Raw genomic sequence first — 1,088,751 nt, forward strand, 5'->3', positions numbered from 1 at the left:
TACGGTAGGACCTCCGCCTTGGGGACAGAACCCCGGGGCGCCTCTGCTTGGGCGGCGGGGCTTCTCCGCGTTCATCCTCTGGGGTCCGGCCACACTGCTTACCCAACTCTCGCTTTTCGAACTGCGATTTCTGAAACAGGGCAGACAACGGCGCGGGTCCCCTTTCGCGCCCGCTGCCCCCGAGCGGCGAACAAAGGCGGCGCGGAGCGCGGGGCGCGCGGCCGGGGTTGGCGCGCGTCTCTCCGGCAGGAGGCGGCGGCGGCGGCGGCGGCGCCGCGCCCGAGCCTGCATTCCTCAGAAGCGCCCGGAGCCCGCGGGGCGACGTCACCCCCGGCTCCGCCCCCATCCCTCCCAGAGCAAAGTAACTCTTGACTAACAGGAGAGCCTCTGCGGAGCATGGAGAGCTGCTGCCGCGGCCGGCCGGCGACTCGGGCGACGCTGGCGCCCCAGAGGTAGTTTGGCGACCGCGGAGCAGGAAGAAGTGCGGGCGGGAGGCTGTCCACTCCCCGCCCTCACCCCGCCGGGACCGGCCGACCCCTCAGCTGTGGATTTCGCTAAGATTCCCCCCGGCAGCTCTTTGCAAAGCGGCTTGAAACTTCTCCCAAAGTCGACATGGATACAGCGGCGGCGGCGCTGCCTGCTTTTGTGGCGCTCTTGCTCCTCTCCCCTTGGCCTCTCCTGGGGTCGGCCCAAGGCCAGTTCTCCGCAGGTGAGTGGCCGAGGAGGCGTCCGGAGCTCCGACGAATGCCCCCGACCCGGGGCTCGCCAGGGGTGGAGCCGGCTTCTCTCTAGGGCCGGGGGGCAAGGGTTTGGGGGAAGCTTTCGCGACCCGGGGTGGGGGTACCGGGCAGAGGGAGAGATGTCCCCAGACTTCGTGCCAGGTGGGACGCGGGGCACCGGGCTGGGCGCCACGGGGGCAGGTAAGTTTCCTCGTCGCGACCCATTGTTCCTGGCGGAGGATCGCTCCGGGCGCAGGCGGGCAGGGCTGTGCGGGAGTGCGCGAGACAGTGCTTTTCTTGGGGAACTGGGAGCCTCGGCGTCCGGCGCCGGCTGCACCGCGCCGGGGAAGAGAGAAGGAAAAAGTAGTTATGACTCTGGGGACTGCTACTCTGTTGCTCGTAGTGCGGGCTTGTTGCTCTCCGCCGCTAGAGCGTTCCAAAAAACATTTCCCGGGGAAGCCATTGTCAGAAAGGTGGAGACTCGAAGGGAGTGACCTCGGCGCGCTTTGCCAGGTGCTTTTTGTCCCGGGAATAACCTCTCCTGACTATTGTCTAACTACTTCCCCGTCCCTCCCCCAGTCCTTGTCTCCTCCTCCAGCGTTGGGCTGCTCCTGGGTTCGCCCCGTGGGTTAGGGCGCTGCGCGGAGTAGGTTCCGTGTGTGTGTTGGCGGAGCCTGTAAGATGTTTTGAAACATGATTCTAAGGATCCACGCCGAGCCGTCCTGGGCAGCGAGGTCTGGGCGCCGGGTCCGGGAAGCCTGACCCGCGGTGTGGGAGCCCGCTCCTCCGGCAGAGCCACCGCGAAGCTGGCCCAGCTCCTCCCGGAGCCGGCCTGCGTGATGGGGGCTACAAACGACTGCCGCCCGCCCAGAGAACCCAAGAGGAGGCATCCGGTGCGGTCTCGCCAGTTAGCCCTTTGGGTTCTAGTAAAACCACTTAGAGAAGTCCGTGAAACCCCATTTCTCCCAGTCCCGTCCTCCGTTCCCTTCCAGTTTTGTGATCCTTCCTGGCGGTTGCTTCTTTCGTTCTCTCCTCTGGGGGCTCTGAAGTTTCACCAGGTGGACGCTGGGGAGCAGGCTCCCGGGCGATCGTCTGCCTCCCGCCAGTCCAGACAACTTTTCTGGCCAGCCCACCCAGCTCTGCTTGGCTGGCGAGCGCATCTGCTTCCTTGGTTCGCGGTGCAGATGGAGCCTCAGAGGTGGCCGAGGGCTGCTGGACAAGACGGGGGAAGCGACAGCCGTGCTCCTGGCTGAGGCCACAGGACGCGGAGAACGGACAAACTTTGCACTGTCAGTTTCTCTCGTTGTTGTGGCTGCCTGGTTTCCTGGAAGCAAACTCAAATTGTTGTTTTCCGGAGTAATGTTTATTTCCGTTCCGTTCTCTTTCCCCCCTTTAGAACTCTGTAAAAGGAGGTAGATAACAAATTCAGATGGCAGCATGTGCTGTGCACTCAGGCAGGTTATGAAATGCAGCGAGTACAGGAAAAGTTATGTATACAGGTGATGTATACAGAGGACAACAGCTATGTGCAATGAATGATCCGATAGCCTAATTTTAATTCTTTCTGGAGTAAACATTACTGCAAGCATGGCTGACATATAATGCCCGTTGGTACTGGAAGCGTGCTTGATGTAAGACATTACATGCAGGCGAGTTGGAGTGGGTATTGATTTCTGCAGTGTTTGTCAATGCACGGAGAGCCTACGCTTGAAAAGGCATGTAGTTTGTTAATTGAAAGTTGGAATTCTACCAGTTGCATGATTAAACTTACATGTATTCAAAATTTGCAACTATTAATGTCTCAACAACTGATGGATATATTTTCATCTGTAAAGAAACCTTTCTTTTTCTCTTTTCAAATGTTATTTACCCTTTAATGAGCAAGTAAATATTAAATTTCCTCCAGCGGAATGTACAGATGAGCTTTTCTGATCCCTGGAGTTCAGATATCTCTAATGAACAGTTATGTTCTTAGACATGCAGTTCCAAGTAATTTAACTAAATAAGCCTGGCTTTTCTTTTTTGACAAAGCAAAACATTCGACTTTATTTTATAGTTAAGTGAAAGAATGTGCAGTCCTAACAAATGCAATTGTGGCAGGACTGTATCTCAAAATTTTGCCATTCAGGATTTGTATATATGCCCAGAAATGAATGTCTTTTATTCCCACAGTTCAGATTGTGGGTCTGCCTTTCTCCATAAGGTAAACATTTGTTTTGTAAAAATTTGCATTTTCTGCTTCACCTAAGTCATTTGTTATTCTTCTGTCATCAGATTTTATGGCAGTCGGATTTGTTGCAAAGACACAGGGTCAGAGATTGGAGGTGTATTCTTTCTTGCGTTTTTTTCTTACATTCTACTTTAAATGATGAACTTTTACTTCTTTTGAGAAATTTAAATAAAAATGCTTTAAAAGTGTAAAACAAATACATGTTCAGAACTTTAAAATATGTTTTAAAAATCACACTTATTAGGCCATTTTCCACTTTTACATATTATTGTGTGCTTCCTAACATGGTGAGCCTCAAAAGCAAAGCTTGAAAGACTGCAGATTGTTGGATCTTTGGTATATCATGTACTCATCCAGTCTGCTTTGTTTAAACCACAGTTTAGGAACATTTTCGTCATTTTGAATTTTTTCTTAGCTTTTGGGGTTAAGGTGTAAAAATGCTACATGGTGAGCCCCTTGAAAACCTGAACTTCCAGAGCTGCTTATAAATCTCAACTTAAATTCTTTCAGTTTGATGGCTCACTTAACACCTAAAAAAATGTGTCATATCTGTGTTACATCTGGGGAAGTTGAGGCATAGAAGCACAAGGATGTGCTGAAGTTTATTCACTGGGTTGTGTAGTTGCCATCTCTTGATATAATGTGAGAAAGTTTTTTGTATTAGGACTCAGATGACTGACAAAATCAGTCATAGATGAGGTGCCTGGAGACTCAGCTTTCTCATCTGTAAAATGGGGATAATAATACCTGTTCTGACCTTTCCTCATGCTTTTTATGAGGGTGGTGTGAAATAGTTTATATGAGCTGGAACTGTATATTGTCAAACATTATGCAACTATCTGGGGTGTAATCATCATATATTAAAGTAGCTAAGTGTCTTGACTTCAGTCTTTTCTTGTTCCCCCAGTCTGTCCTAGTAAGCGCAGACTGTTCAGGAGTGTGTGTGTGTGTGTGTGTGTGTGTATTTGTGTGTGTGTGTATCACTCAGCCATTCATTCATTTTAATTGTTGTTAAATATAAACATCCTAGATTGGCCAGATGATAATTTTATCAGCACATTGAGAGAAATTATCCTTTAATTTTTTTTTTTTTACTTACCTTCTGTAAATCCTTACTTGAGCTGAACCTGTGGAAGAGTCACTATTAACATTCATAGTATTCAAACTATAGAAGAAATTTATTTTTAGTCAATTTCTTTAGCTGTCTGTTTAACTATTGGCTGTTCACCCTTTTCATCTCAGTGGGAGAAAAATATGTGGCTTTTTAGATGCAGTCTTATCAGTGACCTAGAGAGGGACTATTGTCTCTCTAGTATGATGTGAGCCTGGAAATGCAACTCCAGATCCTGCCTTGGATATAGTTACTGGCATGTCACACTGTAAGTGTTTACTTACTTGATCCCTTAGAACCTTGCAACTCATCTAAGCAGTGCCACTTTCCCAGTGTCTCACTCTTTGCTGTCTCTGTATGTGAGTTAAATTTCTCTTATACTTATTATCTCTACTGGGAAGATACATCAGAGAGACAGCTTTTTAAAGGTTTGCCTGTCGGTTTTCTGGTTTTGATTGGCCAGAATCTCTCGATCCCTCAATTCATTAAGACTCCAAGTTCTAAGCTATTAATAATATGTAACCAGACATTTCTGGGACTGGTTTTTCTTTCACCAGTCTCCATATAACTGACTCTGTTGATTTTCCTACGTTGCAAGATGTCGTTTTGTGTCTGGCCAACCCAGACGGGAAGAGGCAGGTCTGGCTGCTATTTGGGCTTTGGCATGTGTGCTGCTGACAGCTCTTCTCTTTGTATTCATAAATGTGAATTTGAAAAATAAATCCATCCCTCTGCCATTCTGCCCCTCTCCCACACTCCTTCCCACTCCCCTCTAGCAACAACTAAGCCCCATGTGCAGATACACAAAATCACAGCCTTTTTGTTTTCACCCAATATCTTTTGGTGCTGATCATGTTCTTAGAAACTGGAAATATGACTCAACTATTACCCAGAGCAAACGCCAGTCCTCCCACCTAATCTCATATTTTAGGCAGTGATGGTTTACTACACGTTTTTATGGCCTTTATCAAACATTTAATTCATGTGATATGGTCCTATATAGAGAAACTAGGTTGTTGCCTACTAATGCTTTTGAAGTGCTGTGTTCTAGGTCTGCTCAAGATGGTGTTAAAGACAGTGTAAGTCATGCTAAATATGGATCTGCTTCTCTGAGGCATGGAAAATGCTGTCCTCCTCTGCCTTGTGCTCTTCCTATTTCCCCTACTTGCTCTTCAAGGAGGGCAGGAAGAGGATGGTTGGAAGACTGAGAGCAGGAAACATCAAGGGAGTTTACAGATTGTTCTTAAAGACAAAACAAAACACTGGGATCGTGTGTGTGAGTGTGTGTGTGTGTGTATCTGTGTGTGTGTATCTGTGTGTGTGTGTGTTTGATCTTTAATTTTCTAAAGAGGGAAAAAAGCCCTATTTTTGATTTGTTTATTGGAATCAGCCTTTGCCTTTGCCCGAACACATTCATTTCTTTTTTATTTATTTATTTATTTATTTATTTAATTAATTTATTTATTTTTGGCTGTGTTGGGTCTTCGTTGCTGTGTGCGGGCTTTCTCCAGATGAGGTGAGCAGGCTTCTCATTGCAGTGGCTTCTCTTGTTGCAGAGCAGGGGCTCTAGGCACGTGGGCTTCAGTAGTTGTGGCTCACAGGCTCAGTAGTTGTGGCTCGCGGGCTCTAGAGCGCAGGCTCAGTAGTTGTGGCACACGGGCTTAGTTGCTCCGCGGCATGTGGGATCTTCCTGGACCAGGGCTCGAACCCATGTCCCCTGCATTGGCAGGCAGATTCTTAACCACTGCGCCACCAGGGAAGGCCCACATTCATTTCTTATTCTGTGGATGTAAAAACTTCCCTCTGTGTCTTCCTCTCAGACTTTACCCTTTGATCATATGTGTCTGGTTTGTGTTCCTTTATCAGATGGTGTTTCTTTTTGCCTAAAAATGTTATAATTGCTTTTGAACATGACTTGTTTTTCCTTCATCAAAACTCATGCTGTTTGTCATAGTTCTGAATAATGGTATTTTGTCAATTCATGATGTCTTAAATGGGTATTTGATAACAAAGTAAGTACATCAATCAAGCTAATTTTTATTTCAACTGAAGGTAGAAATAAACTTGTAAATCCATGAAATAATCTTTTAATGTCACAGAGTATTTGTTTGTGCTTATATATCTCTCAATGGAAGAAAGACTTTGAGTTCCTTTTTGTAAATGGGGTTAGAAAAAGTTTGAGTGCCACATTGCCTGTTATTTTGAGATAGTGACATACATCTGGGCTTTGGAAAACTTTAAAAGTTATGTTTGAATGTGTGATGTCAATGAGAAGTCTGGAGGTAGATGGTTCACAAACTTCAAATTCCATCTTAGTGGAAATTGTGTTTTTATGAGAAATGCTCTTAAACATAGTTCCCCATAAAAGGTTTTATTAATTCCATGAAAATTCTGTTGGGAAAGGTATGTTTATTTTCCTGCAGTATTCTTATGGGAATTCTTTTGATTTGTCGTTAGTATTTTAGTAATAAAAACTGAACTTACATAATTAAAAAAGTTCTGTGTGGTTTTGCAGATGGTTGAGCTTCTGGGAAACATTGGGCTTGGGATGTAAGAATCACATCGATCCTGTTGTGGAACATTGCCATCTCCCCACTTAACTCTGGTTGAGTTTTTTGGCGTTCTCCTCTGTGTGTTGGTAATCCATAAAAATTACAAGTGGCTTATTTTGTCACTTACAATTGTTTTAGGAACAAATTAAGTGGTCCTGAATGAAATAATCCATGTTTCCACTTTATATGATTGTAGATAGAGCTCTGTTAATAAAAATGATGAACAGAGCAGTGCTGGCTGAATCCTTTTACAGGTGTCATTCTAGGAATTATTTTCAAAAGAAGAATTCAGAAACAAATCCAAATAAAATAGTGTCTAGAGTTACTGTTTGCATTTATTTTGTTGAGAAAATTGAAAGATGTAAATATGTGTATTCACACACACACATATCTTAACAATGATAGAACATCATTGTCCAAAGGCTCGAGTGAGAAGGAAACCAAGGATATCTACAGATGGGATCAAACTCCTATACTTATATTCTAGATAGAGTATTGAAAGTAGAGAATTATTTTGTCAATTTCGTAGATGAAGAAACTGAAATGGAAAATATATATGAACTATATAGTATATAATATACTGCACTGTACTATACTTTAAAGGAGATAGTAAGAAACCTAATTCCAATAGATTGGTATCTATTTATATAAACTCTTCCAAGTGCAGCCTGTGCCTTAACCAGCTGCTTGTAGGCTGATTCTCCAAACCCAGTACAGGGCAGCAGCTGATCAGCTACAGAAATTCCCCTAGTCCTTGTTGGACGGTAGGGTGCTAGCAGCTGCTTTAAGTGGCAGACTGGCCACAGCTCCTTGATGTGATTCGACTTAGGTCATCCGGCAAATTCAAGAGTAGAGAGAGGAAGACTTTCTAATGCCCTCACTGCCCATTTAAAGGTTGATGGCTGATTGCTTCATGGTCATTGGATTCATCAATGGCAAGATGCCCTAGAATTTTGCTACTTGAATTATGGTCCACGGAACTTGCGATGATCTTGTGATCACATATCAGAGCCCACCCCAGACCTACTGCCTCAGAATCTGCATTTTAATAAAATCCCCAGGTGATTTGCTTGAACATTTAATTTTTGAGAAACACTGCTCTAGGACAAAGAAAGATCAGCTTGAGGGGCTTCCCTGGTGGCGCAGTGGTTGAGAATCCGCCTGCCAATGCAGGGGACACGGGTTCGAGCCCTGGTCCGGGAAGATCCCACATGCCGCCAAGCAACTAGGCCCGTGAGCCACAACTAGTGAGCCTGCGCGTCTGGAGCCTGTGCTCCGCAACGGGAGAGGCCGCGACAGTGAGAGGCCCGCGCACCGCGATGAGGAGTGGCCCCCGCTCGCCGCAACTAGAGAAAGCCCTCGCACGGAAACGAAGACCCAACACAGCCAAAAATAAATAAAAAAAAAAAAAAAAAAAAAAGATCAGCTTGAAAAGATTTACCACATGCTCTTTACTGTAGAGTGGTAAGAGTACTGTGAAAGGATTCATTACAACATGAAACAAATTTCCCTGGAATTATATTTCTGATCAGTATTTGCTGAATTATAATTTAACACCCCAGGTGCATCAAAACAACAATACTGTTCAGGATTTTTTAAAAAAGAATACTCAGACAATTTTGAAAAAAACATTTCATGAGAGAATAAACATAAGGCTAAATACTTTTAGTTGTGAACGTATTATATAAGAATATTTAAAGGTAAACATATTATCTGAGGGACCAAACATGATATATGCCAATCATTTTTACTTTGCATATTGACATGTTGATATGGAAGACGATAATTCCCTCTTTTTTTAACTAGTAACTGCAGTTTGTTTTATATTTCTCTTTCTCTTCTAAGTGTATTTTAAGGATTTTTGTAATAAGGAGCTGATTTATAGGACAGTCAAATTTAATGAATGGGAGTTAGGTAGAATGCATTAAATATCACTGGTGTTCTTTTTACTATCCTTTGTGCTCATATTTAAGAACAGAGATTCTTGTCAGTTTTCTCCAGAGAAAAATTATGATGTAATAGACAGTGTACACTGTTCATATCAAAACACAATTTTACTTGCATTTTGTAGCTTGCTTTAGCATTCTTTGAGAAAATGAATTTTCCCGGAAGACCTAATTGCCTTCTTATTAATGAGCCTGTAAGTGTGTTTTGTTATCCATTTACTATTCTAAATGTGTCTACTTTTGCTGGCTGTTTGAACAGTGAAGTCTCTGATTAAATCACGATTGCTCTATTTGTTTTTGCCATTCACTAGCGACTCAGAAAATACTGGCATAATGACATGGTTATGGCAGAAATTAATGAAAAACGAGATATAAATTAATGTTAACCCATAATGGTTGTATTGTGATATCAGGAGATGGAGTTTGGGGCAGTGCACAGCAGAATTCTCTACATGTTTGATACTATAAGTGAAAGTCTGCTTAACCTGTATTGTTTTAAATACACAAAATATAGTTACTGGATTAATGAATACAAATCAGTGACTTCCACATTTACTTGATTTAGACATTAGTGTTCAAAGGAAGAGGTTTAATTGTGGACAGATCAGTGTTAGAGAACTTAGTGATGGAGAGAAACTCTCAAAGGTACTTCCATACATCTTGAAGAACTTTAAAGTCTAAAGTCTCTGATTTGTTACCTTTTCTAGTTTTACACCAAATTCTTGCTGTTTGTACTAATTCTACTTGTATTCTTGTCAGCAATAATTAGGTTCATTTATTCCCTCACACATTAGAGAGGACAGAGCAAAAAGCAGTTGTCAAAACAACAATAGGAACTGCCATTTACTGAGTGCCTACACCCTGCCAGGCCTTATGATCGGTGTTTTACGTAATTTAAAATCCTCACCATAATCCTTTAAGATCAGCATCATTTCCATTTTGCAAACTGTGGCCTAGAGAGGTTAAGTATTAACTTGCCTCAGGTGACAGTGTGAGGGACTAGTAGAGCCAAGATTCATTATTGAATATATACACAGATGTAGCAATAAGACATTTTTTTGGTTACTTAGTGGCAGAAAATGCAGCCTAGACTGGTTGCAACAAAAGGGGAATTTATTGTCTCTCCAAACTGATTGCAACAAAAGGGGAATTTATTGTCTCTCCTAACTGACAGTTCAGGTGGAGCTTTACTTAGGAGTTCACATAATTCCACTGGGATGTGACCTTTCTCTGCCTGCTCAATTTAGCTTTGGTGTGCTCCAGAACTTCGGTCTTAGACTTCTTGTAGAGGCGAGGTGCTTTCGGCAGCTTCCAGGTTCTGGTCCCTTAGGAAAATGTGAACTATGTGCTGGGCACCTGAAAAGGCCCTGCGGTTCACTGGCCTTGGATTCAGTGAATCATATCTCCAGCTCCTGAGGGGAAGTAGGCTGATTGGCTTAGTTTACTAGCATTCTGGGTTCAGCCCTAGGTCCCCCAACCAGGTCATGTGGACTGATGGGGGTGAGGGGACTGTGGATGAAACTATCAGTTGTCAACAGATAGAGGGATAGGTTCTGGAAAAGCAGCCTAAACCACAGTGTGGTTACTTGAGATAGAATTAAATAAGTCGTGAGCAGTGAAAGCAGAGAGGGGTGTACCTGTGTGTGTATTTATAATCCTTCTGAGCGGGGGTGAAAGGAGGTGGTGGGGAAAAGATAGATGGAGCAGATAGTTCCCTGCTCTGGACCACTAGGTGGTAATATCAGGAAGACACGGTGGTCTAAGCCTTAGTCTCTAAGGGGAAGGAGGTGGAGGAGGAAGAGAGGAAGGAGGCCATCAGATGGTGGCAGGTTTGTGTGCATTGCAGATCAGCTGTTCATCATTTAGGGAGTGTTTCTTTTTTGGTCTTTAAGCCCTGCTTTAAAGCATGCATTTTATTATTTTCATGATTGTTTTCTCTTTGCCTCAGTATTGAATAAGTCCAACATTAAAATTTGACAGAATTTTGAGTGTTAAAAGGGACCTTTGAAACAAATGCCTCTTAATTTGCTATAACTTGCCCAAAGTCATATAGCTTGAAAGAACTTGAGGTCAAACTTGAGATTTTGATTTATTTGGTCACTGTTATTAAAACATATGCATTGTTTTTTCTGTGGTTATTTATATAGATAGTTATTATTTAAGGTTTTAAAAAATATTTTAGTTTGTACTCTGAAGTTCTAAAACCAGTGTTTCCAAAGGCAAACCTGACTTGACTGGCTTTGATTAGAATAGTATTCCAAGTATGAGGTGATAATAAGTTGTGTGTCTGTGAATGAAAGAGATCATTTTATTTATTTATTTATTTTTGGCCTCGCCGTGTGGCTTGCAGGATCTTAGTTCCCTGACCAGGGATCGAACCCGTGCCCCCTACAATGGAAGCTCAGAGTCCTAACCACTGGACACCAGGGAATTCCCAGAAAGAGAGCATTTTAGATAATTGCTTGTTTTTTTCAGTTTTCCTGCAGGATTTACTTACATATATATGTGCACGAACAGGTGTTTGCATGTATGCATTTGTTTGTTTTTAATAGATGCCAAAGGGTAAGCTACCATGGTAAATGATGCTAATTGACACAGAGAAAACCTAGTTAACTCTTCACTTTGGAAACAAATTTTGAAAAACTCAAGAGGTGAAGGTGAACTTGTTTATAGTTTTGATCTTCTCAACTCTTGCTGCCTGACTTTATAATGCATATCTGAAAACATGGGATGTTGGACAGAGTTGCTGTGAGAAGGTACTGAATAATGAATGAAGTGTAGAGAAGTAGCAGCTGTTTGCCTAGCCTCCCCCTCTCACGGTGAGAGATTTATCTCCCGGGCCTGAGTTAGATAGGCGGCCTGCCGCTGGCTGTGCCTGAGGATCAGGCGCCCAAGTGTGGCTGTGCCAGTTTAGACTAGAGTGTCCTCCCTTCTCTGGCCAGAGCAGCTGGCCTGGCACTTAGGGGTGAAGGCAGTGGTTAGGGAGGAAGGTTGTTGACTGCCGTTTGTTCAGCATGCTTCCTTCTGTCACTGGAGTTTTGCTTTCACACACCTTTGTTATCTTAAAGAACTTAATGAATTATTATTTTCTTCTCTGTGTGTTGCCTGTTTTCTCTATGACTCTTTTTTTACCCCTTATTATACCTTCATCAGGTGTGATAGCTGTGACTCCTGAATGGTGAAGTTTGTAATAATTTGCCTAACACGCTGCTTGTTTGAAGCAGAGTGCTGTATAGTCTTGATCCATTTTTGCCTCTTTATCTAAATTCATATTTAAGTACTTATGAGGTGAAGGATTTAGCAGCGATCTGCTTCAGAGAGAGGAGAAGGATTCTTTGGATTCTTTGGAGTTCTGTGTACAGAGCATTTTAGTGCACAGAGCATTGGGCTTCTATAAGACTGTGTCCCACTTTTAGCTCTGTCACTTTCAGGCTCTGAGATTTGGAGTAATTCCTTTCTACTTGACCTTGATTTCCTTATCACTAAAATGGGAATATTACAATGAAGAGTCATTTTAATAGCTTCTCTAGTTACTCAATAGGACACTTTTAAAGGTAAAATGAGTAATATATGTGAAAGTATTTTTCTGATTGGAAAGTACCATAAAAATGTAAATTTTTTGGGGGGGAATAGAAACTTGGATAATAAAGAAATTATTGTGTTGAAAGCACAAAATGCATGGTGAAGAACGGAAATGAAAACAATAGATGCTTTGTATATTTGCATATCTAAGTTATGCATTGCCATCTAAGTTGTTTGCATATCTAAGCTTTTGGGGAAAGTGGTATGGAAAAGAAGAGTCAGTAAGATTCTTGTGAACAATGAGTAATTTTGTTATGTATCATAAAACTTAGCCCCCATTTTCACATATCTGTAAGTTTTACTCTTATGTAAGTTTTCATATATATATGTAAGTTTTATATTATATATGTAAGTTTCATATATATATGTAAGTTTTACTCTCTTGTGTTCCAAAACATTTTTTGTACTTTCGCCAGATATGTTAATAAAGATTATGTGATTATAAAATATTTTTACTGATAATTTTTGAACATGTGTTTTAAGGACTGTGCTCATATATAGCAAGTTGTATGTATAGTTTTTCTTCTTGAATATTTTCATGAAGAGAGAAAAAAATGCTCTTGCTGTCTGAGCTGGTTTGCCTAATTGGTGAGAGCACGATTGTAAGGTTTGCATCGATTTATTTACTCTTCCACTCCACAGTTCTTCGAGCGTCTACTATGTGTCAGTACTGTGGCAGGGCCTGGGTATGCTGGTGGGCACAGATATGACTTTTGTGACAATTAAGCAGTGGTAACCTTCGCATAGCTCCGCATTTAGCAACTCACGGGTGAAGCCTGGAGCTGTTTTGTGACTGACCTTACCCCTGTGGCTTGGCAAGTCTCAAAGCCGAAGTCTGTCTCTCACAATTTGTGGGTCCACAATGCAGTGTGTCAGCAGTCTTTCCATATCCTTGATTCTACACATAGAAAACTAGAAGCTTACCAAAAAAGAAATACGCAGAGATATGCTGCAGTGATAGTAAAATTCCACCAAGTGGAAATTCCCCAAAGTTGACTAATCGGAAGTGTAAACAAGTCGGGCAGAGGAGAGAGCACGTTTGTTTTCTGGAAGCTTACTTTTTCTCCCTTTAGAGGCAGGATGAGGAAGGTGGGGAGACGTCCTCACGGCGGACAGTGTATGTAAATATGTCTTCACAACCTCAACATTCTTGCTCAGAGGCCCTGGATTTTGGGCCGCAGATTCATACTGGCTGTGCCTGCAGCTGCTTATCAACGGCCGCTGGTGCCTCGACTCTGACCTGCCTCCTCTCTACTGCTTCAGGGGGGCGTGTTGTCCTGAGCAGTGGGCAGCCACTAGGGAGGGGATCGGGAGAGGCAGCTGGGAATGAGAGCGGACCTTAACCATCCTCCAAACTGCCCTTGCACCTGCATCCTGGAAGCGGAGCAAATTCTATTCCTGGCGCCTGGGTCAATCATTTTGAAGGGGAGCAACAGTACTGTCATTTCAATACACCTGTTGCCTTACTAGGAAATGGAGATTCTGAACATCTGTATGAAAGGAGGCCCACAGCACTTGCAGTGGGTGAATGAAGGAGAAAGGTAATTTTGGAAATGTGTAAACTTTTTTGAAGCAAAATCAAAATTGCCAAATTACAAAGACCCACGCTTCAAAAGTAGAAATTTAGAAAACTGTTTTAGTCGAGTCACTAACATTTTATGCCCATTTCATATTTAAGCAAAGGACAGTCAGAATATATAGCATAATATTTAAGATCACAGACTTTGGAACCTGACTGCCCGAGTGTGAATACTGGTTCTGGCATTTCCTTGCTATGTGACCCAACCACATTCCTTCAGTTTCCACATCTGGTAAAATGGGATGATTCAAGTACCTATCTCAGATGTTTGTTTTGAGGAATACTGAGTTAAAGTGCTTAAAAGAGTGCCTGGCACACTAATAAAATTCATCCACTTTATCTTTTATTATTATCATCATCATCTTTTTGTTTTTGAGCAGAGAAATGTTTATTGCAGGGCCAAGCAAGGAGAATGGGCCCTTGGCCTTGGGGTTCATGCTCAAAACCCCAAACTCCCTGATGGTTTTCAGGGAGAAGTTTTTTTTTTTTTTTTTAATGCTATTCTTGTCTGCTTACATTCTTTGTATGTATGTATGTATGTATGGCTGTGTTGGGTCTTCGCCTCTGTACGAGGGCCTTCTCTAGTTGTGGCAAGCGGGGGCCACTCTTTATCGCGGTGCGCGGGCCTCTCACTATCGCGGCCTCTCGTTGCCGAGCACAGGCTCCAGACGCGCAGGCTCAGCAATTGTGGCTCACGGGCCGAGCTGCTCCGCGGCATGTGGGATCTTCCCAGACCAGGGCTCGAACCCGCGTCCCCTGCATTGGCAGGCAGACTCTCAACCACTGCGCCACCAGGGAAGCCCAGGGAGAAGTTTTTATAGGCAAAATTTGAGGTGAGGGCTGCAGGGTGCATGACTGTCTTCTGATTGGCTGGTGGTGAGGTAACAGGGCGGTGTTCCAGGAATCTTGTGCTCAGCCTGAAGTTGCCATCCTCCACCTGGGTGGGGGCCTTGGTTCCTCAGGGCTTAATGAAGCTCAGGTTCTTGATGTCTCATCACAGAAAGAATTCAGTGAGAGACAAAGTGATAGGTAAGAAGTGGGTTTATTTAGAGAGACACACTCCATAGACAGATTGTGGGCCGTCTCAGAAGGTGAGAGGCCATCGTCATCATTATTACTGGACTAAATTAAACAGTTTTTGCAGAATATCCTGATCCCATGCTGTTATCTTTTAAAATTTTTGACTGCATTATCTTTTACTTTAAAATAAAACCAGCAGAGAGTAGATAACAGGATGCCTGAAATAGATCAACTCATCTGCCGGTTAACAAAGACCACAGCAAGCACTATAAAGAATATAATTCGGTGTTTATGAAAGCAATAGGCAAATTTACACTGATTCTTAAGAATCAGAATCTTAGAATGATAAAAACAAAACAAACCAAAAAACACTATCAAGTGATGGGTGGGGGAGCTAGAGTGAATGTGATCAAGTTTTTGGTGTAAAATGCCTAAAACAATCTGTGGAAAATGCATTTAACATTTTTTAGGGAGCTTGCAGGAGGTGGGAAATTTGGGACATATGTGAAACAGCTTACCCCCTGGAGAGATTTAATCTCAGTTAAAATATGAAAACTCTAATTCAGGAATAAGATTAAAATGAGAATTGACCAGAAAGTTAAGTGTGATCTATACCACTTCAAGAAGTGTCCATCCCAGTGAGACTAGTGTCTTGTCTAGGAGCAGCACTCAGATTTAGAAATGAGATTATTAGAATTAAGCAGAGATAGGGAGGCTCCTTAGCTCCTAAAGAATGTTGTTTAACTAAAGGATATAGAAAAGGATATCTGTACTGCTTCATTTGCATTTGACACATGGTAAGTAAATGCATTACGGGCATTTAGAATAGCCATTTACCTATGAATTTTAGATAACTTTTTTTTTGTTTTCTTTTTCTTTTTGTTGATGTTTAGTCCTCCTTAGCCTTGGTAGTTTCAAATCTGTTTTTCAAGCCATTGTCAACAGGGTAAAGCCCTTTTAGAGTCCTGCTGTATGGAGCGTGGGGCTGGTTGAACTTTTGACAACTGTTAGCTCACTTGCACAGCTGCCCTTTGGCCAGTCAGTGCAGAGGAAAGCCTTCTAAACTTGAACAAGGATTTCATGTCCAATTCAAGCTTTGGATTTCTTGTTCTCTTTCACCTTCTTACTGCATCTCTTCTAGCTTTAATTGAAATAAACTTCCCTTTTCCATGGGTTATATCTGTGAAAATGTTTGCTCTCCAGATATAATTAAACATTCTTGTCAGTTTTTTTTTTTTTTTAAATCAGAAGCTATTTGTACTGCAGGCTTGAATCTTGCAGAAATAAGTGCTCTTATAATATTCAGTTTACCATAATAATGCAATTTTGTATCCTCACTGGATGCTCCTCCTGACATGGGTCTTTGTGATTCTGGTGGTAGCAGGTGTCTTCATAAGCTCCTCTCCATTTACAAAGTAAGTTTCTTAAGATGTTGTCACTGTGGTACACTGTGTGACCAGGTTCATGTCTTAATAAAAAGGAGCATTAAAAAACAAACTTCTGGGCCTTCCCTGGTGGCGCAGTGGTTAAGAATCCTCCTGACATGCAGGGGACACGGGTTTGAGCCCTGGTCTGGGAAGATCCCACATGCTGTGGAGCAACTAAACCCGTGCGCCACAACTACTGAGCCTGCGCTCTAGAGCCCGCAAGCCACAACTACTGAGCCCGCGAGCCACAACTACTGAAGCCTGCACGCCTAGAGCCCCTGCTCCGCAACAAGAGAAGCCGCCACAATGAGAAGCCTGCGCACCGCAACGAAGAGTAGCCCCCCGCTCGCCACAACTAGAGAAAGCCCGCGCACAGCAATGAAGACCCAATGCAGCCAAAAATAAATAAATAAAATAAATTTATTAAAAAAAAAACCCAAAAACTTCTATGGCACGTGTAATCTTAAGTGAGTTGTTTGTTTAAAAAAAATTAATTAATTAATTAATTTTTGGCTGCGTTGGGTCTTTGTTGCTGTGCGCGGGCTTTTCCAAGTTGCGGCGAGCGAGGGCCACTCCTTGTTGCTGTGCACGGGCATCTCACTGCGGTGGCTTCTCTTGTTGCAGAGCACGGGCTCCAGGTGCGTGGGCTTTAGTAGTTGTGGCTCGCGTGGGCTCTAGAGTGCAGGCTCAGTTGTTGTGACACAGGGGCCCAGCCACTCCACGGCATGTGGGATCTTCCCCAACCAGGGCTCGAACCCGTGTCCCCTGCATTGGCGGGGGATTCTTAACCACTGCGCCACCAGGGAAGTCCCAGCACATGTAATCTTAAATATAGGTCCATTCAAAAAAGGGGATGTGTACCTTGACTGTTTGTTCTCTGCTCCAGAATCATGACCCAGTTATTTGGAAAGCAGACTGATCCTTATATATTTCATAACAAACATAAGGGATATTGAATCAGAAAAAGACTGAGAATGACAGACCTATGTATAATAGACCGTATACTTAAATATAATAATCTCTACAGGAACTGTAAGTTCTAGATAGTGTGGTTCAGACTGTGGCTTCCAATCTTTTTGCGTGAGGGAATTGGACAAGCCCATAACCAGGTGCAGATATCTCTTGAAGGACCAGGTGCTCTGACTCCTTGCTCTTAAGGCAAAGACTTAGATTTTGAGAGTGGATTGTGACCTTTCCTGGTCCATTCTTTGTTTTTTTTTTTGGATGTTTGTAACATCTTTATTCATAATTGCCAAGACTTGAAGCAACCAAGATGTTCTTCAGTAGGTGAATGGATAAATAAACGTGGGTACATTTAGACAATGAGATATTTATTTAGCACTAAAAAGAAATGAGCTATCAAACCGTGAAAAGACATGCATATTACGAAGTGAAAGAAGTCGATCTGAAAGGCTACATACTGTATAATTCCAACTATATAACATTCTGGAAAAGGCAAAACTATGGAAACAGTAAAAAGATGAATGGTTGTGGGGCAGTGGGGGAGGGGAGGGATGAACAGGCAGAGCACAGAGGAGCTTTAAGGCAGTGAGACTATTCTGTATGATACTGCAGAGGTGGATACATGTCATTATACATTTGTCAAAACGCATAGAATGTACATCAAGAGTAAAGATGGCCTTTGGGTGATAATGATGAGTCAATGTGGTTCGTCAATTGTAACAAACATACCAGGCTTGTGTGGGATGTGGAGAGTAGGGGAGGCTATGAGTGTGTGAGGAGAGGGGGTATATGGGGAAAAATATGTGTATATAATTATAGCTTATACAAGTGATAATCCACTTTTTAAAAAATAAATTTATTTATTTTTATTTTTGGCTGCGTTGGGTCTTCGTTGCTGCGCGCGGGCTTTCTCTACTTGCGTTGAGCGGGGGCTACTCTTCGTTGCGGTGCGTGGGCTGCTCATTGCAGTGGCTTCTCTTGTTGCAGAGCACGGGCTGTAGGTGCGCGGGCTCAGTAGTTGTGGCTCGCGGGCTCTAGAGCGCAGGGTCAGTAGTTGTGGCGCGTGGGCTTAATTGCTCTGTGACATGTGGGATCTTCCTGGACCAGGGCTCAAACCCATGCCCGCTGCATTGGCAGGCAGATTCTTAACCACTGTGCCACCAGGGAAGCCCCAGTAATCCACTTTTAAGAGAGGAGAGGTAAGAAAGAGGGAGCTACACAATCAAACAAATATATTGGGTATGAATCTTAGTTTGCTAAATTTATTTTCCTTAAATCAAGTTAATTCTGACTCTAAGACTTCATCCTTCCTACAAAAATCCATCCTGGGCACTGTTGGGCCCCTCCCCCTGATGCCGAAAGCTCAGCTTCTCTGTGCACCGGTGCCAAATCAAATCTTGGAGACGGAGTTTTGGGTGAAATAGAAAAGGATAGCTTTTTTGCTGGGCAGGCAAAGGGGGACACAGTGGGCTCCTGCCCTTGAAAACTATGTGTCCTCACCCAGGAGGATTTGATAAGGAATCTTGGTTTTTTTTTTTTTTTTTTTGGACGCTTGGCATGTGGGATCGTAGTTCCCCGACCAGGGATCGAACCTGCGCCCCGTGTATTGGAAGCACAGAGGCTTAACCGCTGGACCGTCTGGCCCATTCTTACCAGGAATGCAGATCCTAGGTGAGGCCTGGGAATTGGCTTTGAGGGCTGTTGTTCACTTCTTTAGCTTAGGTACAGGAATCCATAGGGCAGTGCTTTGGGTTTCCCACAGGTACATGCTGTTCACTGAAGTATCTATTTAAGATCTTTCCTGGTCTCTTCACAGTTTGCAGTCAGGACAGTAATAGATAGAAGCACTCTATCCAACCCCATCACTCATTCATAATTACACCACAAGCTTCCCTGGTTGCCGACACATTTTAGAAAAGCATGTAATTTTATTAAGAGTGTCTCATGTTGCTTTCAAATATAGTCAAGTAAAGAGGACGAGAGAAAGGAGGGGCAGGATGTCATATCAGCATTTATTTTTTCAGGTGCCAATGCCTTGAAAGCAGTGAGAGTTTTCCTTTGAGGTGGAGACTTATAGTTGTTGACACCCTCATCTATTGTTGGGATTATGGCTACACCAAGTGTTGTCTTTTATGTGAGAAATGACAAAAAGGATGTGTCTATTCTGTACATTATGGCAATAGACTTAAACTTTAATGACAGCATGTCAAATATAATATTCTTTTGAGCTTGTTAAAGTAGGAGATACCAGTCTAAATTATTAGCACTTTCCTTTTAGCAATACCTTGTTGGGGCAGGCAGCATTGTTATGTGCATTCATATGATTGATTAAGATGCCTGTTAGAGGCTGGTGAGCTAGTGGCCTCTTGATTCACTAAGATGTATATGGCAGAGCTTGTCTCAGTTCTTTCATGTTAATTTGGTTAAGTTCACCAAGCGTTTAATGCATGTCCATTTTGTGCCAAGCAGTGTGTTTAGCCCAGAGGGCAGAAAGATGAAAAAGTTGATTAAGTCCCTGTACTCACAGACTAGTTGGGATCTAGAAATATAAAAGGTATAATTCAGAGTAGGGGGGTACTCTGAATGAGAGAGACATGGGGCAAGGACCATCAGGACATGGGCAAAGGACACTCACTCTGGGGGTGATTAGTTAGGCCTTTCTGGATCAGAATGCCAACCATGGCAGAATTGCCAAGAACGGGCACACAATGCTCATGGAAAAATGAGGAAGTAATGGTGACGGTGGTAAATGTTTAATAATCAACTCTCAAAAAAAAAAAAAAAAAAAGAACCCACCGAAATTTAAGTTTTAGCATTTGCCAATTTCCACCATGTAAATACTCCTCCCTATGGCTGATTTCAAATTACCAACGTCACTGACACGGAGTGGGGAAGAGGTGCATGGAAGCACAGCACAGTATAGTATTTGCACCATACAGACACAAGAGAAGGAAATAACCTCAAAACATAAATGTAGTAATAGTAAAATAATTAGGAAGTGAAGAGTTTTGAGTTAATACCTCTGTTTTAAATATAATTTATTCAAATGTAAGTTTTTATAATTTAATTTTTTAATGGCTGTGATTAACAACTGGCTCACAAAATTGCTGAAAATTTTAATAACTGACTGTCAGGTGCTGGTATAGGCTTGCTCCAGCGTACCACGCGGTGCATTATAATCTTGGATATGGGTGTGAGGGGCCCAGTTGAGTGGGTCCTCTTTAATTATGGGGCTTTTCTAGAACACTCTTTCCGAACAGCAGAATTTAGTGAGAAAGACTAAGTCCATCTTGAAACCCATTAGTGAGGATTTGGTTATCAACAAGGTTTAGGTTCATCGATACAAAATGCTGATGTCAGAGGCTTTGGAGCATCCACTGTAGAGCCTAATCTCAGGAAAAGTCCCAAGAAGACTGTGTTTCTGTTTAACTCAAGTTTCCTCACTGCCCAGGGTGAACGTCTTTGGTGGAAGTCGCTGGTGTCAGTAGTCAGGCTCTCCTTAAGGACTGTTAATGTAGAGCCCTGCTAAGTCTACTTAAAGAGTAAGCTTGTCATTGCCTTTGAATTATGTGCATTTTCATGCTAAGCACCATCTTTGCCAGAATATTACACAGTAGGTAGTGGGTTTCCAGCCAATAGAGCACGAAAATTATTATATAATCCTGGTAATAACACACTGCTTGTGGCCCACCCAGCATTTGTGTATTCAGAAATATTTAGAGAATAAATGTCAGTGACAGTGAATGGATTTGCATCACATTCTGCTTTACATTGCTTTGGTGGATTTTTTTCTTGATGTATATGAAATTAACATCTACAAAATCTACCTTTTTTATGTAAAGCATATATTTCTTACCGTAAATTTATTTGAGGTCTTGGTTTAATGATATTTTATATTATTTTCCACTGAATTATGCAGTTGATAGCTAAAGTTACTTCTGGTTCTTTTACTTGATTTAAACATTTTTTCATTATTTAATCTCTACCAGTGTCAAATACAAATGAAATGTTTGTTTTAACACATGCTCTTTTATATTTATTTCTATAAGGCAAGAATATTCCATGTTCTAAAAAATGTCCTATAGGTTAAACCTGCTAAATGAAAATTCCTGTGCATGCCCGTATGCCTTTTTTAGGCTCTGCCCACAAAGAAGTTAGTGTCTAAAAGTAAGATATGCATACTTTAGAGTATATTGCAAGATTTTTTTTTTGAAATTGGCAGATAGTGAATATGTTGTGTATGTGTGTTTTTTTTCTTTTTGATAGGAGGGTGTGTATGTGTGTATGTATGTATGTGTTCACTGAGTTTTGCCATATGACAAAGTGCTGACTGTGCCCAAGTGACTTATTTTGGCAAAATGGATTTCTCTCTGTATATCTAATATAAAATCTTTCATCTCATATCTGGGGAAAATCTGTCTTCCCTCATATAAGACAATTTCAAGAAATTGGAAGCATTCCAAACTTTACAATTTGAAACTAATTCCATAACAAAATGTTTCCAGTCTAATCAAAACAAAATATAGATTTTAATTCTTCTCAATTAGTGGTCTCCCATTCTTGAAGAAACTAAGTGGGAAAAAAGAGACAAATATTACTCAGTATTAACAAAACGTGTACAGGCATACGTCAGAGATGTTGTGTGTTTGGTTCCAGACCGCTGCAATAAAGTGAACATCGAAATAGAGAGTCACACGAAGTTTTTGGTTTCCCAGTGCATATAAAACTTACGTTTACACTATACTGGAGTCTATTAAGTGTGCAATAGCAGTATGTCTAAAAAACAGTGCACATACCTTAATTAAAAAATACTTGATTGCTAAAAAAATGCTAACCATCCTCTTGAGTCTTCAGTGAGTTGTGGTAGTAACATCAAAGGTCACTGATCACAGATCACCTTAACAAGTATAATAATAATGAAAAAATTTGAAATACTGTGAGAATTACCAAAATGTGACACAGCGACACGAAGTACGTAAATACTGTTGGAAAAATGGCGCTGAACGACTTGCTCAACACAGGGTTGTCACAGACCTTCAAGTTGTAAAAAACTCAATATCTGCAAAGTGTAGTAAGGCCAAGTGCAGGAAAACAAGTTATGCCTATAGTATGTAATTGAAACTTCTGTTTTCTGCACTTACCTGGTCATAGAAAAGAGGCATATGTTCATATAAACTCTCAGGGATTTACTTTATAAAATCAATTTCTACTGTGTGACCTGGGATCAGTAGACTTTAAACTCAGTCTCTTATCTTTATGCCTAGAATACTCTAGCAATTAATTGATATTCACAAAGATGACTGAATTAGCTGTATAATCAAAGATTTAATTATGCTAGGTATATTGTAATTCATAAGGCTGGGAAGCTTACCAAGAGTGGTCACAGTGATTGAAATGAAAGACTCCTCCCACCCCCATTCTGAGTTAATCACATGATTGTATTCGCTGGGACCACCCATTTTAGAGCATCTGTTTTTGAGAGACAACTTCCACTTTGCATTATTTTGTATCTCAACACTGTTTATTCAGCAGAGCCTGATAAAGATCTGTAATTCATTTCTCACTATATTTAGCCACTTTTTCACTGAAGCCTGATGACATGACACAACAATGATTTTACCTGAGCATCAGGATTTTACCTGATTCTGTGTCAGTAACTGAAGCCCTTAGTGTATATTTCTCTGGGTTGTTTACATGTCACGTCTAGACTGTCATTTCAAGGGCAAAAAATATATCCTTTTTAACGTTTTAGGTCCACTAACCTATGAAGACGTTTACTTTTAGAAGTATTATTTTCAGTAACTAACATTTTAGGGTTTACTGGGTCCAGCACTGAGCTAAGAACTTTATAAGCCTCAGCTCAGTAGTTTCAAAATGCACGTGACCACCCATTTTGTGGGTACCAAATTCAATTTAGTTGGTAGCAACCAGTTTTTAAAAAAATGAAATAGAAGAATATATATTAATAACAGCAATAATAAAAAAAGCATGTATCTTATAGAGGAAGTATTATTTCTTGAAACTTTGGTCTTTATTACATAGATTTATTTATCTTTATGTTTCTGTGTACTGAGTCACAATGTGAGATGAATTTTCCTCTGTGGCTCTGACCAAAAAAGTGGGAAAGCCTCTACACTTTTTTTCACATAATGCTCGCTACAATCCTATGAAGTAATCCTAGGTCTGTGATGTGTCCAAAGTCAACAGTTTATAAACTCCAAGGTCATTCTTTAGCTATTATGTTGTGGCACTTCTAGCAGATTACAAAGAGCACAGGTTTTGCTTAATTTGGCAAATTACTGATTTAACTTACCCGGGCCTCTTTCCTTACCCTCCATTGGGGAGAATGCTACCACCACCACCCTAACTCTTTACAGGCTTGTAAGGATCAAGTAAGGTAATTGATGTAAATATGCTCTTCTAACCTTAAAGGAGCTATACACAAAATAAGGTATTAGTAGTACAGTAACTTGCTCTCTGCCTCTTCAGAGGCTTCATTGACTACCAGGTTTGACTAGAGATGGTCGGATTTAAGTGCCTTTTAAAGTATTTTTCAAACTCAGAAGTCTCCAATTCATTGTTTCATGAGTAGAGATCATTCCTGTCGAGTACTTTTAATAGTTTTTGTTTCTTGTTTATGACAAGATGTTGTGAATAAAGTAGCTATGATTTTTATTTATATTTACTTTTCCTATTTTGGTGATACTCTTTACAAAACAACAGAAGGCAAATGTACTTTGGACATACCTGTACAAGCTCATTATCTACATTTGTCTTCAAATAAACCCGCATCTTGGTTTTAAAAGAAAAATAACACTGTGTAAATAAAACTTGATTTTCAACAAAAATTTGAAATACCAATGGTGATATTCAGTGGAACGTCTAAAAAGTTCTAAATAAAAAGATATCCAAGATGTATAGAAAAACAACAGCAGTGGAACAGAAAGCAAACATAAAACCTCCAATTGATGATAAAACTTTTGAGTGGAGGTATTTTAATAAATACAAGTAGCCAGTAAAGTAGCTAGTTGTCTACTGCCTGTCTCCTCTCCTTCTGTCTCTGTCTCTTTCTTTTCTCTTTCACCCTTTCTCTTTCTCTCTCTCTCCCCCCAGTCATCTGTCTTTCTAGCTATGTGGCCATCTGGTATGTTTTTACTCCGTATTTATTCTGTGGCCTAATTTCAGGATATAATGATAAAAACATGCATATTTTGCATTTTGTATGTCAGTATGGAATAACCTCATAATTCAGTATACATTCAGAGGCTTAGAGTTAGGAACATTATCGTCATTAAACAGATTTCTCAACATTTAGAGGAACAGGAAGTTATCTGGACAGAGGAGCATTGATGCCTCTCTTCTCCAGCAGCTCCTGAGTCTAGTCTTAACTAAAAGCACAGGAGGATATTGGGATGCAAATTAAGTAGAGGCGGGCTCTTTGCCAAGTGTTGTTTATTGAGCTGAGTAAACGTCTCATGAGTGGGTTGGAGGGAGGTGGTTAGTTTAAGTGGGCAGGAAGAGCCCCCATACTCCAAGTGCTGAGATTTCTCAAAGAAATACCCCAAATGTGGATTCCTGGGCCCCTGCAGGGAGGGGCAGGCCTTCTGGAATTGTCCTTAGATTGGAAGTTAGGATCCTTTGAATGCAAGTGTGGCTGTGATTTATCTTTTTAACAACTTGAGAAAAAAAGTGTTGAGGAAATAGGATAACTACAGTTTCAGGGGATTTATTTACAGTTCCTAAGAGAACTAATTGTTTTACTTTTTCACACTTCAGATATAAACAGTATGCTAATAGCAAAGCACCCATACCTATTCATGAGAAAAATCCTCTAGAGGACTTAATGTTAGTCAACATGTTAAAAAACACTTACTGTTAGAAACAGTACTTTGAAGTATAAAAATTTTTTTCTTTTAAAGTATTCATCAATTCAAAATTTAAAATGATTCACAGAATCACCTCACACCACCTTCAATTAATGAGATTTTACTGCTTTTGTGTTAGTTAGATCGACAGAAAGGGAGGGGAAAAACCCTTCTGATAAGTGATAATCACTTAAACTTTGGATCTAAACTAAGAGCACAGGGCTTCTCAAAGTATGCATGAATTAATACTGGGAGAGAATGTGTATGAGTGATGGAATAATGAGAAATAAAGGAGGGGAAATGGGAAGGATTCAGTCAAAACAAGAAAGCCAAAGTATTTAAGTGTAGGACTCTCATTTTTGATGTTACTTGGTTAAGTGTGAAATTTTACATTTACTCATTTCAAAGCAAGATAAAAATCTCAAGTATTTAGAGTTAATTTTATTTCCGTCTACTTTGTGTTAAAAGTTTTATGTTTTCAGTGTATAGCCAGGGATAATTAAGTTAAAAATATTTAAAAAGGGAGTTTAATATTATTCATTCCCTCATTCCCTGGCAGCTTGAAACTATTATATTAAGATTAGTGTTCTGTTACTGATTAGCACTTGAATGTTTATTTTATACCTCTGAAGTGAAAATTTACTTCACTGCTGGCAGTGTAGAATACAGGCATCTCCAATGTTGACAATTACCATAAGGCAATTTTATAAGTGATTAGTCCCATACTGTTGTGTGTGTGGAAGGGTTATGGCATAGGGTTATTTTGTTATCCTTTTCGGATATTATCCCTTTTAGTTTATAAGTAATCTAATGTTTGTTACCTGTAATGTTTTACTGATTCCAGAGCCCCTCTGGCCTTCTTTAGTCTACTGTGATGCCAAGCATTATAAACATATTTTGAGTAAAAATTTCTGAGGGAAAACTATCATCTTTTCTGTTTATAAAGAATTTTATTATAAAATGAGAGCATTTCCACAAGCCGCACCTGAAAATGTCACATCGCATCATCGTTAGTTCATTATCATACTGTGTGTAACATTTATTTAGAAGCAGAGTTGGTTTATACAATGTTTGTTTGTTTAGAAGATAATGAATTTCACTGGATGGTAATAATTTTAAAGGCTGTGTATGTTTTTACTAATGGTCAAGCTAAAGGAAGTGACATTATTTTAAATATTGCTGTCTTTAGGATCTTCTAGGACAAGGCCATGTACAGATTAAATCTGGACCTGGTCTCAAAATCCCAGATCCTAAATGAAATTTAAGTTATTTCATTTTGACTTAATAGTTTATATTAAAAATAGTCATTTATTAAATACTACTATATGTATAGCATTTAGATAGAAACTGTCAAGATATAAAGTATATGATAAATTCCTTACTAGATGAAGTATATAACAATCATAGGCAGAATTTTATAATTAATATTCTTTGTTTTTCACTTTACTACAGGACAGGATTTTATGACTAGCTCCCTCTCTGTCTAACCTACTTTTCAACCTCAAGATTTAAGAAATTGGTTTTTTCCAGCTATCACATTGCTGTAATCTAAGATCAGACTTCCTCATTAGGCCTGCTTCTTCTTCCAAGATTTTGGAGGACACTCAATGAATCTTTAAATATACATTGAGCATCTTCACCGTGGCATGTTTTTAGGGACTGAGGACATGGTCCCTTACATCATGGACCTTTCCTCATGGTCCTTAAAGTCTAGGGTAGACTGATGTTAAACAGATACTTATACATAATTAAGTAATGATAAGGTTGTAAAGTTCTATAAAGAAATGTAGGGAGAAATATAAGGAGAAGTTCTCTCAGGAAGATTACCCTTGCCTTGAAGTCATTGAGAACCCAAGAGTGAACGGGAATTCTTGACTTTAAGAAAGTTGGGCAGAAGATACCAAGCAAAGAGCACAGCCTGCATGAAGGCATGAAGACTGGAGAGAAGGTGGTATTTTGTAGCAACTGACAAAAGCCGACCGTGGTTGGAGAGGAGACTGTGAAGAGGAGCTTGGCTATGAGTAATTGTGAGGATTTTGTTATAAGGAAAAAGGGGAACGAAAGTGGGCGAAAGACATCATCCGATTTTCATTTTATAAGGATCACTCTGAGAACAGTGTGAAAAATGGTTTGGATAAGGCCATATGGATTTGGGGGAGACCAGTTAGGAGGACATCCTGGTAATCTCAGGGATGATAGTGGTCTGGATGAGGGTAGGGTGAGAGAACGGACAGGTAAGAGAGGTATTTTGAAGGTAGGAACGATTGAGCTTACTGATAGATTTGTGGGGATTTAGAGGAAAGGATGAGAGATGCTGCCTAAGCACCTGGTTTAAACTGTAACATTTACCAAGATAGAGAACATGAAAGTTGGGTGTTTTGGACCTTTGCCTCCCTAAGAATTTAAAAACAAATTTGCATGTTACTTTTTCCCTGCTTGATTGTATTTTAGGCATCATGATTGAATATTCTAACTTTTCAAAATTGTTTCCCTTTCTACTGTGGTTTAAGGGATATGTGTAAATATATGTACCTGTGTGTCTGTTGAAAACTTAGTCATTGAAAATTACCCATTTCAGTTCCAAACAGCTGGCTCCTTATCCTCGGGCACCTTTCTGTATTGATTCTTTCTCTCCTTTATACTTTAGCTTCCTTGAGTGATAACCTTTACTCTTTTTGAAGTTCTTCCCCTGTTACCTTTCTCTTCTTTAGAGTATGTATAAATACATATATCTGTATATGTATGCCCCAACCCTTACATATATACACAGTTTCTTTTAGATTGCATGGAGTTGGTGTGTAATAAGATATGGAGGAAGAACACTTTAAAAAAATTGCTTTCTTTAATGACTTGTCTTAGAAAATGGACACATACGAGAACTGAGAATCTTTTTTTTCTTTTTTTTTGGAAAATAGCAAAGATTTTACCATTTGGCTGCTTACTAAAGTCAGAAAAATAGGAGTTCAACTCTTATTTTTCCCCACATACTTTGAGGGCATTATGACAATTTTAATGTGAATTGTAAAGTGTAGGAGGTATACTCTAATTCCCTTTCATGCACATAAATCAAGTTTCAGGCTCTTTCGGAAATGTTTACTAGAAAACATCATGGGCAGACTTTAAAATGCTTTTGGATTGCATGACGGCATGGTGCCCCTTCGATCGAAGGCTTGTAATATTTTATTTTCTTTCCCAAAGAGTCAAGATAAATCCTGTAAACGTTTTTTTCTTGTTTTGTTGTTTCTGTTGTACCATTGTGTTTGGCTCTAAGCTTTTACCCCCCAGGAAACAAGTGTTTTCTTACTTTGGGGCTCCTACTGAGTCCTCCAGCTGTTGGGCAGCGGTTTCAAAGCTGTTCCTTATTTACACACTGTAATTCTGGCTGGTCAGAAAACTTCCTAAGTCTTGTCTGAAGTATAATAATACGAATTGTAAGAGGTGTATTTTGAAGGGAAAATCTTTGTCAAAACTTACCAGAATGTAGCTTATTTTATTATTTAACATAACACCTGAGTTAATTAAATTATTATATGCTTTTAAAAAACTGGTCACGATGAACTTCAGCATAAGACCTAGTCTGCAAAACCTCAAGCAAATTCATGAATAACCAGTTAGTAACAGCAAATGTGTTAAGCCATGAGTGTATGCTAGGCATTGTGTTGGGGTCTGTTTAGATTTTGCCCTCCAGGAACTTCAGTCTGTTGAGAGAAATGGACTTGTTGAGAAACATTCTAACTCACTTAGGAATGAAATGCTGAGAGAGAACAGACTGGGGGAAAACTGGCTCTCCCTGGAAAAGTCGAGAAAAGCAGCACAGATGAGGGAAGAGTTGTGTTAAGTCTTACCCTTGGAGTTTCCAGATGAAGAACAGGGGAGTGGCGTACATATTTACAGCATACCAATATGATAAATTCGATAATAGTGTTAGGTTTTGGCATTGTGGGAACACACTGAAGAGCCAGATTACTCAATTGGGGATGGTTGGATGGAGTTTACCTAGTAAGTGATAGCAGCTTTGAGATCTAAAGACGTGCAGGAATGAGAAGATTAAGAGAGAGCCAAGGAGGATTTTCTAGGCAGAGAGAGTAGCCTGTGAAGGGCCCAGAAATAAAGCAGTAAGAACTGGTACTGGTGTCTTTGAAGACACTAGAGGCAAATGTGGCAATTTGTTGGGGCTAGATTGGAAAACCCTTGGGTCTTGTGCCACGGAGTGTCGACTTTATCTTGGAGACAACCTGATGATATTGAAGGGTTTTAGGCAGGGGAGCGATAGGATCAGACTTCCACAATTAGAAGATTATGTTAAATTCATTTAAAAAATTGGGAACATTGGTTAATCAATTCCCAGGGGAAGCTTCATCACCTAGAACTCTTCCTGCCTTAATGCTTGGGCTCTTAGTTACCTAGCAGCCTCTCTTAGCTTTTAGCATCCTGTGCTTGTTGAATTTTTGCTACCCTTGTCCTTTCTGCTATCAACCATTTTCTTCTGCACCCGTCATGTTTGTGGTACACAGAGCCCTGACCAGGATCATGAAGGGCGATTGAAAAAGTAATAAGATAAAAAATTATATATTAATGTAAGCCTAATTTTAAGTTGGTGGTAGATTTTGGTGTTCGTATGAGTACTTGAGTCTGTCTAAATTAATCTGACGTTCTCGTCACTGTTTTCCAGCTTGGGAATTGACCTCAGGTAAAATAATTGGAAATTATTGGTATAACCCAAACTACAGTACAGCTGCCAAGTGTGGATACATGGGAGTCAGGCTGCTTTTGTCTGCTTCCTCATAAACATTCTTTCCGCATTCTTTATCAGTACATAATCCTGAGACACAAAAAGCCTTTGTGTCCCACTGGGAATGTGAGAAAATCAAACCTATATATTGGTTTTGCTCCTGGTTAGGAACTACTAACATTTCTATATTAACCACCCTGGTTTTGAATTGAGATAAATGTTTCCAGAAAGATGTGTCCTACATTTTCCCCGAAGATATCACCATTCCCATACAAGACATTTTAAAGACAGATTACTAATGTCTGTTTTCATCCACCTGATGCTGTGATTTGTGGGTACTTGTTAGAAATGTAAATTTAATGGAACTTAGCCTAATAGTAAGCACTTATATAGTACGTCCCATGTGCCAGACACCTTATGCAAATTAACACATTTAATCTTCACTACATCATCTGAGGGTAGGTATTATTGTTATACACTCTTAGAAACTGAATTGTGATCCGCCCCCCTGCCCCGGGCATTCATATGTTGAAGTCCTAACTCGGAACGTGACTGTATTTGAAGGTAGAGCCTTTAATGAGCTAATTAAAGTTAAATGAGGTCATAAGGGTGGGGCCCTAATCCAATAGAACTGGTGTCTTTATAAGAAGAGGAAGACACCAGGGATGCAAGTGCACAGAGAAGAGGCCATGGGAGGACACAGGGAGAAGGCAGCCATCTACCAGCCAAGGAGAGAACCCTCAGGAGAACCTTGATAGCACACTGATCTTGGACTTCCAGCCTTGGACTTCCAGAACTTCAAGAAAATAAATGTATTGTTTAAGCCACTTAGTGTGTGGTATATTGTTATGGCAGCCCTTATAGATTAATAAAGACCAATTTTGCATATGAGGAAATGGAGGCACAGAGATATTAAGCAACTGGCTCAAGGTCATACAGCTAGAAAATGACCAATTCAGGAATCACACTTGGAAAGTGTGATTATTTAATCAATGTGGTTAACCACTATGCTGTACTGGTTCTCATGTGGACAGAGCTTCCCACTAACTGGGCCTGGGTTGTGTGACTACATACTGCCTTTGGCATTTTCCCTCCCTCCTTTCCTCTGCCTACCTCCTTGCTTTCTAGTGCACAGTATCCATGGCGTGTTCACTTTGGGCTGTACTGTATAGGAATGATATATCCGTAGAATCCCTTATTTTTATCATGGTTAGTAATTTGCGTGGCTCAAACAATTTCATGGTTCAGAATGAGCAGGGTCAGCAAACACTGTTGAAATTTTCTTGTCATGCATTAACTTCTCAAATGATAGCAAAACTCACCTTCATTTTTTCCCAGCATTAGTCTCATTATTTCTGTTTCAGGATGCTTTTGTAGTATATCCCTGATTGCCATCTTTTGGAAAGGAATTTCTGGGAAAGGACAGGAAGAGGGAAAGGGAGAAATTAGAGGAAAATTTGTTAGAATTAAAGTGTCCATGTTGGGACTTCCCTGGTGGTGCAGTGGTTAAGAATCCGCCTGCCAATGCAGGGGACACGGGTTCGAGCCCTGGTCCGGGAAGATCCCACATGATGCAAAGCAACTAAGCCTGTGCGCCACAACTACTGAGCCTGCGCTTTAGAGCCCGCGAGCCACAACTATTGAGCCCGAGTGCCACAACTACTGAAGCCCGTGCGCCTACAGCCCGTGCTCCACAACAAGAGAAGCCACTGCAATGAGAAGCCTGCACACTGCAATGAAGAGTATCCCCTGCTCGCCCCAACTAGAGAAAGCCTGCACATAGCAGTGAAGACCCAGAACAGCCAAAAATAAATAAATTTATTAAAAAAAAAAAATGTGTCCATGTTAATGCCCAAGACTGGTCTAACTGATGGATTGAGTGCTTTTTAATTATTTTAAAGTATGTTTAATATGTTGTATGTTTTAAAATGGTCTTTAAAATATGATAGTGTTTTTGGTAGATATTTACTTATGCCTCATTAAACCTAAAGAAATGGTGCAGTTGTAAAAATGCTGTTACCATTGAGGGTAGGTACATTGTGGGATCTTGCCTGAAAATACATACAGAATGGATTACATACATAGCTACATTGGGATTGGTCTGGGAAATAATTATTTCTGAGCTTATTAACCATTTCCCATGCATTTGCAAATGTGTAGGTTGTATAGGAAAGCAAAACTTATAAATGAATACTTGGACTCTTGTCCTGATCTTCCTTTTAAGATGTAAGTAAAGGGAGACTACTTTATGTACTTTGTCAGGTGCCTTTCATATAAGTATAATTTGATACAGATATTTAGACATAGATGAAAATAATTACACTGTAGTGATTAATGTTAAGATTTTATATTTTACTTAATTTATATGATTGACTATTACATGATAAGCATAGTTTAGTTTCTGAAATCATGTTAATATCACTTCTTTTTTTTTTTTTTAAACTTTTGGGTTTATTTTATTTTATTTATTTATTTATTTATGGCTGTGTTGGGTCTTCGTTTCTGGGCGAGGGCTTTCTCTTGTTGTGGCAAGTGGGGCCACTCTTCATCGCGGTGCGCGGGCCTTCCATTATCGCGGCCTCTCTTGCTGCGGAGCACAGGCTCCAGATGCGCAGGCTCAGTAATTGTGGCTCACGGGCCCAGCCGCTCCGCGGCATGTGGGATCCTCCCAGGCCAGGGCTCGAACCCGTGTCCCCCGCACCGGCAGGCAGACTCTCAACCACTGCGCCACCAGGGAAGCCCCCACTTCACTTTTTATTATGATAGATTGGAAGAAACAAGGTATTATGCTTTACTTTAAGTGTGAAACTTTAAACATAAACTGCCTTAGAACGATTTATGAAGTGTTTTTTTTCTATCAAGGAATCACTTTGTTATCTCTGTATTTCTGTGTATAATTTCAGTAGAAAATATATTTTATTTTCAAAATAAGATATTTGTCTTTATAAAATAGTTACCTTATTTAATACCTGAATGTACCCTCCTCAATTTATGTCACTGAAATTGGTTGCTGTGGAAATATTTTCAAAACACTAGGCTTATGATTTGTGGAAAGTATATTAGAGAATCACATGAATTTTTTTTTTTAAGTATGCTCTTTTCTGAAGCCTAGTCACAATAAAAATAAAAGGATGTAATTTATGAGAAAAAGAAATAATTTTCATATACAGTAGATTTTTTTTCTTTCCCATTAGAGATCAATGACTATGTCAGTGCAATTTTTTTTTTTTTTAATGTCTCTAAGCTTGGTCTAGTTTTAAACCATTTTATTTGCCAGTGAAAGGCGAAAGAAAGTAATTATTGCATGTTTCATTACAGATGAAACTCAGTTTTAAAAATTCTAATCAGATTTTAAAGAATTAAATGACATTTAAATTTATTTATTGAAAAACTTCAATACCACTGTAACAATGTAAGTATAATGATTTTCTTCCTGAACGACATTCCCTCAGTACTCACTCCCAGAAATGCTAAATCTGGGCTACTTATTGGCAAAACTAACTGTAAATAGGTTTTTGGTTTTTTTTTTCTCTGCATTCAAGCAATTTTAACATGGAATTATCTAACAGGCCTCTGATACTGACACCAATTCCAATGTGCGTTTTTTTTTCTTTTTTCAACACCACCAAGCAATTAACTAAGTTCTGACACTGTTTACCTGGAGATAACATCAGACTCCACAGGTTAAGAGCTCAGCCCTGTAAGGCTATCCCTTCTCCTTCAGATGCCAATCGCAAGTCCAGGTTGTCACCTGTGCTTCTGATAGACTGTAGATCGGTGGTTCCCACAGTCTCCTCCTTGGCTTTAATTAATTTGCTAGAGTGGCTACAGAAATCAGAGAAACATTTTACTTACTAGATCACCGGTTTATTATAAAAGGATATAATTCAGGAACAGCCAGATGGAAGAGATGCACATGGCAAGGTATAGGGAAAGGGCTCAGGGCTTCCATGCCCTCTCCAGGCACCCCACTCCCCCAAAATCTTCATGTTTTCACCAACCCAGTAGCTCTCTGAACCCAGTTCTTTTGGGTTTTTATGGAGGCTTCATGACAGAGGCAAGATTGATTAAATAATTGGCCCTTGGCAATAGAGTTAACCTCCAGCCTCTCTTCCCTCCCCAGAGGTGTTTTGTGTTGTGAGGGGGTGGGACTGAAAAGTTCCAACCCTCCAATCACGTGATGGGTTCCCCTGGCAACCAGCCCCCTTCTCTAGGTACTTTTCAAAGGTCATCGCATTAACATGAACTCAGGTGTGGTTGAAAGGGATTTGTTATGAATATCAAGACCTTTATTGCTCTTTTTACTTAGGAAATGCCAAGTGTTTTAGGAGCTCTGTGCTGGAAACAGGGCTGAAGACCAACATATATTTCATATTATAAATCACAGTATCACGGTGCTCAACATGGAAGGTGAGGTGGAACCCTTGTTTCAAGGATAATTATGTGCTGTTATTTAGGTTCCAAATATTATATTCTTTTGGGTCCTAGAGTAGGCTACTGTGGTTTGTGGATGCCCAGCATCTATTCTGCATTCTGAGAGCAGCACCCAAATTTTGCATTGTGAAAGTACACCTCCTCATTGTATGCAGTCTTGGAGGAACTTTTAGTCAGGGTGTCCTTTACCCAGAGGTGGATAGCTGAGACACATTAGGGAGATAAGCGTCCTACCCTAGGATTTCTTAAAGTGAGACAAAGTCATTTGCTAACAGGTGGTGAATTTGTAAGATTTAAAATGTTAGAGCTCATGACATCCATCTTTCCTGCCTTGTGGAGAAAGCAGTAGAAGAGTATTAGAGGAACTGAAGATTTCCCACCCTATTAAAAATCCCTGGTTCTGACTATTAAAACCAAGGCAACAGGCTCCAAATGGAGTTGCTTATTCTAAGCCTCAGATCACCAAACCAAGATTTAATTACAGTTTTATCTCCCAGAAGTGGAATCTTAAACCAGTCAATCAGGAATCACCTGATCAGCTCTAATTAGGTAATCTGCCTAATAGACCCTAAGGAAAGTAACATTGCAATAACCATTCCACTTTTTAGCCTAATATTCTTCTTGCTAGGAACTATGAAAGTCTTTCATTTTGTACAGCAGCTTGGAGCTGCTATCTATCTGCTAGATTGGGTGCTGCTGATTTGTGAATTGTTGAATAAAGTCAATAAGATCTTTAAAATTTAGCAGTTGAATTTTGTTTTCTAACTCAACTATTTATGAGAACTAGCTTTTTCCTTGCATATCTTATGGTTTATTATTCAACACTTCCTTTGATTCCACAAGTCAATACATTTCTCCTTTTGCCTAAGCTAATTTGAGTTCACTTTCTGTCACTTATGACCAAACTCATAATCAAATTGTTTTTTTCTATGTTCATATTTCTTTTAAAATTTATTTATTTATTTATTTATTTATGGCTGACTTGGGTCTTTGTTGCTGCGTGCGGGCTTTCTCTATTTGCAGCGAGTGGGGGCTACTCTTCATTGCGGTGAGCGGGCTTCTTATTGTGGTGGCTTCTCTTGTTGTGGAGCACGGGCTCTAGGCTTGCGGGCTTCAGTAGTTGTGGCTCGTGGGCTCTAGAGCGCAGGCTCAGTAGTTGTGGCGCATGGGGTTAATTGCTCCGTGGCATGTGGGATCTTCCCGGACCAGGGCTCAAACCCGTGTCCCCTGCATTGCAGGCGGATCCTTAACCACTGTGCCACCAGGGAAGCCCTGATTTGTATTTCCTGAAAGGAAGGAATGATTGAGTTTTAAAACGTGATTTGATCTGAACAAACTCTGCTAAATAAATTTATTTTTGTGGACACTATTTGCAGAAAAAATTTAGATGGGGGTAATTTTCCATTGCCTCTTTCTGCATTACTGAAGTATAACTCAGTATTTTCTTAACATTTTGTTTTTTAAATAGAGCATTACTAAAAGTCATTTACAAATGACTTATTTGCATTTTAGAAGTTTACTTTACAAAGGATTACTCAGGAAATATTTTCTTCCCTAGTTTACTTCTGACCCTGGGAACAAATAGTCTTAGTATTATCATTTGATAACTGGCTCAACAACAATGAAATTAGTGTCACAGATTCAGTTTCACTCAAGTTTGTTGAAGCTGGTATTAGATTGTTTAACTTGTTAAAACTTGGAGATAGATGTTTATTGATGGTTAATAATTCACTTGAAAATGTAGTTAAGATTATAAACAGGATTAAAACAACCAGTAGAAAGCATTACTTTTTAAGAAGATTTAGATTTTAATTTTACTTTTAGGAGTTTAAGAATGTTGCTAAGCATTTACTGTTAAGGCTTCTATAAAAGGAAGTAGAAAGAAGAATTAGTGGAACTGAAACCCACTATTCTTGGGAAAATCTAGCTTTGATAAAAGATTACTGCTTATTAAACCTGTTTTATACTGTCTTGGAAACAGTTTAAGACCAAGGGTGATGGATAAGCCCATGAATACCACATGAAAAAAAAACCAGCTTTTTTTTTTTTTTGATTTGATAAACGTGGCCATTATGGCCATTGTAATATGTGTATCATCAGTTCCTATATTTGAAGGACACTTTGGTCAGTAGTCAGGGTATGTTTCTGAGGAATCCAGGGACATTGGGGATATAAAACCATGAAGAGGAGAAAATAAATTGAAAAAGAAATGACTGACTCTGGAAATTACCAGGACATCCTGCCCAGGATGTCATTATCAAATCTGTGTTCTGTTATTTTTATGAAAAGATAAAATCTATACACACCAGAAGACAACGGCAAACTGAGACATAATTGGTCTGTGATGATCAAGGACATTTCATATTGCATTAGCCTAGTACTTTTAATTAGGGTTTCAGTTTAATTACAGTATAATTATAAACTAGTTGTAGGCACTATCTGATGATAGAGTATAGAGATTTTACTTAAGACTTCATATCAAGTGATAGCCATGATTGCATGCAAAATGACATTGAATGCACAGCGCAGCGTCCACGAGCTGTACATTAGGGGAAAGTGTGGGTTCCTTTACTACATTAGATTCCCATTATTATGTTGTTTTCTGTTCCCTTGTTCATCTTTATGAGTAAATAGTTACTCAGAAAGAGAGTCAGGCTCAATATTACTATACTTAAACTACACTTGTTCATAATATATGAGGAAAAGAAGATGAGAAAGAAAAGGAAGTGAAAAATCAGAATTATTAATTTTGAATTATGTTACTTCTATGAAAGGCTGCTTTTTGTTTTTAAACACTCAGAGTAGTGGAAAATAAGATGTAAATGAGTCAATAGGATAAAATATGTTGGTAGAAAAAAATCCCTTTCTTGTATGCCTTGATAAGGTAATGTATTGCTCAAGCATTAAAAATGAATAAATAGAAAAATTACTGAGCCTAGTATTGGTGGTATTCCTGCACTATTAAGAGCTCATGTCTAAATACTTAATAATAGATATTCAGATTAGTAAAGTTTTATTTTATCAAGAATCTTGCATCTAAGGAAGTTAGCCCTAAGTTGGCTCAGTTAGGGAAAAAACGTGATGTCGATGCATCGAGTGGTTTTACGAGCAGGATACCACCTGGTTCCTCCTTGCTCTGACTTCATTTATTGTTGTCTGGGATAATGAGGACTGTTCATTGGCTTACGCCTTTACTTGTAGGAGACAGATGCTATCTGATCTCTCCTGTCAGAAGAATTCCCAGAATAAGCCATTCAACCAAGAACAATCAGTGTCTTGTTGATTGCAAACAGTAGGGAATTCTCTGTATTCTCTTGTACCCAGCTTTTTCTGTTTTTGTTTGCCCACCGGTAGCAGAAACTGTTCACTGACTGACTAACTGAAGGGGCATATCAGTGGCTTTTTTTTTTTTAAATTAAATTTGTTTATTTATTTATTTATTTATGGCTGCGGTGGGTCTTCGTTGCTGCGCGCTGGCTTTCTCTAGTTGTGGTGAGCGGGGGGCTACTCTTCGTTGCGGTGTGCGGGCTTCTCATTTTGGTGGCTTCTCTTGTTGCGATGCATGGGCTCTAGGCGTGCGGGCTTCAGTAGTTGTGACACTCGGGCTCAGTAGCTGTGGCTCACAGGCTCTAGAGCGCAGGCTCAGTAGTTGTGGCGCACGGGCTTAGTTACTCCGCGGCATGTGGGATCTTCCCGGACCAGGGCTCGAACCCGTGTCCCCTGCATTGGCAGGCGATTCTCAACCACTGCGCCACCAGGGAAGCCCCACATCAGTGGCTTTTGAGAAGATACTGCTTTTCTGTGATTTGGCTGTCCTTTATTACTGTGATGTAACCACTCAGTATCTGAAAATGTCCACATTGCCAGTACACTTTTAGCATTTCTGTTGAGCCTGCCTCCTACTGTGTGTTTCTATTTGTCTCTTCTGAAATATACCTTTTATTTTAAACAGGTCTCTCTTTTTAGTCTTTCTTTTCTTTCTCCACCTCCTTCTCCTCTAATTTCTCATCACTATGATCACACATCATTGATAGTCCAGATTTTCTTTCAGTCTGTTCCCATTTCAGAGTAGTTTAAGCCATACATTGTGGCTAAAAACAAACACAGTGCAGTGTAATATGAATAATGAGAAAATATAGATACTGCCAGACCACAAAGAATATGTTTTTGATTTCATTTATAGGCTGGGGTGGATATTATAGCTCTGGCTATTTCACTTGGTACTTCACTTCTTCAGAGGGCTGGGGAATATTGTTCAATATTATCCAGGTCTTATTAGGGCTCTTCAGTCACTTTTCTTGTTTGAATACAGCAAGAACATGCTTTCTGTCACTAGGAGTGAGGGTTAAAAACAAGCAGACAAACAACAACATATAAGAATCCCTGTAAACTGCTGATTTGTATTAATGCCTGAAATCCATGCAACAGGATTTATGTATTCATTCATTTATTTTTATGTATTTTATTTTTTTGACAGTGATTCGATTAGAACAAAATTATATTCTGAGAAGAAGATGCACAGCAGCCAGTTGGTCCATTTTAGAACCACTTTTGAGTTAGTTAGCAAGCCTTTACTGAGTGCTTGTCTTCTGGAAAATAGTATGCTATATAGTCCTGGAAGAGGTAAAAGACCTGTAAGACCTGGTTCCTTTAAGTATGTAAATCTTGTTGGGAACTCTTGAAATGTCTGTTTATAAAAATTCTTGGTAGAAACTGAAGACCAGCTCACACTAAGTTAACAATATTACAGTTTAAAACAAATGAACTGAAGGGATATAACATGATCAAAAATATGAGGTAACTGAGGAGTGATGTTTGAATCTGGTCAAGAAAGGAGGAGATAGATTTAGAACTGGAAGAGAAAAAGGTGTGAAAGGGTTTGTTTTTTTAATAAAGGGGGACTTGATACCACAGTCTTTGCAGTACAATATTGCAGATGTTGCATGGGGAAATAGGAAAATAATGAATCACATCATCACTTAGAAAGTGAGTCTGCATTCATTCCTCTTACGTCAGCCCACTGACTCTAGGTCTGGACTGGTTAGTCTCTTAGCAATTGTTGTAGGTTGTAAGCATCCAACACTATAAAGCAGTATAAATACAAAACATTTAGTATGCAAAATTGCAAAATTTTAAAAAGATAAAGGATTTCATGTTCTAAATCTTGACAAAACCATTGGTATATGAGGTAAGGCAAGTGACCAGTTAACAGTTGAGGTTAAGTAATTGGCTGTATGTTTAGTTTTTGTGGTAGAACAAAGTTAAAGAATTCGTATGAGATGATGAAAATGCATTTTCAAAATTACTCCGAAAGATAAGGTGTAATTAGGGCTCTTAAATAATTTTTTTGCTGTTTGAAATTGGAATTGGAAATGCAAGACTAATTGAGTCCCATATTTGTCTTAAAACTGTTGTCAGGACTCAAGCATGGGTCAAAAATAGAGGATTGTCTTTGCAAGGTGTTGTATGTACACTCAGCAGTGGGGTTAAAAGTTATGTTGGTAGGAGCATAACAAAAAGAGTGACTTAGAGAAGAGGGGTATAATGATGAGTAATGAGAAATGAGTTTGGAGAAACAGTGAAAGTATGTTTAAGGGCTTGAATGGACCAGTGTAAGATTTTAGGCCTTCTATAGTGTGATGCATTAAGACTCAGAGTTGGCCTTGGCCATGGTGGTTGATGTGATTTGGGGAAGTGTCCTAATGCAGTGGGTAGAACACTAGACTGGAAGTCATGAACCCTGTGTTCTGTAGCCTTAGCTCCATCTCCCAACTATTGATATATATGTAAACATGGGAAGTTACTTCACCTCTTTGAGCCTTTGTTTTTCATCAGGAAAATAAGGGTGTTAGACTGATCTGTCAGGTGTCCTCGGTATTTGGTAAAGGTTATTCTGACAATTCAGTTATAGAAGAAGAAAATGAAGGTGGGTGGATGAGCTAGAGACTTATTGTTAATTTATGTGTGAGGAGTAAGGGCTTGGGCTGGAATGACATTTAAGAATGAAGAGGAAAGGAGAGATCCGGGAGATATGGTAGAGGTAGAAATGGCAGAGTTTGCAGATGAGTTGAAGGTTGAGGATGAAGAAGAGGGAAAGAGTCAAAAATAACTCTACATTTTGGAGCCTAGGGGATTGGGAGGACTGAGTGAACATTGTTGACAGTTATGGGAAATTTGCGAACACTTGCTTATTGTTGAGGGGAAGAAGATGAGCTCAGGTTTTCACATGTCAAATGTTAGTTGACATCTGAGTGAGATGTCCTGCAGGCATCTGGAAGTACCAGAGTGAAAGAGGAATGAGAGAGGTCAGGCCTGGTGATGGCTCCTGGGTGTCAGCCACAGACTGTCTTCAGAACTGAAATGAATGAGCTCATTGAGGAAGAAATGGGAAGAAGAAAAGAGCATGGGCCTAAGGTTGGAGGGAAGATGGGGGAAAATCCTTCATGTAATTTATAGCCAACGGTGTGGAAGTTAAGGCCAATAATAAATTAGAGAAATGAGAGAAGGCCAAGGGGACCCGAGAGGTTGAGAAAGCCACTGAGTTTGGTTTTGAGACAGTAGGTACCTCGGGTAGTCTCCTTGTACTATTTCCAGAATATTAAAGTGTAAGAAAGAATTTTACGGAAGAAGTAGAAATTATAAGAATAGACTCCCTATTTTAACCACAGGACAGAATATGGAAGTTCTAATAAGTAGGAAAATAAACATTATGAAGTAAAATTCAAGACACTCAATTTAGTGTGCCAAGAGAGAAGAAAAATGTTTTTTCCCCCCTTTAAGTCTGACTTCAGTGAGCAATTACAATCCTTTCTAATCATTCCTTTTTCAAATCCTACCTAAACTGCACTACCCTTTACTCAAACAAAGCATATCCTTTGCAGGAAGGCAGAGAGAGGAAACCTGTGTGTGACATATCCTCTTCCATAACTATTGAGATTAAAAGTATACCGCCTCCCCATCTGTTTACTACAAAGAGGCCCTGGGCCAGCTTTGTTTGACCAACCCCATCTGTAAACACTATGTGTGAGTTCAGATGGATTTTGTTACAGTGGAATTTGGACAGTGGGATTGAGTCAATACAGGACTTTATGACGCTGTTTAGTTTGTAAATAAGAACTTGAAGGAGGATTTATAGTAGGTAACATCTACCCAAGAATGGCAAAGATTACTGTCTCCCTTCCAGCCCCCAGCTAATTTTCATTGTCGTAATCATTTCAGAAGTAAAATGCAGATTTTTTTTTTCCCCATCTGAGGCATCTAATTAGTTTCACTAACTTGGCACTGGAACCATACATTTTATTGAGCCTGGGGAAGTAAAGCACTAGTGAACATCTGGACTATTGAGTACACCACTAACATTGTGGAAGGACCAGAAGTCTCCTGGATCTCAGATGGGCTAGTCACTGAGCAGTTGTGTCTTTTTTCCATCTAGAACTATACCAGGTCCACTCTGGTATAGTCAGTATTCGCTGAGGCTTCACCCCAGCCTCAGAACCACCCTTCTGCCCACTGAGAATATGTGGCTTTCTCTGTAGCCTTCTTGGAAGGATTGGGTACCCCACTACCTTGGGTGACGAAGATTAACCCTGAAGGATGGTAAATGCTCAACTTATCCATTAGTCTAGGAAGAGGAAGTGCTGTAGGAAATGGCTGCTGACTTGTGAATCCTAGGAATTTTATTGTGAACAGTATATCTTATCCTAGAACTGAATGCACTTCTTTTTTTTTTTTTTTTTGGCCTCACTGCGAGACATTTGGGATCTTAGTTCCCGGACCAGGGATCAAACCCGTGCCCCCTGCAGTGGAAGTGTGGAGTCTTAACCACTGGACTGCCAGGGAAGTCCCTGAATGTACTTCTTTTTTTTTTTTTTTTTTTTAATTAATTTATTATTTATTTATTATTTATTTTTGGCTGTGTTGGGTCTTCGTTTCTGTGCGAGGGCTTTCTCTAGTGGCGGCGAGCGGGGGCCACTCTTCATCGCGGTGCGCGGGCCTCTCACTATCGCGGCCTCTCTTGTTGCGGAGCACAGGCTCCAGACGCGCAGGCTCAGTAGTTGTGGCTCACGGGCCCAGTTGCTCCGCGGCATGTGGGATCTTCCCAGACCAGGGCTCGAACCCGTGTCCCCTGCATTGGCAGGTAGATTCTCAGCCACTGCGCCACCAGGGAAGCCCCCTGAATGTACTTCTTAATTTGCCTGCAAATTAACAAAACTTTTAAGATAATTGTTTTACTAATTTTTTTCTAGCTATAATACTTCTTTTCTTTGATGTGGGCAGAACTATGAAAATGTTCTGCTAAGTAACAGAAACCCAAGGCACGATTATCTTTCCTTTTGCTGAAAAACAAACAAACAAAACCCCACATGTATTTGAGATGATCTCTTTCCTAGAGTGGCAAAAGCATCCTAAAAATGCAAAATGGCCTGTATCCACACTCTTGTTTTGCAGCATTATTTTGTTTGCCTTTGTCAAGATAAAGGTCATGTTCGGTTTCCCTGAAAACATGTATTCTGCTTTCCAGAGGCGATAGGTGACCAAAGGCACGTGAGAGCAGTCCCAGCATAAGTAAGTAAAAGTACCCAGCAGTACTTCAGGTAGGAGGCAGTTCACAGGGAGGGAGAATAAACCACTACAAGTATTTGCCTCTGACCGGTGCATGCATCCCATTGCAGCCACCAAAGCTCAGACACAATAATGGCGCTGGACTGGATCCAGTGAGGAAGGAAGAAGTGAAGTTCTTATGTATATGCTGTTATCGCTATCAGAAAACAAAGGCATGGGGAGGAGAGATGTGGGCAAGGTGGGAAGGAATCCATGAACCACAAGCAAAATTGTGCCGGTTCTTAAACTCTTTGATCTTTGTTTCATTGAGGATTGATATCAAAACAGTGTCTCCAAAGATTGCCTACATTCATTAGTTCCAAGTTGGGAGGAATGCCTTGCCCCTTCTTTCATTTACTTTTATTTAAATAGCATCAACACATCCCTTTACATGTAGTGCCCCGTTCTTTCTCTAATTTAATGATAGTGGCAATGGCATATGGAGAATGATGGCAGAGAGTGGAGCTATTAATGTCTCAGAGTTGAGCTCTGCCTCTTCCCTCAGACCTATGAAATGAGGGTGGTTTTTGAATAAGAACTTTATTATCATCAACTTTGCTGTATTCTGAATGGAAAAAAAAGGCAGTATTTAACTTGTATATTTGAATATGTTCTATATGTGCAAAGTTTACATCACAAATATCGGCTGCTTTTTTACACAAAAGTTTTTCTTCTCCGAGTGTTTTAGAAAGCACTAGGTAAGTGTGTTCTTTTTTTTAGTGTTTTTTAAATAGTAATAGTTGATTTATGGTGGTTACTCCTCTTAAAGTTTGGCTTTAAGACTTTATAGGTTACAAAAAAGAGATTGCAACTTCGTGGTAAATGTTGACTGTAACCATGAAAATAATGGTATTACCTTTTTCTTTTTTCTCTCTCTCTCTCAGCTATAATATGTCTGCAAGAGAGTCCTAAGTGTAACTGTGTGTATTTTTTTAATAGAATTTGTTAGCTTCCTGAAATAAGATTGGCTTGCTTTATTTGTCAATAAGTGTGTTACTTTTTCTAACATTTAATGCATGGTAATTTCACACCAAAATGGGTAAACATTTTTATTCTATGTGGCATTCTTGACTGTTCTGTTTCTTTTTAAAATCACGTTTTTACTTTTTATTGCCTCTGTATTAAGTGTTCAGAAAACCAAACACATGGAAGCGTTCTTAGTTTACGTATTAGTGGTAACTAACAACCTAGTAAAATTTGATTTTTTTTTCAATTTCAAGATTGATTTTTTTAAAAAGCAGTTTAGAAAGAACCCATGTTTGTTGACATTTATCATCATCTAGACCTTAATATCACATGGTCTAAGTTCCTTATTAATTATTTGCAGGTTTCCAGGACTTAAGTAATAAACCATAAACCTGAAAAATATGCAGTAATTTGCTGAATCAAATCAAAATGAAATTATGATTTTTTAGCCATGAGTGAAACTAAATTATTTAAAAAGACTACCAAATCATAGTAAAGAGAGTATTGAAATAAAACTAAATCTACATATTTTATACACTTACTAAACCAAACCTGCTTTATTAAAATAACTTTATGATTCTCTAGTGTATTATTTATACATATTTAATCCAAAGATTAACACCTACCTGACAATACTGCTTACATAGTTTTTGGATGAGTTGACCTCAGACAAAAAGGATGCTCCCCAGTGCACAGGACTTGCTGGACATATTCACAACCAGGATACTATGTGAGATGTTTTTGAGGTTCTGTTTACATGACCCCAGTACAAACAAGATTGCTTTTTGGTGTGAGAGGAAATGGTGCTGGTGAACATAAGGATTACCATTGGGAGGTGTAGTTCATGGACAGCAGAATTAAATCTGCACTATGTGTGCCCTCTTTGGGGAATTACAGATCGAAATAATGAATGAAACATAACAGAAAACCTAAGTTGGGAAAACATCTTTTCTAATCTTTTGATCTGTCTGTCAAAACTGGTGCTAATTTTGAAGAATTGATGCAGTGTTGGTGGAATGACTTTGATGTAAGTATGAAATACTGTACAGAAATACTTAACACTGAACACGGTACTAGGATGTGGCTGTAAACCCCCTCTTTATTAGGAAGTGCCATCTGTTTCTTCTCTAAAAGAAATTTAAAATGTTTTTCTCATCAGTGAAATATGATTGACTCTCACCCAAAATGGTATCCCAGCTCAGTCCTTACCTCTATGCTTCAGATCTATTTAAGGCAATAACCCACTGGGATGCTCAGGAGTGTTTATCTTAATCTCAACATATTTATAAGCAGCTGTATCATTTGCTCTCAAGCATGCTTCATACCAGTCCTTCAGAGTTCCAGTTACCAAACTGATTCTTTCTCTTTCCTTTCTTACACCAAAACCTCTACTGTCTCTTTAAATTTTCCCATACCTGCACCTCCTGCTTATTGCAACTGCTCTTTTGAAGACCCTCAAAATATCCTTCCTGGACTATTGCAGTAGTCTCCTTATCTGCTCTCTTGCCTTGGCTTCATAGATAACCTCCTCTAACCAATCCATCTTTCACCGTGCTCTCAAAGAGATTTGTCTGACACAGAAATCTGATCATGTGAGTCCTTTCTTAAATGTTCACTGCTTCCCTATGGCCAAAGGAATATAGCTTTACCTCTTAAATGGTTTCTATGTATGAGGTACTCTTTAAATATATTATCTTGTATAATCCTCACAGCAAGTAAATGAGGTACTTACTAACCCATATTATCTCCATTTTACAAACGAGGAAACAGACACAGAGAGTTTAAGTACCTGGCCCAGGGTCACATAGCTGATAATGACAGGGCCCAAATCCGGCCCAGGGAGCCTGACGCTAAACCCACTGTCTGTAAAAACTATGCTATGATGCTTCTAACTTCTTAGCTTCTCACAAAGGCAGGATTTGAAATCCAAAGTGGATGGAGAGAGGATGTACTCATTTTATATCTTCATACACTTGTGTGTGTGGCCTGCCTTGCCACTTCCTATAAAGGTGATTGTTTTAAATTTCATGGTATAAAATTAGTGTGGAAAGGCAATAGTTCTTGGTCTGAGAGCTGGTATATCATAACTACTAATGGTTCTTAAAATATTAGGTACATTGTATGGCTTCAGCTTTAGTTGAGTTATTAGGCATTTTTAAGTGTGTTTGCAACACTCATACATGATCTTTTTTTTTTTTTTTTGGAGGTGTCCTTTTCTGTCCTTGTGTAGTTGACCGTTTGTGGTATACATTTTGCTCCAGACAAAAATATAATGACACTGAGCATTGGTATGAAGATTCTTCACTTCTTGCTCCAGCCTCAGGCAATCATGAGTTTTCAGTTGTTGCAGAAGTTCAAAAAACTTAAATTTTGATAGACAGAGCCATTGAAAGCTTTTTGTCTTAAAGTTTGATTTGAGAAAAGGAATATACAAATACAAATATACATCCTCATTTTACCAACTCCTTACCATTCTTTCAATTCACAGTTTATTCTAAACATTTACTCTGTCTTCTGAGGTCACTGATTTTCCTTCTAGTGTCAGGTAAGTTAGAAAGATTATTTTTTCCATTGAAAAATGTATTGTTTCCTGGTCATAGTTCAAACATTTGCGAATGACTCCGAACAAGTCAATGTCTAATGTATCTTCCATATGACAACCCTTCATCTATTAGATGACAGCCATCATGTCCCCCTGTGTCATCTCTCTTTTAAATACATATTCAGGTTCCTCCCACAACATGACTTTCAAGGTTTTTTTTTTTGCCATCATGGTCCCACTTTGAATTAGAAGACCCAAGTATACAATAAGTAGATATGGTTTAGTGCCGCCTAGAATATCAGTGGCAGATATCTTAAATAGAACCTCATTATTGGTTGCTGTTATGGTTGAATTGTGTCCCTCCAAAATTCATGTGTTGAAGTCCCAACTCTCAGTACCTCAGAATGTGACTGTATTTGGAGATAGAGCCTTTAAAGAGGTACTAAGGTAAAATGAGATTATGAGTGGGCCTTAATCCAATGCAACTGGTGTCCTCATAAGAAGAGGTTAGGAAGAAAAAAAAAAAAGAATAATAAGAAATTAGGGCATAGACAAGTATAGTGGGAAGACCATGTGAGGACACAGTGAGAAGGTGGCCATGTGTAAGGCAAGGAGAGAGGCCTTTTAAGAACACAATCTGCCAAATCCTTGATCTTGGACTTCTACCTCCAGAATTGTGAGAAAATAAGTTTATGTTCTTTTCAGCCACAAGTCTGTGGTATTTTGTTAGGGCAGCCTTAATAAACTAATATAGTCCCTAAACTTTGTACCCTAATTCCTCAAGCCTAAGACAGTGGTAATTGAACCCTGTGGCCCTGGTAGGTTAAGTGGAAAGGAATGATTTATGCACAGACCTACAATTGAGATTACACAAAATGTTAGAGGTTTTTTGTGTTATTTTGTCTTGGATGTCTCTTTTCTGCTTTGTACTACAGAAATCAATGTTCATTTTTGAGTGAAAACAGTGGAAGTTAAAAAATATAGCTTTTAAACGTAACTGGTAATTCACAGGGTAGGTTTTGTATAATATAAGTGGGAACTGTACAAGATAGGTTTTGTGTGCTGATGAGCAAGGGATTCTGATTATTTGAATGTTGAGAACATTTGCCTGAATTGGTATTCTGGAGCCTGAGAGACTTTAGGACCATCAAAAACTAAGAGTTCTAGAAGTTCTAAAATTCTCTAAGAGCTCCTTGAAAAATAACTAGCAACAGATGAGTCATTTAATATTTCTGAACATCTGATTTCTGATCGTAAACTGATACCATCTTGGATTCTGTGATATTACAAACAAATTAAGAAATTACCATTTTGCATCTATCAGTAAAAATTGACTTGGGAAAGAATCATTAGTGGATGTTAAATTGGGGGCAGAACAAGTTTGATGGAGGGTAGAATGTTTACCTGGTCTTGAAGCATCACTACAGATAAGAGTACTTATATAGTGGAGAAACAGAACATCAAAATTAACATCATTAAGGAGGGGCACACAGATATCATATGCACCTGGGTATGATACCATAAGAAAAACACAAAATTATTTTTGTAGTGTTCTGACAACAAGTGCATTAGCTGAATCTAACCATGAGGAAACATCAGATAAACCCAAATAGAGGAATATTCTAAGAAATACCTGGCTTGACTTCTTCAAAATGACAATGTCATTAAAGACAAAGAAAAGCTGAGGGATTGTTTTGGATTAAAGGAGGAAGAGAGATGTGAAAATTAAATGCAATGTATGTTCCTGGATTGAATCCTGGACTGAGAAGTATAGGTAAAAAGACATTATTGAGACAACTGACAATGGAACATGAAGCATGAATTATATCAGGGATAAGCAACACTTTTTTTCTGTAAATGACCAAATAGTAAAATTTTTAGGCTTTGCAGGCCATACTGTCTCTCTTGAAACAACTACTCAACTCTGCTGTTGTTCACATTGTTGCCATGGACAAAACAGAAAAGAATGGGCATGGCTGGGTTCCAGTAAAATTTTATTTACAAAATCACTTGTAGGTCAGGTTCGGCTCAAGGGTTTGCTGGACCCTATATTATGTAATCGTATTGTATCAATGTTAAAGTTTCTGAATGTGATAACAGTATTGTGGTTATGTAAGAAAGTATTCTTGTGGTTTGGAAATATACACCATGGAAATACTGGGGGGTAAAGGACATGTTGTATGCAACCTACTGTCTAATTGTTTAGGAAACATAACTAAATTGTATACAGTTATATAGAATAAATATTAAATATATGGAAAGAGAAAGAATACAAATGTGACAAAATGTTGAAAATTGGTGAATTTGGTTAGCAAAGGATATACAGGAGTTCTTTGTATCATTCTTGCAACTTTTCTGTAAGTTTGAAATTATTTCAAAATAAAAAGGTAAAAGCAAATTAACAGAGTTCCCGATACTGAAAGGAGGTAGGGAAGCAAAAAACAAAAGTAACTGTCAACACACATGGGCACACACACACACAGCCACTCCCTGTGTTTGGCTGTGTTGCACCATCTGTAACATACAGAACCATGTGAATAAACAGAAGCTACAAAACCAGGCTTCTGGGGGACTATTCAAATAAAATAGGCAGAATTCATGAGGGAATTAAAAACAGAACAGAATTAAGAACAAAGGCTCAGCAGAACCTCCTGATCTCACACGGCTTTTATGCTCTCTTGAGGGACAAAGCCTTGGGGAGAAAGCAAGATGTGGAGGCGTTGCTTCTCCTTTTGCTCTGCCGTCCTTATCCTCCTCCCAGTCTCAGTCTTTCTTTCCTGCCCTCTCTCCCCAACCCCCTCCTCACCCTTTTTTGTTTCTGTTGTTGGCCTGTTTTTAGTCTTCTTCCTCTACTTTTCACCTCCTTCTCATAAGGTAACACATGGATTTGCTTCTGATATATTCTTATACCTTAACTCTGTTAAAATCATTGTAGAGAAACCATAATCAGCACAACTATGTTCAAAGCATTTGAAACCCAGCCCCAAACTGCAATATGAAAATATCCAGTGTTAACCTCACACACACTCACATACACCTGCTGGACCTCTAGCTTGTGATTAAAAATAGGAAGGAATGTGGTTCAACTGTGAGTCCATTAGCCTGGTCCATTTCACAGTCAGGCTACTTTCTCTGTATTTTTTTTTTTTTTTTAAATCTTGTTGCCTTTTTTTTTTTTTTTAAATTATTTATTTATTTATTTATTTATGGCTGTGTTGGGTCTTCGTTTCTGTGCGACGGCTTTCTCTAGTTGCGGCAAGCGGGGGCCACTCTTCATCGCGGTGCGCGGGCCTCTCACTATCGCGGCCTCTCTTGTTGCGGAGCACAGGCTCCAGACGCGCAGGCTCAGTAGTTGTGGCTCACGGGCCTAGTTGCTCCGCGGCATGTGGGATCTTCCCAGACCAAGGCTCGAACCCGTGTCCCCTGCATTGGCAGGCGGATTCTCAACCACTGCGCCACCAGGGAAGCCCTACTTTCTCTGTATTGATTGGCCTGCTTTTGGGGGGTGTGTGTGTGTGTGTGTTGGAGATTGTTTTGTATCTATTAAGTGCATTTCTGATTTCCATTTTTCACTTACTGGTAATTGTTTCCCTTTAAGACCTCTCTTTTCCCACTAATATAGTCCCTATCCCATCTCTATCGCCCCATTTGCACCAAACTCTTCTTGGCAGCTGTCTTTCCTTTTTTGTTGCATGTAAAACAGTGTTTATTTTATTTTTAAAAGATGTATGATGTGATGATTTAATATACATACACACTGTGAAATGATTACCACAATCAAGTTAATACATTCACCATCTCACATAAGTTACCATGTTTGTTGTATGTGCTGATAACACTTAAGATCTAGTCTCTTAGCAAATTTCAAGTGAACAATGCAGTATTATTAACTATACATTATCACCATGCTGTACATTAAATCCATAGAACTTACTCATAACTGAAAGTGTGTATGCTTTAACCAACACCTCCCCATTTCCTCCCTCCCCACCACCCCCATCAGTCCCTGGAAACCACTGTCCTGTTCTCTGTCGTGGTTCCACGACTTTTTTTTTCTTATCGTCATTGTTTTTCTTCTGGAACAGGATTGTCCCATCCTTTTCTGCTTATATTCCGTAATATCTAGAATCCTCTGCCCCATTCATTTTTCTTTTTCCTATGCATTTCCTGGCCCAATTTTTGCTTCCAGATACACACACATAAAATCACATAATTATCAGAAAACTGGATATTCTGCAAATACCTTTATAATTAGGCATATTTATGATAGTGGTTGGGAAAATGTTGCATATATACGTACTCTCTGTTTTCATCTACTGGCCTCAATTGTTAGTTACTCTCAGGCATACTAAATTCATTTAAAGCCAAGAGAACATTGTTGCATAAAATTTGTTTTTAAATGTTGTCCTTCAGTAGTGTTCGCTGAAGGCACTATCACGGATTCTAACGATATGATATTTTGACTCTCCAACTTAAAGGAGACTTAAGTTAGCCCTTAATGTAATATGGCTTTAACTCTCCTAATCTGGTTGCTTTTCACTTTGGTGGCACACTCTCCTTTTTTTTTTTTATAAATTTATTTATTTATTTATTTATGTCTGTGTTGGGTCTTCATTTCTGTGCGAGGGCTTCCTCCAGTTGTGGCGAGCAGGGGCCACTCTTCGTCGCGGTGCGCGGGCCTCTCACCGTCGTGGCCTCTCCCGTTGCAGAGCACAGGCTCCAGACGCGCAGGCTCAGTAGTTGTGGCTCACGGGCTTAGTCTCTCCGCAGCATGTGGGATCTTCCCAGACCAGGGCTCGAACCCGTGTCCCCTGCATTGGCAGGCAGATTCTTAACCACTGCGCCACCAGGGAAGCCGCACACTCTCCTTTTTAAGAGAAAGAAATTCACTGCATGGTTAAATATAGTGAAAATGAGTAGTTTTTTTTTTTTTTTTTTTTTTAAACTGTGGATATTAAGCAATATAACCAGGACTTGTAATAGTTTACAGGAAAGGCTTTTTAGACATTAAAAAAGGAGATATTGTTTCTTCTCTAGATAATGCGTTATTGAACCTGTAAAGGTCTGTATGTTAAGAATTATTTAAAAGCAAAATTCTTCACTGATTCTTCATTGATTTTTTTCTGCCTTGCCTCTTCTAAGATAATAACAATGAAAAAAGGTGCCTGAAACTCCTAACTGAAGCATTCTTTTGCTTGAACTTGGTCTTTTTGAAAGATGAGAGAAGTGACATAGTAAAACAAAGAAATTGTTTAGAGGCCTAAAGTAAAAAACAGTAGGTTACAATGAATAATTTTGTGAACTTAGATTTACTTTAACATGATTATTTTTGTTAAAAAGCTCATTAGAGGTTAACAAAATGATTTCATAGAAAAGAAAACAAGACTCAAACAATTCATAATTAGCATTCATGAAACAGGGAAACAAAGAACTTTAGAGCTCAAAGGAATTTTAAGAACATTCCAGCAAACTCCATTATATGAAGAATAAGGACACTGAGGCCCAAGGAGAAGTAACTTAACTAATTGTTTTAGTGAGGCCCGAAGTAGACCATGAGGTTTTGTTTTTTAACTACATGGGGTGGTTAGTTTACCGTTATGCTTAGGAATAACAGAATGTATAAAATATTTTGTTAGTTTTAAAGTTTTTATTATATTAGTTTATGGTTGCTGCAACAAAGTTAGTGGCTGAAAATGACAAAAATTTATTAATTTATATTTTTGGAGGTCAGAGGGCAGATGGGGTCTCACTGGGCTAAAATCAAGGCAGGTCTGGATTTCTTCTGGAAGCTTTAGGGAGGGATCCATTTCCTTGCCTTTTCCAGCTTCTGGAGGTCGCCTACCTTCCTTGGCTCCTGGTCCCCTTTCTCTGTTTTTAAAGTCAGCATGGTCAGGCCATACACTTGCCACGGTGCTGTCTCTCTGGTTCTCTTCTGCTTCCTCTTCCACATGTAAGGACAATAATGATTACATTGGGTTTACCAGGTAATTCAGGATAATCTCCTTGTCTCAAAGCCAGCTGATTAGCAACCTTAATTCCATCTGCAACCTTAACTCCTCTTTGTCACATAATCTAATATATTCATGGTTTCCAGAGATTAGGATATAGACATTTTGGGGGGTCATTATTGCATCACAAGTGTTAATCTAAGTACTCATGTTAAAATAAAAATGTGACTAGAATCACCTAAATGCTTGTTTGGAGGCACAGATACAGACTTATTTGATTGTCTAATGTTCCTGTTTCTCCCATATCCTCAACCCTTATGTTAGGGCATTTCCTTAAAGGTACTCTAGGGTGTTAATAAATAACAACAATTTAAGAAATGGCCAGCATTTTGTTTTACTGGATTCGAAGTGGCTTTCCAGGTCAGGATATAAATTATTTTGGAGGTATTTTCAAGTTACTGGGAGTTGAGCAACTCAGGCTGCTCTCTTCCCGCGGATTCTTACCCTGATAATTTGTAGCAACAACTTCCCTTGGCGTATATCTACAGCTAAGCACACAAGATAACCTTTTGTTTCTTGATAGATGGCTTAATGTATGCTTTCTAGGTAGATAAAATAAATGGAGGAAAGCACTCATTTATAGCCGTCATTTCTATTTTTTCAAGGTTAGATACTGGTTTAGTTTTGTTAATCTTGCCGTGGATATTGTGATCTTATTTTGCTGCAACTGTGAAAAGTACATTTATCATTGCTATCAACAGACTACCTTGTTTCAAAGTTGTGAGATGTATTTATCAAAGGGAGCTTCTGTGAGAAAGGAACTTACATTGTGGTGATGAAATCAGATACATTAAGACTTTTTTTGGGAAAAGGTGTTTAATGTGTATATTGAATTTCCCCAGCCTGAGGCAGTATTTCTGTTTGGTACACAGATTTTAGAAAATTATTTCTGATTGAGATAGATGAATTGCAACTTTAAAAGGGTTGGAGAAATATCTGATTAAAGGAAAGTGACAAACACTAGTTAGGTGGGAGGTAGGAGAATATAGAACTAGTAGCAATATGTTTCTTTGTGCCGGGGCGGGGGAGGTGGAGATGTCTATAAATGAATGGCCAGTGAGGAGGTTTGGATGCTGTCCATGGAAGTCATGGAATTACTGGTGGGTTTGTTAGGAAATCCTTTTCTTTAAACCGATTCCAGAAGAATTTTTTAGTTATAAAATTTTATGTCAGAGATAATAGATTGAACAGTGATATGAAGTCGAGCACTGAAAAAAATGAGTCAGTCTAAATAGAGACAAATTACATTACTTGAAAATAAACTTTATATAATAAGAAATGTCCAGTGGTGGTGTTGACAGGCAGTTAAATGAGGGTCCTAATAAACTCCTGCCGAAGAGTATAGTTAAATAAAACCTTGGAATTCAAGATTTGTGTGATGCTGCCAGACTGAAATTTGTCCAATGTTCTGTGTGTTTTGCATATATATTTAGTAAACATAGGAATATCAACTTGTTAATATTTGTAGAAAGTGTGAATCCCAAATTAATTTGTCCTGATGACTCAATCACCAATAAAAAAGATTATCAAGTAAGATTTCTCAAATTAGAACAGTCTTTATTTATTTGACAAGGACTTGAGTGTCTACTAATTACCTGGTACTATGCCAGATGGTAGATGGAGGATATTGAATATAAGCAAATTTAGTCCTTGACCTCATGGAGTTTATAGTCTAATGAGGAAGATACATATTAATTAAGATATACAATATTAAGATACATGCTGCTATAAGTATCTGGAAAAGCTTCCCCCAAAAGGTGAGTTGTGATTTGAGGGACAAATATAAATTAATAAAGTAAAGAGAGATGAATTGGAGGGCAAAGTGTTCTAGTTTGAGGGAACAGCATTTACAAAGATTGTGTGACTGAAGGTGCTGGAATCCACAGAGTACAGAGTGGGAGAATGTGTTGAGTGAGATGAAGATGAAGAGGAAGGTGATGCTCAGACTAAGGGTGGACAATAGGAAGTCATTCAAGGGTTGAAAAAAGGAGTGGTAATGGTGGTGATAAAATTGCATTTCTGTTTCAGAAGATCATTTTGGCTACAATGTAGAAAGCAGAATGGAAACAGGTAGGAGTGGCACAGAAAAAGGAGTTGAAACCTCTGTAATTATATGGGTGAGAGAAGTTGGTAACTTGGTTGTCTTGGAGGATATGGAAAGAAGGGGATGGACTTGAGAGAAAGTTAGAAGGTAAAATCTCAAGATTTGGTGATGGTTTGAATGGGGGATGAGAGAGAAGGTGGAGTCAAGATTGTATCCTGGTTTTTTCTGGGTAAATCTGGATGATAGGAGGTATTATTTACTGAGAGAGGGAGCCCTGGAAGAGGACCACGTTTGAAGCTGAGGATGGGGATGTAGATTTTAAGCTTAGATATGGATATGTCAAAAATGTCTTTATGACAGACAAGTTGAGAGATCAACTTACGCAATTGGATATATAGGTCTAGAGTGCAAAGGAAATGTTTGGATTAGAGAACTTTATGAGACATCTGCTTTAGCTTGTAATTGAAGCTATTGATACTGATAAGAGATTCCAACATTTAATAGCCAGTGAGAGGACAGTGAATCTGCAAAGAAAACCTAGGAGTGGCCAGAAAAGTTGGAAGAAATAGTAGCTACACATCATAGAAAGCAAGAATGTGAAGAGGATGGAGTGGTCATCAGTATTGAATTCTGCTGAAATATCAAGAATAGTGAAGGCTGAAAAATGTGCATTGCATGGCTGATGTGTAAGTCACCTGTGACTTTAGTCAAAGTGGAATCAATGGCATGATTTCTTATGGTGGGTTGTAATTCTTCTGGGAATGGATACTTAAACTTGCCAGAAGTGGTCATTTGCTATTTTATAGAATTCTCATCCGTATGCAGGCTTTACTTTCTTCTTCTTTTCCTCCTTCATTTAACTTACCCTCTCAAAACCAAAATAGGATTTGCCATTGTTAACAATGCACTATTTGCCCTGATATGAACATAACTTTTCTTTGTTCCTCTTGTCCAAAATATAATAGTAAAAGCATCTTTTGTTATTTTTAGTATCTCTCAGGAGTCTTAGTTCATTCACAACTTTAGTCTCCCAACATTATTTGAGGGTACATTTCATCTGTGTAATTTTATTCTCTTAGTTTTATTTAAATTTTATGTATAGTAAATACCTTGGCTCAAAGAAAGTACTGTGTGCATTGCTTTTAAGTATGCCCTACCTTTTCTAGCTGATTCATTTTAATCTCATATTCAGTTGTTTGTTAGTTAGAATGAGCCATACTCCCTTTCCTCTGTACTAGCAAAGTCGTTATTAGTTTTTTCCCATCCCCAGTTAAAAATGATTTATTTAAAAAATGTCTGTATATCTGACCATAGCTGCTCTTCCCCGCCCTGGTTATTAAGAAGGAACCTAATTCTCTCCCATGTTTCTAATCACTTTGAATTTCAAAGATTTTCAAAAATTTAAAAATTTCTAGTCATTTAATATATTTCAAAGGCTTGAAATGCAGCTACCGCCAGTTGTTACCCTAGGGCCAGTAGGAGTCTTGTACATTATGCATAGGAAACTTTTCAACTGTAATTGTTTTATTTTTTAGATTAAAAAAAAAACCCTATTTGTTGGTATACTTGCCATTCTTGCCCATACTATTGTCTTCTTTAAATGTCAGGACCGACTTGCAGTTTGTATGGATTGTCTGACACATGAATTAATAGGTAAGATATTGTATAGCCAGTGTATTTTTCTTCTTGTTAGATTTCTACTATTTGTAATTGTAGCATTGACAAAGACTTGGAGGTAGATATTATGAAGACAGTTTGAATCAAGTAAAGTGGCAGTAGCTGCTACAAAGAAGCGTTCAGTAGTTGTTTCAGTTCATCTGAATCACAGTTGTCAGGGCTTGCTTCATGGGCAGGCAACCAGTGCAGTCACACAGGGCCTCAAATTCAGAAGAGGGCACACACTTGGGGTTTAATGCCCCGGGATTGCTGTCTTGAAATTTGTATTAATTTTATCTTTGATTTGAGTTTTGTAAATGGAGCCCCATGGGACAATGGGGCAGGAGATTAAGTAAGGCTTGGGCCCTCAGCTCACATGTGGCCCACCTCCCATTGCCTCTTGTCCCCATGGGTTGGGTTCTTGGACACGTGCTCTTCTGCCCCACCCACTCCAGTGATTCTTCACCCTCTGCCCTTGAAGGGAGCTTGGGTGCTGGTGCAGGGAGGGTTGAATCTAGAGTGTGCCTCTTATTGAGTTACAGTAAAGGGGCCCAGGCACATTTGAGGAGCTGTAATCACCCCATGAGTATTCCCACGTCTAAGAGAGCTTGACATGAAACAGCAAATAAAAAATATTATGAAATATTGAGACACTGTGAAAGAAAGAAGGATAAAAGAAATATTTCCTGGTTTTTGAACAAGGATCCTGCATTTTCATTTTGCTTTGGTCAAATTATGTAGTTGGCCCTGACAACCGTTAATAGTGAACTAGTGCCCAGAAACAAACTTCACCTTTGCAACTTATTGTGTTACAGTATTATCAATAAAACGTTTTCAGTATGTTTACAGTTTTCTTTGAAACATGGCATATGAATGGATTTCATTGTACTTAGAACCCAAATATTTTATAATCGTGGTTGTCTTTCCACAGATCATGCTGTTAGTCTTTCAGTTTAAATTTCATTAAAAAAAAAGACTTTTGAAACTGTGCTATTTATACCCTCACAATAGTAACAAATGGAATTTGAATTTAAAATATGGATTTTCAAAACTAATTCCAAATACTGTACAGTTATGTTTACCCTTTTTGAAAAATAAGCTGCTTGATAGTAATTGTTTAGTAAAAAGGCTTCTTCATAATCTTTTTTTTTTATTATGATTGCACTTCAATTCATGACAGTGTTGGGAGACTTATTTTTAAGTTGAGCACGATCATTCATTACCTCTCCCTGACCCCCATTGTGCATCTCAGCCATTCTTTCACCCTCAATGCACTTAAGTTATCAAACTGCTTTCGTTGGAAAATATAAATTTTATTTGTTTTACTGACGGTCATATTTGCTTTGGACAAGGCCTTTTAATACATAAGAATAGTGTAGGGCTGCCCATGGCAAATTCTCAAACCCCTTTTCAGCATAAAAATCAAACCCAAGAGAAAGAGAGAATAAGTTGTATTTAATCTTTACATCCATAGCTCGTGTGACCTGTTATTACCATTCCTGTAGACCAGCAATATTTTTGTCATGTTGTTGTTATCTTAAAAAAAAAAAAACAAACCTCAATGACTTTATTTCTAAATTAAAAAAAAATATTGGTGTTTTTGGTTGCATTTTCTCTTTTGTCATGAGTTGGAAGAGTTGATCATGCTGGTGTTCCACTTGCTTCCTGGGGACTGTGCTGGAGCCGTTGGGTAGCTGTCATTGTTGTTGTTGTTTTAACTAAAACAAAGTTTCTAAAGGGCTGTTTGTGAAATACATAAGGGAATGTTCAAAGACTGCTAAGTTATTGCTTTTGATTTCAGAGATCTGCTTTGTTGATTTTATACAAATTAACTTTTAGTTTTCTTTAATGTCTACTAAGGCAGATCACACAAATGGATATTTTGGGCTATTAATGCATGCCTCTGTTTCTCAAAAGTTCTAGGGATCTTAAGGAATTTACTTTGGCTTCTATGCCAGTATTTATCTAGTTTGTGGCTTAGCATTTTCTTTCCGTCTAGAGGTTAGACTGCCCCTCTGACTTAATAATTGTGATTTTCTAAATGATTTCACAATTGAAGCAACTATTTATCTATATAAAGATACAGGAAGTTTTTGTGTTGATTTTAATTTGGCTTTTTGCCTATATTATGCAATAATGAGTAGGTGCTTGCATACCAGGCATAATTTAGTTTATCTCTAAGTTTGTCATGGAATTCAAAGGTGAAATCATTTATTTAAAAGTAAAGTTTGACTTTTCTAGAGAAGGCTGAATTATTTTGTAGAAATTATAATAAAATTTGAATTAAAATGTTTCAAATTTTGCTAATAGCTACCTTAATTTTATGTTGTAGTTATCTAGAAGGGCACATTATTTAAAATTAAAGTGTAAATTTGTTGTGTATAAAACAACTTAAGGTAGAATACTAATGATGTAGCACTACATACCAATAAGAATTCTTAGAGTGGCTGGTGGATGTTGGCTACATATGGTATGAAGTTATAGTTTATAGGTAAATTGAGGCTTTAGTAGTTTGAAGAAGAGAATGCACATCACAGACATGACGCATATGTAAGTAAGCAGAGCTCCAAATCTTACACTGGTTACTAACCCTGGGAATCGCATGCCAGAGGTTACTGGGTGATGAGTACACTAACATCAAGCAGGCTTTTAATTTTAAACTGTTTTAATACAGGCAATTCAAGTGTAAAAGAGCACAGAGTGAGGATAAGACAAACTAGGAAGGGTAGTGCTGGATTCTCCCAGTTGTGAATAAATTCCATCACCTCTAAACCATTTCCAGTCACTTTATCTGCATTTGTCGTATAGGGGGTATCACTTTCTAACTTAAAGTTTTAAAAAATGTTTCTCTCTCTTTCTTGGTGATATTTTATCGAAGACAGGTATATATTGCCTTTCTAGTCTCCCCAGTAACCCAGTTAGTCGGTTAATTCTCCCATGTGTCATACACTATGGTAAGTACTATAGATGTGGGACTCAAAAAATGTTTCATTTAGAATTAAAATATGTCTGTTTTTTTTTTCCCCTGATAGTCTTCCATTCTCAACTCTGTTTACACTTTATGTTCTTCATTTCTCATTGTTTCTAATTGTTCTCTTTTTTCTCTGATGTCCCTCTCCTGTTACTCACTCTCTAAATCTATCCTGTCCAAATGGTAGCAACTAGCCACATGTATCTTTTGAGCCCTTAAAATGTGGCTAGTCGAAATTGAGATCTGAGATAAATGTACGTTACATAGTGGATATGTTTTGAAGAAAAGAGTGTAAAATATTTTCATTTTTATATTGATCACATATTGAAGTGGTAATATTTTGTATATATTGCATTAAATAAAATATTATTAAAATTAATGTCATGATTTTTACTTTATAAAATGCAGCTAACTAGAAAATTTAGAGTTACGTCTATGGGTCTAATTATATGTCTATTGGAAAGTGCTTCTCTAGATCCTTTTACTGATTTTTTTACTAATCCTCTTCAGACACCTTCCTTCCTGTTTTATCCTCATTGCCCCCCTCCCAATATTCTCAGAGGTCAGAAATTAGAAAAATGGCAAATCTCCTGAAACTGTCTTTACAAACAATAAATGCTGAAGAGGGTGTGGAGAAAAGGAAACCCTCTTGCACTGTTGGTGGGAATGTAAATTGATACAGCCACTATGGAGAACAGTATAGTTACTGTTCTGTTACAGTATAGTTAAGTGTAGTTCCTTAAAAAACTAAAAATAGAACTACCATATGACCCAGCAATCGCACTACTGGGCTTATACCCTGAGAAAACCACAATTCAAAAAGACACATACACCCCAATGTTCATTGCAGCACTATTTACAATAGCCAGGACATGGAAGCAACCTAAGTGTCCATCGACAGATGAATGGATAAAGAAGATGTGGCACATATATACAATGCAATATTACTCAGCCATTAAAAGGAACGAAATTGGGTCATTTGTAGAGATGTGGATGGACCTAGAGACTGTCATACAGAGTGAAGTAAGTCAGAAAGAGAAAAACAAATACAGTATATTAATGCATATATGTGGAATCTAGAAAAATGGTACAGATGAACCTATTTGCAGAGCACAAATAGAGACACAGACGTAGAGAACAAACATAAGGACACCAAGAGGGGAAAGGGGGAGTGGGATGAATTGGGAGATGGGGATTGCCATATATACACTACTATGTATAAAATAGATAACTACTGAGAACCTGCTGTATAGCACAGAGAACTCTACTCAGTGTTCTGTGGTGACCTAAATGGGAAGGAAATCCAAAAAAAAGGGGATAATGTATACATATAGCTGATTCACTTCGCAGTACAGCAAAAACTAACACAACGTTGTAAAGCAACTATACCCCAATTAAAAAAAAGAAAGTTTGATTATTTAGCAATAACGAGCCATGGAGTACTGATACATGCTACCACATGGATGGACCTTAAAAACATTATGCTAAGTGAAAGAAGCCAATCATAATAGAAAGTATACTAAATGAGTTCACTTATATGCAGTGTGTAAAATAGGCAAATCTCTAGAGACAAAGTAGATCAGTGGTTACCTAAGGGAGGGGGGAAGGTGTTGTGAGGAATGGCTACTGGTAGGTACTAGGTTTTTTTTAGGAGAGAAGAGATGTAAAATTACATAGTGGTGATTGTTGGGCAACTCTGAATATACTAAAAAACCACTGAATTGTATACTTTAACAGGATGAATTTTGTGGTATGGAATTATATCTCAATAAAGCTGTTAAAACTAGATCATTCTCATCACATCATACTGTCATGAGGTTGGCCTTTTTGGTACTCCGCTTTCCTTTTTCTGCTTCTTAGGGCAAATTTTCCTTATTCTTTATTAATCAATTTAGCCTTCCTAGAAATTAAGTGTATGTTCTTTTTAATGTAAGTAGTGGTCAGGTGCTTTTGTCTTAAAAAAGGAAAAAATAGGTCAATATGTGTTGGAACTTTTGTAAGCAGTTACAATCCGTTTTTAAAATTGGTGTGTGTGCAGAATAGTTATTTTAATGCAGTTTCCCCCCTCAGGGGACTTGTTAGGCAAATGTATTTAAGTATCATTTTAATGCATTCTTATAGTTTTTATTTATTCCTTATATCTCCATGATGTTTCAACGTCTGATGAATTGTGGCTTTTCATTAGGACATCTGGATTTCTTATATATAAAAAAAGAGTAACAAAAGAGAAAAAAAATCTTTTCTTCCAAGATGGTTACACATATCTATTTTATACTACAAGTGCATAAATATGTATTTTTTCCTAACAATTCTGGACAATACATGGGTCTGTGTGCTGAAGAGAAATATTTTGATTAAATTGGTCCATTATAAAAAATGAAAAATGATTAGTCTGAAAGCGTATTTTTTAAACAATTTCTTTCAAGCTGCAGTTTTTTCTTTCACCATTTTCCTTTAAAGATGGCTGCAAGTTGTAATATCTTAAGAAAATATTATTTTTATATTTATACCTATAAATGTTAATTATTTTATATCTGTCCTCCGTTTTGAGGTGCTTACTTTTCTAACCTTCAAAATAAATATGTAAGTAAACAGTTATAAAACTAATATAAATTTTGACAGATGCTACCTGCCCCTTTCATCCATTTGACCTTAAGTGAGAAAAAAGTGGAGAAATTAAAGTTTGACTGTTTTATCATTTCTTACAGAAGTTCAGCATCTTTAATGGAGAAGCTTTTTTCTTGCATCTTTTCCATCAGCTGCAATTGTGTCTCCACTACATTAGGTGTGCTTTGTTTCTCCTAAGTGAAGAATATTATAATCACCTGAATTGTGCCAGTAGCTTAATGAGCAAGGAACCCCCAAATTTGCAACTATAATCGTCCTTAATGATTGCTTCTTTTGGAAGGAAAAGGATGTTCTTCATGGTTTTCAAGCCACAGCTGGGCCATATAACAAATAAATAATGAGTGATGTATTATGACTCTCTGTCTCTTTGCATCTTTTCCTTTTAATTATAGACTATTTGCTATCGACTGAATGTTGGTGTCATCCTAAAATTTATATGTTGAAACCTAATCCCCAGTGTGATGGTATTGGGAGGTAGGGTCTTTGGAGCTATTATTAGGTCATGGGGGTGGAACTCTTGTGAATGGGATTAGTGCCCTTATAAAAGAGTTCCCAGACAGCTCCCTTGCCCACCTCTGCCATATGAGGACACAAGGAAAAGACAACCACCTATGAACGAGGAAGTGGGTTCTCACCAGACACCAGATCTGCCAGTGTCTTGATCTTGAACTTCCTAGCCTCCAAGACTGTGAGAAAGAAATTTCTGTTGTTTATAAGCCACGCAGTCTCGGTATTTTGTTATAGCATCCCAAATAGACTATGACATTACTGTTATCTTCAATGCAATGTTGTTATTTTGATAGATAAACACCATTATTGCCTTATTTATTAGAAATGGTAGTCCATGAAGGTTTAGCACTTGGAGGAACTTAAAGAATTATAGTAACAGACTATAGGCACACCTCATTTTATTGTGCTTTGCCTTATTTTGCTTCACAGATAGTGCATTTTTTACAAATTGAAGGTTTGTGGAAACTTCGTGTTGAGCAAGTCTGTCAGTGCCATTTTTCCAACAGCATTTGCTTACTTTGTGTCTCTGTTACATTTTTGGTAATTCTTGCAATATTTCAAACTTTTTCATTATTATTATATTTGTTATGGTGATCTGTGATCATTAATCTCTGATGTTACTATTATGACTTGCTGAAGACTTAGATATTGGTTAGAATTTTTTAGCAATAAAGTATTTTTAAATTAAGATATGTACATTTTTTAGACAATGCTACTGCATACTTAATAGACTACAGTTTGGTGTATACATAACTTTTATAAGCACTGGGAAACCAAAAAATTTGTGTGACTTGCTTTACTGCAATGTTTACTTGATCACAGTGGTCTGGAACCCAACTCTTGGTATCTCTCTGAGATATGCCTATGCTAGCAGCTTCTTGTAGACCGTAGAGGGAGGGGCCAGCCTGAGGGCCTTTGTTTTTTCACTGGTCCAAATGACTCTGTTGTTGCTGTGGGTGTCAGGTTGTTTTTTTTAAATAAATTTATTTATTTATTTATTTATTTATTTATAGCTGTGTTGGGTCTTAGTTTCTGTGCGAGGGCTTTCTCTAGTTGCGGCGAGCGGGGGCCACTCTTCATTGTGGTGCGCGGGCCTCTCGCTATCGCGGCCTCTCTTGTTGCGGAGCACAGGCTCCAGATGCGCAGGCTCAGTAGTTGTGGCTTACGGGCCCAGTTGTTACGCGGCATGTGGGATCTTCCCAGACCAGGGCTCGAACCCGTGTTCCCTGCATTGGCAGGCAGACTCTCAACCACTGCGCACCAGGGAAGCCCCTGTCAGGTTGTTTTTTAATAGCAGCTCTGGATACAAAGGTTTCAAAGTCATCTTTTCAGAGTCCATAGAAAGCACTCAGATGGTGTGAGGATGGCCTGTATCATTTGCCTCCAAGGTGGAACTTGGTGAGGTGGGAAAAGGTGCCCTGAGGGCTGTGGGTTTCCTTTCCTTTTTTCTTTTTTCCATTGTAACAGTGGGCGGTGAACTTTGCCATGTTTTGGTACCGTGTCCTGACTTTTGTAGAAACTGGGTATATTAGTTAGTGTGATAATCTAATGACAAGGAGATGTTTTGATTTATTGGATATTAAAACTTTAAGGAACATAGAGATAATGGTTTTCCAGATGAGGAGTCTACCAAAGATCCCACCACACTTAGCATCCTTTTTCTTCCTTTATAATACACTCCTGATAAATTTAACCCATAGTACCCACCTTTAGATGTACCAGCTTTCAAGCAATGAGGATAGATTTTTATATGCATGTAATTTTAAAATAAATGCATGTATTTTCAAAATTCAGTGGGCTTTAATAATCAAAGGAATATGTTTATTATTTAATGGCCATGAGAAAAGTTACTGATCAATATGTGTTTGCCTTTTTACTGGTGATAGAGATGGGTGTGGGGAACAGCAAGGAGAAGATGAATATAATGGATTTCTTTCATATGTTTAACAAAAGATTACATTTAAAAATGCTCTGGTTCTTTCAAGTGGTGTGTTTTTTTTTTATTGTGAACAATTTAAATGAGATAACCATTTATTTCTAGTCAACACTCAGATATCTAGTGTATTTATGATCTTTTCTGAGGTTGTATTTTAAATTTCTTTGTATAGAGTTATCTATCTATCTATCTTGCAGGTGTGTGGCTACATACTCCTAATCTGTGAGGAGATTTGTAGCTTTTTATTAACTTTATTTTGTCTTTATTTTATAATAAAGACGATAAACTGGTTGGCTTAATTTCAAGGATAAGCAATGCCTGTCAGATGAGTTACTCTTCATCTCTCCTCCCTTTCCTGGCTTTGTTTCCATCTGTTCCCCAAAACATTTACATCTTTTCCAATTTTTAGTTTTGATGAGGGAAGGGGATTGATTTTGTTGTTGTTATTGTTTATCTTTACAACTCGCACCATTAGATTCAGGTGAAATGGCTGGAAATCTGCCCATATTTCCGCATAGTGTTGCCCTAGCAGAGAAAGTTGAGAATAGGAATCGGGCACTTGTCTGCCGCTTGTACATTTGATAGTACAAGGTGTTTGAGGGCAATACATGTGGAAATGTTAAGGAGTAACATCAATAATGCTGTGGCTACACAGATGGTGTAATTAGCCCACAATAGGGAAGAGCAACGTTTTCATGTCTGGATAAAAAGAGCTCACTGTGGGTGGTAGAGTAAGAGGTTCCAAACGACAATATCCTTTTCTTTTTAATTAATTAATTAATTAATTAATTAATTTATGGCTGCGCTGGGTCTTCGTTGCTGTGTGCGGACTTTCTCTAGTTGTGGTGATCGGAGGCTACTCTTCGTTGCAGTGTGCGGGCTTCTCACTGCGGTGGCTACTCTTGTGGAGCACGGGCTCTAGGCACATGGGTTTCAGTAGTTGTGGCATGTGGGCTCAGTAGTTGTGGCACACGGGCTTAGTTGCTCTGTGGCATGTGGGATCTTCCTGGACCAGGGCTCGAACCCGTGTCCCCTGCATTGGCAGGCAGATTTTTTTTTTTTTTTTTAAACATCTTTATTGGAGTATAATTGCTTTACAATGGTGTGTTAGTTTTTGCTTTATAACAAAGTGAATCAGCTATACATATACATATATCCCCATACCTCCTCCCTCTTGCATCTCCCTCCTACCATCCCTATCCCACCCCTCTAGGTGGTCACAAAGCACCGAGCTGATCTCCCTGTGCTATGCGGCTGCTTCCCACTAGCTATCTATTTTACATTTGGTAGTGTATATATGTCCATGCCACTCTCTCACTTTGTCCCAGCTTACCCTTCCCCCTCCCCGTGTCCTCAAGTCCATTCTCTAGTAGGTCTGCGTCTTTATTCCCGTCTTGCCCCTAGGTTCTTTGTGACCATTTTTTTTTTTTTTTTTAGATTCCATATATATGTGTTAGCATTCGGTATTTGTTTTTCTCTTTCTGACTTACTTCACTCTGTATGACAGACTCAAGGTCCATCCACCTCACTACAAATAACTCAGTTTCGTTTCTTTTTATGGCTGAGTAATATTCCATTGTATATATGTGCCACATCTTCTTTATCCATTCATCTGTCGATGGACACTTAGGTTGCTTCCATGACCTGGCTATTGTAAACAGAGCTGCAGTGAACATTGTGGTACATGACTCTTTTTGAATTATGGTTTTCTCAGGGTATATGCCCAGTAGTGGGATTGCTGGGTTGTATGGTAGTTCTATTTTTAGTTTTTGAAGGAACCTCCATACTGTTCTCCATAGTGGCTGTATCAGTTTACATTCCCACCAACAATGCAAGAGGGTTCCCTTTGCTCCACACCCTCTCCAGCATTTATTGTTTGTAGATTTTTTGATGATGGCCATTCTCACCGGTGTGAAATGGTATTTCATTGTAGCAGGCAGATTCTTAACCACTGTGCCACCAGGGAAGTCCTGAATGACAATATCTTATAAAGATTAGGAGAGTGATGGTTTCATACTTCATGGTTTAAGCATGTATGTATATACGTGTACATATACATAATCTCTAAGCCTATTTTATTTAAGTATATTAACCCTTGTTACATTTAGAAAAATTCTCTATAAGTGAATTCAGCTTAGTCCAGGAGATATGGCTAAGTACTGTGGAAGATTCAGAAACAAATTTGGTCTTTATATCAAATAACCAATTTTCTGGAAGAAGTTCATAGGACAGTGACAAATAGAGGACCCCACAAACATTTTTATAGCAAAAGTATATTGTAAATGATTAGTTGTATGAGTTACTTAACCAAGTGTAGTATTCCTCAGAAGGAAAATATTTTCAATAGATGGTGGAAAGAAGTTCAAGGACTGAGTGTGTATCTTCATCATCTAACATTGTCACCACTTCTCTACGTGAAATAGTTTGCTTTTGTCAAATTTGGTTTATTCTGAACTTGGTTACTTATATTTTTATGCAGCACAAAACTGATACAACAAGCAAGAAAACACACTGAAATGGATAAAAAGACTATGGCAAGCCCGTCTGTTTGTATAATTTGAACGTTTTCCTCAGTAAAAATTCAGAAGTTGAAATTAGTTGTATTCTGTTCAAATTGATCTTAAACTCAAATTTTTATAATAATGTAAATTTAAAATAATACCTGACACTTTGGTTAATTATTAGAGAGATATTTGCAAAGATATTTTCCCCCCTTGTCAGCCCATCTGCTCCTATGGTACAGTCATAATGCAGAAACATTGACATCTCAATTATTTCCATGGCAACAAATTGATGTCAGGATCTCACATTTGACTTCACTGCAGGACCAAATAGAATTTGGATTACAGGGGTGGATTGGGAGTTCTTACTGAAGCCCAGGTCTTTAAGAAAGAGAATTAAATATCTTTGGGAAATAATTTTAAGCTTTTAAAAAATGTAAGTGGGTCTTCCCTGGTGGTGCAGTGGTTAAGAATCCACCTGCCAATGCAGGGGACATGGGTTCGAGCCCTGGTCCGGGAAGATCCCACATGCTTCAGAGTAACAAAGCCCATGCGCCACAACTACTGAGCCTGCACGCTAGAGCCCGCGAGCCACAACTACTGAGCCCGCGTGCCACAACTACTAAAGTCCGCGCTCCTAGAGCTTGTGCTCCACAACAAGAGAAGCCAAGGCAATGAGAAGCCCGCACACTGAAACGAAGAGTAGCCCCTGCTCGCCGCAACTAGAGGAAGCTCACGCATAGCAACAAAGACCCAATGCAGCCAAAAAAATAAAAAATAAAATAAAATTTAAAAAAAGTAAGTGTACTTTTAAAGAGGAAAGTATAAAACTATACATAAAGTATATGAATACTCTTCTATCTTTCTATGTATGCAAAGTGATAATGAAGGGCATTTACTCTCTGTGTGACATTTGCAAGTAAGAGTGTGCATCTGATTTAATGTTCACTCAAAAACTTAGAAAACTAGAAACTCAGGCAGTTGTCAGTAGTACAGAATAGTAAAGGTCCAGAACCATCTTACTTTTCGTTAAGTAATGTATATAAACTGTCAATATGTGGTAGCTCAGCCTTAAATTATATACTCTCTTCGTCTTTGGTTTAGGCTATCATAATTATAGATGATCCTCCACACTGTATGGATGGCTTAGTTTCAAAGATTTTGTGGTACTTTGCCTTCCTTCTTGTGTCATTTTGTGCTCCACTGAAGAATATTTAGTATTCTACTACTTATTCCAGATACGAGTTCTGCCCATTCTTAATTGCTAACTCTCAGGGGAAACAATTAGATTTGATCCCTGTGAACAAACTTCTCTGTTGAATCTAAAGTTATTTCTGACATTTCTCTGTTCCATAGCCCTTTGTATGTAATTTGTCATAAGGCTGGCCTCATATTCAAGTTCGTTTGGGCTTCTGCCCTCTCTGACTATATAGTGAAGGGCAGGGACCATGTCTTTATACTCTCAGTGTCTGGCAGTGGGTACTTTGTTTGTTGAAAAATAGATGTGATCTCATGGATCGTCAGGGTATACAGATTTCCAGAACCTTGGCGATGTCACTCCATTCGACTGCTGGATTTTGAGTTTTGCAGGTTTAAAATTTTGGTTTAATCTGTTTTTAGGAGACTGATTCATCATAAGCAAACTGAAAAGAAACTGACTTATGATGTATAATTGGAGGTAATTTCCTGATTCTGTCTCTCTATTAATTTCTTTTGATGACCAAGTCCATGAAAGAGATAGCATTATAGATTAGATGGTTTCTAGGTGAACCAGTGCTGGAACTTGGTGAATTAGGTGTTCAGAGTATTTTGGTTGCTGTATAAATTGTCTCTGGACTTACCTGCTAACCGTCTCTAGGATGAAAGAGTTTTCTCACTCTGAACTGTACTGGACAAACACCACTGCCGCTGTGACGGTTAATTTTATATGTGTACTTGACTGGGCTAAGGGTATGCCCAGACAGCTGGCAAAACATTTCTGTGTGTATCTGTGAGGATGTTTCCACATGAGATTTAGCATTTGAATTGATAGACTGAGTAAAGAAGATCACCCTCACCAATTCTGGTGAGCATCATCCAATCCTTTGAGGGTCTGACTAGAACAGAAAGCCACAGGAAGCGCGAATTTGCTCTCTGGTTGAGCTGAGACATCCATCTTCTGCTCTCGGACATTGAAGCTCCTGGTTCTTGAGCCTCCTGTTACGGAACGCAAGTCCGTGTGCCAGATGCACAGTGAGGCCAAACAATACCAAAACGTTGGAGTTTGGAGCGGAGAAAGGTTTATTGCAGGGCCATGCAAGGAGACGGGCAGCTCATGCCTTAAAAAGTGAAAATGACTCTACTACCCAAAGCAATCTACAGATTCAATGCAATCCCTATCAAACTACCACTGGCATTTTTCACAGAACTAGAACAAAAAATTTCACAATTTGTATGGAAACACAAAAGACCCCGAATAGCCAAAGCAATCTTGAGAACGAAAAATGGAGCTGGAGGAATCAGGCTCCCTGACTTCAGACTATATTACAAAGCTACAGTAATCAAGACAGTTTGGTACTGGCACAAAAACAGAAATATAGATCAATGGAACAGGAGAGAAAGCCCAGAGATAAACCCACACACATATGGTCACCTTATCTTTGATAAAGGAGGCAAGCATATACAGTGGAGAAAAGACAGCCTCTTCAATAAGTGGTGCTGGGAAAATTGGACAGATACATGTAAAAGTATGAAATTAGAAGACTCCCTGACACCATACACAAAAATAAACTCAAAATGGATTAAAGACCTAAGTGTAAGGCCAGACACTATCAAACTCTTAGAGGAAAACATAGGCAGAACACTCTATGACATAAATCACAGCAAGATTCTTTTTGACCCAGCTCCTAGAGAAATGGAAATAAAAACACAAATAAACAAATGGGACCTAATGAAACTTAAAAGCTTTTGCACGGCAAAGGAAACCATAAACAAGACCAAAAGACAACCCTCAGAATGGGAGAAAATATTTGCAAATGAAGCAACTGACAAAGGATTAATCTCCAAGATTTACAAGCAGCTCATGCAGCTCAATAACAAAAAAACAAACAACCCAATCCAAAAATGGGCAGAAGACCTAAATAGACATTTCTCCAAAGAAGATATACAGATTGCCAACAGACACATGAAAGAATGCTCAACATCATTAATTATTAGAGAAATGCAGATCAAAACTACAATGAGATATCATCTCACACCGGTCAGATTGGCCATCATCAAAAAATCTAGAAACAATAAATGCTGGAGAGGGTGTGGAGGAAAGGGAACACTCTTGCACTGTTGGTGGGAATGTAAATTGATACAGCCACTATGGAGAACAGTATGGAGGTTCCTTAAAAAACTACAAATAGAACTACCATACGACCCAGCAATCCCACTACTGGGCATATACCCTGAGAAAACCATAGTTCAAAAAGAGTCATGTACCAAAATGTTCATTGCAGCTCTATTTACAATAGCCAGGACATGGAAGCAACCTAAGTGCCCATCATCGGATGAGTGGATAAAGAAGATGTGGCACATATATACAATGGAATATTACTCAGCCATAAAAAGAAATGAAATGGAGGTATTTGTAATGAGGTGGATGGAGTTAGAGTCTGTCTTACAGAGTGAAGTAAGTCAGAAAGAGAAAAACAAATACCGTATGCTAACACATATATATGGAATCTAAGGAAAAAAAAAAAAAAGGCCATGAAGAACCTAGTGGCAAGACGGGAATAAAGACACAGACCTACTAGAGAATGGACTTGAGGATATGGGGAGGGGGAAGGGTGAGATGTGACAGGGTGAGAGAGTGTCATGGACATATATACACTACCAAATGTACAATAGATAGCTAGTGGGAAGCAGCCGCATAGCACAGGGAGATCAGCTCGGTGCTTTGTGACCACCTAGAGGGGTGGGATAGGGAGGGTGGGAGGGAGGGAGATGCAAGAGGGAAGAGATATGGGAACATATGTATATGTATAACTGATTCACTTTGTTATAAAGCAGAAACTAACACACCATTGTAAAGCAATTATACTTCCATAAAGATGTTTAAAATAAACAAACAAACAAACAAACAAACAAAAAACCCCAAACTCCCCGAAAGCTTTCAGCAAAGCCCTTTTATAAGAAAGGTGAGGGAGAGGCATGGTTAGTTTTTGCAAGCTTCTTGGCGTCAGATCCTTTGTTCTTGAGGTCAGGTCACGAGGTTCCTGTAAACCTCCACCAAAACAAATGTTATTCTCTGTTCTGACAAAAAGGGGCAAGGTCCCAAGGCTCAGCTTTCACTCTGCAAGGTCCAGGCCCGGGCTAAGAGGAGGGGTCCCTGCGTGGGCCGGTTGCCCTGACCAGGAGTGTTTGTCCAGCACCCAGCCTGTGTCCTCCCGCCAGTGCCCAGGCCCCGCTGAAGAGGCAGATCTCAGCTGGTGGCGCCCTCGGGGCCAGGTCCTCAGACCCTGCCCAGCTGTCATCACTGAGGGAGCCAGGTGCCCACGACCCACCCGGCTCTCAGGGTTTTCATTTAAACCGGAGAGAATCATTTGTATAGGATCAATAGGAATACATGTGGCAAACACCAATCAGGTGAACTCCCAGCTCACAGCAATTGCCCTTCTTTGAGAATAGCCCCAGCCACAGAGGTGGACCTGCAGTGTCCTTGCACCTTAAACCTGACCTCCGGCCACCTCCTAGGGGTAGATGGCTGATCTAAGCTGGACCAAGTTTTGAAACTTGAATGGAGAGACTGAAGCTGGTTGAAGCTCTTACCTTGATGGCAGTGTCTATACACTCCAACTGCTGAGGCCTCCATGCACTGTGACCCATGGAGACTGCCACCACCATTAGGTCACAGAGGTAGCGCTGGGGGAGAGGTTCTCTGCTGCTTTGAGGCCTGGGCCTGGCCAGTGGGTGGCAGTGAAGAGGACTCTGGAGCTCTGCGGGACACAGCCCTCAGCCTGTCCCCGGGCCCCCCAGTTCACTGGTCGGCCCCAAGGCCAGAGGGCCTGGAGGGGCGCCGGTGAGAAGGCCGCCTCCATCAGCCTCTCGCTGCACTCTCGGCCTCGAGGACCACTGCGAGGCTGTGTGTTGGCGGAGCAGGACCTCTAACCGCAGCGCTAACGGTTGCACGCTAATGGTCACACGCTGTCGCACGATAACGGTCCCCCGATAACGGTTGAGCTAACAGCTGTGCGCCCACCCCTGCCCCTATTACATTCCCACTCAGCCCAGGACTTACACCATTGGCCTCCCTCTTCTCAGGCCTTCAAACTCAAACAGAATTATACCACTGGCTTCCTGGTTCTCCAGCTTGCAGATGGCAGATCATGGGACTTCCTGACCTCCATAATCTTGTGAGCCAATTCCTATAATAAGTGTGTGTATACGTATGTATGTATATACACATATATAATATTATACAATTAGTTATTTATATGTAATATACATAATATATATTATATTATGTATTTCTATTGGTTCTGTTTCTTTGGAGAATCCTGACTCATACAACAACCAATAATTATGTTCTTCTCTTCCCCGAAAATGGCTTGCATATCTTCGCCCTTGCTTTAATTATTACTTCAGACAATAGAGTGTGAGTAAACTTGTAATAGTTCACTTATGTGTCATGTTCTAACTTTCCCGAGAATACACTCTGGGACTCTGCGACGATGACTGCCAATGTATGTCAAAGGTTTACTCTGTACCTGACATTGTGCTAAGTTCTTTATGTGCGTGATCACATTCAGATTGTTTTAATAACCCTAGGCGATAACTACTCTTGCTTTCCTATATGACAGAGTGGGAAAAAGAGGTAGAGAAACATGCAGTAACTGGCCTCAAATCACATCCTAGGATAACTGAGGAGCTGGGATTTAAATCTGATTCTGGAGTCAGGGCACTTGCCATTGGGCTCATATCCAGATTGATAGATTTTTTTTAAAGGTGGGATATGCTGCTTTCTAATTTTTTTGTTGTTTCATTGTTGTTAATTTTTATTGTTTTCAGTATTGGAAGGTGAGCTTGTTTCCAAATTCTGAGAAAGTCTCACTGTAGTGAGAGCTTACGTGGGAATGGTAGTTTCCTACCTGCAGTATCCCTGCTTTCAAGGTCACAGAAGCAGAGAATTGGCATGAGGCTAAAAAGAAAATGAGTGTACTTAATGATAAGAATTTTAATGAGATTTCAAATGAGCAAATATACCCATTTTGAACAAAGAAACAAAAATCATTATAAGGACATTGGGGTGCCTAGTTACTAAGGGACAAGAACATGGTGAGTTTCAGGATCAACTAGAGTCAGGAACTTTTTGTCTGTTTATCTTCTTTCCCTTGTCTGCTTCCATCATACCCTCTTTTCTGCTTCCGACTCCATCACCACTTACTCTTCGTATCCTGCCCTCCCTTATTTCTCTTTCCTCGTTCTTCTTCATGCCTTTACTCTTACCTCTTTTTCCTCTTCTCCCTTTTCTCTCTTTCTCTTCCCTTTCCTCTTCTGTTTTCCCTCTCCTCCTCTCCTCAAACCCCTCCTCCTTTCCTACTAACCTCTTCCCCCTCAAGTACTTCTACTGCACCATATCTCAACGAATATAAGGACTGATTGCCTCACATTTACTTGTGGTAAGATTGACCAGTGGCTTCAGGTGGTAAAAGCCTAATCATTCTATTATAGGATTTCTCATCAACCTTATACCTAATGATTCATTTGTCATTCATTGATGACCATTGCCTTACTCCATTTAGGGTTGCAAAATGGAGATTTCCTGATTATATCGTTCCTTCTCCATATATTATCTAGAAATATTTTCTATAGAAGAACTTTTTTTTAATCTGCTAGGGCCATTTGGTTACCTTGAAATACAGTTCATAATGAGAAGGTGGGACAATTCTCTTATGTATCAGTTTTCAGCATGCTAAGTTGGATCCTCAGCATGCCTTGTATTTTTAAAAATTTCTCCAGATGATTCTTATGTGCAGCTAGGATCGAGAAGCACCAATCTAGAGCTTGGATGTATCTCAAATCCCAAAGTCTTATTGCTTATTATAAAAGCAAACTTACAAGATAACTATTGTTTTTACTACATGATATATTCTTTTGCCAAACTTTATCACAGCATATGGATTTCATTCAAAGCAATTTATGTAGGTGTGTTCTGGGAGTTGCTTGTTTATTTTTGTTAAATTACAAACTAAAGTAAATGAACCATAGAGGAAGCACTCTCAAGGCAACCTGAAAATAATAATATGCTAGCTAATATTTCTTCCAGGCTTATTCTGTGCCCAGCTTTATGCTTAGCCCTTTACAATCATTAGCCCATTTGACCCTCAAAACATCTTGTAGAGAATCTAATTCTTCATGCAGTGGAGGAGGAACTGGAAGCTGAAATATATCTACTTGTCTAAAGTCATGGGATTAGCAAAGGGTGGGGCTGGGGCTGATAGGTGCAGACAGCTGGGAGACTCAGAGCCTGTGCAGTGGATCCTGGTTCTCTGCTCCTGTCAGAGTGGGATATTTCCTATGTTTAATCCCATCCTATCCTTTGTGTGGATTTCTTTTACTTTTATGCTGTGGCAAAGAAATGGAATGACTCTGCGTTTTTAACCTTCAGATTATGCCACAGAAAAATGGTCATATGTATAGTTGTATATGATGATTGGAATTTTATTAGACCATTATAAGTAGCATTTTTTGAATGGTTACAATGTGGTTACTTAGCTTTATGATATCTTTCAATCATAAAGTCTACAGGTTAGTTGTTTTTAGTTCTTCTGTATGTCTGAGGAAATAGGCTTAAGGAAGTTAAGTGTTCAGTGTCAGTCACACAGTGAACTTTGAACCAAGGCTCCTCTGCACAGGGTTTATTCTTAACCACCTTATGCTGATAAGGTAGGGGAAGAGTTAATAGGAATTAAGAGTGGTTTGGAGAGCAGCATATAACCTTTTCCAGAAGCCATTTAAGGTTGTTTCTCAGCCAGTACAGGAGACCTACCTAGCAATGAACAACATGAATTTTAGAGAGTGTGATCCAGTTAACTTTCTCAATGTCAGAACTTGGTCATATCTCTGTAGCCTGTTTACATTTTTTTAGTTACTCCCTAGCGTTGAACAGCGAAGGAATAAGGTGTCGACTAATCGTGACCAGCTTAGAATTTTGCTGTGGTTTTTCAGTAGGTGTTGCTCATTATTTGGAAATGAGCGCTCAAAAGAGATCTTGTTGTATCTTATTCTTCTGTGGCTTGCCTCCTTGTAGATGTGGAATTTAAACTTAAGAAAGTATGCTTGTATTATTTTCTCCAGTGATAAAAGCTTAGGTTTTAGAGGTACATAATTTTACCTTATCTAAAGTTTTAAAAATCTTTAAGCTTATAAAGAGGATACAGTGAATCCCTACGATACTCTTTGGTAGTAAAGAGTAACCAGCAACAAATTAACTCGGGGGGAAAAAAGTGATTTGAAGGTTATACCAAACGCACTTTTGCATACTTTAAGTGAAAAGGAGGGAAGACTCAGATGGGAGGCCTTGCTTATTTAAAAGGTGGGGGGGCCCTTTTATATGAGAGTTGGAAAATCCAGAAAAAGTGAAGGGAGACCAAAACAAACAAAAACCACAGGAAATGTGATAAGCAGAAATTAATAGTGGCAACTTGAACTGGTAAGAAGCATTCTGCATTCTGAACTGGCAGAACAGTGGTGCTGACTTTGAGCGTGGGTTCAAGCTGCCGCATGTCCTGTACCCAGACAGTTCTGGGATGACGAGGACATCTCCTTGTGAGACTGTAAGCAACTTGAGGGCAAGAACTAAGCACTTTCATCTTGTATGCTGAGGAATTAACATAGTGCTTGGCATTTTATAGGCTCTGTTGTGTGCATAGGAAAAGCGTATCTTAATTTTATTAGGGGTTCGGTAAAAATCCTGTCGGAGAATTATGTTATAAAGTAGTTAATGAGCCTTTAGTTTAGGTCAGTGGTTCTTAAACTTTTTGGACCCATAAGGATCCATTTATGATTTTAAAAATTATTGGGGACACAAAAGAACTTTTGTTTATGTAGGTTATGTCTACCGATATATACCATACACCATGTAAGAAATTAAAACTGAGAAGTTTAAAAAATAATAATTAAAAAATCCATTACATGTTAACATAAAACATATTTTTGTGGGAAAAAACCCCTACATTTCTGGAACAAAAAATTTAGTGAGAAGGCTGGCATTTCTCTACATATTTTACAATTCTCTTTATTTTTATTTTATTTTATTTTTATCTTTTTTTTTGGCTGCGTTGGTTCTTTGTTGCTGCGTGTGGGCTTTCTCTCGTTGCTGCGAGCAGGGGCTACTCTTCGTTGCGGTGCGCGGGCCTCATTGCAGTGGCTTTTCTTGTTGCGGAGCAGGGCTCTAGTTGCACGGGCTTCAGTAGTTGTGGCATGTGGGCTCAGTAGTTGTGGCTCGTGGGCTCTAGAGCGCAGGCTCAGTAGTTGTGGTGCACAGGCTTAGTTGTTCTGCAGCATGTGGGATCTTTCCGGACCAGGGCTCAAACCCGTGTCACCTGCATTGGCAGGCAGATTCTTAACCACTACGCCACCAGGGAAGTCCCTACAATTCTCTTTAATTTCTAGTTTATTAGAAGACAGCTAGGTTTTTGTATCTGTTTCTGCATTCAGTCTCTTGTAATATGTTCTTTTGGTGGAATATATGAAAGAAAAGGGAGATGTATTTTAATAGACTTAGAAGATGTTCTTCTTTGATACTGCACTAAAACTCTACAGATTGTAATTTCCTAAAGGTTAGTTTCAACGAAGAAGAATCGAAACCTTTACAATGAAAATTTGGTACTTTGTTACAGTAAAATACGTTGGTATTTTTGTTCTTTGTATAGATCTTTACCTATGCATGATTTGTAACATCATGCATTGGTCAATTGGAAAATATCAGTTCACTAAGTTGTACAGATCTTCTGGATGTGGACGTGTTTCATTATGTGTGTAATCAAACAATAACATTTCTTAATATCAGAAGATGGTTTTTTAAGTGTTGGAAAGCTGTCAGGCTCAGGATGGTGGATAAAATTTTCAAGATATTAATTTTCACTTAAAAGTTCAGTTTTTATCATTGGCAACAGACACTGTCAGTTATTTTCCTTGAAGTGACAGGCTTACTTGCTCTTTTTCCTGAAAATGTTAGTCATACCCAATTCTGAATAGGTTGTCTTCAGTTATTCATTCAAGTAAAAAATAGTGTTTTATGAAAAGAGTGGCTAGTTCACCCCATATCTCAGTCTCATAATAAGTTAAGGGTAATAAGTTAAGGGTGTTTGACTCTTCAGTTACTGCATTCACATAGGGTCTAATCTACACATAAGTATTAAATATTTATTCCTAATTTTGGTTAACAATTTAAAAAATTGCACCTTGGGGAAAAAAACCATTTTTTTTTTTTTAACCTGGGAAGCAGAGATCGTATTATGTCTTTCTGTTTTTCTCCCTCCCCCCCTTTTCTTTCAGGTTTCCCTTGTGAGGAAAAAAGCAACACTAAAGTATTAGAACCATGAGAGAAGTGTCCTTCTAACAATAATAATGCTTATAATGCATTTTCTTCTTTTTTTAAAAAATAAATCTATTTATTTATTTATTTATTTTTGGCTGCGTAGGGTCTTCGTTGCTGCGTGTGGGCTTTCTCTAGTTGTGGCAAGTGGGGGCTACTCTTCATTGTAGTGCATGGGCTTCTCATTGTGGTGGCTTGTCTTGTTGCAGAGCATAGCACGGGCTCTAGGCACACGGGCTGCAGTAGTTGTGGCACGCGGGCTCAGTAGTTGTGGCTTGCGGGCTCTAGAGCACAGGCTCAGTAGTTGTGGCACACGGGCTTAGTCACTCCACGGCATGTGGGATCTTCGCGGACCAGGGCTCGAACTCATGTCCCCTGCATTGGCAGGCGGATTCTTAACCACTGCGCCACCAGGGAAGCCCTGCGTTTTCTTTTCAAGTTATACTAGAACTTAAAACAGTTCCATAGGTTGATATCAAATACCAGGAAAGACCAAAATAGTAAATTCTAATGAAATAATAAAATATAGATATTAGTCTGTGTTTTAAATAATGCAAAGTTACATAGATAAAGGAATAGGTTTTTAAAAATGTTTTACAGGAGCCTGTTTTCAACTATGTGCAGTATACAATTTTGTGACGCCCCCTCCTGATGCATATGCATGTTTATGTTTACAAATTACTCAGTACAAACATTTAAACACAATTTGTAAAACTGGAATGTCATAAGAAAGGAACGCACAAGAATTGATGTGATCTTTCCTACTGACACATGGCAAAATATTTTGTCAGGGTACCACTTTTAAATGTTGTACTTGGTTAATATTTTTTTGTGCTAGGTTAATGATTACAGTTGAAGTTGTAAATGATATTTGTAATTTCTTGCCCCTACCCTACTCCAAACATACAGAGTAAAACATCTTTGATTCCTGATGGCAAAGAGCTAACATCTTAAAGAGCCGCACACATAAATAATTTATTTCCAATAATTATTTAGTGCCTCATATATGCCATGCTCTGTGCTGGGGGCTAAAGATAAAAGAGGAGCAAGATAATAAGGTCTTTATAGTTTAACAGAGGGAGACAGTGGGGAATGTAAGTGAGGAAAAAGTGATATGAGGTCTGTAATAGGAATAGATACCGGGGGCTCAGAGTTTAATTTTTTTTTTTTAATTAATTTATTTATTTTAAAAATTTATTTATTTTTGGCTGTGTTGGGTCTTCGTTTCTGTGCAAGGGCTTTCTCTAGTTGCGGCGAGCGGGGGCCACTCTTCATCGCGGTGCGCGGGCCTCTCACTGTCGCGGCCTCTCTTGTTGCGGAGCACAGGCTCCAGACGCGCAGGCTCAGCAATTGTGGCTCACTGGCCCAGCTGCCCCGCGGCATGTGGGATCTTCCCAGACCAGGGCTCGAACCCGTGTCCCCTGCATTGGCAGGCAGATTCGCAACCACTGCGCCACCAGGGAAGCCCCTCAGAGTTTAATTTTATGGAGAAGGGAGTATGTGAAACGAAAAGACCAGAAAAGTCTTTGCAGAACAGGTGACCAACTGGAATTATATGTACTCAGATGATGTAATAATTATAAATAGGAATTATTTATTGATTCTCTAGGACTCTAGAACCAAGGTTATTAAAAAAAATTAATAGTTCTTGTTTAGTCCACCAAAAGTTTATGAAACATCTATAGCATCTATTATCTGGCAGGCCCTAGTATTGCTGGCATGAATAGCCTTGTCCTTATTATTAACTGGGTCACAGTCTAGTGGGAGAGTCACATAATTTCAGTATAATATAGTAATAAGTACTGTGAAGGTGAAATACGCAGAAGGGCATCTGACATGGCCAGTGGCTGGCCAGATCAATAAGACATTTGTGTTTGCTAAAACGTAAAGAAAAATGTTAAGTAAGTCATGGAATATTTTCTTATGTACATGACACCAATATTTCTAAATAAAAAGAGAGGCTTTGGGGCTTCCCTGGTGGCGCAGTGGCTAAGAATCTGCCTGCCAATGTAGGGGACACGGGTTCGAGCCCTGATCCGGGAAGATCCCACATGCCGCGGAGTAACTAAGCCCGTGCGCCACAACTACTGAGCCTGTGGGCTAGAGCCCGCGTGCCACAACTACTGAGCCTGCGTGCCACAGCTACTGAAGCTCGTGCGCCTAGAGCCCGTGCTCCGCAACAAGAGAAGCCACTGCCATGAGAAGCCCACATGCCGCAACGAAGAGTAGTCTCCGCTTGAGGCAAGTAAAAGAAACCTGCGCGCAGTGAGGACCCAACGCAGCTAAAAATAAAATAAATAAATAAACAAATAAATAAATTTTAAAAAGAAAAAAAGAGAGAGAGGCTTTGCTTTTGCATTGTGCATATTTCTTATCATTAAGGAACATGGTCTTGCTTCTGCACACTGGAAAATGGCCAAGGTTTTTCCACTACCTTCAAGCACCCATAACAGGTTAAGCCTGGTTCAAACCCTAATCCCATCACTAATTAGCTATTAGGTTCTTGAATCAGTTATGTAACTCCTCTAAACTGTACTTTCTTCATCTGTAATGAGAGTAAACATAGTAGTTAACTCCTTGGGTTTTAGTGAGCATTTAATGAGATAATCTACATACAGTGCTTAGCATGGTGCCTGGCATATGGTAGATGCTTGTTATATGTTAGCAATTATTATTTTGTCTTAAACTACTTTAACAAATCACATAGCAGTTAGACCTCAAAATAACTCCAAAATAGACTTCTTTCTTGTTTCCCAGGTTAGGTGGAAATATTGGCATTCTTGCCTAGCCCCGTGCTACTAACCAAGAGAAGCTTGTCTGCTCAAACTGGTGTTGGTAATGATTTCGTAGAGAGTAATTCTATCCAACTCTTTTCCGTTAAAGTGGGATAATAAATATTTTCTAATCCCACACTGTGTACACAGGGCTGTGCTAAGTATTCTAGAGGTAAGAAACTGGAAACTGAAATTATCTTTGTCCATAAGAAGCTTACACTTATCGTCATAAGTAAGATAAGTATTTAAATAACTAGGCATAGAACATACAGTGAAAAAAAAAAAAGGATCGATTATTACTTAGCTTTGTCTCATTTAAGCTTTAGATTTTCTGAGGGGTAAAAAACTGTAAGATTGTAGTTGTTAGAAAAGGCCTTTGTTAAAAAGATGTTTTGAGAATATTCCCCTACTGTTTTCCTTAGTTTGATTTGCAAGCTGGAGCAGGTATTAAAGATGAAGTGTTCTGGTGGGAACGGTAGCCTGGAGCGCTTGAAGCATTGCTAATTTCGAACCTTGTAATTTAGTTAAATTGAAACATAACTGCATTTAGATGAATGGGCCGCTAGTTTCCCTTCCCAAAGCAAACATGCCAACCTTTCATTAGTTCTTATCTGTGCTATGGCTTCTGTGCTATTCAGATCTGCTCTTTTACACATAATTGACATGTTACGGTGGTGCAGATTTTTTTATTTTGAAAAAAAGAGCTTCAAAAAAAAAAAAAAGAATTAGGGATGCTTTCCATAGCATATTGCATCAATCATTTTACGTTTTGAAGTGAGAATGAGGGAGTGATTCCAGGTAACTTGATGTTCCCTGTGGAAGGTGGTTTGGCTCAAGGTTTTACAAACCCGGGAATGAGTAAGTGACACAGTAGGTCTGATTACAAATACAGTTTATCTTCATTTGGAATCCATGACTTCTATTAAATTTAATTACTCCCCCCCCCCCCCGTGGCTTCTATTAAATTTAATTAATTTCCCCTGCAGCTTGCATAGTGGAGGTGCTGTTCCTAAATGAAGGTGATTGCTAATTGAGGGAGTTTTCTGTAAGAGGTTTCTTAGGCTTTCTCTTGTTTATTTGGAAATCTCTTACCCAGCCAGACATCTCAGGACATTAGTGAGAAGTCACAGGTTGCAAAATCGTACATGAGTTCATCACCATTACGTAGAGAAATCTGTGAGGTTTTTTGTTTTGTTTTGTTTTCTGTTCTGATCCTTCAGTTAACATGTCTTTTTGGTGAGAGGCCAGCCTAGGTTTCTAAGCAAAGAAAACGGGCCCAGTCTTAACCTCGACAAGATGGGACGTGTTAGGCCCATCTACACTTCGAGGTTTCTGGCAACTGTATCAAGGTTAGCTGCTGTTCAATTTCAAAAACACAGAGGAAGAGAGGAAAAGAATTCAGCATTTGTGGACAGTGTATTACCCGTCTAACAATTATTATTTGGGGAACTCTCTCAAATTAGACAATCTTATTAATTTGGTTTTTCTCACCGGGACTGTAGAATTGTACTGATAATATAAACATCAGTATATATTCCTAAGGCAAAACCAAAAATTTCAAAACATTTAAAAAAATCAAGATATGTAGGGACCTCCCTGGCACCTCCAGTGGTTAAGACTCCACGCTTCCACTGCAAGGGGCATGGGTTCCAACCCAGGTCGGGGAGCTAAGATACCACATGCCGAGCAGTGCGGCCAAAAAAAAAAGAAAAAAACGAAACTGGCATATTTTCATAAAAAAAAATGAAGATATGTGAATATTACATACCTATTGCCCTTGCTTGGTTCCTACAAGTTGGCCACATGGTAGAAAGAAAAAAATGTATAATGTAAATAGATCTATATTCATTTAATGCATTTTTATTCTCAGCCTTTCAATTTTTAATAGAAAAGAACTTTCATTTTTGAGCATCAGTATGTGCCAGAAATTATATATACATTGTATATACACACATATTATATATATATGTATCTTTATATAAATTTTCTTAGCAGCCCAGTAAAGTATTCTTTATACATGAAGAGTTGAGGCTCAAGTTCTTGTTTTTTCTGTCAATAATTAAATGCCCATTTAAGTGGTATGTGAAAGTGCTGGCTTTGGAGGAAATTCTCTTGTTCTTTGAATGGACAAAACTTGGACGATACTCTTTTATCAACAAGCTCCTTCAAAAGCTATTTCCTGTGTTTTTCATTATCTCATTCTCTGTTTTTTCTCCTACCTTTCTAGCCCCATCTGCTTAGCTCAAACTGGGAAGTCCATTATCTCTTCAAATTTCAATTTTAGTTTGATGTCCTTGGGGCTTCATAATGGCCTTCTCTTTTTTATTCTATATTCTCTTCTTGATCATTTAATCCTAGAGTTACTAGTACCATCTAGAAACCCATTCATTACCCTAAATTTATAACTCCACTCCTGACCTCTCTTCTGAGCCTGTTAAAACCAGAGTTGGACAGTAGTTAAAGTGGTAAAAACAGATTTTATTCAGGAACTATTGCAACAGGGAAATAGAGACCTTAGTATAGAACAGGGCTTCATTCGAATACAGCATGGACAAGTGGGGATTTATAGCCAAGGAGTAGGGTGGGTGTCAGTGGATGGAAAATTACTAAGAGGAAACATCAGGAGTAAGGGGGGATTCTGGTTGAACCTCCTTGGCAGGATTCTTGCTGAAGGCAGGCCAGGGTGATGAGATATCATGAGGGGAAATGGTGGAAGATGAGGAATTTGATCTGATATTGAGGTTGATCAGATTTCCAGGGTGGGTGCAGGATTTTTGCTAAGATTGGGCTATGCAGGTCTGGCAAACATGGGGCCTAGTCAAGAAAAGGGCTCAGAGGAGCCTGTATAAAGTTTGGTCAAGGGGATGTCTCTGTCAAGCTCCAGGACCTTCCTTTCACTCATTCCATGTCTCCATTTGGCTATTTCCTAGTCATAATAAATTGAAATAATCAAATTCCCGTACAAAGCTGTGTTTTCTTCTTCCAGCCCTCCCTGCTAGCCTTGACTCAGTGGTTACTATCAGAAACCTGGGAGTCAGTCTTAATCTCTCCCTCTCCCTCGTGCCTTGCCTTCAAGCATTAAGCGGTGTTTAGTCTATTTATCAGATCTTTCTTCTTTCTTTTTTTTTTTTTTGGCTGCATTGAGTCTTCCTTGCTGTGCACTAGCTTTCTCTAGTTGCGGCGAGCGGGCTTCTCGTTGGGTGGCTTCTCTTGTTGCGGAGCACGGGCTCTAGGCGCACGGGCTGAGTAGTTGTGGTGCACAGGCTCAGTAGTTGTGGCGCACGGGCTTAGTTGCTCCGCGGCATGTGGGAGCTTCCCGGACCAGGGATCGAACCGTGTCCCCTGCCTTCGCAGGCGGATTCTTAACCACCGTGCTGCCAGGGAAGTCCCCAGATCTTTCTACTTTATTACATTTACCCCCATCCTCACCATTTTAGTCTATGCCACTGAGACTACTGTATTTGCTCCCTAATTTATTTAGAGTTCCCTCAAATCCGTTCTTCATAGAGTATGTTATCTTTAAATTGCAATTATGATCCTTTTACTTTTCTTTTTCCCTCCTCCTCTCCTCCTCCCCTTTTCCTCCCTTCCCTTTTCCTTTACCCATGTACTCTGTCTACTCTGCCCTTATCTCCTCCTTCCTTTCTTCTTTTCCAATCTTCCTCACGCCTCCTCTCTTATCTTCTCATCTCTCCCTTCTACAGGTACCTGGCGAATGGAATGATTAAAGACTTCTGTGTTTTAACTCAACTGTGGTACTTATCCATGACTTAGACTGAGCTTATTTATAAAAGTATAGATTATCTTGTTGTTATTATTTTTTTTAGAATGACCAGAATGTTTTTCTCTGCCACCATTTTAAAGAAGTTAATCTATTTGTTTCTTATATTTATTTCTTTGTGAAATGTAGCCTCTCTTGCTATGTTATAATGTTATTATAACTTGATTTGCCAGATTTATTTTAAAATTGCAACCAACTTATAAAGTTTTGAACTTTACAATTCTGCTAAAAATACACATTTGTGTGCTATTCACCAATGCTATCAGAATTTGAATTGCTTTTACAATAAATCTTGATTTTTCTTCTCAATTAGTCATTAAGGCTCCTGATCATTTGTTACTTCACAGATACTGTATTAATGTACTGGCTATACTAATTAGAGCCATGGAAACACATGAATTAGCACTCTCGGTTAACCCTTCGTATGCCTGTGACTGTCCTCAGTTATTCTACTCAGGACATAGTGGAGACTGCCCTACCATTTTGGCACAACTTCAGTTTGAATATATTTTTTTGCCGTGTATGTGTGAAGACATACTTTTATTCATTGGAATCTCATCACTGCATAGGAGAAATGACATAGGTGGTTGTTAGGGGACAAGAACCTGGGGTTAGAAACAAGTAGTTATATTTTATGGGCACTGGTGGCTCAGTTTTCTACAAGGGAGAGGTTTATGGGTAGCCTTGGGTTGTGAGCAGGAGGCCAAAGGGCTCGTTATGAAGCTGCATTTGATAGCAAGCAAATGTTTATTTACTTGGAATGTAGTTTAATTGAGGTGATTTGGGGGGCCTGAGAAAAGGAGGGGGTAGGAGGTTAGACTTTATATTCCTCGTACACTCTGGTCCCACTAATGTTGAGGGAAAGAAAGAGATAAACGACAGAGATAAAGTAATGGACGAGAGAGTTACAAAAGGGGGTAGACAGTGTACAGAAAAGTGAGGTGACTATGGCAGTAAGGCTAGAAGCATTTTATCTGGCAGGGAAGAGAGAATTCAGTGAGGAAAATCCACCTGCTTCATTTATTTAGGGTTCCAGAATTAACTTTTGCATATTTAAACTTTTACAAATCTGCATCTCTATTCAGAATTGTAACTAGCATAATAGTATTATAAAGTACATTGAGGACATGTCCACTAGTATTCATTGTTGTCTGTCTTTTTTGATATTTATTCAAATATCTTTTTAGTACCTGAGATTTGACTTTTGCTGGTTCCTTGGTTGGTCTGGATTTGGAAGTCTGAGGTCTCTGAAGGGTTAGTTATGCTTGTTCTGTAGATGTGAGTAGCTACTGAGTGTTAGTGGTGGCTGTGGTTTCTTCTGAACTGTTTCTCGGCTTTCTTTTGTGCTGGCTTCTCTTTAGGATGATGGTACAGACCATTTGTGCTTTCTTAACCTTTTCTTTTTACTGTAATAGTGAATAACACTAGCTGCCTAGCTTTCATGTGTAACCACCCTACACATGTCAGCTTAAATTACTAATCTGTGATTACCTTTTAGGAAGTCAATATTAGTGAATCTGTCTTGTTATTTTTTTTGTTGTTGTTGGAACCGATTGGGTTATACATTTATTATTTTGCCTTTCTTTATGGAAGACAGTTTTGTCTGACTCCCAAGCTAACATAGATTAGTGCTCTTCTGGGTTGTCTAGAGGAGAAAGATAAGTGCCTTAATATAGGGAGGCCAGAACTGGCCTTAGGAAGAGGAGCTTTGAGTGTGAACTCTGGTTGTCACAAGCAAGAAAACAAGTGCTTTTAATCAATTGACTTAATTTTCTAATCTTTGGTTTTCTTATTCATAAAAGAGAACTTCAGAACACCTAGGCCAGGCTGACCTAGCTCTTTGTTGATTACTTCTGCCCAATCATATGTTCTCCCTGCACTGCCTGAAGTTTTCATTTCACATTTTCATGTTTTCTGAAATAGCACCACTTAAGGGCTAATGTGGATGATTAAGTCTACTTAAAAAAACATCAGGGCTTCCCTGGTGGCGCAGTGGTTAAGAATCTGCCTGCTAATGCAGGGGACACGGGTTCGAGCCCTGGTCTGGGAAGATCCCACATGCCGCGGAGCAACTAAGCCCGTGCGCCACAACTACTGAGCCTGCGCTCTAGAGCCTGTGAGCCACAACTACTGAAGCCCGTGCACCTAGAGCCCGTGCTCCGCAACAAGAGAAGCCACCACAATGAGAAGCCTGCGCACCGCAACGAAGAGTAGCCCCCGCTCGCCGCAACTAGAGAAAGCCCGCGTGCAGCAACGAAGACCCAACGCAGCCAAAAATAAATAAATAAAATAAATTTATTAAAAAAAAAAAAAAAAAAAAACATCAAATGCTTTTCAGTGGTTTAAGTGGCTACCCAAAGTTCCTATTGTAGGTAGGATGTGAATAAACTGTTTACAGAAAAAGAAATACAAACTTTTAAATAGATGAAAAGATGCTCAATTACCCTCATAATAAATAAATGCAAATTAAAATTATAGAGAAATGCTATTTTTTTCACCTATCAGATTGACAGATGTCCAGAAATTGGATAATGCTCTGTTAGCAAAGGTTTTGGAAACAGGCATTCTCTTACATGTTGTTGTTTGGTGTGTAAGTTGGAACACACACCATAGGGGATAATTTAGCAATGCCCATCAAATACAGATGGGTATATCCAATAACACCTCCCATGGGAATTTGTTAAAAATATCTATGTACAAGATGTTCATTGCAGTATGTTTTTAATAACGAAAGATTGAAAGCAACTAAATGCCTACCAATAGGGAACTACTTAAATCAACTTGTCCATTTATACAGTGGAATACTCCCCAGCTGTTGAAAAACGAATGAGGCAGTCCTTTATATACCGATATGGAAAGGTCTTCAAGACATTTTATTAAAGATAAAAAAAAAATTTTTTAAGGATACCCAACAACATGTATAATTTGCTGGCTTTTCTATTAAATAAGGGAGAAAATAAAGTGTATTCCCATTTGCTTGCATACACACATACATGCGTATAAAAAAAAACTTAGCAAGAATCCAGAAGATAAATGGTTACAGTTACCTGTGGAAGGGGAAATTTTCACTATATTCTTTTAAATTAAAAAAAAAATTGAAACACGCAAATATATTATCTCTTTTAAATTTAATTTTTTTAATTAATTAATTTTTGGCTGAGTTGAGTCATTGTTGCTGCGTGCAGGCTTTCTCTAGTTGCGGCTAGCGGGGGCTACTCTTCGTTGCGGTCCGCGGGCTTCTTGTTGCGGTGGCTTCTTTTTGCGGTGGCTTCTCGTTGAGGAGCACGGGCTGTAGGCGTGTGGGCTTCAGTAGTTGTGGCACACGTGATCAGTAGTTGTGGCTTGCAGCCGCCAGAGTGCAGGCTCAGTAGTTGTGGCGCATGGGCTTAGTTGCTCCACGGCATATGGGACAAGGGCTTGAACCCCGGGTCCCCTGCATTGGCAGGCAGATTCCTAACCGCTGCACCACCAAGGAAGCCCTTAAATTTAATTTAAAAAACAATACTTTAGTATGAAATAATTTAATTACATTGTTTCCTTCTTAACACTTACTTGAAATGAGTTGCCCTGAGGTGAGGGAAAAGTTTTGATTAGGAAGGAAGGAGGAATGTGGCAATTGCCTAGCATTCAGTCCTCAGGTGAGGCAGGAGATCCCCCCATTCCCTACAATGGGGGACATCTTGCAGCCCCTGGGAGATCTCAAAATTAGGTAGTAGGAGCTTTGCAAGAAAATGGAGGTAAAAGGATGCCAAAGGCTAGTTTAAATTACTTTGAAATTTTGCTTACAGCCAACTAACTCCAATCAAAGCAAAAGGTAGGATGGGGACATTCTTCTTCCTTATCCCTCTTCTGCTTCTTGTGTGAATCAGAATTTAAATCAGATTCAGAACCAAGTTTTAAAGCAGAGCTTTGAATTAGCACATGGTTGAGGTATATTACAGGCCAAATATATTTAATTATCTACTCTGGGAACCTTAACGTTTAGAAGTCTGGTTGCAATGAGTTTTCACTTTCAACAAACTAATTCTCAAACATTTGGAAGACTAATTAGGAATAGCATGTAATAATTTGCAGGGCCCTAGACCCTGTCATTCATTGTAGACTTTACTCTTTGGTGTTTGGCCTTTTTTCCCCCATACTTTCTCTTTACCCTAAAGCATAGATTTTAGAATCCTGAAATCATACTAGAAATCATGAAGATAATATGTCAAAGGAGATTTTGTTATTGTAAACCTACTATAATTCTTTCACAGTTGAATTAGCCCTATGTACTAAGGCTGATTGTTTCAAATTATATCAGTGTGAACAGTTTTTCATTTTTCTTAATTATTCTTTTATTAAAAAATATATTGTACACTTGCCATGGGCAGAATTTATTTATGGCTGTGTGAATTCACTGGTGAATCAGACAGGGTTTTGGTGCCATTTAATTTGTAGTTTTATAGAAAAAGATGTTTATCTACTGTGTTCCTTCATAACCACCTCCCCATGCCCTTTGGTAATTTAATTGTAAAATATTATGAAGTAGGAGGAGAGGTGAAAAATGCATAATTGCTCAGCTATTGTTTCTCTTCTAAGTAGTCAATTCACGTTTAGTAAAGAACTTTATCACCATTTATTGGACTCTTGATCTCTTAAGAAATGTTTCTCATTTTTAAAATGAGAATTAAAATTAAAATTAAAAGTAATTCCTTGATCGCTGCTAAGAACTTTGTAAGCAAATCTTGGTGTGCTCCTTATATTATAAATATATCATTGTGTAATAGAAAGAACATAAGATTTGGAGATCTGATTGGAATACTGACCCATAACTTCCTAATTATATGGTCATATTTAAGTATTTGTCTTTGAACTTTAGTTTCAGTGGGGAAGCAAAAGCTACCTCCCAGAGTTGATGCGAAGATTGGAGGTGTTTATTGTATGCCTGGCGTAGAGTAGGAGCTCTGTAAATGCTAGCCATTATTTGATAACTAGTTCAAAAGCAGCTAGCTGATCACTTAGAGCTTAAGAGGCGGTACTTGTATTTGGTAACATGTTCACATTTCAGCTTTAGAGCCTTATCTCCCTTCTCTTTAGGCTTTTCTCAGCCTAACTTGGCACCGGGAGCAGCCCTTGTTGGCTATTTATATCTCTTTGTAAGTTGATAATGCATTGCATCGGAGGTGGGGCTATAGCTCTTTGATTTGATCCCCAAATCAAAGGAGGTAAGATAAAGGCAGATGGAGAGAGCTAGAAGTAGTTGGACAGAGGTAGAGAGATGAAGGCTGACTAGTTCTCTCCTCTCTATTCCCTGCCTGCGGCAAGCAGCCAGCTGTTTCCTTAATTCAAACTTCTCTGGGCCCCAGCAGTGATAAAGCACATTCTTCTTAGAGAAATCCCTTCTGGCAATTGCCATTTCAAAGAAGAAACTTAGAGTAGAAGAATCATTTTGATTTAGAGTGTTAAAGTGTGTGTTAAGAGTAGATAGAGTGAAGAGCCAGGGATTGGCAGCCATTTAAAGGTGGCATGCCAAATCTTCATTTATTCCTTCACTCCTAAGCAGAGGTGGAAATGTCGGTGGGGGTCACTCTCTTTTTGAATCCCCTGTGCTGTGAAGTGGTTTATACAGTGAATCAGCTTCAACATACACATTCCATTGAACCCAGTACTTCTAGGAATAGCGACGCCTTCTGGCCAGTGGTAGGAAATGTCTGTTTTATCAATAAGTTCCACTCATTCACTCTCCTCAGGGCCCTTGTGCTATATCCCTATGGCACCACCCAACAGGGAACAGCACTGCCTGTACTGTTGCTTTTGGGTGTGCCTTCATAATTTCTCCACTTGCCTCATTTAATTTTATCTCATTCAATTTCTTTCTAGCAAGAACTTCTTTATCTCCATTCTTTTCTCTCTTCCACATTTGGCCAGCTAAATTTTAGGAGAATCTTTCACAAAAGCAATATAGCATAAAGGTTAAGGCTGTAGAGTGTGACTGCCTGGGTTTTTAATTCCTCTTCCTACCTGGTGGTCTTGGGCAAGTTAGCTTGTACTCTATGTCTTTGCTTTCTATAAAATGGGGAAAATAATACCTACCTTACAGGGTTGTTTTGAGGCTAAAATAAAATGATGTATGTAAAGTTCTCAGCATGTCATTTTATGCAAAAAGTTACCCACTGATTGTTAGCTTTTGTTATGTAGCTGCCACTGTGCCCTTTCATTTATGTGCCATAAATAATTTCAATTGATGAAATTAGTGTCAGTATATACTCAAAGCATGGAAGAGAAAAGGTGCTTTAGAGAAAGTAGCTTTGCAACAATTTCTAAAGTGAGCAAAACTGTCAAAAGTTGTCTTCAGAAACTTTATGCATAATCTCCAAATACGCCTCCTCCACAAATTTTCAAATTTCCTTTTCTTTAAGCTCCAGCAGGTGAGATAGATATATTTTGAAAGATTCCTTCAGCTGGATTATTTTACCATTTTAATTGCTAGTATTGCTACTTTATTATTTTCTGTCATTTTCTAATTTAAATGCAGAATTTTAAAACTATACTTTAAAACTGGATTTAAACTGCCTACCAATCTTTAGGGGGCTATCCTGGGAAAGTAAGCATTGTTTTAAATGATTTGGAGAAATGTTGGTTGAGACCTTAAAGAGTAACTTACAAATGATTTTTTTGTATATCGCCTAGGGGGTTATTCTTTGTTACTCTACCTGTGACTCTCCAAAACTTGTAAGAAGTCTAAGTCTTGCCTTTTATATTGTCTTATTTTTTATCTTTTATTTTTTTCATTTTGGCAAGCCAATTAGTTGGCTTCTCTTCTTAAACTACATTCAGTCCTAATGCCAAAATGTTTATTTCTGGTTACGTGAGAGCTCGATTGGATGACTAGAAAGGCAGGTTGTTTACAGTCTAATTTCTCAGTACTGGCTCTTCTGACAATTTTTGTCCAGCTTCACATATTGGCCAAGCTATGACAATACAAAAGGGGTTTACTTCACAGATAGTCATGATTTCTCTCCTGCCCTTGATCCATCAACTCTTTGTGACTTGTACCTTGAGAATAGTCTCTAATCATTGTTTGGGTCAGCATTTCTCTTTCAAGTAACAGATAAGGAACTGCTTTAAAATCACCCACTAGCAAGATAGAAAACTATCATTTTCTTATACTTTCATCAACTGACCCAGGCTGTTCTGTATGACTCTTGGTCTTTGCCCAGCCTCTTCCTGGGTACTATAGTAAATTCAGACCTAAGCCATTGGATAGTTATGTTGAGATCATTTCTACATCAAGAAAATAAATTTAATTATCATTATTGGTGATAGATGTACATTATACCTTCAGTCAAACTATTTCATCCTCAAAAGTCCAGCTGATTTTTAGGAGAAGCTATTTAATTACGCATTTGTAGGACTCAGAATATTAGACCCGGTCATAATGGCTATTGCAAGCCAAGCTTTTGGAAGTTTTAAACTTTGGAATTGTTTTAAACAACTGTGGAATCTATTCGGGAGAATTTCAACCATAGGCATTTAAAAAATTTTTATAATAAAGACACATGAGGTTTACACATGAGGAATATTTAAATTCCTTCCTTGAAGTGAAATAATTCTATTTATTCAACTTTATCTTGGAATGGACCAGCATAAGAGAGACTCTAGTACTTCGAATTTGATTTTTTTTAAAATAAATTTTTTTAAACTTGTATTTTATTATTTTTTTTAACATCTTTATTGGAGTATAATTGCTTTACAATGGTGTGTTAGTTTCTGCTTTATAACAAAGTGAATCAGCTATACGTATACATATATAAAAATAAATTAGATAACATTTACTGAGTTTTTGAAGTGTCAATCATACTCCATGTGCACAATCTCATTTAATACTTCGATGTATATATATATATATATATATATATGGCAAGTTCTATGCCTGACTCATATAGCAAGTAAATAAACTGAGATTTCAGGAGGTGAAGCAGTTTGGTCAAGGTCACATAGCTATTAAGTGGTAAATCTACCCTACTGTTGCTGACAACTTTGCTCTACTGCCCTCTGTATTGTACATCTCTCCAAAAAAGGTGGAAGGGAGGTTCAGAAGTATCTCCTTACTCTTTAGTATGAGTAGTTTTGAAACTAAGTAAAACACCTTATTGGCAAAGCCCTGTATGCCTTCTTGTTTATCCTGGCTGGTTTGCTCAGGAGAAGAGGCCACATCCTGTAACTGTGCTCAGAGACTGTGGGTTTTAGTATATCTACCTGTCTCCTCAGAGAGGTGGTGAAGATAATATAATATTATATTATCGCTTAATATAATATTGTCGCTTCAATTCACCTGGACTGTTTTGTAGGCTAGTTTGTCATCCTTCTGAAGGAGTGATTTTACCTGTGTGGTTCCTAGACTGTTGTCTAAATGGATTAAAAAATAGGTGTGTCAGCCGCTACTTGCTAATGATAGTTGGGATCAGATTCTCCAGGATTGCCTGGGAGATCTCTGACTTGGGTTGTGGGTGGCTCTATATGGAACTTCTCAAAAGAAAGTTGTCCTTCTGTCTTCTCTATTATGGCTTATGGATTGTGTTCCTGTGACTATCTGCTCTGCTCTTGTGCCTTCCTCATTATCTATTCAAAAGAGGGTGAAAGTTTCTTAGAAATTTCTAAAAAAAAATTAGAAAATGCTATGGAAATTGAATAATTAAAGAATAAAAGATAAAATACTTAAATACTTAAAAGATAAAATATTTAAAATATTAAACTCAGAATAAAATAAAATTACAAAATCAGCTAAATGGATACTTTGATTAAGGAAAGTATTAAGGAAAGAAAATTTAAAGTCACAAGATAAATACTAAATAAAAGTTTATAGCAAAAATATAAAAGTTAAATTGAATAAACTATATTGATATGTATGTGTGTATGTGTTTGAGTGTGTGTGTGTGTCTGTATATATCTGTGAAACACAACATACCTATATGCTAGAGGTAACATTGGTTTAGACTAATCTCATGTTTCATGCTTTTGGTCAAATGACACAACTGAGCCCTTTGTGAGAATATTAGTTCAACTCTGGAAATCTTGAATTGATGACCCACCTTAAATAGTTTCATCCTGGGAGGAAAATAGGAGCATAGGCATATTTTTATATGGTTCAGATGAGAGCTGATAATCTTATAGTTTGTAATGGATAGGTTTTACAATTTTATATAAAGCATGTTAAATTGCTACATAACCATAGTTCTACAATAACAATAACTTGCATTTGTTTAGCCCTTTGTCTCTAAGAACTGCTCTCAATTACATTATTGCATTTTCAAATGCACCAAAGGCACACTTTGATTTTATATATTACAGTAATAATTCCTAAAAAGTTTAGTTTACGTCAGCAGCTTTTTTTCCCCTTTGAAACTGAATCCTATTTAAAATATAGCAGGGTATGCATACAATATAATATGTTATCACAATTTACCTGTTAGGTAAGTGAGGATTTTTGAATTTCTGTGGGAAATTCAAAAATTTTTCAGTGGGATTTTTGAATTTCTGTTTGAGGTTTTAAAAACAAAATCCTTTGAAAATAGTAGTTATAAATGTGATCTTGGTGGTTTATGACAATTCTAACAAATTATATTACATACAGCTGTAAGGGGCTATGTTTTCAACACTTTCTCCTCTCTCCCCTTCCCTGTACCTCCACCACCTCACCTTCCCCTCCTTCCCTCCCTTTCTCCCTCCCTCCCTCCCTCCCTCCCTCCCTCCCTTTCTTCCTGTATCAAAGGTAAGAAAATACTTAATACATTTTCCTCCTATTTCTGCAAAGATAGGGGGTGGAAAACAGTAAATTTTTTAATGAAAATGTCAGGGTACCACGATATCTCTACCCTGTCCTTAGGCCAAGTCTTATTCATTTGGGTATTTCTCTTGGCTTTATAAGGAAACAGTTTTACTGTTGGGTATCCGTGATTTAAAAGGAGATCTCACGTTAAGTTTTACTGTGCACTTAAATGAGGTTTTATAAGAGACTCTTGCTTCATTAAAAAGGAAAGAAAAACAAGCAGTTAGATCCAGTAGGATGCTAGACTATTTAATGGTTTAAGATAAGCATGTCTTGAGCTTTTCCAGTTCACAATGAGGACTGCCTTTCGGTTGATATGCTCTTGACATTATTTGTAGCACGTGATAAGTTTAAAAGCATATTTTAAAAAATGATTTTATTCTGATATCATCAGCCTTGACTACTAGTTGAGTTGGAGAGATTGGAATCTGTTCTCTTATTTATTAAATGAAACATTTTTCAGAATGCTTAGCTCACGAGACAGTTTGTATTGTTTTTCAAAATATGTTTTAGATATAATAGACACTTGTGTTTTAAGACTGTATATTTACTTAAAATTTATAAAGAACCTCCCCAACACAAACACAAAATCCAAACATTTGCATAATAATGAAGAATATTTTAAAAATCACCATGTTGACTAATATTTATTTTTATGTGGGAGTGTGTGATAGGCATTGGGGAGGGAGGGCCTAGTATGTACTTGCTCTTTCTGGAAGATGCCATGTATATTCACATCTCCAGACCTCTGCTTAGGCATACTTGGTGCCAGTCCAGGGCCTGGCACATTCTAGGCTGCATCATCAATATTTACTGAATTAATGTCTCCTTTTTTCCCAATGTGGCCTTTCTTGTCTTTTTCCTATGACAAATTTTTGCTTATATTTCAAGGTCAAATCTAAAAGTCACCTCTTTGTGGTTTCCCTTCCTTTTTTGTTTCAGCAGAATTAAATATTTTATGTGTGTTTTGTTACACTCTTATAATAGTATCTACTATGCTACATTAGTTATTGTTCTTTCTTTTTTATCATCATTAAAGGCATGTAACATGTTTTAGTTATCATTACATCACCAGCTTTTAAAATACTACTCCCTGATATAATAGGCACTCAATAAATGCTTGTTAAGTCAAATAAAACCTAACAGGGTTCAAAGGGGGGTGACTTAGAAAGGGAACTACCATGTGTTGATTGCCTAGTCTATGTTAAGCTCTTCATTAGTTACTTGAGAATTCAGTGCCACATAATATTTCAAATAATCTTGGGAGAGGAGGTACTATCCCTATTTTACCTTTTTTACCTTCAATGAGGAAACTAAGTGGCTGACAAGTACAGAACTAGGCTTTCTCCTCTTCTGTCTCCTATCAAAGCTGTATTAAGCTGTCTCCTGAGAGTTTTTTTGCAGCTTTTTTCTTTTTCTTTCTTAAGTCATTGCTAAGCTCAGATGGTAGAGTCTACTATTTTCAAATCTAAGTTTCTTTACTTAAATTGCTCATATTATAAAAACATACCCAATTTCCCATTCATTTATCAAGGTGATTCCATTATTCCTACAAATAACCTTTTCATCATCAGAATCACATGTAAAATCTCTTACAAACTACTGTGGATTGAATTCTGATTGTTTATGACTAAAATACCTTAGAAGTGAATTAAAAAATGAAAATAACACCCATAATTTAAAATTAACTTTATACAACGTTGAAAATTATGCAAACATATCTCATCATAGTGGATGTTCTCAATTATATTTGATCTTAATTACTTTCAGTCTTTCAAGACAGAAGTCATACAATTAATAATATACACTGCGTTGTGTAGAGTAGGTTTACATTCTGAATCACTAAGGCAAACTTCTAGAAGGGCCTCTAGTGTGTGTATATATAGATAGATAGATAGATATACACATTTATATATTTGTATTTATATTATTCACAGTGATGCCTCTTACTTTAAAACACTTCTCTGCCCCTGTGTCTCATCACTAGAATGCATTGGAATACATTGTAAGGGGATATATTTTACAGATGAGTTGGATAAGGATGTTTTTAGTTGTCAGACTTTCTTTTGCTCTCACTTTGGAAGTGGTGCTGTTACCTTTGTTTCAGCGTAGTCTAGCCCTTGCTGTTAAAATGGTAGGTTTTAGGATCTTATTTCCAGATTATTTTTTAATTAGTAGGATAGGATCAGGGAGTATGAATATTTTTATCAGGAATCCAAATAGATTTTGATATTGGTAATTAGCTCAGTTGCTTGGAATAATGTAGTAGTCAATTTGAAGTCATAGGTTTATTACCTGGTGGACCACCTGGTGGTGTCTGAAAGATTGCTTCTACCTAGGCATTTTGTACTTGATGTTTGCTCTGCCTGGAATGACTCTTCACCACAAATCTTCACACTGGAATCCTTCGTTCACTCATTACAGCTCCTCCTACGGGAGGTGTGCATCCCCACTACTGTTCTGCATTACATTCCCAAATTTACCTGCCATTGCTTGTGGAATGTAGACTCTGAATATTTCACTGTGTTTTATTTCCGGAATGCTCAGAACAGTGCCTGGCATTTAATAAATATTTACAGAACAAGCTGAAAGTTTCTATAGATAGTTAGGCCTAAGATCTTTTTAGTGGTCTGCTACGGATGTGCATCTTTAGAGTGCTAGGATGGCTTTCCCCTAGCCTAGGGGTATGATGCTCAGTGATAGGGTAGTCCTGCTCTAGAATTCCAAGCAGCTTCAGTTGTTGAATAGACTCAGTGTTAGCCCTGAGCAAGTGAATCCTTAGCAAGAAGATTCATCAGTCCACAGTGCCTACAGATTCTTATATGATTCCTTATTTCACTGTATATGGAAAGGACAGTGCTAAATGTTTTATTGTTTATTGTCTCGCTAGCTGGTGGTGGTTGGTACTGGAAGTGGGGAGGCTGATGGAGGGAGAGGTTAAGGAGAAAGGACTGATTCTGGTGTGGCAGTCATCTGGGAACTGACAAAATTTTTTAAATTTTACTTTGAAGAACACAGAGGTAATTAATAAATTAATTAAATCTTTAATCTAAAAATAATTAAATCATGAAAAGTTTTGAAAATCATGTTTGTCTTTTACGCTGTCATTTTCCTAGAGAACACATTTCACTTGTCTATGAAGGAGTTACAGACATTATTTTCCAGTATCTTGACGTACCTTCAGACTGTCAGTAATGGCAGGAAGTGTGCTGGTTGAGAGGAGTGGCTCTCCAACCACTGAATGTAATTGCAGAGTATTTCTTGTGTGCTTTATAGAAGGCAAGTAGGAGAGGATGGTGGCTAAGAGTTTGGACTCTGGAGTCAGATTACCTGGGCTAAAGTCCTGGAACTATCCTTAGTGTACAAGCTGTGTGAACTTGGGTGAATTATGTAACACCTCCCTAGGTTTTCTTATCTGTGGAGATAATGATAGTGCTTTCTTCGTAGAGCTGTGGGGAGGGTTAAATGAGATAATGCATGTAAAACACATAAACATTCTCTGGCACATCATGAGTGGCAATAATTGTTATTATTAATACAGTCAGTGCTAGCTCTACACCCTTAACACATGCCTGTTCAGTACTGATGCACATTAGAACACATCATGGGGAAATACATTAAAGGATGGTCATAATCTTTCAACTTATTGGTGTTTTATGTTTTGAAAGGAGAACTTGTGCTTTGGCAGTTGCAATGCTGGCTAAGTGGAGGACTCCCTATGGAAGGTGGAAATTGATGAATACCTGAAAAAGTCAAAGCTCTGAAATCTTCAGAGTGTTATCAGTTTATTAAAAAAAAGAAAAATATTTCCTTGACAGTTCTAATTTGAAATTGGAACATTGTGTATTTAATTTCAGGTAAATCAAGAAAGAATGGCTTTTTAAGGTTATCTTATGCAGGAACAAATGCTTTTCTTTTGTTTTCACCTCCTCCCCCCAAACATGGGTTATAAAGCCTTTTTAGTTACAAATGACAAGATAAAGTGACAAAATGTTCAGTAAAACTTTAAAACTACAACTGTTTCTTTTGAAAATGTTAGATTTTGTTCCTATATAATTTTAAAGATGTAGTGAGTATTGAAAGTGCCGACTCTTTTTATTCATTTTCTCAAAGCAGAAAGCATTCGATGGAGCATGGTGTGTGATAGGGGTCATAGGGAGTTATAAGAAGTTATAAGGATTAGGCTACATTTGAATTTTTCACTTAAGAAATAATCAAAACCCACTCTTGGGTGCTGAGAAGAATAAAAAGGTGAATAAGGCCCAGATGCTGCTTTCAAAGGGATTATAAAGATTGAATAAAATACTAGAAAAATAGCCTTACTAGAAAGTAGAAGGTGGTAGACAATAAAAGAAAAGTAGAATCAGTGTTCTCTGGGAGGTATTTCTTCCAGCGAGGGACCTCAAGAAGAGCTTTAAAAATGAGTTAGTGTTTGAACTGGGCCTGGAATTGATAAATACCAATGCACATTGGAGGCCATGAGGGGGAAATGCATCCTTGACAGGGCCAAGGGCCACAGGGCCTTGCATTATTGCAGGGCCAAGCAAGGAGAATGGATGGCTCGTGCTCAAAAACCCTGAACTTCCTGATGGTTTTTGGGAAACGTTTTTATAGGCAGAATTTGTGGTGAGGGCTGTAGGGTGTGTGGCTTTCTTCTGATTGGTTAGTGGTGAGGTAGCAGGGGGTGCTCCAGGAATCTTGCCCTCAGCCTGAAGTTGCCATCCTCCACCTGGGTGGGGGCCTTGGTTCTGCAGAAGAACTCAAAGATATTGTTATATATATTCCTTGAGGAGGAACCAGGACCCTGCCCCAAGGCTGCACTATTGTTTCTTGACTGCTCCTTCCTTGTTTCTGCATTCCCGCCCTTCCCTGATTAACAACTGTTAGAATCTGCCCTTCAGAACTCAGGGAGGGTCAAGAAGGCTGAATGAAGCCTATTTCCTACAAACAAGAAGTAGGGGACACAGAAAGGATTTGTACCCAGGAGCCCCACGGGGTCCTGCTCGGTTTCAATGTTCTCTACTCCTTTTTAGAAGAGAGAGGATACCAGAAGAGTCTCCTCCGGTCGTTTGGGCCAAAGGAAGTACAGATTTGATTGAGAGAAAAGGAGTGACTGAGCATCAGAACCAGGGTTCCCTCAGGACTTTTGCCATAGGCTTTTTCAAGCTGTTTAGTAAAAGGGAGGGAATCCTTCTGAACTTCCACAGGTATCACTTACGTATTTACTTTCTAAGTCCTATTTTATCCAGCCACTGTGAATAGTGTGCCTTGAGGTTAAATGCTGCATTTTTGAGAGGTGTGGACCTTACCCTCAGTCTTCTGGATATTAATTTGACAAGATAAACAGGCTTAAACTTCCCTTCTCAAAGTGATTTTTTCAGTGGTAGCCATTCTTTCCCTTCAGAAGATCTTTACTCTCTTGCTGGAAAAATAAAAAGTTTGTACCACATTTTATTTGCTATAGTTCTCTTAAGAGTAATTTAATGTTATTTTTCCTTAAGATTAAATAAATTAAAACATATGTTCACCGCTATACATTCTATTCTTACAGTCTGAAGAACTCAAGAAATGTTTATTAAAGAGAAAACACCAACTCTCCCGCCCAAACAGAAATATCAATCCAGCAAATTATTATGAAAAGACATAAGGTTTAGATATATAATTCTTACATTGCTCCGAAATATATTGTTTGACTCTATATACTGGCATAAATGTTAATGTCATGAAACTCATGATTGTATTTTTTTTCTTCTCTTACTCCCCTGTCCCTGCCACCTCAATGAAACAACAACAAAAACTATTAAAGTCCCAGAACTTGTCCATACTGGTTTCATGGAGTTTAGTCACTTTATAAAATGTTAAGCTTTTCTTTTTCCTTTTATAATTTTTAGATTGATAGTGTTCCTAGGTCATGCGAAGAATCTGAAAATAGTTTTTATTTATTGTTAGTCACAGAGCTGTTATTACTAACCAATGGTCACATCCTCATTAGAAAAAGCAAGAGAAAAAAATTCAGTTTCCTCTTTTTAAGTCAGAAAAGCTGGACTTCCCAAGGTTTTTCGGCCAGACATTTTAATTTTTTTTTTTTTAAACATCTTTATTGAAGTATAATTGCTTTACAATGGTGTGTTAGCTTCTGCTTTATAACAAAGTGAATCAGTTATACATATACATATGTTCCCATATCTCTTCCCTCTTGCATCTCCCTCCCTCCCACCCTCCCTATCCCACCCCTCTAGGTGGTCACAAAGCACCGAGCTGATCTCCCTGTGCTATGCGGCTGCTTCCCACTAGCTATCTATTTTACATTTGGTAGTGTATATATGTCCATGCCACTCTCTCACCCTGTCACATCTCACCCCTCCCCCTCCCCATATCCTCAAGTCCATTCTCTAGTAGGTCTGTGTCTTTATTCCCATCTTGCCACTAGGTTCTTCATGACCTTTTTTTTTTTTTCCTTAGATTCCATATATATGTGTTAGCATACTGTATTTCTTTTTCTCTTTCTGACTTACTTCACTCTGTATGACAGACTCTAACTCCATCCACCTCATTACAAACACCTCCATTTCATTTCTTTTTATGGCTGAGTAATATTCCATTGTATATATGTGCCACATCTTCTTTATCCATTCATCCGATGATGGACACTTAGGTTGCTTCCATGTCCTGGCTATTGTAAACAGAGCTGCAATGAATATTTTGGTACATGACTCTTTCTGAATTATGGTTTTCTCAGGGTATATGCCCAGTAGTGGGATTGCTGGGTCGTATGGTAGTTCTATTTGTAGTTTTTTAAGGAACCTCCATACTGTTCTCCATAGTGGCTGTATCAATTTACATTCCCACCAACAGTGCAAGAGTGTTCCGTTTTCTCCACACCCTCTCCAGCATTTATTGTTTCTAGATTTTTTGATGATGGCCAATCTGACCGGTGTGAGATGATACCTCATTGTAGTTTTGATTTGCATTTCTCTAATGATTAATGATGTTGAGCATTCTTTCATGTGTCTGTTGGCAATCTGTATATCTTCTTTGGAGAAATGTCTATTTAGGTCTTCTGCCCATTTTTGGATTGGGTTGTTCGTTTTTTTGTTATTGAGCTGCATGAGCTGCTTGTAAATCTTGGAGATTAATCCTTTGTCAGTTGCTTCATTTGCAAATATTTTCTCCCATTCTGAGGGTTGTCTTTTGGTCTTGTTTATGGTTTCCTCTGCTGTGCAAAAGCTTTTAAGTTTCATTAGGTCCCATTTGTTTATTTGTGTTTTTATTTCCATTTCTCTAGGAGCTGGGTCAAAAAGGATCTTGCTGTGATTTATGTCATAGAGTGTTCTGCCTATGTTTTCCTCTAAGAGTTTGATAGTGTCTGGCGTTACACTTAGGTCTTTAATCCATTTTGAGTTTATTTTTGTGTATGGTGTCAGGGAGTGTTCTAATTTCATACTTTTACATGTTCCTGTCCAATTTTCCCAGCACCACTTATTGAAGAGGCTGTCTTTTCTCCACTGTATATGCTTGCCTCCTTTATCAAAGATAAGGTGACCATATGTGTGTGGGCTTATCTCTGGGCTTTCTCTCCTGTTCCATTGATCTATATTTCTGTTTTTGTGCCAGTACCAAACTGTCTTGATTACTGTAGCTTTGTAATATAGTCTGAAGTCAGGGAGCCTGATTCCTCCAGCTCCATTTTTCGTTCTCAAGATTGCTTTGGCTATTTGGGGTCTTTTGTGTTTCCATACAAATTGTGAAATTTTTTGTTCTAGTTCTGTGAAAAATGCCAGTGGTAGTTTAATAGGGATTGCATTGAATCTGTAGATTGCTTTGGGTAGCAGAGTCATTTTCACAATGTTGATTCTTCCAATCCAAGAACATGGTATATCTCTCCATCTATTTGTATCATCTTTAATTTCTTTCATCAGTGTCCTATAATTTTCTGCATACAGGTCTTTTGTCTCCTTAGGTAGGTTTATTCCTAGATATTTTATTCTTTTTGTTGCAATGGTAAACGGGAGTGTTTTCTTAATTTCACTTTCAGATTTTTCATCATTAGTATACAGGAATGCAAGAGATTTCTGTGCATTAATTTTGTATCCTGCTACTTTACCAAATTCATTGATTAGCTCTAGTAGTTTTCTGGTAGCATCTTTTGGATTCTCTATGTATAGTATCATGTCATCTGCAAACAGTGACAGCTTTACTTCTTCTTTTCCGATTTGGATTCCTTTTATTTCTTTTTCGTCTCTGATTGCTGTGGCTAGCACTTCCAAAACTATGTTGAATAATAGTGGTGAGAGTGGGCAACCTTGTCTTGTTCCTGATCTTAGTGGAAATGGTTTCAGTTTTTCACCATTGAGGACAATGTTGGCTGTGGGTTTGTCATATATGGCCTTTATTATGTTGAGGAAAGTTCCCTCTATGCCTACTTTCTGCAGGGCTTTTATCATAAATTGGTGTTGAATTTTGTCGAAAGCTTTCTCTGCATCTATTGAGATGATCATATGGTTTTTCTCCTTCAATTTGTTAATATGATGTATCACGTTGATTGATTTGCGTATATTGAAGAATCCTTGCATTCCTGGAATAAACCCCACTTGATCATGGTGTATAATCCTTTTAATGTGCTGTTGGATTCTGTTTGCTAGTATAGACTTTTTAATTTGATCTTAGGTGCTCAGAAAAGAACACACCCAACTTTACTCATCAAAGGGTTTTTAACTGCCAGAGAGAGCTGAACTTGTTTTAAGATGACTGTATACTAGTCTGAGTTTGAACCACAGAGATTAGGGAACACAGAGAGTAATTTTGAGGATTTTTATTTTAGCACAGCATGTATACCACTGACTGCCCAGGTTATTATGTTAGTCACTTAAAGTTTTTAACCTCAGGTTTTTAACATTTCTAAAGATCAGAAATGCTCAGTTTATTTTTTTAAAAACATCTGTGATACATTATAAACTATTTTGAGATCTTTGGGAAAAAAGCATTCTCCCATGCTATAACGAATGGGACCAATATTTTGTTAGTTAAGAATCGTTTGGTTATAGACAAAGGTCTGATGGTTTGAGGGGGAAAAGAAATGTATTAGAAAACTACATGGGAATCTAATGAAGTCCAAGGATAAACTGAATAATAAACAAGTCATAGGGAGGTCAAGCGTGCAGTCTGACCTCTGGAACAAGTAGAACCAGGACACAGAACCCCTCAGGGTGCCATCTTCATTTCATTTCTCTATTTCTTTGTGTGTTGGCTTAATTTTTCTTTCTTTGAGGAACATTCTTTTTTTCAACACAGTAGTACTACTGTTGAGAGTTCTTAAATTTTATATTCTAATTTCTATTAGCGGAGTGAGTCTTAACCAGGCCCAAAATTGCAGGCAGGGAATTCTCATGTGTTGGGTTTGGTTCCACCCTTGTGCCAATTCACTATGGTAAGGGCAATGGTCAGAGGAACTGGCATTACAGTTCCCTGAATAACCATGTTGATTTGGAGTGAGGCTGCTGTAGGACCTACAGATATGTGCTGTGCAAAAATCCCATGTGTGGCCATGGCAAAAATAATGACTTGCATATGGTACTTAATTTGAAATTTTCTGAATAAATTACTGGTAACTGTATCTGTGTGAATTATCCTAGTGGCACGTGTTTTGTTTTCCAGAGTATAAGACAGTTTTGTGGTACTTCAGATCTTTCACAGAAAGAGAGTTGTATTTGTTGGGAGAAAGTGGAGAGGAGTGGATATTTATTTTAGAATGATTATAAGGTATCAAAATCAATTTATACACACATGTATGCACACACACAAGAAGTACAACATTAAATTCATAGCTTAAATAACATTAAAAATGTGTGCATGGGGAAAAATAATGCATGATAGAAAACCTAACCTAACCTTTTATCAGCACACTTAGGAAATCTACAATATGAAAAAGAGGTTGCAGGCAGGGGGAACTCGGAATAGAGGTACAAAGCAGCTCTGTTGGCTCCTGGTTGCTGGCCTGGGCTCTGAGGTGGGTGAGCCTTTGTATGTTGCTTACCAATGTGTGTTTTTTTTGTTTAAATGGATCTTGCCTCATGAATCATGAATTGTTAGTTTACAAGAGTAAGGTGTTCTTACAAGCCTGCCAAAACGGTAACCAAACCCAGGCCCATTTTATACCAGAAGGATTTTAAGAACAGAATTTTAGCTTCTCAGTTTTATTGTGGAGCTTGAAGAAATATTATTTGATGATAATTCTGTCATTATAATCAACCTCTCACTCTCTGCTTTTTGTGTGAAGATCTTTGTGATTCCAGCTGAAAAAGAACAATACTGACTAATTCTACTGTTTAGCAACTCATTCTGGGAATATTGTGTGAGGTGGGAAGCAGAGAGGTGCTATCTTGTTTAGTTACTGAGTCCTTCCTTCCTGAAATGGATTGTAACTCTGGAAGCGTGAGTATTCAAGATAGTCTTGAATGCTTTGTAAAAAATCTTGTTCTCACTATTCAAGAAGTTTAGAATCTCTCTCAGAAGAGTGTTCTGTTTGATTAAAAAAAAAAACCCAACCAAACAATAAATACTTATTTCCCCACTCCTACCTTATTTCCATTAAAAAAGTGAGAATCCACTTTTTTTCTCCTTTCATCCAAAAAGGGAAAAAAAACTGACTAATATCTTCTGCTACAAACACCAGTGTTCTTTTTAAATACTAATGGAGGGCTTCCTTGGTGGTGCAGTGGTTAAGAATCCTCCAGCCAATGCAGGGGACACGGGTTCGATCCCTGGTCCGGGAAGATCCCACATGCCGCGGAGCAACGAAGCCTGTGCGCCACAACTACTGAGCCCCTGTGCCACAACTACTGAAACCTGCGCGCCTAGAGCCCGTGCTCCACGACGAGAAGCCACCGCAATGAGAAGGCGTGCACTGCAACGAAGAGTAGCCCCCTCTCGCCACAACTAGAGAAAAGCCTGCGTGCAGCCATGAAGACCCAATGCCATAAATAAATAAATAAATAAATACTAATGGGACTATTTCTGACAACCAGTCCCCCTTTTCTGTTTTTATACCCCCATTTACTCCCACCTTTCCAAACTAATAAACTCAAAAATTATATTCTCCAACTTTATTTTATGTGGTGAGATTCCACCCCCTCCCCCCCCAAAAAACTTTGTTGCTTTAATAATTTTTAAGACAAAATATTTTAATAGTTTTCTTTACCGGTTAATATACTAAAATAGTGTAAACTTTTATTTGTTTAAAAATGACAAGTGGGAAAAATAAACTTGCTGGTTTCATGAATATTGGTTTAAAATAATCTGAGAATGAATGAATTTGTATATACGAGCGACTAGAAGCTGATGTAGGAAGGGCAGTGTGGAAGTTTGAGAGGCAGAGGAGCTGTTGAGGCAGGAAGATAAGATATCTCACCTGGGCAAAGAAGGTCTCTTCTGAATACCAAAATTGGATTTTATCATTTTCTCTAGAGTTGAGGATGACTTATTCTAAGAACAACCATTTAATTTGTCTTCATCTCCTTCAGATAAAAGCTGCACACACTGTTTCTTTCTGTCCTATGCTGTTCACAGTCTGAATGTGCTCCTTCAGTGCTAGTTGGCTGAATCTTTTTAAGGCTTAGTTTTGGTGCTGCCATTTCCATAAAATCCTGACCATTAAGTGGCAAATGTGAAAGTGTTCCTGCTTTCTTCTAAGCAGTTACGTAATTTTGCTTGTGCTTTCTGTTGTAATTACCACAGATTGCTCTGTGTTGTTGTTTTGTATCCTTGCCCAGGCTTCTCCATGCAACTCTAAGCTCTCTGAGGACAGCTGCAAGGTCTCATTCATCAAAGCAAGAGCCACTTATCTAGTGTAGGGTCTTGGATTTAGTAGGTGGTAATTAAACAGTTATTGATTTAAAACAACAGTTGATTCACAGATCAAAGAAGGAAAAAGATAATACATTTTAGCTTTTTACTAGGAAGACTTTCGGGCAAATTTGTGCAAAGTTATAGCTTTGTATTTATTTTAATGATTACTTTCACTATGTGTAGGAAAAAAGACCATTCCCAGAATTCCAACCTCATTGGACAAGTTATATTTTTATCTTTCAATTTGAGTTAGTCATTTGGGATGACTGTTTTTCTCTGTAGACTTTATAGCCAAAGACATCAAAGCGCTTTCCTTTTTTAGGGAGAACAAACAGCAATATTTTATGCAATAGGCAAAGTAGAGTGAGTACGCATGAACAGTGTTTGGAAATGTATTGGCATAAACTCACGACAAAGTAGATCTTATACATGTTCAATGTTATGCATGATTATTCATTTGCCGTGTATTAATTGGGCTTCCTTACTAAGAATCTACTGTGAAGGATTTCATACCCAGCTAAACCAACCTCCTGAGTTTCCACAAGAGGAAAGTGTTGATCTTGGGAATCTTGGAAGCACATTTTTGGATCCTTTGGTACCTTCTTTTCTGTAGGAAGGATTTTAGATGAACAGATGTTTTTCTTACCATTTTTGCTTAACAGCTTTTTGTTGAAAACACAAAGAACATGTGATCCTTTTCAATCCCAGAATTGTTCTTGCCTGGTTCTTCAGCACTGGTAGGGAGGGGTGCCCAGGGCGGCAAGTTTGTTGGAAATTTAAAGTCTTCGGCATGTTCTCAGTTCTATTTCCTATTGAATTCCAATGATCTGTTCTTCTACTTTCCATTGTTTGAAAGAGGCAACTAAAAGCCACATCTACTCCTTTTAGTCTCCATTTTCTTCCTTTCTTGGTCTGTAATACACAAATTGAATAGATCCCTATGTTTCAATAGCCCCTTTCCCCCAAATGTTTTTTACTCCCAAATGTTTTCTGAGCTTCATGTAGTAAGATCAAAAAAGAACCCTGGTGCTACTATTTATAATTTACTTGGGATTATTGGATACTAGTTATTTGTAGACATTTGGAGATGTCTCCATGAAGCCCTGATAAGAATTTCAGAAGGAAAGAAGGCCAAAGCCTTTATGTAATTGACTGAGTATATTGAGGAAGTGTTGTGGATGGTGACATAATAGAGTGCTTTACAGAGCTAGAGGGAATCACTGGAGTGTAGTATTAGTGAGCAGGGGGAAGCATCAAAAATAGGGATAGGAACCCATGCTCTTGGATTGGAAGAATCAATATTGTTAAAATGGCCATACTACCCAAGGCAATCTACAGATTTAATGTGATCCCTATCAAATTATCCATGACATTTTTCACAGAACTAGAACAAATAATCCTAAAATTTATATGGAATCACAAAAGACCCAGAATTGCCAAAGCAACCCTGAGGGAAAAGAACAAAGCTGGAAGCATAACGCTCTTAGATCGCAGACAATACTAAAAAGCTACAGTAATCAAAATAGCATGGCATTGGCACAAAACAGACATATGGATCAATGGAACAGAATAGAGAGCTCAGAAATAAACCCACACACCTAATGGTCAATTAATCTTCAACAAAGGAGGCAAGAATGGAGAAAAGAGAGTCTCTTTGGCAAGTGGTGTTGGGAAACCTGGACAACAGCATGTAAATCAAGTTAGAACACTCCCTCACACCATACACAAAAATAAACTCAAAATGGCTTAAAGACTTAAATATAAGACAGGATACCATAAAACTCCTAGAAGAGAACATAGGCAAAACATTCTCTGACATAAATTGTACCAATGTTTTCTCAGGTCAGTCTCCCAAGGTAATAGAAATAAAAGCAAAAATAAACAAATGAGACCTAATCAAACTTACAAGCTTTTGTACAGCAAAGGAAACCATAAACAAAATGAAAAGACAACCTATGGACTGGGAGAAAATATTTGCAAACGATGCATCTGACAAGGGCTTAATTTCCAAGATATACAAACAGCTCATACAACTCAATAACAAAAAAACAGACAACCCAATCCAAAAAATGGGCGAAGACCTAGATAGATATTTCTCCAGAGAAGACATCCAGATGACCAGTAGTCACATGAAAAGATGCTCAACACTGCTAATTATTAGAGAAATGTAAATCAAAACTACAGTAGGTATCACCTCACATAGGTCAGAATGGCCATCATTAAAAAGTCCACAAACAATAAACACTGGAGAGGGTGTGGAGAAAAGGGAACCCTCCTACACTGTTGGTGGGAATGTAAACTGGTACAGCCACTATGAAGAACAGCATGGAGGTTCCTTACGAAACTAAAAACAGAGTTACCATATGACCCAGCAAGTCCTCTACTGGGTGTATATCCAGAGAAAACTCTAATTTGAAAAGGTACATGCACCCCAGTGTTCATAGCAGCACTATTTACAATAGCCAAGACATGGAAGCAACCTAAATGTCCATTGACAGATGAATGGATAAAGAAGGTGTGGTACATTTACACAATGGAATGAATGAAATAATGCCATGTGCAGCAACATGGATGCACCTAGAGATTATCATACTAAGTAAGTCAGACAAAGACAAATTTCATATGATATCACTTATATGTGGAATCTAAAATATGATACAAATGAACTTTTATTTACAAAATGGAAAGATACTCAACAGACATAGAAAACAAACTTATGGTTACCAAAGGGGGAAGGGGGGGAGGGATAAAATAAGAGTTTGGGATTAGCAGATATGAACTACTATATATAAAATATATAAACACCAAGGTCCTACAGTATAGCACAGGGAAGTATATTCAGTATCTTGTAATAACCTATAATGAAAAAGGGGAGTCCCCTGGTGGCCTAGTGGTTAGGATTCCAGGCTTTCATTGCCGTGGCCTGGGTTCAGTCCCTGGTGGGAGAACTGAGATCCTGCAAGCTGTGCAGTGCAGACAAAAAAACAAAAAGCAAAACAAAAAAAAGAATGTGAAAAAGAAACCAAATCACTTTGCTGTACACCAGAAACTAACACAACATTGTAAATCAACTATACTTCGGTTAAAAAAAATAGGGATGGGAAAAGAGAATGGTGTAGACAAAAAGGTGGTTTGATTAAAAGTCACAGACACTCTGTTCAACTTTTAAAATTTGGCAAGAACTGTGATGTGTCAAGTAAGTTACCTGCTGGTGCTCTTTAGTAGTGTTCTGGTACTGAGGAGGAGACAGGCTGTTTCCCAAGGGACACGTTTGCACGACATGGGTGCCATAGACATATGCTTGTGGTGCATGCTTCAGGACATGCAGAAAAATGTTTAATAAGGACTATGGTCTCTGGTTCAAACCACATTTTTTCCTAAAGGAAAAAACTTCATTTGGAACATTTGGAATTTTGAGGGGAGAGTTGGAAGGAACTATAACGATGTTAAGAAAATGGCACCTAATGGATTTTAAATGGTCATTACTTTATAATAAATAGAATTCATTAAATGTAGTATTGGTAAAAATGCATTTTAATTATTTTTTGTGACAAGATACAGTGTCTTCTGGAATGGTAGCGTTTATCTTGCATGTTTTTTATAAAAACCTTAATTAAAAAACAGCCACTTGCACCTGATCCCTTTTTACTTTCCTTTTCATCTCATGGATATGGGTAGGAAGTAATGCAGTGCATTACCCCAGACTGTGAAGAGTGGGAGAGGAGTTGCTGAGAATGTCTGTGGGAATTAGAGATGAAAAGGGCCATGTACTTTTTGCTTTGTCACACCTCAGGTAAATGAGATTTACTGTGATGCAGTTTGTTCCTCAGGGAGGAAAGGTGAACTCCGAATTCATGACAGCATTATTAGGAATGAGAAAATTAAGGAAGAGGGACTGAGTGACAGAAATACTGCTGTCATCAAAGAAATGTTATTAAGCAAATCAAGATGGAAGCTTCAGTGTTATTGCCTAATTATTAAATATTTGTTTGTTGGTGAAGTTGGAGTGATTTATAATAACGTTAGATTCAGAAAGAACATCTAATGGTACGCCAACAAATTAGTTTTCTTGTATTAAAGTGATCTGTGCCTGTTAGCATTATTAAATGATTCTCATGCTTTCTATTATAATATTATTGTTTTTTGAATTTGCATTATTAACCATTATATTTTTTCTATGTATAAACAGTATATAAACTTCTCTTTGGAGGTACTGATATTTAATGGCTTATCCTTGTGTAAGGTTGCAGGGAGAATTGTGTTATCTATAGAGCAATTTTTTTTTAAACATCTTTATTGGAGTATAATTGCTTTACAATGTTGTGTTAGTTGCTGCTGTCTAACAAAGTGAATCAGCTATATGTATACATATATCCCCATATCCCCTCCCTCTTGTGTCTCCCTCCTACCCTCCCTATCCCACCCCTCCAGGTGGTCACAAAGCACGGAGAGCTGATCTCCCTGCGCTATGCGGCTGCTATAGAGCAATTTTGAAATTAGAGTTAACCCTCTGTTGTCTTCCTATGTACGACCTTCAAAATGGCTCATCTTAGTATTTTAACTCCTAGGGTCTCTTACCCCTCACACATACCACATCTTTAATCCTGGACCACTTGTTAAACCTAAGTAGTTTGTTTTCTGAAAATATAAACATTAAACCGAGGGAAAAAAATGGAATTATTTTTTCATTGCATATCAGAGTATATACAAAAATAAGAGGAAAATATGAATTTTAAATAAAATTGTCTGCTTCACAGGATTTATACACATATTATGACATATGTAAACGTATGATTTGTCCTTACTTAGTAAATATCTACTGAATGATGAGAACATTCTCATTTGTTTTAAAATGTTCATTTAAATTAGAGAGTGAAAAGAATAAATCTATAAAATCTTTAAGATAAAGGAATTCATACTAAGGAATTTGGAAAATAGAAAGAAGCTTGTAATCCCACTAGTCTGAAAGAAATATAGCAATTTTTTTTGACCTATCCTTTCCATCTTTTTGCATGCATGTGTTTATGGATGCATAGGTATGTTTTTGTGTATCCATGCATCCTCCTCTCATTTTAATTCTAAAGGAAAGCCAAGATACATAGAATATGTAAGCTTTTTATTTAAAAAATAATGCCTATCAATTTATAGTTTTATTTTCCTCAATCGCTTGCAAAAAAGAAAGCATCTGTATACTACTGTAGTAATGTAACTGAAAGTGGAGTCCAGCTGCTTGCCGCTCAAAAGCCAATAAAGAGGCAAAGTGGTGGAACGGAAAGTTTGCTTTATTTTGGGTGCCGGCCTCGGGGGTGGGGTGTGGGCTCCTGTCTGAAGGCCGACTCCCCTCCACTGACAACCAGGGGGCAAGGGCTGTTATACATGGAGGGAGGGGGCTACATGCAGAAACAGCACAGTCAGCTCTGACCGTCATCTTGAAATTGGTCCTGTGGTGGTCTGACCAGCTTCACCTTGATTGTTTTAAGTACGATTAATCTTCAGTTCCAGGGTCGGTTTGTTCCCATTTCTATGAGGCCAATTCTCGGAACTGTGGCAGTTTATGTCATGGCTACAGTCTGGCCATCATGTAGTTAACTTCTTCCACCTGGTGGGAGTTTCAGTATCTATAAGACAGCTCACAGGATACAGCTCAGAATAATATCCATAGCCTGTGAGGGGGAACTAAAGGTCCTTGACTTGGTTAATGACTGAACTATTATTATTTGCTTCTGTATTTTCTCACTTCTCTGGTTAAACTTATTCTTTGGCTACAGTTTTTCCACAGACAAGAGGCAGACTGAGGACATGGGGGGAAGGACCATAGGGTCTGGCTCCGTTTCAGTAACAGTAGATCTGGTTTTAAACCTTGGTTAGTTCAGACCTTCACCAACTCTCACCCAGACTATTGCAATCACTTCCTCACATCTTGTCTTTCTCCCTTGTGGGTGGCCCTCTACAATCTGTCCTTTGCACCACTGCCAGCCTGGTCTTTTTAAAACAAAAGTTTCACTGCTGTCTGTCAGTAATAAGGTAAGTCTGGGATACTTGGCATGACATACAATGCCTGTTGTTCCTGAGCATCGTTTACCTCTCCAGCTCTTCTCTTAGGATCCCTCTTTAAACCTGACACTCCCCCAAAACAAAGTTAATCCGATTTTAGTCATCCTTATTTTTGTACCTGCTGTTTTCTTTTCTTTTTTTAAAATTATTTATTTTATTTATTTATTTATTTATTTATGGCTGTGTTGGGTCTTCGTTTCTGTGCGAGGGCTTTCTCTAGTGCGGCAAGTGGGGACCACTCTTCATCGCGGCGCGCGGGCCTCTCACTATTGTTGCGGAGCACAGGCTCCAGACGCGCAGGCTCAGTAACTGTGGCTCACGGGCCCAGTTGCTCCGCGGCATGTGGGATCTTCCCAGACCAGGGCTCGAACCCGTGCCCCCTGCATTGGCAGGCAGATTCTCAACCACTGTGCCATCAGGGAAGCCCCCCTGCTGTTTTCTCTGTCTGGCAGTCTTCATTCTTCCTTCAAAACTTAGTTCATATGTCAGATTTTCTGTGAAATCGTTGTTAACTACCTACCCAAGTATAGTGTTTATTAATCACTTCTCCTGTTGCTATACGTATGCTGTATATATCTCATATTGTAATCGCTTACTTATATTTCTCCTGCTCCCTTTATGGCAGCCACTTTGTCCATTATCTAATGCAGTACTGGTACTACTGGTACTTCAATTAGTGTTTATTGATTTGAATTCTTTACTGGTAATTAGATTCATTGAGCTCTGATATTACCTGAGAGGATGTTATCAGCCCCAAACATTTAATCCCAGCCATCACAAACTTAACACAACCAAGCTTTTTAAAAATCATACATATAATAAGGTTTTTCATCTTATATTTTCAATTATTTGCAACAGTTTTAGTTAAAACCTTTCTATGTTTCATGTACCTAGCTATGTTCACACAGCCTACTGTGATTGAGGGAACAAAATCCAGTCTCTCATAGATGGGGACTTAAATGTTACTGTAATTGTAACAATTGTTGGGTTATGGGTTTTTTTTTTCATGACATTATCTTCTACAAGGCTCTTCTGCTGCCTCTTGTGTTCAGGTGCAACTCCTTAGCTTGTCTGTTCTCTCAGAATTGAGAAGGGGACTTGACAATTGGAAATTATCCTCAAGAGTCATCTCTGCCAAAGTGGTTTGTGAGAGTGATTTGTGAAAATAATGTTTTTTTTCCTCACTACTGTACATCTCAAATGGAGCCTTATTCACTACTGAAATATGAATACCTTTTTGTGTGTTTATTAAAATGATAAACTATTACTTATTGAAAGGAAAAGCTTTCTTTAATTGTGGCAATTGTCTTGTGGCCTTGGGCATTAAGCACAAATTAAGTTTTTATATGATGCCTCATCCAGGTTTTTCTCAAGAATAAAAAGCAAAATTCTTAGAGAAAAATCTCTTTTTAAAATTTTTCACATAGAAGCCTTAGCATTGGAGAATTCTGAGGCTGTTGAGGAGGAGATTTGGAAGGGGACATTCAGAGAATAGCTCTTCCAGTTTGTGCTGACCCTTGAATCATGGGAGCAAGTGAGCAGAAATTAAAGAAATTTTATCAAAGAAAAACCGATTACCTTTTTACTTACACCTAATCTAGACTGTGTGCTTATGAACAGTTACTGCTGTTTCCTCATTCTCCTGTATGTCATCAAAACCCCAGTTGCTTTTGTTTTTCACGTGGATTGAAAAGTATACAAGCTTTTGAAAGAGATACAGGTTTCAGTTTACCAATTAATAGTTATAGGACCTTGGCCAAATTGATGAACTGTTCTGTATCTCAGTTTTCTGAACTGAAAAAAAAAAAAAAAAAAAACTCATAAAAATTAATAGGTCCCTAAAGGAAGCAGAAACTCCAGTACTGAGATTCTGATGCCCCATGGGTCACAACTTGGAGAAAAAAAGAAACTGGATCCATTCAGTTTCATTTTCTGAAAATGAGAACATTTTCACTGACTCTGTTTGTAGATATTAAATGAAATTAAGTATTCATATTAAATGAAAAAATCTGGAAGTTAATATTTGTAAATATTCAATTAATTATATAAAATTTAAAAAATGTTTGTAAATTTTAAACAGTAGTATTACCTGCAGTATCTGACGCATAATATGTGATTTACAAAAAATACTTGTTTCTTTCTTTTTTCAAAATTTGATCTTTGAACTGTTTGGTTTCTCATATTCTAAACCACATTTAGAAAAGCTTACAGATGGCTTTATTACAATAGATTAACTGGGACAAGGCAGTGAAAGAACTAATCTCCAGAAAATGAAGTTTTGAAAATAGTGGCAAAGCAATCCAACTTCTCTTCTGTTTGATTCATTAAAAAAAAAAAAAATTAGGTGAATGATATACAATATCTGCTATCTAAAAAAATCTTCCATTCTGAGGAAATTTCATTTGTGAACACTAGCAAAAAAAATATTTTAAAAATTAAATTGGCTGATAAAGCTGAACAATAAACATTGGAGGACAGTGTGTAATAGAGGAAAAAGAATTGCTGGACAAGGAGAAAGGGATCCTGGGATAGAGTGTCTCTTTCACCATTTACTGAGTCTGGGAAAGTCAGTTAACCTTAGAGAGTCCCCAGTGTAAAAGGAGGCTGGAATACCTTTGCTGCCTGGAGGTAGGGAACTGATTAAGGTAAAATCTTGATGTCCCTTTTCGTTCTGATACTTACATACCAGGAGTTGGATAAAATGTAGTCTTTTTCTATGAACATTCATTTTACATAATACTACAAATATATTTAGTACAAACAGTCTTGCGCCTTAGAGTTTGGGAAGTATCACATAGAATTTTTTTCTCCACGTGCAGTTTCTCTTAAAGGCTGAATGGATCCAGTTTCTTTTTTCCCCAAGTTGTGACCCATGGACTCATCAGAATCTCAGTACTGTAGTTTCTGCTTCCTTTAGGTACCTATTAATTTTTATTAGTCTTTTTTTTTTTTTTTTTTGGATCAGGGTTGTAAGGTCAATTCAATAGGATGGAAAGAGAAAAATTAAGGAATAGACCAGTTTGAATACGAAAAAGTCAACAGAAATGAAGCTTTGTTTTGAAAAGTTGGCTCAGTAGGGGAGGGCATTCCTCATACAGTGATCATTATAGGCTAAGCTTCACATATATACACCTGTAGACCTCCTACTTAACTAAATTGTGGTCAAGATTAAACAAAAAGTGACCTATGCTTAAATGATCATTAAAGTCTTTTCCAATTCTGAAGTTTAGTGGTTCTATTACACACAATAAGCTGTAGTCTTTGGGAAGATAAAATTTCTCAAACGTGTCATACCATTCCGTCGGAATTGTTAAGTGAGTTCAAAGCCATCATGGTGCAATACCACTGATACCACAGAGGTCCTTGCCTTGGATGTGAAAATATCCAAGCAGATGCAGAGAGGCCATCTGTCCTGAGACTTTAGAGGACATTCCTGTACTGGGTGGAGAATTGTACTCAATGAGCTTGAGGATCTTTTGCAGCTCCTCGCATTCTCAAATTCTTTAATTTTATTTTATTTCATTTATTTACCTTTAATTAATTTTTATTTTTGGCCACGCTGCGTGTCTTGTGGGATCTTCGTTCCTCAACCAGGGATCGCACCCGGGCCCTCAGCAGTGAGAGCGTGGGGTCTTGACCACTGGACGGCCAGGGAGTTCCCAAATTCTTTGATTTTTAACTAAATGAGCATTTAAAATAAGTGGAGCCCTGCGTTTTCCTAGAAAACTAGGGTAGACTTCATTGAGGTAAGGGAAAAATTAATGTTCTTTTAATACACTGGTCTAAACAGCACTCCATGCAGATAGACACTTGGCAGATATCCCTGATGTTTCGTTTCTTTTTCCTTATGGGATTGCTTTGAGCTCTGTCAGGAGTCAGGTTAGAATGTCACTGCCTGTCCTGCTTTAGTGGTATGTAGGCAGGCTTAAATACAGTTACCATCCTCAAATAGCTAGCTCTAGTAAATTAAATGCCATCTACTACTAAAGAAACACATGGGTTGTAGATGCTGAAATAAACTGGGTTAAAAATATTTATTACACAAAAGAGATGCTAGCTGAAAGAGGCATGTATCTTTGCTCTCCCAACAGTTTCTCACTTGTAAATGGCATCTCTGAAGGGATGTCCAAATTCCTGGTGCGGGCATGGAGAGTAGACAGCTGAGTCACAGCTGCTAAAATGAGACTATGCCTCCTTCCCCCTCTCCAAGGGAAGAAATGAAGAAAGAGGTGAAAGAGAATTCGTGCCAATAGCTTACTTAAAATTCACTGGTTTGAGAAGTCTATGAGATTCTTAGGCCGAGAGGAAGCCATTACTTGACTACATGGGAGTGTTTGGAGCATGAAATCTGCTTTTCCTAAGGGACCTCTTGTAATTGATCATAGTTTGTGCAAAAATGTATCATTTCTCTAGAGATTTTTCCTGCATTTGTAGGAATGACTGTGTTATCTGGCATATGGGTTGCGACTGCTTGTTTAGTCTGCATTTTGATTTGGTAATACCTGGCTTGCTTGTTGGCTTTTCTCCTCAAGTTTGATGCTGCTCTTCCCTTTGAAATGCTTATTCCCATCCGTTTGAAGAAAGTTCAGAAATGCCAACTTTGCTTGGATTTGGATCGTGGATTGGTGCCTCACTAGCAATGTGACCTCGAGCTAATAACTGAAGCTCAGGTAAACTAAGCTTACCTTAGTTTCTTCATCTACAAAATGGAAGTACTGATAGTACCTACTTTTTCAGGTTACTGTGAGGATTAAATGAATTACTTCACATAAAGTGTTTAGGATAGTACCTTGTCCATAGTAGCCACTCTGCGTAGTTAGCTGCAATTATTGCTGTTGCTGCCGGTGCAGTTTTCATCTTTACTATAGTGACGTGTGTTTCTTTTACTACTTCTAACACATTTATACTTCTGTATAAAGAATATCCTATATATATAAAGAATATAAAGATATAAAGACTATCCCCTTTTGGTAGTAGCATTGAAGGTGAGTACAGAGAGATAGTAATCTACCAAAAAAGTTAACATGCCAGCTAAGAGGAAGAGCACTAAGAAATTAACATCTGTTCAATATCACCATTATAAATATTGTTTTAGAAATTCCTGTGGATTTAAATAATTATACATACACAAACACACAAAGGAGAACAAATGTAGCATTATATAGACATTATGAATTTATACTTTGGAGTCCTGGTAGCGTGAATTGTAACACTATTAGATTTACAGCATTGGCAAAATGGCTGGGTACTATAAATTTTAGGAAAGTGGTAGCTTTACTAAATCTTAGCAATAAGCAGTAAGATAATATAATGTGGGAAAGCCTAGAAAGAAATACACACCAAAATGTTTGCACTGATTATCTCTGGTTGGTGGGAATATATGTGATTATTTTTAATTAAAAAAAAAAACAAACCTGATGTTTAGTGCTTACTATGTGCTGTGAACTGTGTTAAATATTTTTTTCATGCGAAAAATAGCTGTTGGCTTTACACTTTGTTTGTATTCTTATCAAATATTTTCATTAATCTCCTCTGAGAACCATAAAGCCTTTCTGAGTTTTATTTGTGAATTCTAATGCATCTAAAAATTGTAATTGCAAAAATACACACCAAATGGTACACATTGTAATTTCCTATTATTTATGTCTGCTTGAAGCTGTCAATATGTAGAGAATAGTTGTGATCATAGGACTGAAATAAAGCTGCTCTCAATTTTGGAGTGGAAACTTGAAAAATCTCCTCCCTTCTCTGTCTGAAAATATGTGTTTATATGTTCTGGTGTATAATGTATACAATCATGTTGACTGGTTTAGGTCTGCCTTTTCTCCATGGTAACATTGAGATTTGGGGAAAAAAAAAAAAAGCTATGCCAGACACACTGTGTCCTTAGAGAGATTTACTTTGTGTCTTAGATGTTGAAGAAGAGGGGTGTGTTCATTGGTTTTCTTTGGAAGCTGTGGTTGTTATTGTGATTATAAATTTGTCTGGGAAGAAAGTTTGACCACTGAAGGCTCAGCCAAGTTAGTGATTGGGCAGGAAGTCAGCTCTCCTGCCTTCAATTACTCACTTTGCAGTTCCCTTCCCCTGCGCCTTCTACACTAGTTTTTTATAGTACTATAAAATTTTATTCTTTGACTCACACAATTCTCACTTCACCCTTGGAGGTGTAATTAATGCCATTGAGTCAGATTCAATAGTCTTTCACTCATTAAGCTTTTGTGGTCTTTAAAGAAATTACAGATAACCCAGTTCAAGACTGCATTTTGTAGACATTGCCACAGCCTGGGGCAAGGCCACATGACAAGTCACTAGCTTTTAATGACTTTCAGTGTTTTGGTAGAAATAATTTTTCTTGAAAATATGACCATGTTATAGCCAGTATGCCCACAGCAAAAATAAGTCTTTTGGTCTGTGTTACAAGATGCTTCACATACATGAAAAACAAATCCTAATATGAAGCATAGCCAGTCCCTTTTATGGACTACTGAGGGGTGGGGTAGGGGTGGACTGCAGAATCCTGTACATGGATTATGCTCATCTTGTGGGGGGATATTTGCTTGTAGACCTGATCGCAGCAAGGAGAAGATTCCTAGCCTCACACATTTCCCTTTCGTGTGGCAGTCCTTAACAGGTTGGAGGTTAAAACCTGCTGAGCAGGAATCTGAATGCCTCTTACTTGTCTTAAAAACTTCTGTGTGTATGTGGGCAGTTCTTAAAGAGATGCAACTTCATACGATTCATGGTATCACGAGTGGTTGGCCACTTATACCTGAATTATAACTTTGCCACTTAGATTGAGTCAGGTACAAACTTCACTGTCATATCCATCTAGGCCTCACGTTAGTGGTCTCTGCCCCCTACCCTCCACCCCCTTGGACCCTTCACGCTCTTAGTCTTTAGCACAGCTCCCCCACTCCCACCACTCCCAAGTCTCTTCTGTTTCTTCCCCAAAAGATGCTTTCATTCCTCTGAGTCTCTGTCACCTAGTTTCTGTAACGCAACAGCCCTTCTCCCTGTTACTACTCACTCCATAGAGCATTTCCTGAAAGAATCTTAGTCAAATACAGCTACTTGGAATATCAGCTGACTGCTTGCTCTAAACCATGATTTTCGTGTCTCAGTTCCTCCAGTTCTACTTCCTCCATGCATCATCTTGATCAAACTAAAATCTATGTTAACATCTAACTTGTAGTCTAAAATTAAATGCAAAATTGAGAGATAAGAGGAGGGGTTAGGAAGGTAGTTGAAGTTGGAAGATATTTTCCTATTTCCTCTAATAAGGTTAACATGTGATTTCACTAACTGATTGAATTATATTCTGCTAATTGAAAGTGCTTTTCTAGAAATAGGTTTTATTTTACTAATATCAGATTATTAGAAACATTTTGAATTAAATAATAAGTAGTAGCCAGATAGTCATAATCATAATCCAAGCATTTCATATGGAAATACATATATGTATGCATTCTCTGACAAAGTTATTAACCCATCCTTTGCAGATAAAGTAGCATCAGAAAAGCTTTTGACATGTTTAGCTCTCTATTATGCCGTAATCTAGTTTTCATTCTGGTTGTACCTTCAGATGAGGGCTGAACTTACTGAAGTGATAAGTGGAAAGGAACCATGTTATATTATTAGATGTCAGGAGAATACTAGGAAGTTATACTCAAAGCCATTCTTTTAGATAATTTTGTTTTGGAATGACGATGCTATTGCTGTAATCAGTCTTATCTTGAATGGTTTATCATAGACTGTTACTTCTCATAAGCAGTTTTTCTTTGTTTTCCCAATCTGGTTAAATAGCCAGTTGAAAGAATTGGTGGCTACGGAGGGATACTTTAATATCATTGATCTCCTATGACATGTTCTTCTTTCCATTTGTGCATTTGATTCAACATTTTTTTTACCTCTATCTTTGCATCTTTTTATTGTCTTAACATTTACCAAATAATTGTAGATTCTATATTGCCTCTTAATATATGCTTTGTCTTTATCTTCATGAATCGATAGTGTTGAATATTTATGTTTCTCATGTGAATTAAGTATTAAAATACCTTACTAGTGCTCATTAGTACAAAGTTTGTGATTTTATTTGTGAATAATTTTGCTGTAAGTGCCCTTCAAGCTTGAAGGTAGTCCTTGTCTTTGGATGCTATTGAGAAGACCCATACATAATTTGTTTTGCTTTTTTTTTTTTTTGGAAATTGGTTGGCCTAGCTTGTGTTTATAGGACTGAGGATTGCACGTATGTGAACATTTATGTAGGGTAGATTTCGAGAAGTGTTATTGCTGGTTTGAAAAGCAAGTGATTAAAAACCAAATTGCCCCCCCCCGCCCCCAGCCAAAAGTGCCTTTTGCTCTGCTGTTGTTACCCCGTGTACTGTCAACACTAGATATTATTAATCTTTAAAGTTTTGCAAATGATATGAACAAAAATGCTCACTTTTGTTACAATTTGCCTTTACTCAAATAGGGAGGATGGTAAACTTAGGTTTACTAAGACATTAATTAGGGGCAATTTGTTTTTACTAATAATTTGCTAGCATGGGCTTGTCAGATTTGCACTGTAATAATGTCTTTTATTTTGTCTACTTTTAGAGCTTTGACAATTTCAAAATACAAGCTATGGCTTGAGGTGAGAAGTGAGGCAGGAAAGCTGTCCTGCGGCACAGCAGATACCATACTTCAAAGGCTATCTCCATACTGTTAACTGCTTTTAATCTATTATTCAAATCTGTGTGCCAGCTTCTCACCCCCCATATTTGAAAATAAAAAATTTCCAGGCTTTCATGGTTCATTCTGAAGAAATGTGCTTGCCTTTTATCTGTAAACTGTACAGTTCAATGGATTTAAAGTCGGTCATTATGTTTTAGAGCAAAACCTGGAGGGAAAATTAAAGTAAGTATGTTAAATAAATGGGATATAATGCTTTCAGTCAATCATCCAAATTTGATGAGACAAGGATATTTCAAGTCTGTAGACAGTTTTATACTACTATTCTTGGGAGCCAAGAGCCACTGATATGCATGGAGTTTGCAACAAAAGAAAGTTAACTTATCTGTATGAAATTATTCTTCCAGGCACAGACCTCTTTTCTGCACTGAAGCATTTTTTTATATTTTTGAATTTCACATGAAATTCTATTACAAGCAGAGTCAACATCTTTAAAATATTTTTATTATGTAAGAATAGTTGAATTGTGGTAGTTTATATTTTAGGAGTTCTGCTAGGGAGTAGAGTCAGTGGTGGCATGAATTTCTGACATATAACTGAATTTTTTTATCATATGAGCCGCTTTATCTTTTTACAAAGGCCCAGGAATGATGGGATATTGTTGTAAGCTCATTTTCTGTTTTCTAATCCTTCAAATTTTGGTCATACTACTTTAAAAATGTCATGTAAATATGAAACAATAATAAGGATCTCACCTAGATGTTTTCCGAACTAAAACCCAAACTTGATGCCTTAAATGTGCATAGCATGTAGCTTTACTAGTCATAGGGTACTGTGGAGAAATTTTTAAAATTAATTGGCACAGCATTCCTATGTAGTAGGTGGAAGTAGAAATGGAAAAGTGAAGCCAAATTGGTTGTGGTATTGAAATGAGAAAATAAGGATACAGCCAGACCTGAATCTCACTCAGTGAGGCCCTGTGTAAAACCTTATTCATCATTCTCCCAATTATGACTCTCTTCATTAGGTTAGAGTGACTGTTGACTTACATATGACTTAAATGTCTGTGTTGAGCATTGGTTTTTGCTGGTTGAAGGTTCTTTATTTTATGTGGTGATTCCACTAAATGGTAACCATATGCACTGTCCTGAAAAGGAAATTTGAGCAGAGAAAGTTATTATAATTCAGCCTTCAACACTGACTTGGTCAGAAGTTGAGGTTTTTAAAGGCTAGTAAAGGTCTCACCAAAACATTGGTTAAAGCCCCGATTACTTCCTTTATGAGAAAGGGGGCAGAGATCTCTGACAACAAGGTCTCTAACATCACTCAATATTAATGTAAGGATTTCCTTGTGTTTGGTTGAGTGGCTTGTTTGCTGTGGACTTGGTAAAAGGCCAAACTGACTGTTTAAATGATGCTTAGAATGAAAGAACTGGTTAATACATCTGAAATCAGTGGTTAATATACTGATAGAAATGATAATATCTAGCTTTTTTTCCTAGATAAAGAAAATGGCAGAAAGAACTGTCTTTACTCTTAAGAATATATTTTAAGAACTGTGGAAAACCCAAACATTGACCTGTACACCTTCTATATTACACCAAGTCTAGAAACATTTCAATAGGAAAGGGGCTTCATATTAATGAAAAAGATAATTTTTTCTTTTTACTTTCAAGATGCATTTTAATTACCTAAATTAGTTATTTTTTTCGAAATGTATTTCAGTCTTACAAAACCGAACTGTTGAACTTCTTAAAATGTAGCTGAGAATATTTGATTCCTTTGCCAATCTGCTATAAAATTTTGAACTCAAAACCTCAAGGCAGATCTTTGCCCTTCCTCTAGGAGGTTGGGTTATGGAATTCTGTTTTACATGGCTTCAGCATTTTGCAGAACTCCCTTCATAAATGAAAAATGATCCATCACCCATCATGCTTGAGCTGAGTCAGGAGCAACTGCTGAAATAAGCCAGAATGTGTCTGATATGGGTGAAGTGGAGCCCACCAGGAATCCCTCCATGAGAAACAAAACAAAACAAAGAAATGTTTAAATGTGAGCTTGGATGGTTTCCCGTTTTACCAAAATGTAAATATGGCTTCAGTTGTGAATTTTATTTTTCAGTACATTTACTCTCTATTACTTTGTTCAATGGGTTTCTCTAGATTGTGTATTGTGTATCTAACGCTAGACAAAAAAGATGAGATTTTACTGGAATAGAAAAAAATGATGAAAAATAGGAAAAGAAACTTGGGTAAATACATTATTGATCTTTGCAAAAACACCTGGTTTCTTATGCTAGGATTCGTGTCAGGGCTACTGCAAAAATTGCCAGAACAAAATTGCTTTTGATTTATTTTAATGTTTTTAAAGATAGAAAAGCCACTTGTTTATATATGTTTTAAGGGAGATGAGGTGAAAGTGAGGGTTGCCAAACAAGCGTGATAGGACAGTGCTACGATCATATACATTCTCAGCCTTAAGTCACTGTATTGAAATAAAATTCTTTGCTGAAGTTACTAGTTAATCAGCCTGGCTTTTATAGCTCTGTCCAATAAAGAACATTTCCTATTGCTGGCATCAAGTCTAGGAGACTTTGACATGTAATGTGGTTGAAAGTTTACTACATTTTGTCCACAAAGGACACCCTGTCCACAAATGCAGCACCCTGTACTATCACCTGGGTGAGATGGGTAATGCTCTCTTTGTTGAGCAATAGCTTGAGGTTATGCTGATTGAAGGGAGCTGTACTGTATGATTCTGAAGATGTCTAATCACACTTCATTTGAGGAACCATTTAATGTCATGGTCAAGAGTAAAGAACCTATATAGTACCTGGGTTCAGATCCTGACTCTGACACTTTCTTGCTCTGTAACTCTGGGAAATTTTAATTTTTTCTAGTATGAGGTACTTTATATTAATATGTTCCTTTTACATTTTAATAAACCTCTTTTCATCTGTGAAATCATTTCTATGGCTGTTTGGCATGTAAGCATCCATTAGCTCCATAATGAGGTTGGATGAAGTCACATATGTACTGTCAGGGCTGCCCAGGTCTCAAAGGCTTATTTTTGGACCTCAGCTTGTACCTGAGACCTGAAAGTTATGCATAGAGACTTGGATTGCTTACGTCTGTCTTCTGGGTACCCTCCCACAATGGACATATGCTTGTGTGTATTGGAAACAGAGGATTGCCATCCTGTTTTCTTTTTCTCATATCTATTGGGTTGGCCAAAAATTCATTATAGAAAATCCTGAACGAACTTTTCGGCCAACCCAATACTTCCCTGATTCACGCAATTACTCTTAATTTTATTTCACTTATAGAAAGAGCACCAGACTAGTGACCCATAGTTGGAGATAATAAATGACTGAGTGAATAAATGTATTTATGTTCACACATACTGTATATTTGACTATTTGCATGCATGTATGCATGTATCAATATATGCTGGGTCACAGTGTAAAATATATTTCCCTTTGTTGTCTTAAAAGCTTGAAGCCCAGACTAGAGGACCTTGAAAGTGTCTTCAGCTCTCTCATATTCTCACTTTCTGATTTAGACCTCTGTCCAGCCAGACAATCTGATTTGGTTTTAGACGTAGAACTGTCATTCAGACCCCATTTCCAGTTTCAGTTTCCTGGCTGTGGCCTATTGCCACTCGTCTTGATATATGAGAAAGAAAATCAAATCATATGGAGGTGATGCAGAAATCAAAGACCCTTGTTTGTAAGCTTTTAACCAGACTGTGTACTACCTATAATTTTCAAGGATACTTAAGATCAGAGTGATCTAACCCAGGGGTTGGTGAACTATGGACTGATGGCTAAATCCAGCTTGCCACCTGTTTTTGTAATAAAAGGTTTTTTTTTTAAATTTAATTTTATTATTATTTGGCTGCATCGGGTCTTAGTTGCGGCACGTGGGAATTTCATTGCAGCATGCAGGATCTTCATTGCAGCATGTGGGATCTTTCGTTGCGGCACGTGGGCTTCTCTAGTTGCATCGCGTGGGCTTCTCTCTCGTTGTGGTGCACGGGCTCTAGAGCGTGCAGGCTTAGTTGCCCTGCGGTATGTGGGATCTTAGTTCCCTGACCAGGGATTGAACCCAGGTCGCTTGCATTGGAAGGCGGATTCTTTTTTTTTTTTTTTCTATTTATTTATTTTTATTTTTTTTTCACACACACACACACACACACACACACACACACACACTGTATTTTATTTTTACAAGAGATAAATAGACTGACACCAAGCATTGTACATGGATGACCACAACAAAAGCAACAATGATTGCAATTACCAAACATGAAACACACTCATACTATGTCATAATATTGACATTCAGTCCAGTAATCCTCCACTGTAACAGCTCCTTTACTTTGCAGTGAAAATTGATTTGTATATTCTTTGCCTCTGAGTCCTTGTGGGATTTTTTTTTTTTTTTTAATTCAAACAGAAAGTCACAAAAATTATACTCATCCTCATCAGTTCACTCAGTCCCATGTAATTAATTTTTTCTTTTTTTTAATCTTGATCTTTTTTTAGCACTTTTATGAGTTCATCAGTTTTTCATTAGAGTTCTGAAAATGCTTATTCATTCAGTTCAGCAGTACAGTCAGTTACCAGAAACCTGTACTTGTCAGAGTCTTTTCCGTGAATTTCTTGAAGATGAAACCCTTTTATAGGAACATATTTGCAAAAGCATCACAGTACACCCAGAACTGTCTGTAAATGAGAAAAGACTTAAAAATGACCATGGTTAAAGATTTGATGAAAGTTCATAATAATGCAGTTGATAAGAAAATTAGTTATTTCTGAGATATACATTTTAAAGTAATAACTAGGATTATGACTTATAACATTATACCAGAACATATAAGATTTTTAGAAATTTCATGTAATGTCTGAAACATTTATATTAACATATTTCCATACAAATAACCCAATGAAAGTTTAGTATTAGTTGTTTCATTTGTTTGTTTTTTTATACTGCAGGTTCTTATTAGTCATCAGTTTTATACACATTAGTGTATACATGTCAATCCCAATCGCCCAATTCAGCACACCACCATCCCCACCCCACCGCAGTTTTCCCCCCTCGGTGTCCATATGTCTGTTCTCTACATCTGTGTCTCAACTTCTGTCCTGCAAACTGGCTCATCTGTACCATTTTTCTAGGTTCCACATACATGCATTAATACACGATATTTGTTTTTCTCTTTCTGACTTACTTCACTCTGTATGACAGTCTCTAGGTCCATCCACGTCTCTACAAATGACCCAATTTCGTTCCTTTTTATGGCTGAGTAATATTCCATTGTATATATGTACCACATCTTCTTTATCCATTCATCTGTTGATGGACATTTAGGTTGCTTCCATGACCTGGCTATTGTAAATAGTGCTGCAATGAACATTTGGGTGCATGTGTCTTTTTGAATTATGGTTTTCTCTGGGTATATGCCCAGTAGTGGGATTGCTGGGTCATATGGTAATTCTATTTTTAGTTTTTTAAGGAACCTCCATACTGTTCTCCATAGTGGCTGTATCAATTTACATTCCCACCAACAGTGCAAGAGGGTTCCGTTTTCTCCACACCCTCTCCAGCATTTGTTGTTTGTAGATCTTCTGATGATGCCCATTCTAACTGGTGTGAGGTGATACCTCATTGTAGTTTTGGTTTGCATTTCTCTAATAATTAGTGATGTTGAGCATCTTTTCATGTGCTTCTTGGCCATCTGTATGTCTTCTTTGGAGAAATGTCTATTTAGGTCTTCTGCCCATTTTTGGACTGGGTTGTTTGTTTCTTTAATATTGAGCTGAATGAGCTGTTTATATATTTTGGAGATTAATCCTTTGTCCGTTGATTCGTTTGCAAATATTTTCTCCCATTCTGAGGGTTGTCTTTTCGTCTTGTTTATGGTTTCCTTTGCTGTGCAAAAGCTTTGAAGTTTCATTAGGTCCCATTTGTTTATTTTTGTTTTTATTTCCATTACTCTAGGAGGTGGATCAAAAAAGATCTTGCTGTGATTTATGTCAAAGAGTGTTCTTCCTATGTTTTCCTCTAAGAGTTTTATAGTGTCCTGTCTTACATTTAGGTCTCTAATCCATTTTGAGTTTATTTTTGTGTATGGTGTTAGGGAGTATTCTAATTTCATTCTTTTACATGTAGCTGTCCAGTTTTCCCAGCACCACTTAATGAAGAGACTGTCTTTTCTCCATTGTATATCTTTGCCTCCTTTGTCATAGATTAGTTGACCATAGGTGCATGGGTTTATCTCTGGGCTTTCTATCTTGTTCCATTGATCTATGTTTCTGTTTTTGTGCCAGTACCATATTGTCTTGATTACTGTAACTTTGTAGTATAGTCTGAAGTCAGGGAGTCTGATTCCTCCAGCTCCGTTTTTTTCCCTCAAGACTGCTTTGGCTATTCGGGGTCTTTTGTGTCTCCATACAAATGTTAAGATGATTTGTTCTAGCTCCGTAAAAAATGCCATTGGTAATTTGATAGGGATTGCATTGAATCTGTAGATTGCTTTGGGTAGTATAGTCATTTTCACAATGTTGATTCTTCCAATCCAAGCACATGGTATATCTCTCCATCTGTTGGTATCATCTTTAATTTCTTTCATCAGTGTCTTATAGTTTTCTGCATACAGGTCTTTTGTCTCCCTAGGTAGGTTTATTCCTAGGTATTTTATTCTTTTTGTTGCAATGGTAAACGGGAGTCTTTCCATAATTTCTCTTTCAGATTTTTCATCATTAGTGTATAGGAATGCAAGAGATTTCTGTGCATTAATTTTGTATCCTGCAACTTTACCATATTCATTAATTAGCTCTAGCAGTTTTCTGGTGGCAGTTTTAGGATTCTCTATGTATAGTATCATGTCATCTGCAAACAGTGACAGTTTTACTTCTTCTTTTCCAATTTGTATTCCTTTTATTTCTTTTTCTTCTCTGATTGCCGTGGCTAGGACTTCCAGAACTATGTTGAATAATAGTGGTGAGAGTGGACATCCTTGTCTCGTTCCTGATCTTAGAGGAAATGCTTTCAGTTTTTCACCGTTGAGAATGATGTTTGCTGTGGGCTTGTCATATATGGCCTTTATTATGTTGAGGTAGGTTCCCTCTATGCCCGCTTTCTGGAGAGTTTTTATCATAAATGGGTGTTGAATTTTGTCAAAAGCTTTTTCTGCATCTATTGAGATGATCATATGGTTTTTATTCTTCAATTTGTTAATATGGTGTATCACATTGATTGATTTGCATATATTGAAGAATCCTTGCATCCCTGGGATAAATCCCACTTGATTGTGGTGTATGATCCTTTTAATGTGTTGTTGGATTCTGTTTGCTAGTATTTTGTTGAGGATTTTTGCATCTATATTCATCAGTGATATTGGTCTGTAATTTTCTTTTTTTGTAGTGTCTTTGTTTGGTTTTCGTATCAGGGTCATGGTGGCCTCATAGAATGAGTTTGGGAGTGTTCCTTCCTCTGCAATTTTTTGGAAGAGTTTGAGGAGGATAGGTGTTAGCTCTTCTCTAAATGTTTGATAGAATTCACCTGTGAAGCCATCTGGTCCTGGACTTTTGTTTGTTGGAAGATTTTTAATCACAGTTTCAATTTCATTACTTGTGATTGGTCTGTTCATATTTTCTGCTTCTTCCTGGTTCAGTCTTGGAAGGTTATACCTTTCTAAGAATTTGTCCATTTCTTCCAGGTTGTCCATTTTATTGGCATAAAGTTGCTTGTCGTAGTCTCTTAGGATGCTTTGTATTTCTGTGGTGTCTGTTGTAACTTCTCCTTTTTCATTTCTAATTTTATTGATTTGAGTCCTCTCCCTGTTTTTCTTGATGAGTCTGGCTAATGGTTTATCAATTTTGTTTATCTTCTCCAAGAACCAGCTTTTAGTTTTATTGATCTTTGCTATTGTTTTCTTTGTTTCTATTTCATTTATTTCCGCTCTGATCTTTATGATTTCTTTCCTTCTGCTAACTTTGGGTTTTGTTTGTTCTTCTTTCTCTAGTTTCTTTAGATGTAAGGTTAGATTATTTACTTGAGATTTTTCTTGTTTCTTTAGGTAGGCTTGTATAGCTATAAACTTCCCTCTTAGAACTGCTTTTGCTGCATCCCATAGGTTTTGGGTCGTCGTGTTTTCATTGTCATTTGTCTCTAGGTATTTTTTGATTTCCTCTTTGATTTCTTCAGTGATCTCTTGGTTATTTAGTAACGTATTGTTTAGCCTCCATGTGTTTGTGTTTTTTACATTTTTTTCCCTGTAATTCATTTCTAATCTCATAGCGTTGCGGTCAGAAAAGATGCTTGATATGATTTCAATTTTCTTAAATTTACTGAGGCTTGATTTGTGACCCAAGATGTGATCTATCCTGGAGAATGTTCCGTGAGCACTTGAGAAGAACGTGTAATCTGCTGTTTTTGGATGGAATGTCCTATAAATATCAATTAAATCTATCTGGTCTATTGTGTTATTTAAAGCTTCTGTTTCCTTATTTATTTTCATTTTGGATGATCTGTCCATTGGTGTAAGTGAGGTGTTAAAGTCCCCCACTATTATTGTGTCACTGTTAATTTCCTCTTTTATAGCTGTTAGCAGTTGCCTTATGTATTGAGGTGCTCCTGTGTTGGGTGCATATATATTTATAATTGTTATATCTTCTTCTTGGATTGTTCCCTTGATCATTATGTAGTGTCCTTCCTTGTCTCTTGTAACATTCTTTATTTTAAAGTCTGTTTTATCTGATATGAGTATAATTACTCCAGCTTTCTTTTGATTTCCATTTGCATGGAATATCTTTTTCCATCCCCTCCCTTTCAGTCTGTATGTGTCCCTAGATCTAAAGTGGGTCTCTTGTAGACAGCATATATATGGGTCTTGTTTTTGTATCCATTCAGCAAGACTGTGTCTTTTGGTTGGAGCATTTAATCCATTCACGTTTAAGGTAATTATCGATATGTATGTTCCTATGACCATTTTCTTAATTGTTTTGGGTTTGTTTTTGTAGGTCCTTTTCTTCTCTTGTGCTTCCCACTTAGAGAAGTTCCTTTAGCATTTGTTGTAGAGCTGGTTTGGTGGTGCTGAATTCTCTTAGCTTTTGCTTGTCTGTAAAGCTTTTGATTTCTCCATCAAATCTAAATGAGATCCTTGCCGGGTAGAGTAATCTTGGTTGTAGGTTCTTCCCTTTCATCACTTTAAGTGTATCATGCCACTCCCTTCTGGCTTGTAGAGTTTCTGCTGAGAAATCAGCTGTTAACCTTATGGGAGTTCCCTTGTATGTTATTTGTTGTTTTTCCCTTGCTGCTTTCAATAATTTTTCTTTGTCTCTAATTTTTGCCAGTTTGATTACTATGTGTCTTGGCATGTTTCTCCTTGGGTTTATCCTGTATGGGACTCTCTGTGCTTCCTGGACTTGGGTGGCTATTTCCTTTCCCATGTTAGGGAAGTTTTCGACTATAATCTCTTCAGATATTTTCTCTGGTCCTTTCTCTCTCTCTTCTCCTTCTGGGACCCCTATAATGCGAATGTTGTTGCATTTAATGTTGTCCCAGAGGTCTCTTAGGCTGTCTTCATTTCTTTTCATTCTTTTTTCTTTAGTCTGTTCCACAGCAGTGAATTCCACCATTCTGTCTTCCAGGTCACTTGTCTGTTCTTCTGCCTCAGTTATTCTGCTTTTGATTCCTTCTAGTGTAGTCTTCATTTCAGTTATTTTATTGGTCATCTTTGTTTGTTTGTTCTTTAATTCTTCTACGTCTTTGTTAATCATTTCTTGCATCTTCTCAATCTTTGCCTCTATTCTTATTCCGAGGTCCTGGATCATCTTCACTATCATTATTCTGAATTCTTTTTCTGGAAGGTTGCCTATCTCCACTTCATTTAGTTGTTTTTCTGGGGTTTTTTCTTGTTCCTTCATCTGGTATATAGCCCTCTGCCTTTTCATCTTGTCTATCTTTCTGTAAATGTGGTTTTTGTTCCACAGGCTGCAGGATTGTAGTTTTTCTTGCTTCTGCTGTCTGCCCTCTGGTGGTTGAGGCTATCTAAGAGGCTTGATGGGAGGCTCTGGAGGTGGGTAGAGCTGACTGTTGCTGTGGTGGTCAGAGCTCCGTAAAACTTTAATCCACTTGACTGTTGATGGGTGGGGCTGGGTTCCCTCCCTGTTGATTGTTTTGCCCAAGGCAACCCAACACTGGAGCCTACCCGGGCTCTTTGGTGGGGCTAATGGCAGACTCTGGGAGGGCTCACGCCAAGGAGTACTTCCCAGAACCTCCGCTGCCAGTGTCCTTGTCCCCACAGTGAAACAGAGCCAGCCCCCTCCTCTGCAGGAGACCCCCCCAACACCAGCAGGTATGTCTGGTTCAGTCTCCCCCAGGGTCACTGCTCCTTCCCCTGGGTCCCGATGCACACACTATTTTGTGTGCGCCCTCCAAGAGTGGGGTCTCTGTTTCCCCCAGTCCTGTCAAAGTCCTGCAATCAATTCCCACTAGGCTTCAAAGTCTGATTCTCTATGAATTCCTCCTCCCGTTGCTGGACCCCCAGGTTGGGAAGCCTGACGTGGGGCTCAGAACGTTCACTCCAGTGGGTGGACTTCTGTGGTATAAGTGCTCGCCAGTCTGTGAGTCACCCACCCAGCAGTTATGGGATTTCATTTTACTCTGATTGCGCCCCTCCTACCGTCTCACTGTGGCTTCTCCTCTGTCCTTGGACGTGGGGGTATCCTCCTTGGTGAAGTCCAGTGTCTTCCTGTCGATGATTGTCCAGCAGCCAGTTGTGATTCTGGTGCTCTCGCAAGAGGGAGTGAGAGCACGTCCTTCTACTCCACCATCTTGGTTAATCCTCCAGGAGTATTCTTATAAGAACTTTAGTTTCCTCTGTGGTAGGCAAAATGATGGCCCCTATAGAATTCCACAACCTAATTCCTGGAACCTATGAAAGTCACTTTATATGGCAAAAAGGACTTTGCAGATGTGATTAAGTTCGGAAGGCGGATTCTTAACCACTGGACCACCAGGGAAGTCCCTTAAAAGTTTTATTTGAACACAGCCATACCCATTTGTTAGGTATTTTCTGTGGCTGCTTTCTTGCTACAATGACAACAGTTATGTAGTTGTGACAGAAATGATATGGTCTGCAAAACCTAAAATATTTATTAATTGGCTTTTTACAGTTGAAGTTTGCTGACCCTTGATCTAAAGTAAGGTGTTTCCTTATTGAAAGCATACCTGATGAGTGTTCAGGGAAAACTGGTAATGGTAATATGGTAATATTGTCTTTATGGGAACTCTCTTTAGTCTTTCTGGATAAACTATATGGAAACCATAAGTTTCTTTCTTTGACTTTTGCTGTTTAATATGTGCATAGGTTTGCATTTGTATAGCATATATACAGAGTACACTGTTAAGAATGGAACATGAAAAAATAAGGTGCTGTTAAAAAAAACTTGTTGAGTGTTAGGGGCTTTACATGCATTATCACTAATCCTCATACAACTGTACTGTAGCTATTATTATCTTGATTTTATTGGGAAGGAAATTGAAGCTCAAAGAAATAAAATAGGAAAGCTGTATATGTGCTTAGCCATCTCTCCATGCTTCATGTAGAAATGCTGTCTCTTTCTTCTGCCATCTAAGTGGTGGTATGTACCAGTTCCTTAAAATTCCTTGAGTCTTCTTAATTGAAGTTGAGGAGATTTTAATATTGCTTCTCTGCAAAATGGAGGGGAGTAAATCTAGACTTATTTTTCTATTCTGGTTAATTTAGTCTTATTAAAAGATTATTCAGTCAATTGGAGTATAGCATTTGCTTCTCAAATTTGAAGAAGCAATTTGAATAGAAGTCTTACTAGCTAAATAATCTTGGATTGTATGTATTAAACATATATTCTTGGCTAGAAATGGAACTCTAGAGATGAACAATTAGATAATTTATGGGTGTGTTTGAAATGAGCTCTTCTCTCATCATTAAGAGTCATTTATATCTATCAATAAATGTTGGGTTTGGATTTCCATAATGTGTTTCAAGTTCCTTTTCCTTTATGGAGGAGCTAGGCTCAAATAATATGTTCTTCTACTACTTAACTACTAGCAGGGCAAAAGAGTTTTCTTCTGGATCTGAAGTTGTTATCTTTTAAGGAACTCTTATTCATAAATTTTCTTATTTTTCTTCATTAGATCTTCTTTGGTATTGAACCAGAGTGACGCATTAAGACCAGTGACTCATACTTATGACCTCAAAGGCATTCGTTCTTTGCATCTACTTGGATTTTTTTTCCTATTTGAATTTCAGTACTTAAATTGAGAACAAGCATTGTTTATCCTTAGACTGGAGGTAAACTTCCTAAGCATTGACTATGATAAGTCAAATCTTATTTTGTATCTTCAATATTCCCAAAAGTTGAAAGGAAAAAAAATATTTTAAGATATCCCAGTAGATTTCAGAGGAAATATGAACTTTATTTAAAAGCATTAATTTTTACACTTTGTAAAAATCTGGTTTTCTGGGAGAAGGCAATATTGACTCAGATTATGAATGGAATTACATTTAAGAGATTCAGTAATAAGTTACTTTTCTGTTCTTTTAAATTTTTTTGTGTGAAATGTATCAGCTTCTTTGTAATGGGTTTTGGGGCTTATACCAGTAAAATTATATTATGGTCTGATTAGCATAGACAAAGATGATCTATTCAAAGTTAGTTTAATTCAGTATTGCATGTGTCCTAATGTGACATATATTAATCTTTCATTGTGCTCTTAATGGAAGAAAAATTATTTCAAAGTTGATGATCACTTACATGAGCAAAGTTGTGTATCACAGCTTAATTCACAATTGGAAAATATTAATTTGCCCATTTTTGAGGGTCATAAAACAACAGTGTTAAGGACATTGCATTTGCCAACATATTTTGTCTAGGACTTTACTCTTACTTTTCAAAACCCTGTATATTCCAATCATTTTAAGAAAATAAAAACAAAAATGATCTGTATCTTGAGCTAAATGAAGCTTGTTCTTTACAAATAGTAAAGAACCATGAAAGATAATTCTGTGTGTTTCTTGCTGTTAGATTCAATCAGAAAATTAAGACTGCATAGGTGCCTTGGAGGGGAGAATGTGGAAGGTCCTAGTACAATAGCTTTCAAAAGAATGTCCTCCATAAAATGTTCAGAGTTGTCCAGGGCCTTACTGACCTTTTATTTTTCTCCAATTCACCTTTGTTCTAAATTAACCTGACCCTGGGTTTTATTGAAAAGTTGGATATCAGAAGGGATTTGAGTTTAGTATTCATTCTTTTATGATTCCACAGAAAGAATCTCTGTTTCCATACTCTCTCATAGAGCTATCTGTTTAAATAAATACTCAAGAATCTCTCTAAATGCTAGATGTTTAGCCAATATAATTTTGGGGATAGGAATACTTCTAGTTTTTGTACCTAATGTTTCTTAGTACCTATCTTTTCTTTGAGTTGCTTAGGAATGTAAAGAAATTCAGGCAAGTCCAAATTAGCTTGACTTTTATTTTAGGTGACAGCTTGCAAAGCCCCACAAATGGGTTGTCATAGTGGAAGCAGACCGTTGCAGTGAAAGATCTGTCCTTTAGCTGACTGACTGGCATAGAGGAATTAGCAATCTGTGAAATGGCTCTTCAGAAGTAATTTTCCTCCAAGGGTCAAGGAACTTGCAGTTGCCGTTTCGCTGAAATGATTTTGCTGTACTCCCTGTAGTCCTGTCACCAGTAGCAAATACAAAAACTGAAAATATAAGGTGTTTCCTTATTCATTTTCATCCCCTCTGCCTCAGGACATTTCGTGAGCACCATTTCAGTATTGCCTCCTTTTGTCTAGCTCAGTGAAACTTTAAATTCATAAATTATGTTTTTATTTATGAATTAGAACCTTGCTATTTCTCTTTTAAATAGATCGTAATACTATATATAAAGATGTCTGAACAGAGGCGCATGTGTATAGAAGACTATGTATTAAAGAAGACTTTGTTTTTAGAGCTTTCTAGTGAGCCTTAAATGGTAAACTGGGATTACGCAAAATGGAATTAGCTCAAATTATATTATGTGCTATCTGTTGTAAGGTTGAACCAAATTATCTACCTCCGTTTTCCCTCATTACTCTTTAAACTCTACATAGCTGTTGTTATTATTGTTGTTATCACTATTATTATTAATGTGGCTTGAATTGTGTCATACTCCTGGATAAAATCCTTTAATGGCTTCATACAATTATAGAATAAAATCTAAATGTTTTATAGTATCTAAAAATGTTTCATATTTAGTTTTGTTTCTGTTTTGTCCCCTACATACTTTTCATGCTCATTACACAGAATTATTTGAGATTATTTGAGACTCTCCAACATCTCATGTTTCTTTAGATTTGTTATGCCCTTGCTTTTGCTTTTTTTCTAATTTCAATCCAATTTCCTTTCTGGCCTGGCACATCCTTACTCATCTTTAGGCCTAACTCCATGAAGCCTTCCAAAACCAACTGAGGTATAGGTAGCCAATTCATTTGTCATTTGTGTTCTTTGTGACTTTGGTCATACTGTTATGATCCTTTGTAACATACTGTATTTTATATATATATATACTCTCCCATGCATGTCTGTCTATCCCATTCATCAGGCCAATAATAGTATTTTTTGTATTTTTTATACCCAGTCTGATACACTGTATTAGTCCTTAACTTTGAAATACAAAATTCTTTACAAAAAGGTTCATAAACATCTTTTACCAAAGATTTATTCCTATGTTACACATGTGGTGGATAGATATATTGTACCTCTTAGATTAGAATTTATTGTAGATTATAAAATAAAAAGTCATCTTTAAAAAATTCTTTTATCACTCAAGTCAGATCGACCAGGAGCTTTTCCCGACTCTTGACTGATACGGGAGTGAAGTGCAGCAAATAACAGGGGTTGACCCACTTATTTTGTATAGCTACTCCTAGTTGTTATTGCTAATAAGAATCCTGGAGTCTAAAATTAACAATGGCTATGAAAGACAGCGATTAATCCCGTTTGTCTTCCAAATGAGCCAATGTAGGTTCCATTGGTAGTTTAAATTTATATACGGAGGTCACTCACACTATTACAAAGGGCAGTGGAAGCCCTGAAGGTATGTGTTGCACAATAGTAAGTCATTTTAGGATTGTGAGAGCAAATTATATTTTGAGAAAAACTTTCCCCTTGCTATGTGAAGATTCATTTCCTAGCAACCTCTTTTCATTGATTAATTTTAAATTAAAAAATAAATCATTTTTCATGAGAGCATTTATATAAAGGCTATTTTAGGCCTTTATATTTAAAAGACAACATTAAGCTTTCAAGCTGCTGAAGTTTGGTTATTTTAAAGGATTGATGTGGTCATAAGAGTGATTCAAGGATACCCATATATATATATTCCACTTTTGAAAAAGGTTCTTTGGGCCATAGTGTCATCTGGACATTTCTGATTTTGCCTTCTTTGCCTGTAATGCTGGCTTGTCTCTCATTGGTGAGGAATACAACTTTTTTTCATATTCAGATTGATAAATTTTTGATGAGGAAAATGAATTCTTTGTTTACAGAGAAGAATTTATAGGCCTGAATTTTACCACCCCCTAGCCTGCTGTTTGGTCAGAGAATTCACTGAGTTTCTTCACAAAGATCCCCATGGAAACTAAACAAATAAGCTACTTGAAAGGAGACAGGTTATTGGTTTTTCTCATTAAACCTACTGCTGAATTTTCATTAGTTCTAATCCATTTTCTTTCAAGATTAGACATATAGGCCAGTTCTGATTTTCATGAATTGAATAAACTAAATATGTTGAGTTGTGTGTGCCTGTATATGTAGGCTGAGAAGCAAAAGTAATTATTCTACTTCTGCCATACAATTACCCCAGAAAATAAAGCCAGGAAAAATGACTGATGTAAAGGGGAAAGGCTACCTTCATTTTTAAAAAAGAGGTTATTAAATAAAGTGGAAGTAGTGAGAGTGATTGTAGGCTAATCTGATCGGTTTTATGCTTCGTTCAGTTTTTTCCCACTTTTAAGTCATAATTGTGTGTGAAAGCAATCTAAATGAAGTATGGAAGCATGTTTCACTGACCTCAAACACTTTAGACCTCATAAAGCTGTAAGTATTTCATTTGCTATTATGAGTAGATTTCAAAGTGTTCTTCTAAAGCAAGAAATTTGGTCAAATTTAATTATTAACTTCACCTTTTTGAACTTGCTGTATAAAGAAAGACAATTTTCACTTTTTTCTTTCCTCCCCTTCTCCCTGCTAACGTTGTTAAAAACTAGATTGCAGGTGGTTTGTATATTTCCGGAAAGACTCACTATTACATATATCTTCTAATATTATTCATATCTAAAAATCTCAGCCTTCTGAGGCTCAAACCACTATCTTATTCACACAAGATATGGATAAAAATTTCATTTTATGTGAACATTTAATGAAAATAGTGATAAATAGGAGTACCATTTATTATTAAATTTATGCGTACCACATTGTACATTTCAGTATAATGTTTTCTTCTCCAGCACATTCTACTGTTTAGAATGTAACAGTATTTCTTCTTTTCCGCTTTCAGGTGGCTGTACTTTTGATGATGGTCCGGGAGTTTGTGATTACCACCAGGATCTATATGATGACTTTGAATGGGTTCATGTTAGTGCTCAAGAACCTCATTATCTGCCACCCGAGATGCCACAAGGTGAGAATCCTTCTGTTTATCCAGTGTTGGAAAAATCCCTCTGGAATGTGTAGCATTTTCTTATGTTAGGTATAGTACAATAATTTAATTATTATAATAAACTAGTGTGGTCAAACTGATTGACCCCATCAAAGACCCTCGATGGATTCTTTGCCTTTCCCTCAAATACTTTATATAATCCTATTTTCCTCAAGAATGTTCACTGTATCTTCATTATCTCTAACTCTGGAAAAATAGAAACATTAGTTTTTTTTTCCCCCTGTTCAATAAAAAGCAAAATGGAAATGAAACCAAGAAATAAAAAAAAAATAAAATGAAGAACAAACAAAATAGTCTAAAAATGAGTTCAGCTCACTTACTACCTATTCTATTAAATCACAAGATTTGATCTAATCAGACTGAAGGGAAACATTTTTATTTCATGGTAGGGAGAGAGCTTATCTCATTCCACTGGCCATGAGCATACCAGTGGCTCTGAGGAGAGGCAGCCTGGAGACCAAACTGTCAAATGGAGAGATCTTTTATGAGTGGATTGTAGAAAAATAGGGCTGAGCCCTACTTTCTTTACCTTGACCTTGTTATATCCTTTGAATTTTGGTTTTGTGAAATAGTACATCTTCTTATTGTTTAAGCCAGTTTGAACTGTGTTTTCTCTTAACTGACATAGGATATTAACATATACATACCATTTTATATAGTAGCAGACTAATGTTTGTGCCTTCAATTCTGCATATTAATTTTGAATTAATTCCAAGCTCTGTGCATATATGTTTACCAATCACTTATTAAATTGAGAAATTGAAAATGCAGACAGGAATTTTAAAATACTTTACTAAAGATAATGAATTATTTTTCTAAAATTTAGAAATAAACAAGCATGGAATATAATTATGTATGATCACATATATAATATGCAATATAATTATATTTAATAATGTAATACATTAGTTATTATTTAATAATATATAATTACTTTATTATAGTATATTATCATACATAATTGATGGGATGATTGCCTATTATTAGTAACTTAAGTTTTAAAATATATTTTCAGTATTTTAATCATGATTATAAACACTTTATAACTAATTTTTCTTCTTGGTCCACACTGTGATGTGCGTTTTGAGAGTAGGGTGAATTAAATCTACTTTTTATTCTAAATTGTCACTTATCTCCCCGCCCGCCCCCCCCCCCCCCCCCCCCGACTTTCCGCTTTGGTATCCATAAGTTTGTTTTCTAAGTCTGTGAGTCTGTTTCTGTTTTATAAATAAGTTCATTTGTATCATTTTTTTTAGATTCCACATATAAGTATATCATATGATATTTGTCTTCTTCTGTCTGACTTACTTCACTTGGTATGACAATCTCTAGGTCCATCCATGTTGCTGCAAATGGCATTATTTCATTATTTTTTATGGCTGAGTAGTAATCCATTGTGTGTGTGTATGTGTATATATATATATACACATATATACCACATCTTCTTTTTCCATTCATCTGTCAATGGACAATTAGGTTGCTTCCATGTCTTGGCTATTGTAAATAGTGCTGTTATGAACATTGGGATGCATTATCTTTTTGAAGTATGGTTTTCTCCAGATATATGCCCAGGAGCGGGATTGCTGGATCATATGGTAATTCTGTTTTTAGTTTTATAAGGAACCTCCATGCTGCTCTCCATAGTGGGTGTACCAATTTACATTCATGCCAACAGTGTAGGAGGGTTCCCTTTTCTCCACATCCTCTCCAGCGTTTATTGTTTGTGGACTTTTTAATGATGGCCATTCTGACTGGTGTGACGTGATACCTCATTGTAGTTTTGATTTACATTTCTCTGATAATTAGTGGTGTTGAGCATCTTTTCATGTGCCTACTGGCCATCTGAATGTCTTCTTTGGAGAAATGTTTATTTAGGTCTTCTGCCCATTTTTTGATTGGGTTGTTTGTTTTAGACTCATTTAGTTGTGTAAGTAGGTTTGTATTTTTCTTTCAGAGGTACATAACCTTATTTCCCTGGTACATTTTAATTAAAGAAACTCCTGTAATATTTCACCTGAGTTTTCTCTGTGGTATATTTAGACTGAATTTTTTATAAAAAAGTAAAAAGGGTAGGCTGGGATGCACATATTTTGACTGTTTATCATCAGAGAACAATCAGAAAGATGTTGATTTATGGAAATGTTACCATTGTTAATTACTATTGAAGATGGGTAATGAATAGCTGAAGAGATACTGCTCAGGTGACCTTGCTGGTTCACCTTTGATGAACAGCTTAATCGGTGGTTACAGTACGGGATGATGTGCACAGAAAATGAAAGTGTTAGAAATTCAGCCACATCTTCCAATTAATAGGACATTAATTAATTAATCATGCAGAAGAGGGAAAAAGGTCACAGCCACTTTATTTTTGCCAAATATAATTTGTGTTTGGTTTTCAGAGAAGGTGAAAGAAAGCATCCATGTATATATTCTTCTTTTACTGTTCTCTTTTTACAATCTATACTGTTTTTTTCATTTTCCTTTTGATATTCCTTTAAAATGCTCACTGAACATTATCTATTCATAAATTGGGAAGAAGGAGACATTTAGATTTATCTTATTAAAATTTTATGAATGATAAATTTATTTTAAAGTAAATAGTAAATGTTAATACTTACTTTTTTCAATTATTAAAAAAAGAGAACTCAAACATCTAGCAACTCGAAAGTAAGAAGGCTGGGCCTGTGATGCAAACTTGTTATTGAACTCTCTTTACAATACTTGGACATTGTTAATTGACTTCTGTTTATTGATCTTTTTGGAATGAAAAGGTAGACGGGAAGATGAAAGAGAGGGTGAATAAATAGATTAGAATAAGAAAAGAATTGGTCTTCCCTGGTGGTGCAGTGGTTAAGAATCCGCCTGCCAATGCAGGGGACACGGGTTTGAGCCCTGGTCCGGGAATGTCCCACATGCCGTGGAGCAACTAAGCCTACGTGCCACAACTACTGAGACTGTGCTCTAGAGCCCGCAAGTCACAACTACTGAAGCCCGTGCGCCTAGAGCCCGTGCTCCACAACAAGAGAAGCCACCGCAATGAGAAGCCCGCACACCGCAATGAAGAGTAGCCCCTGCTTTCTGCAACTAGAGAAAGCCCACGCACAACAATGAAGACCCAACGCAGCCAAAAATAAATAACTTAATTAATTAAAAAAATAAAGAGAGAGAAAGGAATAAGAAAAGAATGAAGATGGGTAGAAAAGAAGAAAATTATTTCTTCTCATTTGAAGGCGTAATGCTGTCAATAATTGCTTAAAGTGTTCTTCAGCAAAACTGCCTTTGTCAGGTGACAATGATGGTGGCTGAAAGGCCAGCTAAGTACGTTTAAAATAGCATGCAAAAGAATGAGTATATCCTAATGGCCAAAAATCATATGAAAATGTGAGCACCTGCTCAACTCAGTCATCAAAGGAATACAAATTAAAACCACAATGAGAAACTTCTACACACTGAGCAGAAAGATGAAAATCAAAATTTCAAGTGTTGGTGAGAGTACGGAGAAAGTGAAACTCTTTATACTGTACTATGGTCAGGTATAAATCTGTACAACCATTTTGTACAGCCTAATGACCCAACAGATCCATTTTGGGGTATATGCCCAGCAGAACTGAGTACACATGTTTTCCAAATGATATGTACAAGAGTATTTACAGCATCAGTATCCAAAATAGTCCCAAACTGAAAACAATCCAAATGTCTGTCAACAGTGCAATGAATAAATAAATGGTGATTAGTCACATAATGGAATATTACACTGCAATGTAAATGAACAAACTGTTGCCATATATGATATGGATGAATTTCACACACATAATCTTGAGGGAAAGAAACACAAAAGAATAATGTACTGTATTTCATTTATGTAAATTTCAAAACCAAGCAAAACAAATTGATGATGTTAAAAGTCAGGGTATTATTTACCTCCAGGAAGGGCTGGCAGGGGTTGGGGATGGTTAGTGCTTGGAAGGTGGCATGAAGGGGGCTTCTGGATGCTGGTAATACAGTCTTTCTTGATCTGGATGGTGTTTTCACAGGTATACTCAAACTGAAAATCATAGAGCTGTACAGTTATGAGCTGTGTACTTTCCTCTATGTATCTTATATGTTAATAGAAAATGGCAAAAAACAGTAAATAAAACCAACACTCGCAAGGATACTTTGGGGAAACTAGACTAAGAATTAAAAAATGTTATAGATTAGAATGAAAGATATATAATAGGATACCTCAGATGGGCTCAAACTCCTTTTTTTCACCAACCTGGACCCCCTTCCCCACATTCAAAGATAATATGCTCTTTGACATCTCTGAGCCTTTGTATGTTCTCTTCCCTCTGTTGAGACAATTCTCTGTTCACTTACCACTCACCAAATTCCTATCCATTCTTACTATGTCTACTTAAGTTCCATCTGCTTTGGGAAGATTTTCCTGGTTGGCATGGAGCTTTTATATAATATTTCTTCTATCCTCACATTCAGATATGCTCCCCACTGTACTTGGTACGTATTTCAATTGCTATGATAGTACTTTTTAAAATACCTCCTTCTCTCTACTAAACTATAATGTCCTCATGAACATAAATCATATTTTTCATCTTTGATTTCCCAAGGCACTATTTCATTTTACTTAGGAAAATTGTCAACTTATATAATGTGGTTTAAATATGTTGGTCAAGGGTTAAACAAAAAAGGTCTTTCTGTTGCTAAAAAATTAATTGAATAAGAAAAAATACTTCATTTCCCAATATTATATTCCGCTCAGATTTCAATGTAGTTAGAAGACCTTCACATACTTACTAATATTTAGCTTTGCCTTTATAAATGATTTCACCTGTTTATTTTGGATATAATTTTAAATATTATTAATACTAAAGAAGGAGCTCCCTTTTAGGATCTCACTCTTTCTTTTGTCTTTTGCTAGTCAAATTAATCCCAATCTTCTACTCCTCAAAAGTCTAGTCTATAAAAATCAAATCCATAGAGAATGAGAAATGTTGCAGGGAACTGGAAATTGTTCTTCTGTCTCAAATATATCTGTGTTCATGACCTTGTTTGTCAGATGTTCCTTTATACTTGTGACATCATGAAACAAATTCATTGGATAATTTTACTACATGTTCTGACCTAGATTTGAGCATAGGGATCATGATTGACATCTCAATACATTTATCTTCAAGTGTAATTATAACTGCTTTTTCTTTTTAACAGGTTTTTGTAAAATGACTAATTGAATTTTAGAGTCTCTAGAGTACCCATTTGACAGCTTAAAATTATGCTACATTGTATCCTACCTTGAATTTGGTACTTTTCACTGATAATAATGTAAATCACTATACAGAGTTCCATCTGTAAAATGGAATAGAATAGACATTCTTTCTGTCTATGTATCTATGTATCTATCTGTGTATCTAAAAGGCCTTTGTCATTAAATTAATCTGAAGATTGAAGTAAGAAACCATTCCTCCTTTGCTGTAAAGCTTAGTGAGGTGTGATTCAGTAGTTTAAGGCCCTACTAGATCTCAATTTTGCCCCCTTATCAAATCCTCAAACTAAAATTTAGAGAGCAAATGGCATTACACTGAGAACGGTAAGAAATGAAATGTGCCTTTATATTTACATATTAGTTTTAGAACTGTGTATCATTTTTTTCTATTTTTTTTATCCCAGAGTTTAAACATAAATTATTAGGCAGGTTGTTAAAATAAGGCTTGCTTTCTTCAATATCTATTTGGAGAAACTAAATGTGTTTTGTATTCAATAGTGAGCATGCATGGGTATCATGATTTTGTGCCTGGCCTTCTTCTGAGAGTGTTATATACTGAAAATTGAATAAAATATTTGATTTATATGATAACATTTGATAACTAACAGAATTTCATCTAAGTTTTTCTATGTAATGATAATAGTCTCTTAGTTTTCTAAGACAAGACTTAGGCAAAATTTACTAAATAATATTAGTATCCAGTGTATCATATTTTAATATATCTAAGAAATTTCAAGGGAGTTTTTGTGTTATCTTACCATTTCTAACCTATAGTCTATCTCTCTGGGAACCTTAGTCACTCATTAAAATGAGTGGATCACCTTGCCTAATATTTCCGTTACCCTCTTGTAGACAATTGATAATACGGCATGTGTTTCTTTTTTTTTAATTGATTTTTATTTATTTTTTTATTTTTAATTTTTTTTGATTTTTATTTATTTTTAATTTAATTTAATTTTTTTTATACAGCAGGTTATTATTAGTTATTTTATACATATTAGTGTATATATATGTCAATCCCAATCTCCCAATTCATCCCTGCCCCCGGCTTTCCCCCCTCAGTGTCCATATGTTTGTTCTCTACATATATGTCTCTATATCTGCCTTGCAAACCGTTCATCTGTACCGTTTTTCTAGACTCCACATACATGTTTTAATATACGATATTTGTTTTTCTCTTTCTGACTTACTTCACTCTGTATGACAGTCTCTAGGTCCACCCACATCTCTACAAATGACCCAAATTCCTTCCTTTTTATGGCTGAGTAATATTCCATTGTGTATATGTACCACATATTCTGTACCCATTCGTCTGTTGATGGACATTTAGGTTGCTTCCATGACCTGGCTATTGTAAATAGTGCTGCAATGAACATTGGGGTGCATGTGTCTTTTTGAATTATGGTTTTCTCTGGGTATATGCCCAGTACTGGGATTGCTGAGTCATATGGTAATTCTGTTTTTAGTTTTTTAAGGGACCTCCATACTGTTCTCCATAGTGGCTGGATCAATTTACATTCCCACAAATAGTGCAAGAGGGTTCCCTTTTCTCCACACCCTCTCCAGCATTTGTTGTTTGTAGATTTTCTGATGATGCCCATTCTAACTGGTGTGAGGGGATACCTCATTGTAGTTTTGATTTGCATTTCTCTCATAATTAGTGATGTTGAGCAGCTTTTCATGTGCCTCTTGGCCATCTGAATGTCTTCTTTGGAGAAATGTCTATTTAGATCTTCTGCCCATTTTTGGATTGGGTTTTTGTTTTTTTAATGTTGAGCTGCATGAGCTGTTTATATATTTTGGAGATTAATCCTTTGTCCATTGATTCGTTTGCAAATATTTTCTCCCATTCTGAGAGTTGTCTTTTCGTCTTGTTTATGGTTTCCTTTGCTGTACAAAAGCTTCTAAGTTTCATTAGGTCCTATTTGTTTATTTTTGTTTTTATTTCCATTACTCTAGGAGGTGGGTCAAAAAAAGATCTTGCTGTGATTTGTGTCAAAGAGTGTTCTTCCTATGTTTTCCTCTGAGAGTTTTATAGTGTCTGGTCTTACATTTAGGTCTTAATCCATTTTGAGTTTATTTTTGTGTATGGTGTTAGGGAGCATTCTAATTTCGTTGTTTTACATATAGCTGTCCAGTTTTCTCAGCACCACTTATTGAAGAGACTGTCTTCTCCATTGTATATGCTTGCCTCCTTTGTCATAGATTAGTTGACCATAGGTGCATGGGTTTATCTCTGGGCTTTCTATCCTGTTCCATTGATCTGTATTTCTGTTTTTGTGCCAGTACCATATTGTCTTAATTGCTGTTACTTTGTAGTATAGTCTGAAGTCAGGGAGTCTGATTCCTCCAGCTCCGTTTTTTCCCCTCAAGATTGCTTTGGCTATTCAGGGTCTTTTGTGTCTCCATACAAATTTTACGATTTTTTATTCTAGTTCTGTAAAAAATGCCATTAGTAATTTGATAGGGATTGCATTGAATCTGTAGATTGCTTGGAGTAGTATAGTCATTTTCACAATATTGATTCTTCCAATCCAAGAACATGGTATATCTCTCCATCTGTTTGTGTCATCTTTGATTTCTTTCATCAGTTTCTTATAGTTTTCTGAGTACAGGTTTTTTACCTCCTTAGATAGGTTTATTACTAGGTATTTTATTCTTTTTTGTTACAATGGTGAATAGGATTGTTTCCTTAATTTCTCTTTCAGATTTTTCATCATTAGTATATAGGAATGCAAGAGATTTCTGTGCATTAATTTTGTATCCTGCAACTTTACCAAATTGATTGATTATCTCTAGTAGTTTTCTGGGGGCATCTTTAGGATTCTCTATGTATAGTATCATGTCATCTGCAAACAGTGACAGTTTTAGGTCTTCTTTTCCAATTTGTATTCCTTTTATTTCTTTTTCTTCTCTGATTGCGTGGTTGGGACTTCCAAAATTATGTTGAATAATAGTGGTGAGAGTGGACATCCTTGTCTTGTTCCTGATCTTACAGGAAATGCTTTCAGTTTTTCACCCTTGAGAATGATGTTTGCTGTGCATTTGTCGTATATGGCCTTTATTATGTTGAGGTAGGTTCCCTCTATGCCCACTTTCTGGAGAGTTTTTATCATAAATGGGTGTTGAATTTTGTCAAAAGCTTTTTCTGCATCTATTGAGATGATCATATGGTTTTTCTTCTTCAATTTGTTAATATGGTGTATCACATTGATTGATATGTGCATATTGAAGAATCCTTGCATTCCTGGGACAAATCCCACTTTATCATGGTGTATGTTCCTTTTAATGTGTTGTGGGATACTGTTTGCTAGTATTTTGTTGAGGATTTTTGCTTCTATATTCCTCAGTGATATTGGTCTGTAGTTTTCTTTTTTTGTAGTATCTTTGTCTGGTTTTGGAATCAGGGTGATGGTGGCCTTGTAGAGTGAATTTGGGAGTGTTCCTTCCTCTGCAATTTTTTTGGAAGAGTTTGAGAAGGATGGGTGTTAGCTCTTCTCTAAATGTTTGATAGAATTCACCTGTGAAGCCATGTGGTCCTGGGGTTTTGTTTGTTGGAAGATTTTTAATCACAGTTTCAACTTCATTACTTGTGATTGGTCTGCTCATATTTTCTATTTCTTCCTGGTTCAGTCTTGGAAGGTTATACCTTTCTAAGAATTTGTCCATTTCTTCCAGGTTGTCCATTTTATTGACATAGAGGTGCTGGTAGTAGTCTATTTTGATGCTTTCTATTTGCGGTGTCTGTTGTAACTTCTACTCTTTCATTTCTAAATTTATTGATTTGAGTCCTCTCCCTGTTTTTCTTGATGAGTCTGGCTAATGGTTTATCAATTTCTTTTATCTTCTCAAAGAACCAGCTTTTAGTTTTATTGATCTTTGCTATTGTTTTCTTTGTTTCTATTTCATTTATTTCTGCTCTGATCTTTATGATTTCTTTTCTTCACTGACGTTGGGTTGTGTTTGTTCTTCTTTCTCTAGTTCCTTTAGGTATAAGGTTAGATTGTTTATTTGAGATTTTTCTTGTTCCTTGAAGTAGGATTGTATTACTATAAACTTCCCTCTTAGAACTGCTTTTGCTGCATCCCATAGTTTTTGGATCGTCGTGTTTTTGTTGTCATTTGTCTCTACTATTTTTTGATTTCCTGTTGGTTATCCTCTTGGTGATCTCTTGGTTATTTAGTAACGTATTGTTTATCCTCCATGTGTTTGTGTTTTTTACGTTTTTTTCGCTGTAATTCATTTCTAATCTCATAGCGTTGTGGTCAGAAAAGATGCTTGATATGATTTCAGTTTTCTTAAATTTACTGAGGTTTGATTTGTGATCCAAGATGTGATCTATCCTCAGGAATGTTCCATGTGCATTTGAGAAGAAAGTGTAATCTGCTGTTTTCAGATGGAATATCCTATAAATATCAGTTAAATCTATTTGGTCTATTGTGTCATTTAAAGCTTGTGTTTCCTTATTAATTTTCTGTCTGGATGATCTGTCCATTGGTGTAAGTGAGGTGTTAAAGTCCCCCACTATTATTGTGTTACTGTCCATTTCCCCTTTTATAGCTGTTAGCAGCTGCCTTATGTATTGAGGTGCTCCTATGTTGGGTGCATATATATTTATAATTGTTATATCTTCTTCTTGGATTGATCCCTTGATCATTATGTAGTGTCCTTCCTTGTCTCTTGTAACATTCTTTATTTTAAAGTCTATTTTATCTGATAGGAGTATTGCTACTCCAGCTTTCTTTTGATTTCCATTTGCATGGAATATCTTTTTCCATCCCCTCACTTTCAGTCTGTATATGTCCCTAGGTCTGAAGTGGGTCTCTTATAGACAGCATATATGTGGGTCTTGTTTTCGTATCCATTCAGTGAGCCAGAGTCTTGTGGTTGGAGCATTTAATCCATTCACATTTAAGATAATTATCAATATGTATGTTCCTATGACCATTTTCTTAATTGTTTTGGGTTTGTTTTTGTAGGTCCTTTTCTTCTCTTGTGTTTCCCACTTAGAGATGTACCTTTAGCATTTGTTGTAGAGCTGGTTTGGTGGTGCTGAATTCTCTTAGCTTTTGCTTGTCTGTAAAGCTTTTGATTTCTCCCATCAAATCTGAGTGAGATCCTTGCCGGGTAGAGTAATCTTGGTTGTAGGTTCTTCCCTTTCATCACTTTAAATATATCATGCCACTCCCTTCTGGCTTGTAGAGTTTCTGCTGAGAAATCATCTGTTAACCTTCTGGGAGTTCCCATGTATGTTATTTGTTGTTTTTCCCTTGCTGCTTTCAATAATTTTTCTTTGTCTTTAATTTTTGTCAATTTGATTACTGTGTGTCTCGGGTGTTTCTCCTTGGGTTTTTCCTGCCTGTGAGTCTCTGTGCTTCCTGGACTTGGGTGGCTATTTCCTTTCCCTTGTTAGGGGAGTTCTTGACTATAATCTCTTCAAATGTTTTCTTGGGTCCTTTCTCTCTCTCTTCTCCTTCTGGGACCCCTATAATGCGAATGTTGATGTGTTTAATGTTGTCCTAGAGGTTGAGATTGTCTTCATTTCTTTTTTCTTTATTCTGTTCCACGGCAGTGATTTCCACCATTCTGTCTTCCAGGTCACTTATCCGTTCTTCTGCTTCAGTTATTCTGCTATTGATTCCTTCTAGTGTATTTTTCATTTCCGTTATTGTATTGTTCATCTCTGTTTTTTTGTTCTTTACTTCTTCTAGGTCTTTGTTCTTTAAGTCTTCTGGGTCTTTGTTAAACATTTCTTGCATCTTCTCGACCTTTTCCTCCATTCTTTTTCCAAGGTCCTGGATCATCTTCACTATCATTATTTTGAATTCTTTTTCTGGAAGGTTGCCTACCTCCACTTCATTTAGTTGTTTTATCTTGTTCCTTCATTTGGTACATAGTCCTCTGCTTTTTCATTTTGTCTATCTTACTGCAAATGTGGTTTTCATTCCCCAGGCTGCAGGATTGTAGTTCTTCTTGCTTCTGCTGTCTGCCCTCTCAAGGCATGTGTTTCTACAAGGTCATAATTGCTAAATTCTCACACACTGAATTAACAGAATTTTTTGACAGCAAATCCAACAGAGTCAAAATATGGCAGTGAACTGTAGAATGAAGTTATGTGCATATAGTGTTTGTTAAGAGATACTGAGTTGCAGTGTTATTGCCAGTTTTGTTTATGTCACAGGATAGAGGAAATCAGGCCAAAATATTGGTTTATTTTCTGTTTGTCATCTAGTTATTATTGTCTGTGAATACTAACAAGGATAATGTGTGTTATGAACCTGTGCTGTTGTCTTAAGGAGAACTTGAGAGATGGGTTGTAGTGGGGAGAAGAACGGAAGGGTGGCAAGAAGGAGAGAGAGGGAAAAGGTAAGAGACAGAGCCTGAAAACGTCAGAAGTTTAAAGCTGGAAGGTTATGCATCAAAATCATTTGATTTTCAGGTTAAAAAAAAATGGTAGAGTTCTTTTTTTGAAAGCAATACTTCTCAGCACTCAAATATGTAAAATTCATAACAAGGAGCCACTGGTTCCAGAACCTGCTTGCTTTGTACTCCCTACCTACCTCCTCTACCCGTTTCCTCTCTACCTTGCAGCTCCATCAAGATGGCTTCTCTGAAAAACACTTACAGAAGTAAGGCTCCAAGAGACATTTTGCAAACAATGGTTAGATGCACACCGAACACTTTCAGATAAGCATCTCTGAAATGAGGGTACTTGCTACCATTATCTGTGACTTACTGGTAGTTTACTGGGTTTTACTGTACCAGGAGCATGAGATATATTTTTAGTCGTCACATGAACCCTACAAAATTAGTGACATTTTAGACATAAGTAGAGTAAATAACTAGGTGAAAGCAACCGAGGGGCAGAGTTTGAAGTTAGGTCTGTCTGTCTAATATTACAGTTACTCTTGCCACAGTGCCATCCTGCTTCATAGTTGTAGTGTAGCTGATAAATTTCCTTGACTTGGTCTTAGATCTCTAAATCCTGTATAAAGTGAGCTATATATTAGATTTAATCCACAATGATTTCCTACTACTTCATGTAAAATACTATTTCTTTACAAAATTTAAAAGCTTTAAATGATTGTGTCTTAATCATCATATGAAATGAGATCTGAGACCCGCTGTTATTTGGAATTGCTGCCAAGCTTCAGGGTTTCCTCTGTGACATTCTCACCCCCTAGTGAGATGCTTTGTCCTTTTTTTGGTTTACCTGTATGTTATTTTTAGTTATTTGATGAATACTTGCTGCATGGCTGTCTAAGCAAGCCTTTTGAAACACATATATTACCTGCTGTCTCATTAGAGCATATATGGTAGAAGAAAAATTTTTGGACTAAAGAACTCAGACTAAAGGTTAGGGTTTGAAAATAATCTTAAGACTTTGTTTGCAATGGGGTATTTTAGGACTAGAATTGTGGGCTTATTTCCATGTGCTCTTCCAAAACCATGTCATCATGTGTCTGTTGGTGCTTTTGCCCTCAGCACAGAGAAGACAGTTTACCACATTTGAGTTGCTTATTAAAAACAGTGGGAGTTGGAGGCAGTGCAGGGTCAGAGAGTGAAAGGCTGTAAAGGACTACGTGAAGGGTGAGCTACTTCATGAGGGCCAGTTTTTAATGTAAGTACTATTACCCTTGTGGACATAAATGCAGCATGAAGAATGTCTAAATTACAGTGGACAGAAATGGCATGCTGAGACAGGAATATTTTCCTGTTATTTCAAGTATGAAATGTATCTAGGTTAGATATGTCCCGATATATCTCGAGAAGAAAACAGGCCAGTATTTTAAAAAAAAAAAAAAAAAAAAAAAAGAAGAAGAAAAGAGATTAATATTGGTGTCAGTGCTAGAGAACTTCCAACCTCCTAAATGAATTAGGGGTAAGAATACAGAGTGATCTCAAAGACTATGCAGTCACCTTTAACATATGCCTTAAAATCAATACATGGCCCAAGGAAACAAAATTACTTTTCCTTGGGGGGAGTGTGACTGAAAGTACAGTTACGACCTTATACTTTCCTCTCTAAAAATAAACTTGCCTCATGATGGCTAAAGAACTCTCTTAGATACTCTCAGCTTAAAAGCTTTGTCTTCAAACACAAGAAGAATGACGGGAAATAATTATGCAAAAAAGCAATGAAATCTAAGTGATTAAATTAGAGATTATTTTAAAATATATGATGTTAATTTTCTCATATAGTTAATATTGTGAAAAATATAGAGCTATGCATATATATTTATCATTACATAAAAAGAGACTTTGGAAATCTTGGAAGATTGTCAGTCCAACCTTATATATGTCGAGAGTATGGTGGTATGTTGACAGACCTCTTCCCCCTACTTCAGAGAGGAAATTATTGATTGAGAAATATTTCTCAACAAAAGTGAATGTTTTATATATTTAGAACACATGACAGCTTATAAGTGCCAGCAGCATCATGAAATCTTCACCTCGGGACAATAAAAAGATACGCTGACTTGCTTCTTGTTGTTTATGAGAATAAAATTAAATAGGACAGTTCCACAAATTTCATGAAGTCAATTATATATTTCTGTACCTCCCTCCCTTCCCCAGTTCTGAAATAGTTGGTGAATTAAATAGAAAAGTAGAATGGCAAATCTGGCTATTTAAAAATTATGTTTTGAGTGTGTGATTTTTATCCAAGCTAAGTTAGACTTAATAGATAATTTTTTTTAAAATGCTTTTCTGACCAATTCTGTCCATTCCTAGGCATTTTTATATGACATTTCACTTAATTCTCATAAAAGCCCTTTCAGGTATGTATTAATGCTTGCTATAGATGAGGGAACTGAGGTTCCTAGAGGTCAAGTAAGTTTCCAGAGGTTTCATGTCTTGGGAAACTCAAGATTGGGAATCCAGGTATGTAGAAATATAGGAGAAAGATCTCAATTTTGAACTCTATGTAAACAAATTGGAGTACAGATCCTTCTTTAGAGAATACAGAAAAAAAAGCTTCAGGGCTGACTTGGAAGTATGGCAGAAGTTACATCTCTCATTCTTTCTCCAGCTCTAAATAATGGAAAGCCCAACTCAAAATGTCTTTAAACCATAAATAAGGAAAGCTGCTTTCACATAACAGGAGGTCCAGGATTGTCTAATTAAGTGGTTCAGTGATGTCCTCAAGATTCCAGGTTCTTTAGTCTCTCTGCTCCTCTACTCTTAAGGTCATCTTTTAACCTCAGGCTAGCTCCCCTCATGGATATAAGATCTGCAGCTATTCTAGGTATTAACATGAAGAAAAAGAGGTTGTCTCTTCATTATGTCTGTTTTTATTTTTTTAATCAACATAAAGAACTTTTCTGAGGTACTCATCAACAGATTTCTCTTCTTGTCCAGTTGGCCAAAATTATGTCCCATATCTATGCCTAAACCAATCAGTGATGAGCAGAATAAGACATGATTGGCTGATACTATAAAGCCTGTCCTCCTCCCCTAATTGGAGCTGAGGTTGAAGTTAATGCCGGTTTCTCCTGCTACATGTGGCTAGCCAGGTTGTAATGGAGTAAGGACGGGAGGATACTGGGTAGGTAAACAACGGTGCCCATTACAAAACTATCTAATGCAGATATAGTAGGAGAGATATATAGGTAGTAGAATTCAGAAGCTGTGAGATTTAGAAAAGTGAACAAATAAAGCAGTTATTATAGCAGCATGATATTCTCTAATGCTTGTCAGCCTAGTGTCAGTTTTTCCTTGATTTCAAAGCATTTACTGTATCTGAAACTTGAGAAATGGGAAATCTTCCCGCCTTAGTAAATTTATTTGTTTTCTAACCGCAATTGTTACTATTGAGAGTTTTTATATTCTCTCTTTTTTCTTATGACATAGAAGAAATAAGTCAACATAGTTTATAAAAACCCAAAACCTAAAAATGACTCAAGTATTATATAATGTAAATGAACACATGCTAAAGATATATTTAATTCATTAATTTGGGAACCAGCAATATGGTAAGGCTGGTTCAAAAGATTATAGGAACAAGGGAGGCATTTATAGTCACTGAAAGAAAGAATGCTGAAGTAAGATTCCTAATTTTATACTAAATAAATTAATGTCTAGGAGAGCAATACATTTGAAACCTTTGAGGTTATCTTTACGACCAAACAGAAATCATTTGCCACTCTACTAGACAAAATTTATTTGTATTTTTCTCGTTTAAGTTTGTATTGCCATGAGCTTTCTGCAAATTAACATCTCTCACAGATTTATAAAATGTCTTAATAATGAATAGTGACTCAGACAAAGGTACATAAAGTTAAAGAATCAGCTAATCCTTGGGTGAAGGATATGTAGTTATTCTTTTGCCTAGTTCCATGTTTTGGAACTTTTTTAACAGTTCCCCCTTATGATCATAAATACTCTCCAAAGATAATTCTTGTTAAAAACAACAACAAAAAAAGATGGTTGAAATATATAGAGCATACCAAACAATTATTTTTAGTTTCTGTGGTCTCATAAGTTAAGGGAACAAATCTTTGTGGTTGTCCAAAGCCCCATAGGAAATTTCACAGTTTATGAGGAAAGGCTTTTTGAAATTTTTATTTTTCTGAATTTAGGGTCTTATTATGCAGGCAGAATCAAATGATTTATTGCAGGAGATTAGTCACTTGACTAAGATAGTAGCATAGGTGCCTGAGAACAAAGAATAATATCAATATTTTAATATTACTCATAGTAATATTTATTACCATAGTTATTATATTAATTTCTATTAATATTTAGTATTTAAAAATAAAATAGAATATAATGTAATTATAAGAAAACTCTTCTAGAAGTAATGAAGTTGTGTTTGTTTTTAAAAATCAAAACCATAATAAAATCAGCTTAATGCACAAAAGAAGTTATCTGTAGAGGTACAGACTCTCTGCTCAAATTACACAGAAAGTTGGGAATAATTTTTACAACCTCTTTTTAAGAGGAGATTGAAATTGCTAAGATCAATTTGTTATTTTAACAGAAAGAAAACATAATTCTAGTCTGGCATTAATGTGATATTTGGCAGTAAAAGCTAAGAAAAAATTACAAAAAAGACTGTCAAAACTGAGCCAAAGTTTTCAACACAGCTCATCGCCTCTTTTCAGGACACATTATTTGCAGGTATTATACTTCAAAAATACTCCAAAATAAATATATTTTTCTCTGCAAACTTATTATAGTTTCTTATATCCACTGAAGTTTTACCTGGCCTAATTTCTTTCAATGTTCTAAAACAATCATACTTATGTTTTCCTTTAAGACAAACTTTCTATCTTTACCCTTGCACATAATAGGTCATCCCTTGGTTCATAGGCATCTCCACTTAATGTCAAAAGTCTGTTTCCGAAAAGTAGATAGTCTCTGTGAGAATGCTAAATAACAAGGAGTCAATTTCCTATTATTTTATTATTTATTTTTATTTATTTATTTATTTATTTTGGCTGTGTTGGGTCTTCGTTTCTGTGCGAGGGCTTTCTCTAGTTGTGGCAAGCAGGGGCCACTCTTCATTGCGGTGCGCGGGCCTCTCACTGTCGCGGCCTCTCTTGTTGCGGAGCACAGGCTCCAGACGCGCAGGCTCAGTAATTGTGGCTCACGGGCCTAGTTGCTCCGCGGCATGTGGGATCTTCCCAGACCAGGGCTCGAACCCGTGTCCCCTGCATTGGCAGGCAGATTCTCAACCACTGCGCCACCAGGGAAGCCCCAATTTCCTATTATTTTAAATGGGAAAAAATGTAATGTGTTAGATTGCTAACCAAAATGCCTGATCAGTTAATTAAAATGTTGCTGAAATATAGCATACATAATAGGTTATCAAAGTAGGTGGTATAATGCTTGAAAAAATTTTTTCCTGATCCAAAAAAATTATTATGATCCAAATAACTAAATTTATTACAGAGTTTCTTTGTATGGAGTACGTTGCTTTATAGTCATTATATCTGCACACATACCACTTGCAGTCACTCTGAGCTTTTCAAAATAGTTACACAATTCTGATGTTTTACTGTGTTTGGATGTAACTCACAACTCTTGCCATGCATAGTTTTATTTATCAACTATATTGATGTTTTGAGTCATAAGTAAAAATATTTTTTCAGAAAAAATATTGGCCAAAAATCTTTGTATTGAGAGGTATCTCTATTAAGTTGGATATTAAACCAAGAATCATTCTACTGATAAAAATGTTAACAAGGGAAACATTTTGTGGGAACACCTGTGTATGGAATGTATCAGAAGTTCACCTGACACTGGTTGTCAGGACAAAGGTTTTATTTATTTATTTATTTATTTTTTTATTGGGTAAAATTGGTTTATGACATTATATGTTTCGTGTGTACAACATTATATTTCTATTTCTGTATACACTATGGTGTGCTCACCACTGAACATTTATTTTCTATCCATCACCATACAGTTGATCCTTTTTACCCATTTCCCCACCCCCCACCCCCAGCCCCTTCCCCTCTGGTAACCACTACCCTGTTCTCTGTATCTTCATGTTTGTTAAGACAAAGTTATTCTTTGATGAGAAAGGAGTAATTTTTAAAAAAGGAAAAAGTTAATTTGAAAGTCTTGATTTAATTGTTGGTAAAGTGCAAACCTGTTCAGGTACAAATATACTTCCTAAATTAGTAGCTACTTCAACAAATAGATGATTCTCTGAAATGTTTAAGAAATAAATTCAGTGTTAACTGTAGATAGCATTTAGTATTCAGTTTGTCTCATGGTTCTAGTGTTTCACTCTACTCCATACAGGGCTAAGAAGTAACTTAGAATTTTACAGAAAGTAAAAATCTGTTCCAACTGTAAAAGACTTGTGAATGTAACCCTACTGCTGATTTTGACTTTTATTTATTTATTTATTTATGGTTGTGTTGGGTCATTGTTGCTGTGTGCAGGCTTTCTCTAGTTGTGGCGAGCGGGGGCTACTCTTCGTTGCGGTGTGCGGGCTTCTCATTGCGGTGGCTTCTCTTTGTTGCAGAGCATGGGCTCTAGGCGCCTGGGCTTCAGTAGTTGTGGCATGTGGGCTCAGTAGTTCTAGCTCGCGGGCTCTAGAGCATAGGCTCAGTAGTTGTGGCGCAGGGCTTAGTTGCTCCGAGGCATGTGGGATCTTCCCAGACCAGGGCTCAAACCCTTGTCCCCTGCATTGGCAGGTGGATTCTTAACCACTACGCCACCAGGGAAGTCCCTTGACTTTCAGTTTTGTGGCTTAGAACATTGATATCTAAAACAAAGCTAAAGGGTATGGTAGTGTTCATAAAGTTACGTAATTCTTGAAAATAAAGTTAAGAGACTGAAGCTTAAAGAATAGAGTGAAACAATACCACCATTCACTTTCGTGCACTGTTTGTTACATAGACCTGCAATAAATAATTGTTGAATGAACGACTCAAAATCTTTTAAACTATGATTGAGCTTTTCTCAACATTTTTTCTTGAGCACGTATGTTAATTATCTTGAAATTCAAATTATTTTTGCATAAATAAGTAGAAGGAATGATAATATTGATAAAAAATGAGAAAAGGGGGTGTTTTAGAAAATGATTTGAATTAACTGCTATTAATGTATTCTGTTGCTAAATTGGCCTTTTTAAACATTTCCACGTAGATGAATGGAATGGATCTAGTACTCACAAGGATGGTCTGAGTGGGTTTAATTCCAACCCTGTTGTATTTCATCTTTCTGTTTGTAGAAATGATCTCTGGTACTTCTCTTGTCATTTTTATACTATTTTCTGATGGTTAACACTATAATAATATTTCATTGTGTTTATGTGTATGCTATGTGAAATTTTTGGAGTTTCAGATCTTTGCAGCAGTTTTGGAAGATGATATTTCATGTTATGTTTTATAGTGTAACTTGGCTACTGAGAGTATAATTGTGACAATGAAACCTTGCTTGATGTGATAGGCACTGATTTTTAATTTTTTTTTTTTTACTGAATTGCTCATGTAGATTCATTGTCAGTGAAATCAAGAAAGGGTCTGCTTAGCTTGGTAGAGGTGAATATTTCTTCTGTTCTCTTTTACTCAAAACTAAAATCAATGAAGACAATAAGCCAGTGGGAAGAGCTGACTATTGCTGTTATATGTCACATTCCTCATCATAAAGTCCAGGTTTCTGTCTAGTCACAGTGTTTATATAAACCCTTTGTACTGAAATCCATTTTGAAAAATAGGACAGCTTTCATGTTATTCTCTTGTTTGTGCAGGCTGAACAATTTTTTACTGGACCAGTGGCAGTGATCCAAATGTTGTTTGGAATTTCAAATGCTCTATATCTGTGTTTAGAAAGTGGATACCTATAGGCCCCAAGAAATCATTTAAGTGGAATGAATAAAGAGAAATGAGTGGTCAACAGAAATGATTTATAATTTTCATATAGGTTCTTGCTGCTTTTGAATATCCACTACCCTTTTTTTTTTAATGGATACTTGACTATACAAATTTTTACTGTAATACTATACTATAATAATATAATAATAATAGTATACCATTAAAGAAGGCATTTTCCTTTGTGCTCAATTTTCCTTGTATTTTGACACTTGAAATCCCCAAATTCAGTGTATTGTAAAAACCCCTTGGTTGGTAGCACCAGACTACTACCCTTAGCATCATCAAAATGAGTTTCCATTAAATCTAAAAGAGACTTTAGAGATTGTCTCTAGACCAACTTTTCATTTTACGAATAGAATAGTGTAGGAATAGGTTAACTGACACAGGAACCAGAGTAACCTGAATTCAAATCCAACTTCTGTTGCTTGCTATTTGGTCATGATACAGAACCTTTCTGAGCTTCCATTTTCTCATCAGTACATTTGGAATAATAAAATTCTTTCTCAGTCTCTCTCCCCGCGTCTTCCCTCCCTCCCTCAATTTTGCAGTATCAGTGGAAGTAAATGTCTGTGCAGCATTTGATAGTATCTAGCATGTAGTTGATACTTATTAAATATTATTTCTCTTTTTCCCTATGGCCCAAGGTGACATGGCTGGTTAGTAAACTCATTAATCTGTAAGAAATTGTTTTGAATTTCTTTCACTTACTTTTTTTTAGCAAGGAATAAATTGCCTTTCCCCATGATACTTTTTCGGCAGCTCATTAGGAATTATTTTATGTCCAATTCAGAAAATTACCTTTCCTACATAATTGTTCACTTAATGCAGGTGCTTTGCACTATGACACATAATAATATCTGAAAATGATTTCCACAGAACAGTATTGCAGGTCAACTTGAACTTCTCAAATATTATTCTTAACAAGGATAGGATATTTAGGATATGGAAGTAATTTTGGAAAAGGTTTATTCTTTCTCAACTTTTTAAGACTTTCTACATAATTATATCTCTATTTGGCTTACTGAATTGCTCTGTGATCATTCTTATTTTAACATTTGAAAAATGAAATACATCATTTTACTTTGGATTTTATTTAATGTTGAAAGCAGCTGCAGCCTATAATGTCATAAAGGCATAGAAAGAAGATATGTAAAAGCATTTGAAACATTGTGAAACTGGAAACATTTTAAAAAAGTGTCTTGTGCTACCAAAACTGAGTGTCTGTTACTATACAAATATCTTCAAGCAAATGCCAGTGAATATCCAGATTTGAAAAATTGCATCTGAATCTGTCTGATAAGGTTTATTGCTGTTATCTTTCAAATCTGAATTTTCTGTCATGCAAACTGATTTTTATAGCTTAAAATAAAACTTGTACAAGTACTTACTCAGCATCTACATATTTGGGAAAAAGTTTAACCTTTTATCGGAGACTAGAGATATGCTCAGGTTGCTAGTTGTAAGTTCTTGTTCTAAGGAGAAAATAGATTATGTCGGCTCTTTTGATGCCTTGGTTTCCTCTTTTGAAGAACGAGAGAAAGGTAAGTTGAATTCCCTCTGCTCTTTATACATCTCATCTACATATTGCATTAATAATGCATTTTTATGGGGTTTATGAACCTTTAAAAATTGTCATATTGTATATATGGTGTTTGTATCTGTGTGTAGGTATGTATGTGATTTTCCAGGGAAATATTAGATGCTGAATATCGGAAAAAATCACACAGAATAGTACAGAATTCTTTAATAGAGTCCAAAATTGGACAGTTCTCTAAGGCACAGTTCTTAGGGGAAGGTTGAGTTTTTAATGGGGAACAGAACTCGCACTTTGCTCCTCTCCTGCTCTGTTATTTTGTACTGACTCAGTCAAAGATGATATCTTTCTACAAAGTTTCCCCTATGTCCTTTTAATTTTATCTTGACTACTTCAAAGAGAGTCATATCTAGAGTTTAAAGGATTTTAAAATCCTTTATTTTCAAAGGATTTTTCTCTGAAACTTTTTTCCTCCCAATTAACCTGTTCCTAGGTTAATTCTGTTACTAGATAAACCCATTTTTGATGTTCTTCATGCCACATGGTGTTGGGATTGAAGCCTTATTTTCAGAGGTTTATATCCAGGATGAACAGGAGCTGGAAAGTCCCTTCCCTACGTTTTCTTCCACGTACGTGTCCATGGGAAAGCTTAGATAAAATACTTCATTGTGTTCTCCATTTCCTGCAACTTATTGTTGATTATTCCAGGTAAAACCATCAGTAAGAACAAGCAGAATAAATAAGAACAAAACATTATGAAACAAAAAAACAAAAAATAAAAACTGAGGGGATTTGCTCTCCACTCTGTGAAGTGAATACCCTGGACTCAATACCTTGGACTCAAAGCTTTTTCTCCCTGATCTAGCCAACTAGTGTTAGAGAGGACAATATAACTTCCTAAGCATTTCCCAAGAGTCTGTGAATATCTACAACCTGTAAAGGATTTAATGTTTTGAGGAGATATACCCAATACCTTATGAGGAAAAGGAAGTAATCAAAGCAATTTTTACTGTGAGCTTATTATTTTGGAAGATGGAGGCTCTAGATTCTAACACTTACGACTTGGACATAAGTCCACATGATTTGGACAAATGGTCCCTTCTTTAAAGATAAAATGAGGATGGGACTTCCCTGGCGGTCCAGTGGTTAAGACTTCACCTTCCAGTGCAGGGGGTGCGGGTTCAGGGAGCTAAGATCCCACATGCCTCGGGGCCGAAAAACCAAAACATAAAACAGAAGCAATATTGTAACAAATTCAATAAAGACTTTAAAAGTGGTTCGCATCAAAAAAAAAAAATCTTAAAAAATAAGATAAAATCAGGACATTAATAGTTGCGCTTCCTTTCCAAGATGGTAGTTTGTAAGGACCAAAATAATACATGGTTGTGAACATACTTTGAAAACAGTGAAAGTAGATTTTAATAACCCCGACAAGTACTAAGGGTATCGAGTTGGTAACGTACATGGATTGGTCTTGTGTCTTTAATTATTCCATGTCATTTTAGTAGCCAGTACTTCAAAGGAGAGAGTGAATTATATGGTTCCCAGAAGTGCATTGTATTTCATATAATTGATTCATGGTATTTTATCCCATGACTGTAGGTAGCAGTGGCAGAGTGTAGAGAGAGTGGGAAGCAAGAACCAGGTACACTGGAGTATGTGGAAATAAAGTGGCTGAAATAGGAGTTGACTAAATTCCGAAAAGAACAGAGTAGAGCTTTTAGTCAGAAGCTGGGCAGTCTAATAGAAGACTTTCAGGGAGATGAGGCAAGTGGCCAATAATTAGGTACTATGTTTTACTTTCTTTTCCTAATAGTGCCTACAGTAATACTTTACTGTGATAAATATTCAAAACTTAAAATAGCTTCTTACAGTTTAGTCTCTAAGATCATTTTAGTCATAACAAATAACTCATCATTTCATTCTGTTATCTTCAATCTTATTTGAACTTTACATAATGTAACAACTATACTGGAATGGAGGTAAAGGTAGAAGATAGTTATACATAAGTAACCCTAGCATTTTAAAAGAGAAAATAGAAGACATCAGGAAGTGACAATATTCTCTGTAAAATTTCCCACAAAGTGAATATATATAATTTTTAGTTATGTAGCACATTTCATGGAATGATTTGGGCTTCTTTGAAAAAAAAGAGAGGTTCTACATATGCATTAACAGTAATTATTTTGGAGAATAGTCTTTGCTTTCAGATTCATGAAAGGTGTTTTTCTCAACATTTCTTCTTTATTTGTATTTTCAGTGGAGATTTGTCATGCTCATTTTTTCTCTGATCTTATAACTATACATGTATAGTGTACAGAAATTTATTTATTAATTTAATATTTATTTATTTATTTATTTGGCTGTGTTGGGTCTTAGTTGTGGCACGTGGGCTCTTTGTTGCGGCGTGCGGGCTTCTCCAGTTGTGGCGCGCGGGCTCTAGAGCACGCAGGCTCAGTAGTTGCAGCGCGTGGGCTTAGCTGCCCCACAGCATGTGGGATCTTAGTTCCCCAGACCAGGGATTGAACCTGAGTCCCTTGCATTGGAAGGTGGATTCTTAACCACTGGACCACCAGGGAAGTCCTCCAAAATTTAAATAACTCAGGAAACCATTAAAAAATCACAAGTTTCATAACCAAGAGAAAACCACTATCAATATTTGATGTTATTTTTATTTTGCTCCCAATGAGAGTATATGTACATTATATTGTGTTAGCATAGTTTTTATGTGTACATCTCTGTGTATGTATACGTATGTTTACGTGATGAAATAATGACTCTATAGGATATAAGATTCTTCCCTTTTTTTTTAATTACCTAATATATTATCTGTATTTCCTTATCTTTCGAGATAAGTTTGGAATGGGTAACGTATAAAGATTCTTTGTCATATGAAAGTGACATACATTTAAAAATATTCCACAATACCAGGCACATATATCTTCCCTTCTTTTTTTATTATTATTATAATTAATGCTGCAATAAATATCCAAAACTTCTATAGTTTATAATTGTCATCTTTGAGAAGGTTGGTTCAATAAGAACTATTCAGTCTTAGGACTTCCTGGCAGTCCAGTGGTTAAGAATCCACGCTTCCAATGCAGGGGGCACGGGTTTGATCCCTGGTTGGGGAACTAATATCCCATGTGCCACGTGGCACAGCCAAAAAAAAAAAGGAACTACTCAGTCTTGTCCAGAGGCAGAGCATAGCTTATGTTTTATTTACCTTACTTTACTAATATATTTACTCTCTACTATATAAATGTAATAATTTTTATATATATAAATGAAAGTAACTTATAATTCACATTTATTAAAATATAACTTTCACTTTAACATGTATAGTTAATTTGTTGTATTTCTGTAAAGATTTGTGAGGCTTCAGATCCTCAAAAGCATACAGTGTCCACAGATTACATCTGAAACATATTTCTTGACTGTATTGGAGTTAAACAGGGCAAGAAACAAGTCTTCTTTTTCACATTAAGAAAGGAAGAGTTTTAATGTGTTTAAAATACAATCTAATTTATATGCTTATAACAGTTCTGATATGGATTAAAGTCTGTAGAGTGAATGGAAATTGCATGTAGTTCTCATTTTAGTTGACCTTCCATGTTAATTAGGACATTTTTTTCATTTATTTTGGAGTTAAGTACATTTTCTTTGTCTAGTAAACTTTGATTCTGTTTTGTTTTTTTTGGCTTCTTCTTGCTCTAATGAAGTTGATCACTTTCAGATCCCTTTTGACTTTCCTCAAGATTTTGGATAACATTTAAGTACTGTGATGAAGATAATTCAGTCAGTTCTAATGACCACCTATTACTTACCAGCTCATTCATTCATTCACTTTACAAATACTCATTTAATAACGTATGTGCCAGGCATTCTTCCAGGCACTTGGGATAAATTCAAGAACAAAATAGATGAAATTCCTTACCCTCAAGGAGCTTATATTTTGAGGGAAGAAAGATAGTAAAAAATTAGAAGTAAAATATACAGTGATTCTGAGTGCCATGGAGAAAAATAAAGACTTAGAAGATTGTGATGGGGCAAACTATGCAGATATCCAGGGGGAAAGCATTCCAGGCAGAGGGATCAGTGAGTGGGAAATCTCTGAAGGAGGAGCATGCCAGCATTTGGGCTGAAGAAGAGTGAGTGTGAGGGGTTGTAGTAGGAGATGAAGTCAGGGCAGTAATGGTGATTGTATAGGACCATCCACAGGACTTTGCAAGGTTTTAAGTGGAGTGACGTGATTTGACTTGTATCTTTTTTTTAATTTTTAATTATTTCTTTTTTTTATTAATTTTTATTGGAGTGTAGTTCCCTACAATGTTGTTAGTGTCTACTGTACAGCAAAATGAATCAGCTATACATATACATATATCCCCTCTTTTTTGGATTTCCTTCCCATTTAGGTCACCACAGTGCATTAAGTAGAGTTCCCTGGACTATACAGTGTGTTCTCATTAGTCATCTATTTTATATATAGTATCAATAGTGTATATGTGTCAATCCCAATCTCCCAATTCCTCCCACCCCCGCTTCCCCTTGGTATCCATACATTTGTTCTCTATGTCTGTGTCTCTATTTCTGGTTTGCAGATAAGATCATCTATACCATTTTTCTAGATTCCACATATATGCATTAATATACGATATTTGTTTTTCTCTTTCTGACTTACATCACTCTGTATGACAGTCTCTAGGTCCATCCACGTCTCTGCAAATGACCCAGTTTCGTTCCTTTTTATGGCTGAGTAATAGCCCATTGTATATATGTACCACATCTTCTTTATCCATTGACTTGTATCTTGATAGGGTCAAACTGACTGAACGATGTGAAGAGTGGATACTGGAATGGAGCAAGAGTAGAAACAGGGAGACCAATTAGGAGCCTGTTGTGATAATCTAAGTGAGAGAAGATTGTGACTTGGGACCAGGATATAGTCAAAGGAGGTGTTTAAACATTAGGGTTAATGGGATTGGGTGACAGATTGGATTCATTGTGTCTAGTATGAATAAAAAATGTTTCAGCCTGAGCACTTGGAAGGATGGGATAGATGTGAACTGAGATAATGATGAATGTGGGCAGGGCAGATATTTAGAGAAGAACAGGAGTTAGGTTTAGAGATGTTGTATTTGAAATACCTACATATTTTCCAAGTCTGATATTTGGGGGAGAGGACTATCTGGGAGTCTTCAGTATATAGGTGATATTTGAAACCATGAAAACTAGATGCGATCACAATAGTAGGTATGAATAGGGAGCAGAAGGGCTCCAGGATCTGAACCAAGCATTACGCCAATGACTAGAGATCGAACATGGAGAGAAATATACAACGGGAACTAAGCAGTAATGGCCTGTGTCATCAGAGGACTATGCCCCATATTGACAAATACAGCAACAAATACTGAGAATGATGCAAGTGAATTTAGAGTAGCATAGAATTATAAAAATCTGTCTATTTTTCTATCTTTATCAATAAAAGAAAGAAAATAATATGAAACAAGGTGTGAAATTAATATTTAAATGTACACTGGGGAGGTCCTGGAAAGTTGGAAGATAAGGACTATATTATTGTTTCTGTGGCTGTCTTCTGTCTTTTTTGATGCAGCAGATAAATAAATGAAACACGATTAATTGCAACGTGATAAAAGGTAATCATACATGCAGTAGAAACATTTTTGCTACTCAAGAGATAGTTTTTGTAGTGAGACCACGGGGTACCCATAGGTCAACAAAAGGTTTGTCTCATAAATTTGGACTGACCACTAACATAAGGACAATTGGATGGTGGAAAACCCCACATTCTCGATCACTATATATGAAAATGTATTTATTATATAATTGCCTTTAATAATTTGTAATGTATTAGTATTAGCATAATGGACTATTAGGATACTAGGCCTAGAAGAGAAGATACTTTCAGTAACATTTAGGGAATGTATTAAAGCAATTGTTGAATGCTTGTTCTCAGAGCTGTCTGCATTTTAGAATATCTGGGGATTCTTTATAAAGGACCAATGCCACACCCTCAGAAACTCTTGTTTAATTGGTTTGAGTTAGGGCCAGGGCATAGATATTTATTTAAAGTCCCCCAGGAGATTCTAATGTACAACATCAAATTAATAAACATCAAGTAATGGAAGCAAAGGGCATGTTTATCTGTGTATGTTTTGTGTAAACCATTTCTAGCATTTTGTGTTACAGTGGTCCATCCTGTTTTGTTATAGATGCATCAGTGCCTGATTGATGTATATGTACTGCACATCAAAATGTGAATTGACATAGACGCGTAGTGCATAAAGTCAGGGAATAATAAAGTTTAAGGCCTAAGCCTTGAAATTGTATTTAAGCATATCATCATTGGGTGAAAAATTCTAAAAATAACATATGAACAGTAGGAACAAATTGAGTTAGTTGACTAGCAGCCTTAGTACAAAATTTTTGGAGGGAACTTATGGTGTGCTGTTGTGCACCTTGCTTTTACTTGGAAATACTAACTAAAAATATTTTGGAATGTTTCCAGTCTTAGATTACCATTTCCTGCCTTGCAATTGCTTGTCTCACTTTCCAACATTTACAGTGTATGGTGCATCCACATGGGACTATATACACACCCAAATTCACATACACAGATGTACCAGTCTTTTCTGTTCATTTCCCCATTCCATGTTCTATTCAAAATTTGGCAAGGAGAATTGAAACAATTTATGACACTGACTTATTAGAAATGTCTTTGTGAAATACCAAGAAGTTAGATACACTCTTTTGAGAGCAGAGTAAGTGTCTATTCTGTATTCCATGGAGTAGTCATTTGTACCAGTCATCAGAATATCATGTTTGAGCATTTAAAATACAGCCTAACTAAAATTGTCAGTCCTAGTTATCATTGTCTGTCCTCAGTAACTTAAAGTTAAGTAAAAAAGGCCAACTCCAGATAGCCTTTATTTGTCCTTAGGTTTCTGGCTTACTCTTTAACTCTTTGAAATTCATTTCAGGGATTAAATGAACAATGTATACAATGTGCCTACTGTACCCCTGTCACTTTTCCTTTGATTTTCCTGGGTATATTGAATGTGGGAATGGATTGACACCTAATATTTGGCTTAATTCTCTTGTTCTTGGATGTTCTTGTGGATGTGTGTATGAATCACCACATCCAGAGCATTAGAAAATCTTTTCTACAGACTCTCCCTCAGTTTTACTTATTTCTAGTTTGTATTTATCGCCATTCATTACCTAGTATCCTTGTGCCATGCCTCTGAAGTCCATTTCTTTATTATGATATAGGCACCTGGTAGCAGAGCTATTCCTAGAAAACCTTATTTGGCAGTTTAAAAGTTCTATAGTCATAACTTGGACATAGAATAAGAAGACTTGGGCTTCAGACTACGTAAACCAGTTAATTTATGCTAGAGAAAAGCATGCTAACTGCATAGGCCTAAAATAACAGGGACAAACCTAGGACAATTGGGACAGTGTTCATTCCATGCAGCTGTGTGTAATCTCTACGCATTTTTCCTTGCAATAAAATGCCATTGAACTCATAGCTTAAACAGTTTCGTCAAAGAGCTGAGAACTTGGGATGAGGAATGAAATCTGGAATGGCCTGTCTTTCTTGGGGTTAAGTACACATTTACTTGTTATTCAGGGAAGCAAAAGTTTGTGTTTGGTTGGGTGCGTTAGTGGTTACAGTGCTCCCAGGATCCCATTTTGACCTTTTGGAAGGAAAGAGGTTGGGTAGCAAAGAAATGAGCTAGGGTGGAAATATGCTGATGAGGTGTGAGAAGGACAGTGGCAGATTGAGGAGACATTGAGTTGTTACAGTTGCTACAGTAACTACCATTCAGATAAGAGTAATGACAATATTACAACAGTAGTCAAAATCTAAATAGATTGCATTAAAATATTTTTATGAGAATGTATACAATTAACATATGCTAAGGAGCTGTGCAATTTGGGTTAGAAATGCTTTGCAATAAAAGTGTTATTTCATGTGATTGATATGGAAGTAACCATTTATTTTTACTAGTTAACTCCACATTGTAGTACAGATAGAGTCCAAACTGATTAAACAGAGGCAACTAATAAAATGAATTGGGAGGATAATAATGGAGAGGGGCAAGAATCGAAGGGAAAGCAAATGTTTTTTGAGTCTCTTGTTGGTAGGGGTGGCAGGAGTGACAGAGTGTGGAAGAGCATGGTATAATTCACAGACAAATCCCAGTATTTCTGTTTATTCAGTTTCAATTCACTGAGTTGTCTCATTATAATTGAGTTGTTCATATTGTGCTCTTGAAATGTTTTGAGGCAAATGAAATCTTCTAAGAATTCAATTATACTCAAACAATAGCCCTAAGACATCATAAAGTTATTGCCTATGCTAACAAAGGGCAAAATGAGAAAATACGATGTATATTTAGCTGTGTTGGTGTGATTGCCTCGAACCAAATACTTAAAATTATTTCGAAGGCAAACAGACTTTAACAGTGAATTTTTTGTAATAAATCACAAAGGTAATCTTTTTATCTTTAAAGTAATAAAAGTTCTTTTTAATAAGTTAATGGATTTTTAAAAAAAATATAGTAACAAAAATCTAGAACTAGTTTACAAAATGGTGATTTTCTTTTTGGGTGGTACTTTTATAGCGAAATTTGAAATGTTTAGGTGATAATTTTTTGGTTTTTTTCCCCACCAGATTAATTTTTAATGCAGATCATTGTTTATACTTTGGAAATGTGATAGACAAATTAATAAACCATCTACTGATGTATTTCATTTATTTTTCTGTTAGGGCACATTTTATTTTTATTTTTAAAATGGAGATAACATTGATTTGTAAGATTATATGTTTCAAGTGTACATTGTGTTTCTACTTCTGTATACCCTACATCGTGCTTACTGCCCAAACTTTAGTTTCCATTTGTCACCATACAGTTTATCGTCTTTACCCATTTCACCCCGCTCCATCCTCACCCCTTCCCTTTTGGTTATCACTACTCTGTTCTCTGTATCTATGTGTTTGGTTTGGTTTGTTCATTTATTTTATTTTGTGTTGTTGTTTGTTTGCTTATTAGTTTTTTTATATATCACCTGTGAGTGAAATTGTACCGTATTTGTCTTTTTTCACCTGACTTATTTGCAGGTGATAATTTTGAATTTAAAACTTAAGAGTTTTCTTGAGTGGAAAAGTTTCATCAGAAAAAATAGTGTCCATTTAAATAGGTTTTAAAATAGAAAAATGCGAACTTGATAGGATGAATTATCTTGATGTTAAAACGGCACTGCTTCATGGATAATATTACTGTGAAAAACTACTTGAGACCCCTAAAGGCCTATAAAAGAGAAATATTTTATTTAGGAAATGAAAAAAAATATTTGGAGCAATAGCTTAGGGAACCCTGAGTTCTATTCCCTATTTTACTGTTAATTCTGTAGCTGTGAGCAACTAATTTAACTTTCCAAAACCGTTTCCTCATTTGGGTAAAGAATGAATAATACTTTCCAGCTACATCAATAACAGGGATGCCCTGATGGATGATGATGTTTATTTAGTACATTAAGCTCTGTAGGTGGGAAGGCAAGTACTACAATATGAGCACAAGTTGTTATCATTGAACTGCTTGTTTTTTTAAAAAAATGTTTATTTAAAAAGATATTTATTTTGGGTCTGTTGTGTGCAAGAGACCAAATGGCATGTCCTTCCTGGTAGATTCTAAGCCTCTGAAATGCTGCTTCCATTTTTTACTCATTATTGTATCCTGTCTGTTTAAGATCTTGCTTTGAATCTTCTACATGGGAATAATCAGCAAATGTTTATTTAGGCCATAAATATGAATGATGTAGTTTTATAAGTATACCTTAAGACATAAAATGTGTGTATGTGTGTGTGTATGGGGGAGACAAACTGAATTAGGAGACTTTCGTTTCGAACAAGAGCTCCTAACTTTATTTGCCTTCACTGTTACTTCCTTCATGATTAAACTGTGCCTTACCCTCAAATTTCAATCTCTTATGTGCTTTTGTTTTATTCTGAGTTTTTTCCCCCAAATTTTGAGTGGTTTGTCCCTCTACAAAACTGTTGGCTTTAGAGAAAAGGGACTCATGTTCCCTACTTTCTACTTATCTTCCCTCATCAGAATGAAATGCTCAGTTCTGAAGTAGATTTCAGAAATAGGACATCCACATCTATATGGCATAGGCCACATTAGGTATACACTGAAATGCAAAAGAAGAGATATAACTTAAATAAATTTTTAAGAATTTCTAAAGCTTGTTTTTTTAAAGATTTATTAAATTTTCATAATCTATAAATTTCTCAAAAAATGTATGTTGAGTTTGGAAGAAAGTAATTTCTATAAAATTTAATCGACTAAATGTAATTATTTGGACATGTAATACAACAAAATTTCTTTTAAATATCCACTTCTATGTCAAGAATTTAAGGATGAGGAATAGTCAGTTTTCATCTATAGCATTTTATTTCACCAGGTGAAAGGCAAAATTAAATCTAGATTTATCAGATCATGGCCTGATACATTTTGAACGTCTTATAGATGTCTATCCATATTGTGCTTATCTACTGAGGTTTTACTTAGAATGCTCAGTTTTGAACCTTATTTACCTATGGAACCTTTTCATTTTCTCTTCAGAGCTCTTTGAAGTTAAACTGTACTTTGGAAATATCCTACTTTCTAAAATCATTATTATTGCACTTTTGAAAACTGCATCTCTTCTTCAGGAATATATAAGTAGGAAATGATTCAGTGAAACTTCGGTAAGAGTGGTGGGACAGTGAGGAGGCAAAAATCAGTATATAAATGTACTTTCACAATAACTTTTTTTCCCTTGATGAAATGCCTACTATATCTTAAAGGCAGAAAGCTTGACTTGTGAAGTGGTGGTGGAATTTAAATTGCATGCAAAGTCAAGGCTCTTTATAAGAAAGTGAATTAAGTCAACTGTGCAGTTTAGTTCTTTGGTGACTTGTTCTTTCGGAAAGAAGTGAAGAGTTTTATTCTTATATATTCTCTGAATAATGGAAAGATTTTCTGGTATCTGAATTTTAAATACCATTATTGTAGCCTGTAATCTTACAGTACTTTGGAACTAGGGAGTGCTTTAGAAACCTAGCTCAATTTCCTTACTTTATGGATATGAAAATTTAGTCCCAGAGAATTAGCCATACTTGTTTGGTGAAGAGCATAGAGCTACTTAGAGTTCGGTTATAATAGTGGTGGCTGGCTGGTCTCTCACTCTGAACCTGTGACCCTAAAGAGTTAAAAAAAAAAGAACTTCTGACTCAGATACTCCTCATTCCAGTTAGTAGGAATCTTGGGTCAGTAGCACTTACTTTGTGTTAAAAATAAATTGGAAGTAACTTGAAAATAAAGATAAAGCTTCACTGGGGGAGAATTAGGATTACTCAAAGGAAGCTGCAACTAGTCAGAGGAAGCAACTCGTAAAGACAGGATCTTGCTCATTGGCCTTGTAACAACAGATTGCCTGCATTTTTATTTTATTTTTTTTAACAGGAGTTAATTGTTAAGGCACCTCTCTCCCTTTATTGGAATTGCTCTTACACTAATTGATTTTCTTTTGTTTGTTTAATTAGAGTAAGCGTGGATTATGGCCCTGTCCCTTTCTTTTCATCCCAGACCCTCCTTTAATTTATTTTCTCTGCTCTTTGTCACCCTAATTCAGTTATTCTTTCCTTCAGTCTGTGCTTCCTGTTTCCCTCCTTATCCCCAACACGCTTCCTTTTCCATGTCTAAATTTCAGTGAAATTGATTTTACAATTTCCTGACATTTGTAGATTTAACGCCAATGACATAAAATAAGCGCAACGATTCTGGAATGAGAATGACATCTATGCATTTTGATTGTGGAAGTGGGGAAGGCTATGGATGCACATTAGAGAGTCAAATCATAAAAATTAGGTGCTAGATTCACTTCATTTTAATTATTTTATAACATTCAACTAACATTGTAACTCATCAAAGTGAGAATATTTTTTTCCCGAAGGTTCTCTCAAACTCTCAAATAGGGCATTACTTTGTGTTTTTTATAGTAGTTAATGGTTTCCATTTTAGCACTGCTATTATGTGCTGAGAGACTTGTGTTTGATGTAGAGACCTAGTATTCATGAGGCCCAAGTTAGGGGTTTGATTTATATATGAAACAACTTCTGAGTGTCTAGAAGGAGAGACACTCTTTATTGCCATACTTACTATTATCATTTGTTTTAATATGAGCCTCTGTCAACATGACTCAGAGATTCAGCAAAGGGCAGTGGTAATCAAACCTGATTGCTTAGACTCTAAGGGAGCTTAAAAAAAATACCTGTGCTGGTTCCACTTGAGGCCAATGAAATTTAACTCCAGAGAGAGGGCCAGAGTGTTGGTGTTTTTAAAAGTGCTCCAAGGTGTGTCAGGACAGAGAATATTGGATACACTATGAGGATTTCTGAATTCACCAAGATTTGGATTTGAGAAGTCTACTATTTTGGGCCCAAGTGGGTATTCTCATGAGTGTTTTACAGATATCTAAAATTCTAGAATCCTGTGATATATTGGTAATTTTTCTTTAAGTAAATATTGTCAGACTGGATAGAATCAATGGTAGAAGGGTTGGGGGGGCCTGGATAATTCAGTATCGCTTATTGCCAATGCCGGAAAACAGCATGAAGACTACCACGTGCAGTAGAACTGCATTTAATTTAACCATACATCACATCAACAAATATTTATTTAGGGCCTGCTATGTATCAGACACAGGGGTTAGAAAAGTGAACAAGATAGTAAACTATTCTGCCCCATGGAGTTTAGATCCTTAAAGGAAGATGCCGCATAACGACCAAGGTACTTTCATTTAGTAGGTCCAACACAGCTCCTATCCTCCATGCCCCCACCCCTGACATCCCTAGTGTTGGAACAACTGAGCATCAGATGAGTAGTTTGCTTGGAGTTAGAAGTCCTCTTCTATGAAGACACATATTTTCTGACACTGGAGTCATCCTCTGCATCTAAAGAAGCTGATACTGTGAGCTAGAGGAAGGAAGTGACAAGATGAAGCGTATAGCAGATCCACGTTTGCAGTCTTACATGCATGTTCATTAAATCTAAAAGCAGGCAAACTGCATTTAAATTCTAATGATTCAAATTCACTATCTTTCCTGGTTCTTGAACCCACACAGTTGATTTGATATCATTTAAGTACGTGCATGAGCTGCCTCCACATCCTCATTGTATATTATTATTGCTGTAAAACTGCAGGGCACTGTGGACACAAAGGCTCTGGGGTCAGAAAGACCTGGTTCATTTCTCAACTCTGTCTCCTATAGTGATTGTTACCTTAAACTTCTTTAGGCCTTTATTTATTCAGCCATAAATATGATAAAATGATATCTACTTTGTAGGGATCTTGTGCAGGTTTGACAGATATAAAGCCCTTAGCCTGGTACTTGGTATATATAGAGATGCTTAGTAAACAGAAATACTTGTGTTATTATGGAAAGGAGCAGCAATTTTTATTTAATACTTAAAATCAAGAAATAGGGACATTATAAGAACTTTAATGTACCACAACAGAAGAGGTGTGAGACATAATTTGTATAAATCCTTTAGTTTAAGGTTTAAGTGTTTTAACTAAATCTGTTGGATTAGTTAGAACTGCTTTGGATAGCTACAATGTTTTTGTCCAAGTGATTCAAGCTTTCTTTTCTGCAGACTTTTTCAGAAGAGTGCCCTAACATCTATAATTTAGCAGCTAAAGAGCTGGTCAGAGTGATAAGCTACACAGAAGCATCTAGGGTTCAGTTCATTTCTGTGCTTACCTTGGGGTTCTTTGACTCCTATACTGACAAGTTTTTCTAATGGTGAAGAGCTAGTCCGTCAGGTGTACTCTGTGGAAAGGCTTATCTGTTTTAAACTCAAATAACTCGTATCTTGTGACTGATTTGAACACAGAGGAAATCTCCTGGCTCAGTTCTTCCACCATGTTTGCAAAAAGATTCAGAAACCAGGAAAACACTACTTTCTGTGGCTTGAGATATGGGTGACAGGTATCACAGTTATGATACTACTGATAGTTTCTTTGAGAGTACTCAAGAATGGCTTGGCATTTGAATATCAAACCTGATAGGGTTTAAACCAATCTTATCAGGTTTTCCCTGTTTTTGATTTAACTTAAACATTACGCAGAACAATTGTCTTGGAAAACACCCAGCCCTGGAGCTAGGAGAGGGACCTGTTCTCTCTGTTCTAAAAGACTGATATCGACAGGTTATGTGACAAACACATAATCACAGTCCTAAAGTGCCAAAATGCTATCAGTAGCTGAAGTAGGCACACCATGCTAGCGGGTAGGTACCACTGAGGTACTTGTACGCGTGAGTGTGAATGGCCACTGACTAGAAGAAAAGCCATTTCCACTTCAGGTCAGTTATAAAAGGCTTTGGAAGGACTTTTATAATCTAAATTTTAATCCGCTGAAAGTACTTTCACTTTGCCAATAAAGTTGTTCTTAGATAAATAACACCTCAATTTTCCTTTCACCTCTACCTCTATTCAAATGAAATAAAGTCTCAAATGACACATAAGACCCTTAAACTTTAAACCCAGAAATGACTTTTATTTTTTAAATTTTTAAATTAATTAATTAATTAATTAAGTTATTTTTGGCTGTGTTGGGTCTTCATTGCTGCGTGCGGGCTTTCTCTAGTTGCGGTGAGCGGGGGCTACTCTTCGTTGCGGTGCGCGGGCTTCTCATTGTGGTGGCTTCTCTCGTTGCAGAGCACGGGCTCTAGGCGTGCGGGCTTCAGTAGTTGTGGCACACGGTCTCAGTAGTTGTGGCTGGCGGGCTCTAGAGCGCAGGCTCAGTAGTTGTGGTGCACGGGCTTAGTTGCTCCACGGCATGTGGGATCTTCCCGGACCAGGGCTCGAACCCGTGTCCCCTGCATTGGCAGATGGATTCTTAACCACTGTGTCACCAGGGAAGTCCCAGAAATGACTTTAAAACTGACTAAATATCATTTGCTTGTTCCTGGCTGTGGAGGTTTAGATTAAGATTGTTAGGAAAAAGAAAACTGAGCATGTGGGTTATACCCCAGATTAGAGCTTGAATGTGGCCTATGATGCCTGCAAGCTTTTATTCACATCCATATTTACTTCCTGTGGCCTATTGTGCTAGGTTCTGTAAGATGCTTCCAAGAAATTGGAGATAGGTTTGAATCACATTGTTTATTAGATATTCTTTGCCATTTTTGAAATATATCTAATGCAGATATATGCTGATACAGTATATTTATAATAACCTGTTCTCAATTTTGCCACTAACAGTACAGAAATATAGCTCATCATAATCACACTGTGACTAGGAAAGGATGAAGTCATTGATTCCATCACAGCAGTACTGTTTAATAAACTCATACTTGGATATATGAGATGACAGGAAAAGGAAAGTTTTTTTTTTTTTAAATTGATTCAGAATATTAAAGACATTATAGGCCTATGGGTCACCCTAAAAGGAAAAACCAGTATGTGGTAGAAATGATGTGACTATTCATTACTATATTTAAATTAAAATGTGCACATGTAAACTGTGTTTACATAGGTGAAATAAACAAGTGAGGTAACTGTTATCCATATACTTTAAAGTAAATTATCTAAGCATTGTTGCTTGGGAAGTAATATTTATTTATTTGTTTGTTTAATTTGTTTTGGAGAAGTCAGTAATCATTATTGACTCTATTGAAAAGCTTAATAATGCCTTCACTTTCCTTTTTGAATGTTTTCAAAAGCTTATCAAGATGTGGGAGATATTCATGAGAATAAATTGAACCTGTTTTCATGCAGGTGACAAATCAGTTATCTGTTTCTAATGATATGTTTTTACAGTCATCCTGTATTACAACATGTGTTGAATTCAGTAAAAGTAACGCAGACTTCTGCAACTATCTGGCAGGTTTATGTATGGATCATTTTCCCCCCATAATAGGACAAGAAATAAAATGTAATTGTTTGAATGCCGTTTGCTTCTAAGAAATACATAAAAATCTGAAACTCAGCATTGAGAATGTTTAAGAAAAATTAGGCCTTGAACAAACCCATGTGACTCTGAATCACAATATGTTAGACTTTTATTATATAACACAGTATAAGTTTCCACATTTGAGTTACTATAATTATATAATAATGAGATGATAAAATTTGAGTATGGTCTGTTTATTGCATAAATTGCTAGATATCTAATTTGGAGGTTACGATAACACCAAAAAGTTCAGGATTTTTCTCTGTTAATTACTAACTGGGGGATTTGGTTTCCTCATCTATATAATGGGAGGGGGACTGATTAAATAATTTGTTCCTTCTACTTCTGAAATGCTGCAAATTTGATAAGGTAATGAACCATGAATATGAGTATAGAAGTACCATTGGAAAGGTATTGTCTATCAAAAGCAGCATGTTACAAACTTAAATTCTGGGCCCGAAGGAAACACATAGGAAATTCTCCAGATTTACAAAAGGGGAGTTAGCTTTTTAATGGGCTTTCTAGGGACTGTTTGAATTGTGTTGTGAATATTTTTACTTCTCCATGATTGACCAAACATCAGTGGTAAAAGTAATAGGTAGAAATGAGTGACCAGGAAACGGATCCCCATACAAAGAAGATATAGTGTTTATGCCTGTTTCTAGTGAGACTGCAATTTATGAGCCCCAATAATAGGGAGGGACCTGAAGGCGGCTTCCAGATGTGCAGTTAAGAATGGAAGCAGATACTATTATACCAAGTAGTTTAGAACAGTCCATTGTTATGACTATCTCTTTGATTTTGGAAGGTCTTTTGGTGGAGCTAGACTAGATTATGTTGTAGTTCCTGATTAATCATGGCATTCAGGGACAACACCAATTTATTTCTTATTGATGTTACATGTCCATAGCAGGTCATTGGGAACTTTGTACCCAATTGTAGTTGTAGTGACTACAACCCAGTGACCCATGCTGACTGAAGCTTTGCATGTTTGTAGTTGCACCGTTTGGATCACGGAACTTTCTCTATCTCAGTGGTAAGGGAAGACAGTGACTAGAAAATCTCCATGGGCATTCTGCTGCTTTTTTCATTGGTCAAAAAAGTCGCATTGCATCATCTAACTACAAGTGGGATGGGAAATGTGGACAGCAGATGGAATGCCTGATGCTCATCACTGCCTGTGAGACAGAGATGCTACAGAAGAAGGTTGCCTACCTCTTTCTACCTTTTTAAGTTTAGAGAGTTGTATTAACTACAAAAAATTTGACTTTTATTAGTGGATTTGTAGTAATTCTTTTCCTTCCTATCTTTTTTTTTTATTAATTTATTTATTTTTGGCTGTGTTGGGTCTTCGTTTCTGTACGAGGGTTTTCTCCAGTTGCGGCAAGCGGGGGCCACTCTTCATTGCGCTGCGCGGGCCTCTCACTATCGCGGCCTCTCTTGTTGTGGAGCACAGGCTCCAGACACGCAGGCTCAGTAGTTGTGGCTCACGGGCCCAGTTGCTCTGCGGCATGTGGGATCTTCCCAGACCAGGGCTCGAACCCGTGTCCCCTGCATTGGCAGGCGGATTCTCAACCGCTGCACCACCAGGGAAGCCCCTTCTTATCTTTATTTCTCTTTTTGGTACCAGTTCTCTTCAGTTTATGATGACCTATTTCATGATAGTTCAATTTTCCGTTTACACTGTGTCATTAGCACGCTGACATCTTTGTTTGAGGGGAAAGTATATGTACATTTGATATGGGCATTTAAATTTATTTTACTTTATTTATTTTTTTGGTGTACATGTATCTTTTTTAAAAAAAATTTTCAATTTTATTCTTTTTTTTATACAGCAGGTTCTTATTAGTCATACATTTTATACACATCAGTGTATACATGTCAATCCCAATCTCCCAATTCATCCCACCACCACCCCCACCCCCCACTTGCCCCCCTTGGTGTCCATACGTTTGTTCTCTACATCTGTGTCTCTATTTCTGCCCTGCAAACCGGTTCATCTGTACCATTTTTCTAGGTTCCACATATATGCGTTAATATACGATATGTGTTTTTCTCTTTCTGACTTACTTCACTCTGTATGACAGTCTCTAGATCCATCCACGTCTCAACAAATGACCCAATTTCGTTCTGTTTTATGGCTGAGTAATATTCCATTGTATATATGTACCACATCTTCTTTATACATTCATCTGTCGATGGGCATTTAGGTTGCTTCCATGACCTGGTTATTGTAAATAGTGCTGCAATGAACATTGGGGTGCATGTGTCTTTTTGAATTATGGTTTTCTATGGGTATCTGTCCAGTAGTGGGATTGCTGGATCATATGGTAATTCTATTTTTAGTTTTTTAAGGAACCTCCATACTGTTCTCCATAGTGGCTGTATCAATTTACATTCCCACCAACAGTACAAGAGGGTTCCCTTTTCTCCACACCCTCTCCAGCATTTGTTGTTTGTAGATTTTCGGATGATGCCCACTCTAACTGGTGTGAGGGGATACCTCACTGTAGTTTTGATTTGCATTTCTCTAATAATTAGTGATGTTGAGCAGCTTTTCATGTGCTTCTTGGCCATCTGTATGTCTTCTTTGGAGAAATGTCTATTTAGGTCTTCTGCCCATTTTTGGATTGGGTTGTTTGTTTTTTAATATTGAGCTGCATGAGCTGTTTATATATTTTGGAGATTAATCCTTTGTCCGTTGATTCGTTTGCAAATATTTTCTCCCATTCTGAGGTTGTCTTTTCGTCTTGTTTATGGTTTCCTTTGCTGTGCAAAAAGTTTGAAGATTCATTAGGTCCCATTTGTTTATTTTTGTTTTTATTTCCATTACTCTAGGAGGTGGATCAAAAAAGGTCTTGCTGTGATTTATGTCAAAGGGTGTTCTTCCTATGTTTTCCTCTAAGAGTTTTATAGTGTCCGGTCTTACATTTAGGTGTCTAATCCATTTTGAGTTTATTTTTGTGTATGGTGTTAGGGAGTGTTCTAATTTCATTCTTTTACATGTAGCTGTCCAGTTTTCCCAGCACCACTTATTGAAGAGACTGTCTTTTCTCCCTTGTATATCCTTGCCTCCTTTGTCATAGATTAGTTGACCATAGGTGCGTGGGTTTATCTCTGGGCTTTCTATCTTGTTCCACTGATCTATGTTTCTGTTTTTGTGCCAGTACCATATTGTCTTGATCACTGTAGCTTTATAGTATAGTCTGAAGTCGGGGAGTCTGATTCCTCCAGGTCCGTTTTTTTCCCTCAAGACTGCTTTGGCTCTTCAGGGTCTTTTGTGTCTCCATACAAATTTTAAGATTTTTTGTTCTAGTTCCGTAAAAAATTCCAGTGGTAATTTGATAGGGATTGCGTTGAATCTGTAGATTGCTTTGGGTAGTATAGTCATTTTCACAATATTGATTCTTCCAATCCAAGAACGTGGTGTATCTCTCCATCTGTTTGTATCATCTTTAATTTCTTTCATCAGTATCTTATAGTTTTCTGCATACAGGTGTTTTGTCTAACTAGGTAGGTTTATTCCTAGGTGTTTTATTCTTTTTATTGCAATGGTAAATGGGAGTGTTTCCTTAATTTCTCTTTCGGATTTTTCATCATTAGTGTATAGGAACGCAAGAGGTTTCTGTGCATTAATTTTGTATCCTGCAACTTTACCAAATTCATTGATTAGCTCTAGAAGTTTTCTGGTGGCATCTTTAGGATTCTCTATGTATAGCATCATGTCATCTGCAAACAGTGACAGTTTAACTTCTTCTTTTCCAATTTGTATTCCTTTTATTTCTTTTTCTTCTCTGATTGCCGTGGCTAGGCCTTCCAAAACTATGTTGAATAATAGTGGTGAGAGTGGACATCCTTGTCTTGTTCCTGATCTTAGAGGAAATGCTTTCAGTTTTTCACCATTGAGAATGATGTTTGCTGTGGGTTTGTCATATATGGCCTTTATGACGTTGAGGTAAGTTCCCTCTATGCCCACTTTCTGGAGAGTTTTTATCATAAATGGGTGTTGAATTTTGTCAAAAGCTTTTTCTGCATCTATTGAGATGATCATATGGTTTTTCTTCTTCAATTTGTTAATATGGTGTATCACATTGATTGATTTGCGTATATTGAAGAATCCTTGCATCCCTGGGATAAATCCCACTTGACCATGGTGTATGATCTTTTTAATGTGTTGTTGGATTCTGTTTGCTAGTATTTTGTTGAGTATTTTTGCATCTATATTCATCAGTGATATTGGTCTGTAATTTTCTTTTTTTGTAGTATCTTTGTCTGGTTTCGGTATCAGGGTGATGGTGGCCTCATAGAATGAGTTTGGGAGTATTCCTTCCTCCCCAGTTTTTTGGAAGAGTTTGGGAAGGATGGGTGTTAGCTCTTCTCTAAATGTGTGATAGAATTCACCTGTGAAGCCATCTGGTCCTGGGCTTTTGTTTGTTGGAAGGTTTTTAATCACAGTTGGAAGTTCAGTGCTTGTGATTAGTCTGTTCATATTTTCTATTTCTTCCTGGTTCAGTCTTGGAAGGTTATACGTTTCTAAGAATTTGTCCATTTCTTCCAGGTTGTCCATTTTATTGGCATAAAGTTGCTTGTCGTAGTCTCTTAGGATGCTTTGTATTTCTGCGGTGTCTGTTGTAAGTTCTCCTTTTCGTTTCTAATTTTATTGATTTGAGTCCTCTCCCTCTTTTTCTTGATGAGTCTGGCTAATGGTTTATCAATTTCGTTTATCTTCTCAAAGAACCAGCTTTTAGTTTTATTGATCTTTGCTATTGTTTTCTTTGTTTCTATTTCATTTACTTCTGCTCTGATCGTTATGATTTCTTTCCTTCTGCTAACTTTGGGAGGTTTTTGTTCTTATTTCTCTAGTTCCTTTAGGTGTAAGGTTAGATTGTTTATTTGAGATTTTTCTTGTTTCTTGAGGTAGGCTTGTATAGCTATAAACTTCCCTCTTAGAACTGCTTTTGCTGCATCCCATAGGTTTTGGATCGTCGTGTTTTCATTGTCATTTGTCTCTAGGTATATTTTGATTTCCTCTTTGATTTCTTCAGTGATCTCCTGGTTATTTAGTAGCGTATTGTTTAGCCTCCATGTGTTTGTGTGTTTTTTGTTTTTTTCCCTGTAATTCATTTCTAATCTCATAGTGTTGTGGTCAGAAAAGATGCTTGATATGATTTCAATTTTCTTAAATTTACTGAGGCTTGATTTGTGACCCAAGATGTGATCTATCCTGGAGAATGTTCCATGTGCACTTGAGAAGAAAGTGTAATCTGCTGTTTTTGGATGGAATGTCCTGTAAATATCAATTAAATCTATCTGGTCTATTGTGTCATTTAAAGGTCCTGTTTCCTTATTTATTTTCATTTTGGATGATCTGTCCATTGGTGTAAGTGAGGTGTTAAAAGTCCCCCTCTATTATTGTGTTACTGTTGTTTTCCTCTTCTATAGCTGTTAGCAGTTGCCTTATGTATTGAGGTGCTCCTGTGTTGGGTGCATATATATTTATAATTGTTATATCTCCTTCTTGGATTGATCCCTTCATCATTATGTAGTGTCCTTCCTTGTCTCTTGTAACATTCTTTATTTTAAAGTCTATTTTATCTGACATGAGTATTGCTACTCCAGCGTTCTTTTGATTTCCATTTGCATGGAATATCTTTTTCCATCCCCTCACTTTTGGTCTGAATGTGTCCCTAGGTCTGAAGTGGATCTCTTGTAGACAACATATATATGGGTCTTGTTTTTGTATCCATTCAGCAAGCCTGTGTCTTTTGGTTGGAGCATTTAATCCATTCACGTTTAAGGTAATTATCAATATGTATGTTCCTATGACCATTTTCTTAATTGTTTTGGGTTTGTTTTTGTAGGTCCTTTTCTTCTCTTGTGCTTCCCACTTAGAGATGTACCTTTAGCATTTGTTGTAGAGCTGGTTTGGTGGTGCTGAATTCTCTTAGCTTTTGCTTGTCTGTAAAGCTTTTGATTTCTCCATCGAATCTGAATGAGATCCTTGCCGGGTAGAGTAATCTTGGTTGTAGGTTCTTCCCTTTCATCACTTTAATTATATCATGCCGCTCCCTTCTGGCTTGTAGAGTTTCTGCTGAGAAATCATCTGTTAACCTTCTGGGAGTGCCCTTGTATGTTTTTTGTTGTTTTTCCCTTGCGGCTTTTAATAATTTTTCTTTGTCTTTAATTTTTGCCAGTTTGATTACTATGTGTCTTGGCGTGTTTCTCCTTGGGTTTATCCTGTATGGGACTCTCTGTGCTTCCTGGACTTGGGTGGCTATTTCCTTTTCCATGTTAGGGAAGTTTTCGACTATAATCTCTTCAAATTTTTTCTTGGGTCCTTTCTCTCTCTCTTCTCCTTCTGGGACCCCTATAATGTGAATGTTGTTGCGTTTAATGTTGTCCCAGAGGTCTCTCAGGCTGTCTTCACTTCTTTTCATTCTTTTTTCTTTATTCTCTTCCCCAGCAGTGAATTCCACCATTCTGTCTTTCAGGTCACTTATCCATTCTTCTGCCTCAGTTATTCTGCTATTGATTCCTTCTAGTGTAGTTTTCATTTCAGTTATTGTATTTTTCATCTCTGTTTGTTCTGTAATTCTTCTAGGTCTTTGTTAAACATATCTTGCATCTTCTCCATCTTTGCCTCCATTCTTTTTCTGAGGTCCTGGATCATCTTCACTATCATTATTCTGAATTCTTTTTCTGGAAGGTTGCCTATTTCCACTTCATTTAGTTGTTTTTCTGGGGTTTTATCTTGTTCCTTCATCTGGGACATAACCCTCTGCCTTTTCATCTTGTCTCTCTTTCTGTGAATGTGGTTTTTGTTCCACAGGCTGCAGGATTGTAGTTCTTCTTGCTTCTGCTGTCTGCCCTCTGACATTTAAATTTATTGACTTGACCTCTATTTGGTGCTCTTTGAAGAAAACCATATTACACACATATTTATATTTATACTATGTAATTTTTCTCTTTGCAGTTTTGGCATTAAATATGGTTTTTACCCTCATTTATAAATGCAATTTTGTTTGATATTGGGTCTTTTAATTTTTTTTTTTTTAAGATTCAAAAAATTTTTATTTCATTTATTATCATTTATTTTTGGCTGCGTTGTGTCTTCGTTGCTGAGCGTGGGCTTTCTCTAGTTGTGGCAAGCGGAGGCTACTCCTGGTTGTGGTGCGTGGGCTTCTCATTGCAGTGGCTTCTTTTTTTGTGGAGCACGGGCTCTAGGCGCGCAGGCTTCAGTAATTGTGGCTCGTGGGCTCTAGAGTACAGGCTCCGTAGTTGTGGCGCATGGGCTTAGTTACTCCGCGGCATGTGGGATCTTCCCGGACCAGGGCTCGAACCTGCGTCCCCTGCATTTGCAGGCGGATTCTTAACCACTGTGCCACCAGGGAAGCCCCTGGGTCTTTTAAATTTTTAATTCAACATTTAAAATTCAGTAAGTCTGGCAATTCAATGATACTTAATCTGTCTTTTTTAAATGTAGAAACCAAGATTTCTGTTATTCTTTACCAAAAAGTTGCACACCCATTCTTTCTCTTAATTCTCCTCAATGGTTAATGAGGAATCAAAAGAGTTTCCTTTATAAATGACTTTGTGTATAATTCAGATTCTGTTTATAAATACTCTCCAGAATAGTACATACTTAAAATGACCTGGTTATATCTGTGTACTCAAATTTACAAATTAAGTACACAAAAGATTCTGTTCCATTCTCTAAGATATAAAATATGGATATATTTTAATAAAATTTGGTTTATATATTGCTCTGTTAAAATGTCGAGGTAGTATATGAGTGGGTGGGAATAAGCTGGAAACTATGAAATGTGTTATTTGCAAGGCATTTATTTGACAAAGCTATCTCTATTTAGATGAATTAAACAACTTAATATACTATTTAAATATACAAAATGTTCCATATTTATTGGAAATTTTACATAAGTTAAGGGATAATCCACTGTGCTTAATGGCCCTTGTAGAGTCAAACCTGTGCTATAAAAAGTTAAAAACAAACAAACAAAATAATGGAAAGTAGTAGCTACATATTGTTTTGTTGTTGTTTTTTAATGGAGAAATAGAGGTTTAGTTTCATAGAGGAAAACAATAACCATTCCTAGGCACAAAATGGGAGAGCAGATTTTCTCATAGGTAAATATTTTTCTTTCTTGAGATAGTAATTTTATGTGTATGGTTTGTCCAGGGACTACCTATATGTAGAGTTAAAAATTGTATTGTTGAAATAACTTCTGGAATCCTTATAAGCTGTGCTACGTATGAAACATTCTTAATAACTGAAAAGCTAGTCCTTATGGATTTAGATACTTGACACTTGGCCATATTCATTTCAAGTAGTTAATGATTCTTAATATGCTCTGAATTCTTAAGTGTAGGAAAGAAATAATAGGGGTAGTGAGTGTCCTATGTCCCATTTTCAATATTTCAAAAAAGTGTAAAGGCTATTGTGTATTTACCGTTGTAAATTTGTTAATTCTAATACAATATCGAAATTCTCTAACTTTTATTGAAATTGTATTATTTCAGAATTGTGACATAAGTTATTTCATGTTACTCAGAGGTCTGGATTGGCAGTATTTATATATCTGAAACTAAAAAAAAAAAAAAAATTTAGTACAGTAATGTTATGTTGAAAACAAGCTCAGGCTAATTTTAGTCATAAGGGGCATTGGAATGATATTGCCATCCAGCCCAACTTAGTTTCTTCGCTGTTTGTTTCCTCTTTGTTTATCTAAAAGCGTATAAAAGCACATTGACGTTTTACCAAGGCTCAAATCAACATAAAGAGAATCACGTGGGGTCCAAGAGATTATGAACATTTTGGAGAAGTAGTCTAGGAGTTCTGCCAAGGGAAGTAGAAGACATAGACTAAATTTGGAGGTGAGTAAATGGCTTCGTACTTACCATCCATATTAGGTTAGTACTCTGGATGTGTTACTCAAATGCTAATTAGTGATTCACCTTGACGTTATGTAATAGCAGCTGTCCTCACGTCTTAATGTTCTCTGACTGATGAAATTTCAAGAAGATGCTGTTCAATAGAGCAAAGATTTGGAATCCTGTCTGCCACTTACTGGCCCTTATACAAAGGGCCAGTAAAGAAATACAAAGATTAAGTGAGGATTAAATGAAATAATATTTGGCAAGGTTTAGTAGTCTGGCCTTATACATATTAGGAGATCAATAACTGTTGGTTGTTTTTCTGATAGTAAAGTGAACAAGCCCTGGGAAATAAGAGGCGTTTAAGTTTTTTAAACTTTCTTAGATTTATATTAAAATGATGGGAATTTTATGGGTTGTTCTCTTAAACTTTTTTATTCTCAAAAGATCATGCATATCTCAAAGAGTTTTTTTTATTATAAAAACTTTGTAGGATCTAATCTTGAGTAACAATGAATGTAAACATGCTTATATTTGAAAGGAAATAAGAAATTTCTATTTATTTTAGATAAATGCATGTTAATGAAGAAGCCTTTTCTCTAACATACATCACTCAGGAAGCAGTGAATTGAACTACAGCAGTGGAAAATGTGTGTGAAAGAGACCAGCCTTCTCTTGATTCTATACTAAAGGATAATTCCAGCTGAGCAGTCTATTGAAATATTACTGTGTAGCCTATGGCTAATTCCTCACTTATCAATTGAGCTAGTTGGGAGGCACTCACAGATCTGTTTCAGACTTTTTTTGATCTGCAAAGGTACACACATAAATTTTCACTTTCGGATTGCTAGTAAATGTTATAAAAATTTTATTCTTTAGAGAAAATTGAATTATACCACTGTATAGAGAATAACATTAGATTTACTCAAAAATAGAAAATATTCTTTTTAAATCAAATAAAATGAAAATGTTAGTAAATTTATAGAGTATAAGTACTATTGCAAATTTAAAACAAGAATTTTTGCAGGCAATTGAAATGCATGATTCTTAAATATTTAATCATGTGTATAAAATGCAATATAATGTAGTAATCCATGAGGCACAAAATGCAAGCATAAAATAAATGAAATAATATCATGTGGCTATCCAACTGGAAAATGGAAACCATTTCTTAAAATTAACTGTTTCTTACTCGATAAATCTCTCTGAGATTCAGCAAGACAGTGATTTTTCTAGTGTTATATAAGCTGACTTTCCTAAAGCTTCCGTTAAGTTATCCACCATTTGTTTTCTTGGGCTGCCAGGGATGGAGCAGGTACAGAGTACTAGGAAATCCTGTCGGTCTTTTTCAAAGTGTGACCCAAGGACCCCACACAGCAGAATTTCTTTGGGTGCTTATTTTAACTGGGAGACTCCTGGGCCCAAACATCAGAATGTGGTATCTGGAAATTGTGCTTATTAATGAGCAACCATTGTGTTGTGTGGTTGCCCTCCAGTTGGAATCCTGTGCCATATTTGAGTGCCAATACCGTGGGGAGTATGTATCTTAATGAGGCAAGGCTAGAGAGGATATTGCCTGTATCACATATCCTTCCTAACTAGCTTATGTGGTGGAAACCATGAGCATAAATATCACATAGGTAAATACTTTTATCCATATGTGTATCAGTCTTCCCACTTTTCTCCTTCTGCCTTCAAATCTGAGCCATCTATTATATTTTCAGGAACTACTCTTCCCATCTGAAATCTATTGCTGCTTTCCAGCTGCTGCCTGCAGATATTTAAAAATTGAAACGAGCATCTTGTTTTGTATTATCTTTCTGCCTACCCATGTGCTGAGATAATGCACTGGACATTTTTGTTATTCAGTTGAACAAGAGTTCTAGTTGCATGATTTATCAAGATGATTATTTGCTTTGAAACAGCAGATTGAGAAAGACATCTCACTTCCAGGTAATCTGCTACTGAGAAGCCCAGTATCGTTGAGTTATTCCACTGTCCAGTGAGAATTTTTGGTAGACTAAACCTCCCAGTCTTTGGAAAATGCTCTAGAGCTGTGCTCGAGGTTTCTTCTTTCATCTTTTTCTCATTCTTCTACTGTGGCTGAAACTTAGGGATGTGCAACCCCTTCTACTAACATTTCTCTGTGGTTGGAGCAGTGTTTTCATTCAACTGCACACAGCTGGGTTCTGAATAGGTAGCAGGTATTGAACTCTTCAGGTGACACAGAAGCCATGAGCTGTGGTACAGGAGGAGGAAGGGCCAACTTGCACAGAAAGGTATGAGAGAGAACCGCCCACCTCCTCCACTGATGGTGTCTGAATGGGATTGTGGGCTCTGGCCTGAATATGCCCTCTCCTTCAGGGCTAAGGACCATTATAGTAAATAGTGATTATTGTGGACCAAGTGGAATTCGGTCTCTGCTTTATTACAACTGCTTAGATTATCACTGGCTGCTCTTACCACTCTTTACTTCTGAATAAGTAAACCTGTTTTGATGTATTGGAGTATTAAAGGTTATAAAAATACATTGAATTTAACTTTGAGAAAAGTTTACAAGTCTGAAATAATATTGTAATTGATGCAGGCTCTTTGAATGGGCCTATTCTCTATAATCATTCATGTACTTCACAGAAATTTCATGAGTGTAGTCATGGCAAAGAGAGGTGATTGAAAGGCTATATAACATCACTACTAGTTAGTGTTAAAACATATCAGTACTTCATATATTCCTAAATGTGATGCTACACCTTAAATTTCTAGAAAAGAATGCACTGGTAAAAGAGATGTTTATAGGCAAGTTAGGAGGACAGACATAAACAGTAGTTCCAGAATAGGAGGACATATTACCAATACAATATGATCAACAATAAGTTAATTATAGTAAAGTGCTTGAAATGGAAATATTGTATCATTTTTCTATCATTTTGAAAAATAAAGACAGTTGCTCTTGAATATTTGTAATTAATTATAATTATGAATGATAATTATGAATATAATTATTTAAGCATGCATTTTTATAACTATTTGGGTAGTGTTGATCTCTTTTTCTGGTTACAGAGAGCTAGTTATTCTATAAATATAAATAGGCTGAGGCTGGGAACAGTGTGTACTGTGACAGTGGCCAGAAATGCTGAATTCTTAACACACATGGTGGGACTAGGTATCTGGGTGCTGGGGCTCCCCATGTAGGCAGTGCAAAATAGACCTCTCTCCATACTTCTTTCCTACTCCTGCCTTTCTTGCCCTCTAAGGGAAGTGACTACTTCTTAGATCATGTTATACAACTTGTAAAAGGCAGTTAGTAATCAGAGGTCCTTGATCTCTATCTTTGCCTTTTTCCTGCTGCTTAATATTGTGATATCAAATGAGACTATTAAAATATGAACTCTGATCTATAACTGGTTAATTAGTTTCTAAGTTACAACTACAGAATGAACACACTTAAAGCTCAGATTTAATAGCATGATAGATGCTACCTTGCATTGTTTTCTTCTGTAATTGCAAATATAGCAAAAGAAAATATGGAAGATGAAAAATGTCTCAGCTTTTTGGTTTATGAGGAATGGATCTTTGTACCCTGTCTCATCTCCCAACACTTCCGGGCTCCATCTCATTCTTAAATTGTGTCTAGAAATTTTAAACATTCTTAATTTCCAAATCCCAGCTTCACCATGAAGTACTACCCTTATGTAAAGTCCTGAAATTCACATTTCTTCTACTCTTTCTTTGAAATTTAACATTTCCTCCCTTGTAGAATTAGAAAAGCTATGTACCATGTTAGAAAATGCATGGGACTAAAGTGGAGTCAGAAATCATGGCTTATAGTTTCAACACTGATCCTGGTTTGTCTTCATGATGTAGAGCAAACTGAAATATTTCCAGACTTACATTGTCCATACTAGTTTGGAAAGTGATCTGAAGTAGAAATATAGATTTGTGCATCATCAGCACAAATTGATGGCTGAAGCCATGATTATGTGGTAGATTGTCCATGAAACATTGCAATTTCTGTTGTGAAGAAAGAAACTCAGATGAAAATCTTTAATTGAGGTATCGGCAGAGAAAGAGGAGGCCATAAGAAAATTGAGGAGGATCATCAGAGAGGTAGCAGGAAAAATAGCAATGGTTGTGTCAGAAAATACCAGAATTTAAAGAATGCAGAAGAATGGTAAATTCCTCTTGTTTCTATGGAAAGATATACTAAGGTGAGAAACGCCCAATAGATTCATTAATTAAGGACTCATTGGTGACCTTGGTGGAAATAGTTTTACCCACAGAAGCAGACAAAAGCAAGGTTGCAGTGAAGTGAGCTCACTGGGCAAGTGAGGAACCCCATTGATTATGCCTTCAGTAAGCTTGGGTGGAGATGGGGAAAACACAGGAGACAGAGAGGAATGTGGACCGAAATGAGGGGCTGCTGTTGCTGTGATGATGGAGGAGGTTGTACGCAGGGGCTAATCAGTCAGGAGGGATGGACTAAAGAGACAAGAGAGAATGGGTATAACTGTTGGAGGAGGACCAGGAAGAGAGTGAGGCCCTGCACCTAGAGAGAAGGCTTAGCCTTGAACAGGATGAGTAACACCTGTGGCCTAGACGTTTCTCCATTTGGCTCAGTTAAACACATTGTGTGGACTGATTTTCCTTGATTTACTTTGCCCAAAGCTATTTACCTTTCAGTTGGCTCACCGATGTTTAACAACGGATGCTTTGAGAATGACTAGGGCAAAACCGCATTAAGCAGCAATCTCAAATTATGAAATTCCAGCAGAAAAAACTGTTCTTGTGTAGAAAAATTGGGAACTTTAGTGAAAATATTTTTTAAAAATTTACTTAAATTCTTTATTTTTCAGTTGCTAGAATTTTACAATATGATAGGTACACATACACACTCAGACTCGTACATTATTATTGGTAGAGAACGGCTGCTCTACACACTCTAGGCCCTCTACAAATATGTGTGGACTGTGCCTTGTTAAATATATTAAAAAACCTTTCTTGGATAAGAATGGAAAGGGAAAGTACAAGACCGACAGTATCAAATTTTAAGTATTTCAATTCTGCTATTTTAAATTTCAAATAATTTGGACATCCTGGATAGAAATGTACTTTTCTATTATCTTTGGTAAAATGGTTTGCCCAGCAGCTGCAGCCTATACTGTTTCACTTTTCGACACCGCATAATTTACTGAACTCAGTTGTTCTGAGTGTAGGTGTAGGAAAACTCTTTCATCTTCACAACATAACATTCAGAGGGTAAACACTGCTAAAGAGAGGATGTTTAAATAGTGTACAATAATGAAGTCAATATACCTTTAAGAATTTCAGAGTTCGCTGTTACCATAAGGAAAACATAGCCTTTTGTTTCTGTAAAAATAATCTTAACCCTCCAGCAAAGTGTTAAATTCATTTAAACGTCTACTATGCTTAATTTCTGTTAAATATTTGCCAATGAAATAAAAATACTTATTTTAAAACATGCTACAATTTGGACTTGAATGGATAAGAGCTGACCATGAGAGACTGAAAGCATGTGATTACAGAGCAGTCCAGATGAAAATGGTCTGGGCTTGAATCTGAGCTCCATCATATATCAGCTGTGTAATTTTTAGTTAGTTTAAACTGTCTAGGATTCGTATTTCATATGAAACAGGAACAATAATAGTACCTTCGCACTGTCATACGAATTGAATGAGTTAAAATTTATAAAATGCTTAGCACATTGCCCTACTCTTTCTAATGATGTTAGCCATTCTTATTGCTGTTTATATTGATTCCTGTGTTGGGTAGTAAAAGAAAATTGAATAAAAACCATAACACATTCAGAATATATTATGTAAAGAAATGCACTTTATAAGAATGAGTATCCTAGGAATCTAACTTTGTTTGGGAGAAAATCATTTCCATATATAGAAAAAACAAATATGTTAAAATGTAAATAAACAGTGATTATCTCTGGGTGGTATGGTTATGAGTGCTTTTAATTTTAACTTTTTTGCATTTTTCATATTTTCTATGAGCATGCATTACTTTTGTAAAATGTATGTAGCAAATGTTATGAGATAATACAGATCATTCTAAATATGAAATATTTGGAGATTAAATGCAAAGTTTAACAAGAATACAAGATGAGTCTTTTTATATTTGGGATGCAATTCCCTTCTAAAAAATTGAAGCACTTTCTGGATTTAATCAATGAGCATGGTAATTAAGTGGACGTTTTTAGCAGATTTTACATCCGGGGATAAGATTCTTTTGCTACCCTGCAGCACACTTTTGAGATGGCTCATCCTAATGTCAGTGGGTGTCTGTTCAAGATGTGAAAACCAGCATTTTAGCATGGAAATTGCTGGGTAAAGAAGAGTAAAATTAAAATAAGATAAAAACAAAACCAAACCAAAACCCCACTAAACCATGTCTAAATTATTTCTAGAGGGTTTTTTATTTCTTACATTATTAACAGTAGATAGTCATGAGATGATTTTAAACTCCAGAATTTGGGCAGTGTTCTTTCACTAGAGTTCAGTATTAACATGGTTATTAATACCAGTATGACTGTGTTTGTGGTTTCTTTTCAGGCTTATGTTTTCATATTATGAGAGTTCACATTTACTGGGAACATTTATTACAGCCTCTCTCAGTATCTACATAAGGAGGAAATAAAGGATAGGATGAAGAATTTTTTGGCAATAATGCCTGGGAAAGTAGGGGATCACATACTAGTTGGTATATGGGACAAGTTCAAGCAGCCTTTGCTTGTACTGCTGTTTACCAATCCACCAGCAACATGGTCAAATTTCAGTTACTCTGGTTTATTAACTGTGAGTAGTTGCATAAAACACAAACCTTACTGCTAGGTGTTCAGCCCACAAATCATTATGTAAATAACACATGTGCATCATGATCAATGACAAATCACGTCCCTTCTTTCAAAATCTGTTGGTAAGCGGTCGCTGCTCATCTGTCTTCAGTTCAGGCAGACAGCAAGCATGTAGTTGTGTTGCCTCCTTGTCTCCCTGTGGTCAACCTGCATGACATTTTATAGAAATGGGTAATTTAAAGAGTAAATTGTCTGACAAAGATGAAAGTGCAGCGAAGAAACAAAAAGTGATAATGCTGGAAGTAAAATTTGAATTGAACTTAAATGCAGTTAGTAGAAGAAATTGCTGACCATGGAAATGTTGATCTTCCAGCTCTTGAGACTAGATATATGGACAGAGAAACTTATTGAAGGAGAATATATTGTCATAAATGAGAAAGGGGGTTGTGACAATAAAGGAAAAGATGTCCCAGACGTGACACTGGCAAAATACTCAGATTAAAGGAATTCTCGTAGTTATTTCACGACATTACAAGTGCAAAGGATAAAATGTTGAAAGCTAATCCATATTTAGATAGGAATATGACAAATGATGGAGGCATAAAATACCCACTAGCTCCATATATAAGACTTATGAAGAAGGCAAGCCCTGCTCAAACTACTTTTGATAATTGTGTAATTCAGTTTTTATTTTTGAGATAATTGTAGATTCATATACAATTTCAAGAAATAATAGAGCTCTTCTGAATCTTTCATCCATTTCACCCCCATGATACTCTCTTACATTTTGCATAACTATGGTGCAGTAGCACAGCCTGGAAAATGATATTGGTACACCCTGACCTTATTCAGATATCGCTGGTTTTACATGAACTTCTGTGTGTGCGTGTGCACACATGTATGTGCATATGCATGTGTATGTGTGTGTATGTATGCAGTTCTGTGCAATTTTATCACTTGTGTATATTCATATAACCACCAACGTGGTCAAGATATTGAACAATTTTGTCACCACAAGTATCCCTTGGGCCGCCCTTTTATAGCCACATCTACCTCTTCCTGCCCCTTCATCAATATCCACTGGGAACCACTAAACATTTCTCCTTCTCAGTAATTTTGTCATTTCTAGAATGTTATATAAAGGGAGTGTGTGTGTGTGTGTGTGTGTGTGTGTGTGTGTGTATGTACAGTATGTACTTTTTTTAAGTCTGTGTAATTCCCTTGAGATCCATGCATGTTATTGAGTGTATCTGTAGTTTCTTTTTATTGCTGAGTAGTATTCCGTAGTATGTATGTACCAGTGTTTTTTTAACCATTCTATCACTGCAGGACATTTTTGTTGTTTGTTATTTGGCTATTATGAATAAAGTCGTTACACTTTTCTACACGTTTTTGTCTAACTGTAAATTTCTATTTTTTGATCAATGCTCAGAGTGCAGTTGCTGTATAGTATGGTAGATGAATGTTTAGTTTTATAAAAAATTGTCAATCTGTTTTACAAAGTGTCTGAGCCATTTTATATTCCCACTGGCATTGTATGAGTGATCCTTTTTCTCAGCATCTTCTCCAGCACTGGGTGTTAGCACTGGTTTTTATTTTAGCCATTTTGATTGTTTTTTAGTGATCTCATTGTGGTTTTAATTTGCATTTCTCTAATGGTTAGTAATACTGAATGTCTTTTCATGTGATTATTTGCCATGTCTAAAATGTCTTCAGCGAGGTGTCTCTTTGTTGAGTTTTTAATGTCCTTTATATTAATGTTTTCTCAACATTTTTAATGTTTTATGTTTGAGTGTACCAAATAATTATTAGTTTCACTTTTTTTCATTTCCCTGTATATTTATGATTGAAAATAAGAATTTTTTAGAGTTTTGACAAAAAATTTTAAAGAATGTTTGAATGATCATAAATTTCCTTATTGATTATAAAGGTTTATTTGCACAGATTTAGCTTGCATGCTCATTTTTACAGCCCCACACTGCTGAGCAAAGTTGAGGACAGTCTGTAGCATTATAAATGTGATATGTGGTTTGTTAGGGGGGGATATACAGGATGCTGTGGAAGCTCACAGCCTTTGAGAATGTGATGTCTCATTTGGGATCTGTACACGGATAAGAGCTAGCCCGGCAGAGATAGGTGGAAAGGCCACCTTCCAGGCAGAGAGAACTGCATATACAAGGACTTGGAGGTATGAGAGAGCATAGCACTTTAGAGGAAATAAAAGAAGTTCAGTATGGCTGAAGCATGGTGCAAGAAGGGCTATGGAGAAGCTGCAAAGATAGGAGATGGGGTCAGAAAGGTATTGTAATCTGTGTTACAACACATGGTCTTTATACGGGGGTCATGGGAGAGACCCAGTTAAATCTGAAATTCACAGAGATCCCTTTGACCACAGTATGGAAAATGAATTGTAGGACAATACAACTAAAATATTTAATACTTTATAGAAGTGTTTTACATTCAGAGATATTCTAGTGTTTGTGCTTGTTTTGGTGTTTGTGGGTAGTGGATGATTTTTGTTTGCAGAATGGTTCAAATTGATTATATACTAACCCAAATGCCTAGTATCAAAATGTAAAACTGGTTAAAGTTGAGCTATTCTGCTTAAAGTTGAGGTGGATAGTCCAGACTCCAAAGCACCACCTGATTCTCCTTTCCTGCTTCTGATCAGATCTTGACTGCATCTCTTCAAACCTCGAATACAGTGTCCCTTGTAGGCTGGAGTGCATGGCAGAGAGGCCCCTTACCATTTCAACCATGACATTTTAGCTTTTACTTCTTTTGTGTAAATTTCATTGCATGATTTCATTTTTATAAAAAATCTTCCTAAGAAAATATTCAAAAATCCTTACCCTAAGCGTTTTGGAAATTCACCTTGGTAAATTCTAATTTAGAGAAAGGAAGTTTTAAACACTGGGATACATTTTTAGTAAGAACTAGGTGAGAAAATGAACTATCAGGAACTTTCATTTAATCAGTTTGACTTGTGAAAATTATGTCCTCAGAGATATCTTTTATTTTTGAAGTTTAAGTTGCCATGTCCCTTACAGTTATCTATCAGATCTTCTGTCAGATCTTGAAGGAATTATAGTGATGATTTTTCTCTATCCTACCTGTATGAACATGTTGTATTTAAACTTGCACTTCATTTTCTATGGTATAAAATCACCAATCCCTTTATACAAAGTAGGACTACTGTTGTTTTTGGATTTACAGATGTTTTTGTTCTACATTTATATCAAGTCACCACTCATTTTGACACAATGGTGCTACCCTTTATTTCCTTGAGGTTCTGAGATTCCTTACTCTTGATCAAGTTCCTCACTCTTCAGGCCCTTGGACTTCAATTAGTAGGATGTGGTAGAAGTTACAACTTCAAGATTGAATGAGTAATTTTTTAACCATTTTTAGAATCCTGGCTGATTTTAGGATTTGTCTCACTGGTGTGATTCAATACCTACCAAAGTGTCACGCATTCTTGTATTTACGTAAAGTTCCCTAGAATTGAAAAAGTAGACAGAGCTGAAACCATTTTTTTTTTTTTTAAACTTCTAGATTAGAGAGTAGGGGCAAAAGAGTACTACATTAAATTGGAGATAAAAGACTAGCTTTCTGGTTCCTAAGGAGTTAACACGGTTTGCAAATTCAAAGATCTGCTAGGCCAATAGGTAGTAAGAGCTTAGTGATAATTTTTCCATTTAAAGTTTAAATATTAAAGAACATTCCAATCCACAGTGTTGTTTTCTGTTTGTTTGTTTGCTTGTTTTTTGTCATGCTGAACTATAGGCCCAGTGTTTCCATTACTTTCAGTTATTCTAGAAAAGCTAGAAATCTCGATTTTTATGTTAGTTTCTTTTTTAAAAAACATTGGCTTAAGTGTTTACAAAACACTCTGTAAGCCACGCAAAACATTTCTGTGGACAGATTGCACCCTTCATCTATCAGTTTGAAAACCTTGATCCAGAATACACGTTACTGGATTTTATCAATGTTCGTTTAATCGATGAATACCTCTCTGGGTGCTCATCCCTACCCTCTGTCCCCTTTTCCTTTAAGGGCATTTTGATACTGTTGCAAAGTCTACTTGTCCTTAAATTTTATCAAAGTTAGTTTCCTGTCCACCCTCCACCTTTGCAGTCCCCAAACATGTAATATCTGCTGGGCTGTTTTTTTACAACAGACTGAAGCCTTTGAAGTTTAAGAACTTTTTTTATATCTGACCCTGATTGGTACCTTCAGTACTTTCTTCCTTGACTGTGAGCTAGTCTATGAGTATCCTATAAAAATTTAGTGTCTTTGATCATCTAGCTATTCATTCTGGCCTCTTATTTCTGGCTCCTCTCCTGCTGCCTGGAGTTTTTAGGTCTTACTTTCTGCCATCCCCATCAAGTGCATGCATGGGTAGGTCCACCTACGTGGACTTGGTACATGGTTTTCTCTCGGTACTGGCCACAGTGAAAATGCTGCTTCATGTTCTGAAACTGGTGGGTAGATTGCCCACCTGTCCTGATTTTTCTGGGACAGTCCTGGTTTATACTAGTTACCTGTGCATAATTATATATAGTGTCCGTTTCACTCTGTGTTTTTGTTTGGAGAAAGTCTTAAATGGTCACCCTGGGCCTTTTCTTTTACAGTCGTTACTGAGTTTCCACTGTTGGAAACTTAGCCCAAACTCCAATACTCAAGTAGATTTCAAATGCATAAAATTTCCTTATTGCTCAAGTAAAACAAAACAGAATATAACACCTGTCTTTTCAACAGCACTTCTTTTCATCCAAATTCTGCATGTATTTTACAAATAAAGCCCATGATGTCCACTGATTTCTGTTGAGTACTGTGAACATAGTTGTGTTACCTTTCCCTCTTAGCAGAATCAGCTTCTGAAGATATGCTTATTTGTTGTTTACTAAGTCAGTAAAACAGCAGAAGCTCTTTACCTAAATTGTCTCAGTGGGCCTTTCACTGCACGTTTCATTTATTCATTTATTTATATTTGATACCATAAAAAGAAGATAAAAAGGCCGAGATCATGAAAGCATAAAGCTAGAATGAATTTCTGTTTTTTCCTGTTGATAAAATCTCTCATTCATCTGCATTTGTTCATTCAATTATAAAGCACTATCTCAGGGATTTAATTCTTGAAAAAAATCCTCTGGGGAATACTTATGAGCAAATTTATTTCTAATTTTGTTTCCTGCTTTCATTTCACTAAGTGAAAGAGCCTAAGAGGTGTGAGGAATAGTTAAAAAAAAAAAAAAAAAAAAAAGTAACATCACATGTTTTTAGGTTTGCTGTAGTAATTCCCATTGCCCTTGGTTGACTGCATTATTTTTTTGTGGATTTCGTTCTTGAGTTCTTTGGGACTCTCATAAGAATTTTCTATTATGCCTTATTCATATGTCTTTTTATGATTTCTCATTTACCTTCATTTCTTTCTTTACCTATAATTGCCTTCATGTGTAGTATAAGGGAAGGTTGGTACGGTATGGAAATCTCTGTTTGCAAAAGCCCATAGCAATAACTATCATTCTTAGATAGTTGGGTTTTCATTTACTTTCGTATTTAATAAGGACACAGTCATTCCTGTGCTGTGGTGCCACATATTTTTATTCATTGGTAGCCAAATTAGTGATTATTTTTCTTATCAGTGCTCAACAGGATGTTTGATTTGCTCCACCTCCAATTTAGAAATTAAATTATAGACCTTCCAAGTTTTCATACATGGCTTATTAAGGGCATAGCTAAAAATACTTAATAACTAACTGAAAAGTAATTCTCTTCAGTTTGACTGCTAAGATTATGTTTCTGGTATAACTTCTCACATAATGCAAGTAGGAAAAAATAAAAATTGATTGTATATTTTGTTAAAATAAATTAAGTATTTCAATTTAAAAATGGATATTTGGATTGTAATTCTCATAGAAAGTTTTTATAAATTGTTATGACTTTAATACTATGAATAAAATACAATAAGTATAGGTCTTAATTGCAATCATATTTTAAAGATTTGGGGAAGGGTTTTGTTATGTTAGTATAACTAAGAGACATTTCAATATATTGAACAACTATTTTATTTGCAAGTGTAGGGTACTTTTTTATTGGCCTAGAGATGGTAGGTTTGGAATTCAAAAGTTTAACTAGAAGTCTTCATCAACATTTGACTAAAATAACTAATTTTGGCACAGTTTTACTACTTGGAACTTTCATTAATCAGATATGTTAGTTAATATTACATTCTTTTCATATAATGAGTTAATTGGGAGTTTTATTTGCAAATTATGTAAATAAATACATATTTGGAAATCATATAGCTTAATTTGATGTTTTCATACTAATAATGCTATGGTGACTTTTGAATATTATTCTTCGTCACAGCTTTTTACCAAAGCATCTGTGTTTGTGTGAAATCTACAATAGATGACCTATGTTGAGAACCATGTCTTAATATTTTTTGTCATGATGTTTGGGTTATTGACATAATCAAATTTCTATGGCTACTATATCTCTGACAAAGCAAGATTTCAAGAATTTAGAATCAACATTTTGAGCAAAAATGAAAACAGCTAATTCATGTTGCTTAGTAATGAAATATTATGTTTTGATGCTGGGTTGCACTTTTAAATTTCAATTACAAGGTAGAAATTGAAGTATTATTAATATATAAATGTAGGAAACTTTTAGATTTCTTAAAGAGTTTATTTCCAGAGAATGGAATTCACTAGCTGAATTTGTCATGGTTAAATATTAGTGTACATATATTTAACTGTATTTTGTATGAGAATAAGAACAGTAATTAAACTTAAAAAATGTATGAAGTGTGAGATTGCTTTACCTTTGCATGCACCTGCTGCCCCCTCCATATCTCATATATACTCATATATAGACTTACAGATTAAATGAAAAACTTAAAGGTCTCTGATATAGGGTGGGCTTTTCTGCTTCTTAGAAACATAAGCAAATGAATGAAAAATAATCTCAATATATTACATTGACCTTTCTTCACTATAGATTTAATTCCTGTTCTGCAAGTTTATATATACCTCAGAATGGTAGATATTGGCTCTGCAATGAGTTTAGTCCATCTTTCAGTTACCTGAATTAGCAACATTTTTATGGTACCATTTTGACAAGGGAGAAGGTATAGTCTATTGATGCTATTCTCGTTGTCTCAAGGAGACAAAGTCAGACCTCCCCCTGAGTCACTAGACAAAGCCACCGTGATTTAAATGATACCTCTTCTCACCTCTCCTTCCCATTACTCCCACTGTCCCACCACGCTTGCTGGTGAATGACTAAGATTTCTTTCACTGTCACAGATCAAAGATTAAAAGAGTAATTTATATTATTGTTCCTAGTGAGATTGTAATAGTAACATTGTAATAGTCAGTTGTTAGGAAGCCTCATTTACTGTTTCATGTGCTTGAGAGTCAAAGTATTATCACTTAAGTTCAGACTTTTGATGCATATAAATTAATATTTTTAAATTCCTTTCCTATTGTTATTAGGATAACAAGCATGGGATTCTCATTTGTCATAGATTTACTATGCTCCAAGCCTCATATTGAGTGCTTTGCTGATACTCTCCCATATATTCTTTGTGCCAGTCCTGTGAGGCAGGCTATGTTATCCCTGTTTGATCGGTAAAGGACCTGTGTTTTAGAAAAGAGAAATAAGGTGCTCAAGATCACATATTAACATGTATTCAAGTGAGTTGGTTGACCCCATCTGAATTGTTGGGAATAATTTTAAACTTTATAAGTGTTTTATCTTTCCCTAAGGTCTGTCTGTTTATTGAGAACTAGAATCTGCACTGGATTAATTTGTCAGGCAGCTGAAAAGAAAAACAATTCTATTTCATATAATTTATGAAACGTTTTGGATTGGGACTTTACAGCAGACTATCTATTAATAAGATCATTATACTCAGGAAATTAATTGAAGTTTTATTATACTATAGGATGTATCAGAAAATTGGCTAAAACCTCCAACTTTCTTAATGACAGGATTACTCACTGTCAGGCAAAAAGAAAAGACTGCTTCTCAGTGTTCATCTTTCCGTTTTCCTTTGCTTCCTTGACTATTTAAAATATTTGTCATTTAGGTATGTCTCTCAAATTCAGTGTTTTTCAGATTTTTAATGTATAAAACATATGGCAAAATGAAATGATCTCTAAGGTCCCTAAAACCTCAGAATTTTGTGAGATTGTGGCCGCTCAGAGCCTAACAGGGAAACATCAGCAATATAATACCCTTCTGTCTCCCTTTTCTTTCCTGCTTCTGGCTGTTATTCATCGGAATATTTTTGAGACAGCAGGTGTATACTAAGGTGAAAGTACATTCTTTTCTGCTTTTCACTAGAAAGGTGAAAGTAGATAAATAGGACATTTATTGCCTGAGATATATGTCCTTTTAAAATGTAACTTAAAAAAAATAGATACAGTAAGTATTAAAAAAAGAACACCAACCACTTTCCTTTGTAGTTAAAATTGAGTGCTTCTATTTTGAGGATTAGATACATATAATTCTAATGGAAATAAAGCTTATACACTTAGATTCATTATCTCAGAGCATTTGGTATAACACACAAGGCTGTATTAAACACCTTCATGGTAACAAGATATATCAGTGAGAAGGGATACAAATGCAGGTAGTGTATTCTTCCTTTGCATGGTGATTAGCACATATATTATCTCTCCAGTCTGACTTATGTACTGAAGAGAAATCCTAGATAGTGTTGGAGGAGAAATAAATTGGAAAACATTCTTGCTTCTCCTGAAGCTGAGCTTCACATCATAACTTAATTATTTGTGTCTCAGATGTTGGGATTTTCTCAAATGTCGGTGATTGAATTAGCCAATACTTATTGATTCTTGACCCCTTCTTTAGTACAGTGCTGGATGCTGTGGCTTGAAGCAGTGTAGGGTATTGTCATCAGCAAGATGACTTGTCTTCTTGAGGAGATGGCGGACACACACAGAATAATTAAAGAATAGACAACAGGATGAAAGCAGCTACCATCCACTCGATACTTCCTTTGTGCCAGTCTCAAAGTTAAGTGTTTCATGTATATAATGGGAACAAAAATGTACCTTCTTGTCCGTACCTGAAGGCTCAATTCCCTTTGGTGTCACATCAAAGAGAAGCATATAGTCAATATCAAAAAGCATTTAAAATAGCATGCATGCATTCACTGAAGACTCCTGCAGATTTATGTGTATGTATGTATGTGTGTATCAATGTATTTGTGTTTGTGTGTATGATACATATCATGATAAATGGAAAAACTGCTTTTATAAAAACTCTATATGGCTCCTCAAAGGTCCACATCACTAATTTTGGCTCTAATTTTGTGCGTCTTTGCAAAAAAATAATCTTTATATTGGCTTTGTATTTAGAAACCTACCTTTTACTTACATTCAGGGTCAGTGTTTTCTGTTCCCCAGATAACGTTCTGCCCTTTGTTAAATAAACAAATGTATAGTTTCTCTAGATTAATTAAAAAAATTTCCCCATTTATTCTCTCTGTCAACAGGGGTATGACAAAAACTGAGGTGTACAAACAAAAGTCCTCCTTAGAAATGAGGGGTGATTGGAGAGAGTGAAAGAAAGACTGAGAATACTCATAGTTTTATTTTGTTGAGCCTGGCTGCATATGTCCTACATTGTGCTGTATCACCTTATGTTTTACAGTATTTTGGTAAACACAGTTCTCCAATTGTTAGCAAATTCAGGATAAGGATCCCGATGTCACGAGTTTATTTTTGAAAGATGAGTGTGATTTCTTTGGCTGAGTGGTGATGGGAGGGTTTCTGAGAGGGAGCAGCCTCAGTGGATGCAGAGAGGATGGCGTAAGAGAAATATTCACCCTGGTACTGTTGATCAGAATACAGTTGCTGACTTGATTACAACAAAGAATCAATATGAGGGATTTGGGCTTTTTTTGGCAGGTGGTGAGAAGAGTGATGAAATTTTTGACATAAGAAACCAAAGCGTAGAAATTTCTTGTTGGTGTTTTTTCTATGCAATATTTGAAACATTTAAAGGGATAAATCTATTCCATGTATGCCTCCCAAAATTTCTATAAAGCAAGTGGTGTTATCTCTCTTTTGCTGATAAGGAGCCCAGTTCTCTAAAAGGGGAAGCAAGTTGTGAAAATCACTTAACTTTGAAGCAATAGAGCCAGGATTTGAACCAAGTTTGATCTGAATTCAGAGTTCATTCTCTTTAACTATGTGCTTAGAAAAATAGACAACATTGCAGATGTTTCTTAGTTTAAGATCTGTCCTGTTTATTTCAACTGGACTTGGGAGAAATAAGAACTTTGCCCTTGTATATTTTGTTAAGCAGCTAAAAATGCAAACAACTCTGTTTCACATAAATTTATGAAATGTTTTTGGATAAAGCATTTAACAGCTGAATTTCTATTTAAAAGTTTTTAAGGGAATTTGTTAATGGAAGTTTTACCGTACTACAGAGATAGCCTATATGAAATAAACTTTTATGTGAATTAGGTCATCTTCTGTTTCTTTATTTTACTTTTATTATTTAAATGTTAGAAAACCTTGTATTACTTTCATTAATGATAACAAAATATCTATTGATTTTTTTAAAAAAATTTATTAATTTATTTTTGGCTGCGTTGGGTCTTCATTGTTGCGCACAGGCTTTCTCTAGTTGCAGTGAGCGGGGGCTACTCTTCGTTGTGGTGCGCGGGCTTCTCATTGCTGTGGCTTCTCTTGTTGCAGAGCACAGGCTCTAGGCACGTGGGCTTCAGTAGTTGTGGCACACAGGCTCAGTAGTTGTGGCTTGCAGGCTCTAGAGCGCAGGCTCAGTAGTTGTGGTGCATGGGCTTAGTTGCTCCGCGGCATGTGGGATCTTCCCGGACCAGGGCTCGGACCCGTGTCCCCTGCATTGGCAGGCAGATTCTTAACCACTACGCCACCAGGGAAGCCCCTATCTATTGACTTTTAAAAAATGTTTTATATAGACATTTATAGCATCTGTCTTACAATATTGTTCAGATATCCAGAACAATGTTCTTTAGGAAGATAGGGGACATCTTTCTTGCTTTTCTGATTTTAAAAGGAATCTTTGTGAATTTTTACTAATCAAAATGATGATTGATGTAGGTTTTGTAAGCTGTGCTTTTGAAGATAAGAAAGATTTCTTCTAATCAAGAGATTTCTTCTTTGAAAATTTGCTAGAATGAACTTGTTAAAATAAAAAGATGATTTTTCAAAGTCTTCTTTGAATTTGTTACAACTTTTTACTGTAGTTCTAGCATTTAAATTTTGTTCTCAATTTGGATTTTCTGCTTTGCTTTAAGTGGGGATCCATTTACAATTTATAATACATTTTAATGCAATTTATAATACTCTGTTCTACAGCCAGCACACTGCTATTCAAGGAAGATGAGGTGGGGTTGGGACAGAGGTATAACTACACGATAGGCATTTTTTTCTTGACGTAACTGTGTTCAGTTTTAATATTGAGATAAATAACCAGTAGATGGTTTTACTTCTTAGATTTAGCTTAGCAGGCAATCACAATTGACTGTCTTCTCCATTCACAGTTTTATGTAGAATTGGCTTTTGGGCTTTTGGCAAAGTGGTATAGGCATGTATGGAAAACCTGACCTTAGTAACAAGTCAGGGCTGTCTTCACTTACTAATCATTCATTATTTAATTTATATACTTTCATATAACTTTCATTGTTACACAAATAATTAGAGGTGACTTACCTCTAAGGTAATTACCCAAATGGCCAAGATAAATAAGGAGAAAAGACTCCTGCTACGAAAGAAAGCAAATATGATTATAAAATCAAGTTCACAGCCAATAAACCTAAATTTTCCAGCCACTGAGGCCTACATTGCTTTTCTAGCTGAACTTCAAATTAGATGCAGCCTTCCTGGCACCAACTTGAAAAGAAAATACATAATTAGCCATTTAGTTTTTACTACTTTCAGGGGAAGCAAAGCCTTTCCTAGTACTAAATTCTAAAGCTGCGGGCAAAGAGGAAACCATAGAACATAAAGTGGTGGTTCTTATTTTAAGGGGGTGAATCCCTCTGAATACCTTTTGAAAAATGTTTTTCTTTAGAAAAGTTAAAGAAACTTTAACTTTCAGATATCTGTATTGTAAATGATAAATTTGCATTTACAGCTATCTGTATTGTAAATGATAAATCTTCCTTGAGGCTGTTTATTATTAAGTGAGCTAGGGCAGTGCTTCTCAAACTACAATCTATAGGTACATTCTCTGACTTCTATGAAAGTTTTAAAAATTGTATGGGTTTTTTGAGTCTAAAATTAATATTATACATATTTAAGATGATGCAGATGATTAAAAAATAATTCAAAGGCATTATTTGCATTTGTGTTGATGTTATATCTTTGCTAAGGGAAAGTACAAATTGCATCATAGTTTAGGGCACAAATGAAGGTTTAACAGTAGTTCACACAGAAAAGTGATGGGAGCGTTTAGCTACTATGTGGCAGATAATACATACTATAAGTGTGAGAAACTTATAATAAACTGTGCCATTTATATTAGCTGATATCATACTATTTTTTACCATATATATTGTGTAGGTCCTGAGTTTGTATATATTAGCTTGAAAAAAGTTCATTAACAATAAATATAGTAAATAATCAGAAAAGAAATGTTTATAAATGGCTTTAAGTTTTTTCTATTATTGTATTTTGGGATGCATTGTTAAATTATTGGCCCAACAGAAACATGAATCAGGGGCTATAAATCACTATCAAAGAAAAATAACAAAGATATAATAACACTGACTGAAATGATGTTTCATTGTGATCAAAATTAAAAGAAGAATCAAATCCAAAAGTGAAATGTAATTGTACAAAAAAGTATACACGTTTTCACTATTAAATGTAATATTTGCAGTATTGATTCTGCAAAACATAATTTATTACATTAAATTAGTTTTAATTTAAATTTTATTGATTTTTCCATTTGTTTGTATGGATAAGAGTATGATAACAAAAACTCTTGTTATAATAAGTTAATGCTCAGAGATTATCTGTGCATAGTTTAACACTGAGGTCTGTGAGAAAGTTTTCCTTTTTAAAGATTAGTGTTTTACTCAGGTTTGGGAAGCACTGAATTAGGGGTTTAGTCCTAAACGGTTTCCTGCCCGTAGGGATTTAACAGACCATGCTTTCTTGCACATTTGAAGTTTGCTAAAGTAAAAGTAATAATGCTTACTCAGTTGCTGGGTCTGCTAGAATGAGGGGATTCCTTATGTGATTGGCATACCGAGACTGGTGCTTGAAACAAATGTTTATCAACAGAGAGAGTCTTGAAATCCTATATGGTTCTGTATTTATGTTATGAGATTTATGTTATTTATGTATTTATGTTATGAGACATATGGGTTTACTCTGACCGTTCAGACCAATGAACTCTTAGCTATTTTTACTGATTTGATAGAGAACCAAGAAATAGTTTATACTTAGACAAAATGACTAATTTTAGGAGGAAATTGTATCCACTGGAGAAATCTTATTCTTCTTGCAGGCCATCTGAACAAATCTATGTAGTTGGTCTGAGAACTAGATTCCTCAGGCATCTGCCTCTCTCCTTTGCTCACCTCCTTAACAGTTTACATCTCTCTCACCACCACCCTTTTTATCTTGTTTTGTATGGGACGGGGCTTGGGGTAGTAATTTTGACCTTTGGATTTCATCCTACATATGATGCTGGGCACCTAGAAAGGTGGGTGGAACCGTTCTTTCCATTACTACCTTAAGGAACTTGATCCTGAGGCCATTTCTACCTGTAAAAGAAGAATCTGAGTCCCTGTGGTAAGACTGGTGTCCCTCACGGGACCTTTTCTAAATCTAAGGGAAGTCCTGAGCCCCGTGTCCTTTGTGGAAGCCCAAGGTTGATATCAGCGTGAATTTCTTCATTCAGCAGATGTCGCTGCAGCTAGTATATCCATAAACTTGTTTGAGCCTCATTTATTTATTTATTTTCATTTTTTCAGGTGTAGAAGGACATTTATGTGCTTTTCTGTGTTCCAGGAAGCAATTTTAGGCCAAAACTACTGTGGAGAGGATAATCACAATGGTGTTTCAATCACAATTAGTTCCAGTTTTCCCCCTCTAGATAGGTTTGTCTGTTTTAGCATCTTGTCAATTTTTTCTTCCCCAGAACACATTGTCTTTTAAAATGAATGCTGCTCAGGATAAATATACAACACACTCAACAGGGAATTTTGGTTTTGTATTTGAAAAAAACAAATCAGGAGACAACTGTTCAGATTCAAAGATGTGTTTATTGAAGGTCAAGAGGTGAATATACTCGAGATACCCAAACTAATTATGTGTGCTTGTGGGTGCAAGATTAAGTAGCTTTCATCCAGCTGCAGACAGAATCTGTTGTGAGGTCTTGGAAATCACTGAAATGGCTAATCGCTATTGAAATAACATTTTGGTAAAAGATGGTAAGAACATTAGTAGTTATCAGAGATAGCCATATAAGTTAGTGGTTTAGAATGAATTTCTCTCTTGTCTTCTGAAGTATTTCTATCAATATTAGTGATAAAAAGGTTTGCAATCAGATTGTTGTGTTCCGTGTTCCATAATAATATGTGGTGTGACATTAATTGGATTAACTTTACTCTGTAGCATCATGTTTATAAAATATTTAAGATTTTGTTGAAAAGTTTATAAAAAGCAAAAAACACAGTAGGATTATGGAATTTACTTACATGTGTAAATATAAGTGGAGATAATTCACAAATGTGTTTATAGCTAAGATCTTTCCTCTAAGATACAGAATCATACATCCAATTGCCTACTTGACATCTTCTCTGGTATGTTTCAACAAAATTAATGCCCCTTCTTCCTTAGATGATACTTATTATTCTTTTTGGCAGCCTTTCTTATATTTGGTGAATTTCTTGCCTTATGAGTTCTCATGGCTTCAGAAAGAAGTCCAACACCTTTAAGCCATCCTTATAGCTAGGGTATTGATAGGTGACCAAATCTCCACCATTCAGACCACCCAAAGGAGGTTTGATTAGGAAGCTATTGGCTGCAGAAAGGAGGCACCATGAGGTTTTCTTCTGCAGAGAGTAGAAGCATAGACATCCATGGGCAGCAATGTATAGGACTCAGCCTGGGTGTTGGGAGGAGTGTTGTTTGCACTGAACCATGGGTCTCCATTGAAGCGGTCCTGGGGTATATTTTGGTCATTTGGTCATTTGGGCTTTCTAATGTTCTTTAATAGGTTTCTTTTTTGCTGAAAATGGTATAGTAGCTTCTGTTGTTTACAATAAAAATCTTGAACTGAACTTTCCCCCCAAAATGATCTCTGTCTAGTGTGCCAAGACTCAGGAAATTGCACTACTGTCTATTTGGGTATTTGAGCAAGAAACATAGTTGTACATTATGGACCCCTGTCTCTTCTTCACTTCTGTTTCTCATGCAACACCAATTCTTGTGATTTTTACCTCTTATGTAGGTTTTGAATGGTTGCTTCACATTATCTTCACCATCTACTATCATAATTAAATAGGGGGTTCTCTTCGGGGATGCTGTAACTATTTCCTAACTGGTCTCTACACTATAGCCAGAGTGATTTTCCAAAATGTAAATCTGATTTAGGACAGCAACCTCTGCTTGCCCCAGCTTAACTCTTCTGTATGTCTTTCTGTAACAGTTAAGATAAAGGCGAAAGTCCTCATTTTGTTTATAAGGCCTTCTTGGGCTGTTCACTTCCTTCATCTCCATCTTCATCTCCCCCATTTTCTCCTACCCAGTCAAACTTTCAGTCTCTCTTATTCATTATACTCTGCCGTGCTCCAGGTCCTTCACGCAAGCTGTTTCTACTGTCCTAAATGATCTTCCTTCTTCTCTTCAGCTATAACTCTCATGCTTCAGATCACAGATCTTTCTTCATATCACATCCTTTCCTTTTTCTGAGATAAAGGATCTCATTATACAATCTCACAGCCAACCTCTTTTTTAAGGCGGCAGAGATTTGTTTTGACATACATTTTTTGACCCTTTGATTATTTTAGTGATACTTCATCCATGTAGACAAGCCCCATGAAGGAAAAGTACTGAAATGGTATTTGTTAGAGCATTTTAAATACATTTCACTAGGTTTCCCGAGCAATTAAAAAAATTTAAATTATGTGTTACCTTTGTAAACTGAACTTCTTCTTATCCTCTTTGACAGGCAGTATAATATAGAGGCTAAAGAAGTTGGTTTTAGTGTTAGATTTGAATTGAGTTCTGAGCAAGTTAAGTTACTTTTCTAAACCCCACATTCGTCTGTATAATATTAAGCACTTTACATATTCAGTATCTTTCTCACTGGAATGTTGGATGATTTAAATAAGATATTTTTACTGTTTTAAATAGTTCCATTAATATATTCCAGTTAGCCTCCATCATCACATGCTGTGTGTAGCACATCATCTGCTATGTGTAGATCACTGTGCAGAATCAGAGGCAGTAGAAGTTTAACTTTAAGAAGTTTACTTGAGTAAAATTGAGTTGGGAAAATTCTACATATTATAAACTCCAAGGTAGGAAATGTAAAATTTGTTAATTACTTACAAAGTTATATGTTCAATCATAGGAATTCCTAGAGAAGGTAGGAATTAGGCTCCACAGGGGAGAAAAAGAGACCACAAGCCTTCTAAGCAAAAAGGAGGGGTAAAACAAGGCAAAAAAGCATGTTGTATCATTATGAATTGTGAACTATGAGTTCACGCTGGTGATTCGTGGCAGATGAGCAACACAAGGTTTATATGGACCATACTTGTGAGGATTCGGAGTACCAGATGAAGTGTATGGTATTATCTGTGTCTGTGCGTACACGTGGTTACATCTAGTGGACGTGTAACACCGTGATTGGAGTGTCACTGCCCGTTCATGGTACTTGCAGAGTTTAGTCACTACTTGTAGGACCATTTAAAAGTAATTACTTTTTTTTTTTTTAAAGTTATGTAAACAGTTCTTAGGGAGATATTTGGTAATTTTATAGTTAGAAGGAAAAAATGTTGGAGACCTATCCCTGCTTCTGGTTATCCTCAAGGGAGAAAAACTTGATCCTCTTCTGTGTGCTTAAGGTGTTTCCACTTATCTTATGAATATTACTGAAATCCTGAAAGTACATCTCAATAGTAGATTGAGTCAAAATTTTGAAGTTATTGAAATTTCCCTCTTCCCTTCTCCACATTCTCCTTTTGCGGGGGGCGGGGATGGTGGTTTGGGAAACACCTGTGCTTGATTGTTGGTCAGAGTTCCCACTGTTACTTGTTTTGGCTGAAACTATTTTCTATTTTAGCTTCTACAGTACATCCCAGAGGGAAGCTTTAAAAAGTTAGCGTGGGAACTGAAACTCTACAATTTCTCAATGTTTGTGTTCACTCATTGAGCCTTAAGTTAGCATTTATGAAAACAAAATACAGTCCTTATTTGCTTTTAGGGCAACAAGAGCACTGTTGGAGTGGAGGTCACTTGTTCACTTGCATCATGCAATTTTTCTGGTTATGTTTAAAAGGACTGTTTTGTTGGAAGAATATCCTTGGGTGATTATATGTGCTAAGAGGAAGTTGAATTAATCGTATTTCAGCAGTCAGAGAAGTATTTGCCTGTTCTTCCTTTCCTCACCATTGACCAATACGGCAGTTTACAATTGACCAGGTGTGTTTTGGTGGGGTTTTTTTCCTTTTTTTTTTTTTTTTTTCTTTTAATAGCAGCTGGATTGGCAGCATTGGAGATGGAATAGCTTATCCTAGAGAACAGTATTATGTTTTGTTCTAGTATTGGGAACCACTAATTCCACTAGAGCTATCTTAAATTAATGTAGGCTCAGGAGACTTCAAAAGGGCCTTGTAGTTTTAAAAAATTTTATATCACATCCTTGAATTATAGAAGACTAATTGTCTTGTGACCAAAAGCAACAATCTCTGCATTTGAGGTGATGATATCATTCTCTTTTGCTTTTTTGTTTCCTGGAACTTCAGTTTCTTTTATGATATTTGGATGGTTTATGAAGTGACTTGGGAGACAGAAAATAAATGTAACCCCAGTTTTTTCTACCACTGCCTTCGTGCCTCTTTTCTCTTGTCTTTCCAAATTTTACATTTAAAGTGTAAGCACTTCTTTCTTCTCTTTTTTTCACTTCACTTGGACTCTTTTCTTTATTTCTCTATATTCGATTTCTCACTTTTCTCTCATGTTCTGTATTCTCATTCCCTTTTGCTTTTTTTACACTTTGTCTTATGCCTTCTAAGGCAGGCACTGTTTTCAAAAACAAGCAGACAGGTTTTTGGTTTAAATAATACATTGTAAGTAAAAAAATAAAAATACGTTTTTACTTTGATAGTTCCTATTTCTATAATCCCCATAACAATCCTCTCAAACAGTGTTTTTATTATATCTATGACACTTATCTTTTCTGGGACTGATTTTCACCAGTAAAATGGTAGAGGAGAGGTGGATGGCTTGGGTGAGTGGTGTCAGAGCCAGGCTGCAGAATCAGGTCTCTGACTTCAGAGCCTGAATTTTTAACCTTTTCATAGATGGGAATATGATTTCCTTTGGGTGAGAGTGGAATGAATGTTGTTCCTTCCTTTCAGATCTTTTATAAAGTGTCTTCTATTGTAACCTGGAACTTTAGGGTTTACTAAAAGAAGCAACTTCCTTGGTTGCCAGTTGAATTCTTGTAGCCTGATTATCCTTGAACCTGAGAACTCAGCTGAGAAATTTTGCTCAACCTGAGTTGTTCTCTGATTGATCATTGCTTGCCATTTGCATATTCAGTAGTTGTTGACTCTTGTTACTAATTTTAAGTCAAAATAAAGTCTTATTCTTCTGGTATATGGTGTATTAACATTTAAAATAGATTTTTGGTACCCTTAGACATACTGTGACTGCTGAGTAGGGTATTTTGTTTTTGGGAATATCCATTTAAATGGAAATAAGTAAATACTGTACGCTCATTCTGGACTGAGCTTAAGTTCTGGTCTTTCATTATTAACAGAATTAAGCTATATCCAGACAACAGGCTGGAATTGTTAATGTGATATTTAGTCTTTAGGCAGTTTCCAGAGACCGAAGGCTATACTATCTTTCCATACCTTTCAGTGTTCTTTTCAGTCTTGGTTCCTTTGAAAAGGCAAGTGATGATTACAAAATTGGCTACGGAATAAAGACTCTCTTGCCTTTTGGGGTAATGCAACTCTGATTATTCTCTCTGAAGTTGCTTTTCATTTTAACAGCTGCTTCTCAAAACATTTTAGTACCACATAACACAAAAGCTACACAGTTTGGAGAGCCATTGGGGGGAGTGCCAAGATTTCAGAAATCAGAGAAATCTTAGAACAAAGATCTTAAACTTAGATTTATGAGTATTATAGCTGTTGGTAACGTTATGTGTATGTGTGTTTCCAGTGTGTATTTATATCAGATTTTAAAGATAAAAAGTGAAAAGGGTAGAGTTAGAAAGAAATAGGCAAAAAAGAGATGGGAAGGAGGGTTGATTCACATGGGTTGAAAGGAGTTAGGTAGAATCTTGAAGGGAAGGGTTGAGAAAGGTTTGAGTGCCTCTGTATTGGAAGTTTTAAAGTTTACTATTCTTTAACATTGTTATTTCATTTTTCACCTTTGAAAATGTTCTTTTCATACATTTTCCAGTTTTATTCTCTGTACTATTTGATAGAGAAAAGAATGAATATGACCGAAGGAACACATATTAAGAACCCGCCTAATCAGTGTGTTTTAGCACATCATACAGACAGTCTCATTTAGTCCTGACAGCAGACCTAAGGCGTTTAGGCATTCCAAGATAAAGAAACCAAGACAGAGAAAGGTTTAATTATTTGCCCAAGCTAGAGAGTTGAATAGATGGTTAAGGAGTAGGGAAAACTGGAGTCCTAAAAGATCCTGATGAGAAAAGCACAGCAGGTTATAAAATTAGCCTCTCTTTAAGAGGGGGTGGGTGATTATTAATAATAGGTCTTTTTGATAATAGGTTGCACAGATTTTCTGTGTCATCCAGGTGAAAATGAAAATTCAGGTAGTCAAAGTAAGGGCCAATTAAGTTCATGTTTTTGCTTTCTAAGATGTTGTAGGGGAAGGAGATTAAACTGTAGCACAATGTTTGACCCAGTTCCTAGATCTTTTTTTTTTTTTAAATATAAATATATTTATTTATTTATGGCTGTGTTGGGTCTTCATTGCTGTACACGGGCTCTCTCCAGTTGTGGCAAGCAGGGGCTACTCTTCATTGCAGTGTGCGGGCTTCTCATTGTGGTGGCTTCTCTCTTGAGAGCACGGGCTTCAGTAGTTGTGGCACGCGGGCTCAGTAGTTGTGGCTCACGGGCTCTAGATTGCAGGCTCAGTAGTTGTGGCACATGGGCTTAGTTGCTCCGTGGCATGTGGGATCTTCCTGAATCAGTGCTCGAACCCATGTCCCCTGCATTGGCAGGCAGATTCTTAACCACTGCGCCACCAGGGAAGTCCCTCGTTCCTAGATCGTAATGTGTAGCAGGTAAACTTCCTGAGGTGACTAGTCTCCCAAGAAGGAGAAATGTTGTGCTATTTTACCTGAAACCTTCTTCTTACAGTTCTGTGTTTTCTGAAAGTTTCAGATGCTGTTCTTGAACATAAAATACATTTTATTTTCAAATGTAAGTTGGCTACCTAGAACAAATACAAAGCCCTTACTCAGGGATTAAGAGAAATTTTATTCCTGCAGAATGTTGATGAAAATGTTTTATGTTTTGTCAAGGCAATTGAAGGGACATTTTCGGGAGAGTAAAGTTGTTGGAATAGAATCCTGTGAAGTTGCAAGTTCTGTCCTTTTGTGTTGGAGTTTGGGGGACGAATTTACTTTTTCTAAATGTGTGCCTCATTCTGTCCTTTAGAAACAAACTTTATAATGTAGGGGGTGAATATAATAGAAGGCATTATCTTAAGAAATAATGGAAGGTAAATGTTTGAAGAAAATAATAATAGACCATGAAAAAAGTGAGGGCACCTATGTCAACCTTACCAAAATAATGGAATCTCTGGGGGGAACTGTCAACATTGAGAACATTGTTTTTTTCTTTTTTTTTTAGAACATTGTTTAAAGTTATTTGATTCAATGATTTTTTTTTCTTTTTTGTTCTATCTTTGAAAAAACAACACTGCTACAATTTTTGAAATTCTTCATTTTTGCTCACCTTTATCGGAGTTCACCAAGAGTTTATATGTGCAGAATTCCTCTGTTAGGTGCTAGGAGGAAAAAGAGGTTTCTGATCTTGAAAAGATTGCGCTGGGGCTGGGGGGATGCACCAACCAATATGGTATATGTGGTACATAAGAGAGCATTATAGAAATGCTACAGACATGCAGAGCAGGAAACCTGAATAGATGGTTGTCAGATGTTGTCGTAAAAGCCTTCCACTCCATGCTGAAGGCTCCCGACGTTGTTCTAGATTTTTGAATGAACAAGGTAGATGAAGTACAACTTTCTTGTGGAGTTTTTCAATCAGGTAAACAAATTAATTAGATTCGGTAAATGGCAAGTGCTATGAAGGCAATAACAAAGAATGGCATGTTAGAAAGAATCTTGGAAGGAACTACTTAACAGACCAAGGAATGCTTCACCAACATATGGTATTTGAGATGAGACCTGAATGATAAAAATAAGCCAGCTGAGGAGAGAGTATTCCAAGCGGAGGAAAATCCAGTGTAGAAACACTGACACAGACATAAGCTTGGATCTTTACAAAGGCAGAAAGAAGTCCACTGTTTCTGGAGCATGTTGAGTAAAAGCAGAAAGGGGTAGGAGACAATGTGAGAGAGGAAGGCAGGGGCAAGATTATACTGAAGCTGAGAGGTTAAAAAGTTTGGATTTAATTCTCACTGCAGTGTGGAGATGAGAAAAGATTGTATGTTTTGAAAAAATCTGGCTGCCTGTGGAAAACTACTGCAGGGCTGCTAGTGTGGAATTCATGAAACCTGTTAGGAGCCTCTTCTAGTTGTCCTCCTGAGAGGTGAGAGGGACTTGATAAACTAGTGAGGATGAAGAAAAGTTGGATGGATTGAGGAGACAGTTTAGAGGCAATAGGAATTGCCAGTGGATTACAAGAGGAAAGTGAGGGAAAGGGAAACATCAAACTGATTTCTAGGTTCTTAGCTTTAGTTACTTGGTATATCATGTTGCCACCTAATCAGATGAAGCAAAATTGGGGTGAGGAGAAAAAAGTTGATTAAAGGAAATGAGAAGCTGAAAAATATTGTGAAAAATAAGACATTGCCTTCAGTTTAGTAACGGCCACATAAATGCTTAGAGATATTAATTTTACGACAAAGAAAAAAATCATCCCAGATGGACTGGGACCCATATTGCTATTTCAGTCGTCACTATTCTGTCTATCCAGCGGTCCTGATTATGGCTTCTTAAGCTGGCTGGGCATGAAATTATATTAGTGTTCAGTGTCTTTAGTTTTTTCACATCAACAGTTTCTGGCATGTTCTTTGTTTCTGCTGGGAAAATCTCACTCAGGGCCAAGAGCTAACTGTTTTGCACAGTGTGCTGGTGTTTTGGTAGCTTTTGGTAGCTATTCAACATGGTCTTCAGAACACACAAAAATGCTTTTCTTATTAAGGTAGAATATTACTTAGCCTTTGGACTTGGGCTGGAACTATACCATTGGCTTTCCTGGGTCTGTACTTCTCAGCCTCTGTAATCACATAAGCCAGTTCCGTCCAATAAACCTCTTTCTTTCTTGTGTGTGTGTGTGTGTGTGTGTGTATTTGTTTGTTTTTCTGATGTACCTTGATCAATACACACTTTATATTAATACTGGTGTAAAACTATTCAGTTTTTTTGACTTTTATTCTCCAGACATCCAACATCCCAGTAAAGACTTTTGTTTTATAGAGATCTTTAAACCATGCAGTGACTGAATGAGGAAGTAGATTCAGTATAAATAAGTGCACTGATAATGTTCTCATTATAGCATGAAGTTAAAGAGAATTGTGCATATTAAAATATAGTGATTTCTTCATATGTAGTCCAGGGACCACTGTGGGTCCCCAAGACCATTTCAGAGGATCTGTGAGGTCAAAACTACTGTCAAAATAACACTAAGATACTCCTTTTCCTTTTTTCCCTTTCATTTTCTCATGAGTGTATGGTAGAATTTCTCAGAGGCTACATGATGTGTAATATTACAACGGATTGAATGAAGAAGTAAAAATGAGAATCTAGGTATCTTCTATTAAGTCATACATTAAAGAGATTTGCAAAAATATGCCTCCATACTATATTTTTTGGGAAAATGTAGTAATTTTTCATAAAAATATTTTATTTGGGTTACATATAAGGGCTTTATTACTGTTAATATTAACTGAATTAACAAATGTTTTTGAAATTTCTTAGTTTGAATTCCTCATATGGTCAATATTGATAGAGAAGAACTCACAGGAACAAAAGCTCTTTGATATTCTCAATATTTTTTAAGAGTGGAAAAGGGGTCTCCTAAAACTAAAATGTTTGAGAACCATTGCTCTAATAGAAGGTTTTATATATATATGAGTGGCCCTGACAAAAATGTTAAGTGCATGCGTACTTACAAACATTATACTCTTTGATCAAATGATTCTGTTTGGAAGCAGCATAAGTCAGTTCCAGTTGTTTGCTTTATTTTTGTTGTTGTTTTGACATTTTCAGATAATTTATCTCAAGTAGAGTTGGTACTGCCTCAACAGTTATATGCTGTTATATTCTAAGAGCTAGTCTGTCTCCTTCTCACTCATTCAGTCATTCAATTAACCAAAGAAGTTCTCATTGAACCTCTGCTATATGCAAAGTTGTTGTTTAATGCAGTGTCAGTTCACTGCTAAGCTGCTCTAAATCTACCCTGCAGTACCTGCTGTGTGAGAGTGGAGCTTGACCCTTTAAGCATTTCTCCTTTGTAACTAGCACAATGTTAAGCTTTGTCAGTATGCTGAGGGGGCATTTTAGTGGGAAGGAGCTTTTACTCTTTTTTTAAAAAATTTTTTGGCTGCATTGGGTCTTCGTTGTAGCACGCAGGGTCTTTCGTTGTGGCGTGACGGCTCTCCATTGCGGTGCACGGGCTTTTCTCTAGCAGTGGTGTGTGGGTTTTCTCTCTCTAGTTGTGGCACGTGAGCTCTGTAGTTTGCAGCACGCGGGCTCCCTAGTTGAGGCGCGCGAGCTCAGCAGCTGTGTCACACGGGTTGCCCCGCGGCATGTGGGATCTTAGCTTTCCGCCCAGGGATGGCCCCCGCGTCCCCAGCATTGGAAGGCGGATTCTTTACCACTGCACCCCCAGGGAAGTCCCTGGAGCTTTTACTCTTGACTGAACTTTGTATTTTAGTTTCTTCTTGCTGGTCCTGCGTAGCTGTACGTCTCCCATTGCATGCAGTGCCTCGTGAGCTTGCAGCCCCAGCCCTGGCCTGGTGACTACCTTGCCGTGGCCCTCCCAGCATTCACATAGCTCACTCCAAACCCTGCTATGTGGGAGCGTTTCCTGCTTACCCCGCAGGTGTGGACCAGCTCTAGACTGAGTGACCCAGCGAAGGTCTTCACCACCCAGTGGGCTGCAACCACACCTTCTAAGGGGATCTGATTCTAGGCAGCCTCACTCCCTTTTCTACATTTTTTTTTTTTCTGCCTTGGGTATTGTGGTTACCTTTAGAGTTCTCTTTATACTTTTAAAGTCTCTACCCTCTTGTAGTTAATAATTCTTTATATTATACTTTTACTGTTACATTTACTGTGTGACTTCTCTCTTCTGATTGGACTCTGAATGAATCACGTGCTTTCTAAGAGAACATTATTACTCTTCTGTGGGAGATAAATGTTCCTATGTAAATTATTTAAAATTTGTGTAAGAACATTGTATTGTATAATGAAGGGATAGAACCAGAAAGGCAGAAACTGTGTATTGAAGGCAGGGAAAGGTGAAGGTCGGCTGGGGCTGAAGAAGAATGGTGAGTAAGAATTGGCTAGGGGCTGAGATGAGTGGAGGATTTCTTATAAGAGCATGAGCCTGTTCTGGAGGAGAAAACTGGCATGATATGTGGAGAAAATAGTGACCGCTCTGTCAGTTTGGGGAAGCTGGTTTGTGAAGAGTAGTGGGAGGTAATGTGGAAAAAGTACTTTGGGGCAAGATCATGGAGTGTGGTCAGTACTAAGCAGAGAAGTAGAAATTTCTCTCTGCTTACTTTCTAGGGAAAATTCAATGGATATTGAATAAAACTGACTTAATAAAAATATTGTTAATGTACAATAAAGGAGTTTTAGGAAGAAGTATGGAAACCTATTTATCATTCATTATTTTCTTAACAATTCATCCTATTGTCTGTGTTACTATGTTTTTCCTAGAAGTATAGCTTAAAGATAAAATTTTCATTAATACAGAAAATCCATTGGGCATTATTTGTTTATCTAGATATTAGACTGTGGTGTTTATGAATATAGGACTTGTTTTCTTTGTGTCTTCTTTTAAATAAAAACTGCTACTTAGTCTAAGTACTTGGAGCCTCTCTCTTTTTTAATGAACTGAAAGAAATGAGAAGTTCCTGGTTTTTGTATTGTGTGTTTTTGAAAGCCAAGTTGCTGTTAATCTGTAGGATTCAACTAGGATTTATTTTTAAAAGGCAAAAAAAACAACAACCCTGTGTTTATTTCCTAAGTATTTATCATTATTCATTTGATGTTCCTGATGTAAGATAGCATTCATGTAGTCTTTTTTTTTTTTAAAGTACGAATCTAATGCATGTTCATTGTAGAACATGCAGTGAATATATGTGAACAAAAATAAGAAAACAGAAGACAAAGTACAACTTCCCCCTGATAGCGCAGTTAACATTTTGCTATGTATTTTTTGTTCTTTTCCAGTCAAATGCATGTTTATGTGTACATATATGAATACACCCACATACTTACACAAATGCATTTATTTAATATAAATATATATTTTCATAAATGAGTATATCTTATAACCTGCATATTTTACTTAACATATTTTCCATTAAATGGTTTTAATAATATCATTTTTAATGACTTCATAATTATTCATCAAACTATTTTATCATAATTTTACAAATTGCCTATTATTGGACATTTAAATACTTTTGCTTTTCTTTATTTAAAACAGTGTAATGATGAGATAGACATCTTTTTTAGGCTCTATCTTTGGACATATACATGATTATTTTGCTAGTGTACATTCTTAGATTTGGAATTGCCATACCAGAGGGCATATATCTTTTAAGGTTTTTGATTCTCACTGGCAAATTACTTTACAGGAAGATTACACTTTTTAAAAAATTATAATTATAACCATTTACATTTTTCTCCTCTGTCTTAAATGATATATTTGAGAACTCTATTGCTCAAGAGACTGTAAAGAATATTTGTAAGGCCACACTAAAGAAGTTACATTGATTAAAATTAGTACATTATATGTGTGTACACACAGATATTTCATTATTAAGCCTTGAGATAGCTAAATTACAACTGAATAGAACTAAACTCATCAGAAATCTAAGGGATTAGTTAGCTGATAACAGAACAATAGTAAATAAGGTTAAATTATAACATAAAGAATGAAGGAAGTACGTATTACACACTTTCTTGACTCTACTGGTTGGTAGCCAGTTATTCTGGGAGTCTGTGGAAGTAATTTTTAGAAGTTGATAAGAATAGCATAGTGTTCTCTATGTTTGGGATGATGGAAGGGAATCTTGTGTCAAACAGGCAGCTACCTCCATGGTGCCTACGGGGTAAATTGCCACTATCTGAAGTCAGATGGCAGAAGGATTTAGATGGCTTTTTGATGCTAGTGCTTCTTCCTTTCTGGAACTGTGAAATAAATACATATTATTCCATAGCACTCAGAAAATGTAGCAATAGTCAGGCTGCATTGAAAGAAGCCCATTTAGCACAAACACTCTATAGAAATAAAATATCAGCACTTCTAAAAATTTATTTAACTTGCACCAAATGCCCTTGAAATGATGAAATAGTTTGGACAAGGTTTTGTTTTGTGGCTTTTGTCTTTCTAATGATCAAATTGGTAATTCCTACAAATTAATATACTTTGCTGATCCCATTTTCTTAATAAGAAAATTATTGTCGCTTAAAAGTGCAACTGGCTGAAAATTGCTAAATGGTCTTAATGGTAAATATCATACTATATGATTAAAATGTGAGACAAAACATTTTATTTCAAAGTTTATTTTACAATGGAAGAAAATAACTATTTGAAAGCCTGTAAATCATTTAGAAAGCACTACTTTAAAATTGACAATCAGAAGCCATAATTGATGCAGACTTGTAAAAATAATTAAAACCCACCAGTGCCATAATATGTCACTGAAAAAAGTTGTGATAGCCGTGGAGAAATAGGTCACTAGGTTTGTGAAGAAGCTGAGGCCCAATAACACAAAGTAACTTATCCAAGATCTCAGGCCTGGTCCTACTTAAAAGCTATAACCATAATTGATCTGTTCTGCTGTGGTAAATCTGAAAGACATCTCTGCAATTCAGCCATGGACTTCAGAATGTGTGTATAACCAAGAATAGAAACATCCTGCTTCTATAAGTTGTGTTGGGATCCAGGATATCCTATTTAAAAGAGAAAGACATAATTTCTTCAAAATATACATGGCCATTTTATTCTATTAATGTGCGATCTGTGAGAATCAGGGGAGAACAAAGGAGAAAAGAAAAGAATTCCAGGTTACAAGAGAAGATGAGAACTGGGAAAAATGAAGCGAAAGTAATGTCAATTACTATCACTATAGTAAGTTTATTCTGTACTTGGCTTGGTAACTGACAGTGTTATCACATGAAATCTTCACAAAAGTTCTGAACCGTAAAGTACCACTGACCAGGAATTAGTAAAATTTGAAATTTCAGTTTCTTAAGTAGTTGAAGCCCTCTTATCTGCTGTGATTTGAACTTGTTGTTGGGGGTTAATTGAACTAGTTAGATGGGTAGTCAATTAGTGTTTAGTGTGTCATGGCAACAGTTACTGTGTTTTAAGGAGGAGACAGAGGGTTGATTAAAATTCTTCAAGTTCATCAGTAAGAGAGGTCCAAGTGTAACCCTTGTAACACTGGGTTCTGTAACACTACATCTAATACATTTTGGTTAAAATTACACCCTGGGGAAAGATATTTTACAACAAAATTTGTGTTCTACCTTAAGTGTGATAAATGGGTGTCATTACTTAAAATGTAAATAGTTACATTTTTGTGATACATGTCTTTGTTAAAATCCAAAGGGACATGGGAAAAACTGGTTGTTTTTCTGAAGAGGTCCTTGGACTAATATCAGCAGCTAATGTATGCTTAGCACTATATGACTTTGCCTGCCACGCCAAGAGTGTGTGTTTGGGGGTGGAACTATGAGGAAATGGGAGGTTGAGACTCTTTATGTTCTTTGCCTCCTCATGATAGATTACCAGTGATTGTTTAAGCCAAAGGTAGTGGAGTAGATTAGTGATTTTCAAACCAGATTTCTTGCAGCTCTAGAAGAGCTTAGGGACTGTTACAGAATTGGGGACAATAACAATGGTGATTAGCTGACAGGTTAGTGGAGGAGGCTTCAACTAGGTGAATCTACTGTGTGTCAGAGTCTCAGCTCGAAAAGTTTTGGCGTGTTAAACTTCAGCCCTCACACTTACACTACAAAGTATCCATATTCCCCGAACAAGTCCAGAGTTCTAGTACATTGCAAAAGGTCACACAACTTACATAAATGATAATCTTGGGATCTGAAATCAGAAATGATTCCAGTGCCTGCACTCTTAGCTCCTCTCTGCATTAGTATTATGAATGGGGAAAAGGAAAAATACACTCCCTATGTAAACCAGGCCAATAACATATTTCTTTTGTTTGTTTATTTTTTTTGTTTGTTTGATAAAAGACCTTTGTTTAGCAAGACTAGAGATTATTTAGAGTGGGATCTGGACTTGAACCAGGCTCTACATGGTCTGTTTGACTTAGAAGAAGTTACTAATTGTGCCTCAATTTCCTAATTTGTAAAATAGGAATAATAACATGTTGTGAAGAGTAAATGAATTTGTACATGTTATGTACTTTGAACAATGTCTGTTACCCACTATAAATTCATCTACCTACTTGTTTGATACCTTTTTATACCTCTGTTCTGTAAGATAGTCTTTTAAAATTAAATTTAATACTCAGAATAGATTAGTATTTTAGCTTTCTTTCTATTATTATATTTCCCCTTTTCCTTATATATCTATTTAGCTATATTTTATGTAATGTCATTTCAGGTTCCTATATGATAGTGGATTCTTCAGATCATGACCCTGGAGAAAAAGCCAGACTTCAGCTGCCTACAATGAAGGAGAACGACACTCACTGTATTGACTTCAGTTACCTGTTATACAGCCAGAAAGGGTTGAATCCTGGCACTTTGAACATACTGGTTAGGGTGAATAAAGGCCCTCTTGCCAATCCAATATGGAATGTGACTGGATTCACGGGTAGAGACTGGCTTCGGGCTGAGCTAGCAGTGAGCACCTTTTGGCCCAATGAATATCAGGTAATCACCTCTTCTTTTCTGGTTCATGCTTTGATGTCATTGGATCTCACTGTGTATGTAATACTTAGAGGTAAATACTAGCCCCATAGGAATGAGAGATTGTTTCTTTAGCTCTCTTCCAGTGCTATGCTTGAGGAAATGTTTGACTACATTGGCACAAAGTCTTCAAAGTAGAGAAAATATTTCAACATATGGAAAAATGTAGTTTAGGTACAAAATTTGTTGGTTGTTTGGCAAAGAGCTGCTTATTGACAGATATATTTCTATGTCTCTGTTCAGGAAGAAATAGGCTTTTTGAGTTGAGTGTACTATTCAGACTGGATTGGTTTACTGGCTTCTTGAAAATAACATTTGAAAAATAAACATGAAATAGTGTTTCATGAAATATGTTATCTAAGGGGGAGGCATTTTCAATAATTTTAAAATATTTTTGTCAATTACATGGAGTATAAAAATAGGCAAACAAAACCTCACCAAGAATTGAGTGGGGGACAGTTTTGACTTCAAGGTAGCACTAAAGAATTTCAGTAAGAGTTTAGAGTCTTCATTCTAGTGACGAAGTGAATGCTTCATTCCATCCCATTGCCACTTGACTCCCTCTAATTACTTATTATTACTCATAAGTCTCCCTTACATGGCCTATCATGGCGTCTCCAGCCCCAACTATAAAAAAAATAAGCAACCAACAAAAAAAGTCGTCCACATGTCTTTGGATCTTCCCCCCCCCAGAAATGTTTGATTTAATTATGAGTAAACCAGACAATGAATAGTGTCAATACCTACATTGTGATTTGTGTGACAGAGTTTATATGGTTGAACCAAAGAAGTCCATTTACCAGTTTGGAAAGTTGTTCAGTAATCTTCATTGTAAGGTTCAGGACCTGGTAACAGAAAGTTACCTCTTCTGAAAGTTCACTTCTGTGTTAGATCTTGAGATTTAAACTTTTTAAAAGATTTGCCTGTTCGTAGCTTATTATAGAACCTAATGGGAATGAGTTTATGTAAAAGTATATTTTTTATTATTGTCGGTGAGTAATTTATAAGCTAATAGTTTTATTTCTGCTTTTTAAAAAAGCCTGTTAGGCTTATCTTTATTCCTGGGAAGAGGGGAGAGGAAATCAGTGCATTCTTTTAATTGCTTTGTTTTGAGTTGATTTTTTATTTTATTAAAAGTCTCTTACTTCATACAGGTAAGGTTCTCCATTCAGGGTTATGTGTCTATGAAGATTTCAGTGGATTTTTATTAGGTACTAGTTGATTGCATTATTCCTGAACAGAAGGACGTTTCCCTTCAGTCCTGGAGAGCCACCTGCTTCTTCAGGGCGCATAGCTCTGGGTGGGCTGCTTATGTGGTAGGTGAGTGGGTGGAGGTGTGTGAAACTAATGCTGAAGCACGGAAGCAAGGTTAACAGCCTCATCTGTGACAACAGTGGGTTGATAACTGTCATTGCTGGGTCACCCTTACAGCACATTATCATTATACTGATTTCTTTAGAATCTGTTATTGGAGCTTAACCTAACACTAAAAAGAAAAAGCTCTGATTCAGCAAAGTAAAACTGTCCACAGATTCAGCCTCCTTAAACTAAATTAAAGCTCAGATAACAAATCTAGCAAAATTATTAAAAATTTGGGTTCTGGAGTAAGGTTGCATATATTCAACCCTGTTTGTTGTTTGCTACCTGAGTAGATGGTACATTAAAGAATCAAATTGTTAGTTGTATCTTTGAAAATAAAACCCATAGAAGTAGATTTTGATAAATCCAGCAAATAATGTATCTGTGGTATCATACGGCTGATCCTTTGTAACTAAGAAATGGCATACATGTAATTACTTTTTCCTATTTTTTTGCTAAGATCTATCTTTGAATCATTGATATTAATAACATTTAATAACATTTTCTTTTTTTTACCAAATTGTAGTTTCTATTTTATTTTATTATTTTTTATTGAAGTATAGTTGATTTGCAATGTTGTGTTAATTTCTGCTGTACAGCAAAGTGATTCAGTTATACATATATACATTCTTTTTTATATTCTTTTCCATTGTTTGCCACAGGATATTGAATATAGTTCCCTGTGCTATGCATTAGGACCTTGTTTATCCATTCTACATGTAATAGTTTGCATCTGCTAACCCCAGACTCCCAGTCCATCCCTCCCTCACCCCCCAATAACATTTTCTTATGGCACAGATTTCTGGAATGTTAATTTTAATGTTGAGTTATAGTACCAAGAGCTGGATGAACGCTTCTTTGTTCAGTCTCATTTTGCATGACAAAGCTGCCTAGGTTACTTGTACCTGTGGTATTTTAAAGCAAACAGTGCAAAAGGAACCTGTGCAAGTTTCAGCCTGGCTAGTGAGATCTTTTTGGAAATCTCTTGTCAGAGAAAATAATTGCTAAATACATAGAACCTGTGGGTAAATGTCTCTTTGTTGCAGACTGAAATTTGAGCAATAGGTCATCTCTTAAGTGATTACTTTGCTTCCACATCCTTTTCCTTAACTTGCAAAACTTAACAATCAATGAGAGCAAATAACAGAGCAGAATATTTTTTATTCATGTGCTTAGTGCTCAATAAATTATTTGATTGACGTTTTCATCGATTTTGTCATTTAGATACCTAGTGGTATCTGTATATCAGTTAACTAGAAACAACTATATTAATGTAGCATTTTTGCTATTAGGAAATAGCATGAAAAACTTTTGACTATTGCTTAATGCAGACTCTTTATGGATTTTTAAAAATTAAAATATAGCCATTGCAATGTGCCATGTTATAAGCCTACTCTTTCATTCTTAAAGAAACACTGCATATTTTTAATGTTCTCAGACTCTAGAGAGTCTAAATAGAGTTATGATATTCATAGAAATTGTTCTCCTTGGTTCCACAGTTTACTCAGCTTCTCTTCTCCAGAGATCTTACACTCTTCAAACTTGTTCTTTAACCTTGTTTTTTAACTTCTCATTTTTCTTTTGTGTGTCTAGTGAAGACTCCTTTCTCTTCTTTGCTTGAGCCATTCCTTATCTGACCACCCTTTGGTACAACCCCTTTTCACCCAACTTTAACAGTAACAACAGAAGCAATCAAAAAGAAAATAGGCTGAGAGAGCTCCTACCTTTAATTAGTACAGGATAACTTTTGTATAAAAACCATGATCCTGGGAGTGAAAACAAAATACTCCTTACAAGCTAGCTCTTCCCTTTTCCATTTTTCTGTTGAACTAAATATCTGAAAAAGATGTAGCACACCTTTGGTGTGATTTTCCCTTTCCAGAGATTCCATCTTAGCAGATGCCTAAAGAGAAGATTGATGTGGTAATTTAATTACTTAAGCTGTGGACTATTCAATAATGAGGAGATGCCAGTTTTTAACCCCAAGAAACTTAACCTCTGATTTGAAAAAAAAATACATGAAATTGTGAAATGAAGGCAAAAATGATTCTCTGAATAATGAATTTTGGTTACCTGGAAGAGCAGGGTAAGGGTCCTTGTCTCTGGGACCAGCCCTTCCTGGGCAAATCTTGACTCTACTATTTAGCGGATGTGCAGCCTGGGGAATATTCCTTAATCTCTTTGACTGTAGTTTCCTCATCTGAAAAATGAGGATCACAACAGTACCCACCTCACTGGGTTGTTCTAAGTACTGAGTTAATACATAGTGTTTAGAAAAGTATCTGACACATAGTAGGGGTTTACCATAAATTAGGTTGATGTTATGATGAGTAAACAAAAAGATTGTGAACTCTATTGGATTTAATAAGTGCTCAGCATTTTCTTCTATTGTGAAAGCATACTATTCTTTTCTTTTTGAAAACAGTTTTTTTTAGAGCAGTTTTAGGTTCACAGCAAATTCGAGAGGAAGGTACAGAGATTTCCCCATATCCCCCCAGTTCCCACACATGTATAGCTGCCCCCATTATCAACATCTCCCACCAGAGAGGTACAACAGATGAACCTATATTTGGTACAATAGATGAACCTATATTGACACATCATAATCACTCAAAGTCTGTAGTTAATTTTAGGGTTCACTCTTGGTGTTGTACATTCTAAGAGTTTAGACAAATGTATAATGACATGTATTCATCATTATAGAATCAGAGTATCTTTACTGCCCTAAAAGTCTTGTGTGTTCCACCTATTCATTCCTCCCCATCCCTACTCTCTTTTTTTTAGGTTTTTTGTTTATTAAAACATCTGATTTTTTGGCACATTATTAGCATGAGGTCACACCATGCTAACCTCTGGGGATAAAGTCCTTCTTCTCTTGAAGCTTACAGTCTAGCTTGGCCCTGTAGAAGCTAAAAATGTAAATCAGATGTAGGGTCTGCCTTTAAGGAGCCTAGTCCAGATGGGAAGGTGAGATATATGTAGATACAACTTTGAAACAATGTAGCATTATTAAATGACTTAAGAGGGGCAGATCTAAAGTGTAGTGGGGTTGAAAACAAAAGACTTGTTTCCAAAGTAATTTGAGGCAGAAATGGGACTATAATTCTTGTTGCTTGATTTCTCTATTCCTAGATTAGTTTGCTTTCCACCCTACCTCATTGTTTTTGTTAAACCAGCGTTATTTGGAACGAACACTTTCTATAGTGAAACACAACAAGCAAATGTAAATTGCATTTATGACATAAGCATTGCAGTGATACAGCTAATATATAAGGAACTGTTTCTCACCTGTGTCTTCAGAAGCAATAGATGTCTTTTTAACTCAGTATACTAATTATAGAAAGTATCATATTACATGTATTTTATTTGCCATGGTTACAAGTTGCTAATTCTTCCTGTTTTTATAGGCCTTAAATAAGTACTGTAAATTTCTTAATTGCTCCAAACAGAAGTAAAAAGGAAAAAAAAAACAACAACCCAAACATTATGAGTTATTATCTCAGTGTTAAATTTCAACTGAAGATCAGCATACCTCTAAAAGTGTTATTTTCTCCACTCTGGAAATCTGACCTGTCTTGTATGTGTAAAACTAAATTCTGCTCTTGGATTAAATCCATTAGTTTCTTACTGAACAGTGAGGTTGTTACCAAATGAGGCAGGCAGACATAACTTCCAAAACTATTAGTGGAAACCTAATCTGCTGGTTTCCATTAACTGGGTGCACATCATTAATCACAAAAATGTTGCGTGATGAAAACTACAGGGGTTTGGCCTGAAATTGGAAAGTGATAATATAGCTGAATATGCCTTTTTTTTTTTCTTCACCTCCTAATTCACTGAGAAATAAATGCTGAACTTTTGCCACCCATTTTCTTCTTAACAGTTTTCACTGGTTTAAAAAACTAAGAACTGGACAAGCATGGGGTCTTTTGTTTTTGTCTCCTTTTTAAAGGTTTATGTTAACATGCATTGCACTGATATTTTGGCAATGGAATGTTTGTTACACTCCAGAGATGCTACTGCTTTGGATCCAAGAAGATTGGGACTTAAACCAAAGGACTGTTTACTTAAATAAAAAGTCTCTAAAAGATTGATCTCGAAGGATGGAGCTGAAGTAAGAGCATGCTCATGAACCATCCATGCAAAGAGTGAGGAAAGAGGATATCACTCCTGTGCCATAGCTCTTGGAATGCTCCCAATTTTTACTGCTCCTCATCCAACCATGTAGAGCCCCACTGAAGAGAGGAGGGTGGCAAGATTTTTCTTTTGTAGATGGATTTTCTTTCCTAGTCTGCTTGAGCTGCCATAACAAAATACTATAGACTGAGTGGCTTAAACAACAGAAATTTATTTCTCTCATGGTGTGAAGGCCAAAGATCAAAGAGTTGGTCTATTTGTTTCCTGGCGAGAGCTCTGCTTCTGGCTTGCAGATGGCCACCTTCTCCCTGTGTCCTCACATAATGAACAGAGAGAGCTCTGGTGTCTCATCCTCTTCTTATGAGGGCACCAGGCCTATTGGATTAGGGTCCCACACTTTTGACCTCACTTAACCTTGATTACCCCCTACAGACCCAATCTCCAAATACAGTCACATTGGTGATTAGGATTTCAACATATGAATTTGGTGGGAGCGGACACAATTCAGTGCATAGCACTAGGTATATCTTACAGCTGTAACTTCATTTATAACCATTATAAATGATCTGGCTCATTATCTTGTATGACAATATTGCAGATATTATTAATTTCCTGTTGAATAGTCATTCTACTCACTTTTTTCCATGTTGGCTAGGTACCCTCCCACCTTACTTACTTTCCCAACTTACTTTGCAGGTAGCAGTGGTCATGTGACCAGCTCTGGCCAATGAGTTATGACGGAAAGTCAGCTGGGAGACTTCTGGGAAAGGTGTTATTCCCTGATTAAAAAGAGATACATGTTGTTGCATGAGAACATGATGCTTGACACTACTGCAGTTATTTTGTAACTCTGAGGAAGAAGATAACAAACTGAGGGTAGCAGAAGAAAGTATGGAAGGAGCCAGGGTCCTACTCTCAGACAAAATAATAACACCAGCAACAATAACATTGTTATTGTAACAATAACATTGTTATTGTAACAATAACATTATTGTTACTCAACTTTTAGTTGAGTATTCTCCTATGCAGCCCAAAGCATCCTAATATATCATGTCACATCTTTGTTGACCTTTCAGGCAATCCCACCTCTCAACATATGTTTGTAGATAGCACATGTGAGACATATGGCAGAATTAAAAGTATACGTATCTATCTGTGAATGAAACAATTAATATTTTTCAGTCCCCTTGCAGGGAGAAGACAAAGCTATATACCTGAAAATGTAAATAGGACTGTAATAGAATGAGTCAATGACTGAAGGGAGTAGAAAGAAAGGAAGGAAGGATACTTTGTTGAGTGTCTACCATGCATAAGACACTGAACTGGATACTTCCGTATATGTCATCTTTACTTTGTTTTAATATTAGATCAAGTGCTAAGTGAATGTTTCTTATCTTCATACATGGACTAAGTTGCTGGTTATTAAGTGGTTGAAATTATTCCCCTTTTCCTCTTTACTAATTTAACCTTGCTTTTAAAATTTTGGAATTTAGCCATATCAGTGACATCTGAAGTTGACTAACTTCACAACTAAATAGGCTTATTTTAGTTCTGGTAACAGTAATTGCCTAACATGGGCATTTTGGCTCATTTTTACACTGGCACCATACCTTCTGTTTGATAGGCTGTTAACAAAGCAGCTTTTTGCTGCTCATTTTTACTCTTAATGTTTCCTTATTTGTTTCATTTAAAGTACTCCAAATAGGTTTGAAAAAACTTTCACGTTATTATAGTCATTGTTTTCTTAAAATTTATCATCCTATGAGGATGACTTCTCTGTTTCCTGATGGTGATTTGCTTTTATTATAAAACACCTGCTTTACTTTTCCTTTGGACTCTGTTTGCATTGATTCATTGATGAAACTTACAGTGTGTAAACAAATGTAAACAAATGAAAAAAAGAGTCCTGTTAACACAGTAATTATTGCAAGGGTATGACAGAAGTCTGTTGTTATTCTACTAAATCATACCTGTTTTCATTTAGTGTAGCAGGAGCTGTCAAGTGTCCCTTCACTAATTCTTTTGAGAAATATTTCCATGAAATTAATACACTTCCCTTTTAATAGCAGATTGAAAAATAATGAGCAGTAAGCAGAGTTAGGCAGTGTTTGTTCAGCTTATGACTTTTTCTTAGGAGTTTGTTTCATGCAAGGGGACTGGGGAAGACAGATGCTCTAAAGGATGGAAGAGATGCCTGTACCTCGCTTGCTCACTCACTTGCGTTCAGCCCAGCTTGTTGAGTCCAGATTAACACACTACTGATTCCTTGTTTTCCATACCTCAGTATCCATTAATTACATACATTTAATGGGCTGATCTTCATACCAAGATGAAAAAAAAAATGTGTACTACTGGGGCAGGATTCCTAGCCAAACACAAAAAAATATAAGAACCATTTCCTTCTAATCCGTTTAATCTGACAATGCTGTACCATTTATTAATGCAATACCATATCAATGAGAAAAATATAGATAATAATTTAAAATCAGTTCCTTGTTCAGTGATTTTGTCTGCTGACTTTGATGGTTAATTGGAATTCCCACCCCACCCCCCCAAGGGCTTTTGATTTTCTGTACAATCTGAATTTCTATGCGACCTCTTTGTCCATTTCCATGTCAAAGACTGATTTTTCTTTATTTTATGTTTACGTGGTGTGTAACAAAATATCGCTTCCTCAAGGGAAAAACAAAACTAAAATGGGTGACATTATGTTTTTATCTAAAATTTAACTTTTTTGCTGTGGTGATTTCAGTTTCCATTCTTAGAACATAATGGAAAAAGGAAAGGTTGTAATTATCTATTTTAGCATAAGCTTTTCAATTGAAAGAGTATGGTAGGGAGGAAATATAAAGGAAATGTGAGACATATTTGTAGTTCGTATCTAGTTTACTATTCCTTTTGATTATTCTGTTATTAGTAATAAAAGTTGTAATTTAAAGGAAAGCAAACTTTGGACACTGTAAATTAAAACATCCACTTATGTAATCTAGTGGACATTATGGTTAATTTTAGCTGTTTTGATTTTCAAAAGGTATTTTTAAAGCTGTCCTTATAAAACTAGCTGCTACATGTTATTTCTGCATTTAGTTACATAAATAACCACTGCACACACCACTGGAATTCCCTGATGAGATTTAGATCCTTAATATTCTTTGAATGATCTTTTAAAAAAATCATTCTTCTCAGCTTTCTGGAAGCAGTAAATCAATTCTCATTTTTTGCTTAAAAATAAGGTGTTTACATTATATTTACATTCTTATATTTTAAAAACATCTATATGACTGGACACCCAGATTATAAACAAATACATTTATTGACTGAGTTAACTTAATTTGAGGAATTTTAATTTTTGAGTGAGTTATTTTGTATTGCCCTATATATTGATTAAAATTATTTTATGTATTTAATAAAATATTGTCAAAAATCAAAAAAAAATAAGGTGTATAGTCATAAATTTATACCAAGTAATAATTCAATAAAGTAATAAAGAATGGAAAATTTCTAGCACCTAGAGATCAAAGATTGGTTCAGACTTAAACATCTTTAGATCCTGGAGTTTTGCAACAGCAGCACAAATACGACACTTGGGAACAGATACAGCGATTCTCTGGGTTAATATTTATTAAAGGACACTTTTGGTTTGGTTGTGAACTTCAGTATGTTAAACTTACAAAGGAATGAAGTCAGTTTAGCCCCAGAAATATCAGAGTGAATTTCTGGCCTGTTTTTGTTTTGGTTGCTGTTTGTTTTCTTTTTCTTTTATGTTTTCCCCTCGTATTATCCACCCCCTTCCTTTGGGGAGGGGTAGTTATAAGCAAACCAATAAATACATAACCAAATAACTATTTTTTGAGTATGTCTATAACATTAGGTTTTGTGATATGCTGCATGAGAATTAGAAGTAGATGGTCTCATTTTTTTATGTTGGTAGAGAATAAAGTTGAGGTCATTTTATATATTGGGTAAAGGTTTAAATTAGAAGGCTTTTGGTCTGTGTTCAATCCCAGGTCCATTCATCATCACGTCCTTGTTCACTGAGTGACTCTTTTGTGTGACCTTTTGAGTTTCAGTCCCTACAATATGGGATGATAGCTAGTCTACTAATTATACATGTGTTTTATGAGGTAATGAAAGCCTCAAAGTATTCTCTTTAAAGCTCTTATTTACAAATGAAAGGTACCAACTAAAGCTAGCAAAGTCAAAAAGAGATAGAATTGAAAAGATTTGGGATTCTGTCACAGCATGTTAGGGAAGTAGAATATCCAAGCCTGAAGAAGGTAGGGGCCCCGGAATAGCAACAACAACATTGATTTTCTCTCTGTATGTCACTATGAATGACTCATTAATTTATCCCTTTTACAAGTATTTATCAAAGCAACCTAATCTATGCCAAGCACTATTCTGGCTGCTGGGGATATACAGTTCAAGGTTCCTGTTCTCCCAGGAGTTCTGCTGTAGGGGTGGGAGGGGGGAAAACATATAGATAAATAAATGAGCAAAATATTAGAATGCAATAAGTGCTAAAAAATTAAAATAGAATAATGTGAGAGTTAAGAGTTCTGGAAGCCATCTTGGACCAGGTGGTTTAGGAAAAACTATTGGAGAAAGTGATTTTCACCTGGAGATCTGAATGGCAAAAGGGACCCAGGCACACAAAGATCAGGGAAATGCAGCAGAAACAGAGCAAACAGCTAATTCAAGGCCCTAAGTGTGGGGAGATTGGCATTGTGGAGGGACAGAGGACAGGTGGAGGAGTGGTCAAAGGAGACCTTTTCTAGGATGAGATGGGCAGGTTCTAGTTATGTGGAGCTTTGTCATCCAAGGAAAGACTTTCAACACTTCTAAAAAGATTTTTATAAAGGGATTCTATTTACTCATTTTTGGTCTCATCTTGGAAATGTTCCAAATATATATTCTTCTTTAGTCTTTTCACTGCTTACTCTCCAGTCACAGCTCTGCTTGTGTCCCCTCTTGATAATGGTAACAGTTCCCTGTTTCCCTTGCCTTCAATTGTGTTATAAATCAGTTACTTTTGGGGGGATGCTATTTTGCTGATACTGACCTCAGATTTTGCCAGTGTTTCCTTTAAAGTCAAAATGTTTAGCCTTCATTTGAGGTCCTTCATAATTTAACCTCAGTCAACTGCTCCAATCTCTTTACCATTATTTTTTTACAGGCACCCTCTGCTTTAGTCAAACTGCAAGATGCTCTAATTGTTCTTTGGGCACTTTGCGTGTGTATGTGAATGTAAACATGATATATATATCATGTTTATATATATATACCTTAATATATAAATATATAATATATATACTATGTACCTTATATATAATATGTATACCTTATATATAAGTATTATACAATATATATTATATACTATATATATACCTTCTAAAATGCCTTTGTTTCTTCCTTTGCCTCGCCCAGGTTCTATTAATCCTTTAAGACCCAATGCTATGCCCACTTCTATCATGAAGCATTTGTTAGTCACTTCACTTCTCCTTATATCTGTATTGCTTACATTGCTATTTAGACATTTAGCTTGTAATATTTCAGAGAGTTTTATGTTTTGTGCCCCCAAGTGGATTATAGAACCTCTTTGAAAAGGGACCGGGTGTGCCGTAAAGACAGTGTAATATTTATGTGGTGCTTTGTATTTTGAAAGCAGTTTGACAAATTAAAAAAAAAATTCATCTTCACAGTAGCATTTTGAGGTCATTAGGAAAAGGAGAACTATTTTTATTTTAGAGATAAGGACTGAGAGAGGATAAGTGACTTGTTTAAGGTCATGTTGCTAGCTAGAATTGAGTTAGGTCCCCTAAAGGTAAATTCTAGTTCCTCTCTTATGTATCAGGCTGTCTGTTTGTTTATTGATAATGATTTTTCAGTCTTGGTCTCAAAAGAAAATTTGATTTGCTGACTAAATATTAAGTGATGGGATAAGAGTAAGGTTATAGTTATTTCACTTCCATACAATATCTCAGGAAGTTCTTCCTTATTATTATTTGCTAATATTTCTTTAAAAACATTGAATATTTTTATGGTTTGTCTGTCAAGAATTGATTGGATGAAGTAAGCTGAACACTTAAGGGCCAGCTCAGAACTTTGGTGGATTGGATTTCAATTCCTTTCCATAACCAAGTACTTATTGAGTTGTTATTACATGCTTGGCACTAATCTAGGCTCTTGGAGAAAACAAACAAGTATGAAAACAATTTCATACCTTTCTTTAGGGAATATAGAGTCCACTCAGGAAACTGGCCATGTGTTGACAAGTTTTGGTGGTAGGTGATGGTTAAATGGGGTTCTGTTATACAGTTATCTCTAATTTTATATATATTTGAAAATGCCATAATAAAACAATGGGAAAAAAAAAAGTCTTCTGAGGGAGATGAAACTTCCATATTGGCGGTCTTGTATTGTTATTTAATTAAATGGCCAAAGGAGTGAAGAAAACAATGCTGTTAAAGGAGCTCCAAGAAGGAAGCAACACACAGGCTCTGTGGTCAGACAAAAATGGAGTGGGATCTGGGTATGCAAAAGCAGGAGTAAAAAGGGGTTTAGGTTTCCTCATTGCAAGGCATAGATAGCGCCCTCTGCTGTCAGAAATGAGAATGATCATATTGTGTGAGGGGACAACCACACTGGTCTGGCTGAAGTGGAGGGTTTTGACATGAAGAGGAGTGACAGATGATGTTGAATCGGTTGGACCCTATTATTCAGAAGTTTCCAAATCCAGGTGGTGAGATTTGTTTGTTAACTTGACTCCTAAATGTTTGTGGACCACTCAGAAAAGTCTAATCAGCAGAGCAGCGTGATGACAGTGATGATTTTTAAAAGTCATTCTTTTTAAGGCTAAGCTCAGCAGATCAAAGGTGGACCTTAACTCAGCATTTGCTGGTTATCCCCACACTGCTATTATTCAAGCTCCATATGTTCAAACCAGACTCTTGAAGTTGTGATGTTCAACATTTTTGCATGAAGACCTGTGGGGGGCAAGGCATATTTTTGTTATTTAGTTCCCTTTCTGCTAGGTAGAAATTTATTTATTATGAAAGGTAATCAGGTTTTGGCAGACAAACTCACATTTGAAAAAAAATGTCTATTCAAGGATTCTGCCTTTGTCAACAGAATTGCTAAATTTTGTTCATTTAAGCTTATTCTTTCCACTGGGATTGCGGGGCAACTTTCCTTTATTATAAAAGATGAAGGCTGTCCAGGTGATGCTCTTCTCCTTCATCTGCCCGTTAAGTCCTTAATCTCCTACAGTGGGTGGCTTCTAATCCTTTATTTGCTTTATGTACCAGTGGTTCCAAGTTGGACAAGTTCTGTGTCACATATGCCAACAAAGTAAGTTTCCTTGTGCCGTAAAAGGGCATGCTATGACCCAAGATCTCTGGAAAATAAAGTGGCTTGCTGTTCACAAGCGGGCCTGCTGGTTTTAATGCAACCCAGTTAGTAAATGGCATTCGCTCACTGTACAACCAGGAGTGCCCTATTGATTGGCGGCAGGAAGCTCCTTGTCCACGGTGAGATTTCCTTTTGCAGGGTTGCTAGCCCCTGAGAATTGTCAGTGTGCTGCCTTTGTGATGCAGTGAAAGGTCCTTTCTGCTTTTTTTCATTGCTGTTTACTTCTCAGTTTGGAGCCAGCTGAGTTATTTAGTCAAGGGCCTGAGTTATAAGGCACAGAAGTTTTATTTTTTTTATTTATTTATTTTTAAAATTATTTATTTATTTATTTGGTTGCACTGGGTCTTAGTTGTGGCTCGCTGGCTCCTTAGTTGCGGCTTGCTGGCTCCTTAATTGCGGCAGTCAGGCTCCCCACTTGTGACGTGGGAACTCTTAGTTGTGGCATGCATATTGGGATCTAGTTCCTTGACCAGGGATAGAACCTGGGCCCCCTGCATTGGGAACGTGGAGTCTTCACCACTGTGCCACCAGGGAAGTCCCAAGGCACAGAAGTTTTAAATGAGTTTGTTTTTGGATTTTCCTTGGTCACGGTTCTTTTTGGAAGAAAGTCAAGCAAATAATACAGTAGGCAAAGTTATCCACTGCTTCTTAGTTATCACTCTACTGCCTTAAATTCAGTGGGCTACCTTGTCAAGAGGTTATGCCCTGAATTGAATTTCAGCCTTGAACCCCAGTCTAGTTCAGAGAGCGCTCACGTTGCAGAAACATTCTTCTCACTTCAGAAACATAAACCTTCCTAACAAATCATCTTTACACCCAGTGAGATCTTTTATCTATCAGCTACCTTATGTGATAACTGGGACTCAGAAGGACAGGCACAATCCATTTCCTCTGTTCTTCAAGTAAAAGCCCATAAAGAGTATAACTAACTTAGTAGAGGATAGTGCTTGTTAAGTCAAGACAGGGGATAGCACGCTTAACTTTAAAAAAAGAAAGAAAAAGAAAGCGTTGTTCCTCATCCAGTACTTTTGCATCTCCGATTAGCAGTCATATACATGGATGACACTGGTTTGTAGAAGCAGAGACTGGAACTTTTTATTTTATTTTTTCAATCTCATTGCCACTACTAAAAAGACAGTGGATAGGGAGATTACTTAAACCATGATTTGTGATCATATTGCCTGGAGGGGGTGAATTGGTATCAAATGGGAAATTTTCTATAAAAATGGTGTTTGTTAACTTTGAGGAGAAGGAGAAATTTATTAAAATGATGAATATTTTAATTTGGAGGGAATCATATGCATTAAGAGAGACACTTAGGCTTTTTATCACAACTGGACCACACAAAATTGCTTTAATTTCTAAGTGTTACCACGTTCTCTCCTTCAGCAATATAAAGCAGTTAGGGCCATGAGAAGTTAATTACACCTTCTGATATAAAAGACTCTGGAGGCAGTGCCTGCAGTGAGAGGAAGTTCAAGCTGTTTTACAGAGCAGCTCCCTGCATCCCTGCATAGCTGTTGTTTTGTGAAGGGTCCAAGAGCCTCACTTATAGACCAGGGCTTCTGCATCTGGTCTCTGACACTTCCCTACTGTTTGGGTCATTCCCAGAGACTCTTGACTCTTCCTAGACTCTGGGTTCCCTCACCCCTCTCTGCCTTCAGCCTTGCTCTGGAGGCCCAGTAGCATCTACCACCCCTGTCCCAACGGAAACAATGTCCCTCTTAGGAGAGAATCTTGTCCTTGGACCAGGAGCTAGGAGAATTGGGGAGTGGGACAAGTGATGCTCTTCCATACCCTTTAATAAGGCCCATTTTTAAAAGTCTAGGGAGTGCTCAGTTGGATTAGACTTGTGGTGAGTTAAAAGGAATGATGAGAAAGTTGAACTCTTTGAACTAAGAAGCCATTCTGTTGCAGAGGTGTAATTTATAGCCTATTGACTATTTTCTGACTGTTGAGTGAGACATTTAGGGAATAGTTACCTTATCATTTTTTAATGCCCAAGATTATAATATTATTTATTTAAAAGTGACATATAATCTCTACAGTTACCTCCTTTCTCCTGTGTCTTTCGTTCCTCTCTCCAGGCCCACCCCAATATGTCCCACGTGCCCACTTGCCTGCCCCTCTCTCCACAAACATGCAAAGTTTCATCCAGCTGAAAAAAATGTGTGCTGTACTTCCACGCGTAGCTATCTCCACAGCCCAGCTTCTGCAGACGGTGGTTGTTACTTGCTGCCTCAGGTTCCTCTCAAGGTGTTCTCATACCTTATAGCTTGGTTGTTCTCTCTTTCATGCATCAGAAAATTACTGTCTTGAGATGATGTCTCTAACATTTGTTTCCCGTTCCAATTCCCCTTGACTTCCCTGTAACATTTGACATTCCTGGACTCTCTTTTTCTTCCTTAAATCTAAAAGCCTATATTATCCTTTTTTTTTAAACGTCTCTGAACATTTATTCATCTTTATCCTTTTCTGGTCTTTTTTTCTGTCTAATTCTTCTAAATGTAAGCAGTTCTGAGTATTTAGTCAGTTTTCTTTTATTAATATTTATTTTAATGAAATATTTTATAAAAATATGACTATGCACAAGATACAAAGAACAGTAAAACAAATGTACATGTACCCATAAATCAACGGAAGTAATATCACCAGACCCTTCTGAGAGTCTCTTTCCATTCAGACTTTCTTTTTCTTACCTTGACTTATTTAAAACAAATATTTTATTAAATTTTTAATGTTTTTGAGATACTGTATAAATGGTATCATGCTCCGTGCATCTTGGGCCACTTAACTGCTGCTGCCAACCCCACAACATTCAATATCCGTAACATCTATGTTTTTTGTGTAGCTGTATTCTTCTTCACTGCTGTATTGTATTCTGTTTTTGAATATGCTAAAAGTAATTATCCAGTTTTCTGCCTATGGATATTTGGGTAGCTCTTGGGCTTACTAGTTGCTGTGTTACAAAGAAATGTTGTGCATGTGCGTACATTCTTGTGCATCTGTCTTTGTGCACAGGTACATGCTCTTCTCTTGTTGTGAAATGGCAAAGTCATACGGAGTATACATTTTCGACTTGATAAGATGACCCTAAGTTGTTTGCCAAAGTGGTTGAATATTGGCCTTCCAACCAGCATGGTGTAAACACTTCTATTATTGTATATTCTTACCCCAAATAACTATACTTGATATTGCTAGATTTTCAGTTTTTTCAGAAAGGTATTTTTAGATTTTTCAGATTTCCTTTTCCATTGAGTGGGTGTAAAATTGTAATCGAAATTTGCAATTCTTTTTCTGAATTTTTCTGAGTATTGTTGAGGTTGAGAGGATTTTCAAATGTTTGTATTTGTGTTTCGACTTTCTTCAAGTACCTATTTATGTCGTTAGCCCATTTTTCTACTGTTTTATCCGTTTCTTATCAATTTGGTAAACATTACTTAGTCTGGATATTAATCATTTGACAATAATGTGTTTTTTTCAGGTTTGGCTTTAAGTTTTCACTTTTGGTATAGTTCTGTGGACAAAATTTTAACTTTAATGTTGATGATTTTATTGAAATTTCATGTACAGATTAAAAAAACGTTTTAAGAAACCCTTCCCAACTCTGAGGTTATTTTTGTCTATGTTTCGTTTAAACATTTCATGATTTGCCTTTAAAATTTAAGTATTTAGGGATCTTGGAAGTGATTTTATATATGGTGTGAAGTAGGGCTTTTTATGATCATCTTTACTGGTGCTGAACTCATGAATGTGCATTCTCCCCTCTCTGTCTCTGAATGTGTGTATATGTATTTAATTCATATTTGCATTTTGTTTTGATATATTTTCTTGAGCCCTGAGCCCTCTTTCCAACTGCCTGCTAAAAATTTCCATGTTGATGTACATCACCTTAAACTCATATCTAAAATAGAATTCCTTTTCCTATGCTTTCCCAGCCCTCACCCCTACATCTAACAAGTTCCTGAATTCTTTGAATGTTTCCTTTAAAATGAGTTTTTATCTGATTGTTTTTATTTCTGCTACTGCCCTTTTCATACGATGCGACCTAAACCTCAGATCTCTGTAATGTTTCAAGTAGACTCCCTGCATCTCTATTTTTCCTAACCTAATCATGGGTGCTGACACGATATTGGTATTAATCTTTCTAAAGCAAGGCTTTGAGTCTCTCCAATTAAAATACCTGTATTAACTCCTCGTTGTTCTTATGCTAAAGGGTCTACTCCCTAAGGCTTTCCAGTTTTTCTTATGTCTAGCCCCAACTCTGCTTTACCTTATCTTCCTCTACAAAATCTCTCTTCTTCTAAATTAGTTTCTCTTTAGATTGTCTGGTGCTTCTTATTTTCATTCATTACATCATTCCATTGTACCCATTGTTCTATTTCTTGGAAAACCTAAATCAAACCCTCTCTATCATTATTTTGGCATTCGTGTTTCACTGACATAACTTTCTGAAGGTTTTTGTTGAACAAAAGGTACCAAGTTTTATCATTTTGTTGTATTCCCTGTAGCACCCATCATAATACTTAGCACATAATAGATAATTAATAAATATTGGTGGGTTGATTAGTAGAAGGATACTAATTTTATGCAATGCAATTGTATTTGGATTGTCCTGGGTGAGTTTTTAAAATTTTATTTGATTTGAGGAATTGGGTTTTAAAAATTTCTACATCAAACAAATTTTATTTGGGAAAATGACAGACTCTATGTTTTTCTGAGAGATCCAATTTTTCAGTCTCCATGGAGAGTCTTTTTTTCCTAAATTATAGGTATTTTGTAATGCTAACTGTAAGTGGTTAATTTCTATTTTTTTCTTGATTTCGTTTTTATTTCTGTATCTTTCTTCAGTTTCTCAGTATCCCTGCTGAAAGAATCCTTCCACATTCTAATAGACATTTTCTTTCCTTTCTATTTTCCATGAACAGTCTTAAGTACTAGTGAAAAATGCCTAGACTAACTATTCAAGCCAGATAGCAGAGAAAAGGAAACTTTAAATCCTCTAAGCTGCTAGTAATATAGACAGTGAATTTAATATTTTTTGGTGATTCATGCAAGGTAGGGAAAAAAGGAAAGACGGAAAATCTGTTCAAGCCTCTCCATTAGTCAATTTTATTTCAGCTGTTAATTGTTCTGCACCAAATGGCAGTGATAAATCAATGAAATGGTGGCTTTGAAAAGGGGGTTCTTAAAAATCTACTGAAAGGCATATCAACCTTTCTTTTCTCTCTTTTCAAACTTGCAAACAGTAAGTCTCCTCTAAAGCAATTGAGAAGAAAATGCTTAGAAGACAGGTAGAATAAAGAGCTATTCTTATTTTCAGAAACATTTTTATTTAAGAAAAGAAATACAGAAATAGCAAAATAGGCATAGAGCTGTGCTATCAAATCCAGTCCTTAAACTGCTATGATTAGAATGATTCATTTCTCATAAGTTTTGTTTTATAAAACACATGTTTCTTGTCTTTTACCTTTTTAGATTATCAGCCTGTTACCACCCTCCTAGATGTAATAGGGAACATATACTGATTGTATGTTAAAATGAATTCTCTGGGAATTTAATATTCTCAATTCTCTTAAACATATAAATCTTGAAATGCTTTTTTTTTTTTTTGTGCACAGTCACATTTCTTAATAGACATAAAGATGGCTTTTAAACTTAGTAATTGGTTGAGTTACACATGTTTTCAGCTGAAAGGCTTTAATGATTATTTTATCCAACCCCCTGATTTTGGAGACTCATTGAGGCTACATGATCTGTGCGTGTCATACAGAGAAAAGTGTCTGAGTGGGCCAGGATTCCCTTTCTGTTCAACTACTTTCAAGATAACTAGCTATTTTAAGCATTTCACAATCACATAACTTCTTCCCCTTAAAGTCAAAGATTATTTTGTGTATTTTTATCATTTGCATCCCTTGAAATGACTTGTTCTATACAATATAATGAATCACGGATAGTTAAATAAGTTAAAATATATGGGTAATGTTTTGCTTTCCTGATGATGAATGCTGCTACCTTCAATACCAACGTAAATTAAAGAATACATTACTCTGAAGGTTATCCTATAATATTTTTTTTCCATAAAGAAGTTGTGTTCCTTTTTCTTAGTATTATACTTTGGTTTTGCTTGGCAGGATTATGTGGAAAGAGCCCTTACATCATCCCCAATTTACCACTGAAGAGCAGAAAACACTGGTGTGGCTCTCTTAGTCTTTTTAAGTGAGCCAGAGGCAAAATACGGAACACACTTAATAGTAGTTTTAATGCTCCGGAATTGCATAAGTCATGGGCTGTGATTGGATCTTCCATGACTGTGTTTTATTCTGACCACAGTTCAGCTTTTGTTTTTTGACTGTAAACACCTCTGTTATTTCGACAGGTATCAAGACTTCAAGTAATTGTTAAGTGAGTGTTGTAATTGAGGTAATCTACTCTTGGAACTGCAATAACAGTGGAAATCTTTTGCTCTTTAAATTCTGTGTAAAAATAGTCCAAGCGTTTTAAAGAAAAACTTTTCCATTTTAGAAAAAGAGATTTGCTTGAACAATTTATTTTAATGGAATCAAATTAAGTAATGAATCTTAATGCCACAGCTTTAACTGAAGTCTTCTAGCTTAAGAAAATCGCTTTATAGGAGAGATTAGGTTAACCTCTTGAGGTAGTACAGAGTCACTTTTACTTAGAGACTACATGATTTATAACAAAGTAATATGAATGAATATTGAATGGCATTCCACCCATATTTAAACACTCAGGCAGTGGCATGGAAAAGAATTGATGAAAAATGTAATAGGACAAATACACTAACGGATGTGATCTCCAAATATTTATTACTGTCCCCATCTTGAGCCATAGGCATACCTTCACCCATATTCCTCTCCACCAGCCAAGGGCATCTTCCTATAGATTGACAGCTACCTTAACTCCTTAAAGGAAGACCACTAATAGAGATCCATAGTAAAAAAGTCTAGAGGTAGAGTTCAATGGACGAAAAAGGGGACTAACTTTGTAAGATCTAGTTGGAATGCAGAGCTGATAGGGTACTGGAATTAGCTTACCATTTAGAAGACTGTTTTAGTAGTTTAGGTCAGAGATAGAAACAGAGGACCGGAAATAGGCTGAGACTGACAGTGCGGACTTGAATGAAATCAATTTATTTCCCAGAAATGGTTCGGAGATGGAATTGATAGGAGTTGAAGGTTGGTTTGGCATGTGGGATTAGAGTAAGAAGGAAGAGGTAATGCCGTGTTTTCTAATTGTGCACGTGTCGTGGAGTGTGGTGCTATTTGTTGTGATATGGGTTATTTGAGAGGAAGCAGATTGGTGTGTTTGAGTGTGTGTGTGTGTGTGTGTGTGTCTGTGTCTGCTGAGAGTTGTGGACCTGGATGATGCTGATTTGGTTGACTGTGGGTCATCCATGTGGAGTTGACTTATAGTTTGGATATCCTAAAGGTCAGGAGAAAGATCTTTTTAAAACAGATTTGGAAGTCATAAGCATGAAGATGCTGATAAAAATCAGAGGAGGCTAGTATTGCCCAGGATGAATAAATTGAATAAGAAGAGAATTTCATAAACATTGGTAATCTGTAGAAGAGTGCAGCAAGTCAAGTCTGAAAAGGAGAAAGAAGGGAGATACAAAGAATGGAGAGAAAATCATGAAATTGAGTGACAGGAAATTTAAGGGAAGAGAACATTTCAAGGAAGTTTGATAATATCAAATCCTGCAGAAATCTCAAAGAAGATCAAATAAAAGGGGTTTATAGGCTTTAACATGGAAGACTTTACTTTTAACTTCTAAATACATGTTTTGAGTAAATAGAGAAAAAGAAGCGTAAATAGTTCTGGGACAGAGGATATTCTTTTTTTTTTTCCTGGCTTCTTATAAAAATGAGGGATTTTGTTTGTTTTTTTTCTTTTTGGTTTGTTTTGTTTGCTTTTTTGCTTGTTCACAATTTTTAATTTAGTGGTAGGAACTTAAAATGAATGAAACTATCAGCATCATCTGCCATTCTTAGCAGATGTTTCTGAATGTGCTACAAAATAACCTCCCCGATGCAAGCAAGACAATAAATGTACATAATTTTATTTTAGATTAGATAGATCATTGAGATAATGTCCTTATCCTAAAAGAAGAATAAAATAATACAGTTTTCCAGAAGTAGAAACAAGACAGTCTAGTTATCAAAGAATAGCAGCAATGATGATCCTTTTAAAAGAGTATGTATATTAAGACAAAATTCCATAAGCTGTATTTATAATAGTCAGATGTGCATTTGTAGAATAAATGTTTTTTCTAAAAAGAAGAAAACATAATTTTTGCTTTTACAATTTAAATAAATATTTTAGAAATGTAGATACTCTATGCTTGGAATCATAACGTGCTTTTGTGTTTAACATTTCTCTTCTTATGTTTTATCTTCTATTTTATTTTTTATAAATTTATTTATTTATTTATTTGGCTGCGTTGGGTCTTCGTTGCTGCACGCAGGCTTCCTCTGGTTGCGGTCAGCAGGGGCTACTCTTCATTGCGGTGCGCGGGCTTCTCATTGTGGTGGCTTCTCCTTGTAGAGCACAGGCTCTAGGCGCGTGGGCTTAAGTAGTTGTGGCACGTGGGCTCAGTAGTTGTGGCTCATGGGCTCTCTAGAGCAAGCGCAGGCTCAGTAGTTGTGGCAGACAGGCTTAGTTGCTCTGCGGCATGTGGGATCTTCCCGGACCAGGGCTTGAACCCATGTCCCCTGCATTGGCAGGTGGATTCTTAACCAGTGCACCACCAGGGAAGTCCCTATCTTCTATTTTAAAGCAGCTAATGATTAAAACACAAAATTCACCTACACTTGAATGTGAAACATACTTTTACTGAACAACTTTAAAATATTGAGAGAGTGATGAAAAGTACTATTTTGGTTTCTGTACTTATCACCAAGCATCAGGGCAGTTGAGAAAACTGACAAGAAAATTTCTAATTTTAAGATCTGAAAAAGATAATTTGAGTGAAACATTGTTATTTCGGGAAAGATAGAATTGTATTAAAAGCTATGCTAAAATTATTTACAATCATACAATTGCTATATTTTATGCCTATATTAAAAATAAAGTAGTGATATTTACTTTCTTATATTGCAAACATTAGTTCATTTATTCAACAAATATTTTTCAAGAGCCTTCTTCATGTCAGGCACTGTTCTGGGTACTCACAATGTACCAGTGAGTAAAAGAAACAAGTAAACTGCTACTCTGAAGCAACTTATATTATGGCAGGTCACAGGAGACAGTAAACAGTTATAATAATATTATAAGTAAGACTAGAAGGTAGTAACAGCTACGGAAAGGAAAATAGAGCAGGACGGTAGGGGGTGTTGAGAGTTGAAGGGCGGGGCCGGTTGTAGTTTTACACTCCATATTCTGGGTGGGTTTCACTGAGTAGGCTCTTGGACAAAGACGGAAAGAAGATAAGGGTATAAACCTTATGGTTATCTGTCAGAAAAGCATTGCAGGTAAGGGAAGAGCCAGGGCAAAGGCCATATGGCGAAACATACGTAGCGTGTTCAGGAGTAGCCACTGTGGAGGCCACAATGACTGGAGGGCCGTGAACCGGGGAGAAGAGAAGGAGGTGAGGTTTATAAGGAGGTTGGGTCAGCTCATTTTGAAACTTGTAGCGCCTGGGAAGGACTTGACTTTTACTCAGAGGGTAGAGGGTGTGGAGATTCATTGGAAGCTTCTGAGTAAAGGAGAAACTTGATTTTGGTGAGTTTAATTGTTTTTCATGTTCTTTAGCACATACTCTATAAGATTGTAAATTTAAACTTTTTTGTTAATGTTTATAACAGTGTGCTATAGATAATTGCTACAGTGTAGCCTACAGGCCATGTATGGAATTGTTGTGTGACTCTATAGCATCCTAAAGTTTAAGGTCTGTCGGGTCTGCATATGCCTCATTTTCAGAATCCTAAAAGTTTAATTTTGGAAAATTAAGATTTATTTAAAATAATCACCTTGATTTGTAGATGTGGAAACTAATTTGCCTAAGATTACTCAGTTGGATTTGCCAGAGCTAGGATTAGGGTTTAGGTTTCCGGAATATAAATGAGAATTAGAAGCGAGAACCAAAAATGACCTACTATGATCAGATTTGTACTCAGTGCCTTACTAATTTTCTTCTAATCCAATTTCACCACTTAAATTACATTGCTGCATCTTTAACACATCTCTTTGTCCAGGTCTGAGTGGATCACTGCTTTTACTACTGGGTCTTTCCTCTTAATTACTGTATCAGAATCAATCCTTCTTTTCCTCCTCAGGATCAGTTTTTAAGCATTCTTGCTTTATATGCACCTTGATAGACACTTATAGTCCATTCCTGCCTGATGGTTTTTGCATATCCTGCAGCAGAGGTGGGAAAATTGTGATCAAATCTAGCCTATGACCTGTTTTTGTACATCGTGATCCAGTAATGGTTTTTGCAAAAGAAGACTATTTCATGACATGTGAAAATTATATGAAATCAAAATTTGTTGTCCATAAATAAAGCTTTATTGACACACGGCCGTGGTCTCGTGCTGCAGTGGCAGAGTTGAGTAATTGTGACAGAGAGCATATGGCCCTCAGAGCCTTAAATGTTTTTTATGAGGCATTTTAAAGAAAAAGTTTGGTGACCTCTGTCCCAGAGCAGTGCTTCTCAGACTTTGCTATGCATAGAGTTGCCTGGAGGGCTTGTTAAAACCCAGGTTCCCAGGCTTCATCACTCTCAGAGGTTCTGATTCCATCAGTATAGGGTGGAACCTGAGACTCTGGATTCTACTCTCAAGCAACCCAAATCCAGCCAGGCCACAGAATGAACACATTTTATACCATTGCCTTAAAGTGGTCCTTCTTGAATTTAATGCCTATCTTAGCTGAACTTCCCCTGTCTTACAATCATTAACCAGTTTTGGAGGAAGAAAGTGGAAAGGGTTGTCTTTGGTGAACCTTAAAGCAGCCTGCTCCAAGCAGCAGACCTAGTTCAAACACTGTACTCTTAACATATATCTGAGTGTATTTTAATATAAAAATATCCATTCCTTTTTTCCTACTCTGTCCTTCCTACATAAAATCTTCTATATACTCCTGTTTCTCCTGACTTAGATGCTTTTGCAGAAACTTCCTAATTACCTTATATAAATGACTGTGTTAAACTGAATGGTTAATAACACTAATGGTATTTTACATTTTATTTTTCTGAATTATCTCATCCTTCTTGGAGTGGTCAAGGTTCCTTTTGTCTTTTTAAACAGTGAAAACAAATCAGGGCCATAAAGTTTCTATTAAATTATTTTAAATTTGAAGAACAATGGTTCAAAAATATTCATATGGCGACACATACATAGTTTATTGTATAGTCTATGCCTCAAGTGCAAGCTAATCATATAGTTAATTTATGGAAGAAAATCCAGTATTCATAACCTAAGGATTTCCATACAGTATAATGAAATCACATATGTAGTTATATACTTGCTAATGTAGGATATTATATACTTCCTGTTTCATAATGTAATTCTGCACAAATGTATCTTTTTAATGACTCTAGCTTTGCTCCCAGAGGTGTATGATTTCTTTTTGAGTTGGTCAGCCCTCTGTCATTTATTCGTATTTGCAGAATGGTAATAATTTCTACAGTCATGAATTATTTAATAAAACTTAATTGAATTTAGGATAAAGCAGAAGCAGGATATATATTATACAAATATTATGTAAACTCTACATTTAGCATATCTTAAGCCATCAGAGTGAATAAGGTGAAAATTAGACTCCTAGCCAATGTGATTTTTAGCTAAATCTAAAAGTTTTGTTGGTTACTGCAGGTATACTCCAGGTTCAAATATACTGTCTGTCTACCAAAATGAGAGAGATGAAATGCAATTAGCTTTATCTCTTGTCCTAAAATTTTAATTTAGTAAATTAACTTAATAAAACTCAGTATGTAAAATGCAAGGGGAACTGAGTCTACCTTCTTTTTGGGCCTGTGCTACTCAGTCACAAAAAGGTTGCTGAAATGAATCGAATCCTATTTCAGTCAGTGGGGTACCTCCTCTTTCCTCAGATTGTTTAATTATTATTGTTATTTAATTTTAGTAGACCCAACAGATTGTAACTCAGATAATTTCTGGAAAAATGTTTTGATCTCTTATATTGCTGTGGAAGAGGTCTGAGTTTTACTTTCCCTAAATTTTATTAGGCACTTTACCTCTGTCATAGATAGGCTGGTGAATGAAGTTTGGTATTTCTGGTAAGGTTTTAGAAATCTCAGCCACATGAAACAAAGAATAGCTCTATGAAAGTCTGAAACACAGAATCATTTTTGTAACAACAAGCTACCTCTACTTGCTTTATACTGATACCTTTACTTGCATCATCTATCAATACTTTGACCTTCACAACAACTGGATGAAGTGAAATATCATGTCCAATTTATAAAGGAGGAAACTAAAGACTTAGTGAATTTTACTTAACCAGGGTCACAAAGCTAGTTAATTTCACTTGTGCATTGAACCCCAAACCATCACACTTCAGTGGCTATTCTTTGACCACTAAGGCATTTTGTTTTTTTAATAAAGGTTTTTGGAATTCCTTCTACCAGATAGGCATTCTTTTAGATGTTGGGATAAAAATATGGATTACCCAATGCTGTTACCTTAGAGTAGTTTCCTGTCTTGTTGGGGATGCAAAGGAAACAATAAATAATTACACTAAAGTTCAAGTGCTATAATGGATGTATGTCAGTGTATTAGGGAACACAAGATGATTACCTATTGCCTGAGACTGGCAAAAGAATTCATAGGGCACTCTGCACCCTGTCCTGAAAGAAGCATTGCATTTTGTTTTTGGGAAAAGTGGGAAGTTCATGACAGAGAATGTAACACATATAAATCTAGAATATTAAAGAGATGTTTTGGGAATTGTATTTCTTTGTGTCTGGAGCCTGGGAAAAATAAATGTAAAAAACTACTTGACATAGAAGTCAATGTTTTGAAAGGGAAATATATGTTAAGTTCTCATTTCTACACATACTAATTTTTACTTTTGATTAAATTGCAATTAGAATATCAACAGGAATGTTATTTAATATGCTTAAAAATATTCTGGTCTTCATATAAACCAGTATTTTTCAAAGTCTTTTTAAAAAGTTCATTTGAACTTCCTTTTCAAATATAATATTAAAAGATTTATGTTTAAAATATATGGCATAATTTTTATGAGAAAGGTATGGATTACAATCATGAAGTCAACAACACACAATTATATAAAACTTACCTGTATATGTGTTACTATATTTGTTTTATTTTTCTTGTGAATTTTTTATTGTAGTGTACAAATATACACTACAAATATTGTAGTGATATTAATGTATTTCTTTGTATATTCTCAACTGTTTTTTGCAAGTTCATAAAATATATAGTAATCTTTCTTATGGACATCTGACCAACTTTTTAATTCAAATTTTTTTAGTATTTTATTGGTAGCCAATGATATCTTCTGCGACGAATGCCATATAGATCTTTTCCTCTCTAACAATGTTGTATTTTGTTTCTCTTTCATGCTATAGTGCATTGGCATGAACTTCTAAAACCATAGATTTCCCCTAAGTAGTCCAAGAAGTTAAAAGTTCTGGTGAGAGGACCTCACTCTTTATCTGTAACAAGAGAAGTAAAAACAAATGCCTATCAGGGCCAGCCTAATAACATAGATGTGCGAGCTGGACCAGTTGTAAGAAAATTGAAAGTGACAGAACCAGAGAACTAGGGAGGGTATTCTTTTAACACACCATGTCAGTCAATCACAACACATATGCAGATTGATTCAGGTAAAGGACTGCTGTTAGGTGATCCCAACTGGGAAAGAATGTAGTACTCCTGAAGAGATTGCTAGTTGTAACCAGAGCAGCATTAGAAATATCAGTATGCTGTAGGAGCTGTTAAATGCTGGCTGTCAATGGGTATTGATGGTAAAACAACACCACCCCATGGAGAGCCTCTGAGCTCAAATTCTATAGCTCAGCCCCCTTCCAAATGTTGTGGCCTTGAACATGTTGCTCACTGTATTAGTTTTCTCTTGCTGCCGTAACAAATCAACCACAAATTTAGTGACTTAAAACTTCCAAGTGCATGATCTTACAGTTCTGTAGGTCAGAAGTCTGACGTGGTCTCACTGGGCTAAAATCAAGATGTGTTTGGCAGTGTGTTTCTTTCCAGAGGCTCTTGGAGGGAGTGTTTCCTTGGCTTTTCTAGCTTCAAGAGGCTACCCACATGCATTCTTAGCCCTTGGTCCTTTCCATCTTCAAAACCGACAGCAGCGGGTTAAACCCTTCAACATTGCATCACTCTGATTTCTTCTGCAGTTACATGCCTCTGACTTTCATGTCCCTCTTCCACTTTTGAGAACTCTTTATGATTATATTGGGCCTACCTGAGTAATCCAGGGTACTCTCCCCATCTCAAGGCCAGCTGATTAGCAACCTTAATGCCCTTTTGCAAGCTTAATTCAATCTGCAACTTTAATTCCCCTTTGCCACGTAACAACATATTCACAGTTTCTGGGGATTAGTATGTAGATATTTTCTGGGGCCATTATTCTGCCTACTAACCTTTTATTTTTAGTTCCTTCATTTGTCAAATGAGACTGTTGTAAAGATTAACAACAAAAACAATAAATTGTATGAAGTGCCTTGTCTAATGCCTGGTATATAGTAGCTGGCATTCAATAAGTGGTATCTGCTGTTATTTCTTGTTTCCTGCATTGCCTTTCCTGTTAACGCTTCCACTTTCTTATTGTGCTCTGTATTTCAAAAATCAATCTTCACAGGTTTTCTCTGGTGATTAGAAATTTCATATGTGTTGCTTTCATACTAATAAGCATAAAGAGGGGCTTAAATAAGTTAGAAATTTTGAGAGCTTAAAAAATTAAATTGCTTATATGTAGAATCCTTTAAAGCATCCTCTGATTCTCTATCCTATATCCTAATGCTCCTGTTCCGTGAAACTACACCTTGTCCTCAAACTTGAGCAGGCATCAGAATACCTGCAGGGTTTGGTAAACTTAGACTTTTGGGCCCCATCCACAGAGCTGAATCATTAGGACTAGGAAAGAACCTGAGAGGTTGCATTTCCAACAGTGTCCCAGGGGGTATTGAATGCTGTTGGTCTGGAACCCCACTGCCTTTTGAGAACCACTGCTCTAAAAATAGCCATGAAGAAAATGGGGTTTATTTGGCTTTCTTCCTGTGTGCCCCTAAGTGTATCTCTGTGTTTTCTGTTTTGTTTTGTTTTGGTTGTTAGCTCCTTAAATACTGATAAGATCTGGGTGGCGGTGGAAAGTGTTAATTTTTAATGGAAGCGCATAAGCATTTCTTTAAATCCAGAATGCAGATATGGTCTCTAAAACATTGTTATTTGAAGTGAGGCAAATTATAACCATGGAGTAGATATAAAAAATCTGGACCTAGATATAAAAAAAATAACCAAGGAAGACTTACCTGACCAGGATTCATGTGGATTTTTTGCTTATTTCCCATCTTTTTTTCAGTCAGTTTAGCAGGCAGTTTTCCGATTGTTAAAATCGTAAAACTGAATGGTTCGCCATCTGATTGTGTTACTGCTTCACAAATCAAGTGTCTTTTAATAATACTGTCTTGAAGTTAGTAAACATAGTGCCATTATTTTGCAACATGGGGCGAAATTATTTTATTCACGAAAGATAAAATGTTAAACTAATAATGTTGTTTGACACATCTTTGAAATTGTCCTTGAGTTATAGTACTATAAAATACCTAACAATTTGTGCCATGTTTAAACTCAGATTTACTTTGCTATAGAACCCTATAATAAGTTTCTGAAACTTATTTCTGCATAAAGTATATTATGACGGCATGGGTCAAATTGTCTGTATTTATCTATGTGGTAGAGAATGATATCTTAAAGGGAGGGAAAAAGACCTCAGAAAAGTCTCATTAAAACCTTCATGTATTGTTAAAATAGTTCAGCCGTACAGAATCAAGTGTTTTTTTTTTTTAAAAAAAAACATGATTCTTTAAGAAGTTTAAGGTCATCGCATTGATTGGATAATAACAGAGAATCAAATGCATTGTTGAAATACTTTGAACTTTTGAGTGATTTAAACAATTTAAGTCAAACATTCTTTCTCAATACTTTTGAACTCAGACTGGAGTTGGATTTTATAAATTCGATTTGTGGCTCATTTCCTAGAAGACTGTCCCTTAAAATAGATAGTAATTCATTGCTAACGAGTTGTATTTGTTGTAATATTAATGTTGATTGAAAGATCTGAGTGACACACAGCTCCCAGAACTCTGATATGCACAAGAATCGCTAGAATTTAGGGTCTACACCAGTGGTTTGTAAATGTCAGAGGGCCTAAGAATCATTTGGTTTGCTTCTTAAAGATGCAGGTTCAAAGGATTCCACCACTCAGAGATGATGACTCACTAGATCTTCAGTAGAATTTAGAAATTCTCATTTATAGCATTTGTTTTGGATGTTTCAGATGCAAATTACTCAGGGACCCCACTGTCAGAAGTACTGGTCTAGGTTATAGTGATGGTGGGCATAGATTTGATGGGAGAAAGAATGGATCCTTGAAGATGGAAAATGGACAAAGGCCAACATAGTGATAAAAAGGAAGAAGAAAGGTCAGGAGCCTGACATAGAAGGTGCATATGTGTGTGTGTGTGTGTGTGTCTGTGTGTACGTGTGTGTGTGTGTGTGTGCATGTGTATATATAGAGAGAGGGATTGGGGAAGGCCAAGAAATGAGCATTGAGTAACATCCATAATTATGAAATAAATTAAATAAAATGAACCCCTAAATGAGAACAGCCAATGAGCGTACAGTGAACTAAAAACTTTCACTGTTGTGAAGCCAAGGCATTTCAATGTCAAGAAGCAAGCCACGCACCTGAAGAATGACCTTTGTGTCTAATAATTATCCTGCTTCAATGAAAAGGAATCTGGTAGAGTTTCGGGTGAAGAAGCCATATCTCAGTGGGTTGATAAGTTAGTTGGAGTTTATAAAATACAGAAAGTAAGTAGAGAGTAGAAATTCGGATGAGAAGAGTATGTTTGGACAGTAGCCACAGGATAATCATGATCCAGGGAAGGGTTTTAAAAATGAAAGGAACTACTTGAGTATATTTATAAAAGGCTAATGGAAAGGAACAAATAGAAAGGAAATACTAAAGATAACAGAAGAAATTGACAGATGAAATGAGATCCAGGAAAGCAAGTAGTCAAAGCATAGAGTTGGCCATGAAAAGGTGAGGTGAACTCATTGTCCAACAATGATGGAAAGCAGGAACAATGTTGGGCATGCACAGAAATTTATAGCTTGATGACAAGTTAAAGGAAGTGGTGTCTGATTTCTTTGATTTTTCTTGATAAAGTTTGAGAGAAGAGGCTTACTGTGTATGTGAGGTTGATGAACAAGCAGTGCAAAGGAATCAGGGTTACAAGTTAGAGAGGAATTTAGATGATCAACTGTGGGGGTTAAAGTAAATAAAGCATTGGCGCATTGGAGGTTTCTCTTAGGTGTAAAAGCAGAAAGTGAGAGGGAATTTTAAATTATGTTCCTTGGGAGAAATCCTACTTTTGTCCATGAATGATTAACTGCTGTACGAGTTGTCCTCCTGAGCAAGAGTTTTCAGACATTGGACATCAGGCAATAGAGTATTGTAATCCCTGATAGAAGAGAAACAAATGAGATGATCCCTAAGATTGTCTCAGTTTATAGCCTGGAGGTAGTTTTCAATCCTGGCACGGGGAGAAGACCCTAAACAGAATCCAGCACTTTCACTGAGATCTCTCTTATCTCAGGAGACTTGAGGTCAGAGTTGGGGAGGCTGAAGTGGTGAGAATTTGTGGGAGACGGAAGTGTAGAGAAAGATGCACAGAGAGAGAGAGCTCCAGATATTTGCAGAAGGATCCTTGCAAGTTGGCATATACATGAGTGAAACTCTGAGAGGCAGGATGAAGAATCACTGGAAAGCAGTAGGACAGATAAATCTAAGAATTCACCCAGAGCTCAGGCTTATTTGCATTTCCACCAGCCAGGATGGAGAGCCTTCATTACACACAGAGTATTAGGTAGAGTCCTCAGAATGATATTGCCTATTCGAGGGAGTAAATTGGCCTTATTTTAAAGGCTGCTCGAGACCCACCATAACAACGCTTAAAACCAACACTTAAAGGGATCATATCGAATCACATGTAATAGTGTGCGCCCGCCCCCCCCCACAAAGCGCCATACTCTTTAAAGCGATACTACAAAATCTAGCACCAAACGTACAATCCACAATGTTTAGCATTCCATAAAAAAATTATCTTGCACGCAAAGAGGCGGGAAACTATGAACTATAACTAGTAGTCGGAAAAAATAATCAAAGAAACACACCCTGGAAAGATAGAGATGATGCAGTTTGCAAACAAAGATGTTAAACAGCTATTATATGCTTATGTGCCATATGCACAAGAGACAAAGGAAAATGTGAGATGATAAGGAGGGAAATGGAAGATACAGAAACGAGCCAAATGGAACTTCAAGGGATATTCCTACTGTTTTGAAGCCATAGCAATAGAAAGTATCAAAACTAAAGAAGAGAAAAAATACAGATGAACAGAGTCTCAGTGAGCTCAGAGTCTCATCAAGCAGTCTAACATGTGTAATCGGTGTCCCACAGGACAAGAGAAGGAGAACAGAAAAATATTTGGAAAATAATGGCCCAATATTTTCCCAATTTGATGAAAACTATAAACTCACAGATCCAAGAGGACAATGAATTCCAAACAGAATGAATGGAAATTAAACCACACCAAGGTACAATCACAGTAAAGTGACTGAATACCAGTGATAAAGAGAAAATTCTAAAAGCAGTCAGAGGAAAAAGGCATAACCCCACTCTCTGCCATGGGGAGAAGATATTCACAATAGAGCTGGACTTCAGTTTCACCCTGGGGTCGGTTGAGACAGCCAGCAGCATTCAGAGCTAGGTGACTGGGTCCCACACAGAGGGGAATTTAGCAATGGCAGGGATCTTCCAGAGGGCATGTGGAACAGCATTTTGGGGGGATTAGGGGGAGAGGGAAGGGAGTCATTGAGATTGAGTAGAACTATGAAAACGAATCCTCTGGTGTCTGAGGAGTACCAGGATTGTAATGAAGAGCCTCAGTGTTCTTGACTTTGATTTATGACATTTCGATATTGGAAATGGCTAAGAATCTCAGACAGTGACCAGTGTGGCCTCAGGACAGTGATGTGCTTTGCTACAACATTTGCACAGGGATGGCAGAAATCAGTTTTTAGTTGTTCTTGTAAAATTTTGGTAGGAAGAAGAGAGCTTTCCTCTTAATATTGTGTATGAGTACAGAGTATTGGTATATAGACTCAGGAAGAATGAGGAGTACATTTTTTATTCAACTTTATATTCTCATGGCAAAGCACAGTGCCTGGCCCATAACTTGGGATTTAGTAAGATATTTAATGAACTTTTCCATGCTCTCTTAATTGGTGGCAATTCTTTAATACCAGAAACAAACTGAGATTTAAAAAAATCTGCAACAAATCCCACATACTTACCAGCCAAGAACAATCACAATGGCCTGAAGTTTTGTTAAATAATTGTATGGTAGAGCCTTTTGGAAATATTATTTGCGGTCTGCTTTCCTGAACTTTAAAGGGAAGATGATGCTTTCTGACCTATTTAGTATGTATTATGAACAATAATTATAAAATGTCATGTACTTTATAAAATGTTCTGTAAATGCATCTCTTCTATAAATATCATGCCGATTTTAAAAAATAGGTCATTGTGTTTTTGTCCTTCCAAACTCATATAAAATTGAGAAAAATCTTTAGGAGTCTTGTTGAAAAGTAGAAACATTCATTGTTGCATTCTATACCATTCATTGAGTGAACATTTTAAGCAGGGGCCACATGAGGCCAAGAGTTGGAGAAGGCAGAGTTTCTGTCCTTTCAGAATAAACACATGGGTCAGTATTGATGGGCACATCAGTATATGAAAAGTATCATGTGATTAGCTCAGGCTGCGTTCCCTGACTGTGAAGCAGGGAGGCTGAGTATGGAGGTGTGTATCTATCTAATCAACATGATGTAGATTTTAAGGATTTTAAAGAGGGATTTGAATGGTTAGGATTGACTCCTGGGAACTGGGAGTGGTATTTAAAAAGGTGTTTGGGCTTTTTCAATGAATTGGGAAAGTCCAAACTAATAGAATTTAGGATTAGTTTTGGAATGGAGAGCCAGAACATAACAGCCTGAATGGGGCCAGTTTGTGAAGACCTGTGAATGCCAGGCTAACAAGTTTGAGCTGTATTCAGGAAAAAAATAGAGAACCACTCTGAAGGTTTACCTGTGATGAATATCTTTGGAGCCTTGCTTTAGGGAAATTTAAGTTTCTGCCATTTCTAGATCACAGGAGTCAGGAGTCAGGTGGACTTGTTAGTGGGCTCTTGTAGTAGTCTAGGTATAGTGTGCTAATGGCCTAAAGAGTGGAGTACAGTGTGAAAGAGAAGTGAAGGGTGGATATCAGAGATATTGTTAGGAACTGCTTATATTATACAACAAAATGAGTGGATCCTTAGATTGATGAGTTGCTGCTTTGCTGCATCCTTCAAGGGCAGTTTAATTATTTCTGTAACTATTTATTCTATTTTCCTAGTAAACGCTGTTGATTTTAATTTTAGTGTAAATATGCATATTGCTTCTATTCATATTGTTTTTCAGTCTATATTCCTGTATCAGAAAATGATCATTTAGGAATGATTAATTTGTGGAGTAAAACATTGAAAATTATTTAACCTACTAGGCAATGTTTATGAATTTATAATAATAAAATAATGATTTGCATATAAAACTCCACGCTTTTAAAAATGCTTTTCCCCCACAAAAGCCATATTACCGATATGAGAAAGAAGAACTATCTTTTACGTGGTTACATAACTGTGAAACTCCTCTCATAAATCAAAAAGGTACTAATTGTATTTTTAGCTCTCCTAAATAACTTTTACTCCTAGGTTAATATATATTTCTGACTCCTGTTTGCTGACTAGATTGGGCTCTACTTTAGGCCTTCTCCTTTTTGGTTCCCTGTCACCCTTGTCGTTTTCTAAACTGAGGGGGGCACCCTTGGAGGAAATGGTCTGTGAAGGACGTTTGCACACTTAGGACTCTGTAGCCAGGGCAGGTAAAGAGGGAGCCTAGGGGTGAATGCAAGCTGCGTTCTGGCCGTACTTGCCTTCCAGGAGGAATGGGGCACGTTGTCCAGGGAAAGTGTGGCCTGTTTTAACTGCTTGTGGTGGGCTGGTTTGTTGCAATGCCCATGGAAGAAGCACCAGGCTTTGTTGTGTTTATTTGTAGGACTAATATACCCATATTTCTTATATTTAGTTTCCCCTCTAATCTCTTTCAGCAGGTATCTCATTCACTTTGGTCCCAACTGCCATTTCGTTTTACTCTCATAGCTATATTATTGCCTATTTTTTCTTTTCTGGTAGAGTAAATACATGATGTTTGTAAGGTATTTTTGGAAAAGAACTCAGTGCTTTCTGGAGGTATCTACTACTTAATCTTTACAGAATCCCAGTGAGGTAGATAGGGCTGGATAAGGGTTTTCAGCACACAATTCACTAGACCATGGTATCTCTCTGTTATGACAGAGGATTATTATTATATTAAAATGTTTATATATTGAGTACATAAATTTGTAGAGATTGATGTAAACCGAATCCTTTAGCAAAAATATGAACATGCTGTGGCATAAAATTGGAATTGTAAAGCATGGTTTATCAACTTCTGGTGTTTAAAGAATTATTTCCTATCCACACAGTGAACCTCTTTTGGATAGATTTGTTTCCTTTATCTTGTCTCTTAGGGAGCCAGGGGAGGGGAGGTGGGGCAGTGAGCTACTGAACTGGGATTCCAGCAAGTGACAAACTCTGATTCTTGATATCATGATTTAAAAATTACAACAAGCTCCTCTGCCATGTGTGAGACTCATGTACATGTATAGTATAGCTTAACTGACTTATATAATTAGTATTTCTGTGTTGATATACTGATAATATTTATTGAAACCAAGGCAGGTGTTTATGCTTTTATAGAGCTTGATGTGGCTCATCTGGATTACCCTTTTTTCAAAACAAAATCGTGCTAAAGACTTTCTGACTTAAGGGAGGAAGCTTCACTATGTTTCTTAATTAAAAGCAAGATGTAGTTCTAAGGTGCCTTAGTATTTCCCTCACTGTATCATATGGATTCGCTGGGAAAATAGCAAATAAGTGATGTGGAGAGGGAGGGCTGGAAAGGGAGGTCTTCCTATCTCTTCCCTTCTCTTTTTGCTCAATTTATGCATGCTGCCTTTCTCTTCCCACTCTTGCAACTGTTGAACAAGTAGGAAAGTACTGTTCTTAGATTCCCATTCTGTCTACACACACAAAGATAGCAGATTAATTCTGGTGGGGATTCTTGGGTGTATCAGAGAATCTTGGGAGCTGTAAGAAAATTGAGTCTGTGTGTAGATACATGGCCGCTACTCTGCACCTCTCTGTCTTCTATCAGGATTACAATAGAGAGGGATGTATCGTGGGCTTGCAATCTGTAGGATGACAAGTGCAGAGAGAAGTTGTTTTTTGTTTTTATTAATTTGTTTATTTTATTTATTTATTTTTTTGGATGCATTGGGTCTTCATGCTGTGTGCGGGCTTTCTCTAGTCGTGGCGAGCGGGGGCTACTCTTCATTGCGGTGCGCAGGCTTCTCATTGTGGTGGCTTCTCTTGTTGTGGAGCACGGGCTCTAGGCGTGCGGACTTCAGTAGCTGTGGCACACGGGCTCAGTAGTTGTGGCTCGCGGGCTCTGGAGCACAGGTTCTGTAGTTGTGGCACATGGGCTTAGTTGCTCCATGGCATGTGGGATCTTCCCGGACCAGGGCTCGAACCCGTGTCCCCTGCATTGGCAGGTGGATTCTTAACCACTGCGCCACCAAGGAAGTCCGAGAAGTTGTTTTAATGTGTAGGCATATGGGCTCCAGGTTGATGGGGAGGTGTTCTCTTATCACTGAGATTGAAGGGAAGTGTTCCTTCCTGGGAAGGAGTTATGGGAAATAGGATCCCAATTTTATATAAGGCCCTGATTCTGGACCACTCAAGTGCCAGGCATGAGGGAGTTCCTGATGGTTTGTAAGAGGGAGAGTGGGGTAGTAAAAGTGAAATTAAAGGAAAACTAATTTATCAACCATTTAGCCTCAGAGAGCCTCCTGCTGGGCTCCTGAACTCCCTTTCACATGCATTTGGAGGGAATGTTTGGTGGGGGGCCAGTGGGGTTTATCTTCCTTATATGTCTAAGGTACAGATTATTTCTGAATAGACAAAAGCTAAAGATTGTTTTCTTTGCCATTAGACCCTAAAGCTCAGTCCTCGCCTCTGGTCTTTGCCTTGTTTGGAGAACCCCGGTCTGGACAGACCCTGTTCTCCATTTACCCCACCCTAGCCCCAGCTGCCCCCAGCTGCCTTGGCTTTGGATGGCCATTTGATCCCTGACCAGCTCTGCAGGCTTCTGCAGAGTGGATCCAGTTAGTGGGGTCAGCACGATGTCGAACTATCTTTTTGTGTTGATGTAGAGAAGTAATTGCTGCTTTTGTGCTGTAAAATGTGGCTGAATATTTGCAAATGTAGATTTCCTTTACCAACTCTAATTCTCTTAAATGGTCAAAATATGAAATCATTATTACGTAAGTTTTTTCTTGAAAGTTTGATTTGCTTAAGGAACAAAGCATTTTTTGGAAAATAATTATTCAAGTAATTTGCTACAAAAAGTATGGAAAATAGATTTTGAAATTACTCTTAAGTCCTAAACATCTAACATAACTATGATGACTATATTAGCATTTTCTAGATTTTTCTAAGTATGTTTCACAGTTGTGATCGTAGTATAAGTAAGCTACCATATCCAGTTTAAAAATCTAGATGTTTGACTATAATAAAGTTTTCCCACCTCATTCTGACATTTTTTTGTGATTATAATTTTAAGACTGGAGATAATACTCGAGAAAAATGTTATACTTGACTTAGTAATTCAGTTGATTTTATATTTTTTCTCAAATTTTGCATATACATTTTTTATTTTACCATATTTTATATTATTGCTTTACACCTTAATTCCCTCAGGATGGCATTTGACCTCAAAAAAGGTGACTCATGAGCTATATTATTGTTAAATTGCTTTCTAAAAATATTGTGTCACCAAAAGTTATTTTTTAAACATATGTTTTATTAGGTAGTATTATTTTCTTCTTTGATGAAATTTCCTGATAGTACATTCACAAAGAGGAGAAGGACGGTGACAATTGTATGGCCACTAAGGTCATATATAAATATATTTTAAAATGTTTTCACTGACACTGAGAAGCTACTAAGCACCTATCACCACGATGGGTTCCAGGCCCCCAGGGATGAATCTGCAGAGCCCTGCCCCTAATCCTGCAAGCCCAGAGGGACACTGGCTAGAGCAGACTGATTTAAGAGATGGATGTGAAGCTGTTTTGTTTTTAAGCCTTGATATTTATCATAGATACATGATTTTTAAAAAGTTACTGCTACTAATAAAGGTAAACATCAAAAGCTTTTCTTTCTCTCTTTCTCATTGTTTCTCTGTCTCTGTGTCTCTGTGTCTGTGTCTGTTTCTCTGTCTTTCTGTCTCTGTCTCTCTGTGTCTCTATGTCTCCTTGTCTGTATGTCTCTGACTCTTTCTCTCTCTCTGGGTCTCTTCTAGTAAGTCAGTAATTAACAAACCCTTTACTGCCTGATCATGGGCTTTTCCAGCCTGCTGGTAACTATAATTTACAAATTTGCTGGTAGTGAGATGCTTAGAAATGACTTGGTGGCACTGTGGTTAAGAATCCTGGTGGTGCAGTGGTTAAGAATCCTCCTGCCAATGCAGGGGACACAGGTTCGAGCCCTGGTCGGGGAAGATCCCACATGCCGTGGAGCAGCTAAGCCGGTGTGCCACAACTACTGAGTCTACACTCTAGAGCCCGCAAGCCACAACTACTGAGCCCACGTGCCTAGAGCCCGTGCTCCGCAACAAAAGAAGCCATTGCAATGAGAAGCCCGTGCACCGCAACGAAGAGTAGGCCCTGCTCGCCGCAGCTAGGGAAAGCCCGTGCGCAGCAATGAAGACCCAACGCGGCCAAAAATAATAATAATAATAAATAAATAAATAAAAATTAAAAAAAAAAAAGAAATGACTTAGAATTTGAGAAGTGGTTAATAATAAAGGCTTTAGTGTTTACCATCAATTCTTTCTTCCACCCACCGACTAAAATTTAGGAGGGAAATGTGTAGCAGAAATCATATATAACTATTCTTTTCAAAATACAATAAGTAATATTTTAATAGTCACTTTGGGGATGCATTTTTGCATTCCTTTTCATGCCTAACTATCTGAAATGTTTCAAAAGAAACTTGAGAGTGTTTTCTTCCATTGGTTTCAATTAAGAAAAGGGGGGGAAAATAGGTTTTTGGTTTACTGCTAAAGTGTATATCCACTTGGCTTCCAACTGCATCAATCCCTATCAAATGACTGTTGCTGTAACAGATTTACCTGGCAAGCAATTCTGTAGTCTGCTAAGGAAAACCGTTCACCGGGGAATGAGTCCATTTTCCTTTGTGTTTTTAATTAAAGGTGTCTAATGCTGGTGTGCCTGTTGCTTTTCCATTTTTCAAACATCACAAGTCAATTCTTCTTTATTTTTCTTAATGTAGGGTCTGATTTACATTAACTTCTTTGTTGTTGTTAATTGGAATCAGGCTGTAACACATTCAAAGAACAGACTTAAGCCCTAAGCAGTTTTTTCCAGGCAGCTTTTAAAAATCTGTCCTCAGTAGAAATTTGGGAGAATTGTTCCTCCAGGGACTGGTGTGATTTCCAGCTCTGAATTCTGTTATATTCAGCTTATAATGGCTCACAGTGTGAGCTACTTCTAGTCTAAATAAGTGCTTAGGCCATATCTCAGGGTGATTAATGACTGAGTGGGAAAGGTAAACACAGCACTTTGTAGACTGAAGACCAGAACAAACCAGTCTGATTCTACTCCCTTCCCTGGCCTCTTGGCCCAGGTCCCCTTCCTGGATTATTCTTATTACTGATTGGAAGTCTCCACTCTTTTTTTCTGTATGAGTATGTAGGGGTGTAGCAGGAGCCCTAACCTGAGAAATCAGGAAGTTTGTGTTTGAACCAAGGGTTGTACATTGTCTCTAATACATTTTATCTTGTTAGATGTATCACATTATCACAGCCTGTAAAGAATTTTTTTCCCCCTAATTTTCTCAGCCAGTGTATTAGGTATTCTCTACGATCTTGTGTGTGTTTGATTAAGTATTAGCTAGTTATGTTCTCTTTCAAGTGTTTGATAATAATAATAAATAGACTAAGGCTAAAGACTGAGCCCTGTGGCTTTGTGCAGGATGGCTTCTTCCTGCTTGATAACAGTGCATTAGTCGCCTCTTTTTCCAGTATAGAAGTTAGACGAGTCAGAAAGTGACATTACTATGTTATTATCCATCTGTCATTTCTGCATGTTGCCCATAAGGGGAGTACAAGAGATTTTACCAAAAATGCTTTAGTGAAATATGGACAAATTATGAACTGCATCATTTCCTTTATCTATTATTCTGGTAGTTCTAGCTTTTTGTTGGAATTACTCAGAAAATATTCATTTAAATATTAAGAGAATTTCACTGAGAACTTGGAAACGTTGACTTGTAGGATTTTTAACTCAGTATGTTCAGTTTGTAAAATAATGGGACTGTCTTTGTCCTTGTGTTCGTATATTACATTCATTTTTATTATTCTCAGTGTTTGCAAATAGCACATTGGATCATTCAGCCATTCATTCAGCAAATAGTTTTAAGTACTAGAGAGGAGACCATGTACTTCTCCAAGTTTTCTCCATAACTTAAGAGTATAAGTTGTTTGGACTAGGAGGCTGGAATTAATTCAAGATGGCTATTAATTTAAGCCTAAGCGATTGACTGAGGTCATTTCATAAATCATGCTAGAATGTTATTCTAACCACAAAGAAACTAATGTCTATTCTTTCCTCAACCTTTACTTCTTTGGCCAGGAGTCTCTTATGAGCTAGGCTGCCAAAGCTCGACATCGACTCTCCACCCCAGTTATTGATCTCATTTCAGAATCAGTCTCTATATTACTATTTCTAGAGTCAGGGTCAGCAGGAATATTGTTTTGAGAGAAGAAGTTCCATATTTCATTAGGGTAAAATATGATTGTATTCTAACCTCTCTTTTTAAATTGATTCGCAGTGTTTTGACAGAGCTCTTACAAGCCTGTTCTCTAATAGAGGACAAAATATAACCATTTTCTTATAGATAGTTTTTCATCATTTTGTTATCTCAATCTGAAAGTGGCATACATTGACAACTGCTCCAGCTGTTAATGTGTTATTTTCTTTTGTCAGTGTACTGTGACTGACATTTATTTGAAGGACCCATACAAGTTACCTTGGTTTATACTTCACAGGTAGTATTTCTTAAGCTTAGCTCCAATTTAAACTTCCTATGTTTGTTTTACTGAATTACTTTTTTTTTTTTTCCAGTCGGCTGAAGCAGACAGCTGCTTTCGCATTAGTGAAACTTTTTTTCAGGTTCACACTGTTTTGCCATGCTATAAGGAATAGACTTTCCAGGCAGCAGATCATGCACTGTCTTTTAGTTAGAGAAGACTTAGAAAAACTTTTCTAAGGAAATCTCTATTCTTGTGGTGTTGCCCTCAACAACGAAGGGGCACCCGTGTGGACATGGTCAAGTTTTTTTAAGGCAAGATTCCTTCATTCTCATTAAAGTATATGAACTCCTTATACATAATTTCTTAAAATTTAGAGTTTGTTGAAACATGTGGCTGCATTTGATTGGCATTGTTGAATAGTTTTGTGCCATAGCCCTTTTCAAGGAGGGGAGCAGTCTTGAACTCATTGGAGCTCATAGTTTAGAGAAACAGTATTTGGGGAAGATTGCTTGAAAGTTAGGCAATCCTTTTTCCTCTAGGTTTCCCATATTATCTAAAAGCCATCTCCAAATCAAACCAGATCTTCAGAGACTAGCACAAGGAACACGGCAGTTTGACTCCCAAAGAAATTATTTTAGTGAATCAAATTACACTGGGAGCTGCATGCTACATTTATTGCTAGAAATCTTAGAACCAATTTATGGCTCTCTAATATGAAGTATATAAATGTTTATGGTAAACATATTTGAGCTTTATTTCTGGCTCTAATTGATGTCTTTATTCTCATTTTTCTCCTTCTTTCTCTCTGATTTTACACTTGTGGAATTTTCTTGTAGTTAATGTATCTTTTCAGCTGCCTTTAGTCTTTTCTAGAAAGGAGGCAGATCTAAATAAATAAATATAAAACATCTGTAAGCAGGAAAGAATAGTTAGGAAAGAAATAAATTTGTTTTCTTTTTGAACTTCTTTTGAACTTCTGTTCTATGTTTAAAGACAATATTTTTGCTGTCTTAAGATGTACTGGTAAATGCTGTTAGTAGACATAAATAAGTTTATGTTTAAATTACTTACAGACATCATAAAACTTTACATATGTTGCCTTGAGCAGAATCTTATGCTCTTGTTTATTCAGTGATTTAGTACATTGGCATTTGTAATTAAGATATACTATCTTATATTAACAAATTATTTTAATATTTAATTATTTAATATTTAATTGATATTTAATTAAATAAGGTTATCTTATGTACATATTTCAAAACTCTTTAAAGGTTTACATGTACCATTACACTGGTTAAATTCTACAAAGTAAGCATGGCTTATATATAATACCCCCATTTTGGAGGGTTGGTTGGTTTTGATTTGCCCCAAAAAACAAAGAAAAATATATCACGTGGCAAAGAAAAGTAAGATACTCAATCTTGAAAGAACCTTAAGAGTTACTTATAATTTATCAAATATAACAAGTTATCTTTTTAGCCCCAGAAAAAATGAATACTTAAAGGGACCTTAGAAAGCATTTTGTCCAGCTTTCTCATTTTATGGGTGAAAACAATTGGGGTCCTAAATTTGCCACTCATGTGATATTGTACAATCGGTTATTGACAGTGGGATTTCAAGTCCTATCTCTCAGTAACCAGTCCTCTTTGTGTTGTGCCACGTCTCCTGTTGCTGTTGTCCATTCTCATTCCAGAACACTCAAATGAATATTAAATCTCCTTGTAAGGTCTACTCATTGAGACCACGCTTACCCCCTGCAATAGAGTTGAGCAGTCTAATCCTTAATCCCGATGATTACCATCAGAAACTTCAAATCCTGGTTCAGTATTTTTCTCCTTTCAGTCCCTCATTATTGTAACCATTCCTAAAATTAACGCACTGCCCTTACTTACCAATTTAGTACCTCTTTCCTCTTTACAGACAAATAGACCCAGAGGGGACTATAGGCACTTAAACTCTTTCTTTACCCTTTTCAGGTTACATTATGGAATCTTCCTGTTGGTTATAAACAAACAAACAAACAAAAACCCCACAAATAAATAAATATATAGAGTAAACCATCTCAGGGCTCTGAGCATTCAACTTCACATTGAAAAAAGTAAACAAAAATATATAGAAATAATTCTTGCAGTGTTGCATGCAAAGTAGGAGCACAGGCTTTGGAATCATTTGAGTTCGTTTACTGTGAACTCAGTGAAATTAGTCAACATCTGTGAAGCTTAGTATCTTCATCTGTAAAATAGGGATGATACCTACATCATAAGTGTGTTGTTATGAATAAAATGAAGCACTGTCATGTGCTGCACATGCTGTTGAAGCACAAGGTACTTGTGCACGTGGTAAGTGTTCATACTAGTGTCTGATGTATTGCAGTCACACAGATTTACTTATTCTTCACTGGGGAAACGGGAGCCCAACATAGCTTATGGTGTAATTGAATTGATAGTATTGCAAGGTGCTTTCAAATGTGATTCCATTGAATAATTTTAGTTATCAGACCTCAGCAGCAACAAAAAGGCCATGTTCATTCATATTGCTTTTGTTGATTAGCTTAAACCAGAAATTTGCCTTTTGACTTTTTCCATGATAATCAAAAATGGTACAGACAAGTATTCATTTTATCCAAATCAGGCTATTTCACTTGACACTCTTCCATGAGCTGGCCTACAGATTTAATGGTGAGACAACCTACTTGTAACTTATAGGAGGTATTTCTGAATCATTTGTCTGTACCCAGAATAAAAATGCTTTCAAGTCTGTTTCTGTGGTGACCAACGGAACAACCTGGGCTTTTTATATGAGTGTGAATGCCAGTGATTTCCTCTGCAGATATATCTGCCCATGGGACTGTGACATAATTTTAAGTTTATTTAGGAGAATTTTAAGTCCTAGGAAGCAGTTCACTGTGATTCGATAGTAAATTTTAAAATGCTCTCCAAAGTATTTTCAAGTTATGTTTTTAATAATTACTGAGGTATCTTTATAGACTCATAGTAATAATTTATTTAGCCAAATATTTGATTACAGTTGTAGTTTTCTGATTTTTATAGAATGGCAGTTTCTTTAAGAGATGGAAAATTGATTTAGTTATCAGAGACAAAGTCTGGGCAGGGAGACTGTACCCAGCGTCCTGTGTCCTAGGAATGCACTTCTTCCAGGAAAATAAAAACAATAACAACAAAAACAACAATTTGCTGTTGCTGTTGTAATTTGTAAAAATCTTGTTTATTTGAAATAGTGGGTCATTATTTGGACTTGCTTATTTCTATTGGCCAACATTTTAAAAATTATAATTATATTGTAAAAGTGGAATTTAAACATTTGCCCCTTACAAAATAAGATCTTGATCTTTTAAGGACATTAGTCTAGTGGTTTATGTTGTTTTCACTTTACTATAATATATTCAATAAACTATGTTCACTAATAATTGAAAAAGGAACCCTGGCTTATCTATATAAGTATGTATTTGGGAAAGAGATGGGATATAACTTTATAATAATAGTTTTAAATTTTATTCACTGAATAATTATTTGATTTTGATAGTGAGAAGAAAGCTTGTAAAATTCATACTATTATGGGGCTCTTGAGACGTTACAGTAATAAATTGCTACTTCTGCATTGACTAATATTCCACATATCCTTACTAGAATTCTTCTTAACTGGGAATTCCATGAATGTATTCAAGGGTGATGATTCTAGATATTCCTGTATCCAAAATGGACTGTTGGTCCATTTCACATGGACATCCTTTGGTCTAGAGTTCAATTTTGAAGTGATTACAGCCAAAGACATTCCATGTTAGATTGTAAATTTGAAGGAATTTCGAAGCCTCAGGTTCAAAATCTGGGGTCTGTGGATCACTAGGTTGTCCAGTTTTGATCTTGAACTGCTTATAAACTTAATTTTACATACTCTATTAGGGTAGAGGATCTGTGGTTTTCACAGAGTGGGTTTTGGGACTTCACAAAGATTAAATACCACTGCTTTCTGTAAGTACTTGATATACTCTTTAACAGCGTACTAAAAATCCATTGTTTATTATTTTTAACAACGTTTTCATGGTTAATGCATATGTGGTTAAACCCATTATAATTAACACATGCAAAACATTATGGTTGATATTAGGGTTCTTGTTTTAGAAGATTGAATTGTTAATATAATTAAGGGTGCTATTAATATGATAATACTTATTTTCCTGATAAACTTCCAATTAAACTTCTCAGTTTGATATTAATTTTACATGCATTTGTTCCATCTCTCCCAAATAGAGTGAATAAATCTGTCAAGTTTGTCAAGGGCACAGAGCATTGGCCAGAGATTATTCAACAATAGTCTTGGAAGAGAACCAGAGATACTGTAATCACAGTTCGCCAAGTTTGAGTAATGATTTCTTTAAAGTTGAGAACACCTGTGTGCTCGTGTTTTTTTGAATCCTTTAGACTTTGATCGAGGAGGGGGCCTTCAGAGCTTAGGCTAGGATGCCAATAGAGATTTGCACCTGATCAGACCTTTCTTTTTTTGAGTAGATAGTAGCTGCTTCTGCCAGAAAACCAGATCAAAGCATAGCAGGGGAGATTACTACACTGGTTTTATCAGCCACTTCCCAGTTACAGCTCTTGCAAAGCTGATAACAGTGTGGGGGGTGAATAAAATCATCTGCTTTCAACCTTCCTGTGGTGCTTTCATCATGATTTGTTTAAGAACCAGGGAGGACCACGTCTACAGTGTGTGGACACCTGGTCGGTCCCCTCTCCATCCCTGTCAAAGTTTAAAGCTCTTAACTAGTAATCATTGCTCTCACTCCAGGGCAGTTGGGTACCATGTTTCCTTTGCTATTAACGTGGCAACTGCTGTGGCACCTTTGGCACCTGGTTTCTGCCAGCCATCTCAGTTACCTTGGATTAACTTCAGATGACTGGTTTTTGGAGGTTTGTGTTTCTCCTACTGTTATCAAGGCAAAGGGTTGCAGTTTCTATTCCCTCCCTCCACAGACCACAGCACTCATGCAGCCTTTTGTCTGTTTTTTTTTTGTTGTTGTTGTTTTAGAATTTCTTCAAGGCTGTTCTTGATGTTAAGGAGCTGAACAAAGCAAGTCTTACTTGCCACAGGTTGGCAATCGAAGTCAGAATCCTGGCTCTTTAAGATTTAAAAAAAAAAAAAAGTACCATAGCTTCCCAGTCCTGCCCTCTTGTTTTATACAGCATATATACTAAAAAACAAAGCAAGAGTTAGAATCTTGGCTTCTTGATGCCTGACTGGTTCACTGATTCCTGTGTGACAAAATGCTACACTGGCTACATTTAAACAGACTGTTTCCTGAGATGGTTTTATTTTTATTTTTTTGGTGGAGAAATAAATTAAAAATTTCCTGAGTAGCATTTTAAACACATATGCACTATCTAAATAATCTTCAAAAGTGCATTCTAAAATCCTGGGTGCTCATACTATACACTCCCTAGAGACACATGTATATATGATGTTTCTGAGATTTCTGGCATCTGTACCATATGTGGAAAATGCTCAGAACTGAATATGTGGAATTGCCTCTTTTATGTGGAATACGTTTACTTTGTAGCACATTGGCTCTCCTCTTATGGCCAGTGTGTACTAATTACTTATGGCCATTGTATATGGTTTTGTAAAGTTGGGGAATGAAGGTTAAGTATCTTGACCTTTGAACCAGTAGAACTCAGTTAAAGTCCTGTTTCTGTCTCTAATATACTGAAATCATTTTGAATCCAATTTAATCTACGTGTGTCTCTTTTTTTATCTGAAAAAAATATGATGTTGCAATTTAGACACTTCCTAAGGTTTCCTCAGTACTGAAATTCTAGGAGATGACTTGGAATATAATTTTACTAGTTAAAATGATTATATTTGTGTATGAATATATTTGCATTTTTCTTTTGTTTTCATAAGGTATGATTGACTTCGTCATAATTTATTGATGTCAGAAACTCTACCCAACTTATAACATTATTCCTATGGGAAAGCATAATCCTCTTTACAGCCATCTGTAAGATGTGGTTTCTAGGAAACCTTCGTGGCCCAAAAGTAAGGACTGCCTGCTCTGGGTTAAAGATAACTGGCTAAGAAAGTACAATCAGCAGAAGGGAAGTTAATTTAATTGGTTTAAAGACTTTCTTGTAGCCACAGAGAATGCTAAATTGATTTTGCCTTATTACATAGAAAAACTGCAGCACATTCATTAAACAGGAGGAGTTACTTTTGGAGAATATATTACCTTCTGCATACTACACCAATGATTTTAAGATACTTAAAAACAACGATCCCAAACTTAACATCTGTCAGTTCTTATCGCTAGGACTTGTGCAGGTGGTAAAGGAAATGCATGTAAATAAACAAAGATTTTGCATAAACATAGCTGGCTACTTTATGTTTTCAGTTATCAATAGTTTAGACATGCACTGTTTATATTTACTCTTTATACTTCAACTGTGTCCCAATTTCTATATTTCTATCAGTGACACATCATTCTCAGAATCTCTCTGGTTGGAAACTTTGCAGTTGAAACTGATTCAACTTTATCATAACCCAAACTGCTCTTCACTTTTCCATGATAAAGTCGGTTCTTGAATTGCATTGTCTTTGTAATGTGTTTCATGTCTGGGTAACATTCTTTATTCCCACCATTAGCTAGATTTCTATATGTCATTCTCCTGATTAACTGGCCTCTCTGGCATCAGTATCCAAAGTTAAGGCATCCTGCAAACTGACTTTGGGGATTTAAAACCCTTTGCCTGTTTTTCAGTCCCCTCTAATCATACCCTTTTTTGCTTTCATGTTAGTTGAAATGTAACCTTTTGAGCCTCTCCAGCTTTACCTGACTTTTAGTCTTTCCTCTGTGTTTCAGCAGATCTATGTAGCTACAGCTACCATAGCCCATATAATGTTGTTTTGTAACTTCCTTCATTTTACCTAGTCTCTGGCTTCTTGATTGTTCAGATTGTCTTTATTTTAGCCTTGTAGCCAAATGTCCTGATACATGTCTGACATTATAAATAGATGCTTTTAAAAATTATTTTTTCTGCTGCTGAGCACAGGATTCATGTATTCTACTGTAACCTCTCTTCTCCATATTGTCTTGCTCAGTGCTGGGCACAAAATTAGTTGCTAAAATTAAAAATTGCCACTTGAACCCTTATCTCAATTTAAGTATTTCTGTATTTTTGATTTATGCTATTTAATGATTTTTGTTTCACGGATATTTGCCTATTCAAAACATTCTTAGTTTTAGTACTTAAAATATCACGTACTACTTTTTATACATGTAATTGTGGAAATTTAGTTTTTCTTCATGTATTTTCAGTGACAGGTTTACAGCATTTACTTGTAGCTGTAGGCTTACAATTAGGCAATTTCATTCTTATTCTAATAATGGAGAAATTAATGAATTTAATGACTGGATTAGTTACAAATTTTTGCAGGACAGTTAGATGCCATTTTCTTTTTTTATAAGATTGATAAACTCTGGAATTTTGCAGGCCATTTTATTAAACTGTTTGTTTTATCAAAGGGAATAAATTCCTGCCCTCTGGGACTTTTCTGGAACTAATTAGCCCTGAGCTTGTGAGCTTGAGACACTTTTACCACGTTGCTCTCCTGTCTGATTTTAACTTGACAAGGGAATTAATGATTGATGTGATCTCTTTTTTCTGTCTGTAACATCAGAGAGATAGCTTATTGTATACGATTTCACCTGAACTGTTTCTTTTCATGAGGGTAAAAGTACAAGAAATGACTGAAGAAGATCGCATAATAGATGAACAGTCACAAGGCATCTACATTGAGTTCATATTTACATTTTATTGGCAGAAAGCAAATGATAAGACTAATGATTATTTCCCTTAGGATGTTAAGCATATAGTTCTCCCTTTCCTAACAAAGTAAGGAAAGAAATCTGAAAAGTATCTCTCAAGGCAATACATTAAATCTTCTACTTTTGTTTGTAGACTCATTAATAAACACTTTATCTTATTTTGTCTTAAGAGACTATATAGGTAGCAAAAAATAAAATACTAAGGATGGGTTCAAGATACTGAAAATATTTTCCTTTAGATGACATTTATATTAAAGAGGACTTAGTACTCCAGATAAAGGACTGATTTAGGGGCAGATGATCATGTTATTGCACAGTAATTTAACTAGAGCCATTGTGTTTTAGAGATTGTAAAACAAATGAATTGTTAAAAATAATTTTACTGTTCAGTGGGGCACAGTGATTATTACAGAATAATGATAATTTCTATTGGTAATGCAGCTGGCAAATACAAGTAAACTGCTTTACTCTTTTTGTCTGTCTTTGATGCTTTGCCTTTCTGAATATGGACCCTGTTTCCCAAGAAGACTGAAAGCATAAGTATTTCTAATAGTTCTCTGTCTTATATAAACTTTAATTAATGGTTCTCTCCCTTTCTTTGCATTTTATATTTCCTCTCATGTAAGAAATATGTCTTTTTGTGTTCAATAACGGATTACTCTTGGAATTTAGTGACAAAGGTGGGTTAATTTAAGTCATCACCATCAATTTAACAAGCACCTCTGGCAATATGTTTTTCATTTTTAAAAAATTGTATCATGAAGCAAAATGATACAGCAATGATTATAGGATAATCACACACCTCTGGGCATAAGAATCGGAAAGGTGCAAAAAAAAAAAGAACGGGAAAGGTGCAAACAAATGTATCTATTCCTTTGACATGATGATTATTTCATAATAACTGAGTGCTTCATACCAGTCTTCCCTGCCACTAGTATCCCATTTTTTCCCTTACTCTATTAGGCTGAATGAGGAATAATAGAATTTTTCTCAAAATATGATGCTAAAATATGATGCTGGTAGTTTTATGATGGTTCAGTATATATTTCAGCTCAACTGTATATTTCCTTATAATCCCAAGGAAGTCAGAATGGTCCATTAGCCCAAGAAGTTGATATAATAGAGAAAATAGATTTTTTTAAGCTCTTTTGTTCATGCCTTTCCTAATAAGACTTACCAGATCTTTTTTTATAAATCTCAGATTTTAACTTATATTCCATTGCTACTGACAGCTTTGATATACATTCTTGTGTATGTGGATTTGCACTATTCTTAGGATATTTAAGCTAGAAATGAACATTTTACTCAGTGTTTCGGGGGCCATACATAGCCATGGTTCTAAGACCACAGACAAGGGAGTTTTATATGTTGTTGCTGTTAACTGTGGAGTCTTGTGGGTTGTTTGGTCTTAGTGTAAACTGTTCTGGGGAAGATGTTTTGTGAATTGTTGGTAGTAGCTGAATATTGGGGGAAGAGTTACACAGTTTTAAAAAGCATGGGCTTTAGGATTAAATCCAGTTATAGTAAAATCCCAGCTGAATCGCTAGCTATCTTTTTCCTTATAAACTTATAAACTTATAAACTTATTTATAAACTTATTTATGGCGTCTAGACCTCAAACTTTTTCAGAAGGGCCTAAGGCACTGTCTGGCAAATAAGTGTTCCATGAATAGTAGTTCTTTGTTTTTTCCATCTCATGTTTGCCCTCATGTTCATAAGTTTGGTTGGACTATGTGTGTTGAACGGGTGGGTGGGTCTGAGGTAGTGGTTGATAGCTTTGTATAGAGACATGAATAAAGACACCCAGGCATTGTTCTATTCCTGGGGATAACATGAGTTACTCAAGAGATTCCTGAAATCCTGAAAGGTCATTATAACTGTTTCTTGTCAACATGCTGGAGGCCTTTGCTGAGAGCTGTAGGAAGCCTCACTGAAGCCATGACCTTTCCTGATGGGACTCTGATAGGAAATGAAGAATGTATTGAAAGCCTATGTATTGAATCCATGTTAGAAGAGTTCACATGTTATCACATGACCCCCTCAAATCAGCCCTGTGTTTCAAAGAATGAAGAAGGGATGTGGGAGGCTCATATAACATTCTCAGAGTCACACAGTAAATGATGACCCAGGATCCCAGCCCAGGTGGGTCAAGGCTGAATTATAAACCTAATCATGGCTATTTTTGGTTTGTATGTTTTACATATATATGTGCCCACATGTTTTTATTCTTTGTTTTTATTATAGATGTGAAAAAAATATATAAATAAAGGAGAGATTTTTCATCCCATGAAACACAAGTTTTAAATGATACAGCAGTTAATAGGTTTTGGTGAAGTAATAAACGGTAGAGAAATAAGAGAAAGAACATAAAATAGTTCATATTTTATTGACTGACCTAGTGACTTCCATTCTTGTAAATTGGTGTAAGAAATGCATTACATTTTTGCCTGTTCAAAGATGCATTTATGGCATGTAGATGAATCAAAGACTTTCCTCCTTTTCCCATTAGTTTGTACAGACTCGTCAGTGATATTGATTTGTTATTTTCTGGGTGTGCATTAATATGTGGATATGTTGTTTCTGCTTGTTCCTGAAAATCTAAATATCAAGAGTAGCATTTAATTAGCTGTACTTTTATAAGATTAATAACATAATAGCCAATCTTATAATAAATAATAAAATGTTTCATTGTAATATTTGTTGATAATCTCTAGAACAGAGTGAGATCTAATATTCGAGTAGATTGCTTAGCAATTTCCCCCCCAAATTACACTCTTCTATATGCCTTCATATTCTACTTCAATTTCATGTTTTCACTTACATCCACAGGCAAGCCCTGTTGGTTAAACAAACTTGGAAATGCTTGGAAATGTTGTTCCCAAGAAGCACATAAAAGCTTTTGAGTTGAGACTTGGTTTAGTACAAGATTGTTTTATTTCTGGCACCCTGTATGCCTTGCCTGAATTCTTCCCTTTGGCATCGTTGTATACTTAGTGGTGTAATCACTACCCTGGTCTTCCGGACATGTTGCCTTCCCTGCTGGTGAGCTAGAATCATGATTCTGGAGAGACCTTACAGATATTATGGTCCAGTGATTTAATTTTATGGAAGAAAGAATTGTGGCCCAGAGACATTGACCCAGTATCACCTGTAAGTGGCATAACCAGGATTAGAACCCGGGCCTGATTTCTAAAACCAGTGTTCTTTAGCTCATACCTAACTGTGTAGGCCTTTGAGTGTATTCAAGTTGTGGCTTGTAGGAGAGCATAGTATTCAATTTTTCTCAGCTTCATTTTTAGTATCTGTAGGGCATGACTGTTAATAACTGTCCTACCTACGTTGCATCTCTTTTCTGTGAAGCAAATAAAAGAAAGTAGTGCATTAAGATACTATAGTGTTGTGGTTCTTAAAAATGATGACTTGCATATTTAGAGCACTTTATAGCCCTTCACATTTGCTATTAATCTGTGATGGAGAAAAGATGCCCACATAGAAATAGCAGGACAGCATATATCACCACTGTGTGGCATCATTGTTTAAAAGAGCAGGTTGTTTTTCTATAAAGGAAAGGTTATTTTTTAAATCTTGGTTTTCTTGTTAGCAGTGGATACCTAGCATGCTACTCTAAATACCTTAAGCATATATGTAACCAGTTTGATGAGAGGTTTCAGGAAACCACTAGCCATTATTTTCATTTATACTTTGGACAGATTTCATAATTTTTGGTCATTTTCAGTTATTAAAATCCAGGTCAGCCCAGTTTAAGTTTACATGCTCTAATTTTGCCTTTCCTCCACTCACTGTCACCTAGACTTGCAGTTGAGCTTTTGAAGGAGAGAAGTCAGTATACAGCTGACTGTTTCTTTTGTCTTTTTGCCAGGACTGGGTTTGGAAGCAGACATAAAGGGGGCAGAGGTCTTCTTCCTTAACTGGACCTGTGTCAGATGTGGGGAGGAACCCCTGATTTTACTCTGAGTTTGCTTCTTTTATGGCTTTTCGCTTTGCTTCAGAGCTCCACTGATGGGTGTGGGCTTTCCTCATAGCTGCCATAGGGATGATTTACTTGACATGGTATTCTGCTTCACACCAGCCCCCTCTATCCTCAAGGACTCCCTTGGAAAGAGGCTACTATGTCCCTCCCAAACCTTTACCAATGGTCCACCACTCTGACCTTTCCAGCCGGGGTGGCCCCTCACTTAGCTGCTGCCTGGGGAGACCTGGAGCTCCCAGTACCATCTCCCTTTCTTTCCACAGTCTCCATGTGGAGACAGGCGAACTGCCCGCATGTCTGCAGGACAGCAAGGAAACTCCCCTGTACCTTCCAGACACATTAGTGCTGTGCAAGAGCTGGCTTGTACTGGCTCACAAAAGCTGATTGTTAAATTTTTAGGAATTTTGTGATCTTGCTGTTAACATAGCCATTACTAATTACATTATATAAGTGAATAATCAAATAAATTATATTAAAAAAAAAGTAATAAATATTTAAAACTGATCACTTCCTAGTTAATTTACTGCATTTTATTATCTATACTCTTGATGTTGTTTGCATCTGTTGTCTTTTTATGGTGGAAAATACTATCTAATAGCAAGCTACTGCACGTCTCTTCCCACTCTGCATTCAGTAACTTCTCATTTGTAGCTTGAAATTGGCCATGGTGGGAGTATTTTCGCCACTGAAATAACAAGTGCCACAAACCAGGATCTGTCATCTCCCCTGCTTCCCAGTAGGTTGTTGAACATTTACCAGCATACCACTGGGCTCACTGCATTATGGTCCCTTCTGATCCTACCACTGTAGGCCACCACAGCAAGTGTCTCTCCGTTAACAATCTACTCTTCATTCTTATGTGATTTTTACCAAATTCTTCCAAGGAAGAATTTCTTCCTTCTCAGGAAGCATTTTTCTGGGAGCCATTTGCCTTCTCACAGGTACTCCCAGTCCTGATGAGTGATTCTTTTAGAACTTCCTTCTACTTGGCCTTGGAAAGTTTCCCGTGGGGTAAGGTTCCCTGCTTCCCCTCCCTCACAGAGGTAGGGGTGCCCATCATGGACAATAATGTATTTCTCTCCCTTGTCAGATCAGCTGGCTGTCAAGTTAGTGGGCTGTGTAGGGCTGGACCTGCCATTGTTCAGCAAACCCTGAAGGAAGATAGGCTCTAACTGTTTATGAATTATCTAGAATGTCAAGTATACTTAGAACATTTTTTGCCTTTGGTTTTGTACGGCAGTTTCAAATTCTTGCAAAAAAGAAGTACCAGTTAATCTGCTATTATAAAAAGACTAAAAGAGCCAGAGTATTTTATATATTTTAGTTATTTAACAAAGTAGACTTTTCATGTCGATGTTTCATATTGACATGTAGACTAATAAAAGTAAAATATAGATATTTCTGTTGTCTAAGGCTCTGCTCTTAAACTGATTTTCTAAAGCAACTGACAGTTTAGATGATTTTGGGTAAAGTGTCTATTACTCTCTCCCCTCTTCTCTGCCCCACCACCCTCCATAGCCTGTAGGTGGGGATAGTTTAAGATTTATCTTTTTAAAAGAAAACTTAAATAAGCACTCTCATTTCTTTTCCTTGGGAAGTTAGTATTCTCTTTGTATGTGGAGAGTTTAACACTTTTCAAAGAATTCACTCCTACAAAAAAATGGGTCCAAAAATTTAGGATTGTAAGACACATATTGATGATCAACATTTGTATTTTAACTTAAGACTCAACCTGATTCCCTTAAGATAAAAATCTCCTTTTAAGAGAGTATAGTTTATAATACATTTTCACTGCATAAACTTACTTGGTTTCAAAAATTTAATCTTGAGTTTGTCTCACACTGTTTGAATCTAGGGAGAAAGCATGTTGGAAATTGGACATTAAATTGGTGTATCAACAATTTTGTGTTGTAGTATAACTTTCACCCATGCTGCTTATTTTGTCGTCCGTAAAATTGGGATGAAATCCAAACTTGGAAAGTAATATTTGACTGTAATAGCAAACCATACAGCACTGCATGATCCATATAAAGCACCCTTGACCTGTTTTGTCATTTGTACACATGGAGAGACTTTTCTCAGGCTGAGTAGCTACTGGTGTTGGATTCTAGATTTAACCATATTACTCTTGCTTGTTTGGTGCCATTAAATAATTAGTCCACCATGTAAGGGCTCAACTCAAAGCTTTCCTTAAGAGTAGAGCCTATTCTTGATTCTTACAGAATTTAGATTGCTCTTATATGAAAATTTACTGTGACACTCCATTTATGTCTTTTTTACTTTTGACTTCACTATCCTTAATATACGTCCTAAATGCTATTCTCCAAATTTGTTGAAATGCATATTTCAGAGCTCTACTGTCCAATGAGGTAGTGACTAGGTAGATGTGATTATTTAAATTTAATGAAAGCTAAAAATGGCAACATAGTGCCCATCAATAGATGAATGGATGAAGAATCTGTGGTATAGATAGATATTGGAATATTACTCAGCCATAAAAAAGAATGACATCTTGCCATTTCTGACAACATAGATGGACCTAGAGGGTATTATGCTAAGTGAAATAAAGCAGACATAGAAAGACGAATACTGTATTCATTTATATATGGATTCTACAAAACAAAACAAATGAACAAATACAACCAAAGATAAATACAGTCATAGATACAGAGAACAAACAGGTGGTTGCCAGAGGGGATGGGAAGGATTAGAGAAATAGGTGAGGGAATTAAGAGGTACAAACTTACAGTTACAAAATAAATGAGTCATGGCGATGAAATGTACAGTGTGGGAAATATAGTTAATGATAATGTAATATCTTTGTATGGTGACAGATGGTAACTAGACTTATCTTGGTGATCATTTTGTAATGTATAGAAATATCGAATCACTTTTTTGTGCACCAGGAACTAACATAGTATTGTGGGTCAATTGTACTTCAAAAACAAACAAACAAACAAACAAACTCATAGAAAAAGAGATCATATTTGTGGTTACCAGAGGCGTGGGGGTGGGAGAATTGGATGAAGATGGTCAAAAGGTACAAATTTCCAGTAACAAGATAAATAGGTACTTAGGGATGTAATGTAAAACATGGTAAATATAGTTAACACTGCTGTATGTTATATATAAAAGCTTTTAAGAGAGTAAATCCTAGGAGTTCTTATCACAAGGAAAAAATATTTTTTTCTTTTTCTTTTCTTTTTTTTAATCGATATGGCATGATGGATGTTCACTAAACTTATTGTGGTAATCATTTCATGATTTATTTAACTCAAGCCATTATGCTGTACATCTTAAACATATACAGTGCTGTATATCAGTTATATCTCAGTAAAACTGGAAGGTTAAAAAGTTAAAACAAATACTCCTTTGTTTAAAAAAGAAAAATATATTTACTCAGCCACGCATTTCAAGAGCTGAATGCCTACATGTTGCTGGGCCACAATGTAGGATGAATAGAGAACGTTTCCAGGTGGCACACAGTTCTGTTGGATGGTATTGCTCTAGACTCTGCATCTCCCTTATGTAGTACCTGTCCTTTAATAACTGTAGACATGCGGCTAGATTGTATTGTATTTTAAACATTTTGCTAATTCAAAAATTGGGACAAAATGTATCTTATAAAGAAAGTATAATAAAAATAAACCTATGATAAAGACAGCATAGTGTTTTACCTGTTAAAATAACTTAAGGACCAGCTTGGAAAATTAACTGTTATTTGTTTTTTGTAACATTATTTTTCCCCTCTAGAAACATCATCTTCAAATTTCAAATCCATGCAACCCATTGAAAAGTCTCTGTGAATATTGATTTCTGTTTTTATATCTTTGATCATATGAGCCAAAGGATATAAATCAGTGAATCGTCTAATATGTTGAAAAAGAAATTGAAGTTTTGTTTTGAATTTCTAATTTTAAGCATTGGGTTTGATATAGAGTAAAAAAGCTATGACAAGATGGAATTTATATTTGTGCAGGTAAAATAAAAAATGAAGTTCAGAGCTGGATAGAGTGACAGATCAAGTTGGGTATAAAAGAAATTATGGCTAAACAGGTTCAGGATGAAAAATTGATTAGAGACCTCAGCCTGTAACTAATGAGAAGTGGAAAAGCTAAGAGATTGCACATCAGTTTTGTAATTTAGGTTAATATTTTGTTTTTCAGATTTTAAAGGGGAACTATACCATTAAATGTTAAGCTTTTAAAGGAGTGTTTCTTAGGTGCCTTTAGAGTAACTTGTTATAACATCCTATTTTTTTTTTCTGTAAAATCTTCTAACGTATTTGAAATTTCAGTGACAGCATACTCTAATACTGGACTTGAGCTAAAAATGAAGTTTGTTGAAAATAAGTTTTTAAAATAGTGGTTATATAAATCTTTAATTGCTTAGAAGATTAATAAACTGCTTTCAGAAATGGACATTACACAAGTATCTCCAAGGAGAGTGTTCCCATCTCTCCAACTCAAATTAGAAAAGCGGTACACTACAGCCCTATGACTGGCTGGCCTCCCTAACTCTCTCACTTCCTTTTTTCCTACCTGAAGACGTGTGTATGGAAGGCATACTACATGCCACTTGCTATGCTGGACATTGAGGCTGGCAAAGACAAGGACCATTTTCTCCATTTCATAGGCCATACCCATAGTTAATACCATCGTCACCCTTTCCTCGAGTAACTGCAGTGGTCCCCTTAATATTGCTTCTGCTTCTGGCTCTTACTCTCCCACAAAATACTTACCCCACAGTTGTCACAATCAGTTTCTTTAGATCATAATTCGGATTAAGTCTCTCCTCTGCTATAAGCCTGTTCTACTACGTTTAGAATAAAATCCGATCTCTTTTTTAAAAAATGGATTTTAAAGTATATTTTTGAGGAAGCCATGTCATCAAAAATGTAGTTCAGAGAATGATAATATAATCTATGGGCCTAAAAAAGATTTTCTAAATTACGTCAGTAATATATTGATAAATTATAAAAATTCAAATACAGAAGTTGAAAAAATAAAAAAGTGAAACTCCTCCATATTTTTTCACCCCTTCTACCCAACACCTCCCTCGAGGTAACTACCATTGGTTGGGTCTATATGCTTTAAGACTTTTTTCTATGAAATTACAGTCATGATTTTACCTTCTCAGAGATTTCCCTGATCACATGTCTCATCCTCTGTTCTTTGTCACCATAACATATGTTCACTTATTGTCTTTCTTCTATATTAGAATGTTTTTTATGAAGGCACCAAATTTTTCCATGTTGTTCATCTCTTGTTCATTTTTAGGTGTTAATAGATAGCTATATAACATTCAAATGCATATGCTATGCTAAAAGGGTCAGTAGACAATGAAGCCAGTATTTTAATTCCATATTTATCTCCTTTACTTTCCCATTGCCTTGGATTTCTCAGTTATCTCTAGTATTAGCATGGGCACTTCAGGAAAAGGGAAAGGAAAATATAAAATCAAGACTTAGCTGGGAATTCCCTGGCGGCCCAGTGGTTAAGATTCTGCACTCTCACTGCCAAGGGCACAGGTTCAGTCCCTGGTTGGGGAACTAAAATCCCACAAGCTGTGAGGCCAAAAAAAAAAAAAAAACCCACTAATCTATTAGCCAGTTAAACCATGCATGATTAACTCTGTGGTATCATTGTATGTGTAAAATATTTTGATCTTTTAAGCATAATCATATGTATTACCTTGCTTGATTTAACATTATGCAGTGATCTTATTAAAGAAATTTGAAGGGATTTCCCATAACCTTTATCCTTTTGCAGAAGAAAATAGGTACAAGCAGTATAGATACAGCTAAACTAGTGTCTTTTAAAAATGAAGAAAACTGAGGTGTAAGTAAAAAGGAAATCATTTTATTTCCTGTAAATTCCTCCTGGTGCATCTCCTCAAAATATCATATTTAAGTAATTCTTAGTGGTCCTAATTCATTTCTGAATAAAAAATACATTCTGGCTATTTTTCTTTCTGCCAAGCTTTTCACCAGTAAAGTTTAGGTCTATTTACAATTCAGAGAGCCCTCTGATTTTTGAGAGTCCAGAGTTTGAATTAGTTCAGTAAATCATTGGTGTTTTGGTGACATACAATATAGGGAAAATTAAAGATGAATTTTCGCCCCTCTCCTATCTATGAAAACTGGGTTTAACATAGAGTGAAAGGAATAAAAACTTTGCATTTTATTACATGAACTTCACTTACTGTTTTATAAATCTCAGAGTGAAGGCAACGTTTATGACATTATTTTCAGTCTCATATTAAATTTAAGTAAAGCCTCTAAGATTATTTACTTTAAACACTGGTGTTTTGGTAGTAAAATTTTGGATTAAAGAAACAAACAAACAAACAAACTACACACACGTTTTCCTGGAGATATAATAATACATACTTGCTCTCTTCATAAATATGTATATGAATATAGGGATAAAATCTTCTCACATTGTTGTACATGTGTGCAGTAGATATTTCTTGATTGGCTGAGTAATATCCAAGCATGTTTAGGTGTAATTTTAGATGTTTAGTTCCTTCTGATGAGATTCCAGTCCTTCATTCTAGTTATTGCTGCCAGTGTCCTTTTTTAAGTGCAAATCAATCACATTAAGTACTTCTTTCTTTCTGGTGACTATCAAATATTACTCACTGCAGACATTTTTTTGATGAATAAATGAGTAGCCAATTGTTTAAACTTTATAAAATTAGTATTTTATACAGACATTCATATATTTTAATTTTAGCTGGGTATCTGAAAAAGAAAACCCATGAGTCCAACCATGAATTGATTTTCCATGCAAAGAGAAAGATACTGAAGCAAGAAGACAGGTTCTTAGAACCAACTCTTCCATTACTAATTGTAGGACCAAGACAGAGACTTCTAGCTCCGTTTCTTTATCTCTAAACCAAGGTAGATCAGTTCAGATGTGTGGTTCTCAGACTTTAGCCTGCATCAGAATCAACTGGAGAGACTTCGTGGGTGAGGCCTAAGTATTGTGCATTTCTAACAAGTCCCCAGATGTTGTTGATGCTGGACCATTGGCCTGGCCTCTCCAAGGTATTTTTGCAACCTTCAGCATATATATGATTTGCTAATATATTAATGTCTGTGCAGAACCAGGGCAGAGTTTAAGAAGGTTAAATATCTTCTGAAGTCTCTGGAAAAGGCCTTTGATTTTTAAAAATTTCTAATCTACTTCTAGATTCATTTGAGTGACTCTTTCAGGTCACCTAAATCGCTTTAGGTTGGTTTCTATTGTTTATGCTGTTCATTAAAGAACATAGTTGGTCATTACAGTGTCTATCACATTCCCTCACCTATAACCAAATCCTGCGTAAAACATTAAGGCTTTTCCTCCTTTCTCATTCCCTTTTCTCAGTAAAGATAGAGCTTATCTTTCACTATCTATCTTTGAAGGCCAATTTTATTCCATTCCTTTTGTCTGCTGTGGGTAACAAAAATGGTTTATGAACCAATCACATTTTTTATATAGTTTTAGGCTTTTGTAATTATACAAAGAGTTCCAATGATTTCTTTCTCATCAGTATTGTTATTTCTAAAATTCTCTGCCTAAGATAACCCATTTTTTGATTTCCAGATACCCTGAGGGGTTATGAGTATTCTTCAAAAAAATTACTGATTTTATAATATAAAAAGGGATGTCCATTTTCCTTTTTTGATTGAGATTTCAGACTTCAGTACTAGCTAACTTCAGATCTCTGAGTATTCTAGATAAAAACTTTTTGTCTTAAAATTTTATCAAGAAAGATTCTTAAAGTATGACTGTGTCCTTCACTGATGTATGACACATGATTATTTTATTAACTATGTCACCGAATATTTTAGTTGATATTCTATAAAGAATTAAATGAAATGTATACTTTTAGTTAATTAAGCTCAGAAGTTTTAAATAAAAAAGTCAAGGCAGATATGTGTCTGCACATTTCTGTGTATGCACCCATTTTTCAGCAGTGCTGGGATGTCTAGCATTATTGTAGTGCTAGGATTTCTTCTAAAGTTTCCCACTAATATCTTAAATTATATAATAGCTAGTTATATCTGTACTGTTTAATCCTTAGAGCCAAAGATAGCACTTTTCTTGCCCATTTACCTGCAAAATAAAATGGGAAAAAAATTTATGGAGTTATTTATCCCTGTGTTCAACTAAGTACACAAATTGGTTACATTAATTAACTTTGTGTAAAAATCTCTCCCTTCCCTAACCGTAACCTGTTTTTTCAAGAGGGAAAGGTTACTTGTAGTGCTTTTGAAATTACTTAATTCTTAAGCCAATATGATGAAAATAAAGAGTTCTTTTTTTACACGTGGTCTTAACATTACTTATTAATATGTTTGCATTTGTGATGTGAGGGCTCAGGTTTAGCATTTAGTTGAACTTTGCCTTGATGTAGTCTGATCTGGTTATACTACCTGTTGAATGGTATTTAATTACCTGGTTCACTTAAAGCTTGCTTTTCTCTGTAATATGAATGCATACTACCAACAGATTTTGTATGTTGATAGATTTTTAGTGTGATAGTACGTATAGGTTGCTCTGCTCATTTTAATTTTCTTAATTGAGCTCCATGAGTATAGATTAAAGCTCTTGAGAGTCACTTATATTTGGTGAGAAAAAGACTTACTGTGTTAGTTTGAAAGAATTTTTTTTCAGATATAGTTGTGTAAGTGAAGTGATCTATTTCTGCTATGTGTGAGATTGGACTGTTGGTGCTAAAATTTAAAAGGTTCTGCCCATGGATTGCAGGAAGACAAATGGCACATCTCTAGAAGCAAGGAAAAATAGTGCTGTAATTCAGTGTCATGTTGATAGAAATAGCAACCTTAACCAGTCATCTTTTATTTCTGGCTCAGACAACTAACTATAAAATATAACCCAGATGGTGGAGCTATGATAGCAAAGATACAGAAATGACATTTTGCTGATGAATTTGCTACCCTTTGCTTCTCCACTTTCAGTTTTATACCAGATCTTTTATGATGTAAGTTGTTTGCTTATGTATTTAAGGACAGACCCATAGGATGAAAAATGTGATGAATGGCATTTTTAGATCTTGGATTATTTTAGTTAACTTTTGTTTCATTTCCCTCTTCTAATTGCCTTTTTGACTTTTTCTCTCTTATTGCTAAATTCATACTCTAACATAAGTTATGCTGTGCCGTGAATAGTGGGTCCTACTTCAATTTATTTCTGATACATATTTAAAGGCATTTCGAATATAGTATTATGCTCAGTCTGTCTGCCTGTCTTGGAATTGGGTATTCTAAAGAATGAAGGGAGTTGGACACATTATACTGTGGTCTCTAGTCTCAGCTGGCTTCACCATAGTAGGCCTCCAATTGAGATAAAAAAGGTTTCATGTACGGGTAGTTCAGTGATGCCGGTGTAGGATTGTTTAAAATGTTTTTTGCGTTAGAGATTAAGAATGGGTAAGGTAGTGGGTGTGTTACTGCAGTACTAAAGAGGTAAGAGAGGAGCTTCAAGATGGCGGAAGAGTAAGAAGTGGAGATCAGCTTCTTCCCCACAAATACATCAGAAATACATCTACATGTCGAACAACTCCTACAGAACACCTACTGAACGCTGGCAGAAGAACTCAGACCTCCCAAAAGGCAAGAAACTCCCCACATACCTAGGTAGGGCAAAAGAAAAAAGAAAAAACAGAGACAAAAGAATAGGGATGGGACCTGCACCAGTGGGAGGGACCTGTGAAGGAGGAAAGGTTTCCACACACTAGGAAGCCCCTTCGTGGGCGGAGACTGCGGGTGGCGGCGGGGGGGAGCTTCAGAGCCACAGAGGAGAGCGCAGCAACAGGGGTGCAGAAGGCAAAGCAGAGAGATTCCCACACAGAGGATCGGTGCTGACCAGCACTCACCAGCCTGAGAGGCCTGTCTGCTCACCCGCCGGGATGGGCTGGGGCTGGGAGCTGAGGCTCGGGCTTCAGAGGTCAGATCCAAGGGAGAGGACTGGGGTTGGCTGCGTGAACACAGCCTGAAGGGGGCTAGTGTGGCGCAGCTAGCTGGGAGGGAGTCCGGGAAAAAGTCTGGAGCTGCCTAAGAGGCAAGAGACCACTGTTGCTGGGTGCGCGAGGAGAGGGGATTCAGAGCACCACCGAAACAAGCTCCAGAGACAGGCGCGAGCTGCAGCTATCAGCGCGGACCCCAGAGATGGGCATGAAACACTAAGGCTGCTGCTGCAGCCATCAAGAAGCCTGTGTGCAAGCACAGGGCACTATCCACACCTCCCCTCCAGGGAGCCTGTGCAGCCCGCCACTACCAGGGTCCCGTGATCCAGGGACAACTTCCCTGGGAGAACGCATAGCATGCCTCAGGCTGTTGCAATGTCACGCTGGCCTCTGCCGCCGCAGGCTAGCCCCGCACTCCATACCCCTCCCTCCCCCCAGCCTGAGTGAGCCAGAGCCCTGTAATCAGCTGCTCCTTTAACCCTGTCCTGTCTGAGTGAAGAACAGACGCCCTCAGGTGACCTACACGCAAAGGCAGGGCCAAATCCAAAGCTGAACCCCAGGGGCTGTGCGAACAAAGAAGAGAAAGGGAAATCTCTCCCAGCAGCCTCAGGAGCAGCGGAATAAATCTCCACAATCAACTTGATGTACCCTGCATCTCTGGAATACCTGAATAGACAATGAATCATCCCAAATTGAGGCAGTGGACTTTGAGAGCAATGATATATATATTTCTCTCCTTTTTCTCTTTTTGTGAGTGTGTATGTGTATGCTTCTGTGTGTGATTTTGTCTGTATAGCTTTGCTTTTATCTTTTGTCCTAGGGTTCTGTCTGTACTTTTTTTTTTTTTTTTTAGTATAAGTTTTAGAACTTGTTATCATTGGTGGATTTGTTTTTGTTTTGGTTGCTCTCTTCTTTCTTTCTTTCTTTTTTTTTATTACTTAAAATTTTTTTTTATTTTTAATAATTATTTTTAATTTTTACTTTAATAACTTTATTTTATTTTAGTTTTTGTTTGTTTCTTTCTTTTTTTCTTCCTCTTATTCTGAGCCCTGTGGATGAAAGGGTCTTGGTGCTCCAGCCAGGCATCAGGCCTGTGCCTCTGAGGTGGGAGAGACGAGTTCAGGATATTGGTCCACCAGAGACCTCCCAGTTCCACATAATATCAAATGGCGAAAGCTCTCCCAGAGATCTCCATCTCAACGCCAAGACCCCGCTCGACTCAACAACGAGCAAGATACATGCTGGACACCCTATGCCAAACAACTAGAAAGACAGGAACACAACACCACCCATTAGCAGAGAGGCTGCCTAAAATCTTAATAAGGCCACAGACACCCCAAAACACACCACCGGACACGGACCTGCCCACCAGGAAGACAAGATCCAGCCTCATCCACCAGAACACAGGCACTAGTCCCCTCCACCAGGAAGCCTACACAACCCACTGAACCAACCTTAGACACTGGGGGCAGACACCAAAAACAACGGGAACTACAAACCTGCAGCCTGTGAAAAGGAAACCCCAAACTCAGTAAGTTAAGCAAAATGTGAAGACAGAGAGTCACACAGCAGATGAAGGAGCAGGGTAAAAACTCAGCAGACCAAACAAATGAAGAGGAAATAGGCAGTCTACCTGAAAAAGAATTCAGAATAATGATAGTAAAGATGATCCAAAATCTTGGAAATAGAATGGAGAAAATACAAAAACGTTTAACAAGGACCTAGAAGAACTAAAGAGCAAGTGAACAATGATGAACAACACAATAAATGAAATGAAAAATTCTCTAGAAGGAATCAATAGCAGAATAACTGAGGCAGAAGCACGGATAAGTGACCTGGAAGATAAAATAGTGGAAAAAACTACTGCAGAGCAGAATAAAGAAAAAAGAATGAAAAGAATTGAGGACAGTCTCGGAGACCTCTGGGACAACATTAAACACACGAACATTCGAGTTATAGGGGTCCCAAAAGAAGAAGAGAAAAAGAAAGGGACTGAGAAAATATTTGAAGAGATTATAGTTGAAAACTTCCCTAATATGGGAAGGGAAACAGTTAATCAAGTCCAGGAAGCACAGAGAGTCGCATACAGGATAAATCCAAGGAGAAACACGCCAAGACACATAGTAATCAAACTATCAAAAATTAAATACAAAGAACAAATATTAAAAGCAGCAAGGGAAAAACAACAAATAACATACAAGGGAATCCCCATAAGGTTAACAGCTGCTCTTACAGCAGAAACTCTGCAAGCCAGAAGGGAGTGGCAGGACATATTTAAAGTGATGAAAGGAAAAAACCTACAACCAGGATTACTCTACCTAGCAAGGATATCATTCACATTTGACGGAGAAATTAAAACCATTACAGACAAGCAAAAGCTAAGAGAATTCAGCACCACCGAACCAGCTTTACAACAAATGCTAAAGGAACTTCTCTAGGCAGGTAAAACAACAGAAGGAAAAGACCTACTATAACAAACCCAAAGCAATTAAGAAAATGGTAATAGGAACATACATATCGATGATTACCTTAAATGTAAATGGATTAAATGCTCCAACCAAAAGACATAGACTGGCTGAATGGATAGAAAACCAAGACCTGTATATATGCTGTCTACAAGAGACCCACTTCAGACCTAGGGACACATACAGACTGAAAGTGAGGGGATGGAAAAAGATATTCCATGCAAATGGAAATCAAAAGAAAGCTGGAGTAGCAATTCTGATATCAGACAAAATAGACTTTAAAACAAAGAGTATTACAAGAGACAAGAAGGACACTACATAATGATCAAGGGGTCAATCCAAGAAGAAGATATAACAGTTGTAAATATTTATGTACCCAACATAAGAGCACCTCAATACATAAGGCAAATGCTAACAGCCATAAAAGGGGAAATCAACAGTAATACAATCATAGTAGGGGACTTTAACACCCCACTTTCACCAAAGGACAGATCATCCAAAATGAAAATAAATAAGGAAACACAAGCATTAAATGATACATTAAACAAGATGGACTTAATCGATATTTATAGGACATTCCATGCAAAAACAACAGAATACACTTTCTTCTCAAGTGCTCATGGAACATTCTCCAGCATAGATCATACCATGGGTCAGAAATCAAGCCTTGGTAAATTTAAGAAAATTGAAATTGTATCCGGTATCTTTTCCAACCACAACACTATGAGACTAGACATCACTTACAGGAAAAAATCTGTAAAAAATACAAACACATGGAGGCTAAACAACACACTACTTAATAACCAAGAGATCACTGAAGAAATCAAAGAGGAAATCAGAAAATATCTAGAAACAAATGACAATGAAAACACAATGACCCAAACCCTATGGGATGCAGTAAAAGCAGTTCTAAGAGGGAAGTTTATAGCAATACAAGCCTACCTTAAGAAACAAGAAACATCTCAAATACACAACCTAACCTTACACCTAAAGCAATTAGAGAAAGAAGAACCAAAAACCCCCAAAGTTAGCAGAAGGAAAGAAATCATAAAGATAAGATCAGAAATAAATGAAAAAGAAATGAAGGGAACAATAGCTAGGGTCAATAAAACTTAAAGCTGGTTCTTTGAGAAGGTAAAATTGATAAACCATCAGCCAGACTCATCAAGGAAAAAAGGGAAAAGACTCAAATCAATAAAATTAGAAATGAAGAAGGAGAAATAACAACTGACACTGCAGAAATACAAAGGATCATGAGAGATTACTACGAGCAACTATATGCCAATAAAATGGACAACCTGGAAGAAAAGGACAAATTCTTAGAAAAGCACAACCTTCTGAGACTGAACCAGGAAGAAATAGAAAATAGAAACAGACCAGTCACAAGCACTGAAATTGAAAGTGTGATTAAAAACCTTCCAACAAACTAAAGCCCAAGACCAGATGGCTTCACAGGCGAATTCTATCAAACATTTAGAGAAGAGCTAACACCTATCCTTCTCAAACTCTTCCAAAATATGGCAGAGGGAGGAACACTCCCAAACTCATTCTACGAGGCCACCATCACCCTGATACCAAAACCAGACAAAGATGTCGCAAAGAAAGAAAACTACAGGCCAATATCACTGATGAACATAGATGCAAAAATCCTCAACAAAATTCTAGCAAATACAATCCAACAGCACATTAAAAGGATCATACACCATGATCAAGAGGGGTGTATCCCAGGAATACAAGGATTCTTCAATATACGCAAATCAATCAATGTGATACACCATATTAACAAATTGAAGAATAAAAACCATATGATCATCTCAATAGATGCAGAAAAAGCTTTCGACAAAATTCAACACCCATTTATGATAAAAACCCTCCAGAAAGTAAGCATAGAGAGAACTTACCTCAACATAATATAGGCCATATGTGACAAACCCACAGCCAACATCATCCTCAATGGTGAAAAACGGAGACCATTTCCACTAAGATCAGGACCAAGACAAGGTTGCCCACTCTCACCACTATTATTCAACATAGTTTTGGAAGTGTTAGCCACAGCAATCAGAGAAGAAAAAGAAATAAAAGGAATCCAAAACAGAAAAGAAGAAGTAAAGCTGTCACTGTTTGCAGATGACATGATACTATACATAGAGAATCCTAAAGATGCCACCAGAAAACTACTAGAGCTAATCAATGAATTTGGTAAAGTAGCAGGATACAAAATTAATGCACAGTAATCTCTTGCATTCCTATACACTAATGATGAAAAATCTGAAAGAGAATGTAAGGAAACACTCCCATTTACCATTGCAACAAAAAGAATAAAATACCTAGGAATAAACCTACCTAAGGAGACAAAAGACCTGTATGCAGAAAACTATAAGACCCTGATGAAAGAAATTAAAGATGATACAAACAGATGGAGAGATATACCATGTTCTTGGATTGCAAGAACCAACATTGTGAAAATGACTATACTATCCAAAGCAATCTACAGATTCAATGCGATTCCTATCAAACTACCAGTGGCAGTTTTCACAGAACTAGAACAAAAAATTTCACAATTTGTATGCAAACACAAACGACCCCGAATAGCCAAAGCGATCTTGAGAAATAAAAACGGAGCTGGAGGAATCAGGCTCCCTGACTTCAGACTATACTACAAAGCTACAGTAATCAAAACAGTATGGTACTGGCACAAAAACAGAAATATAGATCAATGGAACAGGATAGAAAGCCCAGAGATAAACTCATGCACGTATGGTCACCTTATTTTTGATAAAGGAGGCAAGAATATACATTGGAGAAAAGACAGCCTCTTCAATAAGGGGTGCTGGGAAAACTGGACAGATACATGTAAAAGAATGAAATTAGAACACTCCCTAACACCATACACAAAAATAAACTCAAAATGGACTAAAGACCTGAGTGTAAGGCCAGACACTATAAAACTCTTAGAGGAAAACATAGGCAGAACACTCTATGATATGAATCACAGCAAGATCCTTTTTGACTCACCTTCTAGAGAAATGGCAATAAAAACAAAAATAAACAAATGGGACCTAATGAAACTTAAAAGCTTTTGCACAGCAAAGGAGACCATAAACTAGACGGAAAGACAACCCTCAGAATGGGAGAAAATATTTGCAAATGAAGCAACTGACAAAGGATTAATTTCCAAAATTTACAAGAGTTCATGCAGCTCAATATCAAAAAAACAAACAAGTGAATCCGAAAATGGTCAGAAGACCTTAATAGACATTTCTCCAAAGAAGACATACAGATGGCCAAGTAGCGCATGAAAAGCTGCTCAACATCACTAATTATTAGAGAAATGCAAATCAAAACTACAATGAGGTATCACCTCACACCAGTTAGAGTGGGCATCATCAGAAAATCTACAAACAACAAATGCTGGAGAGGGTGTGGAGGAAAGGGAACCCTCTTGCACTGTTGGTGGGAATGTAAATTGATACAGGCACTATGGAGAACAGTATGGAGGTCCCTTAAAAAACTAAAAATAGAACTACCATACGACCCAGCAATCCCACTACTGGGCATATACTCTGAGAAAACCATATTTCGAAAAGAGTCGGGTACCACAATGTTCATTGCAGCTCTATTTACAATAGCCATGACGTGGAAACAACCTAAGTGTCCATCGACAGATGAATGGATAAAGACGATGTGGCACATATATACAATGGAATATTACTCAGCCATAAAAAGAAACGAAATTGAGTTATTTGTAGTGAGGTGGATGGACCTAGAGACTGTCATACAGAGTGAAGTAAGTCAGAAAGAGAAAAACAAATACTGTATGCTAACACATATATATATGGAATCTAGAAAAAAAAAAGGTTGTGAAGAACCTAAGGGAAGGACGGGAATAAAGATGCAGACCTACTAGAGAATGGACTTGAGGACACAGGGAGGGGGAAGGGTAAGCTGGGACAAAGTGAGAGAGTGGCATGTACATATATACACCACCAAATGTAAAACCGATAGCTAGTGGGAAGCAGCCACATAGCCCTGGGAGATTGGCTTGGTGCTTTGTGACCACCCAGAGGGGTGGGATAGGAAGTTTGGGAGGGAGGGAGACGCAAGAGGGAAGAGATATGGGGATATATGTATATGTATAGCTGATTCACTTTGTTATAAAGCAGAAACTAACACAGCATTGTAAAGCAATTATACTCCAATAAAGATGTTAAAAAAATAAATAAATAAATTGGTAAGAGTTGTTTCCTCATGGTCTCTGGCATCATTGCCACCTGAAGCTGCCCTCTTTCCTTATTTCTCAAAGGCTGGGGTCTTAGGGCAGTGCCCATTGGATCAGTCACTGGAGAAGTATAGGAAAGGGAGGAAAGGGTTAACATTTATGGAGAACCTTCCAAATTGTGTATAATCTCTTTTAATCCTCACAATGACTCTATGAGGTCAGCACAGGGATGTGAGTTGAGGTCTGTGACTCGGAGTTGAGGCTCTGCCTGATGCTGGTGTGCTCTTATCTGTGTTTTGCGTGTGTGTGTGTGTGTGTGTGTGTCTCCATTATCATAAAAGACATATCAAAACCTTGTTTTTTAAATTAATTAATTTATGGCTGTGTTGGGTATTTGCTGCTGTGCACGCGGTTTCTCTAGTTGAGGCGAGCAGGGGTTGCTCTTCCTTGTGGTGTGTGGGCTTCTCATTGTGGTGGCTTGTCTTATGGAGCACGGGCTGTAGGTGTGCCGGCTTCAATAGTTGTGGCACACGGGCTCAGTAGTTGTGGCTTGCGGGCTCTGGAGCGCAGGCTCAGTAGTTGTGGCACACGTGCTTAGTTGCTCCGCGGCATGTGGGATCTCCCCAGAGCAGGGCTCGAACCCATGTCCCTTGCATTGGCAAGTGGATTCTTAACCACTGCGCCACCAGGGAAGTCCCTCAAAACCTTTTTGAGAAAGCAGTATATGCCTTCCTCCTCCCCAAATGCATCTTAATAATATAGAGAACATGCAATGAACACAAAAATTCCTCTTGCATTTATTTTGTAAGTATTATTTATTCTTGTTTCAAGTTTTAAGTTTATTTGTTTTCAGAGATGGAGTTTGGGTGTCTCTTAGCCATATTATGGAGTCATGTGTTTCTTATATGTATGAATGTACATCAATACCTATTCAAATTAAAAGTACCATTGACAATTTTTTACAAGTGTGTGTTTAAGGAATGAAAATTAATTTAAATAACTAATGGACTATTATTATGAGTGTAAACATTCAGGCTTAAGCTCTAAAAAATGATTATTATTAGTTCCTTTATTTAGATCTTCTAGATACTTTTGGTGATTACATTAGAGATAGCCAACTCCCTGGGCTAATTTGAAGCATAGGAATGTACTATGCTTGCATATTCGTTTTAGTGTGGAGCTTTCTGAGACAGCCTTCTTTGGGCTTTTATTTTATACGGTCTACTCTGGTGTGAAATCTCTTACGTTTTATTTTCTCCTTTTGATCTGTGGTCCTGCATTTTTTACTTTTGCCTGGACACTGGCATGTGCTTTCACTGATGTTCTGTTTTTTATCAGGCAAACACAATACCACTCTGGAAAGGGTTGCAGTTGCTTTTGATGCAAGTGCGGTCTTGTTATACCTGCTGTTGTCATCCATGTTAGATAATGTAGCAGTCCCTCTCATCACTTAGGCAATTTAAACCTCAGGATATTTTTGTAACATTGACATTTTATTCAAGAATACTTGTCTCCACTATACACAGAATTTGCATTCAAAAATCTACTGAGGTCACTATTATATTATTATAATTGTGTGCGGATAGATAGGACTGTGCGTGCGTACGTGCGTGTGCTTCTGTTGCGTGGTAGGCCTTGTAACTATACAAAAAACCTGTATGTATTCAGGTAACAGTGTAGGTTTTAGAATCTCTGGAACCCTCATTACTCTCTGCAGACTGCACAGTCCTAATGTTAAGTCTTGACAGGACTAGTCCTCCTAAGAAACTGATCATATTTAATCTCAGGACATCTTAAGGAAAATGACTGATTTTGAGTCTTTACATACCTGTAAGTCATGGAGGTGCTATGGATAGCTAAAATCTGAAATATGAAAGGGTTTTAGATGAAGAATCAATTTCGGCTATATTATATGTTTTAACTGCCTTCCATATTTAGTACGCATTATAATTAGAATCCTCTAATTACTCTCACAAGCAGCTTTAAAGCCAAAGAACATACCAGTATTTCTTTTGCTTACATATTTTTTCTAGGTACCTTTTGCAGTTGCAGGCATTTATCTTTTTCAGGAGCTAAATAAACAAGTAAGCAAGCAGTAGGCAAGGGCTGTTAACAATGCATTTGTTTCAGAAAACCCCCAGGCCTTTACTTAAGACATTTTCACGTGTTAGACTCTTAGAAACCAACTATTACATGACTCAATAGGCAAGCCAGCCTGGCATGTAGGGGTCTAACAGGGAGAAGCTCCTTTTCTATAATACTTTCAGCAAATCTTTATTGAGAAAGCAGAACCCCAGACTGACAGTGCCTGTGAGAGGAGCTACAGTGGGGGACAGTGACGGCTAGCTGTACGCTGGACTTTTGGTATCACCTGCCAGTTATGTGTATATTAATTTTTAAGTATGAACAGAAATAGAATATTTTCACACTTGAAAAGAAACTGGATTCTATATGTTGAAGTTTCCACATAGGTATTTGACTTACTCAGTTTAAGATCTTCTGGGGCCTGTAAGCAGAAATTTATTCCTCACAGCATTATTTAACTATTCAAGGGAAGTAATTATGTTTTCATGATTTCTAAATTAGCTTGGGAAAATTATCTGGTACTTTCTCAAGGGAGAGTCATTTCATTATGTCAACAAAATTTTATGAGTTAGGTAAAAGTGAATTAAATACCTTATCCCATAATTCCCCTGAAAACAAAACTATTAGCTGGAATTAACTGATGCACGGTTGTTTTCTGTAACATGTTGGAACTCTTTCCAAGCCCCAGTTTTCAACAGGATTCTTGTGGTTCACTGATGCTGTGGGGAATAAACAGGTCACTGCCCTCAATGAGCTTATATTTCAGTAGTAAAGATAAACCTTGAAAATTTATTGAGACAATTAATTATGTTATAATAATCATGCTCTGTTTGTGGCTCTAGACTGAGGACACTTCTTCCCAAACAGTCTCTAAAAGGGCAGATATTAATACCCTGCAACTTAGGATCAGGTTAATGGATGGGAAGCACCCTTGCCCCTTTGAATTCTTTCAACCATGCCATCACCCTCATGATTGCCTTCCTCTGGATCCCAAGTCATTTTCTTCTATTCATCCTGAACTTTAGTACTGGTGTCAGACTTGCTTTCTTCACTCCCAAGGCCCACCATTATCCTGATGGCTTTGGTATATTTGTGGAAAGTCCCTAGGTGGTTCCTTCACCTCCTCATCTCCAAAAATCACCTACCTTACCTTTTTTAACCTGCTACTCTTATTATACAGATCTTATAATATCTCACAAGTGTTCTAGCTTTACATGTAAGCATCTCACCTTCTGACCATAACATAAATTAATCTCTTTCTACTTGATTAATTTCACTGAGATCATCCATCAGCCTCATGGGGGGCATCTGTTGATCAAACCATCTGTCTTTTGCTAATTCATCAATTTGCTCATTGTATCAAAATTTGATTTCTTTGTAATCTTTTTTTGGTCACATTTTCTATTTCCATAAACTCCTTGATTCCTTTTTTTCTGTCTACTTTTTATGAGTTTAAAATCAAGCAAATTCTATTTTAAATAGAATCACGCTCCATGGTAGATCAGGATCACTAGAAATTCACAGTCACTAACTTCCGATGGGCCCACAGTACTCCTGGAGATCCTATCACATTTTTCTTTTCAATTCCTTTTCTCCTCTTCTCTCCATTCTACTCCATTTATTTCTCTCCAAACTCCAACCGCTCCACCTTTCCACTAGCCCATCCCTTGTAACTGAGAAAACTGAGGCCATACAAGAGAAACTCCCTTATCTACCAATCCTACAAATCCTACTCATATCTTCATTCATCCTCTCCTTCTTTCCTCATGTTATAAAAGAAGTAGAGCCCCTCCTCTGACCTGTGATTTGGATCCCGTGCTATCCTATCTCACATTAACAGTTATTTCTCTCATGTACACTCAAACATTCCCTTCAAATTGAATCATCCTCATCAACTTCAAAAGATCTAAGTGTTTTCTGTCCTAAAAATGATAATAAAAAGTTGAACGCTTCCCTTGACCCCATATCTTCTTCCATCCTTGGTTAGATTTCTCCACCGATTCAGGCATACTTCCTGTAGGAGGGTTACAAACATCTCCACTCCTCTGCTCGCTTCATTATTGTCTAATATGGTTTCCATTTCTGTTACTTCATACGATGGTACTTCATTTGGTCACTCTTAATCACAGTGTTACATATAAGGAGTGGTTTTGTTCCAGCTTTACTGAGATATAATTGACATATAACATTATGTAAGTTTAAGGTGTACAATGTGCTGATTCGATACAAGTATGTATTGCAGAATGATTACCACTATAGCATTAGCTAACACCACCCTGTCACATAATTACCATTTCTTTTTTGTCATGGGAACATTTAAGATTCACTCTCTTAGCAACTTTCAAGTATGTAATACAGTGGTTTTAAACACAATCACCATGCTATACATTAGATCCGCAGAAATTATTCATCTTATAACCAGAAATTTGTATTCTCTGGTATGACATCATTTATATGTGGAATCAAAAAAAAAAAAACCTCAAAGAAACAGAGACTAGAATGTTGGATACTAGGGTCTGGGGTTTGGGAGAAGTGGGGATATGTTGGTCACAGTGTACAAACTTCTAGTTATAAGATATATATGAGGGTATTTTTAATCTCCATCTTACTTAGTGTTTGATCAGCATTTGGTCCTGACTTCTCTTCTCCTTCAGATATTCTTTTATTGGCTTTTATGATACCATGTACCTCCATTTCCCTTTTATATCTCTACACACTTTATTTTTTCTCAGTTTCCTCTGTCTTTTTGTAGGTTCATCTTCCTTTATCCTATCAGGGTGAAAAGTATGGCAAAAAGAGAGAAGGTGGCTTGGGATGGATCCTTGAGAATCCAATGTTTAGAGTTTGCATGAGAGAAAGAGAAGTCAATTATATGTAATGATGCTAACATACTTATGTTCATGTATATTATACATTGTGTGTGTGTATATATCTATATATAATTTGTTATTGTTGTTGTTCAGCTAGCATCTATGGAATGTCTGCTATGTGCCAGGTAGTAAGAATAAGCTTTGAGGACACAAAGTTGAGTCAAGCACAGCTCCTTACTTTGAGGCCTCACATTGACATCAGAGATGTATGTAGTTTACTAGCACTGATATGGATGGACCTGCAGCTTTAGTAATGTTGGTTAAGATGACTATTTTATTCAGGTGACTGTTTTATTACAGATGACTATTTTATTCATTATCCAAATTTGGACAGGAACATATAGAAGTAAACCTATTTCTATTCTGTAGGTTTTCATTTTGTTACATTTATTCTTTAAAGGCAAATGTGTAATTTACTTTGAACTTTACATTAACAATATTCAGTGTTTTAAGCATCAAATCACAGAAAACATATTTGAGGAGGTTTATGGGAACAAAATACCAGTTTATTCTAAGGTTGTTTTTTTTTTTTTTTTATTTTCCAAATTCAGGGCAGGGAGTTAAGTTTTTGAAAAGAGAGGAGGGAATGGGAAGAAATTTCATTTTAGTACATGGGTCCTTTATAGATATTTTCTTCCCATGATGGCAGTGGTGCCCCTTAACCTAGAATGCTTACCGTGTGCCAGGAGCTGTGCTAAATGGTTCACGTGTGTTATCTCATTTAATTCCCCTTTAACCCTGAGGTGGATACTAATAGTTTCTTTTTATAGAAAAAGAAACTTAGGTTTAGACTGTACATCAGTTAAAGTTATGTAAGTAACTTTACATATGTTTTTCTATAAGTTAAAGTTAACATTTAAAGAATGTGAACTCAATGTATATGTGACTTTGGAGCCTACACTTTTAACACTGTGATATATTGAAAGAAAATTAAGTGCAAGTTTTTATTTCAGATTTTTCCCATGTCCACAATGTCTTGTCTTACATGGCATTCCATATATCATTTAATCATTTCACATGTACCATTCAATCTTCACAACAAACCTGAGTTATGGGCAAGGCCAGAATTGCCCATCTGAGGCTCTGAAGACATGGTAAAATTAGTTGCCTGGGTTACATGTGATAGCAAACCAGCAACCGGAGCCCAGGCTCCTTACTTTGAGTTTGGCTTTCCATTATATGAGGTACTTCTTCTGCATTAATTCAGTTTGCCAAAAGATAAAGTTGTTCTTGTTCTTTAGGGTTCGCCTCCTCCCCTCCTTTCATTTGACTTGACTTCACTTATTTAGTTAATAATCCAAGAATGTTGCTAGAGTAGCAAAAATTTGATTAGAATCATCACCTTCAGTATTTCAGGTAACAGAGTGGAGTGGAAACAGCATGAAAAGCAGAGCCCTTTCATTCTGTTCTCAGGCTGGCCTCCTGGATGGGTTCAAGTTGACATCTGGTATGGCTTCCCTTGCTGTCTTCTCCTGGGAAGCCCTAGTTTTCTATTTGACACCCAGCATTAGCTCTGACCTGAGCATTAGCCCAAGCAAGTTTTGCATAATTAAGCTGTTGAGATTGGTTTTCCCTGAGTGGACAGAAGAGACTTACAAGGTGAGGGCTCTGTTAAAGTGATAAAGCTGATTAGATACTTAGCAGTAAAGGAATCTGATCTTAGAAATTTCCTCTTGCTCTAGTTAATGAGGCAGAGACAACACTTAGGGAAAATGAGGTCACTAAAGAGAGAAACAGTTTTTTTTTTCTTTACTAAAGAACCAATTCTTTCACTCCCTTTTAAATCAAGGCCTAAATTTATTGTCCAGAATAAAGCTCAATTTAAATGAACAAATAAGAAACTTTTCCTCAGGGGTATAGTAAACATGTTTAAACTTACCACCTACGAAGTAAAACAATTCGAGAAAGTAAAACTAAGATAAGCCTAGAATTAAAATAATTTAATTAATGCTGACTGTAACAAACCTGAAATAATGAACTGATTAATTATTCAGCTGTGTGGTCTATTCATAAGAATGTACTTTTTCCAAAAACAATTTTCTCATTTTTTCTTTCTATACCTTCCCTTTCCTTGAACTACCATTCGAGCAAGTAAAACTTGTTTTCCTGGGATATTCTTATCCAAATGTCCTATATTAACAATGTTCATAATCTTACCTTTTGGTTTATATAGCACTTTTACAGATGCTACTGTTTAATCCTCACAAAACTTTATAAGGAAAGCTGCATTATCTCCATATTATGGAGTTGGGACTTGTCTCTTAAAGGTTATGTGATTTGCCCAAGAATTTGTAAATAGGAGAGTTGGGTGTCAAATACAAATTTTCTCACCCCCAAGAAAGTGGCCTGTACCACAATTGCTCCAAGTTATACATTATTTAAAGTCTCTACTTCTCTCCTCTATTTCTTGCTAAACCTTTGTTCCAATATTTAGAAAGTGACATAACAGTTGTTCTCATATCAAATACCTTTATGTGAAATGCAAATGATATGTATACACACACTCACGTATACACACACTCACACATACACACACATACACACACATATATTTCTGTCTTTATAGATTAGCCCTCCTTTCATCATGAAGTATTTGTCTTCCCCCAAATACCTCATTCTCCTACTTCTCAGCTTTAACTTATTCCAGGGAAATTAATAGTCATAAAGGGCAAACTTGAGGTAGAAAAGAACTAACACAGGAGGTAGCTTATGATGGGAGTAATTGGAGGGGAGGTGAACCATCCACCCAGCCTGCTGTGTCCCATTGTCATTGGCTTTGGGGTGGATGTAGATATGGTATGAGAATGGGAAGGATGTAATGCCGATGATACTGCTATTTAGTCAATAGAATATCTAATTAGTTTGCTATTTAAAATGACACTTTAAAAATTTAACATATTAGACTTTTAAAGGAAATTTAAGATCTATTTAAATGAAATGTTCTACTGTGTTTGTTTCTTGATCTTGAGAGGAAGTGTAGTGAAGTTGATGGAAGATTAGATCCTGGAGGTTGACTTGGGTCCATCCCTGGCTCTACGACTTGTTAGCTGTTAGACTTTGGTGCAGTCACTTAACTTTCTTTAAATTGAGGATAAAAATAATAACTACCTCATATGATTGTAGTGAAGATGTAATGAATTTGTGTGTGTGCAGAGAAAGAGAAAGAGAGAGGAGGGAAGCAACAGCAGATGTGAGCATGAATGAGCATGCTCAGTTAGAACAGTCTCTTGAGTATAGTAAGTGCTCAGTAAAAACATTAAAAACGATCAAACTTACCCCCTCCACTTCAGTAAAATTGTGTCAGAAGTTACCAGAGAACCCTTAATGGCTACCTTTAATTGATACTTTTTTAGTTTTCCTTGACCTCTCTCCTACAGTTCATGTTTTTTGCCGTAGTCTGCATGTATTTTATTCAGACTCTTAAATTTCTAGTTTGTTGTTCTATTTTTACACAGTTACAGCAAGCTTCAGTGTTTTCACTTTCTCCCATAGAGGCCCTAAATCTGTGCTGAGCTAGAACCACAGCCTGATTCCAGAATTGGCAAATAGTCCCATGGGAAAGAAGATCCTGGGATCACATTGGAGAGATCCTGTCCTCCTAAAATTTGTGCTCATCTAGATGCCATTGTTTATGCAGATATCTGATGTTTTAAAATTATGGTCATTGTAATTTATCTGGCCTTTTCTAATCCTTTTGGTGGGAGTGTTGACCTGCCTGACTGGGGGGAGTGCCTTCCTTGACCATTCTGTCTGGATCGTACTTTGTTGGCCTTACTTCTGCTGGCTGTCTTCTTGCCTTCCATGTCATGGTTTGCTGCTCTTTATCTTCTATGCCGTCTTACTCACCAATCCCTGTAACTTTCAAATCTATAGCTTACTCACTGCCATGATGATGACTTCCAAATCTATAGCTTTATTTTAAACCCATCTCTTCTCTTTGAGATATATCTGTCTAGTTATCTCCTAAGCATTTACCCCATATGTATCCTAGGCTAATCGCATCTGAAATGTCTGAAATGTACTTAGTTATCTTCTCCCTCAAATTTGTATCTTTTTCTGTATCAGGTGTTCTGGCTAGGGATCCTTATAGTGTTGGGGCATGGGGTAGGCTGCCCCAAAATGTGCCTCAACGGTATACTGACTATTTTCAATTAGTTTCTTAAGAAATGGCCAGTGCAAGAGGGATACTCTGACCCTTCTTTCTGTCTTTCTGAAAGCAGGAAATAAACCTCTCATGTGAAAGGTGTACCCCCTGCATCTGGAGGTAGAAGAACACCCTTATCACCCTTATCTCTTATCAGAGATAGAGAATTCGGAGCTGAAAAGTCTGTGTAAACAAACCTTGCTACTTCACTAATTTACTATCCCAGGTCCAAACTCTGTTTAGGTTCTTCACTAATTGAGCACCCAAAACTGTTTCCTGTCACTTCCTCACAAATTTATTGTTTCTTTGTCTAAAAAGCATAAAAGCTACCTGCTTTGGCCACTTCTTAGGTCCCATTTCTATGAGACCTGCGGGAAGTTTCCTCCTTCTCGACAACAGACAATAGCATTATCTACCTAGGGACCCAGGCCAGGAATGAGAATTTTCCTGTTATTTCTATACAACTAATAAATCAATAATTTCTATTCTGTCTATTTCTTTAGTATTATTTCTTTTATCTCTCCTTTTTCTTCTCATCTTTCTATTTTCACTGCTACTAGCATATTATTTGTTTGTTTCTAGTCTTACCTTCTTTGGGGCCATCCTCCACCTTTTAGCCAAATATATTTCTTTATTTTTATTTTTTAAAATTTATTTATTTATTCATTTATTTTTGGCTGCGTTGGGTCTTCGTTGCTGCGTGGGCTTTCTCCAGTTGCGGCGAGTGGGGGCCACTCTTTGTTGCAGTACACGGGCTTCTCATTGCGGTGGCTTCTCATGTTGCCGAGCACAGGCTCTAGGCGCATGGGCTTCAGTAGTTGTGGCACGTGGGCTCCGTAGTTGTGGCTCGCGGGCTCTAGAGCGCAGGCTCAGTAGTTGTGGCGCACAGGCTTAGTTGCTCCATGGCATGTGGGATCTTCCCAGACCAGGGATCGAACCCGTGTCCCCTGCATTGGCAGGCAGATTCTTAACTACTGCGCCACCAGGGAAGTCCCGAGCCAAATATATTTGTAATAGACCAATTAGATTATATTTTATTCCTACTTTAAATATCAATTTCCAATATGTTTCCTAAAACATTTTGCAAAACACTCCAAAGATAACCTATGTCTCTCCACAAATAAAGGAGCCCATAGTCAAATAAAATGTTGAAATGTGGCATGCTTAATACGTTTTCTCTTGAAGAATCACAGCACACATTACTAAGGGAAAGTCTTTACGAAGTTCTGTGATTGACTGTAACAACAAAATTCTAAAACATTAGCTTATATTTGAACATTGATTTTTTAAAATAAATTTATTAAAATATTTATTAATAATATATATATTTTTAATTGATTAATCATTGACAGGCTATGCTCCTGACTTCACTCCCATGGTATTCAGAGTCTTCCATGCCTACTTCTCTAATTTCGTCTCTTCCCTCTTGAGTCTTTGTAGCTATACAGATTACATTCATTTGGTTTCCCAAACACAGAGTTCTGTTCTATTCCATTGTATATGGTTCCTTTTGCCTGGAGTAACACTAATCTATCTGATGACCTCTGTCTTTGAAAATTCAGCTATTTAAAAGCTTAGATCAGTTGATGCCTTCGCTGGTTAGCATACTGCTTGGCACATTTGTAGGTGCTCAATATATGTTAAATAAATAACAAAAATGGAAAAAGTCAATAAGGGAAAATTTAGAGATATGAGATTTGCTATATCTGCCTATTCATTCTGCCTGTATATTGCCCATTCAGGAAATCTACAACACTTAATAGTAGTTGCTTAAAAAATTTAGTGAGAACTGCTTGACCTCAATAATTTAATTGCTCTTCAAAAAAATGTTGTTTACCTGTACAAGGTTTAGGAAATTACTCACATTATAAGATGAAATTTTAATTCTTATTGGATGAAAATTAAATTTTAGTTTTCGTAAGTGTGTTATAGCTATTTTTCTTTCACTGTGAAAATTCCTTAAAAATGATTGTTGTAAGTGTTTTCTGTTTCTTCCTGACAGGTAATATTTGAAGCTGAAGTCTCAGGAGGGAGAAGTGGTTATATTGCCATTGATGACATCCAAGTCCTGAGTTATCCTTGTGGTAGGTTGTGATTAAGAACTGTATTTTTCTATATCCTTTCAACACTTGTCTTATATTGGTAGTGACTACTGATTATCACTTGGTCATTGCTGTCTCTTTTGTTGTTGTTACTCCTAGCCTTTTGTTCAGTTTTAAAAGAACACTGAAATATTTCTAGAGTTTTTGAATCAAATATTTTTCAGACTTGTACTACACATGTTAAAGGATTCTTTTAATTAATTAGTGTTCAAAAGAAAACCACAGTCCCAAAATGGCATCACTCATGCTAAAAGTTCATGATACAAAACCTAGATTTATACCTGATCCAACTGCAGTTTCAGCTTCTTCTAGAAATGTTATCTTAATTGACCAGTCTGGATTTCATGGTCAAGCACCAGTAGGATAATCTGTCTTGTGATCCCTCTCCATCTCCCAGAGGAAGAAGAGGTGATCTGAACCATAAAACCCTTGCTGTTCCTCAAAGAAGATGTCCTGGCCTAAAAATAATTACTTCTTTTTGCTAGTAGCTCCCTTGCCCCACTCTTCTTCTTATAAAAACCTTCCATTTTGTACAACCCCTTCGATCTGTCTTATAGTTAATAGTTGGGATGCTGCCTGATTCATGAATCCCCTAATAAAGCCTGTTAGATCTTCAGTTTATTTAGTTGACATTATTTTTGACAGAAAAAATTAAAAATGTAAATGAAACTCTAGGTAGGACTCGTTCCATCTTTTGGTATTATTAAATTGCCTAGGAAAGCAAAGAATAACAAATCAGTTCAGTGAAAAGAAAGTAAAAAGAAGCCTCACCAACTTATGTGATCTGTTGAAAGCTGTTGAAAGTTGAAAGTTGGGGTGAAATGAAGAAAATGAATTAACTCATCTTATTCCAAACTTAAGACTAATTTTTTAATGTCATAATAAATTTCTGGCTAATTCATATTAAACAACAAGACAATAGAAAGCACACAAAACAAGAAACTCAATTTATTAACACATAGTTTGGTATGTCCTTAGATGCACATTGATTGGTCTTCAGATGAGGTAACTACATCTGTGTTTATATCACATACCCTGAAAGACAATTATTGCATGCATTCAGTAGAGCCAGGCATAAAACGGTTGGTATAAATTCAGACTTAAGCTATATCTCCCAACAGCAGTGATTTATAGGGCCCATGAATTCTAGATGATCTGTTCAGTGACCCTCCTGGTGGAAATTCTCTAATACTTTATAAGCAGCATGCACAGGGGGCACCATGCCAGGGGCCAAGGCTCATGCTCCTGCTAACTGGTTGTCAAACCCTAGTGTGCCTCAGAATCACCAGTTGGATGTGGCACATCACACATTGCTTGGTCCCTCGCCTGGTTCTGATTGTTCCCAGGTGATACTAATGCTGATAGTCTTGAGTTCACAGTTTGAGAACCACTGTTCTAGCTTGTGTTCTAGTGCAAGCATTCCTTTTTCTGAAGCACCTACTGAGATGAGGCACTGGAGAAAGATGTAGCAGGCAAAGGCCAAATGATTTATTACATGTGGTGTATTCTAAGAAAAAGGAGAACAAAATTATCTCACTCAAAGTTCAAGTTGGTTTACTAAACTCCTTCAGTCCATTCATATATGAGAACGGTGTTTCCATCTACTGTTCGTTTACACTTCTTGAAAGAAGATATTAAAGAAAGGCTTTCATGAGTAAACAAGTTAAAAAATACAGAAATTGAGCACAACAGTAGTTTCATTGTGATATGGTCCTCCATGCACTATCTTTACTCACTGAGGCTTAGCTTTTCCCATTTATGTTTCCTTTCAGTTGAAAACATGAATAAGCTTCAGTTTTAAAAGGTAATTAAAGAGAATGTTTGTTTGACAGTCATATAACTCATGTATATTTTGATGGCAGTCATCACTTTTTTTGTTGGTCTAATATTTCTTTTGGGTAACTTTCTTAGGACTATGAAGGAATAGGAGGTGGATTTAACAACAGTTAAGCTAATACTCTGAGAGGAAGAAGAACAGTCCCTTACCTTGTTCTTTGAAGTACTAGAGGATTATAGTTATTGAAATTTCTTTAAAAAAGAAAAGAAAGATGTAACTGCTTAAATTGTAACTTAATAGTTCAATGACCATGTATTTGTCAGTTTTTGAGCTGTCATTCTATGTTTTCCTTATAGTTTTCTATTACGCTCTGCTTTGTGCCTATTTGATCTCTTTTGTTTGCTTTGACTTGTAACTGTTTTATTATCACCCGTATGCAACATGCTACGGGGGTCCTCCAGCAGTTATCGTTGGGTTCTCACTCTGTATAGAATTGCTCTAGCAGTTATGGGGCGATATGTAATAAAGCTATTAAAAAAAGAGAACTGAGCATGAGAGAGGCAACAGCGTCTTTCAGCACAGAGAAAACTCAATTTTCTTGCATACGACATTAGTCTTGGCCAAAGGTAAAAGTATGAACAACATTATTCTGTTGGGAAAAAGTAACACGGCATGTTTTCTTCATGCGGAAAAAAGTCATTTTTTTCTTGCCTTCACAGATAAATCTCCTCATTTCCTCCGTCTGGGGGACGTAGAGGTCAATGCAGGGCAGAATGCTACATTTCAGTGTATCGCTACAGGGAGAGACGCTGTACATAACAAGTTATGGCTGCAGGTAAGGCCACATTGGCAGCTGGACTAAAGGGTACACTTGATTTTTAAAAAATCACAAATTCTTTCTCCCTGTGTATGTGTGTGCGGGGGTGGGGGGTGGAATATGTGTGTGACAGGTTGTCTTTTGTGTAGGTTTGATTTAATTCGCTGCAGATTCATTTCAGATATTTCCATTTTTGGAATATGAGTAAAAATATAACAGCGTATAGTTAATAAGTATTTGGGTGAGTTATTCATGAACTCATTAGAGAATCATAATTCTCTAATGTTATGTCCAAACTGTAAAAACAATTTTTCTAGATCCATTCAAAATGGAAAAAAATGAAAAATGTCTCATTTAATATTTTGAAAACAACTTACAAGAGCATAGTACTTAAGCAGGAACTGTCATACTCTGATAAAGTTTTCAAAAGTATTTTAAGAAACCTTTGGAAGTATTTCTGGAAATGTGAATTGGAAGAGAGCCAATTAGAATTTTTTTTCAGGATTTTTGTGTATAAGGGTTAATCACAGATCTGAGGACAAGATATTTGCCTTGCACATATTAAATCCGCAATAAATGTGTATTTAATGAATTGCAGTTTAGCATACATGTTGGGGAAATGTAAATGGTGCATATAAAGAGCTTTAAAAGAATCTGTGAGAAAACAGTGACTAAGGAATGTGCCATATCTTCAGAGAATATCTGTCAATGCTGGGGCAGAGGTGGGTGGGGAGGTGGGAGGAGCTAAGAGCAACTAAAGCCTTGAGGCTGGACCTAGGGCAGATGACTGTTAAGCTAAATATTTGAAGCTAGAATGTAAGAAATAATATTCTCTGAGCACCTTTATTATTATTATTATTATTTAATTCTGTTTGCATCAGAATGAGGAAAGGGATTTAATTAGTTAGAATTTTAAATTCCTGAGAATGCCAATAGAGACCAAAAAGGAAAATCATTAGCTTAGTTTCTTGAACATAGACATCAGGCTTTATTTTATGATATCTTTAGAGAGATAAAATTAGTGTCAAGGATTATCATTAGGTTTCAGGAAGTTGGGGTAATAATTATAATAAATGATTATTGAAATCATACCAATATAATGCCTGATATTGTACTGGGTGTTATAAATGTGTTTTTTTCATTCAATTCCCACATCCAGTCGGATGTTATAACAGATGTGTTTCATATAAATCTAATTATAGCTACTTCTGTAATTTATTTGATATGTGGATATCAGGATACCATCCTGAATACGTGAAAAGGAAATGAACTCTCTCCTTTTTTCCCTGTGATTATGCTAATTTCCACTACAGATATTTAAATATAAGATAATTCTTCCTGCAGAGTGTATTGTGTAATGTACAGCTTGTTTCATCATCTAAACATCTAGTTAGAATCCCTCTTACTTTCTCTGTCTCTCAGCCTATATATTGATAGTATTAAGAATGTGTTTAGATATATTTTCTAATTACTTTGCTAGTTGTTTTTCATTTAGGTAGAGACATTTTTGGCATTTGATTTTTATTGTTATCTATATAGTCTTGTCTTGGAGAACCAGAGACTGCAGTCTGCCCCTGGGTTTACACCACAGGATTTAATGTGACGTTGAAATAAAAAGGGTTTTGTGTACTTAGACACCAGCTGCCTTGTGGCAACAAAGACTTTCTGGCCCTGCTGGTCTGAGTGGGTTGCAGTCAAAATACTACTCATTTATTGTTTGTTTCTTACTTTTGTAAATTGGCTCATTTCATTATAGTTTTAAAAAATTTTCCTCTTGCCATTTTTCAAATAAAGGTGAGAGATAAAACTATTCTGTTCAGTTTCTGTTCTGCTTCCTTTTTTCTCCTCTTCTTTCTCTTTACATTTTCCAAGGTGAATTTATATATTTCTCATCTATTTTGACATTGCCCAATTCTTCAGCAATTTACATGCTTATTCATGAAAAAGCTTTTCTGCCTTTTTCAATAATACCACTTAAATTACCTTAACTTATTCTCTTGAATCATTCTTCTCCATATTTAAGAAACATTGAAGATTATCAATTGCCTGGTTTAGGGTTGTTTTCAAGTAAATAAGACTGAGATATAGAGATAAAGGTGTAGATATATAGATATAATTGATATGTGTGCATCTATAGAGTGAGTGAATCAGAAAGTGGCCAATGATTAAAAAAAATGATCCATCTTTTGCTGAAACTAGTAGAAACATAATAAAGGGAGAAGAATCTTGATTCTACAATGCATCTACAGGCCAACACAGATAGATCTCAAGTTATTTTTGCTTGGTGTAGAACAACTTCCTAAAGGTCAAGGGGCCCAGTTCTTAATTCTAACCTTAATTCTAACTCTTTAATTCTTATAACCCAGTTAATTGTATTGGCTTAGAGAATTCACTGAACTTTTCCAGGCCATAGATTTTTTTATCTATAAAAGGAGATGTGGGTAGAGACCAAAATCCCTTCCAGCTGTAAGATGCTAAACCAGGTCTCTACATTATTTTTGATGGTCTGAAACATGGCCTTGATCACCTTTTTTTGTTTCATGGAGGAATGTAAAATTTTTAAGTTATTAGTTTTGTGTGGGAAAAAAATCGTTCGTTAAATTAAGTATCATTGTGAGAACAACTGCTTAAAATCTCTGCTGACTGCTGTGAATGAATGTACTCTGAAGTAACTCAGAATGAAAGGTCTTTGCATCCTATTACAAAAGTAATGGAATAATGGAGTAGCTGTTATACCTGCCATGGTCAGGTGTAATAAAAATGGCCATCAACTTTTTATGTCCTCCAAATCATTTATATAATATAATAATATTGAGCTTCAATTGGTAAATGTTGTTTGAATATGGTGTAAAAGAGCAAAAACTAGAAAGCATCCAATTTTCTATTTTAAATGAAAAATGATACACTACAGCTGCCATGAATACCTGATAGTATATGACATTTAGTGTAATTTATGTATAGAAATACACTTAGAGAATAACTTTGCACTTGTTTATTGTCTTTAGCTTACAATTGGTATTTCAATCATTTTTATTGTTTAAAATGACATACAAATTAGGTAAATTAAAGAATGGAGCAAAAAAAGCAGACACTTAGTGAGTTACCTGAGATAATCTGGGATAGTCCATAAGACATATCATAGTGGGTCTGCTATATCTTTAGGGAGTATTCTTTTTTTAAAAAATATTTAGTTATTTAATTTATTTTTTGGTCTGCGTCGGGTCTTAGTTGCCGCACACAGGCTTTTCTCTAGTTGTGGCGTGCAGGTTTTCTCTCTCTGGTTGTGGCGTGCAGACTCCAGAGAGCACGTGGGCTCTGTAGTTTGCGGCGCGCGAACTCAGTAGTTGCGGTGCACGGGCTTAGTTGCCCTGCGGCATGTGGTATCTTAGTTCCCCAACCAGGGATGGAACCCTCGTCCCCTGCATTGGAAGGCAGACTCCTTACCACTGGACCACTAGGGAAGTCCCTTTACAGAGTTTTCTTTCCTGCAAGATCTCAGATTATAAAATTAGAGAGTCTTGAAAGAAGGTCATTCACTCTAGACATTTAGAAAACAATGACAAAATATATAAGCCAAATTAACCTCCTTGCACATGCTGAGCGAAATACTGATGCATAAAACAATATGGATGAATGTTTTTAAAAGTCCGTTGGTGTAGCATTATGCATAATGGATATAGCACAACCAAAAGAAATACCTTCAATAAAATATATCATGGTCTAGTGTAAAAAAAAAAAGTCCATTGGTGTCAGCAAGTATGTTATGCAGTTCATTCATATTGGATAAGGGAGTTAGGATAAAGTCTTTAGTTGCTCCTAGAGAACTTCCAAATTTGTTTTCTTTCATAACGCTCAGTGAAGTAGCTTGCATTCTAGATATGAACACAACTTTTTTTTTTCAGCTTACAATTTGCAGTTTTCCCCACGTGAACAGATGTTTTTTAACGCTTACAACAAGTTTTAAAACTATGCCATTTTGTGTTCCTAAGGAACTGCCAATGGTAGAGAATTTGCGAATCATAACTTAAGGCTTATGATAAAACCCAGGTTATAGGAAATAAGATAAGTGAGATTTTAATGTATAATTTAATGTTTAATGTTTTTCAATATTCAATTTATAGTGAAATAAAATAATAAAAATGTCTGTTTATATTCCTCAGAGGTACCAGATAATTTTCTCACAGGAAAGAAAAAAAATAGGTTATATATGTTCGTGGGTTAAAAATTTTAGTCATGTCCTTTTTATTTCAACACAATAATATGGATAGTAGATAAAGTGATCGCAGGAAAAAGTGAATATATAAGGGAACAATAACATATGACACAGCCGTTCCACTCCTAAGTAGTTGCATAAGAGAAATAAAAGCATGTGTTCACAAAAAGACTTGTGGAAGAATGTTTATAACAGCTTTATTCATTATAACCAGTAATTGTAAAGAACCCAAATGTCCGTTAACAGGAGAATGGATAAACAGTTTGTGGTTCATTCACGCTACTCAGCAATAAATTAGAAAGCATGCACGACTGATACCAGGAGTTATAAAGCTCAGCAATATTATGCTTTCTGAAAGAGAAGAGACACAAAAGAGTGCATGCCTTCTGACTCTATAGATGCTAATCTATGGTGATAGAAATCAGAACAGTATTTGACTTGGGGTAGGGGGTGATTAGGAACTGGAAGTGAGCAGGGAAACTTTTTGAGGTAAAGTAAATGTCATATAGCTTTATTGGGGCTTTGGGTCTATGGGTGTATATACATTTGTCAGAAGTTAAGATTTATCCAATTTGCTGTATATAGTGTACCTTAATAATCCATGAATGAGGAGAAAGTGAGTATATGAAACATTTCCTCAAATAACCAAATCACTGGCAATACTAATCATGCTGTAGATCAGCGGTCCCCAACCTTTTTGGCCCCAGGGACCGGTTTTGTGGAAGACGGTTTTTCCACGGATGGAGGGGGCAGTTTAGGCGGCAATGCGAGCGATGGCGGGGATGGTTCAGGCGGCAATGCAAGCGATGGGGAGCTGAGCCTTACCGGTCCGTGGCCCGGGGTTTGGGGACCCCTGCCGTAGATGGCAATAGCCTAGTACAAACATTACCTGCATTTTTGTCCATCTTGTCCATTTGAAGTCATTGGATTAGGTTCAAGGGTGATTTTTAATCATCAGTGTAAACTGAAATATAGAATAAAGCATGTTCTGAGTGTTCTGTTATCAGAACATGTTATAACGTTCGAGGATGTGGAAGAGTTGAAACAGGGGTTGGGCTGTAACTTATAAATTAGTATTCTTTCATGAAGGTCCGGTGTAAGTGGACACCTACATGACAAATCAAATAGAACCTATTGCCGGAACATCTGTCAGACCATATGCTTTGGCCTCAGGTTCAGTGTAGAAACTAAAATGCTAATGACTCCATCCATCATTACAGAGCTTGGTGGGCATGCGTCATTGGGTTGGACAGAGAAATTCACCAGCGGAGTTACTGAAAGCAGGGAATTGTGTGGGGAGATTTGGTGGCACCGTTTGTTTTGGTGAATTGAAATGAGGCTGTTTAATGTGTGACTGGTAATTCTATGCAGATTGCCATCAAAGCTGAGGCAGTTGGGCCAGTCTGTCAGTAATCTCCCCAGGTGCTGACACGGTGCCTCCTGAGTAGGCCTGCCGAAACAGGAAAGCCAGCCATCACTTTGCCCTTGGTGAGACTCGTCACTGCTAATGTACCGTGATACAGCTAGTTTCTCAGCCAAAGGAAATGTCATTCCTTCTGGAGCAATAGATAATTAAGCAATACATTGAGAGTAAAATTAGTACAATTAGGTGCAGATTGCTCTAAAAACAACCAGAGAGAGGCTGACCTTTTGCAGTACCAACTGTTGCCAGCTGAGGGTCAATGAAAATGGTTGGCCTGAAACTTCTGGCCATAAAGTGTTTTATCTATCCAGGCAAATGTAATAGCCTTGTTCCTATACTACATGGGAATATCGTCATGTAGCATTGGAAATGATAAGCATGATTTTTAAAAAAATGAATAATTTGAAAGTACAAACATTTTATCTGGTGAAATATATCACTACAATGTTTCAAGTGCCAACTAGTCATTGCTCACAAAGCTCTTTTTGATGCTGCCATGCTATAGTATTTTCTTGTGTCTATTCATACTGTCCTATGAAGTGCCTGGAACCTTGTATCATGTTTAATTTCCACAAGAGATTTTACTATCCCTGAAACTGTTTCTTTTTGGGAAAAAAAAAATCTTGTAATTTTCCATTTATTATAATGAAGGGAAAATGTTGGAGGAAATTAATCTATGCCTAGAAACATGCAGTTTACAGTGGGCAACTCATTGAGAACTAATTTGAGAGGACTATTTCAAAGCCAAACTGATTAAACATTTAATATATGATCAGCTCACATTGGATACCATGGGGGTGGGGAGAGAAAGGAATGAGATAATGTGAAATTGTCCTAACGTCTAGACTTGGTGAAAGTTCTGACATTTTCGAGATTGGCCCTAAGAGTGGCTGACACATATCTGAAATATTAGAATAACAAAAGGCAGCATATAATTACTAGGACATTTGGTAAAGTTGAAGAAATGATGTCAGAATGGCTAAAGGTACATTGTATAAATATATCTTGAGATTTGTGGGAGACTGGATAAGTTTCTTAAAATCTTAGAATATTGGGAGTATACAGGAGGGATTTAGTTTGTTTTTTATAGATAGTAAAGTACAATAATCACTAGTGGTTTGAAGCTATTTGGTGAGAGATATAAGCTGATTATGAGGAAGACCTTTGTAATTGTAGGGCTGTTGAAACCTAGAATGAGCTACTGTAGGAGGTAGTAAAATTAGGGGAAGTGTCCAAGCATAATCTGGTTAAGTACTTGCTAGAGATGTAGAGGACATTTAAGCATGAGGCTGAATGCTTTTTTAAGATCCTTTCAGCCCTGAGAGATGCTTGTATAACCGAATAAGAAAAGATCATATGGAATCTAAGCCCAGCGCTTTTTCAGAGTTGAGAGAGAGCATCACAGACTGGAGTGTTTGGTGAAATCATTAAGGAAGATTTGATTGAGTCTTTGAAGGACATATAGGACTTGGATAAGCAAGGATTAAGTGGGCATGGTTATCACTGCAGTTTAGTGTATATGTGTGCTGGTGGGGTGGGAACATCAAGAGAAGAATCTTCTTGAAGTGTAAGGATCACAATGGGAAGTAGAGGTAAATATAGTTTATGGCAGGGTTGGGACTAGGCCATGACGGAGACAAAAGCAAGAAAGAAACTACTGCTGGCAGTACAGACATCAAGTAGTGAAGGCCTAGGATTGGACAATGCCGGTGGATTTGGAAAAAATGTGAGGAGGGGAGGAGAGGGACCAATGAAAGAAGACACAGAGTTTGGATCTGGTTGGTACCAGGTGAAAGAATTTGGAAGAGTGAAATAGTAAAGATGGCTTTTTAAATTTCCTCAAACGTTTATTTTTTACAACCAGTCTGTGAATTTGTTTTCTCATTTTCTCTCTGGGAACTAATTTACCAGCTCGACGCATTTGTTTACTTTTTTCCCCTTCTGTCTTGATAATTGCATATGAGTTTTCCTAAATAGGAGTGAAAAATGAGGAGACATTCCCATTCCTTTTGACTCTTTAGCCTTAAAAAAATTTTACCAAGACAGTTTGAAGCTTGTGGCCAAATTAAAAACCTCTGGGTGTTCCTGATTTCACTTAGGAGAATTCATCTGTGGGAAGGCTGTTGGTGCTTTCAGCCTTGCCTTCTGTAACTTGTGGCTCACAGAACAGGACCCGTGTCAGAGAAGAGTATTAACCATGTCTGTTGTGCTTTCCTGACTCCTTGTAAACTGATAGATGAACACTAGCCTGCTACTTAATTCTAATTTTCTCTGTTTATCCTGTTTAAGCATTAGTGATTTTTTTTCTGTGTATATGCTGATTTACAATTAATTCTGCTCCACTTAAGAGACCATGTTCTGTTTGGTAGCTAATGGCTATCACTCTTACCAGTCCTGCTTTTCCTGAGGACCTTGTTTTATTCGAGTTCATGGCATTATATTCTTCCTTCATGGCTTCATGTAAAGAATTATAATCATTGGTCTTGAAGTAAAATCACTGACCAAGTATCATGGATTGTAATGTTTATCTTTTACCGTTGGCATTTTGGGTGTGTATGTATGTAACAATGAGCATCAGAAAGTTTAATCATATTTAATTTTTAGAATTTCCAAATATTCCTGAGGTCATTTTGGTTGGCTTTGTGTGGCTTTCTACCATAAACAGTTCAGTGCCTTAAAGATACGATGCATTCTTTTCCTTCTTCAATAATTCATAAACTCTGAGCTTGTTGTCTACAGATTACATAATTGACTATAAATGAATGATGTGTGGAATAGTCTTTATCTTCTTTATGTATCCCTGGAACATGACTCTAAAGGCCTGGCAGTCATAGAAGCTCAAGGATTTCTTCTTATCGATATCTATAAATAACAATTTACTACTTTTTCTGTACAAGAATAATGCACTCTCCTACTGTTCTCAGAGCTGCCCTTTCAGTGTGTTTTTCAGGTCACGTCAAGCACTTTACAACTTTCCATTGAGCTCCTGTGATCAGTGTTACAACATGGGGCTCTGGCAGTGGGCTGGGTTTCTTCTCTATGAAAAGCAGTCTGATTTAAAGATAGTATATTTATAAAATTCTTTTATTTTAAAATAAAACATAGAGAAAACCTCACAAAAATGAAAAACTATGACTCAATGAATTTTTATGATACCCACCACACAGGTCAAGAGAAAGACTTTGCCGGCCATTGTAGAGGCTCTTTCCAAGTGGTCCATCCCAGACACAAATGAGCCATCTCTCTACAAATAATAAGTTGTAGCCTACCCCTACAAATAATAATTATCATGACTTTCAGCGCTTGTATTTTTTTCCTGTTTTTTTTCCACTTAAATATATTTAGTCTCCTTAGATACTATAGATTAGTCTTGTCTATTTTTTAAAATATGTCTTTTAGAATCCCTTTAATCTGTGTGTTTGTCCTCTCTTGTGTTTGTCACAGTTTATCTGTTGAGGAACCCAGGCCATGTGACTTGTAGTTTTCACACAGTCTGCATTTTACTGATTGCATACAAATGTCCTCTTCAGTTCAACATGTTCTTTTGAATTTCCTGAAAATTGGCAGCCAGATCTAGAGTCAAGTTTGATCCTCTGGCAATGCTAGAGGAGGTGCATGGTGTGATTACCAGAGGCACAAAATGTCTCCTATTTCTTTTTGTGATTCTGATACCAATTGATGCTTAATGCCTATATTCATTCCTGGTGGTTGTAAATTGTGATATTCTAATTTTATTATTTCTTTTGTATTTTGTTTAATTAATGAAGACACACTTATCATCATCTCCTATCTGGCTACCCAGTGACATAGTTCATTTTAGGAAAGGCATGGTAACTTCTCAAATCTTTGCTTTAATTATTGGTTTTCAATATAATTAGCTGGTTCCTATCATCCTCCAAAGGTGACTGATTCTTCTTCCTCTTTTTTTAATATCATGAACTTATGGATTTAGGCATATTTAATAGACTTCAATTCATTGCAGTTAATACTATTTTTAAGACTCAAATCATCCCAGGTTGGCTCCAGTGTCCATTTGATATAACTTCAGTAATCTTCGATAGCTTTCTTGTGTTGCTATCTGATGTCAGTGTCATCTTGCACATTTTCTCTTTCAGACCTGGTGCCCTGTTTTACAATTTTGAGAAATTATATTTCAGGACCATTATGTGAATGCTGAGGGGTATTCATTGCTAGATCTTTTCAGTGAACAGAACTAAGAAAAATATACATATATATTTAAAGGTAAAATAACTATTAGTTTATATTGATATTTCAAATTCAAGCCTAAAGTTTTTCACTTAATGTTTTCTTTATTACAGTTTGTCAGTTACATCTTCTTTTTTTCCACACTAATATTTTTGGTTCTCAGTGACACAGAGAAAGAGACAATTAGAATATCCCATAATCACTCATTTTTAAATCTCATGTTATTTTGAATACTTGTACCCTATCTCCATTGTTAGCATAGAGCCATTGCATATTGTACTCTCTCCCATTTAGCCCTTATTTGGTGTTAGTTCCATGTGTAGCTCTGTTTTTTAATGTTCATCATCAGTATGTATGTCATGTCTTCTTAGTAATTTTGGTTGTTTGAAACTTATTTTCTGGGAGATTCCACAGGAATAGCTCATATAAATAATATTCCCTGAGTTCTTGGATGTTGATAATAGTTTATATGTGCCGTTGGTTCTTAAGTCAATTTTGAAGGTTATAAAATCCTTCATTCGCATTTTCTTTCCTTGAGTAACTTAAATGTGTTACTTCATTTTCTTGTGGCATAAAGCCTTGCTGTCAAAGTCTGATAATAAATTTTCTTTTCCTTATAAGTCTCCTACCTGCTTTTCTAGGTAGTCAAAGGATTTTTTTTTTTTTCTATTTCTTTAAAGATTTTAGTTTTGTAAGAATCTATATCAAGGTAGCAAATACATGGTTACCCAGAACTTAAACTTCTGTAGGTATTTGATCAGGAATATCTATCTAATGGTGATATTTTGCATATCTCTATTACTGCATCATGCTATGGACTAGCAGTGTCTTCTTTACCAATGGCACTGGAGTTATTTGTACCTTTAAATCTAATCAGATTAGAGAACCAATTCCAGAAAACCCAGAACCAAACCAAATCAGAAAACTCATCCCTAAAAATCTTTTCCTCCAGAACCATTTCTGGTAACAAAATCATCTCTTGTTAGGGTTCAAACATGAAAAGCAGATCAGAAGGCGAGATGATAGATAGATAGATAGATAGATAGATTTTTTTTTTTTTTCCAAGAGATTTGTTGCAAGGAATTGGTTTATGTGATTGTGGAACCTGGCTGGGCAAGTCTGAAGTCTGTAGTCAAGCGCTTCGAGAGGGCAGGCTAGAATATTCAGGCACAGACTAAAGTTGCTCTTCACAGGTAGAATTTCTCCTGCTTCAGGGAAGCCTCCGATCCATTCTTAAGACCTTTCAACTGATTGAATCAAGTCCACCCAGATTATCTAGGCTATTCTCCCTTATTTAATGTCATTTGGGTATGGACTTTAATCCCATCTGCAAAATACCTTAGTAGAGACACCTAGGTTAGCGTTTTGATTGAATAACTGGCGACTGTAGCCTAGTCAAGTTGATACATTAAAAGACCATGACAGTTATCAAATATATTATTCACTTAGATATTGTTTTGATTATTATCTTCATAATATTGCTATTATCAGGATTTGCAGTTAGAACTTTTGCACAATTATCTCACCTAATATTCTCAGCATCTCTGTTGAATAAGCTGTTACAAATTGATATCCCCATTTTTAGATGAAAAGGCAGAGATTTGAGAAGTAATGAGAAACTGTGACGCTAATAACTAGTCATTGCAGGACTAGAACGTAGGTATCATCTCCCATAGTTTGGTCTACTTACTCTGCCCTCTTTGTGTGGCTCCTCGTATTGGTCACCTTGTCCCAATATTGCAAAGACACCTTCACTTCTTAGGTTAAAGTTCATTTTCTTGTTTAATACCTGACAGTCTCTGTGAAACTTGGTTAATGATCCTGATTCTAGTAATTTGCTATCGCCAGCACATTTTTACCCTACTTTATATCAGAATTATAATATTTGCCTCCTGTTTCTTTTTCTGTGTCAAATATCATTTGCCTTGTTCAGTACTTTTATTGCCATATAGTAAATATGTTATGAACTTAGTATTGTAATTTTAGGGTAATTTCTCCTAGAGGAATGCTATTTTCTTATTGTTTAATCTATTGAAATCAATATAATAATTTCTAATGGATGTAAATGAGTGCTTTTCTCAAAATAGTAACAGTGTTTCTAATTTTAGAAATTTATAAATTTCTAAACCTTTAAGTTTGCCATGATCCTCTTTCATTTTTCTAAAATTCTTTGATTTAATTGTTCAATAATAATGATGATGATGATAGCTTTATCATACCTATGAGAAAGAAAAACATTTCCTATGGCAGACAAGCCCCAGTAAGGAACCCTCAGGTCCTTGGAATTAATTTGGCTGAATTGTTGTATGAGTCACATCAACCCTACTTAATTATAGTGTGCAAATTTACAGACATTAGTTTTGGAAAAAGGGCAAGTACTGACAAATTATATGCGGTCCTCTTAATATTATTCAATAGGAACTTAAATACCTAACATAGGAAAACAGTCTCTTTCCAGTTTCTCCAACTCTTAGAGGATGGAGGAGACATGTATCATTATGTGCCCAGGAAAGGCAGTGAAAAATAAATAAAGCAATAAATGTAATTTAATTTTTTCTTCAAGCCAATAGAGCGAAATAATCTCTGCAAGTGTTCTAAGTGCTGCATTATTGAATTTAAAATTAAATTGGATTAATTCTATTCCTCAAGCTTTGAAAAGAGAAGCTGAAATAAACTGTTCCATATTTTAACCATACCACATTTGCTTTTAGGATTTCAAGTTGAAAGTAAGTAACAGAAAACCAAACGTATTACATCACTTAACAGGAAGTCCAGAAATAAGGGGGCTCTAAGAGCTGTTGACACCATTTTATTTTATTTCAATTTTAAATTTTTCTCAAGAGAACAAAGTGAGGATTTATTAAGTGGTAGTACACTCTCAGGGGGAGAGTGGGCAGACTCAGGTGAGTAGCTGCCGACACCATTTTAGAGACGTGATCAAGAACCTGATCCTGTCTTTCTCCTCAATGTGCCATTCTCAGCATTTTAGTCATGACATTGAGAAAAAGAAAAGGGGACTCACTGTGTTTTCTCTAGAAGTGAGGAAACCTTTCTGGAAATGACTTGGCTTATTCCTATTATTTCTCATTGGCCAGAATCACACCCATTTTTAGACCTGTCAACTTTTCATGGGAACAGGACCTCCATCATGTTTTCAACCAGTGTCTCAAGCTGAATATCTTGCTGCATAACCGAGGGATCTTGTAAAAATGCAGATTTTGATTCAGTAGATCTAGAGTGATCTCTAGACTTTGCATTTGTAAAAATCTGACAAGTGATCCTAATGCTACAATTTATTATAGATATTGGGAATTAACCAATATTACCACTACACTACTTTATGCCAGGAACTGAACTTGTCAAATAAGTACTGCATGCACCCTGCATGATGAAGCTTACTTAGTTTACTAGAGGAGTCATAATAGTAATTCCAGTGACTTGCCTAGAGTTACTTGGTAAGTGACGAGTCTCAGCAACCTGTACTGGAGACAGAATAAATAAGAAAGCATGACAAGGATCTGGGGAGGAGGGGAGAGGAATGAAAAAACAAAGTGCTAGGTTATAATCCTTGGATCATATAGTTTTGTGGTTCATTTCTTAGTATTTCTCAGGGTTGGGGATTTTGATATGGAGAATCACATAAAAATCTCAAAGCAGGATAAAGAGCCCAGAACTGAAGAATATAAGGCAGAAAACTATATGCAAACACTGCTGTATAAGAGATAAATTTACCATAACTACTTATTTCCTTCTTCCATAGCCCTGCCCACTCTGCTAAATTGATAGCTTGTAGGCAGGCAAAGACCTATTATTTTGGATTATAAAAGAAAAAGTTATCATTATTTTTGACTTCTGAAATGTACATATCATGAATTGCTACTTTGAAATGTAATGCCTTACTGAAAGTAAATAAAGCAAATAAAGTAAATAAAACAATGTCTAATATAGTAGGTTACATTTTCTCATTGATACAATGCATTGATCAAGGCTCAACAACAAATAATCAACTCACTGGACTGTACCTATGATACAAATGAAACAAAAAGCAGCTTTGGTTTATTTTAGAGGAAATACTACTGGATTTTGTGTCTTTAAACCTAGTTTTGAGTTTTAATCCTGCTACTAACAGGCTGTGTATCGCATTTTTAATCTTTCTGAATTCTGATTTTATAATCTTTAAATGGAAATGACTATCACAGAAGTTTTGTAATAGAGAACAGTGACAGAACAAAGGTAATAGCTAATATAGTATGAGGTACATGGAGGTGCTTATTAAATGATTTTTGAAGAAAAATCTGAATATTATGACTCTATAATTATTTTTATTGTTATTTTATTTCAAGAGATAAATAGCACCTAAGTGTACTATGCTCATTAATTATAGAAACAATGTATATCCTATATAAGCATATATAGTTATGTTAGTATAGTAATATACACAAATACAAACACAATGTAATCAACTTTGTGATCTCCTGATGGTCCTCAACATCTCTGAGTTCAGCAAGAGCTTGGCATAAATGATCTCTAGATGTCCTTGAGGTTCTGTATTTCTGTAGCTTCCTTTTATTATTAATTTTAATTAATGATTTTTATATATTTTGTTATAAAAATTTATGAAAAACTAAGGAAGTTTTACATGACTTTTGTCTCTAAAAATATCAGCAAATTTAGTTCATTTTAACAAAGAACTTGAGTACCCACTAAATAATGATAACATACTACATATAAGATGCTGTGGAAGAAAAAATACAAGATTTGAAGCCCTACCTTCAGGATGATTTCCGTACACAAAAAGGTAAAAGGACATATATAGAATATATTGTAGAAGAGATTCAAGATAGAAATGCTGGTGATTACATTTTTATGATGATCTTTGAGTTTTTGAGACACTATTCATGGTAATTTCAGTGGGAATGGAAAGTGAAGAGTATGTATAAGTTGATGAAATGTGAGGTTGAGGCAGAGAGGACGTTGTTAGATTTCATAGCTCGTGGCACTGTGGGCATCAACTAGGAATATCTAAGAGCTGTTGGTCTCCCTTGTTGGGTAATTCAGATTTTTCATGAGAGCAAATGACTGATTGCAAAAGTCAGTAGTGGTCTTGTAATTGTTGCAAAGAAATAGTGTATATCCTGTATTGGCAGTGTATAACAATGGAAAGTTTTTAAAAATCCAGAATTCTTTCAGGCTAGTGAAAATCTCTGAAATGGCTGCTTGTAAAAGTAAAGCGTCAGAAAGTAAGGTCTCACTGACAATGCAGAAGATTGAAACAATAGGAGACAATGTCACGGGCAATTGTGATTCAGACTGAGAAAACTATCTTAGCACAGGGACAAGGTAGTAACGAAGGCTGTTGGGCATCACTGAGGCCAGAGTGAGTTTTGGGATCACTGAGAATATTCACAGAACTATGGTGGAGAGGATAATCTGACCTGATAGATAACTGACTGGAAGGCTATTTGGGCAAGCTGGGAACTCTGGAAGTTGAGAGGCTGTTGAGTGGGATAGTGAAAGAGTGGCCTGCAAGTGAGGAACCAGGATAAAGGGTAAGAAAGTAGAAGAAAATGCGCCCTCCTTTGAGAAAAGTTTGGAGGAAAGTGTTATTGTGAGATGAATGTCAATTAAGATGGAAAGATGAAATAATAATTATTCAGAGGGAAACATTAAGGGTACTTAGTAACTCTTCACAAGAGAAGACGGATTTTTGAAAAAGACATGGTGTTAAAAGACGTGAGTGTTGTGTGTGCACAAGCAAGATGATTTAGAAGACAAGGTGGGCAGCAGGAGTTGGCTGGTGTTGCCAAAGGAAGAACTGAGAAAGGTGATGGAAGATGGAGAGCACCACTGGAAGGGTGAATTAGGGGAGGATGAGGTGAAGGCATGTACCTGTGTAAACAGTGCTGAGTCATGGTCTGCCTTCCAATTAGAAAGATGGTATCAAATGATATGATAATTGAAAAAAATGCTGTTTGAGATTCTCATGTGTAAAATTTTTGTTTGTTTGTTTGTTCATGTGGTTTATAAGGAAAGAGAATTTAGGCTAGATTTTATGGATTTATATTTTAGGGCTTTTGAGTATAAGCTGCTTTTTCTCTTTATTATTATTCAAGGGAATGAGCAGGGGATCTTGGTGCAAAAATCATGAAATATGTGGGTCAGGAAAGAAGAGTCAACAAAACACTGAATGAGTGAAAAATTTTGACTTTAGTCAAAATTGGGACTTTTTTATCCTTAGGTATATATGCATATACAGACACATACGCATATGTATAACATAATTTGCACATATATATCATTTCAGATATGGAGAAGGGTGTTAAAGGTACAGTGGATTTTAGGATTTTAAAAATTATTAATGTAATAGGATGATTCCTTTATTATTTACCTGTTTAAAAAATGCAAAGTGTTTCAAACATACAAAAACAATTATGAAAAAAGATAAATTGACCATTAACATACCCACCACTCTAATTTAATAGAAGTTGACATTTTTCATTTTTGTCTCCTATCTTAATTTTTGTTAAGGATTTTTTTTTTTTTTTTTAGATTTAAACATGTATTTCAGTGGAATGCAGGAGATGTTCAACTTTTTTTTTTTACCAGGACCCTACTGGTTTTAGTTTGCTTAGTTTAACTGCCACATTGAATTTTACTGAATGGATAAATCTCAGTTTATTTATCCACCACTCAGGAATATGTGGATCTTTCCCATACTTAACTATTACAAACGATTCTGAGTTAACATTCTTGTACATATCTGCGTGATCACACATAGAAGAGTGATCCAAACATAGAAATGTAGAAGTGGAACTGTTGGGTCCTAAGTTTTTTGCATCTTCAACTTTACTAGATAGTAACAAATTATTTTCTAAAATGACTGTAACCATTTACACTTCTAGTAATTTTATGGTTCTGTTTTCCATATCTAGTGATGAAATGATATTTCAAGTAGTGTGAAAGGGTACCAGGAATACTTAGCATTTTACCAACAAGAAGTTAGGATGAGGATCATGACCAATTCTCTCTCATAGTTGTAGCTTTTCTTTGCCCTTTGTGCTATCTTTGACATAAAGAATTTTTAAATTTAGGTTGAGGATCTCTTTTCATGGTTATTAGACATACACATTTTCTCTTTTTATAGCCTGTCCATTTTTTGATAGGGTGGTTTGTCTTTTTTCTTATTGAACTGTAGATGAATTTTATATAACCTGGCTATTTATCCTTTGATGATTATTTTCATGACAAATATCTTATTACAGTTTGTGGCGTGCTTTTTTCACTTTATTTATGATGTCTTTCAACATATAGAAGTTAGAAATTTTATTATAGTTGAATATTTCAACCATTTCCTTTATGGTCTTGTTTGAGGCACCCGGATACTGTAAATATGTTTTTCCAATAGTTCATTTTAAAAGTTGACAGATACGGTTTTAACTTTTAGGTTCCTTTGATTATTTCTTTTAAATGGTATAAATTGGCTGTCATTAATGCCAAAGAGATAAAAGTTTGCAAGGAGTACAGATTTTGGTTTGACTCTAAATTATTCATTAGTATTTTATAGTCATGATCGCATGCTACACATTTAGAATAGATGCATTGGGCATGGTCTCAGTCTCCTGAAAGGGACAAACCTATTAAGCACATGCAGTATAGTATAAGGGCGAAAAGAAGACTTTATATATATAGAGTCTGGCAGAAGGGAGGGGGCAGTGGATCAATTGCCGAAGAGCCATTAACTGTCCTGCTAATTCATATACTCTGGGCTAATAACAACTTCATGGAAAACTGAGATTACTATTATATAGTTTCAGCACTTCACCCCTTAAAGGATAGCAGTGTTTACTTACATACTTTTCCTGATTGAAAGACAATGGTAAAAATTTGTGGGGCTACACAGGTATTTTCCGCCTAATTTTAATAAACAAGAATAACTTATCACAGATGTTCGTTGCCAAGATGCTTTAGGTTTCTGGAAATGTTAAGAACCTGTTTTTTAAAGATTGGTTTCTGTTTACAGAGGCGAAATGGAGAAGATATACCAGTAGCCCAGACTAAGAACATCAATCACAGAAGATTTGCTGCTTCCTTTAGATTGCAAGAAGTGACAAAAACCGACCAGGATTTGTATCGCTGTGTAACTCAGTCAGAACGAGGTTCTGGTGTGTCCAATTTTGCTCAACTTATTGTAAGAGGTAAAGTAAAATTGCTTTCACTTCATGAAATGACATCACTTCATTAGAACAAATGCAACTTTTGTAGATATTTGGATCGATTTTTAAATCAAGTACTCTTCATCTCAAGTCACTATAAAACCATATCATTATAAAAGTTCTGAAAATGTCTTAAGGTCAAATTAAGACTGTAGTTGTATAGTTTGTCAGGCAAGTTTATAGTTGTATAGTTTGTCAGGCAAGTTTTCAACAAATGATTTCTATCGAAGGGAATCTCTTTTTAAAAGCTCTAGTAGGGCTAAACATATAAAATACTTTATTCCATATTGCCATCATCTAGTTTGCATTTTAACTTTAGATTGATTTTTCCTGTTTACAATAGTTCTCTAGATACTTTAGTTTTTCAAAGCATTGTGGCAATTATGTCAAGGTCAAAGTTTCTATCCCCGTATATACCAGTAAATTTTACCAGTATCAAAACCCAGTTGTGGATGTTCACTAATTCTGGCCCCCTATGGAATCTTAGAAAATTAGACTTTCTAAGAGGTCCTCAGTATTCTGGGATACTAAGGCTACCAGAAGAATTGTGAGGGATTATGACATATCAGTACATATCTTTAGTGAATACTGGAAAAACAAGTACAAGTACTCAATGTATATTACATTCATTGAAAATTGACTGAGTCCCTATATATTCCACTGTTCTAGATTGTGGAGATACAGTGGTTAGTAAAATACAAAGACTCTGCCTGTATATAGCTTAACACTGAGGTGTATTAGGCACATCATATAGGAAGATGTTGAAAATGTAGTATCAAGTCATGGTATGTGTTATGAATAAAAATAAATGCACAAAATGACAGGGATTGATATTTTAGTTAAGATTATCTGGAAGGCCTCTTTGAGAACGTGACAACTGAGCTGAAATCTTAAAAAAATGACGACGTCAGCCCATGTGAAAATTTAGAGGAAAAGCAGCTTTGTTGAATAGGCTACCATGCATCAATCGATTATGACACAAATGAAAATAATTATAAACCATGTAAGTCTCTTCAAGGAGAAGTTTGGCAGATTTTAACAGAAACATCTAAAGTGGACTGAGATTTGTCAGAGACATCAGGGAAGGCCTTTGTCAATGACTTTCTTTGAGATAGAATCTGAAAGTTGAGAAAAAGTTGCCCAGATGAGGGTTGTGGATGTGAGGGGCAGGGGTAAGAGAAAGAAGGACCAGCAAGCAGAGAGCAAGGCATGTGTCAATGCTTCGAGGCTGGAAGGAGAAAGTGAGATACATCCATATTCAAGTTAATATATTTTATAATGCTTGACAGCAAATGTATTTTGATGTCATGTATTATTTCATTTTAAGATTTACTTGATTTTAATACTTTAACCTTTAGTACTTTTAGAAGAAAATTGAAATTCAGACTATTTGATAATTGCCCAGAGCCACAAAGATCTAATAACTGGCTGAGCCAGAATTTAATTCCATGTTTCTTAACTCCTAGTGCCACGCTCATTCCTTTCCACCACAGCTTTATCTTGCATTAACATTATTAAACAAGGCTATTAGCCACTTGTAATGCTTTTGTCACGAGAGATTCTGTAGCTCATCAAAAAAAAAAAAGTTCATCTTTGTAAATTGGATAGAACTCTATTATAAATAAAACTTCTCTCATGGCTCCTGAGTTAGCTTATATCACCTGCTTAAGTTCATGAAATCATAGCCCCAATTCACTGACAAATAAGAAAATATGATAATATTTAACTCTAGTGTTTAGATAGAGAGGCAGTTTAACTTATGTTCATATATGTTTGTATATTCATCTTTGGTGAGCCCTCTTGCTGCATCTTTCTCACCTGAGCCTGAAGGTACTTTTGAAAAGCCTGAAGGTGTCCTTGTGTAATCTTCAGAGTGATTAAGATGCTATGGATACAGGAAGGTGGGTGTATTCTTGAGTCATCAAGCTCACTGTATCTTCACGGTACATGTAGGTGCATGCATGATGTGCAGCCCCTGAAGGAGATGGTGGCTTTTAATAGTGCAGCTAGAGTGCTTTTGAATAACTTACAGTTATATACTTATATCAGTATAGATATAGATACATAGATATAAAAATTTTTTGAGGGAGTGGCGCCCGATGTATTCAACAATTCATAGAAGGCAGAGTTGAAGCTTTTATCCAGGTGTTCTCTTTAAAGATAAATTTCCTTCTTTCAGATAGCCATTTAATGCCTGTTTATTTTAAAAGAGATTTATTTTGGATTACTAGATTTCTCTTATTTACCTGATCTGAAAAGTAGATTTTATCAAAGCTTGGTGTTCTTTACTTGGAGAAACTCCATTACGGCTATTCTAGGAGTGTCGCTTGTGGAGTGAATAATTATTTCAGTAAGATTTATAAAAGGACATTCCTTGAGTTTCATAGAAAGTTTTGGCTGTTTTTCTTTCCCTTTTAAAATTTTTTTATTTTTTAAGAAAGTCCTGGCATTTAACCTGTATTTTGTTTTAGATTTTATATTGTACCTGTTGGTTTAAGATATGATGGCGCTTTGAATGTACTCTCCAGAGTGTGTTAACATTTTAGAAACGTATTTTGATAGTTTTGGCAGTTTTCTTTTTCTTTTCAACATATTTTAGTTTGTTATGTATCTAATACTTACAGGTGATACTCTGCTTGGTGTTTTATTTGAAAACTAATATAAAGCAATACATTTTCTTGTTTGTCCAGATAACCACCGAATAAATATTGCTAACCACAAAACACACCCTTCAGGGTCAGCTCTCCTGGTGTTGAAATAGTGCTGAGAATTAACTATGGTGACAGGTCTTGTCTCTCATTGGCACTTTCAAAGCTGACATCCTGTTACATGGATACAAAAGATGGTAATTTTAAAGGAAATTTTTGGGGCAGTGATATGAATAGTCCTTAATAAGATCTGGCATAGTATTGCCTGTTGTCAAAGAGGACCCAAGGGTAAGAGTTTATTAGTGCATTTTCTCCTAAACTGAAAGTGACAGGGCATGCTTAAGGCTTTTTGGTTGCTGTTTGTTACAAATGAAAATTTCACTGCAAAATTCTAATGTTGAAGAGTATCGATCCTGTGCTCCCACAGCCAGAGGAAGAAAAAGTAAAGTATGCTGAATTTGTCACAACTTTAGGTTTGCTTCCAGATCGTTTTGAGTAATGATAACATTTTGTTTGTGAAAGCCAATCTTTATTGACAAAGAAGTTTTTACAGAGATGAGATGAAGAGCAGATATTTTGCTCCATGTTTCTGCAAAATGGAAGTGTAAAAAATGTGAAATAGTTGAAATGATGTTTACAAGCTTCAGACTAAAAGCACCACCTTTGTAGTCTAAGTTATGTTATAGATTCTCCATCTTGATCTGATTTTCAGTCTTCTCCTTTCTTTTCCACCTGGCTGAATCAAAGACCCAACTAAATTTCTAGCCAACTGACCCACAATGAACTATAAAATTCTGATTGCTACAACTGACACTCAATTTCCATTCCCATTTGTTAGCTGTGCTTTTTTTTAATTATTTTTTTCTTAAATTATTTTTATCTGTGAAACTCCAATTACATTTTTGAAGTTCTTTAATGTGAAAAGCATAGCATTTTGTTTGTCTTTGTTGTTGGTTGGACTTTAAAATTTTAGTGGCAACTATTAGCCATTATCAAAATTCTCTGGACATACATATTCTGTTACTGTTTTTATCTATTCCTAATGAATACCACTGACCTCTAGCTGTAAAGTGAGGTGAATGTCAACACATGTACCAGTGTAGGTGGGCCTGTAAAACAAATTTTGGTGTTTAAAATCATAAGGACTTTGGATTCTTGTTGGTACTTCCCTTTGTAAGACAATACAAATTAATGTAAAAAATAAAAATGTATTTGCTGACTTTTATAACTAGAAGGTGCAGAGATAGGCTTCAGGGTTGGTTCATTTAGTCAGGAAGGATCCAGGTTCTTTCCAGTTCTTCACTCTGCAGTTCATAGTTTTGGTTTTTATCCTAAGCCAGTGTCTCTTCGTGGTCATAGGATAGCCATATGGCTACATACTTCTTTGGTCTCATCCACTTGGGGATAGAGAGGTTACGACCTCTCACAGGTATCAAAAATTGCATGGCTGCATATGGAGAGACAACTGGAATGGCCAGTAGAGAACTTCTGTAAGTGGGACTACAGAGCATAACAATGCTATTCAAAGGCAGTCATTAATTCTATTCAGGTAGAATAGGAATTGAGGAAATTTTTCAAAAGAAGGTACAACTTTACCTTGAAGGACATGCAGAGTTCGGAACTTGGTAATGTGGCAGAAGGGTGTAGTTTATGTTCCATTAGAGTATGTCTAGTTCATCTTTGCTTGCTACAGCACCTAGCACATTTTTTTACACAAAGACGATAAATAAAATGTAGTTGAAGTCAGAGCGTGGGGCTGACCCAAAAAGATGCAGGGAATGGATTATGAACCGCATTCCCCCCTTAACTACAGATGGAGGGAAGATTGCTGGCATACAGGAAAAGATGATGGCAGTTGTTTTTTGTAGGGTCTGAACCTGTCGCTTTCCTTCTCATATGAACTAGGGAGGGTGACTTTTTGTTTAGCATGAATTTTCTTCTCACTTGAAAAACAATCTTGATTTAACTAATATGTTGTATTCTATTTTTTTTTTGCGTGTATCAGTTAAAAATCAGATCTGACTGTCTCATTTTAGTATTTTTATATTAGAAGCAAGGACATTTGGGAAGTGGAAAACATGACATATTAATACTTTTGTTAGTTGGTGGTGAAAAGCCATGGAATTCCTAGCTTGAGTCCTTCAGCATTCTGCTTAATACCACACACTATTGATTTTTAACTAGTTTTCATAGCACAGCTGCCAGACTCTTGAATTCATATAAAGGTCCTTTTTCTTAATGGTGACTTGAAGATCCCTTTTCTTTGCTTCCATTGTGAAAACTAGTCAACTTGACAGGAAATTTAGAGTTATCTTGGAGAATTCAATTTAAACATTTATGTTTTATAAAATCTGAACTATAATAAAAGTCTAAGAATGCATGGATAAACCACATACAAATTTCCCCCAACTGTCCCCAGGTTGCTAGGAAAGCACCTGTAGTCAGTCAGGGGATACCAAATGTTTCAAATATGGAGGAGATCCCAAATGTTGCATATCTAAAAATGTTACACTGCTACCCTTGAGTATGATAAAAGGAACATTTGGAGTCTCCTCTCATCCATAGTAGCTACTTGTAATTCAGGTGATTCAAGGTACAAGATGTCTGGTACATTTTTAAATTCTAAATGAGCAAAAGGATACTGGAGGTCCTTATTTCAGATAGTATATGATTACTGAAACTCTGTTCTATCCACTTTTGTGTACCATTATTACAAATACTTTTTGCTATTAATTTTCTCCTCCTCTGAGTTTCCTTATGCTACTTGATGAAAATGGTAGAGTGTAGCACTTGTCTTGCCCGAGTGGTTATTTTCATGCTATTTATTTTCTTGTTTGTTTTAAAAATGAAAATGCAATGAGAGTTCTTTCCCAAAGGATTTCTGAGTGTGTTTGCATTGGTGAGTCACGCGTAGAGCTCTACCTAATGTTTAGCAGTTGAGTTGCTGGTCACTGTTTTTTTGGAGTGTGTCTGTGGGGATTTTGCTTTTGTTGAAGCTTTCTTCTTAAGAATTTGAGAAAGATCAAAGAGGAAGCAGAATGATTTGCATGCCAAATAATTCTTTCTGTTGAACTCTGGGGAATTTGATTTCAGAGCACTATATTTTCCTTCTGAGCCTCTTAATTCTGTTCTCTTGGGGTTTGTGATAAATGTAATTTGTGTTCGTTTGTTCTAAAGGATATATATCAACTTCCCAGACTAACAGTTTGGGACTAACTGATTTATATTCCCCTCCCTGCTCATTCTTTTTCTTTCTCTTACCTACCCCAAACCAAAAAGGAAGCAATGAAGTCAATTTGTAATTTCATTGAAAAATCAGCTAGCAGCCTTTATTGAGTATTTAAAATGGTAAGTAATAGGCACCAGGAAATTACAAAGAAACCTCAGACATAGTTTCAGCTCTCAAGCAATTTATAATTTAATTAATTGTATAGGAAAATGTAGAATTCTTGAATATTTTGACAGAGTTTTGACTTTGAGTTTGGTCACATTTTTAATTCCATAGGAGGGAAAAAATAAGATCCCCTAACAAATAGAAAATATACCAATGGGTATTTACCAAATTTATTAAGCACTATTTTGGTAAATAATGTTGTACTATAGAGTCTTATACCATTATAAACAGAAGCTCTATAGCTGACAGATTGAAATCAGTCATCAAGTCAGAGAGATAATTCATAGTGTTCAGTGGTACAATGTGTATAGATGGTGGTATAAGTATTGTGGTGGGACATGACTTGAGTTTCTTCCACTTTCCCACCACTTCATCTTCTCAGAGAGTCGATAATAGCAGGCTTCCCAACCAGTGTATGACTGACAGGTGAATTTCAGTGTTTAGCTTTTTGTAGTTAACATAAACTATTTGCCAGTTAGATGTTCACATCTTTTTAAAAGCTAGCTAATACACATTCTGCTTACTAGTAAAATGGCATCAGGAACTTGACTTACTAAGTACAAACTAGGAAATACACAGAAACAGAAAACACTCATGAAATGTTAGGTAGAAGTTAAATATTAGGTAAATCAGTCAAAACCAACTTGTTCAACAAAGTCTATCATATTACCGTAGAAAGCACTTTTCTTTCCAGCTGGGTTAATATAAATCATGTTATTTCCTTTTCTGAGAAACATTTAGTCTAGTAAGAAATAAAAACAATTGTAAGGTCAACACAAATAAGTACAGATAAACATTTATGTTTTGTTAGTCCTCAGCATGGATTTTATTTAGTTCATAGTTACTAGTTTTTATAAAAAAGAAAAAAAATTGTACCATTTTAGTGTTAACAGTGAGGATTTGGAGACTAAGGACTGGACAGAGGTTAAATAATTTTGGGAGTATATGTGCAGCTTTTCTCAGTACATAAATCCATAAGAACCTCTCCTTATACAGCTTTCTCTTAGCTCTGATGTTTGTTTTTAGAGAAGTGGCCTACAGAGGTGGTCTCATCTCTTATGGGCTATAGGGACAGGATTACATTTAACTTTAGGATATAATTTGGAAGATAACTTTGTTTTGCTCTCCATTTCCTGCTTTCTGACCCCTAAATCAAGAACATATTTTGTTGTCTTTTCTGCAGTGTTGTGCAATTCGAAATCAGATTCAGTTACAATGGCATAGAATCTGTTCTTGTGTTAAGGCAACAAAGAAACTGCAAATGAATGAACCTGTAGGCTTGTTAGAAAGAAATTTTACCCACATGGTTATTTACATCTTCCTAATTGCCACTGGCATTTTCTGTCATCTTCATACGCATATGGAAGAAACCATTGCTATTCTCATGTTACCATGTTACTCCCTCCAGTGACTTTCCTTCACATTAAGGAAAAAGAAAAATAACAGCACTTTCCTGGTCCAAAAGGCTTTAAATGAAATATGCCCTGGATACCACTCAAAATTTATTTCCTATCACTCACTGCCTTCCTTAATCCACAGCAAGCATACTGACTCTTCCAAGCATACTCCTGCCTTAGGGCTGTCACACTTGCTGTTTCCTCCACCTGAACTTTCTTCGTTCCCTCAAATACATGTATACTTTCACATTCTTATCTCATTCGGGTTTCTCTCATTTCTTCCCAAAATACCTAAAGGCCAAATGATAGTTATTTTCTAGTACAGAAGAAAATTCATTGATTTTGTTTTACAATTTTTTTCTCCAGAGTTATTTAGCTCTAAGTTTTTAAAAGATCTTTATGTAATGCCTACCATTACTATGTGCAGAACAAATATTTGTACAAGACAGTGGTCTCAAATACACTGACATTGTTGGGTGAAATACAGCAGATAGAAATATGAATGTTATTGACTGCTTCTTTAATTTTCCAAATTTTATTACATATCCTTTGGGTGCTCAGCACTTTCTTTACCTTTAATGCCATTGCTTTTATCCATATCACCATCTTCTTTTTACTGTACTTTTTACTTTTTTTAAATTAAGAAAATTTTTTGTACTGATACTTTATTTCTTTATTTTTTATTGAAGTATAATTGATTAACAATATTATATTAGTTTCAGGTGTACAACATAGTGATTCAATATTTTTATAGATTATACTCCATTTAAAGTTATTACAAAATAATGGCTATATTTCCCTGTGCAGTACAATATATCCTTGTTGCTTATTTATTTTATACATAGTAGTTTGTATCTCTTAATCCCATACCCCTATCTTTCCCTCTCCGCACTCCCCACTGGTAACCACTAGTTTATTCTCTATATCTGTGAGCTTTTTACTTCGCTAAAAGTGCTCACTGGTCTCCCCACATCAGCACTTGCCTCCTCCAGGTCAGTCTTCGCACAATAGTAGACAGACTATATCACACAAAGTAAGTCAGTGTGTGCTCTTCCCATTCTCATGGCTTCTTGTTCATGCAGTATCAATCCCAGATGTCTCATCGCAATCTCTAAGGCCCATCATCATCTGGCTCTGCCCACCTCTCCAGTCCAGATTCTCCTTTGCTCACCAAACTCTAGCAACACTGGCCTTCTTTCACTTGCTTTAACGTGCTATGCTGTCTTCAACCTTAGGGCCTAGGTGTTTTCTGTCTGCAGTGCATCTTCACAAGTCTTCAATACATTACTGCATTCCTAACATCTGCCTCCACCACTAGATTGACTAGGTCAAGGACTCTTCCTTTTTGCTTGTTTACTATTGTATTTCTATAGCCAGCACCATGGCCAATACCCAGCAGATATAATCAAATAATTCAAAAAATAGCATAGATTGTAAAGTGCCATATGAATGACATGGTCTTCATGTGTAGAACAGAGGAGGACAGCTTCATCCTTGACTTCAGTGGTCAGGGAATGAGCTGAGGAAGAGGCAATGTTTCATCTTACCATTGATGGACGGGTAGAGGCCTAACTGTGGAGCAATTTGAATGCCAGACTAAGGAATATAAATTATTATGTCATTTGATCTGGGAACTTTGGGGAGTTTTGCGGTAGGTTACTCATGTATTCATATCTGTCTCAGAGAACTAGGATGAGAGATGATTTGGAGAATGATGAGTTTGCAGGGAGTAAGTTTAGGGGGCTCTAAAAATCTTAAAAACTTGAGATGGTAAGGCATCCTTGAGGGGGATTGTGATGGAAAGGGCAAGTCAAGGTTGAGAGATAATGGTGGAGATATTGTTAAGAATATTGTGAAATGACAGGGGAAAGAATAGTCAGCCTGGGATACTAGGTGAAATATGGTATTATGGACAAAAATTTGGAAGGCCTGTAGAAGAACTTATTTGAGAGTATAGATGGTAATTTTAGTTGTAAACTCTTGATTGGGGTACTGGAGAGACAGGTTTTAAATCTTTAGGCACGTGGGAAAGGCTTCAACTAGTTGAAGGTTATTAAACGGGGATTCAACACAAGATAAATTAAACAATACATAGTGTATAGAAATTCTTCGTATTTTGTAAGCTTCCATTTCATTGTCTTTAGCCAATATCATTAGAATTTTTCATGTTGTTAAACTTAGGATAAAAGCAGATGTATGCAGTTAAATGGAAAATTTAGAAAGAGAACTCTGACATGGTTAAATATAATGTCTGTCTTTATTCGTGACATTATTCATATATAAAAACACACGTGAGATATATCATGTATAAACATTTTTTCCCCTGCTGCTTCATGTAGATTCCTGGTTGGATTTGAGACTATCTGTTAAGCGGAAATCTTTTCCCTGTTCTGTGTAAAAACTTTTTACTTCATAGAAACAAAGCAAGCTCTCCAAAGACTTCACTTTCTCTGCTCTTCAGAATTTGAGTGCCCCTCATGCTCCTAGACATGTCTTTTTCTTACATCAATTTTTTAAAGCATTGGAAGGGGGGAGGTTTTCTTTCTAAGACTTTTGGCCAACAGCATTTCTCAATCCTCAAAGAATGTCATTCACTGCAGCAGGTCATTTAAAAATATTTACTTAAGGATAGATAAAGAGTTCCCACCTGCCATAATTGTTCTATGTTAAGCCCCCCATCAGGTTTGACATTTCTTTGTATTGTGCAGGATTGTTAAAAAGTAGTTACCATGACCGGACTGGCTGATGCATCACAATGATGAAAAGCGGGGTGTTTGGGATTCAACATGGATGGCGGAAATGCAAGATGTCAGCGGAGCTGTATATTAAGGAGAATTTGAATTGGAAACCGAATCCCAATCTGCCACTGGGAACATTTTGATCATTTTGATTTATTAAACTTTTATAACAGCATTCAGATGGAACAGAATTAAAACCTTTTAGTCTTGGATAGTTTATGGTGCACCAACCACTGTGTAACTGGTATCATTTTTGAAGGTTCTCTTAGCAATCAGTGAGGAAGGAAAAAAATGGGTAGGTGAGAGATTTATTTTAAAAGGCAGTTTTGACAAATATTCTTGCATTTAACTTTTAATCCCTGTCTTTTGTTTGCATTGTGTCAAGGATGAAAACACATCTTGCAGTTTCAACCTACTAAGTACATTAAAGTTCTGATTTTTACTAATAAGTGTATTTGAAACTCTGATTAATAGTTTTCAGATTAAAGTATTGCATTTATGTACGTATCATAGGCTATCTTTTCTTTCTGGCTTGTGTGCTTTTGCACTCAGAGGCATCTATATCTGTCTATATCTGTTTGTGTTTCTGAGTCTTATGAATAAATATTCAAGTAGAAATACTAATGCAATTCTGAAGCCTAACTTGCAAAACAAAACAAAACAAAATAATATATTTTCCTACAATTATTGGAATTCTGTATCTTGGATTTTTTAAAAATCATCTTTCGGCATCAGTAAGCATTGGTATTCTTCTCTGAAATGTGGCTCTGTAATAAAGAGAAATCAATTACTATTAGAGAGGCACTGTAGGTTAAAGGCATTACAGGTTCACACTTGGTTTTGCAGCTGGGAGAGGGTACTTAGCTGTGAATCAAGAATGATGCAAAAGATGGATGAGACAGAGTTCAAGGAGCAGTAATGTGAGGGTCCAGGACTATCGTTTCAAGCTGTCTGTGCAGCAATGATGGATGGTTTGGTGGCAAGAAGTAATAATACCAGATGATGAAAGATGCATCTCAGCCTCTTGAGCCACAGCATACCAGCTACCTGTTGGAGTTCTGCGGCATAATGATTCCTGATTTGCAACCAAATGGTTTTGCTGCATTTAGCAACCCAGATTTTTGGCAGCTCTGAAGGAAGCAAGTAGCATATCAAACACTCCTGACATTGTAAATTTAATTACCTCATATTTATGCATAGTAGTTGTTAACGGGATCTTATAAGCTATGCTAATATGGTAGGTAATTTGTTACCTCCAGGAATCAGTTTCCATGTGTCTTCTGATCATTATCATGAAACATGATAAATGATCTAGCCCATGAGGTATAAATGAAAATGAAATGGATAATTGGATTCTATGTCTAAATTGTGGCTGGAATAGTCACAGCAATTATAATTGAATTTATCCCATAAAAATGTGTTTGGCAATATATTAGTGACCTTTCATCATCTTGAGCCTATGGTGTTACATGAAACTATTCTTAAGATACTTATAAGAAGTTTATCACAATTATTTTTTAAAATTCTCCAACACTTTAAATTTTCTCTTTTCTTGCTTTACTTGCCTATATTTTAAAAGTACTATCTTGTTTATCTACAATGGGTTTAACCAACTGATACTGATAGTCTTCTTTTGATACTGAAAATAAAGTGTTCTGTTGTTGCCAATGCCTTGATTGTATGACTTAGCAACAGTGCAGGATACAATTGAAACTGTTTTTATGAATACCTTTTGTCATTAGCAGCACATTTCTTTCTGCTGGGTATTAGAACTATACCTTCTTGCTGAATGTGTGTGTTTTCTTTGATTCCTATAAGAGAATTTCTCTAAAATACTAAAATAAAATAGAGTTTGTTTCAAATATCATCAGACTTCTATTCTTTCTCTCTCACTTCTTTTCAATTCACTTTAAATAACAAAAATATTATTTTACTATAAACATTAAAAACTCCAATTTATTCATTGATTTGATTAACATTTTTGAGCAGTGACCATAGGCTGATCATTGTAATTTTTACTAATAAAAATAACTAAGACACATGATCTTTAGGGTCTTATAATTCTATATGTAGCTATGGGGATATCTAAGTCTTTAAATTATAACATATTATTATCCTTCTTCTGTGTGCATGATAATACTATAATCCCTTTCTCTTTTCTAGTTTTTTCTCCATGATGGTCCAAGAAGCCAATAAAACTTCTGTTTATGCCTCTCCTTTTAATTTCCAACTAAAAAATAACAATTCCAGATGTAGTTAATAAGAAGTACATGGAAATTAAAAAGTTATCTGTAAATGTGACTTTTCTTTTGACTGAAATATGTCAATAAGGAGAGCATGTCCCTAGGGATTTGTTTCTCCTCTTGAATTTTTGTGCCGGAAATTACTTCACTTTCCTTTTATGCTAGTAGTCAGTGTAGCTTAGCACCAACTCATAAGCTTATTTTAGTAACTGGTTGAAGTAAAAGGGGATGGTGAACATGGGTAAGCCATTTATTCTTCTTTCTAGGTGAATGTAAATTTAATAAATCAGAATATAAATATTCAGTATAACCTGCACAAACTAAATATACCCAGAATCCACATCAAAAAACAGAATATTACCAGCAACCCAGAAGCCCCCATCACTCGCCTGCAGTCACTAACCCAACTGCTCCAGAGTAACGATTGTCCCTGGTTTCTAATAGTAATAAATAAATTAGGTAAATGGAATTCTACAGTTTATACTCTTTCATCTGGCTTCTCTCTCCAGCACTGTGAAATTCATTCATATTGTTGTATGTATCTGTAGATCATTTGACATCATAGTTGTAAAATATTCTATCTTGTGAATATGCTACAATTTATGCATTTTACTGATGATAGGCATTTGACTTTTAAGGAAGAGTTATACTCATTTTGGGGGAGCATCTACCTGGAAGTGGAATTGCTAGGTAATAGCATATGCTTATGTTCAGCTTCAGTAGGTATAGCAGTTTTTTGAATTTACTGTATCAATTTATACTCCACCTTTCAGCTTGAAAGTTCTAGTTGTTCCATGTCCTCACCAACACTAGATATTATCCTACCTTAAATTACCTTTCTATGTTCATTCTTTCATTTGTTCATAAATGCATTTATTCAACAATCATCGATTGATTGCCTAATGTGCTAAGCACTGAAGTCTGAAGTCACAGACTTAAAGACAATATAAAATGTTTGTCTTGAAGGAGCTCGATAACTAAAGAGAGAGAGAGAAAAATATAAATGAATCTCTTACAAGAAAAGGTACATTTATTTCAGGCTAGAGAGCGTGTGCTGAGGAAGGCTTCTCAGAGGCAGTGATAAATGAGCTGGGAGTTTTGCTAGGTCTTTAAATGGTAAAAGAGCACTTCAGGCAGCATATAAATGGTGAAGGTAGATGAACACAAAAGAAACTTTTCCCATAGAAAATACAAGTTGTTATATATGAACATGCGATTGGAATTGGAGAGCGGTAAGACGTGAGGCTGGACAGGTAAGCAGGGGACAGATCATGGAAGAGCAGTATTTTTATGTTAAGAAATTTGCAACTTTCATCAGAGTTTTCCTTCAACCTCTTAATAAGACATAATTTTCCATTTATCTACTGCTGCATAATAAAATACCCCAAAACTTACTGGCATAAAACAATAACCATTTTATAATGCTCACAGCTTCTGGGAACCAGAAATTCAGAAACGCACAACAGGGGTGGGTTTTTCCTGTCCCAGGATGTTTGCATCCTCAGCCAGGAATACTCAAATTGAACAGCTGAAGGTGACTCAAACTCCTGGAGGTGAGAGTCATCTAGAAACTTCTTCATGCACACGTCTGACACCTAGACTGGAATAACTCCACCAGCTTACTGAACTTTTAACGTGGTGGCTCAGGGCTCCAAGAGCAAATATTCCAGGTTCCATTGAACAGAGGGGAAGCTGCATGGTCTCTTGTGACCTAGCCTCAAGTCTCATTCCACCACTTCCACTGTGTTCTATATATTTAGGCAGGTCCAATATCACCCAGATCAAGAAGACAGAACATGGATGCAACCTCTCAAAAGGAGGGTTTTCAAAAAATTTGTGGCCGTGTTGTCAAATCACCACAGTAACTATGTTATTTTATGTTTTTTTAAAAAATTTTCCTGTGTGTTATCTATAGTACTGTGATAATCACAAAAACTAATATTGTTTTCCCCTAGCCATTCTGCCTGTAATCACAGAAACTAGTATTTTTTTCCCTAGCCATTCTGCCTGTATCCCACACCTGGCAACATGGCATAGAGTGCATAGGCTTGACCTTTGATGTCTTCCTTATCACCTAATTGACATTTGATTTCATAAGGAAGAGAATATGAATTTACAATCAGTGAAGTATCCATTTAACATAGTTTGCATTTATATATTAAAATTAAATAACTTTTGAAGCAAGATGAAAAATAAACAGGCACAAATTAGTGCCTATACATTTTAAACATAACATTATGCCTTACAGGAGTAATACGTCTGGTAGAGCTCTATGATTAATTTCCAAAATAACTTTCTTGACCTTTGCCCAATGTCAGATTCTTAATTTAAAACTCAAACATGGACATAGACATACATTTAAAAATATAAGTGTATGGTTTTGGAACAAGAAATGGTATCCTTCAGGTACAACAGGGAGATCTCTCAGCTATCTACTTTTTTAAGTGTGTCATTTTACAAAAATTAATACCAAAGAAGCATGATACTTTTTCCTTCTTTTTATAATACTTAAAATAATAGGCTTCCTTACCCAATACCTAATTATCTTAAGTTCACTGATAGAGGTACTGTTTACAAGATTCTTTGGTGCCTATGAAAATGTTTGCACATTTTACTTATGTTTGTTTTCTTCCCCCTACCAAATTTTCAATTGATCTGGCTAACGTTGCAGAAGGATGGGAAATTTGAAGTTCACAGAAAGAATATATGAATAGTTTGCATCAGTAGCCATTTCATGCCCTTATTTGTAAAAGGTGTGATATTTATCAAAGTAGAAAAGGGAGGTTTCTTGTCACTTCGTAGCAGCTGCTGTGGAAGAAGAGTCCAACCCCTTAGCTGTAGAATTGCATTACTTATGGTCTTGACACCCTTTATTTTACTCCTAGAAACTTTCCCTAGCTGTGCACTGATGGTTTACAACTTGGACTGCCTTCCAACATTTTATGTTTAGATGATATACTTTATTTTGATATTCTGAATGTCTAGATGCCCCATTGGAAATAGGGGTGGTTGAATGGAATGGAAATAAAAGGTCTCTTGGTGGCTGAGCTATCACACTAGTGTAAAACGTCCTTGGGCAGGTAACTGTTTACATGGCTAAATATTTTTAAAGTGTCACTATCTTGTTACTTTATCAGATAGGTCTGTAATTATTATTGCCAGCCTCCTATTTCCATCTGATTATAAAACTAGGTGTGGTTATCTTATTTTTGATGACATTCTGACTAATGGGGATGATTAAAATAATTATTCAGAAGTCCTTGTAATTATGGTGACCACACTGATGGCTCTATTTTTATGGCATTCCCCTTTTGTTCATTGTTATACCTGTATACTCTTGAGTTAGCCATAAAAACCTGCTTTTATTAGTTCAGAGACTAGGTTCAGAAATCTGTCCTCTGGTCCTCTGTTCAAATCCCCTGACTCTTTCAAAGTTGCCGTCAGGAAGAGTTGATCTAGAGTCACTGACCACATTTGATAAACCCATTTCACGTCAGAAGTTCTTGATTTCCTGATTTAATCAAGGGCATCTAACCCCATAGGACACGTAATTGTTTTTTGTTTTGTTTAATCTCAGAATTGAGGAAATGTTCTATAATTGCTAATTTATATCATTTGTTCTTTGAAATGAATATATATTAGGAATCCTTAAACTACAAAACTGACTTGGGTCTGTATTAGCTAATGACACAGTTTCTTTGATGTGAAGATTTTGAAAGTCTGAAATTTATGCTTTTTGAACTGGAAAGCATCCTAAAAATTATGACTATGCTGGAGTTAGTAGTACATTCATAAAGCCTATTATCTACAGGAGCTATCTATAGGACTGAAGTCTTATTTAATTGTTTTTACTATGTTATCACAAATTCTCATAAAAAAGTAACTATATCACTTATGTACATAGAGGAATATGCCTGTCTAAAAGATGGTCACCCTCTACCTTCCAGAGTCATGTAGAAATAACGGGTCAATGATAGTTTCCTGATTAACTTGGGGTAAATAAAGTGTTAGATTTTACATGCCTGGGAACCAGGGTCATTGAATGGAGGGAGTGAATAGTATCTCCTGATTCCATTACTTGACTAAGTCATTACACTAAAAAAAAATAGCCATCTGTTGCTGGCTACATATACATAAAAACTGCATGCATCATTTTGAATTGACTTGGAATAATCACAAAGTACGTATTCATAACAAACATATGCTTATTATGTGTTATATTACAATGAGTCAACACAGCAGAGTATTTAAACCCAACGATCAAGATGGCCAACTTATATTGTGTATGGTTATAATTAAATTTTGGAAAATTCTTCTAATTTCATAGGTTTAAATTTTTTTTATTTTGGAATTTAGATTCATGAGATTTTTAAAAATGTTTTTAATATTCTAGATTTGGAAGATTCAGGATATTTTTAAATAATACTTTTTTCTTGATTATGTTATATGTGTTACATATACATGTATGTAAACAAGTATATATGTGTGTATATGTGTGTAGATAGAGAAAGAGAGAGAGAAAAAAGAGAGATTATAATCTAGTTACAGAGATTTTGCAGTGGAGTTTTTCTTTTAATTGCTATCTTTTGATTTACTGGAGTCAGCCATTGTGTCTTTACACATATTAATATAAAATGAATATAAATAGTATTACTCCAAATCCTTTGGCCTATTTAAATTCTAGGCATATTTAACATATTACTGGGACATATATTATCATTGCCAAACACAGTTCCCCTCCTTTCTCCTACCATATATTTTTTATTGTCTTACCTCATAAAGGTGACTGATGAGATGGTGATGTGATTACCTGTGTTTGACCCTAGACTTGAGGGATCCAAAGAGTTGAAGGCTCTCCCAGTTTTACTACTTACCTGATTGTTATTCTTGAAATCAACTGGATGTTCTTTCCCTGGAATGCATGAACAGTTTGAACTCTGACCAAGCTGAAATGAGGGATTAAACAGCCATAAGAGAAATATTCTGTATTGGTTTATGACTCAATCAAATGGATCTATAATTTTCATCATAACATATGTGGTTTGCTGCCATGCCATATGGATTGTGGTAGTGATGGAGTCTTTTGTAAAGTTGTTGAATTATTACAGTAATTCATAATTCTGAACCAATTCATTGCATAGATATAATTAGAGTATAGTTTGGAGACAAAATGAGATAAAAATGTATAGTTATCTCACAGTTTTATATTACATGGGCTAAAAAGCAAATAAATTTTACTTTTAAAAATCCCTTTCATATACCCTAAATATGAACCTAATCTTGTTTTTAGTTTCTGCTGGCAGATCTAAAACAGTATGCTGCTGCTGTGCCTTTTTATGTCAAGCAGGTAATAAAGTTATTGCAGCAGTGTTTTCAAATCAAGATGAATAAAATACCACGGTAATGTATAGGATATAAAATTCAGTATGCAAAATTTGCAGTTTTGTTGCTGAAATGATTCTTCTTATTTCAACACTTTAGGCAGCAGGAAAGAGCCATGTCATTGAGATTAAATACTGTAATTCCACAGACCTTGCAGTTAAAAAACAATGAATACATATCACATGGGGATTGAAAGACAAAATAGCTATTTAATATGAAGAGTGGCATATTTAGTATCAAAATTTTTTCCTACCCTGAATTAAATTTTTGTTCAAGAAACTCAAGTTACTGGTATACATTCTGCTATTATTAGTGCAATTGTATATTTTGATAAAATGATTGGTATTTTATATTCAAATTTGTATATATATATGAAATTTTTCTTCACATGGAAAATCTTCTTTTTTTTTAAAGTTTAATTGATTTGATTTGACTAAAAGACAAAAAAGAATTATTATATGGGTTTGTAACTGTGCCTTTTTTTACAAGCTGGATAAATCATTTGATGCCACTCGGTCACTAAGCAATTGCCTAGAAAGTGTTCCTTTGTTCCAGTCAACTAACTCCTTTAATTAAATAGTAACATTTTGTAGGTGCTGTGTATCACTGTCAGAGCAATTGGCTAGCTACATGGTTCAGAGCTCAAGGTGGTAAATCTTACATTTTGAGGACTTAATTTCATCATCCAAAAACAAACAAATTAATAGATAAATACACAAAGTTTTACTATTGCCGTCTCCAAATTATGGTTCTCACACTGAAGTAGCAATCTGTGTTTTCTTGTATGGAATAGACAGAATTTATGTAGATAAATTTTTCTTACAGTAGCATGGATAACTTTTTTTTTCAAGAAAAAAATGTTGAGCCAGCCACTCATTCTGTAATGATATTATTGAACTTAGGCACTGCGACAGACACTGAGATTGTAACGGTGAGAAAGTTTTATGAGCACGTTACAAATTTTATTGGAAAATAGAGAAAAACGAAAAAGCAAGACCACTCGTGGTCTCACAGTTCCCCAATCACTGTTATTAGCTTTTTGGTGTATTTCCTTCTGGTGGTGGTGGTTGGTGGTTTTCCTTCCTTTCTTTTACTCTTTGTTTCTTTCTTTCTTTCTTTGTTTCTTTCTTTCTTTCTTTGTTTCTTTCTTTCTTTCTGTCTGTCTTTCTTTTATTAATAGGGATATACTCTTTACTTTTTAAAATGAAAACAAATGACATTTGTTGTATAATCTTCACAACTTGTGTTCTTGAACTGTATGGTGAAATTCTATTGAAATACCACAATTTGTGTCACCATTTTCCTATTGTAGAATATTTTGATTGCTTAATTTTTTGCTCTTCTAAATATAGATTTAATCATCTCCTTACATTAAATTTCCAGAATTGGGATTACTTTAGTCTATAAACACATTTTTATTTCTTGATAGATAGTTTTCCAAAAACTTCAGTTCAGCGGTCGATGGGCAAGTTGTATACTCACATGCCCATTTAACTGTGCCTCACTGACAATGGTCAAGCCTGTGTGTGTAAATGATCACATGTTTAGGGTTTGCACCCTCTTCAAAATTCTGCTCCAATACTCTTGTGAGAAATAGAAATGTAAGTGATGTAATTTTAGGTACGCATAACCCATGGATTGCTGAGGGGAGATTATTTTTAACATTGTGGTGTTTCTCCAAAGGAGCCTTTGGTATTTTGGACTGGAGGATTCTTCATCATGTGGGACTATCCTGTGCATTTCATGATCAAGTAATCCTGGCCCCAGCCTACTCAAAGCAAATGACACTCCTCAATCATTTGAACAACTACTGTCAGTGGAAAATCACTGGGAGAGAATGAAGAAACTCTTGTTTAGATGGATATAATTAATGCTGATAAAAAAACACATAGTATAAACAAACATACATAATATATCATTTAAAAAGATCTTTGTTGTTCAATTGTATTTTTTCACTTTATTTAAACTATTTTTGCCTACTTATAGCTGTAAAATCATGGGTGCTTACTTCATGCTTCTCAGAATTTTTTGTGTATGTGAAATTTTGTGAGTATGGGCAGTGGGGCACAGCACACACTCTTTCCATGGTCTACACCCATGTAATTTTCATGGAGATGATAATAGGTAACAATGGCTCCTTTTGATTGATACTTGGTCTAGGTGCTGGCATAGGAACCTCAGGTTTAACAACGTCCAAACTTTGTCATATCTTAGCATTAACTTTATTTGACCAGTTCAAGCTTGTGAGCCACCTGAATGATATGATTTGAAAAAAGTATCTTTCATTGGATTGTCGGATTTAAAAGAATTTTAATATATTAAATAAAATTTTTTGATTTAAAAATCTATCAATGCACAAATGTATAAACATAATTAAAATAGTAATTTATCTGAAAGGTGATTTATAGAATTTACTGACTACTTAATTAATAGGAGCAAACATTATGAGATAGTAGCCAAAAGAGTGAAAGGAGAGGTATTTGGCTTCCTAAGGAATTTGTCAGGACTGGAAATCTGAGCTTTCAGAGAGATAACAGATTGAAAATCATGAAAGAACTGTTACTCTTCTCATAAATCTGCATTACAGTTTATAAAATGTGGCTGCAGGAGAAACCTTGTTGAATATGTCTGAATATTTTCCAATATGTATTTCATGTTTTTACCTCTAAGGAAAAAATGAAACAAATTATGTTGCCATACATATGATATTAAGTGTGCCAAAACACTGCTTCTAATTATCTATAACCTGCTTTCCATTTCTTATGGGAGAAAAGGCCACCTTCCATTCATCAGTGTTATTATTTCAAATTTCTTGAAACACTCAAGTACCATTAAATTATATTGTTATCCTTTTGAGGCATAATTTAAGATCATTTAAAATTATTATAGGGTAGCTGATAAATAAATGCTTGAATTATTTAGTGCACTGATGTTATTCTTCCTGCTCTCCATCTCTAATGTTCTTTTCTGTTTACTTGAGCATTTAATATGTGATAAGGAAGAAGATTAAACAACATGAAGCATGAACTTGTGAATATTCTTTTTTAACTGGAACTAGATCAAAATTTTAATGAGAAGAATGATAAAGAAGTAGAATAACATTAATTTGAAGTGATCTGTTCATTTAAGTATACAAATGATAGCAAATAAGAAAATATCTATCTCCAAGGCAAATATTCTAATTTGATTTTTACAGGAATTTAGACATAGTAAGGGAACATTGACTCTTTGTAGCCATTTTGAGTAGTAATTTTTATCATCTCTATTTTCATTTCATTTAAAAAAATATCAAAAACCAGACAATGTAGTTACATTATTGCCTCTTAATTCCACTGCTCTGAACCTAGATAGGAAATTTTCCTAGGAGAATTATTTTCCTAGCTTCCTACCACCTGGAGAGAAGTTGGAGCTGAGATGTCTCCCAGGAGGAAGGATGAGTTCATAGTCCATGTCAGTCATAGGCCGAAAAATGGTACCAAAGATACAAGATCCTAATCTCTGGAACCCATGACTATTACTTTATCTGGAAAAATGGTCTTTGAGGATGTGCTTAAGAGTCTTGAGATGGGAGCGTATCTTGGATTATCCATGTGGACCTTGCATGTAGATATAATCACAAGAATCCTTATAAGTAGAGGGGAGAGATGGATTTGACTACAGAGAGAAGAGGAGAAGGCAGTGTGAACAGTGAAATAGAGATTACAGTGATGTGGCCACAAGACAAGGAATACCAGCAGCTAACAGATATTGGAAAAGGCGAGGAACTGATTCTCCCCTAGAGCCTTTGGAGGAAGTATGTCCTGGTACCACCTTGATTTTGATCCAGTGATACTGATTTGGAACACCTGGCCTCCGGAATCATGAGAGAATAAATTTCTGTTATTTTAAACCTCCACATTTGTGTTAATTTGTTACAGCGGCCTTAGGAGACAAAGGCATTGTCATTGCCTGCTTCTAAAGTGAGAAGGCCAATCTCGAGATACTTTTTTGTCAAGGCTTCTTTGACAAGTAAATAAAACAATTTGGAAGGAGATAGGATTGAGAGGTATTTAATATATTTATTTGGAAAGACAAATGTAGAAGTGTCATTTACTTGATATTTACTTTGCTGAGTGACTTTTTCTAGCTTCATAGCTTCTACGTCTGATTTTGCATTTTATTAATTAACTCAATGTTGATAAGTGACACATGTGTTTGTAATATAGCATTGTAATAGGAATAATTGGATGAGAATATTCTTTCATAATGACTTACCTTGATTTCAAGACACTTAAAAATTATTTGAAATAAAAAAGACAAATAAAGCAATTTGAATGTATAAGTGCAATTTTATAATAGGTTTAGCTCTAGAATAATGAATATAAGCCATTAATTGAAAGTTAGTTGGTAACATCAGCAAAGTTTATCTTGTATTTTGGGGATTGCATGCTTCAGTTGTTACCTACAGTACATTTGGGATTTATTCACACCACACCTCTGGGTCTGATAGTGTATTAAGTTATGAAGAATATTAATATTGCTGCTGAACAATTACTTGTTCATTCGCTAACTGATTAAAATTCATGCATAATTTATTGAAATGAATAGAGATTTTATAAATAAGCCTCCTTGTTCTCAAGGGCCTAAATACAAAATGCATATGCTAATATGAGGCTACTTTTTACCTCCACCATAAAAATTTAATATGTATTGGTATATTAGTCTCATTAATGCTAGGTTTCACTTATAATCATGCGGTTAGTCAATGTATATGTTTTTAAGCCTCTCTGAACTTTGCCACAGTTACAAATCTGAGCTACTGCTTTGATTACTGGACTGCTCCTTTTGTTGGCTTGACCATAGTAAGTGAGATGTAAAACTGATCAGAGTGAATTGTTGCCCTTCTTTGGGCTAAGAACCTGATTACATCAAACTCAGTTCTTCATGTACACAAAACACTAGTGTTGAATATTAATTTTCCATTTTAAAATTTATATGCTCTCTGGAAGAAACAAAACAAAGCAAAATAGCATCAAATATAGGGCTTGTTGACATATTTAGAAATGTAAAGTCTTTTAAAATTCTTAAAATTATGCCTAGTTTACCAATGAGGAAATTGTAATGCTAAGAAGTTAAATAACAAATTCAAGTTTACTCAGCTATTAGTGTATGCATTTTTTGAAACTAGATCTCTTGATTTTAAATTTCATTTTCTTTTACATGTCATTTCTTTAAAGATAGAAATGATAGAAAAAATGTAATGCTTTACTTTTTCACTTGTTTCTAATAATATGTTTTGCTGTAGCTTTCCCCCTCCTCTCATTTCCATCTTCTGCTCTCTTCTTTTGTTTTCTCCTTATTTTCCATGACAGTGATGTGCAGGGTTTTGATGGGTGAGATTTAACATTCAATATACACTTATTAGGTCAGGTTTCACAGTACCCATAAATTTATAGATTAAAAACCAAGGCTTCTTATTTATAATTCATTTGACAAATTGTTATGTCATGTTAAATATCAGACCTCTTCAGGTTATTGTTCAGCTGTAATTTGAGTGAGGCATTGCTGCTCTGGGTTAGAACCCCAGTAAACTGTGAATTTAGCATCATTTCCTACTTAGATTAGTCAGTATATGAGCCATCTGGAATGAAAACAAACATTGCACATATGAGGCAGCTCAGTTTATTCGCAAAATGCAGACTGCTTCTTAAAATATGTGCAACATTTAGATAGTCTGGGAAGATATTTGCATTTTTTCTGTTACATTCATTTCTCTATTCAGTTTCATTTTAGTTTAAGGTTTAGAAAGTATATCAGTGTTCTGTTTGTCTACCAAAACTTTTGTGAACTTGAAATACAGTTGTTAGACTAGTTGGTAAAACTTCATGATATGAATTGTCTAGCTTTATCTTTCTTTAGCTGATAAATGAAAATTCTTAACTATTTTGGTATTATTTAAACATTTTCTTCTGTAACTTCTCAGTTGAAGTCAGTTGTGAAATTGGAAATAATTCACCCTCTACCCAATTTTGACTATATATTGTTGAAACAATTTTCAAACCATAAGGAAGAGGTTTTGTACTTAAAGTTTATAAATCAGGTGTTAAGAACTACTTTTCCATAGAAATAGAAATAATTCTAAATGTAAACAGTTTAAATAGCATGTGAATTATCTTTTTTAATCTTAGCTTTATTTTCGTTTATTTTTTTTTCCCCTTTGGCTGCGCTATGCAGCATGTGGGATCTTAGTTCCCAGACCAGGGATTGAACCCATGCCCCCTGCAGTGGAAGCACGGAGACGTAACCACTGGACCACCAGGGAAGTCCTGCTTTATTTCCACTTTAAACAGCGGCAATAGTGAAGCACAAGTTCATATAATTTTACTGATAACTGGTTTGAAAGCTGTTGTCATAATGAGCCATGATTTTTGATGGGAGTAACTTTACATTCTTCAAGTGACTTTGGAGAGAAAAAAATTAGTATTACTCACTAGATACCTCTCACCCCACCATCTATTATTCTTTATCTCAGTATCTGTTTTCTACATAACTCTCAATTGAAAATAATGAATTTGTTGATTTATTGTTATTATGTCTCCCTTGCCATACTATATGAATAACCAATGTGTGGAATAGCTTAGCAATTAGTAGCTACTCAGTAAATATTTGTCATATGAATTTTGGAGGAAACGTCTTGAAAATTACTTTAACCTGTGTAGAGATTTAGGCCAGCTGTTTTATTCCTTATGTTAAGGATGTTTGTAACGCAGGGGTTCATAAGGTGGAAACTATACTTTGGAGTTTAAAAGGAAATCCTGGGCTACAGCTGGAAACCTGTAGCAGAAGGTAGAACCTGTCTATGAGTTTTTGGCACTGTCATATTCTAAGCATTCATTGCCATTAAGATAGAAAATCCAGTTGAAAAAATATTGGCTGTTTTTTCTTAGCTTCTGTCTATCTGCATCTTCTCCAATCCACCCCTACCTGCGATGGAGGGGAGGACGCTGAGAGAAGCATTGTGTGGTTGCATTTAATAGTTTTTTTGTTTTTTTTTTTTTACCAGTGATATTGAGCATCCTTTCATATTTTTATTGGCCATTTGGTACCCTCTTCTCTGAAGTGTCAAACTCTTGCTCATTTTTCTTTTTTTTCAGATTTCACTTGTTTATTTTTTTTTATACTTTTTTTTTTAACATCTTTATTGGAGTGTAATTGCTTTACAATGGTGTGTTAGTTTCTGCTTTATAAAAAAGTGAATCAGTTATACATATACATATATCACCATATCTCTTCCCTCTTGCATCTCCCTCCCTCCCACCCTCTCTATCCCACCCCTCTAGGTGGTCACAGAGCACCGAGCTAATCTCCCTGTGCTATGCGGCTGCTTCCCACTAGCTATCTATTTTACATTTCATAGTGTATATATGTCCATTCCACTCTCTCACTTTGTCCCAGCTTACCCTTCCCCTCCCCATATCCTCAAGTCCATTCTTTAGTAGGTCTGCGTCTTTATTCCCGTCTTGCCCCTAGGTTCTTCATGAACTTTTTTTTTTTTTTTTTAGATTCCATATATATGTGTTAGCATAAGGTATTTTTTTTTCTCTTTCAGACTTACTTCACTCTGTATGACAGTCTCTAGGTCCATCCACCTCACTACAAATAACTCAATTTCGTTTCTTTTTATGGCTGAGTAATATTCCATTGTATATATGTGCCACATCTTCTTTATCCATTCATCTGTTGATGGACACTTAGGTTGCTTCCATGTCCTGCCTATTGTAAATAGAGCTGCAATGAACATTGTGGTACATGACTCTTTTTGAATTATGGTTTTCTCAGGGTATATGCCCAGTAGTGGGATTGCTGGGTCGTATGGTAGTTCTATTTTTAGTTTTTGAAGGAACCTCCATACTGTTCTCCATAGTGGCTGTATCAATTTACATTCCCGCCAACAGTGCAAGAGGGTCCCCTTTTCTTCACACCCTCGCCAGCATTTATTGTTTGTAGGTTTTTTGATGATGGCCATTCTGACTGGTGTGAGATGATATCTCATGGTAGCTTTGATTTGCATTTCTCTAATGATTAATGATGTTGAGCATTCTTTCATGTGTTTGTTGGCAATCTGTATACCTTCTGTGGAGAAATGTCTGTTTAGGTCTTCTGACCATTTTTGGATTGGGTTATTTGTTTTTTTGATATTAGGCTGCATGAGCTGCTTGTAAATTTTGGAGATTAATCCTTTGTCAGTTGCTTCATTTGCAAATATTTTCTCCCATTCTGAGGGTTGTCTTTTGGTCTTGTTTATGATTTCCTCTGCTGTGCAAAAGCTTGTAAGTTTCATTAGGTCCCATTTGTTTATTTTTGTTTTTATTTCCATTTCTCTAGGAGATGGGTCAAAAAGGATCTTGCTGTGATTTATATCATAGAGTGTTCTGCCTGTTTTCCTCTAAGAGTTTGATAGTGTCTGGCCTTACATTTAGGTGTTTAATCCATTTTGAGTTTATTTTCGTGTATGGTATTAGGGAGTGTTCTAATTTCATTCTTTTACATGTAGCTGTCCAGTTTTCCCATCACTACTTATTGAAGAGGCTGTCTTTTCTCCACTGTATATGCTTGCCTCCTTTATCAAAGATAAGGTCACCATATGTGCATGGGTTTATCTCTGGGCTTTCTATCCTGTTCCATTGATCTATATTTCTGTTTTTGTGCTACTAACATACTGTCTTGATGACTATAGCTTTGTAGTATAATCTGAAGTCCGGGAGCCTGATTCCTCCAGCTCCTTTTTTGTTTCTCAAGATCGCTTTGGCTATTCGGGGTCTTTTGTGTTTCCATACAAATTGTGAAATTTTTTGTTCTAGGTCTGTGAAAAATGCCAGTGGTAGTTTGATAGGGATTGCATTGAATCTGTAGATTGCTTTGGGTAGTATAGTCATTTTCACAATGTTGATTCTTCCAGTCCAAGAACATGGTATATCTCTCCATCTGTTTGTATCATCTTTAATTTCTTCCATCAGTGTCTTATAGTTTTCTGCAAACAGGTCTTTTGTCTCCTTAGGTAGGTTTATTCCTAGGTATTTTATTCTTTTGGTTGCAATGGTAAATGAGAGTGTTTCCTTAATTTCTCTTTCAGAATTTTCATCATTAGTGTATAGGAATGCAAGAGATTTCTGTGCATTAGTTTTGTAGCCTGCTACTTTACCAAATTCATTGATTAGCTCTACTAGTTTTCTGGTAGCATCTTTCGGATTCTCTATGTATAGTATCATGTCATCTGCAAACAGTGACAGTTTTACTTCTTCTTTTCCAATTTGGATTCCTTTTATTTCTTTTTCTTCTCTGATTGCTGTGGCTAAAACTTCCAAAACTATGTTGAATAATAGTGGTGAGAGTGGGCAACCTTGTCTTGTTCCTGATCTTAGTGGAAATGGTTTCAGTTTTTCACCATTGAGAACGATGTTGGCTGTGGGTTTGTCATATATGGCCTTTATTATGTTGAGGTAAGTTCCCTCCGTGCCTACTTTCTGGAGGGTTTTTATCACAAATGGGTGATAAATTTTGTCGAAAGCTTTTTCTGCATCTATTGAGATGATCATATGGTTTTTGTCCTTCATTTTGTTAATATGGTGTATCACATTGATTGATTTGCATATATTGAAGAATCCTTGCATTCCTGGGATAAACCCCACTTGATCATGGTGTATGATCTTTTTAATGTGCTGTTGGACTCTGTTTGCTAGTATTTTGTTGAGGACTTTTGCATCTATGTTCATCAGTGATATTGGCCTGTAGCTTTCTTTCTTTGTGACATCTTTGTCTGGTTTTGGTATCAGGGTGATGGTGGCCTCGTAGAATGAGGTTGGGAGTGTTCCTCCCTCTGCAATATTTTGGAAGAGTTTGAGAAGGATAGGCGTTAGCTCTTCTCTAGATGTTTGATAGAATTCGCCTGTGAAGCCATCTGGTCCTGGGCTTTTGTTTGTTGGAAGATTTTTAATCACAGTTTCAATTTCATTACTTGTGATTGGTCTGTTCATATTTTCTATTTCTTCCTGGTTCAGTCTCAGAAGGTTGTGCTTTCCTAAGAATTTGTCCATTTCTTCCAGGTTGTCCATTTTATTGGCATATAGTTGCTTGTAGTAATCTCTCATGATCCTTTGTATTTCTGCAGTGTCAGTTGTTACTTCTCCTTTTTCATTTCTAATTCTATTGACTTGAGTCTTCTCCCTTTTTTTCTTGATGAGTCTGGCTATTGGTTTATCAATTTTGTTTATCTTCTCAAAGAACCAGCTCTTAGTTTTATTGATCTTTGCTATTGTTTCCTTCATTTCTTTTTCATTTATTTCTGATCTGATCTTTATGATTTCTTTCCTTCTGATAACTTTGGGGTTTTTTGTTCTTCTTTGCCTTCCTGCTTTAGGTGTAAGGTTAGGTTGTTTATTTGAGATGTTTCTTGTTTCTTAAGGTAGGATTGTATTGCTATAAACGTCCCTCTTAGAACTGCTTTTGCTGAGTCCCATAGGTTTTGGGTCGTCGTGTTTTCATTGTCATTTGTTTCTAGGTATTTTTTGATTTCCTCTTTGATTTCTTCACTGATCTCTAGGTTTTTAAGTAGTGTATTGTTTAGCCTCCATGTGTTTGTATTTTTTACAGATTTTTTCCTATAATTGATATCTAGTCTCATAGCGTTGTGGTTGGAAAAGAAACTTGATACGATTTCAATTTTCTTAAATTTACCAAGGCTTGATTTGTGACCCAAGATATGATCTATCCTGGAGAATGTTCCATGAGCACTTGAGAAGAAAGTGTATTCTGTTGTTTTTGGATGGAATGTCCTAAAAATGTCAATTAAGTCCATCTTGTTTAATGTATCATTTAAAGCTTGTGTTTTCTTATTTATTTTCATTTTGGATGATCTGTCCATTGGTGAAAGTGGGGTGTTAAGAGTCCCCTACTATGATTGTATTACTGTCGATTTCCCCTTTTATGGCTATTAGCATTTGCCATATGTATTGAGGTAGCTCCTATGTTGGGTGCATAAATGTTTACAATTGCTATATCTTCCTCTTGGATTGATCCCTTGATCATTAGATACTGTCCTTCTTTGTCTCTTGTAATAGTCTTTGTTTTAAAGTCTATTTTGTCTGATATGAGAATTGCTACTCCAGCTCTCTTTTGATTTCCATTTGCATGGAATATCTTTTTCCATCCCCTCACTTTCAGTCTGTATGTGTACCTAGATCTGAACTGGGTCTCTTGTAGATAGCATATATATGGGTCTTTTTTTTCTATCCATTCAGCCAGTCTATGTCTTTTGGTTGGAGCATTTAATCCATTTACATTTAAGGTAATTATCGATATGTATGTTCCTATTACCATTTTCTTAATTGTTTTGGGTTTGTTATTGTAGTCTTTTCCTTCTCTTGTTTTACCTGCCTAGAGAAGTTCCTTTAGCATTTGTTGTAAAGCTGGTTTGTGGTACCGAATTCTCTTAGCTTTTGCTTATCTGTAACGGTTTTAATTTCTCTGTCAAATCTGAATGATATCCTTGCTGGGTAGAGTAATCTTGGTTGTAGGTTTTTCCCTTTCATCACTTTAAATATGTCCTGCCACTCCCTTCTGGCTTGCAGAGTTTCTGCTGTAAGAGCAGCTGTTAACCTTATGGGGATTCCCTTGTATGTTTTTTGTTGCTTTTCCCTTGCTGCTTTTAATATTTGTTCTTTGTATTTAATTTTTGATAGTTTGATTAATATGTGTCTTGGCGTGTTTCTCCTTGGATTTGTCCTGTATGCTACTCTCTGTGCTTTCTGGACTTGATTAACTATTTCCTTTCCCATATTAGGGAAGTTTTCAACTATAATCTCTTCAAATATTTTCTCAGTCCCTTTCTTTTTCTTTTCTTCTTCTGGGACCCCTATAATTCGAATGTTGGTAGGTTTAATGTTGTCCCAGAGGTCTCTGAGACTGTCCTCAATTCTTTTCTTTCTTTTTTCTTTATTCTGCTCTGCAGTAGTTATTTCCACTATTTTATCTTCCAGGTCACTTATCCGTTCTTCTGCCTCAGTTATTCTGCTATTGATCCCTTCTAGAGAATTTTTAATTTCATTTATTGTGTTGTTCATCACTGTTTGTTTGCTCTTTAGTTCTTCTAGGTCCTTGTTAAACGTTTCTTGTATTTTCTCCATTCTATTTCCAAGATTTTGGATCATCTTTACTACCATTATTCTGAATTCTTTTTCGGAGTAGGTAGACTTTTTCAAAATAGGTAGACTGCCTATTTTCTCTTCATTTGTTTGGTCTGCTGGGTTTTTACCCTGGTCCTTCATCTGTTGTGTGTTTCTCTGTCTTCTCATTTTGCTTATCTTACTGTGTTTGGGGTCTCCTTTTCACAGGCTGCAGGTTCGTAGTTCCCATTGTTTTTGGTGTCTGCCCCCAGTGGCTAAGGTTGTTTCAGTGGGTTGTGTAGCCCTCTTGGTGGAGGGGACTAGTGCCTGTGTTCTGGTGGACAAGGCTGGATCTTGTCTTTCTGGTGGGCACGTCCACGCCTGGTGGTGTGTTTTGGTGTGACTGTGGCCTTATTATGATTTTAGGCAGCCTCTATGCTAATGGGTGTGGTTGTTTTCCTGTCTTGCTAGTTGTTTGGCATAGTGTGTCCAGCAGTGTAGCTTGCTGGTCATTGAGTGGAGCTGGGTCTTGGCGTTGAGGTGGAGATCTCTGGGAGATTTTCACCGTTTGATATTACATGGACCTGGGAGGTCTCTTTTGGACCAATGTCCTGAACTTGGCTCTCCCACCTCAGAGGCAGAGCCCTGACGCCTGGCTGGAGCACCAAGAGCTTGTCATCCACACAGCTCAGAATAAAAGTGAGAAAAAAAAAAGAAAGAAAGAACAAGATAGAATAAAATAAAATAAAATAAAGTTATTAAAATAAAAAGTAATTATTAAAAAAAAATTTTTTAAGTAATAAAAAAAAAGAAAAAAGAGAGCAAGAAACCAAAAAACAAATTCACCACTGATAACTGGCGCTAAAAACTATACTAAAAAAACCCCCAAAAAACAAAAACAGACAGACAGAACCCTAGGACAAATGGTAAAAGCAAAGCTATACAGACAAAATCACTCACAAAGCATACACATGTACACTCACAAAAACCGAAAAAGGGAAAAAAATATATATATCGTTGCTCCCAAAGTCCACCTCAATTTGGGATGATTCATTGTCTGTTCAGGTAGTCCACAGATGCAGGGTACATAAGTTGATTGTGGAGATTTAATCCACTGCTCCTGAGGCTGCTGGGAGAGATTTCCCTTTCTCCTCTTTGCTCGCACAGCTTCCGGGTTTCAGCTTTGGATTTGGACCCGCCTCTGCGTGTAGGTCGCCTGAGGGCATCTGTTCTTCACTCAGACAGGACGGGGTTAAAGGAGCAGCTGATTCGGGGGCTCTGGCTCACTCAGGCCGGGGGGAGGGAGGGGTTCGGATGTGGGGCGAACCTGTGGCCGCAGAGGCCACCATGATGTTGCACCAGCCTGAGGCGCGCCCGTGCGTTCTCCAAGGTAAGTTGTCCCTGGATCACGGGACCCTGGCAGTGGCGGGCTGCACAGGCTCCTGGGAGCGGAGGTGTGCATAGTGACCTGTGCTTGCACACAGGCTTCTTGGGGGCGGCAGCAGCAGCCTTAGCGTCTCATGCCCACCTCTGGGGTCCGCGCTGATAGCCGCGGCTCGCACCCGTCTCTGGAGCTCCTTTAAGCGGCGCTCTGAATCCCCTCTCCTCGCGCACCAGGAAACAAAGAGGCAAGAAAATGTCTTGCCTCTTACGCAGCTCCAGACTTTTTCCCGGACTCCCTCCCGGCTAGCTGTGGCGCACTAGCCCCCTTCTGGCTGTGTTCACGCAGCAAACCCCAGTCCTCTCCCTGGGGTATGACCTCCGAAGCTGGAACCTCAGCTCCCAGGCCCCGCCCGCCCCAGCGGGTGAGCAAGACAAGCCTCTCGGGCTGGTGAGTGCTGGTCGGCACTGATCCTCTGTGCGGGAATCTCTCCACTTTGCCCTCTGCACCCCTGTGGCTGCGCTCTCCTTCGTGGCTCCGAAGCTCCCCCCTCCGCCACCCGCAGTCTCCGCCCGCGAAGGGGCTTCCTAGTGTGTGGAAACCTTTCCTCCTTCACAGCTCCTTCCCTGAGGTGCAGGTCCTGTCCCTATTCTTTTGTCTCTGTTTTTTTTTTTCTTTTGCCCTACCCAGGTACGTGGGGAGTTTCTTGCCTTTTGGGAGGTCTGAGGTCTTCTGCCAGCGTTCAGTAGGTGTTCTGTAGGAGTTGTTCCACATGTAGATGTATTTCTGATGTATTTGTGGGGAGGAAGGTGATCTCCACGTCTTACTTTTCCGCCATCTTGAAGCTCCTCCCATTTAATAGTTTTCCTTCATATAATTTGCTTTAACTCTTTTTTAAAATACCTTTAAAAGAATTTAGGGGCAGTTATCACTTTTAATAGATTAACACTTTCCTTTAAAGTCTTTTGGCCTCACCAATAAGTGTTCTTCCAGAGATTCAAAGAAGATCCCACCTGATAGCAATGTACTAATTAGAGGCCATATGGACAGAGCTAGAGCTATGGGGTTCATAAAATTCAGTATCAAATTTTACCTTATTGTTATTAAGGGAAGAAATGCTCTAATTCATTATTTCCATAAGTTCAAACATTGGTATAGTGTTTCTTTCAAGCAAAATATCTAAGCTATTTAAAATTAAATTACAGTGTACCTTTGACATTTGAGTTTAATACTTGATGCATTGCCTTAGCACATGCTACTCCCAAAGGCCAGTGATATACAATGATTTGTGATTTTCCTCCATGTAAATTTCAGTTTCCTACACTGAGAGGTGGATGTATGGAAACAAGTCAGCACCGGGCATCAGCCCCTGAGTTCAGCTTTGCTTTGCCTTCTTTTCATTTCATCTGCAGGAAGTCTGCCGAAGTAAAAAGAAAAACAAAAACAAAACCAGCAAAAACAAAAACAATACTTGGCCATATTTCATGAACGAAATGAGTTACAGCAGTATTCATTAATATGGAGATTTGTAAAGGTCTTAGTACGCCAAGAATGTCAAAGATCAACTGTACTGTGTTTAGTAGCTAATCAGAGCTATCCATCTCTAAATATTTTCTCTTTATTTCCCTTGGTCACCGTGTCTTTACAAATTTATCTCCCGGAGAGGTATGTTTTTAATAAAAGAAAACTTGTGGTAAAAGGGTCATATTTCATCTGTGAAAGTATTTGCTCTTTAAAAGTACAGTTTCCAGACCACTCACTCCCAATTTTAAGTATTTATTATGAACTCCTAAATAAATTATTCCTTAAGCCTTTAGACTTAAAGAGATATTACTATATCTATGTACTATAGTCTTTTGGATTTTTAACTAATGAGATTGCACATTTGTCTCTCCTAGAACCACCAAGACCCATTGCTCCTCCCCAGCTGCTTGGTGTTGGGCCTACATATTTGCTGATTCAGCTAAATGCCAACTCCATCATTGGCGATGGTCCCATCATTCTGAAAGAAGTGGAGTACAGAATGACATCAGGATCCTGGACAGAAACCCATGCAGTCAATGCTCCAACTTATAAATTATGGCATTTGGATCCAGATACTGAATATGAGATCCGTGTTCTACTTACAAGACCTGGTGAAGGCGGGACGGGGCTTCCAGGACCTCCACTAATCACCAGAACCAAATGTGCAGGTAAGACTGAAGAGCCGGCCACTCTGCCAGTGAAGGAATCTAGCATAAGACATATAATATTCATACAATATTAAAAGTACTAATTATTTGGTACATGATTAGTCACACTATTCTAAGAGTTCCAGTTGTAACCTTAAGTATGTCATAAATTTGACTGATTTAAGGGCAGTGTGAATGTTTCTCTTTTATTTTTCAGTAGTATTATGAATCCACAGTCTTTTCTTTCATGGTAATTTTGCTCAGCTTGCTTGTATTTCGTCCAAAATCTCTGATTGATGCAGGTGAATGTATTATATATAGAGAAAACCTTTGCAGTTCAAGCAAATGTTGAATACCTTTCTACTATGTGGAAATTGTCTTCCTCGATAATTTTGTTATGGTCAGTGCAGAGGCCATATCTGATAATACACATAGGAAAAGTTACTCTGAGCCAATCCTCAGTAAGATAACCCTTCAATTCAGAAAATCCTGTTGTTGAGGATTAATGCAGCAGCTTGGCACCCAGCTGTAAAATACAGAGGCTTTCCTTATGTTTAAGCCTTGTATTGCCCTCCTAATGCCTGAAACAGAGTGGTGAAAATAATAGCACATGCAGAAAACACAAAGAAAGAATAAAAAGTGAAATAAAAAGTAATATAAAAGCATACATCCTAGTTCCTTATTGTACGATTGTTATAATGAGAGAAAATGTTAGCTATTTATTAGAAGCCACTGAAAAGTTGGTCTAAGTTATTAGAGTATACTTTTAGTGCACTGTTTATTTTATTATTGAAAATAGTTTAATTTTTTAGTTCAGTGGAAGAGACATTTTTTATCCATCAAGCATTATGTTGAAACACCTGCAAAGTTAGTACCTGGGTCTATGCGTCTTGAACATTTATAGATTTAGGTTCTGAATATTGAAAACTAAGACCATGGGGATCTATGAAAATGTAAATGCCTGTAAAATGTCTTTTATTTCTTTAACATCTGTTTAGCAGTTACAGTATTCTGAGGCTACCCACAAAGAGTACTGATCTAAGATCAAAGCAAAATCCATGCAATTACCTAATGTACTGTCATCTGTAAATATTTTTTATTCTGGCTCAATTTTTATATGTTAATATTTATATATTAATTGTAAATATTAATATATTTCATATATTAATATTGAAAATGCTCACCAATAGGAAGCTTAACTGCTCCATCATTAGTCTCAGATGTAGACAATAGAGAGTCTAGTAATTTGCTGATTGGTGTCATACATTTATCCTGTGGTTGAAAAATAGCTTAACCTCAAAAACACTGGGTAAGCTCTCCATGGCTCAGCCTAAATCACACAATTTGCTTTTCAAATTTGTTGTACAGCTAAGTCTTTTCATTCTAGGTAATGTGACAAATTATTCTTATTGTAGTAGATGAACTTCCTGAGGGGAAAAACAATTTAACTCTACAACCTCAACTAGTCAGAGAAATAATTTAAAAAGGAGACAATATGGAAACTGAGAAGTAGCTCACTCTTCCAAAATTAATATCCAATGCTAACATAAAAAGATGAATAGTGATGTCCATTTTACTGAAGATGTTGCCTACACATATTTTGTAATAAAATTACCTTTTTCTGCCTACATTTAATCCTTATAAGGTATATACAAATTAAAATAATAAGTGTTAATTTACTATTCCAGAGATCTTCCTTGTGACTTTTTGTGCCCTAACTTCTTTCTTTTAAATATCTCATCTGCCTTCTTATTTTTTTATTTCATCAAAATAGATCCTTAAAAATTCACAGTACCACACAATGTGTTGTTAATATAGTGTAATTTTTTAACTTAGGAATTATTTGAAATCAGCCATTGGTGTGAGGGCCAATGGAGATGGCAAATAAATGAAACTGTGGGGTTTTTTTTAATATATCTTTATTGGAGTATAATTGCTTTACAATGTTGTGTTAGTTTCTGTTGTACAACAAAGTGAATCAGCTATAAGTATACATATATCCCCATATCTCCTCCCTCTTAAGCCTCCCTCCCACCCTCCCTATCCCACCCCTCTAGGTCATCACAAAGCATCCAGCTGATCTCCCTGTGCTGTGGAACAGCTTCCCACTAGCCATCCATTTTACATTTGGTAGTGTATACATGTCAATGCTACTGTCTCACTTCATCCCAGTTTCCCCTTACCCCCTGTGTCCTCAAGTCCGTTCTCTACTCTGCATCTTTATTCCTGCCCTGCCACTAGGTTTATCAGTACTGTTTTTTTAGATTCCATATATGTACATTAGGATATGACATTTCTTTTTCTATTTCTGACTTACTTCACTCTGTATGAATAACTCAATTTTGTTCGTTTTTATGGCTGAGTAATGTTCCATTGTGTATATGTGCCACATCTTCTTTATCCATAGCAAGATCTTTTTTGACCCACCTCCTAGAGTAATGGAAATAAAATACAAAATAAACAAATGGGACCTAATGAAACTTAAAAGTTTTTGCACAGCAAAGGAAACCATAAACTAGACGAAAAGACAACCCTCAGAATGGGAGAAAATATTTGCAAATGAAGCAACTGACAAAAGATTAATCTCTAAAATATACAAGCAGCTCATGCAACTCAATATAAAAAAAACAAACAACCCAATCCAAAAATGGGCAGAAGACCTAAATAGACATTTCTCCAAAGAAGACATACAGATTGCCAACGAACACATGAAAGGATGCTCAACATCATTAATCATTAGAGAAATGCAGATCAAAACCACAATGAGGTATCACCTCATACCAGTCAGAATGGGCATCATCAAAAAATCTACAAACAGTAAATGCTGGAGAGGGTGTGGAGAAAAGGGAACCCTCCTGCACTGTTGGTGGGAATGTAAATTGATACAGCCACTATGGAGAACAGTATGGAGGTCCCTTAAAAAACTAAAAATAGAACTACCATATGACCCAGCAATCCCACTACTGGGCATATACCCTGAGAAACATAATTCAAAAAGACACATGCACCCCAATGTTCATTGCAGCACTGTTTACAATTGCCAGGACATGGAAGCAACCTAAATGTCCATCGACAGATGAATGGATAATGAAATTGTGTTTTAAGGCTAGTTATGCTGTATTAAGTGGATGAAAACAACATGTTGATGAGCACTGATTTATCCCTATTGAATACTTATGTTCAGAATGCATATTGAGCTGCAGTAAGTAAAAATAGGACTGTAAAGTGCTTTGAGATATTTTACTTTGAGAATAACCTTATCTGTATGGGAGGGGATAGAGTAAAAATAACTTACACTCATAGCTGCTTTCAAATTTATAAATGTCTTGACATTTTGAAATAATATTGGTCTTTTTTTCTGATATGTTATTTGAGAAACATTTAAGTTGTGGGCTCTGTGGCATAAAATGGTATGAAGCTCACTCATCTGTAGTTTTACTTCCAACTGTAAAAAGTTTTCTTTTAAACTATCTTTCACATGTGGTGAGTCTTTGTCACATATCTTTATTAATTTATTAATGTCCTCATAAGGTGTGTTTGATGCAGGTTTTATGGTAAAAAAAAAAAAAGCGCTTATAGACTAGATTTCCAGGTACATTGTAGATTGGAGAGAAACTGGTTACTGTTTTATAGGAGTGTCTACTAATCTTGCTCTATTATTAGAAAAAGAGGGAAAGCTTATGCAATTATATATTCTATTAATTTTTAAATAATCCTGAAAAGCAGAAGTTGGATATAATTGATAAACATTGCATGTCTAAATACAGAGTCAGTAAAGGTTAAATTTATGATGTCCATCCACTTCTCTTCAAGGTTCCTTTCCCCAAGTTTAAGATCCCTCAGACCCTACCAGCACCAGCATCATCACTAGACTCAGCCTGGTGTTTTATAACAACAAAATAGAACACAACTTACACTATGATATTATCTGATATTTAGTACAAAAATTCTTCATAGTCTGGGGAAATGATCCCTTTAAGACACCAAACATAACTTTTGGAGAAGTTCCCTTCTAATTCTATTAAATTGTGCAAACTCTGAATACTGGTTCTATAAACCATTCCATTTTAACAAATATTAGGAGAATGTCATGTTGTAGGTTAGTGTTTTACCATTAATATCATCTGGTTGAGTAAATATTTATTGTTTTGAAATAGCTATTTTAATGCATTCTACATGTTAGACCACCAAGAAGCCTTTGAAGATAAGTATAAAATTTTTTTAGCTCTATGTATGTGTCTGATATCAATTTCACATGAATTTCTTATTAGTAACAAAGGGATGATGATTACTTTCAGTCTCTCAGAAATTCTTATTTTATTTTGTTGTATCACAGAGGAACAATTTTTGACTACTAGGGACCTATCAAAGAGTAAATTAGTTACTATTTAGTATCTTAAAAACTCCATTTTAATGTAGTTAAGCCTTTGAAATTTTACTTCTGGCAATAGTAAACTTTTTCTTTCTTGGCAGAGATCTGTCAATAAATAATTTTACAGCAAGTTAATGCAATGGTTTTATTTATGTATTAATGAGTATATTTTGTATTTTAAATGCAAGTGTAGATTTTCATAATTCAATATTGATTGGTACTGCTTTATAATTATTTGGATATTATTATCCCAATTTTGTAGCTGGTGAATCTAAGATTCAGGAAAAACAAAATAAAAAACAGTGATTTGTCTAACCTCAGCCAACTGGGCAACTGGGGCTCACACCCATTTTCTGGAACTTGAAAAGCCTGAATTTTTTCCCCTCTTTCTCCTACTATAGGCGATCTTTTTTTTTCCCCCCCTTTCAGAAGTGTGTAGCCTGAGTAAATGAAAGCACGACGTCTGGGAGGGATGTACATTTTAAAAAATTGAATCTTCATGGCTGAATTATTCCTTGAGAAAACATAGCTTAATGTTTGCAACTTCAATTTTATTGAAAGCACAATTGATTACTGTGCTTAACACTCAAGTGTACACTCTTAAATATTTTAAACAGTTAAAGAAGTGTAAAAAATGTTTTACACTATCCTTTTCTGAAAATGTCGTACCTAGTTGCCAAAGCTGTGTCTTTGTTTTCTTTCTGAAGTACATTAAAATCATTTGGTAAGTGCAATTACCTGCTTCAGGGTTACTCAAGTTAGGAGAGGTGGTAATTACAGCCTCTGGTGGCTGTAGCCACCTACACTTGCCTCATGCTTCTCTATGTACCTGAAGGGTATGATTACTTAGTTGTTAGCTTACAGCCTGACCCATGTTATTGTTCACAAAATGCTTTTTCAGGCATTTTATACATTTTTAAAAAGGTATAAATGTGACATTGTTTTAAGTGGGAAGTAATTCAAAAACTCCATTGAACAGTCAAAGAAAGCATACTTGTTTTTTCAGTGTGTCTGTTTCCTCTGGGTATACCATCTGGTACAGAAGCTAAGAAAATACAGTTTTCTCTTTCTCTTATTAAATGGAAATAAAATATGCCATCATCAGAAATTGTCTGCATTGCTTGCTTTGGCAATTGCATGTTAAAATTGCTCTTTTAAATTGCCTTCTGCTTCTGGGTAACCCATTGTGGCACTGCTTTATGATTAACTGACATTTTAACAGTATCTCCTTCATAGGGAAAGTCAAGAGTTCAGGGTGTCCAGAACGTAGTATATTTACACAGTTGGGAAAGCTACTCTCTACTCTTACATTGAAGTCCAGTGCTCTTGGCAATTCCATTGAAAAATGTAGATCTATGAAGCAGTGAAAAAGAGAGTGTCTTATTTTAAATGTAAACATTTACTAAAACTGAATTTTTTTTCTCTCCTAAGTCCAAAATGGAAGGAAACAAAACAAAACAATACTCAGGCATACACCAGAAACCACAGAGTAAGGAATTAAATTTTGGCCTTTTGGCTATAGTATCATCAGCAAAGTGGAACCATATATTGATTTTTATTGTAGTCTAAGATAGTTATCAATCACAAAGACTATTTATCATTGAAACGCAGCCTTGCAGTTAAACAAAAAACAAAATAAACAGCTCTGTAAGAATTGGTATGGTTTAACAGTGTAAGGTTGCCATATGGTTTGATTTCAGTTGAAGGCTTATATCAGTGCTTGTTTTAAAATTTTTTTGAAATTTATTAATATGATTTTTACATGGCTTCTTTATTGTTTTTGAGCAAAAATTTTAAAAGGCAATGCTATTATTATTGAAGTCAAAAAAACTAAATATAAAAATCCATAAGAAAAGTAATGGGAAACAACAGTTCTTCAATTTTCTTAAAAATCTAGAAGAGTAAAACCCTCTTATAGATTTTTTTTCTTTTTTAGTGAGTAATAACCTGATTTTGTTTTTCAGATTCTGTAGGGAATATTTCAGTTTGAGAGACATTTATCTATTCAGAGAAACTTTTATTGGCTTTGTTGTTTGTTAACAGCACTGGGTTAAGTACTAGGTCTTCAAAGTTATACAAGCAGTGCCTTGCACTTATTCCTAGTAGTCATGAGGGACAGCCCTATAAACAAAGAGTAAAATGCAAAGTGAAAACACTGAAGCTCTTCCTGTTTTTCAAGAAAGTGTTTCCGAGAAGCTGTCGCCAGGAAAGGACGGCTTTTAAACTGGATCTTAAAAATTGACTATGAGTTTTTAAGGCAGAAAGAACAGAAAATAGAATAAAAAACAGAGGGAACCATATGCTTATCCCAGTTGTTAACATTGCTGATGTTTTTTGGATTATGAAAATAGATGGAGCATTGGCTGACTCCGGGCTGTGGTAGAACAGAAGCTGCAGGTGGGATGTGGCCAGGGCTAATGTACCCCAGGCTGCTATCCTGTTATTTTTAAGAAGCAGATTGACATTACTGGATTTGCTTTTAGAAAGGTCATCTCTCTGTGGAAGAGGAGTTAGAGCTAAGGAAAGACTGGGAGCGGAAAGACCATGAAAACATGCTTATAATCAAAATATGCTGTCTATTATCTTCACTATAGCATGTCTCTCATACTGTAGATCAGAAATAGGAAATATATAAATTCCTGGAAATATTGTCATTTCTAATAATCAAGAAAGTTCCTTTCATTAAAGGGATTTTAAAGGTATTTTATAGGTGATCTAACTTACTTTATTGTTTGATTTACTTTTCTTTTTCAAGTATGTGGGTCAACCAGTGTCCTTAATGCGCATGCAAAATCCAGGGTATAATACGTTATTGTAGAGGAGAAAATTATGAAGGATTGGAGAGAAATTCAAGAGCTACTATGTATTTGATGGGATATTTATTCATTTCATAAATTTTATTGAGGTCGGAGTTGCATACATTGCCATGCTGAGGACTGTAGAAGATACAACATTAGTAGGACAGGCTTCCTACTCTTCAGGAACTGACAGTCTAGTGTTAGAAACCATAATACCAATAAAAACATAGTAAGTTATACAATAAAAATACAAAGCACTTTGGAACTCCAGAGATGAGAAGGTTAATTTCTGACCCAAAAACCATTTTTCTCAAGCAATATGTTTGAAAACAATATCAACCATTCTTTCCTGAACACAGCTAGATTAACACTTGTTAGCCTTATGCCTAATTCCTTAACTGTGAAATGTATAAAACAATGTGCAGTCGGTAGTCACCATAAGGATGATTTGTCTTCTCTTTTTCCTTTCTTCTAACACATAGGGAAACTATATGCACAGATGGAGGCATTAAATTGAAAATATAATTCACATCCTAATTTTTTTTTAATTTTTTTAAAGATTTATTATTTATTTTATTTATTTATTTTTTGGCTGCGTCGGGTCTTAGTTGCAGCATGCAGGATCTTTGTTGAGGCATGTGGGATCTTTTTCGTTCAGCGCGCAGTCTGCTGGGGTTTCTTTCTAGTTGCAGTGCGCTGGCTTCTCTCTAGTTGTGCTGTGCGGGTTTTCTCTTCTCTAGTTGTGGCGCACAGGCTCCAGGGCGCATGGGCTCTGTAGTTGTGGCACACGGGCTTTGTTGCTCTGCGGCATGTGGGATCCCAGTTCCCCCACCAGGGATCGAACCTGCGTCCCCTGCATTGTAAGGTGGATTCTTTACCACTGGTCCACCAGGGAAGTCCCTCACATACTAATTTAAATTATCAAAGTAATTTGTGTGGTTGCTTTTGAATTCTCTGGGGCCCATGGATTATAGCAATGTTATTCTAAATTTCAATGGAGAGAGAGATTAATTTATAATATAAGCAACTTCTGTTAACTCTGCTAGTGGTCTATAATGCTAGGAACCCCAGTATAAGAGTCATGAAAGTTGAACAAATATGAAATCCTCTTTCCCACTGCCCCTTTTGTTTTTTGCCTCAGGCATGGGATGTACTGTTAACCATACGTACAGTTTATGGCACGTTTTCTAATAGCTGTGTAACTAATTAAATAGAGTTGGGCTGCTTTCAGCTTAAAATTGTCTTCTTTTGACTTATTTGGTTGCTAGAAAGCATTTGGTAACCAGTAAAAAATGACACTTTTAATTTATCCACAGTACTTTACTACATGCTGAGTCTGTTAACAGTATCATTAAGTGCTCTTTTTATTGGCTTCATTTGTTTTTATTGAATTTTGCATATGCAATAAAGCTGACAGGTGAAAATGATTTGAATAACAGCATCAGTTCCATTAAATATCCTGGATAGCCCCTCTGGTCCTAGGTTTTTATTTGATATTAGGAAGTAGAAATAGCAGCAAAATAATATCTTAATAATGTCTTAAGTGATAATAACATAAGAATATCTGAAGAAGAAAACGACATGGGTAGAATTAAGAAGCTATGGGTCAAGATATCAAACACTAAGGGATGTGTTCTGTATGAAGGATGGGCTCAAGTGACTTAGCCTGTGAACTTCAGACCTCTTCAGTGGTGCCATTTTGGTTACACTGGTACACAGACTTGTCCTTGATTTTCTTCCTTTTTACCCAGAGAATCTACCTTTGTCTTCAATTGTCACTGCCTGTTTACTTCCTTATTTGAATTATAATTTATTTTCTTTGCTTTGGAATAAAAAGCAAAATTCTTAAAGTCAGGCTTTGGCAAAAAAAAAAATTGCAGTCACATTTTCTTGGGCAGGGTTTGGTGGGGGAGGAGTACAGCTTATTATTTTTGGAACTCACTTATTTAGAACCATTCTAGTTATAGTTAGTATTTTTGAAGAGTGTTGGTCATTCTATATGATTTCTTGAGTGGAAAAAATTACTTTATAAAGATGTATCTCGTTATTTTCATAATTTAACTTTACTCTTAAAATCTGAGGATGTGATCATCATCTGAGAATTTCATTTTTTGATCTTCACTGTCTTCCTATAAGATACAGCCTTATTATAGCTAATAATTGCTGTAAGGATGACTCTTCCATCCTTTTTCCTTTCCACCAACCTGTATATAAACTACAGAGGAGAAAAAAGCATATTTGAAGGAAAAATAATGAGTGGATTCTAATCTCGAGTATTGTAAGTTACGTTACACTTTGTGAACCCAACAAAAAATGAACTTCAAAGGGCAGAAATTCATGCGTTCATGTCACCCTAAGCACGATACGTGCAAATTCAGCTGTCACTACATATGATATGGCCTAGAAATCATTGAGTGATGTCCATTTCAGTTGTCTCGGCCAAATAATATGGGTGAAGTTTGAGTTAAAATAACTCATCTTTCATTCTCTGGCTTTGTTACTATTTCCTACCTCTATGTAGTACTTCATAATAAAAAAATAATCATCAAAAAAGTTTATTTTTACGTGTTACTGTATTTTTAAGCCGATACTGTTAAAATATATGAACATCGTATTTTTTGTACTGTTACATGTGAATCTATAATACTTTATTGTCAAAACACCTTTGTTTTAACATATTATATATACATATATATATAATAGGATCCCCTTTTAACAGTAATTATAGAAGGAAAGTGAAATAATTTCTCTGCCAGTTATTAGGCATTTCTTAATTCAAGAGCACCATATACATAGGATGCTCGCTCAAAATTTATGGTAACATTTATTGGAAATCATAATATATTGCTTTGCTAGACCTTTTTCTTCTCTAAGATATATCTTACAGGTGAACAGTGGAATGGATATGTAGTTTTGAAATATAAATGGCAGTATTCTTTGCCAAGTTTGTTTAGATACTTCATTAATTTTTTTTAACTCTTTTTTTGCCATCCAGTAAATTATAACAATAAAAGAAGTTTAAGAACATGTTTTAGAGGTTTAATTTCTCCAATACTGAACAATATAATCTTAAGCTGTCACTCATTTTATCACCATTATATGATGGCATTTTAAAGCTTTTGGGAAAAAATGTAACTTAAAAACAAATTGGTATATTGATGAATTTGTGATTTTGGACCGATATGTTGGAGCTCACTCTAGTAGTTTAAGAACTGCAATATGAAGATAACAATAGCTGTTCCTTCACCGTGCATTCTCATGAAACGTGATGATGCTGTACAGCATGAAGCTTTGTTTTCTTAAAACACAATTTACATACATCAGATTATTAACATAGACTTTCTGATGGGTTGGGCCAGCAGTTTTGTTGTCCTTGATTTAGTCAATGAATTTTGAACTCCTACCAGCACTATGGTAGAGCTGGGCAAAAAGTGAAGAGATGACAACTTTTCTCATTTATCTTGTTTTTAAAAGTAAAATTAACAGGTAACTTAGTTAACTTCTAACAAGTGACAGAATGTGGAAACTGACTCATTCTATTTAATTTTACTTAAATGGGTTATTTTCCTCTGTATTTCCAACTCACATAAAGTACATCAGTAGAATACAGAACTCTTATTTTTGAAAGCAACAGGGAGAAAAGTTTTTCTCTGAGTCCTCCTTCCAGCTGGCTCAGATAATCCTTTAATTTCTGCCTCCTCTTTATTTCTGGCTTACTGTCCACCAATGGGAACACGCATTTTCGTAAGGCTATGAACCAGTTACTTTCACAGCAGGTCAGCTCATTGAATTAAATTAATATTTGATTTCCTCAGCTTAAATGAACCAGTTTAGGTTTCCCTTTAAAATTTTTGCAATCAGTTTTAACAATTTGGATACCGCCTTAAAAATTATATAACTGAGGAATACTGAAAAGCAGAATTATTGTTCCAGAGTTCCCTTTTGTGTTTCTCCATTCTCTCTTCTGGTGAATTCTGCATCATAGGTATATGTGTGCACTGTGCATGTGTCTGCTCTCTAAAATAACCAGCTTTGCTCTGCTTAGGAGGAGAAAATGTGCTAGAGGAGCACTAACTATCCCTAAGCTTAATTTTTTTGGAGGTGCCTTACTGGAAGTCCCAGATTTCGTAAAGACTTCATTAGAATACATACACCCAAATAGTTTTTATAAAGTATCCATAACAAAGCATTACACTAAATTTCACAAATAGAATTTTTTTTAAAAGCATTTTCAACACTACAGTGTTTATGCAACTATTGTCATTTTTGTCAATGCAGTATTATTTTTCTCCATGCCCATGCTTTTTTCTTTAAGATGTAAGTATAAGATATATACAAGTTTACATTCTGCTTATTTTACTTGCTGTGATATTAACTCATTTCCCATGTTCCTACAGGACATTCTAACCATCATCTTTAGTGATTGCTTAATATTCTATTGGATATATGTGCTAGAATATATTTAACCATTCTAATAAAAGTTTAGGCTAACTCCAATGATTGGCTATTGTGAATGTTGCAGTGAGGATTATGCACTTGTCCTTTTTCTACGTGGCTGAAAAGTACTTGACACATACTCTTCAGCTACTCTGTAAGTACTGTATTAGTACAGTTTAATGGACCAGCAAGGGCATGCATTCAGTCATGCAGTTTTAGCACAAGAAAGTACTTTATAATTAATCAAGTCCATGTCCCTCATTCATAACTATTCTGCACAGAGACTCAGTTAGTGAGGTGATCTGATCAATATCTTACAGCTATTTGATGAGAAAACCAAAACTATTATTCAGATTGCACTTTTTTTTGTTGTTTTTAAACATTCACGTGACTCCCTTTTTAAAAAAAAATTTTTTTTTTTTAATTTATATTTTTGGCTGTGTTGGGTCTTCGTTGCTGCTCACAGGCTTTCTCCAGTTGCGGCGAGGGGGGCTACTCTTCGTTGTGGTGCATGGGCTTCTCATTGCAGTGGCTTTTCTTGTTGCGGATCACGGGCTCTAGGCGCACGGGCTCAGTAGTTGTGGCACGCAGGCTCTAGAGCGCAGGCTCAGTAGTTGCGCACGGGCTTACTTGCTCCGGGGCATGTGGGATCTTCCCAGACCAGGGCTCGAACCCGTGTCCCGTGCATTGGCAGGTGGATTCTTAACCACTGCGCCACCAGCGAAGTCCCACAGATTGCATTTTCTTGTTTTCTTTTACGTGAGTATGTCCTACGTGCCAGATAGTGCCTCAAGTGCTGGGTATTCTAAAACGAAGACTCTGCTCTGCAGCCACTCAAAATCTGGGGAATCATGATCATAGTAATTACCATGTATTGAGTACTTACTATGCACCAGGCATTAGTGTAAACTCTCAGATTCAAATCCAGGCTGCCTGATTGCATATCTTTGCTGAGCTACCCAGAGAGTTTAGCAGATAGGTATATAGGTAAATAATTAGACCAATAAGTGGCATAATAGATGTGCTTTCAGGATTTATGGAAGCACAAAGGAGCCTTGAAGTAGGAGTAGAATTTTATGAAGCAGCAGATCATGAGCAATTATGAGCTGAGATTTGTGAGTCAGTAAAATCTAGATTAAAAGCTGGCTCTAATATTTACTACTGGGCAGGTAAGAATCTCTCTAATGTTTCATATTGTCATCTGTAAAATTATGATCAATAATTGTACCTGCGCAACTTGCTGTTTGTGAGATAATCAGTCACGTGCTAAAGCCGAGAACTGATTGTTAAATTTTCAGGAATTTTGCCAGCCAGTTTTAAAATCATTATTAAAGAATAAATCATACAAACTTATAATTATATCAATTATATTTTAAACAAAAGTAATACATACTCAAAGGTTCCTAACTATTTTAATATAGTGAACTATTATCTATGTTCTTGAGACTATCTATGTCTATTTTATCTGTATGTTGGAGATATGACACATGAACGCTTATCTCTTCCAGTTCTGTCTTGGGAAGCTTAAAACTGTAGTGGGAATATTAGAGCATGGAGATTGGCAAATGCTGCAAATCAGGACTTTTTTCCCTCACCACCTCCTCTGTTTTCTGGAGAGCCAAAACCATGTTGAAAGTGCTAAACATTTTCCAGCACACCACTAGACATAATGCATGCAAAATGCTTACTTAGCGCAGAAACAACCCACAGTAAATATTAGCCATTTCTACATAACAAGCCATTTCACTAAAAACAACTTTTCTCCGATATTTAAAAAATTACTAACATGCAGAATATCTGAAAGAATTATGCATTGAACACCACTACAATTTTCCTTTTGTTGTACTTCCTGTATCACATATCTATCCATCTTTCCAACTTTTTATTCGTCTATCAGTACATCTTAACTTTTTAACATTATTTTTTAATACATTAGAATATTTTGTTCAAGGGAGTGATTTTTAAAGAATAGTTAAAGAATAAGTAGTTTGAATATTTTTACTGAAATGTTTAGAATGATTTGGTTTTTAGAAATATTTCTCTAATGGTTGTTGGGAAAAGGATTGAAAGGAGAGTTCAGGAGATTTAGAAGGCTTCTAATATCAGTCTAGGCAAAAAATGGATCAGTGCTTGAACTGAAGCAGTGCAGATAAGGATTCCAATGCTGAGGCAGAGATGAAAGAGGTTTGAGAGTTGCAATCAGTAGAATTTTGTGACACATTGGAAGGAATTCTGGCTTGGAAAAGTAAGGTATAGTGACAGGTTTTAACTTGAAGGGGTAAAACTTTGGGAAAGTGTTGGAAGGGAGGTTGCTATGTTTAGTTTTAGAAATGAGATATTGGGTAGGCAGTTATATTCATGGATCTACAGTTCAATAGAGAGGGTAGAGAGCAGGATATACAGATTTGGGCGTCATCACCATTTCATTCGTGATGTTGGAGTCATAGGTATGCTTTCCTTGAATTAGAAATTCAAGTAAATTTTGTTCAGCCACATTTAAAAAAAATTTTGGGGGGGTTGAATTATATTGTATACGTTAGTATCTTTTTGCATGAACTATTCAGATTACTGAAACTGTTAAATGTTTTTATGTAGAACCAAGTTAAAAAAATACAGTGGCTGTTTTTTCTTTACAAATGCATTAAACTTGATCAGTATATACTTTAAAAAGACTGATTAGTTTGTCGAATTATGACATCCGTAGTTACATTTTAAGTGTTCCTCATAATGAGTAGCTCAGAGCATTATGCTAAAGGCAGAATCAAAATGTGGTTTAGTTTTGGTTTTCACCAGCTGATCCTAGGTGAACTTGCCCTCTGTTGAGTGCATTTCTGTCTTCTTTCCCATTTGCTCTCTGACCTCCTTTGGTACCTCATCTCAAAGATTCATGGTGTTCTTATGCACAATGCATGCCTTTCAGGAACTCCACACCATGACAGGAGAGTGTCATGAGCACGTGTAGGAGGGATTAACAGCAGCAGGTGCTTGGTCATTCTTTGGGATGCTAGTATGGGACAAACAGTTGTGTTTGCACTGATATCCTAATAGAGCTTTGAGTTATAACAACTTATTTTTTCAGTTTTGTATCAAATTCTACACTTGAGTGCTTTGAAAATGAACTAAAATAATTATTGTGATTCTTTATACCCTCAAACCAGAAGCCTCTGTAGGACGAATTTAAATAACTAGACTTTCCAAGGATTTTCACCAGAGCAAATGAAATAAAGTACCTGTTTCAGTGAATAGCAGAAAATAAGTGTTTCTTTGTCAGATTTTAGTGGAATGTTCTTGTAGTCTAAAAAGTAGGTCGGCAAGACTGAGATTGTATTGTAAAACAGCAGTACAAATATCTTCTTAAGGAAATGACTCTACAGTTACCTATTATTAAAAAAAACAGAAATTTTAGTGATTTATTCCTTAAACTATTCCTTAGTCTTTGAGTATAATGCTAATTATATGGACTAGGTTAATTGGATTTCTACTTTTTTTAGCTGATCACTTTTTCTCTCAGTTACAATATTTTATAATTGTAATTTTGTAAATAATCGGTAAGCCCTTTTTAAAGCTCTGTTTATTCTAATCATTTAGTTGTGTACAATTTCAATGAAAGGATTCTCAAAATACATTCTAAAGTTGGTTAATCAATTCTTTTATCTTTTAAGATGAGTTGGTATAACCTCTATTATGAAATTGACTCCGAGAGAAAGTGTCAAAGTTGGAAATCTATTAAGCTCCTGGAAATATATTTTGACAGAAACATGTATACATATATTTGTAACAGTAAAGTTAAAATTGGGTAATATTACTATTATTTTAAATTTAAAATCATGAATTGATCTGATGCAGAAATCTTCAGGAGTTAGAAATATTCTTTTAAAAAAAATAAGAGGGTATAATCACAGCCTTTTAATATACCTGTCATCAAAAGTCTGAATAATAGAGAAATGAACATGGACCTGCATGCAGCAGAACAGTAGAGCAGAGATGCTCCCATATTACAAACAGTACACAATATTTTAATTTTCATGGGACTAGTAAACCATTTATTATATTATGGTTTTTAGCAATGAATAGTGCATATGTCTTCAGTTAAAAATATATCCTTGGCTTGGACAGGTGGTATTTAAGAAGTTTGGAGTGAGAAATGGTTTGGCAGTGTAACAAGGCATGTTAAAGTGCCTACCTTGAAAGGAAAGAAAAAGAGATAGACATTTCCCATTACTACCTACTGTTAAGGCGCTCACATTATCCCTAAACAACCTCATGCTTGTGGCAATAATCATGCACTGTCGTTTTCTGTACTAATATGAAAGGGCAATTCAATCTTTTTGACAAATACTGCATCACTTATGGCTTGGCAAATTTTCATCACACAAACCCAGTTGATACATATATAGGTTGTGACACTCTGGCTGAAATGACTTTGGATTAACTGTATCGAGGAAAGTAAAATTTTATTTAAGGTGTTATTTTTCTTCCATTTTCCTTTTCTTCTCTTTCTACCCCAGCCTACCCTCACTCTTGCCCAGAGTTCAAATTCATACTACTTCCTTGTTCCTTTATAAGCTATATCATTATATCCAGAAAATGTCTTACAGTGAAATTGAAGGAAGCTTTCCATGTATGTGTGTAATTTGCTTCTTTGTTTATATTTTCTCAATTGTGTATGCACATCTATGTCCACATGCACTAATGTACAGTCTAAGGGATTCACAAAATTTTTGCTTTCTTACTGGGGCTCTTTTCTCTAAGAAGACCTATTGTATAGTTTTTATAACCGTAGCCTCTTAGAGTCATTCATAGTCTCTGAGTTGGCGTGAAGTATGAACAAAAAAACAAAGCCTTTTTGCTTTGATGATGTTATAGTTACAAGTTTTGTACTCCTAAAATGTCCTTTGCAATCATGCCTGGTTTGGAAGTAGTTGTTTTACTTTTTTTCTTCTTTAGTTGCTACATCTTCTTAGTTGCTATATCTCTTGTGGAGAGGAAATGAAAGGTTTATTACATTATTACTTGAAAAGATGACACATGAATTCTGTGCTGACTCCCAAAGTGGCACTCCTGAGAAAGAGGTCATTTCTCTGGTAACTTAATATGCCAGGTAAGATTTGCTTGTATTTTAAATAAAGTTACTGAGTTAGGAAATATTAACTTTAGAAAATGCAGACTAAAATCAATAGTTTTTCTAAACCCCCAAACAAGATTGCAAAGGAATTATTCATGTCTTTAGCCTCTTTATCATTCTTTCTCAGTGAAGTAGCCTATGTTGAGTAAAAGCATAACAAGAATAACAAGTAGAAAAATTTTATATATGATTTTTAATTTAGAAATTAATGATTACAGTCTTTTTTCCATAGCGAATAGCAAATGTAATAAACTTTTTGGGAAAAATGTTTGGTATAGTTTTTAATTTAAACTTGTACCTTTAAGATTGATTTCATTTGATAGAGTGCTTGCCATCAAACACGATATTAATGTAATCTTTACTATTAAAATTGGATTGTTTTTTCCTGGCTCTGTACATATTCTGCCATTTTGCTTTTCTCACCAACCAAGTTGTAATAGTATTTTGTATTGTGGTGAGGTTTGAACATATACTTATTTATAAGGCACAGTACAGGCTTTGTCTCAGGTTAAACACTGGAATGATTCCAAAGAAGTTTTTTTTTGGTATCATTGTTGATTAATTTTGGAAATTTGTATATTTTAATCCTGAAGTGGCTAGTTGTTGTTTGATGGTATTGATAACCTAAGTGAGCTTAAGTAACAGAAAACATAATACCAGTGTTGATTTTACAGGATATAAAACATTATTCAAATAGTCTTTATTTTATTATTTATATATTTACATACAATTATATGTGTTATTTACATCCTTCTTAATTTCAAGAATTTGAGATGGCTTACTAGAACATACAAGATTGAACAGAAGAAAAGGAATTGATAAGTAACTTGGGAGAAAAAGGGACACTAGGGGAAAAAAACAGATAGATTTAGGGGGTAGTAAGAGTAAACAAACATTTATGTCATCAAATCTGGTGTTATTAGGGAGACCATAGATTTGGTTCTGAGTTTATTAGTAGTAAAAGCAAAATCCGTGTCAGTTAATAACTATGATATTGTTTATAATAAAAAGCTAATGTTTCAATCACTTACAGCATTCTAAGAACTGTGCTCAGTATTTGACACGTAATTATGTTATTTAGTTATTGCAATGCCCCACAAAGTGGTGATTTGTTCAATTTTACGTATGCCAGAGAGGAATCTCAAAGAAGTTAAGAGTTTTGTCCCAGGTCACACAGCTATTAACTGGTTGAGCTCGGATGTGAATCTGGATACTTCTGACTCCAAGATCCGTAGTCTTATCCACAGAAGTCATAGTTTTCATAAGATAAATAAGTCAGTTTCTTCAGGAAAATATACCTTGTCTTAATTCTGAGCCTAAGGAAAAAAAAAAAATCTTCTCTGGAGCTCAGCCTTGGTTTAAGGATAAAATGGAGCCTCTCTAGAGGACTGTCTGTAATGCATATCCTTCAGGCAATCCTTTTGAGTATCTCTTTCCTCTTGTTGCTACCAAATTATTTTGTCTTGAGGCTATGAGCAAATTGATTTTCTAAAAGCTAGTCTCTTATGAACAGTTAATATTAAAGCCACAGGAAAACTTGCTGGTCAGAATTTTAGTATCTTTTTCCTCATCAAGATCTAGAAAAAATACTCATATAATTGATACCTAATCTAGAAATTCATCTATCACACAGAATTTTGATAAATATCCAATGCTATATTACATAGTTTTAAACCATTTTTACATATCTGTTTGCTTTTCTATCATCTTTTACCTATCGAACTATAATTGTTCTATTTTATAAACTTTTACAAAGATGATAAATTAGGTTTTAGTTTCATTAATTTTTAATAAATCCTTGAATATTCATTCATAGTACCACATGAACTTTATAATAAACTTTATTACTTATTTTACTAAGGTAGAGGTATTTTTGAAAGTTTGTCTTAGTGAAGGCAATGCAAAAAAATTTTAAAATATCCTCATTAGTGGTTAAGAAAATCTTGATTATTTTACTTACCTAGTTGTGTGTAGGTTTTGGGTCTGCTTTGTATTACTTTATGTATGTAGATATTTTAAAAATAAGGTTCGTATTTCCTAATTGTTTTTAGTGCCCGTGAAGTCAGTTTGATTTTTCTATTGCATTCCTATCATAGTTTTAAAGGTTGAAATCAAGTGTACAAGAAAAGAAAACAAAATCGCCTAAATGTTCTATCATGCAGGAAAAAAAAAATTGGATCATTAACTTTTGGTGAATTTCATTTCCTGCATCACTTTCTATGTGCATGTGTGTGTATGTATGCATATGTGTGTAAAGAGGAAAAAGAGAGAGGAAAGGGTTAATGGTTGGATAAAATAACTTGTAAAATGTATTCCATACGCACTAGTTCTTAACAATAAATATTTAATTAATTTTTATATAATAAAATAGGAAACTAGGTAAAACTAAAATATTGACCATCAGCTAGGTAAAATTTTCCAATCACAAGTGTTTCTTTCCATTCTTTCTTTGGTTCCTTCCTTCATAGAAGTTTTATTCAATGCAACACACCAAAAATTCCTGGGTGATTTTATAGCAATTCTAAACATAAACTTGCACACATAAAATTTATAGGATATCCATGAAAACATGTAGAATTGCATCTGTGAGATTTGTATGAAGGAGTGTTATGTTTGTTATAATATGGGAAAACAAATCCAGCCAATGAGGTCAAGTATGTTTTAAAGATCACACGAGGTAAGAAAATGGATCGTAATAAATATTAAAGGGTCAAAATCATTATTTTTTGAAATTCAGTATTTATTTTGGATGGTAACTCTTGACTTTTTGCTATAAACATGAATATCCTAATTCACTACCACTAATTATTAATTAATTAATAACGTATTAGAAATATTGTTATTTTACATTGTGATGTTATGTAACATTTGTATTTCATTTTGTAGCCATAATTCTTACTGCTTTTTCACACTACTTCCACATTTAAGTGCTTGTAACCAGTCATTTTACCATGATTTATCTACTCCTTTGTTTTTCATTTGATATATCCCTTTTGACTGGAATTTTCCCAATAGATTGTTTTGGAGAATGTGGTGTTTTGAAGGTATTTTTAAAAATGTATTAAATATATGAACAAATATATCAAATAACCTTTTCTCTTAGTTGTAAGTTTTGATAATTATCCATGTAGAACCATATCAGTCCAGTTTATTAGTTTGTGGCTGAAAAATTATTCCACTCTGTGACTTGTCATTTAGTACCATTCCTCTGTAGATGGTCATTTACATTATTTTCAGGTTTTTTTCAATTATAAACAATGCTGTAATGAACATTTTTGTGTATGTCGTCTTCTAGAATATACAAGTTTTCCTCTGGTATATAACTAAAATTGGAATGGTAATGTCATATGGTATATCCATATTTACTTTTACTAGAAATTGTCAAATTGCATTCCAAAGTCTTATATTTGTTAATACTTTGACCGGCAATTATTAGAGTTCCAACTTCTGTACTTCTTCTCTAGTATTTGATATCGTCAGACTTTAACTTTTGGCACCCTGAGTGTAAAACTGAAATTTGTTTTTTTAATTTATATTTACATATTTTAATTATTTACCTAATTAACCCAAGCTTGAACATCTTCTTACTTGGTCATTTGGATTTCCTTCTTCGTGAATTGTGGCAACTTAATTTTCATCTCCTTTTGTTTTATAGCCCCTTCTTTGAACTTTAATTGTTTACAATTAGAACATTTTTACTCTCTGAAATTTCTTTGAAAATATGGAATCACTTGAATGTCTCCCTGTTTTCCTTCAGCTAATTTCATTTTTCTGTATATTGTCTACCTTTTTACAAATGTTCCTTTCCTCTGGCCTTCCTCCCACCTTCAGTGATTTGCTAAATGTTTTTAATCTTCCACCATCCCCAACTGTATCTTTATTTTATGCCTTTTTAAAGCAGTATTTATTAAATGCACATCAGCAAACTAGTTAATTCCAACTAATGATTAGAATGCAGAAATTAAGACCCAGTTCTGTATTTAATAACTTTTTTAAGATGGAGATATTAATTCTGTATTAATGGTGTCAAAGCCGACTCATATTTTTTATCACAAGTTGGAGGTGCTGGAGAGTTGTAGTTTTACCAGAATAAACCATAATATACTGGTCAGCCAATTTCATGTAATACCATGTATAAAACTCAAAGTCTAAAGCTATTAATAATCCAGAACAACCAGTGGGTAAAGATTTTCTTTTATGGAGAAAGCAGCTGAGACATAAACATAGGTTCACAACTTGTAATAACTAAGACTATAGGATCATGCTTTATTTGAGAACAGATGCCGTACCTTCTCCATGATGAGAGTTACACCTCTGAATTTGAACAGTTGTGTCAGAGTATTGCCTCTGTCTCTGATCATCATTAAAGTTCCTTTTCAAATACCTTTATTTATGCATGGATGTCTATATTTATGTATAAGATGTGCCGTATAGTAGCTTCAGTGATGGCCATTACTGGGCGATGTATAGAGTTGGTTATGGCATGTCCTCCAGAAGACAATGGTTGGAGATATTCATGCGGGATTTATGTGTGTGATGGGAGGGAGTTGTAAGGAAAGATGATGGAGGAGACTGGAAAATATTCCTTTGAAACAAGGGTTCTTAACCTGGGTGTTTTTGAGTTGAACTCAGACTGCTGGAGAATTTGTACATAAAAAAAAAATTACATCTTATTTTCTCTAATTTCCAACTCTGAGTATTTCCTTTAATTGTGAATAATGGCCACAACCCATGATAGTATTAGCAACATTGATGACTTTCTTTCTAACAAACATCACAGATATTTTCATATCACATTACAGATGTTGTAGATAACTTGAAATATCACTCTTACCACTACTTTTAAATTGCAGTAGTTTATAGACCTGTCTCTATTTAATGCATTACTAAACACGTTTATTACTGTATTACATATTTAAAAGATAATATATACCTGTTATTCATTATAACTTGTTTCCAATGCAATTCTCTGTATTTTATGCATTTGTAAACCTTCTTCTCATAAGAGGACTGGACTTTAGTAGACTGCCAAAGGGAGTCATGACATAAAAAAGTGTAGGAACCTTTGCTATAAGTGTAAGCTAACTCAGCTTGCTTTTAACCTGCCTTTTCCAAATATGACAGCATCTCTCCATTTTCTCTGCCATCAAGCATAAAGTTCTAAGGGAAATTGAACTTTGAAATTGAAAAATATTTTTCTACCAATCTGTTTATCACATTGTTTTATTTTTATGGAATAAATGTACCCCAAATAATAGGGGAAAAGACAAATTGGTAACTTATTTATGTCTGTTCCAGCCCAAAGACATTTAAAACATCACAGTGGAGAAAAAGCAGAATGATAACTGCATTTACAAAAATTTCTCGTTAGAAGAAAAGGATTTTGTTTTAATAAATGATGGCATAGAAACATCACAGGTTCTATTCCTTAATAATCTTAGATTTCATTTTGATGGTTTGAAATAATTCTAAGAAGAATTACTGATACAGTGATAAAGTAATAAGAACACCTAAAATTGTGCTAGTCACATAGAAAAGAAAAAGGAAAAGCATGTCATTGTTGATGTCCACATACTATTTTTTTCTGAGGTCTTGATCACCATCTCTGAGAAGGACACTCTGCAGATCTTATTAATATTTGCAGCTTTCTGTAATTTGTTTCACTGCTCAATTTTGAACATTAATGGACCTCACCCAGATAGAGTTAACTGGAAAGAGAGTTTACTCATTCTTTGACTAATTGAACACATAAGAACGTATTTAGCTCATTCTAGAATTGAAATGCAGCCTTCGCCCAGGATTTGACAATTATTTCTAAATATAATTGTATCTATTGCTTTTACCTCAGGCTCTTTCTCTATATGTAACAAGTTTAAGACAGTTTTAGTGAGTGTATTAGCCATGCCCACATTCTGGCTTTCCTACCACAGATAGACTTGGTCAAGCTTAAAAGATCTAGGCCATTATCTTTTTTTTCTCTCTCTTACACACAAACTCACAAACACACCCACAGACATAGAGGAGAAAACAAGATAAAATGAGTAAAATTAGAAAAAAAAAGGTTAAGATTCAGTTCATTGGTAGTTGTGTTATATAGCATACATTTTTATTCACATATGTAAAATCTATGTCTTAAATAATATCAAACATTAGTTAAAATGCTTGCAAAACATCGAAGTCTTGCAGTCCTACATAAAAGATAAACATCAAAACTAATATCTCCATTAGGTTCTAAAATAGTATATTTTCACTTACTGTTATTTAAATGTCATCCCCATTTCCTTTTTCTAGTGCTGATGTTAACCTTGTGAGCTCTAAATTGTCTGGAAGTTAATGGTCTGTTATATGAGTATAATGGTTCTTAGTGAAAGAATATTAGATTATGTTATGCAGTTTGAAATGTAACTTGATCTCTATCTTGTAATAATGACATAGTCTTGCTTGAAATTAAGAACATTTGTTTCTTTTTGCTGATGCTGTACTTAGTATAAATGAAGGATTTTTTTTTATCTTGATAAACATTTATTTGCCCATCATCACACCCTGGTTCAGGGTGAAAAATAAGAGAATGAAAATGAGCATACATTCTAAAGGGTAGAGTGTTCTTTGTGAAAATCAAAATTTGAAAATTATTATATTAAAGTTAGCAAATTCAGAAGCATTATGTTCTGTCAGGACCCATATATGCCCCTGTCAAGCTTTTTGAGAGTTTTATTCTTTTTAATTTTATAAGAGTTAAATTTGAATTGAAGCTAATATAACTGACAAGAGGGAAATAGAAGCAATTGGCTTGCACTAAACAAGTTTGAATGGTTGTTAATGTGAATGACTTTCAGGCAGTGAATGTCAGAGAACAGTAGATTACTTTCTTTACCTCAGGCATTTTAAGCCATCTCCTGTGGTAGAATGACATAATTTCTCTCCCTCTCTCTTGAATCTAGGAAGCAAAGTAATTGGAGTCTGGTAATTTTGGCCTATGGCTGATGAAGATAAATCATAACGAGCTATGGAATACACACTGACAATTCACATAGGGCTACTAGAACATGAACTTTCAGTAATGCACCAATCAAATATTATTTCCTTCTGATTTATACTCAAGAAAGCCCTGGAACTGTTAATTATGAATGCAATCATCATTTGTTATTTTTGACAAAATTTCACATGCTAGACAAATTGTTTCAAAATGTAAGCTTGTGTCTTTTAGAACATGGGCTAGAGTCTTATCCTTTCAATTATATCCAATATATATGATTTTAAGCTAGCATATTTAATACAAACTATTTGAGGTTTGAAAATAATAGAGGTGGAAGAGAATTCAAGACCATCTGGTCTAGCCCCTTTCCTTAAGGCTCATGTATGTATAAAAGTCATCTTGAACAGATGGAGGTGTAGTCCCCTAAAATTTTATAGAAATAGAGGTTCTAAAGCTCCTTCAGTAACTCATTTGATCACTCTGTTTGCTCAGGAACTCATATTCAAACTATTTTCATTTAAATCCATCTTCTAATGTCATTTTCTAGGCTTTTGAAGACGAAATCACCTCAGTGTTTCAAGTGGTCAATATAAATTTGTTAAACTACATATTTATTAATATTTATTTAGTAGCATGTATTGATTATTTTCAGTGCATTAGACGCTGTACTAAGTATTCATTTACATTATTGCACTGGTTCAACAAAGGAAAGTAATGTGGACAAGACAGACATCCAATGAAAACTTGAGCTATAACTTTAATTCAAATTTTTCTGACTCAGTTCTTTTCCACTGAGCTGTCTCCTCAGTGTGACAACCCAAACTCCTTCTTCCCTCTTTAAGTTAAATTTCCATGGCTTTGTGGTTCCTCTACTTTGTAACATGTTACTGACTCCTTTCCTTAGCTAATGGGAGTATAATCGATGTTTCTCAACCACTTTCTCATTGTCACCCACTCCCCTCAGAGCCATTTTAGAATTTTTAAAATCTCCTCCCATGAAATTTTAATTCCACACACACACACTATATACCTGTTTATGTACTGTATATAAAAAAAAGAGTAATATTTTTTGTCCCCTCCAAGAACCAATTTTCATCCCCTTGGGGTAAAATTGCTCCCCTTGAAAATGAATATGGTACATCTCTATTACTCTATCTTTTGGATTGTATAAATGCACAGTTATTTTACTTGACATTAATGACATGTTTATTTGTTGTATGAGGAGTAATAATAAATCGGTAGTAATCCTTTTTCAAATTAAATGAGTTTTTCATTGTCCTGAAAAAAGAAAAATAATTTTGAATAATTGTATAAATATCAGGGCATAAGTGAAGCATGATACTTCTTTAACAATATATAATTTGTGCTACTGGGAAAAAACCCCTCAGGACATAAGTAAATGCGATATGGCCATTTTTGTCTATTTTGTAGACCTTGTGCCAAATTTTGTATCTATGGACATCCCATTCTTACTGTAAATCTATATTCTTTTCTGTTTTGACATCACAATCTATTAGCATACAAATGATTGATACCTTACATTTATCTTTCTGTCTTCACAGCAGGTTCATAAGGAGATTGTCAGGGGAAAAAATAGACTTTATTGGCACCAGCAAACTTTTAAAGATAATGTACCTTGTTTTATGTTCATCTTCATTTTCCTTTAAAATTCAAGAGTTACAAATTGCTGCTTTAGAAAGTGTATAAACTTTGCTTTTCATTCTGTGATTTCTTTCAATAACCATACTGGAATGTGATGTTGTATAAAGAATTAAAATAATTGGTTTTACACAATTTTTATTTTATACCTTAAATGTAAAATTAGCTCGTACCACTGGCTAAGATACTGTACTAACTGAACATATCCAGCTTTATCATGTTCTGTAGGAATATAGCAGTTAGGAGTAAGCCTCACTGGTTGGTTCTTATACTGGGCAAGAAACCGGAAGGCAAGAGAAGTTACTTGGAGCTTCCAAATGTAGTCTGTGGAAAGTTTCTAGTCTGGAACTTGGATCTACTTCATTGCATCAAAAAAGTGAAAAACTGAATCTTGAAACATTTTCATACCTTTTTGGAGGTACACTCTATATGCAATTATTCACAGAGATGAAACTGACAACTTAGGTTTTAGAATCTTCCTTTCATAATAGTATCCATTTCTATTTTTCATGAAAGTTATTTTTGTTCTGTACTGAATTTTACAACCCTTCAGATTTAAGAGAAGCATTTCGGCAGTGTCTTTTGTCACCTAAAACTAATTTTGACCTCATTGATGACCCCATCTATGTCCAGAAATTAAAAGGAATGCTATATAATAAATTGAAAGCAACACATTTGGCCCTCAAAATCATTTTCATGTATATTAGTCCTGAGGAGTTCAAAGGAACTTCAGAAATTATCACTTGTGAGGGGAGACTTTTGCCAGCTATGACATTTTCTGGATACATATAGAAAAGAAGGGTAGTATATATCAAAGTGAATGAAATAGAAGAATTAAACAGGTTTCCAGTTCAAATGGAGAGAAAGGGAAAAAAAGCTAAAATAAATGACTATTTGATAAAGGTCTCCGAAGAAGACAGAGAAATCCGAAGTGGCCACTGCAAATGTGTTTCAAGTTACTTAAACAGTAAGTGTGTTGTACTTCATATGTTTACTTTATGTATATATACCAATTAATGTAATAAATATGTCAAAAATGATAATAAATAACATAATATAATTTATATGTTTTAAGAGGTGAGATAATCCTGACAAGTCTTGAAGTACCTTTCCTCTTTAAAAGGAAAAGTGATAGTGTCCAAAGGATGCAATAGTGTTCAGGAGGTTTAAACTGTGAAAAATCTGGCCTATGCTCAGACATGAAAGCATAGTAACTCTCCACTGGGGACTAGAGCAACATTCTGTGATCAGACACATTAATACCTCTGCAGAAAAAAGAAGGGGGATGACCAAACACTATAAATTACTTCATCATCGTTCCGAATTTGGATAAACGATTATAGGCCTGTGTTAACTCATTTAAATTCTCACAAGATGAGGTATTAACCCCATTTTAAAGGCAAAGAAACGGAAACAAAGAGAAATTAGGTGCTTCTTTTTAGTCACACAGTTATTAAAAGAAGGAACCAGGAATTAAACTACGGCAGCCTGGCTCCAACAATCCATATTTGTAACCCCTGATGCTGTGGCTGCTTCTCTGACATACATACGTGCATACGTGCATGCATGTGTACAGACAGGGACACTTACACATAAGCAAGCAAGCAAGACCCATTTAGAGGTGGGTCCTGAAAATTCCAATCATTTATGTGATTGTTTTAAATAAAACTCATATTCTTATAATAATACCTATTTTATATTGCATTTAAATTTTGTTGCTAATAGATATTAACTAAGTTTTTTATTCTCTATTTTAGTAAATATTGTTGAAACTTGTATATAACTTATATTTAGTTTCCTTTTCTGGAAATTCCACATTTGGTGTTTTAACTTCAGGTAAAATGTATAAATTATTAGTTTATGCTAGGCATTGTAATTCTGTGACAGATTATAGAAAAATACTTGGATGACCAAACACATAACAAAATTAGATGAAGATTTGAACAAATCAACTAATAACTATTGAAGCTAGGTACATGATGGTTTATTACATTATTCTACTTTGCCATATGTTTAACATTTTCCATAATAAATAGAAAAATGAAATATAACTTTGTGCATCTAACTATATTTTCATCTTGTATCACTACCCAAGTAACAAGTTATGAGAATTTATAATAGCTACAAATTGGGTTATCATTTTCATTATTTTTGAAATTATCTCTAATTGCATTTTTATCTCCTGTTTGATGAAGTAATTCCTTAGGTGAATCATTTATTTTGTACCATATATCCAGTTAGTTTTAATTATGTGTACTACATTGTGGTCACAAAATGAGATAGTACAATTTATGCCTTTTCAGAATTTATTAAACTTTTCTTCATTAGCCAAGTAAATGATGCTTTTTTTTTTTTTGCACAGATATGTGTACTGTGAAATGTAGGCATTCTCTTTTAAAATGTGATATTTTACTATAATTCAATCTTTTGTCATTATATTATTAAGGTCAGCTATGTCACTTTTGGTTACAGTGATCTTTTAGAGATACTAATAATAGAATTATCAAAAATAAATTTTGAGCCCAGGACCAGATGGCTTCGCAGGCAAATTCTATCAAACATTTAGAGAAGGGCTAACACGTATCCTTCTCAAACTCTTCCAAAACATAGCAGAGGGAGGAACACTCCAAAACTCATTCTACGAGGGAACCATCACCATGATAGTAAAACCAGACAAAGATGTCACAAAGAAAGAAAACTACAGGCCAATATCACTAATGAACATAGATGCAAAAAATCCTCAACAAAATACTAGCAAACAGAATCCAACAGCACATTAAAAGGATCATACACCATGATCAAGTTGGGTTTATCCCAGGAATGCAAGGATTCTTCAATATATGCAAATCAATCAATGTGATACACCATATTAACAAACTGAAGGATAAAAACCATACGATCATCTCAATAGATGCAGAGAAAGCTTTCGACAAACTTCAACACCCATTTATGATAAAAACCCTCCAGAAAGTAGACATAGAGGGAACTTACCTCAACATAATAAAGGCCATATATGACAAACCCACAACCAACATCGTTCTCAATGATGAAAAACTGAAACCCATTTCTTCTAAGATCAGGAACAAGACAAGGTTGTCCACTCTCACCACTATCATTCAACATAGTTTTGGAAGTTTTAGCCACAGCAATTAGAGAAGAAAAAGAAATAAAAGGAATCCAAATCGGAAAAAAAGAAGTAAACTGTCACTGTTTGCAGATGACATGATACTATACATAGAGAATCCTAAAGATGCTACCAGAAAACTACTAGAGCTAATCAATGAATTTGGTGAAGTAGCAGGATACAAAATTAATGCACAGAAATCTCTTGCATTCCTATACACTAATGATGAAAAATCTGAAAGAGAAATTAAGGAAACACTCCCATTTACCATTGCAACAAAAAGAATAAAATACCTAGGAATAAACCTACCTAAGGAGACAAAAGACCTGTATGCAGCAAACTATAAGACACTGATGAAATAAATTAAAGACCATACAAACAGATGGAGAGATATACCATGTTCTTGGATTGCAAGAATCAACATTGTGAAAATGACTATACTACCCAAAGCAATCTACAGATTCAATGTAATCCCTATCAAACTACCACTGGCATTTTTCACAGAACTAGAACAAAAAATTTCACAATTTGTATGGAAACACAAAAGACCCCGAATAGCCAAAGCAATCTTGAGAAAGAATAATGGAGCTGGAGGAATCAGGCTCCCTGACTTCAGACTATACTACAAAGCTACAGTAACCAAGACAGTATGGTACTGGCACAAAAAGAAAAATATAGATCAATGGAACAGGATAGAAAGCCCAGAGATAAACCCACGCACATATGGTCACCTTATCTTTGATAAAGGAGGCAAGAGTATACAGTGGAGAAGAGACAGCCTCTTCAATAAGTGGTGCTGGGAAAACTGGACAGCTACATGTGAAAGAATGAAATTAGAACACTCCCTAACACCATACACAAAAAATAAACTCAAAATGATTAAAGACCTAAATGTAAGGCCAGACACTTTAAAACTCTTAGAGGAAAACATAGGCAGAACCTCTATGACATAAATCACAGCGAGATCCGTTTTGACCCACCTCCTAGAGAAATGGAAATAAAAACAAAAATAAGCAAATGGGACCTAATGAAACTTAAAAGCTTTTGCACAGGAAAGGAAACCATAAACATAAACCATAAAACCATAAAAGACAACCCTCAGAATGGGAGAAAATATTTGCAAATGAAGCAACTGACAAAGGATTAATCTCCAAAATTTACAAGCAGCTCATGCAGCCTAATATCAAAAAAACAAATAACCCAATCCAAAAATGGTCAGAAGACCTAAATAGACATTTCTCCATAGAAGACATACAGATTGCCAACAAACACATGAAAGAATGCTCAACATCACTAATCATTAGAGAAATGCAAATCAAAACTACAATGAGGTAGCTCCTCACACTAGTCAGAATGGCCATCATCAAAAAATCTACAAACAATAAATGCTGGAGAGGGTGTGGAGAAGAGGGAACCCTATTGCACTGTTGGTGGGAATGTAAATTGATACAGCCACTATGGAGAACGGTATGGAGGTTCCTTAAAAAACTAAAAATAGAACTACCATACGACCCAGCAATCCCACTCCTGGGCATATGCCCTGAGAAAACCATAATTCAAAAAAAGTCATGTACCACAATGTTCATTGCAGCTCTATTTACAATAGCCAAGACATGGAAGCAACCTAAGTGTCCATCGACAGATGAATGGACAAAGAAAATGTGGCACATGTGTACAATGAATGGAATATTACTCAGCCATAAAAGGAAAGAAAATTTAATTATTTGTAGTGAGGTGGATGGACCTAGAGACTGTCATACAGAGTGAAGTAAGTCAGAAAGAGAAAAACAAATATCGTATGCTAACACATATATATGGAATCTTAAAAAAAAAAATGGTTATGAAGAACCTAGAGGCAGGACAGGAATAAAGACGCAAATGTAGAGAATGGACTTGAGGACCCGGGGAAGGGGAAGGGTAAGCTGGGACGAAGTGAGAGAGTGGCATGGACTTATATATACTACCAAAAGTAGAATAGATAGCTAGTGGGAAGCAGCCACATAGCACTGGGAGATGAGCTCGGTGCTTTGTGACCACCTAGAGGGGTGGGATAGGGAGGGTGGGAGGGAGACACAAGAGGGAGGAGATATGGGGATATATGTATATGTATAGCTCATTCACTTTGTTGTAAAGCAGAAACTAACACACCATTGTAAAGCAATTATACTCCAATAAAGATGTTAAAAAAATAATAATAAATTTTGATCATTTTCTCCTTGTTTTTACTAATATTTTTTGCTGCTGATATTCTAATACTATAGTCTTAAATACATACTCTTTTGTAATTTAACAATTATTTATTATGAATTAAATTATCTCTGTCAGTATACAGTACCTCAATTAATTATTAATATGTTGATCATTTAGTAGCAAATGCGTATAAGAGATGTGACATGCAAATGGGATCACTAAATTATGTATAACAACTGTGACCCATTTGTTAAGTCTAAGCAAATAACCCTGACTCAACTGTCTCTTTCCTTCTTATGGAATTTTTCTATCATACTCATAACCTGTTTCAGTCATAAATCAGTTCTTAGCTAAAGAATACATGTTTCCAAATTCCTAATCTTCCATCATCATTATTGATGGTATTTATGGAGTTTTACTTTCTTCTTGGGACCATGGAGAGTGAAGCTTATTTTGATAAATGGAGGCTGAAACTGCACCTTTATATTGGTTGTCGTAAACCCTTTTTAGCTATTTTAATAATTTAGAAGAAAAGTCCATTTTTTATGGGAATATTGCATGAATACATTTCCATCAAATGAAATGATTAACAAGGCCTTGATGAAGTTCATATTTTTCATTTAGCAGGAATTGTATCTAGAATGTTGTCGTTGTCTGTCAGAACAGTAATGTAATGCTTTTATCTTAAATTCTTTCTAAACTGGCTGATTCTTGAAGGGGAGGGCAGTGTTTTTACTTACATAGTCATTGTAGCCTGAAAGATGGATTTCAATCTGTAGAGCTGTGGTGAAAATGTAATGCTAATTGTAGTTTGAATGGTCCAGTCACCTTCTGATAGTACGGTTTTACACCCAAGTAAGTTAAATCAAATTCTGGAAAACACATTTTCTTTCTTCTGATAGCAAATGCATAATATGCTGTAACGGGAAAACCCACATGCTGGAGAAAGATGAACATGATTAAATAGATTTAATTATTTTTCTTATACTGTATATTAATAGCTTTCTCAACCATGTCCCAGCAACTGCAGCACATTGTGCTATGTACCTTACTGAGAAAGTTGTCTCATTTTATCAGTCTTCACCATCTTGCCTTTTTTTGCCTTTTTTTCACCACCTTTGCCATTTTAACTTATTGCAGTTCTGTTTTTCTCATGTCTCTGATCTTCTTTTGATTTTGATTTCATATATAATATATACCAGTTATTTATGTTTTGTTTTGTTAATCAACTAATTTCTTCATGTATTTTATTTTATTTTTCCCAAACACATTCTGTGCTCCTTGAAGGCAAAAACTGTCCTAGTTCTGGGCCATATTTCTTATTGTATTCCGTTTTAGAGAGATGGAAGGCACGTGACAAATTCTAGTTTGAGTTATTTAATTTTAAAAAGAGCAATTGGTCTTCCGTGTGTCAGTTCTTCAGATATGTTTGAGTTCTGACCTGTCTCAGGCAGGCCACTAGGTGTTTCCCCTGAGACTTAAGTGGTGCCTGATAATTCTATCACCTTCTGTCTTTCCTGAGGTGCTCCCTCTTTGTGAGTCACAACATATAAATGCTGCTCTCGTTTGTCATGATCCTCCAACTCTCAGCGAACTTTTCTTATTTTTCATCGTCATTTTGCCACCTAGGTCATGCTTTTTCCACACTTCACTCTACTACCACTTTAGGTGCCTTAACTAGCCAGATAGGTAACTCATTTCTTAGAGTATTTTCTTTTTAAATGAATCCATGCATGCATTCCTCAGACCCTTTGATTTCTAGCATTAAACTTATCAATTCAACCTCTTCCTCTGTACTACTCTCCTTCTGTTTTTTCTAGTCCCATTATAAACCCCAATTCCTCAGTCTCTCTCAGCTTGTTCACACCCTCCGCCCTCTATCAGATTCTGTTACTTGAGTATTTTACCACTTTAGTCCTTGGCTAAGTTGAATAAACCTTCATGTCTCCCCCTTCATGATACCGTGTGACCAGAAGTTCTTTCACTGTACTGATTGGCTTTAGTGCAAGCCCAGTTTACCATCAGTACTTTCATTCATCGGTACTCTATTCAACTCATTTCTGAGAGCAAATCCTGACCCTAATAATGGCCCTTTCTTTCAAACACCTAATTACTCTCTTAACTCTCATTTGAAAATCTTACCTTTGATTTTAGTGAGAAAAATCAAAGCCATCTGATCTCAACTCTACAATTGATTACTCTTTCTTCCCTTTCTTTCCTGAACGTAACCATTTTTCAGAATTTACTACTTACTACCTTCCTTCTGATCGTGTGGCAAGTACATCCTATGTCTTTTTCAGGTATAATAACCCTTTTCCACGTCCACTTAATCTTGGCTGCTTGTATCTTTCCAGAGACCTTTTCCTTCAAATAATTTGTCTTATGTGTTTCTCTCATTCATCACATCGATTCTTTCAAACAGCCTGCAAATATTCATATTCTTAAATCTCTTTGTCAAAGAAAAAAGCCCTGTTATTTTGGGCCCAATGGTCTTTTTTTCCTTCACTAATAAAGTTCTCAAAAGAGTTGCCTTTGTCTACTATCCTTTCTGTCCGTATAGTATTTACTCACTCGTTCATCATCTGTTATGCTGTTTCTTTGAACACTCCGTTGAAACTTCTCTTTTAGAAGTTTGTAATAACTTTCTAATAGGCAAACCCAAGTCATTCCTCTTACACACCACCTCTCTAGAGGAGAAGATTTTGTATAAAATGCAGTAAGCATAAATTTATAGAATATGCATATTACTTGCATATATTTATGCTACATCTGAATATATACATATTTTAAAATGTGTTTTAAAATTTCATCTATGAAGAATTTATTGTTTTTTCTGCTACTTGTTGGAGATCAGCTCATTAGATGAGTATTGATCTCTGCCTGGGTTCTTTTACCATTTATATTTTCTTCTCGTATCTAATATAACAAAATAATCTACTAAAGTTGATGCTATGTTCTCCTGTAGTGATGAATAAACATACAAAGTTTAAGTTAGTTCTCCGAGATCACTAGACACAGTCTGGGTTTGACCTTGAATTTGCCTCTTTTTATAGCCTGCATTTTCTTCCTTCCATATTTGTATGTTTATAAACTTGTGACTCCTCAATAAAAATATGAGATCAAGGAAGGAAGAAAAGGAGAGATAAACAGATGTTTATGTTATATGATAACAAGGCACATTTTCAAAGCATTGATAGCAGTCAACTGTTTGAAAGTTGCAGTGAAGCAGGGAAGGCTGAACAGAAGGAGTGGCATTTGGGATGCCTCTGGAAAGATGAGCAAGACAGGCAGGGGACGGAAGGGATATCGCATTACCAAGAGAGGGAATGGTGAGTGCAAAGTACAGCCTCTTCTGAGTCCAGTGAATCTAGAATATAGGGCATATACCAATTTAGTTGGTTTTGGTTGTTTGCTTCACAAACAGTGGAAGGGTTACATAGCTCCTCTCTCATGTCCAGTTGTTTTTGTTTTTTTGAACACTCAGTTTATTTGGCCTATTGCCTCATATATACTTGTGTTAAGTCAAAGGAGTAAAATCAGAAATGATTTTATGTGATATTAAAAGCTTTAAAAAGCAGCACTAGGCCCAGTGCAGTAATTATACTGTTACCTCATCTTCACCCCAACCCCTGGGGGCTTTATTTTTTGGCTTGCTTGTACAGTGATTGTATAAAAAATTACAGCCAAATTCACTGAACTTCTTGGCATTCTCGGCAACCCAAATTGATACTGTTGAATGTTGTAAGACTACATCCTGCTTCTAGCCCAGGAGCATGCATTCTGTCTCTTTCACCTAGTGGAATGATAAGAATCACTTAGGGTTACTGAGGAAGAGCCCATAATTCTTATGAAATCCTGGCATGTTGTAACTCCCAGACACCTTTCCACCTAGCAAACATCTATAATTACCTGAAAGTGATCTCAGTTTTAAAGGCATTTAGCAATGATTATTTCTTCTCTTACCTATCATTTATTTGCACACAGATCCAAAGCTGATTTAGTTTGGCAGAATGGAGGAGGGAGAGAGGAATGATGAGAGTAATAAAAATGGGCTTCATTGTCGAAAAATAAAGTTATGCTCCCAACACTGTATAATCTTCTATTTACTGAGACTTTGCCCACCCCTGCCTTTATTGAGACTTTACCAAGTGCTAGATTCTTTACCAACTATTTGCATGCTTTATCTATTTAAATTCTCACAGTTACCCAGAATGTACATATCCTTAACCCCACTTAAAATAAGTGAAGCTATAACAACCTTAGCGAGATTAGGCGAGTGTCACACAGTGAATGCTAGATCGAGATTGGACTTTGTGCTCATCAGATTCCAAAACTGTCTACTGCATGTGCACAACACTGTATTGTACTGCAAAATAACAACTATTAAAAGTTTAAAATAGTGTTCTTAAGTCAGACAAATCTAAAACACCATTACAGCACATTTCACATTTATTATATTCTATTTTCATCTTATGATTATCATCAATGTATTATTATTTCATTAGCTATGCTGTGTCATAAAGATTGTGTTTGATATTCAGTGACAGCCTATACCATAATATGAAGCAGGCTGATTCAATTTATGGTTCCCTTTGATTAAAATGCATCATTCATTTATGTAAGATATGGTAGATGAATTCCCCTTGAAATCATGGGAACAGGTAATTAGTTCTGTCATTTTCCCAAACTTTGGCTTTGTTCTTTTTCTGGAAAGACATTATATAATCTTAGAGTAAACCAGATCTCATTCCCACAAAGTTAATTAACATGCAAATAAATTTCTTACATACTAGTAATTGTTTTTACTAAGTAAATCAATGTAGCTAGAAATATTTTTAATCAGAAAAATTTTAAACATTTTTTTTCATAACACTAACATGTTTTGGAAGTCTTGCAAAGATAAGAAACAGAAAGCTAATGCATTCTTTCTGCACAATCAGCCAATTCTCGGTTTTTGCTCTGATTGGTACATTGAAGAAATGCTAATAATATATTGGTAACCTGTTAAGGAATATCAAGTCTTCTCAGGAAATGAATAACAAAATGCTAATGGTTAGCATTTAACCATCTGAGTCAGAAGGGATTATAGAAGAACATTTGTATATTCTCCCTACCAAGGGAGGGTTGCCCCGTGTAATTATCCAACACAGGAGTTAGTGGTACCTTCCAGATCATTTCTGGAGTAGAAATTCTTTGAAGGAAGAACTGTTTTGTTATAATTATTAACTGTAATTCCTACTGCCTTGCATAGCCCTTTGTATAGTGTATGCTATATAATATATGATAATATATGCTAATGAAATTTCTGAATGAATATTTTTAAATAATCAGGATTTTCTACCTCACAAAGCAACGCTTTTTTATTTTTAGACAGCATCTACCTACTGAAGAAAATGTATTCTCATTCATCCTTCCGGCACTAACTAGCAACACCCTAATTATTCTTCCATGATGGTCCTGCAGATGTTCGAACAAGTTCATCAGCATCCCCCTTAAAATATTCAGTGGTTCAACCAATTCTGGAGGTGATAGGTTTTTCTCCTCCCTTTATCTGGTCACTAAGATTACATTGCAATTCTTGGCAGCCGTTTCTTGGCTCAAGTTTGGCAGCCAATTCAAATTCCTGTGTGTTTTTTGTTGTTTCTCTCCATCATATGATTATTAGATAAATTGAGCTTTTAACCTTCTCCACCACAAGGAAGATTCCACACGCTGTACGAGCAGTGAAATGGGGGAAATTGAGCAGGCAGAGCAGCCTTTGCTTTAGTGGGTGTAGGGAGGAAGGACAACTATAAACTTACATTCATGGTTTTGGTCCCTCAGATATTTTCTTATGCAGAACACTGTCTCATTTCTCAGGTTTTATTGTTTGTATGTTTGTTTGTTTCTTTATCTTATGTTGTTTTCACATGAACTGTTGTTGGGCCAGGGCATACACATATGCATTTATATGAGAGAATTTGTAAAACACAACTGTAGCGCTCTTTGTTGAACCCTCACAGTCAATGAAGATTTCTCTGTTTGAGTATTGAAAGCTATTGACTTTTATTTTGTGCATCCATTTTCTTCTTAAGCTTTGGTGCTTATTCCTAATGATATTATGTTTTTGTCAATTGTATAGTCTTAAGACTCTATAAAATTTACAGATGTTTGGAAATAGCTCTCCCCTGGAAGAGAGGCACTGGTTAACTTGTTCGAATGATGACCATCTGAAGGACCATCGTGGAAAAAAAAATTAGTGTTTTGCTGTTTAGTGCTAGAAGGATGAATGCTACCTCTGAAAACTTAAAATGTCACTGGTTTCTTATAATTTTAAATACAAAAATTATAGAAAAAGTATAACTATTTAGCCTTAAGCAGATTATTACTTTATTAGAATGTTTAAGCACTTCTAAATGTTATCATTTTTATTCATAAATGTTTCCCATATCTATTTGCATAAACCATGTGTAAATGTTATGTTCTATACATCATACTTTTTTTTTTAATTTAGAAATGTTTATTCTTGGAGATCTCTCTATTTACCTGGGCTGTACAGCACTAGTTCTAGATCGAACTGCTTTAACAGAAATATATTTTAATATTATGTGGATGATTTTCACTCAGAACTTTTCTAGGCAACGGTCATCTTTGGACAATCTCTTTGTCTTTTGTCAATTATTTCACAGGCCATCACAAATTAGGTTGTTCAAAACTACTTAATAGTAAATCAACTATACTTCAATTAAAATTAATTAATTAATTAATTAATTAAAATGCAAAAACAAACAGACAAACAAAAAACCCCACCCCAAACCACTTAATAGAAATCATCCTGAAAAAATCCTGTCAAAGAGTAGAGTTAGCTCAATTTTTGTTTTATTTTCTTTTGTCTTTCTTTTCTTGGTTTCTTCTTTAGACTTGCATTATTTGGTTTTCACTTGTTAATTACTTTGGAAAAAATTGCATTATTCCTAATTATTATAGTCAATATCTAATTATCTTTGGGAATATGTTGAGTTTAAATCAGTGACTGCAAAAATTCCATATAAAGTATGTGTAGATCTATATTACACAATATATATTAAAACTTCTATTATATTTTTATATATAGTGAAAACTAGTATATTTGCTACTTAAGCTAATAGTTAAAAAATGAACGTAATATTCTTTTTATACAAAGCAATACCTCAGAAGATAACAGGAGAGCAAACTGAGGTAGAAGAATGAGCTAATTAGATTGGAATATAAGAAATGTTCCCACTTTAGTTCTCAAGTGCCCATTTTTTCAAGCTGTTCATTTGTATTAAAACATGTTCCAAGTTAAAGCAATCATATGATGCTTACAGATTGTTCAAGTGAGATATGCAATTGTTGAGCATTGTACACTGCTCCACAGAATGATATTAAAGTATTAATTTTAATACCTGTCATGGCTTCTTATATCATATTTGCAGAATGGATTGCAGAAAAATGTCATTTTGCTGAATTCTCTATATATTAAAACCACATGGTAAAACACAACTCCAACAAACGACAAATTATATAAAGAAGTACATTGGAATTTTAAAATTTTAAATCAGGTTGAGGTATTATTTAGATAGAATAAAATTAAATTTGCCCTTTTCAATACACAGTCGTATGAGTTATCACAAACCACTTCCATAATCAGGTTATAAAACATTTCCATCACTCCCAAAAGTTTCCTCATGCCCCTCTGTAGTCACATTTCAATGTCAGTAGCTTTACTGTCTCCATTCTTGCAGAGCCACAACCAGAAAGGGAATAAACCTCTAACTCCAGATTCAGTGGAAGTAGCTGACCTAGGTCAGGGGCCACCCCTCCATCCATAACCACATGTGGAGGGGCAGAGGACCACACCTGACCCAGCTGTGGCCAAAGCTGGGTTTGTGAGGAGATGGGGCGCCCGTCAAACCAAATCAAAGAAAGAGCATTTCCCAGAAAATGCTTTGTCTTCCCAAAGGCACAGGCTTGGAGTGCTAGGAACATAAAATAATGAATGTCTATTCATTATACTAATTTGGTAAAAATTAATTAACCAAATAGTTACAATTATTTTTTTTAAATAGGAAAGACTTTTAATATGCTAACTGTAAAATATCTAGGTTGCAAGGTAATAGATATATCTGATGTAAAAGGAAATTTATTTATCATGCCCATATAATTTGAATTTATGTTTACTGTTTATTAAAAAATAAGGGTAATCTTTTGATCATGTTTAACTCCTCCAAATGAAATAGCTTTATCACTCCTGTTTCTTTACCTCAAGAATAAAAAACGTATGACTTTTTTATTTTAATTTTTTTTAATATTCTGAATCTCACCTAAGTATATTTGTTGTTTAATGTAATGAGTACACAGTAAAATCAGCTTTGATCCAAAGTCAAAGAGACTCAGGTCCCTTCATAAGTAAAGGAGCAATATCTTATGAATTGACTTATAGTTTTCTTGAAAGGCAATGTGATTTAATTGTTCATTATTTCATTTTATTAGGTGGTTTTCTGTATAAAGCTTGTTACAGGTGATTGCATCCCAAACATCTTAAAGTAATTATAGACACTTGTTCTTGCATAGCTTTTGTGAAGTAAACTTTAAACAACATGTCTAACAGTTAAAACTTAGCCCCTGTCATGACGGTACTGCCCTTCCTGAGGGATGGATCTCATGCCTGCTATTTTTTCCCTAACTTTGGAGCACACGGTAAAGAAACATTAAAAGTATAATTTGAAAAGATACATTCACCCCGGTGTTCATAGCAGCACTATTTATAATAGCCAAGACCTGAAAGCAAGTGCCCTTCAACAGACAGTGACTGGCTTAAGAAGATGTGGTATATATATACATAATGGAATATTACTCAGACAGAAAAAAGAATGAAATATTGCCATTTACAGCAACATGAATGGACCTAGAGTATATTATACTTAGTGAAATAGGTCAGACAAAGACAAATATCATATGATATCACTTGTATGTAGACTCTAAAAATAATACAAATGAATCTATATACAAAACAGAAACAGGCTCACAGACATAGAAAGCAAACTTAAGATTACTGAAGGGGAAAGGAAAGGGAAGGGAGGACAAACTAGGGGTATAGGATTCACAGATACAAACTACTATGCATAAAATAGAAGTGTAACAAGGATTTATTGTATACTATAGAGAATTATACTCAATATCTTATAATAACCTATAATGGAATATAATCAGAAAACAATAACTGAATCAATGTGCTATACACCTGAAAGTAACACAATATTGTAAATCAACTATGCTTCAATTTTTAAAAAGTGTATCATTGTGAAAGAAAGTACACATGTATGTTTACAAAACCACAGAAACCTTTCACCATTATCCAAATACTTGTGAGAATGCCGTACTAGTTGTCTTAGGTTATATATCTGGTGAAATGCATAGAGTTATTCAATACCATTGAATATCTACTGTGTGCCAGGTAGTATGGGAACTCAGTAGCAAAAAAATAAAATTATAGACTTCCTGGAACTGAACTTGTGTTGGAAGAACAAACAATAAAAAATAACCATGTAAGAATGCTAAGTAAAATATAAAAGCTAGGAGGAAAACTAATGCAAGGGGATGGAAAGCGTCGGCAAGGTTTTATTTTGATAAATAACAGGTGATGGTCAGGAAAGTCCTCTCTGAGATGGTGACATGAGAACTGAGGTGAATAAGATAAGGAGCAAGCCATGTGGCTTTCTGGGGAAGAATATTCCAGCAACGGAAACAACCAGAGCTAGGCCTGACCCCAGCAGTGCTGCTCAAAGTGGGATCATTGGGCTGGTGCCGGAGACAAGCTGTTTATCACTGATGTACAACAAGACAAGAGAGAACGTGAGAGTGAGCTTTTATAGCAATTTGATATAGTAATTGTGTGTGTTGAATCTGGTATTTGATACATGGTGTGTGTCTTTGCTTTTCTATTTCAGTATTAATCATTTATTTGTATTGTAGTCAACAGAAGTTTAGGTTCCCATTAGATTGGGGTGTAGGGGCTGGTCCTATACCCAAGATAATTTGAGAAACACTGCGTTAGAGGAAGAGAAAGGACCACTGGTGTAAGGAGAGAGGACCTTGGATCACTGAGCTGCTATAGGACAATGAAGAGGTTCTCCTGAGTCAAAAAGAACCAAGCTAAGCACCTAAGAGTAAGAGTGGGGATGGAAAAGATGTGGCGAGAGAGGTGTGAAATAGTCCTCCCAGGGAAGTGAATAGATTGGGAAATAGAGTAGTTGCCTGGCTATTCTGAGGACACACCTCAGGTTTGTGGTCAAAAATTGAATGTGAAACCAGTCATCATGGTTGTGCAGGGTTTTTTTTTTTTTTTAATCCTTGGGCAAATTTCAGCTATTTCATTACAAGTGCAGAATAGGCAGAGAATGGAATTTAACTGGGAGTTGGGATTTCTCCAGGAAAGTAATAAAAGGAACAAAAGAATTGAGAGCTTATGAAAGGATGTACTTATAATGATGTTCTTGGAATCTAAGCTGGGCAAGGAGGGAAGAGAGGTCATAAGAGGATGATGATCAGTGACAAGATGGTTGGATCAGTGGGCTAGAAGTCCCAGTGAGGTCAAAGCAATCCTGCAAGGGGAGTATTGGAGAGCGTGACCTGAAAGGTGAGAACCTAGATAGTCAATGAGAGGGATGCCCAAATTGGTGTTTTGGAAATGTTGCAATTCTTGGTGATGATTGAGGTGGGAAAGAGGTCACAGTGATTATGGTAATATGCTAAAATACTAATGAAGAGCCTCGTTTTCAGGCTTATGTAGGACAACATAGCATTACACTACCATAGCACTACACTACCATAGCACTACACTACCACAGTTTTAGGTGAAGCTGTCACCACTAAAAAGAAAAATACGTAATTGTTCCAATGACATTTAATGTTTCAAATCAAATCATTAAAAAGGTTTTCATCAAATGCTCTTATTAAGTGAATGTATAGTTCCCTTCCATTTCTGTGTCTTATGAGAGGTGAACTCTGTTCTGTGTTTGGTGATAAGTCAATATACTGGAAGAAAGGGAAGAGAGAGTGAGGAGTTGAGTTACAATCTTTGTGTCTGATATCATGTAGCTTAATACCAATCTCTTGCTTTTTATTTTAGCTCCACTATGTCTGGGAGTTGGAGAGGAGGCATTTCTAGTGGAGGGATCTGCATGATAGGAGAGAAAGGTGGGGCGGGGGGAGTGTAATAAATTTCAGGACCAATCAGCTTTGGAAAAATAATACTGAACGTTTTGAATCATCTTTAACGTGGATAGGTTTTGAAAAGCGTTTTGAGAATAAGTCAGTGTTTTAGATCAGAGACTATAAATGTCTTGAAGAGTTATATTACAATAATATAAAATTATGTTTAAGAAGCAATGTACCAAATTGTCTCTGTTTTGCTGTGGCTTAATATATGATAGTACCAAAGCCTTCCTGTGCATGAAATATGCATTTATATGTATAATATCAGGATACTTAGATGATGAGTTATTGCATGAATAGAAGAGCATTCGTGCCTTATTAGACTTCATTTTTTGTTAAAGACTAAGATTTACTGGTATTTTCTTCTTGAGTCCACTTCTGTATAAAAAAAGCACTTCAAAAGTTTCCTCTATGTTACCATCTCTACAAGAAATATATTTTTATTTGGAAGACACATGTCTGTGAAAGTAATATATATACGTTGTGGTATTTATATTCATAACCTCCAAAGGAATGTTATATTCATAACTTTCAGTGTACTTCCTTGTTTGACTTGCCTGGATGAGAGTTGTGGTGGATTTGTTCACCCTAGATGATATTTATTCCTTTTACTTCATTACACATAATCCACCTGTGCAAGATCTTAAGGCCTGTGGTAGACTTTATACTCTACTAGACAGCTTATCAGCTTCTCTGCAGGCTTCTCAATTTGAATTTTAAAATAAAAAAGAATGAATTTGTGTTGCTTGTTGAGCCCATGTTCTGAGCTACGTTGGCTCTCTGGTTCTGGGATGATAACTAAAGAATCGAAAGCAAGTTCATGATTGTCATTTACAATGGCTGTATTATATCTATACGGTCTTTATATATACATATACACATACATTTACATATACATATACTTATATGTTTAGATACACATTAATAATATGTAACTATATGCACACATATATGTTAGTGTATCTTTGGGGTATTTAAGGAGTAAGGGAAAAGAGCTGGTTATTGATTATCAGAAAGAATTTGATTCTTGGAAGAAAAAATACTTTCTCAATTTAGATGTGCAGTATAGTGTACCTTCTACTTAAAAAAATGATCAGTCTTATAAAATTAAAGGTAAAATTGGAAAACATTGAAATGTTTTCCTTCTGGCTTCTCTATGAAAGAAGGTTTAAACAAATTGTTAAAATGCATCCCAGTACATAAAAAAGGACAAAATATCAGAAACCCAAGGCCAAGGTGAGAGGGAACAATTTTGTAATCAAAACAAATAAATATAAAATGCTTTTGCAGCCAAGGTTGAATTAATACTGTTGCTTTAGCGCATAAGAAAGCTTTTTAAAAGGTAGTCAAAGGCTGTTCCTCAGGTTTGCACTCAGATCTGTATCTTTCTGATATTGCGTTTAGCTGTTTGAGGACTCCAAACTTCAAAACACCATGGAATTTTAGTAGAGGAGTTTTCTTTTGTTTTGTTTATGCTTTTATTGTTCTAAGGTATATGTTAAGGACTAAAAGTATTTTAAAATCAACTTCTCACATTTATTTCTTTTCGAAGAGCTTATTATTTAATACGTTCTTTGTAACTTTTCTGGTAGTAGTTGAAAATATAAATAAGAATTTGTCCCATTTTTTAAAATCTGTATCTTTTTCTCAACATATGTAGAAGAATATTATTTTATCTTTGGAGATATGACAATTTTAGTCAATAATTTGTACAGAAATTTTAAGCTTCTTTATCAAGATTGTTCCCTTGAGCCATAAGGGGAGTAAATGTTAGTTATACATTTTCAAAGTTTCCTTTATGGTACAATAAATTGACATACTATTTAATAAAATATTGCACAAATGAAAATAATCTAGGTCTTCCTTTGTAGTTTAATTTCACCAAGAATCAAGCGTTCACATGCTTAAATTTTTCTCACCAATCATGAAATCAAGTTGTGTTTAATAAGTGATCAAAATGCATTGAGTGTAAAAGTGCCAGTTAATAGGCTTACTAGAAGAAAAGTGACGGACACCAAAGCAGGCTTCAAGCCATGGAAACAATTCTCCTTTATGATCCTTGCTTCTAAATACAGTCTTCTGCTACCTGGTGAAAGCAAAATGCTGTGTCCTTTTTACATAGTTAATCTTCATATTTAAGGGGTATAGATTATTTCTGCCAATATGAGATTATTTTGTTAAAATGAAAACTGAGCTTTTGTATGAATTTTAAAGTATTTTCAAATGCAAAAGCCAAGAAAAAAATTTAAACCTGTAAGACCAATTGCATTTATCTACCTCCTTCATTTGTATCTGGTCTTTTCTCCTGAAAATGTTTACCTGTGAAATGGGCATCCTAAATTCTAGTCATAGTAATTCTTGAGAGTGTATTCAGTAGCTCAAATAATCAATTTACTCCTTTTTGAAAAAAAATCAATTTTTCCCACAAATCATTGAAAAATTACATGTATAAGACTCAGTAGTCAATGTATTCAAATCACGTTTGTTGTAAGAATCATGGAACCAAAAGACACCATAGCAGTAATTCAGGCTGATGATGGGACTGGTAAAATAGAGATGCCACAAGCATCTTGACATTTATTGTGAGATATTTAACTGCTGTTAAATATACTTTGAGTTATTTATTTCAAAGGTAATGTTTGAAATTAAAGGTAAATATGCTTATATATATATTTTAATTCACCAATTTCAAAGGCCTCTTGTACAAATTATATCTCATCCCTATAGCATTATAATATAGTCTCCTCATTTTGTTTATCTGATTCTAAATGATGCCTTATGTTTAGGGTTATTCTTCAAAGTGGTGTGAACAATATTTTAGCTGTTGTAAATGTTAGTCATATACATCTGGATTCCCAGGTGTGCAATGAATTCTACATATTGCCTGTGTTAAAGAGTCAGGAAGCAACGTATGCATTTGGATGGAAGAAAAGTGTGCAGTAGCATTTTGAACAGGAAATGAGGGTATGTTTTCCTCCACTGCAGAAAAAGGGATGATGGGATGATGGTGTCCAAGTAGTCAGGGTTGTTCACAGCATTTGTTGGAGTTCTGTTTTCTCTTCTCTCAATTTTAATTTTAATTACTCAATGCAGGTTTATTTGTGTTTAAAAGAAAACGTTGCTAGAGAAATAAAAGCAAAACCACTGTGTCCTTAGTGGACAGTGTAGAATTAAAACTAAGCGACTGGTATCTGACATCAGTTGAATTTGGAGAACTAAAGCAGTCTACTCTCCTTAGCTCTTCAGTACCCCATAGTTGACCCAGAGCTGCAGATGTCGGTTCTCAAATCCAGAAACTGTCAATGAAGGATGACCTGGATTTAGGTATGTTTATATATTAGGATTAGTGCTAGAAAGAGAGAGACAGAAAAGGAGAGGAGAGGAGAGAGATTTATTGACTGCATTAACTTCATGATCAAAAGGAACCCTAATCATTCAAAAGGACTTCCCCAAAGTTTTATGTTTCTTTTTTTTTTTTAATCTAAGATTTTTTTTTTAAATTAATTAATTAATTAATTTATTTATGGCTGTGTTGGGTCCTCGTTTCTGTGCGAGGGCCTTCTCTAGCTGCGGCAAGTGGGGGGCACTCTTCATCGCGGTGCGCGGGCCTCTTACTATCGCGGCCTCTCTTGTTGCAGAGCACAGGCTTCGGACGCGCAGGCTCAGCAGTTGTGGCTCACGGGCCCAGTTGCCCCACGGCATGTGGGATCTTCCCAGACCAGGGCTCGAACCTGTGTCCCCTGCATTGGCAGGCAGACTCTCAACCACTGCGCCACCAGGGAAGCCCTTATGTTTCTTTATTAGTGTAAAAACCTATTTCCTTAACTATAATGGTCTTAATAGGGGACCTTTGAGAGCAAAAAGAAGATAGGGGCTCTTTAAACTATAGTTTCATGAAATTCCACATTTCACATGTTAGTGACGTCTTTTTTTGGTGACATTTTATTCTTAAAATGTCTGCATAACTATAAAGCTATTCAAGCTCTCATCACTTCACTTGTGGACCAATGTAGCTGCTTTCAAGATGACTTATCTTTTTCCAGGCTTTCCTAGGGAAAAAAAATCTATTCTATACACCAACAGATTTATTTTTTCTTACACTGTTTTTTATCATACTTGGTTTCCATGCTCTAAACTTGTAAAGGCTTAGCACTGGTTGCAGAAAGTCCAAATTCTTCATCTAGAATTTAAGATTCTCGATAATGTGGCTGTTCTCTGTGTAATTTTACCTCCTACTGGTCTCTGACCAGAGCCAAAACTTCCCCTGGATACATTCTTTTCATTCTGCACTGTCTCCTGACCACAAGGGTTGTTCATGCTGTTTTCTCCAGACTGCTCCAGCTCACGTGATTCTCCCTTTCTCTGAACTTTCACTGATAAATACCCCTGCATGTGTTGCTTAGTTGCCTACCCCTCACTCCGTTTGATTGAAGTCTCTTGGGGAGACAGAAACCTTGTCATTTCTGTTTTATTTCCCACATCGCTGCTCTGATGAGGAAAGCTGTCTGCAGAGAAAGCACTCAAGTGATTATAGAATATGTCCATTAAGTTTCCCCAATGCAAGACCCTTCTACTCCGAAAACTAAAACTTGTAAAGTTTTATGCTTTTATGCTCTACTCCGAAAACTAAACAGAGGATCTGAAAGGCTCAGGATTGCTGGTGCTCCAAAGACAGGGTGTCTAGTTCCCTGAAATCCTGAATAATGGGTGGGAAAAATCATTGTTTCAGTATAAAAATGAAATTGATTAGCAAATGAAATAGTAATAAAGAAAAATGAGCATGATTTCACTTAATTGAAAGAGAGGTGAAAATAATCAAAACTAGTACTTTCAAAAAAAGGTCAAGGTGGTAAAAGCATCAAGGAGAGTTTAAGAAGTTTTGGGTAAGTCAGTTGGACAATAATTTCTAAGATGTAGAAAAAACATTGAATCATTTTGAGTAAGAAATGAAATTATGGAAATATGCAAGTAAATGAGGTTTCATGAGGTTTCCCCATCTTTGTTGATCACTGCTCAGGAATCTGTACCCAGACTGCCTATCAGATCTTCCCTACTGAAAGGCAGGAAAGAATCAAAAAGGGAAAATGAGACACGTAATTTAACTACTGTATATGGTTTGTATACCTACTTTATATTCATATGAGGTTGGCCAAAAAACAATCTCTAGTAGGCAAGATAAAATTATTCTGGTCAATCTCTGGTATTTACAGGGACAGTACATGTACAACATCTCTTTTATATTTCTTAATATCTAAACAAGAAGATGTAGATGATTTCCATTTTTTATTTGAGGACTGAGTATACATTCGCTCTTTCAAAGAAAAGTAATTTGGCCCAGATCCAGAAACACATGTTCCCTTGATAATAAAAAGCCTTATCTTTATAAAACTATATGTGTTGAAAATGAAATATTTGTTGCTTAATGAATTTGTAGCAGGTGTTTATGTTTCAAATGGACAAGAAAAAAACTGAAGGGGGAGATAACCAATTTTGTGAGACGATCCTCCTTTGTTTTTCTTGATTAATAGTTGGTATTCTTGGAAATAATTCATAAGAGATATATAACTTCGCATTTACTGCTTGGAAAGTTCCATGTGATCTACTAAATATTGCATTGCTATATTATTTTAGCTTGTGGGAACATTTAGTATAATTACTTTGGCTGTTCTTCATTAGATTGTGAGCCTCCCTTTGCTTCAAAAAGAGTATCTTGGATGCTATTTGGGTTCAGTAAATAGCTATTTGTTACTGTTAAGAGATACTGAGATTTCTATTTTCAATGGTGTTTGGCTAGCAGCGCTGGACATAACATCTCTAAACTTCCCACCAAAATGACTATAAAGACCCAGAAAAAGATGAAAGTTCACAATATGGAAAGCATAGACTTTTGGGCAACTTGCTGCCAGAATTTGGGAAGAATTCTGGATGTTTTTCCTGTATTTGGTTTCAGAAGACTTCAACAGTACAGCAGTTGAAGTAATTTTATAGTGAACACCTGTATACTAACCAGCTATTATCATGTTACTCTACTTTCTTTGTCATACATATATCCATAGCTCTGTTGTTGGAACCGGATTTTTAAATGCAGTTGATGGGTTACCTGTGCTGTACTTCTGGATAAAGCTAACTAAGCTTGCTTGAAGCACAAAGTAAAAACTATATTGAACCTGACTTAATAAAAATTTTTCTCAAAGTGAAAAACTGGGCAACTACTCCTATATTGTAGAAAGAAGTTTTGCTTTTCAAAGTAAACCCCATCTTCAAGTACCTACTTATTGGTTTAAAAGTACATTCAAGAAAGTAACAGAGGATAAATGAGAAATAGGGAGGAGAGAATATGTGGTTATATTTTGCACTCTGCAGAGTACAGTTCCTGCAAGTGCAGCACTATAAACAAAAGAGGAAAATCCCAGGTAGCAGTTTATGCTGGAGCTTCTCATTTTTAGGGTATTCCAGCTGTTCTGAACATTAGACTTCTCGGAATGGGAGAAGAATAAGATCCACCTTAGGGCTGTGGAGCTTCACCAGAGATAGTCAGCTAGATTCTAGAGCTTGGAAAGGAACCATGCACATCACCTAGCCATCGCATAGCCATGGGATCAGCCGTCACAAGAGGACATATGGAGTGGAACAAAGAGCAAAAGATGCATTGTTTTTGTTAGATATCACCCCAAGTTCAGTCTAGCTCTAGGCTTATCCAAAAATACATAAACAAAGAAGTAGCATAGGAACTTTTTTTAATAGAAATACTACAGAATTAGTCAACAATAGTAAATACCTGAAGAAAATGCAACAGCATCTACAGTGTTTTGAGGAAAAGTAGTGAGTCAGGAATTTTATACCAGTCTGATTAACATTCATATGAGAAGGCAACAAAAAGGCATTTTTATTAAGCAGGAATTTAGAAAATACACCCTCATACAACATGCATGAAAAAAGTAAGAGTCTGAAGATGCCATGACATTCAATTAGTTGGACATCTTCCTTTACACATTTGGATCCCACATCTGAGGAACTTAGTTGGGATGTATGTTTGATAGGTGAGGCCCAGAAAGAACTTTGTGTTGTCTGTAATGCCTTTCTCAGGTGTTCTACTATTTCCTCATTTTCTGATACCACATGTATGAGTTTGCCAAGGTTGCCATAACAAAATACCAGAGACTGCATGGTTTGAACAACAGAAACTTATTTTATCACAGTTCTGGAGGCTAGAAGTTCAAAGATCAAGGTGTCAGCAGGTTTGATTTCTCATGAGGCCTCTCTCATTGGCTTGCGGATGGCAGCCTTCTCGCTGTGTCATCACATGGTCTTTCCTCTGTGCACTTGCTGCATCCCTGATGTCTCTGTGTGTCCAAATTTCCTCTTCTTATAACACCCAGGGCCCACCTTAAGGGTCTCTTTTTAACTTAATCATCTCTTTAAAGACCCTTTCTCCAAATACCATCACATTCTGAAGTACTGGGGTTTAGATACGAATTTGGGGGGGGGCACAATTCAGCCCATAACACCATATTTAATCAGGTATCTGATGACCTCTTAAAACTCTACCAGATGCTATTCTTTCTTGAGCACTTGATAGAAATGGCCAGCTTCTTTACCTGAGTGTAACACTCAGAGGCAAACTCAGAGCACATACTGTAGACTTGGTTCACGGTTACAAAACAGCAGCATTTGAAAATTAGCAGCACTGAGAGACTCAGAAATCACAGCAATATCCTAGATGCAAAGTTAGCTAAGAAAGCCTTGCTCCTAAAAGAAAGTGGATGGTGCAGACCCTCATGCAACTCCACCAGAGTGTCCACTTTGAAAGTGTATTAGGGGTCTAGTAGCCAGATGGGCATCACATTGTTCAAGGTCACTTCCTAGACAGAATCTCAACAGCACTGAAAAGCAGTTCTGAGAAACCCTGGCTTCACGTGGCTGAGTTTAAGCAAAGAGTCAACAGGGGCTTTTTGTTGTAGAAGCAGCAACAAGTGGCTAAGACTCAGCAATGGCTTCCACCTGGGGGAGCCCAAGCTATAGTGAAAGGTGGACCCTGGCACAATGGCTTCACCAAACCAAGAGCTTCAACTCTCCATCAATAGCCCTCCAACTTGTTAAGAAACAGAGTTCAATAGCAGTTGCCATGAACTATGAGGGTGAAAAGAGGAGGTCACACAGGCTTTGTTTGTGAACACAGTCAATCATGGTTAGAACTTGCCCCTCATCTTTAAGACTAAATAAAGAAGAAAATACAAAATGTGGTGATGTATTAGTTAGGGTTCTCCAGAAAAACAGAGCAATTTGAATGTGTGTGTGTCTGTGTGTGTGTGTGTGTGTGTGTGTGTGTGTGTGTATGTGGGGGCTGAGGGGGGTGGATAGAAAGGAAAAAAGAGAGAAAGACTGATGTTTAAGGAGTTGACTCATGGGGTTGTAGAGGTTGGTAAGTCCAAAACTTGCAGGGCAGGCTGAGAGGCCATAAAATCTGGCAGGAGATGTTGTTGCAGTGTTGAGTCCAGAGGCAGTCTGGGGGCAGACTTTTTCGGGGGATCTCAGTCTTTTCTCTTAAGGCCTTCCACTGATTGGATGGGGCCCATCCATATAACGAAGATTAATCTGCTTTACTCAAAGTCTACTAGTTAAATGTTAATTACATCTAAAATCTTCCTTTACAGCAACATCTAGTTTGGTGTTTGCCGCACAGCAGGGCACCATGGCAGCATAGCTAAGTTGGCACTTAACATTAACCAGCACAGGTGACTAGGAAAGGTTCCCCAAATTTGATGAATGAAGAATACCACACTCACAATGGAGGAGGAGAGCACAGTGTGGACAATATTATAAAAAATACTTCAGAAAATATCATATTTGACTACTCAGCCATAAAAAAGAATGAAATAATGCCATTTGCAGCAACATGGATGGATGAACCTAGAGATTGTCATACTGAGTGAAGTAAGTCTGAAAGAGAAAGACAAATACCATATGATATCACTTATATGTGGAATCTAAAATATACCACAAATGAACCTATCTACAAAACAGAAACAGACTCATAGACACAGAGAACAGATGTGTGGTTGCCAAGGGGTGGGGGATAGGGAGAGGGATGGACTGGGAGTTTGGGGTTGGTCGATGCAAACTATTACATTTAGAATGGATAACCAACAAGGTCCTACTGTAGAGCACAGGGAACTGTATTCAGTATCCTGTGATAAACCACAATGGAAAAGAATATAGAAAAAGAATGTCTGTATGTGTATAACTGAGTCACCTTGCTGTACAGCAGAGATTGTCACAACATTGTGAATCAACTATATACTTCAATAAAAAATGTTTTTAAATCAATAAAAAAGGAAAATATACTTGTATTCTTAGTACAACTTAAACAAAAATAAAGCCTCTGAGATAAGAGCAGCTAGAACTCAGGAATATTTTTTTCAGGTTATGCATGCTTAAGAGAAGCTATAAATATGCATGTATGTTTGTTTTGGCATCATAGAGGTGCACTTGGCTGCTGAAATGGAAATATATGCATCACCACAAATGCAGTTTACTCTGTGCTAATCGGTAGTGAATAGTTTTATTAATGAGTATTGCAATAATATTATTATTGAAACCATTCAAAGTAAAAAATCAGAACTCATGGTGTGCCAAAACTGTTTTGCCAATTTGGTTTCAAGGAACAGTGTTTGAATCTTAAAATAGCTGGAATTTTATACCATTCTAATGATTTATAGGTAGAAAAAAGCTAGAATGTTTGGCATTGGGACCATTCTGGAATAGAAGGGACATAGAGTTGCGATAAGTATTTGAGATCCACAGCATCCAGTGTATTACTTTTTACTTTGAAGATTTTCCTTTAGTCATTATTGCATACAGACAGTGATGAAAGTATTACTGTTTTATACTTGCCTGTGGCTTTGCCCTTTAACAGCATATTCATTAAGATATCCAATTTGAATTTTTACATTGTGAAATGCATTTCTTCAAAATATAAACTCTTGTCGTTTTGATCCTCCAAAAGAAGTTTAAAAATGTCACCTCATTTATAATTTTTTCATCAGTTGTGGATACATAAACTTGAATCAAATGTAATCCCTTCATAAGGATGTTTCAAAGTAAAAAAGAAAAAAAAAATCTAAAGTCACTGCATGTTTTGTTTTTAAAATTTTGTCCAGGCAAATGAGAAATACCAAGATTCCTAATATTCTTAAGTTTAGCTCATCATCTGTATGTGTCCTGTATGAAAATATGTTTTGTTTCTGATATTTACATTAGATATCAGAATGATACAAATTTCAAAGTGGAAGAGATCTTAGAGATCGGTTGTCAGGATCATCATGTCTTATAAATCACATCGTTCTATTCATAGTGTCCAAAGGAAAGTTACTGTATAGAGCAAGGGATATCAAACTCATTTGTAAATTATATGCCTAAATTCTAAATGTTCATTTTCAACATTTGATATTAAATAGCTGTTTTTAATCTCTTCCTACATAAATACTCTGAGCTAAAATTTTCAGCATGTTCCTCTCATCCTTAAGATTGAATTTTGACTAATGATACCTTGTTAGAAAGGTATCTGTTCTACTTCATTTTGTAACTGATGTGATAATGTGAGTCAGTCTCTGACAGTCTCGGTAGCTTTTGAGTGTCTCTCTATGGAGAGTTGCTCTCTTACTGGAATGGAAGATGTTGACATCCAGGTGTTCAAATCTGGCTGATGGGAAAATCATGATCATTCTCTAGTTTACATGTCATCAGGTTTTAGAAAATGACATGAAGAATAGCTGTTAATATTTGCTAGTTTATCATTAGACTTAAATCAGCATAGGTAGAACTCAGGTTGTGTGTGGTGGGAAAATTTTTGTGGAAGATAGAATGAACGTGATATTCATATACTAAATGAAAATCAAGTATGCCATAAATTTAACTAATGTTGCTTATCTTTTGTCCATGTAGTGGTGGTGTCATCTGTGTGATTCTGGAAAGATCTATGATAAAGCTTGATATTAGTAATATTCTCCAAAATCAGGGAAGCAGCTGTAACTGATGACACTAGTTCTTGTTTTAATTGCACAGCCTGTAAATATTTCTATTCTTGATCTTTTATCTTATAAAATATTTTTAGTGTGCGCTTTATTTCACTGCTTCGATTGTAGATGTAGAGCATTTTGTAGTACAGTGGTTTATAATTATTTGTCTGAAAAAAGTTTTTGCCCTTTGAAGACATCAATGGCAATAATTATTTAAATATTTTGTATACAAACTATTAACCAGTATCATATTTTTCTTTAGTGCAAAGATCAGCGCTAAAATTAAAAAACACTAATGACTCAGTTTGCAGATTTTGAATCACATTATCACATTATCATAGCATTAGTTGCTTCTAACTTAACGTTATTAAATAAAAATAGTGGAAAAAATCCTAGAAGAGTTAATCATGCTTTCTTATAAACTGTGAGATGGTTGTTTGGGGATATCCCTTTTAAAACTCAGTCTCATTAAAAGAAAAAAAAAACACGATTATAAAACTTCACTTGACTTGAAGGAGGGCATTTTATTCTGCAGGTGTCCTAATTTTACTTCTGGCTGGAGGGACACTGGAAGGTTTTCTGCCAAAATAGCAGTGAGAGTTGGATATCTATTCTATACTGAGATGCTGAGATGTCTGGGAACAGAAAAGAGCTAATTTTACTGTTGAGCAGTAGTTAATAGCCTACCTGTGTCCAAATGCACACCTGCCATCCCCTCACAAGCAGATGCAGACTAGAGCATGCTTAGTGGTGGTCTCTCACCTGACGTGGCTCCCCATAGATTTTTATTAGGTCATGTGTCCTTTGTTGCCCCCACCTGATCACCATGTTTTGCCACCAAGAAGTAGTTTTTCAAGTAACACACAGCTGAGATTTGGAAGATTGCCAAAGTCACAATTGCTGCTTTATCTTCCAGTGACTTTGAAATAAAGCCACGGCATGAACTGAATGCTCCAAACTCTGTCCTGGCACAATCTGTAATATATTATTTCAGTTATGCTTTTTACTGCATCTTAGGGAATTGATTTTTCTTTTCAGTATAACACCCTCCCCTCAATTCTCTCCTCTTGAAATGGAAGAGAGAAAGAAAAAACATTTAGTGCACAAGGTGTTTGGAAAGTAGGCATTTACAATCCCATGAGGATGTGAAATGGATGGAAATTATAAGACAGAAGACAACAATTGCTCTTTCATGCAACAGCAAATTATATAATTCTGGAGTGGAAGACTGACCCCAGAACCTTGTAGCTTTCAAAGCAAGTTCCTTAAAATATAATTCAGTTATTCAGTTGTTTGAATGTGTTTCATATCCAGTGTTTCCTTATTAGTTAGTGTGTCTGTTTCCAAAATCTTGGGCTTCTAAATTAGAGGTGAAATCTCCCCATTTTCATATACGTTCTGTACCAATGCCATCCTTTTGTCTGTGGAAAAACAGTTCAGTGTTCAACTAGTCCCCAAGCATTTATTTGCCAAGTGAATTTTCAAAATGTGACATGGAGAGTTAAAATGACAACAGACATGTTCAGTGCTCAATAAGTCTTCTGGTAAATAACTGTATTTAATTTGCTTAACCCAGCATTTCCTAAATTAGAAAACAAACAAACAAAAAAACCCTTTTACCCTATGATGCCTATTTTTTTTTTCTCACTATCTTGGATTAATGTGTAGATAAGAGAATTGCATAGATTCAAAAGACAGACAAGAAAAATTGATAGGACTTGATGAGATAGGAATATGCAGGTAAGGTGAGCCAGGTTCCTAGGTCTCCAACTTGTAACTTAGTGGCTGATGGTACAGCTCACTGAGATGGGACACTGGTGTATATGTCCTGGCAACAAAGTGGGCCTATTGTTCTTGCATTGAAGGAAAGCTGGTCAATCAGTACATTGCAAGATTTACTACTGAGAGCACATCCTTGGAAGTAATGTAATGTTTACAGAAATAGGTTTCGTATTCTACCTATGTGAGGAAATTGAATTTAAAAGTATGAGCTAGAAAAATTATAGCCAGAATAATTAGAACAAATTATATTCCACATTAAGATGCCTTAATCTTTTGACCCAAGCAATTATTTAATTTATGCATTATTATCATCTAAAAATATTCTATGATTTAGACAAAATATGCCATATTATATTCTTGCTGTATTCTCTTAAATCTTCTCACCCAGCAATAGGAGCAGAGTTGTGCATTCCGAACTGGCACGATGATTGTCTGAATGTGACATTATCTGATGACACTCAGAAAGCCTTTAAACATAAAAGATATAGAGAAATGCTTCATTGCTTTCCTTGGATGGAATTTTTTTTTCTTTGAGCCTAAGCAAGATTAATGTTCTCAACTGACATGATGACACATCTAGTCATGAAATGACAATGAAGAGTATACGACATGGGAGTAGGGACATGCCTAATAAAATGCACTACCTTAATTTTTTTCTAAATACTATTAGTTTGAGATTGTTCTGAAGGTAATGATGTTCAACTTGTAAATGGATTGAATGGGCTATTATGTTTTTACATTTATGTGCATGCCCTGATTTTGTTAGCAGTGATAGATCACCTCACTTCTGCCTTGACTCTTGTGTCTCAGAGAAGTGATGGCATTTCTTATTCCCTTCAGTTAAATTTAGCAAATATTTATTGAGCAATTTCTCTGTTTAAGGTACTGTGAAACTGCCTCTTGTATGAATGTAACAAAAAGGAAGACAAGAATCTGAGAGCATCAACCTAATTTCGGCAAATACTTAATTCCTGGTGATGAAAGCTCATCAGTGATTGAATGAAAAAAGTAACTAGCAGTATTACATTGAAGCAATGGATTCTAGTGTGATAAGGCAAAAATATTTTTTTTATTTTTCATATAAGCCAATGTATTACTGAAAACATGCACCACACATGAATAATACTGGTAAATATTATATCTTGAATAGCTATGATGAGATGGCTTACTCTGAGAGGTATGGAAGAATCATTTGTGGAGACATTGAGCAAAGAGTAGAATAATCAGAATTACAAGAAATAAGTAGATGTAGGCAAAGTCCCAAGCCAACTTAAACAGATAACAGATAAAATTGTATAATTTTCAAAGCAAGAATGAAGACCCATATTAAACCAAGATCTTTGGCTCTACAAATCATGAGTCAAATAAACAGTATATGCAACTAGCGGAAGTATTTCATGGTGGAATCAGTAGTTCCCTTTTAGCCTCATTTTTCAAAATGGGCACTGGTAACATCTTTGATAGAAAGAACTCTTGTTGCAGTACTTGGTTGAAGTATTGAAGTATTAGTTCGTGTCATTTCTGTGGCTTATTTAGCTCTCATCTGTCATCCATTCCAAAAACATCTTTTTTGTACCTAATATTAGCTTGTAAATATACCAAAGTAACCCAGCCATCAGACTTTTCCATCAAAGAACTCTGGCATTAGAGAAGATGGACCACAACCTCTGGGAGAGCCTGACTTCTTCATCTCCAACAGGACAATTCCTTTGAAAGTTTTGGCATGTCTTAAAAATTCATGTGAATTTTCTATTCTTTCTTCTGGCATTTTAACGTAATTTCTCCCCTAAATCTTTGGAATCCAAGGAAGGTTGGTCATAGTTAACTTGTGGTTCCTCCTGTTTCTGGTGGACACACACACATATACCCTCATTTGAGATACAGTATCATACAGATGTTGCTCTTAAGGACTTTACCATGAAGTTTTGAAACATTTGCTCTGAGTACTCTGAGAGTTCTGGGAAGGGAGGTGATGGCTGGGCCTGTGTCCATTGAGAAGGAAATTTTTCAGCAGGGCCTTGAAGGATAGGAGTGCTTTTGGTACCCTGAGAAAAAGAAAAGGAGAAGACCGTCCAATCTCAAGGAAGGTGCCAACACTTGCATAAGCAGTGTGCCTGGAGGATGGGGTGAGAGTATCTAAAGATGAAGATGGGAAGATGGATAGATATCACCCTTTTGGCTTACTTTAAAAACTAAGGATTTGAGTCCTCATACAGTAAGTTTTTCTTCAGCGTTGAAAGTCATTTTTTAAAAATGAAATCAATGTGAAAGCCCAACAGATACTTCTATAAACATGCATTTATTTCAAAAGTTTATAAACTTTTCTTATAAACCAAGGGTATTTTGATAAAAACAAAAATTGAACTTTGTTGGTTTGGGATGAGGGCTGCTGTCTTACTGGCCTCAACATCAGGTTGATTTCTGCACTTTATTTTGGTTTCATGGTATCAGGAAAATCTCAATTCATGTAGATAATTCATGTAATTGAAAAAATGTATTTTAGTAGTTTATTTTGCAATCTTAGGATAATCTCTTATAAAGCTGATTCAGAGGCTTAAAAGAATAATTGGAAATTGTTGTTTTAGTGCAGAATCACTAAGAGACTTCAACTGCTGTTCACAATGCTTACTAGCAAAGAGTTCAATTTGGGTGAAGCACACCAAAATGTTGTAGGGTACCATTTCAAAATACTCTCAGTTATGTCAAGGTTCTACTCAGTCAGATATTCAGTACAAGTTTGCAAAGTCATTTTTACCTTACATTGTACGTTGAGTCTAAATAGCAAGTTTTAGTTTCATCAAAGACATATTCCCGGCAGGTAACATTTTGACCCTGCATCAAGAAAGTGAGTTTGTTGAGCTAAATAAAATCCTAAGCCAAAAGCAAGCCAGAACATTGCATCTCTATCCTAGTTGAGATATTTATCTAAAAAGGCCTCCTCAGCAGAAAAAATTTTAAAAAGTAATTATTCTTCTCATTTCCAGTGGTTGATTAACACCTTGCCTCATGAGCAGCAGTGAGCTTTGGTTTGTAACAAGAAATTCTGAAAGTCCCTGCTGTAATTTATTTAAACACTGTTCATGACTATGAAGTACAAGTTGTAGGCCATTATCTCACAGTGTTTCGTAAGATGCTGTCCTTCCTAAACAGAGTGTGCTTGGTAGTACAGCACATCACAGCTGCCTGCACGTAGTTCAGCCTTTACTTTTGTACAGGCTGCCACTGCGCTAGTTCCCACCAATACCATAGCATTTTCCTAACGTGCTGCCCTGTGTGGCCTTGGACAACTGAGTAGACCTCTCTATAGCTCAGGGCCCTAATTGGATAATATGATGATCCTCGTAATACTTCATAATCCTAGTACTATTTCATAATAATAGTAGTGAGGATTAGAAGAGCTAACGTCTATTAAATAATTAGCCTTGTGCTTGGCAGATAGTAGGTTATAAAGGGTTGAATTGCGTCCCTTCAAAAGATAGGTTGAAGTCCTAATCCCCATTACCAGTGACTGGGACCTTATTTGGAAATAGTATTTTTGAATATTAATTAAGACGAGGTCAGGGGCTTCCCTGGTGGCGCAGTTGTTAAGAATCCGCCTGCCAATGCAGGGGACACGGGTTCGAGCCCTGGTCTGGGAAGATCCCACATGCCGCGGAGCAACTGGGTCCGTGAGCCACAACTACTGAGCCTACGCGGCTGGAGCCTGTGCTCCGCAATAAGAGAGGCCGCGATAGTGAGAGGCCCGCGCACCGCGATGAAGAGTGGCCCCCGCTTGCCGCAACTAGAGAAAGCCCTCGCACAGAAACGAAGACCCAACACAGCCATAAATAAAAATAAATAAATAAATAATTAATTAATTAAATAAAAAAAAAGATGAGGTCATACTGGGTGGATCCTCAGTCCAATCACCGATATACTTGTAGGAGGAGAACAGACACTCAGGCAAGAAGGCCATGTGAAAATAGAGACGAAGGTAGGAGTTATGTTGACACAAACCAAGGAAAAAGCACCAAGGATTGCCAGCAGCCACCAGAAATTAAGAGAAAGGTACAGAACAGTTTCATTTTCAGAACCTTTAGAAGAAACCAACTCCCCTAACACCTTGATTTCAGATTTCTAGCCATAATGACAAAAGTGTACATTTCTGTTCTTTTAAGCTCTCCATTTTGTGGTAATTTGTTATAACAGCCCTAGAAACTAATACAGTAAGTAATCAACAATTTGTAGCTATTATTGTCAACACTGTTATTAAAACTAAGTACATATTTAATGTCAGACATAAATTCTGTTGGTTTTTAATAACATGGCATTATAGAATATATGCTAAAACAAACTCAGAACTTTGTTTCATCCCATGGTCATGTTGTAATTTGATTCCTCCCTGAAATAATTTTTCAGGTTTTCACTGCATTCTACACACTGAGGTCTCAGACACTTGTTATTGCCACAAATAGTGAACCCAGCTGGCAGGAAGTAATCATAATATTTTCCATGTTAGATGAACCTTTGCTTCTGAGTGATAATTTTGGATATACTGCTTTTATACTGTTGTCAATATTGTCTACACAGGTTGAAAAATTACATTGTACAAATATGATCTGTCACTTATTATTGATCCTTACAATCTTGACCCTTCTATCATCAAATTTCTTCAGAAATTTTTTTAGTAGTACTTATTTCAAATCACTTGAAATATTTTAGTATTAAAATTTAAATAAGCAGTACCCACAACTGAGCCCAATAGTTTAAATTCATTCTACAAGTATTTATTGGCCCCCTCATATGTGCCAGAAAGTTGTTCAAGGTATTTGGAACATGTTGGTGAACAAAACAAAGATCTCTGCCTTTTGGGGACAATAATATAGTAAATAAGTCAATTATATAGTAAGTTGGAAGGTAAAAATTAGGAAAAATATCTTCACCATGACAAGAACATGAGCCAAAGATATGTACCTCAGCTTGGTTTGAAATTTAACTGAATGCACTGAACATACATGAAAGTAATAACCTTCCCTTAGGATTGAGAACAAGGTAAAGATATCTTTTCTCACCAATTTTATTTAACAACATACAGTAGTCCCTCCCCCCTTTTTTATGGGGGGATACATTCCAAAACCCCCAGTGGATGCCTGAAACCACCGATAGTACAGAACCCTATATATACTGTTTTTTCCTATATATGCAATCCTATGATAAAGCTTAATTTATATATTAGGCACAATAAGAGTAACAACAATAACAATGAAATTGAACAAAAAAAAAGTTATGTCATAAAAGTTATGTGAATGAGGTCTCTCTCTCTCTCAAAATATTGTATTGTACTTCTTAACCCTTCTTCTTCTTGTGATGGTGTGAGATGATAAAATGTCTATGTGATGAGATGAAAAAAGGTGAGTGACTTAGGTATTGTGTCCTAGCCTTAGGCTGCTATTGACTTTCTAAGGATGTGTCAGAAGTAGGATTACCTGCTTCTGGTGATCCTGGATCATCGACCCATATTGATGTAGATGGCTGGATGTCAGGACAGATGATGTGATGGTTGGGGTCTCAGGGGTTATGGAGTGGGACAGTTTGAGATTCCATCACGCTACTCAGAATGGTGCACAATTTAAAACTTATGAATTGTATATTTCTGGAATTTTTCATTTAGTATTTTCAGACCACAGTTGACCGTGGTAACTGAAACTGTGGAAAGAGAAACTGTGGGTAAGGGGGGAATACTGTACTAGAAGTCCTAGTTAGTACAGTAAGGCAAGATAAAGAAATAACCTGTATACAGATTGTAAAGTAAGAAATAAAACTGTCCTTACTCAAAAACGTAATTATTTATGTTGAAAATCCCAAAGGACCTACTAAAAATCTCTTGGAAATAATAGCAAATATAAAAATGTCACATGATATAAGGTCAATATAAAATAGTCAGTTGCTTATTTCTGTAGCAACAGTAAATAATTGGAGTTTCAAGTTTTCCCTCTGAAAATGATTTACTCTCTTATTTGGATTTCCCTCTCACTAGTATAATTTTCTTCCCCCTCCTTCCTGCACATGCACACATATGCTTTTTTATCCATTTAATTCATGTCTTCCCCCCAAAACTTAAAAATTCCATCTTAATGATGTAAAGACAAAAACTCTGCTGCAAGCAAATGTAGCATTTCTAGAGGCTAATAAAAGTAGGTAGTTGCCAAGTAAATGTATATGATGAAATAAGTGATTCAAATAGAACAATTAATAGATAGTAGGAACAATTATATATTCATATTCCTGGCCAACAGCATTTGGTAGATATAATTACCTTACAGGTGTTAACTGCCCTTCTATCATGGAATGAGACATCTCTGAACACTAGAGAGGCACAGTTAAATGACTGATGGCCACAAATTAGTAAAAATTCTTTTGGCTCATTTTTTTAGACATGAATCAAAGAACTAAATTCAGTTCTTGGAGGCTAGTGCTAAGTTCAGCAAAAGTGAAACTTAGGAGAGCAGGTGTGGTGTAATCTTAATGTTGATTGCTGGGGTGGGGAAAAAAAAAAAAAGCCCTGAGCATAAAAAGACATTTAAAATTCACTCAACATTTGGAAGGTACAAAGTCCAAAAGGCAATCATTTAGGGAAAAGGAGGCAGCTGTTATGAAGTATTCCCTTGAGTTTTAAAAAATTAGCTAAGTTTCATATGCAAAATAATATTATAATACTATTTTCAAAAAAAAGTTCTGTGTAGATAAGTTTGTATATATTTCATTATAGCCTTAAGAGTATTATACTAGAATGAAGAGAAAATATAACTTTTAATGTTGTTAATGTTTTAATCATTTTGACCAGAAATATTTGAAAACAAAGACAAACACTTACATACATAAATTAGGTCAGTCAAGCATTGCCATTTTAATTTTATTTTTGTATTGTGAAGAATAAATATTTGGCACTTCCATTTAGCATTTCTATCAGTTGGCAGCCATCAGCCCAAGGAGGTGTTAAATGAATCTCAGTTCCCACCAAGAATGATATTCTCTCATAAAATTTGGAGATTTCCTCACTTCCCTTCTAACTTCTAGTAACACTGAATCTCTGAATTTGAGCTATACTCAGCATCATCATTTAATGCTTATTTATATTACTGTCATTTAATTTTTCATTATGCTTTTCTAATTGTTGGCTTTATTGTTTTACAAAGTAATAGTTTCACAACTATTTTGTAAAGTCCTTGAACATAAATACAGCTCTTCTCAATTATCTTATTTATTGCTGGACAAATAGTTATTAATCAATAAATATCAATGTTTTTGATTGATAAAAACATTCTATGTAATCTATTTTTAATTGTATTTCTTCTCTTTCAATTCTGTGCAAGAAAAACAGAATGGAGTTTTTTCTCTAAAAATTAGGGGGAAAATATTCCTTTAATTCATTTAGTACTTTAAAATGTATATTTTTGGTAACACATTTTTAAAGTTGTTAAGTTGTCCATCTAATGTATGGAGGTGGATTAGTATGGAGGAAAGTATTTATTGTGGTATATTCCTTTTTTCTCTTGTAATGAAAAGTTGGATTTTAGTAATATAAATGTTATTTTATTGAAATAGCTCATAATTTTCCTTTAACATTATATTCGCTATGATAGCAGTTGAAATTAAGTTATGTGTTGAAATCCTTTAAAAAAAAATCAAACTGAAAGGCAGGATTTGACTTCTATTGTCTAAAATGTTCTTCAACAAACCTGGTGCTTTAAATTTCTCCTTCTTCTTGTGCAGTTAAAGACGTTTTACTTTTCTGCCTTGATCATGGTGAATAGTCAATAAGTAAAGTTTTCCAAAAGCAATTAAATATATAAAATACAATCATTATCACACACCTCCACTCTTACCTGGTATCTAGGTTATGACTTTGGTAATACATTAGCATTAAAAAATTGTTACTCCACCCACATGGCAATGTGGATGCAGTGCCTTTTTGATAGATTTCAAATAGTGGAATTACTGTATTCAAGATAAATAATCTGAAATTGAGATGAAGATTTATGTTCAGTGACACTCTTGCTTTAGTTTGGAAACAGCTCAGAAGCTTCTGAGTTGGAAATTGTTTAAAAAAAAGAAAAAAGTTGCACTTCCAGATAGAAGACTTTTAAGAATAATATTTCAAGGATTTCTTAATATTAGGAGCAAAATGCCAAACTCATTATTGGGACTATAATCTCAATTTTTAACCACATCTGTGAGAAGAGATTTGTATAGGAAAGGACTAGGATTGGTATGAAAAAAAATTGATAGTATTATCTTTGAAAGTAGGCTTAAGTTTAAAAATTATATAGTGATAACAAAATATAAAACTGGAAAGTCTTTGGTAAATTAAGAACATTCATTTCAATTAACATTTTTTAAAAAATTTTATTGGATTGCAATATTGAAGAACCAGAATTCTTCCTACATTACTGTGACCTTGGACAAAACATTTAACCTTATTTTTAATATGGATATAACAATAGGAATAATCTCATATTGTTGTTGTTGGAATTAAAGGGAATGACATGTAAAGCAAATAAGTTCCCGATTTACACCCACTTTAATATATGCTGTCATTAATTAATTTTTAAATATGTTCAATAGTTCAATTGAAATCAGGGGCCATCTAGCAAAACTACATCAGAAGCTTTTCTAATAAGCATTGTAGTTACTGATTTTCCATTATTCTTAAGCGCATCATGGTGTTGCAAAATTCATCTGGAAACAGGCAAAAGCCATGATTGAGAAACTTATATAAAACTGAGGTCTTTCTCTTTTGGGATAAAGTCAATTTGGTCCTGAGTAAATTTACTTTTCTAGCTATTACTTTCTCATAGACAGCTTTAGCTTATTCCTGGAAATAACTGTCAAAGTCAGCATCACTATTAGAAATAAATCCTTTGAGGAAATATTTTCAAGCCACTATTATATAGTCCTGAATTTTTAAAACATACCTAAGGAAGTTTGTGAAATGTTTTTAGCAAGAAGGCAAATATTCAAAACCTTTTTATATTTTAAGAGACTTTGTGTTCTTCACTTGGAGAATAAAGTTGATACTTAAGTAACAATCCATCTAAAATAGAATGTCATTTTGATCTTTGAAAATTAAAAGGAATAACAATCAAAAAGTATAAGTTTTTAACAGATCCACGGCTTGTCAATTTTTTGTTTAGTTGTATTTTCATGCTAAAATTTTTTAAAAATATGTTTTTATTACTAGAGAGAATCAAGCCCGTATAAGTATGCTTTACTAGCATATTAGATTTCATTTAATTAATGGATTATGTATGAGTCTAACAGATGGGTGAAATTTAAATTTACTCATGTCACTTTAATTTGTTCGCCTGGCTTTTTCAAAGCAGCTGATTTATATTATTAGGGCATTTAAATTATGTTCCTGACTGTTCTGTTCAAGACTAAATAGACCCTTACCTGAGAGAAATCCAACAAATGAAGTGTACTGGCAAAATTATGTATAGGGAAGGGAGATGCTTGTGTGGTTCAGAACTTCTGAAGAAGTTCTTTACAAGGCAAAGCTAAAGAAAGCTGATGACCAAGGATTAACAGGAAAATTTCCTTCTCAGATTTAAAACTGTAGAACTGATAGAAAGCAAGACCAGAAATAAACGGGCTTCTCAAGTGGAAAGAGGTTAGTAGTGGGTGCCCTCAGGATCAATTTTAGTACTGATGGTATTAAATCTATTAATGATTTAGAAGACAAGATGGAGAAGTTTTGCTAATGTCATCATTTTATTTATCATAAAAACAGGGAAAGATTAAGAACATGTAGCTTAAATAAAAGTACATTTTAAAAAAATTCATAGGTCATTATAAACATAAAAATCAAAAGAGTGAATTCCAAACTTTTGGCTGTCCTATACATGCATATTAATGACTCAGAGGAAACTGATGAGAGAAAACTTTTCAAGCTTTACTGTTAACATACCAGAAATGATGTGTAATTCAGCTTTCTTCTTGCTTTTCTGAATTCTGTTTTCCCTATTCATCAAAAGAAGTCTCCATATTAGAGAAAAATATAGTAAGGAAAAATAATATGTATATATATGTATATGTGTGTGTGTGTGTGTGTGTATATATTATATATACACACACACACACACACACACACACACACACATACCAAAACTATATTTAGAGCAAACTGCTTATTTCTTTTAATTCCTGAATTGAGACTAGATAGCTGATGCTAGTGCCATGGTATTTGCTCAATGCAGGCATGCCATGATGCAAGTCCATGGTAATCTAGATTTATTGCCATTGGATGTAAATCAAGTCAGAGATCCCTTTACTGTAAAGTCTGATGGATAGAAGAATAAGTGGAGTTATTTTAAATCATAGGTCACTATAATTATTATTTATTAGCATCATTTTTGTTTGCCTGTGACTGTTGTTGTAATCAGAAAACCTTTGGATGATACCTGGATCCCTTCTACTTTTTGCACTGAGGCAGCCTCCTTGTGGAGTTTGTGCATTTTCTGGCTCAATCACAAATAAATAGCTTAATTATGAAAACACAAGAATCTTAGAACTTTGGAACAAGAATATATCAATAAATACTTATATCCCCCAAACTAAATAACACTGAAAAAGAAGCTATGTGGATCTTAATGGATAAAAAAAAATTAGACTGGAGATATAAAATACAGAAAGCTGCAGAATATAAATATAATATTATAAAACGTCATCTTTGAGAAATACCAATTTCTGTAAACAATGCAGTCAAACTTATTAATTTGAGATTCTTCCTTCTAAAGCTTGAAAGTCTGCACAACTAAGAATGTCATACTCCTTTTAGCAGTATTACCTAATCAATTTGTTTTTGCTCAATTGTTATTGAATATATATTGATAATTACCCCAAGTTACAATCACACAAAGCTTAGTACAGAAATTGGTTTTCAAACTGCATTTTATAGAACTGTGTCTTCTGGGAGGAACTTTAGGAGATCATGAATGCTGTCATCCATAATTCTGGAATTCAGATAGAATTGTTCATCAAAACAGCTTTGCTATCTGCCACATCTTACCTGTTTCTCTTTGATTATGCCATGTCTTATCTGTTTGAAAGATTATTATAGAGAAGACTCCTAATTTTCTGCCAGATACATAATTATCAATATATTAACATGAACTTGTAGCATGACCTTTTCATAATCGAAGAATAAATCAAATGACTTGATATTTTAAATAAGGATCAGATGATATTGCTACTACATTTCAAAGATTAAATATCGAACACATTAATTAATTATAAATTAAATAAGGAAAGACAAGAAGTATATAAAACTTCTAAGAGGTTATGGACTCTAAATCTAAATTTAGATAGTTCTATATCCCTGTTAACCTTAAGCCATATCTCACCAGTTAACAGATACTGTAGACAGAAGAAGACAGATTAGGACATCAAGTATCGAAGATACAACTAAAAGCATCATAGATTCCCTAAAAACATAACGAAGACAGAAAAAATCTTTTGAGAAGCAACAGATCATTGAAACAAGCTGTGACTTGCAAATATATTAGCAGTAGTCTGTGATTAGGCTTGGGGAAGGTAGTAGTGGGAATTCAGCGTGAGAGTAGAGAGAGGTTTGTGATTGTATACCATTCTATGCATTTGTTTTGCAATTAAAAATTTTTTTAAGCTTGTGGCTAGTATGCATTAAGGATTCAAGGGTAAAAAAGATATGCATTGCATAATATATTCAATGAATTTTCATCTATTTTATTTTTAAGGTAAGACTTGGTCAGTATAAGAACATGTGAACATTGAGATTTTTAATTCTAAGCTCAAAACTAATAATAAAATATACTTTTAGACATATATATTTTCAAATCCCTTTCCCTATATATTACTTAATGTCATAATCATATCAGCCTTGAGAGCTCTTGTAAGATAGGTATTAGTATTCCCATTTTATTGATAGAAAAAAGCTTCCGTAAAATTGTAGTGTGAAATTTCTCTCACTCTTTTAATTAATCTTAAATAGTTTCTGTTATTTACCAGATACTTCCAAAGTTTATTTTTATAATCCATTTTTCTTGATAAAATCATTTTCTTGTAGCTGTATACATTTCTCTATATATCTTTTGATATTCTGCACATTTTGACCTAAGCATATGTTGAATTGTGCGAGGGAAACACCCATGGGAAAATAGAGGCAGGGTGGAGAATCCTAATTTATACATGAGCACAGAGGTTGTATTGCCTGGAGAACTTGCTTAGTTCTGATTGTCCTACATGTATGAGCCAGAGGATCTTGGGGGACAAGTGTGTTTGACTCAAAGACACAGAGAGTAAGTGACTGTGTTCAGTCACTGAGCCATTCAGGTTAGCTGGAGTCCAGCATGATTGTGGGTGTGGTGAGAGGTGCAGGCCAATAATCAGAACATGCCCACAAAGCAGAGTGTGTGTGCTTTCAGGGCTGTTTGGCATTATCCTGAATGTCATAGGGAGTAGAGGATTGACATGATGGCATTACATATTAGGAATATTACCTTTGAGAACAGTATTTTCTTTTTTTTTTCAATCACAAATTAAGACACATGCATAAACAGACTGGTGATTGCAGAAAAACATAAAGACTGTAGTCTTTTTATCTATGGCACAACTTGACGTGGGTACCACCTCTTTCATAAGCCTCATCGCCTGCACTTGCCACTCCTGTTTCTTTATCGCCACCACACCTGCCTTTATTTCCATGGCCTCTCTGGGCTGCGCTATGCTCTGCCTCTGGGCTTTCAAGCCGAGCTGCCTGCCGGGAACACTCCTCCAACAACTGATTAATCAGTTCTCATACCCCTGCAAGGTGCAAATGGCATGGTTCTTCAAGGGAGCTTTCTTGATGCCTTATTACCAGTCAAAGCTCCCTTGTTGTATGTTGTCGTAATTCCTTGTAGTTTACCTTTAAAACAGTAATCACAATTTTAATTAAACAATATATGATACCAGTAGGATATATATATTATATAAATAAAGGCAGTATGTATATGTGTGTGTATTTATGTATATATATATATATATGTATATCTGTTATTGTGTGTGTGCAGAAAAAGTTAACAATGACACTTTGTAATTTTTTCTAGATATTTTTCTTCTATCTGTGTGTACATATGTGTATTGTATCTGGGTGTGGTTAACTGAAACGAGTCCATAGATATGTTTTGTGTCCATCATTGTATGGCTGTTATACTAAGAATATATTTTCCTGTGTAATTAGAAACAAGGGAAGGCAGAACTGAAGGAGATTAGTAAGGAGGCTCTTTCATTGTTCTAAGTGAGATCTGGGAGTCATAAGGAAGGGATGAATATTAGAGTAATAAATAGTAAGATTTGGAAGTTGATTTGATGTGAATGTATGGAAGATGGGGACAGTTAGTTTATACAGGGTGACTCTTGGGTTTGAGCAAATGGGTGGGTGATGTCGAAGGAGGAACCAGTTTGGAAAGAGAGATAGGGAAAGAAAATGATGAGTTCAGTTACTGACATGAATTTGAGTTGCTTGTAAGAACTCAGACTACATTTACCCAGTGAATTAGGCTATTCTAATTCACCACTAAAGTGAAAGCAAAAGAATATGGCCTCAACTCAATGTGCTAAACTGTCTTTAGGTACCATGTTTAAAAAAGGCTTAGTGAATTATTAAGGGAGATTATGACTCCTCTTCCCCTAGAGGCATTTTTTACGTACACAGAAGCATTTGTCTGCTGTGTTTTGAAAATGATCTTGCCAAGGCAAGGGAATTGCCAGCCCAGATAACCTGTCAAGAACTCTCACATCCCAGAGCTTTGAATCTGTGATAACTTATCTTTATCTTGACTCTATCACATGCTTCTTGTGTACCACAGTTTTCATAAACAAATGTTTTCCTTTTGCTAAGCCAATAAGAATTCATTGTAATTTACTAAAATATGTTTTCTCCATTATAAAATAGATGTCAAGATCTCATATTAAATTAAGAAGTACTAATTCTTCAATACCTTAGTTTTCTTTTTAATGAGCTTTCATCCGAGAAAACTATAACATGTGCTTCAAAAACTGTATCATATATACTAGTCCTAAATGCAGTTGTTTTTGCATTTTTTTACCCCATTTGCTTCATTCAGTTTCTTTTCAGTGTGACCTAAACTAAGTGCAGAAAGCAAGGGCTTAGCATCATTAAAAGCTACAATTTAAATAGGTGTATTAAAAAGTTTGAATATTAAGTTAAAGTCAATTTATAAAAAGTAAACTTTTTGTTAAGTAAATCTGTAACTATCCTCGTAACCATCTGTCTGGCTCATCACGATTTACTTCACCTTCCTCAAACATGGATAGTGAGAGTAGTGATTAGAAGAATAATTTTATTAAAGCTATGAAACCTTTACCATTACCCTCTCCTCCATTCTTACAGGTAAAATTGAGCATTCATTTGATTGTAAGTCATGTTTTGATACACCTCCTGTGTATTAGATATTGGGTTAGATTCTGAAAATATAAAAACAAAAAAGGAATTAGAGTTGCTTACATTCTAGTAGTAGAGATAAATATATACACTGATAATTTAAAAGTGTAAGTTCCATGATGTCAGTATCACAAAGCCTTATAAATGCAGATAACTGAGCAAGGAGAGGATGTGAGATCAGGGAAAAATCCCTGGAGAACATCTAAGCTCATATAAAGAGAAAATATCTAAATGATATTGAGCTAAGTGATATTAAAGGATGGCAGGGAGGAGTTAGCCAGATGGAGTGTTGAAAGAGGGAGGGGCTATCAGAGAGGGAAGTGTGTTATATTAGGGGACACAGCAAAACAGAATTATGGAGGTAAGAAAGATGCATGTAATATGAAGAACTGCAGATAATTTGGTATTCCAGAAACATGAAAAGGGAAACAGTGGTGAGAAGACAGTGAAGAGGTAAAGGGAGCCTGGATCAATGAAGGTATTATGTACTTTGCCAAGGAATTTGAACTTTACCGATTAGGTCAGTGTTATTCACAACTTTGGTATCTATCTACAGGTGGCATGTGGGAGTTTAAAGGAACTTAGAAAACACAGTTATAGGTACATTTTAAAATAAAACTTTATTTTCAATTAAAATTGATATTTGTTTCATATTAGAAAAAATGTCATTAATTGCAATTTTCATTGTTACTTGTATGTAGATTTAAGATGAATATTCTGAGAAACATCTTAAGTTCTAGATCCATTCTGTGTTTTCTCTTTTCCTTATTTTCTCTAACTTAGTAAGTACTAACTCTTAATTATAGGTCAATGGGAATGATCTCTAGCAGGTGTTTAGTGGCTCTCAGTTCTGGGTGTTTAGAGCTAATGTGGAACCAGAGATGATGAATAGATATTTTATTGGAAAATACATTTAGCAAATTGTCAGAGTCTAAGTTGGCAAGTGTATCCTACTCAGAAGCTAGAGAGTTAAATGTTCAATTAAATGTTTTAACTTAAGACATAATGACAAATTGATGTTAATATACTCTTTTGTTGAATTCAGGACTAGAAATTTTTTTTTCATGTTTCGTTGCAGCATTGGATATGTTTTTAACTATATGTACCAACAGGACACCAACCTCTGTCTCCTCTGTCTCTAAAAATATGAAAAACCATTATGTGTTGAACTAGATTAAAGTTGCAGCAGTTGTATTGTTGTATCGCTATTCAGTCATTTTAAGAAATCTTTCTGATCCTCAGAATTAAATATGGTGATATTTTGTCTTTGATATGATAGGTTTAGACTATTCAATAAATTGAATATATTGTGGAAATTGGGTTATTTGGGCATGCCACTTGAAATCATTGAAATGGTCTTGTGGAGGAAGAAATGTGTTTATCACATCCTTCATTGCGAAAACCTGTGTGAGCCTCTTTCCCCTTGACAGTCAGCATACACCAGTATGGCAGGACAGTTTCGTATTCACTGCCCATTTCTTCACTCAATACACAGAAAATCAACGTGATTATATTCCCCACTTTATTATTTCCTTCAACACTGAATGAAGATCTGGTAACATTATGCTTGACTCTTGGCTGTTATCATGAATAAAATATCTGTACTGACACTTGAGTTTTATTTAATTCTCTATTCAGAGTGCCAACTTTCCCCTCTGCATACTTAGCTGTGTTCCACCGTGTTGAATTCACTGCCTTGTCCCCACATCCGTATGTAGTCCTGGTTTGGGGGGATGACCGGTACCCAAATTTATGGAGCATTCTGCCCTCAAGTTTATTCCACATATCCATCAAGAGCAAATCCTCTGCACATCAGTGATTTGTTCAGCTGTTGGATGGAGTGTCTGTTACTACTTCCAAGAGGCATTGCTCTTCCACATCAGAGAGTTCCTCCATGTTGACATTATGCAATGTCTAACAATGTTCATTGGTGTAGACATTTTGTCAATAGTTTTTCCTGACTTTTTGAGTGTATAATATTTATTATTAATTGTCTCAGTGACTTTATGAGCCTCTCAGAAATAGTGTGAATTTGAAATCTGCTTTTGGTCCCGTCTCATCTTTGGTGACTGAAGTTATCAACTTCATCATGGAAAGCATTATTTTGCTCTTACTCTGTAAAAACTTGTTTGGTTTATTACAGAGATTACTGAGCTTGTTTTATAAATGCTGAGAACGTGTCAATAGATCTAAGCCACTATTTGACAATATTTTATTACAGACAGTACAATGAGATTTAGAAATGGAAGAAACTGCAAGTTTCAAGTACTTAAGTTGTACGTAAGGTTGTTTTTGGTCTTTTTAAATCACTGCTTGTCTTAGCACAAAGAGATTTACATTATATTTTGACACTTGAATCTTGTTCACTCTTTATTTTAAGGACATGGATATGTTGTTCCTTATGTTTTTAGGTTTCAATAAACCAATTCTGAGACATTAATACATTTTTAATTGGTGCCATTTAGCAACAAAAAAATAACAATTAAAAAAAATTTAACATGTGTGAATAATAGCACACACAGCTTGAAAATAAATAGATGAGAGAACTAGACCAGCACAGTACTTATGGCAGGTGTGTGCCGTTAATAATGTAACAATTATTAAGGATGTTAAGTGGGTTACACTGAAAATCATAATGAACCTTACATTTCAAACTTTTGACACATGTGAAAAAGGGCAAGGATGGGAAGGATGAGCTCATTTAGAAGGCTAGTTTGGCTATTCATTTGCATTTAGCTACTCTGATGTTATTTAAAGAGATATGGTCACAATTGTATAAATTAAATGTAACTACTAGAACATAGTAGGTATTTTACATTTTTAAAATGTTGTGGTAAATTTTAATCTCTTTCTGTGGAAAACTCTCTCTCTATATATCATTACTTATGTTTTGCAGATTCCTTAATACAAATTCTGTGCACTGTTAGAAACTAGATTGTTTTTGAGTCCGCCAAAATTTGAATTCTGGTTGAGCCATCAATAAGTTACTCATATTCCTCCTAGTCTCAGGTTCATGTTTTATAAAATTCTGGGGAAAAAATATCTACCTTTTAGAGTTGCTGTGAGCATTGAGTGAAATAATATACTGGAAGCTTTTTCCATGGCATGCAGTATGTATTTAATGCTATGATGCCTGCATTTTTTTCCTGCGCTCTATAACCACATCAAAAATTTTAAATTTCGTTTTGCTTCTTTTGTCACGTTATTGTTTTTTTTTTACTGACAATGTTTAATTGTCTTAGCTAATTTTTATTTAGCAACATGACTAATTTGCTATTTTAGCATCAAATAGAGGAAGCAATAAATTTACTGTAATTTTTTAGTTGAGAGATCATTTTCAACTTCATGTAAAATTAAGAGAAAATTGCAGGGATGAGATGGTTGACAAATGAAAAGAAGTACAATTGTGTCAAAGAGAAAGTAGAGGCCTCTTGCTGCAGGGTCTTTGGCCTGTGCCCAGGAAGGGGGCTGCATCTTGCTCAGCAGGAAATGCCATCTCAATTATGCCTCTCAATGTGAGTCCTCACCCAGTGATGCAGAGCATCAGTGAGGGGATCACACATTCTATTGGAGAAACTTGAAAGTCTTTCCCTCCCAAATTGTCACAAGTACGATGATTTAACACAGATATTTTCATCATGTTTTTCAAAGAAACGTGGTGAAATAATACGCATGTAACTTAAGGCAAATTGATATACTATTAACACTTTTTTGTTTCAGTCTTTGAAAACATAACTAATATTCTTTTATTTAAAATTATATATATTTTTTACTTGAACATAAAGTTTGAAGATATTGAATAAATATTATTTATTTCCCCATCACTTTTTTGCAGTATACTACTTTGGACTAGAGGTTCTATTATATTCTTTTGCTCACTCAGGGGACATCAATCAAAAAGTGAGATGGTTGTGTTTAAAGGAAACAGATTTAATGTGTTAACTACTGCAAGTTATTCATTCTTTCATTCATTAGGTTAATTTTAAGGAATTATTTACTGTGTGACATTGTGCTTGAATCCATGACACTCTTGTCTTCACAAAATGCATAGTTCCCTTGGAAGAGAGAAGACATTCTAAAAAACCAGCAAATATTCAAATTAGAGACTATTAACTTTAGCAGGAGAGTAACAGCCATGATGATGAGCTTGAATAATTGTTTTAGTTAATATTTTCCGTATATAGTGTTTAGGATGTCAGGAAAATATGGATGACATTCTTGAAAACAGATTCCCTAAATGGTTATAATAATCAAAATGGGAATGCTTTAAGGAAAATGTTTCAAAATGTCTTTAAAATATGTATTTCTGATGTACTTCATTCCTTGATGAACCAGAGAAGTGAGTTATGCTTTACTTTAGAAAATGAACACAAAAATGCATTCTCGAAGGGGGAAAAAAAAAAGAATGAGATGGAACTGCCAAACCTCAGTTGCTGAGTGCTACATTTTAATTTTAATGGTTTTTTAAAGGCCCTTCCCTTATGGTATAATTTTTTTTAAAACAGAAATCTTGCATGCAAGTGAAGTTCAGTAACCTTAATTGTTGAAATATAATTATTTGAATTTTTATATGTGGTTTATTTATGAGAATGTATTAGTAGATGACTGAATATATTGTCCTATATTTGAGACAAATTATCGTAATTTCAGAAGAATCCAAAAATTAACCACTTGGATATTTCTTTAAATTAAACCCAATTTTGAAGAATTCATAGTAAAGTACCTTTTGTTAAGCACTCAGATAGTTTGGGCTTGCCAAGTGCTTTTTTTACATTTACAAAAGACATGCTAAAATGTTCCAAGAAACCATTAGCGTATATTAGAATATTAAAAATAGCTAAAGTTTGATCATGACATTTGGTTGCTGGAAATGTCCTTAAGCAGCCATTCAGATAGAAGGTAAATAAACAACAGAACCTCTTAACTCTCCCTATAGCTTTACATTCAAAACAAGACTTCTTGAAATTTTCAGTCCTAGTGTTTAATTATTTATTGAAAACTTCACTTATAGAGAAAAAGTGTATGCATTCACATGTGAAAATGAGTGGGTAGGCTCAAGGGATTCAATTTATGTTCAGCAGCATTATCCATCCATTTGTAAAGTTCTCTGTTAGATTTCTGTTTGATTTTAGTTTTTATTTCAAGTTGATGTTTTCCTTAGTACCTTACACACATATTCTCCAAGTACCTGAAAATGGGCCAAGTAATCCAGAAACTATGCTTTAAAAAGTTTATTTAACTTGACATTTTGAAAATTATAAATGAATGCTTTTACTTTCTTCTTGGAGAGTAGAAGATGGATAAATAGCCATAGGTGACAGGTAATCCAGTTTGGGGCAAGGCTGGGGAGGGGTGAAAACTTCTTCCCAAACTTCTCTGGGATTTTATTCTCACAAGTGATAATGTTCGTAGACCGTCAATATAGAATTATAATAAAATTAATAGCTACATTTTATTTATAAAATGTGCCAGGTGTTTTTCTAAGCACTTTACATATAGCATCTTACTTTATTCTTACTACCGTTCTTTGAGGTAGGTACTATTTTTTCCCCAATTTTGTGGATTTGAGAATGATGCATACGGATGTTAAGTAACTTACACTCTGGTAACCAAAAGTCTGATTCCACAGTCCATTCCCTTTAACCTGTTTCATATATATATACGGTCTAGTCACGAGCTGAGGTCTCTGTTCTCCTATTGTGGCTATGTTCAGTAACTTAAGAAATGTACCACATGTAGAAACACATAGAGGCTAGGAAATAGTCTTGTGAAATTTGTTCTAGGTCACTAAAATAAACAGGCTAGTATAAATGAAAGCAGTGCCCATAGGAACTTGGCCCCAGGAATCAGAGAGCATGATTGACAGTAAACTCATGGTAAACAGTACCATACTGAGGCAGGCTCTAATTAAAGAACTAATTCTTTAGGTCTCCATGCAAATGAAAAAGATGTTTAATATGTGTTTAATGACAGCATCTGTTCTACAGTGAAACCTAAAACAAAATCAATTATTTATGAATTAAGCTCAATTTCTGTAGAGTATCTAATTTTTAAGCTGAAGTATCAAATAATCTAAGATACCAAAAGTTTATTCTTCCTATGCTTTGAAAATAACATCCATTGACTTCAAGGATTTTTTTTTTCTGTCTTGATGAGGTTTATTTTGATATGTAGTGTTCAAAGCCCTTAGATTTCATAACAACCCCTTTAGGGTAAATTTGCTTAAAGTTAATATATTCATTGCTTTCTTATTCTATGCTTAGCACTGAATAAGAAATAAGTGAAGTAGTAAATATGTTCCTTGCCCTGGAGAAACTTGCTCTCTAGTTGAGAAAATAAGAAAAATACTTGAAAGATCAAAAAACAATAGAAGGCAGTTTAAAATGAATATCATTAAACCAGCCTGATATTCATGATAGATAAAAATGTTAAAATACTTTTCAAGTTTCTGGCATTAAATGAACACTTCCTCTGTCAAAGATTTTCCACCTTAGTTTTTCGAAGGTCTGCAATAACGTTTTCCCCTCCTGTCACTTGATTTCTCCCAGTAATTTGACATTTTTATTATTCAAATTGAAATCTTTACTTTGCTTCTTAAGCATGAAAACATGTTAAGGCTATTTCTAGAGGATGCATGTGGTCAGTAGTTTACATTTCATTTTATAGCTAAATTCAGATGTAGAATTTTAAATGTGGCTTTTCTGTTATTAAAATTTAGCTTCAATCAGCCAAAATATGTAGCTCATTTATTATGTGCCAGGAACTTACTCACTGCAGAAGATACAAAGATCCATTAATTCATCGTTCATTCATCAGCCCAAATATTTATTGAATAGTGATTATGTACCAAGCATTTCAGTATGACAAAGCAGGAAATAATAAAAGTAAAATATAAATGATATTAGATGGCAGTAAGTACTAGGGAGAAAAATGAAGCAGTAAACAGACACTGAATTTTAAATAATATGATCAAGGAAAGCTTCACTGACATGTGACCTTTGAGTAAAGCCCCGTAGCAGGAGATGGAGTGAGACAGATGGCTATCTGGGAGAACATTCTAGGCAAAGAGAAGAGGAAGTGCAAAGGCCCGGCCAGAGACAAAAAAATGTGCCTGACATGTTTAAGTGGAGTCTACTGTGTAGATTAGACCAAGAGTAGTCAGAGATGAGGCCAGACTGGGAGCAAGGTTGGGGGTGGGGTGGGTAGGAGAATGTGCAGCACCCGGAAGCCCATTGTGATGACTGACTTTCACTCTTACTCTGACTTAGGTGGGCATCACTGGAGGATTTTTCAGGGTCCCTCTGACAACTGTGTGAAAGAGGAGCAAAAGAAGAAGTAGGGGTTCATTCCAGTTTAGTCTAGATTCAGTTTCACTGATTGCAGCCCCAGCTGATAGTGGCTAAGATTAAAGAAATAACAGTGGTGGAAGTAACCATAAGTGGTCAGATGCTAAACTTATGTTGCAGAGAGTAGGAATAGAATTGATAATGAAATGGATGTAAAGTATAAGGTGAAAGAAGGTCTTAGGAGGACTGCAAGGTTCTTGGCCTGGATACCTAGAATATGGAGTTATTTTACTGAGATGGGGAATACTTGCATAAATTGTTTAAGGATAAATAGGCTGTAGCTCAGTTTTGCAGACATTGTTTGAGATGCCCATTAGACCACTCAGCTGAGATGTTTGGAAGGTAATTGGATATATGAATCTGGAATTCAGGGAGAGAGCCAGCTGGACATTAATATTCAAAAGCGTTTATCTTTCCCATACACACTTTGCTTCTCCCTACATGAATGAATACAGTGATGGAGAAATACTAAAAGTATGGGTGGAAGTTCTTCTCTGTCCAAAATGGCAGCCAGGATTCGCTGCAACCCTGTTATTTTTGTTCTTTTTTTTTTTTTTTTTTTTTCTGAAGGCCCTTCATACCCACTCCCTTCACAATGAAAATATCTAGTTATCCAAAAAAGAGCTTGACTGTTACTGCTATGGTGAAACCACTGATTGTTCCTGTCATTGAAGTTGTACAGTTTCATTTACCTCTTTGGTCCAATAGTGTTTTATTCTTATCACATTAAGATACAGCTTACCTGCCTGTGGACCTGTACCTCACCACATTGTGAGTTGTACAGGGAAAGGAGTCATGTCTTAATTATTTTTTTATCCTAAGGAACTAGTCTGGCCCATTTGTATTTACTTGCTAAATATTTGTTAAAGTTAATTATTCTAGTAAGAGCTGATTTTAGAGTTTATTCTATGTTTTAAAAATTGACTCTATATGGCAAATATATTAGCTGACGAATTATTTTAACATTTATTTATTTAGCACTGTTTCTTCAAGGCCCATTTTATATGTACTATTTATTTCTATATAGGGCATAGTTTCTGATTTCAAGTTTCCATATTAATATAGGAAACCTGAACACACAGACACACAGAATGAATGGAAGATATTATGCATTAAATGCCTTAATACAGGTACAGGTAAAAGTTTCTGAGAATTAAAGATCATTTATCACTTTGTCAGGCTTCCTGGGGCAAATTTTCACCGGGAAGATAGTATATTTCTAACTGGATGTTGAACTACTTCAATAGGAAGATCTACAAAAGGAAGATATTCTAAATAGATGGAATGAAATGGACAATAGTACATATGTTGGGCAGCTCTGTACTAGCTTTGGTACCTGATGAGTTGATTGGCTAGAGTGCAGGGCATGGGGAGAAGTATATGATATAAAGTTGTATTAGGGAATACTTCTATGTACTTTGTATTAAGAGATTCTTGGGTCATACAACAAGGTTTTTTGGGTTTTGGGTTGTTTGCTTTTTGTTTTTTTTTTTTAAACTATATTTGTTTAGCCTACCTAGGAAACCTCCAACAATGGTTTGAATGGACAAGTTATGTAATTAGAAATGCACTTTGGAAGATCTGGTTGAAGAAGGCACTGGGAAGTCTTGGTAGTAACAAGAATTTCAGGCCCTGGGTTAAAGAGAGGGTCTGAGAAATGCCATAGATCTTACGAAATGATGTAGTAAATAGATGTGGTAATTTATGAGGGGCTATGTGAGGAACAGAGGAGTCAATGATACGGTCAAGGTTTTAGTCTAGGAACTAAAGCCTTTAATAGAAGCAGGGAGGTTAGAATGAGGCACTCATGAAAAGAAGATGATAAATCTTGTTTTAAAGGTATTGTATTTGAGCATCCAGGTGGAAATCTACAGGCAATTGAAATTCAGAGCCAGCAAGAGATGGTTTGGAACTGGTCATATGGATTTGATTATGGAAAGAATATGATGACTAAAGTAGCATATGCACAAAAAAACATAAAAATAATTCTTCAGTGCTTTTACACTTTTACACACTTTCTCTTTCATGTACAGTTTGTGAATGTCTAGAAATTAGGAACTTTCATAATACTTCTAAATTTAGCATTACTAGGACTTATTTGTGGAAACAAAAGAAAGCAATCTCCCAGGTTGTCGTTTCTATGTGTTGTCACCGTTTTATGTTATTCTGTGGAATCATTTGAAAATATTAGTAAATTTTATTTTATTTTTTATTTATTTATTTTTACATCTTTACTGGAGTATAATTGCTTTACAATGGTGTGTCAGTATCTGCTTTATAACAAAGTGAATCAGCTATACATATACATATATCCCCATATCCCTTCCCTCTTGCATCTCCCTCCCACCCTCCCTATCCCACCCCTCTAGGTGGTCACAAAGCACCAAGCTGATCTCCCTGTGCTATGTGGCTGCTTCCCACTAGCTATCTATTTTACATTTGATAGTGTATATACGTCCATGCCACTCTCTCACTTCGTCCCAGCTTACCTTTCCCCCTCCCCGTGTCCTCAAGTCCATTCTCTACATCTGTGTCTTTATTCCTGTCCTGCCCATAGGTCCTTCATAACCATTTTTTTTAAATTCCATATATATGTGTTAGCATATGGTATTCATTTTTCTCTTTATGACTTACTTCACTCTGCATGACAGACTCTAGGTCCATCCACCTCACTCCAAATAACTCAATTTCGTTTCTCTTTATGGCTCAGTAACATTCCATTGTATATATGTGCCACATCTTCTTTATCCATTCATCTCTCGATGGACACTTAGGTTGCTTCCATGTCTTCGCTATTGTAAAGAGAGCTGCTATGAACATTGTGGTGCATGACTCTTTGAATTATGGTTTTCTCAGGGTATATGCCCAGTAGTGGGATTGCTGGGTCATATGGTAGTTCTATTTTTAGTTTTTGAAGGAACCTCCATACTGTTCTCCATAGTGGCTGTATCAATTTACATTCCCAACAACAGTGCAAGAGGATTCCCTTTCCTCACACCCTCTCCAGCATTTATTGTTTGTAGATTTTTTGATTATGGCCGTTCTGACTGGTGTGAGGTGATACCCCATTGTAGTTTTGATTTGCATTTCTCTAATGGTTAATGATGTTGAGCATTCTTTTATGTGTTTGTTGGCAATCTGTATACCTTCTTTGGAGAAATGTCTATTTAGGACTTCTGCCCTTTCTTGGATTGGGTTGTTTGTTTTTTGGATATTGAGCTGCATGAGCTGCTTGTAAATTTTAAAGATTAATCCTTTGTCAGTTGCTTCATTTGCAAAAATTTTCTCCCATTCTGAGGGTTGTCTTTCTGTCTTGTTATGGTTTCCTTTGCTGTGCAAAAGCCTTTAAGTTTCATTATGCCCTATTTGTTTATTTTTGTTTTTATTTCCATTTCTCTAGGAGGTGGGTCAAAAAGGATCATGCTGTGATTTATGTCGCAGTGTTCTGCCTATGTTTTACTCTAAGAGTTTTATAGTGTCTGACCTTACATTTAGGTCTTCAATCCATTTTGAGTTTATTTTTGTGTATGGTGTTAGGGGGTGTTCTAATTTCATTCTTTTACATGTAGCTGTCCAGTTTTCCCAGCATCACTTATTGAAGAGGCTGTCTTTTCTCCATTGTATATTCTTGCCTCCTTTATCAAAAATAAGGTGACCATATGTGCATGGGTTTATCTCTGGGTTTTCTCTCCTGTTCCATTGATCTATCTTTCTGTTTTTGTACCAGTACCATACTGTCCTGATTACTGTAGCTTTGTAGTATAGCCTGAAGTCTGGGAGCCTGATTCCTCCAGCTCCGTTTTTCTTTCTCAAGATTGCTTTGGTGATTCGGGGTCTTTTGTGTTTCCATACAAATTGTGAAATTTTTTGTTCTAGTTCTGTGAAAAATGCTGTCGGTAGTTTGTTGGGGATTGCACTTAATCTGTAGATTGCTTTGGGTAGTATAGTCATTTGCACAATGTTGATTCTTCCAATCCAAGAACATGGTATATCTCTCCATCTGTTTGTATGGTCTTTAATTTCTTTCATCAGTGTCTTATAGTTTTCTGCATACAGGTCTTTTGTCTCCTTAGGTAGGTTTATTCCTAGGTATTTTATTATTTTCATTGTAATGGTAAACGAGAGTGTTTCCTTAATTTCTCTTTCAGATTTTTCATCATTAGTGTATAGGAATGCAAGAGATTTCTGTGCATTAATTTTGTATCCTGCTACTTTATCAAATTCATTGATTAGCTCTAGTAGTTTTCTGGTAGCGTCTTTAGGATTCTCTATGTATGTCATCTGCAAACAGTGACAGCTTTACTTCTTCTTTTCTGATTTGGATTCCTTTTGTTTCTTTTTCTTCTCTGATTGCTGTGGCTAAAACTTAAAAAATTATATTCAATAATAGTGGTGAGAGTGGGCAACCTTGTCTTGTGCCTGATCTTAGTGGAAATGGTTTCAGTTTTTAACCACTGAGAACGATGTTGGCTGTAGTTTTGTCATATATGGCCTTTATCAACACCATTTTTTATCATAAATGGGTGTTGAATTTTGTCAAAAGATTTTTCTGCATCTATTGAGATGATCTTTTCTCCTTAAATTTGTTAATATGGTGTATCACATTGATTGATTTGCGTATATTGAAGAATCCTTGCATTCCTGGGATAAACCCCACTTGATCATGGTGTATGATCCTTTTAATGTGCTGTTGGATTCAGTTTGCTAGTATTTTTTTGAGGATTTTTGCATCTATGTTCATCAGTGATATTGGCCTGTTGTTTTCTTTCTTTGTGACATCTTTTTCTAGTTTTGGTATCAGGGTGATGGTGGCCTCGTAGAATGAGTTTGGGAGTGTACCTCCCTCTGCTATATTTTGGAAGAGTTTGAGAAGGATAGGTGTTAGCTCTTCTCTAAATGTTGATAGAATTCGTCTGTGAAGCCTTCTGGTCCTGGGCTTTTGTTTGTTGGAAGATTTTTAATCACAGTCTCAATTTCAGTGTTTGTGATTGATCTGTTTATATTTTCTATTTCTTCCTGGTTCAGTCTCGGAAGGTTGTGCTTTTCTAAGAATGTGTCCATTTTTTCCAGGTTGTCCATTTTATTGGCATATAGTTGCTTGTACTAATCTCTCATGATCGGTTGTATTTCTGCAGTGTCAGTTGTTACTTCTCCTTTTTCATTTCTAATTCTAATGATTTGAGTATTCTCCCTTTTTTTCTTGCTGAGTCTGGCTAATGGTTTATCAATCTTGTTTATCTTCTCAAAGAACCAGCTTTTAGTTTTATTGATCTTTGCTATTGTTTCCTTCATTTCTTTTTCATTTATTTCTGATCTGATTTTTATGATTTCTTTCCTTCTGCTAACTTTGGGGGTTTTTGTTGTTGTTGTTGTTCTTTCTCTAATTGCTTTAGGTGTAAGGTTAGGTTGTTTATTTGAGATTTTTCTTGTTTCTTGAGCTAGGATTGTATTGCTATAAACTTTCTATTAGAACTGCTTTTGCTGAATCCCATAGGTTTTGTGTCGTCGTGTTTTCATTGTCATTTGTTTCTAGGTATTTTTTGATTTCCTCTTTGATTTCTTCAGTGATCTCTAGGTTTTTAAGTAGTGTATTGTTTAGCCTCCATATGGTTGTATATTTTACAGATTTTTTCCTGTAATTGATATCTAGTCTCAGAGCGTTGTGGTCGGAAAAGGTACTGGATACAATTTCAATTTTCTTAAATTTACCAAGGCTTGATTTGTGACCCAAGATATGATCTATCCTGAAGAATGTTCCATGAGCACTTGAGAAGAAAGTGTATTCTGTTGTTTTTGGATGGAATGTCCTATAAATATCAATTAAGTCCATCTTGTTTAATGTATCATTTAAAGCTTGTTTTTCCTTTTTTGTTTTCATTTTGGATGATCTGTCCATTGGTGAAAGTGGGGTGTTAGAGTCCCCTACTATGATTATGTTACTGTTGATTTCCCCTTTTATGGCTCTTAGCATTTGCCTTATGTATTGATGTGCTTCTATGGTGGGTGCATAAATATTTACAATTGTTATATCTTCTTCTTGGATTGACCCCTTGATCATTATGTAGTGTCCTTCTTTGTCTCTTGTAATAGTCTTTATTTTAAAGTCTATTTTGTTTTATGTGAGAATTGCTACTCCAGCTTTCTTTTGATTTCATTTGCATGGAATATGTTTTTCCCATCCCTCATTTTCGGTCTGTATGTGTCCCTAGGTCTGAAGTGGGTCTCTTTTAGACAGCATATATACGAGTCTTGTTTTTCTATCCATTCAGCCAGTCTATGTCTTTTGTTTGGAGAATTTCATCCATTTACATTTAAGGTAATTATCGATGTGTTTGTTCCTATTACCATTTTCTTAATTGTTTTGGGTTTGTTATTGTAGGTCTTTTCCTTCATGTGTTTCCTGCCTAGAGAAGTTCCTTTAGCATTTGAGTAAAGCTGGCTTGGTGGTGCTGAATTCTCTTAGCTTTTGCTTGTCTGTAAAGGTTTTAATTTCTCCGTCGAATCTGAATGAGATCCTTGCTGAGTAGAGTCATCTTGGTTGTTTTTCCCTTTCATTGCTTTAAATATGTCCTGCCACTTCCTTCTGGCTTGCGGAGTTTCTGCTGAAAGATCAGCTGTGAACCTTATGGGGATTCCCTTGTATGCTATTTGTTGCTTTTCTCTTGCTGCTTTTAATATTTTTCCTTGTATTTAATTTTTGCTAGTTTGATTAATATGTGTCTTGGCGTGTTTCTCCTTGGATTTGTCCTGTATGGGACTCTCTGCCCTTCCTGGACTTGATTGACTATTTCCTTTCCCATGTTAGGGAAGTTTTCAACTATAATCTCTTCAAATATTTTCTCAGACCCTTTCTTTTTCTCTTCTTCTTCTGGGACCCATATAATTTGAATGTTGGTGTGTTTAATGCTGTCCCAGAGGTCTCTGAGACTGTCCTCAATTCTTTTCATTCTTTTTTCTTTATTCTGCTCTGCAGTAGTTATTTCCACTATTTTCTCTTTCAGGTCATTTATCCGTTCTTCTGCCTCAGTTGTTCTGCTATTGATTCCTTCTAGAGAATTCTTCGTTTCATTTATTGTGTTGTTCATCACTGTTCGTTTGCTCTTTAGTTCTTCTAGTTCCTTTTAAACGTTTCTTATATTTTCTCCATTCTATTTCCAAGATTTTGGATCATCTTTACTATCATTATTATGAATTCTTTTTCAGGTAGACTGCCTCTTTCCTCTTCATTTGTTTGGTCTGGTGGGTTTTTACCTTGCTCCTTCATCTGCTGTGTATGTCTCTGTCTTCTCATTTTGCTTAACTTACTGTGTTTGGGGTCTCCTTGTCACAGGCTGCAGGTTCGTACTTCCCATTGTTTTTGGCATCTGTCCCCAGTGGGGAAGGTTGGTTCAGTGGATTGTATAGGCTTCCTGGTGGAGGGGACTAGTGTCTGTGTTCTGTTGGATGAGGGTGGATATTGTCTTTCTGTTTGGTAGGTCTGCATCCGGTGGTGTGTTTTCGGGTGTCTGTGACCTTATTATGATTTTAGGCAGCCTGTCTGCTAATTGGTGTCATTGTGTTCCTGTCTTGCTAGTTGTTTGGCATAGGGTGTCCAGCACTGGAGCTTGCTGGTCATTGAGTGGAGCTGGGTCTTAGCGTTGAGATGGAGATCTCTGGGAGAGCTTTCACCGTTTGATATTACGTGGAGCTGGGAGGTCTCTGGTGGACCAGTGTCCTGAACTTGGCTCTCCCACCTCAGAGGCACAGGCCTGACACCCAGCCGGAGCACCAAGACCCTGTCAGCCACACGGCTCAGAAGAAAAGGGGAAAAAAAGAAAGAAAATAATAAGGTAAAATAAAGTTATTAAAATAAAAAATAATTATTAAAAACAAAAAAACGTTTAAAGTAATAAAAAAAGAAAAAAGAAAAAATAGAAAGAAAGAAAGAAAGAAAGAAAAGAAAGAAAGAAGAGAGCAACCAAACGAAAAAACTCCACCAATGATAACAAGCGCTAAAAAGTATACTAAAAATAAAGGCAGCAGAACCCTAGGACAAATGGTAAAAGCAAAGCTATACACACAAAATCACACACAGAAGCATACACATATATACTCACAAAAAGAGAAAAAGGAAAAAAAAAGTATATCGTTGTTCTCAAAGACCATTGCTTCAATTTTGGGATGATTCGTTGTCTATTCAGGTATTCCACAGCTGTAGGGTACATCAAGTTGATTGTGGAGATTAAATCCGCTGCTCCTGAGACTGCGGAGAGATTTCCCTTTTTCTTCTTTGTTTGCACAGCTCCCGGGGTTCAGCTTTGGATTTGGACCCGCCTCTGCGTGTAGGTCGCCTGAGGGCGTCTGTTCTTCGCTCAGACAGGTCGGGCTTAAAGGAGCAGCTGATTCAGGGGCTCTGGCTCACTCAGGCCAGGGGGAGGGAGGGGTACGGAATGCGGGGCGAGCCTGCAGTGGTAGAGGCCGGCGTGACGTTGCACAGCCTGAGGCGCACTGTGTGTTCTCCCGGGCAAGTTGTCCCTGGATCACGGGACCCTGGCAGTGGTGGGCTGCACAGGCTCCTGGGAGGGGAGGTGTGGAGAGTGACCTATGCTCGCACACAGGCTTCTTGGTGGCTGCAGCAGCAGCCTTAGCGTCTCATGCCTGTCTCTGGGGTCCGCGCTGATAGCCGCTGCTCGCGCCCGTCTCTGGAGCTCGTTTAGGCGGTGATCTGAATCCCCTCTCCTCGCGCACCCCGAAACAATGGTCTCTTGCCTCTTAGGCAGTTCCAGACTTTTTCCCGGACTCCCTCCCGGCTAGCTGTGGCGCACTAGCCCCCTTCAGGCTGTGTTCACGCAGCCAACCCCAGTCCTCTCCCTGGGATCTGACTTCCGAAGCCCGAGCCTCAGCTCCCAGCCCCCGCCCGTCCCGGCGGGTGAGCAGACAAGCCTCTCGGGCTGGTGAGTGCTGGTCGGCACCGATCCTCCGTGCGGGAATCTCTCTGCTTTGCCCTCCGCACCCCTGTTGCTATGCCCTCCTCCATGGCTCCGAAGCTTCCCCCCTCCGCCACCCCCCGTCTCCGCCCACGAAGGGGCTTCCTAGTGTGTTGAGACCTTTCCTCCTTCACAGCTCCCTCCCACTGGTGCAGGTCCCGTCCCTATTCTTTTGTCTCTGTTTTTTCTTTTTTCTTTTGCCCTACCCAGGTACGTGGGGAGTTTTTTGCCTTTTGCGGGATCTGAGGTCTTCTGCCAGTTTTCAGCAGGTGTTCTGTAGGGGTTGTTCCACATGTGGATGTATTTCTGATGTATTTGTGGGGTGAAAGTTGATCTCCACATCTTACTCTTCTGTCATCTTGAAGGTCTCCCCCTAAAAATATTAGTAAATTTTAATAGAAAATATCTTCATCAACTATCTTGCATAAAGTATGATAAATAGGTTCCTTTTTTATTTTTACAATTTAAGGGGATGTCATTTTTTTCAAGTCCCTTATAAAACACACTGGAACATTTGCCTCACCGTGTAGACTGGCTCAAGGCAGTCCATGCTCTATAACTAATTGTTGAATAACTTTTCAAATATAAGGAGAGGAATTCTTCAGGATTCCCATCAAGATGAATCACCTTTTACTTATTTCTGCCTTATGTGTCATCATATATAGGACTTATGCAGATCTGGGACATACTCAGTTAGAATAATAAAAGATTTCACAAAGGAATAAAGGTGAAATAATATTCAGAAATCTGTAATAGAACATTAAAAAAGTAAGATTTTTATTGTGGAAAATATTAGCACCACCCCCCCTCGGCATTTGCTGAGTTTATAGATGTTTATTGATTTTTTTCTGGACAATCTCAGACCTTAAAATAGTGGGCATAAAATATACAGCAGTTCCTTAAAAGTTTTTAATGTAGGAATATTCATAAAGCAGATTTGGATATGAATTTTATATTCACTAGTTTATTTGCTAACTTTAGAATGATTATATTTATTTTTCTAGTAATTAAATTTGTCCTCGTTCCTTTATCTTAAAAGAGATCGTGAATCTTCAGTTGTAATATAGGCTCAGTTTGTCCCAGGTGGAAGTTAAGGAGTTCATTATTCTTATCTCTGTCAATTTCCTAATTTACAAATGAGCTGAAGCAATTAATTCTTGCAAGTCTCCTGTATTAATTATAGTGTTAGGCAGGTTTCCTTGTGGTTTTGTAATTCTTCACTCTGTTTACTATCTCAGCTTGATGCTTGTTGACATGCTGATTCATGTTTTAGTGTACTAGAAGGGTTTTATTCATCTGGAGGAATGAGTATAAAGAGGTCACACCTTATCATCACACTGGCATTTCTAGTGTGTGTGTCGAGCATGTATCTCCTTTTAATTTAATTTCTGAAAAATGTACAGGGATTTCTGCAGCTAAGCTGTACAAATCGATAAAATTTGTAATCAAGGCTGTCTAATCTCTAAACCTGATACAAAACTTCACAACTATTGATTACATGTGAAGGATCTGCAAGCTGTTAATCATGCATGAAAGCATAGAATAAATGGTGGCTTCAGAAAAGGAAATGGACAAATAATCATCACCCCTGCAGTCCTTATCTGTCTTTCTGTTCCCCTGAAGCAAGCATGTTACCAGACTTTCATTTTATTAAATCAAATGATATATTAAAGTGTGTCAATAGCCATTATCACTTTCAAAATTTGTATTACTCTAGCCTTTTTCTATTATAATTTAGAAATTTTCTCATCTTTCTTCAGAAAAATGATCCAAAGCAAATTAGTTTATTTTGTAAGTTTCCAGAAGGAATGAAAGAAGAACCTAAGTTGATGTATTAAAATCATAATCTTTGTTGGGAGTGAAATGAGCCATACATACTTGGAATATCATTATAATGTAATTGTTGTAGTTTATTTTGGGTGGTCTTGGGGGGTCTTCATGCCATAAGATAGCCTTACTTAAACTGGGCCCTCCTAACCTCTCATTTACTAATATACTTTATAATAATTTCCGAGTTTGAATTGACTGGCTTGACTCATTCAAGGACAGATGTAAGATGTTTACAAAGGAGTTACGTAGTTGAGGAAAACATGTACTATTTCTGCATCTAAGTAGTATTAGAGGGATTTGGATAAAAATATATATGTAAATGTATTTTTATGTTAGACCTATCCATTCAAAAGTAAAGAAATTTAGATTATATTGCTGATTCACTTTATATATACCTGTAAACCTATATTGATATAAAAATTAAAATATTTTAATAAATGTGTTGCAGCAATGGATTAGGGTGCTAGAAAACGACTCTAAATTATTATAGCTTAGAATAAAGTATTGACATGTCTTATACCTCATAGAATTATTAGTCCAATATTTAATATATTAGTATCTGTGGGAGCATAGTGAAGAAATGAACCTGCCCTCAAGGAGCATACAGGAAATAAAGCCAAAAATATATTCATTTAAAGTAGTTTTTTAAATCTTATATCATACTGCCACAATATTTGGCACATGCCAGGCCCTTAATAAATGTTTACTTTAATACAAAAAGAATACTGAATAAGCATGTAGTGGCTCAGCACAACTCATTATTAGAGAAATAAAATTTGTAAAGTACTGTTCTATGGAGAGATCACTGACATAATCTTCACAAAAATATTTAGGTAATTTACCAAGTGAAGAGATTAGGGATAGGGATTATATCAAAATGCTGAACAATTACTAACCACAAAATCTCATCAGTGGCAGAAAGCCTCTGATGATCTTGTCTGGCTCACAGATCTGCTGGTGGACTGGCAATTGGCTGGTCTAGATGACCTTTGCTGGTGCAACGAGGTGACTAACTCAGCTCTGTTCCACGTGCATTTCTTAGTCCAGAAGTGATGGTGGAGGTGTAAGAGCAAGAGGAGCTCACAGGACTTTTTGAGATATAGGCTGAAAATTAGCACACCACCACTTTTGCCTCATTCTGTTGACCAAAGCAAGTCATGAGGCAAGCCCCAAATCAAAAGATGGGGAAATTAACCCCACTTCTTTGGTGTGAAGGGTTGTAAAATCACATGGCCAACAGTGTGGCTACAAAGAGAGGTGATGGGGCTTCCCTGGTGGCGCAGTGGTTGAGAATCTGCCTGCTAATGCAGGGGACACGGGTTCGAGCCCTGGTCTGGGAAGCTCCCACATGCCGCGGAGCAACTAGGCGCGTGAGCCACAGCTACTGAGCCTGCGCGTCTGGAGCCTGTGCTCCGCAACAAGAGAGGCCGCGATAGTGAGAGGCCCGCACACCGCGATGAAGAGTGGCCCCCGCTCGCCGCAACTAGAGAAAGCCCTCGCACAGAAACAAAGACCCAACACAGACAAAAATAAATAAAATAAATTAATTTTTTTTAAAAAAAGAGTAAATACTAACTTGATAGGGAAAAAAAAAAAAAAAGAGAGGTGATGAATTGGAGCCATCACAGAATTGAGTTCTTAAGTTCTATTTTCATTAGCTCTTGAACATAAAACATATTAAAATTAGTTGCTTTATTGTTCAGAAAATGAAGTTTCCAAGCATATACTATGGGCCAACCACTTTGCTTGACATACAAAATATTTGCCTCATTTTTTAGTACAACCTAAGAAGTGTGTCATTTATCTTCTTTTTAGGGGTGGAGAAGGCATTGAAAATTCCCTCTAGAGTTTTGTCATTGCTGTATACAGCTCCTCTCCAGTCATCTTATTTTATACACTGTATATTACGAAGTAGTTTTTTTCCAGATTACTTTTTTAGGGTAATATACAACTCACTGTACGTTTTTGTATGTGATTAATGCTGTTGCTACACATTTTTATGAAAAATAAAGTTTGCTTTTACACTAGGGGTAGATTATTCTCTGCTTTTTTTCCTTCAATAAATTTTTTAAAATGCCTTTTCTCTTTCTATTTTATGTTTTATCCAAGTATAGTAGTTAGCTATAAAAAATGTTTTATTTTTTGCATTGTTTAAAGTATAACATATAAGCAGAATATGCAGTATGAGAGATGAATTGAAGTGGATCGATTGACTGTAATTACATGGTTCTTCCAACACAGTCTGATATTATTAGATAAAAATTTAAGCAAAAAACATTAAAGAGCCCCCAAATTTTCAACTCCCCATGTTTTGAGAATTAGGTTTAATAAGACATTCAGTAGGATTTATCTATTGGAAAAATAGTTATTTTTGTCTTTTTTTTCCACGTCACTTTGGGAGTAAGTTCTTTTGAAAATCAAACAATTTCCTTAGCATTCTTGTAGAGAGTATGCAAATGTTATTAGAATTATCTGATGAACTTCAGTCAGACTCTTGAGAGCAGTGAAGATGACATATTTTGGTTTAATTTGATAATGTGCTTAGTATTGTTCTGAAGGTACTGGGTAAATATTTCTGTGACTCTGCAGGAGAGCTGAGTGAGCCATGCACCCCCTGTCATTCTATATCCCCTGAGGGCAAACATGTCATTTCAGCAACACAGCCAGAAAGCCAAAAGAGCTGACAGCTGGTTTGTGGTTATTCCTGGACCTGAGGCTCCCTCATATTACAGTACTAATCAAGTCATCTCACCAACTTATCATTAACTCAGTTTGACCCGTGGGAGCAGAGATGAAATCTTTTTGGCAAGACTAATGATGCTGTAAGACTGAAAAGATGTGCAGTGTAAAACCTTGATTATCCTCAGTCATTACCATGAGGAAAAGAATAAAAATACAAAGCATCAATAGAGAAAAGTAAAGACAATGTCTTCCAAAGCACTTCAGTTTTTTCCTCCCCCAAGGTATGCCAATGATTTCTTCCTTTTTAAAAAAAAAAAAAAAAAATTCAACTTTGTTCAGAAATTTCATCTCAATTATTTTTTATTTTACACCAACAAATATTTTCTCTAACAGTCAGGAAGTTCACTTTCCTTGTGTTTGTTTTGATAAATGGAATGGAAATTGTGCTTTGCAGTCAGCTTCTAAGATTTCTGATGAAAAGGCAGCCAGAAGCACGATGCTCCCTGTCATGCTTCAGTGTTCTTAGTTTGTGACATCTTTGACAACATCTTCCTTTTCTTCTTGGCATGAGCTTTGGGACATCTATTTCTCTCTGACTGACAGCTGGATAATAAGTTTTATCATTAAAAACTGATTCTGGGGAAATGTGATCCCTGCCCTCGATTCTCTTGTAGCTGCTAAAGCTTTTGTTTTCACAACTCTTTCAGAGTAACCAGAGATTATCACTAGAGAAGGACCTGGATATTGACCTGTCATGTCATGTGTTGTTTAACAAATACCCAAAATTGAATTTCCTTTTATCTGTTATCTAGAACCACTTATTAAATCATCTTGCTGTTGAGAGGTGACTCAAAGTCAACAGGTCCTGTCTACTCATGTTGCCTTAATTTTTCTTAATCTTCAGAGAATTATTAAGTAGTTCTTCATTTTATCCTATCAAGTTGTGTTAAATATTTGACACAAAAACTATTACAAGCATAAATTCCATGCTTGATCTGTTTAGAATTTAAGTAAGGACAGTGATATGTTATTTCTTTATTTATCTGCTAATTGTATATTACTGGTCATAGATTTGATATGTAACTTTTCTGCTATTTCTTTTTATTTCTTCTTGATTTCATGTAGCTTTTCTCACTGTAACAACTAGGAAATAGGTGAACAATAAAAGGAAAAATGGAATGGGAAAAGTTAGTAAACCTGGCTGATCAACTTCTGGCAGAAAAATAAAGAAAACCATTGTCTACTGAAGTCACACTCCTTCTTGGCCCCTTATTCTCCCCTAACACATTGCAATCTTTGGATTTTTCCACTTCCAGTGTCTGCACACTTGACAAAACCTCCAAATTAATTTTTCTAAAGTAGTTAATTAATTGTGTTAATTTCCTGCTCAGTTACTTTCCATTGGCTCTTAGATCAAGTTACCTCTTATCATGACATCCAAAGTTTTTCCAATCTTTTCCCAACCAATTTTTCCTATATAACCTCCTATTAGATAACTTGTACAGCAACCAAATGGGATTACATATTTTTTCCAATTGTGTTCGTATTTATTCCTCTTGTTTCCTCTGCATTTTTATTATTTATCCAAACTATGTCTATAGATCTTCTTGCCTTACCCATTGAGACCAAATGCAAATATCTCTTCCATTTGACAGGTGGAAGTTGTTTCTCTCTCTTCAATTCCTGTAGTATTTTATTCCATTCCTATACCATTTATATCATACTGTTTTAATTTTTTTTTCTTAGTTTATCATCTTTACTAAATAAATGTTAAGCTCCTTGAGGTCTATTATTGTTTTATTCACTTAAGAATCCTCCACAGTGTCTGGTATCATACACTTTATATAATAGGCAATCTATGTTCTTTTCACAATAGATGGATTACTTGTTCAAAATATTTTAATATGATCCTTTGCTGCATGAAGGTCACTCCCTTGCTATATTTATTCCCAAGTTTCTGCCAGAATTTTGCCCCACAACTTTTTCCAATTCCTTGTTTCTCTCCCAAATTTCCTTTTACTAGAAAAGCAAAATGAGAGAGAAGGAAAGAGAACTGTTTTATAAACACATGTATGGAATACCTAACAAAAATTTGAAAATGGAAAGTAAAAAATTGGGAAGAAGAAAGAACATTTAGTAAAATTCAAACCACTTGACAAGTAGTGCATTGATGAATGTGATCCCCATTGTTTTATCGTCATTGTGGTGACCTATGTTGTTATATAAATACTGTCTACTGTGACGCCTCTATGTGCCATTCACTGTACTAGGTCATTTATTTAAATTATTTAATCCTTAAAACAGCACTTATGCCCAGCATTATATAACATAGTGAGTCCTGAGCAATATCTTTCTACTTCCGTTTATTCTACAAAAGTTAATTATTCCAATTTTAAAAGTATAAATTTTTACTTATGCATTCATATCTCAGAAATACAACACAATTATTGGTGAGGCACAAGACTAATGGATCAGGGTGAGGAATTTAGGTAATTTTCTTGTCAAATTCTCTGATAGAATTTTCTTTGAATGGATTTCATAGTAGTAGAACAGTCTCAAGTCCCTGCTGTTTATATACTGATTTTAAAAAATCTACGTATATGTGGTTGTCAGCCCATGTCAGAGCTAACAGACTTCAGAGGTGTTGTGTAGCAGAGTGCCTATTGTATGTGTGTATGTATGTGTATGTGCTTATATATGTATATGTGAATATATACATAGATGTACATGCATGAATACATATATATGATTGTAACATATATGTAAATATAGCTGAGAATATCCAACCTCAATAAAAACTGGAAAAAAATAAAGCACATGTCAATTAAATAAGTGTAATTAGACAGTGATTTCCTCTGAATTACTGCAGATGCCTTAGAGCTCAAAATAATTGAATTTTGACTTTAGATGTGTTTCTGCGTACGTGTGTGTGTGTGTTTACTTTGTTGTATGTTGGTTTCTGAATATTGCCCTAGGTGGCAGTAAGATTATATTTTAAGTCACTATTTTAGTAATAACAATTCATTTTGCAGCATTTCTTCAAGCCATTGTGAAAAATATAGATTTTAAATACCATGTTGACCTCATAGAAAGATTCTTTGCCTATTAAAAATCTATTTCTTTTCACAAATCTTTGTTTTTTTACCAGTTAATAAAGTGTTGGCAACTGATATTATGATTGTGGTTTATGCACATATGTATAGGATTTCTAAAGCTACCTTTTCCAGATTTTAAATTTGAGTTTTAAAATCTAATTTATATTAGTGTCAAAGTTAACAGCATTTAAATACACCAAAACAGAATTCTCACTCAAAGTGAACTCTATGTATTTTTTTTACATACTACCAATACATAATAAATATATCTTTTGTCAACTCTTAAAAATGAATAATTGAGGATGTAGAGCTATTGTGTCCTTCACAGTGTCTGGGTATGCTTTTATTTTACTTTTTTTATTTTAATTTCAAATACGAGAATAAAAAGAGTGGGGGTAGTGAGTTCCTTCTGCTTTTGACAGCGAGTCCCTCAGTATGCACACATTTACATCTCTTCTGGCTCTTCCAAGCCTAGAGAAACCCCAAGTTCCTCCAAACTTTGACTTGCTCTAGGGCTATTCAGAATGTCAGGCAGTTCTAATAGGCAGTCAGCTAGCTGCAGCAGCTGAGCAGAAATTGAATAGCACATACATTCCCTATTTTCAGTGCTCCATAAAAGGGTTGAATAAAGGAAGCCGAAAGACAAAAGAAATTGGATATAATGAGATTAGTTAGGAGAAGAAAATTTCTATTTATTTTTATAATTATTTAACTTTATAAATAGAGAAATTAATTTTTAAAATTAGTTTATTATTAGTTTGGGAGAAAATGTAAATATGTAGTCAGTAATTTGACAGGCAAATTGTAGAGGCTTTTAGTCCATGAAGTGTTAAGTAGGTTTTTTTTCTTTACCATTTTGCGTTTCCACTTTTTTTCACATTCGTGTGTACAATTTTTTTTATTTCTTTTTTTTAAAAGAGGCCTCTAAATTTGCTGTTCAGAAATATAGTCCCTCTGTGATGACTAAAGTCATGTGTAAACTTTAAGCCATTCCTATGAATATCCACTTTTTTTGTTGTTTTTCATTCTGTTTTTAGGGGTTTTATTGGTCTTGTAGTTTCTACTCATTGCCGAAGTTACTAAGGTAAAATTTTCCTCCACTCCTACCAATGAAGTTGTGTCATACATCTGTAAAACAGATTCTTTTAAAAATTTTATTTCATTTTATTTTTTAATACATTATACCCCCTTTAATTATTTCTCTGACCCCTCATCCCCTGCTTCTGGCAACTGCCAATCTGTTCTCTCTAACTGATCTATGATCTTGTTTTTTTGGTTATTTTTTGTTTTTGTTTTTAAGACCCCACACATAAGAGAGATTATATGGTATTGTCTTTCTCTGTCTGATTTATTTCATTTAGCATAATACCCTGGAAGTCTATCCATGTTGTTGCAAATGTCAAGATTTCGCTTTTTCATGGCTTAATAATATTCCATGGCATATATGCATATATGCATAGATATGTATATGTAAACACATTTTCTTTACTCATTCATCCCTTGATGGACACTTGTGTTGTTTCCTTGTAAATAGTGCTTCAGTGAACATGGGGGTGCATATATATTTTCAGTTAGTGTTTTTATTTTCTGCAGATAAATACCCCAAAGTGGAATTGCTGAATCATATGGTAGTTCTGTTTTTAACTGAGGAACCTTAATACTGTTTTCCATAGTGGCTGCACCAATTTATATTCCCAACAGTGCACAAGGGATCCCTTTTCTCCACATCCTCACCAACACTTGTTATTTCTTGCCTTTTTGATGACAGCCATTTTGAGAGGTGTGAGGCAATATCTTGTACTTTTGGTTTGCATTTCCCTGATGATTACTGACGTTGAACATCTTTTCATGTACCTGTTGACCATCTGTGTGTCTTCTTTGGGAAAATGTCTATTTGGATCTTGTGCCCATTTTTTAATCAGCTTGTTTGGGTTTTTTTGCTATTGAGTTGTAGGAGTTCTTTATATATTTTGGATATTAACTACTTATCAGATATATGATTTGCAAATATTTTCTTCCATTCAGTAGGTTACCTTTTCATTTTGTTGATGGTTTCCTTTGCTGTGCAGAAGCTTTTTAGTATGATGTAGTCCCACTTATTTATTTTTGCTTTTGTTGCCTTTGCTTTTGGTGTCAGATTCAAAAAAATCATGCCCTAGACCTGTGTCAAGGAGCTTACCACCTTTTTTTTTTTTTTTTTTTTTTTTAGGAGTTTTATGGTTTCAGGTCTTTAATCCATTTTGAGTTAATTTTTGTATATGGTGTAAGACAGTGGTTGTGTTTCACTCTTTTGCATATAGACTGTCCAGTTTTCCCAACACCATTTAATGAAGAGATAGTTCTTTCCCCATTGTATATTCTTGACTCCTTTGTCATAAGTTAATTGACCAGATATGTGTGCATTTATTTCTCGGCTCTCTATTCTGTTCCATTCATCTATGTGTCTGTTTTAGTACAAATATCATATCATTTTAATTATTTTAACTTTGTAATATAGTTTGAAATCAGAGAGCATGATGCCTCCAGCTTTGTTCTTTTTTCTCAAGATTACTTTGGCTATTTGGGGTTTTTTTGTGGTTTCATACAAATTTTAGGATTATTTGTTTTATTTCTTCGAAAAAATGCCATTGGAATTTTGATAGGGATTGCATTGAATCTGTAGATTGCTTTCAGTAGTATGGCCATTTTAACAATATTGATTTTTCAAATCCATGAGTGCTGAATATCTTTCATTTGTGTCTTCTTCAATTTCCTTATGCTTTTCTTAGTCTTTTAAAGTTGTATTAGAATGCAGGGTAAGTGCAAATTGAATAGTGGTATAAAATGAAAAGATGTATGAAAGAGAATGATCACTTGGAAAAAGAGAAGTTTATAAAGGAATAAGATGTCAGATTCAAAATGAAGGGTGTATGAAAACAGGTACATGACTACTAGACCTAAAAAAATTAAAACAGAGGAATAAATATTTATTGGTGTTTTCTCTTATTGCTGTATGGGATAATTGCATTCATATGCATCAGGTATTTTCTGGAGAAATTTCTCAATCTAGACACTTTTAGAACAACGTATGGACTAACTGCAATGTGGCCACTCAGTTGTATCTGATTGCTACCTAACAGGCAGCAAAGTCACGATTTATCTGGGAAGTTTTTGGATGATCCTACCTATAAGTGCCTAGCCAGTTTGTGGGCAGTGATGCCAAAGACTGTGTTTTTAGTCTAACTAGATGGAAAGGAAAATGTCATCATCTCACTCTTGTGCCTGGCGGGGAAAATGAAAACATAGCGCTAGACATATAAAGAGATTTTTTTAAATGATTAAAAAACCACATCTTTCTTCCAGCCTACTTAACACTGAAACAAAAGTAGTAAAATAGGGGGACTGGATATTGTAAACAATCAGAAAATCAGACAGAATTTAAAACCTAAACTTTGGATTCTACCAAAGATTAATTTGCATATATATGTGTGTTTTTATAGTTTTGAGGTTTTAAATTAAATGGCCACCAGAGTGTATTTCAGATTGCACATTAAATATATTGAACTGGAATCCCAATTTGGGTTTGCCATCTGTGTGCCATGCTGATTATTTTTACACAACTAAGATTTTAATCTCAAAAATGAAAACTTATAAAAACACCCATATTGGACTTTTTGTATTACTTATTTTTCTTCACTTTTTCCCTACTGATTTCTATTTTTCATGAGCACTAACAATCCCTAGTGAGTTAATGGAGACACCAACAAGGCCTCAACCTTGACCGTGACTTTAATCTCTTTGTCAAATCAATGTATTAAAGTTTTGCTGTGTATTGGTTTGTTTACTGTGTAGACTTTGCCATGGCCATGACTTTCATAGGGTAATTATTTTGATTAAGTTAGATGATTAAAGTTAGTCTTGCATGAGAAAAGTATACACTTGGGAAGCAGTGATGGATGGATTCCAGTCATCAGAGTGTTTAGTTCTGCCAGCATTTTCCAGTTGAATGGAAATTCACTTCCCAGTTTGGTTTCGGTGACACTGAATGGATTGTCAAACCTGAGCATTTCCTAGAGAAAGACAAAAAGAGATCAAGAAGGATAGATGACAATGTGAATATCCACATGTGTTCTTGCAATTTTTCTCAGATATTTTTCTGCTTTGATGAACAACATCATTACTGAAATAATAAATGTTAATTAATATCTGCATCATTTTTGTAAATGGTAGTTTAGTGTTACGATTAGACTAATTAGTATACAGCATAGCTTGGTGACATGACAAATCAGAGAGCAGAACATGTTGACTCTTATCCATTATGATGTATTAGCTAATTCACTTGCTCAATAATGACCAAAGAAAGATGGGGAATAGGGCAGTAACAACAGAAACAACTATAAAAGCATTGTGGCCACATTTTCAGGTTTTTATTTTTCTGCCATGTTCCTGAGTACTATGGATTGTGGACATTTTACTTCCCATTTCTCTTCCCATTGGTAAATCATAGCCCTGACAGAAACCTTTAAGAATAAGATCATGAGTAATAAAGAAAATGAGAATAAACGATGACTTCCAGATTTTCCTAGGTTTACACATGCTATGTCATGCTCAGTGTTAAATTTTTTCAAGATTATTCATGGTAAAGTTGACAGCTATCTGTGTCTTTGATTTATTTTTCAGAACCTATGCGAACCCCAAAGACTTTAAAGATTGCTGAGATACAGGCAAGACGCATTGCTGTGGACTGGGAATCCCTGGGTTACAACATCACTCGTTGCCACACTTTTAATGTCACTATCTGCTACCATTACTTCCATGGTCACAATGAGAGCAAGGCAGACTGTTTGGACATGGACCCCAAAGCCCCTCAGCATGTTGTGAACCATCTGCCACCTTATACAAACGTCAGCCTCAAGATGATCCTAACCAATCCAGAAGGCAGGAAGGAAAGTGAAGAGACGATTATTCAAACTGATGAAGATGGTATGCTCATACTTCCTTATTTTTAAAGGGGGGAATTATATGACAAGAATTATGTACTTGCTTACAGTTTTGCCTAGAGTCCCCAAAATTGAATTGGATTCTGAAATCTGCTAAATACTTTTAACAGGGTTAACTTTGGAAACGGTTTGCTTTTAACAAAAAACTTAATATTCTTCAGGGTAGCATCAAATACTAAATGAACTATTCCTTTATTGTTTTCCATTTTTATACAATATTAGAAAAGTAGCAACTACACTAAAAGTCTAAATAAAGTTTTTATCAAATGTTCAAAAATAATTTTCACCATTTGTGGCACTATATCGATTACCTATTGGTGAAATGCACTTAGTTAAAAATTTAGTTTTTTGCATTTTACAGATCAATAGTAATAGCTTTCATTTCCTTTAGATTTGAAAGCAGCATTGTTTACCTATTCTATTCATTTTTAGATAGTTTTATGTAATTATAAATATAAAAGAAGGTCAAAGTTTATATGTTTAAGTCTAAATAAAGGTCCTTATCAGATATTGGCAAGCTATCATCTTTTATCCATCTTTTTACCACCCAAGTAATTGAATTATAACTTGCCCAATTTCTATGTGTATTACTTCTAAATTATTGAATAATAGGAAGAAACATTTATATTAATATTATAAGTTACACACACATACTATAGTATGTCATTAATGTGAATTTGAATATATTTTCTGATTTTAAAAAAATGTATCCTAGACAAAAATATATAAAAATGGTAATCTAATAATAACACTGTATTCTTCCAATGTAAGACATTTCATTTGCAATATTTCCTTTTATGAATGAAAGCGTGCAGGGGGAAAAAAGTGTGCTATATAGTGAATTGAGGCAAAACCGAACTGGGAGTCAGGAATCATGAGCTTTCAGTCCTGGCTCTAATAACTCTGTAACCTTAGCAAATCCTTTCACCCCTCTAGTTCTCTATTTCTCAACTCTATATGAAAAGGTTAAATTAGATGATCTCTAAGGTTCCATCTACATTTTTATTTGGGTTTCAGAAAACAGGATGTATTTGATACCCGAGTGTTCCCAATTTCCCTCGAGTTCTGAACTTTAGGCTCAGATGTATATTTTGATGCCTACCAAGTATGAGATTGCCATAAAATGGGTCAATATTCCATAGTTTCTAGAAATTCTCCTTATTACTTCAAGCTTTCTCACTCTGAAAAATGGAAATGATCTTGGATTATTCTGCTGTTTTTGTTGTAATAAAGGGAAGTGAAAGCCTTTTAACCTCATTTAGCTCAGACTTTCAAGGAAACAATATTGTCCTAAAATTATGCATATTCATAAAATTTCAAAGAATAAACCTAAGACTTATTCATGATAAATGTATTTTTGTCATCTTTGAGACAAGAAAACACAGTCACCTCAGCTATCATGTTTGAACTTGCACTTAATCAAAGCATTAATAACATTTTAAAGAACAAACCCTGCTTTTATACATAAACACACAAACACTCGTATTACCCCCCTGCCCCCCACACATACACAACACACACACAACACATGCTTATGAAAGAAACAGTGGTTGAGTGTAGTTGTTTCATAGGTAGAGTATCAAAATGGGAAGTCTAAGCATGGATTCAAAAGCTCTGAAAAATCTCTATCTCATTTTATAAAGTGGGATAAATATTATGTCTATATTATACTAGACATTTTTAAGTATAGTTGATTTATAAATTGTGTTAGTTTCAGGTGCACAGCAAAGTGATTCAGTTATTTTTTTTTTCAGATTATATTCCATTATAGTTTATTTCAAGATCTTGAATTTAATTCCCTGTGCTATACAGTAAATACTTGTTGCTTATCTATTTTATGTATAGTAGTTCATATCCATTAATCCCATACTCCTACTTTATCCCTCCCTCCCTCCATCTCCCCTTTGGTAACCATGAGTTTGTTTTCTGTGTCTGTAAGTCTGTTTCTGTTTTGTATATAGATTCATTTGCATTGTTTTTAGGTTCCACATGTAAGTGATACCATATAGTATGTGTCTGTCTGACTTACATCACTAAGTGTAGGATTCTCTAGATCCATCCATGTTGCTGCAAATGGCAACATTTCATTCTTTTTTATGACTGAGTAATATTTCATTGTGTATATATATACCACATCTTCTTAAGCCAATTGTCTGTTTATGGGTACTTGGGTTGTTTCCATGTCTTGACTATTGTAAATAGTGCTGCTATGAACATCAGAGTACATGTATCGTTTTGAATTATTAGAGTTTTTGTCTTTTCTGGATATATACCCAGAAGTGGGATTGCTGGATCATATGGTAGCTCTATTTTTAGTTTTTTAAGGAACCTCCATACTGTTCTCCATAGTGGCTGCACCAGTTTACATTCCAGCCAACAGTGTGCGGATATTCCCTTTTCTCCACACCCTCTCCAGCATTTATTATTTGCAGACTTTTTGATGATGGCCATTCTGACCAGTGTGAGGTGATACGTCATTGTGGGTTTGATTTGCATTTCTCTAAGGATTAGGTTATTGACCATCTTTTCCTGTGCCTGTTGCCCATATGTATGTCTTCTTTGGAAAAATGTCTGTTTAGGTTTTCTGCCCATTTTTTGATTGGGTTGTTTGGGTTTTTTTGACATTCAGTTGTACAAGCAGTTTGTATATTTGGGTATTAACCCCTTGTCGGTCACATTGTTTGCAAATATTTTCTCCCATTCTGCAGGTTGTCTTTTAGTTTTGTTGATGGTTTCCTTTGCTGTACAAAAGCTTTTAAGTTTGATTAGGTCCCATTTGTTCATTGTACACTATACATTTTATAATCCGTGATTTTAGTAATAAGAATGTACTCACATGTTTTATTGCCTGCACTTAAAATTGAAAAAAAAAGATTTCTTTTTTTTTTTATCATTATTGGAGTATAATTGCTTTACAATGGTGTGTTAGTTTCTGCTTTATAACAAAGTGAATCAGCTATACATATATATATATCCCCATATCTCCTCCCTCTTGCGTCTCCCTCCCACCCTCCCTATCCCACCCCTCTAGGTGGTCACAAAGCACCGAGCTCATCTCCCTGTGCTATGCGGCAGCTTCCCACTAGCTATCTGTTTTACATTTGGTAGTATATATAAGTCCATGCCACTCTTTCACTTCGTCCCAGCTTACCATTCCCCCTCCCCGTGTCCTCAAGTCCATTCTCTACATCTGTATCTTTATTCCTGTCCTGCCCCTAGGTTCTTCAGAACCTTTTTTTTTTTTTTTAGATTCCATATATATGAAAAAACATGATTTATTAATTGGTAATGTTAGTCTCAGTTATGTGAGTTTTGTGGTTCTTCAGTCAATCATTCTCTAACAATATAATTCATTTTGATGGTATTCTTTGGTATGAGTTTTTAGTCTGCTTTTCTTTCCACAAACCAAAGAATGCAGTCAGGCTTATATAATCTTTTTTCATACTGCATTAAATTTTTTAATGTATTTTTGGATACACATACGACTAGATTACTAATCAGGAAGTGAATTGCTATGGAAATTTAAATTATGTCCTAAAATTGATCAAACTCATGACTGTGTTATTTATTTCATCTAGAAATAGTTTTGTAAAAGTAAAATGGCATTAACTATTTGGTCTAACTTCAATAATATTTCTTACTTTTGTTTTATTTTAACCTCTGTTTTGAAGAATTTTTTATTGTTTGTAATGATATTGAGGTGCATGTTATTATTTCATGGTAGTACAGTCACAAAGTAATTCCTTCTACTGTAAGGGTTTTTAAATTTTTTGCTTTATATATAAGACTAAATGATTGAAGTACAAGCTTTCTATGAAGTATTTGCAAATAATTCAGGCTCCAAATCTGCTCATTATAAACTCTAGTTTCTACATAGAGTACTTGATGTGTCTTAATGTTCCTGAATTGGGGGGGGGGTGACAGAATATCTAAATCATAATCTATTGTTGGAAGATCGATGGATTACGATGATCTAATTAAGTCAGTCTTGCTAAATTATTGCTGCCCTATATACACAGAAAAATAATAAATTATCAGCCATCTAATAAAAGAATATAATTTCATGAAAAGAATTCTGGGTACATCCATAAACCATGAGAGCAAAGCTAGAATGATTTCCCACCAGAACCCTAAGGTAGAATTTATATTTAATTTATTGCATGTATTTTTTAATGCACAGATAGAATTTTGTGTAAGAGATTTTGTTTTCATTTTTTATTCTAGCAATCATAAAAATCAATATTGTGAAGTTAGCTCAGCAGAAAAGCCTGGTTTGGGGACATTTTTTGACTAATACAAAGCTATTTTTAAATGTACATTTATTATATTTTAAAGGCTGTAAAGCTTATTTAATGTAATCTTGCCCCACCCACATTTCATTTTCCTCTCTTCCACTTTGAGAGTTATAAGGGACTTTTTTATGTGCAAAAAAAAAAAAATTTAGCTGAAACAGCTCTCAAATAAATTACAAGCAGGGGAATAAAAGTCAGCATTCTGTCTCCATTAAAAGTTGTTGATGTGGAAATGTGAGAGGACATTTCCTGCACTATGAAGACTGCCATGATGATGGTCTTAGTAACTTCATGTGGTATTTACACAAATCATATGTACATATAGATGTCTGTATATAGAATTGTCTTCCTTCAAACATAGAAAATTATTGAATACAGGTTGTCTGTAGAAAATTATTGAATATAGTTTGTCTGTGCCCACACCCCTTTCCTCCACATGTTTTATGTGTGTGTTTTGTAGTTCACCTAAGTGTAATTCTTTTTCTCATTCACTATACTGGTCTCAGTGCAAGATCAGTAGTGTGGAACTCTCTTGGCTATAATTTTCCCACAAACTTTTCCATAAGTATATGAAGTGAATCCTGTTGACAAAGTAGAACATGTATAAGAAGAGCAGAGAAATACACAAATTCCAGGAAGGCTACTTTCCATTTCTACCCTTCTCTCAATGTAGAATTTACAAACATTTAAAACTATCCTTGGGACTTCCCTGGCAGTCCAGTGGTTAAGACTCCGCACTTCCAATGCATAGGGCACAGGTCTGATCCCTGGTCAGGGAACTAAGATCCTGCATGCCATACAGTGCGGCCAAAAAATAAAATAAAATAGAATAAAATAATAGAATAAAATAGAATAAAATAAAATACCATCTATAGCTTTCAAATAATAAAATTTAAAAAAATAAATTAAAAAAAAACTATCCTTATTTGTGAACAATTTGAAACATATCCATGCCATTTCATATTATTTTTTTGACCAAATCGTGTTTTGTGAACACAGGTAGTAAATATAATACCATCAAATAAACATTTACTCACTAGTTGGGGCTTTACTTCCTCCTCCCCCCAACAGCCACCCTCTATGCGAGGTGTGGAGAGGCAAATAAATACTTTCCCTTAACTACAGTTGTAAGCTTATGTCACTTGAGTGGAATGGAAACAACAGGTACTCTCTTAGGAAACAAACCAAGGCCCATGGTAGCCTCAGCAGATGCCACAGATTACACACAGGGGCCATCACGGCCCCTCTGCCTCGATAACTGCATAGCCTGTGCCGATACTGTGGACCTGGGGGTCGAGGGGAGTGGATACCTTAGGTTAACTTTTCCCCAAGCCCTCAGCTGTTAGATGCATGAATATATCTTCTGGAGTTTAGTCCTGGCATCTTTTCTGTTTACTGTGGGTTTTTTCCTTTATGAATTCATTATTAATATGCCAAATTATGTTGGCTCTCCCAGAGGTCATAACATCATTCATCATCTGCTTGTAGATTGAAATAAATCTTACTCTTTTGACATACCATTCAGAATTTCTTGATGCTGCTGGCCACATTGCAATGCATTTACTTTGATCCAGTGATTTTTAATTTATTTCAGTCCTCACAAAATTGCTGTGTACTCTGAAACTACATTTCTAGATAATGTCATGTGTAAAATTCACTGAAACGTTAGATTAAAGAAAAATATTAATTAAAAAACATATTTGCCCAATATTGGTTTGATATTTTCAAGAGAAAGCATATTTTTAAGCAAAGTAGGATGGATAGGATATATTTTTAAGCATTATGAGAACAAGAAACTGGATATTTATGTAAATAAATAGCAACCAAATATTTAAATAAAATATATAAAAGGAAAATACACAATAGCAAAAGTATCTCGTATCTTGTATTTTGTCTATAGAAGCTGACACATCATTCATTGCTGCCACTGGGTTATATGACATTTGCAAATAAGGACTGGAATCGTTTCTCAAATCTTGTCATACCTGGGGACACTTCAAAACCAGTTATGTTGATAGTTGAGTTCTAAACAAGTCCAGTGTTATAAAATGGTTTGATTCTTAGCTTTGAAAAAGGGAATTTCATTCGAAAGACTGAAGCAATGACTTTAAAACCTATTCATCTTAAGGAGTTTTTTAAAAATTGTAATAATCAGTGCTCTTTTTTTAAGTTATAGAAATGTAATAAATATAGCTATAAAAGTCAGATTGACTGTTAATGAACATTTCAATTCAGTACTATATAGTTTGACTTTTGAGTCTAAGGAGTGTTAATTATTATTATAATTTATTATTGTATGAACATTGTTTATGGAGACACTTTAGGGGCTTATAATAATCTTCAAAAAATCTTTCAGGGAAATCTTTCAGGGAAAGCTCTGTTCTTGAAACGAATTACAAATGAGATCTTCATGTCATTAGAGGTATACAACAGAGAAAACTAGACTACACAATTTATTCAGCTCTCTAAGGTGATAGAATATTCTTCTGAATAAAAATAACTTTGCGGTTGTACATAATCTGCATTAGAAGCTTATAGATTGATTTACTTTGAATTCCCATGTATTAAAAACTTGCCATACAGCTTATTTTCTTTTTAAGGACACATTTTTATTTATTTTATTTACTTTTAACCTGTTTAGCTTGTATGTTTACTTTTTCTGTTTCTGATATAAGGATCCTTATAACCAAAAATGTATTTATTTGTAGTGCCTGGCCCTGTACCAGTCAATTCTCTTCAAGGAACATCCTTTGAAAATAAGATCTTCTTGAACTGGAAAGAACCTTTGGATCCAAATGGAATCATCACTCAATATGAGGTACTGGGAGAATAAGGAAGTTTATTGAAATATGGATTGAAGGGGAGAGTAAAAGAAAATGTTAGAGAAAAATAATGGAAAAGAAGTAAGTGAGAATTGGGGATTAAAATCAATGTTAGTTCTTCTCTGTTTTAATTTATAAATTCCTTTATTCCAAAACTAAGCATCAGAACAAATATTGTATGGCACCTAGAGTTTTCAAATTCTTAAGTAAATGTTGTTGTTTTAGAGAAGTAGGATGGGCCTTGTCAAACAGACTTACTGATGATTGTAAAGAATAAACTTTTATAAAATTAAGAAACTCATATTTCATACTATGATTTAGGAGAGGCCATTCAATGTCAGTTGTTTCAGAGTAGGGGAGAAACACCTAAAAAGCAAAATATATCATAAACCTGACTATTACAGAGCTTCATCTCAACTTTGAATATAAATCATTACCTTATTTTTAAATATGAGAACCTGAAAAGAAGAAAAGAAAGCATCATTTTAATTGCACAAATGTGTAGTTCTGTTCGTGGGTAGTCAGTGTTGATTATAGCATAAAATACTTACTTTCTATTGGCAACAGAGGACATCACAGGAATGGGGAGTTTTGTGTGCAGAGAGTTTATTACACTATTCTATTTCACTTCTAGTGATTGGTCTGTTCAAATTATCTATTTCTTCTTGATTCAGTTTTGGTGGGACTTTCTGGGTTTCATATGCATTGTATTATATATGTCCGTAAGATTATATATAGATATATATAAGAATATTCATTCATATTTAAGAATATTCATTTATCTTTTGATGGAAGAAAATAGATGTATATTGATCCAGTCAGATAACTCTAGGTTTATCTGTGGATGAATAGATAAATAAATAGAGAGACAGACAGACAGACAATAGATACAGAATGACAGTGAAATAACCATATCAAAAAGAGAAGGAAAAGAAGTGAAAGAAATGTGATTCATTCCACACAGATGCCCTTGAATGCTATCTTACTTAAAAGGGGTTTATTTAGAATGTATTATGACTTATATTGGATATGTAATAGGAAATATATTTCTTAAAACAGGTCAGTTACAGCAGCATAAGATCATTTGATCCTGCAGTTCCAGTGGCTGGACCTCCCCAGACTGTATCAAATTTATGGAACAGTACACACCATGTCTTCATGCATCTCCATCCTGGAACCACCTACCAGTTTTTCATAAGAGCCAGCACAGTCAAAGGCTTTGGGCCAGCCACAGCCATCAATGTGACCACCAATATCTCAGGTATGCAAATGAATACAGGGCAAACAGAATTGGTTTGTAATAGCATGTCCTAGAGAATCACATATACACTGAGTGTAATTCACCTCATTTATTGAATCTTTAATATAATTAGTCATGATTGAAGGCACTTTAAAGAATTATCTGAATACAGATTATTATTTGTTATATGTCCAAACCCCCAAAATCTCAAAATCTCTGTCATTTTTAATTGACAAAGGTATTTTTAAAGACTATATTATATCTTAATTAGAAATTTTTTAAAGTTCATTATGAAAGTTCATATTAAAAACCTATTATACGTTTGAGGAGTTGGTAATTATTAATGGTATCTGATCTTTACTGTAAATGGATTTTATCAAAAGCATGGTAGAAGATCCTTGCAGTACTACATACTTTGTCTTTCTGTTCCATTTTTCCCTGACATTCTGATAATTTTATGACAAACAAATATGAACTTTTCTTTCTCTTAGAGATCTCACATAAATTCATCTAAATTTCAGAATGGTAATGTGCAGGAGAATTTTAGGTTGATTAACAAATACAATTAAATTTCACATTATGTTATGTTCACAATTTCACAGTTTGCTAGGAATTAGCTTTGCAATATGCCCTATATCTACCCCAGCGTATGTGTATTAATATTTTATCTTATTTATTTAAGATTACTAAAACGGATATATGTTACTTATGTAACTGAAAACTTAAATTTGAAAAATAAATGTTTTAAAGGGTCAACCACTTAATATATTAAAATACTAATTTTGAATTTGTAAAGTCTTTTTGTTCCTTCATGTTCATTTTTATTATAGTTCTACATAGCATATATTGGTGGTATATCATAATACATCATTAAAAATTCTCTACCATTCTTCTGAAATTACATAATTTGAATCAGAAAGAAACCACATACTCTCTAATTTTTTTTAAGTCTAAAATTTTATTTGGAAATTTCGAATATAATATAAAACTTTAAAAATTTATGTCATGGAAAAAATTATTCCAATATGAGTTATGGTTCCTTTTGCATAGCATTTGATATATCTTAATAGTCTAATAAAAAAGAATTTTAAAATAGTATTCATTATGTTAGAAAATACCAAGGTATTAAAATTGCCAATTCTTTTCTTGATGGAACAATTCTAAATCATCAATTTAAATATTTATTGAAATTATTTTACTAGAAAATATGACTTGGTGATATGATGATATAGTAAAACATTTCCCACCCTTTAGAATTAGCAATAGTGCTATAAATAAGATCCTTCAACAGAGATATGTACAAAATTTACATAAACTTCATAAAACTGAGAACATTGAACAAATGAACATTATTGAGAGCCAAAATTTATTGTGGTTCAGACACAATTTTTTTTTTTATTGAGTAAACAAACTTATAAAGACCAGAACACCCACCTAGCATTTTCTTTGAGTTATTTAACTGCAGTTTCACTTGAAGCAACCTACGTACATGGATACTTGATTTGAACTTTAAAACTTGGTTGCAATCACTGTATCTTGGGAACACATAGTAATCAAGCTAAGGCTAATGAAATTTATGGTTAGTGTGATTCTCAGGCTCACTTGAACTTTTAAGGTAATATATTGTTATTTATCCCTTGAGTCCAGTAATTCTATCTTTCAGCATTTTAAAAGCAACTTAAATTAAAGTGAAATCAAGTTATTGGAGGCATGATGCTTGGCAGTATTGTTTATATGTGTGTGTGTGTGTGTATGTATAATACACATATATATTATACACCCATATAAAATAATACTCATATACATATTATGCCTATATAGTATCTGTTGATTCTACTTGTAACTAACTCTCAGATAATTTACCTCTTTCTAAACTGTTTCTTTCTTTCCATCTGGATCATATTTTAAGCAGATCATTGACATATCTTTCTAAGCAGCATCCTTGCCTTTAGACTTGCCTTGCTCCAGTGTTTTTTTCTATTCATCTTTGTACAACATATATTTCTTCCTTAATTTTTTTCAAAATCAAGTATATTATATCCAATATGATAAAGCCCAAACATCCTTGCATGATTAGCATTTGTGGCCCTTCATTTTATGGCCCCTCCCATCCTCCACTCCTACCCATGAATCCAAAGTTCCAGGCATAGCAAACTAATTGTAGCTGTTAGAACACTCTGTGTCCTTTCACGTGATGATATCTTCAGATATTCTGTTTCCTCTCTCTGGAATATTATTCCATGCATTCTCTTTCTAATGAGTTTTTACTCTTCTTTTAACATTCAGCTCAAGCATTGCCTAAACAGTGAAGTCTTCTGTTTCATCTTCCCACTCCCCAACACTAGTTTAGACAAGTGTGGTCCCCCAGCATCAACTAGTTTAGACAGCTGTGGTCCCCCAGCATCCAGATCACCTGGAAATATCCTGGAAATGTACATTATCAGGCCCCTCCCCAGACCTACTGAATCAGAAACTGTAGGGGAGAGGGGCAGCGATCTGCGTTTTAGGAAGCCCTCCAGGTGCTTCTGATCTCCCTAGTTTGAGAACCACTGTGTTGGCTAATTAACTGTCCCCTCTTTTGGTGACCTAAATTTTGCTATAATTTTTTTGCTTTTTATAAGACTCTCACTCTTGATAAATGTGAATCCCTACTTTTAATTCTATAAATGTCAGAAACCACACTTCATTTGCTTTTATATTTATAGCACATCTTGTAAAATTTGACACATAATAAATATTCAGTAAATGTTGAATGAATCAATGAAATACTCTAAAATTTTTATTAAATACTATTTGTTCTCAATTTTTCTGTTAATGCACACATTTCACTGTTCATATACTCCCTTAAACATCTTTCTGCATGGAAAGAATCAAAAGCCATTTGAAGTTATTCACCCAGTTCAAGATTAGGAAGCCCTCTCACCCCCAAGCATTGTCAAATATTTTGAAAAATTTTAAGTTTCTTCTTTTCAAGAATGTGGCAACTAATGCACTAGTTTATGGTAAGTAACAGCTAAAGTTCCCATTCCCATTCAACATGCTTCCTAGATATGTTTCTATTGTGACCACAGTGGTGAAAGCAGTCCAGGCTAATGCTGGGTCATTCCACAACCATTAGGTCATAAGCAGCACCACCTCTCCCAGGCAGCCCTTTACCTAGGTTCCTGCCATTTCTATCTCCACATCTCCAGGTGCAGCCAGGCCTATGCTGTTAACACCTTCCTCCCATCCCATCAATGCTGATTTCACGATCTCAGGACACTAAAAGCTAAAACATCATCACAAAATGTTTGGAGTGTGCGTCACAAGTTGCCAGATTATAATTTAAATTTCAACAACAAATCTTTGCTTCATATCTTCTGCTGCTTTAGGTTCCTGGAGTTAACATTCAGTGGCATATGTTAAGGTACAGTTTAGATATTAAGTATTGATTTTTCCCTTAGTCAGGATCATTTATTCATCTTGAACTATGATATATTTCTGTTCATTGATTGAAACTTTTTTTTCCTCATTAATCATTTATCAGCTCCAACTTTACCTGACTATGAAGGAGTTGATGCCTCTCTCAATGAAACTGCCACCACAATAACTGTATTGCTGAGACCAGCACAGGCTAAAGGTGCACCTATCAGGTAAGAGGGGGAGGGAATTTTGAGATATTCATGAACTGAACCATTCACTTCTCTGTGCTGTTTCATTTAACAGCTTTGCTCTTTGATTTCATTTTCTCTAGTCCCATTTCATTTCCCTTCCTCTGTTGGCATCTATGGTATATGAGCTTCGAAGGTATTTGTCAGGTATAGAATGAGAAAATAACTCCTGTCCATTGCATTAAATCTGTTATGAATAATTTCATGAGTGATTGAAAAATAGGAAGCTTTGAGGAAATAAAAGGAGAATAGTTAAAATGAATGCAGCCTATGTGACCTTTAATTCCTAAATTGTTGCTTATCGGGAATTCCACAGTAAATATTAAAATTCAATTTGCCATTTACTTTATCTATCCAGTATTAAAATCTCCCACCTTATCCTCATCTTGCAGAAATTATGAGCCTTGTTATTTTCAGGGATTGAGTCAAATCATTCTAACGATTTTAATTCCTGTGTGTTTGTAATTAGACAGATTGTCCAAAACTTAGGCAAGTTTCCATTTGAAACTTGTAGATTTTGTGGATACTTTTGTTTTCATACTTCTGTTGAGAAATAAATCAAGGCACAGAAATTAGTGCAGATATTTCATAATTGAGTTATATCAAGTTGTTTACATATTCATTAAAAATAAAATTAATCTTTGTTCTATGTGTAAAATGAATACATTTGACCTTATGAGCACATATTAACCATTTAAATAATCCTATATCATTGGAAAGGAAGAAATATTTTTGTTAATTTAAAAAAAAATTGATAAAAGAACCTGCGTCCATAAAGGAGACTCTTACCTCATGTCTGGCTGAAAATCACGGTAATACCACACCAGAGAAAAAGAGATGATTGGATACATTTGTAATATAAACACTTGTGAAACACTGGCTACTTGAAAATGCAAAGTCCATACTGCTATTCATGAATGAGTGATCTGTGAGTGAGTCTGATTGCTGATCCAAAGGAGAAAGAGAAAATGCCTGCATTCAACATCGTTTACTATTGACCAGTAATCAGAGTCATTCACATGTTCCTACCTGTGATAAAATTTACTTCATAGTTGTTCAGTTCTGCTACTGTTTAATGAGCTACCAGTTACTTGCAATTATCTTTTAAGAGTTAGATATTTGAGTGAACTCAGCTTTACTTAATGTAAGCTGCACACACAGTATATTATTATTATTGCACAATAGTGCTACATAATGTAAATTACCCTCTTTATTAATTTAATCAAATTATTACACAAACATTAACTGACCATGTATTTTGTGCCAGACACTGTGCTAAGCATTGTAAATCAAAGATAAAATGACCACAACAAAACACAAACCTTTGCCCCGATTTGTCCTGGACGATCAGAGGGGCCGGCAGCCTGGTAAACCCTTTGCTCATAGTTGGTGTTCACAAACTTTATTGTATTAGTGAGTATATTATCGATAACATGTTTTTAAGTCAAAAGTCTTTCTTTGACTTTATTTACATTTACTTACCACAAAATTTCTAATTTCCAGGAATACTACAAGAAGAAGTAATTAAATACTTTTTAAAATAAAAAGTTTTTTAAAAGAATGTTACTACCAAGAAAAAATCTGTTTTCCAACTGACTTGCCCAGCTACCTGGGATCACCCATAGGTGGGGCCCGGTGGCAGGACCAGACTGGTCTAGTCAAGCTATTAGGCTTCAGATGAGCCCTGCCTCCTTTGCTTGTTTGACTCATCCAGTCGGGTAATCTTGTCTTCCTTCCTCTGACCACATCCCTACCTTCAACACTGCTACCAGTAACTGGAGCCTGATCTTGAGGCTCATCTTGTCCAATGCTCGAATTTCTTTGAAAATGAGGACGCAATTTGATGTAATCCATAATGCTTGTTGCCATTCCACTTTGTCTGTGGCCCATCACCTCCCCTCTGGATAAAAGCCAGACCTGTTTACCACCTAGCTAAACCTCCTTAGAGTATCCATTTGTTAGCTTCGTCTGCTATCACAGGCCCTAAATACTAGGTTCTATCTTCCCCTACTTTACAGTACTACTAGCCTCTGCCAGACTGCATTTTGCCATCAGTTTGTTCCAACTCCAGTGGAAATATAAATCTTTCTCCTCTGGTCTTCCTAATGTCAAACAAACTCCAATTTCCAAAGCCTCTGTTATCGCACATAGGAAATCCTTGTTACGCAGAGTTTGTACGTTTAGTTTAGTTTAGTTGTATCAAGAAAGCTAAAATTACCAATGGTTTCCATATAAATTTATTGATTCAATAGCATTCAATATGTGCCAGAAGCTGAGATGGATACTGAGAATAGAAATCATGAAAGGAAATGTAGTATGTACCCTCAAGTGGAGGTGGTAGACTCATAAATAAATGGTAACAATGCAGTATGATAAGTGAAATGACAGCAGCTAGAAAATGTGGTACTAGAGCTGAGTTTTGAAGGAGAAGTAGAAATGAGCTTAGCCAAGGGTCACTTTGAGGAGAGGGGAGAGGTTGCTCAGAAGAAAAGGGACAATGGGCTTTCCAAATGACCACAAAGAGAAAGACTGGATATGTGACATAGTGTAGCGTGTTCTATTGATAGAACAGCGAGTAGTTCAGGTCATTGAGAAGGAAGGGTGTGTGGGAGAAGTAACAGGAGCTGAGATTGGAGAAATAAGCAAGAGCCCTAGCAAGAGGCTGTTTAGTGTCCATCTAAAAACTGAAGGTGGCCACAGAAGGATTTTAAGTGGAAACTATCTTGAGCAATTGTATATTCGTAGAAAGATCACTCTGAGTAGAAACATGGAGAATGAACTGAGGGTAAACCAGACCTGAAGGCACAATGGTCTCAATGAGAAGAGCTACTGGATCACACTACAATGAAAGCAATGGAAATGCAGGTGAGGCTCTGCCTCCCATATAAGGTTTTACTGTGGTAGGGTGTATAAAGCTTGGTGAGAGGAGTGATAGAATGGAGACTATGGGTGAGAGATGATGGTAGCTTTTATTCTAGAAGTGATAACAGAGCAAAAAGTCATCTAAGAATTCAAGATATTGGTGTTTTGAGGTTTTTAAGTAATAACAAATATTTTTATTGTTTTATTTGATTGCTACCCCAAATCAAACAAAAGGCGTGCTCTCTCTTTGGAATTAGTTCTTTGGTATATTATAAATTATATAATATTTTTGTATATTTGCCTATCTTACCAATGCTTTAACCTAGCTTTCTTTCTAAGGTGTCATGATGTGTACAAAATATTGTACACCCCAGTGAAAATTCCTGTTCTGAATAATGCAGAACTCAGTATCACCAACCACTTTGTTCTTCAGTATTCATTAAGATGGCGTCCAAACGCTAATGTAAAACTTGTGCAATGTAGTTCTGGCAAGTGTGGTTCTTTGACAAAATTAATTTTTTAAAAAATTTTATTTATTTGTTTATTTATTTATTTATTTATGGCTGTGTTGGGTCTTCGTTTCTGTGCGAGGGCTTTCTCTAGTTGCGGCAAGTGGGGGCCACTCTTCATCGCGGTGCGCGGGCCTCTCACTATCGCGGCCTCTCTTGTTGCGGAGCACAGGCTCCAGATGCGCAGGCTCAGCAGTTGTGGCTCACGGGCCTAGTTGCTCCGCGGCATGTGGGATCTTCCCAGACCAGGGCTCGAACCCGAGTCCCCTGCATTGGCAGGCAGATTCTCAACCACTGCACCACCAGGGAAGCCCCAAAATTAATTTTTGAATATATAATCATTCTAAAGGTTGAAAGTTGACTTAACTAGACCTTTGAATCTCCTTACCAGCTTTTTGAGATCTAGCCTTAAAACTGTCCTCACTTGACAATCATTACTATGATTCAAAATGAATATTACCCACATTTGGAATTAGTTCCCTAGAATGCATAATTTATTTTTTTCTGAAACATTTTATATTCTTCTTAAATGAACTCAAATTCTAACCTGAGTAGGTATAATTATAAATTAGAATGTGTAGAATGTCCCATTTATTAAAAGATTGATCCAATGTAGCTATGTTTTCAAATAATGAAAATAGCAGCAGAATATTGCTAAAACACAGAGAAGAATTCCTCATTGGTGAACTCAGTTTATTGTAAGGTGTAATAATGAATGTGTGTTTTATCACAGCATTTTTCAAATATAAGCTCTACCTATTTTAAGCTGGCAGGAAGCGATCTATTCTAGGGTATAACTAAATGTTTATTTTGTAGGTAAAACCTAAACTTGCATTTTAAAATATTAAGTACCATATATTTTTAGATAGGTAACTAGGATATAGTCATGAAATGCCATCAAACCCATCATTTCTTCCACAGTTATATTAGGAAAAGAAATTGTCTGATGCTCAGTGTTAGCTTAACAGAAATATGGATCAGAATATAGAACTGAGTTTAGTTGGAGTTCAAACCTTGTGTGTTGGAGTTATTCCCTGGGTCAGTTGGTCACATATACACAGCTTGAAACATTAGGACTACCGTCCTCATAGATCTGCAGAATATTTCATTACATCTGAGAATTTTAAAGAGATCAAATAGTTGCATCTGATTTTTCTTGCCACTGTCATGACACAGAACTTACTTGAATTCCAGATAAAAGTCCTTTGAAATTTAAACAAAGATGGAAATAATCCTTTTGCCCCATTTTATGGGCACACAGGTCATGTGGTCCAAGTAAAATCGAATAGATGTTATTTTAACTTAATGTTTATTCTATAGAATCATAGTAGGTAGAATTTTTTTTTTCTAACAGAAACCATGAGGAGGTGTGCCCTTTGTGTTAAATCTTCTTTCCAGCCTTTAGAGGACTTCAGCCCAGCCAACAACTTTTGCGACCTTGAGAAATTCTGAGCCAGAACCTCTAGCTGAGCCACTCCCAAGTTCCTGATCCCTAGAAACTGTGGGATAATAAATGCCTGTTGTTTTGAGCCACAGAGTTTGGGGATAACTTGTTATGCAGCAGGAGATAACTAATACAAGCACCCGCAAAGTTGAAGCTTTCTCTTCCTTCAGGTTTCTGCTTAAAGGGCACATAGGTCTTTCTTGACCACTGCTTATAAAATAGAACTCTTCATCCTGTCATTCCCTATGCCCCATCTTGATTTATTTTTCTTTATTGTTTTTATCCCCTCTTCAACATATGTGTAGTTTTTTTAAAAATTTATTTTTATTTTTTTATATTTCCCTAGTAAAATGTAAGCTTCATGAGAGGAGAGACTTTTACTACTATGTTCATTATTGTAACCTCAGCACTTAAAATGGTGCATGGATACTATTATAATAGTATAATACCAGATAATATTTGTAACGTAGCATGGTAGTGATAAAAGCAATAAATATTATAAGACAGTGGTTCTTGGCCTTTTCTCAACCCCAGAGTTCCTGAGGGATACTACTGATGGTACCTATCAATGCATCTGTGGCATTATCATTTGTGGGTGGATTAAGGACTAAATTGAAAAGGCATCCCACATGACTGTGTTCTACCCATAGTTCACCCTTTTGTTACCTCTACCTCAAGAATTACTTCCATTGGCTTGAGGAGACAGAGTAATTACTGAGTGAACTAGTTAGAGAAGGCTTTATGTCAGAAGTAGAAAAGCTAGAAAAGGAGAAAGGAGGAAACTCTTTGACAGTATATTTGGTATGTTTAGGTAACAATGGTCATACAAGTTTGAGATGGATGATATACATTAGGAGGTAGTGAGAGCAAGATGGAGATACCAGGATGTGGTAAGATATTAACCCCAGTGTAGTGAGACTAGATTTTGATAATGGGAGAGCATCACATAATTTTGACAAAGCTGAAAGTTGGAGAAGAGTAGTTAATGTCCAGAGTGGTGTTTTAGGAAAATATCAGCAGTGTTCAAAATGATTCTCTTTTGCATTCTCCATGAACAGTTCATGGCATACAGAGAATACTCAAAAGATAATTGACAGAATGTATGGCTAGGTAGGTGGGTGCCTAGATTACCTGAAGGAGAAAATGAAGGCAAGAAAACTAGACCAGTAATATGAACATAAAGTTATAAATACCTCCCTAATGATGGAAGCAATGGGGATGAAAAGAAATGGTATATTGCAAGGGAGCTAGAACATGATTAAAAATAAAATTGGTTAAAGTTAATGCCAGCATTTTGAGCTTTGTTGATTCAGAAACTAATAGTTCCTCTTACAGAAATAGGAAAGTTGTGATAGACCTGGATTGTACGTTTAAGGAGTGAAGAAATGGAGAGCAGGAAACGTGATGTGCACCAAAATGGTCATTAAACCTTTACTTCTGTGCATTATCAAATTGTTGGCATTGGGGCAGTCAGTAGGAACAATGGTGGTCATGAGATCTTGGGAAGTCTATTGATGAGAGGAAGTGTAAAACATTGGAGCTAGGGACTTTCTCCTGAAGCTTTAAGCAGACATTTTAGATAAAAAATGAGGAAGTATACAATTGTATAATTTGTTATTTGATATCACCTAGAAGTTGTACAAGCTAAAACTTAAACCAGAATCACAGAGGATATACTTTCTAATGGGTTAAAAAAAAATCCATTGTAGGTTGTTACAGGCGACTTTGAGTTCATCTCCAACATGTTTAAACATTAAATAACGAAGAATATCTACCATGTCTATCATATAATTGCTTTGAGCTAATGGCAAAATCCCAGTGTATATTTTTTTTACAGTCTTATAACTGAAGGGAAGTTGTATGATGAGAAGTCATTATTTGGCCTCCTAAAAAACTAAAAATGACTACCTACCAATGTTTAATAAAATTAAATTACAGTATAGTGAAATCATTTTTAGTTTTTTAACATAAAGGAATCATATTTTGAGTGTTAAGTAAAGATTCATGATGCCAGTATATTGATTTTAACTTAATTGTAGAAATATTTTAAAAATTAATTAAAAGGAATGGGGAAATATGAAATATAGGTAGAGTGAATAAAACTATCTGGTGGCTTTGGAATATTTAAATTTGCCAGAGTACTAAGCTCAAATAATATTTAGATCTTGCTAGAGTTAAGTACCATTAGGTAATTAGACCCCACAAGGATGAAAGAGCACAGACCCATTACATGTAATCAGTCAAATCACTTCTAATTTGATTTCCCATTCCTTATTTTCTGTCCTTTAATTAATTTGTATTGATAAATAAGAAAGTAGCAGGGAAAAAACAACTTTAGAAAAATGCGGAATATGTGGTAAAGAACAACCTACTCAGACAAATTGAACAATGAAGGTAAGATCATTTATTTTAAAAAGAACTTTATAATTTTTAGTTTGGGGCTCCATCTCAAGTTCAATGAGATCTTTCCCAAAGAGCAGATCGTACCTTTTCTTCCTTTACTCCCCTCCAACATCGGCAGTTTGCTTTTGTTCTTAATAGATCTGAAGAGACAAGCTGTCTTGTGTGAAGTTCCTTAATTTGGAATGTACAACCTATGTCATTTTAATAGAATTAGTTAAGACTGAATGTTCACCAGATGTTCTGGATTTTTCTAGAGGTATGGACTAATTAACAAGGAATTTACTTTTAAAGATTAGGTTAAATGATTAACAAGGATGGGTAATTATCATTATTGCACATTAGCGCAAGAATATAAGGTTAGATTTATTTGAGGAGTGTGCATGTGAGAGTTTATCTACACATATGTATGTATCCACAGGATACACAGATGTATAACATACAAATAGAGATTCTAAATTAAAAATAAACAGAAAGAGAAAAGACTAGGTTTGCCTAACATACCATATGTCAGCTATGATCTCTCTCCTTTTTTTTTTTTCTCTCCAAGGGCTATGCTTATGTATTTCCTGTATTTTAAAAGTGACAAGTGCCTGCTCCACAGACCCCTCAGAGAGCATGTATCTTGTCAATAGCGTTCCCTGGAGCTTAGAGACCCAACTTGGCAAAGGTATAGAGAATGATGCAGTACATATAATTTCAAATAACATAGAATTCTTCCTTAGTTACTTGCCCAAATCTCAATTTCTGACATTAGTACAATTTCTGTCCTATTTCTAAAGGAAAGGAGATGGATACCAACCTACCAATTTCTTAGCATTATTTTAATGGAAAATGGGAACTTGAATAATTAGGAAGAAAAGAAAATCTTTAATTTATAAAGCTCCTTTCTCTTAATCTATGTTAAGTTTTCTGTTTCTAGGTATAACAGAGTTTATATTAAGTTAGAGTTTTATACTAGATTCTAAACTGGCATAAAATTTAATGTTTAATTGCCTTCGATGCAAATTTTCTCTCTCTCTCGCCTTTCTTTGTTTTTTGGAAGTTCATTAAAGAAAATATTCTATTGCTGCTGGAGACCCCTTGAATAGAAACTGGTTTCTCTGTATAGAATGAGCATATTTGCCTGGAAATTCAAGATTCAAACACACATCCCTACACACAGCTTATTTATATTTAATTTATATGTGACCATAGTGCATTCTCTCATAATTGTCAGGAATTTAAAAATATATTTCTTTTAAATTCATAATATATATGTAATATACAAAATACATAAAAATATATTGATAATGTCAATTTTCTCAGGTGTACATTACCTAAAAACAGTTTGCCTGAAGAATGTCCTACAAAGAAAATTATTAATATACCAGTTGCAGAAATTGATTAAAATTTTAATTAGTGATGAGGCAGATCTTTATTTTAAAGTTGCATTATTTCCTCTCTCCTTTCCTCTATAAAAGATTAGCTATTAGAGAAAAGTTTTAAGACTTTTAAGAAAGGTATTAGAAGGTTTAAGTTTGAGGTTTAATAGGCCAAATGCCATCTGTTCCTACAATTTGTAGCATTTTATTATTAACAACTCTAGCAGAAGGAGGCAGTCTATTTCGGTGGCGAGGACAGATTTCTGTCCATCTGTGCCGGTATTGCAGCGTGTCACTTGTGCTTTAGATCTGCATAGCTCTGAGCCGAAGTTGATGCCATGGCAAGGTCAAGAGGTGGAGAAGCCTGTCAGCACATTCTGTCTCTAACACGATGACAATCACAAACTGGGGCTTCAAGCCCCGCCCTGAGGCAGTCACTCTGTTGGGCCTTGGAGCTGGGCCTTCCACACTATGATTTCAAAGGAAAATGTTAACTTTAAACCTTTTAAAATATCAGACAAAGAACTTAATGTATGATGTGTCTCTGCTTAATGTCAGGTTCCTTATTAGGGTGGTTCATCTCTCAACATTTAAAAATGTGTATAGAGTTCTGTGGTGATTCGTCTTTTTTTTTTTTTTTTTTTCCCTTCAGGTCCTTAGTAATTACATTGGGGTTAGAGGGAAGCAGAATCCATGTGAAATTCTATTTTACTGCAAAATAGCTTGAAAACCAGAATGCAGGAGGTTAAGTCTGACTTGAAAGACTTTGAAACGTTGCGTGTTGACGTTAAGTACCCTGTTCCTTTTTTGAGAAATCTCACTATCTAGAATCTCTAAATGTGTGCTTTTTTTTTTTTTTTTCCAAAAAGTGCCTATCAGATTGTTGTGGAGGAATTGCACCCTCACCGAACCAAGAGAGAAGCCAGAGCCATGGAATGCTACCAGGTTCCTGTCACATACCAAAATGCCATGAATGGGGGTGCACCGTACTACTTCGCTGCTGAACTACCCCCAGGGAATCTTCCCGAACCTGCCCCATTCACGGTGGGCGATAATAGGACCTATCAGGGCTTTTGGAACCCCCCTTTGGCTCCACGCAAAGGATACAACATCTATTTCCAGGCAATGAGCAGTGTGGAGAAGGTGAGCTTCCTCCAAGATTTTGCTTTTTCACTGACCTGAGGAAAAGCTGCTGTCGAATTTTATAAATACTCAGTAACATTTGTCAGGTGAAAAAAATAAAAAGTGAGGAACAATCGGTGTGTAGGGAGTGTGTTGTTTCTGTTCCCAGCAACATGCCTGGTTTGGGGTCTACTGTAGGGCTGGGGCCCCATGCCAGTTACATCGCACAGCATTCCTGTTTCCTAGTAACTGCTTCTCCTTGAGCCCTCTTCAGGAAAGCCCACAAGGGCAACTGTGAGTAAAATGATTTGAAAAGGTGGGTGTGCTGCTGCCGGGACTCCAGCCCCAATAAATATGGAGCATTGTTTTGTCTTCTTTGCTCAATAGCGGCATGCTTCAGAAGATTAAATTTACTGCAGGATTAACAGAATGCGTGTTCCACAGCAGGCTAATAAACCCTTATACACTTTTCAGGGGTTACAAGCCAAATAGTAAATAACTAGTAACAGTCCTCTGATTACAAAGTAATAGGGCGTCTGTGGTATATCGTGACAAAACCGAAACAGAAGGCAGCTTGGCGAGGGCGGGATGCTGTGCGGTTAAAGAAGTCTGTTTTCCGTCTCCCTGGCTGCCCTTCTTTTTCCCATTCTGGACACAGTTGTTTTTGAACACTGCCATGGATCCCAAATGAGTATTGAAGAGGGAAACACAACAGGAAGTTAGAAACTACCAGTGGTTCCATACGTGGGGAAATAACCTGGCCTTTCATGTCTCATGCTCTTCTCTTGAAAGATTTTCTTTCCTAAAACATATTTTATTTAATTTTTTTTTTTTTTTTTTTTTTGGCAGGGAGGTGTAGAAAAAAAAATGTTGAGAGTAGAAACCTTCTACAACTTAAAATTCAATAGAAGAATGACATTTTTATGTACTTGTAGCTATACAGGAAATTGCTGGGTTTGGGTAATTGAGTCCCTGAGGTGGGTACCTGGCAGATGTGAAATATGTGCTATCCAATCGCAAAAGCCCTATTATATCTTGAAATAGTTTCACTGGAAGATATAACAATCCATTTACATTTCTGTAAGGGGCCATGAGAACTTAGGGTATTGACTGGCTGCTTTTGAATGAAAGCTTTATCTTTGTGCTTACCTGCATGGCTGGTTTACAGTATATGGAAAGAAAAATGCCACAGCATCTTCTAAGATGTACTTCAAAGCCAGAGGCTGCTCATGTTTTAAAATGCTCTTCTCGTCTTCTAGTTTATTTTTACCTAAGTGGGAGTTGGCTGCCCACTTCCCACCCACACATCATTCCATGCCACTACCATGATGGGACTGCTCAAAAAAGAGACAACCATGGAAGTTTTATTCCATTCTGGGTATAAAGTAGCATGGTTCAGTGTTTGGGTATTCATCTTTAGAAAGGTGAGAGATTCCAAATTAACTTTTGTTACTTGGTCTGTGGTATGAGAGAAGTGTTAATGAATGTCTGTTACTTACAAAGAATTTTCTCTGGCACTCTTTAAAAGCTTTGATATGAATTTTCTCTTCTAATTGCTAATATATCTACATGTGGTTTAATCAAAGTACAGAGTAGCAAGAATATATTTCACAGTTATCTTGGAAAAAAGTTTTAAAATTGACATGGCTCCTGTCAGCAGAGGCTGGTAATCCTGATAGACTTAACAGCAATTGCTTTTAGGAAATCAAAGTCCCTTTGAGCCTTTATGGGAATGTGAAACAGTTTCTTGGAGCTTACTAGGAAGGCTTCAGGTCACAGTTAAGTAATAGAAGTGCAGATTTTCATTTTTAATTACTAATTTCCCCCTCAATGCTTTATTTTGTTTAATTTAAAAATAATAAATGCCTAAGAGAAAAGTATATAAAGTCTTGGTTTATCAATCTATAGAACTGCTCAAGATGGAGTTACAAATACACCTTGAAAACAAATAGCCTCTGTTTTGTTCACTGTCTTTAACATCTTTTCCAACCTCTTGTACATTCAAAGATATAAGCTGAATGAACTAAATCCCTAAGGAATGAGGTGCAGACCTAGCGCTGTGTTCCACACCCTAGCACCACCCCACGACATTTAAAAACAGAAGAAAAAGAGATTTTTTAAATTCTGAAATGTCTTGTCTTTTACCATTTCTACTTCTACTTCCTCAATCCCATCTGTCTAGCAAGAGGAGGAAAATAATCCCACCAAGAAATATTTAATCCCTAACAACTAAATTAAAAAGGAGAAAAGAACAGATAAAATATGCTGCAAGTGTGATGCAATTTTTTGATGATCTTTCTAACTTTCATCATTTAGCTCTTTAGTCATGCTGGGATCCAAGTGAAAGTATGTAATGTTCAGCTTTGGTCTGAGTCTACAGCTACGAGGTGAAAATGAAATTTATATTTGGGGGACATCATCCCTGGTGGTGCAGTGGATGAGACTCCGTGCTTCCAATGCAGGGGGCCTGGGTTCGATCCCTGGCCAGGGAACTAGATCCCACATGCCTGCCGCAACTAAGAGTTCGCATGCCACAGCTAAGGAGGCTACATGCCTCAAATAAGGAACCCTGGAGCCACAACTAAGGAGCCAGCGCTCCACAACTAAGGAGCCTGCCTGCTGCAACTAAGACCTGGTGCAACCAAATAAATAAATAAATATATTTTTTTAAAAACAGAAAGAAATTTATATTTGGGTCTGATTTGTATTAGCTTTGCAAATACATTTTTCTTTCTGATCATTCAGAAAGTACAGTTAATGCAAATAGAATGCTATACTGCTTGTCCCAGACAAGATAGCCTGTTTCATTACAAGGTGAAGACAGATACCTACACCTTTAGAAAATACTAAAATTTTTAAAAGTTATTTTACATTTTTTAAAAATCTCTGCGTGAACATAAATAAAAAATCATGTCCTTAATACCGCTATTCTATTCTTTATAAACCTGTTTTATAACCCCAGATTGATCTTCATACTAGTTATAGTTTATGAAATATCTATAACTGACCATTTTCTTTCATTTTCTTTTTTTTACTCCCTCAGGAAACTAAAACCCAGTGTGTAAGAATTGCTACCAAAGGTAAGAGGTTTGCTTTTTTTTTTTTCCCCCAAATTCCATTCGCCAACTTTCTAAAATGAAAGAGCTTTGTTCCCTGTTTCAGGGCTAATTAAATGTGGCACTTCTATTACAGAGTATTTGTAGTAGGGCCTAGTTAAACTGCCAGCCAAGTTCTCTGACTCACTTGGGTGTCTTTAACATGTAATGGAGTGATACTTTCCATCCTCTAGTATTTGACTGGAGGAATCTTGTTTTGAGAATAGGAAAGATTTAGAAAACTTTAGAAGGACTTGTTTCTGCCATTTAGTATCTGAAAGGTCTTGTGCTGCTGATCAGCCAACATATTAGGAAAAGCTCAGCAATATCAGCTGAAAATAGCATATTCCTTATTTAAAAACCTCTGTTACTTTCTGTGGTAGACAATCAAACACAAAAAGACGGGGCTAGTCTAGGCATATGCAAGGGTATGGACAGAGACGGGTCCATATTGGTGGTGCAGTTTGATTGAAGATGCTTTACCTTTTTTTTATTTAAAAAATTTTTTTAATCCAACTGATGCCAAGAAATTAGATCTGGGAACAGCCAAGGCTGTTCCTCTTGACATTGCATATTATAGTTTAGTTGCCTTGTTTCTTTAAGAGAAAACATTTTCATCTTTGAATGAATATTTAGAGTTCAGAGTGGGAGAAAGTCTCCTGCATTCACAATGTTTATAATCCTTCACTTAAGAGTTATTTGACTGTGCCAGCAAGGGAGAGAGAGCTACTTGGTGTATGTATTCTAGCAAGAGAAATGAGAAAAAGCTGTTCGCATGCAGAGGTAGGGTTCCCAGAGGGTTGGTGCTTTGGGTGGTTTGCTGCCAGAATTAGTATTAGGCCCCCATTTATGAGCAGTAGTTGATTCATTTGGAGTAAAAATGAATGGCCATATTCTGTTTGTGCTGGCATCTTTCCTTTCATCATTTTTCTCCATCTAATCATCAATGTGCTCAATTAAGCATTTGTTTTATACTCTTGATTTGTAAAGGCAATAACAAAAGACTATTCCCTTGACTCATGAGGAGTAATAAGAAAGCTTCACAGAAGAGAAAAAATATACACTTTTTCAATTCAAATACTAAGATTCCTCATGATATTTTAAACAATAAAGCAATCCTAAATGAAGGAAAAGAGAAAGTATATACAGATGCATATAATGTATAGGCATTTATTTTATTTTAAAAACTTGGCATATGGATCAAGAGTTAAAGTTGAAATTTTTAGAAGATAATGGCAGAAGGCATTTAGGACCTATGCTTTTCCGGATTTGAAATAGAACCAGAAATGTAAAATGGTCTCATGTCAGCCTGTGAGAAGTTTTTTAGATATGGATAAATGATTCTAAAATTTAAAATTTTCTTATTCGGCTATTTAATTATTTGCATTTACATAAGCTTAAGTGTCATTTTGTCCCACGCTCAATACAAATAAAATTATGATGACAAATATCATATTATATTTTGACTGCAGGAGAGTTGGGATTATGGAAATTAGATTTACCATGTGGCATAGAATATTTGCCAGAAACTCAGAGGTAGTAAGATAGGGTCCATTTGTGGTAGTTTCTTCTTTACCTAATAATCTAGCCCTGCTGTACATCTGGGTCTCAGGTTGACAGTGTGGTTTACTGCGTGAAAGAAATCTGGCCCCAGACTATCTGGGTTCAAATCCTGACTTTGCCCCTTCTTACTGTTCTTTAAAGTTGAGCAAAATATTTAACCTCTCATTCTAAAAATAAGAATGATAGAGTACCTACCCCTTACTATTATTGTGAAGATTAAAATAATTTATATATACAAAATGCCTGAATAGTACCTAGTATACTATAACTATCAGTTAAGAGTTAACTGCAATTTTATCATCACCATAATTATCATAATCCTTTCGTACCTTGCTTCAGAAGGACATAATCTGTGTTATGTAGTAATGAAAGGAATAAAAATAAAAATGAAACTTAAGTTTTCATGATAGAGATTACTTGGGGAAAAAGTAAGGGTTTTTGTTTTTTTTTTTTAATTTGTTTATTTTTAATATGTTTCTATCCAGATCTAATGTAATGCCTTCTCTGGACACTTAGCATTTTTCTACATAGAAAAAAAACACATTATTAAGGTAAAATTACTTTTTGCCTGACTATGTTTTAAACTAACAGCATACAAGTATGATCAGCTTTGGTATAAAAATTTTCAGTATGCAAATTAAAACGTTTCTGGCAGGGCATGTTGAAGATACACTTATTAAATGACGTAACCATATTGACTAGGAAGGGAAGAAGGAACCTTCTGGGCAAGGAATGATTCAATATTTCACAGGTGTCTAGTATACATAGGCAAAAACCTATTAAGCTGTATACTTAAAATGTGTGCACTGGGGCTTCCCTGGTGGCACAGTCGTTAAGAATCTGCCTGCCAATGCAGGGGACACGGGTTCGAGCCCTGGTCAGGGAGGATCCCACATGCCCCAGAGCAGCTAGGCCCCTGCACCACAACTACTAAGTCTGCGCTCTAGAGCCTGCGCACCACAACTACTGAGCCCATGTGCCAAAACTACTGAAGCCCACGTGCCTAGAGCCTATCCTCCTCAACAAGAGAGGCCACTGCAATGAGAAGCCTGCGCACCACAACGAAGAGTAGCCCCCACTCGCCGTAACTAGGGAAAGCCCGCGCGCAGCAACAAAGACCCAACACAGCCAAAAATAAATAAAAATATAATAAATAAATTTTGTTTTAAATGTGTGCACTGTACTAACTTAGGGCACTGGAAATTCTTGTGGGAAATGTGAAAGAATTTAAAAGCCAAAAACAAGTAGCCCACACACTAGAATAGCATGATCATTTTGAAAATATTTTGACTTGTGAAAATTATTCTAAAAAATTTCCAATGTAATGGATTGTTTCCTGCCTTCTTGGAAGTCACACCTGTTGGTAGCCAACAAAAAAAGAGAATACAGACGTTGACTTGACTGGTAAAGAAAACATATGAATAATCAACGTCATAATGTCTAAAATAAATAGTGATGTGAATATATATTATGAGACAAAAGAAGCGTTCTGGGAGTTAGGTTCATTGCAGTTGGGATCATTGGTCCTGCTCTCTGACTCACATTTAGTTAAGAAGTCCTTGAGAAGATATGTGTCAGGAATGGAGTGGAAGGGTTAATCTAAATTATACTGGAAATTATGAAAGTCATACCGTTTATAAAATAGCATATCCAAAACCAAAATTGTAAACATACGAAAAGGAATTTAGTCCGCTGCTATCTTTGGAAAGCAAAAAGGAGAATAAGTCTCAGGAAAGGTTTCTTTTGTACATCAAGAAAAAGGGCCAAGCTTGGAAAGTCACTTGTCCAGTGAAGAGCGTCGTGCAACTTGCATGCTCAACATGTATAGGCACAAGTCTCTCTGACCACTGAAAGAACTGACCACTGATATCAGTTTGCTTTATGTCTTTTTACATATAATTGATAACAATGCTCGAAACTGGTATACACCCACAAAATTATTTGTAAATTAGCAGCTAAGAATCTTGTGCCATGGTGCCATAAAGAATGTGTACCACTATAACTTTTATTTTTTTCTCAAGGAAACTCTTCAGTGAGTGATATTTTAATGGTTAGATTTAAATATGAAAATATTATATGATTATAATAGAAATTACTCAGTGGGTTTTCAAAAGTAGTTCTCAGGAAATATGCTTTATCCATATTAAACTAACAAGAGATGCATTTCAATTGAATTTTTATTTTATCTTGGTCAATAATATCTAGCATATTATGTCATTTAAAATGTTCTCAATATATAAATAATCATTTATGGAACCACATACTCAATTTACATAAAATTATTCTATAAGCAAGCAAGCATTGATAAGTAATCAAGATATCAAATAATGCCCTAGAATAAAACTAAGAAATAAGACCAATAGTATATGAAATTGAAAGTATTATAATCTGTTTATATAAGTAGTTTACATTTCGAAACTATTTTGATTGTGTCCAATTTCCCCTCATCTGCATTTCTGTTTTTTTTTTAGAAGAAAACTGGTAACTTAAAATTTTAATTTCGATGGAAGTTCCTATGTTGGTAAAATCTGTCCATTTCCAATAAAAGCTATCAAGTTTAATAGAATAGAAAAGTGTAATATAAGTAAATTTATTTGAACATAGCATTTAAGGTGAAAAAGAGGATTTTTTTCTTAAGTTAATGAAATACAGCTACTTTTTATGTTGTGACAAACCCTTAAGTTTTCACGTCAAGAATGGATTTTATTCCAAATCTCCATTTGTAAATAGTTTGCTTTGGCAAACTGCTGTTTGTCTACCCATTAACCATTCTTTGACTTCTTCCCGTTTCATTTGGATATCAATATGCCAGTCATGTATTTAGCATTTATTTAATGCCTGTTATACACCAAACAATGTTCTAGGCCTTGGGGATAGAGCAGTAAATAAATATAGACAAAGCCCTAACTTCTATGAACTTAAATCCCAGCAGAGGGAAACAGACCAGACACAAATTCTTTGCAGAGAAATAAAGCAGTACGTGAGGATAGGGAATGCTGGGACTTGTGTCTAGGGCATTGCTATTTTGTATACAGTTATCAGAGAAAGACACACTGGTGAGGTGAAGGAAATGAGGGAGGGACCCATGTAGGGGAGCAGCTTTCACGGCAGAAGGAACACATGCAAAGACCTTGAGGGGAAAGTACCTTCGCTGCTCAGGGAAGGTGGGCTCAGACTCAGGGGATGAATCAGATTGGTCTTAATTAGCGATTCTCAAACTTTAGCTTGAGTCAGAATTACCTGGAGGGCTTGTTAAAGCGGATTGTTGAGCCTCAACTCCACAATTTCTGCATCAGTAGTCCTGGAGAGGGCCTCAAGAATGTGCATTTCTCACAGGTTTGCAGCTGAGACTGATGCCATGGCTCAGGTGACTACACTTTGACAATCACTGGCCTTCCAAGAAAATTTTTTCTTCCTGACTTTTGGAAAGGAGAGATAGCAGAGACTACCCCCAACCCATCCATCTTATTTTGAGCATTATTTAGTAAGGATGTGATATTTAGAAAGTTGAGAACCAAATTGGCTAAAAAGAGGAGAACATCAAAGAAAACAAATAAGCCAACTCAAAGCCCTAACAACTCTGAGCTGAGATACCCGTTGCTGGAACTCCTTAACTCCAAATATTTATGTGCGAAAAAAATAAATATCCTTATTATCAAAACCACTACTGGTGGGTAATCTGTTACCTGCAGCAGGTAGTGTCTGAACTGACATTTGATTTTTATTTCCCCTTAGGAATAATAATGAAAAATAGTAGTTTGGTTCCAAGATGAGGTATAAAGGACCAGCTATTTCATGGAACGATTGGAAGAGAGCACTTAAAGTCCATATAACTCAATCATTGACCTTTAAAAGTAGGGAATCTCCTGTTAGGTGTCAGTCTAGAATATCAGGAGCCCGTTTGTTGCCTTGGCATAGGTACTTTGGTAGGATTATCCTTACTTGGTCCTCGAAGGAGCTGGAAAGGAGGAACCCACATGTTTCTTCTAGAAGCCATGGAAAGAAGAGAATTCCAAACACTAAAGCAAGCATATGTCCATTCATCCATTCATTTAATATCAGCTTATTTATTCTTTTGATAAACCCAAAGTTGACCTGTGATTGTGAAAGGTGTTGGTTTAACTCTTTTGTATATTCCCATCCTGGGAATGGTCTAAATCAGATCATTATTAATTCAGAATATTACTTATATTAAACAGTGATGATATAGGTCTTTGCCAACCCCTCAAAATATCTTGACTTCACTGCTAGCATGCATTTTAAACATGCATTCCAATATTAAGAAAAATTCGCTTGTCACAAAAGAGTAGGTGTGCATGGAAGATTTTATCCAATATATATGGAAGCATACAAACACTGGTAATATTTTATTTACTTTATTCTTTCTTCCTTCCTTTGCTATTTATTCCCTAATTACTGGATAAAGAATAGTTTCTTAAAAAACATTTGCTTCATAGTTTTAGTTTTGTCTTATGCTCCTTTTGTCAAAATTTTTTTTTTTGGTGCCCTTTTCTCTGAGTGTGCAGATGGATGAAAGTGCCTTATTTTAAGTGATCAGGCATTCAAAAATAACAAGCATGAGAAGAAGAAGAACACTTAGCCTGTCAAGAAGTTACAGTAATACCATGGAAGCTCCATTTGGTTGTACCATGTGTGTAGAATCTTTCTGACTGAATTCATTCCCACCATATTTATCACACATGAACTTGAGTACATCTCAACAATCTCGGCTCTTAAATTGCACTCTTGGGCAGTATCCTTCACAGCTGCAGAGAAGGGGGATTTGAAAGTAGGGGTGAGGTCTGAAGAAAAAAATATATTTAATTGGATTTCAGGCTCTAAAATCCTAACCTTAATTTCTTAAATTTTACGAAGATGCTTTAGATTTTGCCAGCTACATGTTGAAGGAAATGGTAAAGCATCAGGAAGAAATTTTCAGATCCATTTATACCGCTTTTTATGCTGATGAAAACTAAGGTCAACTGTGATACTTTAGTCTGGCTATTAAGAAATTCTGGGTAGGGGTGGGGCTTTTCTTGGTCCTGAGGATAGAATTAGCTTTGAGGAAGCTGCCAGCTCTTCTGAAAAATTGTAATCAGCAAGAATAACTTTGTTGTTCTTCCTCTGAATGCCTAAGTACTTTGGCTGGTACTCACACTCCTTTCTCTCTCAAAGGAAAAGAATGTGCATCATTCTTCTTGCCTATTGTATCTATGTACTCGTTTTCAAAAATTAATCTGATTTGGGGTTTCATTTTTCTTCAACTCAGAAAGGAGGGAATTGCAGGAAAGTATATTGGTAATAGACTACAGCCCGAGGAAAATGAAAGTATATCTAAGTGAAACCAAGCAGGGAGGAAGTACAATTTTAATAAAGCTTAAATCAGTGATTCATGGCTTGGAACTAACCTCTGTCAGGCAGCAGTATTTCCTGGTGCTCTGTCAAAGGCCTTATCATTGTAAATTCTTTTTTTTTTAATACAGAGAAAGTTACTAAAAATTAACAGCTAGTAGATTTTTTTCAACTTATTTGCAAAACTAAAATATTCCTTTGCTTTTAAAAAACTAGAGTAGAAGAAAAGCATAATATTTCTACAGTGAAGTCAAAGGCTAATGATTCTCCAAATTATATATTATTCCAAAATTTCTTAGGATGAAGAACTGTCTAGATGGAGTGTAAGGTTTATGAGGGTAGAGGTAACATCCGCTTACATTTGTGAAGTCCATGCCTGATATTTAATATAAATGCAGTCTCTTTGGAATGAATGAATATTACTGTCCAGAATTATTTCACTTTTCAATGCCTTGAAGATATATTAGTCGTCTTCTTTTACTACGGCTTTGTTTTATTGACATACTTTAGTAATAATCTGAAGTGTTTCTTTTTAATCTACAGAAAAAGAAAAAAATTAATGAATAAAAAGTTTGCCCTCTTGGTATTCCAAGTCAGTTTTTGCTTCCCTTCCATCTAAACTATACTACAGTCTTAGAATGGAAAAAAAATTATGTAGAAAGAAAAGTTTTGCTTGAGTTATTCATTTTATTTTTTCTTATATTAATTTTTACCTTTTTACTTTATGAGGAGAGTAGGTTTAAAAAGTAGTTAAAGACTAGAAAAAATAGAATAAAAATTGTGTATGTAATGTAAATATGTATACTGTATAAGTATTCTGCTAAAGTAATGGGCAGTTTTCAAAAACAGAAAAGTTAGTGATGGGAAATTTCTGGCTAGTGATGATTTTTAATGCATTTTAAGAGCCAATTGAACTTTATTAACTTATTATTATACTTATTTCTTATAATTTTTAGCAGTTGTACATTAAGAAAATATTACTAGTTTACTTTGCAGACATTTTAGAAATTTCAAGAGCATTTCCTCTATTTTTGTAACAAACTATTTTTGAAATTGAAAATAATGCTTACATACACACACCTGTTATATACAGAATATTAACATGAGCCAGGAATGCAGGTGGCCTCAGGAAACTAGAAAGGACAAAGAAACGATTTTCCCCTTTGAGCCTCCAGAAGGAACACAGGCCTGCCAAACCTCAATTTCAGTGCCATAACATTCATTTAGGACTTCTGACATCTAGAACCATAGATAATAAATTTGTGTTGTTTTAACTCACGAATGCATGGCAATTTGTTACAGCATAAAAAGTAACTAATACAGATTTTGGTGCCTGGAAGTGGGGTCCTGCTGTAACAAATACCTAAAAATATGGACATGACTTTGGAAGTGGGCAGGGGCAGGGGCTTGGAAGAATTTTGAGGAGCAGGACAGAAAAAGCTTGAATTGCCTTTAACATACTGTCAGTAGAAACGTGAATGCTGAAGTGTCTACTGACAAGGGCTCAGAAGAAAATGAGGAACATGTTGCTGGAAACAGGAAGAAAAAGGATCCTTTTTATGTGCCAGAAATTTAGCTGAATTGTGTCCTGCAGTTATATGGGAAGCAAAATTTGTAAACGATGAATTTGGATATGTAGGTGAGGAGATTTCTAAGCACTGTTGAAGGTGCAACCTTCCTGCAAACACACACGTTCACACACACACATTTATTATTTGTTGATATTATTATCTTTATATAGTGGCAGTACAGATTCCCTATTTTAATCCTTTGATTTTGAACAAGGCAAATGCTAAACAATAGAAAACTTAAATTATTTTTATTCTTAGTAATTAAAAACAGGTCTTTAGAGTGAATCCCCACATCAAAAGGATTACGTTAGTTTTATTGCAGTATTATGGTAACATGAGCTCTGCCTCTCTTTTTTTTCTGTATTTATCCGATTGTAGGAATAAAAGATTAAAATCCAGTTTGGCCTCATTGAAACACATTTGCAGAGTGTTATAGAGCATTGGTTTATGATTATTGCTCCATAATACACAAAGTATTCTTTATCCCCTATCAGTTTAGTGTCTGAAATTATGCATTCTATTCAGTTTTTAATGAAATGTGGATTACTTTAAAGATTATCTCTCTGATTTAATAAATGGCATTAGAGTAGAAACTTAATTGGATCTTTCTTGAATGAGCAGTGACCACTATGTGTGACTGATAGGAGGAAAAGACAGTGAATGACGTTTTTTAATTTGTTTTATGTGTTTAAAACTTTTAGATTAGTAAAGTGGGTATTTTTGTGATCAGTTTTCTCAAGTAAATTATGTAGCACCTATTACCCTTGTAAAAATCATGGTAAAATTCTAATTTCTTTTAAAAATAAAAATTTCTCAGATTTTCTGAAATTGAGACATTAAAAATGCCCCATACTTGAACACATATAATTTAGTGTGTTTTCATTTTAAAGAGAGAAAATGAATGTTATCACCCAAACATCGAAATAGTTCTAGATTTGTCACCTTCCGTTTTTTACACGAATTTCAACTGAACTTTAAAATTCGGAATCTTATTCACTTCTTTCATTGTCTACCCTTTATTCCAAGAGCCCCTGCTGAATTTACTGGCAAAGAGATTACCACTTCCGCATCCTTGCTTTAGGAAATGCAGAAATTCATGTTTGTAAATATGATGCTAGAGGTGACAAAGTGATTATCACCACATTTTGTATATCCCTGGTGGTAGCAGAAGGAAGTTTACAGTTTAAGTATCACTGGCATTTCATGAAATATACAAATTGTCCTTTTAAACCAGTGTTACTCTTCCTGATAGATGTTTGTGTGTGCAGGTGTGCCTTCCATATTGTAAATTCAAAATGACAGTGTTTTCTTTGCTGGCTGTTGCTGTTATTTACAACACCTGGCTTTACATCTGTGCCTTTAAAGTCCCAGTCTTTGCCTTTGAGGAAACCATCAATTCTTGTATACCTCCTGCTTTCTTGGTCTCTTTGCTGCTATTCTTTCCCAGGTGAAAATCCAACTAGGCTATGCCTTTGAGGTAGGGTTTCACTCTACTAGTAAAACTTTCCTCTGCTCTCCCTGATACCATCATCTCAGTTCTGACTCCTTTATAAAAAGCTGCTTTGTATTGGCCAGGTATTCTTCTGACATATTCAGCCAGTAGGGGAGATAGTTTGAAGTAAACGTGGTTCATTGGTGGTGATCTAACAGTGCACTAAAGACAAGAGCAAATAAGAAAATTTTTGTGGAGAAATAAGGAAGAAAGAAAACTAAAGGTCCTAGGAAGTATGTAGCTAAGACTTCACCTCACATAATTCACCTTTTCTATAGGCTTCCTACCATATCGATTTTCAAAAGTGCTCATGGTAACAACTACTTTTGTTGGTCTGTGATTTTTTTAAATTTAAGTTTCACATCATCATTGTGGCCAATAGTCATCCCTGAACTACATCTTTGTCCATTGCTTAATTCCCTACACCTACCTGTTCCACCAGCTGCTAAACATTGGGAATTTGGTCATCCATCCATAATGTATTTATTGTGTGCTTACTCTCTGTCAGGCACTCAGCCAGATATTGAGCTTCAAGTGAGAGGGTTGTGGGATGAAGAGCAGGACACCTGTATGCAGTTACTATGCAGAGCAGGTTTGGGGTAAAAATAGTCATTGGCCACATCTGTCTTAAATCATGAGCTATCATCTTCTTTAGGGAGATTCCTCAACTCTGCCAGGATCTGTTCTTGGAAATAGGATGCTTCTCTTTTCATTTTGGTAGGATATTTACAGTCTACGTTATAGACTTGCTATAATCTAGAATTAACTAAGAACCTGCATTAAACAAATATCTTCCTGTATGAAAACTATGGAGGTGTTTTTGTTCAGATTTTATGAAACAAGTCACCAATCTAAGGTTGTGTTGTAGATACAAAATTTTACATGTTTACCTAATGTGGGGATCTCTTTCCAGACTTATTTATGATCATAGAGGCATATCTATATTTCTGTTTCTACCTAAAGATAGATTTTTTAAAAATTTGCCATCATCCTAAGAGAGTGGTCTGAAGCTTGCATTTTTTTTTAACACCTTTATTGGAGTATAATTGCTTTACAATGTTGTGTTAGTTTCTGCTGTATAACAAAGTGAATCAGCTATATGTATACATATATCCACATATCCCCTCCCTCTTGCATCTCCCTCCCACCTGCCCTATCCCACCCCTCTAGGTGGTCATAAAGGACTGAACTGATCTCCCTGTGTGAAGCAGCTGCTTCCCACTAGCTATCTGTTTTACATTTGGTAGTGTATATATGTCAGTGCTACTCTCTCACTTGGTCCCAGCTTAACCTTCCCGCTCCCCGTGTCCTTGAGTCCATTCTCTACGTCTGCATCTATATTCCTGTCCTGCTCCTAGGTTCGTCAGAACCATTTTTTTTTTTTTTTTAGATTCCATATATATGTGTTAGCATTTGGTATTTGTTTTTCTCTTTCGAACTTACTTCACTCTGTATGAGACACTCTAGGTCCATCCACCTCACTACAAAAACTCGATTTCGTTTCTTTTTATGGCTGAGTAATATTCCATTGTATATATGTGCCACATCTTCTTTATCCATTCATCTGTTGATGGACACTTAGGTTGCTTCCATGTCCTGGCTATTGTTAAATAGTGCTGCAGTGAACATTGTGGTACATGTCTCTTTTTGAATTATAGTTTTCTCAGGGTATATGCTCAGTAGTGGGATTGCTGGGTCATATGGTAGTTCTATTTTTAGTTTTTTAAGGAACCTCCATACTGTTCTCCATAGTGACTGTATCAATTTACATTCCCACCAACAGTGTAAGAGGGTTCCCTTTTCTCCACACCCTCTCCAACATTTATTGTTTGTAGATTTTTCTGATGATGGCCATTCTGTCCGATGTGCAGTGATACCACGTAGTTTTGATTTGCATTTCTCTAATGATTAGTGATGTTGAGCATCCTTTCATGTGTTTGTTGGCAATCTGTATATCTTCTTTGGAGGAATGTCTATTTAGGTCTTCTGGCCATTTTTGGATTGGGTTGTTTGTTTTTTTGATACTGAGCTGTATGAGCTGCTTGTATATTTTGGAGATTAATCCTTTGTCAGTTGCTTCATTTGCAAATATTTTCTCCCATTCTGAGGGTTGTCTTTTCATCTTGTTTATGATTTCCTCTGCTGTGCAAAAGCTTTTAAGTTTCATTAGGTCCCATTTGTTTATTTTTGTTTTTATTTCCATTTCTCTAGGAGGTGGGTCAAAAAGGATCTTGCTGTGATTTATGTCATAGAGTGTTCTGCCTATGTTTTCCTCTAAGAGTTTGATAGTGTCTGGCCCTACATTTAGGTCTTTAATCCATTTTGAGTTTATTTTGGTATATGGTGTTAGGGAGTGTTCTAATTTCATTCTTTTACATGTAGCTGTCCAGTATTCCCAGCACCACTTATTGAAGAGGCTGTCTTTTCTCCATTGTATACTCTTGCCTCCTTAATCAAAGATAAGGTGACCATATGTGTGTGGGTTTATCTCTGGGCTTTCTATCCTGTTCCATTGTCTATATTTCTATTTTCTTGCCAGTACCATACTGTCTTGATTACTGTAGCTTTGCAGTATAGTCTGAGTCAGGGAGCCTGATTCCTCCCGCTCCGTTTTTCCTAAACAAGATTGCTTTGGCTCTTTGGGGTCTTTTGTGTTTCCATACAAATTGTGAAATTTTTTGTTCTAGGTCTGTGAAAAATGCCATTGGTGGTTTGATGGGGATTTCATTGAATCTGTAGATTGCTTTTGGTAGTACAGTCATTTTCACAATGTTGATTCTTCCAACCCAAGAACATGGTATATCTCTCCATCTGTTTGTATCATCTTTAATTTCTTTCATCAGTATCTTATAGTTTTCTGCATACAGGTCTTTTGTCTCCTTAGGTAGGTTTATTCCTAGGTATTGTATTCTTTTTGTTGCAGTGGTAAATGGGAGTGTTTCCTTAATTTCTATTTCAGATTTTTCATCATTAGTGTATAGGAATGCAGGAGATTTCTGTGCATTAATTTTGTATCCTGCTGCTTTACCAAATTCATTCATTAGCTCTAGTAGTTTCCTGGTAGTGTTTTTAGGATTCTCTATGTATAGTATCATGTCATCTGCAAACAGTGACAATTTTACTTTTTCCTTTCTGATTTAGATTCCTTTTATTTCTTTTTCTTCTCCTATTACTGTGGCTAAACTTCCAAAAGTATGTTGAATAATAATGGTGAGAATGGGCAACCTTGTCTTGTTCCTGATCTTAGAAGAAATGGTTTCAGTTTTTCACCACTGAGAACGATGTTGGCTGTGGGTTTGTCATATATGGCCTTTATTATATTGATGTAGCTTCCCTCTATGCCTACTTTCTGGAGGGTTTTTATCATAAATGCGTGTTGAATTTTGTCGAAAGCTTTTTCTGCATCTATTGAGATGGTCATATGGTTTTTCTCCTTCAAATTGTTAATATGGTGTGTCACATTGATTGATTTGTATATATTGAAGAATTCTTGCATTCCTGGGATAAACCCCACTTGATCATGGTATATGATCCTTTTAATGTTCTGTTGGATGCTATTTGCTAGTATTTTGTTGAGGATTTTTAAATCTATGTTCATCAGTGATATTGGCCTGTAGTTTTCTTTCTTTGTAACGTCTTTGTCTGGTTTTGATATCAGGGTGATGGTGGCCTCGTAGAATGAGTTTGGGAATGTTCCTCCCTCTGCTATATTTTGGAAGAGTTTGAGAAGGATAGGTGTTAGCTCTTCTCTAAATGTTTGATAGAATTCGCCTGTGAAGCCATCTGGTCCTGGGCTTATGTTTGTTGGAAGATTTTTAATCACAATTTCAATTTCAGAGCTTGTGATTAGTTTGTTTATATTGTCTATTTCTTCCTGGTTGAGTCTCAGAAGGTTGTGCTTTTGTAAGAATTTGTCCATTTCTTCCAGGTTGTCCATTTTATTGGCATATAGTTGCTTGTAGTAATCTCTCATGATCCTTTGTATTTCTGCATTGTCAGTTGTTACTTCTCCTGTTACATTTCTAATTCTGTTGATTTGAGTCTTCTCCCTTTTTTTCTTGATGAGTCTGGCTAATGGTTTATCAATTTTGTTTACCTTCTCAAAGAACCAGGTTTTAGTTTTATTAATCTTTGTTATTGTTTCCTTCATTTCTTTTCATTTATTTCTGGTCTGATCTTTATGATTTCTTTCCTTCTGCTAACTTTAGGGTTTTTTTTGTTCTTCTTTCTCTAATTGCTTTCGGTGTAAGGTTAGGTTGTTTATTTGATATTTTTCTTGTTTCTTGAGGTAGGATTGTATTGCTGTAAACTTCCCTCTTAGAACTGCTTTTACTGCATCCCATAGCTTTTGGGTCGTCGTGTTTTCATTGTCATTTTTTTCTAGGTATTTTGGGATTTCCTCTTTGATTTCTTCATTGATCTCTTGGTTATTTGGTAGCATATTGTTTAGCCTCCCTGTGTTTGTATATTTTACAGTTTTTTTCCTGTAGTTGATGTCTAGTCTCATAGCATTGTGGTCGGAGAAGATACTTGATATGATTTCAATTTTCTTAAATTTACCAAGGCTTGATTTGTGACCCAAGATATGATCTATCCTGGAGAATGTTCCATGAGCACTTGAGAAGAAAGTGGATTCTGTTGTTTTTGGATAGAATGTCCTGTAAATATGCATTAAGTCCATCTTGTTTAATCTGTCATTTAAAGGTGTATTTCCTTATTTGTTTTCATTTTGGATGATCTGTCCATTTGTGAAAGTGGGGTGTTAAAGTCCCCTACTATTATTGTGTTACTGTCGATTTCCCCTTTTATGGCTGTTAGCATTTGCCTTATGTATTGAGGTGCTCCTATGTTGGGTGCATAAATATTTACAGTTGTTATATCTTCTTCTTGGATTGATCCCTTGATCATTATGTAGTGTCCTTCCTTGTCTCTTGTAACATTCTTTATTTTAAAGTCTACTTTGTCTGATATGAGAGTTGCTCTTCCAGCTTTCTTTTGATTTCCATTTGCATGGAATATCTTTTTCCATCCCCTCACTTTCAGTCTGTATGTATCCATAGGTCTGAAGTGTGTCTCTTATAGACAGCATATATATGGGTCCTGTTTTTCTATCCATTCAGCCAGTCTTTGTCTTTTGGATGGAGTGTTTAATCCACTTACATTTAAGGTAATTATCAATATGTATGTTCCTCTTACCATTTTCTTAATTGTTTTGGGTTTGTTTTTGTAGGTCTTTTCCTTCTCTTGTTTCCTGCCTAGAGAAGTTCCTTTAGCGTTTGTTGTAAAGCTGGTTTGGTGGTGCTGAATTCTCTTAGCTTTTGCTTGTCTGTAAAGGTTTTCATTTCTCTGTTGAATCTGAATGAGATCTTGCTGGGTAGAGTAATCTTGGTTGTAGGTTATTTCCTTTCATCACTTTAAATATGTCCTGCCACTCCCTTCTGGCTTGCGGAGTTCCTGCTGAAAGATCACCTGTTAACCTTATGGGATTCCCTTGTACGTTATTTGTTGCTTTTCTCTTGCTGCTTTTAATATTTTTTCTTTGTATTTAATTTTTGATAGTTTGATTCATATGTGTCTTGGCGTGTTTCTCCTTGCATTTATCTTGTATGGGTTTCTCTGCGCTTCCTGGACTTGATGGACTATTTCCATTCCCTTGTTAGGGAAGTTTTCAACTATAATCTCTTCAGATATTTTCTCAGACCTTTTCTTTTTCTCTTCTTCTGGGACGCCTATAATTCAAATGTTGGTGCGTTTAATGTTGTCCCAGAGGTTTCTGAGACTGTCCTCAATTCTTTCCATTCTTTTTTCTTTATTCTGCTCTGTGGTAGTTATCTCCACTATTTTATCTTCCAGGTCACTTATCTTTTCTTCTGCCTCAGTTATTCTGCTATTGATTCCTTCTAGAGAATTTTTAATTTCATTTATTGTGTTGTTCATCATTGTTTGTTCGCTGTTTAGTTCTTATAGGTTAAATGTTTCTTATATTTTCTCCAATCTATTTCCAAAATTTTGGATCATCTTTAGTGTCATTACTCTGCATTCTTTTTCAGGTAGACTGACTATTTTCTTCTTCCTTTGTTTGGTCTGGTGGGTTTTTACCTTGCTCCTTCATCTGCTGCATATTTCTCTGTCTTCTCATTCTGTTTAACTTACTGTGTTTGGGGGTCTCCTATTCGCAGGCTGCAGGTTTATAGTTCCCATTGTTTTTGGTGTCTGCCCCCAGTGGGTGAGTTTGGTTCAGTGGCTTGTGTAGGCTTCCTGGTGGAGGTGACTCGTGCCTGTGTTCTGGTGGGTGCGGCTGGATCTTGTCTTTCTGGTGGGCAGGGCCACATCTGATGGTGCGTTTTGGGATGTCTTTGAAGTTAGTACGATTTTAGGCAGCATCTCTGCTAATGGACAGGGTTGTGTTCCTGTCTTGCTAGTTGTTTGGCTGGGGCATCCAGCACTGGAGCTTGCTCTCCATTGCGTGGAGCTGGGTCTTAGCACTGAGACGGAGATCTCTGTGAGAGCTCTCTCTGATTGATATTATGTGGGGCAGGGAGGTTTCTGGTGGTCAAGTGTCCTGAACTCGGCTCTCCCACCTCAGAGGCTGAGGCCTGACACCAGGCCGGAGCACCACAACCCTGTCAGCCACATGGCTCAGGAGAAAAGGCAGGAAAAAAGAAAGAAAAAATAATAATAAATTTTAAAAAAATTATTAAAATAAAAAAATTTAAATAATAATTTTTTAAAAGGAGAGCAACCAAACCAATAAACAAATCCACCCATGATAACAAGCGCTGAGAACTATACTAAAATAAACATGAATATCAGAAACAAATCAGTTGCAGACAGCAAACCCAAGTCTACAATTGCCCCCAAAGTCCACCGCCTCAATTTTGGGATGATTCGTTGTCTATTCAGGTATTCCACAGATGCAGCATACATCAAGTTGATTGTGGGGATTTAATCTGCTGCTCCTGAGGCTACACGGAGAAATTTCCCTTTCTCTTCTTTGTTTGCACCGCTCCTGGGGTTCAGCTTTGGTTTTAGCCCCACCTCTGCGTCTAGGTCACCCTCAGGCATCTGTTCCCACCCAGACAGGACGGGGTTAAAGCAGCTGTTGATTAGGGGGCCCTTGCTTATTCAGGCCGGGGGGGAAGAGAGGGGTATGGTAGTTATAATTGGAATGTGAGGCTAGCCTGCAGCGGCAGAGGCCGGCATGATGTTGAAACAGCCTGAGGCGCTCCGTGTGTTCTCCTGGGGAAGTTGTCCCTGGATCACGGGACCCTGGCAGTGGCGGGCTGCACAGGCTCCAGGGTTGGGGTGGGGGGGCGGATAGTGACCTGTGCTCGCACACAGGATTCTTGGTGGCTGCAACAGCAGCATTAGCGTTGCATGCCCGTCTCCAGGGTCTGCGCTGCTAGCCGCAGCTCGCGCCTATCTGTGGAGCTCATTTAGGCGGTGCTCTACCTTCTGTGGGCAGACAGGGAAGGAATCCCCTCTCCTCGCACACCCCGAAACAATGGTCTCTTGCCTCTTAGGCAGGTCCAGAGTTTTTCCCGGACTCCCTCCTGGCTAGCTGTGGCGCACTAGCCCCCTTCAGGCTGTGTTCACGCAGCCAACCCCAGTCCTCTCCCTGGGGTCTGACCTCTGAAGCCCGAGCCTCAGCTCCCAGCCCCTGCCCACCCCGGCGGGTGAGCAGACAAGCCTCTCCTCTCAGGAGTGCTGGTCGGCACAGATCCTCTGTGTGGGAATCTCTCCGATTTGCTCTTGGCACCCCTGTTGCCGCGCTCTGCTCCGTGGCTCTGAAGCTTCCCCCACGCCACTCCCCGTCTCCACCAGTGAAGGGGCTTCCTAGTGTGTGAGAACTTTTCCTCCTTCACAGCTCCCTCCCAGAGGTGAAGGCCCCGTCCCTATTGTTTTGTCTCTGTTTTTTGTTTTTTCTTTTGCCCTACCCAGGTACGTGGGGATTTTCTTGCCTTTTGGGAAGTCTGAGGTCTTCTGCCAGCGTCCAGTAGGTGTTCTGTAGGAGTTGTTCCACATGTAGATGTATTTTTGATGTATTTGTGGGGAGGAAGGTGATCTCCACTTCTTACTCCTCCACCATCTTGAAAGTCCCCCCCTGAAGCTTGCATTTTTTAACTTAAAATGTCTTGGACATATTTTCAATTTAGAAAATACAGATATTCCAATGTGTGAATGTATGTTTAATCCTTCCCCTATTGATGGACATTTAGGATGTTCAAAAGTGTTACTATTACATACAATAGTGAATTAAACGTTGTTGGCTAAGATGTTTATATTTTCTGTTATAGGACAAATTCCTAAAAGTGATATTTCTAAGTCATATATATATGTTAAAATATTACAAATTACAGTCAAAAAGAATTATATAAATTTACATTTCAAACAGTATATTAGAATGCTGGTTTCTCCATACCCTTATCACTACTAACTGATACCAGTCTTTTAAGATTTTGCTTGTCTAATGGGTTTTATTGTTAAATGATCCACATAATGATACCACTGATTGTTGCTTTAAAACCATCCCGTAAAGAATGAAGAGATGATCACAGGAACACAGTTAACTATTTATGTGGTGAATTTTGTTTCAAGTTGATGAATGAAAAAAATTAACAAACATTCCAAAGTCTTTTATTGAGGTCTGCTGCTTTGAGAAAACCTGGAAATACTTCAGTTTGCTTTGAAATATCTTCAAGTGCATAGCGGTTTTGTAACATTTCCTGAGCTACAATAGATTGTAAACTATCTTGGTTTATGATACGCTTTTATTAATCACTGACCATCTGATTTCAGAATTCTTCAGACATTCTCACAGTGAGTGGGGCAGTATTCATAGGAGTTGTGAAAAGTGTCCTTTTTTTTATTCTTTAAAAGCAAACAAAATGTGTCAAAAAATAATCAAAGTGGAGGAAATCATGAGTAGCCACAGGAATAAGTTGGGATTCATTTGGTAAGCTGGTTGGCAGAGGCAAATGTGGAGAGTATTTTTAAATTCACTGCTAAGAAAAATTTTTAATCCAGTTTAAAGTAGCTATTTGAAAAAGTCACACAATACTTTGCAGAGTGACAACAAGACAAATGTCACAACAATCATAAAAAAATACATAAAGTACATTAGTATTTTAAACTTCTCCTGGAAAAAAAATGGTTACATCTCTTTTAAGATATATATATCCAAGCTGAAAAAAAGTTAGAAAAATATGCACATCACCAGCTAAGTTCAGTTTGAATTGTGTTTACCAGATGTTTGGATAGAAATCTTTTTCAGTGTTCAATATATGATGTCTGTGAAACATTGCTGTAAAACATCTAAGCTGTATATCCTGTTTGTTGATAAAGAACATATGTTTTGGGGAATCGGTGTTAAAACCACATGGAAATTTATTGTAAAGCAAAAATTACAGTTTTACTCTCAATATAATAATTGTTTTAAAATTCTTAAAAAAACAAAGCGAAATTTCACCATGATATATACAGTCGTCTAAAGTAATATATTGCAGAGAAAATATAAGAATATTTCACACTGCTAAACTGTGGATTACTTCTATTTCAGAGGAATTCAGTTTTAGACCTGCCCAAATAACCTGTGATGTGCTCATCTCCCTGATCTCTTGTCATGATCACAAGATATTTATTTACTGAAATTATGCTAAAAATGATTTCTGCAGATGCCTAAAACATGACTTCCTTCTCTCTATTTTTCTGTATCGAAATAAAGACTTCATTGAAATAAATATGTACTAAAATCCTAATTATGCTAGACTTACATGTGTTAGTGTCATATGAATAATAAAATCTAAATTTGATTTTCTAAATATTTTAAGTAAGCGTCTTAAGCCTTGATAGGCCAAGGTCCAGGAGACTCTGAGAAGTCTGGAGCCTCAGGTGGAAAACTCTCTCAGAAGACCGACTTGCCCCGCATTTTCTTCATGCTTTTATTTGGATTCATTCACAGGAACAGTTGCTCATCATGCAGGGTATCGGGAAATGACCTAAATTAACTTTTCTGCAGGAAGTAGAAGGACCTCAGGATAGGAGACTCCAGTTTCAAATTTCCCCTGAGATGTAAATTAATTCAGTCTTTATCTGGGATGACTTAAACGACTTAGTATATAATGTCTTTTGTTTCTCCCAAAGAGGATCTATGAGCATCAGAGACCCAGGTCTAGTGATCAGATACACAGGACTGCTTACTGAGAGGAGGCAGAAAAATCTGATCAGCTCAAGATAAAAGGGTGGGGGCGGGTGGCACTGTGAACAAGACTCAAAACTAAAAGACTGAGTTAGGAGGAAGACTGAAAGAAATCAGGTCATTAATTTAAAAAGAGAGAAAAAGGGATTATCGGTAGTCCTTTTCAAGTAACCTTTATAATTTTGTGAGGTACCTATTTTTTTTTGGCCATTTTGTTAATTCTTTATTTCCTATATTTATTTCAATATGTTATTAAGAATGTGTCATGCTGTGTATTAAGTATAAACAGTCTCAGGAGAACAAAGATGAATGAGATATGTTTATTGATCCGTAGGCACTGACACCCTACTTTTCTACATTCTTTTTCTTGCCATTTTCCATTGATGAAGGTTATTTATCTTCTCTTTTGTTTATGGCTTGTAACTATCATTTCCCCTCTTAAATATTTTTTTGGTAATAATTTCTTACCTATAAAGGTAGTGTTCTTTATACAACTATGTTACTAGCAGCCAACTTAGAGTTTGGTTATCTGAAAAACTGTTTGTCTCCAAAGATCTCCTGAATGGAGCTGCTCCCAGGACCATGATGTGGCCACCACAGAGTATAAGATCTTGTAAAACTCAGTGGTTTTGTTGAACTCATTCTCCCTCAGCCCTTGGATTCCCTGTGCCTTAATTGCCTGGACCTCTTTTTGTTCATATTTTGAGGAATTTTTATGGAACAGAGGTTCCCAAACCATACTAGTCCTCAAAATAACAACTATTTGGTAAGACCTTCTTTACTGTCATGAAACAAAATCCATTCAGTGTACGAACATACATAATTTTTTAAAGTAATCAATAAAGTTTCCCAACACTAATATATAAAAGAGCTAAAGGAAATAACTTAAGACAGTATGTACTTCATTACCTGAATGATTGGACACAACCACACAAAAAACATATGGAATACTCTGATGTTTGCTGCTATTCTTAGAATCACAGACTGCAACATGTATTAATGCAGACTGCTCTGCCCTCCCACAACTAAATATTATAGAGCCTCAACTGTAATCATTGGGAGACCTAAACGTCCCTACACATTTTCTAGATGCTTCCAGAAGTCACTAGTTGCCCTACTGAGAACCACTGTTATAGAACTTAACCTTCCATACCAGTGCATATTTTTGGCATTTGTCTCTATTTGGTTGCTCCAAGGAACGCTTTGCTGTGGAGCCTCTGTGAGCACAGAATCATAGAATATTTTCTTTTTCGAGTTCCCAAAATAGAACCCAGACATGCCACACTTGGACATGATACATTTTAGTGAGCATATCTTCAAGTGGTAGATTATAAATTGAAAATCTGAATTTCCTTGTATCATTACCATGTTGCCATCATGTGTCCAGATGTATTGGCAGAAACCACTCACTGAAGGATTTGGTAATGTTTCATGAAAAGAGAATTAATATAATTGTTTTTAATAAATAATGTCCTTTGAGTGGGAAGACAGCATTTTAAACAGCAAAAAAAAAAAAAAATGAGAACTCCCTAATTTTTTTTTTTAACCAGCACAAGCAACATTAAATAAGTGGTTTCAAAATCATGTGTATTTCACTTTCCTCTTTCTTCTTGCTGCTATTTCTTTGTCACACAGCTCACATAGCCACAAAACACGACATTCCTTCACATATGTGCTTCTCTACCAGTTTTTCACTTTATACCACTTTGATTTAAACGTTTCACTCAAATCAGTCCACAAATATTAAGGAACTATATACTTTACATATCTCCAGTTCATGTTTCAGCATCACATCTTGCCCATCTACTGCTGATTTCCCAATCCTTTTTCTTCAGATTAAAAACAAAACAAAAATAGCATCTGACACAACTACTCTACTCTCCAAAGAGGAATTGTAAAGTATAAAACTTTAACAGTTTTAAATGCTAAAACTGTTAACATTTAAAAATGTTAAAAACTTTTTTGAAGGCCTGTTTTAAAATCTATGGTGACTATAGGTTTCACAAAACTCAGATCCCTTGTCTTCTTTGGTATCAGTCTCTACATCACCTCATTTACTTTACAGTACCCCGGATATTTACTATTTTTGTACTAGCTACATGAATGAATGAATGAGTGAATGAATAAAATGTGTTTGTTAAACATGCAAATATAAAATCTAAACAAGTAAATATATTTCTTCAGTGAGGATTTCAGTGATTCTTTTCCTTTACCAGAGGGTAGCTTGTACCAAACACTTTGGTTGAAACGCTGCTGATCACAAAAAGGCCATCAATTTGAATGCATGTTATAGCTTTTCAATCATGTTGTTGGATTATTTCCTGAAAACCTAAAGAAGTTGATTGGGCTGCCTTAGCTGCCTTTCTCTGAAGTGAGACACATTTAGTCTTTAATGGCTTTAACTGTACACATAGTTCTTTCTGTTTTTATTTTATTTTATTTTTTTAATGCACTGCCCTTTGTATAAAAAGTAATATGGATAACATAATTTTGAAGATGGTTTAGTTACCGTGTGTACATTTTGACCAGGGCATAGCTTGTACTGGAGAACCCATCTGGATTCAAAAAACTGGTCATATGTGTAAAGGAGTGTTTCTTTTTATGTGAAGACGTGTGATACCTGAGGGGTTCAAATTCTCATTAGCATTCATAGGACCCTAATCAGATCCAATATTGTGTACAATACTATTCCTGACTGGTGAAACTGACCTTTAATCACCAATGTTACCTTATAGCACAAAATCTTTCATTAAATATAAAACCACCGTTTCATTTAACTTCTAAATCTGTGTCAGTAAAATAAAACAAAAATTTATCTTAATGCAGTAATAGCAGACATATGCTGTTCTATTCTAAAATCCTCAGAAATCTGGCAAGGTGAAAATTGTGAACATAGCTATGATCTCATGAAGTTCGAATATAGTCCTAAACGTTTTGGAAAGAGATTTGTGAGCTGGATTTTCATGCTCTAAATCTGACTTCAACAACTGCTACTTTCTACCACAGTTTAGCCAGTATACCTCAGTATCTCCAGACATTTCCCAGCAAAATCCACTTTCAGACTAAGAGCATAGCTCTGGCATCTGTGTCAGGTCCTAAGTGCTCCCCTTATGTACCAAAGTCTGTAGTTCTTTTCTTAGTTACTAAGCAGGGAATACAAACAACTGGAAACGATTTAGAAGGACTGAAAATGTGTTCAGTCTTTTCCTATCTTCTTCACATCTCTTACTTTCTCCACTTCCCAAAAGCCCCGTATTGTCTTCACCCACATTCCCATCAGTTTCAGACATAAAAACTCAGCTGCTTTCTTTCTGGAAAGATCACGTAGCTTAGAACTAGTTTAAGGTACACTTCTGGGTTATCAAAATCAATCTTTAAAAAATATATTTATTATCCAAGGGAATAAGACCTGGTGCCAGGTGCCCGCAGTCCTGTCGTGACTGTGCTTTTGCTTTTCACCTGGTGAACCTCACTGCTGCCGATTTTCCTTCAGCAGCCAGACCTACATCTGTGCCAGATGCTACTGACTCCTTTCTTCATGGGACTGATTTAAAATATTAAAAACTGTAGAACCTACATAACCTTTCAACCCTTGGAAACCAGAATTACTGCATCTGTTCATCCTCTTAGAGAGCTGTATGTTTTCACCCTGATAGTTTGACTGTTCATATTTGATGCTTGGTTTTGTAATCTAATTATCTTCAGTTTATAGGCAAGTAAGACATTATAAATAATGACCTTTATATTTGGTTGAAAATTTCCTGGATTATAATCAGAGTTTAGAATTACTCTCCTAGAAGTATGACTTGATGAAGCTATTGGAGCGGTGGCCTTTATAAACCTTTAACAAAATAGTGAAAGTCCTGTTACTGATCTTTATTAGGTGACTGGCTAAGCTTGTGGGAATCAGCATGACGCATCACACAGAGCCAGAAGCCAGAAGGAGGAAAACCGCAAGGAGGCTGAGAAACAGCACACAACCCAGAAGCAGGGGTGGGGTGGGGCAGGAACCAACCAGTACTGCCTTGCAGGGAAGACTAAGTTGGGAGGCAGAGCTTACACGCTGGAGGTGAGAGACAGCAGCTGAGGACGCCGCCAGAGTCTGCCTTCTGCAGAAGCTGGAAGTTAGGAACAGGTCAGAGGTCAAAATCAGACAGGATTTTGAGATCGGAGCAGGCACAACAAACAAGAAACGCTTGAACTGTTCAAATAAAGCCCGCCTTCCACAGGAAGTCCCTGCTCTTGTGACTGCTACTAGACTGCCGCCAGCTGGAAGCTGAGACAAGCGCAGCTTGGTAGCTTGTCGCACCTGGAGGGCCTTGACCTGGGGGGAAGGTGCAGCAAAAGACAGGGCCTGAGCTCCAGGACACTGATTCAGACAGGCCACTAGACCAACTGGTCAGCTGCTTTTCTTATAGGGAAAGAAAGTAGGGGGTGATTCATCTCTTAGTCACTTTAAATTTTAGTGTTTCTTAAGCTGTCTTAACTTAGTTCAAAATCTACAAATTGAAAGACAAAGGAAAAGACAAGAAAAGATGAGAAAAGAAGGCTGGGCTCAATTTGATTGCAGAAACATTTGGAGGAATGGGTTATTGGGGAACAGAAGCATAGGTGATTTTTAAAACTGGAATTTGAAATTTCGAGTACTTGGCTTTTTCTCATTATCTGCCTGCTGCCTGCAAAACCCCACAATAAAGGTAATTACCACAGTCTAGTCTTACATAGAACATACAGAAGTTTTATACCAACACTGAAATTACTGCATCAGTTTTTTTCTGAGAATGACTCAGGAGAGTTCAATTTCACATCTCTCCTCTTCTGAATTTCCAACATTTATTCTGCAGCATTTACATAGTCACACAACTTGTACTGTGATTTTGTGCATTTTATTTCCAGACAAGGTGCAAAGTTTCAGAAGACAGGAACTATACCTTTAGCTGTTATGTGAAGGAAAATGTACCAGGCTTTGGAATCAGATAATCTGGGTTCTACGAATCAAGTTGTGTGGCCTTAGCCAAACCACCAGTCAACAGCGTTACCTAAACTGTACATCCAGTTAGATGAGTGGTTTTTGAGGATGTGGGGCAAGATGAAGTCAGAGCATTCAAAGCTTAAGTTCCTTACCTCTGCTTCAGCTACTGTGTCTGCCCTCTCATTTATTTCTTTTCTTGGGCTTCTACATAGGATTTTTAAATTTTTTAAAAATTTCCTTGCTATTAAAAGTTTTGATGATATGGTGATGTCTAACATCACTTCCAAACATGGAGTTTACTTTTATTTTAGTTTATCTGCCAGACATATCTTTAGTGTCTTTCTTTGGACCTAGTAAGTGTCTAGTAAATATTTGTTAGGGGAGAAAAATGAATGCTGTGACTCAATCATGCAATGTTCAGATGTTCATAACAATTTCCATGTGAAAAGTTTTGTGTAGCCTGTAGCAAATGACATTTTTGACTTTTGAGGAGACCTCTTTTCATGTCAGCTTGAAATTTTTCTTGAACTTGATCTCTGACTTAGGGAAATAAGAAGCAAACCTGATGTGCACGTACTTTGTGCAGAGAATGAGCTGCTTTTAAGAGAATAATCCAGCCGCTATCTGATCAACCATGTATGATTGATTCTGTGGAAATGAAGAAACCTTCCTTTTTCAGTTTGAGTCACACATATGAAGGCTTTGATAAGATTAAAATAATCCAAGGAAGCAATTTCAAGACACACAGCTAGAAACAGGAACTAAGAAACATCCATGTCTCACATGACACAGTCACCTAATGGAAGAATCAGGTTTTAAGGACCTTCTACAGGTAATGTCAGGATATACAGATAAATATGAACAGCTCTGGCTGAGCTAGAAACACTGCTGGCTAAGTTAGAAATCCTATGATGTGTATCTTTCAAAATGTCTCTTGCTGCTTTATATTCTTTTTTTAAAGAGCTGGTTATGCTGTCACTTGAAGGTTGTACTTTTGTATGATTCTTGTCACTTTTGGCGCTCTGTCTTTTACCAAGCGTGTGGACCCATTCCCGAGTTTCTGTGAGTGTTAGCTGCCAGTGACTCACAACTCCCCTCTGCTCTTCAGAATCATTTCTGGTTTAAAAGCATTTACATTTCCCAGGGCTTTATGTGCTCACCTCCCAACTCTGTCAGCTTACAGCCAATAACTAACTGACATGAAGGTACAAAAGCCAGCTCCCTCATTTCAAGGTGATGTCGGCTCTGGGGCAGTTCACGCTCCTAAGCTTCCCCTCGGGATCAGTCTGAAGTTAGACTCCAGTTGAGACCACAGTCTTACCTGTCTTTCCCTGCTTCCCTCTCTTTTTCTCCTGAGAGCACTCCCTTCAATCATGTGCACCCGAATCCTTCTCTCAGGCTCTGCTTCTAGGGAACCTAACCCAAAGCAGTGATGCATTGAAGAGCATTGATCCTGTCATCTTCTCTCTTCCATCCTCAGTCTCCAGCATATCTGGAACACCACGCTCACAAGTATTTTGAAGAGTGGGCAAAGTAAGAAATTTGACCTTTCATTGGCCAAGTCCTCACTGTGAAATATGGATAATCGAAGTCACAAGCAGTCTAGCACAATTTTAACCTTACTTTGAATCTGAATTCTTAGCTCACTAAAAGAATTAGGAAGTTGGCAGAACTGGGGAGCAGAATTATGACCATGTCAAAGTGGAATCAATTTACCATCCTAACCTGCCATCAGAAACTGTCAAAACATCATATCAAATAGAATAGGTTCTCACTGATGGAAGTGTACAAAAATACTCAATTAACATAATTATGTTGCACACCTACCCTCTGCCACATTGAAAAAAATAAGATGTGGCTCATGCTTTCAAGGAATTGTGAATAGTGAGAGAGCCTGACAGATGAGCTAATAATTGTGATAGAATGTGCCAAGACAGAAAAAAGAATGCTGTACAAAATGACACTTGCGATCGGCTGGTGGAAAGACCAGAGACCTTATCTAGAATAGGGACCAGTATGAGCAAAGTTAATGGAATGTTCAGGAAAAACTATGTAGAGAAATTAGGCTAAAAGGCATGTTGATGCAGGGTTATAGGAAGACCGTAAGACTCAGGATTAAACTTAATCTTGAGGGCAGGAGCCAGCTATCAATAGTTCTTTAGGGTTTCATTTTCTCCTCTGCTTTAAAAAATTATTAGAACAATTTTATAACATGAAATGTTTTGAAACTATATCCTTAAAGAATTATTATCATTTTTGCTTGTTTCCTTCCTCTTATCAAATGCTTATATAAATATTTTCCATAATTGTAGCAATTGTAATTTCTTATTATTTGTACTTACTCTTGTATCATGAGCTTGTCCCACATTATATGTTTTCATTTTAGGTGGCTAAATACTGCTATTTAATTTACATTCTCATTTTCATTTTCTCTGAAAGTTTTGTAAGATATTAAACAGGCCAATAGTAGGAAAACCACACATGAATGCTGGAGATAGATAGAGATGAGTGGGACTTGGAATCAGAAACTTCAATAAGGGAAGCACTGCCAGGTAGACCAGGGAAGAGGTGATACCAGCCTCTGTGTCTTCATCCTCATCTGTAAAGGAAGATACAAATACCTGCCTCACCAGCCTTATAGGTGCTTGTGAAAGTTGATTGAAATAATATATCAAAAGAACTTGGCATTTAAGAAGCTCTTAAGTTATCATTCATTCAACAGAGGAAGTTGTGAAAAAAATTTTTAGAAGGTCACTTTGACTTTTAGGCACACAATTTCCTGAAAGATTCATTGAACTGTTTGAAGGCAGGCACTGTCTTAACTCATTTTCATGTGCTAACTATACCATTTGACTTACATTTTTGCCCAATGTACATATTTCTTCAATGAATGAACTAATGAACAGCCAGACAGTAATTACCTATTTGCTAGATGGACAAACAATTCTGTCTATTGGGAATCATGCTAGTAGAGTCTGCTACTAAGAAAAATGATATATGCGCTGTTCCAAGATACGATGAATAAGTGAAAATACTTTAGTCATCACATGGTGATGTTAGGTATTTTCTTCTCTTGCTAGTGAAAGTGTATGTTAGCTGTTTACATTAATGGGGCCAGACTAGTGATTGTTGTAAATTATGAGACAAGTGGTGAGGTCCCTCAAGAATCCAGAGTTCTCTGGGCACTGTGAAATATAAGTCAAGTCTGGAAAAGAAGTGAATTGTCTTTTTCCTTTGTGGCACTGAACTCAGTTATAATTTTTTGTTTAACGTCTGTCTCCCCTTCTGGACTGTAGGCTCCATGAGAGCAGGACTTGGGTCACCCTTGAGTCTGCCCTCAGCCACTTTCACAGCAGGTGCTCAAAAATATTTATTAAATGAATTAACAAATACAAACTGAATGAATGAAATGGGGAGATGGTTAGAATGTTGGGTAAGCCACAGTTTCAGTGTGAAGATGTGTTCTGTTTATTGCAAGGGGAAGGGAAATAATATAAAATGATTAATAACTTCCTCATCTACCACTGAATCCCTGTTCCATTTTAAAAATAATTTTTAAAAGGTTTGCATGAGACACTCTATGCAAAAAAATGCTAGTAATATTTTGCAAAATTATGTAATCTTGCCAAAGTGTGTTGTATGTTGCATGCCAGTAATTTTTCACTCCATAATTTTGATACTTATATCTATATATTAAGTTCCTGCTATGTGCAAAGCACTTCCAGATGTATATTCAGTGATCTAAATATGTATTCAGTGATCTTCAAAACAAACCTAAAGAGCAGGATTTATCCCATTTTAAAGTTGAGAAAATTGGATCTCAACAAAGCAGAGTAACTTGGCCAGAGTACACAGCAATTTTTCCTGCTGCCCTTTTGATCTGTAAAACGGTGTCATACCTGGTTCTTTGGCTATTCTAATAACAGTAAAACAAACCTGTAAACTCATTCTAAGATATTTACAGAGAGATCTGATAAAAATACAAGCTAGACATAATATGATTTTCATCATTATAATACAAAACCACATATGTAGATAAAATTTTCATGGACCATAAACTTTTGGAGAACTATTGATATATTGTCAACTGCTTTATCAAATTTGTCCCCAAAATGCTCCTTGTCAATTTCTAGTTGCTATCTATTAATGGATTATAGGCTTTAGATGTATCATACTTAGTAACTCATTTATTCCATGCATGAGGTTTAAAATAATATATATATATTTTTTCACTTTACAAAGAACTTAAGTCTTTTGTGCAATTTGAAAATGTCCAAATAAACATGTTCCTTGCCCTCTAGTTCTCATACTGAAAAGTAACAATTAAAAATAACCTTTTGGGTAAATACTTCCCCTGTTTATCTAAACTTAGAATAGGACTAAACCAAGAGTTTTGCTTTCCTTGGCTTCTTCCATAATAACCTACTATCATGGTTTGTTGGGGTTTTTTTTCCATCCACAATTTCTTAGCATGTTTTGCCAGCTTTTACTCCTTTTTTGGTGTTTCTTGGGGCTTGGATAGGGGCCCTCTTCTCCTCTCACTTGGATTTGCTGTACAAGACTTTACCATAGCTGCAGTCATGTTCTGTTTTAGGATGACTTTCAAACCTGTATCTCTTAGATATCTCTTCCGAGTTACAGCCCTGTAGCTGTAATATCTCTTTCTCACTGGCACGTAGACTCAAGAAGTTCAAAACTAATCTGATCTTTCCCCCCTACAACTTGCCCCTATTCCAGTGTTCTTTATCTCAGCTTATATCACTACCATCCACTGAGTAGTTCAAATACTTGGGAATTATGGTTGACTCTTTTCTCTTCCTAACATCCCCTATCCAACCAATCATCAAACACTATTAATCCACTACCTACATTTCTTAAATCTGTCTGTTTTTCTTCCCCATGGCCACCGCTACTAGTTCAGTCAAAGCCACTTTCATCTCTTGTGTGCACCGCTGTAGTATCACCATAGCTGGTCCTTCAGTCTGCCATTGCCTTCTTCCTACTGACTCTTCATATTCTAACCAGAGAGAACATTTAAAAATGAAAATCTGTTTATGACACTTGTTTAAAATACTCGTTGTGGTTTCCAAATGCTCTTAAAGTAAAGGTTAAAATCTTTAGTGTGGCCTACAAAGCCCTGCATTATCTGGTTGTAACCTAGCTCTCAAGTGTGGCCTTGTGTCAATTCCCACTAGTTAGCCACACTAAGCTGTCTTTAATTGCTTGTTGCAAGAAGGCCTTTGAACCTGTCTGAAATGTTTACCCACCCTTCCTTGTACTCTTGCTACAAGATTTTAGTGTGGCTGCAGTCACTATACTACAGTATACTAATATTCTATAGTAGGATGCTCCCAAACCTGTTTCTCTTATCTCTGACCTCTCTGCATAGTTACAGCCCTATGACTGCAGTATCTATTCATTCAACATCTTTGTCTCACTGGCACACGCCCTTGAGGCCTCAGTATAATTATCCTTTTCTTATTCCCCAAACTAGATTAGAATCTTCTCATAATACCCTATCTTTTATGTCAGAAGATTTATCACAATTAGTTGTATACTGTCTCTTTTCCCCTTTAAGCTAAAAAGATAGGTTCTAACTCTTATGGGCTGATACATCCCCAGCATCTATCCAGCACCTGGCATGTAAAAATATTCAAGTATTTGTTGAACAAATAAAGACTCTATACTTCTTGGCTTGGATAAAATTAATTTGTCTATGATCTCCTATATTTTGAAATTTTAAAAATGATGTACTATTTGATAGTACATGTTATTTGAATGTACACTTTGAAAGAGGTTTTTTCCCCAGAGAAATTATATCATTTGAAAGACTAAAGCATATGCTATAATGTACTCCTTTAACAGTTATTTCTCTTCTTTGAAACAATAATTGTTATTCTGGGTAGCTATTTAAAATAACCAATTTCAAGTATAAATCTTGCCCCTCTTTAGTCATTCAAATCCTTAAGAAATATATATTATGTGTCTTATAGTAACTATCCTTTTTACTAAGAAAAGATCATCTTTCTCCTTTATAATTTGACTGGGGAAGCAAAGTCATATAGTCAGAACTACTTTGCCCAAAGTAGAGAACAAGCTTAATTAATTGAACAGTTATTGAACCTCAGCCATATGAAAGTCTCTTTAGCAACATATGGATGGATTGGGATGGGGATCAGGTCAAAGAACATCCATTCTGAGTAAGACAGTCCTTGCCTTTAAGGAGCTCACAGTGTAATGGGGAAAATATATGTATATTTAATGAAGTATGAAACAAGGAATAATCCAGACCTTTTTTTAAAAGACAGTTAAGTGAGATTCTAATTTTAAAAAGATTTTTTTTAAAAAAAGACCATGAGATTTTCATATATAAAGTGGTAATTTGTTACCAGAGCAAGTGGTGGAATCGTCATGGAAAAGATGGATTTGAGATAGACCTTGAAGGAACAAAGGAGATTGGACTTGCAGCAAAAGGATAGAGCAGGACCGCAGCTGGAGATGCAATGAGTTTGGAACATGTGAAGAAGCGAGAGGAATTAGGGTATTGGACTCCTTTCATTATATTAAGGGCTTTGTGAAAATAAGGTTGGAGTATATGAATGATTCTCATACCTTTTCCAAATATAGCCCTTCAGCTCTTGAGAAACAGCTATTATGACTGCATTGTGTTATCTTACCTGATTTAAAGGAAGGACCATTTTGGTACTTGTACACATAGAATAATAAAGTTTTGAAGCACATCACAGGCCCTTCTCTAGCTACTGTGTGTATGAGTATGTGCAGAATGAGGAGAGGTTCTGTTAGCAAAAAAACCAAATAACTAAACAGTGGGAATGAAGAGAAGCAGACCTGCGACAAGCACTGTCAAAGGTGGCAAATTGTCATCTTTGTCTTCTCTGTTCCCTGCCACTCAGCACCATCACTTTGATTTCTTTCCTTTGGGATTCTCTTGATTACCTACCACAATTATCTTGAAAAATATTCTTTAAAACACATTAGAAAGCATACAGATTTTAATAGGCTGAATAATGGCCACCTAAAACTATCAGGTCCTGATCTCTGGAACCTATAAATGTTACCTCATAAGGAAAAAGAATATCTGCAGATATAATTAAGTTAAGGATCTTGACAAGAGATTATCCTGTATTAACTGGATGGGCCCTAATCCAATCATGTGTATATTATAAGAAAGAGGCAAAAGAAAACTTGACACCCAGAAGAGAAGACAACATGACCACAGAGACAGAGGTTGGAGTGATGTGATGCTAACAGCCACCAAACCTGGAAGAGCCAAGGATGGTCTTCTACCCTAGAGCCTTTGGAGGGAGCATAAACAGGCCAATACTTTGATTTTGGCCCAGTTATACTGTTTTTGGACCTCTGATCCCTAGAACTGTAAGAGAATAAATGGGTGTTGTCTTAAGGCACCAAGTTGTGGTAAATTTGTTACAGAGACAGTTGGAAACGAATATGTAGATAGAAAATTATTTTATGAACTTTTCTCTTAGGTGTAGGTGTTTAGTCGGCATTTTATCTTTTTTGAGCAAGGATATAACCAGTGTTTTCTAAACTACAAACCACTGATTTTCATCTTTATTTAAATGTGTTTATGTAGTCTTTCTCTATAAGGTAGGACAATTTAGCAAAGATTAATAAGAATATCTTGTCTCCTTTGAGGTTGAGCTTAGATAACTTTGATATTACAAAAGTTGGAGAAAACAATCTGTCTGAATCAGAGACTTTGGAATAAGAATTTATAGAAACTAATGAAGAAAAACAAAACTTGGCCTCATAGGGAAAGAATGTCTTATGCAAATCTTTGTTGTTAGCCAAGTTCACATACCCAGAATACAAAACTCTGTTTCATTGTTTGTTGGGGATTTGGAAATAGCTTGAGATAATGTAATTTGAAAGGGCTGGTAAATTCCTTTAGCTTTGTAGAATTTATTCCATATATGTCAGAGATATGCTTGTTGTACTGCAAAATAAACTAGCACTGTGTGGCCTTCCTTGAAAAGGTAAATATTGCTGTTACATTTTATTCTTTCATATTCATTTTATTGGTACATGCTAATGAACTGCAAAAATGTAGTGGTAATACTGCAAAGTCTACTGGTAAATTCTGGGAATTATCATAGATCAGTTCAAATGTAGTTCTAATTTTATGTGCTACAAAACTATTAAATTATTAATTTCCATTCCTGCTACTGAATTTATATTTATTGGAAATGCAAACATATAATAGTAACCATTAATATTTTCTTTTCCCTTAAAAAATGTACTGGGTAGACAAGAGGATTCATAAGATTGTGGTTTGCTGATGCCATAGCAACATAGTCTTATATTGAGAACATCATCTGTTACATTGCAAGTAGTTGTGGTCATGTGCTTAGAATCGACTTTCAGTTGCTAAAGTACATGGTGACATGATAGGATATGATTTATCCAGATGTTTACACAGCTGTTACAAAGAAATATTTTAGTGTGTTCATATGGCTTGAAATGTTATGTATTTAAAGGATTGAGTTACTGTTATGACTTGGAATATTTAAGTAGCTTTGAACTTCATGAGTAGGTTCAATGCCTGTTTTTTTGTTTGTTTTTTTTTTTACTTTTTTGTTATTTATTTATTTATTTATGGCTGTGTTGGGTCTTCGTTTCTGTGCGAGGGCTTTCTCTAGTTGCGGCAAGCAGGGGCCGCTCTTCATCGCGGTGCGCAGGCCTCTCACTATCGCGGCCTCTCGTTGCGGAGCACAGGCTCCAGACGCGCAGGCTCAGTAATTGTGGCTCACGGGCCTAGTTGCTCCGCGGCATGTGGGATCTTCCCAGACCAGGGCTCGAATCCGTGTCCCCTGCATTGGGAGGCTGATTCTCAACCACTGCGCCACCAGGGAAGCCCTTAATGCCTGTTTTGAAAACAAAAATATGGATGGACAGAGACTAAAATCTCTGAATTATCTGATTGCCCTAGAGGTGTTCTCTGATTGCAAAAATAAGAGATTAAATGGTTCTATTTTAAAATATACTACTTGAGAAGTGATTGTTTCTTTGTTTTTATCATATTTTTGAAAAGAATACTTCCCAGAAGAGTTTTAATAGTAAACCATAGCAAAATATAGAACGTTCAAACACGCTGGGGGCAAATTCAGTGCTGGAAATAATATGAATGGTAGTGTATTACTCAGAGTTCTCCAGAGAGATGGAACCAATAAGAAGTTAGTAGGGAAGGGCTTCAGAACAGATGAATGGGTCTGAGGTTGTCTGGTCCTCTCTAAAGAGGGGTACTGGTTTCAATATACACGTTTAAGTCATACAGATTCCCAAGTGAGTGGTAACCACTGATCTCTGATAGAAGCTCCCTGCCTCCCTCTCAGTTCTTAACTGGAACACTAGTATAGCTGGACACCCTCTCTGTTCCTGTCCAGAGGTGGGTCTCTTCACTTAGCTATGCAGAGCGGTAAAATATGTTTATTCTTACCATGGTGTGCTGCGTAAAATTGCCTGTAAATTCTCTGATAAATTCTAGTAGTTTTCAGAGATTAGTTAAAATGTAATTCTAGCTTCATACCCTATTAAAATAACACTTTTTTAAACTTGATACTAAATTTATACATTTATTGTATTGCAAACATAATAGGGAATCATTAATCTTGTCTTTTTCTTTAAAAATGTTACTGGAAAACAAGAGGATTTATAAGATCATAGTTTGCTGATCCATTTTAAAAGCCAACTGGCTTTCCAGATCTGAGGAAATGGAGCAAATCAGCCCCATCCCTTCCCACCCATGTACCCACCCCATTTTGTTCCACCAGATTAAATGGTTCAAACTGCAAGCAACATGGTTATTCAAGGTCTTGTCCTGAAGGAAGACTGTAATGGTGAAGAAGGGATAAATAGGGGTATTATAGCTGACTTAAGTATACTTAGTTCCTTTACCATCAGTGAGAAGCATGCTTCTATACTTAGACCTTCCACAAGAGGTTTCCTTTAAGGACACCTCTCCTTCCTTCCCCATTCTTTCCTTCTTAAAGCTACCCTGAGAGTCTTCAGACTCTCACTCCTTTTAGAAACCATCAAATGTGCCCTCAGAAGAATGTGTCACACTTGGCATCCTTCTTTCCTGCTACAAAACGGAGCCCTCAGTCATTAGCCAGATGTTCTATTTCTTCAGTTTTATGAGGCAGGTTAGAGGATGTTGAGAAGGTAAATTCAGGTGGATTATGATATGACTGGAGGAACCTAATTCCAGTGCAGTTTCCTTTCCAGGGAGAGTTGTGTCATGGTTGGTTCCTTTTATGAAATCCCCTGTGATATAAGGATACCTTGCAAAGAGAAGAATATTTTTTTCTTTGAACACAGCACAGTTGAAACCCAGGATTGAAGTTGTCTCCTATCAGCATGTTTTGGGGCTCATCATTTAGAATAATCAGACCTACTCATTCCCACTATCCATTGGTAGCAGGTAAACATGTCCATGACTGAGCAAAAAGTTTGTGCTACCTGAGAACTGCCTGTTCACAAGCGAATTCACACTCCTTGTCAAGGCTCATTCATTTTGCTACCAGAGAGGGATGGGGCCAGCTGTCTTGTGTCGATTTGGATTGAATTCCTTTTGATTCTGTGTCCACTTCTGATGAAAGAGTAGTGGGTGGAATTTTGCCAGTTCACCCCTTATAAATGCAGCTTGGAAATCACAGGTGCAACATGGGTGTGCAGGTGAGAGTGGAGAGCTTGAGTGAGGCACACACACACACATGCACACACACTACTGCTCTTGTTTTCTGCAGACTCAAGACTAAGCTGTTGGAGACATCTCACAGATCTAATATGATATGGAAAAGAGATGTGGAGCAAACCGAGTGAACCTTATCTAGAGGAAATGAAAGGAAAAGAAGTTGAAAGAAGGAAATGAAAGAGTTAAAACAGACACTAATCTTTATTCTTGCAAAATTGAAGGAATTATTATGCTGCAAAAACCAATAAGAAAAACAGAGTAGAGCCTATGATTTTACCTGATTTTTTGCTTGTAATTTCCCCTTGTTCTTTGTCAAGGCAATTAGAAATCAATCTTCAGTTAAGAATCTTGGAATAATTGTTAATATGCACATGATGTTATTATTAATAATTTATTGACTATCTTTAATGATCACAGTTCCTCAAATTATACTTCGTTGTTCAGATTTTAATCTTTACTTTACCTCTGTTGCCCTTTTCCTGGCTTCTGCTAATCCCACGATTGAGTTCACTACAGGTAAGAGAAGTTCAGTATTCTTAAAGAAGAACAGTGTATTGAGGATGGGATTTTGTGAAGTAAGTGTCTTATCTCTGTGTCAGAGCATGTTGGTTTATGTAGTGATCTCCAGTACTTAAGGTTAGACAGGATCTAGCACATCATCTACCAAGTGTGTATAAACTTTGTAGAAGAGCACAATTTTCCTTTGAAACGTTTGGCTTTCTATATCCCCAAAATATAAAAACGTATTAGGTTGGGGGGACTGAAAAAGAAATATGCTTATAAAATCTAAGGCTCAGAGAAGCCCATAAAAAAGAGCAAGTTCACATTGAGGTTAATGGAAGAGTTGTTGATCAGCATTGTCCAAGAAGAGCAGAACTGCCAGCGAGTATTGAGGACTGGGAACCCAGCTGTGGGATCTGGTGATACTGGGGGACAGTGCCTCAGAGATCTCTTCAGAATAAATGACATTTTTCTTTTTCCCCATAAGCTAGGAGTCCTTGACAGTAGCAGGACTCATTTGGAGTGAGGTGCTTAGAAACCAGCTTTAAGGAATTCAAAACAGAAAGTGGAAGAAGTATGTGAGCAGTGGATTCAGTAAGCTTGGAGGTAATTGAAAAAGCAAATACACTAAAGGTCAAAGAAAAATGAGGCCACTTGTTTGAGGGCTCTGAGAATTAGATCTCAAGGGAAGAAAAGTAAGGGACCAACAGTTGGGATGGCAAACAGGCAAAAAGACAAAACAAACAAAACAAAAAACCCACCGTGGTTTTAAAATTAGTCACAGTGGAATATAAAGCGAGGATAAAGGATAAAGGAGAAGAGGATATTTCTCAGGGTATGGGAGAGCTGAAGCCACCACTGATGGGCATTCTTCTTCTGAGAATGAATTTATACCAAATACATACCTTTTAAAATAATAGGCAAAAAGGTTAGGTAGCCTATTTGCATTTACACTATAAAACTCTATCTCCCAAACAGTGTCGTGGTTAAATCTCTAACTCATATGAGGGATTTGGAGATCAAGTATTTCCTGAATCCCTACTATTTGCTAGAGAGAGAGAGAGATGCTGGTGTATGCCCTCAAAGAAGAAAAGATATGGAAAACACACATAGGAAACAAACCTTGATGAACTTTCTTTAAGATTATCTCATTTACTCCTTAGAATATGTATGAAAGAGTATTTTTGCCCCATTTCATAAAAGAAACTGATATTCAAAGAAGATGTCTAATTTCCCCCAAGTTCATATAATCAGTGAATGTTAACCTTGCTCCTTCCAAAACTCCACCCTACCTGTATTAGGCTGTGATTTACAGTACAGGTAAGAAACAGAATCTATAAGGGCATAGGAATTCAGAAGAGGGTGAGATTGAAGAACAGAGGAAGACTTCATTGAGGAGATAGAAATTTTCTATTGAAAGGGTCCTATTTAGACAAGGGGAGGGCTTTGAGTGTAAAAAAAAGGCTTATTATCTAGAAGTGTACAAAATGTAATTGATTAAAGTATCTTGTATTTAAGTGTTTGCTAGATATTTTGAGAAGTAGAAATTGTGAAATATAGCCAGGGCTTAGATAACTTTAGACCATCAAGAACCATTTAAAAATGTGGCTCCTAACTGTTCAGTCACAGCCAAAAGATACTTTAGGATTAAAACCAATCTCAAGTTCTAAAACATTTATTAATAATTTAGACTTTATACTAAATTATCTTAGAAAACCTGGAACTCAAATAAAATCACTTTTTAATCTGGCTTCTCTGTACAATAGTAAGGCAGGCTATAATTTAGTAAATAAACACCTGTGAAAATTACACTGCAATCTCTATTAATATGATTTGAACCATGTTGCATGCTCTCCTGAGGTAGGCTAGATTAATGAATTTTCCAAGGCTTGGTGGAAAATGACCTGCTGAAAATGAAAGTGGGATTCATAACTAAAAGCAGCCAAAAAGCAGCTAATCTTAACCCCATTTTACAAATAACGAAAATGGAAATAGGTTAAAGGTAGGTCATATTTATTTTAGATTACATCACATCCTTATAACATCCACATTTGAGCACTAATAAAGGTTTTCTTTGGTTTCTGTTTCTTTCTCTATTATTTCAAATTATATTACATTCAAGTGTGTGTGTGTGTGTGTGTGTGCATGTGTGTGTTTCCTGTTTGTGCTCTAAATGACATATTGGGATGACTGGCCCAGATCTGGCATTCTGAGTTCTGTGCCAACAAAAATGTCAAGTGCATTTGCCTTTTAATTAAATGCAGTGCCTGGATTTTAATATTCCAGATTTTTCCCTGAAGAAGAGACTTTCCTGATCTTGTAGTTTATAGGAGAAAAAAAAATCACTGACATTATCATGAAGCTTTCTTCCCACAACAACACCAGATATCTACATTATCACTTTATAAACATTTCACTTTAAGGTTCAGGTTTAGTTGTTCTGTAGCCTACTTTTATAAACACTGTGCGTGGATACGTGATCCAGCGTTGTTTGTTTTAATTTATTCCTCTTATTTCTCAGTAATCTTCAGCTCAATCTACTTTATTCTTAATAGGCCACTACTACTTGGATGTCCTACATGTAATAATTAGTATTTGGAAAGTGTAGTTCCTTACCATTTACACTTTCCTTTCCACTTCCTGTACCTTTGGCATAAATGTTGGCCAGCTCATTATTCCCCAGGGTCATAGCATTATATTATTTGTCTTCTTATTTTTTTACTTCCCAAGTTAATTTTAATTCACTCTATTGTTATTCTTTGATCACCTGTATTACTTGAGGTTTAAAAAAAAACCTTTTTTTTTAAATCAGGTAGACAGCTCTATAATCTCTGAACCCCCTTTAATACCTAGTACAGAGAAAAGGCATTCAAAACATTTTGCTACTGATATGGTACACTCTTCCTTTTCTCAGTAAAAAGGCACACTATCTACCTCCAAGTTTTGTTCAGAGAAATCGTCCCTCACCTTTGAATCTAAAGAGGTCACCATGGTCTTCTGCCTCATCCTCTATTTTAATTCTCAGTGTAGAACTTCCCACTATCAGATGATGCTTATTTACTTGCGTCTCATCTGCTTCACAACACAGGGATGTAAATTGCATGAGAGCAGAGATATTCTCTGTCTTGTTCAGTGGTGAATCTTCGGAGCTTAGAATTGTGCCAGGTACACGCCAGGGACAACAGTTAATTCATTTATTAATGAAAGGAAGGAAAACCATGCCTTCTTCATGGATTTAAGATTCCATTCATCCATCTATCTACTCATGACTGTTTTTTCTAGAAAGGATTTGGTTTGACTGCCAATTTATTTGTATTTTTATCTCTCCAACTTTACTACTTTCTTTATGTTTAGGTAGTGATTGAAGTTGATACCTCTCTGATCTCTTTGTCTCACTCTCTCGCTCTCTCTTTGAGTTCACAGTGGCAAAAAATATTCCTAAAATAGGTGGCTAATCACATTTCTCCCAAATGAAAGCGCTAGATAGGAGTCAGGAAGCATGAACTATATTTTTAATTGCGTCAATAACTAATACTGTGACCATGAAAAAGCCATTCACCTCTTCCGAGTTTTTTCCTTATCTAAAAATCAGAGTTGGACTTTGATGTTGAATAATTCTAAGAAATGTTTTAGGATGTCAACAAACCAGATACAGTTTTATGCCTCTATTCAGGACCCCTGGTTGTTCCTCTTTTTAATACTTGGCATATTCTGCTAATAAGTACAATTATTTAAGTACTTATCATTTTGCTTCTAGATTATATACTCTCTAAAGGAAGAGCATTTGTTCATCTTTCTGGTTTTTAGCCTAATACAGTCTTTTGTACCTCTGAGGTATTCAACAAATATGGGATGTGATAAAGAGTAATGTTAATAACTCTGTATTTTTAGAAGTTAGACTTCTCTCCATTTGATGCTGTTTATTTGAACATGTATTAGCTATGGTTCAAAAATCTAGATTTGGTAAAAGAGTTTCATCTGAATTTAATTATGTTTTATTTAATTATTACACTTACTGAGACCTTATGTACCAGGTATTGTCCTAAGGACTTTATGTATTTTAGCACATGTCATCTTTCCATCGACCTAGAACCTAGGTATCTTTATCATTTCTATTTTACTGATAAGAAAACTTAGGAATGCCGTGGTTAAATAACTTTCTCAAGATTACCCAGCTAGTGAGTGGCAGAGCTGGGACTGAAACCCAGATCAATTGTTTTGTTATAACAAAAATATAGAGCTGGTACTTTTGAGGGGTGCAGAGATGGTCCGAGCCCTATGTCACCTCATGGGTACTGGCAGCAGCTGAAGCAAGTTCTCTTTTTTAGATGAAAGCATGATCAATTTAGGTCTGCAGGATTCTCACAGACTAACATAAAGCAATTAACTCACAATCAAAGGTCCCCAAGCATTCATGAAAGTAATTCACTGTGAGGGATAGCAGAAAAAACAGATCTTAATTCCCAAAGGACTGCAGGGATTGGGATTGTCAGGTACAGAATACAAAAGCGCTAAGAGCTGTGTACAAAATATTTAAAGGAACAAAAGTGCAAATCATAAAGATTAGCAAGATACTATCAGGAGTTACTAAACAAAGAACCATTTGCAAAGAACCAAATGGAACTTTTAGGAAGAGAAGCACAATTGTTCGAATTGAAAAATAAGTCTTTGGCTGTGGCTGGACTACTTCGACAGCAGCTTTAACAGAAGTGAAGGGATCATTTATCAGCTGGACTTTAATCTGAAGAAGTTACCCGTGGCAAAACATAAAGACCAGTCAAGATACTTCAGAGGAAGAGGACTAGGCATGGAAACATGCCCATCATATATTATAACACACTATGGAGCTATAGTACTTAAAACCATGTTATGTCAGTACAGAATATTGCCTCTTGGGAAATAATGGAAAATCTGGAAACTGAATTCCTCCATTTACATAATTTGGATATAGGACAGAAGTGGTTTTGTAGATCATTGGATCAATTGAAAACTTGTCCACAGATAACTGGATATTTATGTGAGGGGGAAGGGCCTGAAATACCTTCCTACCGTATATTATATTCAGAAAGCAATTCCAGATAGAGTCAGGGTTAAATATGAAATACACAGTTTTAAAACTTTCAGAGAAAAAAGAAGAGATTGTTTTTATGAATTCAAATAAATAATTAATATATTTGACTTCACTAAAATTAAGAACTGCTATTCATCAAGATACTATATTTAAAGTGAAAGAAATGTCACCCACTAGAAGGTATTTGCAACACTTATAACTGACAAAGGATTAGTATCCACACATAAAGTATTACTATAAACAGATAAGAAAAAGATGAAACCCAAATGGAAAAAATGGGTCAAAGTTGTACACCAAGCATTTCAGAAAAGAAGTACGTATAAATATTTCAAATAAGTATCTCAAAGATGATTTTAGTAATCAAATGCATATTAGATATCATTTTCTAGCACTAAGTTGGCAAAAATTACAAAAGTCTGATAATACAAAGTTTTAAGATGTAATTTAAACAGAGTTTACATACACTGCTGTGGGTATGTTAAATCAGTAACAATTTGTCATTATCTTGTAAGGTGGAATATTTGCAATCATATAATAGTTGCAGTCAAAATCTGCTGGATGCAATCCAAGGGAGCACAGTTTGCCAAACCCTGGAATAGATCGAGGAGTATTTCAGTATTTGGGGAATGGCTGATGCTTTTAACTGATTCGGGTTGTAAGATACCCTAAAGCAGTGGTCCCCAACCTTTGTGGCACCAGGGACTGGTTTCGTGGGATACAATTTTTCCACGGACGGGGTGGGGTGAGGGGTTGGTTTAAGAGGTAATGCAAGCAATGGGGAGCAGCAGTTGAAGCTTCACTCCCTCGCCCGCAGATCACCTGCTGCTGGGCGGCCCGGGTGGGTTGGCGGCCCCTGCCCTAAAGTAATTGTCAGTAGATGAGATTGAAAAGGTTGATTAGAGCCTCATGTTGAAAGGCCTTATATGCCATACCAAGAACTTTTGCCATTCCTCTTGAATGGAAAGCAGTTAAAGGAGTCATTTAATCACATTTGCATCTTAAAAAACTCCTTTTGGTGGCAATAGAGAGGATAAATCTGAGGAGGCCTACATGGGAAGCAGAAAGGCTTAGTGAAAAAGCAGGATGACTGGGTCTTGATCTGAGGCAGTGAGAAGATGGAATGGAGAATTAAGGACAGATTTCAGAGATAACTTAGTAGACAGACTCCACTGTGTTTAAGAAGTAAGAGAGCACACTAAGTCTCTACTTTACCCAATTAAATAAATTGAAAGGGGAAGCTTAATGGAAAATCCATATGTAAAATTAAATATTTGCCCTTCATTAAATTACTGTGAAATAAAAAATAATATTTGACATGGTTTTTGACTTTTAAGTACATTCCTGAAATGTGATGCTTATTTCTTTTGCTTTTTCAAAAGGTATTTCTATTATTTCTTCAGGATTTTATATAACATTTTGAACTATGGTTTTAAAAACAAATTTAGAGAATCGAAGACTACAAAAAGTTGCCTTAAGCAGTGTGAAATTAAGTTTAAATATTTGTAATATTAATCTATACTTTAATTTCATAGTTGTTTAAAGCCTCCATAGACTTCTGCACTGTTATTTTCCACATCAGAAATTTTCAGATAATACCCATATCTTTATTAAACAAGAACAAAAATTATATTCTAGTTATTATTTAAAGAAAATGTGTGACATATAGCTGTTTTCCCTTTTCACTAATATAAAACTCTGATAGACCCTGTGTTTTATTCAATAATCTAAGACAATTTTCATAAGGTCATATGACATGATGAAGCAAGTGACTTCAAAGAATCACTGAGTTAAATAATGCATGCTTCAAGATGCCCTTAAGGCTTAGACATCCACTGCGGCAGACTATTTAATTAATAACATGCACTTTACAAAACTCATCATTATATATTTATACAATAGACTGCTAAGATATTTTAAAAACTTTTTCAGTAATGTCAGTTCCCCTATTCATAATTTTTAATTTTTATATGTTGGACCCAAAGGGCTAACATCTAGGCCATCTCTACCCAGGGCAGCAGCATCTACTTCTGCTTTCCACTACAAGTGTTTCAGTTTATAAAAAATATTTCCCATCATTATGTCACTTACTAGTTCTAAAAGCTATATAACATAGGCACTGTTATTATTTTTACTTTTTGATGAGATATTAACTCTAAGAGATGCTAACTTGCTATTGCCACACAGCAAATAAGAAAAGGAACTAAGAATTAAAATAGAGTCTTGCTGATATCAAATCTCCTGTACTTCGCATGATGCTGGAATTTCCCTGCACTTGGGTTTGGTGGTAGATGTGGCAGATGGTAGAAAAGGTTAGCCTTGTGAAGGAATGGCTAGCAGAAGGGGTCGAAATTTCTAGAGACAATTTAGAAATGTATGTACCAAGTTCGTCTTATGCCAACACCCAAAAAAACAAGATATATGTCTGGTCAAATATATCCTTGTGTTTTTTTAAAAAAACAACTGATTTTCTTTATGCCACTACAATCAACCATAGGCAGGTTTAGTTTTATTCTTTCATTTATTCAACCAATACTTTGTACTGTTGCTCCTTTCCAGGTCCTACTGGAAATACAATGGTAAGCAAAATAAACATGATCCCTGCTTTAATGAACTTTATTTTAACAGCAGTGGGAAGCCGTTGGAGGGTTCTAATTAGTGGAGTGACATGGTACAGTCTCAGAAAGACTATGTGCTGCAATGTTGGTTTTGATGTGGGTTAGGCTTAGAGAATGCAGTCAGGGAGATAAGACCGGTGGCAGCTGTATAATTTGGATGAAGGATGATGTTGACCGGAGTTAAGGTAGTAGCAGTGGGGATGGAAAAAGTAGAGACAGGAGATATTTAGGAAGTTGTAGTACTTTGCAACTAATTGTATGAGGGAAAAAAAGTCAAGTGATCATACATGCCAGTTTGCCCAGGACAATTCTAGTTTTTGCCTTTTATCGTGTCATAATTATTAAGAGTATCCCCCTTTACTTTCAAAAGCATTCCAGTTTGGATGATAAATTATATGTTAATCCTAGAGATAAGGAGAAGAGGATGCAAGAATGGTGCTCAGGTTTCTGGCTTGAACACTGTGTAGAAAGTTGTGTCATTTTCTGAAAGTGACACACTAGGGGAAGAACCGGTGTGAGGGTAAGATTATGAGTTCAGATTTGGATATAGTGTGTTGAAGGTGACTTTCCTACATTGAGGTGCAGACATATAACAAGAATCAGATGACTGTATGGGTCAGGAGTTCATGTTGGAGGCCTTAGTTAGAGATATGTGAATATGGTATCTCTCTCTCTCTCAAAATATCTTATTGTATGTACCCTTCTTCTTGCAGTGATGTGAGATGATAAAATGCCTACCTGATGAGATGAAGTGAGGTAAATGACATAAGGATTGTGTCCTAGTGTTAGGCTACTATTGACCTTCTAACGATGTATCAGAAGTAGGATCATCTGCTTCAGGTGATCCTGAATCATGGAGCCATGACGAAGTCGATAGTTGGATGTCAGGAGCAGATGATGTGATGGTTGGTGATCCTGGGTGGGAAGGATTGGGATGGTGCGAGATTTCATCATGCTACTCAGAACAGTATGCAAGTTAAAACTTATGAAGTGTTTATTTCTGGAATTTTCCATTTAATATTTTTGGACCACAGTTTACCACAGGTAACTGGAACTTTGGAAGGTGAAACTGGTTAAGGGGGGACTACTGTGTATTGATTTGAGAGTGACCAGCATGGATGGCAACTGAAGTGACAGAAGTGGATGAAATTACCAAGCCAGAAAGTATGGAAAACTGTATCAAGAGGTTCAAGTTGTCGCTGAGGAACTCAAAGCAGCACCCAGTTTTAAGGGAAACAAGGGAGGGACTCACAAAGGAGATCTGGAAAGGAAAAGCTAGTCATAGGAAAACTGGGAGATGGCCAAGTAATGGAAGCCCTAGGAAAGGACTGTTTCACAGAAAGAGTGGATAGCAATGTCAGATGCTATCAAGAGGTTGCATGAAATAAGAAAAGTTGTACATTGAACTCAGTAACCAGTAAGTCATTAGAGATGGTGGTGATGGTGGGTTGGTGGCATTGGTAGACATAAGCCTGATTATAGGATTTTAAGTAATGATTGGAAAGTGAGTGTGAACAATTTTTCAGAATTATAACTGAAGAGAAAAGAAAGCATTAGTGAAATACCTGGAGAATATGCAGAATTTGCAGGACGATGGTGTCTCTAAAGCCGCTGTGAGATCACCTAATATATTGTACTTAGAGGCTTCTATCTCTAATATCCATCATGAAGATGGATTGCATTTGTATGATTGCAGCTATTGTGTAATTTTAATTTTTAATTAAATTTATGTGTTTTTAGGTATTTGTATATTTTTTTACCTGAACCTTTTACCTAAATTTTTTAGGTAAATTCTTTTTAAGTAGTGGGAGCAAGGACACAATTTATAAAGTTGCTTTAACTATTTTTGCCCAAAAAATGCTTCTCATAAATTTGCTCCATAAAAATGAAATACTGCCTTAGTTTTTTTCCCACTGTCCAAAAAATTATGCTGCTCTAGGCTTCAGAACACTGGGAATTCTTTGAATCTTCTTTGGCAGATAAAAAAGGTAAAGATTTATGGCAAAGGAAAGCATTTCTGAAAAAGGTGCTCCACATTGCCTTTGTGTATGTGTATAAATTATAAACGGGGCTCAGGGGTGCAGTCACTATAATAGCTTTTTGCTCTCTTTGAAGAAAATAGAAAATGCTCACTTAGGGGCTACTGCTTGTGTTTGCATTAATGAATCTTCTAAGGTTGAATGATTTTAAATAGGATATTTATGTTCCTTGGTTTAACAGGGCAAGAACTGGGAGAAATACATGTGATTAAGGTATCTAATGTAATAAATTTATACAGACATTTAATAAAAATGCTGTTAGTAATAATAATAACTCATAGCTAAAGACTTTGAGGAGGATTCACAATCAAGGGAAAACAACCACCAAATCATATGTTCCTGGAGAATTTGATTAGCCTTCAGTGCTCAAGATTTATAATGATTTGAAGCATTGACGAACAACTCTTTTGCACCAGAGTTGTAATCATGACAAACAAGCAATCTTACCCAACTCAAATGAATGAACTTGGTGTTTTTTTCTTTCTTAACCACTTGGTAAATATTAATTGAAGTCCCTTGTTTTACAAGTACATATATTCTGTGACTTTATAGTAGTAACACTGTTTTACATAATAGATTATAAATGTTTCACTACTTTGCACCCTGAATACACCTGCAAGGTTATCAGTATCCTTGGTCAGAAATTTACTTTTAGATCTGGCTTTTCTTTTCTGGAAATATGTTTAGATTAATTTATTAGCAAATCTATATTATTTAATGAGACTTTTAAAAAATTCTTCATCTTCTGTATTTGAAATTGTTTAGCCATCACCTACATGTCACTTTTGTTATATAATAATTAATCACAGTTATTATTAAGGCTGGATGTTCGTACTTCGTGTTGATAGTCCATTTTGCACCTGTGTATATTGTGAGGGTTGTCTGCTTCTGGTGGAGCTTAGCAGTTCTGAAGATTCTTATGAAATATAACATATGCTACTTACAGCATAATATCTTTGTAAAGTTATCCTATAATAGCATGTGTTTAATTGAATTAAAATGTTATATTAAAAATATATTTACCTCACTGAACAAGAAATAATCTTACAAAGACTTTCAGAAAGTTTAATTCTGTGAGTTAAGTCAGAAAATCACAAAGGGATCATTATCATTGCCCTTTGAAAGCCACATGTAGCACAGAAACTTATGAGCGTAAGCTTTAAATAGTGAATAATGATGATTTGCTGCATGCCCTAAAGTTTTTTCTATAGATTTCTGCATCATTGTCTCCCTATTTCAAGCAGTAACTGTGTCAAACCAATCCAATTTGAGAATTACAAACAATAAATATATTCTTTTCAGCTTTATATCCAACTTTGAAATATACTCCCCGTTTTTATTGAATATATATGTGTACATAAATACACACATACATTTATACATACACACACACTGATATACGTATGTATTTCTAAAGTTGCTCTTGGGAAAGAAGAGATCTCCATTATATTTAATGCATGTTTTGATGAACTGAAACATAATATGTAGTTTGAAATGTGGTAAGCATTGAACTACCTCTATTTGAGATTGGAAATTCCCTGAAGCCTGGATATAATGGAAAGTGTCAAGTCAGAAAGGAAAACTCCCTTGCTTACCAGAATAAACAAACTGAAGGCTTGCTTTTCTTTCTTGAGAATTATAGTTACCAAATACTGGTCCATGGGGATTTTATCCTATCCAATTGAAATAGATAAATTAAGACAGTTATAGTGAATTATTTTCCAAAGTTAACTGTGTTCTCTCTAGCACTTTTCTTCAAACTATGTTTCCTACTGGTTTACCTTTAAATCGCCATTTTATGAAATGACACTGATATTAGATATATTAGTTCTTTTTAATTTCCTACTTGGAAAAATTAAAAGTTAACGACCTTGTGTCCATCCCCTTTGGGAGGAAACTGTGGCTGGTTGGAAAACTGAAGTGGATATTTAAATGTGCAGAACTGGGGGTGAAAGCAGAGGTTGGGGGTAAAGAAGCCAAGAGAGAGAAGCTAAAGAAGAAAGGACTGGTATGTAGAAAAATGGGTAATTTAAAAAGGGAATTATCAAATTATCCATTAGGAAGGTCTGAGGTTAGATTTAGGGATCCTTTTGTTTGTTCATTCAGCCATCATCTCTTGACACTGATGGCTGCTTTAAGACAGTTTCCCAAATGTGCCTAATTCTAAGAATCCCCTGTCCTCTGTCACACAGATTCTTAGCAAGAGGGGCCATGGATCTGGAAACATTGAGAAATGCTGCTTTAGAAGACAGAAGATATGTTAGATTTTTATCTCTGTTCTTGAGCAATTTCTAATCTGTCCTATATCTCTAAGCCTCAGGTTTTTTAATCTGTAAAATGTAGATAATAATGCTTTCCTTGCCAGTTTTCACGGCAAATGAGGTAAAAGGAAGATGTCTTCCAAGGGTTACTGGAGCTTGTAAATTGAGTAGGATTTATAATATTAATTGTGTATGTATGTGGAGGATGGTGGTAGCTTTGAGAAAGAAAGAAAGTGAGGCGATTACAAAGAATTAAAAAAAAAAATTTTCATCTTCTCAAAGTTCTGTTTCCCAAGTTTATTACCTGGCTTTTATTTGTTAAGAGAATGTGAAATATTCCTTAATGAATCTGTTTTCCTTTGCTTATTCTTGTCTTCCTCCAAACCAACTGTTTATTTCAAATCTTTTTTACCACATCATAAACTCACACCTCCAGCACTTAGACTAGGCATTTATTTAACCTAACCCTTTGTGTCCCAGACAAATGCCGTTGACACTGCTTTAAAGGCCCAAGCACAACACCTTGCATTTTAGTGGAGAAGTGATTCTTGAATAAAGTGATAAAAGAATGAATCTCTAAATTTGGCCCTGTCTCTTACCACTGTACTATTTGCTAAAACTCCTGTGTTCTTACTTTTTTTTTTTTTATTAATTAATTAATTAATTTATTTATTTTTGGCTGTGTTGGGTCTTCGTTTCTGTGCGAGGGCTTTCTCTAGTTGCGGCAGGCGGGGGCCACTCTTCATCGCGGTGCGCGGGCCTCTCACTATCGCGGCCTCTCTTGTTGCTGAGCACAGACTCCAGACGCGCAGGCTCAGTAGTTGTGGCTCACGGGCCTCGTTGCTCCGCGGCATGTGGGATCTTCCCAGACCAGGGCTCGAACCCGTGTCTCCTGCATTAGCAGGCAGATTCTCAACCACTGCGCCACCAGGGAAGCCCTGTGTTCTTACTTTTAAGGATACTTGGAGAAAAACAGTTCACCATTCCCTTTGATAGTTATTTCTAAGTTATTATTTTTTTATGTTAACAAAATCTCTCTTCAAAAGTTTCCCTTTACCATAAGTCTCTCATGCTGGAGTTTAGCATGCTACTGTATTTATATTTTCGAGTTATCTTTATTCAAATAAAATAAGTTGTCTTTTTGTAGTAATCTTTAGCTGGGAATAATTTTCCTTTCTGTGATAATTAGCTGCTTTCAGTAACTTGTTTTTCTGATTCATTTAGCAGCAGCAACAGAAGAACCGGAAGTGATTCCAGACCCCGCCAAGCAGACAGACAGAGTGGTGAAGATAGCAGGAATTAGTGCTGGGATTTTGGTGTTCACCCTTCTGCTCCTAGTTGTCGTATTAATTGTAAAAAAGAGGTAAGACCTGATTTTGTTCTGTCCCACTCACTTACCAGATGTCACTGCCACTAGTTTTGAAGCACTTTTTTTGTTTCCCTGAGTGTTTTTAAATTAGAACAAACAACAAGAATTGAATTGTAACAATGTTGCCAGCATCTGGGTCTATTTCTTATGCTTTGTAAATAAATTCTTATTGGTTATTTGCAGTTTAATTTTGGATATAAAATATACTTTTTGTCAATTTAACCTTGAAATTAATGTGTGAATTTAAATTCCTCGAACGCTTGAGTTATGAACGTATCTTATGTTTTGAAGCATTATGTATTGCGAGTGGCAAAATAAGAGTTTATTATGATATTTGGGTTATGGTCTATGAATTATTTTGTACTCTTACTCTGTTTTCCTAAATGTTGGCTACAAATAAGATAAGAAGAATATGGGCATTATTTTACAAAATTGTATATTTATATTCACTGACTAAATATTTCAGCACTTGAATATGAAGAGTCAATTTTTTTTAATTGAGCATTAGTCTTTTATACTATATCAACCAATATCGCCATCTTCTGGAATTATATGAAGATATTAAGACCTACAGGAATTTAAATTGAATTCGATTTGGGAGATTAAGGTATACTTCTACCAGAAAACATTTCAAAGAATACAGTTTTTATAACTTGAACTTTTTCCTATTCCATAAAGTGTCATTATTTGTAAGGCATTGTTTTAGAAATTAATACAACTCTCCAATCTTTCCAATCGTATGTTTTAAATAATATTAAAATTTGGAAGGATTTCAAAACAAATCTTTACAGAGTATAGTCCTAAAATACTTTGGTGTATAAAAGTGTTTGTCATTCATTAATTATATTGAATATAATAAAAGATGTTGCTTACATTATATTAAATCATATAATGTACTATTTTGATTGTTATTTTGTACTCAAAATAAATCATTAATAATATAGATAAGACTCATACTACATGTTTAATGATTCCATGAGAGTTTATTTTAATGTATTGCCTCTTTACAATTATCCCCTGGAGATATATATGTTGGAGAAGACACATCTGCATTAGAAACATTAGGTATGCATTGTAGTGTTTTGTGTTAAATTAGCTACATACGTGCTTTCCCCAATAGTGCTTTCTCTTTTTGCTGTTGTCTACCTCTGTGGTTGGAAAATACATCATATTTGAGACAGGAAGATTTAAGTATTTTACTAACACAAATTTGCCAATCAAGATCAATAAAATCTTTGAATATAACTTTCAGATCTTATGTTTCTATTTAGTTTAAATTTATATTTGGAGAGTTAAACTAAACAGGTTAGAGAGTTAATTAAACTTTGCTTTAGAGTTAAAATTATCTCAGCCACTTCAGATTGGACATGAAAACATAAAAATGGCCTCTGGTTAGGTCTTCACTCAGAATTGGGTTAAACTTACTGATTTTATTGGTTAATTATTTGAAAACACTTACTTATTATTATAGCCTTTCTTATCTGTGGCCGTCTGTTTTAAAAATAACCAAAAAACTGAAACATAAATTTTCTAAAGTACACCAAAACAATCTCTAAGCGTGATTTTTTTTGTGTGGGTAAAATGCTCTGACAACTCTCTAAAATTGCCTAATGCATCAAATTCTTTTTCTGGTTCATATTTTAAATGGTTGGATAAATGAGCCTTTCTATTAAAATGTTTAATGTTTGAGTTTTCATAATTATGCTTTAATTGATTGTCTTCTACTAGAAAGTATGCTAGGGCTTTTGTTTCTCTTCCTCATCACTACCTCTAGGACTAGAAAAGTTGCAATTTTATAGATAGATGAAGTTACATGTTTAGATATATTACCTTCTAGTGTATAATATAACTAAGAATCCCTTACTTACCTAAGAAACTTTGTAATGACTTTTAGTTGTATATAGTGTGTCACACATATATTGTGTATGACAATCACAAATATGTTTATTATACATACACAAAAGCATAGATATATAACAGTATTGGTTAGTATCAAAGTTAACAATTTTAGTATATAATGTAGTTTCCCTACATTATATACTAATACACAAATTTATAATAAAAATAATGGAAAAGCAAATTATTTTAGCCCCTTAGGATCTTTATTTTTGTGGGAAATTGTTAAGTTTCTCAAGACTTTATCCCTCACTGGGAATAGTATACGTAGGTATATTTCTCATGTTGAAAAAAAAATCTGTGTATTTTTGGTTGTTGTATAAAGAAATGGTTTGGAATTTAATTTAGTAAAATTCTACAGCTAAGGGTATATATAAAGTAAGTTTTTAGGCTAAGAAAAGGGATATTGCATCTTTCAAAACGCAATGTCATTTTAATTTAATCACTGTTGAATTATTTCCAAATGTATGCCATTTTTTCATTGGTTATGTATTATTTTAAATTCACAGCATGAATACATTAATAGTTCCAGACATAAATTTGAAATTATGCTTCAGTACAGTAAATGTTTGTGTGTGATATCATGGTCACATACATCTACTGTAGAAATATCTTTGTGCATATATAGTGTATGGTGCATATGTATATTCACATAATGTATGTATGTACCTGTGTATTAATAAGATATAATGACTTATTTATAGAAATTTAGGTGTCATTCTGCATATATTCTATATTAACCTAATAGATCTTTGTTTTGTATCTAAAAAAAATAGTCAATTTAGTGTAGAAGTTCTATACACAGCTCTTCCATCTGTCATGACATTTAGATGGTAATGGATGATATTACGCTTAACTGCATGTTGAAAATACACAATCCATTTAATTTTTCAATTTTTTTGGCTATAAAAAAGTCAGCATGTTATTTTTTCCAAATTATGTATTTTATATTTTATTTTCTATTGCGTATCTGTTTAATTGCATGGCAAAAGATATCTAACCAATGCATGAGCAAATTGAAATACAAACCAAAAAAACATGAATTTTATTTTATTTTATTTTATTTTTTAACGCACATTTTTCTGCTTTATTGAATGTGACAGAGTCACGCTTTTCATTCACCATTGCTTCTCTTTTTCCACTGTCTGTGATTTGCTTGCCAGGAGGAGCTACTATTCTTACTCCTACTACCTGTAAGTAGAAAATGGGTGATATATGACTTTACATGTGTTAAAGATGCAGTATCCCTTTTCAAAAAAATAAATAAATAAAACCCAAACCAAAAAACAGAATGTTTGCAATTTTGGTGACATTTCAAAAAATATGTTTTCCTGGACTCTAAAACTATAAAGTTTACCTATTAACCTATTTTGTTAATCTTTTTAAAAAGGGATATTGTATTTCTGTATGTTCAGCTACTTTTAATTTTTATTTACAATTTTCCATAAGTAGCCATAGTCTACAGCCTAAAGCATCATTTATTTACTTAAGTCAAACCTGTACCTTATCAATATGATGTCTGACTATCTGGTAAAGTAGAGATAGGGTTTGTAATTCACTAATACCTATCTTTACATAACACTTATGTTTGACAAAATGAGCCAAGTGATGTATTCATAGACGAACATTCAAAATGCCTTCACAGAATGTGAATCAGGTCAGGTCTTACTGTGATAACATCTCTCTCCACATTTCCAGGAATCCAGGATGGGTTATAACTTCAGAACACCTTTTGGTCTGCTAAAAGCATAATGTTGCAGTGACAAAGAAATAAAAAATTCTTTTTAGAGAAGAAATTTTGAGTTTGTTTATTATGACTTAAATAGGACAATGATTTTGTAAAACCAAGACCAAAAAAAGAAAAAGAAAACCTGTCAACCTACACAAAACGCACCTAGGTGTCACATATCTCCTTTTGTCCTCCAAAGTTTTAGCTCTTCCTATGCTTAGGTATGAAATGCTACTTTGGATGACGAAGGCTAATACTGTCCACTCTATTTTGCTAATCATTTTCAGTTTATTACCTTAAATTCCAGGGTATTCATCCAATCCAAAGGAATGATACAACAAAGTTTTCTTGGTCAGTGCTTGATCAATATTTGATCCACCAAATTTTGAGACTAAAGGATGGTGATTAAGTACTTTTGGGGCATATATCCCACAATATTTATTTCACTAGGTAAATTTAAGCTAGCTTTACTAAAAATTTTGTAAGAGTCTCAATGACTATAACGGAATTCTGCCAACATTTTAAATATTATAAACATTTGGCTTCTTAAAATCTGCTAAAATAAGCAGGTGTAAACTAGCAGTGCTCCTAGCTTATTGTGATGAATCATAATATCCTTGTTAAACCATGTTTGATGAAGCCAAAGGTAATTAAATGTACCATTTCATACAATGATGGAGCACTTTTCCTCTTTATAGCCCACCCATATATCCACCTGCAGAAGTTTATGCTGTTGGCTGCTTTGATAATGAAAGTCATTTGCACATCTGTCAAACTCAAGGAGTTGCAAAATGATTTGCTTACTGTCCTGAAGAGTACATTATATATGCTGGTTGTTCAGAGAGAGACAAAGCATCAAACGTGCAGGAATCAATAAATGTTTAATTATGAGAACATCGATAAGCTTACCATTAGCCATCCATTTATCTATAATGTTAGAACGGGATTGCCTTTTTAGTTGATAGGTAGCATTTCTATATTCTAGACTATGTAGTGGGTTTTGATACTGTCATTGTAATACTTAGGGTTACTGGCATTATCAATCATAATTAGAAAAAATGCCACAGACCTATGTTTTTAAAAGCTGCTTAAATAGATGTAGTGAAGCTACTATGAATTAGACATTTTTTAAATAAAACTAGAAATAAAATAGAGTAAAACTTAAAAGAAAAGCAGGTGTGATCTTTGAACTAAAATTCATTGGCATCATCATAGTAAACTGTCAGTTCTTGATCAAAACACTTAACTCTAATGCTGATTTTTATTTCTTTTGTAATAACCTGAATTAAAGCCTACCTCACAGGGTTGTTGTGAGGATTAAGGTATAAGAACCAAGGTGATAGTGTACAGTTGACAGATATTAACAAAGGTTATATATATTCACCCATAATTTGTCAACTAACAAAGGTTTGTGAATCTGAAAAGTCCTTCAGTGCCATGAAAACTTTTACCTGTCATGCATTTGACAAGTTCATTACTTCTTATTTTTCCTCAATCATAAAATATGTTTAAATTATATGTTTTAAATAAAGCCTCAAAATTTAACCATCTTTTCCACTTGCCTTGAACTATCCATCTTCAAATTTTTTACATTATTTTTCATCCAAATTTCAAGTTGTCTTATTTTTATCCACTTCAATCTCTCAAATTTTTTGAGGAATGAATTCATCCTTTCTTCTTATCCAAGAAACAAAGATTGGAAGTTATTTCTTAAACTTTAAAATGGCAAAACATTTGCGCTACATTGATATTATTCTCAAATTTATAACAACTAATGTTTAACTCCTAGAGCAGTGGATGCTTCATATTACAGTACACTTGGTAATGTGGCAATTAAAAAAAAAAGTGAGTAACTGGCTATAGTATAAGGACTTAGGCCTTGGAACCAGGTCATTCTTTACTGCTTATTAGATTAATAACCTTGGGCAAGTTATTTAACTTGTCTGAGCCTGAGTGAGCTCATCTATACAATTAGAATTCTCATGCCTTTTTCAGTTCATTGATCTGAGAATTAATTGAGTTAACAAATGACAAGTGCCAAGCACATACCAGACCTAATTCATCCATTCAACAAGTATTTATTGAGTGTTTGCTATATGCCAGACACTGCTGTAAGTGCTAGGGATATACAGACGGTTCTTCCCTTCATGGAACATACAGTGGGGAAAACAATTAAAAGGATACTCACAATAATAATGTGGTGAGTGTTATTATAGGCAGAAAACATGTTGCTATAAAAATACCTACCAGGGAAACCTAACCTGAGACAGGTTGTATTGGGTTCAGTCAGAGAAGTCTCCCCGATGAGGCAAGACAGAATGGAAGTTAACCAGGTATTAGAGTAAAAAAACATTGTAGGTCAAAGAACAAATATCCTATAGCTAAGTTTGGAAATGTCCTAGAGGTAAGTTTGGAAAGTGAAGCCTATAGACTAACATATGACCTGCTGATGTGTAATTTGCCCCACACACTCTTTCAGAAAATAGAACCACTTGAAAGAATAAGGAAATTTAACATAAATATTCAGAGTCATGACTTCTCTTTAAAAATAATTTTAAAATGAGAAACTCAACTCTGGGACCAAATGTCAATATTCACTTAGGCAAGTTGCCCCCTAAACTGCTCTCCAGTTCTCTGCAGTCCCCACCCTACCATGTGGTGTCTCATCACTGGCAGCAGCACTATTTATATTCCCTGTGTGAAACCTGTAAGCGTTTTACAGGGTTTTTGCCCCCTAACCTAGAAAAAAGAGATAAGAGATCTTTCAGTGAATAGAGCAAATATTGCTACTAAGTGATGGTGGTGGTGACAGTGGTTGTGATGGTGTAGTGGTAGTGATGGTGGTGGTGACAGTGGTTGTGATGGTGTAGTGGTAGTGATGGTGGTGGTGACAGTGGTTGTGATGGGGTAGTGGTAGTGATGGTGGTGGTGACAGTAGTTGTGATGGTGTAGTGGTAGTGATGGTGGTGGTGACAGTGGTTGTGATGGTGTAGTGGTAGTGATGATGGTGGTGGTGGTAGTTCTTGTTACAGTTTTGTCATTGTTTTCTTATTGATAATACTGTCCTTATCATTATTATTATTTCTAAAAAAATTAATGCCATTTCCATCCCTAAAGCCTAGTTTATGACTATCTTACTTAGGTATCAGATCTGCTATGTCAATATATTGGGTACTGTTGGGTATGTACCCCTGAGGCCAAGTACTATAATTCTCAAAGAAAAATATCCTACACATGAGTAGCTCTCAAATCACCAGATTAATTTTCTAAAGGAAAAGCCTTTGGACATAAACACAACTACTAAATAAGTCTTTTTTTTTTTAGGTATTTGTAGTATATTTACTCTAGTACAGATACTCATGAGAATCAGAAGAATTTATCCTAGCTAATAATCCAGCTGAGAAATGTTACTCTTAAAACAACTAAAAAATACTTCCAAAGCAACGTAAACTGCTGCCATAAACTTAGAAACATCATCTGGCTACTACAGGCATTTAGAGTTTCTTTATTTCTTTTTAGAGTGCCTTATTAATGTGAGATAAATGTTTTATACACCTATAATAGGTTTTTAATTGCATGTTTCATGTGTAACATTCACAAAGAACCAGAATGTATTTCACATCCTTGGTATGTAAGATAACGATATCAGTGTTTGAGTAGCTCAAAAGTCTAACTCTGCTAATTTCCAAATCCCCTGTGTCATTTGCCTTGCTGCATTCGTAAGGCCGTTCTGTACTTGGTACTCTGCCATGGGGTTCTGAAACACATTTTTAGGATTTGACCATGTTTGTCATTCAGTATTATGATCATTTGTATAATATCTCTGCATAGCATTTTCCAAACTTTTCTCAAAGTACTTTTCTTATAAAGTATATAATTTTCCCATATATTCCTGAGTATTTGCATTATATCTAGCTGCGGTTGATTCTACAAGTTTCTAGGTTAGGTTTGGATTAATGTTATAAATATATTGCTACATATGTTAATTCTACATGTTGCATTTTTACTGAACAGTAGAACAAAGAGTGAAGAATGGGATTTCTTTGTCTATTTTAGTTGGATGACTATAGTAAAATAAACTTGAAAACGTGGTCATGTTATTCCCCCAGACGAACTTCTAAAAGTTGCTCAAGCGTGTTAATCACCCAGGAGGAAAACCGAAATTTAGCATTAGCTTAAGTTTTCCTTGAGCAACTCTACTAAGGAAGTATTTACTTACTGTTTTAATAAAGTATAGTCATGCTTTATGATAATTTATTTTAATGATAAAATACAAGAAGTGATGAGACATTTGGGTTGACAGCTTGAATGTTGAAATATCCATATGACAAAACAATTTTATAGCAATCAACAAATGTCGTTTGGATGTCAAACTTAATTCCTGAAATTATGACATGTTTTTAGAGTTTCTAAACCAAATCTGTATTCTTATCCTCGGGCTTCCCTGAACTATTTACTGCTGGTGTCAACTCTCCTTCAAGCCTCACGCTAAGGTTTCCCTTTGGTGTTTGTCTTGGCAGCAAGCTTGCTAAAAAACGCAAAGATGCTCTGGGGAACACCCGGCAGGAGATGACGCACATGGTGAATGCTATGGATCGAAGTTATGCTGATCAGAGCACTCTGCATGCAGAAGACCCTCTTTCCATCACCTTCATGGACCAACATAATTTTAGTCCAAGATGTAAGTTCTTCATCAAAATTTTAATCAAAGATTTTTATAGTTCTTTAATGTCTCTCTGAATTCAACACATTACCTTTTGAATAGTGAGGGGAAATAAGAAAGAGAGATGGGAAAAGTAGCTGGAAAGAGAAAAAGTGATATAGAATATTATGGAGTTTATCAGAAGGCTTATTTTCAGTCTTGATATTGGATTTAGTTGAACTTCAAACTGTATGAATTTTATTACTATGTTATAAGACATATCCATATACCACTCACCAAATCTTATGTTACTGCTTTAGGTTAAAATATACTTGATTGCCTACATAAAATTAGTTCATGTCAGAGTTTATTTATAATTGTTTTGCCATTTGAGTCTTCCTTTGTGTAAGATAAAGTTCCTTTTGAGATAAGAAATATCGTAGTTCTTTCTGGGAGTTATTGGCATGAGAAAGTTATTCTATTTAATTATTCTATAGACTGCTGGAGAATTTCAGTAATAAAAAGTTAACCAGGGAAAAGAGGAATCTACATACTCTTAAGTATCTGGTGTGAAGTCCAAAAGTTTACTTGAATTGAGGGGTTGGCAGGGAACGGTGAAATCCATCCATTCACCCACCCATGTTAAGAATTCCTCATGTTGATCTATGAAGGCAGATCTTTTAAAATACTGTCTTTTAAAATATTTCCTCTGAAGTAGTTTACTGCTTCATAATCAATATTACTGTTTATCTTCAAATTTTCTATTATTTTTATATCTTGTTCTATAGCACTGTCTTTATTTTGTTACTTTAAGTTAAATTACCTGACTGTCTCTTCAAATCCCCAAGTAAAATTGGTACTTGAAGAAGGCAAATTTTGTTTATCCTTGGCCTTGTGTACACAGAGGCGTTTTGTCACAGATCCCAGAGATATGTTTACCTCAGTTTGGAAAACACATGTATAAGGAAAGAGGTAAACAATAGAAGTATTATTTTCGATACAGATTATAAACATATGGAATGGTAAGATTGAGAAAATAAAGTATTTGTAGGTTGTATGCATTTATGGCTTTTCAGAAAGGGATTTTTTTCTGAAATATTCAGCTTGGTGAAAACTTTTAGTAATTATTGGCCATCATTTTCCCTGATATATATCTACACCAAATTATTAGTTAGAAATGCTGTAATGAGTCATTTTGGATTTAGTTTTAATAATGATAAAGCTTTTCTGATCTATTTTATTTTCATTTCACTATAAGATAAATGATAGAGAAAAATGTAAAATCTTATTATTGTTGAAAGTAAGTTTTGTTAAAAATATAGAGGTATCATCTCTCTAACCATTTGATTTAAAAATTAATCAGTTAAGGATTTGAAAGGATTTTTGTTTCCAAAGCTTTTCTATCTACTGACTGTGTACCTTATTAGGAGGCTTGAATTTAGCAGTATAACTATAAATATACACTTATGAACTTGGAGAAAGGATTAAATCTATTTCCCAAAGTTAACTAAAAAAATTTATTTGGAATGAATATAAGATAATTACTTCTCTAAGTACCTCACACTTGATAAATCTAAAATACATGTTTTCCCCCCCTAATTTTATAATCTTTATAATGTCATGCTGAATCTTCTTGGCTTTTTTTTTTTTTTTTTAATATTTCAGCTTACTTTTTTTTTTAAACTTTGGGTTTATTTTATTTATTTATTTATTTATTTATGGCTGTGTTGGGTCTTCGTTTCTGTGCGAGGGCTTTCTCTAGTTGTGGCAAGTGGGGGCTACTCCTCATCGCGGTGCGCGGGCCTCTCACTGTCGCGGCCTCTCCCGTTGCGGAGCACAGGCTCCAGATGCGCAGGCTCAGTAGTTGTGGCTCATGGGTCTAGTTGCTCCGCGGCATGTGGGATCTTCCCAGACCAGGGCTCGAACCCGTGTCCCCTACATTGGCAGTCAGACTCTCAACCACTGCGCCACCAGGGAAGCCCCACTTCTTGGCTTTTAAAATTGAACTGACTACTGAAATATAATTGTAGATGCACCTTTCCTGGTATTTTGAGATAACCCAAGCTTTGAAAAAGAGAATTTTACCTTTGCAGGTTATAGTAATCAAAGAAAGTTTAATAGTTATATTTCTTAAGAAATGATAAATCTATTTTAAAGGAAAAAAAGAGCGTAAAATACAACTTTAGGGCAATATGTTTCTTCATGAGCTTTGTTTTCCTACAGTGCCCAATGATCCACTTGTGCCGACTGCTGTGTTAGGTGAGGCCCTAATTCTTTGTCATCTTTTTTTGCATGGATCACCCCTCCTTGCATGGGTTATAGCTTTGTCTACGCAGTAATTATTTACAGCACAGGAAGCAGTTTGATTTCGAAAATATAGTCCTGGTTTTATCAAAGAGAGCAACTGTGGTCAACACAATTAGATCTAGTGCATTTCAAATTAGTAAGGTATGCTTTTTTAAAACAACATATTCTTTCATTCTTGGTTCTGTTAGATTTGGAGTGAAAGTACAAGGGCCCCCAATATATGACTAATGTTTATATATGCAAGTAAGTAGAATGAACCCAAATGCACACATTTCAGGGGCCACTGCTACCTGAATAATTAGTTTATATATAAAAATCTACCTGATTTAAAGGGAATTTCTAAATCCTCCTAATTTTATAGCAACTAAAGAACACACTTCCAAGTAAACATTAGGAATGTGTGCATGTGCTTTAGTTTTGTCTTTGTTAAGAATTTATAAATGCAGGTAAAGTTGCTACAGTATTGATATGGAGTTTTGCATTCTATGTGCATCTTACATAAGTGTTATCTTTCAACAAATTTAGAATAAGCCAAGATTTACCACTATATAACATCTAAGACAACTGATATTGCTAGTGATGAATAAGACCTTTCAGCTCTAAAATTAAAATAATGTTTAATCCAACTGTACATTTAAGAACAGAATGAGTTTCATTTCAATTTGTACTCTATTCCTTGACTGATTATACACCAATGATTCATGACCAGCTTGCTCGCATGTTTGCAAGTTGTCTTATCAGTTTGATCCCCGTGCTTCTAATATTTAAGATTTAACCAGAGAAATGTAGAAATTGCCAGATAAATGTATCTTAAAAGTTCCCAGTTCTTATGTTTTATATTTAAATTTCTTTGAACATAAAACATTAGCTTATGCATGTTTTTATTATCCAAGTATTCAATGTTTAATTATATTTTAAAAATATGTTGGAACAATACAACTAACTCAGTTAAGCAAAATATACCTCTTTTTCACTAAAATAATTATTAAAAATTATAATTTTATAATATAAAGATATATTCTAAAAGAATCTGTCTCTGATTGCACTCTCCCTTTGATGTCCACACCAGTAATGGCAGGGAAGTGAGCTGGGGAATTTGCCCCAAGGGATGGTCTGATCATGTAGGAAGGAGCCAGGAATCATGATCTTTGGGAGGCATCAAATGCCTCTGAAAATGTCATCTTCTGTTGAGTGCTGTAGAATGCTGTCAGCATCAAACTAATGAGTTAAATTCAATTAAGTTATTAAAAACTCAAAGAAAAAGATAGTTACCTCACTGTTAAAATTTCATTACAGTAATATTCAAGGGCATGTAGAATTGGGTCTAAGTCTCAGTCCTCTTGTGGACTCACAGTATGAACTCATGAAAATACCTTTGTCTTTGCTTCTCCATCTGTAAAGTAATATAATATTTCTTACCATACCTTTTCCTCAGAGCTTAGTAAAGAGAAAAGGAGATAATGTATAAAGTTTAAAAGATTATTGTAATAATTTTCCCCATGAAAGAGGATATTTTTGTTTAAGGAAGGCTAGAGTTAACACAATAGAATTATAAAATCTGTTCATTTAAACGGTCATTGTGCATTTTATTTCACTTTGAAAGTCAAGCTGATTTTTTTTTTATATTTCTTCTTAAAAGCTAAAAAGCTCGTTAATCATACCAGATTTAGAAATGATTTGTTGCATTTTTTCATCATTCTTGGAATCGCCGTGTTTACAGTTGTTTTGCATCCAGTTGATTTTGTATTTATAAAGCAATTTTTGAAGTCACTTCAAATATTGCTTGATATTAATATCTGCTTACTGATTTAAAAAGAAGTTAGAAATTTTTGTATTGATTCATATTTTTGTTTTTTGTGTTCTACTGCTTCATTGGGTTAAAGTCCCTATAACTGGTAAGTGTATTACAAAGAACTCTAGGAAACCTTTCCATCAAGGAAATATTTGAAGTTATTCTTAAATGTGTGATAAGGATAATGATTAGTACATGTACTCTTACTTCTAGTCACATTATTAGGTAATTTAATGAGGTAGAAATGTATAGAGATTAATAATTCATGTGTGATTATTTTAAAAAATACTGCTCATTGTACTACTGTATTAAAGCTTAATGCAAAACAAAAGGCACTGTCTACTTCATATTGAGACATAATCATGTAAGATTTGGAATATGGGTGAATTCTGTGTTTCTCACTGAGCCTTTTACAAATGTAAATATTCCACTGCTCCAGCAGGTGCAACGTGTGCTCTGGGGCTGCTTCACAGAGCACTGACTACCTTATTCCAGCTTGGGTCATTGCGTTTTGCCTCCCTGACATTGTTCTCTTTACTTCTCATCCTAAGCTTTATATTCTGTGATAGTGCCCAAATCGGTGGCTTCTGAATTTAATTTTACTGGGGAGATGTATATATTCTTTATGTCAGTGTATTGATTACAATATTTTAGCAAAGATAGATCAATTGAGTGTTGTCTCATAGAAAAAACAGGAAACTCTCATAAATCATGTTTGCTAGCAAATGTTTGTGTGTAGAGGGGTGGGAAACCAGAGTAAAGTGCATTAATTCATTTGGGTGTTTTTAGGTCACAAAAGAATCCAGCAGAGTTTTTTTTTTGTTGTTTTTTTAGTTCAATGTAGAGTTTTAGAAGTAAATTCAAAAAGAAAAAATGCATTCATCCTAATAAGAGAAAGTAAAGTAAATGCAATCAAGCTAAATTATAGAAGCATACAAATCTGATTGTGGGGTTCTTTTTTTTTTTTTTTCCTTCTCCAGGAAGAAAACATGTTTATCATGGGGACAACAATTCATTTTTTGCCATATCCTATTTGTAGAGTTGGTGATAGAATAGGCAAATGTACCAGCACTTGAAATATGTTTAACTGTTAACTAAATATCGTTCTCTACAGTATGCATTATCATTAAAACAAAAGTTCCCCTAAGAGTGTATTTTCTCCTCTGTTAATGAGTATGGCAGTGTAATGTTTTCTAAAGTAACACCCCTTAAAACATTTGTTTTTTTTTTTAACATGGTAAGTTTAAATGTGCTAACTATAAGCATGCTTCTTCTCATTGTAATGATTAGTACTGTGGTCATTAAAATAATATTTATTTTTCAGAGGTAAAATGTTCTTGTTCTTTTCTTCCTTCTATGACAGAGACTTAAGAGTTTCTTTTCATTTTAAGCTAACAACACAGTTGAGGTGGGGCCTATACTTAAATGTGGGTGGTGAGGGATTTAATGGATTTTTAACTAACTGAGTCATTGAAATATGTATTGAGTGACTGCTTTGCACCAGGCACTAAGAGTAAGGAGAAAAATATGACTCTTGTCTCTACATGCTAAGTATTGAGAGTTTAGTGAGGAAAATAGATCAGTAAGTAAATGATTAAAATACATTGTAAGTGAAATGAATGTAGGAGAACAGGAGGCCATGGGAACACAAAGCAGGTGCTTTGTAGCTCAGCCTCGATGGGCCGAGGAAGAATTCCAGAAGAAGTACCTAAATATTTTGCCCCAGAGACATACCCCCGTTTCTTTTATACAGTAGCCAGAAAAGTCAAAATGTATCAGCAATAAAAGCACAACAATAATAATAAACCAAGGGAATGGAGATCAAGTATAAATGCACATGTAACCTGGCTAGCAGACGTAGTGGGCCCAGGGGCTGATTCTGTAGAATGTTCATGTTTCCCAGTCTGGGAGTGTACCGTGGTAAAAAGCCAGAGGTGGAAGGGCATAGTACGGCCACAGGGCAAGAAGAGCAGCCCTGTGGGGATGGGTTGCCTAGAGGGAGGTTGGGATATGGGTGGGAAAGAATTTGTTCAATTTAATCAACAATGAAAACACTCTCCAATTGGCAACTTGATCTTCTGGTCCCACTCTATACTGCTCTGACTGCAGGTACAAGAAAAAGTCAGAACTCAGCAAAATCTCCCACTTACAGTTTTAAAAGTGGATCAGGTGTCTCTCTCTACATCTCACAGCATGTATTGTCTTACTGATATACACATAATATACCCTGACCTCCCACCTTGAGCTGAAGTAAAAGGCTTTGTCTTTATAGGGATGCTGCCCTAGGTCTATACTATATTTCTTTCCCTTCCTCCTATTATCAGAAAGATCATAAGATCTTAAAATCTTATTTGCATAGATATATATTAAACAAGGTAACTTTGTCTTTTTTTTAATCTTCTGGAATCTGAAAAATGGCAGATGAGAACCACAGTGCTACAGCAGAATCCAGTCGTCTTCTAGATGTACCTCGCTACCTGTGTGAGGGGACAGAATCCCCTTACCAGACGGGACAGCTGCACCCAGCCATCAGGGTAGCCGACTTACTGCAGCACATTAATCTCATGAAGACATCAGACAGCTATGGGTTCAAAGAGGAATATGAGGTGAAAGTTTCAATACTGTGTTGAATTTCATTTCTAACCATGATACCCAGCGCCATTTAACAGCTTTAACGTAGCAAGCAGTGGAATACTCTGTAGACTGTCTAATCCTTTCTCTGTAAATGTACAATCAAGTGTACATATGAGGAGAGGGGGGTAGATGGATTGAAAGAAAAGGGTACTTCCTGGGGATATATCTGGGTCAAAATTCATTTTAAGAAGTAAAAAAATATTGGATCCCATAATTTATTTGACTGTTATTTAAAAACCACTTTGTTAGACTTTATATTTTCCCCACTCAAAAATCCATAGCAAGATACCTTGAGTCCTATTGTATCATTGCAGGTTCTGCTATTTGAAAGACCTAAGCAGTGGATGCTTTTCTGCCTCTTTGCTTGTTGACCCTCTGTTGAGAAATAAGATCTAGCTTTGTGCCCTAAATGTACTACTTGTCACTCTGAGTTTTGTTTTGAGGATTATAGGTTGAGGGGGACTGGGAAGAAAAACAGAGCACGGAAAATCCAGACAACAAAAAGAAGCCCAAAAAAGGACATGGGAAATTCTTCTTTCATCCTTATTGCCCCTTGCTACTCAAACCAAAATACCAAGATTATACTACAAAGGAAGTGATTTAAACTAAACATCCCAATAAACATAGTATAGCAAAAAAGAAACAGTTCCTCTGACACTTTTCAATTACTGAGAAGTATCAGTCTGGGGTGTAGAAGAAAGTTCCTCCACCACTATACACACATACGTAAAGTAAAAGAAAACAAGCAGTACTTTACTTTGAAAGACCACCTAAAATACATCTAACTTCGTAAGGAATCTTCTAAACACTATCTTTTATTTAAGATTACTTGTTATACCTTAGTTTGGGAGTGAGTAAAATTATTTTTGAATTTTGAATGTTGGTTTTAGATATATGCAGGAAACACTATGCTGTGGAAACAAAACAGTGCAAGGAATTACAGTATTCTGCCAGAGCTGGGGGTTTTTTTTTTGTTCATTACATGTATATTCTTGTGTACCTCACTTCAAAGACGGTTGACTCTTTGAAGACCCCATTTCCTGTGTTGAGCAAAGTTTAAGTTTTTCTGCAAAAAGAAATCTATACCCATATTTTAAATTGCTGCATATGGTAATTAAACCAATCAACAATTTCATCTGTTCCAAGATTCTTGGAGATAGTGACTCTTTAATTTCCATATGGTCTCTTGTAGAGACTCAGTCCTTTCCACGATCTTCAAAGAAACTGCAATGTGGTGTATTGCACACGATTTAATGAATAATTATGGGAGAAAACAGGTTTTCTTTTTCCTGTTAGAAATGCTAAAGGAAGCATACTTTTGAAAGATGCTCATTAAAAGTAGTTTTGAAGTTTTTGATGCTTCCTCTAGTTCCATCTCACAAAGTTATAGTCATCTTAAATTTGAAATACTTTCAAGGTCCTTTTTTTCCCCCTAAAGTTGTTTCTTGTCCTTAATTTGAACTCAGTTCAATCCAAGATGAACAAGTAGGAGTCCAACAAACAAGCTTTGAGGTCTGAAAATTGAACTTGTTTACTGCTGTAGTACTCCCTTCCTCCCTGAGAAGATGGCTTTTACTATTTTGGTCTACAGAACAGACAGACCTGATTCAAGAAAAGGAATTAAATTCAGTGTGCTTGTTAATTTTGCTTTTTTTTTCTAGAGCTTCTTTGAAGGACAGTCAGCATCTTGGGATGTAGCTAAAAAAGATCAAAACAGAGCAAAAAACCGATATGGAAACATTATAGCATGTAAGTTCTCTTACAATTCTTGGTGAAAGTAAATACTGTGTGTAGAAGATAAAGAGTAATTTGCAATTCCTCCTTATATGGTTTTAAACTTTAAAAAAATCCCAGAGGGTGGCACATCTGTTCATAAAATAATCTATTTAATATTAAAACAGCATTGGCTATTGGCAGGGATTCAGAAATTGTCATCATCCTCATTAATTAATTGACTCAGACTCTTCACCCTGTGGAGATAACGTGCCGCTTGATTTTATGTTTGCACATAAATGCATGGGGGTGTCATTAACAGCTGAAAATATTAGAATAACAAATATGAAGGATTTTTTCAGTGATAAATTGCTATAACTCTTCCACCAAACATATTCAAGATGGGAGTGTTATTCTTTCCATATACCATATTTCCTTTCTTGGAGCCAGTGCCTGAACCCCAGGTGTTCCATGTTACTTATAGTAAGGGACTTCCTCCTGATGAAGTCTTTACAATGTATTCATGAGATAAATAAATTGATTATCATATGAAACCAAAGGGGCAGTAAGAAAAGTAACAGATAGTTTAGCTTGTAACTAACTGCTGATTTACTTAGACCACTTTATTCTCAATTTAAATTATTTTACACTGTCTTTTGAATACATCAGAATTTAACCTTGACTCTCACAAAATAAGAAGTTGAGAGCAGGGGTTCAAAATTCACTCCCTAGTTCTGTGGCTCTTTTGCTGTAAAGTACGGGGAGAAAAGATCCCACCCATATAAAATCGTGCCTAACAAGCAAAATTAGGAGTTAAGGCAAGTTCAGTTCTTTAGAAAAATTTATGACTCAAATGATAATTTATCAGACATTATCATGTCCCCTAAAAGCTTCCTGACTATAAAGATGCTAGTCATTGAAGCCTTATTAACAGAATATTATCATTGTAATAAATAATGAGCTCATTAAAGTTCTTGAATTTCTTCAAATGACTGGTATCCAAGGAAATTTTGAAAGTATATTATGGATAATCAATTGTTAACCACTGAATCATTTTAAGTCTCTACTAGGCTCATTGTCTCAGAACAGGGGGAAAATTTAATAGCTTTTATTTTATCCTTTAAAAAATTTAGATGATCACTCCAGAGTAATTTTGCAACCTGTTGAGGATGATCCTTCTTCAGATTACATTAATGCCAACTATATAGATGTAAGTATTTTTATCCTTCAGTATGCCCAATTTGTTGGCTTATATATGTAAATCTTTTTGCTTGTTATTACCTATAAAGTGATTGCTAGCTTTTTAAAATAAAGAACAAACTGTACACTTTTCCTTGTTCTACGTCCTAGTACTTACTGATGTTGTTGTGCTTTCTTTCACACCTGACTTTGGTTTGGGCTGTAGATTTGGCTGTACAGGGATGTAAGTACCACTATATGTAAATAACAGCACCCTATTATAAATATTTAATGTTAACTACTCAATTACAGTTACTACTAATGCTTACTACTAGTTATCTCTGCATGCTTCCCCTAATTAGCCTCATACGGTATACCTATGTTCATTTTTTTGTAACTCCTTTACATGTGTAAAGATCTATTTTACCTCTTTCCCTTTTCTATGTTTAGAAAAACAGGACCATTTTTAGCTTTTGACAATTTATTATGTACTCGAGTTTTATTTGTTGATGGTTTCTGTTTCTGGTTTTTATTCCTTACCCTTCCCCAAACATATGTGAGAAGCTGGATAGTATGATGTGTATTAGTGTTTCTGAAATTTTACTTTTTCACATTTGACTTCTGATGTTAAAAATGGGTAGGGAGACTATTTTGTGGTGTGTGGTATTGGTTTGTAAAGTATTAAAATTACTTAGGCAAAGTAATTACTAAATTGCATTTGTAAAATACACATATCACACATATATATTGAATCATACAAATGAAAGTTTGTTTTGATCATACATTCTGCTGTTCAGTTTTGGTTACAAACATATCTACATGTAAATCCTTTATTTAATGGAAAGTAATTATCAAATAAAATAAAATATTAAGGAGGCAATATATTACATTACATATAAGAAGGACAGGCTCTGTTCATACTTCCTGGTTCAAAATCACACTGGAAATTGTGAGAATGTTGATTCATCTCTCTGTGCCTCAGTTTCCTCATCTTTACAGTGGGGGTAATAATAATACCACTAACCTCATCATTTTGTTGTGAGAATTAAATGAAGTAATTCATGTTGAGCATTTAGCACAATGCCTAGCACATATTAAGCACTCATTAAACTTAAGCTATTTTATTAAAAAAATAATCCAAACATAGGTGTGCTGAAATTAATTAATTCTAAATATGCATTAATTGTAAGACAAAAGGTAGAAATATCAAGTATTGCAACATATATGATACATTTTTAGATATATAAAAGATATGAAAAAATGAGGACCCAACTTTTTCTAATTTCTATAAATAGGAAATAATTTTTATCACATTTATTAAGCTCATGGTTTACTGTTATTTTATGAATTATCATTATTTATATATTTGAATTAATGAATTTTATTAAGTATAGTCTCTGAGTATATTGGTTAAATTTCTGATCATCATTTTACTCTCATTCAATATTTCAAATTTATCAGACATCTCAACATGGAAAACTAAACTTAACAGTCTACTCTCTAGAATAAAAATATCAGCAGTTCTCTGACAAATTTGTACTTGTTCTTACCTATTTAGTTTAACCTTGGTTTTCTGCCAAGACCCTGGCAGGACATTTGGTCCTATCCAAAACATCCATAAGACATTTGGTCCATGCCAAAAGGTCCTTGATATTTGGTGCCATCCAAAACCATTTGTCATGGACCTAGTAAGCTCATGCACATTTTAGATAAAACTGAATTTTAAGGACCTTTCAGCATACACTAAGTGTCTTATGGACGTTTTGGACACAACCAAGGGATCCTGTAAATATCAAGAACCTTGACATGGACCAAATGTCTTACGGATATTTTGGTTAGGACCAGATGGTCTGCTAACTCAGGCTTTTACTAAAGCCCTTTGCTCAGGACACAACAAAGTCAAAGCTTAACCTTATTATACCATTAACATTTTTGCTATTCATGGTCTTTTGGAATTCAAACCAGTTGAAAGCAGCTAACAACTTATCCCTTATCTGGAATGATTTCTTTATGGAAACAATATTAAGTGCTTAACCACATAGAACTCAAGGCACACTAAAAAAAAGAAAGAAAAAAATACTAAACCTTTTGTTCAGGATAAGATGCATTTTTTAAAAGATTTCTTTCCCTATATATGTGTGTACCTATAATTATGTGTGTGTAAATTAATATTATCAGCACACACAAAATAGTTTTGGCAGATTCCTGAACATATTATAGAACAGAAATATTCTCTAAAAAATCTCAGCAGGACTTTGACTTGATGCACGCATGCATTGTCCAGCTCTAACATTGGAATGTTCTGTTATTTTTTTATGGTTCTAATATGTCATTGTCTATTTGTAATGCAGTGTGTTGTACTTTTGGATGGTAAAATAAGAATTAGTATTTTTGAACACAATTTTTCCAGGAATGAATGACTAAAGATTAACATGAAGGCATAAACATTTTAGTGAAACCAAACAAAATCTATGAAGTTATTTCCTAGCAAACAAAACTCAATTATGTAATATATATCTTAATCAGAGCCCTTAAAATATTTAATTTTTGCTTTATTTTTACCTTTCAGATAACCTAGGTTTGAGAAGTGAACAATGAGTTCACTACTCATTTCTGGACTTTTTACTGTAACTTAATCTTAACAGGTGGTTGTCTTCATCTTTTTATGCCTTCATTCATTTATTTCTGACACTGATATAAAATGATAACCAATTTGTTCTCCTGTTTTAGGGCTACCAGAGACCAAGCCACTACATTGCAACTCAAGGTAAAACTTTGCCTTTTTAAATGTAATAGAGTAACCAAACTTGCTTAAATCATCCATGTGATTTTTTTTTGTAATTTTATCTGAATTAACTGAAAAAAAAAGATCAGATTTTCTGATTAACACTGCTTTTTATTCATTTGTATAATACAAATTGTTTTATCTGTTTAAAATGTATATAAATTAAACCTTGATTTATTTTTTTAATTAAAAGTAAAAGAGAAGCTGCTGGTAGTTTTGAGATTTGGTTCTTAGTATCCTGATGTCCCAGAGCACTAGTCAACAGGGATGGGCAGAGAAATTACTTATTTTTTGATGAAAGCAAGTTAGATCTCATCTTGTGTAAGGTGCCTGTTTTCTTGCAACAGAGTCTGTTGGCCTGGCACGTAATAGTACCCAAGACCAACACTGCTATAATGAGATACTGGACTGTCTTGCAACAATTTTTTTAAAGTCAAGACTAAGACAAAACAAAGGGCTAAAGGGAACTTAGCCGAGTTCATTCTTTGTGGAAAATAAGAAGACAGTAAAGAAATCTTGTTATAGTGGCATACTGGGAAATAAAAATATACTAACAATAACACCAAAACTACTCTAGTTATCTCCCCAAACTGACCACTGACCATCAGAAGAGAAACCTGCACATCTTATTTTATAAAAGAGGAAAGTAAAACAAAAGTTAATTTGCTCTTTTGACAGAGGTCATTTCTAAGTGTTTTTCACATATCTTTGGTGTAATTGAGTTTAATTATAAACTCTTTAAAGTTAGAAACATCATCCATGGTGAATAATATTCTGGTTTCATGGTATAGGGTAGAGTAGAGCCCAGTAGCTGGTTTTGCAGTTCAGAGATGATACTGGAAGATTAGAATGTGTCCTTATATGTATGATAGTTCTTCATTAACCCCTAAACATGCACTGTTTATAAATGATGTGTGTATATTTATTTGGTAATATGTGCTGTTTGGTTGATGGTGGTGTAAGACTTCCTATTTTGACGTGTACATGAAGATGCATTAAAGTAACTTAGAGACAGATATAAGTACCCTAAAAACTAGTGATTTCTTCTTCTGAATTTGAAAACATAGAAGACAAACTGAAACAAACAAACTTGTACATGCCTATGTTTTTGCCTTTAGTGTGAATTTAGATATGAACTGAATTTAAGTACTTTCAGTGACATTTTGTGTTAGACCTTTAATTTTTCTTCTTTGGGTCATTTAGTTTATATTGCTTTTTATCTTATCTAAACTTCTTAATAACTACAAAATGTCTCTGATAACATAATATTCAAATTAATTTTTTATAGGCCCAGTTCATGAAACAGTATATGATTTCTGGAGAATGATCTGGCAAGAGCAGTCTGCCTGCATTGTGATGGTTACAAATTTAGTTGAAGTTGGCCGGGTAAGAGGCACAAAAAAATCTGTGTGTCACAGAATATGACTGTAAGTTGAATAGCAAAACATAACACACTTAAAATAGAATATCATTCAATTGTTTGAAAAAAAATTCCTAGGCACACCATTTCAAGTGAGTGCTCCTAAGTGAGTCTTTATTGCTGAGAAATTATTTCTTATTTAATAAATAAAATAATAAATAAAATAAAATAAACTTTGATTTTGTACTAGAATCTAATTGCATTATCAGGCTTGTATGTTTTTATGAAATTACACAAAATCTTTCTGTTTATTGTGTAACAGATTATTTTATCTCATTTATAGATTTTTACACTGTCTTTTAATTGTGACCTGAAGAGTTATCACCGAAATTAAATCATCTTGGTTAATGTGTATTATATACTCAGGTTCACCTATATATACTTTTTGTTGTTTAGGTTAAGTGCTATAAGTATTGGCCTGATGATACTGAAGTTTATGGTGACTTCAAAGTAACTTGTGTAGAAATGGAACCACTTGCTGAATATGTAGTCAGGACATTCACCCTGGAAAGGGTAAGTACCCTAAAGTTCTACAAAAATATGTATATTGAAACTGTTTTGTTTTTTTTTTCTTAAAATCCATGTTAAGATTTGTCTTGATGATGCTATCAAATCTATTCATTCATTCATTCCACAGATATTTATTTGAGAGCATAACATGTGCCAGGCATGTTTCTAAATCTTGCGACACATATTAAATCCCTGCTCTTGTGGAGCTTATAATCTGTTGAGGGGAGAAAGACAATAAAAATTAACAAATAAACAAATACATCATATATTTTGAAAAGTACCATGGGGAAAAATAATGTTGGGAATGGAAGTAGGGAAAATTGCTGAGGTAGAGGAAGGAATGGCCTACAGTTTTAACAGAATGATCAGGAAAAGAGTTGTTGAGAAAGTAACATGAGTAAGGCTTAAAGGAAATGAGGGAGTGAGTGATATAACTATTATATATCCCAGGGAAGGATTATAACCCAGGGAAGTTGTCCCAGGCAGAATATTCCTGATGGAGGGAAGAGTCATTTCAGAGACCTAGAGGCATGATATTCCTGTCACCATGAGAAACAGCCAGGAGTCTAGGGTATTCAGAGATGGGTAAGTGAAGGGGAAAGAAATATGAGATAAAGTCAGAGAAATAACAGAGCCAGATAAGTGAGCCCTTATGAGCTACTATAATGATTTTAGTGTGTATTAAAGGTAAAAGTAGCCAGCCATTGGAGGGTTTAAGCCCAGGAGTAACATGATCTGACTTTTTTTTAACAGGATCAGAAAGACTGAAGCTGAGTGGGCAGTGTAAGTGGACTGAAGTAAGACGTAGGAGCAATAACATACATTGTTGCAGAAACGTTTAATAAATTTGACCACACAAAAGTATAAAATTATCTGTATCAAAAACTTTTTAATTAAAAGATGCACACACAAAAAAAATAATCTCTGATTATTTAATATTCTTAATTCATAGCGTTAATATAAATAGAAAGGAAACAATAGAATCCCCCCCAAAAAAGCAACTGCTAAGCTGCCTATTGAAAATGTTTAACCTCATGATTTACCATTTTGTACTTTCAAATCAGCCAGAACTTTTTAAAAAAGAATTATAATCCTCATTGATTTTAAGGATATGGTGAGACAGATATTTTCATATGTAGCTGATCGTACTTAAATTGACATAAACCCTCTGTAAATCAGTAAAGCAGTGTATCTACAGAACTTTAAAATATTGATGTCCTTTGACCAAGAAACTTACCTTCTATGAATCTATCCTAAGAAATTTATTTAAAATACAATGACTCATATATAGTCGTAGAAAATTATAGATAACCATAACTGTCCACAATAGATAGTTAAATTATACATCTGTGATCTGGAAATACCACTCTTTACAAATGATACTTATAAGTAATTTTACCATCATAAAAAATAATTAGGGGAAATATTAAATGGAAAGTACCATCATACAGAACAACATAATTATGATGATCACAACTATAAAGTATGTATGAAAATTTCTTAGACAAATCAAGTAGAAAAAAATAAGCAAAGATATAGGAGATTTCAAGAAAAGAACCATCAAGCATGATTTAATGAATAGCTAGATCCCATTATTATGGAAAGAGAGAATTTGGAATATATATTCTTCTTGTAAGTTCATTAAAGTTTTATAAAAAATCAATCATGAGCTTAGTTATAAAGGAAATCTGAATATATAACAAAAATTCAAGACGTTTCCAAAATCCAATGGAAAATAAAAACAAATCACTGACCAACGATCCCCCAAATTAGGCTCAGAAATCACCAAAGCCTCTTTTGAATAATCTTTGAACTATAGCCTTAAAACTAAAATTATATTGTAAAGATAAACAATTTCATGTCAAAATTTCCCACAAGTTATCTTATGAGAAAAATATATACTAAAAAATGATTTGTATTTTGAAAGGCAGTCTAAAATCTTGTGAAAATTCATAAAACTAGAAAATCAGAAAAAAAAAGTCAATAAAACAAAGGAAAAATTAAATATAAAACTGAAACACAAACAAAAAAGAATTAATTTAATCAAAGAGCTATTTCCTTGAAAAGAGGAATAAAGTAACTAAACCACTTGTCAATTCCAAATGAAGAACAATCAATACAAAATATGCAACATTAGACAACACAAAAGGTGTATAACTACAGTTACAGTGCTACTAGGAAAATTATAAAAAATAGTACGTGTGAACTTGGAGACAGATTTTAGTCTAGGTACACTGATATTCTAGCAAATAATAACTTCCAAAATTTGACTCAAAGAGAGTTAGGAATCTGAACAGATAGTAAAAGAAATCAGAATGAGTGTTAAAATTTGCCATTAAAATTGCATTATGGTTTCATAATTGAGGTTTCTTTAACCTTTAAAGAATAACTAATGAATAGCTAATGCCTAAGTTAATCAAACTATTTAGGCCATAGAAAATCATTAAAACCAACTAAATGTATTTTAAAAGCTAGCATAACTGTGATAACAGAACCACATAGAAATAGGACTCTCTCAAGCTCTTCTCTCTGTCTCTCTCTTTTTCAATCTCTCTCTCCCTTTCTCGAGTATGTACACACACATACATTGCAGACCAATTTCATTCAAGAACATGCTGAAAATTTGAATCCAGCAGTGAATTAAGAAAAGATCACAACATGATCTTTCATGATTGTTTTTTAAGAATGCAAGGATTTTACAACTGTGGTAGGAAATCTAGCAGGATATTTCATTATTTCAGTGCATTACAGGAGCAAAACCATATGATTTTATTAATAGATATTGTAATGCACTTAATTTTATTTAAAAGACATTTATATTCATACTCTAATTATATTAGAAAAATAAGGAGACTTGCTAAACATGATAAAGGTGATTCAACAATAATCAGTTGCATGCATGTTAAGGAGTGAAAAACTAGGGGCATTGAAGTTATAATCAGAAATGCAATGTGGATAATCATCCTCAGTAGTATTCAACATTTTTGGAAGCTCTAGGAAATGAAATAAGACAACAAAAGGAATAAACAGCAAAACTATTAAAAGGGACAAAATTATCTTAAGGTGTAATGATTTTATACCAAGAAAACAGGAGATAATGTTTTTAAATGGAACTAATAAGCATTTAGTTAAGTGACTAATTCAAGATAAATATTCATATCCTAGCTTTTCTTCATGTTAGCAATAAACAGATATAGATATTAAAAAATCTTTCACAATAATAAAAAAATTCTGAAGTGTCTAGGAATATATTTAACAAGAAAGATACTGGTCTTAAGTGAATAAAACCACAAAAATGTATTGAAGGACACAGAATAAGATGTGAATAAATGGAAACACGCACCATGTCTCAGAATGGGAATACTTGGCATTAATACCTCGTTATGGATTTGACACAATACTAATTGTAACATTATTGGGGTTTTATTTTTAATTTATTTTCTTGTTATTTAGAAAAAACACTGAAAAAGAGTGATTTTTTTTTAAAATCACATATTTGAAAATTACTCAGGAATATTTAAGTAAAATGAACAATAAGGGAACATGCATTGCCAGATATTAAAATTTTCTAAAAAGAGCAAGATCCTTACAGCAACTCCAGCAAAAGGATCAACGCAGAGGAGATGAAGTGATTGTCTAAAGTCAGATCTTTGAATAATTTATGGCCTTCCTCACTGGAGCTGACTTGAAAAGTAGTTAAGAAAGTGATTTTATTTGCACAATTCCATGGTGATGTTTATCATTGTCACTATTATACTTATTTGTTGAGCCCTGCTTTGTGTATGGTATTGTACTAGGAACGGGAAAGAAAAAGATTTATAAGATATGATCACTGGCTTCCAAGGTTTGGGTGGTATTAGTCTGTTTAAGATGGAATCTAAAGATAAACTTTCTCAATTTAGTTCATTTATTTCATGCAATTTTCCCACCTTTTCTGAGGAACAAGTGAGACTGAGATTCACAGATATCTCACAGTAGAGTTGGAAATATATGGATCATAGTGGGGTTTGGGGGGCTACAAATGTGGATTCTTAAAAATAAATTATGCAGCATTTCATCTATATTCTCCAAGCACTGCTACTACAATCTACAGGCTTCTTTTAACAAAAAGGAAAGGAAGAGCTTTGAAATGTGTATTGAAAGTGTTCTCTTAAATTAACCCAACAGGAGAGAGATGCAACAATGGATGCTTTGCTCCTTTCATTTTGTATTTTTGTTGCCATAAATAATCCTCTGTGTGCTGAATTATTTCACAGAGTTTAGGAAAATAGTCTGCCCAAAGAACAGTTTAGCTGTCTGTATATTTTTACAAACCAATCTAGAGTAGTACTGCTCTGGAAAATCCCTACATGCTATGCTTCAAAACTATTTTCAACATGGATAAGCAAGGCATCAAAATCTCTTCGTGAGGTGAGAAGTAGAAAGTTGCTTTTATACACCACTTGAGAACTCAGTGCATTGGGTCAGTAGGGCAGCATTTTAACTTCCCATTTCTTCCTTTTCCCCTAATCATTTTATGTGTTGTCATTCCAAGTAAGGAACAGACTGTCAAGGTAAATAAAATTTACCCAGACTTATAGAACTGAGCAAGACTTCTAATTTTCTTTCTTTGGCAGTTGTCTGACTATAAAGGTAAGCTCCTAGGCCATGTCAGCATCCTTTTTCAGAAAAAGCATGATCTTTGATAAATTTCTCATTTTTTTCATTGTCAATCAGGTCTAGTACTCGTGGTTGTCTTTAATGGCTCTATTTTGGTCCTTTTGAAAACACTTCTTTACCTGTTTGCACAGAGGGGATACAGTGAGATGCGTGAAGTTAAACAGTTCCATTTCACCGGCTGGCCTGACCATGGAGTACCCTACCATGCTACAGGCCTTCTTTCCTTTATCCGGCGGGTCAAGTTCTCCAACCCTCCCAGTGCTGGCCCCATCGTGGTGCATTGCAGGTAAGTGGTAGTCCAAATGGCATTGACTGTGTGCAGCCAGCTTTTTAAAAATATCCAAACAAGGCTTGTAACCACAAAAACTAATGCATACTGACAACAGGGGTCCCCAACCCCTGGGCCGGTACTGGTCCGCGGCCTGTTAGGAACCGGGTGCAGAGCAGGAGGTGCGCGACAGGCGAGAGAGAGAGAGAGAGAGAGAGAGAGAGAAGCCTCATCTGCCGCTCCCCGTTGCTCCCCATTGCTCGTGTTACTGCCTGAACCATCCCCTGACCCCCGGCTGTAGAAAAATTGTCTTCCACAAAACTGGTCCCTGGTGCCAAAAAGGTTGGGGACTGCTGGCTTACAAGGTTTCAGCTTTCATGTATTACAGATAAGGTAAAACAGTAATAAAATAAAAGTTAACTCTAAGGAAGATATAAAATAGAAACTTCAGAAATAAATATATTCATCGTAATGTGTGTAGTATTGTCTATAATTGCGAGTGTAGAAACTCTGCCTTTTAGTGGCAACATCTGTGTGTGTGTTGTGGTTTTTGTTTTGTTTTGTTTTTTTAATCACTTTTGCAAATCCCATATTATATTATGGAATGGTATAGATAAAGATTAGATAGATAGAGATAATCTCTATATAGATAGAGATTTCTTGCCTATCTAGTAAATTCCCAATAGAATCCCAGCTTTTAAAACTAAATTTGGTAAAAATAAAATACAGTGTGTGTGTGTGAAAAAAAAAAAAAAAGATAACAATTCCATCATTGCCAGAAGTTTTCTTATACCCTTTCCAGTTTATTGTCCTTCCCACACAGAGGCAACCATTATTCTGATTTCTATCACCACAGATTTGCTTTGCCAGGCCTTGAACTTCACATATATAGAATCATACTTACGTCTTCTTTGTGTCTGACTTCTTTTGATCAACTAAATGTTTTCGAGATTCATCCAGTGTGTTGCTTTTATCAGTAGTTTATTTCCTTTTACCGCTAAATAATATTCTATTTTATGGACATATATCACAATTTGTTTATCCATTTTCCTGTTGATGAATATTGGCTTTGGTGCCAATTTTTGGTTAGTATGAATAAAGCTTCTAAGAATAAAAAAAAAAAAACTAAATTTGAGGCATACAGAGTTATTAAATGGTCTAAATTGCAAGAATTTGTGCTGTAAAACAGCTGCTTAAGAATTTTTTTTTTTAAAAAAGCCATCCATCAGAGAACCTTGAAGACTACATCAGTAAAATCCAGCAAATATATGCCAGAAAAATGTGATTATCCAGACTTTCTTCTGATTAGAAACTTCTCTTAAAACAAGCATTTGGAGACACTAAAAGCAAATTACATGGCCTCATTTTGAGATATGAGCAGAAAAATATGTACTGAATCTGAAAAGCTTTTCCTAAACGCTGCACACTATTTTCAAATACTGTCCCTTCCAAGCTACATAATAGGTTGTGCTTAAGCATTTTTTTTCTTTCTGAAAATCCAGCCTATTCAGTGTTTAAATGACCATGTATAAAAGGGGAAAAATAAAGCACAGAGAATACAATAAAAGTAAGGCGTCCCATTAGGATCAGATACTGTGTACCTTGCAAAAAAAATCTGTTCAGTCCTCCTCAAGAAATCTGATGTACTCTTCAATTACTTTCTTGTCTCAAACCCTGGGAACAGTGATTGAGAAGATGGTAGGCGAAAAAAAGAAATAGAGATAGCCACAATACCTTTTACTGAAATTTCTTAAATAACAGTAAGTTTAAGAGAAATGACCAAATCCGGACAACAAAGAAATAATGTTAATAGTCTATCTATGCATTTAGAAAATAAGATAAATGGGTTTTCAATTATGGGGTGTCCTGACTTATCACAGAGGTTTACTTTCCTATGAATTACTTGCTTCAGAAGTGCTCCAAGATTCTCAGATACTCTCTTGAAACAGAAGTGTCATTTTCTACTTACACTTGGGTATCTGAATTTATGGAAAAGAGGAAGCTAACTACAAAGTGAATTTCCTGTAAAAATCCCAACTATATCTTGTTTGCTCCATTGACTTCTATATATAATTGGAGAAATATTTCCAGTGGGTAAAATAATCAACAGTGAATTATGATTCAACTACTGAATTAAATACAGTAAGATAGTGGCATCTTTGTGACCTGTTAAGAATTATATTTCATACCTCACAATTCATTTTCATTTTCTCTTTGTATCACCATTCAAATATTCTTTTTACTGTTGGTCTCCTCCCCATTGATAACCGCCATTTTCTTCCCCACCCTCACTATTAACACTTCCCCTGAATTGTGACTCCTCAGATTTTCCATTTAAAGGTTTTGGAATTAATCTTCTTTTGCCTTGACAAGAGTCTGTCTGACTAAGACAGCATTCCTGCATTTTGCCTGAGTGCCCACAACCACGTGTGTGAGTCTCTCAGTCTCAGGTGAAAGTTTAAAGCACGAATCAACTCCTTGATCAATTCTACAAGCTTGAAATTTATGTAAAGTGAAGACTGTAAGAGAGCTATGTAACTTGAGTGACATATATACCTTATTTTCAAAACAGTTTGATTTGCAAAGCTTGTATCTTTTCATTTGTTCCAATCCTCAGTTTACACCAAAGTAGATACTCTACATGAAGTTATTTGTTCATTAATAAGCATTTACACAGTAAGTACAAATTATGTCTTGTACTTTATTAAATCAGTTTGATTCCACTTATTTGAAAATCAGAAGGATCTTTCAATTGTCATAGACATGCTTCCTGCAATTCTTTAGATCTGTTTATTTTTCAGTGCTGGTGCTGGACGAACTGGTTGTTACATTGTGATTGACATCATGCTGGACATGGCTGAAAGAGAGGGTGTTGTTGACATCTACAACTGTGTCAAAGCCTTAAGATCTCGTCGTATCAATATGGTCCAGACAGAGGTGTGTTGATTGCTGATTAACCTCTAGTGGCCTTTTTTTGTTGTTTGCTTTCCAATATTTATCAAACTAAATACTAGGTGTTTTTCACATAGAATCGATATTAGCTCATCAAGTCGTATAGAAAAAATTCTTTGATGACAGAACATTTGTATTAAATATTATGAAATTTTTCTTTTTCTTTCTTTTGATAGGAACAGTACATTTTTATTCATGATGCCATTTTAGAAGCCTGCTTATGTGGAGAAACTGCCATACCTGTCTGTGAATTTAAAGCTGCATATTTTGATATGATTAGAATAGACTCCCAGACAAACTCTTCACATCTCAAAGATGAATTCCAGGTATTTACTATTTCTACGGCCTCTTTTATGAACAACTTATTACAGTTTGTTCTGGGCACTCTTAATTCTTCTAAGAAACATCTTTCAAGTCAAATTTATAACCTTTGACCCTATTTTAAGTATAATATAATACCCATCTCTTTCATTATACATGTTACGGAGTCACTTTTGTGTTAATGAGCTCATATCTGCTGTATCTTGAAGGGCAAATGAGTTCAGACTCAGGGAAAAGTGTGGGAAAAGGTATCATAAAAGTCAAATTTAGTGGTAATTTGGGTGTGTTTACAACCTTTTTCCAAATGCAGTCTTATGGATTTTAACCTTCTGTGTTACTCATAACATGAGATCAAGAACATTAATAATAATAGCTAGAGTTTGTGCTAAATATCATCTCTAAGTAATCCCCAATGTTTTCATTGCCCTTAAAACACCCCTAAAGCTATGTGACTATGAAGTCAAGAATAACTCTAGAAACCTAATACTTTGATTCTTTGCCCAGTGCTCTTTCCAACATGCAATAGCACATCTTCAAATATGGCATATTAACATGTTATTACAAATGATAACTTTATGATGGGTCATCATCATGGGCCACTCTGATTGCATTTTCTTTGGTTAGGCAATACATTTTGCAGGTCGCTGTGTTGTTTAGCATCCCTTTCCCTTTTAAGAAGAGGCCCATTGTACAATGTGTGTATTGTTTCTTTGTCACTTCTCTGGCTTCATTAGCTTTAACTACAAAGTCTATCAGCGTGTCATCATGGCAAATGCCATTGGCTTGCACAAATCCTTCACTTTCTACTTGGCCTCCAAAATGCTTGATAGATCTGTGTTATGCTATTAAATGGGTCACTGTCTTTTAACCTGGGTTCCCTTTTCTTTTCAGACCTTGAATTCAGTCACCCCTCGACTACAAGCTGAGGACTGCAGTATAGCTTGCCTGCCAAGGAACCATGACAAGAACCGTTTCATGGACATGCTGCCACCTGACAGATGTCTGCCTTTTTTAATTACAATTGATGGGGAGAGTAGTAACTACATCAATGCTGCTCTTATGGACGTAAGAGACTGCTCTCTTTGTTAGTGTAAAGTGTCATGAAAAGCTGCAAAATTGATGAACACTGGCTAGTTCTCTTTTCAAGAAAATTTAAATGGCCTAAAAAGGAAAATTGGAAACTTACATTGAAATACAAATTTTTTTTGGAGAATGATTTTGAATTTCCCTTACAGTGATTCTTAGGCACTATAAATTTTAGACTTGACTATAAGTTTGGCACTTGGTTGTCAATTATTATAAAATTTCTGTACAAGAAATATCTACAGATGATAGTTTTTATCCTATTTATTTTCAGGAAAGAGAATCATGCTTACCTATTTCGAAGTTTTAAAATCACAGAATGCCATATTCTACTGAAATTGTTTTAGTTCGGAAATTTGTATCTCTGACATTTAATGTTCCAATAATTTATAGCTAACTTGTTATATTGGTTATTAATTAATAGAGACTAGATATAAATAACTAAGGAAGGCATGGAAGATATCATGTTAACACATCGATCATAATGAAGGAACTCTCTTACCCCACCCCAATCTTCACACTGTAGATGGTAGAGCATGTACTCAGCATGTTAGCGTCCCATAGACAGAACAATACGGAAAGAGAATTTTAAATTAGTCTTTGGCCACCTTGTTTTGCTTCTTACCTTGGGAAGAAGTAAGAAGGGTTTCAAGTTCAGAATCCTTTTAGTTTATCACCTTCATTCATAAGCATCTCTAGTTTTTGCCCTTTAGGCTATGGAACTGTAGTAAGGAGAAATCAGAAGTCAGGGTTCACTCCTGGGTGACTAATAATGAAGCTTTCTAAGTAATTGCTCCTATTGTGTTTCCAAAATTAGCTTCTGATAGTAGAGACTTAGAAAAGCCCACATTCCAATTCTAACTTTCACCCAGTTGCTTTGATCTTTTTTTTTTTTTTTAAACTTTGGGTTTATTTATGTGATTAATTTATTTATTTATGGCTGTGTTGGGTCTTCGTTTCTGTGCGAGGGCTCTCTCTAGTTGTGGCAAGTGGGGGGCCACTCTTCATCGCGGTGCGCGGGCCTCTCATCGCAGCCTCTCTTGTTGCGGAGCACAGGCTCCAGACGCGCAGGCTCAGTAACTGTGGCTCACGGGCCTAGTTGCTCCATGGCTTGTGGGATCCTCCCAGACCAGGGCTGGAACCCGTGTCCCCTGCATTGGCAGGCAGATTCTCAACCACTGCGCCACCAGGGAAGCCCTGATCTTTTTATTCTACAGCGCGGAATAGTTTAAAGGCAAGCTCAAGTAGAAAGATGCCACTGTTGCTGTGACCAGAGTCTTGCCTAGTCATTACTCATATCTCCTGAAATCACATTGGATCCTCATTGTACTTTTTCTTCCAATTTTAATTGTCTGGAAAGGCAAACATACTAAATACAGAGAAAACACACAGAACTTTTTGTTTCTAAGCCAGTTTCGATTTGGATGAAAAAAGGCCGTGTGAAAAAGTGAAAAAGAAAATATTAGGAAAGAATATTGATGAGGCATGTGTTTGAGGCACATTTGTCTTTGGCATTTCTTTCAAATTTTTTCCTAATTTTCAGATTGTTTTCTAGTCAATATGAAGACTGAAGCTTGTATTCTACCTGTTCTTATTCTCTGTTTAATTCCCTGTGATTCAACACAGATATATTTTATAGGTGAAACTGCCCTGTGGATTTAGTAGTGTGGTTAGGGCTTCAGAAATTTCGGTTGGGTTTGGCTTATAAGAGTGGGCTCACTGGTCAACACTCCCCACCTTCTCCTGCCCTCTACCCCCATCGAAAGGGTCATATACCCTGCGCCATGCCTGTGAAGAATTAGGAGGTAAGGCCAAGGATCCTGTGATTTCAAAGCCTTAGATGTGCTCTTGCACTTAGAGAGGAAGGAAAAAGGAAATCTTCAGTCTTCTCCCACATCATCTGCTCCTCATCTATATCCCCTCCCCTGTGACTCAAAAAAGGAATAGAAGGCTTTTAGCCTTTGACTTACTTTCCCATGAAGCAGACGTTTAATTGGAAGGGAAGCTTACTTCTTTCTTCTGATCCTTTCCCATGAGCTTTCATACCCTCTTTAGAAGGGTACTCACCCCAACTGTGGGTGTGACTTTGTGAGGTCTTAAGGTCATGTAGAAGCAGCCGGTGAATTACTATCTCCTCAGATTTATCCTGAAGTCTTCCATGGAGCGAAATGCTATGGTTAGCAGCATTTCCCAAATGGTGATAGGATCTATGAAGTTTAAAGGTCAATTTCTACACTGGTTTAAGACACCTGAAGGACTTAAAGAGTAGTATGATACAAATGAGTTAGGAGATCACTGACAATTTTTATCAGCATTAAAGAAATCCATCTCAGGCAACTGTCTAGTTATATTTTTACAAATCATTAATTTCATAGAAATATATATTTCTTTTTTAGTGTAGATCATTAGTCTGTAGAATGACAGATTGACTGGCCAGATGAGCCTATCCTCTCCTTCTGGAAAGAGATAATGCGCTGTGTCCCAATCAAGGGGCATTTGGTAAACAAGGAGACAGTCCCTCTTATGTGGGCCCAGGAAATGCATTTGTTTTACTCTTTGGCACTTGAAAAATCTTAAATGATTGAAACCATCATTCTGATCATTGATATACATTAGAAATGCCCAGAAAACTATGGAAAGTGGATTGCCTACAAGATGTGTTGATAATGTCGATATAATATAAAAGCACATGAGTTTGAGGCACATGTGGTTTTTCTTATTTGGAGTGGAGGAGAGCCAAACAGTTCCATTCACAGCTGATAGCAGATAGACATAGATAGATACACGGAGACACACACAAATGCCAGGGAATTTTATGCCTTTAACCTCTTAGACTTTGGAAGACTGAAACAGTCCAACAGGTACCTCACAAAGGATGTTAGCCTCAAGAAGTTTTCTTTTCTTTTTTTTTTTTTTGGTATTTGTGCTATATTTACTTTTATCAACAAAATAAAACAAATTCTTGGCTTAAATTACTGCTGAGGCATCAAAGTCATACAACAGATTGACTGATTACTAGTTGCAGTATATTGCAGTGGTCCAAATCTGTTATTCCATGGCTTAAGCAGCAGGCTGGCTCCATCTCCATATGAAGCTGCTGTGTCTTACTGGCCCTACATTGAAGTGTACTGAATCTGTTTGTACAACTAATTATTCATTTGAAGTTCTTATGTTTCCCCATCTACCTTGTTTTTTCACAGAGCTACAGGCAACCAGCTGCTTTCATCGTCACACAGTACCCTCTGCCAAACACTGTGAAAGATTTCTGGAGATTAGTGTATGATTATGGCTGTACCTCCATTGTGATGTTAAATGAAGTCGACTTGTCCCAGGTTAATGGTTATAGGTTGCTTTTGTGTACTTACGCACAACTTAATAAGATAGTAATAAAATGGTAAAATCTGCTTTATACTACCCTAGTTAGAAAAAATAATGCTCATTTTCTTTTTCTTTCAAAACATTCATCATCTAGGGCTGCCCTCAGTACTGGCCAGAAGAAGGGATGCTACGATATGGCCCTATCCAAGTGGAATGTATGTCTTGTTCAATGGACTGTGATGTGATAAACCGGATTTTTAGGATATGCAATCTAACAAGAGTAAGTCATTAGTGATTTTAACTGAGCTGATCCAGAACCAGGTGACCATAATCATGATGGGGTGTGTTTCCATTCAGACAAAAGAGAGAGTAAAATTAATAAGCATTATATAATCATTCCCAAAGCTAGTAATCATCTCATGCCTTAGCACTAGAATAAAAATGCATTCTAAAAACAGGAAAGCAGAAATGCTGGAAGCTAGGTTTCCTGGTCAGTTACTAGCCTATTGTATTCTATATGGAAATCTAAATTCAGATTCTTAGCTTCAAGTGAGTTTGATTGTCTGTGCCTGGCCCCTGAGTATAAGTAGACTTATCTCGAGGTTGACTGCATGTTTTATTAGCATTGATAATCCAACCCAGAAGAGGCATGCAATTGAAAAATAAGAATATAATACTGATGACAGGAGGAAGTGATATGTCGGACTAGCCATTATAGAAGGGTTCCGTGTCACTATTCCAGTTCTGCTTGTAAGAGAGGGCCCCAGGCATGAAGGAAATGGTAAATCACAGCCATCACTGATTCTCCTCCTACAGCTCATCTACAATTTCATCTTTCTAAATGTCCCAGCATCTGGCTTTGCCCAAATCTATAGCTAGATCGAGTGCTGCTACCACTGTGCCTTTTCCCAGCAGCTAAGTAGCAACTGTGTCCTTCAGAAGTCTTTCTTTCCTTGACACTTCGTGTGTTTTGCCGTCAGTGACAAATTGTGTGGGGTCTCTCCTTCAAAAAACCAAAAAGTACTAATAAAAACTGTTTAGATTATGTAACCACATAGCAAGCAGAATTTGAAAAGAAAACAGTAGTAACTTCCATGGAATTATGGTCTTTTTAAAGAGCTAGGTTACTCTTTTTTAGAGCAGCAATTCTATGTATGTGTCTTGTTTTAAGTGTGTGATTAGAATTGTCATGTTTCAGTGTTTCTCACATCAAAATGGCTATATGTGTTTCTGGTTAATAAGTCTATATGTGTATAAGTAGAGAAGAAATTCATATCCAATTCTATTGCTCATTTCAGTGGAGAAAAAAAGGATAACTTCAATCATGTCATAATATTCTTGCATATCTTAGATGTTAATTTAAAGGAATCTCATTATGTCTGCACATCTGTTACATTATGGTTCTAGTAATATTTTAGCTGAGAAACCGTAGCTGCTAAACTAAGAAAGTAAGACCTGTCTGTTAATTGAGCTGTTTATATGAAAAATATTCTAGGAACAGGAACTGAAAGTTGCGTTACATTTTTTTTTGGTCAGCATATTTATCTTCCTCTATATTTGGTGTTCTGGTCCTTATTAGTGTGTGATTTTTCTTTCTGTTCCCATTCTCATTATTTAATATCTTTCACCTCACCAAATATTTAGTATGTACCAACTAGAGGTTGGGTGTTATACTAGATAGTTCCTTGTCCTACCAAAAGATGCATGAGCCCTTGCCACGTGAAGCTTCAGATCTGATGCCTTATGATATGGCTTACTTGTGCATTACAAATTCTTCCTTACATTTTCATATGAAGGTTTAAGGTCTTGATTCATTTATTCAACAATACTGTTCTTTGGAAAGTATTTTGCTAGGTTCTAGGATAGAGATTTTAAGGGAAAAAGAGATTTTCTTGTCCTTAAAGAATTTGTATTTTATCAGGGAAGACAAACATTAAACAACTTATATAATCATTTACAAATAAATGAAATTTTACAGAGAAAAAGTACAAAATACAGAGGATTTGGGTGATCTGACATAGCTGGGTGATCAGAGAAGACTTCTTTGAGGTAGTGATATTTAAGTCAAGATTTGAAAAATTTGTAGGAGCTCTTTGGGCATGGGATAGCCAGCTACCTTGGTTTACACAGGACAGGGAGGTTTCCTAGAACACATGAATTTCAGTGCAAAGACCAGAAAAGTCCAAGGCAAACCCAAGACAGGTTGATCACTCTGTTTGGGACTGAGAAAAGCAAGCAAGAAGGAGATGTTCAAGGCGAAGGGGAGAGTATGTGCAAAGTTCCCAAGGCAAGAAATGACTTGATAAATAGATGAAGAGAAGGCCAATGTGTCTAGAACTTGAATAGGTTGTTAGAATAAAGGGAAGTTAGAGAAAGAGGTGGAGCCTTATCATATAGGTATTTTTAAGCCATGGCAGCAATTTGGGTTTTATGCTAAGATCATTTGGAAGCCATTAAATCAGGAAGTGACAAGATCATATTTGCATTTTAAAATAACCATGATGCTTTCGGTAAGAATGGTTTGAAAGGAGATCAAAGTTTGTTCAGGGAGATCAACTAAGAAGTGATTATTATGATTTGTGATTGAGAGTGCAGTGATGTCAGTGGCAATAAAAAGGAGGTGAATTTGAAAGTTATTTAAGAAGTATAAACATAGGAATTGATTATTGGATATGGAGCATGAGGGAGAAGCTTGTATAATGGATAATTCTCATGTAACTTAGAATGTTTCTGCACTGGTATGTACATATTTTGGACTTGCATCAGCTAGATTCAATCCATTGTAAGTGTCATTTATGTCATGGTGTAAATTGATATGAACCTTTTACTTTTTAGCAAAAATTCTAGCCCCAGCTTATTTACATAAAAATACTTTTCCCTCTGCAGCCACAGGAAGGTTATCTGATGGTGCAGCAGTTTCAGTATCTAGGGTGGGCTTCTCATCGAGAAGTGCCTGGCTCCAAACGGTCATTTTTGAAGCTGATACTGCAGGTGGAAAAATGGCAGGAGGAATGCGAGGACGGGGAGGGCCGAACGATCATCCACTGCCTGTGAGTGTGGTGGCTTGGCTTGGCCATCTGGGGGGCCTTGGTGGTCATTTCCTCATTAGTCTTCACGTTTTCTATGTTAAAGAGTAGCCAACTCCCATCTTACAGACCTTGACTAGATATTCTTTTGAAACAATCTTCCTGTTTCTTGATTCTATAATTCACTACTAACTTCAACTTTTGTATTTTTTAAATTGATTATTGTATAGTTATTATATAGTTTAAACTCTTTTGAACACTATTCTGAATAACTTCTCTGATTTACGCTGTGTACAAATCTATCAAAATCTCAAAGTATCTAGATTGCAGCCATCTATGCCTATAACATTTCCCTAAGTATAAGCTACTGAGTTAATGTCATCCTCAAGTATCTTTCCTTTCTGCTCTCTGCACATACATGCACACATGTGAAGAAAAATTAAAACACAAAGGGAAAAAATTTGAAAGATAATATTTTCTTTTCCCAAACATATGATTGTGTGACCTATGGTCACCAAAAGCTTCAATCTAAAATGCCTTTGCTTTCTTTGCTTTTAGAAATGGTGGTGGGCGAAGTGGCATGTTCTGTGCTATAGGCATCGTTGTTGAAATGGTGAAACGGCAAAATGTTGTCGATGTGTTCCATGCGGTCAAGACGCTAAGGAACAGCAAGCCAAACATGGTGGAAGCCCCGGTGAGTCACAGTCTTGAACGCAGAAGGGAGGGTAGAGATTAGTCAATCATATACCTACTTGTTGATTTGACTTGATACACACATAGGGAATCATATGTATAAATGTGTCTTTGTGGGGACTTTCCTGCTTAATTGATGAATTGCCAAGTATCCCTCTTTACCCACATAAACATAATCACATATTGCCTAAACTGCTAATGATGAAGAAAACTACTGTCATTTAACTTGGGAAATGTATAGGATTTTTGTTTGTTTCTTTTGAGCAATAAATATTTGCTACAGTAAAATTTGGTAAATGGTTCTATAATAAGAAAATCCTGCTAGCTAGGTTTTATTCTTGTTTATTTTTATTTCTTAAACAATATTGAGTTAACTGGTAAAACATTTTGAGGGATATACTCATAGGTTGCATCTAGCACTTTTTATATCAGTTTTTTTTGTTTGTTTCTTTGTTTTTTTAATTTATTTTTGGCTGTGTTGGGTCTTCGTTGCTGCGCATGGGCTTTCTCTAGTTGTAGCAAGCGGGAGCTATTCTTCATCACAGTGCATGGGCTTCTCATTGCGGTGGCTTCTCTTGTTGCGGAGCACGGGCTCTAGGCGCGCAGGCTTCAGTAGCTGCAGCACGCGGGCTCAGTAGTTGTGGCTTGCAGGCTGTAGAGCACAGGCTCAGTCGTTGTGGTGCACGGGCTTAGTTGCTCCATGGCATATGGGATCTTCCCGGGCCAGGGATCAAACCCGTGTCCCCTGCATTGGCAGGCAGATTCTCAACCACTGCGCCACCAGGGAAGCCCTGCATCTAGCACTTTAGACTCCAGTGTTTTTAAAGGGCAAATGAAATTTATTTTAGTCATTGTCTATAATTCTTCATTGCTGGTCAAATTATAATTTTTTAAACTATCACCATTGACAGTTTTCAGCTTTACCAATTTTAGAACGTAGTTCATGTGATATTATTTGAATTAGCCAGGGCTCACAAAATCACAACACAGATTACAAAATAAGAGCAGGGAGATATGTGTATGTAGGAGCTCGTCTGGTTGAAGCTGTATGCAGAGGAAGAAAGTTAAACTTCTCTAGCACATTCGACTTCTAAAGTGATGGCTGTGGGTTATACATATGTGCATGGTAGGATAAGGTCAGGGGCAGCTGTGTAGTTTATGCTCACAGAAAAGTAAACCAGAAAAACCAAGACATCATTGTTGCTTGCCCTACATTTATCAAGATGATCAGATAACAAAAGTGAGCAATTCAATAAACCTTTAAAGTATTTTCACCACTTCCTGCTCATGGATTGTTCACACAGGAGGTGCATTGCTTCCTGAGACAAAATCTGAAGAGTTACATTTATACTGTTTCACTTTGAAGAACGTCACAGACTTCTTCCCCTTCTACAAGTTCTCAAAGCCCCTCTACTCCAGCTCATACCTTAGGTATTGCTGTTGTCCCGATAAGATGATATTGGCTTTGACTGGGGTGTTGGCAATGGAGCTGGAGGAAGGGGGGGATAGATTTGAGGGATTTTTGAGGTAGAACTCTGAGGTCTTTTTACAAAATGGGCGGGTAATGGTTAGGTCTTTAAACTCTCTGCTGTCTGAAGAGTTTTTAATGTAAACTCTGCCTCTATCTCTCAGATCAAGTCTTCCAAAATCATCAATAAGATCACTTCTGGCCTCAGCATTCATATCATACTTCCAAATTTAACTCTGATTTCTCACTGTTCCTTAAAAAAGAAAAAAAAAGTCTATGATTAAACTCTGCCATTCTAGAACGTTCTTAAGAGTTACTATTTACCTTTACATTCATGTCCCATGAATCCTGACTAAACACCCAATTTGTGTTTAATCAAGGTTAATGATTAGTTCAGTGTGCTGTTGAATTGAACTGACGAGTTTGGTAAGAAAATTTAGAGAGTAAACCAAATTGCTAGAGACTGATTAAAGAGATGTAAGAGTTCCCAAGCACTTTTTGGTTCTTGAGATGCACTTGCCACAGTGGTAGGCTAATTTAAATCACACCTACTTGATAATTAGGGTAGGATTGATAAAGACCTCTTGGGGAAAGTTTTTATTTCCCTCATTTATTGCTGGAGACACCTGGAAGTTCTCTTTTGAAATAATATGCGTTTTAGATTGTTCTCTAATTCAGCCTGAATTTTACCCACTTGGACTGAATTGGGAAGATTTTAATACATATTGCAAGTAATAATTTGTAATGCAGTCTGAATTTTTCTAAATTCTTCATAATGGAGCGACACACAGATGGACTGAGAGGAAAGGCAGTTTTAACTAAAAAATTTTTGTCAACCAAGTTGTCTTAAATAAATAAAGGCAGAAGAAATAAATTTTTCTGGTAAAAGTAAGCTCAAAAATATTTAAGAACCACTAAACATTTTTGAAAAATTTACTTAAATTCTCTGATAGACCAAAAACTGTGTCAAAAATTAAGAATTTGGATGTTCACGTATGTAAGTCAAATCGTTATGCCGTACACCTTAAATATACAGTGCTATATGTCAATTATATCTCAATAAAACTGGAAGAAGAAATTAAGAATTTGGAATTGTTGAGTGGCAGTCTGAAATGACTGGCTTTTTTTAATACCACTAAGGAAAATATCTGAAGTGCGGAGAAAAATATTTGCATGTTCACTCTAGGATTATTTATAGTAAAGAAAAAAATAAATGCAATATTACAGTCAATCCACATATTAGACTTTTATGAAGTATTAAAAGAGGTGCTAAATAACATAAGAAAAGGATACATAACAATGCTAAACAACAGAAAATAAAATATAAAGTTATATCCCCGAACATAGATAAGCAATCAATATTTATTCTAAAGTAGTTATTATTTCAACCATGCTTAAAAATGGACTGAATTAACACGAAGGTAGTATTTTAAAACAGTTGTTTCTGATAACAGATTTATAGAAACTTTTTCTGATTATCTTTTTCTATACTTGGAAATTTTTCTGTACTGATCAGGTATTACTATTATAATCAGATAATACTGCAGATTTTTTTAATTTGATATAAAATATGAGGCAAAGACAACATATCTTTTTACATCAAGTTCCTTTTTCTTAAACAGCAATCATTAGACTCAAATGTAAAATATGCATGCCTAGATGTTAAACTTGTATATAGAAAAAAAATCTGTAATTCTTGAAAAATCTAAATTGAATGCAAGTATTCATTTGATAGCTATTAGTCTCCATTCTTCTCCTTTTTCTTAACTTTGCTCCACCCTTTTGTTTTAACATCTTTCAGGAGCAGTACCGTTTCTGCTACGACGTAGCTTTGGAGTACCTGGAGTCATCTTAGTTGGGGGAGACTTCAAAGTGCATCCAAGCAGAGCCCATTCATCTGTTGAGCCAGCAGCTGTTGTACGTGTCACACCTGTGCAGAAAGATTTTAATGTGGGGGGTGGGAGGCTTTTACATTTGAGAGGTGAAAGTATTTTTCTTATGAAGTTGTGTATCTTAATAAAAAGGACTCAGTTTCTATTATTGTATGAAAGCATCAACATTTTGTGCCACATAAATTTTATTTAATAAGAAGCAGATTCAAATGAGAACTTCTTAGTGTTTGTCCAGTGAACATGCAGCCTTTTCTCTCCTGGCTTTGGTAGAGCACCCACCACGTGTTGCATGAATTAATACTTTCTATGTGGCATTTTTCTCCCTTTTTCAGATAAAAGATGTTAAATCTTTCAAGGAAGAAGAAAGAAAAGCTGTGCAAATTCATAGGAAAGTTCATTTTTTAATATGTTTCAAGTGTAGCAGATCTCTATATAAATATATAAATATATATAACTGGCTTATTTTCCTTTAATGTGCAATGATGGCTGGATCATTTAAAGTTCTTTTTAGAAAACAACATAAGCCAAAGACTCAAGTGTAAATATGTCTATATGGAGAAAGCACATTATATTTATTGGTTACTTACATTCCTTTTTTGATGGCTAAACTACTACCACCACACAATCATTTTTTTTTTCTGAAGAAAACTTTTTCTTTCACTAAAATCAACTGTAAACAATTTTTGTAGATTATTTTTTGTATGTTTAGTGTTAGTAGAGGATAAACTTTTTATTCATAAACCAGGAAGCAATGTTCTTTATAGTGAATCTCTTGTGTACATGCTTGTGAATTAAATTTATGTAAAACACCTTGGCAATTGGGTCTTTTAATGTAGGACCAAATTAAAACATTTTGCTGAAAATATATAATTTTCCACGATTTCCTTAGGTCAGTAATGATTTGGTGATCATACATGAGAATTGCACACATTCAAAGGCCTTGCTGATGACTTGCATAATGTTGAACATAACCTTTAAGCATAATTTAAGTTTTAAAGGAATTGGTCTTTTCAGCCTATGACCACGCACTGGTCAAGAAATCAAGATGGCAACATTTATGCTTTCAGGGTCAAGTGTTAGCAAACTGTAAACTGTCAAGGTGATCCAGTGTTTCTTTTGATGTGTACATGCACAAGCTTTGGGTTCTGAGCATAGGAAGTGTGAATAAATCGATGCCAGAATCCTGTTTTGTGCATCATCATGGGATTCTCAAGTGAACCTTTCTAAATGTGGTCTTGTACACATGCTCCGTGTAGCTGTAACTTCATATCATCAGCTTGCAGTTTGTTATTGACTAAAGCATTCCAGTATCCTCTTTCTAGATTGCCAGTTCATGACATGGTGCTTATGAAGATTTAATTAAAGTAACAGTGAAATAAAATTTTTATAATTACAACAGTTATTGTTTGCACATCATTTTCTCCCCTTAATTTTCATACCTTCACTCCCAAATAAATACCTTATCCTCATTGATACAAATAGACCACATAAAATCTATTAAAAGTAAAACTTGGGACTTCCCTGGCGGTCCAGTGGTTAAGACTCCACGCTTCCACTGCAGGGGGTGTGGGATCAATCCCTGGTGAGGGAACTAAGGTCCTACATGCTGCGTGGCACAGCCAAAAAAAACACAAAAAACTGATGTCCAAGCAGTAATTTCTTTCACTTTTGTTCTTTAAATTGAATTTCAAAAACTCCAAATGAGTGGAAAGAAAAAAAGGCCAGGGGATTGACATTGATTTTTTTTTTTTGAGTTACTATATTTATATGTTACTATCCCTTTATATACATTTCCTTATTTCTTCCTTATAACAAACTTGACAGATAGTAATTGTCATCCCTATTTTACCAATGATAAAACTGAAGTTGAGAAGGTAAATGATTTGTCAACAGATTTAAATCTGAGTCTGATTTAGCAGCTCACTCTCTTCCAGTAAACACACTGCTTCCCTGATGGCATGGCAAGGGAAATTTGGCACTTCATTCTTATTGTTCCTCATTAATTGATTTTCTCATAAAGTATTATCTTTATGGGTATCTTCAAACTTCCACTTGCTGTGTACATTATTAGAACATTTGTGACTTTCATTAGTAAGAATTTAGATAAGAGAACTTATCTTTTCCTAGGAAGACTAATTTTCATTTAAACACGGATGCATTTAACAAAAAATCCACAAACTCACTCAAGATTGCATTACCCAGTAATGTTCATGATGTTGAAGGATTCTGCTTTGCAGCATGACCCTGATTTCATTTCTATTCACAGGATTAAACCCACACATAACCAAAATCACCATGAGTACCGCTGACCACAAAACTCAGAGGTCCGTGTGGCCTCCAAAATTCAAGCAAAGAACAAAAAGAGTCCTCTTTCTCTCTAACAGAAAATAAAAATGTCATGCTTGCTTTGTTCAGGCACCACCACAGAGGCCAGTGCACCTGGAGACAACTGTACTGGGGGAGAAGGGTGGGATGTTAAATCTGTTTTTCTTAATACTCTTATTCAAAAATTCATACTTTATACCGTTGTGGGGTAGTCCCATGCATGGCCATGTCCCACTCAGCTGTGTCCCTTTAGGCAGGAGATGTCTTGGTAGAACTCTTAAAATGTGCTCTGCTTTTCACAGTTAAAGGCCTCCTATCTCTATGTCAGTTATTCCTTAAATGGCTGTCATGACGTGGAATTTTATAGATCCCCTTCCTCTATATTATCACTAGGGAAATGTTGGAAGTGGGTGGGCAGAGACACACAGCAACTGGGAATTCGAGTTTTAACCAATCTTGAAAATAAGTGTTAACCTTCTTGTCTGTGCTGCCTAGCCTTTTTCTAATGTTTAGTCTTTGAAGAAAGGAAAGGGTTTTGCATGAATGTGTTGCAGCCAAATGATTTCTGACATTGAGAGATAAACAAAAAGGAAGATATTTCTGACTGGACCAGTAGGGAGAGGAGACGTGTTTACCTCTCTACTGATGTGCTCATTCAGTATTCACCTCGCGATCTCTTGGGTTCCAGGTCCTCATGTAATAAGCTTGGAGATCAGCCATCAACAGCTGCTCCCTCTCAAATCTGCTCTGTTGCCAGAAAATGGTGTCCGTAAAAAAAGTTCCCGGCATATTATTTCATAAAGTCTCCCCACAGCTTAGGGAGGCTTGGAGTGGGAGAGATATTATCTGAATTTGTTCACAACTCTGGTCTATTCAAGTGGTCTGCAGAGTATTAGAAAATTATCTCTCTGAAACTAAAAAGAAAAGCTCTGTCTCGGGATCTGCTTTAAATAAGCTATCAGTGGCTTCTGGAATATAAATTGTCCAAAAATCAATGGAAATGTGGTAGCTATATAACACTTCCACACTTCCAGCTTCCTCCAAAGTGAATTGAAATGCTAACCTGGAAGATAACAAACACCAGAGAGACACTGTTGTTATCACATCCCGAAAGAAACCAATGGAAGGGGTTTCTAAACTGTTGAAGCAAACATAAGGTCCCTGTTGAATATCTGAAAGCTCTTTCTTTAATGTTCAGATCTGCTCGGGGTGGGAATGGTAGGGAGATTTTATGACAGATACTATCTCTCGTGATGCACTTGCCAGTTGTAGAAAAGGAGCTACGATACCTGAAATCTAACCCAGAAAATTGTGTGCTGATTTATTCTGATGTAGTTGTGTTCATTTCAACTTAGTCTTATTAGTCTTATCAGTTTTATCAGTCTTAATTCAAATAGAGGAAATATAGCATTTAGGACAAAAATACAAACCCTCAGTGCTTAGATGCAATCTATGTAGATACAGAATATGAAGAACAAAAATATCTAAATTGAATCACCAATGAGTTATTTCCTTAAATAGTTGTTTGAATGTACAGACGGGCAAAGGCCATGTGTTCCCACTATGTTGCATAGTCTAAGAGACAAAATCAAACTGGAAAAGTAGAGAAAACAAGATCGTCATGGCATCCACTTGTTATTTGTTGAGAAAGAGGAGATGCCTGCGGAGCCAGCGGGTATTGTGAGTGAGAGAAGTAGGCCAGGTATATTTCAGAATGGTCATTCAGTTTGTATTATTACAACAGACATCTTCAATGTATGGATTTCTATAGGGGTATTTTTCATCTCAACAAAAATATATCTGCTTCCCATTTTTACTAAAACACATATTCCTTTTGGTCCATTTGGCTTTTTCTTACTTTTGACTGAAATATGGATGGTAGATATTCTGCCATCTTCAGCTCTACTACAAGAAACACAATAGCATGAAACTGATGATAAATGACAACTGTTGTTGACATGGGGACCAGAGGCAACGATGTGGGGAGGCCGACTCCCACTTGGACCCGAAAGCACAAGTGATGCCCAAAGAGAACGCCTCCTCATCTCCCAGCAGTGTTTGCCGCATGAGAATACGGCCCAACAGTGTCTCATCTCTCAAGAGGATGTGGAAATCTACACTTTTATGTGAACTCTTAAAATTTCTGAATATTAGCAACCAGTTAAATTCAAAAACAAAAATATACCCCTGGCCCAACTCTGTGAAAAACAAAACCTGTCAGAAGGCTGCATCTGGTTGTCTAAGTTTGTGACCTCCATTGTAGAATAATTGTTGTTTTACTGTTCTGACTTTCTAAAAATGTGTTTTAGAGAAACATGAGTTTTAGTTGTCTCTAAATAGCTATCATAACTGTTTTTCATACTTGTTCTTGGTTTCCTATTTACCTTATTTTCTCACATATTTTTCTGTTTTAAAAATATATGTAGTTGAATCTTAACTCTTAAGGTGAAGAAAAACAAGGTCGATGTCCCCACTCCTTCCTACCTGGACTGAATTCAGAAGAGCATATTTCAGAAAGTAATTCACACATTTCACCTAATAAGCACCCCCAAAATGATGACTAGAAAATAATTCTTCTGGAAATAATAGTACTGAGAGCTCAAAAGGGGAGCCCTTGTTCTGTGAGCCATGGGATAGCCTGAACTGTTTTAGCACAAGTGCAGTAAAGCATCTGTGGAAGCACCACACTCCAGATTGTGATGGTACATGCTGACTTACATGGCAGGTGCAAAACATTTGGGGCTCTTGCCAGCCCACGGTGGGAACCTGAACTCCAGTTCCATAAATCTAATTACCTGGCGCACAGTCAGCAGATTGGATTTCTCTTCATGTTATATTCTTGGAATGATAGTAAGTATTTGTTAATTACTTGCTTTCCAGTGTTAAGTTCTGTATTGCCTGAGTGCTCAAATGTGGTCATTGAGGAAAAAAATACCTTCACATAAGAAATCCACATGAAATCATGGATGTTACAGGGATATTAGAGATGATCAAATCCAATGCCCTTATTGTTAAGTTTAAGAAAGTAAAACCTAGAGGAGTCATATGTCTATCAGTAAAGGGTCAGATAATAAATATTTTAAGTTTTGCCCACCGTTGGTCTTCGTTACCTTTGTTGTTAGACCTTCCTTAGAGAATGGCTAAAGGAAATTCTTCAAACAAAAAAAGAAATAATAAAAAAAAAAAGGAAATTTCAAGCATCAGAAAGGAAGAACAGTGGAAAGAGCAGAATTATGGGTATATACAATAGAATATCCCTTTCCCCATGTATGTGTTTTATAAATTATATTTGATGATTGAAACAAAAATTACAATACCATCTGACATTCAAGAAAGTAATATTTAAAAGTAGGAAAGAAAAAGGGATCTAAATATAAGTAAGGTTTCCAGACTTTACTGTAAGTGGTAAAATAATGATACCACTAGATTATAATGTCATATATTTATACTGTAATGCCCAGAGAAACCACTGAGAAAACTACACCAAGAGATACACTCAAAAACACTATATATGAATGAAGATAAAATCTTAAAACATGTTTACACAACACACAGGAAATTAAGGAAAGCAAAACTGGAATAAGAACCAGACAAAATAAACAGAATAATAATAATAAAAAGGCAGATTTAAGTGCTAACATACCACACTCAACAGAGACAGTACAAAAAAAGTAAAATTATAAACAAATATATCTCATGAATTTTACATAAAAATTTTCAACAAAATATTAGCAAACTGAATCCAATAAAGTAAAAAGAAATGCACATAACCAAGTGGGATGATTTCCATGTAAGCAAAGCTGGTTCAACATTTGAAACTCAATCAATGTTATGCATCATATATCAACAAGCTAAAGGGAAAAAAAGCATATGATTATATTAATTTGAAAAACCATTTGATAAAATCCAACACTCATGGATGATAAAAGCTCTCTAGAAGGGAACTTCCTCAACTTGATAACACCTAAAAAATATTTACAGCTAACTTCATAAAAAATAGTATAAGACTGAATGCTTTCTCCCTAATCTTGAGAACAAGGCAAATAAAATATCACTATTTTATTCAACACAGTAGTGGAATTTCTAGCTTGCAATAAGGCAAGAAAAAGAAACAAAAGCCATACAAATTTGAAATATAAAATAAAACTTTTCCTGTTTATAGATGGCATGATTATGTAGAAAATCCCAAAGAACCTACAAAAATCCTAGAACAAATAAGTGAGTTAAGTAAATTCACAAGATACAAGATCAACACAAGAATGTCAATTGCATTCCTATACATTAAAAATAAAAGTTATGAAACTGAATAACACAATACCATTTATAATTGCTCCTAAGAAAATGAAATACATAGATATACACTTATCAAAACATGTACAGGATTTACATGCTGAAAATTACAAAATTCTGATAAAAGGAATCAAAGTATACCTAGACAAATGGAGAGATACATTTGTTCAGGGATTGGAAGATTCAACATAGTAAAAATGACAGTTCTTTTCAATTGATCTATAGGTTTAATGTAGTTTCTATAAAAATTTTCTAAACAGAGTTTTTTTAGATATAGACAAGCTTATTCTAAAATGCATATGGAAAGGCATAGCTAAAATAGCTAAATAATCTTGACAAAGAATAAAAATGTGTGGGGGAGGGAATCATTCCATCCATTACTGAGGCATCTATATTGCTATATTAATCGGAAGAGGGCAGTATTGGTTATAGAAAAAAAATAGAAGATTTTCTGGATTTAGGACTAAGCAGAGTTCTTAGACTTAGCCCCCAAAACATGATTCCTATAACTAAAAATTGATAATTTGGGCCTCATCACAATTAAATATTTTGCTCTGTGAAAACCCATGTGAAGAGGATGAAGGCCAGGATTAGAAGAAAATATTTACAAATTTTATATCCAGTAAAAGGACCAGCATCTAGAATATATAAAGAAGTCTCAAAACTCAACAGTAAAAAAAAAAACACAATTTAAAAATGTGCCAAAGACATGAACAGACATCTCACTGAAGAGGATATACAGATAACAAGCTTATTGGAAAGATGTTCAACATTGGTAGCCATTAGGAAAATGGGTATCATAATGAGCGTCACTGCACATGCATCAGAATGGCTAAGACAAACCTTAGTGACAACATCAAACACCAAAAGTTGGTGAGGTTGCAGAGAAACTGGACCAGGCATATATAGCTGATAGAATGGTAGAGCCATTCTGGAAGAGCATGACAGATTCTTATAAAACTGAACATGCAATAACATACAACCCAGAAATTATGCTCCTAGGCATTTATCCCAGAAAAATGAAAACTTAATGTTCACATATGAATATTCATAGCAGCTTTATTTGTAATAACCCAAAACTGGAAACAGCCCAGAGAGTCTATACCAGGTAAGTGGTTAAACAAACTGTGGTATATCCCTACTATGGAGCACTACTCAGCAATAAAAAATAAAAAACTACTGATATAGGCAACAACTTGAAAGAATCTCCAGGGAATTATAATAAGTGAAAAAAGCCAATCCCAGTAGGGTACATGCTAAAAAGCCAATCCCAATAAGGTATATGCTGTATGATTCCACTTACATAACATTTTGAAATGACAGAATTTTAGAAATGGAGACTATATTACTTGTTACCAAGAATTAGGAATGTGGGTGTGGTGGGTGAATGGGAGGTGAGTGTGGTTATAAAAGGGCAACATAAAGGATCCTTGTGGTAATGGAACCATTTGGTATCTTACCTGTGGTGGTGGGTGAATGAACCTAAATATGTGACAAGATTGGACGATGTTTCAAGTGACCTGGATAGCTGCAGATAATAAGGGAAAGAATCCTTTCAATCCAAGACCCCAAAATAGGAAGAAGCTGGATGTGTACAGGGAAGAGAAAGTGGCCAGTGAGGCTGGCGCCCGCTGAGCAGACTAGTACAATGTGAGGTCAGCAAGAGTGGTCCACGGCATGTGGGCTTAGTAAACCAGAGCCAAGAGTTTGGATATATTATTCATCTTTGTCCTCCATTCTCTCCACCCTCAAAATGTAAAATCCATGGCTTAACGCATTGTATTACACATGGCAGATTTCAATAAATGTTTATTATGTGTAATTTAAGCCAGATCTAGAATCTAAGCCTCTTTTTCCTTCTGTTTTCCTCACAACATCATACAGTGTCTCTGATTCTAAAAAAAAAAAAACAGACAAATAAATGAAACCCACAGGCATCTGCTCCTGGGAACTTTCCAGGATTTTCCTTTGAGTACACTAGGTAGCTCATTCCCCTAAGTACTTTGGCACTTCATACGTAGTATTCATGAATTCAATGAGCTGTTTAGTGAGTAATTTGACTCTGGGACGTGAGAAACAAAAACTAAATCTGGGTCTAAGGAGACTATGGCAATTCATCCAGTTCAATATCACTGATGGAAGATAAGCAAAATCTTCCCCCATTCCAGTCCAAACACATAAATGACAGCAACATATAAACATATAAGCACAGAGGCTACTATGAAAACTGGAAATGAAAATCTCATCAATCAGAAATGGAGAGGCTTTCCTAAAAAGCATATAGAACGCCACAGCAGTGAGTAGGGGCTGAAACTGTGTAACCTGGGGGTGTCAGGGAAGATGGGCCAGCCCCAAACTGAAGTCACAGGGCTGACTGTGGGCTCTTAGACCACACTGTGTCTGCATATTGGAGCCTGAACTGTATCAGGGCAGGAGAAGAACAGCCGGCCCTTGACTGAAAGATGGCATCACCCACCTATACCTAATGGAGACTCAAAGTCGAGAAACATATTACTTACTCTGGGTAAGAATCCTGAGATTGTATTAGATTCTTAAGGCTGTTGTAACAAATTACCACAAACCAGGTGGCTTAAAACAACAGAAACTTATTGTCTCAGTTCCGGAGGTTGGAAGTCTGAAATTGAAGTGTCGGCCAGGCCATATGCTCTCTGACACCTATAGGGGAGAATCCTTCCTTGCATATTCTAGCTTCTGGTGGGTTATCAGCAATCCTTAACACCCCTTGTCTTGCAGCTGCATTACTCTAATCGCTACCCACATCTTCACATGGTATTCCTCCTGTGTCTCTTCTCTTATGAAACCAGTCATGTTGGATTAAGGGCTCCCCTTACTACAGTACGACCTCATTTTAACTTAACTAATTGCATTTGCAATGACCCTATTTCCAAATAAGTTCATATTCTGAGGTACTGGAGGTTAGGACTTCAACATGTCTTTTTGGAGGACACAGTTCAAGCCACAACACACAGCAACAGATAATTAACACACCCAACCAAACTATGCAAGTGTAAGGGGGGAATGAAGATATTTTCAGGCATAGTCATCCCATAACAGTGATGTATACAGAACTGCATCTGCAGTGGTTACTGCTAGACTATCCTTTTTTACATATTTATGTATCCATAAAATATGGTTTTATTGGATTTTAAATATTATATAAATGTTATAGTGTGGGTATCCTGCTGCTGCTTCCTGTTTTTCACTTGTTATATTCTTGAGATTTACTTACTTTGGAAAGCTAGTTCAATTTTTAAAATTTCTATATGGTATTTGATTGCAGACATATAACCTATTTTATCAAAATTTTCTCTCATGGAGGAATGTATGTTATTCTCTATTTGCCTTTCAAGAGTGCATATTTTTCTCTACTGACCTTTTAAGAGTCATCCTCTGCCCTTCTCTACCTGGCTGTGTGTCCTGGGAAGCTGACCTCTTGGGACAGCATCACTGGTACTCCCTTGCTCTCTGACTTAGTGTTGGGTTTGGCCAAGGCCAGGCACCAATGGGAGACCAGGTGGCAGGAGGACCGTGTGGTGGTGCTTTCCCCCTGCTGGTCCACATTTTTTATAGTGGCTGCCCTCTATCAACCTTTTGGAGGGCAACATTTCACCTCTGTCTTCAGCTCTCCAAATTCTAGTAACACTGCTTCATCCTTCGGGTCTCAAGCTGATAATGACTTTCATCCCTTGCTACTTCCTGGGTGCTTTACCAATCTTTGTTGGTCCCCTAAACTTGCTAAAACTTGTAAACAGTCTTTTTTTAAAAATCTTTCAATTTACTGTTTGAGTACACCATCTATTTCTTGTCCAAATCTTGACTGATACACTAACTGGTTCCAGAAGTTGCCCTAAGACACAGTCCATCAAATTGGATTACAGAATTAGGTCATTTATACATTTGATGAGTGCATGGATGAACTCTTCACCAAGGGGAAATGGGACCTTGGTAATATGAGGCAAACAATAGCTGGTATCTTTATTAAAACAAGTCTGCCTCTGGCATGTGATATGTGCCTACTGAACTAGCAAATGTTTTTCCTTTAGTTTCCATCAGCAAGTATAACCTGCAACATCTCACCTTTGCCCAGGGGTTCAGCAGTACACCTTTGCTGTCTTTTATCAAAGCAATGCCTGATCTCTGTCATATTATAGTCTAGACTAGAGCAGTGATCCTCACCAAGTGTCATTTGTGAACTGGTTTCTGGTCCATGTTTCTTACATGTTCCCAATGAATTAGGGAGCTTGCACCAGAATGTGAACTATGGCACTAAGTACACTGTTCTGTCCAGCTGACAATTGTTTCTTAGCAAGACTTTTTCGATGAGGGAGCAGTGCATTGATTTACATTCTGGTATAAGCTCTTTTCATCATTGTCACAGACCACGGCTTTGAATAGCTGATATTCTAGTCTGGGGGGACCTTGATTACCTTGACATGGAACAGGGTATCATGTTGGAACATCAGGAAGAAGCTAATAACCAGATGCCTTAGGAAGAAAAAGCGTAGCTGAGGAAGGGAGGCAACCATGTGAAAGTTCACAGACCTCTGATGTTATGAAGTTTCTAGTAGGACAATGGTATAAAAACGTCAAGACATTCCCTCTTAAATGAGAGACAAGTTGCCTCACTTTGCACAGCCCACAGCGGAAAGAGCCCTAGGACTTAGCTTATCTAAGGCATTACATTTGGGCATACTGCTCTGATCCATCTACAAGGTAACTTGTAAGGCTTCCTGTTGCAAGAGATATGTGGAGCAAGAGAGGGTCTGCAGCAGGTCCAAGCTTTTACACAAGGTGACCTGCCACTTAGGCCTATGACCCAGAAGACCGAGTGGTACTTGAAAAATTTGTGGCAGAAAGGGATGAAGTATGTGCCAGCAATAGTAACATCACAAAGCAGATCCCTGAGGTTTTGGAAGGAAGCCTATTTCCTCTTCTGCCAACCACTATTCTCCAGTGGCAAAGCTGCTTTGTGTTTACTACTAGGCTCTAATAGAAAAGAAACAGCCCAATATGGTGTAGAACACCACGTGACTCTAAGAATGGACTATAAGAATGTCTACCATCAACTGAAGACATTATGAAGTTGGATGTGTGCAACAGCATTCATTCCCTTATGAAATGTGATTGGTATGTATGTATAAGACTGAGCCTGAGCGGGTCAAGAAACCACAAGTAAATTTCAGGAGTGATGGCTCAGACTCTGCTGACATCCGCTCCTGCTCTTCACTTTCTCTTCCCTAACTCTTCTGGCCTTGTTGAGATCCTAAAATCATCGTGGTCTTATTAGTCAGTGGCCAGATTGTTGCCATGTCAGCACCATTTCCAGCTTTCTTGTTTTGCAGGGTCTAGGACAAGGGTTGGCAAACAACTGTCTGTGGCCCAAATTCAGCCTGCCACCTGTTTTGTACTGCTCAAAGCTGAGAATGGTTTTTACAAATGTAAATGGTTGGGGGGGGAAATCAAAAGAAAAATAAGAGTTTATAACATGCAAACACTATCTGAGATTCAAATTTCAGTGTCTCTATGTACTTACTTTTCACACTACATTGACAAAGCCTAAAATATTCACCATCTGGCCTGTTATAGAAAAATTTTGTTGACTCTGATCTGGAAGCCTGGAAACTATGTTGCCCAAAATTCCTAGTAGATTAGATTCCACTCATGAGAGGTTCTCATAGGAGATTTAGAAGGAAGAAAAGAAGCAGAAGGTAGTTTTCTCCTATGAAGTGTTAGGAAACTTCATGAGCTTTGGCAAACAGCTGATAGGAGGTGTCGCTAGTAGCTTCTAGGCTTCCTCTTGTGAATTAGCCACAAAGGTCCAGCAGAGATCACAAGTGACTCCTGTACTTTATCGTATCCTGAATTTGAATGGCATTTTCCCCTAGGCTTCACTCTTCCCATCCTTCCAAAGACTTGTGTGGGCTTTGCATTCCCATATTTAATTCCTTCTTCCTGGAAGTACCTACATTAAGTATTTTTGATCTTCTACCCAAACCTTTCTGAGCCAATAAGAAAAGCACTGAATCACTGAGGGAAAGAGAGTAGCTAGCACATAGCTGCTGCCATAACTGGAATTATGTGTTCTGTGAGAGCATACAATAAAGGAATTCTTACTTATTCTGAGAAATCAGGTAAAGTTTCCCTGAGGAAGTGAAGACTGATCTTAGATCTGAAAGAATAAGAATTAACCAGGCAAAGGACTGGAACTTTCAGGCCAGAGGAAGTGTTATAGGAATGAGGGCTGGTATGCAAATAATCCTTTAGAAGGAAGAATATGGTGCTATAAAGAGAAAAATGCCAGGAGGACTGAAACTTCGAGAGCAACATGCGAGAGAAAGCTGGACAGAGAGAGAGAGAAAGGCCATATAATGCAGAAGCTTCTAGGCCGTGTTAAGGATTAGTGTCTTTCTCCCATGAACTATGGGAAACATTTTCATGACCTCTGTTGGTCATGAAAACTTTATGAAAGAGATGACATGAGAGATGGGATTCACTAGCGGGTGGGATAGTGGTGAGAGAGGAGGGCACTCCAACAATGGCACAAGACATCTAAGTGAATTGTATATCAGCCAGTGTAGCTGGAGCAGAGTATAGTGGAGATTAATTTAAAGACAAAAAGTAGAGAACCTACCATGGCAAGGGTTTTGATTTTATTTTGTTGTCAATGAAACGTTATTCAGGCAACCATAACGACACTTCTGGAGATGGTTTTTGTAGTAAACAAACTGAAATATCCAATTTGAATTTAGGTTGAGAAATACTGCTGGCTTTTGTTAATGATAGTGTTTTTGTGGTTCTTGAAATGAGACAAGAGGCTTAAAGATACAGGAAATTGGTGGCTTTGGTAAAGACTTTACATTGTTTCATATTAAAAAGAGCCGCTGCGGGGGTTTCAAAGGAAATAGGTTATGGCACTTTTTAATATTAGATGAGTAAGTACCACATCTCCTAAGCTGTGTCTTCAGTATCCAGCACTGGCAATCTTATCTCATGAAGAAGGCAAGAAAAGGATGCTAATTGAAATTTGACACGCAGGTCTTGAGAGACATGCATGCAAGCAGTTTATTGGAGAAGTGGTCTTGAGAACAGCATATGAGAGGGGTGAAGAAAGCAGGGTTGAGCAGAGGGAAAAGTTTAACCATGATGCAGTTGCAGCAGAACTGGGATGGCCCTCCAGAGTCGCAGGTTGCCCCAACTGAGGCAAAGAGGTTAGGCTTTGTACCCCTGCATCAACCAATCACTGGCACCAGGCTACCCAGAGGGAAGGGACGTAACCTTTGGATGAGGAAGCTTCCACAAACCAAGGGTAATTCTCAGAGAAGCGTTCAGCTAAGAGCTGTCAATAGTCAACATTTCTGACAACTGGGGAATGGGCACATAGGCTCCGAGGAGGGACCTGGGAGGTACACCGCAGCATTTATTACAGTTCACCCCTGTGTGTCTCTTGTATCCATTTACTTCACATAATGAATTTATCCCATCTGAAATCAGCTCTTCCAGGATTCTGGTTGGCCTCTGTTACCAGGAAAACATGCAAGAGAACAGTTAACAGCACAAACTGAAGACCCCACTGCTGCAGCTAAGTTCAGAGATATACATCATCTCCCTCCTTTACTACTCATTCTAGATTTACCTCACCATTGACTAGCTCTCTGCTGGTCTTGAAGGCTTATGTGGTTGAGTGATGCAGACTCTTATCCATGAGGGATGAGAGCCCCTAGTCCTGTGCATTTCCCAAGCAATAACTGCTGTACTTGACTATTTACTGTCAATAATGAACATAGGAGAGCCAACAGATGCCCCAGGGGACCACTTGGATGCCAAATGAATTCTTCCCTGTCCCTATTATGTACCAGCAGCCTTGCCTCCCTATGAATATCAAGATCAATTATACCTGCCATGATGGTGCCACCATTGCTTGCCTGCTGAACTCTGGGTACAAGAAGTTTGAAGTGTCCAGGGGTCAATTTTGACTTAAAGTTTGGTGGGACTCTTACTATGTCCTCTGGCAGAATGGTTCTCTGTCTGGAAACCAGAATATCTAGAGCCATGGAGTCTAGAGTTAAAGCTATAGGAAGCAAAACTCCAAGTAGGTCCCTGATATTGATTATCATTAGAGACACTCTTACTTGCACCCCTTGGTTCCTGTGTCCAGGTGTTTATATATATTGGGGACCCAGCACAATATAACGGATGTTGATTTGGGGGATGTGTCATATCATGAAGGATGGTGCCCCATTATCCAAGCTGGTGTCTCACCTGCACATTCCATCACCCCACCAAGCTGGTAGTTTCCGGGTAACACAGAATGTAACAGGACCAATGGAACCCATGACCATGTGCTCATGACTGGACCACTTTTTCTTTAAAATGTTTCCTCTGGTTTTGTTTGTTGTTTTGAGGGATCCCATGTTGGTAGATCAAAACTCTGTAAATCTTTGTATAGTGATACTGGTTGAGGTCCTGAAAGCAATAAAGGTAACCCATACGCAGAATAATTGTTGGTTCCAGTCAATATAAATCACTGGTTTTTGCAGTGTAGAAGGAATCCAATGTACTCAACTTGCCACCAGATGACTGGTTCATCTCCTCAAGGGATTGTACCATATTGGAGGCTCGGTATTGGTCTCAGTTGCTGTCAGATTGGACATTGGCCAGTGGCTAAGGACATAGGCTGTGTAAGCATCAATTAGCTGTTGAATTCTGTCCACTTGGTTGTAGTGGATACTCTCTGGTATTAATATACAATACAAGGATCTTCATACTCCGTATCCCCCTTGATAAATATAGCCAATACATCTTTCCCTGCAGTCTTCCAATTTTTCTCATACCAGGGCCCCAAACAAATAGCCAAGCCATTCGTCACTGTCCATGAATCAATGTATATTCATACATGACTATTTCTCTTTCCGTACAAAGTCAATGACCAGGAGCACTGCCCAAATCTTTATTGAGTGCTATAATTTTCTCTAGCCACTGTCTTTCAAGGCCACCACTAAGTGGGGCTGTAGTGAAATAGCTGTCTATTTTCAGCCTATACCCATATGCTGAGTCAACCAATTTATGAATTTAGCTTGGCCTTTTCTCCTCCAATTTTAGATGGTCACTTCTCACTTAGCTATTGCTACTTGATGAGAGAAGAGTGTTGGTGCAACAGTAGTGGGTGACATGGCAGTCTGCACTGTTTCACCAGTATCTCATTCCAGTTCACCATTGGTAAAAATTCTAAGAATTGCACTGCAAATGATAGGGTCCTTATTGCCACATAGCCAGCAGTGGATCTGGATCCAAAATCACATTTCTGAGTTTGCTTCCTAGGTATACTCCTAGTACCAAATCTCTTAGGTTAAATTCCACAGTAAATAGATTCTAAGACTCTAGCATCTGCATGCAGGTTTATTGGGGAGCGCTTTTACTGGGGAACAACACAAGTGAGGGATGAGGAAGGTAAAACAGGGCAGAGGATGAAACTGAACTGTGATTATTTGTAACAGAGGCCTCACCTGATCCTATGGACGTTTCTGAAACTGGGAGAGCCCTTCAGAATTGTCTCAGTTGAGTCAGGAGGATCAAGAACTTTGTACCACAACTTTGACTACTCATTAAATTCAAGCAGCCCTCAAGGAAGTGTTTTAATATTGACTAAGGCTATTTCTTTCAACCAAGGATAATTCTAGAGTTGAACTCAGTTGAGAGCCATTGGCAGCAACACTCCTAGTAGCTGAGAGAATGAATGCATTAGTTTTGAGCCCTTAACATTTATTTCAACTGAAGTAATAATCAAAAGTATGAAAAAAGTTACTAAAGTTACTAAAGTAATAATCAAAATATGAAACCAATATATATTTAGGCTTTTAAAAAAAGGAAAACATGCAGAAATATGTAATCTTGTAATATTTGTATTACAAGAAGTGGAAAGATAAAAGAACAGGAGCACTAAGCCTTTGGGGCCAGTCCACCTTTAATGATTTATATTTCCCCTCCAGCTGAATTTGACTTTAAAGAAATCCCTGCCCACCATACCGGGTTTGAAGACCCAGAAAAGACAAGCACTGAGGATTTTATAATAATGCTATAATCAACTTTGGGCAGAGGAAATTTTTGAAAACTGATACCTCTGACACTAGGAGTTCTGGTTCTTAAGGAAACACAGGGGAACTCTCTTATAATTTCATAACCACTTTTAAAGAATTTTAAGTAGTTCCATTTTGCCACTTGAGACATCTCTTTTACATAAAAATTAGAGAAAGCATAGACTGCATCCTAAATGTTTGGTCTCAAGTCCTATCTGATACCTAATAGCTGGATGACAAACAAGTTTTTAAATTTCTCTATGCCTCAGTTTCCTCATATTTAAATATATGGGAAAGATTATGAACCTACCTCATGGGTTGATAGGATTAAATGAGCTAAGAAAAGTACTTTGTATGGTGACTGACATCACTTAATCAATGATTGTGGTTATTATTTTGTTGTCTAAGTAGGTGTTTTGCTATCCCTTCATACATAATCTTGATAATCTTATGGTATCTTAGCAGATTAGATACACTGTGTCTTCTCTATTGTGTTGTGTTGGTCTTTACCCCATATTTCGGATTCCACATATGGCTGTTGGGGTGGATGCAGACTGGTTCACTGAGATTAACTGCAGAATCTGTGTCAAAAATAACCCATTTATACCAGGACTGACACTACAAATCTAGACCTTTGGTACCAAAATAGGAAATGGATTCTTAGCCCAGATTTTGCCATATTTCAGTGTTTTTAGAGATCATGAGGATTATGTTATATTCCTTTTTAATTATTTATTTTTGGATATATTAAGGCTAGATAAAGTATGAGTGCTATCATTGTAACATGTTTACAGAATAATCCAATCTTGGTAGGGTACAAGCAGGAAAGTTCAATTTTTCTTCACTATTGCTTTCAACCTGTTTGGTTTGATCTAGTCTTCTTCATCCCTTGATGAAGAAGGGCAGACAGATGTCATAGCTTCCTGAGAACTTTCAATTAAAAGGAGTTTATGTGTTATAAGTTCCACAACAGACTACAACATGACTTACATCTTATTCCAGTTTTTAAAAGCAACTCCCTTCCCTATCCTAACTCACGCTGACCTGGGGCTTGTGGTCTTGAATTAGTGGAGGGCCTATTCATTTATTCCTCCTCCCTCTTACCTGACATGAAAAAAATCTGAAGCAGCACAGTGAAGGAGAAAAGAGATTAGAACCAAAGTGTAAGCTTTTAATTTACTTTTTACTTCTTTGGTCCTGCAATTTTATTTTCTCTTGTCTACTGTTGATAGGTTGTCAATGCCTGCTCTGGGGCAGACATCCAAATGCCAGCTTGTGCTGCATTTCATTCTTTGGCGGAGTTGTGGGGATTTCTGCACCGCATGGTTTAATGATATCGACGATGTCCTCTCTGGCTGACATCTTGTCATGCCCAACTCAGACCCTACACCTGGTGGGTTTATTCCACAGTCTCTCACTTTTGAGCTTCCACTGCGCCAGCCATCCACCTTCATAAATGGGGACCTTCAACATAGATTCATCCTGGCTCTGTCATGGCAGACTGTTGGGAGTTGTGACTGTTTATGGCTCCCTACCTTCAGGCCCTGCAATAAGGGGCTGCTTCACTTAACTTCAGCGTTATCCAGATACGAGGTAGATATATGATTCTATGTCTGTGTATGCTCCCAAACTCCAGAGGACACAGGTTAAGCTACTGAGAATTCTCACTGCACCCCAGCTTGGTGCAGTGAGCTTGGGAGGGTCTATGAGTTTCTGACGCTTAGCAAATATGGGAGTGAGATGAGCATCTCTGGATTCTTCTCTTGGGCAGCACAGCTCTTGAGAAGAGGGATGTGAAAAGAAGAAAGGAAGATGGGAAAAGCCACAGCCCTTTTCTTCAACCTAGTAATGACTATCTGAAAAGACAACTATTTTTACTTCCAAGAAACCCTTTCCAAACTTCTGGTCTTCTCTGGATGTGGGTGATGGTCTGATGATGGCAGAATTGTTTGACATACCTTCAAAAAAGCCCCTCAGAGATGTGTATATTGGTCCTTCTTTAGGCTGAGTGGGTTCCTATCATTTATGACTTATAAGGTTGGTAATTTAGACAAAATTCTAAAAGACAAAAAAAAAAATTCAATTTATCTCTGGGGTATGGTGGATAATTTATCTCTTTGTTCTTTAGATTTCTCATTTGCAAAAGGGATAAGATAATAGTACCTACATAGAGAGTTGCTGTGAAGCTTAAATAAGGTAATCCATGTAAAAGCTATAGCTGTTTAACACACTTTTTTTTTTTTTTTAAACAAAGCAAATGGAAAAACCGCAAGGCAAAGCAACCCCAGACCCCAGGATGGGTGGCACAGGGCGGGCAAGAGCTCCCGCGGCTCTGGGGATGAGCGGTGGGCGCCAGGGGGCGTGGCTGCGCTTGCGTGACGTCCTGCTGCCCGGCGGCCGTCGCACGTTCCGCACGACGCGCTTCACCGACGCCCTCGCGCAGCCCCCTTCCCGTGAGGGCCGAGCAGGCCTGGGTCAGGCTGGCACGCCCGCCCGATATTGGAGGTGCAGTCCCTGAACGCAGTCTGGATGTCGCGGATCCAGAGGCAAGTCTCAACGTCCTGCTTGCTGGCCAGCACCAGGATGGGGACACGGCCCAGCGCCTCGCTCGTGACCATCTTCTCCAACGCTTGGACCCGGACAGTCTCTCCTCCTCCGTGGAGCCCATGACATAGAGGACGCCGTGGCCCTCTGCTTGGTCCTTGTCCCACAAGGACTGCAGCTCTTCCTGCCCCCCGCTAAGCCCCACAGCACGAGGCGAGCCTTTCCTGCGTCCACAGTGCCGAGGTTTAGACCCGCGGTGGTGGTGATTTTGGACAGAATCATCCCCTTGGAGTTCTTATGAAACCGGGTTTTTGACCGCTCCAAGACAGTAGTCCTCACGGCGTTGTCCAGACCCAGGATCAGAATGCAGTACTGGTCCTTCAGAAGCATGTCCTTGTCCAGGTCTGACATCCTGCACCCACCCCTGGCCCCTGGAGCCACCGCGCGCCCGACGGCACGTGGGCCGTCCCAAGCACAGTTCTTCGTACACGGTAAGAATTCAATCAGGGTGAGCCACCATCGTATAATCTGGTATCTTTATTTCACTATAAATAAATGTTGATGGAGTGTATATTTATTCGTTTACTTAACATATATTTACCAAACACTTAACTGTCATAGGAACTTTGGGGAGAGGTAATGAACAAATCAGCCGTCGTGAAGCTTATGTTCTAGTGGGGGGAGGGAAATAATAAACAATCGAATAAGATTTATAATGTGTCGGATAAAGATTAGTGCTATGAAGAAAAACAAACAGGGGGAGTGGATCAGGAGTGTGGAGAAGTGCTGCTATTTTAAGTGATGTAAGGACTCACTATGAGGTGGCATTTGAGCAGAGATCGGAGGTAAAGAATGTTATTCAGCGTGTTAGCAGAAAATGTGTTAATTAAATTCAGTATTACAATCTCCAAAAGTGTGATACTATTTATAACTCAAACAGATAACTAAGCCTTATGCCCAATGAAGAAAAAATTACCTTGAATCGAGTAGATTTATTCAGTTATTCAGGAGAGAGTTTATACTGTATATTAAAAATATATATTGGTCCAGCCTGGAAATCTTCCTTTTTCTTGCCTTTTAGCTTGTCTTGTGATTTTTTTTGTTTAAGGTCAGGCATGAGATAATAGGAATTATAAACAGGCCCTTAGTGTGAGGTTCTATGTTAATCTGGCTAGAAGTTGGGCTGTGTTTAATGTTTGCTCTAGCCGTAGGTGCCACTGGCTTCAGATTCCTGGAGTGTACTTGTTTTTGTCTCCCTGTTTTTGGAAGCTTCCCTAAGAATTCCTCCTTAGATAAAGTCTGCACCTTGCAGCTCTTTCAGTGTTATCTATTGTTATTATACTGGAGTCCTGTTGGTGTGGTAGTAGGGTGTGTGGGTGGAAAAGTGATCTATAATCTTATGATTAAAAGTCAGTCATTTAGTGGGCCTGTGTCCCTGGGTTTTGACTTTCATAAGTGTTTCTTTGCTCTCTTCTTTCCCCCTTAGGTGAGACAGGAAGGCTAGAGGGAGCTGGAGTTGGGTGAAGACCCTTCCTTCTACCTAGGGTAAGTTGCTGGTAGAGTCTTTTTCCCTGGAGAGTATGCCTTTGTTATAGAGAATGCTCCAGATGTATTTCAAAATGATTACTTTTCCTCCGCCTGCCAGAGCCAGGATGGGATAGTTCATAGCTGTTCACTGAAAACCTGGAGGGTTCCCAGAATGAAAACCAATGAAAGTATAGGAGCAAGATCTTATTTTTAAAAGAATAATTATTGACATATAGCTTATTAGAGATATGCACAAATCATAAGCGTACGGCTCAATAAATTTTCACCAAGAAAAAATACCCATATAACCAGCAACCTGATCAAGAAATAGAACATTGGCAGCATCCCAGAACCCCACTAATGACCACTTCCAGTCACTATGCTTTCCAAGGTAGTCATTATCCTAACTTCTCACAGTATAGATTAGTTTTGCCTATTTTTGAGCTTTATATAAATGAAATCAAAAAGAAGGAATTCTTTTGTGTTTGGCTTTATTTCAATCAACATAATGTTTGTAAGATTAAACTGTGCTATTCCATGTAGAAGGAGTTCATTCACTCTCATTACTGCATAGCATTTCATTGTATGAATGTAAGATCATTTATTCATTCATTCTGCTGTGATGAACCTTTGAATTTTTTCCTTTTTTACTTTATTAAGGAGAGTGCTGCTATGCACTAGTGTACATGCCTTTTCATGAACATATGTAGTTGTTTCTGCTAAGTGTATATCCAAGTTTATATCTAGGAGTGGAATATACACATTTGTCACTAGTAGATACTGAATGCCAAATAGACGTGCAAGTGGCTGTAACACTTTCAACATGAGAGTTTGAGTCATTCCACATGCTCACCAATACTTGCTATGATCAGTCTTTTTCCATTTAGCCATTTTTGTGCATGTTATGTGAAAAGAGCAGCTGATAAAATGTAAAACCTACCTGTTAGTTTTGAATATTGGCTGCATGCAGTCTTGAACTCCGAGTTTTGTCTCTTCAGCACCTTGATATTTTCAGAAGTTCTCTGTGGGTTCTCTGCCTCCTTGCAGTTGCCCCCTGACTAGACCCATTGTCCAGAATCTTGGTCTCTCACTGTGTTCCAGAAATTGGCAGATTCCCTGAAGGAAGTATGTTTTTCATCTCCTTTGTTTTTTTTTTCTTTTTGTGGCTTGAAACAACAATCATCATTTTGTTATCTCTACAGTTTCTGTGGGTAAAAAATTTGGAAAGGTTCAACTCAGGGTATTCCATGAAGTTGCAGTCAGTGATGTGAAGCAACAACAGTGGAAGCTGCAACAGCTGGGCACTGGCTCTTCATGTAATCTTGGGGCCTCTCTCTTCATGTAGTCTTGAGTATCTCCATATGGATTCTACATGTGGTCTAGTTTGGGCTTCTTACAGCGTGGTGGCCTCAGGGCAGTTGGACTACTTATGTGGTGGCTGTAGGACTTTGCTTCTCAAGTTCTGTGCTTCAGCAGTTCTCCAGCACCTTCAAAATTATATATGTGTGTGTGGTATATACATACATACATATAGACATACGTATAGACATATGTATATATGTATGTATATATACATATACATGCATGTATATATCACACATCATAAACAGAAGTAGAAATAGAAGTCCTATTTGATGAGTCTTATTTATTTGTTCTTAGGAACACTTGTAAGGGTTTCTCTGAAACAAAAAATGATTTTTGCTATTTGGTTCGTTTGCTAGTTTTTTAAGAGAGAAAATTCTAGCCAACGTAGTCTCTAAACATTATATCTCTTCCACAGGAGAATCAATATAGAATAAGCTAGTCTGAAATTTGTGGACTTCCAATTCTAAATAGAGTGTCATGAATTCATGCTTAAAGCTTTTGGTATAACCCATTTTCAGAAGTGTTGAGGACAGCACTTATAATACACGGTATACATCAAATGCCCTGCATTGATCTACAATTTAGTAGAAAGGCAGACGGATAAATGCGTTGACATCATTTTGTCATCCACAAACATACCACTAAATGTATTTCTAAAAGTGTTGAAAACAGCAGTGGGTACTGTCATTTTATGAAATGTACTGCATTTGTATTGAGAACTGATGGGGAAAAGAAGAAAATAATCCACTGTGAATGTGCTTTAACCAAGAGACTGGATTTTTCTAAAAACAAAAAAGCAAAAAACAGTAAAGTAGTTGCCTTAAGGTCACAACACTCAAAGAAGTGGTGAGTCAGCAAAACAAAACTACAATAAATCATCAGGAGGAAGAAAATGTCGAAAGACAAATATAGAATTATTTCTGTTCTTTTGGTTTTTTATTTTTCCAAATAAATTACTTGCAATTTAACCAAGGTCTACTCAAAGGGTAGAGAATTGTTCTGTGATGTTTTTAAAAGAGCAAATATTACAAGATGCTGTTATCAAACTTCTAACCCCAAGCATATTTAAGTTGCTAAAAATTTAAGGCATGCTTTACTGCGTGAATGGCTACACCAAATAACAGATTTTCAATGTAGCCAAAACAGCCTTATATTGGAAGAAGATGCCATGTAGGATTTTTATAGCTAGAGAGGAGACATTAATTCCTGGCCTAAAAGCTTCAAAGGACAGACTGACTCCCTTGTTAGGGCCTAATGCACCTGGTGACTTTAAATTGAACCCAATGCTCACTTACCGTTCTGAAAAATCCTAGGGCCCTTTAGAATCATGCTGAATCTACTCTGCCTGTGCTCTATAGATGGAACAACAAAGCCTGGATGACAGCACATCTGTTTACCTCATGGTTTACTACATATTTGAAACCCACTGTGGAGACCTATTGCTCAGAGGAAAGATTCCTTCCAAAATATTACTGCTCATTGATGATGCACCTGGTCACCCAAGAGCTCTGATGAAGGTGTGTAATGAGAATAATGTTTTCATGCCTGCTAACCCAATATCCATTCTGCAGCCCATGGATTAAGGAGTGATTTTGATTTTCAAGTCTCATGATTTAACAATATATTTCATAAGACTATAGCTGCCATAGATAGTAATTACTCTGATGGACTGGGGTAAAGTAAATTAAAAACCTTCTGGAAAGGATTCACCATTCTAGATGTCATTAAGAACATCCGTGATTCATGGGAAAAGGTCAAAATATCAGCATTAACTGGAGTTGGGAAGAAGTTGATGTAACCCTCATGAATGACTTGGAGGGGTTCAAGACTTCACTGGAGGAAATAACTGCAGATGAAGTGGAAATAGCAAGAGAACTGGAATTAGAAGTGGAACCTGAAGATGCAACTGAATTGCTTGCAATCTCATGATAAAACTTGAATGGATGAAGAGTTGCTTTTTATGGATGAACAAAGAAAGTGGTTTCTTGAGCTGGAATCTACTCCTGGTGAAGGTGCTGTGAAGATTGTTGAAATGGCAACAAAGGATTTGGAATATTTCATAAACTTACTTAATAGAGCAGCAGCAGGATTTGAGAAGAATGACTCCAGTTTTGAAAGTTTTATTATGGGTCAGATGTTATCAAATGGCATTGCATGCTACAGAGAAATTGTTCGTGAGAGGAAGAGTCAATAGATGCGGCAAACTTCACTGGTGTCTTATTTTAAGAAATTACCGCAGCCATCCCAGCCCTCAGCAGCCACCACCCTGATCTGTCAGCAGCCATAGACATCGAGGCAAGACCCTCTACCAGCAAAAAGTTTACAGCTTGCTGAAGGCTCAGGTGATGGTTAGCATTTTTAATTAAGGCACGTACACTGTTTTTTAGGTGTAATGCTACTGCACACTTAATAGACTACAGCATAGTGCACACATGACTTTTTTTTTTTTTTTTTAAACATCTTTATTGAAGTATAATTGCTTTACAATGGTGTGCTAGCTTCTGCTTTACAACAAAGTGAATCAGTTACACATATACATATGTTGCCATATCTCTTCCCTCTTGCATCTCCCTCCCTCCCACCCTCCCTATCCCACCCCTCTAGGTGGTCACAAAGCACCGAGCTGATCTCCCTGTGCTATGCGGCTGCTTCCCACTAGTTATCTATTTTACATTTGGTAGTGTATATATGTCCATGACACTCTCTCACCCTGTCACATCTCACCCCTCCCCCTCCCCATATCCTCAAGTCCATTCTCTAGTAGGTCTGTGTCTTTATTCCCATCTTGCCACTAGGTTCTTCATGACCTCTTTTTTTTTTTTTTTTTTTTTCCCTTAGATTCCATATATATGTGTTAGCATACTGTATTTGTTTTTCTCTTTCTGACTTACTTCACTCTGTATGACAGACTCTAACTCCATCCACCTCATTACAAACACCTCCATTTCATTTCTTTTTATGGCTGAGTAATATTCCATTGTATATATGTGCCACATCTTCTTTATCCATTCATCCGATGATGGACACCTAGGTTGCTTCCATGTCCTGGCTATTGTAAACAGAGCTGCAATGAATATTTTGGTACATGACTCTTTCTGAATTATGGTTTTCTCAGGGTATATGCCCAGTAGTGGGATTGCTGGGTCATATGGTAGTTCTATTTTTAGTTTTTTAAGGAACCTCCATACTGTTCTCCATAGTGGCTGTATCAATTTACATTCCCACCAACAGTGCAAGAGTGTTCCCTTTTCTCCACACCCTCTCCAGCATTTATTGTTTCTAGATTTTTTGATGATGGCCATTCTGACCGGTGTGAGATGATACCTCATTGTAGTTTTGATTTGCATTTCTCTAATGATTAATGATGTTGAGCATTCTTTCATGTGTCTGTTGGCAATCTGTATCTCTTCTTTGGAGAAATGTCTATTTAGGTCTTCTGCCCATTTTTGGATTGGGTTGTTTGTTTTTTTGTTATTGAGCTGCATGAGCTGCTTGTAAATCTTGGAGATTAATCCTTTGTCCGTTGCTTCATTTGCAAATATTTTCTCCCATTCTGAGGGTTGTCTTTTGGTCTTGTTTATGGTTTCCTTTGCTGTGCAAAAGCTTTTAAGTTTCATTAGGTCCCATTTGTTTATTTGTGTTTTTATTTCCATTTCTCTAGGACCTGGGTCAAAAAGGATCTTGCTGTGACTTATGTCATACAGTGTTCTGCCTATGTTTTCCTCTAAGAGTTTGATAGTGTCTGGCCTTACACTTAGGTCTTTAATCCATTTTGAGTTTATTTTTGTGTATGGTGTTAGGGAGTGTTCTAATTTCATACTTTTACACACACATGACTTTTATATACACTGGGAAACCCAACAATTTGTGTGACTCCCTTTATTGTGACATTTGCTTTATTGTGGTAGTCTGGAACTGAACCCACAGTATCTCCGAGGTATGTCTGTATTTTCTGCGCCTAATTGGGTGAAGAGTATCTTACTTTGAGGTGGTGACCAAAGCATAAAGGTCAAACAGATGCCTGCCCTTGTCAGAGACTCCCTCTTCCCCTTCCACGTTCAGGAATCTTGTGTGTTTAGCGTTGACCAGGTTTGCCAGTGCTGTTCAGTCCGAGATCTCAGAGCTGGTACCAGCCCCCAGTGTATGCCCTGAGATTGGAGAATGGTCTGCACCCACCATGTTATTGGCTTTTTATGGTACTCTGGCACTCTGGTGGACCTGTAGGCCTGAGAATTATAGGGGTGGACTGCAAGGCTTGATTGCTTCCTCCTGTTGTCCCAGGTAGATGGGCCTTCCAAGAGGGAAGCTCCCTCTCATCCCTCAGTGTAGTGTCAGAGAAGTTCAAAGCCAAAACTGTTTCGGGTTCCCAAGGCTACAGCTTCTTTTGTCACAATAAAGTGTTGTCACTGCATAATGCAGTGTTTACAGTGAAAAATAGGTAATATTAACAGCAAGAATTTATTACATTGCTTTTAAGCTTAGCTTATATAACAGAGATGCAGTTAATAATAGGTACTATTATTAACTTCATTTCACAGGTGAGAAAATAGAGGCACAGAGATGTTAAGTAAATTACACAAGATCACGTAAAACAGGAGAATTGTCCACAGTAAATAAGTATCATCATTGATGGTCAAGTTCACAGAGATGTAGTTGGATTATTCCACTCTTCTTGCCATGCTGATGGCTGCTAGTACAGATTCCTGGCCTGGGCAGAGGGGATAGACCCCACTCCTCTGGAGATACTGTGTCAAGAGATCTCCATGCAAAAACTGGCCAGGGGGGGCTTCCCTGGTGGCGCAGTGGTTGAGAATCTGCCTGCCAATGCAGGGAACACGGGTTCGAGCCCTGGTCTGGGAAGATCCCACATGCTGCGGAGCAACTAGGCCCGTGAGCCACAATTACTGAGCCTGTGCGTCTGGAGCCTGTGCTCCGCAACAAGAGAGGCCGCGATAGTGAGAGGCCCGCACACCACGATGAAGAGTGGCCCCCACTTGCCACAACTAGAGACCGCCCTCGCACAGAAACGAAGACCCAACACAGCCATAAATAAATAAATAAATAAATAAATAAATTTAAAAAACAAAAAAACAAAAAAAAAACTGGCCAGGGCTGTCAGGGCTACAGTTTTTGAGATGCATTCACTTCCCCAGAGTGTTAGTCTATTCTGCATCAGATCCCCTTCCAGTTTTTTCAGCTCAGAGATCAAACATTTTATTTTTTCCTTTTACTCTATTCCAATCCACTGCTTCTGTCTCTTGTGGTAGTTTTATTTTAGGTTCTCCATTGTCCTTCCCTGTAACTAAACCTTAGTCAGGCCTTCTCTTTCTCTCTCCAAAAGGTTTCCTTAGTTTTATGATTTTCTCACTGAATGTAATCCTGAAGATGATGCAGTGTGCAAATAGGTATAACATGATAATGATGACGATGATGATGATGATGATGATCGTGATGATGATGGTGAAGAAACTTTCCTACTATAATACAACTTTGAATCAAACTTTGGCCATAGTATATAATATTCCAGATATGCTAGTATCAATCAAGTCTGTCTATTTAGAGCTTCATCATGAATAGGGAGTAGTCACAATATTTACCCCTAAGGCTTGGATGAGTGGATTTGAAGTTTCTTCTGGTTGTATTAGAAGAAAGATTATTGTTAATTTCTAACTTGCCAAACAGCTACACAAAGTTCCTGCTGCTTCATGTTTGCTGTGCGCACCATTTGTTAAACATTTTCTCACTGCACACATCTTCCCTCTGAAGGACTCCTAAGAACCCTTGACTGCTGTTTTGATTCCATGAGCATTTTTTTGAGAGCCCGTATATGTTATATATAGTGTTGGGAGACCCAAACTTGAGTTAGAAAAAGTCCCTTTCTCCAAGGAGCACTTTCGATCTGTTTGGGTAATAATCTCTGGGTCTAAGGGTAGGATATATCTAATACAAAAATGTGTTCCTTCCCTCAACTAAACTTCATCTAACAACTGAAGACATAAGTGTCAAAAGGCTAGATCTCTGATTTTCAGTGGTTAGCAAAAAAGAAAAAATGTTTCAGGTTTAACAGCTATATACAAAATATGTAAAGACACTGGATTGTCAGATAATTATGTCACCCAGTTAAATTTGAATTTCAGGTAAACAATGAATATTTTTTATTTTTACTTGCTAAATCTGGCAACCTTAACAAAGTGAGAATGTGTGTTAATTCCTGTTTATGATAAATATTATTATTTTTTCAAGAAGGAATGACATAGTAGAAGAGGAAAGAGATTTGGAATCAGCTAGATGTGGATTAAAGTGTGATTTTATCAGTATCTTGCTAGGTGATAGTGGGAAAATAATTTGTCTCTGAACCTCAGTTTTCTCACAGAAATGGTAACAATTATGGTCAAATGTTGTTGAATGGCTCATTAGTGATATATAAAAATAGCTAGCATATAGTGGGGACTGTATTATTTTCACTTGCCAGTGGCGGTAATAGTAATAATAATAATAAAAAAAAAACTAACATTTATTCAACACTATGTGCTAAGGACTCCACATGTATATATTAACCCATTTCATCCTCACTACAACTTCTTGGGGTAGATAAACAATTTTTTTTGTTTTAAAGATAAGACATATGAAGCACAGAAAGTCACACAGCCAGTTTATGTGCAAAACAGGATTAAACATTATGCCATCGTGTCTTTCCTCTATACACCATTTAGAAACAATGATTTTAGACAGACTAGTGTGACTAGCAGCAATACAAATATTTGATGGCTGTTGAAGATCAGAGATGCTCAAAAGAACATTAGTGTGAGAGGCAGAAGCGTAACTATGGACTCCTTTACCACCAAGGGCCAGCAGAACCAACTTGTCAGAGTTATTGGTCTTTTCAGTTACATCTTGGGATGGAGATGCTTGTCACTGCTACTGCTGCTGTTGATGATGATGATGATAATTATAATAAAATAATAATAGCAGCTAACATATATTGATCATTTACCATGGGCCAGACCATAGTTTAAGCATTTTACATGATTAATCTACGTAATCTTTACAAGATTTATAAATAAGGAAACTGCGTCTCAGAGAATTTAAATAATTCACACAGTTCAATCACCTCTCTTTTACTTCAACAATGAACATTTACAAAACCTGACCATAGCTATAATTAATCCTTTATTCCTCTATGTTCCTGTAGAATTAGTCACTTTTAAACTACTTCTCATAATGTTAATTAAAACTTTTCTACTTTTTCCTTGAGAAAGAGATTCTTGTTTTACTTTTCCCTGTATCCTCCCAGCATTCTACATTGGATATGGCTGTTCTGGTTATCTATTGCTACATGATAATCCATTCCAAAACTTAGTTGCTTAAAATAACAATATATCTTTTATCTTTTCTGGGTGTTGACAGACTCAGTGGTTGGTTGTTTCTTAGGGTCATTCATGTGGTTGCAGTCAGATGGCCTGTGGCTGGAGTCATCAAAAAGCTTCCTCACTCACGTGTCTGTCACTAGGGCCCATCAGCCATCTCTCCCACATGGCCTCTGTGTGTGGTTAGCCTGGGCTTCCTCATACAGTGAGACTCAAGGGCATTAACCTTCTCACAGGGTGACTGACTTCCCCCCAGGACAGGCATTTCAAAAAATACGAAGTAGAAGCTACCAGTTTTTCAAGGCCTGGCTCAAAAAAGGAACAACATTAATTCTGCCCAGTCAGTTATTCTAATTGGTCAGAGCTTTTGCAGAGCCCATCTAGATTCAAAAGGAAGGAAAATAGACACCCCCCGCCACCTCACCAGATCTCAATTTGAAAAGTGTCAGAGAATGTGTGGCCATCTTTAATCTACCACACTGGAGTTTCTCAGTAAGTGTTAGATAGGTGGATTAATGGATGGATAAATGAAAAAGATCTAGGCCAAAGAAAGCAAATGGATGAGAAGAAATGAGGGGTAAAGATTAAAAATAAAAATATTTACAAAGAATACTACTAGTTAAAGTTTACAAGTACCTGGGAGCATGTGTCATGTTCTAGATATTACAATGGAAAATATATAGGTAAAAGATACAATACATATACATATGTTAGATATGACACAGGTTCTTCCTTTTCATACTAATACATTGGAATGGAGGTATTTGGAAAATTTTAATAGGCATAATGGCTCTTGGCATTGTCTTTTGATCAGATTGGCTTATTCTTCTCTCCTATTTTCATTCAAGTGTTTCTTCTCCACTTAAGAGTTTACTTTTGAAAAGTCAGAGACTTGGAGCACTCTACCCTTTTCCCCCATGTCTCTCCTATTCTTTTGCCTAAGAAATTTCAAATAATGTAGTGGTTTTATAATTTTTTTCTTTCCCTAAATGCTGAAAGTGATTCTAGACCTCAGCTTCCATTTTATTTTGAAGACTTCTACATAGTAGGTAGAAGAATTCAGTTATTTCATAGCCATCATAACCAGAACAAACTTCCTTGACTCTTTTTTAAAAAATTTTTATTTATTTATTTATTTAGTTTTGGCTGTGTTGGGTCTTCGTTTCTGTGCGAGGGCTTTCTCTAGTTGCGGCAAGCGGGGGCCACTCTTCATCGCGGTGCGCGGGCCTCTCACTATCGCGGCCTCTCTTGTTGCGGAGCACAGGCTCCAGACGCGCAGGCTCAGTAGTTGTGGCTCACGGGCCCAGTTGCTCCGCGGCATGTGGGATCTTCCCAGACCAGGGCTCGAACCTGTGTCCCCTGCATTGGCAGGCAGACTCTCAACCACTGCGCCACCAGGGAAGCCCTCCTTGACTCTTGATATGTTCATTGATGCTTCTGTCTCAAACCTTCTTCTGTCCCCATCTCTGAGAAATTGCTTTTTAAACTTGCACAAATTATTTCAACTTCCTCACTGCTTCTTAGAGAAGAGTAGAGAAAAATATGGGACATGAACAGGGACATAATGAGAGAGTAAAAACCGCCAGGACTTTAAATGTTAAAATCAACAAAATATGCAAAATGCCTTGAGGCAATGTAATATCACTGTCTCACAGAAGGCAGAAAATTACTAGGAGAAATTTAAATGATGTGCTGGAGAATGTCAACTGCATTCGGAATGGAGCTTTGGATTTTTATAGGAATTGAATACACATTTCAGTCATTAAAATGAAACACTCTGAAATTGTTTCAGATTGAACTTTACATGGGCCGAGGAAGAAATTACAATTAAATATATCACGCCAAGTTTTTAATTTATGAAATGAGACATGGGGTTTTCTGAGAAAGGAAATAAAATGAAAGTTTGTCTCTAGAATCCCTTCCATTCCTAGGGTGTCAAATTTGGGGACCAAAATTTCACCTCCATATCCACCCCATTGAAACCCTGTGGGAAATGATGTAGATACGACCTTCAGGGGCTTCTAGAGAGTGAGTAATAACCAGAAGCAAACAGATAGTAAATCCTCTTTGCAGTGATTTGTTTTCAGGTGTTTCTTCTTAATAACCCCTGAACAAAAATTACAATCTCCTCTCTGCTTCACTGTACCTCCACTGCTGGGGTCATGGGCTTTACTTGGTTACCACATTCTGCTTTTTATTTCTGATCTCATTATATTTCTATTTTGTTGATTTTGCGTCTCCTCAGTTACACGTATCTGGGTTTCTAACCTAAATGCAATTCTTAATTGCCCATTTAATTGATGATGTGGATGTGGCATCCTTGACCTTGGACAGTCACTAGGTGAACCACCCAGTTAACCAAAGAGGCCCAGACTCTTTCTGGGGAGTCTTCCGAGACATTCACTCATGAACCGGGCCTCTGTGTCCCCTGCTCAGAAATACACAAAATCTCAAAGGGACTGCCAGGTATATCACCCCTGCTTTGCCCTGCAGATGGTAGGGGCTTCCAGCCATCCAGACAAGAATAATCCTCTGAGGATCACAGGTAACACAGGGATTCTTGACTGAGGTGACACCACCTTTTATATCCAATTATCCTTCTAACACACCACATCTTAAAAATCCCTTCCCAAATACTCTATCAACTTTGTTCTTCCCACTGGTCCCCACCAAACTTCGTTTGCTACCTCAGGTTGTTTTTAGATTCTGCCCAGCATGGTTTTTTTGCTTGTTTTTTTTAATATCCTTTTCTTTCCCATATTACAACCCACAGCAACAATTAGAGATCTTTCTTCAACTGTGGAAGGTGAATCATTCTTTCAGTTAAAAATAAAAATGTGTAGTTACTCACACAAATATGATATCAGAATCTGGGTTCTTAGAAGATAATAGGCCAGCTTCAGAAAGAACTTAGTTCTTTCTATGCCTCTTTCTTTTCTCAGTCCTGTCATTCTTCTCTCACACCTCTGAGACCCAGTATACTCAGTTTTCATTTTCTTGCTCTGATAGGAAGGATTTGAAAATTATATCAAGAGTAATTAGCAACACAGAAATTTTCTCAATGCAATAAAAAATCTAGCAGTAGGTAATCCTGGATTGGTATAGCAACCCTGTGATACCCTTAGGATGGTCCAGTTCCTTCTGTAATTCCTTTTCTTTTCTTTTTTTTTATTTTTATTTTTTTAAATATTTATTTATTTATTTGGCTGCATCAGGTCAGTTGCAGTGCACGAGCTCTTTGTTGCAGCACGTGGGTTTCTCTAGTTGTGGCGCATAGGATCTAGAGCACACGGGCTCTGTAGTTGCGGTACGTGGTGGGCTTAGTTGCCCCACGGCCTGTGGGATCTTAATTCCCCGACCAGGGATCGAACCCGTGTCCCCTGCATTGGAAGGTGGATTCTCAACCACTGGACTGCCAGGGAAGTCCCTGGAAGGAGGTCATTATAAACATGACACAAAGCTTGGGGAATTATGCTCTACCTCCTGGGGGAGGGGGGAATATATCTACATAAATTATTTGCAATTGTTCTGAATAAGATATTTGTCTTTTCCTTCATTTATTTATTTATTCAAACATTTGTTTATATCAGTATGGACTCATGAATATTTATTTTTTACTTGGGGTTATAATCCGATATTCTTTTTCAAATCGTTTCTAGATTTGGCCATTGAGATTCTTTCAGTTGGTTTCTGTGTCCCTTTGAAATACCCTATCAGTGTGTGTGTGTGTGTTTGTGTTTTGTTGTGTTTGAGTACTTCCTTTCTGGCACAACGAAATACTCCAGGCTCATCCTGTATAGTTCCTGCCCCAGTCCTAAAATTAGTCATCCACTTACTTAATTATTCAATACCAGTATACATGTATAGCAGTGTCAGAATTATATCCCATACCCCCATGGGAAAGAACTAAATGGATGGTGGTTGTAAAAACCAGTCTCTCACTGTTGGTGTGGGAGGTTAGAAATAAGCAAGGGGAGGAAGCTAGAATGATCCATGCAGTAATAGATTAGCATTAAAGACATCACTATGAACTCATGTTTAGCTTAATAGAAATACAGATATATATATATAGAAATATTTATAAATATGCATGTACATGAGGGATTCTATACACATAGATATATTTCTTTGCTCTGTCATCTGAATAAGGCTAGAAACAATGACATCCCAGAGGCAATGAGTACACCTAGTACTCAGATCTTGGCTTCTAGTACCATCCTGCAATAAAAGGAACTAGGACTCCTTGGAGAAATGACTGATTGTAGGATTGGGGCAGGAAATATACAAGATGAGCCTGGAGCTTGTATTTGCATTTGATTAGTTTTCTCATCCTGCTTTCAGTCTTTGGAAATTAAAAGTCCAAAGCCCTCTTTTAATTTTCAGTATTCTCGAACACAATTCTTTTAAAACGTTATAGGCTTCTTGGTATTAATTCTGATTTATTTCGTTAGACAAAAGCCACACCCACAGGTCTCTTCAAGGTTAGCCCTTTTCTACCTTCAGTTTACCTGTGAGGTTGCTGAGGGACAGTGCTCTTAAGGTTCACAGAAATCCTTTTGTTTAACTGAAAGGCATGCCCTTAAGGTCTTTTTCAGCCTTTTTGTCTGTCCAAAAGGTGCCAAGAGGCCCTGCCTTAGGTTTTTCTGATACTCCATAGTCACATTTTGGATTTGATCTTTGGCTTGGGACCCTTTCTTATTTTGAGAGGCTTTTGCTAGCTGAAAGGACTGTTTCGAGGGCCTTTGCATACTCTTCAAATCCAATTCAAAACCTGCATAATTGCTTTTCAGTTCATCTCTTCTCTCATTTTACCGTAGGCAGCTCAAAGAAACCAGGCAGCGCTCTCAACGTTCGACCTGGAAATTTCCTTAGTTAGATCACCAAGTTCATCAGGTACATTCTCTGTTTTCCATGTTACTTCAGATGACAGCTTTGTTCAATTTTCTGTCACTATATAAAAGGATCTCCTTTCCTTAACCTTCTAATAATATTTTCCTTACTTTCCTTCAAGCTTCCACAGACAGCTTCCTTGAGGTCTTTTAAAACCTTACTAAAATTTTCTCCAGGCCTCTTAGGCTTTCCTAAATAGTTTCTTCAAGGCTCTTCCAGCTTCTGCCTGGTCTCAAATCCAGTGTCACGTATTTTTGGTTTTTATTATGGTACCCACTTTCAGGTATTAAATTCTGTTCTAGTTCTCTATTGCTGCATTGCAACTTATGGGTCAACAACAATAATTTTATTCCCTGCTGTGGTAAATTTGGGAAGGGCTTGAGTGTGTAGTTCTGATTCAGAGCCTCATGCAGCTGCAGTCAGTGACTGAAGCCGGAGAAGGTGAGAGCTGCATCCCTCTGTCTTCCTGTGGTCTTAGGGCTTCTTTATTGGTCTCCCTGTGTGGGTTGGTTTGGGCTTCCTTACAGCATGGTGGCCTCAGGGTAGTTGGACTGCCTATGTGGTAGGTGAGGGAACCAGCATGAGAGTTTGAGCAAGCAAGAAAGAAGGTGAAATGCCTTTAGGCATCTATCCTCACAATTTATACAGCATGGTACCTCCCATATTCAGCTGGTTTCGAGAGCCCCTGTACATTCAAGGGGAAATTACATTCCATCTTTTGAAGGAGAAGGGAAAGGGTATAAAGGCACAGTTTTATTTTGTATACCTGTGATTAGTACAAAAAGCCTTTGCCTTTGGCATGCAAAAATATAGAGATGGTGGACCTGTTGGGAAAAAAAAGGCCAGGACCCTCTGGGAAGCAAGCCCCCTCTGCTGCCTAGAAATAAAAGTTATTGATAATTACTTTTTTTGCAGTAAAATATACACAATGTAACATTTACCATTTTTAATCAATTTTAAGTGCACATTTCACAATGCTGTCCATTGAATACCTTCACAATGTTGTATAACGATCACCACTCTTCAAGAGGAATCATTGCTTTTGGTAGAGGACCAGTTCATGAAGACCTGAACCAAGTTCATTGACAAGGAAGAAACCACAGCGTCTAAAGAGGAACTGTGCTAAGACTGAAAGATTTGGGGCTGGTGACCTAGGCTTAGTGCAAGGGTTGTGGAGGGCTTAATCAGGTGCTTATGTATCACCCAGATACCCTGCTGTTAGCAGTCGTGATGGCAGGTGCTGGGCTTTAGAGAAGAGTAGAAAAGTAGTTGGAAAAATGAAGAAAATATGACTATATTTTCTCTAATTTTGTATAACTCATCATGCCTGTTGCTTAGAGTTAAGGCTGCATACACTGATCTTCAAAAACTAGAAGAAGTTGACTTTGAATTTAACTTTCAGTTTAATATATTCTTAGCAACTGTGTTCACTAGAGTGGGGGTTATTTCATTTCTGACTCCTAGTAACTCAGGCATTAGAACAGATAAGGAAAGTGACAAGTCCGTTTTCATTCTAGTATTATTATAGCTCTTTGCTGTCAGGAAAGCCAGGCTGTTTTGCTTCCTTTCTGTAGGAAATTGTCAGTTGATAGGCAAAACTTCGAGAATAATTAAAGAAATAGGATATGTTCCCTCCCTTGGGAAAATCAGTCTTTTGCAAATGTATTTAAATGAATTCAGTATCCTTTCCTTTTAACAGTGCTCATCTGGGTGAAAACATTTATTTTAGATTTTATTATGGCACCCAGAAAACTATGATGCCTCTTTAAAAATAAATTATAGTGTAAAAGCCACAGAGGAAGCTGATTGAAAGAAAAAACCTCAGGAACATTCCTTGTGTGTCTCCTGCTGTCTTATATGCACTTAAAGTATGCCAAATAAGTCTCACAACACTTCCTGTTACCCGAGACTATCTTGAAGTGTCTCAGTAAATGTTTAATGCATCTCTGTCTCTTATTCAGCATGCCAGGAGGAGAAAGATTTGTTTTTGGCAGAGGTGGGTTTTGACAGATGCCACAGGTTAATTCAGCAGGTGTTATTGCATTTGTGTAAATCAAGGAGGTTTGACAGCTGCTCAGAAATACTAGCCGTTCTCTTTGGGAAACGAGACTTTGACACGTGGATTAGGTCACAAATGAGTGTCAATTCATCTGTTCACCTCACTTCTTCCTCCATAAAAACACGAAAAGATTGTTTTCATCAATATAAATACCCCTACTTTGAGAATGCTCAAGGCCGTGGTGTTTGTGTTTAGAACTGGAGATGAGATGGCAGAGCTGTTTGGAGGACTGACATGGGAATAGAGATACTAATAGTTCTAGAACCATCAAAAGGTTCACCATGTGCTTGGTGCACTATGGGCGTGTGTGATATGTCATTTCACTCTTATGGCAATACTCTGTGAGTGATACAATTACTATCTTGTTTTAAAGATGAGAAAGCCAAGACTTGCAGAGTTTAAATTACTTGCTTAGGGTCTGCCTGGTGAGGTGCAGTACAGGAACTAAATGACTTCATGGTCAATAGCACCACCTACTACACTGTGTTGGAAAAGAGGCAGACAGGAAGGAGGAAGGAAATATGTGGACCTTCATGAAACCATTCAACCTCATTTGATATGTATTCATTCAGTGCAATTTACCAATTATAAAACATGGAAGACATTAGATTTGCATAGCTGATTATAGTTGCTCTCAAAACAGAGAGTAAAGTGAAGTAGAAAATTGCTCAAAACCAGAAGTCAAAAGATTTGGATTTCAGTTCCACCTCTATTACAAACTAGCTGAGTGAACATGAGAGGGTTACTTAGACTCTTTTGTGACATGCAGAGGAAATAAAAATGAAAGATGGAGAGCGAACACTTTAAGTTCCAGATGGCTTTTTGATTTGTGGTTCCAGTTTTTACCTGATCCCCAGCTGCAAGCTTGCCATTAAACAACTCTGAAAGCTTATAATAATTTTACTCTTCAGATTAATCTAACTGGAATTGGTTGCTGTTACTTTCAGCTAACACAGCAGGAAATACTGAATCTGGTCCAATCTGAGTTTAACCACATCAAGATTTTAGAGCTCCAACCCCCTTTGTAGACATACCAGGTTCACAAATCGAGCATTCTGAAGACTCAAGGTTTATATTTACCTTTACAAGGTTTATATTTACGTTGGTCTCCTTTGCTGGTGTGTGGGCGTGAGGGGGAGGGGCCTTTCATGGCACCCTTCTTCCCTTCAGGAGAGGAGAAGACCTGGGCTGCTCCAGTGCCCTTATGTAGATAATAATTCTTAGCATCAGCCTCTGTGATCAAATGTACAGCTCTTTGCAGAATAGTACCTTCTACATAAGACTTTTGAGGGCCATAGTTATCACAAGTTATATATATACATATATATATATATATATATAGTCTCAGGGTTTTCTTCCTTCAACTAGCCAATTCAAGTAGCCAGACACAGTTTAGATAAGAATTTCTTTAAAAAAAGAAGATTGCCATTACCAGCAGAGTCAGGTTGATAATCCTTCTCTTTCTTTAGGATTAAAATGCTAATCATAGGGCATGTGTTATGGGTTTATTCATTTACTTTTAATGGTGGGAGTCTGTCCTTTGGAGTCTTAAGTGCCAGTTTGGATTTAATGATAAGACACTGTCTATACTGCCATTAAGGTCTGTCTAAGAAAATGGCCAATAGAGAATGACTTCTAAGTTTAGTCAAGTCATGCATGATTCATAACAACCATCACTGAACTTTGGAGTGAGAACTTTAACAGCCTAGTGGTTAAGGTTCTCTCAGATATCAGTGAGATAAGGTGAGTCATGCTAACTTCAGCAGAAAGGAGAAATGTATTAGAAGCATATTATGATACCTCATAAAATCCACGGAAATGTTAAAAACCATTAGGCCTTTGAAATGTGGAAACCAGGAAAGGCAGATCTCAGAAGCAGGAGTTTGTGGCTAGTTCTGCAATAGTTCTATCTTTAAAGACACTTAATTCCCAATTTCCAGCATGTCTTTAGTCCAAAATCTAAAATTCTGGGGAAAAGAATCTGATTGGCCCAGCTTGTCTCATCCCTTGAGGACGGATGTTGGTCCCTCCTCAATCAGCTATGGTCCAGAAAGTGATCATACAATACAATTATGGCTGGGAGGCACCCCAGCTAATGATTCCAAGAGCAAGGGCTTGGCAGATAGATCAAAAGGATGTTAAACGATGATCATCCTGAGGAGCTTTGACACAAGGAAGCACTTAGAACTGCCGATTTGGGGGACTAATGTGAAAGACTAGGTAGAATGCTCATACATTGCAGATTCTTCTACCCTGGTTCCTGTCTTGCTTTTAGCATCCTGTCAATTCTGTGTACATTATTCCACTAATACATTCCTCCATATTGCTTTAATTAGCATTCATAAGTGTTACTTGCAACCAAAGGACTCTAGATGACACAGAGCTTGGTAGCAGAAGCAGCTACTGTGTGTTACAGTCCCAAAGTATAACTGGAGGACCAACTCCATTCTGCTCTCTTGACTGACTTCCAGACCACATCTGAGATAGCTTTGGGAGGATTTGGAGACCATCCCACTTTTGTAAACCTTATTTTATAGTTTGTGAGATTTGGGATTATTTTAGAGTTTGAGTAATCCAGTACTTTGTCATTTGTCAGGCTTTGTTTTCTTTAGAAATAAAACTCTTTAAAAGTTTTTTGGTCATTTGCTTTTGTCTATTTCCATTTCCTGGACTTTATGGACTAGATTTCAAACCCAGTGATTTTACAGAATCAAACTCTTGGATTCTAGTTCTGGCCGGAGAGTCTCAATTTCTTATCAGTGAACCTGAGCCTAGATGTTTTGACTGGTCCAACAACTTAATGGTCTCTATCTTGTGCTTTGGGGCAATCTGAAACAATTGCCTGGTAGTATGTTATTTAAGGTCCTTGGCTGCAAGCAACAGAAATTGAATCTGGTTTAAGTAAAAAGGAAATTTATTTTAAGCATATTAGAGAGTTCACTGACTACTAGAAGGTGGAATTATCAGATTTAGAATCTAACAGTGCAGCAGGAAGTAATTAACTATCTTGTCTTAGTGTTGTTAACCACCGAAATGAATGAACTTCATTCACTTTATTTTTCTTGCTCTCTTTATCTTATTGTTCTCAACATTTAAGTTTCCCACAGAGAGGATATGGTTCTAACTTTGGTCATCCTTCTAACTCTTTCCCTAGGTTTATTTTTTTTTTCCAATAAAAGAATTTGATTGTAATGTTAAAAAAATAGAAATTCTTTCTAACACTTTCTCTAGGTTTCAAAATATGAAATAATTTTTAAATTAAACAAATATAAAGCTAATTTTCTGACTCTGCCCATTTCCATAAAAATAGGAACTCCTGCAGTCTATCTTAAATGCTGGAAAAAAGTTTGCCCATTCATCTTCCTTACTTGCTTCTCCCACAGGAAAAAATCCTTTCCTGGTAAGATTGGGATAAAGGTTCATGTGTGGTTCACTCTTTCTTTCTCTCTTTCTCTCTCTTTCTCTCCTGCCCCCAGGTGGGCTACTTTATCTTTCTTTGCCCCACTTTAATTAGTAAGCACAGCCAAGTCAGAGCCCAAGACCTGTTTTCTAGAGATAAGCCAGAAAGTATGACTTGTGAAGGAGGTTGTGAATTTTCTAAAGTTTAGAATCTGGAACTTAAACTCTCTCAACTGTCAGTTCCAAACTCTGGACTTGGAGGAAGGTGGTTGGAGGCTCTAATTTAGCCGATATTCACAGATCTGTTCTCTACCCTAGCTGTACCAAACAAACAACAAATAGATAACATACTGCCATCATCACTTTGCTTCCTATGTTTGTTTTCAGTTTTGTTTGTTCCTAAAGGGGAGGAATACTAAGCCCCATTCAACACCCCAACAAAAGCTTTAAAAGGTTTTTCTGTGGTTTTTCTAAAAGTACATTTTCTATAGATAGGGCAAAAGATGGATCCATCAGTAATGTACTGTTATATTGGGACTTCAATATATGTAAAATTAAAATAATATAGAGTTGAGAATAGAATGTTGAGGAAAAAAAATTAACCAAGGAATTGAAAGATGTGTACCCTGAATACTATAAAACATTGATGAAAGAAATCAAAGACACATGTAAGTGGAAAGATATCCTGAGTTCATGGATTAGAAGAATTAATATTGTTAAAATGTCCATTCTACCCAATGCAGTCTACAAATTCAGTGCAATCCCCATAAAAATTCCAATGACATTTTTTACAGAAATAGTAAAAACAATATTAAAATTTGTGTGGAACTACAAAACAACCCAAGTAGCAAAAGCAATCTTGAGCAAGAAGAACAAAGCTGGAGACATTACACTTCCTGATTTCAAATGACATTACAAAGACATAGTAATCAAAACAGTATGGTACTTTTAAAAAAAACAGACACAGAGCAATGCAACAGAATAAAGAACCCAGAAATTAACCCACACATATACAGTCAACTAATTTTTGACAGAGGAGCCAAGAATGCACAATGGGAAAAGGATAGTCTCTTCAATAAATGGTATTGGGAAAAGTGGATGGCCACATGCAAAAAAATTAAATTGGACACTTACAAAGAAAACTCAAACTCAAAATGAATTAAAGATTTAAACATAAGGCCTAAAACCGTAAAATTCCTAGAAGAAAACATAGGGAAAAAGCTCCTTGATATTGGTCTTGACAATGATTTTTTTTTGGATCTGATACCAAAAACATAAGCAAAAAATAAACAAGTGGGAATACATTAAACTAAAAAGTTTCCACACACCAAAGGAAACCATCAACAAAAATGAAAATGGAACCTACAGAATGGGAGAAAATATTTGCAAACTGTCTATTGGATAAGGGTTGATATCCAAAATATATAAGAAACTCAGACAACTCATAACTAAAGCAAAACCAAACAACCCAATTAAAAAATGGGCAAAGGACCTAAATAGTCATTTTTCCTGGGAAGACATACAAATGGCCAGCAAGTAAATGAAAATATATACTCAGCATTGCTAATCACCAGAAAATGCAAATCAAGACCACAATGAGATATCACCTCAAACCTGTTAGAACAACTACTATCAAAAAGTCAAAAGATAACAAGTCCTGCTGAGGATGTGGAGAAAAGGGAACCCTGTATATTGTTGGTGGAAATGGAAATTGGCACATTATGGAAAGTAATATGGAGGTTCCTCAAAAAATTAAAAATAGAACTACCACATGATCCAGCAATCTCAATTCTGCATATATAGCCAGAGGAAATGAAAACAGGATCTTGAAGAGATATCTGTACTTCCACTCATTATTCACAGTAGACAAGATATGGAAACAATGTAAGTGTATATTAGTGGATGCAGATAAAGATAAAGAAAATGTGATATATATGGTAGAATATGATTCAGCCTTAAAAAAGAAGGAAATCCTGCCATTAGTGATAACATGGATGAACCTGGAGGACATTATTTTAAGTAAAATAATCCAGACACAAATAAAAATATCACATAATCTCACTTACATGTGGAATAAAGAAAAAGAAAACTTGAACTCATTATAATAGAGAATAGAATGATGGTTACCAGAAATTGGGGGGTCGGGGGAAAAGGGGCATATTGATCAAATGGTGCAAACTTTCCCTTATAAGATGAGTAAGTTCTGGAGGCCTAATGTACAGAATGGTGACTACATTTATGTATTGTATACTTGAAATTTGTAGATTTCAAGTGTTCTCACCACAAAACAATTTAAAAAGGTAACTATTTGAGATGATGGATATGTTTGTGATTGTGTTAATTAATGACTATGGTAATAATTTCACAGTGTATGCATTTATCAAACGTGTTGTACACCTTAAATTTTTATTTCTCGATTATACTTCAGTAAAGCTGGAAACAAGTAGTACAGAGTTGATTCTAAAAATGGTTCAGCACCAACAATTAGCAGTTCTTTAGGTTCACTGGTAATTGTAAAATAAAGTCAAGTTGTGTTTCAAGTCACTTCTTCTGATAACCAAACCATGTACATTTATAAAATATTGTACTTGGAATTTTATCTGTAATACTGAATTATTTCAAACAAAATTGAACTTTGTAGAGGTTATACAGCTATGTCCTGACTCTACTGTAGAAAAGGATCCTTTCACTTTTAAAATTCTATTGTTACGTGAAATGATATATAGCATAAGGGATTCATGCCATAGGGATTTCCAAAGTAACCAAAAAAAAAAAGGAATATAATTTTTTCTTAGTATCTTCACAGATATGCCTTTATAGGAATAATAGTATAAGACTTAGCATCTACCATTTCTCCACTATTCAGTAAGGGATCTGAGAAAAATATCTCCTCGAGATTAGGTCCTAAGAAACACACAGTCCTTGATTGTCACCACTGATTCAATACTGGTAGTCCAGGAATATGGTACACGTGACTGAGTTCTAAGGTATGAGCTATAAAATCTTATTCAGATAAAAAAAAATTTAACCTCTTAATGTGGTTGATATTTCCTTCAAAGACAGATTAAATAATGCATTGGAGATTCAAAGCCTGGATTTATAGTCCTGCTTCAACTGAGAGTCTCTGCTTGAGACAAACGTCCTAGCATTGGCCTGTGACCAGGTCTGGTCTTGACCTTACTCTGTCATCTTGAGAAAAAGAAGAGGAGGGTGAAGTAGAACTTAACCTGCTTCAGTTTCAGATAATTTAATTAAATACAAATATGTGAAAGCTGTTCATTTCTTCGTTTAGAAAATATTTCTTAGCACAGTGCTTGGAAGTATGAAGCACATGCAGCTGAATTAGACACAAATACTTCCCTTAGGAATTTACAATCTAGAAACAGAAAAAAGTATGCAAAAGACCACTTAATAAGAGATGTTTGGCTAATGAGACTTCTGTGAAAGAAGAGAGGATTTTGAAAATGGTTGAAAGATCAGAAAAGGTTTCATAGAGCTAAAGGAATTAGAGCTGAACCTTAAAAGATGAGTGTAGGAGACATTATTATTTCTTTCTCACCCAGCATCTCTTTGCCTTTCTCCAAGGGAGGAATCACTTCCTACTTCACTCTTCATCGAGGTGTTTTGTATTCAGTGTCCGAATGGGCTTCAGACCTAACCTGGCCAGTCAGAGCATTTCAGTCTCCTGGCTGCTGAGGCTGTTCGGGGATGGATGAATAACCCAGCCAGACTGCTGAGAAAAGCACACAATAATGATCTTTTTTCCACTGGATTAGCGGCATGTTCCTGGAAGAATAAGTGGTTCTGTGCATGGGTTAACGTATCTGAAATCTCTGTACATGTATACTGGGATTGAACAAGTAAGTAATTGAATGGCAGATAGTGGGAGGCAGATTTCTCCTGTTTGGAGTGGAAGGTTACAAATGAGCAAGGGGAGAAGGCTAGAATAAACTAGAAGTACTGGTTTGGAGTTGGAGACATCAGTATGAATTCATGTCTAGCTTTATGTAGATACAGACAAATGCATATAGAAATATTTATAGATATGTATGTTTACAATGGTCAAAACTGGAACAATTTGAGCTACAAAGTTTATAAAACAAAGTGGTATTAGAGTATAACCCAAAGTATAAAATAAATATCCATGGATCCATACTGATGTAAATACATGATTGAATTAATAAATAAATGAAGGAGAAGACATTTTATAAATCTCTCATTCAGCAGAATTACAAATTATTTATGTAGCTACTCCCCCCTCAAGGAGCTGGAATGCAAATTCCCACCCCTTAAGGGTAGACTATGCTAATTACTTGCTTCCAAAGAGAATAGTATGAAAGGAAGGGAAATGTAAATTGGAGAAACCTGGTAAACACACTACCTTAGATGATTAAAGTTATCATCATCAGTGACAAGTCATATTAGCAGCATAAATCCTTGACATGATGAAGTGGGAATAGATTTCATCTCTGTGGTCTTTCTGCCCAAGCCCATAACCTCAGTCTAACCATGAGAAAAACATCAGACAAACCCAAATTGAGAGGCATTCTACAAAATACCTGACCAGTACTCCTCAAATTGCAAGGTCATCAAAAACAAGGAATGTTTGAGAAACTGTCACAGCTTAAGGCGCCTAGGGAATCATGACAACTAAATGTGAATAGGTATCTTGGATGGGATTCTAGAACAGAAAAAGTACATTAGTAAAGATTTAATAAAATTCTAATTAAGTACAGAGTTTAGTTAATCGCAATATTGGTTTCTAACTTGTGACAGAAGCACCACAGCAATGTAAAATGTTAGCAATGGGGGAAATGGGTGTGGAGGTTACAGGAAATCTCTGAACTAACTTTGCAACTTTTCTGTAGGTCTACAACCTATTCTAAAATTAATTATTTAAATACAAAAAATGATTGTTGCTCTACTTTATAAGCTCCATTTTAAATGTGAAGTCCTCTAATGATCTTCTTTGCGGCATGGTGATAGTAGGAACTGGCTCCCCACACCTTGTTCTACTTAGACAGTTTTATTTTGGGAATAGTGTTGCAGGAAATAGATTAAAAATATTAAATTACTTTTGAATACATACCATCAGAAAACAAATACTCACATAATGTGGTTGTTACTGTTTATGATGTTAAGAATTTTCTTCCCTGATAACAAACTCTTGAAGATAAAGAATGAAATAAATACGTCTCCTAAAACAATAAGCTCTCAAAATAATGAGGCCGGTTACAGTGCTCTCAGAGTTTAATTGGAAAACATAGTCACTGAGAAGGTAATTTGAACTATGACTATAAATTTTTGTGAAGAATCATCATCTGTAACAAGCCTTTTACTTCATTTATTCTTAGCTATTTCACATAAACGGAAAAAATTTTTCTTAAAGAAATTGGATGCACTAGAAAGTAATGAAATCTAAAGTCATTCTTTTTGTACAAAGTGAATCTGTAAACCTCTCCAGTTGCTACCTTTTCAGTCCCTTTCTTTGAGATTTTTACTTGACGGGGGTGGGGTAAGGGAACGTAGTTTCTCAACAAATTGCCTTCTTTCCATAAGTAGTTCCTGCCCTGGGTTTTCTTGTCACAAAAATCTGTAACTTTTCCAACTTTGAAAATTATTTCAGTCAAATTGTGTATCATGTGCTTACTTTGTAAAATAGAAGAATTTTGAGAAGCATAATGATCTCAGTCTGTATTGCTTATCTGCCAAGGGAGAAAATTAGGTTCTTCAGTTATTTAAATACTTCAGGAAATAGGAATCCTGGGTCATTCTCTCTTCAGCATATGTATATGCAAAAAATAATAATATATTTTTAGTGGGGGTTGTTATTTTACATTTGTATGTTTTTGTTGCTGTCTCTATCACTTTTCCCATAATCAATGTTTTGTTGCTATCTCTATCACTTTCCCCACTTTTGCTATTGATATTACAGAGTTTTGGTCACCTGTTACCTCCCAGCCTTAATCCGGTGGCAACAGGTGCAAAAAGAACTTGTTTATAAAGAATAATTTCAGGTGAAGAGAAAGGTCTGTTACTCAAAAAACTGACTTGGGTTAAAGAAATACATAATCTAAGTTAAATTTACCAAGCTAAATAATTTACATTTAACATGTATTTCAATATTTTATTTTGATAATATATTTTATTTTTATAATGAATTTATATTTAATACATTCTTTTAGTTTTAGGTCCAAATTCAGAAAGAAAAGTCCTGACTTTTTAAAGAGGTTGGCAACCTATCAGTGTTTAATTTGTATTGTAAATTATTTTAAATATTTTTAAAATTTATTTTTATTAATGCTTGGGACTGAATTGTTTCTCAGAGACTGTAAGATATTACCACACTGAAACATGACATCCTCGATTATCTTTCAGATATAAGAAATTTGTGAAAAAGAGAAAAGAACTGTTAAAAGTGGGAATATCCTTTCTGCAAGCATATTGCAGTTAAGTTTTTAAATAATGTTATATCGTCAGAAGAAAACGTTAGAGTTATATCACAGAACTTGCACCATTTGGAGCGAAAAAATGGAGTCTCTTTTATTAGTGGAGGGGTTTTATTTTTTGATTAGTCATTATGGTTCTGAGGAGAGGGGTTGAGAACTATGGCAAGGAGAAATGCCAGCGACGAATTCATACGATGATGCCAACATCCACGTCATTCCTCTCCCCAAGATTCGTATTTCTACTGCTGCCCCTGCTCTGCACTGTCTGGCAACAGGCAGAACTCCGTGCAAAGAAATCCATCCATTTGAATAAAGCCTCCGCAAGGTGAGCAGGTTTAGCTACCTAACTGCGGCTTAACCTGAGGAACATTCTCCTTAGGGAAACCCAGTCTTAACTCTTCACGTGTCTTGGGTCTGGTGTCCCTCCTGTGTGTTCCCATAAAGTAGGCTCCTCATCTCTACGGAGAACTTTATACAACTTTATACACTGGGTTGTGATCTTAATTTGTGTGCATCGTCTGCTAAAATGTAACCTAAGGGCTTATTTATATTCTCAGTGCCTTGTGTAACCAAAGGCACAGAGGAAGGGTCAACAAATGTTTGCTGAAAGAACAAGCATTAAGCATTAGGGTAGAAAACAGGATGACCAGAATGATAAACCTACTTGGGAAGAATTATGAGCCCTGCCTTGAGCTTTATCCAAAAAGAGAATAAAAATGCTAGGAGGCATAAGCTACTTTGAAAGTGGGGCCATGATGAAGGTTGTGAGTTACTTACACAGAGAGTCACTGGGGAAGGTGAAAGATTTTAATTTAGCAATCCTTTTAAAGATGTGCAGTTTTAAAGATGCCCATGTGGATTTTGACAAGATAAATAGGTTGTTTTATAGCAGATTTTAATTTTCTTTCTAGATTATTAAAATAATTTGTACTCATTTCTCTGAATTAAAAATGTACACAATTACATCTCCACTTGGAGATGGAAAAGCAAGGTGATCAAAGTACTGGAAACAGGGAGCCATTTATGGCACTGGGAACACTTTTGGTAGACATACTATGATTTTGCCCATCGAACACCAATTTCTCCTTTTTTGGGTAATATCACACTGCTTTTCCTTTGAGAGTTCTCTCCCAACTCTGTTTTTTGTGACTTTTTTGTGGGGCAACTGCCTAATAAAATCTGGAGTAGAGCACATGAACTTGATCTGGGAAACTAGTGTATTCCATTTCCTAAGTCCTAGTAGTTGGTTTAGAGATAGACATGTAATACAAGTTGAATCAATCAGAGCTTATCCTGGGACTTTTCCTGGTATAAAAAGAAAGTACATTTAGTCTTCCACATCCACAGGTTTTTCATCCATAGTTGGTTGAATCTGTGAATGGGAAACCTGCAGATATGGAGGGCCAACTGTATTCATTGTACTGTGCCATTTTATATAAGGGACTTGAGCATCTGATTTGGGTATGGCAATCAGGGGTTTTGGAACCAATCCTGTGCTGATACTGAGGGATGACTGTAGTTTCTTTCCATTGCACTTGGATCTATGAAGATGTAGGTCTTGAGTTGCCAGGGGTCAACACAACCTGAAATGCAACCTGTGCAGAAGAAAGCTGAGCCTGATGCCCTGATAATATTGAGTAGCTCTCCAGAAGCAGCCATCCTGTAGCTAGAATTACTTCTTAATTCATCAATGACTTGAACCAATAAATTCCACATTTTAAGCAAAAATCAGGGCGTGATTCCTCTTTTCTAGGCAAGGCCAAATTTTTGATTTTTCAGAATAAACAATGAAGAGAAAGTTTTAGAAAATGAAGAGATTTATGTATCAGTCAAAATAATCTCTAAGATTGAGTCTTCACTCAAAGGAATAGTATGTCATATTCGGATATTAAAATACTGGTTTTAAATCCCTGCTTTGTAGTTCATGCAGTGAGGGGTTTTTGTTTCTTTTTGTTTGTTTGTTTTTTTAGTGTTTGGGTAGTTCTCACATTGTAACAAAGTAGCTACAGAGAGATTAACAAAGGAATGGACATTTTATGCAAAGCTTGTTTTTAGCTTTTCTTTATTTTTCTTTTTTTCCAACATTACTTTCCTTAGGGCAGAAATCATTGGCAATGACAACACTAACTATAACTCTAGTATCTCGTTTGAGGTGTGTTGATGGGCAGGTCCATCTCTGTTCTTTAGTAAATGCATTGAGGAGCAAGCTCAGAGAGTTTTCTCAACAGAAATAGATTTTTTCAACAGGAACTTTAGAAGCATGTTTGAATTATTGGAATGATGTGAAATGCATCTTTCTGAGAGAAATGCCATTAGACATTTGATGAGGCTTACTTGAGAACAAAACCTTTCAGTCACAAGTATTTGTTCCCTCTTTTCCTAAAAGAAAGGACCAAATTTCACGCACAGGATGCTTCGTCTATAAAGGGGTCAAATTTGACCACAAGTCCTGTGGAGCAGACTGTTTGAGTTGAGTTCCTGTCACTTGTAATTTATTTATTGCAAGGGAGAGACTTCCGATAATAACCACTGAAGAATAAAATGCTGAAGAGTTTTAATAAGGGGAATGACTTGGTAAGATTCATACTTTAGAATGATTACTCAGGCTTAACAGTGAGGAAGGAGGCTCTAAAAATTTGATAGTCTAAGAGCTTTTACCCTAATATTGGCAGGAGATGGTGGTGGCCTTCATTACATAGGGACAGTAGGCTTGGGGAGAGGTAGAAGACTTGAGAAATGTCCCAGCAGTAGACCTGGATTCCCTCAGTGATCATTTGGTAGAGCAGACGGCAGAGAGGAAAGTGTCACTAATAAGACCCAGGATTCTGGCTTGGAAAGTGGGATGGAGGATGGTGTTTGTGTGTGTATGGGGGGTGGGGAGGTTGGGAGTGGGGACAGCAAGAGGAATGAAACATTCAATTTGGGGCATGTTGAATTTAAGGTTTGAAAAATATCCAAAAGGTTTTATGTAGATCTGGATCTCAGAAAAGAGTGTGAGGCCAGAGACACAGATTTAGAAGCCATCACCATACCAGTTCAGATCAAAGGATCAAAGATCATAATGGGAAACCCTTTTGTAATTCGATTACAAAACCCTTTGTAATAAGTAATTCCACTTCTTACAGTCATATTTATTTTTGGCTAGCATTCCCTTTTCTGAGAATAAGTTACATACATTTAGTAGAGATCAGGTAATTCCACATAAAGGTAATAATGTGGCCATCATTTTTTAAAATGAGTATTAGTTGCAAACATATAAAGGTAAGTTAACAAGAAAAACACCATCTTAAATTTTTCTTGAAAAATTTGAAAAAGCTGGAGATGCAACAGCCTTGTTTTCTTGAACTCAGACCTTTCAGTGCTTTATATTACCTTTTACATTACTTTTAAGATAAAATTTGCATTTGAATACCCAAGACAAATGTTGTGAGTGAAAACACCACAATATTTAAAAAGCAGACAGAAAGGAGGCTGTAAAAAAGACCAAAAAGTGGCAGGTAGAAAAATAGAATGAAAAATGAGGAAAGCCAAAAAAAGGATATTTCAAGGAAAAGGCCATAATTGTGAATATGAAGGTAAGATAAGGAATAAAAAATGTCCACAGGATATAATAAAGAGGAACAGGGTAATAGGTGGCTTGGGTGTAAACAGTGCAAAAAAGGTGCTAGAAACCACAGAATTTAAAAAGAAAGTAATCTTTATTTGTTCAAGAGAAAAAAACACCTTAGTAGTTCATTGACTTTTAATCTTTAAAATTTTTTCTTCTAAAAACGCACACTCACACACATTAGAATATAAAATTTGTTACCTACTCTATGTTTTTTTTAATGCTGCTTCTCCTCTATCCTCAATTTTTAGCATTATATTGTTAGTATTTTCTCATAACAGTTTTTTCTTTGAAATTTTTTTAGTGGCAGCGTAGTATAGTCATGTGGATAATTGATATAAGTACTTCCCCATTCTTGTACTTTAAGTTTTTTTTGCCTTTTTTTGGCCATTAAAAAGAATAAGCGCTTCAATGAATGATATAAATTTTTTTGCATATCTGATTATACTAGATCGAATTATTTTGAATATAAGTTACTAGAGCAAATGGATTTCAAGATAGATCACATCAGTTTTCAGTATATGTGAGTGACTGTATTCTGCACCCTCAGCAATGTGGATTTCATGAGTTAAATATTTGGTGGTTCCATCAGCTATTGAATATATATGTAAATGTTTCTTACTGTGAAGGTGGATTCTTTGTCTTAATTTGGTTAATTTTTCTTTAGATACTTTGAAGCTATATTATTGGGTGCATTACAGATTTAGACCTGACATCTTCCTTGTGAGTTGATCAGTTTTTCGTTAAGTACCTTTTCTGTCTAATAATGCTTTTTTGTCTTTAAATCTACTTTATCTGACATTGATGTAGTTTCCTGAGCTTTCTTTTGCTTAATATTTTCTTGGTATAGATTTTCCCATCCCTTTACCTTTAGACTTTTCTGTGTACTTACAATTAAAGTATATCTTTTTAAAGCAACATATATTTTCAAAATGCAATTTGCCAATATTAGTTTATTACTCACTGTTAATTTAATATTTATTTGTATATTAATTTAATTTAAATTAATTCAACAAAGAATATATTTGAGTTTATTTCTACCACCTTATTATCTGCCAACTATTTTAGGGTCCTTTTTCTTTCCTTCCTTGCCTTTTTTTCTGGATTAATCAAAAAATAGTTTTATTATTCCATTTACTATATTTTAGTGGTTTTCCTAGAAATTATAACATGGATCCTCATTTCAGTCCAGTGCTAACAGTTACTTTTACAACTTCTCTAGAAGCCTAGAAACTTGGATATTTAAACTCATTTACTAGTTCTTTCTTTTGCATTATTGTTCTATGTTACAATATACACACGAATATAACTAGTTTGCATATATTTAAAAATTTTTAAACCATTAAAATTATTGTTTTGTGCAGTCAATATTTAGTTAACCCATGTATTTACCCTCTTCATTCCTTCTTGCATTTTTGACTTTCAGTCTGAGATTATTTTCATTTTACCTGAAAAACACCCTTTGAATTTGTTTTAGTGCAGGTCTACTGAAGACAAATTTTTTTAGTTTTTGTCAGAAAATGTCTTTGTTTTGCTTTAACTTTTGTAGATCATTTTCTCTGGATGTAGGATTTTAAATTGGTAGTCATTTTCTATCAGCATTTTAATGATGCTATTCCATGTGTTCTGGCATTATTGGTTTTTGTAAATAAGTCAGCTATAGTCTTACTGTTAATTCTTTGAAGGTGATTTTTTTTTCCCTCGTATTGCATTTAAGAAATTCTCTTTGACTTTGGTTTTTAAAAGTTTTAGTATGTTGTTCCTCGGTATATTTTTCTTTGTATTTATCCTCTTTGGTATTCTTGGCAATTCTTCAATCTAAAGATCGATGTCTTTTTCAGCTTTGGAGACTCTCCAACCACTATTTCTTGAAATATTGCTTCTCCCTCTATTCTCTTTCTCCTTTCATGTTATGACTCAATTTACGTGCACTTAAAGACCTTTTAAATATGGTGGAAATATCCCTTATATCCTATTCTTAATGGTCCCTTAATTTTTATCTCTCTGTAGATAGAGTGTAGATATTTTCTACTCCCCCTATTTCCAGTTCAACAATCTTCTCTTACTAATATATGTCCACATTGCTGTTAAATCACTATTGAATTCTTAATTTCAATTATTATATTTTTCAACTCTAGAATATTCATTGAATAGTTTTTATGAATGGTGGTTCTCTTCTGAAATGCCTCCTTCTTGTCTTATAGTTTTGAACATGTTAATAAAAATTATTTAAAATTGCACACCCAGTAATTCCTATATCTGAGACCCCGATGGGTTTGTTTTAATGGCCTCTTCTTTTTTTACTTTGTCCTGTCTTCTGACATGCTTATTCTCTCTTTTCTTCCTTTCTCCCTTTCTCCCTTTCTCCCTTTCTCCCTTCCTTCCTTCCTTCCTTCTCTTAGATCTTATCTTTAAAAAATTTAGAAGTTCTGGAGTTCTGGTTATTTTTCTCCTAAGAAAGCTTTTATCTGGCAGCTAAAATGGGCAGATTACCTTAATCCAATCAGGGATTGATCTCAATTTAGTCTGGGCTTCGATTTTTGTGAGGCCTATTTTATTCATAGTCAACTCTGTCTTTTAGGGAGCAGTCTTCTGGGGCCCCTGCTGAAGACACAGGGCATTTACTGGAGCCGCTCCCTGCAGGCCCTGTCTTCCCAGCTCTATGAGACTCTGACAAGCACTGCTGGATTCTTCAACTTCTTACAGAAGAAACTTTCTAGCTGCTGTCTCATACAGTCAACCCTGTGCTGCTTTTGAACGGACCAAACCCTGAAGGGGAAACGTGGTGCTGAACCACTCATACCTCTGAGTTTCCCTGGCTGCCTTGCTAGCCCCAAATTCCAATTTTTGTCTCCCTAGCTATGTGCAGCTGCTAAAGACTAAACTCGGCTTCTTTCCTCCTTTACCAAACCCCCCCCCCCTTTTTTTTGACATACCTAGCAATAATCACTTTATTTTTTAATTTAATTAATTTATGTATACAGCAGGTTCTTATTAGTTACTTATTTTATACATATTAGTGTATATATATCAATCCGAATCTCCCAATTCATCCCACCACCACCCCACCCTCCATATATTTGTTCTCTACATCTGTGTCTCTATTTCTGCCTTGCAAACTGGTTCAGCTGTACCATTTTTCTAGATTCTGCATATATGAGTTAATATACGATATTTGGTTTTTTCTTTCTGATTTACTTCACACTGTGTGACAGTCTCTAGGTCCATCTGCATCTCTGCAAATGACCCAATTTCGTTCCTTTTTATGGCTGAGTAATATTCCATTGTATATATGTACCACATCTTCTTCATCCATTCATCTGTCGATGGGCATTTAGGTTGCTTCCATGACCTGGCTACTGTAAACAGTGCTGCAATGAACACTGGGGTACATGTGCCTTTTTGAATTATGGTTTTCTCTGGGTATATGCCCAGTAGTGGGATTGCTGGATCATATGGTAATTCTATTTTTAGTTTTTTGCTCTTCTCCATAGTGGCTGTATCAGTTTACATTCGCACCAACAGTGCAAGAGGGTTCCCTTTTCTCCACACCCTCTCCAGCATTTGTTGTTTGTAGATTTTCTGATGATGCCCATTCTAACTGGTATGAGGTGATACCTCATTGTAGTTTTGATTTGAATTTCTCTAATAATTAGTGATGTTGAGCAGCTTTTCATGTGCCTCTTGGCCATCTGTATGTCTTTGGAGAAATGTCTATTTAGGTCTTCTGCCCATTTTTTGATTGGGTTGTTTGTTTTTTTAATATGGAGCTGCATGAACTGTTTATATGTTTTGGAGGCTAATTCTTTGTCCGTTGATTCTGTTGCAAATATTTTCTCCCATTCTGAGTGTTGTCTTTTCGTCTTGTTTATAGTTTCCTTTGCTGTGCAAAAACTTTTAAGTTTCATTAGGTCCCATTTGTTTATTTTTGTTTTTATTTCCATTACTCTAAGAGGTGGTCAAAAAGGATCTTTCTGAGATTTATGTCATAGAATGTTCTTCCTATGTTTTCCTCTAAAAGTTTTATAGTGTCTGGTCTTACATTTAGGTATTTAATCCATTTTGAGTTTATTTTTGTGTATGGTGTTAGGGAGTGTTCTAATTTCATTCTTTTACATGTAGCTGTCCAGTTTTCCGAGAACCATTTATTGAAGAGACTGTCTTTTCTCCATTGTATATCCTTGTCTCCTTTGTCATAGATTAGTTGACCATAGGTGCGTAGGTTTAACCCTGGGCTTTCTATCCTGTTCCATTGATCTGTATTTCTGTTTTTGTGTCGGTATTCATATTTTCTTGATTACTGTAGCTTTGTAGTATACTGTGAAGTCAGAGAGTCTGATTCCTCCAGTTCCGTTTTTTCCCCTCAAGATTGCTTTGGCTGTTCGGGGTCTTTTGTGTCTCCATACAAATTTTAAGGTTTTTTGTTCTAGTTCCGTAAAAAATGCCATTGGGAATTTGATAGGGATTGCATTGAATCTGTAGATTGCTTTGGGTAGTATAGTCATTTTCACAATATTGATTTTTCCAATCCTAGAACATGGTATATCTTTCCATCTGTTTGTGCCATCTTTGATTCTTTCATCAGTGTCTTATAATTTTCTGAGTACAGGTCTTTTACCTCCTTAGGTAGGTTTATTCCTAGGTATTTTATTCTTTTTGTTGCAATGGTGAATGGATTGTTTCCTTAATTTCTCTTTCTGAACTTCCATTGTTAGTGTATAGAAATGCAAGAGATTTCTGTGCATTAACTTTGTATCCTGCAACTTTACCAAATTCATTGATTAGCTCTAGTAGTTTTCTGGTGGCATCTTTAGGATTCTCTGTGTATAGTATCATGTCATCTGCAAACAGTGACAGTTTTACTTCTTCTTTTCCAATTTGTATTCCTTTTATTTCTTTTTCTTCTCTGATTGTCGTGGCTAGGACTTCCAAAACTATGTTGAATAATAGTGGTGAGAGTGGACATCCTTGTCTTTTTCCTGATCTGAGAGGAAATGCTTTCAGTTTTTCGCCATTGAGAATGATGTTTGCTGTGGGTTTGTCTTATATAGCCTTTATTATGTTGAGGTAGATTCCCTCTATGCCCACTTTCTGGAGAGTTTTTAATCATAAATGGGTGTTGAATTTTGCCAAAAGCTTTTTCTGCATCGATTGAGATGGTCGTGTGGTTTTTATTCTTCAATTTGTTAATATGTTGTATCACATACACCATTGTGTATCGGTCATTGATTGATTTGCGTATATTGAAGAATCCTTGCATCCCTGGGATAAATCCCACTTGATCATAGTGTATGATCCTTTTAATGTGCTGCTGGATTCTGTTTGCTAGGATTTTGTTGAGTATTCTTGCATCTATATTCATCAGTGATACTGGTCTGTAACTTTCTTTATTTGTAGTATCTTTGTTTGGTTTTGGTATCAGGGTGATGGTGGCCTTGTAGAATGAGTTTGGGAGTGTTCCTTCCTCTGCAATTTTTTGGAAGAGTTTGAGGAGGATGGGTGTTAGCGCTTCTCTAAATGTTGGATAGAATTCACCTGTGAATCTTCGTTTCTGTGCGAGGGCTTTCTCTAGTTGCGGCGAGCGGGGGCCACTCTTCATCGCGGTGCGCGGGCCTCTCACTGTCGCGGCCTCTCTTGTTGTGGAGCACGGGCTCCAGATGCGCAGGCTCAGCAGTTGTGGCTCACGGGCCTAGTTGCTCCGCGGCATGTGGGATCTTCCCAGACCAGGGCTCGAACCCGTGTCTCCTGCATTGGCAGGCAGATTCTCAACCACTACGCCACCAGGGAAGCCCCTGATTTCTTTAGTGATCTATTGGTTATTCAGTAACGTATTGTTTAACCTCCATGTGTTTGTGTTTTTTACGTTTTTTTCCCTGTAGTTTATTTCTAATCTCAAACTGTTGTGCTTGGAAAAGATGCTTGATATGATTTCAGTTTTCTTAAATTTACCGAGGCTTGATTTGTGACCCAAGATGTGATCTATCCTGGAGAACGTTCCATGTGCACTTAAGAAAGAAGTGTAATCTGCTGTTTTCTGATGGAATGTCCTATAAATATCAATTAAAGCTATCTGATCTATTGTGTCATCTAAAGCTTGTGTTTCCTTATTAATTTTCTGTCTGGATGATCTGTCCATTGGTGTAAGTGAGGTGTTAAAGTCACCTACTATTAGTGTTTTACTGTCGATTTCCTCTTTTACAGCTGTTCGCATTTGCCTTATGTATTGAGGTGCTCCTATGTTGGTGCGTATATATTTATAATTGTTATATCTTCTTCTTGGATTGATCCCTTGGTCATTATATAGTTTCCTTCCTTGTCTCTTGTAACATTCTTTATTTTAAAGTCTATTTTATCTGATATGAGTATTGCTACTCCAGGTTTCTTTTGATTTCCATTTGCCTGGAAAATCTTTTTCCTCCCCTCACTTTCAGTCTGTATGTGTCCCTAGGTCTGAAGTGGGTCTCTTGTAGACAGCATATATATGGGTCTTGTTTTTGTATCCATTCAGCAAGCCTGTGTCTTTTGGTTGGAGCATTTAATCCATTCACATTTAAGATAATTAATGATATGTATGTTCCTATTACCATTTTCTTAATTGTTTTGGGTTTGTTTTTGTAGGTCCTTTTCTTCTCGTGTGTTTCCCACTTAGAGAAGTTCCTGTAGCATTTGTTGTAGAGCTGGTTTGGTGGTGCTGAATTTTCTTAGCTTTTGCTTGTCTGTAGAGCTTTTGATTTCTCCATCAAATCTGAATGAGATCCTTGCCAGGTAGAGTAATCTTGGTTGTAGGTTCTTCCCTTTCATCACTTTAAATATATTGTGCCACTGCTTTCTGGCTTGTAGAGTTTCTGCTGAGAAATCATCTGTTAACCTTCTGGGAGTGCCCTTGTATATTATCTGTGGTTTTTCCCTTGCTGCTTTTAATAATTTTTCTCTGTCTTTAATTTTTGCCACTTTGATTACTAGGTGTCTCGGTGTGTTTCTCCTTGGGTTTATTCTGCCTGGGACTGTCTGTGCTTCCTGGACTTGGGTGGCAATTTCCTTTCCCTTGTTAGGGGAGTTTTTGACTATAATCTCTTCCAGTGTTTTCTCAGGTTCTTTCTCTCTCTCTTCTCCTTCTGGGACCCCTATAATGCAAATGTTGGTAGGTTTAATGTTGTCCCAGAGGTTGAGATTTTCTTCATTTCTTTTTTCTTTATTGTGTTCCATGGCAGTGATTTCCACCATTCTGTCTTCCAGGTCACTTATCCTTTCTTCTGCTTCAGTTATTCTGCTATTGATTCCTTGTAGTGTATTTTTCATTTCAGTTATTGTTTTGTTCATCTCTGTTTGTTTGTTCTTTAATTCTTCTAGGTATTTGCTCTTTAATTCTTCTATGTCTTTGTTAAACATTTCTTGCATCTTCTCGATCTTTGCCTCCATTCTTTTTCTGAGGTCCTGGATCATCTTCACTGTCATTATTCTGAATTCTTTTTCTGGAAGTTTACCTATCACCACTTCATTTAGTTGTTTTTCTGGGGTTTTATCTTGTTTCTTCATCTAGTCCATAGTCCTATGCCTTTTCATTTTGTCTATCTTTCTGTGAATGTGGTTTTCATTCCACAGCCTGCAGGATTGGAGTTCTTCTTGTTTCTGCTGTCTGCCCTCTGGTGGATGAGGCTATCTAAGAGGCTCGTGCAAGCTTTCTGATGGGAGGGACTGGTGGTGGGTAGAGCTGGGTGTTCCTCTGGTGGGCAGAGCTCAGTAAAACTTTAATCTGCTTGTCTGCTGATGGGTGGGGCCGAGTTCCCTCCCTGTTGGTTGTTTGGCCTGAGGCGACCCAGCTCTGGAGGCTCAGGCTCTTTGGTGGAGCTAATGGTGGACTCTGGGAGGGCTCATGCCAAGGAGTACTTCCCAGAACTTCTGCTGCCAGTTTCCTTGTCCCCGTGGTGAGCCACAGCCGCCCCCATCTCTGCAGGAGACCCTCCAACAGTAGCAGGTAGGTCTGGTTCAGTCTCCTATGGAGTCAGTGCTCCTTCCTCCTGGGTCTTGATGCACACACTACTTTATGTGTGCCCTCCAAGAGTGGATTCTCTGTTTCCCCCAGTCCTGTCAAAGTCCTGCAATCAAATCCCGCTAGCCTTCAAAGTCTGATTCTCTGGGAATTCCTCCTCCCGTTGCTGGACCCCCAGGTTGGGAAGCCTGATGTGGGGCTCAGAACCTTCACTCCAGTGGATGGACTTCTGTGGTATAATTGTTCTCCAGTTTGTGAGTCACCCACCCAGCAGTTATGGGATTTGATTTTATTGTGATTAGGCCCCTCCTACCATCTCATTGCGCTTCTCTTTTCTCTTTGGATGTGAGGTATCTTTTTTGGTGAGTTCCAGTGTCTTCTTGTTGATGATCGTTTAGCAGTCAGTTGTGATTCTGGTGCTCTCACAAGAGGGAGTGAGCGCACGTCCTTCTCCTCCACCATCTTGAACTAATCTCTTTACTACCACTTTTTGCTTTGCTTCTCAGCTTCTCTCTTGGTGCCAACTACTAATCCACAAATGCCTTGAGGGGAAAAGAAGTGTAGAATATTGGATTCCCCTCACTTTGTGTTTCCCTGCCTTTCAAGATCTTGACTCTCAAGTCCTGACTGCCCTGATGGCTCTCTTGTTCTTTAAAACAGGTTTAAAAAAATTATCCACTTCTCGGGGCTTCCCTGGTGGCGCAGTGGTTGAGAGTCTGCCTGCTAATGCAGGGGACGCGGGTTCGAGCCCTGGTCTGGGAAGATCCCACATGCCGCGGAGCAACTGGGCCCGTGAGCCACAACTACTGAGCCTGCGCGTCTGGAGCCTGTGCTCCGCAACAAGAGAGGCCACGATAGTGAGAGGCCCGCGCACCGCGATGAAGAGTGGCCCCCGCTTGCCGCAACTAGAGAAAGCCCTAGCACAGAAACGAAGACCCAACATAGCAATCAATCAATCAATCAATCAATCAATTAAAAAAAAAAATATTATCCACTTCTCAAGTTGTCCTTGGTGGAAGAGTTGGTCAAATCCAAGCTCATAGCCAGAAGCAGAAGTCCTTAAATATTTTTATTTTGTGTGAATAATAAGTGATCTTTATAGATCCAGGATATTTTTTATTTAAAGTATTTTTTCTGTTTTGTTAAAGCTCATTTTTAATTTATAGAAGTATTTCATATGTCTGTTGTCAAATTTATTAGTCTTTTCCTTTAAGACTTCCATTGATGCTAAGAAATAGTTCTTTCCTTACTTCTCCAGATATTTTTCTATTTTTTCCTTTGGTTTATTTTTACTTAAATTTAATTTTTCAATTGATATAAATTTAATTTTGTTGCATAGAATTTTGGGAAACTTATTTTAAAAATTATTTAACCACTATTTGTTGGATGAAATATTTTTCCCTACTGCTTTGAAATTTCATCTTTTTCATATAGTAAATTATTACCTATACTGTTGATTGAAATAAAAATGCAAAACGTGAGAGCTGTGAGTTTCAGTTTTATTTGAGGACTTATTGAGCCCAGGAGACAGCCTCTCAGATAGCTCTGAGGAACTTCTCAGAAGGGGTGGGGTGGGAGGTCAGCATGTATGTAATTCTGGAGAAAGCGTACGTGCAATCAAGCACACAGCTCAGTGGAAGATTGCTGCTAGTCATGAGGAACAGATATTTCAGTTAATGATTTTAGTACTTTTCTATGAATGGGAAGATGCAAGACAATGAGTTCTTAAAATTTTCTCCTGAGAATACCTAACTATCTGAAGGCCTGTTCTGCCAGTTTTCCCGCAGCACCGACTGCCTCATTCCTGATCTCCATCCTGAACTCCTTTCAGGATGTGTTGAAGACCAGCAACTGCAGTGGCTAATGACTCAGTTCTTGTAAAACTGGGTGGTGAGGGACCATCTTTAGTTGGCAATGCCTTGCTTTATTTCTGAATTCTCATTGATCAGACTATTATTATACCTGTAATCTGCTGTTTCAGTTATTAAACTTTAATAATTGATTTTACTACTTGGTTGTTCAGGTACTCTTATTATTCTTATTTGTCAATTTCATCTTGGCTGTTCATGTCAGGATTTCTTTGCCTACAGTGTCAGAAGTGATTATGATCCGAACTAAAGTAGTAATAGTGGAGATACAGAGCAAGAACAAAGTGAGTGTTATTGATTATTGCCACCTATAGTGCTTGAGGGATTTGGAGGCTGGATATGGCATCTCCCATGATGCAGCCTTCTGGCTTGAGAAAGTGAGAGAATTGTAGTGTCGTTAACTAAGATTGAGAGAAAGAAAGAAGCAGAATGTAACAGAAAGGGAAGATCATTTGTTGAAAGAGCAAAAGCAGGAGTAGCAAAGACAATCGTAAAAGATTGGTAATATTTTGAAATAGCTTCTTTGACTAGTAAGATAGAAAGTTGATGTGGGAAAATATTTAAAAAATCAAGTGAAGTCCAGTTTGGTTTAGATATCAAATGAAATTTGCTGTGGTACCAGTTCTAACAGATGTACGATTTTTAAGGAGCAGTCCATAGCAGCTCTTTTCATATATTCAACCATGTGAGATACAGTTAGGCTGTAAACAATTTTTGTAGTCGATTGAAGGGCCTAAGCTTGGGAGAAGGGGTGCAGAAGGCAGACTGATCAAGTTTAGGAGGTTTTTGAGCAAAAAAGTTGCAAATGAGGAAGTAGAAGCTACTGGTGAAAAAACTATTGATGTGGCCTTATAAATTTTGGTTTTGTAAAGAAAGAAATGAAGCCAGGCAGATTATTGCAAGTATCAAATATGATTTTGAGAACTGAAAGAGTTTTATAAGCTTTATATCAAAATAAGGCAGTGCTTTTTATTTTCTTAGATATTTACGTGAAGGTGGAGCTGGGATGTGCCCTGACCCTCTCTATCTGGCTATGCTCTTTGCAGCCTAAGGCTAAAACAGTTTCTAGACAGGGAGCCTGGAGTCCAATTTATAGGGAGAATATGCAGCCTCTTAGCTTCTTTCACTGTATTTATACCAACCAGTGTTCTTTTAGTCACCCTTAAAGAGACTTAAAAAATATCACCTTGAACTGTATACTCTAGCTCTAAAATATTGTCTTATTTAAATACAAAGACTAGAGAGTGGAATATTTTTAAGAGATTTACTTTTATGAGGCTTCTCTTTCTTCCTTTGACTTTGGTCATCCTCACCCCTCCCCACTGCAAATTTGGACCTCATGATCAGAATTGTAGCATTTTGGCCTTGGAAGAAATTGTACAATTTATTTGACTCTAACTTTTTCTCCATTAAATAAATGAGACAAATGAGGGACAGAGAAGACAAGGCTGATGTCACCTGTAAGTCAAAAGCAGAGCTAAACCCAGGAAATTCAGGTTTCCTAATAACGGATTTAGATACTTTCACTATAGTGCGGCGATTAGAAAATTAATATTAATTTACTGTATCACTTTGCATAGTACACTCCTCCCCCACTCTCCTTTAATATTCAGTTTTAATGTGGAAGAATAAAAAGTGGTTTCGATCCTCTCTCTTCAGAGTATCAGATTTCTGAAAAGAGCTGACACAAAGCACTTTCGTAACCAAATTTAATATAAAAGCACTGAGAGTATGCAAATAAAGCACAGAGCCAAACTTTAGAAGTGAAGTAAAGAGATAAAGAATTAATACGGTGCCCTTTTTAAGATTAGACTTTAGTCCTGAATTCCTGTTCTTTCCTGGTTGACAAGCCACAAGCAACTGTGACCTCAAACATCCTAGCCCCTGCTTGAGATGCACACCTGGACCAGCGACAGACAAAGAGAGCTACTTGTCAATTCTCGCTTTTTTGGCAGTGTCTGTTCAGATATGCTCACCACACCCCCATCCTGTTCTACTTCAGTGTTAGAAGGAAATGAAGCCACAATGAGAACTAAAAAGAGCTGTAACACCTTTTATCCCCTGCCTCCTCACTGCCCTCCCCACACAGAGCTACTCCACCCAAGTCGGGCTCCAGTGTGACATTCCTGCCTGAGAAAGGAATGATGAGGTGAGACTACAGTTGCAGACAAGTGACACCCAGAAGCCAAAAGCTTCTGTAAGTACCAGGTCTGCACAAGACCCAAGCCAAAGCAATGGCATTGTCGCTGGAAGAATTCATCCACTCCCTTGACCTCAGGACCCTCCCCAGGGTCCTAGAAATTCAGTCAGGCTTCTATTTTGAAGGTAAGCACCTTCCTATCTCTGGCTAGAAAGTGCTCATAAGGTATATACTCTTGGGAATTTTAGGGAAATTTTTAACAGAATATATGAATTCTGTTAGAGGAAAGGTGGTCATCAGAGAAAGTAATTAACTGAGGAATGGTCGAGACCCAATAGTGTTGGAGAAGGGAGAAACGAGATAGGACTCTGGGGGGTGGATAGGGGCTAGGAACTGAGTGAAGCTTCTTGGCCTTCAAATAGTTCAACACGAATGATGAATTATTTCTGCCTTTTCTTTGAAATTGGTTGTAACTCGAGTGAAAAGTTAAGTTTTCCATGTCTATGTTTCTAGAATATAAAATATAGTTTTAAAAAAAGCAACTATTAAAAGCACAGCATTTAGAAAGAAAACTTCACCAAACTCTTAACCACTTCTAAAAGTTGCTTGTATCAGCGCTTCTCTCACTCTTTCTGTAGTGGCCTAACTTCCAATTTCTGAAATAATGGCATTCTTATTTGAAGGTATAGAAGTTAATGTTTACTAATTACAAGATAATTTTTAAAGAATCTATGGCAGAGTTCTAAAGTCAGAGTTCAACTAAGACTATTGAATAAGTTAGTGTGCTTTGGTGTAACTTACTGTATAAATTCAGTAAAAGAGCATTAAGACCTACAACACATAAAACACATACCCTAGAATATTTAAGCAGTGGTTTGAATACATGTAAGACAGAGTCATTTTCTGGGCAAAAATGCATTTTTGGTTCCAAGAGTCGTAGAATTGAGTCAGTAGTAGAGTCAAATACAGACAAACTACTGGGAAGATGAAGAATTTTTGGTAGGCAAATCTTTCCCTTTTATAGACAAAATAATTTTTTAGGTATTATATTATGAAATAAAACAAAGCTTGACAAATGTCAGACCCAGTTCATACACACACACACACACACACACACACACACACACACACACACAAAAGCACACATACACACACCTGTAGGCAATGAATTGGTGCAGGCAGCCTTCAGTTTTATATAGACCGTTTTGTTTAATTCATTTGTAAATTGATTATTTTGAATCAGACCATATTTTTCCATATATATAATATCATGAAATGTATCTTTGTTCTTAAGCTGGCCCCAAGTCATTTTTTTTGTCTCATTTTTTTGTGCTTTTGAGGTTTCTCGTAAGAAAGTTCTTCTTCATGCTCGGTTTACAAAGATATTGTCCTATGTTATTTTATATCAACTTTACAGTTTTATATTTCACATTTAATTTTTACACTATGCCATGAAGGGCAGAGGAATCCAATTTTAGCTTTTTTCCATATAGTAACCACAATTTCCCAGCACCATTTACTAAGCTAGTTATCCTTTCCCCTTTGGTTTGTGTTGCTGTCTTAAAATTATGCTCACATCTGGGTTGGTCTGTCTCTGAAATATCTCTTCTATTTCATTAGTCTGTGTTTTCTCAGTTGTGTTGAAGCATCATTTTTGTAACTATGGCTCTGGAATAATAGTTCATGTATAAACCAATCTCTTGTTTTTACTCCTTTATTCTAAGTTGATGTAGCTATTCATAGACCTTTCAAACATGTCTTTAAATAAATCAACTGATTACTTTAAAAATCCAACTGGAATTTGTATTGGATTATATTGATTTTATAGATTAACTTGGGAAGAATTGAGTCTTATACTAAGTCTTACAAAAGAACATAGTCTCTCCATGTGTTCAGACTATCTTTATCTTTTAATACTTTACTATTATGTTATACCTCAATTAAGAGAAAGAAGCATACACCTTGATGAATTTTCACAAATTAAGTACATTCATGTAACCACCATCGTGGTCAAGAAATAGAAAATTACAAGTATTCTGGAAGTTCCATCTTATACCCTTTCTCAATCATTATCCACGTTCCTCCCCAAAAGTAACCATCATCTTGAATTTTGCCCATTTATGAACTTTATATTAATGGAAAATTATAATATGTATCTTTTTATGTTTGGCATATCTGTTCAACATTATCTTTGTAAAATTAATCCATGCTCTTCTATATAGCTTATTTATTCCAGTGTGTATAATATTCCATTGGATGAATATATCACTATCCATTCCACTACTAATGGACATTTGGATTATTTCCAGTTGGAGATGTCAACAGTAACGTTGTCATGAACATTCTTGTACATGTGTGTTCACATGTGTATAGCATTCAATTGGGTGTATAAATGAGTGGAATTGGCACATGACACAGTGTGAATATGTTCAGCCTGGGTAGTTAATGGAAAACAAGTTTCCTAAGTACTAATAGTTATACCACTTTACATTCCTACCAGCAGAATATGAGAGCTCTAATTAACCCATATTTTTGACAACACTTGATATTATCAGTCTTTTTAAAATAATTGAGATTTAATTTAGATATAACATTGTATTAGTTTCAGGTGTACAAAATAATGATTCAATATTTGTATGTATAGCAAAATGATCACCACAGTAAGTCTAGTTAACATTTGTTACCACATGTAATTACAATTTTTTTCTTGTGATGGGAACGTCTAAGATTTACTTTCTTAGCAACTTTCAGAGCCTGGCTGTCTCCTCAAAAGACAAGGATTTAATTATGTAAGTGATAAGGCATACTGATAAAGCATTGGGATTTTAAAAAATCTCCTTGATGATTAAAAATGCAGCCAAGTTTGAGAACTACTACTGTAAAATTGGTTCTCCCATTTATTATTAGCAGTGCATTGGTTTAGAGAGAATTCGCATCATTTTAAATGAAGTCTTCTGATCCGCGAGCCTAGTATATCTGTCTAGTTATATGAATAGATCTCTTTTCGCTTCTGTCAATAACATTTTATAATTTTTATTTGTGGAGTTCTTACATTTCTATTTCAGATTTATTCTTAGTTATTTGATTTTTTAAATTCCATTATAAGTGGTATCTTTTGAAGTTTTCATTTTTTCTTTGTGTTTGTTGAATTCTAAGAATATATCTTTAGATTATTTTAGATTTGTTATATACACATTTAAGTTTTCTGTGTATATTGATTGAATCTTATTTCTTCTTTCCAATGGTTGTACTTTATTTTCCTTCAGTTGAAGTACTAGCTAGTGCTTCTAGTATAATATTGAATAAGAGTAATGATAAAGGACCTCCTTGTGTCACTCACAACCATAGAGAGAAAGTTTTAATAATTTATCATTAAATATAATGTTTGTTTTAGTTTAACGAAGTTTCTAGTTTTCTACCAGTTTTTTAAGAAGTCATGAATGTATGTTTAATTTATCAAATATTTTTCTATAACTTTTGTGGTGATAATATGATTTTTTACATTGATTTTTTTTGAATGTTAAGCCATTTATTTGTGGAATAAAATCAATTTGGTGATATATCACTGAATTCAGTTTATAAGTTTTAAAGAACTTTTGTATTTCTTTTAGGGTATGAAATTGGCTTATAATTTTTATTTCTTATAACATCCTACCAAGGTTTTTGTGTTATGTTGAAATTATAGAACTTCTTGGGTTAAGTCTTTTTCTCTCCTTCTAAAGATATTATATAAATTAGATGTCATTTTTTATTTAAATATTTAGTAGAATTCCAAATGAAGCCATTCTGAGCTGGGATTTCTAAAGTAGACATGTTTTTAATTATGACTTCAGTTTTTTAAACAGTAAGGTCTTCCCATCCATGAGCATAGTTTATCTCTCATTAAAACAAACAAACAAACAAAAAGCTCATTTTTTGGATTATGTATTAGAAGTTTAAAAAAATGTCTCCATAGAGATCTTGTGTATTCTAAGCTAGTTCCTAGAGTGCAGACACGTACACATACTATATTGCTATATTGACAGATACCGTATTTCCTCTGTTCTCACTGGTTACCACTGAAATGGAAAAATGCAGGTGAATATTATTAGCAGTACTGATGAACTCTCATTAATTCTCGTAGTTTATCTTTTTTATTTCTCTGGTTTTCCTAAATAGATATTGATGTCATTAGAAAATATCAAGTTGTGTCTCTTCCCTACTATGTTCAACAACTGTCTGTTTTTTCTTACCTTCATAGTATAGTCCAGGGCCTCCAGTACTGTGTTAAATAATGGGAATTCTGAATCATAAAGAAAATGCGTCTAAAATTCCTCCATTAAGTGTAATGCTCTAGAACTGGTCTTTAACTATCACTAAATTAAGCAAGTTCCTATCTATTCCTTGCTTTCTAGGTATTTTCATAATAAATAGGTATTGGACTTAATACTGTATCATTGACTAAGATAATAACGTGGTTTGGTTTCTTTAGTCTGCTAATGTAAATTACCTTTAAAGACTTTTCAAATTGAAGGATCCTTTCATATTATACATATATACATTTGAAATACAGTGTAGGAGTTTGATATTATATTTAAGATTTTTGCATTTGATCGTAATTGAAATGAGCTAATAGACTCATCTACTATTTTAGATTCCAGATAACACTAGCTTTCTAAAATGAGCTACATAGATTTTGTTGTTTTCTATTTTCTGAGGTATTTGCAAAAAAACGAAATGGGCTTTAAACTCTTTCTTTAATTTGGTAGAATTCTGTAAGAACTACTGGACATGTAATTTTTTGGAGGGAAATCAGAATTTGGTTTTGTTAAAATTCTCTGTTGTTTTGCTTCTCTCATTGATTTCTGACTTGATCTTCAGTATTTTCTTGCGTCCTCTGTTTGCTCTCTTGCTCCTTTTCTAGCTTCCTAGTTTAAATCACAGTCATTTTAAAAACGTTTCTTGCTTCTTGATAAGTGGGCTTAAACCTGTATTTTTCTCTAAATATTTCTGTTTCCCATAAATTTTGCCATGTAGTATTTTCACTCTTACTCAGTTCTAAGAACATTTTTTTCCTTTTAAATCCAATGGCTATTTATTTTATTTACTGATAATATAAAATTTCCTTTACCTGTTCTTTGCTTTTAATTACTAATTCTCTTCTATGTTGTTAGAGAACAATAGTCTGTATTATATTATTGTTCCTTTGAAATTGATTCAGGCTTCCTTTATGACATGAAACATGTCCTATTTTGGAAATATTTCATATGAGCTCAAAAAAGCATGTTTTGTTGTTTAGTACACTATCTCTCTATATATACCAAGTAGCTTGTTTTTAATTGTTTTGTTCAGATCTTGCTCTCACTGCTTATTTTTCTTCTGCTTTACCTGTCATTTTCTGAGAGGATTATGTGAAATAGTCCTTCAGCAGTTCATTTTTCTAGTTCACTCCTAATTTCTTTCTATCTTTTGTTCCATCATATTTTTGAGGTTTAGTTGTTGCATGCGCTTATGCTATGAGGGTTATATCCTCAACTCTATTATTATCATCCTTTTCCCTATATAGCTTTTTATTAAGTCCTATTTTGTTTGATAATCATATTGCTACTCCAGTTTTCTTTTGGAATATTTTTTTCTAAGCATTTATTTCCATTTTTTTGGTGTCTCTTGTTTTAAGTGCAAGGAAACATATTCTTCCTCCTCTTGATGCTTCTCGTGTTGGTGCAGGCAGTGGAACCAGGTTTCACCCGTGCTGTGGTGATGACTCCATGACAGGAGATTTTTGGGGAATGGAGGTTTGAAGGAACTTGAGGAAGGCAACATGAAGTCATGTAAGGTTCTGTGGTACTGGATTGAATACTCCCAGTTTACAACAACAATGTTAATAGGCAGCATGATACACTCAATAGCATGTTGCTCAGGCACTTATTGAATTGCCCTACCTCATGAGATAAGGCATAGATCTGTGTGTTATAAACTCAGGACTTGGCCTCCTGACTGTTTACACATGAGAGATGATTTCATGGTCAACTTACAACATTCAACATTTGCTTTGTCCCTCTCTTAAGAAAAAAGAAAGCTTCATCATAACCTTGAAAATTGATGTGAAGTTTTTTTTTTGATGTGAAGATCAATTGAGCTGTTGTATATAAAATAGTCAGCAAAATGGCTGACCAATAGAAATCTTGCAGTAAATCTTAACTATTATTATTGTGATTACCATAATATTGGCATATTATGAGGAAAACTGATCAACCATTTCTAAAAAGTAAAACTAATTTGAATTCCGCTATTGCTGCATATCCCAACATAAGTTAAAATGGAGAAAAAATATTAAAAGTTAAAATATTAACAATAAAAATGCTCAAAGAAGCCACAGAAGAATATTAAACTAGGGACTCTAAAAAATAAAAACATTGAATTTATGAAATAGAAAACTTCCTTCTTGAAAAAAATTACACAAATGTGGATGAAAGACAAACTACAAACTGGGAAAATATTCACAATATATATAGCAGATAGAATGTAAATATCCTCAGTGTATAAAGAATTTATTAAATAACAATAAACAAACATGAGTATAAAATTTTTAAATGGGAAAAAGATATGAAAGGCAGCTTACATGCCAGAATCATATAAAAATTTTCAAATTTACTAACAATAAAATGCAAATAAAGCAATAAATCACTCAATCATTTCTTAGGTCACAGATATTAAAAAGATCCACAAAACCCAATGTAGGTGTGAATGTGCAGAAATGAGGGGAGGCACAGGCGGTGGGTGTGTAAACGGTTACAGACTTTTTAGGTCTCAACTGGGCAATAAGCATCCACATATAACATGTTCATAAACATCTGCCCTCTACAAATTAACTTAAAATATAATTACAAAAAGCAAAAATGATTATATTACAATGATCATAGCAGCATGTTTTATAGACAAACATCAAGTGAGCCTCAGCATGGACTAGCTTATATAAATTACAATAACACATTATCAAGCATTATTCAAAAGGCTAGAATCATGGAGGGGATGGGGTAAGCTGCTACCCTATTGGAGCTTATGTTCCAGTGGCTGGAACAAATGACAAACAACCCACAGGTTTAAAATATACACAAGTACCATGAAGATCTAAATAGGTAGAGAGTAAAGCAAAGCAGAGGGAAGAGATGATCTTCTGATAGGGTGATCAGGGCAGATATCTCTGATGAGATGAAATTTGAGCAGAGGCCAGAATAAACTAAGCAAATGAGCCTTGCACATTTCTGGAAGAACATTTCTGCTGAGGACAGAGCAAGTGCAAACCACATAACAGATTTCTTCATCTAATTAAGAAACAAAGAGGAGACAGTGAGGATAAAGCAGAGCAATTGAAGGGAAGTGTAGTGGGAGATGAGGCTGAGGACGTGGGGATGTACAAATTTTGTAGGCCTTAAAGGCCATGGAACACATAATTTAGTACAGAGTGGGGCTGGGGAAGCAGGTGAGACCTCTAAGATAAAATGATCAGGGAAGGCCACTCTAAAGAGCTGATTTAGTAGCAGAGACCTGAATGTTTAGAAGGAATCAGACAAGAAAATATCCGGGAGATGAATGTTTCAAACAGAGTGAACAGCTAGTGCAAACATTTGGGGACCAAAAGGGGCTTAGTCTGAGGAAGAGAAAAATATCCCTGTACCTTGAACATACAGAAGAAAACAGAGAGGAAGTCTTACCAGAAGAGGTTTAAGGAGTGGGCAAGAGCATTTCAAGGAGTTTAGATTTTATCAGTGCTAATGACCAGTTTGCAGCAAGAGATTGACATGACCTGATCACCTTTTTAGGAGAATCATTGGCTGCTCTGGTGTTAGTGGGGCAAAAGTGGGTTGAGACACATTAGGACCATGTAATAATCCAGAAGAGAGATCATGGTGCCTTCATTCAGCTGGAAGAGAAATGACCAATTTAGGATATGCTTTGGAGGTAGAAATGTCAGGACTTGCTAATGGATTTGATATGAGGTGTGAGGAAGGGGAAGACTAAAGGATGCATGGGAGGACTTTGACCTAAATGATTAGGTTTGTGCATTTGACAAAGTTGTGAAGATCTGGGGAGAGAGAGTTTTGGTGGAAAAAATAAATTATATATAATTTATTTTTATTTATAATATAAACCTTAATATATCAGTTTCTTTATTGATATTTATGGTCATTCTAAGGCATACAAAATAATTAAAATTGCAAGAGGATAAAGTAAATATAAAATTAATAGTATTTTAAACAATTTAAATTTTTATTAATAATAAAACCCATTTTCTCTCACAAAAGTTGTTAACTTTGTTACAACATATTAACTATTATTGAACATTATTGAAAATATTAAACACTTCCATTACTGAATACTTCAATATTTGTAAAAATGTTGATTTAATATCGTGATAGAGTGATTCAAAGACATAGCTCTAATGTATTTATTTCAGTACTTGTAAATAATAGCTCTTAAAGATATCTTATAAAGGTCCAGTGTACAACATATATCCACCATATAAAATATATGCTTAGGGAAGATTTATCATTAATGTTGGTGGCCATCAATCCATATGTGAAGTAACCTTCTTTATAAATCTGGTTTTGGCAGTTTCTTTAGACAGCAATTGTATGTAGCTGATGGCAAGTTTGTACTAGGAATAGAAGTGTCATTCTGCCATCTTCTTGATAGGGTCTGAAATTTTCAATTCTCAAATGTCTTTGTAGGCATCTTACAAAGTTATTGTCTATTTTGTGCGAGTTGAAATTAGATTATAATAATTCTTAAAACAACTTTACTTGACACATGTAAAATCCATTATATGGAAGTATTGCAAGTGTATGAATGAATTAGGACAATTCTTTTAACTCTCATTTTTTTGGAATTCCCAATCTGTCTCAATATATTGTGGACTATACATGTCATGTGACCACCTGATGTAGGAATAAATTAAGATTTCTTTATTATTAAGCACTAATGGAGTTTAAAATTAAATTTTAGAAAACCTTTGTATTAAATATTAGTATAGGTTAATTTTGTTTATGTAAAAATGAGTATTAATTGAAGGTCTAATATTTTCTTCTCTTATCTCACATCTTGTAAAAATAATTATCGTAGATTTTTCTCTTTCTTTCAAGTACATCATAGAATTGGACTTCCCTACACTTTTGTGGCCATAGGACTTGCATTGGCCAATGTAATGAGAGCAGAAATAAGGTGTATCATTTTGGACTGATGCTTTAAGAACTAGTTCATAATTTAACATATTTCATCCTGGTAGAGCATGTCAAAATGGAGCCTTCAACAGTCTGGGTGCCTAAGTAACTATAATTATTAGAGACCCTGCCCTCACCCACTTGAACTGGACATGTAATGAAATGAGAAATATACCTTTGTTACTTAAATCTCTGAGAATTTGAGGTTGTTCATTATCTCAGCATAACAAAATTTCCTTACTGATACAAGTTATATTTATTATGACTGGAACTGCACTTACTATCAGTTAAAAAAATTAGACATTAGACATTCTGGAGAGAGTCATATAATGCCAGGAAAGTTAGTTGGTAATAATGTTACCGCATGTTTATGGAAAGGTGAGGTCGCCACTCTGTATTCAGGAAATATCTGTTCTTTGACTATTCTGCATATTGCTAACATTACCATCTATCTATCACTATTTACTTCATATATGTAACCAGTTTGGTGTTGACTTAAAATTTTTGCAAAAACAAAGTTTGTTTGCATTATGATCTTGTTCAATGAACTGGATATTGAAAAAAATTCTATTTTTCTCTATAGAAATAATACGTGCACATGGCTAGAAAGTTGGACAAAGTAGAAGCACAAATATTCAATAACTTCATCAGATAGAGAGAAATATGATTAACATTTTGATGTATTATCTTCTAATTTTTATGAAAGTATGAATTAACTTTTAAAAGGAGAAAAATTGATGCCAATTTTCCCCCCATGCTTTATCCAGAATATCACCACTCGCACTGCAACCTCCATCTTCCCCCTTGGTTCAAATCATCATAACTTATTGCCAGGATTATCAAAATAGCCACCTAATTTGTCTCCCTACTTCTCTTTCACTCCTGAAGTCTATTCTCATAGCATCCAGAGTCATGCTTTTAAGTGGTATGCCAAATTATGCCATTCCTCTGTTAAAGAACCGCCTATGGCTCTCCCATTTTTTCTTAAAATAAGGACCTTACAATGGGTAATAAGGTCTTTTATTTTTCTCTCCTCACTCCCATTATTTCTCTGAGTTTATTGTTTACTAATCTTCTCCTTCTTGCCACACTGACCTCCTCACTGTCCCTCAAACTTGAGGATATGCTCCAGCCTTAAAGCTTTGCTCACACTCTTCCCTTGGGTTGGCAAGCTCTTCAACCAGATGTCAACTTGGCTAACTCCTTTCTCTATGAGGCTTACCTGACCACCCTATTAAATACTGCAAATTTTCTGTTCCTCCTTCGCTATATTCCCTATCCTCATTATTATATTCTTCATTTTTTTTGAACCAAAACACTATCTTCTTCTTATATGTCATGTAGGTTATTATTTATTGTTTATTTTTCTGTCCTTTCCCATTAGATTTTTCTTACAGCTTAATTGATGTATAATTTTTTAAACCATAAAATTCATCCATTATAGGTGTTCAATTCAATGATTTTTAGTAAATTTATAGAGTTGTGCAACCACCACCAATTTTAGACTATTTCCATCACCTCAAAGAAGTCCCTTGATCTATTTGCCAATCATTATTGCTTACATTTCCAGCCCCAGGCAACCAGTGCTCTGCTTTCTATCTATAAATTTGCCTTTCCTGGACATTTCATATAAAATAAATCACACAGTATGTAGTCTTTTGAAACTAACTTCTTTTACTCAGCTTAATGTTTTTAAGGTTCATCTATGTTGGAGCATATATTCTGGTGTGTTTTTGTTGCTAAATAGTATTTTATGTATGGATATACCACATTTTGTTTATCCAACACCAGTTAAAGGTCATTTGTATTATTTCCCTTTTGGAGATAACATGAATAATGTACCATTTTACGTTCCCATTTACAATGTATTTGGATTCCAATTTCTCCAAATCCTTACCAAAACTTGGTACTGTCTTTTGTATTATAGCCAAAGGTATCTCATTGTAGTTTTAATTTCATTTCCTTAATGACAAGTGATGTTGAACATTTTTTCCTGTGCTTATTAGCAATTTATTTGTCTTTTTTGAAATAAAATGTCTCTTCAAACATTTTGCCAATCTTTGTCCTCTTGTTATTGAGCTATAAGACTTATTTCTGTATTCTGGATATTTGATTTGCAAGTATTTTCAGATATATAATCGAAAATATTTTCTTCCCTTCTGTGGCTTATCTTTTCACTTTCATAATGTTATCTTTTGAAATAAAAAGGTTTTAAATTTAGAAGCCCATTTATCAATTTTTTTAGGGCTCATACTTTTTTTTTTTTAAACTTTTGGGTTTTTATTTATTTATTTATGGCTGTGTTGGGTCTTCGTTTCTGTGCGAGGGCTTTCTCCAGTTGCGGCAAGTGGGGGCCACTCTTCATCGCGGTGCGCGGGCCTCTCATTATCGCGGCCTCTCTTGTTGCGGAGCATAGGCTCCAGACGCGCAGGCTCAGTAATTGTGGCCCACGGGCCTAGTTGCTACGCGGCATGTGGGATCCTCCCAGACCAGGGCTCGAACCCGTGTCCCCTGCATTGGCAGGCAGATTCTCAACCACTGCGCCACCAGGGAAGCCCTAGGGCTCACACTTTTGTTATCATGTTACCTAACCCAAAGTCACAAAAATTTCCTCCTATTTTGTGTTGGGGGCCTACCAGATCACTCCCAGTCTTGTTGATTTTCTAGAAATACAGAACTCAGAAAACCTGTTATACTCAGAGTTACGGTTTATCACAGGGAATGAATAGAAACTAAAGCCAGCAAAGGAAAAAGGCATATACGGCAAGGTGTATGAGAAAACAGGCACGAACTGCCAGTTATCCTCTCCCAATGAAGATACATGGATAGTGCTTAATTCTCCTAGCGATGATGTGTCACAGCAAGGACAAAGTATTTCCAGTTAGGGAAGCTCATCTGTGCCTTTGTGTCCAATGTTTTTATGGGAGCAGTTACATAGGCATTGAGGATTTGTGTGACTGACCTTAGCTACTGGGTCTCTAGGCCCTCTAGAGATTAAGTGGTATGATCCAGGACCCCAAGTGAACAAAAACAGGCATTCACCATAGATCACATTGTTAGCATAAACTATCTGGTGTGGCCCAAGATCCCAGATATACAGAAACACTCTATCTGGCAGGATATTCCAAGGGCTTAGATGTTATCTCTCAGGAGCCAAGCAAGGGCTAGTCCTTTCTTTGAAATGTGCAGAGTTTGAGCACCCCAAGTAATAGTTAACCCATTACTGCACAGTTTTTTTTTTTACAAGAGTTTTATCTTATCTTTAGATCTAAGATCCATTTGAGTTAGCCAGAATTTTCAAAAGCCTTAATTCCAAGTAACAGAAGAATTAATCAACTTTCTACACAGTTACAAAGCATGCAGGGGATGATTTAAGTACAACAAGCTCTCTCTAGCTGAGAGAGGTGAGGGAGTTAACCAAACATATCTGGGTGAATGGCTTTCCAAGTTGAGAGAATATCTTTAGCGAAGTGTTATGGTGAGAGTGTGTTGGCATATTCCAGAAAAAGTGAGAAACCAGTAAGGCTGGAAGGAGGAGGAGAGTGAACAGAAATGATATCAGAGAGGAAATGGTGGAGAACCATATATGGTCCTTTTGGATATTGTACGAATTTTACTCTTAGAAGAATTGGGAACTTGGAGATATCAATCTACATTAGCAAAAACAACTGAAGCAATGCTAGAACTCTTCTCTTCAGTATGACTAGAGACTCCATTAGCCATTTCTTCTGTTTATCAAAAAGAATACTGATGAAACCACGTGTGCATTTGCAGAAGTCAGAGCATAGTTTTGCTTAAATAAGCCCATAAATATAATGTTCAAAAGTGCTTCTTATAGCAATTTTTAAATACCATGGAAATGTTCTTCCCTCTTGGGAAAAGTAAGATTTGGAGGAGGTAGTATTTTTAAATATTGTGTTTTGAATATAGTAAATATCATATTTCTTTTTCCTGCCAAAATATGTTAAAATCATGGAAATTATTCCTTTAAATTGTATATCTGCCTCCCTTCATTTCTTCCTTCTATCCTTCCTTCTACAAAATGAATAGAGTTTGATTCTTGCCCTTAAGGACTCCTTAGGCCAGTGAAAGAAGATAGATTTTTAAAAAATCAATATTTGTGATACACTGTGAAAGGTGTTTTAATAGATATAAACTGTTTTGAGAACACTGGGAACTTACCACCCAAACAGCTTACCACACAAAAAACTTACCAAGAGGTGGTGGTTTTTTTTTCTGCAGCCTATATAGAAGATGAGCAGGCAAATAAGAAAATTTCAGAATGAGAGAAAAGTGTTTAGATCATTATACAAGTTTGGAAATTCGAAATATGGTCCAAGAACAGCTCAGGGAATAATAGGTGATCAGATAATTTGTGGTCATATTTTAAGTGGCTTCTGAACTATAATAAGGATATTGAATTTATGCTGTAATCAATAGGAACCTTTAAAAGGATATTATTTTTATAATGGGTTTTCCTGACTGTAAAAAAGTAAATCATGTTCATTGTAAATTTGAAAATTATAGATAAAGCTAAAGAATTTCTGAAATGTTTAAGGCAAAAAAATCATCTCAGATGGTAGATTAGACATCCATTCCAGTAGAGGTTTACTAGCTGGATATGAGACAAACAACAAGGAGCTAATAGCAGCTACAAATAGAAGGGAAAAGACAGGATCGGTGGTCTTTTTGGGTAGAATATTCTGAACTTGACAGTTTATGAGAAGCTGTGAGCAAGAGGGAGGAGTTGATGACAGACTGGAGGTTTCTGGGCTAAGTAAACGTGGTAGGTGATAAAAATATTACTTATAAGACTTGCCACAAGAGCAGCAGCCGTTTTGGAGATAGAGGCATGATTCAGTTACATTCCAGAGAGTATGAAGCTCCTGTAGGACATTCAGATGCAGATGAACAATAGCCCACAAAAATGTATGTCTGAAGTAAAAAGCATAGTAAAATTCTCAGATTTAATATTACAGAATAGTAAGTGCATGAAAGAAGTTTGTTTCAGGGATTGCCCTGTAGTCCATGTGTCAGGTCAGAAGAAATATGTGCATCTCAAAGAACACCAACATGGAAAATATGGATAGAGGAGGCGTTGGTCAAGCCAAAAAAATAAAAAGAAAAAAGAAAAAAAAAGTCTCTGTTGGAGGAGAAACAGGAGAAAGTGGGCTAGTTTGTCAATGAAAATAAATGAATTAGAGCACTAGAATGAGAGAGTGTCAGAGATAAATGTTTGTTATCAGCACATAGTTTATGGTAGCTTAGTGATTATGATTATAGCTCTAAATACTGAAGGATTATTATGGGCCAGGTGTCTTTGTGTAGATTTGGGTGTGTAAGCATATGTAATACATGTATAAATGTATTTTATATATGTATATGTCTATACATAAATATATGTGACTATATGTAATACAACACATTAATTTAACACAATTTAATTAAATAATACTTTATATATTCTCATCTATACACAAATTTAGTACAAGTACACATATATATTTAATCTTATTAAATTTTTTAATTAATTGTATTTATAAAGATATTTAATCCTTGGAGTTATCTGCTGAAATTATCATTATTATTTCCATTTTCAAGTCACCTGTTTGCCTATTTGCCCCAGGGATAAAACTTATAGTGAAGTTTATTCTTGCTCTGCCTACCTGAAGAGTTTACAAAATTCTATAGTGAATCCTATCCTTAGAGAACCATCAATGTTTTTAGAAATTTTATAACTATTTACTGTTTGACTATACAGTTGGATTATAAACATGCACAAGAAATAACTTGTATTAGATAAACATTTGTTTTGTCTTTTAATATCTTATTACTGATTACTGGTTACAATTGCAGTTTGGTAAGTATTGAAATATGACATTAAAAAATTAAACCAGTTAGATAAATATATTGAATAATGATACATAGTGAATTATGCATTATATGAACATGACTTTTATTAATTTGATGCATATATAAGAGTTCATATGGCAAAAAATTGCGCTATTTTAATGCCGACATAATTTTTTTATGGCTAATTGAATTTAATTTTCTTCAGTCTTAATTTAATCAGCTAGGGATATGGTAGTAAAATCAGCGAAAATTTGTAAATTATAGCATTGTATTCAACTTGCATTTATTCATATTTCATAGGCTTTAAATATTAGGACAAAAGAAAACTTTTCACTTTTTAATATGAATTCACAATATTGATATTGGTTCATACAGACTCAAGAGAAATAAAATTATGTAAAAATCTAATGAAATATGGCCTGTCACATTCTTAAAAAAGAATTTCAGCTAACTGAAAACAGAGCACCAGTATTTCTCTACATGAGCTTATATTTATCACGATTTATTAAGGACAAGAATTACATTTCTAAAGTAAAATTTGCTACATATTTACAACATATTCTGTTGAGCTTCACAGGTTTAAAACTGCTCTTGATTCTGGATGACCTAAGTTCACAGAGAGTGAAAGTTGAATACTTTTTATATCTAAGCTTTAAAATTAAGTAAAACATTATATCCCAATATTTGAAATTGATAATATGATTTATTAAATAAATATAAATTTGCTCTATTTGTGTCAGTGGCATATGGTTGGACACTAAAATGGCTGTCAGAATAGAATTTGGCAAACCTAAACGTTCAGTTTTATTTGAAAAAATGTTGATTTGGTAATATGCAAAAATTACATTCATTAAGGCATAATCTTATTTGAAATGATGTTGAATTTTTTCCTATAAAAACTTTGGAATTATTTTTTATCTAAGGCTTAACACTTCTAAGAGCCAAATTGTAGCTACTGTACAATTTGGCTCTTAGATTGCCTTTAGGCCATACACTACAGATCAATGAATTACCCTTTCAGTGTAATTAAACATTACATTTTTAAAAATAGAATCAAAATATTTGAAGTTTAAAAATGTAAAAGAATTTTTAAAGTTTAGGGCAGTTTTGTGTTTGTACTTGAATGGAACACATTTTTCCCTAAAACTTAGCTGAAGCAGGCCTTATTTTAGGAAAAATCCCTAAAATAGGTACATTAAAAACAAGCAAAAGAAGCTCAGATAAGATAATATCAGTTGTATTATTTTCAAAAGCTGTGGAGGAAAATAACTGCCAGCAAAATTTTTGTGTTGTTTACTTAAGTGGAAATGTTCCAAAATGTGGGCATTTTTGTACAATGGCACATGTTATTCACATCTATTGTAGAATGTTCATACTTAAAATTTTCTAACTTAATTGTTAAGTACCAACCTTGACTATGCAATAAAAAGATAAAAAAATGGAGAGCTAGCCTATGTTTTTACATATAATCATATAAATATAGATTATTCATATACTTCCTTCATCTTATAAGTATAAAGAAGTGACTAAGCAATAAATTAAGTAAAACTTGTATTTTTTATTGGCTGCTAGGTTTTCAACTGCTGTGAAATAGACATTTTGGTTAGGGTTATTAACTACCAAATTCATTTGAATAGGTACAAATTATCAGTCAATTATTTAACATTGAAAAACACTTACTAAAGGAAAAGAAAATGAAAAAACTTTGCCTTACATGTAGTATTTTATACTTTTGTATACTATAATACTAATAAATTTTGTTAGGCCCTGCTAAATGACTGGTGAGTAAGCACTGAGAACGGGAGAGAAGGTAATTTCAAGTAAGGTGTTAAAAAAAATCTAAAAAATTATTTTTAGAAATGTCTATCTTTGATGCAGTATTCCAAGTCTTGAATTTGAAAACTACATTTTAATTGGGACATCTACCTTTTCTACTTCTAATAAATATTTGGAAAGATTGCACCTTTTTAAAACTAAGATTTTAGCAAAGCTGTTAGATGAAATTTACTTAAATGAAACAGAACTTTTTCATGTGAAATAATATTTTTAAATGGCGAAAGACATTATTTGAGAAGATTTTGTTGTTATTTTAAAGAAAAATAATTTATTAGGAAATGGGGACGGCTTCTACTAATCTATGTAATGAAATTAACTTTCTGATTTTCTGATTGTTATAATTAGGTCTAAACCGTTTTACTCTAGAGTAGAAGGGTTAGTTTTAGTGATTCAGCACTTGTGTCAGTTAAGGAAAGAACACCTGCCCCATAAACGATGTGTGAATTCTAACCACAGACCAAAGGACTTTTTTTGGTTACTTCTTTATTGACATCCGGAAAGGCCTAAAACATATTTAAAACAGTTTTTCCCAGAACTTGTGAAATCAAATCATGTGAGTTTTGAATTGTGTTCATTATCAGAGACCACTCTGATTTTGAATATTAGTAACATAGTTACTAATTTAAATAAATCCCTATTTAAATATATTATAGCGTATGTATTTATTCCAGTAATTAAAAAAAAAAATTCAGCAACGATTTAGCATGTTCAGAGAGATAATAGAAACTTAATAAATAATAAATAATAATATAATAAAATTTATAATAAAAATTTGAACTTGTCTTAGAACAGACACAGGCTGGACCTTCCTCTTTTCCTTCCCTCCCTCCCTGCCTCCCTTCCATTCTCCTTTGTACTCTAGTCATATGCGACTGGATACGTTTACAGATGCTCTTTGACAGTAATGTACTTTGAGTACCAGTTATGTGCTGTAGTGAAACAGAAGCGGGGTGAGCGTATAAAATAACATCCACTGCTATCAAGTTTTTCTCTCAAAGAAAGGACAAATAATTAAGAAGATAATAATAGAGATGACACCTAAAAAAATTCCAGGTCGACTATACACGCACTGCATGCTTTAAAAAATCAGGATTAGGAGGTGGCTGTGACCCTAGTGACCGGGCTGGGAGCGGGCTCCGGGGTCGGGTGTAAATCATGGCCGCCCGAGGAAGGTTAATGCAGGTGCAGCTTCCGTTAGCAGGTAGGAAAATACGCCACGGCGGGACCGGCCTGGAGAGGGAGGGTTGTAAATCCTGGAAGACCAGCTTAGTGAGACGCGTCGGATCGGACGCGGAGGGGGCAGCTCCGAGCTTGGAAGGTCAGCCACGGGCTGTGCGATTGCGATGCTGACGTCCCCACGCTGGCTGCCTCAGTCTGGTCTCTCCCAGTTCATCAGAGCCGCGACAGGAGAAGCAGCTGACTGCCCCAAGGATCCATTTTCGTTTTCTTTACTCTATACCCTGCCCTCTCGTAATTTGTCCATTAAAAAAAAAAAAGTGATTTTCTACATTTCTAGTAAATCTACTCTTTTTAGAATAAGACAGCATTCTGGATCAACAAAATTAACCTCCTCATTTTATAGAGGCAGAGACCTATCCACAAAGTCTTTGTGCAATTATTCTATCCACTGATTATTAATAAAAAGAAGAACAAAACTTTCTTTTTCAAATAACAGGATCAACAATTATCTTTCTTAATGATACTTAACTATAAGGAAACATAAATAATCAAATGATTAAATAAATCTCCAAGAATATCCATTTATTCAGCTAATTCACTGAATGGCTGCTGAATACCTGGCAGTATGCTGAATTTGCAGTAACAAAGCTCATTAAGTCACCATAGCCCTCTCAAAGAAGTCAAGAATCCTCATGAAGTCAGACATAACAGCTACAAAGGTGTGTCATGTGGTGCTCTACACTAACAAATGCTTGACGGGTTGTGTGATCACTCCTGGATTGATATATGATATAGTTTTGGTCAACTACTAATTGGAACATCGGAATTTTCTGATAATATACCTAAGGAAACTTTTTTGGTATAGAAATAACATTATTTTGAAGAAGACTTCTTTAAAGATGACATTTAGTAAACTACTTCTTATTGCAATGTGCTTTAAAGTTTAAATGAGTGCTTTAAACCACTAAAGATGGAAGTAAGAATGGAAATTTTAATTTCTGCTGTTAAGAACGTTCTCTTCTTACATGGAAAAATAAGCCATTCGTTTGCAAGTTCTCATTAAAAATTTGACAGTGAAATTATCTACTGATAGATGCCATTCATCTGACAAATGACCTGCAGCATTGTATTTTTACTGTTGGGCTTCATGCTGGTTGGTTCTCTAATTCGGTTTTCTCTAAAAAACAAAGCAGAATTATTCAAGGGGACACCATGTTTTAAAAAACCACAAGCTCAATGCTCAGTAAAGTTTAGCAGCTCTTATTTATTGAAATAAACCCATGGTGAATATTAATTTCATCCTATTTATTAAGAGTAACTGATTAAAAAAAAAGTCATGCCAAACTTTCTGGGGAAAATGACTTTTGTTGCAAACTGACCAGAATGGATTTTGTCATTCACCATTATTAGGTTATTTCTGGTAGATTTTGGTAGCCTTCAATCCTTGGAAGTACGTGGTCTCATACAATGAAATTTTGTCAAATGTGAGATGTTTACTTGCAAGCAGGCATCAAAACGCTTATATGACCTGTGTGTCAGCTTGATGTAGTCCCATCTATTTGTCTTTTTAAATACTCTGACAGCACCTTGCATGCAAGGTTCATTAGAGACTTCTGCAGCAATATTCCGGCTATCTTTCTAGTTAGATGACAAAACTGCTTTGAATCAACTGCTGAACCAGGATTGTGAAGCCCAGGGCCTGTATTGGGCTCACTAGATTCTTATACCCCTTTGCAGGAAGAGGAGCTCCTGTGTTACATTTGAAACTAATCAACACATTTTAAACACCACTCATTTCACCAATAAGGCAATCTTAAGACTGGTATTCATTATTCTAATTAGGAAAACTATGTTAATATGAGATAAATGTAGGTGACACTTGTGATAGTTGTTTTAAGAGTATGAACTTATGATTAATCTTCTTTGTGTTAACTAGTCACCCTGGGTTTATATTTCTGATTAGTGTACTTCAAATATTAACATTTTTCTCATCCCTTCCTCAGGGCTATAGGTTAAAAGTATTGAACACATACATGTGTATTTCATTGTCTATGCTGACGTATTTCAGGTAATAACATTAAATATTTATCTTTCCACGTGTCCCAGATACTCTATTCTCACTCTCAGGGGAGCAGATCCATCCAGAGTTGCTTTTGTTTTGTTTTTATTCTTGCAGATTTAACTAACTCCCAAATTTGTATCATTTCCCAGGTTGACATATGTAGTCCTGATTTTCTTTTACTTATTTCATGATTTATAACAGTATTTCTCAAACCTAAGTAAACTTTGGAATCTACTAGGGAACTTTAAAAAAAGAAAACATATTCCTGGGTTCTACCCTGGAGAATCTCATTTAGAATTTTTGGAGTAAGCCCTAGAATCTGTATTTTAAAGTTTTCCCCAATTAATTCTGGTGCAGCCTGCTGGCAAACAGTTGTTTAAGAGGAACTGGATAGGACCATCTCTGCTTAAGGATGACCATTTGACGTTAGAAACAATATATCAGGAACTGAGCACGGTGTTTCCTTCCCAGTTTTTCCACATTTTAGTACACCAGCCTTCTCTTAGTGTCCCAGCATCATGGTCTGGGAGTCATTTTGGCCCCATTTTTCTGCTTTTCTTTCACCAGTTTGTGAAGGGCCATTTCAGTGTTTGCAGCTGCCATTATATTCGGGCTCTCCTCACTGCATACTTACACCTCATGGCACCTGGTAACTTCTCATTGCCTCTCCTGTCTTTTGTTACTCTGCAAGCAGCTCTTAGGAGAACTTTCTTAGAACCATAGCAATATATTGCCTACAGTTCAAATCCGCTCTAAGTTCTCTCCGACCATTGGCTTTTTATTTTGTAATCAGATCATCTTGGAAAGACACTAGATGTCAGATAATTCTTTAATGCATATTAATTTGTTTAAATCTGAAAAGTGATATTTTTACTTTCTGGAATGCCTGTCCCATGAATATTAATAACCAGCCTTCCACATCGACCCCGTTTGGCCATAATCATACATCACCTATTACATATGTAAGAGACTATACTTTAAGTTGTTTGTTGCTGACATCATTAGTATGAGAGGACAATCAAGGTGATACAAGGATGCCCAAATTACCCAAGCTCTGAAGCACTTTACCAGTAGCAAAACCTAGGCTCTCGTATAAGCTTTTTTTTTCTTTTAGTAGAAAAAGGAAATGCTTTTCAATATGGTAGCCACTAGCCATTATGTGGCTATTTAAATTTAAATTAATTAAAGTAAACAAATTTTTGGGTTCCTCAGTTATATTAGTTACATTTCAAGTGCTCATGAGCCCCATGTGGCTGTTAGCTGCAGTGCTGGGCAGCTCAAATTATATGTCCATCCTTGCAGAAAGTTCTAATGGGCAGTGCTGCTCTAGAGTCCCTCTGGAAGCCCCAAAGGTAGGAAGAGGCTCACATCTTTTCCAGTATCAGTATAACCCACTGCCTCTATTTCTGCTATCATGACTCTCCCAAGGACTTACTGCAGTTTGGGGGTTATTCGTTTTCTTCAGGCTCCTTCTACTGCTTCCCTTTGTCTGCATGTGTTCCTGTATTTGACTGAGGCTTTCTCAGCCTGACACTGGTATGAGAAGTTGCACTGCAGCACACGCATAGTACACACACACACACACACAAACACACACATATATTTAAATTAAACCCTTTATTTTGAGATGATTGTGGACCCATGAAATTGTAAGCAATAATACAGAGAAATCCCATGTATCCTTCATCCAGTTTCGCCTGGTTGTAACATCTTACAAAGCTGTATAGTACAACATCACAGCCAGGATATCGACATTGATGCAGTCAAGATACAGAGCATTTCTATCATCCTGTGATTCATGTTGCCCTTTTATAGCCACATCCATTTCCCACTTTCACCATCTCCTCCTTAACACCTTTTAACCATTATTCTATTCAGCATTTTAATAATTTTGCCATTTCAAAAGTGTTATATAAAGAGAATCATACAGTATGTAACCTTTTGGGATTGGCTTTTTCACTCAGCATAATTCTCTGGAGATTCATCCAGATTTTTGAATGAATTAATAGTTCATTCGTTTTTACTGCTGAGGGGTATTTCATAGTATGAATGTACCACAATTTGTTTAACTATTCACATGTTGAAGAATATTTGGTCTGTTTCCTGTTCAGGGCTATTATGAATAAAGCTACTATAAACATTTGTAGACAAGTTTTTGTGTGAAAATAATTTTTTATTTCTCTGGGATTAATGCCCAAGAGTGAAATGCTGGTAGTTGCATGTTGTTATTTTTTTTTAGGAAACTGCCAAACTGTGTTTCTGTGTGGCTCTACCATTTTACATTCTCCTCAATAATGTACAAGTAATTCAGTTTCTCTGCACCCTTGCCAGCATTTGTTGTTGTCACTATTTTTTATTTTAGCCATTTTGATAGGTATGTAGTGACTCTCATTGTGGTTTTAATTTGTGCTCAGTAATGGCTAACAATGCGCTCATTTGCCGTCTGTATATCTTCCTCAGTGAAATGATTGTTCATGTCTTTTGCCCATTTTCTAATTGGATTGATTTTTTTACTATTTGATTTTGAAAATTCTCTGTAAATTCTAGATATAAATTCTCTATCAGATACATGGTTTGCAAATATTTTCTCCTCATCTGTAGGTTGTCTTTTCATCTTTTTCACACTGGCTTTTACAGAGAGTTCTTTTTATTATTTTGAATGTGTGTTTAACTTTGTCAAATGCTTTTTCTACATCAATTTATTTTGGTCATATGCTTTTTCTTCTTTAGCCTATTAATATAGAGGATTACACTGATTGCTTTTTGAATATTGAGCCAACCTTGTATATTTGGGATTAACCACACTTGGTTATGATATATAATTTTTTTTATATGTTGCTGGATTCTATTAGCTAAAATTTTGTGAAGGATTTTTTTTGTCTGTATTGATGAGGGATATTGGTCTGCAGTTTTCTTTTTTGTGATGTCTGTCTGGTTTTGGTATAATGGTAGTATTAGATTCATAAGATAAATTGGTACATACTCTCTCTTCTTCTGCTTTCTGGAAGAGATTGTGTAGAACTGATGAAAATACTTCCTGATAAGTTTTATAGAATTCTTCAGTGAAACAACCAGGGGCTGGAGATTTCTTTTTTAGGACTTTGTAACTATGAATCAATTCTCTTAATAGTTATAGGACTGAGCCAATTATTCATTTTATTTTAGGTGAGTTGTGGTATATTGTGGTTTTTTGAGGAACTGGTTCGTTTCACCTCAATTGTTGAATTGTAAGCTAAGTTGTTTGTAGGATTCTCTTTTTTCATTTTTGACGTCTGGAGGGTCTGTAGTCATATCCTCTGTTTTAGTCCTCTTATTTGTAATTTGTACCTTCTCTCTTTTTCAGAATTGCTAATGGTTTGTCAACTTTATTGATCTTTTCAAGGAATCATCTCTTTGCTTCATTGATTTTCTCTTTTTTTATGTTTTTCTTTCCAAGTTCTTGAGGAAGAGGCTTAGAATATTTGAGATTTTGCTCTTTTTTAATATGAGCATTTAGTAATATATATTTTCCCCTCAATACTTCCTTATCTTTATGAAAATTTGTGGTTTGAGATGTTGCAATTTTCTTTTGGTCCACAGATTATTTGGAGGTATGGTATTTAGTTTTCAAGTGTTTGGAGAATTTTTTATTATCTTTCTGTTATTTATTTTTAGTTTAATTCATTGTGGTCAAAGAATACTATGATTCAGTTCTTTAAATTTGTTGAGATTTGTTTTATGGCACAGGATATCTCAGTATATGTTCTGATGGGCACTTGAAAGCAGTGTGTATTTGCTGTGTTAGGTATAGTGTTCTGTAAAGGTAGATTAGATCCTGTTGTTTGAAGGTGTCCTTGTTCTTCTATATCCTTACTGATAATCTATCTAATATTTTATCAGTTGTCAAGAGATGGATGTTACAGTCTCCAATTATAATTGTGGATTTGTCTATTTCTCCTTTCAGTTATATCAGTTTTAGTTGGCATAGTTTGCAGCTCTGTTGTTTGATATATACATATTTAAGATTGCTGTATTTTCTTGGTAGACTGACCCTTTTATCATCATGTAATATCTGTCTCTGACCCTAGTAATTTTCTTCACTCCGAAGTTTACTGTATCTGATGTTAATATAGCTACTCCTGCTTTCCTTTGATAAATTTTTGTGTGATATATCTCTTTCCATCCATTTTCTTTCAACCTGCCTATATTGTTATATTTGAAAGGAGTCTTCTGTAGATAGCATATATTTGGGTCATGTTTTTTTTAATCCACTCTATCAATCTCTTTTTATTGATGTATTTAGATCATTTACATTTAGTGTAACTATTGATATGTCAAGGCTTAAGTCTATTATATGTTTAGTTTTCTGTTTGGTTTCTGTTTTTTGTTTCTCCAACAGGGGGTGAGGTGTATGGCTTCATTATTGCCATAATAATGGGGTTAGAAGCCCAGTTTCCCCTTTCAGCCTCTGTTGACACTCAAAAAGGAAGGGATCCTTCTTACTGCTGGTCAGAGTGGGAGTACTGGCTCCTCACTAGGCTTTTGCTGATACCACTCTTGATAGGAGGGATAATAGTGCTTATTACTCTTGCACACATGGCCTCCAGTTACACCTTGTGATGGGGTGGTGCCTTATTACATTGGGTAGTGGTAAAAGTCCTAATTTTTCACTGGACATCCTCTGACATCACCCCAAGGGGAGGAGAAAGTGTGCCTCAGTACTGCTCGGTAGGGTTGGAAGTCCAGGCTCCTCACTTGGTTTACCTGACAGAAAATGGGAGTTTATTACTGTCTCACAAAGATGCAAGTCCCATCTCTCAACTCTGCCTTTTCTGACACCACCTCAGCAAAGGGTGGGTGAGTGTCTTATTATACTCATTGTGTGTGAGATTCTAACGACTCTACTCAGCCTTTCCTGGTGTAGGTGGTTGTGGAACCAAACATTTTTCTGTGGTATTTGGCTTGAGTAGAGTGATTACTGTCAAAAAGTTTTCTGTTTTACTAGGCTGTTCCTTTCCTGGATTTTTGGCTAGAGAGAACAGGATTTATTGGAGATTTCTTTTTGTCTGTACCCATTGGCATTTCTAGGTTGCTAGTGTCTTCAGCTTCAAGTCTGGAATACGTGAGGTTAGGAAAATGTATGTCTACTTCATCTTCCCAGAAACAGAAGTCCCAGTTGAAGCCTTTTAATAAGACTTTACTATAAACTTGAGATTAATATGCCTAGCACTCAATAAATACTTGTTGAATGGTTTTATAAATAAATATAATACAAATGTACTGTTCATGGAACCCAAACCCAGGCCCTTTCTCCTGGTACATGCAGTTTTCTTTCATAGTAATTATCATTTCGTAATCATATATTTGTATGATTGTTTGATTAATGCCTTTTATTTCAGTGTATTAAATATTTCGTGAAGGTCAAGACTACATATCATTTGGTCACCATTATATCAGTAGTACTTACCATAGTTTTTTCGCTTGGCACATAGCATGTATTCAGTTAATTTGTTGATTCTATTAATGTGGAACCACAGATACAGAGGGCTGACTGTACACTATAGGAAGGTTTTCAACTACCTGGAAGGTAGGCGCCCCAAACCCCAGCGATGTTCAAGGGTCAACTGTATTTGTTTGGGTGGGGTAAATAAACAAGGTAACTTGCAGCCAGAGCCACCAGCCAAAGCCACTAGTCATCCCAGACCTATCTTAGTTGGTCACCTCAAGGAAGACGGATTTCAACATGTTGGCATACTTGTCACCCATTTGTGGCATACCAAGGTTCGTTGGTACAAGGTGGGAAAAAATAGACCTTTGATGTATCTTTATTCCCAGCCCAAGTCCATCTTCTCATGTTTCTATTTTCACTTTTGTAATTTTCTCTTTCTTAGGATGACAAAGAAAATAACAATTTTTTATTCAGGGAAAACCCCATCCCTATCCATAAGAAGACATTTATTTTCATCTTAACCAAGAAAATCACACCAGTTTACAATAGTATAACATTATACTGAATTATTCGGTCTTAAACAACATCATATGAAATAATAATAATGACACCAATAATGGCTAATATTTACTGGATCCTAAATAGATGCCAGATTCTGGGCTATGCACTTAAAAATTGATTATCTACTTTGATCCTCAAAGCAACTATCAGAGGTAAAATTACCACCTCATTTTAAAGATAAAGAAATTGAGGCACTATCCCCATTTTATAGAAGAAGATATTGCCTGAAGTCACACATTTATCAAATGTAGATCCTGGTTTTGAAACTGACTCTAGAGAAGGCATTCTTATCTGTGATTTTTACCTAATTAAATGCCTAGGAATGAATGGAGAGAAGAAGTGTGTGTGTGTGTGTGTGTGTGTGTGTGTGTGTGTAACAGTTGTATCTCTTAAGGGAGATAAAGTTCAACCCTGAAATTTCATCCTGCAGTCTCAACCTCAGCAACAGACCTCCTGTCTTTGGTGTTTCAAATAAAAATATACAGTTTTTTCTTCATAAGACAATGTAAGTTTTATAGGCACATGCAACCTAATTTAAATCCTGAAATATACATACCTTTCCCTCACCTTTTGGATCAGAGACTGTTAGCTGCCCCACTAACTATATCTGTTCTCTCGGTCTTCTGTGGTAATAGAGCTTTCAGCTGTGAATGCAGCTGCCTGGCTAAAGATGCTGCACAGCTCTCTTGAAGCTTAAAGTGGCCACTTGATTAAGTTTTGGCCAATGGGTTGTGATAGTATTTGACACGTGAAATTTCTATTGCATGCCACTGAATCTTTATCTCTTTATCTCTCTTTCTCACTAGCTGAATTTCAAACATGATGGTAGGAGCTGAAGCAGCCACCTTAGAACATACCCAAAAGGCACTATCAAACTTCTTCTGGAACAGTCAAGGGCATGTGTGTTTTTGAGGGGCATGATACCTTGTCACACAACTCCAAAATGCCACTGACATCCTTATAACTTGTACTCCTAGTAGTTTTGTAATGGGCAACCTATGCTGTAAGCAGTGGCCCTGAACATATTTCAATCGTTTGACAGATTGTATGATTCTAAGGGTAAAAATTGTTCTAATTGTGTATATATCCTATAAGAACACATATTACACTTCAAATGTAGAGCTTTTTAACAGAATTGCTCAAAAGTAGAGTGGGTCACCTTAAAATAATTGGAATTCCATCAGTGAAACTGTTCAGATATAGTTTGGACAAATAGTTGGTAGAGATATTGTATAGACACTCAGTCATTTTAATATGTTAGTAGGATGTGATGGTATTTAAGCTCCTGACACTAAGACTAGTGATTCAAGAGATCGTTAGAATTAATGGCACTTGGCTTAGAAATATAAAATGAAATTGAAACCCATCCTACAGCTGCCATTGGGCTACATAAAGTTGTGATTATTATCAAGTTAGATGTTTTATGCCTCAATTCAGACAGCTGCCTGGAAAAAAATGATGGCTTGAGGGACCCTGTATTCTTCTGCCAGATTTCTTTTACTAAGCCTTTGAGGGTAAATTAGCCCAATCTGAAGATTAAAATCTTTAAAAATAAATATCACCCAAGGGGGCTTAAAGAAAGCAAGAAAAGTCATAGTACAGGACTGGGCTGGAATAATTTATACCTGGCTTGCCATCTTCAATTGATGGATAGTCACCAGGAACTTTATGTTGATGAGGATTATTAGACCTCATCTGGATTCAGCTGGAAATGTGCCATGGTTGATTACTGATGGGAAGGGAGAATGGTAGACTATAGTATAGATATTTGCCATCTCTCTCATGGAGAATACCTGGCAAGTTAGTTAGATAGAACTCACAAAATTCATCTCTTAGGGGATTTCACCTGCTCCTGGCTTTGGTTCTTACTGTGTAGATCCAACAGTTCAAAGTGTCCGGGCTCGATTAGGTCCAAGCACTGCCTCATACAACTCAGAAGAGTATAATATACAAATCAGAATGCCAATGTAGTAATTTGCAATTAGGACTATTACTGTCAAGTTGATTAAACTTCCTGTGTCTTTTAGTCAGGGCACTCAGGCTGCTGGTGGCATTGAGATAGATGAGTTAATAATACTGACTAAGATTTTGTGTATTAGGCTATAACTTTACTTTTTCCAGTGTGTTCAAATTTTACTCTAACTCTCTAACTCCCTGAGGCTACATCCTGTTTCCCTGCGCTGACTGACTGTGGTCATATTTGTACTTAACCATTTAGAGAAGTGCTTCTCAAACTATCTGTAGTGAAGGTCCAATTTATTTTCTTTTCCCAATCAATTATGGACTGGTACTTTAATAAAATGTAATACAAATGAATTATTATAAAAATAAAATAAAAAATAAAGACATACAAAATTCAAGCATTTTTTTATTATTTAAATCAATGAACATAAAATAACTTCAAAATTCATATTTCATAAGCAGAATAGTTAATGAAGTATTCAATGCTAATGAACTTAGGGAAAATTTATAATATAGTGAAGCTTCATTTTGTATGTCTTGGATAAACACATTATAGTTCATTGGAGCCCATGTATAAACAATTCAATCAGTGCATTGATTTTATGATTTTAAATGGCTATGGAGGTCTATGATAGCTTTATTTAACATTTAGGATATAAAACATAGGCAAGTATTTATATTAAAGTATAAAAAATGTACTTGAAATCAAGTCATTCCTAAAACAATAAACCAACTCCCAATGCAACATTGTTCATATAAGAAATTATAACATTAATTACGATGTAATTTTGAGAATTAAAATCTGGGTAAAACGTGGGGAATATTTGGCCAATAATAATGTCGGGAGATGCAGAATCACTGATTTGTTCCATCATCATAAGGAAATGTTTCATAGATATGTAGGAGGGATATTCATTTCATACGTCTCAAATCCGTTTGGTCTGATACTTGTTGACACAAAGCTGTGATGATGACTTCTATCGTAACACCAACTTACAAACCCTCTAAGTACAGTTTTATTTAATCTATTAAATTGATTCCACCATTAAACAAACATCAAATTTTTAGCTGGTGAATGAAACTGTTACTCTTTCTTCCTCAACCACTAAAACTTAATCATCTAAATGCCTCACAGTTCACTCAGAGTAGTTGAAAAGTTGGACATTTTCTGGTTTCTGGGCTCACTATGATTTTAACCTGCTTTATTGACTCTCAGGCTCCACCCTTTTCCACCCATTGTGGTTTTCATTGCTTCCCCATGTTCAAATTTTATAAGACTCACCAATGTTCACTATAGTTTCTAGCATATTTCTGTCTTTAAACTTGATTTCCAGGATAACATTTAAACCCTAAATTCACATTAAAACCCCCCATATTCTTAGAAGTAAGAGAGATTATACCTTAGCTCTACTTGGTGTTGGCCATCATTTTCCTTAATACTTGGTGCTACTGTTTTGCCCTCTTTATATTGATATTTTGGCAGAAGGGAAGAGAGTCTCTATGACCTTGAAAGATCATTTTCGATCAATATTCAGATATACCTCTCAGTGGTATACCCAGTATCTAACTGGTAGAATCCATCCCTAGTAAAGCTGCAAGCTTGCTGTTTTATGCTTATTTATGTGCAAACTACATTCAAATATCATGTTCATCTATTTTTAGATATATTCTTCATGTAGTGCATGGGAATGACTTTGCCTTACAGGAGACGGAGATAGTCTCTTTATGGAATACTGGCCATGTAATAATAATAAAAAATAATCACAATTGTTTATGAGGAGCAAGGATAAATCTCTACTAGCAAGCCCAGTCTATAGACACTGTCATACAATATCAATCCTACTTTACAGAGTAAATTCCTAACTCCTCCAAACATATCTCAGATCATTTTATGAGCCTCATCCTCAAGTCCAGCAATATAAAAATGGTAAACATAATGAAAAATGGCAAACTTAACAAGCAGAGATTAATATTATAGAATTACCTGCCCTTAATATTCCTTGTCTAGGGAATTCACAAGGTGACCAGCTAATCTCGCATATGCTTGTACATTTGTTATTAGTTATACCAAATGAAGATATAACCCATGCCAAAGCCTTGGGTTGACTATGCTTTAAACTGTTAATGGAGAAGGACTTCTACTATATTCACAATAATTTATTGTCATTTTACAGTAAAGCTAAGTTGTAATTTAACATTCACTAAGGATCCACTAATTGACAAAACTGTGCAATTAGCTGTGTGTATGTGAGGAGGGGTATAAATATAGCTAAGATGATGTCTCTTCTTTAGGATATCATAATAAGTTCTAAAGTATACATAATATCAATGGTCAGAAAATAATACCCTAACAGCAGACTGTGATAATGATCACATAGGGGCTATAATGGAGATACATGCAAAGTACTATTGGAGCACAGAGGAAAGAATTAATTCTTGCTTAGGTGGGAATAAAGGAAGGCTTTGAAGAAGACAATGAATATGAGCTGAATCTTTAGGATTGGTTGAACTTTGACAGGCTGATGATGGGATGAGTGGCTGGTATGGTGGGGGTTGGAGATGGTGGGGTGGGGAATGGAAGAAATGAGTATATGTTGAGTAAAGGGAAAAAAGCCTCTAAACAATGTAAGTTTCTTCTTCCCTGACTGCCACACGTTTTCAACTTTGTAGAGGAAAAGGAAGAAAATCTGTGGAACCAATTGTTTTGGTTTCTTCCATGTGATCACAGCATTGCTTATATGGATTGTCAAGTAAGGGATGGGCTCATAAAAGGATATTAATGTGTCATTTTTATTGAGCAAAGTAGCATTACAGAAAAGGTGATTTCAGAGGCACATGACTCTTTCATTACAGCCTTCAGGGGCAATGTTTGATCACTGAAAACAGGCTGCTTTGTTCAGCTTTCTCTGATGTTTGGCCTTATCCTGAACACATATGCTCTGACTTGGAAAGAATCAGTCTGTAAAGATTTAATAGATTCTAGATTTGCATATTCAAAATGCACGTCTTGTGGTTAAAAATGAAATGAAAACTATTTTTATATCTATATTTACACAAACACATAGTTCAGACACTCATCTCAGCAAATTTTTAAAAGGCAATTAGGCATATTATATGTGCTTGTTCTGAGATTATGAAAGTTGGCTGTTTTTTAAATTAACCATTTTATATTTTCACTGAAAAAAATGTATTTTAAGAGACACTATAATGATGATAACGATGTACAAGAACTCTTCAAGTTTCAGGGGTTTGAGATTTGCTGTATGTTCTTGTCGCCTATCATGGACATAACTTTCTAGAGTTGGGTGTCACTGACCTCTCTCTTTATTAAAATGAATTAATAGCTTTCTTGCTTAGAGAAAATTGGAAGTCACAAAGAATTAAAGATAAATGTTAAAGATTAACATTTCCATGAGGCTCTTTTCCTTACATGACTGAAAAAAGTGATTTTCTTTTTTCAAAGCGAGAGGGATGATTAGAAAGAGACCTGAGGTGTCAAAAGCCTTTTGTGCGGTGACTAAAACTCACAGAATTTTCTCTTAGAATTCTCTGGCTTCTACCCCCTGTGAATTGATATGTAATCTCACATAAACTCATCTTTTAATTTTGAATTCCAATGGAAAGTTTGAAAGAAAGATGGCATTCCAAGTGAGTCAGTTTGCTATACATTACATCTGCAATTAGACATTTGTTGCGTTGAAATTAAGCCAAACAGACTTCCGCTGAAACAGGATAGGTCCAATTACGTTCTATTTCGTGTGACACAGAAAAATCTTACCATGTAACTTTGCTATTTAAAATCCTTCCCTTTCCCTGTCCTTACTTACAACATCCTCCATCTCAGTGACGCTGAGTGTTTCCTCTACCTGACATGTCCTTCTCTCTCTTGGTGAGTTTTGCAACAATCTCAGAACAGAGATTATTTCAGTTATACATTTGTTGTCTAGACCAGTGCTTTCCAAACCTTAATGTACTTATGAATCATCTGGGGGTCTTGTTAAAAATGCAGGTTCTGATTCAGCAGGTCTAGGGTCTGGCTAAGATCCTAACAAGCTCCCAGGTGATGCAGCAGGACACACTTTGGATAGCAAGCGCCTAGGTACATATGACATCTCATTAAATTGGCATTAGTTCCTGGACACTGATAACTGGAAATGTAAATTCTCTGACTCTGAGGTTGCTTCAGACTTTGATTGGCTTTTTTGTTTATTGGTAATTTTTTTTTTTTTAAACTTTGGGTTTATTTATTTATTTATTTTTTATTTATGGCTGTGTTGGGTCTTCGTTTCTATGCGAGGGCTTTCTCTAGTTGCGGCAAGTGGGGGCCACTCTTCATCGCGGTGCGCGGGCCTCTCATTATCGCGGCCTCTCTTGTTGCGGAGCACAGGCTCCAGACGCGCAGGCTCAGTAATTGTGGCTCACGGGCCTAGTTGCTCCGCGGCATGTGGGATCTTCCCAGACCAGGGCTCAAACCCGTGTCCCCTGCATTGGCAGGCAGATTCTCAACCACTGTGCCACCAGGGAAGCCCTATTGGTAATTTTATAAAGACATTGCACGATCTGGATTCCCTCTACTTCTCCAGTCTCCTTTCTTACCAGTTCCCATTTCTTACTTTATATTTGAGACATAACAAATTATGTGAAGTTTCCAGAATGTATCAGACTCTTTCGCTTCTCACTGCCTTTTCAAATACTATATCCTCTGCCTGTCCTAACATTTTGTGATGCTTCCTTTAAAACTCAGCTCGGCTGTCATCTCCTCCACAAATCTTTCCCTAATCTCTTTCCCATATAATTGCTTAATTAAATGCCTCCAATTTACTCTCACAATGCCCTGTATTTTCTATATTATAACTTTCTCATGATCTGCTTCAATTGTCTGCTTACTCGTCTGTTCCCTTCAAAACAGTGCTTCTATGGGGAAGGCATATGCATTTTGTACTACTGCCAATTGCAATGTCTGACACATAGTAGGTATTCATTAAAGTTTGCTGAATGAATGAGGAAGGGAGGTTGATGTGTTGGTAGTTATGCAATAATATAATGCAATATTTTTTTCATGAAGCTTAAAATTGAATTGGGAGTAACAGAAACTAAAGTCATAAAAGGTTAAGTACAGGATGAGATAATACTGTAGAAGTAAAATGTTACTATGTGATTAATTGCCGAATGAGGATCATAGAAAATAATTATTCTGAGTTCACTGGAAGAAAATGTCACTGTGGTATTATTTTTTAATATACCAGTTTGTTCCATGAGGGATTTGAGATGGCTGACAACACAATGTATTGGAGTTAATAAAAAGTATGAACGCATGTGTAGTTAAGGCAATAGTATGAGAAAAGGAGGGAGTTTAGAAGTATACAAGGAACTCATATACTAGCATGTCTGCAAAAATGATCCTCATTAAATAATAGACGGTAAGGTTGGTGTGCTAATTTTCATTTCCACTCTGCCTGGGAGGCTGACTTCTGTGGAGTCAGCAGCTCCATTGTCCTCTGGCTTCTGGCTGAATTGGGGCAATGGGGTGCCCTGGCAGATGATCCAATGGAGGAAAAAGAGTGAGATCAGGACATTTATGTTCTTGTGTTGCCTAGAACTGTCTGTGCCTGTGTGTAAATTGTCCCTTTGTTAAAATCTCCTCAAATTGTTTTAATTTGCGTGTGCCCCCTGCTCTCTGTATAGACTTTGATACAACCACAGAGTTGTTTAAAGCTAGATTGAATGCTGGGTTTAATAACTTTTATGATAACCATTAATGCTATAAAAATATTTCAGGTACTTACTATATATCAGGCAAGATTCTATGAAGAGATGTTTCAACAGAAGAATTCAGAAAACCAACCAACAAACCTAAAATCTTGTGCTCATATTATTTACATTTAAGTGTGGTAAAGAGGGTATAAATCGTATTGGAAGCAAGGAAAAATTGATATGTTTCAAACCCCACAGTTCTGCAATGTTTATTTACATCAACCTCTAGTTTACTGCTTTATTGTAAAGCAGTAATATCCCAGAGATGTAGTTTTGGGGTTGTTTCCTTTTTACTGGGGGTAGATTACCCAGAACTTTTGCTTCTCCTCTTTCCTGTTGCTAATCTTTCGGTTATTTCACTGCTCAGTGTTCCTCCATCAGGAGATATAAAAGGGAAATAAATGGATGAAAAATTTAGCTTTGACATCTATGATAAAAGGTTTGTTAGGAAGGAGACTGAAATCCTGAACTAAAATGAAGCTTTTCAGTTTATCTGGGTTTGTCTGCCCCTTATTGCCATAAAGATGTTGAGAGTTGTTTCTAGCTTGTCAAAAACAAGAGATAAAATGGACAAAATGTTATATTCATGATGATGAAGAGAACTAGGTCTTATAAATAGATATGGTGCTCTTAATATAAAGCCCTGGTGTACAGATGCTCTGTCTTTGGATGTTAGATTGTATTACAACCTTATCTGCAGTACTTACTCAGATCATTGTTGACTCATGTGAGTTTAATTCTATGACCTAGCCAAAAAAAGATCATAAATCCCAGCAGGGGAAGACATGGTTGTAGCTTGACCTTGGAAAGATGAGCTAAAGGTGCTGAGGACCATAAATTCAATTTACAATAATAACAAAAATAAGATTGTTTACACTTTGCCCAGTGGATGAAGTGAAAATCTAATATTTTTCCTGGTACATGCTGTATATTTTGCCAAGCTTGATTAAATTCCTGTTTAGCAGGTATCTGAGAGGAACTGAATAAAAACACTTCATATGAGACTTTTGACTCCTACTTTGTTCTTCATTATTGAATTATTTTTTTAAAAGCTGTTTTTCTTTTTTTTTTCAGGTTCTATTTATGAAATGTTTGGAAATGAATGCTGTTTGTCAACAGGAGAAGTGATTAAAATTACTGGCCTCAAAATTAAGAAGATCATAGCTGAAATTTGTGAGCACACTGAAGGTTGTGAGTCTCCACAACCATTTGAACTGCCTATGAATTTTCCAGGTACAGTATTTTGCAACCATTTCTCATTTGTAAAACTGTATTCTTAAATGTTATATACGTCTCTACAACTGAAAACAATGAAAAAGTGGTAGTTTTTGTTTTTATTTACTCTAGGGCAGTGGGTGAAAAAATCGGGATTCTTATAGTTTAGTGATTTTAAGGACTAATAGGCAAATATTTTCTCCCCTTTTCAGTAAACATTGTTTACTTAGGACTTAATATTTTCTGATAACAAATATTGAGTGAGTTTAACTGTAGGCACCATTAGTTGTGTCAGATAGTGGGAATGAAGAAATTAAAGATATATTTTCATAAGTTATGTAGAACTAATTAATATTTCCTAAACATATTTACCCTCTTTATTCCTAGATCCCTGGATCACTGCTAAACTTCACTGTCTGGCCTTACTGACAAGTTTGGCTGCTCTTCTTTAACTAGTTAATCTTCAAAAATTAGGTCAGATATCAGGTCTCCTAGAAAACTTTTGCTGACTCTATAATCTAATCTAGATATCTCTATGTTCCCATAGTATCTTGGGCACCATAGCATGCACCTTATTGGGTAGTAATTAATGATTTTCTTATTTGTCTTATTCTTTAGACCAGGGTTGGCAGACTTTTTCTGTAAAGGACCAGATAGTAAATATTTTAGATTTTGCCTGCCAAATGGTCTCCATAACAACTACTCCACTCTGATGTTGTAACATGAAAGAAGCTACAGATACTACATAAACCAATGAGCACAGGTGTGGTTCAATAAAAATTTATTTACAAAAACAGGTGGCCAACAGAATTTGGCCTGTGAACTATAGCTTGCTGAACTCTGCTTGAGACTAAAACTCTTTGACAGATGAAATATGACATATGTGGCTTTATTTCTATGAACAAGCACATTTTCTGGCACAGGGAATGTGCTCAATAATTTCCTGTTGGTTGAATAATTGTTTATGAATGAACGATTAGTGAAAGAGGACAATCTAGTAAGCTGTTACAACATAATGTAGTTTATGGTATAACTGAAGTATGCATGGGTTCTGTGAGAGTCTTGATAAGATGGATCTAACTCCAGTTGGTTATGCTTCAGAGCATGGATTTCGGAATCATTATATTTGAATCCCAACTCTGTTACTTCTTAGTTAGGTAACCTTGCCAAATTATTTACCCTCTTCTCACGTAAAATGGGAATAATAATACTATCTCTTAGTGTTGTTGGGAGGATTAAATATTGAAATATATTTAGATTGGTTAGAGTGATATTTGTCATATAACAAGGGCTATAAAAAAGTGTCAGCTTATATTACCATTATTAACATTATTATCATCATTGGTGGAGTCAGGGAAAGCTTTTCAGAGAATGTTATTCTTGAGCTGAGGTTTGGAAAATTAAAAGAAGTTAACTGTATGAGGAGAGGATTATTCCAAGTGATCCAATATTTTATCCCTTTCAACTGAAATCTTACTCCTTGTTTAATTCTAATTACTCCTCATTACCCCATCCTATATAGCAATAGACTCCCAGTTAGATTTTAAACTCAAAGAATCCAATATGTTTTTAAGCCATCCTTCCTTATTTGTGAATTTTCCATTTCTTGGGGGGTTATGATTTCTAATTTTATTTTATTGTGGTCAGAAGACATACTTTGTCTTTTGAGACTAGTTTTATGGCTTAACATGTGGCCTATCCTGGAGAATGTTCTGTGTTCACTTGAGAAGTATATATATTCTGCTGTTGTAGCATAGAGTGTTCTACAGATGTCTGTTGGTTTATAGGATTGTTCAAGTATTCTATGTCCTTGTGGATCTTTTGTCTAGTTCTATCCCTTTTAGAAAGTGGAGTATTGAGGTTTCCAACTGTTATTGTTGAATTGTCTGTTTTTCTTTTCAATTCTGTCAGCTCTAGCTTCATGTATTTGGGGACTCTGATGTAAGGTATATATGTGTTTATAATTGTTACCTCTTTTTGGTGGAGTTTCCCTTTTATCATTATATAATATTCTAAACAATTTTTTTTTTAAATCTATTTTTTTCTAATATTACTGTAGTCACTCCAGTTCTCTTTTGGTTACTATGTTCGTGGTCTACCTTCTTCTATTATTTTACTTTCAAATAACTTGTGTCTTTGAATCTGAAGTATGAATCTACAAGTAAGTTTCTTGTAGACAGTATATAGTTGGATGGGCTTTTTTTTTTAATCCATTCTGCCAACCTCTTCCTTTTAATTATTTAATCCATTTATATTTAGTGTAATTATTGGTAGTGTAAGATGTACATCTTCCATTTTGCTATTTGTTTTCCATATGTCTTAGGTCTTTTGTGTTTCTCTATTTGTCCATTTTTGCCTTCTTTTGTGTTAAATAGATGTTTTCTAGTGTACAATTTTATTTCCCTTTTTTAAAAAAAAAATCTTTATTTTTTAGAGCTGTTTTAGGTTCGTTAGCAAATTTGAGCAGAAGGTACAGAGACTTCCCATATACTATACTACCTGTCTCAAATTTGCACAGCTTCCTCAATATCAAAATACCACTGTCTTTTCATGGTGTGTAACATATCTTTTTAGCACTGAATAATAGTTCATTGTCTGTATATACCACCATTCATTTTGCTATTCACCTATTGAAGAACAACTTGGTTGCTTTCAAGTTTTGGCAATTATGAATAAAACTCCTATAAACATTCATGTGCAGGTTTTTGTGTGAATATTAATTTTCAACTGATTTGGGTAAATACCAAGGAACATGATTGCTGGACCATATGGTAAGGATATGTTTAGTTTAAAGAAACTGCCAAACTGCCTTCCAAAATGGCTGCATCATTTTGCATTCCTACTAGCAATGAATGAGAATTCCTGGTGCTTTGCATCTTCATCAGCATTTTATGTTGTCAGTGTTTTGGATTTTGGCTCTTCTAATATGCATACAATTATGGTATCTTATTATTGTTTTAATTTTCAATTCCTTAATGATGTATAATGTTGAACATATTTTCATATGCTTATTTGCCATGCCACGTTCTTTGGTGAGGCATCTGTTCAGGTCTTTTGCCCACTTTCTAATCAGGTTATTTGTTTTATTATTGTTGGCTTTTAAGAGATCTTTGTGTATTCTGGATACAAGCCCTTTATCAGGTATGTCCTTTGCAAATATTTTGCAAATATTTTCTCTCAGACTGTAGCTTGTCTTCTCATTCTCTTGACAATATTATTCACTGAGCAATTTTTTAAAAATGAAGTCCAGCTTATCAATTATTTTTCTCATAGATTTTGCCTGTGGTGTCATGTCTGAAAATTCATCATCAAACCTAAGGTCATCTAGATTTTCTGCTACATTATCTTTTAAGAGTTTTATAGTTTTGCATTTTACACTTAGCTCTGTGATCTATTCTGAGTTGATTTGTGTGAAGAGTGTAAGACCTGGGTCTAGATTCTTTTTTTTTTTTTTTTTTAACATGTGAATGTACAATTGTTCTAGCACCATTTGTTGAAATTACAATTTTTGCTCCTTTGTCAAAGATCAGTTGACTATATTTAGATGGGTTTATTTCTGGGCTCTCCATTCTGTTTCACTGATTTGTTTATTCTTTCACCAGTACCACACTGTGTTGATTACTGCAGCTTTATAATAAGTCTTGTCAGTTCTCTGGCTTTGTTCTCCTTTAATGTTGCTATCCTAGGTTTCTTGCCACTCCATATAAACCACAGAATCAGTTTGTCAGTATCCATGGAATAACTTACTGGGATTTTGACTGGCATTACATTAAAGCTATAGATGCAGCTGCAAAGAACTGACATCTAAACAATATTATATATTCCTATTCATGAAGATAGAATATCTCTCCATTTATTTAGTTCTTTTATTTCTTTCATCAGAGTTTTGTAGTCTTCCTCATATAGATCTTGTACATATTTTGTCAGATTTATACCTATTTCATTGTTTTGGTGCTAATGTAAATGGTTTTGTGCCTTTAATTGCAAATTCCACTTGTTCATTGCTAGTATAAATTAAAGTGATTGACTTTTGTATATTAGCGTTGTATCTTGAAACCTTGCTATACTTATTAGTTCTAGGAGTTTTTTATTGATCCTTTCAGATTATAATTGAATACATTGTTGATATTATTATTATGAGCAAGCAAAATTTGTAAGATTAACTAAGAATAAGAAAATAAAAGTTTTTACTTTATCCTCACTTGTTCCTTTTCTGCTGCTTTTCCTTTATGTAATTCCAAGTTTCTGACATACAATTTTTCTTCTCTCTGAAGAACTTTTTTTAACGTTTCTTGCAAAACAGGTCTATTGGAAGAAATTCCCTCAGTCATTGTTTGTCTGAGAAAGTCTTTAATTCTCCTTCGCTTTTAAAGGATATTAGGATTCAGATTTCTTGGTTGGTGGGGTTTTTTTTCCTCAACGCTTTAAATATTTCACCTTCCTCTCTTCTTGCTTGCATGGTTTCTGAGGAGTAGTTAAATGCAATTCTTACCTCTGTTCTTCTACAAGTATGATAGGTAAGATTTTTTTCCTCTGACCTTTTTCAAGATTTTTTCATTATTTTTGATTTTATGCAGTTTGAATATGATGTTCTTATGAAGTTTTTTAAAAAAATCCTGTTTAGTGTTCTCTGAGCTTCCTGGATCTGTGGTTTGGTGTCTGGCATTAATTTGGGGGAAATTATCAATCATTATTTCTTCAATTATTTCTTCCGTTCTTTTTAAAATAAATTTATTTATTTATTTATTTATTTATTTATTTATTTATTTATTTATGGCTTCATTGGGTCTTCGTTGCTGCGCGCAGGCTTTCTCTAGTTGTGGAGAGCAGGGGCTACTCTTCGTTGCGGTGCCAGCTTCTCATTGCGGTGGCTTCTCTTGTTGCAGAGCACGGACTCTAGGCGTGTGGGCTTCAGTAGTTGTGGAACGTGGGCTTGGTAGTTGTGGCTTGTGGGCTCTAGAGTGCAGGCTCAGTAGTTGTGGTGCACGGGCTTAGTTGCTTTGTGGCATGTGGGATCTTCCTGGACCAGGGCTCGAACCCATATCCCCTGCATTGGCAGGCGGATTCTTAGTGCCACCAGGGAAGCCCATTGCTTCTGTTCTTACTTCTCTTTCTTTTCCTTCTGATATTTCCATTATGCATATGTTACACCTTTTGTTGTTGTCATACAGTACTTGGATATTCTGTTCTGTGTTTTTGTTTTATATTTTTTTCCTCACTGCTTTTCTGTTTTAGAAAGTTCTATTGATATATCCTCAGGCTCAGAGATTCTTTCCTCAGCTATGTCCAGTCTACTAGTGAGCCCATCAAAGGCATTCTTCATTTCCATTACAGTGTTTTTGATCTCTAGCACTTCATTTTGATTTTCTCTTATGCTTCTGTCTCTCTGCTTACGTTGCCCACCAGTTCTACTTTATCCACTAGAACCCTTAGCGTATTAATCATAATTGTTTTAAATTCCTGGTCTGATTGTTCCAACATTGCTGCCATATCTGTGTCTGATTCTATGCTTGGTTTGTCTCTTCAATTGTCTTTTTTTGCTTTTTTTAGTATTCCTTGTACTTTTTTTTCATGATGGTTAGGCATCATGTACTGGTTAAAAGGAGCTGTAGTGAATAGGCCTTTAGTAATGTGGCAATAAGGTGTGGCAGGAGCGGAAACATTCTCTAGTCCTATGATTGTTATAGTATTTTTGTGAGCTTGTGCCTCTGAATTGTGAACTTCACAAATGCTTCTCAGTCCCATTCTCTGCATCTTTAAGTGGAACGGGATGGCTGGAGTGGGTTGGAGTTGGGTATTTCCCTTCTCCCCTGTGGAAGACCAGAGCAGGCTAAAGCTGGGTATTTCCCTTTCCCCAAGTGGAAAGGTGAGAGTGGGCTTTTGTTGCGTATTTTCCCTAAGTGGAAGGCTAGAGTGGGTGTTAGTTGTGTATTTTCATCCCTCTGGGTCAATGAGTCCTGATAAAACACCAATAGTTTCTCTCGAGGGCAGGTCTTATTAAGAACAGAATGCTCTGGCCTATTTCAAAATGGTTTCTTTTACTTTCCCCCCACCAGAAGCATGAGGGGATTTTTCTCTGATATTCACTGTGAGAGCCTGGTTAAGTTTTTGGTGGTAAAACTTAAAAAATTGTGGGCCCCCCTATGACTAAGTTTCTCTGGAATTTTTTACTCTCAGACTTGTCCACTCTGAGCCTCTAGCAATTCATCAATTACAGGTCGGATTTGTCTACCCTGGTATTGGTTTTTGTAGCAGTTTCTTCTGTGGTAAATTGAGATTCTCTGTACTTGCCTGTCTGTCTCTCCAGTTTTGGAGGCGGTAGTTTGTCCTGTGATCTCACTTCTCTGATATATCTAAGAATAGTTGTTGATATTTCAGTTTGTTCAGCTTTTCACTTTTTTTTTAGGACAGAATGACAACTTCCAAACTCCTTATATGCCATGCTAGAAACCAGAAATCTGGTGGTTTTTAAAAAAATACCCATATATATATTTAGTTATTTTATCAGTGGTAGCCTGGGGATTACAATTAATGTCTTAATTTATAACAATCTAGTTTGGATTAATGAATTTAATTTCAATAGCATATAAAATTTGGCTCCCATATAGCTCTGTTTCTTACCCCTTGGTTCAAATTTTTATTATTATAAAAATTACATCTTTATACATTGTGTGCCCATCAGCACAGATTTGTAACTATTTTTTATGCAATTGTTTTTAAAATAAGATATGAGAAAAAATTGAAAACAAAACATACATTTAAATTTTCTTTTAATTCACTTTCAGAGTTATTTTTACTGATACTCTATTTCTTCACATGGAATAGAGTTACTGACTTGTGTCCTTTCATTTCAGCCTAAAGGACCCCCTTTAGTGTTTCTTGTATGGCAGGTTTGGTAGTGTTAAATTCTCTCAGTTTTTGTTTATCTGGAAATGTCTTAATTTCTCCTTTATTTTTAAAGGATTTTTTTTTTCTGGACAGAGAATTTTTGGTTAATAGTCCTTTTCTTTCAGCACTTTTAAGTATGTCATCCCAGTGATTTCTGTCCTCCATGGTTTCTAAGTAGAAATTAGCTTTTAATCTTATGAGAAACCCTTGTACCTGATGAATCTTTTCTTCTCTTCTTTTTTCAAAGTTCTCTAACTGTTGGTTTTCAACAGTTTAATCATGATGTGTCTAGCCATGGATCTCTGAGTTTATTCTACCTGGAGTATGTTGAGATTCTTAAATGTGTAGATTAATGTTTTTCATCAAATTTTGGAAGTTTTTGCCATTATTTCCTGAAATATTTTTTCTACACTTTTTTCTCTCCTCTCCTTCTGAGGCATTCATTATTCACATATTGATATGCTTAATAGTGGACTTCCCTGATGGTGCAGTGTTTAAGACTCCACGCTTCCAATGCAGGGGCCGTGGGTTCGATCCCTGGTCAGGGAATTAAGATCCCACAAGCGGTGGGGTGCGGCCAATAAAAAGAAAAAAAAAAGAGGGTGTATTATATGCTTGATGGTGTCTCATAGGTCTTTGGGGCTTTGTTTATTTCTTTTCATACTTTTTATTTCTTAGAATGGATAATCTCAATTGACCTGTTTTCAAATTTGACTTATATTCTCTATTTGTTAAGACTTAATAAAATACTTTATTAAGTATTTCCATACTTCCTTTTCATTCGTAAACATAGTTTCTTTTAGTTCTTAAAAAGTATTTAATATAGCTGTTTAAATTCTTTCTCCAGGAATTCTAGTGTCTGGGCTTTCTCAGAAGCAGTTTCTATTGATTGATTTTTTTTCCCCTTGTTTATAGGCCAGATATTCTTGTTCCTTTGCCTGTCTCACAGTTTGTTGTTGAAAACTGGATATTTTCAACAATATAATGTGTCAGCTCTAGAAGTTGCATTCTCCTTCCTCCTCAGGGCTTGTTTTTGCTGGTTGTTTAGTGACTTTTCTGAACTAAATCTGTAAAGTCTGCATTCTTAGTCATGTGTGGTCATTGAAGTCTCTGCTCAATTAGCTTGGTGGGCAATGAATGTCTGGACAGATATTTCCTTAAACAACTGGAACCAAGAAGTCTCCAGTCTTTGTTAAGAGGTTCTGTGTTCATTTGGAGGCATGCTTTCAACACTCAACCAGGCAATTGAAAATTCTTGCTTAGCTTTTACTTCCTGTTCATGGAGCGCTTCAAAGTCAACAAGATTTGAGAGCTTACAGACTTCTCAGGTCTTTCTTGAGCATGCACACAGTTCTGGGCATGTGCACAGTCATATACATGTATGTGGTCTTCTAGATTTCCAGGAATATGTTGGAACTTCTCAATGTCCTTACGGACATCTCATTCCTCAGCTTTTCCTTTTAGGCTTTTTGGTTAGCCCATTTCCCCGCCCCCCCCCCCCCAACTGTTACACACCACTGCAGGCAGCCACAAAAATTAAATAATTGCCTCTCATTGTTTTTGACAAATGCTCTGAGGAAAAGTATTTTCCACTCACTGAGCTCAAAATAGATCAAATAGAGACAGCATTACAAATAGAATCTTCCAGGAAGTCACCAGACATATCAAATAATGACAATTTTCTGAGAATGATCTTTGAAGGAACTCTAACTTCTTTCTCCTCCATTTTGTGACTGCTAGGCTGCTGGCTTTGCCATGATTGCGGGCTGTTGGTTTTCAAGGCTACTGTGGAGTTGAAGGGGGTTGGAAGAATGGGAATACAAGCAAGTTAAAATGCCACAAAGTTTGCTGTTCTTACCAAGATTCAGCTACTTTTTCATTAATAAATGTTCTCCAGATTGCTGCAATTCTTTGGTTAATTTCCAGAGTTCTGAAAAAATTAATCCTGATGATTTTTTTTTACCAGTTTTCTCTGCTGCTTTTTGGAGGAGGCAATTTTCAAAGGTCCTTATTCCACCATTTCACTGACATCATCCACCCTTCTGTATTGAAGTAAAGTATATGAACACAGATCCTTAATTTCTCATTGGTAGTTCAAAAGTTTTGTTGAAGATGACCATAACCTTGGAAAGGGTACCTAGGGTACCCTTTCTTTGCAAATAAAGATGCTCTACTGAAGAAAGATATCCAACCTTCAACGAGTAAATATAGCTTTATAGATGCAGCTCCAACAAATGAAAACTCAAGCAACAATTAAGAAAGAAAAGCTTTGTTAATTTGGCAAGGACTCTTTAAGGGAACAAACTGGAAGGTGATTTTTCACTAAAATGTGAGTGGGAAACTAAACTTGCAATATACATAACTGGTTGCATATCCTATATTAATGTTATGTTTCCATATATCTTTATTATGTCCCCTCAAAAAATGTTCAATATATTAAATAAAAAGCAATCATTTCAGTTCTTTATGGAAATAAACATACTGCTTTAGAAGCATAATTTGTTATTTTAGAAGACAGCCCTCATAGCTAAGTCCTTTTATGAACTAGGAAACATGCCATTCTTGCCAAACACAACAAAAATATATTCTGATATTTGGTAGTTGATTGCGTTGTCCACATAGATCAGTAAATCATGTAATGTTTGGGTTATAATGAAGTTCCAAATTTCTGGATTACTTCTTGGAAATATTTGTTCCTCCTTAATAGTGTTATTAAGCATGAATAATAAACGCTTTCTCTTTAGACATAAGAAATATCCTGAAAGAGTTTCAATACATTTTTTTCTGATGGACAGAGTTTATTTCTAAACAGCAAGTTTACATATTATCGCTAAACCATATGTTCAAGGAAGGTTGTGGTTGCATCTATAAAACCACCATTAAAATTACAAGGCTAGATTGAAGATATTTTTCTGTTTGAAATTTTAGATCATATTTTATGAATTTTATTATTGTGGAGGAATTTTGTTGCTGGAGGCAACAAAATGTGTAAGAAATGTGAGAGTAGAGCTTAGACATGGAACATTCTCTACTACTCTACAGTCTATCCTGACCACATCACACTCTCAAATGAGAATCCTAATGATGTGCCAGACACCGTTCTAAATACTTTTGCATATAAAACTGTTCTAGGGGCTTCCCTGGTGGCGCAGTGGTTGGGGATCTGCCTGCCAATGCAGGGGATACGGGTTCGAGCCCTGGTCTGGGAAGATCCCACATGCCGCGGAGCAACTAGGCCCGTGAGCCACAATTACTGAGCCTGCGCGTCTGGAGCTTGTGCTCCGCAACAAGAGAGGCCGCGATAGTGAGAGGCCTGCGCACCGCGATGAAGAGTGGCCCCCACTCGCCGCAACTAGAGAAAGCCCTCGCACAGAAATGAAGACCCAACACAGCCAAAAATTAAAAAAACAAAAAACAAAAAACAAAAAACGGTTCTAAACACTTTTATGTATATATAGGTTACTAATTGAATTCACATTTTACATATGAGAAAATGGAGTTACAGAAAGGTCAAGTAACTTGCCCAAGATCACATAGTTAAGTAAGTGGTTATGTTAAATCTACACTAGCACTGTTCAATAGAAATTTAATGTGTATTCATCCAACATTATTTATGTGGCTATCCCAGGAACTTCACTTCTTCGACACATGGTCCACTCCGTAGGGTTTCCCCTGAATGAGTGATCAGAGCAAGCCCAAGATGGAAACCATAGTCTTCTATAACCTAATCTCAGAAGTGAAATACCATCACTTCTGCTATATTCTTTTGATCAGACAGACACATGCTGGTGCAATCTGGGAGGGGATTGCACAAATGTGTGACAACCAGGCGGCAGGAACAGGAATCACTAGAGCCATCTTAGAGGCTACCTAGCACAGATATTTTTAAAAGTAAAAAAAAAAAAAAAAGTGAATTTATTTTAATAATGTATTTTAGTTAAAAATATGTATCTAAAATATTATCCTTTTAATATCTAATCAATAGAAAAATTATTGAGATATTTTACATTCTTTTCATGTTAAGTCTAAAACCCAGCATGTATTTTCCGCTTACAGAACATATCAAGTCTGGCCATGCAAATTGCAAGTGGCCAAATTTCAAATGCTCAATACAGTGCTCCAACTGTGGTACTGTATTGGAGAGCACCAATACAGATCTAAACTGTTCCAGAGTCTGTGCTCTGAAGCACTTCTTCCTTAATCATAGAAAAGAGTGAGATGGTCTTTTTGTCAACCAACATCAATGTTATAATGGGGATCCACAAATCCCCTGGATACGTGGCATCCTTTCTAACTTTCCTGTTATATGCAGTAAGCATTGTAATGTTAAAAAATCTAAATTAATGCTACTCCTAAATAACATGACATAGGAATTTTTAAGTGAATGTTAGAAAATTTATTAACTATAAAATTTCCTTCATATGTTTAATGGATTTGAGTCATGCTTTAAAGACAAACTTTAGGCAGTGCTTCCTACATAAATTAATTTCTACCAGATAAATGGAAAAATGGATTTCATCTGTCAAGAGGTCAAGCCATCTCTAAGTAGCCTCGCAGCTGCCAAGCCGACTTGCCACACTTCATAAATTAGATCAGTAATGAAACAATAAGCCCATATGAATGTAGTAGTTGCTTCCTCATGGTACAGCAGACAGCATGAGCATCATGCTTTAATGGTTCCCCTTGAGCCCCATCTCCCATGGGTGGGATAGAACAGGCCAGGTGGGTGCCCAACGCACAGTGGAGGAACACTGAGTTTAGGAAATCCCCAAAGTATAAGAGGCTGATGGCCAATCTGCCATTCTTTGCCCTTGAAGAAAGCATGTCTTTATTACCTTGGGATGTAAGAAAATCTCCTTGGAGGAGAGGAGGGAGACTTTAGTATCCTAGAATGCCTCTCAGGAAGGAGATACTCCCTATCATTTCCATACTGGTCAGGAAACAAATATTTTACCTCCAGTTTCTGAGGCATGTAGAAATGCTGTGGAGGATTATCTCCCAACATATCTATATCCCTTAGCAGTAAGACTGTTTCCAAAATCATTTAAATTATAAATGTGAAAAATATAGGAAAGTAGTAAGAATAACCAATGACAAAATTGGATTAATAATATAATTATTTCTTCAAGAAATTGATTAAGGTTAAATGATGAAAATTTATGAAACTTGCTCCTTTATGCATGGATACCAAAACACCTAATACACACATAATGTATGTACATTCATACATTAAATATATTTAATAATAATTCACTTAAAATTCAAAACGAATTTTCTCATTGTTTCATTTGGGAAACTATGTACTTAATCGATAGAAAACATGTAATATTACATTCAATGGTGATTTATTATATTTCATGTACCGTTGAAATGACTAAGTCTTTCCCATTTAGCCATTTTATGATTGTAGCTATTTTTTGACTATAATATCAGTTTATAAAGGGACCTGATAGGAAAATTATGTAAAAATATTTAAAATATATTTGATAGCTTTATAGTAAATAACTTTTTGTCTTCTGTTTTTTAAATGACTTATGTTAAAAGAAGTAAGCTACAGGGCAGAATTTGCTCTTATTTTTCCATCTGGATGTTATGATGACACATGATTCAGAAAAGCCCTAAATAGGGCTCTCTGCTTTTTGGACAATTTTCTATTCAAGGAATCATGGACCATTCTTCCAAGTTTTCTCGGTCAACCTCTCTTAAGGCATCTCTTCCCCACTGTGCTCACTGAAGCAAAATGTGAAGTAATCTAAATGCACAAAAAATTCAGACTTTTACACTAATTTTTAGTTCCATTTTTTTTTGGCCTATGTTTTCTTCACTTCAGTACATGATCAGATTTCTTTTCTAAGTCTTTGGTCTTTTGATAACTAAAATATATATTATCTGGAACACAAATGGACTGCAGTTCTAGGTCAAAATGTTCTTTTCACCTACCCATGTACATTTTAGAATCAGAATGGAATTCTGTCAGAAATATCATTTTAAAATAGGCTTTTCTACAACTGGCACTGTTCTATAAGTTCTCATAGTATTAATATTTTGTGCACATCTTCTAAAAATCTATCTCATCACTTTTTGCGCTTACCATCTCCTTCTCTTTCATGCACAATTCCTTCAAAGCTCTTTATGGTGTTGCCTCAACAGTATCACCATGGAGGAACTCTCATGAGGGGAACCAGACTGTCCAACCAAATTGTCTACTCAGGTCTTCATTTCCTGAAGTGGACATTGGCAAAGCACGTTACTGTATTTATACATAATTACATATCAGAGATTTAGAGGTTCTGTCATTGGAACAAAAGATTTTTTTCAGTAGACTTTATTTTTTAGAGCAATTTTAGGCTTTCACAACAAAATTGGCATAAAGTACAGAGATTTCCCATGATTTCCCATATACCTCTGCATATGCATAGCCTCCTCCATTGTTAACATCCCCTACCAGAGTGGTACGCTTGTTACAACTGATGAATTTACCTTGACACCTCATAATCATTCAAGTTCATGGTTTACATTGTAGTTTACTCTTGTTGTTGTATGTTCTATGGGTTTAGACAAATGACATGTATCCACCATTATGGCATCATACAGAGTATTTTCACTGCCCTAACAATCCTATGTGTTCGGTCTGTTCATCCTGTCTCCCTCACAACCCCTGGCAAGCACTGATCTTTTTACTGTTTTTGTAGTTTTGCCTTTTCCAAAGTGTCATACAGTTGGAATCATAGACTATGTAGTCTTTTCAGATTGGCTTTTTTCGCTTAGTAATATGCATTTACAGTTCCCCTATGTCTTTTCATGGCTTTCTAGCTCACTTCTCTTTAGCACTGAATAATATTCCATTGTCTGGGTGTACCACAGTTTATTTATACATTCACCTACTGAACGACATCTTAGTTGCTTCTAAGTTTTGGCAACTATAAATAAAGCTGCTATAAACGTCCATGTATAGATTTTTATATGGACATAAGGAACACAACTTTTTGAAGTTATAAAATGTATTGATTTTTCCCAAATTTACCAATGCCACATCTATCTTGTAGAAAATTAGAAAAGGGAAGAAAATGCAGGGGTGAGAGCATAGCACCCTATAATCTCATCACCAGAGCTATTTAGCATTAATATTTAGTTTCCTTCTATTGTTTTCCAGTAGTACACCTACACACATACAGACATGTTTTAATATAATGAGAAATAAGCCTATTTCTGAGGACTTGCCTATGTCATTAAATATTCCTCAAAACATAATTTTTATTTTCTATATAATAGTCCATCATATGCTTATACCATAATAAATCCATTCCAAACATGGTCATTTATGCAATTTATGCTATAATGAACAGCCTTTTAACTGAAGTTTTGCCTGCATTTCTGATTATTATGATAGTTTCATATACATAAAATTATGACTTCAAAAGTAAAAATGTTTTTAAAGCTTTTGATGCATATTGCCAAATCACATTCAGTAAAGATTCTGCCAATTTACATCCCACCAGGAACTAATGACAGGGCCCATCTACCTGCTTTTTTCAAGCTATTACTTAACTGTCCATCCTTCCTCACTCCCATTTTTTAAATTAACAGCTTTATTGAGCTATAATTTACATAGCATAGAATTCAGCTGTTTTAAGTATACAGTTTAATGGTTTTTAGTGTCTCTGTCTCAGGTTTGGTTTTTTTTAGCAACATGAGTTTAAATAAATGAAAAGAGGTAATTGTTAAGTGCTTACTACAAACTTTGGGCTGTAGAGAGTACTCAGTGATTGTTAAATATCTTTAAAAAACTTTAGAGAGGTTTCTTTGTTTCATGAGACCCAGCATGGTTAGGCCTCTTATGTTCTCATTTCAGCTCTATCTTCCTTATTATGAAAATAAGTTCTTCTGGCCTTTGGGGGCAGCTGGTCTATTATGCTTAGTTTTTGATGATGGGGTAAATTTTCATCTTTTTCTAACATATTCTGTGTCTTTTTGCAATACTTTATTGGGAAGTTAGAGATTGTCACGTCTAGGCTGCTAGACAGTTGACGTTTAAATCCCTCTTGATCAGATATTAACCATATGAAGCTCCAGTTTGTCTATCTGTAGTGCCTAAAGTGATCAACAACAGCAAATCCAGTCTCTCTGATCTTTCCTGCAAGCTATAGTCGGGGCCGATCTCTGAATAGTCTGAACTAGTTCCAAAGGCGTTACCTGCGACGGATCTCCCAATGCTCTAACAAGACTTATCTCAAAAACTGCTCATGAGCTCTTGCTGACTAAATACCCAGTCAGATCTTCTGTATGAGGTCCAGGAAACTGTTTCCCAGAGCCAATCCAGTGGAAATGATGGTGGGCTTGCCAGTTGAAGAGTTATTGCCAATTTCAGGTGGGATTTTCAAATTTATGTTATTCGAGTTAGTTTTTTGGTTGCCTAGTAATATGGGATCAAAAGGATGCGCTTAGGAAGAAAATGTTCCTTTATATATGCTGGCGAATTTAGGAAAAAAAAGTTTGGTTTTCTTTATTGTGCAGATCAAAATCTATTTAAATCTTAAGCTCTGAAATCCATTTAAAACTTATGGTTACGTTGGAAAATTCTCTCTCTTCCTAATTTGAATTTAATGTAAACTGATTTTTAATTGTTTTGCATAATCATGGGTAACAGATTTTTTTGAACACTGCATGGTAAAAATCAGCAAATATGTCAGACAAAGCACAACATTAAAGGAAACACCACAGCATATGTTGACAGTTATAGAAGAATTGCTGCTGTTTTCACCCTTCACACCAGAATAATTTTTTCAATATTTACCTCCCATGTGTAGAGAGGGAAACATATGGGGTTTTATATAATCATAGGCATAAACAGGTGGCTACTTAGGTACATTTAATTTGCAAGCAACATCAATACTGAACAACGCAATCAGCACCACATGGCTCCCAAACTCTTTCCACTAACATTCCATTAGCAAAATTAAGATCATTAAAATAGAGGGAGGGTATACTCCTCCCTCAGTTGGCTTCAACTACCCTTCAGAGCCATGAATAAAACACATTTTCAAAAATGCCTTGGCATTTTGCTGCTTCTTTTGTTCAAGGGAACTTCAGCAACTGTGTATAATATATACCTTGTGAATAACTACAATCAGCACAATATTTGCATTTAAAATGTGCTTACATCTCCCTATAATCTGCTTAATATGGACATAAAATTTTGGTGGTTAAATTCTAAGCAATTTATCAAAGCCTGGAGTCAGACGAATTCCTCAAAGCCACCTGGAAATATTTCCCCAAAGGCAGTCCACCTAAAGAGGTCACCTGAGGCTCTTTTCCATAATCAAACACTCTGGCAAAATCTGTAATGGTAGCTGGTAACTTTTTTTGCTCAGCCTGTGTCAGATACTGAACTGTGGATTCTACATATTTTGTCTCATCTAATTTGATCCAAACTGGATCCTCTTTGGCCCTGTAAGTATTCATCTCTCTGATGTTATAACCATCCTACAATGGCTTAGAATTCCAGAGTGAAAGAAAATGATATGAAAGAATAGCTATTATTTCTTGTATTTTGCTTTTTCAGTGCTTGCTCTGTGTCAAGTGCTATCTAAGCATGTTACATGTATTGACTCATTTAATCATCACAATGGCTTTATGAGGTAGATGAAACAATTTTCTCCATTTTACAGAAAAGGAAATTATAACCCTGAGAGTTTAAGTTCTCAAGTTTACACAGTGGGGAAAGGACTGAGACCAAACTTAAACCCAGGTTGTTTGAATCAAAAATGCATACTTTTAACCACTTCACTTTCCTGTTGGGATAGTAGTGTGTTGCTGGGCCTGAAAATTCTATTGCCTAAAGTCAGCAAGAGCCAGGAGTAGTAAATGTGTGATATTTTGACGGTCTCCTAATAAAGCCTTGCGAGAGATTTGGGGGACCTAATGTCTGTGGGCGTTCTTTCCAGTCCTGATACCTCTATGTGTCTTCTCCTAACAAAAGGGGCAGTGCTCTGGAGAACTGTAAGAGTCCAGAGACCTGTGCTCTTGCCAAGGTTTATGAGAAGAAGAATTTCTGACATCTTCTCGCCTCATCCTAGGTCTATTACTCATTCTTACTGCTTAGGAGAGAGAAAGCTTTAAGATGAACAAGGATGTATGGCACTTTTAATAGTAAAGCCATGATTATAACAGAAATTTAGGCATTGATATCAAATTATATCATTTGATTTCAAAGTCTAACATTATTAATGTAAATTATTTGTTAAATATCTCAAATGTATTAGATATTGCATATCACTCCTTTCAAGGCCTTACTGGGAAAATAAAGGTTTTTTCATGCAGTGGTTGAACCATTGAGGTAAAAATGAATCAAAAGATTTTACGATTTATTCTTTTTATCACCAGGTAAAAGAACTATAAAAATTAATAGCTATTATAGATAATTCTGATTTCATTATACATGTAAAGACATTCACACATAGGAATTCTACAGCCACACTTAGCATCTAAAACACTTAACAAACTTGGTCACCATCTTAGATATGTCTTCTCCCCCTCCTAAATACTCCATTAAATTACTACACAAAATTTTCTTATGAATTTGACTTTCCTCACATTCCTTGTTTCTGCTCTTGGAGACTTCTGTCAAGATTGTTTGAATCACTCATTAGTTGATGATTTTCAATAATCTCAGAAATCTGGAGAATTTTCTCACAGTTTGGACATTATTATTATATGTTTCATTACTTTGCTCAAGAATTTTGAGTTTTTTGCTTTGATAGGGTATTTCATGCATCTCGTTTTAATCTGAAATTAAATAGAGGTGCTTGAGCTAAGATTCTAGTCAAAATACCAGATTTGGGATAGTCTTGAAGAAGATAGTTTTTGTAGGATGTGCTGACCTAAGAATTGTCTTGGAAATGTAACAAAATAATAGGAAAATGTGGAATGAGAAACCTATATAGGCAAGTATAAAGTAACAAGGATGCTTAGGAACTTGATTGCAGGACAAAGTGCCATTTTGAAGAGGCAGAGGCATACACTCACAGAAATAAGTGAAACACACTTTGCTTTATTGGCAGAGAGACAAGACACATGATCAAAAATATGTAGCAGTCTGATTTCTCTCTAAATCTTCTCCTTCACATAACTCAGTCCATTAGAAATTTTTGAGCAGTATCTCAAATATGTATGTATTTATTTAAAATTATGGCAGCTATGCGTATATATGCATGTATATTTGATGTGTTGTTAATCTATATCTCAAAGGCAAATTTCTTTATGATGATAGTGGATGTGAATCTACATTTTGGTAACTTTAAATTGTTAAAGAAGTTTCAGCCACTCTTCATATTTTATTAGACGAGAGTGTCATTGTTTTATTTCATAATATGGCTAAAGAACAGATTGAGTGAGAGTAGAAATGTCGACTTCGTCCTTTTTTTTTTTGTTCACTTGTGTTTATATTAGTTTTATTTTCAATACATGATTTCTTTGCAAGAAACGTGTGAAGCCATTTATCCATTTTGTGAGATTTACTTTATTTAAAAACTGTGATAATGTATTCTGGAAACCCACTTACATATGGCCAGGTGGTCTGCAGCACACTCAAAGAACATGACCTTGTGGACAGCGCTGTCAACCCCTTCAGCTTGTGCAGTTCCCAGGCCTCCCACGTGCCTGTACCTCCAGGCACGTGGCCATCTGATGTATGAGGAGATGAGACTAGTGCCAATCAATGTCAAATATCAGTGAAGTTCACTTTCTTATGTTGCTCGTTTTAAAAAGTTCTAAGAATTTCTGCACCCAAAAGGAGGGTGAAAGGCTGGACAAACAATTTACGATTTACAATAATAATGAAAGGCTTAAATGTGTAACCCTATGATTAAGCCCTTGAGTTTTAGAGACACAAAATCCTATTTGTATCTTATGAGCTGTGTGATGATAGAGAATTTATGGTATCTCTTCAAACTTTCCTGTGGTTATTTGTGAAGTGTTTGTTTTTTATTTCTAGTTACCTCGTATTGTAATTTGGAAAATTGAATTCTATGTAAATTTCCAGCACATTCTAAGCTGCTAATATTTTAATAATCCTAATTTTGATGATATGAGTGGAAGATGAGAATTAGTACATAAAGTTCACTCTAAGATTCCTTATCTCAGAGATAGAGGGAATATATTTGGTTGGAACTGTGAAAGCAAGCTAGAGATTAGACAAAGAAAAAAGATTGTGAACTCTTTTCACACATAACATCTTACACAATGATCTTATGTATATAAATAGTATTGTGATACACAGGTGGAAATTTTTATTTTTTAAATTACTCACTATTTGTGTGAGAATTGATGAGATAGAGAAAAAAGTAGAAAAAAATCTGATGAGTGTAAATTCTGCACGGTGAACCAGGAAGTTATTTTTGCTCTTCTCCTACTGGAGGGTCTGGAAAGGCTGACCAATGCAAAGGGAGGGCCAACCTGTGAGACCCACATACATATCTTGTGAACTGGAATAAACATGTTCTCATAGGAAATGTCCTTGTAAGTCATTTGTGTGACAGGGAGGTGGCCTGGGGTGGAGGTCAGATTATGAGACTTGGATTTAAAAGGTCTGACTTGAGATTCTATAGCCACGACTATGAAAATCATGACCGTTTTTATATCCCCCAGTAATAATATTTGTTTTACTGTTCTTGAAAGAATATAAATGATGCATATGAAAAAAATTGTTTAAGCTTGTAACTTTTTAAACAAATTTCGTTTGTTACTCTTACTATTAATAATAATGATTGCAGATCATTAAGAATTGGATAAAAATATAAACTCCCCAAAAAAGCCTGAGATTCAAGGACAAGATCTTAAAGACTAAATTTACTTATTGACTGTTTTTCAACAGATCAACTAATTGCATTTCCTTATAATTTTTGTTTCTCAAGGAACATACTCCTTATGAACAATTTCTCCTAGGTAAAAATAACACTAATATCCATTTTAATAGGTAACAATCAAATTTGGAAATAGAAATCTATTTTCTTTTTGCTTTTTAACTTACATTGTGAGGATTACATATTGGCTTATTTTATTATCTCTCTAATGATCACTCAGCTCCTGAAATATGTTTTGTTTTGTGTTTTGAAAAAATAATAAATTATATTTTCTCTAGTATAAAACTATTTTTACACTCTTTCAGAAAAAGATGGAGAAAAAATTGGTTGAATTTAAAGCTGATCATATCTATGGTGCTATAGTTTATTCTGAAATTAAAGTTCCAATATGACATCATTCACATATGTATATGAATATATACATATATATCTGTACATACTTGCCCTAGTTTATATGGTATCGAGTGGCTGTTTGTAAGAAGGGACTCTTTGGACTGGCTGCAATAACATATAAAGAAATAAGTTAATAAAATATTTTTCCTGTACTCTGCCACTTAGTATGCTAAACTGTGTCCTTAATCATCTTCTAAGGGAAAACACACAGATTTCTTAGATAGATTTTTCTTGCAATAGAGACATCCAACAAGACAGCTCTGAAGTGTGTGATTAACTTGAAATAATAGTGGCCCTTAGGGTTTCAGGCTTTTTCTACTTCATAACATTTAGGGTCTGTTATTACCTTAGGTGAACCCAATTCCCCAGGAAAGAAGATGCTGAATTAATTCTTCTGTGACTTATGTCATCAATATAGCGAGGATAGAAATGAAACCATGTTTCTTTACGCTTATGAGATTCTAGGTAGCTATTATTTAAACTTATTTCACAAAAACTGCTGAATTTTTTATACCCTGATGATGACTGTGGACTCTTAGAAATAAATCTTCACATGGAAACAAATGAGATTAAACATGTGCATGCACTTGCACACGGGCACACACACACACAAATTCAGTTACTGTGGAGAATTCGAGAGTACTGTTTTATTGGATTTTCCCTGATACAAGACATAATAAAATAAGAAGTTCCTTCAAAGTAAATGTTTCTTTGCCTTACTGTCTTCAAGCACACCATGCAGGGAATGAACACTATTTGATTTATAAAGGTTTTCAGGACAGATTGCACATGCTACCTTCCTCAGCCTTTGCCAGGATTGTATCACCCACTTTTTCAGAACATTTATATTTAAAAGTAACCAAAATCCTGTATTTTTTTTGTTTGAGCAAAGATCGAGTAAAAAATAACATCATAAATCTTTGTACCATAACCCAAAATACACATAAGAGACATTGTAACCTGGTTAATAATAATTTGATACATAGATAAATTCAATTGGACTGTATTTTTGACTAAATGAATAAATAACTTTTACAAGCTATATCATTCTAGTAGGATTCTTTACACACTGCCTTCTTAGTGTATGCTATTATATAATAATTGTCTTAATTTACTTTGGGGTTAACAGAGCAATTACCTAATTTTTCCTTTGTTCTTATTTTCTCTGGAATTTATTAAAATTTATTCAATAAATAAATTTCTGAAAGTGCTACAAAACAGATGTGCTTATAAAATAAAAGCAAAATAATTCAAAGAGAAGAATGAAACTTAAACATGCAAGCATAAAAAACTGTGTCTTAAAGAACAAAAATTCATTGTATCAGTGACTATCCCAATAGTATTAGAGGAAAAAATTTGAAATAGTGAAACTATGGCAAAATTAGAAAAGTAATGAGAAGAATGAATGATATATAATCAAGAGTATTCAATGCAGAACAACTACCTAACCTGGCATTTCTCAAGGAGAGTTATGTGGATCACTAATATATCGTGACATACTATTTTGTAGTTTATTTATGTATGTTTCCCCAAGAGTTTTAGAATGAAAGAAATTTGGGAAATTCTGCATGTTATATTCCCCTCTTGTGAGTCACAGTGCATCTGAAGTTTCTGAGAAATCTTAAATTACTTGGAAATATGTAGATACTTTTTATTGTGGTAAAATGCATATAACATCAAATTTACCATTTTAAAGTGTACAATTTAGTGTCATTACGTACATTCACAATGCGTTACAACCATCACCATGGTCTAGTTCCAGGTAATAACTGTGTAATCGTTAATTTGACCATGAAACAGTTTCCTTCTGGAATATCTTTTAATTTTGGTGTTTCCAGAGAATATATATGGAAATACTGATCTAATCCAATCCTTTCATTTTAAAAATTAAAAATGCGATCTTGAGAGATTAAATGCCTTGCTCAAGATCACACATGTGGTTGGGAGATAGCCAGTATCTCATGCAGATTACATCTCCAAGAAGTGGGCCTTTTCCATTTCACGCTACTTTCCCCTTTCCATCTATGTGGCCTGTCTGGATCTGACAATCCAGTAACCTACAGAAAATACATTAAAATTTTACCTAGAAGAATTCAAGATTAAAACAAATATCTCTAATCTTGAAAAAGGTACATTACTTTTAAATGCTACGTTTTACTTGTTTTATAACTCTCTCGCTGTGATTTTCTTATGAGAACTTTCTAATTCACAGAATTCTGTTCTCAGGTCTTTTTAAGATTGTGGCTGATAAAACTCCGTACCTCACTATGGAAGAAATTACAAGAACCATCCATATTGGACCAAGTAGACTGGGACATCCTTGCTTCTATCATCAGAAGGATATAAAACTAGAGAATCTCATCATAAAGCATGGTGAGCAAATCATGCTCAACTCAGTCGAAGAGATCAATGGAGAAATAATGGTGAACTGTGGTGTGCTAAGGAATCATCAAAATCACTCATTTACTTTGCCTTTGTCACAAGAAGGAGAGTTCTATGAGTGTGATGATGAACATATTTACACCCTAAAGGAAATTGTCCAATGGAAGATCCCCAAGAACAGAACACGAACTGTGAAACTTACAGACTTTTCAAATAAGTGGGACTTAACAAATCCATTCCCTAAAGGCTTTTATGGTGCTGTGATTCTCAAGCCTGTTTATGAAATTCAAGGTGTGATGAAATGTAAGTATCCCCTGAGAATGTTGCTTTATGAACATGATTGTGGGGTTTGGGAAAGAGAAAAGCTTTAGTCTAAAGAATGGAACTCTGTCCCTGACTTGTCTATTAAGCCCACTGAGAGTTAGATTCTCATCTATAAATAAGCAAATCATGTATTTGTTGCAAGACTCAAATTCAGTAATGTATGTAAGCAAATATTTTAAATTGTGTGGTGCTATCCAAATGTAAAATGCTGTAATTGTCAGGTACAGACAGATTAAAATATTTATTTTTATCACTGCCAGTTAAACAGGATCAGAAAAGAGCTACTTTTTAGAATAGAGAATTAATTGGCTAGAAAGAAACTTTCTTGTATGGAGGTGGTCAAAAAAGAGGTAAGAGTATAAAGTTTCTTTATCTGTCCCTTACTCCTACTTTTGTGAGAGCCTTTTTTCTTTTATTTTTTCCACCATCCCTCATTGGTCATAAATCCTCCTATTAGTTTGGAGTCCTTCTGACTTAAGGGAAAATGATATGACAAATTAATTCACACGTAAGTGTGGGTTTAAAAGGATTCTATTGAAATATAGTTGTTTTACAATATTAGTTTCAGGTGTACAGCATAGTGATTCAATATTTTTATACATTATATTCCCTTTAGAATTATTACAAAATAATGGCTATATTTCCCTGTGCTGTACAATATATCCTTGTTGCTTATCTATCTTATACATAGTACTTTGTATATCTTAATCCCATACCCCTATCCTGATCCTCCCCCTTTCCCTCTTCCCACATAAGTGTATTTTCTTCATAAGATTTTTGCATTTTAAAATAGGAATAGCTGGAGAGAGCACTGTAATCCTAAAGAAATTAACACCTTGACTTTTTAAGATTGTGGCACATAAGCATGACAAGTATGGAACAAAGAGTTCTGTATTTGCAGTCAAAAGTCCTGAATTCTAACTCTGGTCAATAACTTAACAGGTGGTGGCTTTGGGTGAGCCATCTAAACTGCATCTATACAAAGGGGATGATGATATCCCTTTTGTCTGTGTCTTGGAGTTGTTTTGAGAATGAAATAAGGTTCTATTAAGATACTATATGTAATACACCCGAGAAAAAAAGCAATATGTAAAAATGTTTGGTCAAAGAGTACCCCTTGGATATCTCAAATTCTATTTATCTCTGCTCCCATTAATATTGTTGGTCACATGCAATTGTGAAAAACTTGACGTGCCTTTTGAGTAGGTTTTAGAGCTGTGTTAAATTTTGTTACATACATCTATTTAACCAGAAATCAATTAATTCATTTGAGCAAAGGGTGTAGGTAAGGAATTCCACTCAAGTAGTGATTTTTTTTATACTACAAAAAATTGAGGCCACAGCATGATTATTTTTTTAAGTTGACAAAAAATTGAAGTCGCAGCAAACCTTAGACCTCACATAAGTGTTTTGTCAGCTTTCCCAAAACGTACAATCAAAATTGATAACTGAGTTTTCCTTAGTTTTCATAAATAATGGATAGCATTTTCTCATTTTAAATTTTGTTATTTTTCTAAAACCATTGGCATCTCCTATCATGCAGATGCAAATGAAGGCGAACCCAGAACCTAAGCACATGAACAAGATGGTTACAGCATTTAATGAATTTAGGTTAGGGATCACGAAGGCCTTCACTGAGGAAATGACCTTTAAACTAAGATCTGAAGGGTGAATAGATGGGCAGGCTGAGAGAGGGGACAACATTGGAGGAAGCAGACGAAGTTTGCAGGAAAGCGGGTAAGCAAGAGACTGTGGTTCCAGTGCACCTGGTGTGAGAAAAGAGAGAAGGCAGGCTGAGACAGATATCAAAACATGCAATGGGGTAGTGGAATCAGTCATGGAGGATCTTGAAATATATGTTAAGGGGTTAACATTTGTCCAAAGAGCAAATTAATAATGGTTTTTCAGCTGGAGAAACAAGGTGGGAGAAGTGTAGTGAGGCCGCTGGTTCTGTGGCAGAGTACTGGGGGGTTAATACAATAGTGATATAAGAGGGACAGCTCTTCTTAATGGGTATTTCAGAAGTACAGCTAGACAGATCTGAAGGTCTATTGGAAGGGGAAAGAAGTTAACCTGATTCCCAGGCTTCTGGCTTGATCTGCTGGTTGAATGGTGGTGCAGTTTATTACATATAAACATTGACAGAAGAGCAGGGGATATTAACAGAAGTGTTTAGATGGACTTAAGGTTTCATGCTAGCTAAGGTCCCAAAAGAAAGCCTTTAGATGAAGTAAAATCCTTCCCCAAATGTTTTAGTCCAATTTCCATTCTTTAATGATATTAAAATTGAATTTCGATTTTAATTATTTTGGACCTTTAATTTCTTAGGGATTATTTTAAACATTAGTTCTCATTGAATAGCAATTTCAGGACAGATACTGTATGAGACTGCTTTGCATGTATACTGACTACAGAATATTTCCTGAAAATAGAGGATGGGTGTCCAACACAAAAAGTCAAATTTAAAAAATTATTGTTGTTATAGGCATTTTTCTTCTAAGTATAAAATGTAAACTGTTTTTTAATCAATTGTGGTCTTGTTTTACATGATTCTTTCTTATATTGAAGATTCAAACTTGCCTTGAAGTCAAGGGCATGTTGCCTGCTAAGTTGTTTTCCAGTGACTTTGAGTGTCAGGCACAGTTCAAACTCCTCTTGACTTGAGTCCTTCTTTTCTAAAGTGACAAGAAAAAGAATAGGTCTCTCAGGGGTTGGAGGTTTTAGAGAAACCTTAGGGGGGAAAGCAAGATGGAAAAGACTGAGAACTATAGGAAGCTATGAAATATTGATTTGTGGAAAAGAGAACATAGCAAGTAAATAGAGAAAAGAGGAAATATAAGATATTCTACTCCTAGTACTAGTTTTTAATGTTACTAATGGGAAAATTTAGGCTTTATAAAAAAGAAATGTAGCACAAAGTGCTTAAATGGAATATTTGTTCCTGGAAACTCTTGGTCACAGGCCAACCCCCTCTAACTCTTACCCTACACTTAATGATTTTTTAAAAACTAAATCTCTTTGGAAAAGAGGTATAAATAACCATCCAAGACCTCTAACTACTGGTTTCATATAAGTCATAGCAAAATCTGTTTGTGCCTTTAACAGGAAGATAAAATTCATATTAGTGTAACAAATGGAATGCATAATATTTGCAAATGAAAAATGGAGCCAGCCGTTTAAAGCGGCTTCAAAAAAATCTTGATTTTAAAACTTTTTAATGGAGTTATGTTTTGGTGTATTGATTGATAAGTAGTTCTTTACTAGTGGAAATTTTAAGAGTTGGAAAGTTGCATTTTGCTTTAGGAGAAAAACTTAGTGCCATTCAAATTTGGGAAAAAGTTTCTGCTCAAGTATATGACGTAATTCATTTATAAACAGAGGGCTGAAATCACACGAGCAGAATGGTGATATCAGAAAGGCAGTATCTGAATATTGTATAATAGGTGACAAATGAGTGGAAGAAAAAAATACATTGATCTTTTAGTATTCTGAGACTTTGTCTTTCTCTCATGTATTTTCAAAAATAATTTCCATTTTTATCAAAGTCAAAAGTGTCAAATAGTAGTAAAAAGACAAAGTTACCAACAAACCTTGTGCCCTTGACCATTCCCAAATTTCCCCCACATTCTGCTACTCTGAGGTAACTCCTTTAAATATTTTGCTCCTGCTTTCTTGTATTTCCATTCACATTTCCAATAATATATGGATATTGCTATTTTTCAAGTGATCAGTTTTAGACAGTAACTACTGACTTCCATGTGTGGTGATGAAGATTTAATTATAGGTCTTATATTCCTACTTCCTCTTCCCTTTCCCCATTCTCTCAGTATATGATAAGTTATGGTTAAGCATTTGCAGTTTCATTATTGTGACAGTTCATTGCTGAATCAAGTGGTAGATAATGACCATAATTCCATTTCTGTATAACTTTATTTTTCTGTAATAATGACCTTACTATTTCATTTCTTAGTTTTCTTCAGTCCTCTCCTAAGTCTTGAAGTATTTTCCAACATCTTTGTAAAAGAAAACAAAAAAAGCCATTCAATGCAATTTTCCAGAGCCCAAACTGTCAGGAGATCTACCTCTTCTGTTATTTTTTTTATCCTGAAGTATTCCTCCTGGAACCCTCCAACCTCATGCTCCAGTCTGTATTTGTGGCTCTCTAGAACTAATACATAGGTGCTTGTCTTAGCTTGGGATACTATTATAAAAATACCATAAACTGGGTGGCTTATAAGCAACAGAAATTTATTTCTTACAGTTCTAGAGGCTGGAAGTCTGAGATTAGGGTGCCAGCACTGTGGAATTCTGGTGAGGAAACTCTTCCAGGTTGCGGATTGTGGACTTACAGTATCCTTATCCTTACAGTATCCTTACACAGAGAGCAGAGAGGGGAAGCACAGCCTCTGGTGACTTTTATAAGGGCTCTGATCTCATTGATGAGGGCTCCATCCTCATGACCTCATCTAATTCTAATCACCTCCCAAAGATGCCACCTCCTGACCCCCTCACATTATGAAGTTGAGTTTCAACATATGAATATTAGGGGACACAAACATTTAGTCCATTACAGTGTTGTCCTGGGACTTCGATTTAACACCATCCTGGTGGTTACTCTTTGACTTGCTTCTGTGTTTACTAGCAATTTCTGGACTCAAATAACTTATTGTTTCCAATATTGCCTTTGAGAGATTATCCATGGTATTCAGAAGTTTCACAGTAATGTGCTTTGTGGTAGGTCTGTTCTTTCATTGTGAGGAAAGTTTTCAGGTTGGAAATGCCTTTGAGAGATTATCCATGGTATTCAGAAGTTTCACAGTAATGTGCTTTGTGGTAGGTCTGTTCTTTCATTGTGAGGAAAGTTTTCAGGTTGGAAATTTCTAGGATAAATTCTTTGATAATTGCCTTTCAACTGTTTTTTCTCTTCTCTCCTTCTGTAACTTCTAATCTCATGTTGAAGCTCCCATACTAATGTAGAACTATTTTCTTTATTTTTTGTCTCTTTGTCTTTGGTTTACCTTCAGGGAAAATTTCTTAACTACATTTCCAACTGTTTTAATGAATTTTTAATTTCAGCTACCATATTTTTAATTTCTAAGAGTTATTTCTTATATCATTTTTTAACTGTTAACATGTTCTTCTTTTAAGGACTCAGTATCTTATCTCTCTGAGAATATACTACTATTTCTTAAAGTTTTCTACTGTTCCTTGCATTTTATCTGCCTCTTTTGGCCTTTTTTAAAGTTTTAGTCTGTCATTCTTGTTAAATGTTTTCCTCAAATTCTTGGTGATTATTTCCCATTTGTTCATATTTACATGTTAGACACATTTTTAATTTAATTTACACGTGAGGCACTATTGATATACAAGCTCTTTGTTTTATGAATTTTAGGTTTCATTTTGTTGGCTTTTTCACTGGAGAATTCCCCAAATTCAGATCCTGTGAGTCTTTCCTCCAGGACTTGTTCAATTTCATCTGAAAAGAATCTTCTTGATACCTCCTGGGGGTTATGAAACTATTGTAACTGAGTGGGGAAGTTGCTGAGGCTTTCACTGTTCCCCCATAGATTTAGACTTCCCTTCTTTGCTTTCAGTTCCATGCTTCTCCCCTGCTCACCTATGCCTACTTTCCAGATTCTACGACCCTGTACTCTTTCCTGCAGAGAGAGAGGTGGGAGGGGTTGTCACCTGTCTTCCCCAAATTAAAGCTGAAGACCTGGGTTTAACCACACTTCAAACAGTCACATAGTCCCCTTGTTTTGTCCTCTACCTTCTCCTTCACCTTCAGAGGGGCTTTATGCCTCCAATTCGAAAACCTTTTGGGAGTTGTGTGGGGCAAAAAAGGCTGACTTTTCACTGGACTCGAACTCCTTAGGCACATAGGCTTTCCTTTTTCTATTCTACCGAATCGTTGACCATTCTTCCATCTGAGTTCAATCTTTATCTAGTTTAAGGATTGCAGACATCTTTTAGATTCATTGAAACTTTTTCTTTTTTCTTTCTTTTTCTCCTTTTTACCCTATGGCAAATTTGAGGGAAGAAAGAGTTGAAAAGCAACGTATTTCACCCATAAACCTCACTACTTACTTAAATTGGTCCTAGGCCAGAGTTTTTCCTGGACCTAGTATAACCCTGAAAGGACTGGTTGCTAATATTACTAAGTGATAAGTGTAATTTATAAACTTAATCTTTTTAACACAACATAATTTTTAGTAATTTATGGAAGTATCTGAGTCAATTTCTTATGTATTTCTTTTTATCTTCTCAATGCTTGAGATAAAGTAAATGTTCATTATTCAATAAATTAAATACATGAATGAATGAATGAAGCAACTAAAATAATTGCTTCTGTCTATATATGTTGTACAGTACAAAGTTCCTATTTAGGTATCAAGAAGGTTTTCTCACCCACCATATCCAGATTTGATTTGTTACAATGACATATTTATGAACTTAATAGCTAAGGAGAATGAATATTCACTTTATGGCACCAAAGTTGATATCACTTATACTTATATAACAGGTTCAATTTTTATTAGTGATGTTTTTCCTAATGTTTCCATGAAAGTACTGTGACATAACATGATCTTTAGAACCCGTGGATGCTCTAGCCAGCTTCCATTTCATTTTCTTCCTTTAGGCAGAAATCTTACTGCTAATAAAAACATCAAACAGCAAGCAAAGTACAGTTTTTACTATATATGTGTGTATATATTATGTATATACATATATATTTTTATTTATTTATTCTTAAACTACCAATAATTAACGTTTGATCATTCAGGGTTCTCCAGAGAAAAAGTATATAATATTATATAAATTGATATTATATATTATATATAATTGTATTATATTATCTATACATGATTATATATGAATTAGCTATTTAATTAATTTTAAGGCCTTGGCTAATGTAATTATGGGGGCTAATAAGTTCTACATCTATAGGACAGGCTGACAAGCTGGAAACTCAGGCAGAAGTTTATGCTGCAGTCTTGAGGCAGAATTTCTTCTTCTCTGGGAAACTTCTGTTTTTGCTCTTTAGACCTTCAGCTGATTGGATGAGGCTTATCCACATATTGAGGGTAACATCCTTTACTTAAAGTCAAGTTATTTGGATGGTAACCACGTCTACAAAATACCGTCACAGCAACACCTAGATCAGTGTTTGATTAAATACTGGCTGCAACAGGCCAGTCAAGTTGACACATCAATGAAGAAAACATGTTAATTGTATCATTCAGTATAAGAAAATGGCTCTTCACTTTTCTTAGCTTTTATAAACTGAATGAAAATGTAAAAGACAGAGTAGTGTTACAAATAAAGCCATATCAAATGCAAGATTGCTCAAGGAAAGTCCTGATGATTTTTTTTCTGCTACAAATGTTGGAGAGTGATCCAAAAGGAACTTTATCTATTTATAAATACAAACAGAAGTAGAACCAGAGGAGGACCACCCAACAAAATGGAAATTCACTGTATAGCTTCTCTTAAGTTGAAATGAAACTGAATAAATGGAAAAAAATTAATTCACAGAATATTTGTAAAGAAAATTGAGACCAAATAGATGAACTATAAAGCAAATTTTAATTTAAAAGTCTAGAATGAGGCAAGTTCAGAAATTATTAGTGCATCGAATAATCATTGTATAATGAAGAGTATGATGTGATGCAAAAGTGTAAACAAAACAATTCACAGAATAAATGAGAGCTGGAGACAAAATTTATGAAAGCACTTTAGAGAAAAATAACTATAGTCTTGGAAAGTAAATTAAAAAATCAAACTTAGAAAGTGAAAATTTGCAAAAATTACATGAATTGTTTAATAATAATAATAATATAGGAGAAACTAGAAATTGAGAAAAACTGCAGGCTAGAATTTACAAAATTTGTTAAGAAAAAAATATGTAGAAACAACCATCTTGCTTCAAGACTTGAATAAGATTGTCTCAGTAGATTTCCTACCATGTACTGCTAATTCAGGCCTAATTGCAAAGGATAGGTCCTTGAATGCTGAGTTGAGACAAAGAGTATTCTAGAATTGAGTATTAGCTGTTCAAGGAAACATGCATTGCCTAACATTAACCAAGCTTAAATGTATACCTTTATTTTCTCTTTAAAGATAATTTTTAGTGGGGTCCCCCAAATTCACACTTGGCTAAAAGAGTTGTTGCAGTGGGAAATGCAGAAAAGCATCACATTATGATTAACATTAGCCATAACTGTACAGGGACTTTCCCTGAAAGAATAGGCAGAAAGACAATGTTTAATGAAATGACTCAGAAGCAGAGAGAAGAAACTAATGCTACCTTTTTAGAGAAGATGGAATGGAAATTTTTTTCACAAGAGCTCCCTTTGGAAAACCAGAAAATGTACCCAAGCCAGAACAATTCATGTTTACCCAGGAAGAAAATTTGGGAAGTGTAAACTAAGGTTGCATGAGTATATATTGTTTTTACTTTAGATTAGTTTGAAACTGAAAAACTTGTAATAAACACCATCAGGAATGTCTCTCATGCTCCAAGTTGCTGTCTTCTTATCTCTTTATCAGTTTGAAGTCAAGATAACTTTTTTGGGAAATTTTCTAATTTAGCTCATTTTCTATAACCATTTTCATTTCTGGTGGTGGGAGGGAGGGTTACTTGTAAGATAAAAATGCTTGTTTAAAAATGTATAATACACACACACACACACACACACACACACACTGGATATACCAAAATGTAAGCAGTGGTAGTCTAAAGCTGATAAAGACTGTAATGTTTTATCTCCCCTCTTATTTTTAAAAAATATTTTTATAAGAGCATGTAACTTCTTGTTTATAAGAAAACCAAAACAAAAAATGTTGATTTATCTTTCTTTTGGACATAGATATAATGAAATTTGTCATAAAAATTAGTTAAGCCTATTTCAGTTTGAAAACTTAAGTATGTCATTTCCAAATTCTAGGTAACTTTTTTTTTTAATTTTTGAAAATTTTATTTTATTTTTTTATACAGCAGGTCCTTATTAGTCATCAGTTTTATACACATCAGTGTATACATGTCAACCCCAATCGCCCAATTCATCACACCCCCACCCCCACCCCCCCGCCGCTTTTCCCCCTTGGGGTCCATTCGTTTGTTCTCTACATCTGTTTCTCAATTTCTGCCCTGCAGACCGGTTCATCTGTACCATTTTTCTAGGTTCCACATATATGCGTTAATATACGATATTTGTTTTTCTCTTTCTGACTTACTTCACTCTGTATGACAGTCTCTAGATCCATCCACGTCTCAACAAATGACCCAATTTCATTCCTTTTTATGGCTGAGTAATATTCCATTGTATATATGTACCACATCTTCTTTATCCATTCATCTGTTAATGGGCATTTAGGTTGCTTCCATGACCTGGCTATTGTAAAGAGTGCTGCAATGAACATTGGGGTGCATGTGTCTTTATGAATTATGGTTTTCTCAGGGTATATGCCCAGTAGTGGGATTGCTGGATCATATAGTAATTCTATTTTTAGTTTTTGAAGGAACCTCCATACTGTTCTCCATAGTGGCTGTATCAATTTACATTCCCACCAACAGTGCAAGAGGGTTCCCTTTTCTCCACACCCTCTCCAGCATTTGTTGTTTGTAGATTTTCTGATGATGCCCACTCTAACTGGTGTGAGGTGATACCTCATTGTAGTTTTGATTTGCATTTCTCTAATAATTAGTGATGTTGAGCAGCTTTTCATGTGCTTCTTGGCCATCTGTATGTCTTTGGAGAAATGTCTATTTAGGTCTTCTGCCCATTTTTGGATTGGGTTGTTTTTTTTTTAATATTGAGCTGCATGAGCTATTTATATATTTTGGAGATTAATCCTTTGTCCGTTGATTCGTTTGCAAATATTTTCTCCCATTCTGAGGGTTGTCTTTTCATCTTGTTTATGGTTTCCTTTGCTGTGCAAAACGTTTTAAGTTTCATTAGGTCCCATTTGTTTATTTTTGTTTTTATTTCCATTACTCTAGGAGGTGGATCAAAAAAGATCTTGCTGTGATTTATGTCAAAGAGTGTTTTTCCTATGTTTTCCTCTAAGAGTTTTATAGTGTCCGGTCTTACATTTAGGTGTCTAATCCATTTTGAGTTTATTTTTGTGTATGGTGTTAGGGAGTGTTCTAATTTCATTCTTTTACATGTAGCTGTCCAGTTTTCCCAGCACCACTTATTGAAGAGACTGTCTTTTCTCCATTGTATATCTTTGCCTCCTTTGTCATAGATTAGTTGACCATAGGTGCGTGGGTTTATCTCTGGGCTTTCTATCTTGTTCCATTGATCTATGTTTCTGTTTTTGTGCCAGTACCATATTGTCTTGATCACTGTAGCTTTGTAGTATAGTGTGAAGTCAGGGAGTCTGATTCCTCCAGCTCCGTTTTTTTCCCTCAAGACTGCTTTGGCTCTTCAGGGTCTTTTGTGTCTCCATACAAATTTTAAGATTTTTTGTTCTAGTTCCGTAAAAAATGCCATTGGTAATTTGATAGGGATTGCATTGAATCTGTAGATTGCTTTGGGTAGTATAGTCATTTTCACAATATTGATTCTTCCAATCCAAGAACATGGTATATCTCTCCATCTCTTGGTATCATCTTTAATTTCTTTCATCAGTGTCTTATAGTTTTCTGAGTACAGGTCTTTTACCTCCTTAGGTAGGTTTATTCCTAGGTATTTTATTCTTTTTGTTGCAATGGTAAATGGGAGTGTTTCCTTAATTTCTCTTTCAGATTTTTCATCATTAGTATATAGGAATGCAAGAGATTTCTGTGCATTAATTTTGTATCCTGCAACTTTACCAAATTCATTGATTAGCTCTAGTAGTTTTCTGGTGGCATCTTTAGGATTCTCTATGTATAGTATCGTGTCATCTGCAAACAGTGACAGTTTTACTTCTTCTTTTCCAATTTGTATTCCTTTTATTTCTTTTTCTTCTCTGATTGCCATGGCTAGGACTTCCAAAACTGTGTTGAATAATAGTGGTGAGAGTGGACATCCTTGTCTTGTTCCTGATCTTAGTGGAAATGCTTTCAGTTTTTCACCACTGAGAATGATGTTTGCTGTGGGTTTGTCGTATATGGCCTTCATTATGTTGAGTAGGTTCCCTCTATGCCCACTTTCTGGAGAGTTTTTATCATAAATCGGTGTTGAATTTTGTCAAAAGCTTTTTCTGCATCTATTGAGATGATCATATGGCTTTTATACTTCAATTTGTTAATATGGTTTATCACATTGATTGATTTATGTATATTGAAGAATCCTTGCATCCTTGGGACAAATCCCACTTGATCTTGGTGTATGATCCTTTTAATGTGCTGTTGGATTCTGTTTGCTAGTATTTTTTTGAGGATTTTTGCATCTATATTCATCAGTGATATTGGTCTGTAATTTTCTTTTTTTGTAGTACCTTTGTCTGTTTTTGGTATCAGGGTGATGGTGGCCTCATAGAATGAGTTTGGGAGTGTTTCTTCCTCTGCAATTTTTTGGAAGAGTTTGAGAAGGATGGGTGTTAGCTCTTCTCTAACTGTTTGATAGAATTCACCTGTGAAGCCATCTGGTCCTGGACTTTTGTTTGTTGGAAGATTTTTAATCACAGTTTCAATTTCATTACTTGTGATTGGTCTGTTTATATTTTCTATTTCTTCCTGGTTCAGTCTCAGAAGGTTGTCCTTTTCTAAGAATTTGTCCATTTCTTCCAGGTTGTCCATTTTATTGGCATAGGGTTGCTTGTAGTAGTCTCTTAGGATGTTTTGTATTTTTGTGGTGTCTGTTGTAACTTCTCCTTTTTCATTTCTAATTTTATTGATTTGAGTCCTCTCCCTCTTTTTCTTGCTGAGTCTGGCTAATGGTTTATCAATTTTGTTTATCTTCTCAAAGAACCAGCTTTTAGTTTTATTGATCTTTGCTATTGTTTTCTTTGTTTCTATTTCATTTATTTCTGCTCTGATCTTTATGATTTCTTTCCTTCTGCTAACTTTGGGTTTTGTTTGTTCTTCTTTCTCTAGTTCCTTTAGGTGTAAGGTTAGATTGTTTATTTGAGATTTTTCTTGTTTCTTGAGGTAGGCTTGTCTAGCTATTAAATTCCCTCTTAGAACTGCTTTTGCTGCATCCCATAGGTTTTGGATCGTCATGTTTTCATTGTCATGGAAGGTTGCCTGTCTCCACTTCATTTAGTTGTTTTTCTGGGCTTTTATCTTGTTCCTTCATCTGGTACATAGCCCTCTGCCTTTTCATCTTGTCTATCTTTCTGTGAATGTGGTTTTTTTTTCCACAGGCTGCAGGATTGTAGTTCTTCTTGCTTCTGCTGTCTGCCCTCTGGTGGATGAGGCTATCTAAGAGGCTTGTGCAAGTTTCCTGATGGGAGGGACTGGTCTTCTCATTCAATCTTAACAATAAACCTGCCAGTGTTGGAGGGTCTCCTGCAGAGGTGGGGGCGGCTGTGGCTCACCTTGGGGACAAGGACACTGGCAGCAGAAGTTTTGGGAAGTACTCCTTGGTATGAGCCCTCCTGGAGTCCACCATTTGCCCCACCAATGGGCCTCAGGGCAAATAACCTCTAGGTAACTTTTTAAAAATGTTTTTATTTTAACTTTGGCTATGGAGAACTTAAAACGTGCAAGAGTAAAGAGAATAGTATAAGCAATAAGAAGGGTTTTGTTTTAATGTATTATCTAACATAACAGTAAAATATATAAAGTTTGAAGTTGATGCAAAAACAATTAAGTACAGTGAGTTGTCAGTATACTGGTTATCTATGGGCTTCATGGCAGTTAGTAGAGAAAGGTAAATGCTCTGAATCCAGCTTCTCTTCCATTGTGCTGTCAAATTAATCTGCCAAAATCTATTTAATTTGGTCGTTATTAATCTCAAATATTCCAGGGGCAGATCCATCTTCAGACATAGTCTTACTTTCAGTGGGTCTCCGGTCCCGATTCCCTGCTCTAGTTTAAAATCCTGAGGCTGAATTACATGTTAATCACTGACTATATCCTATTTAGTCTGCTTCCTTATCTATGACTGTGGTTTTCTTACCACCTATGATATTCTTTCTGCTATCCTGTCTTGGCTTGTAATATCTCTCCATCCTTAAAGACTCATGTTGTAGCCACCTCTTTCCTAATATCTATCTTTATCCCCATCCCAAAACTAGATGTGTTATTTATTCAACTTTTTCTGCCTACTATGGTTTTAATTGAGCCTTTTACATGATTCCATTTTCTTTCTTCCTCAGCATATCAATTATACTTTAAAAATATTTTTAGTCATTGCCTTAGAGTTTGCAATATGCATATATAATCCAAGTCCAACTTTCAACTAACACTATACAACTTCATGGCTAGGGCAGGTACCTTATAACAGAGTATTCCCAATTACTCTCTTTTGTCTCTTGTAACACTGCTGTCATTCATTTCATTATCCATGAGCTATAATCATCCAATATATTGTTGCTATTATTATTTTGAACAAACTGTTATCTGTTACATCAATTAAAAATAAGAAAAATAAAACATTTTATTTTGCCTTCATTTATTCCTTCTCTAATACTCTTCTTTCTTTATGTAGATCTGAGTTTCTGACATATTTTCTTCTCTGTGAAGAACTTCTTTTATATTCCTTGCAAGGTAGGTCTACTGTTGACATATTCCCTCACTTTTGTTTGTCTGAGAAAGTCTTTATTTCTCTTCCACTTTTGTAGGGGAGGTAAAATTTTATGTTTACCCTCTTAGGGTTTTTTTGGCTGGGCCAGAGAATTAAACTGACCTTAGACAGATGAAGAGGAGAAAAGCATACAAATTTGCATAAGTTTGACATGGAAGCCCTCATAAGAAAATGAAGACCCAAAGAAATGGCGAAACCTGCATGCTTTTAAATTGGGTTGAACAACTGAGCTATTGTGGAAAAGTAAGCTATGAGGTGAGGCCTAAGAGGATACAAATTATTTTAACAAGGTCTGTTTGTACAGAATTCTCTTGGCTTTGACTCCCTGTTAGAAGAGTGTTTTCTTTCTCCTGGTCCTGAGGGCATCTTTAACATGAGAGTTTTTAGCTCCTGTTTTCAGGGAGAAAGGGGAGATTAGAATGTTCTTTTTGAATCTGCTGTTTTTCAAGTGCACTTAGCTCAAAATAATCCTTAAACCAAAGTGATATATTTGGGGATGGCATATTCTGCCACCCTTGACTTTTGAAGGATAATTTTGTCACATATAGAATTCTAGGTTGGTAATTTTTTCTCTTTCAACACTTTAAATATGCCATTTACTCTTTCTGCTTTCATGGTTTCTGAAGAGAAGTCCAGTGTAATTATTATCCTCCTTCCTCCACAGGCAAGGTGGGTTTTTTCTTCTGGCTTCTTCAAGTTTTCTCTCTTCTTTGTTTTTCTGCAGTTTGAATATGATATGCCTAGGTGTTGACTTTTTGTATTTATCCTGATTTTTGTTCTCTAAACTTCATTAATTTTGGAGAATTCTCAGCCATTATTACTTCATTATTGCTTCTGTTCCTTTCTCTCCTTTTTTCCTTCTGGAATTCCTATGCGTGTACATTACATCCTTTGTAATTGTCCCACAGGTCTTGGAAATTCTGTGTTGTTGTGTTTCATTCTTTTGCTTTTCAGTTCGGGAAGTTTCTATTGATCTATCTTCAAGCTCACTGATTCTTTCCTTAGCCATGTATAGCCTATTGATGAACACGTCAAAGTTATTCTTTAATTATTTTCCTGTGTTTTTAATTTCTAGCATTTCCTTGTAGTTCTTTCCTAGAGTTTCCATCCCTCTGCTTACCTTAGCTATCTTTTCTTGCATTTTCTTCCATTAGAGTCCTTAATATATTAATCATATTTTAAGTTGCCAGTCTGATAATTTCAAAATCTCTTGCATATCTGAGTCTGGTTTTGATGCTTGCTTTGTCTCTTCAGACTATGCTGTTTGCCTTTTAACATATCTTGTAATTTTTTGTTGAAAGCTAGGCATGATGTATAGGGTAAAAGAAACTGAGGTAAATAGGCCTTTAGTGTGAGGTTTTAGGCTAGGAGTTAGGCTGTGTTCACTGTTTACTGTACCTGTAGGTGTCAGAAGCTAAACTTTTACATAATGTCCTTGTTTATTGTTTTCCCTGTTGTCTTTCCCTAGAGACCCCTTCTTAAATAGGATCATAAGTGCCATTCTTTCCATTGTAATCTCCTGTTATTATATAGAAGTCTTCTTGATATGGTTGGTGAGGTGTAGGGGAGGGGAAGCATGCTATAATCCTGTAATTAGGTCTTAGTCTTTTACTGACCCTGCTTCTCAGCTTTGCTTCCCACATCTCCTTAGTGAGACAGAATGTCTATCGGGGGCTGGAGTTGGGTAATTCCTTTCCTCCACATCAGTTATTAGACTGGTAAAACCCAAGTTGGTTAGGCTGTGGTAAAATAGTTTTCCTTCACTCAGGCCTTTTTTAAGGAGAAGTGAGTGATCTGAGTGTATTTCAAAATGGTTACTTTTCCCATCACCCTGCCTAAAGCATGAGGGGAATTTTCTCAGATCTTCACTCTGAGAACGTGGTGGGGCTCCTGGACGTAAACTCAGGAAACTGTGGGGGGATCCTGCTAAGCCTGGCCCTCCAGAAGTTTTATCTCTCAAGCTTGTCCATGCTTAGTCTCCAGCAGTTAGTCAGTTACTCTTAAAGTGTTCTTACCTTTGCTGGCTCCATCAGTGGTTTCTGCCCCCTATAAGCTGTAACTTTCTGTATTCACCCATCTTTCTAGTTTTGGGGGTGACAGTTTTTCCTGTGACGTCAATTATCTGATGGATCTAAGAAGAGTTGTGATTTTCACTGCATGTGCTATTTCCCTGTATTGAATATTCTTTTAAAGGGTATGCATCATGATAATTTTATACCCTAAAATGTCTAGATTATTATTTTGTAGAAATCAAACAATAAAACTATTTATTGTATTGAATAAGTCATTGAGTAAGATAAACTACAACCTAAAGCAGCAAGTTTTAAATGAAATATACAATACCTTCTATGATGTATAGCTGGAGTTTTAGCAGTAGAAACTTTTCTCCCCCCAGTGAAATTTTACTTAGAACTCCACTTGCTTACTAGATCACAAGTTTTACAGCTCAACCAAGAACATTGTTCTGGCAATTGTTTTTCATTCATTCAATTCATTTATTGAGTATCTACTATGTGCTAGGGACCATGCTAGACACTAGGATATGTTGGTGAACAAAACAATCAAAGACTCCTATCCCTCTGGAGCATAAGTTCCATTTTGGGGAAACAAACAATAAATAATGATGATAATAAATAAGCAAACTATATGGAATGATTGAAGGTAAAGGATGACATTGAAAATAGAGAAACAGAGAAGGGCAAAGGACAGAGATAGTTGCATTTTTAAATAGAGCACTGTCTTAATCCATTTTGTGGCTATAACAAAATGCCATAGACTGGATGGCTTATAAACAACAGAAATTTATTTCTTACAGTTCTGGAGATTGGGAAGTCCAAGATCAAGGTGCTGGCAGATTTGGTGTCTGGTGAAGGTCTACTTCCTAGTTCATAGGTGGCTGTTTTCTCATTGTGTCCTCACATGTCAGAAGGGCAAGGGAGCTCTCTGGGGTCTCTTTTATAAGGGCAGTAATCTCATTACCTAATTACCTCCCAAAGGTCCCACCTCCAAATACCATCACATTGAGGATTAGGTTTTAACAAATGAATTTGGGGGAGGGGAACAAAAATTCAGACTATGGGAAGCACATTTTGGGGAAGTCTCATGGAGAAGATGACATTTAAGCAGACATGAAGAAGAAGAGGTGTTGGCCATAAATATATCAGGCTGAAGGATGTGGCAGGCAGAGGAAACAGGCTTTTTGAAAACCTGATTAACAACAAGGAGGTCATGGAGGGAGCAGTAAATTAGAATGAGGCAACCCAGTGGCAGATGAGATCAACGTGGTACCTAGGACCTCGGTAAGTGCTTTGACTTTTACTGAAGTGAAAAGGACTGCCACTGTGGGGCAATGAACAGGAGAAAGATATGATCAATTTAACATTTAAAAAGACTGTCTGGCTTCCCTAGAAAGATTTGACTGTAAGAAGACTGTTTAGGAAGCCACTGCAATAAACCAGGCAAGAAATAATGTAGCTTAGATCAGAGTGGTTCTGAGGTAATGGATGTTGAGTGTTAGGAAAAAAGAGAGAGAAGCTAAGGATGTCTCAGATTTCTGCACCAAACAAGGAAAATGAGCAACAGATAGATTAGGTTTGGGTTGGGAAGATCAGAATTTCAGTTTAAGCATGTTAATTTTGAGACATCTATTAGATAGCCAAGTGGAGATCTTAAATAGATATTTAGAGTGCAGGAGAATTATTTGGCTAGAGATACATGTTGGGGAATCATCAGCATACAGATGGTACTTAAAAACATGAGACTGTGTAAGATCATGTGGGTGTGAGTGTGGACAGAGAAAGGAGGAGAACCAAGAAACATTAAAAGGTGTGTGTGTGTGGGGGGGGGGAGTGGGTGTTATGTAGAGGAGAAGAAACCAGAAAGAAAGTTGAGAAGAATTATAAGAAGGAAATAAGTGAGGTAACTCTAGCAAAGAGTCGAATCTACTCTGTCAAATGCTGCTGATATATCAAGTAGGATGAGATAGGCTAGCACATCTTCAGTGAATTTGGTACAGAAGTATTGAAGATAGGTCAGGAATTGGGTACATAAAAATTTAACAGAAGTTAGATAGCCTGGCCCGGAGGCTTTCTCTGGCAATAAAGTTTTCCTAAGTTATTAAGACAATTCTTTCCCCACCATACCCATTGTGCCCAAATACAGACTGGGATCTAGCTTGCATTAGGGTCCCTATGGTCAATTTAAAGCCCTCAGAAAGTCCTTAATGGCATCTATTCTACCAGTGTCAAGTTGTTCCCTCAACTTGAGAAATGACCTGAGTCTATGAACCCATCTAGTCCTAGCTCTACAATTCTTAAACACAGTTCATTTTGATTCAAATAAGTGTGATTTTAAAGTTTCTAAAATTACCTTGGGGTTCAGGGAAACCTGAGGCAACAATCTCAAAGGTTTGGGTTCGCTGAACTTTATAAAATGAACTGGTAAAGGTTTTTTTTAGCGTTCCCCCCGCCCCGTTCTTTTTTTAGTGGAGAATCTTTACAATTTTTATTGAACTTCAGCCTATAGGCAACCATCGTTTTTTTTCTTTTCTCTATTTTATGTTCAAGAAAATAAAATAATGCAATTTCATACTGTATTTTTAGGAACTCTGTTACACAGCATGTGCAAGTAATATGACACAAATTATAGTTTTCAGAGGCTGCATAAACAGTAATATAAAATGTAATAATATAGGTAATGTTTTATAAGAGAAACATTCTGTCTTCTAAATCTTCCAAATTATTAATTTTCAAAAGCATACAGGGAAGAAAGAATATTGACAGACGGGTGGCTAGATATACTGGGAAACAATGGTAGATTGTGAAAAGGCTATAAAACATTAAGTGTTAGGAAATTGTCAAGAAAATATAAACCATTATAAAATCCTGTTGATATTAACATATAACTTTATTTTTTAATGTAAGACCATTTATAAGGATACTATGTGGGACAGTATATGGAGAGCAGAGGATTTCAGGACAATATTTTAAGTGTCTCTGTAGTCTCAAAGAAAGGCTTCTGAGACAGTGGGCTCTTGGAAAGAATACAGAGATTCATTAGTCCCCAGGGACACATTAGGCAAAGAATGCATTGGTAAGCACTCTACCAGCAAATCTAGGGTTCCTGAGTGGCTCCTTTGACTGTAACCCATCCTGTGCCACTTCTTTTCTAACTAGATGTTAATATAGCACCAGCAGAGAAAGAAATAGTTTTCACATTGGAAAAAGACTGCATTTTGGTATCCATTTCCATATATTAATCTTGAGTACTTTATATCCCAAGATTTTGCAATATGGTTATATCCCACAGGATAGAATTTGTATATAGAATGTGTCTTGGGCCTTATGCAGGAAGAGTCTTACTTGGAGTACCCAAACTTTCTTCTAAGATAATTTTACGTACAATATCTGGACCTCAAAATCATGACCTAAAATGATATAATAAATTTTCTGGGAAAACACACACATATACGTTTAAACACGTGCACATATATTCATGTATGTTATGTGTGATAAAACTACAAAGAAAAACAAGGGAATGGTTAACACCAAAATCAGGAGAATGATTACTCTTAGGTTGCAGTGAGGAGGATGTGATTTTGGTGAGGTTTGCAGGGCTCCGAGATACTGGTTAATGTCTATTTCTAAAACTAGGCAGATTTATGGGTATTGTTTTTATTTACCATCTATTTCATTTTTAAATTTAAAAAAGGAAAGTCATACATAAGAAATGTTATATCATGAGCATCTGAGATTTTTTTAAATGAAATTTATTTATGGTACCCCTGGAGTGATTTTAATACTACTTCAGAGCAACATTTTGATACACAAAATGTCTTTTTGTTTTTTTGTTTTCCAGTTAGAAAGGATATAGTCCGTATCCTCCCCAGTTTAGATGTTGAAGTCAAAGACATTACAGACAGTTATGATTCCAACTGGTTTCTTCAGCTGTTATCTACACAAGATCTTTTTGAAATGACCAGTAAAGAGTTCCCCATAGTGGCTGAAGTCATAGAAGCGCCCCAAGGAAACCAGCTACCCAGAAACGTTTTACAACCCGGGAAAACCATTGTGATCCACAAAAAGTGCCAGGCATCAAGGATCTTAGCTTCAGAAATTAGAAGCAATTTTCCTAAAAGACACTTCTTGATCCCCCCTAGCTATAAAGGCAAATTCAAACGGCGACCTCGGGAGTTCCCAACCCCCTATGACCTTGAGATAGCAAAGAGTGAAAAGGAGCCTCTCCACGTGGTGGCCACCAAAGCCTTTCATTCCCCCCATGACGAGCTGTCATCTGTATCTGCCGGGGACCAGTTTCTAGTGCATCACTCAAAGACGACGGAAGTTCTCTGTGAACGGATCAAAAAAGTGGTGAACGTTCTGGCTTGTGAAAAAATCCTCAAAAAATCCTATGAGGCAGCACTGCTCCCTTTGTACATGGAAGGAGATTTTGTAGAGGTGATTCATGACAAGAAGCAGTACCAGATTTCCGAGCTCTGTGCACAGTTCCACTTGCCCTTCAATGTGAAGGTTTCTGTGAGAGATCTTTTCACTGAAGAAGACATTTTGGCTGCTACACCAGGACTACGGTTGGAGGAAGCTATCACAGACTCTTATCTACTCATAAGTGACTTTGCCAACCCCAAGGAGTGCTGGGAAATTCCTGCTGGCCGCGTGAATATGACTGTTCAGTTAGTTAATAATTTGTCTGGGGATCCAGGATCATTTCTAGTCAGGACTCTGGTCGAAGAGATCCCTGAAGAACAGTATTATATGATGCGGAGATATGAAAACTCTTTCTCGTACCCCCCACCTCGCCCTCCCAAACATCCCTCCGTGGAGGAAACAAAGTTAAGCCTGCTCAGCTTAGCAGAAGAAAAGACAGTGGGTCTGCCCAAGTCTCCCAAGGTAAGGCTATGATTTTGCAGTTTTTCCTCTTGAGTGTTTTTCTGGGGGCAAGTTATTTCAAGTCTCTTCTGAGTCTGGTTTTTGCTTACATTTCTTCCTTTCATGCCATATTTGAAATGAGCCTTTCTGGTGCACAGTAGATGATTGAACATCAACAGAGCCTAAGCTGTTACAGCGTTTTGTATTTTGATGCTTAACCAGTAGATGTGACAAGAAGTTTAGGAATTAGAACTAGCAGGGATGACACATGATTACAAACTGCTGTTTCAGTGTGTTTTGGTAATTAGGAATGGTTTGTAAGGTGCCTCAAAAGCAAACCTCTTTTATTTTGGAAGTGCTGTTCACTTTTTTCTAGGTGGAGTTGTTTTAATACTTCATCCGGGAAATGAGCACACAATCAACTCCCTTCTTCTGGGGGCAGGGGTACCAGTAGCATGCATCTATAGCACATGTCTTCATTTTGTTTTATGTGTGGAAAGATGTAAAAATATCTTGGCAGAACTGTGTGAGAACATGGGCATCTGCCCACATTCTGCCTGTCTGAGAATTGTCATCTTTAACAGTTCTATTGAAAAACAAAATCAATAAAATTGCAGGCAGTATGAGATCATTACAGAATCCACAACTCCATAACCACTCTAAAGATGGGAGGGGAGGGGTTTCAGCTTCATTTCTGCTTAAAGTTTTTGCCTCTTAAAAACTGCCTGCTGAGTGCCTGGAAAGCACTTGCCCTTGCACCACGGAGCTTAAGTCGTTTATCTGGCAGGCAGTGGTTCTCTGGTGTGTGGAAATAGTGCATTCTGCTCTGGCAGATGTTGTGCTAGCAGCTTGGGGAAACAAAGCAATTAGTAAAACAAAGAGAGATGCTGTGTTTACTCTCTATACTCAGGAATGCTAGCAGCCTCAGGCTTCAAGGATGTGGGTATGGAAATACATTTAATTCTACATTTCAAAGATTGCATTCTGATTGTATGCTGGGGAAATCCAGTAAACATCTTCAAACTCATCCTCAGGAAAAGATAAAACCAGCAGAAATTTCCTTTCCAGAAAAATCAATTTTGAAACTAAACTAAACAACTCTTTCCAAATAATGTTGATTAACAGGCTGCTGTTAATGTGGAGAGTGCCTGGCTTCTCCTGTTTAATATATTTTTATTACTGAATTGAATGATGTGAGAAATGGAATGCTGTTGTCATTTTTAGTGGGAAGCAGAATAATGTCCCATCCCCCTACCCCCATCCTCTCACCCCCACCCAAGGTGTCTATACCTAAGCCTCCAGAACTGTGAATATGTTACATTGGTTAGTAAAAGAGACTTTGCACATGTACTTAAAATTAAGGACCTTGAGAAGAGATTATCCTGGATTATTCAGGTAGGTCCAAGTTAATCACAAGAGTCCTTAAAATATCTTTCTCACTTAAGGTCAGGGTCAGAGAAAGATGTGACTACAGAAGAATGTTAAAGAGATGCAGCGTTGCTACCTTTGAAGATGGAGGAAAGGATCATTGAGCCAAGGAATGCAGATGGTCTCTAGTAGCGAGAAAGACAAGGAAGCTTTCTTCCCTAGAGCCTCCAGAAAGGAGCACAGCTCTGCTAACACCTTACTTTTAGTCAGTGAGACTCCTGTTGAATTTCTGACTTATAAAACTCCAAGATAATAAATTCATATTGTTTAAGGCACCAAGTTTATGTTACAGCAACAATAGAAAGCTAACATAGGACAGAAAATTGGGAGGGAGGAATAAATAAAAACTTTAGATAGAAAAATCTGTATTTAAGTTAGGACTTGTTTTGCTGGCAAAGTGGCTTTTTTCCCCTTTTTCCTTTTAATGAAAGTAGTAGCTCAGGTACCCTTGGAGAACCTCAGGGTATACAGCTAGGCTTCAGGGACAACTGGAAACAGGATGTAGAACACAGCCAGAGTGGGTCTTCCTTTTCATCACACATTGGACATTACTTCTGACAGTTCCTGCATCTTGTAGTTTCATCACTAGAGAAGAACATAATCTCTTTGTTTAGTTCCAATTTTTAAAAAGGGAAGGACTTTGGATCACATGCCCATCTCTTGGTTCAATCAATTCATTGTCTGCCCCAGCTACAGCCAGGATTGGTGGGGAAGGGAATAAGGACTAGTTGTCTCAAATAATAGAAATATGTCTCAAATAACAGTATGTGAAGGTCTGGAGATATAAAAAAGTAGATGCCTATTACAATCAGAAAGGAAGAGATCAAAAATCCTAAACTTCTAAGCAACCATTCGTAGAAAAAAGTAAATTTAATAAATTTTAAATGCCCTTTGAAAGAATGTCAAGTGAAAATGATCTACGCATTTTATTAGGAGAGAAACTCACAAAACAACAACATTTCATCTAGGTTACTGCTTGGAAAAACCTTCAGTCCTCCTCCTATGTTTCTCCTTTACTCTCACACTACTGCCACACTCACAAAACCTCCGACACCAGATGCATGGAAATTTTCCCTCAGCAAGTGATTCTTTGACACCAGTTGGGTGTCCTGCAATTACTTAACTCAATTCAGACGCTATCTACCTGGAGATAACATCAGATCCCACAGGTTAAGAGCTCAGTCCCACAGGTTAAGAGCTCAGTCCTGCAAGACTGCTCCCCACTTCAGATGCCAATTGCAAGTAGTAGGTCCTCAGGTTACCGACAGCCTCTGTCTGACTTGGCTGCAAATCAGAGGTCCCCAGGACCCCCTCCTCAGGTTCCATTAATTTGCTAGAGTGGCTCACAGAACTCAGGGAAACACCTACTTACATTTACCAGTTAAAGGATATGATACAGAATACAGATGAACAGTCAGATAAAGAGACATGAAGGGTGAGGTCTGGAAGAGTCCCGAGAGCTCAGGAACTTCTGTCCCATAGAGTTAGGATACACCACCCCCCTGGTGTGTGGATGTGTCCACTAACCTGCAAGTTCTCTGAACCGTGTACTTCTGGGAATTTTATGGAAGTTTCCTCATGGAAGCATGATCGATTATTAACTCCTTTTCCAGTCCTTCTCCCCTCTCTGGAGAATGGGGATTGGGGCTGAAAATTCCAAGCTTCTAATTATGGCTTGGTGTTTCTGGTGGCCAGCCCCAATCCAGGAGCCATCCAGGAGCCCACCCAGAGTCGCTTCATTAGAACAAGAGACACTCCTATCACCCAGGAAATTCCAGGAGATGGAGGAGCCCTGTGTCAGAAGCTGGGGTCAGAGACCAAATATTAAAAAAGAAGATGCTCCTAGTGCTCTTATCGTTTAGGAAGTTACAAGGGCTTCAGGAGCTCGGTGCCAGGAACCAGGGGCAGAGACCAATACATATATTTCCTATTACCTCCAGCTACTAAAAGAAAACAAATGCAATCTTTGACTAAATTCATACATGTAGGATTCCAGATCAACTTAATAATTCCTAACTACTTGTTCATTTTTCAGGCCCCCTATGGATTCTTGTGTCTAGTTTTGAGTCCCACTCCTAAAGAATATTGATTACCTGAACTTTGTTAAGATATTAAGAGTTGTTTGTTAAGATGTTAAAAAGTCCAGGAGCCATTTCCTTCTGTAAATGGTTTAGCGAACTGAGTGATAGTCTAAACTTGAATGACTTGGTATTAGATGACATTAGTTACTTTATACATTTAAAGAGCTATTTTGTGGCAAAGATTGCACTCTTATTTTCCATTACAACACTAGCTGAGAGTGAAAGGGAGGACAATTTTGGAGTAATATGTTGGGACTTATTTCTTATCCCTGAAAAGGGTTCAGCAGAAGCTAGGAAACCCTAGGTCAGTAATGGTGTCAGGAGATTCCTGCTTGGTTGAAAGTTTATCAATTGATTGAGAATTTATGATTCTTTGTTTATGATAAGTTTCATAATTTCTGGTGTGGTCGATAAAGAGCTATATTTTCTCTGAAATCAGTTTAAAATGTCAGAGGATGCTATAATTTACCTGTGTGCAGACCTACTGACCTCCTTATTTTCAACAATTTTTCTCATCATGAAGGTAGGACTCCACTTAGTAGATCGTTTTTGAAATTTAAACAGAAGCTCTGTCAGTTTCTGCATAGTGTACTCGAAAAGTCTTGCAACCAACCATTTCTTATGATCACAGTCATCCTTTTATATATTTCTTTTATATTTCTTCTGATATCTACATTAAAGCTCTTCTATTTATGTATGCGTTTGAAGTGGTTGGATAAGACTTTTTTTTTTAGCACTTTGCAGGCAGGAAGCAGCCACTGAAAACCAGCCTCTAAGGTTTTGGATTATATGTGGAATATTGCTTTAAATTCAGAGAACAATTTCTAACGGTTATTCAGGGTTTAACTATTCAAACTGACTTAACTTATTAAAATACCTTATTACATATGTAGAGAAGAATATCAGATACTTCATTATATAGTTTACTTTTGTCTTCCTGGTGTCATTAGCTTTACTAGATCATTTCTTGCATTTCACAACAGGATAGTTGTACGGGCTGTCTAATTAAGAAACTAAATGTACTCAGTGTTAGCCAAGTTCACTTGTAGTAGGTATCCATTGTCGGTTATGAACCCTACACATTCACCTAAGAAGTTTAGAAATTAAGACTATCTGAGGACAGATTATTGGAACTAGGATAAATAGAAAGAATTGTTTTCCAAGGTAAGATTGTCAACTGTTCTCTAATACCTAAATAAGAAAAAAACAACTGTATTAGAAATTTGAGAATTGTGGTTTGGATATAAGCAGGGGCAGATGAGATGGGGGATGGATTTCAACAGAATTGACTGCACATTTCCAGGCCCATGAAGTTTGACATTGAAGGATTTTATTCTTGTTTTTTAAATGTGCTCGTTAACTGTTTGGGAAAATAATGTACGAAGTCTAAAAAAAAGGGATGAGAATTTACCAAGTGACCCTTCAAATTTCCTCTTAGGCTTATAACAATGTAAAAATAGTACCTTTAAGATTTGTGCATTCTAATACTTGATCAGATGAAAACAATATTATAAAGTGACTAAATAAATGAGGCTGGGCCTAAAATTCTGTTCTAAATAGCAATGTTGTGGGGTAAACTCTCCTTCCCTGGTGGTTAGTTTCTATGTCAGAATTAGTTTCAGATAGTTTGAAAGAGCATATTCTCGCTGGGGTTTTTGCCTGTCGAGGATATATATGGCTATGACTTCTGAGTGCCACATAGGAGAAATGTAACTTCTGTATTCTGATGAAAAAGTCTATAACCAGATAGAAAAACAAACCTTTGGTTGAAAGATGAGATATTCCACTCCTTCGGAGACTGCATCTGGGACCAGAAATCTTGCATTTCACTAACTCTGTTTGGCCATTTAATGCCCAAGTGTCCACTTTGCTGCCGGAATTTCTAGATTTTGCCGGAGAAGAACACCCATGGGAGACATTAAGGCAAAGAGCACGGGAGGCAGTTATGGGAAGGTACTGTGAATTGAGCAGAAAACAAACCTTGTACCAGAATTAGAGTGAGAGCTGAAAAAGACAGAAGGAAAGCAATAGTTTCTGGGAAGTGCAGAGAGAGAACACTTCAGCAGCTGCTGCTGGGTGCTAAGACTCATTTCTGATCTGGTGTGACAGTTAGAGTGGCTGAAAAGTGGTAAAGATATCCACACTCCTAGGCTAAATCTAGATTTTTAGAGACATCCACTCATTTGTTGTCTATAGCATATAGTCCCAAAGGGTGTGATTTGTTTTTGTTTTTGTTAACCTGATGTGGTGTAAAGACATTAAGCATGTTTGGATTTGTTACCAACTTTGCACTTCTGAAGATTGATGCCTGTCTATTCTTGGTGTGTCCTCTTGGTCTAACATAGAAGCTGAAAATCTGTTTCCCTGTGAATAGAGAAAATTAACATTTCAGCCATTTTCAAACACCAAAGGCAAAGAATGTGAAACATAGACATACTTAAAAAATTGGGGGTTTAAATCCAAATAACAAGGAAAGTAAAGGGAATCTATGATCTTCCTTTAAAAAGACAAATTTTAACTGTGAGATACAATTTTAGTATACTTTAGCAGATATCTAAGCTGTTCTTAGGGCAGATTACTACATCATGGTTTTTGAATTGCCTGCAGTTTGTGGTCTAGTAAATGGCATTAGCTTGTAAACAGCCAGCTATAGTAGGAAGAAGTGAAAAAGATGGGAGAAACAGGCAAAGGATGAATAAAGGAAGTGCTGAGTTGAAAATTAGCCAGACTCAAGTTCCAACTGAAACCTTGCAGGTAGAAATCTGTGCCCAATGGGAAACACAGAATATTTATAAGTTCTTTTGGTGCTTTTGGAAGTGGGAGGGTAATCAGAACTTTCAAACTTTTACTCTAGTTATGACATGTACTACCTTAATACTTCTAGCTGAATAGCCGAAGAATGATTTAGATGAGTTTTAAATGAAAAATAATTGGTTAAAGTAAGACATTAGAAAATATTGCCTGATTTTATGGAAATTACAAGCGTTAAGTGAACAAGCTATCAAACTTATAAAAAAAAATTATTTTCTCTAAAGAGTTTTTGTCCAGAGAACATTGTTTCCATTCTGGGGTGACTGAAGTATACTCCTGCTTGGAAATACTTGAATGAATCAAGAATTTACCCGTCTTTGAGCTTTTTACCAACTGAGAATGCTCTCACTGGGAGAGTGAGGAAGGGCTGATGAAAAACATTAATTAATATTGTTCCTTGCTTCTCTCTCCCATCTTTGGAGTCAAGAACTAAAATACCACCAAATATGTGATTATTATATTTTCAGTATTAGTATTACTTTTTAGCTCCACAAAAAATGTAAATTAAAAAGTATTTATTTTCCCAGTGGATTTACAAAATCATTGAATGAAATTTGGAGTAAATAATTTCACATTAAATTTTTGGCCTTTACAAAGGTTAGAATAGTTTTCACTTTCTTAAATGTCCATAACCTGTTTAGAAATGAGCAGCCATAACAGAAGAATCAGCAGTTTGGAATGTTCGATGCACAGTATGTATGAAGGGAGGGCACCTGACTTGCCAACTTCCTATAATCCCTATACTGATTTTAGTGTCTAGAATCTTTGAGTTGAGTGTGGACTCACTAGATATTTAACTGCTGTTTTTTGAGCTCACTACCTTCATTTTCTTTTAAAATTAAAAAAAAATCCAAAGAGTAGTTGGAGAAAGCTAGAGAAGGTAAGTTCCAACTGGTTTTGCAGTTTCCAAAACTGATTTATCTGAGTTTTTCATTACTATATTTATCGGTTCTGAATTTATTTTAGAATAAAAACCTTGCCTCGAAATAAATTAATAAGACATAAGCTATATATTTGAGCAAATACGTTTCTTGCAAGTCAACCATTACTTTTAATCACTGATGTCAGACCTACATAAATGAGAACATATGCTTTGCTTTGCAAACCAAATTTCCTGTGTAAATGTTAAGATAGAAAATGAACGTAAGATGGTTCTGAAAGAATGCATAAGATAGGCTTCCAAAAATTAGTATTTTTTTCAAAAAATTTATAGAGAAAGAAATGATTCACACAAATGCATTATTTGAGGGCAAACTTTCAACCAGCCTTTTACAGCATTAAATTATTTTTCATTATACTTCATCCAGACTCTAACTTCAATATGATCATGATGTCCTGGTCATGCTGATCATGGTGAAAAACACTTCTAATAACACAAATTGCTTTTAGTTATTTTGTAAGACATGCCATCGTTTACGACTTTTACTATGAACCAGGTACATAGCTAATTTTAAATCTGATGAGGAGAGGAAAAAATTAGAAATCTTATAAAATCAGAAGGCCATTGACTAAAAAATTAGCCAAAATGGGGCTTCCCTGGTGGTGTAGTGGTTGAGAATCCGCCTGCCAATGCAGGGGACACGGGTTCGAGCCCTGGTCTGGGAAGATCCCACATGCCGTGGAGCAACTGGGCCCGTGAGCCACAACTACTGAGCCTGCGCGTCTGGAGCCTATGCTCCGCAACAAGAGAGGCCGCGATAGTGAGAGGCCCGCGCAACGCGATGAAGAGTGGCCCCCGCTTGCCGCAACTAGAGAAAGCCCTTGCACAGAAACGAAGACCCAACACAGCCAAAAATAAATAAATAAATTAATTAATTAAAAAAAAATTAGCCAAAATGGAATAATTTTATATATCAAAGACCACAAGAACTGTGTAATAAGTCTATAGTTATTTATGCAGATACAAAATGTAAAAGGACTGATTGTAAAATTATGGAGTTAGACAATATATAGTGTAGGAGATAAGAATGGAATTTTAACTTGTGACATTATGCTTATTTAGATGACTAAACTTTACATACCGTTTGTCCTTAAGGGAAGTTTGTTGTTTTCAAATGTTTTCCAAATATTAACTAATGTTTAAAAAGTATGCAATTACCAGTTGTGAGATAGGATAAAACACAAAGTCATAAGAGGTGTGTTCCTTTATTTGCTATCCAAGGATAGGAATTGCCCTACCCAAGCTATTTTTCTCCTCATTGTGTCTGGTGCCAGCTTCTTCCCTGAGCTGTAATCATTTCTGCTTTTTCCATTCACACTGGACTCTTCTCCAGCCAAATTCTCTCTCACAGGGTTGTCAGGCATCCTGTGTTCAATAAAATTTCATAAGGTCTATGATACAGACAGCTTCGGTCTGTATCAGTAATTAAAAAACCTCCTGCCCATTACTGAGCTCTTCCTCTGTTGCTGATATTATGCTAGGTGCTTACAGGTATTATTATCTTATTTAATCCTTCACACTGCTTCATGAAATGGGTCCTGTTATTTTTTGCAGGGGAGGTAATTGAGGCTGAGAAGTATGTAATGGTCGTGGTTACAAGTGACACTTGGGTTGCCAAATTTTATGGTCAATCCTTAGTTCTCATATTATTTAGATACCAAGCAGTAAATGGCACAGTTGGATACCCCTTACTTTATGAAATTGTTTCTTTGTCTTCTGGAACATCATGCGCTCCTGGTTTCCTTATGCTGCACTGGTTGAATTTTCTTTTGAACTTCTTGCTGGTTCTTCCTCTGGTCTTCCTCATGTCTAAGTGTTCAAGTACCTTGGAACACAATCCTTAATCTCTTCTCTATCCATGCGCACTTTTTAAGTTCCTGTGTATACTCACAAATTTCTCATTTTATACATATAAAAAGGCTCAGTAGAATTAGTCGTGTATAAGGATTTATTAAGGAAAGCAACTGGAAATGATCTGTCTATTTTTTAAAAAATCTATTTAAATGTGCTTGGATGTCATCTTTTAAGGAAAGTTCAGTCTTTGAGAGATGCCAGCCTATAACAGTGTGTCTGGTCTATAGTAGTTAACACTTTTCACGTACCTCTAGAAGATGTCAACGGTCAGGAAAGTGATGACATAAAGAAAGACGGTTCCTTCTAGCATGTTATTCTTGTAAATGTGGGTTTATTGCACTCAGGATTTTTTTTTTTTTTTTTTCTGATCCAGTAATGGGAAAAAGCTGGAGAATACCTTGAATTATCTGAGAAGTTAGAATTTTAGGGAAGGTCTGAGGCCATTTCCAGCATCAGCAGAAAGTTCTTCAGTAACAACTCAGGTTTAGCTGCAATAAACTTCAGGAACTAGAACTAAGACTAGGACTAGGACTAGTAATTCTGAAATTTCCCATCAAGTCAGTGATAACACAGATCCAGAGAGAACAAGAAGCCTTTTCTTCATTAAGGGAGCTATGGACCTATAAAAGGAAAAAGGCTAATAAGGATTAATGGGTAAAGGATCTCAGAATAATGGAAACATTCTTAATAAGCCAAGAAAAATCAAAGCACATTACTGACACATAGAGGAAAACTAGAACTATATAATTGCAATAAAAGATTGAAGAGAAAGATTTAAAAATCTATTGGCTTGCATTTCTTTAAATGTTACTCTAATTGTGCATTGTACATACAATGCTTTTAAATTATTTATATCAATACTTATTTTTAAATGTTAAAAATAATTATTGTAATTGTTTACACTTATTTTAGTTCCATAGACACAAAGCCTTAGTTATGTGCCATTTGCTGTGATAAGCACTGGAGACACATTAGATGAATGAAATGCAGTATCTGTGCTCAGTGGACTTTCTGTCTAATGGATTAGACACAGGAAAACAGACAATTACAGTATGGAAACTGGAGAGAAGAGTCCTATTAGGGGGCCAGTATAGGGATTTGGAAGACAGCTTATTAAGATTTCCTATTGAAATGTGGGATTGAGCTCAGAAAATGATATTTAATATCTGGGTTGAAATATGTAAGTTTAGACAAGTAGAAATAGTCAGTTGTAAAGTGATGTTTAGTGTGATCTAGCCAGAAGGAACATCCTGTGTTGGCAATAGTATGGAGACATAACCTTATCAGGATCTAGGAGACGCTTAAAATGGCTGTAGCAAAAAAGTGATTAATATGAGGGTAGAAGACCAAAGAGGGTCAGATGTAAAAGGTGGATCATTACCTAATTTCTTAGCTCAGGGTTCACAATTTGTTCAGTTCACTTCTTAATCACTCTGTTTCAGATGGAGAATGAGACTTTCTCAATACCGACTTATTAGGTTTCCTGCCACACCATGCTTTCCCAATGGACAGAACTCAGTTTTCATGTTACTCGACCTATCTATTACCTGGTTCCACCGTCAGGTGATTACATGATTGTGGACCTCTCTCTTCTTAGCTAATTTCCTAAGGCTTGTTACCATGTTCTTGGAGACCTCAGCCACCATTCCTGATTCTTCCTCCCTTTAATCATTTATTTTTTTCTGTTTTTCCAAGAGGTACTTTTTTTGTTACTTTCACCTCTTCTTTGACAATAAGCTTTGGTGCGCCATGAAACCCACAGCTTAAACATTTATCTTAGCACTTGAAACAAACTAGTTCTCATTTTCTCTATCCTCCTAACTGTTAAAAAGAAATACTGCATTTCATTGTTTTAGTACACCAAAAAATGAAGAAAAACAAAATCAGTTGTATTCCATATTTAAAAAAAAAAGACTGGTCCTTTCTAAACTGCTCTGTTTTTTAAGGAATTTGGACATTCTATAGAGAAAAAATGGAGGCTATTGTAGGGTTTCCAGTTGGGAAATACAATAAAATTTCTATTTTAGATACAAAACAGCTAGAAAAGACAAGTTCATAGAGACAGAAAACAGAGAAGTGGTTGCCTAGGATGGGGGGTAGGAGTAGTGATGAAATGCAAACAGGCAGCAAGGGGGAACTTTCTGGGTGATGAAAAAGTTCTAAAACTGGATTGTGGCAATAGTTGCACAACTATAAATTTATTAAATTCATTGAATTGTACACTTATAATGGTGACAACATCAATTATACCTCAATAAAGTTATTCAAATGTCTATTTTAGAAAAACACTCTAATTATAAAGCAAATAATCCATTCAAATAGAGGCAGGGAGACCAGTTAGAAAGCTAAAGTACTAATATAAGAGATAGAAGATGATTGCCTCTGTGACTGAAAGAGAAATATTCAAGAGAATTTTAGGCGATGCTATCTGTAGGATGTGTGATTGATGAAATGTAGGGAATAAGAAAGGCACTGTGTAAGGAAAATATCCAGACTTCTGACATAAGCATCAGAGTGGATGGTGATGAAATTCATTAACTCAGGGACACAGGACATAAGTAGAAGGATGGTTTTGCAGGGAAAAGATGAGAGTTTATCTTAAAGTATGCTCAGAAATATCTGTGAGATGTCTGAGATGAGGTGTCTGGTGTGAAGTTAACAACGGTCTGTAGCTTGGGAAAGAATTCCAGGCTGAAGTTGATGATTCAAGTGTCAGCAAATATAAATGGTAAATGAAGTTCTGTGAGAGGATTATATGAAGCTGGAGAGTGTGTAGGTCATGAGAAAAAAAGATGGACTTCTGTGAGGAAGTCCAGCATATAAGGGACAAAAGAAGTACATAAAAAGCCTAAAAATAAACAATTGGAGAACTTTATTAACTAAATGCTTACAATGAATCAGTCACCATTCTGAACTTTTTTACATTGTGTGGACTCATTTAATTCTCACAAAAATCCAGTGAAAGTAGTCCCAAAATTATTATCTCAATTCTACAGGTGATTAAGGCTCATCAACATTGTGTAACTTTCCAAGACCAAAAGTATGGATTATTACCCTTCAGGTAGAAATAATGAACAATATTTAAAGAGACTCAATGCCATTGAAAGTGCTTGTGATTTTAGAATCAAAATTCAAACCACGACTGATTGATGCTTTTATTTTTCTTCACAAAAAATTGTAGAAATCATCCATGTACTTAATTTGTACATAACTTAAAGTTTCATGGGACTGTAAATTGTCAAAGGAAAATTTTCTGAAACACGGCATCCTCTATTAAGGACCCTCACTGATGGAAGCTCCTTTTCTGGAACATGGCGGGTTGTCACTGTGTAAATAAAGGAAGCTAGAGAATGGTGACCTGGGAATAAGGCACTGATGAGAGATCTCTAGCTCTAGCTCTATCCACTGCACACACTTAATTAGCCAAAGAAAAGTATAGTCCATGTCTAATTGGGGTGAGAAAGTATAACCTTCCCTTATACCTGGAAGTAGAAGGAAACCTGATACTAGTGAACAATACAACGACTACTATACTGTCTTTAAAAACATTAATCACATTTAATCCTCCTGTATTTCTTATCTTTCCAAATGCCACTACCATCTACTGAGTAGCCTAAACCAGACACCTAGGAACAATTGTTTTTTTTCATCTTCCCACTTTTCAATCATTAAATTCTATAGATTCTACTTCTTTAATATCTCTTAAATAAACACTGCCTTACTTCAGGTCTTCATCATTTCTTGTATGGATTATTGAGACCATCTTTTAACTACAGTTGATTCTCGAACAACACAGGTTTGAGTTGAGTGTATCCACTTGTATGCAGATTTTTTTTTACAGTAAATATAGTAACCTTTATTTCTGGTCACACTATCAAATATATTATACAAATCACTGATATATTGATCATTGTAAAGGGAAAATCTTACTGAGTAACTTCTGCTCTTTGTGGTTTTCCTTTGAATTTTTTATCATCTTTATTTCTAAAGCCTTCCTTCTCTCCGTACCTTGCCTCACATTTACACTTCAGCCATACTGAATTTGTAGTTTGCAAAGACTTGATTCTTTCCTGAGTTCCCAATCTTTGAAAATGGAATTTTATTTATTTATTTATTTTTTAACAACTATTCATTGGAGACTTACTAAATTCCAAATAGCTAAATAATTCTCATTAAATCCAGTGATCACTGAAGAAATCAAAGGGGAAATCAAAAAATACCTAGAAACAAATGACAATGGAGACACGACGATCCAAAACCTATGGGATGCAGCAAAAGCAGTTCTAAGAGGGAAGTTTATAGCAATACAAGCCTACCTCAAGAAACAGGAAACATCTCGAATAAACAACCTAACCTTGCACCTAAAGCAATTAGAGAAAGAAGAACAAAAAAACCCCAAAGCTAGCAGAAGGAAAGAAATCATAAAGATCAGATCAGAAATAAATGAAAAAGAAATGAAGGAAACAATAGCAAAAATCAATGAAACTAAAAGCTGGTTCTTTGAGAAGATAAACAAAATTGATAAACCATTAGCCAGACTCATCAAGAGAAAAAAGGAGAAGATTCAAATTAATAGAATTAGAAATGAAAAAGGAGAAGTAACCACTGACACTGCAGAAATACAAACGATCATAAGAGATTACTACAAGCAACTCTATGCTAATAAAATGGACAACCTGGAAGAAATGGACAGATTCTTAGAAATGCACAACCTGCCAAGACTGAACCAGGAAGAAATAGAAAATATGAACAGATCATTAAATCCTTTAAGTGTCCCTATGAGTGTTACTCTTATTCCTAATTTATAGACAAGGAAACTGAAACTCAGAGAATAACTGCCCATGGATGGACCTGAAAAACATTATGCTTAGGGAAATGTCAGGCACAGAAGGACATGCACCTCATTATTCTATGTTTATGAAGTATCTGAAGTAATCAAATTCATAGAATCAAAGAGTGGAATGATGGTTGCTAGTGGAAGGAGGGGAAAATGGGAATAACTAATCAATGGACATAAGTTTCAGTTAAGCAAGATGAATTAGTTCTGGAGATCTGCTGTATGATATAGCACCTATATTCAATAATTTTGTATTATACACTTAAAAATATGTTAATAGGTAACCCTCTTGTTAAGTGTTCTTTCCACAATAAAGCAATTTTTCACTTAACTTTTCATGAGACATGAAACAATTGGAGGATTGAGTAGGGGAATGACATAAACTGACAACATTTTAAACTCATTCTGACTTTTGTGTTGCTGTTAGACAGTAAGGGAGCAAGGATGGAAGTAGGGAGAGCAACTGGGGGACATGCCTCCATAATGCTGTCCTGAACCAGAGTGGTAGCAATGGAGGTAATAAGAAATGGTGAGTTCTAGAAGTATTTCGAGTGCAAAGCCAAAAATATGTCTTCTGGGTTGTGTTTTTCCCTCTTACTTTCAATAAGGAATCTTCATCTTATAACTTCTCTACTGCTGACCTTTTAAATTTGGCTTATTTCTACCTGGGTTCTCTTAATAACATAATTTTCTTCTCTTGGACTTTATATGGGCATAATTCTCTTTTAAAAATATTGAAAATTTAATCTTAGATGGCTATGATTTAAAAAAACAGAAAAACCAGAAAAAAATCTGGAAATTAGGAGAACGTGATTCTTGTCTTGGCTCTGTTACTAATTTGTCATGTGATCTGGGATAATCTTAGCATCCTTGACTGTACAATAAGGTTGGAGTAAATAATCAGTACCATTTCTTTGAGCTCAAGTATTCTACAAATCTCTGATTCCATATTTATACACTGGTCAGTAAAGAGTTAAAAGTAACTGAAAATCTTCATTTGAGTTCCATGAAATATCAACAGGTTGCTTTGCCATTCGTAAATAATTTTAAAGAGAAGAAACTGAAGTATCCAAAAATAAGCTTATGGTATTTTGGGGGGATGGTGGTCTCCCTGGTGACATTGCCTATAAGAGGAGCCCTTATCTGGAATGCTTGATTTAATGGGGCCTGTTTTGGCTTATTAATTCTGCATTTAGTAAGATTTGGCCCCTGTTTTCTCTTTTCTCGTTTTGTGCTTCTCTGGGAAGATTGTCCCAGGAACTGCCTTTTTCAGAACCACCCTTCCCAATTTCAGTCCTGCACTTCCAAAACCTGTTTTATTGTGGTTGTGTCACTCCATTAGACATTCATACGGCAATATTTCCATCACCTTTTTATCTGCTTCGTCTTAAAGTTTCCCTGTATTTGACACCCTTCTTGAGATTCCTTTCTAGGGCTACCAATTCCATCCCCATGTTGCCCACTAGAACCCATTCTTTGTGTGTAACTTGTCTCTGTTCTCACCTAGATCATGCAATGCATCTGATTCTATGCAATGGTGCAGCTTAGTCCTTCCAGATGCTAACTTAATTTGTTTTCAAAGGAATATAACAATATTGTTTTCCCCATCTCAAGGGTGTTACATTTGTGACTTTATCTGGCATTGAGAGACCAGAATTAAGACACTATGAGGCTATGGAATGAAAGGCAGAAATAGCTTGTTCTTGCAAATGGAAAGAAATTTACTCCCATTTAGCTAAAAGCACAAGACCTTCCTAATCAAACATTTAACATCATGACCAGGGCAGGGAAAAAGTATACTTGCTTAGTTATAATTGGTTCAGCTCACAGAAGTGGATTTCTCATTGTCTGTGCAGCTACAGGAAATATGGTTAATAAAAGTACATGTCAGCCTGATTGAAGCTGTTCTATAAAGCCCTGCCAGACCACTCTGTACAACTGTTATTTCCTATTATGAAAACCAAATCTTGAGTCATGGTTAAAAGGTAATCAGTGTTCAAGAGAGTGGTCTGTATAGGTAAGCAGTAATTCAGATTTGATTGGCAACATAGGCTTTTCAGGGAATAGTTCAGAATGAGAAGCATTTTGAGAGAGCCAGAAACAATTCAAAATGATGATTCTCAGAATTTTCCTAACATTAGGTTATTGATAAATATGTTACAAAATTTTCAAATTGTGTCTTTCCTAGCAACTATAATAATAACACACAGTGGTTTTGCGTACTCCATCTCATTTGACCCCTATAACACAACCTTGTGATATAGGCACCATTATCACCATTTTATAGCTCAGGAGACTTGCCCAAGGTTCCCAGTTTGCAGTCAGTGTCGGGGCGAAGCTTTCTTCCTGCTCTCCCGTCAGCAGAGCCCCTGTGCTTCTTATGGTCCCATGATGCCTCCTGGAAAGGTAGTGTATGAATGACTGTATCAGTTTTTTGCTGTATTGTTCCTTGCATGGAATCCATGTTGATTTTTCCATCATTGGCAAAACAGAGCAATAGTACCTTCATCACAGGGTGATTGTAAAGACAAAATCCTAAAAAATAACACATGTCTAAAAATAAACATATCGAAAGGGACTTACTATGGCCTCACCTAAAAGCTCAATTTCAGTTGTTTTATATGCAAATTTCATGATTTGAAATAAAGTTATTTCCTTTAGGTAAAAGGCATTGTGATGAGGTACATCAGTAACATAAATTTAGAAGCAAGCACATATTTGTTTTTATATAAAAATGCTGTTGCTACACATTGTTGGAGAGAGGGATGTTGTAAACCATTTTCCTCTTTGGATCTGCACTGTTTCTGTAGTTCTGTGTGCTAACCAGAAGAACAAAGACTGTGGTAAGCCAATACACTTGGATTGTATATTGGCGTTGCTACCAACTTTTCTTTGAACTTTATAAAATTAATGACTCTCTAATTCTGTTCTGTCTTCCTCTGAGAGAGAGCAGATCTAAGTTTCTGGGTATTCCTCAGTTTACTTAGGAGAATTTTCCAGTTCGGACCAAGTAATGAAATTATCTTGGCCATAGTTTCCTTGGAATTCCTTAGCATTTTATTTTTTATTTTACTACTTTACTTGCTAAAATTAATATTGATATACATATCTCCTTTGTTAGACTGGCATAGTCTGTGCACCAAATACCATATTTCAAATGAGTGTATGACTATCCTCAAAAGATGCTAAATAAGTCTTTGTCTAGGGTTGAACAAGAGAACAAGTTTTCAAGGCACTTGAAATATCTACCAGAGAAAAACACTTGAATTATATACAGAACTCATGTAGTTTCAGTGCAAAGCTAAATAACTTTAGGACTTATTTCTAAGCTACATGCTAATCATACTCAATTATTTATCAAACTGTCTATCGGTTGGAATAAGTAGGTATAACAAAACAAAACAAACAAAAACAACCATAACCCAGGATGGTCAGGCCATGTAGGTTATTACAGGCTATTGAAAGGACTCTTTTTTTCCTATGACTGAGATAGGGAACCACCAAAGGGTTTGGAGCAGAGATGTGGTATAATATGACTTATGCTTTAAAAGAATCACTATGGCCCTAAGTGGATCCCAAATTATTAACATCAGCAATGCTCAAGACACCAAAGCTTCGTTTCTACAGTGTGACCTAGATATTATGACCATTTTATTATACTTTTGAAATTTATTTGAAAATATTTTTACTATATCAAAATAAATAAAGTCAATTTTATTTCTCTAATATTTTGTCATATTCTGGGCAAGCAGGTAGAGGGTAATGAGGATTGAGTGAAGTAACCTTGTCTGAACAGAATTTATAACATACAAAAATGTACTGTCTATTCAGTGATGAAAAGGGAGAATCTCTGCTGGCATGATCATTTTTGTTGTACCTTTTCAAGAAAAGGCATAGGAATAAAATGTAAAAAGAACTTATTTTCAATTAGGATACTACAGTCTAAAAATATATTTTAGTACCATGTTACTGCCAGTAAATGATTACTCTCAAAAAAGTTCATGTAGTTCAGACTAAGACAATAATTATGAATATCATTGATTTCTTTCATGAAAATGTCAATAATGATGAAGAAAGCATTTTACCTTTTTCCCCTTTACATTAGTATCCCAACCTTTTATTATGCAATAATAGAGAGTTGTAGAATAAATCAGGAAAGGTCGCTAGACTGTTTAGCCTCAATCCCTAGATCTGGTTACTGGAAGGCAATTCTCTGTGAATGCTATTGTGCTACCACAGGGTCCAAACTTTCTGAGGAAAGACAAATGGCAAACTTGGTTAAAGGATGATTGAAGAACAACCATGTCCTGGAATATAGAGGTAGTATATTGCTTCAGAGGGATTATGAGACTTCTCTTTCCTGTACATATTCGCTTATATCCCAGAGTAAAAGTCTCTCCCTATTCAGAGGGGAGGATGGACCACTGTGCCAGCCAAATCTCTGAGTGTCATGGTTTTGTGAGTCTGTGGTACAATGCCTCTGTATGTGTAGGGTAATATCATGTTGCCATAGCCTTGCCAGTACTAAGATGCTCTGTAAATGATAAACTGTGTTCTGATCTGTAGACTTTGTGTTTCCTCTCAGGATATCTGTCTATCTATCTGTCTATCTATCTATCTATCTATTGATCGATCAATTGATTGATCTATCTATCTCCCTACCTATCTATCCATTTATCTACCATTTACCTATCTACCCACCTATCACATTGGTAGTCTGACTTCTCATCTTATAAGTAATGTCTCAGACCCATCACAATTTCAGATTAAACACTGGTGTGTTCCTGTCATGAGGCTCATGCCATAGTGATGTTTGTATTGATGAGGAATGAGAGTCATTTTATGATATTAGTTGTTAAGATATTCTGTGTCATTTGTTCTCTATGATACATTCAAAAAAGTGATCCCAGAAATAATGTGTGTATACATATCGAGTTCTTCATACACACATACTTGCAGGACTGTTCAGATGGATAGGTGAAAACATTTCCCTGGCTGTGATGATGAGTTTTAATTTCACTGAGACATAATACGTTTAAGTACAGATATGATGTCATATAAAGAACATGGTGACATGAGTGCAGCAGAGTGTCATGCTGGCGTACTCGGTGGATTGGTGATCTCTGGAGCTTTTTTTTTTTTTTTGCATGAGTAACTATGCAAGGTTTTTGCTTTCTGGTTAAAAGAAGGTGATGTGGTATGTATGGTATACATGTGTTTGTGTGTATGTGTATCTGCATGCAAGGGTGATGGAGAGAGCCAGAGGTAAATGAAACAAGAAAGTTAGGAGATTTAGAATATGAAAGGGATAACCTGATATCTTATATTTTGATTGCCACAACGGGTATCACAGCTTCAAGAAGATGCAATGCTGAATAATTGCTGATGGTTGTTTTCAATAAAAGTCCTAGTGATAGGGCTATTCCCAGAGAGTGTGTGGAGTCAGGTCAAGGAATGGCAAGTCCTACAAAAGGAGCTTTTCCAGAGAGCTGCCAGATTGGTGTAATAGTGGTAATGCTCTAAGAATGAGGCTTTTTCTTTTTTTAAAAAAAAAATTGCTTTATTGTGGAAAGAACACTTAACAAGAGGGCTACCTATTAACATATTTTTAAGTGTATAATACAAAATGGTTGAATATAGGTGCTATGTCATACAGCAGATCTCCAGAACTAATTCATCTTGCTTAACTGAAACTTATGTCCATTGATTAGTAATTCCCATTTTCCCCTCCTTCCACTAGCAACCACCATTCCACTCTTTGATTCTATGAATTTGATTACTTCAGATACTTCATAAACGTAGAATAATGGGGTGCATGTCCTTCTGTGCCTGACATTTCCCTAAGCATAATGTTTCTCAGGTCCATCCATGTTGTTACAATTTCATAGGATTTCCTTCTTTTTTTAAGGCTGAACAGTATTCCACTGTATGTATAGACCATATTTTCTTTATCCATTCATCTATCAATGGGCATTTAGCTTGTTTTCACATCTTCGCTATTATGAATAGTGTTACAATGGATATGTGAGTGCATATATCTCTTTGAGATCCTGATTTCAATTCTTTTGGATAAATACCTATAAGTGGTATTACTGGATCATATGGTAGTTCTATTTTTAATTTTTTGAGGAACTCAAAACCCAGTGTGCCACTCTGCTGGCTGTAAGGTTGCTGGCTTTCACATCTACTGTGATTGCAAGGCTGCTGGTTTTCAAGGCTACAACAGAGCTGGGGAGAGAGAAATAGGACTAAAGCAAGTCAAGACCCTACAAAGCACACTGTTCTCATCAAGATTCAGTCATTTTTCTTGAATAATGACTTCTTGGATTCTTGCAAAATATTTAATTAATCTCTAGAGTTCTTAGAAAGTTGATTCTGATGATTTTTGCCAGTGTTCATTGCTTTTTTGGACGAGTGCAGTTTGGAGGTCCTTAGTCCACAATTCCTAACTGTTGACCTTGGGCAAATTAGTTAACATCATTTTCCCCTCAGTTTTCACATTTGTAAAACAGGGATAATAACATGCCTCAGAAAAGTTGTTGTGAGTATTAGGCAAATCCATTGAGGAAAAGCACTGAGAATAGTACTTGGCACATAACACCCAATAAACACTGACCAACAAGATCAGTTACATTCATTATAAATATATAAGTTCAGATATTAACAGACTTATCCCTTTTAAAATTTTGGTTTTATATTTACAATATAATCACATTTTATTTTTTCTGAATTCGTTTATCTGGGTAGATAGATTTATAGGTTATATTATACAAAGTTTCATACCACAGCAGTTGCTAATGTTTTACATTCCATTACATTGAATATTCCCTAAAGCTTTTTGAAACAATAACAGATGGCCAACCTGTTGGAGATATTATGATTATACTTACTGTTCAAATATGTAGGCTGAAAAATCACACTAAAACAGGGTACTTATGCCTTTTGTTACTTCAGAAAAATAAGCCTGTTACATTTATTTATGTACTTTTTTCCAATGTGATTTACAAAATTGCACTTTTTGAGAGGATTGTCTCAAGATGAAAATATAACATTTATAATATTTTATGAGATACCTAGAGTTATCAAGTCATTAAGTTTTTATGAAATATTTTAATGACAAACAAAGATGCTTCCTTAAGAGATCTCCTCCCAAGGGTGAGTGGTTGTTAGAAGATGGGGCTCTTTCAGTGACTTAAATGTCAGCAAACTTGAGCCTGTCAGAGAAAGTAAATTGGAATTACATGAATGGGTTTAACATACAATCAAAATGGATAATTTGGAATATTTAGCAATAATAATTATCTATGAAAAATCATCAGTTAGTTGCTCTCTATTTTATAAATATATTGAGCATAATAGTCATGTAAATATTCATTTCATGTTTTCCTTTGGGATGTACTTTTTTAGTCAGTATTCTCAAGGCTCTGATTTTTGAATAAGCAAGCAAAGATGCCTATGTTGGTTTACCAGATGTTCTTCATCTTTAAGGCTCAACTGAGATATTTTACTTATTACATTTTTGAAGTATTTTTATATGTTAAAGATTACATCAAATCAGATCTAGGGGAGATAAATACACTTCACACAAAACCTTCTAATTATATATCATTCTGAAAAAAAATTTATTTCTTAAGAATCAACATTTTTACTTAATTTCATGTAATCTTTTCATGTGTACCATGGATATTTTATATATATGTTGATATTGTGTGACTGCCTTTGCTATCTGATGGTTTGGAAAGAAAAATGCTTTCATAGGTAAACCCTATGATAATTAGACTCTTTTAGTTGTTAGTACCAAAAAACTCATCCCAAACTGGCTTTAGTCCCTTTCTCCTCTCCTCATCTCTGTGGTTGACTTAAAAACCAGTCACCTTGCAGCCATCAGAGGGGCACACTAAAAATGAAGGGATGGAAAAAGATATTCCATGCAAATTGGAACCAAAGAGAGCAGAGGTGACTATACTTATATCAGATAGATATATTTATCTGAGCTTATATATCAAAAAATTAGACAAGTAAAAAATTGTCACAAGAGAGACAAAGAAGATCATTACATAATGATAAAAAGATCAGTTAAACAAGAAGACAAAACAATTTTAAATATATATATATACCCAACATCAGAGCATCTAAATATATAAAGCAAACATTGACAGATCTGACAGTAGCAATAAACAGCAATACAATGATAATAGGAGACTTAAATAACCCACTTTCAATAATAGATAGATTACCCAGACAGAAAATCACTAAGGAAACAGGAGTTGAACACCACTAAACACCAAATGGACCTAACAGACATACACAGAACTTTCCACCCAACAGCAAGCAGACTACACGTTCTTTTCAAGTGCACATGAACAGTCTCTAAGAAAGCTCACATGCTAGATCACAAAGCAAGTCTTAACAAATTTAAGAAGATTGAAATTATCTCAAGTATATTTTTTGATCACAATGGAAATAAACTGGAAATCAATAACAAAAGGAAATTGGAAAATCTCACAAATTAGTGGAAATTAAACAATATACTCTTGAACAACTATTGGGTCAAAAATAAATTAAAAGAGAAATTAGAAAATATCTTAGACAAACAAAAATGAAAGCACACCAAAATGAGATACAACAAAAGCAATACTGAGAGGGAAGTTTAAAAACACCTACACTAAAAGAAGAAAATCTCAAATAAACCACTCAATTTTATACCTCAAGAAACTATAAAAAGGACCAACTAAGCCAAAATTAGCACAAAGAAGAAAATAATAAAGATTAGAGCAGAAATAAATTAAACAGAGAATAGGAAAACATACAAAAAAATCAGTAAAACTAAGAATTGGTTTTTTGAAAAGATAAACAAAATTGATGAACCCTTAGCTAGACTAAGAAAAAATGAGTGATTGCTCAAATAAAATCAGAAATAAAAGAGAAGATATTACAAATGATGCCACTGAAATAAAAATATCATAAGGGACTATTATGAACAATTATAAACCAACAAATTGGGCAATTAAATTCCTAGAAACATACAACCTACTAACACTGAATCAAAACAAATAGAAAGCCTGAACAACCCAGTAACAAATTAGGAGATTGCATCAGTAATCAAAAACCTCCCAAGAAAGAAAAGCAAGGACTAGCCAAAGATGGCTTTGCAGGTGAATTTACCAAATATTTAAAGAAGTACTGGGGGCTTCCCTGATGGCACAGTGCTTAAGAATCTGCCTGCCAATGCAGGGGACACAGGTTCGAGCCCTGGTCTGGGAAGATCCCACATGCCACAGAACAACTAAGCCTGTGCACCACAACTACTGAGCCTGCGCTCTAGAGCCTGCGAGCCACAACTACTGAGCCCATGTGCTACAACTACTGAAGCCCATGTGCCTAGAGCCTGTGCTCTGCAACAAGACAAGCCACAGCAATGAGAAGTCCGCCCACCGCAACGAAGAGTAGCCCCCACTCGCCGCAACTAGAGAAAGCCTGCACGCAACAACGAAGACCCAATGCAGCCAAAAATAAATAAATAAATAAAATTAATTAAAAATAAAGAAAGAAGTATTCATACTAATCCTTCTTAAACTCTTCCAAAAAATAGAAGAGAGAACACCTCCAAACTCATTTTATGAGACCAGCATCACCATGATACTAAAGCCAGACAAAGATACCACAAGAAAAGAAAACTACAGGCAAATAGCCCTGATGAACATGGATGCCAAAAGCCTCAATGAAGTATTAGCACACCAAATTAAACAGCACTTTAAAAGGATCATGTACCATGACCAAGTGGGATTTATCCCTGGAATGCCAGAATGGGTCAACATATGCAAACCAATCAATGTGATACACTATATTAACAAAATGAAGGACAAAAATTGCATAATCATATCAGTTGTTGCAGAAAAAGCATTAGCAATATTCAAGACCCTTTTATGACAAAATTCTCAAAAAATTAAGTATAGTCAGAACTTAACACAAAAAAGACCATAAATGAAAAGCCCGTAGCTAACATACTCAGTGGTGAAAACTGAAAGCTTTTTCTCTGAGATCTGGAAAGTGGGCAAGTTTGCCTACTTGTCAATAAACGGTGCTGGGAAAACTGTATATCTACATGCAAAAATTAAATTGGACTCTTAGCTTTTACCATACACAAAAATTAACTCAAACTGGATTAAAGACTTACATGTAAGATCTGAAACTCCAAAAAGAAAGCATGGAGGAAAAGCTTCTTGACATGAGTCTTGGCAATGATTTCTTGGATACGATACCATAGGCACAGGCAACAAAAGCAAAAATAGACACACAAAAAAGTGAGACTACATTAAACTAAAAAGCATCTGCATAGCAAAGAAAACTTTCTACATAGTGAAGAGGCAACTTATGGAATGGGAGAAAATGTTTGCAAGCTATATATCTGATAAGAGCTTAATTTCCAAAATATATAAGGAACTCCAACAACTCAATAGTAAAAAAAAAAAAAAAAAAAAGACTTGATTTTAAAAATGGGCAAAGGACTTGAGTAGACATTTTTCCACAGAAGACATACAAATGGTCAATAGGTATAGGAAAAGGTGCTCACATCACTAATCATCATGAAAATGCCAATCAAAATTACAGTGGGATATCATCTCACACTTATTAGGATGACTATTATAAAAAAGAAAAAATATTACATATTGTTGAAGTTGTGGAGACATTGGAGCCCTTGTACATTATAGTGGGAATGTAAAATGTAGCTGCTATGGAAAACATTATGGAGTTTCCTCAAAAAATTGAAAATAGAACTACCATATGATCCAGCAATTTCACTTCTGGGTATATATCCAAAGAAAATGAAATCAGGCTGTCACAGAGATATGTGCATTCCCATTTTTGTTGCAATCTTATTCTTAATAACCATGATGTGGAAACAATCCAAATATCCATTGACAGATGAATGGATAAAGAAGATACATACATACCATGAAATATTATTCAGCCTTAAAATAGAAGGAAATACATGAATTTGTGACAACATGGATGGACCTGAAAGACATACAAAGTGAAATAAGTGAGTCACAGAAGGACAAATACTCTTGATTTCTCTTATTGAGGCATCTAAAGTAGTTAAGTATATAGAAGTAGATAATAGAATAGTAGTTACCCAGTGATGGGGGAGGAAGATATGGGGAGTTGCTCAATGGATAAATGTTAAAACAGATGAGCAAACTCCAGAGATTAATGTACAACATAGTGCCTATAGTCAATAAGGTATTGTTTACTTAAAAATGGGTAGATATCATGTTAAGTGTTCTTAACACAAAACAGCAACAAAAACAAAGGGTCACAAGGAAACTTTCAGAGATGATGAATATGTTTACTACCGTGATTGTGGTAATAGTAACACGAGTGTATACCTATGTCACACTCACCAAGTTGTATGTATTGATTATGTGCAGCTTTTTGTATACCAATTATACTTTAATAAAGGTGGAGAGAAGCAAAAAAAAAAAAAAAGAAAGAAAGAAAAACTAATCTGGTTGGATGAAGTACTGCCTTCTGTAACTTACTAAAAAATAAAATGCAACTGTATGCTGTGTACAATATAGAAAGTGAAACCTTATACTCTGGTGATTTTGTTTCAAAGAAGAAATGGTTTATATAAGACAAAAAAGATCACTGTCTTGGTATACCTTTAACATTCTGCCTGTTCTATGTAAAGGTGCTGGCAAATTAAAAAAGTTTAAACATGTAAGAAATTTTCAAATTTTATCTGATAATTAGATTCCTAGAAAGAGATGATAATCAATAAGCATATTAAATGTAAATGGGTATACATGCCAATAAAAGGCAGAAGTTCTCAGACAATAAAAAATAAAGACCCAACTATTGTCTACAGAAAATATATTTTAAATATAATAACTCAGGTTGAAAGTAGAAGAATGGAAATATGTATTCATTGGTTATACAAACAGACACCATTGGGAGTGAGAAGCAGTTAAAAAAGGGAAAGCTCACTCATTTCTAAATCTTAATTTAGTCTCAAATTCATTTCCTATATTCTGTGCTATAGGGAAAATTGTGAGAAAGCATCTTTCTTTTATATTTGCTTCTGTTTGTTATATAGTGCCAACTGGTTTGCTACTTTGGAGCATTAGCATATATATTATTATTTCAATTATTATTACATATATTATTTATTACATATATTATTATTTTACTCCCTCAATAATTCCTCCAGCATTAAGAATGCATTGAAATTTCTACATTCAGTGTAGGTACATACTCAACAAAATTCTGGAAAGCACCCCATTAGTGTGTTTGCATTTGTGTATTTGTCAAGTTCCCACCACTGTAATAGTAAATTAAACAGCATTCCTACAGTCTTGATTTCATGACAAATAGATTCTGATGATTAATATGTTAGGAAACCTAGTTGCTCCTCCAGAGACAATTGCAAAACTCATGGATGTCTGTGTCCTTTCCACATATGCTCTAAAGTAAAAGAGAAATCTTTAATGAATTATCCTACTCAGAAAGTTCAAGTAATATTTTTAAAAAGCCAGCCCTTTTATCATGTAAATAATTATTAATTGAATACAAGATATCAAAGAATCTGTGGGTAACAGAGCATAGCCCTAGCACAGTGGTGTTTATCCATCATCTGGTAAGCAGCACTCACCTAGTTCTTGATCCAGCACTAAATAAATTTTCATAGTCTAAAAGAAAATTAGCATGCTATCCTCGAAAGAGCCAAAATTGTTTTTTATTATTTTTGTTAAAAACATAATTATTTGCATGATGATTTAGTCCTTATTAGGTTATGCTATCATATATCTTTTGTATTTTAAGGAAAAAATCTTCAGATTTAAAAATTTCTTCTCCTTTAAAGATACTCTATTGAAAATGAAAAGCCCCAGTCCGAAAGAAAATATTAGAGATTCTTATAGCTGACAAAGTGTTTGTATCTGTTATACATTCCAAAAAGTTACAACTCAACAATAAAACACACAAACACAATTGAAAAAAAGAGAGAAAAAAGATTTGACCAGACATTTTACAAAAGAAGTCATTTAAATGGTCGATAAATATATGAAAAAATGCTCTACATTTAAAATCATCATTATTAATAGTTAAATCACTATGAATTTCCAAATAGCTAAAGTTAGAAAGACTAACGATATCAAGTTTTAATGTGCTTGTGGAGGAACTGGAACTCTCATACACTACTGATGGGAATTAAGTGAAACAATTTTTTTAGAAAACTATATGAGAGATGTTTTAAAAAAATTATATATAAATCTTCCATAAGACTTACCCATTCCATTTTAAGGTACTTACCAAAAAGAAATGAAAACATATATATCCACACAAAGACATGTATAAGAATATTTATAGAGTCTTTATTTACTGTAACTCCAAACTGGAAACAATCTAATGTTATTTCACAGATGCATGGATAAACACATTGGTGTATAGTCACACCATGAAACCTTACTCAGCAATGAAAAGGAATGCAAAGGCGTGAATGAATGTCGAAAGCATTATGCTGAGCCAAAGAAGACAGGCATTAGAGAGTAAATACTATATGATTCTAATTTATATAAAATTATAGAAAGGGAAAACTGATCTATCATAACAGGGCAGATCGTATGTTGTCAGGGGTGGGAGACATTCACTGAAAAAAAGGCATAAAATAATTTGGGGGGGGGTGATGGAATATTCTTAAAAGTTTTGTTTTCTTAGGGGAAAAATGGCAAACCCAGAGTGCTGCTAGTAAAGTATTGTGGCCTCCAGTTCAAGATCAGACCAAAGGTGTGACTGTAATTCTGTTGAGACTTCAGGAAATTGTAAAAGAGTGTCTCATTTTTCCTCTCCGTAGATATTACTTCTAAGAATCTTGAGGACATGCCTCTTTGACCCTCTCTGCTGTGAGCCTCTGCATCCTCATAATTGACCCAAAATAAAGATCCCACCTAGAAAATACATGGGTATCATTTTTGTCTAATGAATTTGATTATAATTTATATATAACAAACCCACAGGTTTTGAAAAGAATTGTACCAGCTTGGACTGAAAGGAACAAATTATTCAAAACAGAAAAAGCTTTTGAGCCCTCAAACTTTGTCCTGGCAGGAAAGAGACTGAGAACACTACTCAGCGGCAAACATGAACCATTTCTTAAGGAAAGACGATGTCTCAGAGGGTAGTGTCATGAGTCCTGAGCATGGGGCCAGTAGTCAAGAAGACCACCACCAGGGAACATATTTGGGTCCTAATCAACATATTTGCCTTCTGAGCAAAGTGAAATGGCAAATGTGCTCGCCTGGATCTCAGAATTTTTTCAGACCAGTGACCCCTACGTTACTCCCATTTTTCCTCCTCTTTTTGAGTGGAAGTATCTACTGTAGTTCTCCTGATCCTGTCTCCCCATTGTATGTTGGGTATGTGGGGGTCACATAGCTTGTTTACTTCATGATCTACAGATCAAGAAGAGGTACCCACGACTAACGTCAATTGCACCTGGGTCTGATTTACATCGTGTGATCCTGATGTTGAAATGGGATGCAACTTTGAGGGTTTAGGGAGTTTTGTGAGTGTTTTTTGAAAGCAGGAGGACTGTGCATCATCTTTGGCCAGAGGAATAACAGTGGTAGCTACTTTCCAAAGATGTCCCCTGTTGTGACTTTATTAAATAAACGTTTGTTAAGTAGAGTCCCAGCTTGTTGGATGGTGAGCTGAGGTTCAACAAAAGATTGCAAGAGAATTAAGACTGAGAAATTTATTACTCACAGGTCCTGGAGAAAGTACATGGCAAGCCTGGGGGGACCACATAGCGAGGTCAAGGCAGGATGCAGCAGAGAGAGCTGGCAGGAACTGGGGCACATGCCTTTATTGGGGTCCCAGTGGGGTGCTTTGGGGTTTCTGATCTAATCCTGGACTGACCAAACCAAAAAAGTGAAGTTTGGTAAGCTCCATGGGGGTCTTATCTGTGGGGTGCATAAGGGAAAGACCTAGGAGGCAAAGGAGACTTTATCACAAGGGCCTTTGGGGAAGTCATATCGGGAACTTACATTTGCTTGGGACTCTGCAGGCTGTCATCTAGGACACGTGCTTACATGAAGGGCTGATGTTAGTTTAAGCCCCTCACAGGCAGCTTGGCCAAACAAAATGGAGGCCAAGACAACAATACCATGGAGTCGTTTAGCTATACTCTTAACCTCCCCCAATGAACCACACATCCTGGTCTTCAAGTCTCTCTGTAGTCCTCTATCACACTGGATCTGCACTAGCCTTGTGATTTGCTTTAACCAACTAAATGTAGTACAGGTGTCATTGAGCCAATTCCTGGTCTAAGCCTGAAGAAGTCTTTGGAGGTTCTGCCTTGCTTTTTAGGAGAGCCCTGAGCTGCCAGGTACAAAAATTGGCTCTCTTGTTGAAGAGCCCATTGGGATGCTCAATCATCATAGCATCCCAGCAGAGCCCAGCATTCTCCACCGAAGTGTCAGACACATAGTGTGCCACCTTGGATGCTGTAGACCCAGATAACATCCCATAGAGCTGAGCTTAGTTGATTCACAGAATGGTGAAGATAATAAAATGGGGTTGTTTTAAACCACTAAATCTTGGGGTGATTTGTTGTGCAGTAATAGATAACTGAGACACTCATACAAGCCACTAAAGATAAGATTTTATAGAATAAAAATGAATAAATTGGCTAATTATGATTTTCTCACTTTGAACTTGAGTTAAGGTTAACTCTTTTTCTCTGGTATATAATTACATGGCCACTGAGTCTTGTACAGCTGTTGCTGTATTAATTATTATGCTTTTGGTTGTTTAGCTTCTTTCTTAAGGTTGCTTTTTACAAAGTTAAATGAAAGTTTAAGCCATTTATAGATCTTGGCAGTGAAGAAGATACCAGATGTCACATATGTGATGAAAATATTCATAATCTTTCTGTTGTCTTTTAAAAAATCTTTTAACATCCTTTAGTGGAAGTTTAGATTTGTATCTGCTATCAGTCACAGGAAAGCAGATAGTTTTTTTTTTAATGCATAAAGTATTTTAAAGAGATCTCTAAGTATTTTTAATAGTGTTTTTGTTTTAATGATGGAAAATGAGATAAAGAGACTCAAACATGTTCTAAAAATGTAAATTAATCTTTTGGAAGTTTCTAGCTTAGAACTTGGCATACTAGTCATGCTGAAATATAGTAGGAGTATGTGTGATGATCAGAAATAGCGATGCTTTAATAAGTTGGTACTCCAAAAACATGCTGATAGGTCTCAATGCTTCCACATTAGCTTAATTATAGGAGGCCATTACAAAAAGCTACATTCTTTGCCTTATTCCTCAAGGAACTGCATTTCAGGCCAAAGTTTTATTCTCTTATCAGCAAAATCTTGGGATTACCTCTAGCTTCTTAATTATTTTTCATCCTCAAAACCACGCAAAAAGTAACTTAGAGGCTTTTGGTATTTAGTTTGAATCAACATATCTTTATACACACACAGACATTGAACTCTGGAATTTATCCAGTACTATCAACTTGATTTAGCATAACTTCATTTTTATGCTAAGTAGCTCATGACTGGCAGAGCCAAGAGAAGTGTAATAAACAAATTTTACTTTTTATAGAACAAGAATTCCCTGGAGACTGAGTATTCGCCAACCTCCCCCCTTAAGTGAGCTACCTAAATGAAAAGATTGGACTCCTAAATTATTCACTAGAACTTTTTACGTTTTTAGACTTCTCTGAGAGTGTACACATCATAATGACATTAGATTTAAAAGTTATTGCTGTTGTTTCCAGGAAAAAGCCTTAGGAATTAGAATCTGTTGGCAAGTATACTTACTAAAGAGAAGAATGGAATGACAGAAACAGGAAAATATTTGAGTGATTCTGGCTATACAGAAACAAACTATCACATCCAAGTTTTTTCCAGAGGATAACCTCTAGAGCTTAATCTTTAGGCAATTAAATTATAAAGAAACATTTTTCTTAAGCTCAGATATAAGGACTCTTCCTTAAAAATCCCTAGTGAACAGGTAAACACTCTCTCTGAAAAGTGGGCAAATGATATGAATAGCAAATTCACAGAAATACAAATGACCAAAAAATATGTGAAACACTTCTTAATCTCACTAAAAATCACAAACATGCAAATTTAAAAATATGATATTTTAACTCACTAGGGGCAAAAATGGGGAAAAAAAGAAAAATAATAAGATAAAAAGTGTGAGGAAACAGGTTCTCTTATACCCTGTATGAATACTTTTTGACCTGGCAATTCCACTTACCATTATCTGGCTTTAGAAGTCCCTCCATATGTGCATTCATAAGTATAAAAATTGTTGCATTGTTTCAAATAATGAACATATGGAAGCAATATAGATATCTATTAATAGGAGATGATAATATAATCTAAGAATATCCATAATGCATTTTATTTTATTTATTTTTTACTTTAAAATTTTTTTTATTGAAGTATAGTTGATTTACAATGTTGTGTTAATTTCAGGTGTATAACAAAGTGATTCAGTTATACATACATATATATCTATTTTTTCGGATTCTTTTCCCTTATAGATTATTACAAAATATTGAGTATAGTTCCCTGTGCTCTAACTTCCTTTCTGGTTATCTATTTTATATATGGGCGTGTGTATATGTTAATCCCAAGCTCCTAATTCACCCCTCTCCCACCTTTCCCCTTTGGTAACCATAAGTTGGTTTTCTATGTCTGTGGGTCTATTTCTGTTTTGTATATAAATTCGTTTGTATCATTTTTTTAGAGTCCACGTATAAGCGATATCATATGATATTTGTCTTTCTCTGTCTGGCTTACTTCACTTAGTATGATAATCTCTAGGTCCATCCATGTTGCTGCAAATTACATTTTAAAAGAATGAGACAGATGTAGATGTATTGTAAAATAAAAGTATTCAAGATATATTATTAAGTGAAGAAAGCAAATTGTAAAACAAAGTACACAACATTTTTCCATTTATTAAAAAAATCACAAAACAAAACTACAAATTCACGTATGACCATATATGTATTCTGACACATATATGTGATGTGATACAGGCATGCCATGCTGAATATAGTGACCCTGGGGCAGGAGGAGGGAAAAATAATGAAGTAAGGGCTCTGCATATATTAATTCTGTAATTACACAGAAATAAAAAGAACGGGAAAAATCTAAGGTGCAACTTGAAAGAATCCCTTTTTTGGTTTTAAACTTTGCTTAGGTAAACAATAAATAATCAAATACTTTCATAATTCCAACTTTCAAAGTGAGGTTAGTGATTGCTATGGAATATAAATGTAATTTTTAAGGTCCATTATCTAATGGGGTATAAATAAAATCTTTGTAATCCAGAACAATAAGCATGATGGACAATAGACAGCAAAGCCTGAGTGTATGGACTTAGTGACACTGAACATGTTGCTTCACCTCTGTTCCCCTCTTTCCTCACTTGTAAAATGGACCTAGTAAGTTCCTGGGGGAGATCAAAGAAGATATTGTAGGAAAATATTTCATATGCTGCCAAGCACCTAAGTCCTCAGAAATTTATACCTATTTTAATTTATTCATAATAAATAAAACAAACTTAGAAATTTAAAACAACATCTTCAGTCACTGATTAGAACAAAGTGAAGAAAGCCAGGGAGCACTAACTCAAATGATTAACCCAATTTAACGGAATCCTTAAAAACGTTAGTTTTATTCCACTCTATTTTTTTCCTCATTAAACTTTTCACTTGAAATGTAGCTTTAGCAAATCAAATAATTCTTCTAAGTATAAGTAAATGTTTCTATGTCCCTGTAGAGCCATAAGCTGACCAGAATTCAGAACCGGCCACCTGGTAAAGGAAGGTCTGCAAAGTGAATTAGAAATGAACGTTGTCTTGTGATATGTTTGAAACACTGTAATACTTGCATTTTAAATTGAGCTCAACTTTGTATTGTTTAAGGTTAAAAGATTCTTCAGGGTTAGCCATATGATAAGCAAGAAAGACTGATTCTGTGCCACAGGAGCTAAGTAAGACCAGGACTGCCAAAACTATTAGAACCTGTTAGCAGAAAGCAAAGCCAATAAGAGGAGCCCAAAGCGGTACTTCTACACTCAACACTGAGCTTTATCCAAGTAACTTTGTAGAAACGATGAGTAACTTGGGAACTTTTGTTTAGAAACATGATGATATTATTGGAACTGTTAAATTTCTGATCTGAATAATTGTCTGAATGCATAAATAATTCAGCTGATAATCGTGTTGTGTAATTTTAATATTCTGAATTTTAAAAATGTAATTAATACTGTTTGAAGATCTCTTTCACATTTTGCCTTTATTCCTTCAAAAAAAGAAAGTTCCCTTGTCTTTTTTCTTTTTGGAGGATGAGGCATACTCATATTTTAAAAGGAAGTGGTGATTAGCATCCCTATTCTGTTGTCTTCGTTGGAAAGTATGGATTCTTTTTAGGTAAGCCAAGTCTCCCTTCAGACTACAAAACTGATGATGAAGCAAAAATATTCACACTTTGAAGTCAGAAGGAACAGCTTGCTGGGTTGACAGAGGCAAGTGGAGAGAAATGTGCCTGGAGTTGTTAACGAATCCAGAAACACAGCATGGCATTTAAGTTAGTTAGAAGGGATGGAAGATGAATCCCTGGAATACAAATAATGTTAGTTAACATTTATTTTGCTCTGAAAGTACACTTCTTTAATTAAATGAAAGAAGCATCATATTCCTCTACCAATTTATAATCTGTATGAATGGAAAAATCATTAAGTAGCTAAGCTCAGAACTAAATAGACAATTTGTGTGTTTGTGTGCATGTGCTCAGCGAAAGAGATTGTAAGAGGAAATAGGAAGATGTATTTATGGACATTTGGGGGTTCTATCATAAACCATTAATAAATAACTCACCAATTTATTAGACCTGTTGAATAAATTTTACATTTTTACTTACCTGAGAAAGGGAATTCTCTTATTTCTGGAAGTAGAATAGAAAAGAGGCTAACTGTGTATCTAATAACTACTATTTTTACCAATAGTATAAATTAAACATTTTTTAAAACAAAGATTTCCAAGACCTAAGTGTAAGGCCAGACACTATCAAACTCTTAGAGGAAAACATAGGCAGAACACTCTATGACATAAATCACAGCAAGATCCTTTTTGACCCAGCTCCTAGAGAAATGGAAATAAAAGCACAAATAAACAAATGGGACCTAATGAAACTTAAAAGCTTTGGCACAGCAAAGGAAACCATAAACAAGACCAAAAGACAACCCTCAGAAGGGGAGAAAATATTTGCAAATGAAGCAACTGACAAAGGATTAATCTCCAAGATTTACAAGCAGCTCATGCAGCTCAATAACAAAAAAACAAACAACCCAATCCAAAAATGGGCAGAAGACCTAAATAGACATTTCTGCAAAGAAGATATACAGATTACCAACAGACACATGAAAGAATGCTCAACATCATTAATCATTAGAGAAATGCAAATCAAAACTACAATGAGATATCATCTCACACCGGTCAGAATGGCCATCATCAAAAAATCTAGAAACAATAAATGCTGGAGAGGGTGTGGAGAAAAGGGAACACTCTTGCACTGTTGGTGGGAATGTAAATTGATACAGCCACTATGGAGAACAGTATGGAGGTTCCTTAAAAAACTACAAATAGAACTACCATACGACCCAGCAATCCCACTACTGGGCATATACCCTGAGAAAACCATAGTTCAAAAAGAGTCATGTACCAAAATGTTCATTGCAGCTCTATTTACAATAGCCAGGACATGGAAGCAACCTAAGTGTCCATCATCGGATGAATGGATAAAGAAGATGTGGCACATATATACAATGGAATATTACTCAGCCATAAAAAGAAATGAAATGGAGGTATTTGTAGTGAGGTGGATGGAGTTAGAGTCTGTCATACAGAGTGAAGTAAGTCAGAAAGAGAAAAACAAATGCAGTATGCTAACACATATATATGGAATCTAAGGGAAAATAAAGGTCATGAAGAACCTAGTGGCAAGACGGGAATAAAGACACAGACCTACTAGAGAATGGACTTGAGGATATGGGGAGGGGGAGGGGTAAGATGTGACAGGGTGAGAGAGTGGCATAGACATATATACACTACCAAATGTAAAATAGATAGCTAGTGGGAAGCAACCGCATAGCACAGGGAAATCAGCTCGGTGCTTTGTGGCCACCTAGAGGGGTGGGATAGGGAGGGTAGGAGGGAGGGAGAGGCAAGAGGGAAGAGATATGGGAACATGTGTATATGTATAACTGATTCACTTTGTTATAAAGCAGAAACTAACACACCATTGTAAAGCAATTATACTCCAATAAAGATGTTTAAAAAAAAAAACAAAGAAAACAAAGATTTCCAAATACTACTCAATTCATGGTTTATATTACATTCAATAAAATTATTCGTTACTGTATCAGAGAAATAAAAGCTATATGGAATGTGTGAAATTCACTTAGGGGATTCCTGGTGGGAGTCATAAAGATATATGCTCTTAAGAAGAGCTAAGACTGCAATGTAATGGGCCCACTGGATGATGATTCAGAGTTTGTTAGAATTCTCATGTTAAGGTGCCATGGACAGAGAAAATTAAACAGTGATTTCAGATGGGTCCCACAAATTGAAAGTCATGAGGGCAGATGCTCTGAATTTTGCGGGCTAAATTTTGATCCATTTTCATCTACATTAGCACCTCAATAAAACCTTGCTCTAGATTGTGTATCAATAAGGATTTATTTCAGGATAATTACAATTTTTTTAAGGAATACTGTAATGGTCAGTTAGCATTCAAATATACTCTGTATACTTTTGATTAAACTGCTTTTGTAATTCTTTTATTTGGCATTACAGAAGTCTCTTCATTATTTTGCTAACAATCTTTAGGCACAATAATATGTAATAATTTGCAATTTACCACAACTGAAATTGAATCTCTTATGTTTTGAAGCTAGTGTGCTGTACTTAGCTTCGCCATCCATCTCAACTTGGGCTTTTATTGTTCTCTCTTCATCATCTTCTACACAGCTACACTCCATGATGAAAACTTTGTTGCTTTGTGAAATATTTCTCAGAAAATAGCCAACTGATAATGTTGGTGAGTAGTAAAGAGACCTAAGAAAGTAGCAATTCTTAACCCTCAAATAGCTTTATGCATGATTTTGGCCTTGTGTTTGTAGGACTGTTAAGAGTCTGAAGAAACCACTTATCTTTTTTTTTTCATTCTGTATTACTGAATTTTTAAAGAAGTAATTATGTACTATAATAGTATTCTTGACTTTGAAAATTCTTGAAAGTCTCAGGGAGTATCCCTTGAGAATGCTAGGGTCTCCTGTAGCAGGAATAGATTTATAGGACACTTGTAGTTTACGTGAAGCTTTGAAATTCAAAGTTAATGAGGTTCCCCCTTTCCCCTCCCCATGGTGGCCCACACAAATGGAGATGTCAGAACAAAATGAAGTATAAACTCCTACTGCAGTTGGGGGGGGTCTAATTTTATTATAATGTGGAAGGAAAGAGAGAGGACAAAACAAACAATAACATTTATATTCATCTCTTCAGGAAAAGCAGTGTTGGAACAGTTTCTGGAGATTTTAAGTAAGAAGTAAGAAAATATAGCTATTCAGAAATCAAATGAGAGAATGTGCGGAGTAAGACAATACACAAGCTGTCACTGAGTCACGGTGTGATTACCAATGATCGCCATTGCCTTAGGGTAGAGCCAGCATGTAGAGCCAGACACAGGGTGTCTGTACTGAATCCTTACCAAGGGCATTATTTTAGACAATAAAGCCTTAAGTAGTCAAGGTGAAGGAAGACAAGGGAAGGTGTTAATGAACTAGAATCCCATTCAGTCCCTCATTGAGGCTATGATATCTCTATACACACTTAATGAGCAGTTTATTTTATATTTTAATCTTGTTGATCACAGTATTCTCCTGCAGGCATACATTTCATAACCACTTTTAATTTTTAATGTTTTAACATTTATTTAATATTAATTCTACTCAAAACGAAAGGGAAGCTACTAGAGTAAAAAATCCCCAAGTTTGTAGACTTCAGCCACATGAAAGAGAAAGACAAGCTAATATTTGGCAAATGACAAATATGCCAAATGGAAAAATATACAGGAAATAACTTTGGTCCTGAGTGGTTTTGTGAGTATTAAATGAGATAAAGCTTACACAATCCCAGGTACCTAGTAAGCACTCAGTGTTAGCAATTGCCTTTATCAGCCAATCTTAGGATACAGATTATGTTGCACTCTTTTCTGTGTTTTTCTAAACTGGTGATTGATAACTTTATGCTCTCACTTATCTTTCTTAATTAAATCTAATTAAGCCAAATTTTAGGAATAAGATTTATCTGTTATGTTCCCTCTAAGAATTATCTGTCCAACAGTAATATAATGTGAACTACAAATATGAGCCATATATGCAATTTAAAATTTTCTAGTAACCATATCAAAAAAAGAACAAGAGGGCTTCCCTGGTGGCGCAGTGGTTGGGAGTCTGCCTGCCAATGCAGGGGACACAGGTTCGAGCCCTGGTCTGGGAGGATCCCACATGCCGTGGAGCGGCTGGGCCCGTGAGCCACAGTTACTGAGCCTGCGCGTCTGGAGCCTGTGCTCCGCAACAAGAGAGGCCGCGATGGTGAGAGGCCCGCGCACCGCGATGAAGAGTGGCCCCCGCTTGCCACAACTAGAGAAAAGCCCTCGCACAGAAACGAAGACCCAACACAGCCAAAAATAAATAAATAAATAAATAAAAATTGAAAAAAAAAAAAAGAGTGAAAGCTGTCATAACATTTAAACAAACAAAAAAAAAGAACAAGAATAAAAAAGTGAAATTAATTTGATTTATATACTTTAACCCAGTACTTACAGAATATTAATTTCATTGATTTATATGTAATCATATAAAATTATTAATGAGATCATTTACATTTTTTAAGTTCAAAAAATCTAGTGTGTATATTACATTTACACACATCTCGGTTCATACTAGTCATATTTCAAGCATTCAATAGCCAGTGAGACTATTAGTTACATATTGGATGATGCAGATATATATAAAGACAGAATAAACTAAGCTAAAGGAAGTCATCTCTAATTATGTATTTTCAATTATTTGCAAGTGAATGAGCTAATTTTTTTTCATGGGTCACGATGGGTGGGGAGAGTAGCAAAGCTAGGACCAAAGACCTATCCTCCAACTTAGATATTTCAAACTCTTGTAGGACTCTATGATTATCTAATCATTAGAAGTTATCTATCCCTTTTTTTTCGGTGCAATAAAGAGCCTATTAGGTTTTTCTTTGTTATTTATGATTTTAGTAAGTTTGGTGGACAACACTGAATGTCCTACTTCTGTTTATTTAGCCTAGAAATGCTTAGAGAGAGAAATAGCAGCAAGAAGAGATAATGTAGAAGGGATGATAGAAATGATTAACTTAGCAAGGTCAAAGGTCAATGCTGAATATAATTTTCAGTGATTGATAAATATTGAAAACTGTTTAGATAGGGTAGAGAAAAATGATGTGGGAAGGTGGGTACAGCTATTTTAATTAATTAGAGTGGTTAGGGAATGAAGTGAGCAGTCATGTGTATTTCTGGGAGAAGAACAGAGGCCAAGGGAACAGACAATGCAAAGGCCTTGAGATGATAAAGTTCTTGTTATGGCTGGAGTAAATATAAGAGGTAGAATACTAAGTTTGAAGTTTAGCAGGGAGCCAGATCATGTAGGCAATGATAATAACTTTAGATTTCTATTCTGAATAAGATAGGATGCTAATAGAGGGTTTTGAACAGGGAAGTAACATGATCTAATTTACATTTTGAAATGATCCTTTTAGCTGTTCTATGAAGAGGAGATCGTAAAAGGTAAAGACAAAAATTTAAAAAAGTCTTTTAAATAATCCTGAGAATAGGTAATGGTTGGTGGCTTGGAGCAGAGATGTAGGGATGACTGTGATGAGATGTGGTTAGATGCTGGATATATTTGAAGATAGAGCCATCATAATTCATTGATATATATGAGACAGAGTCAAGGATGACTCCAAGGTTGTTAATTTGAGCAGTTGGAAGAAAGAACTTGCCATTTACTGAGATAGAGAAGATTAGATTGGTAAGGAAACATGGTTGAGAGGAGGGACGCAATTAAGTTTCAGATATAAGTTTAAAATGCCTTGGACATACAACTATACCCATTGGAGGATAGTTGAATATATATTATGTATTGAAGTCCAGTGATTAGGGAAGGGATTACAGTTGGAGATGTAATTTTGAGTGTCTTCGGTCTATATATGTGTAACTGATAACTGAGCAAATCTCAAAAGTTATTTATAAATATTATTCATTGATTAATTTGATTAACATTTATGAGAGTACTGTGCTATGTTCTATTTAATAATGATAAACAGAAATTTCTTTGCAATCACATCCCTCTATTTTAAAGTATTAATTTAATTACCCTATGTCAATTTATACTTAAATATTGAACTCCTTTTTTTTAACTAATTAAAATAAAGGCACTCTTCCTAAATTCTGAAAATATAACCATTTTCTGTAAGTAACACATAGTCATTTTAAAAGAGAAAATCTAATATGACTTCAGGCTTTTAGTATATCTTTTTTTCAAGACTCCTTGAATCTCTAGCATTGAGTTCTTTTGTTAAGTATTTTATACGTCCTTAAATTGTGCATAGAATTGCACCAACTACCTAAGTATCTGCTTAAAAATATAAAATTTAGACTAAAAAGTCTTGTAAACTTTTATTATAATTCTGATCATGTTACCAATAAAGAGCCAGTTTCATTTTTCATAAAATGATCCAGTAATACTTTCTTTTAAGAATGATTACCTAAATGATCTGTAGTCCATTCATTCTTCGATATACTCTAAACTTTTTCTTTGTATCAAGTCACACAATTATTCATATACTTGCTTTCTTGTAAAATATATTCTACTTTATTGAGCTTTTTTACACATTAAGTGACTTTTTGTGTTGGTACTGTAGGAAACACGACATTCCTGTTATTTTTTAAATTCAATAAATATCTGTTGAAAGCCTGCTAGACTTTGAGTTCTTTATTTATTGTAGTGCTATATATTTAAAATATGTATTTATTTCGAGGTAATTGTTAAGGAATTAGTTTCTTTCATTGTCATATAGAATTTTCATAAATTTTCATATATTTCTCTAAGAAATTGATTTATTTTTATCTTAAGATTAATATAAGTGTTAGAATTGATAACGTTGCCCTCATTTAGTATACTAGGAAGTTCAGAATCTTTTTTACAATCCAATTCTCTCAACTGTAGAGGACCTATGATTTGATGTTTGTATACTCTCTTTTTTGACTCTAATTTTGTTGTATTCTCAATTCTTAATTTTCTGTATTCTGTTGGTTTTATATATAATTGTAATCAATTCAGATCTCTTTTGTGATGAAGCTAAGTATATATGTATATATACATATATGCTTAGGTATATACATGTACATATTGTCGATATATCTATATCTACATCTATATGTATCTATGGAGAATAAGTTGTATTATCGTCAAAATATTTACTGCCCTTCTCTATCTGATTGTTCTTTACCAGGGTATTACTGAAGGAAGATAATATTCTCGGTACCACTGGTATCAGACTGGTCCAAGTGTCTTTACTTGGCTGATGAAATGTGGCACATGTGACATATGCCACTTCCAAGCAAAAGCTTTTAGAGCCTGTACTTGGTTCCACCATTGTTCTGTTCCCTATGCCAATAAATTAGTAAGTCCTAGGTAGTAGCCACTCCTTCACGTTGGTCTCAGAGCTTAGCTACAGCTGAACCATGAAAAGCATATAACAGGAATTACAAATAAACCTATACTGTAACCCACTAAGAGCTGGTGATTGTTGATACCACAACTAACTAATTTAAGCTAATACACTTTACTCATATATATATATATACATACACACATGCATGTATGTGTGTATATCTTATCTGTTATCTATCTATGTGATAAGTGAATTGATTTCTCTTTACATATAAAGTACCTAAACATATTAGTGCCCTTAGAGATTATTACATTTTAAGTACATTTTTGTCTATTCAAAAATATAAATTTATGTACTTTTTCTAAGGTCTAGATACATCATCAGTAACTCCAAGTATAATTGTAGAAACAAATAACATATTATACCATACATCATAGCTAATATGGCCACTAGCCATGTGGGGCTGTTTAAATTTAAATTAACTAAAATTAAAAATAGAGTTTCTTAGTTCAACTAGTCACACTTCAAGTGCTCAAATAGCCACATATGGCCAGTGACTAGTGTAATGGATAGCACAGATATAGAACATTATTGTCATCCCAGAAAGTTCTGTTGGAAAGTTCTATTACAGAATAAAAGAATGTTCTTTTGACTTGCAGTGCAGATATTTTTGATTTCCTACTTTTCCTTCTAAATAAAGTGGTGACCATTTTTTGATCATGGCACTATTATTATTTTTGCCACAAAATATCACAAATTGGCAGAAGCATTTTAATGAGGAAATATCTGAATTGAAAAGTCATTATATGTTGTCCACTTAATAGACGAAAAACCCAAGATGAATTGTTATGGCATTTTCTATTAGGATATAAATAATTGGACTGCAGAGCAGGCATATTTCAGAGTTCGAAGTGACATTAGCACTCCCCCCATAAGAGCTAAATAGTGAGCCACTCTGATGAAACTCACTTTTAGAATTAATTTGACGAGTATATTAAAATACTACAAAATACACTATCACTCTAGACTTTATTTCTTCAGCTAAATGAAGTAGCTGTCATTTTAGTAAACAGTTAATAATTAGTGAAAAATACTAGATGATGCATTTGAGTGACAGTTAAGGGAGTCAGAGGAAAAAGCCAAAAGCTTCATTTAAAAGTGCCAGAATGCTTTCTGAAATGTTCTGTATACTGATCATTCTCATCTTATTATTTTTATTATCATCTTGTCAAAAGTAGCCATTAGAGGCAATGGGCATTCAGCCATGTTGAATAAAGTTGAATTTCATCATGGAAATATTCTGTTAGAAAATGTCACAATAGTTTCCATCTTTTGTGCTTCTAAAAGTGAAACTGATTAGTAATAACGTTAGGTATAGTAAAATGTGTCCAAGATTTCACAGTTGCTTTTGTGGCATTGATCTGCAAGTTAATGAGATTTTTGTGTGCTACCTTTTTAACCTGACAGCCACCCTGTACAGTTGTTCTTACAAAGTCATACAGATGAGTACCTGCTTGCATATTGGTAGTTTTATATGTAGAGTTTTTAAGAGGTTACATTGAACAGGATTGAAATGAAATTCCTAATTTTTTAAAGATAACGATGATACAGTCTTTCTTTTTTCAAAACAGGAAGATAATTTAATGACATACCTTAGTTACATACCATGAATCCTTTTCTGTACTTGGATGAGTTAGTGTTGACTATTGATTGCTAAAGCATGACATGTAGGGTGAGAATGTTGCTGATTAAGTGCTGCTACTTTGATTGTGGACATTGTTGGTACAATGTGGACATTTGATTGTGGACATTGTTGGTACAATGCACAATTAAAAGTTAGAGTAAGTTGATATCAAAGTAAAAAAAAAAAATTTTTTTTAAATGGTATCTTGATATGCCAGATGGTTTCTTCCAGCATTCTGTAGGGTGTTGGAAAAAAATGTTTATTTTGGATCACAACATGAAATGTTAAACATTTTATTGGAAAACTCACAATTCTTGTTCCTTGATATCTCCATAGCTGTCTCAGTATAAATCCAAAACTTGCTTAGACCAGGAAGTCGAACTAACCAATCTCTTAGAATAACATTTAATTTGAAAAGTATTTAGGTCTTTTTCATTTAGGGAGTTAGTGCCTCTCATGTGCTATAACCTTGAATTGCATTGCCTGCATCTAATTGGTGATGATGATGCTAATGCCAGATATAGTTTGGGAGCATTATGTGTTCCTGGAAGAAATGTGTTCTGTACACGCTGGCAGTTTTAGAAGAAAGAGGCCTCGCATACCAGCAGACCAAGACTTTTCTTTAAAGAATCTATTACCAAAATAACAAGCTGTCATACAGTTTTTTAAGGAAGTCTTTTGAAAAGAATGAAAGTGATGAAGTTTTAAGGTAACACTTAACCTGATTTCTTGGGAAAGTTTTCCAGGTAGTTACAATATTTGCTAGAAGCATAGCCCTACATACATATTTCATTATGAACATTATGAAAATTCCCCAAATTGTCAGTAGGTAATTTATAAACAATTCACTAATTTGAACAGTTGCCACAATTCACCATTCTTTCCTCATCTGTTTTTGTTATCTCCAGGGTTGTCTTTCCCAAATCCCTGAAGCAGCATTCTGAATGTCCAGAATGCATTGCTATCTTCCTTCTTCCTAATATAACCCTCTTTTTAAAACTTCTGTTCCAGGCTCCAAGGTTATTTTATGATTCATTTAAAGCAATTTTCATATCAACCATTATTGGTCAGGAGATGGGCACATGATTCAAGGTTGCCCAGTGAGACCAAAGAGAGGAAATTATATTCCTTAGTTGAGGGAGAGGTGTCTCTGTCTTACAGTGGATGTGAACAAAGAAACATTTTGCTGCTAGTAGTTATCTTGTGACTATGACCAGAGTTGGACAGTGGACAGAATTAACATGCTAAGAATGGCAGAGTGGAGAGAGGCAAGAATCTGGGTCCATAACAGCATCATTGCGCCACAGCATCATGAGTTGCAACTTCATACACATTTCACTGTAAAAATTATGTATTAAATATCAGTTTGAAAATATCATTTGTATTAAAGTTCAGCTGCATTAAAACAACTGTTATGAGAAAGTCCAGAAGTCTAGACATATGGTTAAGAATACTTTTATAGAAAAATTCTCTGAATCACTTACCCAAGTGTAGGAATACAACCCTTTGTAGGGTGGGGACTGCTTGTGTAATCTGTGCCTTGTAAAGCATTTAAGTAATATGCAATGAATATTAAGTTGCCTCTTTATCATATTTTAACTTTCCCATAAATTTCAACCGTTAACTTAAAATCGTGTCAGTAATTATCCAGTCTTGGAACAAACAGATTTTTCCTGCCTTAAATCAGATGAAAAGATGGAGTTTGACCATGTTTTGTGCTACCATTTGAGAATCTAAATCCAAACATTTACTAAGAGAATAGCTCTTATATTAATGATGCATTGACATCCTGATTTAGAATTTGTGATTAGGCATAAATAAAATTGTGCCTATAATTAATGAGTTGTTTTGTGTTTTCTTTTTCAGCTTGACTATATAAACAAAATCAGTACTTGAAATATATATGAGGTGATACTTTCCATGTAGGTCAAGGCTATGACGAAAACTATGGTTGACTCAAAAAGATGATATATAAACCATAATATGTCATTTCTCTCACTTAAGAGAAAATTTTTTTTCAACTGCAGGTGATCAGAATATGCTATTACTTAGGAAAGGATACCAATAATTTCTTCTCTCCCCTGCAAGGACAGCTTTCTCATTACAACCCAGGTCCCATGGAGTTAGTTGACTGAGACCTGGACAGAAGTGTGGTAATATCTCCTAATAACAGTGATTATAATGAGGCCAATGACACTTTATTTGTGTAAACATTTTTGACAAGTATTTCCAAGTGCTCTGGGAGACAGTGCTCCCATTTTATAAAGAAATGAGCAGAGGTTAGGAATGGCTTTTTAGTAGTATCCCAGAAAAGATCAAGCAAAGTGCTTTTTTATTAATACCTTGATCTACCCAAAATTCCAAATCTATTTCTATATTCTGTAATACTCAGAACATGGTGTTTTTATGGTCAGTGGAGCTGGCTGCAATTCTCCATGATGTATTATGCTCTAATAAACTTACAGTTCAGCTATCAGTCCAGGGGATAAGGCCTATTTTACAGCTTAAACTTCATCTTCAATCTAGTAAGGTCCAGGAACTTTTAACCCTATGGCCTGGTAATGCTTTGTCGGGGTCTTATAGAATAAGATTGCTTAACTGGAGTCTTAACCTCCTTTCAAAAATTCTCTAAAAAAATCTCTGGTCCTATCAAGGCATCTATTTCAGACTCACCTGTAAGTTTACTGCTACCTTAGTGATGCCACTTCCTGTGAAGGCATATGGGACATGAAGCAAAAATCCTGAGGGAGGAGTGAAAATGTGATACAGCCCTTTTATGAATATAAATCATTCTTTTCTGTTTCAAATATTCTTTCAAAATAAGCTGCTGATGTGCATTGCTTCGTATCTAGTTTCATGAAGACTTTTCTTCCCCATTAACTTGACAGAGAGAGCATCAATCCTGGGGTTGGAATAAATATCGAGTTCAGTTGCTTTGCTTGCAGTCAGTTTATAATCACCACATATCCTTATGCTCTTGTCATATCTGAACAATGGAGACTAAAGAAGTTGCTCACACTGTGAGGGGCATAGACTGAATAATTACGTGCTTTTCCAGATAAAGGAAAAATAGCTTTCACCCTGCAGTGAGCTCTAGATTCAACGAGGTATAACATCCTCAGGGCTGGATCAAGTTTTACATCTGAGGAAATTTTTTACCAATGGCGATATTCTGACATATGAAATTGTTATAGAGGCCATACTGAAAGAATCATGGAATGTTAAACCGAGTGAGACCTTAAAGTTCATCTTACACTACTCCTTCATACACAGATATGCTATTTGCTCCTAATACATTGTCTAGCCTGGAATCAATAAAAAAGTTAGGAATCAAACTGAGAATGGACATTTAATCTCCTGGCTTTCAATTCAGGCTGCTTTCACTATGAAATAAGTTGAGGTATGAATATCAAATTTTAATTAAGTAAAGCATTTCATAATTATATTATTATAGGTCAATATGGAAAATGAGTTTCTGAGAAATTGTGACTTTCTAGATGTTGTGTAGTAGTAACAGAACTGACATTAACATCCTTGTTTCTTTTTTAAAAATCGATGTATACTTGACATACACCATTGCATTAGTTTCAGGTGTACAGCATAGTAATTCTATATTTGTGTATTTTGTGAAATGATCAACACAGTAAGTCTAGTTAACATCTGTTACAGTACATAGTTAAAAACTTTTTTTCTTGCGATAAGAATTTTTAAGATTTACCCTCTTAGCAACTTTCAAATATGTGACATAGTATTATTAACTATAGTCACCATGCTGTATATTACATAATTATGTCTTATTTATATTATACTTGGAAGTTTATACTTTTTGACCCCCTTCGCCCATTTTACCCACTTGTAACACCCCACCTCTGGCAACCACCAATTTGTTCTCTGTATCTATGAGCTTAGTGGTGTTTTTTGTTTGTTTGTTTTTGTTTTGTTTTTTAGAGCTGAGACCATATAATATTTGTATTTTTTTCTATCTGACTTATTAACATAATACCTTTAAGTACTTATAGTTTGATGCAGTAGTGCAAATTCGTTGTATAACATACCTGCACTGTTGTTTTTTCCATACAAAATTATAGCATAAAGATATTTATAAGTATTATAGGCCATCTTTTTAAATGACTATCTACCTTATGGATTCACCACAATTTCCCTAGTTATTCTGCATTATTTGGAATTTTAATTGTCATTTGAATGGTTGTTTCTAATTTTTCTCTATAAAACATTTTATATTTAAGATTAGTTCTTAGGCTTATTTCCCACAAGTAGAATTATGGGTCAAGGGTATAGTAATATTTAAAAGCCTTGATACCTATTTCCAAATCACTTTCCATAAGAGTTGGGGAATAATTTAAGCTCTCTCAAGTTAATATGTGTGAGAGTGCTTTTTTGGTCACCTTGCTTGATTGCTTTGTGAAGTTAGAGGACTATTTTAAAATATCTCTAAAGCTCAGGAGCCATCTTGGCATAAGTTCCACTGTATTTTGTTTCTTTCTGTTAGTCTTTTCCCCATACTTTTCAGTTGTACATTTAATACAATATGAAGGATCTGGGATAATATAAGGATATTAAGGGGAGTTGGGAAATTGAAGGAGGAAGAATGAGCAAAAAGAGACTACTACAGACAAATTTTGTTTCTGCTGAAAATTTCCAAAGGATCAACCACTGTTTAACTTTCTGAGGTCAGTGAGCAGATGATTCTGGAAAATCCAATAAAGACATTTTCAGCTTCTGTAACTTATTGAAGAATAATTGCCAGGAGCAGGCAATGAAAAGTCTGTTCTAGGGGCAACTCTGGTTATTGTATCTGATATAAGATTTTGGAAAGTTGGTCAATTTCAATGATTTAATAAAAGCTTTATTTCCAGATCTCAGTTATTTGTCTTTACTATCTAGTTTTTTTTCTGTGCCAAAAGCAATTTTCAAAGGGTAACATATTAAATTGTTAAAAGTAAAGCCTAGTGAGCTGTTGTACTTTTACCTACAGAAACACTTGTAGGCATAATACAGAAATGACTAGAATAATATTGAAAAACATACACTACTTTTCACTATTTATTCATATTTTCAACATAACTTATTCTAAATGCAAGATTTGCTTTTATGATACATTGTGTACCTGAGAAATTTGGGTTAAGATTTATGAAAGAAATTGAGTTAATCATCTTCATCTTCATCATCACACATATGTCAAGCAGCCTGGGACACAGTAAGATGTCTGTAGTTTTGTTTGAATCCAGCATCTGTCCACAAAGCTAATACCATAGCAACTAGAAAATGCTTGTGCATCTTTCTTAAGAGAGTCTATCTTGAGAAACCTTTATACTCCATCCCCATTACATTTAAAGACTGAATAGCTCATCCTCTGAACATTACAGTTCTGCCCTATTCTTTTCCCAGATATCTCATTCTTTAACTCCTCTTAAACACCAAGCATATTTCTAACATGAATTTCTTTCTTTCATTCCATTCACATCCATGAATTTCTAAATGTTAAGCTGGCTTTTGCATTTAATTTAACTTTGGATAAGAGAAAAATTGAGGGTGATGACATTTTCTCAGTCTTAGACTTCATATCTGGAGTGTTTGGTGCCCAGATTAGCATACAAGTGACAAACTTGAAATTAAGAGGCTTTAATGCGAAACTAGCACCAGAGCTGAGATATCATTATTTTAACCTAGAGAAGACAGTCACCTACTGGTGCTTCTTGCCTTGCCCTTCCTTCAGTCTCCTCTGGACCACTTATTAGGATGCTGACCTTCCTCAAGAGAGTAGCCACTTTCTCTTTCTCCTTTCTTTTGTGAATCGTCTTTTCACACATTGTATATTATTTTAAGAGTAATTTGATCTTTTATTTGTTAGCCTTTTTAATAAATGATTTTTTTTAACTCAGGAAGAAATATTCTTCATGTCATTTTTTTTTTTTTTTTAAATTAATTTATTTATTTATGGCTGTGCTGGGTCTTCATTTCTGTGCGAGGGCTTTCTCTAGTTGCGGCGAGCGGGGGCCACTCTTCATCGCGGTGCGCGGGCCTCTCACTATCGTGGCCTCTCTTGTTGTGGAGCACAGGCTCCAGACGCGCAGGCTCAGCAATTGTGGCTCACGGGCCTAGTGGCTCCGCGGCATGTGGGATCTTCCCAGACCAGGGCTCGAACCCGTGTCCTCTGCATTGGCAGGCAGATTCTCAACCACTGCGCCACCAGGGAAGCCCTCATGTCATTTTTTTATTGTGATAAAATATACATGAAGTAAATTTACCATTTTAATTGATTTTTAGGAACACAATTCAATGAGATTAAGTGTATTCATATTGTTGTGCAACCATCACCACAATCCATCTTAGGAACTTTTTCATATTCCCAAACTGAAACTTTGTGCCCATTAAATAATAACTCCCCATTATCCCCCGCCACTGTCACCAGACCCTGGCAACTACCATTCTACTTTCCACCTCTGTGAATTTGACTACTCTAGGTGCCTCATATAAGAAATCATACTATATTTGTTCTTTTGTGTCTGGCTTACTTCACTTACATAATAACTTTAAAATTCATTCATGTTGTAGCATGTGTCAGAATTTCTTTTTTAAGGTTGAATAATATTCTACATTTTGTTTATCCATTCTTCTGTCAATGGACACTTGGCTTCCACCTTTGGCTACTGTGAATAATGCTACTATGACCATTGACGTACAATCATCTATTTGAGTCCCTGCTGTCTGTTCTTTTGGATGTATATCTAGAAGTTGCATTGCTAGGTCATATAGTAATTCTGTGTTTAATTTCTTTAGGAACCACCATGCTGTTTTCCACAATGATCCATATCCTTTTCTCCCCTCTATTTCATGTAATTCTCTTGGCTTCTCTGCAAAGAACTTGTTTAAATTGTTTTCATTTACTTGTTCTGCAGCAACCACTTCTTTTGGCATTTTTCACTGGTGTCAGTTTATTATTTGCTTGGGGATCAACTGTCACCTGATGGGAAAGTATCTGTGTTCCAGTGATTTCTTCTGTGTTCCATCGAGCCTGAGCAGCCTCGTGTAACCTTGACCCTTATCTTGGTCTGCCAGTGACTGTTATTCCTATTTTGCAGATTGAGAAATTGATTAGATGAGCAGGTCTGTTATGAGAATGAGTTGGCATAGCTAAGGATTAACTGAAAGGCAGAGTAACCATAAACGACTTCCACATGTCGCTTAGGGAATTGGGAGAAGCTGGTTGTAAAATCAGTTTCTAAATTCCTAGCTGAATACTTTCTGCTGCATCTCTAGATTTTTGTATGCTTTAAGCCTTAAAATTTTATTCTAGAACAGTTGTAAATCCTTTGTTGGCTTATCCTCCTCATTCACTCCATTTTGCATTTTTATTTTGTTATGGAAAAGAGTGCATAATATGTCTGGGAGATTCTTCCTCCCTCTATGATTCTAAGTCTATAATGTTGCAAATGCAATTTGATAAGCAACAGCAAACAATGGTATTCTAGGAGCTATTTTCAAGATCAGAAGAAATATCAAAAGAAATAAAAACCATGATTTTATATTTAGATGAGCTGTAGGTTATTTGACCTTTAAAAGTACTGAAAACACACCAGAAAAATTAATAGCAAAGTTTAAAGGAAATGGTAAGCTTATCCATATGTTTATAATTTATGTATTGTGGACTTATCTTTTGCTGCTCCATTAACCACACGTTTGTTGAAAATAGTGAGGTTAGATAGTATATTTGCAGATTTAAAGCTGACTTTCCTACAGAGTTACAGTATTTGTAGGGTTTTATTGATTCTCATAGATGATATCTATAAAATTTAAGTACTTTTTAGGTGTAGGCAAGCAAATATGTGCAAATGTCTATATATACAATGAGGGGAAAAAGAAGGTGAAAATATTTTCAAACATGATTACAAAGGCAAAAATTTTTTAAGCTTTTGATTTTTATATATATACACATGTATATATCATAAAATGCCTCCTAAATTCTTATTAGAATTTCTTAAAAAATATTGCAGGAAATGGTTTATAGTTGCATTTTGGAATCCTAGTAACTCATAAATGCTCTCTGGGGATCTAATGCTATGTCCATCACAGATTGCTTCAATAAATAATTCCTCCCCTTCTCCACAGCCATTTGTAACCATACTAGCTCTCTTTTTAAATAGCAAAAGAAAAAAAAATGGTCAGGTTGTTTATGCCTTCATGTCTTTATATAGCAATGCAGCAAAATGAGGCAGGTCTTACATATGATCAACATTTTTTAATTCCATTGGGAGGTTTTAGGCCAATTAAGAGGCATTTGGGGGAGAATCAATTGGATTGGCTGTGCAATTGGGTTTTATTAATAATAAGGTTATAATAAATAACCTTATTAATCTCTTTTGTTCTATTTTTTTAACCACTGGGCTATGACTGCGAACAACTTGAAATTTATATCCAATAAAAAGTTTTAGCAATGTTCAAATCCACTAGAGGCTTCCAAACTTCAGTAGTATTTGTCTGACAAGCTACTGTCATTAAACAGGGTCACAAACTGGTAACTTCAACTCTGGAGTTGGTCACAAATACGGTCCTTACTTTTTTTTCCCATTGTTCATCTTCAGCCCTGCTTTATGGGCTCTGAAGGTGTTTGAGTTTCTAGCACCTAATTTCACAGGTATTTTAAGTGATTTTAGATGTCCTTTGTGATAAGATATTCCCAGCTTCCCAGAAAAGACCCATTAAGCAGGAAAAAAAACCATAATTAGGTTCCTATTGCCAAAGCTCTAATTATTTTTCTATTTCTTCCCCTGAAGGAATCAGGGGAGAATCTCTGCCTCAAGGTCCAAGGATCCCTTCTCCAGTGGTTCTTTTTCCAGCCCTGTCCTGACATGGCCATGCATACAATCAGATGATACTGGAGAAAATGGACATGGGCACTGGCCATTCAGACCATGTCTTACTTGAAAAGAGACGCTGATCTGCTTGGTACCAGTGCACATCAGCTGAATGTGAGCCCTTCAATTAATGATATTGAAGCTACTTTATGTTTTTAGCAATTAGTATAACAGAATCATAGAGTACAAGAATATTGGCAAAGTGGCAGACTGCAGATTTATACAAAGCCTCATTTTAGTTCAGAACAACGTGTTAGGTTTGCAGCATTAAGTAGGCTGCCCAGGCCCTCCCTGTTTCACATTCCACCTCCTCCTTCCCACTGGCTGTTTTTTTCTTTATTCTTAGCCTTTGGAGTTAGTTGGAAGTAACTTTCATTTATTTTTGCCCCACAGTTTGCTCACACTTGCTATCTCAACTCCTTTGTTCCATGGAAATGAAAATTTGTTTTTTGTCTTGGGCTTCTTATCCACCTTTTGGATCTAGCTCCCAAATGCTTCTCTTTGGACTGCATATTTTGAGGTCTCCATCCCCAGGTGTTCACAGCACTGGCCTGTCCAATATACAGGACCAGAAGGCATCGATCAGATCTGTCTCCCGAGTTACTCTTTTATCACCAGGGTCTTCACTTCTGTCTCTGCATCCTCTTGTTCTCTAGGAGGTGTCAGTTCATTTGTAGTTCACTTAGCAACAGCAGTTCATCTGGGTACTATATGTAAAAGTTATTCTTCAGAGTTATAGAAACATCTAGGCTTAGGTCTATCCAAGAAAATATTGTGTTAGTGACAGATACCCTGAACCCAGTTTGGACTTAGTGTCCTCATATGGTTAACTATTTGCTCTCAGGTTTTGGTGGGCTACACGTGGTCCTTAAAAATGTCTACATTTTAGTCACATGATAATTTAACTCTTACCCTGTATGACAAAAGAATGAATATTTCTTTGTATGGCAATGATGTGGTCAAGTTAAGAATCTTGAGAGGAGGAGGTTATCCTGGATTAACAGGTAAACCATAAATGACATCATACATATCTTATAAGAGAGAGCAAGTGAGGAACTTTAGACACACAGAACCACAGTGGAAAAGGCAATGTGAAGATGGAGGCAGGTGCTGAAATGAAGCAGCTGTGAGCCAAGAAACATCAAGGAATATCAACAGCCACCAGCAGCTGTCAAAAAAGGCTCCTCCTCCAGAGTCTCTGAAGCGAACATGGCCTTGCTGACACCTTGATTTCAAACTTCTGACCTCCAGAACTTTCAGAGAATAATTTCTGCTGTTTTAAGCCACCCAGTTTGTGGAAATTTGCTACAGCAGAGCTTCGGAATGAATATCAGACCCAGGTATCTCAGGGCTTCTCAGGGAACAATGAATAGGCATTTATTTCCCAGGCATTTTAGAATTTTGCAGAAATAAGCTAGTCAGAAAACCAACCATGAGTTAATTAATTGATTAACTAATCCATCACATACGTATTAAGAACTCACTGGAAATTTCAAAGGTGAACAAGCAGAGAGACTGCCAACAGCACACTATGTAGCAGGGTGGACTCGAAAATAAGCGAAGTCAGGGCCTGCTAGTGCAATGACAAAGCAAAGCACAGAAGAGGAGGCATGAAATGGGGCTGAGAAATAATCTTAACGGTCACAGAAAGTAGTCTGGAATTTGTCCTTTGGCAAATTATAGCGCTTATAGAGGAATTTTAAATACCGGAGAAGTTAAATTGAAAACTCTAATTTTATATGAGAAACCTATGACTCTTCACTGTTGAATAAAATAGAAATATCTCTGTTTTCAACTCTCATGAACAATACCAGAGCGTCTCCTTGTTGCATTGTTTCCCTGTTTGATTTGGTCCCCAATTCCCCATCCAGAGGAAATTTTCCTTTTCTATGCATGATTGTATCCACATATGCTACATTGTTTGGCAACTAGATTACAATCCCATTCTCTGTGGATGACTGTGAATTTAGTTCTGGATAATGAATTTTTGTTTTACTTAAATTTATACTGAATTCTAACATTTGCTTTATATTATGTATATGAAAAATAATTTAAATTCTCTAGATGTGCAGCAGACTATGTTGTGTGAAGTGGGGTGATGGGGAGAGAATGAGAATCTGGGGCAGGGTGGGACTTACCCATAGCTTTGTTCAGTAGTTGAACTTTTCTCTGTTGGTGTGAATAGTGCAGGGGAGGAAAAATATTTTTCCCTCTACTTTCTGGGTTCTCGGCTGAGACCCTTGTAATAAAAGGCAGGTCAACAAGAGGAAAGCAAACAGAAGTTTATTAACATGTAGACCTCATGTGTACATAGGAGATACCCAGGGTAGCTGAGTATCCCAAAGAGGTAGCTTTAAAATTTAGGTTTAAATAGCATCTTAATCAGGAAAGGGGTGGGCGACATAGGCCCCTTAGGGGAGAGTAAATGACTTTTAGGAAAGATGAAGGGGCCCTTAGAAGAATAGATGGGAGCTATTACAGTTTGTGACAAAGTTTTTCTGAATGTGTTGTCGACTTCTGGTCTCTTCTGTGATAAGAGCCAATCCCGACCTGGTTGGTGAAACTCCTAGGGAGGGAAATCTATGACAATTGAGTTCCTTTTGGAGGATCTGTCTATTAGTCAGATAAGGGCAGTCCAGAGACAGTCTCTCCCTGCATTTGCTATTTTTCAAGTGCCCACAGATCAAAATAATCAATATACCAAAGCAACATATTTTGGGGTGGCATGTCCTGAACTCCTACCGTCATATTTTGAATTTACATGTTCTGCTACCCTTCAGTAGGAAAGACCCAAGGAGAAAAGGACAGAGCCTGACCTCGGATTTGCTTCCTGCAGTCACCATCATGCCCTTGACTGAGAAGATTCTTCTCCCAAGGCCCCTGTGAGAACATTCCTAATCTCTTCCCTATGTAAAGTATAGGGGTTGTGTGAATTCCCGTATTGAAAAAGTATTCCACTAATACTGACCCCTGTCAGGGATGTGAATTTGTTATAGGTACAAATAAAAAATAATTAAGTTTGAAAATGCAATAAGGTTCTCACTAGCAATGCAAAGAATGGATAAATTCTCCATTGCTATAATTTCTGAATGCAAATGTCACTGATCATTGAGATAAGCCTTTTATTCTAGAATTAGTTTATGGTATATTCGTGCACATGTAGAGAGTAAAATTCTCCAACCTAACACATTAGTCAAAATGTCTCAGGGACATATGTATAAAAGAGGTAAAATTGAATGTATTTACATAGCTCCTTGCCAAGGAAATGAAAATGTTTTAAGTAAACACTATAGGAGCTGAGATTAGATGAGAATACTTGAGATACGGGTGGCATTTGAACACTTCTTACTTGGCTCCGCTTTGAGAAATACAATACTCCGAAACCTTCACTAGTGCATTTACCAGCCTCTTGGCATCCTGAACATCAAGAAAAGGTGCCAACTGTGATCCTGAGAAACTCAATGTAAGCCTAGAGTTTATGTAAATACCCTTTGTCCTGAAGATATACATATCACTTGAAAAACTAAAAACCTCTGCCCATGGAAGTCTCTCTTCAAATGAGACATTTAATCTTGGAGCCACGGAGTTCTGGCAGATTTCCCATATTCCATCCGTGTACATAGATGTAATGTCATTGCTTTGTCAGCAATGAACAGCTAGACTCTGGAAGGTAGCTGCGAAGAGTCAGGGAAGACTGCCATCTGGTGGGAATATAAAATTACTACTAAAACACAGTCGCAACCTCCCTGTTGCTTTATCAATATTTGCTTACAACCTTACTTTTAAAGCAAGAGTGAAATGATATTTTACTTTATTTTTAAATTTTTTTCAAGAGTTAAAATTTTAAGGCTCTTTTTTTCAAATTTTTATTGGAGTATAGTTGATTTACAATGTTGTGTTAGTTTCAAGTGTACAGCAAATGGCTCGGTTATACATATACATATCTCCACTCTTTTAGATTCTTTTCCCATATAGACAATTACAGAGTATTGAGTAGAGTTCCCTATGCTATACAGTAGGTCCTTATTAGTTATCTATTTTATATATAGTAGTGTGTATATGTCAGTCCCAATCTCCCAATTTTCTTTCCCCCACCCCTTACGCCCCTGGTAACCATAAATTTGTTTTCTACATCTGTAACTCTATTTCTGTTTTGTAGATAAGTTCATTTGTACCCTTTTTTAGATTCCACATATAAGCGATATCATATGATATTTGTCTTTCTCTGTCTGACTTGTCATACTGAGTGAAGTAAGGCAAAGAGTAAAATGATATTTTAAATCAAACACCCCCGAGCAGTGTTTTAATTAATAACCAAAACACTATTATTGTTTTGCGAGTCCCTTCCTGCTTTTTGTTCTCCTCTTTTACTTTTTCTCTGACATGAAAAAGAAAGGCACTGATAGATATTTTTCTTTTATCCCATCTGGTTATTCAGTTTTCCTTACTCATCATTTTCTGATTTTCAGAAACTGAAACAAACCTTCTAATGACAATAAGGGTGACATAATACACAACTACAATTGCATTAGAGGTCAAGAAGAATATAGAGGAATAAATAAAAAGCAAGTAATAAAAGTAATGTGAACATAGGTCTGAATCATAATGATGAGCCTTTAGCCTAGACTCTCTTGTCTTGTTTGCTTTTGAGGCTATTTTTAATCTTTTGGTACTTGAGTTTCATTTATCAGTTTTGGTCCATGGCTTCTCTTTCAACTGAGCTTCAACTTGACATGATAATGACAAATCATGTACTTGTGTAGAGATTTTAAAAGTGCTTATATGACCCTGGGTCTAGATTTTTGTTTTATAAAGCTCATATCAATACATCACTCTTAAATATCCCTTATCATCAATTTTACTCTCTACTGAATTACTCTTTCTTCAGAGTAATGTGAAAGTGAGTTGAAGCATTTTCTGTAGAATTTCAAATGGTACGTATGTATGCATGTATGAGTGTGTGTATGTTAACTGTACTCCATATTCAATATTTTCTTAGTATGAAATTAAGGTCTCTCCACTCAGTGTAAAAATTATACATAGTAAAATTAATTTCCTCTCAGTATAATACTTTAGACATGAATTACTGAAATATCAAAAGAGATATGACATGTCTAAATTAGGGTTATTTATTTATTTATTTATTTATTTATTTATTTATTTATGGCTGTGTTGGGTCTTCGTTTCTGTGCGAGGGCTTTCTCCAGTTGCGGCAAGTGGGGGCCACTCTTCATCGCGGTGCGCGGGCCTCTCACTATCGCGGCCTCTCTTGTTGCAGAGCACAGGCTCCAGACGCGCAGGCTCAGTAATTGTGGCTCACGGGCCTAGTTGCTCCGCGGCATGTGGGATCTTCCCAGACCAGGGCTCGAACCCGTGTCCCCTGCATTGGCAGGCAGATTCTCAACCACTGCACCACCAGGGAAGCCCAGGGGTTTTTTTAAGTGAGAATTTCAGATATAGGTGGAAAAGACACCTGGATCCAAACATTCTTCTCTTCTCTCTTTATTCACTATAATTAGCCAAGAACAAATGCCGTCATGAATGGTGAACTGGCCATATTGTAGGATCTGGTCTGCGTTACTAACAAATCCTCCCGGAGTGGTCCAGATCTATATGACTGGACTAACTGATGATTTCATTAACCAAGAATGTATGCAGTTTGATGAATGCCTAGAAGATTAGTGCCCCCAAAATCTTCAAGAAGAATGCATACTAGCTGATTTTCCTGGAGCCCCTTGGGAGAAACACTGATCATCATGAAATAAATACATCTCTGTGTTCCACATCTTAGAGCAGGCGACACAGAGTTGCCCATGTAAGAAACAGCTTCATCACCTGTTAATGCCTACCGTTCAGAGGAGCTGCCCTGGTGACTGTCATTTAGGGCTTTCCGAGGCTCTCAATATGCAAGGCAGATTGTCCCTGGTCTACAGCACAGGGCCTCTTGAACGCAGTGTCACCTGATTCAGAAGTTGTCTGGCTAGTTTTTGTTCTTCGAGGTGCCTCTCATGATCCCCAATGTTGACTTTGAACACGCCACCAGGCAGCCTATTTTTATTCCTTCGCTCTGCCTTGTTGTTAGATTGCAGCCTTGCTCCCTGACCCCTCCCCCCCTCCCTGCAACATTGTCCAAACTGCAATTTCTTGTGTAGCTCCTAGAGCAGTAGAGTCAGGTCTCTGAAATTCTCCTCCTCTGAGACTGTAGGAGACCTATCTATATCATCCTGGCCAAGAACTAACCACCAACCTCAACTTTAGAGAGATAAGAAGATTTAAGAAACTATAGCCTATTTTCTGAAATTCACTATACTTTTCATGTGTACTCACATTGTACATGAGTTTATTATTGTCCTGATCTCAAGTTAGGCCAAACTACTTTTTAACTTTTTATTCTGGAAAATTTCAAGTACATGCAAACATAGAAAGAATAGCATAATAAACTTCCCGGTATCCCTCACCCAGCTTCATCAACTACCAACTCAAGACAAATTTTGTTTCACCTATATCCCTCACTCTTCAGCCCCACTGATATTTTGGAGAGGGGAAAAAAAAAAGCAGACATAATTTTACTTAATTTCATCAGCAAATACTTCAGTGGATATCTCTAAAATGTAGGGATTCTTAGAACAAACAATATCGTTGTCATACGTGAAAACATTAGCAATAACTCCTTAATGTTATAAAATATCAAGTTAGAATTCAAATTTGCCTGGTTGTCTCATAAATGTTTTCTTACAGTTTGAATCAGGGTCTAAATAAGGTGTATACATTGCAATTGAATGACATGTTTTCAAGTCTCTTTTAATCTATAGATTTCTTCCTGTTTTTTTCTCAACTTGTTGGAGAAACTGGGTTAGTTCTATAGTTTTCCACAGCATGAAGTTTGCCGATTGTTTCCCTGTGGTTGCTGGGAAGCAGGAGTGGAAATGCTTTTTCTTTTGCCAGTTACATAGAGCAACTTGTGTAGAAACTGGAATTAACTGTGATATTTTAGGGCCCTTTGTTGTTTTCCAAAACCTTCTATTTTTAGATTTCTTACACTTCACTTAGGATTTCTGTATATCAGGTTTTTTTTTTTCCTGGTCTACCACATGTGATATATTCTAGATGAAATATGTTCTAGATGTCATACATTCTAAGATTGCTTTGCCTGTGAGTGGGCTTCCTTTCAAGATGTTCTGATGTGTTTTTTTGTGCATTGATAGTTGAATCTTGAAGCTCGAAAGATACAGATTTGATTTTTTGGAAAGACTACTCTATAAAAAGTGCTATGTATTTCTAGCAAGAGATACATAACATCTGGTTGTCTTTTGTTTTGGGGGGTTTGTTTTGTTTTGTTTTTATAAAGTTAGCAGCTGTTGATGATCATTGTTAACTCAAATTATAGAGCAGTTCTGGCCACTGGATCTTGTTTCTGTTTCCAGAGAGTGGGTATCCCTAAGATGGGACCCTGCCTAGGTACACAGTGGCACCCTTGATTTCAGGAAATTACACTACACTGCAGATTTGATAAACCTGGTCAAGGTATTTGAAAAGTGTATTTTCCAGTTTAAACAAAACCAAATCTCACAAAATGGACAATTTTTTTAAATTACAGAAAAAATACTGTAGATTAAAGATTATACTACTAAGGACACCATTAAAAGAGTGAAAAGATAAGCTACAGAGTGAGGAAGTCTATTTATAAAATAAATAAGGGATAGTAAAAAAGACTTGTATTCAGAGTATATAAAAAACTTTTACCAATCGATGATAAAAATACAGACAGCACAGTAGAGAAAATGGGCAAAACACTTGAATGTTTACTTCACAAAATAGGTACTTCACAATGACCAATATAACACTGAAGAACGGTTTAATCTCATTAGCCGTCTGGGAAATGTAAATTAAAACCACCGTAAGATAACACTACAGAATCACAGAGTGGTTAAATAAAAAAACTGACAGTACCAAATCTTAGCAAGAATATGGAGAAACTGAAACTCATATACTCCTTATAAGAATATAATGTGGGAAATCATTTTGCAAGATCTACTAAAGCTGGGCATACACACCCTCTATGACCTAACAATTATGTGCCTACAGAAATGTACGTATATGTGCACCCAGAAGAAACGTGTATATATGTGCACAAAAAGACATGCATTGGAATATTTATAGCAGTATTATTTGTAATAGCTAAAAACTGGAAACAGCTCGAATGTTCTTCAATAGTAGAGTACATAAATAAATTTTGGTATATTCATACAACAGAATACTCTATGAAGTTATGGATAAAAAGAAAGAATCCAGACACAAAAGAGAACATACTCTGTTATTCACAGTATATAAAGTTTCCAAACAAGAAAGAAAACCAATCTATGATATTAGAAGTCAAGATGGTGTTTAGCTTTGGAGAAGAGGAATTGGAAATGTGAGTGGGTGGGGCATGAGGGAGCTGCTGAGGTGCTATTAACATTCTATTTTCAGATCTTACATAGGTGGTAGTGGTTACATAGGTGCATCCAATCTATATCAAGTCATTGAGCTGTCATTATGTGTGCATTTTTCTGAGAGTATTATATACCTTAGTAAATAAATTTATTAAAATATTGTACTTATAATGTAAGCAAAACAAAAAATAGAACTGACAGTTTTCACACTTCTAATATTTCTCCATCAGCCACATTAAAAGGAAAAAAAAAGAAGATGAATTAATCATCCCCATCAATATGTCAGCCAAAAAGTTGAAATTATCAGAAAGATTGAAATAAGGATTTACAACCACTCTAAGCGACAACGAACTTCACCATATTTTGTACTGTGTTATGTGACATTAGCAACTGAGAAAATGAAACCTTAGTGATTAACAATATATTTTAAAACTAAGCAGTAAGAATATGAAGATAATTGTCTATAGTCAGTGCTGTTTATAATTATGTTATTCTAAATCCAGTACTTCATTATATTTAAAATTCACTAAAATTAATGTTAACTCTTTTGAGTTTTTCCAATAGTAGTAAAGAAAAAAATTACATATTATTGTGTAAACTAGTTCTTCCTAAAAATGACTAATGTAATACAAAGAAGCAATATGGTGACAAATTAAAACCATTTCATTTTATGAAAATACTCTTAGAAGATGTATAGACAAAAAATGCTGAAGGTTTCAATATGCTAATACATGTAACAGGCATAGAATAGTGCCTGACACTTAGTAAGCACAAAATAAATGTTAGCTATTATTATTATTTGTACAAACAAATGACTCAGTGAGGGAGATTTTCCATAAAGTTGCAAGAGAGTTCAGTTTTTTCCTGACATGCATGTTTATTATATTTGCTACACTGTGCTTCAGTAATGAGACCCATAATGTATTTTTTGATGCATTGGAGAAGCCATGATTCTATACCTTAATAATTTCTTCAGTGAAACCATTGATTTATGGGTGAACTAAGTCCAACTAGTGGATAGAGGAGCTGCCTTGTCTAGAAGTTTTAAAAGTGATCCTACAGAAAGGTTAGAGTGATGAATCCACATATGAAATGCATTCCCAGTGTCATTATACGCAAGTTACTATAGCAAAGAAATTGTAGCCAGAAGTTTACAAAGTCCTGCAGGATGTTTTGAATATGGTTAATTTATAGAAACAAAAGTAAAAAATATAGTAGTATCCTCATTAAACTTTGTGAGGTGGGGAATGATTATGGCATTCTCTTGTGCCATATAAAGATTTATTTATAAATTATGACAAATTATTTTTTCCAAAATTGAAGATTATTAGTATTAAGATTTATTTTACAAAAAGTCAAGTGTTCAAATTTGCCTACCTAATCCATGACTCCAAGTGCCTATCGGTAGTCTGTAACCTAGAGGAATACACACACACGTTCACAATTGAGCTGGCCCTTCAATTAAAAGGACAAAAAATAACTGTCGTAAAAGAATCATCTATAATGAAGATTTAAAAAATGTATTGTTTTGAAATATTTCTGAATGCTATGTGCTTTCATTCCTGAAAACAATGTGCAACATATAAAACATCTCATCTTACAAACTTTAAAAACTTAGAAACAAAATTTTTAACCATTTACAAGTTCTTCCAAAGAATTTCAGTGGGTTTTGAACACAATAGTTAAAATATTAATTAATTAACTATCAACTCAAATCTGTTTAGTTTTTAAAAACAGTTGTACATTAGGGAAGATAGGGTGTTACTAGCTAACTTCAACATTATCTTTGCAAAATTAGTAGACATTGTTGAAAACTATGCCTCATGATTTAGTGAGAGCGATTAACAATGTACTTTTCCCATTTGGATCAATGTATTTTTGTGAAGCATCATTTTCTGTGGTTTATACTCAGTTTAACCATTTAAACTCAGTTTATGAATCAACTGGATTGTGAAGGAAACAAATGAATTGCTATAACACAAAGTGTTAAACCAAGATTTAGAAAATAATGAAAACTATTCAATCATTTTTCTCAGTATTATTAATAAATAAAATTTTGCTTAAAATATTTTTACTTCAACTTTATTATTTTTAAAGTTTCTACTTTGAGTTTTATAATGCATACGATGAATTAGTAGAGTAAATACACATAACTATATGTACTTTTATGTATTGGCACATGCATCAAATTTATGTTTTATACTTAAATTTTTTTTTTGTTATGAACACGCGATCAGAATGGTTTAGAGATCACTGATTTAGAGGTCGGTAAGAAAGAGAAAAGATGGAGAAAGAGATGAGTGAACGAGGATCCAAGAGAGTACAGTGTTTCTGGAGACCGAGGGGAAAACGTATTTAAAAAAAGGTGAGGTGGTAAACAGTTATGTGCAGCCGAAAGCTCGGGAACCACGAGGTCTGAATAAGGGCCATAGGATTTATGACTGATGATTAGAAAGTTATTGGTGAAAATATTTTTAATCAAGTGGTAGGAACAGAAACCAGATTCCATGCAGTAAATACCAGTTAATACGTGAGTGGGAGGGAAGGAAAAGGAGCAGTAAGAATAGATCACTCTCACTAAAGTTTGGCAGAAAACGAATGAAGAAATGGAGAGGCAGAGTCAGAGAATACAGTAGAAGTGGGCAGAGTAATTGAGTCAAGGGGAAAGTGGGAGAGAAAGGGTCACAGTCAGAGGAAGAGGCACTTACTTTATAAAGAGGGCAGGATGCTTTGTAAGTCAGTAAGAAAGAAGAGAGATTGTGACTTTCTAAGAAAAGACAAGAAAGCTGTGGAAATTGATTTCAGATGGCCATGATATCAATAAATTAAGTGATTACATAACGTCCTATGATTGAGGAATGCCAGGTTGCAACTGTGAGCTTGATAAAGGAGGAAAAGATTTTGGAACATCGTCTATGGATGCCTCACAAGGAACTGAAGCAGAGATCTTCAGATTACTGAGCAACACTGAGGACCTGATGTCACCAGGCAACATGAACCTATGTCAGAGACAAATAGGAAAATTATAAGACTTTTTTTTTTAAACCAGCAATGAGCTACCTCTTTGTGGGTGAGAGAACAGAAAGTGACTATTAGGGATTGGCAAAGAGAGTGGAATGGAACATGAGAATCTCACAACCACAGTGAGAAAACTGTTAACATGTGGGTTCTAAGGACCCCTTGGGTAGGAAAACAAGTGAGGCAAGGAGGAGGCTGATAGAAAGAAGTGACTTGAAGACTGAGAGGAAAGAACAGGGCTAGGCAAGTGTGAGCACAGAGGGGAGTGCTAGAACTCAAGATCTTGATGATGGAGAAATTCTGAGGAACAATGAAGTCCAAGTTCTGACTGTACTTACAAGAGGTTAAAAAAGAGTAGAAAATAAAGTTCCACAGAGGTGTGAGCACGAAAGTCCTCTGATGTCATGCTGGTAGTGGGATGGCAAGGAGCAAGGCAGGAGCCGAAGAGGGCATTGTGAGCAAAGTGGGAGAGGATCCTGGAGATGATGGAAGGGTCATGCCAGGATTGTGTAGAAATTTAGAGAAGTTGTTGGATGGTGGTGCCAGACAATGCTTTATAAAGGGGTTGGGGAATAGGGTGTGTGAGTAGAAAGAGCTCAGAAAGGCAGCCTTCATGGGAAAGGGTTTCAAAGGAATGTTGCCAGGCTTGAGGTGAGGAGGTGGGAAGCAGCCTTCGAGGACTACATCCTACGTTGGTCTCTTGTTCACAATAGCAGGGGATTTTTACATTTTAGCAACACTTTGATGGCAAGAATGCCATTTAACATCTCATATAACGCAAATAGCTGAAGAAATAGTAAATTGTACTCAACAAAATTGTTGCTAGCTCAAATAATAGTATAGCAATACTTTAAATCAGGTTGCCAGGATGGATGCCTTTCAAAGACTCATGTGAAAGGCTGTGTTCTAACACCCAGAAGGTTAAAAAGATTTCAAATGTAATTTTTAAGAAATGAATTTAGAATTCTTTTTATAGATACAGAACTATTATATGGTACACTGCAGTTCCCATCTGCCATCTGCAGCAAGCATTGCTCTGCTGGACATTTTTCAAATGCTATTCATATGTCTACTGATTCAAAACTAATTTCACCAAAAACTAATCTAAACAAAAAAAGTGTGTCACATAATTTATGTTGCTGGAATTTCTGTTCTCCAATTCAAATTAAGATTAATTTTCCTGCCCTTTGGCCACAAATTACCCTTACAGAGTCTAAGAGTTAGGATTTTCCAATTAAGATAGGAGCCATGAAAGTTATAATAATAACCATGTGAATTAATTATTTAAAAATTTTCAGGAAGACAAAATAAAGAAAAAGAAGAAAATTTATTTATACACAAAGAGCTATTCCAGTGTTCATAATAGCAACGCTATAAGTAAGGCAACCTTGGTATTTTGTAGGGGATGCACTTGTCACAGCAGCTCTAAAATAGCAAACGTTTTCGCACACTTGTCCATTATCTAATGAGGCAAACATCTTTGAGGGCAGTCAGACTTCTCATTTATTTCCTTAAGAATAACAAATGTACAGGTTAGCTGTCTCTTCTGACCTTATTTTAAAATAAAGATATGTTGGTTAAGCATTTACCTCGTGTCCATTTCATCTTTGGCTAAATTCATAGAATATTAGAGTGGCAAGAAGTAGACTGAATTGAGCTCGACAAAACAGTGTAAAGAGGTTCTCTGCCCTGAGAGTCTGGAGGAAAATTCTTAAATTTCTTTCAATCAAGGTGTGTGATTATATTGAGTTCTTCTTGCATTTGTAAGCTAGGATTTGATTTTTCCCAAGGCAGTGGCCAAATCAACATCAAATCAGGATGGTGGGACTTCTAGATGTCAAATTGTCTAGTTGCCAGTTTTCAGCAAAGAGAGAACGATGCAACTGAAATATGTGAGTAGTTATAATATCTTCCTTTAGTACATAATATGTTCTGGAAACAGGTCTTTGCAAGTAGGCTTAAAGGTTTAAAGTAGGCTTAATAGTAAATGAAGGGCTTCTTTCCCAGAAAATGTCGTATAATCTGTGATGTATGATGTATGATGGGTGATAAGATTTCTAATCACAGTTCCAAAAGGGATAGTCTTCTTTAGATCTGGTCCCAGCAAGTCCAGCAGGAAGAGGAGGTCCTTGAAGGGCAGAGATGGAAGGTTCTCATCTCTTATCAGGGCAACTAGGGAAGCAGATACAGGCATCTTTCTTTTCCATGGGCCAATTGTCTCTTCTCTGACCCAAAGGAAAGGGCAAGGCAAATAGAAAACCCCAACTCTTTTAAATGTCTGAGCTTCTGATGATACATGGAGCAGGCTGGGAAAAGGGGGCTTGGTCCCACCTGTTAATCACAATTAGGTGCAAGAGCATCTGAGTGTCAAGCCACATGCACGCACCTGGGACTGTTGCTGAGGCCCCCAGTCAGTCGCCAGCTCAGAGCCCGGCCAGTGTGATCCCAACGGAAGAAGAAGGTGTGCATGGTTGAGGGGGGAAGAGCCCTGGCTGAGGAGGGTAAGTGATGCCAGCAAAGGGTCTCACCCAGGAAGGCCACAGCCTGAAGCTCTGGGAATGGGAAAGGTGGAGATGGGCTTCTGATGGGCTGAAGAAATGAGGCCTGCCTACTACAGGCCTGGGCAACCCCCATGCCCTCCCACCCCCTGCCTGCAAACAACCTAAGGCTGGAAGGGACAGGAACGGTGTCAAAGGTGGCTTGTCTTTGGAATTGGGCGGAACAAGCCCAAAAGCAGTCTCTTTCAATTGGTATGAAGAATGTTTTCTTTGCAGAAAAGGCAGTTAATTTGTATACATGGATAATTGTGTGAAGCCTCAGATTATTGTCTGAAAGAGAGGACTATTTATATGGATTGATCAATTTTAGATTATTTTTCAGTTTACATTCTTGCTTGTTTAAATATTTTCCTCAGGAAAAAACCCCAAACATTTGTCTCCATTTAATTGAATCTGTATAGTGCACAATGAGAATTTATTACTTTTTCTAAACCACTTGATAACCTTCTAAATTATTTATGGTGATTCAACCATATAACAAACAAAACAAAACACATGCAAACACACACATGCACGCACACACACACACACACGCACACACATTAGAAAGACTATATAGAGGATTACATGTTCTCCCGGAATGATAATTTGAATGTGCATAGCAAACCTGTATTTCTTGTGATTGGATTTTGATCCTTTATTTTAATGTATAGGCTCTGAATTATTGTTACTATTGTTTTTGTCTTAAGTAGAATTTAATTCTGAGGAAGAAAGTTCATGAGAAATTTTTTTCCTGAATATCATTTGAAATTTCTTCTCAGCTATCCCTTGAGTTCACTACTCTGAAATGAAAAAGTACAGGCAGTGGAAAGGAGCAGTTGTTTATATAAGCAGAGAAGGAGGTCACTTTTTTTAGTCTGTTAGGAGAGTGATTGATTTTTTGCAAAGTAAAAAGTAAAGTACATTATCTGGGATACTTCATGTTGTTTTAAATGTGGATGATGTTTAGTCCCTGGGCCAAGACAGTCCCTATGTGGCTTTCTAAGTTTGAAAAGCAAGCCTTATTTACCCTTGGGGAGAAAAGACACAAAGTGAATGTAATCATGAACTGGGAATCTCAATAAATTGTTTGGAAAAGGGTAATTTTTACCCAACAACATGGCCTGAGGTATGAGATGAAAGATAGATTTGAAAAAGTCTTTCAAATTTTTTCATAAACATCTGGGTTGACTTTTTTGGGGCAGTGTTTATTTGTTCCTTTCTTTGTACATGAGGAAAATATCCAGTACCTTGTAATTGGATCATTGCTTTCAGCAGGAACACTAAAAGCCGTACTCAAACTCCAAGCCAAGAATAACATGAAAAATAATTTAATAGTCATTTTATATGAGCAGACAGGATGTTAATGACTCATTTCTAATGACAAGTTAAATGGAAATTACACAAAATGAACAGGATCTATTTTTCAAGTACTATAGAGTGGTCACAAAGGTCCGAGGCCTGCCAGTTCAAATTTATCTGTGTTCCTCTCTATTCTTTGCACACATCTTATTTTTCTCATTTTTCTATGGACTTGATCTTCAGGTTGAAAGCTTGACATCACTGCAGCAGTGCCTGACAGAGGGTTTTATTTCTTCTATTATTGTCAGGCCACAATCTCATGCCTCGGGAATATGTGTATACACACTCAGTTCTTAAGTTCTCACTTTTCCTGGCATCACCATTATTTGATTTATAATTTCCATAGATAGTGACCAATCTAACTTGAATCAGACATATGTATGGGATGTTACATAACCATAGTGTTTGCAATGATTGCGGCAATGAGTTCATTTAAAAGCATGGGATTTGCGATGTGTTTTTTTAATGGATAAAAGAAGTTAAAAATGTGTGTGCCTTTCAACTATATAATAAGCTTTACTGTTAGGAGTGAGTGGCTATCACTCCTAACATGTGAACATGTGACTATGTGTTGGTCATTGATAAGCTGGACTCTTTTTCTTTAAAAGTCATAAAAATTAAGTCTGTATATTATTCATGCATTTCTTCATTCATTTAATATATAGCTATTTAATATTTACTATATTTAAATGCTGAAATAAGGACTAAGAATAGTGAATAGGAAAGACATAGTCTTTATTTTCAGTGGATTTCTATTTTAATCAGAAGATAGACACTAAACCTTAAACCAGGTATTATTTAATTGCATTTGTGAAAATTGCTGAGGAGAAACTTGTAGGAGCCCCAGACTTAGTAAAATTAAGGAAGAAGAGTTAGTGAACAATGTTCTAGGCAAATGAAATAGCTGAGCCACTCAACAGGAGGGGAGAGGGGTGGGATTGTAGAGCTAAAGGACATTAGAATTGGAGTCCAGAGTGCTTGTCATGGCATACAAACCCCTGCCTCATCCTATTTCATAAATCTCTCCTCACCCACCCCTGGAATCATAAACATACACAGTAGATGGTTAATTAAGCCACGTGATTGTTGGGATTACCTAGGGATGGTAAAAAGAAAGCTGGGTCAGTAACAAAACCTTGAGAAACTTTTACAGTCAATGTTTAGGTAAAGGAGATTGAACCAGCAAAAAAGACTAAGAATGATTGGTCAGAAACCAAGCATAGGGAGGTGACTAGACACAGCAAATACTGCTGATGGGAAAAAGGTAAAGTCTGACAGATTACAGACCAGACTTAAGTTTTAGAACTAGGATGGATGCTATGTAGAGAAAAAAAGAAAAAGATTCTAGAAAGCTAGTGGATCTGAGGTCCCAATGAGATCCAAGTATAGTCTTGGTGGCAAAAGCACTCTAGGAAGTGAGAGCATTCCCTGGAGTAGAGAGAGACAGTCTACTTGAGGACAGGAGATTAGGTGAGAGAGGAGGACATTTAGTGATATTGAAAGTGGAAAATGTTCAGATTATGTCAGGTTTCAGACGTGACTCTGGGAGTGAAAGGCTAGGGTAGAGAAATGAAAAGTTCATTTGTAATAAGGAGATCCAGTCAAGGTGTTGAATGGAATGTTTGTGTAGATGTGAACATCATTCAGAATCATGGGGCTAGAAGAGAAAACAATAATCCAGTCTTTTTATGAAGGATGAATTGTGACTAGAGATTAGTAGGTAAATGATATCAACAATAAAGGAGATAGTGCATAGCTAGATGGCAAGAATGTCAAAGCAGCAGGGATTTTTTGCAAGGAGCTAAGGACGCAATGGACAGCACTAGGTGCCAGAGTACCATCAGCCTGAGGGTATCTAGGGTGTTGAGGAATAAGCAGCCATCTTCATTTGCAACAGAAGTGCTGTCCTCAATGGAGAGTGGAATTTTAGTCAAGGTTGGAAGGTAGAGGAAATGTTCTGAAAGAAAGTTAAGTATGCGGTGAAATTTCCAAAGGCACAGTGGAAGGATCTGAGAGATAGGAAAGAAGAGAGGGAGAGAGAGACGGCGGCAGAGTGGGAGGTGGAGTGGGAGTGGGGAACTGGTGCTCAGTGGAGAGCAATTGGCACTAAAAAATGGAGCATTATGGGAATTTTATTGTAGCAGAAAATCAATACCTGAAGATGGTTTGAAGACTCAGGGACCTGGAGGGAAGGGCTAAGGAAACAAGGATTAGAGAACGTGTCAGGGTTAGTAGCTTAAGAGATGACTGCCTCACTAGGGCCTGGGAACAGGAGCTTGGCTGTAATAACTAAAGCAAAGAAGAGCCTGGAAAGCCTGACAGAGCTTCACTAGAGGAGACCAAAATGTGGGGACTACCTCTAGCAAAGTGGGATTTTTAACTGTTGAAATGCTAATATGCTAATATTAGCATTAAATGCTAATATTATAAAATGTCCAACCTCATGGAAGCAACCTAAGTGTCCATCAACAGATGAATGGATAAAGAAGATGTGGCACATATATACAGTGGAATATTACTCAGCCATAAAAGGAAACAAAATTGAGTTATTTGTAGTGAGGTGGTTGGGCCTAGAGTCTGTCATACAGAGTAAAGTAAGTCAGAAAGAGAAAAACAAATACCGTATGCTAACACATATATATGGAATCTAAAAACAAAAATGGTTCTGAAGAACCTAGGGGCAGGACAGGAATAAAGATGCAGATGTAGAGAATAGACTTTAGGACACAGGGAGGGGGAAGGGTAAGCTGAGACAAAGTGAGAGAGTGGCATGGACACATATACACTACCAAATGTAAACTAGATAGCTAGTGGGAAGCAGCCACATAGCACAGAGAGATCAGCTTGGTGCTTTGTGACCACCTAGAGGGGTGGGATAGGGAGGGTGGGAGGGAGACGCAAGAGAGAGGAGCTATGGGGATATATGTATAAGTATAGCTGATTCACTTTGTTATACAGCAGAAACTAACACACCATTGTAAAGCAATTATACTTCAATAAACATGTTAAAAAGAAAACAAAAAAAAAAAGGAGAGAAAAAATAAATAAATAAAACGCCCAACCTGCCAGAGGTTTGCACCAAGAAGCACCAGGCCTTTGCAATACTTGATCCATTCTGACCAAGAGTTCAATTTCTCTCCTCAACCTTTCATGTTAAGCTTTCAGGTTTAACAATTTTATTTAAATTCTTTGTTTCTTCTCTGAAGTCTGGGATATACTATAAATTACATAATTTGCATGAACTTTTTCTAACATTTTCAATTCCTCACTGTTTTAATATCATCAATTGCATTTGGTATGAAAAAGCAGGAAGCTACATTCCTTCTTTAATCTAGTTTATTGCTCAGTACTGAGAAACTATGATTTAATACTCATCTAATAACTTGAAATAATAATATTTTTTCCAAAGTATCTAATTCAAAATCAGGAAAAGTATTTTTTTCAAAGCTATGTGGTAGTACATGCTTGACAATAAATTAAAAAATTCATATCAAGTGATGGACTTAGCTTTTTGTGGGCTGTGGATGAGTCAAATGTAAACAAGTGTAGTGGGTTAGTTCTAGTTAATATCAACATTCAAACTCTGATCTTTTGAGTTGTCCCTGGTAGTACCGTCAGGATTCCATCTTTTGTCATTAAAGAAGGAATTTGAGAATTATCTACAAATGACTTACCACACTCTTAATCCTCTGCTTAAACAGTTTAAGAAATTGTAGTTGAACAATTTAGAGACTAAGTTATATTTATGTTTGTATTCTCGCAATACTCCTAGTGTCTGGGATACTATATATAAATGGTTGTTGGATGTGCCAGTTATCTGTTGCCACACAATGCTGCATACTCACCAGAAAAACTTAGTGGCACCCAGCAAAAAACACATTTTTCATGAGGCTCTGGGGTTCAGCTGACCTGAGTTAGTTTTAGCTGATCTGGGTTGGGTTTGCCCAAATATTTGAGTCTCTTCTGGCTGTTTGTTGTCTTAGCTTGGATGACTAGGGTAACGTGATTCTGTTTTCTGTCCTGCTCAACCTCCAGAAGACTAGTCTAGGCATGTTCTCATGGCACAGGGGAAGGACAAGAATGAGCAAAACCAACTGTGCAAGCATCTTTCAACTCTCTGTGTCACATGTGTCAATATTCCGTTGGTCCAGAAAAAGTCACATGGACAAGTCAAAAGTCACAGTAGGAGGACACTGCAAGATTACACAGAAAGGACATGGATACAGAGAGAAGTGAAGAATTGGGGCCATTGGTGCAACTGGTCCACCACATTGAATGAATAAATGAACAAATGGATCACAGAGTGATGGGAAGAGCACTGGACTAAGGGTTGGGAGACATATCCCTGAGGCGTGGCACTGTTCATTCTGTTAATTTGGGTAAATTGTTTAATCATTCTGGACCCTAATTTCCTTATTGGCTCTTTCCAAGCTTTAAAAGCCCTTGATTCAAGCTTTTAATGAATATTTAATGAATTGAATGCTGTACACAGTCTGTAAGAGAAACTTAAGGAAAGTTGTTCATTATGCTATCCTTTAGTGAACCAAAATGGCTAGTGTGGATGGCCAAAATTGACTGGCTACTTTTGACTCTATGAATCTGAATATTTTGTAATCAGATTCAAACTGAAAAACTTCTATTCTGAATTTCGCTATGAAGCAATGTGCTGAAAGTTCAATTTCCTTTTTAGGTCTTTAGTGTTTGCTCCTATCTGATGATTCTTTTGAAGAATACAATATGTCAGTACTACATCAAACACTATGACATTTCTTATATGTGAGATGTGTTTTAGAGTCCATTGATGTTTTGCCTTAATCATTCATTGTTAGGATGAATTATCATTCTAAAATTTACTAGAGGAGCTTTATCAAATTTGGATAATGCTGATAAAAATGTGGGTTATTTTAAAGTAAATATTATGATTAGTTTTATAATATAAAAGGTACAGATAATACAAAATGAATCCTGTTCATTATATAATAAATAATTATGTAATATGTAATGAAATGCTGGTTACTAAACTATAAGAATAAAAACTGAGTGAAAAAGTTCTAAATAAAAATATTTTATAAGCTCCACAAGAAGAAAGTAATATACACAAACGGTCTTTGAAGATGATATTCTGTGTCTGAGATGACTTCTTATTTTAGTCACTTAGATTGCCTAAAAAATTCAACACCTAGATTACCAAAATAGGTGATGAAGATATAATTGATGAAGATATAATCTGTAACTCACTTTGAAATATAGACTGTTCTGTTTCAGATATACAGAAATAACTTGCCATATGATAAATGTTTATCCTTGTCCTACCTCTGGGAAACATTTAGTTTGGACTGATAATTTACTTGTGAAATCAATCACCCTGGCCTGTGTCATTTCAGAGTCTCCGTGTAGACAGATCCAAGAAACTGCACTCAAATCAAGCTGGCCTGGATTCCAAAGTGCCAGTTGGTTGTCAAAATGATTTGGCTGATCTGGAGAAAGAGAAGAGAAAGACTGGGGAAACTGCAGTAGCAGGCACCAATGCAACCACAGGTCGGTTAAGCCACATGATATTGGTTTTAACTGCCTTTATGACAAATGCACAATGTACAGCTTCTTACTGCCATTTTATTTGGAATATATGACTTAGTCAAAGTGATGGACCTGACCTGCGAATCTCACTGAAATTTAGTTTTAAGTGAAGCATAGTATTAAGCACTCATATTGATGATAGGTCTGTTCATTGTTTGCTGTTATTAGATTTTTCTTCTCATTTATGGTTTTCATGGCCAAGGAAGTGTTCTATTTTAATATTGCTTTTATTATCATGACAATAATATTTTTAAATGTTTGCTAAAATTAACAAGAAGGTTTAATGGCTTGAGAAGAGGTCAAAATAATTGAGATGCTTTTAATTTTAAAAGTGTCAGATGAGTGACCTAATGCAGACTTGAATTATAGTAGTTTAGTTTATAGAGATGGCGATCTGATATTTTTCATCTCTACTAAAAGCAAAGCAAGAGCAAATGGACTTGTGGAGAAGTTGATATCATTCAATTAAGCTACCCAGACTAACTTCCATATTGTGGAAATCTCGGATGAGTTAGCACCGGAAATGAGAATTTTCTTTCTTGGCAATATTTTAAACACACCAAAGAAGCTCAATTTCATTACACTTTATCTTTAAAACTTCACATTTCATTTGTAGAAAAGTTGAAACTGTAATTATTCTTCAGCATATGATTTGTTCTTTTCTCCTCCTTATTTGATTTTGTAACCAGCACTCTTTTTTCCTCCCAGGGCATGTGAAAGTCAAAATACTACATATAAAGTCTCTGAAGTGTTTCTGCTGAAACTCTGTCTGTACAATCTGGGTTCTTTCATGTAGTTAACTTACTGGCTTCTGACACTCCTATAAAAATATCCCATAGAGCTTTTCTTATTACCTTTTCATTGACTCTTTCTGAATGATAAAAATGAAATTCTGTAAAGGGCTTTGAAAACCATGCATACTGCAATTCCTCCAAATTTCAAATACTAACCAAGTGTGACTATAAAAGAAACAACTACTGCAGTGAAAATTGCTGCACTGTGTTGAGTCTCAGGCCATTATTAATTCATTGGAAACAATTTTTTCCTTAAGATTATGGATCCTAAAAGGTACCAGATAACACAATTGCTGAGATCAAAGTTTTTGTTTCAATCATAGGAAAACTTATTATCTGATCTTCCGCTGTGTGTGCATCTTCCTGGGATGCTATGTGACAGCCCCAGGTTTGCGCTCTGAATGAATAGTGCAGAGTATGTTACAGACCAGGGCAGAAACTGCTTTGAACCTATTGCCTATTAGTGATGGTTTAAGAAAAAAAGAGGACCTGAAATTAAAGTGATGGTTCTACTAACCATCACTTAGTAGTGATGGTTAGTAGTAAGACTTACTAAGTTTACTCAAGAGAGTAAAATGAAATCTCCTTTCTTACCTTAATTTCAACATGCATTTATTTAAAAATTACCTAGTATGTGGATCTGGGCAACATTTTCACTTGCTTTCCCATTTGAAATTACAATAAATTATAGAGTCTATCTTCATTATGAGTTATAATTGAATGACAGTTCCATACATAAAAATACAAAAGTAAAGCAAAAATATAATTCTTCAAAATTCATTTTTGTCTTGTGAAATATAGTATATTTTCTTCATTAAAAAAAACCTCGGGCTTCCCTGGTGGTGCAGTGGTTGAGAATCCGCCTGCCAATGCAGGGGACACGGGTTCGAGCCCTGGTCTGGGAAGATCCCAAATGCCGCGGAGCAACTGGGCCTGTGAGCCACAACTACTGAGCCTGCGCGTCTGGAGCCTGTGCTCTGCAACAAGAGAGGCTGCGATAGTGAGAGGCCCGCGCACCGCGATGAAGAGTGGCCCCCGCTCACCGCAACTAGAGAAAGCCCTCGCACAGAAACGAAGACCCAACACAGCCAAAAATAAATAAATAAATAAATAAATTTATTAAAAAAAAAAAAACTCTTTTGATCTATACTTAACATTTACTGTACTTGGAATGGATAGCTCATCTGTGAATATTCATTAACCACCTTGGAGTTCAGGATAAGCAAATCATACTCTTTCTGAGCTTTCTCCTCTTTTTAAATTTTAGACATAAGTCAGTCATTTCCTAAATTCTCTTTGGATGAGAATGGCAGTTTAGAGGCTCTGTGGCATATCACAGAGAAAACAAAGCAAAACAAAACAAAAAAAACCGTATTAAGACAGGGGAGCTGCATCTCCAGTTTTGCTCCTTCTGGACACCCAGACCTTATTCTTTCAGTTAGATGAAGTGGAACCATTTCAGATATGTATCTAAATTATACTAAAGGGAAGTCTTTATTTTGAAATTCACCGTAGACAACTAGAAGATTCTCTGTAAATGGCTGAACACGTTATCTAATGAGAGTTTGCTCTGTTGAAGCCAGGAGCACAGGAAACTCTACCTCAGGATTGGTGCTGTCAGTCCCAGCTCCTCTTCAGTTAAGAAGCTGATGAAAATGCTTCACCAGATCTCATGGGTGACCTTCCTCTCTGGGTCCTTGATTCACTCTGGTTGCTCAACAAGGCCCATGTCTTATTTGGGGAACATTGTTATTAAGTCTGCACGTTGTTTTGTCCATAAATTACTAAAAGAACAGTTCTTTAAAAGTAGGATGATTAAGTGGTTAACTTTTGGAGTCTGAACTTAAGACTGCTGGGTTTAAACCTTGGCTCCCCTACTCGCCAGCTGTGTACCATGTCTCTATCTCTTTACTGGTAAACTTGGGTTAGTAATAGCGCTACACCATAGGCTATTTTGACAACTACATTAGATAAAATAGGTTAAAGTTAGTATAGTACATAATAAACTCCAGTTGAATCATAGCTATTCTAATTAACTTCTGCATATTTATGAGTTGATGGCTAAGGAAAAATTTGCTTCCTGACAGTATATTTTGCAAAGTGCTGGCTGTGACCACCTGATGTGGCTCTTGCAGTCTCTGAGTTTCTGTCTGTACTTTTCTCCTTTGAGAACTATGTCCTCTTGGGAATTTCATGGCCTCTATGAATTCTATGGATATGGGAAGTGATTAGAAATCTTTTGGAGATGAGTCACTGAGTCCTCTGAGTCTAAGAAACAATACAATTGTGCAGAGACATGGAAGTCCTGAGCCTCCCTAATGGACCCCTTCCCCTCCTTAACTCAGCTGCAGTAGCTCAGGAAGAGCACAGAGCTTCCCTGTTTAATCAGTGACAGTGCTATTGTTGGTAGATGACATGTGTTAAGTGCAAATGTTTGTTTTAAGCTGTTTGTTTTATGTCCAGTTCCCAGGATGAACTTGCAAGTGGAAAGTTAATTGAGAAGTACTCTCAGGAACAACACATAAGGCAGAGGAACGAAAGCAGGTCTGAACAAAGGGAGAAGTGAAATCATAACAGAGTCACAAGAAAGACCTCAGCTGATCACACAGGGAGCTCTGGAGCTGGCGTGGCTCTTCAGAGTTGTCTTGTATTAGGGCGAGGGGACCAGGTTTTTATAGCCCCTGCTTCAGTCGATCATTGGAAGCAGCTGCCTTTGAGAAGGGGGCATGACTGTGGGCAAGGTGACTTCCTTTAGCCCAGGGCAAAGTCATTTGGTATTAGAGGATTATCATTTAGTTGTGAGAAGGATCTGGTTATTATGTAGGTCACATTAATTGCAGAGATTGCTTCTGGTGATCTGACTGGCTAAATAGAAGGCCGTTTTCTTTTTTCCTCTTTATGTGTCTATCTAGAAACTGCGATCTTTGCCAGAAAGGATAATCTTTTAAAATATACCTATTTGGTTTTACTCTACATAAATGTTCTCTACTGAGTAAATTTTATACTCTCCTGATCAACATTCTCTAATGGAATTTCCTTGCTTTTGAAGCTTCCACTATATTCCAATTATTCCTACATCTTTAGACTCATCCTGCATTAATTAGACTTGTCAAGTAGTGAGAAGACCCCTGGGCCAGAAAACCAAATGCAGGTACCATAAGGTCTAGTCCCAGCTCCGTACATCCTAGATGTGCAGTCTTTCACAGGCCATTTTATTTTTCTGAGTTATATTTCCCTCATCAAAATATGAGGTACCCCAGGAAATTTTTGTGCCCTGTCAATTCTGAAAGCATGTGATTAGATGGCCTGTTCTGATATCATAGAGTCATGGCGCTGTTGTTCACCTCTAAGTAAGACCCACATAGAAATGATTCACCACATTTAGGGACATTCCTATTATGGTAAATTAAACAGGTAACAGGAAACAAGCTTCATGGAAAAGCTCTTCACTGAGGTCAAAATGGAAGCTAGAAAGAAAGAATGGATTTATAGGAAGGTAAAGAAGTCTTCATACTGAGCTTTAATTCAATCTTATTTTTATTTTTTAACATCTTTATTGGAGTATAATTGCTTTACAATGGTGTGTTAGTTTCTGCTTTATAACAAAGTGAATCAGCTATACACATACATATATCCCCATATCTCCTCCCTCTTGCATCTCCCTCCCACCCTCCCTATCCCACCCCTCTGGGTGGTCACAAAGCACCGAGCTGATCTCCCTGTGCTATGCGGCTGCTTCCCACTAGCTATCTATTTTACATTTGGTAGTATATATAAATAAGTCCATGCCACTCTCTCACTTCATCCCAGCTTACCCTTCCCCCTCCCCGTGTCCTCAAGTCCATTCTGTACATTTGCATCTTTATTCCTGTCCTGCCCCTAGGTTCTTCAGAAACATTTTTTCTTTTTTTTTTTTTTTAGATTCCATATATATGTGTTAGCATACGGTATTTGTTTTTCTCTTTCTGACTTACTTCATTCTGTACGACAGACTCTAGGTCCATCCACCTCACTACAAATAACTCAATTTCATTTCTTTTTATGGCTGAGTAATATTCCACTGTATATATGTGCCACATCTTCTTTATCCATTCATCTCTCGATGGACATTTAGGTTGCTTCCATGTCCTGGCTATTGTAAATAGAGCTGCAATGAACCTTGTGGTACATGACTCCTTTTGAATTATGTTTTCTCAGGGTATATGCCCAGTAGTGGGATTGCTGGGTCATATGGTAGTTCTATTTTTAGTTTATTGAGGAACCTCCATACTGTTCTCCATAGCGGCTGTATCAATTTACATTCCCACCAACAGTGCAGGAGGGTTCCCTTTTCTCCACACCCTCTCCAGTGTTTATTGTTTGTAGATTTTTTGATGATGGCCATTCTGACTGGTGTGAGGTGACACCTCATTGTAGTTTTGATTTGCATTTCTCTGATGATTAGTGATGTTGAGCATCCTTTCATGTGTTTGTTGGCAATCTGTATACCTTCTTTGGAAAAATGTCTATTTAGGTCTTCTGCCCATTTTTGGATTGGGTTGTTTATTTTTCTGATACTGAGCTGCGTGAGCTGCGTGTATATTTTGGAGATTAATCCTTTGTCAGTTGCTTCATTTGCAAATATTTTCTCCCATTCTGAGGGTTGTCTTTTCATCTCATTTATGTTCTCCTTTGCTGTACAAAAGCTTTTAAGTTTCATTTGGTCCCATTTGTTTATTTTTGTTTTTATTTTCCTTTCTCTAGGAGTTGGGTCACAAAGGATCTTGCTGTGATTTATGTCATAGAGTGTTCTGCCTATGTTTTCCTCTAAAAGTTTTAGAGTGTCTGCCTTACATTTAGGTCTTTAATCCATTTTGAGTTTATTCTTGTGTGTGGTGTTAGGGAATGTTCTAATTTCATTCTTTTACATGTAGCTGTCCAGTTTTCCCAGCACTACTTATGGAAGAGGCTGTCTTTTCTCCATTGTATATTTTTGCTTCCTTTATCAAACATAAGGTAACCATATGTGCGTGGGTTTATCTCTGGGCTTTCTATCCTGTTCCATTGATATATATTTCTGTTTTTGTGCCAGTACCATACTATCTTGATTACTGTAGCTTTGTAGTATAGTCTGAAGTCTGGGAGCCTGATTGCTCCAGCTCCATTCTTCTTTCTCAAGATAGCTTTGGCTATTTGGGGTCTTTTGTGTTTCCATAAAAATTGTGAAATTTTTTGTTCTAGTTCTGTGAAAAATGCCATTGGTAGTTTGCTAGGGATTGCTTTGAAGCTGTAGATTGCTTTGGGTAGTATAGTCATTTTCACAATGTTCATTCTTCCAATCCAAGAACATGGTATATCTCTCCATCTGTTTGTATCATCTTTAATTTCTTTCATCAGTGTCTTACAGTTTTCTGCATACAGATCTTTTGTCTCCTTAGGCAGACAAAAGGTATTTTATTCTTTTTGTTGCAATGATAAATGAGAGTGTTTCCTTAATTTCTCTTGCAGATTTTTCACCATTAGTGTATAGGAATGCAAGAGATTTCTGTGCATTAATTATGTATCCTGCTACTTTACCAAATTCATTGATTAGCTCTAGTAGTTTTCTGGTAGTGTCTTTAGGATTCTCTATGTATAGTATCATGTCATCTGCAAACAGTGACAGCTTTACTTCTTCTTTTCCGATTTGGATTCCTTTTATTTCTTTTTCTTCTCTAATTGCTGTGGCTAAAACTTCCAAAGCTATGTTGAATAACAGCGGTGAGAGTGGGCAACCTTGTCTTGTTCGTGATCTTAGAGGAAATGGTTTCAGTTTTTCACCATTGAGAACGATGCTGGCTGTGGGTTTGTCATCTATGGCCTTTATTATGTTGAGGTAAGTTCCCTCTATGCCTACTTTCTGGAGGGTTTTTTATCATAAATGACTGTTGAATTTTTTTGAAAGCTTTTTCTGCCTCTATTGAGATGATCATGTGGTTTTTATTCTTCAGTTTGTTAATGTGGTGTATCACATTGATTGGTTTGCGTATATTGAAGAATCCTTGCATTCCTGGGATACACCCCACTTGATCATGGTGTATGATCCTTTTAATGTGCTGTTGGATTCTGTTTGCTAGTATTTTGTTGAGGATTTTTGCATCTATGTTCATCAGTGATATTGGTCTGTAGTTTTCTTTTATTGTGACATCTTTGTCTGGTTTTGGTATCAGGGTGATGGTGGCCTCGTAGAATGAGTTTGGGAGTGTTCCTCCCTCTACTATATTTTGGAAGAGTTTGAGAAGGATCAGTGTTAGCTCTTCTCTAAATGTTTGATAGAATTTGCCTGTGAAACCATCTGGTCCTGGGCTTTTGTTTGTTGGAAGATTTTAAATCATAGTTTCAATTTCAGTGCTTGTGATTGGTCTGTTTATATTTTCTATTTCCTCCTGGTTCAGCCTCAGAAGGTAGTGCTTTTCTAAGAATTTGTCCATTTCTTCCAGGTTGTCCATTTTATTGGCATATGGTTGCTTGTAGTAATCTCTCGTGATCCTTTGTATTTCTGCAGTGTCAGTTGTTACTTCTCCTTTTTCATTTCTAATTCTATTGATTTGAGTCTTCTCCCTTATTTTCTTGATGAGTCTGGCTAATGGTTTATCAAATTTGTTTATCTTCTCAAAGAACCAGCTTTTAGTTTTACTGATCTTTGCTATTGTTTCCTTCATTTTTTTTCATCTATTTCTGATCTGATATTTATGATTTCTTTCCTTCTGCTCACTTTGGGGGTTTTTTGTTCTTCTTTCTCTAATTGCTTTAGGTGTAAGGTTAGGATGTTTATTTGAGAAATTTCTTGTTTCTTGAGGTACGATTGTATTGCTATAAACTTCCCTCTTAGAACTGCTTTTGCTGCCTCCCATAGGTTTTGGATCATTGTGTTTTTGTTGTCATTTGTGTCTAAGTATTTTTTGATTTCCTCTTTGATTTCCTCAGCGATCTCTTGGTTATTTAGTGGTATATTGTTTAGCTTCCATGTGTTTGTATTTTTTACAGATTTTTTTCCTGTTATTGATATCTAGTCTCATAGTGTTGTGGTTGGAAAAGATACTTGATACTATTTCAATATTCTTAAATTTACCAAGGCTTGATTTGTGACCCAAGATATGATCTATCCTGAAGAATGTTCCATGAGCACTTGAGGAGAAAGTGTATTCTGTTGTTTTTGGATAGAATGTCCTATAAATATCATTTAAGTCCATCTTGTTTAATGTATCATTTAAAGCTTGTGTTTCTTTATTTATTTTCATTTTGGATGATCTGTCCATTGGTGAAAGTGGGGTGTTAAAGTCCCCTACTATGATTGTGTTACTGTCGATTTCCCCTTTTGTGGCTGTTAGCATTTGCCTATGTATTGACGTGTTCCTATGTTGGGTGCATAAATATTTACAATTGTTATATCTTCTTCTTGGATTGATCCCTTGATCATTATGCAGTGTTCTTCTTTGTCCCTTGTAATAGTCTTTATTTTAAAGTCTATTTTGTCTGATATGAGAATTGCTACTCCAGCTTTCTTTTGATTTCCATTTCCATGGAATATCTTTTTCCATCCCCTCACATTCAGTCTGTATGTGTCCCTAGGTCTGAAGTGGGTCTCTTGTAGACAGCATATATTCTGCTCTTGTTTTTGTATCCATTCAGCGAGTCTATGTCTTTTGGTTGGAGCATTTAATCCATTTACATGTAAGGTAATTATTGATATGTATGTTCCTATTACCATTTTCTTAATTGTTTTGGGTTTGTTATTGTAGGTCGTTTCCTTCTCTTGTGTTTCCTGCCCAGAGAAGTTCCTTTAGCATTTGTTGTAAAGCTGGTTTGGTGGTGCTGAATTCTTTTAACTTTTACTTTTTTGTAAAGGTTTTAATTTCTCCATTGAATCTGAATGAGATCCTTCCTGGGTAGAGTTATCTTGGTTGTAGGTTTTTCCCTTTCATCACTTTAAATATGTCCTGCCACTCCCTTCTGGCTTGCAGAGTTTCTGCTGAAAGATCAGCTGTTAACCTTATGGGGATTCCCTGGTATGTTATTTGTTGTTTTTCCCTTGCTGCTTTTAATATTTTTTCTTTGTATTTAATTTTTGATAGTTTGATTAATATGTGTCTTGGCATGTTTCCCCTTGGATTTATCCTGTATGGGACTCTCTGCCCTTCCTGGACTTGATTGACTATTTCCTTTCCTATATTAGGGAAGGAATATAGGAAATAATCTCTTCAAATATTTTCTCAATCCCTTTCTTTTTCTCTTCTTCTTCTGAGACCCCTATAATTCGAATGTTGGTTCATTTAATGTTGTCCCAGAGGTCTCTAAGACTGTCCTCAGTTCTTTTCATTCTTTTTTCTTTATTCTGCTCTGCAGTAGTTATTTCCACTATTTTATCTTCCAGGTCACTTATCCATTTTCTGCCTCAGTTATTCTGCTATTGATTTCTTCTAGAGAATTTTTAATTTCATTTATTGTGTTGTTCATCATTGTTTGTTTGCTCTTTAGTTCTTGCAGGTCCTTGTTAAACATTTCTTGTATTTTCTCCATTCTATTTCCAAGATTTTGCATCATCTTTACTATCATTACTCTGAATTCTTTTTCAGGTAGACTGCCTATTTCCTCTTCATTTGTTTGGTCTGGTGGGTTTTTCCCTTGTTCCTTCATCTGCTGTGTGTTTCTCTGTCTTCTCATTTTGTTTAACTTACTGTGTTTGGGGTCTCCATTTTGCAGGCTGCATGTTCGTAGTTCCCGTTGTTTTTGGTGTCTGCCCCCAGTGTCTAAGGTTGGTTCAGTGGGTTGTGTAGGCTTCCTGGTGGAGGGGACTAGTGCCTGTGTTCTGGTGGATGAGGCTGGATCTTGTCTTTCTGGTGGGCAGGACCACATCCGGTGGTGTGTTTTGGGGTGTCTGTGACCTTTTTATGATTTTAGGCAGCCTCTCTGCTAATGGGTGGGGTTGTGCTCCTGTCTTGCTAGTTGTTTGGTGTCCAGCAGTGTAGCTTGCTGGTCATTGAGTGGAGCTGGGTCTTAGTGCTGAGCTGGAGATATCTGGGAGAGCTTTCGCTGTTTGGTATTACATAGAGCTGGGAGGTCTCTGGTGGACCAATATCCTGAACTCAGCTCTCCCACCTCAGAGGCACAGGCCTGACACCTGGCCAGAGCACCAAGACCCTGTCAGCCACACAGCTCAGAAGAAAAGTGAGAAAAAAAGAAAGAAAGAAAAGAAAGAAAGAAAGAAAATAAATAAATAAAATAAAGTTATTAAAATAAAAAAATTATTAAAAATTAAAAATTTTAAATGTAATTTAAAATAAAGGAAAGAAAGAAGAGAGCCACCAAACCAAAAAACAAATCCACCAATTATAACAAGCGCTAAAAACTATACTGAAAAAAAAAAAAAGGACAGACAGAACCCTAAGACAAATGGTAAAAGCAAAGCTATACAGACAAAATCACACAAAGAATCATACACATACACACTCACAAAAAGAGAAAAAGGAAAAAAAATATATATCTTTTGGGAAGTCTGAGGTCTTCTGCCAGCGTTCAGTACGTGTTCTGTAGGAGTTGTTCCACGTGTAGATGTATTTCTGATGTGTTTGTGGGCAGGAAGGTGATCTCCACGTCTTACTCCTCCGCCATCTTGAAGGTCTCTCCCAGGCTTCTTTTTAACGCTGGTTTAACTAGCGCCTTCTCTAGGGCAGTGTTTAATAGCTTTTCCTGCTAAATGCTTCTGTTTTTGCTGGTGATTCTCAGCTGAATCAGATCCATTGCTCTTTCTGCTAGTGTTGGAGGGTCTCCTGCAGAGGCAGGGGGTGGCTGTGGCTCACCACAGGGACAAGGGCACTCTCAATCTTAATGTTTAAGCCTCAGATTTTCCTTTATAATGGGAAACAAAGCATAAGGCACTTCACTATTAAAACTATTTTGAGAATTAGACAAGGTTCTGTTTTAAAGACCTTGACTGAATGACTGAATATGTGTTATCAAGAGTTTGGTACTTTAGAAGTAGTAAAATATATCCTTGTTTCTCAATTTTAAAAAATGTGGACTTCAATAATTCACTGTTATTCTAGATAATGTGTAATTCTAAGCACAATAATTACTTTTACTCCTAAGGACTAAATAAATCATTGTTTAAGATATTGGATAATTTCAAACTGGTAATCCTAAAATCTGGTATATCTTTTGTTCTTCTACTTAACATCAATGCAGATTTTTCATAATGTAAACAAAATAATGACACCGGTAGAATTTCCCTTACATTTCAAGGGAATACTGTTTTCAGTTTAGGCATACTGACAGCCTAAAGTAAAATGTTATAAGATTGCTCTTCATTTTATAGCAACCTATTTCCCTCCTTTTGGAAAGCTTAAATGTTTAAGAATATGCTGGAAGGAGAACCGCAGTCATTTCATTCTTTGAACAATTCTGAAATATCATTTCCTATTAGGCAGTTGTGTGAGTACTGACAGCCTTGCCCCTCTTCTTCCCTAGAGATTAATTTATTTCCTGCAGTGCTTGCTTTTCTTGGAAAATCTGACTCGTCAGCCTTCACCAATGGGAGATCTCATCAGCAGAATGTTAATTATAAAAGCAAAACAATATACCATATTGAAAGGGAAAAACAATTCTCCAGGCAATGCAACCTTTTTCTTTTCTTTTCTTTCCACTTCGTTCTCTCCTCAGTCTGTGGCTGGACAGGAACATTATCCACTAGGGAAACATTCAGCGAGATGGTGTGGTATAGAGGAAATGTGCAGGCTTTGCCACCAGACAGACCCAAGACCGAACTCTAATTCAAAGAATGTTGAATTTCTTTGGGATTTTGTTTCTTTATCTGTAAAATAAAGATAAAAATACCTGCCTCACATGAAATTCTATAATGAGACTGGCACAGTGTAGACCCTAGAAAATTATTCTTATCATTATTATAGGCTTCATTTAGCACCTACTGCATATTGATTGCTGTGGAATAATATTAACCATGTCTCATATTAGTTTATAAAGGAATCTATTAGAAATTTGAAGAAATATATCTTTCAGCTTTAGTAGTTAGGCATATGAGACCAAGACACCTTATTGAGATAGCCTAGTTGAAGTCTTGTCTTACTCTTCATTTTCTTTCTCTTCTCATTACTACTCATATTTTTCATAATGCTCGCTAGATACTTATGAACTTATTTTTTTTCACCAATAAGTTCTTTAAAAACTTCAAAAGCTATTTGCTAATAGTTTTAGGTCTATCTATTCAGACTTGAAACTGCATTTGAGTTTATTAAAAATTATTTTCTCTAAAATAAAAATTGTCAATTTCTGTTTGATTCAGTCTCAGAAATAAAACTTTGGTGGGTTAAATCTTGAGACAAAGATTGTCAGCAAAGATTGTGGCAGCAAAGTAGAGATAAAGTTGAGAGATACCAAATGAAGAAACAAAATCAATTGTTTTAAGCCCAGAATGATCATTCTTTCAGTAGTATGATTATGATTAACAAGTCTGTTTAAGTAAATATCTTTTTTCTTATTTCTCCCATATGATTTTATGATTTGTGTGCAATACCAGAAAGAAAAGCAATTGAAGCATTAGATGATAAAACAGAAAAAGAGATGTCATGGTGTAAACGCATAAAAACTGAGACCTGATACAGGGCTCCTACAGCAGACAGGAGCTCTGTGCATGGAGTGCAAATTATGATAGGTACTATTCTTTCACATGGCAAAATAATATTTTTCTTAAGACCAGTGACAGTATCTTAACTTGGGTAGAACAAGGGATTGGATCGATATGGTGACCTCTGCCTTTCACCTTTATGGAGTCACGTGCAAGTCATTGATTGATCCTTTTTAATGGTAAATGCATTTTTTGAAACTGTAGAGTTTTCCTATAAATAATAAGCTCTTGAGCCTCTCCCCAATTTCCTAATTTTCCTTATTAATAACTTCTAATCTTATCGTTTTAAATTTCCTTTCCCCTTTTTTTTTTCTAAACTTTTTTCTTATTGGCAAGTGACAATCTTTTTTTTAATCCATTATTTCAGTCAATTCTGGTTCTTACTTCACTCATGAGACCCATCTTTATTTTGACCAATGAATTAAGCAAAGCAAAAAGGAACTGATGACTTTCAAAATTTATCTCAGTGAGTCTCTAAGTTCTTGTGCATAAAAAGTCACTTAATGAGTATGTTAAAAATACATATTCTTGGGATGTGCTCTCTAGAGTGGGTTGGCAACCTCTGGTGGTGGGTCAGATCTGTCCCATCGCCTGTTATTGTACTGCCCCCAAGCTAAAAATATTTTTTTTTTTTAAAGTTGAAAAAAAAATATTTTCTGACACATGAAAATTATTTGAAATTCAAATTTCAATGTTTATATAAAGTTTGATTGGACCACAGCCATGCTTATTCATTTACACATTGCCTGTGTGCTGTATCAGCAGAACTGAGTAGTTTTGACAGAGACCATATGCAAAGCCTAAAATTTTTACTATCTGGCCCTCTAGAGGAAAAGTTTGCTAACCTCTGCTCTAGAGAATCTGATTCAGATGTTCTGAGAAAGGAACTAGGAATTGCTTTCAACATGTTTTTTGGGTCATTGTGATACAGGGGTCTTTGACGACACTTTGAAAGGTAATGCAGTAGAAGAATTGTGAACAACCTGTCTCTTCTTCTCCCCTTCTCTTCATCACACCCACTCCATCAGCAAACCCTATCAGCTTTATCCTCAAACAGTATCTAGAATTTGTCTATTTTTTACCTTGTTCACTGCTATCAACCTAGTCCAAGCCATCATCATTTTTCATCTGGATTCTTGTTATTGGCTTCCTAACCAGTCATTCTTCTGCCCTTGCCTCAGTATTGTCCATTCTCAACATGACAGCCAGAGTGAATGTGTTAAAACCTTAGTCATGTCATGTAACTCTTTTCTTCAAAGTCCTCCAGTGGTCTCTCTACTTCTCTTTTCTCTCTATTCTAGCTACATTGGCTTCCCACTGTTCCTCAGAAATGCTAGGGGTGCTCCATCTTCAACACCAACACAGGTTATTTTCTCTAAGTGGTATAGTCTTCCCCCCAGAGATCTACATGGCTTTTATCTTTGTCTCATTTAGGTCTTTCCTTAGCCATTACCTTCTCGGCGATTCCTTCCATGCACACCTTATTTAAAATTGTAATCTCTTTATCTGGGACTACCGATCTCCCTTATGCCAGCTAACATGCTACACACTTTGCTTCTTTATTTGATTGTGAGCCACTTTCCCCACATGAGGGCACCATGAGGACAGGCATTTTTATCCATTTGCTCTATCTTTAGATTTAAAAGAGCTCCTGGCTTACTGTGGGTTCTCAATAAATATTTCTTGAATAGAGAAATGAACCCCAAACTCCCATTCTCTACTGGACAGATAATGTATGACACTTATCAAACATGCAAAAACAGTTGCCAGGAGTATAAATATACGAGTCATCTTTGAAAAATGATGTAATATCTTATAACCACCACAGATGAGAAGAAGAATAAAGCAGCTATTAACTTGTATCATTTGTTTTTTCAATCTCAACCAATAACTTAGTTACAAAAGATGCTAAGGGAAAGAAAGTAGAGGATGGGTACAAATATTAAAATGGATACATGGATGAAAATTCAGTTGAAAATGTTTGGAAGAGATTTCAGGAAGTTTCACAAACAAGCTGCTTCCTAAAGCAGGTAGATGTGCTTACTGCAGGTTTTACTGTTCACCATCAGGCTGAGCAATTTGAGGACAGTGACACTCAAAGTTGCCAAAAGGGAAAATGTAGGGTGTGACTAGCCTTGGTTCAAGTAGCTGTTTAGGAAACACCAGCTTTATAAGAGAATGTAAAGCATTTTTAGATATATCTGAACTGGATTCCTCAAAAATAAGATGAAATGGAGATTTTCTTTGACTTAATACTCTCATTCAAAAAATTACTCATCTAATTTTATGGTATTTTTAAAGATTCATTTTGTGGATTAAACAGTAGTCTATTCTTACAAAGATATAGATTTTGACTATGGAAGGACATTTTTACTATCAAAGAATACATTTTAGATGGAAAAATAAAACAAAACAAAATAAAACTTCATTCTGTATCTGTTCTTCTACGGATGAAGTATTTGGCTTGATCTCCAGGGAACTGAGTGTACATGATTCCACGTCCCTCAGTTAATATGATCATCTAAGTAACTATGAATACTCAAAAGTAATCAGTCAATATTCAATTCAAAGTAAGAAACATCACCTCCAAATTAAATTTGTGACATTTCCAAAGGAGTGGTCGATGAATGCCAAAAGATTTGAGGGCTTGAAATCAATTTGAATTTTAAAACCTAAATAATTGTCAGAGAAATCAGTTCTTTCACATTTTGAGATTTCTTGAAAGTTAATGCAATAAAGAACAAAGTTTCTCACATAGCACAGGGACATCAGCTCTGTGCTTTGTGACCACCTAGAGGGGTGGGATAGGGAGGGTGGGAGGGAGATGCAAGAGGGAAGAGATATGGGAACATATGTATATGTATAACTGATTCACTTTGTTATAAAGCAGAAACTAACACACCATTGTAAAGCAATTATACTCCAATAAAGATGTTAAAAAAAAAAAAAGAACAAAGTTTCTATGCAATGTGAAGTCAGCTTTGCCTACTTCAGCTGACCACTAAAGCACAGGCGTTATTTAGGGGATCCCTACCCTGGGTGGAAGATTGGGCTAGATCAGGCAGGGAGAGGCAACTTATAAGGTCCCTTCCAAAACTATGATTGCTTAAATCCTATTATTTTATATTGAGATAATCTAATTATTCTACTCCCTCACCTCCCATTTTTCTGCTTAACCCTGTACTATCTTAAATCAGTTTATTGACAAGGGAGAGTGAGACTAATAACTGTCAAGATGACAGATTGAACTTTCAAACTACAGGCTTATAATAGTTTTATGTGAATATGAGCTAGTAATAGCAAGTAATATTTATGTTGCACTTTACGTTTTACAAAGCACTTGCAGGTCCTTTATTTCATTTGATGTTTCCTCAACTCTATGATTCAGTTATTACTACCAAAACTCATTCATTGGTAAGAAAATGGAATTCAGAGATTCCTCAAGGCACACAGAGAGTGTGTCTTAGAATCAGGAGTCAGATGGAGTTCTTCAGATTGTTTCTCTGTACTACAATATATCTATTTCATTTGCCATCCCCACCTCTCCCCTCAGGAAAAGCAACGCCAGGAGGAAAAAATTTGGTTGTTATCCCTTTATGCAGATAAAGGCACAAAGATAGTAAATGGTAGAAGTGGGAATTAAATCTGGGCATACTGCCTAGAACTCCTGTGTTCTTTCAGCTGTAATATACATTCTACAGTGTGTAGTTTTATTGCTGTTTGTGATAAAAGAAAGACCTGAAAATCTAAAGGCAGCAGTTGGGGATAGTGGATGATGAGGAGGGAGAATGAAATCAAGGAAAGCATGGGATCCAGGCGATCTTCCTCTCATTGGACCCCACCTCCCAGCCCCCAGCACCACTTAGCACTGAGGGGAGATGTTGACAGAGGAAAGTAAATTCAGGCTGTTTAGGGGAATTAACATGATGTGCTGAGAAATTCTACTTCTTTCTGCTTTGACATCCCCTTTCTTCTTTCCCAGTTATTCTATGAGCTCCTCAGAGGTCACAAAACTGTATATTTTGTCTTTATATTTCACACATATAGTAAAAATAGCTAACAGTTGGTGAGACAGTAAACTTCTTTATTGTAAAATATAAAACTCTTTACATTTATTGACTCATTTAATCTTTGTCATAACCCTATAACATAAGCATTATTATCCCTTCCCCCCTCTTGTTTTCAAAGATGAGGAAATAAGGTACGTAAAGGTTAGTTAACTTCCTTAAGGTTATATAGAGCCAGTGTGTAGTAGAAAAGGAAGGAAGGAAGGAAGGGAAGAAGAGGAAGAGGGAGGAAAAGAGAGAGGAAGGGAGGAAGAAAGGGAGGAAGAAAGGAAGGAAGAAGAGGAGAAGGGAGGAAGGAAGGGAGGCAGGGAGGAAGTCATAGGCTAATGAGCGCTCAAGGGTGTCAGCCTCAGAGTGTTCCTATCCAGGTCCACGTGGCTAGCCCTTAACATATCACTAGTACAATAAGGTGTGGGAGAGTGAAAGAAATGATCAGTCTTCTGTACTTCTTGACCATTATGGTTCATGCTGTTAGGGTTCTTTTCTTAAACCACCCATGCTCCACAAAGCCATAATGGAAAGAAATGTCTGTCTTCCCTGAACACAGACAGAATTCCTCTCTGCCATGTAGCTTGCTTTCCTTGCAAGTGTGACATGATGTGTTAATGTCAAGTCTGTGTATATGTTCATTAGAAGCTAGAGATCGTACAACTTATGCTTGAGGCCTGTTGTTTTTCTTCAGTTTAACATTATAGGTACCCTTTTCTCCTCTGCCATCTTTAGACCTCCACTAGGTTTGGGCTCCATTCCATAGCCATTGTGTCACAGCTGAGGTAATGGGTCTGCAATCAGACATTTTTTTAGAACACAATCAAGCTCCAGCCTCTTACTAGCTGTGTGATTGCTCGGCAAGTCTCTTAACTACGCCTCAGATTCAGTTTTTTTACCTTACATTACCTAGAAAATAGAGTTTTTATAAGGATAAACTAAAATGCAAAGAAAAGCATTTTGTAAACTGAAAAACACTTTATAAATTTAAGGTATTATCTCACAGAAATATCTACTTTGTTTCTGAAGGGTTTGCATTAATTCCTTGGGGGTTTTTTGGTTTTTTGGTTTTTTTTGGCTCTTCTTATTTTGTTCTCAATTAGTTGTCAAAAAAAAACATATATGCATGTGAGTTTCCTACAGACTGTTTGAAAGCAAGTAGTGTCTTTCCTATTTCTAATGCATATTTCTGATGGACCCCGCTTAATCTTTTTTTCTTACAGAAATCTTCAAAAATTAAAAACATCAAAAATAATGAGATGTGACTGAAGCCACTTGGGCAGTGAACATAAATGTTGCAATGGAAAAGCAAGCCTAGCCTTCTAGCTGAAAAAACAGCTATTCCCCAGTGGGCCCCAGAAGAAACTTGACTGGCCACTGCAAAGGAGAAAACAACCTTAAAAGTTTTAACAGATAAAACTTAAGGAGTAACCTCTGATATGGAATTCACATAGTCTCTTCTGCTGTGCCAAAATCTATGTGCATTGTTTTATTGTTACTTAGGACATGTTTATTTAATGTGCACACTTTTTGTGGTTCTCATTTCCACTGCTGACAATTAAGCAATTGGAAAGAAATTTTATATTTTAGTTTCCGAGTAAAACCAGTTGAAAATAAGATAAAAGCTCACCAAATATTTTCATTTTTCTCGATTTGTTTTGCCTTTTTTTTAGTGTTACCATCGTTACTGTTAAAAATAACAAAAAATAATTAGATCTGAGAGTGATCTAAAATAATCAGGTTTCTTATCTGATTCCCTTGGAGCTGTGGAAGTGAGTTTGACTTCACATTTTCATTTTGTTTTAGAAATACACGGTGAATAAGTGTGTTTGAGACTTGACAGCCAAAGCCATTGTTAATTACAGGAATTTTCCATTACTTTCTCCCCTGTCCCCTAATAACCAGAGTTCATTACTGCAATATCACCAAAGATCTGATAATATGCCTTAATATTTTATGTACTGTACACTAGATAACTCTTTAGCTAAATGTTTATTAGGGTAGTAGGAAAGCCATTTCATTTAGTTATTATTTATGTATTAAGTATACAGGTACAACATTATTTTGCCGGTAACAAAATGAAGAGACAGAGAATTATACAGGAATTTAATTGCCAACTTTGGACTTCGTTCACAGGTTGTACTCTATACAAAAATTTAGGTAATCTCATATCTCATAATTATTTTACATTATGTATAGAAATTATTCATTGGTTTAGTACTAAAGAGTTTCTGAAGATAACAAACAAATCATGAAAAAACTTTTCAACAGAAAAAAATTACAGTTAGAAATCTTTCATACAATGTTTATATTCTGATTTAGCTTACTTTTTGTATCCTTTTTTTCTTCCTTTTTCAGTGGAAATGAACCCTGATTTCCAATACCCTAAGGATTATTTAGGGATTTGATGTGGTAATATATTGTTATTTATGATTTCTAAAATTTTCTGAGATGGTTTAACTTTTATCTATTTTGCTTGTTTGTGCCCATAAGAACAAGAACTTTTAAAAGTTTATGTCCCCATATTTGATTATTAAAGTCCACTGAGAATCCTTTCTCAACAGCCTTGGCAAACTCATAGAACTCATTGGCCAGTTTGTTATTTTTCAAATAATAATGAAAGGCTAGTATTTTTATTTGGTATATGAGAACAATTAAATCTGTGCTTTTAGTAGGTACAGTTCTTTGATTAGAAAATCAAGAGAATGTATGTCTTAGTTTGGTCGTAAATCATCAAGAGCTTTCTAGTGGAAATTATATATAACATTTCTAACAATGTAAGTCCTTTTATGTACTGTGCTTCCAGCTCTCTTGAATTTGAAAGGTGTAATAAACTTCATGTTCATCTATGGAAGATTTTGGGAGGTTGAAAATAAATTTTCTTTCGTGTGTGTGTATGTTCTCTGTCACGTTTAATAACTATCTTCCTGTAACAACTAAGGTATTCTTTAACTAGGATTGAAATCAATTCTTAACTATTAAGGAAGAGGCTACCTGTGTTAAGCCAGGAGAAGAGGCTTCTCTACCTCCTCACCCTGCTCCCTGCAACCAGGGACCTATACTGCTGAGCACAATGACCAGATTTCACAGTATGATGGGGCTGCATAGCTAGATGCCAAGACCTCCAATGATCAATGCTGCCCTCTTCCTAACTGAATCAAACCGTTTGGGGAAGGGGATGGAAAGGGAGTGAGAAATGAAGAAAGCAGTGTTCTTTGAGGTGTGTTTGGCTCTTATAACCAAGACTTTAATATAAAAAGTTTTTGTTTTAAGATCAAAGTCAACATTAATGAAACTTCTGGATGTTTATCCAAAGTCTTAAGTTACAAGTTACTTCTAAAAGGAAAAGGTTATGTAAAATTCCTGGGAAGGAAGAGTCAGAATTAGGATCTGAATAGATCCTGATAGGCTGGAGTACTAAAAACTGAGTCTAACAGAATGAAAGTACTCTTTTGATTTTACCATCAAAATATTTGCACAGTTTTACCACTTTTTACTGCTTTCTACTGGGCTTCCAGTGTGACCCAAGTTCAATCTTCTCTTCTTGGGTTTCTGCAGTAACCCTGTAACCATTCTCCCCATTCCTGCTCTTGCTACCAATCAGTTTATTTTTAACACAGTAGTCAGAAAGATCCATTAAAACATATATTATTTCACACCACAGTTTCTTCCCATCTCACTCAGAGTAAAAGCCAAAATTCCTAACATGATCTACAAAGCCCTACAGGATCTGTTCCTGTTACTTCTCTGACCTCTTGTCGCCTTTCTCAACGTGCGAAAGTCGTGCTGGCCTCCTCACTGTTCATAAGACAGGACAGGACGGTCTTGCCTCCAGGCCTTTGCCTTTGGTTTCTCTCCACCAGGAAAAGCTTTTTGCTCAAATATCTACACAAGTCAGTCCCTCACTTCATTCAGGTTTCATACAAATACCTGCCCTGACCACACTACCTCAAACTGGGACCCCAACCCCACCTGGTTCTTCCTACTTTTTACTCTTTACTAAGGTAAGCAAACTTGGTACTGGATAAGCCTAATGTGTCTTGTATATTGATTGACAATATGAAACTGAAACTTATTCTAATGGTCTTGTCCTTGTAAGAATACAAAATAAACATAAAAATATTAGAAAAGAAGTAATAATTTTAAAATGTTTAAGCACAACAGAAGAAAAAATTGTGGGGATAGTAGTTCTTAAGTCATCACCCAGAATGCAGCAAAAAAAGACAATAAGAAGTATAAAAGAGATGTTGAAAGACATTCAGATCAGTTTAAGAAGGCATAATATTTATTTAATTAGAGTTAGAGCAAGAGAAATTGGGAGACTGGTGCAAGGCTGAGGTGAGGCAATATTCAAAGAGATGATACCAGAGAACTTTCTAGAATTAATAAATGATATACCAATTTCTCAGATTTAAAAAATACAGAATATCTCAAGAAAGATAAAAAACTAATTTCCCAACACATCATATAATAGTGAAATTTGAGAAGATGTCTACAAAGATAAGGCTGGGACATCAACTGGGGTAACAGTAAACTTTACCAAGGCCAAGACAGAAGCCAGAAGCCAGGGTACTGGGGGAAACACTCTTAAGAACTGTGAAACAAAATAATTTAAAAAAATAAGAGTAAAAGACCTTTACACATTAACAAAAACAGAGAGGACTTACAATCAATTGAATTATCAGCACAAGACTGTATAAAGGATGTACTCTAAGAAAGAAAATAAATCCAGAAAGAAAGATCCAGAAAGAAAGAAAATAAATCCAGAAATAAAGAATGATACATTAAAAGAGAATTCAAAGAATGGGAGACTGTATTTGCTATATACACATCCAACAAAAGAATTATATTCAGAATATATAAATAACTCCTACAAATTATTAAGTAAAATGCAGACGACCTAATTTTAAGACAGGATAGAGGGCTTAAGCAGGCATTTCATAAACAAGGATATCCAAATGGATAATGAGCATATGTAAATGTGCTCAAAATCACAGCAATCTTTAGGAAAATGCAAATTAGAGCCATGATGACATATAACATTACAAATCCACCAGATGGCTAAGATTTTTTTTTTTTAAGTAACAAGAACAAGTTTTGAAGAAAGTGTGGAACAATGAGAACTCACACATATTGCTGGTGGGAGTTTAAACTGACACATCTACTTTGGAAAACTACAGTATCTACCAAAGCTAAACAAATAACTACTCTATGACTCAGAATTTCCACTCCTACGTGTAAATGAAACAAAACTGAGTGCATTAACCTACGAACAGGACATGTACAAAGATGTTTGTAGCAGCCTTATTCAAACTGGGCATAATCCATGCCAATGAGCCATAGAATAGACAACTAGATTGTGGAAAATGCTACAGCAACATGAGTGCGATGATACATGCAACAATGTGAATATATTTCAAAGCCATAACACTGAATGATAGAATTCAGACACAGAAATAGTATATGCTGCATGATTTCTTTTATATTAAATTTAAGAGCTGGCAACACTGCTTTATGTTAATGGAAGGAAGTGTGTTGTTTGCACTTGGGTTGGTAATGCCAGGAGGAGGAACTGTCATGCCACCTGTGGGTGTGTCATTTAGCATATGCTAATATATTACAATAAGCATATAATAAGGCTCTCGACGTCTACTGGAAGTCAAATCTTCCACCATCTTGGGCCTAACAGGTTCTAACCAGTTTTTGTTGTATTTTTTTCTCAATGGCTGTGTCATTCTTTAAGGGTTGTGCCCTGCCCCTTCCCTCTGTCTCAATAGTATACTGTTGGAGGAGAAAAGCTATATCATTTCTCTCTTCTCATTACATGGAAATAATTGCCTGATAATAACCTCATCTGGATTACTGGATTATATATTAGAAGTGTTAAAAGATAAAAGGTATCCATATATATTTCTCATTTAGATACTAAAAGTCTAAAATATAAATTAGCTTTAACAGGGTTTCCCTTAGGAGAGTGGGAATTAGACCATATATTTTGTTTCATATGACTTTTGGTGGTTTTTGTTGTCATGGTTTGTGTATGAATGAGTTAATTATTTCATTTTGGTATATGTAGAGAAATACTCAAAATACTACTACTTTCCATTCTCACAACAAAGTCATGGAGAGGTGAAATTTTGGACATGGGTTTATAAAATCCTGGACAACTTGGTAGGCAAGAACAATCTAATTCCAGGGCTCATACCCCAAGCTGTGGAAATTAGAGGTAAAGGTAGATTTTAAATAAATCTGTAAATCAGGACTGATAGAGTGGGAAGTAAATAAAACTGCTAACAGGGCCTTTTCAAATTCCCTATAGATATTAATACTGGGGATTTGAGAATAGGTAATTAGAATTCATGGGAAACTGGGGAATTCTCCAAATTGTAGGTTTTTCTTATATTTTAAAATAATAATTTATTTATGTTTTTTAAAATAATAATGAGTGCCCATAATAGTAAACAGTGAATCATTTTGTGTGGCAGAATTTTAGTGTCAGAGGTTTTCAGTTAAGAAATAAAATATGGTAATAAATGCATGTTTTTCTCTTAAGAAATAATAAATTGTGATAAGATGTAAAAATGTTGTTTACCTGAAGTAGGTATTTGATATTATAAAACATTTAAAGAAGGGAATATTAACAAAATAAATGTTAAATAAAATCATTAAAAATTAAAGGATAATAACACAATTATTTATTATTTAAAAGTTATTATTTTTAAAATGAAATTTTACAACACATGAAGCAGTAATTGTCCCAATCCATAATCTTGATCTTTGTTTTGAGACAAATATTTCAGACATAGAAAATATTGCATTGATGTTGGTTGAATTATTAAGTTTGGGTATTAATGTACATGTTATTTCCCATAGACTGATTTCCATTTTAACAATAAAAATATTTTGTCTGCTTGATTTTGATTTTGCCATTGAAATCAATACTGTTTAGGCTGTATTAGGTTTTAGGTCAGTTCCTGATTTCATGTCAGAGTATTTAACAACAGCATTCCTATTTTCTTCTCTTTGCATTTCTTCTGTTAAAGTAGTTACAAAGAGCTACAGCCTAGAGCAAATAGTTCATCACTGGAAATGCCAGGCAACATTACTAGGATACTGTAGCATTCCAACCTCTGAGCAAGGTTAACAGTATTTCACAGAGTGAAGGGTCAAAATTGCCAAACTAATGGCTCTTTTGCTTCTGAAACTTGATAGTCTGGGGAACACTATTCGTCAATTTGTATGAAGTAAACTATGCATGTAAACTTGTTAATTTTAATTTTATTTGCAAGTATACCTCACCATTAGCAGCAGCTGGGGCCACAAATACCCAGTTACAACATGGCAACAGCAACAAGAAAGAATGAACAATTAGATTGTGGTGCTTCTCTCCTACATGCTCCTGTTCTGATTCATAGACCTATCCACCTTGAAGTTTGACTCAATTAATGTCAAAACATAAGTTTAAGTTATGAAGAAGGAAGGAGAAGGCCTATGATTTCCCACGATTTCTGTAACTATAAACTTATTAATATTTTAAAATATTATTTCAAATGTCTTGCTCCAAAAATTCATTTTAGGATACCAACCATTTGTTATGTTATTTCTACAGAGTATATTTAAACCCATCATAGATAGGAATTTCAGTAAATTTTTTTAAAAATACACTTTTATATTGAATAATATGCCCAGGATTGAAATTCAGGATTGCCCAGGATATGCCCAGGATTGAATTCAATATTTTGAATTATCCTAATTTATTTTTTTCTAAATTTATTGAAAAATTTACTCATTGGAAGAAAAAAACACAATTTCTATTTTCAAATGTTTCTGTGACCAATTACCTCCATATTCCAACAACTGGCAGCCATGCTAAGTACTTTTAATGATAAAATCAGTCACTTTTATGTGACTGATCTATTAGTCATATAATTAAGGTAAAAAGTCTAAAAACCTTTTAGATTTCATTACTTATTTTTAGAAATTTTCTGGACAATAAGAATGACATAGAACTTTAATGATATCTTGTCAATAATTAGTCAAAATTCTTGTCATGTTATAAAGGTCAGAACAAATTTTTGAAAAAAGATTAAACCAAATTTATTTTAATTAATTTATATTACCATTGAAGGTAAAGCAATACAAATTTTAAGTATATACAAAGTTAATAACAGTAAAAAAAAAGACAAAGAAAAATGAAATGTATTTTAATATTTATAACAACTTTATTAAGGTATAATTGGCACACAATAAACTGCACATAATCACAATGGAAAATTGGATAAATTTGGACATATATTTATACACATAAAACCATCACCTCAATCAACATAATGAACAACATGCCGTTCCTCTTACTTTTCTTTGTCTTTCTTCCCTGTCCTTATGTCACTACTTTCCATCTTCTTTCTATCATTGTAAATTAGTTTGCATTTTCCAGACTTTCTATAAGTGGAATCATGTAGTATATAATTTTTTGTCTGCCTTCTTGTATTTAGTGTAATTATTTTGAGCATCATACATGTTATATTGCATATAAAATTGTTTATTTTGCTGAGTACTGTTTCATTGTATGGATAGACCACAAGTTGTTTATCCACTCATCTGTTGATGGACATTTAAATTATTTCCAGGTTTTTGGCTATACAAATAATGTGCTATGAACAATTCTGTACTAATCCTTCTATGGAGAGATGCTTCTACTTCTCTTGGGTAAATATCTAGGAGTGAAATGTTTGGGTCATATAGTGGGTATGTGTTTAACTTTTTAAGAAACTACCAAAATGATTCCCATGATAGTCCTATTTTTTCATTTCTATCAGCAGTGTATGAGATTTTCGGTTGTTCCACAGTCTTGGTGTGGTAAGTCCAATGTGTGTGTGTGTGTGTGTGTGCATGTGCGTGTGTGTACAGGCAGTTCTTGCCTTGCACAGTTCCAACATGCACAATTTTCAGTCTATGGTTTAGTTAAATAACACCAAATAACACCAGTGCCCCAGCAACACAGTTCAAATTTCAGTTTCACAAAGAGCAAACATGGCTTCTAGCTCTTCAGTCCACAAATCCCTGTGTAAATAACACATGTACATATCGATCAGTGACAAATCACATCGATTCTTTTAAAGTATGTTGGTAACTGGGAACTTACTGCACATCTATTACCCAGTTCACACAAGAACAGCAAAGAATGTAGTATTGCTTCCCTGTCTCCCAGTGATAAGTTCACCTGATGTTTTACACAATTGGATAATCCAAAGAAGGTTTCAAAGAAGCCAACCAAAATGAAAGTGTAGCAAATAAAAGAAACGTGAGAACACTGACAGTGAAACTCAAATCAAACAAGAATGGAGTTGTGGAAGAACAGCTCACTGTGAGAACGTTGGCACTGCTGCCGTTTGAGAGAGTTGAAGTATGCAGCCAGAGGAACTTGAAGGCATAAATGAGGAAAGTGGGTGTGGTAAAAAGGATGAATTCGTCTCAGAAGAGGTAGCAACAGCACAAATTTACATATTACAGGAACCCTCTGAGATATTTCACAACATTGAAGGGATACAATGTTGGATCCAAACTTAGAAAGAAGTATGACAATTCACCAAGGGGTGCTTGCTCTGTATTGTAAGATATACAATGAGAAAAAGAAGGCAGGGACTGTACACACTATTTCTGATGTGTTTTACAAAAAAACATGGCACTTCAATTCTCCATGTTGCCATTTTAAATTATAGTGTACTAGATAAATATTAGTTTTACTATTCTTTTTTATTTGCTTGTACATTTATAAATGACAATATGATTATTTAATGTCTAGACAAAATTTTTAAAGGTCATGGAACAATTTTAATAGTTCCCATTGACTATTAAGAGCACTTTGCACAGTTTCAGTTTGCACAGTCATTTTTATGGTCCCTTACTTACTACCATGTAAAGCAACGAGTGAGGGCTAAATTATAGAAGTATATAGTTTGACTTTTGGTCAATAAATGTATTACAGTTTTTAAAATAACTAAGAGAGAATGTTACAACTATATTATATAGTAAGTGATACCAAAATAGGAAATGAATAATTAGTGACTGTTGGGAACAGTGTCAGGGCATCACACCAGGCTCTCCTGCATCCTGGTGATGATGTATATTTCCCATTATTCTAAGGCCATGGGGAGTCATTATCCTTGATGTATTATTACTTTCTAAATGTGTCTCACATCCGTCTACTTCTGTCCATCTCTTTCTTGCCTTTACATGGACTCCTTTTTCTAACTGGCATGATCTTCTATCCCACCTCAATCAAGCTAGTGAACTGCAGCGTTCAAACATCTCCTCTGTGAATTCTGCAAGATTCATTCAAGCAGACACTATCATCCCCACTTCTCCTCTACTACTACAGTACATAGCATACAACAACATATGTTCAGTGTTGTGAATACTTGTTTGCATATATTTTCACTGAGTTCCTGGTATTCAGGCGGTTTGTGTCATTTGTCTTTGTATTTGCAGTGACACATTGTAGGTATGTAATACATGATTTTTAAATGAATAGATTTTTAAATGAATAAATTTTTAATGTGTAAATTTAATTTACTATGCTGCCTTCAACATAGATTGTTATTTTAAGCTTTCTCTAGTATCATGAATGCATAATAGTTAAATGAAAGCATGAAATGAAAGACTTTGTTCAATGATGAATAAAAGAGACACTTGACCAGTTGGGTATCTTTCAAGACAACATGTGTGACCCTGGAGCCATTTCTTTCCTGGGCTTGCAAAACATTTAGAAAACTAAAAAATAAATGCTGATATCATATGTAAAACTTTGAGAGCACTGATTTTGGAGTCAGGTTGACCTGAATTCAAACCTAGATTCGTCACTTACTGGTTGAATGATCACAGAAGTGGAACTTCATTTCTTTATTTATATAATAGGGTGGAGGGGGGCAGCCAATGACATCTATCTCCAGAATTACCATGGAGATGAATTACGATGACAGATGCACATGAAGTACTACCCAGTGTCTGGCACTTGCAATGTGCATAAATAAACATTAATCTCTTGCCTCTGTTTCTTCCCTCTCTTTTTAGATTGCAATCCTGTTTATGTTTTCAGTATCCATACTATATGTTATATTATCAACTTTTGAAATAATCTTTTTGAGAATTTGAATTATGTTAATAGGAATTGTCTATTTTCTTTTTTTAAATTGAAGTATAGTTGGTTTACAATGTGTTAGTTTCTGGCGTGCACGAAAGTGATTCAGATATATATATGTATATGTATGTGTGTGTGTATATATATATATATATATATATATATATATGCTTTTTCAGATTCTTTTCCATTATAGGTTATTACAAGATGTTGAATATAGTTCCCTGTGCTATACAGCAGGACCTGTTGTTTATATATTTTATTTATAGTAGTGTGTATCTGTTAATTCCAAGCTCCTAATTTATCCCTCCCCCCATTTCCCCTTTGGTAACCATAAGTTTGTTTTCTATGTCTGTGAGTCTATTTCTGTTTTGTAAATAAGTTCATTTGTATCATTTTTTAGATTCATGTAAGTGATATCATATATTTGTCTTTGTCTGACATACTTCACTTAGTATGATAATCTCTAGGTCCATCCATGTTGCTGCAAATGACATTATTTCATTCTTTTTTATGACTGAGTAATATTCCATTGTATTACATCTTTTTTATCCATTCATCTGTTGATGGACACTTAGGTTGCTTTCATGTCTTGGCTATTGTAAATAGTGCTTCCATGAACATTGGGGTGCATATATCTTTTCGAATTACTGTTTTCTCTGGATATACGCCCAGGAATGGGATTGCTGGATCATGTGGTAACTCTATTTTTAGTTTTTAAGGAACTTCCATACTGTTCTCCATAGTGGCTGCACCAATTTACATTCCCACCAACAGTGTAAGAGGGTTCCCTTTTCTCCACACCCTCTCCAGCATTTATCATTTGTAGACTTCTTGATGATGGCAATTCTGACTGGTGTTAAGTGATATGTCATTGTAATTTTGATTTGCATTTCTCAGATAATTAGTGATGTTGAGCATTTTTCATGTGCCTGTTGGTCATCTGTATGTCTTCTTTGGAGAAATGTTTATTTAGGTCTGCTGCCTGTGTTTTGATTTTTTTTTTTTTTGGATATTGAGCTGCATGACCTGTTTGTATATTTTGGAAATTAAGCCCCTGTCAGTTGCATCATTTGTAAATATTTCTCCCAAGGAATCATCGATTTTCTGAGAGTTTTTAACCTGTATTCAACTCTTACTTATTTATTTATAGCCTGGCCATGAAAAATATAAAAACCCCAAGCAAGCTTTCTTTTGACCCAAGTAAGTATTAGCTATTATTTCTTTACATGAGTATGAGCCCTCACTATCACTGTATGTATATTCAAGGATTGAAACCTGTTGTTCTTATTGTCTTATTTCAAACTGTTGAGTAAAATAAATAATGGTTCAAAATCCATGCCAGTTCTATCAGTTAAAATAATAAAGAGTTATCTATAACAGGAGTTTTTAGATATTAATATAACTTTTAGGGTTAAAGTTGGTAAAATTAAGTCCTGTCTGCTTTATACAGCAAAATTTTAGCCCTTCTTTTTTTTCTTTAATTTTTTTAATTTTTTTATTTTTTAAATGCTATTCTTGTCTGCTTACATTCTTTTTATGTATGTATGTATGTATGGCTGTGTTGGGTCTTCGTTTCTGTGCGAGGGCTTTCTCCAGTTGCGGCAAGTGGGGGCCACTCTTCATCGCGGTGCGCGGGCCTCTCACTATCGCAGCCTCTCTTGTTGCGGAGCACAGGCTCCAGACATGCAGGCTCAGTAGTTGTGGCTCACGGGCCGAGTTGCTCCGCGGCATGTGAGATCTTCCCAGACCAGGGCTCGAACCCGCGTCCCCTGCATTGGCAGGCAGATTCTCAACCACTGCGCCACCAGGGAAGCCCAGCCCTTCTTATGACAAGTAAAGCAGCTGAACACTGTTTAATGCTCAATGTATTAACTCCTATTGCTCATAAACCAAACAGTTGTGAATAACAATATGTGTATTGTATTTTTATATTATATATACATTAGAACTAATGCTTAGATTTCAGATTATATTGTTTTCTGTATTTATTTTATTTTATTTTAACCTAATTCAAAATACCTACCAAGAATTTTGGCATGTGACTGAATTCTAAGCAACAATGGAAATGAAGAGAAGGGTTGATCATAAGGATGACCACTAGATGTTGCTAGTTGTCTAGTTTACAAATCTAAGCAGCCATTTTCTCAAAAGTTTGCTTCCCCCTTATCTTCACCAATGTTTTCCAAACACAATATCTAATCCCATGCTGACTGTCAGTAAAATTGGAGTTTATAAAAAGCTAAAATTTGTGACATCTAAGTTTTAAAAACAATGCTTCTAACTCCCCACTCAATCTTTTTTTTCTTTATATTCTAAAAGGTAAGAGATAGTTTATACCTTCCAAACCTAGAATTTAGTTATAATATCTAAAAAGTTATTCTTAATATAATTAAAAATGCATAAGCTGCCTCTTTCCATGCCCATATTAATTTAGATATTTTTACTGTAAGGACTACAAATGATTCAGTTATGGTAAAATTTGGTCCAACAAGGCACATTTATTCTGGAGCTAGACTGAAAGAGTAACTGTCAAATTTTCAATTACAGACTATTTATTTTGCAATATAACCTAGGAGCTGGGGAAGGGCTGGAGCAGAACACTAGGATTCGGGGAAAGAATTTTGGGTTATGTCTGAAATCTGCAGAACTGGCTGGGCAAAATTCTGGTAAGGCAGTTTTAATTATTGTTTCCATTAGTCAGGCAGGTTTTCATGTTTAATGTTTTTTGTTGTTGTTGTAGTTTTGTTTTTGTTTTTTTTTTCTGTTCAAGAGCAATGAAGGAAGCAAAAGTAGTGAGACCCAAGAAAGGAACAGAGAGACTTCACATTACCTCCAGGTCAGTCAAAGGGCATGTTGCAAAGGATCTCTTATCTGAGGACCCCATGGAGAGGGCAGGCCAACTGTGGGAGAGCCATAAAGGTGCCCAGCAAGTGTTGTTGCAGAAACATTGGATGATATCTAGAAGTCACACTTCGTTTTTTGATCATGCATTGTAATGACATATCTATGATTGAACTTCTAATTCTTTTCCTATCCATGCCATACAATGTAAGATATATCAAAGAATTCTTAGAACCTGTAGAATAAGGTGCTTTGTGGAGAAAACTTAAATCAGGCAACACTGTCCTATAAGTTAGCAAAGTCACTATGAAGGGCTGTTAATCTCTAGTAATAAGAATCCACTGTGATAGATCCTTTAGAAAAAGATTTCTTATCAAGATTGTAGGAATGAGGGCTGCACTCCACAAAGGAAACCCAGCTTTTTTTGCAAATTTTGCTTCATAACATTCAAATCTTTAAAAAAAAATTGTAGGAGTAAATGCAGACTTATTGAGTTTTCTCTAAGTCTCACCTTCCCTAATTGTCAAGGAGATGATTCGATAGTATCTGCCACTGAACCAAGTGCAGGCAAACTTCTTATCAGGCAAGAATGTAGGGATACACTATTTCTAACACACATCGATCTCACTCTGGATAGTTGATGGCTTTAGATTATGTCACTTATTAACACCCAGTCTTGATAGCACACACATTTCTGGTGTTATATGTTAACAAGCAGCTTTATGTTGTGTTTATATACTGAATGTTAGGGAGTGATCTTCTAGTTAACCTTGTTTCACTCTTGTGCATTTCCTCATTTGTCATGTCATACTGCTAGCTGTTTTTATTCAAGAGTGCTGTGATCATGTATAGTTCTGTAATCTAAATATTCAGATATGAAGATATTTACTCCCCATTACATAGCTGGTTCACTTCATTGTACAGCAGAAACTAAAACAACATTGTAAAGCAACTATACCCCAATTAAAAAAAAAAAAAAGAGTTATAAGCAGAAATTGGTAATCAGTGAACTTTTAGAAAATGTCCTTGTAATTTTTTGCTTTGGAAGGGAGGGTACATGACTGCTTTTTCATACAGTATTTTCTGCCTATTTTAATTTATAAACACAATATAATATTTTCTGGGTTTTGCTTCCCCAACAATTATTATATTAATAAATTAAAAAATTTAATGATATTTCTGGAGGAAAAATATGAGACCGAAAATGTGTTTTTACATCAAGTAGAAATGATGATTTGAAGTAATAAGACTCTAATGTTACTCATCATTTAAAATGTTGTCAGTAACTGTCAGGGACAAGCTATACACAGTCCATCAGTTCTTCAATAGGCCAACAAAATTACTGGAAGATGCCTGTGAATGCTAACCTAAGGGGGAGGATCTTATTAATATTTAGGCAACAGTAAAATCACTCTAACTGAAAATCAATTTTATTTATGCATGTAATTTTACAGTCTTATAAATGAGGGAGGAACACCATTTGTGGTTATTATATATATGTAAAGCCTTTTATGCTTAAAACACAGGAAAAAGCTTACATAGTATTAGATATGCATCTGGAATGATCTGAAATGCTTTCAAAGTGTATCATATTCATAATGGCTAGAATTAGATTTGGGGTATATGCTTATGTGTTTTTCTGTTAGAATGTTAACACTTGTGAGAACTGAGGAAAAAATACAGCATTAAATCTAATAACATCTTAAAAAAACCTGGTTTTATAAAAGTGTAGTAAACCTATGTTTTCCATAATCAAACTTAGACCATGTCTGCTTTCTACAATAAGCCTTACTTTTGGCCAACAAATGCTCAGTTTTAAGCACAAAATTGTTTCTGATCAACTCTGTAAAAACCATTTCTAAAATTATATCTATACAAAGAGTTAGTTTTGGTAGATTTGAAATTTCAGTTAACTAAACCCCTCCTTCTCCTTCCTTCAAGATGTTGTGACTATATCTTTAATTTTGTTTGTAAAGAAAGGGATAGATGAGTACCTGTCAATACTTTGTTGAGGAGAATTGATAATGGTACATCATACTATAGTAGCATTATTACTACAATAATAATTTACATTTTCATTATAAGAATCTCAATTCTTAGAAGAATGTGAAGTTCAACACACCAAATACTTTACCTATTTTTAAATACAAAAAAATTGTCCTTTTATACCCCAAAATAGTTAAAATGCATTTTGATTTTTTATTGCTATTGGGAAAGATGAATGGCAGCTAATTTTTGTTATAGTTTTGTTGTATATATATAATTTTGTTTTGTTATACACACTAAAATTTAGCTGATCCCTTGATCAAAATTGTCCGTTGGTCTGAGAATATCTCATTATGTCAGAATCAACTGAAACAAGGAATGGTAATTCAAATAGATAAGAATTCATAATTGTAAAAACAATGACAGCCATTACTATAATTTATACTTTTCTATGTAAAACTGATGATTTTTTGAAGGATGGTGCTTTGTTTAGTTAAATTTAATCTATCAACGTGGTAGAACAGTTTCTTCATATTTTATGCTTAATTTTGTATCATAAAATTACTGTCAATAATTTGTGAATAATTGAACTTGATATTTATAAAATTTAATTTTTAAAATATCCACTTAAAGATAGCCCAGTTTAGAACATCCATTATTTGGGGGTAAGTTGGATATTATGTTTCTATTGATTTTCATAGGTATTTCAGAATATTTTTTACTATAGATACACATAGCTGATTTTATCATTTCTGAGTGTATTTCCGTGACTAAAGATAGGGACCTAAGGATCTGAAATAGTTCATAAAAATCAAGCTAATCTGAAAATTGAGTCTCAATTCTAGATATGGGCTAACTAATAATTTTCGCGTCATTCCATATAATTCTTTATCTAAGAGGTTCTATATACCTTGTGGTTCAAAGCACATTTCTGGCAGTTCTGTAGAGTCCTGTTGTCTTGTGCAGTTTCACAGACCACTTTTAAGGAAAACTAGGAAATATCCTAAAGGAAAACTTGATTTGTGGTGGTGTTAAGTTCTAGGATATGAAGACCACAGGGTGGTGATATGACATAGGAATAAACTATATGGCAGTTTGGTTTTTAGAAAGTGTTGTATTTGTTTGTTTTCTTTTGTTTTTTAACAGTGTTCTCAGTTGAATAGATTCTTTGTAATAGGATTTTAGTTGGGTATTTTATTATTCAAATGAATCTAAGACTACATCAACTGTCAGCTGATAAGCACAAGCTATCTCCAGATTCATGGAGAAGGAAGAGCTCAGAAAGGCCATCCACAAATTAAGAACTTCTGGGCATACTTCGACTTGCATATGCATAGATCTATTTCAAATTAGCATAAGATTTTGAGAACTGAGCTAAAAGTACATCGGATTTCCCAGATCCCAGACTGACTGCTAAATAGGGAACATATCCAGTAGCACTGTGGCATTGCAAAAGCTTCAAAAACCGAGCTGACATTGAAACCATAGCCTACAGAAGATGGGTAGAAATTCACAGTGTGAACTTTACTGGGTAGATTCTCTGCTAAAACAAAAATGTCAACATTCTCCAGGAGATTTAAACAATGCCCAGAGTCTCGTAATGTAACAGTCAAGATGTCCATGACACAATCCAAAATTACTTGGCTTATGAAGAGAGATGAAAATGTCAATTTTCATGGAAAAAGACAATTTACAGAAGCTTAGGATGAGATGATATAGATGTTGGAGTTGTTTGACAGAAACTTTAAAGCAGCTATCATAAAGTTGCTCAAACATGTAATCATGAATATTCTTGAAACAAATGGAAATTTTTTAAAGTATTAAAGCAATAGAAGATATGTATAAATAGACATTTTAACACAGAAATATATAATAATAAAAATAAAATACATGGTAGATGAACTCAGTAGCCGAATGGAATTGAGAGAAGAAAGATAGAGCAATGGAAATTAACCATATGAACAATAGAAAAGAGATTGAAAATTCTATATATCTCTTCCAGAAAATAGAAGAGAGGTAAACACTTTCTAACCCATTTTATAAGTCTATTATTACCCTGATAGTAAAACAAACAAACAAACACACAGAGCAATATTTCTCATAAATTTTGATAGAAAAATCATCAATAAAATATTGGCAAATCAAGTTCAGCAATATATAAAATGAGTAATGCACCGCTATAAAGCAGAGTTTATCCTAATCACACAAAACTGATTTAAAAATCAGTGGATGTAGTCTGCATTTTTAACAATATAAAAAATAAAATCTGTAAGATTATATCAATGCAAAATAAGCACTTGACAAAATACAAATTCTATCCATGGTTAAAAACTCTCAGAAAACTAGGAAGAGTTGGGAATTTCCTAAATCTGACTAAAAGACATTACAGAAACCCTACAGTTAATATCATACTTAATGATGAAAAGTCGAAAGATTTCCTCCTATGACTGGGGACAAGGTAAGGAAGTTCACTCTCACCACTCCCATTCAAAATTATACAGAATGCTTAGTGCAATAGAGCAAGAAAAAGAAACAAAAGGCATACTTTTCAGAAAAAGAAATGAAACATTTCTCTTCACAGACAACATGCTTGTCTACATAGAAAATCTCAGAGAATCTACAAACAAATCTAAGAATTAAGTCAGCTTAGTAAGATTGCAGTATACAAGTCTGCACATCAAAATTAATCTTATGTCTATATATTAACAAAGTACAATTGGAAACAAAAATTAGAAAAAAAGTTAATATGACTGAAAATATTTTATCTCAGATAAAATATTAAGATACAATTCTAACAAACATGTATAAGTCTTCATACTGAAAATTTTAAATTCTAACCAAAAAAAATCAAAGAATTAGAAAACATAGAGTCATGCTGTGTTTATTGTTGAAAGACTCATTTTTGTAAACACGTAAATTCTCCCCAATTTATATAAAAATTTAACACAATGTAATTGAAATCTCAGCAGGATTTTTAATATATAGACAAGTTGATTCACAAATTTATATGGAATAGCAAAGAGAATGTCAAGGGAAGTTGAATAACTAAACAATTTTGAAAAAGAAGAAGAATATATTTAAAGGAATAACATTACCTAGTTTTAAGACTTAGTATTACAAAGTTACAGTTATTAGGACAGTGTGATATAGGTGAAAGGGTAGACAGAGGATGGAACAGAGATTCCAGAAATAGACCCACTGACTCTAGAATAGACCCAATAAAGCCAGCTGACTTTTGACAAAAGAGCCAAAGAAATACTGTGATCAAAGGATAGTCTTTTAAACAAATGTGTTGGGAAAATTGAACATCTGTATGTTAAAAATCAAACCTTGACATGACAACTTATATAAATATTAACTCAAAGAAAACCATAGACTTAAAAGTAAAATGTAAAATTATAAAACTTTCAAAAGAAAAAATGTAGGAGAAAATCTTTGTAACCTGGAGGTAGGCAACAAGTTCTTAGACTTGACACCAAAATCATAATTCATACAAGAAAATAATAATAAATTGGATCTCATCAAAATTAAAAAGGTTTACCTTCCAAAAGACGGAATTAAGAAAATAAAAAGGAAGACTAGGAAGAAATGTTGGCAAATCATGTATCTAAAATGTACTTATACCCATCATATATAATAAACTCTCTAAGCTCAACATTTAGAAAACAAACAACCCGACTGAAAATGGGTAAAGAACTTGAGACAGTTCCATCCAAAGAGGGATATAAGGATGGGAAATAAGCACATAAAAATATATTCAATACAATTTTCCATTAAGAAAATGAAAATTAAAACTATGGTAAATACCACTATACACTTATTAGGATGGCTAAAATATTACTGACAATATCAAGTATGGATGAGGATGTAGAGGAAGTGGAACTCTGTGGTGAGAATACCAAATAACATAGTTATGGGTTGAATTGTGTCTTAACCCCCAGTACCTCTGAAGCTGACCTTATTTGAAATAGGGTTATTGCAAATGTAATTAGTTAAAACCAGGTCTTACTGGACTAGGGTGAGCCCTTAACCCAATATGACTGGTATCGGTATAAGAAGAAGAAATTTAGACACAGTTATGCACACATGGAGAACATCAAGTGAACATGAGAGATGAGGTGATGCATCTATAAGCCAAGGAACACAAAAGATTGCCAGCAAACCTCCAGAAGCTAGGAGAGAGAGGCATGAAACAGATTCTTCTTCACAGCTTCAGAAGGAACCAACCCTGTTGACACCTTGATCGTGAACTTCCAGCCTTCAGAATTGTGAGACAATTAATTTCCGTTGTTTAAGCCACCCAGTTGGTGACACTTTGTTACAACAGCCCTAGTAAACTAAAACAGCCACTCTAAAAACACTTGGACAATTTCTTACAAAATTACACAGATACTTGCCATTGATATTACAATCCCACTCCTGGGCATCTACCCTAGAGAAATGAAAATGTATGTTTACACATACATTATGATTGTTTATAACAATCATACAATAGATGATTATTTATAACAGTTCAATCTAAAATTGCCAAAACCTGGAAAGAACCCAAATATCTTTCAGTGGGTGAATGGATAAACAAACTGGCACATCCGTACAATGGAATACTACTCAGCAAAAAAATAATAAAACACAAACAGAACAAAAAAACTCAACAACAACAAAACTCCTCAAAGAATTTAGTGAATTACAAAGCCTGAGCGAAAGAGCCAGTATCAAAATATCATTCTGTCTATAGGATTTTCTCAGAAAAATAAAACTATAGTCATGAAGTACAGATCAGTGGTTGCCAGAGATAGAGATGGGGGAAGTGGTCATTATAAAGGGATATCATGAAAGAGTCCTTGGGGTGATGAAACTCTTTTGTGTCCTGACTATAGTTCGTGTTTATATTACTCTATACACGTCTCAAAATTTATAGACTTGTGTATCAAGAGGAAAAAAAGTCAATTTTACTGTATTGTAATTTAAAGATAAAATATTCTGAGCTGATCTGTATGTTTTACAGTAGCATTTAAAAAGGACACATCAAGTCCTCTTGGATTAAAAGAAAAATAGAATAGTGGTGTCGAAGCAAATAATCAATAAACAATCTATAATAAGAAATAGAAGAGAGTTTTATTTGAGCCAAACTGAGCACCATAGCCTGGGAGATACAGATTCAAGAAGCACCTAAATTGTGCTCCACGGGACCACAAAATGGGGAGGCTTATAAAGGCAAAAATGCAAAGTTACATAAATTGTCAAGAATTAGGATTAGAAGTAAGGGTACTTGTTGAGCAAGGATTGGTTGGGGTCCAAAACTGTTACATAAATACAATGGGAGACCTTGGAACCATAAGGTTGCAGCTGGCAGCTGCTAGCAGATGTTGTTTTGAAAACAGCTGGTGGTGTCCATGAGTTTGACAGAGTTCAGAAAATTTAAGTTCTCAGTGATGCAAGAACATGTCTGAAACCATATCCACAATGGCCACCTGCCTCCATTTTGAATGCCTGGACCACTCTTACTCCATTTTGATTTTTAAATGCATTCTTTTCTTTAATGGTTAAAGCAGATGTACAATGCATGTTTGACAGGCCATACGACAGGCTGCCTAGCTAACATAAAGTTCAAGCCAAATAATGTATAAGCCAGAATGACTTCCCCATACCTCAATACATGAAAATTTCTTCCATCAGTGTTATGGACTTGATTTAAAATGAAAGAGGATGTAATCACCAGAACATGTTGGTTGAAAATGCATACAATTTGTATTCATAGACTCCTCATAGATTAAATTATTTTTTAAAAAGTTTAATTTCCCAACTATTAGTATAAAATAAAAAGCTTATTTTTTTCTCTTGGCTAAATTTTTTAAAGTATGTTTTTTCTTTATTTTTTAATACATATAATTATATTAATATCTTGGATCAAACTATAAAGAACATGATTTAGTTGATTAAAAGACCATGTTATGAAAAATAAGAGTAAAATGATCAGAATACAACTTATGTGAATCTGCATAAAATTGACTTGGGAGAGAATTTTGAAATCAAGGGTGTATATTCAGATTTCATAAACTGAAAAATGGGTATGCTTGATTATAAATAATAAAATGCATGGCAAAAGTCACTATTTCATTTGCCATTTGCATCAACATGAATAGACTTTGGAGGGCATTATGTTAGATGAAATAAGTCAGACAGAGAAAGACAAATACTGTATAATATCACTTATATGTGAATCTAAAAAATACAGCAAACTAGTGAATAAAATAAAAAAGAAGTAGACTAACAGACATAGAGAACAAACTGGTGGTTACTGGTGGGGATAGGGAAGGGGAAGGGGCAATATAGAGGTAGGGGATTAAAAAAAGGGTTATTACAGAATTATATGAAATAATGTGTGTGAAATTTTTGAAAATTGTAAAGCACTATAGAACTTGAAGTATCTTTAATTCAATTTTTTAAAAAGTTAAAAAAACTAAAATGAAAGAAATTTGTTTTTAAAAGTCACTATTTCAAAAGTCAAAAAGAAAGAGAAAAAATTAAAAATTCTTTGTCACATAGAAAATGAAGTTTGTATAGAAAAATGCAAAGTGACATTATAACTTGAGTAGAAAATGAAAATTGGCAAAAACAGTCAAATCACAGCAAATAAGATAAAATTTGTCAATAAACACATGAAAATTTATTCAACCTCACTTGTAGTCAGGGAAATGTAAATTATAAGTAAACAAGCAATGGGGTGACATTTTTTCACCAATCAGATATCCCAAATTGGCAAATAATACAAACAGTAAACTCATAGGTGATGATACCCAAATTTTAGTACATATAAATAAGTACCTATATGAAAACATGTCCAACCACACCAATGGAAAATGCAAATTTAAGAAACCCAATGAAATACCATTAATTCAACCACCAGAAAGAATAAAGTTAAAAGAAATAACTAGTTGGGGGAAAAATTGTGGTGCATTACACTCGTCTATTCAGGTAATATGTAGATAATATTAAGAAACAAACATAAACTATTCTAGCTAGGAATTCTGAAGTGAAACTCATTCTAAAATATCCAAAGCTAAAGCTGTAAGAAAGAGAATATTTATTACAACCCTGTGGTGCCAAAAAGTGGATACAAGATTATTAAATGTTCATTAAGTACAGCCCCAGTCACAAAAATATCTTTAAAATACGTATTTCATGGCCTATTTTCCTGCAATATATGCATACATACACACATACACACACACACACACACACACACACATGTATTTTCATTTGAGAAGCAGGTCACTAATACCTTTATAGATTTACTAAAGTTGAACCTTTTTTTAATAGTCTCCTACAGAATTCAAAGTTAAAGTAGACTGAAAACAAGAGGGAAACTTGGTTTGAATTATACATTACAAAGATCACTGTGGGTGCTCATAGTGAGGTAATATTACCACTTCTTTTCAACCCATCCTTGGCTAGAACAAATAAATAAGGTACATCTACATGAGCCATGACACTGTGCTTGCTATCAAGTATGAATTAATGGAGGTGGTTGTTTATGAGATGGGCAATAAGTAGACAAATATTTCTTATCCTTGTGCTAAAAACTTATCAGATGTGTACCTCTTGTTGACAAATGTTCTTGGGTTACCCTTGCAATAACTTTTGTTTGTAAGTAGTATTTTTTTTTTTTCTCTTAAAGCTGTTTAATCATACTGGTAACAACTCTTGGAAGTAGTAATTACAAACACCTAATTATACTGCACTGCTAGCTCTTCTTCCATCATCGCTTATGGCTTCAAGGAGTTTCCTATTTCAGATTGGTAGATAAAGAAAAATGGGCTGAGTTAATTGACCTTTCTGCAAGATATGATGATAACAGTCAAAAGTGGACTTCTGCAGCAACTCAATACATGCAGGGCTATTATAGGCTTAGACACTTCAAGATTAAAGTCTTGGGTCATTCCACAAGGACAAGAATTTTGATTAGGTTTAGAAGAAGTAAGTCACAATTTTCCCCCAACCAGTTCCAATAATGGCTACTATTGAGGATAGGTTTATTTTCTTCCTTGTTTGATTATTTATATATTTGTATCTTTTAAGTGGCTTCTTTTCCATTCCCTATAATTTAATATAAATTTGACCCTAAAATTTTACTGTTGGGTTATAGAATGTCCAAGAGAAATTTGATTGAACCTAGAAGGGAAGGGAAATGATCACGATGGATACAGAGAGTAAATGACAAAACTTGGGTTCCCCACTTTCTGGTTAGAGGAAGAGCCTGTATTCATTTGTAGGAAGGATGGTGCCATCACATTTGATGGAACATGAGGTTGATTTTATTGTTGGCATTTGAAAATTAAATAAAGCTAGAAGGATGTTTACATATGCTGAGTTAACAGAAGTGTGGACTGTGACAATTTGCCTATTGTTAGTTCATCATCATCTTTAATCCCTTGGACTGACGGGGAAGACATTTCCTTGATTTACGTGTGAAGGAAAGTTCTGGATACAATTGCAGGATTTGTAAGGTGGAGGAGAAGAAGAAGCAGCCCTAATTCTTCTCTGACAGACGTGGGCAGATATCCGGGCAGGTTGCAGATGAGGTCTGCGTCAGACTCTGGGAATTATCCTATGAAAAACCTGCTTCAAAAAAAAATAAATTAATTAAATAAATAAAAAAAGAAGGTATCTGAGAGTATTAAAAATATAGAAAAATACTCTATATTTCAGTCTCCTTATCTGCTGGATTCAGTGGCAGCTTTCCTTGAGCTTTGTTCCTCCAGCCCTAACAATAATTCTGCAATCACCTAATTTTTAGTGTTAATATTTCTGCCTGCAACATCTAGAGTGATTACTGTTTTGATGACAAATTTCTGATTGACAGACACACGTTCCAGATTATATTCTGCCACAAGCTTGCCGCCCACATTTTTAGAGAACGGTACTCACTTGTATATGTATGTATAACTTTATGTTATATAAAAATATATATTTATGCTATTTAAAATGTTAATTGTTTTTATTCAGCACAGTTTTCGTCTCAGTTAAATGTTGAGATAATCAGTTTTAAATCATAAATCTTAACTTTAATGTCAGTTATGTTAGTGTTTTAACAAAATCCCCTGTTAGAAACAAATAATGATCAAATTAATACTATTTTATGATAAGATAATAAATAGATGTTAAGTGAAGAGTTATTCAAAATTATTCTTACACAGAATGGTTTCAATATAAGTATGAAAGAAAGAAAACAGAACAATTGGTATTGTTGTGTAACTCTGGTGTAAGACAGCCCTCATAGTTTTTCAAGTGATGGGTCACAGTGCACAGTATGTAAGATTTGCAATAAAAATAAGGTTTCTTATATCTTGCTGCTCTTCATCCCTCCAGTCTAGCACCCATCCACATGATACAAGATGACTTTCACTCACCCAGCATTTACATTTACATTCCAATTGACAGGAATGAAGGAGTGGTCCCTAAAATCTTGAAAGACACGTTTGGAAATTCTACACGTGACTCTGCTCATGTCCCACTCCACATGTCACAGGGCCATATCTATCTGAAAGGGATGCTGGAAAATGTAATCTTTGTTCAAGGTGTGTGTATGGAGGGGGAAATGATGCAGTGGGTATTATGTGTAAAACTTTATTGAGTTATATTGCTGTGAGATAATAGGGAAGTGAGCATGGAGGACAGCTAGAGGTCTTTGCCACCGACTGTACTCCTATCCACTCAAGTATTTGTGTCTATCCTTTCCCCACAAGTCTAACACTCTTGCCATTTCCCTCTCCAAGGAAGCCAACCTCAAAATCCTTCTACAACCTGGTTAACCAGTGTTCACAGTTTTTGGGTGCTGTGTGGTCCTGCCAATATGATCCAGGTGAACTCCTCACAGTAGAATTAATGATAAATTAAAAAAAATTTTTTCTCTTCCTACTATGTAATACAACGTATACAATAGAAAGAGCATAACTAATATAAAACTTTCCTTCTGAAAATGAAAGCATAGAAAGGTCCCAAATTACCCGAGTTTTGGTCACTTTCTATTATAAATTCAAGGCAGAGAGTGCTTCCTATAGCAGAGTTGTAGTCTCTTATACTTCTGCTTACAGGTTGGCTACATTCAGTTTAAATTCCTGTCTCTCTTAGGACTTTGAGTCGAAAAAATACCAAAATTCTGAAAATTTCAGTCATGTCTTCTAATGTTGCAACTTTTCTTTGAGCAAGGTTTTTAGTCTATTGTATACCTGGCAATAGTTTATACAAATATTTTGCCAGTGCAGAGCAAGGATCACTAGGTTTCCAGTCTGAAACACCTCAGTCTTTCTCACCTTCCCACAAATGCTTACGCAAAGTAAAAGCCACAAATTTTGGACTCTTCTTCCTTCCTTCTTTTCTCTCTTTTTTTTTTTTTAAGAATCATATCAAACATGACCCTCTTTTAATATTAAATACTTGATGATACCTACTTTATAACTAGAAATTGAAAATCACAGAAAATATAAACTACCTACATACAAATTAAAAAACAACAGCATGCTCCAATTGAAACATGAAAGAGAAATGGAAGTAAACGAATATTAGTGAAATAACGTATTTTAATATATAAATGGTCAACCACACTATTCCTATAAGTGGAATAATCTAAATAAGGCAGCTACAAGTGTAGATTCACTTGTATGTTTTTAAAGCAGGAAAAAAAAAAAAAATGGTTTTCCCATTAATGATGTCATTCTCCAACATGATAAACTATTAATCACCTAACAAAATATCACAGCAGTCTTCCCTGGAGTTACCTCATGGTGATATGTCTAGAAATTCAGTGAATATTAAAAATGCAAAAATATTCTGTTTAGAAATAAAATGGAATTAAGACCTAGGCTCAGATAATTATAAACAGATTTCTCAACCACATAAGTTGTCAACAGGACATAGATTGATGACTTTTTTTGTTTGTGGTTAACATTCCTCTAATTTGTCTGGAAGACTTTCACCTTGGTCTCCCCCACCCCTCAACACACACACACTAAATGTTATTAGTGCCCTGTCCTAGGGAAGATTAACATCTAAGTGAGGAATGAAGTCCTTTCAAAACTATGTGGCTCTAATGTGAGAAGTACTGCCTGACTCCTTTCCTGCTGTGTTTTTCCTCTGTGTTCCCATAGTACTCTGCTGATGATAGCGTTCATTGTATAAGCCATGTTCACTTATCTGCTTATCAGTATTTCTACACAGACTGAGCTCCAGGTAGCAGAAACAACGTCTTTTTCAATTTTACAGTCCTAGTGTCTAGCACAATGCCTAGCTCTTAATAACACTCAGAAAGTGTCAGCTGACTTATTGGAAAACCTAATGAATAAGAAGAATTTACAACATACTGTGTTAGAAGTGAAGTTGGTCATGTCCTCATGCGGGTGTTCCTCAACTAACTCATCCTGTCCAGGTTCTGGTGTTCATCTTTGTAGACACAGAAAGTTAATTTTGTTTCTGTGCACAACATTGGCAGAACTCCAGCAATTCATTGACATTAACCAAGTCAAAGAGAAACTCACTTAAAAGAAGGAAGAGTTTTTGTTACTTACAATAGATAACATGGCTGTATACTCATGCTCTCTGGACATGGCATTTTGTCCCTGCAGAGGAAGTTACTGAAGAAACCAAATTGTTCAACAAACATAAAATCTGGGCAGAAGGAGTCAACTGTTTGGGCTTAGGGGCTTGGATAATTAAGTTAACTGTTTGGTCTCAGAGGCTTGGGTCATTCCAATGTATCAAGTCTTTAAAGATACATTAATAAGAGACATTTCTTATTACATTTCTCTGGTCTTATTTGGAATAAGAGACACGCTATTTTTTTCTTCCTTTTCTAAAGGTATTTTATGGAATTATACTATGGATGGAATGGGAAAAGTTCCATTTTCTGTTAACATAATACTTCAAAGTATCATAAACTTTCTTTTTATTTTTGACATAATTATATAGTGTACACTTTTGTGGAGTTTCATTCTTTTGCATGAAGCTATTCAGTTTTTCAAACACCATTTTTTGAAGAGACTGTCTTTTCCCCATTGTATAATCTTGCCTCTTTTATCATAGATTAAGTGACATATGAGTGTGGGTTTATTTGTGGGTTCTCTAGTTTGTTACATTGATCTTGGTATCAGTTTTTGGGCCAGTACCATACAGTTTTGATGACTGTAGCTTTGTGGTATAGTTTGAAAACAGGGAGCACCTTTGTTCTTCTTTCTCAAGGTTGCTTTGTCTACCTGGGGTCTTTTTTGGTTCCATACAAATTTTAGGATTATTTGTTATAGTTCTGTGAAAAATGCCTTGGGTATTTTAATAGGGACTGCACTGAATCTGTAGATTGCCTTGGGTAGTATAGTCGTTCTGACAATATTGATTCTTCCAATCTCAGAACACCATATATCTTTCCATCTGTTTGTGTCATCTTCAATTTCTTTCATCAGCATCTTATAGTTTTCAGAGCACAGGTCTTGTTGCCTCCTTAGGTAGGCTTATGTATTTTATTCTTTTTGATGTGATGGTAAATGGGATTGTTTCCTTAATTTGTCTCTCTGATCTTTTGTTGTTAGAGTATAGAAATGCAACATGAAAGATGATGTTTTTTGCAACACTTTGTAGTAACAAAAACTGTTATATGGTATTATTGAATATCATAAAGAGCAGCATAAATCATGGCATATATTAAAGAATGCTGACAATCCAGGAAGTTGTACTGTATATCTGATATCATTTATTTACCTGCAAGATATATATATATCATGTATGTGTTATATATATATATATTTATATATATATATATAAAACATACATATACAAGAAAGGACTACAAACTGATATATATATCTATATATATCTATATATATATATATCTATATATATATACTAAAATATTTATATATTAAAAGATTCCTCTGGGTGAGCATAGTGGAGTAATACTACAATAACTTTTAATTCAATCCTTATTGAAACAATTAAGGCCATCTGAATGAGGCACACTACTGCAGTGTTGAGGATGAATTAGTGGAGATGGCTATTTATGAGGTGAGAATAACTGGGAAAATCTTTCCCATGAAATTGAATGTGGACATCTTGTTGACAAATATACCTGGGTTTCCCTAGTGATAACTCTAATTTGTATTTTTTTTCCTCTAAAGTCATTTAGTCATAGTGGAAACCACCATGGGAAAGAAGAAGTTCGAACCACCTATTCCTGCTGCATGACTACTTCTCCTCCAGCCCATACCTCTGACCTCATGGAGAGTCTCCCATTTCAGATTGATGTAGAAAGAGGGGAAAACATCTTTCCACATTGACTGAGTACCTGATAGTTTTGCATGTTGTGCTGGCAAAAACCAGAAACAGACCTCTGTAATCCTCAGGTGTGGACCTGATGGAAAATAGGGGTGGAAAATATTCCAGTGGGAAGAACTTTAAATAATGCATCTGCTTCTTCACTTTGCTTGGAGGGAGAGATGGCCAGAGGTACAGATCTACACTAGTTCATTGTCAGTGGTCAGACACTTAAAAAGGGCAGTGGTGGTGAAGGTGGCTTGGGGGAAATCATGCAAAGATTTCAACAATTTAAGTTTCCTCTAAACAAAGCTGATTTGAATATTACTCCGGTTGAAAGATCAAACAGCAAAAAGCAGACATTTCTAAGCCCCCAACAGGGTAATACTCCCTCAGAGTATCACCAGCCTTCCTGGTGGCAAGTGATTTGTAGTACTTTCCTTCTAACATGGACGGTGCAGGAGTTAATACTCATTGAAATAGAACCATATTCTGTAAGTGCATTTGCTTTCCCCAATTAAAATCTTCTGCCATACCAACTTTGTAGACTTGCTGAATGCCCTAATTATTGTTACAATGTTTCACATTGCATTGTTTCTGATCAAGGTGTTCGTTTTACCAGTACATATCCAGGGGATTCAATGCCTTTACTACACACCCATCACCGGAAGTAACAGACATGATATAAGAGTGAAAGAGCTTATATCCCATTTAAACCTTATCTCATACAGTTAGGGTGATATCCGAGGAGGTACGGTATATAACATGAACCAATTTTAATACGTGGTGACTTTTCTTCCATCAGAATTCTCAACCTGTGAACCAAGAAGTGGAGAATGAAAGTGACTCACTTTTAACTTAACCACTTAACTTTTCCTCTAATGGGCCACACACACATTCTCCTGTTCTCATGCCTTCAATTTTGTGCTCTACTGATTTAAATGTCTTTAGTTTTTAAAAACTATATTGAACCAAAAGAAGTACTGCTACCCAGTCATTTTGGGCTCCTATATTTTTTAATCACCAAAAAAAACAGATTTTGTATTTCTTAGGTGACTGATGTTCATTATCCAAGGGAGTTAGGATTGCTGGTATACACAGGGAATGAGGAGAAATCGGTCTGTTTTCCAGGTGACTATCTAGTTAACTTTTTAGTACTTTTATAACTAGTGATAAAAATTAATAGGAGAGTTCTGCAAACCAAAATGGGCAGGACTACTATAGTTCAGAGACTTGAAGAATACAGGTTTGAGTTATTCCACAAGTTAAACAACCAAGACCAGAACTTTGAATGAGTATGGAAAAATCAGGTTTTAACTTTCCCATGACCACTTGTAATAATGGCTACTATAGAAACCAGGCATATTTTTTCCTTTCTTGACTATTTATATATTTGTATATTTTAACTGGTTTCTTCCCTATTCCCTCCCGTATTATTTTGTGCAAGTTTGACCTAAAATACTAGTGGTTGTGTTATAGAATGTCGAAGGAGGAGTTTGATTGAACTTGAAGGGGAAGGATCATTAATCAGAAATGGGTACAGAGATTGAATGACAAAACTTGGGTTCCCTACCTTCTGGAGAGAGGAAGAACCTATATTCTTTTGTAAGAAGGTTGGCGCCATCATGTTTGATGGAACATGATGTTGTTTTTATGGGTATTTGAAAGGATAGGATTATGTTTACATATGCTGAGTTGACAAGTGTATGGACTGTACAAATATGTTCCCTGTTTTTAGTTCATCATCATCTTTAATCCCTTCGACTGACAGGGGAAGACATTTCCTTGACTCACGTGTGAAGGAAGTTCTGGATACAATTACCTCATGAAGAGGTACTCGTGCAGGATTTGTAAGGTGGAAGAGAAGAAGCAGCATCCCTCATTCTTCTCTTACAGACGTGGGCAGATATTCGGGCAGGTTGCTGATGAGGTCTGCATCAGACTCTGGGAATTCTCCGATGAAAAACTTATTTCAATATCAAAAGTTACCTTAGGTCATAGGGGGCATTTTTATATTTGCAGCCTCCTGATCATTGGACCTTGAGGTTGTGCTTCCTGGACCCTGACTAATGGCCCCCAAAGATGTCCACACCCTAATCCATGAAACCTGTGGATATATTACCTCGTATGCCATAAAAATTAAGATTGCAGATGGAAGTAAGGGGACAGATCTCCAGACGGGGAGATTATTCTGGATTATCCCAGTGGGTCCAATCTAACCACATGAGGTTTTAAAATCAGAGAACCTTTCCCGGCTGGGTTAGAGAGAGATGTGAGGACAGAGGAAGGATCAGAGGGATAGAGAGATGCACAATGAAAAGGACTCCACCTGCCATTGCTGGACTTGAAAATGCTGGACACAACTATTGAAATGATATTGAAATAGTTAGATATTTGCACTTGTAAGACAAATCACACGGCTGTGAAAACTACTAATGAAACCTGATAAATGAGTATTTTCCTAATAACTGAAATGTCATGGAAAGCATTGCCTTTGGTGACATCATTTTCCAAAATGATAAAAATATACAATTCTGAACAAAAGTATACACATTTTTCCCTTGAAATGTGTGGTGATTATACTTTTGGAAAATTAAGCACATTTTTAAAGTACAAAAATATTTTATATGTATAGACAATTACTCTCTAGACTAAGGAAACATGAAAAGGAAATCAAAAGAAATATAAAATAAATAAATGTATTTTAATATGTCAGTGCTGAAGCACAATCACACCACTTACTTTAAATAAAATCATCTTAATATGACAGCTATAAATGCAGACCCATATACCCATATATATGTTTTTACTAGAAGTAAAAATGCCATCAATGGCTTTTCTATCAGCGATTTCTTTTTTCCAACATTATAAAAACTCATCACTCAACACCATATTGTAACAACCTTCTCTTGAATTACCTCATAGTGGCACATATAGAAAACAAAATGAATATTTAATGTACAACAGATCATTTCTATTTAATGGGATTAAGATCTAGGCCCATCCACTCTGGAAAACAGTATGGAAGTTTCTCAGAAAACTAAAAATAGAATTACCATATGATCTAGCAACCCCACTTCTGGGCATATATCCAGACAAAGCTGTAATTCAAAAAGATATATACACCCCTATGTTCATAGCAGCACTATTCACAATAGCAAAGATATGGAAACAACCTAAATGTCCATTGACAGAGCAATGGATAAAGAAGATGTGGTACATATATACAATGGAGTACTACTCAGCCATAAAAAAGAACAAAATAATGCCATTTGCAGCAACATGGATGCAACTAGAGTTTATCATACTAAGTGAAGTAAGTCAGAAAGAGAAAGACAAATACCATATGATATCACTTATATGTGGAATCTAAAATATGACACAAATGAACCTACCTATGAAACAGAAACAGAATCATAGACATAGAGAACAGACTAGTGGTTGCCAAGAGGGATGGGTTTGGGGGAGGGATGGAGTGGGAGGTTGGGGTTAGCAGATGTAAGCTTTTATATATATATAATGGATAAAAAACAAGGTCCTACTGTATAGCACAGAGAACCATATCCAATATCCTATGATAAACCATAATGAAAAAGAATATGTAAAAAAAGATGGTATATATATGTATAACTGAATCACTTTGCTGTACAGCAGTAATTAACACAACATTGTAAATCAATTATACTTCAATTAAAAAAAAAAAGAGCTAGGCTCAGAATTGCCTGTTTTCAGCTACATGAGTACTTAGCTGAGTATGGATGTAGGATAATTTTTTTGTGTGTGTGATTTCCCTCTATGTCTCTGGAAGTCTTTCACCCTTCCCTCCATACTAAATGACATTAGCATCCCACCCTAGGGAAGAGAAGCACTTTCAGCAAGGACCCCTTCCTTTCAGGCCTATGTAGATATAAATTGGGAATTACTATTGACTTTCCTCTCCTACTATGATGCTTTTACTCTGTATTATCAGAAGACTCTGAACTCACATGTATGTAAGCATTTACAACATGAGCCTTGTTCATTTATCTACTTTCCTAAACTGGACAAAGTTCCACCATAGTAGGAACTATGTCTTTTTCAATTTTTTGTTCCCAGTCACGTACACAGTACCTAGCTCATATTAAGCACTCAATAAATTTTTGGTTAATTACTGGAAATTGAACAGATGGAAACATTTAAAAACCAATGGATGGACGTGATCTTGGCCAGTTCCTCAGGCAAAGACTCCTTAGTCCTTGCCCAGGATTTGCTGTTCCTCTTTATGGACACAAAGTTTACTTTGTTTTTATGCCCAGCATTGATTGAACTTAGGCACTTGGTTCACATTAATCAAGCCAAACAAAACAAAACTTTATTTTAAACACAGGATTGATTTATATATTTACAACAGATAAGCCAGCGTGGCTGTATAATCATGCTCTTTAGATGTGACCTTTTGTCCCTGCAGAGAACTCTCCAGAGGAAGTCAAACTCCTCCACGGACAGAGAACCTGGGCAAATAAATAGCTTGAACCCACAGGCTTGTATCGTTAAACTAAGGTATTCTGATGCATTCTCATTTCCTTAATGATCAATTAATAAGAAGACTATGACATTTCCCTCTGGCCTTTTTAGAACAGGAGACGTACTGATTTCTTTTTTCAAAATTATTCTAAATACAGCTTCTTCTGTTAACACAATTCTTCAAAGTATCATAAGCTTTCTTTTTATTTTTGGCATGTCTTAATTAATTATATATTGTACACTTTTGAGGTGGTAGGACTTTCCAAAATTTTAGGATGACCTCCCCAAATAGAGATCTGATGTATATAAGTTATTTATCATTGGAGGGGGACCTTCAAGATGGTGAGGAGTTAGACGAGGAGATCACCTTCCTCCCCACAAATATATCAGAAATACATCTACACGTGGAACAACTCCTACAGAACACTTACTGAATGCTGGCAGAAGACCTCAGACTTCCCAAAAGGCAAGAAACTCCCCACGTACCTGGGTAGGGCAAAAGAAAAAAGAAAAAACAGAGACAAAAGAATAGGGACAGGACCTGCACCTGTGGGAGGGAGCTGTGAAGGAGGAAATGTTTCCACAAACTAGGAAGCCCATTCACTGGGGGAGATGGGGGCGGGCGGGTGAGACGCTTCGGAGCCACGGAGGAGAGCACAGCAACAGGGGGGCAGACGGCAAAGCGGAGAGTTTCCCGCACGGAGGATCGGTGCCGACCAGCACTCACCATCCTGAGAGGCTTGTCTGCTCAGCCGCTGGGGCGGGCGGGGGCTGGGAGCTGAGGCTCAGGCTTCGGGAGGTCGGATCCCAGGGAGAGGACTGGGGTTGGCTGCGTGAACACAGCCTGAAGGGGGCTAGTGCGCCACAGCTAGCCGGGAGGGAGTCCTGGAGAAAGTCTGGAACTGCCTAAGGGGCAAGAGACCATTGTTTCGCGGTGCGCAAGGAGAGGGGATTCAGAGCACCGCCTGAATGAGCTCCAGAGACAGGCACGAGCAGCAGCTATGGACCCCAGAGACGGGCATGAGACTCTAAGGCTGCTGCTGCTGCTGCTGCCGCCACCAAGAATCCTGTGTGCAAGCACAGGGCACTATCCACACCTCCCCTCCTGGGAGCCTCTGCAGCCCGCCACTGCCAGGGTCCCGTGATCCAGGGACAACTTCCCCGGGAGAACACAAGTAGCACCTCAGGCTGTTGTAATATCATGGCGGCCTCTGACGCCGCAGGCTTGCCCCACATTCCAATTATAACTACCATAGCCCTCCCTTCCCCCGGCCTGAATGATCAAGAGCTCCCTAATCAGCCGCTGCTTTAACCCCATCCTGTCTGGGAGGAAAGAGATGCTGAGGGCGACCTATATGCAGAGGTGGGGCCAAAAGCAAAGCTGACCCCCCAGGAGCTGTATGAACAAAGAAGAGAAAGGGAAATCTCTCCCAGCAGCCTCAGGAGCAGCAGATTAAACCTCCACAATCAACTTGATGTACCCTGCATCTGTGGAATACCTGAATAGACAACGAATCATCCCAAAATTGTGGCGGTGGACTTTGGGAGCAACTGTAGACTTGAGGTTTGCTTTCTGCAACTAATTTGTTTCTGGTTTTATGTTTACCTTAGTTTAGCATTTAGAACTTGTTATCATTGGTACATTTGTTTATTGATTTGGTTGCTCTCTCCCTTTATATATATATAAATATTGTTTTTCCTTTTCTCTTTTTGTGAGTGTGTATGTGTATGCTTCTTTGTGTGCTTTTTGTCTGTATAGCTTTGCTTTTACCATTTGTCCTAGGGTTCTGTCTGTCGTGGTTTTTTTTGTTGTTGTTGTTTTTTAGGATAGTTTTTAGCACTTGTTATCATTGCTGGATTTCTTTTTTGGTTTGTTTGCTCTCTTCTTTCTTTCTTTCTTTTTTTAATTACTTTTTTATTTTTTATTTTTAATAATTTTTTTATTTTAATAACTTTATTTATTCTTAATACTTTTCTTCTTTCTTTCTTTCTTTTTCTCCTTTTCTTCTGAGCCATGTAGCTGACAGGGTCTTGGTGCTCTGGCCAGGTGTCAGGCCTGAGCCTCTGAGGTGGGAGAGCTGAGTTCAGGATATTGGTCCACCAGAGAACTCCCGGCACCATCTAATATCAAATGGTGACAGCTCTCCCAGAGATCTCCATTTCAATGCTAAGACCAAGTTCCACTCAATGACGAGCAAGCTACAGTGCTGGACACCCTATGCCAAACAACTAGCAAGACAGGAACACAACCCCACCCATTAGCAGAAAGACTGCCTAAAATCATAATAAGTTCACAGACAGCCCAGAACACACCACCAGACATGGTCCTGCCCACCAGAAAGACAAGATGCAGCATCATCCAGCAGAACACAGGCACCAGTCCCCTCCACCAGGAAGCCTACAAAACCCACTGAACCAACCTTAGCCACTGGGGGCAGATGCCAAAAACAACGGGAAGTACGAACCTGCAGCCTGCGAAAAGGATACCCCAAACACAGTAAGTTAAACAAAATGAGAAGACAGAGAAATACACTGCAGATGAAGGAGCAAGGTAAAAACCCACCAGACCAAACAAATGAAGAGGACATAGGCAGTCTACCTGAAAAAGAATTCAGAGTAATGATAGTAGAGATGATCCAAAATCTTGGAAATAGAATGGAGAAAATATAAGAAATGTTTAACAAGGACCTAGAAGAACTAAAGAGCAAGTGAACAATGATGAACAACACAATAAATGAAATGAAAAATTCTCGAGAAGGAATCAGTAGCAGAATAACTGAAGCAGAAGAACAGATAAGTGACCTGGAAGATAAAATAGTGGAAATAACTGCCACAGAGCAGAATAAACAAAAAAGAATGAAAAGAATTGAGGACAGTCTCAGAGACCTCTGGGACAACATTAAACACACCAACATTTTAATTATAGCTGTCCCAGAGGAAGAAGAGAAAAAGAAAGGGTCTGAGAAAATATTTGAAGAGACTATAGTTGAAAACTTCCCTAACATGGGAAAGGAAATATTCAATCAAGTCCAAGAAGCACAGAGAGTCCCATACAGGTTAAATCCAAGGAGAAACACGACAAGACACATAGTAATCAAACTATGAAAAATTAAATAAAAAGAAAAAAATATTAAAATCAGCAAGGGAAAAGCAACAAATAACATACAAGGGAATCCCCATAAGGTTAACAGGTGATCTTTCAGCAGAAACTCTGCAAGCCAGAAGGGAGTGGCAAGACACATTCAAAGTGATGAAAGGGAAAAACCTACAACCAAGATTACTCTACAAAGGAAGGATCTCATTCAGATTCGACAGAGAAATGAAAACCTTTACAGACAAGCAAAAGCTAAGAGAATTCAGCACCACCAAACCAGCTTTACAACAAATGCTAAAGAAACTTCTCTAGGTAGGAAACACAAGAGAAGGAAAAGACCTACAAAAACAAACCCCAAACAATTAAGAAAATGGTAATAGGAACATACATATCGATAATTACCTTAAATGTAAATGGATTAAATGCTCCAACCAAAAGTCATAGACTGGCTGAATGGATACAAAAACAAGACCCGTATATATGCTGTCTACAAGAGACCCACTTCAGACCTAGGGACACATACAGACTGAAACTGAGGGGATGGAAAAAGATATTCCATGCAAATGGAAATCAAAAGAAAGCTGGAGTAGCAATTCTCTTATCAGACAAAATAGACTTTAAAGCAAAGACTATTACAAGAGACAAAGAAGGACACTGCATAATGATCAAGGGATCAATCCAAGAAGAAGATATAACAATTGTAAATATTTATGCACCCAACATAGGAGCACTTCAATACATAGGCAAATGCTAACAGCCACAAAAGGGGAAATCGACAGTAGCACAATCATGGTAGGGGACTTTAACACCCCATTTTCACCAATGGACAGATCATCCAGAGTGAAAATAAATAAGGAAACAAAAACTTTAAATGATACATTAAACAAGATGGACTTAATTGATATTTACAGGACATTCCATCCAAAAACAACAGAATACACTTTCTTCTCAAGTGCTCATGGAATATTCTCCAGGAGAGATCATATCTTGAGTCACAAATCAAGCCTTGGTAAATTTAAGAATATTGAAATCATATCAAGTATCTTTTCCGACCACAATGCTATGAGATGAGATATCTACTACAGGAAAAAATCTGTAAAAAATACAAACACATGGAGGTTAAATAATACACTACTAAATAACCAAGAGATCACTGAAGAAATGAAAGAGGAAATCAAAAAATACCTAGACACAAATGACAACGAAAACACGATGACCCAAAACCTATGTGATGCAGCAAAAGCAGTTCTAAGAGGGAAGTTTATAGCAATACAGTCCTACCTCAAGAAACAAGAAACATCTCAGATAAACAACCTAACCTTACACCTAAAGCAATTAGAGAAAGAAGAACAAAAAAACGCCAAAGTTAGCAGAAGGAAAGAAATCATAAAGATCAGATCAGAAATAGATGAAAAAGAAGTGAAGGAAACAATAGCAAAGATCAATAAAACTAAAAGCTGGTTCTTTGAGAAGATAAACAAAATTGATAAACCATTAGCCAGACTTATCAAGAAAAAAAGGGAGAAGACTCAAATCAATAGAATTAGAAATGAAAAAGGAGAAGTAACAACTGACACTGCAGAAATACAAAGGATCATGAGAGATTACTACAATCAACTATATGCCAATAAAATGGACAACCCGGAAGAAATGGACAAATTCTTAGAAAAGCACAACCCTCCGAGACTGAACCAGGAAGAAATAGAAAATGTAGACAGACTAATCACAAGCACTGAAATTGAAATTATGATTAAAAATCTTCCAACAAACAAAGGCTCAGTACCAGATGGCTTCACAGGCGAAATCTATCAAACATTTAGGGAAGAACTAACACCGATATTTCTCAAACTCTTCCAAAATATAGCAGAGGGAGGAACACTCCCAAACTCATTCTACGAGGCCACCATCACCCTGTTATAAAAACCAGACAAAGACGTCACAAAGAAAGAAACTACAGGCCAATATTACTGATGAACATAGATGCAAAAATCCTCAATAAAATACTGGCAAACAGAATCCAACAGCACATTAAAAGGATCATACACCATGATCAATTGGGGCTTATCCCAGGAATGCAAAGATTCTTTAATATATGCAAATCAATCAATGTGATATACCATATTAACAAACTGAAGAATAAAAACCATATGATCATCTCAATAGAGGCAGAAAAAGCTTTCAACAAAATTCAACAGTCATTTATGATAAACACCCTCCAGAAAGTAGGCATAGAGGGAACTTACCTCAACATAATAAAGGCCATAGATGACAAACCCACAGCCAACATTGTTCTCAATGGTGAAAAACTGAAACCATTTCCACTAAGGTCAGGAACAAGACAAGGTTCCCCACTCTCACCACTATTATTCAACATAGTTTTGAAAGTTTTAGCTACAGAAATCAGAGAAGAAAAAGAAATAAAGGAATCCAAATTGAAAAAGAAGAAGTAAAACTGTCACTATTTGCAGATGACATGATACTATACATAGAGAATCCTAAAGATGCTACCAAAAAACTACTAGAGCTAATCAATTAATTTGGTAAAGTAGCAGGATACAAAATTAATGCACAGAAATCTCTTGCATTCCCATACACTAATGATGAAAAATCTGAAAGAGAAATTAAGGAAGCACTCCCATTTACCCTTGCAACAAAAAGAATAAAATACCTAGGAATAAACCTACCTAAGGAGACAAAAGACCTGTATGCAGAAAACTATAAGACACTGATGAAAGAAATTAAAGACGATACAAACAGATGGAGAGATATACCATGTTCTTGGATTGGAAGAATCAACATTGTAAAAATGACTATACTACCCAAAGCAATCTACAGCTTCAAAGCAATCCCTAGCAAACTACCAATGGCATTTTTCACAGAATTAGAACAAAAAATTTCACAATTTGTATGGAAACACAAAAGACCACGAATAGCCAAAGCAATCTTGAGAAAGAAAAATGGAGCTGGAGGAGTCAGGCTCCTGGACTTCAGAGTATACTACAAAGCTACAGTAATCAAGACAGTACAGTACTGGCACAAAAACAGAAATAGATCAATGGAACAGGATAGAAAGCCCAGAGATAAACCCACGTACATATGGTTACCTTATTTTTGATAAAAGAGGCAAGAATATTCAGTGGAGAAAAGATAGCATCTTCAATAAGTGGTGCTGGGAAAACTGGACAGCTACATGCAAAAGAATGAAATTAGAACACTCCCTAACACCATACACAAAAATAAACTCAAAATGGATTAAAGACCTAAATGTAAGGCCAGACACTATAAAACTCTTAGAGGAAAATATAGGCAGAACACCCTATGACATAAATCACAGCAAGTTCCTTTTTGACCCACCTCCTAGAGAAATGGAAATAAAACCAAAAATAAACAAATGGGACCTAATGAAACTTGAAAGCTTTTGCACAGCAAAGAAACCATAAACAAGATGAAAAGACAACCCTCAGAATGGGAGAAAATATTTGCAAATGAAGCAACTGACAAAGGATTAATCTCCAAAATATACAAGCAGCTCATGCAGCTCAATATCAAAAAAACAAACAACCCAATCCACAAATGGGCAGAAGACCTAAATAGACATTTCTCCAAAGAAGATATACAGATTGCCAACAAACACATGAAAGGATGCTCAACATCACTAATCATTAGAGAAATGCAAGTCAAAACTACAATGAGGTATCACCTCACACTAGTCAGAATGGCCATCATCAAAAAAATCTACAAACAGTAAATGCTGGAGAGGGTGTGGAGATAGGGGAACCCTCTTGCACTGTTGGTGGGAATGTAAATTGATACAGCCACTATGGAGAACAGTATGGAGGTTCCTTAAAGAACTAAAGAAAGGACTACCTTACCACCCAGCAATCCCACTACTGGGCATATACCCTGAGAAAACATAATTCAAAAGGAGTCATGTACCACAATGTTCGTTGCAGCTCTATTTACAATAGCTAGGACATGGAAGCAACCTAAGTGTCCATCAACAGATGAATGGATAAAGAAGATGTGGCACATATATACAATGGAATATTACTCAGCCATAAAAAGAAATGAAATTGAGTTATTTGTAGTGAGGTGGATGGACCTAGAGACTGTCATACAGAGTGAAGTAAGTCAGAAAGAGAAAATCAAATACCATATGCTAACATATATATATGAAACTAAAAAAAAAAAAAAAGGTTTGGAAGAACCTAAGGGCAGGACAGGAATAAAGACACAGGTGTAGAGAATGGACTTGACGACATGGGGAGGAGGAAGGGTGAGCTGGGACGAAGTGAGAGAGTGGCATGGACATTTTTACACTACCAAATGGAAAATAGATAGCTAGTGGGAAGCAGCCACATAGCACAGGGAGATCAGCTCAGTCCTTTGTGACCACCTAGAGGGGTGAGATAGGGAGGGTGGGAGGGAGATGCAAGAGAGAGGAGATATGGGGATATATGTATATGTATAGCTGATCCACTTTGTTATATAGCAGAAAGTAGCACACCACTGTAAAGCAATTATACTCCAATAAAGATGTTAAAAAATAAAATAAAATCCAAAAAAAATAAGAAAAAAAAAGTTATCTATCATTGAGTTTAAGGATCGTTTTCTAATATCACTAATCTTATATGATCAAAGTTATCTACTACGTCATCAAAAATTACTTGATGACTAACAATTGGTGAAGCATTCTACTGAGTGCTTTCCTTTTCTTCTAACATTCTCCAGTGTTAGACTCCAACAATATTAGTACAGTCTCCTCAAAGGAAGTTGAATGACTTTCACATTATGAACACTTGACTGAAGAAAACCTCAGCATTTTGGTCATATGTCGCCTACGGGAGGCTGTCCCTTATTTTCTTTGGCTTGACTCATTTAGGCAAAATATTGTTTTACAAAGTTATTCAGGCCATCTCTTTTCAACCTCACACCTTTCAGTGCTTGTGACATACAGATAGGTTCATTGGTCACAGTCCACATTTCATCTTGTCTTCTAATACTGTCCTACTAAACTTTTTATAAAATTTGCAGTACAGTAAAATCCACTCTTTCTCGTGTACAGATAATGGATTTTGACAAATGCATAGAGTCATGTCCCCAGCACCACAGTATCATATACAATTCTTTCATAGAAATATTACCCCTTGTTACCCCTAGGTAGTCAAACTTTTCTCCAAACCCAATCACTGGCAATGACAGATGTGTTTTTCATCCCATATTTTTGTCTTTTCCATGTCATATGCATGGAATCACACCCCATGTAGCTTTTTAGGTCTTGTCTTTTTTGTTTGTTTGTTTAACAAAATGAACTTGACTCATTTTTGTTGTTTCTGAATCAATAGTTTGTTGCTTTTTATTGCTGATTAGAGTTCCATTATGATGAACAATACACACTAGTTTATTCATTCACCTGTTTAACAACTTCTGGATTGTTTTCCATTTTTTGCTATTTTAGCAACTATTAAAGTTGCTATTGATGTACAGGGTGTTTTTTTTGAAGTAAGGTAAATTTCCAAATCATTTGGGGAAATATCTAGATAAAAAATCATGTGGTCTTATGTAATTCTATGTTTAATTTTATAAGAAATAGACAAACTAGTTTCCAGCAAAGCTCTACTATTTTGCATGTCCATTAGCAATGAATGAGAGTTTCTGTTGCTACCCATTCTGGCCAGCATTTATTACTGTCAGTTTCTTCCCTTCAATATTAACCATTAAAATAGGTGTGTTTTGGTATTTCATTGCGGTTTTAGTTTATAGTTTCCTATTGACAAATTATATTGAGTATCTTTTCATGTGTTCTTTTGTCAACCATATATCTTCTCTGATGAGGTATCTGTTCAAAACTTTTACGCGTGTTTAATTGAGTATATTGTTTTCTAAATCTTAAATTTTAAGAGTTCTTTATGTATTCTAGATATAAGACCTACAGTAGCTATGTGATTTGCAAATACTTTCTGTCAGTGACTTATCTTTTTATTCTCATAACAGTGTCTTTTGCTGAACAAGAATTTTAATTTTGGTAAATCCCAATTTATCTATCTATCTATCTGTCTATTATCTATCTATCTATCTATCTACATATGTGTGCTTTGTTTTGTTTTGTTTTTAGATTGTGCTTTTTGTGTTATATCTCAAAACATCACTAAAATCAAGGTCATGGAGATGTTTTCTTCTGAAAGTTTTAGTTTTGCAGTTTACATGTAGGTCAATAATCCATTTTGAGCTAACTTTTATACAAACTGTGAGGCATATGCCAGGACTTGTAGTTTTGCATATGGACATCCATTTATTCCAGCTCCATTTCCTAAAAATACCCCAACTCAACTGCCTTTGCAGCTTTGTCAAAAATAAGTTGACAGTGTCTGTATGGGTCTATTTCTGGGCTCTCTGTTCTGTTCCATTGACCTATCCTTTAATTAATACTATACTGTCTTGATTAACTGTATAATGTCTTCGAATTGACTAGTTCTCCTATTTCTTTCTTTTTTTTTTTTTTGGATTTATTTTTACTGTTTGAGTTCTTTTGCCTTTCCATATAAATCTTGTAATCAGCTCATCCATGTTTACAATAAAAAAGAAACCTTCCTCGGATGTTAATGTGGGCTGCGTTGAATCTAAATTTCAAATTTAGGAGAACTGACATTTTGGCTAATACTGAATCTTAGACCCAATAAACATATAGCTTATTGCCTATGACTCTTGGATTTGCACTTTTGGTGGTTGCTTTAGGGTTTATAGCATGCATAATTAACTTATCCCAGTCAACTTTCAAGTGACTTTTATACCATGTCATGTACAGTATAAGAATCTTAATATATTTCCATTTTCCCCTTCTAGGCATAATATATTTGACTTATATATAAGTTATAAACCTCACAGTACATTGTTACCATTTTTGTTCAAATAGCCAACTATCTTTTCAGGGTTTTACATTTTAAGGAAAAAATCATATTTGTTTGTCCACGCTTGCCATTTACAGTGTTCTTCTCTCCTTTCTGCAGATCCACATCTCCATCAGATATGTTGTTTCTTCTGCCTAAATATCCTTCAACATTTCCAGTACTGTGGATCTGAAGGTGATCAATTCTTTCAGCTAGGGTATGTATGAAGGATTCTTTATTTCATCTCTTTTAAAAATATTTTTTACTGGGTGTGTAATTCTAGGTTATTATTTATTTATTTATTTAAAGGTGTTGCACTGTCTTCTTACTTGCATTGTGTGTGTGTGTGTATAAGGAGAAATCAGCTTATCTTTGTGGTTTTTTTTACATATGTCTTTTTAATCTCTCTGCTATTAAGATTTTATCTTAATCACTGGTTTTGAATAATTTCATTATGATATGCCTTGGTGCAGTTTTCTTCATGGTTATTGTATATGGAGCTCATTGAGCTTGTTGGACCTATGGGCTATATTTTTCATCAAATTTGGAAAATTTTCAGCTCTTATTTTGTAAAATAATTTTTTATCTTGCCCCTTCTTCTGGGACTACAATTACATGTATATTATGGCAACTGGAGTTATCTCACAGCTCACTGGTGTCCTTTTTTTTTTTTTAATTATTTTTTTCTTTGTTTCTTGTAGGTACTTTTGTTGTCATTGTTGTTCTGACTTCAAGTTTACTACTCTTCTGTCAGCCCTATCTAATTGGTTGTTAATATCACCAATAGTTTATCTAATTGGTTGTATATTTGTCATTTGTAGTTTTTATCTCTAGGAGTTTGATTTGAGTCTTTTTTATATTTTCTATGTTTCTATGTTTGATGTCATAGTGTGACATCATAGAAAGATACTTGGGCTTTGTCCTCGGTTCCTGACATAGAAATCTTAAAATACTTGGAATTTCTTAAGTGATAAGGTGATAAGATTCTCTTTCATTCTAATGTGATGTTTCTTGGAGGCCTAGATAATTTAGGATGGAGGATGGTTGCCAGAAAGACCAAGCTTTGGTTAGAAGCTTAGAACATTCAGTCCTATCCAAATGTCAGTTCTTGTCTGATAATTCTAATATATTTTTCAATTCTGTATTGGTTTTTATTAATTGTTTTATCTCCTAATTTTGGTCATATTTGACTAATTTTGGCATGCAGAAAATTTTGATTGCATGCCAAACATCTAAAGTTTTTTACTGTTTTGAAGGTTAAGTAAAAATGTATATATTAAATTAAATTAAATATAAAAGCTTTTTCATATTCAAGTCTTACTTATGAAGATATGTTAGACAGTACAACAGCAGTGCTCATTGTAGGGCAAGACCCTTCCATGTACTCTACACAGTGCCCTGTGAGTTATGATATTTTCAAGTCTGCGTTTTGGACACAGACACAATTTCTATCCATATGTAAGCACCAAGCAATAGAATACAATATAGAATATAGAATGTATATATCATAGGATAATTGTAAAATTACATGAAATAATAATTTTAAAAGGCCTAACAAGTAATCAAAGGTAAATAAATGTTAGTTCTCTTTCCTCCCTACCACTAAGCCATCAAGCCACCAAAAAAAGTGCATTACAGACTGTACTCGATCATAGAGAAGTGTTTAGTTTCATCTTTTAATCTGTCCCAAGAGGAAAAAATGTTTTTGTCTTTTATTTTGGAGCCGCGGGTTAGTGTCACCTGGGAGATACCTTTTACATAGGAATGAAAGTATTGGAGAGTGAGATCACTAAGATGGCGACATAGGCAGTTCCGTCACAAGAAGAACAACTAACATCTATTCAAGAACAAGACAGCAGTGAGAGAATCCTAGAACATGGAGGTGAGGTTGAAGCACATCCCTACACTTCAGAGACCAAGACAGATCTAAACAGTGAATTCAGTAAAGTTGAGGGACACAAAAGTAACATACAAAAATCAGTAGCATCTCTATTCATTAACAACAAAATTAAAAAAAAAAGAAATAAAGGAATCAATCCCATTTATAAGAGTATCAAAAAAAATAAAATACATAGAAGTAAATCTAGCTAAGGAGGTAAAAATCTCTACTCCAAAAATCAAAAGACATTGATGAAAGAAATCAAAGAAGACATAAATAAATGGAAAGATATCCTGTGTTCATGGATCAGAAGAAACGATGCTGTCAAAATGTTGATACTACCAAAAACCATCTATAAATTCAATGTAATCCCTATCAAGATTCCAATGACACTTTTTTTTACAGAAGTAGAAAAAACACTCCTAAAATTTATATGGAGCCACAAAAGACCCAGAATAGCCAAAAAAGTCCCGAGAAAGAATAACAAAGCAGGAGGTATCACACTTCCTGATTTCAAGCTATAGTCATCAAAACAGTATGGTACTGGCATAAAAACAGAAAAGTGGAACAGAATGGGGAGCCCAGAAATAAGCCCAAGCATAATCAGTCAACTAATATCTGACAAGGGAGCCAAGAATACTCAATGGAGAAAAGAAAATGTCTTCAATAAATAGTATTGGGATAACTGAATAAATACATGTGAAAGGATGAAACTGGACCCATATCTTACACACTTACAAAAATTAACTCAAAATGAATTAAAGACTTAAATGTAAGACCTGAAAACATGAAACTCCTAGAAGAAAATATAGGAACAAAGCACACTGATAGGAGTCTTGTTAATGATATTTTGAAAATGACACAAAAAGCACAAGCAACAAATTCAAAAATAAACAAGCAAGACTACACCAAACTTAAAACAGAGGAAACCATCAACAAAGTGAAAAGACAACATATGCAATGGGAAAAAAATATTTGCAAACCATGTATCTGATAAGGGGTTAATATCCAAAACATACTAACAACTCATACGACTCAGAGAAAAAAATAGACATTTCTCCAAAGAAGATATACAAAAGATCAATAGGTACATAAATAGATGTTCAACATCACAAGTTATTAGAGAAATGCAAATTAAAACTGCAATGAGATATCACCTCACACCGTTAGAATGTCCATTATCAAAAAGACAAGAGATAACATATGCTGGCGTGGATGTGGAGAAAAGGGAACCCTTGTGCACTGTTGGTGGGATTGTAAATTGGTGCAACGATGATGGAAAAAGGTATGGAGGAGACTCAAAAAATTAAAAATAGAACTCCATATGATCTAGCAATTCTACTTCTGGAAGTATATCCAAAGGGTAACAAAAACACTAACAAAAAGATATCTGCACACCCATATTCATAGCAGCATTTTTTACAATAGCCAAGACATGGAAACCTAAGCATCCATTGATTGATGAAAGGTTAAAGAAGTTGTGGTGTACACATACAATGGAATATTATTCAACCATAAAAAGCAAGGAAATCCTAACATTTGCTACAATATGGATAGACCTTTAAGGCATTATGCTAAGTAAAATAAGTCAGAGAAAGACAAATACTGTATGATCTCACTTATATGTAGAATCTGAAAAAAAAAGAACTTGTAGAAAAAGAGATCATACTTGTGGTTACCAGAGGAGGCAGCTGGGAGGAGAGGGAGTTGGAGGAAGGTGGTCAGAAAGTACAAACTTCCAGTTATAAGATAAATAGGTACTAGGGATGTAATGTACAACATGATGACTATAGCTAACACTGCTGTACGATATATTAAAACAAGATATGGAAATATCTGTAGTTATAATACAATTTTCTGTGCAATCTCCCTGGGGACTAATCAATTTAAAAGACCAAATAAGAATGGTAACTCTTACTATGGTCCTTCTCCAACTAGTTACTATTTATTTCATACTTACTACGTTCCAGCACCTTACTTTAGCCCGTTAGAGACATAGTTTTATTCAAACTTTACCGTGATCTTAAAATAATATTCTCATAATACAGATAATTAAACAGAAGCTGGGAGAGGTTGAGTAATTTGCTTTTTATCACAAAGCTAGTAATAAAGTCTTAATATTCATCTTTCTATCTCTAAAATTCATTTTCTTAATCATTGTTCCAGTTTGCCCTCCTAAACCCCTTATCTAGAAAAAAAAAAAAACAAACTTAATAATGATTTTTTATTTCCAGTTGCAAGACTTATTTCAGGCCTTAAAGACCAATTTTACTGTAGGCGACATCTAACATATCTGCTCCTTCTCAATGGTTTATTCAGAAATATAAACTTCACTAGGTACAAAATTTTGAAAAAGTGAATCATGTAAATGTACATTTCAAAATAAACGTTGTACTTGGTAATGAACAAAATTCTTCTAGGCCCAGTATAGACAGTCCAAGGTAAAGTTTATATTGGTAATCATCCACTCAAATTTGAAAATTAAGGTTAAAAGTAGAAATAAGTGGAATGAGGTCACCTAGTGCACCAAGTTTCAAATAATGAGAAAATGATTTGTCATCAAAAGGCTTGAAAATATTCCTTGAAATACCTATCTATCATTTGTGTCTTCTCCCCTATATTTTGTATCACTAGTACTTTGGCTTCTCTTTGACAGCTAGATTAACAATCAAAATAGTTCTCTGATTGTCAAGCAGGAATGTGGAAGGATGTGTTTCATTAACAGAAGGTATGGATTCATGCCTGTGACCAAAGCCAGGCTGAGGAGTAGGCTTAGGAATAACTCAGACCTGGAAGCTGCTGGAATCCTGGTAGACAAGATGAACCCAGAATCAAGAAGTAGATAAATAGTCCAAAGACAGAATATACTAGAGTGAGTAGGTTGAAATGAGTTAGCATCTAGAATGAGAAGAAAGATACCAAACTGAAAATTGAGAAAATGCATTCAAGGTTGATTGGAAAGAGAGCTGGTTGGGCTTCAGAACCATCCCTAAGAGAGCTGAGAGGATAGGACAAGATGGCTAATTCAAAACCTCTTTCTCAATTTAAGCAAAGAACCTCCACAAGTAACTTATATGTATTTAACATCATCTACATATATACCCAAACTGAAGTAAATAGTTTCCTTAGCCAATCTTATTATTTACTTCCTATTTGAGAGGTAAATAAATATAGGACATAGATAATTTGGAACTGAGTTGAATTAAGTGGATTCGTATACAAATATCTGCACGCAGAGTATGCCCCTGATAGAAACTTTCTTGACCGTGATTAGGCCTAAGCTCTCATAGTCCTATGCATTTCCTAGAACCAACAAATTCAACATAATGGTTTGTGGGATAAACAGGCTAAATTATATATCCTAAGCCTTAATCATTTTGCTAACTTCTGCTTCGTGTAGATAGTTAATGATTCCAGATACCTTTCTCCTATTATATTACAGGCATTAACTTCTATGTGCTTGTTATATATTTCCTTGCTGCAATTGAATCTGAGTTTTTGGGGAATTTGCCATACGAGGTAGAGTTAGTATCTCGAGAGGAGTACAGATCTAACTTCTGTTATTCAATTGAGGAATGCCGTGCATCTTACCCACAAGCTATGGGTACAGCCAACAGGTTTTATAAGGTAAAATAATGCAATGATATTTTTATACGTAGAATGAATGAAGACACTGAAGGTCTTCTGTTGGGTTTATGATTTAAAAATAGATTAACTTCACATTTATATGCATATGAAATTATAAGTTTAGAGCTTTGTCCCTACCTCCTTGAATTGTTCCTATTAAGTATCCTGAAATGATACGAAATAGTTAATAGCAAATTGGTATAATTGTATTTATAAAAAAGTTTTTTTCAGTAGAATTGATGTAATAATTACCAAATTATGTTTGTCTCTGCAAATAGATTAGCATAAATCTTTCTGTATAGCAAACAAGTAAAGTTAAATGACATCTTTAAGTGTCAAAATTTATTCTGAAAATAAATTTCATTTCTAAACAATCAGCTAGATGAGTATTTCACAGTATTCTTTTTCAGGAATTCATGACACTGGTAATTAAATTTATTTTAATTTTATTTTAAAATATTTTATAGACTTAAATCATATTATTCATTCTATAGTATCTGCAGTCTAGAAAGATGGTTTCCACTATCAGAGGTATTCCTCAGTATGACACATATGAGGACACAGCAATTCTATATATGTGCGTGGGCCATCAAGCTGCCATTGATGTTGCAAAACCAAGGTTCAGTGATGTGTAAGATAATTGCTTTATGTGATACAATTAAACTCTCAGTTTCTTTCCGGCATTGTAAAACATAATATGTGTAAGTTTTTGTTTCTTCAAATATTCATTACTCATATTTTCCAGAAGATATCAGGAAATAGTTTTTCCATTTTTATTTGCAATTTGTCTAAGTGTCATCTTGTCCATCAGTGAAGGTACACATGAAAAGATGGCTGATTGTTTACAGTTCTTCTGGGAAGAAGTTCCATGCATTCTTTGACAGTATAGTTCATAGTAAAGTAGTTCTTTGTGTCTAATCAAGTTTTTTTTTAATGGATGCAATGTTCGATTAATTTCTATTCTTAGATTCTAGATGTTTATATAAGGTAGCTATGCAAATAATGTGGTAAAAGATTCTGGTTGGATTTCAATTTGCAACACCACCCCTTACCTGCAAAACCAAAAATGGTTTAAAGTACATAGTATTAGTATGTTGTTTGGCAATTCTATGGGGTCCATCTAGTTATCTGATTCTTGTAATATTTTTTAAGTGATTTCTTAAAGAGTCATTTTCTCTCTTTTTACAAATAAAAATGTAGTAAGATAAATTATGTGAAATTTACATGCTTAACATACACCCAGGTAAATACAGGAAATTTCACTTAATAATAGGCAATGACTACAATGAAGTCTTCTGCTAAGTATCAGTCAGCTTTCTCTAGGTATTGGTAAAATAAAAGCTTTCCATGGGAGAAGTCCAGGATCCTGGTCTTGCTCCTGTATCTCTTCTAAGCTTTTTGTCTCCCTGGTTCGAGGTCATCCTTGACTCCCATTGTCAACGTCTATGCTCCTGCCTATTGCACTGTTCATGACCTCCTAATCTCAGTGAGTTATTTCTTAATATAAATGTGAGTTGCAGTGATTTAAATTATCTAAATTCAGTCGTTAAACATGAGCTTTTGTCTCAAAACAGCCTTCGACAAACTTTTTGGTGTTGTTATTCCTATATAACAGTACATAGATATATGGGAACTTCAGAAAACCCAGGAGAAATAATTCTTTTTAATTATAAATGTCACTGGCAACTACGTTTTGGAAAGTATTTTATATTGATTTTGTGAATGGAATGTATTTTGATTAAGATGGAAAAATGTATATACTCAAAGCTGAATGGTCTTGGCAAAAATCTCCTCACCTAGTCATAAAATACTTTTTGCTGTTTTCCTCTTTGTCACTGCAGATTCTTTTTTCTCCATCCCTCATCACCTGTTCCATTGTCTTTTAGTATTAAAGTTGTCCACTTATAATAAAGGTTGACACAGTACAATTTTTTAGTCTTAGTGGTACCATGCCCATTGCCTCAACATTTTTTTAAGTCAGCAGCTCCAAACTTCCTTTAAAAACATCTTCACAGTAATAATAAATTAGCCCCTGCTGTCTCTTACAGTCACTTTCTTACTTTTTTGGGTGCTTCTGTGAACTAAGCACTGCATCTAGTGCTTTGCAAGCTTTATCTCATTCAAGCTTTTCAAAAATCTCATTTCAGAGAACTGAACAATTTTAGATCCGTGCATTTTGGTTTTTAAGCATTACAGTCAGAACAGGAATAGTGAGATTATTGTAAATAATGAATCCATTAATCTAATGAAATTGGTTTAGAATAGGAAAGTATGTGTTATTTTAGTGTTCAAAGTCTGTTAACCATGTTCTTTATCACTGAGTTCAACATGTGCAAAGGAGTATTTCTATCACTATAACTCTTATGCCATAAATAGAGAAGAAAAGTGTTTATAATAACTTTTTATTGACAGATACCAAATTTGCAGAGAAGTACACATATCATAAGTATTCAATTTAATGTGTTATCGCAAAATAAATGCCCCATGCTACCAATCCCCAGGGCAAGAAACAGAATCTAACCATCACTCCAGGGACCACTGTCCTCATTTTATTTGCTATTCTTTCCCTTCTACCCAAAGGTAGCTACTATTGTAACACCATAGGTTATTTTGGTTTCTTCCATTCAAATTTTAATTGCTCGAATCATCCATGTTGTTGTGTGCAGCAACAGTTTTGTCTTTTTCATATAATAATGACAGATTCGTATATAACAGCTTAATTAACCATTCTACTGTAAAAGGACTAGTGTGTTATTTCTAATTCTTGACTATCACAAATACTTGTCGCAAACATTCTCATTCTTGTCTTTCAGCAAGCATATGTCTAAATTTCCGATGAAGAGATTTTCTGAGTCAAAGAGGATATATACAAAATAATTTGTAGTTTTACACAAATTAATACTCATTCCAGCAGTGTCGATAGGTTCCTTTGCATCAAATTCTTTCTTATACTTGATAATTGTCACTTTTCATGCATTTATCCATTCTTTTGCGTAGTATCTCTTACAAATTCTAGATTACTAAATGAGGTGGCAAATTTTTCGATATTAGCAAAATATATGGGTGTCCTCTTTTGTGAAGTTCTTACTCAAGGTTTTTATTGAAATGCCTATCTTTCATTTATTGATCTGTAGGAAGCTATATCTTTTCAATATTAACCCTTTGTCAGTTATATATCTTGAATGTATCTTTTCTTAGTTTATGCTTGTCAGTTCACTCCTTTAATGAAGTCTTCTTAATGTAGAAAATTTTTAGTGTACATCAATTTCTCAATTTTTTCCCTTTACTATTTAATCCTTTTTTCTGGTTTTTAAAACAAATTCTACCCCATGATCTTCAATTGCTAGGTATTTTCATGTATGCTTGTGTGTGTGTAGACTCCTATTTAGTTAGTCATTAACTGCAATTTTTCTTCCCTCAGCTCCACAATTTTATCAAAGACTCTTCTCATCGTGTCAATATTAGAGCAATAGCTTTCAAAATCATCTATTGCCTTGAGTGGAAAACTGTCCTCATATATCATACTTACCATATGTCTTCCCTTCTTATTACTGAAATTGGGCTGCCATAACAAAATACCATAGGTTGGGTGGCTTAAATCACAGAGATTTATTTTATCACAATTCTGGAGAGAGAGAGAGAGAGAGCACTCTGGTCCCTCTTCCTCTTTAATAAGAACTTCAATATGTAAATTTTCAGTCCATAATACCTTTTTTCTTGGATTTTGATCTCACAATTTTTCAAAATTGTTTTCCACTCTCTGATGTCCTAGAACATGTTTTTAATATTTTATTCACTTTTTATAGTTGTTCTCTGCAAGAAAGAATTGAGGCTGCCATTTAAGTCTTTAAATTAGGTGAACTCAAAAGAAACCTTGATCATATGTTTGTTTGTTTCCTTGGCCTTAGGCCCTGTTGTGTTCAAGAGGGTGATTTGATTACTACGGCAAATTCCTAGTCCATTTCTAATTTACTATGAATTAAAAAATTAGGTAAGCATATACAGGCAATAAACATCAGAGTCAACTATGTATGTTGTTGAAGAATTCTCAGAAATTGCTATTAGATAACCTTCTGTTCATTATGCTGGCTCATAGTACCCAGTCCTGAACTGTGTTTTTGGAAAACAGCTCATGCTAGATGTTAGTGGCATAGAAATTAGGTATAGGAGAAATACAATGAGAAATCACAAAGAATAAATCTGGTGGAGGTAAGAGAGGGGTTGGTTAATATGCTACAATTTTAAATATTGTAATTCAAAGTTTTGCCTTCTCTGTTGCTATGTAAGAGATTCTTCAGCCAGGCACAGTGTAGAAGATATTGTGAGGATTAATTATGTTATACTGAAATTGTAGATTCTGGTGAGTCAACTGTTTAGTAAATTGCATAAAAACCCTAAGGAACATGGGAGAAAACACACATTTGGACTTTAATTTGTATTTAAAATGAAATATTTTGTAACTCATGCTGCTAATTTTGGGTCCCTCCTTTAGATCATTCTATTCTTCTGAAACTGAACGAGATTTCTCCATGGACTTTCTACTTGGCATAGAATTTTGTGATGCAGCGTTATATCGCCCATACTTTGAAAGTTCAACAGAATTCCTAGTGGGTTTCCCATATAGGTCGCTCACAGATCAAGATCGTAATGCTCTCACAAGTAACTTCAGCATACGGGAAAAAGCACTTCTGAATGCAGTAAAAGTCATTTCGGAAACAGATAAAATCACAGGTATGATTATGAGTTTTACTATACGTGAAGCCTAAATGAACGAAAGTCATATAAAAGCTAAATATATTTAATGATTCATTCAACAGTAATTATCGAGTACCTACTATATTTTAGATATATCGAATATAATTATGATAATTACTAAAAATTACTCTTCCAGAACCTCATATATCATCTACCTACTGCAATAGTGACAGTTCTAAAATAAACACTTTTATATATTTCTTCTTAAAATTTTTATTGTTACCCTAATAATATTCTGGGGTTTGGATTAAGATTCAAACCTGCTAGTCCGTGAAAATCAGGGCCTTCATTGTTGGTGTGTAATTCCCCCCTGTGTAAGGGGTGCTCATCCACCAAGATGAAGAATATAATAAGAAACAGAGATGGCTGAGGTGGAAGTAGGAAGACTGGGTGCAGAGAAACATAGTTATATAACATTTTTGAGTATCAATTAAATAATGGATATTAGGCTTCATGTCTTCACACATCATTTTATTTATTGTCCTTAAAAACAGTATGAAATTGATGGCATTGTTTTCATTTTTGAGTAAAAAGATCCATTGAAGATAAATAACATGTTCAAAATGATATACTTTGTAAGCAGCTGAAGCAAACTTAAACTAGGGGTTGTTTAACTTTAATTTTTGTGGGTTTTGCTTTTCTTCACTATCTAGTTTTACCTGCCTTGAAAATACAAAGGTATCAGTGAACTAATGAATGTTATACATTTAAATCTCAGCATTTTAGAATTAGAACTGTGTAGACTCTGCAGTTCCAGTCCATCTTTTCATTGACTAACCCTAAGGATCAGGGAGGCTAAGTTGCCAGATATCACTCAGTTTTAGTGACAGTTGGACAAAAACCAGGTCTCCTTCCTCCCAGGAAAACATTCACTCTATAAACAAAACATTGTAAACAAGAGTAGGAAGGAGGTTACCATGGGTCTCAACAATTTTATTTGTAGTAAAATAATGATACATAGTAGTTGTGCTTAATCTATTCCATAAAATGTTGTGGCTACTGCATTGTTTGAGAATTTTTGAATACATCTCATTCTCAAATAAGGGAAATAGCTCTTCATTTATACTTTTAGATTGTCCAACACAATGCATTTTCTTGTATCCTTTGACAAGCCTAATTGTCATACAGAACTACTAATATATTACAAATCCTATAATTAGAAATTTTAATTTATTTTGTATATTTTTAGATTTTTAAGTGGTATTCATAGTTTTATTAACCGGAAACATAAATGTTCCTATTTTCACAGGAGGTTTATTTTTAACAATTTGGAAGAGGATCATGATTTCAGAATCTGGATGGGCCATGGGGCGATTCCTCATTAAAAGGCTACTCTTAATATCAAGACTTTAGTAGCCTAAATTTATGCTGCCATAGGTTGATCAATTTAATTCCATGAATAAAAGCAATGAAATGTTATAATGATTATTTTATGAAAAAAGTCTTGTTCTTATTATCCCTGTTTCATCTTTGTATTTTCAAAGTTACCAGCCAATAATCCCTCCTGCCACCATCAGAAGTTAGCTACATATCTGGTGGAAGCCTAATTAATCCCATAGAATGCCTGAGTTACATATTAATATGTAAATATCTATGTCAAAAGCAGGTTATACTGTTTAAGGTTTGGATATTTCTTTCAGTGCTCACTCATAGATTGCCAGGTAAACAAGGCAAATTCTTCTCTAATAGATTATTCTTACAGGATACAACTTGGGCACTGAAGAGAGATTTTTAAGTATATATTCTTATATTCTAGGACTGAACTCAAAGTACCTTGCCATATGAGTACAGCTATCAATCCATGTAGTGAAAGAGGCTGCTTTCTCAGTGTCTGAGCACTTGGAGAAATCATTTTCACCATCAAGTAGAAAATTTCTGAGCTACTCTAGTGTAAATTACTCAAAACAATAATTTTCCTAAAAATATAATTTTTATTACTATTGAAGCCCTCAAATGAAAGAAAAGCACATTTTAAAAATGAAAAGATGTTCAACATTGCTAGTTATTAGAGAAATGCAAATCAAAACTACAATGAGATATCACCTCACGCCAGTCAAAATGGCAATCATCAAAAAATCTACAAACAACAAATGCCAGAGAGAGTGTGGAGAGAAGCGAACCCTCCTACACTGTTTGTGGGAATGTAAATTGTTACAACCACTATGGAGAAGAGTACGGAAGTTCCTTAAAAAACTAAAAATAGAGCTACCTTATGATCCTGCAATCCCACTCCTGGGCATACTCCAGAGAAAAACATGGTCCAAAAGGATACATGCACCCCAATGTTCATTGCAGCAATGTTTACAATAGCCAAGACATTGGAGCAGTCTAAATGTCCATCAACAGAGGAATGGATAAAGAAGATGTGGAACATATATACAATGGAATATTACTCAACCATTAAAAATAATGAAATAATGCCATTTGCAGCAACATGGATGGACCTAGAGATTGTCATACTGAGTGAAATAAGTTAGAGAAAGAGAAATACCATATGATATCACTTATATGCAGAATCCAAAAAGAAATGATACAAATGAACTTATTTACAAAACAAAAACAGACTCACAGACTTACAGAACAAACTTATGGTTACCAGGGGGGAAGGGTGGGGGGAAGGGATAGTTAGGGAGTTTGGGACTGACGTGTACACACTGCTATATTTAAAATGGATGACAAACAGGGACCTACTGTATAGCACAGGGAACCCTGCTCAATGTTCCTGTGGGAGCCTGGATGGGAGGGGAGTTTGGGGGAGAATGGATACATGTATGTATGGCTGAGTCACTTTGCTGTGCACATGAAACTATCACAACATCATTAATTGGCTGTACTCCAATATAAAATAAAAAGTTAAAAAAAAAAAGAAATACACCATTAAAAAAAGAAAGAAAGAAAGAAAGAAATACCCCATAAAAAAATGAGTTTAAAATTATCTGAAATTTACCATATTTAAATCGCTGCTAGTGACACTAATCAAACCAATTATGTAGGCTAATTATCTTCTGGTGGTTCTGGCCACCAGTTACACCTTTCCCCTATATTGTGTCACTTTTTAACTTCCCCTCAAATCCCAGTATTATTTAACTACCTCTCAAACAAAATTGTCCCTTATGAAAATACATGACTTTTTTTATATTATCAGTGTTTCCTAGGAGAAAGTCTTATTAAGCAAGATCCATTGTTCAAATGTCAAAAACAGGTTGATCAATGTCTACATACAAGTGAGATATTTTTACATTAAAAAAAAACACTAATAAGTGAAGTCAAGTGACAAAATGTATCAAACCAGAAAATACCCAAATCACCAAAACAATCTTGAAATAGAAGAAAAGGCTAGAAGGATTACACATGCTGGTTTTAAACTATGTTATAAAACTATAGTAATCAAAACAGTATGGTATTGACATACAAAAAGGCACATAGATCAGTGCAAAGAAATAAAGAGCCAAGAAATAAACCCAAACATATATGGTCAACTAATTTACACAAAGGAGGGAAGAATATACATGGGGAAAGGGAAGAACCCTTGATAAATGGTGTTGGGAAAACTGAAGAGCCACATGCCCAAAAAATGAGCTTGGACCACTATTTTACACCATACACAAAACTCAACTCAAAGTTGATTAAAGACTTGAGCATAAGACCTGAAACTGTAAAAGTCCTAAAACAAAACATAGATGGCAGGCTCCTTGATGTTGAATTTGACTCCAAAAGAAAAGGCAACAAAAGCAAATTAAAAAGTGGGACTACATCAAGCTAAAAACTTCTTCACAGCAAAGGAAACCATCAATAAAATGAAAAAGCAACCTAAGGAATGGAAGAAAACATTTGCAAGTCATATATCTGATAAGGAGATAATATTCAAAATATATAAAGAATTCACATGACTCAGTAGCAAAAAAAAAAAAAACTGATTAAAAGAAGGGCAGAGGAACTGAATAGACATTTTTCAAAAAAAGACATACAACTGGCCAACAGGTACACTAAAAGGTGTTCAGCATCATTAATTATCAAGGAAATGCAAATCAAAAGCACAGTATCAACCCAAAACTGTTAGAATGGCTATCATCAAAAAAAAAAAAAAAAAAAAAAGAGAGAGCGAGAAAGATAACAAGTGTTGGCAAAGATATAGAGAAAAGGGAACCATGGTACACTGTTGATGAGAATGTAAATGGGTGCAGCCACTATGGAAAACAGTATGGAGTTTCCTTAAATGATTACAAATAGAACTACTTTATAACCTATCAATTCAAACTACAGTGTATATATCTGAAGGAAACAAAATCACTTTATTGAACAGATTTGAAGAGACATCTGCACCCTCATGTTTACTGCAGCATTATATACAATAACCAACACATAGAAACAACTTAAGTATCCACCAATGGATGAATGGATAAAGAAGATGTGAGATATATAGATATAGATATAGTTATATATGTATCTACCTATCTGTATCTATATCTGTATCTTTATCTATATAGATATAATTCAGCCATGAAAAAGAAAGAAATCTTGCCATTTGTGACAACATGGATGGACCTTAGGGCATTATGCTAAGTGAAATAAGTCAGGCAGAGAAAGGCAAATGCCATATGATCTTACTTATATGTGGAATCTAAAAATATTGAACTCACAGAAACCAATAATAGATTGGTGATTGTCAGAGGTATGGGTGGGAGGTGGGAAAAGTGGGTGAGGTGGATGAAAGGATAAACTTTTAATTACAAGATAAATAAGCCCTGGGATATAATGCATGGTGACTACGGTTAACAATACTGTATTGTATATTTGAAAGTCACTAAGAGAATAGATCGTAAAATGTCTCATGATAAAAAAATGTTGTAACTATCTAGGTGACGGACAATCACTTCACAATACATACATATATCAAATCTTTATATTGCACACCTTAAGCTAATACAATGTTAAATGACAATTATATCTCAATAGAACAGGAAAAAAAGAGACACATTTTTAAAGTAAGCAACAAATATGTTAAAAGAAATATATGATATATATTTACATCTGTATATGTAAAGAAATATTACAATTTAGTAAGGAAAATACCAATAGTCCTGTAGAAATCTGTAAAAGATTTGAAAAAGCAATTCACAGAAAAAAAATGCATGTGGATATTTATGTTTAAAAATGGATGTGATCAAAAATTCAAGACTAGAGTGTTTAAAAGTTTGTGAGAATATATGCACTTTCCATCACTGTTGGAAAAAACTATTAGCAATATTTTTCTAAAATTTAAAATTCCACATACAATATTTTTATCATTCATATATTATTGTCTGATAGCAAAATACACTCTACAAAACTGTTCACTAATGTAAGATTATTGGGAAAAGAATAAATAGACCAAACTATCATTTAAATGGTCTTGGTATGTGTATTATTATAAATTAATACAAGGTAATTCTATGCTAGCTATAAAAAAGAATGCACAGGCTATTATGTACTGATATATTAAGCTCAAGTTTTAAAACTCTTTTACAAAATTGTGTATATTTCTATTTGTGTTTATGAAAAGGTTGAATAAATTCATATCACACAACACACCCCCCAGATACACTCACACACACACACACACACACACACACACACACACACACACAATGGAAAAACAAGGAGGGTGGGAGATTTACTTTTCAATATCTACCCTTTGTCTTTTTTACTTTCACATAAAGAATGGAAAAGTCATAGTAGGAAAGGAACCATAATGTTTTTAATAAATTAAGGCAGATTAAGTTGCTTAATCATTTTTGCTAGGTGGAACAATAAATCAGAGACTTGGTATGCAAAATTTCTTCAGGACAAATTCTTTACAGGCTTATATACAACTAAGGGAGGGTGTAAAGAATGTAATTTTAATTATTCCCTGTAGCAGCAGAATGACTCACAGTTCTTGGCATAAGAAGACATTTTGTAAGTATGTACCAAATCATTGAAACTACTCTAAAAGGTACTAAAAAGCGTACAATTTCCTGTGACTTTGCCTGATATTATAGCAAGAATTCCTGCCAAAATTTTTAAATAAGCATGAATGGGATGGTATTTCACAGAGAGTTCTCTCTCTCACATAAATCTGGAATATTTTTCTCTTGGCCACTCAGAAATGTGACCAGAATTATTTAGGGATTCTCTAAGATTTCTTGTGAGATTATTATATTATTATTATAATATGACTGTTAACCATATGGCTAATACTTCCTTGCAATATATTCCTCAAGCATATTATCATAATTCTTATAAAGCAAACTCTATAGTCTTTTGTGTACAAAAGATTGCTGTAACTTGAATAGCCGTTGGAACCTACATTATTTAAAGCTTAGGTTTTCCTAAAGTAATACATGAACCATGAGCATAACCCTCACAATATTCTTATATTTGCTTGTATTCTTATATTTTTTCTCCCCCATTACCCAACACCTTTTTAAGGTGTTGATAGAGACAATGGCATATATTATATTTTTCAAAGGTAAATTTACATCTTTCTCTGTTTAATCAGTTGTTGTTATAAAAATATGGATATTTTAGATTGTTTCCCCAAGATATCTGGTAGTCTTAAAACAATGTTTCGTTTAGTGTAGTTCCAAATTGTGTATTATACCTTATAGCGGTGGCAGAAAGATGAACATAATGTTGACCACACCACATCTCAGTTAATATACTACTTTTCCTAAGTTTCCTGCCCCACAAAAATACTCTTGCTCCATATACCATATATATACCATATACTTCTTGTTATCAAGATAGTCACCAGTGGTACTTCTTAGCAAATTCTGGTTCCATCTGGCCTGGGAGGATAACAATAACCCAGCCACTGAGGAACAAGTTTGCACAACATAGGTGCTCATGTATCATTGTGAAGCAATACCCATGGGCACAACACATGCCAATTCTGGCTCAAAACAGTGTGACTTTGATACCAAAGTGTATGTAAGTTCCTTTTCAATTCATGTTACCCTGGACATGAGGTAACAGAATTATAATAACCCCGTTTTCCAGTGACATTATATCACGTTTAAGCTTGGGCAATGTTTCTACATGCCGAAGAATGGCAGATTGCCAGCAAATCACTAGGAGCGAGAGGAAAGGCATGGAGCAGACTTCCTCACAGCCCTCTAAAGCAATCAGTCCTGCCAGCACCTTGAGCCTAAGTTTCTAGACTCTAGAATTGTGAGAAAATAAATTCTGTAGTTTAAGCCGCTCAATTTGTGGTATTTTGTTAAGGCAGCCCTCGCAAAATTAATACAATTTCCTAATCCCCAGAACCTGAGAATATGTTACCTTTCATGACAAAAGAGACTTAACAGATGTGATTACTTTAAGGATCTTGAGATAGAGAAATTATCCTGAATTATCAGGTTCAGCCCATTGTAATCACAAGATCCTTATAAGGGAGATGCAGGAAGCTTAGAGTGAGATGTGATGGTAGATGGGATGACCGGAGCGAGCAGAGGTTGCAGTGATGTCAGGAAGGGATCACACGCTAAGAAATGGAAGTGGCATCTAGGAACTGTAAAAGACAAGGAAATGGATTCTCCCTTCAGATCCTTCAGTGGAATCAGTCCTGCGGACACCTTGAATTTAGGTGAAGCCAATATTTGGACTTCTGACCTCCAGAACTATAATATTTAGAATAAATTTATGTTGTTTTAAGTCACTAAGTTTGTAGCAATTTGTTACAGTGCAACAGGAAACTCTGCATGTCCTGGCACAGAGCTGATGATAAGCATACTGCTTCACCAGTTCAGTAATATACAGAGTCCATTTGCCAATTACTTCATCATTTTTCTAGTAACCAAGCGCTACCAGTTACTTGGTAGAAAATCCTCTAATGTCTCTGAGTTAACTAGGTCCTGCTGTCTAACACGTCACATCCATTTACCAAGGTCACCAGTCCTCTTTAGTTTATAGAGGAGAGTGGTGTTGAAACCACCATGAGTATTGTTTTTACTGAATATTACATCTCCAGAAGATATTTCTTTTTTCTTCCTACCACTACCCTACTCTCTCCCAGTAAAACAAAACCTGGAAAAACACCTGTCTTTTTTGTTCCAGGATTCTCTTATATAGTCTTCTGTTTTCATGATCCTTGTCTCACTGAGGTGGGTAACTAAGACTGAGGCAGGTTTGGGGCCAACTCAATCAAAACAAGCCTAGGTTAAGGTTCAAAAGAACCCACATCCCCCAAACCATTGTGCTGAACCCCAAGGCTTTCCTAGGAAGCTATATGATTAAGTGTATGAAATGATTTTGTGACAATATAATCTTTTTTAGAAAATTGAGCTTAACAGTACAAACTAGTGAGGAAATATAGTTGGAGCAAGAAGACATATGACTGGCAGACAATTTTTAGTATTTAACATAATTTGATACAGTCTACAGATTAGAAGAAAAGTAAATGAAAGTGGTCAAATAATAAGTGTATGTTTTTCCTTTTCTTGTGGTTGACATCAAAGTGTATTCACTAGTTCTTTTATTTTTCCATAAAATGGTATGTATATGTTCTGTTCCACTGAACTAATGCTACTCTTATAATCAGTTCTTTTATTCCTTAAGTCTTTACAGAAAAATTGGAAGCCAATTTACAGGTATGGCTGGCTCCATAAATGTTGCACTGAAATACATATCCAAAGATAAGCATCTATATATGGCTTTCCCCAGTGTAAATTGAGAAATCCTAAAAAATCAAACTGTCTATAAAAGACATAAAACAGATAAGAAATAGGGAAGTGAAATATAAATGCGGATAGTGATGGGTTGTGGATAATATTTTTATCATGAATATTTAAAAATTTATATTATATAAATATCACATAATAATAACATATTTTTGTTCACTTAACCAGCCAGTCTTGAAAATTCTACTTATGCTCAGTAAGGGGATTTGGCCTGTATTCTTGAGGGAGAAGACCAGAAACAACTGGAGTCCTTGCTTTCATCTTCAAGAGCCCATTCTGTGGAACCACTGCTAAGAAATAGAGTCATGGCCCCAGAAAACTCTAAAAGGGATCTAAACAGTATATGAGGTGAAAGAACTCAAAGGCCTCATTGTCCTTTAGGCTGAAATTCACAAACCTATTCTATCTACTTCCTCATTTCTAACTAATTGACCAATAAAGCTCAACAGGGACTATACAAAAAATCAAATGGCAACATAAAGATACAAGAATTCCCATTTATAAATAATGGCATCATTTCAAAATTCACCTAGTATTGCTTTAAATATTTTGTACTAACCTACGCAGAATTCCTTGCCATTCTTTAACACTTTTCTGGCAAGCATTTAGTGTTCCAAAAATGGGAGCTCACTTGTTAAAGGGGCTCCATCAGCAGCTTTAAGCGTATGCTTAACAAGGGTTAGAGGTCCCCTGTATAAGTCAATCTAATTTGCTTCTGAAAATTTCTTAGTTAGATTTTTGGACTTCGGCAACATTTCTGGACTTGTAATTGCTGAAGTTTTGTAGATCATGTGATTCATGTTTAAAGCAGTTAGAAAAGTTATCACTTTCTTTCCATATCTCTCTCCTAACCATCAAGATTCTATATCATCCACTTAATCTCTATCTAGAATATCTTTTATGCACAAAAGTCTTCTTTTAAGTAGGCTTCAGAATATCCACTTTGTCTGCCATACTGTTTTTCTTAACGTTGGCAGTGTCCTGATAAAGGAAAAAAATTACCCTCCTGACTGTCCCTATAGGAGTTGTTGGTTTCAGTTCTAGCAAGAAAGATTTATGGGGTGGGGCCTTTTGCTCTTGAATAATTCAGAGCTAACATTCTAAGATAAAAATGCTACCGATAGTACCCAAACACTAAAAACTTGCCTCTTTTATGAATATTGTTACACCAAGATCTGTCACCACAGTCCCTGAGAATAAAGTACTTGGAAACTCTATTCCAGATGTTCAAATCTTATAGGTTTCAGAAATTCTGCTTCTGCCTATTACAAAGATACTCCAACTGGACTGCCACCTGCATAAACAACTGAAAACTAGGATAAAATATATAAAATTTATTTCCAGGCATGGGAAAGTAATCAGAAGAGGGCAGTAATGATTTAGAAAAAAGGAAACAAATCTAATGAGCCCTATAATAGCCATGGTTTTCTGCCATTTGGTAAGTTCAGGAAGAAAAACCCCAAAGACTCCAGAGTTTATGTTGACTTGAGGAGAAAAAGATTGGACTTTAGGGAAGTTGAAGCTATCAGAATTTGCAAAGTGTAATGCCAGGAAAAAAGGGAAGCATGCATAGAAAGAACTCCAGAAATTTGCACAGAGTTCTCCTCCAATCTTTAAGTTAAATAGCAATCTGCGTATGTATAGAATGAAACTCTAAAAGGCCAAAGAAAAAACAATTACTGGGGGTGCTTAAGCCTTCAAATTCCCCAAGTTCATAGAAGGACAGCATTCACTCAAGTTTCCTCCAACCATATGGAAGAGATCTTGTTGAATAAGAAGAACATTCATTAGACACCCAATAAATGTGTTTTTAGTAGTAAGGATAACTAGTCCCAAGTAAAGGTGGCTCTAGAATTGCTCCCAGGAAAACTGTTTTTTTTTAATTGAAAATAGTTGACATATAATATTAGGTTAGTCTCAGGTGGATTACATAGTGATTTGACATTTGTATACATTAAGAAATGATCACCACAATAACTCTAGTAAACATCTGTCCTCATTCAAAGTTATTACAATATTATTGACCATATTTTTACGCTATATGTTCTATCCTCATGGCATATTTATTTTATAACTGGAAGTTTGTACCTCTAATCCCCTTCACCTATTTTGCCCACCGCACCCCCAGCAATCATCTGTTCCCTGTATCTATGAGTCCGTGGAAAACAGTATAGAGCTTTCTCAAAAAATTAAAAGTAGAACTGACATGTGATCCAGCAATTTCACTTCTGGGTATTTACCCAAAGAAAACAAAAACAATTCAAAAAGATATATGCACTTCAGTGTTTATTTCAGCATTATTTACAATAGCCAAGATATGGAAGCAACCTTAGTGTCCATTGACAGATAAATACACAAAAAAGAAAGACACACACATACACACACACAGAAATATTACTCAGTCATAAAAAAGAATGAAATCTTACTGTTTGCAACAAGATGGATGGACTAGAGGGCATCCTGTTAAGCGAAACGAGTCAGAGAAAGACAAATACTGTATGATCTCACTTTTATATGGATCCTAAAAACAAAACAAATGAACAAACAAAACAAAATGAAAACACACTCATAGATACAGAGAGCAAATTGGTATCTGCCAGAGAGGAGAGTGTAGGGGGTTGTGTGAAATAGATAAAGGGGATTAAGAGGTTCAAACTTCCCGTTATGAAATAAATAAGTCACAGGGATGTAATATACAGCATAAGGAATATGGCCAATAATATTGTAAAAACTTTGTATGGAAACAGATCGTTACTAGAGTTATCATGGTGACCATTTCATAATGTATTTAATTGGTGAACCACTGTGTTATACTGCTGAAACTAACATAATATTGTACATCAACTATGTTTCATCAAAAATAAAAAGAAAGAAATTTGAAAGGAATATCAAAACTGTATCTATAAAATTCACAAATATTTGGAAATTAAACAATAAAGGAACAAATAATTCATAAATAAAAGAAGATATGACAAAGAACATTTTTAAAAATTTACTAAATGAAAATTAAAATTTGACAGCCCAAAATTAGTGGAATGCTGCTAAAGCAGTGCTTCAAAGGAAATTTATATTTTTTAATAGTTATATTGGAAAAAGAAATGCGGTCAAAAGTACTAATCATTTTCAATGTTAAGAATCAAGAAAAAGAAGACAAAAATAAACTCAAAGTACAATGAGAGGAAAAAAATAACGAGCGGAAATCAAGGAAATAGAAAATAGAAAAGAAGAATAAAGATCAACAAAACCAGTATCAAGTTTTTAAAAAATATGAGTAAAATTGATCTAGCTAGACAGATAAACAAAGAAGACATAAATTATCAACATCAAAATGTTATGAAGGAACATCACTACATACCATACCCTATAGATGTTAAAAAGATAATAAGGAAATATTATGAGCAAAATGATGCTAATAAACTTGGCAACCTAAATTAAATAAATTCATGAAAATATACCATTTACCAAAACTGATTCGAGCAGATGTAGAAAAATGAATAACACTATTATTTATTAAAAATTTTGAATGCTTGATGTAATAACTTCCCTCAAACAGGATAGATGGCTTTACTGGTTGCCTTCGTCCTTCCAGGCTGTTATAACAAAAATGCCATAGACTGACTGACTTAAACAAGCCTTTACTTCTCAGTTTTGGAGGCTGGGAAGTCCAACCTCAAGGTGCTGAGAGATTCAGTGTCTAGTGAGAACCAGCTACCTGGTTCATAGAAGGCTATCTTCTTTCTGTGTCCACACATGGCAAAAGGAGGAAGAAGGAACAAGAGAGCTCTCTGGGGTCTCTTTTTTAAGGGCACTAATCTTATTCATGGCGATTCCACTCTCATGACCTAAACAGCTCACAAGGCCCTCTCTTCCTATTATCATCAAATTGGGGGTTAGGATATCAACATATGAATTTGGGGGGTGGGGGACACAAACTTTCAGTCCATAACATTTCACCCCTGGCCTCCCAAATTTATGTCTTTCTTACATGAAAATTGTATTCATTCCATTCCAACAGCCCCAAAAGTCTTAACTCATTTCAACATCGTTCTAAAGTCTAAGTCCAAAGTCTCATTTAAATCCAATATGGATGGGACTCAAGGTACGATTCATCCTGAGGCAACTTCTTCTCTAGCTATGAACCTATGAAACCAAAGAAATGATGTATCTTCTAAGACAAAACAGGCATAAATTAGGCATTCCCATTCCAAAAGGGAGGAATAGGAAAAAGAAAGTGGTAACTGGTCCCAAGTAAGTCCAAAGCCTAAAACCTAAAAGGGCAAGCAACATGAAATCTTAAGGCTTTTTGATTTGATTCTTTGCCCTCTGGACTCTCTGGAGGGTCAACATTACCCCAACAGCTCAGGCAGGGGTCCCTGCTTATTGATCACTTACTGAAAATAATTTTTTTGATTTATAGGGCAGAGGTGGTGATGGAAGTTAATCTTGTAGGCATTTTTTTATCTGCGTAAGTAACAGCATAAAACTGGGGAGCCCGCAAACTGAAACCACTGCCTTTGAGAACAGTGTATTTGCATACATTTTTCAGAATACATCTGTTAATCTGAATTTGAATTGCACATTAGTGCAGGAGAAAAAGACAATTAGGATGCAGTGTCTGAAGATTTCTTGCCCTCCAAAAATAAATTCTGTCTCTGTCTGCTTCTTACTTATATATATACTTAAAATCATTAATTAAGTTTGGGGTTAGGAAAGATTTACAATTCATGTGAATCTGCTTTGACAATTATATTCATTGTGTTAACACATTCATAATAAGAGAAATGCAAATTAAATACATACTGGCACACCATTTCTCTACTCTGAAATTAGCAAAGTGAGAAAACATGAAATCTTTAGTAGCGGTAGCAGGGCAAAGCAGTACAAGACTCACAGAAGAATCTGCCCATATATAACAAAGCAACATTTATCCTCACTTTAAAAAAGCCTTTTTTTTTTGCTATGATTATAGATTCATAGGAAAGTGCAAAAAAATGTACAGGGAGGTCTCCGGCACCCATCACCTAAACTCCCTCAATGTTAAGATTTTACATTATCAAAACAAGGATATTAACATTGTTTCAATCCATACAGCTTGTTCAGATTTCATCAGTTACAGCTGTACCCATTTGTGTACCTGCATGTGTGTGTATCTCTGCAAATTTATCACATGTGTAGCTTTGTGCAATTACTACCACAATTAATATACTTAACTGTACCACCATCACAAGACTTCGTCCTTCTACCTCTTTACATCCCCACTCACCCTATCCGTTCTCCTGCCCAAACCCTTGGCAATGACCAACCCGTTCTTCATGACTATACTTAATATTATTTCACAAATATTATCAATATATAAATGGAACCATGTAATATGTTTTTTTGAGACTGGCTTTTTTACTCAGAATAATTTTCTTGAGACGCATTCAAGTTGCTTGTTCATCAGTAGTTTGTTCCTTTTTATTGCTGAATAGTATTCTTTGACATAGATGTACAATTTGTTTATACATCTATCCACTAATGCTACTTGGGTTTCTGGCCGTTACAGATAAAGCTGCAATAAATATCTGTGTACAAATTTTCTGCATGGAAATAAGTTATCGTTTCCCTCGGGTGTATACCTAAGAGGTTAATTGCTGAGTCGTATGGTAAATCCATTTTTAGTATTAAAAAGAACGGTCAAACTACTTTCCAGAGTGGTTTTGCCATTTTACATTCCTGTCAGCAACATATGAATGATCCAATTCTCACATCCTAATTTCTTTTTCATTACAATGACTCTTTAATTTTGCTGTAAGTTAATTAGGAAGTAGTACCTTGCATATATAACACCACCTTTTTGAAAATTGATTATTTTTTTCTCTCTTTCCCCTTCCTACTCCTTTTCCAACTATCCTTTTTCCTACTCCTCCTCTCTATTTTTGTCCTCATTTTTTCCTAATCTCTCTTCATCAAGCCTTTATGGAATGTCTGTATGGTTGTTCTACTAGGTGATGTCCAAGAGAACTGTGCGCAATAATAAACATTTTTTCTGTATTTGCACTGTCAGTGTGAGAGCAAGAGCCATATGTTCTTACATGCAGCTATTGAACACTTGTAATGGCTAATACTTCTGCAGAACTGAATTCTTAATTTTATTTAATTTCAATTAATTTTAAATTTAATAGCCACAAATGGCTAGTGATTACCACATTCACTGAGGCACAGCATATTAGACCTGGTTTATTCAATATCAACAACTATTAATTGAGGTGCTACTATGTACCAAGCCTAGTCTTAAGCACTAGGGAGTACATTCAGGAAAGAAACAGTTAAGGCAATATACATTAAATACACAAGGGTGTATAAGATTAGTTTGCATCACATAAAGTTTAAATGTGATTAAGTAATCATGTAGATTGGAGTAAAAAAGAAGCAAAAACGTCTGTGGTAAAACCTTTCTTTCATGTGTTCTTTACCTGAAAATAGCATCTACACTCCAGAATGAAAGTAGAGATTTGTTTTGGAACAAAAATATCCTAAGTCCTAAGCTATCTTGTTCTGGCTAACAATGGCATTCAAGAAATAAGGAAACTTTACCATCAACTCCCAGAAAATAGTGTTGGAAGAAAGGAATCAATGAGAAAATGTATGCTGTTGGAGAAAAGATAAGGGAGGAGACTCTGAAAATTCTGATCTGGAACAACACCCCAAGCTGGCATTAAAACCGAGCTTGTCAGGGAATCTCCTAACACCCAGCATAATTCCTATTCTTAGCCTATCCTTGGCATGGAGAAAAGGAATATCTGAACTCCTGAGACATGGTTCAGGAAGAGCCCAAACCTTAAGGTCCTCTGTAAACAAGAAGCAACTCCCCCAAAGATGACACACGCCTACTCCCAGGAAAGTTTTCTACTCTGAGTCCAGAAATGAGCAAACAGCACGGTAGAATGCCGGACTGGATACTTTAAAAAAATTTCATTTTCATTCAAGAACACAATAAAAGGAATTCCTCTCTTTTTTAAGTGGCTGATTTTACTTAGTTCTTAATTGAGTTGAACTCTATGACATAACTAGAGAAAAATCTTAACAGGATTAAAAATTATGAAAGGCGCCATAAAAGTATTTCACCAACAGTATGCTAAGTCTCAAAGATAAGATAAGGACTATAATCACAAGAGTAAATTAAAAAAGAGAGTGACAACCATGGGCTGAGATTATCATAAGCAGAAAGTAGGACCAAGGAGCTTGGTGAAGGCATTGAGGGAATAATATCACAGAGATGGCAATGACAGCAGGTTGTATCAGGAGTAAGACTAACACGCTGGCAGGAGAACTGGAATGTGAAACAGAGTAGTGAGTGGTAAATTTGGGAAGATCAGTTAGGGCTTGTTTAAGAAATGTCTTTAAATTCAGACTAAGGAGTTTTAATTGGGCTCCTAAGCAATATGTTTGAGTTTAATAATGCTTGCACAATACTTAGGCCTTCTGAATGTTTGCTTCTTGCTTGCTTAGCAGAGTTTTTTTTTATAGCTTTATTAATATATAATAGGAATACAATAAGCTGCCCATTTAAAAATGTATTCACTGATAAGTTTGAAATATGTATATAGCTTTGAACCCATCACCACAGAAAATGACCATATGTGTTACTCTAAAAAATTTCTTTTCCCCTTTGTATTCTCATCGTCAAGAACTTCCCTACCCCTTGTGTCCACTCTCTCCCTGCCCTCCATGCCACTAACTTCTCACCTCACCCCGTTCCCCAACTTCACAGGCACCACTGATCTGCTTGCTATCACTGCAGATTAGACAACGTTCGTTACCTAGAGTTTCATTTAAACAGTTGTGTACTCGTTTTTGTCTGGTGTATTTCAATTGTCATAATTATTTTGAGATTCAGCAATCTACTTACATATGTCAATATTCATTTATTTTTATTGCTTAGCAAAAATCTTAATTGGACAAATGTTGGAATTGGAAAGAGAATATTGAGGGTCTGAGGCAGGATAATGACTTCCCTTAAAGGACTTCCAACATAGTTAAGAAGAAAAGTTAGAAATGATACAATCAGAGGAAAATAAAAGGTCAGTGCATAAAATACTGGATAAAAGTGAGAGTGTTGTGAGCTGGAATAGTCTGGGAATAGAATAAGATTGGAAATGAATCTTGAAAAAAAGAGTAAATGTTGATAGATTAAAAAAGAAAAGTAATCCACGAATAAAGAAATAGAATGAGCTAAAGGACAGAGTTTGAAATTAGCATGGCATAATATAATTGGAAAATAGGGTAAGTTCATGGCAGAAATTTTAGTTTGAATAGTAAAAAATATAGCATTAATTTCATTCTTGAAAAAAATGGGTACCAAAAAAACAGGTTTTGGTCAAGGTTATTGAAAATGATGTATTTCCTGCCATCAGAAACAAAGAAAAAAATTCTTCAGAGGAAAAATCAACAGGAGGTGAGCACAGTTTGGCTATAAAGGAGGAGAAAGTGCTAAAAGATGGCGGGAAGAGTAGTGGAACTCCTCTGACAAAAAGTGGAAAGTTCACGAAGCAGTGTCAAGAAAGACCTTTCCTGGGTGTAATGTCTCATGTCGGAGGGAAAGTGCACAGATTGGAAACCTATTAAGCTCACATTTGAGTAACAAGAAGGGGTGGAGGGAGAACTGGCAGGCAGTTTTATCTAAAGTCCATATGTTATCAAGATCATAGGCATTGGAAATCATCTGAAGTGTTATATCATCACAAAGGTCTGGTGGCAAACTTCCAACAAGCCTGATTCAGATATCTTGGGAAAGCTGTCTCATTAGATGCTATCTGCTTCAATTCCAGGAAATCTTTACTTTCAGGTCACCAGATGATGTGCAGGTCCAGTCAGGGTTTGGTGATTTCTTTAGCTGTGTCATGTGAATCAAAGAGTCTTTTCCTGGAGTTTGCTAGTGCAAGTGTTGGTTAACAGTACCTGACAGGGGCCTCTCCAGTGAGGCTGAAGAGAGTTCTTCTAGAAGTGTCTTTTGTAATAGACAAAATTTCCTGGTAGCAAAGTATAACTCTTAATGCCTTCATCTCCCAAGAACACACTGTGAGAAGATTGCTCTACCGAAGCATTGTTATTTTTAATAGAAACAATTACACCTTTGCAATATGTAAGTATTTCCCTTTTCATCAGCTATGGGCCAAAAGAAGCAGGAATCAAGTGCATTGGGTATCCCATGACTATCTCAAAAGTTGAGAGTTTGTGAGTTCCAAAAGGATCTCACAGCAATGCTTTTGGGCAAGGTATTTGGAGGGCATCTACAAATTTCACCAGTTGAGTCTTAATAATGCATTAGTGGAGACTTCCCTGGTGGCATAGTGGTTAAGAATCCGTCTGCCAATGCAGGGGACATGGGTTCGAGCCCTGGTCCGGGAAGATCCCACATGCCTCAGAACAACAAAGCCCATATGCCACAACTACTGAGCCTGCATGCCACAACTACTGAAGCCCGCACGCCTAGAGCCTGTGCTCCACAACCAGAGAAGCCACCGCAATGAGAAGCCCTCGAACCGCAACGAAGAATAGCCCCCCGCTCGCCACAACTAGAGAAAGCCCACACGCAGCAACAAAGACCCAATGTGGTGAAAAATAAATAAATTAATTAAAAAAAAAATAATAATGCATTAGTGCATTCAACTAAACCAGAGGGTTAAAGATGATAAGTGCAGTGAAATAGTTATAAAACTGGCCAACCAGCACAGATTTAAAGTACTTGGCCAGTAAAATGAGTTCTTCAATCACTATGAAGTTTTAGAGGAGTTCCCCAGGTAGGGATAATCTTTTCCAAAAGGACTTTTACCATGGAAGAGGCAGTAGGCTGTTTACAAGGGAGGGATTCAGTCTGATGTGAAAATATACAGATTGTAACTAAAACATTTTTACCCATGAGACAAAGGAAGTTGTATGAAATCCATTTTCCAGACTTTGGTCCGTTAGGCAGTTTAAAATGTCTAGGAGCAGTACGAACGGGCTTCTCTGCGTTGTACTTCAGATAAGTGGGACAAGTGAGACAGGCACTTTTTGTGGCCTTATTAATGTTTTTCCCCCAATGTTGATTCATGAAGGCTATCATTTTGACAGTGGTGAAGGGTGGGAATTTTAGAGTGTCCAGTGGGACTGGGTTGCTGTTTGGTCAAACCAGAGCTTTCCTTTTTTTACCAAACCAACAACTGTTAAATTTACAATCTTGTTTTTCCTTTCCTGAGGCCAACTGTTGGGCTTCTCTAGCCAGTTTTTCTAAGTTACCATTTGGGGGCCCTTTGGAACATGACAGAGGTTTGGCTGCTAATGCTACCTTTAAGGGCAGCATTCCTTGTGGAAATATTGGCAGGGTGATTTTACTTAGCTAACAGAATCAAGTTTAGAATGCCCTGGAATCTTAATAACAGCTAAAGTTGCAGGTAAAAGTATTGCATTCAATAATTCTGAATATAGGGGCCATTTTAAATTTTATTTCCACAGAACGTAATTCCTCAAAGCCCCGTCACTGAGAGTCAGAAGGACACTGGAAAGCCTGATTAGAAGACTGAGGGCTCATAAAACACTTAAATTTATAATAATCTCTTTCCAATGTCCTGGCTTATTGCAATAATAAATGAAACTGGGAGGATTTTGTTTCATTTAAGAGCCTTCATTTCCTGGAGTTGAAGATTAAGAATTTTGGCAGTCTTCCTTTGAGGTGATTCATCTAGAGTATGAGACAGCTGGTTTGCCAGATTAACTGACTCTAGAGTAGACCTAGTTTCCTATTCCATCCTGGTCCTTTTTACTATAAGGGAAAGGTCCCAGTTCAACTCATGAATAAACATAGAGTTAAAAACTACCCAGGTAGAATCAACATCTAAAGGAAGGCCAGAATTTTCTTTAAAATCAACCTGAAGTTGGTTGTAATTGTCATGAACATGTTCATCAGATTTTTGTGTGCAAGGCTAAATTTTGTTCCAATCAACAGGTTTTGGAAAAACCCTAGAAATTGCTTGATGAAGTCACCTAGAGATAGCTTGAGCCTGATCATATAGTAAGTTAGTGGGCTGATCTCCCAGTTGTCATTCTAGAGATCTTTCAGGATTTCCCTATTAGCAGGTTTTATGCAATGCTGAGCCTGACCTTCACCAACAAGCATATGAACTAGCTAATATAAGTCAGAGAAACCAGTCTGGTAAGTTTGAATGACAATATTAAATTCCTTAGCAAATCTGTGAGGATCTCCAGTTATTTGGGGAAAATCTTTGACAATGACTTGCAGTTCAAATTTAGTGCAGGGAATATAAGAAATTAAGGGTTTGCTCTCTGGATCCTCAGAAGGCTTAATTTTAAAGGGACAGATTCTGACAAGCTCAGAGGAAAAGGGAATGGGGAGAATTTCAGAGAAAGGGGAAGTTGGGTGAGAGAGTTAGCATGGGGGAATTGAGGGTATAGAGGAGGTGTGGGTGGTGTAGAAGGAAGGGGGATGATGGCCTCAGAGGTGGAGTCTGGCCAGGGAGAGCTGGGGAAAGAGACAGGTGGTGCTGAAGGAGGAACCAAGGGAGAAGAGCATGAGGCTTTAGGAGACATTTTATCTTTTTTTAATTGTCTCAGTTCATCTTAAAATCTTAATTTGCAGAGATACAATTTTAGACTCCCAATAATATTGGGAAGCCTCAAAATACCAATTGAAATAAGCATTTCACTCAGTTCTGGAAATTTTTAAGCTATTGTAGTCCAATTTGGTTTTAATAAAATTGTTCGGAGATTTCAAAAATTCCCCATAATGGCCATTGATATTTTTAATTGTTGTTTGGCCAGGTTGATCCATTTAGTTGCAAATGTGCACGAGGAAAGACCACTGTTTTTTAATATAAAATTGGCTGGAGTGGGGGGGAGGGCGGAGGGCACTCTCAAAATTCTTAGGTAGGGGGCTTCCCTGGTGGCGCAGTGGTTGAGAATCTGCCTGCCAATGCAGGGGGCACGGGTTCGGGCCCTGGTCTGGGAGGATCCCACATGCCGCGGAGCGACTAGGCCCGTGAGCCACAGTTGCTGAGCCTGCGCATCTGGAGCCTGTGTTCCGCAACAAGAGAGGCCGCGACAGTGAGAGGCCCGCGCACCGCGATGAAGAGTGGCCCCCGCTTGCCGCAACTGGAGAAAGCCCTCGCACAGAAACGAAGACCCAACACAGCCATAAATAAATAAATAAATAAATAAAATTTAAAAAAAAAACAAATGAATGATTATTTTTAAAAAAAAATGCTTAGGTAACTGGGATCCCATTTCTCAGAGGTTTTTCTTTAGAGTGAAAGTGAGGTAGGAGGTAGACGGGCCCCAGGGCTGAGCAGCTGGGGTTTGTCAAGTGGAGTAAATCGGAGCTTTGTTTTCCCTGACACTCCAAGGACAAAATTAGTGGCAGGAGCTGAGCCTTGCTGGAGTAAAGAGATAAGACGACCACATCTATCACTCCTGAGGTCAAGAAAACCTCCCCAACTGCACATGTACAGGAAGGCTCTTTGGGGGGGTCAAAAAAGGAGGGAGCACCATCCCATAGTAGGTGTTTTAAAGCCTCCGCTGGAATCCATCTTGGCAAAAAGATGTGTGCAAATATTGGATAGGGCCCTAAGATAGGGCAGATATGAGAAAAGAACGGAGACAATTGGACAGAGGAGAACAAAGTCTCAGAAGAACTGCCCCTACACAAATGATCTGATTTTCTCTTTACTGTGCCCCTCCTCATTACGGAGGACGCCCACACCATTTCTCTCCAGGTGTGTATTCCTGCTTTGCTTCTGTCTAAATAAACTCTTTCTCTGTGTGCTCTCCCACATGTTGTGCTGTGTCTCTATTAATAAACTTTGTACCTGGTTTTGCAGTTTTTGCCTCCTTGATACAGTCCTGCTTTCAAATAGGGGCAAGAGCCAGGGCAACTTTGCTTCTAGCCTCTAGCCCCTGGTGGTCTAGCAGATAGGATTCCTGGTTTTCATCCAGGCTACTCAGGTTCAATTCCTGGGCAGGGAACTAGGATCTTGTTTCAAGACCACTAACTGCTGTCTCTCCGAGATCAAAGAACAATTTTCAAACAGCTTGAACAGCTTACAGCTCAAACAACTTGCAAGCCTAATACCAGCCAATGTTAAAAAACAGCTTGGTCCCAGAGAAGCCAGGCCAAAAGCCTTTTCAGCCAGTTTCCAGAAAATAACCCCTTCCAAAGGAATAAGTCTAAGGCTAAAAAACCAACAGGATTTCAGTGAAGCAAGGGATTCTTTCCCCTGTCCCAAAAGAATGGGTCTAAGGCATTTCAGCCTGCTTCAGTTCAAACAGTCTAATCTCAAAATCAGACCAAAATGCCAAACAGGTACTTGCATATAGAACAAGGACTTAACCAGAAAGACGAAACTTAAAATAGATCCCAAATAAAGCCTACAGAGCATCAAATGTAAAGAGAGCATGAGCTCAGATCTAGGAGAAAGACATACCTTCAAACTCCAGGGTCACTGAGAAAGCAGTGAGTGATAATGGGGTCAGTTGTGTGTACCACACCTGTTTGCTCACAAGCCCAGAGCCTTTGAGGATCTTCTCTGGTCCCTGCATGGACCGCCAAAATGTTGACCAAATAAACAAATAAATAAACAGCCAATTATTTCTCTAGGGAATATGGGTTTTTTCAGGATCAGCAGAGAATTGCAGTTCAGGGTCTGCAACCATGGAAAACAACATGCAAGTGCCCGCATGGCAAGGGAGGGAGCACACTTTTATAGAAGAAAAAGGAAGTTGGGAGGGCTATAGTAAACAAAGAGTCCATGGTTTTTCATTGGCTGAATCCTTGTGAGGAAAGAAAAGGAGTTTTTCTTCTTCCTGTTGGGATCTGCTATCATTGCAAGGTGTGAGAGCTCTCCATTCTGGTCTCCCAAATTTTAATTTAATTTAATCAAATTTAATTTAATTTGGGTTTCTGTGTTTTTTTTTTAAATAAATAAATTTATTTATTTATGTTTGGCTGCATTGGGTCTTTGTTGCTGCGCACGGGCTTTTCTCTAGTCGCAGCGAGCAGGGGCTACTCTTCGTTGCGGTGCGCGGGCTTCTCATTGTGGTGGCTTCTCTTGCTGTGGAGCACGGGCTCTAGGCACGCGGGCTTCAGTAGTTGTGGCTCGCGGGCTCTAGAATGCAGGCTCATTAGTTGTGGCGCATGGGCTTAGTTGCTCCGCGGCATGTGGGATCTTCCTGGACCAGGGCTCAAACCCATGTCCCCTGAATTGGCAGGCAGATTCTCAACCACTGCGCCACCAGGGAAGCCCTGGATTTCTGTTTGTTAATTTTTTTACAACAGTGATGGGAAAGCTGACACAATTCTTTAAAAGAAAAATATTTTGTGCATTTCTGTAAACCTAATGTATCTAGTATATCTACAGCTTAAAAATGAGCCTTGTAAACCCAGCCCTTGATCCTTTCTCTTTAGCTGATCCCACCCAAAGGGCAGACTGTGGCCATGAATCTGGGGATCATCTATGTATCTCTGTGGACAGTTGGTGGGCTGGTGAGTTTAAGGTAACAATCAAAACTCAAATTGATGACCTTTCCTCAAAGAATCAATTCAATCTAGAATCCCAATTATAGAAACAAAAATAGAAATGAGAACTACTGCTTTTACAAAAAAAAAAAAGAAAAATCTCTTTGACCCAAATATTGTGAATGTTTTGACATGAGGTTTTAGACAGTATTTTAAAAATTAGTAGTTAATTTATCCAGTTATGAAAATATCAATTAGAAAAAACTAGTAACCTCATAACTTGCTTTAAATACGTAGGACAAAAGTAGGAATTTGTAATACATTAATAACTTTTTGTTTATACAGACCTTAATTATTATCTCTCTGCAATACCCTTCCTTGCTGTCGTTGATTCTGGCATAATGGGAATATCATCAGACAATGTCACCTTTCTGCCACCATCCAAGGATCAGATGAATTTTTGTTATAATGTTTCTAGCTGTTATTCATCCTTTCCAGATACAATGAAAAAATGGAATAAATTTTACCAGGTTTTGGCCGGGGTTTTTTTAGGGTTTTAAGTAATACTCTTTGAGAGTAGTCAGGTAAATTTTGAATAATATTTAATGTAAGATTTTTTATGCATTGAACAGTATGTTCCTAAGGAATAAAGTTCTAGTATCTAAATCTTTATTAGGATGACAACAATATTAATATGAGTAGATTACTGCATGACATCATATCTCATTAGCACCCACATTAATATTAAGACTGCCCTATCCATTCTTTTCACACCAAATAAATTATATTCAAAACCTGTAGAAATTATGTCTTCATAGTGCATGTTCATCACATTTTCAGGTCAAGTGAGCAGTAAACTCTATAAATACTACTAGGGAATAGATTGCGGTGAATTTGATCAGCTTATTTCAACTCACTTTATAAACCATCACCTGTGCTGACTAAAATGTTAATCTGACAATCAGAATCAAATGTTGATGTCCAAAGTGAAGTGTCATGGGTGAGAGAGTAAATGACCAAAGATCAGGTTTCCCTTTAGAGAACTTGTTCATTATACTGCATATGATTAGGTAAAAATAGTCTTATACCTCCTCCCATTTCTGACTTTTAAAACTTTGTGGAAAGTTCATTGCATGGCAAGGGAAAAACAAATAAATGAAATACTACAGTATAAAATTCTGAGCATTTCAAAATCATATGGTTTATTTCTTTCAAATGGATTCAGCAATACTAGTAATTAATATAGCTAATATTAAGCTCTTTGGGGAGAATTAAGCATTAAGTCTTTTATACTTTAACTCTTAAATGTTCTCCCCTCATTTAGAATATTGAAAAATTATATTTATAAATAGAATTGATTTTCAGAAAGAGAGATTGTTATAATTGCCTAAATATTAATAACATTTTCCTTCTTGGATAGCAGGTAAAGTCATATTCTAGTAACTTTGATGACCTCTTGAAGTACTTATGGGTTGCACACGTCTCATCCTTGAAGGTTGCTCGTAAAAAATTTCACAATAGGTAAGAATGGATCTAAAGTTATTTTTTTAATCTTACACTATCTATCTTACACTATCTTTTTCACTGAAATCTTTTTCAATTTACCTGTATGTCAACCATCGGGAAGTATTATGATAAAGATAAAACTGATAAGAAAACATTTTACTGGATAAAACTTGAAAGTATTTTATAAGTAGGTATATTTCCAGACCAGGTGATACAGATAATACAGATATAACATTATTCATTACAAATTAAAAATTAAAATTTCTTTGTCAATAAGAAGAGAAAATGGAATGTAAATTGGTGCAACCGCTATAGAAAACAGTATGGAGAGTCCTCAAAATATTAAAAATAGAACTACCATATTATCCAGCAATTTCACTTCTGGGTATTTTTCTGAAAAAAAAAATGAAAACACTAATTTGAAAAAAATATATGCACCCCTCATGTTCATTGTAGCATTATTTACACTAGCCAAGACATGGAAACAACCTAAGTGTCCACCGACAGATGAATGGATAAAGAAAATGTGGTATATATACACAATGGGATATTATTCAGCCATAAAGAAGAAGGAAATTTTGCCATTTACAACAACATGGATGGACTTTGAGGGCATTACTCTAAGTGAAATAAGTCAGACAGAGAAAGACAAATACTGTGTGACCTCACTTATGTGTAGAATCTTAAAAACAAAACAAAACAAAAACAAAACCCCCAAAAAACAAAAACCAAGCTCATAGACACAAAGAACAGATTGGTGGTTGCCAGAGGCGGGAGGTAGGTGAAATGCGGGAAAGGGGTCAAAATGTACAAATTTCTAGTTATAAAATAAATGTCATGAAGACATAATGTACAGCATGGTGACTATAGTTAGTGGTACTGTATTGCGTACATGCAATTTTCTAAGAGAGTAGATATTAAAAGTTCTCATCACAAGAAAAAAATTTGTAACTGTGTAGGGTGACTAATGTTAACTAGACTTGTGGTGATCATTTTGCAATATACACAAATATCAAATCATTATGTTGTACACCTGAAAAAAAAAGAGAGAAAAATTGTCTGTCTAGTATATATCATTAGGAAAAAATATCAAACTACCTGAAAAGCAGGAAAAATTCTCCATAGGTTATTTCATTTTTCAGTGGTTACCTGAAATGAAAATCATGTGTTCTTAAAGAGATATCCAAATCCAGCAGAAATTGCTAATCCTCTTTGATTTATATCTTTACATTTTGAAACTATGAGAGTTGGTCACATTCCAGAGTTTATGCAAGTAGAGCATGTTTTATGAAAAAGGCAAAACATTTGACTAAAAGTACATATTTTCTGGGATGATAATTTCCAGATTTAAATTCTAAGAACATCTCTTCAAAGTTTCAAATCTAGGGACTAAATCAACACCACGTTTTTACAGTCTGTAATCTAAGAAGTAAAATAATGTAGTTTTGAAGAAATTAGCTGTTTTATATGTTCAGTTGGCAAAGTTCTGAGTAGACTAATTCTAAATGCATACTCCCCCTCACTTGTCTATTAGGTTACAGCATTACTCTAAACAACAAGCAGAGTTTGAAAGCAGCAGGGCTTTGTTTGTGGATTATTTAGCTCCACCCCTCTTCCCTTCAGCTTTGATTAGAACATATGAACTCCAGAAGGGCCTGCCAACACAAATGCTTGTTAGTGGGAATAAAGCCCCCTTCATCAGTGACTTTACAGGCTTTCAGAACACAGTCCTGCTTGGTCTAAATTTTCTCCACAAAGTGTATAAGTATACAGGTAAGTGACACAGAGACTTTATTTTTTTGTAAATTCTATATGTTGTGTTGATTTCATAGGTAATGAAATACCACTAGAATCATAATTATAAATCATTACAACAGATCGTCTAAAGAAAGAAATGTTGACTTCCTGTACGTAGCTGTTTCAAAGTTTTCACAATAACTTTTGTGGGCTTTTTTTTTTTTTTTTAATTTATTTTTGGCTGTGTTGGGTCTTCCTTGCTGCGTGCAGGCTTTCTCTAGTTGTGGCGAGCAGGGGCTACTCTTTGTTGCTGTGCACAGGCTTCTCAGTGCGGTGGCTTCTCTTGTTGTGAAGCACGGGCTCTAGGCACTTGAGCTTCAGTAGTTGCAGCACACGGGCTCAGTAGTTGCAGTGCACGGGCTCTAGGGCATGAGGGCTTCAGTAGTTGTGGCGTGTGGGCTCAGTAGTTGTGGTGCACAGGCTTAGTTGCTCCATGGCACGTGTGATCTTCCTGGACCAGGGATCGAACCTGGGTCCCCTGCATTGGCAGGCGGATTCTTAACCACTGAGCCACCAGGGAAGTCTTCTTTGTGGGCTTATGATGGGTTTCATTTAATGGGACATATTATAGGCCCTCCCTTACTTAGCATGTCCTCTCTTCTGGGGTCTTTGCACAAAAACAGCAGATCAGTACCACCACATTTTAGTTTGACAAGGAGATAAGAGGAATCTCTATTTCTTTCTTGGATAAGTTTTGCTATTTTATTTTATTTTACTTTGTTTTAAAATGAAAAACATAATAAATATAATAATGATACTTGCCATGACTAACAGAACCATGAAATAATTGTGTTATGTGAACTTTCTTCAGCCAGTTCTACAGATTATAGACATAAAGAAAAAAATCTGACCCCCTAAATTTCTGGTTTTGGAGGAGGTATATTTCTCCAAAATTTCCAAATCCTAGGCTTACTAATAGTGGAAAACAGAAGAAATCACATAATGGTAAATTTGAAAATTACTGTATCATTCAATTTCCCAGATACTATTTATCATTTACCCTTGTTCTATTGAGGAAAAAAAAAAATATATATATATATATATATTTATATATATATGCACATATATCTAATTTCTATTCCCTAAAGCCAAATTCAGAAATAAGATATGAGTCAAAATAAAAATGAATGCATTGTAAATTTAAAATTGTGTATGCATTACTTAGGGTAACACGATATTTGAATAAATAAACTTTGAATTATAATGGCAAAACTCAATAAGATTCTATTTCTCCCTCGCATAATGATTCAGGATGTTTACTCAATTGAAAGGAGGCTTTCTTCCATGGTAATTCAGGGATTTAGGATCCTTCAATCTGTGGCTCCATCAATCTTTACAGCTTCACCATTGTATGCTCACTACAAAAATCAAAGGAATTAGAGAGCTTAAAGAGAGACCCCCTTTTAAAGGCCTAGGACCAGAAGAGACAAGCATAACTTTATCTCACATACCTTTGGCCAAAATACAGCCCCACTGGATGGAGGATGGGAGGGACTTGGGAAAGTTCATTCTTGTCTGAGCCCCACTGATAGGAGAAACAAAATCTGTTGAATTGCCGGTCATCTTTGCCACATTGTCAGATACAGAAAGTAAAATCTAGGTCAAGATGATTTAACAAACTTGAACTTCCCAGTATGTAAATAATGAGGGATTAGATGAATGGTTAGAGTTTATTTCATTTAAAAATTATAAGATTTCTAAATTTTTGTAAGCTCTACTTTTACTAAAATTAGCTTTGGATTTGTTAAGGAGTTTTGAATTCACTGCAGGCTACAATAAAAAAGAAAAAGATGCAGAAAAGAAACAGTAAATTGGAACATAGTTAAACAAGTTACCTAGCTTCCTCACTTCCTCTAGTAATTGCACGCTCCCACCGATGCTCAGAATTCAGAAACTGTGCTGAAAACCTTGGCAGATATTTTTAGTTAATTCAAGTATAGACAAAATGATAATAAATAGAATATCATTCATCAAAGTATTTTTACAGTTGAACATGTCTGGTTCATAGTTAACATATATTAAAGTTTTTAACATAATATTCAACTACATTTTTGATATAAAAAAATTTAAGATTTTTCTTTACACTAGCAACTGCACTAAATTTTCTTGTATTTTAGCCTTTATGCCATGATATTTTTGTGACTTTAAGTCTCCATTACATTGTCATTAAAAAAAAAATTATTTATTTACCTTAACCAAACTTGGGAAAAGTCATGCAAGGGAAAGTTTAGTCTGCAGATTATACCACTTGCTTATGTGGCTGCCCTGTCTCACTCTTAGTGTGGAAAAATATGGGGAAAAGAGTGATTCCTGACTCCTGAGACTTTGATGTGTAAGTTCTAACCAATTCCAGTCAAGGACCTCCTGTAGAAGAATTAGGGGTAGGGCAAGAGTCCAGGGATGTTAATGGAAATAACTGCTCATAAAATAAAGTAATGGGAAATAAATATGATTTTCCCAACAGAGAACTAATAGAAGAAAAAAGGGCAGTAGCTCAAGCTCAAGGCTTCTGTATCCTCTTTCTTGTTCATTAACTGATCAATCCATTCTGACACATTTGGTCTACCCAAAATTCACAACCGTTACTACTTTTTTCTATTTCCTAATAACATTTCATTTTATGACTATTATTTTCCTTATTTTTAAAATATATTCAATATATGTCTGTTATTTAAAATTCAAACACTACAGAAAGTTATTAAATGCAAATAAAACTTACCTTCTCCATCATCATCACTTAACCTCCATACCATGATTTCTTGCCTGATATATATACTCACATATATTTAAGTTTTGGGCCCACTTCTACAAAAATAATTATATGAACTAGTGAATATAAATAAATGAAAAAATTATTTGATAAAAACTCTGTATTTGCATAAAAGAGATTATATGTATGGCACTGTTCTATGCTATATATTTTTAACTAATCATGTATATTTTAGATATTAGCAAGTCAACAAATATTAACAGACATCATTCTCTTTAAATAATACATAACTTTCCACTGAATGGATTTATATTCCTTCCAATTTTAAGCAATGCAAAGTGACATTTGATGTCTACTTTCATTAATTTAATTTGCTGGAATGGTGACAGATTAAATTACTGGGAATGAATTTATGATCAGGTATTGCCGAATGGCAACGAAAGAGTGTGGTATAGATTATGTTCTTGTCAAAATAAAGACAAAAACAAAAAAAAACCCCACACAAACTGTGTATTAAGGTTCATATTTCTGCATAGACACCAAAAATGAGTATTAGCAAACTTTAAAATTTGCAATAGTCTAATATGCAAAAAATATCACTTCACTTTTTTATGGGTCTTATTCTTTTAATCACTGCTGTATTCACTATTCTCTTCAGTTACGTATCTTATAAATTTGAATATGAAGGCATAACATAATTTTAAAGAGCAAAACATGTTTTATTTTACATTTATACATTTAAAATGTATATGAAAACATGCTAATTTTATACTAATTGAAATTGAAATGAATTTTGTTAAATTGAATTTTGTTTTAAATAGTTTCATCTTTTGGGATCAAAGTTAAAATTTTACCTACAACTTTTTTTTTAAAATAAATTCATTTATTTATTAATTTTTGGCTATGCTGGATCTTCGTTGCGGTGCGCGGGCTTCTCATTGTGGTGACTTCTCTTGTTGCGGAGCACGGACCCTAGAGCGCAGGCTCGGTAGTTGTGGCACACGGGCCTAGTCGCTCCGTGGCCTGTGGGATCTTCCCGGACCAGGGCTCGAACCCGTGTCCCCTGCATTGGCAGGCGGACTCTTAACCACTGCACCACCAGGGATGTCCCTACCTACAACTTTTTTTTTAAAATTCATTCATTCATTCATTCATTCATTCATTCATTCATTCATTGCTGTGTTGGGTCTTCGTTTCTGTGCGAGGGCTTCCTCTAGCTGCGGCAAGCGGGGACCACTCTTCATCGCGGTGCGCGGGCCTCTCACTATCGTGGCCTCTCTTGTTGCGGAGCACAGGCTCCAGACGCGCAGGCTCAGCAACTGTGGCTCACAGGCCTAGTCGCTCCGCGGCATGTGGGATCTTCCCGCACCAGGGCTTGAACCCGTGTCCCCTGCATTGGCAGGCGAACTCTTAACCACTGCGCCACCAGGGAAGTCCCTACCTACAACTTTTAAATGTCTTTAAATTTTCTAGGAAAACTGTCTCTTGTTATATGGAAAATTTTAATGAAGTTAAAAGTTACAAGAAAACTGTTTCTAGAGATTTAGGAATTCATTCTTCATTGTTTTAACTAAATGCTCCTGGAAATTTATAATAAAATAAAAATCCACAATGATAAATTTTCAAGGAACAGTGTTCTCCAATAATAACTAAAATGTTAACTGTCCAGTATAGATTCAGTTGAATAACTGGCAAATGCTGATAAGTTAATAAAGGTAATAAAAACCTGATTGGACTTTTGGGATATTATTCTACTTAAATTAATTTCATGAAATTTAGAGGAATAGATTTTCATGGACAGTAGTCAAGAGGCAGAATATTTTAAATGAAAATCTGAATAGTGAATTTGAATTTCTAAAATGCTTAAAAATGAACTATTGGTTTAGAATGTATTACCTGATTTAACAATGTTCTTTCTGAAAAAATTTAAAAGTTATGTTCAGAATTTTTTAGTTCATATTTTATGGGATACTTCGTTTTTATGGAATACTTCAGGGTCACAGAGGGCAACATTTCTCTCCTTTAAGAAGAGATAATACACAAGAAGGTGGCTCCTGCTAGTCCTCTTGGTGACTTTCCTTCCAAAGCTTTTATGAAGCCTGCTTACGCAAGATTACACAGGGCTCCATCCACAGGCACAGTATACCCACTAGCAAACTGTTTGGAAAAATAAAATAAATAAATTGAGCTTGGTGAAATAACATTGGCATTAACATCAGAAAGACTAGCGTTTGTAGCTAAGCTCTTGCCATTTTCCAATTGGTGTCAGCTAGTTAAACCTAGAGCAACTAATCAAATTGCCCTGTATCTCAATATTCCTGTTGAAAAAATTAAGATTATAGACATAAAGAAGATTAATGAAGAGTCTACAAGATTTTCGTTATAAAGGTTGACTAGTTCAATAACCAGATGGTAGTGAGCATTCAGTATAATACATACAACACAATAATTGTGGCACAGAGTACACACGTTTGATGAACAAGACACTTAATTATATCAAAAATCAATTATTACTAAAGTGTAAACTCCAGGAATCTAGAACCATGAAATATACCCATGGTGAACTCCAGCAACTCTACCATTCATAGAAATCTTCATTTGCTAATATTTTAAACCATTTGTATTAGTTTCATTTTGCTGCTGTAACAAATTATCACAAACTTGGAGGCTTTAAAACAACACAAATTGCATTGCAGCGCTGGAGATCACAAGTTTGAAATTGGTTTCTCTGGCCAAAAATCAAGGTGTTAACAGGACTGAGTTTCTTCTGGAAGGTACAGGGGAGAATCACCTCTCTTTTTTGCAATTTCTGGAAGGTGTCCATTCCTTTGTTCATGGCCTCTTCTTGCATCCTCAAAGCCGGTACCATGCATCTTCAAACCCCTCTCTGATTCTGACCTTCCTGTGTTCGTTTTTTTACTTATAAGGACCATCATGGTTAGAATGAATTCACCCAAATAATCCAGGGTAGTCTCTCGTCTCCAGATCCTAATTTAGCCACATCTGCAAATCTCTTTCACCATCTAAGTCAACATATTCATGTATTCTTGGGGTTCAGACATACATATCTTTTCAGAACCATTATTTCTGCTACCACAGCATTCATAAGATTATCTCTGTATTATATGTATTCAAGGATAGATATGAGAAAATGGCACAGTTGCAGTGCAATAATCACATGATAAGTTTCATCATCACAAAGTAATATACTATGTTTTTTCTATTGATGGCTTTAATACAATAGGAACTGTTCTATTTCATATCAGAAATGGTGGTTGGTAGTATCTTGATTAGTAATTATATTACAAATTTAAAATTAGAGTAATTTAGTTTCGTGGAGTGAAATAGCTAGAGTAAATTAAGGAAAAAAGCTGGAGGATTTCTGTGGAGTACAAGAATGCTACTGCATTGAAACAGTGGGATGAAAGAGCAAATGATTGTCATTGGATATCAGAACTAACAGCTAAAAAAAATCATCAGGTACCAAATAAAGTACTTTTTATATTTCTTGAGCTTTAGGAGAACTCATTTCCGTTTATCACTGTGCATTGTATTTTTTCTTCCCTTGCTATATATAAACTGGCTTCCTTTACTCTATTTGCACATGACTCATTATTTCTGCCCAAAGCTCTAGAGCGTACATCAGTTTACAAGTTACAGGCTCGCAGCCCATAACTAACTGACCTATCCTTGTCAAAACACAAATTGCCTAGAGATAAATTTTGTTTGGTGAAATGTACCCTCTGTATTGGTTTTCCTGTTAGTTTTGCACGCGGGCTACAGTGAGCCGTGAACAAAGACTAATACAGTAACAGAGTAAAAATAATTGGCAATTGATCCATTTTATGAAGAGAATGAGTGGGCTGTGTTCAGAAAGGAACATATGGACTGAACATTTAATTTACAAACTATACACAGATGCCCACCCTCACCTGAGGTTCAGATCAAATAATGAAAAACTCTGAAGTGATTTATTGGTTCAGATAAATTATTTTTTAAACTTCACAATAACGATTAAGTTTATGGGATATATATATATATATATAGCCTAAAAAATTTATAAAAGATAACTCCAGAAATGCTTTCCATGTTTTTAGTGTTCTCATATTTGCACTATAGCTTCAGGAAATAAAACTTAGGTAGAAAATTTTAGAGACTAGAATTCTTACCATATGACTCTCTTAATTATCTTGTCTTTTTTATATTATGTTTATCTTTATCTCTATCTTCTGTTTACACCACATAATTGGGTCTTGATTTTTTTTATCCAGAGAAAAAAACAATCATAATTCTGCCAACTAATGAATGTTGCTTGCCACCCGGTTCTATAAGAATTGAGTCATTAGCCACTGCAGTCACTGACCTACAATACACCCTAGAAAGAATTCAGGGTGCAGATCAAGAACAAGGCACTCTGTGCTCTGGGAAAACTGGAAGAACAGACCTTCAGATAGTTAGACATTTTCAGGAGAAGATTTTATGAACCCAGGTTCTCACATCTTCCCATACTTAGAAAAGCACTTAAATTATTAACTGAGATATCTGTCTCCCATGATGCGCAGTAACCTCTACCAAAATATGTGCTTGATTGCAAGTACCCCTTCACCAAAATCACATATATACCGGCCTCCCCACCTATCTCTTCAAAAAAGTTCCTCAGAGTTATTTGAGAGGTTGTCTCCTGGGCTATAGTCCTCGGTATGTCCCCAAATAAAACTGAACTCACAGCTCTCATGCTGTGCATTTTTATTTCAGGTGACAGCCCTTAACTTTTACGATTAGGCCATTTGTATTTAACATAATTTAAAATCTTTGGATTAAATCTACCAACCACAAAGAGGCATGTTTCTTTGTAATCACATTTACCTCTTTTTGCCTTTTTTGCAGAGTATTTTTTATGATTTCATTTTATCTCTACTATTTGCTTACTTCATATAACTTTAGAAGTACAAATTATTTAAAATAATAAATCAGTTGTTCTAAGGACTACAGCATACAACCATAATTAATTAGTCTACCATCAAGTAATATTGTGTTACCTCATGTGTGGTACTAGAATATTCTAATTTGTTCTCTTCTTTGTGCTATGGTCATAATTTTACTTATATGATACAAACAAATTGCTATCATTTTTCTTTAAATGTTAATTGTCTTTTAGAGAAATTACTAATAAGCATGCAAAATTTATATTTGCTTTTTAAAATCATATCTAGCAGTCTTCATTATTTTTTTAGCTTCTGTCTGGTATCAAATTTCTTGTGTCTGAAGAACATCTTTAATATCTTTTTAATGCAGCCCTGCAGGTAATGAATTCTCTGTTTTGTTGTTGATAGTGGTATTGGTCACAGTAATGGTGATGGTGGCATTTATTTTCATTTTGTTTTACTGAAAAAGCCTTTATTTCTCGTTCATCTATATTTTTTTGGCACACAGATTTCAATCTATAGTAATCTGTATAGTTTCTGAAGAGATGTCTCTTGGAATCTTTATTCTTCTGCATGTAATTTGTCTCTCTGGTGTCCTTTAATATGTTCTCTTTATCTTCGAATTCTATCAGTTTAAATATGATGTGTCTAGGTGTGTGCTGGGAAGATACTTATCCTCCTTGGTGTTCTCTATGATTCTTAGCTCTGGGTATTGATCTCTTTTATTATTTTTGGAAAATTCTCCAGCAATATCTTTTCAAATATTACTGCTCCATTCTCTCTCCTTTCTCCTTAGGAGATTCCAGTTATACAAATGATAGATTGTTTGATATTATTGTACAGATCGTTTATTCTCTGTTTTGATTTTTCACTCTTTCTTCTCTTTTGTTTCACTTTGAGTAATTTCTGTTGAGCTATCTTTGAGTTCATTAATTTATCCTTAACTGTATGGAGTCTGCTGATGAGTCTATTAAAGGCATTTTTCAACCTCTATCACCGTGTGTGTGGTTTTTTAAAAAAATTACTAATATTTCCCTTTGATTCTTTTCCATAGTTTTTTAATGTCTCTGTTGAAATTACCCATTTATTTATGTTGTTGTCTACTTCTTCCCCTAAAACCTTTAATATCTTAAACATAGTTCATTTAAATTCCCTGCCAGATAGTTTCATCTGAATCATGTATGATTCTGTGTCTACTAATTGTTTTGGCTCTTGACAGTGGGTTATTTCTTCTTATTTTTTGTGTGTGACCCATAATTTTTGGTTGAAATCTAAACAACAGTGTAGAACAAGAGAAACCAGGGTAAAAAAGTGTTTATGCTAGGAAGTAGGCAGGCTTCTTATTCTGATAGGCTTTAAATTTGGAGGGAGTGAGCAAATCTAGCCAAGATTTGACCTGATTTGTGTTTTTCCTCAGGGAGATAAGGACTAAGTAAGGAAACAGAGCCATTCAATCTTACCAAATGTTACAGAATTTAGGAGACTTAATGTTTCAATGAGTCACTAATTCAGGAAGCTTTTGATTGACTGACTGAAATAAACACTTATTGAATGCTATAGTGTGGTTCTAATTATGAATTTGGGGGGAAAAGAAATAATACATGATTCCTTATTTGGAGTGATTTATGGTTTAACAGAGAAGGGAGAGTAAATGGAAGACAGTTTGTATTTTTAATACATTTTATGCATCAGCAATTTTTATCTCATTTAATAACCACAAAAAGTTTATTCATTCAAAAAAAACTTATTTGTACCTACTCTATGAGAGATACTGTCCCAGGCCCTCATTGTATAGTAACAGAAAAAGTAGACAGAAATCTGTGACCTCAAGGAGGTTATATTCTCATCAGTTAGTTGGATAATAAGCAAACCTGATAGTCTTAGTAAATAGTACTGCTAAGGGGAAAAAATTTAGGGAAAAGTGATAAGGAGTGCTAGAAGATATCGATAATGAAAAATGTTGCCTGCCATATCAGTAAACAAAGGATTCTGCAGCCATCAAGCTACTACAGCAAGAACCCCCCACCACCACCACCACCATGAGTCCTGAGGGAACTCAGGCTGGAGAAAAATAGACTGGCCGCTGCCAAGGCCTCAGCCACTGCAGCCACTCCCAACAGCGCACACACAGGGGACTCAGGGTGGGAAAGTATCAGGGTAGGATACTTCCTCTATATGGCTGAGGTGCATAACAAAGGAATGATTTCAATGAGCCTAGACTCTTGCATCTTCCCATACATAGAAAAATGCTAAATTCTTTAACTTGAGATGTCTGGTTTTCCTTGGTAGAGAGTAATCTTTTGAAGTACCGACTTCCTGGTCTTTGTTGCAAAAAACTCCTCTATATCCCGGCTCCTCCCTTACCTCTTTGGAGCAGTCTTTCAGAGCTATTTGAGAGGCTGTGTCCCGGGCTTGAGTCCTCAGTTTTGTCCACCAAAGAAAACATAATTCTCAACTTTTAAGTTGTGCATTTTTTTTCAGCCGACATCGAGCACCTTAAATGTTAAAAGGTTCATCAGTGATGTCTTGCTAAGAAAGAGGTATTTCAGCAAAGATATGAAGGAGGAGAGGGAAGGAGCCTTGTGGGTATCTGGAGTAAGACTACTCCAGGCAAAGAGGAAGAGCAACCACAAAGTTTGAAAGTTGGGAGTAGGCCTGGTGTGCTCTTGGAAGAGCAGAAAGACCATTAAACAAGGAGAAAAGAGTAGGAGATATAATCAGAGTGATAATGGATTTGGGAGGCCAACGTTTAGGACTCAGGTATATGAGGTCAGATTATGTAGGCTCTTGTAGTTCACCATAAGGACTATTTTTTTTTTTTTAACTTGGAAGGAAATGGAGAATATAGAGAAGGCTTCTGAGCAGAGGAGTGAACAAACTAGCTTCTCAGTTGAGACTGTACTGTAGAGGTAATGTGAAATTAGTAAGGAGGCTATTGTGATCATCCAGAGGACATATGGGTTATCTTGGACCATAATAGAAATGGTAATAAGTGATTGTATTCTGGATATACTTTGAGTATAGTGCCAACATGATTTGTCAATGGATTGAGTATGAGGTATGAAAGGAAGAAAGATGTTATAAATGACTCCAAATTTGTCCCCTTTCTTTCCCTTCCCTTCCCTAACTTTCCTGAATAATTCACACAAAATCTAATAGGTAAACAGGACAAGATAGGAGTTGGGGATAGAAGGGGAGTCATGGCGACCCAGCATGGAGATCCAGAGCCCAAGAAAGTTGAAAAAGGTGCACCCACAAAGAGGAGGCCCAGGTGTAGGAAAACAGAATTTAAACCAGGCTAGAGGGAATTCCCTGGTGGTCCAGTTGTTAAGACTCCACGCTCCCAATGCAGGGGGCCAGGGTTCCATCCCTCGTCTGGGGACTAGATCCCGCATGCAGCAACTAAAAGCCTGCATGTTGCAGCTAAAGACTTGGCTGCAGCCAAGTAAATAATAAACAACAGCCAAATAAATAAATAATAAATAACAGCCAAATAAATAAATATTAAAAAAACACACAAAAATTACCATTAAAAAAAAAAAAAAAGAAACGGCTAGAAAGACATTCCCTGAGAGGAAAGGCCCAGCATAGGGAGCCACAGCCCTAACAATATGCAGAGGGATTTGCTGATAGAGGCTATACAGAATGGGACACTGGAGCCCAAATAGGGTGAGGAGGGCATCCATACAGAAGAGAGGTTGTGGCATAGATGAAAGATTGACTTATGTACAGAAAAATTAAATAAATGCATATTTAAAAGTAATGGAAGACAAACGTTTTTTCACTGTTAGAGAGTTACAAACATGAAAAGTGTGAAAACTAAAATAACCCCTGTGCTGTTGGATTAGAATTGGAGGTATTGGTGTGGACTCAGGATTTTCAATATAAATAAAGGTAGGTAGGTAGGTAGGTAGGCAGATAGGTAGATAGATAGACAGATAGATAGATAGATATAGAGGTGAATATATTTTATTATTTATTTTAATAGTCCATTATCCTAGTATTCGCCAGTGGAAGTCCCTTTTGACATATATATCCATTTATTTTTAAACACTTCATTGCTTTCTGGAATTACAAGGTATTTCAAGCTCATCTTTTCCTTTACCTGCCTCAAAGGAATCAGCCATTTTTCAAAGGCATCCTTCTTCGTTTATTGGAAAATGGTGTTTTGAAGTCAGGATCTGAGTGGTTGATATGTTCATTTTTTGGGGGATATGCAAGCTCACAGACCCTCTCCGTAGACACATACACCTACTTTTTACTTCATTCATAACAGCAACTATTTGTTTCCCAGAAAGAAGACTGTCTGTCTTACTAGACTGTCTGTTGCAAGCCTTGAAATATGGTTCATTTTATATTGCATTTGAGAACAAATGACTATTTTCTGCAATATATTTATTCTGATTTTTTTTTAATTTTAAAGTTATTGTCAACATCAGCACTGCAAAGCAGGTTTCTTGAATATTAACTGAAATTATCTTTAAACATGTGCTGTTTTCTTACTGGCCCCATAAAACATGTAAATGTGTGATTATAAATATATTTTCTATTTATGATACTTTTTAAAAAATTTACATTAAGCAAAATAAAACTTCCTTGGTTATTAATAGAGTGAACTATGAATAATGATGAAATTTTCTAGATCATCATGTTGACTAAGAATGCTGCCTGTCGTTTCAGTAAACAAAGGATGTCACAGCCATCAGTGATTGCAGCCAACCTGATGGTGAGCCCTGAGGGAACTCGGGATGGAAACAAGGAATGCCTGCAATCTAGCAGTCATCAGACTGCAGCCACCCCCAACAGTGCAGCTTGACGAAACTCAGGATGAGAAAACACAGGATACTGGCCCCAGATAGCTGAGGTGTATGTACACCAAAGAAATGAATTCCATGAGCTCAGAGTCTTGCATCTTCCCACACATAAAAAAGCGCTAAATTCCTTAACTTGAGATATCTGGTTTTCTTTAATTAACAACAATCTTTTGACGTTCCAACTACCTGCCCTTTGTTGCAAGAACTCCTATATATCCTGGCTCCCCCCTTGTCTCCGCAGAACAGTTTTCTCAACATTATCTAAGATGCTGTCTCCCAGGCTTGAAGTCCTAAGAATGTCTGTCGAATAAAACATACCTCTCAACTTTTAGGTTATGCATTTTTTTTCAGTCGACAATCACTAGATGGTAGTATATAACCTATTAAATATAGTATATTCCCTTTTTTTTGCTATTCTCTGTTATCTACCCTCCTCACCTACCTGACAGATTTTCTTGGTCTGCCTTTTTGCTTGCTGAGATGGAGTCAAAGCCTGTGTTCCTGGGGCACTGGAATTTGTTGATTTTTCTCTTTTTACTGGGAGTTATTTTGTCTTTTTAGCATTGTCTGTCTTCAAGTAATATTGAGGGTTTGGTTTTGTGTAGACATTTCATAAATGGACAGTTACTTCACATTTTTGGGGTAGAAGGTTTTGGGAGAGTGTTTGCTGCACTGCCTCTGTTGTCTACAGCAACCAGGAAATTCTCTGTGTGCTTTTGGATTCAATAAAAATTTTATCATGGTCTTGGCTCATCAAAGATGTTTTTACTGCACCAACAATACAATGCATGTCATTGATCTTTGAGCACAATTATTGTATGCTAATTTTTGTGGATGCCTACTACTCATTTGGAAGAGTTCTAGTCCCTTTATATCTATGTTTTTATTGACTTCTCAAAATAATTCTGCAAGTAGGTTTTATAATCTCATTTTAACAATAACTAAACTGAGGCACGGAGGGGGTTAGAAAAATTGCCCAAGTTCACCCTGGAAAACAATAGAGCTGAGATTTAAACTATATCTTTTCTACTCTGATGCCCATATTATTCAAACCAATTTATCTAATTTCTTTTTCTACCCATTAGTGGGTAGATTTAGTCTATGGATGAGTCCTGGTGATAGGGACGGAGTAAAGGAAAAAAGTAGGTAATTAAATAGTTAATCCTGCTAGGGGATTGTAAGTACAGAAAAAAGTATGGGAGACCCCTGTATGTTAATGGTAACTCAAGACAGCAGGTTTGCTTAACCACAAAGCAAGCAGGCTTGCATAGCAACAAAACCATGCAACAGAAGCATGAGACATGCCCCCAAACAATAAAACAATGGTTGCATGAGACCCACATCCTGCCCAGTGAGCTCAGCAATTTAATGATTACTAGGGCACACCCCTCTGCACACACTAAAAACAAAAATATAAGGAAAAGGTGACATTATACTAAAACCTGAGATGATTAACCATTTTTAGCATATGTTACCGTCTTTTTGCTCATTTCCATTCCTCCATGACAGTCCCAGCTTGACCACATAGGGACAAGAAAACTCCCCCGCCTGAAGTGGAGGAGGAACCGATGACATCTCCTCAAGAATGAGGAAGAAGGTGGTCTTTTTCCCCTCCCCACTTTTCCTTTGATTATAGAAGTGTAGCCCACTAAGTTCTCAGGGCACAGCACCCTTTCGCTAGCCTGCTTGTAAGCCTCACAAGTGTCCTATTCTAATAAATCACTTATTTATCACTTTGCCTCTCACTGAATTCTTTCTTCGCTGAGCCATAAAGAACTGGAGCTCCTTGGAGCCCCCTGAAACTGACCTACTTTGTTCCTTTACTCTGTCCCTATCACTGGGAAAACCTTTATATGAAAGCTTCATGTGGCTCTACAAGTCACCACCTCCTGGCCAGTGGATACTGCCTCCTACGAGAGCAACCTTGAGAAATTTGATCCTTAAGCTTTCATTATCAAGTGTGGACCAAAGGAGGGGAAACTTACCTAATTGCTGTACACTTGTTGTCTGTGAAAACACACAAAAACCCCCCTAACAAACTAATTATATATTCTATTTGCCAGGTCAGTTTTATGAGTTTTAAAACTTTAATTGAATGTCAGTACTTCATTTTAAAATGTTCTGGACTTTGGTTATAAATCAGCGAGACATATTGCTCTAAATTTCATGAAATCGGGTTACATAGGATAACAACAGAAGAGCCATACAAGTTTATTGTCTGTTTATTAATTTTGTAGTGATTTGTGATAGCTTAATACAATTTTCTTTAGATCCTAAACATTTTAAGTGTTAATGAATTCAAAAATCAAGAATTACTAATTGAGCAAAATAATCATTGCATGAAGTTGAATTTAAAGTTAGGAATGCATGAACAAAATCCTAACAAATGAGCATAAGTCAAAAACACCAAAAACAAGAAAACTATATGATTATGATAGTGTTAAATTTTGAAATTACTGTTGCTCAATTTGTTAGAATTGTTCATTTTAATTCATTAATCATTTCCAGAAACGTTGGATTAAAGATTGCAAGGATTGCTTCAAAAATCTTTAGAGCTAGCTTCTTTGCAACCTGTGTCTTCATTAAAATTTTCCATATAGTCAAAGATAGTGAATCTGGGAAAAATATAAAATAATTACATGTAAATTTAAATGTATACCCATTTGCTAAAATGTTTATTTTAAATAAAATTCTATGTATTTTGGATACAAATATATATGTACATTACATGATAATTATACACATAAAGTTTTTAAATTTAAAATTAATTGACCAGATCTTCATACAAAAATCAGTAAGAAATATAAGCAATTAACCAGAAAACTGGGAAAAGCACACAAACACAAAGAATTGTAAATTCATGTAAGAGTGAAGTAGCACTTTCTACATTACACACAAATTATAGAAATTGCTATATGATAGTAGGTTGGAGAAAATAAGAACCTTAATTCATAGTTTTATAACAAAAATGTAAACTCTGAAAATTTTTTTGAATACCATTTGGCAATATATGACCCATCAACTTGAATACATTTCCTTTCTACACATTTATTGGTAAAATACTAAATTATGGCAAGAAATATATACATAAAATGCCATTGTTACATTATTGCTACCAGCTTATAACAGAAAATAATGTCCACAGTTATGGTATATTCATTAAATGAAACACTACATATCATTTAAACAGAGTGGGTTGGATCAATATGTCCTGATACAGAAAAAGCTCCATGAAGATTTTCTAGTAAAAAGTATAGTGCAGAGCAGTGAGTATGATTTCATTTGTACAGACAACATAGGTTTTATTTATTCATTTATTTGCACTGTTTTAAGTATTTCTTAAAATTCAATAAATTTGCACCAAGGACTGATTTTTTAATATTAGGTGGAAGACCAAGAGATACAAGTGAAGAAAGATGGTAAAGAAGACTTTTATTTTCATTTGATGTGTCACTTAGACTTTTTAAGTTTGAATATATTAAATATACTTAAAAATAAATCAGTAAAATGTACAGTAATTAAAGTGCATTTTAAATAAAGAGAAAATAATTTAGGGTTTTAAAAACAGTTTTTGAAAAGAAGAAATATTTTAGGTTAGATCTGTTACTGTACAAGAGGTAACAGTTTGGCAGTATCCAGAATACTTGGTCCCAGGTATACTTCTTTTTCTTCCTAGGCTCTTTGGGGATAGGAGGATCATGCTTAATTTCCATTAAGAGCTATTTTCATGAACATCCTTTGCTCCTTTCCATGGAGATAAAGCATGTTACCTGATTAATGGGTGTGAGCCTTCAGTTCATGCTTTTCAATTGGCTAGAGCTAATCCACTAAAGTCCTAAGATCCAGGAATAGCTCTTTTTCTCATCTAGACTAGTGAGGAAGTGATACTAGGATACTGACCTATTCTGCAAACTTTCCCTTGGGTGCCCTTTCCCAGGTCTAGAGTAGGGGTATGTAATAGGGAGAACATTGTTGCTGCATGTCTAAATCATATTCTTCAGTTGTTTTCCAGCATTAAAGCTGAGGTTCCATTCACTCATTCCTTTGCTTGTCTTGACTGGTTTTGATTTTGGATACGGGCAAAAAAAAATGTGATCTTTGGTACTGCACAATTACCAGTACTCATTCCTTGAGGGATTTAACTCATATATATAACACTAGTCATTACTTATATTGGAGGCTGCGAAAGCTAATGTCCACAGAGACTAGGAAGGTAACATAAATGTTTGAAATTAGATAAATATAAAAAATTAGTAGTGGGAGTTGTGCACTGTGCAGCTGTGCACCCAAGGATTGCTGTGTCCATGGGACGCTGTTCACTGGGGCCAGGTGTTTGCAGACCTGGCCATGTGAAAACCCATGGAGGGAATTCAGGGATCCTGGAATTTCACCTTAAGATAAATCTGGGGTGGAGATGAAGAAGGAGAATAATAAAGAGAAAATAAAAAAGAAAATTAGTAGTGATGGTAGCTATAAAAACTATTTCAAGGAGAGGCAGTTCCTACTCAACTTCAGGAACTTGGTGACATGCAGAAATATGGGCCCACCATACCCTGTATTACAATGTTTTTAGGAGAGTCTCAGAAATTTAGATTCTTTTCATGAAATTTATCGTTATTATATTTTCACAAATAATTTGATATCTTAAATATTTGTATTTGTAGACCAAACGAAAATGCCTTGATCCATTATTGGGCCAGAGGTTTGCAAACTCTAATAATCTCCAAAATACTCTTCAATCCTAGATGTTTCATTATTGATTTTCTCCTTGGATGATCTATCTATTGATATGTTGAAGTCCCCTAGTATTATTTTTTTGCTGTTTATTTCTCCCTTCAGATCTGTTAATACGTGCTTTATATATTTAGGTCCTCCTATGTTGGGTGCATAAATATTTACAAATGTTATATCCTCCTGTGGAATTGAACCTTTATTATTATATACTGATCCTCTTTGTCTCTTCTTACAATGTTTGTCTTAAAGTCTATTTTTTCTGATATAAGTATAGCGACCTGAGCTTTCTTTTGGTTTCCATTTGCATGGGGTATCTTTTTCCAACCCTTCACTTTCAGTCTGAGTTTCCTTAAAGCTGAGGTGAGTCTCTTGTAGGCAGCATACAGTTGGGTCTTACCTTTTATCCATTCAGCCATTCTATGTCTTTTGATTGGAGAATTTAGTCCATTGACAGTTAAAGTAATTATTGATAGGTATGGACTTATTGCGTTTTGTTCATTGTTTTCTGGTTGTTTTATAATTCCTTTGTGCTTTTCTTCTTCTCTTGCTCTCTTTCTATGTGATTGATGATTTTCTGTAGGGTATGCTTAGATTCCTTTCTCTTTACCTTTTTTTGTATCTACTATAGATTTTTGCTTTGTGGTTACCATGAGACTTACATAAAATATGTTATATTTATAACAGTCTACTTTAAGCCTACAACTTGTTTGAAGACATTCTAAAGTTCTACATTTTTACTCTCACCCCCCACCCCCAAGTTTTATGTTCTCAGTGTCACAATTGACATCTCTTGTCTTATGTACCCATTAACAAGTAATTGTAGTTATAGTTATTTTTATTCTTTAGTCTTTTAATCTTCATACTAGATTCATAAATGATTAACCCACCACCATTACAACATTAGATTATTCTGAATTTAACTGTATTTTACCTTTATCAATGAGACATATTTTATATGTTTTCCTGTTACTAATTAGCACCCTTTTGTTTCAGCTTTAAAAAGTCCCTTTAACATTTCCTATAAGGCTGCTTCATGGTGTTGAACTCCAGCTTTTGCTTTTCTTCAAAAAGCTGCGTTCAATTCTGACAAACAGCTTTGCCAGGTAGAGCATTCTTATTTGGCAGGTTTTTTCTTTCAGCGCTTTGAATATATTGTGCCACTCCCTCTGGCTTGCAAATCTCCTGCTGAAAAACCTGCTGACAGTCTTATGGAGGTTCCTTTCTACATAATAAGTTGTTTTTCTTCTGTTATTTTTAAGAGTCTGTCCTTGTCTTTAACTTTTGATAATTTAATTATAATGTATCTTGGTGTGGGTCTCCTTAGGTTCATTTTATTTGGAACTTAAGCTATCTTTACTCTGTTTAATTTTTTTTTTTTTTTTTTCCTTTTGGTCACACTGGGATCTTAGTTCTCCGACCAGGGTCGAATCCATGCCCCCAGCAGATCAGTGGAAGCACAGAGTCCTAACCACTGGACCACCAGGGAATTCCGTGCTTCTTTAGTTGGATGAATTTCATGGCCTTGTCTTTGAGTTCGTTGATCCTTTCTTCCACTTCAACAGTCTGTTGTTGAACCCCTCTGTTGAATTTTTCAGTTCAGTTATTGTATTCTTCAGCTCTGTGATTTCTGTCTGGTATTTTCTCTGTGTCAAATTTTTTTACTTTTACTTTTTTACTTTACAATGTTCGTGCATTGTTCTCCTGACCTCAGTGAGCATTTCATGACCAATATTTTGAACTCTTTATCAGGTAATCACTTATCTCTGTTTCATTGGGGTTTTCTTCTGAGGTGTTATCTTGTTCTTTCATTTGGAACATATTCCCTTTTTCTTCACATTTCTTGACTTTCTGTGTTGATTTCTATGCATTGTATAATACAGCCATCCCTCCCTATCTTGAAGGAGTGGCCTTGTATAGGACATGAAATTTATCATTTAACCCTGACCCAGCTCTTGGTTGTTTCTCAATCTTTGTGATTGTCTAAGCAATTTTTTTTGTTGTTCTTAGTGTCTCCCAGTAATTGAGGGTGTGCCAAGACCTGTCAGTGTCCCAAAGGGGAGGATCTCAGGTAGCACCTAGATGTAGGCTGATTGTAAGCTGGATCCTCAGGCAATAGCTTTTGTTTGTTACAGTCCTGTGGAATCCATGAACTTAAACTCTGCTGGAGACCGCAGCCAGGCACTCAAGGGGTATCCCCTGCATGGCAGCTGTAAAAAAGTGGGGCACCAAATGTGTGCACAAGTTCCTTTCCAGGATATATCAGCAATCTGGAGTGAGACAGAGGAAGAGTGTGAAGATGGCACCCAATGGGTTTCCAGTCTCTGGAGAATATTGTAGCCAGCCCCTTGATGTGTATTAAATTAGAGGACTGCCGTTCAGTCTGCAGCTATTAAGATAAGCAAATAGGTCTCTTTCATGGAAAGACCGGGCCCATTTCAGTCTGCTGCCTCTGCTTTGGGCTCTGAGGGGCTTGCCACAGTGAGTTTGCACAAGCCCTTTGAGAAGTATCTCTTAGTTCACTTTAGCCTCCTGGGTCTCATGGATGCAATCCCTGTTGCCTTTCAAAGCTAGATGTTTTCGCGGCCCATCTCTCAGGTGGAAGTCTTAAAAGTTGAGATGCCAGATCCAAACCCTTCACTACTCAGGGAGAATCTGGGAGTTGTAAGATCCCTCCAAGGCATGTGTCACTGTGCCAGGGGTGGGGTTTATAGCACAGATCCTCCTTCCTGTTTCAATGTGGGATTTTTTTCTCATTCGCCTGATGTGTAGGAGTCACTCAGCTAGTTTCTGGATTCTTTCCAGAAGGAATTGTTTTGTATGTAGCCCTAGATTAGGTGTGTCTATTGAAAGAGGTAAGCTCAGGAGCCTCCTATGTTGCTCTCTGAATTGAAGCTTTTGAGATGCCCAAGCTCATTTTCTCCCACTTCTTCACGCATCACACTTCAGCAAACAGTTGTCCCCATTCAAAGAAAGGAGAATGAGGCAATGACCTTCTTGGTCAGGATGGGGGCAGTGAAGGGGTCAGCTGGCCTCAGCCTTGAAACGTAAAGTTTAATAAGTTTTTAAAGCACTTTGAATTTCATTACCTTGAATCTAGCTTCTGACAGTTTTGAACCTTCACTCAGTCTTCATTGTTTATTTTCAATATCACCCATGGAAAAAACAAAAAACCTATGCAAGCTTTCTTTTCTTACTACTTATTTATTACCTAATATTATTTCTCAGCTTTAATATGAGTTCTCTAGTGTTAGAATATGTGTAGTCAAGGATTAAAAGCTGATGCCACTGAAGATGGAGAGGTTGTTGAGAATTTTACATAATTAGAAATAAAAAAACTCCTCCATGCCAATTCTTATCATCAGTGAAAATGTTAAAGAGCTAACTTGAGGCCTGAAAAGTCTGATTTTACTTATTTAGTCAAATGAATTTAACTCAGGTTCTTTGTGAAGAACATCATAAAATACTTCTGGAGACTAAAATGTGTTAAATGATACTTTGAAAGTATTTTTGTGAATGTAAATATGTATTTCTATTGAATTAATTTAAAATGTTCATTTTTAAATGTCACTATTTGTATTTTAATTATGCTTTGCTTTTAATATATGTTTTCCCTATCCTCTGCTTATTTGGAAATTCCAAGGCCTTTGGCACTGTTACTGAAGTCTGAGTGTCAGTGGGAATGTGGAGAGTGGTTGGCCATGAGACTAATGGATAGATAATAGTAAATGCCTTATTATGTGATATCTAAACAATTATGCTATCAAGGTTTATTTTTTTTTAAATCAGTAGTTTTCAATATTTAATCACCAATTTTTTTCTTGTGAGAGTAACTCAAAACCACATATTAAATCCAAAGCTAAATTTCAATAAAATTGAATCTCTTAATAAAATATTGTAGTATGGGCCTTCCAAGCTTTCAAGGGCTTTCAACTCTTGACTCAGTTCTTTACCCTTTACATCTTAACAGGGAAGAGCCAGCTTATACCATCCAGGCCTAGAATCCAATTATACTGTGTAATAATTTGGCAGAGATGGCTAGGCGGCTCCTAAAATTCGTGCATCTCCTTTCATGGTGTAGATTTGTCACACAAGAGTGGTTCCTGGGCAACAATTTAATTCCTTAGCCCCCTTTGCGTCCAGATATGGGACAATGTGACTATTTCATACCAATAGAGTATGAGATGAAGTGAGAGAAATATCCAGGCTTTCTCCAACACTATAGTGTCTTTCTGCTGGTGAAATGTGAATAATGTAGAGGCCAGGGGCTGGAAGAACCACAAATGTAAGGATCTTCAGTCTGCTACTCATTGTGTGAAGGAAAGGGGCCACGGACTGAGAACACTGCCCTGGAACCATTACTGGAGCAAGAAAAGACTTCAGTTGCATGAAGCCCCTAAAACGTTTGGGTTTTTTACTCTACTTAATGCAAATAAGAGTTCACAAACTTATAGCTTAATGTTTACTTTGCTTTTATGTCTTTTAAATCTTTCAGATTCATTTTTTTGTTTTTAAAATACTAATATTTTAATTATGTTTTAAGTTGGTTCACTGCATAAGAGCATGTCTGGAAAATTAGGATGATGTAGTAATTCAAACTTGCAGTTAAAGATTTCTTCTGGTTTTCACTCTGCTAGGAAACCTTATAATTGAGAGGCTGAAGCAGAATACTTCTGCCATGACTACTAAGGCTGGATGGAGGGAACTCACATAAGTCAGTTTGCTAGTTTTCTCATTAATCACGGCAGGTTTTCTTTTTCTTTTTTTCTAAATCTGACAGTGTTATTAAGGTTTTTCTTTAAAAAAAATACTATAACAACAACAACAAAAAAAGAATATATCTGGGTTTGTAGATGAATAAAGTACATGAAGTAGTCTGGTAGCCTCATGGGTAAATAAGGACCTGTATGGTCAGGTCCCATAAGATGGCTGCTCTCTTGCTGTCTGTATATGCCTTGCTCCACCCGGCACTGCCTTACCCTTAATTTATGTGCAGGATTGCCTCCCCCTCCTAAGCTGAAACTTTAATCAGTAACTACCTTCGTGATCATCTCAACCCTCAGCTAATGATTGTTCTATAGTCCTCGGACCAGAACGGCTCCAGTATGTTGGGTACTCAACAGAAAAGAGCGGCCCTCGCAAGTTTCTAACCCAAAGAGCTGAGGGGAGGCATATTCCAACAATCCCCCTGGAAACCAAGGAGCCCTTCTGATGTCACGTCCCTTATAACTGATAGCCTCCTCCTCCCCTGTGTAGGGAAGGTTGTTACTGCGTCCTGCCGGCTATTGACTGTACCACCGTGGGGTGTCGCTCCAGGACCTTTGCCTCTGACTTCGTAAGATTTCCTGTGCAGTAAATGGCTGAAGTCTCTGTAGCTGACATGGCTGGGCTGTTGCAAGGATTGCAGGACTGTGGGGTGCAGTCTAACAGGACCCATAAGAAAGGACAAGCCATGAATGCAAGGACCAAAATGTGTGTAATGGATACCCTTAAGAAACCATGACTTTCTTTGAGGGTATGTGCTTTAGCAACATATATCTCTGATAATCATTATTTCTTCCTTTATCTATTCAACACAATATTGATTTTCTTTAAGGTATTGTTTATAAGGCCTTTACCTGTAGCGTTATCCACTTCGTGAAGAAGACTTAGACCAAGCAGGACTGTGTTCTGAAAGCCAGTAAAGTCACTGATGAAGGGGGCTTTATCCCCATCAACAAGCACTCGTGGTGGCAGGCCCTTCTGGAACTCAGATATTCGAATAAAGGTTGTAGGAAAGCAGGCTGCAGCTAAATAGTCTAAAGCCACACACCAATCTCTTCCAAAATCTGCTTCTGGTTTAGAATAATATTCTAACCTAAAAGACAAGTGGAAACATGTACAATTATAATTACTCCACTCAGAATTTCAGCCTCGTCATTTTCTAGGAAAGATCACCTTCTGCCAACAAACTAAGAATGTAGTTTTTAGTTTTAGAATGTGAGTGCCTGCCTTTGAAGATATAAGTAATTAAAATTTTAAATTTGGAAAGGACCATCCCATCAGTTGTATATGTTTTATTTTGAGTTTTTTATCTCTATTAACCAGATACCTTATACCTTGCGAATCATATAACCAGGTGTTAGACTATGACTAAGTAGTAGAAATGTGCAGATAAAAATCAAAGTTTCCAAGATAAAATCTCTGCTAGACTCAGACATCCTTAGTAAAACTGTTGATTTCCTGGGGTCAGGAGACCCCTAAAACACTGAGCATCCTAGAGAGACAGATGTCTGATTTTCTGAATACATGGGGTGTTTTTTTCTAGTGGAGGAAATCTGCTGGGAAACCAAACTCTCACCTATTTGGGGAACAAGTTATTACAGTGGAAAGGTTAGGGTGTAGTAATTAGTTTTGTAACTATATAATTCATGGCTCCTGTCCCCACCCACTGCTGAACAACTTGCAGGTTTTGAACAAAGTTGTTCCCCCTGAAACACTGTCTACTCCCTGCTTTGCTCACCAGCTACATTCTCTTTTAAGTCTCATCATAGGTGTCACCTCCTTCACAAAGTTTGCCATCCCACCTGAGGTGGAATCAACTATTTCCTACTCCACTATATTCCCAAAGCACTATATTACTCATATATTTAAAAGTTTGTTTTCTCGTTAGATTATATTCAATTTTCTAGTAATTAGGTTATATTCTAATTTTTCTGTTTCCAAAGTACATATGTAGGGTCTATTAAACAGAAAACATTTGCATCATGTTTGTCAATGTTAAGCAAATCATAACATAACCCAGAGAAGAAACCTTGCTGTGTTTCGCTCACATGCACACAGGCTCCTTCCTGCCTCTAACACCCAGAAGTGGAAGACTGCATACGGTGTGCTCTTAATGAGAGAAGAGTTTGGTTTGGATTCACAGTTGACTATTTTTAGTCACATCACAGCTGATTATGAAGTAAGGATTAAAGGAAATGTGAATGCATAAGGATTTTGACCAATAGCCACGTAGCCCTAGTAACAATGGATTAAACAAATTGCAAGGGAGTCAGCAACACTAGGAAAGGGGGAAAGGGATGTGGGCACCAGATCAAGACACAGAGGCCATAGGAGCACAAGTGAAATTCAATGGAAGCCTTTCACATTATTCTATTGAATGTGCTATTGAACAATTCAACCAATAAGTCAGTTAAATTATGTCCAAGCAAAAAGAAAAATACACCTTAAAAGGCTCATTTTAATTGAAAATATATTTTAAAACATAAAATATATACATGTACCAGCCAATCTGAGGATCCAGGACCACAGAGTTTTATTTAAGTATATGTAGACTACACAGGGTTCAGTATTGCCTCATGTAAAGAAACAACTCCTAGTATTTATTTTTACCTAAAGAAAGTAACTCATGAGGTTTTAAGGAAGTTCCCCAGGCTGTACAGATTGTAAACATGGCCTCAATTCTTCAATACTCTCTATGTCCCTGTTTTTTGGCATGTCATTTTCCAGTGCCCCTTCCGCAGATGCATACTACCATGTATAAAATAGATAAACAAGGATTTGCTGTATAGCACAGGGGACTATATTCAATATCTTGTAATAAACTATAATGGAAAAGAATAAAAAAGAATGTAGATACATATGTATGTATATGTACATATACATGTATATAAATATATATATATGTACATATACATGTATATAAATATATATATATTTATATACATATATGTATAAAACCAAATTACCTTGCTGTATACCTAAAACAAACACAATATTGTCAATCAACTATACTTCAATTAAAAATTAAAAAATATATATTAGCCCCCTTGACACAGCATAAGCTTAAAATGCATTTTCATACTTGGTTTCTCTCTCTTGCTATTCTGTCATCACAGTGAAGAGCACCCAGGCTTGCCTGATGGAGAACGAGAGACAAGTGGAGCAGAGCTGAGCTTTCCCACTCACCCCTGTGGGGCCGGTAAAAATCAGCCAACATGACATGAGCCCAGGAAAGATCCGCAGAGCTGCCCAGCTAAGCCTCAGGCACATGAGTAATCAACGCTTACTGTCCTATGACGCTGAGGGTTAATGGCTGTTGATTGTGCCTCACATTCTTGTGAGAAAAACTGGATGCAATACAGGGCCACACATCTAATTAATTGCAGAGTCAGGACTGAAACCCTAGCAACTTGGCTTTAAAGCTCATGTTCTTTACAACTGCCCTCTACTGCCTCTTGTGATGATAATAGTTACTTTACATTGACTGCTTCTCATGTGACAGTGGTATGTTAAGCATGATGCATAGATAGATTTAATCCCCAAAATTACCCTATGTAGTATGTACTGTTATTATTACAAGTTCAAAGATGAGAAAACTGAGTTTATCACTGTTTGGATTGCCCAATTTAATACCTAGTTGTTGGAACCAATAGGTAAAGGAGGACATATGCTGTGAATCTGCTAATCAGGTGATTTATTTACCTTATTGGATGATGGAGTTTGTGAGACAGACAACAACCAGTGGAATATGAGGTACCCAACATTCTTGCCTGGATTTACAAATTTGCTTGTATAATGCCAATGAGCCCTGATTTTTGTGGTTGTTGTTGTTCCTGTTTTATACTATACCCAGATTTCTAGCCCATACTTCACTCTTGGGGATTGACTCCACCCCCTAAATAGCATCTGTAACCATTGATTTTATGCACCAACTTGACTGGGCCACAGGGTGCCCAGATATTTGGTCAAACATTATTTTGGGTATTTCTGTGAGGGTATTTTTGGAAGATATTACCATATAAATCTGTAGACGGAGTAAAGCAACTTGCCCTCTATAATGTGGATAGGCTTCCTCCAATCAGTTGAAAGCCTGACTAGAACAAAAAATTAATCTTTCAGTGAGTAAGAGAGAATTCTCTTGGCTGATGGCCTTCAAACTGAGACATAGGCTCTTCCTGGTTCTATAGCAGCTGCAGCCTTTTTACTTGAACTGGACATTGGCTTTGCAAATTATAGATTTGCCACCCTCCATAGTCATAGGAGCCAGTTCCTTACAAAAAATCTATATCTATCTATCATCTATCATCTATAAATCTATCATCTTCTATTGGGTCTGTCTCTGTGAAGAACACTAACTAATACAGTGCTATTCACATCTTAACACAAATCATTCTTACACTCTCACATCTAGGTGTATAATACTTCTAAGTGTACCTGTGGAGTGACTTGATAATCTTCTAGGCTATTTTGTATGCAAACCCTGATGTTACTTAATTTTCTTCCCCAAGTATGTAGCTACCATATTATGTGCCTATGATTAAAACAAACAGTGATAATTTCTTTTGTTTTTTTTTTTTTAATAGAGAGAAATTGGTTGTATGTTTTTTTGGTTGGTTGGTTGGTTGGTTGGTTGGTTGGTACAAGATTTTTCTTCTCAAATTTTTGCCCCTTCTTCATAAAACAATTTTTAATCCTGATCATACTAAAATAATCACACATCATCATTAAAATCCCCAATGATTAAATATAATATTTAATAGGAAGATTGATATTAGAAAATGAATAAAAAGGCATAAATAAGACGAAAAATTATTTGCCATATTAAGTAGAAATAACTTGGGATCCATTCTTACCTATCTTCAAAAATTTTGTAAGCATCTTTCAAGGCTGAGAGATGTGCATCCCACAAGTACTTCAACAAGTCATCAAAGCTACTAGAAGGTGACTGCAAACGCTATAGTAAAGAGAAGAAATTTATTCATATTTGAGCAACTATAACAATTCTTCTCTACAATTTAATTTTGTTCACATTTACAATTTAACAATATTCTACATGGCAGGAAAATTTTGTTTCTATGGATTAATTTGTGTAAGCCATTAGTAACTAACACTCTGTAAAGACTATAATAATTATCTATTATTAGTAGTAATATTGAGTGCATCTATAAGAGACGAACTGCATGTGTTTTCCCAAAAGTCAGTATTTTATACTGACCAAGAGAACTTTACTTTTTGTTTATCAGTTGTTTTTCTGCTACCATAGTTGAAATTACCACAAAAGTTTAACATTAAGAAAAGAGGGAAATTACCAGAATATTTAATTTAATCACATCTTTAAAAATGAACTAATAATCTGTAGAACTAGTACATCTATATTTTAGCATTGATTTTGGTTCATGACTGTGCTTAACCAATGTATTTTATTTTGGTCACTGAATATTTGGTTTTGATTGCCACATAATTGTTTAGTTATACCTATTTGTGACCGCTTATCAAATCACTTGAAATAAGTTAATTGACTATTCTAAAACCAACTCCATAATCATATTTCTCCCAAGTGTTATTGCTCAGTTGACTTGAAGGTTCAATTACCAGAATAATCCTTTCATTCAGTGAGACATCCTATGTGCTCTCACATTTATGTATGGCTTATTTAGGGTGAGAAGAGTGGATAGATTTTCTGTTAATGCTGCATTGGTTCAGAGGGTGTAAATGACATGTAATGCCCTGCTGTAATGTAATGATATTAATATAACTGGCATAAAATTTTACATTTTTATAGCATATAATGCACACAAAAACCTAAACAGAAAGCATTATACAAAAAAAAGAAAAAGAAATTCTCTTACCACCTCCTAAGAGAATAAATTATAAAACTTAATAAAGGCACCTTGTAAAGGGCATTCCACTTGTTCATCGTCTTAGGAAAGGATGACTGACAACTAGAAATATTAAGACAAAACTTTGTCTGGTCCTTCGGCGGTGGCAAAAGCAGGACTTGATCTGATGATATCCCCATTATGCCAGAATCAACCGCAGCAAGGAAGGGTAGTGCACATAGAAAGTAATTTATATCTGTAATTGCAAAATACTTATTATTACCACAAGCACTAACAAATGTGATAGAGGATATTTTAAAGTAATCTGTAAACCATTAAGCAAAAACTCACAGATGCAGGAACATGAAAAAAAGTCACTGCAAAATATTGAAAATCTCCCTAAGGATCATATACATAACTTTAACATGTTTCTGTTAATAACTCTACAATTGGAAATGAATATGGGTTAAAATAGTTGACTACAATATTTTAAAACAAAAAGTAATTTTAATGAATTTGGTACCATTCATTTTTCAAAGCATTATGTAAAAATGGAAGAAAGATATCTACTTATGCACAGAATGATACAACACCTCTAGCTGAGGTTTTACCATGAAATGTGATTTTTTTCTAAATTATCTTAATATGGTTATAGGATTGATATTTTGTATTTTATTTAACCAAGTTTAATGTGCAACCATGACGTCACAAAGTCCTTGCCTTACGTTAGGTCTTTAAAGCAAAAATATTGGGTAAGTGTTGGCAATAGATCTTTGGATAATTAAATTAACACTGAATTAAGATTTTTTAAATTTCTCTCTAAATGAAACCTATTCCAGCAAATTTAGACATCATGATATAGTTGACTGTAAAGCTTGTTGTACTGATTCCCACTGGTGATGTAGAACATTTTTCATCATAGACATGTATTTTGAATGCAGTCCTACGCCCCAGGGTAGCAGGCTTATACTCCAAACTATGGAGTCCATGTGAGACAAAAGAAGCCTGAATTCTAGATCTGTAGTCATGACTATTTGTGAGTCTTTGAAAATACTCCATTGGTATCCTATGAGAAAAATAGGTAAAGGTGTATATGATGTGTGTCACTGCAAGAAAGTGAAATTTAATGTGACCTTGTTTCTAATTATTGGGAAATATCTCTAAGAAAGTGTGTGTAAATTAATTTCACTACTAAAATACAAAATAAGGTTAAAGAATTAGAAACTACCTTCTAATTATTTTAGTATTAAATATCCGACAGAGGCCTTAGATTACTGATTGATAGAACGATTTGTGGTAGATTAATCTCTGACATTTTTATGAGTTTCAAAGTTAAACACATTTTATCTGAGCAAAATGAGAAGAAAGCATTATTTTCTTGTCCTCTCCTTTCTCATCCTTCCTCGTCCTTGGAGACTCCTCTGGCTAGTGGGACCTCCCATCTAACTGCCAATGCTGGTCGTTCAAAGGCCGTTGTCCTTTGCTGTTCCTCAATTCAGTCCCCGTGTGAAATATGTCCAAAGGAATCATTATTGAAATTGTGGCCATAAATCCTAGAATGTGACATAAAGGCCACAAGGTACATGATGAAGTAAATTCCTTTTTACAGAGGAATAGTGCTGTTTTTGTTTTGTCTCTGTCCCTCAGATTTTAGGTTGAATATTTTCTTTGCAGGAAGGTTATTACCTATTTTGCTATTAAATGAACATACCAGCCCACCAACTGTCCACAGAGATGCACAAACGATCTCCAGAGTCATAGCCACAGTCTGTCCTTCGGCTGGGATCAACTAATCTGCCTAGAAGAGAGAGGATGCATGGATTATTTATTATGCACATTTTGAAGATGGTAATAATTGTCCCTTACCTAGGCGCAGTTTGTTTGCAAAGATGCACAAACATTTCTCTTCTGATGACTTGTGTTTATCTTCCGATCACTCTTTACCCTTCATTTCCCATCTCAGAACCAATTTCTATTCCTTCATCTAACATCACCACAGTATTCCACTTTTGGGTTATCTGTTTTGAATATTATTTGCTTTTGTGATTATTCTCCTTTTCCTAACCTAATCGTTCTCAAAGCAATGATTGATAAAGAACTTGTTAATGCTGTTAACCTGCATGAATATTACAAGTGTGAGTTTTCCTAATTGATTATTCCTCAGGCTGCACACGCACGCATGCATGCACACACACCTGCACTCAGTCACATATACCTATGCCATGCTATTTCCAGGCTCTGTTCTGTAGCTTAATTTTCCGTATTATTAAATTAGAATAGAATTTCTGGTGGTGGACCTAGGCATTGATATTTTTAAAAACTAGGTAGTTGTTTTCAACGTGCAGCTACACGCGAGGACCTCTGCTTTTGTTCATTCTTTTATTCCTTAGCAGATTTTGTTTCTCTTTCCACAGTGAAATTCTGTCCACATTTCAAATCTCAGTTCAAATGCATTTTTTTTCTGATTACTCCAGCTGACTCCACTGTGTCCCTTGTTTTGCACTTTAATTTTTAACAAAGAGTTGTTATTTATTGTTCTCTGTTTAATTTCTAATACCTTTCCTGTTTCAATTGTGTTGTAAGGTCTTTGACAGCAGGGAAGCTGTCTGCAATACTTACTTACCCGCACCCCACAGCTGCTTTTAGAAAATGCTGGAGACATATAAGCCCATCATTAGATGAGTTTAGTCAGGCTTGATCATAATATGTGAATGTAATGAAAGAATAAGAAAAGCATTCACCCTCCATCTACTGCTGGCCCCCAGGCCCCGGAGTCTGGCGTGCCTCCCATGGCGGACTATGTGCTAATGATTTCTCCTGGATCTCTATCTTTTTGACTCTGAGGAAAGCCAGATAAATAGGAGTTGGTTTGAGTCTCAAGACATCACCTGACAAAGGTGGATGAATTGCCAACTTCAGTAGCTCCTGTACGTGACTCCTCCTCAGATCTTAGACAAACCTTAATCTTCTCCCTATATTTTTTCCATCAGAACAGAACAAATTTCCTTATTGGTGGTGTTATCAGTATGGAGTGAAGGAGGCACCACTCTGTTTCATGAGCTTCTCCGTCAGCCGAAATATCTTATAATTTGTGAGTCTTTGGCCCAAACATATCTTCTAACTAAACACTAGAATGTATTTTATTTTTGAAAGGAATCAATCTTTTGCAGAGAAACATCCTCATGAACAAGGTGCCACTCCTGCTTCTCTCCATCTCCATGTATAGGTTATCATAGTTAGAACTTTAAGAAATTCAAACTAATTTGACATCACCTTCTGCTTTTAATCCATATCTCCTTGACTGTTTTGTTCATCCCAGGGCTTAGAATAGAGTCTGGCACCTAGTAGGAGTTCAATAAATATTTGTAGAATGCCCAATAGGTTGGATATGAAGTCTTTTTGGGTTTGGCAACTATGCCATATGCCCCATTGCAGTTTCTAGTCAAAACAGGCAACACAGAAAGATTGATGGAGGAGAAGGAGAAGCAGTAGAAAAATAAGGGTTATGAGGGGAAAAGAGGAAAAAGAAAAGAATCAATTTTCAAAGACATGCTATGGTGTATACAGAGTTCCATTACCCAATTACAACATGGTTATATTGGAAGATCATTAGAATAAAAACAAGGGTCATTCTTACCTGTAGTATATTGCCAGCCATGCTGCAAAGGCAATCCCCATAAAAAATTTTGTTCATTATCTGGTGCAAATTTTTCAAAATAACTGGCTGTTTTGTTCATGAGGATTTTATACATCCCCATTCTCTTAGAGTATACCCAGGGATCAATAACATACTTTCCATTCTCCACCCTGTAGTCACTGAACTGACCAGGACTCTCGCTCCACAGGGGGGGATACAGATCTGAGAGACTGAAAGCTCCTGCTAAAGAAACAGAAATGCAACCAACTAGTGCACAGGCCCAAGGAGGAAGGAAAGCCATCACGCCAGAGCTGGGGGTGGAGACTGTGGCAGAGCTTTTATTGGGACGTGGAGGAAGAAGTCATGGTATTTGCTTATATCCTAGCATATCAAATCTCTGTTCTTTTTCCTGGAGATGATAGTCCTTCCCTGGGAAAGTCTTACCAGTGAAAACAGGCTGCTTCCCCAGGTAAAGAGAACAAACTAGAGGATACCAGAAGGGAGAGGGAAGGGAAGGGGGGCAGTTCGAGGTAGGGAATTAAAAGATACAAACTACTATGTATAAAATAAATAATCAACAAGATCATATAATATAGCACAGTATATATATATATATATAAATATAGCTATTATTTTGTAATAAATTTAAATTGAGTATAATCTATAAAAATGTTGAATCACTATGTTGTATACCTGAAACTAATATAATATTGTACATCAACTATACTTCAATTTAAAAAAAGGAAATGAAAAAAATGGGGGGCTTCCCTTGTTTAATAACATCATCAATATGTTATTCACATGACAGTTGAAAAAAGCTGTTGAAAATTTTAATGTTGAATGAGTCAATATTTTAAACACTTTTAGGAAACTGCTACTATATTTACATTGTCCTTTAATGCCTATGAAGTTAAGCACACTCCTACACATCTGTCTTGACCTTATTCATCTAGAAATATAAAGACATGGAACTTACTTATCTTTGCAGAAAAGAGTTTACATAGCAAACCTGAGATTGCTATTATAAGAAAAACCTGCTGGCAAGGTTGACCCTTGGCTGGCATTTGTGTACTTGGCTCTCAAAGTTCCCACTCTACAGCTAAGTGACAAGGTGATTAACTGTACCTAGACTGTGCAAACAATAAGGTATGTGTGAAACACCTGCTCCCTTGTAGAGTCTGGAATTTTCATATGTGACCAGCCCCCTAGTAAACCAGAGGATGCCTATGTGACTAGCCCCCCATAAACATCTTGGGCACTGAGCTTTTAATGGGCATCCCTGGGTGGAAACATCACACATATGTTGCTGCACGTTTGTTGCCGTGGTGAAAGTGTACCCTGTGTGACCTCTCACGGGAGGGAGAGAGCATACCTGGAAACCTACACATGCATTCCTCTAGACTCTGCCTGTGTCTTTTCCCTTAGGGTTCAGCTGCATATCCTACTACATCACTGTAGAGAATCTTATCCATGAGTATAACTACATGCTGAGTCCTGTGAGTACTTCTAGAGAATGTTTGATCATAGGTCCCTGATGGAAAACCTTCAGATGCCCATTAGTTTATCTCTCACCAAAGACTAAGAAAAAACTTTTTATACATTTAGTTAGTATATTTATTGAATATGAAAACTGCTAGCTCCCATACTGAATCACTTATCTCTAGATTCCAGAGGGAAAGACAAAGTCTAACCGATTCTAATTTCAGGTGTAATTTTCAACTAATATAAAAAAAAAATCCTGGTGATTACAATTTCATTATAAAGGAATGGAATCCTCTAAAAGGGCTGAGTTTTCTCCATACAAAAGCTATTCAACTAGTGTTTGGGGGTGGGTAATGTACATGAAATTGATATATTGGCTAACATATAAAATAGTTGAATTTTGGAACTCCTGCATCAGAACCTAAAGAATAGCTTAGGATAGGATGGCCTATAATATTATAGATAAAACTACAGACACCTTCCAGGAGTTCCCGAGCCTAAATTATGATTTAAAAATATATCACATATGATATTAGAGTACTTCCTTCTCAAAAAAAAGCTTTAATATATTGCACAGTAAATATGAATGTTGATATACTAGGATTTATGAAAAATATATGAAAGATCCACTTAATAGAAGTTTCTGTTGCAAGGGAGAAGCTTGAAGTGTGCCTGTGTATCCAATAGACCAAGCCAGTTTGTCGGCAAAAATTCCTAGTTAATTTCCAATTTTCCTTCTTCCTTAGAATTTTAGTTAGGAACATGGACAACCAGAATTAAGACTACATTTCCAGTATCCCTGGCCCAAGCAACCACGTTACTAACTGCTGGCCACTGGAACATAAATGGAAATGGTGCCCACATGTCCCTTAAAAGAAGAGGACATGCCACTTCCTTATCCCTTCATCTGTGTTGTGGTTTGGATTGTGAAAGTGATGGCTAAAATTCCATCTCGACACTTAAGGACAATGATACTATCTTGGGAATGGTAGAATGCAAAGCTAGATCCCCGAGAACTATGGAGCCATACTTTCATCCTTCTTCTATTCCCCACCCTTGGTCGAAGAGTAGAAAGATTTAGAGTTTTTTGTATGCAAAGCACATGGCTTTTTGTTCACACATGAAGAGTCCTACTAATCAATAAAATTTTTTGAACTGTCAGAAACAGAAAGTATACTCAACGTTTCTAAAATAAAGTATCTCTACTCCAATGAAAATTAATTTTAAAAAACAAATAAAATAAAATAAGGTATCCCTAAATATTTAACTGGTTTATACTTAAGAGCATGTAAAATATTTTTATAGTTAATATTTTAATTACACGTGTTATATTTATACAAGTGTAATAGTATGGCAGATAGGCTATATTTTTCCTGATTAAATATTCCTTGGTTATACTTTTTGTCTGAAATGGGTTATTATTAACTCCTTTGTAAAATTGTCTTTATTCCCTCTACTATGGAATGAAATATAAAGGGAAAGAAGCAAAAACCAAAACCAAAATAAAAACAAAACAAAACACCAAAACTGCATCTTCATTGGAACAAGGACATGGATATACTTGAAAATTATACACTAGAAACATATTTAAAACAAAGATGTACCCTGAACTCCTTGACCGGGTATGCAGGTTAAACATTAACTTTTTGTGAGATCTAGAGCCACAAGAGGAGAATATCACTAGACACCCTGTTTGAAACCCCAGAAGAGAAGAAAGTGCGAGATAAATCACATCTACACATGATTTTGATTACCTCTTACCCCTTGATTGAGGGCACTGTCCCTACAATCTCCACCAGCTTTCTACAAGTCTTATTGGTTATCTCTTTAAATTTTCCATTTTTTAAAAGTTACCTAATTCTAAGAGCTATCACTCCATTCCTGGAACACTGCAAAGTTTGGGTACTGCTGCCCCGAATTCTTGTCCCTCCTGATCCAATCCATCTTATGCAGTGCATTCAGAATAAGATCTCATGGCACTGTTTTGATCTTGTTATGACACCACTCAAGATATTACTATAAACCCTGCTCTCCACTTAACCAAGTCCAGAGTACAATGTTTTGATCACCTGTCAGCTTTTCAACCTTATCCAACTATCTTCGTTACAGAAAAATACCTCATCCACTGTCCCTTTGAACAATCCATTTGCTGTTTTCACACTTTATGTTTGATTGTAGCTTTCTCCTTCTCATCTCCACTTTACCCTATTGTACTTTTTTTCAATCAGCTCAAGTTCTATTCTCACAAATCTTCCATGATTCAGCACATTGCTTTGCATACAATAGATACACTTTCAGTGGACTTAATTTCATTTGCCTTTAAGAAATGAGATGTATTCTGAATATATTCTGAATAGGCCAATGTAAAAAAGTTCAGTTACTCTGAAGAGTACAGTACGTAATGTTTCTTTTTTTCCTCTGGATACTTTCAGGAGTTTTCTTTGTTTTCATCAGTTTGCATATAATATGCTAATTATTTTTTAAAATTTATGCATCCTGTTTGGTGTTTTCTGTACTTCATGGGTTTGTAGTTCTATGTGTGTCATTAATTTTGGAAAATTCTGAGTCATTAATATTTCAAATATTTCTTCTGCCTCATTCTCTTTTTTCTTTTCTATTTTTCCCTATCTTTTATTCATATATGTTTTGGTAATTTCTATTCACCTATTTTCAAGTTCACCAATTTTTTTTGCCTCAGCAAAGTATATTAATGAGATATTGATATACCTTTCATAGACATTCCTCATCTCTGTTAACATTTCCATTTCTTATTTCTTAAGGTTTCTATCCCTTTGCTGAAATTAGCGGTATGATCTCGTATGTTGACCAACTCTTCCATTAGGGACTTTAACATATCAATCTTCGATATCTGAGTCTGGTGCTAATTTCTTTCCAGCTTGGAAGTACATTCATTTCTTTGACTTTATATGCTTCAAAAAAAATTTTGAACATGGCAACATACCAAAAAGGAATAATAAATATTAATTTATTTTTGTACAAAGACAGGCTACATTGAATTCTGAGCTATTGGAACTTAGGTCATCTAGGTGCAAAAGTGCTATTCACCCTCCTCTTGTTCTAGTTTTAGGCCTTCTGCCATGTATTCCCCTTTCCCCATGTTTACACAGTTTTTATCTTACCTTCTCCCAGTGTCCTGAGAGTGACAGTTTGTTGCCATATTATTCCCACACACAGAGATTAGGGCTTTTGTTCCATAAAAGAATAAGAGAGAAGGGGCCAAAAGGAGTTTTTTGTCCCTCCTCCAGAAGCAGCTACTCCCCCTCTCTGCTTGCACATGGAGAAATCTTTCTCAAGACTCTCTGTGGTCTTCCTTGTAAGAAATAATATTGTTTTTTGCTGAAGTGCATGGGAGGTGAAAGGAAAGAGGAATCTGAAAGGTGACTCCCAGATATTTGGCTTGGCCTGAGACACATACAGGTAGAATCCCCAAGGCCACTATATATCCATCCAGTCTTAGGCGAGAGGTTTAACTCTTTCCAGACTCATCCTTGGAATGGAAGACTTGAACTTAAGTCTTTTTCCAGCTTCAGTGTGTCCTTGCCTTGAGATTACCTAAACCACAGTAACTCAGAATTCAATGCAACTCACCTTTGTACAAAGGTAGATTAATATTTATTATGCCTTTTTGATATGTTGCCAGTTCTAAGTTGCCAGGTCATTGAGTTGATTTATTTATGTACAGTGATGCTTTGACTGTCCTTTCTTTATTATCCAAACAAAAATTTTTCCCAAGGTCTTCACATCCTTTGTTGATCACAATCAACAGCTAGAGACATGTCATTCTGTCAGAAAAATGAGATTTTGGGGGGATAGATGTAGCAAATATTCTCAAGTACAAATAGTTTCCTTCAAAATACTTGAACCTAGACTCACCTTTCTTTTGCTACACTGAATCCTCTCTGAGCTTTTTCCATTGTGTCCTCTGCTCCATTTTATTTTATTTTATTTATTTATTTTTTAATATCTTTATTGGAGTATAATTGCTTTACATTATTGTGTTAGTTGCTGCTGTATAACAAAGTGAACCAGCTATAGGTATACATATATCCCATATCCCCTCCCTCTTGCATCTCCCTCCCACCCTCCCTATCCCACCCCTGTAGGTGGTCACAAAGCACCAAGCTGATCTCCCTGTGCTATGCAGCTGCTGCCCACTAGCTATCTATTTTACATTTGGTAGTTGCTCCATTTTAAATAATTGACAAATATAATCCTCACCCCCTTCATAGACATCCCCTCCATTTCCATTGCTTTGTCTTTACTGACACTTGTCTTTCCTTCAACACTTGTATTCCATGGAGAATAGTTCCTGGGCATCCTTATTCACTTACAGCTCGTAACTACCTGGCAGACTCACCAGATGGAAACTACCCTACTGAACACCCTATTGACACATTCCTATAACATCATCATTTCATTTACTTTCACTTCCATTTCTCCATTCTTTTGGTGATTGCTGTGGATTTTTAACAATAATTCTTCCTTGTTTAAATGTTCTATTTAAAACCTTACCTGTTGTGTTTCTCCTTATTTTCTATCATTCATTATGTCAAAATGAATTCTCAGAATTAGACACGCCAGTAGAAACAGGAATATTTTCCTTGATAGTTTTGACACTCACCCTCTTGTGATAAAGCAGGTCCATAATCCTGTATGGATAATATCACTGTGCTAGATATAATGGCCACGAAATCTGTGCAGTTCCGCCTATGAAGGGATAGAGTGTATTTCTCCACTTCAACTGAGATGATTGTTGATTTGCTTTGCCCATAGAATGTAGTGAAAGTGATGCTGAGCAACTTGCCAGCCTAGACATTAAGATGCCTTGCTGTTTCTGCTCTTGCCCTTTTAGAAAGCACACACCATGTGAACGAGCTCTATCTAGCTTGCTGAAGAGGTACATGGTGGAGAATCAGATGACAGAAAGCCAATCACCAAAGTTGAGGTTGTTCTATATCATACAGCTTCAATCCAGCCCCGAGATTACTAGAAAATCACATTAGTGAGCCAAGGCAAGAGCAACAGAAAATCTGCCAGCAGAGCCTAACCCAAACTGCTGACCCACAGACGGTGAGTTCATGCATGAATGTTGTTATAAGCTGCTAAGTTTGGGGGTGATTTGTAGCATAGCAATAGACAACTGATACAAATACACTAGTAATTTAGAATGCAAAAGTTTTTCAGGTTTTAGAAAGGTAAGTAAGTTTGAATATATAAAATCATGATACATTCTAAAAACTTGCAGAGAGAAACATAATAATCAAATGACTTAAATATTCCACCAGTAACTGCAAAAAGACAATGGAGTAGAATTTTCAAAGCATTGAAGGAAAAAAACCTTAGATCCGAGGATTTTATATCCTATCAAACTGTCATTTACATTTCAGGACATAAGAAAATATATGCATTAAATAACCTCAAGTAGAGTCTGAGCCAAATCCCATAATCAAACACATTAAAGTTTATTCAATGCAACCTGAGGCCTTAGATTTCAGAAGACTGAATGAGTTTTGAATGAAGTATTCTAAACAAGAGAAAGAAGTCTAAGAGTACATGTAAAGTACATGTATTGTAAAGTACATGTATTGTAAAATCGAGGGTAGTCATCAGTTAGATCCATTCAACTATGACTTGCTTAATAGGTAATGAACTGCAACTTGCTTTCACTGATCAAGCTCAGTCTTTTTTGTTTTTACAAAAACTTAGACGTCCTCCAAGCATCACACAGCCTAAACAATAAGATGTTTATCTGAGCTGTTTTTCAGGAACTTGGAATCAGCTGTGTCCAGTTTGAGCTTGAGTCGGTTAAGACTGGTTGGGACACCAACCTTCCAACTGGGCAATTGTAGTTCATCAACCCTGGTAGTCTGGAAGAGGAAAGGTGAGGATGTGACCTCCAGAAGTTAATTCATCTCCTGTTTTCCTTAGCTACTTCTAAACAGGGGGCCTTTTATACTGCCCTGATTTTCTTCCTTAAAAAGCAGCAGGAAATGTGGTCGTTTTATTTTATTTTTTTCTCACTGCCCGGCTGCATCCTGTTCCAGGTGAAAGCCACCACCACCTTCACACAGTCACTTCAGGGATTTCTCTAATTTTCTATTTTTTTCTTGGTGCTTTTCCTATGGGCTAATCTTGGAGGAGGGAATCAGGAATTATTCTAAATTGGCATTTTGATAGAAAGAGGAAACAAAACTGAAATCCAATTAGAACTTTCTCCAGTTTTCCTCCATGTCATTCTATATTACCACTCTTGCTCAATTATGTTTCTTAAATATATTTTTATAATTGGGATTTCTGGATCCAAGGATATGAACATTTTTAAGGCTTTTAATACATACTGCCAAATTGCGATGAAAAATTTACAATAATTTATGATATAGCTGCTAATGAGAGTCTATTTTCCCAGTCTAGGGCTAACAATGGACTGATAGTATCTACATTTTTTTTTTCTGATTTGATAAGTCATAGTTTTAATTTTAAGCTTTTTCCTTGTGATGATAAATATTTTTATAAATTTATTAGCCATCTGTATTTCTTTATTATTGCATTTTCCCATCACATCTTTTGCCCACTTTTTCTTTGGGTGTATTACCTTTTTCTTACTGAATTAATAGTATTAATTTATGAATTAATTAATATTAATTTCTAATTAATAAATTTAAAAGTAGTAATATTACTTGATAATTTCTCTGCTTCTTCAGATTTATCTCTACAACTCTCTAGCAGCAAAATACATATGGCAACATCGAGAATGTCTAATACTTTGAAATGTCCTTCATCTTAAATAGAAACATATTTTTTAATGTTTTTTAATATTTTCACTTTTTAAAACATTTGTTCATGTTCTATAAATAGATTTCACCTAAGTCTTAATTTATAAAATATATATGAATTGACCCGTTGGAAATATTCTCTGCTTGACTTTGAAATTGAGCATAGATATTTTTTCTCTTGCTTAAATTAATTGTAACTTTACCTTACATTATTATGTTCCATCATTTTCTATACACCCTACTGCCCAGGCAACAGTGCCTCTTTGTATTTTGCCCTAGCTTTTCCATGTGTCACAGGAAATGCTTGCATGGCCTGTTGTAGTGTTCACAGTTTCATAGCCTGAGCTACCTGAAATATCTTGTTGATGTGAGGAACTGTTATATGGAGAACAATTTATTCTGCTTGTTTACTGGTGCCTCAAGCATGGGGTAGTGGATGGCACATTTTCAGACCAGGATTATTTAAATGTTATGACAAACTTTTCAGATCTTTCACTGATTACACCCAGGCTGCTATGTTACTCTGAGTCCTTATCCTTTGTGCATCCTCAGACCCCCACTTTCTATCACCTCTGATTATCAGCTGTCCTCTCCCAGCTGTACTGTATTTATTACTTTTAATTTTTTGGTCACTTCTACTATAAGCTGGCACTACACTTAAACTCTCATTTTAAAATATACCACTCTATGTTTGTTTCTTTATTGTGTTGATGGTTTCCTTTTTTAAAGTCATCCCACCTGTTCTTCAGCTTCAGTGGGGCTCAGTTTTTATATAAAATCTGCAAAAAAGAGCCATCTTTGTTTCTTGTTCAGTAACTTCTCTATAACCTTTGGTTTATTTTCTCATTTTTCCTACTGTCATTACTGCTCAAACTCAGAAGACTATATGGTGGGTCATAAATAATATTGAGAGCACAATGTCATTGATGTCTGGTAGAGGTCTGAATACGTGCATAACCTTATTTTAGAAGTGATTATTTTTCAGCTTTTGCATCAGTAAAAAAGTATGCTATTTGCTCTGAATTACCCAAGATCTCAAAATAGTTTCAAATTACTCCATCCACAGAGGGTACTTATTTCAACTAAATCCTGCCCAAAATGCCTTTTTCGTGCATAAGGCCTAAGTAAAAATGCCTTTATTTTAAAATTATTACAGCTGTGAGACATATTTTGGACCTTACTACACCTACCTATGAGTCAGAAAATAAATTATTTTGTAGAGAAATAAGCTGTTAGCATCTATTTGACATTACAATTTTTTTTCTTGAAAGAAGTAGGATGGCAAAGGGTCCTCACCTCCCTACTTGCCCAGAGATAGTCGTTGGTTCTGCCAGAGTAGCCAGCAGGCCTTCCTTTCCATATCAGTGAATGCCAGGAAGCTGTCTGACCTTTATGAGTTATGTAATTCCATACTATGGATGATTTATCTTATTGCTGGATGTCTCCTCATCCAGTAATCATTCTTTCTGTTCCCAGTGGGAAGCATGACCGCTGCCTCAGGCTCATCTCTTTAGCCTCGTTCACACCACACCGTGTTGGAAGGGCCCTTGATGAGGTTTCCTCCAGAACTTGAAGTCAGTTTTCCTGAAGTGTTAGAGAGGGCTCTCCTTCAGAGTTTCTTTGGTTGCCCAGGTCTATCTGAATGTTTCAATAGACCTTAAAAACATAAAAGTTAGGGAAAACAAGAATTACGGCATATGACTTCCTATTGCTATGCTTTTCTTTTCCAAACACACATTGGGGTAAGTAAAAAAAAGGCTACAGGATTTTTACTTTTTCTATATTGTGTGCTGTTATATCCTAGATAACATGGCAAAAGAGGTGTCTTTTTTACACTACTTAGCAACTCAATGAACAGAGGTGATCAAGGCACTTCGTATGTAAAAATGAAGGAGTTCTGCTTAAGTAGAAGCCATGGGAGAATATCACTCTCATACTGAGAAAAAGAAGTCATGGAATATTCAAAATCATGAATTTATTTCAGCCCATTGGAGAAACGCAATCAAAGGCAAAAAGGTGAGCTGAATTCTAGAGAACATCAAGCCCTTCCAAGGACAGATGAGACCTAAGAAGTTTTGCTTTTGGCAGAGCACAGGGAAAGAGGTGGCAGCCATAATATGGGTAAGAGGAAAGCAACTGAAATTCTAACAAATTCTTAAAAGCTGTGTATGGGCTAATATGACAGTTTAGAATCCCTGGGATCCCAAGACATAATAGGAATACAGATTTACTCAGCAGCTCTTTTTCCTGAGCTGCATCATATGGCTCATGAAAAAGATTTGGTACAGGTCAGGAGACCTGCAGGAGTTCCCTCCATAGATGATTGCTGCTAAGAGACAGGTGCAATATTTGGACCATTCTCTCATATGAAACAAAAAGCTCTCTGATGCTTCAGGAGGACAAAAAACCCTATTGTTTCCTGGTCCCAGGTAAAGGTTACTTGCTGCTGAGGGAGAAATAGAAGTAAAGGACATCTGCTACTGCAAGGGGCAGAAGCCTCCTCATATCCAAGATGCTGTACTGATACCAAGGAAAGGACCACTGCTGCTGGAGAGAGGCAGTAAACTCACTCCCATATGAGACACCCATCAGAATGTAAGTGGTGCAGCCACTATGGAAAACGATATGGAGTTTCTTCAAAATGTTACAATAGACTTACCACATGATCCAGGCAAAGGAGGCAAGAATACGCAATGGAGAAAAGGTAGTCTCTTCAACAAGTGGTGCTGGGAAAACTCGACACATGTAAAAGAATGAAATTAGAACATTCTCTAACACTATATACAAAAATAAATTCAAAATGGATTGAAGACCTAAATGTAAGACCAGATACTATTAAACTCCTAGAGGAAAACATAGGCAGAACATTCTTTGACATAAATTGCAGCAGAAATGTTTTAGATCTGTCTCCTCGAGTAATGGAAATAAAAATAAAAATAAACAAATGGAACCTAATTAAACTTAAAAGCTTTTGCACAGCAAAGGAAACCATAAACAAAATGAAAAGACAGCCTGCAGAATGGGAGAGAATATTTGCAAACAATACTACCAACAAGGGATTAATCTCCAAAATATACAAACAGCACATACAACTCAACATCAAAAAAACAAACAACAAATTAAAAAAAAAATGGGCAGAAGATCTAAATAGACATTTCTCCAAAGAAGCATACAGATGGCCAACGGGCACATGAAAAGATGCTCAACATCGCTAATTATTAGAGAAATGCAAATCAAAACTACATTGAGGTATCACCTCATACCAGTCAGAATGGCCATCTTCAAAAAGTCTACAAATAGTAAATGCTGGAAAGGTTGTGGAGAAAAAGGAACCCTCCTACACTCTTGGTGGGAATGTAAATTGGTACAACCATTATGGAGAACTGTATGGAGGGTCCTTAAAAAGCTAAAAATAGAGTACCATATGATCCAGCGATCCCACTCCTGGGCATATATCCAGAGAAAACTATAATTCAAAAAGGTACATGCACCTCAATGTTTATGGAAGCACTACTTACAATAGTCAAGACATGGAAGCAACCTAAGTGTCCATCAACAGGTGAGTGAATAAAGAAGATGTGGTGTATATACACAATGGAATATTACTCAGTCATAAAAAAGAATGGAATAATGACATTTGCAGCAACATGGATGGGCCTAGAGATTGTCATACTAAGAGAAGTAAGTCAGACAAAGACAAATATTATATGATATCACTTGTATGTGGAATCTAAAAAAATGATATAAATGAACTTATTTAAAAAACAGAAATAGACTCACAGACATAGGAAACAAACTTATGGTTACCAAAGAGGAAAGGGAATGGGGGAGGGATAAATTAGGAGTTTGGGATTAATATATACACACTACTATATATAAAATAGATAACCAACAAGGACCTACTGTATAGCACAGGGAACTATACTTACAATATCTTGTAATAACCTATAATGGAAAAGAATCTAAAAAACAATATATATATGTATATGTACAACTGAATCACTTTGCTGTACACCTGAAACTAACACAACATTGTAAATCAACTATATTTCAATAAAAAAATATTTTTAAAGTATACCTGCAGTAGGAAACCTTTTCCTGTAGGTCAAAATATACATAAATTTAAATTTTGAAAGATGTTATCATATGGAACTTCAGGAAGGATATATAATATTAATTTACGCTATTAATCTTATTAATGTGCACATTCCAACAACTCTCAGCAATGCGATTATAAATTGCTGTAATTTTTGCCAATATAACTGATAAAATAAAATTTTAATTCTTTTCTTTTTCTTTTTTTTTTTTGTAAGATCAAGAACCTTTGCAAATAATTTTTAACCAGTTCATCCCTCTTGAATTAATTGCCTCTTCACTTTCTTATCTATTTTTGTGTTGGGATATTTCTTTTTCTTAATGATTTATATAATCTAATTATATAATATGGACTGGATATTAATTTTTTTCTGTAATGTGAGACGTATATTCCAACTCTGATTATGTTGGCTTAAATAAATACAAAGATTATTAATTTTTCTGATACAATTATGTCTTTATTGGATCTAATATATGAGTTGAGTGTATAAAGAGTTTCTTTTAGAATTAAGATGGTCAGAAGATAACAGAATAATTGCTATTTTTAACATATTAAAAAAAAATTACAAGAATCAACCCCAGCTATTACAATTCAATTTCCTTGAACATATATGTTTATATGTTTGTAATCCTAAGATTTTGCTGAAGTAATGTTAGCCTTTGACGGTCAGCTGTCTATAAAAATATAGCTTTATGTCTGTAAAACTGTAACCTAAAAAGAATAGTATTATGTTAGCATTATTGTAAAACTACGATAAAATCCAGAAGATAGTATCAACCCAGTCTAAGGTTCTAAGTATTTATCAAATTTTAGGATATTATTTGAACTATTTTTACATTTTATCCCATTTACTTTTACATTGTTTAAAGACCTATAGTTCTGTTATATATCAATTTGTGATATAAATTCTTATATAGTAACATTGTAAGCATGGCCATTAACTTGATTCAAAGTTAAAGTCCTTTTATTTATATGATAAATTTTAGCAGAAAAGCTTTTTCTTAAGGAATCGACATTTTAAAATTGAGAATAATATTTTCTCTAGAAATCCTTCAATTGCCCTTTTTCAAAATGATTTTAGCAATGCCTTAGTCATTATGTATCAATCAGCACAGAAATTAAAATTACAATACATATTGCTGTTAGGAACTGGGATTTCCTTCAAGGGATTGTTGACTCTCAAACTCAGGGAACCCCTGTTTAACAGAATCAAGAGGAGAGTAGCAAAATATAACAAAGGTAATATACAAGGAATGACACAGAGCAACAGAGTTATGGTCGATGTTTTGGCTAATGATGGTCTATATGGTGAAGGAGATAGGGAGAAAATACAAAGAGCAAATAGACGAGGCACTAATGATGTATTCCAAATCCTGGTGACAAACACTTCTCCTTGTAGCAATTTAATGGACAAACAGACCATAAACCAACGATGGGCGTTCCATCAACAAACTCTAAAGTCACAGCATAGTGGCATTATGTGCTACTCACAGAAGATTGCTGGCCAGGACACAAACCAAAAATCGGTAAGAGCATTAAATACTCTGCTGTCATAGTTAATCACCACTGTGTTCCCCAGGAACATAGACTCAAGAGATCCGACCACGAGCACTTCAGGCTCTGTGTTGATCTAAACCAGTGGTTCTCAACTAGGGGCGATTTTGCCAACTGGAGGACATTTGGCACAGTCTGGAAACATTTTTGGTTGCCATACCTGGAAGAGAGCATGCTACTGACATCTAGCGGGCAGAGGCCAGACATGCTGCTACGAATCCCACAACGCACATGCCAGCCACTTCAATAATTATGTGGCCAGAAATATAAACTAATGCCAAGGTTGAGAAACCCTGATTTAGATGAAGGAAAGCCAACAGGTTCACTGGTAACTCCAGGCCTTGTTCCCATGCAGGATCAATAAAAAGAGCATGGTCCTACTGTTCAAACATGCTAAACACCATCCAGAATTTGATGTTAGGAAACAAGGCATAGATTGTGTATCGTTTCTCTTAAGGAAATTTATCATTTGGGTTTGATTAATAAAATCCTCTTGAAGGAAGGATGGATCTCTATTTTAACTTTTAACTACCATGTGGCGATAAATTATAAGGTCTACAGAAGAGAAAAATAAAACACATATATGGGCTAGGATTTAATTTCCTAGCAACTTTGAGTTAACAATTACCATACCTGCCTCATTCCCCCTCTCAGGAGCCAGTGGACCATGATAGTAAGTAATAAATAAATAGGGACGGCACCTTGAGATGAGTGAGAGTTTTAAACTTTAGAACAGGAAGAAACATGAAAAATCATATAATCCAAAACACTCCTTTTATGTCCTAAGGAGCTGAGGTCCAGTCCAGAGAAATTGATTTGTCCCAAATCACATATTGCATCAGGAATAGAAACAGGCCTACAACCCAGCTATTACGATTCTTCCATCTGGCACATTTATTTGCAAGAGATGTGCCCTACATTTAGAAGGTTGTAACAATGGACCAGTCAAGAGAGTGAGCTGGAGATGATTCTGGCCACATGGAAGAACAAACAGTTCTAGGGAACAGGGGAGCGTTTCCGCAGGGTTGCCATACCAATGAGACAGCCTGCCAGCAGGGGGCGCACAGCTACCTTCTTGAAAAAAATTTCAATCCTCCCAAGAAGTTACCAAGAAGATAAATCTTACCATCCACAGTTTGTGTCATTGAAGACAACCTGTTTCGGGACTTTGTAGAATTTTGAGATGTTAACTTACGTCAATTTGACAGCTATAGAAGAGGGAGATGACATTTTTTTTAAGGACACCTTAGTTATGGATCAGCTTCAGTATGATTGAAAGCATGGGAATTATTGTAAATATCCAGGCTGAGGGCAGAGAGTTGTCAAACCAAGTATTCAGTCCCTGAAAAAATAACACAAGCCCTTGATCCTATGGTATCTTTAATAGAGTCACAATAATGAGTTAATATGAGATTACATCTTAGAGAAAATGAAGACAACTATGGCTAGATTTAGAATTAGTTTGACAGATCAGCCAGTGAACTGGATTATAGACGTCAGAGATCTAGTTGAGTTAAATAAAGAAACAGAAGAGATTCCAAGCATGGAGTGCGGACAGAGAGAACAGGTTTGATTTGGGACCAAAGTGCTGTTTTCCCCTGAAGAAATAAAATGAGGATGTAAATTGTCTGAAGATGTCTGGGTATGAGAATGAAGGTGAGGTACAGTGGCATAGACTGGAGGCGGCACTAACATTCATTTTGAATTGTGAACTAAGTTTAAAAGCACACAAACAGCTGAGAAAAGAGCTTTGGTGTTAAGTGGCATCCCTTTGTTGCAAGAAACTAATTTTTTAAATCAAGCATTACAGAAGTTTTTTTTTTTAAATTGAAGTATAGGTGATTTACAATGTTGTGTTAATTTCTGCTGTACAGCAAAGTGGTTCAGTTACACATATTTTCTTCCATTGTGGTTTATCCCAGGATATTGAATATAGTTCCCTGTGCTATACAGTAGGACCTTGCTTTCTATCCATTCTCTATATAATAGTTTGCATCTGCTAATCCCAAACTTCCAGTCTTTCCCTCCCCCACCCCCCTCCCCCTTGACAACCACAATTCTGTTCTCTACGTCTGTGAGTCCATTTCCGTTTTGTAGATAGGTTCATTTGTGTTGTAGTTTAGATTCCACACGTAAGTGATATCCTATGGTATTTGTCTTTCTCCTTCTGACTTACTTCCCTTAGTATGATAATCTCTAGGTCCATCAATGTTGCTGCAAATGGCATTCTTTCATTCTTTTTTTATGGCTGAGTTATCTTCCATTGTGTATATATATATATATATATATATATATACACCACAGAAGGTTTTTTTATGTCCCTGTCATACACAGGGGCAAATTTCCATACACCAAAACAAAAATTCAAGCATACGCTCTATAGATAAGAAGATTTGTCTCCCTCCTTTCTCAGCCTCCCCTGGTTCCCATGGACCATAACAGAACACCATCCTGCCAAAAAGTGTGATTCAAACAATGACGACATTTCACTGTGAAAGACGCAATAAAACCTACCACTGCAAAAAACATCGATCAACCGATCGGAGTAGTTAAGTCTTTTGGAAAATCAGGCATTGATATGCTCAAACCTATAGTGGCCCCACTGGAAAAATACTTGTTATTCAGAGAGAATAATAAGAGAGGGTTTTTGTTTCCCTAATTAGTACACAGTGTTGATCTAAAATTCAACCTTATTTCCTATGAAGGTTCTTTGCCAATATAAAAAAGGAAAATATTTCATAGAATAATTTAAATAAAAAACATTTTTTCAACACATGTGCTTAGTTTTCACTTCTTTTGGAAAGAGACACCTATTTATATTCATATTTTCACTTTGGAACCACAGTTCTTAATCCAGTGTTAATTAAGTTAATTAGGATAACACTTTTTAGAGAACTACCACCACTGGTGTATGGTTGGAGCTGAGTTTTAATATATTATTTCCATCCGTCTTTAATACTTAAAGGAAAATTCACTTACATTTTGACACTTAAGAATTGAAAATAGTAGATTTTACTTTTGAAAGAGCCATTTACCATTTCAAGTTTATTGGCTGAGCTGATTTATTTACATTATACCCATTGACACTGTAAAGAAATATTTTTTTAAAATTAAGAGCAATCAGAGAAAAATAACTTCCAGCAATTTCTGGAAGACATGATTACAGTGAGATTGAACTTGGTGAAGACAAACCACCCAGCAGTTCTCTAGCTTACCTGGAGAGTTGATGGACAGTTTTCAGAAAGATCTGAAAACACAATCAGGAAGGAAGGAGGAAGGGAGAAAGAAAGGAAGGACAGAAAAGAAGGAAGAAGGAAATAAAAGAAGGAAGAAGGGAGGAGGGGGCATCCTTTTGCTCTCACCCAGGTTCATGCCTCTTCTCTTCATCCTGCCCTGGTACAGGTTGTCACGTGCTCCGTTTCATCCATTTCTAAAGACCTGGAGTAATGAGTGGAGCAGTGGGAAGCATTTAAGAACCAAGAAGGGCCCCTTCCTTGCATGTCTCCGTAGGGTTATTTTGCTAAATTTGTCTCTGTGCCTTCCCTTACCTTACATTGCATTTCCAAAAGGTGACTTTGTACCCAAGATTTGCCTCATACTTGGTCCTGGAAAGAAGGGTAGGTATAGGAACCATGGTCGCCAACGGTTGCAAAAGCCCCAATCTCAGGCTCAGGGAGTGAGAACAACAGTCTAGTAGAGAGGCTGGTCACCCTATTGCACACCCCCTGGGTGAGGAAAAGTTTCCCACCCCTTGGTAAATGGTACGCTTAGAAAGGCACCCAGGTGCCTAATATGAGGGAAGAGGGGAAAGGAGTAGTGAGGTGGGATAGAAAATTGTGGGCCTGCAGGAAACATGGCGGAGGTAGGCAAAAGAATATTTGCAAGTTCTCCTGGGGGTTTTGGACCTGTGAGTTTCCAGCAGGAAATTGAGGACTGAGGAAAATGTGGGAAATATTTGTAGAGAACATAGCAATTTGGAGTTGATTCTCATTCAAGGCCCATGGAAGGAAGGGGAAGGATTTCATCAATATTAGGACCCTCATCAGAAGGGACGCATTTTGAGAATCAACTCGCTTGGGATGGTCCTACCTGGAGGGTCTAAAAAGACCACATGGAACCAGAGACTTGGTCACAAAATCGATTAAAGCACGCCTTCTTTGGAGCCCCATTCCCCCTCTTTGAATTATCCTTCAGAGGCTCCAGGGAAGAGACTTCTTATTTCATCTGGTTTCCATCATAAACCAACTCAGCTAAAGCCTGGAGTCCTGTCAGCATTAGTGATGGGCCCAACGAACCTCTCCTTTTAAAGATTGATCTTAGGAAGGGTCATGGAGGCAGTTGTGTTTCTAAATCCTTAGGTCAGGATAGAGGCAGGGCCAGGCACAGCTGACCCAGGCAAGGACAAGTCCACTGCACTAGGCCTTGGAGAAGGACCTCCGACAGTGTGCTGAAGATGCGCAGACACTCCCTAACCCTTAAACACACCTGCCTGGATCCCATTCTAGCCACACCTGAGCTGACTTGTCTCTTAGTGTCACTGAATAATTTGCAAAACTATTCCTGGTCACTGCCAAGAACAGGCTAAGTTATGTCTTATCACGGAAAATTGGTGATTAATAGCGTTCACTTCATTTTAATGTGCAAGGTTGTGGACCATGCCTAGAGGATGGCCAGGAATCCTGCATCCTGCTTGGATACAGAAGTGCTCTCCAGTACACTTTCCCAGTCTGGGGAACATGACCAAATGCCGATCCCCGAGATTCTGAGCCCTGAGTGTGTATACCAGTTTTGATTCCAGAGGAATCCCAGGCAATTCCTATGTCACCTCCAAATTTCTCTACAAGGAAGGAATGAGGTAGAGGGGGAGATACTGCAGGACATGCTGCTTTCTATAGCCTTGTAAAACATTTTTTAAATTGTGGTTAACATGATACTTAAAATAACTACTAGGAATCCAGATGGTTTCAATAAATATTCCAGATATACTTAGTAAAATATATTACCCACTCATTAATTCCAAATAAAATACAGTAATGACTACAGATACATATTTTATTATTTTAAGACTCCATTAAAAAGGAAAGACAACTTTGCTTCCACATAAAAGTGATCTATATGCAAAATGTATCTAGTTTTATATCTTACTCCTCAATTCCTTGCATTTGCCCAAACCTTAGTATACCAGGGCCCTGGAAACTGCTCCCATGATGGCAGTAGATACAGAAATTGAAAATTAGACTAATTAACAAGCTGGAATAGCAGCTCTTTGTTTACCTAAGGGAAGGATGGAATGATATTTCCACACATCATGAAATCTAGTTGCCTCAAGGGAAGAAAATATCACGTTCAAGTTACCTCTTACTCATGATTTTTTCTTTTCCCTTTGTGGATCATATCATAATTTGAATGACCTCATCAAATAATTGGAGGGTTATAAATATTAGCCTGATTCCAGTCTTATAGAACATGGTATGGTGAATCCTCTAAAGATATATAAAATCTCTTATTACACACCTAGTGCTCCAGGAACAAATTTATTGATCACGTGTACTATTGTTGCAGCAAAAATAGAAATGAAGTTTTCCCTCCCCTGAGAACAAGGAAAATAAAGGGAACAGTGAACAGGCTAGAGAAGAAACATAACCTGGCCTGAAAGAGTTAATCATGTTGCAATGTAAATAGAAGTGAGAGTTTTCTTTCTTCTCCTGAGAGCAAGGAAAACAAAGGGGAACAGCAACAGGCTAGAGAAGAAACATAACCTGGCCTGAAAGAGTTAATCACTCCTTGTTTTACTTTAACTGTCACTAATTTGTAGTAACTAGATTTGTACTTTACAAAGCTAACCTCGCTCCCTGACACTATGTAATTTACATTCGGCACCTATCACCCCTAACTCTGTGTGAGTTACATCCCGTGTCTCTCACTCCCTAACCTTATTATGTCCCGGCACTTACATTCTATATGCCCCACGTAACAAATCACCCCCTATAGTTTTTGCATTTCAGAAACAAGGTCACCGGCCGATAAACCAGAGGCAAACGGATGCAATTACCAGACTGCCAGACCCCAATTACCGGGTGGCCTCACGCCAACGATGACTGTTTTCAAATAATGCAAAGGAAAGGAAGAATGCAAGACCTTCACTGCTTTGATCATTATCATATACCCCACCCGGACTGCGATCCCCACATATAAAATCTTCCCTGATTCCCAAGGTGGGAGGGCACAGCTCTTGAGGCGCTAGCCTGCTGTGTCTTCCCTTCTGTCTAGCAGAAAAATAAAGCCATCTCTCTCTTCCTCCAAAATCCCTGTCTCCGTATTTCTGTTCGGCCTTGGTGCACAAGGAAGCCGGTATTTCGGCAACACTATGAAATATCATTTCTGCAATAGAAATGTAAGTTTATACTAAAAAATTATCAAATGATGTTGAATTAAATATAACCTTAAAAATATTCAGTCAAGTGGTCTGTATTTTTGTGTAAGGAAATCACTTTTCCCTTACCTTAAAATTGTGCTGTACTATGTAGAAATGATAAATGCTAGAATCCTGCTGTTGTAAATCACACATTTGGTAGCACCAGAGTGGATACGTGGATTCAGAACCAAGCTGACTGGCCAGCTCTGCACCCTGCAGCTCCTTCTCTCCTATCCTAGCAGCAAACTGCAGAGCAGGGCCAGTGCTCGCCTCTAGGGTCAGCAAGCACATCTCCGGAAAGGCTTGAAATCTGCCAACCTTGAAATCTGACTCATTTTATACTGCATTTGATAACAAATGACTATTTTCTGCAAGAGAATTCATTCTAATTTTTTTTTTTCAATTCAAAGTTATTGTTAACATCAGCCTTACAAGACTGGTTTCTTAAATATTAATTGGAATGATCCTTTAAATGTGCACTGTTTTATGACCAGGCCCATAAAATATGTAAATTTGTGAATGTAAATATATTTCTAATTTATGATACCTTTTAATTTTTTTTAATTTTTTTCCTGTATTTTATTTTATTTATTTATTTATTTATTTATTTTTAACATCTTTATTGGAGTATAATTGCTTTACAATGGTGTGTTAGTTTCTGCTTTATAACAAAGTGAATCAGTTATACATATACATATGTTCCCATATCTCTTCCCTCTTGCATCTCCCTCCCTCCCACCCTCCGCATACCACCCCTCTAGGTGGTCACAAAGCACAGAGCTGATCTCCCTGTGCTATGCGGTTGCTTCCCACTAGCCATCTATTTTATGTTTGGTAGTGTATATATGTCCATGCCACTCTCTCACTTCATCACATCTTACCCTTCCCCCTCCCCATATCCTCAAGTCCATTCTCTAGTAGGTCTGTGTCTTTATTCCCGTCTTGCCTCTAGGTTCTTCATGACCTTTTTTTTTTTTCCTTAGATTCCATATATATGTGTTAGCATACTGTATTTGTTTTTCTCTTTCTGACTTACTTCACTCTGTATGACAGACTCTATCTCCATCCACCTCACTACAAATAACTGCATTTTGTTTCTTTTTATGGCTGAGTAATATTCCACTGTATATATGTGCCACATCTTCTTTATCCATTCATCCGATGATGGACACTTAGGTTGCTTCCATGTCCTGGCTATTGTAAATAGAGCTTCAATGAACATTTTGGTACATGACTCTTTTTGAATTATGGTTTTCTCAGGGTATATGCCCAGTAGTGGGATTGCTGGGTTGTATGGTAGTTCTATTTTTAGTTTTTTAAGGAATCTCCATACTGTTCTCCATAGTGGCTGTAAATGATCCCTTTTTAAAGATGACAGTAAACAAAACTTCCTCAGTTATTACAGTGAAATGTGAATAATGAAATTCTCTAGATAACCACTAGATGGTGCTATATAACCTATTAAATATAGCCTACCACCTTGTTCTCACCACCCTCTGTTTCAGGCTCCTTCCAGATAGATGGCTTTTTAATGATTGCAAGTCCAATTTTAGCTAATATTTATTTAACGACTTCTATAGATAGTGATCAAATGGCACTGTACTCGTTGAATGACCTTGGGCAAGTCAGTTATCCTCCCTGTGCCTCAGTTTCCTCATCCATGAAATGAGCAGAAGAGTCTTTCCTCGTGCAGGACCCCACGTCATGGCCTCTTGGTCTTGGCAGAATACACCAAGGGTGAGCCTATGACCTAAAAAGAGTGACTCAGAATCCTTCCCTGGGTTTTTTTCAAACTAGAATTAGGAAAAGCCAGCCAGTGCCTCCTTGGAAGTGGGATCACCAAGATGTGGGAGGCAGGTGCTGGGGAAGCAGGGGAGGAACTGGCCTTGAGTAGAAAAAAAATGAAGCTGAAAAGTAGAGACACAGAGACAAGAGGCCAAGAGAGTCCTGGCAGTGTTCAGGTCCCAAGGGTTGATTAGTCACACTTGTTTTATCACATTTGAAAACAGGGTGTCCCTCCAATAAATATCCCTTTTTGCCTCAGTTATCATCTGCGGTTATCAGATAACCGCAGATTATTATTATTATCTGATAATTATTTGGGTTATCATCACTTTAGCCAGAGGGATTCTTACTAATCTAGGTGGTCACTCATTCTGTTCATTCAAAAGTATAGCGAGCAGTTTAAGTCCTTACCCCATAATCTGTTCAAGTCTAACTCCCATCGTATTTAATAATACCAAAAGAGAAAAAGTGCAAAGACAGCAAAAGGCAAAATAAGGAGAATAAGTTCCAAGCTTGTGACCCATTAGATATGAGTAGAACCTTGAAAGGAAGTGCCTCCCCAGAAATGCCAAGCACTTTGCAAATGGATGTTACCTCTTACAACCATCACTTCAGTCCTAAAAGTCTGGATGGCTCAGCTTTCCCAAATATTCTGCTACTGGGAAGATCAATAGTTTTGGAGGGTAGGTAAGTGGCATAACTTTATTCTGTTAACTTATAGTGGTCCTGATTCTACTCTTAAAAACTAATGGGATAAATATATATTTCGCAGTACTTACATTCTTAGAAATTCAAGACTAAAGGAAATAGTAGAAGATACTAGGGTTCTGGTGCAGAACCTCAAAGCAATAAACCAATGTAGATCTCTCTCTCTTTCTCTCTCTCTTTCCTCTCCCTCTCCCTTTTTCTCCAGCTCTCTCTGTCTCAGCAGAAAAATGTAGTATCTTGCGATCCATTAATGACTTTGAAAGCAGAGTCTTAAGATGGGGACACTGCTGGGGGACAAGATCAGAAAGAACCTGGGGACTCATCTATTGTTTCATGACTTTTGCAGACCCAGCAGGAACATACCCTAAATTAACTTGGAGCAGTACAGAATCGCTCCTCTGTTGATTAGTATGCAGGTCAAATACAGCTGTCTGATGTGTGGAGGAGCGATATAAAACATAACAAGTAAAAACATGCTTTAAAAAAGTGTTCTATGACTGTAAAAAGTTTGTTTTCATTCATCCTCTACATCATTGCAATAAAGAACACTGTGGGTTTGAAACAATTAAAAAAAAAAAAATCTCAATAAACCATCACTCTTCCTCCGTAACAGCAGTGTCATTCTTCCAAACCTTCCCACCTTCTTTCTTGTTGAAAGTGGCCCAACAGTTTCCAGCTCTTGAAGATCACAGTATTGTTAAGAATATCTGTGAAATGCCACTTCCCTCCACCCACTGTAGTTATTTCAGCCAATTCACTTTTTGTCCCTTTTGAATTCATTACTTTTGCTCCAGTTCTATAACCATTCCTAAACCAGATTCCAGTGATCTCAGATTGGATTACAGCAATCTCTTCCTTACTCTCTTTGTCTTCCTGAGATTTATTCTCTCTCTGACTGCAAGTAATCTTTAATCTTTTCTTCTAGTATCCATAGCATATCTCTGTTTCTTTGTATATCAAAGCAAAACTCTGTTTTGACATTTGAAACCTCCATGAATTCTTATTTACTTATGCACTGACTTTGTATTTATTCGTTCATTTGTTCAAATAAATAAAAACATTTTTGAGTGCTTACTAAGGTCCTGTGTTTTAGGTCCTAGAGATAGAGCAGTGAAAAAACCCAAAGCTCTACCATCTTGTAGCTCCCATTTTAGACAGGAAAAATTAATTACTATAAAGTATGTTAAATGGAGATAAGTGCTATGAAGGGGGAAAAAAGCACGGTAAGGAGGATAGAGATTGTTGAATGGGCACAAGTTTGTACAAAGAAATTAAGATATTGGGACAGTCAGAGAAGGTGACATTTGAAAAAACACCAGAGGAGGTGTAGAGGTGAGGCAAGTGATTATTTTAGAGAAGAGCATTCTTAACGGAAGGGAAACAATGTTTCAAAAATCCTGAGTCATGGGTGTGTATGTAGTGTTTGAGGAAAAAGCAAGGAGTCCAGTGTGAAAGGGGAGAGTGGAACAGGAGCAGGGCAGAGAGAGTGAGGGAGCCAGACCCCCTGGCCTCCGTGAGCCATACGTGTACCGTGGGTTTTGCCCTGGGAGAGATGGCAAGCCGTTTTAAGGTTTGAGCAGAAGAGCAACATGTTCTGACTTGCAGTTGAAAATATCACTCTGGTCACCCTGTGGGCATTACTTACATAGGAAAGAGAGCAAGGGTAGAAGCAGGGAGATGCTCTCAGGGAAGTGATCATTTTCCTTTGGACCGTGGTAGTAGCAGTGAGAGTAGTGAGAAATGAGCCTATATGGAAATTATTTTGTATCTACAGCTGACGAGACTACCTGAGTGCTTAAGGGGGTGTGTAGGGAAGAAGAAAGGAGTCAAGAATTTTGAATTAAATCACTGGAAAGGTGGAGTTATTACGGATGTTGGAAAACTGCTGAAGATACCTGAGTAGTCATTAACAGAAAGATTCTACATCTTTCACTTTGGCCTCCTTCCTTGCCTTAGTCTATATCTTTCATTTCCTTTGCTTAGATTCCTCTTCCCTTTCGCAACATTCCCATTCAATTGAGAATATTTATGAAGCACTCATGATTGGCAAAACCCTGTTCTAAAAGCTGGGAAGGATATAAAATATGTAAGATGTGGCCTCACACATCCCAATCTATATGAGAGGAATATTACATGCATTTGTGATAATACAGCAATATAATTCAAATATGCACATTTTTATGGATAAATAAACTTTTGTGAGCAAAGAACAGTGAACAGGTACATATGCAGTAGGGATGTAACTATGAGCAAGACATGGACCCTGTTCTCAAGAAGCTTATAACATATGCTGAAAGTTCAGTGAAAGTTCAATGAAAAATATGGAAAGAATGAAACAGAATTAAGGCAGAAATAGATCACTGTCAGCCAGGGGAATTCAGTAAATGGGTCAAACCTGCAGTTCTCTCAAGGCCAGCTTGAGTTTTATCCTTCCATGAGGTTTTCCCTAACTAAATGTCTCTCCAGTAAGTTTCCTTAACACCTACATAATATCAGCACTCATCTGATATAAATACAAATACAATATGTCTATAAATACAAATATATATATGAGATATATATATATATATATGTATATATCTCATCCCAAACAGGAATCCACTAAATGTTGAAAGACTTAGTACAATGCTTGTTCCCTAATTTTAGTTCTTAGACTTTAAATCAAGCAACTGTACTATTTCCACATATTCTGTACAATTGCTATCAATCATGAGATGTGTGATTTAAAGGTTCCTTTCATCAGGCATTGCATGTTATTTTAACTTCTTCTGAAATATTTCTGATTTAAAGCACTATTACTTTGTGATAAAGATTAAAAGAAATAATGTATGGAAACACTATAGAGTTTGAAGCATTCTGTAAAGGTGGCATATTTTTCTAAACTACTAAAACCTGCTCTTATGCTAGTTCTGTCCATCCTTGGCAAGATGCTTTTGGTCAAAATGGGGAGTTTCATCTAGAATGGTTGACACTAGTTTGTTGCGTTGATGATTTTTTTACACTTCAGAGTTGTATACTTTTATGTGGTGTGTGTGTGTGTGTTCTTTAAACAAAATATTCTTCAGGTTGTCTCAGACCATCAATGACATTCATAGTATGAAGTTTTTGCCTTCTGAAAGTGCTGAGATTGACAAAATGTAGTGAAAGAAATCACTGCACAATACTGATCCTTTCACTTTGCCAGGCACTCTGTAGTTGGTTAAGCAAGATTTGAGATTATCACAATAATGTAAACAGGCATATCATTTTTTCTTAGACTTCTTTATGCAAAAGAAAAAGAAAAAGTGAAAAAAAAAGACAGCAAAGAAAAAATCATTCAAATGAAGAAAATTTGTTCACACGCACATCGACTAGCTCAAAATCCATAAAATTTACTGACTTTTAGTGGGTAGATTCAGGGAATGTTTATTCGTTTGTGTAACGATTTTATATTCTTCATTTCTAAAGGCAATTCAAAGGGCTTTCATATTCTTCATTTCTACAAAAAATTTAAAATAGTGAATGAAAAACGAAATTTACAACATCATTCAGCCAAATGGCAGAGACAAAAATTAACTAATTATAGTTTTCATACATAGCAACAAATAATTGGAAAATATAGTTGAGAAATATGCTGTTTACAATTGAAACAGATATTTTGAAATACCTGAAAATAAGGCCAAAACATAAGTGCAAGACTATAACGACGACAAAAAAGAAACATTATTAAGGACCATTTAAAATAATCAAAATCAACAGGTAGATTATGTTCCTAGCAAAAATACTCTAATATTATAAAGACATGAATTTTCCCAAGTAAATGTATAAAGCTAGATAATCACAGCAGAATTTCCATAAAACTTGATAAGCTAATTCTAAAGTTCACATGAGAGAGAAAATGGAAATAAGGAAACAAGAAAAGATTTAAACGAATATGAGGGGACAAGCCCTACCAGAAAGCGACATGGTTTATGAATTTATTATAATTAAAGCAGCACATATCAGCATAGGAATAGATCAGTGAACAGACTGGGTATGCAGAAAAGACAACATTATTATCGGAATATAGACTATTATAAAAATAGTATGATAATTAACAGCATGCATTCTGGAGCTAGCATGGCTCGTTTCAAGTCTGAGTCTGACACTAAACTGTCACCTTGGGAAAATTATTTAATCTCACTGAACCTTGATATCCTAATGTATAAAATGGGAGTAGTAACAGTACCTACCTATTTTTAGGATTAAATTTATAAATCATATAAAATACTTGAAAGGTTGGACTACCTTCATCAGCAATCAAATGATGTTATTTATAACATTCATCATCACAGTAAGACAAAGAACAACAACAACTACTACAATTATCAGAGGAGAAAGGATAACTGATTATTCGTTTACTTAAACCAGACTTAAATTACTATATCACATCATTCACAAAAATAATTTCCAGATTTATTTGAAACAACTAATTTTTAAAATTTTAAAAATTATATCTGAATTAAAGCTATGCATGAAAATATAATTATAATTTTGTAATGGGAAGACCTTTCTAAGCTAGATATAAAGACTAACAGCTATAAATATAATGATTGAAAAATGTATCCACATATTAATTAAAAATTTTGTGCAAAACACCATAAAGTCAAAAGGCAAAAGACATTCTGCAGACAATATTTACAAATAGAATATAGAAAAAGTTGTACTAAGATTTCCCAGTGAAGTATGGAGTAACTTAGGATGCCTACGATACTCATATTAGGGAAATTTAATTATTGATGAAGGAGGATTTAGGGTAAGAAGATAAAAAATTATTAAAGCACTGCTATATGAAATTTGACAAATTCTGAGCTATTAAACTAGTAGAATTAGGGGAAATTTAATAACAAACTTAAATGTGTATAACATTTACATAATAACTACTAGACTTGTTAAAAATCTCCACTAAGATTAAGATTGAATATGGAATGGGATTGAAATCAGATGCCTGATAATATTTTGGCTATAATGAGTGGCTAGACATTAAATTGAATTATCAAGGGTTGATATTCATGAACATTTATAGAAGTAATGCAACAGAAGTTTGGCTACGCAATACCCATTTGCAAACTTCCACAACAGCAAAAGCAAGAGTGAATAAAACATCTGTGGTAGAGTAGCAATTTCTGCCATTCACAAGTAGCAATCTTAATCCAGTATATGAATTAAACCATAGGTTTTTGGTCTTAATGTTAAATTAAAATATGTGTACATTTAGTCCAAGAGATTGTAGAATAGACTTTATTGAGAGGGCTGAAATTAGGCTAAACCCAAAGTATTATATGGTTTGGGTAGCCTGCTTAGAGATAAAAAGATAAATCATGGTGTTTACAACCCAAAGAGTCTATGATTCTTAAATTATTATCTAAAATGTAATCCAGATAACAAATGTGGTAGGTGACTGCATACCTATGTCAGTAAAGGTCAAGACAATGGCACATATCCAAGCTAAATTACTCTCCAAAAACAGAGGATGGATCTGAAAATACCAGCTTTTCTCTGTCACCAGAAATTTACCAACCAATCCAATCTCTATACTAACCAGCCTCAATGTGCCCAGCTCTCTGCTGAAGACAATGAGGGAAACAAGAGTATTATTTTAAGATATTTACTATCTGAGTGGACAATTATAAAATAATCCAAGATTAACCAAGCGTTTCTAACAGTGTCACATTGTTTATTAGTTCTGTGGAAATTCAAGAATAGTAGAATTTGGTGTAATATAATTATATTCCTAAAGTATTAATTGACAATAATAGCTAACATTTATTGATAGCTTACAGTGCCAGGCACATAGTAATTATCACTGATCATTAGTTATAATTAGTGCATGTTTCATGCACTGCGATATGAATTACTTTCACCATTGTATAATAATTATCACATAAATTAGGTACTATTAACATAAATTCAATAATATATGTTAAATTTATAAATAGATGAATGAATTAGTGTGAAAAAAGCTGAGGTTCAGAAATTTTAAATAACTTGCCTAAATTCATGTGACAGAAGGATTTGAAACTTAAACTAAACCTTAAAATATGGGTAGCTTTTGGACAGGAAAGGAAGACAGACGTACCAAGTATGGAAAATGACAAGAGGAAAAGTACACAAGCAAAACAAGACCACATACTTATGGGGAAAAGAGGCAGTAAGTCTAAGAAGACAGAGAATATGTATTAGGGAATACATTTTGGCATAGGATGGGGACAATGCAGCTCCTTAAAGTCTAGGAAGAAGAGTTTGAACATGACGCAGTGACTGTAAGAGTGACATGAGGAAAATTTTGTTTAATAAAGGTGTAAACTGGCAGCATTGGACAGTGTGGATTTAGCAGAAAGAATCTATCTAATATAGAAAGTATTTGCAGTAGTTTAGGATCTGGGTTTTGATAGTGATTGCACAGGAAATTTTTTTAAAAAGATAAGCCTAGGAAATATTTTGAAAGAAAAAAAATGGATATAGAAGCAAAGGAAAAATATTAAGCAATGAAGAACCCAGTGTTTAGTGGGAAAGTATATAAAATGAAGATTTCACTAAAAGAAAAAAAGATGTACAATACAGTTTTTCTCAACTAAAAGAAAAATAGAATAGAAATCAATGCTAGTTAGAGGAAAGAGGAAAAATTCACATGACATTTGAGGTGATAGTATTATTTCCACATGTAGAGAGCCTGTGCATATGTGAAAAGATCAGACTAGGATACCGGTGAAAAATCAGGCTTAGAGATTAAGGTTTTTAAGTTATGGTATGAAAAACATGTGGGAAAAATATAAAAAAGGAGACTAAACAGAAAAGAGGACCTAAGTTCAAGTCTGATTGTGAAACTGAACTTGAGTAAGTCACTTAACATCACTGAAACTCAGTTACTCTATGTTTTAAATGGAGAAAATAGTATTTACTTCACAGTATTTTGAGCATACAAAGTGAAAGGCCCTTGCAAACTGTAAAGCTATGTAGGTAAAGAGCTGTTATACAGTTAAAGTCATGAGAATCAAAGGGTAGATATTTTAAGCTATGTATTTCTTAAGGGCTTCGAAGTTGAGACCTTAGCCTTCCCCTGACCAAAGATCCACATTACTGTGCTATAGAGTGGATGATTTATTATTACACACATTAAAAGGTCAGTTGGCTAGTCTGCTTTTGAAACACAGTAAAAATAATACCTAAGCCTTTCTAAATTCTGACAAAATCTTTGAATAATCATCTTTGGTGCTTGCTTAATTGGAGAAATATAATTTTAACTAGCAAATAAAATAAATCAGATAAATTTCCAATTCAAAAGTTCTTGTTACGGCATATTTACATGAGTAAAGAAGCATCCTAAATATTGCTCATACTTAATCTTTATTATTAAAAAGTTTTCAACCTTGAAATTGCATAATACTATATTATAAAATGACACACTTAAGCACATTGACTGTTTGATTTAAGATGCATGATAATGAATTCTTGATTTTTATTAGACTTAAAGTTACTAATTGCATTGAAATAAATAATACTGCCTTAGGAAAAATTGAAACATAGATGCCTGAACAGAGTACAAGTTCTTAAAGAAGCAGGACCAGGTAGGTTTTCTGTCCACAGACTACATTTATAATATTATTTGATTTGTAAAGATTAACCTGAAAAATATTTTATCCATTTTGGTTAAATGAATCTTAGTATTTCTTAAGGAAATTGCAACTCAAATTTGAGTACATAATGACAATTTATTATTTAGCATAAATTCCAAGTAAACTGTGATTACATTTTACTTTGCCTTTTTCTCTGTATTTTTGGTATGCTAGTCAAAGTCTGAGCTATTCATTATAGATGTCACAGACATCACATTTCCACCTTCCAAAAGTATTTAACGGATTATATGGAAATTATCCCAATTCTCATCAATATGCTTAAGCCTTCCCAGACAGGAACTATTTCTTATCTTTGCATACCCAGGACCTTGGACAGTGCCAGGCATAAACTAGGCATTTATCTGTTTTGGAGCAGATGAGTACATGAATGATTTTGTCCTGCTGCTATATTTGTCTTATATATTGCTGGAGATACTAATCACCAGGGCTTGAACATCTTTTTATTTTGCTGTAATGATATTGTTTGTATGCAAAACACTCCTAAATTGTGTTATTTCATTTTTAATGCAAGGTATTACACTTGGAAAATAAAATCTGTTACACTAAAATTCATATTAATATAAAAACTATTCAAGATATTGACCTCATTTTACATACAAAACCACAATATTAACGTAAGAGAAATTTAAAATAAATAAAATACCCTTCCTAAAGCAGTGATTATTTTCATTCTTATCTTCAAGTTCACCAAGGAATTCTTAAAGGTAAGGAGAACTTCATACTTCCCTCCACACCACTCCCCCTCCCATCACCACCAAAAAATAAAAATAAACAAAACTAGAAGGGAAAAGAGAATTCTCCGGTCATTTCAAAATAGTATTACTGTGAAGCAGCATGGATTATTGTACATCGTAAAGGCAAATATTCTGAATTCCCTTTTTTCCCTGAATTTCCTTTAAATGCCTATCTTATAATAAATACATTAGATGATTCCTGTTACCCGCATGCACTACTATAAAGATTATGGATCCTAGTAATTGCTCCTTGTATTCACAGTGGAAACTGGAACTTAATAAAGGAGAGAAGAAAATGTACCGAAGGCAAACCCATCTGTGAAGGATCGCTGTAAACCGGTATTTATTCGGTTTGTACTAAATTAGTCGTGGCATGACAAGAACCCTTTGTCTGTGGGACCGTTGGTCTGGCAACCATTATCTATCCGTGGAAAAGACGTCTGAAGACTCCGCCCGGGCTGGGGGTGGGGAAGGCGCACCGCGTGGAGAGCTCGACTGAGAATTAAAGTGAGCGAACAAAGAGAACTCCCAGCAGCCGCCCGCTAGCGCCTTGCCGCTGCATCAGGAGACGTCAGTCAAGCCCGGAAGGCTGTTGGAATCCGCCTCCCTGAGAAAAGCTCAAGTAAATAATTGATGGCGATTGATGCGGTCCAGGACAAAGCTTTGAGGAAAGCCAGTGCATCCGATTTCGAGCGGTTTGGGAATCTTCTGCCGAGTAAGGGGTCTGGGAGTGCCGCGAGGACTGTGATCTTGGCTACGGGTCTTCCATCGCGGGCGTGGCTCTGGCCTTTTTGTCTTCTTGCCACCCGCCCCTCCGCCTCCGCACTCCGCCTTCTTCTCTTCCCTTTTGAAAGTAGCCTCTCTTTGGTTACTTCTACGCCGTCCTCCCTTGCAATCCCGCCCCCTCCCCTGCCCAGTCCGGTGAGGCCAGCTCACGAATATCAGTGCACTTCCCGGGGAGCGTCTGGCACGGCTTGGAACCTCGCGTGTTCGCCTGCTCAGAGCCGCAGCTCCAGCCCAGCCGCGGGCCGCCAAAGAGTAATCCGCTCTCCCGGCCGCTGAGCCTCCACGTTAACGCCATTGTCTGGAGAAACAGAGTGGGTGTGGAACTGGGGCGAACCGGTCCAAAGTCAAAAGTGCTCAGCCAGATAGTCGCATATACAATACTACGAAGTTAAACTTTCCTTGTCTCCGAAAAGACACAGTAAGAACCCTGAGGTCCCCGGAAGATCAGAAGGAAAGCGCTGTTGATTTGCTTCGGCTTCAAAACATCGCCTCTGCCAAGAAGTGAGCAGTTCTGGATTTTCTAAAGGGATGGGGAGGGTGAGTGGGCAGATAAAATTTGAGATTAAAAGTGTTGGTTTAGGCCGTGCTGGGGTTGCTTGGTTGGCGAATTTCATAGGAGAAGCCTCAAAGAGACACAGCATCCTGGCACTTTGTGAGAACCACGTGACAGCAGGCAGGTACCTTTGATTGTGGGAGCCGAGTTCCTGGAACTCGAGCTTTCTCCTGCGATAGAGCTGTATGGGGGCCGAATTAAGCGTTCTCTGGTGGCTCTCAGCTTCAGAGTGGTTCTGCCTAATTCAAAACAAAAATAAGTTTGCATTGGCAATATAACTTGTTTGGGTGATCCTGGTTAGGGTGACCTGCCAATGAACTAGACCAGATATTCTAGGAGCATGTTGCTCTGGGAGAACATGTAGAAAATAAGTTGATGGATGACTCCTCCCTTCTCCTCCCCATGTCTTCTTTGTTCACTATTATTTTCCAAATTGAGTTGGAAGGAGATCCCAGAAAGAGAAAGGGAGGTGGAGGAGTCTTCCAGTAATATTTCTTTATAAAATGAGGGATTACTACACATTGACTAAGCTATGATACTTAGACAATAACAGGAATAATGCTAGTAAAGTAACTAGCAAGTATCTCCTCCCCTAATAGGAGGATTTTTTTTTAAGCAGAAGTTTCTGCCTAGTCATGCCCTTTTCAGTGCTTTAGAGAGAAATTATATTTCTAAGGAAAAGGCACCTAACTGACTAGCTGACTAAGCAGCTGGATAACTAGGGAGAAGAAACCAGGAGGCAGTGGGTTTTGAGTTGCTATTTCCCAGATTTTAAAAGCCAATGATGGACTTATCATGGAAAAAATACAAAACAGAAGTTGATCTTACCACCGTGAGTGAGGATGCACCAGCCTTCTTGGGTGCAGGGTCATTCTGTCTTAGAATTTGGCTTCATGGAAAGGACTGGGCACTTTAAAAGTACACCTTTGCCTGTTATGTACCATCTGAGAAGATGCTTAATAATGAAAATACTTTCTGTTTAGTAATTACACTTAAAACTAAAGCAATTCACAAGAACAATGAAATTTAGATAAGTGTAGAAAAAGTTATCACCTGTAATTTAAGAAATTGTTCAGAGCTACCAATAAATTTTTCCAAATGATTTTTAATTTCTCAAAACTAATAAATAAATAAATTAAAAGAAAAAGAAAAATCCCTTCAGCGCTGCTAATGACTAAACCACATAGATGATTTTTAATGCCATATTTTCTTGAAACTGAAGTTGGCTTAAAGTCATTCATTATTTATATTTTCTTTTAGTTCTAGTCTAAAGGAAATTGGGTGTATTTCTCTCACAGAGTGCAACATTAAGGATTAGAGCTGTTTGAGAAAAGTATCATTTATCCATAACAAGTGTTCTCTAAGAAAAACCCTTTCATAACCCTTTTCATCTAATTGACACTTGGGAATATCAATTAAAACTTTCTCCATGAAATTAGGCTTTGAAACGCAGATTTGATAGTGAGGAAACCAAAGCTGAAAAATCAGGGTATTGACAGTTCTAGCATAGGGACTTCTTTTCCTTCTGAAGCTTCTTGACCTTATCTTCTGAAACAAACAAAAAAACAAAAAACTCCCTTCCCATCAATTCCTTTCTGACTCCATCCTTGCCATAACCTACCGTGAGAATGGGAGGTTCATCAGCTTCCAGATCTTCATTTTACTGAGGTGGCGTGAGATGGAGATAGCGCCTCCCTGGGCAAAATGAGAATTGACAATTCTACATCCTAGTTCTAAAGTCTAGTCTTCTATTAAGCGCCATCCAAATGTCATTTTCTAGGGCTTCTCTTGTTACGGAAAATCACTCTTTGCTCTGTAACAATGCAGACACGCTGTGTGCTTTCCTTCTTTTGTTTCTGTCCCAGATTAGAAAGGAAGGTTGCTGGCAGTGAGGAGGGAAGAGAGTGATCTGGTGATGGACTATTGTAAATCGCCTCTGATAGATTCTTCCTAGACCGCAATGAGTCAGCCACCGACGGGGGGCGCTGCCCCTGCCACAGCCGCAGCCTCTGCCGCCACAGCTGCCACTGAGGCTCGCTTGCACCCGGAGGGCAGCAGCAGAAAGCAGCAGCGTGCTCAGTCACCCGCTAGACCGAGGGACAATTCGGTGCGACAGACCACCGCGGCCACCCGGTCCCCGGTAGGGGCTGGCACTAAACTCAATCCTATTCGACAGCAGCAGCTGCAGCAGCAGCAGGGCAACAAGACCGGGAGCCGCACGGCGCCTCCGGCCAGCGCCCGAGGAAGCGGAGGAGGGGCGGAGAAGGCCGCGCCCCTGGCGCCCAAGGGGGCCGCGCCGGGAGCTGTCCAGTCCTTGGCTGGTGCTGAAGCGGCCCCCGTGGCGACCCTGGCCCCGGTGGGTGTCAGGAGGCCTGGCGCGTCGGCGGAGCCGCCCCGGGAGCTAGAGCCCGCGTCCTCTAAACTCGGGGAACCCCCTCCGCTCGGAGAAGGAGGAGGAGGGGGTGGGGAAGGAGGAGGAGCCGGCAGCGGCTCTGGGGAAAGGGAGGGGGGCGCTCCGCAGCCGCCGACGCCGCCGCCGCCCAGGGGCTGGCGAGGGAAAAGCGTACGCGCTCAGCCGAGGGGCGGCAGCGGCGCGGAGGGGGCCTCCACCTCGCCATCCACCTCCTCTGCGGGCAAAACCCCAGGCTCCGGCAGCAGAAACTCCGGGATTGGCGTTGTGGGGCCTGGCAGCGGTGGCGGAGGGAGCTACTGGAAGGAAGGATGTCTGCAGTCTGAGCTCATCCAGTTCCATCTCAAGAAAGAGCGGGCGGCGGCGGCGGCGGCGGCCGCGGCTCAGATGCACACTAAGAACGGCGGCGGCGGCAGCAACCGCAGCTCTCCGGTCGCTGGCGCCCCTACCATTTTTGAGCCCCTCGCAGTCCCTTCCACCTCCCCAATGGCGGCGGCAGCAGCAGAGGGACCCCAACAGGGCGCAGAGGGCAGCGCGAGCGGCGGCGGCGGCATGCAGGCAGCGGCGCCCCCTTCGTCGCAGCCGCACCCGCAGCAGCTCCAGGAGCAGGAGGAAATGCAGGAGGAGATGGAGAAGCTGAGGGAGGAAAACGAGACTCTCAAGGTGAGGAGGGTGGGGGGGACGGGTTGGAGGAGGGGAGGTGTGGGCCTCGGAGCATTAGGGCGTGTCCTGGCGGGAGTGAGAGGCTGCTAACCTGTTAGGGAACCTTCAAGAGGGAGGGGAACAGGAAATGAGGGGAGGGGGTCCCTAGGCCCTTTCCGGATCTAAAAGGGCTTGCGATCAGCAGCGTTAGGTTTTTATTTAGATCCAAATCTGGGCCTTCGTTTCTCCGATCATTATGGTTTGGGTCACTTTTTCACGGACAGAGCTGGAGTAGGAGAGCGAGGGAAGGCCTAAAGAGGGCCCGTTTTTTCTAGTTTCTTCTCGTTCATTCAGCTCCGGGTGATTCCTGTCTCATGGAGAGGGAGCAGTAAAGCTGAGAATTTGGAGCTGGGATGGGGTGTAGACGGTGTATGTCCGAGGGGTGGGAGGCGAAACTAATTTTGACCCGCGGCCTGTCACCGCCTCAGAACGAGATCGATGAACTGAGGACCGAGATGGACGAGATGAGGGACACTTTCTTCGAGGAGGATGCCTGTCAACTGCAGGAAATGCGCCACGAGTTGGAGAGAGCCAACAAAAACTGCCGGATCCTGCAGTACCGCCTCCGCAAAGCCGAGCGCAAACGGCTCCGCTACGCGCAGACCGGGGAAATCGACGGGGAGCTGTTGCGCAGTCTGGAGCAGGACCTCAAGGTGTGCGGCGCCGGGGCTCGGGGGGCGCGCGGCAGGGGCGGTGGTGGGTGGGGACTCCGGTCAAGGGCGCTTTGCGTTGAAAGGCCTTCAGTGGTGACTGGCAAAGAGCTCTAGGGACACGGAGTTTTACAGCGCCAATCACAGAATATCAAGGTCCCGAAAGGGGAAGAGGAAGAACAGACAGGTGGGTCTGAAGAATCGTGTGTGTGTGTGGGGGGCGAGGGTCTTGCAGAGAGCGAGCTCTGTGGGCTCTCCTGGGAGCCACGGTGACGATTACAGAGGTGGTGGGAGGAGGTCGCCTCCTTCCGCGGCGGAAACAAGGGCGTGGCAGAGCGCAGGCCTTGATCTGACTTCCAGAGACTGTCCTCCAAGCGCAGGCCAGATGGAGTCAGGCACTCAGGAGCAGCGCGGTGAAGACCCCTTTAGTGGAGTTGAAGCCCAGAATAGGAACAGCACTGGGAAGATATTAGAGTTAAGATTTCTCTCTGAAAGCCGCCCCCGTCCCCAACGCCTTCTTCCCGAACTCCTTCCTTTCTGTAATTACCACTTAGATAACTCCCAGAAAGGAATACTGTCCAGCTTGTGGTCCCTTTTGGAAAAGTAAAGGGAGAGTGCGCTAAATGAAAGAACCATGTTCTCAGTGAGGTTGCTTCTTCAGAGTCTCGCCCAGTGGAGAAATTTCAACTTTGAAGTGCGTTTTTTAGATAGGTGTGGTCTGTTCGTTCGGTTTCACTGTAGGCAGATTCACTGACAACGCAAATCAGATGTTATCTTCATGGTCTGGGACGGCAAACGAAATATAATTTTAATTGTATTAATTTCATGAAGATTTAAAAACCGAGTGTAATTATCTTGTATTTTTTTAAAAAGAAAGCCATGGGAAAACATTTTATGAAAGCCGTTGTATCATTTCTCTTTTTTTCCTTTTTCTGACATTTGTCGAGTGTTGACTAGGCACCAGGCACTGTGGCAACCATTGTTACTCATATTATTATTTCATTTAGTTCTCAAGGAAAAAAACCTGTAAGGAAGGGATTATGAATAGCATCATTTTACAGGTGCCCACGATGAACCTTTTACGGAAGTTAAGTGCCCAGCCCCTAGCCCTGGAACTTGGCTAGTAGTTGGTCAGGCTGGCTCCCCACCCAATCCAAAATCACAGCCTGTGTCCTGAGCTACAGCACCACACTGCCCCCCTTTTCTTCCAAACCCTAAAATTTCTGAGGTAATCTTAAAACAGGAGGCAAAAATGCACACACTAATTTATACAAACAAACAAACAAACAAAAGTCTGAAGAAGACTAAAATATTTCTTAAAACTAAGCACCTAGAATGATAGGATCAAAATTCAACCCCAGACCCTACCTGGGAATATTTTATTTTCTAGTCTTTAAAATAAGTGATAATGGAGGCATCTACCTCATAGTTTTGTTGTGGAATTAGAGATTTGTGAAATCTCTACACATGATAAAACACAATTGAACATTTATAACCATGATGTCACGTAGACATTAAGGGAACAGAGTGGAGAGCCAGACTACCTGGCCACTTGTTAGCTGTGTCACCTTGAGCATATTACTTTACCTCCATGAGACTCAGTTTTCCTCATCTATAAAACAGGAATAATAATAGGATCTATTTCATGGGATTGTTGTGAGAGTTAAATGGTTTATGTATGTGAAATGGCTTATATGTAATGCATCTGGAATGATGCCTGGCATATGGTAGACACTATATACATATTGGCCCTAGTACTTTTAATATAACTTTAGCCCATTTATTGTATTGTCTTTAATTACATTTTATTGTTAAAAACACTTTAATTTAGGTAGCAAAGGATGTATCTGTGAGACTTCACCATGAATTGGAAAATGTGGAAGAAAAGCGAACAACAACAGAAGACGAAAATGAGAAACTGAGGCAACAGCTTATAGAAGTTGAGATAGCAAAGCAAGCTCTGCAGAATGAACTGGAAAAAATGAAGGAGGTTAGTAATCAATTATCTCACGGCGTGCTATATATATTTAGCTCTTCATAGAGAGTACCAAAGACAAATATGACTGTTAAAATAATTCCATTTTTTATGATTATAGGACAGTTTGTTGTTCTCACCCAATATAGTAACAGATACATGATTTCATACTAATAAATAAGTAGCAAAGAAGAAATTCTGACCTCCACCCTACCTCTGACTTGACATATATGAGCTGTGACAGATGCTTCGTGTGTGACATCTAAATGGATGTTAATTAAATAAATTACACAGCTATACCAAACACAAAGGATATCAAGAGTATGAAGGAATAAGCCTTCTGTTAGTTGAGGGGAAGCACTAAACCTGTGAGATTACTACTGAGTTCATAGAACCACAGACTTTTAGGATGAAAAAGACCATAAAGGTCATTCAGTCTAATCTAATCATTGCTTGATTCCTCCTTACAACAAAGCCCCCAAATGGTCTAATACTTAGAACTTCACCAGTGACTAGCCCTTAAGATCATCTCCAGCAGCCAATTTTATCACAGCATAGCTCTGTTTAAGGTTTTCTTTGTTTTCAGTTGAAATCTATCTACTTGTAACCTTAATAAATTCATCTCAGTCCTACCCTTTCGGGTACAAGAGTCAGAGTTCTCTTCCACATCAGCTATTAGAAGATTCCTACCATGTTTCCCCTGAATCTTCTCAAAGAACAAAATCAGTATCAAAGAAAATAACGAGAATAAAAGAAACAGATGTATCAAGAAATAATTAGAACACACCATTGTAGAGCAATTATACTCCAGTAAAGATGTTTAAAAAAAAAATAGCTTTGTGATAAGTAACAGTTTGAATTAAAATAATATTCTTCCTTGAAAACTGCCTGAAAATGTACAGTGCAACTTGTGAAAACCATTATTGAGAATTAGCAAATACACACGCGGTCCTCTGAACATTTCCTCTGCTTAAATATGCAGAATTTAAATGAAAATCCTAATCTTCCCATAGACTAACTGAGATATTGGCACGTTCCACTGCTGTGTTTTTCTCGAAATGGTATAAAAATATAACTACCATGTAACAGTGAAAATATCAGTTGTCAATTAAGAATGTGTGGCAGGAATTTGTAGAACACTGTTTCAGTGGGGTAAACTGTTTTGTGATCTAAGTTTCTACTTATTCTTATATTATCCTGAATTTAAACATTTTTAACATGACAAATTAGGGCAAAATCATTGTACTGATATGTGATTCTTAGCTAATACCTAAGGGTGGCTGTGTGCTACAGCAGAAAAACATGGTGACTGGGAGCCTTGGGACCATCTTCACCAGTAACTAATCGGGTGACTTAAAAGTCCTCTAACTTCTGCTTGCCTCAGTGTATTCAGTCATAAAATGTTATTTTCAGTGAATCTCCGCACCTCTTGCAGCTATCATGACTCTTATCGTGAAGTCCAGGACATTACCATTAAAGAACAGCATAGATTTTTTTCTAAAGTTGAGAGATCAAATATTAAATTAATATAAATATAAGGATAGGTTTCTTTGATAATAATGTACAGTTAAAGTTTGTGAAAAATTGAAAGTTTGAAAAAATTAAGTAGGTAGCTGTTATTTGGTGGGGCTGTCATAAGAAAGTACTACAAACTGAGTGGCTTAAACAATAGAAGTTTATTTTCTCACAGTTCTGGAGGCTAAAAGTCCAAAATCAAGGTGTTGGCAGGGTTGGTTTCTTCTGAGGGCTGTGAAGGAAGGATCTATTCCAGGCCTCTCTCCTTGGCTTATATATATGCATCTTCACACTCACATGGCATTCTCCCCGTAGCTGTCTATGACCGAATTTCCCCTTCTTGTAAGACACCAGTCATATGAGATTAGGACCCGCTGTAATAGCTTTATTGTAGCTTGATTGTCTCAGTAAAGACCCTATCTCCAAATAAGGTCACATTCTGAGGTACTTGCTTGGTGTTAGGACTTCAACATGTAAATTGGGGCAGGAGCACAATTCAACCTATAAGAATAGCTCTTAAATACCTTCTTATGGACAAGCAAAAAGAAAGCTCATTGTTAGTTCCATAAGGCTCCATTCCATATTCAGACCTCACTTGCCTTCTTCCATACTCTGTTTATCCAATTAAAAATATTCAAGTCAAAACAAACTTCACTGATCATAAGGGATAAAAAAGAAATGCCTCGTGATTTGGCATTATATCAATGTTTTTCAAGTGGATATCTGGAAAGTTGGATTTAAGAATGGCATAAGAGCTTTCTGATTTTCATCCTGTGTCCAGGAAAGGGGGAAATTCCTGTAGACTGGCTGTCCATTAGCCAGAGAGATGAGACTTTTCCCATCTTAAAATAAAAGCCAAGATAATCTGGCTACCAGAAAAAAATGACTGGAATCTGGGGATGTCCTCAGGAGAATCATTGTAAGAATGCATTTCCTATTGTTCTCCACACTTTTTCTTATAACTGTTTCCTCCATCAGGGTTCTAACTCTGAATTAGGAAAATACTGTTGCTGCATTAGGCAGTGTGGGTATATGTTCATGCCAAAGAAGAAATTCTCATCCTCCTTGGACTTATAAAAGCCAAACTCCAATCTCTAATTAGAGACTACAACAATAAAAGTGTAAAAAATTTAGGAGCAGGTATGCAGGACATCGGCTTTTAAAGTAACCTTTTATTTTTAAAATGGGCTCTAAAATAGCATTCACAGTTTGAGTAGGTGAGTGGTGATAGGGAAAAGAAATGGAAATAGAGAAGAAGGGAGAGAAAGCAGAATTTAAATATCTGAAGGATTCTAAATGGTGCAATAAAGAGAAAATGAAATATATCCTGGCAGAAAAGTTCCATAATCATTCACTAGAGGTTGACCTTCATAGTGTTCAGAAAAGTGTCAGAAATAGAAAAAGTAGTTTAAAAATAGTTTAGAGGGGCTTCCCTGGTGGCGCAGTGGTTGAGAGTCTGCCTGCCAATGCAGGGGACACGGGTTCGAGCCCTGGTCTGGGAAGATCCCACATGCCGCGGAGCAACTAGGCCCGTGAGCCACAACTACTGAGCCTGCGCGTCTGGAGCCTGTGCTCTGCAACAAGAGAGGCCGCGATAGTGAGAGGCCTGCGCACCGCGATGAAGAGTGGCCCCCACTTGCCGCAACTAGAGAAAGCCCTTGCACAGAAACGAAGACCCAACACAGCCAAAAAAAAAATATATATATATATATATAAATAAATTAATTTAAAAAAAAGTTTAGAAATCAGAAATGCTTCATTAAAATTAAGATTTTTGTAATGGTGATTTTGTTATCCTCCAAAAAAATAAATATAAAAACGGAATTGCAATCATAACTGGCTTACTTTGTGCGGTAGAGGTTGTGAGTTTGAAGCCTGACTTGTCCCCATCTAACTGCAACAACTTCAGTTAATCATCTGCTTTCTTGTTTGTAAAATGAAAACATATTCAAGTCCTTGGTGAGTGTTAACCACACAAGTTTTATCACTTTGAGGCGTTCTACCAGTGGAGAAAACAGAACCAGGCCAAGCTTTCCATTATGAAGAAAATGCACTAGTTATGGAGTAAAATCATAAAATGCCCAATAGAATATACTAGAGAGAAGCAATCCTCCAACTTGCAGATTTTAATTTCTTATATGGAGTCATATAGATGTAGAACAGCACAACTGGGACCAGTAGGCCATCTGCTGGAGTTTGGAAACCATTTTCTAAGAGTTTAACTGGCTTCAAGGGTGTTGACCAATTGCTCTCAGGGCTGGTGGCTGCACAAGGTCCTGTGCACCTGGTCACATCCATCTGCTTATCTTCTCCCCCTGAGAGTAGGGAGTCGGTACTGGGGGAAAGAAGAGTTGAGTAGAGGCAGGATGGAGGTAATTAGTTGACTCTACTGCTACTCATTGCTTGTGTTGAAACAGCTGATGTTCTGCCACCTGTAAACAAGAGGGATCTCTTAGGATGCTGCCTTAGAATCTTAATGGCATTCTCATCCCACTTATAAAACATTGATTACTACTGACATTATGCTTTCTTGCAGTAGAAAAGTGCCTTTACCTTTATGTAACCTGGGAAAAATGCTTTTCTATCTTTCAGCATCACAAACAATCAGTGAGACAGAGGTTTTTGTAAAAGTTATTTTATGGAAACTACAACTAGCTCTTTGAATGCCAGGATGGGTTAATGCACACATAGTGAGAATATAGAGTAGGCTATATACAGTATGGAGGAGGTTCTATGAGGGGTGAGTCTCTGCTACAGTTAATTGAGGATCACTGCCCTTTCTGAAGTCCTACTGCTGTGGGAACAACCTTTATTTTCAAAGCTTTGAAAGCCCTGTGCTCTTCAGGAGGAAGGCGTCTTCTCATGTCACCTTTAAAGTCTGGTACTTGGAGAAGCACTGCTGACAGATATTTGAGAAAAGAATGAACCAACAGAGGATCTTTAAAGATGGAAAAGGAAAAAAGAGTAACAGTAACTGAGGTGATGATGATGAGAACTGTTTGTTAGATCTTTTTCCATTCAGAATCTCTTTGTGTTGTCTCATCCCTCACCCCGACCCAAGAATCTTAAAAGAAAATAATTTTCTTAGCTTTTACTGGCCTTTGCTCTAGGGGGCTGTTAACTGGCCTACTGCAATAGCACCATCTATCTTGGGACTTCTATTTTCTGTGCACTTGGTTAATATATCCTATCTATTACAATGAACTTTCATTCTAGAACACAAAAATAATTAGTACTATAAATTTCAACAGTAGTGCCTCTGTTTTTTTAAAAAAATTTTATGGAGTACATAGAGAATATATCTGTTTACTCAGACTCTCTGTACAGGCAGAACACTTTAATAAACAAATGCTTGTCCTGACTGTTTACAACTACCTACTTATTTTCTTATATAAAATAAAGAACTGATTGTAACCATACTTGGTTTTGATAGGGCATGTTTAAGTTATAAAGTGCAAGAAGAAATACTGAGTGATAAATCAGCAAAGAAGCAGCCCAAAAGACAGTTTAAATGGGGAATTTCTCTGGCATTCAAGTATTTTCCCCTGGTTCTGGTAGTTAACTTATAATTTGAAAAATGGAACAGTAATCATTGATATTTTTGATGAAATTACCATAAATATATTGAAATGCATCAATTAAACACTATGACTTTAGTCACATCTTCTCAGAGGCAGTAGTTTGTTGAATAACATAGGCAGGAATAAAAGAAACTAAATTAAAAGCAAAGAATAATGTGCCAGGTAAGCATAGAAAAGCTTGTCTTCCAGGTTACCAATTGTTGGATTTTTAAAGATATATTGATTTCGGAATTATAAACCTTATTGGATTTTTTAAACGAAATTACATGTGCAATTATATGCACTCTGAAGTGATTCCCAAGACTCATTTGAGTAAATGGCACTTCTCTTTTACCCTGATGCCAAGTTCCCAGTAAAAGTGAAGTAGTACACAGATCAGAAAATCCCTGTTGGTGGCTTATTTTGTGAAAAATACTGATTTTTTTATTATAAACCTCAAATTTCTGGGGTTTTTTTTTTACATAAAAGTACACATCAGCGTTACATACCCTGTACAATGGATCAGATTTCACTTCTTTTCTTGGCTGGAATTTCAAACTTTATATTCTTGAAACAGTAAGGCACTGTACAAATGATGAATTCTTACAATAATGGACTAAGCACCTCCCATCGAGTACACATGCAGTTCCCATGCCTTAATAGAAATTGATTAATAAATGATAAATGTATGTTGAAATGGTTGTTGCACTTGCTGATAAACCATATCCATGGGAGCTAAGTCTCTCACCCTGGACTCTGGCAGTTTAACAGAGGACTTGGGGCTTTAGGCTGAACTTTGAGTGATCTGCCCCTGAAAACTGAGCAGCTGACCTGTGTTTCGGTATCTTCATGGAAGCATGTTACCACGTAGTTATTGAAGAGTTGTTTACTTCTCTGACTTCTCTATCCAACCTACTTTAAAAAGTAGGTTTGAAATGGTTCTTGGTAAATCATAACCATTGAAATAAGGGTTTAAAACTTTGGTCACAGAAGAATTCTGGGAACATGAAGGAAAACTTAGTCCAGGGGATGTACACTGTTAATCTTAAGTTTAGTAACAGTCAAGTCAGGGAGAGAAATATTGAATGAAATTCTTACCTAGCTGTGACCTAATATGGAGGTAACACCAGGTTTCATGAGAGGTCTCCAGAATAACCATGAAGAAAATCAATTATAGTACAGCAGAATGTTGACAATTATATAAACAGACTTTATGTGATGATGGATGGCAACCAATGGATGGATGAGCCTCTGTAAAAATTGTCAGTCCTCACCTATACACTTAATAAATTAGGGATTTAAATTTTGCACAAAATAAAGTTAAGACATTTTGTCATTAGCTGTGAATTTGAGGGTGACTTATTAAAAATCACATATGTCATGGAGTCTAGAAACTGGCTTTGAAGTCTCACCTCTCATTCCCTGTTATGTTGAGCAAATAATTTGAAATTTTTAGACCTCGGTTTCTTTATCCATAAATGCAGAAATTAAACTAAATGCTCTCAAAGGTCTCTATAAAAATGTCATTTTCGACATTATCAGTTATCCATCTCTGTGCTTCCTAAAAGTTCTATTCATAGTCAGGATGCCACTTCATATCACTACTATTATTTTATTACTGTAATTTTTTATATATTCAATCAACAGGTATTTATTGAACAGTAATGTATTATCTGCTAGAATATGGATACCATGGAGACTACAAATATACAGATATCAGAGGACTTCCCTGGTGGTCCAGTGGTTAAGACTCTGTGCTTCCACTGCAGTGGAATATATACACTGGGCAGAATATATACACCGGGCAGTGTATACACACACACACACACAGATATCAGAATATTGCATTCAACTGAGAGTTTGCACTCAGTGAGGGCTCTGCTGAAGGGTTTTCAACCACAGAGACCAAGACCTACAACACTGTCTCTGGTTGTTGCTACTATTCAGCATTCAAGGACCTGGTTTAGTGTAGAAATCAGAACTGAAGACCCGATGTGCAGGGCTGAGAATAAGTGAAGCTTTCTGAATAATCTGAGCCCCACTTTGTATGTAGTCTTAGTTCTCCAACCCAGGAGGCCAATAAGACATCATGGTAACCAAAGAATTCACCATCTTTTCCAATAAGAAATAAACCAGGGTATTGAATGGTGGTACCTAGACATTCTAAGTTGTGCGGAAAGTCTCTGAGGTGAGTTCTTTAAACGTATAATTCTCTGCAGTGAAATCTACCCCCGGAAGGCTGCCAGGTTCTCACCCTGTGGTGTGTGGCACAAGTTAATGAGTGCTGGTCATCAGTTAAACATCCACACATTTGTCTTTAGCTATTATTAAAATAATATGAGACCTCTGATTTTTTTTTTTAAGAATTTCACTTTATTTATTTATTTATTTATTTAATTTTGTCTGTGTTGGGTCTTCGTTTCTGTGCAAGGGCTTTCTCTAGTTGCGGCAAGTGGGGGCCACTCTTCATCGCGATGTGCGGGCCTCTCACTATCGCGGCCTCTCTTGTTGCGGAGCACAGGCTCCAGACGCGCAGGCTCAGTAGTTGTGGCACACGGGCTTAGTTGCTCCGCGGCATGTGGGATCTTCCCAGACCAGGGCTCGAACCTGTGTCCCCTGCATTGGCAGGCAGATTCTCAACCACCAGGGAAGCCCCCTCTGATGTTTTTTGAAGGTGAAAGTCTTTATGTTTCCAAGAGCATAATAAGAATCTTTTTGAGGTCCTTTGGCCTTTGTTGTGTGTGTGACAGACAAAAACCTCGTGTAGAACCAACCCCCACTAAACAACCTAGTCCCTTCCTTACTCAGGGGTGCAGTTGTGACCTAACTTGTCCCTGTGGTGCTTTTAGGCTTTGGGGCAGTAATTATCAACACTGTTCTCTACCACTGTCCTCTACCCATGGCCACCCTTGGCTGCCTGAGAACGACCCTGCCTCTAGCAGTGGCAGAAAATAGCATCTACTCTCTGTCTCAGCCTTTTCCATGAGGCTAAAATCCCAAGACTTTGATCTGACTTTAATTTAGCAAATATTTTTAAACAAACATTTACTGAGTATGTGTATAGTGTGTATAAGGGAATAACAGTTAATGTCGCCATGAGAGTAGTAGTCTTTCTTATCAGAAAGTTAATTACTTTCTGATAGAAAAGACAACCTTGTAGAGGTTGTATTTGACAGCAAAGTATTTGCATTACTGTACTGAATACTTTGATGTTCATTGTCTCAGTGTGGTGAACACTATGAAGACAGGGCCCTACCTATTTTGATCACTGTGGCACCTTCAGCATCCAGTTCAGTGCCTGGCTTGTAGTCAGTTAGACCATATATTCTGTAATATTATAACAACTTCTATTTCATATTTAATTTGTCTAGAACTTTTTCCTGCACTAGAGTGTAAATTCCCTGAGGTTAAGGACTAAGTCTCTCTTATTCATCATTGTATCCACAACAGCTGGAAGTTGGTGACAAAATTTGACAAACAATAAATAATTTTGAATGAGAGAGTGAATGGAAATTAGGAGAGGTGTTTCAGGCCCTATTTTGCAGAGAGAACAAAAAACATGACTCAGAATCAGGGCTCTTTCCATGGTGCTGAGGCTATACAAATAAGATGAGAAGGAAGTGATGACTAACTGCAGCCTCACCCCACTTCCAGAATTAGAGGTCTCTTGAGATTTTGCTTCCTCCTAGAAATTTCCAGGCTTCTACCTTGCTTCTCGCAAACCCCAGTTATTCTCCAGAAGCAGCAACTCTTCCCTGAAACAAGATCTCATAGGCTTCTTGGGAGGGGGAATGAGGACGGCAGTTCAAAAACAAGAGGACAACTCTGATATCCTGGGTATCAGTTCTGCAGTTTAACTTCTGTGTTCTTTGGTGAGAAAGTGTGAACTGCATGTTTAGAGAATGGGAGAAGGCTGCAGATCCTTTCACTCCCAAAAACTATCTAAATTTGCTTTAAATTTGCAATGTTTGGGACAGTCAATTCAGCAGTTAATTTGGCTGGGGAGATGTGGAAAATTACTCCAGGGCTGCAGTTGTTCAATAGCTACCAGTGTTGAGTACTAATTATAAGCCAGTCACTTTATGTATCATTGTGTTGTTAATAGTTTCATTTTAGAGATGAACACTCAATGCTCAGAAAGCAGGCCAGGTCCGCCCTAGTCCATCCGCCTCCAAGCCCACGGTCTCCACTAGCCAGCTTGGCCTCACTGCAGGGACTCAGGCTGCCCTTTCCGTCTTCTTCCTGACCCACACATGACCTGCCTTCGGTAGGGACCTCAGTACTCCAGAATCTTTAAGTTCTGTACCTGTAGCACACATTTAGGGACTGCTCTGGGTAGGCTTTGAGAGAATACTTCCAAGGTGTGTCTACAGGAAAAATCTATTTTATCTCACAAAAAGGGAATCTTTGGAGGAAAAAAAAACAAAAACAAAAACAGCTAAGAACATAAAGCTAGAAAAATGTTTTCAGGTCTGTTGATCCTGGCTCTTCTTTTTGCAGATTTAATACCTGTGTTACTTCAGATAGGTTATTTAATGGCTGATTCTCAATTTAATCACCTCTTAAAGGAAAATAAATATTTTCCCTATCCAGTCTATTCACAAGGATAACAGGAGGTAACATGGGTGAAAGTGCTTGAAAAACTGTAAGGTATGACATAGACATCAGATTTTGTTGTTGTTAGTATAATAATATAATATGTGATGATAATATTATTATTATCACATAGCTCTAGATTAGCTGATTAAGACAACTCCTAGCAAGAAATTTTAAGTCCATGAGGTTGAAACTTTAGATCTATCTAGGGCTCTTGTTTTATACAGGCCTTTGAAACACTTTTGCTTTCTCTTTTCCCATGAATGTCTGCTACTTTCTGAAGTTTCCCCTTACATCTAGCTTCACTATGGAACCATTCTAACTTCTGTCTGTCCTGAGGTATGAGGCATGGGGCATGTCCTTAGTCCTTGCTGCTTCACCATCCATTAGCTCACATTTGCAATGGTTTTGGGGACGTGCTTACAACGAGGCTGCACTGTCTGCCCCTGCATCCATCAACCAGGCTAACAGCGCTAATTTGTCTGGATAAATGTTTCTCTCCTACCTTTGCTGCCCTATAAACATGCTTCTTAAAAAGAAACATCTTAGCAGGGAGAAGAGGGCTCTTGTATTCAAGCACGAGATACTTTAGATTGTTTTGTAGCTTTTGTTGACTCCACAGCTAAATTCTATGCTCTATGAATTTAAGAACCATATTTCATTTAATTCACACACACACACCGTTATACATACAAAAACTATCAATAAATGCACAGGCAAGAGAAGCAGTGTTTAAGAAGACATGATTGCTGTCAGAAGAGCCGAGCTTTAGCTCCTAAAATTAGAATTTACTTGGTTCCTCTGTTTTCCAATACTTGTGTTACGTTTGAGTAAATATAACATGCAATTTCACTGTATATTAGGAAGTATTTTCCAAATTTAAAACTCAGTCATATATTGAATATTTTGTACTTGATTGCATTTTAATGGAAATACAGTCACTTATTTGATGTCTGTTCTGATTCCATTTTTACATTTCAGGGTCAGTTAAAGTGATCTTTATCCAGATGGTAAATGACATTTGAAGATGACATTTAAAGATGTCATTTAGCTGCTCTCCTGACATTTTCCATTTTATACTTATATATTTTACTTAATGGAGCCATCTATATTCAGCATGACAACTCAGGAGCGCTTAAAATTAAAAATTCGAAGTGTTCTATATTCATCTTCTGGCTAGCTCAGTTATTTCTAATTTGTCTAGCCAATCAGTCATAGTGGTAAATAAAATTAAGTACATTATTTTTTCTTTCCTTCACAAAGTAAGCATTCTTACATTGGCCAAGAGCCTTGAATAATAGTAGAAATAATTAGACAGCCCAACTGATTATTGCATTCAAGTGCATAATGAGTGACTAATATGTTGGTGTGTGATTATATCCACTGCCTCCTTGCACATGGAAGAAAGGGTTTTCATAGAACTTTATGAAACGGTAGCCATCTGTTTGTATTTAGGAGGATCTGTTATATGGAAAGTATTGTCCTTCAAGGATAAAATGCAATTATCAAATTCATTTACTTAGAGATATGGCTAAATTAGAATAATTATATTCTACAGTGATTCAGAAGATAAATTTTTTAAAAGTTCTAAAGATATTTTAAAGATATTTTTAATTCTACTAGTGTTAACTTTGAGTTTTGTTTTTCTTTTTAATACATAGCAAACAGCTTTAATACAACCAGTTAGCATTTGGTTGACTTCACATAGGAATGCAGAATGAAATGTTTGAGTCAAAATTTTTTCTTCTCACATTATATATTTTTTTCCATTAGCTTCTGGCATTTGTTCTGCAGTAGAGAAGCGTGTGATTGGTCTGACTTTGATTCCTTTGTATATCAAATTATTTTCTCTCTGCATGTTTATGGATATTTTTCTTTACCCTTTGTATAAATCAGTGTCCTTTAGTAGGAAATAAAATTCACCCTAGATGGCTCAAATGAATAGGATTACTCACAGTGGTGTAGGTAGGATTAAGGGAACAAACTCTTAATTTGAGCTGGTGAGGCATTCAGAGAAGACTAGCAACAACACTTGGAAGCCATCAATACCTCTAGAGACGAGGACATTGCTGAGGAAATCGTGTTACAGGGGCCAGTGAAAGCTGGAACTGTGGAGAGGATCCACCTAGTGGGAGCTGTCATCTGGAGGGGTCTTAGCTACTACTAAGATGTGGTGTTGAAAAAAGTGAGGGAGCAGGGAGAATCCCCCTGAACTCTCTCTCTTCCTGCCCTCTATCCCTCAGCATTTCTGCCAGTGCCTTCAATTGGCCAAACCCAAATAGAAGGTAATTGATAGGGGAGGGAGCCTGGGTAAAACGGTCTGCAAAGGTCAGCTTCTCAAAGTGCAGAGCAGGGCAGAGAAGGGGCAAGAATGAATCTGGACAGCTGAAGGAGAATAACCAGTTAAAAAACACTGCCGGGGCACATCTAGGTGATGGTCTTTGTAATATACCCAAAATGTATAGACCCTTTAATTGGAAAATTAACATCTATTTATTAATTATCTCAGAGGAACTTTCTTGTAGTCTAGGCTTGATAATCACATATGCTCTATTTTTTCCCTAGGATTTTCTTCACTTTGTACTTCTTATACCTATTTTTCTCATCCTTTCACCTTTTTTATCCTTTTCACCTGTGTTGGACGATTTCGCAAGTTTGTTCTTAATATCACTGAGTTAATTGCTGTGTCCGTCATGCTCTTTAAAGATTCCAGTGCAAAATTTAATTTTTGCATTGAATTTCAGTGTCCTTTGTGAATTTTCTTATTCCCAACAGTTCCCTGTTTCAGAGATTAATCTCTTCTATGATGTTCTATTTTTAGTTCATAGAGGCCATATTTATTATCTTATTAAGAGTAAGATTATTAAGAATTTATTATCATATTAAGCAGTTTTCAAAGCTGCTTTCTGTACTTTGAAAATTATTTCAAAATAATATTCAGACTTTTTTTTGTTTTTTTCCTTTCTTTTTATCTGAACTTTTTCTTTTCTTTTCTTTCTTTCTTTCTTTATTTTTGGCCATGCCGCGTGGCTTCCAGGATCTTAGTTCCCCACCAGGGATGGAACTCAGGCCCACAGCAGTGAAAGCACTGAGTCTTAACCACTGGACCACCAGGGAATTCCCTGAATAGTTGTTTAAAATTGACCCAATACATTTTATTTTAACAGCTTTATTAAGGTGTAATTTACATATCATAAATTTGCTTGTTTTAAGTGTACAATTTAGTGTTTTTTAGTAAATGTGCAGAATTGTGCAACCATCTCCATAATCAATTTTTGAACATTTCTGTTACTGCACAGAGATTCCTAGTGGCCATTTGCAGTCACCTTCTGTTCTCACCCCTGACCTCAGTCGAGCACTAATATGTTTTCTACATCTAGAGCTTTGTATTTTCTGAATATTTCATATAATTGTAATCATACCATATATGGCCTTTGCAACTGGCTCCTTTCACTTAGCCTAATGTTTTGATTTGTTTTGTTTTATTTTTTATTAAAGTATAGTTTATTTACAATGTGTTAGTTTCTGCTGTACAGCAAAGTGATTCAGTTATACATATATATACATATTCTTTTCCATTCTGGTTTATTACAGGATATTGAATATAGTTCCCTGTGCTATACAGTAGGACCTTGTTGTTTATCTGTAGTAGTTTGTATCTGCTAATCCCAAACTCCTAATTTATCCCTCCCCACCCCTTTTCTCTTTGGTAACTCTAAGTCTGTTTCTGTTTCTTAAATAGTTCATTTGTGTCATATTTTATATTCCACATATGTGATATCATATGGCATTTGTCTTTGTCTTTCTGACTTACTTCACATAGTATGCTAATCTCTAGGTCCATCCATGTTGCTGCAAATTAGCCTAATGTTTTTGAGCTTGATTCTTGTTGTAGCGTGTATCAATACTTCATTCCTTTTTATTTCCAAATAATACTCCATTGTGTGTGTGTGTGTGTGTATATATATATATATGTATGTATGTATACATCACATTGTTTACCCATTCATTAGTTGATGGACATTGGATTTTTTTCCATTTTTATTAATAATGCTGCTATGAGCCTTCACATATAAGTTTTTGTGTGGGCCTGTGTTTCAATATCTTTAAATAGATATCTAAGAGTAGAATTTATGGGTCATATGATGTATTTATGTTTAACTTTTTAAAGAAACTGCCAAACTTCTTTTCAAAATGGCTGTACCAACCACTTTACATTCTCACCAGCAATGGAGGAGGGTTCCAATTTATCAACATCCTTGTCAACACTTATTACCTACCTTTTTTATTATAGCTATTTTATTGAACGTTAAGTGGGATACCTTTGTGGTTTAAATTTGTGCTTCCCCAATGATACTGAACATCTTTTCATGTGCTTATTTTCCATTCATAAATCTTTTGTGCAATGTCTTTTCAGTTTTCTGTTTATTTTGAATTGGATTATTAGTCTACGTATTCTTGAGTTCAAATTTAAGCTCTTTATATATTCTGGATACAAGCCTTTTATCAGATGTATGATTTGCAATGTTTTCTTCTGTGGCTTGTCTTCACTTTTTTAATGGTGCTTTTTAAAATGCAAAAGTTTTAAATTTTGATGAAGTCCGATTTATAAATGTTTTTTCTTTTATCACTTGTGCTTTTGGTGTCACATCTAAGACATCTTTACCTAACCCACAGGAAAATCATTCTATTGTTTGGTTTTTTTTTCCTAAGAGTTTCCTAGTTTTAGAAATTACACTCAGGTCTACGATCAATTTTGAACTAACTTATGTGTATGATGTGAGTTAGGTTTCTAAATTCATCTTTTTGCATGTGGAGTTCCAGTTGCCCCAGCACCATTTGTGAAAAAGACTATCCTTTCCCTATTGAAGTGTCTTTGTCCAATGCACTTTCGTCTCTTTTTCTAATTTTTGTTTCTTTTTAGAAACTGTTATCATTGAATGTCAGATTTTCTTTTTAAATTCAATCTTGGCTCAAGACACTCACTGTGTAACTTTTTCTTAGTCCCCCTCAGTGCCGGTTCTCAGATCCAAAGCTGTGGTGCAACTTGATATGCACAACTCCAACCCAATTTCTGTTGGCTGGTAGACATTCATCTTTTTGGCCTATTCTGAAAGAACATAGGAAAGTCTACTACTGCAGCACTCAGACACACTGACTATGAGGAAAATTTGAATCTTAGAAACATTTGAAGCAGCTTGTAGTTGTTCTTTGCCTACTTTAGTGTAAGAAAAACAATAAACCCCAATATAGGTGCCCCCAAGGCTTTTCTGTCTATGCTTCTACCCATGATGCCCTGGATAAAGAAAGAGTATATCTCTTGATTCATTGCACAATTAATTATCTAGCTCCTTCCCTACTTGGTTCCTACTTGTTTTGGAGTTTTAATAACCAGAGAGCTGCTGATCTCAAAGGGGCCAGGCCATTTCTCCAGATACATAGTAAAGTAGAGCTTGTGCAATATTTTTGCATGTATTGGGGAAAGTAGGGATGTAGAAGTGTTGGCTGCCTAGTTGTTTGGTTTTTTTTTGAAAACTTTATTGAGGTATGTTTTATATATCATATAGTTCAGCGGTCCCCAACCTTTTTGGCACCAGGGACCGGTTTCATGGAAGACAATTTTTCCATGGACCAGGGTAGGGGGGTATGGTTTCGGGATGATTCAAGCACATTACATTTATTGTGCACTTTATTTCTATTATTATTACCTTGTAATATATAATGAAATAATTATATAACTCATCATAATGCAGAATCAGTGGGAACCCTGAGCTTGTTCTCCTGCAACTAGATGGTCCCGTCTGGGGGTGATGGGAGACAGTGACACCCGAAGTGTGTTGCTTATGTCCAGTCTACTCCGTAAGATGCAGCTTAATTGTCACTTGCCACTCACTGTTAGGGCTTTGATATGAGTCTGCAAACAACTGATTTATTATGGTCTCTGTGCAGTCAAACCTCTCTGCTAATGATAACCTGTATTTGCATCTGCTCCCCAGCGCTAGCATCACTGCCTCAGCTCCACCTCAGATCATCAGGCATTAGATTCTCTTAAGGAGCGTGCAACCTAGATCCCTCGCATGCACAGTTCACAGTAGGGTTCACGCTCCTATGAGAATCTAATGCTGCCACTGATCTGACAGGAGGTGGAGCTCAGGCGGTAATGCGAGCGATGGGGGAGCGGCTGTAAATACAGATGAAGCTTCGCTCACTTGTCCGCTGCTCACCTCCTGCTGTGCAGCCGGTTCCTAACAGGCTACAGACCTGTATCAGTCTGTGGCCCGGGGATTGGGGGCCCCTGATATAGTTAACCCATTCCAGCTGTACGATTCAATGTTTTTTTCTTCAGCAAATTTTCCAAGTTGTACAATTATTACAATAAATCGGTGTTAGAACAGTTTTATCACCTCTGTAAGATCCCTCATGCCCATTTACTGTTAATCCCCAACCACTAATCTACTTCCTATGTCTATTGACTTCCCTTTTCTAGACATTCATATAAACGAAATCATACAATGTATGATTTCTGCCTGGCTTCTTTCACTTAACATAATGTTTTTGAGGCTCATCTGTGTCATATCATGTATCAGTAGTTCATTTTTTGTTGCTGAATAGTATTCTATTACATGGATACTACACTTTATGTATCTACTCATCAGTAGGTGGACATTTAGGTTGTTCCCATTTGAGCTATTATGAATAATACTTAACAATATTCTTGTGCAAGTCCTTGGTGAATATGTTTTCATTTTTCTTGGGTATATACTTAAGAGTGGAATTGCTGAGTCATATGGCAAATTTGTGTTTAACTTTTAAGAAACAGGGATGTCTAGTCCTGATTGATTTGCAGCTCCAATTCTTTTGTTTCAGAGGCTACATATAAGATACAGTATTTCTTTGTTGAATTCCACTGATGCTATCGTTGAAGGAAAATCTTCTCAGATTCTGACAAATGCTTGACCATTAATCTTAGTTTCCAGTCTTACTGCATGTACGTTTTAATCTTTGCCTTCAAGTATATTTTAATAGGAAGAAAGAGATAGCTTCATGTCATGTTATCCCAAATTCTTTTAATTAGAGTAACAAAGTGAACAGGGTAAATTTTCTTTAAAAAATAATACGTTAGGAAATGAATCTGGTTCATCTGTGATTACTTTCCATAACTTCCTTAATATATGGAATATTTTATTCCTATTCCGGTGATAGCTCATGCTCTATGTTCATGCATGTATCTTCCAGGTACTTATTTATTATTTATAAAGGGACTAATGTATGTGTAGCTGTTAAGTTGCTCTCATGTCTAAAGAAGATGTGTGTGAATATGTGTGCATTCTTTAACATTGTATTAAGGAATTAAGTAAACTTATTTAGCCTAAAATATGGTACTTGTTTTTGTTCAAATTAAAATTTCAGAAATTTAGTGATTTTCCATGTATTCCAAAGTAACTTTGAAATGAGCTGATTTGATCAAAAACAGTACACTTCCAAAGGATATCAAGATATCCCTTAATATAAAGTAAAATAAGATTATAACTTATTTCAGTGAGCATGTGTTCTCATATCTCTAATAGATTTCAAACTATGTGCTTGGTATATGGATAGAGGTTACAGAGATTCTATCTTTGTGTTTTAGAATTCACTGAGCAATTTTTAAGATGTGCTGAAATTCTTTCCAGGACCTAAAACACATACATGTGTACACATGCACATATTCTCACATGGTCCGATGCATACACACACATATTTACATATGCATGTATGCACATAGACATACACACACACTCATACTCACTTGCTCTATGAATGTGCATGTATACATGCAAACAAAACACAGTCTGTGGATGTATTATTTGCTTTTAAAAGTTTGGATTTGGTTCTTTGCTTTTAAATATACTCTGTGAATTTTTTTAAAACCAATTAATTCTGCCTCTACTTTCTCTATCTTTAAAAATGGTAAAAGGCCAATTTCCCAGGAATAAGTTGATTATCATTGAATTAAACCATGGAAACAAGATTTTTTTCCAATCCATTTAAGACTTGTAGAGAAAATATTCTATGATTATACTTTATTCATGATTTTTACTTGGTGCATGGATTGAGGTTACAGAGATTGTGATTGGCATGCTGTATTTATAAAATGTTTTCATTTATTTCAACTACATGTCTAGTACATACCTATTATACTCTAATAAAAGAATATGTAGGCAGAATCCTCTTTTGTAGCAATCAAGAAAAATACAGGCAAGGACAGAACAAAAAAAATTGTTAGCGTACTAGACCAGTAAACCCAAATTAATAATTAAATTTAATATGAATAAATGTGATATCTTACAATTTGATTTTTTAAAATTTACACCAATACAAAAAGGAGAGAAATATATTCATAGCCATTTACACAAAAAAGGCTTAGGGAGTTAAGTTGACTGTAAGCTAGACATGAAACCATGTCATATGATGAATGCTTAAAAGTACTGGGGATTATATACAGACTGGAGAAGAAAATACTTGAGATGTGATCACTCCCTTCTAAATGAAAGGATTTAATATAGAAGATAAAGTAGATTTATTCTTTGAATCACTTTAACTTATTTCTACTTTAAGTGGATTTGAGATGAAAATAAAGACATTTTATCCATTAGAGCCATTTGTAAAGGGATTGTATTGCCTGCCGCCTATTGAAGCAAGCTCCTAGAAGAGCACAGGCAGGGTCTAGGTGGTATAGAAAGCATTCCTGTAAGGTACTGAATGGAAGACTGAGTTTCTTGGGCTCCTTCCACATATGTGACCTTAGCAGTCCAGAGCAGAGTTTGATCGTTCCGCTGTCACTCGGGGGTCAAACAGGTTATATGAATGAGTGAGGCTATCTGTGTTGAGTGATGCGGCTAAATGGATATTGTATGTATGTCTCAGTAGTCAGTTCCAATCCAAGGTTGCCACGCCATAATCAGGACCCAACTTTACCAGGTCTTCCAATTTTTCAACTGAAACTAGAAATCTTATTTTTTAAAATGTAAACTGTCCACATTTTAAAATTTAGCAACTAATTCCAAAATTTTTAAAGCACAATTATGGGCTATCACTTTTTAACTTAGTTTAGGAATTATCCCAGAAACTTGCTTCTACTCCCCCACCTCCGAAGTGCATTTTGGGAATTACTGAATACTCTGACCTTTGAAGTTTTATCACTAAATATCTAAATGTGTGATTGTGTAAAGAATAATTTTAAAGCACCTGTGTAATACCCACCGCTTAGCATCCTGTCATCTTTAATGGCACTTCAAACATATTTCTTACAAGATTCTAAAGTTGATACAAAAATGATGTTCATATCACTGCATTAATTAAGTAGAAGCTGGTCGATACACAATATAAAAACTGGACAAATCATTATTTTAACGTACAAATGCTGGCCGCAATTTTTTTTTCTTTGCCTTATTATAGAGAAAAGCCGTAAGAAACTGCTTTCACTGCCCAGCCATAATTTTCTAAATGCATTTTAATTACTAAATGCAGTGGTGCTTAGAACTCAATTCATTAACTAGAGCAAATTAGAAGGGAATATAAATCTCCGCATTTGCTGATGACATTCATCGCTTAGTAAGCATACATTTACTGTGGAGCAAGTATCTAAGACATAAAATAATTTTTTAGTGATTATTACTTCAAAAGTCATTAACCAGGCTCTCAGGTTTAAAAAAAATAGTCTCAAATGAGAAAGCTTCCAGTCCTGTATCTATTCATTTGTGTGGGACTTTCTGAGGCCTTTTCAGGATATACCTGTCCAAGTGTAATATGTGATATGAATATCAGAGAAGCACTCTTCTCATGTTGCCTTTGCTTTTTTAAAGCAAGGTGGTCTTGTTTGGGGATCAGTTTATTATTGATAATTTGGAAGACCTTCTAACAACCTACACCCTACTCCAATAGAGGATTTCTAAAATGATGTAAGAGATTCTTGTATCAGAAACTCTCTCACCAGTAGCCTTGAACCCTTTGAATATCTTCAAGTAGCTTACAGAATACAGAGACTAATTCTGTCTAAGGAACCGGAGGTGTTTGGTCATATAGTATAAGGCACACAATGGAAGGCAGACAATAATTGGGTCCAAACCTAACTTTTAAAAGGGATGTTTTTTACAAAGATTTTATAAGCCCCAACTATTATAGTATTATCTCCAGTTTCCTCCCAATTTCATTTCCTCTAGTTCTAGAGCAGCCACATCCCATTAATGAGAGAAACCTTCATTTTTTTCCCTTCTGACATCACATGGTCCTTCAGACCTTTTGGATTTTCTGGAGTTAAGTTCAATATTTTGCTTTTCAAGTTTCTGGCTTACCTAAATTTCACTGTACTAATTATGGGAAGTGAGTTCCAATCTAACAACATTTAAGCACTAGTAACAAGCAATATTCTAGGAAGAGAGCGGAAGAGATCTAAAATAATGATTGGCACCAAAGAATGACTTTTAAAAAGGAAAGACACTATGCAACTCTAGAGCCATTCAAAGCCATGTGGCCCTGAGGAGATAATCCTGACTCCCACATAGGCAAAGGTTCTAGTGTTTTCTTTTTCATTGGTGGCTTGGTTTGATAGCATGCTCTACAAAATTCACGCATTAATATTCTTTAGCAATAAAGAATTTATACAGCTCTATAGTCAGTCTGACCTCTGCTGTGGATATCTGTATCAGCACAAAGGGAGAAGGATGAAGGAGCCAAGAAAAGGAAAATTCATTGGATTCTTTTATTTTTAAAAAACCCTTTAAATAACAGAGAACATGATCCCAGCTATTTCAATTTGGCATTGGTTCGAAGTAGAGCAGAAAACTAGCTTTTCCAGCTTTTAGAAGTGTTTACTTAGGCATTCACTGTAGGTAAGAAAAAATAAGTTTTGAAGCCTCATAACTCAGAAGGGGCCTGGGCTTATGGGACAGAAAGAAAAGATAACCTTCTGGCAGAAGAGTGTTGATTTATTCTTGCAGATGTGGCTCTCCACCTCCATGACACACACTTCTGTTTGCCAGATACACCTCTCCATGTGTGACATGTACCTCTGTGATAATATTCAGAAGGGGATCCCCATCTTCCCCAAGAATGAAAAATTCAGTTTTTTATTTATTAGTATTTTCTGGGAACAAATCCCAGATTTAAATTGTTGATTAATTTTCTTCCCCAAATCTTCCAAAGTTGTTTCTTGGAATAGATTTATTAATGACAACTTTCTTTTCCTCTCTTCTCTATTCTATTCTTTTCTAAATTCTGGCCTTTTAAACTAACAATCAGTAGGAGTTTGGGAAATTTAGTCCTTAAAATGCAATTGAGAATTTTCTCAATACAGCTTTCTTTGAATTTTTTATGTTTCAACTCTGTAAATTGACTTAATTAGGAAGTTTTGTAAAATTATTTTTCTTCCCTTGCCTAAGAAAACTATAGAAACAAAAGGACAAATAAAATTGACAGATATAAATTAGAAACCTAGATCGAGGGAAGCACTGTAAAGATGTATACATCACTTCTTCTGAAAAAAGGAAGAATAAAAGCTAAGTTCAAATAGAAGAAGTACTTCAAAAATGTGCTGAGCCAGACCCTGTATTAAGCTTGACTGTTAGGATGAACTTTATTAGCATTTAACTTGTATCACGCCTTCAGTGCTAATTAAACACCTTCTTCTGTTAAAAGAAGCATCTTAAGAGAAGCATCTGCATTTTAGAACTGAAAGGTAAGCTTTTATGATAACTTATTTAAAGCTCAGTTTTATTAAAAAAATATTTTATGGAATCAAAATATTGACAAAAGTAGGGGAAAAATAAAAACAAAGAAAGTACATTGACTTTCTTTTTTTCCTATGTTTTTTGATCCTCCCTTCAGCTCTTTTTTCCTGGCCTTTTATGTATGTCTTTTGCTTTTCTGGGATTTGAATAAAGGATTTTTTTTTATAAATATCAACTGCATATTTTTCAAACTCAATGATGAAAAATATTTGGTAAATCTAATAGCTTTTTATATGCAACAAACTATCACAAAACTTAGTGGCATTAAACAGTCATTTATTTGCCTAATTCTTTTGCCCTCTGTATGGATTATTCTGGTCTCATTTGGGTCCCTGAATATATTTGTGGTCAGCTGACAGTCAGTTGTGAGGCTCTACTGCTGGGAGTTGGCTGGCTGTTGGCTAGGACAATGGGAATAACTAGGCCATGTGACTCTTTTCATCCAGCAGGCTATCCCAGACTTGTCACATGGGGCAGCACGTTTCCAAGAGAGAATGAGCAGAAATGTACATGATCTCTTGAGGGTAGAGTCAGAACTAGCATGTCATCTTTCCTACCACATTTTACTCCTAACTGTATTTTATTGGTCAAAGCGGGTCACAAGGCCAGCCCAGTTTGAAGAGGTGCAGAAAAAGACTCTGCCTCTTAATGGGGCACATTGTAAATGGACTATTTACTGGGACGGGAAAAATACAGCCAGTTTTGTAAACAGTTTTACTGTGGAAAGCCTTTATCACTAATAAAGTCTTAAGTCTAATGTATAAGAGACACTGGTAGGAACCCAAAGGTTAAGTTCCTTTATGCCCATAATTTCCAGATTATGTTTTGTAAATCCTTGGTGAATTATATTACATAGAAAGTAACTTAGTTCACATAAGAATTATCACATTGATGTTTCCCCAAGGCTAGGGAAAGTGAAAGAGTATGGAGAGTCATTGACTCGGTTCCTTCCACGACTGAGAGCTAAGAAGAGGTCACTTAAGAATGCACTTTGGAGAAGAGTGTCTTGATCCGGGCTTGAGGGCAGGAAGAGAAGCAGAGACTCTGTAGACTTCCAGGGCCAGGGACAGAAGAGAAACTGTTGGAGAGGTGCTGATGAGAAGAAGCCACAAAGGCAGATAGGCCATCAAAGAGTGTTGGTACCAAATATCCTTTACAAAATGGTTTTGAGACCTAGAATCTAAATTTATCACGCTGGGAAAGTGAATTGGTAAAAATCAAAAAAAGTATTAGAACAGAACAAAGGTGTATCATATGTCCCATTTTAAATACTTTTCAGCTCATACATTTTTTACTCTTTAGTCTTTTTGTTGAAAAGGTTGAGACACTTTGTTTTTCTAAGCTTTAAATGGAACTTTTAAAATGGACTTATTTGTTTGTTTTAACCTACCAATTTCTTGGATTAGGATGCTTCAAAAACGAATCTAGGTAAAAAATAAGGTTGAAGTAGCTATTTTCTCATCCAACTGACATTGTCAGAGCGACTACTTTGTGCCAGGTATATTTCTAAGAGCCAGAGCTATCACAGAACGTTACAAAGGTCCTGCATGGGTGGAGCTCACACTCCAGAATGAGACAGACATGAAACAGATACACAAGTCAGAGGGTGAGAGGAGGTCTGGAGAAAAGTAAAGTGGGGTTAGGAAGACAAGGAGTGTGTGGAGCAAGAGAGTAGAGGAGGTATTTTGTAGGGACTTACCTGTTTTTTTATACAGAGTGGTCTGGGAAGGTCTCTCTAATTAGGGACCCTGAATGAGCTATGGGAGTGGGTGGTGAGAGTGTATGAAGGAAGCGTGTTGCAGGCAGAGGAAAGGCCCCATCTGGAGCATGCTTGGCATGTTTGAGGAACCACAAAGATGTTGGTGACACTGGAGCCGGGAAAGCAGAGGAGGAGTGAGGTGGGGATGAGGTTGGAGAGCTTGTTTGGGGTGGGGGGGCAGGGCTGACCACATAGAGCAGGGTTGTGGTTCAGAGCCAGCTGTACATTTTACCTGCTGTGGGAGCTTGGAAGAAATTCCTGAGCCCAACCCCAGAATCTATTGAAATTTGTCTGGGTTGAAGCCTGGTCATGTCTTTTTAAAATGTTACCAGGACAAATCCAGTGTGTAGTCAAGGTCTCCTGTGCCTTAGTAAAGCATGGCTCTGACTGAGCGAGATGGAAAACCACTGGAAGATTTGCCAGAGAAGAGTAACAAGACCTGATCATCCTAGCATGCCTCCTTCACCCACATTCCCTTTGCTCCTCAAGATCATGTCTTGTATAAAGCTTGGGACCCTGCCTCATACGTTTAGGGGAGAGAGTGGAGAATGTGGTCGTGGGCAAGATCTCTGGGTGCTCTTACCTGCCCCTCCTCTGCCAGGTGTCAAGGATGTAACACAAGGCAAGGAGGAGGACTTCTAGGGACAAGAGCCTCTACTGTTCCCTTTCAAAATGGGTTGCTATAACAAAATCTAGTTGGCTTATAAACAACAGGAATTTATTTCTCACAGTTTGGGAAGTCCCAGCTCAGCGTGCCAGCATGGCCAAGTGAGAGCCCTCTTCCAGGTCACAAACTTGTATACTCATATGGCAGAAGAGGCTCGAGAGCTCTGTGGGGTCTCTTTTAAAAGGGTGTTAATCCCATTCTTGAGGGCTCCACTCTCATGATCTAAGCACCTCCCAAAGGTCCTACCTCCTGTTACCACCATCTTAGGCATTAGGATTTCAACATATGAATTTTGAGGAGACACAAACATTCAGACGGTAGCAGAACCAGAGTTCCTGGCTCTTTCAGTTTACCTCCAGCCTTCAGTCAGAAATCCCCATGCCTCACTTCCAATGTCACCCTGAAGTCACAAGCATTCACAGGATGACTGTGAGAACCAGTGAGTGTATATGTCACTTCTGTTGACTCCTGTGTTGACAATAGAAAAATACATTGCTCATATGTAAGACATGTGAACTAGTGCCTCAAACCCATGCAGCTATGATGTAATAGCATACAGAAGGATATGCCCAGAAATAATATAACCCTCTACGTTACTTCTTTTGGAGTAGCAGTGGGATGTAATTGTTCAGAGCAAAAGCTGTGAAGCTGGATAACTTACATCCTGGCTCTGACACTTGCTAGCTAAGTGGTTTATCCTTTGTGTGCTTTGGATAATGGTGGCAAACTCCTAAGACTGGTAAGATTAAATGAATGGATACATATTAAGTACTTAGGGAAGTACATGGCACACATTTAGTGCTCCATAAATCCTATATTAATACAGTTATAGTTTCCTTCTTGATTTAATCACTGTACAAATGGATCCCTCTTTAATTTTATTAAAAACGTAGGAGATTTTTGTACAAATGATATGTATAAAAATAACATTTTAGACAGGTTCTTCTCTGTTGTTTAATTGCTAAAAACACAAAGAGATCACATATTAAGAAGTGTACCAAATTTTAATCGAGGAAGAAAGTCAGTCTCAAAACATTTTAGAACACAAATCCAATTTATATAATTGCTGTGCAAACAATTTTTGGTAAAACTCTCTAATTCCTGGCCTTCACGTGGATAAAAAGAACAGCAGTCTCCTTTGGATAGCTGAGGATGGGAGTGCAAAGGATTAAGATGTGGACAAGACATGTTTTCAACATATTTATCTAGAGAGCCACCTGAAGTGCCTACTTTGAGAACAAAGATGAAAATGTGAGATTTAGCTCTAGCCTCCTAAACTGGTCCCTTATAGAGGTTCCTAGATTTAGTGCATGAACGTGGGATGGGATGATTGGGGGGAGGTGACAAAATTTTATCCTCATGGGAAAGAGACTGTTTAGACTTACCTTATTTCTCCAGCTTTCTCTTCCCAAATGAATCTCTCATCTTTGTTTCATTGGAGTCAGAAAGTTAATAAAAACTTACAGGAATACGAAAAGATGATTAAATATTTATTGAAAATTTAAATGTGATACTTAAAGGTACAGGTAGTCCTGGGGGTTCCTTAAAGGCAATATATTTTTATTTAGGGGGAAACCTTCTCTCAGAGCTTTATTTGAGTTTGACACACCACTTGAGTGATGTTTAAATAAAAGTAAAATAGAAAATGCCTCTTAAGAAAGGATGGCCTAGTTTCAGCATTTCTCCTGTATTAATTTAGAGGGCTCATTTTAACATTGCCCACAGGAGAAAATCTAAATTTCTCATCTCCGCAAGCTGACCTCAGTCCGGGAAGCGTCTTCTTCTACCTCGTCTCTGTAGTGTCTCTGTCTCCATTCATCTGTAAGGCACGCTTATTCCTCCACACCTTTGCCCTTGCTGTTTACTTGGTTTTATTTCTATTGAAATGTTGCACATCCTTCAAAGGTCAGCGCTCTTGGATGATTTTCTCTGATTTCTCTGCATCTGGAATCATAGCTGTTTCTTTGCTCTCTCAATCGTTTGTTTGTTCTTTATTCATAAATGCAGTTAATTCTGTCTACTGTTTTAACTAATTATCTGCATTCTTTTTACCATCATAAACAGTTAGCTCTTTGGGAGGAGAGTAAAATATTTCTCATATTTGTATAACCATACTGTACCGTATATATGCCAGAACTCAACAAATATATATGGAATGAATGAAAAACAAAAACCTCCCCAGAAGTTCTCAGAACCAGAGCATACTTTCCCTCATTTCACTTGCATGTCATCCCTTTACCTCATGGTCATTTGGACTGCCACCTTTGTGTCTTTGTATTTCTTCTATGACAATATGATTATGGATACTCCTTTAATAATTAAATTTAACTAATCTAATAATGTAATTTAATCATTGTGATTTAATTATTTAATTATTCTAATTAATTGGATAATTAAATTTAGTAAATTAATAATTTAGTAATTAAACCTCTTAATACTTCTAATTGACCTTAGGACAATAATTTGACTTGATGAGGTAAAATCCAAACTTTATTCAATGTCCTTCAAGATCTGATAGTAAATCCCATGTCACCCTCTCCTCACACTTTGTTACAGCCATCCCAAATTTCTTTGTGTTCCAGAAATGGTCTTTCTACATGGAATGCTTTGTTCTTCCCTTCGCCCTCCTCTCCATCTTCAGCTGTGTTAGTCCTCATCTACCAGATTCAAGATAAGCTGTTACTTCTTTCCGGAAATCATCTCTAGTTCCCCATACCATCTCCAGCCCTAGACTGGATTAAGCCTTTCTTCTTTGTGATCTAGTAAATAATAATGATCAGAAAGACTTGGGTCAAGATCTGATTTTGCTACTTACCAAGCAGTGACTTTAGACCAGTGCTTCTCACAGTTTATCATGCATCAGAATCACCTGGAGAGCTGGTTAAATTGGGGCTCACTGGGCCCCATCTCCGGAGTTTCTGATTCAGTAGTTCTGGGATGGGTCCCGAGAATTTGCATTTATCACAAGTTACCAAGTGACACTGATGATGTTGTTCTGGGGATCGTACTTTGAGAACCACTGTTTAAATAATCTAGTTAACCTCTCTAAGCTTTAGTGTTACCATCTGCAAAATGAGACTAAACGGGTGTTTTAAGAATTAGTTGGGGTAATGTATATAAAGTGTTTGACATGAATTAGTCCTCAATCAATGCCAGTTAATATTGCTTCTGCATTATCATTGCTTTCATCACACTGTATTAAATTGCAGACTGAACTGACCATTTGCCAAGTAAATCAAGAACGTCATAATGAGCAGAGACTGTGCTGTTTTTATTATGGTACCTTATGAAGTGAATTAGTAAGTGCTAAATAAACATATAATGGAGTAAATTCAAAGTACGAGCGTTCCATAAATATTTAACAAAATAAAGTCAGGTGGTTCTTTGTAGGTAGCCCCTCTACAGAATGTTCCAGGATTCCCTAGTTCAGCTCACTATATTCTTGGTTTTCTTGAGACTGTTTTTGCTGCTTGGTTCCTAAATCACTTTTGGTTATGGTGAATCAATCCCCACAGCTTCTGTTTCTAAGAAAATTATACAAGCAACATGGAGAACGTCTGTGAACTAGAAATAAATAACCACGTAGACTATTCATTTGGCTCTGTAGTTTCCTTTTTATACTGAATGAAAGCAGTTGCAGCATGAACGTATGCCAGCATTTAACACTGGAACTGGGTTAGAAATTAACATGTGAAGAATTTAATTTGCGTTCTTGGCAAATTCATGAAGCCTGCTCTTGAGAGAAACCGTGCCTCCTTTTACTGTCAGCCTGTACCGCCATCCTCCTCTTTGACCTCAGAATCTCATATTTCATATTCACTCATTAGTTCAGCAAATATTTTTTTCAACATCTGCTGTGTGGCAACTATTATTCTCATGGTGGTGATGCCACACTAGGACAAAGTCCCTTCTTTACAGAACCTAAAGCGTGGCATTTGCCAACTTGTACTTTGTTTGCATCCCTGTCTCCCACGCTAAATTGTGAGCTTGCTAATGGTAGGTACATTATTTAATTGTGTATCCAGCTCAGTATTTGGTACATGGTAGATATTCATACAGAGGAACTTTATTTTAATGGTGGTGAGAAATGGAACTGAACACCAGAGATCAATACTGCTGGTCTATGAAAGGATTTGACACTAGTTGTGTATTTTTTGACCTACAAAGTGTTATTTGTTTGAATTTCAATTAGAGCCAGCCAATAAAATGGGGGGAGATTTTACATAACAATCCAGATCTCCAGCTTCTTTTGAAAAAGCCTACATTCCTAATTCCCTCTCAGCCGGCTCCTTTAGATGGAGCATGCCATCTCCATTTTACTATAACCCCTACTATTCCCTACTGTATTACATGTGTGTGGAAGAGTGTATATGAACATGTGTATCATGTTTGTCTACATGCATGTGTGGTGAGGAAAGAATGAAATTCTTCAAATTCTACATAAATCCACTGAAAGTTTGTCTTTATAAGCTTATAACAACCTAAGTCCAACTGCAAATAATACCGTATTCCTTTTTTTTTCTTTAATGATGTAGAATGCTAACAAGGATTTCTTTCATTTGAATAATATAATATATTGAGTTATCGATCTAAATTTTCTCCAAATTGCTTTTCTGCATTTTTATAGTAGGTTTCCTGTATTCCTCAAATCAACTTGATAATTGCCAGCTACTCTTCTATTGTGATATATATCCCCATCCAAAGTAAAATATATCTAAATCTATCTGGTTTGGATTTTTTTCCCTCCCTTATGGCTATTAAACTAACACTTTTCATTTGGCTTGGTTTTATCATAGGAAATTAGGACACTTAAAAATATAAAATTGAATTAAAATTGTAGTTTACCACACTAAATCTATTCATGCTTTATTTCAGCTATCTTTAAAGAGAAGAGGAAGCAAAGATTTGCCAAAATCTGAAAAGAAGGCTCAACAGACTCCCACAGAGGTATGTGGAAATAAAATTTCAGCTAGTACATCAAACATCTCTAAATGTATATAATAATAAGCTACATCTATGAGTAGACATAGTAACCAGATACACTCGTGTAAAACAGAGTTAAATTATGCATATCAATTATGTAGCTGTAGATGCAGGAGACAATATAAAGCATTCAGTATCTTTTCTTTAAAAGCTAGCACTAACATCCCTGTTATTGTTGCTTTTGCATTGTAAGCACACAGCAGAATGTCATTAGTACTTTATGTGTTGCTACATTTAAGAACTGTACCCATGGTGCTAATCTTGTTCACTCATAATTAATAAGGACAGTAGAATAGCTATTCCTATAGTATCAGGAGAGAGTAAAGAAAGGAATGTTGTAGGAAGGGTGGCAGAGGGGAGAGAGAGACTCCTGATGGCTTTGGAGAGTCCTAGAATGAAGTAGTTCTCTCTACCAATGACTGGGGAAGCAAAAGAAAGGAAATTAAGGAATAAAAATAAAACTCAAAACATGTCTTCAACATGGGCTTGTTAAGAAACTTAGAAACACAGCCACAGTAAAGACTAGGTCTACTTTTAGGGTGAGCAGAGGTGCTGGTGGATGTAATAAAGGAGATTTTAAAACAGAAGAGGAAATATTTAGGGACAGCTATGATATTATGGCTCGTTAAAAATACTTGGCTAGATATTGATTTTTAAATGTGTAAGTTGGGATCTATAGGACTGTAGCATATGTACTTTCTTTCATTCTTACAAGGGGTTTTCTCATTAGATAATAATTTTAACTAAAGCAATACTTAAATATTCAAAATTTGAAAAAGTTGATCTCACTTTTTTAAAAGCATAACATATTAATTAATTGTTAATTTTCCTCTTCCTCACTCTCCCTGCTCTGTCCTTGGTTAATTTTTCCCCTGGTGCTGGACATGAACATTTATAGGCCTCGGCAGTTCTAGAATCCCAGAGTCTCCTACCAAAATCATCTCCTTTTTGCACCTTTCTCATCATCCCCTTAATAAGTTCATATATGCTCTGTCACCACAACTCTCCCACTGTGTCTTTGCCATAATTTTATGCATCAGTTCTCTTCCCCACCTCACTGAGGGAGAGGTGCTATGTGCTCCCCGTTCTAAAACTCTTAAGTCAGCTTTAATCAACAGTTTATTTTTTTTAACTCATGTTTGTCCTATTCTTATACTTCCCATGGTAAAGCTTATTTATTTTTTTCAACAACATTCTCTAATCCAGGAATTCTTAACTGTTTGTTCCTGGCTCTGTGGACCCCCACTCCATGTGCACAGGGGCACTTTTCTGCAAAAGACATACGCAGCTTTCATCAACTTCTCAGTGGGACCTGGGACCTTACAACAGTCAAGACATGTTGCAATCCACCAGTTTTTATTTCATGCACATAAATGTCCTGGGAAATTTACAAGGACGCTGTTATGGCCTTTGAAGTCCCTGCTATCATTTCCAATTCATTTATTTTCAGAGGTTATTACCTGTCTTTTTTCAAAAACCCACCCCAGAAGATTGATCGGACTGTCTCAGATGGGAGATCTCAATTATAGAATAGTCCATAGATGATTCTATTGCTCAGTCAAGGTTGAGGACCATTGAGTCACATACTTATGTTAGGGCAAGCATCCCATATTGTTGTAATTCATATTTACTTATTCATCTCCCGTACTTAGCCAGGGCATATTGTAGGCAGGGGCCATCTTATTCAGCTTGCACTCATCAGTGTCTAGTGTCTGGCACTCTGCAGCGGGATCAATATGCACTTTTGAATACTCCCATGTCCCCCTTTTCTAGATGGGCCATATGAAATTGCCAACATGCTTTTGGTTCTGACCTACACAAATGGCAATTTCATATGGTTCAACCTGCTATGATTTATATAGCTTTTTATTTCATTTTGTTCAGTTTCTTCTATGTATTCCTCACATGTTCCTCCAGCAGCACAGTGACTTTATATACTGAGAAATGGTATTGTATAGCAGTTAAAAACAGTAACTTTAGGGTCAGGTTGCCTACATGGAAATCTCTGCCACATACAAGCTACATGGCCTTAGACAAGTTGTTTCCTCATCCTTAAAATGGGGTCATAATAGAGAGTTGTACAGATTAAATGAGTTAATGTATGTAATTTATCAGAGTGCAACTTAGCTTCCAGCAGTGGTTAGGTTAAAGCCAAGCTCAGTTCACTTCTTTGGGCCTTCATCATCTTTATGTTCCCCTTCCTCTTATGTCATCTGTATCTTCTTAAGACTGAGTCTTTAACATACACAAAAATAAGAGACAGCTTGCTTCACATCTTAAAGCATTGTAATGTTTCTTGACTGGCATTCACTGTGAAAAACAGGAGCAAGCGTTTCTGATCAGTTACATTTCAACCAGGCGCTTTCCATACAATCTCTGATTTTAATGATTTCACATTTATATATGGGATTTCCCTGCCCAGTTCCAAACAGAGCCTACAATAGTTAGGTTATAGGATGAGGATGCAAGGCACATTGGCATACAGGATTCTTAAACTTTTGTCATTGCAGAAACTACCATACTTGGTATCTTGAAAAGACTTCTCTTAAAATAAATAAAATAATCATCATGCCCATCATTCTCCTTCCTTCATCATGACTTTGTTACATGCAATATATGTCCAACTCTTAAAATACTTTTCATGTTTTCATCCCTTTGGGCAGGAGAGCTTACACGTACACAAATCAAATATCCTCCTCTTTTATATTTGCTTTACATAGTCCAGCGAAGTGTTATTCTGTTCCAGTCTGTGATATATATCACATCCATTGCTGTTTTGGTTAGATTCAAAGTGCAGTATTAATAACATTTTTTTTTCTTACTAGCAAATAAAGGCCTTGCCTTGCAATCAAGGACTTTGATAGAACATGCAGCCCAGCTAGCTTCCCAATCTCACCTGCTCTACTTCCCAACAGAGCCTAGTCTAGATAAAAGCATGTTTGATATACATATTGTTGGTCACCTTTCTATTCAAACATTATTTCTAATTCTGGCTTTAATGACCTTTGACTCTCCTGCTCCCTGCTCCAACTTTTAATCATTTCTTCTCAGTCTCCCTTTCTTTTTTTCTCCCCTTTGATTGCCTCTGAAGCCATTGCAATAGCTTCAACCATCACCTCTATGCATCTCATCCTCATGTCCTCCCCTCTGGGCCTGAGCTGTCCTCTAGGTCCAGCGCTGTAATCTTGGTAATCTGGGGCCTGAGATTCCACATGCCTGTTGATAGATGTTTCCACTGGGTATCCCTCCACCGACACACCTCAAAGGCAGCATTTTAATGTACTTAAATCCATATTCTTCCCATAAAACTTGATCTTCTTTGTTCAGTCTCTGTCCCTATTATTGGCAACACGGTCCATCAAGACACCCAAGCTCAAAACATTGGGGTTATCTTTGACTCTTCTGCTGATGTGATGTTAGACATTGTAATACGTCCTTGGTTTCATCCTCACTGAATTAGTTCAGGGGCCCGAACACATAGTCTCTTGCAGGGCAGCTTCTTTCTTCGCTTGTGAAATGGATTCTCACATCGAATCTTTCTGTGACATATATTCTTATCCTTCTTTTTCACTGTGCTCCTGGAGTTCTCTCAGTTCTCTGTGCTTCTCTCTTTTCTTCTAAACCCCTTCTAAAGGGAAGCATACAAGCCAGCACATCTGATTTTGTTATTTTACCTCATTGCCCTACTTTTTTCCTCTCATGCATCTTTTCACGCAACATGTGCAGTGGAAAAAATATGATTTTTGGAATCAGTCTGAATACAGATGTGCTGTGTCACATCAATTTGCGCTCTACCATGTAGCTGCCTTATCTGCAAAGTAGACATAGTATATCATCTTCCTCGTGGGGCTGATGTGAGGATATAATGATATAAGGAATGTGTTATTCAGGCTCTGCACACTCAGCAACTCTCATACTAATTCTTATTAGTGGATGGGAGCATAGGAGCCCAGTGCCCTGCTCTCCATCTCTTCTCTCGCAAAAGCTCTGTGCCACATTTATTGAGCATCTCTGGCAGGAGCTCATTATTCCCCTCACCTTCACCATCAGTGGTTGCTACTTTTTTACCAGAATTCATCTCAAACACAGCTGACTCAGTTCTGGAAAAGAAAGGCATTTTTACTCCTTCCCATTTTTTAAAATGAGGAAGCCAAAGTCCACAGAAGTTACATGGTATGCCCAAAGTGCATACTTAAAAGAGAGTTTTGGGAAATTGTCCTTGGGAAATATGTCCTTGGACATAATAATGTGTTTTTATATTAGCTCTCTGAGAAAGAGTTGATTTCCATTTTTCTGTTTGCAGTTTTCCATTTAGTTAATGATTAGGGTTTGAAGGTTGTCCTAAGAATGTGTGAGAAGAACTTCTGCAGGGTCTACTCCATCATCCTTTTACCAGGCAGAACTAGTTCTATCCATTTCAGACAGAAATAAATCCAATTTTAAAAGTGATCTAGATGGAACACTTACCAATTTCTTCTTGGATGGACCATTCCAGTGTTAAACTTTCCCTATTTTAAAGCCCTTTCAAAACAATTCTCCCTTGAATAAAGATGGAGGACAGATTACTTGCTGTATGGCCGGGTGATCATGTGCCAAACTAAGCTTTAGTGTCAGAACCGAATTCCAATTTCATCTTTGTCCTTTGCCACTTATGAGCTATGTAACCTTGAACAAGCTATTGAACATCTTTAAACCAGGAATTTTAATACCTACTCATAAGCTTACTCTGCACGTTAAATTGGGTCATACATGTGAAGAACTTGACAGTATCTGGCTGAGAGTCAGAGCTCAATAAATGGCAGTGAGTACATATTAAGCACATGCTCCTTCCAGGGAAGAGGTTTCATATTTACTACAGTCAGGGGAACTCAAAGCATGAGAAAAACAAAACAAACAAAATGAACATTGTTGAAAATGACAGCCAAACAGTTGTCTGCAGTGAGAACGTATAATTCTCTGAATAGTGATGACCACAGTTTTTCTCTTTTTATATTCCCTTCTCTTTTTGTTTCCAGGATGTAATATTGTCCTAATCTTTTCTCTGCCAAAGAATTTAAATGATTTGGAAAAATTGTACAGCATCTACTTCTCTGTCTCTCTGTCTCATTAAATCTTATTTACAAGAAAAAGGGGTTATTTTTGCAGGTGTCCCTTTTTGGTGGTTTTATTTACATAAAAATGATCTCCTGTCCGCTTCCCTTTTTTTTTTCCCCAAATGAGGAGGACAAAGAAGATCTGAAATGCCAGCTGCAGTTCGTGAAGGAAGAAGCTGCTTTGATGAGAAAGAAAATGGCCAAGATTGATAAGGAAAAGGACAGATTCGAACACGAGCTCCAGAAGTACAGATCCTTTTATGGGGATCTGGACAGTCCTCTGCCTAAAGGAGAAGCCGGGGGGCCTCCCAGCACCAGAGAGGCTGAGCTCAAGCTGCGGCTGAGGCTGGTGGAGGAAGAAGCCAACATCCTGGGCAGAAAAATCGTCGAACTGGAGGTGGAGAACAGAGGCCTGAAGGCGGAACTGGACGACCTGAAGGGCGACGACTTTAACGGCTCGGCCAACCCCCTCCTGAGGGAGCAGAGCGAATCCCTGTCGGAGCTGCGGCAGCACCTGCAGCTGGTGGAAGACGAGACGGAGCTGCTGCGGAGGAACGTGGCCGACCTGGAGGAGCAGAACAAGCGCATCACGGCGGAGCTCAACAAGTACAAGTACAAGTCGGGCGGCCACGAGAGCGCGCGGCACCACGACAGCGCCAAGACCGAGGCCCTGCAGGAGGAGCTGAAGGCGGCTCGCCTGCAGATCAACGAGCTCAGCGGCAAGGTCATGCAGCTGCAGTACGAGAACCGCGTGCTCATGTCCAACATGCAGCGCTACGACCTGGCCTCGCACCTGGGCATCCGCGGCAGCCCCCGCGACAGCGACGCCGAGAGCGATGCGGGCAAGAAGGAGAGCGACGACGACTCGCGGCCGCCGCACCGCAAGCGCGAAGGGCCCATCGGCGGCGAGAGCGACTCGGAGGAGGTGCGCAACATCCGCTGCCTCACGCCCACCCGCTCCTTCTACCCGGCGCCCGGGCCCTGGCCCAAGAGCTTCTCTGACCGGCAGCAGATGAAGGACATCCGCTCGGAGGCCGAGCGCCTGGGCAAGACCATCGACCGGCTCATCGCCGACACCAGCACCATCATCACCGAGGCGCGCATCTACGTGGCCAACGGGGACCTGTTCGGACTGATGGACGAGGAGGACGATGGCAGCCGCATCCGCGAGCACGAGCTGCTCTACCGCATCAACGCGCAGATGAAGGCCTTCCGCAAGGAGCTGCAGACCTTCATCGACCGCCTCGAGGTGCCCAAGTCCGCGGACGACGCCGGCGCCGAGGAGCCCATATCCGTGAGTCAGGTACAGTTCTGCCTATTGCGAGCCACGGCGATGGCGAGGCTGGTCCGCGGAGCCGCGGCCCCTGGAGGGGCGACTCCGCGCACCGACCTCCAAGCCCCGCTTTAGGGAAGTCCCAGCTCAGAGCCTCTCTGGGCTTGGAAGCCCCATGGCGCACTTGTTCTTTCACACTGTCCTTCAGGCCTGAGGTTTTCGTAATCCAATCACTTGGTAACTATTCTCCCTCTGTTTTGCTTAAAAGGGAAATTTACCCGCCTGCCCCTCTCCCCATCCCCCCACCCCCAGTTTTTGTGTAAAGATGAAAGGATTTCTAAAATATATTATTATTGAAAGTCGACATTTTCAATATTACTCTACTGATTCTAATAGATTGAGCTGCAAGAAGATTCCGAATAGAAATCTTCAATTGCTGATCTGTGGTTTTCGAGCCGAGATTCAAATTAAGCTTAAAATGTTTTCAAATCACTAAATGATCAGGATTGATGCATAACTCCTGGAAAGAATGTAGAAACCAGAGGTAAAGAGAGATGATATTGTGTCTGGATCCCTACCAAGAGGAGCAAATAGGAGCCGCTGATGTACCTACCACACGTCGAAGTAACACGATCTTTATTTCTAGAGAAAATCACTGTCGGCTCTATAACGGAGAATCTCAGGACTGGGGAAGGAGTGTTATACCTTAGCTTTAAGGCAACACTAATTCAGAGAAATAGTAATAACTATTCCTGAACAGGGAAAACCAGCATTTTTCCTTCATCCTAATTGTAGAGGCACACCCGATGAGTTGGACTGATCTGCTCTAGCCAGGTATGGTGGCCAAAGACTGATGCATTTTGTCAGGGTTAAGCACGGAAGAGAGTTTATAAAACAAACAGGCACTGCTACTCCTCTAGCAAGGCTGGTATCTTGTATCCATTGGAGAACCCACAGAAGAACAACAGCATGCATGGCTTTTAAGACACGCAAGAGGGTTAAACTTATAAATCAGTTTATACACAGAAGCATGATATTAGATTAACTGCCTGTTAGTCACAACTAGAAAAATTGCAACCCTGTCGCTTATTTATCTTGCATGCTGCTTTGCTTCGCTATTTAAAAAAAAAAAAATTTTTATAATAAAACTTGTTGAATTTCGAAATGTTAAAGATTTTTTTCCTGTATGTATTATATCACATAGTTGGTTTTTAATATCCTAGTTTCAGATTTTTGAATACTTTGAGCATGTGGTTTTTCAATTATACTCTCAGGGTGAAGAGAGAGAAATCAGAGTGACAGAAAGTACTGTACATAATAGTAGGTTTTCAGACTTTGTAAATATATATAAGGGAGGGTTCTCTATCGTAAGTTGAATGAATGCTTAGATTAGTTGATATAAACTTAAGTTTTAAAAATTATTATTAATGAATTCTTCTTTTTGTCTTTGCATTTACCTTCCCAGATGTTCCAGCCTATCATTTTACTTATTCTCATTCTTGTATTATTTTCATCACTTTCTTACACAACAATATTTAAACTTGTCTTCCTTTTTACACTGTTTTTTGTACTGTAAATCTTTCATCATTTACCATTCATTGTAGTATTTTCAGTTTGTTTGTTTTGTTCACCCTTCAAGACAAGAAGTAAAAGAAGTATAATTTCTGTAGTAACCAATGCTATAAAAACACTGAAGACTGCTTATTTCTTTAAAAAGACACATCTTACCACTACTAAATTCAATAAGAAGCCTGAGCATTAAATGTTTCAGGTAAGGGAGTAAGTATGACTTCTCTTTTTATAAGTCATTTTAATTTTTACTTCTTTCTTTTACATCTTGATTTGCACTCTTCTTAAATCACTGTAAGAATGACTGTAAAAATTGCTTAGGTCTCTCAATTATTTCTCAGTATTTGACTATTATGATAATTCAAAAGCTGGACATTCACAAGTTGGTCACATCTTAGAAAATATATAGATTTATAAAGTACTTTTGCTAGGTTGCATCAGACTAACAACATAATTTTGATAACCAATAAATATCAATGAAAATTATGGTGAACAAATGAAATGTGACCATCATGGGAACTAAACTATTTATTGTGATACTGATGGTGTTCTGTCTAAAAAGATGTGTTTGGAAGCATGAGAGTGGATTAGGCTTTAGTTCATTGAGAAGGTAACTATCTTCATCCTACTACATTTGACCAGCTTCAACCATTCCAACCAAACCAACCATTTCTGCATTTACCTGTTATACTTGGAGCCATATATTGCTAATCAAGTTTTTTGCCTGGAGTCCTGTCCTCTATAATAGGTTACCACACAGAACTGCTTCTGGAGCAGGAAATATGCTAGAAATACAGTATATTAAATATTTTGAGTAGGGAAAAGAATAGTCATTCTGTAGAATTTCATTAAATCACAGTCCAAAGCCAGTAGCATAGTTCCAGTGGGAGTTGCTCTCTAGACAAACTTACTTTGGTGAACCTCAACATTACCCTTTCTCCTCCTACCTAAAGTGGCCTGGATAGGTTTCCTGTACCCAAAAGGTCCTATTCTGTCCACCTCATTGGCAATTTACAGAGTGGAAAGCTGGACTGCACTACTGCCACCAAGATTCAGAAATACTAGCACTCATTGACGTCACAGATGTAGAGATACTTGCATGTTGGTTGGTGGATATGAAAATCTGTAGTAAAGTGAAGTATCTTGCCCTCAGCATAAAAAATAATATATGGAAAATCTTTGCTCTAATACAACATTTGGTACTGGCAACAGTCTTTTGAGTCCTCATCCCCCAGCACGTCAGTTTCCCTTTGAGTATTAATTTAATAAAAAGAAAAACTACATAATAGTTTAAAATTTAGTTTATACTACCTGCTCTTAATCTCCATGGTTTTCGATTTAATTTTGGTTTTCATTTGGTTTTGTTTTGAGGGGAGGAGAGACCGGGAGTGAGGAGTGGTTGACCAGCAGTTCGAATCTGTCACTACATACTTGGGGCTTTTTGTCTTAGAGATTCAAATGGCTAGATAGAACTTCATGACAAGAACAAATGAAATAACATAAATGCTATACTTAATTATTCAAGTGTTACTTTTAAAAAATTTTCATCTCAGGAAAAGCAACCACTTTAAAAATCAAAATTTGTCTGTTAGATCCTTGGTCAACCCCTAGACCAGCATCTCAGAGGAACCATTTTGGCAATGGAAGTGGAACTGAAGGTAAATGTTTGAGGCTGAAATTTATCTGAAATATTTATTGCCTTGGGAGCCAGATACAGCCAGCTAAGCAATGACTCTCAGCTACCTATGGAGCATTTGGTAGCTTATGGAGGTGTTGCCGGTTCCAGTCACAATGACTGGAAACTCATTGGCATTTAGAGGAAAGGGGTCAGAATTTCAAATAATTGTCTGGCCCAGATTCCTAACATTATCCCTGTGGGGAAGCAGGGCATGCAGTGCGCTTGTTCCCCTCAGAAGGATCGTGGATATTCAGTACCCTGTGTGGCTTTAGAATTGAAACTTTCTTTACCACAAGGAGAATCAAGAACTAAACATCTAGATCAGTGGTTTTCAACCTTAGCCACGCATCAGAATTCCTGGCATGCTTTTAGAGTTGAGACCCTACTTCACACTAATTGAAACTGAATGTATGAGCCCAAGCATTTATATATATATATATTTTTAAACTCCCAAGAACCAATTCTTTAGATGTTTGAATTATCAAAAATATGTAGATACAGCTTATACCAAGGTTATAGTAAACCATGTGATAATAGCTGTATAGAATCATCAGTTGTCCAGGTTTTAGTAGACCTTAAAGTTCCAGGCATTCAGTGGCTATCTGTATCCTCTCTAGGGCATTTCCACCTTTGTCATACGGCCTTTGCCACAAGTCCTCTAATGACAAAGCAGTTCTCTTTCCACACTGGTGATAGTGTTAGAAAACTCCCCTTTCATTCATACAGGTGTTTAAAGCAAACAATATCAGAGAAGACGAATAGGAATAATACATGACAGAAAGGAGAACCGAGGTCAATATTGTGTGTGTGCAGGGTCACACACACACTTGGAGATACAGACACATGTGAATGCTGAATTAAAGCCTCAAGATGATCTCACACACACACCCTAACAAACCACCACTTTGTCATTATACAGTCATCTCTGCCACAAAGCTTCCCCATGTGATCCACAGAGAGGATATGGTGTCCCAGCAAGAATGATGGATGCCAACTGATTCTACCCTCCAAACCCAGACGAGAAAGCATACACAAAGAGATGTGAGAATGGAGCAAAAAGATAGAGCATGGATCCTTTGTCTACTTAACAAACATTTTGAAGTGTCCCTATGTTAGGTATAGAGGAAATTGAGGTTCAGTTTCTACTTTTTCACAGCTTTTGATTGATTGACCAGGACAGACATGTAAACAGCTAACTCTGACATGTACTCTTATTGAAGTGCAAAAAAAGGTTTGTGGTTGCAATTTATTGTTTATTGCATACCTGAGAGCATGTTAGATTTCCCTAAGAGAACACAATAAAATCCCTAGGCATTCTTGGTTGGAATAATACCATAAATCAATGCAGGGGTGGTACATATACCTCAACAATATCTTGTGACCTGAACAAGAAAGGAGATGCTAACCAAGGGATGGCTGGGCTAACCAAAACACCAGCCTTGCCCTCAGATCTCTTGTGAGGAATTAAAGTCATTCTGGCAGCAAGGGTATTAATCTTACCTATGGCTTCCTAAGGCATTGACTTTATAGAAGAATTTCATGACAATTTTGAACTCCATCCAGGCTCTTCATATATGCAACCCCAGTAAGATAATGATGAGGGGAAACAGGACAGACTTGGAGGCTCTTTCCAACTGTGCTCTACCCACTGCATAGCCGGCTTCTCAGTTTGTGCCTGTGTGTATGCACACACGTCTACACACTGTGGTGTGCAATAGGAAATGCACCTAGTGTCAGGGAATTCAGACCTGCATCTATCTTAGGGGACTGCTGGGGGCGGTAGTTGGAAGGTGGTCTCAGCAAACTGCCAGCAGGCACAAGGTGAACTTGTCCCTTGCCTTCTTCTCCCTGGAACTTCAGGCTGTTCTATGAGCACCAAGGATCTAGGGTGCACCTTTCCCTTACACCACAGGGCATAGTCATGGGAAGAAAAGTTAACAACGATGGCACCCAAGACCTCAGAAAGAGAGTCCCCAATATCTCCTTCCCCTCCCCTTTGATCCTGTTCCTTGCATTGTCTTTGTTGTATAAAGCTAGCCTTAAAAGAGGAACACCCAGGCTTCTTTGTTCATGAAGAAAACAAAATCCTCCAATTATTGAGCCAAGGAATCGTCTCATATTTGCACCTTTGAATCTGCTATTTAAACATCACGCTGAAAATAAGTTCAAACAAACAAAAAATTCCTTTGTGTGAACATTCTTGGGCGTAGGAAGGAGTGTCTTTGGTAATTTGGCCTAGATTTAAGAAAAAAAAGAATTCAATTGGCTACTTTTAAGCAGAACAGGCTCAAACTCATAAAACAAGGGAAAATTCAGTGCTCAGCCTGGAATGTGTATTGGCTTGCATTCTCCAGCCTTCATTTCAATCTGTGTGGTAGAGTGGGATACGGTTATTTCATCAGCTGCCAATGAAGTTCGGAATGTCAATTTGGTAGCTAAGCCTTAACTCTAAATATTCATGCGGTGTTGGTGGCTATATTCTTATAGAACCACAGCCCACTTTCCTCTGGTAGAGTCATGCTTTGGGTGAGATGCCCTAATTGAATATAAGGATTGAAGAGAAAGTGGTAAGGGATAATATCAGAAAGTGGGAAAAGTTGACAGCACTTTTAGGAACCACGTTCAAGTAGAGCGCTGTTATAATCTCGCTTGATCAGAGAACAGGAGCAGCAAAGGCAACACTTGCCTGTTAAAAATAAGGAAAAATCTCCACCTTTCACTTCCCACTGTCAAACCAGGCTGTGATGTCTCAAAGAACCTCGTCTTATCTTATGACTCAGATGGTTATGTTTACTAAGCTTAAATGTATTGACATTTCTTGATTATTCAGTTTCATTGTTACAATTATAAAAGGTTTTTTAAGTTCATAGTTATCTGAGTTTTCCTATAGCTGAATCAAATACCATGAAAATCCAACATCTGAAAATAAAATTGTAAGGTTTTATAAATTCATAAAATTTACTATAAGAGTATGTAATCAGTGGTGTTTAGCAGTTTTTCAGCCTTTCAAAAAATATTCATGTAACTGTTTGGACTTGTGGATGAGAATGCTTCTTTGAATGTTGTCTAAACCAAAATTTCTGTTTAGAGTATTTCAAGTTCAGTTCATAATAGTTTGCTTTTGTTTTGATTCTTTTTCTTTTAAATTATCAGAACATTTTAAGGCATATTAGGTAAATAATTTAAAAGTTTTATCTTGTACCAAGATAGATATTAAATAAACAGTATTTTGGAGGATTGCACTAATTGAAAAACTGGAGCCTTTCAGAAACGTTTAGAAGAGTTACTCATTTCACAAAATGGGAAGGGACCCTGAAGTATTCAGGAATGATACGTCTATTTCAGGAGCTTTGTTATACTGCCGACTCCAAAGATGGAACTCTGGAAATCATTGATTCTGAAAAATTGTGCTTTACATGTTTATTTTCTGTAGTCTCTTCTGAGTGTTTTGAGTTGAGCTGCTTACAAAATCTGTGTTAACAAGCAAGAGGCATAAGTGATCGTCGAAGGCTGACAAACATTTGTTCCTTTCTGAGATTGTTCAACATAATGTACCTGTGAAGGCAGCAAGTCAGTTCTTTGAGTTCATGTTGAAAGTTCCTGCCTTAACCTGTGTGTTTGAAAATTTAAAGAGTCTGAGGGGCAGAGAGAAGCTCATCAGTTTGTCCACTTGCCTCAAATGGCTTAGTAAGGAAAGAGAATTTAAGAGCTTTTTTAAAAAAAATACCTTATAGTGTCTTTTATTTGTTAATGTCAGAAAACTCAGTTTAGCATCTAGTTCGTAATTCCCTTTCTTTTTCATGAACATGTGCAATTTTTGTACAGTCCATTCCCTTTGTCATTCCCTCTGTATTATTAACTCCTGGACAGATAAAACAGACTTAGACTATTAAATAGACATCTTATGTGTCAGCCTAGATCAGTCGTTTAGAACTTTGAAGGGGGGAGGGGATGGTGGTTAACATAATGAGTCAGCAAAATTAATTTATTCTGGATTTTGGAATCTGAGCTCCTTTACCTGAAAAGAAATGTGTATCTGCAGAGGCACCAGAACCGCTGTATGGAAGGTCTTAGCATTATTCTACCTGCTGAGCCTCCATGTAGTGGAAAAAGCCCCAGGAAAGCAGCCAGAGGAGGTAGTTGAAGGAAAATGAGGATCCCCCAGCAATGGACCTTCAAATCTTGGAGTGAGAAAGCTCTCCAGGAAGAGAAACTCATGCCTCTGGTCACACTTGTCACTTTCGAGGGAATGTGATTTATTCCCAAGTAGCTATTTGTTTGAAGTACTCATATTTGTGGAAAGTAGATGGATTAAAAATAGTAGGGTAGATGCAAAATAATTGAAAAAGAAAGAATGAAGGAATCTTACTGTGCAAAATATTTCAGTGGCAACGACAACAAAAGAATATAGTGTAAGGGCCAAGCATAGGTGTCAAGGCATTGTTAGAGTCTCTGTGGACTTAACTAAGAGATCTTGGTGTAAAGAGTGGGTCCAGCTGTCTCTGCAGAAGTCCTCTGATTGGAGTGGACCCAAGACTACACTGAAGTGTGACTGTGGGCCTCCCTTCCTGGACCCTCATCTCCAGATCCTTTACCGTAGCCTTCTCACATCATGATGCCACATTTCTTTGCACCTGGGCACCAAGACCTCTCACATTAGCCCCTCAAAATCTAGCACCACTCATACAGTTCCTCTTTTTGATCTTCCGTCTCTCTCCCTGCTCCACGGCCCACGAATGAAAAAGACTACTTTCCCCGGGCTCCGATCAAAGCTTACATATATTGACTGTTCCTTCCAGCCCTTTTGTGTGTTAACTGTTCCTTTTTTTCTTTTAGATGGGTTTGTAATCACAGCAATTGAGTTATCTAAACTTCAATTGGTTCCTCTTTAGAGTTTCTAGTTCCTTGTTACAGTGCTCTGCACTTCTATCAATCATCTTTCTTACTCCTTTAGCATTTTTATTACCTCCTTTTTGAACTAGGGGTCTAGTAGTCTGGAGAGATCTGTTTCATTGTTTGTTCTTTCAGGGGATTTCTCTTGTTCTTTTAATTGGGAGTAGCAGCTCTCCTTTTCTGAGCAAAGTTGTGACTAGCCAGTAATCGCTTCCTTTGTCAATGGCATTTGATTAGACAATTACTAAAAATATAATGCTGTCTCCTGAAGGTGATAAATCTAACATTTCTGGTAGAAGATATAGGTGGGGTAGCAACACCCTGGGATGGAGCAGGACGGGGAGAATACAGATCAGCTCCTTTGTCCTTCAAATTATACTCCCTAAATGGCCTCTCTTAGCCCTGCTTTCCTGCTAGAACTTCCTAACAGAAGTGACTCAGGGTGGCCCTCTTGTGGTGGAAAGGCATTCCCAAGGCCCTTTTCTGGAATGAAATGAGAGTTAGCCCTAGAACTGTTCCTGTATTACTTAGCTTTTGTTGTCATCATTATCAACATCTCCCAAGTAAAGAATCTGGAAATAATATAGTGAGATGCTAAAAACAAATTTGAAAACCGTAAGGAAGATCTGTCTCTAGTCTTAAATAGCTCATGTTTTTAAAATGTTTTATTGTTTTGTTTCTTCAAAATATAGACCAGTACTTTAACAAATAAAATAAAACAGATAGTTTGAAACTGTTTCTTTTGAATATTTCTGTCATCTGGAAATGCCTGTACATAAGCCCCAAGACAGATTTGCTTGGCTAAAAAATCTGTTGACATGTCACCATCCCTCAGAATAGAAGAGACAGCCAGCATCCCATGTTTCTAGGGAAAAACATCCAGCAGTGGGAAAATAGCGCATTAGCTGAAACACAACAACGTAAGCATGTAACTTCCATGGATAATAAATACTTTGTGTGTGACTCTCATAATTTTATAATCTAAAACAGATTCTAATAAGTGTCAACATATTTCTTTTACTAACACAGAGTCCGAACTCTGTCATTCTAGGACTCAAATAACACAGGACCAAATTTGACAGACTCAGCTGCAGAACTTTATAAAAATTAAGAAAACTGGGCCTTGCCACTGGATGGTCTAGTTCAGAAAGTGGAGGAAAGTTCCAGCTTTAGGAACTTTTTTTTTTTTTTTTAATATTTATTTATTTATTTTTGGCTGTGTTGGGTCTTCTGTGCGAGTTGGGTTTCTGTGCAAGGGCTTTCTCTAGTTGCGGCGAGTGGGGGCCACTCTTCATCGCGGTGCGCGGGCCTCTCACTATCGCGGCCTCTCTTGTTGCGGAGCACAGGCTCCAGACGCGCAGGCTCGGTAATTGTGGCTCACGGGCCTAGTTGCTCCACGGCATGTGGGATCTTCCCAGACCAGGGCTCGAACCCGTGTCCCCTGCATCGGCAGGCAGATTCTCAGCCACTGCGCCACCAGGGAAGCCCCAGCTTTAGGAACTTTTAAATAATTCTTTGAGTGATTGCAGTGTGCAGCAAGGCCTGAGAGTAACACAACACAGAACTGTGGTCCCCTTGGTGGAATGCTATGGAGACTACCAGGAGAAGCACTCCACATTTGTTTATAAATTTGTTTCAAGGAATACTCAGGAAGTGGACAGTCATACTGCAGGTCACATTTCAGGGATTTTCAGAGTTGATGGAGCTTGTTGAGGACAAAGATTTGTCTTATTCTTCCAGTCCTCAGGATCTAACACTACACCTGGCCCAGAGCTGGTGCTCACAAATATTTGTTAAGTGGAATGTTAATTGCAATGCCCAAGACCTCTCCCTAAGAATGGAAGATCGTTTAATGCTCGAGAGTTCTGCTAAACAACTGAGATGTATCGTAAAGCGCTTTGAAAATTGTAAAGGGCAGACATGATTCTAGAAGGAAGGATTATTTAAAATGCCACATGTAATAGCTTCTTTTTTTTTGGCTGTGTTGGGTCTTCGTTGCTGCACGGGCTTTCTCTAGTTGCAGCGAGCAGGGGCTACTCTTTGTTGCGGTGCGCGGGCTTCTCTGTAGTGGCTTCTCGTTGCGGAGCACGGGCCCCAGAACGCGCAGGCTTCAGTAGTTGTGGTGTGCAGGCTCAGTAGTTGTGGCTCGCGGGCTCTAGAGCGCAGGCTCAGTAGTTGTGGCACACGGGCTTAGTTGCTCCGCGGCATGTGGGATCTTCCCGGACCAGGGATCAAACCCGTGTCCCCTGCAGTGGCAGGCGATTCTTAACCACTGCACCACCAGCGAAGTCCCCTAGCTTCTAAATTATAATATGCTATAAGAATGAGTTCAGTTTTTCAAAGTCACCTCTTTTCCAATTTTTTCCATATCGTTTATAATGAAAATAGAAATACGATACCCCTTTAACTGGTAAATATGTTTAAAGAGTAAAAGAAGAAGGGGCTGAAAAACTATACAAGCAAGAAATCAGAAGCCACCCGGTATAAAGAGATTAAATAAATAACTGCTTCGTGGTGCTTCAAGATCATCCTTCAGACAGAAAACTGTAAATTAAATGTGCAGTGGTATACTAAAGGCAAAGTTGGTGCATTTATCCCTAGATTTTCTTCCATCACTAAGTTAAAATTCTTTTGTCTTCGTATTCTGACTGAGGATTTACATTATTGAAGGATACAAACCTCTTTAAATAAATAGCCATGAAGATAAATACTCTTGTTATATGACTCCTATGTTATACTTGGAAGATGAAGTATTAGCTCCCTCATTTGGGACTTAGAAGAGAACTGAATTTAAGATTTGATAAAGCCAGAAATAAATATCTCACGCCCCAAACTCTTATCCCTGGGTTCTATTCCCTTCCTTGAGCCCCTTGGAATTTTAAACTTTAAGGCACTCCTTCAGGAATTAGAAGACCTGGATTCTATTCCTGGCATTGCTAGTTAGTGCCTTTGTGACCTTGAGCAAATGGCTTAACATCGGGGCCTCTTTCCTCAGCTGTAAAATGAGAAGCTTGGCTAGATGATTTCAGGGGTTCTTTCTGGCTCGAAAATTCTGTAAGTCTGGAAACACCTGCTAGTGACATTTATGCACTCATTGCTCTTTCCCCCTTTCCAAAATGTTTTAGTTTGTGGCTTAATAGCATCCTTTATATAGATCTTTTCAAACCCTTTCCAAGATTTTCTTTTTTTGTTTCTTGATAGCAGCTCATGTTTCTACATTTACTTTACATTAAGAATTGTTACATGCATTTCTTTACATATTTGTTATACACTGAAATAGGATTAGTATGACATCAGATATGAATGATTCTTCCAAATTCTCTCTAATATATAGAGCAATAATTTGAGTCACTTTCATATTTGAAGGTTTAAATATTTAAATGGATTAAAAGTGACCTGGATTGTGCAACAAATTGCATTTTTTTCCATAAGGTTTTCAGCCATTTGACACCTGCTTGAAAATGTCAGGCGCTTCAAGATGTCTGAATATCACTATAGGGCTGGGTATACCAGCATCTGTTTTCAAAATCCATTCGTTTTATGTACATAACAGCAGGAACTTTTCTTAAAACAAAGCTTTCTTAGAGAAGTTTTTAGTGGAAAGGTTCAGAAATACCTGAGCTGAGTATTTATTGCCTTTGTATGCTGTCATCTAATTGCATTGCTTTATTTCTCTGGGGTATGAAATATAGCATGGAAATTTTAGCTAATATACATAAAAAATTATTCAACAGAAAGGGTTGGTAAGTACTACAATTAATGGTAGACTTGGGTGAAATTCTGTCAAAGTTTTTTGTCCCTAGTTTTTTATTCTATTTTTGATATAATTTAAGGTCAAGTTTACCATGACAAGAAGCAGATGAAGCACCTGCAATAAATAATTACTGGGACATCCATGAAAAAGGGCATTGAAACAGGTGCTATTGAGGGATAGTACAGAGGATAGCACAACATAATTCCTACTGCAATTAGCTACAGATTATCTGAAGTTCTGATAGGGTGTAGAAAACAGTCTCAATCTGATTTACCAATGACACATGGAAATTAAGAGGTCTGGAGTGGAAGAGAGGTCCAGAGTGTCCCGATAAGGGCAAAGGCAGAATGAACTAACATTTCTTAAGTGCCTGGCACTGTGAGTACCCCCTCATACTCGTACAATATCCTTACGAAGTAAATATAATTATCCCCTTACAGAAGTAACAAACTCGAAGTTCACACAGATAAGTAGTGGCAGTAATTTGAAACCAATATCTCTGTGACAAAATTCCAGGGTCTTCAGTTAGAGAAACCGGTTCCAAGACCTACTTCTCTGCGTGGTCAAGTTTCTGTGAATTTTGGCAAGATACTCTGCCTCTTTGAACCTTGGTTTTATCAGTAAACTTGGGTTAATATCTACAGACACATTTTCTGTGAGAGTGAGCTAAGATAAAGATACATTAGATATTAGAAGTACTTAGCACAGAGCCTTGCAGAGAGCTGTCTCTCCATGAGTCATCACTATTATTACTCTAACTATTGTTGTTGTTATTGCTTTTGAGATTTGGGGGCGGGGGGGTGGGTTGCTTTTTTTTTTTTTTTTTTTTTGCTTTTGAGATTTTGATGCCAGGCTTTCAAAACACAGAGTATGATTTCATTCAATTGTCCTACATGTACTAAAGTCCTACTATGAGCAGGTTATTCTTAGTAAACTTTTTAACTCCCCATGAAATGTTTATCTGGAACCTGGAAGCAGGCAAAAATAATGTGACAGGGATTATGTAATGCTTTAATGACCACACAGACTTTAGACTTGAGGATAAGCCCTTATTATTTAAACTTTTATGTAGCTTATTTGCTGAATTAGGCTGCAGCACACCTTCATTGAAAACAAGTACATGGGTATCTCATTGGTTTTTTCCTTACCACAATAAGTATCATCCTTTCCCATGGGCTCTGATTTCCTCTAGCAGAAAGACATCACCATCACTATAGATATAAGCAGCAAGCTGCCATAGAATCACAAAGAACTAGAAGGCTGGTCTTCATATATGCCACTTCTACTTTATTTCAAGACAGAAGTTTGATACCTTTTCACAAATCTTTTGAGATTATATACATAAAATTTCTGCACATATTGTTCTGCCACATTCAGACACCAACTTCCAAAGGCACCGAAAAGTACATTTTGAAAAGGGGAGAGAGGTAGGCAAAGAGATGATTCTTGGCTGTAAAAAAGGAGTTAACTTTTCCAAATAAATGGAATGTAAAATTGGCCATTGTCATTGTGTGATATTAACACCAGCTCTTTTGGCAAGTTTGGAAATACTGGGCTCCCTTATAAAAGTTAAAAATGTCCTGGACCTGGAGTTGTTTACCCAGAGTAGGAGCTGCTCTAAAGTTACAGAGCTCTGGTTGGAAGAGATGGCTCGAAGGCCGCCTCCGAGAAACTGACGTCACAGTAGCCTCAGCTGCTGCTGTGACATGAGCGGAGCAGCTTTTTGATTTGTGAAATGGTGGAGGTTTCAAAGGGACTTGTCAGTATCTCTCTGTTGAATGGTTGGACTTATTTTGCATTCCCATTTTGTGCAAAGAAGCAAGATTCACCGTGCTGAGACTTTTCTCTTTAAAACAACCGGCTGTCCTCCCATTGCTAGATTGACCAGTGGTCGGACATCCATAGGATTTCTCCCCAGAGCAAAAAGGTATGTTTCTTTCTGGCAGTTTGAAAGCAAGTGACTAATTGTGGCAAAATATAGAGGGGCCGCTGTTGACGTATTTGAAACTGTAGATACTGTTTAAGTGGAGGGTGATTTCAACATCTGCCTGATTCAGTGTCTGTGCCTTGGCTTAAAAGCAGTGGGGCAGGGTGCGTAACGGATTTTACTAACTCCCAGGGAAGAGAAGGTCCAGCTGCTGTGAGTGGATTTCCTGACTCCGGACTGATGGTACCATCTGCTCTCTGAGACTGTGTTTTTGAAACACTGCTTCTCAGTACTTTGAACACCACTTTCCCTACCATAAGATTTCACTAAATTTATTTTTTAGAACACTATTTTCATTAGGATGAAGACTTTTTAACATTTGCAAAGTAAAGTTCACAACCATTGAAATTGCTGGTATTTGAAAATTGCAGTGAAAAATAAATCAGTGAAATTTCATCCAAGATCATGGTTTGCTTACTGCATGATAAGTGTTTCTGTGATTTGAGTTGAAGTGCATGCCATCCATAATGGGTTAATCTGCAATTAGGAGGGAACCTTACCACTACAGCTTCTACTGTTTAAACTGGTTAAGTTTAGGTGTTTGTTTATCCAAGCCAAATGCGTCTTTCAAAGCTTTTATGAGCTAAGAGAAGTAAAATCAGTGCTCCTGTATGTTGGATATTTTCTAGTTTGAATATATAACTGGAGAGAAAACAAGGAGAAGATAATAAAATGAAAAGGCAAAATTGATTTCTTCAGAATTGCACGTGGTAGTATCCCTTTGACCCTACTGGAACATGAGGAACGATGCTGAAATAGCAAGAAATAGCAATTTTTTAAAATTCCCTTTTGCTTTGTAACAAAATCAAGTCATAGTTTTCTTTGGAAAAATGCATTCGCCAGTGAACAGTAGGGGAGGAAAAAGGTCTTATAATCAGTTGAAATGATGCAAGTGATTCATAATAGCCTAGAGAAAGGGCTAGAGAATCTTGGAGGCAAATGGTGCATAACTTTGATGGTTATAGATGTGGGAATTCCTAATTCTTCAAAGTTAAGAGGAAGCAAAGCATCTCCAAGGCAAATGATGGTTCTAGAAATTGTGAGATTGACAGTACCTACTGTGTGTGGCATTCCTATTGGAATAAGTAACCTCCTACATTAAATGAAAATTTTTCAATTATGTGAAAAGCAGTATGTTTATAAAAAGGAAATCAGAGAGCAAGAAACAAACACTCTGAACAAAACTCTCAGAAGAGAGAAGTTGCAATCGAGTCAACTCCCCTAACGCTGTTTCATTTGTTTGGCTAAAGTCCAGTTTTCAGTGGGGGAGATGAAGGTTGAAATGGTAACGACCAAGGTGTAGTAAGAAGGGAGCACCCCTCAGACGAAGGAGTGTTACCATGACCTACTTGAGGCTAACATGGGAAATAGAAATGATTTTTTGTGAAACTCCTGCGTTACTCTTAAATTTTGCTTCCTAGTAGGGCCGGAAGGTTAGCAGAACTATTTTCCTCCCATCACCATACTTATGCAACCCACTCACAACCCTTCTACAATTCTGGCTTCTGGCCTTGGGGAGGGGGAAGTAGGTTAAAATGGATTATGTAATGCTCGCTTAGAGTTGTTGGGGGAAGAACGTGTGCGTGACTAAGCAATGCAGCGCCCCCTGTCCTTCTACATTTGCTCTAATCAAATTTTATTCTGAATGAAATTCTGGAGGGAGTGAAATGAAATGGAGAGTGAAGGGTGCAGATCGCAGAAATTCTTCCTTATCTCCCACAGAGATACCGATATCTGTGGGCGAAAACAAGTGACAACTAGGAACAAAGAGAACTTTTATATTTGCCTCAGCAGAAAGCACTGAAATTGAGTTTTTGAATCGGCTGAGCCATTTTACCCCATAACTTTTCATTACAGAACGTTATGTCCCTACAAAATTGCTCTATTAGTTGGATTTTTTTTTTTTAACATTTAGGGAGAATTATAACAAAAGCAGTTTCATATAAGATTTGTCTATTCAAATTTTTGCTAACAATAAAAAAATTTCCTAAATATTTAACCTGCCTTGTATTCTTAAAATACTTGAAAAATACTGAGGGCAAAGGAAAACTGTTAAAAATATGAGTTCACACAATTACACTTGCTTCTATGAATTTTCTAATTAAATCAAAATCAAAATCAGTTTTATTCTGGAGGAAGATAAATAAAAGGAAGGAGGGTAGGGGGAACACAAAACGGGAGGGAGACAAGGACAGAAGGAAGAAAGCAAGAAACAGGCATTTATTGAGCATCCATTATGATCCAAAACAGTGTTAGTCACTTTGATTAAGCATTCTCTTTCATGCACATTTAATTCTCCCAAAACTCTATGGACCCCACTTTATTTTTAGAGGAGAAAACAATATAGTCAGCCGTATTACATTTGACATTTATGACAAGACATAGATACTAGGAAGGCGAAATAAACCCTCCCACAGAAATTGGCACAGATATTGCCCTATAGGAATTTTCTTTCCAAGGCTTGTTTTTTATCCGTAACCATTACATTTTAAGGCACTAGATATTGCTCTGGTCCTGGAAAGGGGAAGCTCTGTAGATTGGCCCTTCTCCGTATTAAGTGATGAATTTGGCTCTTTGCAATTAAGTGCAGGATTCTGTCTGCTTCGGGAACATTACCTGGGTTCATGTATAGTCCTGTTACCAGGAGCAAGCCTGATTGAGGGTTTTCCTGGATGATCTTCTTCAGGTAGGTAAAAAAGAAAAGGGTCTGGTGCCCTTTCACCCTGACCTGGAAGCGGTTCAAGAAGAGTTAGAAATAAAAAGAAAAATTGGAGCCATTTGCTACATAATTGTAGGAGAAACTTCATGATGATTTCTGAACATTTACAGTGTTTAAAGACGGAATGAAACATGGAGTATCATAGCACCTCTTCTCCAGGTAGCTTGAAATTAGTCTGCTCTCTTTCCGTAACACCCTTGGTTAAATCTGCAACTACCTCTTGATGTCTTAAACCACTTCACTCTTCCTAAGAAGTTTCAATGTTAAATACCTGCTAGTCAGCAAGATAGTTTCAGCTCACAGTTAATTACATATAGTTTAAAGCAGTCTGCTGTCTCTGAAAATTAGCACTGTCTGCATTTCCTGCAAATAGTTATTAGATGAACCTAGAAATTAATAGGTAATCAAGATCAATAACAGATTCACCAAAACACAAAATTCTGTACATTCTTTACTCTCTTCATTTTGTTATGTCTCCATCGACAGATTTATTTTGGGGCGACTTGCATTTGCTGTGGCAGGTACTTGTGGTCACTGTCTCACAGGATTGGAGGGTAGCAAAAGGAAGGAAGGATGACAGAGAGGATGGAAAGTGAGATTAGAAAAAGGGCATGGCTGAGTGGATAAAATGAGACGTGATAGTGTTTTTAATGGCTAAATCTGAAATTACTTGTTTTTCTTGGCTGAATTAGTCATAGTTTTGTGAGTGCCAAAGAAATAGGTAAGAATGATCAAAGTATCTGTAGCAAAATTTTTGAGAGAAGAGTAACCATATAGATCCCAATATTATTAGGGTGTTTTTGAGGGTGGAGCCCTGCATATAGCACTGACATTTTAAAATCCTTATTAGTCTATTATAATTCATTAATAGATTGCAGCTCAAAAATACATGTTTGGAACAGTTTACCACTTGGATATGCATGTTCAGAGCAGTCTGACAAAAATCGAATGTCTTCAATGTTTATCTTATATTTGGGATATAAAATATGCGGCCGTCTTCTATGACTGCAGAATGGGGCTTGCTTCCTGGTTATGTGGGCTTCATTAGACAATGCCAGCACCCAGGCAGCTACTGAGTCTCGAGAACTTTGCTCAAAATTAGCATCAGCTGCCACCTGGTAAGTTAAGGCATTTTGGTCATGGCCAAATTAGCTTTTTTTTGGCCAACTCTTTAGCTTTTTAAAAACTAAAGAGTTAAGACTTCTTATAGGCGTGATTATCTTAGAAGGAGATTCAAACATTTTAAATGTGCTTTTCTACCCATTAAAAAATGTATCTGACTTTAGTAATAAAAATATTCTCAGTGGAAGTCAGCACAAGATTTTTTAAAGCAAAAAATAGGGGAAATTTTATATTTCTCAAACCAATTTGCAGTCCATATGTCATTTAATCTTCGTAATAACCCTGTGGATATCCTCCATTTTAATATAAATAAACTAAATCTCAGAAATTTTAGGTGATTTATAACAGAGTTACCAATCAGGTATTTTAAAGTGCATCTTCAGATCCTGAATACACATGCCCTAAATGCTAGAAATCTACTTATTTCAGTCACTCCTTAATATGATCAAGAATTTCCCTGCAAACTGATGAAAACATTTTTTTCATTTCTCTGTATTCAGTATCAGAACATAGGTTCTGACATATAGTCTATTAGAAGGAAAAAAGAGCATGGATAAGTTTTAACATATGGCTTTCAGGATAATTTTGCTGCTTTTACATTTTACTTGATGAAATAAAATAATGACTATTTTTTTATGCTTTAGTTTGGTTTCTTGCTGATACATCAGTCCCAGACTTACTACCAACATTGGGGTCTTATTGATACAGTAATCACGTTTGCCACAAGCTTGAACTCTGAGTGTAAAATTGAGATTGTAGCCCAATACCGTCTCAGGACTTTAAGTCACAGAAATGTATAATCTGGTTGCATCAGAACAGAAGGAGTAATTCTATTGCAGCAGAATCTACCACAGTTGTGTAGGTGTGACCAAACAGTTGAATTTCATACTTCCACTCTTAGATATTCATGAAAAATTCTATGTTTAGATTAGGTGGTTAGTTAAAGGAATGCTTATATCTCACACATGCATTTAACCATTCTATCCACTGTAATTTTACTGTCTGGTCTCAGAAAGGGGAAGAAAAAAAGTTTGGATGATACTTTTTTTCTTTGACTGTGTTAGTTTCTCCTTAGGCAGATATTTTTGTCATCTCTTCTTTTGAGTCCAATTTTCCTAAAGTTTGTTTATGTCAATGGCTCTTGACAAACTGATAAAATGTTTCCAGAAAGCACATGGATTTGGAACTCTCTCTTGTTATGTTTATATTAGGCTTTATTTTAAAGGCAAGTGAGACTGCTTCAAATAAAACAACTCCAAGCTTCCAAGAAACAGTTAAGAGAAGGCAGAGACGGGCAGAAACACCCCTTCACTAACACTCACACGGTTGCCATGGACCTACATAAGCAGTGGGAGAACACGGAGACTAACTGGCGCAAGGAAAAGATGGAATTACTGGACCAGTTTGACAATGAAAGAAAGGAATGGGAAAGTCAATGGAAGATCATGCAGAAGAAGATAGAAGAGGTACAAGTTGATTTGTTTTGAATGCACTGGAAACTTAAAACTCAGAATGAAAATTCTGTTGGTTTGTTTTGTATTGGAAACTATTTTTACTTTCCAATTCCACCTAAAAGATGCATGTCTCAGTGATATTTACTAGACCAAAAATAGCATAACCTAACCCAATGGTACCATAGAGACTATGCTTACTTTATAGCTTTGCATGCAAATTAGAACTTGAAAGTCTTTCTAAAGTGTATCAATTTATTATTTTCTGACTAGAGTGCCGTGGTATCAAAAGTGAGGTATGTATTTTGCATGAGTTTTCAAATTCCGGGCCCAGGATGAAAACAGAAGAAAAACATAATTAGTGGAACATATTTTAGTAAAATTATAATTGGGCATTAAAATACAGATCTTTTCTGAGATGACTTATGAATAATGTCTACTAAAGGCAGTTATGTATTAGATAATTCAGTATAATCAAAAAGAGTGTCATATATCAAAAAGAAAATGGAGGTCAACATGGTATTTATCCTGGCAAGGTGTGGCCCATTTACTGGCACATTTATTTGGAAAGAATTTATAAAAAATGACATGCCGAGACTCTGATACAAATAATAATTTTATTCCTTCACCCTGTTTGGCCCAGAATATTTCCTTTAAGTATCTACATTGATGTATATTCAAGCTTGTTCCAACTGAAAATTATTTATACTTATCTTGCTTTCTTGTAACATTCCCTGCTGTTGACTTATATGGTTTTGTGCACATTGCCAAGGCAGTTATTTTAACAGACTCCTTGGCCTTTATTCACAGACAGTCAAAGCTAGTGCTTTATGTGTTTATAGTGCAAATATTTTTCTTATTAACAACCCTATAATTGGTTATGAATAAAATACAAATTGGCATGCTAAAAGGAAAAATAAAAAAGAATAGCCATGTGACTATTCTAAAATAGAGCTGAGAAGGCAGGCATGTAGTAGACGATTACAGATTGAAAGGAGAATTTACTTCTCATCCTTCTATAGTTTGGAAAATGCGTTTTGCTTGCTCTCTTAACTTCTCCACCCAGAGACTCAGATTGGATCAACAGGGAGATGGCTAGGTCAAATCAAAATCCACAACTCCAATTCGAAACCTGAACTCATTGACTTCCAAAGGTTTGGAAGGTCCAGTTAGTAACAATCTCAGATAATTCTAGCATCCAAGCAAAATAATTAAGGGAGTCAGGATTAGTCTAGCCAGTTGTTTAAGCCATGTAGCTAAGATATTCTGCTGTCTGGTTAAATTTGTTATTGTCAAATAATTATTCTGACAGCTCTGTAGATTCCATCTATGGAAAATATTAGCCTTATCAATTAGCAAGCATTAAACATACTTTAAACATAGGTGATAGTCCATAAAAATACTGACAGAAGGGCTGGAATATTTTTTCTTTATCTTGGATAGTGGCTGTGGTGCTATTTATGTCATTCTGCCTGCAGTATACAACACCATACCTGGGAATATGTTTAGATAATGTGCTTACCCAAACTACCCACCCAGAGATGATACTGAATACTAGCATTGTGCTCCCCTTTTCATACTAATATAGTTGTCCCTCAGTATACATGGGAGATTGGTTCCAGGAGCCCCCGTGGATACCAAAATTCATGGATGCTCTCAAGTTCCTTATATAAAATGGCATAGTATGTATGTATTTTTTCCCACTCCCAGCTTTGTACCTGTAAGAATGTACCTTCTTAGAGGCTACAAAGCTGGGAGTAGAAAACAGGAGGAAATTGTCCTCACATGTCACAGAAAATCAAGACAATATTTTTAACTAAAATTAAAAATCAACACTTGGAAAAAATGTAACATGCCACAAGCATAATAGACTGTATTTCTTTCGTATTTATCACTAAGCTCTGTGTATTAAATCAGACACAACTTATTAAGCCATATATTAGAAAATAATACATTTCCCGGTGCATGCATATAACTTCTGTGATTCCAAGTAAAAATGTCATTAGTGAGAGGATCAGTGTTGGGTATTAAGATGCTAATGATTCTTTGTTCAGCGACTATCCACAATCATTGCATTTGCTATTACAAAACGAAGATGTATGTACTTGGATCTTTGAAACCTGGACTAATCCAGATAGATACCCTTAATAGAGTTAATAGATGCCTGGCCATTTTTTTTTATCACATTGCCATCTTTCCTGATTGTCTCCTTTGTTTGAATGATCAGATAACCATTGAAAAGAGCTGGGTACCAAGTAACACAGATTTCCTTTTACAAAATAAATGGTTTTCCATCAATAATATAATGATATTTGTTTATTCATACTTCACCTAAGTCCCCAAGAGAATTTAAGATGTCAAATAAAATTATATGTAAGGTAAAGTATTCCAAAACTAGAAGAGAAAGATGAGATGAAGACAAGAGGAAGGATCCTTTGTGAAATGCATGCAGCAAATCTATCTTACTAGTGAGTAACAAAAAATGATCAAATGCATATTTCTCAGTATTCAGAAAACAAAAGCAAACCTATTTCCCAGAAATAGCACTTTCGTCCCTGATTTTGCAACTAAAGCAATTTTCTTTCCACCCATGACTCCTCTAAAAGAGGACAGTGATACCAATAGCGTCCTTAGATTTAGCATGGTGTTTTGAGGGTTGCTTCTTATAATATCCCTCAAAGTCAGCCAAAATTATAATGGCCACAACTGTTCAGTACAGATAATTTTACAGGGGCCAAAACAGTTGATTCATGGCTGCAATTTGATGCTATCCTGACTTCATCCAACTACAGATTTATAAGTATTTAGGGCATAAATGCATGGCATATCCTTCAGGCATTAACTATGTTATAGTGCTTCACTCATCTGAGATTTGGGTAAATATTGGGCAGCAGTAAATCTGTTATTCTTTTTTTTTTTTTAACATCTTTACTGGAGTATAATTGCTTCACAATGGTATGTTAGTTTCTCCTGTATAACAAAGTGAATCAGCTATACATATACATATATCCCCATATCTCCTCCCTCTTGTATCTCCCTCCCACCCTCCCTATCCCACCCCTCTAGGTGGACACAAAGCACTGAGCTGATCTCCCTATGCTACGTGGCTGCTTCCCACTAACTATCTATTTTACATTTGGTGGTGTATACATGTCCATGCCACTCTATCACTTTGTCCCAGCTTACCGTTCCCCCTCCCTGTGTCCTCAAGTCCATTCTCTACGTCTGTGTCTTTATTCCGGTCCTGCCCCTAGGTTCTCCAGAACAATTTTTTTTTTGTTTTTTTTTTAGATTCCATATATATCTGTTAGCATACGGTATTTGTTTTTCTCTTTCTGACTTACTTCACTCTGTATGACAGTCTCTAGGTCCATCCACCTCACTACAAAAGACTCAATTTCATTTCTTTTTATGGCTGAGTAATATTCCATTGTATACATGTGCCACATCTTCTTTATCCATTCATCTGTCGATGGACACTTAGGTTGCTTCCATGTCCTGGCTATTGTAAATAGAGCTGCAATGAACATTGTGGGGCATGACTCTTTTTGAATTATGGTTTTCTCAGGGTATATGCGCAGTAGTGGGATTGCTGGGTCGTATGATACTTCTATTTTTAGTTTTTTAAGGAGACTCCATACTGTTCTCCATAGTGGCTGAATTAATTTACATTCCCACCAACAGTGCAAGAGGGTTCCCTTTTCCCCACACCCTCTTCAGCATTTATTGTTTGTAGATTTTTTTGATGATGGCCATTCTGACTGGTGTGAGGTGATAACCTCATTGTAGTTTTGATTTGCATTTCTCTAATGATTAGTGATGTTGAACATCCTTTCATGTGTTTGTTGGCAATCTGTATATCTTCTTTGGAGAAATGTCTATTTAGGTCTTCTGCCCATTTTTGGATTGGGTTGTTTGTTTCTTTGATATTGAGCTGCATGAGCTGCTTGTATATTTTGGAGGTTAATCCTTTGTCAGCTGCTTTGTTTGCAAATATTTTCTCCTTTTCTGAGGGTTGTCTTTTCATCTTGTTTATGTTTCCCTTTGCTGTGCAAAAGCTTTTGAGTTTCATTAGGTCCCATTTGTTTATTTTTGTTTTTATTTCCATTTCTCTAGGAGGTGGGTCAAAAAGGATCTTGCTGTGATTTATGTCATAGAGTGTTCTGCGTATGTTTTCCTCTAAGAGTTTGATAGTGTCTGGCCTTACATTTAGGTCTTTAATCCATTTTGAGTTTATTTTGGTATACAGTGTTAGGGAGTGTTCTAATTTCATTCTTTTACATGTAGCTGTCCAGTTTTCCCAGCACCACTTATGGAAGAGGCTGTCTTTTCTCCATTGTATATTCTTGCCTCCTTTATCAAACATAACGTGACTATATGTGCGTGGGTTTACCTCTGGGCTTTCTATCCTGTTCCGTTGATCTATGTTTCTGTTTTTGTGCCAGTGCCATACTGTCTTGATTACTGTAGCTTTGTAGTATAGTGTGAAGTCCAGGAGCCTGATTCCTCCAGCTCCATTTTTCTTTCTCAAGATTGCTTTGGCTATTCGGGGTCTTTTGTGTTTCCATACAAATTGTGAAATTTTTTGTTCTAGTTCTGTGAAAAATACCTTTGGTAGTTTGATTGCATTGAATCTGTAGATTGCTTTGGGTAGTATAGTCATTTTCACAACGTTGATTGTTCCAATCCAAGTACATGGTATATCTCTCCATCTGTTTGCATCATCTTTAATTTCTTTCATCAGTGTCTTATAGTTTTCTGCATACAAGTCTTTTGTCTCCTTAGGTAGGTTTACTTCTAGGTATTTTATTCTTTTTGTTGCAATGGTAAATGGGAGTGTTTCCTTAATTTCTCTTTCAGATTTTTCATCATTAGTGTATAGGAATGCAAGAGATTTCTGTGCATTAATTTTGTATCCTGCTACACTACCAAATTCATTGATTAGCTCTGGTAGTTTTCTGGTAGCATCTTTAGGACTCCCTATGTATAGTATCATGTCATCTGCAAACAGTGACAGTTTTACTCTTCTTTTCTGATTTGGATTCCTTTTGTTTTTTTTTCTTCTCTGATTGCTGTGGCTAAAAGTTCCAAAACTATGTTGAATAATAGTAGTGAGAGTGGGCAACCTTGTTTTGTTCCTGATCTTAGTGGAAATGGTTTCAGTTTTTCACCATTGAGAACAATGTTGGCTGTGGGTTTGTCATATATGGCCTTTATTATGTTGAGGTGAGTTCCCTCTATGCCTACTTTCTGGAGGGTTTTTATCATAAATGGGTGATGAATTTTGTCAAAAGCTTTTTCTACATCTATTGAGATGATCATATGGTTTTTATTCTTCAGTTTGTTAATATGGTGTATCACATTGATTGATTTGTGTATATTGAAGAATCCTTGCATTCCTCGGATAAACCCCACTTGATCATGGTGTATGTTCCTTTTAATGTGCTGTTGGATTCTGTTTGCTAGTATTTTGTTGAGGATTTTTGCATCTATGTTCATCAGTGATATTGACCTGTAGTTTTCTTTCTTTGTGACATCTTTGTCTGGTTTTGGTATCAGGGTGATGGTGGCCTCGTAGAATGAGTTTGGGAGTGTTCCTCCTTCTGCTATATTTTGGAAGAGTTTGAGAAGGATAGGTGCTAGCTCTTCTCTAGATGTTTGATAGAATTCACCTGTGAAGCCATCTGATCCTGGGCTTTTGTTTGTTGGAAGATTTTTAATCACAGTTTCAATTTCAGTGCTTGTGATTGGTCTGTTTATATTTTCTATTTCTTCCTGGTTCAGTCTTGGAAGGTTGTGCTTTTCTAAGAATTTGTCCATTTCTTCCAGGTTGTCCATTTGATTGGCATATAGTTGCTTGTAGTAATCTCTCATGATCCTTCGTATTTCTGCAGTGTCAGTTGTTACTTCTCCTTTTTCATTTCTAATTCTATTGATTTGAGTCTTCCCCTTTTTTTCTTGATGAGCCTGGCTAATGGTTTATCATTTTTGTTTATCTTCTCAAAGAACCAGCTTTTAGTTTTATTGATCTTTTCTATCATTTCCTTCATTTCTTTTTCATCTATTTCTGATCTGATCTTTATGATTTCTTTCCTTCTGCTAATTTTGGGGTTTTTTGGTTCTTCTTTCTCTAATTGCTTTAGGTGTAAGGTTAGGTTTTTTATTTGAGATTTCTCTTGTTTCTTGAGGTAGGATTGTATTGCTACAAATTTCATCGTGTTTTCATTGTCGTTTGTTTCTAGGTATTTTTAAATTTTCTCTTTGATTTCTTCAGTGATCTCTTGGTTATTTAGTAGTGTATTGTTTAGCCTCCCTGTGTTTGTATTTTTTACAGATTTTTTCCTGTAATTGATATCTAGGCTCATAGCGTTGTTGTCAGAAAAGATACTTGATACGATTTCAATTTTCTTAAATTTACCAAGGCTTGATTTGTGACCCAAGATATGATCTATCCTGGACAATGTTCCTTGAGCACTTAAGAAGAAAGTGTATTCTGTTGTTTTTGGATGGAATGTCCTATAAATATCAATTAAGTCCATCTTGTTTAATGTATCATTTAAAGCTTGTGTTTCCTTATTTATTTTCATTTTGGATGATCTGTCCATTGGTGAAAGTGGGGTGTTAAAGTCCCCTTCTATGATTATGTTACTGTCGATTTCCCCTTTTATGGCTGTTAACATTTGCCTTATGTACTGAGGTGCTTCTATTTTGGGTGCATAAATATTTACAATTGCTATATCTTCTTCTTGGATTGATCCTTTGATCATTATGTAGTGTCCTTCTTTGTCTCTTGTAATAGTCTTTATTTTAAAGTCTATTTTGTCTGATATGAGAATTGCCACTCTAGCTATCTTTTGATTTCCATTTACATGGAATATCTTTTTCCATCCCCTCACTTTCAGTCTGTATGTGTCCCCAGGTGTAAAGTGAGTCTTTTGTAAACAGCATATATACGGGTCTTGTTTTTGTATCCATTCAGCCAGTCTATGTCTTTTGGTTGGAGCATTTAATCCATTTACATTTAAGGTAGTTATCGATATGTATGTTCCTATTACCATTTTCTTAATTGTTTTGAGTTTGTTATTGTAGGTCTTTTCCTTCTCTTGTGTTTCCTGCCTAAAGAAGTTCCTTTAGCATTTGTTGTAAAGCTGGTTTGGTGGTGCTGAATTCTCTTAGCTTTTGCTTGTCTGTAGAGGTTTTAATTTCTCCATGGAACCTGAATAACATCCTTGCTGGGTAATCTTGGTTGTAGGTTTTTCCCTTTCATCACTTTAAATATGTCCTTCCACTCCCTTCTGGCTTGCAGAGTTTCTGCTGAAAGATTACCTGTTAACCTTATGGGGATTCCCTTGTATGCTATTTGTTGTTTTTCCCTTGCTGCTTTTAATATTTTTTCTTTGTATTTAATTTTTTTGATAGTTTGATTAATATGTGTCTTGGCATGTTTCTCCCTGGATTTATCCTGTATGGGACCCTCTGCCCTTCCTGGACTTGACTGACTATTTCCTTTCCTATATTAGGGAAGGAATATAGGAAATAATCTTTTCAAATATTTTCTCAGTCCCTTTCTTTTTCTCTTCTTCTTCTGGGACCCCTACAATTCTTATGTTGGTGTGTTTAGTGTTGTCTCAGAGGTCTCTGAGACTGTCCTCAATTCTTTTCATTCTTTTTTCTTTATTCTGCCCTGCGGTAGTTATCTCCACTATTTTACCTTCCAGGTCACTTATCCGTTCTTCTGCCTCAGTTATGCTGCTATTGGTTCCTTATAGAGAATTTTAAATTTCATTTATTGTGTTGTTCATCATTGTTTGTTTGCTCTTCTAGGTCCTTGTTAAACGTTTCTTGTATTTTCTCCATTCTATTTCCAAGATTTTGGATCATCTTTACTATCATTACTCTGAATTCTTTTTCAGGTAGACTGCCTATTTCCTCTTCACTTGTTTGTTGTGGTGGGTTTTTACCTTGCTCCTTCATCTGCTGTGTATTTCTCTGTCTTCTCATTTTGCTTAATTTACTGTGTTTGAGGTCTCCTTTTCACAGGCTGCAAGTTCGTAGTTCGCGTTGTGTATGGTGTCTGCCCCCAGTGGGTAAGTTTGGTTCAGTGGGTTGTGTAGGCTTCCTGGTGGAGGCGACTGGTGCCTGTGTTTTGGTGGATGATGCTGGATCTTGTCTTTCTGGTGGGCAGAACCACATCCGGTGGTGTGTTTTGGGGTGTCTGTGAACTTAGTATGATTTTAGGCAGCCTCTCTGCTAATGGGTGGGGTTGTGTTCCTGTCTTGCTAGTTGTTTGGAATGGAGTGTCCAGCACAGTAGCTTGCTGGTTGTTGAGTGGAGCTGGGTCTTAGTGTTGAGATGGAGATCTCTGGGAGAGCTTTCGCTGTTTGATATTTTGTGGAGCCGGGAGGTCTCTGGTGGACCAATGCCCTGAACTCAGCTCTCCCACCTCAGAGGTTCAGGCCTGACACCTGGCCAGAGCACCAAGACCCTGTAAGCCACTCGGCTGCTAGTGCTGGAGTGTCTCCTGCAGAGGCGGGGGCGGCTGGGGCTCACGGCCGGGGTAAGGATCTGGAAGCAGAAGTTCTCTGTTATTCTTTGAATAATAGATGTAGTGCAGATATAGGTTGCGACTGTAAAATGTAGAGTCATTTGCTTTAATAGTTCTCTGACTGTCTTTGGAATTTGACAAGCTTTCCCAGAACACAAGCCTGAAGAGAAAGCCAGTAATAGCCTGCAGGTTAAACTGAACTCTCAAGAACTAATTTGGGGCCCACTTTAGCATAGACTAATAGATGATCAACGCCTTAGAGTTCTATTGTATTACCTAGGACAGGGTCACATTTGTTTTAATTAGGACAGGAAACATTTTTTGAATGTATGTAGCCTTGGAAGTAAGAAAAAAAAAAAAGTCTCAGAATTACCTATCCCTCACCAATGTAACTTCCAAAAGTAACATATTTTGATTGCGAAATGTCTACTTAGGGACAGAATTAGCTGAGGTACTATATGAGATTGTCAACTATTTAGACAGTTAAATGTTGGCATGTAGGATCATATATTTTTAAAATATGACCTTAATGTTAGTTAAACTCTTGCTTCTCTCTGAAAGCAGTTAGAGAGCATTGCCAGTAATTGATTCGAGTCATTCCAATTTTGTTAACAGTGCTTCTGTACCATCATGTTATCTATATAGAAACACAGGTTTGTTTCATTTTTGTATGGGTTGATTTCTACTCAGAAGAATAGAAATTACCATCCATGCTTTTACCTACTAAAAGTAGTCTTTATGGTTCCTCAAAGTTGTTCCAGCTAATCCAGACTTTAGAAGTGTTATTTGGAAGCATAAGCATTAATACCGTGGGGTTGTATATAGTAATATGGCAAAGAGAACTCAGAACAGTATGCATAGTATCAAAAATATTGAGAGAGTGGATTAGGGGGAAATTTTTGTCTTTGTTTTCCTTACAGCTCTGCCATGAAGTAAAGCTTCGGAGGAAAATCAACATGAGTGAACGTGCGATCATTGATCTTGATCGTGAAAAGGCCATTCAAGACAAAATGATGGAATCTTCTCCAAATTATCCCAATTTAAGACAATGTGAATTTACAGGGATGAATCACAGGGATGGTCTCGGAAAAAAAGGTAAAACAGAGCAGAGCTTACTCAGTGAAAGAAATCAAATGCGTAAGGAACAAAAAACAATCAAAAAATCAAAAGTAGGGTTAATGGATTCTATGGCCACAGACAACCAAAAGGAATGTGAGACCCCGCCTGACCTGAGGACTTCTGAGGAAGAGAACAAGAGCTGCTCTGGCGCCCTCAACACAGTAAGTAAGCCAGGATTGGCCTAGGACTGTTTCTAAAGACATATTTACATTTCAAAGTGCTTACATGCTATTGTTTATATGTATAAAGGCTCTTGAAGAACTTGCCAAAGTTAGTGAAGAATTATGCAGCTTTCAAGAGGAAATTCGAAAGCGTTCTAACCACAGAAGGTAGGCTGGTACATCTATGATGATTTTTATGTTGGAAAATCAAAAAGAATGTTGTTTTTAGTTAATGAATCCAAACTTCCTTTAGCATCTAACACTTTGTTAGTGAGAATTAATAATGCTGTTAAAATATGTTATCTTAGGAGATAAAAACTTAAATTGTATGTTTCTCTGTTCACTAATTCTTAAAGCAAATCTTCTATTTCTCTTTGTAGTTTGACTCTTAGGCGCACTTTACTTTTTTGGTGTTTAGTGAAGTTATACTAACCATAATAAATAATAAATTAACAAGTAAACTCCAATGGAGTTCTTTTTTATTTTGAGTATTTGGCCAGTGGAAGAGTATACTGGGTTAATCTAGTTAAATACATCTTTAAACTATGTCAAGTTTAACAATGTGGTGTTTTAATTATATAATGATGTTCTACTGAAACATTTTGAGCCATTTATTTTTCTACATTTATTATATATATAATGGAAGCATTCATAATTTTCAGAATAACATATTGTAAATATGTACACACGTACATATTTATACAGTGCTGTAAAACATGCTCTTTCAGTTCAGAAGCACCCTTATAACCATAAGGGTAAGTTTTAGCCAAATTGAAAAATAAATTGGAATTCTCTACAAGTTAAGTAAAGATGGATTGTTCTAGGATCACTATTTATCTCCTAGTGGGGCAGTATACTTCTCTTAGAAGCTATAGGAATGTGGACCCTTATTTTTCTTTAGCTTTTTGGAAGCTCAGAGAGAATTTTTGTACTGACTTACAACAGATTTTCTTACCCAGCCATGTTTTTTACATAATTTTGCCTTCCACTTTTCCATTTAGCTTTTGTCTACTACTCTCTGCTAATGGGTATTTGTCTGCAGTTTATTGTAAGCTATCTCGTAATATAAGTTGAAGAGATATAAATATGATTTATATGTATCAATATGATTAATTAATGTTAATTTGTGAACCCACATTCTTGCTATATTTAGGTTTTTATTTCAATAATTCTTACTTGCCAATTTTTTTTTACAAACCACACCTGGTATAAAGTTCTCACTGCCACTTATGGCCTTTCAAGAAAAGCTCAAAATCCTTAGTATGTAATTCAAAGTCATTACAGTTTGACCTAATATTTCTCTTTTATTTGCCGTCATCCTTCCCACTTTTTTATATTCCATCCGCACCAAAGTACTCACTGTTCCTTGAATAGCCACACTATTTGTACTGCAGCTCTCTTTTGCTTATATGTCCTTTACTCATAAAAAAAAAAAAAAAAGATGATCACTTTTCTTTCATGCCCAAATAACACCTTCCATTTGGTATTGCTCATGTCTGTTTGCGCTTTGATTCAGATTTTTCAAATTCAAGGGGAGGCGTTTGAGCTCAGAAGATGTTATAAATAGGAATTCAGTAGGCAAAGCGGATATAAGGAAATAGCAAGAGAAAACCTATAGAAATGGGAACGCCAATAGCAGGCACCCAAGAGACTACACACAGTCGAGTCTGAGTGTAGGTGAAGTTTTAGGTAATAGAAAAAAATGAGAGCCACAGTTAAAAAGGTAGTTTGGGTCAGACTATGTATATAGAGTTGAATACAACACTGAGAGGTGGCCTTTATCCTGCAGTAAAAGGGACTTGAAGTTTTGTACTGTGGAATTTATATAAAAATAATGTTTAAGGAAGTTGTGACTCATTTTCCTTTAACAGAATCCATTGCTTTAGCCCCAGTGTCTTTTAAGAGCTTATCATAAATAAAGTCATCACTAATATACCATGTTTTATAATTGTCTAGGATGAAGTCAGATTCTTTTCTCCAGGAAACACCAGTTGTAATTAATATGCCTTATGGAGATCACATGATCAACAACAACCAGTGCATTACTTCAACCAATTTAGAAAAAGAGAAAAAGAAAAATAGAAAGAATCTGAGCTGTACTGATGTTTTCCAAAACAATTCTAAGAAAAAAGGTGGAATTGATAAATCTGATCTGCAAAGAAGTGAAACCCCACCAGTTCCTCCTCCAAGAAGTACATCTCGAAATTTTCCCAGCTCATGTTCTGCACAAGCCCATGAAAGTTTGAAGGAAAGTTCAGACCACAATGGCTGGGTGGCCCAAGAAGGTCAAGGCGAAAAGAACTGCAACCCTCATTTCCTCTGGAGGCACGACGAGATGCCTATGCTGTGTCTAAATGAAGGGAAGACTTTGAAAGATGGTATCACATTTTCTTCTTTGGCACCAGAAACCAAAATAGATAAAAAGCCTTCATGTAATGAAAATGTTGGACTTACCATGTGGTCATGTGACACTGGAATTGTTGCAAAAAATAGCCCCTCTACACCATGGTTTCAGAAAACCTGCTCTATTCCCAATAAGCCAGAATATGAAAAGGTGATTCCAGATCACCCTGCTAAATCTCATCCTGATCTTCACATAAGCAATGTCTGTAGCTCCTTGGTGACACAGAGCAGTGGCCCACTGAGAAGTTTCAGTTGTGGCTTTGAAAGGACTACTAAGAATGAAAAGCTGGCAGCAAAGACTGATGAATTTAACAGAATCGTATTTAGAACAAATAGAAATTGTCATGCAGTACAGCAAAGTCCAAGCTACTCAGAACCATCTGAAGATCTTCAGCCCTGTGATACTTTAATTTCTTGCACAGGTAACATCTCAGAAAGTGACAGTGTTTCTGACATTCTGAAAACCAGTGCCCCCATACCTGTGCCCAGGGAAAATGTGCATGATAATTCCACCAAAAAACCCACAACAGGCCTATTCAGACAAATGCAGGAACACATAAGCCCTAGCAGTTACCGGAATATGCTCCACGAGCATGACTGGAGACCAAGTAATTTGTCTGGCCGACCAAGGTCAGCTGATCCCAGGTCAAATTATGGTGTGGTGGAAAAGCTGCTGAAAACCTATGAGACGTCTGCGGGGTCCGCATTGCAAAATTCTAAATGCTTCCAGGCTAATTGGACCAAGTGTAATTTTGATGTCAGTGGTGGAGCCACATTAAGTCAGCATTTAAAAAAGTTCCAAATAGAACAAGAGCTTCAGCAAAAGCCAGCTATGTGTGGAGCACAGCAAGTGAAGCAAGGAGCAGATCGGAAAGAGGTAACTGAGGTGAGAAAGAAATTTAACGTATTTTGGTAGAACTGCATCCATATTTAACAATGGCTCAGAGTTCAGTCAGTTGCCCATTCATATAAATAGAATGTAGGCACATGTTTTGACATCTTCTTAGTTCCTTGACCCTTCACTTGTGAATAAATATAAACCTTAGAATTGTAACTCAACATGAACTTTTAAAAGCATAGTTTTTAAATCTGGGTTTAGCACATTATAACTTTTATTTAAATTCTGAAATGGCACAACACAATGTAATAAATTAAATTCTTAAGAACCTCAAAAAGATCAAATGTTTGTTGTGTTTCTTTCTTGAAAAAATATTCTGAATGTGCATCTGTTCATTTATAGAATCTTATCCTGTTAAAGTGTTTATATTTTTAAAAGTATATGGGAAGTATTTATAAATAACTCGCACTTTTCGGTTATTAGCTATGGTTGGTTCAGTCATTCCCAGAATTTGATTCATGTTCTTCCTCAGGGGATTAGTCACATGAATATGAGTTTGGGTGAAAAAAAAATCATTTAAAATAGTGCCTTATGCAGTTCTCTTATTGTGGAGCTAAAAAGCAGTATATGAAAATAAAAATAATAGTATAACGTAAAAAAATTTAAGGTCATTATTATTTGTATAAATTCTTTGTGTGGAAATTGCCTGCCCTCGAAAAAAATGGGTATTTAAATAAACTGTTACCCTTTCTTTATTCCAGTTTGCTTGCAAAAGAGTATAATCTTAGAGGATAAAAAGAGGTTGAAGAGATTTGTATTTACAATGAAGAGCTATCCATCAGCACCTTTTATGTATAATTTATAAAAAGTTACAAGGTGACATATTGTTATAATTAGCCAATGCCTTGAAAATCCTGGTTTTACATAGTGCAATGTATATGCACCATTGTTTTAAACGAGGCAGGTTGCCTCCTTCTGGTGTAAGAAATTATTTTTATGAGGCTTTCAAGCCCTACAATAGTATCAGTTTACATGTCGTTTATCAGAAACTTTGCCTGTTTGCCCAAAGCACAAATAATTATCCTGCTTTTCTATTTCTGTTTTTTTTAGTTGAGCCGATAAATACCTGTAAGGTCCTGTGGCTTCAGATGGGAAATGAAAGCACATATACAATAATCAGCCAAAATTCTCATGAACAAATATTACTAAATATCTCCCATTTTTGTACTGATTGGAGGTTTGGGAAGGGTCCTCTGCTGTCGATCGTTAAGAGTAGTTCCCCATCCCTCCCCCCCAGGAACAGGTTTAAAAAATAAGACTCCAAGGAGAGAAAAAGCAAATGCAGGTTACTCTCATAGAAATAAAGGCTGCCCTTACTGCCTGTCTCAGGTGAAAGAGCACAGGCTTTGTTAAGAAGGTCAATAAGAATCAAAGGTACAAAATGTGTCATGAAAGCTTTTTAACTGTTTCTTAATGGCAAGAGTCCTAGAATGCTTTTCTTCCATTAAAATAAAAAGAAAGAGAAGTAGGAAGAAATGAAAGAAAGCGAAGGGAAGAGAAGGGAAAGGTTTTCAGTCTTCGGAAGACACCCAAGATAGAACGCAACTCCTTCTTAGCAAATAGAATGAAGTTATATTTTAAAGTATTTTAATGATAATTTTGCAACTTTGTAGAGATAGTAACAGTGGTTCTTAGTGGAAAAGAAAAGATAGCATCAGACAAATCATTTGGTGGTTTGTGTGCCTTTTGCTTATGATCTCTAAAAGTGTCAATAACTTGACATAAAATAACTGGACATAAATTAATTCTTCTTTAAATTATTATCTTTAAAAAAAAAAACACTAAAATATCCTAACACTCCACTAAGAAAAATCTTTAGTTCTATCATATCAATTTTATCTAACATGAACTTTTGAGTTCTAACATAACATTAACTCATAGTTAGTTCTAAAAAGAAATCAGTTGTATTAAAACTTGTCAGTGTGGAGATCTACAAGATTATCAAATGCCATATTCATATTAAAAGTGAATTGTTTTGATTAAAACATTCAAGATCACGAATAGCTTCTTAAATTTTCAAAGCTTTTTCTTGCTTATAAACGTGGTAATACAATACATTAATCCTATAGTTGGGATCCATAATATATTAAGCTTATTGTTTGTGCCTGAATAGTGAGATGAATGTCTTCATTTGTGTCTTAAGGACTCCATGGCAGTGAAATCCTCACATGGAAAAGGATTTTCCCGACCTGCTAGACCAGCAAATCGCCGTCTCCCGTCCAGGTGGGCATCCAGATCTCCATCGGCACCCCCTGCCTTGCGGAGAACTGTCCACAACTTTCCCATTTCTCTGCAATCAGAAGCATCGATGGTCTGAGTCTCTGGCCTGGATTGCTAGATTACAAAAGTCCCAATTGCCAAACAGAGTATTCTGAGTGTTTACAACCAATTCTGTCTCTTCTATATCTTTCAAGATTACTGGGACAATTGAAATCTTAACTTCCCATCAGTCTTCAGTGTTTTTAATCTGTGGAACAATTATCTTCCTGTATTTTGATTTTTTAGATCAGAATTTTTTAATGCCATCCTCATTAATTTGCCAATATGATTTAAGTTGAAACAATGTACTATATTGTATATTCCAACTTTCTTGCAAGTGGCAGAAAGCAAGGTTATTTGCATGGCCGTGTGTTTTGTAGGTGCATGTGTTGATATAGGAAGTATCAGTATGTATTTAGATAAGAAAAACTTATGTGCTAGTGTTGACTTTGAAATTATAACATGTATACCTATATATTCTTTGTGTTTATTTAAAATTTTTAAAAATATACAGTATTATTTATATTTTTTTATACCTTTTAATAGGTATCCACTTAAGGCTCTTGAGGTACCTATATTAACTAACCACTTCCTTGGTCCCAACTACATACAAAACTAATTATACATATATCTAACGTTAGTAGATTTCTACAGACAACTCATAGTTCCTTAACCCATATAAAGATAGACTAATACCATTGATCTCCTTGTTTACTCTTTTAAATAAATTAAAGTGTCACAGGTTTAAACAGATTAGCCTTCTAAAGCAACCGTAAAATGTTCACAAAAGCTTTGATATATCATTCAGCAGTCTATTGCAGCTTTCCCTGTATACTTGATCCTCAGAGCCAGCATCCTAAGACTGCTTTATAAACGATGTGACTAAACCATGAATTCATTTTGGCAACTTCAGTAACAAAATACCTTAAATAGGATATAAAAAGAAATTCAGTTATGCTGAATTCTACTCTTTGGTAAAATTATAGTAAATTTTTGTTCAGCTACTTTATTTGGAGTCATACATATTGAGAGGTAAGTTATTCACTTTTTCCTTTTTCTAACCTTTTCCTTAAAATTAGTAGATAAGAGACTAATTCAAGTTTTTATTAACAAAGAAAATCAGGAATGATATTTCATTGAGAGCTGAATTATATTTCTTATAGTGTACTACATTAAAAAAGCCTTAAACTAACCTTTGGCATCCATGGGCAGCATAAGGGGCAGAAACTTTTTTTGGGCCACAGTTCATGAACAGTGAGCATATTATATCTATATTGAGAACTGACAGAAATATGAGTGTTGAGGTGCTTGGAATTCTACGTGAAAGATCTTAGAAGCAACTTTGCTCTCCATTGTCTGTATATAAAACCAGCTACGTTATTAGATAGTAATTCTATTTAAGCTTTTCTTTTACTAGCAAAAAGGTTAAGGAATTCTTATGACAAAAGTATTCAAAGAACCTTCTCCTTGTGATACATTCTAACAATTTAGAGAAATTCACTTCATTATACCATGATTTGAGGTAAAGTAATTAATTTTCAAATCCCAGACTGCCTTAAAGGCTCAAGACTGTTGCATGGTGATGGACAGATTCATACTTACCAATAGGAGAGCTTCCAGGAGTTGAGCAGAATTAAACTTCTAGAATGTGAGGTTGGAGCAGATGATAAGTAAAGGCTATAGATCCAGTCTTTTAATTCTTGTTTCTTACAGGAATATCCTTTTCCGTAGGAAGACTATCAGAGAAAAGTAACCTAGACATCAAATGATGTCACTCATATAATATGCTTTTCATCTAGAAGGGAGAAAACACTGGGGAGGTGGTAGCCTATGGCATAAAATGATGGACCTGGTAGGAAGATTCTGCTGTGTAACACTGGAGAGCCTGCCCAAGGGCTGTGTGACATAGCTGCTCCTCTCCTTCACTGCATTCCAGGTAGTCTGATGTGGATCTGTGGTTCCTAACTTGAATTACAAGTCAGAATATTGAAGATTATTTTTTAAATTAGATTCCTGACCTCACCCCATAATTACTAAAGCAGAATTTCCAAGGGTGGGGAGGGAATCTTGAGTCCTTAATGAAACAAAGCAAAATATTTGATTAGGGAGATTTGGAAGCAGTGACATTGATTCATACCCCAGTGGATGGGCACCATTGGGTAGTCATGTTACTTCTCTGGAACTTGCCTTTGTTATCTGTAAATTAAAAGGATAATATTGTCAGGCATCACAATTTTATGCCACTTGTTCTAACCATTTGAATGAAACGGGGACACGTTTTAACATCTTATTTTGACAAATATCATAGAATATTAGAGCTGAAAAAAAAACTTAGCATCTAGTCCAACTCCTTGATTGTAAAGATGGAAAAACTAAAACAAAGATTATTTGACTGTTCTGTTTTCTCTTTTTAAATATTTTACAATTTTTATGGAAAAACCTACAAGTTAAATGGAAACTATCCTTGAAAATACATGTTTGATGTATAGTGATTTTTAACCAGTAGTTTTTCTACTTTGGATGGGCATTTTCTTCCCAACAACATACCCTTTATTATACCATCATTGCTGGATTTAAGGAATTTGTAAACATTTCAGAAGCACTTGATTAGAAGTTTTCCCTGTCAGACTTTGGGGGGGGGGGGAATCTTATATTATTTCAATAGAGGGTTATTGATATTATAGGTTGATCTCAGAAAGGAATAAGAATGAGGCAGAGAAGAGTGCTTGAGTTTCTGTGGGTGTGCGTGTGTGCACACACGTGCACAGCCCTTGCCCGAGTTCTCCATATTCCCTTATGCCCGAAGCCAAATATAAATGATGCTGCATAATTCATTTTATCAAAAATTATCCGTAACTTTCATTTATTTTTACATAGACAATGAAGATGACGAGATATTAACATGCACAAAACATGATTTACCTCTACATAGAGGATTTAGCCAGACTCCATGTCATCCTGAGAAAACATCTGGACCTAAAAAGGAGAATCTGCTTTCCTACAAAGATTTTTAAAATTATTTTTAGGCACACTTGCTGACAAACAACTACTTGATAATGAAATCTCTTCAGTCATTGGAAGCTATCAAGTAAAATAGGTGGGGAAACACTTGCTGTGGCATCGGCATACGTGAGGAACATTTTTATTTTCCTCCTTTTCTGGTGAAACTCCAGCTGAGAGTTTTTTAAAGTCTAAACTCAAATATGTACACAGTTCAACCTAGCTTCTCCGAAAACGTCTCTAGATAGTAGAGTCTAAAGACCAAGCCTGCCTGATTCCTACACCCGGCCGTATGCCAACACATCTAGTTTCTCATGTACTGACACCATTTTGTGCCCATTTTTCTGCTTATTGAGTCCGATTAAGTTTTGTTTGAAAAAGGAATACTCCTCTGAAATTTGCTTTTACATGATGAAATTAGTTAAATTATTTTTAGGCATATTACAATTTCTAATATAGTATGATTTTACTTCAAATTCTGCACATTTCTTCTTAAATAACAGGTACCTTTATCAGAATCTATAACCATAACTTACTCATTTTACTATAGCTCAGAAAATATGCTCCTTCAAAAAATGAGCTTCATAAAGCAAAAAAATCAAAGCAAAGAAAAAAAAGTTGGGGAGGAGTTTTAAGGCAAGTGTCTACTCAACATTTTTAAATCTTTGTCTCAGTGGGAAAAAAATCATAAGTCATAAGACTTATATCTGATCTGACATATATTACAATGATCTCATGAATCCAACAGGTAAGACTGGCAAATTCTGAAAAAAAAATTCTGCTTATATGAAGCTGTGATGGAGTCTAGAAATGAGAGAAGAATCTAGAATAGGAAGGACCTTAGAAATCACCCAGAGCAATCTCATCTAGAGGAGAGAAACCCGAAACTTGGAGAGGTCTGCATGGCTGCTAAGGTTTTAGGGCCAGGAACCCAGCCAGATTCAAACACCAGTGGTTTGCCTCCTTGTACACCCATGTGCATCTGGGACTTGATGGTTTGCAAAGCACATTCATATGCCTTGACTTGTTTACTTCTTAACAACAAGCTTCAAGGCAGCCATTGTGATTTCTCATTACAGAAGGAAAAATTAAATAGCCAAGATAATAGAATAAATATTTCCCAAGATAATGTTTAGAAATAAATACGTGGCTCTTCGACTCTTAGTTCAGGTTCTTTTCCCAAAGAAGAGAAGAGGAAGGCAAAGAGTGAATAGTTCCTTTTCAATTATGTTTTATGCATGACAATGGAATTGTTTATTTTGCTTTCATTGAAAATTTCTCTTAATTTTTTTATTAACATCTTTATCGGAGTATAATTGCTTTACAAGGGTCTGTTAGTTTCGGCTTTATAACAAAGTGAATCAGCTATACATATACATATATACCCATATCTCCTCCTTCTTGCGTTTCCCTCCCACCATCCCTATCCCACCCCTCTAGGTGGTCACAAAGCACCGAGCTGATCTCCCTGTGCTATGTGGCTTCTCCCCACTAGCTATCTATTTTATATTTGGTAGTGTATATATTTCCATGCCCCTCTCTCACTTTGTCCCAGCTTACCCTTCCCCCTCCCCGTGTCCTCAAGTCCATTCTCTATGTTTGCGCCTTTATTCTGTGGCCCATGGAGGCATTCTGCGTCACCAATCTGGAAGCTCTCTGAAATCCCTCCTTTTGGATTTTAATGGTGACCGAGAATTTCTCTTAATTTTGTCTTCCAGTGATCTTAACCAAAATTCATCATTCATGATATGTATGATTTCAGTTCTTCCAAGAGATATTATTCAAGAGGTCATGAAGTCTCACTTTATGAAAATAATTTAACTTTTGATGCTTATGCTCTGATATTGTATAACTTTTGTATGTAAGTCAAAATGTTAAAGGTAAAAACCAATAAGTATCCCAATAAGTATCCAAAGCAATTCTCATCTATAGCAGCAATTGAATCCTGACCTCTTCAATCTTCAAAAGAATCACAGAAAATGTTCACTCTATATGACTTATGTGTACTCCAGAATAAATGCACACATTTCCCTTGGAGCATGCAGTTATTTCCAATTTATAATTTCACTCTAAAATTAGTTGTGTCCCATCAATTTCTTTTTGAGGCTTTATTCTCCAGTTAAATTATTTACTCATGTAATTTTATAAAAATCACTGAACAAATTTAATCCAGCTATTTGGGATCTGCATATTTTTTTTCCACATAATGCTATTCAGCCTCAAAGTAGCACCAAATTATACAACTTGAACTATAAAATTTTTTATCTCAGTCTTTGCAAGAAATTTTTGTGTTAAAATTAACCCAGTAAAGGATTCTCTGAGTTAATGATACCTAGAGTGAAATAGTTAATTTGCAATGAAAGCCAGAAAAACTTATTTTTAAAAGGAGTAAAAGGGGACAATATTCCATCTCTATATGTTTAAATTCAGGAGGTAAATCATTGAGAATAAAGTTTCTTCCTGGGAAATCCCAGGCAAGGAGAGACGAGCTGAGACGAGGCTTGTCACCATTTCATTATGACGGAAACTGGTGGTGGTGTAGCCCAGTGAGCCAAAGCTAAATGAACTCATGACATTTTCAACACAGCAAAAGCAACCACTAGGCTTTCCCAGGTAAACTGAGGGCCTGGGAAAAGTACAATATCAAGGACTCCAGGGTGGATGTGCTCAGGAATCAGACAAGTGTTCATCTTCATGGAGATTCCTCATAAAGCATCAGAGACCTGACACTGAGTCCAGGGCCAGGGTAGGAATGAAGTGTCCAGAGAAGGCAAATAGCAAGAGCAAGATACTAGATCAAGAAGCCTAGTCCTGGGAACCAGCATGTAGGAAATTTAAGAGATAAAACTAGAGGTTGGGAGGGAAATTTCCATTGGAAATAGGAACGGAGAGGTTTTCACCAGCGTACCAGATCTTTACCGAAGTTGGGAGCCAAGAAGACTTGCATAGCAAGTGAAGGACCCATTTGTAGGGAATTAAGAGTGTAACCACCAGAAACTAAAATAAATGGAGGATCAGTGCAACTTGAGCTCTGATTTTGAAAGACAAGTGAAGGCGATGAGGTATGGACTGATGTTCTCTTCTTTTCACCTTCCTTTTATTGTCATTTTCCTGTGACTCTGCTGCCAGAATCTAAAATTTTATCTAGATAATCTCATAAATAAGTCATCTGTATCTTCACATAATAGACCATAAGAGCAAAACTAGATACCCCAGAAATTGAAAGTGACATTTTTCTTCAATAAAAAATAAAAATAAGCACATCATCAAAGAGTAACACCATTTTTAGAAGAACTTAGAAAATTACTGTATATATGAAGTAGATCAGCATAGGTAACACCCAGATTGCATCTGAGAATAGAATACAGTCTTAGAGAAAAAGAAATGCAATGTTATTATAACTAAAGAAGGAGAAACTTAATCAACTTCTCTGAGCTCTGTCTGAATGGAAAGGAGGTAGATTTCATGGAGCAGAGGAAAAGGTACCTGAAAGCAAGAGTATCCAGTGTTGATCCACTGCTGTCCAGTTTAAAAAAAAAGGCCAGGGTCTGAGAACATGAAGTTTCTGACCACAGGATTATTCCGTTCTGTCTTGGGAGGAAGAGGTTCCCACACACTGATCTGTGCCGCGAGGTCACCCAATGCCATCAGCTCACTTTTTCCACACTAACTCAAGCACCCTTCTGATTCTCAAATTAACGACCTAGATATTGAGAGAAGTAAGAGAGCATCTAGACTGGTGTTCTTTGACTATTTTCAGGAAGTTTTCTCTAAGAGCAGAGAAAAGAAATTGCTACCCAAAGGTCTCTGATGTTGTCTAAAATTCTTTAATTTGGGGGGGTTGTAACTTGAAAATTTTTACAGTCCTTAAACAAACAGGAATTTTGTTTGCTTTGTTCACTGCCTTTGCCAAGCGCTTAGGAAGGTGCCAGCAGAGAGTAAGCTCAATAAAATGTTTGTTGAATAAATTAACAAAAAAATTTTGTTAACTGTTTAACAATAACAGAATGAAATGTTTTAATCACCTCCTATCAGGAACTTCAAAATAGGTTTTCCTGTCTGCTTCCTTATTTAATTACCACTGGACTGAATTTATTTATTTCCTAAAATTGAGCCACCTGAATTTACATTGTATAGTCATTTCTCTTCTTGTCATAGCATCACCATATTTTTAGCACTTAAAATGTGCATACAAATTGAGATCATTTTTTTCACTCTTTTGTAAACTTTATAAGCATAATCACTGAGGCAAGATACAAGATCACTACCAAAGAGATAGTATTCCTCTGTGTTTGAATTGACTGCTGGTAGAAATTTTGTTAAGTATCTTTTTAGCTGAAAAGTTGACATGTTATATGAAATATTGTAAGGCTGTCTCTTTTATTGTCTTGGGAGAAAAACAGTTGAAGGGCCTTTGTGAAGGAAAAAAAATAACAGTATATGGACTAACTTTTATCACAGGTCATTGAATTAAAATTTCCAAAATTTCATTGTCGATAAGGTCAACTCTTTACAACTCTCACACTTTAATTCTGCTGCAGTCTTATCACGCCCAGTGAAAGCTTTCCCAATTTCACTTTCACAAAGATTTCAATCTTAACAAGTTTTTGCTAAATAAGCCAACTCTGAGGACCGCTGTTTATCATTAACCAAAGCAGTGATTCATCATTTTAACCCATATTTTTACAAGTTTTTAATTCTCCATTTAAAAAAGAGTAATTCTACTAAATTGAAAATCTGATCAGCATTTTTCTCTGTCTAAACCAGCACACATACATGTAAAAGAGCAAGTTTTCAGACTCATTTCCCATTTCCTTATAAATGTATCTAAAAGATAAGCATCTAAATTATTATTTTTGCTAATTTTCAACAAAATTCAGCATTTATTTCCAACCCACTAATACACAAAGAAAAGCAAAAAACAAACTCTTTGAAAGGAGGTATTTTTGATGCACTGCTTCAGGGCTGCTGATTCATGCAGGATATAAAAAGTGACCTTCCCCATCAATGTCAACATCATAGATTCGTTTCTCTGCATACACTCACCAATGTGTATTTTCATTCATTAAAAATAAATCTCATATATAGTTTAAAATTTATTTTTACTGTTATTTTACTCTAAATCATCCATATAAAATTAATGGGCAAGGATTAATTAAATTGCCAAATTATCAGTGTCCATGCTTTTCAGTTAAAATAACGAGCAAAGTTAACGTTCATGTCTCAATCAGTCATTCCAGGATATACTTCTGGTGTGTTAGAACTATTGAACATCATTTAATAATTGTATCTTTTTCACCTTGTCAGTTTCTTTTTAAGCCCCAAACAGGTATAACCATAGCTATAGCATGGAGCTTCACCAAGGTCGGGGTTTTTTTCTTTAAATAGACTTTAATCATCAGGAAATTTTGACTTTTCAATTGTGCTTTTCATTCCTACCTAATATTTTTTTTCTCTGTTGGTGCGACATTTTCTGGTTGTTTGAACATTTCATTTTAATATTAACCACAAGAACAGTGATGGTTTATGCAATTATTCTCAGGGTTTTATCCACTGAAAGATATAAAGGACTTGACCTTTGGCAGGTCCACGATATTATAGCTCATATTTCAAATATGCCTCTAAGTACATCCTACTATTTTTAGATGGCAGCTACCTAGTACTAGTTCAGCAGTAAAGAGAATGGTCTGTGACCTTTTCACCATCATTTTCACTGGAAAAACTCATCTCTCTGACCTTTGGTGATTTCTGGATGTACTAAAAATTTTAAATCATCTGTTTTATTTTACTCAATATTCAGCTTGTGATCCAGACTTCCTGTGTTAAATCACAAAGTGTATTTCCTGTAGGGAATACAATTTTTAAATTACTACACTTTAAATGTATAAGTGAAAAAATGATAACACACACAGTAAAGATTTTTTTAGTGTATATATTTGCTATTGGCAGGAAGTAGAACTTAGAAGGAATCAAGCACTTGGAAACAAAATACACAATGACAGTAATTGTTAGAAATTCTTAAACTCCATTTTGGAATCAATGACTTTACGTGGCATGTAATCTAAAGTCTGAAAACACTGACTCTTGCAGTAACTAAATAATTTCTCTAAAGACTGGCTGTGCAGGTCTCTGAAGACACATGATGAAATCTCGCTTTTCAGCTTTTCCGCTCTAGCAGCCAGTGCCGTGAGCAGCCTTAGCACACTCTGTTCTTCCCCTAGTAGCATGTTCAGATTAATTTCTTGGGATGGTAATGTTGTCAGCCCTTTATTCCCTAAGCACGAGAGTACCAAATTTTCCAATCAACAATGGTGCCTAAACAGGTTATGCTTTCTAGGCTTACATAAAAGCAGCAAAATATTCACCAACAAAGAAAATCAGATTATCTACTTTTCATTGAGTTGGCATATACTAAACACAGTTTTCTACACTTTTTATTTTGAAGTAATAATAGACTCATAGGAAGTTGAGAAAATAGAACAAAGAATTCCCCATGCATCCTTTTTTACCCAGCCTCCCCTGATGATGACATCTTATAAAGCTCTAGTGTAAAATCAAAACCAGGAAATTGACATTAAGATATTACCGTTTTAAAACCTGCATTCATTTGTGTGTGTGTGTGTGTGAGTGTGTAAGTGTGTAGTTTTATGCACTTTTTTTCATGTATAAATTTGTATAATTACCACCACAATCAAAATAATTGCTTGTTCTATCATCACAAAAGAACATCCTTTGCTGCCTCTGCGTGTTTGTGTCTCCCTCCTTCCTGCACTACACCCATCCTTGTGCCCTGGCAGCCACTAACCTGTTCTTCATCTCTCTAGTTTTATCAATTCAAAGATGCTATATGAATGGAATCATAGACAACGAAATGTGGTGAAATTAACTTCTTTCACTAAACGTAATGTCCTTGGGGGTCCATTTGGTTTGTTGTGTATATCATTAGTTCACTACTTTTTATTGCTGAGTAGTATTCCATTGCATGGATGTACCAGAGTTCGTCCAACCATACATCCACTTAAAGACATTGAGTAGTTTTCAGTATTTTACTATATAAACTGCTCTAAACATTCACAGGTTTTTGTGTGAAATAAGTTTTCATTTCACTGGGGTAAATGCCCAAAAAGAGTACAATTGCTGGGTAGTACGATAAGTGTATTTTTAGTTTTGTAAAATCCGGAAAACCATTTTCCAGAGTGGATGTACCGTTTTACATTCCCAAAAACAATGTATTAGAAATCCAGTTTCTCTTCACCCTCCCCAATGTTTGTTATTATTATAATTTTTTATTTTAAATGTTCTAATAGGCAGTAATATCTCATTGTGGTTTTTGTTTGCATTTCCCTGTGGTTTTTGTTTGCATTTTCCTCCACCAGAGTGGAGGAAACCAGAGTGCCATCCAGCCCACTTCATACCACCTGTCCACCTTGATGCCAGACAAAGATGGAGACTTGGCTCTCCACTTGGCCCTGGAGACAACAGGTATGCAGACTAAAGACTAGCACAGCTTGCACCTCCTCATTCTACTTCATTGATGCCATGGTGGGGTGGAGGCTCAGCTTCCAGCTGGACTCCACTAACACTACTACCCAGGAAGAAATACCAGAGGATTGCTACCTTCCTCTACTGAGTAAGAGGTAGATTTGGCTCCCCACTTATCTTTGCCAAAACCACGGAGGGTGTGCGGTCAGTGAGGTGGACAGTGTATTGTATTGTAGTGGTATTTTGCTGGAGTACAGTGGGTATTGTCAAGAAGCTTTTATGTTCTGTTAGGCTGCCTTTTTCCTGGTCCTTTGACCAGAACAAATAGGCTTTGCTTGGAGTTCGTTTTGCCTGTGCCTGTTGGTCCAGGTTGCAGGCTTCCCCAGTGCCCTGTCTGAGTTATATGAAAGGCCAAAAGAAAAACCAAGGAACTGAATTCCGTGCCGTGCCTCACATCCTGGGGTAACTGGTCCCTCTTCCATCTTTATCCCAGCTTTCAGAGACTTCTGATGTTTGATTATTGTGTTATGTCCAGTGTGTTTAAAGAAAAATGACCTGGGAAGAATTGGGCTACTTCACATTGGCTAGAACAAGAAGTCTTCCCCAAGCAATTTCTTTTTGTAAAAGCTTTATTGAGATGTAATTCATAAACCATAAAGTTCATCATTTTAATGTGCACAATACAGTGGGTTTTAGTTTATCAGAATTATACAACCATCAGCACCATCTGACTGTAGAACATTTTCATCACCCCAAAAAGAAATCCTGCACTAATAATAGTTACTCTCCATTTCACCCCCTACACTCCCCTTTCCCCTCCCCCACCCCACACAAGCCCATGGCAACTACTAATCTACTTTCTTTATGGATTTGGCTTTCTGGAAATTTCATATAAATGGAATCATATGATATATGGCTTTTTATAACTGGTTTCTTTTACCTAGCATAATTTGCTCAAGGTTCCTTCAAATTGTAGCATGTGTAAGTACTTCACTTCTTTTGTTTCCCAGTAATATTCCACTGTATGGTTAGAACACATTTTTTCCCATCCATTAGTTGATAAACTTTTTGGGTTGTTTCAGTTTGTGGGCTATTATAAATAATGCTGCTCAGAACACTCAGGTACAGGTTTTTGTGAGAATATATGCTTCATTTCTCTTGACCAGATAGCTACGTATGGAATTTCTGACTCACATGGTAAGTCTACGTTTAACATTTTGAGGAGCTACCAAATATTTTTCCAAAGTGGCTTCTCCATTTTACAACCTCATTAGCAATGTACGAGGGTCCCAGTATCTTCACACCCTTGGTAACACTTTATATTGTCAGGATTTTTTATTTTAGCTGTCCTGCTGAATGTGAAGTGGTATCTCCACTTCAATGGTGTGTTTGATTTGCATCTCCCTAATGATGAATGATGTTAAGCATCTTTATGTGTGCTTATTGGCTATGTGTTTGTCTTCATTGGAGAACTATCTATTCAAATTCTTTCCCAATGTTTAACTTTGTTGTCTTGTTGACTTTTAGGAATTTTTTACATATTCTGGACACAAGTTCCTTATCAGATACATGATTTGCAAATATTTTCTATTATTCTGTTTGTTTGTTTTTTAATTTTCTTAATGGTGTCCTTTGAAGCACAAAAGTTCTTAATTTTGATGAAGTCCAATTTATCTATTTTTTCTTTTGTCACTTGCACGTTTGGTGTAATATCTAAAAAACCATTGCCTAATGCAAGGTTATAACGATTCATTTCTATATTTCTATAAGTATGTTGCTTTTTAGCTTACTTTTAGTTTTATGATCCATTTTTAGTCAATTTTTGTATATGACATGAAGCAAGGCTCTAACTATATTATTTTGGATGTGGATACCCAATTTCCCCAGCATAACTGATAAAAATAAATGGTTTATTTCTGGACTCTCAGTTCTGTTCCACTAATCTGTATGTCTATCTTGATGCAAGTACAACATTGTCTTGATTACTGTAGCTTTAGAGTAAGTTTCTGGGCTCCTTACATTCCCATATAAATTTTAGGATCAGCTTATCACTTTCTGCAAAAGAAGAATGCAGCCGGGTTTTGGGTAGAGACTATATTCAATCTGTAGATCAATATGGAGATTATTGCTATCTTTATTATGTCTTCTGATCCACAAACATGTGATATCTTTTCATTTATTTCTATCTTCTTTAATTTCTTTCCATAATGTTTTGTAGTTTCCAGTGTATGAGTTTTGTACTTTTTTTGTTAAAATCAGTTTTAATCATTTTATTCTTTCTGATGCTATTGTACATGGAATTGTTTCTTTTTATTTTCAGATTGCTCATTAATAGTGTATAGAAATACAATTTACTTTTATATATTGATCCCGTGTCTGGCAATCTTGCTGAATTCATTTGTTAGTGCTAATATTTGTGTGTGTATGGTGGGGTGTTTCCTTAGGATTTTCTACATACAAGATCATAGCGTCTGCAAATAGACATAGTTATACTTCCTCCATTCTAATCAGGAAGTCTTTCATTTCTTTTTCTTCACCAATTGACCGGGATAGAATATCCAGAACAATGTTAAATAGAAGCAGCAAGAGTGGACAGCCTTGTCTTATTCTAATCTTAGGGGGAAAACATCGGTCTTTCATTATTAAGTATGATGATAGCTATAGGCTTTTCACAGTTCTTCATTATCAGTTTGAAAAAATTTCCTTTTATTTCTTAGTTGAGTGGGGTTTTTTGTTGCTGTTAGGTGAGTGTTTTTTGTTTTTTTTTTATCATGAAAGGGGGTTGGCTTTTGCTGAATGTTTTTTCTGCATCTGTTGAAATAATCATGTGATTTTTGTCTTTTATTCAATTGATATGGTGGACTACATTGATTGAGTTGATATGCTAAACCAAACTTGAAGTCCTGTAATAAGTCCTACTTGGTCATGGTGTATAATCCCTTTTATATGTCACTGGCTTCAGTTTGCCAGTATTTTGTCATTGAGGGTTTTTGCATCTATATGCATAGTGGATATCGGTCTGTAGAGTTTTTGTGATATCTTTATACATTGTTTTGGTATGAGGGTAATATTGGTCATAGTGGCCTCATAGAATGTGATGTGAAGTGTTCCTCCTCCTTTTATTTTTTGGAGAGTCTGTGAAGGATAGGTATTAATTTTTCTTCAAGTGTTTGGTAGAATTCACTAATAAAATTTTCTGCCCAAAACTTTTAAGCGTGAAGAAAATATTGTCTTTTTAAACACAAATCTCAAAGTAAATATACATTCCAGTAAGCTGCGTTGAGTTTATAATATTAAAACCACTTCTATTTACATTTCCAAAGCATGAATGTACTTTATCATTCTTTTGTAAAACCATATACCTTGCTATAAAAAGAGCATAATTCTTAAGGTGCCTCTTCATTCTGGTGTCAAAGACAGATGTCCTGTTTGTAGTGTAGGATTTCTAGTGGCTTCGTATCAGTACTTTATCAGTCAGGGGCCAGTCAGGAAAACAGAAACAATGGTAGGAATCTAAACACAAAAGAACAGGAAATTGATAACAAAGGCACTGGCATTTCTGGAAGAACAAACTGATGTTGGGAACTAGAGGAGCAAGAAAGAAGAAGATGTAATACCTAGAGATTAGGAGCAGCTAATGTTCCTGGCCTGGAGCACACACTTGATGCTGCGCTGTTGGAAGCTCTGTCAGGGCTGATTCTAGGATGTTAAATAAGGACCATTTCATATTGTAAAGTGCAGCTTCCATTTGGACTGTCGAGTCTGAAATCACCTCACCTCCACTACCATTACAACGACACCAGCAGTTACCACTGGGTGGGAGGTAGAAGCCAGAAGCTTCTCTTTTCCTTTATCGTCATGATCTCCTGCCAGTATCAAAGGAGCTTAAGATGTGTAGTCTCCCAGCCCTGACCATACACAGCAGAGTCTACAAAGGCAAGTGAGAAAATCCAAAATGCTTCTGCAGAAATTATTATAAAATTAAACATTTGATTTAAAATGCCTTAACAGGAAAAATGATAGTGCATGGTACCTGTTGGGAAACTTTATTTTTTACCCCAATATTTTAGAGCAAAATGAAATTAACACCAATATGTAGCAGGATCATTTACTTATAGATCTCAGTAAAAGTGACAAAGAGGGTTTATAGGCTTAAATTGGCACAGAGTACTACATAGAAATTTCAAACTGTTAGTAAGAGGACAAAGAAGTTTGTGGGGGGTTTTTTCCCAAATTGTACTCAGGATATTAACTTGTTTGTGTGAAGGAGAAGAGCAAGGAATAAGTCTGCTCTTCTTTTATGGTATTGAATACCATAAAAGTATTCAATCCATTTAAAAAAAGAGAAGATTAATAAATCACTGAGGATCATCCTTTAAACTGCATTTCACTTGTGTGCCCTAAGCAGGCACCTCTTACCCAGGTCATCCTAATTTAATTTACAAAACCTGAAAATATATTCATTCACCTGGTATCTCTTCTCCAACTCTGTAATTTATACTCTAAAATGTTCATGGCTTATTAAACAAAACTTCCATAATTATTTAAATGAAAAGACAGATCTGGTTCTAAATCACATGACTGTTACTGCCCCCAAATTCAGGCAGTGCATGTCATGCAATGGGGGCACAGACACACACAACATTAGCAACCAGAGGTATAAAAGTAAAGTGGTTGTCCTGGGGAAACATACAGTCAGGCACACTCAACAACAGCAAGGCACACTCCATCCCACTGACCTGCATGCCCTGCACAGCTCACAGAGGCAAGCTGAGGAGGGGAGAGCAGGACTCCCTCATCATAGAAAGGGCTCTAGGAGAAAGACCTCACCAGATACTACTATTCTACATACTAATAGAGAAAGAGGGGTAGGAAATGGCCACTTGATTTTGACAGTGTAACAAGGGGAGCTTCTTTTAATAATGTCATGGGACATTAAAAACAGCCTTGTTGGAAAGGGAGAGCCCCAGAGCTCAGGCACTGCTGTCAGCTTGTTCTTTCATCAGGCTGACTCAGACCAGAGTCTACCTAGCTACCAAAAGGGGGAGGAAATGAGCTACTGACACCAGCCATCTCAAGGTGTCTCTCCTTATATTTGTGAACGGTAGCAGCCAGGGAAAGAGAAAGAAGAATTTAGAGAAGTTTAGAGGACTTAGTAGCAAATAGGCACTTAATCTTTTGACTGTAGGAAAAAATGTTGTTATACTGTAGAATGGAAAAATGTAATGGGATTTCACTTATATATAGCAAATACCTTTGTATTTTCTACGCAAAATTTTATAGAAACAGATATGTGTAAAGAGAAAACAAATTTTAAAAGATGTAAACAAAATATTATTTATTTTATTTAGTCTTTCAAATGATTTTTATCTTCTAGTGTCCTAATTAGAAAATTAACTTAATTTTCCTCTACAGAATAAGAAAAAATCTTTTTATCTTATAAATAAATCACTTTCTATTCATTTAAATTATATAAGCATTATCTGTTAGCTTAATTGTGTTTAATCTATTAACTTATTTTAAATAATAGACTATAAAATACTGAGTTAATGACCCTGACCCGGGTTAAGAAATTACCATCCTGAGGAAAACCGTTCCAATAAGCATATTTATGATGACCATACATGTGGGGTTGCTATACTTAACAATTATAAATACAGAATGCCCAATTAAATTTGAACTTCAGATAAACAACAATCGGTTCATAATCACCTTATTGGTTTATTCTACTCTGAACCGATTGTTAACGCAAAGATAGATAAATAGATGATGGATGATGATGGTAGGTAGATAGATAGATAGATAGATAGATAGATAGGTAGATAGAACACAATATTTGGGACACACATGCTAAAACATTTCTTGTTGTTTTCTGATTCTCAATAGAGGAAAGAAAGAAAAAAGAAATATTTTTAAACCAGAAAGCAGAGACCAAGGGAAGGGCTAACCAGACTAACAATAAACTGGTTGCTTTGAAAAGCAGAGGAGGTTTTAAGTTGATCTCCATGGGAGACCGGTGGAGCGCCTAGTTGCTGCAAGATATGTATTTCTCAAGCTTAAAACCTTACAACATGCAGCTCAGAAGAAAATGGAACAATCAAAAGAATTCTTTTGACTTGGAAAAGTCAGTCTGGAGCTAAAAGGAGTTTATAGCTTAGAGTAGGATAAACTAATAAAGTAGTTATAAACTGTTAACAAAAAGATTAAGAAATCAATTACAAAATAGAAGCTAATTACAAAATAAACTATTTTTTCCATTGTATTCATAATAATGCTTATTATATAAAATTTGACATTGTTAGAGAAATATAATTAAAAGCACTATGTTTTCCCAACCCAAAAAAGTAATAGAGAAAGACAGCACTTTTATTTTTGAGTAGGTGTTAAACCAGACTATAATGCACATCACAGGTAACCTGCTAAGAGATTGCGAAGACAGAAAGGAGTCTTACCCTCTTATATAGCCAAGCTGATACAGTCCATTGCACACCTATTTTCTTTCTTTTTTTTTTTTAACATCGTTATTGGAGTATAATTGCTTTACAATGGTGTGTTAGTTTCTGCTTTATAACAAAGTGAATCAGCTATACATATATATATCCCCATATCTCCTCCCTCTTGCGTCTGCCTCCCACCCTCCCTATCCCACCCCTCTAGGTGGTCACGAAGCACCGATTTGATCTCCCTGTGCTATGTGGCTACTTCCCACTAGCTATCTATTTTACATTTGGTAGTGTATATATGTCCATACCACTCTCTCACTTCGTCCCAGCTTCCCCTTCCCCCTCCCCATGTCCTCAAGTCCATTCTCTACGTCTGCGTCTTTTATTCCTGTCCTGCCCCTAGGTTCTTCAGAAGCAATTTTTTTTTTTAGATTCCATATGTATGTGTTAGCATACGGTATTTGTTTTTCTCTTTCTGACTTACTTCACTCTGTATGACAGACTCTAGAACATCTATTTTCAAGGTAATAATAACTAATCCTCAAAGGGAGGACCGGGCAGCACCGTCTGGCATGTAGAGTTCATCCTAAATTCACCTGGTAATTGGGGTGGCCATCTGTGTTAGCTAACTGACCTATCCAGAGGGAAAACAAACTTCTCACGTTCTTATGACAGAAGGTAGTTTTGCAACTTGGAGCCAGGTGTCCACTAAAGTTAAGCTCCTGCCCATCCACAGAGACTGGGAGATAGGGATGCCGTCTTCCTCAGTGTTTACATTTCCTGTTGTGTGTGATGGGGGCGGTGGAGGGGGCAGGAAGACTTAAACATTTACTTCTCATAGCTCTGGAGGCTAGGAAGTCCAAAATCAAGGCGGCCGACAAATTGGACAGGTTTGGTGTCTCGTGAGGACCCTTCCTGGTTCATAGACTTCCAGGTTCATTGTGCTCACTGTGTCCTCACAGGGCAGAAAGTTTGATGTTTACATTTCAAAGAGATGGTCCCCAGATCTTTGAGAGAAAATGTTCCTGGTTCATAAAGCTGACAAAGGACTATCTAGTCTCCAAAAGGATTTACATATATTTCAAAAAGAGGAGAAATTACAGTTACAAGTTTTCTAAAGTAAATGCTCTGAGAATAAAGGAAGAGAGGAAGATTTCTTCCCTTATTTTCAACAAAAAGAAATAAGCCTCTTATTTTTAAATTGTATTTTCCCTTAAATATTATAAGAAAAGTTAAGGAGGTATCTTGATACTACCTATACGTAGATATAATCCCTTTAGCGTTTTGGTATATTTTCTTTTATAATATTTTATATGTCACTTTGTTTCTATAGCTTTAATTGTACAATATAGACATAATTTTGTGTCTGACTTTTTTCTCTTAACGTTATCCTATGTTATTACAAATATTGCTTTTAATGGTAATATTTTAATTGTTGCATTATGGTTCATTTTATACAGCAGTTAATATTTTGGTGGATAAAGCTTTTATTCCTGCATATTTAACATTATTTTCTTTTGAAAGATTATCAGAGGAACTTCCCTGGTGGTCCAGTGGGTAAGACTCTGCACTCCCAATGCAGGGGACCCGGGTTCGATCCCTGGTCGGAGAACTAGATCCAGCATGCATGCCGCAACTAAGAGTCTGCATGCCCCAACTAAGTCTGCATGCTGCAACTAAAAGATCCCACATGCTGCAACGAAGATCCTGCGTGCCACAACTAACACCCAGCACAGCCTAAATAAATAAATAAATAAATAAATAAATAAATAAATAAATATTTTTTAAAAAGAAAGATTATCAGGAATAAGATTTCTAAGTAAATAAGAATGAACCTTTTAAAGCTTTTGATAGATGTTGCTGAGTTGCTAAAAGTTATTTTTCTAAATAACACAGTATGTTTTATCCAGTAGTTTTTCTCTCCCTCATTCTTCAAGCAACTGCACAGTTCCTTTGATTTTTAAAGTGACTTGAACAATTCCTTCTCCTTAATCCAATTAAATCCTCTAAAGCATTTAGAACTATTGGGAATCATGAAAAAAATAGTTCTGTTATTTTTTTCCCTCTTTTTAGGGAAAGCCCACAAGTTTTGCCCTCATTGGAAGCCATCACTGACAAGTCAATAGCAGCTACCAAAGATAAGAGGAGAAGGAATACTGGATGAATCTCACGTTGCCTTTGACCATGCTTTGAAGCCTTAATGAACACTTGTGATAATTGTATCCTCATATAGAAAAAACAGATTGCTCAACTTCAAATTAATAACTGAAAGGTGACTTTGAAATAATCTATTTGGCTGCATTACATATTTTTCTTGCTCTGCTGCAGGCTGTCCTGTTTACCCTAGAGACCGACTAAAGTAAACCCTGGAGACTCCACTGACTTGAGTCTCTGAAGCAGCCACTGAGGTCCTTTGATCAATGGATTAAAAAAAAATAGGTCCCTAAAACAAAGCATCTTTTCTCTCTCCCTACCCCATCCCCAGCTTTTCCACTTTTGTCAGCTGTTTGAAAGATCTAATTAAAGCCACTGTGTTTTGATACACAGCCAGCCCCCAGTAGGTTGAATTACAAGTCATTCTGTAGTCAGAGATTCAAGTCAGTGTTCTAGCTTTTAAAGCTAAAACAGTGAGTAATAGGTTACATTTGATCAAATTCAGCATCAGTTTTCAGGCAGAGAGATAAAATGGATATAATTTTTTAATTAATATACAGAACTTAGCTCCTCTTTGTCACAATTCTGTTTTAAATTACCCCACGTCCCCTGTAATTAACAACAACAAAGAATTAAGTGCTATCTTCCCATATGGCTAACCAACTAATAAGAAATTTAACGTGAGATACTCTGGAAGCATTTTATCACTGTATCAAATCCACCCCATTAGTTAACAAATATCTTTGTTTATATAGAATAGAAAAGTACTTGGCCAGGCGTATTGAGGAGACAAAGTATAAGAACTATACAGCATTCTCAAGAATTCAGGATGTAGATGGAGAAAAAATACAATAAAATACAATACATAAAATTGTAACTAAAACAATACATGGTATTAAACAATAATTATGATATACTCAATATTTGTATAATTTATTAAAGTGTACAAAGTTTGGCCTTCACTAAAACTCTGAATTTGGTATTATTACCACCATACAATGGATGAAGAAATTGGGATTTAGGGAGACAGGAACTTGCCCAAGATTTCACTTCTAGTAAGAGATAAAGTCTGACATCAAATTCATGATTCTGAGTATTCTAGGCAATTAAATGTCTAGAAAATCAAAATTGAAGGGAGCATTTATGACAGATGCTGGATTTGACTGGACCTAGGCATATAGGTCATGTTAAGTGAAAGACAACTTTGTTGGCAAAGGCATGACAAATAGGAATTCCTGAGGCCTCCATTGGAATTTGGAGAACAGTGAGTGGACCAGGTTGCCTGGAGGGGAGGCTTCAGGAGAGACTGGAATGATAAGGCTAAAATGTTTATACTTTATTACGTAAACCAATGGGTACTAATGAAAATTTTGAAACAAGCGAGTGACATTTTATCTTTGAAGAAAATGACAGTAGGTTTCAATAAAGTATATGAGTCAAAAACGTTCTTTATATTTTTAAGAAATTATTTCTAGGAACTCAGGACTGCCATACTATGCCAGAATATATTTTCGGACCACTAAACTTGGCAAAAATGTTATAGGTATCAACTGTCAAAAATCCCTTCCCAGATGCTCCTATTGTATTTGATAGTAGCTAAAGGATATCCATTCATGTCAACTGTTTCTTTGTAGAAATGCCCCGAAATTCTGAGGACCTTTTTTCTGGTTAAGAAACTTAGGTCACTGTTATCTTAATAAATAGACTTTGTTTTCAGGGACTTTGAACATATTCTGAGGCAGTGTTGTTTCTCAATCCTTGAGATTCCAGGAAACTGGGAAGAGGCATGGCAGAGAGGAAGTGAATGGCACAACAGTGACATGGGTTTGGAGTCTGCTGGGTGAGGCTTTAAGACAGCCATTAGATTCCAGTCTGGGGTTAGGGGACATTGCTTCCTTGTCTTTCTTTTCCAGCTCAGAGCTGACTAGCTTCCATCTTGCAATAGAATAAAGGTGTACAGCACTGGTTCTTTCTCAAACACAACTTTGTCCCTCTTCTAAAACTCTTTGTCAGTGAAGCATAGGGAGAATCTATGAGTCTGAAGGATTCACTAAAATTGTTCTTATGAATACTATGCCAGTTAATTTTATAACACTATATGGAAACAGGACACACCAGGATGGATAAGATTAATTAGCATTCTGAAAATGTTCTCAATGCTTAAATAACTGGAGATAAAAGTTGAAGCAACATAATGGAAAGTTATTCTTTCACTTATTCCTTTTCTTCTATCCTCTGATTCCACATATCTTGAGATTTTAAAAACATGCAAGATTTATTTGTTCTTATGTATATCTGGAATAGCTTGGTATAATTGATACCCGTGGAATATGATTATAATTTTTATGGCATTATTTGACTCTCAGAATTAAAAGACAGTCATCACTGAACCACAAATATGAGTTAACCTATATTTTATTGAGCCTCTGCACAAACCACCATTTTAGACATCATGGTAACCTGGGCCTTTGCCCTCAAGTATTAAAACATGGTTATAGAGAAAAACATACATGCTTTGAAGCATTTCCAAAGTTAGCAGTCAGTAAGCATAAAACAATACTGTAATAGCACAAATTAAATGCATACATGTGGAAATGACAGACTAGACAGATTGGGTAATAATATTTCTGACCACATATGGTGCCTCGGTCCCACCCAGCAGATGGAGGTTTTTTTTCAAGTTCCCAGGATTTGCCAAGCCCCATTCTATGACCTACATAAAATAGGTCACCTTTGTTCCATCTGATTAAAACCCTGATGACATTGCCCGTCCTGAATATAAAACAAAAATGAAGCTTCTAACACTGTAACCCAAAATACGCAGGGAGATGAAGAAATTCCTCTAGATTCATAGAAATCCATAAGAAGATTAGCGGTCATTTTAATAAGCCAAAAGACCCAAAGAAATGCTATGCACGATATTCAGAGAATAAAAGGTCTCATTTATTTCGTTCAACAAATATTTATCAAGCACCTTTACGTATTAGGCATTGTTGTGGGTCTGGGTGAATACAAGCTGATAAAATCCCTTCCCTTGGCACTTACAGTTTAGTGAAGGAAGAAAAACCAAGAAAAAACATACAGAGAAAAGATTTTGGAAGCCAGGTGGGAAGTAGGATGTTGGGAAATGAACTAGAAAGAAGACAGAATGTGCTGGAATGGGGATTCAATTTAAACAGAGTGATTAATGAGGGCTCATTGGGAAGAGGATATTTGAGCCAGGCTCATAAGAAGGTGAGGGAGTGAACTCTGTAGGTATCTGGGGGAAATGTGTTCTAGGTAGAAGGAATAACAAGACCAAATGTCCTGAGGCAGCGGAGTGTCTGGTGAGTGAGAGACCCAGTAAAGAGGCCAATGTGGCTGGAGAAGAGCGAGCAACAGAGAGAAAAATAGAAGAGACTGGAAGGGTCATGGGAAGCCAGGTTGTGTAAGGCCGGCTGAGATGTTTTAAAGGCTTACACTTCCACTCCAAGCAAAATAGAAAGCCCTGGCAGGGCTTTAAGCAAAGGAACGACATGATCTTACACATGTTTTAAAGGCATGGCTCTGATGCTGTGTTGAGAATTTAAAAGAAAAATCTAAACAAACAATTCTCCTTTGCCTTGAAAACAAGGAGTCCATAGAAGTAGTATCTATCAATTGAAAAAAGAAATGCCTTGTCCTTTGTACAAAGATGTGGTTCCTTCGTTTGGGCATTTGGCAGAAAAATGGTGGTAAAGTTGGAGCTGATGCCTCCACCCTGTCTAACCCTGTCACACTCCTGCCCAGTGCACACAGAGGAGCCAGCTGGCCAGGATTAGGTGCTTCCTCCCACACAGGGAATGAAGGAAGGCGTGGGCCTGGGGAGCTTATCATTGGCAAGTGCAAAGTGAACGACTTCTCCCTCTCCTCCTGTTCCTACTAAGATGAAAATCAGCTTAATCTCAAGAGCAAATAAACAGCATTTTTTCTGATAAAAATAAGGTTTCTTTACTTCAATCACTTTCTCAAAAAATATATATACAGCACGCAATCCTCAGAGTAAAATGCAAAATCCCAAACCTGACATCCAAGGCCTCATCACCACAGCCCTACTCTTTCTCCCATCTTCTATTTTTTCTGAACACAGACAGTGAGCGTTAGCCAAACCAAACAGACATTTTCTGCTCCTTTGCTCACATTATTTGCTCTGCCTGAAAAGCTTCCCTAACTCCCGCTTCTCCTGATCCAAAATGAAGCTACAAAATGAAGTTGAAAGAGCAAAAACTTAAAATGAGGAGCCTGGGTGACTAACTATTAAACTTTGACCCCCGTCTCTTAAACTTCCTCAGCCCATTTCCTTATTTGCCTCACATAGTGTGTTATATGCCAACTAGATGATATATGTGAAAGTCCTTATAGATTACAAAATAAAAACATCACATGAATTTATTTAGTCAATAAATACTTATTTCATTGAAGGGGACAGATTGAAGAGAATAGAAGGAATGTAGGAAGAATTCAGGAATAAGAAAGCTCAGTGATAAGTGCTGTCACAGAGGGGGTCTATGGCTGCCTAAGGATGCTCTCCACCATTGCACCTAGTCATATGGTGGAGAGAAAATAATAGTCCCACCCCTAACCCTCATGGGGCCTGGGGCAATTGTACAAAATGGAGACCCATATTCTATGTGTCACGTACCTTCATAACAACAAAATTGCAAAATACCTGTAAAACTATGGTTTTCATATAAGTTGAAAATCTGAGAAACACCAAAGTTGGCTGAATTCAATTACTGTTACACATGTCCAGGATTCTATTTATAGACTGGCAGTGTGATGAGCAGTAAAATAAAGGCAAGCATAATTAATGAATAATTTAATACATTCTATTAAATTTATTTTTCTTGTCTTCATTTTGAGAAAACCACTAATGCTGTGCTAGAAGTATAAAATACACACAGAATTTGAAGACTTGCTACCCCAGAAAAAGAATGTAAAGTATCTCATTAATTTTTGTATTGATTAAATATCGATATAATATTTTGTAAATATTGGATTAAGTAAAACACTATTGAAATTAAAAAATATATATATATAGTACATATTGACTTTCACATGTTTTAGATAAAACTAGGCACTGAGCAGTCTAACGCTAATTTGGGATAAGTCCCCTTTCATTTTATTTCTGAGGCAGGGAAGATGATAGCGATCATTGCTCCTTCAATCCTTTCCTTGAACAGCCATAAGAAGAACACGGCAGGAACAAGGGCTGGAGCTCAAGAACCTGACTCAGCCCAAGTCCACCTTTGGCCATGCTATGCCCTGTTACAAGAGAGTAACTATGAGCCTGATTATTAGTGCAGAGGGAAGGTGGAGAGGACTGAATAATATTGGCTCTGTAAACAGGAAGAATCTGCAGCGCCTGGAGGACGGCATGATCTCACAGCTCCCAGAAAACCGTACCCAGAAAAACCTCCTTCCTCATCGAAACTTGACATCCTGGAAAGAATTTCTTTCTAAAGTCACAGGAGGAAAGGGATAGCATCCAAACTACCTCCCATAAAACTGTATTTCAGGTTTTATGTAAGTCAAAGAGTATCTGTGAAATCAAGGACTTAGGAGTTCCCAGAAATAACCTTGAAATTGAAAAGTAGTTGTAAGTGACTTATAGTCTGTCAGATGGATTTTGCATCTTTAAGCATGCCACTGGTATGAATTAGTACCCAGCTAATTTAAATAAAAGCAGATTCAGATAAATCTAGCTTAAAATTTTTTATATCATTCCCTTTTAATTTGGATTTTTTGGTGTGGAAGTAACCCAGGGATTTGGCACATTCAGGATGTGTGGGCATAGGATAGGGCTTGGAGTTTGATCACAGGGGCAGGGAATTGAATTCCTTCCCACCAGAAGAGGAGAGTTGGGGGGAAAGGTGTTACATACGGTATCCACGCGAAGTTGGCACTTCCCATGCAGCAGCCTGGGAGGAAGGGAGAGTAAGGGTCAGTGTCCACTACTCGGCGTGACTCGGAGCAGAGCAACACGCCAGGAGGCCAAGCAGCCAAAGATGTGACAGATAGACAGAGAGAGAAAAAAAGAGCCTGTTGACAATCGGTAACTAACCAACTGTTACAAGAGAATGTTGTTTGTCCCGGTGAGAGACAAAGAAACAGTACGACAAAGAAATAAGTGGGGTACAGGTCTCCTCTCCCTGAGCTGTTAAATTTGATGTGTAGCTGGCTTTAGGTAGGTAGAAAGACAAGTGAGAGGAAAAGGATTAGATCAGGAAGGACTGAAGAATCTCATCCAAACTGGGATTAAATGTAACAAAAACATTAATATTGATATTAGGGCTCAGATGGATGTTAACTTAGAGAAAGGCAGGGCAAACTTCCTCCCTGAAAGTTTGTATGTTTTTAAATGTATGTTTTACTGCCTGTAACCACCAAAGGTAGCCTGTTTGTGACTCTTCTTTCTGGAGGGCAGATATGTAGACATATGTTGATATTTGCCTTTTTTCATTATTTATTAGACAAATATTCACTGGTCTTTTTCTTCTGGTTAGATCACAGTGAAAAATGAAAACAAGAAACTTTCTAATTTTTTGACTCATATCTTTTTACGGTATAATTTAAAAATAATTCTTCTAATTAAACATTTCTCAAAGAGGTGATATTTGAATGAGCACGTTGTAAGCTTTGAACATGGAGAATATTTACTCTGCTTTTTCTCCCAGTCCAACAGAGCAATTTTAAAAACTGTGCTAAAGGCATTTACTTACAAGATCATATCTGGGCCAAAGATTCTTGATAATTATCAAACTGGCTGCAAGAGAGGAATGAGGTTAAGAAGACAGGCCATTCTGCATATTATCAAAAGGAGACAAGGGATCAGGGGCACCTACCAATCATTTTCACTAAAGTATTGTAAATCTAAATTTTCCACATGCCTGAAACATAGTTTTACTATTGTAAAGGTTATCTTACATATGAAAAAAATATACCTTTTTAGAGATTCATTGATTTTCATTATATAAACAATAAAACCATGTATTTGAAGGGCACAAATAATTATACTAAAGTGCCACTGGTATGTGTGTTCATGTGATGAAGTGTGTTCTTCCCTCATTCCTCTGCTTTCTAAATTTTAAACTTTCTTCTATGATTTAAATAACACATATTAGGAGGACGGGAAGGTTCTTGCACCTAGCCATGACATCACCTAGGAAATCTCCAATTTATATCAACCTGTTGGTTTTTCCCACTCATCTACTGAGCAAGCTAGAGGAAATCCTACACCTCTGAGAGTTAGTATGTCGCCACAAGGGGCAACCGTCAAGCTTATCAGGACCTCAGTGCCTGCCACTCTTTTATTTTTCCCCAAGCCATCTCTCTCCTACTGCCTTATGGGTATTTCAGTCCTACATTTTCCCAAAACCCTCTATTTCATATTCCCTCCTTGTTTTCAACAGTTTATCTTATTTTTAACTGAAAGAAAAGAAAAATAGAAATCATTCTGCATGAACAGTGTCACCTTTCTCTACATCACACCATCACTCCCTCCTCCTCTCAAAGGTTGTCTCTTTCTCCTGGTGCCCTAAAAACAATCTCTCTTTCAGTCTCTAACCTGTTCTTGACAAGGGAGACGGTAGAGGTTATACTCTCTGCTGGAAAGTTCACTGTTAGCAAATCCAACTGTGAGGAAATCTAGGGTCATCTGTTCCCAGACATGAATAGTACCTGCAGTAAGCAGTTACTGGATCAGGAAAGGGTCTCAATAGGTACAATACCTTCATGTTATTCCTTAATTTATTTAACAAATATCGAATGCCCTCAAAAATGTTTACAGTCAAGAGGGAGGAAACATATTAAGCCAGTAATTACACAGATCATTAATTAATTATATTCTATTAAATGCTCTGAAGGAAAGATACAGGATGTTGAGAGTATATAACAGGGGACCTAAACTACGGCATTAGAAAAGCCTTCCCCAAGAAAATGTCAGTTAATGGAGAAGTGGAGGATAAGTAGGAGTTAGTTAAACAAACTGACAGGGAAAGGGCCTTTTAGGCAAAGTGATCATAAAGCCTGGCATGAGACTTGAAAGCTATGAAAATTGAAAGTAGGTCAGTGTGGCTAGAGTTTATTGACCAAGGAGAAGAAAGGGTAAAGAAGGAGCTTCATAGATATGCTGGGACCAGATCTTGGAGAGCCTGGTCTTATCCTATGATCTTATCCTGCGGGAGCAATGGAAAGCCACTGAAGGATTTAAATCGACTGGCCTTATTTGCATTGTTTTTAAATGTAGATTTCAGATTTTTTGTTACCAGTACCAACTAAAACACTACTATTTTAACCCATAAAATGCATATTAAATTCCAAGAATACATTACCATTGGGTTTTTCTTTCTGGTTATCTAAATCCCACACCATTGAATGCACAGCTCACCTTTACTTCCATGAAGCCTTCTTTGAGCATTTCAGGGCTCAGTGATTTACAATTTTGTGAATTCTTAGAGCCATTGAAGCCTTGTCATTCCCTGTCAGAACATTAGCTTCAGGAGGACAGGTGTTACTATCTGCTGTCTTCACTGATCTATCCCTATCACATCAAATAGGACCTGGCCATAGCTGGTGCTCAGTAAATATTTGTTAAATGAAAGAATGTACTGCCCTCAGTAAGGTTTTGGGATTCAGGGTTTGTAATAGTCATTTTGGAATTGTTATATTAATTTATTATTAAGCCTACTTTGCCTGAAAAAAAAAATTCTGTCAAAATGCAGCAAATATACATATTTGTTTAAGATATATATGTTGATATCTTCATAAATGTCCTGCTTCACATATAGTTTATATATAATATAGTAAATTATACATATGTATTAAATATATATTTATGCAAAGCAGAACATTTTTAAAGATACAAACTCACAGATTTGAAGGAAATGCTGAACAATCAGATTCCAAGAAATATAGGAACCAGGGTAACTCTGGGGATCTCAGCCATGGAAACTCTCAGATGGTCTTTTTAGGGCCCTGCCTTCTGTGTTTGTGTGACTTCACTTCAGATTGAGATTTTTAGGAGATGACAATTAGCACAGTTTGGAATACATGCATTGCTTGCCCTCTGCCCCTGTGAATCTGGGATGAGGGAGGGACAACTTCCAAAAGGAAAAGTGAGGTGCTATTAACAGGCACCAGAAGAGCTGACAAGGGAACATCTGCAATAAATAACAGATGTCCAACACACAGTTGACCCTCCATATCCACAGGTTCCATATCCTCTGATTCAACCAAACACAGATCAAAAATATTCAAAAAAAAAAAAAATTCCAGAAAATTTCCAAAAGCAAAACTTGAAATTACCCACATGCTGGCAACTGTTTAAATAGCATTTACATTGTATTATAAGTAATCTAGAGATGATTTAACGTGTACAGGAGAACGTACATGAGATATATGCAAATACTATGTCATTTTATATAGGGGACTTGAGCATCCTCAAATTTTGGTATCTGTGGGCCAGGGGTGGGGTGGAGAAGGAGGGTGGTAGGTCCTGGAACCAATCCCCCACAGAAAGTGCAGAACAACTGTGTTCACTTTACCATGATGCAGTGTCTCTTCCTTTAATTAAATGCTATACTAGACAACAAGGTATAGGTACAAAGAGCCTTCAGTTCCTGAAAACTTAGAGCAGTATGGAACTATTATCTGTATTTACATAAAAGAATAATTATTTATAATTAATAATTTATTTATAATTTTATATGTTTCATATTAAAATGTAGACCAATGTGATGAATTCTAAAAATGGTCACAAACTCTTTCTTTCCCTGAACCCATGTCCTTACAATTTGACTTTACAGGTCCTCCCATTAATAGGTGGAATCTTTTCACCTTTGATTTGGACATTAGCAAGGGAGACACGAGCAGCAGAAGCTTGACAAGCAGTTGCACATTGGAGCTTGACCATATGAACAAGCACACATGGCTAGTCAAGACAAGGATGACAGATGGCATAGAGAAGACACAAGCCATACCAGCTGAGGCCTCCCAGACCAACCGCCAGCCAACCTGGGCTGACTGCAGACACATGAGTAAGACCTGCAGACTCAGACCAGTGGAGCCCAAATAAATGTTTTTTGCTTCATGGAGCTAAGTTTTGGTGTGGTGTGCCATGAAGTGAAATCCAACATATATAATCGGTAAATTAACATTTTAAGCATAAGAACTAAAAATGAAAAAAGCAAGTCGAGCAAATTCCACCATAACCATGTATGTTGTCTCTCTTCCTCGTTTGATCCAATAAGTGTTCTTTAAGACAAGATAGTATGTGAAAGTAAGCCGATTCTGAATTAACCTCTTAATCTCCTTTTTTGATTCATTCTCTTAGTAGGAGCCATACCTTAGATTTCAGGTACTCCGATTCTTTTGTTCTCAGAGTAACTCGTACCTGTTTGATTCTAGGTTTTGTTGTTGGTTGATGTGTCTCTTTTGCTTTAATTTACAAAATTAAAAAAAAAAAAGAAGCCTCTCTTCCTCGCTGATCTTTAAAAAACAACATTTTACAGAGCTTCTTCTCACAGTTCTTTCTTGGATGAAGTCTACCATCTGAAAAAACAGAAAGCAGATTTTCTCTTTCTGGTTCTCCTTTGCCTTTCACTTTTAATAGTGATGTTCTTTGCTGATATTCTTGGTTGTTTTCAATGAATTTCACAGATGAGCACTCCCAGTCCCACTCCCAGTTCATCATAGCCCATGGAAATTTCTTTCCTCTCATAACATCTCATCTTTCTTCTGATTGTGAATGAAAATTAGCAAGACACATAACAAAGTTAACATTGAATACAGAAATTGAAGACAGAAGTCCAGCAGATCTAAGTTCAAACACCACCTTTGTCACTTAAAGACCTATGGCACATTATTTACATTTCCATTCTTAATTTTTCTCATTTGCAAAATGGGAGTAAGTTATAATTTATAGGATTGTTAAGAATAAATGAGTATTTATAAAAGTATTTTGATAGTGCTTGATGTAATAAAAATTCTCAGTAGAGGTGTTTTATTATGGTTTTCATATGTTTAGTATTTGTCCAAGTGCATTGTTTCCAAAGTTATTTATTGACAATCCAGAGAAGATGAAGACAAGCCTATAATGTTAACATGAAGAAGAAGAAGGAACAATTCAAAATATTCAAAACACTTTTATTAGTTTATCTCACCTAAACTTCACATAATCCTATGAAATGGTTATTATCATCACCCACTTAATAGATTTGTAGAGTGAAATCTGTGAGTGTAAGTAAGTATCCTTTGTAAATTCACACAGCTTTGAAGTGGTCACCACTCAAATAGAGACCCATTTGGCTCCCAGTCTCATGCTTTCTGACAACTGCATGCTGGCATACCCTCTGCTATCACAGAACAAGTGTCTCACATGTTGGGAGTAATCTTCAGGAAGGCAACGCTGAAAACCACTGTATATGCAGTCAGTCAAGACTTGCTCAACTTTTAATTCAACTGATGAAATAGAAGCTGTGGGTCTTCTATCCCCAAAGTTGCTGATGCCACATCAAAAGCTTAGAAAAAGCCTTCAGAGGTTATCAAATATTTCTCATATCATACAATATCATACCATACCATATTCTTCCCTTTAGAAATATTGGCTAAAATACTAAAAACAAAAAAAAATAATAAGATAATTCTTTGTCTTTGCTGTCTCTCAAATAGGTCCAGAAATATAAAAAAGCTTCTAGAAGGAAAAATAGTACTCACAGAAAAGCCCAAGAACACTAACTTCAAAATTCTTCCTTTGTCTACTGTAAGGTTTTATTCAGATGTGCATCCCACATTATATAAGTTGCATTACTTAAAGTACTACAGTATGATTTCTATAACTTGCATAATGCACTAAAGAAATGAAATGGATCAGATTGCAATTTCATTTCATTGTGCAATAACTTGTCTTAGAATCAGGGTCTATTACTCTATTCCCAAACTTACCCCATCTTTGTATTCTAATGTTACTTAACTGAGATATTTTTGATCAATGAATATACAGTATTTCATTTTGAGAAGCAGAAAGTCATTATTGGATCATGTGATAAAAAGATCATATTAAGAAAAATAACAGGTGGTGCTTCAAGTTGTTTAAAAATTAGTCATGAAAGCAAATTTTTACTGCTGACAGTTTTGGCAGAATGCAAAGAGCTGCATCACCAGAACTGATAGATGTACCGAGCAAACGAGCAACAGATGTCGGGCAGACAAACATAGATTCCACAGTTGCTCCCATCATTTGAGCAATACTTAATTGTGTGATTAGCACCTCAGTCCTTGTTAACGTGTCCTAGAGGCCAAGGAAAATATTCTAATCCAGCATGATATTCTCTGATTTACAAGTTCTATCAGAGATTTCTTAGTGTTGATATTTTTAATCCACAGAAGTGTGATTATATTTAAAAATGAGCTGTACATTTATTAAAAAGAGAACATTTTTAATATTTTTCCTAGCAAGCAATAATGAGGAATAGATCCAGAATGCCAGAGTAAATCTTTGGTTTATGTTTTGAATGTTAAAAAGTAAAATGTTTTAAATGGCTCCATAAAGCTGATAAAATAAGATGACTGATTCCAGAGTTGGGGCAAGGAAGGTACAAGATGAGCCTGGAAGCCATTGTTGTGCCAGAAATTAAGGAAGTACTCATGAGAAAGGAAACAAAACAAAACAAAACAAAACAAAACCCCACAATGAGGGCATAAATAAGTAATACAGAAGACAGCCTGAAGTGTCTCCACTTTGGCAATCTGAGACATTTTAATTATTCAAATACATAAAGATGGTAATATCATCAAATAAAATAGGAATCCATGAGTCCACATGAGAGGTAAATAGAGGAGAGGAAAAGCCCTTCCTTAGAGTAGAATGACAACTAATACACGTGGAACGAGCACTGGAGTTGTGAAATTATTTTGCCTCCATTATAGTAAATATTGATTTGGGCAAGAAAAATCAATAGATGGATATGAAGGCAGGGGCTAGGGATAAGTTCGATGAGTTTGTTGAATAGCAGAATTGTTTCAACCCCATAGACTATCAGTTTTAAGGAGGAAGTTAGTAAGGATACAGTGGAGAAACCAGACAACATACTGACCAGTGATCAAAAGTAACATCACCAAGAAGGGGTTGGTGGATATCATGTGACTCCAGATATGACACCCTAAAAAGAACACAACATCGCTTTTGTAGCATTCTGGCCAGGAAGGCACTACCTGTATCTAACTATGAAAAAAACATCAGACAAATAAATATTCAGGAATATTCTATGAAATAACTTGACCATAGTCTCCAAAATATCAACCTCATAGGCTGGCGAACTATTTCAGATGATAGAATACAGAAACGTGACAACTTCCTGCAATGTGTGAGCCTAGACTAGTCTTATAATGAAGAAAAGACTACATAAACATTATGAGAAAATTGTCCAAATGGTAGTATAAATTGTTGATTTGTTAAAGCTATTGTATCAATGCTAAACTTACTGAGTGCAATATTGTGGTAGTGTAAGTTATTCAAATTTTTCTTGTAACTTTCCTTTAATTTGAAACTATTTTAAAATAAAAAGTTTGGAAAAAAAGAAAACATATAAGAAATGTGTTATATTATTCTATTCCAATAGTTTATAGTACTTTATAATAGATTACTTCATGTAGATACATATATAAAACAAACATATTTACACCAAATTAGCAGAAAACCAAATTGGTGATGTAAATCAGTTAACTTTTTAATATATATAATGGATGTATCTCCCCCATCATGATCTAATTTATTTTTTTTAACATCTTTATTGGAGTATAATTGCTTTACAATGGTGTGTTAGTTTGTGCTTTATAACAAAGTGAATCAGCTCTATGTATACATATATCCCCATATCCCCTCCCTCTTGCGTCTCCCTCCCACCCTCCCTATCCCACCCCTCTAGGTGGTCACACAGCACTGAGCTGATCTCCCTGTGCGATGCAGCTGCTTCCCATTAGCTATCTATTTTACATTGGTAGTGTATATATGTCAATGCTACTCTCTCACTTCGTCCCAGCTTGCCCTTCCCCCTCCCCGTGTCCTCAAGTCCATTCTCTACGTCTGTCTTTATTTCTGTCCTGCCCCTAGAGTCTTCAGAACCTTTTTTTTTTTTTTTAGATTCCATATATATGTGTTAGCATACGGTATTTGTTTTTCTCTTTCTGACTTACTTCACTCTGTATGACAGACTCTAGGTCCATCCACCTCACAAAAATAACTCGATTTCGTTTCTTTTTATGGCTAATATTCCATTGTATATATGTGTCACATCTTCATGTCCTGGCTATTCTAAATAGTGAGGCAATGAACATTGTGGTACACGACTCTTTGAATTATGGTTTTCTCAGGGTATATGCCCAGCAGTGGGATTGCTGGGCCATATGGTAGTTCTATTTTTAGTTTTTTAAGGAACCTCCATACTGTTCTCCATAGTGGCTGTATCAATTTACATTCCAACCAACAGTGCAAGAGGGTCTAATTCATTTTCAATATGTGCGTTACAACTTTGTTCTGGCCCTATCCATCTGCATCCATTCTAATTTCAATTATTTTAGTAACTAGCGTTGCAAGTTATTTGTGTTACTGTTTCAATTAATTAAAAAATGGATAATACCAGAAAGCTGGACCACACTTCTATTTAAGCCCCCTGGGTTAATTAAATAAGTGCCGTAGAAATATGGTCCAGTTTTCCAGTATTATTATCAATAGCAGGAAATAAAGTCTTTTTCTTTTAAGCTAGTAGCTGTCACTATATTCACCTATTCTTTTATTTCCTGATTATTGAGAACAAAGCAAGACCATCTATACTAGTGAAAACTTTCTTTAACTACTGGAAAGGCAGAATAATAATTGTTCTACAAGTGACCTCAGGGTTTTATACAGTCTCAGATGTCCGAAACTGAACTCTATGCTATATTCTTAGACTTGTTTAACATATTTCTACTATATGCAGTATTTATTCTATTTCCTGAGCTAGAAAACTTGGAGCTTCTTTTTCCAAAATCCATCCAGTCAAACCTCTTGGTTACAGCAGATGTATCTCTTTATTCTGCCCACATGAAACTGTTCATCATTTCCCAAACATCACAAGTTCCTGTTAGAACTTTGTGCTTTTGTACATGCTGTTACTTGCAAGGAAGTATTGTTCTTTCTGTCTGGCCAACTTTTCTCATCCTTCTTGTTCTGTCTCAAATGTCCCCAAGCATACTAAGCAACACCCTCCCCTGTGCTCCAGTAGCAATTCTATCATTTTTGTGGTATTCTGGTATTTTAATTTATCTGTTTACAGGCCTGTCTGACACCAGAGACTATGAAATCCTTCAGAATAAGGAACATCTCTTATACATCTTTATATCTCATTCAGGATGTGGAATGTGCATCATAAAAAGCAAGTATTCAATAAATGTGGAATGAATGAATGTAAGAATAAATAAAAAACAAATGGATGAATAACAATAGAATGAAATTAAAAAGCTAACATCTCTGGGGGAAGCAGGGAAGAGGTAAGACTTTTTAGGAAATAAAGAGCTAGGAATGTTCAGCCATTTGAAATTTACAGAATATCAATATACATATGTGTCTGGTCATATGTATATTGCAGTTTTTTGAATGGAAGTTCTCTGGGGTCCAAAAGAAGAGTCCTTAGATCAAACTTGGAAAAGACTCAAAGCAATGGCAGAAAAAAGGTCTGAGAGTCTTGGTTCACGACAAGGTGAAATCTGCCAATCATGTCCGGGCAGGAGCAGGAAAGGCCTTCCGCTCAAAGATGACACCCCTCTTGCACAGCAAATCGCTGTGAGCTGTCTTTCGGCCTGTGACGATTCTTAGTCTTCATGCATTTTTATGGTGCAAGTCATCTCTCTGTCTTTATCATTCTTTGTCTACTACTCTGAGTCATGTACCTAAGAACTACATGGCCTTGTTCTGTATAAAACCCTATCACTTCACCTTGGTTCATGGGATAGCCTTGTAACTCACCAACACCTGGCCTGGCCTCAGCTCCCTCCTATCCAAATAAGGGAGAGGAACTCTAATAGTCCAGAAGCTTCCTTCTAGGTCTAAAATTGTGTGATTCTAATGATAATATCAGGTTATACTAGTAACACAGGTTATCTGGTAGGTTGCCAGCTGAAAATCACTAGTCCATCCCACGGATGAAGGCTTTGAGGTTGAGAGTGACATAATAACTCAAGGAGACTTTTGCAGTGGTTGAGCTGAGAGAAGCCACCCTCCTAGTGAGCCACCTGGCCTAGGTAGGCAGCCGTGTCACCAACAGTGTGCTGGGCTTTAACTACAGAAGACTAGCCTCTCAGATGTCCTTGAGTCCACGTGGCGAGCAGAGCTAAAAATCCTAAATAGCTCCTGGGCCTCCTAGGCTCTGTTTTTGTAGATGTAAAAATAGAAGAACATTGTGTATTAGGTCTTTTATAAACCATAAACTGTAAATACCAAAACACATGCTTCCACTGGAGAGAAGGAGTAGGAGTTTGTCATCCACCTGGCCTGAGGGAGGCAACAGGATAATTGATATGCCCGTTATTTATAGCCGGGCAGTAATATCATGTTGGTCATTTTAGCTGTATAAGAAAAGAATGTTTTTAATTCCTGAATAAGTCCTGGATCATATTTAAATGATATCAAGCATCCAAATAAGAAAAGCAATCTTTGTGTGATAAATGAATGGGAAAATGAATGAATGCCTATCAGCTTGATGTTATACAGGCAAAATAGCTTATAATTTGATGGAATGTTACAAATCCACACAGATCATTCTTGACATTACACAGATGTGGCCTCAGGCTTTGTCAGAGGTGAACCACTCAGAAAATTATGAGCTTTGGGAGACAGGGTGGTGAATGGGTTGTCTGAGCTGGTTGCATTGTTTATACATACCCTATTGCTATGAAGTTTTCACTTAGCTTACATCAGGCAGCCACTACAATGCAGTGCACACTTGTCCTGCCAAGTGCACGATGACTCCAAGACATTGTATTCTTAGTCATGGAAATAACTACAGCATTGCAAAAATGCGTGATACTCTCTACCCCACACTATAGTTAGTGCCTTCTGGTCTTATTCAGTCACGTTAAAGTGCCCAGAGATTTCTTGGCCTTATAAACTGTGTGTTCTCATCCAGACACAATTTCTGGCTTGTCTCTGTCCTCTTCTCACAAAAGGTACTTTGAGTTCATTTATGTTATTAGTTCTAGTAGAGAACAGAATATCAAAATCTGTCTGATATGCTGAATTAAATTCTAAGGGAAGTGTTATTAGTACATTTTTACGTAATGGAAATATTAAATAAATTAGGATGCCATATATCTCTTTCTTCAACATCTTTAAAAAACTGGTTGAAGTTTTCTTCTTTATTTTTATTAATTTATGCCACTGATGACTTCAAAATGCAGCTCTTAAAAATATTGCTTTATTAATTTGCATTTGCCTCATATAGGGAATTACCAGTGAATTGGTAACTTATGAACCCTGGAGATTCATTTTAAGTGAGTTTTTTAGATTTTGAAAGAAACTAAAACCGGAACTAAGACAGAAATCTTGTAAGAAAAGCATATGGTAGAAAGATGATGATTTTAAAACCAGACATCTCTAGCTTTGAATTCTAAGTTTGCTCCTTACTAGTTCTGTGCAATGGGAAGAATTGGATGTCTGTTTCCTCACCTTTGAAATAGGAAAATACTTTGGGAAATATCTTTTTGAAAATTGAATGTGATAACCTGTCTAGCCCCTAGCACAGTGAGTCACATAGTAGCCACCAGTAAATGTTAGTCCCCCATCTACTCCTCCTTCCTTCTTCTTAGTAACATTAGATTTTATTAAAAAAAACCAAACAAACCGTCTATCCCTTTAAATTCTACATGCAGTAGCATATTAATTGTTTCTAGACTGTACCCATTATTTTATTCAGTTCCAAAATGCTTCACAGTAGAAATTGGTTTGGAGCAGGTGCCAAGCAGTTGAGCCTAGAGAACACTGGGTCACCATTCTGTGGGGAACTTGCTCTGTACCAGTTCACAAATGGAGATGAAGCTAGGGGTTCTTATACTTGCACAGTCCCGATGTGCAGCTGTACAATAAGAAGAATGAGAATGAGTTACAATCTCTCTACTGAAAATATTCTCAGGGGCTTTCCCTAAAAAGTTGCTGTTACTATGGTTTCTGGCCAACAGCTCTGTGAAGCCATTTTCTTATGATTTAATTACCTTATTAAGTGAGAATCTCTTTCAAAAGCTATTCATTCAGCCTTCCATACAATGTGTTCTTTATACAATTCTGCTCTCAATCCAGCTCTGACCTGGAGATGATAGATTATGAAGGAGATTATTTGTCCACACAGATATACTCAGCTCTACAGGGAAAGATTAGGTAGTGACCATTTGAATAGAGTGTGTAAGTAATGGTAGGAAGAGAGACTATTCCTGCTTCTTCTGCTGTTACCACTATTTCTTTTTTTTTGGCCTCGTCTTGCAGCATGCGGGATCTTAGTGTCCTGACCAGGGATCGAATATGCACTCCCTGCAGTGGAAGCACGGAGTCGTAACCACTGGACCACCAGGGAAGTCCCTGTTACCACTATTCTTGATGCAAGTCATAGAGCAAGGCAGGTCCAGCTGATGCGGTAATTCATTAAGTCAATCCAGGAAGCAAGAGGTCTCTCTGCACTTCACAATTAAACGCCCAAACTTTCTGATTGTCTCCTGAATAACAGGGGGAGCTCTAACTCGACTCAGCTAAATTCTCTTTAAAATATATTTATACCTATTAAATGAGGATAGAAAATAAAATTTTGTAAATCCAAAAATATGCATATGTGATATAAAACATATATAGAAATATGGTAATTTCAGTTTTCTGTCAAATCATAACTAACTTGTACCTAAGGAATAGGGCATGCTAACAAATCAAGGTAATTATTTATATTTAATTTAATAAGGGTAAACTGTTGAAAATGTTTCCTGCCTTTGAGTGATGTATCTTGAGATTTTTTTTTTAACATGTGAGCATTATATGCAAGATAATAGTTCCTTGCTCTTGGTAAGGGGACTGATGCAACACTGAGTTAAATAGACTAGTAAGCCCGGATTAGATAAAGTCTATGTTAGTGACACTGTACGTTATCCTGAGGGGAACAGAGAGCCTTCGGAGACACAACTAAGTATCATAGTGTAGATCTGACCTGACAGATCTGATATCTGACTATTTCAATAAGGGATAATCAGTGCTGTAGACGTTCCCAAAGTTTCTGTTATTTTATATATAAAATAAAATGCATAAAATCTGATTGGTCCAACCTAGTTCTTATGCCTGTACTGTAGATACAAAGGAGTTTGTGGGTGTGAATTTTCTGACTTCTACCTTCAGAAGGCAGGACTCATAGTGTGAGGAATTACAAAAATAAATGGAGGTATTCAAAGGAGTTGGCCAACCACAGATGACGAATGTCCACTCAAGAGCAGATTTGGAGAAGAAAATAGGTGAAGTAGATTTTCAAGGCAAGATGAAATTTCATCTGGAAATATTACTTTTAAATGTTGGGGCAAACAGACAGGAAGACATATTTAATAGGCTCTTTGGAGCTAAGGTGAGATGTCTGAACTACAAGTACAGAGGTGAGAATATTTATAAATAATCTACAAATGTTGAAGATAAAATGTTGCAGGTAAAACTGCCTAGAAAGAGATGGTACTTTAAAAAAGGGATCAGGGTGAAGGTGGGGGGAACTAGTAATGGAGCCTTGTGGAAAAGTTGCACCCAAAAGAAATTTAGCAATTAGTAAGGACAGTTTCACAATGGGGAGAATAGAACCCAACTTCCATTGGAAGAATATAGGGACTATTAGGAAGTAAGGAGTTCTGAAAGGAAGAAGAGATAAAGTTTCACACTACCCCTGATTGTCTGAGGAATTTTTCTGACGCTCAACACGATGCAGAGGAAAGGACCTGGGTATTAGCTGAGTGGTCACTAGCTGGCCCACTGCACTATCTAGAATGACAGCACAGGCAAAGGTCTTTACAGCAGATTCAAAGAATTCACACCCCAGGGTCCACTTGGGTTTAATGCTATTAACAGACGTGAGTCCTGTGTTTTACACAAAGTTGTTGTCTTTATTATTTTCTTCTCTTCAAGTATTCTTTTTTGATGTGAATTACACTAGCCTGTAAAAAAAAAAAAAAAAAAAGAATTGACTGAATGAACTGAGTTGTTCTAAAGAACACAACTGCTATTAAGGAGAAGACACAGTAAACCCTGCAAGCTTGTGCTGCTTCCTGATTCCAAAAAAAATGGCATCAGAAAGTAAAGCCTCAGTAACAAAGTCCTTGAACGTGGCTAATTAATAGATCCTTCTGGGGGAGTTAAGAGTGAGAGTGCTGGTCATGGAGCCCTTTACTTTTACTCTGCTGCTTCAACCCCTACTAGCTTATCGGTTTATCTGCCTCTTTGTTACATGCATTTCTAGTAGCATTGGTACTTTTGGCACCTTCTGTGGTTAAATAAAACCCACCTTTCTCTGGGAACCAACCCTAACACCAGGAAGTAAGGGTTCCTAAGGACCCTTATCTGTGGAAAATATCATTGTCAACATAGCCATAGCTATTTGATCCAAGGATGGATTACAGAGCCATCTGGAATGCCCTGTAAAACCTGACTTTTAATTTTTTTCCTTTTTTTTAATACAACTGCCTGAGTTAAGTTTGGATTGCTGAGGCATCCACTTCAAAGAGGCATCCACTTCAAAGATGGCTTTCTAGAATAAACACATTGCCAGCCATAGGACTAGATAAAGAGCCAGGTCACCTTCCCCCACTGAGACCCCTTTGTTTTAGAGACCTTTGTTGATTTCAATAACTGACCAGTTGGACCACTTGTTTTTTCTCTTCCCAAACTTCAAATTCCAGCTCCTATACTTTAAATTCACTAAGAAAGAGTAGAGTGCACCCCTGAAACCCTAGGTCCCCATCCTTGACTCCAGTAAAAGCAGAACTCCAGGCCTGTTCTCTCTCTCTCTCTCTCCCCGCCCCCAAACAACCTCACCATTAGGCCCCAGGTGTGCCATGTGCTTTCCAGGACCTGTGGGTAATAAACCTTTTTTTTTTTTCCAAAGTTTCCTGTTGGTTATTGCTGAAAGGCATCTTGCAATAATAATAAGAACCACAGGGCTGATCCAGCCACAACATTGGTTATTGACAGGCTGGGATCGGCACAAAACAACTGGTCAATCAGAAGAAAGAATAGAGAGCCTGGGAGTTAGTTGAGCTGAGTTCTTTAAATGGCAGGGAGAATCTGGACCACAATGTTTACAGTCTCCTGGTACTGGGTTTCTGGATCTGCCTTCTTCCTTCCTTTCTTGCATCTTCATTTTTCTTTTGATTTTGTTAGATATGTCCATCTTCCAACAAATTCCCTGTTTTTGCTTATGCTAGTCAGAATTCGTTCCTACTGCCCCCAACCAAAAGAACGTAATGAATGCTCTTAAAATAGAGATGACTTGAAGTTAAAGAAAGGCACATTGCTAGGAGATTGCATGGAAGAATTGGCATTCTCTGATTTTCAGTGGAAGCTTGTGCCAGTGATTGTGTGCTGCCCCATCAGAGCACCTAACCACACACTATACTTGGATTGTCTGTTTCATTGTCAGATTCTCCACTAGACTGTAAGCTTCACAAAGGAAGGGAACATTAGTGATCTGCACATTAATGAATCCCATGCACTTAGCACAGGGCCTGACATTTCATAGTTGTGCCAATATAATTGAGTGAAACAGTTAATGAGCTAGACACCTTATCATCCTTACCATGGTCCATTTGGCAAAATTGGCTAAGTTCATTTTGTATTATCACCATATAATTGTTAATACTATGTTCTTTTGATTTATTGCAGGGCTTCCGTTTATACTGGCATACAGTTTTCTTCTTCTACTAAATCTTAAACCTAGGTCAATTCCTTTGTTTTATAGAGCTATGTTCATCCTGAACTCATGAGCGTAAGATCATGACTTTACTCAGAAACTGAGTTTCAAACATGAAAAATGATGAAAATGAAGTGTTGACTAACAAAAAAAATAACAAAAATGTACTTGCAAGGAACTACAAACAGCTGACCCAACAGATTATTCTTTCTGATCCATTCATTCATGGGAGAAAGAAGAGAGATCCCTCTCCATCTGAACCTCTTGTTCAGTGGAAAGTCAGTCATCTGTTGGTGGGCCAGTGGGCATCTAGTGAAGCTAATGCAGTTTGCAAAGCATTAGAAGCAGAAACCTCACATCCTGGGCTTAGCTGAAAGGAGTGAGGGAGGTTATTGTCTGGTGAGTGATCTGAGTCTAGATTAAAACAGCTGCGGAGCAACTAGATCCTGACTTGCCTATTTACAAAATTTTCCTTTCTTCCAGGATATAACATGTATAAACATCTGACCTAAGAGTTAGGGTTCCGAATGTGGGTGCTGGTAAATGTTTTACAACTGGTTTTCGGGGGGGGGGGGAAATAAACAAAAAACACGGTGATTGTAGCATTTGCTGATTTCCATGGTGTACATTGTTTCTAACATGGCCAATTTCCAGGTACCAGTGTGATATCAAGTAGCTCACAAAATTCCTGAATATTTATCAGTTGATTCTCATGAGCTGGTATAGGTAAACTCCAACACACCACTGATCCTCTTCCTTGGAGGGTGTTTATCACACACCTCAGTCCATTGTGGTGTTTGGTTTCGTTAACTGACACATGCATACTTATATTCATTTACTAAACTAACACTTATGAAGTGTGTTGTGACAGAAATGGGAGATAAAAAGACTAACTCTACCCTCTAAGGGTTAATAGTCTAACAGAGACAAATTTTTTAACAATAACAGGTAATATTAGAGGTATGTACAGGCTATATGGGGCCACAAACAAGAAAGTACTTAAATCTATGTGAGGAGGCAAAGGAACATAATATTAACTATTTAGTCATTTAATGAGCATGCTTTTAGCAATGATTATTACCAGGAACGCTAAGCATTTGATCATACAAAGGCAAATTAGATACTTCTAGAGAGGGCTTCACATTATAGCAGGAAAGATAAGTAAGTAAATGATCATAATCTGGTATAAGTACAATTATGGAAATGGATATTAGAAGCAGTGATGGCATATAAAAAGCATAAGATCCACACAGGTTGGTATAACCCACAAGACCTCAGTCACAGGGCCCCTTTGTGTCTCTCTACACTCATTTCCAACATACCGTGTAATCCATGCTCTACTCTAACTGAGCGTCTTGAAACTCCTTTAAAATGCCCGTTTCCTGCCACTGAAACTCGGGCTTTCCTCTTCTGGATTCAAGTGAATATTTCCATATAACTTTTTTGAAGGGAAACATACTAGAACAGTCTTTGTCTATCTTTCCGTCAGACATTCTTCTTTGCTTTGCTTTTTGAAAAATGTCATATTAATTTATATAATTTTCACATAATAAAACTTACCATTTTATTAGTTCAGCAAGCCTTTTGCATTCCAGACCATCTAAGATGATCTTACTTCTTCTGAAGTGTGTCTTTAAATGCTGCTTTATGGTGGACTCTGGGAAGGTAGTAAACTCAGTGTTTTACTTGTAAATATTTTTATTTTCCTTTCATTCTAAAAGGTGTTGCTAAACATGCAATTCTAAGTTGAGAGTTATTTTCTCTCAATAATTTGAAGATGTTATTCCGCTTTCTTCTAGATTTCATTGTTGCTGTTGAAAAGTTTGCTGTAATCCTATCATTGTTGTTACTCCTCTGTAGTTTGGAATGGAAAGAATAACAATGGGTCTGGAAGCCATTCCTTGCTCCACAAGGACACCAGAGGCAAGCTTGACCCTGAGCAGAACTCCTTGCAAATGTTAGCTGGTGGAATTTACTGACTAAGAAGTCCATGAGGGCTATGCAGGGGTTTCGATGTGCTGATTACAGAGCTAGGAATGCTTTTAGCATGGTGGATCTGTTCCATGCAGATTGGTCACTGTAAATAACCTGCAATTTATATACTGCCATTGCACTGAAGAATGGAAGGTGTGTACAGTGGCTTTCCTGTGCTAACTTGGCCCATACTCAGTTCTCAACACTCTAAAAGCAACCACATACTGGTGAGGGAAAGGGATTCTGAAAATGGTGTCTGACAGTTTGGGGTCTCCTGGATATTGATGTTGAATACACTTCAGTGTTTTGTGTGAGTCTGTTGAACAGTTTGAGTCTGTGATTCCACACAGGTATCTGTTCTTCCTCTTCAACTAATTTAAGAACTCCCCCACACTTTGGTGTTATGCAGTTTCACAATGGTTTGCTATGTATGCATTTATTTTTTATAAATTACAGTATATCTTTAATTGTTTTTTGCTTCCAGGATCTGTAGATTCATATTTTTCAATAGTTCTGGAATGTTTTCAGTCATTACCTCATTGAACATTGTTATTCCCCCAGTCTCTCAAATCTGTCTTTTCTAGCTCTTCAATTAGATGAAAGTTAGACATTTTCATGCATTTCTTTTAAATACTCTTTAATATATTTGTTTTCCCTTTATCCTATGGTCTGTAATTTTTTTTCAGATATAAATTCCATTTAAGTAATTCTCTTCTAATTTACTGTTTAACTATCCATTTTGGTTTTATTTTAACAAATACATTTTTTTACTTCTGAAAGCTTCACTTACCTCTGTTTTCCAAATACTGTTTTTTCTTGATAGATTTTTATTGCTTGCTTATCTTATGTAAGAATAAGCTATGTTCTTAAAATTTTACAATAGGATATCAATGTGATTTCTCATAGCTGTATTTGTGATAAGAAATGTGAAATAACAACACTTGAAGTGTAGCATAAAAATGACCCCAAGTTGACTGTGATTCGACACTTATCACAAGATTATTTGGGATATCTGAAATTACAAAGGGAGTGTAGTGGACCTGCTCATTTTCCAAATCCTCTAATATCTCTAGTCTGCATCTATATTATAAATTAGCCCTCAGTGAAACAATAACAGTGTTATATTTCTATCATTTATTTACCACTTTCTACATCCTATGTATTGATTCAAAACTATTTTACAAGATAGGTGCTGGTATTATTCTTATTTTACATATGTGAAAACTCAAACTTAAAGAATGTGTGTAACAGTTACACAACTAGCAGGGCCCAGGATTCAAATTCAGGATTGCTCAACTCCAAATTCCAAAAGCATTTGAACAAAGCATGAAATTATTTATCAAAATAGTACCTAATTTCCCTTACATAAGAACTGAATTGAAAATTTCTCTTTAAATGCAGCTTAAGAAAAAGATTGCCACTATAACCCAAATGACACGCTTTCTGCTATAAGATCACTAGAATTATAACACCTCATCTGATTTTCTCTGTATCTTATCTGTCAGAAATCTCAAAGTAAAACAGAATATCTACCTGCCATAATAAACTATAGTCAGATGCCTGGTAGTAAATATCAATTTGCTTTTGTCAAGTGTTTTTTGCACTGTTTTAATTCTTTTACTATTATATTTCCTTTAACTTTTAAAGAGTTTCAAATATTTTTTACAATGTAGGCAAGATATCTTTTAAAACTCAAATTAATGTGCTAGGTATGAGAAATATTCATTGCCTCAACATTAATGGCAAGTTCAGTTTAGTTCAATCAAAATTATTATTTTTTGTTTCAGAAGCCATCTTCAGCCTTAGTTGACTATAACAGCGGCTCAGTCTTTGAGGAGTTTGCAGACAACTTATGTGGTCAACTTACTTCCCAACAGAAGTGTGGCTTGTTGTGTTTCTCTTAGGCTCATACATTAAACACTATAGGTAGCAAGGAACCTTCTTTTCACCACCTACCATCCCCACCTATACTTCCACACTTATATGTATCCATCCTTGAAAAATTAGACCCAAAGGGTGTGCATTACCATCTTTTATTTAATCTTTGTTGAAAAAATATTCTCAAATGTTGCCAAAAGCCAAGAAAGAAAATTATGGTTTTTGTTGTTGTCATTATTATCCCATTTGTAATCTTTTATCTTGATAACATTTCAACTCTTTGATCATTGCAAAATGTACATATTTTAGAATGAACTAAAATTATTTATTTCTAGATCACTAGTATTTGTTAAAGGCCTATTGTATCCATATTTGTACTAGATATTATGAAATTTAATAAAGCAATAAATAGATAAGTTCAAAACAATAAACATGAAAAGTATACAAAAATAAACAACCTGAATATAATTCTAAAGGTGAAGTTATATGATATAAGCAAGATAGAGAGGTATGTTTCTGGACACATCAAGTAAAATGTTAATGGGTAACTTGGCATTAGTCAGACAGTGTAGCATTTTAATTAATAGTAAAAAGATGGGAGACTTCTCTGGTTGGGAGAACAGGATGAACAGAGAATATAAAGGGGAGAGAGAAGAAGGAGAGTAGTCTTTCTGAGAAGTATATCAGGGAACAAGGAATCACAGGCCATTGTAAGCCAGGCAAGGGGGAGGCAGAGTGGACAGGGGCATAGCACAGTGGGTAATAGCCCCAGTTCTACAGCCATGTAAATTGAGATAGAGTCTCAGAGGCTGATGAACAGAGGACTTAAACTTCAGGCTGGCACTTCTGAAAGATCATAAAGGATAATATTTCAATTAATTAAATTTCAAAGTGGGTGGTAGTTGTATTTCCTGTTTGTCTTGCCATCTTTTAAAATATAAATTGCTACATTCACCTAAACAAAAACAGTTGGTGATCAATTTAAAGACAGATGGCACAGATATTTTTCCCTACAAGTATGGCTTTTTTCCAGTTGTGATATTTTCTTTCCTGAAATTCAATTTTTAAAGATCTCAAAGGAAGCATTTCTAAAATATAAATGATGACTGCAGTAGAGAAAAAAAAAAAAAGCATACTGATTACTGAACTCAACTGTAAGAGCAAATGAGTTCCAGTGGGATATGGCTTGTGTGTCCAAATGTGTTCTAGCCATGAGGTCAAGAGGCAATGATGTCAAAGCCACCCTTACTTGTCTGAAGAGTCAGTGGCTGCCTAGGCAATGTTCCTTCAGGGTTAACAGAAAAGGTACCTGTCACTCAAAACAACTCCCCTGTCTATAGACTGACTTCTGATGTCTTTTCATTCTCTCTAAAAAGAGGACTTTTAAGTGAAGATACTCTGTGCAATATAAGGAGTTGGTTTACATTTGCTTGAAGATATAAATGAATGAGGTTGATTCAGTCATGCCAGTCTCATGAATACTCACTTTTGATCTAATGAGATAATTTGACCACATACCACAGCTCTCTTTGCCCAGGGTAAGTTTGCATAGTATATCTTTATACTCTGTACAGTGTGGAATAGTAGTAAACACTCTGGATCACTTATTTACTTATCTAAATAACTTATTGAAGATACATTAGCAAATGCAGCTTCAGATTTTCCTACCACCCAAAACAACAGAATCTGTGTTTTGAGTAAAATTTAAATTGTAACCCAATGCCTTCAAACTTAAAAAAAAAAAAATTTCCAATTCTAAAGAGTATAGTCTCTGATCTTTAATAAGCACTATTTCTTAGATATCAAGGACTTCATGCTATTTTAGGAAGAGAAAATGTCATATGAGAAAGAATCTAAAATGGATTTACTTTTAGATTCTATGTCTATTGCTGCAAAAGACAGTTACAGTTGGCATCTAAAAACCACACAGCTTTCAAACAGATACCATCTGGAACTGTGAGTAGTCTCCTCCAGGCAAAAGAAATGAGGGGATAATTCAACAGAAACAGCAGAATGAGGACATGGGAAGTTATTAAAACAATAACACGTGCATGTCCATCAATTTGGCAACTATCTTAGTATCTTGTTACAACACAAATCTAGTGTATATTTTATGAGCAACACCTGTACTTTAAGTATTACAGGTTGCAAACATGAGTTTCTGTTTTTAAAATTGAAGTAAACGCACCCACAAATTACAGAAATGAGACAAACATGATCATGCACTGCTGGTGGAAGAGTAAATTGGTCTAACCTTTCTAGAAAACAAATTGGAATCAAATATCAAATGCCTTTAAAACTTATTCATGACATTTTAACACTTCTAGCAATCTATCTAAGGAATTTGTCAGTGATCTTTTCAAAAGGGAATATGGCGTTTTGCACAGTACTCTTCTTAAGAACAAAAATTAACTCTACAACAAGGGAATGGTTAAACAAATCATGCCATTTCCACATTATGTAATACTGTGGAGCCCATAACCATGTTTTGAAAACTTAGTATTATTTTTAAAGGTTTATGATTTAATGTTAATTTTTTTGCAATTTCATGAGTAAAATTTTACATATGTGACCATTAAAGTTTGTAAAAAAGAAAGTAACTCAAATGATAATATTTCAGTTCTTTATATTTTCCACTGCCAGACAACAATAGCTGTAATATTCAATGAGGGATCAGTCTTAATCCTGCTCATTTAAGTCACATAGAACAAATCTATTTCAACTTCTTCACCTTTCAAATATTCGAAACTAGGTAGAGAGAGCTGTCAGATGATCTGTCTACTCCTTCCCAATCCTGACAAAATGTCACAACTTCTCCAAGTTAAACATTCCTGATACCATCAATGATTTCTTACATGATATTTTCTATTTATTTACTTAATTCTGTTTATATACAATGCTTTCTATCTGCTGGTTACTGTTCTGTGTGCTTTACAATGGTGAGTTAAAGTGGCCTTCAGGGTATTTTCTGATCTAGGTTATCTAGAGGTTTGTGTTCTAATTGTGTTCTAAATTCAGAAGCAGAAAAAAGAAATAAGACCTTGGGACCATTCCAGGTGGAGAGTTAAACAGAGTCCTGCCCTCCCACCCCTGCACAAAGTTGTGATCTTTGAAGGGCTGTGCCTTCTGAAAAATGATAAATGAGGCAAAATCTATACAACCAGAAAATGTGTCTCACTTCACTTGAGCTATGAGTGAGGAAAGAAATCTCCCTTGAGAATTTGTAAACACAGGCATGGTTCAGGCAGTCTTAGGGTTTTATTTTAAACCTCCTGGGTGGTTAAGTGCCAAGCTGAGAAATATACTTGCACTGGTCCTCGTTGGCAGAGCCCTGGGTGTCTGGCAGAACACACTCCCTAAGGGCATAAATTTAATCCAGATTTGTGGATTAAACCTTGGATTCTCAGAAGTCCAAAAGTCAAGCAGAAAAAGTCAGGGTAACATGACCTCACACCTCATAATTACAAAACTCTCAAAGTTAAAACAGGTTTTTAAAAAAAATTTTTTTTAATTGGGGTATAGTTGCCTTTACAATTTCATTTTAGTTTCTGCTGTACAATAAAGTGAATCAGCTATATGTATACCTATATCCCCTCCCTCTTCGACCTCCCTCCCCCACCCATCCCACCCGTCTAGGTCATCACAGAGCACTGAGCTGAGTTCCCTGTGCTATACAGCAGGTTCCCACTAGCTGCCTATTTTATACATGGTAGTGTATTTATGTCAAACTTAATCTCCCAATTCATCCTACCCTCCCCTTCCCCCCTTGTGTCCACATGTCCGTTCTCTACCTCTGCACCTTTATTCCTGCCCAACAAATAGGTTCATCTGTACCATTTTTCTAGATTCCATATATGTGTGTTAGCATAAGGTATTTGTTTTTCTCTTTCTGACTTACTTCACTCTGTATGACAGACTCTAGGTCTATCCACATCTCCACAAATGACCCAATTTTGTTCCTTTTTATGGCTGAGTAATATTCCATTATATATATGTACCACATCTTCTTTATCCATTCATCTGTCGTTGGACATTTAGGTTGTTTTCATGTCCTGGTTATTGTAAATAGTGCTGCAATGAACATTGCGGTACATGTGACTTTTTGAATTATGGTTTTCTCAGGGTATATGCCCTGTAGTGGGATTGCTGGGTGATATGGTAGTTCTATTTTTAGTTTTTTAAGGAATCTCCATACTGTTCTCCACAGTAGCTATATCAATTTACATTCCCACCACCAGTGCAAGAGGGTTCCCTTTTCCCCACATCCTCTCCAGCATTTATTGTTTGTAGATTTTTTAATGATGGCCATTTTTACTGGTGTGAGGTGATATAAAAGTGTTTTAAATGCTTGAAGAATTAGTAAGAAATTAAAACTGAGCAATTAACCAGGTATTATGCTTCTAACTATGGGCAGATGTGAAAAGTAAACAAATAGAAGTTATAGAAAAAAATTTAACATGTATGTATATAGTGTTCCAGAAGAAAGGAAAAAATAGACAAAAAAGGGCAATATTTGAAGAAATAATAGTCAATAAATTTTTATAATTGATGAAAGACAAATCCACATAATTAGAATAAATAAAGAAAAATTCTTCCATAACTTATCACAGTAAAAATAAAGAACAGCAAAGACAAAGAGATGATCTTTAAAGCAGTCAGAGGAAAAAGATTGCCTACAAAGAAATAACAATTACACTCAATGCAGACTTCTCAGTCTCAACCATGGAAAACAGAAATGTTTCAAAGTACTGATACAGATTAATTTCAGCCTGTAATTATATACACAGATGAATTATTATTCAAGAATGTGAAAAAATAAAAACAACAACCAAAAATAGGTTCATTCTCCTCCAACAAACCCTCAACAAAGGAAATTCCAAACTATATTTCAGAAAAAAGGAAAATGATTCCAGATAAGAGAAGGAATAATGATCAAGAAACTAATAAAAATAAAAAAGTGGTAAATCTTTCTTAAAGGACTGTATAAAATAATAATAATATCAATGGCTAACTCTGGGAATGAAAAAAGAAAATATAAAAAAATACTGGACAATTACATAGTAAGATAGAGTTCATCAGAGCTATATATTTATTATAATTTTCAAAGGAAAAACCAAGATAAATAGAATTTATAATTTACAAGTCAGTGGGAGAAAAAAAAAAAAAACAACAGTAGAAGTTTTATAAAAAACTCCAGTAATCCAAAAGAAATTCAGAAGAAGAGGAGAACCTAAAAATCATGATATACAGAAAGCTTAAAATAAGAAAAATTTAATATGAAAACCAGTGAAGGACAGAATAAGAAAAAAAATCTGTCTTTTCCCAAGTCATAGATACAAAAACTGTTGTAGTAGTATCAGGAAACTGAATTAACAGTGTATTTAAAAATAATACATCATGATCAAATTGGATTGATCCCAGGCAAGAATGCAAGGATACTTTAGCATTTGAAAGCTTATTAATAGAGTTCATCACATTAATATATTGAAGGAAAAAAATGATCTGATCATCTCATTAAATGGAGAAAAAAACATTAATAATAAAATTCATAATTTCTATCACAACAATTCATAGGAAATAGGAATAGAAGAAAACTTCTTTCCTAATAAACAGAACCTATCATAAACTTGCAGAAACTTACTATACTTGATGGTGAAATGTCAGGTTAATGCACATTAAAATTGAGACAACAATGCCCATATCATCAACATATTGAATGTCATAAAGAAAGCTGGACCAGTACAGTTAGAAAAGGAAAAGAAAAAAGAGAAACTAATCAAGTAGTCATTATTTTAAAATGTGTCTGTAAAACAATGTATAGAAAAGTATCTGATTTAATAAGATTAAAAACAGCAGCTGGATATAAGAAGATATATATATATATCTCTCCAAAAAAAAAGACAACTAGAAAAGATAATTTTAAAGATATAGCATTCATAACAGCCACAAAACAAAAAAATAGCAAGGAGGAATAAACCTAATAATATAAATGTATAACCTTAGTGGAGAAAATATGAACACTTTGCTGGAAGATATTAAAAAGATAAATCAAGTACCTGAAGGAAAGACTCCTATATAGCAAAGCTGTTTATAATCATATCTTAACCTGTAAATTTAATGTGAACTCCTTTCAAAATCCCACACAAGTTTGTCATGCAATTTGACAAACTGGTTTGAAAATGCAGATGTATCAGCTAATGGCCATGAACAGGCCAGACAATTTTGAAAAAGAAGAACAAGATAGAAGGATTTGCCTAGTTATATACCGATGCTTATTACAAAGCAATAATAATTGAGACAATACTGTGTTGGCTCAGAAGCAAACAAAAGATCAAAGGAACAAAACAGTAAGCCGAGAAACGGAACCACACACAAACAAACTTCATATATGACAAGTGGCATTGCTAATCAGTAGTGAAAATGTGGACAATTCAATAAATGGTGTTAAATAATTGGTTATAACCATGGAAAATAAATTATATCTATAAGTCACACCATACACAAAACTCAATATCAAATTAAAGTCTTAAAGACGGTAAGCAGAAGCATAAGACTTTTGAATGATAAGGGAGCACTGTATGACTTTGGGACAGACAAGAATCAATAAAGAAGTTTAACGTCCTTAAGGAGTTGAAAATTAACCCTAATACAGGAGGAAGACTTGCAGCATAAGAGGAGTCTGGCTCCTGGGTAAAACGTTTTGTGTGATGTTTCAGGCCTGACCACAGGCCGCATGGAGACAGCTGCCCTCCCCACCCCGGATCTGGCACACAGCCCTCCCTCTGCAGCTTCTGAAGGGGGTTGCAGTCAACGACTCAGGCTCCTCTGGCAGGCGGTGCTCTCCGTACGAGCCTTCATTCCCAAGCCTCTTTATCTGAGGCTTTGGGTGGGCTCTTCTTCAGGCACCTCTGCTGGGACCTCATTATCAGGGGGAGGAAGGGGAAGCGTTGAAGACACTTTCTGCCAGCCTGACTCTGTACATTTCCACTCCTAGCCCTTCCCCCTTGCTCTCTCCTCATCCCAAGTTTCGTAAAACTGCCAGAGCCTTTTGCTGGGAATATTTAAATATTCCCAATTATCCTAAATTTTGGTTGATGAAATATGGGCATGATATTTGGAGATAGTAAAAGTGGGACTATTCTAATCAGCTGTCATTTGCCTCAGTGTTACAGAAAATGAGATGCTAAAATTTCAGCCTAAAGTGCCAAGTAATAGGTTGATATGGTGTTTCAAAGATTCAGCTACTCATTTGTTAATGATGTTATTTTCAAATTTTGAATCCTTCATAATGTGTGAATGATTATGGCAAAAAGTTATTCAATTACATGGAGTTTTGATTCCTTCACAGCAATATTAATAAAATTCTATGAAAGAATGGATATTTTTAGAAAATATATTCTGTGGAAAAATATAAAAAGAATGAGTAGAAAGTAAAAGAAAGAAAGCAAAGAAAATAAGTCTGATGAGAAAGTATAAAACAAGATAATCTAAATAAAATCAAAACCCCCTCAGGAATAACAATAAATGTCAATACATTAAGCCTTTCCCCAGCAAAAATTGTGCTATTGGTTTAAATTTAAACACACCCTAACAGAAATAATATAATAGATGGATATAATTTTTAAAACAGATGTGATATTACAATTAGCAAAGAGAAAGGAATTCAAGGAAATTGCATTTAATGGAATTAAGCCAGTCATTTTATATTAATAAAATTCACAAAAAACTCTGTGTATGTATGTGTGTGCATGCGTGCGTGTGTGTTGAGAAATCTATATGTACTAAAATATTGCATCAAAATATATGATATCAAAACTATCTTAGTTGAAGGGAAAAAAAATTCCCAGACATAATAGTAATAGACAATATAAATGTAGCTTTCAGTCCATGATAAAGTAGGCAGAAATTATAATGAAGGTAATCTGATAATGTAATTAATAAAATATATTAATTTTTCTAAACTTGTGCCCTACAAACAAGACAACTTATTTCTTAAAAACCATGGAGAATTTTTAAAAATTGAGTATTTATCAGGCCACAAAGGAAGCTCAAATTACAAAAAACATAAATGGCATAGGACACATTCTCTGAAAACAATGCATTTAAACCAATGCAATACTAAAAGTATAAACAACAACAAAAATCAATCACTTAAAAATTTAAAACTCAGAGGATTCATCATATTTTCATCCAAGAAGAAATCAAACTTGTATTTTATTTAAACTGCAATTTTACTTAAAAATTATAGCAGCAATTTCCTTATAAACATACATTCTTAAACCCCTAAAAAAAAATTAAGCAAAGTGAACTGTCATATGCTAAAAGTAATAAACTCTAATCAAGAAGTACTAGAATGGTTTAATATTAGAAAATTTATTCATATACTTAATTCAATCAATAAAGCCAAAATTTTAAAATTATCTCACTAGAAGCTGAAACAAAATTCAGTAAAATTCAATATGTATTTCTCCTGAAAGAATAAAATAAAAAGATATTTTCTCCACATGTTAATTAATAATATGGTGTTCCCTCTTCTGGTATTAGCAAAGTGCTTTATTGTAGACTAGCTCTCTTACTAAGAACAACTAGACAAGCTGGATAAAAATATAAAATGCTCAGATATGCACTACAATGATATTGCTGAGTGGGTTGGCTCTGGACTGTAGGGAAAATTCATTTGAGTATGTTTCTGAAAGCCACCTGGATGGATACTCAGCACGATGGCCACAGGGTTTCCTACTGAGACAGGGGGAAATGGAAGGCCTGTACTTCACTGAAATACAACAGAGCACAACTCCCTCCATCTACTGTGCTCAAGAGAGGGGCACGAAAAATGTTTACCCCATAATCCTAGGCCAGTTGAGGATACCAGAATAAACCCAAGCCTGCCACACAGACCAGAGATCAAGTCACAAGTCCCAGACAATGGAAATTAATATTTACTACTGTCAAGAGTATGTTTCCAAGAAACTGTCACAATATTACAGATAGAAAGTTTCAAGTGTCCTCTAAAGTCTACACTGTATCCACATTTTTCTTCCTTTTGCACCTTCAGGCTTTGCTACATAAACCTGTGTTATTAATGCATCTCACTCTGTTATTCTTTGCTTTACTAAATATGGGAAGATCAGAGAAGCAGGTCCTTAAGAGAAGCAAATATTATTGCTGTTGAGGGATGAAACGAACAGTTCTGCCTTTCCCTTTTCTAATGCTTAGGGGAGTGTGTACAAAAGAAAAAGGGAAAGAGAGAGAAAGTGAGGTCCATTGAACGCTCAAAAAACGATCTATAGAGCAAAAATGATCTATAGAGCAAAAATGTACTTTCCCCAAATTTTAGAAAATATTTCACCCCAGTAAAGAGCTTTCAGAGTATGCATTGATGGTAGACTGAAATTTTCATACTATTCAACTGAAAATTATTTTGTCTTCCTAAACCATTTTTGTATACAGTTTTTAAGTTGTTTAGGTTTTTCCTCACATCATTGTCTTTCATATCCAAATGCCGTAAATAAGCTGAAAGTGACAAGTGTAGATGGATTCAGAAGCTTTATATTTATCATCCTCCCACAGACTCTCTGTCTAGTCTGTGGGTCCAAATGTTCCGTGTGCCCCCAGCCGCATCACATTGTAGGCTGCCCTTGCCTCTGTTAGGGTTTCATAGGGCTCTAAGGCAAATGGGACTGGTTGCCTCTTTGTTTTCTCATAGTAGATAGGCTTTATTCACTCCTTCCATGTTTCTTTCATCCTGACAAGTAGCAGCTCTTCAATTTCCTCTCTCTAAAGCAGATTATCTTTCCCAGCTCCTTTACTTTGGCCAGTGGGATGGGAGTAAATGTAAGGCAGGCAGGAACTTGAGTGTGTTTGAGGAGGAAGGTTTACCCTCTTGCATTTCTGCTCTTTTGCTCTTATTATGGGGAGAGCCTCCCTTGGTTAGCTGCTGCTTCTTTTGCCTGGACCCCAGAATAAGGACACAGGAAACAGAGCCGCACCATTTGACCAATGGATCCAGGAGTAAAATAAATGCTCTTTGCTTTATGCCACTGAGATTTTGTGGTTTGTTTTTCTGCAGTTGTTGCAATGGTGAGCTGACACATGGGGGATCGACCCATAACACCTCTTTTTGCAGCCTAATTTCAGAATCAATGAAAAGAGAGAGAGAAAGAAAGAGAAACTGAGAGAGAGACAGAGGAAATCAGACAGATAGACCTACTTTGGAAGATGAGGCTTAGGTGTACTTGAACTCTGGCTTCATAATACCGACCACTGAATCACACAGTGTTCCTGAGCCAGCTAAAGCAGATTTGGCACACAGAAGCTTCCTTTTCCTTGAAACTCTGCCAGAAGGAGGAGAGCAGGATGGCTGTATTTGTAGGCAGATCCCAAAAGCAGAAGGATAGGAAGGGGTGAGATATGCATATCTAGCTCCCACTCTCAGGAAATGGCAAAGGGTTGGATACAAGGAGAGATGAAGAATAGGGTCAATAATTCAATCTACCACACTTTAAAGTCCTCAACAATGTAATCAAGAAAAATAGAGAAATGCAGGCAGTTTAGTAGGCATTGAGGTGTCTGTTATTATCCCCACTTTGACTATACAGCTTTATTTCCGGTTCTCTGTATGGACAATACTGTTGCATGCTTTTATATCTTTGCACATGTTTTTCCCTATCAGAAATGCCTTTCTCTCCACCATTCAGCCTAGTAAAATACTACTAATCTTTCAAGACTCAGTTCACATGATACCCCCAATTTTAAGTTTTCCATGATTTCCTACTTTGGTATAATTTGTCATTATATATCAATTTCCATTACTACACTTGTAGTTCCTTAAGGCCAAGGACTGTACAAGTAAATCATGTTGTTGCTTGGATCTAAAATAGTGCCCTTTTTAAAGAAAATAATGTTTCATCAGAATTTTTTGAAATAATTCAACATGAATTATATTCTGCTATTCATTTTGACCCTGGGTAACAAAGTTATAGTTTCAGTAGTCCTGAAACCACTGAATTTGAAACAGCCTTTTTTTTTTTTTTAAACAATTCCATTGATCTTTTATTCGTAATTCTTTACTTTTTAAAATTTTTTATTGGAGTATAGTTGATTTACAATGTTGTGTTAGTTTCAGGTGTACAACAAAGTGATTCAGTTATACATATACATATATCCACTCTTTTTTAGATACTTTTCCCATATAAGCCATTACAGAGTATTGAGTAGCGTTCCCTGTGCTATACAGTAGGTCCTTATTAGTTATCTCTTTTATATATAGTAGTGTGTATGTGTCAATTTCAATCTCCCAATTTATTCCTTCCCCCCCTTACCCTCTGGTAACTATAAGTTTGTTTTCTACATCTGTAACTCTATTTCTGTTTTGTAGATAAGTTCATTTGTAACCTTTTTTTAGATTTCATATATAAGCAATATCGTATGATATTTGTCTTTCTGTGTCTGACTTACTTTACTCAGTATGACAATCTCTAGGTCCATCCGTGTTGCTGCAAATGTCATTATTTCATTCTTTTGAGTAATATTCCATTGTATATATGTACCACATCCATTCCTCTGTTGATGGACTTTTAGGTTGCTTCCATCTCCTGGCTATTGTAAATAGTGCTTGAAACAGCCTTTTTATTTATGTGACAAACAGTTATTGAGCTCTCAAAATATCTAGATCTGATGGGAGAAACAGACATTAGGATACTATATGTACTTGAAGAGAGGGATGGACAAAATGCTGCATGAACTCAGAGGAGGAAACCTCCCACTGCCTAGTGGGTCGAGCAGAAATGTCACCGTTTAAAAATAAAATCTTGTTCCGCCTCCCTCTTTTCCACTCTACCCCACTACTACCACTCACCCACACACGTCCGACAACTTTCCTTGTCTCTTTCCGGAGCTAATCAGTGCCAAGTAACAGATATATGCTGTACTCAGATTCAGGAACATAGAGGTTAAACAGTTAAAGAAGTCCAAATCCTAGAGCCTACAGGGCACTCTTCCTGGAAGACAGTATGTGGCCTGGCCTCCCCTCCCCTCTCAGGCCTCATAACACCTGGAAAGATACTCCAGTTCACAAGGCATTTTTACAGGTGGTATTTCACTTCAACCTCACAAGCACTCTGTGAGGAAGTCTTAAAGGTTAAAAGGATCACAGAGATCCCAACATCTTTGACTGAGCTGTCATTTAGCTTAATGAACCAACCAGTGAGAATTTATCCTGTAACTTATCCACTTGCCTTTGTCTGTAAGATACTCATCTTTTTATATATATATATAAATATATATATGCACATATACATATACTAGCTAAAAAGAACCTGAATTGCAATCACCTATTGTGTTCTGGGTATTCAAAAGCTTTTTGATTACTTTGAAAGTTAAAGCAGAGCCAGCAGTTTTTACATTACTTCAACACTTTATTTAAATCTGTTCATGTTTGTCCGGTTGAGTTACATTATGGTAAATATGTAGTGGACACTCTAAAAAATGGCAACTTAAATAATACGATATAATATGAAATTATTTATTTATTTATTAATTTTTTAAAAAATTATTATTTATTTATTTATTTTGGCTGTGTTGGGTCTTCGTTTCTGTGCGAGGGCTTCCTCTAGCTGCGGCAAGCGGGGACCACTCTTCATCGCGGTGCGCGGGCCTCTCACTATCGCGGCCTCTCTTGTTGCGGAGCACAGGCTCCAGACGCGCAGGCTCAGTAGTTGTGGCTCACGGGCCCAGTTGCTCCGCGGCATGTGGGATCTTCCCAGACCAGGGCTCGAACCCGTGTCCCCTGCATTAGCAGGCAGATTCTCAACCACTGTGCCACCAGGGAAGCCCGAAATTATTTATTTTTGATGGCCCTTTAATTGCCTCATCCCTCCTGTTCTAAATGGAACCACCGTAGCTATACGTGAGGGATTTTATATTGCGCTGTGCTATGGGTATGTGATTCTCTGGGCTATATGTAGCTCACCTATTTTAATTTTGTGTGGATACAGACATACCTTGGAAATATTGCAGGTTTGGTTCCAGACCACTGTGATAAAGTAAATGTAGCAATAAAGTGAGTCACATGAATTTTGGGTTTCTCAGCACATATAAAAGTTATGTTTACACTATACTGTAGTCTAAGTGTGCAAAAGCATTATGTCTAAAAAAATGTACATAACAATTAAAAAATACTTTATTGCTAAAAATGCTATCATCTGAGCCTTTAGTGAATTGTAATCTTTTTGCAACAGTAACATCAAAGATTCCTTATCACAGGTCACCATAACAAATATAATAATAAGTAAAAAGTTGGAAATATTGTGAGAATTACCAAAATGTGACACAGAAACCCCAAGTGTGCAAATGTTGCTTGAAAATGGTGCCTGTACACTTGTTTAACACAGTCACAAACCTTCAATTGGTATAAAAACACAGTATTTTTGAAGTGCAACTAAAGTGAAGTGCAATAAAATAAAATACACCTGTATTTTATTTTTTATTTTTTGAATTTTATTTTATTTTATTTTTAATACAGTAGGTTCTTATTAGTTATCTATTTTATACATATTAGTGTATATATGTCAATCCCAATCTTCCAGTTCATCCCACCACCACCCCTAGCTTTCCCCCCTTGGTATCCATACATTTGATCTCTACTTCTGTGTCTCTTTCTGCCTTGCAAACCGGTTCATCTGTACCATTTTTCTAGATTCCACATATATGTGTTAATAAACGATATTTATTTTTGTCTTTCTGACTTATTTCACTCTGTATGACAGTCTCTAGGTCCATCCGCGCCTCTACAAATGACCCATTTCATTCCTTTTTATGGCTAAGTAATATTCCATTGTATATATGTACCATATCTTCTTTATCCATTCATCTGTCAATGGGCATTTAGGTTGCTTCCACGACCTGGCTATTGTAAATAGTGCTGCAATGAATATTGGGGTGCATGTGTATTTTGAATTATGGTTTTCTCTGGGTATGTGCCCAGTAGTGGGATTGCTGGGTCAGATGGTAATTCTATTTTTAGTTTTTTAAGGAACCTCCACAGTGTTCTCCATAGTGGCTGTTTCAGTTTATATTGCACAAACAGTGCAAGAGCGTTCCCTTTTCTCCACACCCTCTCCAGCATTTGTTGTTTGTAGATTTTATGATGATGCCCATTCTAACTGGTGTGAGCTGATACTTCATTGTAGTTTTGATTTGCATTTCTTTAATAACTAGTGATGTTGAGCAGCTTTTCATGTGCTTCTTGGCCATCTGTACGTCTTCATTGGAGAAATGTCTATCTAGGTCTTCTGCCCATTTTTTGATTGGGTTGTTTGTTTTTTTAATAGTGAGCTGCATGAGCTCTTTATATATTTTGGAGATTAATCCTTTGTTGATTCGTTTGCAAATATTTTCTCCCATTCTGAGGGTTGTCTTTTCTTCTTGTTTATAGTTTCCTTTGCTGTGCAAAAGCTTTTAAGTTTCATTAGGTCCCATTAGTTTATTTTTGTTTTTATTTCCATTACTCTAGGAGGTGGGTCAAAAAGAATCCTGCTGTGATTTATGTCAAAGAGTGTTTTTCCTATGTTTTCCTCTAAGAGATTTAGAGTGTCTGGTCTTACATTTAGGTCTTTAATCCATTTGGAGTTTATTTTTGTGTATGGTGTTAGGGAGTGTTCTAATTTCATTCTTTCACATGTAGCTGTCCAGTTTTCACAGCACCACTTATTGAAGAGACTGTCTTTTCTCCATTGTAGAGCCTTGCCTCCTTTTTCATAGATTAGTTGACCATAGGTGTGTGGGTTTATCTCTGGGCTTTCTATCCTGTTCCATTGATCTATATTACTGATTTTATGCCAGTACCATATTGTCTTGATTACTGTAGCTTGGTAGTATAATCTGAAGTCAGGGAGTCTGATTCCTCCAGCTCCCTATTTTTCCCTCAAGATTGCTTTGGCTATTCAGGGTCTTTTGTGTTTCCATACAAATTTTAAGATTTTTTGTTCTAGTTCTGTAAAAAATGCCATTGGTAATTTGATAGGGATTGCATTGAATCTGTAGATTGCTTTGGATAGTACAATCATTTTCACAATATTGATTCTTCCAATCCAAGAACATGGTATATCTGTCCATCTGTTTGTGTCATCTTTGATTTCTTTCATCAGCCTCTTATAGTTTTATGAGTACAGGCCTTTTACCACCTTAGGTAGGTTTATTCCTAGGTATTTTATTCTGTTTGTTGCAATGGTGAATGGGATTGTTTCCTTAATTTCTCTTTCTGATCTTTCGTTGTTAGTGTATAGGAATGCAAGAGATTTCTGTGCATTAATTTTGTATCCTGCAACTTTACCAAATTCACTGATTAGCTCTAGTAGTTTTCTGGTGGCATCTTTAGAATTATCTATGTGTAGTATGATGTCATCTGCAAACAGTGACAGTTTTACTTCTTCTTTTCCAATTTGTATTCCTTTTATTTCTTTTTTTCTCTGATTGCCATGGCTAGGACTTCCAAAACTATGTTGAATAATAGTGGCGAGAGTGGACATCCTTGTCTTGTTCCTGATCTTAGAGGAAATGCTTTCAGTTTTTCACCATTGAGAATGATGTTTGCTGTGGGTTTGTTGTATATGGCCTTTATTATGTTGAGGTAGGTTCCCTCTCTACCCACTTTCTGGAGAGTTTTTTAATCATAAATGTGTGTTGAATTTTGTCAAAAGCTTTTTCTGCATCTATTGAGATGATCATACAGTTTTTATACTTCAATTTGTTAATATGGTGTATCACATTGATTGATTTGCATATATTGAAGAATCCTTGCATCCCTGGGATAAATCCCACTTGGTCATGGTGTATGATCCTTTTAAAGTTCTGTTGGATTCTGTTTGCTAGTATTTTGTTGAGGATTTTTGCATCTATATTCATCAGTGATATTGGTCTGTAATTTTCTTTTTTTGTAGTATCTTTGTCTGGTTTTGGTATCAGGGTGGTGGTGGCCTCATAGAATGAGTTTGGGAGTGTTCCTTAACCTGCAATTTTTTGCAAGAGTTTGAGAAAGATAGGTGTTAGCACTTCTCTAAGTGTTTGCTAGAATTCACCTGTGAAGCCACGTGGTCCTGGACTTTTGTTTGTTGGAAGATTTTTAATCACAGTTTCAATTTCATTACTTGTGATTGGCCTGTTCATATTTTCTCTTTCTTCCTGGTTCAGTCTTGGAAGGTTATACCTTTCTAAGAATTTGTCCATTTCTTCCAGGTTGTCCATTTTATTGGCATAGAGTACTTGTAGTAGTCTCTTATGATGCTTTGTATTTCTGCTGTGTCAGTTACTTCTTTTTCATTTCTAATTCTGTTGATTTCAGTCCTCTCCCTCTTTTTCTTGATGAGTCTGGCTAATGGTTTATCAATTTTGTTTATCTTCTCAAAGAACCAGTTTTTAGTTTTAATGATCTTTGCTATTGTTTCCTTCAATTCTTTTTCATTTATTTCTGATTTGATCTTTATGATTTCTTTCCTTCTGCTAACTTTGGGGTTTTTTGTTCTTCTTTCTCTAGTTGCTTTAGGTGTACGGTTAAGTTGTTTGAGATTTTTCTTGTTTCTTGAGGTAGGATTGTATTGCTATAAACTTCCCTCTTAGAACTGCTTTTGCTGCATCCCGTAGGGTTTGGGTCGTCGTGTTTTCATTGTCATTTGTTTCTAGGTATTTTTTGATTTCTTTGATTTCTTTAGTGATCTCTTGGTTATTTAGTAGTGGATTGCGTAGCATTCATGTGTTTGTATTTTTTACAGTTTTTTTTCCTGTAATTGATATCTAGTCTCATAGCGTTGTGGTTGGAAAAGAAACTTGATACTATTTCAATTTTCTTAAATTTACTGAGGCTTGATCTGTGACCCAAGATTTGATCTATCCTGGAGAATGTTCCATGAGCACTTGAGAAGAAAGTGTATTCTGCTGTTTTTGGATGGAATGTCCTATAAATATCAATTAAGTCTATCTGGTCTAAAGTATCTTTTAAAGCTTGTGTTTCCTTATTTATTTTCATTTTGGATAATCTATCCATTGGTGAAAGTGAGGTGTTAAAGTCCCCTACTATGATTGTGTTACTGTCGATTTCCCCTTATATGGCTGTTAGCATTTGCCTTATGTCCTGAGGTGCTCCTATGTTGAGTGCATAAATATTTACAGTTGTTATATCTTCTTCTTGGATTGATCCCTTGATCATTATGTAGTGTCCTTCTTTGTCTCTTGTAATAGTCTTTATTTTAAAGTCATTTTGTCTGATATGAGAATTGCGACTCCAGCTTTCTTTTGATTTCCATTTGCATGGAATATCTTTTTCCATCCCCTCACTTTCAGTCTGTATGTGTCCCTAGGTCTGAAATGGGTCTCTTGTAGACAGCATATATACAGGTCTTGCTTTTGTATCCATTCAGCGAGTCTATGTCTTTTGGTTGGAGCATTTAATACATTTACGTTTAAGGTAGTTATCGATATGTATGCTCCTATTACCATTTTCTTAATTGTTTTGAGTTTGTTATTGTAGGTCTTTTCCTTCTCTTGTGTTTCCTGCCTAGAGAAGTTCCTTTAGCATTTGTTGTAAAGCTGGTTTGGTGGTGCTGGATTCCCTTAGCTTTTGCTTGTCTGTAGAGGTTTTAATTTCTCCGTCAAATCTAAATGAGATCCTTGCTGGGTAGAGTAATTTTGGTGTAGTATTTTCCCTTTCATCACTTTAAATATGTCCTGCCACTCCCTTCTGGCTTGCAGTGTTTCTGCTGAAAGATCAGCTGTTAACCTTATAGGGTTTCCCTTGTATGTTATTTGTTGCTTTTCCCTTGCTGCTTTTAACATTTTTTCTTTGAATTTAATTTTTGATAGTTTGATTAATATGTGTCTTGGCATGTTTCTCCTTGGATTTATCCTGTATGGAACTCTCTGCACTTCCTGGACTTGATTGACTATTTCCTTTGCCATGTTAAGGAAGTTTTCAACTATAATCTCTTCAAATATTTTCTCAGACCCTTTCTTTTTCTCTTCTTCTGGGACCTCTATAATTCAAATGTTGGTGCATTTAATGTTTTCCTAGAGATCTCTGAGACTGTCCTCGATTCTTTTCACTCTTTATTCTGCTCTGTGGTAGTTATTTCCACTATTTTATCTTCCCGGTCACTTATCTGTTCTTCTGCCTCAGTTATTCTGCTATTGATTCCTTCTAGAGTATTTTTCATTTCATTTATTGTGTTGTTCATCATTGTTTGTTTGCTCTTTAGTTCTTCTAGGTCCTTGTTAAACGTTTCTTGTATTTTCTCCATTCTATTTCCAAGATTTTGGATCATCTTTACTATCATTACTCTGAATTCTTTTTCGGGTAGACTGCCTATGTCCTCTTCATTTGTTTGGTCTGGTGGGTTTTTACCTTGCTACTTCATCTGCTGCATATTTCTCTGTCTTCTCATTTTGTTTAACTTACTGTGTTTGGGGTCTCCTTTTCGCAGGCTGCAGGTTCGTAGTTCCCGTTATTTTTGGTGTCTGTCCCCAGTAGGTGAGGTTGGTTCAGTGGCTTGTGTAGGCTTCCTTGTGGAGGAGACTGGTGCCTGTGTTCTGGTGGGTGGGGCTGTATCTTGTCCTTCTGGTGGGCAGGGCCACATCCACTGGTGTGTTTTGGGGTGTCTGTGAACTTAGTATGACTTTAGGCAGCCTCTCTGTTAATGGGTGGGGTTGTGTTCCTGTCTTGCTAGTTGTTTGGCATGTGGCCTCCAGCACTGGAGCTTGCTGGCCATTGGGTGGAGCTGGGTCTTAGTGTTGAGATGAAGTTCTCTGGGAGAGCTCTTGCCGACTGATATTACATGGGGCTGGGAGGTTTCTGGTGGTCCAGTGTCCTGGACTCGGCCCTCCCACCTCGGAGTTTCAGGCCTGACACCCAGCCGGATCACCAAGACCTTGCCAGCCACACGGCTCAGAAGAAATGGAAGAGAGAGAGAGAAAAAAAAGAAAACAAAAACAAAAAAACAGACAGAAACCTAGGATAAATGGTAAAAGCAAACCTATACAGACAAAATCACACAAAGAAGCATACACATACACTCTCACAAAAAGATAAAAAGAAAAAAAAAATATATATATATAAAAAAGGAAGAGAGCAACCAAACCAATAAACAAATCCACCAGTGATAATAAGCACTAAATACTACACTAAGATAAACATAAAACCGGAAACAAATTAGACACAGAAAGCAAACCCCAAGTCTACAGTTGCTCTCAAAGTACACCACCTCAATTTTGGGAACATTCATTGTCTATTCAGGTGTTCTTCAGATGCAGGGTTTATCAAGTTGACAGTGGGGATTTAATCTGCTGCTCCTGAGGCTGCTGGGAGAAATTTCCCTTTCTCTTCTTTGTTCACACAGCTCCTGGGCTCAGCTTTGGTTTGGGCCCTGCCTCTGCATGTAGGCCGCCCTCAGGAGTCTGTTCCCTGCCCAGAGAGGAGGGGGTTAATTCAGCAACGATTAGGGCTCTCTTGCTCACTCAGGCCAGGGGGAGGGAGGGGATCGGTAGTCAGAATTGGAATGTGGGGAGAGCCTGAGGCGGCAGAGGCCGGTGTGACGTTGCAACAGCCTGAGGCATGCCATGTGTTTTCCCAGGGAACATGTCCCTGTATCACGGGACCCTGGCAGTGGCGTGTTGCACAGGCTCCCAGTGGGGTGTGGATAGTGACCTGCACTTGCACACAGAATTCTTGGTGGCAGCAGCAGCAGTGTTAGCAGTTCATGCCTGTCTCTGGGGTCTGAGCTGATAGCTGCAGCTCGCACCCGTCTCTGGAGCTCAGTTAAGCAGTGCTCTGTCTTCTGTGGGCACACTGGGAAGGATTCCCCTCTCCTCACGCACCCTGAAACAAAGGTCTCTTGCCTCTCCAGCAGGTCCAGACTTTTTCCTGGACTCCTTCCCAGCCAGCTGTGGCGCACTAGCCCCCTTCAGGCTGTCTTCATGCAGCCAACCCCTTTCCTCTCCCTGGGGACTGACCTCCGAAGCCTGAGCCTCAGCTCCCAGCCCCCACCTGCCCCAACCAGTGAGCAGACAAGCCTCTCAGGCAGGTGAGTGCTGGTTGGCACCCATCTTTTGTGTGGGAATCTCTCCACTTTGCCCTCTGCACGTCTGTTGCTGCGCTCTCCTTCATGGCTCCAAAGCTTCCCCCCCCCACCCAACCCCCATCCCCCCCAGTGAGGGGGCTCCCTAGTGTGTGGAAACTTTTCCTCCTTCACGGCTCCCTCCCAGAGGTGCAGGTTCCATCCCTATTCTTTTGTCTCTGTTTTTTCTTTTTTCTTTTGCCCTACCCAGGTATGTGGGGATTTTCTTGCCTTTTGGGAAGGCTGAGGTCTTCTGCCAGCGTTCAGTATGTGTGCAGGAGTTGTTCCACATGTAGATGTATTTTTGATGTATTTATCAGGAGGAAGGTGATCTCCATGTCTTACTCCTCCACCATCTTGAAGGTCTCTCCTCAGAAAAACGTTGTCTTCATTTCCTTTCATTCTTTTTTCTGTTCCGTGGCAGTGAATTCCACCATTCTGTCTTCCAGGTCACTTATCCATTCATCTGCCTCAGTTATTCTGCTATTGATTCTTTCTAGTGTATTTTTCATTTCAGTTATTATATTGTTCATCTCTGTTTGTTTGTTCTTTAATTCTTCTAGGTGTTTGTTCTCTAATTCTTCTAGGTCTTTTTTAAGCATTTCTTGCATCTTCTTGATCTTTGCCTCCATTCTTTTTCCGAGGTCCTGGATCATCTTCACTATCATTATTCTGAATTCTTTTTCTGGAAGGTTGCCTATCTCCACTTCATTTAGTTGTTTTTCTGGGGTTTTATCTTGTTCCTTCATCGGGTACATAGTCCTCTGCCTTTTCATTTTGTCTGTCTTTCTGTGAATGTGGTTTTCATTCCACAGCCTGCAGGATTGTAGTTCTTCTTGCTTCTGCTGTCTGCCCTCTGGTGCATGAGGTTATCTAAGAGGCTTTTGCAAGTTTCCTGATGGGAGGAACTGGTGGTGGGTAGAGCTGGGTGTTGCTCTGGTGGGCAGAGCTCAGTAAAACTTTAATTGGCTTGTTTGGTGATGGGTGGGGCTGGGTTCTCTCCCTGTTGGTTGTTTGGCCTGAGGCGACCCAACACTGGAGCCTACAGGCTCTTTGGTGGGGCTAATGGTGGACTCTGGGAGGGCTTATGCCAAGGAGTACTTCCCAGAACTTCTGCTGCCAGTGTCCTTGTCCCCGCAGTGAGACAGAGCCACCCCCTGCCTCTGCAGGAGACCCTCCAACACTAGCAGGTAGGTTTGGTTCAGTCTCCCCTGGGGTCACTGCTCCTTCCCCTGGGTCCCGATGCACACACTACTTTGTGTGTGCCCTCCAAGACTGGAGTCTCTGTTCCCCCCATTCCTGTCGAAGTCCTGCAATCAAATCCTGCTAGCCTTCAAAGTCTGATTCTCTGGGAATTCTCCCTCCCATTGCCAGACCCCCAGATTGGGAAGCCTGACGTGGTGCTCAGAACCTTCACTTCAGTGGGTGGACTTCTGTGGTATAATTGTTCTCCAGTCTGTGAGTCACCCACCCAGCGGTTATGGGATTTGATTTTATTGTGATTGCGCCCCTCCTACTGTCTCATTGCGGCTTCTCCTTTGTGTTTGGATGTGGGGTATCTTTTTTGGTGAGCTCCAGTGTCTTCCTGTCGATGATTGTTCAGCAGTTAGTTGTGATTCTGGTGCTCTCACAAGAGGGAGTAAATGTACATACTTCTACTCTGCCATCTTGAACCACTCTCTCGATATGCCTGTATTTTAAATTTAGACAACAGTTGGAAGTTCTCTTTACCTCTCCCTACAGTGAGCATAAGAACACCAAGAGTAGCATTTCAGACATATCACTGACATAAGAGAATTTGAATTCCAGAGGGATATTTAACGTGCAATTTCTTTACACAAAGATCATTTTCAGCTCATTGTTTTTGGCATTGACCAAATGATTTTTGCTTACTTTGAGTACTGCTTCACTTTCTGCCACTTAATTTTTGCAGGAACTGGGTTACTTTCTCTAAATAATGGCAAGCAAAAGACTGACTGACAACTTCTTTCCTCCTCCCACCATGATCCCCTCCTGCTGTCCTCATAAAGAAGGAAAAGAAGGGAGGATAGAAGGTCCTCCAAAAATGTCAGGAGGATACAAAGTGATCTCTGCTGAGATGAAAACAGATCTGAAAAATCCACAAGCATTGTCCAAATTGTGACTTCTGTAGAGACTACCCATGACTTTGCACTCTGACCCAGTAATACATCTTTTAAGATTTCTGAAATTTCAAAATAAATTCTCCCCTCTTTCCTACTAAATTTGGTAAAGAGTTATATCGTTTCAAACTGTTTGAATCACTGGTATGACTCATTCAAATCCAAATTATCTGACAGGTAAAAATGACAGGAAGAAACCAGTTCCATGTTAAAATAAAACTAGTGCAGTGCTCACTGGGTTTTCCTCTGGTTCTATAAAGGTACATCCTTAAGCTTTCTCTCTCTCAGCTTCTCAAGTGAGTTTCATAAAGTTTTTCCTTTGGTACATTCAAATAGTCCTCTCTTATTTTAATTATTTGGGCAGATGTTACTTGATTTTTGTGTGTGAGTTGACTTTTCTAGGTGCTTGAAAGACATGAGGAAGTGTCAGCAAGTATAGAACAAGAAGAACTTTGCTTTGTCTGTTATTTTACCTCATTTTTCCAAGGCAAGAATAAGAAATGAGGAGGTGACTGAGATGGTTTGAAGAGAGAAAAACTACTGCACATCTTATTCATCCATTCGTTCATTCAAAAATAATTATCAAGCACCTCTCCTATGGTAATCATGGCAATTCAGAGCTAAAGGAGATAGTAATGGTCTCTGTCCTCATGAAACTTAGAGTTTGGCTAAGAAGACATTTATTAAATATATATCCACAAGCACACTGAGCCTTATAATGAAGTATAAAGTATACTGGGTGTGTGTGAAGAGCTAATCATGAAAACAAAAATCACTGAGTATTTAAAACAGCAGAAATGTATTACAAAGGAATGGTGACCCAGGTGATGAAAAACTGAGAAGCCCGGGCTTCCCTGGTGGCTCAGTGGTTGAGAATCTGCCTGCCAATGCACGGGACACGGGTTCGAGCCCTGGTCTGGGAAGATCCCACATGCCGCAGAGCAACTAGGCCCGTGAGCCACAACTACTGAGCCTGCGCATCTGGAGCCTGTGCTCCGCAACAAGAGAGGCCACGATCGTGAGAGGTCCGCGCACCGCAATGAAGAGTGGTCCCCGCTTGCCGCAACTAGAGGAAGCCCTCGCACAGAAACGAAGACCCAACACAGCCAAAAATAAATAAATAAATAATAATTAAAAGGTGCTAATAAAAATTCTCAGGCTCTCCAGGTGGCACAGAAAAAACAAAAACAAAAAAAAAAAAACTGAGAAGCCCAACAGAGGACCCTGAGGACCCTGAGGCTATCTAGAGGCTGGCAACAATAGGAACCCATTATCTCCTCACTTCAGTCTGAAGGGACAAAAGGCAGAGGTGGCATTATGAGAGCACAGGGGCCAGGGTCACCTGGTGGGAACTGGAGCCATGTTAGGAAACACAACTGCCATCAATTATGACACCACAGGCCAGGAGATGTGGAAACACCGTGGCTTCCCTCTTCTTCCCACCCTTCAGTTTCTCTACAGTAGTCATCATTGGCAGTAAACAAACTGGCATGGGTGTTTATCTTTTTGCTAAATAGAGCAGACCAAGAAGGAGATTTGAGGACAAATTGACCCAGGACCTGCACAGAGAATATAGAGAATTAGAAATATCTAACGTAGTACTGGGGATATCAGCTCTGAACCCTCTACTCACTTCCTACCTCTACATCAGCCTAGCTATGTAGCCACACAGTCAGAAATGTTCACTGCCAGTCTTAAAATACTCTTCCTTCTTCTCACTCAGACACAGATCTGAGGAAAGGAGAAAAATGAGGCAGAGGAAGCTCTAAAAATGGTATAAGAGACCAAATGGAGGGGGAGTTTTATATATATGCAGCTCAGTATAGATACAAAGAAGAAACGTAGTCATTATCGAAGCACTATAAAGAAAAACCCCCGCAAGGTTTGGGTTCAAATTATATCTTTCGCAATTACAAGCCATGAGCTCTTCGGCAGTTTATCTAACCAATTTGACCTCAGTTTCTTCATCTATAAAACGAAGTTAATAATATCAATACTTACCTTGAGTGGTGCTGCAAGGATTTCCATATATCAGACATACGGGTGGCAAGCTGGTTGGGGGTGGGAGAATGAGAGCTAAACTCATGTTTGCACAGAAAACAGCAATTGCCCACTTTGGTACTGCCACCAATTAGTTAATGCCATGTTAATCACTTGGAAACATAGTAGGTGCTCAATAAAAAGTTACTTTTATTATGTTTATAAATCATTAAGTAAAACTTTGTGTGTAGTTCATTCATTTGGAATTCAGGTAGGTGTTGAAAGGAAAAGTATTTGTTTTGTCATCTCAGTGTTCGTGTTCATCTTTTTACAGCCATTTGGAATAAACCGATGTAGAAACTTATGTAGAAAGAAACCCCTATTTCTTCTTTCAATGTCATCTCCTCCTCCTCCTCCTATACACCTGCAACCATGTCTATCTTGTTCGCTATTTGATCTTCAGTGCCTAGAACAAGGCCTCTTAGGACGAGAAAGGTCCTGAAATCATGTTGCTATGCAGGCTCCACTTTAGTAATTGATTGCTTAACTGGTAATTCTGAAATAATTAGGTTGTTGAAAGCGACCATTGAAATTTAAAGATCACTTCCCGATATGCCTTCATAGTTTGAAGACTGAACCTACTGTTTCCATATCAGAGCAAATGCTTTATGGGAGCCAACTATAAAATTCAAAAAGTTATTATTCCAATTAGTAAATCTTAAAATAATCGTTGAAATTAAAGAATTTATTCCTGGTTGAATTTCTTCTGTGTGAATCAGAAAGACTAATGTTGTGGGTAATACTAAATAAGACAGATTATGTCTCTGTGTCAAATGTCAAAATAATTTTGATATGTGATGCATCATTTTCTGAATCTTTTTGCAACATCTCCTGGTTATGAAACATCCCAACATCCCACATCATCTCCTTTCACACCTTTAATACTAGGCTGAGAATTTTCTTTTTCCTTTCATCTCCTGCTGTTATATATGTATATAAATGACTCATCAGAAAGTCTAGCCTCATAATTTCTCAAGCTCCATATTTCCAAAACCTTTTATCTCCACTTCATTTCAGTCAGTCTTACAGCTCTGAATTGCTCCACTTCGAAGATTAAATCTCAAGACTCCACTTCTATCTAATCCTTTCCTCCTGCTCTGTTCCCTCTCCTATTTGTTGCATTTACTCTTCAGGAAGACCTCTGGTGTCCTTTCCCCTTCTGTATCTTTTCAGTACATTAGAGCCCCTTTTGGCTTCTCTTACTTTTCTATTTGGCCTAATTCCATGCTTGCACATTTCAACTCTGCCCTTTTTTCCCAGCACTTTTGAGTCCCTAGACTCTAACCTTCCACCGACTTACAAAATCAGGTCATAAACCTTGATAACTGCTACACTCATCCCCTTCTTTTCCTTAGAACGCCTAATGTTCCTGTATGTCAAAGATGATGCTGAATCATATGAGTTCTTGCAATTTTTACCTCAATTCCAGGAATCTTTTGCTGTTCTTTTTTATTTTTTATTTTGGCCGTGTGGTGTGGCATGCAGGATCTTAGCATGTGGGATCTTAGTTGCCTGAACTCACTTTGCTGGAGATCACAGCAGGCCAGAAGTGCCAGGAAAATGACTCGCTGGTGTGGGAATACATATACTCCAGCTCTCAACATTCCCTGGATGGGACAATTTTGCACACGTTTTACACTGTCTTCTAGAGCTTCCCTGGGGATTAGGCTCCGTTTCCTCCACTGTGGTATCATGCTTAATTACACCTCCTTCACTTCTCTGTATCACCTCACCTGTGTTCCTGACTACTTTCAATAAACTGCTTGCATGTGAATCCTTGGGTTAAGGTATGCTTCTGGTGGAGGCAAAAAAAGACACTAGGAAATTCTAAAGTGCATACACTTTTGGGAATCTGTGCCTTAGCGAGAAGATCAAAGCCAGCTCTCATTAATTTATCTTTCCTGTTTTTCATCTCAAGACACATTGCCACACCACTCCCCTCATCAAAAAATATTCAGTAACGTCCCCAATTAACTTTTCCACTCTTGTTGACTTG

The 1,088,751-nt window shown here is 36.2% G+C and overlaps 5 protein-coding genes and 1 pseudogene across 6 annotated transcripts; 4 read left to right on the forward strand and 2 right to left on the reverse strand.

The window, feature by feature from the left end:
* Positions 1 to 382: 382 nt before the first annotated feature.
* PTPRK (protein tyrosine phosphatase receptor type K) lies at positions 383 to 569,877 on the forward strand. Of its 2 annotated transcripts, none has more exons than XM_061207553.1 (30): positions 383 to 709; positions 136,618 to 136,740; positions 218,968 to 219,239; positions 299,354 to 299,435; positions 301,950 to 302,065; positions 319,910 to 320,084; positions 353,324 to 353,617; positions 451,334 to 451,636; positions 458,654 to 458,763; positions 459,827 to 460,028; positions 463,534 to 463,639; positions 473,106 to 473,379; positions 476,402 to 476,438; positions 526,048 to 526,186; positions 534,338 to 534,498; positions 540,980 to 541,164; positions 542,854 to 542,941; positions 544,039 to 544,115; positions 546,815 to 546,851; positions 548,158 to 548,255; positions 548,686 to 548,802; positions 553,590 to 553,744; positions 556,528 to 556,663; positions 556,855 to 557,004; positions 557,891 to 558,064; positions 561,283 to 561,414; positions 561,555 to 561,680; positions 564,287 to 564,450; positions 564,985 to 565,120; positions 568,389 to 569,877. In XM_061207553.1, exons 1-30 carry the CDS (start codon positions 613 to 615, stop codon positions 568,440 to 568,442), a joined length of 4,320 nt encoding a protein of 1,439 aa, XP_061063536.1. In that variant the 5' UTR covers positions 383 to 612; the 3' UTR covers positions 568,443 to 569,877. The 2 variants fall into 2 exon arrangements, with proteins under 2 accessions (XP_061063536.1, XP_061063537.1); XM_061207554.1 differs by having other exon boundaries at positions 526,051 to 526,186.
* Positions 569,878 to 587,432: 17,555 nt separating this feature from the next.
* On the reverse strand, positions 587,433 to 591,180 carry LOC133102207 (ADP-ribosylation factor-related protein 1-like; annotated as a pseudogene).
* Positions 591,181 to 630,487: 39,307 nt separating this feature from the next.
* On the forward strand, positions 630,488 to 792,680 carry THEMIS (thymocyte selection associated). The gene is made up of 6 exons (XM_061207203.1): positions 630,488 to 630,578; positions 665,303 to 665,461; positions 687,811 to 688,269; positions 707,829 to 708,877; positions 780,907 to 781,060; positions 792,571 to 792,680. Exons 1-6 carry the CDS (start codon positions 630,488 to 630,490, stop codon positions 792,678 to 792,680), a joined length of 2,022 nt encoding a protein of 673 aa, XP_061063186.1.
* Positions 792,681 to 893,041: 100,361 nt separating this feature from the next.
* Positions 893,042 to 909,812, reverse strand: C12H6orf58 (chromosome 12 C6orf58 homolog). The gene is made up of 6 exons (XM_061207204.1): positions 909,512 to 909,812; positions 907,586 to 907,672; positions 905,946 to 906,130; positions 904,909 to 905,009; positions 900,910 to 901,148; positions 893,042 to 893,175 (listed from the first exon to the last, which is right to left on the reverse strand). The coding sequence occupies exons 1-6, from the start codon at positions 909,810 to 909,812 to the stop codon at positions 893,042 to 893,044; spliced, it is 1,047 nt and encodes a 348-aa protein (XP_061063187.1).
* Positions 909,813 to 944,033: 34,221 nt separating this feature from the next.
* MTCL3 (MTCL family member 3) lies at positions 944,034 to 984,600 on the forward strand. The gene is made up of 6 exons (XM_061206941.1): positions 944,034 to 945,146; positions 945,614 to 945,838; positions 947,667 to 947,825; positions 976,551 to 976,622; positions 981,879 to 983,054; positions 984,490 to 984,600. The coding sequence occupies exons 1-6, from the start codon at positions 944,034 to 944,036 to the stop codon at positions 984,598 to 984,600; spliced, it is 2,856 nt and encodes a 951-aa protein (XP_061062924.1).
* Positions 984,601 to 996,800: 12,200 nt separating this feature from the next.
* Positions 996,801 to 1,017,841, forward strand: KIAA0408 (KIAA0408 ortholog). Its single transcript, XM_061206942.1, has 6 exons — positions 996,801 to 996,845; positions 1,001,958 to 1,002,212; positions 1,011,663 to 1,012,022; positions 1,012,111 to 1,012,190; positions 1,013,979 to 1,015,311; positions 1,017,467 to 1,017,841. Exons 2-6 carry the CDS (start codon positions 1,002,078 to 1,002,080, stop codon positions 1,017,638 to 1,017,640), a joined length of 2,082 nt encoding a protein of 693 aa, XP_061062925.1. The 5' UTR covers positions 996,801 to 996,845; positions 1,001,958 to 1,002,077; the 3' UTR covers positions 1,017,641 to 1,017,841.
* Positions 1,017,842 to 1,088,751: the final 70,910 nt, after the last annotated feature.

The sequence above is a fragment of the Eubalaena glacialis genome, chromosome 12, assembly GCF_028564815.1.
Source record: "Eubalaena glacialis isolate mEubGla1 chromosome 12, mEubGla1.1.hap2.+ XY, whole genome shotgun sequence".
In the NCBI taxonomy this organism is placed as follows: Eukaryota; Metazoa; Chordata; class Mammalia; order Artiodactyla; family Balaenidae; genus Eubalaena; species Eubalaena glacialis.

Excerpts from the sequence above, each read along its gene's own strand:
- THEMIS (XM_061207203.1), top strand. The coding sequence starts at position 630,488 with ATGGCATTGTCGCTGGAAGAATTCATCCACTCCCTTGACCTCAGGACC. Across the intron at positions 665,462-687,810 it reads ACTGCCTATGAATTTTCCAG|GTCTTTTTAAGATTGTGGCT; the intron begins GTACAGTATTTT and ends TTCTGTTCTCAG. Across the intron at positions 688,270-707,828 it reads AATTCAAGGTGTGATGAAAT|TTAGAAAGGATATAGTCCGT; the intron begins GTAAGTATCCCC and ends TTTGTTTTCCAG.
- C12H6orf58 (XM_061207204.1), bottom strand. The coding sequence starts at position 909,812 with ATGGCTTTCCTTCCTCCTTGGGCCTGTGCACTAGTTGGTTGCATTTCT. Across the intron at positions 906,131-907,585 it reads TGTGGACAGTTGGTGGGCTG|ATATAAATTACTTTCTATGT; the intron begins GTATGTTCATTT and ends TTGCAATTACAG. Across the intron at positions 905,010-905,945 it reads AGTGGAATGCCCTTTACAAG|CGTTTGCAGTCACCTTCTAG; the intron begins GTGCCTTTATTA and ends TCTTTACTATAG.
- MTCL3 (XM_061206941.1), top strand. The coding sequence starts at position 944,034 with ATGAGTCAGCCACCGACGGGGGGCGCTGCCCCTGCCACAGCCGCAGCC. Across the intron at positions 945,147-945,613 it reads AGGAAAACGAGACTCTCAAG|AACGAGATCGATGAACTGAG; the intron begins GTGAGGAGGGTG and ends TCACCGCCTCAG. Across the intron at positions 976,623-981,878 it reads CTCAACAGACTCCCACAGAG|GAGGACAAAGAAGATCTGAA; the intron begins GTATGTGGAAAT and ends TCCCCAAATGAG.
- KIAA0408 (XM_061206942.1), top strand. The coding sequence starts at position 1,002,078 with ATGGACCTACATAAGCAGTGGGAGAACACGGAGACTAACTGGCGCAAG. Across the intron at positions 1,002,213-1,011,662 it reads TGCAGAAGAAGATAGAAGAG|CTCTGCCATGAAGTAAAGCT; the intron begins GTACAAGTTGAT and ends TTTTCCTTACAG. Across the intron at positions 1,015,312-1,017,466 it reads ATCGGAAAGAGGTAACTGAG|GACTCCATGGCAGTGAAATC; the intron begins GTGAGAAAGAAA and ends TTGTGTCTTAAG.
- PTPRK (XM_061207553.1), top strand. The coding sequence starts at position 613 with ATGGATACAGCGGCGGCGGCGCTGCCTGCTTTTGTGGCGCTCTTGCTC. Across the intron at positions 473,380-476,401 it reads CAATGAGCAGTGTGGAGAAG|GAAACTAAAACCCAGTGTGT; the intron begins GTGAGCTTCCTC and ends TTACTCCCTCAG. Across the intron at positions 526,187-534,337 it reads GTATTAATTGTAAAAAAGAG|CAAGCTTGCTAAAAAACGCA; the intron begins GTAAGACCTGAT and ends TTGTCTTGGCAG.